The sequence below is a fragment of the Cinclus cinclus genome, chromosome 17, assembly GCF_963662255.1.
Source record: "Cinclus cinclus chromosome 17, bCinCin1.1, whole genome shotgun sequence".
NCBI classification, from domain to species: domain Eukaryota; kingdom Metazoa; phylum Chordata; class Aves; order Passeriformes; family Cinclidae; genus Cinclus; species Cinclus cinclus.
Genome location: NC_085062.1, coordinates 6197427 through 7253974, shown reverse-complemented (window position 1 = coordinate 7253974; position 1056548 = coordinate 6197427). Strand labels below are relative to the sequence as shown.

At 42.7% G+C, this 1056548-nt stretch overlaps 10 protein-coding genes and 1 non-coding gene across 26 annotated transcripts; 6 read left to right on the top strand and 5 right to left on the bottom strand.

Moving 5' to 3' along the window:
- The first annotated feature begins 98714 nt into the window (after positions 1 to 98714).
- On the top strand, positions 98715 to 125025 carry TANGO2 (transport and golgi organization 2 homolog). 7 transcript variants are annotated; one of them, XM_062504055.1, is made up of 10 exons: positions 98715 to 98768; positions 103993 to 104114; positions 108161 to 108249; positions 108450 to 108569; positions 109561 to 109675; positions 115436 to 115506; positions 116849 to 117002; positions 118706 to 118810; positions 119698 to 119801; positions 120580 to 120694. In XM_062504055.1, exons 2-9 carry the CDS (start codon positions 104059 to 104061, stop codon positions 119762 to 119764), a joined length of 777 nt encoding a protein of 258 aa, XP_062360039.1. In that variant the 5' UTR covers positions 98715 to 98768; positions 103993 to 104058; the 3' UTR covers positions 119765 to 119801; positions 120580 to 120694. The 7 variants fall into 7 exon arrangements, with proteins under 7 accessions (XP_062360039.1, XP_062360037.1, XP_062360040.1 ...); XM_062504053.1 differs by lacking the exon at positions 119698 to 119801 and having other exon boundaries at positions 120580 to 123537; XM_062504054.1 differs by lacking the exons at positions 98715 to 98768; positions 119698 to 119801 and adding an exon at positions 99104 to 99126 and having other exon boundaries at positions 120580 to 123537.
- Positions 125026 to 129234: 4209 nt separating this feature from the next.
- Positions 129235 to 149061, top strand: DGCR8 (DGCR8 microprocessor complex subunit). 3 transcript variants are annotated; one of them, XM_062504732.1, is made up of 14 exons: positions 129235 to 129469; positions 135183 to 136181; positions 136605 to 136767; positions 137933 to 138075; positions 138757 to 139039; positions 140542 to 140739; positions 141101 to 141202; positions 141745 to 141843; positions 142226 to 142308; positions 143450 to 143550; positions 144021 to 144127; positions 144342 to 144469; positions 144786 to 144899; positions 145238 to 149061. In XM_062504732.1, exons 2-14 carry the CDS (start codon positions 135459 to 135461, stop codon positions 145319 to 145321), a joined length of 2328 nt encoding a protein of 775 aa, XP_062360716.1. In that variant the 5' UTR covers positions 129235 to 129469; positions 135183 to 135458; the 3' UTR covers positions 145322 to 149061. The 3 variants fall into 3 exon arrangements, with proteins under 3 accessions (XP_062360716.1, XP_062360718.1, XP_062360717.1); XM_062504734.1 differs by lacking the exon at positions 129235 to 129469 and adding an exon at positions 133042 to 133062; XM_062504733.1 differs by lacking the exon at positions 129235 to 129469 and having other exon boundaries at positions 135008 to 136181.
- Positions 149062 to 149892: 831 nt separating this feature from the next.
- On the bottom strand, positions 149893 to 156536 carry TRMT2A (tRNA methyltransferase 2 homolog A). 2 transcript variants are annotated; one of them, XM_062504203.1, is made up of 11 exons: positions 155956 to 156536; positions 155133 to 155241; positions 154464 to 154645; positions 153483 to 153597; positions 153118 to 153233; positions 152441 to 152552; positions 151846 to 151968; positions 151486 to 151588; positions 150872 to 150988; positions 150554 to 150650; positions 149893 to 150227 (listed from the first exon to the last, which is right to left on the bottom strand). In XM_062504203.1, the coding sequence occupies exons 1-11, from the start codon at positions 156534 to 156536 to the stop codon at positions 149954 to 149956; spliced, it is 1929 nt and encodes a 642-aa protein (XP_062360187.1). In that variant the 3' UTR covers positions 149893 to 149953. The 2 variants fall into 2 exon arrangements, with proteins under 2 accessions (XP_062360187.1, XP_062360188.1); XM_062504204.1 differs by having other exon boundaries at positions 151486 to 151561.
- A 79-nt stretch (positions 156537 to 156615) lies between these two features.
- Positions 156616 to 166523, top strand: RANBP1 (RAN binding protein 1). 2 transcript variants are annotated; one of them, XM_062504205.1, is made up of 6 exons: positions 156616 to 156882; positions 158937 to 159073; positions 160093 to 160250; positions 161948 to 162076; positions 163977 to 164042; positions 164971 to 166523. In XM_062504205.1, the coding sequence occupies exons 1-6, from the start codon at positions 156616 to 156618 to the stop codon at positions 165093 to 165095; spliced, it is 882 nt and encodes a 293-aa protein (XP_062360189.1). In that variant the 3' UTR covers positions 165096 to 166523. The 2 variants fall into 2 exon arrangements, with proteins under 2 accessions (XP_062360189.1, XP_062360190.1); XM_062504206.1 differs by lacking the exon at positions 156616 to 156882 and adding an exon at positions 157096 to 157133.
- Positions 164120 to 164251, top strand: LOC134051156 (small nucleolar RNA SNORA77). The gene has a single exon (XR_009933764.1). It is a non-coding gene; the product is annotated as a small nucleolar RNA SNORA77 (small nucleolar RNA).
- A 7378-nt stretch (positions 166524 to 173901) lies between the features above and the next one.
- Positions 173902 to 279590, top strand: ZDHHC8 (zinc finger DHHC-type palmitoyltransferase 8). Of its 2 annotated transcripts, none has more exons than XM_062504407.1 (11): positions 173902 to 174338; positions 258992 to 259113; positions 262411 to 262568; positions 265651 to 265823; positions 266983 to 267085; positions 270384 to 270475; positions 272108 to 272240; positions 273188 to 273305; positions 274038 to 274147; positions 277055 to 278091; positions 279419 to 279590. In XM_062504407.1, the coding sequence occupies exons 1-11, from the start codon at positions 174235 to 174237 to the stop codon at positions 279588 to 279590; spliced, it is 2322 nt and encodes a 773-aa protein (XP_062360391.1). In that variant the 5' UTR covers positions 173902 to 174234. The 2 variants fall into 2 exon arrangements, with proteins under 2 accessions (XP_062360391.1, XP_062360392.1); XM_062504408.1 differs by having other exon boundaries at positions 274038 to 274163; positions 277083 to 278091.
- Positions 279591 to 297202: 17612 nt separating this feature from the next.
- Positions 297203 to 305463, top strand: PGAM5 (PGAM family member 5, mitochondrial serine/threonine protein phosphatase). Of its 2 annotated transcripts, none has more exons than XM_062504383.1 (7): positions 297203 to 297337; positions 297416 to 297459; positions 300456 to 300634; positions 301868 to 301993; positions 302440 to 302528; positions 302858 to 302988; positions 304774 to 305463. In XM_062504383.1, exons 1-7 carry the CDS (start codon positions 297203 to 297205, stop codon positions 304922 to 304924), a joined length of 855 nt encoding a protein of 284 aa, XP_062360367.1. In that variant the 3' UTR covers positions 304925 to 305463. The 2 variants fall into 2 exon arrangements, with proteins under 2 accessions (XP_062360367.1, XP_062360366.1); XM_062504382.1 differs by having other exon boundaries at positions 302855 to 302988.
- A 1722-nt stretch (positions 305464 to 307185) lies between these two features.
- ANKLE2 (ankyrin repeat and LEM domain containing 2) lies at positions 307186 to 324004 on the bottom strand. The gene is made up of 13 exons (XM_062504517.1): positions 323728 to 324004; positions 319856 to 320287; positions 318711 to 318899; positions 317718 to 317911; positions 316684 to 316872; positions 316262 to 316384; positions 315848 to 315914; positions 315028 to 315209; positions 313552 to 313658; positions 312507 to 312700; positions 311202 to 311883; positions 310933 to 311064; positions 307186 to 310174 (listed from the first exon to the last, which is right to left on the bottom strand). The coding sequence occupies exons 1-13, from the start codon at positions 323987 to 323989 to the stop codon at positions 309955 to 309957; spliced, it is 2973 nt and encodes a 990-aa protein (XP_062360501.1). The 5' UTR covers positions 323990 to 324004; the 3' UTR covers positions 307186 to 309954.
- Positions 324005 to 326118: 2114 nt separating this feature from the next.
- Positions 326119 to 350169, bottom strand: GOLGA3 (golgin A3). The gene is made up of 24 exons (XM_062504242.1): positions 350132 to 350169; positions 348044 to 348396; positions 344983 to 345264; positions 344031 to 344143; positions 342868 to 343559; positions 341559 to 341670; positions 340198 to 340504; positions 339409 to 339611; positions 339009 to 339146; positions 337904 to 338065; positions 336800 to 337168; positions 336394 to 336471; positions 335163 to 335426; positions 334566 to 334660; positions 334196 to 334412; positions 333473 to 333616; positions 332650 to 332847; positions 332068 to 332184; positions 331717 to 331856; positions 330792 to 330924; positions 330440 to 330562; positions 329927 to 330091; positions 329536 to 329696; positions 326119 to 329091 (listed from the first exon to the last, which is right to left on the bottom strand). The coding sequence occupies exons 2-24, from the start codon at positions 348171 to 348173 to the stop codon at positions 328884 to 328886; spliced, it is 4551 nt and encodes a 1516-aa protein (XP_062360226.1). The 5' UTR covers positions 348174 to 348396; positions 350132 to 350169; the 3' UTR covers positions 326119 to 328883.
- Positions 350170 to 391947: 41778 nt separating this feature from the next.
- CHFR (checkpoint with forkhead and ring finger domains) lies at positions 391948 to 413245 on the bottom strand. 3 transcript variants are annotated; one of them, XM_062504032.1, is made up of 18 exons: positions 413201 to 413245; positions 412630 to 412777; positions 410684 to 410783; positions 405762 to 405871; positions 404136 to 404195; positions 403770 to 403982; positions 402866 to 403081; positions 402429 to 402585; positions 402052 to 402206; positions 401547 to 401709; positions 400631 to 400773; positions 400021 to 400140; positions 399638 to 399721; positions 398832 to 398902; positions 398130 to 398217; positions 397855 to 397962; positions 396840 to 396912; positions 391948 to 394708 (listed from the first exon to the last, which is right to left on the bottom strand). In XM_062504032.1, exons 2-18 carry the CDS (start codon positions 412763 to 412765, stop codon positions 394666 to 394668), a joined length of 2040 nt encoding a protein of 679 aa, XP_062360016.1. In that variant the 5' UTR covers positions 412766 to 412777; positions 413201 to 413245; the 3' UTR covers positions 391948 to 394665. The 3 variants fall into 3 exon arrangements, with proteins under 3 accessions (XP_062360016.1, XP_062360017.1, XP_062360018.1); XM_062504033.1 differs by having other exon boundaries at positions 402866 to 403033; XM_062504034.1 differs by lacking the exon at positions 404136 to 404195.
- Positions 413246 to 446108: 32863 nt separating this feature from the next.
- Positions 446109 to 949356, bottom strand: FBRSL1 (fibrosin like 1). 2 transcript variants are annotated; one of them, XM_062504442.1, is made up of 20 exons: positions 949015 to 949356; positions 813984 to 814184; positions 728802 to 728903; positions 717992 to 718027; positions 616293 to 616322; positions 541194 to 541247; positions 501432 to 501477; positions 473094 to 473490; positions 471263 to 471516; positions 466635 to 466870; positions 464482 to 464532; positions 463457 to 463552; positions 460013 to 460084; positions 459426 to 459464; positions 458511 to 458582; positions 457160 to 457292; positions 453936 to 454013; positions 452409 to 452492; positions 451172 to 451406; positions 446109 to 449147 (listed from the first exon to the last, which is right to left on the bottom strand). In XM_062504442.1, the coding sequence occupies exons 1-20, from the start codon at positions 949306 to 949308 to the stop codon at positions 447914 to 447916; spliced, it is 3744 nt and encodes a 1247-aa protein (XP_062360426.1). In that variant the 5' UTR covers positions 949309 to 949356; the 3' UTR covers positions 446109 to 447913. The 2 variants fall into 2 exon arrangements, with proteins under 2 accessions (XP_062360426.1, XP_062360427.1); XM_062504443.1 differs by lacking the exon at positions 717992 to 718027 and having other exon boundaries at positions 459435 to 459464.
- Positions 949357 to 1056548: the final 107192 nt, after the last annotated feature.

The window sequence follows — 1056548 nt, the reverse complement described above, 5'->3', positions numbered from 1 at the left end:
TGAAATTCTGAAAGAAAACCAAAAACCACCAAAGGGTTTTCCTCATGGCACAGACTAGTCAAATACAAACAAAGCTGCCAACTTCTGAGACCTTCCAATAGATTATTAAAAGTCTATAAAACCTTCAGAGAGTACATTGGTTTCTGCAAAGGAGAATCACAACCCTCTAAAAGGATAATATGATTCATGGGAAGTCACAGGCAAGACTCACCTGCTCCATCCCAGCATGATTTAGCCCTGGCAGAGCTAGACATGAACACAGCCAGACTTTCTGGACCTCAGCTGGCTTGTGTGCAGCCAAGTTCCATGTTTCTGCTTTTGTGCTTCTCTGCTTTTGCACAGATGGAGACAGCTCTGTCTGATGTCTGCACTCCCAGGAGTGCAGGCATGCTCACAGACCCCTTGGAGTGTGGAAGAAGTGGGACTGCAAAGATCCAGGCACAAGTCAGATTTTGAAAGAAATATGTCTGGGGGTGGGGGTGCTATTTCTAACCATACATTCCTAAAGACAGCCCCAGGGTTACTGATCATCACTGCTCTCATGCTAGAATACTCCAGGCCCAGGAAGAGTCCAGATCAGACAGGGATTAGCAAATGGAGACCGGCTCCTTCAAGGTGCTGCCGAGCAGGAATTCAGGGTCACTTCCTCCCCACAGGGGCCCAGCTTTCAGGAACTGTCTGCAGCTAAAACTGCTCTTCCTCACATGCAATCATGATGTAACACAAAAGTCATCTTTTGGGGGTCCCACAGGCAGGGTATGTCTGTGGACTGATTTCAAAAAGCGCATCCGGTAGGGATGTAGAAAGAAGATGACACGATGTTATCTACAGTAGCTAAATTTAAAACAAACAGGTTTCTAGTAGAACACATATAATGCAAGTTTCTGTTCAAGGAAAAGCATCAGCAGCAGAGCAAGAAAAATCAAGAAGTCCCTCTTCAGAAGCAGTTAGAGCTTCAACAATAAAAATCAAGTTGATGACTAAGCTGGTATACAACTTCCAAGTCACATTTTGAGAATGTGACAAAGATCTTGTTCAGAAAATGCTTAATGAGATATAAGCCCTTGACGCCACACATGAGAAAACCTAGAAAACATGGGTTCTATAAATGGTACAAATCTTCAGAGAGATCTCCCTGCAGAAAGTATAGTGTTAACCTCATTATAACCATAAATATTGTGCTTCTTTTCTCTTTGCAAAGCAAAACACACGCAGAAAATAAAACTGTGTACATTTTCAGATGTACAATTAGTGACCATAAAAATCCTAACTGCTATGCATAAACAGCAGTAGGACCAATAACTGCCTTTTAAGAATTGTTGGACAAAGACAGACTTCTGCATTTCAAATGTTTTATTAGCAGATAAATACTTGCTTGTTGTTGATTGCACCCCTAATTCTTTACCCAGGGTTTCAACAATTTACATTATCAGCAGTCTAGACTGGAGGAGAAAAATAAAAGTACTGACTCATGAGTCAGTTACTCAGGTTGCCACTTGCAATTTGCTACCATTCATAAATAAATTAAAGTGCATTGAAAAGGGTATCAGTAAATGAAAATATGAGACCCAGAGCAGCCAGGTAAAAATTATTCCTTAAACTGCACTTCTAAACACAGCAAACAGTTACCTACAGAGTATCAAAGGCTATGCCAACAGCAGCAAATCTCTCTCTCCTGCCTACGTGACTCTAAATACATTAATGTTGCACTAGATTTAGAGCAAAGTAAGAGGAGGTGTTTATTCTGACTGTTCAATTAATGCATCAAAAGGTCCCTTCTCAGTCAATACAGCCTGAGTGCTCACCAAGGATGAAAATCAACCCAGTGCAAAGGGCCAAAACAGGGGTCCTGCTCATTGCTAATACCCCAGCTCACACGTGAGTCTGAGGCTCTTGGAAACACTGCCAAGACTCCAAGGGTCACTTGGTGCTCCACAAAAAATGTGAGTCAACTCTGCATGCTAATTTTGCTATTACAGGATATAGCTGATAGTCAAGAGCATTTAAAGAGCCCTTCAGATTAAGAGGGGTCAAGTTCTGTGAGATTTAAGCACCTAAACCCTAACAGCCATGGAGAACCTCAAATCCCCTGCACTTCAAAGTGCTGTGCACTTAAGGAGGTGGGGTCTGGAGGTGAGCTGTGTTTGGAGAGAGTGGTGGCCACTGCCAACAACAGAACATGGCAGAGGCTGCTCTTGGCTGCACAGAAGAGGCTCTCAGGGATTTCTCTCATCCAACAGTCTGGATGCTGAACTCCTGCCCCACTACTGCTCTATCCCAGACCAGTCCAAGTCTATCAGTCCTGCTGGCAAGAGACGTTTCTATGAGCATCAAGAAGCTCGTTCACAGAGCTACCCAGCAGCTGTAGGAGCAAACACGAAGTCCTGTGAGTGTGCATGGAAACAGCAGCTTTGTGCTTCTCCAGGGAAGAAAAAACAGCAGAATAAAAGCAAAAAAATGGGGCTTAAACAATCTGTGGAACTGAAGTGTAACACATGCTAATGACATTCTCAGCCTCAAGTGCCACGAGAGATGAGTAGCATAACATGACTGAAGCCCCCCATGCAACACCAGAAAGCATGCAGAAAAAACAGAGCCATACACACCTAGTGAGGTACCAAAGTCTGAGGGTTAGAGCTGCTGGGGCATCACCCACCCAGACTAGAACAGGACAGACAAAGCAGGAGAGCAGCCTCAAGAAGAATCAGCTACAAGAGAGAGGAAAGAGAGACAGAATTAGTTAATATGATATTACAGCCTCTTCTATACATAGGGTTCTTCTCACTGTGCTGTAGAAATTATTTATTACACTGTTTTCCTCCTAACTTGTAGTAAAAGAAGCAATATTCAGAGAAGCAAATCCTGAGACTCCTAAGGAAAAAAACCCACCCTGATTAATTTGCTATCAGTGATGAATACTTGCATGATCCTATGAGATTTACTGTTAATGTCCCATATCAGGGAAAACTCTAAACTGGAAGGAGGATGATGGAATATTGCAAAGCTGAGTATTGTAGTCAGGCAATTTGAAACACAGAAACCTAACATGATGCTCTCAGAAATGAAAGCTGTTATTTAGGCACACAACTTTAGGCTCCTGTCAGGTGTACAACCCCCAAACAGCTCAAGATCATTTCACAGACCCCTGTTAGAGATGGGACATTCATTTCTAAAGGATGCACACAGCACAACAGCTTGCTCTCCCTGTCAGTGTGTGTACCTATCTGATCCTGTATGAAACCATAGCAAAAGAAACTTCTGGGATATCAGGTCATCTGTGTAGCTCAGTAAATCCCCGATTTATTTAGTCTTAAAACATTTATCACTGGAACTTCTCTGGTCAGCAGCTGCCAATTTAGTCCCTGTTTTTGCTGAAGAATATACAGAACAGAACCCATTTGGTAAAGGTATGGTTCTGTGAGGCAGCACTGCCAGTCTTAAGCTACTACCAGATCAAAAATACTGCAACCACATGGTACAAAATGCAGAGCCAGTACAAACTCACACTGCTGGTTCAAATGTTTTAGAACATTTTCAGAGAGGAATGTTCCCCTGGCAGATTTTATGCTTGACCAGGTACTGTCTACCTTCCTGAAGCCAGCATAAACATGATTTCTTGTATTTCAGCCAAATTACCAGAAATATGATCCTTTCTTTGCATGGATCCAACCACAAGGGGCACAGAACCATCATGCCAGAAATCTCATTTTTTTCTTAAACTAACAGAAGTAAATTCTATGCTCAAAACTTATATAGCTGTAACAAAACTGTGCATAGATATGCCCAAAGATGAAAGTCAGGAGGCAGAATGAGAGAAAGACTAATTCTCAAGTAAATGACCAGAGAGAGTAAATTAAACATAACTGAGCTTCTAGAGATAAAAGAATAAGACCTTGGATATATACATATATATATATAAATACATGTAACACATTCAAATAAACTGCTTCTCAGACCTGATGCTGAAATCTATCTTGAGCCTGGGTCCTCTTGCTGCTGTGGTTGACTGAGTTCTAATTTGACCCTTACGTGACAACCTCCACCAATGAATAGCAATGAGGAATTCACAAAGAAAGCTATTTCAATATAGTTCTCTGGTAGGCACAGACAGACACACTGTGCTGGTGTCAAAAGAAACAACAAAAAAGCTGGTCAGAGTTTTTGTGTTCCTTTGGACAGAGGCAGTCTGTGAAACAAGGTTTAAACTAGGGAATGAACGAGGGCAGAGGAAATGGTAACAGGAGAACTCCTTGAGAAGGAAGTTTGCATCTTAAGGACATTGCAATGAATGCTGCAAGTTCACCGGTTCCATCATTGCAGAAAAAAATGCCACTGTGCAATATTTGAACTTTTACATTAGTAGGAAATTTCATTTGATCATCCAGCAGGAATAATTTGCTATAAATAAATAAATAGATAAACAGATAAATCCTGCAAATAAATTTGCAGACTATCATACTTCAAACTGGGTTAAGCAACATCAACAAAAGCATCCAAACATGTGCTTGTAAAGGCAATACAGTTCCTACACTTAACCTGCTACACAATTGGCTCTGGTCAACAGAACCACAGCCTCTCCAATCTTACCAAAATAGCTCCCAGTCCATTCAAAAAGAAATAATTTAATTGACCTTTCAGTTAAAACCACTGAAATAATAGTGTAGTATCTTAGAGAAGACACAGTTCTCAGCAAAAAAATTACAGAATTTTCTCATATCCAATTTGATCTCTATATATTAATTACTGCACGTTTAAATGACACCAGTCTTTTTTCTACAGCTTCCCTTCGATAAAGACTCCTCACTTCAGCACTTTGCTACTAGAGTTTTTCAAGTTGTCCTTACAAAATTTCATGCATTTTTTTCTGGGCTTGCTGATACAGTGTGTCAACATAGCTTTAATTATACTGTAGCTCTTTCCCCAGTAAGTTTTCAAGTAAATTTCAACTGCTATACTCTTCTTCCAAATGGAAAGGAAAATAAATTATGGAAATACAGAACATCTTTCTCACAACTGCATATATATAAAAGCATAAATAATTCAGTTTAAAGCTCTAAAATTCAAACTGAAATATTTTTACAAGGGCAATTTTTAAAGTAAATGCTTTAGCCTATGGTTACTTTTACCCAATGTAAAAAAAAAATCAATTTCTTCCTAAATATGCCACTTATAGACCAGAAAAGCAAAGAGCACTTCTCTGAAGCAGAGCTCTTGCTCTCTGGGACCTAAGGACTTGTCTACACTGAATAAGCTGAACTCTTCCATCATAGCACTCATTATGCCACATTTCCTTCAGAGATCAGTGTTTGTGTTAATTAAGCATAAAACAACACAGCAAAATGGCAGCATATTACTTCACACCTACTAAGTGTCCACACTAAGGTTTAATGGGGTATGTGATAGTCTATAAATTCACACTGTGCACTGTAAATTCTCTATGTAAACAAACACTCCCCAAATACTTCCAAGTGAGTGTCTAGGTGGAATAGTTTTGTCAAAGTCTTGCAAATACCAGAAGACTGACAAGGCAGAGATGGTTTCTCATGGAAAAAAATCGCAATATTTTGACTATATCAGCAATTCTATTTATTTAACACTATATATTAAAATAATTAGTCTCATGTTTACATATTGCCAAAAACTTCTTTTATTTCCCTTTGCAGTTTTTGTTTCTCTATAGAAAAAAAATGCAATTTGAAAGTCAAAGCTAGAATGAACAAGATCATACTTTGCAATCTCTCTCAGAATATGAACAGTAAAGAATATGAACAGTAAATTTGCTGCATCTCAAGCCTCTGACACCTTTTCTTCTGCCTTGGAACTTGCCAGACATGACTGCTACCAGCTTGATTAGCTCACAGGCCGATCACTTTAACACCCCAGAACACATGTCCTTGCATACTAAAGCTGCTGCGTGCCATCGATTTTTCAAAGGTCTCCCCCACTGAAATCAATAAGGAGCTCTGCTTAAAAATGGATTGCACTTTGTGGTCCTTTTCTGAGTTGTGGATACCCAGGCTTCCAAGTATTCTCACAGCTGCCTTTAGCAGCAGCTCCATATCCCCCACTTCTCTGACCCCAATCTGATCCTAACCCACACCAACAGACCCTTCAGCCACGGATCACTCCGAGCAGAAACAGACAAGAGACAAGCTCACCACAACCATTTCACTAGAATAATGTCTTCCAAGCAGCAAAGGAAAACCCCTCCAGCAGCCTATGTGACTGTTAAATAGCATCAGTTCTTCAATGAACCATGGAGGCTGGGGCATGTTCGACAGAGAGGACTTCCTCACTGTAGAGACTCCCTTGCAAGCAGAGCCACCCAAAATCAATACATCTATTCTCAGAACAGGGCTATTTCAATGAGAAAGAGGAAAAGATAAAGATCAGAAGCAGCACAATTCATAACTCCAGTCTGTCCTTCTTTTCCCATGTATTTGAAAGCACGGCTTCATTAATATACAATCCAATCTGGCTGCAAATAAGCCAAACACATAAGCACACTGTTATAACCTCATGAAGTCACTTCCACAGAACCCTTACAAGATTTCACTTAACAATATACAAGAATCCTCATTTTTCTTGTGTCTTAGGTGTTTAAGAGTTTTGGGAAAAGGGCTTCCATTTTAACAGAAAGGCTACGGCTGGGACTGTGACTGAAACTGGCTCTGTGTGGGGAACTACAGCTGAGAACAGCCCTGTACTTATGAGCATTAAATCTCTACAAAACACAGGAACAAGAGTCACCAGGCCAGTTTGTCACGGGTGAAACAGAGTCACTGAAATATTACAGCAAGGCTGGAAAATCCTGCAGAAGCTCATAATAAGTCTTTCATAAAAGATACTATTGTGCTATGGTGAAGCAGATAAATAACAAAATGGCAAGCAACAAGCTGAGGTCAGCTGTGCAGTCAGGCAGCCCAACAGCTCCAACAATTCCAAATGCCCCCAGAAGGCATCAGGCAGCATATTTAACTAGTTTAGGCAGCATATTCAAACTAAGAGCCATTAGGTAGGAAATGGTCCTTTCACTACACATTTTGAGAGGAAAAAATCCAACTGTGACCCCACAGAACAGTGAGTGTTTAAGCTCAGCTACAGATGTGTCAAATGACTTATCCCAACCATGAGGAGTTAATTGATGCTATAAATAGCACTCTGCAGACAAAAAAAAAAAAATCCACTTAATTATAGTATCCAAAGAACACAGTTGAGTTCTGCTTATCAGTAAAACTATTTTCCTTTAAAGAAGTAGGCTTGGATGTTTTACATGTAGATTAACACAGAGAGATAATTTGATTTCAGGCTATTGAGAGATTTCCTTTCTTTTATGTTTCAGAAGAACAGGGCTGCATGCAGCTAAATGAGATCCATAGATTACAGTAGAAGAAAGGCCAATAAAACTGCACAGCTACGTTCCTGGTTAATAACAAATGCTTTTTAATTCTAGGGCTCCAGTCTCAGGGTTTATGAGGACGTTTCCAATTACTATTTTTAAGATTAATGCACATAAGTGCATAGAATAGAAACAGATTCTTTAACCCAGCTGAATCAAATATTTAGTATCTCCCATAGCATTTTATACCAATAAAGAAACTGGCATTGCTAGGAAAAAAATTCACGTCTGAAGTGTTCAGAGCAAGCCTCTTCCCTGTTGTTTTCACCTGCTTTCAGGAGAAAAACAAAACCAAAACCCTTCAGCTGTTTTCCAGAACATGGATCTTGTTTACCTCTCACAGCCCCATGTAGTAGACTGTGTGGCTGCTCCATTGCTCCACCAAGGAACAGAAAACATCAGTATAAATAGGAAAGAACACAATGTCAGTGTTCGTGTTTAATTCTTGAAGCTACTAAATCAAAATAATTTCATTAGCTGCTTACCAACCAATCTTACTGCATTACTCACCCACATTTCAATCTCTCTCATTAAAAACAATCAGATTTCCACCTTCTGTTGCTTTAAACCAGGAACAGTATCAATGAAAAGATTAAAGCAATACAAAGACAGAGGAAACAAAATAAGGCCCACAAGCTTTAATTCTCTCCAGTAACATCTGTGTCATTCTAAATCCAGGATTTTTTTCACCAAGCTACGTTTGGAAGCCTGAGGCACTAAGTAAATCTACTCTGTTTAGACCAAAACTATTGATCTGCTTTCTGCAATGGCATGTGCACAGCACACCCTTCACTGTTTCAGCATCTGTGATTTTAAAATGCAATCCAAGTTCATTTTACCCTTGTAAGTTTAGGATGAAATGCAAGTTGGTGCTGATTAATGCCACAACTCTTTAGTATCACAAGGCAAACATGCATTTAAGAACTAATAAATAATTTCTGAGCAAAATAAAAGTATTTAACTCATCTGCTGTCTTGAATAATCATTCAGTTCATGCATAAAGACAGGAAAAACAGACACATCTAATGAAAGTCTTGGAGAAAGTCACCATTCCATATGATGGATTTTAGCATGTAACATCTCTCAACAGAACAGTCTTTGTTACACACTGCAAAAAGGTGCTGTTCCAGAGGTGGTGCCTGGTTGAGGGTAAGAAGCATTGCCACGAGAACTGCCAGCTCAACTCCCCTGTTTCCAGCTGCAAGGTGTTGCTGAATTTTTCAAGGCAGAAATCCTTATCCCTGAGAAGCATTTCCTATTCTATTAGCCAAGCATCTTGGCTTCTGTGGGGTTAAACTGACAGCCAAAGCAGCCCTCAGAGAACAATATTCAGGACATGCCTGGTTCATATCAAGATGCCATAGTAACCCCATTGATTAGTCCAGACTCGAGTTCTTTTCTCAGTGAGATCCTCCCTCGCTCGCAACAGAAACGTGGTGCTGTGCCTACACTGCCAAGTGTTACAGCCATGCACTAAGCACAACTGCAAGTATCAATTTTCAAGTCTAAGATTTGTATCTTTATTACAAGACCTTTTTATTCACTGGTTTGTGGCTCTATCAAAATTTAAGCATTTGGGCAGCCAGCAGAGCACCAGGCTGCGGTGTCCAGGCTGCTCGGCAGGTGCTGAGAGCCTGGCACAGGTCACCACAGCCTTGGGCTGGCAACACACCAACACTGTGCCAGACCTCCAGGGATCTCCCTTCTCCACATCCCTCCTTCCCTGCATGGAAAACCTGTTCTGAATCTGACCTGCTCACAAACCTCCATTTCCACTAGTCAACTGCCACATTTCAATTACATCTTCTGTGCTGAGCCTGACCCCGACCTGAAAATCAGCAGGAATCGGGAAAAATACTGGATTTAGGAGAAGTAATTTTCTTCCAGATACCTACAGTTAAGACTCTGCTCTCACCTTTTCCAAACCTATCCTACATTTTTATCTTTGACTAAATATTAATGCTTTTTGTAGTTTATATTCCCCATCAAGAACATTTCCTATTTCCAGGAAAAAATCTATCACTAGCACCTAATTACAATTATTTGGAAGCAGAAATATTTCTTTCTAATCACTGAAGATCTGCTCCAAGAAACAACTTTCTATTCAAACATTCCTTTTTAATAACCATCCTGCTGGTAACTGCTGAGTGGGGAAAAAATAACAATTTTGCTTTAACTTTCTAACCAGTTCAAATGTTTGAAGCAAATTCCCTCTATTATATTAGAATTAAAATCCTGCACTGTATAAATAGGAATACATTTCATCTATAATAAACACTTCTAATTCATTTCATTAAAACTATGAAAGTAACAGAGGTAAATCCCAAACAATTCAGACAGTAAATACAATGTAAACTCTGCTGAGAATCTTTCCTGCAGACAGCTTTGAAACTTTAAATGAGTTATTTATTTTCAATAAAACTCTTTGATTTGACATATATAAAAGGAAATATGTTTAATTTAAAAGCAATCAAATGAAAATGGAAAATATCTTTTAAAAATCAGTAACATGGTATGTGTTATTCAGAGGATTATTTTCAAGGAATGCTTGGCTGAAACTCTAATCCACCTACACTGAGAAAAATAAAGCAGTACACAGAAGGGAGCAATATTTCAGGAAAATAAACAAGAGTACTTTAATATTTAATCCCATTATTCACTTTCAAGTTCCCAGATTTAAAACATACACACCAAAGTACTGAGGTGAATTCAGAGCAGCAGAAAATGCTTATGGTCATCCTCTAAGTGACCAGAGGAGTGGCTTTTGATTCCAGAAACACTAAGATACAGCTGGAGGGGAGGGCATGGAGAGAGGAAAAGACATCCTGAGAGTCTGACCCTTACTGCCTGTAGGAAGAAGCCCCACAGCTGAGAGATATCCCCTGCTCTGTCAGGGGCAGAATGAAGCTAAGTTAGTATTTCCATGGTAATAGGAAAAGGGAGAGATGGATCAGAGAAGGCACACAAGAGAAAAATGTCATCCCTGTTTTCCTCAGCTGATTTGTGTTTTATCCCTGCCACTGCCTCTGCTCTGGGCACAGTGAACAATAGCAGAGGGTCCTGTCCTAGTCCCAGTTTTAAGAGATATCATAGGGGTATTCCCTTCTTTCTGCTCTTCAACCATTCTATCACTATGTTAAACGAATTTTAGTTGGCCTTCAATACCAGGCAAACAAAGGAACTTCTGAGATGTAAAGACAATTTAATAAAAGGACAGTGTTTATAAAGGATTTAAGAACACACATAATGAAATAGTAACAGGACACTCAAGAGACTCAGATGCAGAAACACAGTACCTTTTATAATCTTTCTTTCTTGTAGTGGCTTTTAAGATGAAAATTCTCCCTTGGTTGGATAATAACTCTGTAAGAGAAACAAAGAAAATATTTTCATGCCATCTGGGGGAAGTAGGAAGAGGGGATTATTTTTGAATAACTGGTAACATTTACATAATATTGTGGAAGTCTTTTATTTGTATCTCTCTTTGGCTCCCCTTTCCAAGTCATGCTGGTTTACAAAAAAGCATTAGCTCTGGCATCTATTCCACCATCACCTGAAATCCCAAGAAAATCCTACAGAATGAGAGTATTGAAAGTAAACTCCATTAAAAGATCCTCCTGATTTCTGTCCCAGTGCCACTCTTATATGCATAAATCACACATTCTTAAACTTAAAATTTAACCAAATATATATTTAATCCCCCATTAATTCCTAGATTTAAAAGCAAAAAATATTTCCCCCATATGCACACACCAGAGCATTTTTCAGTCATTCAGGTCTAAATGCCATCTAGTGGCTCTAAAAATGTCAACTGTGGTTCCACATACACCTCATCCTGACTGACATTTTTTCTTCTAACAGCAGGAAATATGAGAAATTAGGGCAGCAAATTCACCAGAAAGAACTCAGTGTTTTTCAAAAATCTCATTTTTTGTTAGAACTCCATGCAGCATTCCTGTTACAGCATTTCTTACCCGAGCAATTTCCCACAGTTAAGCAGCAGGATCCTTTGTCTTAGCTTCCCACTCTCCTACTCTCTGAGAGAAAGAACATTTCAAGCAGTTGATTCCTGCAGATCACCCTTGCTGGGTTTCACTCAGGTAAATTTTACCACACCCCTGCCCTTCCACTAACATATGGCTCCATCACTTGACCCTTCCTCACTGCTCCTCCTTTGCCTGGATGCCACAAAGCAGACAAATAAACATCTGAGTGGTAGGGAAAAAGCAGTTCAATCCTGCAGACTCACTGTGACCACAGAGGTGCTAAAAGATAATTCTATATCTCTGATATAAGAAGAGAGCTTCTTTGAAGCCCAATTGCTTTTAGCTTTTGTCTCATATTACTTATCTCCTCTAGGTAAGCTGATTTTACTTATTTTAGTAAGCCAGAAATAAATAGTATTTTACATTTAGTTTCATCTGGAACAGACAAAAACTACTGGAAAAAAATACTTCCCTTGATTTTTCTTTCCTCCTATTTCATCTGTATTTTTGTTGTTGATTCAGAGTCAAGAAGACAAACTGCCTAAGGCTTGGGATATCCTGGGTAAGACCCAGTCCCACTACAGCATTCATGTACAATGTGGGATGTTGTGGGAATAAAGTACATTTGCCTACTTGACAAGATCTCAGAAACATGTATATAAAATATCAGCACTCTTATATACACCCACACTATTACTGGTGATCTTCTAGTGATAATCACACCTGTATAGCCTGAAATTTACTGTTGAATACCAGGAAAAAACTCCTTGTTTTTTAACACAAATCGAGGTCTTTCATTTTACTCGTTGAGCAGGGTATCTGTCAAACCAGTGACAGTCCCTAACGTGCTGTGTGGGTCGTGGCAAGCACCTGGATCAGATAATGCTGTGCTCACACGGGTGCAGTCTGACTGCCAGCAGGAAGCTGAGTGCTGGTTCCTATGGGCTGATGCCAGCTCAGAGCTCCAGCCCCAAACCCTGCAAAGCCTGCAGCTTGCTGAGGCTCATGGCTACCCTGTAAAGTCCCCTTTTCAGCCCTTGGTTGCTGCCCATTTGATAGCACAACCTGTGGTGGAGGGGAGAGGGGGGGAAAACCCACCAGCTTGGATTGCATTACATTTAGTAAAACACCTGTGTTTCATTACAAAAATGCTGCTTCATTCCAGTGATATACTTTTACTGCTGATTTTAATCAAGTATCTTAGAGCTCTCAAATGGGAGAGGTGGAGAAAAACCTGTGATGCCTTTTCAGATTGCTTGTTATCTCTCACTTGTAACTAATTACCACAGTAGCACTGTTAAAGACTGAGTGGTTTTATGTTTGCTCGCCAACAAATGACTAAAAAAAAAGAAATCAGACAATTAAGAGTCTAGCTATAGTAACTAATTAAGATAAATATTTTCAGAACAAGGAACTTAACAGAACATCAAGCACTGACACTGCAAAAATGTCTGGGAAAGTAAAGCATCTATCAGCAAAGCATTTCTTGCCAGTCAGCAAGTTCCACAACTGCATCTCCACCACACTTCATTCTTGTCCTACTCCAGTGAACATAATTAGTTATTAAAGCTTTTCTAACATGGTGAGAATGTGAGCAGCTTATTGGACTACAGGAAGACTCAGGGACAAATTTTGATTCTGCATCATTTCAAATACGTACACTGCCAAAAAATGAGTACTTGTACACAAACAGCACGATGGCAAGTGCAGTAGCAACCTGTTCTACATTCCTTTTTTCTAAGGCCTTATTTTGTACCATCAGCTATGCCTGGCCTTTGCTAGTAATCCACTCCTCACACCTTCTTGGTCCCTTGTTCAAAAGGCTTCTGAGCATCTTCCCAAGCTCATGAAAACATCTGCTTTCAGTCAGTGTGAGGAGCAGCCCTCAGCCAGGTACAGCCTGGGCAGCTCCACTGGACTGCCTGGCCCTTGGCTGACACCGTGCCAGTGTGAGTGTCAGTGACACGGAGCCAGTGAGACACAAACCACGGCTGGAACACGTTTGGGGCACAGAGCAGATCCCTTGCCTCTGCACAGAAACTGGTGACATTAACACTGCCAAGTGTGAGGCAAGCAAGCAGTTGGAGTCCAAAATAAACGGGACAAAAACATGGTGTGGATGGACAAGCAGACTGCTTTTCAATTCAGCTGCAATACTACTATAAGCATGCACTGCAAAATCTTGCCCAGGGTATGAATGGAAAGCCTTTATTTTTGGCTCTTTCTGTCACTGAAACGACCTCCTCTCTGGCATTTCTGGCATTAAAATAATAAGGAATTTGGATGATGTAATTTATTCGGTAGCAGAAAAGTTACCTGCAGACTCATGGCTCCAAAGCAGCCTCACAGAATGAACGTTTCTGTCACTTACAGCAGTGGATTGCAGTCAGCACAACTTTACTTGCCAACAGCAACCCCAATGGAAAAGAGACCAGTGGAAAAGAGCTCACTTACTCCCAGATTAATTTGTCTGTCCATGTTTTGTTTTTATTGATTGCAAGAAGCTGATACCCTCCAATTGTATGTTTTCCTTGGCAAGAGCTCTGTCACAGATAAATCACCAGAAGTTTGGGCAGAGCTGAATAGAGCTCTCCAAAGTGTATTTTCTATCTGCTGTGATTTACTTAACCAACAAACAAGGAGGTGAAAAGAATCTTCTTCCTTCACCTTACATCTTCATTTGCTAAACTGCTATTTTATTTCACAAAGAAACGTAGGGTATTCTGACTGACAGCACAATTCTGCTTTTATGTAAGGTATCAGATGGCAAACATGAGGTAGTTACATTACACAACTCAGTGTGTGGGTATATGCTCTGTCAAAACTTGCATCAAAACATATGAAACAGTCATGGGAAGTGAGGTTTCTCCTCTTAAAGATGTGATACAAACATAATGAACAGCAGCCACCCTGCACACTCATTACAAAGCTTTCCATCAAAAGAGATGGACTTCAAGCTGTTTGATAATTTAATATTTACACTCAATTATCTCTAGAAATTTATTTAAAATAGCATTATTTTTGTGTTGCTTAGGAGCTCTGAGTTCCCTTAGAAACTCCTACTCATTCTTAATTATAGTGTAAATCAGCATGTTAACATCAAGCAAGCAACCACTAACTAAAGCAGCTGATACAAATGCAGACAAAGTTCGGACAGAAGTAGTGGCAAAATGCCCAGAAAGTTCCAAACCCCCTCTGAACAGCTCTGTCAGCACAGAGATACACAGACCTTTCAAAAAGAGATGCGCTGGGTAACAGCAGTTACTGCCAATAAATTTTGTATAAATATTACAAAAGTAGTAAAGAGCCCATGCATCAGTACACAGACGTGTCACAGATAAGAACTGTGGCTTTTTAAAATGTCAGGACTGAAAATGTACAACAGTCTATAAAATGTCACTCAAGTCATTACATGCTACCAGTGAAGTAAATCATTTATTAAAGAAACAAGGGCTGAACTAACTCCGCCAGACCAGATGCACCTATTTCCTCTACTGTGTTACTGTGTTGATAAAGACATGACATATTAAAAGCAAGTGTATTAAATACAGAACTACAAAAGCCAATACACAGTGATTCACTCTGCTGTGCTATGATACAAGCAAAATTAAAGCTAATCCTTTCTTCTGAAGGAAATGTCACAGACTTCTGCACATTTGGTAAATTAATATTTATAAGAAGCCCAGACAGTTTAGCGTTTTTAACACAGGACTAACAATTCCTCCTGAACATCAAACAGAGATGTTGAACTCAAACAGCAGTTTCTTGATTGCAACAAACCTAAATGACAGTATTTCCAAGACTTGTTTTCCATCATGTCATTCCGATTAGCAACTGTGTACAACTGGGACATCTGCAAAATCCACCAAGTAGCCATGAATTATACATTCCTAACTCTTTAAAGTTAACACATAATAATCTTCTTATCAAGAGCCTGCTGACAGCTGCTAGTACTACGTTCCTAATAATTCTCATTACAAACAGACATCTAGAAATGGAAAAACAAGGTACACAAAGTCTAGTACCACACCGGTGCAGATATATATGGAATAAGTGAGACTTTACCAAAAGCATTATTTCAAAAACTTACATAGCAATAAAACTACAACTGAACACCTTTTATTGAAAAATGTAATTTAAAATTTTACAGCCTCATATGCATAAGAATTCATCCCACCCAATTAAATTAAAATGCAGCAGTTGATCAATTTTTATGAAAATTTTGAAAGGAATTTTGTTGTATTACATGCTAATATGGTGTTTCATTTAATTTAGATGATGAATTATCTAATTTTGTTTTCTAGTATACTAAGGGTATCTAAATTGAACTTTATAGCATTCATGGAGTAACCAAAGTCACCTTTTTATGTATTACAGAAAGAGGATAAATGTATTCATTTAAATAGGAGGCAAAGGTGATCTTCCAAAATTCTATAATGAAATTTAATCTTGGAAAAAGAAGTATAACAAAATTAATCCTGGTTTTAGTAATAATACATTAGTACCAATAAAGTTCACAACTGTGGGAAACTGGTTGCAGATGTTTGTATTCTCCAAGGTAGAAATTCCTCTCTCAAGCAAGCCATTTGCAGCCCTGTAACCCTAAGGTTAAGAGAGCAGATTTTCCAAAGCAAACCGGAATTTCTAGAAGAACCTTGTTCACAATTTTAATTCAAAAAGGAAAGCTGCAATTTGCAATCAATATCCTGCTGTAGTCGTGCAGCACAGATCCGCCGCTGTAACAAGCAGAGCCATGTCCCAGTTTTGCTGGGGTGACAATAACCAGCAGCACTGTGCAGGCAGCACCCTCACATGTTCCCGTGCTGCTCTGACAGTGCTCTGGCATGTTCATCATGCTGCACTGACTGCCTGTAGCCAACAGCTTCTGCCCTGGCAAGGGTTCAACTTGGAACAAAAGCAGCCACCAGATATTTTGTCAAGCTAGGAAATTTCTTACCAAAAATATGTACTTGAAAAATGTCCAGTTCTTTCTGTGTCCAAACGGAAGAAGAAAATCAGCCTGCGTGAAAGCTTAACTAACAATATTTTGTGAATAAAATTAGAGGGTAGCCTAGTTTAAGAACTGTTTTCCTGATAATCTGCATTGCTGCAGTTAAATCTGAATCACTTAATAGTCTAAGCTGACCACTAGAATACTTCATGCAGTCACTACTAGACCAGCACCTAATCCTGTAACTGGCATAAAACCTTCTACCACCGACAGATTACTATCACATGCTAATAAAGGTAAAAGAAAGGAACAAAAAAATACAGGTAAGATTGGAGAAATCACAGAAAGAATGACAATTTGCTGAAGGTCAAGAACTGTGAGTGAGAAATCTCCGGTATCTCAGAAGTAATCCTTAACACCTAAGCAATGCCTTCCTCTTATCCTTAAAAAAGACACAGTTCAATGAGGTCTCAGTCACATCTCTTACAGTTCTTCACATGAAGCACTTCTGTTTTCTTTTTTTAAACAAAAACTTAGAAAAGTAGCTTGAAACAGGGTAAGTTCTGCAGCAAACCTGCAGAACCCATAGCACTCTCTTGGGTGGTAGGAGCTGCACACATCTTCCAGAAAACTGGCAAGGTGTATGCAGATAAACTTAATGAACATTCCCAAACTAACAAAATACATAAATGCAGTTAGGAAACTAAATGGTACAGGTAGTCAGATCTTTTCAGATGTGCTGGCAATCTTTAAACTTTCTGTTCCACAGAAGCACTAATTTGACTAATGAGGTTTTTGCAGCAGAAATTGCAAGGATGCAAAATCTGTACCTGGATGACAGTGAAAGAGCACAGCACGTCTGTCTTACACAACAATTATGTATAGTCTATTTAATTGCATGCCAATGTTTCCATTTTTATTTGTTTAAAGGTAACTTAATGAGTTCTGTTTATTAATTATGAACTGAAGGGAGAAGTTCACATGAAGACAAAAAGTAGGGCCTCTACTCAGTCATGCACATGCAACAGTATGACATTAGCTTTAGTGACTAATATAAATTGCTTCAATAAAGCAAAGGGAAAGTTAAAGGTGAGTTACTGTAGCAATCTAAACTGAAAAACAATTGCCAAGGAAAGATGTAAATACCATCCAAAATCACTGCTCTAAGAACGTAAAACAGATGGGTAGGAAGAATATCTAGGGATAGAAGAAATCAATCATTTGCAGTTGATATAGATGAGAGCTTAGTAACCTCTCCTGGCCAACTGGGAATTCACATAAAAAGCAGAGATAGCTTAATGAAGAAGGAAATACGAAGAATATTTCTATTCCAAGTCCCAAAACTCTTAGAAGCTTCATGCTTCATTCTAATACATTCAGGCTACTGGGCAGTGATAGCACCTAGGCTATTTAAAGATACACCAGCTTATTCAAACACTGAGCTACAGGTCTCTCAATTCCCAGGACAAACGAGCACCTAAAACATGCACTGTGAAGTTTCCAGAAGCATGTGCTCCCACACTCGCATGAAAGTTCTGAAAGTATCTAATTTTACATTAACTGAAGCATGGTAAATACATGCATTTATTAACAGACTTTGTTCCTCAGTGTTTCCAGTGCATATGTCTAACGATCATGGAATTGTAACAGTTTGTTGGGTTTAATCTGGTCTTTAAACACTGAAAGAGTTCAGCCTCTTCTTTTAAGAGGATTAAAACATGAAAGCAGCAGGAATTTGGTTACCCAGGCACTTCTGAAGCAAAATTATTTGCTTTGCCACACTGTTTCCTTTTTTATGGTGACTGCTCTCATCTTTTTCATGTTTTAGTGTAGCTCTTCTGATATAGAAAATTTATTACAAATCGTTGAATCTATTATTTAGACCTAGAAAAAAAAAAAAAAAAAAACAAAAAAACAAAAACAAAGAAAAAAAAACAAAAAAAAATTTCCTTGTTTTGTATTTATCTTTAAGGGGAATTAATGAAAACATATTCCTAAACCTCTAACATCTTGCTACTTTCAAGCAACTTCTTGTTATTTTTCTAAGAAATATTGAGAGGATGTGCTACAGAAAACCTAGCCAAGAAAGAGAGCTGGGACTCTGAGACAGACAAGCCAGAAAAAAACAGGGGAAAAAAAAAGAGAAAAAAGTAAAAAGGAGGGAGTTTAAATTCGGATCACTAGAAATTCGGGAATTACAATAAACTGCCTAATCTATTTCAGTGACAGCTTAATCACAGAGCCCCAAATACTGCATGTTGCTACCAGTGGAGACACAAACAAGAGACCAAAGGTTTTTGAAGGGTCAAATTAAGCAGTGTAGTATTGAGGAGAAGAGCACACGTTAGAAAGCCTGGCAGTGAAACATGCTGATACCAAATACATTCGTGGGTGGGAAGAACACAGAAACACTGGCAAGGAAAGGCACTCAGGAGACCACATTTGCACTGTGAACAGAACAGCAGTGCCACGTGTGAACTGGCACTGGCAGCGTGTGCCAAAGTGTGACCCTGGAGAACTGTCCCACCTCCTGCCTCAACCACTGCATTTACCCCTCTCGCTGGATGTGCTTCATGTGGCTGCTGTGGTAACTTGCCAGGACAAAAATCTCAATTGTGAAGTAACAACAGACTAATTTATATTAACTGATAATTTTGATACGTGATTTAGTGACCGCAGAGAACTGTCTCTTGTGGCTAGACAGAGGGAAAACAAGAAGAGAAAAAAAACAGATGCCAGCAAAGAAACAAGGAAAATAAGGTGAACAGTGAAGAAAGCACAAACTGAGTCCGTCTTACGGAGGCACTGCTGGTCAGGAAAGGGAACATGGAATTACTAAAAGAGAAATAAACATGGAAACAATTCATATGCATTTGCTCCATGCTACAGTTCCTGCTCTTCATGTTGATAGGAGGATTAATACACATTCCCAGTACCAACAGTAAGCGTGGAACCGCATTGCTTTTAAAATTTATGTATTTATCCGTATAGATTTGATACACCTGCTGAATCTGTTTTTCAGTACCTTTCCCCTTTTGCTCACAAAAGGCACAGACACGGGAACAACTGAGGTGAGAGAAGTACCAGTGGCATAGCATTTGGAGGTGTAGATGCACAGTGCCACTGGGATCTCTCTGAGCTCAGATGTAGTTGAGATCTCACACCCTGCAGAACCTTTCAGCTGAGCACTCTGCTCACTGCAGCTCAGGCTCACAGAGTGCAGCAGCAGAGCAGGGACTAACACAACATGAGAAACCACAAAGCAGTAAAAAGCTGACAGATCTAATCTCAGTTTTGCCAGCCTGGACAGTGGTCCTCGCAAGCAGCACCAAGTGCGATAGAACTGATGAACAGGACTGACCGCCAAAAAACACAGAAGCAGTAGCTCCATCACACAAGTCTTATTTGCATCTTAGATATCTACAATGTGGGGATTTAAGAGACAGAATCTGGCTGCACATCTGCTCTTTTAATCTGAAGAGCTGCCGTTGGATGGGAGCAGCCAAGCAGCTGCAGATCCCGTAGCCCTGACACTCACGTGGGGCTGTGCTGGCTCCTCAGGGCTGGGGCTCACTACAAATGTTCAGCTGCCAAACTTCTCCCCCCTTGTTTTATTATTCCTCTTTAATGATTTGGCAATGTCTCTCGTTTCTGTGGCACCAAAAATGCAGCTAAGGATTGATGATTCCAGAAATACTGGCCTCAGAAAACCCTCAGCTTGACTAGTTATTAGAGAAGGAAAATATAATTCATACAAATATCTTGGAAATGAGCAAGGTAGTTTGATTTTACATCACAACAGTGTCACAGGTATTAGGTGCTTCTCAGATCTCAAAACACACAGAAATGGAACAGATCCCATGAATACAGTATCAGATATAATGACACCATATCAGACATGCAAAACTCCACGAAAGATATACTTGTCTGAGACTTGCTAGAAAAAATTGCAATGGACCAACAAATAATGACATGCTTTATATCAAAAAATGTAATCACCCTAAGTAGTCTGAAGAAAAAAGCCTCCATATATTAAGTTGCTCATATAATGCTACTAAATCTCCATGATAATATAAAATAAGCTGCTATTCCCTCTAGGCCTCATGTAAGTCCTACTGTTGTTGTCTCTTAGAAAGGGAGATGGACTTTTCCATGTGTCCAGAGGCCATCCAGAGCATAAAGCAAATATACTTTCCACTGAAACCCTGCTATTAACCTACTTTGATTAACAATACCAGCATTTTAATAACATAAAGTGAATTTTATGATTTTAAGTAAGATTTTTTCATTCACCAAAGTGCCCATAAATTTCTGTAAATTTTGGTAAAGCCATTAGCATATATTTTCCTAGAGTTGGTATATGCATAACCTTATTATTAATAACTCTAGCAGACTCTCTCACTGTTAACCACACTTAGTCCTACATGAAGGCAACAGGAAATTAAATTGTGGAAGAACTACGTAATTTCACTCTAGATGTTAATTAAAATCACTAAACCCACAGAAGTTTATATCAATTAGAGAATGAAAGTCCACATTTAGGTGAGATCTAAACCCAAGGCTAAGGCCACAATAAATCCTAAGGTTACTCAGGCTATTTCACTTATGTTGAAACCTACAAATTGCAGCCCCTTTGCTGCTGAAAGTCACAATCCAGCATTCTTTAAATGAAAAGTTGTTTAGGGGTATGACTGAGCTTTCATTAGGTCTCTGATATCTACAGTTTTGAAGGGCAGATTTTAATTGTATGTGTGTCAATCATAAACCCATCCAATTGTCATGGAAACACACAACCATGAGGAGTCAAGTGACTAACTTGGCAGCTGAAACAAAAGTTTTATTGCTGCAATTGACTGAAACTCTCTGGTTTGCATATATTAAACTGAATGGAATTACAGTAATGGCCATGCTGCTGGACACAGTGCTCTGTCAAGATTTTAAATGGATTTGGTACTTAAATTCTTGGTAGAAAACAGGCATTATTCTGATTCTATTTAAGCTAGAGATATCAGGAGAATGCTTGGTCCTTAATATCTCTAATGACATAATCATGGAAAAGGAAATAATTTCAACTGACTGACTGTGAGCTCAGTTTCAGGAGCTGCCTGTTGAAACAAGGAGGTATAATTAATTATATAAATTTGCATGCATATGTAACCTGGATACAATAGAGACATCACAAACAGAGAACTCTAGTATTTCTTTTTACATCTTCATTTCTCAGGTGCACCCAACTCCACATTTGTGCAACACTAAGAAGTGGAATTTGAAGAATGTGCAGTAACATTTAGTCATGTGTAAAGGGAGGCATTTGCCTCTCTCCCAAAATGTTAAGGAAAGAAGAAAGAAATCTGTATAACAGAGAAAACTCTGGCAGGGCCAAACAGCATCTCCAGATTCCAGCTTTATCGGACTGCAAGCAAGAGTTACATCAGCTGCTTTTGATCCCTTTCTGAAATCAGTCAGTCACGCCAGAAACAAAACAACCAAGTAATCAGACGTCTTGTAACATTCCAAACTGACAATTACAACCTGCATAGGCTACTGTCAACGAAGTCAACTCTGAAGTTTCAAATCCCTGAGAAAATGCAAAATGCTGTCCAATGTCCAAAAAAAAAAAAAAAAAACAAAACCAGATGAAAATGCAGGAGGTAGAATAAATTTTATAATTCCATTCACCAGTAACAACTTAATGAAACACCATCATTAACATCATAATGCAAATATTTTACGTTTATAGAGAATATTTTACATTTATAAAGAATTTCAACTTGAAACTTCAATGTATTTTCCAACGGAAGTAATGTTAGCGCCAGTAATTGCTACTGGAGACACACCATGATGTATCCAAGGAAAATGTACAGCAGAACCTCAGATTAAAAGGAATTTTTTACTTTCATAACCCTATTCCAATTCTTTGATCACTATGCTGACTCCTAAGAATGGGGAAGCTCAAAAGGAAACAAAAAAATTCCATTAACCAAACCTGTAGATGACAGTACATATTTCCACATGCAGTTATGATTTCCTGCACACACAAACTGGTGTGCTCAAACATCTTTTGAAGTTATTTTCAGAGTATCTGTGAAAATTTATTAACTTTAGTGCTCATTAGCTGTAGACTGGGTGCATGTGTGTGCCCAGAGACTGCAGTGGTGCCTGAGCAGACAAACTGCAGCTGGAGGTTTTAACTTCTACATTTCCAGCATAACTATGGCAGATGAACACACAGGCTCACACACATTAATGGGTACACTCCAAATTACAAGGGTGCTGCTGAAATCCTATGGCATTTCATAAGAGGAACAGATTTTTTTCATGTAGTTTCTATGTAACTTTAAACTCGACTGCTTCTCACTGTATATAATATTATTTTTAATTTATAGAAATTCCAATGATTTTTCCTTACTACAGAAATTAAAAAGATTACATCAAAACATTTGCTGTAAAATTAGACACCTTTAATTAGCTATAAAACACACAGACTGCAGAAAGTCCTTAGGCTTAATCTGGGAAACCAGAAGTAAAAGAAAATTATGAAGAACATATTTACTGGAAAAATTTAACACAGCCACATGTAACCACATTAAGTACGTTATCCAGGACAGAAAACAGGAATGGATAGGGTTGTGGGCATTGGTGTGGGATGGGAGGTATTGTTACTTCAGCTTTTCTTGGTTTGAGGTTGGGCTGGGTGTTTTTTAAACAGTGTCCGAGCAGTTTCCTCCTATCTTGGAGACACAGTGAGGCAGTAGTAGAGCAAATGGATGAACAAGAGTCTGCTGTGTTGCTCCCCACAATCAAGGCAGGCACAGTATTTCCCATCTCTGATAGGCCACCAGTCCTTCATGCCACAATTTACACTAAGTCTCAAGAAAAATGACCCCTTTATGGGTGTGTGTCCACTGTGCCCACAAAGGTTTGATGGGAACAGCAGCAGCGATGGACAACTACCCACGGCCATCAATGCAGTTACTGAATTAATATCAGATACAGTCCAGTTTGGGAGAACACTGGAGCAAAATAAAAGCAACCACGACTGTCAAGCTGTATCTGCAACTGTGGGACTCTTGAAAACCTCAGCTAAACAGAAAAAATGAAATCAATTTCAAGGGTACAGAAATACTTTTTCAGGTTTCAGAGAAAAATATCCCCAAGTGAGTATTTGTCCGTATTTCCATTTCATTAAAGACTTAGAAATTGCATCAAATTAGGTAATCTAGGTGCAGTGTTCATCTTGAATTGTATCTAGTACCTAGTTATCCAGTCATAGCCCTGAAATTTTATTCTTTTGCCGTAGCTCTAAGTTCCTACATTTATTGTAAAATGGCATAACCTTCACATTATTCCTTCTCAATGTTAAACTGCTCTCCTGAGTCCAACTGGGAAAAAAAAATCAGATCATTAAAAAAATCCACTTTATCCAGAAACACATGAACAAAGCTAAAAATGTCACTCTACATGCTGTGTTTCCACTTCAGATTATTATATTAATTTATTCAGAGTCATTCACCATCAGTTGCTCTTGGACTTAAACTCCTCCACCCTTTACTAATACCCTAACTGGGGTACATAGGACAACAGGTATTAGTGAAGATTCTTGTTACACAGAAGACTATTCCCCTTTTCCATCAAATTCATAAATAAATGTATAGGCTGTGTCAAAATTTCCTTTGAAGACCAAAGCTACAACAGCTAACATGTTCTATTAAATAATGAGAAAGGAATGGATGCAGCATTGCACCCTGCACTCACACCATTAGTCCCTGCTGGAGCTGGGAAAACTGGCCACGAGTGCTTCTGCCCTGAAGCCATGGTTTGGGGGTGTGAAATGCCACACTACAATATCTAAAAATATGTGGAAGCTGGAACAAATTCAACATCAGCACAAGCCTACTGAAGTATAAGACTGGCCTTAAATATTTCAGCTATTCCAGCACTGTGGACTCCTACCCCTAACAGTGCCAAGGAAAAGTGTGGAGATGAATTTACAGTAGTGCACTGCAGGATGGAGTTACAGCAGAAGGAATGTGGGCTGCCATCCTGGATAAGGAATCCAGATGCACTACTACAGCAGGAGCACTGACAGTACAGCCCGAGTAGCACAGAACTGCCCCGGGAGAGTTCTCTGAACTCCTTGAAACATGGTGCAATACAGTGGTTTGCTCTTGGATCTCTGAGCCTGGAATCTTTTAGTCAAGAGATCTCTTCCTTCTACATTTTACTGTGATGTCATCTAAGACTACTTTTTATTTTTGTTTATTTTTTACAAGCTAAGACACTCATATTTTCAGTATACTGCACTTCTGCTCAGTCTCCTAAAGCTATCTGTTTTGTCTGCAACCCACTTCTGATCATTTGTTCGGGGTGGTCTTCAGGACACATGAGGGAAATTGGTGCATTGCACCTGTTTTGTCAATACATGTAATGACTTATGCCCATCTTTGGTATTGTTCAAGATATAGTGGTCCAAAAAGGTAAAAACTGTGTTTGCGAACTTCTGTTCCATTTTTGCTTGTCATTTAAAACTTTGCTTTATTCTGACTCTTTAAAATTCAGATACTTGGGAAATTTCATGCAACAGTCCTTGCAAAAATCTGGTTTGACAGACAGTACTTTGAAGATAAAACCCACCCAGATATTTTTTAACAGAATTGTCTAGCAGTGAATTTCTGCTGCTACAGAAAGAAGCAGCAAGTGCCTTAAGCTGAATTTCACTTGTTTGGATTGTTTACTAGAGAGATTTAATTGACACAGCAGCAGGTGATTTTGCTGATTTCCCTGCCTGTACTCTGGTTCTGCTCACAGATGAATCAATGATGTTGAAATCTTGTTACCTGCCTCTGTGGCTTCAAAACATCTGACTGTGCAAATTACTATTTTTATCATTTTCCATTTGGTAGGCTAGCTGTGTTATGCCCAGAAATGTCATAAGGCAGTATTATCTCCTCTTTTAGCAATTCAGTACACTTTATAATTAAGAAATATTATTAATATTCCTGTATCTGTCAAGCCATTAACCCCACACAACACAAATGAAATTACATTTCCCTGGAACTCTGCTAAGATAAAGCAGGATCAAGATTTAAAACCCTTGCAGCTGATCTTGAAGCTTCTTTTTATGGTGGTCACTCTTCACTTTGGGGGCAAACTGCCATGAGGAATATTACTTGTAAGAGCAAGGAACCCATCTGAACGACTGGGAAAACACCAGGGGTTTTTCTGGGCTGGTGCCTGAATTTGCTCCAGCTCTGGAGCTACCCAGAGGTGTCTGGCAGCAGCAGATCAGGGATGGACACATTGCCTGCCCTTGGTAACACGTGCCCTCTCCTGGCAAATCCAAGCAACATTCTGTCTCCTTCGGAACCTCCCGTGAGGTAAAATGCTTTTCAGTGCTCAAAGTGGTGCAAGGCTCTTCGAATCCAACGAATTCTGAGAAACACCCAGAACCAGTACCTTTGGCTTGAATCAGGATGCAATGCATTGGCAGAACAATCTATGTTGGGACTAACCAGGAAGGGGTGTCTTTGAGGTTTCTAAGATTTCTTTGAAGATTAAAGCAGAAACTTTAGCAGAGATACAAGCAAAGATTTCTAAAGAACTCTAAAATTGAAAGTGCAAAGGAAATGGTAAAATATGAAATACACCTTTCAAGTGTAGCAGAGAGAAGTTATTTATTTCTCTACTGGTTAACCTGCTTTGCAGTATTTTAAGACTACCCTTTCTTCCTCCAGGTTCAAGAACTCTAAAGACATGACTTCTACCTACCACAGCTCCTGAACAGATCTTACACAACCTCATGTATACTGCAGTCCCTCCTATTTCCTTCCTCCTGCATCCCTTCTGCACTGTCCCAAGGACACTGCCCATGTTTGCACATTTCCCCATATGGAATTACAGCAAGTAAACATAAATGGGAAACAAATCCCCTTCTGCAGAGGGACATGCTGCTCTGAGATGGCAAAGAACTGGTTCCTGGCAGACCGTGGCCAGTGCTCACTCAGCTCACACTGAGTGCCACTGGCAACAACAGGAATACTTCACTAGGAGCATCTCGAGTGTTGCTGCTTTTTCCAAACAGCACAATTCTTGTTCTCTGTCTGGTCTTTACGCCCTTTACTTTCCACAGAGAACCAGAACTAACTCAGAAATATTTGAGTTGAAGATTTCTTGTTTCAGACTGTTTTCTGGTTCTGTACCACCCATCCATTCACCCAAATCACTGGGGTGATTTGATTTGAAAGGATTAAGATCCTTTTCTCAGCTTATTTTCCCCAAGGAAAAACAAAAATGACAAAATGCTTCTTGCCTTATCTATTTATTCCCCATTGGTGCAGAGCTCTGTGGCTAAAATGCTCATCAGAGCCCAAAGTCTAGGCATGACTGAACTTTAAAAAAGCTGAACACCAACTGATTTGTAAATCAACTGGTTTGATTTACAGACCCAGGAGACCAAGTCAAACAAAAAAGAGTAAAGGAAAATTAATTTTCCATTCAGAGCTGTCTTTAAAATGTGCTGCCTAGCCTGAAAAATATAAAAAAATAGTATTAAGTAGATTGCATAATTGCTTCTGCTTGGCCAAACAGCTTCAAATTCCACTTTCATTGTTGTCATGTATCCAGAATATCCCTCAATCCATCCAGGCAAGGCAAAATTTGAGAATTTTTTCCCCCTATGCCACTCCACTGAGTTCTGTGGACTTGGACGAGCACTGAATATAGAACATCTCAAGCTGTACCAGCCTGGTGGTATCTCTGTATCTGAACTGAGTCTCTCTGGCATCTGTTTGGGAGGCATAGCGTAAGGCAAGTTCATCAGTTCAAATCTCATAAAGAGATGGTGCAAATGCACTTCAGAGCCAATACTGAAGACTTTATTTTCCATTTGAGAACTTTGCATCTTTTAGGTAATGCACATACATAAATACAGAACATTAGCATAACAGCTTAAGAGATGCAGTCTGGGATATTTTAAGCTTCATAAGAGTTTGCAGTTTTATGACAACATTAAAATGCTCTTTGATTCAGCTGCAGGTTAACACACGGTGCCCCATTTTCATTTCTGTGATAGCTGGATGTTAAGTTCATGTGGCACGTGCAGCAGAAGGGAAGCAGCCAAGGATGAGTAACCACTGGCAGGCACCACAGAGAGCTGCAGGCCTGGCAATTCTCCCACCAGCTCAGGAAGGGTCGGCTGGCAGTCCTGCCACAGCTCTCCAGCTCTCAGCACTCACACAAGCCCCTACATCACAAACAACAAATTCACTTCCAAAACTAAACTGTCTCATAAATTCCTGTCATTCAATATTGTAATTGTATTTCTGTGGTTTAGATTGTGGCAAGCAGGAACGAAGCAAGCAGGAAGCGAAGGCTAATTGTGAAACTTAAACTGCCTTTTATACCAAAATCATTTTGTTATGAATAAGGGGCCTAGAAAAGAAGGACAGCTATTGATGAGCCAGTGACAGAATAAAAACTTCATCAATTGCTGAGGTTATTTAGTCTGTCAGTACTGAAAGATTTGAAAGCTTCTAATTTAGCTCTTCACAAAAGAAGCTCCTTGCTGCTAACAACTTCACAATGAATTTTCAGCATTCAACTTCAAATCAGAATCAGTACTCTAGCTTAATATTTCTCTCTCAGGTACTAAGTCAAACACAAAGCTCAAATTCTAGGCAGAAAGCATTACCACCTATTTACAGTTTAGGCAATTTCTTTGCCTAGATAATAAATTGATCTACATATCTCAATCCAGCAACTGAATTCTGATTACAGAAATATCCTAAATATTAGTGTATGCACTGAGTAGAGTTCTGCTCCAAAGAGCATCTACATCAATCTAAAGAAAGTATCTGGTATCCAGATACTATTTTAGGTGCCTTTTGCTTCTGTTTTAGTAGCTGTCATGAGAGCAGTGATCACAATGATATTTAAACAGAAAAAAATACAGCTTGGTTTCTGCAGTGACACCAAATGCAATCAATCTGCTAACACCTGACACCCGGTTAGCTCACAGTATCCATAAAACGTATTACTGTGTGTATGTGTTAGAGACATCCATATTCTTGGCTCCTTTCTCTCCTGTAAAGCAGGAGAGTGGAATTGCTCTCCTGAGACTCATAAACAGATTTTGATTTCATCCAGGAAAACTTTAATCTTTCTCTTTGCAACAAAAAAAGTTTTCCCACCTCAACTTCTTTGCAGCTTCAATAAACCAGCATGATCCATGGCATTGTGGACAGCGCAGCAAGTTCACATCACTAGACACAAAATACTGCAACCCCACAGCAAATAAGATTTTCTGAGAGCTGTTTACAGCTTGTAAGACAAAAGAAATTAAGATGCATTTATATTAAACAAGTGTAGCCCTTCCCTTCTTTCTTATGGGTTCCATAAAAGACACTTTATTTTCCTCCATATATCCTACCCTTATGTACAATGGCAGTTTCATAAGCCCTGACTCAAAGAGAGTAACTTCTGCTGGCCAAAGAAATCAGGCCTGCCTATGGTCTGGGAGATTTGCCAAGGAAAATCAAGCTCCATGGTAAAGGTCACTAGGAATGAGAGAGATTCTTTACACTGTGCTGGGTACAGAGACTAATCCACTTCTTTTGGTAGGAAGTGTGCAGGTAGGGGATGAGCAAACAGTAGTTCCAGACTCTTCCACTCCTGCTTTTCTAAGTATAATCAGGGAGCCATCCATTTTGACCTGCTTTCCTTTTGGTTTTGATGTCATGCACTACAAACTCCAGCATTATGCTTACTAGGACAAATCTATTGTCCTGTGCTAGAAATCCTCTCTAATAGTGTGGGGGATGCAGGCAATAAGGGCAGTAAGTCAGTTGGCTGCTGTTATCATCAATCAAGCATGAAGGCTCTGCTATTCTGCAGCCCAAATTCTTTATCTAACTGATTAGTCATACAAGCCAACTGTATTATAGTATTGCTTCCCAACTCTCATCACAGAACTCCTCCATTTAGAGTATTAAAACCCAGCTGATGAGGTCAGTGTTGCATGACACAGACGAAAGGGAAGCATGGCAGCAGAGGACAGAGGAAGAGATACAATCCCCTTATCCCTACAGATCTTCATGCCAAAAGGAAGTGAGTGAAAGCTTGAAAATCAATTCAAAAGTAAATAAAGCATAAGAGGCCAGCAAAGCAAGCACCAGAAAGCTATTTTAAGGTTCACAGTGAATTAAACATGCAAAGAAATTAAGCATAGCAAGGAAACAATCATACTGCAGAATTAAAATTTCTTTTCCTGTTTTTTAAACAACTAGGAAAGGCATTTCAGAAGAAGAGTATCAGTAACAATTAAGTTGCATTTGCTTTTTGCTGTGCTCAGGGAGGTTTTATATTTCAATAGCCCTCACAAGAAAAAGAAATGGACCCCTTAAAAAACATTCCCTTGTTATTTTCTCTTTCACGTTCTGTACTGTTCCCCATAGAGAACTTATGGCAAAGGTGGCCTCTTTTGACTTTGTAGGAAAGTAACTACTCAGCTATTTCTTCCATCCAAGAAAAAGAAAAACACCTTGCTCAAGAATCCCATTTCTGGATTGTAATCTACTTCACTCTTCTCAAACACCCCGACACATGCCCACATGCCTGCTTGCCAGGAAAGCATTAATTCAGGAATTTGACAAGGAGCTATCATATTTTAGCCCCAAATCACTCTTCTTTCTGCTTTGTTGACCTACACAAACCTACTTTATATGCTCATGCAGTTTCTCTTGCATTTTTCTTTTTCTGCTGGAAGTCACACTTGGTTACAAAAACCTTTGCACGTAACTAATTTCAATTGTATCACAGCCAACAACTTAATCTAAAAGGATAAGCATTTGCCATAATGATCTCCACACTGTACAGCAGACAGGCACTAAAATAAGATGCTTTACCCATAAATGTCTACTTTTGGATGAATGCCTTTCATCTTACAGTTTTGCCAAGCAGAATCTTTTTGATTTAGAAAATTATCTTAAAAGCTGAGTTACCAATACAGAGATAACTTTCTGTTTCCCCTTTTTTTCCAGCACCCAGCACCACTCTCCTGTTTTAGAGCTTTCACACAGTCTGGAAGTCTGTGTCACTGGTCCATAAACAGCTGTATCCTAAGTGATTCTCACACAGCTTTTGTCTTCAGTGCAGCATAGAGACAGACAGATATTATACACTACAGCAAGTGTCTCTTCTGCTGTTTAAAATATTCCATTCTCACCATACCTGCTGGTTTCAATATTCAGAAGTTAAAGCACTGCTGAGCAGGCACCCAGTGGGATTTCAGAGCAGAATGTAAAGAGGAATTACTTGGAAAAAATAATCCTGCAATGATGGAGTCCCGCAGTTAGAAAATGCTCCAGTTGCAAAGCCCTCTACCACCAAATGCTGGGGATATGAAACAAGAAAAAACACAGATGTGCCTGTCCTGCCACGCTCATCAGATAAACCTACAAAATACACCTTCACAGAGTTGCCTGCAGTATGTGCCAGATAAATAAAAGCTAATATAAGTACAATCACAATGCAAGACAAATAAAACAAGCACATTGTGCATGTGGATATTCTCTACCACATTGCTCTGCTGTCCTCTCTCAGACATTGATACATATAAAAACAACTGCAAAAGAGGAATATTTTTGTATTTAATACTCTTTATAACAGAAGCTGACTTTTTAAAATTTAGTATGCATCCACAGAGACTTAAGTGCAGCTAGATTCTTCTCTAGTGAGTTTCTTGGGAAACTGAAATTCTTGACTTCATTTTCCTCATTTGTACTATGCCAAGCATAGTATGGTCTTAGTTCCAGTTGGGGCCTGCAGGCACTGTCACAACAGAGTCACCAAACAAGCAGGGTAATGTGCTTAATGCAAAATTCCTCGCATTTAGTGGGCAGCTTGAAAGATGTGAGGATAAAGCACTACACCAGTGGTAAACATGCCTTGATAGTACTTTTAAAATAAAGCTGCTTACTCCTTGTTTTTACTGCTTACTCCTCCATTCTCTCTCTTGCTTCTGTTACTACCTCTACCTAGGGAGACAGTTTACATTTATTAGTTGCTCCAAGAGATGCTTAGCTTTCCTTAAGAACAGCATTAAAGGAGAACTATGTACAGCAGTAGGACAAAGAGTTAAAATGACCCTTTTTGTTTTTTGGGTTTTTTGCCAGCATTGTTGAATAAGAAGGCTGGAACATTTATTTTTCCACCATTAATGACAGGATAAGCATCAGACGTAACTCAAAAAAGTTCTACTAGAGCTCTCTGAAGCTTAAATGTTAAATTTATTCTATTTGATTCCACCCTCAGAAAGTCAGTTCTCTTCTGTCTTTCATTGTTTATATTAGATATAGTGAGTCATGGAAATAAAGTGACACAAAATCACATTTACGCTAAAGAAATCATCCCACATCTTTTCAGATTCTCTTTTCTGCTATTTCCTTACCATGCCTCCTATTGAGTCTGTGAGAGCGACTACCCAAGAAAGGGCTAAGCATTTATTCTCGACTCCAGTTATTTAGCTGCTCACATTCTCATCTCAGCAGGCCAATTTAGAGGAAACAGATCTATTATCCATAGTTCCAGAATCTGAATGTGCATATACAGGACTGTTGATCTGACCCGAGCCTTACAAACAAGGAAGTGACAGTAATGCTAAGCAAAGATAATGATCTGCAAGTACCATCAGCTGCCTTTGCTGTGTGTGTGAGCTGTGGTACCTACAAGAGATGGCTCTCCCTGCACGGAACAGGGCAAGGACAATCAAATGCCTGACTTAAGCACCTCTGACACTATAAATGCAGGGCAGCACATCCTCCTAAAACAGAACTGGTGCATTTAAGGTATTGGGTTGGCCACAGAGTATCAGAAAGATACATATCCTATAAGAGTGGATGTATTTTACAGCCCTCAGCCTGGTCAATATGTAACAGGAAGAACCCCAGCTTACACCCACAGGAAGAATGCTATGAACTATTACTACTCAAGCAGCATTGTATGTCAGCCACAGAGAGTGTGAAGGCTCAAAATGTGAAGATGGGGTTTTTCTCACTGTTTAGCTCCTGCTAAAAGGGTTACAGTTTAAGGTTTATGACTGAGTGAAACCTGACAAAGCTTCAAGCCACTCACCTATGCCCAATCTTACAAAGATGTCATAAAAGGTTTAAAGACATTGCTTTGAAGAAGAGCTGGACCAGATGACCTCCAAAAGTCCCTTCCAACATATATTATTCAGAGATTTTAAGACAAAATGAACTCCAATCTCTAAAGCCCTCAAAAAGGACGCACACCTTGAGGCTTTATTCCTCTGAATTTCCAGGAGGTCAAATGCTGACAGAAATTGGGCATTAGCAATTCCTTTGAAGTCAATGGAAATTACAGCCCCTCACCCCTCCAGTAGGTTTTGGTTTAGAGATTTTAGTGTGACTACTATCATGAAGACAGGATTTGGTGTTAAAAAGTCTGGTGTGACTTCTTGGGCTCTCTCCCTCCTATTCCAGCATACATTCACACACACAGTCTCCATCCTTCATCAGACATGCTTCTTCACCCTACTGATCTGCTTGCAAACACTTCTTTCTACAACTACCCAGTGGAATCAGAGCACAGGAACAGGAGAGGTGCTCTTAAAGGCTGACTCCATGTTCTTAGACACCTACAAAGCCAAGTTACTAATCACAGGATAACCTCAAAGCTATGTATCTTCATGGAAGGGAGCAGGTAACGCTCTACTAATTACAGCTTTATCAGGAGGCTGGGAACATTTTCACTCAGAAATAGCACAAATACTCATCTCTTTAAATGCAGCAGACAGAAAGAGCTCCCCCTGCTTTCCAATATACAGCATGTGCTGTGTTGTGAAGCTTTATTTTAAAGCCAGATATGTAAAGGCAAAATGAGATTAACAAGCATTGTTAATTCCATGCCCAGGCTTCATAAAGGTCCAAGCTGATCATTCCAAATTAACTCACCTTTATGCAAGAGTGACAGTGAACATAACACATCACACTGCAGGAGTCCTGTCTGTACTTTTAACTGACAGGCCAACAAAAATTAAATTAAATCTGTTTTCAAGTCTCAAAGTATTTTCACAGTACTGTTGTAATTACAGTACTCAAAGAACATATTCTAATTTCATTCCACTGCCACCCTTTCATCACATTTCTGTATGGAAATTCCGTCCAAAATGAATCTTGCTGCATGCTGGCCACAGCACAATCCTCTCATGGCTACGGATGCCCGTAGCAACAAGGGATGGAGATCAAGACCAACAGAGAGATGGCAGATTACTACTCAAAGTAATTCCAGCATTAAGAGGCAACAAAGGATCCCCCCTCTCTCTCTCTGGACTCACTAGGACCTACATCACTGAGACAAAGGATACGTTGCCAATTTTTTATCAGACATACTGCATCAAAGATGCTGCTGCTGTGGAAACTCCACAGGCTCTCACTTAAGGTTTGTTGATTTGCTCAGAACAGCAATTTATGTGGAAGTGGGAGCAGTCCTGTGTTTTAGAAGAAGCTGAGAATTCTTAAAAGGTTCCCTCTTATTTATTTTAAAACCTTTGTTCCTTACTTGTTACAGAACACCTGAAAGAGGAACTTCATTCACTACTTATAATTGTTCTCTTGTGACACAAGAAATAAAATTTGAAAATAAACAAAAAAGTTCCATTTTGCTGCTGCTTCTGTCAATATGCCAGGCGAAATAAAAAAAAAAAAAATACCATGTAGCTTCTTGCAGCTGAATTCTTCTGAATCATAGAGGAACAACAGACTTCGTATCAGATGATGCAAACTTTTATCAGTGACACTGTTACCAATTGCCTTCATAGCTTCATTTTTATTTCTATACCTTAAGTTCTCTTATTTATAAAATGAGAGCACCACCCTTAGAGGTCAAGATCAACCATGTAAAAATTTACTCTGATTTCTAATGAGGCTAATTATTTTCAAAATATGGTACTTACTATAGTCCTGAAAGAATGAACAGTAAATAAGCCATGAACAGTAATAAAGCTCTGTGTATGCACCAGACCCCAAATGTAATTTGCTCCTGAGTGTGCTATAAAATCAAGGTCTTCTGACCATCCTGTGAAACGATAATGTGCATAGAATCCCAGAATCTGCTGACTTGGAAGGACCCAACAGGATCAGCAGGTTTGATTTACTGATTTAATAATAATGCAGCCAATGGTCAAACAAAATGTTTCTGTTTGTGTTGCTTCCAGGAAAGGCAACACAGGAAGTAATTGCCAATGATCTCATTAGTCATGTTTAGCTACAGTCCTCCAGATATAGCTCTAAACAATCTTCAGGGAGAGAAAATAACCATTTTCTTTGATGGTTGTGTATCAGTGAGGGAAAATCCTGTACATCTACAGCAAGTTCTAGAACAGGTTTTCAAAGCCCATTTTTTGAATAAATAAAAATTATGTCCAGAACCCCCAAACCTAAAACCAGTAAAACAGCACAATATGGATCTGGGGAAAATGTCAAGTACTTTCTTTGTATTTTCAGTGCATAATTAATGCTATGCAGAATTTCCTCTGCAGCTGGGATAAACTGTGGTATCTCTGAGGAGGTAATCATGGGAACTGAGGTTTTATTAAGTCTGTTTATGAAGTATTGTAATGAAACAGGAAAATGTAAAGGTTAAAGGTTGAAATTTACTCTTAACTCTGATGTAAAACGAAGATGTTTGCTCTTGCTGTTGATTTCACCTTCTAGTGCATGGAAGGTGAAGGCTGAATGTGTATTGCTCTTGTTTTGATTTGGCTGTCGGTCTTGATGCCATGGATGTAGCCACCCACAGGTGTAACACTGGTTTACTGAGTTCCTGTATCAATCCATTTTCCCTCCATGGGATGGACAGGAACTGTTCCAACAGCAACTTATTGCACAATGTCCTCTGAATGCTTCACTATTTCACAACCTTTGTCAGCCCTGGAGTGACTTCAGGCTTTCAGGCAATTCTTCAACCCTCCCAAACACAATCACTTCCATTTCCACTTGCCTATTTCAGCCCTACACAAAAAGAGGAATTTATAGTCTGTGACCTCCTGAGCAGTAGATAAAGCAACACAGTCCATGAAAAGGGTTTTTTTATACCACAATACAGATATAATTTCTAGCATTAACAGTGTTAGTTATTCCACAACACTTGTGCTTGAATGTGTATTAGCTACAGAATTTTCTTGTCTGATTTGTTCTTTTTGAGTTTTGTAATTTTCTATTAAAACCGGATTTTCTTATGGACATTCATAAAGTTGTGATGTTGTGTGACAAGTGGAACAGCAGTATATCAAATGGAGGTGAAATTCCTTTTTAAATTACCCCAGAGGAAACCGAGTACAAAACAAAGATCCCCCGAGATGTGAATGATCAGCAGACACAGCCAAGAAGATCAGTTCTGCAATCTATGGGAGAGATCAATTAATCAGGAAAATGTGTAGCATTCCTAAGCCAAGGCATTCCTGTGAGAGCCTTCTCAACCATTTGCCTCTAAGACTGTAGAATCATGAAACTCATGAGGAATCAAAGTAAGGACACCTACAGAGTCTGCACACGACAACAGGACGAAGCAGCCAATTAGCATAATGGTGCAGTGGTCTAAATTACAGTTAAGTCTGCAGAGGCTATAAAGGATGCTCCATTGTGTCACTAATGACTTATGGGGATAGGAAGAAGGCATCTTGGTGAAACTCCTGAGAGGCAAGAGCTGGGATGTACTGAGATGATACAAAACCACAAGAGAAACTGCACCCACACCTTGCTTAAAAAGTCTGCTTCTCAGCAGGAGATTCCCTTTGCCCTTCTTTTCTCTCTCCTCAGCACTTCTGAATGTCCTAAAGCTTTGTAATCCCTTGGGAGCCCTGTGTTAAGCAGCTCCCCCTGCCAACCCTAAGGCAGATGGTATTCCCTTCACACAATCATCAAAACCTTGTCAGCAGGGAAAGGCTTCTGAGGGACAAGAAGCACTTTCCAGCTTTTCTTGGAGCTAGCAACCAACTGTGCAACAAGAATATACTCTTTTCATTAAGAGAAAAACTCTGGCAGTCATCTGACCAGGCTTTGACTTGTTCCTCGGTGTATCATTATTGCTGGACATAGACAACTATTTCAAACAGGCATAAAAACAGTTGTGTGCTTGGTATGCAAGTCCCAGAAACATCTATTGCTATGATTTATTTATATTTTTTTTGTATGTCAGCTTTTAGTGTAACAAGGCCCTGAGTTAAAGGAAGGGGGAAAAAAAGAGGAAAAAAAAACAATAAGAGTTACTAAAAGTGTACTACAGCCACATGAAGAACCAGATTTCACTGGTAGCAGTGTCACACTAATCAAATAACAAACCACTGCCCATTAAATCCAATCTGTAGTCAACACAATGGTCACTGTTCTGCTTACACTTCGTTCTATGAAATCACTAATTTTCATGTGTGAGCTTCAGAGTAAGTATTTCACCCAGAACACAGCAAAGGTGTCTCTGCTCACAGGTAGGACTCTATGATCAGTAGCAGTTAATCACCAGGTACTTGAAAAGAGAGAACTATGGCCAAAAGTGGAAAATAAACGCCACAGATTTTAGAGATTATTTTATTCTTGCTAAACCAAATCCATTTTTCAGTAGATCTGCTTCAACTTCCCCCAAGTTCTAGGTCTTCAATCCAAAATATCAGTGTGGAACCCCTACAACTCTCCAGGAATGATCCCCTGGTAAGTATGAAAAAACTGCCCAGCCACTAATTGCAACCAAACTATTCATGCAAACACTAACACCTGCAATTGCCAGATGCAAAACCTCTCATCCATCATACTCTAACACTGAGGCACCAGGACAATACGAGGAATTACAATTACATTTCTAGGGTAATGAAAGCATTGGCATAATACTCCAATTTATTATGCCTGCAAGTACGATCCTGCAGTCGTGAGGGGCAAGGTAGACAACTGATGTATGTGTAGGAGTGAAGGAGTCAACTGTAGGTTGATGAGAGTGACAAAAAAACAGACTTATGTTTCCATTTTTAGTAAGACATTGGCAGGAAATTCTAATCAAAAGCTTTGAACTTCACCGCCTTCAATTTTTTTCCTCTTTTAAAACCCAGGCTTACATTTACCACTGAGATACTCATAAAGAGCAGATCTAAACAGAGATATGTAAGGATCCCTTGTATTCTCTCTGCACTCACATCAGTCTTTACTGGAGGGCAGCCTCTGCCTGTCCTCAAGCCACCTGGAAGCCACACAAGCATAACTATGTAAGGCTCTGTGCCACACTAAACTTGCCTGCAAACATTCCAGCCAGGAAGCAGTGCCACCCAGCTGGCTTTGCCATAAACCAATGCAAGGTGCTGGAGGAAGGCAGTGCAGCAAGCGCTGTGCTTCTAATGTTACAGATTAGCACCATGCACAAAACAAGCTACAAATAAAAGCCATGTTAATTCTGACTCCTATGCTTGTTTCAGTACAACATCAGTATCTGACTAATTTCAAGCTCTACTGGAAATGCAGGAAAATCACAAGCCATTCTGACAAGCAGAACAAAGGACTTGGCCCTCCAGAGAGGTTCTGAATATGCATGTTCCAAGGAACTCTGCATGGATGTAAGGTGTTAACAAACAGAGAACCTTTCTCAAAAAATTATGTCCAAAATGGCATGGAGGAAAAGTTTCAAAGTTAAAATATTATGGGAAGTAAGATGACTTCAGTGAATGATAACGTTCTTAAACTTAAAAGATTATTTTCATTGCAGATGGTCTAAATATGAACAACTTGTGATTTACAAAAAGCAAAAAATTCAAGATGCTGTCTTGTTAAGTGATTGCAGCAAAGTTAAAACCTCAGGCAGCATTTACCTGGTCCGGAGATGAAGCAAAGATACAGGTTTCCCATACTGAAACCAATCTATGCAAAATTGTCACTGAGAAGATCAGGAAGACAAGTGAATAAGAGATTTTTTCCACCCCTGCAGAAGACTCAGGGTTACTGGCAGAGAAGCTCTGTGAGGATTATTTGCAGAATTCATGTCTGTCTCTTGTTTCAACACTGTAAGTTTAAAATCAACCTGGGACTTTTTATGCACTTCTGCATAAAACAGAGAGAGGAAGAAAATGATACTGGAAAGATAAGTATCCATTTTTAAATTGAGGAATTGGCTGCTGCTGTTAGCACAGTAACAGAGGTGCACCATACACCCCTGACCATTTATCTACTTTCTAACTAAGGTATTCAGTCATTTTAAGAGCAGGTAAGCACAATTTTTAGGGTATTCAAATGAGTATATGACCGAGTGAAATAATTATGCCTCTATATGAATAAGAGCTGCAAATTTACCCTGTACTAGAAAAGTAACTCCTCATTCTGTGAAATAGCTTCTTCTAAATCCAAGTGAGAGATAAGGTAATAATCAGCAATTCATATGAAATGCAAACTATTTACAGCCAGTGAACTATGGCAGACTTTGAAAGAGAAGATATATCAAGCCCAATGTCACACATAAATCCCAGCACAGATAATTATATAGCAACAATGTCCTACACTCTAAGCTAGTCAATCCCCAATGACTGCCAGTGGGCATCTCCAGCATCAAAGCACCAGCACTGGTTCAGCTGAGTTAAATGAGGAATTCTTTTGGCTGGAACTAGTAGCAGTCCCTTCTTTGATAGTCAGATCAGCCAACTGAGAAATCACACAACAGGCTTCACCAGTGTGTTACACAACTGGAAGGAGCATCATGGTTTCCTGCCCTGAGCTACACAGCAGTCCTGCTGTTAAACAGCTTCTCTGTTTCTCCCAAAGCTGCTTGCACTTCAGCTGTCAATCAATGACTGCTGTGCATACTTTATGTATTACAGGGACTTTTTTTTAAAAAAAGGAAAAAAGTAAAAAAATTCAGGAATTGATTCAGTACATCAGTCAATTCCTGACAATACAATACTGATTTACCTAATAATTCTTTCAATGAAATGACTAGGTTCCTGAAATGCTAATAATGTAATATACCAGCAGCACTCTGGTAAATTCTACACTACCTATTGGTCAGAAAGTAAAAGTAAGGTTTTAAGCCTATCTGCATTTTATACGGTGATTAAACTTCCATTACAATTATTTTTACAGTAGTCATCAAAGGCTGGATTCTTATAAACCAAGAATTCTCACGTCATATGTCTCTGTAAATGATAGGATAAGCACCTTAAGTGATTATGCATGCATGCAAATGTCCATACTATTTTAAAATATATTGGTTCAATTCATTTAGACTAGTATAATTTGAATACCTTTAAAATTTAGTGGTTAAAATACTCTGGATTTTGAGATGGTAATTTGTCTGTGTAACTGACTATTTTAGTCTGTATGCACACATTTAGACACAATACAGACACTACATATTTCTCATGTTCACAAACAGTCCAGTGAGACAATCTTACACAACAGTGTATTTTTTTAAATGATCGGACAATTGGGTATTTATATAAAACCAAAATTAGGACATAAATATTTAAAACTTTTGCAGGATTACTGATCTTAAACCAAACTGCAATCAGAAATCAAGAGAGGTGACTATCAGAAAATATATTTTCACAATTAGCATTTATCAAAAATCCTCTGGTCACCAGGATCTGCATTCATTTGTTCACTTCCCAGACTGCATGTATAATTCTATTTTAGGAACTGCAGGAAAGCAACAACAAAAAATCGAGAATAAATACAGAGGTAATCTAAATCCTTACACGGATGATCACTGCTCATCTCAAGAGCTGTCTGTCAGGGGTAATGTCCTGAGAGGTTAAATCTGTGTACCTGGCTGCAGAATTCGTAGGAGTTCCCTAAAATTTTGGTTACTATCTGAGCAGCAATAGAGGGCATCAAATACAAAAGTCATAAATGCAGCTCAGCACTTTGCTGCAGAGGTCCTACACCACCAGATCTATACCTCATTCATCCATAGATGACTGGGAATATCCTGGCCTTAGCTAAAGAAAGACTGAGAGACAAGTTCAGAGTAAGGGATTTTCCTGAAATAGGGATCTTTCTTCACACCAATGAGTGGAGGGCTTGTGCTAAAAATGTAACACCAGTTGAATTATTAGGAACCTGTCTTTAAGTCCATCTTTAAAGAAGTCTGCAGTTCCAACTTCCAGTACTTTCATTCTGTTATAATCACTTCAATACAGTTTCTTCCTGTTCTCAGAATACCTACTGTTATCCAACAGGATCACAACAGCTGCTTATACAGCATTCTCTGAAAGTTATGAAGTCCAGAATAAATTATTCAGTAACAGAATTAGCTACTGCAACCTAAATGGGACACTAATCTTAACTGACCAAAATCTGTGTAAAGAATAAATTTATAGTGTCCCGAGTGGCTTAGAAGCACTGCATCCCAGGCACTCAGCTTCAGCAAGCAGCCACAAAATCCACCACTGCTACCTGATAATCTGTCAGTCATTCACAATGCAGGACACACAAAGCATCTAAAGATACAAATACACAGGTTCTGGAATTCACTAAAATGCCCAAGACAAGGGTGCTTCCAGTTCTGTACGTCAATGAGCAGTGGAGTACTGATCAACATGAGCAACTTGAAAAATTTCACTGTGCCTTTCAATCCCCAAAAGTCCAGCTCATATTTTACATCCTGGCTTTCCAGTGACAGTGCTGCTTTACAGAGTATCTTCCTTCCCTATCTGATTGCTGCCGGACAAGAAGCCATTAACAGATAACATCCACCACTATAGCCTCCTTGCAATAGGTTTGCATTAAAGCTTTTGCAGATGAACTTCACCAGTTGTCACTCCAGGATAGCTGAAAAACTACACATAAAGCCTCAACAACCCCACCACAAGGATCATTCAGGACTCAAGACCTCTGGTGGACTCTGGCTAGAAAAAAGAAAATACCCAAACCCACACCACCCATGACAAAACCAATACTACATTTTCAGTGATGCTGCCCGGTATCAGTGCAGCCAGTGTAACAACTGGACCACAGCTGCAAAGAATCACCAAGCACTGCAGGCAGGGTCAAGAACGCAGCCTTTACAAATTAGAGGACATGCTAATTTTGTTCTGGCCAGCTCCTTACACATGTTAAAAACCTGTACCTAATAGCTGCAATGTACTGTTAGCAGTAGTTCCTCTGCTTGTGCATTTGTTTCAGATGTAGCACATCAGAAAAAGACCATTTGGAAGAGCAGACTTTCAGCAAATGGTTCTCACAGCCATCCCGTTCAGCAGCATCTCACCCTGCAGGACTGTGTACAGAGACCAGAACCCACACCCAACCACAAGAGGAGCAAGAGGAATGCAGGAGCTTTCTGAGGCAAATGCTGGTTTGGAAAACCTGCATATTCATTCTGCACTACATCCTCACCACATATGGACATAAATAGTATACACATGATTCTGTGTAACTGCTGGAATTAAATAAAAAAATGAAACAAAAATCTCCAAATGCAATCAACAGCAGAGAATCACTGGCCTTGTAGCAAACTTATTTAACAATTACATTTAAAAATTGATGAAAAGACCTCAGCAGAGCCACAGCTCAGTAGCTATAGCAACCTGCTTAGCTTCTCAGAAGAATCAAATAAGATAACCTGCCCTAAAATAGATGCAAAATAGCTGTCACTGCACACATGTGGTTTCAGAGACAGAAAACAACCATAAAAATTATTTTTTTTCAAATCACAATGCTCCTTTTTACAGAAATCAGAAAGCTACCCTACAGGCAGTGGGTGAGAATCAAGTTTAATTCCTTTACTCTCAGTGTTTTAAAAGCTAAAGCATTTATCTCAAAGCTTAATTGTGCCTTTCAACAAATTAGACTTCACTGGAAATCATTATCTGTCTCCCCCCTTCTTGTTACAATTCAAAGGCAGCATCTGTTAAAGAGCAAAAATGAACCATCTTCCCCTCATTACACGAAGAGCAAGAAGTCATCCCAAGTTCACATTTCTTTGGAAGGTAATTTCTGTTCATCAGAACAATTTGGTATGTGTTCATTCCTTCACATCCACTTTTGCAGGCTAATTTCCACAAATATTTAGACTTAATTTGGTTTGTAACCATTAACTACGATTACAGAAGCCACATGTTTCTGTAAGCTAGCATTCCATGCCAGTACTGTTAAAAATATTCTCTGGGTTGTATCTGTTATATTGTGTTATCATATATTCCTCATAAAGCATTACAGCAAGCAAAACAAAGCCCAGCAGTTCCCAGAGAGTCCCTGTGGACTACAGGGTTGATGCACATTCTGGAGAGCAAGAGAACCTGCAGCTCAGGGACTCCACTGCTGCAGGAGCAGGGCAAGAGCTCCGGGCAGGGCTGTTCCACGGCCCGGGCTCCAGAGAGCTCCTCCTGTGCTCGGGACAGGGCTGTTCCACGGCCCGGGCTCCAGAGAGCTCCTCCTGCGCTCGGGACAGGGCTGTTCCACGGCCCGGGCTCCAGAGAGCTCCTCCTGCGCTCGGGACAGGGCTGTTCCACGGCCCGGGCTCCAGAGAGCTCCTCCTGCGCTCGGGACAGGGCTGTTCCACGGCCCGGGCTCCAGAGAGCTCCTCCTGTGCTCGGGCCAGGGCTGTTCCACGGCCCGGGCTCCAGAGAGCTCCTCCTGCGCTCGGGACAGGGCTGTTCCACGGCCCGGGCTCCAGAGAGCTCCTCCTGTGCTCGGGACAGGGCTGTTCCAGGGCTGTTCCAGGGCTGTTCCAGGGCTGTTCCAGGGCTGTTCCAGGGCCCAGGCTCCAGGGCTGTTCCAGGGCCCAGGCTCCAGGGCTGGCTCACAGCCATGGCCCATTCTGGCTGACGAGGCGGGTGCTGCCCTGCGCTGCCCCAGCCGCTCTCCCATCGCTCCTTCCAGCACTTCCCAGCTGTCCCAGTGAACGGCAGCGAACTGGCACAGTGCAGGAACGACCTCTGGAATGCAGCTGCTCTTAATGAACCACAGCAAAGCCACCCTGGCCCTTCCCAAGGAGCCCTTTCCCTCTACACCTCGGCCGGCTGTACCCTGCACAGAACCCCACTCTGGAGACCGCTGCTCCAGCAACTTTCTGGGAACAAAGCTGCTCCCGTTTGGGTTAAACCTCCCCGTGCTACAATTAAGACTGCAAAAAGAGAAGGCACAGACATTAATTTTGCACTGTAAGGGACCAAGTCGAGGCAATTAACAATGAAGTATTAATACTGCAAGCCAGGGTTTAATTTGTGGTCTCATTCACAGCAGAAGAAAGAGTTATAAACAAGTCATCTGGAAGCAAAAATGTCAGTGGAATTTGAGCTTAATAAAAAACCTCACAGAATGGCAAAAACAAGAGAGTTTAGGAGACTATAATAAACAGAAGCATTCTTTTTTTTAAACAAAAACTTTTAAAGTGTAAAAAGTGGCTTCTTGTGATGGGCTCTTCCCTTATTCTACTTGTGTTTGTAGACAAGCAGAACAGATTCTTCAGACAAAGCTTTGTCCCAGTTTAAAAGTTTGATAACCTGTCTTTACATTTATCTTTGTACAAGTTTATAGGCACTAGAGCATTTAGAAGAAAAAAGTTAGCAGAAGTAAGCACAGGTTACACAGAATACTCTACCTATTCTAGAAAGCACCTGGATTCATTTTTGTTTTCAGAGGGAGACATCTTTCTTATCTTGTAACAAGCATGTTCACCAGCAGGTTACCCAGAAGTCTAAATCTGAGACTTCTGTGCCTTTAAGAGAAATAATATAACTCACTCCACAAATTCAATTTAATGCTCTGAATTTCAAGACTACCAGTATTTAGGTTAAAAAATAATTTTTAAAACATCTCTTAATTTATCTTCCATACGAATTTAGACTTGCTTAATCTTTGACATTCAATGTACAAGCATGCAATAAGAAAATACAAAATAATGTAGCGCAGATTGCTTCATCCCTTTGGAAACAAAGTTCAAAGAACAGTCAAGCAAAAACTGGAAGTAAACAGCATTATAATAAGCCATTTCACTCCACTGGTAAGAGTTTGGGCTTAGTTCCCCAGCAGTTTGGATCCCAGAGCACAGCTTTCCTCCTACTAAAGCAGCATCGATGACTACACTTCAGTGTAAAGCCTCAGAGTATTGAAGGACAGTCCTCAACAGGCAGAAAAGGAGTAATACTTCAGTTACTGCTACAACATGCAGAAGCTCCCACCCCATCTTGGATTTTATGAAATGCTTTCATTTGGTTCATCCAATTTAAAGAATCACATGAAGGTTTGCTGTTTATATGGACTGCTCATTTTATCATGCTAGACAACACTATGAGAGGGATGTGAATCCATTTATCAGCACAGAAGCAACAACGTCCAATTACTTGCAACTGATGCTCTCTATTCCCGAATTTCCATATCCCAGCCATTCCAGTTGGGTCAGCTGGCTGTTAACAGCAAAAGTTTGATAGGGCAGATTGGCAGCACTGTCACAGTCAAACTGGTGGTTAATGCTAACCTCAAATTAGACAAAGACCCTTTCAAAGTCACTGTAAATTTTTAATTAAAATATTTATTTATTTGGACTCTATGTACCCAAAAAATCCCTACTGTTGGCATACAATTGTGAAACTAACAGAAACCTTCTGGGAGCCTGGTCTTAGCAGAGAAGCAGTTCCAAGCCTTGCAAAATTCCAGTGGAAGCGAACAGATCGGGGTTTAATGCTGAATAACTCTCTGACAGCAAGGGTTCAGCAACCCCATGGTTTATAATGAACCATTATCTTCTGAGGATGTATAACTGCTGTAATCTCCTGGCATCAGCCAGTGCCTTTTTTGATAGAAATCTGGTACTCTCAAAAGAGGCCTTTTCCTGCCTGGCAGTGTAGTGCCTGGAACAGAGGAATATCTTGAAACTCCGAGGGAATTGTGCAGCCCCTGATTTACCCCACAGGAGTGGGGGCCATGCACTCTGAGCACACATCCAGCAGCTGCAGAGTTTCCATCAGCACTGTTTGTGTGCTGTGCACACACTGCTCACAGGTGGGAAATCCAGTGGGCTCCAGCAGAGCCCTGTGCAGCAGCAAGGGCAAGCACGTTAGTAAAAGCAATGGACATACCTAGGATTTCCAGCTGTCAGGAATTCCCCAAACACGGAGGCAAAACCCTCTTTAAGAATGACTTACCAAAACATTAATTAGATATTTGCTGAAAGTGAACAATGCTGATAACTGCAGCATTTGAGCATTTTCATGCAAAGTCAGCAAAAACTGTCCTATTTTCATAATGCAAAAAGAAAAAGTAGAGTCCATTTTATTACCAAGGTTAAGACACACTTTCTGCTATATGTAACAGTAAGACTGAGATCAACAGATAAAGAGGTGGTATATGACTAAAAAGAGGGATTTTGTTTTTTCTTTTTTTTTCCAGGAGCTGGAGGTGGTACATGTTATCCAAGACTTACATAAGGAGTTCCATGTGACTCTGTGGCTGTTGCAGAAAAACCCTGCAACCAAATCTGGTTTGAGATAACTTCAAACATTAGCTCTGTATTTGGAACTTTTCAACTATACGCCAAATAAAAGACAATTTCATCAGCATTGAGTGAAAACAGGAAGCAACTTCATCTCCCACTCAGATTCTCAACTGTAGCTTTGTCAGTTTTTGAAGTTCCCTTCTCTTTAAGAGAAGCATTAGGATTCAGTGACCTGCACTCTGGGAAAACTGTGGGTGGGTTTCCACTTAAACACACGAATCATTTCAAAGCATTTATAATTTTACTTTCCACTTCAGCTTTCCCAGGGGCATGAGAAAAGGGGATTTTGAAACAAAACTATGCATCCATAATGCTAAATGATTTTGGCATCTTAAACTGTAGTGACGTTTCAGCTGAAATAAAGATGCACAGCTATACATTTTAAAAGTCTTTAAAGACCTTTGTGCAATCTGCAAAGATCCTTGTGCCCAGAATTCGTATGGACTTCTGTAAGTCATGATTTGGCTCTTCAGTCTTCCATAAGCAGCTTTACAGGGTAAAAAAAAAAAATTATTATACAGTTCTCAGGAACATTGGTGGAAAAAGGATTAATCTTAATCAAATATGGTTTTTTCCATCCCTCACTTAACACCTCTCAATCAATGTCAACAGTATTGCAATTGATCTAATTTCATGTCACTCACTCCAACTATTATTCAAAGATTTTTTCATATATACTTCCTCAAGTGGAAATGTGGGAAAGCCAGTCTTTGGGATTATTTTTTATGTCAAAAAACACATGATATCAAGCATTCACACGCATGATCAATTTTAGCGCCCCAATACACAAATGAGAAAAAAAAAAACACAAAACATTTATTCCTGTTCCCCTTTCTTTCACTTCTCTTAAGTGTTGCAACAGTTGTCTTTATGAAAGCGCTGCAAATTTTCAATACTGACAAATGGCCATGGACTTGCACCTCAAAAGCCCTTTTAGAAAGCTTTACAGTAAATGAGTTTATGACAAAATTTCAATTATCTAAGTAAAAAAGTAGCATCTTGCAGATCCAGATACTAATGAAAGATGTACAAGAAGAGGCAGTTATAGCTAGATACATGTGACATGATATGTTTTTACAAGTAGGGGAAACTTTAAGACCATTGTTCCTAATTATAGAGCACAACCAACCAAGTACAAGGACAGTTAAATTTTTAACATATTTTTCATATGGAGTACTTAATCTGATTGAAATCTTCACAGTTTAATGAGGAGGCTATTTTCTGCAAAACTTAATCTATTTATCAGCTGAATATGATAAGATTTATAGAAATCTCGTTAAAACTTGAGAGATAACCAGGACCTGTAATTTTACAATAATGTATTTTAACATGTTCTACAGCTAAAGACAGATTATCTTATGCTTCATGTTAAAAATAGATTTGTTTGATGTTAATCTTTCAGTTCTGCTACAGCACTCATTGTGCTGCTGACCTTGCCATTATTACAATAACATGTCAGTCCTTGGACTTTCTCCCTACTTAAGAGTCCAGCTGTGTGCACTGGTTTGTTCAAAACATATTGGTGAGAGGAAAAAACCACACTTTTCCCTCCACAGGATAATAGGTAACTGTAATCCAGAGCAGTCACTCAATTGTCTGAACAGCATTTCTTCTAGGGATACATTGTGTATCCCTAAAAATTTTCAGTCAATTAACATCAGGCATTGGTTGTACCTTCAACAATTCATACAGTTTTTATCCTTACAACAGGCAAGGACTTGGCACAGTCTTCTCTCTCTGCTCAGTACAGCCTCCCCCTTAGACAGGCAGATGCATCTTCATAATGTATCACTTTACATTGTTAAACATATTTGTTCCATTATAATCAGACTGTAATTTTTATCACCAAAACAGGTTAAAAATATTCAAGTTTAGATCAAAAGACTGCAAATTCTCCAGTCACTTGAGGAATATTATCTATCTGCACAGTACTTTTCATTTCAAATTAAAAACAGGGTTTTTTTCCAAAAAACTGAAAGCATTTTTAAATGGTTTGACATATCATTTACCCTGTTTTTATGAACAAGGAAAATTTTTTAAGACTCTGTCCAGAAACCACTGCTCTTAGGTAAGTTCTCATTAACAGCTGAATTTGAGGAACTAGTTAGTCAAGAAAATTATTCCGTAGTGTAGCAGAACTAAATAGGTCTGGGTTTAATGTGAAATCTACTGCAGATTTGTAAAGCCTACATGTGCTAATCTAGTCCTCTCCTTAACAGTATCAGAACACAGAAAGGATGTTTACATCATGCACACTGTGCTTTCTCATTTGAGCTCCTTAGCGGAAGGAATTCATACTTTTTTAAGACTCTGCAGTTTCATGAAAGAAGGATGGGCTTGTATTTCTGGTTAATTTACTGAGTATGTGCTATTACTATGTGAAAGTAAGTCTTCTCTGTAAGCACTGGCCAAATAAATCTTAACAGTTGAATTTTCAAATCAGTTTCTTGATGTCAACAGCTTTGTCATGTCAATAAATACAGCACTAAGCCAGGAGCAATGACTATTAGCCATCTCTGCTGTCACTTACTTGAGTATCGCTACATAACTTGCCTAAAACCATCAGGCAAGATTTACACTCAGCAGTCAAGAACAAAAAGGACCTAATGTATCACAGCTGTCATCAGGTAAATGAGGAGAATCCAGCATGCCTTCAACAAAAAAAACCCCAACCAAACCAAAACAGAGAAACATTCCCTTTTGAATCACAGGAACACAATCCATAATCTTAAAAATTTTCAGTAAAGTGGCCAGCAAATATTGGGAAAGTAACTTTGAACTCTGAATTGCTGAGGTGATTTGATGAAAGCTTACTATTTTACCCCAAATTAACACAGTTAAGCACAGCTGCTGGCTCAGATGAGTTCCAACAGTGCACTGTCATCCCACCACTGAAATCAGGTATCCAACCTCTGGCAATACAGACCACGGTGATGTTCATGAAAGGATGTGAACTATTTCCTCAACATCATGTCAACGGGTTTTAGCAGGGACACGTCAAAGTCTCACACTGAAACTTAGCATCCCTTAGAAAAAACTTCTGTATTTTAGTCTCCTGGGGAAAATTAAGAGTTAATACTTATTCTGCAAGAAACCCCCCAAACTGAAAAATACTCCATCTTAAATAGCCTTAATCTGTCAGCGGTAGACAAAGTCAAAATTCATTTTCATGTAAAAATGTCTCTCAAATTCTCTAAGTACCACACTATGCACATAAACTATGGTACCTGTCACATCAAGAGCTGGTATTAATATTCATGCAATTCCTTACTTTTATGTTCCAGTGGTGTTGCCTTGAAGGCAGATGGATTAAAACACACTGGTATCTTGAATAAAGCCTTCTCCACAGGCAGAGGATAGTACCACTACTTAGTACATGGTGCTAAAGCAACATGCTATGTCCTACAGAGAAGATAAAGATGCTGAGCCAATGTCGTGGATCTCCTAATTTATGTGTACAAAGAAAAGCTCAGCACAATGCTCACTACTGTGATGAGTTCTTTTGAATTTGATTAAATCCTCTGGAAGAGTTAGCAGCGTGCTCACTCCAAGTACAGAGCATTACTGTAGAGAACGGATATAATGAAATACTGAAATGGAAAGATGAAAAGAATAGGGGCAAACAGCATGCTAGGAAAAAGCTGTATTCCCAAGACATGCATAAATGCTATAAATATATGTATATTTCTGAAGTTGTATAATCAGATTTCTAATTCTTCAATAAATTCAGGCTTAGCAGGACTTGCAAGAGGGGCGCAAATCAAATTTAAGAAAAAAAAAGGACACAATAAGAATACAGAAAAGCTTTGGGCATTTTTATCTGAAAATGAAGAAAGGAATAGGCTGGGCTAATTCTCTTTTTAGTACTTAAAGCATAAAACCAATAGGTAATGAAGTAAATATTTTTAAGCATTATAAAGCTGTACTTCAGATGGAGGAAACCTGAAACAGAGTTGCACAGGAGACCAGTAAGCTGAAAAGCACATCTGTTAAGGAGAGAGAAATGCCCCTCTGAAGAAACCAGAGTTCCTGGGATCTGTCTCAGGTAATTCACCTTCTGATTAATGAGTGTGCCAGAAAAGATGGAGCTGCAGCAAGACACCTAAGGGACTGTTCCAGGGTACAATCAAATTTAGACTGGCTTATGAATACACACAGTGTAAACTTCTTGTATCTACAACCCACACACATTACTGAAGAATTCCAATGCTTTCATGCTTGTACAGCTTTCTCCAGGATCTGAGCTGAGAATGTTAAGGAGAAAAAAACCCTAACTCCGACTGCCAGATGGACGGGTCATGCCTTACTGATAACCTGGGTGCTCCTGACAATCTGCCTGTTATGTCTACCTGCTCCTTAACTGTTTTCTCCAAGTCAAATGCAGCTAGGTACTTAAGTCAGCTCTCTATTTCACAAAGATAACTGCCTATCTGCTCAGGCAGCTGAGCAACTGGACTATAATACCTGTTGCAGCTGCAGATTGATTGTTACAGCACCAAAGAGAGAGAAGTGACAAAAGATCTTTGCTAGTGCTGTTTTGCTATTTAAACCACACATCTGAACAATTATATTTATATTTGGAATAATAATTTGAGACTGGAGAACCAGTGTCCCACTGGTATCAGAGGAATGCAAGCATAATGTCATTTAAATTTTTTAAAAAATGAAAAAAAAAATTTTAAAAAGCTAAATTACCTGATTTCTAGTAACGGAAGTTTATTTTATTTACTATCTTTATTTTGGGTCCAAAATGACCAAAAATTCAGAAGATCTGAAATGCTGATTGGGTTTATTCAAAATGCTACAGCAGTGCTGGTGAGCAGAGCAGCACTGCTGCTGCAGCTGTCCACCCATAAACCCGTGCAACTTGCAGCAGTACCACACTGAATTTCGCTGCTGGATTGTTTTGTGTGTTTTCAGCTTAGAAGTGGCCACTTTACTTTCCCAGAATGAGAAGGCCCAGGTCAGTGAAGAGTGTCTAACCCAGAGTAGCAGAGCTCCTTATCACAACTGCTCCCTCCACACAAATCAAAGTGAAGCCCTGTCAGTACAAGGCCAAGACACATCAGCACAGTGTAAGGATTTCACTCCAGTGCTGGCTCTCAGCCACCACGCCAGAATGGAAAACATGCTAAACCTTTTCATTCTAGTAATACCATTGTGGACTCTTCCTGGTGCACAAATATCCTACTAATCATGGCTATAGCACACAATAACAATGAAAGACAATTTACAGAGTTGTTTTATTTATCTTCAAATTACTCAGTTTATTTGGGAAGGAAAATGGAATTTATATTGTTAGCTACATTCTCCAAAAATAGGACTTTGCATCAAGTGTGTTCTGTACATTAAATAAACATGTGTTCAATTTACTTTTAATTAATTCTTTCTTCAGGGGCCAAAGACATCTTTTAAGAAAGTAGAATTGTATAGATAAAATGCATAAAGAAAGATTATGCTATTTATTGAGTTAAAGGTTGAATGTCTGTTATTTAAAAAGTGTATGAGTTATAGCAATTTTCCACTGTGCACTAGAAATGCAAAATGCACTGGCAAAATCACAACACCTGTATTATAAATAGATAATATAAATTAATACTTCATATCCTGCCTTTTTGTGAGCTAAGGGGAATAGAAGTTGTGTCAATATTCTTACTTCAAATGACAAAAATGTTTGCTCCGTGTAACATGGAGGTATATGATACAATAATACACACTTAGGAAACAACCACATGCAGTTTTAGACTGAGAAATTTGGTGAACTGGTGCCATTTCATTGGGATAATTAATCGTGTACCTAAATCTCATCTATTGTTACTGGAACTAGAGTACATGTCTGGAGTCAGACACATACTTTAACAAAGGAGTGTTCTTACACAAGTACAAGAGTATCAAACCCAAAGTGTTTACCTATACCCTAGACACACCTTCCCGACACAGGGATGTTTCCAAAATCTGTATTGAGCAAACTGCCATACAATCATAAAGTAACACCTGAAATGTCTTCATGTAACTTCTCATGTTTACACAAGCACAAATCTGAAAGCAGAACTTGCTTCTTAGACCTTACCAAGACACGAAAATATTCCCAAAGACTTCTTGCAGAACATCATCTTGCTGCCACTGTAATTTCCAGAAGAGATTTCTCTCCCCTAAATGGGATATGCAACCAAGCCACATCCTTCCTGCTCATTCAGTACAGTAAATCCTTTGCTCAACTGAAGGTCCTCACCCTACCAGCCACATCCAGGAACCCTAATCCCAGCCCTGGGGTCACATCAGTAGAAGGAAGCACAGCTATGCCAACACCGAGTGCCAGCAGAGGTTATCTCTGCAATGGCCACTGGCTTCAGCCTCAGAGCAGCCAAAACACAGCAGCCAACCTCTGCCACCTGCTCCTGACAGACACAGGCACACCTCAGAAGATGCAAGAATTCCCCTTGGTTCCTTGAGAGGGGAGGGAAGGCCTAATTGCTGGTGAAAAACACCCTGAGGCTTTGTTCGAAGTACCTTGCCCTGAGCAAGAGCAAGCCCTGTGCAGCAAGTAATTAATACCCTAAGGAAAACTGCAGTGGACTTCATCACAGATCTGCTCTGCATTTCCCTCATTAACATCAACTTCCACTGACTTTCAGGAAGGAGATAAGTAGTTCCAACATTCCCATGTTTGTAAGAGACAAAGAACCAATAGAAAATTCTCAATTATACCTGGCTAGACACAAAGAAGAACTGCCCAGATAAACTAACACCTAGGTCATCTAGCTTAGATGCTTTTGGATTCCAGCATTATGGAACTGTCTGCCTGAAAGAGTAATACAAAAGCCAAACAGCAATCATTTTAACTAGGTTTGACAGAAAACAATTCAAACGCTCATATTTGCATTGTATTACAGCTCCTTCAAAAACTAAGGAATGACTTGATGTGCAGTTTTATCAAATCACTAATAAACAATATGGACACAGGGACTCCTGGGTTAGGTCTGGTCCAGTGACAGCAGATGAAAGATTAAATCATAACACATCTGTACTGAAGGGAAACCATGTCCAGTGGTCTGAGTAACTCCTCCTTATAACCTGCTGCTTCAGTTTAAGCATGAGGAGCTATGTGCATAGGAGACTATGGCACATAAATTTCATTTACATAAAATCATATATGGTTATTTCTAACCAAAGTAAGTTGTTATTACAGTAAAAATGAATGATGAAGATATTTTCTACAAAAGCTTTTATAGTACTTGGCTTCTTTGCTACTTAGCAATTTTGTTCAGGAAAGATCAACACACAAAAGAAGTGCCTGCAACATGTACAATTATGTGTCTATTGAAAAAATGTTAACTCCATTGCAGCTGTGAGCACATCCAAAGCATTTATTACATAACAAATCCCTGAGTTCTGTTACATAACAAATCCCTGAATCCCAATCACATTAGTTATGTACTACGCATATTTTTTCCACATAACTGCACACCTGACATTTGAAAACCCTGGCTGAACATTTTTTTCTTATAGTCCTTTTTATTAAAAAATACATGCTGCACTTCATATTAAAAAATGCACTTCAGTTTCCTCACTCCCTATTTTTTGCTGTAGCAAGTTAAACTTGCTTCCAATTCTGCTGTGTAGATTAGGTAATTTATGACATTCATGTATACACGCTTGCATATATATGTGATTAATGCATTCCAGAGACAAAAAATTTAGCATAAGATTATTTCTGAATCTCCTGAAACAGTGAGCCAATTGTAAACATTACATATGTAAAAATAAGCATACACACACAATCACCATGACAGATACCCTAACAAATGGTTAAGTACCAAGAGGCCCATCCTTTCCTGCTGTTAACATCTTACTATTTCTTTTTTCAGAATCTAATACTCTCTAATACTCAAAAATATAAATTTCAATGTCACTTTAAGAGCCTGACCTGATCTGCAGTGTCATCTGGGTTAGGAATATACACTGGTGATCTTTTAAAAGGAAGAAAAAGTGGGTTTGGAAATAATGCCATAAATTACGTCACAAAGTCATAATCAGAGCACCAGCTTTAATAACATCCCAGGCACCACAAAACTGGATCTCATGAATCACACTGTAGCTTACTGCATAATCAGATCATCATGCATCAAAATCATGTAATATAAACTAAGGCCATAACTTAAGAACTGCAGCAGGTCCCTTCGACCAGCAGACAGAGTGACCTTCAGAAGAGGGTTAGAAAATCATGAGACAGACACACAAACCAATTTCTGAAACAGGTGGCTATAAACAGAAGAAGAGAACACTGTAAATCAAAACACTTAAGTTATGCAAGAATACTTTATATTTGAAACATCATTAAGTTGATTTCTTTATTTAACAGGAGAAATTAATATCTGATTTGCTTTTCTTTCCTGTGAAACGTAATAAACACACACATACATTAGGGAAGAAAATTATAAAGCAGGTAAAGGAAAAAGCAAGGTGCTAATTACAGGTTGAGAGACTGAAGTATTGATACACAACCACAGAACTCCAGAAATTAAACCTAAGCACTGACGTATCAGTCAAGATCGAAGAAGAGCCAAACCTGTTTCCAAAGCTATGTTCCATGAACTGTTACACTCATAGCCATGGTCTGGATAGCAGAACCTTACATCTCCCTGTTGGGGACAGTCACTGAGATTGAGATACATATTTATAAAGCCACCCAGCTTCTAAAAGCAGCCACCACATCTGAGGGCTTCTATCAGGAAGCTACTGAGCACCTATTTTAAGTCAGTTAAAATCTTTCAGTATCAATGGTCTCCAGCTTATTGTATTGTGCCTGAGTATTCAGAGTGGTTCCTCCCTTCTCTTCCCCTATGCACACCCAAAGAATGTAGCATGCTCAACTAAGGCATAAAATAAAGCTGAAAATGCCTACAATTCCCTGAAGGGGTAGAAAGATACAGCACAATTTGGCTCCTGTCCAATTCAGGAACAAAAGATGTGCCTGAATTAAAATACCCAATTCAAACACTGTTGAACTTGAAGAAAGTTTCAGTCCTATCCCCACAACTTCAGCACAGTCAGTGGCCTTATGATTTAAACATGATTTAATTCTAAGATCTGCTTATCTGCAGACAGCTTCAAAGTAGTGGAAAATCAGTAATTTAATACTACTTTAAAAAAAGAGACAAATTTGCCTCTATAGTCATTGCGTAATCCAGTGCTCAAAAAAGGAAGAGAAACCACTTCTGTTACATAATTAAAACAATACCCTAAGATAATTTCTCTCCAATTTTAATATGATACTAGTAAAAGACCTAAGAAGCAGGCATTCAAGAAGATGACATTCTTAGCAGAGTCCTTTCCCCAAGCCTTCAGAGTTTATTTTAATGTAAATCTGCAAAGAAAACTAAGTCCTAAAGTACATATGGGAAAAAAGGCAAAGATTCAACTAAATCTGTAAAATGCAAAATGCATGTAGTAGAGAACTGATTACAAGTTTTAGTTGGTAGCAAACACAACAAGCCAAATAATGAAGTGACTCCATGTTAACCTTAAATTTGCACTGATTATACGAGGTGTATCTTTCTAAATACTTCAGTGGCTAAATATAAATTGTGCTTCTTCAAATACATTCTTCAACATTTTAGGATGTGAGGATTGTTAATTGTCTTCTTTGCTCTAAAGGTAATATTATAAAGCCAAGTTAAGTTAGAGTAGGATTGGTACACTGCCAAGATAATTTTAACACCACCCTGTAGCTAAATTTGTTTCTTATGAGTCTAAATCACCAACTCTCTGAAAGAAATGGACAGAACAGTGCATTGAAAAAGCAGAAAAAAGGTGGCCTTCCAAAAAAAAACAACAGAAAGCAATTTAAACTACCCAAGGCAAACTATACATTTATATATCATGTTATTATCACGAAAAAAAACAAACTTACAAATTTAAATTGGTAACACAAGGTACTAAATTTAAGAGTATTCATCCACTTTTGAGATTGTGGCCTTTCAGAGATTTTGAGAAGGAGAGACAGGCATACAACTGCTGCCTAACAATAGTGAAAAGGAACTACAGCTTTAGGGCAGAATACAGAGGCTGTATTTCGAATTCAAACTCAGAAAACGTAAGCTACCCTTTGAACCCTGCCAATCTCAACACCACTGCTGCTGTATCAAATTCCAACAGAAGATTATAGTAAAAATATTTTTATCATATACCATTTCCACAGACAAGGACTCCCAGTATCCATAAACTTAAATCCATAAAATCTTTAAAATATTATTAAAGCCATCACTGCTACCCCCCTTCATATTTCTCTCCTGTTTAAAAAAAGTGTCAGTAAAGGCTCATACAGTAGAAATGAGATGTGCAATGCTGCAGGAAATCAATGGAGGAGCGAGGGGTAGAATACAGACCTCCTGGCTCTGAACTCACTTGACCAGAGCTCTGATTTCAGCAAGTTGTGCTGTGTACTCCAGTGAGTCACTAAGCTTTAAATGAAAACCCCAAGTGCCTGCAGAACCCTTGGGCAGTCCAGCTCCAGCACAGCACATTCCAAGGCTCAGGGAGCAGTCTGACAAAATGCACTCTAGGAACTGAAGTGGAACGGGATGCACACACACTGCAGGAATCACAGGGTGGGCTGAACACAGGAAAATTCCAAAGCTCCCGAAGCCTGGACAGCAGATCAGTCATGGCAAGGGGCTGCACATCAGTGCAATGGCAGACACTGCCTGGCTCCACCCTGAGATCCACACTAATACTTGCACTGATATCAAGACTCGTCTGCCCAGCCCTCATTTCCTAAACATGACATCTCAAACCTTCCCACTCGCTTCTCCCTGCTTGGAAGGTCCCCACACCATCAGCCTCAGAAGTTTCAGGGGCACAGGGGGCTCAGACAGAACCTGTGACTGCTCTCTGTCACTGTTAAGCCATGGTAGCCAGATGCTGTGAGCCCTTCAAGAGCAAAGCTGCGTGAACAGGCAAGTTCAGAAAGCAGATGCTAAAGACCCCATCTTGCTCCTCAATAAAAAATTCTACCTTTGCAAAGTCTTTCGCTATCACAGTCCAAAAAAAGCATTTAAAGGCTCTTAAATCAGAACTTTCATCAGATGTGCTTAATGATGTAGTTGCAGTAATTCCTTTCTGAATTGCCTCTTCACTGAGACAAATTAGACTTCATCTAGTTTTAGAAGTTCTGCTAATAACTTTGGTGACTTACAAGTGTCAAGGTATGACATGTTAATTGGGTATCATCCAGAAGACTAAAGTTTAAAACACCTTGAATATATAGCACTAGGTGGACATTACAGTGAAAGGAACCTGGATGGGTTCCTTTTCTCCCAATCTACTACAGGATGAGTACTGTTACACACTAAATATATACAAATCTAAGTGCATCATAAAATCCAAGTGTCTGCTCCAATAAAGTCTTTCCTATAAGAGGATTTTAGCTGACCATATGAAAGTGGCAAAGACTGGAGAAGGCAGTGAAACTAGATAAAACTCTTAAAACAAGACAAAACCTACCATACTACAAATCAGTTTACACCAAAGTAAGTAAACTGGAATTTCAAGGTAGATAAAGCTTGATTATATTTTCAAACAATTTAAATTAAAAAATTCTGTACCTTATCCCATCTTGAGCATTTTTGATAACCCTGAAGGATTCCTGTTAGGTACCATTTACACAGGGTTGTTTACACAGAAAGAAACTGCAGTACAACATCTTTGTTCAATTACACCAGTCTGGCTTCCCCTTCTCCTTTTCCTTAGAGAATAACAAGAGAGAAAGTCCAGGACCAAACAACAAAGTTCTGGTGAGGTTTTTCTGCATTTGGTTTTTTTTTTTTCCTTTTGTAAAGTCAGTGAGTTTTCTTTAAGAGCATTCAAGAGAGATTAATGATGCATCAGTAATAATATTTTGCTTTTCCATGTGATTAACCCTGATTATCTTTCTTTGGACAATAGGCTGCATTACCCACAAAAAGAAGAACCTTGAAACTCAAGGCAGACATTGTATTACTGTCACTTCTTCAGAAAAAATCTACACCAGCATCAGAAAAGAGCCATTGTTTTCTGAGATGGGGGAAGAGGAGAAAAGCAATAGAAGGACTGATCAAACAGCAAAAAGCATCCAAGAAAAATGAACATTCTCTAAGGAAAATTAACTACACTCAGCTTTGGTATCGACTTAGGTTGGAGGGGAATATTGTTGTGGTTGAAAACTACAGAGTTTCCTCAAGTTTTAGAGCAAGAAAGAATGATTATTCCCTGAAATTTGAGGATTATTCTCCCTAAGAAACTGTCAATTAGCATAACTTTGAGCCCAGCAAAACTCTTCCTGACTACCAGATGTAACTATGGCAACAAGATCCAGGAACCTACAATAAATATGATACAGTGTCAATAACCCAGACTTTTTCATGTAAATAGATAAAGCACAAAGAAGACAAAAGACTATTTCCAATAGTTTAGATTCAATTTTTAGATCTCTTCAATGCTAGGAACGTTACCAAATTCCTGTGACTAATAAAATTAAAAGAAAACCAAAAGAAAAGAGGATAACACATCTCTCATGGAAGAACTATTTAGAATTCAACAAAGAATAAGATCCACATTTGTGGATTTTTGCCATTAAAGCTGTGAAATTCTATAAACAGATCTAATCTCTATTGAAGTTCCATAAATAGGTTTGAAATTGCTTTAGAGCACCTACTCACCTACTCATTTAATAAATGAGATCTTTCTGGTGGAATCAAGTCAATTTTAAAAGTAAAATAAAGTGAAAAGAAGACAAATATTTTCTTATTTGGCTACATCTCTCAGTGCATCTATAACGTATGGTATTTTCATATATGAGAACACTAAGAGCTTTATACAACCACGTTTATAACTGTGAATCACTACTTCAAAGTTCTCCCTCCCTTTCAGCATAGTATGGGAACTTCATGGAATAGCAGAAGACTCGTCCTTCCCCCAGCTTAGAAATGGCTGATAGATGGCACAACACATAAATCATCATCTGGAGGATATCTGTATCCTAGAAAATATAAAAAATAAGGCCTTGCTATTGACTAAAGCCTCCCATCTCTGACAACTAAAACACACTGTAAATGCACACGTCATGCAAAAGGTTGGCAAAAAGTTACACCCTATACCAGAAAACACAGAAAAATGTTGTGGGATTGAACATGGGGACGTGTGAGAAACAACATTTCCATGTGAAGGAAAACTTATGAGGAAACTGGAAGGAAATGGATGGGGAGAAGAGTCTTACAGAAAAGTGAAAATGGAAGACAAAAATCCAGGAAAATAGGGATTGAGGATGGAATGACAAATCTTAGACAAGATGCAGACATGACACCAGGGAGATGAAGGTTCATTACAAACAGGGAAACAGTGAGCTGAAAAGTGATAAAATCATTGCCCAGGAAAGGATCCTAATCCCAATGCCATTTCTGCCTCCCTGTATCTCCTTCCACTTGTGCCTAGCTATGAATAGCATACTCCCTCCTATCCTAATATAAATAGCTCGAAGCCGCTGTACTAAATCCCAGCAAGAGCTTGAGACACATGCTGGCCTGGGCTACTGAATGAAGAAAACAAAGACGATTCCATCTCTAGATATGTGGGTCTTCAGGAGGGCAGACAGCCACTTTTTACCCCCTCGGACCGCAAAGATTTGCTGAAGCCTTTCTGCATTCACTAAATATACTTAAAGGAACCATTAGAGTTGTGTATTATCTCCAGTTAATTGCTGCACTATTCCCTTAAGTCATATATTCCTTTAAGGTATGAACCACTTGATGCAAGACTAAGCATGCACACTGTCTTAGTATCAGCCATTGATAATGCACATTTTCAGACAGCATAAAAGGTACTAAAATTATTTTAAATTATTATTTAAAAACTATTTTTGCCAAGAGCCTTATATTAGATCTGGAAAACTCCGCATTTGTTGAAATATATATAGTCTATAATTTTTACATTTCTTGCTATTCAGTGACCTATTTTCTTAGAGTGAAACAGATTGGCCATTACTGAAAGCACATTTGTTCTTATGTTCTGCTCATTTGTGTCAGTTCTGCAGTCATGACATCCTGGACCACACCCCCATCAGATCTCAGCCTGAGGGGCTTCAGCTTCACATCACATTCAGACCCACATTCACTATGTACCCTTGGGAATTCAGGTGTCCTTCCCCCCTCTAGCACACAGCACTGAGCCATCCCACACAGTAAATGCTCTGTACATCCTAGTCCCCAAAGATCCCACTGCCAAACAACAAACACCACCCCCAAAACAATAACACACAACCAACAAAAAAACCCAACAGCAACACCTCCCCCCACCTCCATGTCTGAGCAAAAATATCCTACTTAAAACTACTCAGAGAAAATTTTGTTAAGCAAAAATGCTACACTATTTCATTTTATGTCCTAACTCAGGCAGTGTGAATAATTGATTTCTTGATTCGGCAGACTGAACTGAATTTGAAATATCTCCTCTTGCTCAAACCCTCTCAAAATTTCATTTTGACATGACATATTCCATTTCAGACTTGTAACAAAAGCTGTGAAATGAAGGCCAGATTCACAAAAAAGAGAAGAGAAAGAGGAGCTCCCCTTGATGGAAAAGCTCTGGGGGGCTCCTCCTTCTGTGCCTGTGACTCCAAGTAAAAGCCAAGCCAAGGCACCAGCTCCCTCCTGGTGACAGGAGCAGTCCTGACCTCCCTTCCTGTGCTCTTGCTGTCAAACACGAGCAGCACTGAAGGAAGAGAGACAGCTTTTTGGGTGCATTGCCCAATGGGTTAGACTAGATCTCCTACAAAAGCGAGCATTCTCCCAGTGACAGGACCAAAGCACACTTATCTTTTCAAAGCAAGCAGCAAGACAACTTTCTGAACTCAAGTCTCCTGACACACAAATCTATTCTGGAGCTAACTCTAACAGAAGATTGCAAGCAAGCTGGGACATTTTAAATACCTTGGAAGAAAGCAAGACAAAAAGAATCTGAGAGTGCCTGGACCAGCAAACCGTGCAGTAAGCACCTGCCCGAGATGGAAGAGGGATGATTCATGGTCTCTCTGCTGAATTGGGTTTCCCACTCCCTGGGCCCTGATCAGCTCATGTTGGGATGAAGAGCAAAGGATGCCTCATTTTCTCTGGTTTGTAAATCTCAGTACTTTTACAGCTGAATCCATTCAACCTTTTTTTTTTTTTTTTAACCCAAACAGTTAATGCCAAAACATTCCCTGTATTCTTGCATAGTAGTAACATCCTGTATATTAAGCATCATTCCTGCCCAGCATTTTGCTTGAGGATGAAGCACTCATGTCCACAGGAATAAGAGCTATAAAGCAAGATCCTGCATTTTCAGACATGCTGCACTTCGCAGCAAGAAATGAAAAAGCAGGAATAGTCAGTTCTCATATGAAGGAGGAAAGACAAGCCAGGATAAAACAGGAACATGAGAACAGTAATTCAAAACTTTCTGCTTTGCCCAGATGCTAAGGCAGGTGACAGCTGACAGGGCTAGATGAAAACATCAGAATTATGATGTATTTTAAACTTGTTCATAGGACTTATGAGTTCTCCCACAGCTTCTTGAATCTAATTTTGTTATTAAATGACTAATCATATTATATTAAAGGGAAGAAAGAAAAAGCACATGTCATTAAAGGATTGCTGAATGAGTAGAAATACCCACTGGAGTCCCTAGAAATACCTGAATGTTTATATACTCGTAATCCTGAACTGAAAGAGGTGTGCTCCAGACTTTTTGAGATAATAACTTTATTACTTAAGTAACATCTCTGTTCCTCATAAAACTGATGATTCATCCAAGGTCACAAACACTGAAGTCTCTTGACACCAGATTACACTCGGTGACAGGTCACGTGTCTAAAACTTAAAGGTGAACTCTGCCTCAGAACAAGGAGCTGCAGTGTTACCAAGACACAGATTGTCACTGACTGACTGATGGTCTCTGGCTCCAGGAATCAGAAGCATTTTGAACATCCTTCTCTTGAAGTGCCACAAGTCCCACGTCCCAACCCTGACATCTACCATTCAATGTACAGTGCTTGTCATGACAGCTAACCTCAATAGCACAGTACAAGTCTGTTAAAAACAATTAAGTTTTTGATAACTTGAAATTAATACAGATCCTTTTCCCCAGTATATATATGGAGACAAATAAACTGCTTCTAATGAGGAGTAACAACTGTAAAACCAAGAACTGTTCCATACTTGTTCCAGGCTTTTATTCACAATACTGATGTTGATTACCTACACCCTAAAAGAGCTCAGACAAAGACTGTAGTTTTCCTGTATAAACTGCTATTTCCTCTTAATTTCTAAATAAACTCCTTCAACAGCCTATTACATAGCTTATGAATACTGAAGGTAAGTATTATCAGGTTTCGCCAAATTAAATACTGAATTCATTAATAATTTACTGGAACTTTTAGCAGCATGGTTAAAAATAGCTCTCCTGTCAGATCTTAATCCACATCAGATGCTGTGGTAGTTATCCTTAGAATCTAAATGATTATAACAAAACCAAAAAAAAACCAGACAGAGTAGAAGCTAAAGCCAAATTTTAACCTTTGAAAGTTTTCTCACTTTCATGCAAATCCCTGCCTGCATATTAAAGGCCACTACAACGGAGTTAGTTAATTAGAGATGCTAGTAAAATTAAGAAGAGTATCCATGCAAAAAAGTGAGGAAAAAGAGGCAAAAAGAGGCATCCCTAAGTCCCTCTTTCCACATGAAGGATTTTAAATCACGTTCCTAGCCTTCTTTATAATCCTTCCAGTTGTTTTGGTTTTTTTTTTTCCTTCTCTCTACACTGCCCCCACCTAAATACAATCACTATGGAAAATAAGCTCATTATAGTGCACCATGGGTAAGCAACTGCAGTCAGAAATGAAGCAATTGATCCAAAGCTCCATATTAGTGGCCATTTGCAACATGAGGAAAGTATACTGACATTCCCCATAGACAGTGCCCTACACTAAGAATAGATACAGATTTTTCTTGAGCAGTTTATGGTACCAGATTATGATTTTCCTCATCTTCCAGCCCATCTTGCCCGGAATCTCAGCTACAACATATTGTCAATTACTGTGGTTATATTATACCAGATTTTTTTCTTTCTACATTAAAGGTAGTTACACAAGATATGTGGTTGAGAACTTTGTGATCATGAAAGAGGCAAACTCATCAAAATCTATACACCGCCTTCTCTTCAGGAAGTGTTAACACACTTACTCCCTATTTTAAGTTATTTTACTCTGCCTATATAGATAAAGCTGACAAGCAGCCTCTTCACATTTCTTCTTATTTAATTTTGTCAAAGAATCTGTACATGACTCAGTTGAAGTCAATAGAAGGATACAATTAATATGATTTTGTCTCAAGTTTGTCATAGGAGATTTATGTTGCCATAAGAGAGATTTATGCACTAATAAAGCTGTACTATTATTAAACTTTCTACAGTGTACAGTAACACAGATTACAGAAGTAATCTCCTATGCGGGAAAAGCAAAAGCTGCTATGCAAACATTTCTAGATGGTGAGCATTAATACAATTTAAATTTCTTTTAAATAATGTGTTTCCATGCAGCATCTTGTGTAAACTTAGTAAAATGTTGACCTTTGCTTCTTAAGGTACGATGAATACATTCACTTTGTCATGCAATGAATAATTTCTTTCCATGAAAACCATTCCTTTGTAGTCTTTAAAATGTTCTAACAGATTTTCTCTATTTATACTTATATCCCAAAAAATTCCAAAGAGGTTCACAAATCATGTTTTCAGCACATTTTAACCTATCTTCTCTCATTTGAAATATTTGTTACTTCAGACCTTAGCAAACTGAAGTAATAGAAATACAAAGAGAGGTAACAGACCATTAAAAATAAAAACATTTAAGCTATGTTTAATAGGCATCTCCAGTGCTCTTAAAATCACCCCTGTACATAAGTCATCTCACAATAAACCCATGCAATAGACTGTATACAACAAAATCCAGCCTCCAATTATTATAAAAGCTCACATTTGTCCAAAGTATATTCCACTCCAACAACACGATTGTATGTCAAATTTACTTGTCTTTCTCCCACATGCTGCTGTTACAGCAGCAAACCAGCAGCCCTGCCTGGTAAGGAACCTTACCAAGCAAAAGAGAAACACATGCTTTAGTAAGAGAACAGCTCATGGAATCTTTAATAAATATACTGCAGAGATACAGAAAACCAAATCAAATTACTGCCCTGAACATCCTCTGATCCCAAGTTCAGATAGTGATTTTTGTGACAGGGATCCATTAAGATCAAAGCATATTTTCTGATTTCATATAGTTGCTCTCTAGAATTAGCAAAAAGGAGACTGCAAACCAGAGAGGGACAAATGTCAGGGAAAAGGGAAATCATATTTAAAATTCCTTCCATTCCACTGGTATAGTAACCCAGTAACCCAGTGTTCATAAATTGCTGAGCCTCTTAAAAGAGTTATAACCAAGATTCCCAAAGGGTTTAAGAAAAATGGGAGGGGAGCCAGCAAACTGAAGCTTTAGGTACCAAACATTCTCTTCAATAACTCACAAGGCATGAAATTGGCTCATATTATTTGGCTTTTGTCCAAACCAAGCATAATTTGTCAAATCCAGAGAGAAGCAAAACAATGTATACAGAAGTGACACATGTAATGCATACACTTCATAGACTTCAGGATTAAAACACGTAATTGCTTTCTTGGGAAAACACATTAAACACCATGTTAGTGAGCCTTTTATTTTCAGGTAGGCATGCAATTTGCTTCCTTTCCAGAGCCCTGTGTACGACATCGTTTACTCTCCTTCCCAGTTCACGTTTCAAGCCAAATGCATAATGCTGCATGTCCACTAATTTCCATAAAAATCTCATAAACAGAAAGCGCAAGGTAAAAAAACATTAAAAAATGAATTCTCTTCACTACATCATTTTATCTGATTGTAGCACAGCATGTAAATCCAGCTCATGTATAAGCCAACACCTGTATTGATACTAAGCTTTTTTTCCTGTGTGTCCTTAGCTTCCCCCATGGCACTCTGCTTTGAGGGACTGATTCAACCATCAACTTTTCAGAGAGGAAATAACAGCAGGGAAAGCACTCAGGAGAAAATACAGCACTTAGCGAGCCAACTGCGATATGTGGAAACAGGCAATGCCATCTTTGCAGTGTTCCCAAGAAGTGCTGTTATTAACTACTGTAAACCCAGTCCCACGCCATGGCAAAATGCTTTCCTACTCTGAACAGTGTAAAAAGTGAAAAATGGCATAGGATTTCATATGTACTGCTTCACATTGTTTAATTTGCAAACTGAAAGGCTGGTTCTTACACCTAACTTTAAAATTTTATCGAGGGTGGTGGGAAAGCCATTTCTGATTATTGTACAATACTAACACTAATACTAATACTATGAGTATATATAGATATATTACCTTTATGTATAAAATAAATAGCTAACAAAAATATGCTCCCCTAAAAGAAATGTCTTTTTTTAAAATACTAACTTTTCAATAGAGATAGTATTTCCTTACCTTCAAAGTTAAGATTTAGAATCATTCACAAAACAATGGCTACTCTCCCCTTGCATTCTGTTTAGCATGCAGGCTGTACTTACCATTATTTGCAGAACAGACATTTGTGTTATTCCAACCACTGGAATAACTGCAGTGGATCCCACTCATCCATTCCCAGACTACAGGCTCGTCAGATCGATACTGCAAACCCAGGGAGCAACAGGCCATTCCCAAAAAATATCATTCTACTGTGAAAGATGCTATGAAAAGAATGAACCCACTCTCAACCTACTCCCTCCATGCTCTAAAGGGGTCTTCAGCAACACTAGTGGCAACAGTAGGATAAAATCTGGCCAGCAAATACTGTTAGTCTGCAACACACATATTAGAGCAAAACCAATACTGAAGGCACTGTCAGATGTATTTAATTTGTAAAGAATTACAAACAATTTTTTCTTTTTTTTTCTTTTTTTTTTAATACTGCTTGCCTATGTTATTTTTAAAATTCAAATTACAGCATTGCAATCTGACAAAATAAAGAATATGTCAGGATACTGGGGCTTGTAAAAGTGAATCTCTTGTCATTTCTGCATGAAAAAAGGACTGCAGTTTTCTCAAACATCCAAGTCCTTTACTTCATCTGTTTTTCATAAATACCACACAGGCTACCAGAAGAAAACTAAAGGCTGTTTCTACTGTAAAACTAATCAGGGTATACTTTTCATTTGCTCCCAGGTAAGGGAGTTCTCCTCTGTGTGATGATTATCTTGAGTGCCTCTTTAATTTCCTTTCCAATGTTTTTTGGCAGAAATCCTTACGGATGCAAGACACAGAGAACATGTAAGACAAAAACATGCATTTTAAAGTGCAACCACATATTCCTTAAACAATATATCTGCCAATTTTAAATTAAATACAGAAAGACCCTACAATAAATTCATGAAAGGAAATCAGATTTCATTAATTGGTCCAAAGCAGCTCTATCCCAGCCTCATCTTGATTTGTTTTTACTCCATGGTATTTGTGGATAAAAAATGCACCTGTGGGCTGAACGTATCCTGTGACAAAACTACAAATAATGATTGCAAACCAAGGAACTTAACTCCTGTGTTTGGAATTGACCTGCATTAACTGCATTCTGCTCAGGAATACCTGCATGAACAACTGAATTAAACAGCATCTTAATCAGTTATCAGCCTCTAACAATCTTTTGAGCCCTGACAAGTTCAGCCCAAACTGAACAGATGAATAAACTTCTAGCTGGGGCCCAGATCAAGACTATGATTTAGGATTGCACGATCACACACCTTCTACACTGTAAATGGGGGTGGGGGTGTGGGAAAAGCCCCTTTTCTTACCTGTTCCTTAAAATGTTAAGAGAATAAATTACTGAGATTTAGGAGAATTAGGGCTGTGATACTGGAAGCAGCTGATGACAGTGATGCAATTGGAACTGGGAGAAAGAACAAAAATAATTCATGAAAATGTAGCAAAGTAAAAAGCTACTACCTGGAGTTGTAACTGTCAAAAAGAAGTGTGACAGTGTGGCTCGATAATTCTCAGATTACTGGATTCTTTATCTCTTGGGTTCTGTATCTTTCTCCTTCAACTGCCAGCCCTTCCCAGCAGTTCTTCTTCTTGACCTCACAATCCATGAATAAAACACAGTTTCAGTCTTGCACCCTGTCATCCATTCATCACTCTGCTAAGTCCCTTAGCTGGCTCTGCTTCCCAATTTATGCATCGTAAAATTCTGTACACGTTTACCAGAGCAGCAATTTATAAATAGCTTTTATTATACAAGTCAGGCTTGATGCTTAAACAGGAGATACTGGCACTTAAACTTTTCCATTCTGCTGTTCCTCCCAATTTCTCACAATTAGCCATCCTCAAGGAACGTTAATGGCGATTTGTAATCATCTTTTCTCTTTGATAAGGCTACTTCTCTAATAGTGGCTAATACATCCTTTTCATACATGAAACAACAGAGAAATGAAGAGACAAGGCAGTCATCTCCCCACCGAGTAATAAATCAGGCACAGAGAACCATCTGTAAACAACAAAGCAGGAATGTTTCAGCGACAGACTGAACCCAAGCAGTGCCACTGGAACAGCAGGTGAAGCAAAGGATCAGGGTATGGATTTCACATCTAGAAACCACTTCTGTGTACCAGAAGATGACAGCCTTCTTGCATCAACTATTATGGCTGCTTGCCAGAATCAATTCAAGCCTGCCACTTTCTGCACACCTGAGAGGAACAAAGCAAAAAAAGGGGCTGTTATTGAGGAGAATGGCCAGTGCTGCAATATGCTGGAACTGATAGCTCCAGGAAACAGGTGAAGTCTACAAATTTGTATGGAAGAGAGGTTACACAGCCTCAAGGATCTACAGAGTAGAGGCCACAAGTTAGTAGTTCCCTTTCCCTTGATTAATGTTATGCATTGATGGAATACCCTAAAATAGCTGACTAATGAAGGAAGTTGTAGGCTAATGTCTCTCCTTTACAAGATCTTCCTAACAACCTCTTCCTCTCCTGGCTTGGGTCCCTCTCTGACTTATCAGTTTTTGTGCAGCTATTGATATACTAGATACAAATCTTCCCCACAGCACAACAAGCTGCAACTATTTTTTTTTAATTAATCCAAAACCGAGGTTCTGTAGTGAAACTTTAAGTAAATTATAGAGAAATATTACTAAGAAATGTAAGAACTCAAAACACTTGCTACTCAATTACCACCTTCAATGCTACCTGAAAATATTAAAAGAAAATTATTACTGCTGAGCACTCCGAGACCAGTTTAAGACACCCACTGATATGAAAAGTTGACCCTGCACTTAAGTATTTAAATCTTGTTAAGGTGCACAGCCCACCCATCCCTCCTTGAGGTATGATCTGACACACAGCCAAGAGGGAAGGCTGTTTAGAGCTCTAATAGCACAGAAACCCATTTGCAATTGCTCTTTTCATTTGTCCTCTACAAATCAGTCAAGGACCCCAGCTCTTGAAGAAATACTGTTAAATTGAGCTCTGGTATTGCGACAATTGCTCAGCTGCATGGCTGCACATGGAAATAATACCCAAGGAACAAGAAACTCCACAGCATACCAGTAAAAGACTGATAAAGAGGAAAATGTGCAGGGAGCCTCAGAATGATTTGTGCTCAGCATGTGCTGAGCCTATCTCCACCCTGGGCTGGTGGGGAGAGCTGGGGATGCTCCACAAACCTCCCAGGTCCCATTCTCTATTGCACTGCCTTTGACTTGCACACTCCTCTGTTCAGTGTGTGCAGCAGGAATGTCACTGCACAGCAAAGCAGAGCACCAGGCACGGCTCAGCAGCAGCAAAGGAGGGGGAGAAGCACTGGAGAAGCAGCAAGAGAGAAAGCTACTGTGAGCAACTTCTCCCAAAACTCAGTCACTCTTCTTCAACACAGATAAGGAGAACAGAAAGGTGGCAGGGACAGCAAGGTCAAGCATCGTTAACGTTCCATTAAAGTTCTCACTGATCGAGCTCAAACTCTATTGCTCTAAAATGAGCAGCTATTTGTGATGTTCATTTTGGTGGAAATCAGGACAATTTTACCCATCAGAGAAAGCCTTTCCAAATCAAATAAAGAGGGACAAAACTCAAACACTAATTACTTTTAGGAGGAAATTTGTTACATTGAAATACATAAATAATCACCACGGCTGTAACAGAAAATGACTGGGCTTAGCAGCTCTTTTCTAATCAGCTCCAAACTGGAGATACCTACTTTAGAGTGCAGATGTGCAATTATTTCCATGAAGAGGTCACACATTCCAAAAAGGCACAGAATAATATTATTATATAGTCCTACATTACTTCAAAGCTTCGTCCCAATTTCTGTGTGATTGGCAGCACACAGTGAACAAGCTGATGCATCTGTAGTTTATTGCATTTGTCAGGCTTTTGAAAGTGCTTGGTAAAGTCTTCATCTACCAGGAGCACAAGTCTAAATATTCTAATTTCTTTTTTGAGTGTTTTAATTCTTTCCGGACATGTGAGAGAGGCATGAGTTTATTACTGGTCTGTTCTATTCATTAATGTTGCACCCAGTAGAATAAATATTTTTAACTACCCAGCAATACCTTTTGTAAACCAGAGCACCTAAAACACTTGACAAGTATTAATTATATCCTGTGATACAGAGATAATATTCTTCTCAAAAGAGATGAAGTAATTCAGGAGACTTTGTCTACAACAGGATTAACACTGAGCTGTTTTAGTTGCTGTAGTTGCCAGAAATCTCTCTGCACCTGATAACCACCAACACTGTATTTACTTACTATTTTGTAAATGTCTAGTTCCATTTTAGAGTAGAGTAATACCCTATGCATTAGACAGCCTCATTACAAACATTACACTGGAACTGATAAAAACCAAAGGAGATGAAGCCCAAAATTCAGATTCCAGTAGGCAAGAAAGCAATAGCTGAAATTAATTCCTTACTGAAGTCCTATGACATGAACAGAATGCAAAGTGCAGCAATTATATTAAAATATGATGAATACCATAATTACGACTTCAGAGATAAGTGGAAATATTTTGAGAAGCAGTAGTTCAACTAAAGCCATATTTAAAAAAGGAAGTGCTAGACTTTACCTACCATAGAACAGTAAGGGGATTAACAATACTTGTATTTGTAATTGTTTATGTCTAACGTGCTCTTTTGGAATTTGAGAAATAACCCTCCCTGTTGAACACAAACACACTGCCATTAACAACTGCTCCTATAAAGACATCAAACTTTTTTCTCTGAACCAAGGAGGAAGTACCCAAGTGTTTGCAGGAACACCTCACTTTTCCTCAAAGATCTGTAAAGATGAGGTCTTCATTATTTGTAGTGAACACCAATGACAGTAACTTTAAAATCATCAGAGAAAAAGCAATTAAACCTTTCCAGGTAATAGATCGACCTTTGAGGTTATTAGAAGAGGGAATGTAGGCAGTTATTCTACAAGATTAAAAACTTCCAGGAAAATCGGGAAAAAATAAAGCAGTTATTGCAAATTTTGATGGGGAGACTGATCATCTATAAATGAAAGCCTTTCATCACACAATTTTCTTTTTTAAGATATAGAAAATGATTGCAGGAGAATGACACTATCTTCACAAGTTACAGGACCAAAATGTCACAAGAAGCTGAAGTGATTTTCACCTAATGTGGTACTTCTGAATACAAAATCAACAACAGGTATTTCTGAGTTCATTTGCTTTTTCAAGTCACTTCATTGCACACTGGTACAGAATTTCATGGCAGCCATAATTTGACAACTGTTCATAACCACCAACAGGAAATTCCATATCAATATCATCTCTCACTTTGAGCAGGGAGTACAGGATTTTCCAGTAATCTTTACTAGGCATATACCAAAACAAAAGAAGATAGGAAACTTATTTCAGTAAGTTTAGGATTTAGTAGCCAGCATGCAAGTCCATTTGTTTGAAACTGGCAGAGATGGTAATTCTTCTGTTGGAGCCAAAGCAAAAACTGATCATGTGTATCTTTCTGCCAGTATGCAGGCTTTGATTTGAAAGGCTGCCCTATAAGAAGTATTCTGATATTTTTGACAAGAACACAGCTTAGATAGAGAGAAAAGAAGAAGAATGAATGTGAAGAGAAATAGGGATACATCGATTTGTCGTACAGCTCTTTGAAGGAGAAGATAAACACAAGTTTGAGCAAAACGCTGAAGAAAGGACTGTCAGCAGCGGGACAAGAAAAACATGTAAGCATTATATTGGATAGACCAAGCAAAGAAATGTCAAGGACTTTCCAAGAGATCAGGGACAGAAAGGTATGAAGTATAGGCATAACAAATCATGCTTCTGCAATCAAGAGGACAGTTTGCATTTCAAAAATAAATATGAAGCACTAGCAGAAACCAGAGAGCATGTGGGTGTTAGAAGAAAAGACAACAGCACAATGTTATACAACTACAACAACAAAACCCACAAATGTATAAGCCCACACAAAACCTCATGGATCCTAATTAGACTGAACAGGGCTGACCCACAGTCCTACTTTCTTTCCTATGTTCAGCCAACAAACTGCAGAGAATTCCAGCAGCTAGAATTGACAGTGACATTTTAAGTCAATGAGAATCTATTTTACTCTTCCTCCCACAACACAAATGAATAGGAGTGCTAATGAAATTCCACTCCTATTAGAAATTGACAAAACGCAATCCTGCATTTTATCCCTTCCAGCAAAATCTGCCTTTTAACAAACTCAAACTATTCTGAAACACCCTGTGGTCACAACATGACAAAACAAAATGCCACCCGCTCCTGCACCGCCCTTCTTCCAATTAACTTGACTTTAGCAGACCAAGATGAATTTTTATCTACTGTATTTTGTACCTATGGTTTTGAATGAATCATATTAACATTTACCATTTTAGTCACAGACTTTAATACAGTCTGGTTATTTAATTCACATTTGATCAACTCTTTCTGACAGAGGATGGGTTTCTATTCATTACATCAAAATAACTTGCTTATAGAAAGTAAAAAGCCCAACCCATATGCACTGCTTTCCAGTGCTATCTTCTTCAAATGCCAAGGAATTACATTACATACAGAAATAAAAAGAAGTGATTGGATTTTGGACCAAGATGCAAAATGTAATCTCTGCATGCTGTTGTTCAGAAAAAAAAAAAAAACTGAGAAAATATTCCTATTCCCTTCATTTTAAATGAGTTCTCAGAAAGGCCAGATAACCTTTTCCTATTTAATTGTGGCACACTAGGAAAGAAGCCCTTTGGATCCTTCAATAAGAACTGTACAGAGAAATAATTCTGTGTTTCAGGCAAAAATAGCTGTAATATTAATCAACCAGGAAAGAAGAGTGGAAAATAAATTTTAAAGAAGAGAATATTGTTATGCTGTGAGCTGCCTGTTCTCAGAAGTTAATCAGGGTGGGATCAACTCTCAATGTAATGCCCCAAATGCACTGGATGATGCAGCAATGCTCTCACCTCATGTGGTGCTATGAAGAAAAAAGGCAGGCAAGAGTTTTCATATTTAAAAGGAGCTGCCAGACAGTCCATTAGCCATTAGCAAGTGTGAAAAATTCCATGGCATATCTGCATCTGCTTGACAAATTCCATTGTGAGTGAAGACCTATTTTTTCCACAGGCTCTAAGTTTGTCCGTAACTCTTTCCTTCCAACCCAGAAAAATCATGCACACCACTGAGTACAGGCAGTAGTTTGCTCAGCATCTAAGTTGCCTAACACAATATGGGCTTGCAAGCTCTTCCACATTTGAGAATTCACCTTCGGGTGGGATTAGAGACAGTAAAGAAATGCAGAATGGTATCTTCAAAATCTCATGGGTTTTCTTACTTAGCTTCCTTCGATCTACTTTTAATACCACCTGAATGCTGTATTGCAAATGTCACCACTTTCAATAAAAATAAACAGCTACTTTAGCTATTTTATACCTCCAGACGTACTCTATCCATTGCTTCCAAAGACTCAAAGCCTTCCAAATTTCCTTCTAGAATTTGCCTTCTGAACCTCAAGTATCAATGCCTCTAAGGTCTTCTCTCTCTATCTAAAAGGTCTTCCTCGGTCATTTAGCACTTAAAAACAGTATCTCACCTAGTGCCTTGTCAAGCTTATTATCCCACATCTCTGCTTGACCTGGAAGTCTGAATTCCCATTGAAATTGCATAAATAATAGCAACTCTTCACCACATAATATTTATATAGTAATGGAAATAGTACAAAACTTCAATCTCAGATACAAACCTAGATCTAATTCAGATCTTATGTAAACTCTAACACGGAAAAATTACCTGCGTGATGTTATTTTCAATTAAATGTTCTACTGTGCCAGAATAGCATAACTAGTTCTGAATTCCAAAAAGCAAAGATTGCCATGAACAGCCAGAGAAGCTTTGTGTCAACTACAAACTCATTAGCCAAAACCATGCTTATATGTGCCACAATATTTACTGCAATACAACAGTCCCAAGGTCAACAGAGCACCTCCACTCCACAGAAAATCATTCCAGAAACGTACCACAGACATCTTAACCAATGCTTACAGCCTTTAACTGCCTGCAGTGGGTAATACAGAACACTACTGCAGTATTCCTACCTTTCAAGTCTAGACTCACCAGTTTCTGTCAAAGAAAAGAACTTGTAAGTTTTGGCACATTGCAAGATCCATTGTGTTGAAATTTTAAATAGGATTTTTACTTAACTTCAGCTTCACTGATTGGTATAGAAACATCAGCCAGTGAAAGGCATAAGTCAAAGGATGAGTTGTATATATATTTCCACCTGCTGGCAGAAAGGGTTTACACAGCAGTAGTATGCTTCAACAGTGATTTAAGTCTAGAATAAATACAGCAAATCAGAATAATTTTGTTTCAAGTTATAAGAATAATACAAAGTAGCATTATCCTTCAATGTCACTGGCACATAGAGGGCATTACTAAAAGTCTGCTTTTGGTGAGGCTGCACACCTCCAGGTCAGGGGCATAACATTAGTCTAATTGATGTTCACTTATTTATATGTTTTTTAATTAACAACTGAATGCTACCAACATGCATGTCAGCTACCCAAAGCTGTAAGCAATAAGCTTAAGTTACTAAATGCGGAAACATGTAATGACAGTGTTGATTAGGTCCAGCACACAGCAAAGTGCTTTTCAGTTGGATGCCCATTTGAAATTAGAAGGTGTTCTAAAGCAGCACGCCAGGGAATGAACTGCATTCACCACCAATGAGCTGCTGCAACATGGAACTGTTCACATTTCTCCAGAACTGATGGTGGAGAACCACGACAAAAACGGCAAAAACCCTCCCACTGTCTATAAATAGCAAGAATGAACCTCCGTCCTCCACTACGTCAACAGTTAGAGAATTTCCAAGTGCAGCCACCACACTCCCAGCCTCACCTGGGGACTCTGCCACATCCTGCACTCCAGGCTTTCATACAATGCCACTTGGGGCTCATAATCAATCACTGGCTTTTATCAACTGTAATACCTGAAAGTTTAACCTTTAAGTCCCAAGCAGTGTAAGCTCAAAATTTCATGGAACAGGATAAACTGCATCATCTCTACTGCAGGACTGTTCAAGAGGCATGAAGAGACTGGTTCACTGGTTAGCAAGCACCAATATTCTATGGTCCTTCCACAAAACTTAGTTGGAACGTTAAAATGTCAGCTTTCTCTCCCTTCTGACCTTGATGACATGTGTGACAAGGCTCTTTTCAAACATACTTCTAAACTCAGCTCCATAAAAAAACCTTCTTAAAGATATCATACTGCATTAACACATGCTGGAAAGCATCTAATCTTTGTGCTGCCCCCTGTATCTAAAAATACCCTGAGAGTGATGTTCAACTATCAAGCATACAAACTTCCTCCAAGAATGCTGAAAATTTTCTTTGTCACTAAATGAAGTGTTACATTTTTGTGCCAAAATATAATCCTATACATGTATATAGAAAAACGTGAAAAAAACTCCCAGCAAATATTCTCACAAATGCCTAGTGCCAAGAGAAAAAATGCTCAAAACAAGAAGTACTGTAATCCATTACAGCATTATGAAGTCAATCTTCTGTCAGCTGTCAGTTCAGATTCTGCACAGATATCTATCTTAAGGAGAAGAAATACTTCAGGAAAGCAGAAGAATTACCATACAATAAGATGCAATTTAATTAAAAAAAAGAACATGCTGAAGATAATGTCAACAAAAGGATATGATAATGATCATTTTAATGAGATAAACATGCCCTCATATCCCCAGTCAAAAATGCCCGGGGTCTATCTTGGCAGTGGTAGGGAGCAGTGGCAAGAAACAAAGTCTTCCTTTCTACTGATGTGGGCGATGCTAAAGTTACAACAATTACTGGAATTCCAGTCAGGAAGGAGAGGAGGAACAAGCGATGCTTTAAGCTTCTGAGACAGATCAGGGCACGTTTCATTTCTGTTCCTGAATGCATCATTCCAGGGAAACATTTCTGCCAGAACTCTCGTGGGACAACGCATCTCTGCAGCTGTTCATGCTTAACCTTCCAGATGGAGGAAAAATACAGCTTTAAATCTAAAATGAAAAGGGGACTGCTTCAGTAGACTCCAAATGCTCTCGACTTCACTATGTAGGTATTTTAGAACCCATCTTAAAATTCAGTGAAGTCATGAGGTTTTCAACAGGGAGACCCTTTATTTAAGTTGTGCAAGATAAAAAAGTCTCACAAAATTCTTCCTGACAATTTCCAACACATTTCTACAGCAAAGATGCAAATCAGTTTCAGAAGACTTGTTCCATGTACATCCCTCTTGAAGCCCAGCACCATTTTATACACCATATAAAACTTTAAGGGGGGGAAAAAAAAATCAAGCCTTAACATAAGACTTGAAAGTTTACAATGGAAGAATAATCATGAAATTGCAAGAAATCAAGAAAGTAACCCAAAGCCAAATAAAATTGCCTGTCCTCTTTTATACAGTCTAGTTTTCAACACCTGAAGAAAAATTTAAAAACAGTCACTATGGGATGGTGCAGCAGCTATATTGGCTGCATTTCAATTCCATCTGTACCTCTTCTGTGAGGATATGTTTCTGAGGGGAGGGTTACTAAGGAGCAGGTATTGTAACATTTTTCTAAGATAATGCCTTATATTTTTTGTTTATTATTTCCATAATCCAAGTTTCCTTTATCCACTTGGAAAGGCCTTTAACGGATCTAAATAAATGGAGAAAATTTGTCTAATATTTATGTCTTGTCAATTTTATAGAGCTGTTGCTGTAAGAAATGTAAATCAAGAGCCTGGGTTTTAAAGTTTTATTCACTGTAGTTTTAATAGGCCATGCCCATCTTACTCCATCTTGCAATAGATGTCTCTAAGAACACTGAATGAATATTAAGAAGGCTTACTTGCTATGCAAGTACAGATTAAATTCTGAATTTATAATCTCCTCATTTAATCCATATGGGGAAATTTGGTATGGCATCTAGGAATGAGAGTTGCATCAGATGTTTGACCAGAACACAACCACTGGCAGTTAGATCTCAAGGATCAGAAGTTACATGTTTGTTTTCAATACAAATGTGTGCAAAGAAGTACAGCTCCATTGATAGGTGTACATTAGCATGTTCCAACATGCATATCCCAAATATAAATTATCAGTCCTTTGAGTTCAGAAAAGCATCCAGGTTTTGAACACCAATGCATTTCAGATGAAGCAGGTTTTCTCCATGCCATGAAGCACAAAGCAGGGCAGCACACAATGATGTATCATACAGACCTCTAAAGCCAACCTTAGCCAGGCAATTCAATGAAATTCTACTTCAGAGATGTTGAGAATTCTGCAAACATTTAGTAGACATCCTACAAAAAAAAAATCTTCCTGTTTCAGTAATCAGTATTTCAGTAGCTCTGATGCTCCCTAAATTATAATTTATTAAATATATGCATACTGTACATAAGAGTCCAATGTACTTTTTTATATCTGTTCAACACCACCAAAGGCACTACAGCGGTGTGGATAAAAATGAAGGAAAAATTAGGACTCAGCAGCAATTCTGGCAAGCTTGTATGATCATTAACTAAAGAAAATCGTGTAGAGGCAAATTCTCAGGCACAAAATACAGAGTCATCAGACTCTGTAAACCATGTCATGCAGAGACAATAGTAAAACTTCCCATTTGAGATAAATAGACTTGTCATCAGATAAACCAGATAAAATAATCTCAACGAGACAAAGATGAAAAATCCCTAATTAACATCTACATATAATGTACACTATATGGAGGGGAAATTCCTTTCTAAAATTATTCAGCTCTGATTTGTTTGTGCTGCAAATTCTTATTGAACAAAATGCTAACTTTGGGTAATTTGAGTATTTGGGTCATATCTTGTGCTTCCCATATGTGACAAAGACTCTTATTTGCTCAAGTCTTAATTTAATAAACTTAACTACAGACAATGTTTTTAAAAAATAGCTTACTCGCAAGAAATATCAAGCACATTAAGTAAGAGTTTGATTAATGTATAGTAATCCATCAGTTAAGATTAATTCATCACTGTTTATCATTCCAGTAAATACGGTAGAAATCCAAAATAAGTAGCCATAACTCTACAAGCAATTAATCAGGGAAAGAAAATTAATTACAAGGTAAAAAAAATATCCCTAACAGCTTAAAAACACCCATTCTAGATGGCTGAGGTCTGAAATCTGGCAGCCTGATTTCAGAACCCAGGAACACATTTCAAATCAAATGAACTCTATTTTGTACACTGCAAGCAAAACTGACCATTTAAATAACACAACTACAACTACTGGAAATTAGTATTTAGTATTAATTTCTGAAAAGGCACTTATTTTTAATGTTTGAGAAATCATGTCTGGGCAACTATGGGCTAGAAGCTTTCATGCCAAGTTCACTTGTAATATCATCTTCATAGAGTGGCTTTAAAAATAGTCATATGACAGTTACTGCATAGCAAATGCAGCATCTCACTACTCAAATGTTCAACTTCCTAGAAAATAACCTTTTTCTTAAATGACATCTGTGAAAATGTCACTAATAATAATTAACTTTTAATAAAAGTTGAGAACTAATAAACAGTTTTGAAAACTATGTATTCAGGAGATGGCACTTCCTCTCCAATCCAGATTCTGTGTTTATATGATGATTACTACCTGCAAGGGTTCATTCTGCAACACTCCCTGCCTTGTGAGAAGGCACTCAGTAGATTTCCTCAAATCTACTCCCCCAGACAATATAATAAAACACACTGGAGGATATAATCAAAACTGTTCTTTGTGGTGCAATGATTTCCAGAGCTGTAGTTATTAAAAACCCAATACGCTGGCACAACAGAAATTGTTATAACTTCTTTCTCTCACTAAGGAAATACCTTTTTTTCCATAAACAAGTAGTACAATAGTTACTTAGTTTTCATGCAACCCTAACTAAAGCAGACTATTTTAAGTGTTTTTTTGAAAGAAAAGTCTTCACATTCAGACAGTATAATGTTACTCCCACTGAAAGCCACAGAAATGCTACTGCTGACCTCAGTGGGAGTAAGAGCAGCTCCAAACGGCTCCAACTTTCCAGATTTTCCACCACAATGTCTATTGCACAGAAATGCAATTCCATCTCATCATTAAAAGCCACAAACCAATAACCAATCAAAATTAACCTAAAATTGCTTTATAAGTTAGCAGTCTCAGTCAATGAGTTGCACTTGTAAAGAAAATGACTAGCATTCTTCAGGGCTGACAAGCAATAAATTGAAAGCACCATCATTCTGAAAATGTATGGCTCTCCTGATTAAGGGTGACATGCTCTTTAAAAGGAATACAGAGAATACTCCACTTCTGAAACAAGAAATCAGTCTTAGACATGAACTCTGGAAAAAAAGTCCTTTGGTAATGATAGGACAATTAGGATTGTTTGAATCTTCAGAGTACAAAAAGCAGGAAGATTTTCAAAGCTGTACATTCCCTCACAAATACACTGCAGAATAAAAGCATATACATGTTTGTCGTGTCTCTACAAACAGCATTTCATCTGATTGCCTTATACCTTTTTACCTAATTTTGAACAAGCAGTGAGACTGTTTGATGAAAGATAACACTTTCTTCTCCTGTTACTGTATTCCCTTTCACCCCTACAATAATTTTCTTTTGCTCTAAATACCTTGCTGAAATACAAATTTCACTTCAGGGCGACTATCACAGTGAAAAGTCCCCTAAGAAATCTTCCACCTCTACTGCTTAGGATATTCAGAAGCGGTAGTTTTCACTTCTGCTTGTACTGTGCAAACTGTATTCCCATCTTTTACCCAAAAATCTACTTTCCCTAAAACAAATTTAAAAGGAGACTAATAAAAAGAAATGAAAGCTTTCAGAAGTATTAATTATTCAATCATTTTTATTCATTTAGCAAGTACAGCCATCTTCTGGTTTCAGTCATTTAAGAGACCAGGGGTTTTTTTTAAATTATGTTCCTTTATACCAATGCAAATGACTTTTCCTTGGGTAAGGAAGCTTCTACCTGGTTAGGTCTCAGGAATAACTTCTCAGATCAGTGCAAGTAATACAAATTAATAAGTTGCTTTCTCTTTGCCTACCCTGACTGTGCTGTTCTGCTGCTGTTCTCTTACAGCAGGGAAGCTCTGGGGCAGCAAGGCCCACACCCCACCATGCCTGGAGATAACCACTGAGTTCAGAACTGTGCAACATTCCCGTGCCACAGATTCCTGCACAGAGAGCTCCCAGAACAACCCCAAGTGAAATCTGTCTGTACAGCTGAACACAAAACTGAGGGGCTGAGGAAGGGCAGTCAGGAGGTGGGAAGTCAGTTCACCTCTGACAGCAGCAGAACAAAACATCTTGTCAAGGCCAATTTATAAAGCTTTGGAAGCTTTATTATTAGCTACATTATATGCAGTTGATTATTCTACAGTTTGATGATAACAAACATTTGTTTTTATTTGGTGATTTGGTATTCCAAGCAGGCTGATTCAAACTCTTGCATATTTTAGCCATACTCAGATCAAAAGTCCTTCTGTTTGAGAGAAAGGTCACTACAGGCTATTACTATATAAAGAATTTAGCCTTTTATCACTTTATTGTTGGCTAACAAATGTCAACTGTGAGACCACTACCTTTTAAATCTGTTTACTGTCTCAGACAATTTTGCCTTCTAGATTTCAAACGCATAAAAACATGTAATAATGAAAGAAATACAAATATATGTAAAAAAATGTGCCAACTCTTACTCTTACCACCCTTTCAGGCGAGTTGTTAGGACTCTCCCCTGGTTCATAAAGCACAACTCAGTTATGGGTATCCCTGGAAAACATAAGAAGCAGATCAAAATCTGAATAAACTCTGTAACTAGTGTGATTAATGGCTTGTTGACCTGAGGAATGAGACAACTTCCTAAACAGTTCACAGCCCAAACACCTGCCAAAACTGCACTGTTATCCCTAGTTCAAAACAGCTGAAGTCAAGGCTTTCATCAGTCTCTAGAGTTGCTACTTCCTAAAATCAAAGTCAAGGCTGAAAGGTCTATCTGGTTTGAATGCTCTACTACATAGAAAAGTTTCTACTTAAAGCTTTGGGTCATAAAATCCAAAAATAACTTGTGATTGGAATAAATATATGAATCAATCAATCAATCAATGCCCAAGTGCAGCTATGGCACTACAATGCCAAAGAAACAGTAGCCATTGACCCTTCTGCTGCTGGCTACACTGGATTTCTAGGACAGTCACACTGATGCAGAGGGATTTACAGCAGTGATTTAAGTAACGAATCTCAGAAATAATTAGGGACTGTTTTGTTGCTGACTGTGGGGTACTGTTCTGGATGAAGAGTGCTCACCCACAAGACCTCACCTGAACCCACTAATACCAGAAAAAACTAACTCAGGTCCACAAAGAAGGTATGTGAACACACTGGGGAAAACAGCTTCTTATATCTGAGAAATTGATTCTAATGTGATCTAAAAAATATGAACACAACTGCCTGCAGACTGTTTTTATGAAGGAAGACTTTGGGATTTGTTCCCCAATTCTAGTAAGCAAGTATTTGGCTGTCTCCCAAAACCTGTATCTTCTCCCCAGGTGTCATTACCTTCCACAGTAAATTCTGTGTTTCATTTCATAATTTACAAGTTGTAAGACAACATTATGTCACGACACAGTAATTGCAGGGCCTTCAGGATGACACAATGAAAATCTAGCTAATTACTAACAGGATGCTTTATTTATCTTCAACTCTGATAAGGAAATGCTTTTAAGTGCCACAGAACAAAGGAGAAACCACATCACAAACATGAAAGACACAAGCAAGTAGAGCACGTACACGGAAATTCAGTTTGTCACAAAATAAAATTCATTATAAGGGTCACATTGTTCCAGAAACAGCACTAAGGGAGATGGTCTAATCATGAAAAATGTGTTGAATCAGTACAAATCCAACCTCAGGCAAGAATTTTCCTCAAAAGTTTCATTTTTATTAGCAAGTCAGACTTTGCCTGATGAGCAATTCAATCTAGAGGTCAGAAGCAAGATCTTGCCAATGCTTGCCCTTTTAAAAACAATTTTCCAAAGAAAAAAATGAACACAAAATTTCCTCTAAACCAAACGAAACACAGTTATAATAATAACCAGAAATAATATTAAACAGACATCAGTAGGATAATACTACATATTAAAAAAATGCCACTAGTAGCTTGATTAGATTTTAAAACATAGCAAGAAATCCTAAACTGCACTTTTAATATTATTTTCAATTCAATATATCAATCCTGTATGAGCCATTTTAAAAGCTTCTACTCTCATAACAAGCAGAAAATTGTGGTCTCTTATAAAAGTAAATAATCAAGTGAATTAAGTTAATTTCTTAATGATGATGGAAGAAAAACAGAAGTTGACAGTAAGCTGATTTAATAAAAGTTTTTAATAAATCAAGGTACCACCTGAGCTACAAATCTGGATACCCTGCTACCTACACGTGCCTGTAAGACCTAAGAAAAGTTCAGGAAGAAATTATAATTATCCATAACTTACATTTATGTATGTTGTAACTTTTTTTCTTTTATGAGCAACTTTGCTCAAAAAGTGTGTTTGACATTCTGGCCATTTACATTTGATTAAAAATTCTTCTCTTTTCAGCATCTGAAGATTTAAATGGGAAGAGAAATTCAAGTGTACCATAAAATTTTTTTATGAGATCACCTACTATTAAAACAGATTGCTAACTTTTTGCAATGTCATATTCTTAAAATTTCCAGGGGTGTGGATTCAGTGTGATTTTGAATAACTCTGTACACAGCTGAGTAAAACATTAGTTAAGTCAAGCAGCAGAGCAAGAGAACAAGCTTTCCAGCCTTCACTCATAACCTTGTTAAAAAAGTTTAGTCCGCCGAACTCCAGGTCCCACAAGGTCTGAACTTCTCAGGAACCAAGCCAACCTTGAAACTACTGTAGTAGTACAAGTGGAGCTGTATTTTGAACTTCAATCAGTATCATGGCTTAGCACACAACAGTAAGCAGAGAAGAAATGATGCAAGTGGAGTCTGTCATGAGCTTGAACAAGCTTCATTCTGCCAGACGAGAACTAACGAGTCTACACTGCGACTGCAGGAAGGAGTCTCGTAATAGTTCCTTATAAATATTCAACAGATCCACCATGGCAGCAGCTCCAAACAGAGTGAAGGGTGAAGGTCTCTCAAAGAGCAGCTCTAAGCGTAACACAACCAATTCTGACTGGAACCTTATGCTGAACCAACGCCAGCTGACAAGGACATCACCTTCTATTGAAGCTGAAAATGATGACTTGGTTCAAAAATTGCTTCGTTTTGCTGCCACGAATTTCACAGCTCAGGCTTTGTCCCCATGAGATGAGTGAAACATGCTCATTAGGTAACCTGCTTCCAGAGAAACAGGACTTTAAACAAAGGCTAAGCACCTTTGTTTTAATACTACAAATGTGTCTTCAAGGTGCTTTAATGCAGACCAGTTGTTGAGGTGCAAACTGAGCACAGCTCTCCCAGTCCCACAACTGCCACAGGACATGTTCTCCACAGGAACACTGCTCTGACAGAATTTACAGGTAACACGAAATATGTCCACAAAAGCACTGAGCAGACATACAGCTCAATACACCATCACAGCAATTCTGAGGCTCTTCAAAAATGTGCACAAAGAAAAGGAAATAATTTTCACTTTGTTTATCCAGTCTAGCAGGCAGGACAATTACAAATTATTTTAGAAACTTCTTTCAGCTTGTCCAAAATATTTACTGCACATTGTTTCCATCTTCCTAGTTACAGACATGCCAATGTCAGACAATATCTGTTAGAATCAATTTGGATTTACTATTCCTACCAGCTGTCCTAAGTCTAACCAATAAAGAAATATTGAACAAAAAAGGGGATGAGAGTATCCAAATGCCACAAAGATAAGCAGGCAGTTATTTCTTACTCTGAATTCAGTACAAGAACTCCAGAGGCCAAAACGTTCCAGCTGAGCTAACTATGGCTTCCTGCTGCTGTTACCAATATGGCACTGTGGAGAAGTAATTGCAAATATTACTTACAAAGTACAAAATAGAAGCAAAAAAGTATGGAAGAATATATATATATATATAATGGAAGAAACATGTATGTCCTAGCAAAACCAAAATTCATTAGAAGATTATTGTTCAATGTAAGTCAATATGCTTTGAAGTCAGCTGTATAAATTGACAGTGGAAGTGTTAAATTTGAATAAATATCTTAAAATTCTTCATTGCACTAATGGCAGAAGCTTGATCTTAAATTTTAATTTAAATAGATCTAACCAAGTTGGTTAAAAAACACAAAGTGCAATCTCATAAATGCAGCTGCTAATGGTGCCCTCAGCCCTATCCCAGCCTGACTCATCTCTGCCCATCCAGCTCCCCCTTCACAGCCAGCACAGGCAAGGGGAGATTCACCTATGCCTTATCCCCACTGGTGAGAAACATAAAAGGAGACTGTCTTGCAACCCTGGAACTACTTTCTGGCTTTTCATAGTATGCACACCACAGCTGAGACTGGAAATACCCCTGGATATCACCTGGCAACTCTCCTGCTAGAGTCAATTTGAGCAAGTTACACAGGATCTTTTCCAGTCAGGTTTTGAACATCTCCAGGAACATGACTGCTACCACCTCTGGCCAACTTGCTCCAGCATTCAGTTCACACTTAACAGCAAATTCTTCCTCAGTTTTTGATTGAAATAAGACTCCTCCACTTTGTACCTGTCAGCCTATGAGGCTGTGCTGCCTGTTGTAATATTCTTAATCAGCGCAAGCTGCTTAAATCAATGAGCTCCAAAAATGACAATGAGATGTATAACCATGAAATTTATTGACCATGCCTGCATGCATTAGTAATCACACAGTATGGCCTCTGGGTCCAATAATGCAGAGAGTTAGATTCCTTCATCTTCCAATGACTGCTCTAAATTCTCCAGTCACACGAGGACACACAAAACAAGCACACTTTTTTTTTTTTTTTAGTCCTGCATATGATACCTACTTTAAAGCAGCTGGATTTTGTCTTGTACATACTCAGTAAGTTCCTCTCAATTTCACAGTATCGAAGGTATTTTAAATAGTTTCTCAGATAATCTACTACTAATACTCCTTGCCTCAAAAAATATGTTCAAAAACCATTTTTTCAGAGGAGATCTGTAAGAAACTTGTATGAACTCAATGCTCTTGAGATTTCAATCAGAAATCAATCATTTGATTTCATGTGAAATGACAAGCATGCAAAAGCATTTTTTTGTTCTCTGTCACAAAAGTCTCAAGTGACATTTGCTGTAAGAAGGACAATGTTAACAGCCAGTGAAATGTCAAAGGTTTCCAAGGGAAAAGTCAATTCTGTTCATGTTACCACTCTTAAAGCACTTAAGTAATTCAGGTGTACCCAGTCAAACCACACCTGGATGAAGAAGAAATAAATAAGTATCAGGTGTTAGTCACTAATACTAAAATTGTGGAACTGTTGCATTTGTGTGTAATGCCTTTCTCATTTTATATTCTCTAAAAGAAAATGCCTTGAGAAATTTTTCCCCCAGTAGAATTTACCAAATGGCTGTAAATGCTCTATATCGGCGCAGCTACTAAAGTCTCTTACTTTGGACTACAAGACTGATAATTAAGTCAGCCTATTTCAGGGTCTTCCCCCTCCCCCGGCTTCTTCATTACAGCTATTTTCATTCTGGACTCTCCACACACTCTGTGCACCTGTAATCTGTATCTACATTGTATTAGTAGGATCCTCCTAATTAGATTTAATTTCTTCAAGCGAGGAAAAAAGTGACATGCTAAGCCTGCCAGTTCTTTGAAGAATGTCCTAGAAGGTCAAATCGTGTGTATATAAGGACTTTGTGATCCGTTTGACACAAGGAAGATAAGGTTGGTCAACATTTCAGATGCCTTCAGTAATGAAAAGCAAAGTAACTGGTATTGATTCCATTCACATCAATCTCAAAATGGTAAACAAAATAATTATATCCTTTGTATAGCAGTCTCATGGGTACATGCAGATATACTTAACAGATTACAGACAGAAGACAGCTCATTTAAATCAGACACTATGTGAAATTCTACTTTTCTTAGTTGAACTACTATGTAGACATTAAAGCTTCTGAAATCTCTTCATGCCTTATCCCTATGTATTTAACCAAAATCAGAAACTGTCAAATCAGCATTTTTCCCACAGATTACAGCTCCACAATTTGTCCATTTCTGAAACAAATGAAATACCTGTATTACTGTTTTTGAAGCTTTTACAGTTTTAAAATATGTTGGTTTAGCACATGAAATAAAGAAAAAAATAACTTTCAAAATATCCCTCCCTCCTTTGTGAGACCAGCTGCTTTCCCCTAGACTTCAACCTCTTTCCACAACAAACAGTTGTGCCTATCCTGTAATTCTTATTAGCCTTTCCCTGTTTTTGTGGTACCATGAAAACTATACCCCACATTGCTTGAACAAATCATGGGCTAAAACGCTTTTCTCTCAGGCCTTGATTTCTGCATCACTGGTGGAATCACAGAGTACAATCCCACATACACCAAATCCCTGCCCAACAGCCTGCTCTTCCCTACTGCATTACTGCGACAGACACATCTGCACTTGGCACCTCCTAAGTTCTTTCACTACCAGGATCAGTAGCCAATTTCTTTGTCTAAACACTGCACCTTCACAACACAGCAGTATTTACTCATTACTGCACAGGTAGTAAGCCTGTAGTACAAAAAACAGGATCTATAACAAACCAATATATAGTCTTATTTATGCTTAAAATGTCTATTGCCAATCATAGGACATCTCTCAGCCCAATTCTGTGTTTTCTAAAGGTAAGACTACATAGAAAGGCTGCTGCATTTTGACATGAGTCATTGTAGTGCTTGAAACAGTGATACATAAAATGATGTAAAAAATTACAGAATCTATACCCTCAGTTTCCATAAAAGGGAAATTTCTCTGCATTGTTTCCCTGCCTAGGATATATCTTTAGTGCATTTCAGAACATTTAACTTGTGAAACTTTAAACATCTTCCTAATCCCTTGTGGCACAGAGAACAACCTTCTACTTCTTTCTACATTCAGATGCACAATGCAAAGCAAATTTTTCATTTAGGATATATAAATGGTTAATCCAAAAGAAAGGGAACGAATACAAGGTCAAAACAATATGGGAAAGTAAAAACACCTTGTAGGGCAGAGCTTAAGACACTGACAGTTCCCTTGGCCAATGTTAAGGTTACCAACTTCACCCTCCTACAGAGAGGGAAATGAAAAGAATTTGCTAAATATAGCTAGAACTGGTTGGAAGGATGCCTATCCTTATTTGTGCATTCATCTGTTTAATTGTGGGCAATATAGTCCACTAGATAGCCTGAAGCAAGGGTGGATGTTCAATATCCTCTGAATTATACAACCTCAACTGGAGATTGGACTTAATTACACAGTTTACATCAGTATAGATGGAAACTTTGTATTTTGAAACTATCCACAGCTGTATGTACCTCAATTATTTTCTCAGGTTTTGGTAATGTACTAAATGCCTTCAAAACTGTGCAGTTTTAGACAAGTTTGGTGAGAAAGGCCATGGAACTCTTGTGTTTATTGTATGACTGTGTCTTTCAAATCCAAATGTATACAAATACTCATATGCTGACATCAAAAATCAAGTTTTATGTTCAGAGCTTCTTTAAGTTTGGCGGTCTGGGGAGAATGACATTTTTCTTAAATTGATCTGTAAGTGCATTTTTAAAATAGTTGCATATACATGTCAATATGTCCTATCAAATTAATCCATCTTTATTTGAAAACACAGCCATAAAAATCACACAAACCTGAAAGAAACAAGTCAAGGAAGTTTATACACCTGTGATCTAAGGTTTCAAAAGAATTCCTAAACCCTTGGTTTCAGTGACAATACTGTAAAGAAAGACGATGGAATTCAACAGGCACTAGGTGCCTAAATCCCTTTAAGAGTTTGGGCCTAAATTCCTAACAGATCACTGAAAGTCTCAGCCAAGGTATCAATTTATTATGTAACTGAGATTCTCTCATGTTCCTTTAGATATATCTAACAAGCTTCAGTTCTGTTTAACATTAGTTCTTCAGAGCCTTAAATATTAAGGTTCCTAAAAATCAGAGTTATCATACTGCTTCTCTGCTTCTAACAGAGTGGAAAGTGGTTTGTGGCATCATAAATTAAATGAGGTGATTGTTTCCTTGACTAGATAGATAAGCATGGACTGGGATTCAGAAACTCCACCATTAGCATAGTAAGCAGTCTGTAAAAGCTGAAGACTGTTTATCACCTGCAGGAACATAACACAGCAAAACATAGGAAAATAAAAGTTGTAACCTACAGAGGTTTCAAACTTATGGATTGTACAATTCAATAATCTTCCATCGTCACACCACATTAAAAACAGCACCTTACCCTCCACCTCTAAAATACTGCTTCAGGAGAGGGAACACAGTTTTGATTTCCATTATCCTCCAGCCTGCAGCAAGGAAGTGCCTTGGTCCTGAATCAGAACCCACAGGAATTTTGCAAGTGCCATTTCTGCTTGTAGTAAAATCTTCAATATGTAATTTACATCTTGATATGTCATCATTTCTTGGTATTTAACTTAGTAACAGCTTCTCTAGAGTAGAGATTCTATTACATAAATTTTGGAAGAAGCAGACTGGGTGTAGTGGAGACAGCATAAATTTCTGAATCAATACAAAATATGTCCCCAGTAGTAGTTGTTATTCTATGCAGGTATGTTATTGATTACAGTCATAATGGTCTCACTTTAGCTGCCATCAGTAACTCACTACTTGTATTGTCACACTGAATTAGAAAAGAACCAGTCTAAAAATATGAGAAGTTGTATCAGCATGTCATGACCCAGCCTGTGGTGCAAAGAAGCAAAACACTGCCAGTTTAAGTTAGGATTTGTGTTTGAGACTTCACTTGACATTAGCGAGATAAAATAAAAGAAAATAAAATGTGATCCTTTCTCAGGACAAAAGAATATGTGTCTTAAACATTCCGGAAAACTTTTAAATTTATGGATCCTGCATACAGTAACAGATTTCTATACCTTGGGACCATTAGAATACATGTACTGTTATGAAAACTGAATTAAAAATTTATGAGTGGTTATTGACATTTTGCTTTGCTGATGAACACAACTAAAGCATCCTTGCATCAGATTATGAATTGTAGAAGGAATGTTAGATTACGTCATTTTTTTTAATTCCTAATTTTGGAAGACAGTCTCCATAAAATACCCACATTTACCACTCAGCATAGAGATGTTCACAAAGTGCCAGTTCGAAGACTTGATTCAACCTCATAGACTGGATCAGTCTCTAAAGAAGTCTGTCAGCATCCACTGTTTTAATTCACAGCCAAAGTGGCTGCACTTCCTAAATCAGGCATCCACTGACATGCCTAAAGTCATTGTAGCTACCCCAACTTAGGTGTCACATCTGAGATTCTCCTTCCCCAAGATTGTTGGCACTTTATGAGCCATATTTTAAGTCACTCTGCAATTTGCTTTCCCCTGGGCAATCTCTGCAAGCTTTGCTACTCTGCATACTGTTAAAAATATTATAATGTTCCCCTTTAAAACCTGCAAAAATTAGACTGCCCAGTATCACTATATGCATTCAGCTCTAATCAAGCTGTGAATCCAGTAGCCATGGACGCTGTTGATAGTGAAACATTGCAATACTGTTTCTCACCAACAGGATAATCCAGTAAAGTGTCTGTGCCATCACTTTTTTCACTGGTCTGAAGAGCAGTTACTTTAAAGTTTTATCACTACATAACCCAAATTAAACAAAGAACATTCACTGTAATGAGAAGGTTCCATGGAGGTATTCCAACTCATGGGTGGAACTTCCACCACCAGAGCAGATGAAGAAGAGGCAGTTAAACTACTGGAAACAGTAGGCCTAGTTTCACTATACATTGCAATGAATATAGATCAGTTAATAAAGGACATTTTCATACAGGAACAAGTTAAGGCAACATTTTTCTGTACAAAAAAAAAAAACCAAAACAAAACATGATCATTCCTTTTATGAGAGAAGAAATAAGAGGGGGAGGTAACTAAACTCAGAGCAGAAAAAAGTCATTTGTGATACCCAAAGCCCAGCTCCTGTAAAGCTACTGCTCAGCACCTCAATCAGTCTGTATTACTGCACCTGTAAGAATTCTTACACAGATTACTTCATCAGGTAATTCCAACTATATTCAACCAGAATGCAGCTCTTAGTATCAAAGTCCACTCTCAAGGATAACAGTGAAAATAAGCACTGATGCCCAATTCTAGACACCAAATTACTAGGTTCTGAAAGAAATAAGGGAAATAATAAATATTTGGAGCTCACCATATCAACAAATTGTCAGGACTTACCCCAAACTGATTTACTCACTTCTTCCCTCTCACTTGCTTGCAATGCTTAAGCTGTAATTCTTCAATAATGCATTTCAGAAGACAGTAAATGCTTCACAACTCTTAAATAAACCATAAGCAGCTAAACAGTACCTGTTCTGGAGGACAAAGGCCTGTTGCTAAAGCACAAGACTTCAAGTTTCTAATGGCTTATGACAGCAATAACAAGGCAAACAAAATAAATAATAAAAATTAAATAGTGAAAGATACCTTGACAGTGTCCTTTTAATTTTCAGCCAACTTGAGATGTCATGTAAGCACTGAAGCAGCAAAGAGGTGATACTGCTTAGACAGCAAAATCTCAATTCCTCCCTGACCTACAAATCAGAAGCTAATAGATTAGTGGTACACTGGTGTATATCTCCACAGTATCTCATGGAAACCCTGTCGCAGCTTCTGAAACAAAATGCATGTGCTCTGAGATGCAGAAAAAGCACAACTATAAATAACATCAACTGAAGCATGCACAGAAGATTTTGACAACCTAGTCAAGGACCTTATGGAAGAAAAATCCCAAATTGTCTAAGAAAGCCATCACATTTGAAGAGATGAAGCATACTGCATGTAGCTCAGGAACAAAAAGGTCCTCCCAGTGCAATATAAACCAGAGAGTGAGGCAGAGGCACAGTCCTGCCCATGTGCTGTCAGTGGATCTCAGTACCTGCAATACTGCCAGCAGCAGCATCACCACTACACGAGTGGTGGATGAGAATTACCTTCTTGGACAACTTAGTCTGGAATCTGTGATCTAAATATTACAATTTTACTCTTTCTAAATATACAGTCAAAATATGTATTTGACTGTAGTCAAAAATCACTCAACTTATCTCAAGGTAATTAACTTCAGTTGATTATAGAGCATTAAGTCTTGCACAGAGATGTTTATCTAGATGGAACAAAACCCATGTAATTACAAATCAATATATACACAAATGTATATATATATACACACATACATATATAAATGCAGTTTTCAATTTTTACAGATTTTGATAAAGTAGCCTGTTAAAAAAAATGAAGCCAGTCATTTCAAGGGTATAATACTACCTTAGTTAAGATTCATTATTTTCAGAAAGGCACATGTGTTCAACAATGGTAAGCTCCCAATAATGACAACACTGTAAGAAAATATATGTTCTTTGAAGGAATGAAGAGTAACTAGATACGAGCTTCATTAAGTAAATCAAAGCATTCTCAACAAAAGGTTACAATATTTAAAAATGCCACCCATATATACATCCCTACTGGGTATCTTACACATTTTTTATCCGTAAGATTAACTGGTATTCCAAGAAAACCATTTATTTTGGTGGGTCAAAATGTCAAACTACCCTGAAACAGTGGCAATCAATGAGTCTCATCAGGACTCCAAAATATTATTTTGTTTGATCGCTGTAAATAAACTAATGATGAGTAATAGATGCTGTCCACTTATTATTAAATGATTAGCTATTTACAGACACCACACCAAATGCTACTTGAAATTGTGAATGCCAGAGGGTTGACTGTCAGGCTTCCAAAAGACTGGATATTACTAAATTAAGCTGTCTGTTCTTAGAATGTTGCACAAAACCAGTCAGAAAAATAACTGGATTCGCTAGAATCAGCTATTTCTCTTACATACTATTTACAACAAATGTGACTTAAGTTAATGGAGAAAATGTAGACGCCCAGAACCTCAGCAGACTGCAGCAGAAGGAGCTTTTCAGTTTGTTTTGGACTGTGAAATGCAAGGGTAGGAGTGAAAAGGACAAACAGGGAACAAAACACTTGCACCACAGCTTTCTGGGGTTGGCTTTGTTTTATACAAGTTAGCTGAAGGAAATAAAAGCCACTTAATTATCTGAGGCGCTCAGGTGGCTACCTGCCTTGCTTCAGCTCACAGGTAGACCACATCCTACCTGAAATTCAAGAAAATCTCCCTGTTCTTATTGTAAAGCTTAAACCCACGACAGTGCTAATGCCCTTCTCTGAAGAAAACATATTTGTCAAGTTGTATGTATACTCTAAATGTCTTCATTATGGAAAGAACACTTCTTTCTAGAAATAGGTGGATTTTAGCCTTTAAAAATCTCATTGCTAATTTCCAGGAGACACACATGAAGTCTCAATAAGGTGCATGCAACACATGTGAAACTCCTTCCCTATCCACACTGGTATAACCCTAGAGTAGGCCTTTTCCTTCTTATTCTGTATAGGCAGACAAGAAACTAAAAAATTTTACCTAACTGCTTTGAAGGTAACTGTGCTGGTTATTAGGATGCTCCCACACCTGACAGAATATTGTCATACTCTGGATAAGCTGGAAAGACTCAAGCCAAATGTAAAAATCACACTCAGCTGCTACAGCATTTGTTTACAATTTCTGTGTCAATGATTTATACTCACACAATAAAATATTAAGAGCAACAAACCATAAACCTGGTAGCACAAGAATTCTAACAGGTTCTCCTTGCAGTGTATCAATTCTGACACTACCCAAAATCCACCAAAACCACTGCAGATATAATGTGTTGCATTACATAAAATCAAGTACAGAAGCTTAGTTTTATATAACTGTAATATGCATACAGATGGTCGTCAGGACAAGATATCTGAACTACAGTTTGTACAAAATTTGAAGTATAAACAAAAGGCAGGAATTCTGCCATTTCTGGTACAGTGTCCTAACTCAATACTTTGTAGCTCTTATTGGTTCTTCCAATATTAAAAACTTTATGACACTGAAATCAATTGCACAGATTTTTAATTAATAGATGAAATTCAAAGAAGGGAATTATTTTTCATCTATTTGAGCCAAATAGTAGATCAAAACTATGGTTATATTAATTCAGTTATTCAGAAATTCAGTTATTTATGTTGACAGCAACTATGGCATAAAAATAACGTAAGCAAAGTACACTTTATAAAGATCACCAATGTCAAATCAAATCCAATCTATGATCTCTGAACAATACACAAGGATAAACCATGCAGTGAAACTATGCAGTTAAACTATTGTTCTTAAAAACCTTGCCTTCCTAATGCATTCCTTTAGCCAAGCAGTGGGAAGATAAACCTATTTGCCTAATGGAGCATATAACTTAAATATTTCAGACAAGAACTGACAGAGATGCTGCTTAAAATAAATTTCAGAATCATCCATCCAAAAACCTTCCAGGATAAAGATCCCAACATAGTTCACAAGTTATTTTTTCTATACAAACTCCAAACTCTCCAGCCCCTGCAGTTACTTTAGTCACCGTGCATACCCTGTATTACTTTATTACAACAAACCTTTTCCTTTTTTCCATAGGAGATTTAATATGAGGCTGCATTTTTTCTCTTTTGCAGTGCCTTGCAACATTTCTAAAATCACTAACATTTCAGATTTTTCTACTGCACCATGCAGTTCTGCATAATTTTGTAAACAAAATATGTCTAAATTTATGCAGCCTTAAAGGACTAGGGTATTCAGCAGATTGCAGTACCCGATCCACAGGAAGTTACAATCACCCAATGTCAATATTCTGTCATTTAGAAGCAGGATTTTTTACCTTAAAGCATTCCCATTAATACAAATCAGCAGAGCTGCTTCCCGCCTCCCCCCCCGCAAAACTTGTGTTTAGGGTTTAAGCTATTGGTATGGTAACAGGTCTTCACTTGATAAAAAATTCTGCTTGGCTTTTAACATGCTATGAATCACGTTTTGCATTGTGACCTACCTAAAGGCACAACAGTACAGCGTAACAAGCAAAGTGCATGTTTTAAGAATTCCCCCTTTCACACACACAAACAAGTGACTACATGAAAAAAAAAAAAAGATAAAAAGCAAGAAAGACAGTCTTTATTATTTCATATTCACTAAGAGTGAACATTTCAAAGAGTTTTTCAACTTCTACAAACGTCAGATTTTAACCGTGGACCTCAATACCGCAGGGAAAGCGAAAAATCAAAAAATAACCCCTAACTCTGCCTTTTAAGTCTTTAATGGATGTCGCGTGTGAAAAAATAGGTTAGTTTTATCTGGTCTTTGCTACAAAGAGGCTCATCTCCTATTCATGCTACAAATAACCTGAGCAATGACTTTCCTCCATGACACGAGCTGCCCATCATATTGCAGGATTATTACAACGTTGGTTTGTTTAGGGGTTGCTTGTGTCTTTGGCTTGCGTATGTAATTCAGGCATCCGCACACACCAACTCCTCGTTGCGCATCTCACAATAAACTGATGAACGCTGTTAAACCTGAACCAGCAACCTTTAGCAAACAAAGAAGTCTAGCCTGGAATCGTGATGCAAAACCACCCCAAAACGTACTACACCCTGCAAGAACCTCACAGAAAATAGCCCGGCAACCTCATTCATTTCCCCCCAAGCCAGCGATCTGCTCACCATCTCCGTCTTATTTCTCTGTCCTCAGTTTATTTTCCTTGCTCCTACTGGCTTCAAGGAGGCGGCGTACCAAAAAAAAAAAAAAAGGGGGGGGGGGAAGATAAATTAAAAAAAATAAATAAATGAAAAGGGGAAAGCCCCCCAACTCTTCTACACCGCTCGGCAGCTGCTGGGCAGCATGTCACCCCTTGTCTTCCTCTGCCGCTCCCGCCGTGCCCGCCCCGCGGGTGCCCGTCCGTCCCCCGCGCGTTCCCCGGGAGAGCGCCCGGGCTGCACCGGCTCCTCCCGCCTGCTCACCCACCGAGGCAGCCGAGTAGTCGGAGCCGAGCTGATTTTCCCCTCCCACCTCCACATTCCTATTTACAAAGGGTATCCAAGACCATCTTTATCCAGCGGGGGGGGGGGGAAGGGAGGAGGGGGAGGTGGAAGTACTCATTAACCCTTTTCTCGCATTTACCTCGTCTACCGTGATTTTTGGAGTGCACAGGGGAATTCCCTTTTTCTACAGAACACATGGACTCGTTGCCATCGGGCCCGCGGCGTCCCCACTCCCGCACCCCGGCTTGGCTGCTGACGGTGCTCCCGACGGCCCCAAGGCCGCTCCAGAAAAAAAGGTCCAAGGGCAAAACGCGCGCCCTCCCCTTAACTATTGCTCGGAAAACAACCGGAGCGGCCCGCGGGGAGACGGGAGCTCACTGCCCGGCCAAACCGTGATGCCACCACCCGCCCACCTCTTTTTGTTTCGGTGGGGGTTTTTTTTTTTTTGGTGCTTATTTTTTTTTTTGCGTGCAGGGCACACTCCTCAACACTCGCACCTGGGGGCAGGAGCGCGGGCGGCGTGAGGGGCCGCGCGCCGCGCCCGCGGCCGCACGCGAACCGGCGCGCGCCTCCCGCGCCGCCAATTTTCCCATTGGGCGGCGCCGCTGCCATCGCGCCCGGCAACCGCAGCGCCATTGGCGCGGGCCCGCCCCGCCGCCGCGCGCTGCCGGCCGCGCCACGCGCCATTGGCCCGCGGGCCTGTCCGTCACAGCGCGGCGGCCCCGCCCCCGGCGCGCGGCGGGCGCGGCAGAGGAGCGGCCGCGGCGCGGGGCGGCAGTGGCGAGCGGGGCCGCGCTGTCCGTGTGGGACCAGCGGGACTCTGGTGTCCGCTCGGCAGGAGCCACGGGGACCTTTCTGTCGCCTCCCTGCAGGGGTACGTGCCCCCGCCCCGCTGCGCGGCCGGAGGGTTTCTGCGCTCGGGAATGAAGGCTGCTTTGCACAGCTGTTCGCCCGGAGGCTGCGCGCCCAGCTGGTGGCTGAAATGCTGTGGCAGCGGGCCCGTCAGGTGCAGCGCAGCCAGGTAATGCTGGCACGCGATCCGCATGGATTTGTCTAACTTGACCTTCTCGCCGCTTGCAGTGGTCTGTACGCTGCTATCGTCACCTATCAGCTTTGTCTTTGGTAACCCGAATAGCTTGAGCTTCCTATGCCCCTATTTTATATTGTGTTATCCCCGTCATTAATGTTCCTCTTTTGAATCATCTCCTGAGTTTTCCCTACCTCCCTAACCGTGGTTGCCAGAAATGGTGCAGTGTTCCAACGTCCCTGTACTGTGGACGGACAGTGTCGCTTTCCCATATATATATTTTATACGGTAAATGGTTAGAGTAGTCCAGTTTACCGCAGTGTTACCCTGAGAGGTCACCCTGAAATAATAACAACTAAATTCTTTTTCGAGGTATTTTTTGCCATGCTAGCCCCATCCCTGCATTCTTTATTTCCAGATGGATTTCCTCACGTTATGATATTAAAAATACAATTTATTGAACTGGGATGACTTATTTGGCACATCAGATGATTTTGTAACCAGTTTTGAATTACCCACTCATTTATTAGGCTACAAAATTTACTAATAAATATCTTGCATCATCTAGACAATTGATAGAGATATCAAACTAGATCTGAGCAAGAACCCATCTCTAGAAACTGTCATGGTCCCTGATGTGTTATCTTTAAAGCTGCTTTTTGAGACCTCTCAGGGAAAAGATACTTAATCCATCTAAAGTGTGCTTTATACATTCCAGCACGTGAAGAACAAACTCTTTAAACAACTGTCAGGACTATTTTAGTTTTTGAAACCATCTCAGGACAATTATGGAAGCCTTTCATTAAGCTTCTGCTTGTATTTTAGCTTTCTCCAAGAGAGGTTCTTCCCTTTTAGTACCACTCTCTTAGAGTGGATACAGAATCAGAGCCTGCTTGGGATAAATCTGTTCAAGTTTGATGAACAATGGGAGCTCTACACTGATCCCCTAGGACAGAGTCTAGAAGGGGCAACAATAACCAAGCTGGTTTAGGCAGAACAAAAGGTGGAGAGAAGAATAAAAAGAACAGTCAGAATGGCCACCAAATCCAGTGTTCACAAATTCTTGCAGTGGACTCATTTTGCGCAGCCTCCTGAAAGGTGGCTTAAATGACTCTGAACTTATTCTTACTTCCTATATGTATTAAAAATAGAAAAAAAATCAGTAAAAAACACCATTAAGTTTTAAGCCTATTGACACTTTATTCTTCCCATAGACGTGACTGCTGCTGAAGGTATGCAGATTACCATTTGAAGATTTTAAATGGGTACCTAGCAAAGAAGCTAAACAATCTTTGGTCACAGTGATGAGTCTATACTTTGAGACTCAGAGTGCCAAAAAGAACAGTACATTACATTTAATGTGCATGCATTTTACCAATTCCAATGTAACAGAGATTTGTATAATTTGTCTATTTAGTCATCAGATAACTGCTCTAAATAACAACTCTGTACCTGAAAGCATAAATATATTCTAGGTTTATATGTCTCAAGGTAATAACTGCAATCTATTATTGTGTTTCAGAAGCAGTAGTACAAAAAATGATGATCATACACTCACCCAGTAATTTTCATCAGTAGCTCTCGAGAGACCTTGTGAAGGTCAGTGTGATCATCCCATTGTTGATGATGGAGAAGGAAAGCATTGAGATGAACTTGCTCAATGTCATATGCCAGGACAGTGCTAAAGCTGACAATTGACTTCAGGTTTTCTGTATCCAGGATGAAAGGTTTTGCCACACAAGCCACCTAACACGTCCATATACCCTGGGAATTATTTTAATTACTGTTTCATATCTTGTGTGTATTGTGTTTATCAGTGTTAGAACCTGGAAGAGCACTCCAGGCTTTTATGGTGTTTCCTTACAGGCTTCACTATAAAACATTTTGTAATTTACAGGCTCCACTGAAACATGGGGGGAAAAAAAGTCAGAAATAAGACTCTTGTTTGAAAAATGAAATATTAATATTTCAGTAGGACAAAAAGGTCACAGTTCCAATCCCAACTGAAATCTGCAGATCTAGGTAAAATTACTGGACATTTGGTTATCCATTCTGATTGTGCTGTGCTAATAACTGAAAGCAAACTTGACATTGTCAGTTGTGTTTTCCTCAATCCTCAGGAAAGCTGTCCTGGCTGGAATTTATCCCAGTGCAAGCTCAGGGCTCAGTGACTTTGGGGCCTTCCTAGAAGCAGAGTCTCTGCTGAAGATGGTCAGGGGAGCAGCATCCCACACGGGAGCCTTGTTCTGAGGGGTCAGGAGCTACATCCAAGCCTAAGATTGTCAACAGCCTGGGTGTATCTGTCCTAAGAAGAGTACTGTGAAACTCAGATCAGGCATGTAATTTTATTATTTCACATCTTCATAGAATCGCAGAATCAGCAAGGCGAGGTCTTTCAGATCATGAAGTACAACCTCATTACCACTGCAACCTCTACAAACCACTAAACTGCATTACCAGATCTTAAACACCTCCAAGGATGGCGGCTCTGTCACCTCCCTGGGCAATCTGTTCCAATTCCTGACTACCCTAACAGTGAAAAAAAAATAAATAAAAAAAAATTCTACTACCCGAGTTTCTGGTCTCAGCTTGAAACCAGATACGCTAGCACAGGCTGAGGCAGCCCGGAATTAGCTCAGGCACTTTGAGATGACTCCCGATGCACTTGGGAATGCCGGGCGGTGTCGCACGGGCCCGGGGGGTGCAGGGCCGGCAGGGCCCGGGGCACGGGGACACGGGGAAGGTGTCGGTGCCGGCAGGGCCCGGGACACGGGGACACGGGGAAGGTGTCGGTGCCGCCGGGTCACGGGGACACGGGGAAGGTGTCGGTGCCGGTAGGGCCCGGGACACGGGGACACGGGGAAGGTGTCGGTGCCGCCGGGGCACGGGGACACGGGGAAGGTGTCGGTGCCGGTAGGGCCCGGGACACGGGGACACGGGGAAGGTGTCGGTGCCGCCGGGACACGGGGACACGGGGAAGGTGTCGGTGCCGGTAGGGCCCGGGACACGGGGACACGGGGAAGGTGTCGGTGCCGCCGGGACACGGGGAAGGTGTCGGTGCCGGCAGAGCGGGCGGGAGGAAAGCCGGGCCCGGCCCCCGGAGGGGCGGTGCTGGCCGGCCCGGCCGCCCTCCGGAAGCGGCGCGGGGGACGCGCGGTGCGGCGGCCGTGGGTGAGTGAGGGAGGCCCGGGAGGGAGTGAGGGGCTGGGGTCACTGTCCCTGCGGGGCGGGTTCGGACACAGCCCGGGGCCGCCTCAGCTGCCACCAGCAGCCGGGAGCTGACGGGCTCCTGGTTTGGGGGGCTGTGTGTGCCGTTCCTGGCCACCGCTACAGCCCTGGCCCGCCGCGCCAAGGAAGGTGCTGCTTCCGAGCGCCATTTGCTTAAGGTTTTTATCCTAAATTTATCCAGCAGCACCTCTGGGGATATTTTCGGGTGGCAATTCACACTTGTTTTCCTTCGTTATGCGGTGGCATTTCATTCCTCCGTGGGTGGTGGCTGGTTGGTACTTGCGTCACTGCAGGAGTAATTGTAAGTGTCCAAGAGTAATAAAGTAGATTTTAAATTAAGTTGTAATATGTGGTGACCCTTTGAGGTCAAGAAATAGTCACAGGTAGTCAGTGAAAACCACTAATGTCTTTTGGTGGTTCCTCCCTGAAGAAAACGTAAGAATTGTACGAGCTAAAACCACAGCTGTTACCTAAGGAACAAGCCCTGCAAAAGGCACTGGGTCTGCAGATCTGTGGCTGAAGAGAAACTCGTGCTCTTGAGAAACTGGGGCGAAGGCTGTTTTGCTCCATGATCGTAAATGGTTCAAAAACGTGGTGAAAGGTTATTTTTACTGGCGTTTGTTCTTCATGGGAGCTATACAGTGGACCTATCTAGTAAAACGCCAGAGAGGGAAATTAAGCAGCTGAAAGTAAAATTAGCTCATTAAACTCAGGAGTGCCATTCACCTTACATGTCATTTTCTGTGTTTCATAAGTGTTGTACTTTTGCATTGCTGTCTCTTGCAGGGAAGACTGACTCTTCACCTTGGTAGGGTTACAAAGCTGCAAATGCTCTTCATAGGCAGCAGCCTGGAAGTCGTCAAATTATAGACCCATCTATTCCACTTAAATATTAAGTTATTAATGTTGCTGTAGTGGCGCATGTGGTACACAAGGGAAGTGCAAAAACAAAACAATGAAATGCTTTAAAAATGCGGCTAGGAAACACTTCTCTTTGAGGGGAAAAAAGTAGATTACTTTCAAGAACTAATCAAGCATCTCTTATTTTTGATGATTTTAAAGTTTGCTATTAAAAACCTCATTTCAGTAGTGCAAGAAAATACTTCCAATTTTATGGCACTTCTATGGGCATTTGAGAACTGTAGGGCTCAGTTTCATTTGAACATACTCAAAAGAGACAGTAAAATAGTTCTGTACTCTGCTGACAATGAGTTATTGTTGTAGTACATAGAACTAGCAGATTCCAGTGAATAATGTTTTTTAGCTGTGTTTTAGACTGCACCTAAACAATAGTTTTGGATCAGTTGAGAAGCAATTGAGATCACTGTGGTAACTGACAGATGTTATTTATGATACTTCATTTGTGAATACGAAATACATAACAAATGGCTTCATTTTTCAAAGCCTGCTACTGGGAATTCTTAAGAGTAGAATGGTTTTATGCCAAATTGTGAACTGATTGCTTCTAATCAACCAAATGATGGTAGAACCCTATGAAAAGAACACACACAATCTATCATGTTTGGGTCTCTTGAAAGTCCTAAATGCTACCTTATGCTGGCATATATCCACTCAGTCTTTTAACAGATCCTTCAAATGAGCAAAACAACACACTGTGCTGTCTAACAGAGTACTGTAGCACAGAACAAGAATGTTAGTTACTTTAATGTCATTTACAGATTAGTGGTGCCATTTGGAGCAGAACGCTTAATTACAGGATGTTTGTGGTTCTTGTCAAGCTGGTTTGTATGTATTAGGCATAAGTTGGACAGCAAACTAGAAACATTACAGAAATAGGAGATTGTTGCTATAATGTCATCCTTGGTAACTGTTGTCTTATTGACTAGGAATAAGCAAACTAGAATTTATAAAAGCTCATTATTCAGAGTCTTCACTGTCTCAAATCTAGAGCAGAGGATTTCTGCCCCCTTCCTGCAGACCTTGCCACTTTGCATAGTGTATATATTTTGGCTTTTATTCTCCTCAAAAACAAAATCGGAAAGCAAGAGTTGTACCACAACACTTTGGTAGGCCTTTTCTATTTGAACTTTTTAAACTATGGCATCTCTTGCAACTCTAAGGATGGTTCTGAAGACACATTTTCTTGAGAAATGGAGCTCAAAAATCAGCTTTTGATCTAGCTTTGGACTTGCTGTAGGGTCAAGTTGCAAGTGGAAGTCAATGCTGGCCTGATTTTTTTCACCTTCTCTCCTTGGTTTGTGGGGACTCAGCTGAGTGAGGAGGAGGCTGAGTTGAGCACATCTGCTTTGCTCCAGCTTTGTGCAACGTGCTCATCCCATCCCTGTAGTTAGAGCGCCAGCTTTTATGTGAGTATGAGCTCAAGAGAATGGCACCTGCATAAAGACTTTTTGATTGAATGTTTATGTACTTACCATATCTATGACAGCCTCTCTTCAGGTTTTTTTCCTCTTAGTGTTGTGTTAATTATCATAAATTTCAGAATATCCAAATTTGGGTCTAACTTACAGTATGCTTCTATTTAAGAATTTAAGGGTAATATCCACAACAGATGTTGCAAGTGCAGTGTCAGCTTTGATTAAAGAAGGTACCAAAATACATTGCTCGCCTCCTTTGCCAGTTAAGTGTTGCTGCAATTTTAAGGGATAGCTCTGTTTTATCTGGCTTAAACACTTCTGTCTAAATTAAAAAAAAAAAAAAAAGTTACACTGTTTAAATAGGACCTATAAACATTTATGCTTGTCTCAAGGCTGGCAGGTGGAGCCTGAGATAAAAAAATGCTGGTTTGATATTTGTGGTTAATAAAAGCATAAATTTAACTTAAAGAACTGCAATAACATCAAGCAGAGTCAATGGGGTGACAAAATAGGTTCTGTCAAAGCAGTAGAACCTAATAATAATAATAATAATATTAATAATAATGACTAGGGCTTCTAGAAATGTATTGAAGTGTTCAAAATATTTGTCCTTCTAGATAATTGTGGTGAGTATTGCAAACTTATTTTGCAGCTGTTTTCTGACTGGCACTTTTTGTTTAATCTTTATGCTGGCCAGTAACTTTTCCTGAACAGCTGGACCTGTTTGATTATTTGAAGGGAACTGAATAAATCAGCTAATGGAGCCTGAAACCTGCTTATTGAAATAGTGGTCTTATGAGTGATTAATTACAAACAGTTTTTTATCAAGTAATCCATTTCATTATCTGGCAGGACACCTGATAAATAATAGCAGCCATATCTCCATAGTCAGCAAGAGTGCTCAGTGATAGTTGTCATTAAAATTGTATTTTGTATCCCTGCTTTCACCAAGTGAGCTTCTTTGCACTTTGCCAAAAAAAACAAAGTTTGAAGGATTCCCTGCCATACTCACAGTAGTGCTGTAGATGGGAACCTCTAAACTCATAGATTTGAAAGTGATCTCTTCTGAGCTGTGAGTGTGGTTTCTGAAATAGTCTGTGTGTAGAAGATCTGAGTCTTCCAGTATGATTGCAGTCTACTGAAAATTTAGCAGTAGGAGACTCAGAAGGGGCAAATCACCTTCTCAGAAGTGGTTAGATTTTCTCTATAAAGCTAGCTATGGGTCCTTTTAAAGACCTGGCTAGTAAATCAGTTATCCAAAATTCAAGACTGCGTCTTCATTTTATGGTGAATTTCTAAGGCAGTTATTTTGGGATTGACTTGATAGAGGCAAAGAAAGTCAACATTGTGATTTAATTCAGTTTTCTCAGTGCCTTACTGTGCAACCTGTTGCACACAAAATAGTTGGAATAACAGCTATTGCTGCTCCTAGCTCACAAATTATTAATCAACCCAGGAAGGAAATTCCTTTTGTCAGCAAACAGAGTTTAAAATACTTTGATGTATATTTATTTGTATACAGACAGACACATGCTCCTGTGCACTAATTTTCTTGTCAAGCATGTGAGGAGTGTTGCACCTCTTTTTGAGTTATTTCATGTCCTGCAGCAGAAGAGGCTCTTTGCAGGATATTGGATTGGAAGACTGAACTTGTGCTGTGACAACAGCAGCAGCTTGGTTGTAGTGCTGAACTGTGACTTAACAGGAGCCAGCAGCTACAGGCAAGCTATTATTTTTTTTTAAAGACCTGTATAAATGCTGCACTTGCAGCTCTGTTTGTAGTAATGTAAATGTATTCAAGATGATCCATTTTATTCCATCTCTTATGACAAATTATGTAGAAAGTGTCTTCCTTGCTCTTTAATTTCTACATATCTTGAAAGTACAGTCAAGAATCCTGCTTATTTTATGTATGAGTTTTTTCAGTCTTTGGGTTGCTCAGATGTCCTTAAGAGTTTGTGGTATTGAATTCTGCCTCCTCCTACCCTTGACTTGCCTTGAAAGTCTTTGCATGGTAAAAGCTCTCAATAGTAGTAAAAAATGGTTGTGTGTCATTGGGTGGTGGCATTCCAATAATTGTTTGAGCAGCCACAAAAAGTAAAGATCAAACTGCAGTTTTACTACCAGAAAAATTTTAATTGGACAACACAAAATATTTGAAAGCTGTTTTGTTGGTTTGAAATGGGAAGCTCATTTGTCATTGCATCTGCATGGCCAGAATTTTAAATACAGCACAAGTGGTGAAAACTCCTAAAAATGTAAACTCTGGACACGAAATATCCAGTGTATTTCTGTTTGTACCTGACTTCTTATCTAATGCTAAACAGTAATAATTTTTCCTGCTCCTTGATAGTAAGTTGGCCTAAATTATACTTTATTTGCTGGTCTGTGAATATCTTTAATGAGGCTTTTTCTGGCTTCAGCAACAGTTTGAGTCTTATTTTCTTTTTTCTCCTTTATTCTAACAGAAGCATTTTGCGTTACTTAAGAGAGGGGAAAAAAGTAAGCTGCTTTATTGGTAATGAGCAGAAAATTGCATAACAGTCTTTTTTAATGTATTGCTAGAACTTAAGACTTTGTCAGTATTTTCCTGATGCAGGTTTTTTCCTTAAAAATGTGAACTAGCCAGACATAACTTTGAAAGAACTACCAAAATAATTTGGTTAGTAAACCAGTCTTTAGAATTATTCTATTTTGAAAGTTGTATTTTATTTATGTATTTGTATTGTGAGCTGTTAGTCAGTACATGGCAATCTTTAAGCTTTAGCACAGCAGCAAGTTTCTCTTTTTATAATTTGCAGTGTAATGGATAATCTTTATTTACACTTCAGGCTATTCCAGAATGACCTTGCATTGAGCCTTGGTGGAAGAAACGAGATTTAAGCATCAATTTTTCAATGTGCATCCTTCTATTCAAATTCGACCCACGACCAGCTTCAAAAAATGCATACAGGTAAGATGGTCGTAGTTAAAACAGACTTGCTTCTGTAATATTTTACTCAATTGCTTTTTATAGCCACTGTGTGAATTACAAACTCAAATCAGTACTGTGTGTTCAGTTGTGCTTTCGTAGTGTTTTACTTGATGGTTTTCCCCATTGAAGGAGTTTCTGTAACCTTTTTAGAACCCTTTGGTTTTAGACTATATCAGAAGTCTTGGGCTTTGTAATCATGGACCTTTTGCTGGTGATCTGTCATGTGCTGTGTAAGTCCTTTAAATATTGTACTCCAGTGTCTGGAAGTCCTGCCTTCTACTTTATTATTTAAACTGAGGGGAATCCTTAGTTTGGGCATCACAGTTGTAGCTGTCCCCTGCTTCCAGTGTGGTAGGTACATTTAGGGCTTCCACTTTGCAACCAAGGAAATTGTAATAAGTGTCTTAGCCTTTCCCCTCCCCAAAATCTTTCAATTACAACTGTAGGCAAGAAACTAAGTCATGTATGAAATGTTTAGTCAAAAACTGAATAAAAAATAGGCTTTTACACTTCTAGGTTAGTTCATAAGAATTTCTCAATGTCATACAGTGAGTTTCCAAACTATTAAACATCCTGTAATCATTTTCTCTTTCATTGTAGCCTGTCATTTTTTAATTTCATATCTAACATCAGTATCTTTGTGTACACTGAGTATGTAATAAAGAGACAGCAATTCAGGCCCTAAGCAGACTATGAAGGTTTATTGCTTTCTGTATTTATACATACTGTATAGGTTCCATATTACTTTGCAGGGGACAAGTATTGGTGTTCATTCAAAAACCATCAGAGTCAGTCTGCTCAGTAAATCGTTGTGCCTTTCACTGACTTGTTTTCCTGTCCTCTTGTATTAAGAAGCAGATGCCATTCTATAGAAAGAAAGGAAACAAGAACTGAAACCTCAATTGTCCACAGAGTGCATTCCTTTCTGCATCTGGAGACTGCCTAAAAAGGGATTTTGTTTATGATGTGACTGCTGAATTAATATGTCCATTTATTTGATCTGACTTTCTTTGTGTTGGTAGTTACCAAAAGACAGATTCATCAATTTGATGCCTCTTGGGAAAATCCTTTGGATGTAAATTGCAGTTGCTTGCCAAGTGAACTTTCTGCCATAATCAATATTTAAAAGTAGAACTTAGAGTAGTTCGCTTGCTATAAAGAATTGCATCAGGATCTGAATTATTAATTTGTATCAGAAAGCAACTTGCTGTCAGTATCAGAATAGGACAACTCTTTTGAGATGTTTGGCCCAAATTCAAGAGCATTTAATTGTGTTTAACTTTTTCTGTATCTTTTGTTAAGCAGTGCCTTGTTCTATACCTGAGATAAATCACTCTGAGCTACCTGTTCAGGTGATAAATGCCAGGCCACAGTGTTCTTGGTGTCAGATTTTAACATCAGTTACATAACTTTACTACTTTTTTTTTTTTCCTTAACAGACCATAACTAAATCTTTTTGCTTTTCTTTATTCAGGAGAATGTTGAAATTCTTTCTTTTTTAATAGTTGCCATGTTTTTTTCACCTTTGTCTTGGGTTTCTGAAGGACTGAGTCTCAGATCTGAGTATCAGCTGGGAGTGGTGCCCAGCCCTCCTAATTCCAAGCAGTATTATGGCTGTTGGACCAAGTAAGACATCTCTCTACAAGTCCTTGCTAAGGGTAATTTTTCTTCACAATTCAAGCATCACTGTGCTGTAGCTGGGTTTATTTCTTTATGAGGTCTTGGAACAGTATCCCAACTGAAAGGGGATTCCTGTACCTGCAGACACTAATTTCTCTGCCCATCATGAAACAGGCAATTAAACTTTTCTTACTGTTCTCTGTTTTGCATCTCTGACTGAAAGAAGGTGTCAGTAATAGGCAGTGAAAGTTGAAAAGACAAACAGCTTGTCATTGACAGAGTTTACTGGCTAGAAGAAAATGGCCGAGCTAAAACATGTCCTCTGTAACACTTGGGAGAATTTTCCATCCAGGTATACTCTGGCTTCTAGACCAATATATTGGTCGATATTCTTGAGCACCTCATTAAGCAAAGAGCTCACTCTTGTGACACACTAACAAATCTATCTGCCTGTACCTTTGCAACTTGTTCTGTCTTCTCTCTCAAGACCTGTTTGTGGTAAAGTTTAGTGTGGTGTAACAAGCACTTTACTGTAGTCCATTATTATTGTCAGAGGCAATATGCTGCCTTTACATCTTTCTGAATAGTACTGTGTGCATCTTACAAATAAATAAATGTTTCAAGCTTCAAAGCTATAATCACAGGCTCTTTTCTGGAGCTGAATTGCATTGTAGGAAATTGGTTTAATGGAATGATTTCTCATGTTTTCATTTCTCTTGGTATTAAAGTAAATCTTAATACGTAAATCCTAATACAGTTGAATTATTTCAGCTATAAAAATAGCTGAATAGGCTTTTTGCAATTTATTAGAAGATGAGGGTCACTTAATACTGCTCCTTTTCACTATAATTATGTTTCATAAAAGACAAAATAAAGGTGTTTTTATTATTATGCTCTTGTATACTAGCCTTGTGCTAAATTTAGGGGTCTGCATTAAACTTGAGATGGGGAATATTGAATCACACAAGAAAGACTTCACTTTCTTTTAGTATTTAGATACTATAAACAAACCATAGTTTCATGTCAAGAATTATTGAAGGCACAGTATAATTGAAGCTCAGGAGATGAGAAGAGCACTTCAGGCAAATTATTTTTAACAGTGGAGATACTCATTTAAATAAGAATCTGTGAAAGGAGGCTGCATCCTGTTAATGGAGTATGTTGAAGTAAAATGACAGAAATTTGGTAAACCATCAGAAAGTCTACAGCTCAAAGACTAGAAACAGCTTGAAGAGGAGAAATTATCTAAGTTTGAAAGGAACAGTATTATATTTGCATTGGAAAGATAAAAATATACATACAGTTTGCTTTTCAACAGATGTTACCTTTGTTGGGCAAAATATTAAGCACTTACCTTACAGAAAGGATGCCGTTGAAGTGTCAGGTTTTTCTAGTTTCTCTGTCATTGATAATGATTCTTTTTCTGTAGTATTTCCAATGTGCAGCTTGTACCTCAGAGTCTTCTTTTAAAACACTGTATTAGGGAAGAGATGAATTTGCAGGAAAGTTCAGAAACCTGCAGAAAAGTACATCTGACTGCCAAACAAAGTAATGAGATGTCATTAGAATTGATTCTTGTGTGTTGTGGCTAAAAATTAGAATTAAAATTGTATGGTCTGTCTTCAGTTTCCAGTAGCAAACTTGTCTTCTGCTGTGCATCTGTAATTGAGATGCAGCTGGTAGGAGAAACTGACAGTGAAGAAGACACTGAGGTTATGGAAAACTGGTTAAGAAAATCTGCAGGTTTTTGAAACATGGCATTTCATTAAAATTAAATTAAGCAACATAGCTGGAGAGGAGGGGGAGTGTTCACTGTCTCTCAGCGGAAATAAAGGCAAGTCATGTTGTGGGTACTGATCAGCAGAACTTTGGGAGCTGCTCTGGAGCTGTGCAGGTCTGTCTGCAGTCACCTGCTGCTCTGAGCCTCCACACAGGGCTTCCCTGGGGTCACAGTTGTCTTTTACCTTTACTTGGATCAGCCTAATCCATTGCCTGCTCCTCAGGTGAAGATGTTCTACCAATGAAAAACACTTCTAAAAAAAAAATTTCAAATTAATAATTTTCTTTAATTAAGCTGTGACTTTGCACTGGGGAATCTTAAGGTTGCTTATGTGATCTCATGTGGTCACTGTCTTCTCTTGTAAGTATTATATTTTGAAAACACCAGTTGCCTCATTCACTCAACAAGATGGACTTGCTGAGTGTCTCATGAGAGTGAGAGAGAAAGCTGCTGTCAGATGTCGGTCAAACTTTACACTGAGTGATAAAGGTGAGATGGGAGATAAAGGGTGGTTTCATGCTTGAAATGAGTTAATGCTCTGGAAAAAATTGGATTCTGCTCCTGCCTGTACTGTGAAGTTCCAGTTTGTAAGTAATAGTGTCTTTTTTCCTCTTGTGTTCTACAGGCTTATTCTAGCAGCTAATAGGGATGAATTTTACCACAGACCATCCAAATCAGCTGAATTTTGGGACAGCAGCAATGAGATCCTTAGTGGTATGTATGTCTTGCTGTTTTGAGTGTTTTTACTATAATTTATAAGGGAATCATGGCCTGGATTTTTTTATTGTTAGGGTGGTGGTGTTGCCTTCTAATAAGAATTTTCTTCTTCTTTACACATCTAAGGAAAACATGTTTTAAGTTTGAAACTTTAATTTTAATGTATTTAATAACCTAATTTTTACTTACTCCATTAGGTCTGGATATGGAGGAGGGAAAAGAAGGTGGGACATGGCTGGGAATCAGTAAGAAAGGCAAGATGGCAGCCCTGACAAACTATATGCAGCCAAATATTAATAAAAACGCAAAAGGAAGAGGTATGAAAGAGTTGAAATAAAAAACAAAAAGGAAGTGGACAAGCAAGCCCTGATGTTCCAGTAAAGTAGTGATTACAATATTAATTTTCTTAACACAACTTTATGAACAAATAGAATGTTTATGTGGTGTAAACAAATTTTTTGAACTTGTGAGTTTGGATACATTTATGAGGAACATGACTTGGATAATGATTTTTTGATTGAACAGGCATAAGTAAAACAAGATGTAGTGCCTAGAGCCTGAAGTCTCATTCATACAAGAAACACAGCAGCACCATCTCCTCTGGAAAGTAATTTTAATTAACAGGCAGAACAACTAGCCAAGCATTGAGCTAGTTTTAGATTACAGTTGACTTTTTTTGAGTGTATATTCATATTCAGACACCTGTGTCGGGGAATGCAACTTGGACTATGCTGGGGGAAGCGTAAAAGCTTCTTCCCCACTGATAAATTAGAGGAGCAGAAATAATCGGGAAAACCCTCTTTCAAAGAGAATGCTCAAAACAGCATATCTGTGGGTTTTTTTAAGTAAAAATAGGTCTGTTTGTAACTGTCATATGGTACTGAATTTGGAATATATTACAATGACAAAACGTGTTATACAGAGAAACAGATGAACCGTGTCATTTGTATTTCATTTTAGCGTCGTATATCAGGGAAATGAAGCAAGACAAGAAAGAATTTGTAAAGTGGGAGGAGAGGAAAGGTACATCCAATCCAGAATAGTTAGTAAATGTGAATTCTGTAGTATTTTTGACCTAGAGCTTTTGGCTGAGTTCTTCAGAGTAAAAGTCAAGATCTTGATGTGAGCATGGTGCAATGATGTAAGTCTTTAAAAGGTTGGTTTAATATTTGGGTTGATTTTGTGGTTTGCGATTTTCTTCCACTGTTACAGCCTGTTGGCAACAGGAATCTTTATCTTTCTGTTTATTTTACTGTCAGAATAGTGAGCACACACATACAAGTTGCTCTATGTATTTCTCTTTCTTAGGTGCTCTTGTAACAAACTTCTTGACTGCAGATCTGGACAGCTATTCTTACTTGAAGAAAGTTTCAGAAGAGGGACATCTCTACAATGGATTTAATTTATTAGCAGCTGACTTGAAGTAAGTCCATGAAACATTACAGTTGAAATGTCAGAGAGAGAAAGATAATAACAGTGCTGTAGATACAAGTCATAGCTCTGAAGTGTAACAATACAAAAGCCTGTCACAAACTAAAGTTAGAGCTCATGTTTCTGCTAATTGGCATGCAAGGCCCTAATTTTATTGTAGTCTTCCTTTCCTTCGTTACTGTTTATCTTCCAAACACTGGAGGACTATCTTGCTTTCTAACCATTCCTTCCCACAAAACTTCTTGCAGCTCCCTGATAGGCTGTAGCCAGTCTTTACCCTGGAAGCTCTGGGGTTTGTATTTTGAGGAAACAAAACCTTGGCTCATAGTTTCTCAGACACCTTATTTCTCTGAGAGTTGACATGCTGCAACAGGATTAGAACAGCTGAAAGCTTTCTAGCAAGCTATTATTCCTGTCAGAATGTCTGTGTCATTAATCTTTCCTGAAAGATTAAAAATCACCACAAGACAAATAAACAACCTAAAGTTTCTGTAGCTGAGCAAAGATGTTGGATACTTGATTATAATCAGTGTGATTGGCACAATCCTTTCCACTGCTTGTGCCTGTGTCTGTGCACTGGTACTTCTGCTGATTTTCCTTTGCATTCTGCCTGATGGAGAAGAATGGAAATCCAGGGCTAAGGCATCTCCAGGCCCTGTGTCAGTTCCCAGTTGGATGCACACTGCATGACTGGGAGCACATCTAAACTGCCAGGAGCACACTGCTGCTTTGGCATGCTTGGTGCAGATGCATTAATCTTATTAGACAACCTGGTGGTGCAGGGCCTTTTCCCTCCCAGCCTTTCTACAACCTTCTGGGAATGCACTTAAAGCAGAAGGCCAGAGTGTTTTCTCTTTTCAGTGGAAATTATTTCTATCACCTTTTCACTAACTGGCTTTGTGTTTACATTTTTCACTTTCTGTATTAGACCACCTTCAGCTTGTGGCTCAGACTCACCAGTCAGTTCTGTGAAGATACCACGAGTGTGCCTGCTTAGAAATAAACATACAGGTTACATTTCCAGAAATTCAACCCAGAAGATGGCCAGGCAGTTGGAGGGTTTGATGCTTTTTGGTCTTTTTACTCTCTACTGTATGAAGTTCATCATCTCACCAGAGATTTTCATAGCTTAGTGTGACTCTTTTTTTTAACATGCATAGGTTTTGACACTTTTATTGTAATAATCTATTTACTCTGTATCATCTCTTTATGTCAATTTAAACACTATTGATTGCTTGTTTTAAGAAAATTACTTACTACTTTTATTTTTCTGATTTTTCAGTTTATCATCTTGAGTGTACCTGCTGAGTATGAGAGTCATGAATATTTATTCAGTTATGCTAAACATACTTTTATGTTGATTTATAACATGTGGCAAACAGTGTCTGTCTGTTTGGAATCTTGTGCAGCTGCAAAATTGGCTTCCAGGAAGGCAGTGTTGCCACTCCTCTCATTTTGACTGTCTGTAAGTCTGATTGGAAAGGAACAAGGTTGTCAGAGGCTGGACTGGTCTCTTAAGTAAATACCTGCTCCATATTCAAAAGGGTTTTCATTCTTTCTCCATTTGTGATAATACCCGAAGGTAGTGAGCTGCTTTTGATGGTGATCAGGACATTATTTCTGTTCTGGGGAAACCCTGTGTTTGTCTAAAAATCTACTGCTACACCTACTTAGGCTTTCATGGGTACCTCAGCTTGTGTCAGGGCTGTTGTGGCAGCATCTCACTTGTGTTCCTTACTGCCAAATGTGTAATACACACTGTCCCTGAAGGACAAATTGGCAGCTTCTTGTCTCCCACTCAGCAAGCGTAGAGTCTCTGACAGGCTGTCAGTTAGAGCCCATATAGTTTATGTGCAATGAGATCCCTGTGCAACAGGAGTGAATCACTCTCCATGATGAATAGACAAATTATCCCTTACAAACAAGTCAGCTGGAGGGGATTGCAGAAAAATGCCTTTTGGGTGAGCTTTTCTGCTCTCCCCTGTCACAGCCAGTTTTCAATCCCTGCAGGGAAGATGTAGTAACCTATACCATCATCTGCAGGCTCTCATTCAGCATGGTTACCGTGACCTGGCTGGGTGGGAAGGATTTGATTGCTCTCCAGAGACTGGATTTAGGTGCCTTTTCAAAGTAAGATAGGGTCAGAGTGCTGGTGTGAGAAGAACATGGATGGTCAAGTCCCTGGGATTGCTCCATAAACTCATTTCTTTTTCTTCTCATGCACTGTCCTAATTCAGTATAATCTTTTGCAGAATACACCTGTCTTGCTTCTTGTGGCTCCCTCATGAAAATGAGGTATTTCCCCATAGATCTTTAGTCATTTCCAGTGGATGGATGGACATTCCAATGTCAAAAGAATGAAAAATGCTTCTGAAAAGCTTTTTTATCTCTTTCCTCTGGTGTCAGCTTGGCCCAAACTATTAGGACAGCACCGAAGAACTGTTTAGACACTGACAACAAAATCAGAGTAGTGTTTTAAGGCAGGCTTTGTATGCTGTGAGTATTCAGCAGAATTCTTTCACCATTTTAGTTGACAGTAGGTGGTACATGTTTAGACTTTATAGTTGATGGTTTGGTATTTGCTTATTTTTAGTTTAGAAAGAATTACCTGATTACCTCATGAACATTGAAGAAAAGAAAATGAATCTGTGAACAATACTACTTATTGGAAACTACTGTACAGCATTTCACTGTTGTATAGAATTTCAGTGTTGCTGCCAGCTTCATCTTTTGTCCTTGCACAAAAAATACATGCACAGATTATTCATAAAAGAATCCAGTGTCCTTGTCTGTAGCAGAACAGAGCTGTGCCCAGGGGAGTGATCACTTGGTGATAACCACACTCTGTGCAGCTTTACTGCCTCACTGCTTCTTCCGTTTTTCTTTGTTTCTGAGTTTTTGTTGGACATGACTTGGAGCCATCTTGAAGCAGGGCAGGAGTGCAGAAGGACATTGATTATGTTTCATCAGCATTAAGAAGTGATTATGGAAAACTCTATATGGCTTTCATGCTGCTATGAAGCTTCTGTTATTACTGAGATTTGTGCTGCCTAGAATATTTCCTAGAACATTTATTATTGCTTACATTTTTTTGACAAAATGATGTAGCTCAGAGCATAATTTTAGCTTCTTTCTGCTGTCAGCTATGGCTGGGATTTAAAAATTTCTATTGGGTCCGATTGTCATCACTTAAATGACACCTTATTATTTCTACAGTGAAATTGGTATCTATACTTTTAGGGCTGGGAGAGAAGAGAATTTTGAGTATGGGCCAGGGTTATTGCTGTGATCAAGCTTACAGAGATTTTTTTCATCTTGGCTTCTGCTTTGATGTTCAGTACTGAGTACCTGTAAACAGTAGGAAGGGAATAGGCAGAGCCAAATGATAAAGAGTAGCTGACTGGCACAGTGAACTAAATTTTGAAAGTATCCCCATTTCAGAAGTTTCTTGGGAGGCTTTATTCTTCCTTTGACAGAAGGCAGTGGCAGTGCTGAAGTGGAGGTAAGTGAAAACACTTACCTGGGGGAGTGTACACACCATAAAATACAGATGTCCTGAATTAGTGACCCTGCAGTTTGTATGTGTTCCCTGTCTTCTTGATAAACTCTTGGGGATCTTGCTACTGAATTTGTCAGTGACAGAAATCTTGGAAGAGATGCTAGAGGATTATAATCTTTCACACAAAAAGCAATTTACAGGAATTCAGCAGTGCCATCTTACTTACCATGCAGTCTCATCTATGAGAGGCCTTGTATTACAGCTGTGTTCCAGGGCTTCCTTGTGCCATTTGTTCACCTTTCTATCTAACACTGTCTTGTGAGACTTAAGGTTATAACAATTGCTCTGATCTTTTCACGGACCTTCTACAGTAGGTATTGGAAAAGAGAGTAGTTAATGCACCACTACAATAGTTTGTAATTTCTGATGTCTTAACTAAAAAAAAACCCAAGGTGGGCTGTTGTCTGTGGAGAGTTCAGGTGGTCAGTAAGTCTTGACATCAGCATAAATAAATTTGAACAAGGATCTTAAAGATGAGAAGAAAAATATAAGGAAAATAAATGTCTTTTAAGCCACTAGAGGAAAGTTCATAAAAACTGCACATTTCTTTTAATAGTCAATAAATTGTGAATTGAGCAACTGAGGTCTTCTTATGCGATATCTAGCAATAAATACACAATATGCTTGATATGATTGCTGTTTTCTGCCTATGCTGAAAAACCTGATCATCTTTCTGTGTGGTATCAGAAAGCTCTTGTATGTTTGGGAGGAGGAAGAGCAGTGTACAGAGAAAGGCACTTCTATTTTTGCTTTATGTGGGCTTTTCTTGTAGTCCTCTTCTTGACTCCTCTGACTTCTGTAATTAATAAATTAATATTTCCTTCTTCATTCGGCTGTCTTGCAAAGGACACTGTAGAATGTCTTTCATAATGGCTTTTCAAGAAGAATATAAACAGCTAAATCAAGACTGCTTTGCTTGTTATTAAGGTTTGAGTAGCAGATGCTAAGTTATGCAGAGCAATTTAAGTTCCAGTACATCATTAATGAGATTGCATTCTATATACTCTGATTTGCATCAGCACAGAGATACTCCTTTTTATCTTAGGAAAAAAATGAGGAGTTGGAAATGGCTTCTTTCCTGTATTATGTTTAATGCTACTCAATCCAAATTCAATTTTAACTGCAGGTTTTGTGTTTGGGTTTTTTTTTTTTCCTTTGTTTGTTTGTGGAGTTTTTTTGGTTGGGTTTTCTTTTTCAGTTTGGAAACTGCTGTCTAAGGAGCTGGAGTTTGGGAGACAAATTTAAAGCTGAACTATGGTCAGAATGTGTCTGTTGGTAACTGTGACCAAATAAATCACTGTATTCTGGCAAATTAAAAAAAAAAAAGCCATCTTTCCTCAACAAAGCCATTCCATGTCAGCTGATTATGGGATGTTGAGAGTGAGCTATCTAATGGCAATCCATTTCCCATAGGACACACAAGGTTTATTGATTACTTTCTTTTTTTTTTCCCCCTTATCAGTTGATTTGGTATTTGTGTTGTCAGTATCAGTGTGACTGTTTTAAGTCCTTGCTGTTTGGATATGATGATACCATCTCTGTCAAATAAGAGTTGTTTGCAGTGTTGGAAGCTGTCTCTGAACCTTGTGCAATACCCTCCCTGCACTCTGTGCACAGGAAAGAATGAGTGCTGCAGTGAATGTCTACAGTTAGACAGATTCAGTGACTACAGTGATCTGAAAATACCCAAGAAATGCACAAAGGACCCAGCTATCCCTTGCAGCATTGCTGGAAGTGGGCCTAAAATTCACTGCTGCCATCTAAAGTGGCCCACAGCAGTGGCTTAGAATGCAGGAAGGATTCAAAAGAGGTGGTGAGGAAAAGGGTACTTGCTGTGATGGACATTTCCTTTGTTTTCAGATGCTCCCTTCTCCCAAGCAACTAAATCTCCAGTGAATCAAAACCATACAGGTTTTTGTCATTAAGCCTGGCTACTTCCATGCAGAAGTTATGGGGTTTTACTGAATTTTATTGCTGTTATGTTTAAAAATGATAATGGTACTTCTTGATATTGGTGCAGCTAATACAGTGTTTTGAGAGGAGGAAGGTAATAAAACTCATCAATGTCTGGTATCATAGGAGTAACAGTGGGAGAGGCATCTTACTGTGCTCAAAGATTGCATGAAATTAAAGCATAATCAAATATAGAAGTTGATGGCTTTTCAAGGAGAAATTTGTATTTATATTTCTCAGTGCCACCAAAGGAGATGTAATTTGCTACTATGGAAACAAAGGAGAACCAGAACCTGTTTTCCTAAATGCTGGTAGGTTTTCTTCAGAAAAGTCTGAATATTACTTTTTCTTATGTAGCTGTGTATTGTTCTAGTAATTTAGCTACTTAAGCATTGTCTTCATCAACTTTTTCTTTACATTCTTTTAAAGAAAATATTGCTAAATGTCCTTGATGTCATATAAGTTTTTGTTAATGACTTTCTGTAAAGAATCAATAGTTCATTAAAAGTTCTTATCCATGTCAGTGTATCCACCTGCAGTGCAGTTAGTGGAATACTGCTTAGGTAACTATGGCAGAAGGACAGCAGTCTGTCTTGAGAAATGGAATTTTCAAAGGATGTGACCCTAACTCCCTTTATCCAGCAGTTTGAAGGTCACAGTATGACTATGCTCCCCCAGGAACTGAGTTGGCTTTAAAAAAATAATATTCTGTCTCATTGGGTGGATTGATTTGAAAATATATTAAATCTAGTTCTTTGCTAGCTTACTGCAGAGAACAGTTCTCCAGAAGTCATAATCAGAAAGGCAGTTTAAATGGAACTAGGACACATGGAAGGCTCTGAGCAGTGTAGCTGGTTGGTAACAGTTGATGGCAGAGCCTTACTTGGCCATCTTAGGTTAATGGTCAGAATGTGACTGCCCAGTAGGCAAATTGTTACTGTAGCAATTACAGCATAAATTCTTGGAAACAACTGTTAGATTTTTGTACAGCTACAAACATAAACCAGGTTTTAATAGAGACATTTTTTAAGATCTGGCCATGTTGTAGTAAGAAACCGAGTCACAAGTTCTAGGTATCTGCCGACTGTACCAAAAAATTATTCTGGTCCCTGTGCTTAGACAGCAGACTCCTGTGTATGTGGTTGCCTTTAGGAGGAGAGGATGTTTGGTAATCTCTCATCTGTATTGTGGTGAGGGAGTGCCTCTAAAGAGAAGGGTCCTTCTTGTCATCCAGTGTTGCTTTGCAGTGGTTTTCAAGAGTAAAATCAGAGGCAATGATGACTTATGATTATTATCCCTACACTGGACAAGACTAGACTGCAGAAACTATAAAATTCTGTTGTTCTTCATGGTTTGGCAAACCAGAAATTTAAACTAACTGCTGTAGATATGAATTAGAGTACAACTAAAATCAAGTACTGAGTATTAGCACAGGGGAATGCTTAAGCACAGCGCAGCCTAAGATGGGAGCCTGCTGTATTCTCGTGTTCAGTAATGGGGTTTGTGTGTTTATGGCACACCTGCAAGTAAAGATTAGCTGGGGAGTCACTTAGATTTTATTAATTTTTTTAAAATCTGTCATGACAACTGAAATCACCAGAATGTGGTTTCCAATTAAATTGGGCTTTTTTTTGTGTGTGTGTATGCATGTAGGAATATATGGACTGAGTAATTCTTTGTTGGATACACCATGGAAGAAACTTCAATATGGGAAGCAGCTTTTCACAGAAGTGGTCAAGAGAAGTGAAGAGCTTACCAAAGAAGACTTGGTGAAGGAACTTCTTACAGTGATGAATAATCAAGAGCCGTAAGAACACGATAGCTGGAATTTACTCAAGTACAATATGACCCATTTAAAAATGCATATAGAAACTGTTTGGAAAGAAGAAAGCACTTTACCTTGATATTAATTGAAAGTAGTGTTCTCACAGAGTCTGACTTTCAACAGTATTGATTTTTAAGCAGGAGACACAATTAAGGCTACTGCAGTCTTAGACCCAATCAGCTGTGCACTGGTTTCACTGTGCCCTTTTTTTTTTAAGATTTCACTTCTCTTAGTAAGGGCAGTGAGTGCGTGGCTAGGGATGTGCAAGCTGCTTGCTGTCAGCTTTTTGGAGGTTCACAGAAGTTTGGTTACTGCACTTAAAGAAAGCACTTATTTAAATAGATCATAAAATGGTTTGGATGAGAAGGGACCTTATAGATCTTCTGGTGCCAGCCTCTGTCATGGACAGGGACACTGCCCACTGGCCCAAGTTGCTCAGAGACCCATCCAGCCTGGCTTTGAACACTTCCAGGGATGGGACACCCAGAGCTTCTCTGGGTAAACTGTGCCAGGGCCTCAGCACCCTCACAGGGGGTGAGCAGGTTTGTGTTAGTATGTTTTACTGGTCAGTATTGCTGCTCAGAGTGTAGACAGAGGGTGGAGAAGCAACATTTTGAAGTACCACCAGATGCCTTCCTCAAAAGTGAAGTTGTTTCAGGCTAAGTGGGGGAAGGAGATAAAGAAGTGTTTGTCCAATTCAGCTGTAGGAATTCCATCAAGGAAGTTCCAGTCAAGGAAGTCCCCAAGGGATGAGTTTGAGATGTAAGGAAGGTTCCTCAGTCACAACTGATTGCACAGTGAACCTGAGCCTGTCAGCTGGATGTTCAGAGGGAAAGGAAGTTGATGCCACTTCAGTGTGCAGACATGGAGTAGGGCACAGGAGGTGCTGTGGTCTAAATTCATATAATTGCTCACCATCTGGTAACTTTCATGTTCACCTTGATATTTATCTGTCTGGGAAGTGATTAGAGTTGAAGCAAAGCTGTTTCTGGTATATAGATTGAATTTCCCCAACTTAACAGCAAATTTTAATGCTAGCATTCATGAATATGGCATTTTTCAGAGGTGCAAAATAGTTTTGTATAAGAACTTAGACATCTGAGCAATGAGTAGTAATTGGAGAGTCAGCTAAGATGTCTTAATAGCTTTTTTCATCTGCTGTCCCATCAAGTGATTTTTAAAAAATTTGTTAGACTTCACAGTTTTTTACTAGTAAAAAGACAAAGGTGTAAGATACAATATAGCCAAATGATCTTCCCTTAATGTTCAGTAATTCCATTTGATCTCATCTGAAACCATCTGACTATAAAAGGGAAATATTTACTTACAGAAAGCAATATTTTAAACTAAGCCTGTAATCTTTCCAAATCACACTTCAAGATGAAATTATCTTTTCATAATAAATATGAACATTTGGATATACACTAGCTTTGAACTTTGTTAAAATATCCTGTTTCATATTACTTAGTGATCTCTTTGTGCATGCATATTACAAGAATTTAGTGGGTACAGCATTTGGATTAATCATAGAATTCCATTCTTTCCTGATGGGTTTTTGTCCTTTATGCCCTCTCCTCTGCTTCAGTCCTGCCTTTGACTGTCATCTGGAATTCCTTCCAGATCAAGAGGGATTGAATGTGTTAATATTGGAGAATTTTTTTTAACTACTTCCCTACTTTTTTCAGTCAGTTACCAGACCCTGCAATTGAAGACCAAGGGAAGGACTATATCCGTCCCATATTGAACAAGTATGCAGCTTTATGTGTTCGTTGCCCAGGTTACGGAACAAGGTAAAAAAACTAGAGCCAGAAATAGATGTGTACTGGATCAAAGCATATCTCAAATCAAAGCTGTGCTATTGTAACTTTAAGTTTTATACTGACTGCTTTAATTTTTTTTTCAGATATTAATCTGGTATAATTCAGTAATGTGTTTCCTTGGTCAGTATTTGAGTGAAGTTTGCTGCTGAAGAGCATTTGAAGCTCATACTTGGTTCATCTTTGATGGAGAGCATGGCACAGCTTTAACTTGTCCCAGACAAGATAATACAGTTCTCCTGGTTCCCCAGTATAGTAGCAGATCTGAGCACCTCTAACTTTGTTCTTAGAGATCCCATAGAACACATTACTCCTCCACAAGCAGGAATTATGTGACCTGCATTTCTAAATCAGAGTTTTCCTTAGATATGGCATCATAAAATGGATCTGCCATTTTCATACATTAAAAACCTATTGCACTTGTTCAGAAGAACCTGTATTTCCATGTCTCCCCTAACTGATGCTGCTGTTTTTACTGAGATATTCTCACTCTCTGCTCTGACTGTTCCACCAAAGCTGCAACAAGAATGGAATAATGCAATGCAAATCTTCATTTAATCTTCAATGGTACAAATTTGCTGGTGAAACCTGTTGCTGCTGGTAGGGAATTGCTACTCTAAAAGTCTGCCAGTAATTTTGTCAGATTGGTCTGTGGCATGGTCAGCCATAGTGTCCCCTCTGTAGAGGTGGGAGTTGATAAGCAGAGAGTGCTCACTGCTGCAGGCATTTTAAGTTGGTATTCTGAGAGAGACTCTTGGTATTTACAGTGGTTTCTTTAAATGTATTAAAATAACATTTTAAATATAGGTTAATGAAGACTTAACATGGTAACAAAGCACATTCCTCCCCTTGCTTAACAGATTGGAGTCCAGCCATTTCAAAGGAAACAGGGATAACTTGGTGGAAATACTGACCTTCTGCTGGTGAATTAGCACACATTTCAAGTCTCCCTACTGCTATAATTGTATGCTCACACTTACCTTTCCCTTAGCAACAAGGCTTACTGAATAGAGGTTCTTAACTGGGCCTCACTTTCTTAGGAGGAAATTAAGTGCTTTTTGTATATGAGTGAACAGCTATGAAGTGACTTGGGAAAGGCCACCAGGTCAGGATGGTGGAAAATTGCCAGTGTCAGTCATCCCTCTGTGGAAGGGTACTGCAGTGTCCACAGAGAAAAGACAGTTTAGCCAAGGCAAAGTGGAATGGATAACACAACTGGCATCTGCTTTTAATGAAAACAAATTTCCTCTTTGGAAGGTTCCCAGAGAGAGAAACCTTTCTCTGTGATAATGTATCAATGTCCTGCGATAATAATTAACAATGTTGAAATCTTAGTGGACAATTGATTTGAAAAAACGAAATGAAGAGAGTACGCTTGATAAGAATAATTCTTATGGGTACATAAAGGCTGTGAAGAAAAACTTAGTTTTATGTTACTTCTTTCTGAATAGAGCACTTTGTACTAAGTTTAAGCTGTTACCATACTCTCTGCAATGAGCAGATGTGTCAGCTGCTGCAAGTGCACCAGGGAATCAGTGCAGTGGAGTGACAGAACGGACTGAAAATGCCCATTTGAACTTGCCAGGATGATTTCTCCCTGCTTATGTGATGATGATGATGTGCTCAGGGAAAAAAAAAAAAAAAAAAAGAAAAAAAAGGTTAAAACATTTGGGAATGAGGGATGGCAGGCGGAAGGTTTTATAATGGAGCTCAGGTGTAACCTTGTGCCTGTGCTGTTGCAGGACAAACACGGTGGTGCTCATCGATTCCGAGGGACACGTTACTTTCACTGAGCGCAACATGATCAATGCTGATGTCAACCAGTGGGAAACAAGCACCTATGAGTTCAAACTGCACAGTTAACAGCTTTCCACGTGAATGGTTTGTAATAATAGCAATGAGAGAACAAGCCATTAAGCTCTAGTAAATGCCTTGTGCCAGCCTCCACAAGCTAAAAATAGCAAGGAAAGCAAAAGTTTAAATAAACTGGTAGCATACCCTATCAAGCTCACAAATGCTTTGGAGAGAAACAGATGAAGATGCTGTTTTTACATGAAGTAGCAACTTACAATCATAAATATTTCATTTAATACCACCCTGCTTTAAAGGCAAGGTCATCTTGGTCCAAGACAGTCATTGCTTTTTAGTGGGTGTGGTTTTTTTAAAGATGTTACAAGTAGACTTAAACTTGTTTTTACTTCTAAAGGTGGGAAAATATTTGCTGCTTTTATTGTTCTATGTGAAGGTTTTACCAAACTTTGCTTTACCTTCAGCATAGGCTGATAAGCTGATGCCAATGTGCATTAAATGAATGTATGTTATCCTGGTAGTATTCAGTGCTTTAGTCTCATTTAAGCTTTTCAGTGCTGTGGTGCAATGTTCTGCCTGGGGAGGGCAGAGAGGGGGGATTCTTTACATTTGTTTTTCTGTAGATAGTACAGCAATAGATCTTATTTCTAAAACTTGATCTGAGAATCAAGGTATAGAATTCAGTTCAGTCTCTGTTCACTTTTACTGAAAAGACCATGGGAGTAGACTTGCTTATCTTTGACCTGAATAAAACTAATTGTGCTGTGACATCCTGTTTCCTGATAGTCTAATTAGCAATTTTTTTTGTTACTTTCTTCCCCAGCAAGCAGGTAAGGACTAGGTACCTGTTTGCAAACAGAAGCTGAAGATAGGTTTTCATGTATCAGCTGTTTTGTACATACAAAATTTTGGATTGATTTCTTTATTGATGTAATGTGTTACAGCCTGGAGTGACTGCTCATGGATTTTTAGTAAAAATAGCTATGTGCTGTAAGGTGACACTGTTGCAGTCTTATATTGTTGAAAAAGTTGGGTGTTAAGAGGTACTTCCTACCTTCTAACACCTGTGAATTAAAAAGCTATTTAAATGCATGCATTTTTCAATTATTCAGTGCCAGTGTAGATAATGGAAGATTCTAGTTAATATCAGGATATTTGAAAACCCTAAGCTATTTTTGTTTCTATTGGTGTTTTGTTTTGACTTATTTTGAATACTGAATATTAGGTTAGTAGTGGATCACCACTATTTTTTTTTCCTTTAGGTATTCTGACTGTATTTTCACAAGCCTCTGATCTTAATTAATTGTTGCAAAGTAGACATATTTTATTATGCTCTTTGGAAGACGTGCAGCTGTGTTTCTGAACTCAAGCTGGTGTGTTTAGGCATTCTCATGTGTGTGTGTGTGTGTGTGTGTGTGTGTGTGTATGTAATGAATGCAGCAGTAAATTACTTTCCATAGAGGTGAAGTACAGTGAAAGGCCATTCCCAGATTTGTAATTGTCAGGAGATGCTAAAGCAGCATTTAGTCAAATCTCTTCTTTATATTTGCATATTTAAATAGCTTCCAGATACCAGGACTGCTTACATGACTAGTCACAGGTTGTGGATTCAGTTTGAAATAAATGACTTTTTGACCACCTTGAGTGCAAGACAGTCAACATCACGTTGGGTTGTACATGGTTTAGAACTCAAAAGCCTTCCAGACTGTCCTGAACTGCAGGAAATGGTCAGCCCTTTTAATTTTTTTTTTATGACTTCTTAAACCCTATATTTGTATAGATAAAAATGTTAACTCTTATTTTTAGATGCAAAGAAATAGCTAAAGCTGTCTTAAATTTGAGTTTGACACATGCATACCTAGAAACAAAGCCCTGCCTCAAAAGCTTGCTCTGAGTATTTGCATAGCAGACTTTTTTATATCCACTTACAAATAGTGGATATTTAAACATGACATTCTCTTTGAAGACATTATTGTAAAGGCAAGCAAAACACTTGCATGCAATATCATGCTAAAAGCATTTATAAACTTCAGTTTTTATAGCAGTCCTGTAATAATGAAAAATTGTTCTTAGTTTTTACATATAGACAAAGAGAGGTGAGTCAGAGTTTAGATGTAAATATGGATTATATCCATGTATTTTGATATGCTTTAATCAAAATTCTAAATCTGAAATTTGCTTTTTCTGATACTTAAAATAAACAGGAAAGAGCCCAAACAAACCTTGGATGTTGTTTTTTATCACATTGGAATAGCTAATAAAGTGAGGTTTTTTTAAAATCTTTGGAAGCTTGTAGGAGTTTTGTCATTGGCTTCAGTGGAAACAGGATCAGGACTGCTATGCAGATATCAGTAAGTGGTGCCTGTCCATAGAAGTGATAAATATTTGTGAAGTGCATGATCTACTCTGAAAATTAGAGTTGCAATGAATCCACTGGAAAAAGGAGACTGTACCTACCCTTAACAAGGAAAATGTTTTATTTTTATAAAAGTATTTTTAATAATAAAAGGGAATTTTAAAGGATATAAAGGCAAAAAGTATATATAGGGAACTGTTGCATGGTGTTTTACTAAGTTTGCTTATACATATCATCTCTTCAGAGTCATACATTTGCAAGAGATTTTTGTTTCCTGATTTTTTTCTATTGGAATGGTAGTGGAAGAAATTTAGACCGTGTAAAACATCAGTTATGGGGTTTTTTTTCTTAAAATTGTATCATGATTGTTGTTTACATGTGTGTTCAAAACTAGAACCAGAATAAAGACAAGCTGCTGACCAGTGTTTGATGACATTAGTAGATTGTGCATTTTTGCAAGTATGTTTTTGTTCATTTGCCTGTAACTTGGCGTGATACAATGAAGTAAAATCTTTAATGTGATATTGACAATGAAGGACTTGTTATTTGAGTTCTATTTCTGGTACTTAATTCCATTTTAAGAGTGCTGTATTTTCTTCTGTGTTTTTTTTTTTATTTTTATTTTGTGGGTGTTTCCTAATTCTCTACTATTGCATGGTTGTCTTATACAGGTAAGAAATTGGAAAATATTTGAAAGGTAGGAAAGAGCAAAGTCAGTGCTTCCTTAGGGAAAAGTGGAGCCTCACCAAATGCTACTGGAGGATGAGAATCCAGGTTCACTGTGGAAAAAGTCTGGATCCTTGGCAGACCTGAGACTCTCCTGTTACACTGACTGGAGCCTGCATTAATGTTCTGCTTTACTGGCCCCTGCAGTGGAGGTGCAATTGTCTCATCTCCCTTGTAGTAGCTTAGGAAAGCACACTTGAACAGAGCAGAGGAGGAGTTGGACCTTTGGAGGTCCTCACTATGTTCAAAGCTTAAATTGATATTTGTTGCTACAAAGGAAATACACCTAAATAATTAAGATAAAATATAGATAAGACTTGGAACACTGTTTTCATAATATCATAGGGAAATAAGTAATTTTGAAATTAATCTATGAAATACTAAGCAGTAATAAGGCAATAATTAAAGTATCTTACATTTCAGTTTTAGCCTGTAGAGCTTAATGCACTTAATTTATGGTTTAGCAAGCATCCCTATTTATATGGAATATTAGCTGCTAGGAGTTAGTTTTATTTCAGATTGATTGTAACAGGACATGGACATGGCTGATGTTCATCTGATTCATTTTCTGCAGAGAAGTCTTGTTGATAGCTTCTGAGGACCTAGGAAATAGTCTTGACTTGGTGAAGATAGAATCAGTACTGCAATCAGCTGGAGAGGCACAAACTGTGAGAATTACAAAACCCATCAGTATGACTCATGCTGGGAAATGCAGGTTGAGGTCAATAGAGTGAAGAAACGTTGAATATATTTCATATATATATATATATATATATATATATATATATAAAAAAATTATCTCTGTAGCATTGTATATCAAGAACTTAGAAGCTCAGTGAAAAAAAACCAGTATCATATTGACATGCTCAAATTTACCGTATCTCTTAAAACAGAAGACATAAGCACTGAATTTAGGATCACAGATGAGGGAGAAATAGTAAATATTACAATATTAAGCAGGATAACCAAAAAATTACTATGTCATTACTAAGTCATACACAATGTGAATGAGAAAAAAAGCACTATTTCTACTGATGCACATTAAAGTTTTTTGTCTTTGTACTAGAAATACAAATGGAGAAAAATAAATGCAGATCAGAAGATGGAGAAAGGAAGGGGAAAACAGAGAACACACAATGATGTTCTGGTTTGTGATCCTGTTCTTTTTGAGGCCTCCAAGAACTACAGTGCCTGCTAAGGCACTTGGGTGCCTTTGAACTTTTCCCTCTGGTGATGACAGGAGTGTTTTCCATCAGTAGCTCACCTGACACACAGCCAGCCTTGTTCAGTAACTTGCCAGACCAGGTAAACACATCACTTGCTTCTGTTCAGTGGAGAAAAACCACATCACTTTTCAGCTGTTAATTAAGATACATTAAATAATAAACTAGAAAGTATGTGGGCCAGTAGTATCTCTTCTTGTGGTACATTATAATTAGTATTCAATGATTAAGGATTTTGCCTCTGTTAAAGGAATGTCTCTCTTCCAAGACAAAGGTGAATGAGAAAGCGAGGGTTTGTTTTTTTCCTCTCTGCCTATACTATCTCTGCTGTCAATAGCTACTCAGAATAACTGTGTAAAGCCACATTTTAGTCTGATGCATTATCCATCTCCTGTTTCTCATGTCTCACTGGAATGACTGGCATTTAGAGAGGAATTAACTGTCCTCTCAATTACAGATGGGTCTGCATTATCACCCTGCTTTGATTAGTGTCCTTACATGGTTTTCCTGATAGTCCCTGTTTACTGTGCCTTGGCTCACACTTCAGGGCAGCCTCAGGTCACAGGCTGGCTTCAAATGGATCAGAACAGGTAGGTGTGCTTGAGGAATGCACCGAGTGTTCTCCAACAGGTAATGGGTTTAACCTGAGCAAAATTGTCTGAAATGCACCTCGCATGAAGATTAAGTTCTCTGCACCAATTGTTTTGCTGCATAAATCTTCATATGTTGGCCTGTTTTACTTCTAGATGCAGCATGTATAGATGTGTTGTATCACTGTCCTTGCAATATGGCAGTTGCAGATTTTTCTGTTCTCTAGAAATATATTGTGCCAGTCAAGTCTGAGTTCTCTCTTGTAATGTGTTAAAGTTTAGAATGGCAAAGCAATCCCAGGATGGCAGTTGCATAAAAAACAGCCCTAGCAGCACAACTGTGCTTTCAGAACTGTAATTTATTTGGCCTCTGTCAGGGAAAACAAAGGTAGTGACATGGTTTTGCTCATATAAGTGCAATTACACCTGGATTTTTGACAGCCAAAGATTATGCTCCTGATTCGTGTCTGTGCGCTGCCAGCAGTATAGAGAGGAGTCCAGGCTAAGGGATTGCAGCAGCAGCTTCTTAGCTGTAGTTCACACCAAGTGTGTACAACCAAGTGTGCTTTGTTACCACAGCTTTGAGTTACAAACATAATGGTGTATAATGGCTCACAAGAAAAATTACCATGTAACAGCAGCTGGGGAGAAGCCAGAATGTCTGAAGAAGTCAGTGCAATACTGCCACAACTCTGTGAAGTGACTAAGATTGACTTGCAGAGGTGGTTTCACTGGTGGAGATGCATGATGTGTAAACAGCTGTGAGGCTGCCTCAGATTTTTTTTCTTTTAAGTTTATAAAGAGCAGATAAATACTGCCTATTTCAGAAAAGTGTTCTGAACCATTTGGATGGCAGGGCCTATAGAAAGAAAAGTATGAAAATTACTATTCTGTCTCAGATATTGTTTCTTTTTCTCTAATATTCCCCCTAGATAAATTGAGTGTATTTAGGAACTCAGGATTTTCAGCCATAGGAATAGGTTTGTTCTATGTGAGAAGAACAAGTAAGGGACCTCAGTCACTGTAGGATAGCACCAGCCCAGGTGCAACTGGCAGTTGAACAGAATGCACCTTCTGACTGGTTTGTGCAGCCCAGTTTCTAATGTAAAAGTCACTTGGTTTTGGCCTTATTTTTTCTTGTTTTAATTTTCAGATTTTGGTGTAAAGCTGTTACCTTTGATTTGACCTCTTAGACATCATAGCCCACTTTAAGCAATATTGTCTTTACAGAAATGTCTGCAATATTGTGAAAATTCTGCCAGCAGTCTGAAATTTGGGAGAACCATTTGGTTGGAGAGTTCCCAAGAAAATCAGAAATCATGTGTGATTCTGTAGACAACACAATTTAGTTTATGTTGAATATGTGAATGGCAAGAGCAAGATTAGTAATTCTGTGGTATAGCTGAGCCAAAGAATGTGCCTACTTTGATTATTTTTTGTAGCAATCAACCTCCTCTTTTGACATGCGAGAACTGATCTGAGATTGCTCATGGGGTCCTTTTGACATCTTTCCATGGCTGTGAAGTGATGTCTGACAGAGATTAGATTGAGGAGAGTAGATTGCAGCAAAAAGTGAAAGGCAAAGACATGTAATGCAAGCAAATACCAGTTTACCAATGGCCAAAGAGATGTAAAAAGCTGCAGTGCAACTTATTTAACTGAAATAAAAGTAATGTGGTCTGAGCAAACCTTGTCTTGCAGCAGCTTTTGCTGTTGGAACAGCACAGTATGTGCTGCAGTTACTGATACAGGAAGAATATGAAAAAGCCACTGGCTCCACCTAATTTTCATTCTGATGAATGCAGCCTGTTAATTTTATTGGGAAGCTCATAGTTTTGTCTTTACAGGCTTGATTGCTGTATTTCGTGTTGACAGCAGTAGTTTCTGTCCAGCCTTCGGTATTGTATATGTGAAAATCTCCTTGTCATTAGGAACTGGATTTTTGTTGATAATGACACTTCAGGGTATTATGGTTAATCCTGATTGCACCATGCAGGTGGAAATGTACACTTCTAATTCAAAAGCTAAAGATTTTTGTGCATGTTTGACAACTCTTCCATCAGAAGTCTAAGTGATGAAAATTTTCAGGTGAATTTTGTGCCTTATTAGAGCAGATCAGATTTAATTCTTAGAGGTCACATCAACCTTCTGGTTTAAAAATTTAACCACAATTTGAGCATTTTTTAATGAAGACATTGTTTTTGTTAATGGATTATTACCCTTTTGTTTATAAAAAGTTAGAAGTCTATTCCCCTGTAGTGTCAGTGTCTCACTATTAATTTAAGACATAGTATTATGATTCCCTGAAAACAGATGCACAATGGAAAAACTAAAACTGGTTCTTTTTTTTTTTCATTTTTTTAAGCACTGCAAGCATTTTGATTCTCCAACTCTATGCAGAAATCTGTGTGTGTGCGCCCCATCCGATGCTAACTGAAGCACTGCTGTTCATGTACATACTAAAAATTTAACCTCTTTTCTGAAGGAAGTGATCTTACTGCACTAGTTCATTTATAGAGTCACATAAATGGGATGCCAGTGAGTCACAATACTTGTATTTTGACAGACCCTTTGAGAGGGACAGTCATGTCCCGGGGTGTTAGCAGTTTGAGGAGACCTGACACAGCAAATGCCAGCATCCACTCAAGCTAGTTTACTTAATTGTGAGATCTTTTTCCTCAGCTCTGAGAGTTGAAGTGTGACGTGAGTGGCTGTTTTGCAAACCATGGGTGTTTATTAAATGCACATTCTGAAATGGTTTTTTTTAGCATTAATAAAAGCAGTCATAATTTAAAAATCACTAAAATAATGGCTTGAATACAAAAGCTTGTTATGAGGAATTTCTTTTTTAATTAGAAACTGTTTTTAGTGGAAATTGCGTTCAGTTTTGGAGGGCAGCTTGCAATGATTTAAAGCAGTTTCAGTAACCTGGTCTTTGTGTCGACAGGTACTGTGATGTTATATCCAAATTATCACTCTATCATTAGATGTGTTCATCCAGCGAGACTAACACAAAGATGGAAAGACCTAACAGCAGTCTTCTGAATAAGTGTTAAAGTTTTATTAAAATATTAGTTCTCTTTCATAGCATTAGGGACCTCAAAGACATGAGATCAGTGAAATACTAGAAAAAGGATTCTCATGTCCTGAAGTTATACATGAAACAAACACAAACATACCAGGATACCTTATCACAATGTTCTGTCACGTTGATTTCAAACCAGTGGACAAAACAAGCAACCCTACAAAAAAGTGTATGAATAAAAGCTCTGTATTGCTCACAAATTATAAAAATAATAGAGCAAACTAGGACAGAAGATGCTCATCAACACTTTAGAAATAATTTTACAGAAATTGTAGAAGATATTTTCAATAATTACTTGGGAATCCTGTCTAAATACTGCAGTCAGATTTGGGACTTGTTCTGTGAACCGCTTGGTAAATAGAGCAGCAGCAATGGCTCTGCTTTATACTTTTTTAGGTAAATCAGTTTTGAAGCAGTAGTGCTGTAGGTTTGCTCCTTAAAGATACAAAACAGCGTTTGCAGGGAAAAGTGGCTTTTTTTGTAGCCGGTCCGTACGGGGCGAAAAGGCCCGAACAGTGCCCCGGCCACACAAAGGATCCGCCCGCCCTGCCATGGCCCGGGCCTGTGAGGGCGGGTGTCTCTCGCGTCTCTATTGGTGGAGCGAAGGAACAGGCACGGGAACGGGCCAATGGCAGCCGCGATTTCAAATCGGCGACCGGGGACGCTGCGGACGCCATTGGCTCGGCTCGCGCGGGGTTCCGCCCGCGGGGAGCGGAGGGGCTCAGCGCAGGCGTTTAAAGATGGCGGCGGCGCGGAGTGCCGGACGGTGATCGTGAGGCGGCAGGACTCGCCCTCAGCCGCAGCCCCGGCACAGGAGCGGCGGGGTCGCTGGGGATGGCCCAGGTGGGTGCGGGCCCCGCGGGGCGACGGGCAGAGCGGGTCTGCGCGGGCACCAACCCCTCCAGTCCACAGGCCGCGGCGCCAACGGGCCCGCCGCGCTCCGGCCGCCTGCCGGGAGCGGCCCCCGGGCGCGGAGCCCGGAGGAGCCTCTCCCCGGGCACCCATATCCCATCGCTGGAAGCCGCCGCCCTGCCCGGCGGGTATTTCCCTGCGGCGCTCCCCCTGCGCCCGGCCTGAGCGGCCTCCCACCAGCTCAGAGCTGGTGTCTTGTTTTGTTCAGGATTTGTTTTGTTGTTTTGTTTTGTTTAATCGTTGCCACCCCAGCCACCTCCCTATTCGCCTCGCCGTGGGCTTGTGTTCAGGATTGTGGAAGGGAGGGAAGCGCCGTGTGTGTGCCCTCGGCCCCTCGTGGTGCGGGGCGGTGGGGACTGTCGGCTCGGGCGGTCCCTCAGGTCCCTGTGTCTGGGCAGAGGAAGGCGCGGGGGGTTCCTGTCCCCTCCGTACAGGGGACACGAGCGTGTCTCGGCTGCGCGCCCAAGTTGGGAAGAAAAGGCACCAACCTGTGTGCGGGCACGCAGAGACTTTTTTAGTTCTGGCACGTTGAAGGTAATGTGATGTCTCTGTAACTCTGAGGATTCTTCTTCATGTATTCTTTCTATCAATAGCAAATTATCTCGTTCAGCCTCTGAAAGGTTAATTTTTCCTTCAGAAGAATTCAGCTTCACCTTTTTCTTGGTTGGAAACAGTTAGTCCTTTTGTACCTGCTTTCCTTGGGCTTCGGGTTTGTCTGCAAAGTTTGTTTGTCTGCTGAGGCTTGAATATCCAGGCGTTGCTCGACCATAAATTGCAATTGGGTGAACACATTCAGTTTATTTATTCCCTTAGGTTGCGAGTTAGAAGTCTTGGAATTAGATCTTTTATTTTTGTTTTGTGATTTGAGAGGTTGTTCTGTTTGGGCAGTTAAACTTAGGGGGTCCTATCTTTAATTCTGGATGAGGAGTTGGGCCGCTAGGTTTTTTTGGGCAGCTCCTTTTGATTATCAGGATTGTTTTGCTTTTTTTAGAGAACAAAAAGGGATTTTGGTTCCTTGTGTTTGTTGATTTTCTTTATACCTAAGAAACCTGCATATGAAAGGAAAGGAAGAAGATATTTCTTCTTAGTCTCTGATTTTTGCCTTTTGTCAGTCAATTTCTTGTCTTACATAATTAATCAAACCATTTAAACTGTGCCAGAAAACTGCTCAGGCTCTAAAAGCAACTGTTGTTTTGCTGTTTCTGAGAATGGCTTTCCAAAATTATGTGCTCTGTTCATTCTGAAATGGAATGAGGTGTTATGAACTGGAGAACTTCTTGAGCCTTGTTTCTATTTGCCACTGAAAATGTTATTGTTGGGCTCTGGCTTTATTTTCTTGGCTGTCCTTGATGCCTGACTTTCACAAAGTGGTTGTTTCCTTCAGAATCTTTCTACTTTAAAGATAATAAGAAGATGCAAATTCTTACATGTATTATCTTACGGAAGGTTTTCTTTTGGTACTTCCTGTTCTGGTTTAAAGAAAATAAATTCAGTCTCTTCAGGTTTTAGTTTTGTTCTTTTTTTTTTTTTTAGCAGTGCTAATAAATAGGATTAACTTATTTCTGGAGTTGTACTTGTTGAAAAGACACACTAGGTATAATAAAAAGTAGGTAGATTAACGTGAGTGGGGAATTACTTTGATATGGGTTAATGGATCAGCACCTGAGTTACCTTTTGGGGCTGGAGGATGAGGACTTTGTATTTGGGTAGCAAATAAAGAGAGTTTGCTCTGAGCCACTCCTCCTTTTGAGGTCCACTGAATGTAAAGTAAGCAGTCTCTGACAGTTTCTTTTCAAAAGTGCCTTTTTGAAAAGGGAACATGTGGTATGCTGCTCCTTGCTGAAGTTACAGGTATTTTTAAAGAAAATGTGTTCTTTATTAAACTCATTTCTAGACTGCTGACCTGCTGTAACTGAAGGAATTTTCCTTTGAGTTTGGACGATGCTGGTTACAAATGTTAAGATTTTGGTTTTTCCTGCCTTGAAAAAAGATATTTTCTGTCTGATTGTGGGAATGGGCAGTGGTACTTATTAAACAAAGTAGTTTTGTTTTTTATCTTTCTGCATTTAAAGGTCATGTGTAAGACAAACCAGGCAAAGATTATTCTTTCTTTGGGACTTACGCAGTTTGCTGTATTGTATTTACATTTCCCTCCCCATCTGTACTGGTTTACTTTTCTACATGAAACTTTTTAAAATGATGAGCTAAAATAAGAGTAAGCAGTTAAAAATGTGGAAATTCCATGTGCTGGTGATCTGCAGAGCATGAGCTGTGCACTCACATTTTCAGTGGTTGTGCTGCCTAGTGCAGCTGCCAGTGGTATTCTGCTTCTTTGGAAGGAATCCTTATGAAAAGTGTTAATGGAATTTGGTGGAGCCTGGGAGAATAAAATCTGTTATTTCAGGACAGTTTAATGAAGGATGACAGTAGGAACCTGACTTGTGTTTCAATGTAACTTGGTATGCTGAGCCTTTTTGTGTGTGGCTGTTATGTTCCCTTATCTAAGGCCCAGTTGGCTGTTTGTAACCTACGAGCTCATCTAACTCATCCTTTTGCCTTTCCTCTTTTCTGTCTTTTCAAATACCTGATAGCTCAGTGGTTTTGTTGCTTTGTTGTTTGTTTCTTTTTTCCCAGCCTCTATTATAAAGGGCATATTGTAATGTCAGCTGGCAGGGAAGTAGATGGGAATTGGCCCTGTGTTCCTCTGCTTCTGCCCTGCTTTTTGTGGCTTATAGGCAGGTATTGTAGCCCACTGTAACTGTAGAGCTGCTGTTACCTATAATCAAAAGAGAAAAAAACCACTGCAACTGTGTTAGAATAGTAACAAACAGATCTTTCTTTGGAAGCTTCCAGGTGCATGGTTGTGATGGACTCACCTGGCACCGGATTTCTAGTATAAGGTTAATTAATTAGGGTATCTAACAAAGACATCCAGCAGGAGATTCAGTTGCCCCAGTAACCCACCCCTGGATCAGCCCTTAGAGTTGGTCCAAGGGTTCTCTGCCTACTTCTTATTGTGTCTTACTGTGGGTCCCCTATTTAAAATAAGATTAAACAATACTCCAAGAATGTGTTTAGAAGGTCAGCTTATCGAAAGGTCTAAAATCTTAGAGAGTGTAGGAAAAGTACTAGAGTTAATTAAGGAGCTATATAACTATATAATAGTAGTCCACAGAGCTGCAGGTACATGAAAAATTTATGACAAGCAAAAATCTTTTTGGCATCACTACCAGACTGTTACGTTACCCTAGGGATGTGGCGGGTTCATGGCTAGAAATGGAGAAAGCTCATTTGAACCCATCTTGGTGTAGTACTTTTCCTGACCCAATGTGTGTGCACTGAGGAGCAGACAGTCCCTGGCAGTGGTTTGCTGTTCATCGTTCTTAGCTATTCATCATTTCACAGCCAGCAAGAAAGGCAAGACAACAAGAATATCGTTGTTACCAGTGCTTGAATAGAATAACAAGACATCTTTCCCACAAAGAGCAGAGGTGTTCTATCAGTGAACTACCAAAGCTGGGCAGGTAAAGGTTAAGTTCTTACGTTTTGGCATTGGTGGTGTTAAAATACTTCAGCATAGGAGCAGGATGTGTATCAGGGGTCTGGAAATGGCATTAATGATCACATCTTAGCCTTGTCCAAAGTCAGTCTTTCTCCTTGGACCAGGGAGCTCCTCAAACACAAGGAAAAAAGGCTTTGCTCCTTCAATTCTAGAGTGTGGATTTCAGTATTCCATTTCTGTGTGAATTACTTCTGCTTGTTCTTTCCATCTTAGAGTCTTCTAAAGACTCTTGAAAAAATTAGATGACTTAGGCATTTAGTTTCCAGGAGTTACTGAACTCATGCTGTGACTTTTGATTCTTTTGTTCAGAGTTAAGACACGAATGATTTAGTGAAGAATTTAATAATTGGTTATTCACTTTTTTTTTTTGCTTTTTTTAATCTGAAGATGAGGAAATTTATTAGACAAATATGTTCCTGGGGTGTTCTCTACATTATATGTTTAAGAGCTTATTGAAAGATGATGGAGTTGCTCATTGCTGAGGTCACTGTATGGTCATCTTGTAGGATGGAATGGATTTAAATACACAGAATTGCTTGTCTTACTGGTGAATGAGCCATTTTTCAATCTGAGAATTAATGTGTTGGTATCAGAGAAGATGAGATTATTTTAGAGTTCTTATCAGTTTTTTCTTTTTTCATTTTATAATGCATGTCAAACTCAGCATGTTGGATGTGTCACAATTTTGAGTAGCTTTTAAAAACCCCACACACAATCAAAAAACCACCACAAAATATTAATTCCTCTGCTGTCTCAGTGAAACTTGCTTTGTTGCCATATTAGAGTTTACTCTGTTATTGTTATATACTGTGCTTTCTTCCAGCTTCCAGGTAGGTAACTTCTGTATGTTGCTGAATTTTATTGGTCCCATTGTAACTTCTGATTTCCAACTTTGTTCCTTGCCCCAGTTGTTTGGATAATGCTGTTGGTTTGTTCTGCCTGGGCGGGCATAGAGCTACATGAGAGAATTACCTTGGTTTCTCTAAGTCCCTCATGACAACCCAGACCTGCCCTGTTGCCTTCAATGTTGCACAGCAGCATGAGAGATCTTGGAGCTTGTCTTTCCAAAACAAGACTTCTTGGGAAGACTTCCTCTGCCAGCTGGGAATAGTTTGAAAAGAGCAGATTCAGCCAGCTGGCTGCCTAGGGCAGAGTGACAGTGCTTCATTTCTAGCTTTTAGGAAGATTCAAGCCTGGTTTGGGCTGGCATGGAGGGACTTGGAGAAGCCAAAATACTCAGGTAAGAAATTATCCTTCTTTTTCCCCAGGTGCTTTTGGTCCTGCACAGATGACAAAAGCGTAATTGAAGAAGTCATAATAGCCATGGTAGAAACAATCACCTAATGTGAAAAATAAACTTTAAACACTCCCCATCCCCTGTAAAATTTCCTAGAGGAATTGAATACTTTTTCCAGGTTAAATTTCCTAAAACATTGGCTTTTGAATACGTTCCAAAATTAATTTGAGCTTTAATGCTGTGTGTCTGAACCTGAATTCCTCGGACATAATGAATAAATAGTTCCATAATAGTGCAAGATACGAGATCAAATGCCTAATATCTGCTTATCTAGACAGTGATTTTCTGTGATATTTTAGTAAATTGTGAGATTTCAGAAATAGCTGATAACTTAAATTTTGAGAAGCCATGACCATAGTCTTTAAAATCTTGTTGGTTTTGCAGATTGTCTTAAACTGTAAGCTAATTACCCTTTCTGCTGTGTGGGTAAGTATGGCTTGAATACCAGGTTGTTTCAGATTATGGGAAAACTTCCCCAAAATGCAGTGTTTAGCCTGTCATGCTTAATGCCCTGCCTGCTAACCAAGTGGAGGTGGTCAACTAATCATCAAGGCAACTGTGTTAGTAAATTCTTGTTCTGGTGTACAGCTCAAGCAATAACACCACTCTAGTTTTCAGCCTCATTTAAGATGGTATCTGGGTACCCTGCTTTTCTCACTGTGAAAGTGTCACTCTTCTACTTGAAATTTATGCTGGAAAGAGTGAAATGTTTTCTTTCTGCTTGGGATACTATTTCTATTTTTTCCTGTGACAAATTTTTTTTGTTTGTTTGTTTCCTCTTGTAGGTTGAAAGAAGAAAAGGAGACCAGCTTGCCCAGTGAAGATGCACTCTTAGTCTTCAGCTATTTAAGCTGAATGCATTGTGATTTCCAATAATTGAGACAGTGATTCTGAAAGCTGTCTACATTAATGAAAAGAACAATGTAGTCAGCTTAACTGAATCATCAGTGTTGCATATTGAATAGAACATGATAAACCAATCCTGATGGACTCATGCATGTTAGGAATATAGAGATAAGCATTTATTAAAGCATTGTTTTTTTAAAAGAGTAATTTTAAAAATGGAGAACTATGAAAATGTACCACCCCTCCCTAAAGAACCTGCAAGAGAAATGAATGTGGAGAATCACACTTGTCGGCCCCCTCTGCCGCCCAACGAACAGCCTCCACCACCTCCCCTGCAAACGTCCAGTGACGCAGAGGTAATGGACGTTGGCTCTGGTGGTGATGGACAGTCAGATACCCCTGCTGGGGACACGCACAGTCTCTGCAGAACACAGCTGCTCACAAAGGGATCTGCCTGCTACAAAAGTCATCTTATCATAGACCCCAACAGTAGTGACCAAAGCCCGAGAACTGCTCGTCACGCACCGTCAGTTCGAAAGTTCACCCCAGATCTTAAGTTACTGAAGGATGTGAAGATTAGTGTTAGCTTTACAGAGAGCTGCAAAAGCAAAGATAGGAAAGTTCTGTACACTGGAGTTGAGCAGGATTATAAGGCAGATACAGAGTTTGGTATTAATAATGTCAATGGGGATTTGCATGTTTGTCCTTTCGGTGGTAGTAATGGTAAAGCCGTAGGGATAGGGGGTGAAAGTGATGACAAGAAGGATGATGAAAATGATATTGATCAGGAAAAGAGAGTGGAATTTGCAGTTCTGGATGAGCTAGAAGACTTTACCGACAATTTGATGGAAATAGATGAAGAAGGAGGAGGGTTCACATCTAAAGCAATCGTTCAAAGAGATAAAGTGGACGAAGAAACCTTGAATTTCTCATATGAGGTAAGTAAATCCACATCTTTGCTGGGTAAGAGGTTTCCAAATGGCTAGGAAAAAATGCAAATAAATAATGTTCTAGAAGTGTGCGGTACATGAGTCAAAAACAGTGAATTTTCAGAGACAGAGCTTTGGCTGAGAACCTCTAAACTATTTTAGTTAAACTTAAAGGTTGTGTTGCAGCTTCTGTAGTTTTCTATAAAAACAGCATTTAAAAGTCTTCACTACACAATTGCAGTTCATTTTACAATGTAGGTTCTAGTTCTCACAAACTTATTTTCTTATTTTTCAGTCTTTTTACTGGAATCATTGGAAATTTCTAGTTTCTGTCTGTATGGAAGTACATATCAAAAAGTCTGCTTTCTTTTTACAAGGGAAAAGGGAGGTTGGTAGGCCCAGAAGGATAGTGTCTGATGAAGTCTCTTTCAGGACGACTTTGATAATGATGTGGATGCTCTGCTGGAAGAGGGTCTTCGAGCACCCAAAACAAGGAGACTAGATAATGAGAAATACGGTGGTGAAAGTGATCACCAGTCTGATGGAGAGACAAGTGTGCAGCCAATGATGACCAAAATCAAAACTGTACTGAAGAGTAAGTTAATGTGCATTTAATAATTGTAGGTGCTGTGTATAGCTTGTGTCTGTAGAACAAAAGTGTATCAACAAGTGAAGTGTGGGACAGCAAGTCATGTGAAATCATTAAAGTATTAGAGAATTTTGTTGTTGGGAGGCTGTGCAATATGATTTTTCGCGTTCTTGAACAGGGAAGTTGATTTTTTTTACTTTTGATCCCTTGTATGTAATAAAGAATACATTTTAGTGTGCGGATTTGGGTTAAATGATGAAGAACGTTACCTCAGTGCTGGGGAGGTGAACAGGGATGATCTGGGGTTTTTGTCTCTGCACATTCTGGCGTTTTTCCTGCTTCAGTTACATAGGCTGTTGAAATTGCCCCATGTGAGGTCTCTATGAATGCAGTCCAGGTTGAAAATAACTAGAAGAGTCAGTGACTTACATTTATCCGATTTTATTGTGTTAGAAACTACTAATAAAGAAGAGCTGAGAACACAAACCCATCCAGAATAATGTAATGGAAAATACTCCGAATTAGAATTAAAATTTAAACACACACTAGAGGAGTATTTTACAGCTTCACTGTATTCTGAAATAAAAAAAGCAAATAACTTTTTGCTCCAAAATTGTGTAGTAACAGAGGATTGCCAGGAAGCTTCCAGCAGAGATGAATAGTCTCTGATGTGTGATTTGGTGAGACATGAGACCTTGACTTAGAGATGAGCTCTTTGCTGGCTGTTTGGGGTCTCTGAATCTTGGTAGTGTTTCAATGCAAACTTATTCCTGAGTATCAAGTGAGAAGTTTTTAACGGAAAATGGAGTTGTTTCTGAAGCAAGTATGACTTTTCCAGTAAATACTTCCCAGTGGTGCTTGTGATAAGTATAAAAAGACACAAGAGAATTCAATGATGAAACAAACAAATCTGTCTATATAAAAATTACTGCTACTATTGCCTTTAGTTGAGAGTCATTAAATCTGTAATTTTGCAGACTTTAGTCTGGATTAGAGGCATTTACCTTGTTACTAAAACAACATCTCTGTTAGTCTAATGCAAAACACTGTCGATCTTGTTTCAGTGCCATTTTATTCTTTGGGACAGAAAAAGCAATAAATAAAAGCCTAGATTTTGTTTCTAATCTTCTAAGCAGTCTATCCAAGTTTAAAGCCATTATTTGCTTTAAAGGTCGTGGCCGCCCTCCTACAGAACCTTTGCCAGATGGATGGATCATGACGTTCCATAACTCGGGCATTCCTGTATATCTGCACAGAGAATCTAGAGTTGTTACCTGGTCTAGACCTTATTTTTTGGGAACAGGAAGCATAAGGGTGAGAGCTGTCAATTACTTAAATATTTACTAAGATTTAAAAATTAGATATGTTCCTGCAGTCAGTTGAGTTTTTTTTTTCTGCTTTGGCGGGCTTGTTTCCAGTGTTTGTATTGAGATCTTGAAAAATAAATGCTTTTTTGTCTGACAATCTGATACAATTTTTCTTAGGTGCTTTTTTTTTTTTTCCTTTTTTAAGTGAATGAGATTATCTTGTTTGGTGCCTTCATTTTTTTTGGTATGACTGCAAAATTGGGGGTTTATTGCAACATGAAATATACCTAGGGATCATTTATTTGTAGTTGTAAACTAGTCTGAACTGTGGCTTATGTCCACATTTGCAGAAGTAAGGATCATGAACCCAAGGAATCTGCAGAAGTTGGATTTAGTGCCATGGACTTATACCTCAGGAAAGCACAGTGGGTTTGATGGAAACATGCAGAATTTGCATGTAGCTGAAGAGATTGTAGTCTGGAGCTAAACCAGCAGGTTTGTGTCAGTGTCACAGTGTGAGGGTCCCCCAGCAGTGGCCCTGCTCAGCCCTTGACTTTGCTGACTGAAAAGGAGCTTGAGCCTGGACTGAGTACAAATAGTTTTTGTCTTGCTTGCATCTTTTGGATCTGAGTTTTGCTTTTGGTGACCTTAAGGTACTGAAACCTTCTGTATTATTTTATATTTGCAGAAACATGATCCTCCCCTTAGTAGCATTCCCTGCTTTCATTACAAAAAAATGAAGGAAAATGAGGAAAGGGAACAAAACAATGACATAACCCCAAATGGGGAAGTATCACCTGTAAAGCACCTAGATAAATCCTCAGAACTGGAGTGCCAGACAGAAGAACCAGATTCCACTGCTGCTGATTCTGGGCCTTTAGATGACAAAGATCCCTCTGGGGGAGATGCAGCACAAGGAGCTTTGGGTCAAGTTAAGGCCAAAGTTGAAGTATGTAAAGATGAATCTGTAGGTATGTATGGAATTTTTCTTGACTTGAGGTAATGACATTTGGGAGGTTTTATTCTGACTTGCTTACTGAATTATAATCTTTTATAATCCTGAAACCCTGAGAGTCTACACAGAAAGGTTTTACACAAAAAAGTGAACGTTTTGGTAGTTTAGTCCTGTAGACTTTATCTCAATATAAGAATCAGTTATGTCAGTGTGTACATTTCTGTTGTCAAATGTTTGTGTGACTTCTTCAGGTAGGCTTTTCTGTGCACTCTCAGTATTGGCTGAGTTACATCTATTTTAAGGATGGTCTCTTAAGATAAATGATATAGTTAAACTATATTTTTGTATTTGCACAAGTCTAGCAGACTAAGTCATGCAAATATAATTGCACTCATGCAAAGGGGTGTGATGCTTTGTTATTTTATTCATGCAAGTCTGATAGCCTCTACACAAATAGTCTAAAGGCATCATGCCAAAATCACCACCCAGCAGAGATGAACTTGGAGAGGAAGCTCATGTGTTACTTACCACATCTGCATACCTGAGAATCCCAGCCATGTAAATTGCTGCTGCTCAGAATATTGGTATGGATCATAGGCTGCCATTTGTCTTGGTAGTGCTCAGACATACAACTTGTCTGTGTCATTAGATGTGTCATGTCCAGTCCAAAAAACATGCCAAAAGATGTAAAAAAATAAAATAAAATCATCAATATTTAACAGCAAAATTAAAGCCAGTAAGCACTCATTTTTGTACATGAAGTTCACCTGTCTGTCTCTCTCTTTAAATAGGATCTGTTCTGTATTACTGAAAAAGATACTGAGTGATCAAGTATAAGCGTGACTTGAATTCGGAATTCCTTGTGGAAGGAAACAATACCAGCAGCTTGCTTTTGTTTGTGTACATCTTTGGATGCTACTCAGTATTTTTGCTGACTATATTTGCAGACTATCCTATAAAGGAGAAGCAGCTGTACTACAATCTTTTAGTATTCTGTGTGTGAATTAATTGAATTAAATGCTGCTCATAGGCTGCAGATACCCAAGGAGTTCATGGGACATTACTGTACAGTGTTTCATGGAATACTGCATAATAAGTAGGCAGGAACAGTTGGGTTTGGCTTCAGGGAACTGAGGCTGAAAGCACAAGTACTGTACTTTCACTGTGCACCTTGCTTCAGGTAAAGGGAAGGTGATTAGGTGCTGAAGCAGAACAATTACTGGTATTTTGTTGCAGATTGTGTTGGGTATTAATGCTGGTTAGGAATTAGTAAAATCATCAAGTACAGAATAAAATGATGTGGTTTTTTTAAATTTTGTTTTCTGGTTGGAACAAACACTTTGCATTTGATCCTATAATAGGAAAACTTACAGTTACTTCCGTTAGTCCAAAGCAGCATCTTAACCTTTTGCTCCTAGCCTAAGAAAATAATTATAGCTTGTTTAAAACAGTGGAAATAGAGAACTTAATGCTTGTTCAGTGGTGAAGCAAAGGGACTAACTTGATTGTGTTTCTCAGATCTGGAAGATTTTAGACGCTATCTTGAAAAACGTTTTGACTTTGAACAAGTGACTGTAAAAAAATTCCGGACCTGGGCCGAGCGACGCCAGTTCAACCGGGAGATGAAGCGCAAGCAGGCGGAGTCTGAGCGGCCCATCCTGCCAGCCAACCAGAAACTCATCACCCTGTCTGTGCAGGATGCACCTATTAAGAAAGGTTAGCTGATCTAGCTGCAGTTCAGATATGCTGTGTTGAAGACTAATTGCAGCCTGACTTAATATAAAAAAAAAACCAAATCCTGTAATAATCCCCTTAATTCCTGATCCCGTATTCTGTGTTCTTTGAGCCATCGTATATTGCATAGGAAGGGAAAAATACTGTCAAAATGTATTTCTTATTCAGAAGACTAATTTCTAAACAAAAATATTTTTGTTTAAGGTTTCAGTCCTGGTAAGTAATGACTGCCTTCAGCTCTTGTTACTGCTGAGTGTTGCTCAGTATTGATTTGTTTGTAACAGAAATTTTTTCAAAAACTGGAACTTATGACTGTTTTCCCTTCTTCGTGTCGTTTTTGCAGAGTTTGTCATTAATCCCAATGGGAAGTCTGAAGTTTGCATCTTGCATGAATATATGCAACGAGTCCTAAAGGTTCGCCCTGTTTACAATTTCTTTGAATGTGGTAAGTCTGTTTCCTTGAAGAACTCTATTCTGGTCTTGATGCTTAAGCAAGAGTCCAGAAATGCTGCATATATGAAAAATATAACTGGAATCAGGTTAATTTTTTTTTTTCCCTAAGTAGTAAAATATGTTCCATTAATTGTTGTTTTTCCTGTTTGGGTTGGGTTTTTTTTGAGGGTACCTTATAATTATTCAGAATTGTGCTATTTCTGTATATGTGCTGCATTATACAACTGAAATTTTAATATCAGAATGTGTAGCTCTTGTATTCACACCATGATACAAAAAATTTGGAATATTTGAGTTCTGGCAGATTACCAGTGGTCTCTTAAAATCTCTTAAGTTCTTTATTTGGAAGAAAGAAGTATTAAGTCTGTTAATGGAAAACTCTGTTAATTAAACAATTTTTCAGTCTTAATAAAGAATAAACCATTTTCATCCCTCTTGAAGCTGAAATGAAGAAAACAAATCTTAGTAGTGGTGATATTTCATGTATGTTGGGAGTTCCAAAAAGCTTTCTTTTCTTTCCTCCTCCATTTCCAGAGAACCCAAGTGAACCTTTTGGAGCCTCAGTGATTATTGATGGAGTAACTTATGGGGCAGGAACTGCCAGCAGCAAAAAACTTGCCAAGAATAAAGCTGGTAATGTTTTTTTCTTTTCTACCAACTGCTGAACTGTCTCTGTTTGCTTTTTGTACCATTCTAGGATTCTGAGGGCCATAGTGATTCAGTACAGGGGATTGGCTGTAAGAACTAGGGGATGATAATGACTTGTTAATTTCATGTCTTAATGGCTCTGGCACTTCTAAAATGAGACTGGAATAATTTTCCTTTTGTAGACACTTTGTAAAAGCTAATTTCTTCTTGTTTGAATTAGTTATGGGGCTTTAATTATCAAGCTGAATTAGAACTTTTTTCCTTTGAAAAGTAAGTGAAAAAATTTCTTACCAGAAGAAAATGCCTGGCAATTTCTAGAGATATTTTTGTTTATTTTAAACCTGAGATGTTTAATCATTTTCTGCAGCTCGAGCTACACTGGAAATCCTTATTCCTGACTTTGTTAAACAGACCTCTGAGGAGAAGCCCAAAGACAGTCAAGAACTTGAGGTACTGAGCTTGTTTGTAAAACACTGCACATTTAGTATCAGCTATCTTGCTGAAAATTAGTAAGATTGGAAGTCAGATGGAAATATAAAATCCTCCTTTTAGAGCAAGACTTAAGGCAAAGAAAATACTTTTTTTCCTACCAGAATAGATCAGAAAGTTTGCTCTGATGCAGAGAACTTTATTTCACTTTAAAATAAGGTAGTTTGAAAAAGAACTTTTTTTTTTTTTTAAGAACCTGTTGGTTCTTTATTGACCAACTTACCTGAGATCTTCCGAGGCACCAGGCTGCCTGTGCTGCCCTGCCTTCCAGAACTCTCTGGTTGATGCCAGGAAGTGTTCAGAGCTAGGTGCTGTTTGGTTTTGTCTGGTCATCTTAGGACACAAAGTAAGAAGTAAAACTGTTCAGGCTTCTGAGGTGTTTTTGTTACCACATGGTGAAATCCCATCGTTTAGGCAGTGACTTAAGGTTTTTGAGGAAATGAGGATTTGAGGAAAAACCAAAGGAAAAATTTTCTTTAAGAGGAGAGTTGTACTGTATTCTCAGGTTCTGGGAGAATTAAATAGCTCATTGATCAGTGATGCCATCAGTAAGGAGTAAAGGCAAAATCAGTGATCAGCCTGGAAGGAATGTGTTCCAAAATGAAGCATACACAGAGGGAGTTGTTTGTACCCTTGCTTTAATGTAGAACTGTATGGTATGCCCTGCACTACTGAAGTGATCATTAAGGAAATGCAGACAATTTTTTCTTTCTTTTAAAATAAAATACCAAATGTGCCAATAGCTGTTCTGTTCTCTTTCATTAAACTACAGCATTCTGGTGAAATTGTGTTTCATAATTAGTTGAAATAACCTTGTCTTGAGGAATTATGATAAAGAGTTTATAGGATTGTCATTTTTATGTACATATGTAATAATGTAAGATTGGAGTTAAAATTTCTGTCTGCAAATGTTTGATCAGGTGTGACAGTTCTAATGATGTTGCTTTTAACCCATTATGGATTTAAAAACACTTTTTTAAAAAAAGTACTGAGTACAGAGCAAGAAAAGTGATTTATTGTAGCAAAGGAGAAATTAGGGTTAAGGACAATATTAGGTTTTTATTTGCACAAGGCACAAGAACCTTTTTCAATTCCTTTGCAGTATTTTAACCATATCAGTATTGAGGACTCACGGGTATATGAACTCACCAGTAAAGCTGGACTCTTGTCTCCATATCAGATTCTCCATGAGTGCCTTAAAAGGTAAGGCTGCAGCATGAGGACCCGTGTGTGGTGTGAGGTGGTGTGGTTGGGTTAGGGTGGTGTGGTGTGGTGTGGTGTGGTGTGGCTCAGGACCTGCTGTTTGCTTGTTGCTGCTGTTTGTCAGTGACCTTGCCTGAGCTGCTGAGCTCCTTGGGCCTGCGAGAGGCGTGGTGGGGGCTGACCTGGTTAGTGCCCAGTCCTCTTAAATTCCTGTTTGCTGTTTGTGCCTCTTTGGAAATCAGGATGTAGTTGTTGGACAAAGTGTATTTTGTTTCCTCTTATACAGAGTTGCTTTTTCGCTTTACTCAAGTTACTGATCTAAAAAAAAACATTGTTAATTAATGTGTTGACATTTATTATTAATATATCTATTTTCATTGCAATGCCTGTCCAAGACAACTGCAACCACGTCACTTGTTTGTAGTTTTACTTAGTATGTGATCTTGATTACATTTGTGTTTGTGCTTAAGAAACCACGGAATGGGTGATACATCCATAAAGTTTGAAGTGATTCCTGGGAAAAATCAGAAGAGTGAATATGTCATGACTTGTGGCAAGCACACAGTGCGAGGCTGGTGTAAGTACAATAATTGCTGTGACCTTTGAATCTCCTCTTCCTCTCCTCCTGTTCTCTGCTGTCCATTCTGAGGGTGCTAGTTCAGCCACCGAGCCTCTCGTGTGCTTGACCTGCTCTTCTCTGGTATCTCAGTTTTGACTAACTCAAGTGAATATTTGTGGCTATCATTACATAATGTGCTGGTATTGACACACTTCCATGGTTATTTTTACAGGCAAAAATAAAAGGGTGGGGAAGCAATTGGCTTCTCAGAAAATCCTTCAGCTACTGCATCCACATGTGAAAAACTGGGGCTCTCTCTTGCGAATGTATGGCAGAGAGAATAGCAAGCTGGTTAAACAGGTGAGCAGACTTTTGTTTGAGTGTAACCTACCCTGTGACTGGAGTTACACTTTTGGATTTTTCTGGATTTGTAAATTAAATTTCAACAAAACTTTAAGGAGCCTGGTTTTCATTGACAGTAATAACTGTGTTAATCTTGCATCTCCTATGTCAGAATTAAAGAACATGTTTACCTAACTCATGGAAGTAGACATTCCTGTTCAAGGAGGTAAACCAACTACATACAGAAATACAACGGTCTAAACTTTGCTCTATGTACATGAAATTTTTTTTGGAAAAAAGTTGATCAGTTGTTGCTTATGATTCTGTTGAATAGGAAACCTCTGATAGAAGTGTGATAGAACTTCAGCAGTATGCCAAAAAGAACAAGCCAAATCTGCACATCCTGAACAAGCTACAGGAAGAAATGAAAAAACTGGCCCAGGAAAGAGTGAGTATATATTCTCATGTATTGACAAAAAACAACATGAATGTCATGGGTCACATGTACCAGTGATCAGTGTTTTCTTGCTGCTTTTACCCAGTATTTTAAGTAGAGAGAGCTCTTGAAAATTTGATTGGGAGTCTACTTCTGGGGAGATTGTCATCCTGTCTTTTAAACTGGCTTATAACTTCTGTACCTACTTCTGAACCTTTATTTTTAACATTATCTGGTTAGCCTCTTGCAATAACTGACACAAGTTTCGCAAAAATGGTTCAGAATTTTAACTGTTTTATCATTCTATTCTCTTCATGACTCTGTGGTGGGGGTTGTTTTTTATGTTTTAGGAGGAAACCCGAAAGAAACCCAAGATGACAATAGTGGAATCAGCTCAGCCTGGTAGTGAACCTCTCTGTACTGTTGATGTTTAATGAGAAAATGTGCAAGTGGGGAGCAATAACACAAATGGAGGAACTAAATTTTCAACAATTATTTAAAAATTGTTTGCTGCAGAATGCAAGATAACTTTTAAAATCCAAGCTGCTTCAGTTATGCATTGTTCTTTTTGCATCATCAGGGCAATATTACTTTTTCCTAGTTTCTTTTTCTTTGGGGTTTTTTTTCCTTGTTTATTACCTCTGAGATGTGGATGTTTAATGAATTGATCATAAAGATCTCTCCTGGGGCAAATGCACAGAGGACAGGCATGTTCACACAGGATAAAACCAATCAAGCACTTTCTCCTGGAAAGCCATCCATGTTGTTTGGAGTGGATGTAGTTTAAGTATGAATTCAGAATATCTATGTACAGGTTGAAGCTGATATTATATATATACACATTCATATATATGTATATATAAAGAAATATATGTACATCTTGTATGAACATGCCTAAAACTATTTTTGTGAAAAGTTTTGTTGCATTTCAGCACATAATAATATGCACTGATAAGACACTTTGGTGACAAATACAGGAAAGTGGTGAGCAATGTTTCTAATGCCATAGGATTAGGCCAGTAACTCCGTTTCTTTTTGTTTTGTTTCCTGTCTCCTGCCAGGCTTAGTTATTTGACAGTAGAGGATGCAGATTTTGTTATTACTTGAACAAGAATACCTGGTAGTGTTAAGAGTAACAGGTTGGAGATTCAAAATTACTGGTGTTTATTTTAAATGAAAAGAGCCTGTGTTTGTTTACAGATCAGTTGAACAGGGAAAATATGGCCCCACTTATGATTAAAATAAAAACTGCAATTTAAAAGGCTGTTTTCAAAGCTTGGAGCAAAAATGCAGCTGATGATGGTTGATAGTCTGAAAATATTTTGCCAATGACTTTCCACTCCCTTTTCCCAGCAATAAAACAATTTCTCATTTGTTTGGTGTCAGATTGCATCTGACTTGATCAATTAAGTCTTAATTCATTTGCACCATAGAAGCAAAGACTTCAGAAAAAAAATCAACTCAACCCTTAAGTCTGACTGCAGCAATTTAGGTTTTTTTTGAGGCTTTTGTTTTTACTTTTTTAATTGCATTTTTAGTTTTTAAAGAAAGTGTGTAACTTCTGCAATGAAAATTAGAATGTAGATTTGGAATATGACATAGAATAATAAGTAGAATGAGACCATAACCAGTTATACTCAAATAAGAAAATCACAAATATGCAACTACTTTAAAATACAATCCTGGCAAACGGGCAGTACTCACTGTGTTATCTGAGGCTTTATTAAGCCAAGCACAGAAGAAATAGTGTGGCTGTGTGAAAGCACTGCTTCGTGGGTTTCCTTCTCCACAAGGGTTCACTGGGTGACTGCAGGAACTCTTCTCTTGCAACCATTTTTTGGTTTGGTCTTGAATAAGAGCGAAAGCCAAGCTGGTGGTAGAGCAGCAGTGACTTATCCTGGACCTGCACTGCTCCATTTTTACACTCCTCCTGCTCCTGTTGGGAATGAAAGGTCAGTTCTCTGCACCTGCTGCAGCTCCTGGTACTTACATTGACAGGTATCTGGGAGCTTGAGGGTTTGGTATTTTTGTTTTGTTTGTTTGGTTTGGTTTTATTCTGATTTTTTTGTGGCTTTGTTTTATAATTTACCATGTTACATAGAGAGTGCTGCAGTATATTGAATTTAGTGCCTACTGGATTTTAAAAATGTTGGCATCAGTATTGTAAGACCTCCTTTTAACATCACATGTTACTCTGGAAATATGTGGATTTTAATTTATTTCAAACTTGTGTTTTCTAATGTGTTGCATATAATATTTGAGGTTAAATAGGAGGAGTCATGGAGTCTTAACCTGTTTCTGTGTTTAAATGATGCGCTTGGAGGTCTCTGCAAATATGAATCCACCCACTTTTTATTATATTTAGCTTTTTAGTTCTATAGTTGTAATCCTGTTACAACAGGATACGGGTAGTTGGGAGACAATATATAAACTATTATTTAAAGTGGCCTGTCTTGGGGAGAAAAAAAAAACAAACAAAAAAACACTGCCTCTGCTGTTTTTTTTGTATAGCTTTAATAAATCTCCATCTTTTGAAGGGTATATAATATTGGTGCAGTAGTGACAAGCAGTGATTGCTGTTTGTCTCTTTTCATTGTTTTTATTGGGACTTTTCTGTTTTCATGAAGACAGGGCTTTTATCTTCTATGCCTAAATGTATTACTCTTAGGTAGGTTTTATTTCAGCTTGTGTTTTCAGCAGAAAAATCTGTACTTGGATGGATAGCACTGTAAAAGACAAATCACCCTTGTAGATCTTTTTATTTTTCTGAAATCAGAATGTCAATGCATTTGCAGGTCACCTGCAGAATACCCATAGATGCCTCACTTACCAATTTGTTTTCATTAATTTTAAGAGGATTGCTGTATTACCTCAGTCTGCCACTATCAGAATCACAAGGTGACCATTGCCCTTAATTAAAACATCCAGAGATTTCATTGTGAACCAAAGCCTAGAACGTATATTATGCATTCTAAACAAACATAAAAAGATGGTATTAGACCTTGCTGCAGCCTTTAACTGGAGAGATGTCCAGAAAATAGCGCAATAACTGCTGGAACAAACAACGTAACTGCTGTTTATGTCATTGTGAAGTATTCTTGTGTTTTAATGTTTACTATTGTTTGGAGTGTAACAGTCTTGCATTTGCACATAAGCACGAGCTGCTGTGATAGAGGATAGATCATTGCATTAACTTCAGCTTCTGCATGAACACTTACAGTGTGATTCAAGATGTATCCTAAACTTGTCTTGTAACTCTTGTGTGTTTTCTAGGTAATCGGCTGTAAAGGTTTAGATCTGATTGTATGAATGCATAAAAACTGCTGCTTTTGTCAGATATTTGTTATTTATCCCTTCTATATCCAGGGGAAGATGGGTATTTTTGTAGGGATGGAGTGTATTTTTAAGAACTGTTCCATCCTTTGGGGATTAGACAGTTTTTGCTTTGCATATTATGTGCTTCTCGACAAAAGTGTGGTATATTGACTTTAAGGATTAAATTTGTGTGCATTCAAATCTTCATGGTACTGACGGAAAACTTACTGTGACTTTGGTGACTAGTCAGATGCTACCTACTGAAACACCAGTCATCAGCTTTTTTTTAACATATTTATTAGACAAAACTGAATTAGTTGGGTACTCAACTTTGGAAAGACTATTATGCATAAACTTAACTGTTGTATGTAAACTTCCATTCTTCTGTGATGCTGTTAGGCTTTATACAAATATATTTGTAACATCCAAGTATTTAAAAGCATCATGATTATCTTACTAATTCACTAAACTGTACTTTGGTTCTGGAGTCAAATTCAGGAAGTGATAGCCTCCTAACTTTCTGTGGGAAGAAATGTGAAGTGCAAGAAGCCATGCTGTTATTAACCAAATAAAATTATCAGTGACAGTATTTCAATGTGTATCTGAAAACACAGGAAGACAAAACAAAGTTCATCCTTATTGCCCCAGCAGGTACCAATGGTTGCTGTTTGAGTTGTGTTGGGTGCAGTTGCTTGGTGCCAGCGCTACATTGGTACAACTATAGAGCCTCATTTTCACTGAGCCTCTGCTTGCTTTTTTCCTGCACAATCATGTAATCCTCTGTGTTCAGTCTCCGAGTACTACATGTGTATTTTTCAGACAATTAGTTTCGAGCAATAAAGTTTGATATTATAAAATGTGCCAGTGTGATCAGTATTATGATAGCTTAAGCATATTTAGAGAAAGGAACTCTTATTCAAGTCCTCTAGGTATTTTTAAAGAGAAATTAGATCAGTGCAGCCTTGTTGGTTATGGACAGACCAAATCACTTTTTGGTGAGGAATGTTTACATGGTCAAACACCTGGAATGAAATTAAGTTGCCTATTTTTTTTAATTGGGATTTGTATTTTTATTTAAACTATGGCACGGCTGGAAATGTTACAACCCAAAGTGCTGGGTTTTGTTGAGTGCAGGTACCAGACACTGGAAAGGTGGGGGCTGTAGTAGAATTTTGGTGTTGTTGTTGTTAGGCTGTATTAAATGTATGTAAGAAGTAAGTTGAGTTTTAACTCCTTTTGACAGTGTTGCTGTCTGTTCTGTAGTGTGGATCACAGTCCAGTGAGGGTAGCTGCTCAGCCTTTAACTGCAGTAATTCCTGACTGGAGAGCACGTTGTGGAGCTCTCAAGCCACGTTTGTCTTGACCCCCAGTAGATGCACTGGCAGTGCAGTACAGTTCAGTTCTGGCTCTCAGTTTTCAGTGGTGAGAAAAGCAGGATTTGGCCTTAGCCTGTATAACATCCTGTCCCTGGAAGTGTTCAAGAGCAGGCTCAATGGGGCTCTGAGCAGCCCGGTTGAGTAGGTGTCCCTGCTCATGCCAGAGGGGTGGTTATGAGATGATCATTAAGGTGCCTTCTAACACAAACCCTTCTGGGAACTGATGATCATGAAATTGAATTCAAATGAGAATGATGAAATAAGTTGGAAGCCTTGCAATTACTCTGTTGTACAGAGATTTATTACCTGGGTGTTACAGAAGTGATGTTTTAGTGCAGTTAAAAAGCAAAAGCAGTTTCTGCAGTCTCTCAGGAATTAAGGTGAGCCCTCCCTTGGACTGCAGTGGCCATGGCCAGCAGCTGTCTGGCTCCCCTCCCCGGCTGCAGAGCTGATGCCATCCACGCCCCCAGCCCTGCACGCTGCTGCTGTGATCGCTGCTGCTGCTGCAGAGCTGCCGTTGGCGTATTCCACCCTCTCAAAGAAGATCAGTAACTCACAGTGCCTGGTCTGAGGGAACAGATCCACAGCCATGGCTCTCACAGGCCGGAAGGAGGCTCCTTTCACCCTGTTGGAAGGGGCCCGGCACAGACTTGATGGGGAAGAAGGGCAGGAAGAAGTGTATTAATGTTTTAGTACACTGCTCAGCACTGCTGTTCTTCGCAGAGAGGATTTTCTTCCCCAGGCCTCAATTCCATGACAGGCTTATTCACTACCCCAACTATTTCCATTATGACTTCTGTATTGGGCAATACCATTCCAAGCCAGCTGCTGCAGCTCCCAGCCGTTTCTGGTGAAAGATAAGCCTCAAGCAACATGGCTCGCAAATAAAAATGTAGCGGTGGTCCCCCCGCCTCAGAAAACATAGTTTTCTTCTTACCACATTTAGTAAGTCAACTTAATGCAAGAAACACTCACTCCACAAAGTTATTCATTGCAGCTCTGGGATTGCAGGAGACATAGATGAGCTTCTTCAGATGTTCAGCTCTTCTAAGGGCAAGAATTACCTTGGAATCTAGATGATCAAGACCACAACAGCTATTTACTGGTTCTATGTGCAGCAAGAGCCTCACAGAAGAATGACAGGTAATACTCAGCATGAGTAAAACTGCTGCAATGTTGCTCCAGACTATACCTGAAGCTTTCACTTAATTTATTCCAGTGGTGGTTTTTCCTTGGCTTCCCACCCAACACCCTTCAAGAGAACAGACTTAAAACCCTCACTGGTGAACTTACGCAGCCCTGCTCGTGGTGGATCTACAATTGTGATCAGGTTCTGAGGAGCTAAAACGTTCATTAGGGAAGGAACAATATCTTCTGCCTTCCCACAATAAAATTCAATATTACTCAGTTCTGTAAGAAAAAAAGAGATGCTATCTGAGTACTTGTCTAGTCAAAGCAACTTCTAGTTCTTCACCTTGGATATTAAGTTTTGATGCCTCAGAAACTCCAAATTGTTTAGTCTACTGGAAGCAGTGTAATTTAAACAATCACTGTTAACTTCAGATGATTTAACCAACAATAATTTAAGCATTTCTGTTATCTGGGCTAAAGCAAAAGCCTACGCACACCAGCTATGTTAATGTTTTCTTTAAGAGGGTAACTGTGGTTTCATCTCATTTTTTACACTGAAATATATGCTTTACTTTTCAATTTACAAAAACAAAAACTTCAATTGGAAAATTGATCTCATAGGCCAACAAGGTATTTGTTTTCAAGAGCAATTAAGCATTTAAATGAGACAAGATCACTATCAACAACATGTAATTCCAGGCTGCATAGATAAAGAACAACTGGCTCTGCTACAACTACTCCTTACCACACAACCTCAGCATTTCAGCTTAACTCACCATTAATCTGGGCATTTGCTTTGGCATCCTGCACAGCTTCTTGGCAGAGCTCAATTCCAATTACCTTCTTCACTCTCTGTAGAATTAAAGGAAGAAGATCCCTCTGTGATATGTGTGAATTTCAGCATTTTTCATAGCATCAGTAATTAACAGGGACTTTGACTCCTACCCAGGCTCAACACAAGGGTGACCTTTCATAATGATGTGGTAAAGCAGCTGCAGGCAGTTTAATTACAAATGAATTCAAAAAATTAGGATATAATCTGCTGCATTTCGCATACATTAGTTATTTTCTTCCCTTGTAGCCACTGTTAAAAATAGGTTAAAAGTAGCTTCTATCTAGGAATAGAAACTGCCAACCTTTGCTAAAGAAATCCCAATGGTTCCTGTCCCACAACAGATGTCCAGCACGGTGCTCTCTTGGCTCAGTTGTGCCCACTCCCCAATGGCAGTGTACAACACTTCTGCAGCTTGTGTGTTCACCTGGGAAATTAAGTTTCCAATAGATCTACTTCTTTACAAACAGTAAATATGTTTTAATGAGTCTTAGTAAAGCATATTTTCTTGTTTCTAAAAAACAAATCATAATACGTTAAAAACACATTTTAAAGTGCTGGAAGGGCAGAGATAAGTTCTGGAAAAGCAAACAAAAATTAGTAATACAAGACTACTGAACTGTATTATTACATGTTCAGTGTTGCAAAAGGTTGCCATGAAACAGGAGGAAAATGATAATGAACTAGAACATAGAAAAAGTTGTCTTCAATGTGCTCCCATCAAGTTTACAGTCATTCACTGCTTTTACAGCCAAACATAACACTTACTGCTATTTAATCACACCAATTATATAAAAGGTTAAATTTCTAGGTGTGTAACATCTTGTTCCACAGCATTAGTCAAGCTCAAGAGCATTCATGCAGATCCAGTTAAATGAGCAGCTTGACATTATCCTTACTTGAAAAAATGCATGAGGAGAAATTCTAAATTTTAGTCCAAGGAGTTCTTCATATATGTACTTATCACCAGCCACATGCTCCAAAGGCAAGTCTTCTATATTGGGAGATTTCCTGGAGGTAGGGGAGGAAGGGGGAGATGACAGAGAAGGAAAAACAAAACCAAAAAAAGACAAACATACTTGTTACAATCTTTACCAAAGCTGGAATCATCCTAAAAACTGTAGTGCTACATCCTAAGCAGTAACATCTATCATCTGCTGTTGGAGACTGTCCTTGGCCATTAATGTCTCAGAGTGTGCAAGGACCTCCACCATCTCTAGATGAAGATGATGTGAGCCTTGTGCTCTATGGAAGATGGGGAGATGGAAAAATTCACATAAAGAGGGCAGAAAGGCAGAAGTTACTTGATGATAACAAACATTCATCTACTGCAGCAAACACTTCTATAGCTTGACAGCCAGCAATGGCCAGTGGGTTTACCCACTGAAACTCTTGCTGCCTTTATCCAGAGAATGGGAAAATGGAGGAGTCTCTTGTGGAAAAGGTGAATAACTTCAACAAATTAGTAATAACCGTTGCTGCTTGTATGAAGTAGACAAAACAATGCTATGAAGTTTGCAAACACCAAAAATCCAGCCACCACCAAAATCCCCCAAAGCAAAGTCAACTCTCTCACCTCTGTCCTTCCTCCACAAAGTACAGGGAAGTAACACCACTGCTCTTTCCTATCCCTTCTGTGAAGTATTTTGCCAGAGAGATTTTCAGGTCAGCTAGCTCTTCTTTACTCAATTTCTTAAGTTTTCATGTGAAAGAAGGGAGAATAATCATTTTAGTGGCTTCAAGATACGATTTAGTGTACACTTTTACACAAGAATATTACTTGTTCATTTCCATGTATCAGATTAGTCTAAACAGAATTAGAGCAATGAAGCACGGTAAACCACACCAAGTAATTATTCCATTTCTCTTTTGCATGCACAATTCATAAAATCAACTTTAAGTAGTGATATTGGGCTGCCCATTAGCTATCAAGTGAAATACCTGAGGATTGAAGTAAGCAATTGCCATGATGTGGCCGCTGCGGCTGGTGCGCACCGTGAGCTGTTTCCAGTGCCCTTCGTAGGTTTCGGGGCTGTACACGCAGTAAGGAGTTGATCTGCAATTTGCACAAGCTCTGTTACTTACACACAGAATTCTTTTCTTGTGTAGCATTAAAAAGTTTATTGGATCCAAAGAAGGTCACTATGCGAAGTGATGGAAAAAATGCTGAGCGCAAAAAGGGGGCACACTGATTGGTCAAAAAAAGAATGACTTCCAGCTAAGAAAGAGTGATGGATAGTATCTCCTAAAATAAAAGAATCTGTCCTTCCTCACAATCCTCTTACCCGTTTTAACACATGCAAAATTAGAGGCAACAGGCGACTTCTCACTGCATTCAGAAAATGACTCTACTCTTTATAAATGCTTTCATTAGTTTCTCTGCTTCATACCAAGCTCAGATCTTCCATCTTCATGATTCTTCTGTGGTATCCATTTTTGTGGATTTAACTGCTTTTTAAAGAACACATCCCTTTTTTTAAAAAAAGTACTCTTGCTTAAATGTGCAACTTTTGGTTTATTCCATTCTGTAGGATGATTCTTCTCATCCAAGGAAGCACTGGACCTTGGTTAACTAATTCCTCTTTTCAGAAGTGTTTTTCTGAGTGCTTCTTTACAATTAGTGGAAGAAGCTCCTGAGTAACACACACACTTTTTACTATAGATTTACACAGCCCACTGCTTGCAATGCTGTGTTCAGCTGGGACCTGTCCCCCATCTCTGAGCAGCTGAGTAGCAGCAAGAGAAAAATTCCTCATGATCCAGGCATAAGGTAGAAACAACGAATCACTAAAATTTGAGACTGGTATATCTTAGATCCTAAAGCTCAGAACAAACACTAATTAAATTTATAGATATTTTTGATTAAGATATAAAAACCTTTATGGATAAACTTTATGGATAACTCATTTTACTTATGCTCACCTTATGTAGTCTTGGAAAGCTTTTACTACTTTTTTGGCAATAGCAGGAATGTGAATAGTATCAAATGGCTCCACTACAGCACATGTACCACCCTTATATTTGCCAAGGCGACAACCCACAGTTTTGTCTTCTTGATTTACACCAATCCCAATCAAGAACTCACATTTGTTGCGATATCCAGTCTAGATTTAAAATAAAGTTATGTAAGATATTTACACAGCATTTATTTGCACATGCCAAGTTTCTCCTGAAACAAATCCCATATGGTTAAATGCATTTGAAAATGGACACGGGACATTTAGCTCGTATGGAAGATACTCATGGATTTTGATGTGTGTGAACTAATAGTAATAATTAAAAGGTATTAGGAAATCTTGTTATTTAAAAAGAAAAACACTGCCTCTGTTGAGGAATGTATTAGCTTACAACACAGGCTTGCAAGGACAGCATATTCATTTTAAAGTTATAATAACCAGTTAATCATATTTTTCTGCTTCCTATTAATATTTCCAAACAGTATTTACGTGAAAGGCAACAACATCTAAAATACATCTTTTATTACAAGACGAAGTCGAATACTCAGTTTGTCCACTGTCTCTCAAGACCAAATAATGAACAGAACCCTCAACTCATTAACCCTGTTCCACACTTTACCTGAGATTACATTACCTGTAAGGGTGATGCTTTCACTCCCTCCACTGGGCAACACAATTTATTAAACTTCTGCTTCTGCAGGAACAACCAGGGTAATAAAGCTCTGTTGTTATTTCCTATTTCCCTGCCCAAATCAGAAACAAAAAGTGTAAAGCACACATTTAGAAAAACTGAGGCCAAGAGTTGCACAAGACTTCTTTTTTGTATAGGGCACAAAAAAGAACCAGGTTATCACATGGAAGAGTGTTTCTTCCAGAATTTTTAACAGGCAAACCCTCTCCAACTTCGTAAGAGCTGGAACCTGAAAAAGTAAGGGTCAAATGTAGTTACAATGCCTATGTACTGGATTTATCAACATACCCTGCATGATAACTAATGCCAGTTTTATCCAAGGCAAGAGACAGAAGTGATACTTTGATCTCCAAAGACCAGGCATAAAAAAACTCCTGAGTGTTTAAAAGAGAACATCTTTTAAAAGACAAATTCCTAGTAGTAATTTGTCATCTCTACAGACTGATTCTCTCTTGCACCCTGTGGCAATGCCATTATTTTATAGGCACAAACATCCTTCTGCTTATGGAACAACAGACTTTAAAACCAATTTCCCTTCATTAAGTAATCATTTGAAGGTGACCAAGAACATCAATAGTAAGTTTTGACAGATGAAACAGCTTTTTTTAGGCTGTAGCATCGCAGATTATCTTGTGGTTACTTTTGACAGGGGAGTTTTGACCTACCTCTAACTCACTTCAGTTTAGAGGTATCAATTGGTGTGAATTTAGCTATATCCCATCACAAGGCCAAGTCTTGTACACATTACGTTACAAACAGGAATTACTTTGTCAGCCTCTGCAGCACTTGTTCGCACTCCTGCTTCTTCTGGGCCAGCTGCTCTTCATAGGGCACGTTCCACAGCGGGGTCACCACATCCGCGATCCGCTTGCTCAGAGGCTCCTCTCCGCAGGGAGCCAGGCGCTTCGCCTCTCCCTGCTCCGAATCCTCCTCTTGCTTCCTCTTCTTGGCGATGGGGTCGGCTTTGGGCTTGGCCAGGCGCACGCTGAGGTGGCGGCTCTTCCAGAGCGCGCCGTGCAGCACCCGCATGGCCTTGTCCCGCTCCTCCTCGCTCTTGAACGTCACGAAGGCGAACGTCTGCTTCCCGAAGAGTTTTATCTTGTGAGGACTGAGCCCGTACTTGGCAAGGAACTTTTTCACATCATTAAACCCAATGTATTTGGGCAGGTTCTGTATCTCTACTTTATAGATCTCGGAGGTGAACAAGTCTCCTTTAATGTATCTATATACGTCGGGGCTCTCCGCGGGGTCTTCCCCGGCCTGGCTGTCCGGCTCAGCCCCATCTCCAGCCTCCGCCGCAGGAGCCGTGCCGCGGTCGGGATCGCAGCGCTCGCCTTCCTCCGCCATGGTCCCGCCAGCCCCTCAGCGACCCCGCGCACCTCCCGGGCCGGAGCCGTAGCCTCACGGACGGGCCGCTGCGAGGAGAATGACGGCAGAAGAACGATCTGGTTGCTTTTTATGCGCTGCCCCTCAGCGCTGCCGCTCCTCGCGCCCGAGAACACCTGCAGCCCTTGAACACATTAAAAACAGAAGCTCACACATCACCCCTTCCCTCATGCGGGCGCCATCTTGGGCCGGGACGCAGGCGGCCGCCGCCATGGCGCGGGGGCTGATGGGAAAAGCGCCTGGGAAACGGGACAACAAAAGCGCTTCTCGGGGGCGGGAGGGGCCGCGCCGGCGGTCGGTACCGGCAGCCGGTGACAGGCCCGGTACCGGAGCCGGCTCCGGGGGCCCCTGGGGGATCGGTGTGACGGGGCCGCGGCGGGCGGCGCTCTGCCCGCGCCGTGGACGGGGCGGGAGCGCGCGGCCGAGGGGGAGCGGGTGTTTCCCATGGAGCCTTGCGGCGGCGCGGCGCGGGCTGCGGGAATGAGGTAAAGGCGGGCGGGGCGCGCGGCAGGAAGCGGCGAGCGGAGCGCGGCGACCGGGCCCATGGCGGATACCGTGGTGAGGGGCGGCCGCGGGTCGGTGGCCGGGCCGGGAACAGCGGGGGGGAGAGGGCGGCACCGAGGGCCGGGGTGGGAGAGTGGCGGAAACAGGTGGGGCCCGGGGGGGGGGGGGGGGGCTGAGGCGGGTGGGGGGAGCCGAGGTCGAGCAGGGCCTTGGGGGGGGTGGGGGGGGGAATGGACGCTGGGCCTTGCTGGGAGCTGGAGCGGCCGCGCCCGCGGGGCCGGGGGTTTGCGGCCGCTCTGGGCACGTGTGGCCGCTTGGGCCGGCCCCTCTACCCGCCTTGGCCGTTTCCCGATATGAGGGAGCCCGAGCGACCCGGGATCTTTCGGTAGTCCTTCTCTCCGTTCGTTCCCCTCCTTTCTTCTTCTCCTCCCTCTTCCCGCTCCTCCCCCGGCCCGCTGGCCGGACCCCTCGTGCTGCAGCAGTTGCCCACGTGCTTTATAATCGCGGCAGGGCGAGATCGTATCGTGATAACGGGATCCAGGTTCTCGCATGTGGCTGCTGTGAATTGTGCATTTCTCATGGTCTGTGTAATTAATTGCTCAGCAGGCGCAGAACGCATGATGAATTACCATGTGGGATGTGCTGCTTACACAGATGGATACAATGTGTGAAAGTTCGGCTAACATTTATTTTCCTGGTTTTTGGTAACATGTGACGTAATGCCTTTCTCGCATTTTTTTCCATGCTGGAGCACTGAGGATGTAAAACTAACGATAGTTTGTGTGACGTTGTTGATCCAACTGATTTTCATTTTGTACCATTTTTTACCTAATTTTCCCTGCTGCCCTCTTTTTTCTTTTGTGTACTATTTAGTAAAAATAGACTGCTTTATTTCTGTTGCTTTATGCACACATAGTGTATACCTCTTTTGTGAAGGACATTGTGAATAGAGCCTGTAAGAGTGGACTCTTCCATTTGTAAATTAAAAATATTATTTAAACATCTACGTTTTTCCTTTCTGTTACTCAAGCAGCAACAAAAATAAAACCCAAACTCAAATCAGTTCCCTTGACCTGAGATAGCTGTTCTGTGGCTTTGTTAAACTTGCATATGAATCTTCCTCTTAGGCTTGTGTGCTGAGTGCTTCTTAGCAGTCTGTATGTATGAAGTACTAGAGATTGTTATCGTTTTCCTACTAGTCACACAGTAAAAGCCATTCTTAAACTTAATGAATGTGCTGATAGAGTCCTGAACAACCTAAGTAGGAAGTATTATTCTGGCCGTTTACTTAAAGCAAGAAACCTAAGTTATTTCATGAGTGTTACAGCTGTGCCTCAGGGTATCTTTGACTCTGTGATTGTGGGTGATTCTAATACATAAGGCAGAATGATGAATTCAGCATGCAGTGTGTCCCTTAAGCTGGATTAGGTGGATGTTGTGAGGGTATTTCTCTAATTTTCCCATCAACAATGGGCCATTAGGCTCTAAGAAATAGTAAGCTGTTAGTAGCATAAACCACATTGTTTAAGAAAAGTTGTTGAAGAAATTATTTTTCCATAACCAAGACCTATTACCCCGAGGCCAGGCCTCTGCACAATTCATGAGTGATAGGATTAAAACACCTAGCACTGCATGAGCACCTTTTTGTTTCTTAGTGTAACTGTATGTTGACATGGAAGTAGTTTGTTTTAAGGTATAATCATATTTCTTTACTGTCTATGGGGTATTTCAGTTATTAAGATCTAGTTGCTGAAAAGTCATAAATGTTTTCAACACAAATGTGAGTACTTCAGGTTTTGGGTGCATAGCGAGTTTGTGTTTGTTTGTTGTTGTTTTTTTTTTTTTTTTTTCCCTCAGGAAGTACATGAGGAGCATGATACTTCTGCTGAAAATGCTGATGATTCTAACCACGATCCTCAGTTTGAGCCTATAGTTTCCCTTCCAGAGCAAGAAATAAAAACTCTGGAAGAGGATGAGGAAGAACTCTTTAAGATGTGAGTAGAGTATTTCTCACTATTATCTGAGTGTTCATTAGGCTTCAACTTGACAGTGTTGGTAAAAAGCTGCATCATAACTTGCAGCAATCTGCGTGAGGGAGTAATCTAACTTGGTTGGTCTGCACTGTGATGGCAGAGATTTGAAAGGGGGGTGATTGATGTTGCCCCAAGAAAATGAAGTCTGGAACCTCAGAAGGGTGCTCATAGTATAAATCTGGCTTTAGCATTGTTTTCACAAAACATCTTAGGTAATAATTGCTAAAATAGTGATCACAGAATGTGAAACAAGTGTCATGGGAGGAAGGAAATGAAATGTATGTGGTGTTGCTGCTATGCATCCCTGGGTAAAGGGTGATGTACAAGGTACTGAAATAATAAAAGCAGTATCTGCAGTACAGTATTGAGGCATTTGTGGCAGTTCCTGTCTGTTGTCTTCAACCGGTTTATCCTTAGGTTATGATTATTGTCAGATCAGGATGGCTTGATCTGCCTGAAGAAAAATGTAGTTTAGAGGCTTAAGAAGCATTTTGAATTTGATCCTGGATGTGCTTGCTTTAAATAGGTTAGAAAATTCTGCTTTTACTTAATCACAGAATGGTATTGCTCATCTGGAGGAGAGATTTGAGTTCTCCTTGTACAGATTCTGTTAATAACTAAAGTGGTGGTCAGTTTCTGACAGGTAATGTAGTGAACTCTGGCTATAGCAAAACCTCTTCATTAGCTACCTGAATTTAAAAGGTTGCCTACACCAAATATGTTTATCATCCCCTAGAAGTGTCCAGAACCTGTTAAATTTTAGTGCAGTTATTACATAATTCCTAATATTTTATTATTAGATTTTAATTTATCATATGAGTTTCTGTATGTGTATATTGAAGTAGAACAGGGGATCTTATGAAAGGAATTGTTTTCTTCTTGTGTGTAGCTTTAAAAAAGAACTGTGCTGTTTGGTCAGGTGTGGTGTTTTAATAAATGTTTTAATACATGTAGGCTAATTAAATTTTCTGTTCCACAAGGCGAGCAAAGCTCTTCCGGTTCGCATCTGAGAATGATCTTCCAGAATGGAAAGAACGAGGAACTGGTGATGTGAAACTCCTGAAACACAAGGAGAAGGGAACAATTCGCCTCCTCATGCGGAGGGATAAAACTCTAAAAATCTGTGCAAACCATTACAGTATGTTCTACATTGCTATACTTATTCTTGATTTTAAAAATAAGCTTGTAGAATTTAAGTATGAGTGTCTTTTGCTTTTCATACAAGGCTTCAGGCATCAAAAACCATGAGGGGTTATTTTTATTAATGGAAGGAAGTTGGAGGATTTTTCCTTCAGAGTCTGATAGTGCTGTAAGACTAACTGAAGTCACTTTAAAATTTAGCTGTGATAGACAGGCATTGTGTGATTGCTTCCAGTGTGTGTGTGTGTGCTTTATTTTAATGATTATTAGAGAGTAGAACATGTAGGTCTTAATACTGTCTGCAATAAGAATTTAATGTATGCTGGCTTGCTTTTATAAAAAAAAAAATGAGAGAAAAGCCATGATGTAATAATTTACTACTTTGAGCTAAATGTTTAATTTTCCAAAAGCAATCCTTAATTATCAGAAAAGAGACTGAGTGCTAAGCAAATCTGAGTCTGCCTTTCTCTGCTTGTGAAATAAACTGAATTGAACATGTTATACTGGGCTGACTCATTCAAAAAAGAATCCTCTGAATTTAAAAGCCATGAAAGAGCAAGACAGACTTGAAAGTTAACACAACTTGAAACAAGTAGACCAATTTGGTGATACTTTGCTTGGTTTGGTGACAATCAGATTTTTATGTGAGGAGTCTGTAGTGTTCAATGGAGTTAAACTGCATTTAGATAACTTGGAATAAGTAGCTTAATGCAGACCTCAATGCCACCAACCAGCAGGAATAAACTTTTTGTTTAGGGAAATAAATGATGTACACTAGCAAAACAGAATTGATGAATTTATAGTATTTGTGTCAAAAGTTGTTTGTTTTTTTTTCCTGGAAAAGCTGCTCTCCATATAGATTGGTTTATTGAATTTGTGCTGACTCACAGTCAGACAAAAGAACACTCTTTATTTTTGCAAAGTATTAAATGGAGCAAAAATGCATTTTCATCTCTAGATGTTAAAAATGCAGGGAAGGGAGCAGACTCTTCAGATTTCTCGTGAGTTAGACAAGACCCACAGAGAAAAAAAGCCCTGCTTACACTTTGCATGTCTGTAATGTAAGTCTTAAGGCACTGTGGGAAGTAACATTTCAACTTCTCCAGTCAGTCAGGTGAGGTAATTGTAGTGTCTTGGAGGGACAGGGTCCCATTTATTGGGAGGGAACAAGCAGATTGCAAAGATGTTGTGTCCACTTTGCAGGACTTCAGAATTCTGTAATATGTTGTAGTACAGCTTTAAACTGATGGGAGAGGTAATTAACCTGATGACTTAATGAAAGAATAGTGCTTTTTAAAATTAATTTTGGTAGTAGTTTTGGTGTGCAGAAGAAGAATGAGTGTTGTTTGTCTGTCTGGATGCCTTTTCCTCTTAAATAATTTGCCTGTACATAAGAGCTGTGCTCAGTGACTGCATGTCTCAGTATCACAGTCATCTGTTTCAAGCACAAATTTAATCCAACTCTTTTTGCTAACAGTAAATCCAGCATCCTGTCACGCAGTAGTGGCCTTGTATAATTTTGACGACGTAAGGAAAACAGAATATGAACAGCAGTGTCTTGTATTTATCCCAAAGTAATTCTGTGTTAAGTGCTTTACGTAACCATCGCAGCCTGTTGTCACTGAGATTGGTGGAGGCTGTTGTGGAAAACATTTGCCATTGTGCTCTGTACATCTTTTAATGCTTTTCTTTCAGTCACGCCCTTAATGGAGCTGAAGCCTAACGCTGGGAGCGACAGGGCATGGGTGTGGAACACACATGCTGACTTTGCAGATGAAAGCCCCAAGCCCGAACTTCTGGCAATCCGATTTCTAAATGCAGAGAGTGAGTGGACTGGCACTGAATTTAACACTGATTGTAAACTGTTATGTTACCCTGCTTGTGTGAATGCTCCTCTAAACCATTGTTGGAGACTTGCTGTATCTCACCCCTGCATGGCAGTGTTAGCTACTTAATTCTTTATCTGAGAGAAGTCTGTTAATCACTTAACCATATCTGTTGACATACAGGGTAGTAATTAGATCTGCAGTAATATTGGTAATGTCTGCCCTAGGCACTTTTTTAACCTAAGCCAGTTAATGTGAGTGCAATGCCAGTTAGAATAAAACTAAAGGCAGTTAAGAGACTCACAGCTTACTTTCATGTAATTCAGGTGCTCAGTTGTAGTTAAGATTAGATTTTTGCATTAGAAACAAGGAAATCCTGACCTGATATTTCTGGTCCATCTGCATTAGCGAATATCTGGGTTGTTTTTTCTTTATTTAATGAAGTATGCAGTATTTTAATTTGTTTTGATTAAATGGAACTCTGAGTGAAAAGTGCTAGTCAGACCCATCATACTAGTTGGTGGGATTTTTCTAGAGTGAGTACACTGAGTACCAGAAAAGTAACAAGCTAGCATTTAATCAAAGAAGTGTTTAGGGGCAGAGCAGGTTTATGTTGTTTTGTTTTGTTGTTGGTTTGGGGATTATTTTTTTTTTAAGAAGTATAAAGAAAGTATTGCATTTCTTGCTTTACAATTTGCCACACAAGTTTAAAGTGGTAGCCTCCTTTTCTCTTTACATACTAGATGGATCATAAAGTGGTAGTATATTTTAAAACTTGATGGATTTGACTGCATCAGGAAAGAACTTAGTTTATCTTACCTTTTTCCTTAAGTCTCTAATGTCATTTTGTGTAGCCAAATAAACCTTTCTGGTCTACCTGTTTAGTGCTTTCATGATCAAGTAGGAAATGAAAGGTTTAACTTTTGTTTATCTCTGAGAAGTCTTTCCCTCTTTCTGGTAGGGGCTGTTCAGCTTATTGAATGTTCTGTGTTGAGGGAGTAGTTCTTTCTTCCCGTTTTCCCTTTGCAGTACTGACCAAGCAAGTGGCAGGTGAACAGACATAAATTTGTCCTTCAGGTGTTTCTCCTGTTCCAGATCCTTGAAAGGAATGGATACAAACACTTCCTGGGCTAGTTACAAAGTGCCTTGAAAATTCCTGTGGAGCAACAGTGACCTCCTGTGGTCAGCCAGACCAGCCTGAGATACCAGGCTAGTACCACCTTGGTGGTTCTGGTGTCAGGAACCTCCTTGCCCAGTCCCTTGTTGCTTGTATTACTTGTGTAGAGACATTATTGGAGTTTGATCAGCTGCTTGGAATGGTTGAATCGAAGGATGGCTTAGACCAGAATGTTGTGAAGATTGTACCCAAGGGCTATTCCTCACTGCAAGAGCCAACAATGCACAGAGTCCGGATGCTGTACTGGTGAAAAGGGCATTATCTTCCTTTGCTGATGCTAAGAATCCCCAGTTATGGCCAGCTTGTGGAACACTCCTAGGGTGTAACATATCCTGCAAGGATAGCAGTTCAAAGCTAATCTTCAGTCTTTTGCATACAGATAGTTGTATTAGCAGTCTCTGATACCATATTCCTATCCCTTTAGGCTACAGACAGCTGGGAGTTGCAATAACTACAAAACAGCTCCTGCTGGCATTACATTTTGAAAATTTTGCAAAATAGGCTGCTTAAGTAAACTTGCTGAAGAAGATGAATTGCTTTTGCACAAAGATGTGATTGAGGAATTTTGCATCTTGTATGATTTACTAGATTATTTCATAAGTCCGTACATATTTTTTTTACACAAAGCTTCTCCTGTGGTATCTTTCTTCAAGATTAGAAGTATTCAATGTTGTGAGGCGGTAAAAGTAATGAAAAAATATTTTTATCTTCACTGAAACAGATGCACAGAAATTCAAGGCAAAATTTGAAGAATGCAGGAACGAAGTAGGCAAGAAAGCAAAAAAAGGTAAGGTAGTCTCAATGTACTCAGCCACATTTCTGAGCTGTGTGAGTGGTTACAGTACCCTGGAGTGTTGTGTTCCAGCAGACTCACTCTGTGCTGAACTGCAGCCTTCAGTTCAGGTACTTTTCTGTCTGCAAGAGTAAGAGCTCACAGGAGTGACGATGGCCTTCTTTCCTGTGGAAGGCTGTTACAGTTGCTGTTGGGACATGGCTGCTTTGGAAAGGGTGCCAAGGAAATATTTATGGCTTATAGTAAACAAATGAACTGTGAACACTGCAACCACAGTGCTCTTTCTTCCTTCCAGGTTCCTTTCCCAAATTTTGCAAATGTGTAATCATGCAAGTATAGTATTTAATGGTTTTTATAGTTGTTAGTGTGTGTGAGGTTGTTCACAAGTCTGTAACAGATTGTTGCACCTCCCTTTAGAATTGCCGTTGTGGCTAGGTATCTCACCATGTAAATAAAATAAACATTTCTGTCTTTCTTAAGTACAGACTCCCAGTGGTCTGCAGTGAGCATTCTTCAAGATATTTAAATTGGAGTTTTCCACTCATAGGAATTCCCGTGCTCAATTTCAAACTGGGGAACTCGACTTTGCTATTTTGGTTAAGATGACAAGAAGCTAAGGGCTTGTCTGGTTATTGGTAGCAGCACAGCTGGCCAGATGTTGCACATTCCTCAATCCCTGTGATTAAGCCCTTGTGTAGTGATTAACAGATACAAGTGGTGTTTCTTGAATTCTGACATCTGAAGTAATTACCAGAGGAAAAGAAATGGGATGAGTCACTCCATTGGTCAGTGAAGAATATCTTTATTTTTGTCCAATACCAGCTGTCTCTCCCCACCCCCTTCACCCTCTACTTCTTTACTCTTTCTAACAGGAAAATCCATTACCTCCTGTATGTAACACTTTTCCTAACCAATCTTTTAGCAGGCACAGACAAAAATGATAGTGCTGATAAAGTTGCTGAAAAACTAGAAGAGCTTTCTGTAAAGGAAGAGAGCAGAGAATCTGAGAAGAAAGAGACCAAGGAGAAAACTGAAGAGAAGCAATAAAATCATCCTGGGCCTTGCAGTTTTTCCTTTACCTTTTCCTTATTTTTTCCTTTTTTTTTTTTTTTTTTTTGTTGGTAGTTTTTTGTTTGGGTGGTTTTTTTTCTTTTTTACAAGGGACTTTATATGGAACTGAATTCAACATTCACATTGTTTTTTCTAAGCTTTTGCCCTTTGGAAGGTGTCTTCAGAAAAATTCATTCCCCAGTCACGAAGATGTACTGTGCTAACTTTCTTTTCCATAGTGGAAACACTTATTTATAGTCATCCTAAAGAGTGAATAAAACAAACTTGAAAGCAGCATCAGGGGACAGAACTGAGTTTTCTGTATACTGTAAAGGCTTATGAATACACTTGTTTAATTGAGATACATATCATTGTTCCTGTGGATTAAGTAGGTTAAAAGACTTTGTCAGCAGGGAAGATTAGGATTGCATTTGTGTTTCTTATATGGCTTCTAAACTGTAATCTAACAGACCTTTCACACCTGCTGCTGTGTGTACCTGAGCAGGGAATGTGCCTGTGCTTGAAGTGCAGCAGTCTTCTGCAATCAGGCAATACAAGCATTCCTGGCACACTGCTGCTGCTGATCTGTCAGACAGTAAGAATAAAGGTGGGGCACAACATTTATTATGTCACATTTGAGAAGCATTTTCCTCTCACAAAACAAAATCTGTGCTTCCCCCCCTCACCCCAAGTTTGTTAATAGTACAAATGCTTGATTCTAGCAGAAAGCTCCTGCTCTTGTCCCAGATCTTCCACGGTGCTGCTTGCTGACTGAAGGCAGCAGCAGCAGCCTGTTATGCTGAGGTGTGTGCAAAGGAATCTGAGCTGTTTGAGTACCTTCCTGTGACAATGCCCTTGCCAGCATATTGTTATAGTCTCAAGAATGTATAGGTCTAAAATGTATAAGCTTTTTTCCCCAGGGATTTGGAGCTCATGTTTTTTACAAACTGGAGGAGTTTTGAACTTCTCAGATGTTTGGTAGGGAGGCTGACCCTCTTGGAGAGCAGCAGGCTGGAATTCACTTTGGAACAGTTAATTATGGTGCACATGCTTGAGGGTCACCCTCCTTGCCAGAATGGTGAAATCTCTTCCCTGCAAATGTTTTTAGTTTATCCAATTTCAAATTAGTGCTAGAGAGTAAGAAAATAAACTGTAGTAAGCAATAAAATCAACACAATTAAGTCTAATAGATGAATTGAATTTTATTGTTAAACACTAATTCAATATTGTGTTAGGATAGAGATGAATTTTTATGATAGTTTCCAAAATAATTATGAAAACTGGACAAAACTTGCTAAACTGTAAGACTGAATGATGTTAACATGACCTTTTTGTCTTCATAAAGAGGCTTTTAACTCAGTCAGGTTCTGCAGTCTACCTGAGGAAAATATATTTTTTAAAAATAAATCATGTCTCTTCTTGGCACTGCCTTTTGATGCTACAGTGAATGAGTATTAAATCTAGAACTGAATTAATTAAGGTACTCACTTCATTCAAACAAAATAATTCCTTTGATGTTTTGCACGTTCCCCTTCAACTACAGCAGATATTAAAAGTCTGTTGATTAACAAAGATGGTTGAAAGGCAAGATAAAATGCTCTTTAGTGTTTCTGGTTTGGAAATAACAAGACAAAGCTATTTTGAAGTATTTAACATTTGAATGTAAAAGCCAAATCTTTATCCATGAATCACTGTAAATGATCTGATAATGTCAAACTGTCTCAATTGATAGAAATGACGTAAAAATTTCAAAATAAACTTAAGTTTTCATTTAAAGGTTTGCTGTTTATTTTGAGAACTCTTACTGGAAATTCATTTTTAGTCTGAAGTGGCAAAGTGACAAAGACAGCAAAATGGGTGAGTTGCATTTCACTGTCAAACATTGTACAGAAGGGGGTGGGGGCAGCACCTGAATGACTAAATTTGCCTTAATATTAGTTATTGATGACTCCTGCTTAATGCTATTACCTTCTCTTCTTCCCCTCTTACTTCTTCAGCATACTTAAATGACTTCAAGGCGTTTCCATTTCTGTTTAGGTTAACTGACTTGTGTTTACAGTTCATGGACTTGCAAGTCTGCATTTTCAAAGAGTAAAGATGAGGACCACTCAATGAAATAATTGTTCTGGGTAATATTTGGCTGAAGAATGTTTTAGTCCTCTAAACTAAACAATGGTAATTCAATATTCTGATCACTTTAGCTGTTCTTCATATTAAAAAGCAGTAAGTATTTTTAACGTTATCTCAGTGAAATAAGGCTTGATTTTTTTTTTTTTTTTTTGTGCAAGTCAGACTTGCAATCATTAGACTTTCCTATAGGTAGACTGCCAAGTGAAGATTTTTTAAAAGTTCTAATCCATTTTTTATAAAGAAGGAAAATACAACAGGGTTAGTAAAGTGCTAAAGTCTGCAATTTATACAAATTTTCTGCTTAGTTCAGGTTTAGAAAGATGCTATGTAGCCAGGCTTAGTGCTCCAGCCTTTGGTGGTATGAATGGTTTTGTGTGTATGTGCTGAATGGATGAATGTCTGAGGACTCCTGAGTGATGACTTCAACTGAAGAACTATTAGATTTTGACAAGCATCAAAATAGTATCTTCTTAACAGTTAGTTCAGATCTTAAAAGAAGTCTACTTATTATAGAAATTAATTCAAACTAGATCTCTCTAGATCCCACGTTAATTATTTTGATGACTACACTAGTCTGTTGGGGTTTTTTTCTCCAAGAATAAGTTTGTATTAGTAACACTAAATGTCTTGTTCACAAACAGCAAACATTCCCAATTTGTTGTGTTTTAACATTAAATGTAATTTTTTCCCTGTATAATAAGGTAGTTTGTATAAAACACAAGTTCTCAGTGATACCAAAACCTCAGAAAATTAAAATTCTTTTCAACACTATGCAGATAGGATAATGTTGTAAATTCTTAATTTTGATGCAACATGCTCAAGGTATGGAAAGGGAAAAAATGTGAGTGAGTAGTTATTTGGATTTTGCTGCTAAGTGTTGTTACCAGTTTGAGTGTTCTGTCCTGTGCTGGATGCTGTGTGTTGCTCATGATGTGTTGTGCTGAGCTCTGGCATCCCTCAGCCTTGTGCTGCATTCCTTCACATAACTCAGTGAAAAACTTTAATGTTACTGGAAACCTTTCTATAAAAAAGAGGCTCAGAATCAGAGTTCAGAAAACTCAGCTTAACACCTTAGTAATATTAAATTGCACCTATTTGTGTAGAAATGGAGACAGTGGTGGAGATAACATTATAAACTGCCCTTCTGGGTTTTGATCTGTACAAATTGCCATTGGCTTTCAGTGCCAAGTCCTTAAACAGTGGGTGAGATCATTTAAACAACCCCAAACCTCTCCAGTTAATTGCTGTCTTTATTTATGCCCTCCTGTTCTCAGGACAGCCATCTGTCCTGGCTGTCCCAGGTTGTTTCTAGCAAGCTGTATTTTCTGAGGTGTCTATGGCAAGCCTGTGTTTTAATTTTGATTAGCCAAACTAATTTCAAAGTGCTTTTACATTGCTGAGATCATGTGTACACCTAAGCTAGTTCAGTGAAATGAGGTGTGTATAAAGGATTTTATTTTATGATCATTTATTTAGGATCTGCTTTAAAGGTCTTCCTAATTAGATTTAGCTAGAATTACTCTTTAAAATAGAAGACAAATTACCAGCTTTTTACCAACCTTAACTAAATCTTTGACAACATATCATTTTCAGAGTAAGGAGCTAAGGAAAACTTAACTGCAACAGAACAGAATTATTTTGCTTGAGGAAGAAGAGTTAGAAGTAATGAGCTGTAGAGTGGATTCTACGTGTAAGTGATTTATCAGACTCTGGTTCATGTGAAAAACAAGGTGCTTCTAAAGTAAACAATTTGTGCAAGTAAGAAGAAGGAAATAAATCTTGAGGTTGTGAAAACTAACAAGCAGACAAGCACAGGAGCAAAAATCTTCCTAACATTTTAAGAGGTGAGTAGTGTTAGTATCTACAGCTATGCATCAGACTTGACCACTATATTTTTATAATCTGCAAATACAGGTATGGAATATCTTCGTCCACTTAAGTCACATTAGACACCAGCCACTGACTTAAGACCTGCTCATATTTGTAAGACTTGACAAACTAGTTTGCTGTAGTCTCCTAGTGAAAATGCAACCTACAACAGATGCATAAATAAATTACATTTGTAGAAATGTGTCTTTTTTTAAAGTATTAAGGGCACAGGTAATGTTTGTGGGGTGTATTTTCTGTCACATCAATATGATGTTTTAAGTACAAAGAAAGTGCTAGCACAAATCCGGATTAGATGTTATGTAGCAAATTTATTTTATATTGTGGAAGGTGTTTAACTAATGCAAATATTTCATCAACTTTACAGTCTTAAATATGTTTCCAACTTTTGCACTGGAAAAGTCCAGCTCATTGTTTTGACTCTACAAATCTACATCGGTTGAGTCACTGTATTGTAGATATGAACTGTTGTATCAAGATGTGTAATTTACTTACAACCTAAGAGAGAAGCTAATGGTGTCATGAGCTCTTGCCTATGCATGTTGTCCTGGCTGGCCTCATTTCAAATAGTTTAAATGTCATGATTTTCTAATGCTTTTTTTCCATAAAAGCAATTATGGCTATTGTAAACATCAACAAAGATGGATTGGACATTAAAATGACTGCAAATTTTGTCTGCTTGGAGGATATTTCTCAAGACTATTCTAACAGGTATAATTAAAATTATATTGCTTCATATAAGTAGTGCTTATCAGTTTTAACATCTTGTTTGCTGGTTTATGAGCACTGTTGGCTTGCAGAGTTTCAGCAGCATCATTTAGAATGGTATTTCATTTAGAGGAGGAGAATTGCACTTAACTAATGGTTTTAAACAGGATAGTTAGTGAATCTTTAAAACTGCTTGGAGGCCTACCTCATTCTGATGCAAGTAGTTTTTTTTGAGGATCATTTTAGGAATCAGTCTCCAGAGTTACCAAAGTCTCATAATAAATGCAGCTTGACATGCTACACCACTTGTGTTGGGAAATACACTAGATCTGTTCTTGGCAAATGCCATCCCGTGAAAAATATCTACGGCAATCATCTAGAAAATTGTCATAACTTTCTAGATGCTTAGGCTGTTAAGGCTACTGAGAAGTCATTATTAGGCAATAATTTCTTGATTTATCTGGTAAGAAATGAACAACTAAATGAAAATTGTCATATTAAAGTTCCAGTGGGTAACTTACTAGGCCTGGCTTGTACCCAGAACTGTCTGGCCCTTGCTTGGACTTTTGGCAGCACCGTGCAGCACAAGATGATCCAGGTGTCTCTGTTCTGAGCACTGTAAATTTGAGAGAAAAAACAGCTTTTATTAAACAACAAATTGGTGATCCTTGAGGGTCTCCCAATGACCCTGAACAGTTTGCAGGTCACCAGTACTACATGGGTTGGCAACTACGTTTGTTGTAGTAAGAAAATACAGTAGGAAAAGTGTAATTATTTATTGTGGTCACTATTTAATGGCAACAGCAGATTTGAGCTAGTGACCAATAAAATATTCCAGGGATATTCAGTACTTTCAAGTGTGCAAAATAAAATAATTTTCTTAATCACGTAGCTAAGATTTCCAGCTAAAATTAGTGCCGTGACTTGATATGAAAATTGCATGGCTTTCAGGCTTTCTTGATTCTTGCTCTGTTGTGAGTTTCCTTTCATCTTACCAGCTCTGAGAGGGGTACCCTGCCATATGGCTCCAATACAGCTTCTGTGGTTGGCCCTTCCTCCTTTGGGGTAAAACCTCAGAGTAAAATCTTGCAAGAAGAGATGCAATTACTAGCCATGCTCTGCCAGATTGTTTTTAGATTGTTCTTTGTAGATGTGTTTGTTCTTTGTCATTAAATCTTTTCCTAACTCACGCTGCCGTTGCTGTTTACCTCAGTGCTGCCAAAATCTTCTGGCAAACTAATAATGTGTGAATCCAGAAACTGCAGTCCTTGAAATAAAGATGTTCCAGGAGAGCAGTTCTGAGACATGTCTGTTCTGCTTTAGTCAAGTCCTCCTCAGACATCCTTAGAGTTTGACAGGTAAAGTCATCTGACTGCTTTAAATATACTTGGCCTGTAATAACGAGAGTGAGTGTTGCTCAGCAGTGCTTTGTGCTAGCTTGAAAACAGAGCGTTCTTGAGAACTGGAATGTTAGTGGGAAGGAAATGAGCTGAACTGTGGGAACTGTTGGACACAAAATTACAGAAAATTACTGCTTTCTGATAGGTAATCTACAATGTGCACCAGAAAAAAGTAATCCCAAAGCCGAAGTCAGTATAACACCACAGCCTTGTAACATGGAATGTGTCAGCCCTCTTTTGGAAATGCTGGGTCTGCATGACTGCACAGCACAGGTGTCGTGATCCACAGGATGACTGTGCAGCCCAAACCAGGCTGGCACTGTGATCTTCAAGAGCAGTTCAGTTTGGAAATGCACATCGTGTTGCTATGAAAGGTAGAATTCTTTGTGTCCTGATAACTTACAGTTATCTTTAGTTTCCCTCTAGAGAAGTGTTGTGTGATTGGGATATTAAAAAAAAAATCCGAAGTTGCTTGCTGCTGAGAGCCTCCTTTCAGAACAGGAATGGCTTGAATGATTGGCCCAACAAATGGGGGCTGATACAGTGAGATTGGATCAGCATCAGTGTGTCAGAGTGATGAAGGGAAAAAAACATTCTGAAGAGTGGGATGAGCAGAAGTGCTGAATCCTCCCCACTTGCAAAGCTGTCTTTGAGAAGCAGATTTTCTAGAGAGGATAGAATCCTTAGGGGAGAATACAGTTGAAAATAATGAGATGCAGAGGAGGCATAGTCTCTTTAAGAATAACTCCACAATTCACATGAGGGAATGTTACTGTCCCAGAGAGGCTTAATCTTTAAAAATAATGATATTTAAATAAATCATCAAACTCCAGATATGTATCTTAGAATCAACTTCTGCCTATTGCTTCCCAGCTCATGCTAGAAACTTGATGGGATGCTGTTGTGACTCACCTAGAAAGGAAACTTGCAGGTCCATGCTAAAAATGCAGATATGACTGTCACTTGGGAGAGAACTTCTTTACTATTTTTACTGTTTTTCAAGACCTAAGAAATGCATTTGAGTAAATTTCATACTGTCTACTACAGGATGCTGCCTAAATTTCCTAAACACTCTAACATTTTCTAGATTAAAATAAAAACATCACTGGAAAATTATTCAGAGTTCTGTTTGCTACTTAAATTCTTCACCCAAACTGTTGCTTGAATAGGAAGGAGGAAGATGATTAAACAGATGTAAGTGGTGAAGTCTCTGCTTTTGTCAAAGAAGTGGTGCTAAACTAACTTGTGGCTCAGGGCATTAGGTGTGCTTCTGAAATGGATCTTCCAGCCCAGTTTTGTTGAAAAGGGACCCAGTTGGCTCCTTGGAGGCCAGTCAGCAATATACATCAGACCTGGTAAGCGAAGGTGATGGAGAGATTTGCTTCCCAGGTGTGCCTTTGATCTGATTTGGCATGCTCATGTAGCTGTGCCTGAAGCCTTTCATCTTAGTATGCAGAGCCTGGTTCTGCATAAAACTGTTGACCTTTTGATTAGTTATAAGGGGTTTGAGAATAATTAATTCCAATAAGCGGGCATGACAAGGAGTAGTGAAGCATTGGAAATGTTCAGTCCCCCAAGCATGTAAAAATAAGTAGGTAGATGTTTTCCTTCCTCTTTCTTAAAAATCTATGTCTGGAGATGATGGAGATGATTTTAAGTTGCCTTGTGGCTTTAGACCCTTTTGGATAAGACTTTTTTAGGAGGGCAGTTGTTAGCAAATGCTGAGATTTCATACAGCCGCATGTCCTCAGGCTGGAACTTGCTGGCTTTGATTCTCAAAATTTGGGGTTTTGTTTGGTTTGTGGTTGTGGGAGTATTTTCTTTGCAAACTGCAAAGTTGAGGACCCTTACAGGTTTTTGATTGGGTTTTGCTTGTTCTGTTCTTAAGACTTCTAGGACTGTGGAACTAATCAAGTCTCTTAAAACAAGAAATTATTAATGTCCTTTCTGAACAGCACTGCAGTGTATTCCTTCTAGGGCAAGCTTGCTTTTAACAACACCCAGCAGATGCTGCAAATGTGGCTTTTGTATTAGGCAAGGGTTACTTTATCTGCATGTTGGCAGCTGCAGAGGAGGGATTAGCTGAGAAAGAAAGCAGGAGGGAGAGAGCAAGATGCATGCAGTTCCTGGTCTCGATTTCCAAACCTCCAAGTGGCCTTGAATCCTTCTTCCCATCGGTGGTTTCCTTGAGACAGGCGAGTTGCTGGGTGGTGCCACCGGCTGTGAACAGAGCCATTCTCGCACTGCTCTTGTGAAAGCTGATTCGGTGAACTTTCTGTTGTTACCTTAAATTACCTCTTGTGTCTGCCTCCTGATGCTAATGGACAGATTTTAAAAGAACACAGTATAGTGTAATTTCAGTTATGTTTGCGCTCAGTTACGGATCTTGGAATCGGCTAAATTTGGCAGAGCGCAGCAGTTCCCTTAATACTGTGACTCTGGGTGTAGCAGAATGAAAAGCAGGCTTTATTCCATGAACGAGCACGGCAGGATTGGCGTTCAGCTGGCCTTGTCCTGCAGGGCCCCGCTCGGAGCCGCGTCCGCATCCCCCTCCAGAGCTCCGCCGTTCAGGGACCTGCTGCTACAGGAGCTCCAGCGTCCCACACAGCGCCCTGCGGAGCTCAGTGCCTTGCTATTATTTTTTTTTTTTGGGGGGGGGGGGGGGAAAGAGTGTCTTGTATCAGGGATAGAATTGTGGCCGCCCTGTCCGCTGGGGCTGCCCCGCTGCGGGATGCCCGAGCTGCCGCGGCCCGGCCGCCCTTCCGCGGGGCTGTGCTGCCTCCGCGCCCCGCTCCCGTCTCCCCGCAGCGCTACCTTAAGGGGCTGGTTGACATCAGCCGAGTGGGCTGGGCGGTGTGGGTGGGATTTCCTGTGCTGGAGGTCAGCTGCTCCCGTCCCTCTCCCGTCCCTCCCAGCCGCCCGTGTCCCGCTCTCCCCGCGCCGGAGGGACCCGCATCCTCCCGGCTCCCTCCTCTCGGGTTGGATTTACTTAGTGATGTGTAAACTACAGGATGCCCAGCAGCACTGGAAAGAGGTTTAAACCTACGAAATACATCCCGGTCTCCACAGCAGCTGCCTTATTAGTGGGTTCGACTACTTTATTTTTTGTTTTCACGTAAGTACCGCTCTGGCGGAGGGGGGGGGGGGGGGGCCGGGCTGGGGCCGCCCGGCCCGGCGGGGGGAGGCGGCGGGGCTTGACAGTCCTCCAGGCCCTGCCGCTGCCGGTCCCGCTCCCCGCCTGCCTCCTGCTATCCCTGCCCGGCTCTGGTTTGCAGAGGATCACGATCTCTCCCTATCGTAAAATGTGCCTGACAGTCAGATCCACCATTTCATGGCACGTTAAACCCCATCAGCCTCCCGCAGCTGCCGGCTGTGTGCATCGGAGATGCCCGAGCCCCGCAGCCCCTCTGCCCCTGTGTGCAGGGCTGCTGCACGGGAGGGAAATGCAGCCCCAGCCGCGCCGCTGCCGACAGGCGTGGATCCAGCCTGGCTCCGCTGGCCGGGGTGCCTGTGCTCCAGGAGGGAGAGCTGGCCTCTCCCGTCAGTCTCTGGCGTGTCTCAGGGTTTATCCACTACAGCCTTTTGAAGTGGAAGGAATCCTATTTTAAGCATTACCGATTTTACGTATTTTTATGTAACTGTTCCTGGAAGCTTGAGGAGCTAATGAACAAATTTACATTTCCTTCAAGGAAAGACGAGGAAACTTTTCTTCTCCTCTCTGTTTCTTCTCTCATTCCCTTCTCCTTAAATGCAGAATGGAGCTGTGGCTGTCGGCTTGCAGCTCTCCTGTAGTTATATTAATATGTGAGTGCTGTAGTGCTTCGGCTGTTTGCCTTTCCATACTCGAGTTCTGTAGCTCTCTAACCCTTCCTGTGCGGGGGTAGCGGCGCCCTCCCTGCTGAGGTGTCCGTGGTTCCCGAGATGCTGCAAAACTGCTCTGAAAGGGGCTTTGACTAAGCTGCCTTTGCGAAGGTGAAAACATGGCTATTGCATATTAAGATTTATTGTTTCACTTATTTTGGAACTCTGTTTTCCTTGTTTTGCCGTTGCTATTTTTTAACTGAGCTCAGTGAAGCTGTTGAAAGCAGAAGGCTCTATAAGAGTGGGAGTATGTGTCTGTGTCATTATCTTTTGTGGTTTGGCTGTGATATGATTCTCGATGTTTCAAAATGCTTGTCACTGGTATGGTAATCTCAGTATAGGATTTCAGAATAAAATCTAAGTGTTATTTTGTCTAACAGTTTCTTGAATCAGAACGGATTCTGACACTTGAGTTTTGCTCTTGATGTAATGTACATTGATTTTCCTTGTTTTCAGTGCATTTGATGTGAAGTATGGATAAATCCTTTCAGGATATTACACTGTTTCAAGAGGTGGTCAAGTCTCAAGAGCTAGTACAAGTATCAGCCTATCATTGATCATTAGGGCATCTAATTATAGTTTGGTGCTCACAAGCAAACACAGGACATAAGTTGGCTTTTGTGATGAACGTGGTTTACACTGGAGTGGTGAATACTAAATGGTAAAAAAAAAAAAATGGGCCTTAATGCCAGCGTTTATTTTTCTGGCTGCTTGAGGAATGGATGTATGCTAAGGTTGTTTTGGAAGCTGTATGTTTGTTTTCATATGATACTTCCAGTGTAGAGCTGCAAATTGCCTAGTGATGTAAGACTTCCCTGGTAACACAGTTGTTGTTGAAACATCCTTTTGGCAGCAGGACATCAGCTGAGATGTTCATTTTACAATTTGTACAGAAGAAGCAATTGCCTTTAATCTATTACCAAATCTGAAACTTCACTCTGCTCCCTCTGTTATCAGTGAATAATTACATGCAAAATGAAGTCTTTTAAGGATCTCTCCATATTGTAACTTGGCCTGTGTATCTTGAAGTGTTAGTAAATTTTTCGAGGATTGTCCCAGACATACGTTCTCTGCTGCTGCCAAGTTTTGTGTGTAATAAAAGTAACACATAATTGAGCAACTGTTGTCAGGCAGAATCTGAAGTTCTGTCCATTCAAAAATACTCAGATGAATTTGTATGGGATTGGTGTTGTTTCTCATGCTGAGCAGTTTTGGTAAAAATCTATCTTTGCTGTGGAATCAAAGCAAGCCATATGCATGAGATTAGTTCCTTTTGTGCGCCGGTGGGTTTTATCCCTTTTCGTGAGCATTTCTGGTTTTTTTCTTTTTCCACAGGCAGTGTTTTGTCTCCTGAAGATCTTTTTGTTGTGATATGTTATTAAAGGCTGAGGTACACCTGAATTTTCTGGTGTGTTGTACAAACCCGTTTGATGTTGGATAGAGCTCTGATACTCATTAGTTGAAACATGGGCCTAAAATTGTTTTAGCAGTTTTAGTAGTGCTTTTGGTACAATCCATGCTTGTTTTTCATGGGGCAAGAATTCAATCAGATGAAAATTTAAATGTGTGTTTATTAATTCCTTATTTGTGTCATTAAAGTCTGAGTCTGCTGTGTTAATGAAGTAACCTTTGTATAAATACATGAAACTGATGATGGATGGGATTCCTATCAAATTTAGGGTGCAGATCACCTCAGTGAGATGTCTGGGATTAGAGCAACTTGGGTGCAATGGTATTGAATAATAGAGGATAATATATGTGGAAAAATTGAATAACTATTTTTAAACCACTTACTGAATAGAAAAACTAAGCTTTTTAGGGCACTGGAAACATTTCTGAGTGACACGTATGAAAACAGAGCGTCTGACTTGGCTTTTTCCCTAGACACGTTTGCGGTCTCATGCCACACGTTATTAGTGTCTTCTGCTGGATGAAAAGCTCTTTGAACTTGAAGGCCAGGGTTAGCTTTTTAGCAATGTGGTCTTTACTTTTAGCTTTTTTTCCAAACACCTTTGCTAAAAAGCAGCACATAAAGTGTTTGAAATACGCAGTATCCACTATTAGTTCACTGTGGTGCTGATCAGTGGTACTGTTATACTTTAGGAAAATTCCTTTTTGGATTCTCCTTTACTCTTTTTCTTCAGCTACACATTTAGGATTTACTGTATCACTGCTATATTTCTTCTGGTTTTATGAGGGGGAACTAAACTATTTAGCTATCAAGATTATTGCCCGGAAAGGCAGCTAAATATTGCAGTTGTATTAGGGCAGGCTTTTAGCACTCCATGTGTGTTCCTTCAGAAATAAATACAGTGTCTGAGTAGGTGGTCTAATTTGTCACAGTGGGAGAGTAAACAAGCATTAACTCTAAGCACTATGAAGGAACATATCAATAACGTTGTATAGAATGATTAAGTTAATTTACTTATATGAGCAAATCAAACACTATAATGAAGGAAGAAATAATTCTTCACATAGGACAAATCCAGTGATTCAGTTCTAGCAAACCTAAACTTATTTCTACCAAAATTTTTTTTCTTCTTCATATTTTTCATTAGGCTTTTTGTTAGAGGTAACAATTTAGCCTATTTCAGTGAGGTCTGGACTCTCATGCCTTGGACTACCAAGTGTTGTGATGTAAACCTAATTGTGTTCATTCAAAGACCCTGAGTTTCAAGAGCTTGCCACCTTATTTTAGGTTGTGCAATTCAGTGCTAGCAGAGAATGCAGCCTAATTGTCAGCAAGCAGAATGTCACCTGTGAACAGTTGGAATCAGTGATCTAAAAGGACTTTTCTAATCTAAATGATTTTATAATTATTCTGGAGTTAATAGTTCTCTTCACCTGCTTCAATTGGCTACTTACTGTAGGTGTTGGTGCTGAGAACTGAGTTAGTTCAGCAGCTGCTCTGCCTGTGTCTGGAGATTACACAGCCAGCTGAAAGCATATGGTTTTAAGGGGAAACTGTGGCTCATTTTAGTAAGGAGAAAAAAAGCTCATCGTTCTCTCATTGAATAGTGTAGGCCTGAAGTTTCTAATAAAATACCCATTTTCAGACTATTTTCTGTAGCATGCAACCTCTTGAGGATCTTTGAAATACAATAGAAACATGTAATTTGTAACAAAGGTCTAGGTACCACTACTTCTTTGATATAATGGTAGTAACACTGCTGTATATTATTTCTTTAAATGGGATAATAAAATGGGTAATTTTCTGGGTGAAGTGAAAGCACAAATAAGGTGAAAACTCATTCAGTCAGTACTGAAAATGATAACAACTTTGTTCTTAGAGACATAATGGGAGATAATCATAGATACACACCGCAGACATCTGCAATTGGCACTCTAATGCAGTCTGTGGCACAGGGAGTCTAATACCAATAACCTTCAGGAAACAACTGAAGAGTGATAAATTGGTGTAGAAGAGCAACTGAAGTTGAAGTCGCAGTAGGGATGGAAAGAAAATAGAGAAATAGCCTGAACCTGTGCTGTGCAGATAGCAGAAGGAGGAAGAATGGCTGGTAGACTGTGTTCCATAGCAGGGCTGCTGGGTTTACTTTAACAGGGAGGAAAGCTTGGCTTCAGTTAATGAATATTTAAAGAAAATATGGTGTTCCCCCCACATTTATATATTATGTTACTGCATTCAATGAACTGGAAAGACTCAGCATTTCTGTAGTTAGACATACACGAATCCAGATGCATTTATGATGCATTCACCCCTCGAATCATAAGCGCTGCCCCCTTCCTGCAGTTATCTGATGCTGCACTGGAGCAGCTTTAAAATAAACAGGTAATAGCACCTTAAAGTTTAAAAGTATCATAACCATCCTGGTAGTTAATGAAAATATAGAAATATGTGTACCTGGAGTTCTTGAAGTGTCTGTTAGATCTTTTCCTCCCATCCCGTGTATATGTTCCAGGTGTGCTGTGGTGTGTATGAGAGCACAGGGAAACACTGTTGCTCCACAAATCCACTTCCTCCCCTCTAACCCGATGGTCATATCACATATCCTTGGCTTTCTGAAAACTTAGGAGCACAAAGCCCCTCTACCTTGTCTGTTTCTAGCCATGCTAGGGGTCCATTTGATAGTGGTAATGCTAATTATGAAACAGAACAAAATTTCCCCCTCCTTGAATGTTCTTTCCACATCATTTTTCACTACTTGGAATATTAATGTATTTCTGATGTTTCTTTTATTTTTTTTTGCTTTCTGTATGCCAAACCAAGAAACAGCTGGAACTGGTAGGGAGCAGCTTCACTGACAGCCATGCAGGTGACACTATACAGGGGAAAAAGTGTGCATCAGTTTAATCAGAAGAATTTTAAAACTGACTTCACAGTCACATACTGATTTCAAGCACTGCAGTTTGGCCTTCTGAGATACATTTACTTTTTCCATGTTAAATGCATCTTTAATGGCAGGTTTTTCCTGTCCACTCTCCCTGCAATCCAAAAGAGGTAACGCTTGCCTGGTTGACCTGAGTCATCTCACTTGTCATGTCCGTAAGCTTCTGAAAAATATTTACTTTTGTTATGACAAAGAAATGTCCTTTTAAGCTGTGGCAGTTTCATCTTGCTATAAAATTTTTTGAAATAGAATCTAGACAAAGTTGTCATTCTAGATAAGATGGGCAGTCTCAGCAGGAAAATATATTTAACTGCAGTATGAAAAGTTTTTTGTTGTTTTTTTTTTTTTTTTTTAAATGCTTTAAGAAGCCTCACTTTTACTGCTTTTAGCTAGTTGATTTTATGATTTTTGCTTCCAAGGGTAGTGATCCTTGCTTCCAACAGCAAAGTTGGCAATACAGGACATTTCTGAAAGCTATTAAAATTCATTCCTTTAGAAAAAAATCTGATATTTATTATCAGTGGGAGTATGTTTTTTCTTTCTGAGAAAAAAGGAGAATCATGTTTGTTGAGGGCAGTAAATGGCTACACATGTTCTGCTGTGGATGCAGAGCTTTCTGCAGCCACTGCAGTGGCATTTCAGTGCTTGTTGTAGATCCACTTTGAAAAAGGCAGAAGAGAACTGGAATGGAAGTTATTGCTGTACATGGGCTACAGCTGTAGTCAGTGTGTGATTTATGCCAGTAGCAACCTCCTTTCTATTTTTCCTAATAAGCAGAGATTAAGGTCATGGAAATAGGAATGAGTCTCTCAGTTAGATCAGGGCCTTTGTACAAGAATATACGAGCAATTTTTCTTTTTGTCTAAAGGCCTTTTCAAGATGCTAATTTAAATGCTGTCCTTGTTTGTCCAAGTATGCCACATGTGTATCCTTCTATAAATAGAAACAATCTCTACAAGATTGTTGAAGCTCAATTGGTTTGTTAGTAACATCAGATAAGGAATGTAATTGCTGAAAAACACAAAACTTAAATTGAGAGATAAATGCATGTGGTGACCTTGGAGATCTGATTTTTGAGATTGATTACCTGGGACAGTTGCTAATTATACACATAACATTTTTGTGTAAACAACTTATTCTGCTACTACCTGCTTCTCAGCTGAAATCAGCTGTTGGATCCTGTGGTGTGGGGATCCCTGGGGTGCCCGTGGGAGATGACCTGGAACAAGTTTTCTGTGCTCACATAGTGTATAACCTACAAGGAAACTTTTCAAGGTCAACAAAGGAAAGCCATGACCTTTGTTCAGTTTGCATTGGAAGACACCTGAAATACAGCAGTCAAGTGGTGTAAGCCAATTTAGAGGGTGAAGGAGATGTGTACTGGAGTGGAGGGGAAGTATTGTAAAAGGTACACGAGCTACACTTGTGTAATCGGTGCAGAAGTGGAACACTGATTTACTGTCCTTTGATTCAAGCCAGTAGGTGCAACACTTATTTCTCTATAATCCAAGAGTAATGTTCAATTTGGCTGTGCTGTTACAGAGCTGCTATTAGTTGATCATTTGTCACTGGGAGTAGCTAATGAAATTGAGAGAAAGAGGCATGGGGGTTGAGACAGAAATGCTGCAGTTTTTAATGGAAATTCTGTATTGTTCTTTTGCAAAGAATACCATAGATTGGAAAAACCTACTCAGCCTTGATCTTATTTTACCATGGAGAGGCAGTTTTAGGGATCCTTGCTTGGTGATTGGAAAAATTAATTCCAATGAGTACACCACAGTGTAGTGTCTACTACATAAATCTTCAGCCAGTAATCTGTATCCAGAAAGAGGATTTAATTAGTCACTGATTGGTTTTTCACAATTACTAATCCAATTTAGCTAGACTCGCTTCAAAGCTGTCCAAAGTGCCTAGAATTCTGCACTCTAAGTGTATTGTGCAAACAGTAGTGGGTACTTGATTCTTTGTTTTTCTCAGGATGGATATTATGGAATAAACTGTAAAGTAACCCATATTTAGATATTGCAGTGGTTACCGTGGTCTCTGTGAAGGTGTGAACACAGAATTTGTGCACTTCAAATGTGAAATCCTTATGAAATACCTGTACCCTGCTGGTGCATGTTGAGATCATCCAGCAACAAAAGACAGGGGTACCAGGTGCAGGAAAAATATCTCTTGAATTTGAAATCTAAACACCAGAGCAGCTGTTTCCAGTGTGCATGTACACCGTGAAATGACTAGTCTCCAGAAAACCTTGGTACACACTCAGGCTAAACTAATCACAGAATAGTCTTAAATGAGCAAATCACTTTTTAAGTTGCAGCCCAACAAAGCAAACTTGAGACTGCTTAAATATATAAGGACCTTCATAAATAAAGCTAGACAAAGCATTACTCTCCCAGGATTCTTAAAACTAAATTGGCATTTACATTAGCTCTTATTCATGTCCTCAGGGAAATAATGTAATGCAATATCTATATCAACACAATTTAAGTACAGCTCTGGGAATAAGGAAAGCTTGAACATTTCTATAAACAAGCATCATTTTAATTTAAACTTGGGTCAATCACAGAAATGCTTCAAAATGGAAAAGTTCAGCTTAAAACTTTTCCGCTTACTCTGATCCCAGTCGGCTCAGAGAGGCGGGTACTTTCTTATGGAAAAACACTTCCTCTCCCCCTTTTCAGCCAGTTCAGTTTCAAAAGTTATTTAGGATTATTTTCATGGTGTATAACCTCCTTTTCAGTTCTTTCTCATGAGTGAGATCTCGTTTTGCATGTTCAACTTTCTCTGAAGATTAATGTGTGCCCCAGCAGTAAGATTCTCCAGATGTGTTATGATCTAGTAATGCTGTGGTTAATCCTTGTCTGCTGTCAGCAGCTTGCTGAACCACCTCCTGTGTTTTACCAGGCCCCAGCATTTGGTGATGCAGTTTCCTGGCTCCAAGCAGCAGGAGCCATGAGTTGTGTAGGTGGGCAGCTCTCCCTCCATGGGGTTTGTGTTTGGCATTGGGCTCAGGAGCCACTGCCTTGAGACTTTCCCGTGGAAACAACACTGCTAACTTGGGTTATCCTCCAACATTCCTAGGCACAGTGATGGAGCAGGGTCTTGAGGGTGTCTGTATAGTCATCTTCATGTGCTCAGACCTGTGCCTTTGACCAGTAACTCTAGGTCTCTGGGCTCTTGTTTATTTTGGGTTTTTTTTTTTAAATCATTGTCTCATTTCTCTCTTGTGTGGTGCATAAGTCTCACATCTTTCTTTTCTCTTTGAAGCTGGCTTTGCACATACTGTATCGTGTGTAAATGGATAATGAGTCTTTGTGGCAAAACCAGTAAGAGCTTCAACGGGTACTAGGTTTCTTTTTAATTACTAAGTTTTGAGAACTCTGTAGAAAGAGGTATATCAAAGGACTGCTTTCTGATACAAGTCAAACAGAAGGAGATGAGAGGCCTCTAAATCTGATGACTTCTAAATCATGCATGGAAGTTGTAGCATCTGAAGCAACAAAGGAAATTAATATCTGCTATAGAAATATCAGTGCAAAGACAATGCACTGAATTGGATTAAAATAACAGGGCTTTCTGGGTGTGGCCATTGAATTGATGTGATTTTTTTTTTTTTAAGTTGTGAAGCAGAACTTCTAATCCATGTCCAGATAGTTATGTGTCAGAAATAAAATGCAAGGACCACCTCAGCTCCTCTTGGCAGAGCTCTGCTGAGAATGTTCCCTCATCTTACATAATCTATTAATTTTAAAATCAAAGCCAGTCTGTATGAGCAGTGCTCTCAAGAATCTGGAGGACAGGCAGATATAGGTTTTTTATAATATTGGGAAGGGTTGGTTCCTTGAAATGAAATGGTTCTAGTTGTGTCATCTTGCTGTATTTTTAGAATATGGCATTTGACAAATAGATTGCAATGATAATAAAATGCAAGGTCTTATGTGTGCCATTGAATTTGGCCTGCTGATGATAATAAACAGGTTGGAAAACATCTGCTTTCCTTCTCTAATGCTTCAGTTGAGAAGACTTTGCAGAGGCAAAGCTGTGCTGCTCCTTAGGAAGTCTCCATCCCTTCTGGTCTCCAGTACAGTAACTTGTGCATAAGGTTATCAGTGCTGTTAATCCCTGTTTACTTTTTAAACTTTGGCAGGGAGGTACTGTAGACTGGAGTGCTGGTGCTTAGCAAGTTTTTCACAGATGTGCCAACTCCAGGCTGAGGCCGTGTCAGCCCAGGACTCAATGGAGATAATTCTTTCAGAGAGGGCTTCTGAATTCTACAGTTTCTACTGTATTCATCTTGGGCCATCCATCATGCAACAAGACTGTTTTGTTTCTTGAACACTGCATGAGTGTTTGAATAGAGAGATACATATTCTAAAGCTTTGTTGTCTCTCTTTAAAAGTTTAATGGTAACATTGTAGTCTTTAAACTTTTATTTAGATGTGATTCCACAATGACTAGTTACTTTTGCAAGTAATTTTTCTTGCATTATATTACAAGGATTAGTGGGATAGAGCTAAACATGATATCTGTGGTTTGAGAACTGAAAAATTAATGATTCCTCCTCTAGCCTACTGTGTTTGATTTATAATTCATATCTGATAAGAGACATGCTCTTCTGAGCCAGCTATCATCTCTCCATTTATATCTAGGGGAGGTATTTTTTAATTCTTCCTGTGGTAGGTGCTAGGGGGGTTGTGAATTTTTGGGCCCTAGAGTGCTCCTGAAGAAGGTTTCCACACACACTTCCTCCACCTCTCATTTCCCACGAGACTCTTTATCCTCTGTAGGACCTGGCCCCAGGCTCGTGTTGACCCCAAACGTCACAGCTGCTGTCACAGCCCCCTGCTACAACCTGTGACTTTTAGCATAATCCAAGTACATTGTTTACCTTTCAGAGGCACTTGACAGCAGGAGGAAATATAGGGGTTTTAAGTGTCCTGAGTAGCAGCTTCCAGCCACTCTAACCTCTCAGGGAGAGGCATGGCTGTGGACTAAGCTGTGAGCCCTTTACAGAGCTACAGAGCTCATCTCTCACTTCCTATGTTTGGGCTTTTTTCATCAGTCTGGATCTTCCTGGCCTTATCTAGTTGCATCTTGTCTGCCTCTTGAACTTGTTTGTTTGTTTTTGTTCTTGTTGTTTGTGTGTTTGGTCTCTCTTGACAGGTGATCTCCAGGTCAGTCTGTTCAGGTGGGTAAGGCCTTTTGCCCAGTACACACACAAAGGGTAATCCACTGCTTGTTTACCCCTTGAAATGCCAGAGTAGAGGCTTTACAAGATGCAATTCAAAATCTAATCCCATCTGTCGAGATGGGGTGGCTTTTAGGGGTTGATGAAACAATTCTTCTGTATTGAAACTAAGTGTTCTCAGTGGGCCACTGTCTTTATTGTGACTCACGCATATTTGGCATCCTTTCCAAAGAAGCTGACCAACATTTCTGTCTTCTTCCCTGCTAAGAAGTTCTGTATTCTTTGTGAATTTATTTGCTCCAGAACAGTAAGCTGAGTTGCTGGCTGGTCAAAAGGGAAAGAGATGTGTAGCAATTTGCCAGTTACATTGTCCTCCTCTGAACACAAGAGAGCCCTGTTTAATGGAGTGAGGCACCAATGCCGCATTTTTGTGATTAATGTTTTGTGCTTTTTGTTTGTGTCTTTGAGAGTGATGTTATTTATTTTTGTTCCTTCAACTGTTTTGGAAATGAGAGAAAGCTATTTTGAGTGCAATATCGACTTGACATCATTAAAAAAAAAGTGTCTCTTCTTGCCAGTTTTTTTCTTGGTTCCCCTAGAAATGCATTTCTTTTGGGCTGCTTCTTCCATTGTGTATGTTGTGATAAGTCTCCAAAGCATCATACTATGTATGTGTGATGGGTGAATGCTTGCATGTCTGATGAGGGATTGATTCCCCTGGGCATGTGAGTCCTGCCAACTCCTCAGTTAGAAAACTTGAGGCTTTAATATACATTCTGTCTTTTAGTCCCAGTTTGGCCTCTTCTTTTGGAAGGCATTTCTTTTCCTTTTAAATAACAAAAGCTTACAGTTATATTGAGCTAGTTAATTAAACAGTCTGCATCTAATTCAGATCTCTCCTCTTAGTTTTCTTCTCACTTTTTCTTAACTGTGCCTGATTAAATAACCTGATGAAGCTGTGTAAGAGTTAGTGAGATGGGTCGAAGCCTATCTAAAGCTAGAACCTGAATCTGATCTGACCTGCCCATTAAAGTCTCACTGCAAAATGATTATTCCAAAGTATCCAGGGGACTGCATGCTTGGTTTAGATCCCTTGGAGGACTCTTGGTCCTCCTGGTTTGACTGATTGTGTTCCTTCAGCTGCCTTTATCATACACATGTCCTGGGCCTTAGCCTTCTGAAAGATGACTGTGGCCCAAGGACAAGGTCCTCTGAAGGGATGAGCTTTTCAACAGGAGAAAAGAATAACATTCTTCAGCTTCCTCTTGGAACTATCTGAATCATTTTGGTTAAAACCTTAATTAGGACAAATACTTTGCTTGAAGGGCAGAGGTAGCAGAAAGATTGCAGCCTAACAGTTAATTTGGCAAAGTGATTCAGAATGGAAAATATGCAATGCTGCTTTATACCTGTGACTTCTCAGTCCCATCAACAGATATCTGAACATATTCCATCAGCTTTTCCAGTGGCTGCTAGTCTTCATATGCTTCTCTTCACTCCTTAGCTTTCAAGTTGGTCTTTCTAAATTTCAGGAAATACTGAGCTTTCCCTCTTAAAGTCAGTCCTCTTAAATCTGCTTCTTCCATAGGGTGACAGTCTTTAAAATGTGGTGTTTGCTCTTTGTTCTTCCTAGTTCAGAAAACAGCAATTTAAGCTGAATTATCTCTTTTAGAAGACATTTCAGACAATTTGCAGTCTGCACACATTTAAGTGGTAGGGGGCAGGATGGAAAGACATGAGAATATAAAATATTGCTATTATGAATTATTGTGCAGTAGGCAAGGTTTTCTTTCACTCCCCTCCCCCCCCCCCCATCTTATGTATCTAAGGAAGAGGTTGCAGTGTGAGAAGGGATATTCTGATTTCCAAGGCAGTAACACAGAAGGAATTTTGTATTTTCTCCAAGAGTACACAAATACTTCACTTTCCTGACGTTACCTGTGATATTTTGAAGGCTATTGGAGAGAAGGTACATCAAGGGAGGCTTAGACTGCTAATTCTTACTGTGTATTTGCCTAGCCTTGACTGGGTCCATGTTCAGAAAGCAGAAACCTGTCAAAAGTTAATACATCTACTCTGAGTTTCCAAATTACTGTTAGTATTCTGCATGCAGATTAGCTTTCTTCTTGTGCTCATTTACCTGTATCTTGGAGATAGCCTTCTAAAAATATTAGCAATAGATGAATACAGGATGAGTGCTGTACTAGGCACACTTAAAATGCTCTCATGTATATCAAATCTAGAATTCTTTTTTCAAACTAAAGAAAATAGGAGGGAAAGAAGTCGGAACCCCTAAGGGGAAAGTACTGCATGTTCAGGTCTCTTGTCATGGCCTATTTGATTTATAAATATAAAAAAGTACTTGTGTTCTAGAGCTGTAGCTGGTCCAGTGTTCTTTGTTGTTCTCCCACAACGTGACAATCACCCAAAAAGCTTGTTTCCATGTGGATACAATGGGGTTTTAAGTGCATTATGGTATAAATGTATATCCAGATATAAACTGTCAATCTCCATTTTTGGGTGAGCCTTAAAGGAAGGTTCAGGCACAATAAAATAGACTTGTTTAGTGACAGTTCAGCATCACTTCACTTGCCATGTATGATCACCCTGTCAAGAACGGCATCCTGCTGCGATGACAGTTTGCTGGAAACTCTCCACAGATTCATTGGAAGTTGGCTGAGCCCCAGCTCCACAAATTACTGGTCAGAAGAGACTGTTTGTAGGGCACAAATCTATCCAATTTGCAGTGTTGATTTGGTTTTTTTTTTTTAATTAACACTTTAAAAAGTGTGTCAGCAGAGTGCCAAAAAGACAAGAAATGATCAGCTAAAACATTTTATTGCAGCATATGATGCTATTCCATTTTATCAGGGAAACATGGCACTTAGATACAACAATGTTTTATTTCCTGTTACTTTTGTTCATTTTATGGTCAGCAGCAGTTTTAAATAAACAGTCTTCAAAACAGATGCTGGGGTTTTGCCCTTTTTTCTTCTTCTCGATTCTTATTGCCTTTCCCTGAATTCTTATTAAGTCCAGTATCATATTGATTCAACGACAGTTGAATTTTCACTTCCCCCTTTTTCTGTCTCTCTCTCTCTACTTTTTTTTTTTTTCTTTTTTTTTTTTTTTTTTTGAGACTGCTTTCTGTCTGGTGTTTCTGGCTCGAAGAGGTGATTGGCAGGAATTACATAAGGAGTACACCAGTCTACAGTCCTTTGGAGATCCTGCAAGTACAGTCAGGATTAATAAAATCTGTCTGGCTGTTTTTTGATGAAATCATCCCTCTCTCTCTCTCTCTCTCTCTTATTTTTTTTTTTAAGCTGTTGTTTCCTCAGTGTGAGACCTGTCTCTCCTCCATCCATTCCTTCAGTCTTGGATTGTGAGGTAGTGAATGCCAGCGTGAAAGATCAGAGCTGGTGTTGACAGCAGCTTAAATGCACCCTTGCTTATGTTTCCTATCGAATCGCTGCTTTATACCTACAGATGCTGGGAAGATTCTGTGCAGGGAGGCTGTTGCAGGTGCTGGAGCCACGGCTACAAAGCAGAGATAGGGCTGTGTAAGGGCTTCGTGCTGCTCGCAGCCCAGCACGGAGCGATTCCCATTCAGAGCCCGGCCCTTCCCTCATGGCCTCGGCTGGCTCCGTGCCCGCCCGGCCGCTCTGCCCCTCACGGGACGGGACGGGACGGGAGAAAACGCGATGAAAAACCTCACGGGTTGAGATAAAGACAGGGACGTCACTTACCGGTTGCCATCAGAGACAAAACAAACTCAACTCGGGGAAAATTAATTTATTGCCAATTAAAATACATTGGGGCGATGAAAAGCAAAGATAAAACCTAAACACTCTCCCCTCCTATCCCGTTTTTTTGCAAGCTCAGCTTCATTCCTCTATTCCCAGCTCCTCCACCTCTTCCTGCCCCCTGCTCGGGGCCGAAGGGAGGGCAGTGTGGGCTGTGGTCAGCCCATCTCCAGGGTGGGCTCTCCATGGCCTGCGGTTCCCCTGCGCTGCCCTGGTCCCTCAGGAACTGCCCCCTGCTTCAGCGCTGCCGCGGGCCGCAGAGCGAGTTTGCGGTGTGCTGGCAGCCAGGGATTCCGGCACAGCCAGTCCCAGGGACATTGCTCACGCTTTTCCCCTCGCTCCAGGAACGTTGTTCACGCTTTTCCCCTCACTCCCTGCAGGTTTTGCCCTTTCTCGAGGTGCCGCGGCCCGGCTGAGGGCTCCCCTCACAAGAGCCCCAGCAGCCCTCAGCGTCTGGGCACAGGCACCCAAACCCCAAGGAGCAAACAGTTCCGCATAGATGTTCCAGCAGTTCTACATTTATACGAGTCTTTATATGCAGGAGAAGGAGACTGTTACAAAACAATGTGGTTTTGACCTTCATCGTCCCCACCTGTACCACAAGGTCAGTCAAACAAGGGAGGAAAATGGATTTGCCTATTTTTCCTGCCTGTGAACTGTACTTGTTTTTAGTAGCGCTTAACAATCGCTCTTCAGGAAAATTGCTGAATGTCGGAGTACAGCAATGGCTCACTCCAATTTATGAAATTCCTCAGAATTTCCATTGTGATTCTGTGAGTCACGTTAATGTGGCTTCTTCAGCTGTGACTCGAGGATCCTCCATGTGCATGTTCCACTGCAGCTTCTCTGTCGTGGTCTGGGGGTTGTTGGAGGGCAAGCACAGGACACAGAGTCCGTCAGTTCTTGTGCTCTGTAAGCTGCTGGTGAAGAGGGTTCGCTGGTGGGAAGCTGTGGCTAAAAACGTCCCTACACCAGGGGCTGGCAACAGGTAATTCTGTGTAGCCTCATTAGCCAACTGCATTGCTGCTGGAAAGCCTTGTCCCTCCTGCTAATCCCAGAGAGAACTTGATGGGGTTAGTTTTAACCCCTCTTAAATGCTGGGGTTTGGTTATAGGGCTGGTATGTTTAGAGGGAATTTTTCAGAAAATAGCTGCCTCTTCTCTGGGGACTAAAAAAACGTTTAAAGATGTGAAAACTGCCCACACTAACATCCATGTAGTAGAAGGATGAAATGTGAAACATTTGCCGCAGTTTTACAGGGATATGTTTGGGTAACTTTGGCAGCTGTACCCTATTATTGGAGACTACACTGGAAAAGCCAAGGAGAAATAATCATCCTCTGTCAATGTCAGGAAAAGTGACTAGGTCAGAAGCTCTGTGAGAAATGAGGTTTCCAAAGCAGAAACAATAAAGCTTCAGCCCAGTTTGCAGTTCTCTCCTTTCCTTTTCTGAAGCACTCCATCATACACCTGTCAAGAGATGACACTGTTATGCATTAAACTTGGTAGTGTGACAGCAATGCCTTTTGCCCTGCCAGAACAGAGGTGGCTTGTGCCCATCTTCTAGTACTTGCTCAGGTCTACCAGATTTTTGTCCCCCTAATTTAGAAATAATGCCAAACAGTAGCATATTGTATGTAAACCAAACTGACTGTCCTTGAGCCCCTTTAAAAATACTGGAGAACTGCTTGTAATGACTCTGTTTATTTTGGTACAGCATCCAGACTGCTGGATGTATGTTTATAGCACAGTCTAACAAACTGAGGCTCCTCTCTAAGATTTCAGTGCCTCATGGTTGGATAGAAAAAGCCGATGCACTCTAAATACGTATTTATGTCAGACTCTGGTTTGCAGTAATAGTTAATGCCACCTAAGCTAAGCTTGAGCAGCAGTTTTTCCTCAGCACATGATACAGTGATCCGTGTTACTGTGGTGCTTATGAGCCATACTTATCAACATGTGTGGTTGTGAACATCACCAGTTGCATTAGTATTGCATCTGCATTTAAGCTTGATGACTTGATGAGAAACCATTTTAATTTTCTGTCTACCTGTGCAGCATGAATTCCAGGTTACCTTTGAAATCCGGTTAATGTTTTAGATGCAAGAATTACAAGTACATGAAAACAGCGTTATTTTCACTGAACTGAAGTTATAACTCTGCTGTGAGTGCCTGGAGCAAATATAAGTGACATATAAGCTGCTCTTTACTGTGCTGATGGGCTTTCAATCCACTTTAATGCAGTGGGTTTAATATCCTACTCTTCACACTTTCTTTCCAAAAGGAAGTGCCTTTTGCTTGATGCACAAAGACTTCATTAACTGGAAGACAATTTTGGAAATGTTTTACTTTTGATAGAAATATTTTCCACACAGGGAGAAAGATTGAAACATAGAATAAATTATAAGTTTGTTTTGAAACACAAGAATTATTCTAAATATTGAACAGATAATCCTGATAGTGCAAGTTTGGAGTTGTTTAAATCAAACTTGCTGCTTGAAGTCACAATTTGTTTCTAAATGGTTTAAAAAGCCAGTTTTCCACATCTGCTCTCGCTGCCCATGTGAATATCCTCCTACTCCAGTTACTCATGGCTGGCAAGGAGTTGCTGCTCACTCTCACTTTTATGTCCAGGCTCAGACCACTGAACTTGTCAACTCTTTCTCACAGAAATGGGATGGTACGGAAAAGTGATCATCCTTTTCCCTTGCTCCCCCAAGTCTTAAAGCTACTGCAAAAGCTTCGCTGTGGCTGATAGTTCACTGACATAGATTATGGAGAATTTTGCTTCAGTGCTTGTTGGAAGGAACCAAACTGTTTTCCAGTGTGCCTCTGAAAAGTGCCTCTCTTGTGTTCACTTGTAAAATCTCATGCAGTCCCAAAGCTAATATTAGCTATGAGCTTTAAAGGCTGACTGGAGAAGAAAATTGATTTGGAGTATAGAATAGCTCTTCTGTCAGTGTTTTGGCCAACTCTGTATACTACGGGCAGTAGTTAAATCTTCCCAAATTTCAAAAGAATGTAGGCGTTTAAATGATTTACAGGTTATTAAAAACATTGTTATCATACTATGACAGCTTTTTAATGAATTACTTTTCAAAATTACAACTGGAACTAATATCTGCTGGAGTATGAGCTCCGTCAGAGTTGTTGCCAGGAATATATTGGATATTTGAAGCCCAAACTGGATGTAGCGAGCCTAGTTGGCTCATTCAGTAAGTTATTAGCAAAGCATAAAAATCTTCCTGTAGCAAACTCATCCTGGGCTTTCGAAGAACACTGGTGTTCCTTATTGACAGTGAAGATTGTTTAAGCAGTTTGGGAAGGAATGTCCCTGTGTGTGCTTTAACAGCCCACTGTCTGGGGTGTTTACGGTGCTCAGCTGTGTGCTGCAAAGTGCTGGTCTTCCTCAGCATGCTCCTTCCCTTTTCCTGTGCTAAAACTGCTCAGAGAGCAGCAGCTCCTCTGGGGTACAGCCCTGGCTGGCACCTGCAGCACCTGCTGAAAGGAAGGACAATATTGCTTAGGGATGACTCACAGGAACCTTAAGCCTCCTCTGCTACAAGCAGGAGTTGCAGCTTCCTGAGGCAGACGAGCATGATCCATGTGTACCAAGTTCCACCTCCTCAGGCTTCTGGCCTTCTCTGAGCACCTGGAAATGCCCCAAACCTGTTGTCTCATTCTGGGGTGCACTGGATTATCCCTGCTTCACCTGAGTGGGTCTTGCTTAAGCAGGTGAGGCCCAAATGAATACATTTTGGGGAAGAGTGACTGGGAACCAGTGGGTTTTTAATCTGTGTTTGATCACTGTTTTTAACAGTGCTGTTCCTCACAACGGTGGGGTTTTTTTTGCTGGTTTACAGGACAAATCTGCACACGAGAGAGGAGGAGTGAATCTGAGAGCTTTGGTCGCTGTTCTGGATTTTCATTTGCCATTGGCAATTTCAGAAGGGTGCTCAGGGCTGGCAGGGAGATTTTGCTCCCCAGGAATGAGGCATGAGAGACATTCCTTTGAAGTCTTTGGGCAGAGGAAGAAAACAAGTCTATCCTGCTGCCTCCTGTTTTGTTTCTGGGGCAAAATGTGATCCGGAGTGAGCAGAGACAGGTGGGCAGTGTCAGAGATCCAAAAGAAGAGACTAATAAAAAATCAGATCCTAAGTCTGACACGTTTTTTACACATGTGCCAAGCTTTATAAAAAGCCTATCCTTCATTAGCTATTTTAAAACACATTAGAAAAATGAAGTGACTCTCATCTGCCAGTAGGTGACTTTAATTCTTTGTGTATACAAGCAGTTTCGTTGATTTAAGGTAGTGCCAAAGAGTATTTGAGATTTTAGTGGAACTGATGTGTCTCTTTGTGTCATATTGAAAGAATTATGAATACTTGAATGAGCAAATAATGCAAAGGACTGAAGTTGTCATAGTATTTAACACAAGAAAGGAGACCTAGTTACAATATGGGTTTTCTGCATACCTGGTCTGTCACTGAACAGCAAATATGTACAGAACAAATCGATTAAAAAAAAAATATTTGGGTCATTTTCTTTCATCTGCAAAGAAAAGTAATAAACTGCACTACAATGATTACGAGTCTCATTCCTGCAGCTGTGTGAGCAACTAATCTTTGTAACTGGGTGCTAGCATGGATGGAAAGCAGGACTGGAAATTGTGTGTTGTAATTTGCAGCTTCTTCGATCACTGGTGTGTACTGCATGATTTTTGTATTCTAGTTACAAAACTTGAAAATGCATGTTCTCAAAAAGTTATGTTCTTAATGAAAAGTGCAATTCATCTGCTGAAGTTTGTCCATCCTTTTTATCTGTCTGTTGTGAAAGGGAGTAAGTACTTGGCCTTGATAAACTCTTGTGCCAAGTGTTCTTTTGAAAACAAAAAAGATATGATGGCCCATAGTTATTTTCAGTATAGCCTTGTTTGGAAAACAAACAGAACTTCAGATTAAGCAATTGCTCTTCACAGATTAAAGTCATGTGGGTTTTCTTCTCCCCTGTATATTACCTACTTGTTCAGTGCTTCAGCTTATACTAAACTCTTCAGAGTCAGGATGCTGTTGGGCTAATTAATGAAAATGGTTTTCATTGATTGCTGTGGAAAGAAAAGAACTAACTGGTTTAATTAACTCAAGACTATGCATATCTAAAAGAGTAACTACTGATCTGAATGTGTTTAATTAAAATAAAGGACTTGCAGTTTTTGCCGACCTTGTCTCTTCACTCTGGTTTGAGTGGGACTTCAAAGTTTGGGTGTGCCCTTTCACAGCAGCTCCATTTGCAGACCCTCAAACTGCAGCAGCTGGGACTGGCACCTGGGCATGAGGGAGCAGAGTACACAGCTCCAGAGAGCCACAGCAGCGTGGAGTGGCACTGTAATTTCTGCTCTTTGTCCTCCCATTTGAGCAGCAAGCTTGTCTGGAAATGAGATGACTAAAGCTGTAGGAAGCCACTGTTTGTGCTATGTGCTACTTCTAAAATAGACACAGAGGGGGAACCCTTCCATCTGACATTCCCAGGTTTCTCATAGGTTAATGAGACATGAGATCCAAGGTATTCAATAATGTCTCTTTTTTACTGTTTTTTTAGCTTCTGTATTTGTTTAGCTCTGTTTAAGTAGTACAGATCACTTGTCCAAATCAGAGCTTTTTGTGTTTGCCACCAAGGCTTGCCCTGGACTGAAAACTGCCCAGCTTTGTACTGCTGTATTTGTAATGTAGTCCTCTTAAAAGCAAGTACTTTCAGATGCTTCTCAAACCCTTGGTCAGTGTTCCCTGTCTCTTAAATTTGTTTTCCTGGCTTCCATCTGGAAAGCTTCCAAAAGTAAGGAAACTGAACAAATAAAATATGTAGGCTATGATTCTAACTTTTGCTGGCCACTTTGGGTACTGTGTGAATAGGAGGGAAAACATGGGAAAGCAAGACTTCAAGCAGTGAAATGGATTCTGACATGAGTGGAAGACAGAAGCAATCAGTGGAACTACTGAAAGCTGTGATGGTTTTTGGGACCCTGTTTATGATTGCAGAAGGTGACTTCCCTGTGCTGCTTTTGGAAAAGTTACCAGACCATATGCCCTTTACACCCATTGTGTGCCAGCACTGATGGTGGCTTTCATCAGGAGTGCTATTGTGGTTCAGTTCCTGTGTAGCCCGGAGCACAGAGGGTCGGTTCTGTGCTCTCTCTGCTGTTGCCACTGCTGTTGGCATAATTTTTTCTTGAAACCATGCCCTTAGCCTCCCTTGTGCATGAAATCACTGCTTTGAAATTTAAATTGCAGGTTGCAATGTACCTTAATTGTAATTATCCCAAACACTTCCACTATAAGAGCTTAGATTTAGTTCTGTGAAATTTGCCATTTGGGTAAAGAAATACGCGTCATACCAAGGGGTTTATGTGTGCTTAGGCTAATCCAGAATGATTTTTAAAAAATGTTTTGCCTATCAGAATCTTCAAGTTTGGTGAGACTAAACCTTCAGGACTTGAAATGGGGGTACAGGATTGCTTTGTGGTTGGACTTTTTCTGTCTCTGTAAGAGCAGTGGGATTTGTGTTCATGGGCAGAATGCTACAGTCTCTTGAAGTTCACCTTCACAGGGCATGATCTAGTGGTGCCCAGTGGTCTGCCCTGCCCTGAGGAGGCAGCTCTGCTTACTGAGGAGGAGACATGGGGCTCTTTGCCCAGGCTTTGGATCCTGCAAGCAGCAGAAATGAGGGTAGAAGCAGATGTTCCAGAAATAGTCATGTGTGTCTTCTCAGTGCTTCTAAGGTGGGCAGTCAGGGAGCTGGGCAGGGGCAGTGGAAGGCAAAGAGCCTGTGAGCACCTGGGTGAGCTGGTTTCAGTCATCTCACAGTGGCTGCTGCGTTGGTTTGTTTGCAGAGCAGTGTCATCTTGAACTTCTAGCTCTGAGCAATACCAGGTTCTTGTTATGTTGGCAGTGCCCCTTTTCACTGACTGCCAAATGCTAAGGTCCCTGAAAAGTCAGGTTCTGGGGGACACACGGCGTTTCGGGCTCCCATCTGCAAAATCAGACTGAGATGGAGAGATGATAACTCCTGGGGTGTTAAAATGATAAATGCTGATGTTAGCAAAACACTCATATGAAGTTAATTATAACAGAACATCCCAGAAAGGAGAACAATTCTATATTGAGTACAGAATGTGCACGGCATGCAGCGAGTATGGCCCGAGGCCACATGTTGGAGGGGTACAGTGATCCTGAACAGTACCTGCTCAGCCAGCATGCAGAGCCCTTTAGGGAATACAGGCAATAAAGAGATTAAATTTGGCCCTCTTGTTACATGCAAGTGACTTTAAAAATTCATGGACAGTTTTATTCCAGCAGCCTAATTTTCTGAGCACTTGCCTCTATGCAGTGTTGTCACTTTAATGTATTTAAAAAATATGATGCTGAAAATATGAACTTACAGTGTCAAGTTACAAAAAGAAGTGCTGAGCTTGGGGCTGCTTTTTTTTTTCCTCACTTAATTATTAGTCTGAGGAAGGTGAGAAATCCAATATTGTATCTATAAAGTGGGAAAGCTAAAGGTTATAAGCAACTTGGGTTCCCTTGGATTGATCTAGATTGTTTCAATGCATTTTTCTTCTTTATTGTCAAAATCATCACAGCTAATCTTGGAGCAAGTAAAAGATGTTACTGCATGCAGAAATATTCAGAAAAAAACCCCTGCTTGTTTCCCCAGGAATTGCAGTAAAGTCTATTAATCTTAGCCTACAGCCTATTTTTGCAAATGGAATTATGGGTTTCAGTTTGTTGTGGTCACATTTCTGCAAGACTATCTTGGATGCTTCCATCTCTCACTTCTAAAAAGGGTTTGTATGATGTATTAAGCAGTATCATAAATATGTCTTATATTTTAAGAACAAAACCTTAGGCCTCCTTGCATTCTCAATGATGTTTAATATTTCACAAGTTTGACTCTTTTGCAATCCTTTATGACTTTGTAAGTTGTGTTTTTATGGATTAGAGTTCAAAAACTGGTGGATTTTTTATAACTTCAAATAGATTGGGTGAAGGTAATTATTATTCATTGAAATAATTACAAGCGTGACAACTATTTAAGGCAGAAATAACCAGGATTTCAAATTCTTACAGGCAAAGCTATTCATCAGTCAAATAAATCAGTCCCTGATGGGAAGGGGAGAAGGAGTAATCACCATGTTTTTGTGGTGCAATAAAACAAGGAAGATACTGTGTCCTAAAAGTCCTACTGCACAGATAAAAGTTACCTTTTTCCCCTCTAGTTCTTTTAAGGATTAGGGGAAAAAGAAAAAGCCAAACTCTGTGTCTCTCAGGCTTTGAGATAAGCATAAATAATTTCTTGTCTAAATGTAATTCCCTCCTTTCTCTAAAAATCTTCAGAATGGTTTTTAGAAGAAAAAATGTAGTGTGTATGAGAAGAATAATCAGGTTAAAAATATGGTAAGATTTTGGTTTCCATGAAATTCTAATCTTTAAAAATCACTAAGAAGGGTACTGTATTCTTCCAAGAATCAAACTGGGGTTGGTAGCAGCAGTGGGCAGGGTGGACAGGAGTAGAATGGGAGGACTTGGCTACTGGGAAAGTGGTTACCATTCCAGTCTGGAATAGTGTAATCAAAATTTCTTTATTCTATAGCAAGAAAGAAGCTTGGGAAGAAAAGAAATCAAATTGGTTTATATTTAGACTTCTTTATAGCCTAATGTTTGTTGGTTTGCATTGGGAGAATTGTGGGTTTCTGTCTGTATTGACAGCTGTCGCCTCCGTGTCTCTTGGCTTCTTGAGCAACCAACCATCTTCTTAAAGCTTGTTCATTCCCCAGAGGGCAGGAGAAAATGTTTGGACCATTTATTTTGAAAGATAATTATTGCTCTAAGCAACCGCTTAAAATTGACACTATTACATTGATTCAAGTGTAAACATACGAAAAATGTTATGATACTGAAAAAGAACATTTAGACTGGGAACGTCTGTTGTGAAACAGTCACAAATTTTAAATCACTGTTGCTCTAGTAGGAGTCCTGTTTCTTTTCTCTGTAGGAATATGGGTAAAGAGTTCAAATTTTGATGGTTAGAACTCGAGCTTGAGGAACTGTTCAGGGAAGGATAATTCTACTGTGGGATGACTTTTCTTGGAAAGAAAACTTCCAGAATGAAGCACAGTATTCTGTAAGATGCCAGGCCATCCTTTCCATAGTCATGGGATTTTTCAGTTCAACTCCCGCATGTCTCAGGAGTTTGCTGTTAATCTAGATTTCATATACACTTTAAACCTGCTTTGGCTTTAGGAAAAAAAAACCAAAAAGCATAACAAGCTTTGGTCAATGTCAAGATGATCTCCACTGCCTTGACTTCAGGAGGGTTTTTAATAGTTTTGCGTGTTTATTGCTTGTCGTCCTGCCTCTCATGTAATTTGTTTGTTGAAATGTAAAAGCTCAGTAAGTGTTGAATCATCTCGCCAGTAAAAAAACTCTTCTAACCTTTTGTGGCAGGGGAGGAGAAGGAAAAGGGAAGAAAAAGGCTGCATATTCTATACTTCGGAAGGGATTTCTTTAGCTAACTTGACAAATGGAAATGATGCCCATGGATCCTTCTGTCTGCTTCCTTGTCTTTCCATGCTGGGTATTGTATGTTTAGAGTTGTTTTAAAGTTCAGCACTTCTTAACCCTCCCTGCCCCCAGTTATGCTTTTTTTCATTAAGTAATAATTTACAACAGGATACAGTGATGTTGTCCAGTCTGGCCACACCTAATCTGTGCTAGGACACACTGACTTCATTCACTGGTAGGTGTGGTGATTATCAGACAGTTTGTCACCACGCCCTGGAGTGTTTTATTGCAATCATAAAGTGGTTCAGCTAAAGGAAACATCCTTTTTTCTAGCGGAAAGAGATGGCAACTTTCTCCCTCTAGAAAAACTCACTCCAGGAATGTGTAGTGTAAAAATTTCACAGCCTGGAATAATCATTGAACTTGTACCAAATATACAAAGAATTGCATGGCTTTTTCCATTGAGTAACAGCATACTGCAATATTTTAAAATAATTATCTTGGTTTGTATGGTTCCAAATTTTCATCAGTTCTTGTGTAGAATGCCTGAAAGGAGGGTTCACATTTCTCTTCTTCCTCTGGCATGCAGAAAGGCTCATTTTATTGTGTGAACTTCTTTGTGGGAAATCCAGGAGGGAAACTGCAGAGCTTTAGAAGTGGAAATATTTTACTTTTTGGCTGGTAGGTTGCTCATGACACAGAGCAACATTGGAGAGTAAAAACAAATAGAGCTCGTCTGTATTTCTGGTGAATATCGATGTTAATTGGGTTTTGAGCATCAGTTCAGTTTACAACACTCTTTTGCTTGCTGTTAAAAGAAGCCTCTAACTTAATCAGAAATGATGAAAAGAAGCTGTTGTGCCTTGCAGAGCAACAGAAATGCCACTGATGAATGACCAGTCTGAGGCATTTTTAAATTCAGGCTTGCTGGAGGGAACTGAACTTGGAGTCACTTCCAAGTAATTAAATTAGAAGGAAAGACTTCTTTAAAAATAGTGTAAGGGATGAACCATATTAAGATGTGCTAGTTTCTTACTGTGAATGCAGTTACACTACTGAAATTATTTCCCTGGCTTATAACTAGGGGAATTGCTTAATACTTGCCGACTGGAGGTGTGATTTCCTCTAAAAGTAGGAAAGGACAGAAAATCCAGATTAAAGCTGATTTTTGACCTTGAGGAAAACAAGATGAGACAAATGATAGAATTTCAGGAAGTGATGAGCTGCCCATGCCAAGCATATGGCCACCCACAAGAGGTATTTTTCTCTGTCTTTTGCTCCATACTTCATCCTGTCCTGTTGTAAGCCAGTGCTGAGGTTCCAGAAGGGTGCAGGGTGGCTGGGAAGCAAGAGCCTCAGTCTCCCTAAAGCAAACTTGCTGATCTCTACCTGAGCTGAGTTTAAGGCATGATAGTCAGGCAGCTGGAGATAGAGACACAACTAATAAAATTCAGTGAACTTGATAATCCTGTGTTTGTAAAGAGGAGTGAGAAGGGAATGGTACTGTCTCACAAAGCTGAGCTGTGATGATAGTTTTCCTGGGAAATATGTAATAATTTTCAGAAAGGGCTGACAGCTTTTGATGGCAGGAAAATATTTCATTTCATTTATTGCTGTTGTCGAAAATCTGCTTTTGTTGATGCTATGCTGAATATCCTTTCCCAAGTCCTTACATCTATAGTCTCCTTTTACAAAAAAAATTACACGGGAGAGAGAACATGTTAAACTGGACTGTCTTGCTGTTTGTCACAGTTCATCCCATTTCCTTATTTTTTGCTTATAAAATGAGCTGTAGAAGCCAAATATGTTTGCCATGCACATTTGGCATACTGAAGAGGCTATTTTTGTTCTGAGTGGAGGAGTATTAAGAAATCGTGATGGAAAATGTACAGAGGCAGCAACTGCAACTGCTTTGAGGCTCAGTAGTAGCATCTGTGTGCTGTTGATTGCTCTGCATTTATCTATGTTGTGATCGTGGTCACCACCATTCTAAAGCCTCCCTGTTCCTTGCAGTTAGTTTTTCCCTGCTGCCAAGCTATTTCATGTGTCCCTATCAGTGGGAAATCCCTTTTCCTGTGCAGGCAATGGAAAAGAAGCCAAGATCTCCTCCCCTTTCTTGCAGCCATGAGGTGATGTCCAGCTCCTGTGCTGCACTTCTTCCATCAGAGGAAGGAAGTCTCCTCTGTGTGAGTCTGCCAGGCAGAGTGTTGGGAGGAGCACAGCAGAGGATCCTGAGGGGCATTCCTCTGGCCAGTTTTCAGGAATCTTGAGGCTGGAGGAACTAAGAAAAAGATGCTTGCGTGCACCTGGAAGATAAGATCTCTTGGGTGCTGTGTAGTATTTTGGATGACTGACACTTTTTTAATGGTGGAGGTCCTGTAATGCCTGACTTTTGGGCAGTTTGGTTTAAAAATGGACTCTTGGCAAAGGTTGCTGTCTCCACATCAAGTGTTTGGGCTGCCTGCTTGTAAATCACAGACATTTCCTGAACTACCAGCATTTAGGATAATTCATATCTTTCCCTTCTCTTTTCATTTTCTTTTTTTTAATCACTTTGTGCATCTTATTTCTCCGTAAGTGTGAAAATATTGTCTGGAGAGCAATAAACAAATTAGGAGCCTCACTGTACTTGTATACAGTAAGGGAGGAAATGGACCTCCTATATGTGTGTGCAAGTGTGACCATAAAAATGCTAGAATGCTATTGTTCATTGGAAATTAGTTATTCTGGTGAAAACTCTGGAGTACTGGAGTGGTTTGGAACCAAGAGAAAGCTAAACTTGGCAGGGCTGTGGTTTACAGACCCTGTAGTCCCCCCTGCCCCTCCTCTGGCTTGTTTCTCATCTGTGAGTTACTGATGAAGCTTTTTTTTCCCCTTGAATTACTGAGAGTGGTGTGGGCCAGAGCTCATCTTTCCTCTCCACTTGTGAATTTGCCTTATTAGGAGGTACTCAGACAATTTTGTACAAGTGTGTGACTAACTTTGGACCCCTTTTTGTAACACTTTTTTCTATAGAAACCAATAAACAATTCCTCGGTCACAAAAGAAGCGCAGACGTGTTGTTTTCCTTAAGTGCCTTCTAATGTGTCCCTAATAAAGGGCTTGATCAAAATACTTTTCATTGCTATTACACAGCCTAATTGTGGAAAGGGTATGATCCTGGTTTTAGTGAAATGATCCCTCTCAAATTTGGCAAAAGTAGGCTGGCAGCATAACCCATTCAGTCTTGAGGATCCTCTAGAAGACACTTCTGCTGGACATGCTTCATGTCACTTACAGATCCAGCTGCCAGGCTGTTTTACCTTGCATCTTTCAGTGGAAGAGCTTTAAACTGGTTTTAATACCTGCACAAATTGTGCAGGTAAGAAACTCTCCCTCTTTTAGAGGCTAAGTCTGAATATTTTGTCCAAGGGAACAAGAGCTTTATAGCAAGAGCAGTTTTTCTGGCAGAGCTGTAGAAATAAGACAGCTTAGCAGCCCTTTTTTCTTTTCTTTTTTTTTTTTAAGTATGCTTTATAAAACATTTTCTGGAGGGAAACTTTGCATCAGCAGTGATTTATCTTCCTCTAGGGGAAGGACTAGAGGCAGTGAAATACTTTGCTGTTTAATATCCAGTGGAAGAAATGGCTTCATTCTCATACTAATGATGTTGTGTTAGTATCACTGAGGTCATATACCTCTGTGCCAGCCAGTCCACTGGGCAAAGTTCATTGTGGGTTCTTACAAAAGCTAAACAGTGTTTTCTTTTTTGGGAGGATATTCTGTCTAGTCTTTGGCATTTCACTTTGTATTGGAAATACAACAGTTCCTTCCTAGTGTACACATGATTTACAGTAATATCCTATTCTTTAGGTATGGAGCACAGAATGTGTTTGCAGGAAAAGGCCCTGCTTTAGTAGGACTGTAAATTAAGTGAAAAGGTGCATTATGGAGTGGCTGCTTTTTCAAGATTTCTAACAGACCATACTTGTAAAGCTATCTAAACAAATAAAAGGAAATCCACTCTGTATAAGTGGAGCCTTTTGTCCAAGTTACAGCTTGGAGAAGTGTTTCATTGGGATACTAATTTTAAAGGATTTTTACAATCCTAAGTTTTCAAAAATTTTGCTAGTATTAATAAGTTCTTATTTATTGCTTCAATTTAATAGCAATGGTACAGTCAATATGCTTATTATAGTCTCTTTTTTGTATATCCCCAAGCTATAGAGGAAACTCCAATGAATCAGCCAGTAATTGCCTTGGTTGTTGCTTTTTCAGTAGGAGCTTTGAGTATTTGGAAGCTGTCTGCCCTTACCAGGGAAAGTACATATTTCAGAAGCTCTTGTTGAGCTTTGATCAGCAAATGGTGAGTTTGCTTTTGGCCCAATTAAAGATCTGATCCAAAGCCTACTGAATTTAAGTGGAGTGATTCCAGTCATTTTGAAAGAGTTCTGGATCTGGCCCATGTTTTTAGTGAAGAGATGATGAAGGGTGGTACCTCAGCATCTCTCAGTTCTTTCTACAAGGCCACACCCGAGTTCTTTTGTAGTTTGCTTGTGCTTTATCTTAGACTTCAGTTCCACTCCTGTGGACCAGGAGCCCAAGCTTCTGTTGTTTTTTTATACTCCTGCCCTTCCCATCTTCTTGAACACCCATCGTGAAGCAGGCAGGACAAAGTACTGGTGTAAAAACCATAAGATCTTCCAGACTTTGCATGCTTTGGCTTTCTTTATGTGTTTTTCTTAAGTTTGTTTTTGCCAACATCTCCCTCTTGTGTCTCTCACATATTTGCTGTTTTTCTGAGATACTGGAGGAGCATTTCTAACACAGAACAGCACACATGTAGCTACAAAACTGGCAGTATATTCCCTTGCTAGAAAAAAAGCTATGAAATGGTCTGCCCAGATAGGATGTTATGGGAATGATTTTTCCTTTTCTGTCATATCAGATTGTTTTTCGAGTATACTGTAAATGGGAGGATGTGTTTAGGACACGTGTTTTAGGAAACTGTTTTCTTATCTGTGTAGACCTGACTGACCAGGCCAATTTCATACTCTTGATAGTTTCTTTGTAGTCAGTAGGTTTGGGTGTGAATTAGTGCATGTCTTCAATGTACATCTGAAAATTACAATTTCATAAGGTTTGAGTTGTATCAGAGGCATTGCTGGAACACTGGTGTGTTTTCTCACACATGTCATAACTCTTTATTTAAATAGTCTTGGGTGTAAAATTTGCTTACAGATGTGTTGGACTGCGGAATCGAGAGCTGCTGAGGCCTCACTCTTATGGCAACCCTTGTGAACACTGTGCTTATATAATACTCTTTGAGGGGGACACTGTTGCACAAACACTTCTGCATTGCCTTACTGAAAGTTATTGCTTTTGAGCCACTCGTTCTTGAGCCACCCTGCACAAGGGTCTATTAGGCAGGATTAAGATGTGGCTTTGTACACTTGCGGTTCAGCTGCTGGGATGTTTGGAGGAGTCAGGTAGAAAGGAAGGGGGCAGAGTGCAGAAAATATCAGAAAGTATTTCAGGGAGAAATTACTGCAAATTCATAACTGTCAAAAACTGTCAAGACCTTTAAATAGCTTGCCGGGCCAATAAAGCATCAATAGAAATGCATTGCTGCAGGGCTTAGTTCCAGGCAGCCTCAGTATAACTAAGGAATGAGGAGTGATCCTGTCTCTCAAGTCTCTCTATGACTTAAAAAAGATTTTTAGATCCATTGGCTGAGGTCTAAATGGGCTCTGAATAGAACCTTGTTTCTTCTGGTGATGTTTCTGGAATTAAAACACTTAAGAAAATGTCATTTTGGATGCCTTTTGGCTTCCTGGGACTTGTTAAGATGCTTCAATGAAGGTTTGAGGTAATTGGGTAGGGAACCAGGAAAATTAACTTCTCTCTGTAGTATTTTCAATGGTTTATGCACAATTTACATGCATACATACATACACACGCACACATATATATACATATATAAGCACACAGATATGTAAATAAAACTACCTATAATAGAATTTTAGGACAATTACACTTTGTTCAGAAGAGTCAGCAGTTCAATTTTTCCCTCATCCCATGCAGTTTCAAACCCATCAAGCAGGACCTGCCATTTCTCTACTTTATTTCTTCGTTGCTGTGTTTGATCCAGCACAGTTTGGTTTTCCCTCCTTCTGCTGAACATAAATGGTTTTTTAAATAATTTGCGTATGAGGGATGTGTGAGTGAAAGCCATGTCCAAACAGGAGATAATGTTTTGAACTTTCAGGTGTTGGACTAGTGTATTGAAACTACTCCAGGATTTTGTTTGGTTTGGAAAAGGAAACTGTGAGGTTTTTGCTCTTAGTAATAAAATCTCCAGGGTGAATTTTGATGGCTGAGGTCTGTTTTTCTGAGTTCAGGCATCCAGCATGCATAACTGAGATTTTTGCCAAGGCAACTGGAACTACTGGGGTTGATCCTATAGAAAATTTTGAAGTGAGGCTGTGCAGAGTGTTGTAGGTGTGTTCAGGGGCTCATCCTTTTAATGTACAGTTTGACTTTGGTCCAGAGGGGCAGAAGAAGATGTGGGTGTCTGAACAATATGCTGGATAGGAAAATTGACTAAAAAAGCTCTAACAGGATCATGATGTTACTGGGCATAGCTAGTAATTGTTTATAGTATTTTTATTTTGGATTGTGCTGTAAATTACTTGTTCTTTGTCAGCTGAGCTAATTGGATCATAGAATGAGAAGGCTGCAGAGAGAAAGGGAGAGTAACTAACAATACCCAAGTTGGCATGTGCTGTGGACTTGCTGTCTGGTTGAGGAAAGGAATGGAATCCACTGAACGATGCGCACAAAGCTGTCTACCCGTGGCTGGGAGCTGGTTAACTGCTAATCCAGGAGCTGCACGCTGCTGGCTCTGAAGCTGCAGGCTTTGCTTGGCAAGCAGATTTTGAAGCATTTGGAAGAGAATGGAACTCAACTCTTCTTGTGTCCTTGAGGATTGACACATGCTGTTTATCATGGCTGTTCTGTACTGAGACTGAGAAATCAATTGTGAAGGAGGAGAAAGGAATTTGAGCAGACTTGAACATATAGTGGAAGTGTAGGAACTCTGTAAAAGAAAGATTAGAGGACAGTGTGCACCTAGAGCACTGCTTGGTGGTCTTATTTTCCAACCTATTAGCACATGCAATGGCCTTGGGGTTTAATTGTGCTGTACTTGGGGAAAAGGGCAGGGCTTTGGCCAGACACTCAGCAGAACTATAGTGAGAGGTCTGGGCTGTGCTGCTGGGGGAAATCCTCTCCTGCTCAGCTCTGCTCTAAATGGGCTGCTTGTAGATGTAGAGGGAATACTTCATAGTGAGAGGGTGTTTGGGAACAAGTTAGTTTAAACTCCTAAGCCATTCTTGTCCTATCCATGAGAAAGTGGTATTCAAGCTTCTGCAAGAATTGAAATTGCCTATAAATAATGGGATAGGGTGGCTTAAATCAGAACATGTATTTCTGTGCTGACAATGCACAGCATCTGCTTCTGCTTTAAGCAGGGACTGAAGAGACTTGGCAAAAAAAAAGCCTTTGGCATCACATGCAGGGGGAGCTAATAAAAGGCCATAAATCGAGCAAATATATGGGCCTCTTCACATTGACAGTTCCCTTTGAGAAAGTAATTAAGAATGGGGATGAAATTTTAAAGAAAACATATGCACTGGGAGACTTTGAGTGGATCTCAAGCAATAGAAGAACAAAGAATGTATCAGTACTTTCTTGTGGAGTATAAAATAACCAGCCTTTAGAGGTTGAGCTGGAAGTCAGAAATTTCGCCCCAGACTCTGCTGCCTAATTGAGGAATGGCTTAGCCTACAGTATGTCTTCCATTTCTGATGAATCTTTGAAGTGAACTGTGTTGCTGGATAAAACACATGGTATTTATGTTTTGACAGCAAAACAAATACCATGTATTCATATGCTTGGACACTAATCTTTTGAGGAGAAAAACAAAACTCAGACTCAGCTGTGATAAAATCTTGGCAGCAAAGTAGACCCAGATGAACTGCATTTTGTATGCAGTACAAAAAAGCTTCAGTTTTTTCCTCCCCTTCCCTGGCTGACTGGCCTTAACACTTTCCAGTAGGTAGTTTGTAGTTGCTTCCAGGTTATTTCATAGGCTGTAGTTATCTTTGTGATTATATTCAATATTCTATCAATGATAAAATTCCCCTGATGGTTTTAAGGAGAGTCCATGAATGTGAGGTGCTACAGGACAACTAAGCAATGGAATTCTTTAGAAGAATCACTCTTGACTATGATTCAAATAGTTTGCAATCTGTCCTAAAACACACCAAGACTGTATATGCTTCTACAGTGGCTTTCTCAAAAGGGTATTTTTTCATGGGTAGTAATTTCAGGCGGGACTGCAATGAAAGTGGTTGTAATAGACAAAATTATAGTTAGAAAAAGCTCTACAAGATTGATTTACCTTTTCTGCTTTGACAAGAGTGTTTTTATTCAAGCAATAACTGAAGTAGTGACTTCTCAGGATCAGTGGGAAGAAGCAGTAGATAGAGTGGGAAATGGCTCAAAACCATCACATATTCTTTCCTGTATATCCCTGATGCAGTCAGGGCTTTAAGCTGAAGTCTTGATTTCTAGAGGAAGGAGTTCTTCTTAGAGGTCTTTTTCTTTAGTGAGCTTTTCTCGGACTGCTGTGCAAGGCTGATGATATTCCAAGAAAAAACCTGCATTAAAGGAAGGCATCATCAATACTTGTGCTTTTTTTAAAGTCTGGGCTACATTTTCTTAACTCTTTGCCATGCTTTAGCCCCATTATTTCCAGTGGGATTTAAACAGGCTCTTCACTGTAACACGGGGCAGACTTGCTGGCCTTTGGTTAGCAAAAAGCAGGAGTGGAATTAATATCTTTTCTGACAGTACCTCGAGAGTTTGAATTGCCATTAGCAGTAAATGACTGGTAATTACTCTGGCTTCCTAACCTAGCAGAGACCCTGCTGCTGTATTAATCTCCTGGCTGTGGAATGCAGCAGAAAGGTGTTAGGCTGTGAAGGCTGCCCTGTGCAACGCTTGAAACAAATCTCACTCAATAGATGAGCATAACCAGCTGCTGCCTTTTGATCTGCAGAAATGCAGGACTTCATTGACTCAGTAGCAGGATGGTCCCATTAGGTACCAAGTAATGTTATTTCTTCATCGGATTTCTGTAGAAATTTGCTGTTTACACTGCATAGTACTGGTCTAGAGAGAGACTTTACAGGGCTCGTGTATTTTCACACAGCTCTAGCCTGGGAGCTGCCACTCCAGAGATGTTTCAAAAGCAGCTCTTTTGAAAATGTGTCTTTATTGTGGTGGCAAAGTTCTGCACAAGAGCTCAGGAAGGTATATTAGTGAGAAGGGTTTGGTTTAGAACTAACTGACCAACTTGCCACTGTTTCAGATCTTAGTGTTCAGGAAATCAGATGTATTCTGTATATAATTTTATAATGTATCCTGAAACAAAGGAGTGAAAGGTTTTATCTACAGGCAGTGCTATACTAAAAAGAAGGGCTTTTAGTCAATTTTAGTATATTGAAACAAACCTATGGATACTTTTCAAATCTGCAAGCTTCATGCAAACATCCAGTTATGCTCTGAAGATCATTTGCTGGCCGGGGGTGTTTTAGCTAACACATTCAAGATGGATTTTTGGCAGTGTTTACTCTGAACTGCCCGGATGGCTGAAAGGCTCAGTGCTTTATTACACATCTCATACTGGGACTGCTCTCAGTGCTACCAGGGGTGTGTCAGTTTTTCTCTTGGTAAAGTTGCTGGTAAAAGTCTTGGAGCGTGTTTTGGCCAACTAGAAAGTATTTGAAAATCTTGTCCAAGAAACAGAATAGTGCACTCTGTTATTTTTGTGGGATGGTGGGTGGATTTACAATGCAGTTGAACAAAATAAGATCATGCATAGGCTTCTGAGTCTCTGTAGTAATTCTGCTTCCTTCAGAGCTCAGCTTCTGTTCTGTCTTTTCGTAAACTTTTTCAAACAGTACAGTTTTAAACCTGTTTCTGAAATTGAAACTATCATTTTAGATCTGGGAAAAGCTGATCTCACAGTAAATTGGTATCAGTCACAGACAATATGTTCAGACCAAAGGCTCTGACGTCTTTGCCTGCAGAGACCTGGACCATAGGGAATCCCAAGTGTTGCACAGCTGAATCGGTGATACACAGGAGTAATAATGCCAAAATTACTGCTTACTTAGGTATCTGTATATATAAATAAAGAGATTTAACCTCTGGGAGCAGATTTTAGGCCACTTTTGGTGGTACTTATCAAGATGGCTAGGCAAGATTCTACAGAATATTGTACTTGTGTTTGGGTGATGACAAAATACTTATGGTTTCATACTCCCCCCACCCCTCCTCGCTACTCATTGGACTTGAAATCTTGAAAAGATCTTAATAAATCCTTACTAACATCTCAGATGTTCTAAAACATAGTTCCAAATTCTGTGCTTCAGTCTTTGGAGTACCCCCAGCATGCATCACTTTCTCCAGAGAGGATCCATTTATCTGTACTTCATTCCTAAAAGACTGTAAATATGTTTCTAAATTCCATTAAATACCCAATGGGCTTTCCTTGATGCTAAATATTGATCATACATGTAATTGAATATTCTATTTCTGGAGTTTATGTCTGAAACAATATAGAACAGACTGTCTTAGTTTAGCATTCAAGGATTGAAAACTTGGCCTATATTTTGAAACTGCAGGCCTTCTCTACCTTATATTTCCCACAAAATAATGCAATAACTTGTGCTTTTGAAGCATGTGATATAAGCTGTGATCAGATGCAGTCTGCCTAACTTTTGCTTACTTACCCTAGCTGTTTCCTTTCAGGGACAGGACACTGGTGGACCTAGTTTCTCATTTCCAAGAAGTGTGCCTGCAAAATAAAAAACTTCCTGCACTAGGTGATCTGCATCAGGTGTCTTGCCAGCAATTTCTAAATGTAAAGGTAGAAATTGAGAATTTAGTGAGTCTTACTAGCTGAAAGCTGAGGTTTGTTATTCTGTTATAAAATAGGTTATGCTCGACATAAAATTAGCTGTTACCATGTGTGCCATGGTGCTACTTTTAGAGGAAATGCTTGTGGTAATTGAGTGTTGATGTTTTGAAACCTGCCTCTGCTTGTACCCCTCTTAAAGCACAGGAGAGAAAGGTCTGGAAAGGGAGACAGCATTCAGTCAGGTAGACAGAATTTACAGGATAGATACTGAAAATGGAACCAAACATGAGAGGCAAACACCAAAGAGATTTTCAGATGGTTTATGTGGGTCCAGTAGGTGTTATCACATTGTCCTGCTAAGCACAGGTAAGTAGTGAACCCAGTTCTTCCTACTTGCCACCTGTTTGGAGTTTTTTTCTTCCTTTCTTCCTCCACTACAGGAAAAACCCAACCCCTTGTTGATGGAAGTAGAGCAAATAGGAAGCATTATTTCCCCATTTTCCCAGGAGGTGATGTACTAATGAGCAGTAGAACCCCAAACTGTCCATACTGCAGGTTTACCCAGATCCCAGGGTTCAGTTCAGTCCTCATTTTGATTTGTAACAAAAAGCAGTCTCTTGTGGAGAGGTTTAGGGGACGTCCTGCCTTGCATGATCTTTCATAAGAATTTAGATGCATTTGAAATATAAAACAGATGGATTTGAAATACAAAACATTCTCTCTTCAAAGTATCTTTTCAACTATGGACAAAAGTCAGACCTGATGGGGTGGATTAGCTTTATCTAGAGTGAGATTCACTCTTCAACTTAAATAGTAGTGTTCTTCTCCTCTGGATTTCCTGGGCTTCAAACTGAACTCAGAAGGAGGATTTTGTATAGGTGACTGCTGATTTTTTTTACCTCCTCTTCAGAGCTAAGTGCTACCCTGCTAATTCAAGTGGATAGGAAGTGCATGGTGAATTGATTTTTAATGGGGTGTTTTTCTGCTCTCTACTTTTTCCTCTGTGCCTGTGCAATCCAACCAGGCTTGCAAGTGGTTCAGAACATGTCAATTCCTAGATTCCATGGGGCATAGGGCAGCCAAGCAGATAGTACTTAAACCTACCCTGTGACATATGTCCCCATTTAAACAGAGATTCTCAGTGTCAAGCCTTTTAGTTGGAGGTTGATGAAAAACACCTTTGTTTTCTTGTTAAGTGACAGTGTCAGTCTTACAGAGCTAAGTTTTTTCACCCCTAAAATGAGGGTGCTATTCATATAGACTTGTATTTGAATTAATTACTTCCATTTGTAACATATTGGCTATATAAGTCAACAACAAAAAATAAGAGCTGTCCAAAGCCTTTAGGGAGCTCATTTAATGTCTCACATAAATATTGACTTACAGAAAGGCTTATCTTTTACATTAAAGTGTGAGTCTTAAATAACCAATAAACCATTTTCTAGAATTGTGATTCAGTGGCCAGCTAAAAGAACATAAGATTTTCATGGACCTTGATGTGCTGTATCACAGGAACTAGAGATCCCAGGGGTGGGTTAATCGCAGGGGTGGATTACATATTTAATTTGTGAGTCTGTGTTTGGTGCTGTTGGATATCGAGAGGGTAAAACAGTGAAAGAAGGCAAAAGAAATATCACTACTTCATGATCACTTAAAAATGGTCTAAAATTTTGAGGGCCTGTATTTGACAATGCCCCTTTTTAAAAATTATCATCATTTATCCTGTGCCTAATAAGAGGTAGAATATGCTATGCAGTACATAATCCTAGCCCTAAAGAATTGTCCTATGCTCAGTGGGTGAAAGGCTCCAAAGAGCCATGAGGGTGTCATTATGGATATAACAGGTGCAGTAGGTGGCATTTGAAGTTGCACAAAGCACTGCAGATATAATGAAAAAAACCGTCTGAGTAAGAAGCAATGCAATAAAAGTCATTTGCACCAACAGATACCAATGGTCAGAATGTGCTGGTTTAGAGGCTCCAGAGTCATGGTGACACTGACACAGAAGGTACCAACGTTTCAAGGTTCAGGATACAGGAGGAGTGGAAGAAAGAAACCCTTTCTTTGTAGGAGGAGTAAAAGTAGCTTAGTAGGCAAAACAGCTGCCGAGACAAGATCCGGGATCGTCTCCAGCATGCTTGACTGCAGGTAAGAGGCAGCTCTGAGATTCTTCCAGAGTAATATCTCTGTATATTTTTAGCTGCCATAAATGGTGTTCAGGTGTGGTAGAACTGAAGGGGAAGCAGCCAAAACAGAGATGTTACGGGCAGTTTAGAGCAATATGTAAATGGTTAAGCTGAGGGATAGACACTAAGAGAGGCTGTAAGGAACAAAGACTTTGTAGTGGCGTGAGTGCTTTAAAACCATGGGGGAAAGAAGCAGCTGTGTGTATGTGTTGTAATTGTTTATTAAGTAGAAACTGGCTGTTTGTAGTTACTACCTCTCAACTGAACTCTGCTTCCCAAATACCTAAAAGCCATTGGAGCTTGGAGCACATGTCCTTCTGGGAGCTGGGAGCATTAGAGAGCAGTTGGAAGAGAGTTTCGTCTGTGAGCCTGGGCAGAAGGAGGTCAGACTTCTGTTAGTCCCTCTCAGTGTGATACAGCTGCAATTGCTGTCCCTGCTGCACTTTTCAAATGGATCCCATCCCTGGGCTGTGTGGCCCAGGGTTGTGCACACAGTGCTTTTCCATTTGTGGTTCCACAAACAGCACTTTTTTTAAAGCTGAAGGCAGAGATGAGTGAATGCAGCTCCAGATGGGAACTGACAAGTTTGAAAACATGTCAGCATGTGTATATTTTTAATTTCAAAGGCATCACGCTAGTATTAGAGTTGCTTTAATTCTAGAAGTACCTCTGTAGAACTATACAATTCCTAAACATCTCTACCACAGAACAGGCACTTTGGCAAAACCACAAGACCCTGAGCCACTTAATCTGTAATGAAGGTGAAATACTCTTATTCTGATTTTTGGACTGATCAGCCACTTACTGAGGATGTTGTTGTCTGGACTTATTCTGACATTACGTACATCAATTGCAGAAAACTGAGGAGGAAAAATTTGTTATGGGTACCTAAATAATCTTGGCTTTTGGAATTCAGTCCACAGAGTTCGGTAAGGTTGAAATTGAAGATTAATCTAAACAGATTCTATTAATAGTGGTGCTGCTAGGAGACTGAGCCTGAATTCTCTGTACAACAGCTGATGTGTGCTCTAAAATATGTTTGGTGTTGGTGCTTGAGATGTAGATTTGGAGGTGGGAAAGATTCTTAATGCAAGGTTTCATCACATGGGGATTATTTTATTTCCTAGTTGACTCTACAGAATGACATTGCCCTCCAAGGCCACTTTTTTGCCAGTAGGGATGCTCAAAGGGAATGGAGGGTGTGCCTACACTTTTGATAATGGAAGTCAACATATTGGACTGTTTACAACTGCTCCTCACTTCCACTGTGCAAGACTGACACAATAAGCAGCAGCTCTGGAGGACTGCAGATCTGCTGTGCTTTGTGTGTGGACAGGAAGGCAGTGAAAGGCAAGACTGAATGCTCAGTGTCTGTGGGTATTTGAGGCTTTTAGGAATGCCAAAATGTAGGTTACAGTGAGGTATCTATACAAATAGGCATCTGGGTTCAAACTTCCCTCCACACCTACACCTGACTTGTTGAGCTGTAAGCTAAAGTGGAATCTGAGTGCCTGACTCCTACATGACTCCTCTCCTGACCTGGAAAGTATTTGGTTAAATAAATTGCTAAATAGTGTCCTATTTCACAACAGAAAGAAGAATTTAATTTTTTTTATTTGCATGCCTAGATAAATGGCTGATCCTTCTTCATCATGGGCTTCACTAACAATGATTTAGTTTGTCAATGTCTCTGTATTACTGCGCATGTGCCATAAATCTTAGAACAATGACCTGTGATAGTAACTGGTACAAAATGTCTGTAGGCTTAATCAGTGTCTCCATCAACTGCTTTCATCTCAGTGAAAAGAACAGAAGAACAGAAGTAGCATCTGCTGAAGTGATAACCTGGGGTCCTGAGGCAGCCATTGCTTTCTGACCTCCTCCACAGTTTCCTCAGTAAGGAGACCCATTTCCAGGCACAGCTTTGTTTCAGGTGTGTGGAGAGCCTGGAGGTGCTTGGTTAGTGGCTCCTGGCAATTGACCCCAGAGGCCTTTTCTGCTGGGATCATTTTATTGCCTTCCTGCCTGAGAACAATGAGCTTTTAGTTCTGACACTTAGTGAGATTAGACCTTACATAAATGGCCCTTATATAAAATGCAATAGAATGGTAAAATTGCCTAATTAGTAACACAAAAAGCAGACCACATAATTACATAAGAAGTGAAAACTACAGATGTGAATACCTGGGCATGCTGTGTGGTGTTATTGTAGGAAGCCTAGTTATGGTTTCTGTTTTTTTAATGAAAAATGTTTCTTGAGCAACTTCTAATAATCTGACTCTGCAGAATAGATTAAACCAAAATTGACCTTAAAAGAAGAATATAAGCTGTTAATATACTCTGAGGCCAGGTTTGAAATGGCTTACTGAGGGCAAGCTGTGTCCAGGTGGATGCTCACTGATAGTAAGAACTGACCTGCCAGAGATCTGTTGCTGAAAAGCACTGAATGTTACAGTTAGAGCTTGCATGCTGCTTGGGTGATTCACATATTTGTATTTCCCAGCTTCGCAGATATCTGCAAATGTTGCATTCCTAGTTTCTGTTTTTAAAAAGACATTTCTATTGAGCAACTTCTTATCTCTCCTTACTATTTTTGGTATTCCAACCAAAGATGCCCAGATTTAATCTGAATACTGTATAAGGCTATTTACTCTATTTAGACTGCTTCCTAAGGAAATGCCAGGTTTTTGCAATTGCTCTGTCAGCTGAATCATTCCTGAATTCATTGGTCAGTTTTCATGTTTGAGAAGAGAGCTGGAAGCCTGGAACAGAATTGCTCTTTCTGAAATGGAAGGGTGACACAAATGAACATTTCTGCTCAGGAGGAAGCAGCAGCATTTATCTGTTGCACATCATTTGGCAGGAGCTGACCAGTGAATTGACCAGTGTGGACAGGTCATCTTTACCTAGATTTTTCTCTTTATATATGAACTATATACACATATATCTCTAAAACAATGGGAAGAGCTGCAAGAAATACCTGAGCATGTTAAATGAGACCAAATGGCAGAGAGGGGAGACTACCTCAAACCTGAAACTAATTTCCTCTGACATATAGCTGTGATCCTTGGGTTGTTTTTCTTTGGGGCTCATCTCACTGCTTGAAGTAAAAGAAAACAAAGTGCTGTTTGATTTGATACTATTGCAGGGAGGAACTTCATGGGTCATCAAATCCAGCACTATGAAAAATGTGCATTCAACCAAAAGCCCAGTTGATAGATGTACCTGCCCTTCATCTTGTGTCTTGAACTCTTCAAATTTCTGATAGCTCAGATGTCTTGCTTTGAATGAGAATGGAACGTTTTACTTCTGGTGCTAAATTATGAGCTTACTGGCTCTGTCTGCCCTGAGCTTTACTGTCAGTGGCACAAGAATGCTGGAATAGATAAGAAGTGATGAATGAGTGGTTCTTAGGGGTTTTTTCTTAAGCATTTGCTGCTGGCCGCTGTCAGAGACAGGAGGCTGAGCCTGCTGAACTTGTGCTCTCGTATCAAACAAGTGTTTGGCAAATGGCTTTTTCCTCCATTGTGCTTATGTGTCAGAGAATATCTGTGGAAATGGGAGGCTTCTTCATCACACTCATATTTTGAAGGAGAACTGGAAGCTGTGCAGGGAGATGATCAGAGGTTCATTACACACCACCTTGGAATCAAAATGTTTGGTTTTATCTTTAACTTTGCAAAGCTGCCTATGTCTTAGCCAGAGATACTGTTTTTTTTGTTTGAAAGGCATGACTGAATGTGAAAAAGACTGAATTGGGACTTGTGTATACAAGGTTTAAAACTGTAAATGATAGAATCTACCATCTATCTAATATCTGAGTTTCTAGGGTGATCTCTAGATTTCACTTGTGCAGATGTGACCAGTTTGAACATCTGAAACTGCAAATAAACAACTTAAGCTTGGTGCTATGAATAATAATGTTTTTACCATAAATAGTTTATGAGTTTGCTGATTTGTTGGTTCACTGTTCTTCTTCCCTCCTCGATTAATTTGAATTTCTAAAATTTCCTGACTTTAACATCCATGATTTTAAAAAACCTGATGTTACAAACACTTGCACAGACACACATATGGGGTCACTTTATCTTTTGACATTAGAGCTTCATGAGCAGTAAAAACATTGACATAATCCTAGTGCATCCATTTCTAACTGGATGATGAGTCCACTCCTGATTTAATAAGGAAATAAAGGGAATCAGTGTTTTGTATCTGAATATCCAGGGTAGCTATGAGTGGAATAATCTCTCAGTTAAACTTTTAACTTTATTTCCTTTGTTAATATTCCAGTTTAATAGGTTTGGGTCTTAAACTTTTCCATTACTCCTTAAGGGATTATGTTGGATGAGCCTTGGACAAGAAACATGTGATGGTCTTTAATATTGACAGGTCTTGAAAGCTCCTGAATAGATTAAATCTCTTTTTTCCTTCTTAGAGATGGCCTTCTTGCCCTTTTTAGAGTTTGGATCTAATCCAAGAAGAGGCTAGGACTTAGCTCAGCTGCAAACAAAACCTGACTACTGGCTCCTGAATTATGAATTGAAACTTCACATAATGGAAATTTGAGGCTCAGTAGTCTGAACATAAAAGTTGCCTTGCAGTGTTGTTTTTGAATGAGTGCAGGTAGTTTCACTCAGTTTTTTCTTCATAGCTTTTGTTTCCCTTCCTGTTTCATTCTTACTTGTTTTAATACTTAACTGTACGCATACAATGCATAATTGAGGGGTGTGGTGCAGGAAGCTTTCGAAATGCATGTGAAATTTGGAAAACATAGCTCTTTAACTTCATGTTTAAAGGTACAGTGTGATAAGGGTCTAAGGGAATGACTGCAAGATTATATAAATGTGTATATAATATCAAACTAGCTTTAATACCTTCTTGTCCCCTGTAGTCTTCAGGGGAGATTGTAATATTGATTCAGTATTCCCAAGTGCTAATTTTGGCTAGAAAATGTCAATATTAATTTAATTACTTAATGTTTCTGTCCATCTCATCATCATAGCCTTGAATTACTTCCTTTTCTTTCTCCACTCTCAACTTTAATATTGAAGTAACTCAATGTTTACTTCATATCCAGCCCTTACTAGAATGATACAGGTGTGCCTGCCCACAAGTATATCTGAAAGTCTCTGCAGAATCTGGCACAGATGTAAAAAAGTTACAGCTAAAAGGAACAATTACCTTGTTTCACCATCTCTCACACATGGGCATTACCATACCCTTGTTGATTAAAGTACATTTTTCTGAAAAGCTGACAGTGTTGATCTAATGATGCCAAGTGAAGTATTTGCTGTTCTACTTCTTGTTTTCTTCCAGTAACTAATTGGCCTCACCCATAAATTGGTATAATATTTCTAATTTGTCTTGCTTGAACTGTGCAGCAGCTTCTGGGACTGAGCCTCACTGTGCCCTCCCTCCTGGGTAAAGAGTCCTTTAGCATCTCCTCAGGATCACTTCTTGCTGTTTATAATTGTCACTTCCCAACAGAGAGAGTGTTTAAAGTCTCCTATAGAAACCTTTTGTTTCAAAACTCAGGTTTTTTTTTTCATGGTGTCTTCTTTTCTGCCACCTTCAATTTTCCAATGCAAATTTAAACATTTGGATACTAAGATTTGAATGTAATACATGAGTGGTGCCACTGAATCACATCCTAACTTTCTGTTGCCTTGTTTCAGAAAGCTGAAGGCTCTGTGAGTCATTTATTCATTGTGCTGTGGCAGTGGCTGCTCCTGAGTCACTCACCTGCCAGGATGCTGAAGTTCTTCAAGACATCCTCTTTCCTGGAGCAGTTGCTTGTGCTCTGTGTTACCTCTGGTAACACACATGGTCTCTGGCTTTGCCTGTTTTTACTGATGTCAATTGAACATGTGCGCATTTTTCTTTCTTCTTTATACGTTTATTTTTTATTTTATTCTGTCAAATCTATGTGTTAGCAGAACAATTCTTTCAAGGAATTGCTTATATCTAGACTTCAGCATTTTTATGTATCTGCACAAGCATTTGGCTAACTCTGATTAATGCAAAACCAAACTAAAGTAATTTCATTCCCCAGTGACTTTATGCTGTCAACTGCTTTGAGATCTGTCAGTTAGCCAACGCTTAATCCATTTAGCATGTGCTTTATTGACACGAGCCAAATTTGGAGTTGGAATATCATGTGGTGTAAGTCATGTGCATTGAAATTCTGAAGTACTCAATCAGCTCTACCAGCCAAACCCATGATTTCAAATTCTGAAATCAGGTTTGTTTGAATCTTGCTATCATAAACCCCTTGAGATTCCCATTAGTTACATTCCTGTCCTTTAATAGAAACCTATGCAAATTTTTCAGTTTCAGTCCAGGACTGGTTTTGGACAAACAAGGTTCCAGTGGCCAAGGCATGAAGTTAGCAGTCATTTCTTCTGGGAACCGTGGAGAATTGCATCCAGTGAGATTTGCATTTTAAAATGAACTCATTACAGGCTGAGTAGTGGTTAATTCTGTTAAAAACTGCAAACAGACTGGAAAATTTGGAGCTGATACATTAAGTGTCGGGTGAGGAAAGTGTTTCAAATAGATCACAGACTGCTGGCTTCCATCAAGACATTGGTGACTCTTGTAATTGAGCTTCTGTGTTCCAAGTGCTTGTCAGAGGTCAGCATCTCTGGGAATGACAGTGTTTGATGTCATTGTTTATACTTCGATTCACAAGTCTAGTTTCTTCTTGTGTTTTCTGGAGTGGAAAGAGATGTTGTTAATTAATGTTCCCAGATAGGAATGCTCATCACAGTTTAGCTACGGTTAACGTGCATTTCATAAATCCTTGAACTACTTTAGTGGAGAAACTGGCCTGGCCTCGTAATCAAAAATTAAACTGGGGCTACTGCAGATTTCAGCTTGATCTCTTGCTTTAGATTCTCAAGTTCAGTGGCTGTTGCAGCAACTTCCCAGGACCCAGTATCTTGGGAAGTGGATCTCAATGTTATCACCACACACTGAGGATTTGGGAGGAGAAATAGAACTGATTTGATGAGATAACTTTTCTGCATGAAAGGTAATATTGAGGAATCTTCAGAATATTCAAGGGCTTCCCTCTTTGCAAATTTATATCACTTTACTGTAATTTCGAAAGAAGAATCTGTTACACTGTGGGAAGAACGTCATGGAGTTTAAAATCAAGTCTATTTTAGCTTTGCATAAATCCATCCTTACTAATCTTAATCTGCCTTTACTAATCTTGCTAGCCTTCTGCAAAATTGAAAGAGGCTGGTTTGAAATAAAAATTGTGCAAACTCAAGTCAAAATCCACTTCCTGAAGCCAGCTGGTTTGCAGTCAACGCCCTTTACGTGCTTCTGATGGAGCTTCTGATAACTTGCATTATCCATGACTGATGTCTTTATCACAGCCTCCATGCTGTAAGGTGAGGGAGAGCCATCTGCTCACAGCAGGATTAATCCAATTGATGACCCATGAACACAAGCTGCTGCTTCATGGATCTGCCTCTCTGAGTGATGGGAGAGGCCGTTGCTGTCATATCACTGTAGGGACAGGCATGTGGCTCACTGCACTTGAGAAAAGTCTCCCAGGATGCCCAAGCTTTGTTTTCTACATCAGCAACAAAAGAAACACTTGTTTAGGGTGTTCTCACTTACGGCTTGTACCTCAAGAAAAACAAGGCTGGAACTAAAACCCATAGTATGCTCAGTATTATCTCAAAACTGAACCATGGATTAATATTTTGCTTAAGGAGTGTAATAAATATTTATTTTGGGGAAATGGCAATGTCAGCAGAAGGCTTAAATACAAAAAAATAGTTTGAAATTTCTTCTTTTTCCTTTTAGTTCCTTTGAGCTTTTCCTTTAGGGTTTCATTATTAACAATGAAATAGCAAACCTGCTCAAGGGCAGAACTGTGCTCTGAGAATCATAAGTGTGGTTATAAAAACAATTTTTTCCTCCACAGTATACCAGATAGCTTAAATTTTAACCCTGTAAAGCAGGATCCATGAACTGAGCCATATGAATTTTTGCTGATAAGGTTTTGAATTAATCCCATTTTGTACAGACCTATGCTTGCAGAAGCTTAAGGAAATTCATCATAGTTGCATATTGTTTTCTAAGTAATATCCTCATGGACTGTGAAGCCTATCATTTTATGATAAATGCATAAAGGTTTTGCTTAACTTCATTTTTGAGCTACTCCATCTCTAATCTCTGTTGCTCAGTTTTTAAGTAGGCTTTGGCAATCTGGCTGAACTACAGTAGTGCTGACATTGAAATTGCACAGTACGAGGTGGGGGAGGGATGTTAGAAGAGGTTCAATGTAGACACAGCTTGGATTTTTCCTCCTCTTTGATACAGCTGAAACTCTTACTTCCTGCACAGACAAGCAGTCAGCGTGATTTTTGAATATTTGGGTAAAGGATAATATACAGCAAAGTAATTCAACTGCAATCCCTAAGGAGTGGATAACAAATAACATCCCTGCTGTACAGGCAGCTAGAATTACTCAGAAGGTGTAAAGGGGCTGTAATGTTGTGAGGAGCTGTCTGTAAAGGGTGCTTTTGAGTAGGCACATCTGTAACTTTGCAAATGAAATCAGAGGCAGGCACAGACGAGGCTGCTGGGTTGTTTGCTGTGCTGAGGAGGTGACTAAGCATCTGCAGCTGCTGGCAGGTATGCTCAGAGCTGCAGGTGTGGCTTCCAAGGCCGCTCGGCAAAACAGGCATTTGCTCACAGTGATCAAGGTGTTGTTACCACTGCTCCTTGCAGAGCAATCGTTGTTGAGGTTACAGCATTGAGTAAATATTTTCCTTTATATCAATGTTATTGTCTTTAATCTGCCTGGGTAAGGGGGAATGACAGTAGATCTAGGAAGAGTTGTAGAGGGGAACCAGCTCTCAGGAATTTGGCTCGGGGCTGTTCTGTTCCATGGGGCTATGCCAGGGCTGAATCAGGGGCAGCAGGGGAACATTTGGGCCAACATTTAAGCTACCAGTGCCAAAATCTGGGCCAAAGCATGAATGGCTTTGGTAATCAACATTTATGTTTTAGACGCAGTTCCCTCTTGCTTACTGTAGCAGCAGATACTAAAGTTTGAATTTCTGCAGGTTAAACTACCTTGAGATAACTGTAAAGGGGAAGGACTGTGTGAAGAGATACTGATTTACTGGTCTTGTTTGTGACTGTACCTGAAGAGAGAACTATCAAAACATTTTTTGTTATCTGTGACATGAACTTGCATTACATAGCTGTCTCTGAGGCAGATGACAAGCTTATATTAAAAAAAAAAAAAAAAAGAAAGAAAAACCTAAAACCAAACCCAAATCTTAAAACTCACTGATTGTAGCATCCATCCAAGGTAGTGTTTGCTAAGTGACTGTTAGTTGTACAGAGTGTTTTGGCCTGTTCCTTTTTCCTGGTTTGGGTTTTACAGCCTGTGGTGTGGTGTTAAGCTGTGGTAGAAGGAGAGCTGTGGCAGGGTGAGAAGCAAGCAGGGTGTTGGCAGGAGCTGCATTCCTCATCCATTCAGAATCAGATGGCCCAAACCCACCCCAGGTTTATTCATCTTTCTACAGGCTTGTTTATATTTCTACGGGTTTCTGTCCAATTCCTTATTTCTTACAGTCATCTAAGTTATCCTAATTACAGAATAGAGGCTTGTATGACAAATAGCAATGAAATTAAGTTATATACAAGTGGATAATGTTAATTTCACTTACCGTCACTGAAAAGCTTTGAAGAAATTAAAAGGCTTGGGGTTTGTTTGGGTTTTTTTTCCCTCAGAAGGTATAAATGAAAAGTGCTCCTTTTAAACAGATGGATGCATGAATGATGAAGAGGTAATCTGATCTATAAATATAAATGGAATTTTGTCTGCTGGCCTCAGGCTAAAAAGCAATAGATTTAAAAATAATTTTAAATTAAAAACCCCTGCTATAACTTGTAAATAGTATTTCCTCTGAACAGAATATTTCACAGTGAATGACCCAAGAGGCTCTTGATGAGAAATGCTGTTCAACTGAGGAGCTCTGTCAGGCATGCAGATCTGGAAGTCACAGCGTGCGACTCTACCCTTGTTGCCAAAGTTCTGCAGGCCAAATTATTCCCAGTATGACACCTAAAAAACTTAATCTGTGTTGATGTGTATTTCCTCTTACAGGACTCTTTTGCAACTATGAGTTCAGCTGTTCAGGGTCCACCTGGCCCTATATTCTGTCTGTGACTGCAGCCAGTAGCAGGTGCCTGAAAAGGAGTGTTGGAACAAGTCAGATGAGATGCTTGGCCAAAATACTGTCCCTGATTCCCATTACTGCAGTCCAGAGTGCTCTTAAATCAGCAGTGGTGCCTTCTTTGCACAGTGTCAGGCAAGGATCACAGAGTGTGTTGCAGAGAGTGCCCCGGCAGCGCAGCTTGTGCCAGGTCTGGGTCTGGCAGCTTTTGGCTCCTTGTGTGGAGGAGTCACGAGATGCAGCCCCAGCTGTCTCCATGGAGAAGCTGTGCTGGTCCCCAGGTTGGGAGGGACAGTCTGCTCAGGTGAGCATGTGGCTCCTTCATCACCAGCAGCTCCTGGGCAGCAGTCCCACTCCACAGCTGCTCAGAGCAGGCCTGGGAAGGGAATTTGCTTTCCTGAGTTCATACAATACTATGTTTTGGGCATATAGCTGTAGAATAATGGGTTCTTAGTCTTATTGTTGTAATAAAGCTAAATAAGTTAAGAGCAGCATCTGCAGTCAGAAACTATTCAGCTAAAGCAGAGAGTTGAAATATAGAGAGGAAAAGCCTCCTCAAATAAAGCAAAGGGCAGCAGATGTTATTAGGATCTGTTTTACTACCACAGAAGTGCTGATCCCCGTTCTTTGTTGCATTTCTACGTTGTTGCTTTTCTTCCTGGGAAGGCTGTGAGGGTCATATGAACTGTGCTTCCTGCTAACAGCCCCACTGTTGTAAACTTAAGAGAGCTTTTCAATTTGCCAGACTTCTGGTGAAAACCACTGATCTGCATTACACAATCGAGCCTCAGTTTGCTCCTGTCGGAGGCTGGTAGCTGGTAACATGTGGGCAGCTCCAGTCTGCCTCTGAAAGGTTTTGTTCAGTGTGTGCCTCTGCTCGGCCCCATCAGGCCCTTGTATTTTTCAAAATGTTAAGTACTGAGCTTTGCTCCAGTACATTATCTCACAAATCTTCTATTGTTTGGCCCTTTTCTGAAGAGCACATTATGTGTGGTGGCATGAACCATGGCCAAGCCGTGTCTGCAGTGCATGCAAAGGTGCTCTGGGCTGGAGCTGGTGCCACCATTGGGTGGTTTGGGACTGCCCTGGGTCGGGGGTGCTTTGAACTTCCTCTTTTTGGCCTAAACATATCAATGAAAACATAAAGTACTGTGGCTTTGTTCAGTGGGGACAAGCAGTGACAGGTACATAATGTTCCTATTCTTGGAGTTGTCATATAGAATGGAGCTAATATCATGACCCATAATCCTTTGTCTTCTGTGATCTTGAGAGATAGCTGACAGTACACATCTGATTTCCACCGGAGAGGGCTGGAGGAAAGTAAAACAATCCCTGTTAAGGCTCAAATCCAGTCTAGCCAAGCTGCAGAGTTTTCGTCAAAGGCCGGAAACAGATGGATGGGCACAGCTGCAGGAGGAGCTGCAACTTCTCTGGAAAAACTACCCAGGCATGTGCTGCAAGCAGGGACCCCAGGACAGCGCTGCTGTTCTGCACAGGGCCTCAGCTCTATGCCAGTGGATGGATGGTCCTACAGCCCCTGCAGCTCAGGGAGATGCCATTTTGGGAAGGAACCTGCCTGGCATTTCTCCCGGCACTGTACACTTGCCTGTTTCCAGGATTTGCTCACTGCAGTAGAAGAAGAAAAGTGCATCAAAGACTTATTTATGTTTTCAAGTCTTACATCTCTAGATTGTGCTGCAGGTCCTGTCCTAGGGAGCTCAGCCTTACCTGCTTTGCAGCAGCACCTCACTGCCCTGTGTCCCTGCTGAATTCTCCATTTCGGAGTGGACAGTGGCGTGATAAGGAATTCTTGTACCTTGCTGGGCTCAGGGAGGCAACCAGAGAAACCTCTGGGGTGTTGTTTCTTACAGTCTTTGTGAGACAGAGAAGAAAAGAAGCCAGCACGGTGTCCCTGGTGTGTGCCCAGCCACTCACCCAGAGCCAGTCTGACAGTCAGTCATTGCTCCTGTGAAAAATGACTCAGTGCATGTTCTTTATCTGGCACACCTTCAGGCCTTGACTCCTCCTATTTACCTGGAAGGTGCAAATATTTAGATCTCTTCCAGAACAGATCTGTGTTATTGTTATTTAGAAGGTTTCTTTTCTTAAGCAGTTTAGGTTTTTTCTTCCTTTGTGTAGTTTTTGACAAAATCAAAGATTTTTCCAAGGAAGAAACTTATGTAAGCACGACTGTGTAGTGGGGAGACCTTTTCTCAGCTTGCTTTCCCTTTTCTAAAGACAAAAGAGCCTTATTGAAATGTGCTTCCTTTCTGACTGCTAATGGCTTTTCCTTCCTTCCTCCTTGAAATGAGCTTAACATTCTCCCATCCTGTTGGGTATAAATTTCAGCCTGGACTGTTTTCCCTGTTGAGGTGTTGAGTCACTGGCCTTGAATGGGAACCTGTGATGAGGTAGGGAGAAGAGAGGGCTTGGGAAGGAAGTTTTTCAAGCAGTTTGGTAGTAGATGAGATGAATTTTTTAAAAAACCAAGGGTAAGGTGCTATTCACTTTAGCTTGGGATTGCTTATGGGCTCTTTTCCTCGTTTTATTTCTGGATACTTTCTTATGATGGATCTGGATAAATTCCAGGACGTAATACACAAAATACATAAAGGAAGAACTGGTTCCTGCTCAATAACAATGTTCCATTTTAAGCTGTCTCAGGTTAGAGGGGAAAAAAATATGATGCCATATCACTCAAATCCATTTGTCTCCTGGAAGAATGATGCTGAAATCTTGCTTCAAAGGCTCTGTGTGGGAATTATATCCTGAGGCCTGGATATTCTCCAAGGCTTAATTAAGCGTATTCATAGAAACCCTAAACTTTATGAATTGGACAGCAGATATCTAAATTTGGCTCTAGGTGCAGAGAAGGTATTGTTTCTGTACACTCTGATTAGCAACACTGAGCACAAACATACACTTTGGAATAATTAGTAAAACAGACAGGAATTAAAGAAATTTTCATTTTGCTCTGAAATGATGGGCTAAACAAGTCATCTTCCTATCTGCATTTTTCTCTCTTAAGTAAGGTTTCATTTTGTGTCGGGTTGTGTCATGTGGGATGTATCTTTTCTCTCTGTCTCCCCTCCAGAAATTCTTTCTAGTCTAAAGTCCACAGTGGCAGATTTGAGACAAAAATCTGCATCTCGTCCCATATCAACTTGCTGTGCAAGTTGAAGAAAACAAGGCTGAGAAATGGCATTAAACTAGCAAGAGTAAGGTTAGGTTAGTGCCTCACATACACTTTTGACAATCTCAGAGAAATCTGAACCCAAATATATTTGTTACTAATATTATCTATGCTTTGGAGGTTTCTTGTGCCCTTTTTTCCTCCCCCAAGCAATATGGCTGAGAAATTAACTTCTAAAATCAAGACTTGATTTATTATTTTAAGTATTGTAAAGTATCTGAGCTTGTGTGAAAGCAAACTCTCGTTCAGTTGGCATAAGAAAAAAATGGGTGTTGTTTTGTTTGGTAGAAAAGCAGGTGAGACTTCAAAACCTGTTGAAGACAACTTGTGCTGCTGCCTTCATGGATTTCCTTAGTTTGCAGTCCTCCCTCTGGAGAGCCAGCAATGCAAGAGGATCACAAAAGTGGTTTAGAGGGCTTTTTTGTTGGTGCTTGAGAGTTTTTTTAAATTGTTCTGCTTTAGCTTCAAATCAATTTATAAGAGATAAGATTGTTTAGTAATATTTCCTTTTTAGAAAGCTCACATATACGTGAAACTGAAGGGTTTGCTTGGGTTTTTTTAAGAACTTTACTTTGAAGGAATATTTCCTTATTTTTGATATTACTTAGGATTTATGTATTGGGAGGATTTTTTGTACAACTTTTCTCACAGCATCTTAAGTAAGTGTGCAAATAAGCTGAGAAGTATCATTTGGACAGAGAAAGTTGTACGCTTTGGTGTTGTCACAGTTTTGTTAGTGTTGGGGAAAATTGCAAAAAATTTCTTCTGTTCAGAATTTCATCCACCCAGAACTCCACTGCAGATTAGGTTTGAAACTTGCTGCTCAAAGAAATTTAAGAAAAAATATCCTATGTAAAATTTTTTTAAAATTTGGTAGTGTTAACAGATAGAAATGTTGATTGACTTTATTTTTTTTAATGTAAGTCATAACATTTAGACATGTAAAAATATAAGTGCTTTTTAAAATGTAAAATAGCTCCAGGAGACTGCCTAGCTCTCTCTGCATCAAATCTCCAGATTGCTTAAGTACTATTTGCTATGTTAGTGAGACGAAACAGGTGTTTGAGATTGAAAGACAGTTGTGGTCTGGAGAAGGAATTGTTATCAGTGAACTTTGTTTCTTGGAAAATGAGGCTCTTAGAGCTGGAAACTTTGGCTTTGACATACTGGAGCCCATGTTTCACACAGATGTGCAGGTCCTGTTCTGATGCCCAGGAATCATAATGGATTTCAGTGAGCTCTTTCAACTTCTGTCCCACTTGAAATTGTGCACCTTCCTCCTGTCTGTACTTGAATAATGAGGAAAGAGCCACAGGCTGGAAAGGAGCTTAACTAATCCAGGTTAAAGAGGCTGCAGTTTTGGATAGCTGAGGTCTCCTTATTGTGGCAATTGCCTACCCAAGCGTAGAGTGTGAGTGAAGTGTCATTACAGCATTCACAAGTCTTGCAGCTGTTGACCTGATACTGGAAGATTTTAATCTAACACAGAACAAATATCATCATCATCTTTCATATCTCTGAAAGCAGCACTGTGCTCTGTATCTTTTATATTTGATTCTTGTAGGCACTTTGAATGTGTATCTTATGCCCTGTGTCCTGCTTTTGAAATTGCAGTGCACTATCATAACACTCCATCTTTCAGTGAAAGAGCCAGCTGTAGGATGAAGCCTAGAAAAAACCTCAGGGTTACTCTCTTTGTCTGAACTGCTTTAGAGATGAACCCAGCTGAATTCTAATTTAGAGAAGAAAGCTTCCCATGATACATTTGCACTGTAAACATTTAGGGAGGTTTGTAAGAGTTGATCTTGAAGTGTCCTTTAGGCTGATTTTTCTGTTTTTATGAAAATTTTGCTTGTGAGAGCCCTTGAATATACACACTAGTGAGGAAAGAGGTGAATAGAAGTGGACCATGGAATTCTGAATCTATATAACGTCATATATCAGGAGACTAAACTTTGTAATTAAATATTGAACAACTCTGAGCCTCTTCACAGCTCAGATTTGAAGTTCAGTAGTGTGGTGCTAGTCCATCTTGAATTATATATGCATCAAAAAATTTGAGGTCAAGAAGGCTCAGATTTACCAGTCAGTTCCTTTTTGGTTGGGAATGCTTGTAAGAAGGCTCTTATTTTTAGTGTCTGACATTGGGGGGGGGGGGGGGGGGGGGTGGATGGATGAAAGTCCTTACAAAAAAGCACCAGACTAAGCAACAAGGCTGCTTCCCTGAGGAAGGTCATGATGGTGTTTGGCTGCTGGCTGAGCAGTATCTGAGTGGAGATCAATGCAGGGATATTCCCTTTCTGTATCTTTTTATTGAGAACAGTTCTATGGGCAAAAGTAATTTCAGCAAATCCAGGAGGATTTGAGTTCTTTCTCTGCCCTTTGGCTTAAGGCTGTAGTTATCTGTAAACTGAAAATATCCAAAATCACAACCCTCTGTAACAGATCACCATCCTGCCCGTAAGGAAGTGGCCGTGTGTGAGAGGGGCATGTCTGTCACCTGGGCAGGCAGCAGGGAAGTCTCATCGACTGCTTGGTTAATGGCAGCATCCTGAGCTGTCAGGCTCATTAGGGACACGCTGCTAATTTGGTCAGGCAAGGGCTGCCAGGCTGCATTGTGTGGGGTTAAGCAGTGTGAATAGAGCCCGTAAGCAAAGCTGCTGGAATCTGCTTTTGTGTTCCCTTTAGACGCCTGTCCTCCGCTTTTGGCTTCATTTCCAGTTCAAAGTGGCCACGTGGAGTTTTGGCACGGTGAGTGCTGCCCATAGATGAGTTATAGATCGCAGAAGTGATCTTGTGCTGAGAGGAGTTACCCAGCTTCTCTTCTCAGCTGTTTTTGCATACATACACTTAGAGTGTCAATTCAGTACTTGGTGGGACTTAATTAGAAATGGATTAAGCCCTTTCTCTTTAAAACCCAATTTGAACTGCTATAGGTATTTTCCTTATCATCCCTGCTCACATGTGCTAGGCACTGCCTATATAGCAATTTAAGTTTGCATTTCTTTCTACTGTCAAAAGATAACCTTCCTTCCTTTCCCACAAGTCCTGCAGGTGGGTTTGCAGGTGTGACAGTTGTGACTCCACGTGCACTCCAGTCCCTGGGAGAGCTGGGAGGTTGTGGACTGACCCTTTGGACACAGGAGATATCAAAAAAAAAACAAAACCTGCCCCGTGCAGCCTGGCTGGGTGGGTGTGCTGGCTCTGTGTGCGCCTGGCTGCAGCGAGTCCTCACCGGGTTATTGTGAAAGGTTGAGCAAGGAGAAGAGATTGTTTTCATTTCATAAAGGGAACAACCAGATTGTCTCACTGCTGTCTTTCCTCAGCGTGCGTCAGAATACTGTTAATTTAGGACTTGGAACCCAGTGGAGGATTTTCTGATTCTCTACCATGTGTTTGCCTTTGTGACTCCAATTTCTCTCTCATCCTTTGGGGATGTTTTTCCCTGACATCTTCAGCCTTACCAGAACTTTTTTTTGTTTCTGCCAGAGAAAAAAACTGAAATTAATAGTTTTTGGTAACCATTTTCTACATCTTCATCTGGTAGATCTGATTATGTTAAGGCTGAGTCGAATACTCCATTAGGAGTTTCAGATGCTACCAGAACTGAAGCAGGAAGAGGTCTCCCAGGAGACTGACTGTGTGTGCCCGTGTGGAGCAGACTTGGCCTGCACAATTCCCTGGCAGAGAGCAGCACTTCTGTCACCAGATACCTGCAGTGATCCTGAGCTGGGAATAGACACCTGCTGGGTCAGGCTTTTTTATCACACTGGGGGCTGTCCTGCCCTCCAGAAACAAGGGGAATTCATGCCTCTGCCTGTTCATGTACAGGAGTGTTGATGTAATGCCGTGCCCCATTTTGGAAGCAGTGTTTTTCTAAGGGTGGAAAAATGCTTGCTCTGTGGGAGGGAATACTTCTTGCAAACAAGCACTGAATTTCCTCATTTTACTTTACTAGGGATTTCTGTTAGAAAATAAGGCTGAAGGGGGGAAGATTGGAATTATTCTGGGAAGCTTTGACTCAGAAAAGGGAGAATGATTCATATTATTACTGTTATTTATTAAGGAGAACAGACCATGAACCTGATTTTTTACTTATCTTTGGAAACTTAAAGCACTTAATGCAATGACCCCAGAAGAGTTTGTGGGTTTGAACCAAGGTCTTTCAACATAAAAGCTAAATCCCAGCTGTGGGAGCTGGCCCACAACATTTTAAGAAGATTTATTCCTATTACCTTCCTACTTTATAAGTATTTAAAAATCCTTAGTGCATCCCTTCTCTGTTTGTGAAATGGGGTGGTAAATAAGTCTTGAAACTTGACCCTTTCTGTGTCGTGGCAATGGTCTGTTTGTCTCTGGTTATTGTTGGAGTCTCAATGTAAGAGGTCATTCATTTGAGAGTCTGTCTAGTTTTGATGGGGAGAATTTGATTACTAAGAAAAGCGGTTTTGTTTAGTAGCAATGTTTTTTTGTCTTTTTAATTTGGAAATAAACATTTACTTCTCAAAAATAACTTTGCTGTTAATAATCAAAGCCTAAGATAATCAAAGGTATACATCAGAAATAAGGTTTTAAGCTCCATCTTAAGATAATACTGAGAACTGTGAGGTAATTCACATTTGTGCTTGTATTCTGCTACTATGAAAATAAGTGCAAAATGTTTTGATTATATTTGGCAAGAAAATTTAAATAAGGAAGAATCCAAACTTGACACAGTCTGTGTCCCACCTGTAATGAATTTTTGTACTTCAGAAAGTAGTATAACTTAATCTTTTAGCTAATTCCTTAGGTCAGTTCTTTAAACAGTCAATCAGACAAGGTTCTGTCCATTTTATGAAAATGGAAAGGCACTTGACTGTGGCCACACAAGTTTTATCTTCTCCACTTGTAGTATCATACTGTACACCCCTAATATGTTTGGGTGCGTTGTTGTTGGCTGAGAGTCAGAGGAGTTAAGAGAAAGTTTTCATTTGTAGGTTTTAACTTTTAGAGTCAGAGACTGGAACAAATATCTCCATTATCCTCCTGAAAAATCCTGTTAGCAAAGCAGTCCCATCATACCTAAGTTAGTGGCTTGAATATTGCTTGTATTTTCTGTTAAAGTATAGCAGCTTAATCTCAGCAGAGATTGAGAAGGCATGCAAAGACTCTGCTAGCAAGAAAAAATGGACAGAAAGGACAAATTATCACAGCAAGTATAGAAACTTGAACTTAGACTGTATTTTACTGCACTGGGGAAGGCAGAAGTCCTCACCTTCCACACCTGTGAATCAAACACTTGTGACCAACTCAACACCCATCTCAGAAGGATTTCCTTACAGGCTCAAGCAAACTGATTTGTGTCAGTTGGAATAAACTCACTGTGCAAAGTTAAGAGGTCTCCAAGGCTTTGGATAATCAACAGAAATCTCAATTATGTTCAATCCCAGATAAGAATTTATCAGTAATTACAGACATTTAGTTGACATGTAAGCTGTCCTGTGAGGTCACCAAAAACCATTTCTTGGATCATACCTATTAGTGGAGTTGAGTTTTCTTTGCTTAAAGATCCAAAGTAATGTCAGTCATATGGCCGTGGAAGAGATGTGATAAGGCACTGAAAATCCACCAGTATTTTCTTCATAAAGCTGCAAAATAAACACATTGAACTCTCCTGTAGTAAATTTATGCCCAAAATCGTCTTGTCCTGTCTCCTGTCAGGAAATCTGAGAAACTGTTGTGGTAGAAATAAGATCCTCTGTCAGGATTGTAAATACCTTCAGAAACTGAACTCAAACAGAGAGCTGTGCACTCAAGTACTGGAATCTGTGGCTGACATTACAGGGAGGGGCTGTATAAGAACAAACATATGTCAGACATACTATAGAGGTTTCCTCCTACTGGGCTTGGACTTCGTAGCTTGCTTAGGTTGCCAGAATTAAACACCATACACCCTTTGTGGCTTTTGTGTCTTATTTCTTAATGCAGTGCCTGATGTACAAATTGAACACTGCAGCAATATACAGGGATCTATAGTTACCCTACCAAGTGGCCTGTCTCCTGTCCTTGATTTGACCTCTGGAGCTCTCCTTGGCTGTCCTCATCTCCCTCCCCAAATTAGCAATCTCTGCATAAAGAAAATGAGCATCAAGGTTATTCCCAGCAAAATGTATCCTCATAAAAAGACCAAAAGCTCCTTTTCATGGAAACATTTTGTGAGTCAACATGCTAAAATCCACAGTTCAGGTAGTGCATGCTAAAGATCATTATTAAGTAGTGTGGTTGAGAACTGTTTTCCTGGGAGTGATTTTGCTGCTTGGGGAAATCTCTCACAGGTGCAGCCTGTTAGGAAGTCCAGACTGCTTCCTATAAACAAGCAAGCAAAAACAATCCAAAGGACAGCAATGATCTGTTGCCTTGCCAGCAGGTAAAGTCCAAGAGAAGACTAAGACTTCAGTGGAAGTAGAATCTGGGGGGGAAATCCATAGTCTATAATGGGATTTTTGGAAGGAACCATTTATCCTGTACAAAACTGTCCAGTCAAAAGACCTGATAAGTTTAAGGAACAAGCAGAAAAAAAAACAAAGTAAAGCTCAGGGAACCTAGCCTGGTTATTAAATTAAATGCAACCCTCTTTTTGTGTAGTACAGGTAGGCCTGAGAAGAGATTTGTCTGCTATATAACATGATTTACTTTGCCATAGCCAGTTTCATCAGCAGCAGCCAACACTGATCATTCAAGTGGGGTAACTCCAGCATTTGCAATCTGAGAATGCAGCCCCCCCCTTTTTTTTTCCTTTTTTTTTTTAATTGAAGATGATCGAAAGAACTCAAATTACAAGGACCTTCCTCACCTGAGAGGCACAGAGTTTGGTAAGTAGATATTTTTTAAAATTTTCTTAAGAACACCCCTAGCTTCAGCCTGATGATGCAACACTGATATGTTCCTCTTTTCTCCTAGGAATGAGAATTCAAGTACCAGCAAGAAGGTAAGCTGTGTAGTGAGTTATTACAAATTTCACATCCATTTCAAAAAGATTCTTCCTAGAAATCCTTTGAATATGAAATTCAAATACTCTTTGAAGTCAGTTGTCTTGGAAATTTTTCTGGTCCTTTTTTTTTTTACCCAGTTCATGTAGAATGTGATAATTTATTCTTTTGTTTCCTTGGCTGGGGGGAATTCAGTGTGTGTTTTTGCTTCACCCCGCTAGTTTGAGTGATTCATCTTGCCTTCCAAAGTGATTACATGTACATCAATCCCACCACAAACCCCTTTTTGAAAACTCCTTGCTGCTGTTATATGTACTGAATAAATCCCAGCCAGACTCCTCAGATATATATTTCTGTGACACAGTAAAATGATTGCAGGGATTATAGCTCTCTGTAGCTGCAACTGAGAGCTACTTCAGCATTGAGCAAATAAACCAAACAACCTTCCCATTCCCCATCCCACTCAGTAAAAACACTGCAAAGTGTGTATAACCTGTATTTGATCTTTTTCTGCAGCATCCAGAAGAGTCTGTGGAAGCAGCTACCTGGAGCAGCCCTCTTGCTGTTTTCCACCTGCAGCCTCATGAGCCTTGTCTCCAAATAGCTGTGTTTGGGCTTTCTCCTGGCACTGAGTACTCTGCATGTTGTTAAACATTTTCCCATCTGGTTTTGGCTCCACAATGGATTTCTCCTGAACCCTGAAAGCAGTGGATTTTTTTGACAGAAAATGACCTGACTGAAGCAGAATACAATTTGAAGAGTCTTCCACATGTTAGTGCTATATCCTGGAAGCTTCCCTTCAGGATTAGTGGTTCCTCAGATGCTTCGATGGCCAGGGCTGGCAGTGCTCTCACAGGCAGAGCAATTCCCAGGTGGCCTTCTTGGCTCTGGTTTTGCCTCAGGTTGTTTTCACTTCTCTTTCCTCAGAGCTGTCTTTCCTTGTCAGCTCTTCTTCTTCGTCTTTTACTTGTGGGTGTTGCTCTTCAAGAGCAAATTCTCATAAACTTACATCATGGTTGTTCTGGCTCCACCTCCTGTTCTTTGTATTTCAGTATTACATTTCACTTGTTATGGTTTATTTTTAATCAAATCATATCCCATTACTTTTTGGGGCCACAGAAGTGTGTTTGACATGTTTAAGTTGCCACTATGAGGTTCTTCTCCAAACAGAATTCAAACCATTATGTTGCAATCTGTACCAGAGCCTTTCTAGCAGCTGTGTTTATACAGTTTCTAGTAAAATGGGTCCCTGATTAGGATTTTTGAATAGCACATTCACTGAAAAAATGGTGTTTTGAACCAGCTAAAGCTATTTTAAAAATTGGGATAATACATGATTAAAAGTTTTGGTTTGAAGAAATCAGTGGCAACACCCCACCAAATTTTAGGCCCCAAACATCATCACCATTAGTATCATAAAGATTAAGTTACTGGATTTTAACTGGGCAAGAAGTGGTTTTCTTTTGCTTGTTAAAAAATTAACTGAAAAAGTAATTTGTCACAGATTGAAAATTTTATGTTCGGTCCCCCAAAATTGTTGAAATTTGGTAAATTAGATGTAAGTGAAGACAGGTTTTTTTTTTTGTAATTGTCAAGCAACAGTGATTTGAGAGCAGCTTGATCTAGAATAGAAACTGAACATTAGGCAGTTCTGGGATTGCTCCACAGTTATCAAGGCAAGCTGTTTGAAAAACCAAACCCCATCCTCAGCTGAGTGACAGTGACACACACCACAGACTCTGTGTGTTGGGCAGGTGGGTTTTCAGGAGCCTGTCTGCTCCTTCCGTGCCAGGCAGCTTCCTCAGGAGGATGGAGAAGCAATAGCTGCTGTGGCAGCAGCAGGGCCTGCTGCAGGGAACCCTGCAGGCTCTTCCTCCCACCGGTGAGGCTGAGGGGAAAAAGTTCCTCATCTTTGCTATTCCCCCAGTGGAGGTAGCAGCTGCATTCCCAGAATTCTGCAGGTTTGATTACTTGTGTTGATGCTGCAGACACTGGCACTGTACAAAACCAGTAAGTGCACATTAAGGCAGGTAAACATAAGTGCTGCTTCTGCTCCATAAAACTGCAACTCAGGATTAAAGGACCAAAAACTACTTCAACTGACAAACTCCATATTTAAATGTTTTTAAATCGTAAACTAAGAGCAAAGATTTATAAGTTTGTGTCATGATCCATAAATCTAGATCTTATCCTTTGCCTCTAGACAAATGGCTTGTAGAGGAATTTGTAGTGGTTTGGGTAAGTCTAGGTTTCAGCAGTCAGCTCTCTTAAGTCAGACATATATGAAACATCTGTGATTGTTTGAGGAATTTGGCAGGCAGTCATGTACTTCAATCACATTTTCCCCTTTGAAAGCTGGAAATGTCCATCTATAAATTAGACACACAAGCCACATAACTCTGCACTTGTGAATTAGGCAAGGAATCAACCTGCTGTTACTTTGCAAATCCTACTGCAAGGTAAGAGCAAGTTGATACCTTGCTATAGTGAAAGAGACCAGCTTAAAGTTCTTTAAAACAGTGTACCTTTTTTGTGCCCCAGAATAAAATCTGAGAGTGTTAAGGGGAGTTGCTGCTAAACGGCAGGCTACTTTACCGTTCAGAATTTGCCAGTTAGCCAAAAGACTAAGACTGAAATCAAAAGGTTCTTTGAGTAAAATTATACAAACCCTCCTTTCCAGGCAGAATTGCTGAGTTACGTGTGTAGTTGTCACATGCTGGGCCCCTGAGTATATTCACCATGCAGTTGTGCACAGCCTGTCTAGAATCATCTCATTGTGTAATGAGATCATGTGAATTCAAAGCATATTAAACTTAATCCTAGTTTTCAGGATTATACCCTGTAAATTTAAAATTGCAGAGTATAAAAAATGCATAATGTTTCTGACTGATTATTATAAAAAATGGGGCCCAGCTCATTGTGAAACAGCTTTGGTTCTGCCACTGAACGCAGAATTTGGTAAAGTGACTTCAGTGGGAGATTCAAGCTGATGCCTGGTGAACTTTGTCAAGCAGAACAAATGATTGCTATGTTTGCTAGAATTGTATTAGTGCTGGATGCTTCTGGTACAGCCTGAGCAAACAAAGTTTAAAAGTCTGGCTCTCTATCAGCAAACTTTGCCTTTTGATTGAGTCTACAAATGCTGCAGCTTGGACCCTCCAGGCAGGAATTGTGGCTCTGGTTTATTTGATGCCAGGTCCTTCAATAGTTCCAGCAAGTAATTTTTCTTGAAATAGAAAAGCATGATGAAAACAGACATAATCCTAAATAATGTGTTAAAATCAATTCCTGTGTGTCAGATTCCTACATAGCACATGTCCTTTGGTACACACAGGAATTGCCTGAACAACCTGAGGAAGAGGCTGTCACAGACATACAGGCTGCACCTCTGTGAACTCCAGCTCTGGAATGACAAAGCAGGGCTATCGACTATGTAAGCTTAACCCAGCTCATAATGGACACAGAGCCAAAACTAGGAAAGAAAACACCTCCCAGAAAAGGGAAGCCAAAATTTACAACTGGTCATTATCTTTTGTATGAACAACCTCTGAGAGCTAAAGGCTTACATGGTTCTGACTTGACCACTGAAATGCTGTAAATTTAATGTGGAAGTGCCCTTGGTAGCTTTGAGCTTGAGGATGTACAAGATTTCTTAGCAGCATTGAGTGACCTGTCCTGTGTGGTGCTGAGCCTTTCCATGTTCAGCTCCCTGCTTTATTCTAAGGACAAGCTTAGTTGGTTGCCAGTAGTCCTTCTGAAGCAGAGATTTTTACTGTGTCCGATTGAGCAGTATCACACTGGAGGGAATGAAAGGTGGAAGGATTGTCTTCCCAAAGCCATTGCTGGAACAAAAATTACTCACACTGGCTCCAGTATGTCACTGCTGTAGAAAACAGGCTTATTGTTTTCCTGCAGCACTTTCTGCCACCTCCTTTACCCTTCTTTCCATTCTGTCTTCTGTACTTTGGCCTCACTGCTCTCTCTTCTACATCTCTCCCTCTGTTTTCACTTACTGTTCCTTTACATGCTTAATCCAAGGTAGTCAGTTCTAACTAGGATTTTTTGCCTTATCCCCTGGGAAACATCTCTATCCTTTCTGTTCCCTTCCCAGGGGCTTTTTTTTGTGCCAGCACTGATGCATCTCAGCCAGTTGCAAGGTTCCCTCTCCTCCAGCCAAGCGAGAAGTTGATAGCAGCAGACTGGGTTCCTGACTGGACTCAGCTGAGCATCTCCCCTGTGGATATTCTTGGTGGCTGCTGCCACGCTCCCAACAGCATGGCCCAGTTTCTCTCTGTGGTGGCACTGGCAGGGAGGGTTGGCATAGAAAGTGCAAAGCAACCTGGCATCTACCACAGCGGTATGTTTTACCCCTTGAAGAATACAGGTTTCTTTCAAAGGGAGACTAAACTGTTTGGAAGATATTCTTGACATCTATGGGGTAATGCAGTGTAGCATTTCTCTTGCCAGCCTATCTGAACCATTTCAGGAGGTTGTGGTGGGTTAGAGCTGATTGGCAGCTGTCAGTCACTGGCTGTACATTGTCAGTGTTTTTCTTAGGCAGGCTGAATTGCCTGATACAACTCTGGAATGTAGCAGGAGGCAGTGCAGCATTTTCATTTAATTGCTTGTGGAGATAGCTGCAGGATTGTGGTGTCAGAAAATATTGCTGAATCTCTGGGGATTTCTTGGCATTTTGTTGCCACAATAAAGTCATAGTTGTCACAGTGGCTTAGTACAGCCACTAATATATGTACACTTATTTATGCAGCTGAAAATGTAGAGCAATAATAAAATAATCTATTTACATTTCTGCTACTTGCATTCAAGTCTTCTAATGCTACTTTTGTCACTCACTGTATTGTCTAAATGCATATTTCTTATATATGAAATTTTTAAAGATGTTAAGAAGAGTAGTCAGTAAAGTCACATTTTGCAACCAGTCTTAAACATGATCTTACTTGTGGGTTTGTGTCTCTGTGCTGTTTTCATTACCTAAGCATTTCAGTTTTGAAATCCATATTTATAAGGAATTTGTTCCTCAGTAGAATTGCCATGGCATTGTTAATTCCAAGATGACAAGTGGCCTGAAAATGAAGTGTTGAGCAAACACAAGCAGTTTCCACTTGAGCTTTTTTTGACTGTCCTGAAGCCCAGCCAGTCCATGTTGTGGAGTATTTGCAAAGTAAGATTAATGCACTGCAGAGCTGCTGCTGAGTTACAGGAAGACAGTCAGTTGAGACCCAAAAATTAGGTTCTTGTGTCTCCAAGTCTCCCCTAGCCAGTCAAAAGTTTGCTTGCTTTGAGAAGGTAAAGGTATCTGCTTTTCTGTGTGTCATAGTTGAAACCTCGATGTTCAGGGTTATGTTCACTATAAGCAAAATATTAGCCTGAAGGAGGGATGGATTTTTCCTGTAGAAAATATCTTAGTTGCACAAATATGAAAAACACTCCATGCTTCTTACCCATGTCTGTGGGACTAACCATGAACATCCCTGCCAGGTTGCTCAGTCATTCTGGCCCAAGCAGAACTACTTACATAAGTAAAAAATTCAATGTGATCTTGCAGTGCTGCTTAACAAAGTCATGGGCACACTGGTCATGGTAGAGTGTTACTGGAGGAGCTTTCCTCATTCTTATCTGTGCTTTTACTCCTTCCATTTGTTCTTGCCCTGGTGCCTCTTGCTTCTGGGTTTTTCTTTAGGAGGAGCTTTATGTCTCTGTTAGGATATATTTGTGAATTCACTTCTTTTCCTCTCAGAACTTAAACTGGAGAAAGATTTGTAGTATGTCTTACAGAACAGATGTGAAATCCAGGCTAATCAAACTAATCTGATAAACTAGGTTTTAGAATTAATCTAACATCAATCTGCTGTTCTGTAAAAAACACACATCAGCAGTACTTATTGTCTGTAGCCATAAGAGAGGGGAGGAAAAAAGGCCACATGCATTCAGCTACTGCAGCAAAGAATTTCCTTGGAACAGTAGCCATGATAATCACAGTGCAGTGTGTTAGCCTGAACTTGCTAATCAAGGTTTGTGCTCAGACCCAGCCTCTCTGAGAAAGGAAAGACTGAGCTGAAAATCGTCCCTGGAAGCCTGGCAGATTTGTGAGTTGCGTGAAGATGAGATAAAATATGATTTTCAGACTGTAATGAAAGATGGCTTTGGAGGACGTGTGTATGTGCAAGGAGCCTGAGGGAGGAAGTGGATGATAGGAAATTCTGCATCTTTGAACACTGACAAATCACCTGGCTCTGCTTAATGATCTGACAGCATCTTCTCACCAGCTGCATCAACATTTGTGCTATTCATCACCTTTATGGATTCATAGCATTAGGTAGCACAGCTTTTCTATCAACACATGATTTTTCCTGCCTGGTGAGCTGAAGAAAAGCTTCTTACAGTTCCTTCAGTATGGGAAGAACACGAACAGGCAGATTGTACTCCATGTCAGATTATGGGATTTATGTCTCTGAAACATTTTTGTCTGGCACAGCCATTTCAAGTTTGAGACATTGATTGCAGAAACTGATATTTTGCTATTCATCATCAATGATTTGGTCAAAGGTTTCTTGTGATCAAATTATTTATGTCCTCATAAACTTGTCTCTCAGTAAGACTTCCCAGTGTCCCCTGTGATGAGCTTAGGCATAGCTGAAGATCATAAAGAAAACAAATGGAGAGGTTTTGATAGAGATAGCATTCATTTAGGGAAGCAGTGGTATCTTTACCATTTATTACTGGGAAGCAACTTTGTCATCACATGTGTTGGGAGACAGCTGTGTACAGTTGCTGGATGGAACTGGTTCTTAGAAAGCTGGTTTATAAGAAGTGACATTCATCACTGATCCACTGAACAGCCTTGGTGCTGCCAAGACTGATGGGTACACTGTAACATCAACAACTACATTGAAATAAAAAATGAGAGGTCTTACAGTGTTTGGGGGTCAGATTTAATAGCATTTTAAATGTTTTTGTGTAAAGGTGGTGTTGATGATTCTGGTGGTGGTGTTATATTGGTCACTTAGGGATTTGATGTAGAAAGAAACATAGGATTTGGGAAAGATCTTCCAGCTTCTTGAGCTCAACTGTTAACCCAGCACTGACAAGTCACCACTGTACCATGTCCCTGAGTGCCACATCTACACTTCTAAATGCCTCCAGAGATGCTGACTCAGCCACTGCCCTGGGCAGCCTGTTCCAAAGTTTGAAAACCCCTTTAGTGAACAAATGTTGTCTGATATGCAGCCTAAACCTCCCCTGGTGCAACTTGAGGGCATTTCCTCTTCCTGAGGGTCTCCCCTCAGCCTCCTTTCCTCCAGGCTAAACAACTCAAATTCCTTCAGTTGCTTCTCACAGGACTTGTGGTCTAGACCCTTCACCAGCTTCACTGCTCTGCTTTGGATTAGCTTTTAGACCAGGAAGGACTGTCCAGTTCTTTTGCTATTCAACTTTAAGAGAATATTAATGTATAAAATGATGAGATTTTATGGTTAACTGAAGAATGTGTGGAAAGAGGGAGAGCATGACTGGAAGTGGGAGTGTCCATATACAAACAACAGACCCAGTCCCTGCTGTTTATAGTGTGGAGTTTCTGTCCTATTTCTCTAGCACAGCAGTGGTGAGAAGAATGTTCTGATTTGACTGTGCTTATGAGCTCTTGTGTTTCATTAAGTTTATTTGCATATCTGAATTTGCCTAAGAGAGACCTGCTAAGCAGTGTTTAAATTAAACTTTAGCATTTCCCAGAATACAAATGAACATTGTACAACCGATGACAAAAACTACAGTTTATGCAAGTATCAAAGAGGACTTTGGCATAACTAACACAGTACCCTATGCAAATATTCTTAGTTGAAAATGAATTAATCCCTTTCCAAAGGGCCAGCACAAATCTTTCAATGACACATAAGCCTGCTTTTGAGGGAGCAGGTGCTTAGCAAGTCCTGAGGATTCTGATTTCCAAACTGTACACTGCATTGACGCATACAAATACCTTAAAAACAAATGTCCAAATCCTTATTCTCTTACTAATTTGCTACAAATTCTGTATTTTGTGAATTTAGATGTAACTTACATGGCATGCAGAAATTCTGCAAGAGCAGGATCATGTCATTCTGGCACTGAACAGTATAATCTTTAAGCTGGGGTCAAACAAAGCTGTAATTGAGGATTGGCCAGGTCCATTTGCCAAGCTGCTCATTTTGATCACTCATAGCAAGGCACCTTTATTTTGTAAAAGTCCTTTTGTTGGTGAAGACAGCAGGCAGGTTCTGTTCTGTCCTCGAAGAAGGTGGCTTGGTGCCAGTGTCAGCAGCCAGAAATCCGAAGTGTTTTGTTTAATCGCAAGATTAATTTTTCCTTTTATTGGTTTTTCCTTTCAATCTCACCAAGCATGACATGTTGTAAAACAGAAACAGTGGTTGAACAAGGGTTGGCGAGCATCTCTAAGCCCCCTGGCTATGTTGATAACAAAGTGAATATTTGGCTTGATGTGCAGCCAGTAGAGACTCCCAGGAAACCAAACTGGGAGAACACTCTTGTCAATGCATGGGCTGTGTGCCTGGTGAGGAAGGAGGCAAGGGGAAGCAAGATGCACCTGGATGTAAGAGCTATACTGGGGCTCACATGCTTTTCCTCTTTGAACATTTCAAGTGTCTGCAGTTTCAGTAGCATGTCAGACACCTGAGTTTTTGTGCTGTAGATCCAGTCCATGGATGGTCTGTGGTTCCATTAGAATGCATTTATTTTGGCCATATGCAAGTTAACTTCTTAAAGGAAACAGCAGAGAATCCAAATCAAGTTAAAGATTTGTACTCATCCCACTGAACACCAGGAGTTGTGCCTTGCATTGAATCATATAGCAAAAAAAATTACTTTTTTTTTCTTTATTTTATTTTTTTTTCTCAGAAGGATTATGTTAGATTGAAAATATTTTTATCTTCAGACTTTTCAGCAAAGACTGGATGAGCATCCTTGGTGTTCTGAGCCATCATGCAGAAATGTTTTCATGTGTGGGAATGCTTATGGTGGAGAGGCTCTGTCTGTCTGCTCCTGTATCTGGGAGCAAGCACGTCTGTTCATCTTTATTCAGGGGACTCTGATGGTCTTGGAATGGAAAGTTTAGCAGAGTTTGGTGCAAGAAAGGATAACTGGTTGGCAAAGAGTTGTGAGCTTCCAGAACCCTGCATTTTAAGAATTATTAAATATTTTGGAACTTATATGCTTCTGTCTTTTGGCAGTCTATATTATAACCTATGAATATTGGGTTCCCAGTGGTCAGAGACAGATGATAGAACTTTACTGAGTTTAGAGGGAGGTAAGTGTACCTGCAGGGTAGTGTCCCTTTCAATTAACATTCCTGGTTTTGGATTTGACTTGTTTTACTGACATCTTCAGCATAATAGCACAGATTTGCATGTGCCTTTTTCAGCCAAAGTTGATTTTTTAGCTTTTCACAGTCAATAATGTTAATGTCCTGTATGAATAATACAGCTGCTAGAAGATCAGCGACCACTTCATGGTACAGTCAGTTGCTGCTGGTAATTAGTCAAGGTCAGGCTCCCCTGAAAACAAAGGTTAAAAACTGCTGCCCCGAGCTATGGTTGTTCCAAGTTCCTGTGCTACAGGAGCTGCTCCTGTCAATTCCTTCTTCTGGTAGAGGTCCTTCTGCAGTTAAACTGTTCTTTGATTGATAATCTTGTGAAAAGATTTCAATAACTCTAAAGTAAAAATTAACAAATGTCAGTTTTTCAAACAGATGCCCTGTGGCAACTCTCAAGGAAGCGATCTAGTTTTTTGTTTCAAGGATTAAATTTCTAAGCCCCAATTTCCACTCTTGCCTGCTCCCTCAAGGAGCTGAGACTTGAGGGTGGGGGGATTATAGACAGTTACACATTTGTGTAAATATGAAACATTGACTGGAAATTAGAGGAGGAGACTGCAAACAGCTGTCTTTGCAAATTTATTATTTATTGCAGAGTTAAACAAAATGTCTTATTGTTTAGAGCATTATTTGCCTTGGGCTTTGGCTTAGACAGACGCGTTGGCTGAAAAGAATTTCCTAACTCCCTTTTCCACACAACAGAAGATTAAGTAGATAATAGCAACAATTGGCTGTTTTGATCTGGCCTTGACATATGTTCCAAGCATCTACTTCATGATTCAACTACATTATTTTTCTCTTTCATGGCTGCAGCATTTTCCTCCTACTTTTACCATTGCTACCAATTATAAGCCATCAGGGGCTTCTTTCTGAGCCTTCTTTATGGTCAGAAGTAAACAATTATAAAAGATTCTTGCTGCATAGTATGTGAATTCTTTATGCACAGGGAGTACTCCTGACACATTATTAGTATGGAAAGATTTTCAGAGTTAAGAAAAAGCTCCACTGAAGGAAACAAGTTCAAATCAAAAGTTAGAGGAGTTGGATGAGGAAGATTTAGTCTCCTTGGTAGTAAAAAGCCCAGAAGAATTGTGATGCTGCATGGTGATGGTAATGAAAATTGGAGACAATGAATGGCAGAATATTTCTGTGCAGAGCTATCCCCTGAAGTTTCTCTGGCTGTCCTCATGCACCATCTCACTGTCTGCTAGGAAAAGGCTTCTGATCAGCAATATAAGTGGGTCACAAGTTTCCTGCATCTTGCCAGGCCCCCAGGCAGGTGTATTCAAACCTTTTTCAAAACACTTACTACACAGAATTTATCAGCTGGCATGGAGTAGTGGTTTAACTAGTTCATACCTTGATGCAAGTGAAAGTTATAGGAAAAGCTGTAGAAGTCCTGCTTTCCTTTCTGTGTGCTGCTATGTAGACAAGGCCAGCTGGTACAGCAGGATGTTGGTGACAGTGTTGCTGCCTATCTTCTCTAGAAGGCAAAGATTGAGGCTTCTGTCTGTCCTTTTGACCAGACTAGAGGCTGGCTTCAGCTGGAGCTCAATTCCAGCTGTGCTGGATGGTAGTTTTTTGATTCCTGTACTTGTGCTACAGTCCTGTTCCTGTCAGATCATTGATCAGAAGGAAGAGATGCACTTATACGCAGGGAAAATTGTCTTCCTGCATGCTTAGGCAATGTGTTAGTCTCTTAGTCTGTTTTATATTACCAATGAATTGCAAAGCCCACGTTGTAATTGGCTTAAATATGAATATGGAGTAGAATCTGACACAGTGGAGTTTGCAGTCACATTAAGACAGGGCATAACTGGAAGTATCTGAAAGTTGAGGGTGTATCTTTCGTTGACCCATTTTCCTCTCACACAGCTGTAGTAGCAGGAGATGAGGGGGCACAAAATGATTATAATACCCACAACACTGTGTTTCTTTATGGTTATTTAGTTGCTGTGTCTGAGTCTCTGAGCAGTCTACACACACTGCAGGCACTGCCCCCGTTTCAAACATGGGTGTTTCAACACAGAGGACTCGGGGACCAAGAGTTAAGGTCAGTTTTGCAGAATCTGCCACAGTGTGGAAGATGTTGAACAGCAAACTGGGAGAGTTGCTTCAGTTACTGAAATTAAAATACTTAAGCAAACTGACTAAATAGGTTTCTGCATCTGCATTGCAGATTTGTACTGACCTGGTAGATCGATGTTAGGCTTGGCTGTGCTAATACAATTTTTCTATGAGACTGCAGTTAATTACCCAGTACCAGCTAGCAGCATCCACTTGTGAGGGTGTATCCACTCTGCAGAGGTGGGATGCTTAAGGAGCAAAACATTTCAAGGTGACTCTCACATCCTGGCCTCCACTTGTAAGTGTTACAGTACACGAAAGTCCAAGTAGCACTGGAGACAACAACATTGATTGACTAAAATGTGACTGTATGGAAACTGAAAATTGAGGGGAAGGTACAGTAACATAGTATTGTAGTGTTGGCTTTCACTGATTATATAGAAAATGCCATCATAAAATACAAAGATAAAACATGTTTTTCCTATTCACTAGAAAAAGGACTTTGTGCCTACTGGAAAGTCCAGGAATTTCCAAAACTCAGGAGTTTCCACAGAAATAATGAGCAAATGAATGTGTCCTTTCTGAAAACATTTTTTGATCCAGGAGATGCTGTTCTTATTATGCCTGTTTGTCTTTGTGAACTTCTGTGAAGTCACGCTGTAGTTAGACTAGGTGTCAAGCCAAACACAACTGTTTGTAATATTGTTTGCACACAAAGCAAGGTGTAGTGTTAGAAGTAGTTTTCAGCACAAAAGCAAATGACAAACAATAGATTTCACTAGTAGAAAAAAATGAATTGGATTGGTTCAGCCAACAACTTTGCTAGTTAAAAAAAAAAAGCCTGAACAAACGCTGTCCTTTCCAATGGAGGTTATCCAACAAATCTTTCTAATTGTTATCAGTCTGCAAATCAACTTGACACAGTCATTGGTTCCTATAATTTGAGATCAGGTGGTAACTGCTGGATTTTAAATCACTTAGGACCCACTAGCAGAGCCCCTTGGGACTGGCACTTTCACCATTTGACATGGCTCTGTGAGGCAGCTGCAGGTCATTTACTCTGGCTCCTGAGTCACAGTGTAGGAACCTTTAATCCAAAATGAAATCGTCCTGGAAATCGTCCCCTGTGGACCTGGCAAAGTCATCCAAGCCGAAGACAGATGGGAAATTACAACAATTTGCAAGAGAGATATTCCAGGGAGGTTCTGCTTTTCCTGCTTTGTGCTCCTAACTTGGGGAGGGGGAGCTGGAGGTTTAACTCTCTTGCAGACAGCTGTGAGCCTGTGGACAGACTGTCCTGGAGCTTCCAGAACTCCATGTGGTGTGTGTGTGTGTGTGTGTGTGCGCATCATGGGGTGGTAGAAAAACAAGTCACGCATTCTCTAGCCTGTCACCACGGGCTTTCTTCCTGTTTGAAGGGCGCTGAGCACTTTAAGTTCTTTTCTTTGTCACAGGCTGTGCTGTTGTAAATGAGCAACACAAGACTGTGTAATTCAAACAATTCAACGCCTGGGTGTTTGTGCAGGCGAGGGCTCGGAGTTGAATCAAACACGTAGGAAACAAAATCCTGGTAGAAAGGGAATCTGTTCTCCTTGGCTGCTCCTCCCCTCTGCCCAGGCAGCACTTGTGCCAGATGTGCACACCCAGGTTGACTTTTCTGAAGAGTGCAGCTTTGCCAGGATGGTTTCTGCACAGATGCCAAGAGGCCCCTCAGTGTCTGGAGCACTGGCACAGGGGCTCCAGTGGGAGCACACCCTCTGCACAAGCTCTGCTTTTACTACATCTTTTAGGATGTTCTGAATTCACTTTATCCCCTTTTTTTGTTTTGCTGGCACAAATTGTGAGTAATTGAAAACATTTCCAGTTCAAGGCAGTGTTCTGCTTTCTTGGCATCTGTTCTTATTCAGAATGAGGATACTTGCATTTTCCTGCTGGCTGTGTTTACTGTATCTTTAGCATAACCATATAATTCTCTCTAGCTTTTAATTTTTTCCAACATCCACAAAAAGTCCCTGGGAAACTAAGCCACGGTTATGTGAACTTGAGAGAAGCAAGGAATACCAAAGGAACTGCTGCATAACAGTCACTAAAGAAACAAGGCAGACGCATTTTCTCATGTTGCACAGTTAAGACAACTAACATGGAGCTTTTCTTTCTAATAACCTTCTGAAGGAGGGCTGTGTTCTCTGCAGCCCTTGCAAGCCTGGAGTTCTGCAATTCAGAAGTACTAACAATTCCTAAATAGTTACTAATTCAGCAAAGATGATTGCTTTTGTTCATGGCAGGAAGGGATGCAGTCAAACCACCACCTCCAGATGTCCCAGGGACTATGGTTTGCCTTGAGCTGTCATGGGGAGGGAGAAGAGAGAATATGATGCTTTAGAAACTAAATGCAGAGTTAAACTGCTATATGGCAGTACTCCATTTTGAGGAAAAAGGCAGGATCCAAACAATCTTTTGTTTAATTACAAAAAAAAAAAATCAAAGCAAAGCACCATAAAAAGCAAGCAGATTTGTTAACTTGTCAATGACTTGATGGATCTGATATTGTAAAAAAAATAAAACCTGCTGATATCTCTTGTTTATTGTTGAACAGCAGATGTTCAAGAACTGATAAAATGAGTGTGTCACTTAGGTCCAAGAACAGTGTTAAAGGCTTTTTTCCTCTCTGTAGTGTGTGGAAGCAGGCCTGTAAGCATGACAAGAATATCACAAGCCAGAAGCTTTGGGAGGGCTGTTGTGACAGAAGATGAGGAAGAGGATGAGCCCCACTCCTCGTCTGCATCTCCATGGCCAGCCTGCAGCAGTGTAAATCTCTTGTTTAAGGATGTACTAGTCTGTTACTGAGAGTCACTAATTTCAGCCAGTATTTTAGTAAATCTCTGTCCCTAGCTGGTGAACTTCTCCTGAGATGGGCTATAATACTTTCCAATTAATTTTTATTGACATATCTTTGTATTGTTTTAAATTGAAAATTTCCCAAAATTGCTGAAGTTAATGCTAAAAACGAGGTGTTTCCAGAGGAAAAAAATGTGCTAAATTGTGGAATATATAAACAAACTGAAAAAAGTAACCCCCAACCAGTTCACTCAAACTACCTGACTATGCTTCTTCAGATAAATAACCTAGAGCCTGTTTTTAGTCCAGTGGGTGAGTGGGAAAAATATTATCTGGGTGAATCAAATATGCATCCTGGAATTAAATCATAAAAAAGCCTCTCTTCTAGCTCTGAAAAAGAAATTGCTTTTCATACTCACCAAAGAGTACTTCAGGGATTTAACTTCCCAGAACACGTTCATTTCTACCTTGTCTTGCCCTATGGAATGAGGTGCACTGTACTTGAGTTTCAGAAATTACAAGTTTTCTTCAAAGTTTTCCTCAGAGTATGAATTGCGGCTCTGTGCTTGGATTCTCTGATTACTCTGATTTTTTTTTTCTCCTCCCAGTCAAGGGAGATGATGACAAAGTTTTATCTTAGTAAGCTTTGCTTATATCTCTGTGGCTGTTCTCCTGTAATGTGCAGCTCTGCGCTTCCCCTATCCATTGTGGCAGACTAATCTGCTTTTGAAGAGGCATGTAAAGGGCAGTGAGGTCTCCCAGAGTTAAAGAAGTTTTCTAGTATAAACCAAAATTAGTTTGCTGGTGGTTTATGACTTTCAGGAAATATTCAAGGAAGAAAGGATAGGAGGGATAAGGGATTCATTCAGAAAAACTGAACAGTAAATTATTTTCATTACACTGTGATAGTTGTTCAGCAAGAAGTAAATGTTCATTTTTTTCTGAAAAGCAGAATGATGGTACCTACTCTTTAAATTGAATCAAGGGAAAAAAGCACGAATTAAGAACTTATCAAAGTTCAGGAGCAGCTGGGTATTTGAAAAAGTACACATGCTAATGCAAGTTATTGCCACTGAAAGGAAGGACAGAGCTCCACAGACAAAACATCCCATAGTTCAGATCTGTAGCCAGACCTCTTGCTTGAAAATTTGGCCTGGAAATTTCTCAACAGTTAAATCATAAGATGCTTGACGCTCCTCATTCTGGTCCCAGCTGGGAATCTGGAAAGTGTAATGTTTAAGCTGAATATTCACTTTGATTCTTGGAAATGGGAACAAATTTCATCAAGAAACTGTTTCTTTTTTTATTTTTCTTTTCTTTTCCATCCCTGAATTGGTTTGCCTGTTGCATATTGTTAGCAGATGGTGGCACATATGTAATTTCCATAGTCTTCTATTTTGGTACAGGAGCTGCTAATTGTCCCATTTTGACTTGGGAGTATTAAGCTTTTTTAATGTATCTCAGATAATTGTAATTATCTTATATTCCTGAATTATGGCCACAGAGTTGTAAGGGTTTTAGTTCATTACATCCAGTGCATAGTTGTACCTTTTCTGGTTACTCTTTGATTCTTCCAAAGAAGCACAGAATGACAAAACCCATGGGCTTTTAGTGAACAGAGAGGTATTAATAGGCAAAACAGCTACCCTGTGTCCACTGCACAGAGTGAGCAAGCTACTCTTCTGCCTCTAAAAGTTCTGAGTTTGGAGGTATCGTCAATAATGTAAAAGTAAAGCAGTGACACTTTTCCCACCTTCATGGTTGCAGGGGGAGATCCTTGCTTGTGCACTTTGGAGTAGAATTGGCAAGAAACAAATCTATATACCAGCCTGAATCCCATTTCCCTGTCTCTGTAATTAAGATGCTATCTCCTCATTGGATGTTTTCTAAGAAAGTAATTTTGTTTTCTGTCAACCTGAATTGAATACCTGTGCACCAGCACAAATATTGGAAGACTTGCTTTATATTTTGTCCAAGCTGACAGAGACACTTAGACCTAAGGTGATGATGGTGCTAGGTTTCATCATTTAAATTTTTAAAAATTACTCTTAATGTGACAGTCACTGTGGTATGTTTTAGGTTTTTATTGCTCCCCAAAAGCATTTTGGTTTTTGATGGGTTCTGTAATAAGATTTTCTCTGCAGGAGAAGCTGCCTCCAGAAACCTGCCCTAATCCTGTTAGATGGTAAGCAGAGATGTTTCAGTCATTGACGTGCAGGCAGGGGAGTCTTGGGACAGTGATTTAATAGTTTGAGAAGGCTGTGACTCTTCTCCTTTAGTGATTCTTCTTGCTATCTGTTGAGAGAATGCATGGGAACAGCCACGAGTCCTCTGCATGTGTCACCTTTGCCCTGAGCCTGGGACATCCATGTGCAGCTCTGCCCATGGGCTTGCCCTGGAGACACCTGAGAACACCTTTGAGTGGCCACACACCCAGAGTAAAGCTGCAGCTGCATTGTATTGTTCTGCTGCAGGAGGACGTGTGGGTCTGCTCAGTCATTTGATTTAGAACAGGGCAATGGGAGGGAGAGAAGATGAAACAGTGCCTGAAAGTCAAAGAGATCCAAGGAAAGGAGAATAGTTCCACAGAGGGAAAGAGAAGGCAGATTTCTAGTAGAGATGTTTAGAAAAAGGCTCTTTTGCTGCCGCCTACGGGTGTCCTTCCCAAAATTAGGAAGGGGAATGAAAATGATGTTGTTACTGGGGAAGGGTGGAGATAATGAGAACAAGCTGAGTTTGATGTGTTTCTTCATTTGATGACTGCAAATGGAGGAATATGTTTAGTTTTGTAACATTTCCAGTGGGTTAGGCAGTAGAGTTGTGGTTTTGTACCCTTGGTTTTGTTTGAAGTATGTGTATCTCTCACTTGCAATATCATCTTACACATTTGCGGGCTTGTGTGCCCCACTACCCTCTGCTGGAAGAAATGAGGATTTTTTTCAGGTCTGTCCTTGAGCCCCAAAACAGTTCCAGTCCTCCAGCAGAAATGGGCTAGGAAGCAGTTTGGGAGGACCCCAGTTCTTCCGTGCTGTGTCTGGCATCCACCCTGCAGGGAAGAGATGTGGGGCATAAAAATGTGTTGCTGGGTTTCAGAGCAGTGCATGACCAGGAGAGGGGGTGTCTGTGGTAGCAGGGCGCTGAGCGGGATGGTGTCTGGTCTGTTTTGTTACCTTGGCCATAGTTGTTAGTTCTGTTTATGATTAAAGGTGTTGCCAAAATAGGCTGAATGATTCTCCTCTGATGTCCAGTTTCAAAAGGTACCAGCTGGTGGCTTGAAGAAGGGGTGAAACATTCCAAAGCAGGTGGCCACAGGAGCATGTTCTTTCCAAATGCAAAGTTTTATGTGTTGAAACATGAAGGTCTCTTACATTTTTCTTTTCCTAAAATCAGCTAAAATAATTTTGATTTTTTTATTCCCTGCTTAAAATCATAATATATTAAGGCACCTTTATACCTGCTATGCAAATGTTGTTTTTCAGTGTAGTGAGAATGAAGTAGATAAATGACATGCTCCCAGTTCAGAGAAACCCCTTCAAGAGGATATTCTAGAAGGAAATTAAAGATGGGATTTTAAGAGAGACTTTTGTTTTATTATTATATATTTGCTCTAGTACTTGACATATGAGAATGTTTATACTTTCTACCCTATCTTCTGTATCTATTTGCAATAGAGGTGCCTTTATCTTTGTTTTGTTCATCTCTTCTATAAAATATGAAGTCCCTAATCATTTGGGTTCACACAGGGGAAGCTTGCAATAACTGCAGTAATTTTGCTGCAGCATGTATCTAGAAATCTTGAAGCAAGAGAGTTCAGATTGGAACTGGTTTCTTTTCCCCACATAAGCAAGCAATTGCATAGATGAACGACATTGTGTAGCAGCTCTGACAGGTGGTATTCAGACCACGGACAGGTATTGTTTCCAGATTTCAAAGGCAATGCAAGATCCAGACAAGTCTGCAAGAACCTCTGGTCTCAAGTAGTTGTAGATTTCCTGAGCAGTGTTTTCCAGTTGTGGAAGAAATATAACTGTTATCACCTGCCTGAGAGGGTTTTCCTGCCCCTCTTTTGTCCAAGTCTCTGTAGTGCCCCAGCACTGCAAAGAGCAGCTGGCAGATCTGTCAGAGCCAGCTGGGGATTGGGTACGTGGGTACATTTGGTGTATTGGTATATTTGGTACATTGGTACATTTGCCCTGCCAAGCCTGTGGAGGCAGTGTCAGACCTCACCTGCAGTGGATGGTCCGTCCTGGCCTTCCAGGTCTGGTCATGCCACATCCTTGACAGGGCCAGCTGGCATCTCACTGCTGGTTCATGGAGGAGTGGCAGGTGTGGTGGAGGGACGAGATCCTCCAGTGAGATATTCTCTGGCAGTGCCCACTCCCCCAGGCAGCCCCTCCAGCTCTTTCCAGAGCAGTGTTTTACCAGGGCAGCTCGCTCCCTGATGCAGCCCCGTGACTGCACCGGGACACCAGGACACCAGCCTGCCCAGGATCAACCTCAGACATCTGGGCTTTCTCCAGAAAAGCTGGTGTTCCCTGCTTTTCTTCTTTTTCCCTGCATCTCTGAAAGCACATCATGTTACCCCCCTTCTCTGCTAATCCACGGAGGACATGATCACAGGGTTCAGAGCTCACACTGAACATTTCTTATGCATATTGGCTCATTGTTAATTTAAGTGGCACCTACTTTAATCTAACAGATGCTGTCTTTTAGTTAGGTAATTGCTGCAGTAGCTCTGAAGGGATGGTGTCTTGTGAAGTTTAATTTCTTCCTACTGAGCTCATGTGGAAAAAGAATATCTAAAAAATCAAATTAACTTTTCAACAAGGGTAATATAAACTATCTTTTCACTGATGTCACCACCTCCCTCCTTATATCATAATATTTCTTTATTTGTTTCCCTCTCTCTATCTCATCACCACATACCTAAAATGAGCTGCCTTGTTTCCAGTACACTGCTATCTCATGAATTCAAACACTGAGTGTGTACTAGAAGTTCTGCCAGTCTGTGCTTGGGGAATACAGTGGGCAAATGTACAAATCCTTGAATGCCAGTAGCTGGGATCACCTCAAGTGCGTCTGAATTAGGCTGCTGATAATTTAAACTTGTTTTTAAAAGCAACTCTGTAGCAGCATCCCACCTTAGCTTTCCACATTGCTGAATTCATGTGTGTATTGACAAGGGTGAAGACAATAGAGAAATAGGAGAACAGCCTTCAGCCAGGGAGGAGCTGTCCTGTGCCTTTTTTCCATTTTACGATTTGGCAAATGCAATTCCATCTATCCAACAAAACTTGCTGCGAGGTCTGGAAGATCATGAGAGTCACTAGTGGTGACGATGATCTTTGTTCCTCAAGGAAATGGGGCCCTGGTGGACTCAGGATGAGGGGCTGTCCTTCTGTCCTTTTTAGCACTGCTGTAGTCAGTGTGACATTTACGTCATAGTTCTGATGTTTACAAATTAGAAGCACAAGTTTACATTCCACATAGCGTTTTGAAACATTTGAAAAATGCTCAGAAAAATTCAGCTTGTGTAGCAATGTGTATCCCTTTCAGACCCTGTGAAATATCTTCTGCCCTCCCTGGGCACTGGCCTGGGCAGCTGGACTGTCATTATTGCTGGAAGTGGTGCACATGGGAGCAGACAGGGCACTGCAGCCTCATGCACTGAGAACTCTGCTGTGTTATGAATTTTTGGTTCATACAGCATCTTCTGGAGATAATTCTCTTGTTTCCCATTCAGCAAGGTTTCCATGGCTTGATGATTTGCTTTTGTGATGTTTGGAATGGGCTGGAAGTCACTCGGCTGTTGCAGTGCAGCGATGCTGGTGGCCAGCCATATGCAGACAGAACTGCAAAGGAATGTTACTGAGCAGCAGTTCTTTCTTTTTCTAACCAAATGGATTTAAAACTTCCAGTGTGACAGGGCAACTAGTGTCTCTCCTGCTGTTATTATTTTGCAGTTACTTCTTATTGCCCCTCTCTTCTGTCATGGCCCAAACACCACCCATACACTCAGCTTTCTTACTGGCTGCTGGAAAAAGCAGGGTTCATTTCCAGCTGGCCAGTATAGTACTGATAAAAATGTTGATGCATTTCTGAAGAGCCCTGGAATACACTTGTCCTTGCCTCTTCCAGCTTTTGTGGCATTTTAGGCTTTGCAAAGTCCAGGGCTGAGAAAGCCAACAAAAGGTGTTTGTCTCTGTATTTGTGTGCTCACCCCATGTGCCTGCTCCCAGAATCTGCTCTGATTTGCCCAAGCACTGGCAATTGGCTTCTTTCCTGAGGCACAAGAGCATTCACTGCTGCTTAGGGTGACGATGCTCACAGTCCATTAGACACTTGAAGTGCCATGAAGACCTACTGCCTCACTTTGCTGTGAGCATTATTCTTCTCCTCATACGAAAATATCTATCGCTGTGTGCTCTGAAATCCAGCCTGTCTGTATCCCAGATCAGTGTGCAATGAATGCCTTCCATTTGAGGTGCAAATTAAGAGCTGGGCATTTCAAGTGCTGCTGCACTGTTTATAGCACATTCCTTTACAAGTACATCAAAACCTCTTCATGTATGTCAGTAAGTGCAGGACAGTGCAGATTTCAAAGCAATGTGCAGAGCAGGATTTTGCTGGGTTGCTGTGTATTTGCAGGTGAGTCTGTCCAAGCCATGTTCTGAGCAGTGTGAGTGCAGCTCCTGGCAGCATTCAAAGGCTTGACTACAACTGGGGTTGCTCTTCCAGGTTCCTGGGTTCACAGCAGCTACTGAATGTGCAGAGAGCATCTCTGCAAGGTCTGAGCACTGAGTGCAGCCCAGCCCAGGCCTGTCTGCTGGCCATGCACACGATGTAAAGTCACCCAATGTCACAGGTCATGCAGCATGTCCTGCCCACTGGCTGCAGGGTCAGTCTGTGCCTGGATAATAGGTCTGGGATGGCTGAGCAGCTTCTGAATGATAGGAAGATGAGTGAGTTTACTCCTGTGGTGGTCTCACTCAGATTGGGTTATTGGTATTCGTGTTCCTTCTCTGTGTTTCTCCCACATTAGTTCGCGTGACAATACTGGCTTTTCTCAGATGTTTGGAGACTGTTAAAAAAAGAGAGGAAAGGAACATGATCCAGAGCTTTCAGGCAGCTTTATGAAAAGAGTAGATTGTGTTTTACTTTGGGAGTTATGTATAGCCTGGATAAGATTTTTCACCAAGGACCATTACATCTCAAGTTGACTTTTTAATTGATTTAGCTCCTCTGATCTGTACGTTGCCAGACATGAACCACTAGCCTTTGGATGGAGTCCAGAGTGGAATGGAAAGTTCACTGAAACCCCATCAGCTCTTGTTAAACCTGAGTGAATTCCAGCCCAGCACATTTCTTGTGAATAATTAAACGCAGTTAAGCAGGTGATGGATTTGAACCTCCATCTCTAGTGTTCATCTGTATTTCAATGAGGAAGGGACTCATTAAATTAACGAGGTTTTAGGTGGTGGGATTTGAGGTGATTTTTTGCCTCTTCTGATCGGTAACCACCTGGGTAGATATTTTGGTAGGTCCTGTTTGTCACCATCACTACCTGTTCTATGTAGCACTCAGCTCTCATCACTTACTGCTTTTCAGTAACAAATTTTCCAGTATTTACTTGTCCTTTTCCCATTTTTTGGTAACATTTGGATTTGTTATCCTGTACTTTGATATCAGTTTCAGTCAGTACAACTGCCATACTCACAGTGAGAGTGTAGTGCTATGGCAACGATGTATTATCTGCAGTCTTGCCAATGAGTAAGATGTGGTGCAGAAATTAGTTCACTTATCAAAATCTGATGTACGGAGCTGAGCTAAGAACCTGGTAGTCCAGAACCTCCTGCTATTTTCACAAGACCTGCTCATATTGGTTATGACACTCACATAAATTCTCTCCTGGCTGTTTCCAGTGATACCTTGTTAAACCTACAGATGTCTCAGCACCTTGGAAAATATTTTTAGATGTACAATAATCTTCATGCTGTCTTTGATAGTGACAAAAAAAGGAAAATGATCAATTTTTTTTCTTCCCTTACTATTGCAGAAAGGTACTTTTCTGTAATTTCAGGGTAGGAAAAAGCATATAAATAGAAAAATCTTGCCAGACTGAGAAATGTGTTAGATTAACACTGCTGAAGAGAGCACTGCCCTTCTCTGCTCTGTGGTGCAGACTGGGCCATGCAGAACCTTCAGGATATGTCTTGCACGTTCTCTGTCCCACATACAGACTGGTGGAATGGTCTTTAAAATACAGTGTTTACATCCAATTCCAAATCTGTCTACAGGGTGGGTGTTCAGAATCAGTTAGTTGATTTATATTTCTTTCATTTATGTTCCAGCTGGTGCAGTGCAGGTTGAGGAGGACTTTTACCCCTATGGACCTGTCCCCTTCTGGTGTGTCCTCTCAGCCATCCTGACTGTTGTGCCTTACACGGTAGGGCAGCTTTTGGGCAGCCCAGGATGTTGGTTCCAGCTCCTAGGGTTGATATTTGAAACATTAAATCAGATAATTAGAAATTGTTTATATGGATTTTACAGTGCAAACATGTTTTTAACAGTCGGAGTTTGCCTAGAAACCTCTTGGAAAGGAATCAGGGACAGGCTTCTACAGTTTTGGACATTGTTTGAAAGTTTCCGGTGAAATTAGTACTTGTTCTTAGTCAAATTATGTTTGCTTGTTGACCTTTCTTACCTAATTAGTCCCTACTTCACTGAGCTGCTTCTACTTGCATGCACTGAATCAGCTATTCCACATTACTCTTTTACCACTGTAATGGTAGCAGAAGTATATTTAAGCTAAAAGATGCTTTCTTTTCCATTTTATAACCCTGCACCTTATGATTTGTGGAGAAATAAATTGTTTTGTTGTGCATCAGCATCTGTTTGAGGCTGAAGGGAAGAATGTGTGGCAATCTCAGATCAAATATCAGGTGCAGTTGAGCAGCCAATCCTTGGGGGTCTTCTTATTAGGTGTGGATAAGTGTCCAAAGCTTGGATACCCATCTCTTGAGGTTCCCACATCTCTGTGCACTGCACAGGCAGCTTCGAGAAAGGGCAGGGTTGTAGCCTCCTGCTCCATGTCCTGCTCCTTGTCTCTGGCCACCAGACATGCTCACATGTGTTCATATGTGCTTGTGGTGCTCCAGGCAGGCTGTAAAATGAACCACCAGCTTGTTTGCTGGGTAAGTCACAGACCCATCCTCACACCGTGGCCCAGCAGCAGGAGCCTCACCCCTGCCCCGTTCAGGGGAGGCTGGTGGGTGCCCAGAGCTGCCTCCAGGGACACAAGCACCACAGCCACCAGCCTCACCATCTCACAGAGATGCTTTAAGACTTTCAAACTCTCAAACTCCCCTGCAGTGGGGAAGGTGGTCTGACAGGGGTTTGGTCTCATTTGCAGAATATGTAACTGGGGTGGATGGGGGAGTAGGTGGCTTTTGATGGCTCTGTGAGCCAGTGTCAGAGCCAAGACTAGAACCTGGTTCTTGAAATCCCAGGCTCCATTCTCTGGGGCCTACTGTCTCTCTAACCACGCTTTAATGAAAAATACCAAATCTTAATTTAGAGCACGATTCAAAAAAAAATGTCCTATTCAATTACTTAATTATAGGTGAACTATAATTGTAAGACACAAACATGTTTTGCTACAAAGCACCAGGCAGAAAAGCAGAAAGAACTGTTTGTTGTTTCATTTAGCAGAGGAAGGCAGCTGATCATGCTGAGTCTATCTGACACCTAGCAAGTTGTGTGATCCTATTTGTTAATCTTTTTAACTTTCTGTTTTATTAGGATAGGGTTTCGAGAGCAAACAGGATAAATGAGATTAAATCTGTCGCCCTGAATTACTCTCCACTGAGTTACGAACAGAATCACTCTGTGTCAGAGAAGTATAATTATGAGGGAAATGCTGCCTGTGTAATTGTGTGCTTTGTTTGGAAAAATGTGAGATCCGTAATTATCCCCAGTGTACCATGGTGGCATGTGCTGGATCTGAATCTCTGCAATAAACAAAGCCAAGGAAAGTTTCTCTTTGGAGCAGTCCTTGGTGCTGTATGGCTGGTACCAGCAACAGTAGCAGCATTACCCTTAGGTCTTCTGGTTGAAATGAGGAATCCAAATTAACTTGGAATAGGACACACATTGTACAATTACTTTGTCTCAGAGAAAAGTCTGGTGGTGCTGGGTTAGGGGATTACACACTGGTCCTGGCTCTATATAATTCATAGAGCCCTATAAAAGTTGTGGTACCCTTCTTGCTAGATATAATTCCACTGTAAGATGAGTTGAAGACACAAAATTGTAGCCTCTTGAAATGTTGGGTTCACCAGCCAAAGAAAGCTTTAAATCGTATGTGCTGTTTGTCTGGATTCACAACAACTTCTGTAAGGAAAAAGGAAAGGAAAAGTTCAGCTGTATTTGTAATAGGCATAATTGCTGCTGGAAGTAGATCTCCTGGAGAGAAAGAAAAAGGAACTCTCTACAGGTCCCAAACTGTCTAAACTTCTGCAGCTTTCTTCTTGATGCAGAGGGGCAGAAGCCAGGCTTTTACATGATGGATTAGTGATAAAACAACCTGCTAGGCTCAGATTAGAATTTGTTATTTTGCCAAAAATTATATGTGCATTAGTGGAGAGGGGCAGGGAGGCTACATAATTTTTGTGAATCCAATTGGAAATCTCATTTTTAGACCTTTTTACAATTATGAGCCAGGACTTGATCTCCACATCTGTTTTTATTGTGGCCAGTCTAGTTTACAAATGAGGCCCCTTTTGTCCCATCTAATTTTATGTAATCTGTGATGCTGCATAACAATTCTGGGAAGAAGAAATGGAAGGATTGTGAACTGACCTTGTGGCTAGTATGTACAGTGACTCACTCTATCCTTTATTTCAACTTCCGTGAAGTCTTTTCAAATACACTGTTTACCCATTAAATGAGCTGTGCAGTTTATCTAATGGCTAAAATTCTTCCTAATATTTTGATATATTTGTTGTGAACATGACAAAATAAATCACAAATGAGAATGTTTAAAAATGCTTACATTAATCATCAGAGACAGTCTCTCTCATTATAATCTTGTTCAGAGTAGCTAGTTATCTGTAAGAAAGGGTTTCCTGTCCCTTGATTTGCCAACCTATGTGACTTTAGTGCCAAGGACATCTCTTCTCCATGCTTGACAAGCAGTGGGTAACTTCATAATCTTTCTCTGTGTAGGCAGTTTCTTCATGGGAAGAAATTAAGTCAGTCATGCCCATTACTGAATCTAATTTTGCTATAATTTAGAGGGAAGAACCCTTCCCTGAGTAGAATTGATTTTATAAGAGCTTACTTCAGGATTTTTTTTGCTTTCCTCCAAAGGATGTGGCAGAAACTTGTTAGTGACAGGCCTGCAGCTTGCTTGGCAAGGTCACTTGCAGCAGCACCTTTCCTGATAAGTGAGAAACTTGTGCCATACTTTGGTTTTCAGTCATCAGCAGCTGCTCTGAGGCAAACTGAGCAAGGCAGCAAGTCAGTATGACCTCGCTACTTGTTGAAATTCCACCTTTTGGGAAACATAAGGTTCTTAGGGTAGGTAGCTCATGGAGTCAAGCTCTATTTGGCTCATGATTTTTCCTTCTCCCTTAGCCTGGAGGTTTGACCCTGGCCACAGACATATCTTGCTCATGGCTTTACAGTTAATTTACCCTGGGTAGGACTTGTCCATCTTTTCATCACTCCAGGCCAGGCTGAGTGAAGCACACACAAGGAAAGCAGTTTGCAGCAGTGCAGTGGTAAAAGCCCAGCTGTGAAGAGGTGAGGAGTGCAAAACAATCTCTTTTTGCACACAGAGGAATGGGAGAGGTTTTCTAACACGGGCCACAAGAGCAGGTTTGACAGTGTCCCTTCAAGGTCACTAACACCATTCTCAGCTGTTCAGAGCAACCTATTGGTAGTGCACATTCGTGGAAGAAGGCTGCTTGCTTGTTGTTTTCTCCTTCTTTGCACAGGCTTCAGCCTGGCAGACAATCAGATCCAACCGTAGATGTAATGCAGGCAAAGTACCAGAATACTTGGGCCAGTGTGTGATTTATGCTAATGGTAGCAGACATTGCTGAATGCCTGCCTGCTGGGCAGCCTGAGAAGAGTCCTAGGCTGTCAAGATGTGGAAATCTAAAAAGCAACTCAGTGAGGGGTCTTTTTTTTCAATTACATACTTTGACCCATATTCTTTGCTTATTTATATATTTGCAAGTATCATGAGTTTGATCGGATTTTTGTCCTCGGTGTCCCTGTAGCACCAAATCTCCTCCTGCAGACAGGAGAAATACATTTACTGTGTCTTCAGAGGTTGTGAATGGCTGAGTGAATGCCCACTGCTTTTTATTTGGTGAAGCTGCCTGTAAGGCAGGCTCTTTTCTGCCTCATCATACCCTTCTGCTGGTGGGAAGTGTTCTTTGCAGTTCGAACAATTTTCCTCCAATTAACAGGTATTTCCCCATCCTCTTTCCAAAGTCTCCTACTCATTCTCCTTTACCCTTTATATTCAGTTCCTTTCAGTTATGCTCACTGGGTGAGCAACAAATCTTTGTGGTGCTTCTGAATATTGTTCACATGGCATATGGCATCTACTTTTCTTTTTGATACTGCATTTTTTCTGCTGACACCTGCAAAACCCATGCTTGGTCTAACAAAACTTTCCCCCAAGGAGAGGTTTTCTAGTGTTGGTTCCAAGTGTTGAAAACCATGGAAGCTTAGTGAGAAGCGAATGTGATTCTCTTTGCCCCTGCTTTGGGGATCAGTCGTTTGAAATCTATTGTGCTTTACACCAGGGAAAATTGAAAGTAACCCCAGCTGCAGCAAGGCTGTAGAGAAGGTAACAGAAATACAACAATGGGATGAAGCTTTTACACAGAGTTGTAAGCCGGGTTGCAGATAAGGCAATAGGGTGGCAAAGCCCTGTGAGCCCTGTGAACAATCGGTGCTTTCTGTGCTCTGGAACAAAGCAGCTTTACAGAGGGTGCTGCAGTGATCACTGAAACTGGCTCGGTGGAAATTTCTGTTAAATTGCAAGTTCAGCCTTGCTGCATGGCTGGGGGGGCCCCAGAGTACTTCTCTGTGTGATGGTAGTGAGTGGGAAGAAGCTAAATGTTAACAGCTGAAAGAGTCCTTACCCGTAACTTTTCTTCTCCACAGGTGCCCCTGGTTGACAAAAGCCATCTCCCCAGCCATCCCAGTGTACAATGGACTCGTTTTCTTGTTTGTACTGGCAAACTTCAGCATGGCAACTTTCATGGACCCTGGAGTTTTCCCACGAGGTAAGAGAAATGGGACTGTTGCAGGGATTGGGGGTACGGGAGGACGGGACATTGAAAATCCAAGCCAAAGGAGGTGCCAGGTATCCAGACACACAAATTGCTGAGTAATCTTTTAGACTTTATTTACTATACTTGACTGTCATTATGGGTGGGGTGGCAATGAAATGCTGGATACCCTCCAGCTCCCTTCTGAGTTCCTGGGTGTCCTTCCACTTGCTCAGACTGGCACTTGAGGTACAGGGCTGTGTAGAGTGGTTCTCCTCGGATACCTCTCCTGAGAGATGAGATTTTGATTGCTATCCCCTGTGTCATACTAGCACACTGGATTTAAGTCACTGTCTTCACAATAGGTAGCAGAGTGTGGCAGAGGGGAGAGGCTAAACTTTCTGAAACAGTTTCATCAAAGCAGTCCTTCCAGAATACCTTAAAAGAAAGGCAGAAGCCTTGAATGCTAGAACAGATAATGATTAAGGCTTGCCTTAGAGTGTCTAAAAATGTATATATTGAGAAATATATTCCTGCTTAAATTAGTACTGATTCACAGCTGATTAAATAGGATAGAGATCATTCAGCTTTTGTAATGGGACCCACAGTGCAGCTATCTCTTTTAACACGTCCTAATGAGAGAATTATCACCTCATTTTATCTTTCTTCCAATAATTATTCTCATGCAGTTTGCAGCAGAGACTGCTCTAGGCAGTTTGTCTAAACCAGTGGATCTGTGCTGTCTGCAAGCTGTGCTTCTTCACCTCTATTCACCAAATTCAGTGTCTATTTCAAATTGCTACCTGACAAGAGCAAGGTATCAGTCATGCTGGATTCCCTGAATAGCAAGGCCAGGTTTCTTCAGGTAGCAGGGTCTAATGATGAGCATCTCTCTGCCATTCCTCTCAGCTGAAGCTTCTGAACCCCGATGAAGTAGCACTCCAGTTAAGGAAATTTTTTGGTGTGTAGAGGCAATCTAAGGCGGAGGAAAGCTTCAGACACTTGTGTAAGATCAGCTGATACAGTGTATAGGTGCTTAAAGCTACAAGTGCTAGTGACTTTCAAAAGAGTTTGTGCAGGTGGAGTTCCAAGGAGTTTCCTGGACTTGCTAGTTTCTATATCTCAACAGAGATACGAATGGTTAATTAAACATTAAACATTCTCAGTCTGAGAATCCAGTGTGTTTGTGCAGGGCAGCTCCCTCAGAGCAGAGCTGGACATCACCAGGCCCCAGAAGTGATCAGTGCTGAATGTATTGTCAGTTCATGCCTTCCTTTGGGCTTCTCTAACTTCCTTTTGAAAACAAGTTGTTCATTTTCGACTTTGCATTTAAGGAAGAAACACATGGGGAGATCAAATAGAAACTTTCTCATCACCTTCCACCCTGTCTCCCTTTACACAAGGGAGTCTGGAGCAAAGCAGGAAGAGGAGGAGTTCCTAAAATTCACCCCTCTACTGTCTCTCACTTCATTTGTGGCCTTGCATCTCTGGGCTGTGCCTGTGCTTTGTCAGGAAGATGTTGGGGGCAAGGGGAGAGAAAAGACATGGTATTCGTCCTGGGAGAAAGTAATGGAGTAGGAGCTTAGATGTGTGAAGGAAGCAAACTGATAAGAGAAAAGATGGAAAAGACTATAAATACCAGTGCTGGGAGGAAAGAGGAGCAGATGTTATTTCAGATCACAAGTGTGCATGTGAAAAAAAGCTTATCACCACCCCACGCCGCCCGCAGAGCTGCCAGCGCAAGGAGTTCAGGAATTGTAGGAGGGACTTAAAATGAATACACAATCACTCTTTGCTTTTTGCTGTTGAAATTAGGTTTAGTCTTCTTGCTTTTCAAGCTTCTTAGTACATTTCTGATGGTTAGAAATTTACTTCTAAACCAAAACAACAAATAAGCAATACAAAAGCTGAGACTAATAAAATCACACAATTCCTGTAAGGAAGCCACCAAGTATTTTTTAGCCAGTATGAGACTTGGCTGCTCCATGTCAGTGCATCAGTATATAAGAATCTGTGTAGTAAGATGTCAATGTATTCTTTTGCTCAGGTCACTGGAAACTGGAAATAAGCACATTTCCAGCTATATGATATGACCTTTCAGGTCTGGCAGATAGAACCTCACCTATGAGGGGAAATGACAGAACTTGGGCTGCAGAAACCCAGTTTGAAGAGGATCTTAATCAAACTCCCAGATCTGTTCCTCATTTTAAAAAAATATTTTAAAAAATCTCTTGGCTCTCTGACTCTTTCTGGTATGAATCAGGATTGGCTCTGTGTGAGTGAATTTCTGGTAATACACCAGAATGAATGAGTAGGAAAGGAAGTATTAAGTAACTGAAATTTGGGCTGCCTTGAAAAATCTGCTTTACAGTCTAGGCTGAGACTGGCAATGGTTTTTGCTGGCTAATTATACCAATTACAATTGGCTTTCAGGTTTTTTTAATGTGAATCTGTTTTTTACAAACTCTGTGTTTGAATTCTGCTGAACGAACATGTTTAAATACATGTAAGTATATATAATGTACAGACTTTTTGTCAGCATAGTTAGATTTTTATAAAAGCTTAAATGGTGTGACTGTTCTGATGTCTTATTTTCATCTGCCCATATGTATTACACAGCTTGGGCAGGTTTATAATGGTATTGGAGAACCTACAGACTGTGTTTATAGAAGTGCCTAAGGGATTTAGAGTCTGCCTCTCTCTGAGAGTCCCACTGACTAGTTATGAAGGAAAATTATAGGGAATGGTGCCAGTACAGCACTCTGCTTCCACACACAAACATTAATCCAGAGAATACTCTTGCAGATAAATACTGTAGCTGAGCCAGATCCCAAGCTCATCTAAGTGAAGGGGAAAATTCCCTCTGAAGTCAATGGAAATTGGATCATGATAACACATCTAGAGAAGATTTAATATAGAATTGCATGACAGTAATTGATGCTCCACTGGGACAGCGTTATCAAATTCCACCTAATTTGGAGCCAGTCGGCCAATGCCAACTGCACTATAATGTTTAACCAGGTGTTAAATAAATGTGAACTTCTTAGATTTTCTGTCAGGAGGAAGCAAATAAAGATTACAAGAATCTAGAATAATTTTTCTTCCCAATATATGTTTGTCTGTTATAGACTGGGTTTTACTTTGTGCATTTATTTTTAAATGGACTCTTTTCTTTAACAGGGCAGAGGCGATAAACCATCAGTCCCAGTAAGGGGACTGTGCAGTGTCCCTGTGTGCCAGGTACTGGCAGGATTAGCTCTTTTCTCTTTGCCCTCAGCTATCCCCACTAACTCTCAGTTTTGCGTTGAGCAGCAGACGAAGACGAGGATAAAGACGACGACTTCCGCGCGCCGCTGTACAAGAACGTGGAGATCAAAGGAATCCAAGTACGGATGAAGTGGTGTGCCACCTGCCACTTCTACCGCCCGCCCCGCTGCTCCCACTGCAGCGTCTGTGACAACTGCGTGGAGGTAACCCTGCTGTGGCTCAGGGCACTCCAGGCTCTGCCTGGAGCTGGGCTTGCACCTGCTCTTGGGTTGCCCCAGTTCTTGGAAGTTCACAGCTGCGGCCTCGGTGGACTCCCACTGAGCAGTACCGTTTGAAGCACAGCCCTCAGTTGTGTGTGCTGCAAATGCAGCGGTGCTTCTTGTCAGCCCTGTCGCCAGTGATAATTAAAATAAAAATTTTTAATGCTGGCTACATCTCCCTTGAAGTAGCTAAGGGATTGTGAATGTGAAAAACAGGTGAATGGGAGAGTTGATGGAGAGTTCAAGAGAGCAAGAAATTCAGGTGAACCATTTTAACTTCTCATGAGCTTAAGGCTCATCATTTAATTTGGAGCAAACTGGTGCCTACATTAGTGGACAAGCAGAGAAGCCGCAATGGTGTGTGAGTTCAGGAGACCCAAAGTCAGAGTTCCCAAATGGTTCTCTAGTCAATTGAAGGAGCCCATGTTTGTTACAACACCCCAGCTCAGAGCATGAACTCATTCATGTTTCTAATGTTGATTGCTCTGAATTAGGGGACTTTCTTGATTCCTGTTACCCTTAGGGTCTTGGTGAGTCTCACAGGATTTTTAAAAAATAACCCCTAAACAGTAAGATGCTTTTGGGCTATAAGTATCTCCCAGACATGTAGGTACAGAGCACTATATTCACAGCAGTATATTGCCAGGGGACTTTTTATTGCTGAGCTAAAAATTCTACTTCTAAAGGATCATTTCTGCTGGAAGGTCTATTTTTTTAAATAGAAAGATGAAATCTTTAATATGTCTAAAATATATTCAGCTGTGTCATTAAAATGAAAGGAATTACTAGTCAGAAGGAGAAAAAATACCAGAGTCAGTTGGAATGCTGTATACATTACCTTTATCCTAATCCTCTTTGCCATAAGCAAGGGAATAGTCCCAAAGAAAGTAGCATAGCTACAAGGGAGAGAAAGGCTGCCTGGATTTATCTTGTGTCAGTCATATATCTAAGTTATAATTATCTGGAAGCAGTGCTGTGCCTAGTAACCATCGATAAATAGGACAAGGCTGTCCTGTTTTGGAAGGCTTTAGAAGGATGTGGGACTTTAGAAGCCTGAGAGTGAGGAGCTGCCAAGGTCCCTGGGTAGAGGGGAATAGGCACAGCTTTGTAAGTTGTGACACACAGTTTGTTTAGACTGCTGTGAATTGTTGAATAGAGCTGCATTTTTGTAGAAAACCTGAATCATACATTGCTAGTTTTAAAACATAAATTTTTTCATTAATTCAAGATCCTGAGGATTGTTTAGATGATGGTAAATTCTCAGTTGTCTCATGGAGTTTCTTTCTTCCACCTTTCTCAGTGGCTCAGCATAAAAATTCATTTTCAGGAAGTGAAGTTTTCTCAGAAAAATATTGCTCAAAACTCACTGGTTTAAACACTTGAAGTTTCATGCTGATGTAAGGCCTCCATGGGAGTCAGCTCTACACCAGAAATGAAAATGGGAGTGAATCCAAAAGGAACCTGCATAAAATAGCAGAAGGCAAGGTGACTGTGGCTAGTTCTCCACGAGTTCTGTTGATAGTCAGGTCAGTTGAAAGTTCCCTACTATTCTGGTGCACAGGTAAGGAAGGAGCTCTGCTTGTAATTGAATTATTACTGCTGTGGAAGAATGTAGACAGAAAGTATTAATGACTTCTGAATCAATAAATCATGGCCTTAAACATGTTTTATTGATTCTTGTGATGCTTATTTCCCATTCACCTGTCATATTCTAGAAGAGCTTTGAGACATGAGTGACTCTGCTGGCTTTCCGTGTAGGATCCACTCAGGATTGTATTTCACTTTCAGTCTAGAATGTACAGTAAAAATGATTTTCCCAAATACAAAACTTTTGAACCAATTTGATAAAAATGAATGAACAGCAAAAGCAGACACTTGCAGAAATAAAACCAATTAGTGTGCTGTTACCAGAGGGACCCAAAAATGAATCTGTGACAGAATTAGTCAAATTTTTGTCTTAATTGAAATGTTTGCAGTGAATACTTACATAGTTCCATAATCCGTTGGTATTTTGGGACAGACTTGCATAACAGACAGATGTTATGTCAGCATTTCAGATATAGCCTGAAATTATCTTAATATTTAAGTTGCCCCTGTCATTTTCTAATGTGCTTTGAGAAAGCTCTAATCCATTTTTTTGTGCTTTGTAAATTTTTGGTAAATGCATTGTACAAAACTTAGAAATACAAAATTCCCTGTGTCATGATTGAGCAGTGCTTAAAAATAGCATTGCCACAAAGTGAAGAATGAATAGTTCATTTGTTGGTGCAATGAATGTGTAATATCTGCTCTGAAGAACTCGGAGATAAGAAGGGTTTATTTCTTGCGCCTGATCTTGTCTTCATGTCAAGAGTAATCTCATTGGAGACAGTGGATTTACTTGCTTACAAAACTCTGTAAAGGCACTTGGAAGGTGTCTGTGGCTTGCCCTCATTATTAAATCTCCTGTTAAAAGAGATCTGACTTTGTGAGGGACTTTGGACTTGTGAATGAGACAAATAGATAGGTTAGGATTCATAACTTAATGAACCTGTGCAGATCTTTGCCTGTGTCTGATCCAGCTGTTGCTTTTCTTTGTGACCTGCATGGTAAAAAGATACTTTTGTGATGTTCATTGTTCAAAGTGGACTCATTCAGCGATGTATAAATACTGAAATGTGGGATAGAGAATTCTGCAGCACTACTGCATCTTCAAACCATTCTAGGTTACAATAACTTCATTGTAATTGACTCACACTAAGGATGAGAAAAAAGTAGGGCTTCTGCTGCTAGCCAATAAATAGAATGTCCTTTATTTTTAACAGATCCTCTCTTCAAACCCTATAAACACTCAAGTGCCTCTCCATTCATGGATAGAGGAACAACTTGGTCCTAAAAAGTCTTATAAAGACAGTCAAGCATTTTGTAAAGCTGCAGAACTAGTCTGATGTAATTTTACATGACAGTGGTTCAGATTCATCTCTAAGGCAATGTATTTTCTTTCACTGTTTGGATATTCTTTCCCATCTCTCTCTTTCTTTACAAGGATTTTGACCATCACTGCCCATGGGTCAACAATTGCATAGGACGGAGGAACTACCGCTATTTTTTTCTCTTCTTGCTGTCCTTAAGTACGCACATGGTTGGAGTGTTCACCTTTGGGCTCATCTTCGTGCTAAACCACATGGAAAAGCTGGGAGCAGCTCATACTACCATTACGTATCCTTCCTTTTGGTCTTTCCAGACTCAAGGTGACTGAGGAAAACGTGCAAGAATGAATCTGAATGTTCATCCTCTGGGAGCTAGCGGAGCCTCTCCTGATCCCCCACTGCTCTCCTCCTGTAAATGCTCCGTGCAGGTTTTCCTCTGTTCCAGTTGTACCTGTGTGAATGTGGATGGCTCCAGAAGCTGTAGATGACCCTTCGTCTTTCTCAGTCCTTGTCATGACAACCCAGCCAAAGGATGAGCTGCCTCCCTGAGTTGGAGCTCTCAACTGCTTTTTGCTGTGTTTAAAAACTCTCTTGCTGTATATTGGAGCAGAGTGTGCTCTGGAAGTAGCCTCCTGCATGCTGATGTAACACATGAACCTCTGGCTCTGAGAGGTGATACTGCTCTTGATAGATCAGTGCAGAACATTCTTTACAAGGTAGAAGGGTAGACCCACAATCCCATTACTTTTTAACCATTTGAAGGGTGAGGACCCAGACTTGGAGCAGATGGACTTAACTTGCGGATGAAATTTAGTTAGACCTTGCTAAAGATGAGGGACACTCTACTCTGCACTCATGAGACTCCACCTGGAGTGCTGCACTGACATCAGAAGGATGTGGAGCTGCTGAAACAAGTCCAGAGGAGATCACAGAGATGCTCAGACCTCGAGTCCCTCTGCTCCTGAGACAGGCTGGGAGAGTTGGTGGTGTTCAACCTGGAGAAGAGAAGGCTCTAGGGAGACTTTAGAGCCCTTTCCAGTGCTTAAAGGGACTACAGGGGAGCTGGAGAGGGACTTTGGACAAGGGTCTGGAGTGAAAATAATGGGGGGAACAGCTTCAAACTGAAAGAGGGCAGGTTTAGATGAGATGCTAGCATGAAATTCCTCACTATGAGGCCCTGGCACAGGGTGCCCAGAGAAGCTGTGGCTGCCCCATCCCTGGAAGTGTCCAAGGCCAGGTTGGACAGGGCTTGGAGCAGCCTTGTCTAGTGAAAGGTGTCCTGTCCACAACAGGGGAGTTGGAACTAGGTGATCTTTAAGGTCCCTTCCAACCCAAACCATTCTATGGTACTTTGATGTTCCCTTTTTTTTTTCACCTTTTCCTCTCCCTGTCTTTCACAGGCTCTTTTTCCCTTCATTCATCCAAGTTTCTTTAACTCTTGAATACAGAATGGCTGTCATGTGTGTGGCTGGGTTATTCTTTATCCCAGTCATTGGTCTCACTGGCTTCCATATTGTTCTAGTGGCCCGAGGGCGCACAACAAATGAACAGGTAAGAAGCAATCTTTTCTCCATGTTTGTGGCTGAGGTGTTGAGGTGGGAAGGATAGTCAGCAAGTCAGCTTGGGTAAAGCAAAAGATGGTCCAAATCTTACCAGTAACGCTCTTATTGGAGCTTTTGTGAAGATCCAGGAAGATTGCCTATTTTTTTATTTTCAGATTTTAATTTTTTTAAATACGCTTGAGATTTTCAGTTTTTTAAATACTCTGCAGGCAAAGTTTTCCCTTTTTTAGCCACAGAGCATTACCCCAGGCTAATTTATTACTTAGAATCTACTCATGGCCTTGAAATAGGTTTTATATTGTGAGTACCATCAACCCCAGAAGTTCAAACTTTATGAGTCAGACTGAACAATCCATGAGATTGAGTGAATGAAAGAAGGGAAAAGATTAAATCATTTGCCCTCTCTCCTGGTATTTTGCAAACCCACACTGCCCATAATAGGTCAGAGTTAGATCTTTGTCTCCCTCTGTGTCTCTCTCTTGTTCTCATGCATTTGAACACACACATGCACACACAGAGTGCAGTTGGACCCAGCTTGCTTTGCTTCTCCAAACCAAGTGCCAACATGACACCTTGTGCCAAAAAGCCTGTAAAACTCCAGTTCCCCTGCAGTTACTCAAATGTCCGTGATCCACAGTCCCTGTGGTTGATGCAGACCTGCATTCATGTGCACATTAATGGTTTGGTGTGGGTGATAGAGGCAATGTGATGGGATCAATAGCTGGCCCCTGCCCCCCCAGGGACAATTTGCAGCTGTGGCACTGGTCTCAGCCCTCATCCCAAGGCTCATGAGCTCTGTGCATTCCTGTGCTTTACTCTTTCACAGCCCCAGCTCTGCAGTACCCCTCACATCTGAGCTTCTTTGCACATTTTCCCCCACGATACTTATTTTCCCTTGTGGTTTGGGTTTTTTTGAAATGGGTTTTTGCTGCCCTTGCACCCATGGGTGCTCTGCAGCTCCCACTGAGTTCTTTTGGCTGTCCTGGGGGCTGGTGGCTCCATGCTGTGGAACTGTCTGGCTCCTGGGCAGGCCATGATCATTGAGAACATCTGTCTGAGGCCAGGCCTTCGTAAACTGAGATGACATTGTCTCCATCCCACAAGAAACAATAAAAACTCTTATCCAGAAGAGTGTGGGAGGTTTACATAAGCAAGGAATCTGAAGTCATCCTGAACTGTTGCCTAACTGTTGCCTTTGAACAAGGCAAGCTTCCATAGCTGTCATCTTCAAATGCTTTTCTCTGTCCTGCTCAGAATCATCTGATCTTCATGTTAAAATTGATTTTGGCCAAGTATTAGGTTTGATAGTGCTAACAATAATAGCATGAAACACAGGGCATTTTGGTCTCATAGCCCAAAATATGGTTTGCCTTATGTTTGTCTTTGTGCAGTGGTATAAACTCTCCATGAAAATTTTAGGCTGAAGGAGAATTTTAACTTTAAAAAATGTAAAATTTAACTTCATGTCTTTGTGGCTGCACTAGAATTTAGAAAGGTTGAGAATTTTTCTGTGATCAAAATAACTGTTGGAAAATGTATCCTAGCTTGGTTTGGTTTCCTGAGCTACCAAACCACTTGAGATTCATTCATCTTCCCATGCCATTTTGAAAATTAAATATAATCTGGACTTAATTTCTTCTTAGTCATATTTAGTGGTTATCTGTAACTGGAGGATGGATGTTCCCAGCCCTGAGGTCCTTTTAGAGGAAGCGTATCTAAGTAATTAGAGCACCAGACCAGGAGAGATGGATATGAGATCTGCTCCTGGCTTTGCCACTGTTCTAAAACATTCTCTTTTCCCCTGCATTCTCAGTTGATTCTCTTTTCTCACACTGGTAGTTATCTATTGTCAGCTTTCCAGTTGCAATATGCTCATCTTATCTTGTCCTCTTTTCCCAGTACATTTTATAGGCCAGTGGTACAGGCATTTTTGGATTTTTGCTGTCAATTTTTGGTATTTATTCATTCTGGAGTTTGTAATTTCTGAGCACTCATAGTAGGCAGACTGTGATTGAAAAGTGCATAGTAGCTGGGTTTAGATGTTTCTGAGCTTTCTGAATGCCTCTGAAATTCTTTTGTGGAATCAAAATAACCCGTAACCCAACATCTGCTCATATCCTGGTATTTTTAGTTTCTGAATAGAATAAATAAATACCCTTCCTTCTTAGACTGCTTTCTACCAGTGGATTTCAAACTACTTTAGAAACCAAACTGATATAATTAGTACTGCAATCTGTGAGATGAAGACATTTTATTTTCATACTGTGTTTGAGAAAATGGGCACAGAGATATGAAATGCTTTGCCAGCATCTGGCACAAGTCAACATGAGCCTAGGATTGAATGTAGATGTGCCAAATGTCCCAGGCCTGTCTTTTCATCCAAAAGTTGCTCTTCCAAATCTCAGAACTTCCAGCCTCTCTCTCTCAGCCTCTCAAAGAGCTTTATGTTATATTAACAAGGCCAGCATGATATACTGCAGAATCATTTAATCGTTGTTATTTTATGTGCAAGTTATTAAAATATTTCTGGTACTCTGTAAACTTGTTGCTAGATCAGAACTATGAGCTGATTAAAATGCTTTACTTGCAAACAACAATCACAAGGCTTTTAATGGCAACCACTATTAATCTCCCAGGCTTTATTAGTGTTTATCCCCATATGGTGACTTTCAAGTGTCTGCCTGTAGAGTACAAACTCTTTATAATGCTTATGAAGCCTTGAATGGATCCCGCCAGTCTAATGAGGCTTGGCTTTTATTAAACCTGCTCATTTACAAGCAAACATTATAATCACCAGGGAGTTCCTGGCACCCTCCCACATAAGGCAGTGGTTTGTACTGATTGCTGCTCAGGATGGGATCTGAGAGAAATGTTGCTCTCATCCAGCATTTGGGAACATTGATTCGACATTGCTGTTGGTTTGGAGGGGACTTTCCAAGGTAGAGGAGGGGAAGTGACAGGATTGAAAGAGACTGAAACAGGATGTCTGGCTGGGAGTAGACACAAATGCAATGCAGGAGCAGCATAGAGAGGTGAACACATCGCTTTGAAACCCAGTCACCTTTTGCAGTGTCCTTTTGGGAAGGATCTTGAGTTGAGTGCCTCCTAGGCTGGAATTTGCTGACAGAGGTTGTGTGTTAGAACTGGAGAGAAAAAGTGCAGCATTCAAAGAAAAATGATCTGTTTGGGAAGGACAGAAGGGTCAGACTTGTTAATGGCTTTCTGAGGCTTGGATGATGACTTTTATATAACCAGAGGTTTGAGCACTGTCCTGAACGTTTTTCCAGGTGACAGGGAAATTCCGTGGTGGAGTGAATCCTTTTACCCGAGGATGCTGTGGAAATGTGGAACATGTGCTCTGCAGTCCCTTGGCTCCCAGGTAAGAGAAATGCTCTCAGCTGGGAATGAGGGAACAAGAGTAGTTGTTGGGACAGGGGAGGAAAATGTGCTTGGCTAAGCTCACAAGCTGAGGAACATTGATGGAATAAGAGGAAAGCAAAGCAAAACAGTCCTGAAGGCAGAGCTCTGTGTTTGCTGCTTCCCTGTTGCATGGCTGTAACCTGTAATTCACCACCCTTATCCCAGAAATGCTTTTTTGAAATGATCTTGTCAAATTACGTCAAGCTCATACCCTTGTCTTCATCAGCTTGTTTATCCAGTGGATTCCAGCAACAGGGTAAATATCCATATGTTATCATACTGCCCTCACAACTTCTTACACTGTACAACTCCAGCAAGCAATGTCCAGTCTGCTGGAGGAAAAGAAGGAAGCTAAAATCAGCCTTTCTCCTTAAGACTTAAATCTAATTTAAGGCTGCTGTGGTTTTCAATCTCACTGGCACTTTCATTATCATAAAACAGATTATCAATGAGGTCTACATCATGAAACTTGAGATTTTATTGATGGCTTTCTATTTTTGGGGAAATGGATTTATCGTTGCACATTTTGAAATCAGGATCATAATGCAGTAGATCAGATGGACTATAAATAATTCTAGGTGCTGATCTGTCCAGCCTGCAGACATGTTCATAATCTTACTACAGGACTTATTTGAGTCTTTTTGGGGTGTTGAACCATTCCAGACTCTGACACTCTTATCTGCCTTCTTTTCCCCTTTGTGATACAACAAATAAGTCCTAAAGGATTGTTATATGTGTTAAAGACAGTGGAATAGCTGCTTCTCAGACCTTTCAAAACGTGAAAATCAGGTCAAGGTGGATGAGAAGAGCCGGGTATTAAACACTGTGAGACATTTCTGTTAAGAGAGGGTTTGTGATTACCATCATCCTGGCTATTCCCAGAATTATAGCAAGCAGAACATTTGTGCTTTGTGAAGACCTGTTCAGATTGTCCTGTATATTGAAGATCCCTGAGCCATCACTACTAGAATGTCCTATTCACTACATAAAAGAGAAAGTTGGTGTGTATATTGATATTTAGGCATTTTACAGCCACTGGCCAATTGCACTTACAGAGTTCTATTTCACTGGAGAGGAATTAGATATCTGAAGTCAGCAATTTCCTCTTAGATTTTTTGCTTCCTATAGACTTGTCAGTCTCTTTTACCTCCTTTTATTTGAACACTAAACATGCTACAGAAACAAGGCACCATGTGGTAAGTTAGAACTGGCAGCACATCATCTTCTCCATGGTAACTCCCCATGTGCTGACTCTTGTTCTCCCAGTCACTGACACCCACCACAGGGCAGCTGTTTCATGTTTACTGGGATGATCTAGTCAGTCACTTCTGTTGGTGGCAGGCCCCTCTTGCTGTCTTCATGCTCTTGTCCATTAGTGCTTCAAAAATTGCTGATTTTTTAATGCATCCTATCCTTTCACTCACTTTTTTTTTTTTTATTGCTGCTTAATTATTACATACACTGAAATAAATTGAGGTTCTTACCTAGATTCTGACACATTCTTAAATCATAACCTGGAATTGGGAAGATTTTTAAGCCTTGTTCTTAGGTTACTGTTTATTTTAATGATGACTGTTGCACAATTAATCAGGTATGTGGTTGAGCCCAAGAAAAAACAAGCTGTGAGTGTGAAACCTCCTTTCCTGAGACCTGATCTGTCTGAGCGACAGATCACAGTGAAGATCAGTGACAATGGCATCCAAGCCAACCTCAACCGGAGCAAGGTGAGGAGATCTCCAAGCTCTGCCTTTGAAGGGCATGGATTGAGCATTATCCAGCCTGGAAATGAGACTGTCATTGACAAATCTCTTTGAGATGATGCAGAAACTAGAGTTTGAGTCCTTGTCATATCCTTCATCCTCTGAAAGTAACACAGGTTCAGTAACAGCAGCTCTTGATCCAGTAACAGGCAGCTCTAGAATGGAATCCCTCTGGGCTTCTGTTGGAGGAGTTGACTGTTCTTTGCAGTAGTTACTTTCTGTCACAAGAGCTGTCACCTCTTGATGTTCAAATCAATTTTAATGAACCCTTGTACCACCAGACCAGGTCAGCTGTTCTACTTCAAAGAATGTTCAGAGCTTCCCAGCTGCAGGAAGGCTTGTGGTCCAGGGCAAGGAATATTGACTGAGAAGCTCAGTCCTCTCCTCTCCTCTCCTCTCCTCTCCTCTCCTCTCCTCTCCTCTCCTCTCCTCTCCTCTCCTCTCCTCTCCTCTCCTCTCCTCTCCTCTCCTCTCCTCTCCTCTCCTCTCCTCTCCTCTCCTCAGGATTTGTTTAGTCCCATAAAAAGTGGTGGATTCAAAGGAAACAAACTTGCAAGGGTTTTGTGGATAGTTGCTTTCTATACTCTATTTGGATAGTTACTTGCTGAGAGCTACCTGGAAAGTTCCTGAAAATGCTAGAAAGCACTATTGTCTTCTACCACATATTAATTAACATGATGATTATAGTACCTAGCATGCCAAGTAGACCAGGATAGTGCATTTTAAATTCTACTGGCTGGTTATGATGATGCTAATTTTACATGTGACAGTCCTTGCCTGCAGTGGATGCTACATCCTGTTTGTCATTTTATGTAGTTCTGAATCTCTGGTACATCCAGAACTCTGCCACATGCTGTTATTTAACCAAGGTGCATGTAATGATTGATTTTTTTAAAAAAAATCATTTTCAGTCTAAAATCAGCCTGGAAGGTCTGGAGGATAAGAGTATGGATGTGCAGCCACCTCTCCCACCCAAAGGAGATCCAAGCAAGTACTCTGAGCTAAAAGGACAGCTAGGCACCAGTGAAGGTATAGTTGCATAATCAGTGATTTATTTTTATTAATAAGAAGCTATTTTATTTATATTTATTTTATTTTATAAGGTTTCTTATATTCTTTCAAAACATGGGATCTGTGTGAAGGATTTTTTTTCGATTTATAGGATTTCCAGACTAGGGGAATTAACAACAGGAAAGGGAGAGAAAAGCCAGCTTGAAGTGGTTCATTCAAGCCTAGGTTGAATATTTCATGTCAGTTTTGCAGAGTTTATAAACTCCTTTAGACCCCTTCTTAAATCAGTTTTTAAATGAAAAATATCTAAGGAGTCTAAGGAATCAGAAATATTAGCATGAAATTCTTAGGCATTGCAAACTGAATTATTTCATTTGTCAGAATGTGAATTTTATGCTTTGATAGTAGTGGGGGGGGTTGTTTACTTTTCAGACAGAACTAGTAGCTGAATTCAATCCAAATATTTAGTATTTCAAATTAGGCAAGATTTCTACTCACCAAAACCCCACTCAATATGTTGTGCCTTGTTTCTTCTTCTCTGTAGATGACTGATCTGGCAGCAGTATGCTGTTACTGCCATCGGGACCCCATTGATTTTGGTGGAATGCTACACAAAAGTACTGCATGTTTTATTCTCTCCAGAACAGATCCATTTGCAGAGGACGATGGATGGCAAGGAATTATGGCTGACAGCTTTCTGTCCACACACTTTTTAATAGAAAGTTTTTGGGTTTTTTTTTTTTTTTGCAGAAGGTGGCCTCTCACCCAAACTTGTCAGCCCTCCTACTCCTGCCATGTACAAATACCGACCAGCTTTCAGCAACAACCCCAAAGTCCACTACCACGCCACGGCCGAGCAGGTGAGCGAGCCCGGGCGTTTCTGCTCCTGGCTCCTGGAGCTGAGGATGAGCTCACTGCAGGGCTCTAGTGAATGTCAGAGTGTAAAAGTAAATAACAGCACTTGGCACTGTTGTGTGATGGTGTAGTATTTTCACTGTGCTCCTTATGGAAACACGTCTGATTTCACAGCTTCTCCCTGCTGTCATGTCTGTCCTGCTGCCAGGCGTGCGCTGCCACTGCTCTGGTGTCTCAGTCTGATCCTGTGATGCTGAGAAGTGTCACCTCCCATTGGCTTCTCCTGGCAGAGGTGCCACCTCACATTCCCTTCAGAGGAAACTGGGCATGCTGAGTGCTTCTCTGGATCAGACCCTTTAGCCAACACTCCGTGCACTCACTGATTCCTTAAGATGTCAGCTTGCAAAATAGAAAGAACTTTTAAAGCATCCCAAGAGATATTTTAGTGAAAATTAACAGAAGACTCCTCATGTTTGACCTTTCTTAGCACCTACTCAGTGCATTTGCGTTGTATGGAAAAAAACACCTTCCTAACTCTTGGCATTATTTTCACCTATCAAGAAAACTGAGGTCCAAACAATTAGACAGATTTGCTGTGGAATTTTGACAGTTTTGTCTTTTGCTTAGAAGTTACGAAACTTTTTTCTCATGCATTTATTGCAAATATTCCTTGGCCCCCAGGACCTGAGAGCAGCATTTGGAAAGTCACTGGTCTAACTTGTGTATTTGCAATATGTATCCAAGTCTTCACACACCAGTGGAGACACTCTTTAAAAACACATACCACACACAGTGCAGTTTTCTCAAAATTAATTTAATTAGGTCCTTTAGTGTTACCCCTGGAATAACAAGAAGGGGGTGATAGAAAGGAGTATTATGAAAGAAGTAAGGAAAGGAAAATATGGTAGATTAAAACAAATTGACTGCAGAAACACTGCAGTAATATAGAATGTTCCTTAAATGGTGAGGAAAGTTTTTTGTGTATCCTTCTCATTTTGAAAAGAAAGATGGTGATAGTGGAATTCCAGATATGACCAAGTTTAAGTTTTAGTCTTATTGCAGTAATGGTAAATTTTATTCTTTGGATTTGTCAACTTACTGAAGAAATAAGTGGCTTATGGAAGGGAACACAAGAAAAACAGTGTATTCACTTTATCAAAAAAAGTTTAATATCCTATATTTTTCATTTTATTTCATGTAAAATGGCTTGACATGTAGTCCAAAATATTCTATTTACATCATTTAGCAATTTTGAGCTGTGGAAGCCACAGCATTCTGAGTCATAATGCCAAAAGTCAGGGAGCCAAGGAAGACAGGCTTGTTGTGTTCATTCAGTGCACAGCCAAAGATGCAATATAGATACAGGGCAGGTTGTGATTAGGTCAGGGGACTGGGCAGTGCTGTGAAATGATAACAGGGAACAGCACCTTCACTCCGAGGGTTGCTGTTTCATTATCAACCCTAAACAGTGCTGTTGCAGTTGCTGAGTAGTGTGCAGGCTCTGGGGACTTGTTCAGTTTTATAGTAGTCACAACTCTCTAGTAGTCACCTGGGAGTATCATAAAATGGGGCTCACGTGGTGAGCTGATGGAAGGGCATGGATTTGTCTGCCAAGCCTGAGTAGGAGGTACAGAGGGAAAGAGAATGTGCTGTGTGAGGAATGCCATGGTGTCTGTTCTGTATCTGTTCTTCAGCCTGTCAATGTAATTCTGCTTTTGAACAGTGAAAGCTGCTGGGAAAGAGGCATTGGGACACAAGGATAAGTAGCACAAATATATTTAAAAGCTACGTCATTGCTTTCATCCTCCGTTGCAGACTGTCACTTGGTCTTCTTTTTCCAGAGAAGGCCAAATTTAGCACTATGCTCTAGAAGAGAGTGAGCTGTTTTGCATATTTCTCTATCTTCTAGCTGAAAGGAAAAGGCATTTTTTTAAAAAATCCACAATAAACCAAGGGTTTGTCATTCAGTTTTTTCTTTCAATAGTTTTCCTTTAAAGAAACTAAAGAACAATCTGTGTCAACTGCATTTCTGATTAAATATGTGACTGATAATAATTTGTTTGCAGAGCCAGTGTAGCCAATTTATTGTGCATTATGACAAACTCTTCCTTAAAAATAAGAGCAAAAACTATTTACTTAGCACAGAATGGCTAAGTATTTCATTTTATATGAAATACTAAGTGTTCATTTTATATGAACAGAACTCTGAGCAACTTTCACAGAGTAAAACAAAGTGAAGTCCTATCTGTTTTCAGAGCACAAAAATTATGGCCTTTGTTTCCTTTTCTGGTGTGGCCACTTTCTCCTATGCAGGCAATAAGAAAAAGAAAATTGCTTCATTTTGTTTCTAAATGGTGGAAAGGAGCCTCTCTGCTTTAATTAAGGTTAGATGCCTAATTTTGAAGACCTATGGCCAGAAATTCAGAATTACTGATTATTCATAGTGCGAAATAGAGCGGATAAGAGTGTGCTGGTCCCCAGCGTGTTGAAATGAAGCTCACAGTATTTCTGTCTCAGCACACAAAACCACATCCCTCATCTCAAGAGCTATTTGTAGAAAACATGAAGTGCAGTGTTTTTTCCAAGGGCTGTATCATCAGATAACAATCTGATTTACCTTGACTCAGACTTGAGTCTCAGCTTGGGTGTCTCATTCAGTGTTTTTCAGTGTCCATGTATTATCTTACTTTTTACTGTCGATATTATTTAGCACTTACTATGAATAACTCCTCCTTGCTTCCAAGGTGCTAATCCATATGTTGAACAGGAGTCAGGAGATTTTCTTGTAATGAACCTGGGCTGACAATCCGAGGGAACACCTTCAGCTCTGTCCTTCCCATGCACTCACCAAGACAGCAAACCTGTACTTCTTTGTCACTGGTTTCTGTTTCTCATATTCACCTCTGTTTTAGATCACCTTGCAGGAGGGACACAGTCAAGGGGCTCTGCTAGAAGAGGATGGCAGGAGCCTCGATTACCAGTCTGAACCCAGCTTGGACATCCCCAGCTACCGGAAGAGCTCCCTCCACAAGACTTATCAGTCCTCCCCGCTCCAGATAGATTCCTTTGCCATCAATTCACGATCCCTGAGCCTGAAATCTGCTGGCAGGAGAGGGACAGACAAAGTGCCCCTTCATCCAATAAAGTCTGAAGGGGCAGCTTCCACCCCTTACAAAAGCATCTTTTCTCCCAATTCCCTGTCAAACAGAAATGGGAGTCTTTCTTATGACAGTTTGCTGAACCCCATGTCTCCCTCGGGGAGGAAGTGCATTGCCCATTCTGCAGTCAGCTCTGTCGGGTACCACTCCCCATATTTGTCAGCCAAAATGTGCCACTTCCGGGGCAGCGAGCTGCAGCGCCAGCCACCGCAGAGCTTCAGCCCGGTGCTGGGGAGCCCAGCCCCGCATCAGCGAGACCCCTCCCCAGTGCGCTACGATAACCTTTCCAAGACAATTATGGCATCCATCCAGGAAAGGAAAGAGATGGAAGAGAGGGAGAAGCTCCTCCACTCGCACCCTGACTCGGTGTTTGCAGACTCGGGCGTCTATGACACGCCCAGCTCCTACAGCCTTCAGCAAGTGAGCACGCTCTCGGAAGACCCCCGCAGTATGGCCATGAGATATGGATCCAGGGACAATCTGATGGCTGCCACCAGCTTTAGCACAAGGAACCCTATACTGCAGTCCTCAGTGTCTTCACTCTCAAGTGCAATGACAAGAGCACCAAGGACTTCCACAACCTCTCTGCAAGCTGATTTAGCCAATAATAATGTGCAGTCCCATCAAGCACTACAGGGCAGGGTGAGCAATGGCTCCTACAAATCCCCAGGCCACCAGGTCCCATCGTCCCCCACAGGGATGCCTAGGTCACCCTCTTATGGAGGCCCGAAGGCTGTGTCATTTGTAAACACTGTGGAAATTACAGAGGTGCAGTCAGTGGGAGCACAGAGGTATGTACTGCTTGAGGGGCTGAGAGCAGTGGGGATGTGCTTGTGAGCAAGGGCAGAGCACTGTGCTGGAGGCACAGCCCTGATGAGGTGTTTGCTGTGGGCCACGAGGGCTGGAGCTTTGTGGGTGCTCTTCAGTTCTGTCGCACCCCCACAGCAACCTCACCATGACAAAATGTTTGCACTTCTGCTGTACCTTGGACTGCAGGTGGTCAGTTTTGCTGGAAATGCATAGTGATACCGTGTCATAGCTGAACTGGGGAATTATTTCCCAGGTGCGAGGCAGATTATTCCTCCCCTTATGCACAAAAGGGTGGAGCTGTTTTAGTTCGCAGCTTGAAGCGAGGCTGACCCAGACATCACATGGATTCAGAGGCAGAGCTGGGATCCTGCTTGTGCAACATACCCTGCTCTGAGGGAAACAGGCTGAGACTGCTACTGGTGCTTGGTATAGAGAGCTCTGGATTTAGCAGTGTTGAGTGTCCATAGTATCCATTTCAGAGCTGCTGAAAAAAGCACAGAGCTTCATGACATGACCTTAAGGCCTTTCTGCTTCCTCCCTTTCTGTGAGAAAGCCTGGAGAGAGAGGATTTGCTGTGCCAAAAGCCTCAGTAACTGCCACCTGAGCAAGATCCTCAGCTGCATGTGCTTCTGCATGTGCTTCTCTTTTCCTTCTGGAAGCTGTGGAGCTTGCAAAGCGTGAAGAGATCATGATCCCACTGAGGATGCAGTATTTCAGCTTAGTTGGTACCTGGAGGGCTGCTCTTCAGAAATATCTAAGTTTTCTTTGTATCTGACACTTACTGCACTGTGCTGGCCTCTGGTTAAGGTCCCAGGTTTTTCTCTCCTGTTACCCAACAGTTTTGGAAAACCTACTGAAATGTGGGAGAACCATTACTGTAGATGCTGTGAAGTTAAGTGGCAGCAAGTTGTTTCAGAGATGAGCAACAAAGTTTTGTTTACCCGGATACTTCAATGGGAAATGTTTTTTTCTGAGAATTTATTTCTGATTTTGACACACACAGTTAAACCCTCCTGCATCCTACAAATTCCTATGCAATTAGTTTGGATCAGCAAAGCATTTAAGCAAGTAGTTAAATGAACAGATATTACTGGGGTGTGGTCCACTAACCTAATGGCCAAATTAATTCTCTCATTTCAGTGGCTTTTCATTGAGTGCACTGGCTTCAACCAGCTTGCTTCCAGGCTTGAATATTTTGCAATGCTGGGAACTCAGGGTGACAGGGGTAATTGTTTACTCTGAATGAAACCATTCTGCTATTACACTTTGTCACTAATATTGCATCTTTTGATATTTCTTTTGATGCAGGGATGACATCCAGTTGAAGACACCTCACAGTAAAATAAATGGACAGCCAAAAGGAATAGCCAGGTTGGGTTCAACATCAAGTTCCCAGGGGACGCCTGTCAGTCCTGCTAGACACTCAAACGTTAAGAAGGTATCTGGAGTTGGTGGAACAACCTATGAAATTTCAGTGTAAAATAAAATGAATTAAAAACAAAGAGCCATCCACTCAGCCAGCCATGAAGCTAGGAGCACTGTGAAGACTCAAATAACAACAAAGAAGGAGCAGCAGCAGTCGGCCACTCTCCTTTTCTTATTTTGGGTTTGTTCTGTTTTCATCTTTCTCTTTTGGCCAAAAACCAGCTGCAGCCTTATTCTTGAGGGAATAATAGTTGTACAGTCATCGACTCTTCCTGAACCGACAGGCGGGAACTGGCTATGACCTAAGACCACCACAGAGCACATTTCCTTCCTGCAAGAGAGTGCTAAAGCCATCGTGCACGTGTCTGTCCAGCCACTCTGTTGTGTACCAGTCGTGCTGTGAAAAAGTACCGTCGGTCCAGGATCAGTCAGTTTTCCCATGCCCCTTCCCAGTTCTTCTGGCGAGCGATGTGTCCAGCAGGAGCCAGAGGACCAACTGTTGTTTTCCTGCTGACATGGCAAGTAGGGTCCCTGTGCTGGGGCAGGAGCTTCTCCTTGTCCCCTGGGCACTGCAGCTCAGGTTCCTCCTTCTGGGAAGGAACAAGGCACGGCCACTTGGGCTGCAGACACCACGTCATCTTTAAAAGCCTCTCTGGTCCCAGATGGGGGCAGGAAGAAGGATAGCAACAGCTTCTCCCTGTCTGCCATTGGCCTCCCCATGTGTGAAGTTGTGTGTGTGTGCGCGTGTGTTTGTCTCCATGGAAAAGGACCGCAACACCGGCGAGGATCTGCCACTCTGACCTCCTGCTCCCTCTGGGTTTGAAAGGCTTCTCTGACCCAGAAACAACACCAGGCAGATAAGAAAGGAAATGTTCAGATGGAAACATATTTTAATCAGCTGTCAGCTGCTTTCCCTGCACCCTCCTTACCTGTTGGATTTAGGCAATAACAGAGTTTACTGCCTTGTCTTGGTGCCGTCAGTGTAATCCCGCAGCAAGGTTATCATGAGCTGTTGAATTTACAGTGTGTGTAACTGAGCCAAGCGTGCATCTAAAGGATATAAATTTTCTGTCTGCCTAATTACTAGCACATTCCCTCTGGTCTTCAATACTGTTAAACAAAGGATTTTCAATTTGGGTTTTCCCCCCTGGGGAACAACTTTTTAAAATAATATCAATCAAATCTATTTAACATTCTGAGGTTTCTTTTTCCTGTCTCCAGAAAACTACATTTACTTTGTTGGATTTAAAGACAACTTTACCATAAAAAACAAGAAAGGGGTGCATTACTTTTGCCAAAAATATCAGGACTCTGGCAAAGCTAATTTTTGGACAAAGGGATTTTTTATTTCTCTATTCCTTATCTTCTTTTCCTTACCATTCAGTTACCACCTCAGAAGTCAAAAGTACTGAGATCTGGACCAATGCTAACTAGCCAGATCATGTGTGCAATTAAGAATATCCTGAGAGACTGTTGCCAAAGTCACTAAAAATTATTATTTATCACTGAGCCAGTCAGCATACAAGACCTCGACTTCCCACCTGGTTCTCTTGGTGAATTGTTTTGATTAGAGATCTAAACCCATCATTTTTCAGGATTTTTTTTCAAGGAATTACATCCTTTACAGTCCTTGACTATAATGGAAAGCTCTCCAGGTATTTGGTAGCAATTCAGAATGTGTTCGTAACATCTTATTTGTTTTCATGTATGTTGAGGTTAATTATTCCAGAAGACAAATATTGACCTTAATTTTGCCTGGTTAAAATTTACATTTTGATTTGATGAATCTTGACATCTGCTGCAATACATGGTTATTATGTCCCTTGTATATCACATTATTTTTTGGAGACAAAGGTTGAAGAGAACATAAGAAAGTTAATCATCTCTCTGTGTAATGCTCTATGTTGCCTGAAGGGAGAAGCGTGGAAAGCAATGCGTCTGCAATAGGTTAAAGTTCTGAGGGACTGAAGTAGAAATCAGTGTGCATTTAATTGCCTTGGTGGTATTTTAAATGCCTGGTGTAGGGATATTGCAGAGCCGAGAAGCAATAGTTTTTCTATGCAGATGTGCTCACTGGCATGGAGGACATAGTCTTTAGTTGAAGGCACCGTGGTACCAGAAGGATGCTGGCAAACTGCATCAGGTACAGATGGAGCAATATATATTAAAGAACTGGATGGGCTGGCTAATGAGAATATTTAAAGGGCTAAAACATGCCACTGGATAAGCAGTGAAGTGGAAATTGAGTATCATAATTTTACAAATATGTTACTTAAAAGTTGTAAAACCAAAGGTAAATCAAAGGGTTGTCACTAGTAACCAATGTTCTACATTTGGAATGGAGCAGAAAAGATGGAGAGGAAGGGGCAGTGGAAGTCTTCCAAGAGTTTTGGATGAACTCTTTAGGACAGTCAAATTGTATTTGGACAAGTCATTTTAAAATTTCTGAGAGGTGAGCCTGTAGGGACAAGGGGTAGACAAGATGGCCTTACAGATTTCTTCCATCTTCAACTGTTACTAATCTGCAGTCTACCCTGATGTTAACTCCTCAGGAAGATGCAGTACTTCTTTAAGGACTGGAATTCACTCTGGTGCATAGAGTATCACAAGAATTACTTGTTTTTAAAGTATCATGTATGCCACATGTAAGCCCTGAAAAAGAGGGGGTATGAAATACATGGAATTAGGGAGTGAGACAAGGGCACATTTTATCATGTATCTTTGAATACGTACATGAAATTCATGCAAGCAAGGCTGAAAATTTGCACCAATGTAATATTTGAGATTTGCATCCCAGCGATGCTCCACTTTGATTGTTCTTTCTCTTGCATTTATAAATGAAAAAGCTACTGAGGAACTTGAAGGGCCAAAGAGCCTTTGAAGTTAACTACATTAGTTCATGAGAGAATTTCTCAGTAAGACTAAACACAGTATTGTGTGTATTAAGCACTAATATCCAGGGTTATTTTGACATAGTTCACAAGGGGTAAGGGAGAAAAAAAGGATGCACTGTGTCAGTACAGGTTCAGCAGTAAGGATTATGTATTTTGTGAGTAGTTTTGCCCACAGTTGAGAGACATTCAACTTTTTCATAGGTTTACAATGGTACCAAAGTATTTTTTTTTTTCTTTTGAGGTTTGCATTTAATTCAGTGCACATAGCCTGGTGTAAATTATTCACATTTTCTGAAAGAATAATCTAAGCAGAACTGTTAACAGGAGATTGCATGCAGCAAATCCAGCCTCATTTCCATCCAAGGCACTGAACCTGCAGCTATTTACTCATAAATGTGTCTGTTCCATAGTTCCTGTTGTGGGACTGGGGACCTATTTATTAAATCTAATTTTTGATTAGAATCCAGCCCATATTATAGTTCTTTAAGCAGTTTACAGATCAGCAGTAAGGTTCTTCTGCCCAGATACCCTGTTTTTACAGACACTGCAGGCCAAATCTTCAGCTGATATAAATTGGTGTGGCTCCATGAAAGCTCATTTAATTGATGCTGATTTATAGTAGGTGGGGATCAGCCATGAAAATCCAGCACGAGTTAACACATCTTGTAAAGTAGTTTCTTTATTTTTGTCATGCTTATTTCATGTTTCAAAAGTCTTAAATATTTTCAACATGTTTTTATTTGTAGCTGTGGATTGTATTACTTATTTAAAAAAGAGCAATAGGTTTTTTTAGTTTACGCATCAGTTTTCATTGCATATTGCATTTTATTATCTGTTTGTTCCCTGTTCATACACTCCCATTTAGCCTCCAGGTTTTCATTGTAGTACTTTTCTGCCTTGAAAAGTTGGATCTCTATATCTTTAATTGTATAATATATTGTGTATTATGGAATTAAATGTACCTTACTACATGGGTGGGAGACAGAGAAAATATTTTTACTTGAAGCCTTAATATTTTCTTTTTTACTACTTTGTTTGTTGACCTCATAGGAAAGTCTGAATAGCAAAGACTTTGAAACTCCGGGCCAAATACTGCACTGACAGACAACCAGCATTTGGCCCCCATGTCAAAACTGGATGCAGACATAACCTGAAGTGAACAAGGGAAAAAGCCTCAGGGTGGCATATTTTCCTGAAGATCATTAATACAATCTCAAAACATGTCTGTAAACAAGTACATTAAAGAAGTCTTCAAGTCTTGAATTTTTAAGGAAGGTGATAGCAGGAATTACCCTAATATCTTACATCTGCTTTTTTTTTTCCTTTTTTTTTTTTTTAAATTAAGCAATTAAGCAAAACAAATGTATTTACTCAATTTGGTTCAGCCAGCTCGGGGGGTTGCACAGAGCTCTGTGTTGGTAGCCATGTGCAGCACATGAGCTGTGGGGTGTTGCTGTTCTAATTCTAACCAAGCGTGATGTTGTGTCAACTCGGCCTGCGAGCTTCCCTCCCGGGCCTTACAGTGGATGTTCCTCAGATGATGCCTACTCTCCTACAAGCCTAATATGGAAATTGCAATGTGGTTTTCTTTGGACTATATCTGTGGTCCAGACTAGAGATATATAGAGAGATATATATATAGTCAATATTTTTTTGTGTGTGTGGGAAAGACGGGGTCAAGCTTTTCTGTCTCTGACAGTCTGGAAAGTTAATGTCAAACCGTTTTTATGGTCTGTATTTCACCTGTTCTGCCACCTTGAATTGTTGGAATGTATCCGTGCAGGCTTTGTGGAGCTCTGTCTGTAACCTTTTTTGTGGCTCTCGTAATACATATATATTTTTTAAACCTTTGAGTCACTTTAGTATTTTCAAGTGTCCATTTCTGCCTCAGATGCATTCATTTGCTGAGATGATTCACGGTGCGCTGTCCTTTCTCACTTCCATTTGTGCGAAGCCTGAACTGGAAAAGCAGAACTGGAAAGGCCAGTTCCAGTACAAAGGGCAACAAAATATTAAAAGAAGTGACTGCAGGTTAAATATAATTTTCAAGATGCCTCTGGTAGAGTAGGAAATACGGTGAGTCTTCAAAAGAGTTGTGACCAATGAATCATGTTTGGGACGTCATAGCAAGTGGTTCATGAAACAATACTAAATGAAGTTTTCTGTACTGTTTATTTAAAATGGAGGATTAATAGGGATCCTGTGGTCCAGAACAGTTTTGAATCAGTGCCACAGAGTAACTGGAAAAATTTTTATATTGGTATTTGTTGCATACATTCTGTCCAGGTCATCTGGATTTATAAATCCCAAACACGTGCAATTCTTAATCTGCCTTCATCTGTCTATCTGTTTCTAGTCTTTGGAAATATGTCCATTTGATCTGTCAGACTGTCTTACAACACACACAGCTGCCAAGCCCTGCAGCTGCTGCAGCATTTCTGATGCCATAATTTGCATATATAGGCTAATTGCATTAAGCAAGGATCCACTCAAGCATGTCTGTTATAAATGCCAGTCATATTTGTGTGCTGTTGTGTCTTCACATGGCAGAGATTATCTTTTATATAAAATGGCCCAAACGTTAATCGCCAGGCTCCATTGATGTTGGCTACATCAAGCAGGATTATATAAGGCCATGATCTGTTTCAATACATTTTACTTAAAGGTATCTTGGCTTACAGCAATCTCGGCTTTCCTCTCTCTAAGTAATGGGTAAATTATCCCATTTTGTATTTCATTTTTTCATTGTTGTTATTTTTCATTCTGCAGGACAAGTTTAGGTTCACATTTTAGAAGATAATAAGGAGAGACAAAGGAAACTATTTATACAGGTGAATATGTCTTTTAAGAGAGAATGAGTTTTACAATAAATAGATTAGAATTACTGTCAAAATTGGTTTTGTTCATCTTGTCACAATAACTTGAAATTAAAGTAAGGCTTATTTCACAGCTGATATCTCTGATATCTATTTTCAAATTATATGAAAAATTACTTTTACAGATCAAAACAGTTCTGGAGAAGTGATGGTACATTTTACAGTGCCTTATATATATGTGTATATATTTATATGTATATATATATAATGCCTTTATGTATAAAATAATGTATATGTAACTGTACATAGAGTCAAGTAAAACTAGTTACAGGTGTCCCTCTCTGGTGTATTTTAAATGGAACTGATCTGTCTTGATAGAAAAAAAAATGGTTGTATCAGCAGCAAAATACAAAACCGAAGTTACTTTTAAAAAATGTAAACAAATAAAGTAGACTGGAAACAGTGTTTCTGCCAGTGGTTATGTTCCAGGCCATGGAAGACTGGTAGACAGATCCACCATTTTAAGGGATATTCAGAGAGAAGGCAAAGCAGTGCTGGAAGCTTGGAGAAAGTGGAGAATATGTAAGAGCAACTTGCCTTAGAAGTTGTGTTGACATCCTGTTCACCTTTTACATGTCCGTAGCCTGTCCATGTGATATTAGATGTAGAATACCCCTGTCCATACCCCTGGATGGACAATGAGCACTGTGGGCAATGCTGAGGTTGAATAACATTCCTAGACTCTATTAAGATATTCTGTCAATCTGCTGCTCATTAATCAAAGTAATTTCTGCCTTTGTGGGCATGGGCCAGTTTGCAGAAGTGTACAACGTGCTGCTTAGGCAGCAGATTCTGCCAGACTAGGAGCTTTTCCAGGGATTTAGTTGCATTGTAGAAGAAAGAAGTACCACAGGTAAGTCTTTTATTTAAAAAATATCCCCTTTCTGAAATAAAATTATTTTACAAACATTATTAATTCAAAAACCTTTTTCAGCAGACTTTGTGAAGTACCTGCCATGTAAAAGCCATAAAGCCATTGCTGCCTTCTGAGGGTTATTCCACACCTTTTGACTTCCAGCCTCCATGAGGCTTGGACTATCCATCTATTTTTTTCAATATGGGATAAGAACAGGATTCTGAAGGATTTCTTGAGCATTGTCTGTGTGTATGAAACACTCCCACTGAGTTCAGTGGTAACTGAAAGAAATAATGGGAAAGATATGTGTGGTTAGCCAGAGAAATGGCAATGCCTGGAACTCTCTAAGGGAAAAGTTGCCTTCCATACAAGAAGAAGAAGAACTGTCCTTTAGTGAGCACTGTTGTTTTGGAACTAAAGCATGCTCATGAGTTTGAGTTCAGTAAATCTTACCATTACACACAGCCATGAGGACTCAATGTAGGGCTTTCAGCACCAGAATCACAAGACTTCATACCCTGAATGAACACCTAAAATGAGAATTCCTGTTTTCAGAATAACAATAACATATTGAGCTCATGAGTGCCATGCCTAGCTCACACTGAAATCTTACTTCCCCTGAAATCAGTGGTAGTTTTTCCTTTAAGATTAATGATGCCTCATTATACTTGACATGCCATTGGGAGTGGCACCCACAGGAATTTGCTCACTGCTGTAGTTCACTGACATTAGGACTTCTTCAAGCCTCTAACTTGGAGCAAATCAAATATTTGCCATCTTTTTTTTTTTTCCTCACAACAGCACAAAGAGAAAAGTGGAATTTCATAAGCACATCCCATTCAGGGGTCAACTCCATTTTTAATAGAACTTCTGTCCCTACTCCACAGAACAGAGATAGTCTTCATGGAGGCATTTTTGAGTGGCAGGCAGCAAGGAGGAATTTGGGATTAGTGGAGCAGCAGTGTGGGCTCTTCTGCCTTTTGCTTGGCCTGTCCTGCAGTGTGGAGGGGATTGGTTCCTGGGCAGTGGTTTCCTCCTACATTCACTGCTCCCATGGATATGAGGTGGATGGCTCCTGGTGTGCCAGTTGCCCACTCATATAACTTGAAAACCTCTTTCAGTTATATAGGAGCAGAGCACATGGGGATCTTTGGGTCAGAGCTGACTGTGGAAGCTCATAAAATTGCATTATATTCTGGTTCTAGTCACAGGCACAGGTGGTTTAGCAGAATACAGCTTTGCTGTCAGCTTTTTCTCTTGTACAGTCATTGGAACAGATGGTGAAAGGATTGTTGAGGGTTTTTTTTAAACACAAGCAATGCTACTTTTTTCTTAGGAAAAACTTATCTTCTAGAAACTGCAGTGTTTGAGTAAATTCAGTGAGTAACAGCATAATTCATTTTTTGCAGCCTGTATATTATGGATCCATCTGGCCTTGGGATCAGCCCTTATTGTCTCATTGACAGATACCTAAAACATCAAGACTTAAAAACAGAGAAGTAAGTAGTTATAAATAGGTGGTACTTGGTTATGACTAATTTTTGGGGCATAGTGGAGACAGACTGCTCTGTTGCTGGCCACAATCTCCTCCATCAGAATTCACGTGCTTTGCACTGCTGTTGTTGGGAGCTTCTCAGCATCAAGCTGTGACTCACAGCGACAGAGGTGCCAGCCAGATGTTCTCCTCCAAACATGGGCTGCACGTGAGGCACAGGAATGGGCTTCAGGCATTCTGGCACCAGTTCCTGACTCTGCTGCAGATTCCTGCTGCCTTGGGGTTTTTTCCTGTGCCTCTGCTCCATGTTGGATAGGGATGTGACTTCCTGACTCACAAATGTGTTGTGTTTGTGGGAGGCTCAAGCTCTACTCTTCTGCAATCAGCTCTGCAGCTGAAGTCAAGCAGATGCCTCCCATAGGTATCCTGGAGCAGTAGGGCAGACTTGGGGCACATTTAGCCTCAAATGAAAGCATCACTTAGGTCATGTACTTGAGCAGAACGTTTCTGGGTGTTTGTGATGGGTGTTGTTGACAATAATCTTGGTATTTCACGCTGACTTTGGAAAGCTGTTTTAGTAAACAGATAAAAGACATTTCTGCCTTGATCCCTCCATTGACCCCCTGCATATTTCCCTATAATCCAAAGCCTCTGCACATTACCCACACAGCACAGTCCTCATTCCAAGAGACCATATGCTTAAGCAATGCCTTAAGCAATTCTGCTCTTCCCTGCCTGCTTCTTGCAGCAGTTGTACATATATATAATAATAACTAAAATGACTGAGCAGAAATACAGTAAAAGAAATAGCTGTAGCTTGGGAATGACCTTGAAAAGGGGGGACACTGTGATGTGCTGGTGAAGCACAGAACACATCAAGAGTTCCACAGTCATTGACATGTCGTGGGCAGCTGAGGAAACCCAGCCTTCCACATCTCTTGAGAGCAAGGACTGAGCTGCTGTATTGCCATGTGAAAAATGTTATTAATTCTTGTCTTTTTTTTTTGTATCTTAGTGCTGTACAGAAGTACTTATCCATATAAACAGCACATAAAGCTTGTCAAGGAAGGAATAATGTCTATTGGTGCACAAAATAATTACTTTTCTAGTATGGTCTTTAACTCAAGGAGCAGGAATAAGATGGAAATTATTAATTCATGGGATTTTAACACAGGAAAGCACATCCTGATTTAAGGAATAGGAAAAAATAGGTGTGTCCATGTGTAAACAGAAGTTGCATGATTTGATTTAACTGTAAAAGCAAAAAAAAAAAAATTGTTTCCACTTATACTGAGGAACAAAATAGCTACTTTTTTAAAAAGTGTAAAAACCTTCATATGGATGGATGTAATAGAAATTTAGATCATTTCTCCCTGATTCTTAATATCATTCTCTATAAGTATTTCATTTATTTTTAAGAATATTATTTTTATTATGTGTGCTCAAATTCTGTGGATATTTGTACAGCTTCTGTTTATGTATCTCTGGAGCCCTGGATGCTGCAGGACTGCATTTCAGCATGGGAACACAAATGATGGAAAGAGTCCTTTTTGGGCATAAGAGACTTGGGATGTGCTCTCTGCTTTTGTTCAGTTCTATATGTATAAATATATATATATACACACTCTGCTACTATTATTAGAAATCCCCTGCATGGGTTGGGAAAGCAGTGCCCTCCTTAGCCTGCGTTGACATTACTTATTTTTGAGTTTCCGAGTCCCTTGGATGCTCCATGACTGCCTAATCTTATGCTTAAGGATAAATTCATCACTTGACTCCTACAGCTAGTGACTTGAATAACTTACACTAATGTGGTGCTTAGACTGGCTCAGTGCAGCAGGCTGATTTTCACCTGAGGGTCTTTAACATTTCCCTAGGAAATGCATGAATACATTAGTGGAAATTCTGTGGAGTAAGTTCAGTAACATAATTTGGAAGAGGAAGAGCCAGAATGCCATTTTGTCTGATCTATACCTATAGCAATTTCCAAGTTGTCACACACACACACAAATACACACATGCATTTACATATATTTTTATGTTCCCAGATATTTATAAAACCAACCATAGCCTTTCAACTGTGTGTGCTGTGATTCAGCAGCAGCAATAGTTTTTGGCAGGGACATAATTTCAAATCTTCTGCTGAGGATGCCTGCCAAAATGTTGTTGGACAGAGATAGAATGAGGAAAGTTATTTATAAATGGGGATAATTAGGTCCTGTGCTTATTAGCATTGAGGATGAGACAGAAAGACGACGTGTAGTAATGAGTATTGTGATATGAGAAGATACTCTCCATGGTTTTCTAATTCTTGAGAGAAAAAAATCTTTAAAAAACCGTCTCAGGTTTTCACCTTTAACATCATTACGTGCTGCTCCTAGCTATGAGATTCAGACTGTGAGTTTGTGTACTGTACTGTAGGAGAGGTCTCAGAGTAATGGAAGCTTGGATTACTTCCACATGATCCAGGTGCTAACTGTCATAACTGAGCTTAAATTCTGTTTCCTCAGTCCTGGACTTTGCATTTTGTGTTCAGGCAAAACCAAATCCTGATCAGACATAGGAACTGCATTAATTCCTCTTATGTGGAAGCAGTGCTCACAACCACACCATCAGGAGAGAGCACTGTGCTGTCTGGTGCTCTGATCACCTCTGTCAGCAGAGGCAAGGCTATTTCTGTGTTCCAGCAGTCAGGTAGATGTATGTTACACTCTGTTTTTTCTTCAAGAGATACTGTCACTGGGACAAATTCACCTTTCCACTGAGGTATTCACCCTAGAGGTATAAATCCAGTGAGCACAGTGTGAAATTCCTCCCTGCAGGGTCTGGAACCCATGCTCACACAGACTGCACAGCACCCAGGACACTGCTCTCAGCCAGCTACTACAGAAAAGTGGTCACGGTGAGTCAGGAGAATAGCAATTAATATTAAAGATACCTTAGCTCCTGGCTTTGTACCAAGCTTACTAGATAGTATGACTAATGTGTAGGAGACACTTAAGCACACATCTGTGTTGAAACAGTTGAATATCCCATTAACTTTTCTTACTTCCAAGCTATTTGGATTTGTCTCACAATGCTTGGGATTTTTACAGCCTGAAGCTCCTGAAGTCTCAAGTAAATGGTTGCTTTGGGGGTTTCAGAGTTTTTCATTGGAGGTGAGGGGAAGAAATAGCCTTCAGCATTGCAGAGAAGCTTGAAATACAAAAATGGAGTCCCTCCAAAGATCATTATTTCCCTGCAGAGTGTGGGGGGTTTTTAAACACTGGCACAACACCAGCAAGGTCCAGTGCCTTCAGAAAGATTATTCATGTATTTTAAGGTGGGTGCAGTGTAAGCAAGTGCCTGGCTTGGCCTGGGCCTTGGTTTCTCTCTGAAGGGGGAATGGTGTTGGGAGAGCTGGTCTGGCTAAATTGCTGCCACTGCTGCTATTTCTGCCCTGTCACCAGCAGAGAACGTCACCTGTGTGGCTCACTATCTCCCAGGCTCTCCAGACCTGGAGTTAGCATCACTTACCCCAAAACTATTTCATCCCAGAGTTTTGCCTACACATCCTCAATGCAGGCTGTATGTGAAAACACTGAATTTAAATGCTGTTGCCAAAAAAAGAATCAGCAGGGTTTAGACAGCCTGTGCCAAGCTCATCCCTAGGGTGGTTTTTTTTTTTTTTTGAAGTAAAGCAGGGAATATCTAAAACAGCTCCTGGCAGAGAGATAGGAAAGAAAATTTGAGAGAGCTAGAATTTTGCCTTTGTATTTCTTGTAAAGCATTAAAAGGATCCTTAGAACTAGAAATCTCCTAAAGTGTGTAATTATGTGCGTCACGGTGCCTCAGATGGTTTTGCAGGCAGAGCACTCCCCTTCCTGCTAAGGGAATTTTGCAGAGCAGGTTTTTTGGTGGTTTGCAAGGGCACCTAAATGCAGTGCTGGGTTTACAGACTGCAGTGCCTAAATATTAAATGCTCAGTAGTGACAGTTACTATCAAACACAATAGAAGCTAACACTGTCAAGACCATAACAACTAATTATTTTTCTTTCTAAAACAGAAAAATAAAGGAAAATGGTGCAAAGGGAGTCAGTTGAACTTTGCAAAAGCAGCGTGTGCTATTGCAAAAGCAAATCCTCACTTGCTAATCAGGATTAGGAGAAATGCCTGAGTTGTTTCATTGTTGGGAGCTATCAGCAGCACCTGTGCTTCATTAGCAAAATCAAAGTTTACTGTTATCTAAGACAAAAACGTTGGGGGGGGGGGGGGGGCAGGTGGTCCTTGAGGCAATAATATCAAATCCCCTTTTGTTTCCTGGAGAATGATTACAGTGAAATACTTTGCTTATGTTTCCATTCTTTAGACCATCTGTTTCAAATTAAACCCTTCTGGCAGGATACATCATCATGTATTAGAGTGTTACATTAGATAATGCAGAGTTAGTACGGCTGTTATAAGCCCTTAGTTTCATGACTGTGACTTCAGGGACAGAACTGAAGTGTTTACATAATGAAAGAGCCAGAAACTGTTAATAAAACTGGTTTTCCAGTTCAGAAATTACTTTTTTTAATATGTCTTTCACAATTACATTTCTGGTGTGTCTTGATCTGCATCTAAATGTGTTTGGTACAGTGAAGACTTCTGGTTTTAGATGACTGAAAGCAAAGGTACTGAGAAGGACTTGTCAGTAACAAACTGTGAGACACCTAAGGCTGGAAACACAATCCCTGCATATGATGGAGTGACAGCCATTTCCAAAAATCTCCAGTGCCCTGTAGCATTCAAGGCACACCCCATTGATCCTAGAACACACAAAGATCTGGCAGGTAACACCCCCATATCTGAGGGAATTTTCTACATTTTCATTCTTGTCCTCTGTAGAAACTTTTTTTAATGCTTTCTGTCAGAGGCAATCTTCACATGCAAACAGAAAGAAGACAGGCCTTGGTCCTAGAACTGTCTTGGCCTGCTGCAGTCTCAGCCATTTGGGGAAACTTTAAGAAGTACAAGACCTTGTAAGGAAACTTTTTTTTTTTTTTTCTCAGTCCCAGTATACTAAAGAGGCTCGCTCACTCCTTACTAAAGCAGTAGGGTAATCAATTTAGTCCCAGGAAATGAGCAGTTCCATATAGATATATTTGAGATACTTCAGTTTAACAGTGATGCCCACTGTCACTAAAAGCATTCTTTCAATCTACTTCAGTTAGAAGGATGGTGACTGTGAGAGGAAAATAAAGAAATAGATTAATTATTCATGATATAAAGAATTTGTATGCTTTAGATAAGGCAAAGCCTGCTTTTAAATATGCTTATAGAGAGTGTGCCTGGGGAAGAGGAGAAGTCTTTCATCTTAAATAAGTTTCTCATTTTTTCTCTGGTCAAAGGAAATCTGAAGAATCCTCCAGTAGGTGATTCACACCATCTAGATTAAATTCAAGATCTGAATCACTGCTATAATAGATATATATATATGTAGAGTTTCTTGCATGCCACAATTTCCCAAAATTTTGTGCTGTATTTAACCAACACTGTATTTGTCCTGGTTACCCTTCAGCAATGCAGTCAGACACAGTCAGGGAGCCAGCATCTTCTTCAAATATTTTTTTTTTAACTAATCAAATCGTACTAACTAAAGTTGCTTGAAACCAGTATTCTCTCTTGCTCCATTAAAAAAAAAATAAGTGAGCTTAAGTGGCATCATTTTATAACCCAAAGGTTTAGTGTATCATTTAAATGTTGCAGGGTCTGAAGCGGGCCAGGATGACATCAGTATTTCCTCTAAGAAGTCCAGGAGTAAGTCCACAGTGTATGTCTGAATACATGTGGTTCAAATGACATAATGTTATTTTTTTTTCTCTCTGTTGCTCTTTCAAGAATAAATTTACTCCTTTTTTTAATACATTGGGTAGGTGACACATGGTGAGTAAAAAAAAATTGAGGTCCTGGAATAGGCTTTTAAAAACCACATTTTCCTTGTTTCAGATGTTCTTTTATTACTCTGTTTTGTCTAAAAAAAAAAAAAAAAGCCTGAAAGTTCATAAACTTTACTTGCCAGTTGTAGGCTAGAGACCTGCCCTTGCTCTCCCTGTAGCTAATGGTAAAACATCCAAACACTGACTCATTCCTGGGCTGATCCAAATCCCATCCAGAGATGAGTTGTTTGTATTCCTGGTGAAGTTAACCCCGAGGGCTTCTGCGGGGCTGCTTTTGCCACAGGGTTTTTTTGCCTGCCAGGGGATGCCATTTGTTGGGCTCTGCCTGTGCTGACCTTTCTGACAATCTTTTGCTGGCTTTCTGAGTTCTCTTTTCTTTGCTCTGGTCACAGCACGGTTCAGAGGCTGCCCTAACCTTCAGTGTCCTCCCTGAAGGTATCTCTGCATCAAACCACAGAAATGGGATAAGCCCTTGGGAATCATCCCTGAGGATTGGACCTATGGCATCAGTAGCACAAGCATTTACTGCTTTCGCTAACAGAATAATTCCATTAGTGGCCATCAGCAGGTTGTTATCCTCTTACATGGATTTTCTGCTTACAGATGAAATACAACACAATAAAACTGGATTACAATAGCAGCAATATAAATACGTATAGAAAGAAAAGAGCAAGAAGCTGGGTAGTTACTGATGGAACACAGGACTGTATATTCAAGCTAGTGGTAACCTTCAACAAATTATTTTTGGAGTTTTACTTAATTGAATTGCAAGTTTTAAAAAGTGGTAAACATAATCTAATTTAAAATAACATTTTTGGACATACTGAGGAAAATCTAAAGTAATCTCAAAAGACTTTTGAACATAAGTTGTCTAAGTGTATTAGTACCTAGCCCAAGCAAAAATAAACCACAGAATGGTGCACAGGCACAGGACATTCCTGATGGTGAAGTGTTAGTGCAGAAGAATGACAGCCAAAAGGCAGTACTGAGGCAAACAATATTAGCCGTTTTCATTTTCTAGCATAATGAGATTACCCAGATGTTCAACAATACTTTTTTTGTGCTGGGGAAACCATTTTGACTATTGCTTAACAAGAGTCTGAAACTTTTCTGGTGGTGAGCAGAGCTCAGTCCTGGTGCTTTTGGTGACACTGCCATGCACTCCAGAAACTTGCCTGTGTTTATTACTGGTGTTTTGAGCTCAAATGGCAGTTACTTGTGCAAGCAACACATCTCAACACTGAAATTTCAAACAGAACCGTATGATTTTAGAATTCAGTTCAAGCTACTAAGAATTGGAATTGTTTTATTTACCCGATCCAGCTTCAGCCTGTCCCTGTGCCCAAGTGAGTGATGGTGTCTGGTGCAGATTTTTCCTTCTTTTGTGAGATGCTGGAGGTCAAATGGGATTCAGGTTAGAGGGCAGGCTGGAGAGGAAGAGATAGGACACAAGTGGGAGCATTTATTGGAAAAAAAGTATTACTAGGGATAAAAGAGAAAAGGCATTATGGAAGAAAATATTTAGAAAGCATTTGCATGACTTTGGGAGAGTGAGACCTGGGGAAAAGGGACTGTGCTACTTCAGGAGGAAATGGCTATGAGGTTTTTTCTTCGGGCTCTTGGTAAGAAAGAACATATGCAGTATAAACATACACACACTTATTATATAATAAGATAAAATTAAGAAAAAGCATAAAATTAACATTTTAAAGCTACATAAGAAGAAACAGAAAGCTGAGTATCTTAAATACAGAGAATTAACAGCCAAGAAGGATAAGGGAGGGTGTGTAGCAGATTTTCATCAGGGTTTTACTTATGATTTATTTATGTGACCCCTGGGAGCCACAGTTGGTCTGTGAAATGCCCCAGAGCCAAAGGACCTGTGCTCCAGTCAGATGTGTCTCCTCTGTACCGTATGTGTGTGAGACAGAGACACGGAGTGGTGGACAGGGGAAAGACACTCTGCTGGGAAAGCTGGAAGGTGGCTTAACTTTAACAGACCATTTTCTTTTGGGCAGGCACAGCGTCCTTGTACCCCTGCTGCCAGTGCTGCAGCAGGCTGAGCCTCCTAACTCCAGGAACACATCTCTGTGTGCTCGGCAGGGGACAGGCTCTGGTCTCAGGGGCTCCGGAGTCACTCACACTGCTTGAAATCTGGTAGTTGGAAACTGTCTGCCCAGTTGGCATGTTAGTGGAATAACAGGAATAGTATTACAGACTTTATAGTGTGGGGAATGGGGGGTATGGAATTGGAGGCTGAACAGGTGGACAGGAGTGGTAAGAATGCATAATTAAATAAGCAAAGGTTGGAAAATGAAATTTGTAGAATCTGCTGGTATCCCAAGGTCCACATTCAGCAGCAGTTCTGTCACCATTTGCAAACTACTGAATCTGACAGGTAGTAACCAGTGCATCCCCAGTTTGGGATGTCAGCTCAGAAAAAGGGGGCTCTGTTCTGATTTTCTCTCCCTGAGGCCTCTGTTGTGAGGTTGAGACAACAGTGGTCATCTACAGGTAACTAACATTCCAGTGTGAAGGAATTAACATTCCAGTTTCACCGTGTCTTCTGCACAAGGCAATGTGTGGAGCTGTAACAAGCTCTGGCTTCTGAAGAGAGTCTCCATGTGAAGAGGGGAGCAGAGTTCAGGCCAGAGGCACAAGAGGTGGGACAGAATGCCCAGGTGGGTGCTGCCAGCTCGGCATCTGGCTGGTAACCACATTTATTTCCCAAAATGTAGGTTCCTGGTTTCCAGTACCAGGGACCCAGTGCTGCCTATAAGAGATGGATTCCTGTGTGACAGAATCACAGAATTGCTGGGGTTGGAAGGGACCTCTGGAGATCATCCAGTCCAACCCCCTAGCCAAAGCAGGGTCACCAAGAACAGGTGACACAGGAATGCATCCAGGTGGGTTTGGAATGCCTCCACAGAAGGAGACCCCACGACCTCCCTGGACAGCTGTTCCAGTGCTCTGCTGCCCTCAACGTAAAGAAGTTCCTCCTCGTGTTGAGGCGAAACTTGTATTTCAGCTTAAGGTCATTAGTCCTTATCCCATCACTGGGGACCAGTGAAAAAGAGTCTTCAGACTGAACAGAGCTACCCCAGTCTGCCCTCATAAGAGATGCTCCAGACACATCATCTTTGCGGCCTCTGCCGGGCCTTCTCTAGTAACTCCTGCTCTTTGTTGTACTGAGGAGCAGCTGGACACAATGATAAGGCTCGGGGCTTATAATTAAATATGACTGACGTGGCAGTGCCGGGTTAGTGGTTGGACTCAACATACAGGTTTTTCCCACCGTGAAGGACTGGTCACCGCATCAGGCGAATAAACAAGGCAGGGCTGCCGGGGATCCCCTGCCCAGCCCCACGCGGTGACCCGGCTGGGGCGGGAGCCGGTTTGGGAGCGGCCTGGCAGGACCAGCCCCTGAGCCCGGGCACCCCGGCTGGGAGAGAGGGGCCAAGCACGGGCCCGTGGGGGTCTGTGAGGGCCGGGGGTCGGCGGGGTCCGTGCAGCCCCGTGCTCCCCGTTCGCGGAGGAATCTTGCCCCGCACCGCGCTCCGTCCGGGGTGGGGCGGGGCGGGCGGCGCGGGGCGGGCTCGCCGGTGAGGGGCACGCTGCCGCCCCGCCATGTCGGTCCGCCGCGCCCTGGCGCTCGCCGCCTGCGGGCTGGCGGGCGGCTCCGTCCTGCTCTCTGCCGTCGTCGTGGGCAAGCAGCCGGCCCGCGGCGGTGGCGATAGCGAGCCGCGCCCGGGCGGCTCCGCCGTGCCCTCCGCCGCGCCGCCCGGCTTGCTGCTGCTGCCGCCCGCCGCCTCCTGCCCGCCGACCGCCGGCTGGATCGAGAGACCCGCCGGCACCGGCAGCTACTGGGACAGCAACTGGGACAGGTGAGCGCGGCCGGGCTGCGGTGGCGGGGCCGCCTCCTCGCCCGGGGAGGTCGCGGCTGTGGGGCCGAGGGGCCGGGGTGTTCGGGGGGCGGCGGGAGCTGCCCTGGGCTCCTCTCTGGAGCCCCGCCGGGGGAAGCGGGCTCGGGGCGGGACTGGGCCTCTCGGGGGTCGGGAGGCCCCGGGGCCCCGCGGGAGCAGCCCCCGGCTCGACGGGGACCAGGACTCGTTTCCCGGCGAAATTCCGTGTGGTACCCTGCTCGGAGCAGAATTCAGCTGAAGTTCCTGAACACCCGTGGAACGCTGGAGTGCCCGAGAGCTCTGAGGGATGTGCCAGCGCTGGGTTTTGTTCAGACAGCTCCGAGACTTACCCTTTATTATGATGCTTTTAGCCAGAGAGACTGCCAAGCCTCAGGCTTGTGATAAATGTAAGCAGTGGACAGAAGCGTGTCTTTTTTTTTTTTTTCCTTTTCTTTTTTTTTTTTTTCCTTTTCTTTCTTTTTTTTTTTTTTTTTTCTTTCTTAAGCTATTTCTCGATTGCTGTACGTTCTGCACCAGGGTTTTTGAGCTCGGCAGCAGCTCCCGTGTGGATGCCAAGCGCTCTCACGTGCTGGGCAGGCACCGGGCCTGCTGCTCGTGAGGCTGCCCGGGCATAAATCCTTTTAAAGGCAGTCGCGTTCTTCAGCGTTGAAATACATTCACCCAAGGGTTTACTACATTTTTTCTGAATCTTTAATTAGAACGTGCAGATATCTGAATGGAGCTTTGGCTCGTTTAGCTTCGGTCTGGTAGAATTATCTCCCAGGGGAGACTTATGTCAGGCTCTAGTTTAATCATAGTAAATCCAAACCTAAGCACTAACAGATTTTTTATTGTATAATGCATCGTTTTGATTTTTGAGAGGCTAGAGGATCAAGTGCTCATGTAAATAGGACTATGTACACCCCGGTGATAAAAATAATACCTTTATTAAATAAGGTTACAGCTGGTTACACAATTATACTGATGGAGGTACTAAAGCTGCTTGTTCAACTGCAGCTCCAGGCCTTTCTCATTCTGCTAAATGGTTGATTTTCGTCAAGGGTTCTAAAGTACTTTGAAGTAATTTTTTTTTAAACCAATCCAGGAAGTAGAGATTGTGCTGCAAGTTACTGAGCTGTTGCTATTGCCTGAACAAACATGGCCAGATAATACTTCCTACCAGCTCAGGACAGCAAATCACCATTCGTCATAGTGTGCAGATAGTGGCAGTGGAATGAAAGTATTACCCCAGATCAATTTGTTTTCAGCTCCTTGTGGTCTTCCAGTTGGTTGTGCCTGCTTGAAATCTTAATCTCAATTTTTGGATTTTGTTGGCAGATGCACTTAATATGCAGAGTTAAATGGCTTATAAATACACAGAATATCTGACAACTGCTCTTTGGGTGCAAAGAATGTTTACAAAGTCAAGTCTTGAGCAGATAACCAGGTACTGCAATATTCTTAACAACCAATGGCTTTTCAAGTTTGATACAAACAAATGCAAGTATCAAACTTGTTATTGGTCTGATAGGATGTCACACTTGGAATGTTGGTCTCTGCCACTTGCACAGGAATTGTGCAGCTTAGTTCTTGGAGAAGATAGATCTAGTTTCACTCATGTGGAATACTTCATGGCAGGCATCAGATGAGTTATTCCCCTTGCTGCTTTACAAATGTGCTTTAATTGATTTTAGAGATTTTTTTTTTTCCTATCCTATCTTGCCAGCAGTATAGTTTCCAGTGAATCAGAAGTATCCTGTGAAATAGCAATACAACTTCTTGTTACTGGACTATTGTTTCATTTTCAATGCCTTCTTGAACTTCTAACAGCTTGAGGCATGTGTGGAGTCTCATTGTCTAATGGAAATCATGTGTTCAGTAAATGGAGGCAGGAGGGCTTTGCACAGCCAGTCTTGCTGTGAAAAATAGATGTGGGAAGCAGCAGTTTTCTGTGAACAAATTACTTTGTGCCAAACTGAATAAAAATTATTTTTCATTAATGTCATCAAATAAGCAACTTTAATAATGGAAGAAGGGAGGGGTGTGGTATGAATAAAATATGCTCTGAGGTGAAATGACATAGAAAAGGATTTGTATTAATGGGGCAGAGGATCAGTGCAGAGAGGGGCCCAGACTAACATGGGGAAGGTTTGGGCAGGGTTAGTGCTGGCATGGGAGATCTGTAGCACTAAATCTGATAGCAGAGAGAGGGGAAAACCCCCGTGTCCTCAGGAGGAACTGGGTCAGCTCTCTGGGTGATGTGCAGAGCAGGGTGCTCATGTGCACTGTGACAAGTGGAAGAGAGATTAAAGTGGCATGAGGGGAGAGAGTGCTGGAAAAGATGAAAGGATAAATGAAACACTCCAGGCTGAAAAAGTTTCACTGGAGAGACTGATGTGACCTAGTTTAAGCAGAAAATAATTCTCAGTGTGCACTGCAGAAGGTTGGAGTCTTTCTAGGATGTTGTGGGGGGGGGTGATTTTTTTAGTCATTTGATGTAAATGTGATTGATAACGTGTAAATTTTATAGGTGTTATCACAGGGCCTTTTAGATATTTTCTTTTTAGAGCATTTTCTTTCTTTAACGGTCAGTCAACACTTCTTCCTATTTTCCTGGGTATCCTTCCTGGTTAGTTTTTCTTGTCAAAACCCCTACTGTTATATCCTACAAGTTTTTCTGTTCTTCACTGCTTTGTTTTTTTCCCAAGAATTAATTCACTTAGTGTCTGGCACTAAGTGGCAGATTTACCTATGTCAAGTTACACCTTTTAACCCATGGCATTAACTTTTTTTCATGCAGGCACTTATTTTTACTTTTCACACTAAGGTTTGAATCAATTTTGTGATACAAGTGACTAAATTGTCAGTTTTAGTTCTTCAACTATGTCTGGAATTAAGGCAAGACTACAGACCTGTAAAATTCCCCTGCCTCTTAGTCTCCCCTGACTAAAAATGACTCTTTAAATGTCTTTGCTTAGACGTGAACCACTGGCTCTTATCAACCTCAAAAAGAAGAATGAAGAAACGGGGGAGGAAGAGCTTGCCTCTCGCTTAGATCACTGCAAAGCAAAAGCCACCAGGCACATATTCCTTATCCGTCATTCCCAGTACAATTTGGATGGCCGGGCTGATAAAGACAGAACTCTGACTCCACTGGGTACGTATCACTAGCAGCAGCATGCTTTGCATTTTGAGGAAATTACTTTTCACCTGATGAGTACAGGTCTAACTCAGCACTGTTCTGGGTCTTGCTGCCAAACCTTAATCTACTTTCTGTATTAATTTCTGGCAGAAAGATGTCATGAGTTAGTTTGTTTACTTCAGTTTTGATCCAAAGATTAAGATGTGATTTTAGAGAGTTCTAAACACGCTCAGTTGTAAAGAAACTTGTCAAAGGAAATTCCAAATTATCTTGAAGTTGCTTGAGCAAATTTTCCTGCCAGCTGATGTAATTCCTAAGGGCTGAGGCTTTTGAACTTCATCCACTGAGATGGACTTTTCTTGTGTTTCTCTTAATTTAGTCTGCTGATTTATTAAAAAGAAAAGACCTCTGACTTTCAGCTGGAGTGTTTATAATTAAATACATAGCACTTTTGCTGCTGTCACTGTTTCTGGGAGTACTGCTAATCAGTTACATGAAATGAGGATAACCTTTGTCTGTGTTAATCTTAACTCACTGATCCTGTGACTAGGTCTCAAAAGCTAATTAGTATTACTTTTAATAATGTACTTTAAAACAGTGAACGCTTCCTTGATTATATATGTGCCAACACTGTTTTCAGAGGGGGAAGAATTATTACTGTGGATGTTTTTTTCCACCCACATCTCAATTACTGGTGTGCAAACAGGAGTGAAATGCTAATTGCAGGCCTCAAGTGCTGTCCTCAGATGGTAGCAAAGCATGTTAATCCTGTCTCATCCTGTGCCTTAAGTGACTTAACCTGTCTGTTGTCTTTTCACCTGACTGCCTGAAAGGTGGGATGAACCTTCCTGAGGCTGCCCATGTGCTGTGAACTGTGCCCAGCTGGTGTTGCCTTTATGAACAACAATACAATGTCAGGCCTGAGGGGAATTTTTGATTCCTGGGGATGGGGCTAGCAGGGCTATTGAGTGCTTTAGTGAAAGTTGCTGAATATCAAGTTTTGGGGTTTTTTTTTCTAATTGAAATAAACAATTTCTTTCCTACTGATGGGAGTATGACCTGAAATTGTCCAGCCAGTAAGCTTGTCCGAGTAGTGGCTCTGATGAAAATGTTTTCCAGTTGCTTTTTGAAAGGAAAAAGCCTGACATTGATGTAGATCTTTTATGCATGCTGGACAACTCTCTTGGTAGTTTGCGTGGGGTGCTAAAGGGAGTGTTAGCAATTTATATAATGAATGTGCTTTTAAAGGTCGAGAGCAGGCTGAACTGACTGGACACAGGCTGGCAAGCTTGGGATTAAAATTTGATCAGATTATCCACTCCTCCATGACTAGAGCAACTGAAACAACTGAAATTATAAGCAAACATCTCCCAGGTAAGAGACTTCCCTTGATTTTTCATTGTCTTCTGAGCCTTAAAACTGCTTCCAGTAGAATTCTAAGCTTGTCCTTAAAGTTGAGTTGTTATTTAGCCATTTCCCAGCCCTATGTGAATGTCTGTATTTATAAAGAAACCTACAGCTGTAATTCTGCTTGTCTGCAGTTTATCTTTAAAAATTCAAATACACTTTTTCAAAGTGTAACAGACAGGGAAAACAGCTTGCTGTTCTGTTCAGTTGGAATAAATTGTCGTGCTGATGGCAAAACAATTTTATTGGGGAGATTCACATCCCTTAATACAAGTGTGTAGACTAAAATGGATAAATGGAGAGGAAGCAGTCCTCAAAGAAAGACTGTGAAAAATGTATTGATTGTAGAGTTGTGGGGCTGTTTGTAATGGCATGTGAACAACTCCTTTCTGACTGTGTGTGCCATATTTCAGGAGTTAAAAAAATCAGTACTGATCTGCTGAGAGAGGGAGCACCTATAGAACCAGACCCTCCAGTCTCCCACTGGAAACCAGAAGCTGTGGTAATTTTTCTTTAAAGTTTTTGGGGTTTTTTGTTCATGGTTTGGGTTTTTTTTTTTTTCAGCGTACTCTGTATGGACAGTAGCAATAACTTGCAGTGTCTGAGCCGATGTTTATTACCTCAGCCCTTAGCTAACTGCAGTCTTTCCTCCTCCTCAGTAAGTGTGCAGAACAGTTAAAATAACCTGCATCCTTGAGCATTAGTTCAGCCCCAAGTGTGTACCCCAGTAACCAGGAGCTCTTGAGGAGACGAGGCCCCGGGGATGCAGGCAGCGGCGCGTGCTGCTCTGAGCTGAGCTGTGTGTAACTGTGACCTCGCTGCCTTCAGCAGTATTACGAAGATGGAGCTCGAATTGAGGCTGCTTTTCGGAACTTCATTCATAGAGCTGATGCCAAGCAGGAGGAGGACAGCTACGAGATCTTCGTGTGCCACGCCAACGTCATCCGCTACATCGTGTGCAGGTACGGCCTGGCTGCCCTGCTCACCTGGGGCTGCTCAGGGGGGGTTCACTGAAGCAGGGCTGCCTTGTGGCACCACTCAGGGAGATGTGTTGATCTCACTTTAGAACTGGTTGGAAATCAATGCCTGCATTGTGAGCAGCTGCTTCTGCAACTTCATCAAGGTGCGTCTGAAAATTAGAACACTTTAATTCTAAAGCAAAAATGGCTAACGCAGTGAAACTTAACCATTTTTGTACATCTGGACAGTTAATTTAATTACTATATGCTTTTGCCTCCATAAACCTGACGGTAGTGCCTGTTGGAAAATATTACAAATAGGTTACATTACTTCTACAAATAGATGCATTACTGGATCCATCTCTTTGAGGCATATTTAAAGATTGATTCAGTTTTGGGAATTCTTTCCTAATGGGTATTTTTGAGTTATGTTCAAGTTGCATTAGTGCGTTTTTGTGGTAACATCCAGTATTGGATTAAAGGGAGAGTGGATCTTTCCAATAACATCAAGGGTTGTTCATAAAGGAGAAAACAGTTCTGGATCTCTGCCTGTCTCTGTATCCAGTCATCTGAGTCTGTTTTATTCCTCTTCCCCATCAACAACTCACTGTCTGTAAGATAATTTGTTGTGAGCAGGACAGATGTGATTAAACTTTAATCTGATCAATACCTACAAATAGTTTCAGTTAGCTTTATTTAGCTGAGCTAGGTAAATGCTGGCCTGTCTGCTCTGTGGGCTGCTTTAGAGCTTTCAAAAATTGGTGTACTTGAAATTATCGATCAGGTAAACAGAATATTCTTTCCTGTGCTAAAACATACCGTGTTGTTCCTGCCAAGGCTTTTTCTGAAATACTTGCATACTTTTTGTCTCTTTGTTGTTGCTTTCCTTTTCATTTTAATGCCTCTTCTGTGCATTTGATTCCAGGCAATCTGATAGCACAACTGAACACAATTTATCTAACATTTCCTTCAAATCTAGCTTGGCTGTAGCTGGTATTTATTTTCATGGGCTTTCTACAAGACTGTCATAAGAGTTAAAACCAAGTTATTCCTCAGTTTCAGAGGCAAAAGCTATTTGAGGCAACATGCTGTTTTTTGCAGTTGTTTAAATGTGGTTGGTGGAGCTCCTGAGGCTGTTGAGTTAGGAAATCAGAATGGCTGCAGACCAGCTGTCATGCTGTGTTTCTGTGGAAGGCACAAGGCATTTTGCTTGTCCTTCCTGGGGAATGATGTAGCCTGTGGAAAGTAGTTCTGGAGAATTTCTTCCCTAGGCACCTGATGGCCACTGGAGGGAATCCTGTGTCACTGCCTCTGCTGTGGAGGCGTGGCTGAAACGAAGTGTGACAGTCAGTGTTTGCCACATCCACCTGCTCTCTGCTGAGCCAGCTCTGCCCTGTGCCACCTGCACAGGTGTTGTGCTGCCGGAGCCTGGGCCATCCCCTGCCTTGTGTGTGACGGGGCTGCTCACAAGCACTCCAGGGCAGCCTCACTGCATTCGAGCTGCTGCCTTCTGTCCACTTGAACTAATCCTGTCAGCAGTAATCACACCCATCTGCTGGACACTGCTTAGCCAAGTGCACTCTTGGCCATGCTCCAGTTACCAACGCTGTCGTTCTACGACAGAGGCTTTTCCGAGGCTGACTGAGGGCATTGGTATGCACTGCACAATGCCCACCAAGTTTGATTTTCCCCCTCCTTCCCCCCCTTCTCTGGGACACAAGGTGATGCTGTGAGGGCTTGTTAATCTAACTGTTCATGAATTACTGACCTATGTGTTTTTGTCACCAGAGCACTGCAGTTCCCCCCAGAAGGCTGGCTGCGCCTGTCTCTCAACAACGGCAGCATCACTCACTTGGTGATACGTCCCAACGGCAGAGTGGCCCTTCGAACACTGGGTGACACAGGTTTCATGCCACCAGACAAAATCACACGCACCTGAGTGAGCCAGATGGATGGATGGCTGTCTGGGAGCTGCCTCTAGTCTCTTTGCACTAGCACATTCTGCTACAGTACCACTAGATTTTTATTACATTGGGGTGTGATGCTGTCTTAAAATGTCCTTTAGCCCCATTCCTCTTTCGTATTCATATCTGCCTTTCACTCCAGAGAAGAAGAAACCATTGTAAGCCTGAACATGTCCAGTCCTTAAGTATTCCCCAAAACTCAAAGCTGAGCTGTGGAATACAGGTTGAATGTCTGCTCAGCACTTGCAAGAGCACTGACTTTTCCCCCACCCTGCTGTGAATTTCTCTAACCAAAGCTTGCTCCTGTGGGTATTTTCCTTGTGCAGGAAAAGCAATTGGTGTGGGAACAGCCTTGTGTCACACTGCAGGCTAAAACAAAAGGTGAGCCAGCTTGTTCCAGCTCCTGCAGAAGTGACAAACAGGGTATTCTGCTGTCTTAAGGACAAAGGGATAAAGCTTCAGTTTTTGTAAACTGTTGAGTGTGTATGTTGATATTGTGTCATTGTTCCCCTCTGCCCCCAAAATGCCCATGTGAACTGTGCCTGGAGGTTATGAGCATAAAGGAAAGAGGGTAAAAAACCATTTGCCTCAGAGCTGTGGTGCTAGAACTAACTGCTGCTTATGTTAAGTGTTCCACCATCCTCAGGATGTCTTTTAAGATGTTAAGAATATTTTTCAGTCTTATAAAGCCTTTAACCAAAGCGTGGTCTAGAGAAGGCTGTAGGGATGAGACTGTAGCACTAAGATGGGAGGAAAGGAAAGCAGCAGTCTTCTCAAAGTGCTCTCAGTTTATGTAACATTTTTGAGTGCTCTTTCCCATTGATTTGTATTTATTGATACCTTACTTGCAGAGTAAAGCAATACCACCACTGAGTTCAGGGTAGTGATGCTGCAGGTCAGAGGTCCTGCAGCACTGGAGCAACTGCTGTTGCCAGAATGGCGAGTAGGTGGCCATGAGCTGGCTTGTCCTAAGGCAAGTGTATAGGACAGACATTGAGCAGAATGCTCCAAGTGCCTCCTTCATACAGCTCTGACACTGCTGGGCCTGTGGGAGGGGAGGACTCAGAAGCATTCTGAAGCTTGCTGGGCACCTGAATCCATGCAGAAACTTGGCTCAGTTAATAGGTGGAGGCTTAGGAAATTTTACCACGTGCATTGTCTGCCTGGGGGAGAGAGCACAGACTGTAGAACAGCAAGCAGAAGTGGGACAGCAGACATGACTAACTTGTTTGACAGATTGTCTGATCAGTGAGGATGTTGCTGAGATGCTGAACTTCTGTCAGAGCTGCATGAAGCATAATCAGGGCACACAACCTATGGAGAAGAGGATTTAAAGGCTTGATAATGAACTGCTGCTTCATCAGGATGCATTCAAGGAACAAGGTGTGGTAGGGAACAAACTGACTGTTGTATAGTGTAAGGTTGGAGGGCAAGAGGAACCCGTCATGACTATCTCTCATTGATGCAATGAGAATAATTTATCAGTTTTTGTCTATTAACTTTTTAAAAGTTTTGAATAAAAGACTTGGTCTGTCTTTCATTCCTGTCTTTCTAGCTGAATGGCTGCATGGACAGCTGTAGCAAGTGTGGCTGGAGCACTGCAGGGACTGCTGGTGCAGGACCTGTTGTGTTCCAAACTGCTCAGGGCCAAACTGCTCTTTCACCAGCCACCTGAAATGTAAACTTGAGGTGGGAGCCAGAGCAGTGAATTGTCATCAGCCACAGAGCTGCCCAAGGGAGAACTGCTGTAGCCTAAGCACAGCCATTTACTGGGCTGGGTCACCACCACGAGGAACAGGAGCAGCAGCCCATCTAAGATGAAAATGCTGTGATTTTTATTTTTGTGTGTGTGTGTGCACATGTACCCTCTCACACATCCCCCTCTACCTCCCTTGTGTCAGTGAACAAGCTCGTGGTGGGCAAGCAGACACCTCAACACCTCTTTGCACAGGTACAGAAAGTAGCAGTTGTTTTGGTGACACTTAAGGTGGGGGTGGAAAGTGTGAAATTTAAGATTATGTCTTTTTTACCATAGTCTGAGTTCTTGTCTCTTCAACACTGTAAGACTTTTCTTTGAAGTCTTTGGTGGTGTAGTCCATTGTCAGTTCACACACACAGAAGCTTTGTCAGTATTGTATGAGCAAGGCCTGGACAAAACAGTGAGCTGCCCTGCCCAGCTCCTTCTCCCCATGTCCCATACTGAACACAGGGTGACACTTTCAGCTATTCATTTGATTTTAATAGAAACTGGGATACTTCTGTATTTTTAACATGACACTTTGCTAATTAAAAAACAACCAACAAAAACACAACTAATTTTTTGCACCTTTAAAAGTGAACTTTTGGCCAAGAAAACACAATTCAAGCACTATCACTCTGATTTAAAGTGTCTCCACAGGCTCAGTGTTGAAGGGCTTTCTTCACAAAATCACAAATTATCAAATTGCTGCATAAATTGCTATTTTTGTCATAGCTGAAGTAACACAGTGTTAGAAAAATGACCTCTTAAGTGCAGTACAATGGGACTAATGCACATTATATAACACAGTTAAAAAATGCTCTCCTGACTGAACCAAAACAGTTACAAAGTGAAAGGCAAGGTGTGGTGGGTGTGTGAGTAGAGGGGGAGGGTGTGGAGGGTGTCTGCTACATGTACACGCTAGTAACATACATTTAAATATTAAAACAATAAAGCAAAGCATAATAAAGGTAAAAAGGACAGAGAACTAGAGTGTTAGTATCAGTCTCCTGGCTCAGGAATAAACTCTTAGCAAAAGGGGACCAGGGTGAAGAACAGCAGCTGCACCCACAGCAACTTACCCCAGCAGTTTGGCTCTAACATGGTATTGGACAACTACATCAGATGATCAGTTTCTCCAGAATGATAAAGATGCAATTTACATTAAATTATTTTAAAAACCCAACCAACCAGCCAAAACAAACAAACAAAAAAAAAAAACCCCAATCTCAAACCTTTTGGATTAAACTGTGGGTAGGTAAGATACTAAAATATTTTGAGACCATGGAGTCTGCTACATAAAATTTTTTTAAACTGTGAAAAAGTCAGTCAATACACCTGGTAACAGAAGGTTATATTTTTTGATTCTGGGGATTTTTAAAACATGTTTCCTAAAGTATGACACCCCCCAGGCCCCTGGTACTTGTCTGGAATATGACTGGATGAGAAGGATTTACGTAAAGTAGCTCTTTCTAATGTCCAGCTCCATGGACATGGAACTGGGTTCAATTTTAACAAAAGAGCAAAGTAAGCTTTTTTTGTTGTTTTTTTTTTGTTTGTTTGTTTGGTTTTTTTGGTTTTTTTTTTAAGGTAATTTCTAAAAGAGGAGTATCTCCCCCTGTGGAGAGCTACCACACCAAATAATCCAACTTAGAGACATTAAAAGACATCCTGTTCAGAAAGCCCAGAGTAATTCTGTATTTTATCTGCCCATAGTAAGTGGATGCCACTTTTTTTAAAAAACTTCTAAAAGAACAAAAAATTTAATTAAAAAAATATATTACAAAAGGCACTACTGAGCTTGCAAAAGCGTTAAGTGCAGTGTTTAGGTTTGTACCAATCGCGGAGCTGTGTAGAACAGTCAGTGCCGTGTGTGCAGCCGGGACTGCAATGGGCCGGCCCGGCCCCTCCTGCCTCCCGCCCGCTGAACTCGGTGCCCTTCCCTTCCAGCCCTGCCAGGTCTCACTGACTGGGGCACCAGCCCGTCCTCATCCATCCCTTCTCACCAGCACAGCCCTGCAGAGCTTCTTCATTTTCTGATCGGATTTATCTTCTAACAATAGATAGGTCTTTCTTTTTTTTTCTTTTTTTTTTAACCTAGAGAGCTGTTTCTGGAAGCCTTTCATGCAACGTTACAAGCACTAGGCTTGATACAGAAAACTCTCTGGAGTTTTGAAAAGCTTCCTTATTCTCAGCATCATGCTGTCAAAACAAGTCATTCTTGCAGAAGGCTGCAGAATAAAATTATTGACTGCTGTAACAAAAACTCATTACCACATCAACACTTGAGACAGAGTAAAAGCTCAGATTTCATAAAAATATTTTGTCCTTAGTCCTCTCTCTTTACAGCTGGGAAATAGCCACCTCCTGAGCCCCTGGCTACCGTGCTAATATATTACAAACTAGACCATTAAGGTAAGGTATCTTGCTGGTAAATTTGCTGAGATTATTGCTGATGTGCTTTTGTGTAATAACTATTCAAATCTGCTAGTGTTAACAGCTTCTCTGGGGAAAAAATAACCACCTAATTTTTAATTTTTCTTAAATCTTCCCACTAGCACTTAAAGGAACCCCAGTAGTTTCTACAGTGCCCTGTTTCTAAAGCACTCAGTAGATCTCAGTGTCTGTGAGAGCCTCAGAAGAAGCAGAGACTCGAGGGTCTCTGTGCCAATCTGTGCACACACACACGGACAGACAGGTGAGGGTGGGTGTGGGAATCAACTGCCCAGAGCAGCTGGCTGGAAACTCTCTGCTTTCTGCACAGGCTTTCACATCCCTATTCCATTCTGCAAAGGTCTCCTTGCATTCCCAGGCATTCTTTAGGCTTTTCCCCCTGCATGCAGGAGAATGTTTCACTTCCTGCCATCAATCTCCTCTCCCGTTCTATTTGCTGATGATGCATTTCCTCCACTGTCCAAGGTCAAGAAAGGCAGTTGAGGGCTGTGTGTTCATTACAATGAGGATAAGTAGTGATAGCAAATACCACCATTGCTAAGGGACAATTCAGCCCACTGTGGTAGTGGCAGCAAGGGTTAATACAGCTACTGGACAACTGCACTGTCACAAACTTCTTGCTTATCACCAGGAATAATCTACCTTGTATATGGCATTAAGACATATATTCCATTTTTTTAAACATACAGTTGTCCTCAATTGAGGAAAAATAAATAGCCAAGTACAAACCTCATGTCACCTTAGTAACATTGTAGTTCTTCCTCCACTCTAACAATGAAAACAGAACTAAGTCCCGGGAAGATGAGGTGTATTTTAGTGGGCAGGAGGCTCTGTGAAGTAGCGCAGGACACAGGCGGGGCTGTAGCGCCCAGGGCTCCCCGGCTCTGCAGGGAACGAGGCAGCGCTGCCGTGTTTTCCTGGACTTCCTGGTATGGGACTGTTTCTTCCTGAACCAGGATACACTGAAGCATTTGGAAGGCCAGCAGGGATGGGTTGGGACTGGAATCTTGCCTTCAATGCTGGACTTGGCCAACTGAAAGAAACCAGAAGTCACCGCACTTTTCAAAGGGAATTGCAATAATGAGAGCAGCGCTTTAATTCAGAATCAGTTTAGATCTCAGAACCAATGCGCCAGCTGAGAAAAATCCTATCTGGTAAGAGACAGGTCTGGAAGAAAAGAAGGAACAGGAAGAGCATGAAATATTCTATACAGATGTGTTGCCCCCATCAGTAAGACATCACTTCTTTCAGAATGGCCACGAAGACACACACCATCCTTCACATGAACAATTTTGGACTGGGGTAATAGAGGGTAAAAATAAAAACAATTAATAAAAAGATGTCTAAAGATAGTAAATTCACCTTAACATGCCTTGGTAAAACTTAAAGTACCACAAGGCAACAAACACAGCATTTCTGCACTGCATCAACAATAGGGATGAATTACAAACCAACAGCGCAACTATCACCGAGTCCAGTGAAGGATCCAAATACCAAATAAGCAAAGTGAGACACTGGACAAGTGGAAAACAGTCATGTCTGATTTGTCTGTGGAAACATGCTCAAGTTAATTAGAACCACAGTGGAATGGAAAGACATGATTGCAGCATCAGGAAGCTCTTTATCAAGACACACCAGTCAAAAAGGCTTTAGTGATTAACTTGAGAAAACAGTTAATTTTGCTGAATATTTAAAATACGGGTTTGGGGGCAACAAGGCCTGACATTCTGCTATTCAAGCTGACCCACTAAAAATGCACTTTAACTCCTGTGACTGAGTTTGCAGCAATACCTTTGCCTGTCAGATGAGGAGTAGGACTGCACTGCGTGTTTCCATTTGTAAATCATTGGGAATTTCTGGGGATCAATCTCTGCCCCTTCTATAGCTGCTAAGACATCACCATCCAGCTTCGAGGGCTGCTCCCTAGAATGAAAACAGAACTAGATGAAAAGAGAACCATCTATTTGTTCAGGCAATAAAACACCCCAATTCCAAACCACTTAGCTTTATATAAGCAAAGAGATTGCCTGTGCAAGTAAGTTTAAAAAGGCAATTCTTACCCAAGAAGGAATAACTTTAAATTGTCGTTTGTGGGTGAAGTCTTCAAAAGAAACTTCTGGGAAGAAAGTTCTTGACGTTGTTGTGCCTCCTTAGTCTGAATTCCAGATTCTCTGGACACTCTATCCTTTTCAAATGATATTTTGTAGTCTGTCCTTAATGTGGTCTCTCCATGTTTTCCTGTAACACTTGGCTCAGAAGAACTTGCCAGTGACACTGCAGAGCAGGTCTTGTCCAGAATTCCCTCATTCTGAGTTTTTTCAGTGATTTTATGAGATACTCCTGCAACCTCTTGTTCTTGGAATGACAGACTTTCAAATTCTGACATCAGATTGGAAATGGGTGACATGAAGCATTCTGACCCATCATGCAGCTGCTTTCTGTCACTGATGATCCTTTCACTGGACACGGGACTGCAAAACCCATTTTTGCTGGCAGCAGCTCCCTTCTCATAGTGCCGAGGGTGAGCTGAGGTCTCGATGATGTTTCCTGCATGCTCCATGGACAGGATATCACACTCAGCATCTCCAATGGCATCAATGCTGGGCTCCTTGGACACCAGAATGGGGCTGATATTTCGTGCTGCATTTTGTCTGTTTTTAATTTCTTCTAAACTCATGTCATCATCATCCTCATCCAAAAATGCTCCAACAGAAATAGAATTGCAGAACTTTTTACTTTTGCCTGTAAACAATATTAACAAGAGCAACAAGTAAGACTTCAAATAGAATGTCGAGGACGTAAGCTAGGAACAAATACACAATCTTTATGCCTTATTCTATTTCCTAAAGACCTCTCTGGTTTTACGTAACAGCATGAACTAACCTGACTAAAGCTACAAATGCAAAACGCACACGAGGCAAGCAGTGGTATAAAAGTGACAAAGTGGTGTAAAAGCTTTCCTCGGTTTCGCTTCTTGTGTCTTTTTACACTCACAGTTCTAAGGAATTATTCTTTAATTTTTAAAATGTTATTTATTCCGTATCTGTGGATTACGAAATTCTATACTTTAAAATGAATGCCCAAATGCTCTGAGTGAAAACATAATGAAGATAGAGGTTTCCTTACAGGGATTTCATTTGGGGGCTACACTCAAATGAAGCACTTCACATGAAAGATAAAAGACTGTACTTCTACATTCAGTGTTATTGGCTCCCTTTTTGATGCTGTAATCAGACTGTTTGGATAACAGATTAATAACAGCAACCACAACAGGTGAACACTGCTTCCCCTGGGCACCGAGCTTTTTCTGTCCCTCTCGTTCCCCAGGTACAACCCGTTGTTTGCAACATTTGCCCTTTTCTTACCAGAGGGATGTGGAGTTTTATATCTATTGCAGGTTTCATTTTCCCCTGTTTCTGGCTGAGCCTTTTCGCTCATTTCACAATGACTCAGGTACTCTTCTAATTTTCGCAGCCCCTCCTGGGAAGACAGATCAACAAAACAGCCCAGAAATTCCCAGTATTCAACCCACGGGAACCCCAGTTCATGAGCTAACTCCCTGCAATAAACAAAATAAAACGAATCATTTGTGAAGACATAAATATTAGTTTGACAACAACTTTTCTGATCACTTTTTAACAACTACGAACAAGAGCGCAAACATGCAACCAGGCAACACAATCCCACAACAATCAACAGTCTGCAAAAGCACAGACACATCCTTAGCAATCCAAGTAGCACCTCATTTGTTCTAGAGCATTTTTCACATTTCGTCTACTATTTGTACCGTTACCATCATTAACACTGCTATCTTTAAGCTGACTGGATCTAGACATCAGATAGAGAGAAATCCCCACTGATCCTGCATTCACCAGCTTTTTCTATTTGGGAATGGGAGAGGGAGGAGGAAGTGAGGGATTATTTTAAAGAATGAAATGCAGTCAGCTTTCAACAAAGTGTTTTTTTCCACAGGTTGCTGATAGAAGGTATTTTAACTGCAAGGACACACCACACACACACAGCTTTTATAAAGCAGCACATTTGTATTAGGATCTTTTCACTCTGCTCCCTTTAACAATCCCTCTCCTTCACAGAACAAAGAGGCTATGCATAATTTTAGATCTGACAAATGAGGCAAAGAAATGCCCGTGAAAAGCATTCCATACATACCATCAATAACAACCACAATACCTTTATTGCCAAAGCTAAGAAAGCCAGGCCTCACATTTTAACTATCTTGTTTATACAAAAATACAGTAAAAATACAACTGCAAAATACTTCGTTATATATTTCTGCAGTAGCTTTTGCCCCAAGATATTTTGCAGTAAGTAATACTTGTACTCTCAGCACAGTCTTTTGCTTTCACATGCTCTATTAGTAAGTTTTTATATTGACAGTCTTTTAGATACCTTCCAACTCTTTCAACACCTCTCTCCAGATCAGATTTCCTGACATTGTGGAAGAAGCCAGCTCTCTCTCGAGGTGGAGTCTTCCACAGCCTGCGAAATTCTTCAGCCTTTAAAAAACAGAAATAAATTCAAAAACTACCTCCCACAGTGTGAACTAACTCAGTGCTGGCTACACGTTTACCTACAGGTCTAGGATATGTTCAGCTGCTTGCTGTCCACAAGTGCTGCTCAACTCCAGCTGTGAAGGATCTCACACTGGATCTAAAGTTACTCCTTTCACTACTGGTGGTTACTTTGATCTCTTGACTGCTCATGAAAGAGAAGGACCATAATGTACAAATATCTGAAAATCAACTGCACAGACATCACATCTGCCTGGTTTTAATGTGAGTGCAACAGGAAACAGAAGTTTCTTGTGATTTTGTCATTAATTTCATTTAACTACAAATGCTTCCTGGTCATTGTTTGCTAGGATGCAAAGGGGTATTTTTATATGCACAGACTTGCTACAATTATTAGAATAAATTCTTGCTGTCTATTTTTAAGTTGGAATGCCTCAAGGGAAATTTTTTGCAAAATCCTACACTTCCTGACTTTATATGACAAAGACTGCAATGATGACTTAGAATTACATTCAGACATTAAAAATACCTGTCAGCGATTCAAATTATGGACTGTTTACACCCTAGATATTTTTCAGAGTATAAATGATATTTAAAGTTCTGTCAGTTGAACAGAAAATTGATCAAGAACATTTAGGAGAAAAAGCATTAAGCATTTTGGTAGATCTCTTAAAGTCTTAAAGAATGCAACCATCAGATGACACAAACCATCCCACTGTATTTATTCGCTGTTTCTAAAGCTGTTGTACTTGCAGCAGGTTCACATTAAATGAAGGAGTCAAATAAACACCTGTAAGTTTGGAATATATTTAACAGGTATCTAAGTATTTCTTTTCCACTATACAGTCCATACATTTCCAAAACCATCCCAACTGCTACTACTTGGTTGTCAGTTCTTCCATCTAAAAAAATACATTAATGGTAATTGAACAAGCAGAGGTTAAACTGCTTCTAGCATCCAGTGGCAACTTCTAGAAATCAGGTAAAGATACAGTTAAGGTTTTAAAAACTGATTCATAGCTGCCTTGAAAGGCTTTGCTTCAGGTTAGAAAGTTACAGCAATTATCTGTAAGAAATGAAAGGTTTGCCAAAGCTGCTCTTTTAATAGATTCCGAGAGGAAGAAGAAAACAATTTTTGACTGAACTTCTACTCTTCTGATTTACATTTCTGTTTTCAGCAACAAAAAAATATTTACAAGTTTCTGCGCTTCTCCATGGAGGACGATCCATCTCCTGAGCAAAGAGAACCACAATCTGTACCAGGAGCAAGCTCCACACAGGGAACCATGTGGGGATCTCTATTCATAAAAAGGAGAAGCACAGGCATTGTAGCCACAGGAAGTTCTCTCCTTACCTTCGAGGGGCTCATGGGGCCTGCGAAAGCTCTGATGGACAGCACTGGGTCTTTGGGGCTGCCAGGGTATTTAGGCCAAGTTCTCTGGGAGCCATCGTCCGTCTGGTCGGGCGACCACGGTGCCCCAATGACCGGAGCTGAGGAATTGTCTTCTGCCCTCAGGAGTGGGACGTAATAGCGACCTGAAATCAATCACACAGAGCTCTCTCATTCAGTTTATGTTACAGCAGCCTGCTGCTTCTTCCTGGACTGTCAATGCACCCGTACTGAACCGTCTCACTTCACGAGTACAACTACTTGTAATTCAGACTCACTGCTTCAGTGGTTACAGATCATTTTAGTGTAGGTTCCCTTCTCTTTCAAACACAAAAACACCTGCAATGATCCACAGAGCCCCTCCCTCAGGGTCTTTAACAGATTTCACAACCTCCTTTTGCACATGCCTAAAGACACACATGACAAAACAGAGGAAGTTCTATGTCAAGGAAATTATAAAATTACAGCACTCCCCAGCAGGACAGATTGCCCTGCAAAAGATTTTTGTTTCTCTTAGATTGAACACACTGCTCCAGGCTTACTGAGTCAGGGCCTTGCCTCTGTTACAGAGCTATGAGAGCAAACCTGTGACCTGTGATCCATACATCAGACTGCCACTTAAAAGACAAAGAGTTCTCTGTCCCTGCTCAATCTTAGAGTTTCCCTTTGGTTTTCGGAGCACTGTAAAGCAGCATCGTTTATGAACTGAAATGCTACAGAAAGCAAACAGAAGACAGCAAAGAGCAATACACGCCTGATATAGCACAAAACTCTGCATACAGACCTTTCAAGTACTCTCTTATCTTTTCTTTCAATTCAGCAGATTTGTTCTTGCTTCTTTCACAAACTACCTGTTAATATAATTTCAGCTGTTAAGGCAGCATAATAACCTCATTTTCAAATCAGCTGCAATGTGTGTTCTTCCTGAACAACCACATTATTGGCCCCTACCCATCTCACCCCATACTTTTAATTCGTAGTAGACCAACTAAAATGCATCCAACTGCATAAATTCTAGAACTTTTCCACAGACACAATCAGCATAATGTATTTTTAATGTTACACAGAATTTACTCTTTAATCACGACACTAGCACCTTGCTATAAGCCTTCTGTCTGTGGTAGTCAGTAATGATTGATATGAAAAATGCTGATCAGGGTAACATTTCTGGGTTTGCTGTGGACATGGAGAGACTTACTTCTGCTGGAGTTTGATCATATTTGTTTCTTGGATTTTTTACAATGGCTGGGTGTGAGGTAAGCACATTAACCACATCCAAATTCCCAAACTTGCAGGCAAAATGCAATGGAGTATCAAACCACTGCAGTGGGAAAAAGGGAAAAATTCACATGCACTTAGAAAGATGATAAAGTCAATACCACATATTCAATTTTGAGACTGAGGAAAGTAGATACATGTCATGACTAATTATCTCAGCTCTTAACAAATCTTTTCCCACCATCGTACAGAACAATGACTACCAAAACACAGAGAACTCATGGACAGCTCCCCTTCTTTCTCTTTCAGTCTCCCTTGCATATCCTTAACCCCTTCCAGTTGCTTCCATATTATTATTATTATTATTATTATTAATAATAATGTACCCCCTCCAAATCTTACCATTTTATCTGGAGTGTTCAGGTAAAGGTCAACAATATATTGGATGCGTTTCTTCAACATGACATTGTTATCATCTGGGTACATCAGCCGCATAAATTCTGGATTTTCCAGAGTGTCCAGCAATAACTGGCAGATAGCAGGCTGATTTTCCTTGGCAGCAACATGCATGACATTGTACCTACATCCTTCCTGGAAAAAAAGACCAATATTGGAATGAACCTCAATCTTAACAGTTTTCTTACACCCAGAGATGTAACTGATTTAACTGTGAAAATACACAAGTTCCTACACCGAGTCTTACATGGATATTTTTGTAAAGGCTTATCTTCACATCCATATTATTCTTACAATTAATGAAATTATTCTTATATTCAGTGCCTTTATTTAAGGAAAGAATGTGGCAAAAAAGGTATATTAAAATATTAAACAATAACGTGAGGAAGTTCATTTTAGATAAAGAGCAGGAAAATATGCATAGATATAAAGAATTCAGCCCATTTGCTCTAGTATATAAAAATTTCAGCAACTTCGCAAAGCTGGTCTGATAAAAGTTGAAGTAAGATTGTCAGTGTCTGCTAAATGGCACCTTATACATGGCTTTGGAATTTAACAGGGATGTTTAAATAAGCAACGCTGTAGGAACACCTAATTACAGCCTAGGCCCTACTCTGGTGCTTAAATTGAGGCTATTTTAAAACAAGGCTGCAATTATTTGGAGGAGACCAAAGAGTAAGAAGACAAGACTGTTCTTGTACTACTGAATACAACTATTCCTCCCCTGAAGAACTGCACACTCAGTTCCTTTAGCTCTGCTGGAGCAAAGGGAGCTCTCAGGGTGACTTAGAGAGAAGTGCCCCAGCTGCTGTCAATGAACAGAGAAACCCTGCACTGGATGGAACAAGGTGTCTTGAAGGAGAAGCAGGGAACATCATTCCTTCCACTTCTACTTTCACCACTAAACCAGAATCTACTCACTAAAAGCTACATCACTAAAGCAGAACCTGGATTTCCCCACTCTGTTGCTGATTTTTTACCTGTACAATTGTTGGGTTGTCTCCTGACCCGATCAGGTAACGAGGGTTACTCCAAATAAGGTCTGAAAACGTTGCTGTGTCTCCTTTCTCAACAGCTTTCCGAAGCTTTGCTGTGAGATCTTGAGTCCGTGGACTTTTGTAGCTGTTGGCTCTCTCCTTATTCACAGTCTCGCTCTCAGGGGAGCATAAACCATCTACCAAAACACAGATCACTCCTTTCTAGGTACATTCTTTCCAGTGATCACCATTTGCACACCCAGGCCATGAAAATTATGCTTTAATGTAAACCATGTATTAATTTGGCATCTTTAATATACAGGAGTAAGGAAACTGAACTCAGTAACAAGACATTTAAATACAATAGTAGTAAGTAATAGGGAGGGAGAGGAAAATGATTAATCATCTTGTAAAGCTGTTTCAGACTTTAATAGAGGACTGGTAAACTTCGTAATTATCCCATCCAAACTTAAAAGCAAAATTCGGCAAGAAACAACAATTTTCTGAATATTAAAACTGCTTCTGCAGTTCTGTGACTCCTGAATCCTTCTAATCTAGCAAATGGGGACACTGTGAAATATGATCAGTGCTTACCACTTTATTTTTGAATTACAAATTTACTTAAGAATTGAGTACAGTTTTAATATACTGTGTAATTTTATCAGCGTTTTACTAAACCTGAAAACCCTGAAATCCATAAGTAAAATCCTATAAATATGACTGTGGATTACTAAGCCAGGTATCCATGCAGACTATCACCTACATTTCAGCTTCAGAAGAGTAGCAATGGTATTTTACATTTAAAGCTTTTTCCACACTTTAAACATTTTTACACTTAAAAGTTCTTTTAAACTTCAATCTATTCAGTGCTTCATCCTTTGATTTTTTCTGTTATTAGTATATTGGAAAGGCAGTTGCTTCTCTCACAAAAAGCCCCAAAAAACAACGCTGTCTATTGCATTTACTGTACAGACATGAAGTCAGTTCCCCACTTACCTCTGTTAAATGATCCCATTTTCACTGGAGACAAACATAAAGATTTGCCTGGAGATGGGAAATAATCACAAATTCCTTTAGCAAATTTCTCAGCATCCTCTCTGTTTGTAAAAGCTTTAAAACGGGAACCCTTAATCATCTTAACAGCCTGGAGAGCCTCCTTCCTATCTTCATAAACGTGTATTCTCTCTGCAACAAAGAACCACCAAAGTCACATTGTTTCAATGATCTCAGATTCCAATTCCTAGAAAAACATTACAGAATTCTTAGACTATAATTCCAGCTCTGGTCTCAGACTGTTTCTCTTCCAAACATGGTATAAAGATCAAAAGTCCTCTTAAATCCTGTCTCTTGGAAACTGAGTAGGAGCCTCCCACACACTCCAGGTAATGTCAGGTGATCCCTTTACAGAGCTCAGCCATTCCCATCAATCAACACCCCTGCTCATGGATGGGCCACCTTCAACAAAGCATTTCACTTCTAGATGGAAAAGCAAACTCAGAGCTTATTCACCCTGCATTACTCTGGACACTGTCTTGTTCAGAAAGACCAACTTTGTAACTGATCCACTGTCACAACTTTAAGATCTCTACAGAGAATCTTAGATAATAAACAAATCCTTCTTCTTCTATATCTATATATTTTAATGATGCTGTTCAAATAAGGATATCTTAATGTACTTTTTCTTCGTGAGAATTCTTACTACAGTCTCCTGTGCATTACTCTACTCCTGCCAGGAACAGAAAGGAAGATGTGAAAACTTTTAGAAGAGATCATTTAAGCTTTAACTGATGACAGTATAAATTATTTTGATTGTTTATTTACAGGTTATTTTTTTATTCTTGAGAGAAAGATTAAGGGCACAGGATAGGTCCAAAAATAGCAATTAAAATATCATTTTCTTACTCTGAGCTACACAGGATAGAGGATCCTCATGTGTAGGAACTGCAAAAGCAAGCACCTGGGATGTCTTATAACTGTGTTTCTTTGGCTCAGAAGATCAAATACTATTTACAGGAACAAAAAAGTAATTCAAGCAATGCTTATAATACTAATGCAATGGTGTTCAGAACACCTGCTACATAAAAGAGCTGTACTCAGACATGACTAAAATGCTTATCACTGGAAATAAGGGAAGTATTTACCATTCCTTGCCAGTATGTCATCATAAACTGGGCAAACACCATAGAATAGTGGAGGATCTCTGGACGGTGTCTGAGCAGTGATCTGTGAATCAGCACCACAGGCAGGAGCTGAACAGTTCACGTGTGTCACAGCATCTTCTTCTGGAGGGTTCAGACCCACACAGTACCCAAAGTCTGCCTCCTCAGCAGCACTTCCATGGCTGTTGTGATTCACCGGAACATTTCCAGCAGCCTCCTCTGACAGAGCAGCCCCTTCCTCCTCCAATGCTCCTTGCTGTTCCAACAGTGCCTGAGCCAATTTTTTTTCAAAAATAAACCTCGTAGTTGCAGTAATGGGCCCACATTTCAGTCCTGCTCTCACAATCTCTTCTCTAAGGTCATCGTGGCTGAGCTTCTTTAATCGGGACAATATTGTATCCATTGTTATCTCACCTACAGGAAAGGCAAAAAAAGAGAGAGAAACTGTAAAAACCACAACTTTTCTTCTACTACTTAAATGGTATATTAGAGCCAAGGAAAAAAGCATCTCTTAGCAATTTCTTGGGATTCTGAAGAGATCCTTGCAGTGCAGAGAAGACAACATATTTTTCAATTTAATGTTTTGAAGCTATCAGACCGATACCAAGTTTATTTCCTCTTCTCTCGACCTCTTAAAAGAATATTTACAGCTTACATACTATTCTTGGTAGTCCTTTTGCAATTTCTTCTGGAGTGAAAATTCAATCTAGAGCATTTATTCATTGAAATTTATGAGGGGTTGAGAAATATTTGATTCCTGACAAAAAAGGTACAATCTATTTGTGCAATGCAATACAAGGACATGAGCACCAGTCAGCCCCAAGGAAAGGGGCTGCACCTCCAGCTAAAGGCACAGAACTATTTCTAGTATTTCCTTAGGACCTTCTGGCTGACAGAAGTCTAAGGCATAAGCACAAGGCAGCAACCAGGGCAGACTTTCTCTGGCTGTGATGCAAGGCTGGAAATATGTACACAACATGCTGTTTCCCAGGCCCGTTTTGAAAGCAAACAGCCAGAACACAAAAACAACTGATCTTTTCAGATCTCCTTCTCCAACAAAAAAACAGAATCTGGGAGAATTTCTCCATTTCCAAAAGAACATCCTTCTCTCCGCTATGATACAATTCCTCCAGTCCCTGTAATCCACACCAACAGCTTCCACACTGCTCAGTGAGAAGATACTAAAACCAAGCTGATGTCAACACAAACTCCTTGCTCTGAAAAACACAGCTGAAAAATACAGCATTTGGGCAGCTCAAGAATGTAAGCTTTCACATTATTTCATCAGGTACTGCAACCATGTACCTGCTGCACACAGGCTGTGACTCTCCTGACACACACTGTTCAGGAAGGGAAGATCCAGACAGAAATGATACAGCTGTGCTATTCCCTCAGCTTGCCTTCACTCCTGCCTCACACTGCCCCTTCCTCCACTGCTGAGCCATTTCATGAGGCTTGTACTGCTTTGGACAGTATGGCTGTTTTAATAGTTTATTTTCAGTTTTAGGTTTCATCCTCAGTTAACAAAACTAAAGACTACTTTTCATATATTAAAAAACTCCAAATGCACACAGTAAGTTTTTGCAGCTTTCAGCAGCAGTCAATACAGCATCACGTTAAGTTTCACTGCAATCTGAAGCAGAACAAACACATTCCTAGTATGAGGAAATACTACGAAAAAGTACTTAAAGCCAAACTTAAATAGTCCTTCAACTATTACAAGTCAACAGTGATGTGAGTTTGAGGGTTATTCCCTCAGAGGGACATTCCCGTTAAGAATTGTGTCTTTTTTATGAACATCTTATTTTAAATGTCTGCGTTTAGAGAACAACATAACCTCAGACCCTGAAGATTTCACAACTATTAACTGGAACCTCGCTGAAACAATGGGAAACCAGAGTATTTCCAAGTTAAAAAAAAAAAAAACCAACAAAAAAAAACCACCAAAGAGCAGCACAGCCACAGCTGATGCTGATGAACCACTTCCCCAAAGAATTGTAGTTCCCTTGTGATTCCTGAGCCTCCAAGCAACCTCGCTGTTTCGATTATCTGACTTACCCACAAGTCTACAATGACAGATGTGAAAGATCCTCTCACTTGTTTTCAATTCTTAATCCTCTGTTTTTTTAAATAAAATTTGATACCCGTATGTTTTAATGAAGGGATGTGCCCCTAAGGTCAATTAAAATATCCAAACTTGCTATTCTAAGGATTTTCCTTTAGAGGCTACGTAACTGTAAAATCACAGGAAAAATGAAAACTCAGGGGTGAGAAAGTTCATTGCAAAAACAGCTCAATGAAAACACTCTGAGTATTCAACATAATGCCTTAAAGAATTAACTGAGAAATGCTCCTATTTTTAGGGTTCAGAGCTAGCACAATCATTCTGCAGAAGAGCAGACTTCTACACATATATAATTCATGTATAGAGGGTAGACAGGAACATGTAAAAATCCCTCCTGTCTTGTGGTTAAGCAAAAAAATGCTGTGACAAGAGTAATTTCTTATGTTTTGATAGAACCTGGTACTTAAAACTTAGTCCTCTGAATTTTGTCTGTTTAAAGAAACAAAAAAAAAAGGTTTTTTATTTTCTGTGTCTATTACAACTCTAGCACAACTGAATCAAAATGAGATGACAAAGCAGACCAGCAGTGTCAGGTTTAAGACCTGCTGTTAGTGGGTGTTTGGTGTGGAAATGGGGAAAACATTGTTGGAATGACAACACAGAACTCTCACAAAATCGCTCTGCGTTCTGACAGTAAGATTTCAGCTAACTTAGATATGCATTACTGGTTTTTAATTTCATTATCTATTTTAATCTGTCCAAAACGTGTGACTTACAAACCTGAGAAACAGCAACGGCTGGTTTTCAGACAATCCTTTGACCGTTTGTTACACGCAGGTACAAAATGAGATTATTTGAACTGTAAAATGTATTATATAACTACAAATGATCCAGAGCACAGCCAGCATTGAGGTTGCTGCCTTTTCTAGTTCAGCATATAAGGCCTTGCCATTTACCTCTGCAAATATGAGTAACTGCTTTAACAATAACGACATGTTCGAGGGTTCTTCCAATCAATCAGAACCTGGAAGAATGGGCAAGAATTGTATTTTCCCTTGTCTCACTGGATCAGTATGAAACAGCAGAATCCCCCAAAAAATATTAAGACCAGACCCATGACAGAATAAACGACCGACTTCTAAGGATGGCAGTATTATTTTACTCTACTACTCTCGTTAAATACTGCAGTACTTGAGTAATGTAAGAAAACTGCTCTCTTTGGTTGGGTTTTTTTTTTTTTTTTTTTGTCCCGAGGCAAGAATGGAGAGTCACGTCCTGTCTTTGGCTGTAGTCGGCTGACAGGATCTGCATATGTTACAGTAATCGCGGCTTCGCGATGGGGTGATTTGTCCGTACCGCCCGCAAGCAAACGAGCCACCAGTTATAAACTACGTGGCCGAAAGGGAACGGCTAAACGAACCTGAAATAAGCCACGAGAAAAGAAGAAAGGGAAGGAAAAAGGGACAACTTCTCAGGGAGGAGAAACGCACACCTATGTCTAGACCCGGACGGGGCGGGCAGGGGATGCGGGAGCAGCAGCAGGGCCGGGGAGCGGGCCCGGGGTGGGGCGGGCGGAGCCGACTCTGCCGCCGAGCCGGAGACGGCGGGGCCCGGCCTTGACAAAGCGGGAAGGGGAACGGGGCGGCGCGGCCGGGCCCGCCGGGGCCTGCGGGCGCCGGGAAAGGCCGCGCGGCCTCCCCGAGCGGTGCCCGGTGCCCGCTCCCGGCCCCGCCGCGGGGCGAGGGCCAGCGCCTCCCCCCCCCCCCCCGGCCTCCCCCGAGTCTCTCACCTGGGCGGCTCCCGCTGCAGCGCTGGCTCCCCGGGGCGAGCGGCGCCGGGCCGGAGCGGGGAGCCGGGGACGCCACGGGGGTCGGGGAAGAGATGGCGGCCGCCGCCCGACGGCCGCCCGGCCTCCTGTCCCGCAGCCGCAGCAGCCAGCCCACGGCGCCGATGACGGCGCAGGCGGCCAGGAGCTCCCAGCACGGCCATCGGCCCCAGCCGGCTCCCCACAGCGAATCCCAGCCCCCGGCGGCCCCGACCCACCGCTCCATGCCCGGCCCGCGGCCCGCCCGCCGCACGCCGGCTGTGCCCGCACGCCCCCGGGGACGGTACCTCCGCGGCCTCGCGGCTTCCACCTCCTCCGCCCCGCGCCCGCCCCGCGCCCGCCCCCCGCAGACGCGGCGGCGGCTCCGCCCGGCGCTGACGGGGCTCCGCCGCCTCCCGGGGCCTCACCGTGAGCGCGGCTCCGCTCGGCCGCCGCTCCCGGGCAGCGGGGAAGGGCCGGGGGAACACGCGGCGGAGCTCCGCGGCTGCCGGGCGGGAGGGCGCTGCCCAAGGCCGGCACAGGCGGGCGAGGTTTGAACTGCACCCGCCCGTCCTGTCCTCCCTTCGCCAACACGCCGTCTGCCGCCAGCCCTGGGCACCGGGAACACGCCGGCACTTCAGAGGCCTCTCGAGAAAGGGGCCGTCCTGGTATTAACCTCAAAATGCTGCAGCAGTCGCGGTAAGCCACGAGAGATGGAAAAACACGGAGAAGGAAACAATTCCCTGCAGCGATGTGCACCAGGCCTCCCAGCAATTGCAACGTTCCTACCTTGGGGTACAGGCATCCTGGGTGCAGTGCAGCACTTGCTGGTTTAAGTTGCTGTCCTGAACGAAGAAAACAGAATCGCGTTAATTCACACTCTTTACTCTTGCAAGCAAGTACAGGAATTCTTCTCGTCATTGCAGTTGGCTAAATTAGAATGAAGATTACATTACTGTACTGTTCCATTTTGTACTTCACAGGCTGACAAATTCACACCAAGGAATTGTGTTTCTTCCCTGATGAGATCCACTGAGAAAAATAAAATAAAATAGAAATACAAACACAATGAAGCTTAGATGTGGGGAAAAAAAAAATCAATACACAATAATGTAGTCTTTCAAAATAAGAATTTTTTCCCCCTTACAGGTGGCTATACAGCATGAAAATTACTGCCCGAAACGAAAAAGAAAATAGTAAGTCTTTCAAAGTAGGAACAACATGGGGCCCTTTAGCAAAAATAGTTTATTGCACAAAACCTTTAAAGGAATCCCTATGCACATAATTTTTATAAACAACATGCTTTGTATGATCATAAACATTAATTGTACATAGTGTAACTCCTCCAGCCCCTGGGTTATCCATTCTTCAAGAACATGGAATTATTAACTTCTGACATTACTGAATGTCATACATGAAACAGAACCATTTCATTTACAATATCCAGAACATCTTTCCCTCCTCTAGAAACCTGTGCATCTATTGGGAATGAGGCTGCCCAAGACTCAAGTGTTGCTCATTGGAGGAGGCAGAGTGATCAGATGACAACTGATGGGCATTAGTAATTCTCCTCTGGACAGCAACTGCTTTCACAGGAAAATACTTAAAGCTCTGATCACAGGAAGTCACATGCAACTATTCCCACTTTCCCTGCAAAGTTAATAAAATGTACATCACAAGCTTCTGCATCACCAGGAGTGAATTTGTCATCTTCAAGGTAAATTGATATTGGTAATACTACCTGTCCCCAGCACACCTTTGATGCTGTCACAGCTAGCACTAGAAGAGCCGTGCACTGCAGTTCTCTCCCCTAAGGAGGAATATATAATCCATGTCAGTATGATCAGTAGAACATTCATCTTGGGTATTACTTTACACGTGAAAATATCATAGATTGCTGCTAGGATATTGCCTGAATCAACAGTGTGGGATCAGATCCCGTTGCATGAGTGGATAGGGGGGCTCAGCTGATCCCAATACAGTGCACAAATATTTCCAAGATATCTGGAAGACAACATAATGGAGCAATATTCACCAATGCCACAGACTCAGTAATATTTTATTCTGTTGTAGGGTTTGCTGGTCTTTTTTGTAATTTTTTTTTAAATGCACAGTTTTTCAAGAGTCCTCAAAAACTCGACAGCATCTGACAAAATAATGCTGCACCATTTACCATCTTTCAGCACTGGGGAACAGTCTCACATTGCAGTGACATTTCTCCTTCATTAACTAGATTTGGTTTAGTACATAGCAATCACTGAAGAAACACAGAAAATACATTCTATTGCAGTGCTTGATAAAGGAAAATAATTTTTTAAGAGCTTATTATTCACATTCTCCTGATTATTTGGCAGTGCTGTGATAGGCAGAGGGGAGACAATTTTCGTTCCTACAACTAAGTTATTTTATTGCCTAGACAGCAGACCCGAAGCTTTGTAGACTGAGCATGCTCAGCCTCAGGGTGAGGCTTTTTAATAAAGAGCAACTGTTTCTCTGGGTCATTAAAAACATAGCTGATGAGCTTCAAAAGGCCTTGCTTTTATCACACACTGCGTGCTCCTAGAAGACTTCCCAGTGACTTGCGCAACTTCACTTCGCACCTCTCCAGATTTAAACCCTCAGAAGTCTCATTGTCCTTCATTTAAGTAAATGACATGGTGTTTCTGTTTGTTAAAACAGCACGTGGTGAATTTAACAGGACAATACCCAGTGTCCAGGTACTGCCAGAAGCAGCTGGGTCAACGCAAAAATCTAATCTACAACAGCTCCCTCACCTTGGAAAGGGAAACACACATCTAAGGCTACTTGATTGTGCAAGCTCAGATGTCTTCAGGAGCTAGTGAGAAACTGCAGCAGGATGCAGAATGAACACAAAAAGGAGAGCTGACATTCAGAACAACTAGAAGATTTTAACAATTCTGGCTGCTTTGATACCAGATAAAACCTTTATCCATACAACCACTGCCAAACTAACAGATTAGAACATGGTGGATTCTGAACTGTAGGCAATGTATTTAATAAAAGGAACAGCAACATTAATGCTGCACAAGTAGTATTTTAAAACCTGGACATCTGGTAGTTTTCTTGTACTGAATATATTATTAGTTACGGTTTTATTTTTTTTCTTTAACAATACTGTGGTTTGGTTTTTTTCTTCAAGCTTAATATACAGGCAACTTCAAGAACATGACAACAGTGAGATAATCAGTACCATTTACTCTACAAAGTAGGCTGCAGCAGTGTGCAGACATGTCTTAAGCTAGTTTGTAAAGCTTTTGACCGAATTGTTTGGTAAGTCCTTCTCATGGGCACCTAATGTCACATCAATGCATTTCTTTCTTTACCAATTGCAAAACCTTGACTGTCAGCATCACTTGACTTTGATCCCAATAAAATCTAATTTAAAATCCAGTAGCTGCAGGCCATGAAACCATTCAGTATAAACACTTATAGTGCAAAGTGTTCAGTTGCAGTAGGGCTTGAAGTGGTAGTTACAAGAAATCAGACTTTGGATAAATAGAGGTGGGTTTGGGAGTTTCGTTATTTTTCCCCTTACTGCTAAACAAAATGCAATATCCTTTCCCATCCTCTGCAACAACTAAACCCAAAACCAGTGACAGCCTCTTTGGAAAAATACATGAGCTAGAATTTTTTTTCCAGCCTTTGAATCCACTTGTACTTAATAGATCATCTTTTCTGTAAACACTAAACTACAGTGGATATAATTGACTTTTTTATGTTTTAAGGACAAAAACATTCTAGTACAGGAGATGCCACTAAATCTTCCAAATACTGAATTTTAGAGTGAGGAGAGGGCTGTCTTATTACTGCACTGTGAGCCATATGGAACAATGGGACCAAAGATGAAGGAAAATAAAATGAGCTGCTTTAAAAATAACTTAGTCAAGGTGCTCTGCAGAGGGGCTGCCACAGTACCAACACTTCCATTTATGGTGGACACCTTGGAATAGAGGGTGCAGAAAGTAGAGGAAGTGTGTGGGAGAAGATAAAGCTATTAAAAAATAATCTTATAGGCATTATGTCTTTTAAAGTAAAAATAATTACGTTTCTAAAAGCTCTGGCTTTAGGGGCTCATTTCCCTATGCCATTTGTACAGTATGTCAAAGAAGAGCAAACTTAAACATAACATTAAAACAATGACAGTAACAAAACCCCTCATTGTAGCCTTAACTTACAGTATATAAGCATATTAAACCAGATATTCAAAGTCAGAAAATTATGATTTTTTCTTATATATATATATATTCTTTTTTTTTTTTTTTTTTTTTACACACATACGTTTTAATGGGTGTCTACTTCAAAACTTGAAATAAAAAGGTGCAAAGTATTTGTGCAGTGAAGCAAAGCTCACTACTGGCCTGTGACTGTAAGAGAAAAACATCAGCAAACATCCCAGGCAAATCTGCCAAAGATACCAACTGGTCTGCACTGCTTGTCTTTACAGTCTTGTTTCTTTGCTATAGGTCAGAGGTCATCTTCAAAACTGGAAATGGTTTACAGTAGCTTATTTTCCTTCAAATGTAGGTATCTATAATCGAATAAATTTCAAGAATAAGAGGTTATAGGAGGGAAAAGAGAATACTCAGCATATCCAGTTCTCAACTACTGCTAATAGCTGAATGCGAGAAAAACTTATTTTTCTCTGTAGTTTGGCTACAACCCATGATGGGGGAAAAATACATCCTACTCCCACAAATAAAAAAAAAAAAAAAACAAAACAAAACAAACAAAAAACCCAAGAAAACCTAGGTGTTACATAATTAACAGTAATTCCTTAACAGACTCACCCAGACTGAACAATTACATACTTGAAACCAGAAGATCCTCTTGACCTCATTTTAAACCTTCATCTGAATCTCTTACTAATAAACCTTCAAATGAGCTAGATTCACCACTTGGCAGTACCCAACGTGACAGAACTGTTATGGCAAGGTTTCAAACAAACCCTTAGAACAGCACATTTTACATTTACTATTCCATCAGTTTCTCAAATCAGTGCCCTTTGCTTCTATAGGCAAAAGCACAACTCTGAACACCATTTTAAAAATGAAATAAATAATTTTTATAAAGATTTGTTTATATACTTAAAGCAATAGGAAGAAAGACAACTGATAAGGAGGTTATAGTGTCAAAGCTTCCTTGTCACTAACACTACAATTCTCTTTCTTTTCATCTGCAGTAGGAGTCTCCTGCTGGTCTGATGCAGTTGTAGGACTTGTAGAAGTAAGGTCCATTAACTTGCCCTCAATCTGAGTCCATGAAGACATTGATTCATGTACAGTAATGGTGTGTTCCTCCATCTGGCGCTGAAGGCTGTCCATCTCTTGCCTTTGAATGTATTGAGAACAAAGAAAGCAAAAATTAGTAAGCAGAAAACTGCTAAATGCAAGACCAAAACATTTCTTTTCTGTTACCTACTCCAAGACTATCTAAGATATAGCTGTATACAAAGGAAGGAAATCTACAAGAAGCTTAGGAACAGTCTTCTTTAAGAGCAAAACAAATACAATGTGCTTATTATTATGCAAAAACATTAATAGCTGTTTCTGATTTTTTCTGCTGTGTACAATTTAAGATGGACATTTTTAGTTTATTGTAAAGTCTTCTTTCACTATGGTAAGCAAGCACTTACAATGACAGAACATCCTACTGTCCTAAATATAGTCCCAATAAAGAATTAATTTTACAAATCCTTTTTTCCTCATGGTGGCAGCTGGTTTCCTGAAAACATTTTTAAGATTCTTGAATATGGTTTAAAATAACAGGTCATACTTTAATTGCCGGAGACAGCTGTTCAGATTCTTTAGAGGCTCCTTGCTCACAGCTGTTGGTTTCAGCAGTTCTTCCAGCAAGGCAGCAGGCACTGGACAGTCAGGAATCTTGACTGGAGTCACAGGATTGGAAGAGTTATTCTCGCCTTTCAGCTCTTTCCTCTGGTTAAAGGAAAAAAAAAAAAAAAAAAAAAAAGGAGAGTCAGAAATGCAATGAAGTTACTTACTTCATCAATGTCATTTTTCCCACCTAGAAAGAGTGTCAACATCACACCACTGGTGCACATCTGCACTACAGAGCAGGAATCACAGAAACATTCATGTTAGGTTATTTAGGAGCATTAGCAGAGAACTTTCTTGTACTTTGCAACATGTTCTTCCTATTTAAATACCTTCTTCATCTTGCCATGCTTCAGGTCCAACTTCAGCTGCTGGTTTTGCTGCAACAGTGATTTCATGCTGTTCTTCAGTTCAGTCACTTTAGCCTGCAGCATAAACTTATCCTTCTGAGTCACTGACAGGTCTTCCCTCACCATTTCCAACTCAGTCTTGAGGTTCTAAATGGAAAGAGAATCAGTGTGATGTAGAGAAACAGCATAAAAATTCCAGCCAACTAATGTTCTTATAATATTTTCAGTTTCCAGAGGAAAGTAGAAGAAAAAAAACACAAAAACACTGCTGTTTGACACAAATTAGCCATGGCAGAAAATCAAGAGTTTAGGTTAAAAGAAAGTCAGTAGCCTATGTTAGCAGCATAAGGATTCAAGAAATACAAAAGTAACAGCACAGGCAAAATAAAAATTAAAAAAAATGTAAGCATGCTTTTAAAAAATAAAAATATTGTTTTAATTATCCCCCTACAGCAATCAAAATTTCTATCCATCAGAATTGGCTTGATTAAATACCTGCAAGACAACTTGTATCCCTTCTAACTCCTTGTGGCTGCGCTGTTCAGTCATGTCCAGCTGCTGCTTAAGTGTTTCAATTTCTCTTTCTTTTTGTTCTACATCCCATTTCAGGTCTTCCACCTGCCAGAGGGGAAAAAAAAAAAAAAAAAAAATAAAAAAAAAAAAAAAATAAAAATCACTGGACTCATCTACGGGTGCAATCAACCACAAAATCCAATATATATTCTTGTATAGAATGAAAGCCTTCTTAAGAAAACTTAGCAAAGCCTTATTAAATACACTGAATTAAAGACAAAGTCATACAATGCAACAGAAATACAGATAAACACAGTAAGTGTTCACTTTTTACCTCTTGGCTTACTAGAGGCTGTTCACTAAGTTTGTCATCCAGGTTTTTCTGCAGAACTTGGAGCTGAGATCTGGCTTCTGCCAGCTCTTGCTGAAACTGAGATACCTCCTGGGAATGTTTTCCATCCTCTATCCTGCACAGCAAGATTAACAGACACAGCAGTTACTCAATCTGTTCTTTGAAACAAGAACTTCACTGGGTTAGCTAGTTAACTATAAATTACATGACCTGGAGGTGCATGGAACATGATTAAATACAGCTTTGATTGAGGGCTTTGCCAATACATTCACAGAGCAAGAGTTAAATCACAAAAAAGATCCTATGAAAGAGATGGATAAATATTAAATGTTGAAAAAAAAATTTACAAGATCCTTGAGCACTGGTAATAGTCCAAATACAAACAACAGATTATGCAGCAAAAAAACCTCCAAAAAAACCCTGTCAGCAATTTTGCTTTGTTTTGGGAGAAACAGGGTTAAACTTATACCCCTTTTCATGAAGTTCTGATAATTTCTTATAATTTAAGAAAAAATTTTGTATTTGAGCAAACTGAATTTTAATACAGTGTGGAACACAGTCAATAATCAAATTAATCCTCTATGCAGTTCCTCAGGGATGTAAAAAGAAGAACAATAAGAGATATATAAAGTGTTAATCCTTACTAGCAATGCAAAATAGTAGAAGTGTGTGGTGAAAGTGAAATAAAAGCAGATAGTGAAGCCTAAAAACTGTACCTCAGGTCTAACTGAATTATAAAGAGACAAAAATGCAGGTGTTTGCTCAGAGTCCAAACAAGCATCTCGTAGTCAGGTTCTGCTGGGGAACATTCAACATAATCCACCCCGACAGGGCAAACCCCAAAATTCACTGATGTATGGCTTTTCCAGAGGATTTAATTACTGCACTTTTTGAGACATTTACTTACTGCAGCTTGTCCACCTCAGCCTGCAGGGCCTGGACCAGCAGCTCTTTGGCATGGAGCTCCTTCTTGATCTCACTGAGCTCGAGCATCGCTGCCCGGTGGTGTCGCCGGTTGTGGGCTGCGTCTGCTTTGGCTGCTGCTTCCTAACAGGACAAAAAGATACAGTTTTGCTTTGTTTTGTCTCTGCAGGAATCACAAAGGGAGCTTAATGCAGGACACAACAGAGAAGGCATCAAGTGATCTTTCGCTGGCCATCCTGACAGAGCCCTGCAGGAAGCAGTATGTTACAAACCACGGATTTCATTTCAAGATACTTTTAAATCACTTCGTAAGTAGATAAAAGATGAGCATTACCTGCTTCTGAAGGTCTTTAACTTTTAACTTTTCCTTCTCTAGGGAAGCCTGTAGAGCTTGAATAAGTTGTTGCATTTGCTGATCCTCTTCCTCTTTCCTCTTTAGGACAGCCTGAACCTGTAACACATCACAAAAACAAATGCATGTTCTGTGTGGGCTCACTGGAAATAGAAGAAATATAAACACAAGCCAATGCAGGGACTGCAGAACAACTCTGCTGTTCACTGATCACTCTAGCCACACAGTACCTTCAACCTTACAAGCAGCTATGGTTAAATGGCAGCTCATTGCTTATGTCCACATGAATGTGTTACTATTGGAATAAAAATTATTTATCTCAATGAATCCATATGTAACACATATGGATTTTTTTTATGTTCAACTACCTACACTTTTACTATCGCAAATATTGTAGTGCAATTTTATTAATTTTTTTTCTAAATAAAACTGTTTAGTACCAAGTCCCATTTCTGATCTCTTGTTATGCAACACATGGAGAACCCACAGTTGGGATAAATGCACCAACTTTGTATCATATGAGCCAATTCCTTTCTGAAGTTATTACATCAAAAAGTCAAATACCTGTAGATTCAGTTGTACCAAGTCTGCCTCTCTTTTTGCCAGTGCTGTTTCTAGGATATTATTGTGCTCCCTCAAAGCAGCATTGGACTGGCTGAGACCTGTAAGTTTTCCACGTTCATGTTCCAGTTCAAGGGCCAACTTCTTATTTATCTCCTCTAAACGTTTTATCTTCTTCCTGAAGCCTCTAGATTCCTGAAGCTATAGTCAAAGAAAAAGATGAATCAAACATAACCAAACAGCTTCAGGCTCCTATCACAAAAAAATTGTGAGTTAAACTCATTAAGCCTCTTGTTTTTCCAGAGTGGCATTTCCTTTTTCTTTTCTTTTTTAAATGAACATTAAAAAATAAGTTCACTTTGGTATTTTGTCCTGTTGGAAGACTAAAATGTTTGCTAGAAAGAAGAATCCAGTATTGTTCAGGTGCAGGTCCAGAGTAGCTGATATACAGAATTTTTTTGTGCCACTCTACAACTGAACACCATCACCTGGCCCTCAATGTCACTGGGGATCCATGACTCCCAGTAGTTCCAAAAGTTAATGATTCACGTATCCTCACTGTCTCATGACCAGACACAGCTGGTATCTAACACAGGAACCACTCCCCTCTCTCATCCTCTTTCTCTATAGGACAATTGACTCATGAAACCACAAAAACCAGCACAAGGCAACAAAATTTGCAAGTAGCACAGACATGATGTTTTCCTATACATGATTCTGATCTTCACCACTGTTGGAATAAAATTTTTGTACTAAAATTTTTCCCTGTCTCTCAGGCACTTTTCACTGTCATATGCCCATCTACCAAGCAAATTCAAGCAATCACCTCATCCTCAAGTTCCAGCACTTTCTCTCTGTATTCTTCAAGCTCCTGGCTGGTCAGTGATATCACTTCTTGCAACTCTTTTTCCAGCATCAACTTACTGCTGTTCACAGCTCGCAGTTCTGTCTTCAGAGCTTGAATCTTCTCCTAAATACAAAGGGGTCACATGTGCTTAGTGCATCGCCCATCTTCAGGAGTCACTTCTGCTTTGGTTAAAATTTTGCCTGCTTCTCTAGCAAATATGAAATAAGGTGCTAGTGTTTAATTTAGAGGTCTTGCTCAGAGCTTTCGACCTTTGCATCCAGCTACTGGTGTATTTGGTATTTTGCTCCATTGGTTCAAGAAACTGGAGCTTTCCTCAGTAAATTAATTTTCTTATTACAGATCTAACATATGTAAATAAGCTATGGCTACCCTGAAAAGCTTTCAGCTGTCAAAGAGAAAAAAAAGCAGTAAGAGCTAGAATCTTGGAAAATCTTCAGATACTAACCATTAAAAAAATTTTAAATCCCACCAAAAAACCAACCAACAATAAAAATTTCATCAGTAAATCTAGCTTGCCAAATCACCTCTCTCAATTATAGTTAAAGAAGTTCTCAGTGCTCAGACCCCTGACACCATGTTCTAATCTAGCTTTATTTTCTAAATTTTCATCACTTCAGGGTGAAATAGTATTTCAAGACTTATAGCTCTGTCTTTGTACAATGCCAAAGGATATCTGCATACCTGAGCAATCTGGTCATTCCCACCATCAGTAATTTGTGCTTTTAGTTTGCTCAGCTCTGCCTCAGCAGACTCCTTTGCAGTAAGAGATTCCTGCAGCCTCCGACTGAGAATGCTGACTGCATTCTCATAGGCTTTGTGTTTTGCTTTCATCTCCTTCTGAGCACTCGTCAGATCTGACCCGAGACGCTTCATTTTCTGTTTCTGCTCTGTAATGGCCCTGAAATGAAAGGAAAACACCAGGTAAAAATAAAAGCTCCTTGATAAATAGTACTACAAGATTAATTTTTCACATGACTAAACAAAACATCTGAAATCCAAATACGAAAACCAAATGCTGTAGGTCTTTTGTCTGTGCTAGAAGAAAACTTACTTTTTTGCTTCTTCTTGCATTTGTTCTACTTGTTGTTTTAATGCCTGATTTGCCTCAGCAAGAGATTCCATTTGTTCCTTATCGAACTGCAAAGACTTAACAGGAAGGAAAAGGAGATCCATGAGCATAGGAACAAAAGCATGTTTGCTCTGTATGTTTGATTATAAAAGAAAAATAATGAAATTTCAAAATTACTTCTATCTCTAAATATAAACTGCTCTCCAGTTCTCCATGCTCTTCTTCCCTTTTATTTCCTCTTTAACTCTTCTCTCTGAGGCCACAACTGTTAACACAGATGAACAGTGTTTGGATTTTGTTCTCAGATGGGGTTCACTTTAGGACCAAGGAAACTGCTTACATATTAGTCTTCTACCACTCCTGTAGTGCTTCTCCCCACTTACTTACATGAGATGTTACTAAGCAGTCATGCATTTACAGAATTTTGGTAGGTATATGTTGAAATGTCTAGACTATTTTAAATACATAACCAAGAACATAAACATAATGACTACCTTCAAGTTAATTTCCAAAGTCAATAGAGACAGCAGTGTATTCTGGATGTAACACTCCAAGTTCAAAGCCTTACACCTTCCATACCTGCAGGCGTGTTTCCATATCATCTCGTTCTTTCTGCACTGACTGGAGGTGATTTTCTATTTCCACCATCTGCTGGTGGACCTGAGATACTTCCTTCTGTAGTTTTGAATGCTCAGATTCCAGTGACTGTTTTTCAACTTGGATTTTCAGCAGCTCTCGTTTTGTCTCCTTCAGTTCTGAGTCCAGACGCTTCTTCGTAGCTTTCAGCTCACTGATGAGCTGGTCCTTGGAACTCGCATCTCTTCGATAAGCTTCCACCATGACCTTGCACACAAGAGTTTCAAGAGGACAATGTCACTTCTGTTTCAGCTTTGCAAATTTTTTGCTGGTTTACTAGAAAGTATTTACCAATATTCTTTTTGTTTGAGGGGGTGGGGATGCCATACAAACCAGCATCAGCTTCTGTAAGGTATTTACTCTGGTTCAAAGGCTTTTATGCAAGCTCAGATATCAAATAACAGTTCATATTAGTAGTTCATTAAATGAAACACCTCAGTGTTCTCTGCAGTAGGGGATACTCTTCTTCACATTCTTCATGGAAACTGCATTAATTATGTGCCATTTTTAAAAACCAAAGTAATTGTAAAAAATTAACCACCGCATACACACAATTAGTAACTTTTGCCATGAGAGGAGGGCTTAAAACTGTGACTGACAGTTTAAACAGTCTTCCCAAACTTTGATGTTAGGTTTAATAAGCAATCAAGCAGCAAATTAATAGCGCCACCATTATATCAGACACATTACATGTCTCTGATAAACAAGACATGTATGTGCAATGCTAATGACATATCCATTTCAAATTACTGTTTCAAAACTGTGTAAATTCAGAATAGAATTTGCAGTAAAGCATTTATTTACCATCTAATTACTGAAGCAACTATGATTTTTCAAAGCTGGAAGGAAATGACAACACTTAAGGATTTCCAAGTGCTTTTTCAAAAGCAAACCTAATCAACAAACCAAAGAAAGCTCTTCTATGGTGGATCACTTGGCAAACTCCCCAAAGCCCTATCAAAGCATGAACTGGTTGGTGGATCAGCTTTTACGTTAGCTGCAGATAGAAATTCAACTGCAAGTTACACAGTTTCTGTATTTTAATGTCACGAAGTTCTGTGATACAAGAAAATAGATTTAAATATCCTCATCACCTCCCCAGAAGTACCCGCCTTCACTGTAAGAAGTGTATTCCTTGGGTTTGTTTCTCTGAAATTTCTTCGCTTTTGCTTACCTTCTGCTGCAGGAACTGTTCCTTTACTTTCTGAAGCTGTTTTTTGAGGCTGGCATTTTCTTGTTGCAGATTTTCCACCTGCCAGAGGGGGAAAAAGAAGACATTGCTTTATGTGCCAAATGTCATATTATACCTGATTTCTTCAGTGAGCATCTGTCTGATTTGTCACAATTGCCTAATCTAAAAAGGATGCTGTTTCTGACTAAGCATCCCAATGGTTAGATAACACAACATTTTATACAAAAACACATTCACCAGGTCACCACACTGGGAGCCAAATTACTGCACAGGAAAGTGCCCACAGTGCCACAGAAAAGAGCACATTACAAAATTACTTCCCAAACTGTGACCTGTAATCCAAATTGTGTTTTAAAACTGGTAATATTTCAGAAAGATCATTCATTACCTGGCTTGACTTGACTGCCATTTCTTGCTTCAGCTGCTCCAAGATTTGTGATGTTACTTCTGTATCTTCTCCAAGGTGTGCTGCTCCTTCATCAAGTTGCTCTTTACTTGCTTTTGCTGCCTGCAGAGCAACTTCCAACACAATCTTCTCGTTCTGCAAATACTGGATCGTGTCATCTTTAGAAGCAGCATCACTCTGGAACTCTTCTAGCCTGGCCTTCAGTTCATCATACTGTGTTTGCAGGTCATCCAGGGACTGCTCTTTGGTGTGCAGTGTCTCTTGGGTTAGAGTCAATTGCTTCATCAGGTCGAGGTGCTCTTGTTGCAATGATTCAAGCTGCAGATCTCGCTGATGCAAAGTCAGCTTGACCTGACAGGAAATATAAGATTAAATTTATACAAAACAAAGGTTATCTTCACAAAAGCACTCTGATCAAAATCAAGTATTATAATTAATATTTTAGCCAGTAGGAAAAGGTGAAAATATTTTTACCTTTCCTAGGCCATTTCTATTTGCTCTGTTATTGGTATTGACTGCCTTGAACAGCATCTGTTACCTTACAAGCAAAGCAATGACCAGAATTACAAACCTAAAATATTCATAATATTCATTGTATTTGAAAGTTTTACTTGAAAAATGTCTCCACAGTAAATTCAGCATTATTAATACCACATGGAATACAGTACTGAGCTATCACATACTCATGTCACTGCAGCCTTTGACATGCTGCCTGCATAAGGTTACAAGGTAAAGCAGGATCTGTAAGTATAAATGTGTGTAATGATATCCTGACTGCCTAGCAACTTTGAACATGCATCAGTGGTTCTTGTCTATACTTACAAGAATCACATACTGAATTCACTAAAAAAGCCCAGCATTTGGCAAGACAGTAGTTACGAAATTTTCAAAAAGTATTATTACTGACATGTTTTTTTAAAAAGGCCTTTTCACGTTTAACACAATGACTTTAATACACACATCATTTTAGCAGCAACCTTTCAGGTTTTAAAAAGAAGTTTAGAGCTCAGTATCTATTTATTAGTATTTATTAGTTTTTTTCTGCAAAACAAGTATTCCCTTAGAAGTTGATTAACAACAGTCTACCTGTTCCAATTCTTGCTCCAATGTTGCTGCAGAATCAGCCATTTTCTGAAGCTGTTCTTTCTCATCCTCAAACTCCTCTAGTTTTCTCTGCAAGTCTTCTTCCACCATGGTTTTAGCCTCCTGGATCTGCATGAAGGCAGCTTCTTGATCTAACATGTCAGCCTGCATAGAAAAAGCATGGAATCAACTTCTACAACTTCAATGGAGGGGAAGGAGAGGGGAAAAGAAAAAAAAGTAGTAAAAGAGAAAAGTAAATTATCAAGAAAATTTGTAGAAGAAAAACACAAAAATAATTCTGATGTCTGCCTTACACACCTGTATGCCTTTACTGAAAACACCTTAGAATAACAGTGAATGTCTTGCATACTTCTGACAATCTGAATTCCTATTAAATAACACCTTGCCCTTTCTCAGTTGATGATCAAGACATGAAGACAAAAAGTCTTTATTAAAATTAAGCTGTTTGGGAAAATTCTAAACCAAAAGGGATTCCTTGGATGCTGTAGCTACTCCGGAAGCAGTCCTGTCATTTACACAAGCCATCTGTAGTAACACTGCAGATGAGGTGCTTCCACTAACCTGCTGCTTCACTCTCCTTTGAGACTCAGAAGCAGAAATGCCACTCAAAATCAGGGGAATTTAAGGTTCTAAGAGCTTTGGAAGTGACCGTACTGCACTTCAGATTTTACCCAACTTCTCTTAGTGGAGGGAAAGAAGGACAAACCTGATTACTGAGCTATTTCACCCACTTTAGAAAAGCACATTACTGATTTAGATTAACTTCCAATTAAGTTTCCTCTTGAACAAGTTCATGGATGGGCAAACAACAACATTTACATTTGTCTTCACAGTTTAATTAAAAACAAATACCAGAACCGAAAATGCAAGTATCACCTTTGAATGGGAAATATATGGCCTTGTTCCCTCTTATTGTTCATAATACCATGCAAATTTATTTGCTCTGAAATATTTCCTGCTTTTATAATGCAGGATTTGAACCAATTCATAAGAATTCTATGTTACTTTGTCAGAATACCCTTGAATTTGCAAAACAAATATACAACCCCAACAGAACCTAACTCAGAAAAACCATCTACAACCATACCTCAATATTTTGTAGTTGTGCTGCAATACGTTCTTTTTCTTTAATGGACCTGTGCTGGGTTTCAGTCAGCTGCTGAGACAGGGCCACATTCTCTAGTTTGAGATGTTCCAACATCCCTGCTTGAGTCATTTGCCCAGCCTAAAGGAAGGAAAAAAAAAAAAATCGCAGATAAATACCAACAAAACTTCAGAGTTTCAGGAAAAAAAAAAAGTTGAAACTGTGTATGTCTTATTTCAGCTGCTACTTTCATGGTAGTGCAGCAAGGCCATTGTAGAAGGCCACTAGGTTGCCCTGTGGATAAAACTGACCAAAAAAAAAACAAAAAAAAAAAAGGAAAAAAAAAAAAGAAAAAAAAAAAAGAGAGATTCTCAGTTCTCCCACATGCAGTAAATCATAATACCTGTATATTGGCCATCTCACTCTGCAGCCTGACACGGGCCTCCTGTGCCAGGACCAGCTGCTGCTGGTACCACTGCCTCACATTTTGGAGAGATGTGATCTCTGTTTCAGATGCTTTCAGCTTGTTGGTCAGTGTGGTCCGTTCCAGCTGCACCTTCTGAAGCTGGGTCTGCAAGGAAGCCAACTGCTGTCGCAGGTCATGAACTAGAAAAACAAAAATAAAGAACTTGGACTAACACACCCCATTGTGCTATTTCTATGCACACTTTTTCAAGGGTTATTGCTATATTCATAGTTTTTTTCTCTTTTTCCTTTATTCTTGAACAAAAGCACATATGCCTAATTATATAAAGATTGGGTTTTCCTGCCTAAGTGCTAGAATCCAAAGTAATAAGCAGAATAAACTAAATTAATCACTTCTGTAAGCATTCACAGCTCCATGGAGGTAGAAAATATTAACTAACTAAACATCAGGAAGTAGGTGTCCTGGCACGTACAGTCATCATTACAAATCAGCATTTGTACAATTTTCCAAAAAAACAACTAGGCCACTGTCTGGACTAAATATTTATGCCTCCCTCTCCAAGCTGGCAGTGGCAGCTTGCAAACTGTGACACCTCTGTGACAAAAAATCAAAACCAAACATCTTAAAATTCAGGCCAGTTGATTAGCATGATATAAAATAAACACAAGTTTAAATTTCTTCTTATTCCTGGACTTCAGAATCAAGCTGAAATAAAATTATTTCTGGAACAACAAATTTTAAAGACTGACATTTACATCATCCCACCTGTACTGTCTCTGGTGAGAACATTTTTTTGCATATCTTCAACCTTCTGCAGGAGTCTCTGGTACTGCTCCTCTGCTAACTGCAAATCATTGTTTGAAGAAGCCAAACTGGCATTCTTTGCTTCCAAGGCATTTTGCAGGTCAGCCATTGCTCGTTCCAGATCCCAGCAAGACTGCTTTAATGTGGCCACTTCTGAGCTCAGGGATTCCTGCTTCTGCTGGCTGCTTTGGCTGTGCTCCATCTGTGCCTGAAGCTTCATGTTCAAAGCTGCAAGTTGGGCTTGTAGCTCAGTCTTCTCTTTGAGAGCCTGAATGTGTCCAGAAAAATCAAAATACAGGAGTCTCATGAAAAAATATATTAATGGTTGACTAAAAAAGATGCCCACCAAAATGGCTTTGATAAGGCAAAGACCTTTACTTGTTTGTAAAAAATTCTTTTTAAAGCAACACCTCACCTATAGGGTATTTCAAATAGTCAAAGAAACTAGAGGAAAGCACATCAAGATACAGAGCGTTGTATGTCAGTAACCACATCAGGATGTTTTATAAAACACATATTTCCACACTTTAAGGAAGAACACTTTCTGTTTGAAGTGCTATACCATCAATTAAAACAAAGAGAAAATACTTATAAAGACATTGCTAGCACTGCTCCGGATTTATTGTCTCTTTTAATTTGACTTTAAAAAAAACATACAAACCCCCCACTTTTTTTCTTTTTTTATTAAGTAATCTTTGAAGACTTTACCAGCTTTATACTTATCCTCTTCAGCATCTGTATTGGGTTTACATGGCAAAATTTTGGTACTGGGGGTCTACAAGGAGTTGTCCCTGTGAGAAGCTGGCAGAAGCTTCCCCCTTTTCCAGTGGAACCAAGGCCAGCTGGCTCAAAGATGGACCCACCACTGGCCAAAGCTGTGCCCACCAGTGACAGTGGGAGTGCCACTGGGATGAGGGATTTCAGAAGGGGGAACGAAAAAAGCAGAAGAGCAACAGCAAAGATAAGAAAGAAAACTGTGAGAGAAACAGCTCTGCAGACATCAAGGTCAGTGCAGAGGGAGGGGCAGGAGGTGCCCCATGCTCTGGAGTTGAGATTCCCCATCTCTCTGTCCTTATCTCAACCCATGAGCCTTTCATTGTTGTTTCTTCTCTTCCCTGGCCAGCTGAGGAGGAGAGGGACAGAGCAGATTTGGTGGACACCTGACATCCAGCCAGGGTCAGCCCACCATGGCATTCTTGTAAAGTACTTTATTCAACAACGTTTTTACAAAACAGAATTCCACAAGTAATGAGTAAGAGGTTCTTGAAAATTAAAATATTATTTTGATTCGCTGAATACAGAATTCCAAATTCATCTTCTACCTGATTAGCCTCTAGTGAGAGTGCTTCTAGTTGCCCTTCAAGTCTCATCTTCTCCTTCATAACCTGCAGCATCTCGTCATGAGTTCCTGCGATAGAGCTTTCCATAGAAACACTGGAGACAGAGACAGCACAAGCACAGTTACAGGGTTAGAATACAACATTCATCTAGTTGAAGAAAAGCGACTCTGAAATTAAGAGGTACTCAGACTCCATGTGGTTTAGACTGTAGGACATTTTTTCTGGTTTTATGATAGATCCAGAACACAGTGTAACAAGCTCTGTTAAAGAGAAATAAATTATATTCATGCTACGGTTTTATACTTTAGTTTCCTGTACTTGCAGCAACTAGAATCTAGTGTGGCACCATATATCTGTTATTTTACAGAAGTGCAATCACTGACTTCATCATATTCTGTCTTTTCAGATCCCATTGTAAGCAGACAACTGGACATGGTGGGATCACAAAACCTGCACAATTTTTCTTGTAGCTGTCTGCTTTAATGTGCCTGAGAAATACCAACAGCTGCTGCAAAAGAAGGAAGAACAGATATTTGGCATAAGAGATTCCTTATACTGATTCTTTGCTTTACAGCCAAGGCATCTGGAGAAAAAGATCTTCTCTCATTACCATAAGAAATACATCTAAGCCAGAAAACTCATCAGCAACTGATTGTACACCTCAACATCTCTGGGCACGACACTTTATTCCAACAAAGCAGGAGGGGAGGTAATTTCAAAAGTAGGATTTATAAAATATCCATCTGCAGACAACTGGTAAAAAGCACACACTGCTAAGGGCTTCGCCAGTCACACACTTGCTTTCTGAATCAGTTTAATAACTGTCATATATACATAGGCTTGGGAGACTAAATCTCATTCTCAAAGGGCTGAAGAGCATAGCTAGGACAAGATTTTTGGCATTTCTTAACTATGTGAGGTTCTGAAAGGTACCTACATAGATTATGAAAAGGACAATACTAAATATCACTGAGACATCAAGTCTACACTTTCAGACTTTCTAGACCAAGGTGCATGAGTGATTCGGTGAATGAAGTCTTTCTATATAGGCAGAAACAACTGCTTGCAGTACATTTAACACAGCCAGTGGCAAAAATATCCTTCTCTAAAGATATACTTAGTAAATAAGTACTCAAGTGAAGTGATCTCTCAGATTCTTTTAGAATTTGTAAGCTCCTAACAGACTCAGTCACAGTGTAAGTTAAAACTGGATCTAAAGCTAGTAGGAGGGAAAACTAATAGGCTGCCTATTCCAAGAAAATATCATTAACTAACAATAGATCATTCTTACCTGCTAGAAATACTGTCTCTCCTGCTCCGTACCTCTCCATTAACTTCTTGCTCTTGGGCCTGATGCTCCACTGCTGCAGCCTGCAGCACCTCACTGATAGAAGGAAATTGTCCCATTGCTTCAGGATGTATCTTCTGGCCATTTATTGTATATGGAGTATCCTGCTTGCCTTCTGCATTCTGTAAACTGCTATACAGACCTTTCCCTGACACACTGCTGTAGGTAGAGCTGTCACTCTCATTTCCATCCAGCCTCATTCCCACTTCACTCCCATCAATCTCTGAAATGCTGTCTCCTGCCAAGGAAGAATTCTCTACTCGATCATCCACATCAGAGGGCAGACTGATCTCAGAAACAACTGATGTTGGACCACTTCTGCTTTGCATCAGAGCCCCCCCAGATACATCAGTAGCCACAGAATTCCCAGCAGCACTTTGAGTATCTGAATCTTCACTTCTGTAGTCAGCCAAGGACCGGATCTTGCTGGCCTTAGATTTTGCACTTCTTCTTTCTTTTGAGGATGCTGGAAGTCCCAAACTACCCAGCTTTGGCCCCCTGGGAACACTGGTCCGCAAAAAAGAGTATTCTTTTGTCATTGCTACAGTGCTGGCTCTTGGCAGGATTTCTGGATTTAACATCAGCTCAGGATCCAGGGTGCTGGAGGGACGGGTTTTGGATGTAGACTGACTCGACTAAAAGAAGCAAAGAGGCAATAAATTCCAGAACATTAACTCTGAAATAGCATCAAAGGCTTATTTTGCTGTAACTTAAGATATAAAGCGCTACGCTTTTACGCTGATATTAAACATACATCCTTTCACAACAAGGTAAATTATATCAGCAATCAACCCTACCAAGCTTCAGTATATAGCTGCTGAAAATGTTCATGTGAGACTCTGAAAGGTAACTGAGAAACACAGGAAAATTTGAACATTCAGGTTACTTTAAGTTTAGTGTCTGTTTTTTCCTCCCCTATTTTAAGTAGCACAAAATGGTACATTACTGATGAGGTCACAGAACCAAGTTTTGCCTGTCTAGAAGAAAAAAATGCTTTCCCTCATTTGAGAAAACTACTGAAAGTTTTAATTCAGGGCACAGAAATGGCAATGTATTCAAGCCTCTCTACAAAACACAGTCTAGAAGATGTGTTGTGTGGTACTCACTCTTTCTTGGTGTCTCTTCACTCGGTATTGTTTGAGCTGTTCTTCCAGACGCCTCCTTGCCTGAAGTCTGATTTGTTCTTCATTTTCCAAAGGCAGTGAAGACTCTACTGAGCCTGTAAGGGAAAGGTATCTTCACAGTCAAACAGAAAACTTCAACACAGGCAAAAGGCATGCAAAAGGTAGAAGCCCCTTCTACCACCAGCAACATGCTTCATGCTTAAGCAAGGAACGAAAGGAAAGCCCACTGACATGCACCTCAAATGACCCTCTTCAAATATACCCTTGTGTAAGCACTCATAAAGCCTGTGGACTTCCACTGCTCAGTCTGCAAATGCTACAGCTCCTCCACAGATATAAGACAAGAGATTACAGCAAGAAAAAAAATACTGCTGTCACTTAATCTCAGCTTTTCTGCATTTCTGACAGTACTAAAATTATAAAACTAAGCAAGACTTACACAGTCCATTCATTCCCTACTAGTAGAAAATTCTTCCCTAGATAATACATTTTCTTACCTTTTATTAACTCACATTAAACCTTTTGTATAGTAAGACTTTTAGAAACCTTAATATAAAGGCTTTCCTTTCTCCCCCTTTCATTGCTCTTCTTTCCTTTATTTCTTAGCTTAAAATCATCTGGTTCTGCTGTTCTTTTTTTTTTCTTAATGTCACCTGTTACTCCTAATAATCAAGAAGATTAGAATAGCTTCAGCCCCAGAAAGCGTGAATTCCCCTTCAGCAAAGAGCCAGTTTTAAATGGTAAGGCACATGCCTTAGCTGCAACAGAGGGTGGTTTACTGAAAGAAAATGAATTGTAGTTCTAAGTAATTTTATTGCGAAAATGAAGTTTAGTTCAAGCTTAAATGATGTTACAGGAGTCCAGAGCCAGGCTCAAAGTAAAAAGCTTTATGCAGCAAGAGAAAGCAGGGGCACCACCATAAACAGATGCTTACACAATTCAGTTTCTTGCATGGGAAGACTTAGTTTGAGAGACTGCAAAGCTTCTTTTCTAAGAGCTATGCCCTCAGCACTAGTTCCCTGAGACTTCCTTAGGCTGTCATGGAAACCAGTCACACCTGGGGATGACTCTTCACCCTGCTCACTGCTGGTAGGATCAAAAGACACAGGAGAGTCCGGGCAGAGCGACTCTGGCCCATTCTGGCAGGCATCCACTGTGCTGTTTATCTTCAGACTTCCCTCTTCATTGGGCACTTCATTGATGTTATTACTGGCAGCTGGAAAATAAAGTTTTACTGAGCTACACTTCCAAGCCACCTCATTCATCTTCACAGCTCCACCCAAATACAATGCCAGCACTACTGCCTTTACATTGTAGGAATATGGAAACTGCTACTGACAGGAGAAACTTCATAGCAGATTTTTGATTCTCTCCTTTAAAAGACCAGAACAAGTACTTTTCATTTGCTTTACTATGTTGCCCTCAAAAGTTATCATATAAAATATCTTCAAAACTTCACAGAGGTTTTTAAAACCTTCCTACGTTTAGAAGCATGAAAGAGAGTGTAAGGAACTCTGAGGGGCAATCTACTACAAGGAAGCCTCAGCAGCTGCAGGCCTGTGCTGAATGATTCAGCTCTTTGATGTGCAGCTGGGCACTGGGAAGACAGCATCCACCATCTCAATTCCCAGCCTGGCCCAAGCAGTTTCTCAATTTTAAACAAGAGTTTACATTTTTTTCCAAATAGGATATCTTCCTCAAAAGTGCAGTAACAAAGCTCATATGTATCAAAATAATAAAACTACCAATTAAAATGCAATTAAAGAACCACTTCAACACCAATTTTATCCCCACTTACTAATAATTTTGTATTCCGGCAGGAAAAAAATGCATATCCAAAACCAGATAAAGATTTCACAGGTTTATACTCTGGATTTCTCATACATTTCTATTTCACTTGACTGGGGACTACTCACATTTATGAACCTGCTGTCACAAAATACCTGTGTATCCAACTTTAAATTAATTACTATAGATCTCAAATGAGCAGAGCACTGAAACAGACACTGCCTTTCTGTTCGTTCCCACACCACATTATCACTGAAGTAACTGGAACTCACTAGACTAATATGCAAGCTTTAGGGATTTTTTTCCTAAAGATGGTGGAAAATATTTAACATTTATGATCACAAAGTATTTGCAAGTGCAAAAATCAAGTTCCCACCTCTACAGTGCACCTTCCCTCAAGCCAGCTCAGTGTGAACCAGCACAGATGAAACTGAATGAGGAAACTGAGTTTGGGTGGAAATATAAAGCTTTCAGACTTAGGCTGCCAAAACCCATCAGCTCTAAGATTTGAATCAAAATACTTTTGAGTATCTTATTTGTCATGTAGACAATACTTCAGGCCATTTAGCCTTAATAATTTCTCTGATTTAGAACATTGTGTCATCACAAAAACAGTTCCAGGCATGATTGAAGAGGTGGGTTCAACAAGGATGTAAAGGAGGACAGAGGGAAAGACTGCTTTTTAATGACTAATATTTTAAAACTAGAACACTGGGAAAACCAAATTTAAAATAAGTGTTAATGCTAAGAATAGCCACAAGAAGCCAAAAATAAGATCTCCAATCAGAAATATTGTTTCTGCCCATCTCAGAAAGCATCAGCATTATACTTTATTCACATTTTTTTCTTCACAACAGTGAGTGGTATACATATAACAAAGGGATGCTGGAGCAAAATTCTGGAGGAATGATTTCCTGGCAACTTCCTAAGGCCAGGAGACACTCAGAATCTAAACACTCCTTGAACTAAAGTAATTTAAAGGCAGTAGTGTCAATACAGCTGCAGTCTTTTTAGAACAATGGGCAAGGAGATGCAACTAGAATAAAAACAGTAGAAAGACAAACTACCTATTTGTAAGCCATTATTTCATTGTCCAACACAGGAGATGACAGGAACGTGTGATCTCCAGCTCCATAAAAGATGAGTGAATCATCACCTAACTACATTCTGCCACTCCGACAACGGGCAGTGTAAGAAAAGCAAATAAAGTGTCAGGGCCTCCTCTGTGCTGCCTGTGACAAGGTGACAAACCTGTGGTACCAGAAGGCTCCAACCTCATCACGTCACCTGCTTTTACACAAGGAACCACTGTGTTTTTGTGTATCTATGCAGCCACAATGTACACACCTCTCCACCCAGCCACCCCCACACCCTTATACACCAACAGATCCTCAGACTCCTGCCAGGGAAACATGGAGATTTCAATTCAGTGCAGGGGAAATACTTTCAAAATGAAAACAGTTAAATACTGGAATGGGCAGGGAGGCTACCGAACCTCCCTCTACAGACACTTTCAGAATTCAACAGACAAGGCCCTGACCAACCTGATCTTGCTCCAGAACTAGGTGTGCTCAGTGCAGCAGGTTGGACTAGATAACCTGCACAGCTGCCTTCCAACTCAAGTTTGATTCTATAATCTACTGAGATAGTAGACTCTAAATTGTTTCTCATAAATAGCTGCATTATTATTTTATTATAGAGCTTATCTACATATAAAAGTTACTTTGAGATAAATTGCAGAGTACATGCCAACATATCTTTCATAAAGGGAAGCAGAGCCAGACATTTTGGGTTCTGCCCAAGTGATTTAATTTATTAGGAAGATTTCTTCTGCCAGAATAAAGTACTCCAGTCACAAGCTTACTCTGGAACAGTCATTTCAGAACTGATCCTTCCAGAGAGTTTCAGGTGTACACTCTTGGAAACATTATCTGAAGAGTAACACCCTGAAAAACAAATACTTGTCTGACAGCTGATAGTATTTAAGTTAATAGTTTGGTTTTGCTTTCAAAAGAACAAGTTCTACAGCTAAAACAAACCAATTTTGCATACACACAGAGCTATAGACTTCACCAAACTTGCTTAAAACTGCTGTACAAGAAATTCCTGACCTCAAGGAAAAATCTTGTCCTGAACAGTAACACAGATAATTATATAAAAGCCTGGGTAAGACTAGGAAATTAAGTGGTGTATATAAAATAACTTACTGTTAATGTCATCTGCAGTAACTAGCTGTGACTTGGCTTTACAATCCAAAAGCTCTTCAGAGCAGCTGGGAGCCCCAGTACTGCTTCTGCTCTCCAGGTGAACATCCTGCTGGACAGATGAGGAGTCCATGGTAAAAATGATCCAGATCTCTGGAAAGTTCTTCTTCTCAACAATTTGCCACCAAATGAACTACCAAGTCCTGTTTCTCTCCATCAGCAAGAAGAGCATCAAGATGTCACACAGGAGTACAGTTCTGAGCTGTAGAGCTGTTAGCTTGCAGCAGGCAGCTGCTAACTCCACATCATGGGAACGGCTCACAGCCAAAGTCGTAATCACCAAGGAGCTGCATCCTCTAGAAACAAAATACAGTGAATTTACAAACATTTACTAGAGCTCTGAAAATATGAGTTAAAAGTAAAGTAGTGCCCACAGACAACACCAGGACATGCAGTAACAACAGAGACAATGAAATACAACCAAGTATCCAGATTTGGGGATAAAAAGTGATCTGTTTATGCTCACTATTTTAGTAGCACATGTACACTGCAGAATGATGCAACAGATAATATTTAGCAAGACAGATGATTTAATATTTAGCAAGAGAGCTGATTTAAAACCATTGTCCCTGTTAATGGAAAGATCTCTCTGGCTCTGCTTTAAGAACAAAGCCAGTATCAGAGTAGTATTCTCCTCTGTAAATTACAGTATATACATGGAAACATGCCATTTATTTCATTTAAAGAAGTGAGTTTCAATATATTTTGTTAAAATGAACTATGGAATTCAGATTTACTTTTTTTAAAACTAAATTACATCATTACTGTTTACTTGTCCGCAAAATAACAAGTATGAATCACTGTACAGACTCAACTACTCACTGCAGCACAAGCTGGCAGTCAGAACAAGGCCTGGGCTGCAGCTCAACATTCTCCTTCTCCTATGCCAGCCAAGAAAAGGATTTCCAAACATCCAAACACAGTTTAGGGGATTTGTGTATGATTCTTCAGGTATTCAGATCTAACCTGGGGGATGGGGGGGGGTGGTGGTGGAGAAAGTCAAATCAGGAATATTTTGACTGCATTTTTTACATGAACACAAACATTTTGAACAACATTCCTTCCATATCTCCAGAGAGCACTTGTGTAACTGGTAGTGTGCCACACTGCCCCGGTCACCCTGCAACACCACCATCACTTCCAAACTGCTACTGAAGCACCAAACAGCTCAGGGCACACAGGAAAACACGGTTATGTAGGCGACCCTGGCAGAGGTGAGCTGTGAAGGAACCAGAAACCTGCAGCACCTTTCTAAACAAGAAACTTCCACCAAAAAAAAACTCCACCAAACAAAAAAAAAAAAAAAAAAAAAAAAAAAAAAAAAAAAAGAACACTTTCACTGTGATTTGTTAATTTTTAAAGATTTTCAGTATAACAAAGCTGTCAATAACATTTCTAGAACTGCCACTGCACAGCAAATAGATGCTACACGACAGGTTACCAAGAGAAATTACAGACAAAAGAGAAGCAAGATTTTGGCTCTATACACCTTGTCAAAATCCAGCCAACACGAGACGGTTTGTTGTCCTTGCCATAAAACAAACGTTTAAATGATCAAGGTGATGAAGAATGGCTTTTTCCGGTAAAACCCATTCCCAGTATTAAACAGCAGAGTATTTTGGCCTCAGAGTCCTTTCGTATCCCTGTGTTGCGCACAAGCAGACACACACACACACATAGACAGATGTAGGCAAGCCACGGGAACACAGCAATAACCCCACAGCGATAGAGCTGTACAGAATTCACCGACTTTGCTTAAAACACGACCAACCAGAACGACAACGAGTCCCGGTCACAGGCCGGAGAGGCACCGGCACACACGGGCGCGGGGTCCCCGGGCCGGGCACATCCCTGGGCACCGGCAGAAGCAGCGGGAGGCCCGGGGCCGCAGCCCGCGGAGCCGAGCCGAGCCGAGCCGAGCCGGGTCGGGCCGGGCGCTTCCCCGCTCCCCGGCAGCTCCGACCGCCCCGCGCCCTCCGGCCACCCCCGAGCCGCCCCCGCCGCCCCCATCCCGGCTAGTCTCCCGCAGACCTGGGGCCGCCAGCCCGGCGCCGGCTCCTGCCCGAGACGTGGCGCTGCCTGCGCCGGGAAGGGGCGGGCGGGGCGGTGCAGCGCGGTTCTCCCTCCGCCGCCGGCCGGGCGCTGGCGCTGCCGAGCGCGGGCCCGCGCGGGGCCCCACGGTTCTGCCGGCCCCGAGCCGCCGTCCAGCGGCCCCCGCGGACACAGCCGAGGCCGAGGCCCGGGCGCTCCGAGGCGGCGGCGGCGCCGCGGGGCCCGTGGAGAGGCGGCGGCTTTTGCAGACGGACCCTTCCGGCAGCGCACGGAGGGGGAGGAGGGAGGGACGGAGGGGGAGCGGCTCTCGGGCCGGGCTGCCTCAGCGCCCGCCCGGGGCTGGGCCGGGGCTCCCTGAGGGGCGGGGGCCGACCGGATCCTCAGTCGGAGCCCTGAGGCTGGCGCCGGCTTCCGTAAATTAAAGTTGTGCATAAATTAAAAATGTAAATCTCTTTGTGAAGGTGGTGAGCCCCTCGCAGCCCTGTGTATCTCCGTCATGCGTATTCCTGCATTGTCTTCTGCACGGTCTGAGTCAGGAGAGTTCAGTGACGTCCTGTAAATGCCAGGTTTTCAGCATTCCCGATGGCCCTTTCCTCATGAATCGGTCCTCAAAGGTTTTTAGCGTCTTTCTGGGGCCGGGCATCCCACAGGTCCTCTAGGGTTCTGGGAGCTGGTGTATCGGAGCACGTAATTTCATAGTGAAAGCTGCTGCTAGCGTCATACTGCCACCCTAAATATAATTGCCAGGCAAACAGTGTCCACCAAGTATTCCTCTGTTATCAACCTTTACAAATGATCCTGATTATGAACATAAATCCTCTGACCTGTTCCTGTAGGAAGACAGGAGGCTGTTCCGCAAGTCAGGAGGGTTCATAAACTAAAACACCAGCATATTGTTTGATCTGCAAGCCTGTTAACCGAGCTCCTGGATATTGCCAGCAACTGGGTGTTTTCCTGCACACATTACACAGCCCTCTAGGCATTATTTGGGAGAGACCATTACTTTACAAGCCAAGTCAGGAAGAGGACTGTTCTCAAGTGCAAATATGAGAGAGGCTCCCAGCACGATGATCAGACATATCCAGAGTAAGTGGATTCATGGGACAGCCTCCTGCCGTTCTGCAGTCTGAGCCATATGCTGGTATGAATGGGCAGTCCCGGGCTGGGGCTCAACACCAGTGTCAACTGAAGTTTGACCTTACTGGCTGCATGCATGTTTGGCACTGAACTTATAAACCACATGTGGGATTTGAGTGTGTGAAGCGGAGCTGAGTGAAAGAGAGCAAGGCTCTGCTGAGATATGAGAGGAAACACTGAGAACTGCATGTGTGAATGAGTGCTTCAAATCTTTAGTAGTGACCTTCACTGAATACTCTTGCACAGAAGATGTCAAAAACAATACGGTGAGGAAGACTTGAATGCTTGATCTTCATTTGATCTGGTTTTGATTTTTTTAAGAATGTAAAAGCTTGGAGTTTTGCCTCTTGCAGAGAAAAAAGCCAGAAAACAATAACTAGCAGAGAACTCAATTGTTGAGTCACTAAAGTAGCTGCTCTTTTCAGTTGGGATGTTTGTCTATGTTTGCTTCTTGACTTTGATCCCATCTCTCTAGAACAATATGATGCTTGGGTAAAGCTCCAAAGTATCTCTTTTTTACTTACTCTGCCACATAGCACCAAAGCCCCAGCTACAGGAATAGCCACTTATTTGGAGACTATTGTCTAAGCATGGTAGAAAGCTGCAGCAGGCTTAACCAGGCTGCCTGAAAGAGAAAGGGAATCCTTCATACTGAAAGATGTCTATCATCAGTAATGTAATTATTAGTACAAAAGAGGAATGTCGTGGTAGTTGTTTAAAAAGCCAGAAAAAATGTCAAACACTACAAACACTATCACAAATGAGGCCTTTAAGAGAAGGGATTCCTGTAAATTTGCAGGAGACAACTTGTGTAAACTGCAGTCTCAGTTTCCAGCAGTGAAAAAGCCCATGGCTTATCCCAAAGCCTGTTAGAGTTCTTGTTGCAGAGCACTCTTTAATTCTTTGGGAAGAAGAATTAAATTCTTCTGAATTCTTCTTTCAGGAAGAAAGATCAGAAGGTACCACAACAAATTCTTTAACCACAGCCAGCTGCAGCATTCTCTCACCCTGCAACTAGACTGCATACAGGAACTATCGTGCTGCCTTCTTGCCAAGTGAGCTCTGCCAGACCTTAATAGAAATTGAATTTTTCAGGAACCCACAGGGCCTTGTTCGTAAAAGGAGAATTTATTCATCTTTCCTCTGAGAAGAAAGGGAAAAAAAAGGGGGAAAAAAAAGGCATATAATTACCATGGAATACTGGTCATTTGTAGAGTTCCTCCTGTCCAGCTGGCTAATTCTGTAACTCACTGCATGTGTGAGAATTGCACTAGTGAAAGAAGAAGTGTCAGGTAGGAGAGAAAGGCTCCATACTCTGCAGGAGCAGAGGGTGGCACTCTCTGCACAGCACAAAGCCCATGCGTGGTGCTTTCTACTTACAGCTTTTATAGCTACAAACACATTTTTCTAAATATTTCCTTAGGGAAGTTCTTGCTCTCTAACCACTGACAACACAATGTTCCATTTCCCTGTGCTTACTGCATGTTTTTCTGCTTATTTATTTCTGTTATTTGGTGTCACTCAGTCTGCAAAATCTTCATCAAAAAAAGAAACTTGTGCTAACCACATAAAAATAGCTCTATTACTGGTAGATTGCAATCAGACTCAGGCATCCAGCTTACCTCTCACACCCACTGGGCAAAAGCATAGTTTTATATTAAATGCAGACAATGGAACTAGAATGCAGGTCTTCAGAAACATGCTTTATTAAACATTGTCTTAATATTTAATTTATTTATTCTATTTACCCATAAATTGTATTTATATATGTGAAACATTTTTACAGCATTATACCTAAGCAATTCTTAGCGTGTCTGTTCTAGCATGGACAAGTATTTAAAATGTTACTTTCCTGACTCATTTCTATAAACAGTAAGACAGATGCAACAGTGGTGTGTCTGATATAACAACATAGCTCCAAATGGATTTAATCAACCTTTACTATACCTAAGAGAAGGCTGGGAAAGCATAAAAAGCCATGCTGTGTAACCATAAGGTTTGCAGATGGGAGCTCTTGCGTACAGAGAATAAACTAAGATTTAAGGCCTTGTTACTCTTGCCAATACCCTCCTCCTGTTTAAATTTGGATTCAGTTTCGTCAGACCAGCTGTTTTGAAAAACAGAAACTGCTAAGAGCTGCATTAATTTCTGTGGCATGTTCTACAATAGTCTCTCTGGGCCAGGAGAGTTACTTTTGGTATCAGGATGCCTTACATATTCCAGGAAATTAATTCAGAAAGTTCTCTTTCCATGTATCTCTGTGTGTGTGGTAGAGAGAGAGTTGATGGAAATTACTGAGTTTTAGTGGTTTCAAGCTTAGCTTTCCCGCAATAAATGATTTTTGCTGCCAGTCTGGAAGCAGTAAGTTTCTAGTTATTTTTTTTCCTGGAAATTACTTTCCCAGCCTGGAGCTACTGGTTAAGAAAGTGCTGCCATTACACACACAAGTCCTATCCACTAACTTCATAAATGTCACTATTCTACTAAAATTGGTGCTTGCTTCAGCATTTCAAGAGCTCTCAAAATGGCACAGTACAATAGAAAATACTGTCCTTGGAAAGACTTGCTAAAAGAGCGTGAAAACCTTGAAGTTTACAACAGGGAGTTCAAAACAGAGAACAGGACATTTACTTTCTTAAAGATGTCTCAATGATTGTGGAAGAGGCTTGGCCTTTGTTCAGGGATATGCGCAGTTGTGTCCCCTGTATCTCCCCTTCCTGATGTGTGGTGAGAATGGGCTGCAACTCTGATCTGGGCTGTGTGGCAGCTCTATGAGATGTGGGGCTGTAAGGAGCGTGAGACGGGGAATAAAGATTAGGCAGGAAGCAAAGTGCCTTTTGCCCTTCTGTCCTTTCCTGATCCTTCCAGTAAATCTATCTGCAGTCTCCCCCCAGCTGCCTGACACATCTAACAGGTAGCTGTGACGCTGGGGGAAGGCAGCTCACCTGGAAGAAGTTTACAGCTGCCGTTTGCAAGCCTGGCTTCATGGTTGTTACCTTCAGTGGGCAGTCAGTCACCTTTTGGACCTGTGTTTGTGTGGTACATGCCTTTGCATCATACCAGGCAGAACAAGGTTAAGAGCTGCATGTGCAAATTTTGCAGCAATTGAAATTATTTATCATATTATTATCCGTTTTTGTAGTAATCGTTAATGAGTTGTGCTGTGCTGACTAGTGTGGGAAATTGTTCATGCCCATACAGAGTCCTCCTGCCTGCTCAGGGAAGGAGATCATAAATATAAAACATAATCCTCATTAAAAATATGGCTTGAAAGGGTCAACAACCTGAGCTGAAAATACTTTATGAGCAGACTACTGTACGTTTGATCTTTAATTCTAGATGCTAAGTCATTGCTAAGCCATAGTGATGAAGTGTGGTGTAGACAGGTTCTGCTAGCAGAGGGATGCTGAGATAAGGGAACAAAGATATACTGACAGAGTTTGCAAGGCCAACAACAGGGCAAACACAAACATGAGAAATCAGCATACAGTTATGTCTGTGCTACATGTTCAAGGTCGTACAGCTTGGAATGGCAGCATAGCCCCCAGAGCACCCTTTTTGCCTCCAAAGGATTATGGGTGCCCGCACTCAGATGACCCCTGGAAAGGAATCCAAAAACAGGGTTGTAAGATCTTTAAAAAGAGAGCTGCTAGACTTGGGCTTGTTCTTTCTCTTTTATTTAGATATTTTTATATTATTTTCCCAGCAATGTCCAAGAAAAGAAAAAAATCAGGTTTGAATACCCTTTTCTGCCAGCTAGTCCTTGACATACAATTCCTCAACAACTGTGCATCAGCATAAGGAAAAGGCAAATGGAATCTCTGCATTTACTTCTGTCACACTAAGCCTCATGTGGAAAAAAAGTAGATTTCTTGTTTTGGGGATTTTTCAAAGCTTAACTTACATTTATGGTGACATGGCTCTGAGATTTAACTGTGAGCGTTGAGAAAAGCAGTGCGCCATAATGCTGTGCTACAGAGACCAGACTGCCCTTCAGGCAGAAGTGTTCTGCTCAGAAAAACCCTCCTGCCAAGGATGCCAAGTGTCCTGGGTTTTGTGTTTATTCAGAACAGATAAAATGTAGTTATAAATTCTCTGATATATGCTTTTTCATCTGTCAGGTAACTCAAATAAATGTTACCCAGGAGGAGCAAATTGTAAATTCAAACACAAGCAGTCACAGTAAATAACTGACAAGGTCAGAGTCCAGGAACACCCTTTACAGAGTTTGCCACAAAAAATGAAGGGTGAAATAAAAATTGGTCACACAAAGAATTATTTGCATCTTCTGCTTTCAATAAGTGCAAGTATAAACAAGCCAATTAAGCTATCAAGACATTCCTTATGTGTCCTTCCATAGAAGGGCCACTTCTAGATCAGCAAATGTAAATTTCCCAGAGAGGCAGTGTGGTCCCTGTGGGCAGTGAGCAGAGTCCTGTCCCTGAGCCTCCCTCAGCCTTAGGCTAATCATGTTGTTACTTTTTGTAGGTGTCCAATAAAGGCTAACAGACGGCTTTATCTCACAATGAGATGGAAGGATTAGGTGGAGATCTGTTTCACTTCTTTGGGATTCAAGCATTATCTCCTACAATCAGGACATCAAACCCATGGAGCAGGTGAATGGGCCTGGACTGGACATGAGGTCAGTGCCAGGATGCATTCAACACAAGACTGCATTTATGAAGGAAAAAAAAAAAGTTTTCTTTGACACCAGCCCTACAACTTCATGCTTGTTATATGCACCCACTTGGACCCCAGCTGAAGGTATTATCCATTTTTTCCCACTGTCATCTGACACTCACTGCAGGATGTGGTGTGAGTGGGGTACAGGAGAGTATAAAGTAGACAGCTGCATAAGAAACAAGGAGTGTCCCTTGCCTTCTCATCACCTTCAGAAAGGTTAAGTGGCTGCTGTACCCTGACTGCTTGTTTTTGTGCGGGTCCTGTGCTTTAGGCTCCCCAAGATGCCCATGAATATTCTTTTCCTGTCCATTGCTTCATGTTTAGATGAAGCCGGGATGCTTTCAGCTGCTTGGAAAGACCTGAGCTCTTTTCCTATGTCCCATTCCTCACACCGTTCACTCCCCTGCCTGGGCTCCAGGGTCTGGCAGGGGACTGGAGCAGCGGCCGGGTGCGCTCCTCCGGGCAGCCCCCTCTCCAGTGCCAGCACCGCAGCCCCTCCATCTCCCACCGCGCCGCAGGTCGAACTTTTCCCGCAGGAGACCGCTCCCGCCGCTGATCGCGGGGCTTGAGCTGCCTCCAGCCCGGCGGTTGCCAATCCCGCCGAGGATACAGCACCGCGGGGAGGGGGGCTCGGACCGGGCTACCCCCGCTCCCCTCCGGCCCCCTCCGCCCCACGGCGCCTCGCCCGGTCCCCGCCGAGCTCCGCGCCGCAGGTGAACCCCCGGGGGAGGGCAGGGGCCGGGAGCGGCCGGGGGAGGGGGCGAGGGGCGGGGAGCCGGGCTCGGGGGGTCGCTGTCAGCGGCGCCGCTCGGGGCACGGCTCGGCGCGGCAGCTCCGCTGGCTGTGCGCGGCTCGGCACGGCTCGGCACGGCTCGGCACGGCTCGGCACGGCGCGGCTCGGCGCGGCTCGGCGCAGCTCGGCACGGTTCGGCTCGGCGCGCCATGCTCCGCAGCGGCCCCGGCGCGGGGCTCGTCCTGGCGGCGGCCGCGGCGCTCTGCCTCGGCGGGGCGGGAGCCAAGGTAACCCCGGCAGCGGCGGCACCGACGGCCGCCCGCACCGGGCAGGGCAGCGCGGCAGCGGCGAGCCCGACGGGGAGGGACCGGCAGTCCCGGGGCGAGGGGTGCAGCAGGGCTGCCGGCAGCCCGGGTGAGGGCTGCGCTGGTGCTCCCGGGACGAGGGATGCGCCGCGGACACCGGGAGGAGGGATGCAGCGGGGCGGCCGCGGCGGGGGCGGCTGCGGGTTCCTTCGGCCCTTGCCTCTCGGTGTTCGGGGTGTAGGGCTGGCCGGGGACTCGCCTCGGAGTGCGAAAGGCACCGAGAGACGTGATGCTCCGGGACTCCGGACCAACCCCTCCGCTTCGGTACAGCCGGACCCGAAATCCGGTGGAAGCCCAGTGCCTACGGATTCCCAGCAGAAGTGAGAACATTTGCCCAAAGGCATCCCTGCCACGGGACACAGCCTGGCTTGGAGAGTCCAAACCAAATGCTTCGTGCTGTTTTACAGTCCCCACGATCGCTCTCCCCGCTCTTGTGCACCTCGGCTGTAGCAGGGAGAGCAGGTAAACTCTGCAAGTGACAGGTACAGCTCCCAGGGCATAGGTAAAGATGCGGGCATAGCTGAGAGCCAGTGGGCACCGGGAGCTGAGAGAGGCTGAGCACGGGGGCACCTGCAATGGAAAGGAAGAGGAGGAAACACAGAGCACCCCAAAACCAGGAGCAGCTGCAGAGCAGTTGCTCTGAGCTTTGGGAAGGATGAGCAGTCCTGGTCCCGCTGAAGGGAATGGAACTTTTCCTAGGGAACCTGATCGAACCAAGGTTTGACACTTCTAGTAGAGATTGTCAGTTCTATAAAACATGAGTCACTAGAGTATAAGAAAATATTATTCCATACATTTATGTCTTGTTACATATATATGAATGTATAAAGAAAAAAACGTGTGGGCTTGCTTTCTCTGGTGGCAAACAGCATTATAATTCTTCCTGATAAAGTAATTCCCTGCCACAGCACACGAACACATGGCAATGACTGTGGTTGAAATGAAGATGTTTTATCTCACTTTGGTATGCTAGTTAAGATAGCTACAGTGAGAACAGTTAAGCCACATTTCTGGCCCTGAAATAATAACTTTACCAAGATCTGTTGAATTGTATGATTGTGGGGCTTTGCATTTTGTTTCTCTTTCAAGTCAGGATTGCATTACAGAATGCAAGCTTACCCTCATCCAGTTGCATACCTCTCTTATTAAACTATATAACTTGCTTGCTTCTCTGAATTGCATCCTTCCTGTGCTGTTTCTCTTCTGCCTTTGCCTGTACAGTCATGAGGAGTGAGTACTGGCTGTGCACTGTGCATTTGGGAGTAGAGGGCAATGATGGGACTCTGAATGCATCTGCAAACTCTAATTTTTGCTAATTTTTCTCTAATGTTTCCTAGTCAACTTCTACTGCTCTCTAAGTCTGAAGAGTGTTTGATTTCACACCAGGCAATAACTGAACTAAAGTATTGACCAACAGCACTACAGAAAAGAAACTGCCTCCTTAATGAAGAAGCAGCAGTCTGCTTTCCCCAACTTGTCTTCTTGTTGTGTCAATTAATCTTTTGATCATGTTGTTTATAGGCTCTTAACATACTGGACAATTTCTTTTGCAGAATGAAAAGCATTTTCTATTGCTTATCTTCCTAACTGTGACAGGGAACTCTGTGTCCAAACAAACATGTGTGTACATCTCTTGCTCCCTGTTTTTATTATTTTGTGGAGTAAGTTGCACTTGCTCTTCACTCATCCAGGACTGCACTGTGCTGCGTAGGCATCACTATTTTTATCTTTTTTGGCTACACTGATAGTGTTGCTATGCTAGTAAAGAAATATACATCCCACTCTAAGTTAGTGGTTCAAATGTAGTTCAATTTACTAGTTGAAAAAAGGTATTCAACGATTTATGAGAAATTATTTGTCTTCTGGCTTAGAGTTAACAATGTAAAAACATAACAGAAACTCCCTTGGCAAGGGCAAAGTCTGCATGAGGTACAGGGAACTGAATTGTTCTTTTCATCCAGGAAGGTGGTCTCTGCCAGTAAGAGCTGAGAAAATTTGTGAGGCTGTGAGGTAGCATGGATGTTTGCAACATGTTTTGTGGCAAAGCAGAGCTCTCTCTGGATTGTCATCCTTCACCGAGTACTACAGCAATTTAAAAGTATGAATTAGATCAAATGAAAGAAAATTTGAAGATAAGGTGCATGATGTTTCCTCCTGCGTGCCTGTATCAAATGGAACAAGATGTGCAGATAAGCAGCTTGTTTATCCTGAAGGAAGAATGTAAGCCTGATGAAAGAGTAACACAGTCAAAATTATGTCTTTGTATGTCCATCAAATATTATCAGTTTAATCAAATCCCTGTGGAGGAATTCTCTATGCCAGTGCCATCCTTCATCTGGTATTCTTCTGTTCACTTGCTGGCTTAAAGAAAATATCAAGCCTTTCTTGTTCTGTTTAGGAGAAGAAATCTTAACAATCCTAGACCCTCTAGTGAAAGTCCTTTACCCAGCAAGAACTATAGCAAAATTCCTGCTAGTTTCAGAGGGAGCAGGATCCTTCCCAAGATCAGTGAAAGATTCAAAAAAAAAAAATCAACTACTAAAATATGCACTTCAATTAGCAAAGAATGTGGCCTGATTAGTAAAGTGTATGAAATTTCAGCTATTAAATTCTACAGCCCTGATCAACAAAGCACGCTGCACAGTTGGCAATGTATCCAGAATCTCAACTGCTGTACTAGTCTCCTACCAGATCAACCAAGCATGCAGCTGAATTAGTACATTATGCAACTGGAGCAGCAAAATATGCACTTCTGATTGGGTTGGGAGGATAGGAAAGGTCTCAAATGTTTTAAATTGGCACACAATAGGTCTGTCAGTGGTCAGCATCTGCCTTGAGAAAAGTGGAGGCAAAATATGTAACTTCTATTAAGTCTTTGTGGACCACTGCTGGACTGGAAAAGTATGTCCCTCAAATAGATCAGTGTTTGTTAGCAGCAGTCCCATTCTTTACCAGATGTACTGCACATCTGGTTCCAAGCCCAGCAGCTGCCAGGTGTGGGAGTTATTTTAGTAACACTTTAATGGGACTTTTAGGTCCAGGTAGCTTTTGCTTTATTCATCACTGTGAAGCACTAGGTATGCACACCAGGCTGTATTTCTGTCTCAAGAAATGAAGCCAGTCAAGACAAATAAGGCACCTTCAAAGAACCTGAAAGTTTTGCTGGCAGTGAACTTGATATCTATTAATCTCTTCACGATTTGTGAATGTACTTTGTACTTGAGGAGCAGAGAAATGATAGGTCTTTCCTGTTTTCTTTGTATCTTGATTAATTGCCATAACTGCATCCTATTGTGTTTACAATGTATCTTGGCAGATCAGATGTTTGCCATGCAGAGTTTGGCCAATTTGGGGAGCAGCTATATTCATGCATTCTGAAGCAGTAGAGCTGTTTCTCCCTAGCTTCTGTCTATGTGCTTTTAAAATCCATTCACTGTAGCTGGTTCTGAGCTTCAGAAGCTGTTTTTTTCTTTAATTATTATTTTTGCTTTATACAGAAGACCTGCAGGTTGTCCTATTTTAATAAAGATGCAGTTTCAGGGTTTCTATATACCACTTCTTAATTTTTTAAAATTACTTTTATTTAAGCCTGGAACTAAACTTTGTTAAACTGCCTGGGCTCAGGGAAGTTGTGAGAATTGCTTTGTTTTATCACACTGTTCACTTTAGAACTCAGGAGCCTGAGTCTAAAAATTATCTGGACTTGTATTTCTGCTGTTTTGGTTCATTTTTTTTTTGGTCAGTTTGTTTTTTGTTTTGTTTTTGTTTTTTTTGTTTTGTTGTTGTTGTTGTTGTTGTTTTGTTGGGGTTTTTGAATCCACTGGATTTGGTTCATAAAACTGGTTTGCATTCTTATTTACCAAATTTCTGCCTCATTTCCAAGTCAGTTCAATGAATGATCCTATTTAGTTCTTTTTCCTGTTTAAAATATTTCCTACTGAGTCCAGAGCAGTGCCCTTAAAACGTAATTGATTTGGGTCATTGAACCCTTATTTTTCATGCATGTTAGCTTACATCCCGCCACTGGTCTGACTGGTATTTAAATTAGAAAATTGCAGGCAGATTTCTTCTAGAGGCTAAAGTTCACGTGGAGTTTCTGGCAAAATAAGATCCTGGAGTACATATCCCTGGAACTGGGCAATGATTTGTAACTGTTTTTTAATTCTGTCTGGCCAGAGTGTTATAAATCTGGCGCTCCCTTGTTAGCTTCACGCTAAGCAGCAATAATGTCCACAGTGTTTTAGTCCTGATATTCTAATTACGGAAGCACTGAAGAAGCTGAAAGCTGAGAAGATGGACAAGGCTGGCCTCAAGTCCTGCACAGCACAGGGGATTCTCTCTTAGTAGAGCTGAGCCATAATTCTCTCGTTCACCAAGGCCAGCAATGGAAGCAGCAGCCAAGGTAAGACAAACAAGCCAGTGGCAAAAGATTTCTGGAATTATGTGGGTAATCTTTGTGCAGAAGGAGCCAAAAGACCGTAGTGCTGGTAGAGATACCAACCATCCTTGGGGTGAAAAACGCTGAAATGTTTTCTTTTCTTCTTTTCTATCTAAGACCTTGGAGCAAACAATCCTGTTGCACTGGTTTGCAAAGACCCAGCACAAAAACTTTTCTGTGGTAACCAATAATTACTATTCTCTCCTCTGCTTCTTTGTGTGACAGACTATGGTGGTAAAATATTCAGGTCTCTTTCTTCCTGCCTCCCTTTCTTCTTAAAAAAAAGAACTCATGGCATATTTTGTACCAGAGAGTAGCTGCCCAGCACTAGTGTAGCTAGACCAGATCTGGTAAAGCAGTCCTTCGCATTACACACTATTCTTAGTACGTACTGGTATACCAGATCTATAAATGATAAATATTCTAACTGGTACTTAGATGCTTGCTTGAGTATGGGAAATACTAAATAGAAAATTTATCCTCTTATACAAATTTATGTCAAGAGAAGGGTGGAGTAGGGACAGGGCACTGTAGGGACTTGCATTAATATGTGTAACATTTTTACAGCAGTAGGGACAAGCCTGACTGTCAGCCTTGGTTTTCAAACTCAGTGTAAGAACATTATGATTCCTCTTACAAGCTCTCAGCAGCACATGGCCCCATGGTGCATTTTGAAGATCCTTACTCACATCATTGCCAATGGAAAGGAGGTTCCAATTTTCAGAGGAGCAAAGGCTAATTTGCCTGTGTTTCCTTTCTAGAGTTCTTGGAGCCCTACTGGAGCTCACGGAAGTCATCTGAGACTTCAGGAGGATTTAAATCAGGCCATAAGTACTGCTGGCTTGGATTAGTAATGATGTGCATTGAGGACAACATCTGTATTTGGGTTTGGGTGGAGCCCTTTCATGGTAGAAGAGCTGGTAATACTTTTACAGTACCTTTCATCAGAGGATTTCAGAGTTTCACAAATATCCAATTACAGAAACTACTAAACTATGTGAAATCCTTGGTCCTGGGGGAGTACAGGCAGTACCATTATGCTTCAATAGAAAGTAGGGGTGGGTGGTGTTCAAAGTGGCAAAACAAAAGCGAATTTTTTACATGCAAGCCATAACCTGCTACACTATCTCATTTTCATCCTGTGTTTTACTCCTCTCATTTCTTTATATTAGCAGCCAGGTTTCAACACCAAATGAGCTAAACAAAATGGGCTGCCACAAGCCTCCATTCAGGACTACTCTCAGCTCTTAGGAAGGGATTTCAGAAGTTCATCGATCTTCTACTGATCTGTTTTAGTAGTATTTGTATTTCTTTATTCTGCTAAGGTGTTGCAGGACCTAGGCAGGGTCAGGTGCCAAGGAGGCCAGTAATGATACCTTCCTAGGTACAAGAGCTCTGGGGTGACATGCCTCTGAAAGTCCAGTCTGATCCAAATCCCAGAAAGTTGGTGGCTCAGCCTTTCCAAGGACAGTGTGCCTACTCTGTACTGTACTTAATTTGGGATTAGTAGTGGGAGTTCTAATCAATTTATTCTACTTAAATCCAGCTCTCTCCTGGTCTTGGTCAGTAAATAATCCACTGTTCTGAGAGACTGAGTTTTTATTAAAGGGATTTTTTGACTGAAAATGTGGAGCCTTTACTGGTAGCACTGAGGCTCAAAGTCCAGGCTGCCCATGCCCTTGACTTCCTCCCGTGCTCCAGATCTGCATGGGTGGGCACTTCAGGTAAATTGAGACCTCACTATTTGAATACAAGGGCCCCAAGGAGCTGCTCATCAAGACTAACTTTAAATGCGAGCTTAGCAGGTTGAACACTTTGATTTGCCTCTAAAATCAACAGTAACTTATTCCAGGTTTCCTGGTTGAAACTTGAATGGGGAAGACAAAAGGATGTCTGCAAAGCAGATTTATTTAGGAAAACAAATTGCTCACTGGTTGGGACCCTGTAACAACAAACCCAGGCTTAGCTTTTCCTCTGTCTGGAGTATCTGTGATACTTTTTTCAGCTTTCCCCCAACCTTCCCTGCTGTGCCCTCATGGTCTCTCCTTATGTGTAAGCAATAAAGTAAAATTTACAAGCATCCTGCTCTCTGAAATCCTGGCAAAGACAGAGTCTTGGAAATTTCCCTTTCCATAGTGCACAAGAGGAGACAAGGTGGAGAGAAGTGCTGCTCTTTGTATACCATCCAAAACTAAGGATGAGCACTCAGGCCCCTGGAAGCACAGCAGACCCCTGGATGCTCCAGCTCCAGCTGCAGCAATGGCTCATGTGGGAACCCAGCTAAACAGATTGCGTAAAAGGGAGAGGGTTTTTCTTTGCTTGCATTTTAAAGATCACTACCCGTGTCTTCTGCATAAGCCCTCCCACCTGCTAGTGACACTTAGTGACACAACGACCTGGTTCCCAAAATATTGGGATAACAGCTCTGCAGCAGGGTAACGGTGACACAGAATATCTGCAGGTTTTGCATTCACATATGGAATGTTTCCTTCTCCGTATGTTTCTACAATAGGCTGTGTGCATGTGAAACATCTGAAGTGCCTGAATGAAACAATAGGGTCACGTAGCTGGAAGTCCAAGCACAAGCAGCTCTTCTTTTACCAGGCCAGTTTACATGTATATGTCTGTGTTTTGTTTGTATTTAAAAATCCAGGTTTATTTCCCAGGAAGTGGCCAGCAAATTTTGCATGAGACTGCCTTTCAATTCTCCTTCCTTCTGTTTCTTGTCCTTTCAAAACGAAAGAAAGCAGTTATGGGCACCTAAGATGCATATGGATTCCATTATTTAAATCCCTCCCATGTATTTGGGAGGTGATCGATATGAAGTTAATTTAGGAACATTAGTTTTACAGATTTCTGTGGATATACATAACTTGTTCAATGGTGTTCAATTTTTATACTGAACTCCACAAGTAAACTTTTACTGCAGGACCACAGCTTTTGTTTTGTTATATATTCCATCTAGTTACTAAGCAGTAGAAAACAATCTGACCATGTTTTATACTTTTTAATATGAGTTGCTTTTAACTCAATTTGTAGAAAATGAAGACCAGATTGATCTTCTGGAAATTGCCCATCACCCCTGTCAGTTCCCACCAACCCTATCGTTTACTGTTAATTTTTCTATGGTGTGTTGTGTACACTTTTTTAATGAGAACTTGCTCCAGTAGAGAATAGACCTATGTGACCTATTAAAGCCCTGAAGCAAATGGCCATGGCATCTTGAACTCTTCATTACACTGCCTTACTTTTATTTACCATGGTCCCATCATATTCAGGATTATTTGCCTGAGGAGACACTCTAAATGCTGCCTTTGTTTCTCTTTCTAAGGCTTTACATTTTTTTGTATGTTTGAATGAGGGTATTTTCTGAAAAAGGAACCCAACAAACTAGAACATGGATAGCAGCAGCTTTGTATAGATGAAGGATCTTGTTTGATAGGGCATCTTGCATCTTTGTTGGAGAATCTCTATTTGTCTGCTGAATGTCCAGTCATAAGAGTTAGCTTTGTTTTCCCCCCCTGCAAGGATTAGTCTGGAAGGTCTGCAAGAAGAGGCTGGGAACTCCAGCACTCCCTGGTGGATGTTATGTTATGTTATATATGTTGCATGCTTCCTTGGGCATAAAAACTGTGATGAAAGGGGAAAGCCAATGTTCAGACTGCTCTCATAGAGACATGGATCACATTTGTTGAAGGAGCATAGCACAGTAAATTTATGAGACCGTTATGAGAAGTTTCTGCTTAAAATAGTTCTGCTTTATGGGTGTAATGGGTATAGTCCCCAAGGGAACACTGCCTAGTCAAGTGGGTCTTTCCAAGCACTGGATTTACATATTTCAAATAGACTTTTCAAATCATTTGACAGAAAAACAATCTGGCTTTTGTCCCTTTCAGACTGAAATGAGAAGAAGGAAATTAATATTGTAATGTGGGGCTGCAGTCAAGATCGAGAAGAGTTCAGAATAAGACCTGGCACTGAGCTTCTAGCAAAAGCACCTGGATATAAATGAAATTAAAGAAAAAATGTCCAGTGCCTTGACCTATGTCTCTTCCAGAGCATTTCTATCTGTATTTCACACTCTACCAACATTTTATCCACTTCATAAGCGTGCCTGCACTTTGACATGCAACAACTATTGAGTAATCAGTGAATGCTAGGATTACTCCTGTAATGATAACTTCAATCTGGGAATCTGACAGGTAGCAAATGTACCCATGAGCTCCCAAGCCCAGAGAAAAACTATTCATGATAAGCATTTCTAGCTCTAAAAAATATAGATAATAACTGTAATTTTTAAGAGATCTTGTAGGTGAATCCAACTCCATCCTAAATAGTGAATTGAAAGGGGAGAACTAAAGCTTCTGCCTATTTGTGATGGGGTGGAAAAGAACAAGAATTCTTTTCAGTGTTCTGAGACTTCACCTCTGAGCCCTTTTGTAGCTGAGTTTGCAATGAGCCTCCTGCAGTCCCACCTTTGCTGAGAGGGGGACATATTCTTCCAGTGGGCTGTTAAGACCATCTCTAACTAGTGCTCCAGATTTCCCTCTGTAGGAAACAACTCTGGCTTCTGCTTGCAGAGGGAAATGAGCCAAATTAACCAGCAAAGCCTTGCACATGTTCCTCATCTTATATAGGAATCTTGCATCAGGTACTCAAAAAAGTCTGTGGCTGCTGCAGAAAAATCTGCCCACTGCTCATAACTGTGGTATAGGTTGGCATCTCTGGCCTAATGAGGATGAACTGGCTTTCCTTCTCACCAGAAGCTCCCAAAAGCAGCAGGGCATTCTGCTGCCTTTCCTCTGCATGCTCTGGAGGCACGAAATGTCAATGTATGCTCAGGCTGCATATAGTGCTGATCATGCTATGGAAAGCTGGGCTCTTCCATGGGTGATTGTTCAGAAAACAGCCCCTGCTTGTGTCCCTGGGAACAAGCATTTTTTTGTTGTTTGGGAACAAGCATTTCTGGAGTTAAATGAGGAGGGCTGTTGTTCTCCACAGAGGCTGGAGTGTGTCACTGTGCCTGGTGGTTATCAGAGTGCCCGTGTTTGTTTTCTTGTGATTTTCCTTTTCCCCACCTCCTGTTCTGAGCGAGGATCAAGGAACAGGGATGGTGACCTCATGGTGCAGTTATGCAATCTGCCAGAGCCAGGTATCAAAACACACTGCAGCTGTGGAGCTGGGACCTCGCTGTGGCTGGGGGCCCTGGCCTCCTGGCTCTAATGAGATCACTGACCTTCTCCTGCCACTTCTTCTGCAGCTGCTTTGATTCCCAGGGATTTGTTGTGGCCATGCCTGCCTAACGGTTTGGAAAGCTGCTGCAGGGAATGCTGCATCCACAGGCAGGCTCTGGGAGCTGGCCCTGGAGACCTAGAGCAGGTGAGGGTACCCTGAGCCCTGCCAGCCTCTTTCCATCCCAGCAGAGTTTATTTGCCTCCATCCAAGGCCATGCAAACATTCCCACCCTCCCTGATTATTCTTTTTTTTTCATAGGAACTGAGGAGAAGGTTGCCTGTTCTCCAGTGAAATAAAGCAGTCCCCAGCAATCTTCTTGTGATGCCTGAGCTGCAGCAGAGTCACATATGGGAAGAATAAGAGAGAATAGCATGTCTGCAGTCTGAGGCATATTTGGGCCTCCAAGTCCTCAAGTCTCATTCAGACTTTGCATTCTTTGCTGTAATTGCTGAACTGCATTCTTGCTTCCCTCCCCTACTCTTCCAGCAGTATTTTTGTTTGTCTTGACTCCTGCAGTAAGAGGCTTTCACAGCCTCCTTCCCTTCTTACCTGCATATTTGTTCTCTTCGAATGTCCTCCAAATTACTAAAAACAATAGAAAACTTGGAGATAAATTTGGAAACAGTGCCCTGTGAAGCTGTCTGACGTGTGCCAAGAAGGGATACAAGACAAGTCAGTTTCCTGAAAATGGGATTTGCAGAGTGGAAATGTCACATCCATAATCACTTTCATGTGGTGGAACTGCTGCTGCCCACCACTGACATAACAGAGCATTTGTTAAAAAATGTGGGTTTGCTTTTGCTTAAATACAGCAGGTTGCACTCAATTCAAGAAGTATTAGTTCCTCGTTTAAAAACATGAGTGCAACTGCTCTGATACCATAAATGTATTAAAAGCAAATGTATGCTCAGCCCAGGCTGAGTCTCACACTGAACCCTATTCAGAGCTTGTTTGTGTAAATTGGCTCAGGGAGCAAGAAGAACATACACGTGTGCAGAAGGTGGGTTTGTGTTGGGACAGGGATATGGGGAGGGCAAAGGAGAGCCCTCAGCAAGCAGGGTACTCTTATAATTGATGGGAACTCTTTTGGAGATCCAGCTGAAAAATAATTACAGAATGAAGGACTGAAAAAAGGAGACAGGGGAAGCTAATAACTAAGCAAAGTATCAGCAATTTTTGTTGTGCTCTGTCAATCCCATGTCTGATCTGGTTCTGCTAACTCTGCTACTTTCAATCATCCAGAGACACTTGAAGAGTTGCCCTAATGTGGGATGAGAGTGTTCCTTTTGCTGTTTCCTCATGCTTCAAACAGCAAAGGCAATTTGGCAGAGAGGGAAGTGGTGATTCCAAGGCATTTCTAGGAATTCTTGTACTGTCAGGTGGTAAAATAGATGTGCTGCAGCTGTATCTAGTTCATTCTAATGGAAGAAAATAAACCTTGCATGCAAAGATGAGCTGAAAATGCAGAACTAAATAGAGGACTAATTTTACAGTCTCTGATTAACTTTGTCCTCTGCTTGGAAAAAGTCCTACCAGCTTTGATCTCTAGATCACTCAGCTAGTGAGGGAAACGTGGTCACTGCTTAAACCGACAGGCTGCAGTTTTCTATCTTACTCTTGGGATAGTCTTTCCTCAGATCCTGTATTTGATGAGCATCCAAAAAGCTCAGACTTCCCTAGCTTGGAAATACTGTGAGAGGAGAACTTGGGGCTTCTGCTGGGAACCACAAGAATCATATTTCTGGTAGCTTTGCAGTGAGTTCTAGCCATGACAGCAAGTAAAGACTTGTCTTTATTTTGTTTTTCCCTTGTAAGCTGGGATTGTGGAATGACAACTTTCCCCTTTTCCTTCTCATTTTCTTTTCGAAACCCCAAGTTTAGCATTTTCTTGCTGCTCTGGCTGAACGTTTGGGCCACTTCATATTTCATCCCAGGTGGCTGGCTCTGTTCAAATGTCCTCAGGAGTCCGAGTGATCTTTACCTTGGAATGAACTTCCTATGTTTGGGGGGAAGAAGGGGGAAGTAGCTGGGATGCCATACTTCCCCCTCTGTGTTTTGAGCAAAGATGTTGGTGTTGCCAGAGTTTTAAAGAGCTCCCTTGGGCAGAATAAATGTAAAGGAACTGGTGAAGGAGCCTTGAAGAGTTTCCAGCTCTTTAAAGAAACACACGTGTGTGTGCATGTGTGCACATAAGATGTTTTTAATTTTGGAGGGGTGAGTGATCCCAAATAAAGCTTACTGAATTTTCATCCCACTGATGCTATGTTGAGCTCAGATGGCTAAATTTAATCTTGGATTCTAAGACTGGATCCATCTCTGTGCAGAAACTATTTGCTTACCACTGTGGCTTCTGTTGAATCAGCTGTAGGCTGACAAGATAAGGCTATTGTGGAATACCCAAACACTGTCCTGTTCTGGCACTAGGCAGCTGCAGTGGATTTTAATTTTTAAATTAAGCAAAAAAATCTACCTGTAGAGGAGTTACTTCTTTTCTACTCTTAGAAGTGTTTAAGTAATGAGGCTATTTTACAGGAAGGGACAAAACATAAAATAACCCTCTGATTCAAATAATGGGATCATAACCAAGTATTCTCACTTCAGAATGATTTTTGAAAGGGCCTAAGGTCTGCATGAAAAGCTTCTATCCTCACCTTCACTAATTACTCCAGTATTACTTTTTCTTCTTGTACAGTCTTCAAGCAAAGACCAAAAAGCCCTTTTACTTGAATAAGGAGTTAATACACATCGGTGCTTGAAAATACTAATAAATGCAGCACTTCTTAAATGTTCAGTCAGTTTGAAATCTAGTGGGTTATTCCTATGCTTGTTTCTAAAAAGAAGTGGAAGGGACATTTTTAAATCTGCCTGAAACTCAAAATACATGTGAGAAATGCACAGAAGTTGAGAGGTGCATAAAACATTAATGAGGGCAAAGTGGGTTATGAACTTTGCACATCATTTCCTTGCAAGCCTGCAGCTGGGTGTCTCTATTAGAGAGATTGGCCCCTGAGGATGTCATGGAAATTCAGCGGCTCAGCTTTGTGTCTTCAGTTTCCTCTGCTGAGCTTTCATTCTGACTCTAGATATGGACCACAAGAACTTGCTATTTCTTGGGTATTTTACAAAAGAAAACAAGCTACATTGGATAGGTCCCAAGCCAAAGAATCTGAGATCTTGCTCACAGAGGAATATCAAACATCAGGACAGGATGTCCTCCTTCCCCTTCTTTGAAGTAAATACACTTTAAAAATAAACAGTGTTTGGGATGCAAGTGAGACAGGGTTCTCTAGGATGTTGCAGCTCCTTGTAACCAGCATTAACATGAATGAAGAAAGAGAAGCAAAATCTAGGACCACAAACGGGCTGAGGATTTCCCTACCCAGGGCCTTGCATTGCTTTGTTTCCACTTTTCTTCAGCAGGGCTTGTATCTTTACAAGCTGAGCCACATGGCCATGTCACCTTCTCTTACCAGCTACATGTCACAGCATCCTTCCACGTTCCCTCTGGGCTCCCAGCATCACCTCAGGCCAGCAGCACTTCTCTCCTGGAGGCAGGACAGAGAGGCTTGAGAAACTGAGCCATGCCTGCTCCCTGTGGTTCAGGCAGAGGCTGGTAGCCATCACTGAGGAGGTTGAGGGCCAGCTAGAGGCTGCCACAACTTGCCATTCGTGGCTTTTTGCAAGACCCTTGCAGGTTTTGAGCATGGGGTTGCTGTGAACTGCTGCAAGAACTTGTCCTGTCCTGGCAAAGTGAGGAGATTGCTTCTGAGCATGCCTCTGGTCCAGCTCTAGCCTGGTTCCTTCTTTGGGAGTAATTGTGACTAAAGGGCGATAATTATATTATTCAATTAAAATAATCTTGTAGAGAGTGGGATTCTCTTGCAATGTGTTGATTCACTGACAATGTTCCTACAGGAAGAATGCAGAGGCTCCAGGCCTACATTTGTAGGTGTTGTGTGAGAGCAGAGTTAAGAGTTATATTACTCAGATGATGATAACTACTCTTCCCAATGCATATTCTTGGGTGGGCCTTATGGTAAAATCCCATCTGGCCAAAACAATAATTTTCTCCTTTTTATGCATGGGGATTCTGCTTTTCATCAGTGCCTCCTGCTTCTCAAGAGCTCTTTGATGTACAGAATGCAGTTTGAAGCAATGACACACTGGCTTTGTGCTGCACCCCTCTATAATACAGCAAAGGTTTTTCTTTCTTTGGGAGCTGGTGCTCCTCAGGAAGGGGCCACTGGTGTCTGCCTGAGATTCCTGAACAATGTCCTGCAGTCCCTTCTGGCCACATCTGTTCCAACCCAGCACAGCTTTATGTGTAAGAAAAGCTCCCTACAACTGCATCACACATGGGTTTGCTGCAGACGTGCTCCTCGGAGGGCAGCAGAGCATTCTCAGCACCATCAGAGCTCCACTTCCACAATCTCCTCTGAGGGACAAGCACAAGGTCCTCCTTGTACTCCTTAGCCCTGTGTTTCCTGGTGCAGAGGCCTTATAACTCCTTACACATGAGTATCTTAAATAGCTCAGAGCTGATGTCAATATTAACTTCTCAGTCCAAACACCAGCACAGGAGGAGGTAAGTACATGACAATGGGACATTTTTTTGGTAATGGCACAAGATATAAGCTTTTGAGTGGGCTGTGTAGTGTGAAAGGGGGAAGTGCAACATCTTGACATGTTCTGAAATAACCAACCATTGTGTCTGTGGCCAAGCAACAGTAGCTGAGAATTGAGGTACTTCTAAACTTTCTGAATGCAGTTCCCCAGTTACCCCAATACAGAAAGCAGGTAGGATTTGTCTGACCACAGTGGACTGGAGATTCAGTTCTACACAACTGTTGGAAACACTTGGAACCTCTGGCCAGAGAGGAAAGTACTGAAAAAGCAGATGAACAGGACTGGTAATCTGGTTCTCCCTGCTCATAATTCACATAATTGGTGTGGGCATATATCAAGTGTTGTTTTTAAAAAGACAACAACCTATCATTTGCAAAGATTAAAAATGTGCCAGTTTTTTTTGCGTTCATCTGTCAAAAGCCCACAGGTCTGTAGCTTGCTGCAGAAGGGAACATCTGTGTCTAATTGGCAAAACTCAGGGTTCATAATGGGTGATTCAAATGAACAAAACCATTTTGTCGTTCATTCAGTTGGAGATTATAGACTAATCAGAAATCCTTCCCCCTCCTCTTCCCTCAGATCTGTCTTGCATTTTCTGTCTCTTGTGGATTTTTTTCCTTGATCTCAGATCAAGTCTTGAATCTTTTTGGTCTCCGAGCAAGCCTTAATAAATGAACAGTTCCCCCACTGCCACGACCTTTCAGCCATATTTCTGGAATTCACACATTGCCTTTCCCCCTCTGCCCAGGTTTGGGGTTTTTTAATGTAGCCAGTTGGTGGCTCAAGAGGCACCTTGCATCTGAGACTCCTTGTATTTATACAGAATGTGCAAGATATTCCTCCTGAAACGATGACAGTTCGACAGATCCGAGTGAAAGTGAAGGCAGGAAAGGGAGCTTATCCTGAGGGCGGGGGCGAGGGATTTGGGGGGGATGCACTTCCCCATTCAGCACTCTGGTGATGAACCCCACAGCACCCGCTGATCTGGGGTGTTAACAAAGTCTCCTGGTAGTAGAGGAGGGGCTGGGAACGCCTCCAAGCGCCTTCTCAGTGTCTGAAAAAAGGCAGCTGGATCAGTTCACATATTCCTCAAAACAAAATCTCAGCCCTCAATCACTGCTAATTTAAGGAGGCTTGAGCCAATCTGTGATCCTCCCACATCCAGGAGTGCCACCCTGTGAGAGCAGCAGTTCTGGTGCACATTCTGCCTCCCAAACCGGGCACGTATTTTAGTGCAAAAGTTAGGTGGTGTTTGCTGTTTCTTGCTGTGCAAATATCTTGTTTAAAAGTGAGCTCAGAAGATCAGTGTGGAGCAAAGGCAGGACTGCACCAGTATTCTGGGATGAAGGGAAGGAGTCCATGAGAAGTAACAGAAAATCCCTCTGTTCTTCTTTCAAGTGTAAGAGGCATCCTCTCCCTGAGGAAAGAGGAGCATATTCACTGTAAACCAGCAAGTTTTCAGTAAAATCCAAGTGATAACAAATGTATCTATAATTGTGATGTAAATTGCTAAATCATAAGACCTGTATGTAGCCTCTTAAACTAACATAAAGTTTTGCTTGTTTCCCCTGTATTTTTACCATGAATTAACTAATCCAGACTGAAACCCAACATTTTACCTCCTGGAGGAAAGATCAGTAAAGTTCTATTAATATGTTTTGGTTTTATATGTGGGACTCCTAAGACATTAGACAGAGAATAATATGTGTATGGCAATGAATGTGGTTTCTTTTCCACTTGAGACTTCCAGCCATAGTCCAGCCCAGGTGCCTTAAATGAGCAGCCTGTAGTTCATTCCACTGTAATTAACATAAGCTTTGATTTAGATAACACTTTTACAAGTCAAATATTGGATTCCAAATTGAATACAGAATGCAGTTCCACCCACGTTACTCTTTTGGTCCTTTTTTGTGGCCATCCTGAAATCCCCCAGAATATGAGCAGCACCTGCTGGAAAACAAAGGTTGTGCCTCACAGAACAGGTCTGGCTTTTTGTTTCTATTTAGGAGCTTTTAACATTTGGCATTGCATTTTTTTTCTTTCCATTTCAATATAGGCCAAGGAGAGGGACCAAGAGAAAAAAAAATCTGGGGTATTTTGATCTTTGTGGCTTTATATGGACTTCATAAGCTTTGTTTGTTCTACTGCCAAGTTCCTTTGTGTTTAAATAGATAACAGACCAAGACGACTAATCATTTCCAATAAAAAACCACACCAAACCCAAAGCATTCCCTTTCTTTTCCAATTAATGCTTGTAAACCCATGCTCCTAGACAGAGCTTGTGACCTAAGCACTTCTGGATTTTTTTTTCTTTCCTTTTTCAAAAACAATTGCCTAAGGCACAGACTGGGCTCTGTGCTCTGCAAATTTATGAAAGAATCTTGAAAACAGGCTCTGAGAGTGGCTTTGGGAGAAGGTAGTTGTAAATATGATGTGCAAAAGCAGCCTCACGCACCTTTGGAAAAGCACAGAATGGTGGTTAGTGCCACCATTTATGGACTTCCTTCCTCCTTGGGGGCTGGAGGCTATTTGTGGAGAAGGAAGAAATAGCAGATTCACATGGAACTGTCACTGTGTTATGTAAAATGCATGTTGGTTGCTGGTTTACTGGTGAGACCTGGTATCTGCTACCACTATTTTGAGTGGCTTTGCACCTGATTTACCCAATCAAAAGTAGCTACATTTTACTGAAGTAAATAAGGCTGAATGTACTTGAAACAGAAGATGAGTTGGTTGGATGAATCATGGGTGATCATCAATGCAAAGGGTCTTTTTTGCATGAAAATGTTTTTGTAATGAAAATAACACAGAGTTTTAAATGCGGTGACACATTTTCCCTTTAGCTTCTTAAGATTTTTCTCACACAACCAACTGCTTAGGGCAACACATTTGTGTGGTCAGAAAGTTGTATGTTTGCCAACAGCACAAATTATCAGTAGTAGGAAGTGAGAATTATGTGAATTACTTGTGTGGGTTATATTTCTCTTGGAGGTTGACCATCCAATGTACGCTTCCATAGTCTCTGAGAGTGGCTTCTCATATTAGATTGATGCTCCACAAAAGTAGGAGCTAAGACTTGCACAGGCTTAATGAATTTCCCTGTCTTGGGGGTATCTTAAAGCAGTCTCTGAAGGGAAAGGAAAGAGTCAGAATTTCCATTGGCAGACTGCATCCTGGCTTTAATCTATGGCAAGATGTAAGATTCTTTGTTTTTTTGTTTTTTTTCCCAGGTGTATTACTCCTGTGGTGCAGTGGTGGAATCAATGGAAAGAGGCCTGATTTTGTCACCAGGTTTTCCAAACAACTACTACCCAGGAACACACTGTGTCTGGCAGTTCTTCATTCCCATGAGAACCCATCTCATCTTGGAAATATTTGACTTTGACATTTTTGAGAGCTTTAGTGAAACTCCAACCCCTTGGGATGGCTTTTCAGCCCCTGCTACAACAGAAAATAAGGACATGCCTTCTCTTGAGGAAAACCTGGACTTTGCTGTCCACACCACAAAACCCTCCCTCCAGACATCGACACTGAAGGTGGCTCAGAATCTGAGCAGCACCAGAGACCAGCCAAAGGACCTTGCTGGTCACCTGGATGAACTTCCAGGAACCATCTCAAAAAAAGATGAAGCCAAACAGGCGTCTGAAGAAAACCAGTGGAAGCAGATGAAGGAACCCAAAGGGATTACCAAGGCTCAGCCAGAGGAGCTGCCATTCCCTGTGGCTGGTAGTGCCTCAGTGCAGAGGTTAAATACCAGTGGCCTGGAAAGAGGAGAGGATTTGGAAGGGAAGATGTTGCTTGCCCACCTAGCTGCTAGTGAGAGAGATGAAGTCACAGTAGAGACTCTTCCCTCAACAGCACTGCCCGTGGAAATCTCCTCCAGCCCTCAGTCAGCAGTGGATGTCTGTCCCCATGATGTGTTATATGTTTCCGATCTCATCACATTTTCCTCTCGCTTCTGCGGCCCAAATTCCCCTGTAAACAAGACCATGGTCTTTGGTTCATCTCTGGAAATGGTTGAGGTTATCATGGAGCTGATCACCACCACGGACCGTGGCCGAGGCTTTGCCATGCTGTTCGAGTACAGGAACATCACTGACCCCAACACTGTGGATGCTGTGAGGCAGGAGAGGAAGGAAAACATGATGATGCTGGCAGTTTTAACAGGGATCGTTGTCTTTGCTCTTGTTTTGCTCTCTGCCCTCTGTGTAGCTTGCAGGTAAGGTGATGCACACCACAGCCTTAGAAGCATGTGATATTATCCAAAGGGAAAAACCAGAAAAGAGTTACATTTCCTTTGCTCTGCTAACTCCTGCTGTCCTCCAAATGTGGTAGATGTCCTCCAAGGGAGGAAGTCAGTGCCACTCACTGCTCCTGTCCCAGGCTCCTCAGTTTTCTTTCCTACTTCTCCAGCTCCTGTACCTCAGATTTATTTTCTTTTTTCTGCAGAAATACCTGAACAGTCAGGACTTTCCTGGGCATTTTTAGTTTCAATGGCAGTGGTGCCTTTGAACCTCAGCTTTTGGCTGATGGACAAAATCAGCTCAGAAAGATCATCCTTCCCTGAGTCTTCTGAGCAGGTTGAGCTGACAGTCACTGCATCTTTTCACAGAAATCCCACTGTTTGGCTCTAACTAACCATCACTAGCACTCTGCAGAAAAGTAAATAGTAACCAAAGCATTTCCACATAGAATTAAGATTTAAAAATATTTTCCCATCTGTAGCATATTTTATCCAAGACACTGTGCAGAAATTTTAAATCCAATGCATTCAGTGTATTAAGAAGTTATCTGCGCATCCCTTTGATGCTGGGGAAGAGCCCAGAGCCATGCTGCAGTACCTCTCATTGTTCCCAAATGCAATCCAAAACAATCCAGTCAAATGAGCATATGGTCAGGCTGGCTTGTGGATTTCCAGGTCCTGATGCTAACTAGTTAAATGGCTAAAACCAGACAGTTACACAAGCATGCCTCTCCAGTCAATTGCTTTTCTCTTATGTATTTCTTTTCTCTATATCTATCCAAGGAACACTTCTCCGCCCCCCAGCATATGTTTGCATTTTTCTAACTCCCTAGTGAAAACATTTTTGTAGAAACAGTGATTTATTTCTCTCCCTTCCAACAAATTCAAAACAGAGCCCATGCTCCTCAGGTTTTTGTCCAAATAAACCCCATTTTTTCAGATGTTTTGACTTCAATGAAAACATCAGGTAAACTGAAACAAACCGTGCCCCTTGCAGGGCTCCACTGTGGGCATTGGCAGGAGCATTCATTTCCCAGAGCCATCATGCAGCTGCTCTGGTTCCTCCCTTCCTGCATCCCCTGCCCCATCCAGTGTGCATCCTCCAACCCCACAGGTCTCAGGATTGCTCAGACACCCCTCACCACTGGGGCTTGGTTTTTCTTATCCTTATGGAGTCTGCATTTTAGTTCTGGCTGAATAAATACAGAAAATGCAAGCCAGTCACACTGGGCACCAGAGCACACAGGCACAATGGGAAGCTTAAATATCATCTCTGTTGCTGTATATATAGAAATTCCTGCTTTCAGGGTCTGGGCTTTTTGTAGCTGTAAGAGTTAAACTTGCATGTGCTACATCTAATTAACCTTTTTGTTTTTAAAGAGCTTGCAGAACACTAATTTAGACCACAATTTTTTTGCTAGCTCTAAAGGAAAATGTCTGGTGGAAAATGTCTTCCAGATACCAAATACTTTATTTTTATACTCTTGCCAATCTTCAAAAGAGACAGAAACAGGCTCTCTTTGCTATGGCAGCAGTCTGGGCTGATACACATGTTGAGTAGGCTGTTCTTGCTCCAATACCCCTATTTAATTTCACTGTAACAATCCATGAAGCAGAGTATTATTCAACCCAAAAAGTACACCAGCAATCTGAGGCTTCACTGGCTGAAATTTCCTCTGCAAAGCCTGTTTAGAAAGTCAGGCCATGCTGCTCACATTCACAGTTTGCTTTTTTGCTTGTCAGATGTTTACAAAATAATGTTCTGCTCTTCCTGACCAACAGAACAAAAAAGTCCACAAGATTTCAGCCCCACACACCAATGTTTGTGTGATCTGGTCACTGGAGATACAACCTACAGGGGTCCTATGGCACAGGATTAGGTTTGCTTCTTTTAATGCCTCTTCATTGCTCTACAACTTTTTTTTTTCTTTCTTTTTTTTTTTTTTTTTAAGAAGATATCCATAACTCAGCCAGCTATTGACTGAATGTAAATAGAGACTACCCCTGCTCCTTTAGCCTCTTGGCAGGGTGTTTACTATCCCAGCCTCCTGTATTCCCTGCATGCTGTCCCTGGGAAGCCTTGATTACACCAATTTCTTTTTTTGTCAGACTTGTAGCATTTAAGAGAGACCAGGTGGAAGTGATGCCATGACCTGTGCTGAGTTAACTCACCTATGTTGCACTGGAAGAGTCTTTTCTCCCTCTTTACTGTGGTAACTGCTTTGAGGGTACTGGTCTCTGGCCCCAGAGCTACTGGCACTGGTTGGAGCTTGCCTAACTCTCAGCTGTGGGCTTTTAATGCAGCTCAGAATAAGACTGCTGAGGCCATTAAGCACTAAGCATTAAACTTATTTTAGATTGAGCCCATCAAGCTCTATTTTATGCTTCTGGTCCTAAATAGGGGCTTGAAATCAGGTGTCAAATGTGTATTAGCCACAGTCTGTCCTCACTGCAGACAATGTCAGGGTGGCATGGGGGTGGGCTGAGGGGGGAAATGATGGTGCTTTACCAGAACAGCACACTCAGAACTGGGACCAGCCCCCCGAGGCACAGGGACACTGTCCTGGCTGGACTGGGCACTGCAGAGGATGCCAAGAGGAACCTGGAAGCTCTTGGCCTTGTAAACTTGCCTTCCACTTTCTTTTCTCTTCATACTTTATTTATTCCTCTGGTACCAGGTTTAGCTGATGAATTTTTTTTTTTTCCATTTCTATCTGCTGCTCTTGCTCAGCTAAAAGTAGCAGGCTCTGCCTTGCCAGGAGTAGAAATGGCCTGGGATGGGCTTGGCACCCACTGCCACTCCAGTGCACCAAGTCATCAGCAGTATCTGCTCAGGCTCATTGCATTGAGCAGGGCAAAGCTCTCTGGGGAAACTCCAAGTCTCTGCCACACTGCAGCTTTTGTTTGCTACTTGGGGAGGGAATGAAAGCTTCAGTTGTTAGTTGGCCAATAATTCTAATTACTTTTGGCCATGAAGCCTGGCTCGAGTAATGGGGGATTTTTTATTTTCTTTCCCAAGCCCCAAGAACAACAGATACGTCCACCTTATTTAATTTTAGTCCTGTCCCATGCAGTCAAACTTTTGCTGTATGGTTGCAACCCATGAATTGCAACTTTACATCTGCATAGCCTCCCAACCCTTGAGTGTACAGCGACTCCTTCGAGCCTTCAGTGTTACCATCTCTCCCCACCCAAGCTGCCCTGACAGTCACTACCTGCTGCCCATGCATCACCTGGGGTGAGAATTTGCCTTTGCAATAAGTTGGGTTGCACCCTATCAGTCAGTGCCTAATGCTCCCCTGTGTCTGCACCGTCCCCTGGAGAACCCCTGGGATTACCACATTCACCAGTGTCAGCCTTTCCTTGTGATATCTTAAAGTTTTATTCATCCAAGAGTTTGTAAGACTAGTTGTTCTGTAATCTCAGTTTTAATAAAAATGTGAAAAAATGTTTAAGAACATGCCGTGTCTCCCTGAGCCAAAGGGCACATTCATCCCATCATCTGCCACAGCACAGCCTTTTAGTGAAACAGTCATACAAATGAACTGCATCTGATGCTCTCTGCTTGCTAAATATAACCCAGTATGCAGAATTAGCTATGCAGATGAAATATTCTGTCTAGCAGGATAAGAAGGATGTCACTGCCCAGACTGAAGGATCCCAGTCCTGCTATTCAGTTACTGATGTGAAAGAGCAGCTGCCAGGGGAGAGCCCGGTGGGACTTGGCAGAGGTCTGAGCTCTGTTCCTGCTTTTGCAGTGAGCATGGGAAGAAAATGACAGGTTCTTCTCTTCTTCAGCTGACTTTCCACCACATGAGCATAACATTCTCTCCCCTTGTTTACAGGCCTTGCTGCCTTGAGTCTTGGCAAGTATTTTGGATGCTCATAACCTGCTGAGTTCCCCTCACAGGATGAGCTGAGCCGAGAACTTTCCTGCTGTGGATCTTTAACTCACTCGAGGGCTTGTTGTTGTTGTTGTTGTTGTTGCTGTCTCTCCTTTCCAGGCAGAGAACGTGCCCCAAAAGGAGCTCATCCAACGCATGCAGTGACCAGGAGGTTAGTGCTAATGGCTTCAGCAATTTCTGTTTCTCTCTTTCATATTGGCTGTTGCACTGTTTATCTGACGATGTTTACTGGGGCATGTTCTGAGTTGTAGAACAGGATCCAGAACTCCACTGTCGATATCAATGAGCTCCAGCTGGTGGTGCCAAGCCGGGAGAATGAAAACAACAACCACTCTGTGAGCCGGGAGCAGGCGGGTAAGTGCGGGGCAGTGGCTGGAGCGGGTCAGGGCACCCCGGAGCCCTGGGCCAGTTCATGAGATCATTTCTTCCCCCAGCCCTGTCACTGTCTCGCCCATGAACAGCTGGAGAGCTACTCCACAGCAGAAAGCCTTTGTTGTGGGGACTGTCCCTTGCTGCTCTCCACTCCCTGGTAGGGTAATTCCCCTGGCAAGGAGCTCACACAAGCACAGCTCCAGTGAGCTGCCAACACAAGCTGTCACAGCACATGGCATTGCAGAGACACTGGGTTAGCAGAGCAAATGTTGGGTTCAGGCTGCTACAAACAACTTGCACAGATCCATAAACTGGGGAAGAGTTTCACCTGCCCTGGGCCTAACTTTGTCCAGAAAGGATGGGTTTTAGAATGCTCAAATTGTCTTTGGCCAGCTGCAGCTCCCAGAGCTCACTGTTTCTGTGGGTCTCTATGGATGGAGGTCCTTTGGGTGTCATTTACCTCAAAGTGTGCCTCCAGGAAAAAGCATCCCAGCCAAGATGCAGAGAATGTCACTTGCTGCAATTTTGAGTCACAACGCATGAGCTGCCCCAGTGGCCCTTTTTGGTTAGTGGAGGCCAACAGGGAGTGACTTTATGCTGTGTTGTGATAGTCTATCACACCATCAGTGAACCATCAGCCACTACACATTCAGCTCTCACAAGGCTATCTCCATTAAAAGGTAATTCTCTACTTCAAGCCGTGACAGCTTCCCATCTCCTTCTTGAGGAGGTTGTGGCCAGAGTTCTCCTTGCCTGGACCTCCTGACAGGTCTTGGTGACACATGCAGACACACACACACCCCTCCATGGCAGTCCCTGGAGCATCAGGCTGCCTGTAGGAGCAGCTTTACTGGGATTTAACCAAAAACTACAGTTCCCAATAATAACAGATATGAGTAAATAAAAATAAATAATGAGTTGAGCAAGTCTGCAAATTTCTGATCTGCAGCAAAACCTCATGTGTTTAACATAAGGAATTTCAGTTCATGTGTGTTTTTATTAGAAAGCAGACCCAAGGCTGTTTCTCCTCTCCTCTTTTGTTTTTGTTTTGTTTTTAAAAGCTTGCAGTTTCAGGAGAGCAAACTATTGACTTGAATTTTGTTCTGGCTGGTGCAACAGCCAGCCAAAGCCTGTTCTAGATTGTCTGGGGAGGGAGGGAGGGAGGAGGGTTTGTCATGGAGGAGCTAGAAACAGATGTGTTGGACTCTTGCAAACAGTCTTTATTGGTTTTCTTCCTTTCTCAGTCACTTCCTGCAGAGGCAGCACAGAACCGTCTCCTCAGGACACTGACCCAGATGTGCCCTCCTCCATCTCTGCAGTGACCACTGAGACTGGGAGTGATGAAGTGTTTATCATTTCTGCTGGACCTGGGACCAGCGGGCTGAGCTTTACCACCTACAGGATACAGGTACATTCCCCAGCTTCTCTAGCAAGCCATAGGATGTCCCTCTGAGACAGCACTTGTCATACCTGTCCATTTATGCCTAATGCCCACTTTCTAGAAAGGCAGGGACTGAACCAGGCAGTTTTCCTATCCCTCAAGCTGTGCTGCCATCAAATGATGTGGACTGTGATCCTCTGAGCCAGTATCTTCCCAGCTTTGGGAAGAGCAAATACAGAATCCTACCTCACCTCTGCTAGCAAATAATGGAGATGTTTGCTAGCAGGCAGTAGGACCAACCTGCAGAAGCATGAATTGGCAAAGCTGATGTTCCATTAAAATTACCACCTGTAGCAACTGAAAGACCTGGGAGTCAGACCTACTGCCCACCACTCCAAGTGATCAGGGAAGTTACTCAGCTCCTCAGCTTGGCAGAAAGTGTCTCACCAAGCTGATGTGAAAATTAACAGTCTAGGCTCCAAAAAAATCAAGTACTTCAAGTGATAGCACTGAGCCCCTCACAAATTCACAGATTCAGGTGGTTCTCTCTTATTTTAGCTCTTTCCCCTGGATTCCTGATCCTTTATTTGTTTAGAAGCAGATGATGGCTCAGAAGCCTCAGGTCTGGCTGTCACCTCTTCAACCTTGAGTGAGTGCAGACAGAGCACATTCATTACAAGTGCCTGCTAAAGCCTTTCCCAGGTCAATACTCTCTTCTCCAGTGCCCTCTCTCTTTTTCCCACAAGAGGATAAACAACCAGCACAAGGAACTCACATGCCCAGGACAGGCTGTGTAATACTTCTGTCACAGTTTACAAAACAAAAGCATTCTGTATCCCTGCACTTGATTAGGAAATTAGCCAGGAGGCCAGGCTGGTCAGGATTTTCTTAGACTGGTGTAAGACACGTGCTGAGCTTTTCCTCCAGCTGGCCACCCTGATGAACAGAAAGAGGGAAAGAAGGGAAAAGAGCTCTGGAGCCTTCCCTTTCCTGAACATTACCTTCTGTGGCGCAGGGCACTGGGAGCTGCAGCCAGACTGGGCACCCTTGAACAGACACCTGCACTCCTTGGTCCTTTCCAGAGCAGAGAGCTTCACCTGGTGGCAGCCCCACACACATCCAGCTTCTAGGCAGAAGGGAAAAACATTTTCCTGTCCCTTTTCCCCACTTCAGTCAGAAGGAACAAATACACATAAATCCCCCATTTCTATTCTGACATTGCTTCTGCAATCAATTTTCAGAGAGCATTTATACATAAAAAAAATAGAAGAGCGTTAAAACAGTGAAAGTAACCCAAAGAATTAAACACATTATTAAGTCAGGAAGCATGTCCTCAGTGGTGTCCATGCAGCACACAAGTAAGGCAATACTCCCAACCAAATTTCTCAAGGAACAGAAAATCAAGCCTGCAAGCATGGCGGGGTGTTTTTAAAAGCCCTGGGCTTTTCCTTTCCCCACAGCTGAAGTTCATGCTCTCCAGGGGTGTGGAAACTGAGCACAGCAGACTAATTACAAACCTGCACTCAAACGGGTTCTCACCAGGCCACTTGATACTGAGGCTTCCTGGGTGTTAGACATGTTTACAGCTGAATTTTTAGGTGTGTATTTTTAGGGTGTGAAATGCTGCTGGCCAGCCAGCCTGCAGCCTCACAGAGGAGATGGAGCATGGCTTTGTGGCCCAGCACTAGGCAGTGGGATGAGACATCTGCTGGAGCACAGCCCGTTCCTTGGCAGGAGCTGAGCAGTTATCCCCATGTGAAAACACGTGTGAAATCCTGAGCCTTCACAGTACAGTAAATAATGCCAGCAGACTCACCTCACGCAAAATGCTTGACTAGAATTTGTCAAGTTATAAGGAGCTTTCATTAAAAAAATTATCTTGATCTTTTCCCTGAGAACTTGTGTCTGGCTGCTTGGTCCTGTGCTGCCCACCGAGTGCGAGCCCCAGCTCTGTTGGGCCTGAGCCAGTGATTAACTGGCTTCTGCTCTGCAGCTTTAAAAACCTCTTTGAAAACACCAGTCCTATGTTATGAGGGAAGAGCTGGGAGAGCAAAAAAATCCTTCTGTGACTGGCATCAGGAAACAGAGGGTGGGATGGCTTTAGGGGAGATTCCAGGTGTCCTCCAGTAGAGTCATGGCTTTCTAAATCCCCTTTGGTTTAAGGCATCATTCACCCTTTGGCTTATGACTTATGACTATGATCTCTGACTTCTGATCAGACACTGCAAGTTTCAGATGCAAAGGTTTGAGTGAAGGGTATGATCATGGAAGTTTAACAAACATTTCTTGCCAAAACAAACAAAAATTTCTTGCCATTTTCAAAAGTCTATTAAAATACATTGTTTCCCAATTACTTCCAGTATATCTATCTCAAAACCAGTGACTAATTTTTACATCAGTTTGGAGGTATTTATAATATTAGAATAATAAATCCTAAGAAAGTCAGAAGGGGCCACTGAGGAGAAGACAGACAGCTTAAAAAATTATAAATAACGATTGTCTCTTTAATAAAATCTTAGACTAGGAGCTTAATATTGAAACAAACTTATCCAGAGCCTGATGTCTCTCCTGGCTTCCTACTGAGTTTCTTTTTCTGATCTAGTGCTAATTTCTTGCCTCTCTGCCCATCCACTTCCAATATGACACATTCACTAAATAGTTTCTTTGATTTGCAGAAACTTGGGAGATTCAGTTTCCCAGAAATAACAAATTATATGTTTCTGGTTTCTCAGGATTTTAAAATCCAGGACACTGTGGGATTTATTTAAGACACTCTTTAAGGACTGTGTAAACTTTAGGAATGTGGATTTTGCATTCTTCTCATGACAACCATATTTGCACAGCTGAAAATTAAAAATATGTATAAAGTTGTGTAACAGGAGGCTTAAATAACAGGTGAAGTATTAGTAAGAATGAAAAGACATGCATAGGAATGTCAGGGATTCTCTTAACTTTTCTGGCTCTAAGCTTATATCAATATTAAGAACAAAAAATTGTGATTTCAAATGCAACATCAGAACTTAGAAAGTATAGAAGAGAGGTTTATAGTTCATTCCCATGTCTGATCAACTCTGCTCATACACAGGGCTGGTGACAGCAGTTTGATGTAGTCTCACCTTCTGATGATGTCAGAATTTTACACCTGTCTGGATGTCTTGTTCTACTCCTAAAGCATATTGTCCACCCGAAGAGCATTTTTTAATGTGAAATGCAAATCTCCTTGGCTCCAATCTAGTTCTTGTGCTTCTTGTTCTATTCAGCACAGACAACGAGAACAGATTATTTCCTTTCATTTTTCATTCTTTTTATTTTTTAATTCTTCCCTTACATAGGATAAAGAGCACCACTTACTTCAGTCTTTTCTCCCAAACTGTGCATTTTTGAGGCTTCTCATTCTCTTCTTGCTCGCTTCTCGATTTCTTTCAGCAGGCCCCATCCCCCTTAAGTTTTATTTCCCCAGACAGACACACCTGGAACCTTCCAAGAGCCAAGCAGAGTGGAAGAATTCTGTTTTACACAGTGAAGTTTATGACTCTGATTTGTCAAATACTTCCAGTAAACTAAGCTGTAGATATTTCATATATTTAGGGAGGGTTGTAGGACTATATCTTATGTAACTTGAATTTCCCACTTCAGCTTTAAACCCAAAACTGGGGAAGCAAGGTAAAACTTTCTTCCAGGGAAGCCAGCAAATTTCAGGCTGAAAGAACAACGAGGAGAGGCTGCATTGTATGACCTCTGAGAACGACTAAATCAATCAGTCTCATGCACTAACAACCTGTTTTCAAAGCGGTTTTAAAATGTTTTGATGAAATACGCCTGTAAATGATCTTCATTTGCTCTTTTCAGGACAAAAACCTGAAAAGGAGTGTCACAAGCCCAGCCTCTGTGTCCGACTGGCTGAGCTCCCACCCCACGGCTGCAGGGGCAGGCTCTGCTGAGAAGGGGAACGTGCAGCTGGAGAATCCCTGTCCCAGGCAGCGCACCTGGAGCGCCCGCACTTTCCACGACTTCCTGGCACCAATACCACAGCTACAGAAAAAATGGTGTAGCTGGAGCACCAACAGCCCCTTCACAAAGCTGGTTGACAGCAGTGTGAGTCTTGCAGGGAGGGGAGGATGTTGGGGTCTCAGCTCCAGTATTACCCACTGTTCACTGATGGGAAAGGTTTTCCCCTTGGCCAGTGCCTCACCTCTCTGTCCTGCAGTGCAAACACATCTCTTCCTTGGTGTATGGGAGACTCTCTGGCCTAATTATATTGTAATTTAGCCAGGCTTTCCTAAAATATTAAACAGCTGTATTTTCCAGCAGTTGGCACCTGGTTAAGAAATTATCCCCAGTCCAGAAGAACATTAAAAAATGCCTTCAGACAAGATTATCTCATTGAGTGTTCTGACATGAGCTTTTTTCCCTCTGGTTATGCCTTGAATTTATTATAATTGATGCATTATTATTGCCCTGCGAGGAATCCATAGGTGTGGCAGGGATATCTGGGTGTCACTGACACTAGTCATCAAACCAACAGCTTGTTACAAAGCTAATAAAGGATGCTTCTTCTTTTTTAAGGTAATAACATAGGTTTTTGCTAAAGAATGCATCTTACCTCTAAAATAACCAGGAATTTAAACTTTTAGTTCTCTCTGGATCTCAGTTTCGAGAGAGTGCTGCTTTTCATGGCACATCTACTAATTTCGTACTATTTTGTGCAGAGTTTTTCTACAGCTGCAAGATCCCAAGGTGTGCCAACCAGAAAGGTAATCTCAGCCACTGAGATAGAGGGAGCATCAGAGACTGTTTACTCTGATTCATCTGCCAGTAATGCCTCATATCCCCTCACTCTGTCTGCACAGAGGCAGCGGAAGTTAACTTCCTGCAATTTGAAGAAATCCAGATTCGGGAACCCTTATTTTGGAATTTTAGCCAGTTCCCCTGACAGCAAACATGTGAGGTCCTTGGATCCGTCAAGACATCTAGGGGCAGCATCTCCAGTTAATGGCCAAAGCCCCAAAAATCTTCTAGAGAGCTCCAACCCACTGAAAATCAACTTGGTCAACAGTTCAAAACCAAAGGAGCTTATGGTAGAAACAGATAAAAACAAACCAGTTTTTGTTATTTCTGAAGAAGGGGATGATCAGCAGCCTCTGGTCCTGGCAGAACACCTTAGTCAGTGTGGAGATCACCTGTCAGAGCAAAATGCTGTGTATGCTCCAGCCATGCCAGAGAAACAGCCAGTGGTTCTGACTGCAGAGGGGAACAGCTCTGCCACCTTCACATCAAGTCTTCCCCTTTGGGCAAAATCCCCCACTTCACACAGAGGCCACGGGAAGGCCAACAGCTACTCCAGGGACCAGCAGAGCTCAGCAGGTAGAGATGCCAACACCACTGAGACCTCACAGAACTGCGACACCCCCGCTGCTCCTACGCTGTGCCAAGCTTCAGTCCAGTGATGTCTTCAGAAAGATCGAAACAGCAGTTCCCAAACGCAGAGGGAACAGGGACATGAGCAGTGCAGAAGCTGTGTTGAGCAGTTGAGTGTGGCAGTCACATGTGGCAGCTTTGTTGAGAGCAGTCTTTGCTTCCCTCACTTTGGGACTGAGGTTACAAGGATACAAACCACAGCACAGCACAAATGCCATCTCCCCTTATGCTCACTAACCTCATCTCTCTTCTCCTGCATGAGATTTGGATGTAGTTCATACAAGAAAGCATCCTCTGAAAAGGTACTTCAGACTGCAGAAACCCTTTTCTGGAATGGGAATGAAAGGAACCTGGGCCAGTCACACCATGGTTTATATCTGAAATGTAAATCAGTCCCCTGTCCCTGTGGTATCACTTGAATCTTTCTGTTGGGAGCTCTGAGTTAACTTCTGTTTATAGCTCTGCCTGTACAATCCAAGCCTTGCCAAGCCAAGGGTAAGAATTCAATCATGCATGTTTGCATACAGTTTTGTAAACTTCATTTTAAGTATTTCATAACTTCTGCAGTCTAGCACAAAGCTTACCAAGCATTAGCAACTCTAATATTAAAGAGCAAGATTATCTCATCTCCTGACTCTTTAGAGAATTGTACAGACAAGCTAAGCAACCCAATACCAGATGCTTGTTCTATTAAAGTCTGATGTAGCTTTATCTTTGTTAGGTCTACATAGGCTTAGAACACCTCAGTCCACTACATTAAATGACTCCTCATGGCAACAGAAGCATGTGTACAAAAACACTGAAATACTAGGAATAGTCTTCAGCATCCAACACTTGGATATTTGCAGCTGCTCTGATCCTATATCCACCAGCTATTTATTGCTGGTAACGCACATTGACTAGAGAACTATTCCCCCTCCTTTAGCAGGCAAGACTTGAAAGAAAAAATTAAGGTGGGGCAAACTTTGAGTGCTCACTTTCTTTAGAAATTAACCCTACCCTGGCCATGCCTCTCTAAGTACAAGTCCAGGGCATTCAGTGGAACACTGAACCAAAGGGAAGCCTGCTAGTCCTATTGCCTTTAACAACCCCATCAGTATTTTAATTACCTCCTGGTGGTATTTTCCTATCTTAGCAAGAGATTCCTGCATGCTTTTCCCACACTTCAGAATTGTTTTTCTTTCTCAAATGAAAAAATTCCCTCTGAAGCTGCATTTTGCAGCTGAGACAGCACATTGTTTTAAAGCAATAGTATGTCATAAAACAGGTGTCAGAAAGAAATTTTCTGCACGAGTCTTCCTCTCTATTAGCTGCACTGTGCATCCAGTTATCTTGATCCTTCTCTGTGAAGGCATTTAAGACTGATTCCTGAAATATCTAACTGAATTATTTATGATTTCACCTGCTATTACAGCTTCCATTTGCCACCTATTAATGTCTGAGATATGCAACACAAGACTAGAGGTTTTGCCTTATATTTTCTCAGTGTGTTTACATGTCTACCTAGACACAGAAGCTGTGCAGCTGGTAGCAGTGGAAGCAAAAACACATTTGCCCTTTAGCAGTTGACTCAAACATGAACAGCAAACAAGTCTCTGCCTTTATTATTTCCAGACTGTGCTGAGTAGTTTTGAAGTGCCAAAGTCTGGCTCCATGGTGGTTGGTTCTTTTTTGGTGGGTAGTTTTTGTTGTTGTTGGTGTTGTTTTAAATTAATGCTACTTGATTCAAAGGGAAGAGTTAATATATTTATGATTTTAAAAGTATTTAGAAGTATTCACTACTCTAACAACATCCACTGCATTAAATTCACAAACATCATAATTCAATGTTCTGTTACTTATTACATTTCTAAAAGTTGAAATGCTAAAATCTACTTTTGAAAAGTACTTGTGTTCAATAATTGACAATAGTTATATTTGAAGGGCTGGAAAACGTGGCTTTTTCAATAAAAGCATGTTTAACTACTCATTTCTGTGGTGTAACAACACTTAATTTGTTCTGCTGAAAGCCTGAGTTGTGCCTCAGAGCACCAGGACAGCGTGTGAGGTACCCCAATGGTGGCAGAAGAGCAGAAAAGCAAACACTCCTTTTGAGATCCTTCCCCATCTCTCCAAGACTGAAGATGAGGGGGTTGTTTACACCGACCTCCTCCAGTACCTGTTGTGTAACCAAAGAACAGACTTTGCTAATCAGATTTGTCTAACTGCAGCCAGAGGAGGTTTCTGTGGGAGTCTGTGTTTCCTTTCAGATCCTGCTGCCTGAACACTCTTCCATCACTGCCTGCTGCAGCAGCATATGGGCAATTATTCACAAGACTGCACCCCACACCCTGGCTGCAGCATGGACTATATACATACATATATACACACACACACATATGGTGAGAGAGGCCCTGCTCCTGATGAACATCCAATATTGAACAGTGTTGCTTTTTCTCAGAACAGAGGTGCTGATTTACCAACTATTTAAAGGTGATGCTTTCTGGCAGTGGAAGAGACTGAGTTCCTGACCTGCCTTTTGAAGATTTTTTGTTTGATTAGGTTTTTTTTTTAATTTTATTTTTAGGCAGATCACTAAAATTAAATGCTAACAAGGTATTTGTGTTTTATTCTGTACCCTCAAAGAATGTATAAAATATTTTCTTCCTCTTACAGCTAAAGCAACTGTTTAGAAGTTCTCATATTTTCTTCCCCCCCACCACCAAGAACACAAACAGCTTCTACCCAAACTCAAAAAAAGTCACAGTGGAGAGTTAAGAAATTCTGAAAGCTCTAGGTGGAGTAAAGCGCTTTAATACTCTCAGCTGTAAATATTGACTAGGATTAGTTTTTAAATAGTATTACTTATGGCATTTATTTTGTTCCTAACAGCTATTATTACTTTGGAGAGCTATGCTGCCAGTTTAATGACAGAAAACCTCATCCCTCGTGCACGGGCTTGGATTCAGTTTTACCTTTGTGCACTGCAGGGGCTGCTGTGCAATTCTGCGTTCTGTAACCAAGCAGCAAATGGGATAAGCACTCACTGAAGAGGGGGAAAAAAAATCACAACAGCATGAGGGAAAAATGTAAAAAATAAATATTATGGAGCCAGCAAAGAGAAGCATTCTTTTCAACAAAACTGAGTAATATTCACCTTTTTTCTTTTTAAAATGAATTATTCTGGAATATACTAGTCAAACGCTCTAGCCATTGTGTTAGGTGGACTAAATAGGACAAAAATATGTGCATTCCCTATTTTTTTCACTGTACAAACAGAGCTTCAAAATAAAAGCTTGAAGCCATACAAGCTGACATACAAGAATCTGGTGTGCTGAGGTTCTTACTGTCAGGTACTTAAACTGGTTGGGAATGAAGGTCCAAAGGGAAAACAACAGATTTAATATCCTGGTAATTCATCCTAACTTGGAAGATTCTGAATAGCATTTAGCAAGAAAAATCCACTTATAACTTAGTAGCAAAACATGAACTGTGGTTTCCTTTCAGAACTCTTTAAGAGCAGTTGGTTACAAAGCTTTCTACTCACAACTGTTTGTTGGGTTTTTTACCCCCTCAGGAGGGTGGCACATGAGCCCTAATAAAACATATTTGACTCAAACAATCCAGTCAGTAGATTTTATTCTAAACAATTAAAGGTTAATTTGGATTGCAAGGGAAAAGAAAAAGTAAGTCCTAAGCCAACACTCACCTAATGAAAGCAAGTGAAACTCAGCAGCACTGAAAAGAATACCCAACAGAGACTAAATACAGCTTCAACATATATTCATGGTCTGTCTAGAAATGTCTTTGATGTTAAACCTCATATTGCACACTTAGCATTTTTTATAATTCATTTCCTATGGAAACTAATGAGCTTAAGGGTGAAATTACCTCATTGAAAGTCAAAATGGAAGTGTGAAGAAAAGAAGGATGACCTGGAAAGCGGATTTAGAAGCAATCTTTGCATATTAAGCATTGCTGTGGGAAATAGTATAATTAGTTTTCTTCAGAACTTATTCCTTGGAATTGTGTAAGTGGTATTTCAGCTCTCAAACATCATGCAGAAAGAATGTTAGATAAAATGGGTGGAAAAAAATGCAAAATCCTCACACGTTCTTCTTAAAGTCAAGATATTTTTTTCCTAACTTCCAGTGATTGTGGGCTTATCTTTAAGAGGGCAGATCATAAAAAATAAGGTTCCTCTCCAGCAGACATCTAAGGGGCCATAAGAAAACAGTACCTGAGCCACTCCCTGGGCCCTAGGAGGTGCCATACATTTGTCCCCTCTCAGTCACACCAACATTTTTCTTCATGGAGAAAGTGCTTGGAAGAGTCTTGGCTCTTTGGCCAGACCTGATTTCTCAATAGTGCATAAATCACAAATCAGCAGCTGCCTCAAACTAAATTAGTTACAAGTCATTTGTTGACATAATGAGGTATAAAACATTTAAACCCACCACTGCAAGTGCAGGGCCAGCCAAAATTACCAGTTTTAAAGGCTATCAGCTCATCTTTGTGGTGCGCAGAACAACAGAGTGTTCTCACTTTTACAATACTTAACCTGAGTTTGAGTTTCACTTAAATTTAGTCTGACAGCCAGGTTAAGAACAGCAACATAGATTAGCTACAGCATTAAAGGGCATACAGCTTCAAGTATGGGAATGGCAGTAGCACAAAAATGCTGGGATGCTAAACTGCAACTTGAAGCTTAACAATTCTGGCATCGCTGTCTTCCACCTCAGATTCCACATGGCAAGGCAAGTCCTCCTGTTTACTCAGCAAGGCTGAAGCTCTGTTCAAAACAAGTTGTATTAACTAGTCATTTGGAACCTTTTAATTTATACAAATTAAATTGTAGTCAATATGAGGACAGTATTACTGTAATTTCATCTAACCTGTTAAGTCAGGTGGTAAAATACTTGTCACTTCCGTGTTTATGGTGTCACAAGAATCTAAAATAGTAACTACTTTTAAAAAGTAGCAAACTTTTTAGTTTGTTAGCATCTTGAAGCCCTCTCACTTCTATTTAACAGTCTTTTGCTAATATCATCTACGATACAACCTCTAGAGATACTGATGATCCTCTGCAATATCATCTGACATTTTCAAGGAAGTTTGAGAATGACACAAACTCATGTCATTTTCAGTTACTAAAAGTCCAGGGATGGTATTTGCTTGTAAAACCTCAACATTCAAATAATGAACAGCCTGACTATTAGCAAGTGTTGCATACATCCATTTCTGTGGTGAGAGTATATGCCACAGAAGAAACACAGACAACTTCAGTAGCTTTTTTTTTTTTTTAATAACTCCTTAGTTCAGGAAAAAAATAAGCCACAAAAGAGAACTGGAAGAACTACTCTCCACCTTCTTTATAAAAGAACTTTTCTCAAAGACAGAGACAATATACCTTGTTCACCACTATGTCAAATCCTATCATAATCACCTCAGTTTCCACATCTATCCTACTACATTTCATGCTCAGCTTCCAAACATCTCTTATAAAGGAGGTGGGGATGTGCTTTAGACAGGTTAAAAATATGCTGCACCTTTACAGTATTTAAACAATTACACCAAGCATAGTTCATACATTTATCACATTAACTATCACCTGGTAACCATACATTTAAAAAGGTCTAATGTAGAGTATGTAATACCCATGACAGATACTCTTACTTACTTAAGAGCATATAAAGATCAGGACTTATTCACCCTCCCCATCTGCAAGTCAATTTCTGATCTCTTCCAGGTACAATATAAATGACAAAAAAATCCCTTCATTCCATTGCACTACCGCAACCCTATATGCATAGAAAGGCAGATTAATTACCTGTGACAGGGAAAAGGAAGAGGGGTTTATAAAAAGAATCTGAAGAACATCTAATGCACAGGTATTTTAGATGTTAAGCACATGAGTTCTGCTGTCTGGGTTCTTTCCCCCATTTTTTCTCCTTACGGTCACACAATACACCCCTATACAAACATAACTTGAGTAAGTGCAAGTTACTCCTGACCAATAAAACAACTTCAGCACGAGAGGCTTGAACACCAGCACAGTGACAAGGCTGTGCTGAAAGCACATCTGGGGTGTGGGAGTGGTGAATGAGAATGTAAAGCACATTTCTGCATTTAATGTGCAAAGGCTTGATCTCCACAACTGCACTCAATTTGCTACATGCACAGCCAGAGATGAAAATGAGATCAAAACCAGCTGGGAATGGTTGTCCTGAGAAGATACAATAACCATTAAAAAAATCCAAACATAAAATACAAATACAGAAGCAACAGAACATTGTTAATAACACTAAAAGACAGAAACATACTGTTGTTGTTAAAAGAAGTTTCAAGTAATATTCCAGATCCAATTTCAATCCTACTCACAGGAGAAAAATGCCCAGAGATTAGGAAGAGAAGTCCACACTAAAGTGTATTTTTAATAGCATAAGGGCATGGTCAACAGACCCATCCTTGCAACAGCTATTTTCAAAAAATAAAAAACCTAACAGAAAGACATCATTCTAATTAGCATTCATATCAAGATGTGCAATACTGGAAATAGTTGTTTAATTCACTGCAACCAGTAGACACGATGTGCTGCATCATTTGTGCTCCATTATATCACAAGATACTGTGTGTACACTTTTTAACATCCAAGTATAAATCCTGCTCATAAAATAAGGCATACTTAAAAACAACATGGTCTCTACAGAGGTAACTTTTTATGCTTTCTTCTCAGTCTGCTTCACTCTTCTAGGTATGATGAAAACAAAATTGGTCCCAGTCGTGGTTTGTCAACATTAGCAACCAGATTATGATGAAACACATTAGATCATATCAATTTGTAGGGAAGGGGGAAAGTTGGGATTTCTTTATTTTTAATGACACTTGGGACATCTCCTGAATGAGCTTTGCAGAAGGCATGGAAATAAAATCTACATTACCTATGTCAGTGACACCAGTGTGCCCCTTCATGATCCCTATCTCTATCCTTATCCAGAAATGCCTCCATATTGCTACAATTTGTCCAAACTCACTTATTTCTGGTAAGATTGCTCCTTCCAGTAAAACTGCTATATTCTCTTTTAAATTACAGCTTTTTCTACATTTTCACCAGTGTATGCATGCTAGAGAACAGCTGCATTGCAGAGGTACATATTTAGCACATGATATCAAACCAAAAAAGAAATACAAGAAAATGAACCAGTGTGTCCTACTGGCTGGTCTATGTCAAAAGCACTGTTTGGTCTTCTGATATAAAACACTACAGAAATAATATTAGCAGAAGTCTGTTCTGTTTCAAGTATTACCCCAATTTTAAATGTGATCTTCAAATTTTTGTGCAATTCTTTTTGTAATTTCACATGAATAAAAAACATCAACATGTCTAAACTAAGAAAGGAAACTGTACTACCTCCACTGTAACACTACACATATGGTAGAAGCTTTAAGTTGAAACAGCTGTTTATTGGATGGATTATTTAAAAAGGAGTATTAATGTGGTTTCTAGCCCAAATGCAATGGGTAGCAACAAAATATCGGACTATTAAAAAATGCAGTTACAAATATACACTGACCCTTTCCTTCTTAAATATTAATGGCTCTTGAAATACCCATCAGATACTTTTAGAAATCTTCTCTATTTTAAGTCTAACGATTTTTCTTAGTTTCTTCACAAGTAGTGCAAATACACTCCTTACTCTTAGGTCATCCCAAGATATGGCTGGTTTTTGTGAGTGTGATTTGTTTGTGTTCTTCACTGAAGTGACACAGGGACACTGTAGTCATGAGCATGGAATGCAATGCTTGTTGGACTACCTTGGGAAAAAATACATCTACCTTATTCATGTACAACTGTAAAATTCTACAAATTAAAAATTTCACATCGGGTTACCTGATGCAAAAGTTAATGATTCCCTGCTATGAGAGCAGATCCCCTGAAACCTTAAACTGTACAAGCAATGAAACAGGTTTTTGTCCCCTCTCTACAGACTACAGTTTTCAGTTCTTGAATCGTGTTTGCTCACAAATGTGATTGAATTTCCTAAAATAAAGAAAAATATAAGAGCATTAAAATGCAGCAAAGTTCTCAGAAGGCAACAAAAGCAAGTCAGCATCTTACACAGGGTATTTTAAATGTTAAAGAGTCTAAAGCAGACCATTTACAGACTAAAATCTCTTTTTCAGAGCCTGTTTAGACCATACTTTACTGCCATTCTATGTGTAACAGGATTTTCAACATCTCTCCTACCTAACTCTCATTAGTTTTATTATGCACACAGAAAACCTGTTATTAAAAAGCATTCCTCTATACTTGTGCATACTTCAAACCCAGAAGGCAACTAAAACAGGAATGGGTGAATTAATTTTTCCCTGGAAGATTTAGTAACTTTTAGCAGACAGCATTACACAAGTCATTAAGAACTAGAACTAACCAGGCTAATTACACATTTCCACACAAACACATTGTCTCAGTGGCTTAGAATCTTCTGGAAAGAAAAAAAATTCTCAGCCTGTATTATCTAAGTTTTATGGGAATGGCAAACCTGTCTTCATGGATTAAACAGATAATTTAGTACCAAGCACTTCTCACTTCTCAAAAACATTTCACTGTTCACTCCTTGTTTTTCTCTTGCTTGAGCCATGTGGCCTGTGACACACAGCTGAAACAGAAGCTAGGGTGTTGAGTGTGTCACTACATATGGAGAAAAAGGTGCAAAGCAAACCCTGAATTTCCCTCTCAGCTGGATTAAATCAAAGATCAGAAAAGCCTTGCTCACATAATCTAACTACTTAGCAGAACAATTTAGCTCAATTAAAAAAACTTAAAAATTATCTGGATATAAAGGAGTGGTACGACAGGATTGTTTGCTTTCACGGATTTTAGGAACTAACAGTAGCAGCCACTAAAGTTCTAGGAAGGACTAATGCTTGGGGGGAAAAAAATAAAAAAGAAAGAAGGAGAAGGAGAAAAAAAAAAAAAAAAAGGAAAAACCCCTGAGTCATTTTTATTCTAGATGAAATTATCCACAACATGAAGAAAGATGGCTGGTGAGTACTTTGATATTGAATTAACGCTAACATTTCAAAACAAAATCTCCTCTGGGAATACAGACAGTTTTATAATATGAAGTTACAGATAGCGTTGGTACTTCAAATTACATCTACGACTTAAACCCAAAATTATTTTTGCAAGCTATTTGGTAAAACCCTTGAATTTGTAAAAGACTGCAGATGAATATTTTACAAGTCTGTCTTATGATCTGCTTGCCTGAGCTGCACAGACTGGTTATTTTCAACCCACAGTACCTGAAATATTAAAGGAATTATGCTAAGTGTGTGTGTACATTGCAACATTAGAAAGATACTGTAGAATCTACTATTCATTAAGGCAATTTCTCAATAAGGGGTAACAGCTCCTCTATCTTAAATTACACTGAGAATTTAGAGAATTATTTATAAGGCAAGAAGGATTTTTCAACCCTCCCTGAAACCAGTTAGCTCTTAGGGAGAAAATTTTTGTTTTGTTTTAGGAGTCTTTAGTATTTATCTTACTATATGTGCACCTATTTATAAGAATAAAACTTCATTGGTCATCAGAGGCCTTGATATTTTTATTCAAGAAGCTTGATTTATTTTGGAAAGACATTTCTTGTAAGTGACCAGATACCAGGAATCGAAGGCAGGTATTAAAACTCCTGACAAGTAGAGGGTTAATCTCTTTTCAGGATCAATATTTCATTTTTGAGGCATGTCAGATTCCTTGGGTCAGATATGTAAGACCTAGAAACTCCTCGGGAACCTGCTGTGGCTTATGTTATGTGCTCCAAGCTACTCCTGCTGCTAATTATTCCCACCAATTGATCTCTTCAATGGAAGCTGCACTTCACTAAAAGAATCTTTCCACCCCAGTGGATGGAAAAACAGACACAAGAAGTGTCAGCCATGGGTTACATCAGCTTACAAGTGCAGGCAGTGCCCTTGACATGCACAGAGGGCTCATTTCAAAGTTGTGTTAAAAACAAAAATGACCAAAAAAATCCCCAATGCTCACCCAGTCCTGCTATATGCTGCAAGTTCTGTGACTTCAAAGGTCGCTTTTTATCCTGTTGTTGGTTTGGGGTTTTTTTTTTAGGGACGCAAAGCAAAACCACCTTCTAAAGTGTACAACTTACATGGCATGATGTGCTTTGACCTGAGTTCGACAGTTGCGTCCCCAGTAGCAATCAGGACGTGACGTGACAGTCACTACAAGAAGAGCAAATGAAATGCTGCATTTATTACCAAAGTCATTAAAGGTGACCTAAATTATTAAGACACTGCTAATGGTGGTTACTCATCAGAGACAAGACATGATTGGCAAGGAACAACTGTAGAACTATATTGCTTCACCTTTCTGGAAACAAAGCAAACGCTCTGTGAAGGACAAAAAAATTGACTTATGATAAAAGTATTTGGTTCTCAATGCTGTCAAAAATTATTAATTTGGGTAGAGTTTGCTGCTTTCCCCCATCTTCACATACATTACAACTCAGCTGTCCAGCAGTTGAACTGAAAAGCAATGCTAAGGGCAAACCGAGTACACAATTCTTGCTCATTATGCACAGTAGCACAAGCAGAGTTCTCAACATCTTAAGACTGCGAAGCTGTTGCTAACAGCAAGAACTAAATTGACAGAAGTAATAAACTGTTGGAACAGCTTCTGTTCCAAACAAATTTAGGTCTGAAGGAGGCACAGTTGCTTGCATGCTATTTTATACTAAAATTGTAAAGGCAAAGATATAGAATCAGTTTATGAAAACATTCTTGTTCCTAGTTGAGAGCTGGTAAAATGTTAAATTGTTTAGAAGCTGCATCATTTTATGTGTTTAAATAGGAAAATTAAATACAACAATTGGTTCCTGTTTACTATATTCTGATTTTACTGACTCCTCTTTTCACTCAGCACATACACTTATTCTACAGACAAGAAATGATACTGAAATAAAAGGTTCCATTAGGGAGTCTGAAAATAACTATACGCAAGCTTAGCAGCTGACAAGTAAAGCAAGGAGCATAAGGCATTAGCCCTGAGACAAGATTTGCACTGGGCTACATGAAAGTGCCAGAAGAACACTGACACAAAGATAAAATTGATGTTAACTCATTTAAATTACTTTTCCCCTCCTTACTATGCAAAACAATCCCCACCTGGCAATTCAGCAACAGGAATATTCTGCCTGTACTGGTAGGCAAGTTCTCGAAAGCTTCGAAGGCCACAACAGTAGCAAAGCACTGTGTTCCCAGTAATTCTGTAATCTGGGGAGAAAACCAGTTTTTAAAAATGCAAGGCTTAATAAATTATATTTACCTAAAGAGCCAGGACTGCACTGGTTCTGTACACACTACTCTAAACTTCTTGATAACATTGCTGAGTTACATCCAGACAAGGAGACATGCACATGCGAACTGAACACAACACATACCTGACAACATAAAAACTCCTCTTTGAAGAGCTAAGAGACTTTCACTTAACATATTTTTCCACGTCAGACCCCTGGATGCCAGGTAATCCTGAAAAGAACAATTTAAGTGTTTAATCTAGAAAAATTTCTGCCCTTAAAGAGTAAGCAAGCCATTTATTCTCAAATATTTTCAAATCTAGCAATAACTATGTTTTCAGAATGGATTTATGCTGATTACAAGTGAAAATTAAATACCTGTAGCTTAATTAGCATAATACATTCAGACCCCAAATAAAACCTTCCATTAAGTATCTTTTTTTCATATCTCCCCTGTTCCCAGAAGTTTGAGAACAGATTAATTCCAGTCATACTCTCATTTACCTCAAATCAAGATTTCCTCCAGTTTACCCAATTTAGGCAACCTTGCTATAGTATGAGCAAAATATTCTCCAAACAAGTTAGTGTTAAATTTAACTTGTCAGAGACAAAATATTTAACAAGCATTGCTTTCCTGGCACATTTTTATTGAATTATTTTTCTCTTAAATAGTATATTGCATGATCGTTTGGAGCTCATTTAATCAGCCTTTTACAATCAGGTTCTGCAAGTGATGCAGTGCTGCCACTGTAACTATCAGGCAGCACATCACTTCTACTTCACCAGTAAGTACATCTTAAACTCTGTGCATTTGTTATTATCACACACAATGATTTTTAAACATACCTTTAGGATATCTGATTCATAGTGGTTGTTATTCAGGACGCCATCTAAACACTTATCACCAAGATTTATTTCTAATCAGAACAAGAAGAAGAAGAAAAGTTACTATTTCTCACCCAAACCCCGTGGCCCTCACATTTTCTGAAGGTTCTTCTTTTTCTTGAAATAACATGCACAGGCTCATGTGAGCACCAAGTACATGACTGCATTCAACATTTGCTAATGCATGTGGTTTACGACTTCTAGTGGCAAAGACAAGATACTGAGATTTTAAAATTTCAACTTCAGTCCACAAACACTACCAAGCTGCACAAATTACCAGTGCTAGTAAAGCATATTCCATTAGCTCCAAACTGCACCCACCAAGCCATTCCAACTGTTCTAAGTTATTTCTTCTTCAATGTCAAAAATCTTTTCACTTCCAGAAGTCTGAATATTTAAGAGGGCAAGGTTCTTTTCTAATCCCTTACCACCAGATGTGCAGTGCTTTTGCACTGGTTTGTATGATTCTCTTACTAGACTGAAATACACCATGGTTTGTTTTTTTTTATATATATTGGAAAGAATTGTGCTCAGCAAGTATAGCTTCTAAGCCCAATATTGTATGAAGAGACAAAGTTAAATCCTCTCAAAGTTAAGACACATGCCACTTCAATTTTTTGTGTTTATGATGTGAGGACACAGGCCTTGCTTCTTTTTTGCATGACTGTGCTATAAACTTGTGCTATGTCTCTTAAATTACTTAAAGTTCAAGATAGACATGACCGCAAAGTAAACAGGCTGATAAGATAAAAATTAGTCCACAATACCACAGAATGGTGCCAAGCAGCCAAAACACGCCATGCGAGTGCAGCCCCAGTACAGGTGACAGAAGGGCTGCAGACAAACTGTACCTGTAAAATAACACAGAAAGCCCCTGTAAGGACCTGAACACAACAAAACTCAGTTATTCTCATAAATCAGTAGCAACAGAGCCCTAATCAACTTGGTTCAAAAATGATACAACTTTCTCATTTAAAATACATTCGTTAAAGGGCTAATAAATTCTATAAAGGAAGATTCTTTCATGCTGTCACTACAAGAGTACAAATAAAGAAGATTCATATAAAAAAAAAAGTCTTCCAAGTAAATTTAAATCCAATAATAAATAAGGAGAGAGTTCTGTAGAAAATAATATAAAAAATATACACACATTGCTGAGGAGCAACATGAGGATTCTGTTCACGCTCTGCTCTCCGGTCAGGCATTGGCTGAAAGCAGCAAGTGCATATTACATGACTTCCTTGAGCAGGACACACATATTCCTGAACAGCTGGATAAGTTAAAAAAAAAAAAAAAAAAAATCGAACAATTTACACAATTGCAATCTGGATGAGGAATCTTAGTGAATATTGACACATAAAAACCTCGAAATACCAAGCAACCTTTTTACACAGACTATGAAACAGCAAAAAAACCAGCATTCAGACTTCTAAATTGCATAGGTCTGTAAAAGATTTCAGTATGTTGAAAAATTTAAGAACTTTTCCACCATCTGATCAACCATCAGCAACCCATTTTGGACAATCACAGCAAATTGCAGTATTTGCAAAAACACTGGTGTAGAGTTGCTCTCACAGTCCTGTAAAAGGGAGCTTGCTTAGGTCTAACTTAGTTCATTGTAACACAGCTCATTCTCAGCTCAGGGAAGATGGAGATGATCTTCAAGACTCCCTTCCAACCCCAGCTCTTCTGTGTCTCTGTCCTGAGTGTCTGAGTTGCAGTATTTTAGTGCTGCACTGCTGGGACAATGTGACACTGACCTGCAGGGAAGTTGGCAGAGGTTGATGGAGCATCTCCCAGAGCCTGCATTCCTCCTGCCTCTGTCTCCTGGCCTGTGCCAGATGCAGCTGGAACAGAGTGTCTTCGGTACCCTGGGCACTGTCTGCATACTATATATGGTTGACTGAAAGAACAAAAAGTCATATGACATTATACCCAACAAATGCAAATACAACTTACATCACTATGCTAGACAAGGTTGGTTAGACTCAAAGTTTAAATTTAGGATTTGCTCATTTAGTAATAACAGATAAAAGTTTATGTAACTCAGTACCTTACAGCTCTCAAGTCTGCTGTAGTTGTGACAGATAAAAACCTCAGGAAGTTTTAACAAAAGGAAAAGGGAAAAAAAGAGCAATGTGACCAAAAGAGAGGGGAACAAAGATGGAGTAGTTATCTACAAGAATTCTTCCGTTCCTCTGTAGACTGAGCAAGAAGTGTGTGCTGTTGAAAATAAAGAGGAGGTATTTTGGTACTTGGGAATTCCTAAGTGAAGCATGAGCTGCTTTGGTACCATACACCCAGTGAAAGCAGCATTCCAGACACATAAGAAAGCACAGTCATTGCAAACACACTCATAGGATCATGGACTGCTTTATCTCCTGACAAGATCTTAGCCAGAAACCTTTTTTTGTTCCACAATTCAACATAGAACTGTTGGTGTCAAACTGAATCTCAGGAAGTTCTAATTTTTGCTGATTGCTCAAGGTTCAAAAGGATGGCCAGCAAAACTGCCGAGTTTTGTCAAGAATTATCTTAATCTGTAAACAGATCCTGGCAATGATCACAGAAACACTAACAGCAACAACAGCACTTGTGAAATTAGCTCAGTTTGCAGGTCTACTCATTCAAACACAGGCACGTCTAATCCAGCACACAACCTAAAAACAGACATACCTGATATCTGAGGATTCACTATCTACATCAGACAATTCCAGTAAATCTTCAGAACTTCCCTCCTCATCTGAAAAAGATCTCCGCACCTTAGGCTGCAACATGTCTTGAGTAATTTTGTTTCTGGCATCCATGCTCCGAACATCGTCTTCATTGCGACATTTATCTGGCACGAGAACCAAATTCAGACTTCCAGAGAAAGGAACACCTCACATCCCTTATCTGCACTCTACTTTCTTAACACAGTTTTACCACTATTGTGTTTTCATTTCTGTAAGACTTGTTTTTGGATGAGAGAGTTCTAGATCATGCTAGTTAAATTACCTTCTCTGTTAAGGAAGTCTAGGATCAGGAAACTTAAGTTTTGTTTTCAAGACAAGCCACATCAGAGAAAATAGCAGAGTAATAAAACACACAGGTATTTTATAGACAACAGTGTGTCCAGACATCAGTTAGGCAGCTCATTTGTGAAATCCATCAGATTCTGCTAGACACTGGTTCAACTTGCCTGGATGCTGAATCAGATAAGCTTCAACCAAGTTGTTCAATATATGATTTTTACAAATACGTTCTACTGGACAACGACAAGTTGGACATAGAGAAGATCTTTCCATCCATCCTGAGTAGCAGGCAGCACAAAAAGTATGCATACAAGGCTGCAAGCTGGAAAACAAACAAATGGAGTCCAAATACAAGTATTTCATTTCTTTCAGATACATCCATAACACTGAAAAAAACTATCTAGCATTGATTTGACTATCTAGATGGGGTAGGAAAAGGAAAATCAAGAGGGCTTGTGAAAATGCTGATTATCCTGACCTCCTCAAACAGCTGAATGTCTTGCATTATTACCAACTGATTAAAGCTTTTGTCACTCTTACATACCTTACACAGTCATGCAGCAGTTCTTGGCAGATAATGCAAGTTAATGTCTCTTCCATTTTATCTGGTTTCACATTTGATGTTTTTGCATCTTCAGAGCCAATTTTAATTATACATTCACTTGGAGCTGCTGGTGAAAGGCTTGGACAAGTATCTTCATCTACAAAGACAGAAGATAGTTTTTAAAGCTTTTTAAAATTTATTTTTATTCAAGTATTTTAAAAGTCCCTGGAAGATATGTACTGATTCACTGTCCACTGATAACAGTCCCAAAAGAGGTTCTTGCTTTACACACTACAGCTTCTGCTACTGAAGACATTATTTTCATGGGACCAGAAATCAAGTGAGACACAAGAAACAAGCTGAAGGACTGATGACAGCTGCTGTAATTCAGTTTGGAGGGGTGAGGGTTAAATTGCAGAATACTACAGTGTACTAGCCTTTTTTTAGTTTCTTCTCAGCAGGTTCCAAACCTTCCTCCTCCCCTGTTCTTTGAGACTCTGATTCCGCATTTTCTTTGTCAGTGATTTCTGGAGCGACTGCAGAAGCTTCAGCATTCACATCCAGCTTTTCATGCTTGTCGTGCAGTGCTCTCACACACATGGATTCTAAGATGGGGAAAGCAGGCACAGGAGTGATAACTGAGCACTGTGATCCTATAAAATAAAAACAGAAACATGAACATGACTGCACACAGCTATGGGACACGTGAAAACAAAAGGTACTCAAACCCTGACGAGGCACATGCATCAATCCAAACATCTGAGTAGGAAAAAGGGGAGCAGAAAAGCAAAGTCTGCACAGTTTACTAAACACACTCTGAACCAATCTGACTAATTGGAAGACCTGGGGGAAAACAACCTATTAGTTGTGTAACCCTACTTAAAATCTCCATTCCTCTTTCAGTTGTGGAGTATTTACTCTTAAGACTATTATCCACACCAGGTCTTCCTGACAAAGATGCCAGGCAGGAGTTATGCAATACTGATCATACATAACAGGTTGGGATCACAGCTCCTTTGTTTCCATAGGAGCCAATGAGGTCCCAATGAACTGCTGAGAAATGGATAAAGGAATTATCACAATTCCTTCACTCATTCATCAGGATTTACCCTGCCTGCTCACAGAGAGGAAGTTAAAATGCACATATCCACTTGGTATTTTCACTAGAACCTTACAAAGCAAATTCTAGAGACTGAGATAGGGGAAAGAGATCAATCTGTTTAAATTAAAAACCAGAATAACAGTTGATGAGCTGGCTTCAGTGATCCTAATGGGTTCCTTCCAACTCAGCATATTCTATGAATGTGGGATCAAACTTTGAATACTTGACCCAAGTCTCACCAGATGTAGACGGATTATCCTGCTGAACAGATGCAGACTCAACCAGAGAGGTAGAAGCAGCATTAAAGAGGTTTGATGTAGAAGTAGATGGCTGTGGTTCCTCATAGCAAGACTGAGTAGATGACAGTGATGAGGTAATTTGGGTCTCATCATTACTTCTTCCTGTACTTGAGGTATCTTTGGTCTCATGGCATTGGTTTTCTACATTAACTTCTACAGTTGGAAGGGGGGAAAGGAAAGAAAAATATCTGTGTGACAGTCACCACATCATGGCTTCAAAATTCCAAGGAATCAAACTCTCCCAAGAGGGTTACATTAGTCATTGGAGCTTAGCTCCTCTTCATGGATCTTGAATTACTTCCTTACCTACTGGATCTTGAGTTGCATCATGTTTTGTGTTTAAGGATTCATAAAGATAAGCAACATCTGAAAGAGATTTAAAAATATTAATCATGCTCTTTAAGCAAAAATTCACTAAACTGAATCCCACGTAAACAACTTCCATTCACAAGAGGCTGCATCCCCAAAGTGTCTGATAATGGAAGAGGCAAATGAGGGGTCACCTCAATAGTACCATGTTAATACCCCTACTTAGGAGGCAATTAGGAGCAGCACAGCAAGATCTTTTCTTCTCAGGAAACCAGGCAGAGCAGCTTTTGTGTGATGTTTAACTTGTGCCAGCCATGGAACCAGAGGCTTAATCATTTCTTAAACCTAAAATCTGCTCTGTCAGAACAGACTGTATTTTTACTGATACTTGAATCAAAGTTCTTCGAAGAAGCTTATTAGTTCTGAGCTCACTTCTCAACCTCTTCAATCAATATTATTTCATTTCTTTGTGAGATACATGAACTCTCAAAAATACAGATTAGGACATGCGGTAAGTTTCAGCCAGAAACTAATTTAGAATCTATTAATAAAACTAACTGGATAATATCCTTTTCTTTTCAATCTTACTTCAATTTAATATTGTTCCAAAAATTCCTCTACCTTGCTACCTTTCTGTCACCTCCAAGCACCTACAAGCAAGTAAGAATTAATTTGTAGCAATCCTTTTTCTGATCAGAAGTTAAAATATTGTCTCCTTCAGTAGGACTTAGAATGGCCAAACAGGCATGCCAAATCTAAATTCATCTCTGTGTTTGAAGATGGAAAAGCTGAAAAAGCAAAACTAGATGCTTGGCAATTTAACTACTTATTTACCCAAACAGAAATCAGTGATTCAGACATTGCCTGGAAAATTCACCCAAGTGATTCATCTAAGTAGTATCAAGTGCAGTAGTGCCAACTTAAGACAGGATTTGTGAGATAAACTGTACAGACAGAAAAATATAGGTTATCACTGCTTCATGTAACATCCACACCAGACAGCATAAATCTGTCTGTATATAAATGAACAGCAATTTAATAAAGGAAGTATTTCAACAGTGAGTATGTATCTAGAATTTTTTAAATTAACAGTTCATGTTTATTACTGTATGAAAACTGTAAATACAGCATTGTTCCAGGTTTACCAATTCTATTTTCACTGCAGGGCTTTCCCTATCTCCCCCCCATTCTGCCTCTTACGTCTTGAAAACAAAAAAAGCCAACATACACACACAAAACACACACACACAAAACAAAAAGCTTTTGCAGCCTTTCCTACTGGTGCCAAAAACTGCTTCACTGGGATATATGAAGCATCACTAATTACCCCAGTAATCTGACTTCTAAAAGCAGCACTGGACATGTGATTAGAATCTCATTACTTACCATTCCATGCATTAGTTCTACCAAAATTACTTCTAGGCACATTTAAATTTCAGACAGTTACTCAGATTTGTCTCTGTAAAAACTGGCACATCCACGACCTCTTCTCTAGGGACTTGTTTTTAAACATATTTCTCTTTAAAACAGAACTACTCAATTTTATTATCCTGATATTTCTTTTCCCTCATGACTCAAAAGAAAATGACTAAGCATGCCATTTAAAAAGTATTATTCACTTACTGTTCTCTGGCTCATTTTTTCTGTAAACAACATAGATCACATCCCCAGTCTGTAATGGGCATGTCTGCTTCTTAACCACTTTCAGTTTATTAATTACTGTTCCATTAGTACTGTAAAGAGAAAGAAAAGATAACTTAGCATAAATGTTTTCTTAATTACACAGGAGAAGGTTTTCACACAAGATACATTTAAAGAAGAAAAACTATTGGCTGCCCCCCAAAAGTAAAAGTGGACTAAAATTGTTTAAAAAAAAATAAAAAAAAAAAAAAAAAAAGGAAGTCTAGAAACAAATTCCCCCAAAGACAGAAATGCAGAACTACTGAAACTTCAAAGGTCATTTGCACCTACTGGTAAAGAGATGGCAGCTGACAGACAAAAGATCCCTGATATTTAGCCAATGTCTCCAAATAATTAGATGACTGTTTCTGTTCAATAGTCTCCACCCTACATGTATAAAACCCAAAGAACAACACGAGTTCTATTCAAAAAGTTCCAGGCCATGCTTTCCATTTAATACTGGGAATCTCGTAAGACATTCTGTGACAAAGGAACTACTCTTGTACAGTCAGGGATGCCACACAGTATTAATTTTTTTACTCCTCCCCCTTCAAAAAGGAAAAAACCCTAAAATTGTGAGGACTAAAAAAATCTAAAATTGTGTAAAATTACTTGGGCTGTTTGCAACTTGAAAGTGAGATGTTAACGAGGTGGAAAAAAGTGATAGACAATGAAAGATGAGTTGGAATTAATTATTTTGATATTGATAAAAAATTCAATAGTTGTAGAAGAAATTAACTAGGGAAAGTGAAAATGCAGAGCATTTCTGATTAAGTCTTTATCCCCTTAACTATGGATGATGTTGTATACACAAACCATTAATGTTTTATAACCAAGTCAAGTTATTTAAGTAATTAATAATTCCAGCTTACTTGCAGTAAGCATCCTTCAGGGCTGCAGCCCTCTCGAATTTCAGGCTTCTGCCACTCAAAATCTCTGCACTTGGTACCAAATGTGAATGAGCAGAAATTAATCTGCTTTTTCCTCTCTGCAGAGCAGCTGCAAGAAATAACAGCAAAGCTGTGCTGCCATCTCCTGGAGGCACAGCCTGAACCCCAGGGCACCACAGACTGGCCCTTGCTGCAGGGGAGTTTGTTTGGAAATCAGCACCTTCCCCCTCCTCTTTTCTGACACAAAAGTATGAATTAAAAGTTTAAAAATAAAAACAAGCCCTTTGGAAGCACTACAGCAAGTCATGATCAAGGTATTAGCTCTTGGTCTTGCTGCTGCAGCTTCTTCCACAGTCTACGTGGTTGAATCAACCAATCCAACATAAATGAGATATATATTAAAAAAAAAAAAAAAAGAAGTGCTACTTTGAACTTTCAAGAAATGAAAAAAAAAAATCTTTGGGTCACATTGATGAAACCTTAAGTTTTTCTCACATTGATGAAACCTTAAGCTTTTCTCACAAGGAAGAAAACTACTCATAGCTTGTCTTTTCCCCCTCAGGCATACAGATGTTGACTAGGCTGAAAGACACAAGCACAAAAGAACCAGCAGAACAGAAATCACTAAATGATTGCCAAAGTCCAGCAATCAAGAGGAAAACAGAATTATAGTGAGTCTGTTAAAAAAAATGTTGATTTTTTACTTCATACTGATGAAGTATTTTTTACCTTTTTTTTACTTCATACTGATGACAGTGATAACATAGTAAAAAAAGATCATGTTGAAGCAAAAACTGTATCTCCTTCAATGAAATTACACCAATCTGTCTGAGGTCCTTTAACAAAACTAGAAAACATCAAGTTTAACCTCCTCAGTTTTCCAGAAGGCATCTCCCATCTGCCCCAAGTGTTTTAGACCTTCTTTTGTATATAAATCAGCTAAATTCAAGTAAGAAGACTTGTCTTTTACTGAATTTTAGCTTCTATAGTCAACTCCTAGCCCAAATACTTCACTAAAGGTAGATGGTGAAATGTCACAATGTATTTCATGAAGTAACTCTGTCATGACTGCCAAATTCCAAGATTATTCTGGGGGACAATAACACAAGGTATTTCTGGGGAAAGGAAAAACCCCAAAACATCAAACATCTAGTAACCACTCAGGCTTGGTCTCACAAAGCAAGATGCAAAAATAGCTGTGCAAGACCCTGCTCAAACTGACTTCAGACAACCAAATCTTTTCAGTTCTGTAGTTACACAGACTTCAGTGAGAGCTGACTACTTAATTACTTTGGCACACATGGACCCAAATGAAGTAGGAATAAATGGATATCACTTAACACAGAAAATCATTGGCTTTCCTTCAATGCATTAGTAAACTAAAGCAGTTGTATTTATCTCTCAGCCAACAACCAAAGGGAAAAAATTATTCAACTATTCAATTCAACTATTCAATTATCCCAGATAATTGTATTGGTCTTTCACTTCCAATTCCAGCCTTCAGCATCAGGCTTTTAACAGATATGGTGACATTCCAAATTAATGTGGTGGGTATTTTTTAACCAGACACACATGATAAATTATGACATTTGTACATTCCTCTGATGTTTCAAATTAAACTCCCCATAAAATAAGTAGAAAGTACAATGAGAATCCCAAATATGAAGGCCATTCATAAGGACTTGGTATTGAATTGATGCCAACTGGCTGTACCATTTTTCAAGGGGAGAAGAAAAACAGTACTATCAGATATAAACTGTCTGTGTTGTGAAACTATGTCACAAAAGGTTCCAATGTCACTTTTTTAAACAGTGAAAGAAAAAAAAAATCAGGCCTTGACTCAATTCCAATGTGGTTGATGACTCGTTTCATTAACGAACCATAAATTCTGTTTACTTTGCAATCCCATCTGCTGTGCAGAACTGATATGAACAGTTTCACTCAGAACAGGGCTACTTTTGAAGTAGATGAATGATCTATGTATTGTAAGAAACTCTCATAACCTTCCAAGAAAAATGCCAGCCTAATAATTTCTAATAATTATTTGCATCCATCCAGGAAAAGAATGTAGCTTGTGTTAAAGCTTCTGGGTTAACAGTTACCTGTTATTATAGTGCATATCATGAATTCTATTAAGGTACAGAATCTCTTCTGTACTGTAATTCTCCACTCTTTCAATATTCATAGACATATTTTTGACTGGAGGGTGAGGAGAGTTTAGTACCAGAAAGGTCAGCAGCACTCAGCAGATCAACCTCCAATTCACCCACAGAAAGGAAGTGTCTGCTTGCCTGTCATATGAGTATCAGCCTTGTCTAAATAGTTTCCTGATCTGAAACATCACCTACTGCTTAGGCTCTTAAAAGGAAAAATACTAGAAAACAACAAGAAATTACACTACCGGCCTTTAAAATTTATTTTTCAAAATGGAGAGTCTTCCAACTGCTTTTACTGGGAGAAATCCCACTGCTGCCTCCACTGTCTTGGGTCAGCTTGTACAATTCATTTTCTTCCAAGCACTATAAAGCAACTAGTGCATGGTTTGGAAAATAAAGCAGAAACAGATCCCAAAACATGGTGAGTCTGAGTATTTTCTTGTACTATTTGCTAACTTTTGGCTTTTGTTTCCTCCAAACTTTTATTTACTCAATAATTTTGAGTGCTCTTCACATTTTCTCTCACCTGCAAATTTTTGGTAATTCCTTCCAAAGTATATTCAAGAACTCATTGTGCTATCCAAAGACAAAAACGTTGGCTGTCTAAATAGATTTGATTATATTCTTTGGATTAGATACAACAGAGAAACAAAAACCCCTCAGTTTGACTGTCCCACACTCACTGCTTCCTTCAATGCATTCCTCTTCACCAGAAAAATCTGAGCTTGACCACATCAATGTTTCCAAATTATTTTCAACTTCAGAGAAGAAAAAGCTGACCTTGCAGTATTTTTCTGTGACTCTGGGCATCTGTACTGCCAACTCAAGCATTCAAGAATCATCTTCTTTCAGTCTGATTTTTTGGGACTCATCTGCTATTTGGCACAAACATCGGAAGACCCAGAAGAATCAGAACAATCTTCAGCAAGCAGTCATATCAAACCTGCTTGGTTTCTTGATTCAGCAATTGGCAGGCATGCTTGAACTCAAAGGAGGGAGAGCACTCCAGGGATTTACTTTGTTAGATACAGAGAAGTGTAACAGGCACAAGCAGCTCCCTGGCAATGCTCCAGGGGTGCAGCCTTTCTGCTAAACTACCTTGCAACAAGCCTCACCTTTTCATGAATATACCACACACAAAATTAAGTTTAATTTGGCCTTGCTAGTTTTCTGCTGGCTGCACCTTCTGCCTCAGGGCGTGGGTAAAGGAAAAAAAAAAAAAAAAAAAAAAGAGCCAGGACTGTTTCTGCATCATGCACAATTTATTTAGCTTGTTCTGTCATAACATTGGTCTAAACCAATTCTGACAGAGACAGTTTCTCAAGCTGAGATTTACAGCTACACTCTGAGACTGCCACGATGGCAAACATGGCTTGGTTTGTTGTTTAGAACATCCTGAAATTTATTATTATATTGGAGAATGGTAACTATAAACCTTTCCCAGACATCAATGTTTTCCCAAAAATTTAGCATCCTGTCCCACAGCTTCTGGGAGTATAAACCCTGCAGGAATCTATCCAGGGACCTATCCTGGATATCCTGGACCCATCCCTAATTACAACCTTGAAGGGGAGAGGAACCTTATCAGATGACAAAGCAGGGGCAGAGTACTTTGGCAGGCCAGCAGAATGTGCCCACGATGTACATAGATAAAGGGGAAAGTTTCACCTTTGAGATTTTGAAGGATATCATGCTGAATCCCTGTTCCAACAGCCCAGAAGGCAATTTAATGTGTTACTGTGGTAGCTCTCAGGGTTAGTATAAAATACCTACTGAGCTTTTGACAAAAGTCTCTCCAAGAATATTCTGAGAAACCAACCTTGTATCTTCCAATGACACTTGACCAGACTCTTCATCCACTATGATTTTACAGTGATCTCCAGACACCAACTTGTTGCCAGGGAAAGATAAGTCACAGCCTTAAAAAGAAATCAGATTTTCCAGCATGCTTAAAAATACACATTACACAGTCAGATCAGCATTTTACATGGCTATAAATGCAACACAAACTGACTCATGTACATCTGCAATAGTTCAAAACTTCTTCTGTCACACAAGCAGCAACACAGTCCAATGGGAGATACATAAATACAAGCAGTGAGATTTAAATGTGTTATCAGCACATGGGGCTACCACTTGAAGAGGTTACAGTTCCCTTTTTCCCCCCAACCCTGGCCCTACAGATGGAAATTAAATCAAAGTTACTCTGTTCTAGAGTGGTACAGAAATAAATCCACACATATCTAAAGTGCTCAGTTTAACTCCTAAAGGCACACATCTCACAGCACTCAGCTCTTTTTCCACATCAAGATGCTGTTTCATTGGATTTAACTTCTGGTTTATTCTGGTGTATTGGGAGGAAGTAGTAGGAACCAATAACTGATAAATAAAAATATTGCCACAGTTCTACGTTATAGTCTTTTGATTGTTTTTAAACAGGGAAGTTGTCCTCATCTTTTGATAGCATTATTATGTTAATAAAGCTGAAGAGAATTACAAATCCAAGACTAAGATTTAGGGCTACACAGATGAAGTACCATGATAATGTGATAGAAACCTTCCTACCTAGAACTCAAGGGCTCTAAGAAAATCTTGTCTTCTTACTTCACTTTAACATTGAATATTGAAAATAACACTCAAGGTTCTCCACTAATCTCTCTCAAAGGACTCAAAATACTTGCTTACACCAAAGTTATAACAACCATGATTCCCCTCCACCTATTCACACTGTGGGTAAACTGATCTCAGCCTGCCCAACAACAGATCCAGAAGGAAAGCAGCAGCCACTACCTCAAATAATTCTAATGTTCCTGAAGAGTCATAAGTATTGCTTATAAAATCACAGTTTGGTATTCTGGTAAACATCCATTTAACTAATCCATTAGCAAAGAGCTACAAAAGCAACTGAAAAGGAAAGAATTCACCTTTTTTTTTCTGCCAGACAATTCTCAAAACAGACATCAGCTTGAATATTTTACCCACAGCTTAATGATAAGCAATCTCAATAGATATCACCAACTGTAAATTTGCAAAACATTTTTCCTACAAGACACTATTTGCCTTTCTCATAGAGCTATAGCATCTGGTGTTTGTTCACAACTATTTTTACAGGAAGTGACTAATCAGCCAACTAGCTTGAACTGATGAACAGGGAAAAGAAAATTAGCACTGTCAAGGCAGAGAAAAAGAAACTGAAAACACTTCAGTCCTTGTTTCAAGTACAATAAGCACAAAACCCTTTAAAATAAAGGCCAGCGAGACAAGTCCTAGACTCTAGGAATAAAGCCTTCAAATCGACTCTCAGAGAAACTTTCAGTACTTGTTGGCAGTCTTTATAAGGCCAGAAGAATTAAGGGCTTTTATGTGGGTGTTTTCTTGTCTGTGAAGCCAAAGCATTTTGCACTGCAGTTCCAACTTATTTTAACCACAGAAACGAAACGAGAACATAAACAGGACCGAAGCAGAGAAACTTCTTCATCAACAGTTTCCCTTATTTATACAAGCCGCCACAGACTACCTAAAAGGTACATTGACCTTGAAACGCGCCCGTGCCACAAGTTACTGAAAAAGAAAAGGTCACCATAAAACTAGCTATTCACACAGGTGAATTAGGAATATGGGGTAGCCCGGCAAGCAGATCCAACAGCTGAAAGCACCAAATCCAACTAGTTTCAGGCCACCTTCCAACCGTGTAAAGGCCAGGAGGGGGATGGCTGCTGTCCCCCGAACACCGCCCTAGGGCAGCTCAGCGCGTCCCTGTCCCACCTTTCTTCCGCCCAATGGTCCATTCTCTCTTCAGCAGCAGGACGTGCGGCTCTGCCTCATCAGCACCCAGCCGGATCAGCTTCCCCCAGGGCTGCGGCTGCTGCTGGCTCCGCTCGCCTCCTTCCGACTGCTCCATTTGGATTCACATCTGACAAAAACAAACAAAGCCAACCCAAACCCCATCATCACACGGCACCCGGGGAGGAACACGGCTCCCTGGCACCCCCGGGGCCCGGCCCTGCGCGCCGCTGCCCCGCAGCCTCCTCGCACCCTCGGGACTCCCCCGGCCCCGCCGTCCCCTTTTGTGCGGTGCCGCAAAACCCTCCCTCGCCTTTGGCCCCCCTCAGCCCACCCACCCCCTTCCCTGCGCCCCCACCCCGCAAGGCCGCTCCCCGCCCGACGGCGACCGAGCCGGGGGAGCGAGGGGCAGCGAACCGGAGGGGCCTCCGTCCGTCCGTCCGTCCATCCGCTGTTTTCCCTGGAGCGGGACGGGGGCCGCCGGTGAGCCCTGGGGACGCGGTACCCCCACTGCCCTGCCCTGCCCTGCCCGGCCCGACCCGGCCCCACTCACCCCAGCACCGCGGCCCGGGCGGCTCCTGTCAACAGACATTGCCCCATCAGCTGATGCGGCCGGGGCGGGCCCGCGCGCCCATTGGCCAGCACTCTGCGTGGGGCGGGCCTTCCGCCGCCCGCCACGGAGCTGCGCCGCGCCGGCCGGAGCGCCGCCACTTCCGGTGAGGCCGCGCCGCGCACCGCCCATAGGCAGAGGCGGGGCTGTGGAGGGGCTGAGGCAGTGGCGATGCCTCGGCGGCCATCTTGGGTGTGGGTAGACACCTTGGGTGTGGGTGGGTCCGCAGGCGGAACAGGGTGCGCGCCGCCATCTTTGTTACGGGCAGATGTGTCTCCTCACCGCGATTGGGGTATACCGGCGGCCGGCTGAAGTTTCAGCGGTCGCATCCAGTGAAAAAATTGTTGTAGTTTAACTCTGGCGTACTGAGCAGCCATTGGTTTGCCAGCAGCAGCTAAATTAAGAACATAACGTGCTGTTCTAGGGCCAGGCTTTAAAAAGTAAGCTCGGACCGAGGCAGGATCAGTGCCTGCGGGGGGGGGGGGGGGGGGTCACGCACGGAAGGGCCCCCCCAGTTTTGCTCAGGAGACTCTTGAAAACCAAACTCTGGCATTATCGGGGACAAGAGCAGGCAACAGCTTTCTGAACCTTGAGACTTGTCTCTTACCGCATCGACCACCTCATTTCCATGTCCTCCATTTGGTGGTCCCTTGTGTCCACTTGCTGATCTGCTTGTTTATATTGGCTTAGTTTCTTTTCTGGGACGTTTGTATCATGTGCAAACCATAATTTTTTTTGACCAGTTAGCACTCCGTATAAAGTGGCTTCCTAGCCAAACGCATTGTGGTCCTTTTGCACAGCATCAGTAGCATCCTTCTGGTGATGGATGTCTTTCTCATATTCATCTGAATGACTCAGAACAGTTTTATGTTCATCAAAACAGGAAGAAGAAGCTGAGATATTCTTGATGTCCCTGCTTCTTAAATTAGTCATCTAATATATACAGAGGAAGTGACCCCTTTCTTCCCTTTCACTTGAATGACTCTGGATTAAACGAGAAGACAGAAAAAATTGAAACAAAACACTAAAACCAAAACCACTTGCAGTTCTTGGCATTAATACTCCCACTTGGTTCACAGGCTTGAGCTCTCAGATTTTGCTTTTTTGCTTTTCCTGGAAGCCCTGCAGATCCTCTTGGCCACAGAAATCTCACAGTAACACCAGCTTGTGCAAGACAGCTGGATGGGGCCACTGATAGAAGCAAAATTATTGAAATACAGCAGTGTTTGGATCTGTAGTTTTAACTGATACCTAACACAGTATTGCTCCACAGTCCTAATCACATGAGCCCCAGGTGAGGAAAAAAATATATGCACACATGAGTCAGAATTGATGCATGTACTTAAGAGCTTTGTGTTATTGACCTTAGTTTATAACTCTTCCCTTAGTAATAATAGCATTAAAAAAATGGTTCTTTGAAACCTGAATGTCTACATTCCTCCAAAAGGATTTGTCTGTAAAATACCCTGCTTGCTCTCAACTTTGTCCTCACTGACGAATGGAGCCTTTTATACATTTGAAGAGAGGCACATCAATTGAAGTTACAATCACTCAAAAGCATTGTCATGGTGCTTCATTTCTATTACTGCTCACAGTGACTGGTAATTGTTATCTCTGAGTGGCAGAGGAAAATACCAGCACATGGGAGATGCAACTAACAGCCCAACAACCAAATCTTTTGTGTAAACTGTAGCATTAGCTGAGGGAGGAAGTTGTTTTGTTATATTGTGGCATTGAGAAAACGTATTTTCCAAATATTCCTGCCAAGAGATCCCTCTGCAATCATACCAAGGAATTACTGCACCTCGGTGATAGCACAGAGCAGGCAAATGATTGGTTCAGCTCCTGCAGCTCTCCCATAGTATCCATGTAAAAAGACAGCAAGTGAAACATACAGCTAGCTTAACGAGTCCTGTGTGGTTAGGAGACTCAATTAAAATTAAATTATACAACAAATTAGGTTTTAAATGCTGCACTGCTTAGCCAGCCAGACAAATAATAATTAGAGACGTACTGATCTGCTATGTGCAGTTGACTGCTGTAACTGCTCTCCGTGTGCACTCACCACACTTCCCTCCCAGCTCAGGGTAGTTTTATACCACATTCCAAGTAATCCATCTCTCAACAGCTCCATTTTGTACTTGTTACCCTCCTGAGCTGGGCAGAATGGACAGGATCTCTTTCTAGAAACCACATTTCCCATCTGCTCCCCCAGTTAATGTTTGTTCAGCAATGTACCTCCCCTCCTCCTTTGTTCCAGCTCATTCTAGATGGAATAGTTTTCAGTCTCTAAACCGTGTAGGCACACATACATTGGGGAAAAATAAGCTACGAATATCACTTCTTTTTTCTCTACATGTAGTGTAGTGATACACATAACAGCAGTTTGAAAATACCCCATGGTCAATAGTGGGGTAGCAGCTAGAAACTGTCACCTCTGATACTGGTTCTAGCAAAAGAAATTTAGGACATCCCTACAAAGTATAATATAAAAATGAGTTCAGTTGAAAAGGACCTGAAGGCAGCTACTCAAATCCTACTGTAAATGTTCAAGGGCATTTGTATTGCGTTAATGTTTGAAGCTCTCTACCACCCTGTTATAGATAACATTCAGAAAGACTGGTGCCATTTAATTTTCTTGTCAATTTTTTTTCACCTTTTGGAGAAAGCAATATCAAATCCTTAATATCAGATCTAGCAAAAACAACTTGAAAAATATCTTTCATGATTAAACTAATAACTATATTATGTGTTCTTCATGGAAAATAAAGTATTTTAAATCATCATAAGGCAGCTAGAGTAATGTTATCCCACAGCCATCTTCAGCTGGGGTTTCTGACCGCTGGTTGCTTGTCTGTGGGTAAGGAAAAGCCAGTTTTGTAGTGCAAAAGAAAACATACCAAGGACAGACCTTTACTCAAGCATTTTTCCAAATACTGACAGCCCAGTCCCACAGATAATCTATGTTCCTGCTGTACTGTAAATAAGACTACATTATTAAAATGAAGATTTTCCAAGTCAGGCAGCCAGCCCCAGATTTCTTCCTTATTGTGTGATAGAGAAAGGAAGGCAGCCAGAGACATCACATGAAAAGGAAAGAAGAAAAGTGTCACTTAATGTCCTTTTTTCTTATGCTGTTAATCCAGACATACATTACTGACCATTACTAGTGTTTGGGACCCTTTCAGAGTAGGGAAAACCAGCATGGAATTACCCATGAGTTACAAGGTTAAGCAGCAATGAGTTTAAGTACCTCCAAAGGAAGAACTCCCTGGGAAATTCAGAAGACCTTCCAGGAAAACAGACAAAAACCAATGCACCAAAATCATGCACAGGGGAACTAATGAAGCAGTGCAGTTCCCAGGGAGAAGATCCTCTCAGCAGGGACCACAGCTGAGCTTTGTTGCTGGGGGAGAAGGAGCAATGAGGAGAGGCTGCTCTGTGCCCAACTGGTAAACAGAGATGAAAAATAATGCAATTGTTGTTCACATTTCCCCAGTGAGCTTCACTGGATGCAGCAGTGATCAACAACACTCTCAGTTGCCTTTGAAATCACTATGTAAATGCAGCCAGGTATTCCCCGAAGAGAGTTAATAATAATAATTTGAAAGAAACCTTATTGACATTTCTTCTTAGAAATTGCTAACAACTAACTACTTTGTTGCATTCAAATGGAATTTTAGAGCAGTATAAATACCTTTTGGCATTATATACACTCCTCTTCCCCCCAGGCTGGTGAGGGAAAGCAGTTCAAATTCTTGCCTTTGGCACTTTTTAGTTTCCAAGTATGAAACTCTGCAGGTAGCTTGCAAGCCCCAGCAGATAATCTCTTCAGACTAATAAAGAAAACAATTCCACTTGATTAGAAAAATTGAACTATTTCTAATAGCTCTAAAGGTTTTCCAAAAGATGCGTTTGGGTTTTATTGTAGGTCCAGGCACAGCCCTACAGTGAAGTCTTTCCCCATCTTACCTGACAGTAGCCCACCCTAGCCACAAGCACATGGACATACACTGACTCTCACTTTTCTTGGACCAGATTCAAACAGACCTTTTTAATGGTTCTTCTTGTCATTTATAGGTGACAGTCCAAGTTTTCTTTTTCATCAAATAATTCATGATGTTTGAGAAATCCTCCAGCACTTCTCCAGTAAGTGTTAAATTGATATATTTAGTCTAAGGAAGAAAAAAACTGCATGTATTATCTCATGATGAAAAACTGCCTACAGAAAAATTACATTAGTATTTCCACAAAGAATCCAGAGAAAATTGGGAAAATTTACAGTCTGGTTAAAGAATTGATTGCACCAAAGGGGATTTTAAAAATATTTCTTTCCTTTGAATGTTTTGAAACATACTTCCTCCAGGGGGTGCCAGATTAACACCACTGGAAAATAAAAATGTGTGAGTTATCCACATTAAGGACAGAACTGTCCATCCTGCACATTTCAAAGTACATCGTGAATGATGCACCCCTCCAGCCTGAGCCAAAGGCTTCAGTGTCCAGAGTGAAATTTTTCAGCTGTTTGCTTGTAAAACTCTCTTGAAGTCAGAAACTGCTGACTGGTCCTACAATTAATGTCACACACATGCTCTTCTGAGTTCAAATAGGACACATCCCTCAGTAAAGAGCTTTAAGAGTGGCTAAGTGGAGAAATACATCCATCTCAGCCTTTGGAAAAAAGAGACCTTGGGGAAGGAAGAAGTAACAAATGCAGTGGCAGCTGTATGTAGTCTCAACCAGCTTATGAATAAGGACAGAAACCTGGACACAAGAACTAAAATGACACAGAAAACTGGAGAAAACATGGTCAGGATTGTCATCAGGTTTTCTATAGGTCTTGAGGGAATGTCAGCTATGAGTAGGACATCTATAAACGTCATTAGACCAGAGGAGAAATTTCACTGGCTCAGAAAACAGAGATCTATCACTTAGAACAGAAACTTTGCCTTGAACAGGTGACTACTTTACTCTTAGGTAAACTGGTCTAATCACTATTTCCAGACAAAGGTCCAAAAAGAAAAGAAAGTTGTTGAGAAGTCATATAATAATATCAAAACCTTTTCAACATTTCACTGCTCATGATTTTCTTTTATCTACACAGCAGCTGAAATAATCACACAGTCAAGCCATTCTAGTTCCCGCAGAAATATTACTGAAAGAGTGCCTGGTTATCTTCTACTTGACAGTAAAATCTCTGCTGGATAAGTATTTAAGGAGAAAATTTCTGTGAGACTCTAATACAAAAAGACAAAATCTCTGAAATATACTTACTTTGTTCTCTTGCAAATTTGCTTTTCTTACTCTGAGATTAGCTACAACAGTCAGTGCTAGCAGTGAAAACCAACATAATTAATCCAAAATATCATATAAACGTGGACATTGTCAGAATGAAGGAAGACCCTGAATATTATATTAATCCATTATTAGAGTGATCTTGGACCCAGGGCTGTCAGTTAACACCCTACTGAGATGCAGAAGAGATGCTCATTATTCCAAAAAGTCACCTCACTCAATTCTCAGCTGCATATAACAATGGAGCTCCAGTGCAGTCACTGATCAGCAACTTTTCATCAGCTAAAAATATGATCACTTGTGTAGACTTTGAATTGCTGTGGAAACGCAATGAATTCATGAACCAAAGCCTTGAGTGCTGGGAGTGGTTTCTGTGACCCTGTAGGGAGCTGTGCCTGGTGTAGGTCCTGTACCAGGGACAACAGATCATAATTAGAAATCACTTGCAGTACATACCTGGAAATCTAGTAATGTTTTTTGTAAATGATAACGTGCCCTAAATTGCGTGATCTTCAGACTAGACACTGGGAATAATGGAACATTTCACTTTATTCCTCACTTTCTCTCAATGCCATATTCTAGAGACACATTGACATTTTTGTTTGGCATTACTTTTGTAGATGCAGGCTTGCACACTAACCTGGTTTACACTGAACTGTCCCCTGAGAAAGGGAAGGTTCTATCTCTATGTCCTGTACAGAAACAAAAGGTCCCATAACATCTTGTCTGGCTTATTATTGGCAGGGGGTCAACCCTGGGGAATGTGGCAACATTTTTTATTTGTTATTTGATTTCTTAAAAATCCCTGCTGTGGATATTAAGAGGAAATCAACCATAATTCAGGAGCAGTAGTTCTGATGGACAGTGAGATGGAAGGTTTCATATTAAAGCCTTAGGAGGCCAAAAAGAAAATTGAAAATCTGGAAGTATCGGCTGATGGGCACTATACTTTCATTATAAAGAACACCAAGCTCTATAAACCTCTTGGTGGGAGGGATAAGAGCAGAATGAAAACAGTGACCTTGAGATCAGTGTCAGGCTAGAGAATAGTAGATTTACAACAAAGGCCAAGTGAAGGACAGGAAGAGGAAATGCAGGTCAAGACATCATCTTCAACTTCGACTTCATTCTTGGCACTCCTGGTCAAAAAATGTCCACATTTATAATTTCTTTCTGTAAACCAAATCAGATACATATTTTCTCTCCATCCATAAGCTGGAACCCCTAATTATGTTATCTTAGCTTTGCATCTTCACTGCTGCATTATTGTCTCTGTTTTCGTCATTTGCTGTTTTGCCCCATTCCTTTTCCTAGCCAGTGGCCTGCTTTGACCAAATAACTTTCTATTTACAAACCTACTTTAATTCACCATTCTTTAGTTCAGCAAGGAAAAAGCTGTTCTATTAATTATCCAAGACCTATTTTGACCCAAGTGAATCCAGCGTATAATTTTAATTAACTTTTAGGAGTCAAAACTCACCTCATACCTGCCGCATTGTCATTCTGTATCACTTCTTTGTTCCATTTTCCCACATTTCCTCCTAGGCCTGGGCTCAGTCTAAAAAAATCAAATTTGAGACCATTATTTTTGGTAGGCTTTGAGAAGACAAAAAGCCTGTATTATCTGCTAGTTAACTCTGGAGGCAACTGGCTGTGATTTATGGGGGTGTTGGAATACCCATAGCTCAACATCCACAGCCACTGAGAGCATGGGACATCGTGGGTGTTGGAACACCATCACCGTGTGGTTTTTCATATGTGAACCCTGGATACTTAAACACCCTGCATTCAGCTTTGACAGACTGTAAAGTACTGGAAGTCACAATCCCAAAACATTGGTCTTGTTACTCGTTTTATGGCATTCTCATCTTTTACAGCAGTGTATATGTGGAGAAGCAATGGTTCAAGAGCTCACCTAAATCACTGGTTTTCAGTTTATGGTCTGCAGAGCCTGGCAAACCCACGAAAAACTTCTAAAGAGTCTGAAAAAAAGTGATTGAGAAAAAGAAAATTCATGTGTGCCAGACAGCAATCTACATATGTGAAATTCCTAAAGGAGTCTGCACTACTGCTGGAAATTTTTAGGGGTCCACAAATCAAAAAAGGTTGAAAAACCACTGACCTAAATCTTCCCCTGCAACAGCAAATGGCCTAGAACTGCAGCAATATGAGAACTTGGCACTAAGAAATGTCATGACAGCTAAGCAGCACAAAATCTCTGCAGCTTCTCACAGATGAATGGGAATAGGAAGGGAATAGGACAGGCACATATCTGTTTTGCCTTTGTAAGTATTTGTTCAGGGATTAGTGTTAAAACAGAGAATAAAAAGGGCAGTCTGTCTCAATGCTAACTAAGTCATCTTAACTACAGATTACTGCATGCAACAAATTTGGAGACGGATATGTTCCTTATACAGATTGGTCATTTCAAAGGGTGAACTTTCACTTATTTAAAAAAAAAATTTGGATAAGCACAATCCCTATTAAGGCATCATGTCATTATTTCAGTAGATTCTCGGGAAATAAGCTTGTTTCTGTGCTAATTTTTCTTCTGGCAGAACCAATTCATTCTTGGCCTTTACAAGCTGGTCTTTTACATTTGATTCAAAATTGGATTTGGGCCTCTGGAGATATCTGATGTCAACCTTCCTAATGTAGTGTCAACATGAAGACACAAAGAGATAAAAAGTCAGTTTCACTTAGAGTTTCCTTTTTCCAGGGTCTAATCTGGATTTTTTCACTCACATTTGCAGTCTGGATCATTGTGTCTTCTTGTTGTGAGTCACATTAAGCAAGAGGGCAAGAGAGTGCTTAGCCAACCTCCTTGGTTTATAGGCAGGGTCACTAACACAGCTGGAACACATACTTATGCTTCATGATATCACCTCATAAAACGATCACATAGCAGACAAATTTTAAGAGCATATTGGAAAAGCAGAAACTCTGGGGTCAGGGTGGCGCAGAGTGGAGGAAGGGTAAATGTAGGCTACAATGAGAAATAATGAGACTCACTTTGCTGGAGGAAATGGTCAAACATTAGCATTTCAATAGAAGAGGTCAAACCATTTCATCCAATACAGGATGTCATTCCCTGCAGACCAAGCTAATATAAGCCATAACATCTGTACTCTGTACCGTAGTTTTTAAATATGACATCCAAACAGTGGGTTACTCCCCACAAAGACTTCTATTATCCCTCCTGCCTCCCTCCCTGGCCCAGCAGTCTGTCCTTATCTGGATCACATGAATTAAACAACTAAAAATGGGACACAAAGAAAAAAAGAGCAAGAATACAGAATATCTCAAAGGTGTTAAGGAAAACTGTGTAGGCACACAGCTCAGGTCCTTCATAGCACACACAGAAAAAGACTGGATTACAATTCTTTGGACAGGCTTAGGTGTATCCCATTCAGGCAGGTTCATTTACTCCTTTCTTGGAAGTGCAGAAATGCTGTCACCAAAAAAAAAAACCCAAACTAATAACGCCAGAACAAAAAACCCCAAACAAACCAGTAAACCCCCACAAAACATAAAATACAACAACAACACTTCAAGAAAAGCAACACAAAAGCCAACCAGACCCTCTTCCCTCTGCATTTTCCAATCTGCAGCACATTCATGGTGCCAAATACCTAGAGACTCAAACTTTTGCTACCATCACCACCACTGCAAAGCAGAAAGTAAAGATGCTTTTTGCAGTGTCTTGCTTAGCATGTAATATTTCAAAAAGGCAGTAGAGGAGGTATTTTGTTCCAGGTCTCACATATGACAATTGAGATAGGATTTTAAGCCACAGGTAGAACATCACCTTTCTGCCATATTGCCTATCTCTTATAAAGGTAAGGAAAAATCCTCATGTTCAGATGAGCTGTACAGCTGTTCAGTTTTGCAGAAGTCTTGTGAATTTTCCTTGATGCTGTTTTCTGCTTTGCTTACACCAATGTCTAATTTAACACCTTCTATTTCACTGTTCTCTCAGCAGTCACTGCCCAACAGCACATCCTCCCATCAGCTCAGCAGTGTAAACCAGCCAAGAGCACATTAAACATTTGATTGGATTCAGCTGGATCTTTCTGCATTGTGGGAAGAGCAGACAAGCATTTGAGTAGAGTTTTTGGGTGTTGGTCTGTACATCCAAATCATTCCCTTGCCAGAAAGAGAAAAAGCAACATCACATTTTTCATAGTGCTTTCCTTTAATGACATTTCCTTCCTTCCATTAAGCAAATGTCCAGGGGAGATAAATGAATTGCTTTGTATATCTAGAGGATCTTTAAAACCCTTGATATAGCCTAAGTGTGCAAGAATGAGAAAAATAACAGGGAGCTGGATGGAGGAAGGAGATTTAAACACACAAATTCTCAGATAGAAAAAAAAAACCTAAAAAGCTAGAAGATGGAGGCATGGCCCAAAAAAACCCCTCAGACATCGGGATACTCCAAAATAACACAGCTGCTAGAGGAGAAACAAAAACAACACAAAAGGACCTCATGCAGAAAAGGAGAGTTGATGTTCGGCCATGCTCAGAAATTTTAATACTGATGTGTAAAATTAAACCATGACAACAGAACAGGCTTATCTGCAAGCGTCACGTTACTTCCCCTGGGATCCCTACCTTCCCACTGGTGCTTCTGTCATCTTCTCCTCCCCCCTCCAAATCTCACTTGACCCGAATTCTCATGATTTGACTCCATAATCCTCTGGTTTCCACTGTATGCACACAAAAGATTATTGTACAAAAGCGAATTCCCAGGGCCTTGGGCTTTGCTTTCCATTTAGTTAAAGAATTATCCTACAGTAGTTTAGATGCTGGGAAACTTGTCCTGTAGATTATTGCCTACAGGGCAAATGCTGAGGAGGCTGCTAACGAGAGAACAGATGTTCAGTGGCTTATGAGCCTTGCTGAATGTAAATGTCTTCAGCACACTGCCTGTCAATAAGCCTCTGCCTGAGAATCACAAACCTTATGGACAAAATTCAGCCCCCTTGTAAATGCATGGGTTTAGGCAGAATTACACTGAGGAAGAAGCTGTTCCTTCATCTGCACCAGAGGGCCAGAGTTTAAAAGCTTGTATAGACATTGAGATGGAATGTCATGAAAAGTTAATATTTTTAAACAAAACATTGTTTCTTTCCAAGACAAAATGCAGCTCTTGGATCTGTTATGACACAGCAGGCCTAAAATAAACAGATTTCAATGAAAAATTGATATTAGAGGGTGGAAGATTTTACAGTGACTGGGTTTCTAAAAGTTTGCTTGTCTCCATAAAAGGATGTTCTGCTTACAGGGCTTTAGTAGGTGATGTCTTTCCAGAGAGCAGTAACTTAATGGGGGATGGGTACTTCTGGACTCTCCTGAGCATCACTGTGCAACCCTGCATACCCCTCTGTCTCCTCTCATGATGCCTGTAAGACCTTAGACAGTCTCCTAGGCAAAATATGGAAAGAGTTTAAGCCCCCCTTCAAATCTTCTGAACACCTGCAAACGTCCAACTACAAAAGCAGGACTGTTTTCTCCCTTTCATTGCCTGGTAAGTGACCCTCAGAACACATGCACCCCAGTGAGGGCTGAGTAGCTGATCACAGTCACTTGATGCTTCTGACTGGCTTTTTCTTTGTGAGTCTTCCTGACAGAAGACCAAGATATGCAAGGAGGACACTTGCCCTCAAGCTTCACCCCTTCCAGCAATCCTTCCTGAGACAAGAGCAGGCTGACCTTGCTCTGTGCATCATCTTTGCCACAGCAAAGCTCAGTTGTCCCTACATTGCTGGAAAGCCATGAGTTCTTGCTGGCCACAGATTGTCACTTCACTGTTGAAGTGTAGTAACTGCACTCCATCAGGAAGTTGCTTGGTACAATTTTCAGGATCCACTAAGGAGTCCTTAGAGCTGAGTGTGCCACATCTCTCTGCCTTTGCCGAGTGGTGCTTAGAGTTCCCAGTTATGGCATGAGAAGGGAAGGCAATAAGCAGGGTCTCTCCTCTGTCACTGAACCCATGAAACCATGAAGGGGCTGTTTTTTTCTGGGAATCCTCTGTTACAAGGGCATAACCACAGTCAGAAAAATAAACAAACTCCACCAGGTACAACATTTAACTGAAAAGACTGGCTGGCAAGCTGAAACATGGGAGACCTGGGTCAGCTACTGAACTGTTTTATGATGTGGAACAAGTCACTGTGCTGTGACTGTCCCAATCAGATTGCCAGCTCTGCACAGACAAGCCTTGAGTTTTATTAAACATGCATACTCTACTGAGCACACTGCAGCCCTTGTCTCACCTGAGGCTTCTAGGTGTTCTTGTAACACACATAATAACATTTTACAGTTCAATCTCTTATGGTAGGAAGTCCCATGAAAAATATTTAGTATGTGCCTTTGTGTATATAAAAGTGATTGGCGTGGACGGATGCCACAGAAAATACTGTAATTGCAATCTTGTCTTTTGGAGGTCGAGATTTACTGCTGCAATGTGCTCACCTCTGGGTGGAGAGCACAGGAGCAGCAGCAGCACTGCCAGGACAGACACACAGCGTCTGCACCAGGAACAGGGTGGGACCCAGCCTGCTCAGCCTCGTTCCTTCCCCTTGCCTTCTCCCTGCAGGCAAACCACAGCTGGCAGACCTGAGCTATCCCAGCCGGATCCTGGCTAAGGCACCAAGGTGAACACCCCAATTCTCACCAGAACATTCACCATTTATTGTTACCTGACCAGAGTCCTCTACACCAGCTCAATGGATGCTAAGCCTGCACCCACCCAGCCCTGCTTGGCACCGAGCAGAGCAGGGTCACACAGCTAGGCTGAGGGTGAGGAGGCAAGAAGCACATCAGCATGTGAAGCTCCATGAAAATATAGAAATATTAAGTACTTCAAACACTGCTGAGTTTACTTCAGTTGCTCCATTGTTAGGATGAGCTTGTTAGTGGCTGTAAAGTTTTGCTCTTAACCGAAGCTATTCGCACGTTTCTTAAGCCCTTCGGTGTCGGTGGGACAAAGCAGGACCTATGGCAGGGCTGCACATGACTTGCTGAGTTTTGGCAGAACAGCCTGAGATCCGCGTCCCCGCCTTGCGCTCCCGCAGCGAGAGGAGCTCCTGGTCCCAGGGCGAGCGGCCCGGGGCCACCTGTGCACAGCGGCGGGGCCGGCGATGCCTCCCGGCTGTCCTTGTGCTCCTGCTGCACTAGATGGCAATGTGGGTCTTCAGCAGCCCTGAGCCGGCAGCCTTGGGGAGCCCGGGGGGTGGGTACCCCTGGGTACCCCTGAGCATCCCCGCGCGCTCCTCTGCATCCCGCCCTGAAACCCCCGCAGGACCTCAGGCGGTCTCCTGGGCAAAACGTGGCAGGAAATGCTGTTTGGGTGCCTGTCGTTGGCCTGTGCTTCTCTTCCCAAATCAGATTTTATCCATCTCCGAAATAAAAGCTGTAGGCAGCAGCAGGGCCCTTTAGTGCTGCCCGCAACCCTTGTTGCTGTGGAGGGGAGCAGCATCTCCCTGCCCAGCCTAACCTGCTGTTGCAGGGACCCACGGTATCCATGGGAGTCAGTCTGGAGCATGAACCCCCATGGGCAGGCAGCCCCTGTGCCAGCACTGCATTTGTGCCCAAGCTGTCGTCAGGCCACACACCTGCAGCTCTGCTGACAGTGCTGGGGCACACCAGCCTGGCACCACCAGGCACTGCCACCACTAGCTGCCTTCTGCAGTCTTTCTGCCCAGAAAGGGTTAACATTTCCTTTCGTGAGTCCAGAATAACATTTCTGAGAGTTGGTTTCTGGACATTTTATTAATCGCCCTTAATCCAGTGAATTTTTCTTTAAAAGGAACGCATTTTTCTTAATAAAAAGTCACAGACAGAGCCTTTTCCATTGTTGCCTTTGGACTGAGTTTTATCTGTCAGTCATGGGCAGGTTTTTAAGAGGAAATTTTCAGATGAATGATAAAGGACACCCTGAACTCTGCAACACAGGGATGATCTGCCAATGGGTTTCTAGTTTCTGTATAGTTTTTAAATCTGCCATGCCAAGGAATATTTAATATTTCAGTTTCAGAATTAATGGGCTTATCTCCTGTTTTACACCTTACTTTTTAGGGTTGCCTCCCCTCTGAGTTCTCTCTGTGCCCATGGCACAGCTAGAATTAACATTTCACACAAGAGCTGGGCTCTGCAAAAGTGCGGGGTGGTGAACACTGGGCTGTCAGTCCATGCAGAAAAACTCCCCAGCCTAATTTGTGCTGCCTGTTGCACCAGGGACTTACCATTAACTCTGTTGTCATTCCTTGTCTGCTTTAACATGATTACTTTCAAGATTTCTCTCTCCAGGAAAACATCTGTGTTTTGAATTAATTTTCCCTAGACAGATTTACTTACAGTTTTCCACATTAAATCTCCCTATTTTGTTGCTTTCTAGTCTATCTAGGTCCTTTTTTTTTTTTTTTTTTTGTTATTATTCCTCCAGGTGCATTAAAAAATCTCCCCGTTTAGTGGAGTCAGCAGAATGCTCTGGTATCCCAATTTACTCTTTGTATTTAACTATGAATGAATCACATATTCCGGGATGTCCTTCTGTAACACAGTGCATTCACTTCCTGCAGTCCTTTGTTTACAGTTCATGCTTTTGTCATCTGCATGGCTGTGCCAATACCCAAAAGGATTTAAATTACTCTTTCCATCAGTCACATATGAAAAAGCCATAAAAACCAGAATAACTCCCCCAATTGTTCTACTTATCAGCCATAATTACATTATCTTTTGAATGTTAAAAGATTTTCCTCTTAATATCTGCATTATTTTACTAAATATAAGCTTACAGTAGCTTCCAGATTACTTTTGATTCCTGTTTGAAAATTGTTTGGATATTTAATTTTCACCCTATTTTCTGCCAGTATATCAGTTGTCCTTTGCTTAGTTGTAACTAGCAGAAAACATTATTTTGTCCTTTAATTCATATAACATTATAAATATGCCCATGAAAGAAATGAAAAATTTTGAATGGCAGCAACCATGTCTAACAATAGAATGAAATGAGATGGTGAGAGTGAGAGTACTTTCCCAGCCCTTTTTTTTCATCCATGTATTGAATTCAGGATGGAAGCACATGTGGATTGTGCCCCCAAAACATGCTTCCTCTTGTCAGCTTTCCTGTAGTTCATCCAGATATGCTGTTATTTTTGACCCTCATGCTCTGAGGTCAAATGCTACGCAACCTGTCTTGAAAAGGAGCAGAGCTGGAGGCTGTGGCTGTGCCAACAACTGGGGCTGCTACGGCCCCTAAAGCTCCCCTTTTTGAAAGCCTGGGAGAAAGCTCCCTGTGAAGGACACACAGAGGGCAGAGATGCCCAGAGTGCCGGTGCAGTCAGTGCATCCCAGCACTGCAGGACAGCCCCCGTTCCTGCTCTGTACAGCTTTGTTTGGCCCTAAGTGAGGAGAGGGAGGTGGCTCAGTGCTCACTCCCTGTGCTCCCTGCTGCTGGAGCAGTGAGTGCTACACAGCACCCTCATGTTATTGTCTACTTGTGTCCCAGCACTGTTTACCGAGAGAGCTACTTCCATTTCTCCCTGCTCTTTTCTTACTGGAGACAGATCCTACATCTTATGCTCACTCTTATTCCTGGTAGGTTTGCATTTTGAGCATTGCGCTATGATTTTCTCCAAGGTCTTGCTCTCTCAAGGCATTTCACTGCTCTTTCTTTTGGATGCACTTGAGAGACAGGGCACAGGTGCTGTGCCCTTCTGGTGAGTCACAGGAAGAGGATTTTTACCACTACAGCTGGCCTCTTTGCCTGTCAGGTTCTCACAGAAACCACAAGACTCCCCAGTTTGTATTACTTCTCCCCAAACTCAAGTATTCCATTGCTTTAATATCACTGAGACACGACTCACTCCACCCCACTCCCTTCTGCAGGACTTTTGAAATGTTCTTAAGATTTCTTTGTGCATTATTATTTTAAAGTTGAGCACAGGGTCAAGTAGCTCAGTTCCCAGTGTGCTCTCTGGATGATGTAGCCAAGACACTGGTCACACTGGTGCCTTCTGCTGCCTACCACAGAGTGTGAAATCGTCCTTCTTGTGGGGGAGGATGGCAGTGCTCACCTAAAGACCTTGCTTAGCCTGATGCTGATCATCAAGGCTGCTGTGCTTTGCCTTACACCCATTCTCTAGATCCTCCCACTTTTTTCCCCTTTGTCTTCACTGCAGATGATAGTGAAGTGTGGGTACAGTGGAAGTTGAAGGTTCACTCTGATCATTTGCAAGAGCAATTAGCAAAAGCCTGTGCTCACATGAAGCCTCCATGGCATGACAGTATAGGGCATGTCCTCCAAATCCCATCCCTGCTCCAGGCGGTGCAAAGTCTTGTAGGATCAGAACTCCCAGTTTAGCATTGCTGACAGGCAAAGGCAGAGACAGACAATCCTCATCCCTCATCCTTATTCAGCTGTCCCTCCTCCTCCTCCTCCCACCTGTGAGGCTTTTGCTGTTAGAGCTTAGAGCATTCAGCTGTTTTCTACCTCCATCATTGCTTTGATAACTGATAGCAGGGAAGGTATTACTTAAAGAATCTGGGTGACTGTTAGCAAAATAAACAGGAGATGAAAGATAAGGCAGTCTCCTAGGTGCGTAATTACCTTAAAGGAAAGCCTGTTTGCTAATACTGTTGTTTTGATGTGCTAAATAGCTTGGGCTTAACGCCCCAGCAGATACTAAAACTAACTAATTCCCGATGATGTCATTCCAAGATTACAGAGACTGGGGAAGTAAGGGAGGAGTATCCACAAGGCAGTGGTGTGTAAGCAGTGCTCCCAAATCAGCCGATGTGGCAGACGAGAGGCTTGTCTTCAGAGACAGCTCTGCTGCCAGCACAACAGAACCCCACCAAGCAATGCCTCCAGGCAGGTGGGTGGCACTCTCAAAGTCACCTACTCCCTTCCCACCAGCCTGATCTTGAGGAGATGCTGTCAGGTGAACTCTCTGCGTTCACTGCAGAGCTCTCCAGGAAGAGCTTGCCCCCCAGTTCTCCCAGTAAGGAGGATTCTCTCCCTTTGCTCTGGCTGGAAGGAGCTGCAGCTGGTTTGTAGGCAGCTGGCTTACCTGCGTGTGTGCATCATCTGAACTGTGTGTGATTGCAGGATTCCACTCTTTTATTTAATTGTCTGCCTGGAAGCATCTTCTGACCTAATTATGCCCGCAGTTGTGTCACTTGGCTTGTCCTGCGTGCCGAGTGGCATCGCATGAGCAGGGCCTGCTGTGCACATGCTGGCACACAACTGAGCTAATAGAGACTGACAGGGGGTATCGGGTTTTTTAAGAGTAAGAAGTCTCCTGGGGTGTTAGTAATCCCCTAGAGGTGCCATTAGCTTATGATAACCACACCTTTGAAATTGTTTTATTGCTTTAATAATGTGGTGGTGATGGAAAATGGGGAACATGCCACATTTATTATTTATGCTGGTAAAAGATGAAAGTTAGCAATTGGAAGCTTTAAACCACAGGTTCAGCAGAACTACACGACTTACATTTATTCCTTTATGAACTGTGCACCCCAGCACTGAGATGCCCTTTCTGTCCAGGTTTGTTATGTTGAGCTGCCTACAGAAACCATGGCAAAGTGGCAGGGCCAGCACAATTAACATTGTAAGATGGATACACATCTTGCTGCAGGGATGGGTGGAGATTTCCTGGTGGGGAGCTGTTGGAACAGTGCTTTATGATATCTGAACTAATCTTGTGCTATGATAATTCTGTCTTGCTTAAGTGCTTGCAGCCTCTCTGTGCTGCGCAGTCATGCTGTGGCAGCTGCTGTGAGCATCTGATCCAAACTCACTGCTTCCCCACACACTTAATTGGTAAAATTGCCACATATTGTTTATAAAAAAAGCTTGGAAGGAGTGAGCAGCATCTTGGTCCCAGGACTATGGAGCAGTGGCTCTGCTGCCACACGTCTGGGAATCACACTCTGTCAGCTCGAGGCAACACAGAGAGGATGTATGTTGTACCATATGTGTTACGACACCTACATCTGGGTGGAGCAGCTCTACTGAAGCAAAAGAAGCCGGTGCAGCTGTTGGTAGAGTATAACATCAGGGCCTTCAAGGCTGTCACTCTTCTCAAAGTATGGGGTTTTAGCCTCAGCACCCAGAGAAAGGGTCACCAATGCCACAGCAGAACTGAAGGGAAAGGCAGGAAAAGTTAGGCTTGTCATAAAAGAAACATGCCAAGACAGCAACTGTCCGTGCCTGGAGCTGTAATGGAAGCAATTTCACTAATCTGCCTTGCAGGCCACTTTCTCATTCTGTGTGATCCTTCAGTGAGGCTGCAAGCGTGTTTGATCACTTCACCTTAGGATCAAATAAGCAGAGGGCTGACTGGGTGTTTTATCTGCAGTTGGCAGAAACTGGAGGTGAGAGAGAGCAAGCAAGTGAGTTTCTATTAAGAATAGAGAGATTAATGCACCCAAATTTAATTGGAATTGCATGAGCAGGCAAGAGGTGTCAAGCTCTGAGTTCATGCATAGATTGTGTGGGTGTCCTATGTACTACATTTTGAACATCTGCAGCATGACTATCTCTGCCTTGTACTTTGGTCCTTGCTACAAGCTTTCATGTTGGTTACTGATGTTGTACGTCCTTATTTCTATTGTACACCCTTGTGCCCTTTGCCTCGTTGCACTTCAGCACTCCCACCGATGGGTGAGGTGTGTGCAGACAGAGGTGAGCCAGGACCTTGTCCATGACTTGGTTTCTCCTTGGCTCCAGCAGCCTCAATGTTATCAGTGTCACACCCATGCCCTTACCACAGCCTGTAGAGAAACCCCTTCCCTGAAGCAAAATCTGGAGCAAACTTTGGCTATCTATAGGCTATGTCCAGAGCCTGGCATTGTGAGTGAGCAACACTGGAGCACAGCACCTGGCTGTGCAGGGCAAAGCAGGACCCCTGAAGTCATTAACATTTTCTGTTAATCAGGATCCATGTCGCTCCGTTTGAAGGCTGATTCCATGGCTTAACACAGGAAGATTGCATTAACACCAGTCACTGACACCCACATTATTCAGGCAAGAAGAAACCATGTATGCAGTTTGGGGTCCCAGCCTGCATCCCACACCTGGCAAACTCTAGCTTTGAAGGACCTGATTCACTTTGTGTGTGTGTCTTTTTCTCCAAGCAAAGTCCTTGGGACTGAACCTCCCTTCCTAAAGAAGATGTTTCCAGCCAGGCTGGTGAAGGGTTGGAGCTGGTGCAATCAACACAGCGAGTGCAGGCTGCTGCCACTCACAGAAGGGAATTGGGTTTAGGCCCATTCATTACCTTCTCACATGAACATCACCCTTTGACAAACCCCATGCTTTTGGTTCAGGTTATTCCTGTAAGGCTGGAACTCAGCAATCCGCATTGGCAAAGCCCTGCCAGGAGACAGGTTTTGTTTCTTTTCCTCAAAGCTTTTGTCAGCCTTGGCTGCACTCAGGGACCTTCCCCAGCAGCACCAGTGGGACAAGGAGCCCACCCTCACTTGGAGGGTGTGCTGTGCAAGGAAGAAATGTTTCTGGCTCTTCTCATGTGTATTTGGGGCAGAAAGAAGGTGTAGTTTAGATTAGAGCACTGCAGCTTTATCAGTGTTTATCAGTGTAGGAGTTCTGCTCCGTGTAGCATAACAGCCTCAAGTCCTTTTAAACCCTGACATCAATATGTGGTGATAAGATAACACTGGTTATCCTGTACTGGTTGCTCTAGATAAGATAAACCCTTTTATGCTTTAAAACTGGACTCAAAGTTTCTGCTATGTTTTCTTTTCCTTTTCATGTAGCAAACTCCAGAAACATTTTATTTCTAAGGGAGTTGTATTTGTTAAGAGCAGATAAAAATAGTACATATCATAAACTAGACTTTCCAAACTTGCCTGAGGAGCATGAAACATTTTCTTTCAAAGACTAAATAGAAATGAGCTAGTAGGAGGTAGATTTCAATGTCTTAGAAAATTGTTGGATTAATTAGAAGCTAAAATTATTCCCAGTAAATGGTCATGCCTACATTTATTTTTTCAGAAGTATGTCCACACATAGATATTTCATCAACAGTGGATGTTAATTTTAAGGTGGTTACTTTTAATTAACATGAAATAACTTTGGTAGTATTGCTTGAGACAACAGTAGTTTGCATTTAAAGCTGGGACTGAATATCTCTGTACAAGATGGCATATCCATAAATCTACAGCACTGATTCTTCAAGTAGACACTATATCTTCAGAGAATTTAGAGATGCATCCACTCATTAGTGAGTTAAAATTAATAAGTAGGTCCTCTATGAAATTTATCACTTTAGTCTTGTTTGTCCCGAATGATTTTAACAATGGAATAACAGACTCTTCACATTTTCAGTGTAATTAAAATTAATTGAAATGACGTGCATTAGTTGTAATTAAGCTGTGCAGCTAAGAGTGGTTGTATGTAATTGCTATGATGATATAGGCTACAAATAACCTCAAGGAATGAAAGTGGAGTTATTATGACAGAAGAACTCAGTCTCTCACCACCTCCCCATGACCGATGGTCTGCACAAGGGAAGGATGTCTCTGGGACAAGGCAGTGCTCCATCAGAAGGGGATGCTTTGGGAGCTGAGCTGGCTCAGCTGCCCCTGTTTTTAAGTTCATGTGAGTGCCCCAAACCTGATCACTAAAGGCTGGCCCTTTCCTCAGCTTTAGGGTAACACTAACGAGGGGGACAAACTGAAGTGGGAATGCAGTCCCTGTAAAGTACTGAAGCTTTGGTAAAGGCTCTGGCATAGCCTATAAATTGCTGAATTAGCTCCAAATTCAGCTCCTCATTCACCAATCCATCCTGTCACATCAGGCACGCCCTTAGCCCAGCACCAGGTGCACTGCAGGAGCTGTTCAGCTCACAGAAGGTCACCCTGTGGTGGCAAACTCCTGGTTTTAGCTCCAGAGATTTCCATGTCCCCGCTGAAATGTTTTGCAGCTGCAAAGCACCTCCAGGCCACTTTGCCCAGCTGCTTCACACCAAAGCTACCCACAGCAGTGCAAAAAAGGGGCAAGGAAACAAAAAACAATATCCCCACCACTCCATTGCTTGGAAATCTCACTCTGAAGGGATCAAGCCTAAACCACACTTCTGTAGGTCACTGCAGGGTCACGTTGAGGTTGCTGGGGATGTCATACCCATAAAATCACTTTTTTTGTTTGCTTGTTTATGCTCTGCTTTTAGAGCAGTGTCTTTAAAATGCAGATCAAATTGTGGATTCCTACATTCTTAATCATGGTTTGGGGAATAACAACTCCCTTATATTTATTTTAGGGGGTTATTTTATTTTTTTTCTTTTTCTTTTTTTTTTTTGTTTTTTCATTTTACCGCCTTGGAAATACTGAGCTTCATTTCATGGAAAATCCCGGGGAAAAAAATGTTTGTAGGGTTTTTGGTATGGGAATAAGCTGAAATATTTGAAATATTGCTGTTGTAAGCTGCCCTCTTGCCACCTGCAGCTGGTTTGTGCATGACATGCCCCAGAATGCAGGACTGTGTCATGTCTTGCAGGGTGTTAGAAAAATGAACGTTTCAGCAGGGTTTTGGCCTCTACAGCACATAGGAGTGGGAGGGATATGACTCTGCTTTGCCAGCTGTTCACATGCCCCATCCCAAGGCAAAGCAGCACCCTCGAAGCATTTACCTGGTACACCAGCAGCAGGGCAGATGCAAAAGTCTGTGCTCACCACACAGCAGGAAACACAGAATTATAAACTCCCCAAATTTCCCTTCTCAGAGTGCATTGGGAATGATTGACAGGGCTGCCAAGCAAAGCCTCTTGGAATGTACAGCACATGGGAACTTTCCTGGTAATTAATGGGGGATTGTACTTTGGGTAAGGGGCTCCTGAAGCCTCTCCCACCCTGTGTCTGTCCCTAGCTGAGGGCTGGTCTCTGCCAAGGAAGCTCTGTTTATTCCCAAACTCCAAACACTCCTGAGGAGGATGTAACCTTCAGGCACCCACTTTGCTGAAACCTCCTGGCATGCTTCAGCCTGCTCCTCCATGAGATCCCAAGAATTCACTTCTTGCAGTGTTGTTTCATAGCCCAACATTGCAATATCAATTTTATCCTGGAAATACTTGGCTGTCTACCTTCAGGCTTAGCAACATGACTGCAAGAAAATATTTATTTACACATAGGTGTAAATTAGTGACAAGTATGACAATCTGATTTCCCTCTTATAATTTCTTTGATAACCTGCATCCTGTGGAGTTTAAGGCACAGATTTGGATAGCCTAGGGGTAACCACATGGCTCATCTATGCTTGCACTAGAATTCTTACCATGGGGAAGTAAAACCTTAAAAAAAAGCAACCCAAAAAACCTACTCAGGATGGACAGACCATGATATTGGTTGGAGGGTGCGTGAAAGAGTTCAGGAAAGTGAGAGAAACCATTAACATTTTGCACCATTAGACAGGAGCCTGGGGACCTGCTGCAGCAGAGAAAAAACCCATATAATTTAGTCAAGGGAATTCAGAAAAAAAATAAAATAGAAGGTTTTTGTTTGTTTGTTTATTTGTTTGTTTTGTGGTGTTTTTTTGCAATGTAATAACTTTTTACTCCATTTAATTTCTAGTTTAATAATCTGAATAGATAATAGAAAAGAGCTGTGAGCTAGGGAATAATCTGAACTGAGGGAGAGAAAAAAACTGCTGAGAAACTTGCAGGCTTGTTCACAAACAAGTGTCATCTAAGATACCAGAGAAACCAGGAGGCAAGTAAATCAGGAGAAAACCATTGCAAGAAACACAAGGAACTTGCTGTGCATTTCCATCTGGCAGGAATGCAGACCAGCACAGGATCTGTGTACACAAGATCCCATCAGCAACCCCTGGGCTTGCAAGTTCAGTAACTCCCAGTCTCCAGCTATTGCTGCTGGAGAGATCAAGTCACAAACTCAGCAATGGGTTTTGTTTATTTAATCTGTTTAAAAGCTAAAATACTAGCTTTTGTACAACTTGTGGCTATACTCCCATCATTTTTGTTAATAAGTATCTTGGAATGGATAATGATATCCTCATGATACTTTCTTATCCTCCTCAAAACATTGAATACTTAAGAGTAATCAAGAAGCCACAGCAACTGCTCCTGGCAGGAAGCTGCCAAGCTGTTATCCAGAAGCCTGACCAGCATTATTTGGAACAGATGCTCTTTCAGCTTTGTAATTTTCAGCCAAAAACAATGGCAGTAAGTGAAAGTAAAGCTGTGGGTCAAAGGAAGGCTAAACCGTATGAGAATCATGCGAAAATATTTTTGATTTCACACATCCTCTCATTTACAGCACATGCCTCTGAAATAGTCTGTGAATGTTAACATGCAGCTGCAGGTTTGACCTTCGTGTCCATGGCCTGGATTTGCCAGCAGCCTCTGGCTGGGTAAAATCTTCGGTCCTATCTGTGAGCCCAGAGCAGACACTGATATAGGCACACAGGAGCTGCTCACCTGCACAGCCTCTCAGCACCAGGAGCTCACCTGGCTCCAAGGAGGCACCTCCCATCCTCAGGAGCTCCCAGGGCTGCACAGCAGAAAAGGGCTGCAAAGCAGGACGAAGCTTTCAGTTATTATGGCCAGGCAGGCAAACCCTGGTCTCCCCAGCTGATGAAGGCTCTGCTGGGCTCATGCCGCTCCCTTCCTTTGCTAGGCAAGCTCAGTTTAACAGAGCTCAAGAAACAAGCAGGTCTCAGGAAATAAATGCTTTCAGTCTCTCTTTTTTATTGCCTGTAAAATAGCAGGAGGCTTTCAAAGCAACAGCAAATCCTGTTAAAAAAAGTAGAGAAAATTAAAGAAATGTTTCTTGTCTCAGATCCAGCCCTTTTCACCTTAACTTTCCATCATGGTACATAAAATTTTGTATATTTTGGCAGAGCAGAGAAATAACTTTTCCCCTTTCTCTTCCTTGCACAGTCCAGGAGCTCTGAGTGAGCTTTAAACCAGTTTTGCACAAACAGAGAACGGTCAAATAATAGAGCAAGAAAACAGCATTAAACTTTGTAGACAATCAACTTTATTCTGTGCACAGCAGCTAGTTTCTCCTGCTCTCAGCAGAAATAAAAAATTTACAAGTGTTCTGGGAAAGCATTAAAAACCAAACACATCCAGACAAAGTCTAGTGCAAACTACTTGGAAATAGATCTGTGCATCACCTTCTGAAAGGCTCATTCCAGCTGTGCTGGTGTAGCCAAGCTGACAGCAGCCAAAACAAATACACCCTGTGAGTTCAGGACAGGATTGCAGGGTTGAGATTTGTGTACCAGTCATCCTGGTCTCCCAGAGAGGCAGTAACAATCCTCTGCTTGTGAGAATCTCCTCATCAAAGAGGTTTTCGGCATCATTCCTTGCACACTGGTAGAGAGAAAGGATGCCCACGTATTTGGGAGAAAGTGGAACCTCCTAACACCAGGAGGAAAAAGCCAGCTACTGCAGAGAAGGGATCAAAGAAGGCAGGACTCATTCCCAGGCCCACACCCCAGCTCTTTCCACAGGGACCATATTAGGTTTGCTGTACGCTCTTATTGCACTGAATGTCATCTTCCAAGCATAGCAAATAACATTTTCATAAAGCACTGCTTTTAATCAAGCACAACCCTCACGTCCCCAAAGGAGCTATCTGGAGTCTATCCCTTTTCTCTACTGTTCTTTTTTGCCCCCTTTTAACTCCCTCCCTTAGAGGCTTGTGCCTCCAGCAAGGAGGGCTCCATGTGGTTCCCTTCGGAGCTCATTAACACGGGTCCATCCATCAGGCCACGAGCGGGAGCCGCACGGAGCGGGGGTCCCGCGGGGCTGCAGCACAGCCTGCACACGGGGCTGTCACACAGAGTGCTTTAACAACCCTGGTGAGACGGGGAAATGCAGCCTGCTACCTGATTGCACAGCCCCACGCAGGCTGGGACACTTAAGCAGGATGCCAGCCTTGATGGAGCAGAAGGATCCAGAAAGCCTTGTGCTCACGCAGTATATTAAAAGCACTAAATTCAGTGTCATCCAAACAGAGTGGGTTATTTGCATACCCAGACACTGTTGCAGCTGGGGTCGGGTTTGAAACCACCTAAAATGCATTTCAGAACATAAACTCAAAACAATACTCTCATTACAGCAGTAATGGAGACCAGCTCCTTCTCAAACCCCAATCCATGACCTTCTGTGTGATCACAACTAGACTGGCAAGCAGCTTGTGTGGGCGAGGGTGAGACCAGCACCCCAGAGTCACTTATTACCTGCATGGCAGATGCTTCTTATTCAACACAAAGAAAAAGCCTTCCAAATATGTTTGTTTCTTTATCAAGATCTAATACTTGGGGTGACGGGTTGAATCCCTTTTCATGGTCAGTTTGCAGCCTGTGAGCACTCCTGGGCAGAAAGGCAGAGCTGCCTGCACAGAGGGTAGGTAGCACTGAAGGCTGATGAGCACGGCCAGGCAGCACTGATAAAGCTCACTCTTAGCTAAACACATGGTCAGATTTACCTGCCCTCGTGGCTGGCTCTGGGCAGAGCACATCATCTCCAAATCCCGAATCTCGAATCTCCAAGCACAAGCACCTATCAGGAATGAAGTAGACTGAAGGCTTGTGCTCTTAGGTGCAAATGGTTCATTATGGCCTTTTTCAGACTGTGCTGATGAGAGGAATCATTCTTCATTGATGAGAAATCCTGCATTTTCTTCTCTGGGAAAACGCAGCTTTGTTCCCTTCCCCCATTTAATAATGCACAATTTATCAGGCTAAATTGGTGAGCCTGGTAGCAAGTGATTCAAATCAACTTCAGGGGCTATGAGCAATCACATGTACTTGAAGAAACCCACTTATACCACTTTCAGTAAAACCTGAGGAAAGCTGGCTATGAATGCACTACCATATCCTATTAATGCTCAAGAAAACCCATTTAAATGAACCTCTAATGGCTGATTGAGACTTCTGTAATGAAACTCCATAAAGAGCCAGCTCCTTCCTTCAGGCTGGGCAGGCCAAGTGCCTCCATGGCTCTCTTGTTAGCTGTGGGTAAGAAAAACAAATGGATGGAAACACAACTTTGCTGTGGGCACAGAAAGGGTGGAAGGGCTCTCAGCTTTTCCAGGGTTGATACTCTGAACCTCACCGAGGGCACAAGGTCTCACCTGTGTCTCCCCATACTATAAGAAACAATTTATCAGACTGTGCCCACTGTGCTCTGAACAGCAGCTCAGACCTTACCCCTACACAAAGCACAAACTGCCTCCAGTCTACAAAACCCGGTATTTCTCTGCTGGAAGAAACATAATTTTTTATGTCTCCCTGTATCTTATGTTAGCCCAGTGTTTTAAGCCTGCCCAAAACTGGAGAAGTTGCATAGGCTGAGGGTGTGGAAGGAGAGGGAAACATAGCCCCAGCCAACCCCTGTGTTCTGCTCCTTTCTGTCTTTGGGAGCATCCAGCAGGGATGGTCAGCACGGATCTGCTGTGTCCCACAGCCTATTTTAGCATGCAGCAGGCTCCCACATTCAGCAAAACAGGAAATTAATGGCCACAAACCCTTCAAAAGCATTTACATGCCAACCACTCACCTGCCCTTCAGGGCAAGGGGAAACACTTCTTTGTTGTGAGAAGAACTACTGTTCCCTGTCCATCCCTACAGACCCATCAGGCTCCTGATGCCTGCCAGGTGCCTCTGTTCTGGGCAGACTGGCCCCTGCCAGCCCCTGGGGCGGTTTAGTTTGCGGACACTGTGCCTGTGGGGCAGCTGGCAGTGGGATCTGGAAAGCCTCCTCCAGAGCCTGGCCTTCCCGAGCCCTCCCTGGGCAACAGCCACCAGCCCTGGTGTTCCCGAGGACTTGCATCAGCCCGCTGGAGATGTGGGTGGTCATCGGAAAGGGGATGGGGCATGCTGGGGCCCTCGAGCTGGGAAGGCCATGGGTGCCTCTGGAAAATGGGGACTGCCCTTCCATTGCTGCTTTTGTAGTAGCAACTGCTGTGCTGAGATAAAAGCTTTTGTTTGCCTTTTCTCTCCTACATTCCTAATCTCCCTCTGTGCTGGTCTCCCCTATAGTCCATCAAGCACTTTTAATCTCTAATTGCATATGACTGATGAGCCTGAACTCCATACACAGCGTTGCCAAGAACCACTTTTTCGGAGCCTGCTTTAGCTCTTTAGGCCAGTCATAACACACTGCAGGACCATTAAGAGTTTATAGTTTGTATACATAACACCCTGGGAGTACCAAAGGGTGGTTTATCCAAACAGAAAAGAATTGAGATGAATGAATGCAGAAATGACTTTTGGCCAGGAAATACTTTAATTTTAATTAGGGGGGAAGGGGGCGAGAGAGGAATGAAGAGGCTTTCTTCTCTCACAAAAGACAAGACTAATGAGTTTACAGCTGCAGGCGCTGACCTTGGAGCATCCCGTATAATGCTAGTGCTGAAATGTTTGGATGTGATGCTAGACCCGATAACCTTGCTTCTAAAAGGAAGAAATAAAGGGAAATGGCTGAATAGGGAGGGATTCATTTCATGGGGATGTACGGACATATTTATTTATTTTTCCCCCTCTTGCATTCCCGTTCAACTGCCTTTGGCAACACAGCCGTTCACCCAGCTGCTGAGCTTCATATGGGCTTCATCTCTTCTGCAGGCAAAATAAGCCTGTTATGGCAATTTTCCCATATTTAGGACTGTCCCTCATCCCAGAGCCCTCCTCGCAGGCTCCCAGCTCTCTGGAGCCCGAGGCTGGAGTGAACGGGGTGCCAGAGCCCGGGGGAACCCCACGCTCTGCAACCTGTGCACAAGGGAAGGCGCAGCCAGGGCTTCTGATGCAGTGGCTTGAAAAAGGCCGAAAGCCTGAGCCCATCCTTGTGTCCTTGTGCAAGGATGTTGTCAGCTGCTCCCTGGTCACTGCTCTGTGGCACTGGAGCCTGTGCCGGTGCCCGCAGCGCCGCGCTCCGCGCTGCGCCCAGCCCAGGAGGCTCCTGCTCCTGCCCTGGCAGGGTCACAGCTCAGAGCAGCGGGAGCAGAGCCACTGCCACCCGCCTGAGCTGGCACCAGCTGCCCGTGGGGTGCTCCTGGGGCTTGTGCCGGGGCAGCAGGGCTGTACGTGTGTGTCCCTGGGTCTGCCTCCCTCCTGGAAGGGCCATCAGGGCTTATCTTGCACCTCCATCCCTTGGCAAAGGGTGGCTTGCATGTCTCCCCAAAGCTGCAGAACTGCTGCTCCCACCTCCCTGTCCAGCCTGCTCCTTCTGGGCTGGGGAGGTACTCCCCAGTACAGTGCATCTGTACTCTCCCTGGAGCTTCCAGGCATCCTGGTATCTCCTTCCTCCCCCGGAGCTCTTTCCACGGCCCTGTGAAGCATCATCTTGGTCCTGTGGATCCTCCCATGGGGGCTGCCGTGCTACAGCCAGAGCGATTATTAAACTCTGAGTGTGAAGCTGCTGTGGCTGTGGAGCCAGCTTGGCCTCCAGGGAATCAACATCCCCTGCCCTGTGAGCTGGCAGGCGGACGGGATGGAACAATAGTGCAAGTTAACGGAGCAAAACAACCATCGGTGTTTCCTATTAAAAGTATTTTTATGATGTTGATTATTATTAATATGATATAGGGGCCGTAATTTTCTCCCAACTCACTCCAACATCTCACAAAATAAACAGTTGCTGTATTATCCCCTTGTAAATGAGACCACAGGATTGTAAACTTTAATTTGTTACTTTTGGCTGCTCTGAGGTTTGGCAGACAATTAAACCAATTCATTAGTTCACAGAGGCACATTTTTGGCCATGTCTGGCTGCGTGAAGTCATCCAGTGAACACATTGGAGGCAGGGTGTGGAAAAACCATACTGTGCCTTTGCCACAAGATCTGTCAGTAATGGTCCAAACAGGCCACTGTGGACTTTGCAGACCGAGGTGGGAGAGGGTCTCCTTGCTCCTGTGGCTCTGCTGTGTCCTGGGCATGGGCATTGGCAGCCCAGTGCCCCTGTGAGCTGGCCAGAGAAGCAGCATTGATTCTGTATCTGACAGCAAAGTATCTGTGTCATGCTTGGAGGCTTAACCTTTAAATTCTGCAGAGCTGGAGTAGTGAAACTCCATAGGACATGGCAGAAAATGCTGAGCTCTTGGAAAGGCTAATCTGGCCGTGTGTGACCTCCAGAGCCAGCCCTGGCAGCTGAATTAATGCCTTCAATAGCTGGGCTGCTTTGGATCCCTGCTTTTCCAGCTGCAGACACATGGTAAACCTGCAGAACCCCATGACAGCAGAGCACAGCTTTTAGCCTTTTCAGGGCCACCAGTAGTATGTGCTAGGAGTTTAGGTGGGTTTCTTTTAAATGGAAGCTGTAACACTGTGTTTTATAGTACTACCACCTCCCCTGTCCAGAGTGGCTTAGTGCAAATCACCCTGCAGATGAGGTTCTCTTGTCAGACATTTTTCACTCTCTGTAGTTTCTTAGATGTCCTTTAACAAACCAAAAATCCTGAACCATCTTAGTTTTGAAAAGCCCCATAAAATTAATCCCTTTTCCTTTGTTCCCTCCACAGGAGGAAGCTTTTTTAATAGCATTCAAAAAGGAAGGAAAGATTTTTGAACACTGAAACCTAAAAGCTTCCCCAAACTAGTTCCTCACCATTGTGCTTTTCACTGGCCAGCAACGTGAATTTGGATTTGCAGAGTTCTTCTGCTTTGCAATTTCCTCTGAGTGATCCCACCACCAGCAGCGTGTCTGGGGAACATCGCTGCACTCTGGCCCTCCATCTGCTGGAAATGCTGGAGAAAAGGGGAGGCTGTGGAAGGGAACGGAGCATATTGGAAGAGCCGGTCACTTCCTTCAGTGTCCTGACTGGTTTTTCCCTTTCCCTGAAATAATAATATTATATAAAACACTTTTAATATAAAGAAAAGTGGTTTTGATAAAACAGTGAGCAAATGCTGCAGAAGAGCTAATTATGACTTGGTGTATGATGGCAAGTCCTCTGGAAAGCAGCTGCAGAAACCTGCCCACCCCACTGAGCCACAGTGGTTTTCTTCCAGGGTTCCTCCTGCTGCTGGTGTGTGACCGAGGCTGGGCCCCATCTCCTTTGGGTGTCAAACACATCCTCTGCTCCTCGAACTGCTCCGGGGGGAGATGAAGGGCTTCACCCTGCTGCGGGCAGCTGCACTTCGCTGCGTGAATTCCAATCAGGAGCTGGAGGAGGAGGAGGAGGAGGAGGAGGACGACGACGACGAAGCTGGCTGGGTTTTGAGTCAAAAAATAAGCCCTGTATTTTTCTCCTTTCAGCTATTTATCAAGGCTCAGTGCAAAGGGCCTGACACCCGGCCAGCACAGCCCGGCTGCTGTGATGCGTGTGACACACGAGCCGGTAATGAGGGACCTTGTGCTGAACGGCCAATTGAGCAGCGCTGCCTCCAACAGCTTCATCTCCGAGGGACGGCGGGTGGGTCTCTGTTTTGACACATCCTCGCTGAATGAGGAAGAGAACAAGCAGAAAATGGCTGATGATAAATGCAGCAATTAGGGAAGCTTAATGGAGCAGAAGGTTTTTTTTTTTTGTGAGAAGACAAAGAAATTGCCGTGCCGACACCTGCGAGGAGGTCCCAGCCGCTGTGCAGGGAGCTTCCAGCTGTGCCGCAGCAGCAGGGGCTGCGATGAGGGGAGCCGACCTTTTTACTTCACACACACATCCCTCAAAGGCTTTGGAAAAATATTTTCCAAGTTAAACTTCAAAACATCATTTGATTCTTCTTCTTTTTTTTTTTTTTTCCATTATGTTCAGAAATGGGAGCCTGTAATTTAGGCCTGCTGTAGCCTTCCCCCACTCCTTGCTTTTTGTTCACTTTCACATAATACAGTGCACTACTGGGAAAGGCATTTTCCTGACAAACTACTGGTCTTGGTGCTATGAAAGAGCCGTGGCCTCAGCAGGGGGATGCCATCTTGCTGGACACAAGTGGACAAGCACTGGATCCCCTGGATAATGCTGCTCAGCCACGGCGATGCCCAGTTTGAGGCTGAGCCCACAACTTGCCCTGCTCTTCCCAAAGCACCGTGTTTCTGAGCTAAGCCCTGGGCTACCAGCTCCCCAAGATCTGAGCAAAAGTGCTAAATTTGTTTGCCCAAGCCCCACTTCTCTTTATTTCCTTAGCTGGACTCTACCCAAAGCCAACTGTCTGTGCAAGGGGGCACCAAGAAGCACTGGGGAGAGCTCTGCAAGGGGTGTTGGCATGGGGACACCCAGGTTTTGGTGATGGGCAATGCCATTCTGGCCTCTCACAAGACCATTACCAAAATGCCCCAACACTGCAACATGACTATTTTCTTAAGACTTTGGCAAAAAGGAACTTCCTGAGGGAGGTAAGGAAAAGGTTTGTTTTTTTTTTTTTTTGCTTTTGCTTGGCACAAGCCAAGGAAAACACAAATTCTTCTGTTTTCCCCTCTGTGGACGGTTTCTCGGCTCTGAGCTACACACCACTGATGTACCTCTGCTCTCATTCTGGCACTTGCTGGGCTGCCCGAAGCACAGCTGGTGTGTCTTGCTCTTCCCTAAGCTCTCAGGATATTGCATTCCAGACTAGTTGGCTTCTTATGCTTTCCCTGCTCTGGGCCGGGTGGTGCTGGCGTTGCAGAGCTGACAGTGGAAGCTCAGCCTGCTGCTGAGTCCTTGGGCTCCCCTGCATCCACCCCCTGTTTGTCTAACTCCAGGTCACCATCAGCTAACAACATATTTATGGTATCTATACAGGCTGGAAAGGACAATTCCCATATGCTTATTTATGGCAATAAAGCTGGCTTTTTAGGCAAGCACTAGATTTTTTGTCAAGGAACAGTTAATATGTTTGACAAGTGATCTGAGGATTCATTACAGCTTTACAGATTGGCTTTTTCCTTCGCTCCCTGATATCCTGGTTGTCTATTTTATTGACTGGGCCAAGAGTGACTGAAGCTGGTGCACAGCTCTTCTATGGAGCCCCAGTGGGAATGCGGTATTTTGGACAAAAGGTAATGCAAGTGCAACCACTGATCTCTCTCCTTATGGCTTCCTGAGGATCTTTTTAAACACAGGTTGCCTGAGGCAAGCAATGAACCTTCCAAATCCCATCTTCTTCCTCCCACCAACTGTCATTTGTTTGCTAAATTCCACCCTTTTTTGGTGATTGAGGGAAGTCTTTGGGGAGACAGCCAAAAGCAGAATAAAAATGGTGAAAACGGCACAAAATGAAAGCTGAACAGTGCATAAAACCCAGGAAGTCCTTCTGTACCAGATCTTTTAGCAGAAGGCAGCTCAGCTGGGGTGGCTTAAAGGAATAAGGCTGAATTAATTAGTTTCTCTGTTTAGGTAATAATACCATTAATCACGATGAACCATTTTGTGAGAAGGCTGGTACTCGACACTGCATAATTCCACAGGAATCCCACTGTAGTGCAGCATTATTGATGGGTCATCCTCCGAAGGCGTGAGAGCAAAGCCTCCTAATACAGTAAATGGCAAACCACTGATTTCCTTTTAATATTCAGACCACCACAACATCAGTCATGATGAATTCTTCTGGCACCAGAGTGGCTGCAATAAGCAATCCTTCAGGAATGCCAGGGGAGCATGGCATTGATTTAATGCTCACTTTTAAGCCATACACAGACCAAATGCTTCCAGAGGGTATGGCCCATTTTTGCATTTTTGTCCCTGAAGTTCGCAGCAACAACCTCCTTGCTCACACATACCTGCATTAGGAACGTGCAGCTATGGATTCTAACAAATGTTAGGGGGGATAATTTATGCAGGTCCATGTCCGAGATGGTGTCAAACAAGACCCCATGTTGGACACTGGCACCAGGAGAATTACAACCCCCCTGAGCCAGCATTATGAATCTTTATGCTGAGTTCAACACGCTTTTCACATCCACCATGTGTTCTACGTTCCTCCAATTTCAGCTGGGAGAGCAGGTGCTGATTTTTAATGCCTATTTTGTTTTAAGCCTCCTTTCATCAGATTAAGGACCCTGCTATTTTATTTCATTTTATTTTTCCACGCTCAGTAATTTAGTCACACGCAAACTTAAACCCAGAAGCTGTTTTAGGCTGCTAAAGCACCGCCGCCCAGCGCTGCCTCCGAGGGGCTCGGGGCACGGCTCCATCCCCCAAGGATGGAAAGGCTGGGGAAGCAAAGGGCAGCGCTGCAGGCGATGGCCTTCCCGTGCTGGTGCTGCAGAGGGTCCCTCCATACTGAGCTGCTGCACACAGGCCGTGCTTCCTTCGCTGTCCTTCCTTCCCCCGGCAGGAGATGCTGGATGAGCCCCCGGGGCGCAGAGCCCCGGGTGCCCCCAGGCTGTGGGGTGGAGATGTGGCAGGGCTGGGGGCACCGCTCTCCTCCCCAAACCCCCAAATCCCGACCTGCAGAGCGTGCCATGGGCCGTGTTCCTTCTGCTGGGAGGGATTCACAGGCAGAAGCAAATCCCTGTCCCAGCTCCAGCCCCTTCCACCAGCTGCCTCCTCCCAGCCGTCAATAAACCATTAGCCTCGAGTCAACAGCGCTGGCTACGACACACAAACACTCAACTGCCTTTTTCATCCAAAATCAATGTTGTATTTATCTTCATTGATCTACAAGGAAACTGAATGTTTAAAATTACAGGGGGTGCAGGGGGGAGGACGGGGAGGGGGGGGAAACAAGAGTTACAGAGCCAAGAAAATAGTAGCGGATGGCTGAATTAACTAGAGAGAAAAAGCCCAGGATATATAAAACATGGACACTGAAAAATAAAATAAGGGAAGGGGGGATGGTACAGCAAGTAAAACATGGCAAAATTTACATATGGATGAAAAGTAAAATTGGAAATAAAAAATAAATCATGCCAAAAAGCAGTTCAAGGCAGAACCACACTGAAACAAACATTTGCTTATGGTCTTCATGTACTATAGATAATATATCAGAATTTCTTTTTTTTTTAATCAACCATTAGACTTTTTTTTTTTTTTGCACTCCTAAAATTCTACTTTGTCTTGTATACAGATTCCAATAAGAACACTGCACAATTAGCACAAGGGGTCCACGGAAAATTGTCCTTGCTTGCCAGCGATCCTGCCCACAACACAAAAAAAGAGGAAAAAAAAAAGGAAAAAAAAATAAGGAAAGGGTCTGCCGCATGGTACTGTGCCAGTTCCATCTGCTTTTGCCAGCTTGAAAAGTCGGAAACCAAAATTCCCTTCCAGGAGCGTGTGTTTCTCTTTCCTTGACGAACTGTCCCTTGTGTTTGTACAAAAAAATTCAGTCTCTCCTTTTTTTTTTTTTTTTTTTTTTTTTGTTAAACACAAGCATCCTTCTTCCTGTTCACATGCCATTGCCATTCTGTCTCCAGAGTTGCGAGTTAGTTGTTTTTGGGTTGTTTTTTTAATTTTTTTTTTTTTAAAACCTTCCTCCCCCCAACATCCACTAAGACCTGCCTCCGAGTTCTTGCATAGTTGAAGTATATATGCCGTACTGAGCTTTCTGAGTGTGAATTTCTGACTGTGACAAGAGTATGAGTTGTAACCATGTTAACAAATAACCAGAGTGGTTCTAGAAACCATTTTTATAAAGTCTACCTATGTTAAGAATTTAATATTGGTGTACATTTATATTAACAGAATATTTACAGTTTGTTTTCTTTTTTTTTTTTTTGTTTAAAACAAGAAGTCAAAAAAAATTCCTCTTAAATTTCTGCATAATATAATAAGGCAAAAAACAAACAGTTTTGTACATTATTATTATTATTAATATTTTAATATATATCTGTAACTTCGGTTCCAAAGTACCAAGGTAAGTGATCAATTGGCCTCAGAAGGGAACCTCACAGTGGACTGTAAAACTACAGTATTTCCATAAATAATACTTTTAAGAAACCCTGGGTATTTTTTTCTTAAGGATCTGAGGCCTTTAAAATGCAAATTTAACTAAAAACAAAAGCAAAATTTCTTCTTTTTTAAGTGAATAAAGAGCACAAAATTAAAAAAAATACAAATCCATTAAAAATGTTTCTCACATTTGGGAAAAAATGTACAAACTTGATATTCTTAACTCCTTTTTTTTTTTTTTTTTTTTTTTTTTAGCACAGAAACAAAAAACAAAACCAAAAATCAATACCTATATATTAAATTCCCATTCTCAGCAATCTTCTTGTTGGAAAGTCCCCAACCCCGTTATTTATGGAAATGTGCTTAACTTCTACAAATTTTACATTAAAAAAAAAGTTTACAGCAGTGCATTTTGTAAAAGGTTTGTCGTTTTCTTTTTTTGTTGTTTTTTTTTTTCTTTCCTGTTTGTGTTTTTTTTGTTGTTGTTGTTGCTGTTTGTTTGTTTGCTTGCTTGCTTGTTTTATATACAGGTGAGTTTCAAATTCAATGTTGGGGACTATCGTGCCTCTACTTCTTTGGGGTTCCTAGAGGGGGAGTAGTCCCTGGACTCTGAGTTTGTGAGTGGAGTAGTCCTGCGAGGGGAGGCAGGTCTGGTGCTGCTGGCTGGTACGAGAGGCGGCGGCGCGCTCAGTGCTGCGGTCGGCGGGTTCCTGTTCAAAATCCCGTTGTGCATGGCAGTGGATGGACTCAGTCTGGGGTAATGCATCCCGCTCAAATGAGGCATGAAGGATGGCACGTGTGCCAGGTGGCTTTCGATGGGGGACGAGTGCAAGTGGTGCATTCTGGCACGCTCAAGTTCTTCCCGTAAGTGCAAGCGCTCGCGCTCCTCCACTTGCCGCAACCGCTCCTGCTCTCGGCGGGCTTCCAGAAGGTTCTCGTGGTTGTAGTCGTGTGGTTCCCGGTCTCTGTAGGAACGCTCGTGGTCATAAAAGCCAGAGGTGGTAGGAAACCTATGGATAGGATCTGTCCGGAGCTGGAAGTCCATTCGACGGTGCAGGTCTAAGCTCCGGTAGGCGTCGCGCAACGGGTCCCTCATCGGGTCCCAGGAAAATCCGGGATGCGGCAGCCTCTCTCTTCCTGACAAAGGGTTCATGCCTATGAGTGGGGTCATCATCCTGCTGCGGTCCAGGACATTCATGTTGTTCATCTGGTGCACGCTGCCCATGGAGATGGGCATGGAGGCAGCCATCGAGTGAGGCAACGATAATCCATGGAGAGTGGGCGGCGGGGGATGCTCCACTGACCGGGAGTGCTGGGAAGGCTCAGACCCAACCACTAGCACATCACTGTCTTCCTTCCTCTCCTCCTTGACTTTGATGTCATTCTTAATCTTCTGGAGGTCGCTGGGAAGCTCTGTCTTTCTCTCCATGTCCTTGCTCATTAGATTGGTAAGCTTCAGGCTCTCACTTAGTGCAGGTTTGCTGTATGGGGATACAGACTGGATTACTGGCTTTGTGTTGTCCTCAGAGGGTCTCTTATCATGGCTTGGAGTTTCCTTCACTGGGGAACGGCTCTCTTTGATCTTGTGTTCCGCTACGGGCGGCTCTCTCAGCCGGTCAGGGTGCTCTCGCTCGGGCTCCTTGGACCTCTCCCTGTCCCCGAGGCTGACCTGCCTGATGGGATCACTGGAGCTCTGGCTGTTGCTGCGGATGAGATTGCTGATCTGGTGTGTCACTGGGGCTGATGCCGGCGAGGATCTGTTCGAATGCCTGTTTTTATCCATGAGGTCTCTGTAAAAAGACAGCAGGTACATCCTTGGTTACGTGTGACAAACACACCCGTGATGCTGGGCATGCACAGTGCTGTGCCCAGTTGTACACTTTGAAACTGCTCTACAAAAAATAGAAAGCTCTTTGGAAAGCTCTGCAGATATCAGCTACAGCTGTGATGCTATGCTAAGAGATATGCACTAGCTGCCTTTACATACTTCAAAGACAAAAATGTTAAACGTTCACAAATGTAGGACTAAACTGGGGATGTGGCTGGAAGGATACTATTTCACCCTCAGACCATTTCACTGAGAAATGTAGGGAAAGAAGAATTCTAGACAGCTTATTTTTATTTTAAAAAAGCTTATTGTGTGTTCATGTTCATGTTCATGCCAGACAACGACCATCTCAGCTGTAAAACTCGGGTTCCTTTTCTAAAACACCAACCCAGGCACACAAAATAGAAGCGTACAGAAATGTATGCAGGTCCTTCCCCAAGTCAGCCTCACTGACTGGAAGGAGCCATAAGGTGAAGCTGGTTTTCCTATGGAACTGCAAGACTTTTTGTTGCAGGTAAGCCAGCTGCTTCAGGAGAAACATTCTTGAACTGGCCATGAAACTGAGCAACTGAGCTGTGTTTCAAGAGGACCTGGTGTGATAAACAAGGGGTCTGATGACAACATCCATGGTTTAGAAAGACAGGCACAAAGGTTTACATTTCCAGTTGCAACTCTGCCTCTGAGCAAGCCAATTAGTCACAGTTAATCCCACCTTTTTAACAGGGGAATAAATAATGCTCACCTTCTGAAAGCTCTTTGCTCTGAAGGAGAAACACTTTAAATGCAAAATATGATCATGTTACTGAGAGAACTGCATTATGCAGCTGAGAGGCTCGCTGAGCCTAAGTTTTAAGTTGTGTTTGTTTTTGAGAGCTCTAAGACCTGAGTGCTGAAAGTGGGAGGTGTTTTTGGGAGTTGTGTAAATGTTTATCCCTTATGATTACATTTGCTAACTCAGCTTTCTACCTCTGTGGTAGTTCTGATTGCTGGTCAAGGATGTGGTTTATTAAAACCATGGCCAAGCAGGGATACTGGGGACAGCTTAAGCAAAATTAATAGAAGTGTAGTAGAGCTGTTAACCCCTGTGTGAACACTCTTGAGAGTAAAGTAACCTTGGTTTTCAAAAGAATTCCACTAGAGCCAAGAAGGGACACCTTCCTTACCTGAACGAAATCTGTGCAAGGATGTTAGACAATTTAACATGCAAAGCAAGAAGATTTTCAGCCTATTGCTTCCATTATAATCTTGTTCACAGGTACTGCCTGAAGGTCTTATAAAAGGCACTCCAGCAAACTAAACCCCCATCACCAGTCAAGCACACACATCTAAGACTTGCAAGCTGTTACTGCCTACAAAGAAGTAGCCTGTTGGAGACAACTGGGCTCTGAAATATAAAGGGCTTCACAGCTTCAAAATCATACAACTGGGAGCTAATGAAGTAACTATAGCCCAGGTGATACAGGCCTGTCATCATTAATAAGGGTTTGCCCACAATGCAATTTTTTGAAATCAGTTTTGCTAATGGATTTATGCACACTGCTCCAGATAGGAGGCAGGACAGGCATTTGCATTTTTATCTCGTTAATGTCCAGCTAACATTTGAATTCATCAGCATATCTGTACATAAATGAGAACTATGACTGTCTCCAAAGGACCCATCACAGTTTCAGAATACACAGTAATGCTAAAGCAGCTGCACTGAAAACAACCTTAAATTTTCAGTACACTGAAAACACAGCAACACACTCAATTCCTCAGCCTGGTGCATTTTGTTAACTGACTAGCAGGGACTGGGTTACCCTATTTCCACAGAAAACAAGTCCTAAAAGGCAAAGGGGAATGTTTTTGGTGTTGCTAGTACTTGTGCTTATCTGAGGAAAAGGCCTATCAGCTGCTTTAAGGATCAGCAACATTTTAGGGAAAACAGAAAAAATATAGAGGAAAAATAGACCCAGGAGGAAATGGTCAGAAGGCCACAGTGCTCACCTCTCTTTGTCTCTGTCGTCCTTGCTCAGAGAAAGGTCCCTCTTCTCGGGCTCCCGCTCTCTGTCCCTGTCATGGTTTGTCACCGAGGAGCTTCGCTCCGAATCCGAGGGCTTGGGCCACTGTGGAGGTGTTGGGAAGGACGGCGGGGTCCGGTGGAGTCTATTCCATGGCTCATGGGGGTTATTGAAATTCTGCAGGTTTGGGCCATCTTTGTGAGTAAAAATGTTGTTGTGAGCTAGAATAATGGCAGGGGGGGGAAGAGTTAAAAGTAATCCAGAGCAAATCATGAGACAGACATTTTTCACAATATTCGTCACAACCAGCCTGTTCTTTTAAGGCTTTTTAATGGTGAGGGGGAGCTACTAGTGAGTGGACACAGATAATTCCAACACGGGTGTAAGATCCACCAGCTCTTTTAAGAATGTTGTTGGAAGAAGCTTTATACATTTCAATAACTCAGAGACTACTGAAAATCCCCAGCTTCTCTTCTCCCCCCACCCCAGGCAAGGGCTCCAGCACAAAAGCAGTATTTTTCCTCAGCTCCTCTCTCTGGCAGAATCTTTAATTTGTGGGTAGTTACAAGCAATCAGCTGCCTGCAGCTGAGGCTTCAGGGACTTTTTTGTTGAAGAACCCAGACTATTTGGTGGTATGTGTGTGTGTGTATAAACACAGAGCTTGGCTGTAGGCTTTTCAGAACAGTCACTCGATTTTCCTCCATCCATCTTCAGCTGATTCCTGTTACACCATGAGATGCACAAGCATGCTCTCTTATGTGTGGCTCTCAAGCATGTTTCACCTACAGGTAACATGTTTTTAAAGCAGAATTATTTTATACAGGTAATTTAAACTTCAGCCAACGGTTACAGAGGAAGACTACATGAATTAGAAGAAGTATCAATAGCTGCTCCACTGAGCATCTTCGCTGGTGAAGGGTGTTACTTTAGGTGCCCACAGGGTCCCAGAGCTCGGTGGGGTTTTGCAGCTCCAGTGTCTCTCTGAGCACACAAGGTACCAGCCCTCAGCAGTGAGGAGGCACAGAGCACAGCTACTGATCTCTGTGACATGCACAAAAGCTCCCACCGCAGAGACCTGGAAATCTTAGGTGCAGTGTTTTCAGATAGGAGAATGGAGGTTAGGAATTAAACTTCTTTAAAAACTACCACCAGCTGCTGTAAATATTAGCATGTGGCTTTTCTGGAAGGGATGTTTGTCTGCAGTAACCCAGCCAGTACTTACTCAGAGCATGACTGCCTAATCCTCCAAAGGCATTGCTGCCTAAGTTCCCAAGGCCGCTGAAGGTGCTTGACCTGCTAAATGGATCTGGAAAGGCAAACAGGGATTTAGCAGGCATTTAGCCAAGAATGTTGGAGAATGAAACAGACCCCTCCCCTTCTTAACGGTTTGAATCCAAGTAGGATTAGGCCAGACTTTAAGCTGATCCTTCTCATTGCAAGGTTCTTTGCACAGAAAATTCCCATCATGTTAAAATGGAGAAGGGATTCAGTGCTCACTCTGCAAACAGGTGCTGTAACAAACTTTTGTATGTGAGTCAGAAGTGAGTTAGAAATGAAGGTCTAATAGCTGAAATTAGGGTGGCTGCTGAGCTATAACTCTCTTTCCTTATCAGTACTAATAGCAGAAACATTGTAATTGTCTTGAAAGAAGAATCTCAGCAGGCCCCTCGGCCAGCACTGAGGAGATGTCTGTCTCGTTTCTGCCCTTTTTTCCAGCAAAGGCACCCATCACCAGAAGAGGTTCCTCTCTGAGAGCACTTAGCCTGTCCCAGGTTTCCACACTCCAGAGACAGCTATGGGTTAAATCCTACCAGTGAACTAGTTTTCTTTCCTACTGGTCACCTCTAAACAACTCCTCCTCCTGCCCACTGGCTTTTTGACTGTCCCCTTTAAGCCCTTAACTTGCCATGCTACAGGAGGTAATGCTGCTCTCCACTTCCTCACAGATATCACATTTAAAATATCAAGGCAAATGGTACAAATAGATAGTATCTTTAAGCAAACAGCTATTTGCTTATTTACTTATTTTAAAATAGATCTTCTTGCCCTTCCTCTTTGATCTTAAGTGGCTGAGTGACTCGGTAGTGATAGTTAATTTTGACAGAATGTTCAGGAATTGATGTAAATCTGGGTATTTGCAAGAGGAAAAAAGTACTAGGTCATGTGGCATGCCACATTTACTGATTGGATGAATGTTACTAAAACATTAATCAACAGAGCTTGAACTTTAGTTGGCAATGAGCTGCTTGTGAGCTTCTAAAATGAGGAAATTTGACAAAATCAGGCTCTAGTTACTGCCAATTAGGAAACTGAAAGGCTGGCAAAATGTGCAGAACTTCTACTTGCCAGAAGTGTTCCCTGAACTCTTTTAAAGAACCTAGTCAAGACCTTTCATAGGAGGAAAATGGTACAGGAGGAGCCCATTTTAAGCTGAGGCTTGTCTGAGGTATCTTTGCATAAATTTCCCCCATTTCTTCAGGCACATTCAGGAGCACAGGCCTCTATAGGTCACAGTGTGGCTCCAGTGCAGTGTCCCAGCAGTGACAGATGTGACAGCTCTGCATTACCCTCTCCTTTGGGAGATAGTGAGGGGATGTGCTAGGAGCTGGCAGGGATGAGAAGCTGGCCAGCTTCTGGATCCTGAGGCAGTTTGAGCCTTTCCCTCCCCCAGTGCTACAGTGCAGGACCACACTGAGAGCCAGGAAGGGGGCAGAGGTAGAGAGATGAAGGCAGGGTTACTTACACTTACCTGCCAAGTGGTTTGTAGGCAGGAAGCTGCTGTGGTGAGGTGAGGGACCAAAAGGGGTGGTGGCTGGATGTGTTGCACCTGTGAGAACAAGGTCCTTTTTTAGTTCAGGGCAAGTGACTCCTTATACACACAGAGCTCCTGGCCATCCCATTCAAGAGCTGGATATAAAGGCCATATTTAGACAGCAAAGGCAGGGGAAGACCCCAAACCTCAGCCGAGGGAGCAACATGCTGGATTTCCCTGGGAGCCCTACCAAGGAGACTAACAGGGGACAAGGAGGCATGAGGAGACCTTGCACTGAGAGCTGCTGCTCACCTGGAGTAATGAGGAAGCCAAGCCCTTTGTCTGCCATTTTCAGTCACTGCTCCATGTTTACATTAAAAAGGGTCAGCCCAGGTTATGGGCCCAGACAGAAGGTGCTCGGAAGTGACTGATTAGAGTCTATATGAAACACCAGTTAATGACAGGCACACAGGGAACATCAATCATGCTTCTCCCATGAGAGCTCCAGCTACGCTCCAACATCTGCCTCTGCATCCACAGGCTCCCCTCCTGGTATTTTTTCCCTTTCCTAGACACTGCTCATTGCCATGGTGCCATGCTTCCTCATGGGAAAGAACACCACTGCTGAGAATGCTGGATTACACGAGGCTGAGGAGATGGGAAGGGGGTGAAACAAGCAGGTCTGCCCTGTATTTCAAGGTGGACCAGGCTCGTGCAGAAAACTCTGCTATCCTTTTGGAGCAGAAAATGAGAGATTTTCTTCCTTTGCAGGCAGGCATATGCGAATCTGAACGGACTTGCAACCTCAGTGTGAAAAGCACTGGCATCAACCTGTCACTGGGGTACTTGGTCAGCCCCTGACCTGGCCTTCCTTGGACACAGAGCCCACCCCCTGATAGTTGCTGTGAAACACACTCATGTCTCCAGACCATGAGCAAACTGTGAAACCTGAGGGGGAGACAGAACTCTGTGTCCCTCACCAGCCTGGGCACCTCAAACCTAAGCAGTCAGAAAATGAGTTGAAGAAACTTAAGAGAGACCATAGCAACGAGACCTATCTAGTACCTCTCTATAAACATCCTGACTGCTCCAATGCCTCAAGATAGATGGAGACTGTCATCTTTCTAATCCTTTAAGATTTCAGAAGGTGCATAATGGATGGGAGATTTCTTCAAAGGAGACGGCTTACAAACTCCACTACATGGGCTGATAATAAAAAATCCTCTGGAGAAAGCCAGGAGCAGCATTGCAGGCTGTCAGGCAGTTATTAAATAGACCGTCTGCCAGGCAGCCCAGCATCCGTCCTGGAGACAGGTGGCCCTAAGATAACTTATGTCTCCCCCAGTAACCAGGCAATGCAGCAGAACCAATGATTCACATCAATTGCACACGTGCTCAGTAAGGTGAAAAGAATGCCTCAGATATTCCTGAGTAAAAGATTTATTCCTCCACGTATTCCAGCTGCAGTGTTTGCTCACGCTGACAGCACTCTTTACATGGATTTACCGTGTGATGGCTCTTGTGATTAATATACTCACAGACAGGTTGTTGTAAGGTTGTTTCTCTCTACTGAAAGTTTTCTATTAGTTTGCCTTCTCTAATGTTTCTATTTCATACTGTTTTCCCTCTTGCTTTTCCGAATGAAAAGCAAGCCATGCTTGCATCTTTTAAGCAAAAAAACTCCAGATACCAACTGGACTGGTGCTTTTCTGCCTGTTTAGGGTAACTCTGTCCAGAATAGCCTTCAGTAGCAAAACGAGACATAAAACAAGATTTTTGTAATGACAACACAGGACAGACTGAGGACAGTGATATGGAAATATCAGCCACAGAAAAACAGCCAGAGATTTGTAAATAAGAAGTGCTTATGCATCCAGGTAGATGCAAATAAGTATCTTGGCCTTGTATTATCACAACACCTTTATAGAGACCAAAATACAGGGTAGCACCCTACAATGTAGAGCTGGTACCAGCAGTGATTATGTGTGGTAGAAATGTATATCTGATGCTTAAGAATTTCCATCCACAGATAGAGCAGGAAGACAGACTGAAGCATTGGTGGAGTTCCTGAGGGCTATTTAGCATCTGCATTTGAAACTCAATTCTCACAGAGATTTCAGTTCGACCGTCATCTGTTGCTTTTCTGTCATTTTTGGGACAGAGTTCAAAACTGTTCTAACGTCATTAATTTCAACAGGGTTGAACCAAGGCTGAATATGATCATGTCTGCATTGAGTTAGGGTGATTGTGCAATATTGCATCATAAAACAAGAGTAACATTAGGGATGAAAATTACATTATTTGCCAATTAATTACATCAAGAGCTAAGTTATGTCTCATCAACTGATCCAGCTCATTCAGAATGCAGACTTTGGCATCTCAAACACAGAGAGAAAATGTGAAGAAGTTGTGGGAGAAGTTAAGCTTGAGAATAAAAACATCATTTGGCATTTGGTAGACAGATGTCCACATGAATTCACACTGGCCTCCTAGACCAGAATGTGAGAGCTGCAGTCTCCCATGGTCAGAGCCATCAAGAACAACACAGTGAAGGTTACTGTCCTTTGCTAATTGCATGATTGTAATTACTTCTCCAACAGATTGGAAAACAATTGATCAGTATAAACCGTGTTTAATTCTTTGGGGCTTTTTGTAAATTCAATATATCATTTTAAGCCCCTTACTTTGCTGAACTTTGTAACACACAGGGGAATTTTCTATTTAAAAAACGAACACTTAACAAATACACCTTCTGTGATATTTTCAATGCTGTTATTGAAGTTTTCATTTTACAAAAAAACCTCTTGTTTTCAGAAAACAAACAGAAACGTGGTGAATGGAGGAGCTGAGAAGAATAATATAGCAAATATAAAAGCAAGAAAGAGTCTGGGGTGACTTCCAGTCCTGTGCAATGGAAACATTTTCAAGTGTTTTGTCAAAATTGCTTTTAAAAGATCACTCTATAGCCTATTAATCAGGCACATAAGAACCAGCTGCACAGACAGGACTGTGAGCCAACTGCTGCAGCTCAGTGATGTGCAGAGGATCCTGCACTGGAGGTGGTGGCAGAGCCCTGGTCACAGCAGTGTCTCTGCACCCCTTGAACCAATCTTGCTTCTATTTTTGAGGCACATGTAGCTGAAAAGACATGCATGACACACACTGGCTGTTTCTTAGGTGTGGGGTTTTTTTTTAATCAACAAGGAATGTTCTTCCCTTACCTGTGGTAGAAAACAGAGGCCTGGCAAGATCCTGTGGATAATGGAAGCCTGGAAACACTCCAGGGGCGGGAGGTCTGCTGAACAGGTCAAGTTTACCACCTATCTCAAGTTTGTGGGGATCCAGCTGCATTTGCTGTCAAATGATATAAAACCAGTCTCATTATATACTTCCTTTTCTTTATGGGAGAACAAGAGAGGGAGTTAAGGCTCATTCCTCCTTAGCCCTGCCGGGGAGCGTTAGGGAGAGTGATGGCGACGTCCCCGGCCAGGCAGTGCAGTCGTGGTCATGTCCTGCCAGGCTCTGCAGGGCCACCCCAGCCTGCAGCCTCTCAGCTGCCTGCCCCATCCCAGGGAAGGTCTGCAGGGAGCACACAGCCCCTCAGCACATGCTGGAGCAGGAACAGGACACACGAGTGCATGGTGCTCCAGGAGCAGTCTGCTCTCTCAGCCTGACAAAAACCACTCTGCAGGCACAAAGCTGCTGACAGGAGAGCTGGGTGATGGGCTCGTCTGTTCTGCCTCTCCAGTTTGAGAGATATGTGCCCAGACTATGCCTTTCCTGCAGCCAGGACAGCTCAGTGTGCAGGCAAGGGGCAAAGGGTGAAGGAAGCTATGAGGCTCCTCCAGAGACCATTTGTATCCTTGCCCTATAGAAGTGAGAACTGCACCTTAGTCAGAAGCCTATCAATAGCCCAAAGATTCTGTATTTGCTTATTAAAATACATGGGCATACACCCCTTTCAGAGGCACCAACTTAAGCAGAGAACAAAATGGGACAAAAAAACTACTGCAGGAGCTATGAAAAAATAAAATCTACATGAGTCCCTTTATCAGCTATTCTACCTGCCATAGGGAGCCTCAAGCCTGCAACAGCACCCCACGGTACTTACATCCTGTGACTTCTCGAGTGTTAAATCCCTTCCTGCTGCCCACCATCACAGCAGCACAGGAAGCCCCACAACCTCTAACACTGATGTTATCAATCTACTCTCCTGCTCTTTGCTCTGTAATGTTCTTCACTGCATCGGCCATTTCATTACCTCCTCCACAGGAGGCACTAATGCAGAAGGGAAGCGACATTAAACGTGCTTGCTTTGTAAAAATACTATTGACTTGGGGAAATTATTCTGCCCCTCACTTTCCTCCCCTCTTTCTGGCTACACACCTACCTCCTCTGCCCTCAGATAAACTTTACAGTTGCTACAATAAATGTTAAAGGAGTGTGAGTATTAGTTAATCAATACAGGCAAGCTTGAGAATCACCACAGTAACTGCTTCCTGCCCATTACTCACTCAAATACGAACTGTAAGCTAAAAGACTTGGCTTTGTTCCAGAAACCATCTGAATTACCTTTATCTTTTGCTGGTGATGGTAGATCTGCCAGGCGATCTGTACATGAACCGCACACCACTTCCCGGGTTTCTGCAGTGGAAAGCACAAGAATTTAGATTAATTTATACGTTAGCAATCTACATCAGATAGAACATTTCATTTCCCTTACTGTCAACCAGGCAGCTAAGCAATGAGGAAGGCTGATTACTAGAATGGCACAATGGGTGATCAACATTTGCTTCTGTACTGCAGCAGATGATATTTAAATTAAGAAGGAAACAGGAAGAATGTGGGATATCTTCCCCATCTCATGGACATCTGAGATCCTGCCTTGTTCATTCCCTCTTGCACTCCCCCCTTCCCAAATTGAAATGAATGGCAGCAAAGAACAGTATGCCATGCTTAAGAGAAAGCAACTAATGGCTGAGAGCTCTATTTCTGAAAGAAGCCCTGTTCATTCACCCCTGCTGCACTGCAGGCTAAGTCATGCGTGGTTATTATGGCTACTGGCTTTTGGGGAGGGAAAGAGTAGGGACAAACAATCCCTAGGATGAGCAGTGCCACAGCTGAACAAGTCCCTATTTTCAGCTGAGCTGCGGTATTCACTGTTCCACTGTTTATGTGGAACATCAGCACATTGACCTAAGCCACCCCGAATCTGTTCACTGGTGAATGTCTGCCCATGCTCACAGTCATTTATTTCTGTGACCCTCATTTCATACCCTGAACTACTAATGCACATAAATGGATGCAAACTAAGTCTGGGATTCAACCTACATGTTATTAATCAGAAGTGGCAGACAGCTAACTGACATTTTGCTTTAAGTAAAGGATGAGCATGAAATTTTCTACTGGACATGTTAAATTTCAAAAGCACATGCACAATATTCTAAGTGCCTGTGTATAAATATGTATATAAAATCCCCCACAAACCTTACTTACTCTTACTGGAGGCCTATAAGGGTCTGACACCTATGGAAAAAGCAGAAATAAAACAATCAGTCTTTCTAAATCTAGCCAATATACAGAAAGGTGGGGAACTTCCTTCCTCTGAACAAGTAAAAGCATTTAGAAAGCAATGTTCCAGGGAAGTCCCCTGTGACACGGGAAACCTAAAAGGCTTAAAGAAGGCTTAAAACTTCTCTTTCATTCCTTGAACCAAACTCAGCAGAATTTTATGATAAACAAAGCAGCTTCATGCCAGCAACTGAACAGTGCCAGTGCTTTTCTGAACCTTGTAATTATTCTGAAACAGAGCACATAAAACTACTCTTAAGCAATACTTAAAGGTAAGACACTGAAGGGGTTTCCTGCCCCATTTTCCTCTGACTTTTGAAAGAAGCCAGTACATCCCGTTGAATTCACGACTGGTGGAGATTACTGTCTCACCATAAAAAGACAACTTCTCACTGTCTAGAAGGCTAATTTGCTCACCAGCCTGCTCTCCTTTTATTATTAGCAACCCTGTGTTTACTGTAAACCCAGACAAGCTGAAAAGAAGTTTATATATTGTTGCCTACCCCTGGAGTCTTCTGCAGCAGCGTATGGTGGACTGTGCCTGGTCTACCTGCTACATCAATAGGGTTTGAAGTCTGAAAGACAAGAGGAGAGCGTGAACAATACTGTATCACACCAGTGGTACATTTAACATCTCTATCTGATGTTAACAGCGTTAATTAGTCCATGTTTGCACTGCACTTGGAACACGAATATTGCTACATTAGTGCTAAATGTTATCTCTTACTGACAGCCAACAGCATTTAACCACCAAGTCATTTATTATTATCGAGCAGCAGTAACAGTATTCCAGTGGCACCCCTAAGCCCCGCTGAGATCACACCCCTTTGTGCTGTGCATGTGCATGGGAAGAGACATCCCTGCCCCCCAAGCTTATTCTTTAGGCAGGAGGTAGGAGAGAGAACAAGGAGAAGTGGCCTGACTCCCTCCATTTTCCAGGCAGCAACCAGCACAGCAGTCAGGAACAGAATAACTCGAGCATCCCAGTCCCATATTCCACACACTGGACCACGGCCTCCTCTCTGACGGGGGCCAGGTAACACAATGCCTGAACCAGCAACAGTCCATCTATTTGCTTTGACAAGGCAAAACCAAGAAACCTTAGAAGGTGCTTGTGGGTCTTTTATAGCTTTGCATTGTTTACCCCATCATTTTCCAGCAAGAATTAAACACCTCATTGAATGAATCCCTGTTCCTCCTCCTCCTCTGGATCCCACCTGTTGTCCTGTCCTAGATGATCCCCAAGAACTCGTTCATCTCCTCACTCTGGCATCCATCCATCTCCCACTCCCAAGAGCAACTGCACCTGGTGCCTCTGCACAGCTGAGTGCAGAGGGGTTAAACCTCATTCCCCAAGAGATTATTTCACTCATGTTTTAGGTCCAATTATAGCAGATTTCAAACAGTACAAGGCATGAATATAATCCTGGGTGTGGGAGGCAAGGCAGGTTTTAGTTTGTCTAAGGCTACGTAACTTCCAGACTCATTAAAAAGCGAGTTCTCATGTGTGTGTAGGTAAGGTAAGTCAATGCACTCCCCAGGCAGATCAGAGCTCTCAGGGAAACCTTGACAGCTGAGGTAGATATAAGGTGGCAAATAAGTTACAGCTTTCATACAGGCAAGAGCTTTAAGATCACAACATGTTAATAGCATGGTGTCATCCTGTCCCTTTGTCCCCTGGAGAAAGATGTGAATGCTTCCTCTAGCAAAGTAAACTGAATACTTCTGACCTTTTCAAGTTCTTAGCTTGTGAGAAATGGCCTTCGGGAAACTCACTGAGAAATTTACCGTCAGCCTGGATTTATGTGCAGTGGACTCACATGCACAGCTGTAGGCAAATGACATGGGAAGGGGAAAAACAAAACCAAGATCTCTGCTTTGGAAAGCAAGAAGTGCAGGAGTCAGAGTGCCAAAGCCAAATCATCAGGTCTGTAGTGATTATGCAGGCTTTAATCAAACAGCTTGGGAGGGGAGAGACCATGGAAGAACGATGCAGTAACAGTGACTGGAGTGGCTTTGCCTGGAGTTCAGCTCTGCCTCCTTTGGGAAACTGGAAAGTAATGTGCCAAAGCAGCAGATCCATTTTTCAACCTATCCCTCTCTTTTTCAGATGTTAGATTGTATATAAATACTGTACTGTGCAGAGATTAAATGTCAGTGATTAACCATGGCACCAGAGTGAGACCTTGCACTGCCTAAACTCAAGCTAGCATGTGTTGTTTTTTTCTAAAATTAATTATAAGGTAGTTATAACAGCACCAGGAACTGCTTAAAAATGTAAAGGGTCTGTGCTCACTTTTTCTTTCTCTCTATGCAACTGCTCCTTGGCCTAATGGTATTTAACAATGAGATGGGATCTGTGAAGCTCTGTGGTGAAGATGGAAAGCAGAAGAAGGTGCCATTGGTATAGCAGCAGCTCCTCATGAACAAGAAGAGCCTTATGGCAAAACAGCCCTGGCTGCACATGAGCAAAATTTGTCCAATTCCACCTTATTCCTGCAGCTCCTTTTCTTGGAAAGTCAACTCTGCTGCTCAGGGTCTGTAGGGACTCCCTGTCATCCCTTGCAAGAATAACAACAATTAACACTGGCAGACAAACTCCATCAAGAGATGGCCAAGTTCTGTCCCTCTTGTTCCCCCCTGCTTCCATGAACTGCTCCTTCTCCAGGCCTGCAGCCACCACATACAGAACTGCCTCTGAACAAAGCCATGTTAGAGACTTTGTTATTTGTAATGTATCCCTAAAACAAAATAATGTCAAGGATTCAATGGGCACGGAGGAAATCCTCTGGCTTCCATTAAAAGCATTAAATTAAGGGGGAAGGTTGTAAAAGGCCCTATTTGCAGCAGCTGCTAATCACTGACTTCCACTGAGATCAGTGAGACTGCTGAGGGAGCACATCCCCCAGACCTGCCTGGTGTGGGCATGGAGATCACCTTCCAAATGCAAACAGAAATGGCCTGGCTACAGTGCTGGTCCTTCAAGCCTTCTTACACAGCAGCAGAGCTCTATGGAAATGCAGTTCAAGATAAGAAATTTCTAAAATCACAGCATGTAAGGAAGCTGAAAATGTCACCTTACAAATGGAGTACATGCTCCATTTTCAGACAAATGCTACATATACAATCCATTATTTCTTGTTTGGAGAGATTTAACAATTTTGCAACATTTAAAAATAGTTAATAAATAGAAAATGTCTGGGAGGGGGAAAAAGAAAGCAGTGCACATAACGGAATTTACCAAAAAATGGGGGTTATGATGGCAACATTTCCAAATGCCAATCAGTGCTAGTTGTAATGACATGTTACAGCTGCAGTGCACCTTTCAAACACATTATCTCAAAGAAGCTTGCAGGCATTAATCAACCCTTATCAAACCCACTACAAGATAACTTTATAGATGAGGAAGCTGAGGAACAGAAGGTTTAAGCGACTTGCCCAAGGTCAGACAGTGTTGGAGCTGGGAGTAAAAATTCAGCTCCTTCAAATTGCTCTACCCATTTCCAGCAGTCTCTCCCTATTGTTCCCACACTTGTGCCATCAAATTCTCATTGTTTTTTCTGGGAATAAACACAGTTTATCTTTTGCAATCTCAGACCATTAGATTTATAAAATGGTTTGGGACTCATTGGTCTATTATGAGCTGTAAATATTTCAATCAAAATAATGCACTTCACTGTATGCTTCTCCTCCAGTTTCAGCAGACCTCCCAAGTGAACCACTACATCCTTTCCAAGGAAGGATCTGCAGTGCCAAGAGAAAATTTCTGCTAAAGTGTTGGCTGCTTTGTGCAGAGAATGCTCACAGTTCTGCAGGGTGATCCTTTCTAACCCTGTGCTGCACTTCTGCTAGTTAAATCATGTGCTGCAAAATCACCAGAGACAAGACTCTGAACACAGTTTTTCTCCCAGCAAAAGAACAAAGCCTTCAGAAGAAGAAGTTTGTACCTTCGGTTGAAATGCTCCCTGAAGTGACCCAAAGGGACCTGAATGTGGAAGCATGGGTGGCATTCCAGGCATTGCTGGAGGATAGGTTGGAAAGAACTACAAAAGAAAAAGAGATGCTTATGTCACAGGATGACTTGAACAATAATGGAGGTAGGTGCCAAGCCTGGCACATACAAAAATAGTACTGTGCTGAACAAGTGCCACAGTGAAAATACACAATAAATTTGCTTTCAAAATTTTTAAGAGCAAAGCCAAAACTTGAAAAATGCACTCATCTGATAAATTTTCTAGATAGTGCTGAACAAGTGTGCCTTTAAAAATTGTGTACTATTGCAGGAAGCACAGAACATAATTTGGGATTTATGTTCACTTTCCATTAATTTTGCATTTTTCTGCTGTTGCAGAAAAAAAATCAATCCTGTTTTGAAATGTGACCTGCTTTAATTTTTAAAGCAAAAGGAACCACAAGATGCTGCACTGCACTCTAACCACAGGCAACATGCACACCACCTTGTAGTTGTGTAGGCTAGGTGAAATTTTGCTTAGGCCTCTCCTGAGCACACAGAGCAGTTTTACAAGTCCCAAAACATGTAGTTTTTTTGTGCTTTGGAGCAGTGGGGAGCACCAGGAAGAAACCACCAGTCTGCCTTACTCCTGTGACCTGAGCAAAACCTTGTGAAAGAGCCATGCACTCCAGGCTGCTGCACTGGGAGAAGCACCAGCTGCAAAGGTACTGCAATAACCACTGACTGAGCAATTCCTGCGCATTCCCTGCCATCCCAGGCACAGCGATACAGAGGCGCAGCAGCAAAAATGCAGGAGACAGAGAATTAAAAAAAAAAAAAAAAAAAAGAAAAAAAAAGAGTCCAAAGAAAACTTGGTACCTTAAAAACACAAAAATCAAGACAGAAAAAAAGAGCTTTAGAAATGAATGGATCAAAACACTACTCATCAATTGAAAACAAGCAAAAGAAGAGCAAGCAGAACTATTAACAGAGAAACCAACGAGAAAGGTGAGCACTCACGTTGGAATGTCGAAAGTAAGGGTTGTCTAATTTGGGAGCGTACTTGTCAAACTGGAAAGAAAAGAGAAAAAAAAAGGGAACAGGTGAGTTTGGTTTTGGCAGTAGCAGACACATCAGGGTCTCAACATAGACAAATAATCATGGCCCGTGTGTAAGCGTTTAATAGAGCAGAACTGACTGGTTATTCCATACTCGCTCATCGGGGACATGACTGATTCCCCCAGCCTAACACAGCTGGGCACTGCCAAGGCTCACTGCAGAACCCTGTCTCAGGCACTGCATGAACAGGCTCCTGCTCTGGGAAGAGAGCACTCCTGGTACTGCAGCACAGTGAAACACAGGGAAGTTCAGGTCCAGGTCCAGATCTGGGATCTGCTCCTGGATTGCTGAACTAGATCACTGACTAGCAGGTAAGAAACATTTTCCATTAGAGCCCAACACCTACGGTGGAGCAGCCAATACCCATTCCCAGTTTCCTGGGTTTCTGTAAGCACCAAAATTCTTTGGGAAAGGGCTGAATTACTTTAGATACACAAATATATTCCCCTTCCCCTGCAAAAAGGGGGAGTTCCCCAGAGAAAAGATGACTGTAAACGTTTTCCATTCCAGCATGGGGTTTTAACACCTCCATGTGTGTAGTCTGTGCCCTGTTTGTCCTGTACCATCTTGGAAGCAAACCCAAAGCACACACATATTGCATTTCTGAACAGTATGTACATTCTGCTGGGGAGGAGGGAACAGGGAAAAAGGTAGGGAAGGGAGCTGTAGGACCCCAGGAAAAGCTGCTTATTTGGCAAGTCAGCTGCTATTTCACACTCCTCTATGTGCAGGAGAGTAGATTTGTAATTTCATTAATTACAGTTATTACTGGAGCCATGTCCCCTCCAGTGTAAATACCATAAATTACCAAACACATGCAGCTGTAATTTCAACACTCTTCTCTGGTGTTGGGATTAGCAGACCTGATCTAGTGGAATATAAGAAGATGTGAATGAAATACAACAAAAGAACCTTGCAAGTTGTTTTTGGTCTGAAGGTTGACATCAATGGGCACGGGTGGGAGGGGAGGGAGCTGTTCCCAAGCTTGGGTATCACAGTTCTTAAATAACACAGGAGACTTCTGAGAAAAGATTCAGGAATGTTTTACACAGACCAAGCAAAGAAGGAAAGGTGTTTACACACAAGTACACTGAGCAAACACCTGGGGCTGGATTTTCAGTGGATGATATTGCTTTTAATTGTCTTGCTGCTAAGCAGATTACAACCCAAGAATGTCATTGAGCAGTCAGCAGTGGGAAAGAAAAGTGGGAAACACTATGTTCCTTGAGTCCTTGGTAGTTCTTCCCAAAGGCTGTTTTTGCTAGCCTTAAATAGGGTTGTTTCTGCATTTTGGACACAGTGTGAAACTGAGAGGGGGGAAAAAAGCTCAATCTTGTGCTTTCAATTTCACAAAGTAATTGCCAGAAATGGGGAGAGAGTGCATTTTAAAGTACTGACAAAATCCATTTGCAGCAGATCCCTAACAATTTTGTAACAGCTGCAGCAAAGTCCCATTGTGTTACAAGCAAATTCAATGACCAAATGCTTATTACACGGCCAGGAGGATCTCTCCCAGCAGAACCAGCCACACACAAATTAGTGCTTGTTGATGTAATCAAGTAATAAAATGCCTAAATCAATACAGATCAGGTAATAGGAGGAAGAGGGACAGAACTGGTATTGGATGAGATGCTGCGCTGTGGTGAGAGCTCTGGGTAAGCCAGCACGGTCTGCCCTGCACCCAGCAGTTGTGGGGACAGTGGCTGGGGCTGGAAGCCACCTGTCCTGTGGCACCCTGGTTGGTGTCTTTTGATGCGTCAAGGCAGCTGGCTCTGGGAAAGGGGGAATAGAAATACACAGCAGGACACGCGAAGAGGAAACAAAAGGGATCCTGGACTTGTCTCGTGGGTGCTGTATCTGCTCGCGGGTAGCAGCACGGGGGTACCAGGAGGCTTGGTGTGGGGGCTCTGGGTGGAAAGGGGGTCCCTTTGGGAGTTCTGGCCTCCTGGTTGGAAGGGCAGGGACAGCACACCTGGCTGAAATGAAGACGGCTGGGTTTTGTTTGACAAGAGCGGGTTAGGCTTTTTGACCAGAGATGCTCTACTTATCCTCACATTTTGGGCTGGGGTACGCACCATGGGAGGTGCAGAGGGCGGCATGAGCGGCGTCTGGGGCAAGCTGGATGGAAAAGGAGTGAATGTGTGCTGGTGGGTGTGTTGGTGCTGATGCGTGTGTTGGTGCTGGTGAAACTCCGCTCTCAGCAGCGGCACCGGGCCAAGTGAGGCAGCGGCCCGGTCCGAACTCTGAACCAAAAACCGGTTGTTCAGCTCTTGCCTGAGCAGTTCGTGATCTAGAGGAGAGAGAGAGAGAAAAAAAAAAGACACAGAGGCCCGTGGGCCTGTGAGTACCACAAAGACGGAGGAGAAAGAGTCAATATTCACCTGGCATTCCCTGTTTCTGCAGGTCATGCTGTGGTGGTTTTCTACGTGAGGACTCATTGGTGGAGGTAAGAGAGATGCCTGTGACAAAGTACCAATCAGAATCCCCGAATGAGGCTGGCAATACATGATTGGTTGGTTGAATGATATCAACAGGCTGGTATCTAAAGACAAGAGAGAACACCATGAGTCATCACAGCAGAAAACATCATCGGGGCTCCAACTCCGCCCGGCCCCGCCCGCCCGCCCGCGCCCGCCCGCTCTGTCCTCCCGGCACCTGCTCAGAGATCCAGCCTCACCTCTGGGATCACACCTCAGAGATCCAGCCTCACCTCTGGGATCACACCTCAGAGATCCAGCCTTACCTCTGGGACCACACCTCAGAGATCCAGCCTCACCTCTGGGACCACACCTCAGAGATCCAGCCTTACCTCTGGGACCACACCTCAGAGATCCAGCCTCACCTCTGGGATCACACCTCAGAGATCCAGCCTCACCTCTGGGATCACACCTCAGAGATCCAGCCTCACCTCTGGGATCACACCTCAGAGATCCAGCCTCACCTCTGGGATCACACCTCAGAGATCCAGCCTCACCTCTGGGATCACACCTCCCAGGCTCAGTGAGGTGCTGGGGAGTACCCGGGAGGCCACTTCAAAACAGCAGTACTGACCTTCATCCTCTGGGCGTGTGACAGTCAGAGGCACACAAACACAAACACAAACACACACACACACACACACACACACACACACAGAGAAATGGATGTGTATTCAGCTCTGACATATACGTACGTCACAGGTAAAATGTTGGTAAGATCTGCAGTGCAGTGAGATAACTGTGGGTTTGGGTGGCTGGAAACTGCCTGCTCAGACATCTATCCCTGTGCCATGCCCCCTTCTCAGCCCCAGGATATGCATGCAATGACCAGGAACATCTATCCTATAAATCAAGGCCTTCCTTGCAGTAAGTTTTTTATTGAGATTTTAAATAGCAACCAGTCCTTTCCTCAATTTGTAATGGGCTGTAAGTCTTGCTTTTTGTCATTGCCTCCAGGCTTTTCTCCTCTGACTAAATACAGAGGAGGAATCAGTGGGAACAGGACAAACATTGAAGTAGCTCAAGATCTCATCAAGACTGCAACGACTGCTGAAACAAAATGTTTCACCATATGACATGGCCTCTTCTCAGCATCTTCCTCTGTAATAACAACGTGCATTGAATGTGAATGTGGTTCAGGGCAGGGCAAGACACCAGTGCTTTAGAAATGTTGTCACTGAAGACAGTAAGGACCAATGTCCACTTCTCCAAAATGTCTGGTAGTATAACAATCTATTTGTGGCTTTGCCTAAAAACTTCAAACAGGGATTAGCATCCAACATGTTATATATTTTTAAAGCGAAGACCAACCTGTGTCCCCAGGTGTGGATGACACACACCCAGTCCTGACTGATCTAGTTGCTTCTGAATTTACATGAATCCACTTCTTTCACTGCAACAACCCCTTCAAACTACAGCTCTGAATATAAAGGGGCAAAAGAACATCTGCACTTTAAAGTTTTGTTTCATGTTCTGCAGGGATTTCTTTCACTTCATTTTTTTTACAGTAACATTAGAAATGTCTAAATCAATCACTTTCTGAAGTGACATGGTTAAGATCTTTAAAAACACGCACTCTGGTGGGGAACTTCAAGGTCTCTACTATCACTTAGAAACCTACAATTGAAAGTCACATTTTAAAGCAAATTTTGGGCACGTAAGTAATTTGCTTTTCAGTAATAAATGTACTGCTAAGAGCAAGTACTGTGTGCTGCCACAATCCATATAATAACGAATACAAAAGCAAAAAGTATGTATATATTTGTGATACTGAAGCCTAAGGCACTGAAGCAAAAGTCTATAATGGGTTCTCCTTGGATTGAACAAATAAGAAAAAAACTGTAGGCTGAAAGCACTTAGGTCCAAAACTTAACCTCTTTAGAGAATATGAGCATGATTTCATGTGTGTGTGTGTGTTTACGCTTTTAAATCTGGCATGACTTAAGGAAACTGAATCCTTCTGTTAGCATCAAGATAATCCACTTTTCTGGAGGGGGAGATAAAAGCAAGTTGGCAGTTGTAAGTGCTCTGAATATCCAATTTCTTTAAGAGACTGGAAGTCAGACTGATATATTTGCAGCTGGCTCCAGCCCAGAGCCCTCTACCACAACTTTGGCCTCCGTCAGGAGAAGAAAAGGCCTGGAGATGTTTGGAGAAGCTGTGTGGCACTTGGAGGAGTGGCTGCCTTGCAGTAAGGATGGAATTGCAAAAGAACAACCCAGCTCTGTGAGCAGCTCTGAGCAAGGTCTGGACCAGAACTTAGCTCTTGCATCTGCCAGTGATGTCAGGTCCAGTTACACAGGAACACAAGCAGGAGCAGGGTGCCTGAGCAGCCCTTGGGACCTGCAAACACTGTCCTGCGTGCACACACGAGCTGAGCATGGCACGAAAACGGCACTCCTCCATGGTGCCCCCACGTTCAGGAGAGGAGAGACACAGACTTCTGTTTCTTCTGTGTATCCTACATCAGGGCAGCCCTTGGGCAGATGGCAGAAGCCCAGCAAGGGCTGCTCCTAAGTTACTTTTATTAGCTTTAGGTTTCAAAAGGAAGAAATGCCACCAGAAGTGCATTCTTGTCTCCCTATTCAGAGCTGCTCAGCAATATTGTTTGCTTTTAAGGAATTTTTATGTGAATGACAACAGAAGCTCCTGGCTCTGCGGCACTCTGTATTGATTTTATGATGTGCCACTTCGCAGGCATTTCATATAGTGCAGACAAGAGGCATTTCACTGTCTGCAGGGTTAGACACCCAGACCTTTACCTCCACTAACTTAGGCTTCTCCTACTTAAATTGCAGGAGAAATCCTTTTAGTTGGAGCAAGACTGTTAGTGTTTCTTGGCAAGCTGCTGAATGTGAATAGGTCACTTGATCTTGCATCTCCTGAAGTTAATGGTGAAAACACACTTGCTTTCAGTGACTGCAATATCATGCTTTTAGTGAGCCCTTTGCTATTTTCTTTCGCTATGCTTTCAAAGTCTCCATCACAGTAGTTCTTTGCCTTAAACAGGGGAAGCAATGAATAGGTCTCCCACAGTGCTGCCAACATCTTCCCAGCTTTGTGGTTGAAATTCTAGACAGTGCCAGGGCCTGTGACAGCCGCCAGCTTTGGCCTACGTGGTCCTGTCTCTGGAAGGGAACCCACAGCACTTTTGTCTATCATCGTTCTCAGAGCACACTTTGGACCAATTTGTACTTATTTTTTTTCCCACTTAAAGAAGTAGTAATAAATAATGAGACATTATTTAGCTCCTGGAAGCAAAAAAGGAGGAATGGAAGACCATCAGATTTTTCCACAGCAAATCTGTCATTTCCTTATTCCTTTAACTGACTTCATAGGAAACAGAGAGTGTGTTTTCTGCAAAATGCTTGTCCTGTTTTATCCCTGCTGAGTTAGTTGTAGAGTCAAATGCCAGATCAAAAGGAGGCCCCAGCAAGTGAAAGTTGCTGGGAAGTCTCCAGCTGCCAGGGTCTCTTCCAGGGACAGCTGTAGGCTAATGGATAAGCTATAAACAGGGCATTTAGGGCAGTAATGACAATAGAATGGGGGGCCAGGGTGAACAAAGGAAACTTTCTAAAAGAATGCAAAGACAGTGAGAGTAGAACAGCAGAGCTTGTCAGCTGAGCTGTCTCTGACTCAGACTGAAAGGCCATGGAGCCATGGGCACAGAACAGTTGCACTGCTGCAGGCAGAGCATCCTGCTTTGCCAGCAGGATGTGCTGCTGGTTGAAAGATCAGGCAGGGGATTCAGTGAGATTCAAGTGCTTGGTTAGAACAATTGTAGAAACAGTATTTTCTCATCACTTCTAACAGCAGCAGCTTTTTTTGGAGAGGGGAGAGAGAAGGGGAGAATGGCAAACTGTGCATCACTCCTCCGTGAATCTAAAAAATGTCTGATGACTGGAATGCCACACTGGACAACTCATGCCCTGAATGGGACTCTTTTTTTGTTTGTTTGTTTTAAGCATTTGTTTTGAAGACTTCCTATAGGAAGCTACAGTGATGTGTCTACAATCTCTCATCTAGTAAAGCACATCGAGGTCCCCTACCTGTTTCATGAGTTGGAACTCATGAACTGTTGCCACAGTTCCAGCACACACTGAGGGGTCTGTGCCAAGGTATTTCACCTGCCCACCAGCCAGCCCATCTCTCAACACCCTCCAGTCATGCATGGCCGATTAGCCCTGGCAGAAGAAGGGACCTACCCGCAGGGTGCCCTGGAATCACGAGGCTGTTGGTGGGTAACGCTGGTGGAGGTGGCAGCGTGGGTGGGGTGGCAAACATGGCCGGATGGTGCTGGTGTTGGGTCTGCGATCTGAGAGAGAAGTGCGAGGTAGCAAGATTAGAGATGGAGAGGGGCAGAGCTGGGCCGGAGGAATGGTGAGGTGGAATCTGGGGAGACAGGGGCAGGTGTTTTGGGAGGCTGATGCTCGTTGCACTGCTAGCACTGCTGCTCCGGCTGCAGAGAGAAAGAGATGGGAGGAAGGGGAGAGAGACAGAGAGAGAAAGAGTGTGTTACAATACAGGACTGAAACAGTGCAAGAAATACACTACCAGAAACAACACAACTATGGAACATTGATCTCCCCAGGCTTATGCTTTTGCTTGCCTTAATGGCAGTGGAGACAGTTAACGAATCTTAATGAACATCTCCAACAGGGCAGAACGGGTCTTGGGCTCTCTGGAGGGACATTTCCTCCGGTGCTACAACCCTCAGAGCTATCTGTGAGTACTGATGAAGGCCACAGAGGCAGCTGCATTTTGCAACTTTATGGAGCCTCTGATGACCTTGCAGTGTCCATGTGGATCCTTGTGACCAGAGGACACAGTGACACCAATTCCTTCTTCTGTTGCTCTGGGTGTGCAGAACTGCACTGCACGAGTGACTGGGACCCCACTGGATCTGCTGCATGTGCTGTGCAGTTGTAGTCACACAAGCATGCAAATGTACACCATGTTATTAATTTTTCTCATAGTAATCTGTATTTTACATCTTCTTCTATTACTATTACTCCATTACAAGTGATCTAAGATTTGCGGGCTGAAGCACACTATCACTGCAGTTATTAGTTGCGTAATTCCCACAATACTAAGTATCTGTTGCAAGCTAAACCTCAGAGAGATCTTGAATAGTTTGAAATATTGTTCACCATTTATACTACGGTGGCATTTACAAGGTAAAACCACAACAGACCTTAAGTATGCAGGATACTATGAAATACACATTAATGGCAGCTCTCTGTATGCATATTCTGACCTTTGTGCAGTCAAATATTATGCTTTAAATCGGTTTTCTCATCTTGTTTGAACTAGCCTAACTCTTGCTTGGGAAGCAAGGCATGTTTTCTGTACCAGCAAAAAGACTACACAGGTTCCAGTTGACTGACTAAACTCTTTTCTCTAGAAACATTTTATCCATACCATTTTCACTCACCCTCCTTACTGGATGGAGGCAATTTAAACATCAGACCTTAGCCTCCTGCAAGATCTGAACATGACGGATTGAAGCAGATTTATCAGCCCACACAGCAGCCCTGGTCTCAGGGACACAGAATTTTCCAATATAGATCACAGGATATTCTGACTTGGAAGGGACCCACTAGGATCAAAGTCCAAGATAGATATCGCTCTTTTGATGCTGGTGAGCCAGAACACCGGAGAACCATGAGCAATGGAAATATTTCTGAATATGGAGCAACGGTGCTGCTCAAACTTAAACCACCTTAAATTTCTAAGTCAAGAACTAGCCAGCTCAGACAAGACCATGCAAAATTTTACTTGAAAACGGACTGAAAGGAACCCGTGCCTTTCTCCCAGAAGGTGTGCATTTATCACCTCATTTATCAAGTTTCAAACCCACCGATCCACCAGCTGGAAAAACCAGCGTGGAGTCAGCCCATGAAGTCCAATATCCAAAGCACAGACCATCTTAACCCAGATGAGTGCTTGCCTTGCCTCCCAGCAATTTCTACCTGTTTCAAACAAGCTTTAGCCCTGCAGCAGCCTGAAGATGACACGAGCATCTCTTCCTCCTACCTGATATTATTGAGTCCGTTGTGGGCCACCTGGTGATGCACTTGGTAGTTGAGAGGTGGAGGGATGTGGCTCGGAGGCTGGCTCCGAAGGTCGGGGATTAACTGAGGCTGCGACTGCGGCCGAGGCTGAGGCTGCGACTGCGGCCGAGGCTGCGGCTGAGGCGTGAGCCTGGGTGGTGCTGGTGCTGAAATCACTGGCTCCTTCTTCAGCAGTGGGCTTGCTCTGGCACTTGATGTGGGCGCTGAGGAAGTCGAAGTCACAACAGCAGCGACTGGCTGGGGGCTGGGGATGGGCAGGGCGAAGGGCACGTCGGTGCTCAGCTCCCGGCTCCGCTCTAGCCCAGACACCTTTGGGACATTGGCTGCTTTCGCTTCTGGCTTGTCATTCAAGGTGGGACCTTATGGAGCAACAGGAAAAAGAACAAAGCACATGCTGAAAGGTTTGCGTTTCTTTCTCTGCTTGGTAGAACACATGCCTGGGAAAAAACAAGTCATGTTTCAGCTCGTGGGAGCGCCGTGGGAGCACTGCTGCTACAAGATGGATGTGTGTATGAGTCTGTCCTTCCACTGTCCTTGGCTGGCCAGTCCACTGTACTTTTAGCATGTGTACAAGAGACTTAGCTGTCATTAAATGAATGCGTACTACAGAGAACGGACAGCTTTGTGACTTCTTCAGGGGCCCAAGGTTATGTACAACAGGAGTGTGAACACGTCTCAAGTTACTCCCACAGTATTTCCTGCTCAAAGTTTCATGTGCGGGAAACACAGCCCTCATCATTAAGACATTTCATTTTCTCAATGCCCTTTCAAGGTAACCCACATCGGATTTAGGCTCAACTCCAGATACAATGCACCATGACCCAAGCAGCAATCCTTAATGATAACCCTACCTGTCTTCTAGGATGGAGACTACCTGGGATCTCTGTAGCAAAGGATGGAACAGCTGTGCAGAGGAGCTGTGACACTGCTGTCTCCTGGCCACACACTTGTGTGGAAGAACAGAACAGAGAACGCTGGAAAAATCCAGTCAGAAGTTCAGTGGGCACTCAAATGTAGTCCTGTTCACCCTAAACAGTGCAAACATCTGTATGCTTGGCATGCCAGAACTATCAGGAATGCTGCAACCTTGCAAAATGCACCTACAGAGAGGATTCCAGATGGAATTACTCCCTCTGTGGTGCCAAACCCTGCCATTTTTCATAATTAAGCTAAACAAAGCATCCCAAAGAGTTAAAAGGCTGGAAAGGAAAAAGGGAGGAAAGAAGAGATATTTCAGATCAAGCAGTATCCAAAAGGTTGAAGACAACTGAAAAGACCAACATGAAAGCAATTCAACTCCCACTGTAACTCCCTTTTCACCCTAATCTGTGTATCCTTGAGTGCACACATACCCACAGTCACAAGAAAAGCTCTTCATGGGCTACAAGACCTTAGGTTGTCAGTGTGTTTCACACGCACACATCCCACTGTGCACACACAGCACCTTTGACTTTTTGGAGACACACTTCTGTTGCCCACCAAAACGTGCTGGGGGCTGCCTGCATTTCGCTGCCTTGCAGACACGCAGGAGATGCGACCTACACTCATTAACATGCTCCCAACACCCTCACAAACGAATTCCACCTTTGAAATTCTCCCGTCTCATCAAAGGACTGAGCCAGTTCCTGATGTAGGAGGGTGTGGAAATAACACACAACACACCCGTGTGCTAATTCTGGCCGTGCAGACGCTGGTTTGTGAACCAGCCCATGCGAGGCCAGAGCCCCCAGTGCCACTTCCACAGCCTGAGTGCCACCGTGCTGGCTTTAGATGGGAGGAGGACAGCGATGACTCAGAGCCTGCAGCACACCAGCTCATGTTCTGTACCCAGAATGCCCACGTGGTGATGGCATCTCCTTCCTTGAGATAAAAGGCAGCTTCCCACACTGCTTCTGGCTCTGCCTGCACTCTCACCAATGCACCATTTCCCTCATCCATCCATCAATCAGCTCATCGCTGCGTATGTATGAATTCAGAACGCGAGAAGAGGAGGAATGGAAACATATGAACTGTATTTATCAGCTGAAAATGTCTTGAGGTCTTGGGGCCTCAAACCCACAAGTAACAGGAACAGAAGCCTTTCCAAACACCAGTGTTTTGGCTGGCAGCAAGTACTATCAACACTGTACTTTCCAGCACCTTATATATCTTTACTGCTTTGACACAATGTCTGGAGATCCTAAATTACTCTCTACAATAAATATAAGCCTCTCATTTCAGTAAATTTCTTTATCAAATATGAATTAATGCATCACAGGTCACCTGGTTGTGAGATGGAGCTAGACTTGGTTCCAATGCTATTTAAGATTTATTTTTAAAGTTAAATTCTCAGTGCTTTTGTGTATCACTATGTTTCATAATGCCACCTATGTTTGTAAATCTTTCCTCAGATTTTACTGCTAACAGTTTAAAAATTGTCATTGCCTAGTCAAGCCAGGGCTCCCCACAATGCGTTTTGGAGCAAGTGTGTTCACAGCTGTAGATGCCACTATTTTTCAGGAGCTACCCATTAAAAGCAATTGGGTTTCATTCCTGAGCATAGGTTTCCTCAGAGCCCATTAGTTCTTTGCATCCAACAGGCCTCCTCCTACAGAGTTAAACTTCATATTGTGTGATTATAGGCAATGTAGACTAATGGTGTATATTCAAAACACACTGGCACCACAAAAGTTAGTTGAGTAAAAAGTCAATTAGATCCAAAACAAATCAATAAAGTCCCACATTAAAAGCAGCTGTTTGACCAGTTTTATGTGCAACTATTGATTCCCTGTGGTTTCAGCATTAGTTCTCATTTGCAATTTTCTCAAAGCAAAAGCTCAGGCTCCCTTGCTGACTGATTTGGCCAGCCAAGCCTGGTTGTGCTAGTTAGTACAAGGGGTACATGACTAATTCCTGCTGCCAACTTCCATCTCTCCGGATGCAGTACTGCAATGTTTTTGTGTTTCGTTCTCCACAGCAATGAAAATATCCACATGCCAGTTTCCCCCTCACCAGAAAAGCTGCAGGCATGAGTGGGAGTTCTTCTCTCCTTTTGCAGCCATGTTGCACAAAAGCAGAAGCACTGAGAATGGAAAGATATTATGTGAATTCATGGAGAAGAGGGGAAAAAGCATCTGAGAGAGCAGTCCCCGAGCCTTCTGAGCCATCATACAGCAAAGGGAGAACCCTCATGTTTGGTGACTCTGCCATTTCTTCTCCTGATGGCTGCAATGCACACATGGAAGTCTCTGAGTTATCTTTCCCCAAATCCCTCAGGAAGGTAATGATTTTAATAAGGGATGTTGCCCATTCTGATCAGGATCTTAAACTTCATAGTTTCTCTGCAGGATACTTGAATATCCCTCCTAAGAGAACTACACTCCTGAGTGCCCAAGCTCTGACCAGGCTGACTCTTGCTCACATAGGGAAATATCCCAAGGAGAGCAACCAAATATTCCCTTTTGTGCAAGCTGGACCAGGTTGTATTGAGATTCTTTCAGAAATTTCTGTTCTTGGGCTGCTAATCCAGCCCTCCTGAGCAGATAGACCCATGGAGCTTAGTGTAACTTCCCCAACAAAAACACAGACCCACCCAACCACACCACAGTGTTCTAGAGGCAAAAGTGTGTTCATTTTTACCAAGTCCTAGAGTAATTTTCATGCTTAATGATAACAGGCTGAGCCAATTTGCCTAAGACTTGACAGTCAGCTCCAATAATTCAACCTTAATTAAACCTGAACGCGTGTCAGTTCAGCTTGTCCCTTCACAGGAAATCTGACATTTGTAATGATTCATGTTCCAGCCCTGCTATGGGAAGGCTGGATCACATCTGCCACTCTCTACCGTGCAGAGCACTACCCCTTTTTGAGCATGCCAACTTTTGTTTATTTTCTAACCAAACACCTTGGACTTCTTCCATTGAGAGGTTTTCTTAAATGAACAGACATGTCTTGATCTCACAGGGATGAATGATGACTGAGTGTGAGAGACAGGGAAGAAAAGGCTGAAACTGCTCTAACAAGAAAAAAATCCCAACAACCTGGGATTAGTAATTCTTGCCTCCCTGATCGACTAATTTGTTCATTTGGAATGTTGCAAAATGCGAACCTCCCTACGTCTTGGGCTACATCCAATTCCAACTTCAACCGGTAAAGAAGAAAACCATTTTTAAAAGCACAGAGAGCTTTAGCTCCCGCTGTGTAAATCTGTAGAAAGCGGAGGTGAAGTTTAAGGGAAAACTCGAAGTCAACAACAGCTTAAATTACTGTATAAAGCATGCTTCAGGAGGAGTCACCCAAAGCTGAGAGACCATCAGCCAAGACCCCATCTGAAAGTTTCCTGAATTCTGAATCTGTGGCTGGAATAACCGTGCACTGCCCATCCCCAAGGTTGCACAGGGTGACATGCCTGCCAGTGTGTAACTACATGGCACTGCAGGCTAAGCACAATACAGAAAGTCCCAGACACAAATTAAACCTTTCTGTTACAGGAATTTGCTTTCAAGCTGATTAAGAGTAGCTCAAGTGCAAGGGATTAAACATGTAAAGGCTGCTTTGAGAACTCCAATAAGCAGTTACTGTGTTATACAAACAGTACTTAGGGCAACAGCAGTTCCAGCCCTGCCTCTTGCTCTTTGCAAGCTGCTGGTTGCTGCTGAAAGGGCACTGTCAACACATGTACAATGTGATTGGAAATAATCTAATCTTGCTTGCACGCCTTTCCTTTGTCTCTTGTAAAAAGGAAAAGTGGAGTCATTCAGACGTCTTTCTGCAGCCTCCCTCTGCAGTCTCCCTTGTTGCTTTCAAACAGCAAGGGTGATGGGGTGATGTGAGAAAGAAATTCCTCTCCTACATCCATCAATGACATCTTTACCAATGGCAGTTTCCCAAGAAACACAACAACCACCATCTGTAGCCCATCTATCCGCCCTGTACATATCCTTGAAAACAGACACAGCCCAGACTGGCTATGGTGAACCCTGCTCCATATTCCAAAAAGAAATGCTACAAAAGCAGCACCACGGGAATTATACGTGGCAAGAAGCTGAGAATTTCAGCTGATGAGTCCCAGAGAAGAGTTTTGAAGCATCAGCAAAGCAGAGAAGAGCAGGACTTTACAGCAGTAAAGACTTTAGGTGAAAACAAAGAAATAAATAAATGAACCTGAGTAAACATTTTGTGTAATTTTTTTAAAAATTTTATTTAGAATTTAACTTTTAGGCTGCTGCATAATGTATTGTGGATATGGAACACATCATAAGCAGAAGAGAGAATAAAGCATTTTGCATTGACAGCAGTAACACTGATGCTGGTAGAGTGCTTACAAGTGAAAATCAATATTTAAGTGCTAATTCTTTATCCCTAGATGGCTTTTGCTTTTATATAAATGGCTTTTTCATTGCATTTTAGGAGAGTAGCACTACTTAAGACTTTAAGCAATTAATGCCTGTTTGCAAAGGTAAGACAAGCAGAGCTACCATAGCACAGAAGCTCCCCCACAAAGGGGGCACAGAGTTCCTCCACCTATTTTAATGCAAATCAGCTCAAGATAACACATAACGACTTGGGATTCGTACATAAAACTACTGTCTGGAAAGGTCCACGGTGTGTAACACAATGATTTTTAACATTTCTGAGAAGCAAAGGCCAAGTTTCCATCATGACAGCAGTACTACACATTAGGCTGTGTCAAAACAATGTTCTCCTGTGCCATGGGCTCCTCGGAACATCACGGGCTCCTGGCGGATTTTCCACAGAAAATTACAGTGTTTTCTCACAGAGTAAAGTAAACTGAGTGTGGGCACAAACCCGTGTTCCGAGGAGCCAGCCTTTGTTCCCGGCGTGGCTCCCACAGCCCATTCCCAGGACCGAGGGGGAAGCTGCTTCCCAGCCCGGGCTGGATTCGTCCCCTATCACTCGGTTCATTTGTACAGAGCTGTCTGTCAAGTCACATTGTCCCGCTGCAATCTGAAACACCCTCCCAACAGCTGCCACTATCAATTACTCTCCCAGGCAGCCCTGACTATCAGGAAGAGAACTGGAGCGAGCACTTGCCAGTTTTAATAAACTGTGTTGCCCAAGTCATTTAACCTGCTAGATTGCTGTATGCTGGGGCTGTAACAAGCCTTCAGCTTTTTAACCTAGAAGAAAGCAACAGTGGCAAAAAGCTGTCAGCTTGGTCCTCGGAATTAACTTCCAAGGGTGTCTTCCCCCACCCTCCCTCCCGAAGTTTAAAAAGTGAAATATCTTCAAGTCATTTTCACAAAGTCACGACATGGAAAGCAGCTCTCATTTTTATCACAGCGCCAAAAACTCCCAAGAACGAAGGGCTGACATGCTCTACGATTTCCACCTTAGGGGCACAGCTGGGCAGTGATCTCCTCTCTCCTGCACCTGCCCGCATGGACACACCCGTGGGCACTCCCCAGAGCCAGCTCTGGCCAGGTATGGGTCACAGCATCCCGGGAATGCTGATGCAACCCAAGGGCTTCAGGTTACCCCGACCACCTCGAGGGCTTCGCATCCCCCACTCGCAGTATGATTCAATTTCTCCCCCAACCAAAAACTCAAGCATGGCAGGTTTACTTTTACTTTGATTCTTCCAGAACTGGCAGGAAAGATTTCTTAAAGAAATACCTATTTAAAATTAAAACACTTCCATCCAGATCAGTGTTTTCAGTCTGTGGCTCCCATATATACCAAGATGTTTGTGAACGTTAATCAGTAAGAAAAGGTCTGCCATTACTAGGATTAATTTGAACATAGGAATCTGCTGTCCACTAGACTCTACAAATCAAAAAGGAAATTCAAACACTACACTGAATGTTTTCCTCAGCCAGCTCTGTAGATAAGAGCCTTTATTGAGAAAGCTTGAAGCACAGAAAGGTTTCACCCCCTCTCACAGAAACTGAGGAGCAACAGCAATAAGATATGGACTTGATGCCTATTTGCTGCTCTATGGTTCTTTAATGGGATGTTTTATTCCTAGAGATTCGGGAGCTTTCCATGCTCTATCGAGGCATGTTAGCTGTAAGCATGCATGATGACACACCAAAGCTGCAGGAGCTGAATGAAAATGGGTGCCAAACACAAGGATTGGGGCCACAGCATAAAGAAGAAGGATCACCATTCAAATTCCCCCAAAGTAAGTCACACTGCATTTTCCTAGCAATGCTGCTTCTGGCAATATCTCAATGCAAAGCTGGAACTGGATTTGCAGCTAAATCACCTACTGTGGATGCTGGCGTTGTAATGAGATTGAAAGTTTCATACAGGCTTTTTAATCCAGGGCTATAATGCTGAATCAAATGGGTTAAATCTCTTCAGCACTGCTCCTAAGCAGATGCTAAATGCCTACAAACCAGTGATGTAAGAGCCACTCTACTTTCCTGGCCAGAAAACATTACTAAAGCTCCTTGTAGTTGTATACTAAAGGTGTGTTTGTCTTGTTCTGTTTTTTAATGTGCGATGGCCTCTTGTACACCTAGTCTGAGTGACAGAAAAAGCAACAAGGCAAATAAGTTATTTAGAAAGACACTCCCCCAAAAGTGAAAGCAAGCAAACACACATCCTCAACTCCAGCTGTAAGCTTTTAAACAGACAGAACTGTTATAAACCAAGGAATCTTTTGATTTTAATTAGGAAAACAAGGATGAATAATAAACCATCAACTACTACATTACCAGAGAAAATGTACTACTTTTGCTGTTTAAAATCAATATCGATTCCCATCTAGCCTGCGAGTGAGTTATTAATCACTCCAATTAAATCATGAACACAGGTCTTTACACTGAAATTGAACCCCCACCAATAGATCGATAACTCAAACCTCCAAGAGCAATTACTGCTCAGCATAATAGAGCAGCTTGTAACACACAGCTTCATGCAGACCACAATTCTCTGTCATATCCTTCACAGGCAGTGCAAACAAACTGGGAAAAGAAAGATTTTATAACTATTATTTTCAAAATAAACAGACATCTGCTTAGAGTTACCTAATCTCTCACATCACAGAGGCAGATCTGCCAAGGTCACACTGGAGACATGATTACATTTTTTCACAATTTGTTATTCTAGCAAAGCCCTGATAAGATTGAACTATTGAAGTTCACACTCTGGTTTAATTTCAAGAGGTTAAATGCCAAATCCTTTTCTTATTGCTACAAGGAAGGGATCTGCCAAGCTGCATAATACCCTGTGTGGGCTAAGACAACAATTTTGTTTCATCTGCACAGTCTTATGAAGGTTTTGATTCTTTTTTTTTTAAATGACATCAGAGAGCTCCAAGCTCCCAAAGAATGATTTAAAGTAAAAGCAGAAAGTGAGACTGTTCCGGAGGAGCGTGAATGACCTTTTGGATCTTCCAGCCTGGAGAAGTTAAGTCAACGTCTGGCTGAGAAAGCACACTCGCTAACCAAAACCAGAAAAAGGCAAGAAAGAACATTCTGAAACACCAGATCATCTCTGCTGGGAACAGATGATTGCCCTAACCAGTCAAGCATATGCAGGGTCACAGAAATCCCCATCTCTGCCTTGGAAGACAACTGATGCCTGTCCTGATGAAAGGAAAGAACTGTCTGCACTCAAGCTCTTGGCTATCTGTCCTTTCCAGGTGAGAGATGTTTTTCTGAGCATCCTTGCTTCTGACAGGCTGGCCCCTTCCCACAGCCCTGGAGCCCAATCCATCATCCTTCATTAGGGGAGCTATTGGCAGCCAATTAAGTGGTGATGGACCCACACCACAGAGCTAATCAAGATGAGTTCATACCTTACCCTTCAGCCTATGGCACTGGCTCCTGCTTCCCTTTGCTGCTGACATGGAAAAATGGCACCAGATCAGGCAGCACAAGTAAAGCAGCAGGCAGAGGGGCAGTGTTACTGCTGGTGTCTCACTGGTGGCTTCCCACCACCAGGAAGCTTTTACCTAAGGAAGACAGGGAGATTACCTATTCTGCACTGCAGCAGAGGAAGAAAGAGCCAAAAAACCAGTTTTCTTCCTCCCCAAAGGGCAGCAAACAGATCTGTTTAGAAACAGTAACTTCAGTGAGGTCCATATCTGATGTTATGGCTGGAGCTGTGAGAATGCAAAGCCGTGCTGCAAGGTGACAGAGTCTCTGCTAAGCAGGAACTGAGAGGAGTGACTAACCATGCACAAATTAGCAAAATCCCATCTTGTTTATTTGTTATGTCCAGCTCTCACAGCTCAGTAGCTGCTGTCACATTAGTGCTAATATGCTCATAATTTGTGAAAACAACACTTGAGATCGAGCGCTTGTCAAGTGGGACCACTGCTTTCCAGCCAGCAGCTCCCCATAATCTGCATTTTCCCACTGCCCTCCGTCTTCATTCCCAGGCACAAGGAGGCCCCTCTCAGGCAGACCCCTCCCATGGATTCAATAGCAACACATTACTACCCCAAACCAACATGTTCAGCTGTTATCCAATTGCCTCCATTTTACCAGCAGCTATGAAGTAGCACCTCTTTCCATTAACTTGGTTGACAATGTAGGTGTCAACCTACATGATGAAGAGAACTGGAAGAACTTTCCTGCAAGTTTAAAAACAATATGGCATCACTCCTCTTTGCATGGTCAAAATCCAGCTGGTGAGCTGCTGGAATGGATCCTAAGAAAATATTGAGATATTGAAACTAACTGACTGAATACATTCAACAACATTTCCAGTTGCATCACAGATAATTAAAATATTTAAGGGACAAGCTGCAAGTTGTTAATCAGGGAACATTTACTTGAATGGTGTGTGCCCTTTGGATTTGGTCCCTATGGCAACCAAAAATCCACTCCAAAAGGATGTGCTGGAAGAAGCATGTCAGGAGCTGCCTCAACATTTCAATTCACAGAGTGAGCAATGAATAAATACAGCTACTGACAGCACAGCACAGGCAAAAAAAAGTTCGTAAACAGCATCAGGAAGTCACAGATGGCCTTTTGCTTTTTAAGACTGAAAAAGTTCACTCCTCCTTTAAACATGCCCACTAGCAAGAAAACTGGACGGTGTTGCACGGGAATCAACATTTATTAACTACTGATAACAAAAGCTCTAGAACAGAGATGCTTTCCTTCACTTCAGTTCTCAATCCTTGATTTTTTGTGACAGTGTTTCCACTCCTCACATTGGAAGGTGCTGCATCTTCCGAAAATTCTTTTCTGTCCCATCTGGTTCAACAGGAACCACACTTAAGAGAATGCATCTGAGGGATGGCTTTGCAGAATGCTTGAGGAGAAAAATGTGAGGGATGATTGGTTTTTCCTTCTAAACAGGAAAGAGTGGTTTGGTATGCAATAAGGGAAAGAAAAGAACACTTCACTGCAAAAGGCAAACTCCTTCAGCATGATCTCAGTGTGTGAAGTGCAGCTGCAAAGCTCCTTCCAGCTTTCTCCTTTGATGAAGTGTGAATTCTTCAATGGGCAGTAGAAATTCTGGAAATATTTTAGTGCTGGATATGCTGGAGGATAATGTATGACCTGGCATCTAGTAAGACCTAACAGAGGAACACTGTGTCGTGCACTGCAGTGGAATCACACCCTTTTAATGAAAAGGTACTTTTGAATCTCTTCTTGTGTGAGGTTTTATGGCTGTGGAAAAAAAGTCTTATGAGGCCGGAGGGCGCAAGGCAGCTCGGATTGCTGCGATGCCAGCCTGGATGTGCACAAAGCCTGGAATAGTCACTCAGCACTCGCAAACCCAAATGTGTGCTCTACACTCCCCTTCCTGCTGACTCCTTGGGGTCCCTTTACATCCAACTGCAGTGGCCCTGCAAAGATCATCAAGCACAACGATTTCCACAAGGCTGCTGGATGGAATCTGCTGCAGGTTGTCAAGGTCACGGAAAACCCTTGTGATTGTGACATGCGTGAGACTACTCACTGTAGTGAGGGAAGTCATTCAGGAGAATATTCACTGCCCTTGCATTTGGCTTTCTTGGTGCCTGGGGTTTTGCAGGACCCCAGCAGCACACGGCTCTGAACTCTCCCACTTCCCAGGCAGAGCCACAACTCTCACAATCCCCACGTTACCCTGTGAGCTGGAATTGGGCAGGCACTGCCACATCTAACCTCTGTCTCGGGCAACAAACAAGTACAGGCTCAGACTTCTGCAAAGATAATCACAGGAATAGTCTGGTCTGAAGCTGCTGCACATTTTCTTTTCAGTATTGGGTGAAAGAAAAGAGACAAGTAAGTATGTGGGCTTAGCCTGCAGATACTTTTCCAAGACAGCAATTGCTGCATAATTCATATTCTTGTTTTTACATGTTTGCCATGTGTACCAACAATCCCATTGAAATCACTCTAAGTTTTTTCTTCAAGTCCTCTCCATGCCACAGTTTTTCCAAACTCCACAAACACAAACATGCCTAGAGTCCAGTACTAAGCAGCTACTTGGGTTTGGCAAATCCCTGTATTCCCAGACTCTTGCACATTAGGAGAGGAAAATGGGGTCTCAGCTAATTCTTGAGAGTTTTCTCTCCACATCAGCACAGCAGACAACATCATTCACTCATTATATCTGTATTTCCTTTCAAACAGTTCTCGGTGCAGTCAGAATTGAGCTTTTGTATCTCTACCCAGAGCCACCTGGCTTCCCATCAACTCCAGATCCCACAGGCTGGAGGAGTGCTGCCCTCTGCACGAGGGAAGGCTCCGAAATAGTAAGTACTTGCAACTGATCTTAGCACAATAAGAAGCAATTCATAGCTTCTGTATCAAAGAGGCTCACAGGGAAGTGCAATGATGCAGTTCCTCATCTCAGCCCTTCAGCAATGGTTTGAGGTACTTTTGCTCATATTCAACTAACTGGAAATGACATCCTAGATCCTTGCAGGGAGGGGAAATACATTTATTCTAATGGACCTCAAAATGGTTAATCAATTCAATGATTACAAAAGAAATACCTCATCTCTCAAGGGGCAGAATCCAAGGGCTTGTGCCACTGGTTTTGGTTTTGAGGACACAATATGGTTTTGTTTTTGAGGACAACACTCCAAAGTGCCAGCAGTTGGTTTCAGGGGAAAACCACCTCCTCCCACATTAACATATTCATTTGCAAAATCTATCACATATGTTGCGTGCAAACTGGCTGAGAGTTGATTCAGCTCTGACAGCATGAGAGCCTCTAGCCCAAATATCTGAAAGTAATAAAATCCATGCCATTCTCCTGATTCCTCACCCTAACAGAGAAGTGACCTATATTTGCTCCGTACTGTCAGTGTTCCCAGAAGACAGAGAACAGTAGCACTGGTCCATGCTAGGGTTGTGGACCTCACAGTGGGGTAATTGTCACAAGAAAAACACAAGCAGCAGGGCTTTTGTTACAGGTTATGCTCATGGCTAATGGCAATGACTGGGCTATCACATTCCACCTTATGGTCACTCCACAAACAGGAATTAGGCCAGGAGGGACAGAGCACCCATTATTTTATATATAGAGATAGGAAGCAGGGGAAATTATGGAACAATCTCTCACAGACAGCAAATATTCCTGTGTTTTTAAGAGGGTTCTCCTCAGCTCTTTGTTTTGCAGGCAGGCTGGCTCTGAGTTGGGCTGTTCCCGACAAGCTCTCAGCCTGCCAGAGGCTTGGAGAACCTGATCTGAATGAGTATGTTTCTTCCCATGAATTTGTTAAAACCAAAGCCAGATTCCCCTTATGTTGGGTGCTGTGTGTTTCTGGAAAATCTTCTCCTCTTTTAAGACTGAATACAACCACGAGTGGCAGGAAGGAAGCAAAGATATTCCCCATTATGAAAGGAGGAAAAAGACACCGAGGGAGCAGCCAGCCTCTCCGATGCCACACCACATCTCTGGGGACTAAAGCTTTGCTGCATCCACAAGATAAATCCACTTTCTCCCCCTGCTCCCACAGCAGCAGAGAACAACTCCCCAGCTACCAGTGCTGGATGCCAGTAAAGGTCTCCCTTTTCTTCCTTGTGTAAGGCATTTTCCTCCCCTTCATTTTATAAATTACCAGAACAGACATTTAAATGTTCAAGAATAATCTGAACAGAGTATTCATGCCTTGGGCATTTTCATGCTCTACAAGGAGTGAAACAAAAGGGTCTCATTTAATACCTCCCTACAGCATTCCCTATTCCTTCCCTTGTGAATCTCCAAAGGCAAACTCTCAGTGGTTCAAGGCTCTTGAAATACCCCATCCATCCCTTCTCCCTTTTTAAGATGAGCTTCTAAAGCAAATCTTGCTGGCTGGCAGGAACAGGTGGTAGGAATTCTTCAAAGGAGAAAAAAACCATTTGTAACTAATAAAAGGAGAGGAAAAGTCCGATTCCCGTGGTTTTACCGAGCACCCGTGGGAGTCGCTCCGATGGCAGGAACATCCTGCTGCTTTGTGTGCTCTGTGCCCCCCTGGCACCCCAGCCCTGCAGCTGCAGGACAGGCAGGATCAATGTCCTGTCCTTCCTGTCCCTGCACCGCCTGCCTCCCGGGATGCCACGGAGCAGGGTGGCTCTGCCTGCTTTATGGGGGATTTCAGGAACACTGCTTCAGTTCCTGATGGGACAGAGGCTAAGGGCTGAGCCTGTCTTCTGCCCTGGATTTTGAAATCTAGCTTTACAAAATGAGCAAAAGCCTCTATCCTTTTCAAACACACAGAAACCATCCAATGTTTGAACAATGTTTTGTGCTAGATCAAAAAGCCAGAACTGCAAAATTGTCCTTGGGGCTTTGCTTTTATTCTTTAGCAAAACCCCTCTAGAGTAACTTTCTGATCTTCAGCCTCAGAGAGAACCACCACAACATACTGAGGTGAACCAACACACCTTAATCTCTTGCCTTACACTTGACAGGTAAAGAAATCTGACTTGGAAAGGACCCCCAGGACATGGTTGGCAAAGGCTGGGCTCGCTGTGTGGCACTTGGAGAGAGCAGCTCTCCTGGAAAGAACTGCAGCCCCGGGACAGCAGCTCGCTCCCCACCTCCCCTCTCCAGCCCTGCCATCCGCCTTTCTTCTTCCCTTATTGTCAAAACTGATGAAGGGAGAGGCAACGAGCTGGAAAGGCATGGCCAAGAGAGAGCGAGCATTCAAAGCATCCCTGCTGTGCTCCAAAGTGCTGTTATGGCTGCTCCCTGTGTGCAGGGAATTAGGATATGGTCTCCAATCCAGACACAACCAAAGGAGGCAGAGATGTGCTTTCTGCAGAGACCTCAGGTATTGCTTCTTTCCCGTATTTGCTGGCAAGCACAAGGTACAAAAACATCCATGACCAGGAGCAAATGCTGGAATCCAGGTTTATCTGGATGTGATCTAAGGGATACTTCATTATGATGTGGCCAATGCAGTTGTTTGTTCAAGAGTTAAAAGGAAGGGATATATCTTCCTACGGAGGAGGATCAGGAAATTAAACCTGGACTTGACTCAGCTCTTCCTCCTTTCTTGTATGGGTTTCTCTCCACAAAGAGGGGGTGGCAGTGGGTTTGAATGTTCTCCAAATGTGACTTCCTTTTCCTCCACAAGCAATTTATAGAGGAAAAGGTCTGAAGTCCTTGCAGTCTTATGCAGATATGCCACATTCAGAAGCTCTGGACTTCTCCCGGTATCTTTGGTTTTCCATACCAACTTAGCCTGAAGTTATGTCTGGCCCACTCCATGCATGGCACATATATTTGGTGAAACTCCATCACTGACCAGCTTTTCAGCAGCCAGCCCCATACCAGTGCCAGAAAGTCTATTTAGTTTGTAAGACTACAAAACCCAACACACTCCTTTACACAGCCTGGAACAGTGCTGCAGTATTTACATCCCTTCCAAAGAACCACAGAAACATTTATCACTGTATGGTCATGCTCTACTTGTCACACACCAGCACTGGCATCCTGGAGAGGACTGTATTCCAAACTAGCGCCCACCTCAAGTACCTTTAGGGTATTCAGCATGTTGTGGCTGCAATGAATTGGTTTCTGACCAGAAAAGAGAACACTTTCTTCAATCACCCTGTAGAAATGTTTTCCTTATGGGCAAACTTCAGAAATATCAACCGGACGATATTGAGGTTGGTTTTTCTAAGAGCTAAGGATCGTAAAGTAGCCACATGTTTAAACAAGAGGTCATTATCCACCAGCTCCAGGGTTCAGTACAAGCTTCTAAGCAAGAAGCAATTTGAAAATAGAGCTGTTAAAGCACTAACAGTAATTTAGTGTAATTTAAGTTTCTGTCTTACTGATTTTTCTGGCTAAGATTCATAGTGCTATCAAATTAGCATCTGGTTATCTTGTTGAGGGGCATGAAGTCAATAGTCTAACAGGCCCATTTTGCTTCTCTTTACTGCTGCAATTGTGTGACTTCATCGATACTAAGACCTGAAGGCAAAGGACACAGGGACAATGCCCCATGGCAGATGCCAAGCTCCTGTTTTGTCTGTCATACAGCACAGTCCGATATATGAGATCTCAGACACAGCAATCAGAAGAAATTCTTTCTACTCAAGATACCACAATACCTAAAGTTTAACACTTATCTTATTAGTTACCATCCAATTACAGGAAGTGAGATTTTTCAAAGGCATGAAGTCAGCAAGAGATTGAGAGTTTGACCCAAACCTTTAAAAGCTTTGTAGCAGTTCACCTGCACCAAAATCTGGAAGCATTTCAGGACCAACAACAGTAGCATATACCAACATTTGTTATTTAAGCAAATGTGCTCTCCTAACTGTTTGCAGAGAAGTCTGCTCTAACCTCCTCAGTCTCTCCAGCTTCATCTACCCAGTGTGGGAAGAAGAGAAGCTCCTGCACACCCTTCCTTCCTCTCCCTCTCCTCCACCTCTGGATAGCACATCATTTTCAGCATTGGTTTGTGCTGCCCTCGGCGGTTCATGTTGCCAGACTGGTCAAACCCACAGATGGAAGGAAAGATGCCTTTCCAAGCCCACCTCTGGAAAGATGCAGATGTGGTAGGAAAAGCCCTGCAAGCTCCCCTTGTTCCCTTTGAAACCCGAGGAGAACAGATGAGCAGCACATTTGAAATTAATTACAGCAAAACCTACTGCATTGTTCTCTCCTCCCCTTCCTTTCCCCCTGACCCCCTCATCCCACAGCTTTCACTGGAACCTCTGTGGCATGTATATTTTCCTAAAGTTGCCAGGGCCAAAATGGTACAGCTGAGACATTCATAGAAGTCAAAGAAAGTGCAGGCCCAGGTTAGTGCACAGGGGTACAATAGTTCCTTAAGAGCGAGCGTCTCCCCTGCCGCCGCCTCCCTCCTCCCAAACCTTCAGTTTCTAATGAACCTTTGGTGTCTGTCCACAAAAAACAAACATCAATCAGGCAACAGGCTGTTCCTTTTCCCCTGTTGCTAGTCTGAAATAACAGGCATCCCCTGCTGGGCTGGGAACACCACTTCCCTCTCCAGCACACATACGGGATAATAAGGGGGAGGCAAAGGAGGGAGGAAAACCCGCTCCGAGGTGCCAGAATACACAGCGAGACGTGCCTTTCAGAGCCAGAGAAAACTTGGGAACACAACAGCTTTTGATTCCTCCTGCCCCACTGGGTACGTTAATTATTTAATAGCTGGCTTGTGAATTAGTGGTGGTAGGAATAGGGTAGAAGGGAAATCAGGCTTTCCCCCCTGCCCGCCCCCCCTGCCAGTCCCCTCCTTGTGCTGGCAGAATTGTGTGCACACACGTGTGTGTGTGTGTGTGCGTGTGTGTGTGTGTGTGTGCGCGTGTGTGCGTGTGTGCGTGAGGCTTTGGGAATGCCTGGTAGCCTCCACTGCACCCTGTCCTCTCTCCCCACCCATACAAGACCCTCCTTGTTAGTCTGTGACCACAGTGGCCACAGACAGCATGGGACAGCATCTGGATCAAATGATCCCTGGGGCAAAGAAACCCTGTCTGCTCTCCCTCGGGAAGCAGATATTTTTCATGTATTATTCTTGGGGGAAGGGCACTTCGAAGTTTATATTGGATTTCGACAGAGTTGGAAATGGAGCTGCAAATCAAACAGAGATCAGCTTATGATTTGCAACCAGGGCTTTCTTAGGTGTCTGAGGCAACACTTTGGAAGGAGCGTAGGGAAAAGGAGAATGTAACTACATCTCATTTGGATGGAGAGGACTCACAGATGTTAGGAGTATTTTTGATCAACAGCTTTCCTGGCACCGATTGTGGTGGAATCCACAACCTTGACGGCTAGCTGAGTAAGAAAGTGCTGGCAAGCTCCTGGCTGCATGCAGGCAATTTGCAATGCTGCCAGTCAATATTTCAGCGAAAACAAAATTGCAGGGATCATATTAAAAGAGAGAAAAAAACAGAAAATAAAACAAAACAAAATCCAGCCTTTCCTTTTAAGAGAAACTCTGGTACAAACTGATGGGAAAGTCCCTTCCAAATCAAAATGCAGTCTTTGTTTGTTTAAAATTAACACGCTGTGATGGGAGCCCTGCCGTGAACACGCAAAGGCAAGTCTGCCAGCAGCAACAGAAGCAGACACAGCAAGAAGTGGCTTTACACAGGGACACCTGGGTGGCATGTTTAGTACAGGCCTGCAGGAAATGATGCAGAAAGAGGTTTATAGTTGTGTCCATTTGATGGAGGAAATGTATGCAGCAGGCAGGGGTCTGAGCCAAAAACCTAGACCCAGTTCTCTTCAATCTTAGGGAGGAGAGAATTGATGAGAGAAAAGGAGAGAGCTTCTCTGGCAGTGTTTTCAAACACTGGCTCTTCATGCAGGCCTATTAGTGTGCAGCAATGGTATTACTGGGAGAGACTGCAAGCAGTGTAGCCTGGGCACTATCTCTCACTGAGTGACTGGCATGGGCTCTCGGGGGCATCTGAACTCCTGGTACAGCTCACAGAGCCAATCTGGAGTATCTTCAGAGGTCTCTGAATTACTCCCACCTGCGTGGCTGGCAAAAGGGTGCTCTGCTGCTCACAACCACTGAGTCAGGCCCTTTTCTCTTCTGGCCTCAGGACTAAGCTTGGCTGACTGTGCTGCCAGCCAGTGGGGAGTCCCCAGATGCCTGCTGAAGGCAGCTTTACAGCACACACTGCTAGAATGACATAAAGAGCCCAGAGACTGGCCTGTAACACAAAAATATTTCAGGCCAAAATGTACATTATGCTCAGAGAACATTTTTGTTGATACAATGAAAGGCATAAAATGATCCGTTCAGAATGTAATGAATGTATTTTAATTGTTGGTTGCATGTTTCTAGCTCAGTTTCAAAGACTGGTTCAATAACAAAAATAATGGCATGCTCATTATTGTATAAACATTCAGTGCTCGCACTATAAATTTCTTCCTCCAGCCATTAAGCCTGTATTAAATCAGGTTGTCTCTGCAGAGCTTGAACTGTGTGCACCTCTTCTGTGCCCAGAGAAGGCTAGCCATGTACCAAAGCAAGGGATGGGGACAGCTCAGCATTTTGCAAGCCAAATCACATAACACTGAGAAATGTTAAAATGTTAGCTGCTTCATCCAACAAGGCTGGCCCTTTTCTGCCACCCTGCTTTGCACAGAGCTTCCCAGGGAACAGGCTCTGGTTCTGCAAGCCCATGCAATTTGAGGCAGGTTCACAAACTCTGATGTGAGCTTTGGTGATGTTGCCTGGTCCTGCACTTCCCAAGATGTCCCAAGGATGAGGACTCATGGGACTGAAGGGACAAACTCTTCTTCCACAGGTTTCACAGTATGGGATATGGAGCATTCAGACAGATCTCTCCCAAAACTGGATTGTCAGTAAATATGGAAATACAGAACAAACTTAGCAGACACCAGCAGCAGATGCAGGTTCATAGATGTCTGCTTATTACCAAGCCTCATTCCAGCTGAGACTTAAATAGCCTCCTTTATGCACAACGGGAGAGGGAGCGCAATTGAAGGAAACTGGCAATTACACAATTTTACTTCCCTCCTAGCCCATTTGCTGTGCATCAGGTGGCTCTGCACTCACGCACGAAAGGCGCTTGTGAGCACTAAGTGAAGCACAAAGCCAGCTTGATGCTCTGCTTTCACTGGGAGGAAGTTTCTGTGTGCTTTTCTGGATGCGGTGCAAAAGCACAGTGAACACATTATTATTTGCATTATTTTGAAAGCTCCACGAGTGCTGAGACACAGGGACTTCCAGGCTTCCCTGTGTCTTTTTCAAGGCTGCAACATCTCTTGAACATGGTGGTGCTCGGAAACAGATGCTAAGGTTTAAGTTTAACACCCCAGGATTTATCTGTATAGGTGCATCTGCAATCTTCTTCCTCACCTTTTAAATACAAACAAACTTCCTCTTTCTAAAATCTCCACCTGAACTCCAGTGGAGTTGACTGGCAAAGCACCTACCACCCCAAAGTGCTTGAAGGTGTATTTGGGTGCAATCAGGCTCTCCCAGCTTTGCCATTCACCTTGCTGACACTTTTTAAGACTGCATCTCCAACAGGGCAAAACGTTAACGTCCACTTCATTGGAGAGAGATCTGGAACTCTGACTATTCCCTTATGGACAAGCCTTTAAGAATTTATTAGTGATGAAACCAGTATGTTTCTTCAGAAACTTAATAGGGTTCCATAAAATTACTTCAGTAACTTTAAAATTTTAATGGTGAACAAGAACCTTTCCACAGGCTTTTTGAACTGTCCGACAGAATCCCAGAGTGGGGATATAATTCTGCAATAAATTTTGCAGGATGGTTAAAAAAATATAAAAAGATTTTAATTTCCTATTACCTCCTGCAAGTCTTAGCCATCAATTTAAAGCAACTACATGAACTAAAAGCACTGCAGTCACTTTTCTGTCCCAGCAATTTACAAGAAAATATTTACTGTTTGGGGAAAAAACCCAACAAACGAGAACAAGTATCCTTTTCAGAAACACAGACACGCAAACACAAACACTCTGCCAAGTCCTGCTCTTATACACTGGTGTAAACCCAAATAAATACAGGGAAGTGAATGGAGTCAGTATGGCTTTACCTGGCTGAACCGAGGCTGGGAGCTGGGGCCGAGTGCCCAGAGCAGCAGAGATGGAAGGAAAGCCTCATGCTGTGAGTCCCCAGGCAGCTCGGCAGCAACATTAACAGGCTCCACGGGGAATGTGTTCAGCCCTTGTTAGCAGGAAGGATGGCCAGCGAAGCACGGAGGTGAGGGAAGCAGCGAGCACATGCATGCACAGCTCACAAGGTTATTAAAGAAGAGAACGGCAGGAACCCCATGGCTGAAAGCAAACCCCGAACCCAGCCTCCCTCCTCCCCTCCCACACGACAGAAACAGAGAGCTCCATCGCTCGCAACACTGATTTCAAATGGAGCTAATACAGAAAAGACAAGCCCAAACCAGAAAACAGCATGAACTGCTACAGGCCTATCAGGACAGCAGGGTCCTGTCATCAGCCCCAGCCCTGTCCCGGGAGGAAGGTCTCAGTCTCCAGAGGGGCAGTGAGAGGAGCAGGAGAAGCAGCGACATGCTTGACAGCATCCTCTGCTTCTGAAATCTCTTGCTGGGACTTACAGACCTTGCCAGCATTGCACATAAAAGAGCAGCCAGATCCATTTGCAATTAAACAGCATGCCCTGGTCTCATTGATCACTCCCATTGATTGCCCAGAAGGAAACACCAGCTGACCCGGGGTCAGATCCAGCTCCCCCCGCACCAGCACTGCATTGTCTAATCCCTGGTGCATGGCCAGGCTGCCCTGCTCTGTGCTGCTGTGTCTGCAGGAGTCCCTAAGGGGCTGTTACAGAACCCAGAACAGCTGCCCAGGGTACCCTGTCAAACTGCTCCACTAACACGAACAGAGCTCAGGATAGAGAGCAGCTTGGGAACGGGCATCTGAGAGCTGGGAAAACCAGCACAAGCCTGGGCTGGCCAGAGTCTCAGGCCGGGGGGCTGGAGAGAACAAGGACTCTCCTCTGCAGGGAGCAAGGCTGATCTAAATCCTGGGGATGTGGTGGGCACAGCTCAGACCCATAGCAGACACCTCCCCTCATCCTGCACTGCTCGCCCATTGGAAGAGGGAATCAGGTTTATACCCAGCATTTCATTTTCTCAGAAACTCAAGCTTTACAAAATCTTCCATGAATAAAACATGTCTATGAGGCATTTTAAAAGCAGAATTGAGAAGACCCAATAGTTTTGTGGGGGTTGCAACTGCTGCTCTTAACATCACCACCCTACAGCATCCTTCTGTGCTGAGATGCAACCAGGGACTGCAGCTGGAGACAGCACTGAGACATTACCCCCTGGCTTTTGCTACTCGAAGAAAAAAAGAAAAACAAACTATAAACAAGGAGTAAAAAGATGGTATCTTTCAAACGTCCTTTAAAAGCCTAAACTACTACAGACACTTGGAAGGAATTTCTATTTTTTTCTTCTGATTTACAGCTTGATGTCCTTTTATCTACTTTTACATGAAGCAAGAAAAGCTAGAATGTGCCTACTCAATCAATATGAGTTTGTGCTGGCCCGTTCAGATATATAATATTTTGCTTTTATAGTTTATTTAAAATAAAAAGTATAATTAAAGAAAATAAACCACCCACTTCATAACATTTATACAAGGAAGACTTTATTTATTTTATTTACGTTTTGGTGGGCAAGGCACAGCATGCTGTTAGCTTTCTGTGATACTTAACAAAGCCGCATTTGAAATTTAAAATCTTTAAGGAAATGAACAAATTCTATGGAGGGAAGGGCAGTTGAGCAAAGAGACTTCTTACATTACCCTACATAATTGTGCATATATATGTTTCTGTGAGTCTCTCTCTACTCCAAAAACATAACCATGACTTGGAAGCTTTAAATCAAAAAGCAATTTCAGTCTGTAATTCTCAAATAAATAATTAAACACATTTTATCTCCTACAGTATTGCTTCTATTCATTCTAATCCCACTGACAGGAATGCAGCAACATACCCCACATCCTTAAAATAACAAAACAAAACACAAGATACCAACCAGAAGGCCTAGAAATGTTTATAATTCAACTTTTCAACTCTCCTGGCTGCAGCCTGAAGCTACAAAGAAAGCTCTATGCTGGCTCAGTGGAAGGGGAGAAGCCCAGAGATGGCTGTGCAAACCATGTGGCCACTGGTGCAAGCAAACCCTGCTGGCCTGCACGAGGCAGCTCTCACTCTGGGAGGCACACAACACTCAGTTTGTGTCAAAGTTAATAAATTATCCACTTTTGCAGTCTGAGTTTTACCAAACTAACCGGACAGTGTGGTTACAGTGAATGGTCTCTTGCTTGTCCATCATAATTTCACAGACAGCTGCTGCAGACAGGGATGGCTATAGCCTGGACTAATAAATACATATAGAATAGCTAACAGGGGAGACAGAGAGTGCATCCCCATTCCCAAAGAGAAGGCTGAACTTTCCAGAGCCTAGCCTGCAAAATCAGAAAGCTACAATACTAAAAGACTGCACTTACTGCACTATTTTCTGTGTTTAGTTTTGGTTTGAAATGGGGGTAACTGGCTGTGACTTGGGTGACTATCTTGGTTACCCATGCTTTCTGAAAAGTAAAGTCCCCTTTCTCAGACCACTGTATAATTCTGTCTATACATATGCAAGAAAGCTAATTCACTCATCCTGGTAGTGGTAAAATTAGATAGAACTTTTCAAAAGGAGGATGCTGGGATGGGCTCACACACTGGATTTATCATTAAACTCAGGGTATCCAGTATTACCAACCCCAGAAGCATTTAAAAATCACAAACTATCTTTAAAACAAGGTTGAAACCGAAATATTCGGGCTTCTTTATGACTGCCTGCTGGCTCTGAAAAACAGAACAATCAAAAGTTCTAGGCTCTTCTCTGTAGTCAGGAAGACTAAAGTCTGGCTAAACAATGAAATTAAATCTTAGATTTTGGTACAATCCTCTGAGGGCCTGGGTTTCATGAAAAACACAGTGTCTTGTAAGCTTGTGATAAAATCACCAGAGATGCAGCACAGGGAACAGAGCAGCCGCAGAGCACCCTGAGGACTGTATAAATCATAGCAATATGGTTGCTATCTAAGTAAATGCATGACTTATTTTATTTATTATTACAGATGCTGCTGTGGAAATTTTTGCATGCCTGTAATCATGGTGGACTCTTGTCCAAAGGTTCAGCTGTAAATTATCACCCCCCTCAAGTTCCCCGGCTGCGCAGGTAATCAAGCACAAGATGGTGACCTCATCAAAATGTAACCAGAACATGGGAATAAAACTGAGATCAAGAGACAGGATGCATCTCAGATCCCACTGTGGACCCCATGCAAGAAAACTGGGAAAACTGATGACATCTCTCCTGACTTCCACTCATGTAAAACACAACAAATTGCCCGACCAGGTGTGGTGAGACTTGTTTACTCTGTCTGTGCAGACCTTCCAGTGATGGAAAGCTCTCTCTCCTGGCAGAGGTGGCTTGATTACAGGAGATGCTGTCCCAGCCCAGACAGAGAGTCTGTGACCCTGACAACTGGAGACAGAGCGCCAGGGGACAGGACCAAGGCACAAAGGTAGCATGGCAAGCCTGGGAGACACTGGGCTCCGGATTCCCCTGTCAGTGCTGAGCATCCTTGGAGCTGTGCTGCTGCTGCAAACCTGTGCCAAGCACAGTATTCTGAGCTCAGCTGCATTCAGGTTGTTTTCTGCTTCACCAGGCACTCACAGGTTCCTCCTGGAGAGCTGACTTGCTGCTATCCCATCCTGCCCCTGCCCCTCCTTTCCCCTTTCACCCCATCTCACAGTAACAACCATCAGTTTTTAACAGCATGTCCTACACTGGAGGTTTTGTAGTTCCAGCTTTTAAAATGATTTACTGTGACAGTTTAGTGCTGAATTAAAGAAAAAAAAAAGAGTAAGAAAAAGGAAGAGAAGAAGCAGAGAGAAGAAGGAGAGACAGTCCCCTTAAGGCAACAACATTATGGAGCAGTGATCTCAGAGGAACAAGGGTTCTTCTCTGGTTCAGATGCGCTTGTCAGAGCTCAGTGTCGTCTCTGAACAAGAAATCTCTCTTGCTGGCCCAAGGCACTGTTTTGTGGTCAAGAGGACAGAAAATAAAGGGAGGGAACTTCAAAGAAGCATAAGCTGCATTAGCCCGCTGGGGCGGGTGGCTGCGGCACATCCCATGGCTGACAATTATGACCTGCATGCCGAGAAAGCTTGCCTCCCTCTTGTCAGAGGGATAAGACACAGGCTGTGAGCTTTAGAGCTTTGAGGATGTGTACAGTTCATGATGAAAGATAGCACTTCAAAGCCCTCTGCCTAGAAACCGAGGGAGAAGTAAGAGCAGAGGGTAAGCAATCTTTTTTCCTGGGGGGGGGGGGGGGGGGGGGGGGTGCATATGCAGGGGAAGGATAAGACTTACTTTCACCGTCATTTATTATTGCCATGAAAATGAAGCCTTGCACTGTTTATAGAATCTCTCATTAAAAGGATCTCTTGATAAATCGCTTGACAAACATTCATTAATTAAGTCTCTGAGCACACTTGGCTGACAAGCATTCGTCTTCATTTTCCAGGAGGGGGAAATTGAGGCATGGAGCTCAGTGAGCCCCCAACAGCCAGGGCAGGGCTGGGCCCTGGCCAGCCACTCTGTGCCACCAGACAGATGGATTACACTGCTCCCTCCGTGCCCAGCTTGATTCTGATCCAAAGATAGGAGCAACATACTGCATTCAACAGACTTCAAAGCTCTTTTTTCCCCCACTGCTGCCCAGTGTCTCTGGGGCTGTGCAGGTCTGGCTCCTCCATGGGCATCTCATGCCCTGGGGGCTCCTGGACACCTTTCATCTCACAGGCACCTCCACACCCACAGCCTGCCTGAAGTTATGAATGGAGAAATCCTGGCTGCTGCCCAGGCTCCACTTTTTGATGGAGGTTTTCCTCCCCGGGGCCTTTGACCTACCAAACCAAGCAAGAGAAACAGCTCCTTTAAGACATCCATTTCACCCTCACTGCCACACTGGCCTCAGTTCAAACACTTGGGACTCAGCAGGCCACCTGGGCTGCAGCCGCAAGGCTACTGTGGTACAAAAGGCACCACGTCCCTGCTTGCCCTGGCATACAGCAACTCTGGAGCAAGGACTGGTGTGAGAAGGCTCGACTGCCTCCAGCCAGACCCACGAAGTAAGCCCACGGCTGGAGGGAGCCAGCAGAGAGGACCCAATGCTCAGATCCTGAAAATACAAACTAACCTACCCCACACACTTCAAAATACCACAGCAGGCAGGAGGAGGTCCTTGCAGTGACTTAGGGGTGACTGTTCCTCTCATCTCCTTAGCCCCACAAATCATCTGCCTTCCTATCCCTGACTGTCACCCCTCTGCCTCATGCTCCTACCTGGAGACACAGGGACAGATTTGGCTTTCACCTATACTTTCCCTGCCTTTCCTGGTACTCACCCTGCAGAAAAAGGAAGGGCTGGCTGGCAGATTCCTGTGAGAAAGGAGCTGCATGAGAGAGCAAGCAGACCTTTATTATTTGTTTATTGATTTATTCTCCTGGAGGATGTAACACCCTGCCCTCGGCAGCAAATGCCCTTGTAACTCTGTACTGCAGTGACAAGTTGGCCAAACAAACACTTTTCTGCGTCAGAAAACAAAGACTGTGAGCAGAGCAGATCAGGGCTTCTCTGCTTTTACTTTTAATTCTTATTTCCTCACACAGAGGATTTAATCTCCTCTTCTGCTGGAAGCTCAAAGTGCCCCATTCAGCCTATTTCACAGCTGTGACTACCGAGGTCACCCCGGGTCAGGACACCTCTCTCTGCAACATAATAGTGACTGGTCCCCGAAGTGGACATCCACGCCGTGCATCTGCTGCTGCCGATGAGCCGGTGTCAGGAGGAGGAGCACGGCCACCACCGCGGCCCCACCAGGGAGGGGGCAAAGGCAAACCTTACCCAGAGAGCCCCAGACAAAAGACGCTGCTCCTCCAGCCTTTTGTGGAGCTCTCAAATGCGGTCAAAGGTTACATTTTACAGCTGTTCCAGCCTCAGAAAAGCGTAACCCGCCTATCTCAATACTTAATTGCATTGCTAAGCTGCTGATAAACTAGGACGGCATAAAACACATACACAGGGCCAAACACATCCCCAGGGAAAGTCTGTGGGAACAGAGGGAGTTGCACCAAACAATGAACTGGGAACGCGGGGAGTTGCACCAGACAATGAATCCGCTTTATGTGTTTTAGAAGCCTGGTTACCTTCCATGAAAGCTGCAGCACGGATGCTGCACATTTGCTAGCTAGTATCTCTCCAGAAAGGCCACGAGTGTTTACAAAAGAAGGGCACAGTGCAAATGCCCACGGGAGAGGAGGAGCACGTGCCGCTCCATGCGTGTGCCCATCAGGAAACCGTGCGGAGCTAATCCCATCCCCACAGAGCCACCAGGGCTCCTGCCCTGGAGAACACGGCCTTAAATCAACGCTCTTATCTCACAAAAGGAATTTAAGTGCAATGCTTTGAAAGTCACTTTCTCCCGGCCATATGGCATCCCCGAGCCTGGTCGCGTAGGAGCGGCGTTCATTTGCATGTGCAAGAGACAAATCTGGCTCTTGCATTGCGGGGAGTGATAACAGGGCGAGGGGGAAAATTTAGCACTGTTTGGGTTTCTACACAAAATCTTTGCCGAGGTGAATTTCTCTCACCTCTCAAGCCAAGTGCCAAATGCTGAGGTAGCCCCAGGAAAGCTTGCCCAGGACCCCATACCATCAGCGAGGTACATCAGTGCACGGCCAGGGTGGAAGAGAAGTCTGAGACAAAAACCCATGATCTGAACCCAAAGCTGGCAATGTCTACACCCACATTAAAGCAAACAGGAACAGGCTGAAATTACAGGCATATAAACAGCACTGAACACAAACTTCAAGACAGCAAATTCACAGGCATTCGCACATTTAACTTCATGATAGGGAGGTATTTTGAAAACTCATGTTGCTGAGCTGCTCCATGATATGAAGGGGTGGGGGATCTTGGGTTTCAGCACAAGGAGGAGCCAACAAAGCTGCTAACGCTTCAACATAAGCCTCTCCGGCAGATTTCTGTGCCAGGCATTATGCAGGATGGCAAGATTTTTGTTTTGCCGAGGCTGTGCCGTATGGGCAATCTGGTTTGCCTTATCAGTGAGCCAAGTGAGAGAAGAGAAATGTTCTTCCCCACCATTTGTTTAAATTTCCCTCTTTCCTGCAGATAAAGCTGCATACTTTTGTAAAAATATCTACAAATGTAATAACATAATGGGCTTGTCATCGGTTTCCCCATTTGGCATTGAAAATCTGCAAAGCTTGGAAAGAAAGAGAATTCCTGATAGTTACTGCTGCTAAACAGCCCAGCTAAAAACTGGGCCTGCATCCAGGTGATGGAGCACACAACCACCAAAATGCATTTCCATGTCCAGCACCTACTCCTACACAACTGCAAATTGTTCCTTCCCTGGCCCCACTGAAAAATGCAAGAAGGTTATTTCATCACTTCTTACTGATGGGCCTCATCTCCCCTCTTTGGGGTACCTGCATGTCCCTAACACCCACTACTGCTGTGAACTGATTTTATTTTGCAGCTCCGTGCAGAGGATGCTGCAGAGAGCCACAAGCCCTGGCAATTAATTTGGAGCCACACAAACCTCCTTGCATGGCAAGGTGGAACCATTCCCAGCACAACGTTTTCCACCGTGTACCACAGTCTGCCCTCTCCAAAGCTGTTTCTTTGGCATTTCTGCCCTGTATTCATCTCAGTGAGATTATCCCTGGGAACACAGGCAGGCAGAGCAGCCCTGTTTTACGGCTGTGCTGAGCCCTCAGAGGAGGGCTTGGCGTATTTAGAGCTCCGTGGCTGTGCCCCCCAAGGGGACGTGGAGCGAGGCAGTCTCTTAGCAACACCCAGTGCCTGTCACAGGTACCTGTCATTAACAGCAGGAGCGGAGCTGCGCCGTGCCCAGCGCCTCCACCGCGTCCTGGAGAACCCACATGCACAATGCTCTGTGGCCACTGGCAGGGGAGGGATGTGCAAGCCCTTGTCAGGATGACACAGGCAGCACTGAAATACTAATTTGTTTAAAAGAAATGAGGATTTGATTGTATTAGAGGGAGAAGCATATCCCCTACAGTAAGGACTGACTTCTCCTTTGTCAGTAATCCCTCCCTCCAAGACGCTTAATACAAATCTTACTGGAAGGGAAGAAGTCCTACCCCACACTGAGACAATGCAGCTCTAAATTTTAACTAAAATCATCACAAGCCTTTAAAGCCGATCTTTATGACAATGTGTGTGGCCAAGCTACAGGCTCTGGCAAAACTGATGTCCTGCTATTTGCACGATACGGATTCACAACCCAAATCTCTTGCTGTAAGAGAAGGAAAGCATTTCTCCAGATCACTTACCTTTATTTGCTGCAGGAGAGAACAGCTTCTCAGAGCCTACAGAAGCCTGAAAAAGGAAGAGAAAGAGAGGGTGAATAATCCTGAAGGAGAAATTCTGAAAGCTTGCTCACAAAAACACAGCTCATAAAACAAGTGGGTTATCTGGAGACCTGCAGTTGCGCATTGCACCTGGAGGGTGCAATGTTGTGCCATTAAAGAACGAGCATGCATCCTGAGGAGATGAAAGCCAAGCAAGAGGACTGTCCTAATCTCACCCAACTACATCCTCCTGTCTCGTTTATTTAGGCAGCCATGCAATGCACAGCTATTTTATCCATGATTCCTCATATAAAAACAAAACCAGTGAAACTGCTATCAAGCTGAAGGAAAATAAAAAACAACCAAAACACATTTCAAAGGCTCTCTCACTGAAAATAAGCTCGATTCTTGCTGAACATGCAAAATGTAATTTGTGTATTGGAAACACAAGTTGCAACTGAACACATCTTTATGAAGGAGGGTGTTGTTTAATATTATGCCAAATGATAGGTACATGCTGCTATGCACTTAGTTGAGTATGAAATAAAACGACTTCCTCCTGGAAGAAGCCCGTATCCTTGCAGACTGGCTTGCACTATGCTGTCTGAACTCCACAGCAGTGTATTTGTGCTCCTCACAGCTCTGGGAAACAGTTAAAGAAATCCAATTAACCTAAACCTTGTAAACAGCTTCATGATAATCAGGGTCACTGGGTTACAGACAAGATGATAACGACAGACAGGGAAAAAAAAGTCCATTCATCATAAATAAAGCTTTTATGAGTTAATTTGATGGCTTCCTTTCCTCCCCCCACTGATATCAAACAGTCAACCGATTTCAGCATAAGCTTTTCCTCCTCGCTATCTGATAAAATAGCAAGCAGCCTCTCCAGAATCAAAGCTGGTCTGGGAGCAGGAGCACCATCAACATTACTACCATCTACAAGAAAGTATCATCAACGTGTTGGCACTGACTGCTGCATGAATACAATGGGTGAAGTACAAAGCTGACGAGCAAAAGATACTGCAAGTGAAAAAAGCCTTTTTTCCCCTGGCTCTGCTTTAAAAACAATTAATTAATTCAACACATGGCTGAACTAAGTTGATTTTATTTTTGATTTTATTGATTTTATTCAAAGGTGCCTTGGGAGATTTGCATGATAAAGAGTGCTACAAATTGTATTACATTGCTATACATTTTAAATGACGACTCAGAAGGAAAAAAACAAATAGTAAAATGCAAGAAGTTCTGCATGAGATATAGTAAGAAGCAAGAGTGATCCATTAATGTTACTTCTAAGAAAAGTGGCACTGCAAGCACTGAATGTCTTACTTAATGCAAATGTATAAAAAAGAGAGGGAAAACAACATGAAAAATAGGTTGAGGCTGAGACACATAAGAAAAAAATTCTGAATTATGTCCACGACAAAGCTGCACGTGTAGCTGTGGCATGTATGATCATTACACAGCTCAGCAAAAAGATCCTAAAATCTTAGGGAAAATCAGTTACCTGCGCGATCCCTTCACTGTGTGGATTAAAAAGAGGAAGAACCAGGATTAAACAACGTTTTGCCTAGGCTGGTTTGCAAAGAAAGTGTAACAGCGTCACACAGCAGCAACAACAGCGGTGCATAAAACGTTTGACAGCCAACTCTGAATTTACAACCCACTGATAGGAGATTTTTCACTTATAATCAACACCAAGCCACCACGGACGCAGAACACATCTGCAGGCTCTGGGAACTCACCCATGCTAACAGCTCACACAAAGCCAGGGCCTACTCTCAAAGCACTCCACAAGCACTCAGACACGTGGCAGGTGGATAAATAAGATTCCCCCATCTTACAGGCAATGAAACTTTGGCATGGCTTGCACTAAAGCCCCAGCAGTAAATCGGCCACTGAGCCACAAATCCTAAGTGCTGGGTCCGGATGCTGGGATGTGCAGCCCTGCAGAGGAGCTTGCTTGGGAGAGCTTTCCTGGGGAGCCAGCCAGGGCTGCAGGACCTGCTCTGCCCATGGCAGCCTCCCCAGCTGGGAGAAGCTTTGTGCTTCCCCTGGTCTGGAGAGTCTGGTCTCATGGCCACCACTCTGGCAGCCACCAGCTCACTCCCTTCTGTGCAGCTCGGTACCGCGGGCTCAGTGCAGACCGGCAGTGCTCAGCCAGAGCTAAAGATCTCAGGGATACAGGTCCAGACTGTATAAAAACAATGTTTAAGGAACTCAATCCAGAAAATTCACTTTAGAGACAAAGTAAAACACCCGGATTATTGCTCAATCTTCTGCTATCAGCATGTGCCACCGCCTTCCACAATCAGAGTCAACATTTACAGAGCAGCGTTTCCAACATCGCAGCTTCAGTTCACAGACACAAACCTTCACACCTAGAGTTTACAGTAACTTTTGCTCTCACTTTTGGTGATTTCTAGCTCCAGATCTGAGCAGTTTTTGGCACGAGCACCATTTTGAAACAGTGAATGCCTGTGCTATAGGATATTCTGTGAGCTGCTGTAAAAAGCGGGAGGGAAGCTGGGGGAGGAAGAGCCTGAATACATCATTCAACCCTATCAGTCACCCTTTAAAGAAAGCGTACAATAAAACCTATGTGTGTGAGGGAGCCCATTAATGAGTGAAAAAATCCAGCAAACCAACACATCTGCTAAAACAAGTCCCCTCCCAAATACTGCTGTTCCAAGCAAATTATTTGCATATGTTTAAGAAGAGATTTAAAAATAATATTAAAAAAGTGGAATTCTTCCTTTATGAACAAAACCAAGCATTTGGAGTCTTTGATGCAGAGTTCAAGCCATCAGAGGAAATCACATATTCTTTGATTGCAAAATGAAACAAAAAAATTCCTTTTTCCCCCTTCTTGTTGCCTCCTGCCTGTCTCCATCTGAAGGACCATTTCACAAACCCCTCAAGTTCCTTTTTGTTTCTGCATAAGACAGCGAGATCTGCCCAGCCTGAAGCTCACAGACAGAAGGCACCTCCACCCTTCCTTGTTCACTGGCTGCTCATCTCCCTTGCCCTGGAGCACAGCCACGGCCACAGAACCTACCACAGGCTTGTGTTCATAAAAATGCTGCTTGCATGGTCCCATCCTCGCCCCAGTAACAACTGTGGCACTTGAAGCATATCTGTCATCTGTCCCCAGAGCAACAGTTTCTGAGGTAACCTCATGTTGTTGAAACCTCTAAGACCCAGCACCCTTGCAATGACACCAAACCCTCCAGGTCCCCTTTGTGGCATATTCAATGAAGTCACCAATCCTTTGTTACCTTTTGATTTTCTTTCTTTTCTACTCTAGACCTAAAGGGGAAAATGCCTCCACCCAGTTCTGTGACAGCTTGAAACCAGGCTGAATACACTGCAGAGGAAAATAACATTTCTGTCCTTTTCTGCTTTGCGGAGAGCAAGCAGAGGAGTGGTGCTGCAGTTCCTCCCCCTTCCTCCCCTTGAGCCCAGCACATATAAACACTGATTCAATTTTCAGCACTAAAAGCTCAGCAAAGGCAGCTTTTTTCCTCAAATGTGAGGTGGTGACCACAAAGGATGTAGCACACCCTCTCCTCTCAAGGTGAGCAGTGAGGCATAATGAAGTCCATGCCCCATCCATCCTGGTTCCCACTAACCCAAGGCAGTTGAAAGGTGCAAGAGCTCTTGCAGATTAATAATTTAATGATTATATACAACAGAACAACACCATCTGACAAAGACAGTAATATAAATTATGTCAGGCCTCACAGTAATTACTTCTTTTCCACCCCTTTATCTGTAGCCTATAAATGGCTAACAGGGAATAGAACTGTTCCTTATCACCAACAACAGAGGCTCTGTGGACCTTCATGCCATCTCCTGGAGCACCGAGTGCCACATCCAAGCCTGGTGCTCCAGGAGCCTGACAGCAAGACACTGGGAAACTGCTAATAAGGCTCCAGTTCTAGTTCACAAGAAACAAGCAAAGTAGTGTTAGGGACCTGGCATGTACGTCATGTACAGGGCAAAAGCCAAGCACTCCCTCCAAAGGAGTCCGGTACAGTAGGCAGAAGGAGACAGTAAAATACAGTTTAAATTTTAGATCTGGATGGCTGCCTATCTACTAGACAGCCAAGAGCCAGTCTCAAGAGGGACTGTTTGCACAATTCCTGAACTTAGCAAGCACTAAAAAGCTCACAAGAAAACCCTTCTCTGGGAGAATTCCAAGCTAGAAGTGCTGCATACACTTAGAGAAAGTTTTAGCATAAAGCACGGACACTACCTGAAAATTTTGGATCAATTTTCAGTCTTTCCTTTGATCTGTCTCCCCTGCTTTAACCAACCACTCCAGTGCCACTTGATCGCTTGTCCAGCAGAGAATTTCCGTGCATTGGTACTGCTTTACTACTTTGCAGTTCACTCTGCAAATCATTCAGACTAGACCCCTCATCCAGTAATATGAGAACAGTAACTACAACAGGAAGGTATTATTTGGGTTGTGATTCTTCTGTAGGAAATGGAAATTGGTACATATGGAAAGGTGCAAGAGAAGCCTAGAAATAGCACATATTCACACAAAAAGCCAAAGTAAAAATCCCCCTTAAGACCAACAAAGTATTCCACACATTTCAGGATATAGAAACAGTCCATGGGTAACACTGCCTGCATTGTGAGGGGATGTTTCAAGGTAGCCTACAGTCTTTCCAAAACTTGCATTATTTTTGGAGGGAAACCACAGCTCAGTTAGGAAGACAAAAGAAAAGTTAGATGTGCAATTCAGTCATTTTTGTGAACCTTCTAGGAATATCCAGCTTTGTGGTACACAGCTGGCTGGGACATAGCATATCCCAGCTGTGTGAGGGATTAAGCAAGAGGGAACAGGACTTCTACAAATCCACACTGTGATTATCTTCCCACAGAATTTATAGACTGGGCTTTCAAGAGGGCTCAGCACTCAGCAGCTGCCTTTGGGGCATCAGCGTGACTGGAGCGACAGGCTATGGAGCATTTCCAAATATCCATTTAGAAACCTGATTGGTGACCAGGTTGTTCTGAAACATCAGGTTACAGTTGATATTTGGGATAATTTATGAAATTCTGTCTGTTGACCTCCAGTGCAAATAAGGACTAATAATAAATAATATTCCATAAGGAAGAATGAATCTCCACCTTTCTAGTAACAATCCTAAAAATACAGTTGTGCCTTCAGTTACACCACAACACATCACAGTGAAACATGCAGCACAAACACCCTAAGCAAGCAACTACTTATTGAAATGGCAATGTCTTAAATGCCAGATACTTCTAGTTCAACTATGGTTCAAGGCTATCTTTGAGAGGTAATGATGAGTCTTCTGTATCTTTCATGAGTTTACAAAATGCTCACTAGAAAGAATTTCTTGGTCTGTGCTTCATACAGCAACACTCTTGTTTAGGTGTTCATTCAGCACACACATACTCAGTACTGTTCTGCTCCTGGAAGGGACTGTCACCATGCACTCTCCTCTTTGTCACTTTTTCTTCCAAGAATGCTCATTTCTCCCAGCAGTTTATATAACCATGACTGTTTCTTGCAACAGCCCCTTTGAGAAGCTAGCACAAGCCTGGGAACACAGATTAAATTAGTCCATGGAGAGTCTAGAAGCAGAGATCACTGGTCCTAACTAACCACTGAATTAAGCTGACTACACAATTGCAAATGGAATGGAAGGCAAAGTGGATGAGGACTGGAAGGCACCAAAGGAAATGCTGTATGGAGAATGACTCAGGGCAGGGCAGTGAGGAACCAAGCTCATTGCTCCTCTACAAGTCTGACATCTTGTTTTGGTCCTCGTTTGGCAAGACAGTGATAAACTTAAATTAACAATGTTTTGAACCCTGAGCATGTTCCTCATGTTTTACAACCACTGTGGGACTGAACAAACTAGTTTAAATCGAACAGCAGCAGCAATTCTTAAACATACGCTGCTGCGGTGTGCTGCTTATTGCACAAATGTGCCTCTTCCAGTGATAAAGGGTGACTGAATCCTCTGACACAGAGGGACATCTGACCTACAGCATGTCTGCCATCAGAGCCTCGGGGCACAGGCCTGCTAACTCCTCTTCCCTCTCTCCTCAAACCAACCCCCCAGCCCCTGAGGAATGGTTGCAGCCCAGAGTTCTCCCCTTCCCATCCCCTCCATTAGCGATGCTTTATGATTCATCTTCCTTTGAGCAGTTGCTGTCCCCCAAAGGAAAAGATCAAACTCCCTCTCCTTCTCAGCTCAGCTCCAATAAATAAATAAATACGCGTACTGAAAAAAAATTTAGTGAAGGAGGAGAAGGGAGGAAGCTGGGGAGTTCCTAGACCTCACCAAGGCTCATCAGACAGCTGCAGAAGGTTCCTCAGCTGTTTCCAGAGACATCAACTAGAAAAGAAAATTTCCAGCTGTCCCTCATTAAAACCAGACAAAATACTTGCTTAATGTTAGTGTGCCTGTGTGTCCTAATTTAAATGAGGATGCACTTCGTCCTTATCTCAGGATTTTCCTCCTTCAAACCTCAGCTCCCCAGCCACTACCAAATCTACCTTCACTTTACACTCCTGTTTTCCACTCTAATCAGCACTGATTTCCCCCTAACACATACTCATATGCTCCTGGGTGTTCTGGTCTATGAATGGCATCCAGAGAACAGTCCTCTCCCTGTGCCACTGGATGAGGCTGCAGTTCTCAATGAAGGTTGGAGGCAGTGATGTGTCCACGTTAAAGGCAACTGATACACACCACAGTTAGGAAAACACAGTTCTCCATGATACACTGAGAAAAGGGTTTTGTGTGGTCTGGTTTAAAACAAACACCAGAGCCTTCATGCCTTTCTGAGAGAGCTGACCCCCTCCCAAAACAAACTTTTCAGCCTACACTTCCACGTTCAAAATTTTTTTGTTGCCCAGACACTCACTTAGGCAAGCACAGATTTGATTACTGATTTATCTTTTGCTACAAATGTAAGGGAAAACCTACCTTCAGGTGGGAAAGGTTGGGAAATCTTTGTAACAGCACTGCTATAGCAGTTTGTATTACTGTCATTACAGCTTGATCCTATCTAGTCAGCCCATCTATTTGGCGGGGATATGGCTTTTTATTTGCACTAAATCAGAGGGAACGGCGAGTGCTCTTTGCAGAACTATCTAAAACTTCTTATAATTCAAAGGCTGCACTGTAGGAAGAGTGATGGGGGAGAGCAGGGACTGTGCTGCGAATGACAGGTGGCAGACTGTTGTTTGGTACCTACCAAATTACTCTGCTGCTCCCAGGGCTGCCTTGGCATTTCATTATCCCAACTCTCTCCTGGAAGGATGCGGACATAAATTCACACCTCATGTCCTGGTTTCCGTCAAACTGAGTAAGAGTGCAAATGCTGGCACCAACTGGGAATGCCAAGCAGGGCTTGGCATGCTAGAACAAACTCTCAGCTGTGGTCTTTGCCAGCTACCTGCATTTATCATTGTAATGGCCTGCCAGACAGGACTTGGCAAGCGACGGAGGAGGGCGGGAGGAGGAGGGCCAGGCTCTGCACTGCCAAGCAATTCATTCCTGTAGCTCCTGCCATCACTGTACCAGCAGGGCAACCTTCATTTTATTTTATCTTTTAACCAATTATGTGTCACCCAAATCCCAGCTGCAGCTTTCTCCAACACAAATGGCTATAAATCACAGTTCAGATACCAAGAGGGTTTTGCAAGACATTTGATTTCATAAAAAGGTCACTGTCTGTCTGAGGATTGCTGCAGTTCAAAAACGAACTGAATAACAACCTGCATTGGCAGACAGGGAAGGAACTGCTTCCATCAGCTGTTGCATGTTGTCAGATAATATTAGAACAATTAGGGAGGCCAACAATGGCTGGATCATTAGGATTCAGCTGAACCAAAGCGCTGATAAAAATTCAGTGAAATATCTCCTCCTTTCAATTTTTGAAGAAAACATAATCAAATCAATAAAAAAGGAAAAACTGCATGAGCACACCAGAAACATTCAACATAACCTCCTTGAGCAGACAAACAGAATACATGCCTGTCATCACTGCAGCCTGCTCCAATCTGCTGGGTATTCCAGAGCTTAACCCCCAGCTCTGCTATTTCTCAGACCACTACCCTGTGGTCTCAGACCACTCAGCATGGTCTGCTCTCTAGGGAAAACGCTGTATTCTTATTTTTAATCCATACACTGGATACATAGTGGACTCTGTATAGAATTTTATGCGAACCATCTAATAGAGCAAACATTTAAGGGTGCTCAAAAATCACTTGACACTGATGCTGTTCTGGACACCCTTAGTGTCCATCCCTTTCTTGCAGGTGACATGTCACACCACACAGCCCTGACAAACCAGCATCAAATTCTCTGAACAACACCAGCTTAACTGCAGTGAGCGAACAAGGCACTGAGAAGATTGCATTGTCCTCCTAGCCTGGCCACGGCATGTGACACACAGACATCCCTCTGACAGAATTTCCCAGTTGTGGACGCAATCCTGACGTGGCTCTTTCCTGGGCCTGGGGGGTCAGGGAGCTTATCAGGAAGGCAGCTCCCGTCTGCTGCCATTGAAACTTGCTGTCTTACCCACAGCAACCTCAAAGGAGTGCCTCTGCAGAAGGCTCTTTTGTTGTTGTTGTTTCTAATTCACTGCTCCAAAATATTTCTTGGCTGCATCCCAGGGCTGAAGCCTTATCTGCCCATCCCCCCGGCAGACACACAGCAGCTGCAGAGGCTTATCACAGTTGCCTGTCCACTGAGTTTACAAATTAACACCCTATCGAGGCTGCACGAGGGCTGATTAATCAGAGAGAGGCAGTCTGAGGGCCTTTATCACCGTAAGCGGCTGCTGGGAGAGAAGTCACAAATCTCTCAGGAGGCCAGAGATGCCTTACAAATGAAAGAGCAGGAGGCCAGAGAGGAGGAGGGCCCAGCGGTAGGGGAGGCAGATATTTTAGAGATAGTGGTGGTGGAGGTAATGGAGCGGTGGGAGGGGGGAGCTGCAGGCAAACGCCAGTACATTATGACAGCTAAAAATAAAAGATAATTAACAGCCTATACCTCATGATTCTAGCTTTCCCTCCCCGGGCTATAATTTAGCCTATTGCTCCTTTGCTCCAGAGGACAATAAACATTTATTATGTTAAACACATAACTGTGCTGCACAAAATTACCGTTCTTTCCCAGGTCCACTCCTCGCACAGCTGTGCAGCCCAGGAGGATGGGGCTGCTCGAGTGGGCTCCCCTTTCATGCAGAAGATTACTCGGTTTGGACACAAAGCACATCCCTGGCTTCACCCAGAGCTGCAGCGTGCAGGATGTGCTCATACTGAACATGAAGGCAAATCCCACGAGAATCACCCTAACCCACTGGCCCAGCAGCACCTGACAAGCAGTGTTAGGATGTGCCTGGGTACGGGAGCAGCTCCTGCAGAGATCGTGTGATTCAGGCAGGCTCCACCACCTAAGAAGTATCCCCTCTCTTTAATTCAGCAGCCTTGCTAAGAGGTTTACTGGGAAATTTTCATTCTCACCAGAATTACGTGTAGGAGAGATTCTTATTACAAGATGAATATTACAGTCATGTGAGTCGTAGTGGAGCAGTGCTGGTCCTGCCCCTCCTGAACACCTCAGGTGCTGTAAGAGCACAGAGATGCAGGAGTTTGCCTCTGCTAGTGCACTGTGGTTCAGGGATTGCTCTCCTCTGCTTCAGTGCTAGCACCTGCTGCAGCCTCCAGCTTTGTGCTTGTGGCACAAGAACGCAAAAGAATTATAAAAACCAAGGAGATACACAATAAAAAGATTTAAAATCTAATGCAACTTTAAAGGAAACCAATTTGGACATCTGTCTACATTTGTTAACATTAATTTCTAAATTTAAGTTTTCAAGTTTAATCCTTGAGACCAAGGCACATAGCTGCATTTTTCCTTTGAAGTGTAATATGTATGGAAGCTGAGATTCCCATGCAGCAACATGATTCCAGAACGTAAAATTTTAATAAAAATGTTACTAAGGTGAAGACATTCATAAAGAAACACTGCAACCACCTCCTGTCCAGTGCATTCCATTAACACATCAGCAAAGAATTTAACAAATAACCTCTGGGTAAAAATGTCATTCATACAGCTTTACCACCAACAGCTCTGGTTGTGTGCATGATCTCGAGGAATGGCCATTTCCATTTTGCCCACGGAAATTGCAGAAATAGAGGGCTGCCACCACCTAACTCAACATCTTCGGATTCACTCTTTTCAGACGGCATCAGAAAGCAAAATAAAACAAAAATGAATGATCATCTGCCTTGTCCTCCTCTCTTGATCCAATGAGGCAACTGTTTCCCGAACCACCTGGATTATTGGTCTACTAACTCCTGCAGATACCCAGTTTTAACACTATCCATTAGGTTAATTAGAACTGGGCAAGTAGATGCTGAGTATGAGTCCAGGAAAGGAACAACAGCTTTTTTATTTGAGAACTCCCTGCCAGGCTCTGTGAAGCAGACAGCTGCCCAAGGTCTTCTCATAGCTCTCCTCTGCCAACAGACACCAGATTAATTTGAGCTGGACTGGACCCCCAATCATTATGTTCAGCAGATCCTGGGTAATCAGATGGAGAAGCTACAGGACGACAACACCTCCTGTCACCCCCAGCACACAGCAGCAACTCTATACGTGAAGGAAACATCAAATATGCATTAGGTAAACAATACGAATGTGGTAATCCCAAAACATGGTGAAATTCTAGAAGCTGTCTCTCTGGTGTTTATATTAGATTGATTCTTTTAACTTCATTATCAAGTCTGCCCATCAACCCTTCTCCCTGTGTCTCAGGTCTTGTGTTTCTGTGTTTTAGGGGGAAAAAAATCTCTGTTGGACTGCCTGATCTCCACAGCTCTGGTCCCACTGGTGGACATCCTCACCCAACACAGAAGGCACACCACAGGGGACATGTATTTAAAGACCTAACAGAAGGGATTAGGAGGACCTTATAAAAAGGATACCATATACATTTCCCTACAGATGGAGGCTGCAGAGGAACAAAACATGGAAGGAAGCCTATGGTTCACATCTGCAAAGCATCTGGCCTCCTATCCCTCACTCATTCAAGGGCAGTGAAGTGCACTCACCTACTTTCTACAGCAAAGGGTCACCAAGATTTTCTCCTGTGCTATATAGTAAGTCAAGAAAGAAGCTCCCGTTGCTGTACTTTGATTAAATATGGCATTAACTGACCTCATCTTCTGTATAAGAAGGTGGTGAATGGGGCAGTCCCCCATTTCCAGCCAACATATAATCTGTCTTCTCCAATTAGATATGCTTTGCAACAAGTGTGGTGGATCCATTTATTTCCATACTGCAATAATGCAGATAAATCCAACTTTGGCTCCAGTCCCACTGCTTTCAAAGCTGGGGCTCTGCATTTCCAATTGCTACCCCTTTTTTTTCCCCTTCCCCACCCCCCCTTTCTGCTGCAAAATGTCACCAATTTACTTTAGCCTGGGGGCCCATTTCGAATTTTACCACCAATATATGAGAAATGCATTTTTCAAGCTGTTACCACTTAACTGTACTGATATCAGCCACTCAGGGGACACAATATTGTTTACACATCCTGCTCTATGGAATAAGCACGGATGCCAAAACTCTGCCTGGGTTGTGAAGGAGACGTTTACTCTCTGTTTTATGAGATTTCCTCGATTTGTGGCTGCCTCAATGGTCGTAAAAACAGCTGTAAATCAAAAGAGCACCAGAAAATTGCAATAACAACTGTCGAACTCGGCTCTAAAAAGCATAACTCCCAGCACCAGAAGGTGGAAGGCTTTTCTCTGATTTAATACCAGGTGTGGGAGAGCCCTATGAAGTCGATGTGCAGCACTGTGTCTGCCCACAGCCACCCCCCATGAGCTCAGCCAAACCCCTCTATTTTGGCTGCTCCCCTATAGCTCGCCCCTATTCTGCCCCACTAGCTCCTTCCGGCCCCTTTCCTCCTCTTCTCTGGAAAACAGAAGTCTTTTTCAAATGCCTGGAGAACGCTTATACAAATAACTGCTGAAGGCAAGGCCCTGTTTAAAGCATTAAAACAGACAGAAAGTGAGCGCGGTGTTGAACACGGCTGTGCTCGGCATCGTGGCCGCTCTGCGGGACAGCGATGGCTTTAGCAGATGACCTCAGCCTGTCACCTTGCTGCTGGCCTGCCCAGGAGAGCCCCAGCTCCTGCACAGTCTCTCAGACCAGTTTTTAGGGAGTGGAGAGAAGGAGGAGAGGGCTGGTGAGACATGAGTTATTAACAACTGTCTTCTGGGAGCTGAGTCGAGCTAAAATGGTTCCAGAACAGGCAGCTCCATTTGAGCCTCCAGCGAGGACTGGCCAAGCAGCAGATGCATGAATTCAAAAGTTTCTGTTACTCTGTGCCGCTGGCTACAGTCCAAACCAAAGAGGGAGTTTCACCCGTGGGTAAAACAGCCTTCCTGGATTTTTCCATGCCTTATTCCAGTTGCTTTCATAAACAATCTTCTCATCCTTCCCTCCAAAAATCCTAAAAGACTCTCCGTTCCTGCATCTTGCCACCCCCAGCAATCTAAGACTAACTCGGCCAACAACAAACTCCCTTCAGCACCTCCCAGCTCTGAGAAACCAGCTGTGGCACCAACAGCCACACCATAAACCCTGGCCCAACAGAGTTATCCAGGCTCTTTGTGCCCTCTGTCCAAAGCACAAAAAGCTTTCCTGGCCTCACCAGCCAGGCCTTCACTCCCTTTTTCAAACTTCCTCTCAAATCAAACTTCTTTCATGGCATTTAAATAATCCAACTTTCCCCATTACCGAAAGTGGTCTGTATGTGAATAAGCCAAAGTATGTGAAGAAATGATGAGAGAAGGTTCACGGGAAGTAAGTTTAGATTGTGCTCATCTCAGTTTTTCTATCATCTGCAGCAGACTAAAATACACTTGAGTTCCAGTGTGTTACTGTATCTCTGTCTGGCGGTGTGTTTTTCCAGATGCACATCCTAATTATGCTCTTCAAGCAAATGCCCTGTGGAGCGGGGTAGTAGAAGAGAAAACCTCTTTACAGTCACCACCATGCTGTGAACCATTCTGGACAGCAACTCCCCCCTGCATTGAGAGGACAATTTAATTTCCATGGACCACTTGATGCAAAGGGAAAAGGATCTATATTCTTTTGTCTGAACCCCACAAAATGTCAGCCCTTCTCTCCTCATTCTTCTAGTAGACGTGTACATTCACATTCTTGAGAAAATCCCCAATAGATGGGAACAGTCTTTCACTTCCAAGACATTATGCCTCCCTGCTATAATCTTTTCCTTCTTGTACAATGCCTCTTGACTTTCCTTTGACTCTTTTCTTTGCAATTTTTCCTTTATGAATACAATCAGAGAGACAAAACAAAAAAATCCCCCAAATCTAAATGGACAAAAAAATGTCATTCAGAGCCTTTGCCAATGATGTTACTGGCAATTCCGGTCGAGAAACCATCTGTACAGACATGAACTGATCTGACATAGGGAACAGCTAGTTTTATTTCAAAAAGCTCTGTGTTCTCAATGTTCTGGGTACAGAAACTCTACAAACCAGCTGAAGCTAATAGGGTGAATATGTGATCAGATACACCCAAGCAGCTCCTCCAAACTGATCTCTTTTGTACTACAGCGAGTATTTGGGTGGAGTTGCAAAAATTATTAAAGCAGTCAAATGCATACCATGCCAACTGCTGACCACAAAACCAGGCCATTTCCTCACATACAAACTATAAGAAACGTCTCCAGCAATTGGCTTGTATCAGTAACCAGCTATTTCCAACAAAAACATGGTTCTGCTCCATTTGGAGTCTGGCGGTTCTCAAGAAGGATGGAAGGCTGTAAGTGTAGATGCATGACTCGTACTGGGAAGGTGGTGTGGCAGGACATGCCACCTAACAGCAGTTGCTTTGATGAGGCATAATTGCAGGGCAATTACTAGGTTAATTTTCCATATATACCAGTACAATTTCACCCATAAAGCTTCATTTGCCAGCGGCGAGTGATAGATGTCTATTTTGTGTTCTAAAATTCTCTACTGTGTTTGCTCACAGACCTGTGAATATGCAGAGCACCACTGATCTGGCTTTGCTCTTCTCCCTTCCTAGGGATGTCTGAGGGGGGAAACGTTTTGTCAGTCACTGACTAATGCTTGCCACGCTCGGCCACCAGTAGGAGAGGTTCCAGCACACTCACAGAGATGGCTTGCCTTGTTGCCACAGGCATGGCTGTGGTTCTGGGCAGGAAAGCTGCCCAGCTGGAGGAGGAACACCATCGGTGTGTGTTCAACCACCAGCTTTGCACGGGAAATGCTTTTGGAAGGAACAGGAGGAGAGCAAGCTGTACTCAACCTTTCTTTGGCTCACCATCTGCTCGTTGGCCAAGGCATCAACAGCTCTATTCAGCTGTCAGGTCACTTACCCCTCCCAGACAACTGCACCTCCAGGAGCCCAGTGCTGGGCTCCTGTGCCTTGGTCCTGCCTCATCTCCCTTTGAACTCCCTTTGAAGGGCAGGAGAGGCTGAAGCCACTGCCCTTTCCATGCCTCTCTTCCAAAGTCCCACAGCAGCTAACAGCTTGTTTCACCACACTTTATTTTTGAACTGTTTTCTTCATTGTAAGAAACCTTTGTGATTTTAGCCCAGACATGACTGTGCCTGCTTAGTAAGGAGATGAAAAGCTTACAGTGGAGAAAGAGGCAGAATAATCCTGCATGTTAATACACAGTGACTAACACTCTCCTGGTGACAATCTCCTTGTAGTCTCTGCAGAGGGATGTGTGTAATGATCCTCCAGAGACACTATCTTGAAAATGCACAAAAGCCTCTGATCAGACCTCAGCATCTCCCCATTAGCTTAGCAAGAGCAGTGGAAGGGACATCAATTTTCTAGAAAGTGCATTCAGAAAAGCACTTGATCAAATGCTTAGCTCCATGTATGCACTTAATCTCACTATAGCTGAAGCACTTTCTTAACCCAACACCTTGTTTATTCCTTCTGTGAAAAAAAAATAAATAAATTGTAGACCTGAACAGTCAACAGTTTAGGAAAATTCTGAATTTCTGTGGCTTTCAGCTTATCTGTAAAACAATTTGCAAGTGCTGACTCTGGCAAATTGGAAGAGGAAATAAATAGAAAATGAAGAAAAACCAGCCAGAATAGATGAGGGTATGTTATCATAGACATAGACTAGATTAGTGCAAAGCAAATGTATGTATCTGTTGTTGAGTATAACCTTCTTGCAATTTTTTTTTTTCCCCCTTTGCTAAAACAATGCCAGATATACCTCGACAAATCTGGCATGCTGCAGCCAATCCATCAGCTTCCCTGCTTTGAGCAGACTGCAGAAAATGGAATTTTGCTTTCCCATTTGCCTCCCGGTCTCACTGCTGCTGCTCCCTATGAACACACTTGCAAGCCCTTCCCCTGTGCCCTGGCTGCTGTGGGCTCCTGGACTGGGAGCAGATGGCTGATGGAGCTGGGACTGCTGCATCCTACTCACTTCAGCACTTCCAGTCAGACCTTGGTGCCTCCTGTCTAGCTCTGCAAGAGCACAAAGCAAAAGGTGCAGCAGTTCTACATCCAATGAGCCAAAGCCACTTCTCAAGCTCATTTAAAATATCTATTTGACTAGGTATTTCTCAAAATAGGCACTTGTAAGCACAAGCTAAATGAGAACAGCAAAAAATAATCTAAGGCACGTAAATACTTCAGATTTTAATTTTCCTCCCAAACATGTCTGTTGCAACTTTATAATTTTGTACAACACAGTTTTGTGCAAGACCATAAGCAGAATTCTACCAGACTAAGCTCCCTTCTAGCAAAACCAAGGAAATGTTTGGTTTTCTACATCCAGCCCAAAGCTTTCAGGTCCCAAGACTTACTGCTGTACGCAAGTAATGCAAAGAAGTCAATCCCTATGCCTCTACCTTAATCTCCAGACACGTAATTCCAGAGCCCCAAGTCCTCCTCCAGCAACAGAGAGCAGCCTGTAGCATGTTCTGAGCTGGGTATTCACAAAGAACCACTGTGGGTTTTGTGGTCTTTATTATGAACACTTCAGGGCAATGACCACCTTTAATTTGTGTCTTCCATAACATCAAACATGATATTAAAATCTCAGAAATAGTTGTGCTTATGCATGATATCCCGAAGGCTTTTTTTCTCTAAACCACTTCCAGCATGTACAGACAAAAGAAATAATGTCATCCTGCCTCCAACACTCCCAGCCTTCAGAGACAACATTAACCATAACTTTGCTTCTGTTCGACGTGAGCATTTCAGGTCATTACAAATAAGCACCTTATTCAAAGCTCTCTCCCCAGTTTATTTCACTCCTAAAAAGGAGACAGATGGTAGAAGACAGAGGGTTTTACAGTAAGAGGGGTTGGATTTTTTTTTTCCTCTTCATTTGTTCCCTGTGCTGTTTCTTATCCTCGGGGACCTGGAGTTTCTTTTGATAGCACTGTGCTGGCTAATAAACACGCACATAAGCACAGTCACAAGTATACATCTATCATCAAAGAGCCCTTCTTGTCTCCACTCCCCACAAAGTTGATTAATGATTACGTGTTTAACACATACATTATACATGGGAGGGGGAGACGAAGAGGGTAAATCCAGGCCCCTGTATACATTTACATATATTTACATACTCACATATAAAAAGCAGAGGAAAGCAAAGGAGGGCTATTCCCATTGGGACAAAATCCATTTTGATAAACATACCTCCTAGCTCCCATTTTTAAAAATACAAAGGCAAAGGAAAGGCTCTACCTGGTCTAAGGAAGAAACTGAAGCTTGAGCAAGCAGCCTTGTTTGGTTCCTGCAGTTCAATCCCAACATGTAACTGGTAACTGTGTTATCAGCAGTTGCACTACTTATGGTTTGTAAATGGGATTTAACAGCTGCAACCCAGTTTGAGAGAAAGGGGTTTAAGCTTTAAGGATGATCCTGGTTTGTATTATTAATTCATACAGCTAAAATCCCAGTTCATCTAGCAATAGATTACATAATTAATTCAATTAAATGGCAGGTTTATGTACAAAGGAAAAAAAAAATCTGTCCTGTCAGATCAGTCAATACCTAGAGGTACTGGGAGCATTTAATGGACTCAACATGGAGTGACTACAGATCAACCACAAAGCCAGGCCTGACCCTTAAACACAGATGAAGAAGAGATGTGGAAGGGTACAACATGGCAAACTTCCTTCTCCATCCTTCCAGGCTGAGTCAACCCTTGGACCTGGATAGCTGCCCATGTAAAAGAAATCTGCCTGAAGGCTGCTTTAATCATGCTGACTACCAGTGGTCTCAAGCAATTGTTCCAGCAGCTGGGGGAGCAGTGCCATGGTAAAGGACTCCCCTGACAAAGTCCCTTCTGGCAGCTGGGACAAAGCTGGCACTGAAATTGCTATTGTGGCTCTCTGCTCTCCAAAGTGTCCCTGTTCAGAGTTAATCTTCCAGCCACCCGCTCTGCTGGTTTTCAGACATCTTTGCAAGGTTCAGATTTAATATGGGGCTCTTGTAGCATACCAGTGGCATTAACCTCTGCTGAACTGATCCATCCCAGCTTTCTGCTCACCCAGCTACACCAGCTGCAGCCACAGCAGCCACAAGTGCTGGTGAAGACAAGGTGAGAGCAGTGGCCACTGACAATGTTTTTAAAACATATTTGCCTAGTATCAATCCTAAGAGTGGGAGGGATAAACTGAGGGATAAACTGATTAAATATTAGGAAAGAAAACCTTCCATACACAGGGCTGGTTACAGTCCTAAGGCTGTGGCAGCAGGCCAGACAGAAAGCTCAACTACTTATAAAGCACAAATAAGGAACACTATTTTTTTTTCACTTCTTTTTTACCCTGTAACCTTTTGACTCTGAATCATGACCACTGGCTCCATGACTTTACACTTTCTATTACAGGAAGGCTCAGGGCTGGCACTAAAGAAGTCACTTTCTTCCACCTGCTCATCCCTTACTTCAAATATAAACATTTTCTTTAGCTGTGTAAGAGTGGAAGAGATTTGTCTTGAGTTTTTCAAACAGAAAAATTCACAGCTGTTCAGGAAATCCTAGCAAAGACACTCCATTGAAATACAGATAATTGCCAGCATTCATTGTCTCATCTGCATCCCTTCCTTTCTCCCTGACCTCTCCAAGTCCTTGCAGACCAGGTTCTTTCAATATGCTTCACCACACCACAAACTGAAGTGGATGCAGACAATTGCCACAAACACATCATCTTAACATAAATCTGCAGCAGCCGCTGTAAAGTAGTCAGTTCTTTTGTGCTGAAATGAAAAAGTCCAGGGTGGAACTGGAATCATAATCCATGGCAGCAAATCCTTCTGGTGTGCAAGGCCACCACGTATCAACACCAGCTGGAGGGCCAGGGCTTGGATCAGCTTGGCACATGTGTTTTCATGGGCCCATTTTATCACTGTCTCATACAAACCCAAGCATACTTCTTTTGCATTGTTACTGCAGCAGTTTGTGGTGGATATTTCACATGTACCTGGGCTACAGCCAGCAGATCTAGTCTTTATAACAGGGAAGTAATTAATAAGGAAATACAGCTCTATCAAAGCACTCGTTGTTCACCTTTGCTAGTACAAACATATATACCTGAACTCAGCCAGTGCTTATCTGTTTCCCAAAACTATTCTGATACAATAGAAAGAAAAGCATGGTAAAATATAAAAAATACTGAGCTATCCTTTCCCAGTCCAGAGGGAGTGAGCCATATCTGGCTCGTCTGAGTTCATTATATAGGTGGCCTCCAAACTGGAGCCAGACTTCTGAGATGGCAGGTAAGAATTTAGACACTTTTGATCCTGAGACAAGGAAAATGATCACATTAAAGGTATCGTGGCTCAAGCGAGATACCATGTTCCTTCTGCTTCTCCTTGGCAGATGGAAGTCAGAGTGCTGTGCTCCAAAAGCAGCAGTGGCTCATGCCATGACCATGGGTTACATGACTTAAGCAACCTATGACTGAACATGCTGCCTACTTCATTGTCTTGCCTATGTATGGGGTTTGAAAAGCACTATAATCAAACTCACTTTTATCTTCCCTGTTTCTAGATTTCAAGTTCTTTTACTTCAAACTGACACTCTGGAGACAATTCAACAATGCATGGCTGAAGCCTCAAGACTCTGCTGTCTCCAGAGGCGAACCTCTTGCACAACTCTGGCAGCAGAAAAATGACTTAACTTGCAGGCTCTGGGGACTTTGGGGCTGAAGAAACAACAAACCATGCATGAAAACACTGTGATTGCTCTTTGCACCTTTTAAAGCAGGGAAAGATCACAGAATAAAAACTGAAAAGCCAGCAAGAGACTCACTGAAGAGTGTGCAGGACAAGGAAAACACCACAGCTACTAAACAGGCACCAGTACTCCTGCACCTGGCCTGAAGACAAGGTTATACCTCCAACCCAAACAAGATGACATTTTTAAATCAAAGAGATTTTGAACTATCTTAAGGCACAGATGTCATGAAAAAATGAGGCATGACTCGTAAATCTCCAAAGACTACTTGAAACAAAGATTTTGCTCTCTATAGTAACTTCAGTGAGCTGGTATCTTTGTTGTACCATCTTGCTAAAACATATAAGCCATATAAAACTGCAGGTGGGAGAAGGGCCATCTTCATCCTGTGTTGGGTAGGCAGCCAGGAATGATGCCTCATAATAACCACACCTAAGACATGTTTCAAGAGGCAGTGGTGAAAAGCAGAGCACAGGAGAGCAAAAGGGATATGTCAAGTTGATGTAGAGACAAAAACTGGGGTTATCAGATTCAGGGGTTGGGATTATTTCACAATGAACGCAGAAAGGCTTTTGAGTTCACACTAAACACAAACCCAAGGAAATGATCCTTCAATAGTTTGGGGTCCTGCATTGGAGGGAGTGATGTGGGGGAGCACAGGGTGACCAAGAGAAGCGCATTCAACCCTTCTCTGGTGCCTGAGCCAGAACTTTGGAGGGAATGCCAGCAAATGCTTGGGAATAATGTGTTATGCTGCCAGCATGGCTGCACCTCTGTTCTCTTCAGCCATGAGAACCAGAGATTGCTGCAGGGACCTTCCTCACTACACAACCTGAATGCGTGAAAACATGGGCGGGAAAAAAAAAAAGTGTCTCATGAGACAGGAGGGGCAGAAGTTCCTATGCTGTTAGTGCCTTGGGTGGGCAGTGAATCCAGTGCTGTGCACCAGAATGAAATGAAGCCAAACTAGTAAGAAACAAGAAGCATACAATGGAACACTACTGCTGAGATATCCAAGTGACCGAGCAAGGTTTAAAGCTCACAGATTAGAGCACAGTACAACACGACAGAGTCGGCAAGGTACTCCAGTGCAGCAGTGACTCAAACCTTGACATTTTGACTTTGAAATTCCTGTTCAAATATGAGTTTCTCTACAGCTACAAAAGCAATGAAAAAATTTCATAGACACGTCTCAAAAAACCGATCTGCAGCACAGAATCCTTTTTTTACCCACCATGTTTGTACAGAACCTAATGTGGTGAAATCCTGGTCTGCCACTCAGGCTTTAAGGAACAACTAGAACGCAGAGAGTAATAAAAATACCCACCCTTGAAATAACAGTCTAGAAATAAACATTGCCCTTGGTACTGCAGATACCCCTGTAATAATAACCACCATAAATTGAAAATGTTACCACTGCACCAGGAAGTGCTAGAAATATTTAGTGCTACTGTTATCAACCTGGGTTTAGTTTCATTAGCAGTCCAGACATGTGGTAATGAAGAACCCATTCTTCATTACCACAATTCTTCAATTCTCTATCTCTGCTAGTGGTACACTTCATGGGCTCATGGAAAGCACATGTAAACCCGTTATCTCTGACAGGAATGGACACATGTGTGCATGTCCCAGATTTCCAAATTGCATTGCAGCGAATGCAGCCTTCATGTCACTCAACTGCATAGCTTAGAATTTTACATATTAATTTTTTTGATGTCTGGGGAGATTAAAATGAGAACTGGCAGCATGTGCAAGGGATACTGCACTTTGAATGCCTTATCTATAGTGATTCAGGCTTCCCGGAGCTCCAGATGAAGCAGGTTTTTCATGATGGAAGAAACCACATTACATTGCTCCCTAGGAAGTGAAACAAAACAATAAAGGACGGTTAATCTCTTCTCTAATTCTGCTCTGTGGGACAACTCCTTCAGCAAGCAGCGCCTGGCTGTATCTACCTGGGAGGGGGTCATTTTACTTCGGCTTCCTCTTCTGCTTCCCTCTGTCCCTGGGAGCGCTCCGTCTCCCTGCTGCATCTTTCAATGGCTTTATCAGAGCTTGCACCAACTCAAGCGTGAGAAGTAGCTCTGGGCCCAGCGGGGAGAGGTGGGGGAGTGTGTCTGTGTGTGCCGGGGGGGGTTAGGGGGAGAGAGAAGGGAAGACGAGGGAGGAAATGTTATTCTGTCCTTTGTCTTTTCAACAATTTCTTTTTAATGCAACTTGCAGAGCAGCACATAATTAGGGGTCTTGCAGAGCAGGCTTAAACTCAGGAGTAACCCTTCTAACGACCTCAGGAACGGATAATCAGGTGCGCGGCTGTGGGGCGCAGCACGGCTCCCCACCCGCCGCGCCGCTCGGCCTCGTAATTAGAAGCCTCCACACTCCGCTGCATAAAGGCAGATTGCAAGGACAGCATGAAGCCCTTGTTTGAAGCTGGGGGCACAAAGATTGCAGTGCCTCTGATGGATGGAGACAAAGACTCCGATACTGGAACGCTTCCAGCAGCCTCCGAATACTCGCTGCGTTTCTGATGGACATTTTCAGGATTTCTTAGAGCGGCAAGGTTTATTCTCCTGCTCTCCCCGCAACCCCCCTCGCCTCAGAATTCCTCCACAGCTCCCTAAGCCAGGGATGTGGACGTGCCACTGTATGTGCACACATCTCCAGAGAAGCTTCCATGGTTGTATTGTAAGAAAAATGCATTGCCCCCTTTCCTCCTTCTATTTTTGTTAGTTCTCATTCCTGACTGGAAGAAACATGGTGACACTTTAAAAATGCCCAGAACGTGGGGCTCCATCCGACCCCCCCCCAGAAACTCCAAATCTAGAATGGTGTTTTAGCTAAGTTCACACTGATTTGAAACTGTGGTAGCAAGTACTATGTTTAAGTTGTAGCTGATGGTAGCGTAATTATCCTCAACAACTTAGCATGAATAAAAAAAAAAAAATCCCTTCCTTAAAATCACATCTCTCTTTGCTGATCACAACTTGCTTTTCTCTATTTACATAACTTTAGGTACATGACTATATGAAAATTGACACTGCAGTGTATCCTAGCTCCAGGAAGCAAAGTGGAGGAGGAAGAAAGGATGGAGGATAGGACCTCTGGGTGAGAAGAAGGTAAGAGGGTGAGGGAAGTGTCAGTTTGTGTCACGTAGCCTGTTATAAAACAGTCACTGACTTCTATTTTACCCTGATTTCACCACTTTTTTGCATCTTCTGAGCTGCTGCCGGGGCTTATTTGTGGGTTCCTCTGCACTTGACCCTCCCCAGCAATGCTCTGGCTTCTTGTCCCACTGCAGCCACAGCAAATGGGAGAAAACCAAACAGCTCAGGCAACTTGGACACAGCACAGCAGCAGACTGACAAAAAGCAGAAAAGCCAAACGTGCTTGAATAATAAACTGAGGGGAAAAAACCCAACAGTAGAGCCACTCAGGAACTGTGAATTGCCAGACAAGCTCCCTTGGAAAGAGCATAAGATGCAGGTTCAGGGAAGAGCAATATCCATAAGGCAACACAGTGCCAGTGGTTTTTTCCCTCTGTTTATAATGACAAGTTAAGAGGGGCTGGAATAGAACAAAACCTGGAAGATTTTCATAGGAAAAATCAGGACACTGTGCCAAGGATGGCTGCCCTGAACTCAAGCTGTCTGTGAACTCACATTTGTAGGCACTTAAAACCTAGCAAGATCATTAACAAGCTAATAAGAACCACCAGCAAAAGGAACATAACCTGAATTCACTAATGTGTTTCATTCTGCATGATGAAAGGGCAAAGGCATCCAGACACTGAGTTGCTGCAGCTAAAAAAACCTAACAAAAGATGCTGTGATGCACACTACTACCCTACCTTTTCCATACCAGTACAAATCCTGCCACGTCAAAGTGGTCTCCATCCTACTCCCAGTCTGTCTGTCTTGTGCTCTCCCCACTGTACAAAAAGCACAGTAATTTCGTAAGTGCTACAACATCCTCCAGAAAAACGGACTGGAACAAACACTGTACAGCTCAGCTCAAGAATTTCCTTTGTCCCTCTGCACAGACCCATTGAACCACTGAGCTCCATGACCAGCACACTGTTCTTTGGAAATCAGCAGCTTCAAGGGAGGAAGACAACCTTAAATTGTGGGATCTGCAAGGACATCTCTTGACTCATGACTATTTCTCATTCACCAGGGTTTGAGGAGATACACTGTGGGTAGTCCCAATTTGGCAGTTCATGCCAACTTTGAACTCTGTCATGGTTTTGCTTTGGTTGGCAGCATACGGGGACTTTATGTTTATGCCTTCCCTCTCAAAATTCTCTTACAAGCTTCAGATCCACTTTTATGTTGGCTGCATCACATATTTCAGTAAAGAGGAGCATGGTTTCATCACACAGCAGGTCTGCTCTACTTTTTCTGCAGCAAGACATGTAGTCACCTGAACAAATCTTTTCACCAGATCTTTCTGGGGAACTGATGATGAATACAAATGTGGGGAATTAAAAGAAGTAAACTGTAGAGAGCTTTTGAACACTTACAAGTTGATCCAGAGATGTGGCATTCAGAAACTATATAAAACCATCTTCACTTCTTTCAACTTCCCATGCAACACACTTGCTACAAACAGTTTGCATAAACTACTTCTCAGATCTTACATTTATTTAAGAAAGCACCTCTGCCAGCACCTTTCTTCCAGCCCAGTTCACACTCCCTGCAGTTCTGTTCCCAAGAGGACATGCAGTAAATCCATCAGAGCAGTGGGAGAGCCCAGCCTGGCCGTGGAGTGTACAGCCAGTTTTGACGCGGTCAGAAGAAAGGCTCATGCCCATTGTGGAAGGACAGCAATCCTCTCCTAAGCCCTGACTTGTGGTCTCCCAGCCCTTCAGAAGAGCAGGCCTTCCCATCCATGTGCCTGTGCTGCCAGCAGTGAAGCCGTGCAGACAGAGCTGGCACCGCTCCCGATGACCTTGGAGATGCAGCTCCTCGGCGTCAGGCGGAAATGTACACAACCAGACAAGAAGAACAGAAAGGGAGCAAGAGATTCCAGAGGGCTCTTCTGCCTCTGAGTCTTGTTACTATCGACTCCTTTACTGTGATTAACTCCTTGACATCCTCCTTCTGTGACAAGTGGGGGAGGACAGACTGAATTTAGTGATTAATTTATCAGTAATTGCCTCCTTCCCTTTCAAACCTCCCCCCCCACGGATGATCTTTATGATTTAGCACTACCTCATGAGAGGGTTTACACTTAAGAGAGGTTTGGCACTTGTCACTTTACCACTAAGAAACTCCGTTTGGGACACTGTGTGTTCCTTCAACAGACCTGGTGGTAATAGGGTTTGCAAGCTTCAGGCCACCCCACCAGCTCTGTATGACGAACAGAAATCCTCTCCTCCTCAACCTCTTGCTCAAATGACGGTAATTAGGGAATCTTATCACTCCAGACCTGGAGAGGGAGGGGACGTTCATGGTAATTGGAGACATTATATGAAGCCACACTGTGCTCATAAAAAAAAGAAGAGTAAAACCACACACAGAAGAAACCAGCCCCCTTCCCCCAACCTGGCTGGCATTTCCTGGATAAACTGCCTTTTTCCAGGCACATCGTGTGCTTTTTAATACTGGAGATGACTGGAAGGACTCCTGCAGCCTGATTAAGTGTAATGCAGTGTAAAAAAATAGGAAGGAGGGGGAAAACCCTTGGAAAGGCAATCGAAGTGAAAAATCTATCAACAGCACGGGAGCTCCAGTGGAGCCAGGAGTCCTGTTCTGAACATGCTCCGACTTCCCAGTCGTTTGCTCTGCCGGACACTCCGGGGACCCCAGCACAGCAAACTACAATTTCTAGTAAATATATCCTAGGGACACAATTAGTTTTTCAGCTGGGGGCATGATAAATTGGTCATGCATAATTCAAGGCCAGCACAGGCTGAGTATAAACTGCTCGGTGGCAGCTTCCAGCTCCCTGACAGGAGAATGCAAATGTGCTGCTGGCGCAGGGGCTGCTGGACCCGCTGCTGGCTGCGCCTCCCTGCCTGCTCCCCTGCCCAAAGACCTCTCCAGCCCTTCCTCCTGTGCATCTCTGGGTGATTTTAATTTCTCAGCAATGTATCCATCACTGTCCGATGGGCTTTTGGGACCCTGTGCACATTGTTATCACAACAAATACCGCTCTCCGCTCGATCTACTCTGTTTTTTTCCATATGCAGACACAAGAGAATGGTTTTGGCACAGAAAGAGGCCGAGGGACTGTGTGGTCTATTGTCAGCATTAGATGGCCTGGGGCAAGTAATTTCCAATCTGCTTCAGTGTTCCCATCCACACAATGGAGATAATTCCAGCCATGCAACTGCAGAGTTAGCAAGACATGCTCAGTTTGGAGCCTGATAAAGGTCTGAGAGGTGGCTGAGGATGTGCAGCCTGCCCAAACAACAGTGTCAAGTTCTCTGAGCTTATTTTAGGTATCTAAATAAATACATCTGCCTGCTCAAAGCAGGAGAAGGAGCACTTGGTGCTTCACGGAAGCTGGCTTAGTGATACACAAAGTGAAAACTCCAAGGAAACTCTGGGATGACTTCAAAATTATGTCCTCTAGTTTCTCAGTGCATTCCAGTACACACTGGAAAATCCTGCTAGAAAAATCATTACACACACATTCTCAGATACAGCCATGTAACTGAAGGCTAACAGACACAGTGGCTGCAGTTTTCCTATCTACCAAAATCAGAAAACCACTCACTGCCATTTTCTGGCATTTTAAATCCAGTTTGTGGAAAATATTCTCAGAAAGCAGGGTTGAAATGGAACAGGGCATTAATAAAGAAAAATTTTGTTTTATTCTGGCTCTGTATCTGCAGATACAAAAGCCCTTTAATTTCATGGTCAGTTCCACATACCCCAATAGGTGAGTGTGATATGCCTAACAGTGAAAATAATCCAGGTATGTCTGTTTATTTTAAGAGAAATTCTCTTTGGGGTTTTTCTTCTGAGCATGACTCTCTCTTGCATAGAGCTGGGTTTTCCTTGAATGAGATGAAATAAAATCCAAGCAGAGATACAGAGGGTACCAATCCAGGGAGCACAGATTTTAACCATGGTTAAGACTGAACATCCCCATCAGCTTCAGTCACACAATTCTGCCAGAACTCAAAGTAGCCCTATTACTAAGTCCAGGTAAAAAAAAAAAAAAAAAAAGAACAAAAACCAAAACAAATAGTAAGGATAGTTTTTCCTTCCAATTTAATTTTAAACAAATACTTCTTACCCAAGGAGTCAGGACCATTTTGGCAAGACCACAAGAGAGGAAATCTCAGTGCTCAGCTCACTGCAACCCTGCTTTGGGAGGGCCAATGCCCTCTGTCATCCTCTTGTAACAGATGCTCTCTGAGCTCTTGTGACCAAGCAACATGCCACCTTCTGACATCCTTTGTGGAGAATGTAAAAAGTCTAATGTAGTTAAACATTTCACTCAGTTTTTCTCTTCCTAACTAAACTAGTGTTAGTTAATGTGCACTTGTGTGCATATACACACACATTATCTGAAAAACTGCTACAAAAGTAAGTAGGCCAGACTAAATTTCATTTTGGACTAGATTAATTAAATTCGTGCTTCAGAAATAAACTGCATATTTAACTGAACCTGCGGAGTTTTGTATGATTCAGCAAGTCTGTCTTGTGTGGACACCTTCAGCCCAGAAAGAGACCCTTCAATGACAAACCATTAATGAGGCTGGATTACAGGGATGAGGGTGATGGTGCTTCTGAGGTTGAGACATTTGCAGGACTGAACCTGAAGACTGGATTTTGGTCCCAGAAGGTTTTTTAGTAACAAACAACAGGAAGCTCTGACAGTTTTTGATGTTTGCCAGCAGACTTTTGAGGAGCTGGTGAGTGCAAGAGGAACAATTTCACCAACAATTTATGCCAAACTAAATTCTGGGCTGGAGCATAAGCCATTACAGAGCAGGAACTGAGGGTGAACTGAAGGATCACATCACTCACTCTTGGTAAGAATAACACTTCCTCCAAGACACCAAGCCCCTTCCTTTCCCAATTAAACAAAAAAATATACAAACCTTTTAAAATTTAAATAGTGTTTCAAAGGTCAGCTCTGTTCACATCAGCACACAGGGATTACATAAAAAAAAACTCCACTATGAACAAAATTTTTTTACTTAGTGAAAACAGCAGGGACAAAATAGTGTTAATGAGGATTATTCTTTTTATGCACATTGGTAGTTTTTATCTTCACACATGAAAATCTTCTCCATTAACACAAAATTTCCTGGCATGCATGACACACTAATTGTTGTCCCAGCTGTAAGGCCTGTCCACCTCACAGCAACTCATTGAAACATCAAATGGTTTGGGTTGGAAGGGACTTGAAAGCCCATGTAGTTTCAACCCCTTTGCCATGGGCAGGGACATGTTCCACTAGGCCACATTGTTCAAAGCCCCATCCAGCCTGGCCTTGAACACTTCATTCCAGCTGTGGAAAAAACTTGTGTTCTCAGCTGGGCAAGGTCAAAAGGGGAGCAAGGAGGAAGCTTTGAGATGCCACAGCAACACAACACTCCTGTGGGATAACCACTGCAGAAGACTGTCCATAGATACAGTGGTGCGTAGAGAAGCAGTACCTGTGTAGTCACCATCCTGCAGACAGAATTCTGCACTTCATTTACACAGCTCATATCTGCAACACACAGTAAGCAGAGCCTCCCAGGCATTGACAAGGCTAGAAAATTCAAACTGCAGTTTGGTCCGAAATACTAAAATACCCTTGGTAGTTTCATGGAGACAAGAGCCTCTGAGAGAGGCTGAACCAGCAATTCCTTCCTGAGCTTCCACTGGAAAAAGATTAGAAGAACATTACATATAATATACCCATATGCTTTGTTTTGCTTGCTTTTTGTTTTGCCTTTTAAGAAACTTCCCCTCCAGAATATTAAAAGTAACAAATTTTAATTTTTTTTTTTAATGAACACTAACCTCAGATCATTAGCCAACCTGGCAAGAGACCAGAGAAAATTTATAGCCGACGTGCAACATCAGCTTTCATCCAGAAATGCTAATTTCAGTAAAATGAATAGTGTGTGGGCTTTTCATACTGCTTTGCATTTGGCTCCTCACAGCCCTGTTTAAAGCCTGGGAACCGGCCATATAGTTAAACTGCACAGATGTTCAACAATCTGTACTTGTGTTAATTACCCTAATGTGAGCAGAAACTCAACAGATCCCTGCTAATGAAGGAGAAAGTTTTCCAGTGTGACTACCGTATGTTTCATTGTCACTGTATTACCAAGCTTCTCCCCCTCCTTCCCCTGCCCCCCCAGCTCCCATTCTCTGCAGCTCCTTTGCATTCACATCACCCTCCTACCTCAGCATGCATGAATTGGACCAACTAATGACTGTGTATTCGCAACATGGCAGACACCATTAGGCTGATCGGAGGTGCGGCTGCTGAATTTTAACAGGCAATTTTAAACAAGGTAAGAAAAACAGATTCATCACGCTCTCGATTCTCTCATCCCCACCCATCTGCCATTCTTCTGCCCTTGCCACAGCTCAGAAACACTGGCAAAGTGCAAACACACTTCCCCCTCCATAAAACACGGCGGTGTAGAAAGCAATGCAAATAGATGTTGCTGGGCAATTACTGGGGCTGGGAGCCCAGAGCTGGGTGCATCCAGGAGGCCAGGGCGAGGAGGTGGCCCGGGAGGAGGAATGCTGGAGTGTGGGCTGGACTGAGCCTGGCTCCGAGCGAGGGCTGCCGGGTCTCAGTGCAAGGAGAACGCTCAGCTGCCTTCAGGAGGAGAGACAGGCTTCCAAAGGGCACGATGGCAAGGGTAAGGCAGTGCTCAGTGATCAGTGCTGCCAGTAGCAATGAGCCAATACTGCTGTGCAACTTAACCCAGCATTAAAACATACTCGACCTCCGAAGAACTGCCTTTCCCACTGAGGATCTCGCTTTCTCTTCCAGCGTCTGTCTGCTCTCTGCTCCCTGCTGCCAATCATCACCTCCGGCCACTTCTCTCAAAGCAATCTGCTCAGCCAGCAGCAGGCAGAGGGGGCTGGGGAAGGGCAACCGACTTGCCCCAGTGAGCCCCGGGTGACCTCTGAATGATGCCAGCCCTGGTCTGAGCCAGAGTTCACATCTCCCAGGTGCCACCACTTCACAGTCAGGCCAGCCTGCACCAGCAAATTGTGTTACAATGACCCTCATGGGAACAAATGTACTCGCCGTGCTTGACTTGACTGGCAGACTCCCACCACAGGGGAAGGGGGGGAGGCAGACAACTTTGCTCATTTATTAGACCCACCCTGCTAGGTCAGGCTCGTTGTTGTTCACAGAGCCAACTGCAAACTCAGAGATGGGGCAGCAGTTGCCATCCAGAGTTCTCAGCATGCTTCACCCACGCCGTTCCACCCCTCTGCTCGGGTTCTGGGCACTTGCTGCCAGCTCCACACCCGACAAAGCTCGAGTTCCCTCTCAAAAACCTTGTTCTTCATGAACTGAGGAGAGATGGAGGAGAAACGTCACACAGAAAGGTGGGGAGGGGATCCAGCATAACCCAGAAAGAGTTGAAAATTATTCAGAGAGCACTTGGCTCTTTTCTCCTACCTCTTCATCATTAGCACTGGAAGCAACACAGCTGTCTAATGGCAACTTCAGACACCCATGGGCCAGCAAAGCGACATTTTCCACACTTAAAAAACACTGAGCTGATTTAATTACTGCACTTAATGGTAACAAAAGATGTCTCAATTTAATCTTCAAATGGCCCTCCAAGATCAAAACACAGCTGGCTGGATAACAAGATGGCCTAGGCCAGCAAACAAGTAGGTCCAATTTGTTCAAGAGCCGCATCCACTCCTCGGTATGAAAGGCCAAGGAACACTTGTGCGTTGAGTGAATCAAAGGAAGCAGAGCTCCCATGGCCCCCTCCCTCCCCGCCCGACTTTTGTTATAGAGAGGAAAAATAAAAAGGCAGCTGATTCACGGGTAAAGAAATGCAACATGATAAAAGAACAAATGATCATGTTTGGGAGGGGAAGAAAAGAAGAACGAACCAAGATTTAACAGGTCTTGCTTTTATAATCCTTCAAAATGATTAGGAATGAACGAAACAGATTAAAATCACATGGAGACAAAGGAAGGTCTCTAACTTTTGTTTTTCTTTCCATACTGGACAGAGGGAGACGGCTCATTAAGGAAAGCCCTCAAACCACAGCTACAGTGAGGAAAAACCAAGCTTCTTTTTTGGGCAAGAAAAGTAGGGAAAAATTAACCATTTACTTCTAATGTTCTCTAATTGTCCATACTGGGCTGTGATTGCTACTTTTTGCAAAATATCCTAGGAAATGTCCCTCTCTTGAGCAGCTTTCAACACATACTCCTGCTGACACAAGGGCCAGGCCTCTCCAGGCACCTTCAAGAAATTTTCAAGCTTTTACACGTTCCCTTACAGCGAAACATGGAAAAGTTACAGCCAATCTTTCTGCCACTGCAACATTTCTGTGTTGCCATTGGCAGGGAAGTCTAAATAAGCTCTCATGATATACCTGGATGTAGCTTTGCAACTCCTCCTTCCAGCTATAAGAGAGCAACATGAGTGATGCACAGTTCACATTTCTGTCCTTATTTTACTAGCATTAATTAAAAACAAGTTTGTTATAAACCAGGTTACTTTGTGGGGTTACTCTGGATGAACAACAGTCTGGGATATTGTTGCTGAAAGCTTAGAAAGTTTTCTCTAGTATTTTTTCCTTAACTTTTTCTCTTGATGGAGAACTAGGATGAGGCAACTGAAGCGTGCTAATTTTTTTGGCGCCCTGGATCATGTTTCTGGGGAATATGGTTTCTTTGGGTTTCGTTTTTCATTGAATACAGAGTTTATTCTATCAACAGCAGCTCTTAAGCAACAGATGACCTTACTGGCCACTGCACCATGAATGTAAAAGACTGGGAACACGGGGAATTTCCCTCTAACTCTGGTAACTCCCTCCTCCTCTCCCTGGACTGTAACATGACAGAGGAAGATAATGTCCATGTTCACAACAATCAGAGCCAGACAAACCACTGGCTTGCTCAAACACCCTGGCAAGGATGAGGCATCTGATCAGTCACTGAAGTGGGAGGGCTGGGAGAGAGCCTGTGGCTCAGCCTCCACCTCAACAGGGCTGAATGTATGTTCAAGTGGGTTTTAAAGGGCCCTGGTTATCTGAGTCTGCATGCAAATTTCAGACTAATTCCCTCATTATTTATTAATAATAATAAATAATCACTTTCTTTCCCAGTGACTTTGACCCTGGATAGACGTGTATTTTCAAAACCCCATTATTTTGCAATAAACTGCTGAAGAAATACTCATTGCTTCAATTTACAACCTCCCTACTGATTTGTGCTCAAGCTCAGGGACTGAACCTTCATACTTCAAACTAGCTGGGTTCAGACATCTGAATGGCAAGTACACATAAAATTTCTCATCTCTCTGCCCAATTGGTTTCATTTAAGCACGACTGAACCTCATCTTAAAGCCACTTTCCCAATCAGCTTAAGTTCTAGATCAGTAACAAGAGATTTCAAGGAGGCACTGGCTGCTGAAGCTCAAGCAAGTGCATGTTTCCAGTTTGCATGTTTGTTTAAGTAAGTGACAAAGATGGAGGGACCAAAAGCAATTCCCTTAACTAGAATTCACAAGTGCAACCAAGTAGAAAATCTCCCGCCTGCCTGTGAGGAGGGAGTCAGACTTTCTCAAAGGCTGAAAGACGGCTCTGCTCAATGCCCGGCACAAAGCGCCAAGCGTGGAATCCTGACCACGCTGAAGTCAGCAGCAAAACTCCCAGAGATTTCCTCAGGGCCACGATGTTCAAACCTGTTCAGACAATTCATAAACCACCATTTCAAGGGCACACCTTTGCATGAGATTCCCAAGGGCCTTTTGAGTTTTGACTTAAATGCCTGGATTAATTTTACAATTCCAGTTATGGGTTCTTTGTTCGCAGGGAGTTAAACAATACAAAGAACACAGTGAGAGAACAATGAAGGTATTACCATGCATGATTTGCCTTTAAAAAAATTCTTTTTCTTTTCATGAAGTTATAGATCCAATTTCAGTCTTTATTATCACTTTGCCATGTGAGAAAGCGGTTCTTTATTAATAAAGGAAGGGAGCTTCGTATTTCAACAAGAGCTCAAATGCTTCCTGCAATACAGGAGGTGGAAAGCTCTTTTGCTAACAGTTACCGCAGGCCAGATTTAGGGAGGGAAAGGGAAATAATCTGCCCACACTGAGTAAATAAACCCTGTCTAGGACATACGTAGCAGTGGGCAGTAGCCCAAAGACATCTTGTCTGATGAGATCATTTCTGCCCCCTCCATTTTAAGGGAAATTAAGAGCTTGCTCTGCCAAGCACATATTAACATTTTACTTATCACTAAACCCGAGGTCCAAGCAAGTACATATGCTACTGCAGTCTGTGGTGCACAACTGGACTGATAAAAATCTTTCCACCATGTTAACCCATCTGGAGAAAGAACCATATATGCAGCTATCACTCAGATTACCAAATAATTATCTTCCTCAAATCTACTTTGCCCTTAGAAAGGAGTCTGCAGTATATCTAAGGAGGTTCTCATCTAAAACATAACTGTATTCTATTTCACGTGAAGAATGGCAAGTTTAACCCAATTCACAGAGGCTTCTGTAATTTACCTTTGAAAAAATGCAACTAGTGGCCCACCATTCCATTGCATGCTACTATAGAAATTTTAAATCAGAAATGCTAGTTGTGTTTGGCCAGCTGAACCTCCGGAGCTATTCCAGTTTGAAATGTTCTATGGAAATCTCTTTTTACCCAAACATGACCAACAGCCCTATTATTTTACAGCCTTTCCCATCAGACCCTGTTTACACTAGCACTGGAGCCATAATACCAAAATCCGTCTTTAAATATGGTCCTCGCTGGTTAAAAGTAAATACAGCTTTACAAAAATCTTTTAAAATTTTGTTCCATCTCTGTTCTGGCAAAGGAAATGAAGTCAGCTGTAACCTCAGTACCAAAAATCTGGTTTAAACACAGCCCATGCTAGAAGTGAAATAAAAATTTGATGCAACATACACCACTCAGATGATCAGTAACCCAACTTGGGCTCTGACCAAAAGACCTGACTTGGGCTGCAGCTACACACTCATCCAAATGAACAGGACTGTGGACAGTGCCAATACTCTCATTTTCCACTCGAAAACCTCAAGATGCACAGCTAGGTGAGGTGTCTTGCCCTTCAAGGGCATGCTGGAGAGGAGCACACAGCATGGGTGGGTGACCTGGCCACCGGGACACACCACCTGGGTGCTTTACATACTGCATCAGCACTGTGTTATGGGCAATATGTTATTCATTGTTATTATTTCCACAGTCTGAATCTCTGTACAAGGTGGAAAAAAATAACCCTAAGGAATGGAGAGCCATGTGTGGAAGACAGTCCAACTGAGAGAGGACTATCAAGGAAGTCATAAGACACCTAACAAATTTCGAGACAGAGCCAAAGAGAAAAACTGAGAAAAAGCAACAGCAACTTGCATTTTTGTCTTCCAACTTGCTTGCATGGAACTACCAGCAAAGGGACTTAGCTGTGATAAAAAGGGCTGCAAGATTCCAAAGCGAGATATGGTGGTTTTATGATTCTTTTCAGGTAGCTGAGTACAAAATCCCTACCCCTTTTTCTCCTGGGGCCATTCATCTTCCCCAGGTGATGGAAAGCCAATCTCCCAGCGGGTGGGCCTGTTCTCACAGACCTTAATGTTTAATTGCCACAGATCAATTCCAACCTTGATGCTCAGGCTGCTGCTACCCCATCCTGGTCCCTGTTTCCACCCCTTTCTCCTCACACTGATTGCAGCCCAGGATCCTCTCATGTTACTAAATCCATCTTTGGACACAGCACCCAGGAAAAGCAAAACTCCAGACACTGCTGGCTGTGGCCAGTGCTGTGAGCTGACCTTACACAAGAACAGCCTCAGAAAAAATTCAGCTCTGCATCCCTGTGCACGTGCGCACACACACATCCCTTGTATTTTATTTTTTTGTTCAACTGGAATTAATCAGGAATGATAAACACAGTTTGTTTCCTGAAAGCAGCAGTGGGGGGATGAAATATGCCTCTTAAGCTTATCAGCTTCAGTGCCACTGAAGAGAAAGCTGGCTTCTAAGCCCAGGGATAATGGGCTGTCCTTTCAGGAAGGTATCAGAGGTCTCAGGAGAGGGAGACAGCACAATAGTGTGACCTTCAGCTAATAAAGCCCACCCTAGAGTCCAAAGAAGCTTGGGGAATATTGACAAAAGTTCGTATTTACAACAGCCTGGACCCTTTCCAGATACCATTACTAGTCTAGAGAGCTGCAGCCTCTGTACATACACTTGCACAGGCTTTTATTCTGCCTCCTCCTTTCTTTCTTTGTTCCCATGCTGGCAAAAAAAAAAAAAAAAAACAAAAAAAAAAAAACCAAAAAAAAAACCAAAGCAAACCACAAAAACACCCCCCCTCCCAAAAAAAAAAAAAACCCCAACCAACCAAAAAAAAAAAAAAAAACAAACCAAAACAAAACAAAAAACTCAGTCAGAAATGGCAATTCTGCTAACAAGGCTCCACGAGAAAGTTATTTAAAATTTCAGTTTCAACCTCAGCCCTATCCTCTACTTGAAGGAGACTCAAAGCCTCTTGCAAGGATTCTTGGTGCACCATCATGCTCATCAGGAAGAAAGCATATGTGTTTTTGTGGAAAATCTGCTGATTTATTTATAATTCTTTAAACAAAAAGGCAGCCAACATATTGTAAAATGAGAATGTTGTTGGGTTTTTCTTCAAATAGGCACTGGCAATCAATGCAGCCCATCAGAAATACAGACCCAAAGTATTTTCAGGCAGAAACTGATCCCCCCCCAGTCTGCGTTGTGGTTGGCAAAATGATGTTTAGCCCATAACTAGAGTGTACAGGCATGACTGGAATACAAATAACAATAATATTTTAAAAATTGTTCATACAGTGAAAAAAGCCAATTTCAAAACATAAAAACTGTTTGAAGCTGGAGTTTCATTTTTCTGCCTCCTAAACCAGTTCCAAAACAAATATATATATATAAAAAAAAAGGTTTGGAGGAAATCTGTTTTAAAGGACAATTTCACTGAAATCAATATTAAATCTCAAAACATTTAATGGAAATAACATCTTCAGTGACAGAACTATTTTGACCATGCTTTCCAGTTCAGCTATATGCCAGTCTGCCATTTTTATTTGTCTGCTTCATAATTCATCTTTGCCAACCCAAAACTTATCCTGTTGGGGATCAAAAGGGATCCAAAACTGGAACAGGTTAGAACTTATCCTAATAACATCTTCTAAAAGATGCCTCTGTATCGTGGTGGTCTCCTTTACCATGCCAGTATCTGACAGGCAGGAAGAAGGCTGAACAAACCTCTATGAAGACCACACATTTCTCACTTTTGCAGTTGTTGTTTTTTCCAGTGGAGAACACGCTTCCACCAAGTGCTACAGTTACATCAGCTACACAGGCTCACAAGCAGTTTTCCAATTTCCTAGAGTTTTGGCCCAAGCAGGCATTTTATCCTTTCTCCTTAATCCCATCCAACCATATTCACTGTCAGGAGAGTTCAGGTGATTGATTGCAGCCTGTCTGAACCCAGTGTAGTTAAATTAGCTGTTAATGCTGTGCTTTAATGTGCTCACACAAACAAGGTCATTGGTTGCATTGAGCCTAACAGAAGATGACACACACTGGGACTGCATGGCCCAGGGGACTGCAAATAGCATGAAGAAGTCTTTGGTTTATGGCCACTACTTCAAAACCAAGCCTGGTGCTACAGACGTCCTATCTGTGCCCAGCAGTTCAGCTGGGATCCACTCACAGCACAAACCCAGGGGAGGAGCACTGGGTCCTCCATCACCTCAGACAGAGGTGCTATTGGCTCAACTGCAGCCACATCCTGATCCCTGACAAGATTAACCACCCTTCCTCCTGGCCCCCAAACACTGCTCCAAATTACATTCACCATCCCTCTTGAGATGAGCTAACAAAATCAATCAGCAGCAAGCAGCACTGAACTCAGGAAGTGGTGTAACACATCCAAAGAAAACTAGAAAGAGTTAATAGTGCCATCAAAAAGATGAAGCCATGTACATCTTGGAAAAATACCACCTAATTCATCAGTGGGGAAATACTCCTCAGAACAAATTGGAGAAGTGAAAGGTACTGAGTTCCTCCAGCAGGAACCTGGAGCTCTGCTTTGAAAGCTGAAGCCCAGTAGGGCAAAATACCCATTGCTAGCCCATCTGAGGGCACAGAGAAAACTGCTGAAGCAAAGTAAAACACCATTTTCTATGAATAAGAGAAGGTGCTACACATGATAACATGAAACTCTTGGAGTCAATTTTCAGTTTCTCTAGTCACTATTTCAAGGATGAGAGGTGATGTCTGCTGGCTGCCACCAGGGCCCTCACTTGGAGCTTTTCACTGCCTAAACCTCTACACCAGCACTATTTTATTAACAACAGTGAGATCTTATTGAGAAGCTCCAGAAACAACTATGCCTGGTAGTAATTTTATACTTGTTTTCCATGGCAGCACCCCCTGGCTCTCAGGAAACCTTGGGATATTAAGTGTATTCCAGAGAAAAAGGCATATCCAGGTCACATCTTCTGCTGCAGTGAATGGGCAACTGCTCTGAACTGCTGCCTTCTCTACTTCCAAACCACAAATGGTCAGAAAATGCCTTGCTTTTAGAGTATAATTCTAATAATGAATATTAGAGTTATAAGGCTGAAAAAACAAGCTCCATTCTGAGAGGGTGCAATAATCCCACCTGTGGCTGTTCGCAGTGTGCTCTCCTGCACCCTACCTTGGAGCACAAAAATGGGAAGCATAAATGGCCTGCTTGTGATGTTACATGATATGGCACAAGGCTCTTGTCTTCCTTGAGTGACGAGGTGAAAGAAGGAAAAAATGAGGGCTTGGAACTGCAAAGAATTAAGTCTTAATATCAGCCAAGCTGGTGACTGGATCTCGAAGGTCTGTTTCCGTCTGAATTTCTCCTTGCTGCTGTGATGTGTTCACACTGAAAATTTTCCCCTGAGCAAGTGTCTGACTAAAATACAGCACACCCTTACCATAAAGCCCTTTGTTAAAACATCTTTGCCATAAAGCTGCAAAACCTTGGCTCCCAAGTACATTAAATCGTTATAAACCTGCCTTCGTTTTAACCGTGCAGTATTTCAAAACACAAAGCGCTTCTTCCGAGAGATAGCACTTTAATGAGGAGAGGGGTAAAATATATAAACCAAACCTCATTATAGCATAATTTCCAGGAGACAAGCACGCTGTTATAAAAGGAATCCATGGCAATAGCATTTCACATAGCTTCAAGATTTAATACTTTTAAAAAGCCACTGCTACTTTCAGCCTTTGGTGGTGTTTTGTTTTGAACGTAACAGAAACAACCAAAATTATGGGTCCACTGTCAGCTATGTATTTTATAAATTGTTGCAATTCAACTCTAAGGCATGCTGACAAAATGTAACGGAGTCAGTAAGAGACTGACTACAAGTTACTGTGTATACTTTTTTCCTTTAAAACCTCAGCATTCTTAAAGGTTGCCGCTTTAAACACCATGACTCATTGTGGACATGGTAAATTACTCAAACCAGATCCAATCCATACTGGATTGAAAGTACTTATAATGATACAGTTTGTTCATGTGTTAACAGTGAAGCCAAAGAAACCACTCACACTACAAGAAAAATCTGGAGTATTAAGAGACAAATGAAAGTAATGGATATAACGCTGTTTAATACCACCTGTCAGATAAATCAGGGTAACTGGCACATCAAAGGGTCTGCAATTAGTTCCCAAAAATGAGAATACTCATTTTTCTTTAAATATGAAACTTGATTGCTTTCTACAAAATGACAAGTGGATCAGCCTCCCCCAGCCAACAAGAAAAATGTTACTGGGGAAAACTGTTCTTCCTAAGGAGAAATTATCTATCAAAGGAGCTTTCCGAATTACACTGGTCTACAAGGCTTTTAAACTTAGTAAGAATTGCCATTATTGATTACAGTTCTTCCACATTAGTCTTCCAGTTGTAACTTCTGAAATGAAAGCTTAGCAATAATTAGGTATTTACTACAGACAGTAGAGAAAAATAGTGAAAAAAGATGACCATGAAGGCCACCAAAGAAACAACCTTTTTTCTGAGACAAGGGAAATTAAACAAGCAAAACCCTCCTTTCCCCCCCCTCCTTCCCCCAAATAATCCCATCCCAAACCCAACAACAAGCAAGGGGAGATGCACTTCATGGCAGCTTTGACTTAAAGCACATGTAACACTGATTGATGGATACTGAAAGCAGAGACACTTGTGGAAAATTAAACCAAACCAAGCACCAAAACTGGGACAGGTTTTTTATGCGTCTTGGTCCTACTTCAGAAAATTATGCAAGAAGGATCAGAATTTCAGGAAATTATCATTCTAGCTACTGTCACAGATCTAGGTCAACAGCAGGGTAAAAGTTGACCTGTAATTGATGCCTATAACCTGGTTAGGATAAGCATTTCCTCTTATCTCCTTGCTGCGGCTTACAACGAATGATATTCTGGACTGAAGGGTACTTATGCTCCCTGATTACCAGAAGGTTCAACACTTACTACATGGCTACAGCGATGGAGGGCCACTTCTGACTGCAGCTCTCAGAGAGGGCATCTGAAGAGAACACAACACACCAACCCTTTTCCTAAATACAGCATCCATGATTTTGCCATTGAAGTCTCTTTTCTGAGGTACTTTTTTGAATTTTCATTTTTACTGACGTGACTCTTGTTTCCAGGTTTAGAGCAAAAGGATAACAGATTCCTCTTTCACTGTCATCACTCTCTTGTAAGTCATAACAGAGGTTTCCAGCTCTTACCAAATGTAGCATGGCAGAAGAAAGCAGGATGGACAAGTCTGAGGCAGCATGTCAGCACATGAACTGTAACAGGATGTCTGGTGCTAAGGTAACCCAGCCTAGCACGTGCCTTCCCTTAGCTCAACTTCAATATTTTTCTGCTTGGCTGTGCAACTAAACCTCGAGGAAGAAGGCAGCTGCAAGCAATGCACATGCTACTTCTGTTTTACAATCTTCCCACTTCCTCCATTAACAGCTGAGGGTTTGGGGTGCTAGAAACAAGACGACTTATCACAAATGTGCAATGAGAGCCTGAGCTAACAGGTTAGCTGACATGGAACTGTTAACAGTGCATTGGCTTGGAGACAGTGGGGCAAAAAAAAAAGGGGGGGGGGGAAGGGAGACAGAGTGAGAAAGACAGAGACAGCAACCAATTCAGCTGCAAGAAATCAAGCTAAATCAGTCCCAAGTGCCCATGTTGGAGAGACTTGATCTCATACCTTGCTTGTTATCAAGGCACTCCTGATACGAGTCAGCTCCAGTTCCGTTGCGGTCTACAGACAAAACAAAAAGTTTCATTCATATCAAACATAAATATTAGAAATGTCTCAAATGGCAGCCCTGCTGGAGCAACACGTTAGGTGCAAACAGTGCTACTTCTTTCGGAGGCCACGCTGGTACGCTGACAGAACCTGTGAGTGGTTACAAACAAGGCACAACAGACTGACACCAACCCACTGTGAGAAACTTCTTTCAGTCCTGGCCAGGAGGTGCTCCCAGCCCTGCCCATCTGTCTCCACACTGCTGATGGCAAAGGGCAGGGATTACAGCTCCAGCTGCTCTGCGTTCCTTAAGCACATGGAGGATGGAATACTTGGAGTTAAATCTATCATTGCACTGTTCTCTGCAGGCCCTATGAAAGCACTGGTTTGAACTAGCAGAACTCAAACTACAGTCTGGAACAGACTTCTCTGTGGCTTGTGGCACTGTGATCCTTTTTGGGTTTTGACTGCTACATCATATTAAAGGCAACTAAAGATACAAGAACCTGCTTTTCCATGGAAGCAATGTTACTGTAGCTACCACCTGGGTTATCTGATCCAGCAGCAGAGGTGCTGGTCTGTGCCATGAAAATGGCGAGAAGCTGAGACTCTTGTACACGTGTGCTCCACACAGGGAAGAAAACAGACAGCTCCCAAACACAAGTACGGTCACACATGTGGCCTCTCACATCCAGCATGGACATCACCTAACAAAGCCCTTAATCTGCATTAGAGGTTCAGTTAGACCTCATAACCTGTGTGTAAAAATGGTTTCACCTGCAGGTTAGCAGAGTCAGGTTACAATGTGGTTTGGACCTCAAATGCAAACCAAAGAATTTTCCATCACAGCTTCTGCTACTGCTTTACAATTCAGTTCAACCACAAAAAATGCCTGGATGGTCCTTGAAAAAAAAATTTCTGTAAATCTGGGTAAACTAATGCTCTTTCAGCAGCTTACAGGGACCTTACACACTGTGCTACATGAAGACTAAAGCAACTGAGCCCATGAGATGTTTGCACAACCTCAGAAAGTGGTTGTACATCACGCTCTAAGAATACATATGGTGCTAAAATCAGTCCTATGTGTAACTACCAAACCACTGGATCAGGTCACCCATTGCTCATACTCCTACCATAGCAACCCCAATGGCACTGGAAACAGCTCCTCTACCAGAACAGATCGACGGGGTGATCACAACTGATGAAGGAGTCACTCCACTAGGCTGAGCTGGGTGGCCAGGCTATCCCACAGCAGTACTTCAGCATCACCATCCAGAGAACCAGCACAACAGCAACGTGTTTATTTCTCTCTAAAGATGCTGTTCAGGGCCAGAAGTTCATGAATACTGTTCACAACAGAAAAAAAAAAAAAGACTCTAAGGAGAACCCTGCCACCCAGGCACCTGCAAACAACTGTGTTTCTATGCCTCCAACAAACAAGTGGTCCCTGACTATGAGGGCTTGCTGGCATTGCTCCCGTGTGGCAAACACATTCCCACATCAGCTGCCCCTTTTATCTTCGCCCAACCATCAACTGGTGATGGCTCCTTGAAGGGGAAGAGATCCAGATCCAAGTTAAAAGGCTTCACATTCAGCAATAGTATTTAATGAACAAAGAAGCAAAAATTGAAGTTGCCCCACTGTTCGTGTTGTGTAAATCACAGATAATAGATCTCCCTAATCCTAATGAGGTCTTCCTATTAAAATCTTTATTAGCTTTCAGCTCTGCAGATTGCCCAAAGGCTCATCAGTTTCCCTATCTCTCAGTACCAAGATCTGCTTTAACTTTTACAAATAGCTCTAAGATATTTCTCAGCTTATCAGCATTGCCAAGCAGTCTGTCTTATCATTACTATTGCAGATAAAATAAATGAGCTCATGATGATATGAATAATGGCATTTTCTGTAGGCTGGTTTCCCATTACATTTTCAACAGATTGTAAACTTAAGCACAAAAGAGAGAAAAAAATAAAAAAGAAGTCAGTACGTGTGTGTATGGGGCGGGGGGGAAGAGTGGCTTTTTTTTTTTCCTTCCCATTTACTTTCAGTGCCTTAGAGCACAGGCTGCATTTTTAAGCTCACCTGATGAGAGCTAGTAATTAATTTTGAAAGGGAACAGAAACACCTCAGCTCTGCTTTCTCTGAAGACCAAAAGCCCAGTTACTTCTGGGATGTTTTTTCAGCTGCATTTGTTGGAGAGAAGCAAGGGCTAAACCACGCTCTGCCTAATGAAGCCATCTTCATTAGTTTGCTCCTTTCCCTCGCAGCCTAGGAATACCAGTCAGATTGGGAATTGAAATCATGAAAAGCAACCGAACTGCATTTGAATTAAAAGACTAAGCTACAAAGGTCTCCGACGGCTGCTCGGGGCTGATTAGCACGAGGCGCGTGTGGCTCCATTGCGGCACAGAGCGAATTTTGCGGCGCACGTTCGCGGATAAAGGCAAAGCGTCCGCGGGAGACGGGGGAAGCTGAAAGCCTCACACGTCTCTGCCTTTCCGTGACAGCGAGCAGGGAGGTCATGTTCTGGCAACCATTTTCTGCCTGGTCCCTGCAGCAATCACTAGAGGGTTAAACGCTTTTCCGCTCCCCCCAAATTCCTCGCCCTGTCACTGTATCAAGGTTATCTATTATTGGCAGTGACAGGTGAAAATTAATCTCCTAATTATTTCTTGCTGCGTAATCTGCACTGAAGGAGTAACGTAAAAGGATTACAGTACACCCTCTACGGAAGGCTTTGCTAGAAAGCCAATCATCCAGGGAGATAGAGGGGATGTGGGAAAGAGATATTTATGACGGATTTCCAACCATTTTGAAGGCAGAATACACTGTAACTTTATAACCAACAGCTCTGGAGTGAGGATATTCTTGCAGGTATCTTAATAGCCTAAACACTTTTTATTGTTGATTCCTCCAGGAAATAAAGAACCTAAGATTTATATCCATTATTGTCCCTGATTCTCATCTGGAATAGCAGTTACTGCAGGAACAGCATCCACGTACAGATGTTTTTTACCCCCCACAGAAACATTATGGCAAACAATGTACCCAGACTGCTTCAACTCAATATTAAAAATCTTGCAGCTACCTTCCACAGCAATTTAACTGTAACACTTTTTTCACAAGAACATAAGCTAGACTGAGTACTTGCAAAAATAAAAGCATTTTTAAAAAAAAACTCATTTAGTAAGCAAGCTAGAAATATCTTTGGTAACAACACAAACAGCCACCTTGAAATTCTGGCTTTGTGTAAACTCCAGCTCTCCTCTTACCACCCACCAGAAAATAAGGTTTATTTTTATAGTATTAAAGAACACACGTTTATCTTTAACCCATTCCATGCAGCCATATAAAGTACAGACGAGTGTTTTCAAGAATCTATTTTTCTACGTCCATGTCAACAGCACCATTCTAATTGAAGTTTCCAAGAACAATCAATCACAGGTTGTGCTCAAAATTATATTAGGTATCTTGGGAGATGCTGTCGCTACCTGTGCCTCTGAGACAGTTAATGCAGGGGTCCCTGTCTGTGAAGCCGTGCCTGGCAGGTAACAGGACAGGGCAGCAAGGAAAATCACACTTGCCATCAAGTCCTGACACCAGCATCACTCATGCTTATCTTCCATTTTCTTGATGGCAGTGGTGAAGAAACGTCACTAATTCCTTTATGCAAACTCTCAGTGCTTAAATCCAGCACTATACTCTTAATTTTTGGAAAGCCGAGCCCTAACACAAACCTGGACAGTAAGACACCCATCAGCAGCGAGCGACCAGCACTGTGGTTTGTGTTTCTATGGGTCAGGATCTCAGGGCTGGGGACAGGTAAGTGACACGAGTGACACTGCCCCGCGCTGGGCCAGGATCTCAGGGCTGGGGACAGGTAAGTGACACGAGTGACACTGCCCCGCGCTGGGCCAGGATCTCAGGGCTGGGGACAGGTAAGTGACACGAGTGACACTGCCCCGAGCTGGGGCAGGATCTCAGGGCTGGGGACAGGTAAGTGACACGAGTGACACTGCCCCGAGCTGGGGCAGGATCTCAGGGCTGGGGACAGGTAAGTGACACGAGTGACACTGCCCCGCGCTGGGCCAGGATCTCAGGGCTGGGGACAGGTAAGTGACACGAGTGACACTGCCCCGAGCTGGGGCAGGATCTCAGGGCTGGGGACAGGTAAGTGACACGAGTGACACTGCCCCGAGCTGGGCCAGGATCTCAGGGCTGGGGACAGGTAAGTGACACGAGTGACACTGCCCCGAGCTGGGCCAGGATCTCAGGGCTGGGGACAGGTAAGTGACACGAGTGACACTGCCCCGAGCTGGGGCAGGATCTCAGGGCTGGGGACAGGTAAGTGACACGAGTGACACTGCCCCGAGCTGGGGCAGGATCTCAGGGCTGGGGACAGGTAAGTGACACGAGTGACACTGCCCCGAGCTGGGCCAGGATCTCAGGGCTGGGGACAGGTAAGTGACACGAGTGACACTGCCCCGAGCTGGCGCAGCCCCCGCGGCCGGGGCGGTGCTGGGACGCACCTGGGCGCAGTGCGCGCCCACAACCACACGGTGGCGCACGCCGCGCTCCGAGCGCTCCGGCCCCGCACCTGAACCCCCAAATCCGCCCAGCCCCGCACCTGAACCCCCAAATCCGCACCTGGGCCCGACCCCCGACACCGTCAGTAGTCACTTCCCCCCCCCCCCACAACCCCACTTTCAGAGGAAGCTGCCAAGCTGGAACGCATTTGCAGCTCCAGGGACAGAAGCTGGCCGAGCTCTCTGAAACACTGCTAAAATCACCAGCACTCCGGGTTTTAAATGAGCGGCTCAAATTAGGCAAATTCCCCAGCAGTGACAGAGGTGTTAAGGTTGTTCAGCTTCTCCTCTGTTGGTTTTAACACCTCTGGGCCAGGCTGTGGCTCCTGGAGCCTCACTGCTCCCTGGACTCTGAGCATCAGCAGCGCTGAAGGGCAGGTGTGTGGAAATGGATTATTTACCTCCTTAAGGCAGCTACTCCTAAAAGAGTAAGATTCTATTCAAGTAACTTTTAACAAGTGCTCCCTTCTCCATCTGAAAGACAACTCCTAGGTGATCCTTAGGATATCACGAAGACTCTGTAAATACGGGTACAGCTACCAAGTTTTGCTGAATCCACACGTCACCTATATATGTTTCTATGTATTTCATTTTCACCAGCATCAGGGTAAGATAATTTGAGTTTACCCCATTAAGTCTAGCAATTTACTTCTCCTCAGGACCTATTTTCAATAGATAAACAGAAATAATTTAACAAAGCCTAGAACAGAACATAAGCCCTTAATGGTTTTCCCTTGGTGTTAAGTAAATGAGGAAATTATTCACCGGCATCTCTCATTCTGCGGATGTTTCAATCTTACAGTTACCTAATCTCTTACACAGTAGTTATGAGAACAAAAGAAATGTGTATGGAGGCAAAGCACCCACCAACTAACATATCAGTTCTACTTCTAACAAGCCTGTTTCCCAGTAATATGTTTTCCTGATGGAAATCAGAAGAACAAATTCCTATCCATAGGCATTTTCCCCAAATGCTCCATCACCAACCTCATTATGCGATACAGAAATTCTCCCAAGGGATATTATGTAATGGCAATCCCTCCTTCCTCCCCCTAAGGAGTATATTTCTCATTACATCTCCTAGTAATTGATCAGTCTAGGAAATAATTTCTGGTAAAACCATATGTTTCTTTACCTAGTTTAGAATTCCTATCTTTATTCAGAAGGATAAAAAAAGACTTCAGGAGACCCTAAAATTTCCATTTTGATGCATGATGCCAATCTTTGCTCAAACATGTTATTAAGCAAGGAGTAACACATTCTTATACCTGCCTGACCTCAGATCTTGCAAACTCATAAAGTCATTAAAACTAACCATCTTAACATTTCCTATTTTGATGACACAAATAATTTTATTTGAACAAATCTGTAATGGATTTAAAAAGACTGCTTTGTATTCCAATGTATCCAGACACCACAAGCCCTAGCTATTGTGGGTCATTCAACACAAGGATGCTGGGAGTCAAGGAATAAAAAGGAAAAAAAAAAAGAAAAAGAAATAAAGTAAATATTTAAGGCAGAAAATGACATAGACATCTGTGCTTTCCAAAAGTACCATACAGCACAGACCGGCCAGCTGAAGAATGCAGTCCTTTTCACTGCCACTTCTGTAGCATATCACCACTAAATATCCAACCAGGTTTTACTTTAGAAAGCAACAACAGCGAACACTAATATTTATACCCCTTGCTCAAAGTAAACACTTCAAGATTACAGATTCTTGAAAACTACAGGAAAATAAGTATCAACTACTGCTAAATAGCTGTAGTTTGTCCCTGGAACTCGAGACATACTCCAACCCCTTTTTTAACTACAAAATACCAGAGCTATGTGTGACACTGCTATTGGATTTAGCCAGCCTGGGCCACAAGGTCCAGCAGATGACTGCATGTCCCGATAGAATAACACTGGGATATATTTCACTCCTTCGTTTGCTTATGAGAACAGACTGCCCCTCTCAGATAAACAAGGCTTAAGGTTTCACTCAGAATAGCCCACCTTCCAAACAAAATAAAATTTAAAAAAACCCCACTGTATACTACTGAAAACTTGGTATCCAGCTAAATAAAATACTGTCTGCCTTGTCTCATAGCATTAATCTCTGCAGGAAAAGAAAATCAGGCATCTCAAGCTGGTGCCTTTTGGCTTTAGCACAGGACAGTTTTAGGGAACTGCTGTCAGCAAAGAAGAAAATTCTTGAAGAGAGCTTTAGGAGCCTGCCACTTGTGGGAAGTTAATGCCGTTTGTATAATTCAAGCAGCTCACCCTTGTAAGTCTGTATGTGGAGAAAAGCGGATTTATACATAAACTTAAACCTCTGAAGTAAACTCTGATCAGGGATGACCAGAGATTTAACTCTCTAGAAAGAAGAATGGGAAGACTCTGTTTTCCTGTAATACCTTGGCAGCCTTTTCCAGTTGAGCAAGGCTTTCTTTCAAAAATTGATAACGAAGTAAGTAATTCCAGTTTCTGTGGCACAGGGGAGACCAGTTAAGGACGCTCTCCAAGACCCAAAGCAATCATTCGGAACAGTAACTTACATAACAAGAAATTATCTTTGTTACAAAATTAGGTTAAAAGGACTTCAGATACTGTAATGTTACAAAAAATCAGGACATGCCTTGAGAAGATTAGCTGGCAAGCAGCCTCCTGAGATAAATGCGTAACTTCAAGAAGATTTTACAAGCCTAAAAACCAGTTTAAATTCCAGAGAGACACACAAGCCTTTGCCATTTAAAAAGGTCCTCCTTCCCTTCTCTCTGCCCTCACCTTATTCCTGAGCTCTTTTTCTAAACCATCTTTAGTTAACCAGTGACCTGGAAATCTAATTTCGCCTCCCCCTCCCCCTTTCAAATTTGTCACTTTAAACATACAAGGTTTAATTTCTTAATTGGATTAAATTTTTCATTCAGGCTAAGCAGAGGGGGTGGGGAGGGGAGCAGAGCCCGGCGGCCCCGCACCCGCGATCCAGCCTGGCCCACACAATCTGCCCGGCCCGGGAACGGCGCTGATTTCTCCGGCCAAAAGACACACAGAAAAACAAAACAAAACAAAACCAGAAAAAAAAAAAAAAAAAAAAGGAAAAAAAAATCCACACGACGACCATTTTCAGACTTGCTATTCCTTGTGAGTAGAGGGGCTGCACCGAAGGGGTTAAACCACCGGGCACGGATTTTTGAGTTTGTTACCGTTTTCGACAGCCAGAAATCCCAGACCAACACCGGCCTCATCCGGCAGCCGGCTACAGCGCCAGCCAGCCAGCAACACCCGACAGAGCCAAGTCGCGATATTCCGCTCAAGGGGACCACCGGGGCAACCACGGAGCCGCGCTGCGGGGCCGGCACGGCCACCCGCGGGTGGGTGGGAGCAGCCGTGTCCGCCGGGTCACTCGCGCTGCCCCGCTCGGAGCTGCCGCCCGTGGAAGGCAGAGAGGTTCAATATTTATTGTTCACCCTCCCCGCTCCCGAGAGGGTGGGAAGGGGGATGCGGTCGCACTGGAGGAATGTGCGAAATAGGGTGAAAGAAAAAAGAAAAAAAAAAAAAAAAAAAAAAAAAAAAAGGCATCTCGGGAGCGCATCGCATCCAAGCAGCTCCGCGCTGCTGCGCCTTTCTTGTCTTCTGTTTTATTTAAACACACCCAGTTTCTCCCGAAAAAAAACCCCTCCATAATTCTGCTCCGAGTGCTTCTCGGTTCGCCTCCGGGAATGGGCAACGAGCGGCTCCTGCCCCTCCGCATCCCGAACCCCGCTCGGGAGAACGCGGTGCTAACCGAGGAAGCCACCGGGGCTGGCGGGGGCCGGCGGCGCGGCCGGGAAAAGCGAACCAACCTCTCCGGCTGCGCCGAAAACGGCGCAAGAGGGGAAAGAAGAAAAAGAGAAACGCAGAGAGACCGCACGCACGGAGCCACCGCCACACCGGCGGGAAGCACGGCGATTTCCTCCCCTCGGCTGACCGCAAAGCCGCCAGCTCCCCGGGCTGGAAAACACTTCCCCCGCCGAGCATCGGGGCTCGGGGAGGGGACGAGAAGTTCCCGGGGTTGGGGGGTCCCCGGCCCGGAGGGCGCCCACCCGCTCGCCTCTACTCACCGCGCGGCGCGCAGACCATGGCGAGCCCCGCCGGCCCGCCGGGCCCCCGCGGGATGATCCTCCGGGCGCGGCCGGGCGGGCGCGGCGCGGAGCGGAGCCGCTCGGGGCCCCCCGGCAGCGGCACAACGCGGCTCCCGACCCGGAGGTGCCCCGGGGGTCCCGCCGGCCCCCGCCTCCTCCTCCCGCCGCGGTCCTCCGCCGCTCGCTCCTTCCCTCCGCTCTTCCTGGGGCTGCAGTACAGGCACAGCGGCTCCTCGCTTTTTCTTCTTTTTATTTTCTAACCCCTTGGGTTTTTTTGTTTTTTTTTTTTCCCCTCTCCCCCCGGCCGAACCCGGGGCTCAAAGTTTGCGCCCCCGCGCCCGCTCAGCCCCGGAGCTGCCTCGCAGACGGCGCTACGGGTCCATCACCCGCGGGGCCAAAATCACACGAAGGGGCGAAAAGCCCACATACACACCCCAAAAAAAAAAATGCAAAAAAGCAGCAAAAAAAAATTAAAGCGACCCAGGCGGCGGCTCCGGCCAGCATCCGAGGAAGGGAGCAAGGGAACGCTCAGCTCCGCAGGCAGCACCAGACCGGCCCCATCCAGGGGCTTTCCCCGGCGGCGGGTTTCCTTCTTTCTTTCTTCCCGTGGTTCACGCCTCGGTAGCCATTATTCCCAAGCATGGACGGGGAGGCACCGCGCCGAGCCCGCTCCGCTCCGCGGCGGCGGTGCCGCTCCCCGGGCGCTCCGCGGCGCGACTGCTCCGCGCGGCCGCGGCCGCCGCGCCCCGCCCCGCGCCCGCCCGCCCGCGCCGCGGGGCCAATCCGGCCGCGAGACGCGCGGCCCCGCGCCGCTCCCGCGCGCGCGCCCGCCGCGCCCCGGCCCCGCCCCGCCGCGGGGGCGCGCGGGACCCGCCGTCGGGGCAAGGGAGCGCGCGGGCGGGGGACGGGAGAGGTGCGGGAGTGAGCCCGAGTTTAGCGCGAGCGCCAGCGCCCGCTCCGTGCCCTGTGACTGTCTGGGCGCGCACACGTGCGCAGGTGTGCGGGGGCCGCGCGGACACGGCCCACATCCCAGGTGCGCGGGGTGCGTCTGCACGGCAGGTGTGTGTGAGCCGTGTATGCGGTCTGTGCGTGTGCATTGTCCCCGCGTGCGCAGCCTGTGTCTGTGCGTGTGCACAGCCTGTGTCTGTGTGCGCCGTGTCCGTGTGAGTACAGTCTGTGCCCTTGTGTGCTGTGTCCGTGTGTGCCGTGTCCGTGTGTACAGCCAGCGTGGGCACAGCCGTGTGTGTGTACGCAGCCCGCGTGTGCGCGCACACAGCCGGTGTCTGGGTGTGTGCACACGGTCGAAGGTGTCGGTGCTCTCTGAACGCCCGGCCGTGTGCATGCTGGTGGGTGTGTGTGTGTGTGGGTGTGTGTGTGTGTGTGTGCACACTCCCTCCCCCACACCGGTCTGTTGATGGGCTGAGGTTGGGTTCCTTTCCCTCTATTTTCCACATTAGTTGCAGCCTCCTGTGTCCCCGAGGTGCATTTGGACCCCCAGGGGATTTGAATACGGGCAGAGGGAGAAATGCAAAGGAAATGTTTAATCGTGATTAACCTTCCCCATTGTAAAACAGTTGTTAGTAGGTATATTTAAAATATAATTACTATTGCCGTGATTCATAGGTGATTTAATAAATGGTTAATCAATGGCCACAGGGCCGGCAATCCCCGCTGCCTGACATGCCTGCTTAGCGCCTGCCGCAGTAAACGTGATTCATGGGGACGGGGCCAGCCCCTGCCCTGCCCTCCCCTCCCCTCCCCGTGTGGGATGGGGGTGTCGCGGCCCCCTCCCAGGTCAGCAGCCCCCTTTCACTAAGCCTGCACCCCAACAGCCTGTTCTGCACCCCAGCACCCCGTTCTGCACTGCTGGCCCTCTTGCAGCAGGATTTTGGGGTGTCCCTAGATGGCCCCAGCATGGCAGCTGCCTCTGGGGTAGGGGAAAGGAACTGCCCGGGCTTGGTTTCCAGCTGGCCTGCAGAAATTACCTGAAAATCTTCAGGGAGAAAGGAGGTAAACATCTGTATACTATTAAATCCATTAGATGTGTTCATTATTTTATATTGATTGGTATATCACTACACAAAGTTAATATATTATGATTATTAGTATATTGTTAAATCATTAAATACGACAGCAGACACAATAAATAATTTCCAGGGGATCTCAGCTGACATTTAGAAATTGATGGGTATGTTTTTCCCTTTGCATCCTGGCTGGCTGCAGGACTGCAGCGACGCTCTGGCTGCTCTGACTGATCTCATTCCCCAGCTTTCCTCGGCAAGTGAAGGCAGCAGAGAGAGCCTGCTCCACCATGCCCACGTTTGCATTTTAAAAGACGAAGATGAATTAATACGAGCCCCAAAGAAACCTGTTGGACAAGGATATTCAAACCACTTTCATGAAACAGGGAGCCACAAAAAGGATCTACACCGGAGGCTGTACCTTGGTGTTGCTCAGGGAGAAGAACACCCTCTTGCAACACCAACAGGATTTTCATGTGAAAACACAAGGATGGAGCTGCCCTTGTGTCAGGAGCGCTGCCGCCTGCCTCCTGCAGGTACCCACCCGATTGGGGAGCACAGGAGCACAAGCATCCCCAAACCCTCAGCCCTCAGACTGCAGGTCACGGGGGCTTGCGGATTTATGGCACAGATCCTCACGAAGCAGCAGATGTTGGAGAGCATGCACATCTGTATCTTTACAGCAGGGGAGCTGGATGCCAATCAGGGTTAATTCGGGATAAATTTACAAGAGCGCACAGCATGACCCAAGGTACCTCTTTATTGGCCTTCTACAGGCCTGCTAAATGCATCGGCCGACTACCACACATTAAAGCCACATGAGCTTGTATGTTCAAAATGAATTTTACAGGAAGACACAGGGATAGAAAAAGGAGGAGAGCCTGTGTCACAAATGACATCCAGATGTGAAAACACTGTAAATACAAACATCAAAAGGCTCACCCCTCCACATTCTGCAAAGACAACATTGGAGAAAGGACTTGCTGCATTTAAACAAATATTCTCTGCAAGGAAGCCAAGGAGTCTGCTGTCCCTGGTGCACAGCAAACCCCCATGGAGCCGAGTGGGAATTAGCCATTAGTCAAGGCAAATATGCAGCAAATATTATGCCATCCTCTAGACAGTTCAACCTTGGATCGGGGTACTGAAACGGGATGGAAGGGAAGGTGTTTTGTTAAGAAGACCAGAAGTTTAAATCTAATAATTCAAATCTGAAAACTGCACTGCAGAAAGCTGTGATTATTTAGATAAAGTCTCCAGGGCCATGACATACTTCTTAATAGAATTGATACCGTTAAGGGACAGGACTTAAGCCTTGCCAGTTGTATGAAATAACTAAATAAATAGGTGCCTTTTAAAGCCTTGTTATTTGCTGCAGTGAAGACTGGAGTGATAGCCTAGAAAACCTGGGATATCTAGTTACCACTCAGTAACATTGTTTTAAGAAGTTTTGGGAAATGAAAGGCCATTTCCTTGAAATGACTCTTAAGAGCTCCAAGCCTCTATTTGCATGGACCTACAGAGGAACTGGCTGTGAATCACCAGCTGTGAAGGACAAGTGTTCCTGGCGCCAAGGACTCATCCCATCAGCTACATGCCACACAGTCCCTTTCCCTTCTTGCCTACTTCTGACTACAGTGGAACACACTGGGGGACAAAGGTGGTTTGAAGCAGCACAGAATAAACCTAACGTTAGCATCAGAGGCAGGGGAAACCACTTAACTCCCTTCCAGAAAGGCAGGGATTGGTGGATTGGTGGCTAAGTGCACACAGGGTACAGTATCAGATGCTCTTTCTGTGTTCTCTGTTCAGCCCTCAAATGCGCAAACCACAACAACAACCACTGGGTGTTCCTTGCTTGAACTCTGTTCTCAGAGCACCACGACCAGGCACTGGGCTGGGGCAATATGAAAGCCAAGCTGAGATGGGGTGTATTCTTGTTTTCTTGTCTTTTCAAGATCCTATCTGACCACCAACACCTTACACACAGCATGAGCAGACCACACGAGGGACTCCACACTGAGCTGGTGCTAATCTGTTGAAGGTGCTGGGACGCCAGGGTGTGGGGCCAGTGTGATTGTTCGATGAGATGAGATGAGATAGGCTGGGGCTATTGTTTTCACTCAGGCCTGACTCAAGGCTGCAGGATCACAGCCATCCACTCCACCAGCGTATCTGTTTCTAGTGGAGAGCTCTCCCTCGAGACCGGATCCATCAGACCAGACTGATGCTTGAAGAGAGCACGGAGGACTCTCACCCTGAGACAGAGCACACTTCTTACTTTGAAGCTAAAAGCTTCAAGCAGTTTGATACTGGCAGTGCTGACAACAGACGGAGAAAGCACTTAACCATTGTGTTGCATAAAGATATCATGAGGAAATCAGGATTATACAGTAGAGAGTAGAAAAACACTCAGGAAGAGCTTGGATAAACTCTGGGCGAGATTCAATAACAGATGCCGCCGCCTCCTGCATCGTGTGTCCCCACCTGGGCTTATGTTGGGAGGCAGCCAGAGAGGAGCTTTATTGAATCTGCTATTGAACCTGCCCCCAGGCTGGGGCTGTGCTAGGTACCCTCACAGGGCCTAAAATAGAAGTGAAGTTACACAGGAATTTACAGTGCAACTGTTAAAATATGCTCTGATTTGCCTCAGAAGCTGGTGTGTGTGGGGCCAAGGAGTGCCAGCTGCCTGCCAGGGCTATGCAGACAGTGCTGGAGCAGGACTGCAGCTCTCCATCCATCCATCCATCCATCCATCCATCCATCCATCCATCCATCCATCCATCCATCCCAGAGCCTGCTGCTGACGCACAGCTCCGCTCCCAGGCCTAACAACACTGCAAAACTATTTAGCCATTGGAGGATCACATTACATGCAAAATCTATAGCTGCTCAAGAGCTTAATTTTGACATACAATTTTCACTTGCTGAACAGAAAAGGGAGGGGAAGTCTGAAACTGTCTAAACAAAATAATGTTTTTTTCCATTGCACTTTCAAATGTTCATAAACCGAACAGAATACAGTTAGAGACGGCCCTTCGCCTCGGGGCATCCAAGGCTATGGCTCCAATTAAAGAGAACAAGGATACAGGAGGTGGTACCTCCAGTCTGATTGCTCTCGCCTGGGGCAGCTAAGCCTCATGAATAAACACTGTTGACTCTAACTCTCAACAAAACAATTACACGTTTGTTTTTAGAATACATTTTCTTAGCCTTTCCACTTGCAATTTTTGCTACTATAAACTAGCCAGGACAAGAATAAATACCTTTGTGATTCTCTAAACATCCTTGTAATTGCAGTGCTTCACTCATGAATGTGTATTTCGACATCAGAAAAGATCCTGAGCGATAAGACAAAATGTTTCTTTGAAGTAACCTTTCAGAATTAGATGCAAAATATTTACAGCTAATTACTATTACAAGAACTCCTGTACACACACTGCCAGCCACAGGAGTGAAAACCTTATGTGCAAATCCAGTTACCTTTGAAGAACAAAACCACAAGGAGACGGGTGAGACTTGTATTTTTTCAGACTCTTGCCAAGTTTGGTGCAGCCCCCAGGGTTCCCCATCTGCCCATGGATCTGTCAGCCCTTGCAGACCTCCCTCCTAGCAAACCATGCCCAAAGGGATGCTCCTGAGAGATTGGGGGTGCTTCTACGCCTCAAAAGTGTCGGCTCAGCTACCTCCTGGATGCAAATGAAAGGAGTGGCAGGATTTCTACTGCTGGGAGAGTCTAAACAGAAAAGGTAGTGGATGAGTTGTTGCTTAACTGCCTTGGAGACCCAACACAGCTGTTACAGGAGCTAGGACAAAACCTGGGGCTTCCACAAGGACAGAAGACAGCCAGCCCTTCCTGGGCTCAGGTTACTTGTAAAGATGGGTGTAGAAGTAAAGCAGAACTCTGGTTTCCTGCTGAGGATAGTGGTGGAAGGGTAATTACCATTTACTCAACTTCTAAAGTTTTTTTCCAGAAAGCCAACCTACTTCTGCAAAGGAACAGCCAACCACCAACCATCATTTCAAATGGCAAGCCTTAAACTGCTTAGCACAAAAGGTTTTGGCCAATAAATAACTTTTTTATTTTTCTTAGAAATGCTTCCAAACTGGTTTATTATCCTCCTTCTCACTCTTAGTGTGAGGATGAGAGAACATGGAACGGGAAAGTAAGGGAAAGCTTGCTACCCTGTGGATTTGGGAGCAACTCAAGCTATCCTTGACAATGCTTGTTCCACGTTCCAAGACTACAGACTACAAGAGATGTTGCCTGTTCCTATATGTTATTTATACATTGTGTTAAGCAACAACGTGCAAATGAGCTGGAGTACAAAACGTCAGACACGGCAAGATGTTCCAGAGCAGTACAACACAGCACAACACAGGGAAGCGACTCTCCGTATGGGGCCCTGTATCCTAGGAGTGTTTATACTCCCTTGGATAATTTGGACCACAGCCAGCTCATCCTAAAATATACAGCATGAGTATGGTTAGGCATCGCATCTGTAACATATACAACTTTAGATGTCAAAGCATCTTTGTTTGAAGTCAACAGCAATAAAAACTGCATTTGTATGAGAGCTTAGCATGTGGGAATACATATTGCTAAACCAGGATGTTAACACATGGCCCTCCTCAGTTGGCTGCTGCCAAAAGTATGCCTTTCAAAATTGGGATGAGCATGCCAATAATCTGTAGGATATTTTAAAACTTGGAGAAATCTACAGCTATCATCCAGTATTGGAGAAAACTCTTTTTTAGGCACATTTACCTTTGGTAGAAACTGGCATAACTCCCTCTACTTGGAAAGATTTGGGTCCTTTGCATTTATGGACATGTTATGTGCAAAAAAACACAGAAGGATTTCTCTATCCTGCTTCATTTTGCAGAAACTTTGCTTAGTCACTTAGTGACTAATTATTCATTTGTGTAGGTGAAAATTTCAAGTGTACACAAATTTTCAAATTAATACAAACCTATCTTTCAAGGTTGCTATCCTGCTATTCTTTCATTAAGGCACACAGAAATTACACAAGAACTGTGTTAAGCTTATGGGATTTCTATGAATTTCCTCTCTGTATATTAAACTTTAAACAAATATTATGACTGTATTCCAAAGGCTTGAATGGGCTGATGATTTTGAAAGTGCTACTCTGGCATCACTGTACAGCTCCATTCTTTCATGTATGTTTTGTTATAACACAAAGAAGCTCTATTTATGAAAAGCCAGTCTTAAATCTACAGTTTGTGAAGCCATAATTTGTGGTTACAATTGTGGTTAATTTAATAAAGCAAGCCTTTTGGTTCACAGTGCACCATACTTACTATTTTTCATAAACTATCAGAGCAAAAAAAAACCCCTTCAACATGTCAGATATATGATGATCCAGCAATGTTGCAATTTTCCAACTCCTATTTTGTGGTATACCATATTATATGCACAGGAATGCTACATAATTTATTCTGGAGCACAGCCCTGTAATTATTGCTGGCAAACTACTAATTACATACCGCCATCAAATCTAACCATTTTCCCAATAAAAAACCTCTACTTTCGTGCGGAATACAGCAAATCCAGCCCCGAGTGTACGCATGTTTTTATTTTAACACGCATGCCATATGGTATTGATCCTCCATTCACATACACTTCACCAAAAATATCTGTACTGACTACGGGATTCTGCAGGCTTTGCGCTGTGGCACCATGCCATGGGACACAAAAGGTCTCAGCTCTGGTTGTGCACCAGCATCTCCCCCCCACTTCTGAGGGCCAAACCTCTCAGCTCACACGATTTCTGGCTCGGTCTAAATAACATTCAGGCCCTGCTACAAAATGGGGGTCTAGATCTCGAGTTCCCTGAACTCCAGGATTGGGGTGTTTGGAATTTTAGCGCCAGTTCATCTTTATAAGCTACAATATGGCTCAGCGTGTGGCTCCCCCCATGAGTGCAGCTTGTCAGCTGGCCACAAACCCGCTCTCTGCATCCCAAAGAATTCTATGAGCCGTGGCACATTTCAACTGCAGAACTGCACGGCTTTGAGGTGCTTCTGGGGAAAAAATACGAGGGATTGTGGGGAAGAGGGAGCACGCAACAAAAATTCCCCAAAGATACTGCCCTACATACAATGACATTTCCAGAAATTGGGCACAGATCCCACAGCCTGGAGAAGCCCCAGTGTTCCCATGCAACACGGGAGGAGCATGGGCAGAAAAGCAGCAGGGACAGATTGAAATTTGGATTTCAATGTTTCCGCTCGAGGCTGTGCGTGCCCGGCACGCTCGGGGGGTTCCGGACACGGCTGTCCCGTGCCCAGGCTGCCCGTGGCAGGAGCGGTGCTGCAGCCTCCCAGGAAAACACAGGGTGAGCAGGGAGCTGCCTGCAGGGAGGCAATTACAGATCTGAGGCTCCAGGCTGCTCGCCCGCAGCATCTGCCCGAGCGGCTGCTGCGCTCACAGCCGGCAGCGGCATCACCTGCAGGGATGTGGCCGAGGCCAGCACAGCTCAGCAGCACAGGGCAGATGGGGCCGTGGCTGCAGGAGCTGCTTTCCCCCAGCAGCATTCTCTGGAGGGCATCCCAAAAGCTCTGGGCAGCCAAGGGCAGGGGGAGAAGCCCAACCAGTGTTGGCTTCTACTGTATAATTTTTCTTCATTCACAGAACCCCCTCCAAGCTTGGGGGACTATTCTGTCCCCCAAAATTACTTCCCTGGACTCTGTGCCCTTGAGCAGTGTGTTTCTGACTTGGCTATCAAAAAACATGACAAACAGCGTAGGCGTGCGAGACAATTTTGTTAATCTTTCTCCGTTTTCTCCTATTTCCAAACTGCAGTCAGAATTGACTGCAGAGCAAAGCCCCTCTCTCACTCGTCTGAAGGACTGGAGCAATGTAAGGAGCTTGTTGCACACTTTGATGATAACGTGTGAAATGAAGCAGCCAGGGGCACTTGTGAAGGATGTCAGAAAAATCCCACTGGAGTACAGTAACCCCAGTGCCTCCATGGCAGCACAGGGCACAGGCTGCCAGCACAGAGCTGCAAAGAGCTGCAAAATCTGGCCCAGTTCTGGTAAAACATGGACTATTTGCTTAAGTTTCTGGCATTTGCTCCACAGTATCCTTAGCAGCTTTAACAAGAATAAAGCATGCTTTGCATGCCAAGCAAGTTGGCTGATCTTAGTCACGGCCTTGGTCAAACACAAGGAGTTGCTTGACAAGAAAGAACTGCCACTAAAAACATTAAAAAAATGTTAACAGAACTCGCAGCTTGCAAGTTTAGTGTTGCATCTGAAGCCTGAAGGTCTTTGGGAGCTACTCTCAACATTCATCTCAGCAGTTTCCAGGCATCAACACTCCCTCTTTATATCTCTGTTCTTATTTATTCTGTTAAAAAAAAAAGTTACAGGTATAAGACTCAGCTCATATGGATAATGCTGGAAAAAGAGATTTTCTTCCCTGAGACTACTTTCAGGTTTGCTGCTATAAGCTGGGGATTAGTCAGCTAACATGGCATCTCTGTTGACATACATTTTCTCCTCACAGCTAAGACAGCTTAACTACTTTATGCTCCAGAATGTTGTAATGGTTAACCAGATATTTAAAAAAAAAAAAAAATAAAAGCATCTCCTACTTTTTAAATTGTAATTCTGTTTTTAGTATTTAACTGGAATCCACAGACAAAGAATTAAGTACCCAAACACCCTTTTGCCTCTAAAATATGCTCACTTGAAAAGCCTGAAATATGGTTAAATAAATAAATGAGCAGAAAAAGTTGATTGGCCACTCCATTCAAAATCTTGCATAACTTTTCTTCTTCGGCACATACACTTTACAAGGATTAAACAGAAAGGGAAACTTACAGCTTTAGACACAATTTGTGTCTCAATACCAACTGCAGCACCAGCTTCTCTGTAAGGATTATCAAGGCTACAGCCCCATGCAGCTGTCAGTCCCTGGGGCTGTAATTCAGCTATCCTGCTCTCACTCTATCCATCACATTTACACAAATCCCCAAGGTGGACTGCCTTCTAAATGTCTTTACCTTGTGCATTATCCTGGGGCTTAACAATCCAATATTGGTGCAGCCAAGGATAATTACTCTCCATTGATGATAAAACACCCTGAATCCTGTCAGGCATGGCAATTTGCATCTTACAGTGGGGAGGATCAATAGATACAACAAAGGAGTGAAACCTGATTAGATACTGCTGCCTCTCAATGGAAAGGGAAGAGCTGATTGTTTTGCAGAGTTGAAGTCCTGGTTAAAAGGGAAACAGAGGTCTCCCATTACAACACAGTCCCCAACCCTGCTGTTCACCTAGAAACTGCTGTGGGGAGTTTGAGACTCCAGGAGAAAGTAGTTGAATGAACAGGTCTTTACAGACTCCTGGTAGAAAATGGAGAGTTTATTTACTTGGGCCAGTGTGGCTCAAGCAGTTTCACTGCAACTCAAGAGAATACAGTGTGTGAATTGTCTCCAGCTCCAAGAGGTTCTACTTTCTCCCGGTTTTATAAATTTACAGCATAAAGAGGACAAGTAACTTGTTCACGATCATACACTGCTTCAACAATGAGACTGGAAATTGGCTACTGGCTCTGCAAATCTCTTTCTGAAGAATCCTCTAGGAGTGTGGGCTCAGCCAAGAGCTCCTGCCCTGTCGAGGCAACAGAAATGTCATATATATTTAAAATAAGGGATTGCAGGATTTTCCAACCACAATTAACCAGGTAAGCAGATGCATGAAGGTGGAGGTGGAATAAAAAATTATCCCAACAGTCTTCAGTCTTGTGACACTAATCTAACACTGAATCTGATCAAAGATAAGAAGCGTGGTGGGTGAACTTCGGTTCCCACATTTAATCTAGAGAGACATCACAAGCTTCCTCCTCTTCAAGTCTTTATTTGGAGGCCAGTAACACATTGACAGAAACCCATGGTTTAGCTGACAGCACTGCTGGGCTGCAGGCAGGGAACGCATTCCCGTTTGGACGTGATTCTCCGCCACTGACACTCCCTGGGCTCAGCTGTGCCCATCTCCCACAGCCTGCCCAGATAGCAAAGCTCAGCCCTGGGCTGCACATCAAGAGCTCCCTGAAAGGATGTAGCTAACTGTGTTAAATCTGGGCTTTTATTTGGTTTCTGATGGCAGAGCTACATTAAACAGGGACTGCATGTCTCCATGTTCTTGCTTGACTGAAGGAAATGCAGAGTTTTCTTCCATGGAAATTAGCAAAGGAAAAGCTGAATTTGGGGGACTCCCAACCATGTGAAGGATAATGCTTTAATAAAGGCCTCAAAATGCGCAGAAAATGAAACAACATCAAGAAAGGAGCTGGGCACATCTTTTCAGAATGCGTGCTCTGAGGCTGATGAAGGGCTCAAAGCAAGAGAAGAGGAAAACAGAGAAGAAGAGAAAAACTCTTCAGAAACCGGCTGGGAATAGTCTGTTCTTATCGAAGCACGTTGCTGACACAGACCTGTCACGGAGCCAACATCTGCTCCCAGCTCACAGAGTCAGTCCGAGGCAGGCTGAGTGTCTCTTGCACAGGAACACCAAGAGCTGACTTGGCACGATGGACATAAATGAGGAGAGCTTCTGAAAGCATCAGTGAACAAAACGGGAAGGAAACTTGTTCCTTTGATGAAAAATCTTTTTATTTTGACCTACAGGCAAACTTGCAGATTTTTTTTCTGCACAAAGGCGTCTCTTCCAACATGGGAAATGAGAAAAAAAAGCCTGATGCTGGACATCTGACACATATGGTAGCGTCTGCTAAAGCCAACGGGGGGTTGCATATGGCAAGCCTGGAAACCTGAGGCTCATTAACATTATGGCATTGAATTATCACTATTATATGGTCCTAAGGATCTGTCTCTTTCATCCTGATGCCTGCTGAGTGATGGTGGATTCAGATGCCCCAAATTAACCCCTAAGAGTAAATATAATATTGGTGAGAAGTATCAAACCCACATCTAAAATCCTTTGTCTCCACTCATGTAGTGGAGTAGAAACATGCTTTCCCACCCATATCTCCTCCTGAAATCTATCCCAACCCTTTAAGGTTTTCACTCCCCCTTGCATTCTTCAACCTCCAGCATTTTTGGGGTACTGGAGAAGATTTGCAAACAGTCTGAGACAGCATCACTGTAGAACAGATGGCAACTATCCCACCTAGGGTGAGACACCACGCAACATCCGTTGGATTCTCACATGAGCATCCAGCTCCTGGCACCGCCTGAGCCTCTGCAGCAGCACTTGGAATCTCTCCTGTGTGGTGGGAACCCATCACTCCTCATGGAGAAAGGGACATTATTATGGTTTTCCATCTGTCAGTGCAAACTGAAATGTAACTTCGTACTGGGCTCTCCACTCTGTACTCAGGCATGGAAGATTTAGAACTTGCTGTTCTGTACTTGAAATGGGAAATTGGAGTGGAGCTGCTGAGTCATGAGAACAGGGGGCCTCTATTGCCAGCCATTCCTCCCTGGTGAAAACCTCTAATCCTCTCTGATGCACCTGGGCACGATTGATTCCTCAGGATTCCCGCACACTCACACAGCCTCTGACTGTCAGAGGTGCATCGATTTCTTCAGCAGTAGAGAACAGAATGGATATAATGGAGGTGATTTTTAAGGTGATGATTGCTACGGGTGGGTGAAAATAAAACCGTATTAAATAAGCAGCCATTAGAGCTTAAAACTGAGCAGCCCAGCTGCCTGCTCCTGCCCTCTGAAAGGAGGATATAACACTGTCACATGCTCCAAAAACAGGTGAGCAGGAGCATAATGAATTCACAGGGTGTAATACTACTGGTGGAAACTGGCTCAAAATGCCCTTGTGGCAATAATGCATCCTCTTGCATCACAGTGCACTCAAGGACATTGTCCTCATCTGAATGATGTTATGTATGGTGGAAGAAAACAGGAGGAGAACATAAATGTAGGAACCTTACACATAGCCACCAGGTCCCAGATAAGAGCATCCTATTGAAGACAATGATGCTGAGCCCTTGAAAAGAAATGTAAACCAGAAAAACTGCAGGTCAGTTTGCCAGGAAAGTTTCTGGTGATTGTTAACTGCTCCATGCAATTGGAAGGGAGAGGAAAAGGGTCAGGGTAAAGACCTATTTCCCTATCATTTCATCACATCACTCTTCATATAAGCACCCTGCTGACCAGCCTTCTCCCAGAACTTCTCAGCGATTAGCACCATGCTGTTTCTTACTGTGAATTCGAACAAGAGTAGCACAAAGCTATCAGCAGGGACTTCAGTGATCAGAAACTGCTCAGCCAATTTTCACTATCATTTTTCCTATGTCAAACAAATGCCTATTGTTGCCGGGCCTGCTCCTGTGGCATGTTGAGAGCTTCTGCAAATTGCAGAGCCCCCTGTCTCTTATTCTAAATCCCTAAAATGTTAGCTCCCACCTTACAGACTAACAGATGAGCAAAGGACAGGGAGCCAGGAGCTACTGGTGGTAATTCTGCCTATTGATGCACAGCAAAAGTATCTTGGGCACCGTGTCCCTGCCTCAACCTTCCCTGCCTGTGCAACAGGGATGGTGAATACCAGTATCTGCCCTGCCACAAGGCAAAGGGAAGACAAGTTTTTTTAAGATGCAAAGCGCTAATTACTTGTTCAGACTACAGGTCTTGGCACTGGAATTAGAAGCAGCAGAATTATGTGAGCTGCTGTGGCAGTCACCCACACAATAGGCCTGCAACAGACACTTCCCCATGATCCTGTGCTTGTGAGATCCCCATCAGCCGTGATGGGAAAGTTGCACATTGATGGGGTGTCATCATCCAGCCACAGGACTCTGGTGGAAGTGGAAAGGGAAGGAGCAGGCAGGCTATGAAGTATATAACCCTGATTTAATGTCATTAATGCAACTTGATAATTAGCAGAGATCTTATAGGCCTTATAGGAAAACAAGGGAATGAGAAATGGATTTGGGCAAAAAAAGGATATGTTTTAGAGCTTCCTCCAGCCTGCAGATTTCTTTTCAACAGAACATATATTGCATTTTTTTTCTTACAGCAGCCACTGCAGGGGTGAGGGCATTGTGTAACAAGAATGGTCAAACACAATTTTAATGTGTCTAGTAAGGCAGAGTGCAATACTTATATATATCAGAACAAGCAATGTGCCAAAGTGCCTGATGATAAGGAAGAAATGTGTCCTCGATCAAGAAAAACCAGTTTAATGTGCACACTGGGAGCAGAGTATTACACAGATACAGCTTTCTCCTGGCCATGTGAATTTAAGGAACCCCTGCTGGTAACTGAGATTCCTTGCAGACAATCAGACCAGAAGCAAAATGTTATAAATTCTTAAGGCACTGTATGACGTGAGATACATCCTCACATTTTATACAAAACCAAGAAGGGGAAGATAGGATGTAAGCATCTGAACTCCCATACAACAAATGCCATTTCAAGCATCATTTATTATGCTGCCTTTCACAGACTTTTACAATCCTCAATATGGTTAGCAATTTCAGCTGACTCGTAAAGCGGTTTTAAAATTCATCACTGAAAAGAATGTTTATCTCTGTGTTTCCTCCAGTTCGGGAGTAAAACTAGACTCTTAAAACCTGGGGATGGTGTGTCTTTAATTTTGTTTAGAACAGAAAATAACTGCGATATGAAAGGTTTAATGAGGTTAGAAATCTAAAAGGAAATGGAGTGGGAATAGATTATCAAGAGAAATAAAGCCAACCGCTGGAGAGTACACTAATATTAAATATTAGGTTTCTAAACCAAATATATATAATCCATTTAGGGACTTAATGGTGGTTCTCAGAAGCACATTTATCTACAGCTTATGGTTCAACAACCAATATTATAACTCCATTTGTCATTGTTAGGCGAGGGGGATGGATGTCAGGGAGGCGAGGGTCAGCACACGAGGAGGAGCTCGGGAGACGCTGCTGCCCCGCCTTACAGACGGCCCTGGAGGGGAAAGCTCACCTGCACATTCCTGGCTCCACACTGAAGATCTGCCCTGGAAACATCTCCTTACAAAAATACTCCTTCTTTCATTTTCCTCAGGAAGAACAAAGGCAACACATTCAAGCAGGGATTTGTCTTAAATCAGGCTTTATACCCATTTTTCATTTAGAAAGATACTTACACGTGTGCCTAGCTAAATGTGGGATTACGCACTTGATTAAAATTAGCGACATGCTTAAACTACTTGATGAATTGGGTCATTAGATACCTAAGTCAATATGAGATAAGGAGCTCTGAAAATCAAGACAAATTGAAACTCAAAAATGGATTTTGGTTCTTAGCTTTTTGCACCTACAGTAATGAATTTACAGTAGAGGCAAAGATTTAACTAAACTTCCTGATATCAACACCCAAAATGAAATCCCTGTTTAGGAAACACCTGCTCCCTTTCTGGTTCTGTTGGGACACCAGGGCAGGGAGGTGACCAGCTGTGGGACAGCTCTGCCTTTTGCAACTCCACTCAAGTAGCTGCAGAAAATAACTTCCACCATTAAGAATAAGAGACTTAGGAGATGGAGTATTTAGCGGAAAAATAGAGAAAGATGCATGGGTTGTCACACTTCCATTTTAGAAAAAGCCAGAAGAGCCCTGTGTGGAGACATCAGCTACCTGGCAATATGGAGGGAGAGCTGCTGGATGACCTGTAATTCCTGATCACTTTAACCTCTCTTTGCCACCACAAGCACAGGGTGAGGTTCAAAGACAGAGGCAACCTCTTTTATTGTACTAAATACTTGGCCTGAACACAGAGCCTGTGCAGTGACTTTTTGTGACTGCCAGGTGCCAGAACTCTTGTCCTTCTGCTGCAGTTCCATCTGCTGGCCAAACACCAGGCACCCTCTGCCTCCCTACACATCCTGCCTTGCTCTATCCCATCAAAGAAGGATGCTGCTCCATTTTACACTTGGGATCACTGTGTTATTTTGGTGTTTTCCCTGTCTTTTCCTTTCTGAAAGGATGCCTGCTGTCAGGGACCCACCACTTCCAAGTGAGCACTCTGCCTGCCAGCTCCAGGCTTCTGGATGCAGCCTGAAGCTCTCTGAAGACTCCCAGACATGTCTTTTCACAGGACAGGAGGGAAGCTAAGCTGGGAGGATAACACAGTAGGAAACAGAAGTGTGCTCCTTTCTCTTGAAAGGCTCCAAATCTGCTCCCTCTCCAGCCCCAAAGTACTTCTTGTGCCAATTCTTGGTTGACTGAAATCTTGAAATGTCACCAAGAACTGGAGAAAGCCAAAGGAAAACACTTGTTTGAAGTGGTCAAAATGAAGTAAAACATACTCCACTACAAACAACACTTGGCTAATTCCAGCTCAAATGCTTTTTGCTATCAATGAAATTCTGAGGAAACAGGGACTTCAGGCAGCACCATATGTTGGCTATCACTCTGCTCAGGCTGGGTATTAGTGGGTTTTTACTACTAACACCATCAATAACAGCAACTGAATCAGCTCTAAGAGTCAGAAATCCATCTTTTGAGTGGTATGACCAAATTCTTTCACATAATTTGCCTGACTGACAGAAAAATATGTTGCTAGTGTCAAACAAGTCTGGAAACTTAAAATGTTTTTAATTCTGCAAAAAAATAATGCAGAGCTTCTTGACTCTAGAGAGCTTCGAATCAAGACCTCATTTCAGAAAAGTGCTAATTTTGATGTCTGAGCTGAAATCAGTTGTGCTGAATGAAACCTGTAAACCTTCCTTTACAGCAAACACAAGGAAGCAGTTTTTCCACATTGACATGCCATTAAATTGTGGAATTCACTGCCACAGGATGTTGCAGAGGCCGAAAATATAAACGAGTTAAAAAAAAAAAAAAAGATTAGACAAATTCACGGGGGATAAGTCCACCAGTGGCAATTAAAGACAATGCTCTGGATACGACCTCTGGCTCAGGAAGTTCCTGAAGTGCTGATTGCCAGACGTGGTGAGGGTAAGACTGGGGAAAGGTTCACCCTGCACAATCCCATTTCTTACACTCCTTCCCAAGCATCTCCTGCACACCACTGATGGAGCAGGGATTTCTGTGCTAAACAAACCATCCCTGTTTGTCTCTGCAACATTTGGATCTGAACAAAGCTCTAAAATTTGTTACAAAGCGGGGAATTTGGTCACATGCAGAATGCTGCCTTTTTTTTTTTCTAAAATCTTCAAAGATTTTTCACAGTTCTCAATAAAAAACAAGCTTTACTAATCATTTCAGTGACAAAGTATCTAACACTTCTTGCCATCCCAATTTAAAAAAGAAGATCCAAATAAGATATTAAACCAGGTAAATTTTTTATTCCTATGGGTATCCTGCAGCTGCTCTATTACTGTGATCACATTCTGGTGAAACAGCTGAACATATTCAGCAGATTTCTTTTTTACTCTTATTCCTCTAAGTAATTTAAACAATGCTGTGTCCAAATGTCTTGCAAAAGTAGAATTATTATGGCATGTTATACAGGAGGAGTTGGCTTCAACAGGGTGCAGATGAACAGGGACATAACTCTGAGGTCTAGAGCTCCTTCTCAGACTTACATTCACAGTGAATTCGTAAGTCTTATGATTGTTTCTGTTTTTCTTGAAGCCCATCTCTAAGTGTAATTCTGTGGGAATCTTGGTGTTCAATGAAACAGAAAATGATAAATTTCTAGCACTGTGAAGCTTAAAAATGTGATATAAATGCATTCCCTCATCACCCAAAGGCTGGGGTAAGGCAGAAAGAAAGACCTAATTCAAAAACTAAGACCTCCATGTTAAAAACAAAACATTTTCTGGGAAACGTTGATATTTGATGAAGCGACTCAAATCTATTTATAAGACTCAACCGAGTCCCACATTACAAGCACCCAGATGTAACTTAAACTTCATATTCTGTGAACCCCAAAATGTTCCTAATCACATTCTTTAGTCTCCTATCTCAGTTACAAAGCACACCACAGATTTGGAATTAACCTGTACAAGTTTGCTGCAAGACATAATGAAAACATCATGATCCAAAATCCTTGGCTAACAATTAGCCAAAGACATCTAATTAATCAAATAGCCTAATTCACAATAACATCCTGTCTATGTATAAATTTCCACTGTTTTAAAAAATGATTTTGCTAATGAGTGGCAAAATTTAGATCAGTTGTTTCAAATTCAATTGGTTTTAAGCCCAGGCAAATTTAAATTGAGATCAAGATAAATCTATTTAATCCTGGTTTAAAAGAGAAAAAAGTCCATGTTGAGATTTGCATAGTTTAAGCTCAATGATGTAAGTCATGTCCTTAGTTAGAGACTAGTACAACTGTGAATACAAACAGTGCCTAGGTCAAAAGGTACTTTACTTCTTAGCACTTGAAAAAGTAATTAGTAGAAAAGACTTTTTTTTAAAAAAAATATTAATTTGTGTTTTTATTGTTACCTTGTGCTGTACAAAGACAGTCCAAAACAATTTTTTAGCAATACATGTGTATACCTACTGAGATTTTATCCACTCTACTTCTAACACAAGAATCTTGAGCAGTAGAAAACTTCAACGGCTCGAGTAAAACTATTTCATTCTTTTAATCTTTCCATCTGATGATCCTTCCTGGTCATGTAATTTTGTGCATTCCGTAAGTCCTTAAGAGTCAGCTGGACAATGCACAACTAGCAGAAAATCACCAAGATTTACAGACCAAACAAAACCCCTAACTCCCCTAGTCAGCCTTTGGCTACCTTCATAAATCACAGGAAAACACTTAAGGCTCTTTTTTTTCCCTTTTTAAAGCTACCACCTATAAACAACACCACCATTTGTTCCTTTCAGTTTCTATTAGTCATAAATTTTGCAAAATTAAAGAAAAGGCATGAGCAGGGCCTGAGTATGGAAGCCAGTTTGAAGACAAACATACAGATGAATGCTAACACAGCACCGAGTTCCACACCATCAGCATGTTCTTTAAGTAAACCAAAATTATTTTTCAGTGCTGTTTTATTCAATTTGTTGCATCAGGTTTAGTTGTTTTCAGGTCAGATACCAGCAACCATTTGGTAATTGAACACCTCCTTAATTTCAATCAGACCCATGCTATGCTAATGCAATTCTAGCTGTTTTAATTTCTGTTGTTTTTCCCCTAATTTGCTTTTAGCCTTCTAGTCACACAAAAAGTCTGTAAGACATTTACATTTCTTCTCATCCCCGTCAGTTGGGAACATACTGGAGTCTGTAAGAAGTTATCCACCCTGTGCTCAAAAGCATCAGAAATCAGTGTGGTGACCCCAGCAAGAGCCAAGTAGAAACAGTGGTCCCCAACAAACCTCTCCCTCTGGTTTTCTCTTTTTTCTCGTCCCCTCATGGGGTACTTTTATTTATTTGGAGGCAATGGGAAGGCAGGAAGAGGGTTGTTCTGTGTTTTTTAAGAAAAGTTTTGTTTCCAACCCATGGCAGCTTCTATTAGGAGAGAAACAAAGAGAATGAGCAGATCCTGTTGTGGTGACGTAAAGCCTAAGAGATATTTCAGGGTCACCAGCTATCTTATATAGACAACATCTGGCAAAACCATCCAGCAGCAATATGGATACCAGCCCCAGGAAATACTAGTACACATAGCTAGGAAAAAAATACACTATTCTGGGTTTTATAGTTAAAAAAAAAAAAAAAAAAATCTTTCTTTTTGTCAAGAAGAAAAAAGTGACATATCCACAAAGGGCAGCGGAGACTTCCCGGCGCAGGCAGTGATAGATGAGGACTTTTGCTCACTCTCAGATGCATGGAAGAGAATAGTTTTTTGTGTTAAGAGATCATTACAGCTTCAGCCCTCCTACTGCACTGTTTCCTCTGAAATCAGGGGCAAGATTAAATCTGTTGTAGCAGAGCGCTCAGTAATGGCTCTGACAGACGTTGTTTTTCCTTGGCCTCACATCTGGGAGTTAACCAGCAGAGCTCTTGAAACCAACCAGGTCAGCTCTTTAGTTGAGTTTCGTGTCTAATCAGCCAGGAAGGCTGAGGCCTCAGGTCACACATGGAAATCACTAGAGCTATTTAAGTCGCCAGAGGTTATTAATAAATCTCCCACTATTTCCTTAAGTAAATAATTGGAGGCCCATCTTTCAAACAAGTTATGTCTGGCCATGTTATGGTACCAATTTTATCCTTCCTTTTTTCCCTTCACCAAGCAGGAAGAACAAATCTCTGGTGACAACAATGGCAAAACTGTGAATTATAAACATCCATGTGTCTCTCATTTGAATGCCTCCTCAAGTTTCCTTGACAGCTGGGGGAGAGAGAGGCTCTTAGTCTTGAGCCTGAGCCACTGAAACTGCTCTCGCACCAGCAGAGCCTTTGGGGGAAAGCGCGCAGCTCTGGCTGCCGGGTGAAACAGGAGCCCTGCTCTCTCCATTAGGTGCAGTTAGGTAGCCAAGTTCAGGTCCTCCTGGGCTGCCTACAACCAGGGAAACGAGGGGAAGAGCCTGACTGTGAAACATGGCCAGAGGCAGAGCTCTGGGGGTTCTGGAAAGTAGGGAAGGAGCTGAGGGAGATGGGGCTTGCGATGCCGCATCCTCCCTTCAAGTCATGCACAAAGAGCTGCCCCCAGGCCTGACACACACAGGTCCTGTGAGACCCACAGCCACTTGTCCCATGGCCAAATTCATCCACGCCACAAATGACAGGCTCTGGGTTACCAGAGCCCCACTCTTTCCTGGATACGTTCCTTTTTCAGCTTTGGAAATAACACACTGCTTGCACGGAGGTCGACATGCCCGTTCTCACACGCAGAGAAATGAACACCAGCCCTGCCCACTGACCACTGTTAAACTGCACCAGCGATCCTCCCCAGGACATTTCTGCAGCAGGACTCCTGCTCACCCCAACTCGGACAGAAAAATTCAACATGAGATGGCTCCTGCCCACCCCTCCTACCCTGCCTACCAAGCTATTGCATCAAGCTCCTTGCAGGTCTCGTGGATATTTATGGCAGCTGTGATAACCCCAACGCATCTTCCAGCTGCCAGGTCCCTTCCACTGCTGTTCTTAGTTATGAGTTGTCTTTGTTTGAACTTCTTTCAAGATGATCCAGAGTCTCAGGCATTAGGAGTACAGAATGGGTGCTTTAAATGAAGCCAAAGTCCACATGTAACATATATCTTGTGCATATATATGTGGACATAAATATATCTGTGCCTTTACAGCAAACAATCTAAAATTTACCTCTGAACAAAGAACACCAGCTCCATCCTTCAAATTACATCATCAAACAGTAGGTTAATAACCATTACAAGCCTCACACATATGAAACTATTTTAAATTTACAATAAAACCCTTTCCTCCCATTTTTTTAGAAAATGCTCTCGTAACAACATGTTCTTTTTTTAATTTTTGTGATCTAAATGATCTAAAGTCATTCATACTTGAATAATGTTTTCTTTCTTTGTTTTTTTTTCCCCTCTCTCTCTTTCTCTTCCTTTTTCTCTCTTTCCTTCCCTCACTCTTGCAAAGATTAATGCTTTCAATCTAAACCCCAGCCTTTCTGAGGGAGGATTCTCCTCACACCATCATTGCTTTGCGGCATTTCTAACAGGGGCTATCGACTTAATTAACTCTAACTTTAGGTCTGAATCTCCCAACAGAAAGCAAATGTGAGCTGGAGCTGCTTTAGCCAAGCAGTACCTTTCAAGCAAGCAGTACTGAAATATAATCCTCCTGTGCCTGCAGAAAAAGGTGGAGGGAAAAGCAGCCCTACCTTTGGGGCGTGCTCAGGCTGCAGGAGGGGCATGCCAGGGCTGGACCCCAGGAGTCCCCAGGCAGGCTGGCAGAGATCTGGGGGCCCTGGCAGCACAGCTTTGTTCCAGAAGTGACATATTGAGGTTGTGTGAGCACAAACGTGTAGGTGGGGGAACAGGGGGAGAGGTGCAGGTAGTGCAGCGCTCTGGCACCCGGGCTGTCGCCCAGGCGTCACTGATGTGGGCACTGGAGGGAGTTGCTTGCCAATCCTTCTGGCAGAAGAAAAATTGCTACAGATGGCAACTGCCAGCAGGGAACGAACAGCAAAAACAGAGGAATTCATGACAGAAATTATGGAGAGGAAGAGGGAAAAAAAAGCTTTTCCAACGTACCCATTTCGTCTTTTCAGTTAAAGGAAAACCTGTTATCAAGAGCCCAAATGAGCAGCTCCACTAAAACTGAGGGTGGAAATCACTGCAGAGCCATAAGAGCCATGGAATGCCCTCAATTAAAAATCTACCATGTGCTTACACAGGCAGCACACACATGTAATATGTGTATTTGTTTGTAAAGATGTGTGCATGCCCCTAATGAGTGACAGTATTTAGGCACACAAATATTTTTGTGTCTGTGGCTCAGGGACTAGGTTGAAGACAACCAAAATCTATGGAATTTGCACATCTTCCCTTTCTGTGTGTCAGAAGGTGCCAGAAGAAGGTATTTGCTGTCCTATTCACTTAAAACAGCAACAGTAAGGAGCAGGAAAGAAAAAAAAAAAGAAGAAGGAAAAAAATGCAGCAAGCAGAAGCACTTAAAATGAGTTACTATGTCTGGTCACTCAATCCTTTAAGCCCTGCCAACACTTTTCTGTGATTAGTTAGTAAATCTGACAAGGCCTGCATTTGTTCACAGCTTATTGACAGAAATGTATTGATAAAGCAATATCCAAGCTTGGGGAAAGAAAGCCCTCAATCTCGTTTTACTTTCTCAAGACTTTATCGCACAAAGGTGTTTTTCCTGGATGAATTCATTTTCCTGAAACTAAACTTTGAATTTTCTGAGAGTGCAGCATTATATCATTGCTTAATAATTATTTATTGACTGCGTAGCCATTAAACACAGGAGAGAAAAAACATGTCACACGAATTTATTTGTGCAGATTTCTGACCTGATGATGCAGGGACGTTTGTTCAGAGATCATGAGAGACAGAACAACAGTAGTTGCTGGGGTGATAATTTTTCCATCCCTCAGAGATATCCTGTGCTTTCCTGTCCCACATGCCCCCAGTCATCCTGAGGTTTTTCCTAAAACCAGCCCCAGTCTCCCCTGGAGGTTTGTGTCATGGGCATCACATCCTGCATGAGGCTCCTGATGGGGTCCCTCGAGGACCCATTAGTGCTGCTCATAAATTAGCCAGATGGGGCTTGCCCTGACCCAGCTGCAGCAGGTTTGCTCTGGAGGGGAACCCAGGGCTCCCACCCCATGCAGAGGGAACTACATTTCCAAAAATTAGGAGCACTGGGATATGAAAAAGCAGGTATAGACAGGATTAAAACAGCGATGATTTCATGTTAAAACCGCATATATTACTGAAGCCTAATTGCAGCATTTCACATCCAGTTTAATTTTATGAGCTTGATGAATCTAGAGTGTCAATAAACAAGCGGCAGCGTGGGATTGTTTGATGGTTGCAATCCAAAATGCAGGGAACTGGGTTCAGTAACAATCACTGGATACAAACACCATCAGAAAACAAGAAGTGGTGAAACAACTTTGCTCCAAGAGGCTGAAGAAGACACCAAACACTTATTACTATGTGCTACCACTGGAGACTGTTCAGTTTGAAGAGCTTTAATGGCCACCACTGAAGATGGTAGTTTAAAGAAATTGTTGGAAAAAAACCCCTATTTGTTGGTATTTACTTTGTTTTTTCTCTTTCTCTTTTCTGTGGGTAGTGGAAATTGGCAGATATAAGCCAGCAAAGAAGTGGAACATCATCACTGGAACACAGAGTGATAGGGAAAATCCCTTTATCATTTGAGTTAAACCATCACCCGATATCAATGAATCATATCACAAAAGCCTATTTAGGCTTTCCTGCCATTACAAATCCAGAGTGTCCTCTGGGCTCTTCTGCAATCGCTATTGATCATGATTTTAAAACCAAAAAAAGTCCTCCTTGCTTACAATATAAAAAATTCACTCATTCTAAACAGAAAATAAAGCAGTTTTCAAAAATGGGCTGAAAATGGTGCACACATATCTTCAAAGGCTATTTTCACTACTACAAGCATGCACATAGTAAGTCTTCTAAAATATATGAAGGAAAGAATAAGTAGGAGAAATTATAACCAGTTGAAAAATGGGCTGTGCTAAGAAGAGGCTAATAAAGTATATATACTTCAAGGGGTGGTATGTTTATTACTAATAATCTGTAACAACACTGTCCCTTTATTCACCAGTGTTTTATTAATAAGGAAAGTAGTTAAGAACCTACAGATGTTACATGTGTTTTGAAAGGATTAGTTCATGTACCAATGACTCTTTGAAAAAAATGGGAGTGTTACTACAGCTGTATTGCCCTGGGCTTCTGCAACTCCAATTCAGCAGTGAAACTGGAGAAAGGAACCACCTCTAACTGTGTGTTCACAGTGAGTGCTGAGATGTGGCAGAGCTCAGCTCCCCAGGTGTTGCTTCCTCAGGAGCAGATTCCCTTCCCGCTGAGTCCTGCTGATCCTCTCCAAGGAGAAACCTCACTCAGACAAATTCTGACAGGAGAGAGGTCGTGGCAGGCTGGAGACACAACTCGGTCATGTAGGGTCTTAATAGTTTTCTTATTAATACAGCACTGATGAGATGCCACAGTTCTTGCTTAAGCCAAGCAGGGTTGCAGTCTCACAATTCTCATTTTGACTGTAAACAAAGAGCCTGGCCCTCTGTGGTAGGGATCTGGGGATGGCTTATTGTTAGAGCTGGATGTTGGAAATTATTGCTGTGGCAATACTTTGTTCTGCATCGAATGCCATTTCATAACATAATCAGCTCAAGCCCACCGCAAACATGGATCATGCTCCATTCAGGAGAGATCTTGACAGTTTGTCAAATCATGTTTTAAAACTGAGTTACCTCCAGTCTAGTCTGCTGCTTCAGGCACGGTTGGACTGGCCAGAAGGAAAGAGAAACGAAATTGGCATCTGAAAAGTCTGTAGCAGCACTGTGGCACCAAAACCAGCGCAGGCCTTCTCCACTGCAGCCATTTCTGAGCAATATAAGGCAGAATCTCCTCGCTACCAGCTTTTCACATACCTTCAGATTTAGATTTCCTGAAGCAAGTCACCATTCTGGTAAAAACTCAACATTCTTGCATTTTAGAAAGTTCAGAGAGTGTAGACTCTAGGAAGTAGAAAGTCTCTCCATATGGCTCTGGACACAAATCTCAGAATCAGAATTTCTAAGAACAAAAAGGCACAGTAGTTCTGTGTCCCTGAATTTCTGGATCTCTTTCCTGAAACCCCTCTGGCCCAACTTGGAGAGGAGCCGGGCGCTTACAAACCCTCCAATGGTCACAGCAGAATTGAGTGCTCAACAATCTTAGCGCTGGGTATTTTAGAGGACAGGTCTTGAAAATCAATCTCTTTTTGTTTGTTGTCATTCTCTGCCTTTCACTACATTGTTGACACACCTATGCCAACCGAAAACAAAAGTAGCTCAATCTCCATCCAGGGTGTATCCACACTGCAGAGCAAACAGAAACAGGCAGTGCACACCTGCAACCCCAAAGCGCATCTAATGAAATGTGCCAGGCCACTGTCACTGCTCAACTACAAGCTCTGCTTATAACAATAAATATTCACTAATTGGTAACATAATTATTCACAACGCGAGGAGGAGGAGGAGGGCTGCAGAGGGGAAAAATGTGCCCCTTTTATTTTCACAGTCTCTATGAAGCCATGACATATCTACACATTTTCCTACCACATGTGCTGATCTAGACCTAAGGATGAGATGGATGCTGAAGAGAGCCATTTTCATCATCCCTGGAGGGATTTGTAAAACATGAGGGAGGGTTTCTTATTCCCCTCTCACTGAAAGAGGCATTGGCTCCTTTCCACTTCCAATTTCACCATGGCTGCACACGACTAAACATCCATTTTGACACTAATGTGGAGTGGTGCTCTCTGCTAGGTTGGGTCAGCCAGCTCTCCTGCCTGACTGGCCAAGTGATTGTAAAATCAGTAATGGTATATTTTACTCCCCATATTTCTTAAAAAACATAATTACTAGGGAAATTATTCTTCCTTTACTCTAGGATTTTTTCCTTTTACCTTTTTTTTTTTTCCCAAAGACACATGTGCTCACTCTCTCATAACATTCAAAATGAGGTCAGAAACTTGCACATATGTGGCTGTGTGTGCTTTCTCCTCCAACCAGAAATGACAAAGCAGAGTTTGGCAAGGCAATAAAGGAATGGCCACAAATCAGCCAGGATTATCTGACTTCCTTTAAGAAAGCCATAAATTGTTTACAGCAGCATTGGTCTTTAATGGCAGAATGGGGGGTGATGGAGAGGAAAGCTTTAATCTAACAATTTCAACACATTGCCAAAGTCCTTTCCTGTAGTTTACAATAAAAGAACCTCCAAAGCATCTAACTTATGTTGGCTGGACTTTTTATTTTCGGGGAAAAGATCCTTCCCATGCTCCCTTCTCCCTCATTACAGAAATAGACTGGAGTGTAATGAGGTTAAGTTCTAAAGCATTAAGCATTTGACAAAAATGCTTGCAAAGATTTTAGCACCAGAAACAGGACAAAGCCTGGGATAATACACAACAGACTCTTCCAAGGTTAATGCACTGGGAATTGGAAGTGCATTAGGATTTTGGATGCAGCTGGGCTTTTTACGGCCACTGGATTCTCGGCACCACTGGTGCTAATAATACATAGGTGAGGGGACATGGAGATGGACAGCTTACTGTGATTGCCACTCCCTGTACACCACAAAACACTTCCAAACAGGAGAAGGCAGCAGTCTAAAAAAAAAAAGCTTTGGAGATGGAGCCAATCTGTGCAGTTCCTATATATGAATTTCCAACACTTCCTCCTTCCCCCTCCAGTGCAATTCTACATTTAAAGTTCTTGGGTTTATCCTTTTGTTCTTGCTTTCCTAAAGGGAAATTGTGAAATTCAGAACCATCACTGGAATTAGGACAATGAGTATTTGTGAAGTATGAAGGCGCCCATAGTGGCATTTTTAGAGATAGGGCCTAGGCCTCCTGTATTCCTTTGTATGTTTTGCACTTCAGGGCTATTTCTCAGATGGCACCATTGTGCAATGTGCATCTAGCACAAAAAATACAAACTTCTCCATTGCCTGGTATGGAAATCCTCTACATCTTTTCCTTCTGGGATCATCCCTGCTGTGGTACTGTACCTCTTTGTTCACATGCCACTTTTGGAAAATGCATTTCTACTGCAAAACCAATGTAAATAAATACAGCACAGCTCACATGGTTTGAAGAGTTTGTCAACAGAAAATATCCATTCCAGACTACTGGCTTCTGAGAACTGGAATGTTTCCAAATCTATTTATCACATCACTTTATAGAAGCTCTTTCCTCCCTCCTCTTGATATTTCAGAAATTTATTTGCCTCCCATTATAAAAATAAATACAAGTGCTTTCCCTCCCCAATGCCCAAACAGTAATTAGTTATAATGATTGTTATTTATGTTGTGGCAGTGCTGTGGAGCCCCAGACAGAGGCAGGGACCTGATATGGTTACATGTTTATAATCCCTCTACATGCTACTTAACAGCATACTGCTCAAAAGCCAGTGAAAGCAATTTCTTCAAGTATCACAAAGGAGACTGCCAGCAAAGTTTCCCAAAGCTTTGGATAAAATTCCCATGAAACCCAGTGGTTTCCCATATTGCAAACTTCAGCTCTAGTGAGAGCCAGTCATCCGAGCTGAATTTTTTGTTTGGCTGAAAACAAACTCGCAAGGCTGAAGTACAAAAAGGCAAATGTATGGTCTTTCCAGGGCAGGAGGGAAACCATTCCCCTGTTGAAAAGCTTTTTTTTAATAATTAGGGCTGAAAATTACTTGTATTTTCCCATGCTCTGATGAGAAAGTTATAGGAAGGAAGGAAACGCAGGAAGATCTGAACAGCATAGAAGCATAGGATGAAGTACTTTTATGGATAATTGCCATGCAACTCTCTATTTTTTTCCTGGTGCTTAGATATTATTAAGTAAAACTAATTAGAAATGCAATAGATAAATGTACTCGGAATTCTTCATATCCTCTAAGTGGTTCCAATACCACCCATCAGAGACTCTGCGTTGGCTGGGTAGGCAAATGATTTTCTCATAAAAAGCTGGACGACTCTTACCATGGATCATTTTCTCCTTTAACCTGCTCTATTACTGCTCCTCCTCTCCTCCTCCTCCAAAGTGAAATATAATATCCATCAGTGGAGTAATGATTCCTGAACTAGAGACACAAGTAAAAAGCAAACCCCCCTCCCCAAGCCCTCAGCACAGAAGGCTTGATGAGCACAGCTAGTTAGCCCTGTCTCTAATTAATGCATTTTGCTTTTTCTGCCAGGTGTGGCCCCATTTCTCACTCACTGTTTTCCCTCCCCAACAATTTATACTTTAAAACAGAAACAAGCAATGGATCTGTAAAATAGAAATAATGGAGCAAATCAGTGTTGGGTTTTTTTTCTCTTGCTGCACAAGTATTTTAAAGAGGTTTGGGAAAAAAACAAAACAAAACAAAACAAAACAAAACAAAAAAACAAACCACAAAAAAATCCCAACCAAAACAAAAACCCTTCCACTAAGTAATTGAGTCTGCACTCTTGTATCAGACATTCAATGCTAATTTGGAGTCCTGTCTTATCGCATTACAGACAAACACAGGGCCCCTTACATCAAGTGCAACAAAATAGCTACACTCGGCATTATTAATGAAGTAGATGGATTAATTTCCTATTTATGAGAAGCTAACCAACTGGCTAGCTTGCTGACAGCACTATTAATGATCCTTAATGCCCCACAGGCGGTAATGGGTCCCGCTGGGAGATCTAGGAGCGCTGCAATTTGTATTGAGGATTTAGACATAACAAAAAAAAAAGGCAAAAAAAAAAAAAAGCAAAAAGCAAAAAAAAAAAAAAAAGGCAAAAAAAAAAGCTCTCCTGGGAGCAGGCAGTTGATCAGCGGGCGCCCCGGCGGAACACAGCAGACAAATAATAAATGACAGCCTTGCGATTAAATCAAACCTTCTACTTTAAGTGTTAAAGTGTCTGACTGTCACTAACAATCTAGTGGTTGTTAAAGCCTCCCGGGGCCTCCAGGAACAGACGCAGTGAGCTGGAAGGTAAAAGGGGGGCGAGCAGCCACGGCAGCAGCGGGAGCCTTGCTGGCTTGGGAAGGGAAGCTGCTGCAAGGCAGGAATTTACACAACCACCGAGCTCCAGCTCTGCTTTCTGAGGTACCACAGACCCAGGGCATGGGACCCCCAAAGGCGTACATGAGCCTTAAAGATTTTACCTGGGAATGAGACAGCCTGGAGATTCCCTGCCCCGGCTCTCCAGCCCTGCTTACAGCGGACTCACAGCTCAGTGGGAGTCCCACATATAAGGTCACATTTGTTGTAAATGAATGTCTTGGGTGCTGCTATCCAGGAATTTTAGTTTCCATTCACATGCCTGTGCATGCAGGATTGAAACCAGAGGGCCATGTTTCTAGATTCAAAGGGGACAGGCTGAGGTGTGAACAGAAGTCCTGGAGGCAACATGGATTTCATTCACTTAGTCTTCTTGATAAATACAGCCATACACACTTTATCTTCCTTATATTTAGTTTCCTTGCTTCCCTAGACTGATCACATCCTGAGGCTGGGTGACGGTTTGGAGAAATCCCAATTCCTTCTCTTCTGGAGATCCATGTTCAGAGACAGAGATGAAATGGGCAAGTAGGTGAGATGAAAATAAGCACTGAAAAGGTCCTTTGCCCGTCACCCTCTATCAAAACACCAAAGCAAGAGCCGAGGCTTAATGAGTTAAGGAGGCACAAAGCCAATGTATTGTACTGATTGGGAGAACAGTCTCCTTTTTCTTTGCCACCATCTCTCTGTGCCATGACCAAGTGGGGGCTTCTATCTTCTTAGATCTCCCACCCCACTTAGAATTCCAGAGCTACATATAAATAAGATGAATAATGTGAAGATTTCGAACAAGGTTAATCTATCTTTAAAGAAACATTTAGAAAATCAAAGGGAGTTGGATGTCATGTACCTGCCATCAGCAGCAATAGAAATAAATTCTTGTAATCCAACTCAGGTAATGTCAAATTCCTTCTAGGTGCTTAGTAAAAGCTCTGAGGAAGATTTATGGCTCCTATTAGGTTTTAAAGGCACTTAAAGGTGGACATGACACAGAGAGGCCATGAGTGGACCCCCCCACCCTACAGAGGAGCCCTCCATGCAGCACATTGCTGTGAGGAACAGCAGTCCAGGAGAGGGAACTGAAATTTTGTCTGGTTGTGATACAGACTCCCTGAGACCACTCCAAGAACCCCTCAAGTGTGTGGGATGATATCTGGTCTGCTGTCCTGCAAGAAACTCTCATGCAATTTATGTCACCATCATACCTTGACAGTGCAGCATGGGAACAGAAACATAAGTATTCAGCTCATACACATCAATTCAGTTTATTACCAATCCATGTGTGATTTCTGGTGGAATTAGTATATTTTAAATCATACATCTTCGTAACAGGTCACCGAAGAGAACCCACTAGAAAACACACAGCAGCCAATTGGAATTGCTTCCCCTTATGTGAACTTCAGTAAAGAACACATCATAGAAAAATACAGTGAATGATGGGGAGCTCTGGTGAGCATTGGGTGCCAAAAAGATAGCATGGACAGAACCACACTTATTTATCTATCAGCTCATACAAGCTGCTCTGCTATAGCCTGTGGGTGGGGAAGCATTGATTTTCAAACATCACAAGCTAAAGAACAACGCATCTGACAAAACGTCAGCGTGGAACAGAGGCCTCCTGATGCAGGGAAGGCAGTGCACTGCCTCTGCCCTCAGGCAGGAGCCTCAGTCCAAAGGGTGAGAGATGGGCCCAGACGCACCCGAGGGCAAGGGGAGGCTGCTGGGTGCTGAAGCTGCTCATCAGACCACAGTCAGGGTTTATCATGGGGACAGCAAGCAAGGATAGCAATTGCCATGCTTTCCTGGCTCCATGTCAGATGCCACAGGAATTAATACCATGTCCCAAAGGGCACAGGTTGGACTGGGCAGTGTCAGAGCACTGAGGGGGCAGTGGAAGCACCAGCACTGGAGGGTAAGGGCTTCTGAGTGGCTGTAGCAAGGACACAAGTTTTGGGAGACTGTCAACAACTGCACATCAGCTTTATGAACCTAATTAGGAGCTCCAGTTTCTCCTGTTAAGACCACCAAGTTTTGCTTAGGCTGGTCATCACCTTTGGACATGTGGATCGCTAAAGGCAGGGCCGCACATATGTCAGAAACAAAGTCATTATGTACAGAGAAAATGCTCTTCATAAGGCAATTCCTCCCATTCATCACACAAAGAATTAAGACATGCTGGTAATTTCTTTAGCTGTCCCCTCCTGTCTTCCTCATGCTAGCATAAAATTGGATCCTGAGCCTTGTTTGCTTGATCACGCTTCCCCTCCTCCAACCTGTCCTCACCCCTTGCACCTCCCACCAATTTGCCCCCACCATCCTCACTTGGATGGGGAAGGCAAAAAATAATAGTGACAGCCCCCCCCGGGAAAGCCAAGGGGCCCCTGCAAAGTGCACTGCGAAAAGGAGCGCGCCTGCTCACTCATCACATTTCGCATTCGTTCTGCCACTCGCTGTCAAATTAAAACGTGGCCAACAACTCATTTCTCCTGCTCTCACAGTTACAAATTAGTCCATTAAGCTGTCTGCAGCAAGCCTTTTTTCCTCTTCCCAGTAATGGCCTCCGAGAATTCCTTCATAATCGCCAAGTCCTCCTGGGATGCCCACCGAAAGCAGATGGAGAAGCTCCTGGGTAATACAAGGCACTTTTTAATGACACAACATGCTGTGGGTCTTTTTTTATTTTGTTTTTTTTTTTATGTCCCTGTTCTCCCTTCATCATCTTTCCCCCTTCCCTGCTTTCTTCCACCAAGAGGATTAGGAATTGAAAAAAATAAATAAAAGAGAAGCGTGGATGGAGGGGCACGGATGTTCCCGTGCAGAGGCTGACAGCTACAGGAAGGAGTGTGGGGGGGAATCAGCTTCAACTCCCTAATTAAAACCTCCTAATTGAATTATCTTTATTGAAAAATTAGATCTTCCATTGGAAGCGTAGAGACCTGGGAAGACAGACAATCAAGTCCTCCTGTAGATGACTAATCTGTTTCATTTATTGTGTCTCCTCCTCCCCAGGCAGAGGCTGCACAGATGACGACCGTCTCTTCTGCGGGCCAGACCTGTCGCAGAGTGAATCGCTCCTGACAGAACAAGTTGCTTAATGCAGAATCCCCTCTCTGAAGGGATGTTTTGGAGAGCCAAAAGGACTTGAGTGTTATTAGCAAGTAAAGGGCTACTACCTGCTGGGAGCTGCCTTTATTTATTTAAAAGAGCATCTTATAAAGTGAGGCTGCTACAGCAGCTTGTTCGTGCAGGTGGCACAGAGAAGGGACTGCTGACCCCAGCTTTGCTGAGGGTTCTATAACCCCCACAGAGATGCTGTGTATAGAAACATGGCATTTAAAATAAGGCAAACAACATTTTCTGTACATTGCTGATGCACAGGAAAAAAATACTAAATACAGCCAGCTGGTACGCATGCTGTATGTTAAATAATAGCAGCTCCAGAGAGATCTTTCCTCTTCACCTGTTAACCCAAAGTAAGTCCTGGAGTTGCTACTCTGCTTACCCACAGCCCATGCAGCAGATGATGGTGGTGAGCAACTGGACTGGAACATGGCTGTGCCCAGCTGGGACCTGTTCTGAGCTGGCAGTGGCTCCCATTCCCAGCACAGAGCTCGGGAGCATCCTGCCCTGATTGCAGCAGCTCTGAGGGAATCACCTTCCACACACCTGAGTTGAAGAGCCTGGGCAGGAGGATGTGAAGCGTTATACTGTGCAATAAAAGAAAACAACTTTTGGGGAACACGGTCCTTCCTTTCCAGGTTACTGACTTAAATTGAGTTCAACCTCTATTTGATGTTTATGTGAGAAGGAGAGAAGAGGCTGTGACAAGAGGCTGAATCCACCCCACATGTCGCATCCACTTCCCAAAACCACAGCTGGCCTTTGATTGAAGCCTCTGGAGACAGTCAAGATTAGTGATGTCCGAGAAGATCCTATCCTAGTTCATGCTTTTACCTTTTCAAAACAAGGAGGAAAACTCTTCCCAGTGGGAACTACAAGAAGCATGTTGGCAATTCTTGTTTCCAATGAACCACCAAAGGGTAGAGAACACAAATCAATCTTTGTCCACTTGCCATCCTCCCTTTCTCCCAACAAATCAAAGACTGGCTTCAAACTTGGAAGATGAAACCCTAATTAAATAAATACAGTGGGCATTCTCTCTTTTTGCTTGCTGACTTTGCAGCAGGGTCACACCTAGTGCCTGCAGGGGTTAATTTATCTTTTGTAGCAAAACTGAAATTCCTTATCTCATTGCAGATTTCCAGGAGCTGTGCCTTTAAGGATACATTCTGCAGCAAAATTATAAGATTTGGTGACACTCCAGTAGTCTCTTCTTCAGCCTCCTCCCACACCAAATAAAATTCAGCGACTTGGCTGTCACCCTGCCGCTCTGCTCCCCGCTCTGCTGTGAGTGACAGGCATGCTGTGCTCTCACCATCCTGGGGAACAGCCAAAGTATTCATGGATCTTATTGCTAGACAGGCTGTGATAAGGCTGTTTTCATGGCTACACACCCCGCAGACAGGCATAAAGAGAAACAAGAAGGCGGCATCGGAGAGTAAAGTCCTCTCAACACCTTTAGGAGATGCTGTGTACTGGAGGGTGAGAGAGGCTTTTCCATGGGCAGGAGCTGGGTTACAAATATATGTATGTCGAGGTGGGGAGGGGAAGGAATAAACCAGTTTCCTGGAAGTGAAGAAAAATTGGCTGTTTTCATGAGTCTGAGGCCAGCTGGGAAGACAGAGGCGTGATTCAACTTTCTGTTTAAAGAAAACCCACTCCAAGCGGCAGAAATATCCCAAAAAACCCACAACCAGCCCAAGGCCCAAACCCCTAAGTCCTGTAGCAGGAGAAGGAAAAACACAACTTTCTCTAAACACAGACAAGTCAATATGAATAAAAAGTGTCCTTCATGCATCATAAATTATTACTTTAGGAAGGAAACAGACAGTTTTTCTTTGAATGGTAATATACAAATATTCCCACTGTCAGAACACAAAAAAGGAGGAAGACGGCAAATAGAACACTGCACCCTTGGATTTTCTTACCACTATCTGCTCATTTATCCTCTTTTCACAACATAGCCTTTCTGATTGTATTATGTTTATAGCAAATATGAGACAACATCCCTAGGCTTTTCCATAGCGTTCTTGTTTTCACAATGAATTCTGTGAAAGAAAGAACTCACCTTTTATCTTCCCTATTTACATATGTACTCTAGACAAAGAAAACAGCTGGAAGAAATCACTAGCAAGAAATTCCATAGTGTTTAGAAGGAGAGGGAAATAGATACATGTAAACTTGGACCAAGCAGGAGAACATCCATCCCATGTGGGCTCTGATTTTGGTGCAGACAATTAGCCAGAAAAGGCTTGGCCAGCATTAAAAAAAAAATCAGTGGCATTTGCTAGAAAGTCTGCTAGCTCTTCTCCATTTCTGTTGCACTGTTGTCCCAAAATATAATGAGAAGAGATGTGCTACTGGAAATGCTAGTTCAAATAAAAAGAAATCTCAATCATTGACACTAGGGTCGTACAGATGCTAATTTTAATGCTCCTGCCATATTTTAAATTGCATGAAAATCCAAGTTAATCAGCTGAAGTCCTACTCACTTTCTGCAGGAGTCAAGTTAACACCTTTGCCTTGGCCAAGCAGGGACTCTGGTTTAGCTGCTTGTGACAGCAATTGTGCACACTGATCCATTTGTATACACATCTTTGTAAGTGGCTCACTGCTCTGTTTAAAACATTTCATTGAAATAACCTTGAACCTACAGCATACATGCAGCATGCATGCCCAGATACAAATACACATGTGAGTTCAGAGTTATCATTATAAAAATATTTTTGGTAGAGTAGTGCTTCAGTTAAGCATCAAAACTCCACAGCTTAGAATTTTATTTTACTTCTTGGGACAATTTCTGAGAAATATTTCAGTATTTTTAACAGTAGATATACTAGAGACCATATACACCACTGCTGGCCTCTTGCTTCCATAAATCTTTCAAAACCAATATTTATACTCCCATGAATGAGTGCTGGCTGCTTATTTTCCATCTCCGTAAAAGTGGCCAGATCAATAGCTCTGTGTATGTTACTTGGAAACATGTCACAGCAGCCTCTAAAACCTCTTTTTCCTTTGTCTGAAATCGATTTCTGTAATATGCAAATATTAAGAAAAAGGAAGCTTTAAGTTTCCTCTTAGGATCCTTTGTGAATCCTTCGGTATCCAGACACCACTACGACGGAAAATTAAAACCCTGCCAGCAGTTTACCGTCTCCCCTGAGCGCCAGCCGTGCTGTGATCCTAACACTTTGCTCCAAGCTATGAAATTCTGAAATTTGCATATTCTTCACTTTGGGATTGTTTCGGCAAAAAGGTAAAAACACCACGGAGCTGCCTGCCTGCAAAAACAGCCCTCTCCTCCGACAGCCTTCCTCCTTCTGCAGATGACAAAAGAGGAGCAGGAGGATTTCCTTTGCTCCTCTATGCCAGTGGAAAGATAACAACACTCACTCTCTTGCTTCAGATGTTGCTGCACACCCAATTTTTTAGTTAATATGCAGGATCAGGAAAATTAAACTTGTGTTACAGACTCTTTGAGAAGGAGCAAAGAGATGTGCTACTCACTGGAGCTTTTTGGTGAGAGACTTGATCCCCCCCTTCTTTTTTTTTTTTTTTCCCCAGCACAGCTTGAGCCCTGAAACTTTTATTAAAAAATAAAAAAGGGGGAAAAAAAAACCCCAAAACCAAGCAGTGTACAAAAGTGGGGGGAGTAGAGAAGGTTTAACAAGCTCCAAGTCATAGATTATAAGCCTCTGCTAAAAATTTATGGCTGTTTGGATCTTTGCCACACTGAACAGATTGGCAAGCTGATCAGAATCGCAGCAGGCTGCCTAATGAGTCCCACACAATTTTTCACCCCATATTTTTCCAATAAAAAAGCAGTTAAATACCAACCGCAGCCACAGCAGAGCCTGCCATCTGGCTGCTTTTTTCTCCAGCCATCATTAAAATGGTTCTTGGCAGTTTACACCTCGCTTTTTTTCTGTACAGATGTGGAACGAATTTTCTGACAACCCTTGGATGAAACAGGGGGCTTTATTGAGCTTTACAGATTAACTGCCTAACTTCTGGTCCTAATTTTAAGTGTCTTAGCACACTGGAGGCATCATTTTAAGTGAACTAATTGTATGTATCTGAGCCCACCAGCAACATTTGGTTAAGTTAAAGTGAGATTCAAAATCAATGTTTCAAGGAGCTGTGTAACCCACGCCACCATGGTCACCAACATCTAGCCTGTGCTGTGAGTTCATGGGGATTAAAAATAATAACTACAGGCACAGTGCTTGAAAGCGTCTGCAGAGGAAACCAAAAACTTATGGTTGAAACCCTTTATTGCAGCCAAATGAGTATGAGCAGCTTTTTTTCTTGTTCTTTGCTTTGCAGCAGTTTGGCCAGCCGGGGAGTGAGGAGCCCTTTATTTGTGGTGACTCCACTGACCTGGCACAGCACAATGAAGCTGCAGTCCTGGGCATCTGGTCAGATGTGTCTGAGCCACTTGCAAGCAGCTTTCCGTGTCTCTGAGATGAGACTGAGCAGAAGGAGAAGAAAGCTGATTTTGGGGCACAGTGTTTACACACTGATTATCTATTTTTTACAATCAAAAAACAGAAATGCAAAGCAAAGATCTTTCAGAAACCTAGAAAAATCCAAATATAAGCAAGAAGCACATTTAAAAACTGCTTGTTGGCCAGACAGAAGCAGGACTGGCTGGAGATGGACACAAGTGGCTGAATGTCTACGGACAGTTTTGATTAATGCAGTCTGCACGGCCGGGCAGTTTGGGGATGGGAGCAGCAGGGCAGCCAGCTGAAGTGCAGCTAAGATGCTTTGAAAACACTGCTTCAGTCTTTCCCTAATGACTTGTCAAGACCACAAAAGAAGCAGTGGAAGTGCAGGGCCTGGAGCCGAGGTCCTCTGAGGGCAAAGCTGGAGGGCTGTCAGACCCCTCTTTCTCCCGAAAGGATGACAAACAGCAGCAGAACATCAAGGAGGCTTTTTATCGTTTCGCTCTCTTTTGCATCCCTAACACAGATTATTACTTATGCCAATCATCTTATAATGACCAGTGGATTTAAAAAATGAATAATTTATAGGAATGTTGATAACATTTATTTGTTTTCAGCAAGGGCTTCACAGAATCATAGAAATGCAGTACAGAAAGGGACCTTAAAAGGTCATTCTAGACCCCCTGCTTTGAAAGAGATTATGTGCATAATAATGTAAATGACCCTATAACTGTACTCCAGAATCAACATTTTCATTAAGAAATATATTGCCCTTGTAATCCTACTGGTTGGGTAGATAACCTTCGAGCACAAGCTGACACAACCACAGCTATCCAGGCTGGAAAGAGGCAGGAACAGTGACCCTGAGACAGCACGAGTGGGCATTTATTCAGAAACCTACCAAGCACAGGCTGGAGATTAATACAAGTAGCTGACTGTGTAATGATAGCTTTAATTAATTTACACTTTTGTGGCTGTCCAAAAAGGATGGAAGTTTTGGGGGACAAGAGCAGCAGAGCAGTCAGGTGCAGCTGCAAGTTGCTGTGTTGAAGATAAAGGGCTCCACATTTGTGCTCTGCTGTTGAAGTCATCCTTGGCCCCCAAACTGTGATGTGCCCTATCCCCATTACTGGAAATGGCTGTGCAAATTGCTGATGAAAAAAAGGAAAAAAATTACCTCCATCTCTTCAGTGGGTGCTGAAAGCTCCAATTTATCTCCTACCGATCGACCTAAAACACCAGTTCACCCTAAAAGCACTGATGTACTTTCAATGCGCAACCCTGCAGCCCGCTGCAAACCTCATGGCAGCAATAAAAAGAATTGACTTGATCATCAGTAGTCAGGTCAGACAGTTCTGGGGTTCCAATCTATATAATTTGGGCCCGGTGTGCAGGCTAGGGTAAAGGACCTGGTTTTACAGCAAAGTAAATTAAAGACTAACCAAATCTGTCAGAGTAACTTTTTTTTTTTTTTTTTTTTTTGCTATTACACTTCTGGTAAATTTTGCTTCTAAGAACTATTACTGTATGAAGAGTTATTCACATGCACACTGCCTTGACATTTGCACTTTTTTATATAAACATTTTTACAATATTCCATTACCACAGAACGCACCAGCTAATAGCCAAATCCCTAAAGCTGCTAACAATCAAGTCTGGCTCAGAGTCACCTCTGAATAACTTCCATTTCTTCAATGCTTTTGCACAGCAGGATTGCTAATAAACAATTGGGCAGTAAAACTACAAGTCAGCCAGTACTGCCTCTGTCTTCTCCAGTTCAGGGAATTGCTCTAATACAATGTGGAAATATATCCTGTGACCAAGCAGCCTCTGGGAATTCTTACATTTCAGGTTGGATTGTCTTCATTTGGGTTATTTTGGGATATCCACAAAAATGAGTCCCAATTCCCTTTCCCTTGCTCTCTACCCCCCACAGTCACACACTCCACCAAGCAAAACATTCTAGCTACTTAAAATGTGGTCAGGGAATAAACTATTTCAAGGAAAAAAAAAAACCCAGTCTCATCTTAAATGGTTTCCATCCAATCAAACAATTTAACCCAGAGGCTAAAATGATTTAGTCCTTACACAAGCCTCGCACAACAGCGTTTGCATAACTTACTTGAGCTTTCTCTGCTCCATGGAGAGTTCCCAGCCCCCTGAGAAGACACAAAGGTAACTGTGCATTTGATCCAAGGCCAGTTTACATTCTGTTTAGGACTTACCTAAACTGGAGGTCTGCTAGGTCACCTATGTATAGCAAAATGTGTTCCACAGGTCCATCAACCACCACATCCTCTGTAATGTAGCCCAGTTGCATTTTCCAGCAATGGGGCCAATGAAAAGCAGGAGCAAGAGCTTCCAAACAAAGTAGGGGGCAAGGTGCTAAAAGCAGGTGTATCTTCATGCAGAAACCCTGACTACAGCAGCACTGGTGAACCACATCACTACAGAACGTTCCAAAATTCACATTTTAGGCTTTCATACTTGTTTCAGCCTTGCAGTATGCTTTATTTTTATTGCTTACTATTGCTAGGTCAGTGTAACCAACATGCAGCCTTTACAGATAATGTTCTTACAGTGAGTCTCAAACTAGTTTTAAGGTTATTAGTGACCCTTTCCTCCTCACTATGATTAAGGGTTTATGTGTTAGATTTGAGATTTCAGCTGTAGGCAGAAATACGGTGCAAACAGATCCTAGACTTTTCCCCCTCGATCCTATTAAAAGTAAATTTGCTTTATTGCAATGGCCGAAGAAAATTCACAGTAAAAAAAAGGTAAGAAACAGATTAGAGGTATTTTCAAGTCATTCATTTTCACTCGAAAAATAATAAATTGAAACCAAATTTTATTCCTGAGAAACAAGGCTTTGCTCTTGTCATTAAAAATCTCAGCGCTTCAAATCCATGGAACGTGTGCAAAAAGAGGAAAGTAAATTAGCAGAGAGGCTCTGGAGTTCCAAACAGTAGAGCTGGGCTCAGAATCACACAGCCAGACATTTGCATGTCTTGGGGTTATATAGTTTGAATTCTACATTTATAGGCATCAGCAGGAGTTTTGCCAATGACTTAGCTGACTTTTATGCTATAAAGCTAGAAAGATCCATTTTGATTAACTGCTCTGACCTCCTGCATAACACAGGCTTACAGCACAGGGCCAAGATTTCATCCCAATTCTGGACAGAAGAGAGATGCACAACATATGAGTCAGCAGGACAAGCACAACAATTTTAATTTTAAAATGCCAGATCGTGCTGGCAGGGGAAAACAGGGTGGATGATGGACAGTTCTGGATACTGAGAGGTTTCTTGAAATATTGGGAGATACTTGGCTATGTCAAGCAAGCTGACTGAGCTAGCTTTCATCTCTTGTTTTTAATTATCTTTACTCTTTCAGAATTTCCTTGTTGTGCTAGAAGTTGTCCTGGTGCAAGCCTCCTCCCCAGATCTAATCTCTTTGCTTGAGGCAACCCGGGCAGGGTTATTTTGACACGAAAAGGAAGAGGACATATGTTGCATGCAAATGAGAGGGCCACAGCTCAGAGCAGACAGATTTTTTTTTTCCCCCTGCCCCAGGCACTTCTGTTGTTGCTTAACAGGATTTCCTGGGGATCTAGATCAACACTTTCACAACAGGGTCTCTAAAGTCTGGCTCCCCTACCCAGCCATCCAAGGGCAGCCTGGGGAGCAGCTCAGGCTCCCGGGTGCTGTGCAGAGACAGCCCAGCCACAGATCCTGCCTCTGGACAGGGGGCTGCTGGTGGCTGCAAAGGCTCAGCCCCACCGAGCCCTGAGCTCACCTTGAGCCAGGCTGACTTGAGAGACTTGCTTGGGGAAAAGCTGGCCCGAGGCCACCAGCCTGGCCAGCCTCACTCGCGATCTGTTGTTCTCAGGTATTAACATTGGAAAATTGGCTACTGTGCACTGGCAGTAACTTCTCAATGTTATTTAATACATGTTATTGTATTCACATTGTAAAGGGCCCACACCCTGTTCTGATTCAAGACGTAGATACAGAGTCATTATGGTGCTATAAACACCACTTTTAAAAGCCTGACTACGTATTGACACAGTTTTTAGTATGTGCAGAACAGACTCCCAAAACCACTCTCAAACATTGTGATGACATTTTACACTGGTCTCATGTGTCCCCAGGATGGCATTAAATGAAACAGGAACGAGAAACCTGTGAAACAGCAAGATCTGTGCAAAATAATCCAGCTTCAGAGATAAGAAATCAAGACAACTTGGAGAGGAGGCCAGGTTCTGTGCTTGATCTATCCTCTTTGCTTGCCAAGACTGTAACAGACATCCAAGAGTGAACGCCACCAGGGGAAACATTTGAGAACTTGCCTTTTGCTACTAAGAAAGGTGCTTAAATTTCAAAATGCCAAAATGGTAGGCTGCCCATGCCCAGACAAAAGTACTGAATACATGAATATTAAAAAAAAAAAAAAGAAGAAGAAAAAAAAGACAGTCTCAAAACACTTGGCACAAATCACACCATTCATTGCAAGGAATCACTTCTGGCCAAGCTATCCCCATGGGCTTCGAGGGCTGTCAGCAAACTGCACAACCAGAATGAACTTGCAGGTCCCTCCCTTTGGTGGGTCTGCTCCAGCTGGGACGGGACTGCTGGCTGGCAGGGATGGGGGTTGGCTTTTTCAGGATTAACTAATGATATCAAAATACTCATCCACCACCTTCAATAAGGCAGATTTGGAACAGAAGCAGAGGAAGAAAGTCTTACAGATGGTACTGCCACTCGGCAGCTTACAACTAGGCTTGGGTACCCTCCTGACCTTTGCTGGCTCTCCCCAGGGAGCAGCCCCACAGCACAGGCAAGAGCAAGTCAGATGGGGTCAACAGATGGCTGAGAATATGGTGCACATTAACACACATTCTTCATGAGCCTGTCTCTGGCCCAGGAACAAGCAGGAGAGAGATTTGGCCCCAGAGCATTCAGCAAAGCCATGGTCAATACTGCACTGAAACCTCTACTGGCATCCATGAGGTAGACAAGCACTTGCTGCCAGAGTGAAATATTTCATTCTTAATGCACTATGGCACTGCTTTTGTGGTTTTGAGAAAGGCACGTTAAATTATCTTAAAATGTGCTAGGAAAACCCCTGATGCATGATTTGCTTACAAATGGATGCTGCAGAATTGTGCATGTCAAACTGTGCATATGGGTAACTTGATAATAATATAATTTGCATTGACGCCTCTCTAAAAAGACATCATTGTCCCTCTAATTTTGATTCCTTGTAAATAATCAATCAATTAGGTAATCTGCTCAAATGCTCCCCTCACCTCTTTATGTTTTCAATTAAAAGTGTGAAAGGCAAGTGCAGACAGATTTACATGACGTTCCAGAGGCGGTAATGGGTATTTTTTTACTGATCTTATCAGGCGCCCTGTAAGTACACTTGGGGTTTCTTGTGATCTTGGCTGCTAAGCAATTCTGAGCATGCATTTTTTCCTGATGGAAGACATGTCTCTATGAGGCTGTCTTTTGGGAAACTCCATGTATAGAATATCCAGCAAACTACTTAGGAAATGGTATTTTCCTTTCAAAAGCCTACCTGTGTTTTCCTGAAACTCTTAGAATGTGCAAACTGATCCTTATGACAGTATTCTGACCAGGCAGGACTTATGTAACTTTTGTAGAGATAGCAAAAGGCATCTGTCTTCCACAGGACTAAATCCCGGCCAAATTTCACATCCTTGCTTCAAAGTATATAAGTGTGCAAGTTCCTTAGCAAATTATTTGCAAGCGCTTAAAACATGACCAAAACAATTTATTTCTCCCTACCTTTTTTTTTAGGCAGCCAAATCTTTCTATTTGAACTTTCAAAGAAAAGGAAATCAGCTGCAGGCAGACACATGACATGGAAAATTTCAGCTTCAACAGTTAAAGGTTGGCAAAGCTACAGGCAATTGTCAACAGCCCTGCAAGGGAAGTGCCAGACAATCCCCACTTCGGGCTGGGCTTCCAGCTCCACCTGCAGCCTGGCCAGGAAGGCATGGATATTGTGTCAGCTCCATGCCCTCTCCCAGGCAGCTCTTTTAACTGAGTCAGGAGCAGTGATTTGTGGTGTATATTGTGAGCGGATTGCTAATAACATGGAGGCTGAAGTGTAAAAGGCACAGCCTTACAACTGGGGGGTTTATAGCAGGGGAAGGTGGATCAATCATGGCTACTCCATAACACTTGACTCACCCATTATTCATACAGATTTGGAGTCTACTTTAGACATTTCAGGTGCCACTTGCTGCAATACAATGTTTACATATAATGTTAAAGTATATCTTCAACCAAAAGGAAATGTTAATTCCTCAAACTACAAAATAACAAGTCAGGATCTTGCCAAGATAAAAAACTAAACAAAGAAAATGAATTAGAGCAACACAAAACTGAGCAGCAACTGGAAAGGCACAACACTTTTCCCCAAGCCAAAGGCTTACTCATGTACATTGTATGAAATATTCTTTCAGGAACTAGCCAATTTTTAAAAATGGAATACAGTCAAGCTTAATAATAAATACCACCCTTCTACAAGAGGCAAAGATATACTTTTTAGCACAAAGCATTAGTGATCACACTTACCTCTGTTTTTCAGATGAGAGGTGGCATTGCCCCGTGGACTAAAAATGGCAAAGCAGGTATGGCATTCACATCCCTGCGGGGTTGTTAATTCCTGGGAGCACTGAGGCAACGCCACACTCATTTATTTCTGCTGTATAACTACCCTAATATCCCTTCTGTGACACTGGAGCTAGAAAGTGCCACTGCTATCCTCAGAGCAACAGTCAGACATCTCAGTTATTTCAAGAGAAAATCCAGTTGCAAGGTGGGGGTTCTGCACGAATTTTAATGCACCAAGATCTCACCTTTGGTATCATTTTCCCCTAATAAAACAGGGATGATCACACTTGCATATCTGTTAGAGTGGGACAAGGACAAGTTAATGTGCGTTCCGCATTCTGAATGTGGAGCATAATAAGTGCATGAATTATTTATGTGTATAAATTTAAACTCTTTGATTGAAATGTAAGACTGGTTGATTAGAAATAAACTTCCTTCATCTTTGATACCTAGATGCTCTGCCAGAGGAGTTTTAAACACTGTGGGCTCCCTGGTTGCACATTCCCATCTCCTCTTCAGTGCCAGCACTGGCATTTATGAAATAACACAGAAATCCAGAGCTATCCCAGATGAAGAAAAGCCAAACAAAAGTACCCCAAACCTCCAACTTTTCAGCTAGCTGAGTTTCCTGGAGCAGCTCACTGCACAAACACAGAATGGTGGTAGTGCCAGAGGGAACATGTGGCTGTCACTCAGGGGCCATCAGCTGCCACCAAGCCTCACACCAGGTTAAACACCAGTCACTAGCACATCCACCTCCTCCTAGAAATGTTTGTTTTTTCCTGAAAACATGTCTCTGTATTTCTAGTTATTTCTCCCAATAGTACAGTAGCTTAACAGAGGCCCACAATCGATCTCCTGCACTTAATGCTTAAACCACCTCATTTAATAATCTGAAGAAAGGAGAAAGTCCCAGGCAATTAAGTGACAATGATTTGTTATCAGGAAGTCTCAAAGGTAGAGCTGCAAGAATAAGAAATATGTATTGAGAAAACAAAGTCACACAACCAACAATACTCTGTGTAGATAAGGCCTCTCAATTAAATGTGCACTCTTGCTGATGTGGATTTAAGTCAGAGCTTTCACTGCTCTTTCCTCCAGACACCAGGCAGGCATCAGCCAAAATGCAGCTCCCTGCAAGAAAGGCATAACCCCTAATCTGAAAAAGTGACCTCTCATTACCCCTTGGGCAGCAAGTTTTCCTGCAACTTCAGATCCTGTTGATACAATTTATTTCCTCAGTACAACACTAAAAGCAGCACCTGAGTACTCGTCCCATCCTGCCAGAGCAGCATGCTCAGCTAGGGATTATAAGCAATTTTGTAATTTTGCCTGTTTTAGTTGCAGATGCTGAACAGAGAGTTAGTATATAATATGTAAAGGAGTAAGAGAACATCAATTATTAATGCAGCCTCATGAAGCAATTAATTTGCTGGGTCATTAACTCACCATCTACACAGGAATTCTAAAATCCCACGGCAGAAAAATGCTGGCCTGAGTATGGCTGAAGGCATTTCTGTGTGGGGCACTGTCTCCAAAGCCCAAGGCCAAGAGCTGCAGGAGTTTGTGGTAAGCCTGGTGCTATGAACCACGTTAATTGTATGATGTTTATTCCAGGAGATCTGCATGACCACCTCAGTGGAGATCACCATCCATCATTCCTCTGCTTTGCTTACAACTTTCCTCATTAATTTCCTAAATTAATGCATATTTAATTCCAGTTCACTCAGTCCACACTTTACACTAACCAGAAATGCTGTACTGGGTTCATCTTTTGTTTCCAAAATACATTTGGCTCACTTTTTTTAAGCCACACAAGTGGCATTTGTGCACCAGTATGCCAGACTGGACTTCTAATACACGTTAAGCCTTTCAGAACAGCTCTACAGCAAAGGCAGTACCACCCAGAGCTGCTGGTGTCATTGTGACAGCCGAAATATTAATTTTTAAGAATTATTTTTCAAAAAAATTACGGTCTTCACACTTTCCTTGACACAAGGTAAGACGTGCTGTCTTCCTTCTACCTAAGGCAGCTTTCCCTCCCAGCCATTATCAGTAATCACCGTTCCAGCAGACTGATGCATATGCTGGCTGGCTTTGCCACATTAAGTCTCTCTCTGCTGGAAGAGGCATTAATTATAAGCAGGCAAGAAGAAACTTCTGCAGCATTGATGGCTGCTCTGCTGGGTGCTTTTCCTTGTACTAAGCTTGTTTTCATTAACTTTCCAAATAAATGATAAAAGGCACAGGCATGGGCAACAGAAAGACAAACCCACAATCAATGGAGTAGCTGGCTGGCTTCCCGTGAGTGTGTGTGAGGAAGCTTTGTTTAGATCTGTGCACACACACACACACACACACACACACACACACACACAGGCTTTCGTGCTGAGCAGTTTAACTAATCCAACCAGGAGTATAAAATATTAGCTCACTAGGAACTCCAGCACTTGGCTACATTCTTTGGTTCTAAGCTAAAACCAAACTTGCTCAGGGTAGGATGCTTCATGTTCTGTCTCCAGGCTTGGTAAAAATCAGTCGACAGAGAAGTGAATCAATGCATTCTGTTCTTACTCAAATGCAATTCTGACAAGTCTCAAGATTTTAATACAAAATCCTGATGACTGTTTTATTGATTATGTTGATTAAATTGTGATTATTGTGTTGATTAATTACCACATTTTATATACATGTTCAAGTTCAGAGCATGGGCCAGAAAAGAGACTTCCCTCCAAGTGCTGCCCAAAAAGAATATCTGACTAAAGTTCTGCTTTAAAAGTTCCAAGCTTACAAGTTTTAAAGGAGTCAAAGTTTTCACTGGCAACTGCAAACTGATCTTCCAAACCTCACAGACAGGTTAAAGAAAACCTGCTGCACCTGTCAGCAGAAACATTCAAAAGAAAATTAAAAAACATACTCCCAATCCAATGTGTTGTTCTAAATAATAATTTTAAAGAAAAATCGCATTATTTTCTGGAGCCTGACTCATGATTTTTAAACATTTGGGGTTTGCCAAACTGCTGGTATAAATCTGGAACCGCTCCACTGACGCCACTGAAACTGCACCAATGTAAAAATGGCATCAAGGAGAACAGAAACAGGCTGAGAGAATTGGACAGCTGTGACCACTAACACAGGCTGCACATTAGGAAAGATCAAAGACTAATTTTTACAAAACATTTTGGCTTGTTTTTTATTTTACTGAATTAGGGTAAAACACGGCTCACATTTGCTCTCAGTAGCTTGACAGGGTAAAAATTCTTCCCTGACTTTTGGACACAGCATAATACCAATGGGTATTTAGCCAGCTATTTTTCTGAGAGGTATTTTTATCTCCTGTTAGGAGGCTTCAATCACTCGAAATACAAGATTATCTTTCCTCCCAACTGCATGACTGTGGTGAGGATGCCATAGCAGATAAACACAACCTTCTGGTCCCAAGTCCCATCCTGCTCCTGCACTTCATTACTCAGAAACATCCCCATCCTCTTGGGAAGGGGAACAGAGACCAACAATAATGCCTCTAAAGGTTAAACACATGAGCCTTTTGTCATGTCGAAATGGGGAGGAAAAAAGAGTACAGGCATTGGAGAGCACTACAAATCAGGGTAACTGACTGCTCAGCAGAAACAGAGGGCAAAGGGTGGGTGCACCATTATCTGGCAGGGAATGTGCTCTCCAGAACCACTGCTCACACCCGTCTGCAGAGAAAACAACCATCATCCCCAAAAGCCCCTCAGAGCTGGCAATTTTTAGGCACAGACTCTGTATCAGGAAATGCCGAACTTGGCAGCAGGGGTGTTACTGATAGGAATGATAAACCAGCAGGGTTATGTGAACATGAATATCTCCAAGGCCAGAAAAAAAAGGAAAGGTAAAATCTCCAAGGCCCTTTTGAGGGAATAATCATAAAAGCTACAGACTGCATTTCCCATTTTCTTCGTATCATGATTAAATCTCTTTCTAGCATTACACCTTTAAGAAAGATCAAAGGGAGGCAGTGAGAGAAGGAGGTGCACAATGACTTCCACTAATTGAAGCAAGCTGAAGCCTCCAGCACCTTCTGGGTTTTCCAAAGTTTTCCCCTCTATCTCAGCATTTCCTCTGCCCTCCCCTGTGGCTGCCTGCCCCAGCCCCTGCAAAAGCATCCAGATGACTGACACAACAGAGATGCCTTTTATAGCTGCCTGGGCACAGGAGCAGGAATAAAACCATCCCAAATCTCTGTATAATCACTGGCAGAAACTCACTGAAGTTCTTCTGTTGTTTCACTTCTATGACTCCTCTTTCTGTCTTGAAGAAAGGACATCCAGGTTTAGAAACTCTTAACAACTTATGTGTATTAATGCCAGTAACACTGAAACACTTCATGCAACTCATCCCAGTAACAAAACCTAGCATAGCAAAGCTGTAGTGGGGAAAAAAAAAAACCAAACAACTAGTTTCTCAGCATAACTATACATGCAGCAGGAGTTTTTGCCAATCCCCTCCTACCCCAGACCAACCTAATTAAGCTGCTAGAACTTGTAGTGTAAAGATAACCATGGCATCCCAAGTGGGGCTTTGTAATAACCTGACTGACTCAAGTGTGATAATGCCGAGAGCACTGTGGATTCTGCACTCAGCCAAGCAAATGTTCTTGGATACCCCTATCCTTACCATTCACCTTCTCCAGTGTCTCTGCTTACTTCTCTCATCCATCTGTGCCTTGATCATAAGCTCTTGGGGAACTCCTGAGAGGTGCTGGTTTCACAGGAGAGGCTGTGAGCCAGGGTCTGCACCCATCTCTACGGAGGCTACAATTCCATCCAGTCATCCCGCGACCCTTGTGCACGAGCAAGGAAGAGAGCTGCTTGTAAGTGCCTCCAAGGGTCAAGTGCAACTTTCTCTTTGATGCTTAATAAAGTTTTGAAATCAAAACCACCACGTAAATGTTGTTCGTATTATCAGGTAGTGTACTCTAGTTTTCTTCCAAGGGAGCTCAGCTGCTGAAAGCGGCTGGTTCTACAAGAAGGTCCCGGATGTTCGACATCCAACTTTGTAGGGAGTAGACTGACATAAGAGCTTGGCACACAGCAATGAAAGAGGATGCAATCTGATTTGGCAAATTAGCCCCTGGGATGATGCAGTTGCCATATGTACCTAGGTGCCAAATTTCAAATGGAGCAGAGTGACCTGACCCTGACCTTTAGCTCTGAGCACTAAATTCCCTCTCCGGGGAGCCTCTCTAGCCTGAAGCGTGTTTCAAAGCTGTGAAGAGAAAAAATGTATTCACCTGGGGAATATTTACAGCAGAACATTTGTTTTCACTTATGCTGAAATCTAAGGAGAGTTTTGGTAGAGTCTCTGCATGTCATTCATTCCATCAACAGGTTTTGCAGCTCTTCTTATGCAGGTGTCTGAGGCCTGTGCAAATCTCTCTGGCTGACCACAAGTATCTGATGAAATCTCTGTTCTAGACACTAATTTGCTCAGTTTGGGGTTTTTCAAACAGAAGCAAACATTGTCTTCTTTCTCCCTGTTTACCAAGGACACTGCAGGACAAGATAAGGAGGCCACCAGCTACAAAAATTCGCCACTCTTAATAAATATGCTCAAGAAGTTTACAAGAAGTATTGTAAATAATGTAACCCACACTTTTGAGAAGCCGAGTGTTTTGTTTAGTTTGTTTTTTTTTAAAATCATGCACTGCAAACTAGTAATTATCTTGCTAATTAAAAACAATTGCCTAATGGGTCATCAGGCAGCAAGTAAGACAGGTTAGAAGGGAGAATGAATGTTAACTAGAGGGTACCATAAAGAAAGGCAAAGGAAGGCAAGCAAGGATTCAAAGACAAGGCAGATTAGTTAAAACAGTTATGTAACTCAAAAGAACTTGACAGACCACTTCAGTAATGAAATCTCACAAAAGGCATCCTCCATGTGGACATGCTTTCTTTTGGCTTTATCATTTTAGCTGACTTGCATTAACCTGGTATGGACACAAGGCCAGAGATCATCTCAGACATGCCTGCTCTTCTGGAAAGCAGTGTCAGTTCTAGAAACAACTGCCTTTTTGCCCATCCACTCAAACATTGATGGTTTGAAAACTTACCCAAACACTCTTTCAAACTCAGGCTGGCATGATAGAGATGGTGGAAGTATTCAGAGAAAAGCTGAGAAGAGCTGCATGCAGTGTTATGGGCCATGCAGTTGCTTGGGGAAAGGCAGCAGTATAGATGAACCAGCCTTCCATCTAGTCAGCTAGCAGAAATACATCTTTATTTCAAGGAACTGAGTCACTTCTGAAATGCACCATTTGTTTAAATTAAAGGAAATAAAGGTTTATAATTGGGGATGAGCTTGGCAAACCTTGTTAAGAAAAAACAATGGTTTGTACCATCTGCAGAACCTGATCTCTGGAAGGCTGATGCATCCCTAAAAGCAGCAGTAAAAGGCGAGCGAGAGAAAGCTTTGCTAAACTTGTGTTCCTATCCAAGTTTCACATACAGAACATCTGTTTGCACCCAACAACATAGACAGGCATTTGATAAACACTTTTTTGCTTCTCACTTTAGGATGTCTCTTTGGCTCACACAAAATGTAACACTGATTTTTATATAGTCTCACTTATTTCAAGTGCCATAAAACCGGGCATGACAAAAGCAAATCTTTAAGGATGCAAAGTAAAGCATTTTGAAAAAATCTGGGGGAAAAAAAATACTTCGAGTTGTCCACACAATCTTAATTTAGCTCCCCTTTGCACACATGCTTTAGTTGTGTTTTGTTTTCAAAATGTGGCTCCCACATTTCCTCAGCAATCCCTTCACAGGCTCTGGTTCCCCAACACCACATCAGGCCCACACCTCCACCCTGCAGCACCTGTCATCTTCTTCCACACTGCTGGATGCCAACAGGAAAAGCTGTAAGTGTAAACGGATGTGCTTTTGCCATCTACCGTATTCTCTGCTCCAGAACTTTGCTGGCAGCAAGGAGAACTAAGTGGAAGATCTCACTCTGCTGAAGTGTTTCAGCTGAAATTCACCCAAATAATTCAGTCTGAAGAAGATTCTCAATTAGGAAATTCACAATGACAAAGTCTGGGCAGATTGTAAGTATGTAAAAGCAGGGTTTCATGGTATAAATTGTAGGATAACCTTGACATCTGGCTTTTCTTCCCATCCTGTTTACAGGAGGGTGTAAAAGACCTCTATGTTCTGTGACTTTGAGAAGAATGAAGAGAAGATGTCTCCAAAGCTATTCCAAAATAAAAAAGGATAATTTGCGTATCCAGGATGACAGCAAAGCTTACCAGTGAGAAGCTTCTAGCAGAGAATGAAGTCAGCTGCACATGACAGAGACAAATGCTGTTTCCAGGAAAAAAATTGTGCAGAGATTGGACAAGATTTTCCACGCTCATTTTGTGTTCAGAAAATAACCCTCAACTTTAGACTCACAAGAACACACTGAGAGACAAGCATCTTTTACCTTACATTGGCAACTTCAGAAGAACACTAGGAATAAATCATAGGAACAAACAAAATAGTCATAAAACCCCCTTGCTGCATGACACAGACTAGAGCAACGGATGTACTCAGACAGTGATTCATAAGCAATGCTCCTCAAACTGCTATTGTGTCATTTCCCAACACCTCCCAATTCCCACCAGCAGGCTAAAGCAGCAATTGAAGTGGGAGAGCTCTGCAAGCCTTCCCTGTCTGTCACAGGCCCATATCCAGCTCTTTCTTAGGTAATCCAATTACTGTGATGTGACCTCCCTTCATGCATAGATGTCTAGTCAGACTACAGGACAGCCTATCAACCTGGGTGTGTTCCTTAGGATGCAAGCTTCTGTTCCTCTAATAACAGAGGTTGTTACAAAACACAGCCACTGCACAAAACATTGCACCTCCTCTCCTCTCATCATTTTCCAGTTGTCTGAGAGCACCTGCATGCCAAACCACAGTGAGAACAGGTTGAGACCAGTCTCCTGCACCCACCTCTTGGACAACACTTTGTTCCAGCCTCCCCACACACCTGGGAGGAGCTTCCCACTAACACCTACAGACCTGCCTCATTATCCTCCTCAAAATCTGCTTTAATGGCAATGCCATAGACAGTAGTTAGGCGTCCCAGGTCTGACAAAGCCACTCATCATCATGCTGGCTTAGGGGACCTCTTTAAAGTCCGTGCACACTCTCCTGCCTTCGCCCTGCTACATGAGCTACCTGTAGGGGGGAGAGCCTTTCTGTGAACTAAGTATCCTGGTGAGGATATGGCCCTTGGCTGGAGCTCATGGGGGTTTTGATATAACACATGGGTCACTTCCAACATCACCAACAGAGCTATTTTCGGAAATCAGTGACAAAGCTGCAGGACTGACTATCACAACCCAGGAAAGTAACATTGAAGAACTTGGATTCCTGGCCAGCGTGTGAGGCAAGTCCCTGTTTATACTCCATTTGAAACAGGCTTTTCCAAGGGATGCAGGGCTTTTGCTTGGAAATAAGCCAAGGGAGGACCTTGGGCTGTATCCATTGACCTCTGATGACAGAGATTAGATAACAAGTGAATGGAAGTACTTTCAGCAGTGGTGCTGTGTGCTGAGAGACATAATAAAGAACATGTATCATGGCAATACTCAGCATATATAATTCCCCAGAGAGACTACCCAGCGAGAAAAGAAGGCTTCGGTATATTCCTGTTTGTTACACTGATTTTCCTGACTTTCCTGAAGGAGAGGATACTTTCCAGCTCACTCCTGGCTTTGAAAAATGCTACTGCCTGTGCAAACGCCAGAAGAAAACTGCAGTTCTTGATGCTCAAGGGTCACTTCAAAACACCCTTTATTTCCTTTGATTCCATGTTTTTCACACTACGCTTTAACATGAAATACCTGATCAAGTAAGAACCAAAAGTTAAGGCACAGGAGAGGAAGATGTGCAGGCGTAAAGAGCAGGTACAGAACCTCTGGCCAAGTGAAAATGATAAATAAAACCAAAAACAGTAAGGGAGTTTCTAAATGGCACAGATCACAGCAGCCTGTCCAAAGGTCTGTCAGGGAGGGTTCACAAGCAACATCCAAGCACAGCCACAGGTACAGAGTCTAAAGCTCCTCTCCCTGCCCTGTGTCTCCTTCACCCTGTGCAGGCAGAGGCAGCTGCTATGAGGAACAAGGAATGTCTCTTCCCTGTGTGAAGCTTTACTGAGCCCTGGAAACATCACAGAGGCCTTCGTGGAGCAGCTGATCTGGACAAGAATCCCAGTAATCAAATCACGGCGGTGGCTTCAATGTGATTCCTGCTCCACTGTACGAAAGGCCACCGGCAAGGATTACCCAGGACAATTTAATTACGTGTGAAAACAGCTACAAAGCTTTATGGGGTTTTAGGGCTGCTGTTCTTTGGATAGGAGGGGGAAAAGGAGAGGGAATCAGGCATGGAGGGAGCTGGCTGGGAATGACCTATGATGACAGGGAAACACGCTGTCATACACAGGAGCAAAAAAATAAGGACTGATATATACAGAGGCAGTTTTTCTCAAAGGGTCTGCTTTTTCATGACTTGTCACCTGGAACGGGGTCAGTGTGACCTGCTGCACCTCATATCCCTAGTGCCATAAGAGATGACTGCTCATTTCCTGCACACATCTCCATCCAGAGAAAAGCCAACTTTGCCACTGTTTACCTGTGCACCCATGTTAAAAGACCATGATGGCCTAAGGGAGAGTGAGGTGCATTCTTGCTGATACTAGCTGAAATCTTGGTCATACTTAAACGAAACAGGATTTTATTGCTGCCTTTGAACAGGCCAGAGATTCACCCATGAGAATACAGTGTCTAGAGAGCAGAAGGTAACAAGGTCCATGGAAAAACTACACATTGTCTTTTAGACCACCTTTTCCCTCCTTGATTCCATTAAAAGGTCCCCATGCCTTGTAAAATATTTGTAGAGAAAACAAACCACCACAGAAAATACTTCACTGGATATTATTTTCCTCAGGCACGATGAGAGCTCATCAATGCAGTCTGTAAGCTGTTTGATTTAAGGACTCCACCAATCATGTCTCACACAAAAATTATAATACATGTGGTATTTGCTTGGTTTTGTTTTTATTTCAATTTTATTTCTGGATTTCTACTTTGCTCTGTAAGTTATTTTTCTTGCATGACAAACAATATCCAGTTATTCATGCACTGCCTCTTTTGTTTTATGTTTTGATATTTTGCCCAAATCTAAGACAAGATGCTTCCTAGAGGTTTTTCTAGCTTCAATGAGGTCTCCCATGCTTCTGGCTTTTAAAAACTAGTACATAGCAAACCTAATACACACAAAACCAAGGCACACAGTTAGTGACATCAGCCACAATTTCCATTCCACATGCGTGTATGCTCTCTGCCTGTGCACAATGGTGCTTCCAACCTGAAAACAATGCATGCAAGGAAAGAAATATGGGTTTGTGTGATGGGATTTCCAATGGAGCCTCAAGGACTTTGGTATCCCCAGACTATAAAGAAAGTCCAGAGAACAGAATGCTTAACATCTCAAGCCTCCTTTGAATTCCCAGCCTTACTGAACGAAGAATAAAGAAAGCAGGAATCCACTAATTAAAGAGAAATGGGGCTTATTTGTCTTGGTTTCTAAAGTCACAGTTCTCCACTTCTGAAAACACTAGTTTCTCACCAGTTCTTTTCTGCCCTAGGGCTGTGACCTAAGCAGCTTAAATGATACACAGATTTTGGTTGAAATCTGCTCCTTATTTACTGGACTTCAAATGTGCAAGTAGTTACTGAATGGGTCTCATTTATTGAATAAAAGTATTTAGGCATTATGTTTACAAAGGCCTAGAAACATTAAAATCTAGTGAAAAACAATTACTTTTACAGAATACATCTGCAAGCAATATGAAGTCATTTTGTTTTTGTAAATTTCTCCGTAACAGACTTATTGTTGATGTGGAAAATGTTCACATTGCAGCAGTGAATAATTTTGAAATGCCAAACTTAATAAAGGAGAAATTATTGCAAATAATATCACAGCTCTTAAAGAAGAAAAAAAAAAAAAAGCCAAAATACCAGCGGTTTCCTGACTAGTCAATCCTCTTCAGATTGGCAGAACCTCTTCAGACTAATCAGGAAGAGTTAGACAAATAGTTACTTTATTATCGAGGCTGTCAAATAAATCAGAATCTGGCAAGCAACTGTTTTTGAGCCCTGCAGCCGGCCTGGCTTCTTTTCCTGTAAACCCAAGGCAGTTAGAACAGACCCACGGATGTGTGTGTGTTTGTCTGCAGAGCAACGTGTAGGCTTCAGGCCTCTAAACAAAACTTCTTCCAAATCTGGGCCAGCATTTTTCTTGGCTTCCTCAGGTTTTGTTGTGGAACATGGCTGAGAGAAGAAATGTCTTCTAACCAATTAATTCAAGTCACTTCTGTTATTTTTAATGGAGAGCTCTGAAGCTCAGCTCACAAAGGGTAATGAGAAAATAATGTTTTAAACAACATCATCAGAGGAATTAGGCCATGGACTTGAACTACATTATCCAGTTCTTGCCGCAGAGTTATTTGGCCCCCCCAATGTTTGCTCTTTACAATGGCACGATGAATGGCAATTTTGCCTACGGTACAAGCCTGAGACACAGCCACAACTGAAGGTCAGAGAACAGCGAGTTTCAGCACTCATCCACAAGAACTGGCCTCCTGTGCTGCCACAGCCCTGACTCCAAACACGATCCCAGCGTCCGTGGGCTTCCTGTGCTTGGGAGTGACTGAAAACTGAGATCTGGTTTTAGCAGGGCACTAGGGCACACACTTAACCCACTGTCTCACAGCACTTCAAGTATTTAAACTGGCACAGAGGAGACCTAGCATTGCTCAGTCATTCTGCTGAACAGAGGGAAGAGTAACTACATTGAGAGGTAACATCACCTTTTCTACCTCCATTCAATACTTTTTGTGTTGTTTATCTGCCTTGGACAACATTAACTTGAAATACAACCACAAGGCAGAAGGAAGGCAAAAGGGAGGCAGGGTAGGGAGGGAAAAGAAAGTTTGAAATTATAAACCAGAATGGATTAAATGATCACTGGGGCTTACAGGCCTGTTTGAAATATTTTCAAGCACTGTTACTATACCAAATATATCCACCAGCTGAACAGCCAAGAACTGTAGCTGGAAAAGTGTAAGATTGCCCAGGCAAGAACTTCCTCCTACCTCCTTTACATCCATGGCAATACAAACTGGCAACACTCATTAATCAATTCAACACCAGTGATGATACAGACTAAGAAGGTGGGTTATAATAACTTTAGAAGCTAATAAGATGGCTTAAAAAGCAAGTAGCTCAGACAGACTTGCACCTGCTTCCAGATGAAAGTGGTAGCTAGTGCACTGCTATTCTTAATATGAATTAACTACTAATACACATCTGCTTTAGTTCTAATTGACTTTACAGTGCTACTAAAAATAACTGTCAGGCACACTTCTCCTCTTCCCCGGGTCTCAAAATGGATTCTCTGTCTTATGGAGCCTAAAATGTAACACTTGCTGTAAATACAAACAACCACTAACTGCATACCATCCTATATATAACATACAAACAACCACTAACTGCATACCATCCTATATATAACATTCATTAGTCTTTGTGGGGAAGAGCCACAGATTGGTCCTTGAAGGCAGCCTGTCTCATGGAGAAAACCACCTGCAAGAGATTGGCATCTCACAGCCCAGGGCCAACAGCAGGGGCAGAGCAGAGGAGGTGCCACTGACGCTGTCAGACAAAAACTGAGAGATGGGAGAAGGACAAGAAACTCATGTTTGACAAAAAAAGGGAGACTGAAAATACAAGGATAGGAAGGAGACCTTTTTTGGTAGAATATATGTTGTTTTATGGGAATAAGCTCAATAATCACAGTACCAAAAAATCTCACTTCCTTCAACTTTACCTTCTGCAGGCAGGGTGAGGTTATCTACAAATTTAAAGGGGTAAAAATGCCTGCAGTCACTCAGTAACTGGGATCTGTCCATAATATATAGTGACATGTGTAATACACATTGGTCCCTTCAGCCACCTTTGTGGCAATTAATAAAAAGAATAGACACCTTAAAATCTTTGTTGGTTACCAAAGGTTACTCTGTGCTTTTATCCTTGCATTATACCTTAATTGAGTTTATATATGAATGGGATCCCCTTCAATTTTAGGCTAATGTTCTTTTATATTTATAATATTCAGGACAGAGACACATGCTTGATTACCTTTAAAACACTTATCATGATTCCATTTAAAAATAAATGAATCCCATTTAAAAGTGACTTGTCCCCATCTTCTAGTATTTATGGACAAGGACATATGGGGCTGATTTCCCTCATTATTAAGAAGCACGTCTGAGGCTTAAATCATTTAAATTATTCATTGACAGCAATTGGGCTACTCATACAAACTCCTACTTACATAAAGAGTCCCACTGATAGAGCAGTCAAGTGGATGAAGATGGCTGAACAGATTTTGGGAGGCACGGAGCATCCATGGACACTGCTGACTTTGATTAGGGTGAGGAGCACTTTTGAAAATGGGGTCCCACCTTCACTAATTAATATAATTTAGCTGAGACTTTCAACATGGTTGCTCTGAATGACTTTTTCTTCACAGGTCACCATGACTGAGGTTCTAAGGGGTGGTCAGCAGCAGCTGGAGGAACAGGAGTGACTGTGCATCAATTACCTCAACAAAACCCCAGCCTGTTACCAGACATTTCTAGAGCACTGGGATTTTCCTTTTTTGGTGTGGGTTCACAGTGACCCTGAGAGCAGCCAGACACAAGGTGGACATCTCTGCCCAGTCTGGGCTATGAAAAATTCCATGAAGAACAAGGCCAATCCCAAGCAAATAAAGAAAATCATCTTCAAGCACCAGAAAATGGCCATCTCTAGTGTGAATTTTCCCATTTCTGCAACACTGAAATCAGAGACAGAAGATGGATAAATCAACTGCATTGCTTGGACTGTAACAGTCCAAATAACAAAGGCTGTAAGCATTTAAAATTCTGCTATAAAGAGACTTTCCAGCCTATCACAGACCACTGTGCTCTCTGACCATCTCTGCACTGGAAAACCTTGAGCTAACTGTTAGCGTGTTTCCAATCAGTGGAGTCAGTGAGAGAACAGGAATCATCCTTCATGGAAAAATAAAAGCTATTGTTATTCTTTGCAACATTTTATTTTTAATTAAAATGACATGTTTCTTGCTCTCCTCAGAATGAGCTAAAGGAACATTTGCAGTCATTTTCAGGTCATATTATATTACACATACTGCAGCTGATTTCACAGCTATGTGGGCAAATCACTGTTTTTTGGCATGACTAAATCATTATCAAGGTAAAAGCAGATAGTGTGCACCACCAACACCTAGAGGTTACAATATATTTTAGGAAAACATGGTGTAGCCCTTGGAAGAAGACACTTCCATATTTCACTCATTTCTCTCTGTCCTGCCCAGCCCCAACTCTGAGCCTCAGCATACCCTGGACTTTGATCCTACATGCAATCCCAATGCTAAAGATTTTGTTTTGTTTCTGTTTCCCTAAGAAAGGCAAAAAGGTGAGTAAGTCCTTAAACTCTGAATTCTTATGGCTGTTAATATTTCACATTGCCAGCAGGGAAAGGAATTAAAACTGCCAGTAGCTATCCAGATAGATTTTAAAATCCCCTTCCCTCCCCCTTCTCTCTGCCTCCCTCAGCTTCAGAGGATATTTTCCCCGCAAATTGGTTTTAAATTAAGGAAGGTGATGAAGGCAATGTGCCGTCTCAGCATTTTCCCAGGTGCACTTAATCTAATTTCATTAAGGAGATCAGGACAGATGATCGCTACAGTTGAAACATTAAGTCTGTCCATTTTTGTATAAAAAAAACCCATTAAGTCTGTCAAAGTGTCGGCGGGTGGGCTGTTTATTATTGGAGATGAAGGCACGCTTTGCTTCCCCAATAAACTGTCAGGAGTAGTAAACCACAAATTAAGTCAGCTGCTGCCAAAGAATTAGGCAAAGATCTCCAACTAATTTTGACACAGGTGTGGCAAAGGCCAAGGAAAGGCTTGGAAACCTTGGAAACTGAGCCTGTTACTTGTGTTTGAGATATTTCAATCTGACCATCAAAGCATGGAAGACTGGGCATCAGTGGCTATGATCAAGACCTGCTGATGCTTCTGACACTCCAGACACAGAGTTGATGGGAGCTGTGCTGTACCATGTGCCCCAGAGCACAACCTGCTGAGTTCTCTGCAGACAAGAACTCATAAAAGCTTCATTCAAGCCTCTGGTGTTTTGAACTTAGGCACAGCTCTGACTGAAATACAGAATCACATTCCTCAGACATACAGTATCAAACAAAATCAGAGGAAAATCATCAAAATGCAGAAACTTTGGAAGACCAAGAGTCATAGCAGGAATCAGGTGAAGCTTTCAGATACTACAAAACCAAATGTGAGCCATTTGTTAAGGAGAATATTTTCCTTCTCAAGAAAAATGCAGCTGAGTAGAACTCAGTATTAGAACTCAGTATTAAAGACCATTAGAAAACATTAAAAAGTATGAAGTATTAACTGCAATTACAATCTTTACAGTACACACAGAGAAACTAATAATGACTAATATGGAATCAGAAGTGACATTCTAACTTGAATTTTGTGATGCAGGAAAAGTATAATGTTTTCAGATAACGTGCTTTGAGCATCAAGGGTGGGCAGACCAGAGAAAGGTTCATTTTCCCACCCCAGGTGCAGCCAGGGCAGGAACAGAGCCCACTTGAGCTGTATCCTTTACTCCTGCCCAGGGGACACAGTGCTACACACCGTGCCCTTCTGTTTTACTTAACCTGGCAAATGATTTCGGAATACAGGAATGAGAAACTCTGCCAGCCAAATGAGGGCCTGCAATTGTGGCTATTGGAGCATGCATCCTCCAGAATCCTCATCTCCTTGGCATCTTTACGGTTAATTATATAATTTGATTTAATTAATTGAATTGCCTAACTCAACTGCCAATTCCTATCACCTGCCTACTCTGTTATGTTCTATCTGATCACCTTCCAAGGAGTTACTGCCATTGCACAGGTAGCCCTCTGGAGCTCAGACCACCTTACAGTGTTATAATGGTGTTTCTTGATGTGGGCAGACAGCTGCACACAACTGCTCTCTTCTCTGCTGTCTCACATCTTAAAAGTTTCTTCACAAGGTCCCTGGCAAGATAAGAAAATGCTCCTGGATGGGGAACTGGAACAGGGAGATGTTAAACAATGGAGAAAGCAGAGAGCCAGGGACATGCTGACTGCCAGAAGGAGAACTGGTATTATCCTGTTGTGCCCAAGAGCTCTCCATAAGATCTCTTCAAGCCTTTTATCTGAGTTAATGATAGATTTTTTTTTCAGCAAACTAGAAGGCTCTTCTTATTGTTTGCTCTGAAAACTCTTTTCTACATTTTCAAGAATGAATATGGACAACACAGACTGTGATGACTCAGCTTGTTATATACAGACTAATGTACTTAAAAATTCAGTTTTTGTCTAAATAAGAGACAAACACAAAATCTCAGTAGGAGGGGAGCACATTGGTGCTGAAGCTTTGACTCTTTCATTTTTTAAACCGCGTTATTACTTTATTTAAATATAAAGGTCAAGAAGGGCTACCACTACTAATAATATTTACCAGAGCTGTAGTTGAGAAGCACAAGTTGGAAGGCTCCTCTCCCTCTGGAAGGACTTTCAGGGCTTAACTCAACTGCCCCAAGTCTCAGTGGGAACCTTTGTGTCTGCTCCACACATGGTGGGTAGAATGAGGGAAGCCCAGGGCATGCCAAGTCTCTCCCCCATCTGGCATTTTCCAAAGAGCAACTGAGTGAACTGGGTATGCAGTGGGCTTAGAGGATATTATTTTTCTGCTGAATCTATTAATGGAGAACGATGAAATAAAACATTCACTGAGTGGTGAATTTTTGCCTCCCTGTACTGGCAACAACATTACATTTGCCTGTTTATAGCACCCAAATCTTTCAAGGGCTACAAGGTTATTTTAAATTCAATATTTTGATATTGTTTAAAAAGCAGATCTGTTTTTAATAACAACATGCAGATTGTCTGTAAAACAGAGGCTTTCTTCCATTAGGAGAACTAACAGTCTTTACCCAGTTATTACTATATGGGAGAGAGCTTTCTCACTAGTTTTCACTCTGTATTACTGGGTTTTTTGTCTGTAAGAAATAAACCTTAGCAGAAGCACCGATTCTGTGCCTGCACATGCATATATGCAATACTAGTGCATGATGCTAAGCCTGTAGCAGAGCCAAGCCTTCCACACTTCCACAAGGACACTCAGCACTGCTGTCCATAAACCAGAGCATCCTATGGTTAAAAACCACTTCAGTTCTGTCTGAGAACCCAGCTGGGAAGTAACTGGCAAATGGAGATTTCTCATTATTAGCCACAGCTGAAAACTGTCATAGACTGAAGTGACATGCTAACAGAAGTGCAAATACTGCCATGTGAAAGACCTCGGTTCAATTCCATGTTTGATCCTTCCCTTCTGCTGCAACCAGTACGAATCTCAATTTCTGGAAAAGTACCGAGTTTAATTTTCAGATAAAAGGACAATCAAATGATGGACAAAACTAGTTTGGGGACCTTGGTCTGGACAGGCTTCAAAAACAGCAAATAACAGATTACCTGAAGTGGGAACTAAGCTTCCAGTCTCACAAAAACAAATCAGATGGAACCCACTTTTTCCACTTCCAGATAAAATGTAATGAGCAGAGGAAGAGAAGCCTCCAGCAATAGTGCTGGAAGGGGCTTTTCTTACTGCTAGGTAATCTCATACACACAGACACACACACATACAGAGTGACCATTCCTGCTAGAGCAACTCCTGGACCTCTCTTTATAATTGCATCCCTTTCTCCTGCTGCCTGAACTATGATTTTCCTGTGGGCTTGTGGATACCCTTTCAAGGTCAACACAGCTGAAACAACAGCGATAATTTTATCCCCCAGATCCTCCATACAGTTTACTCTTCTCATTGCTTCTACTCTTATCACCTCCATCTCTCACTTAAGCCCACAGTTCTCAGCACTCTCTTTGACTCACAATACTGACATCAAAATACTCAACCCATGTTTTAAGTCCTGTATATTGTTTTCTGTAACATAATGAGCATCCTCTGTTTATCCACACAACTACATTCTTGGTCAAGTTACTTCACCCTTCAATTTACCATTGTGTCTTTCCTTTGGTGACATCAGATATAACTGTGTCCTTGTGCCAAGGAGAAGTTCCTGCAAGATCATTTTCCTAGTCTGCCCCTTTTCTTCCTACACAGCTTCTCACTTCCTGAATGGCAAACTATCACTCTTCGTGTTTTGACTCTTCCACAGCTTACCTCTTACTCCCAACACTGACATTCAGCATTCCTGTAAAAGTTCATCTCTCACTGGTCTGATTCCATCACCCCCTTGCTAAACTTTCAAATAAGAACCTCCTCACTACTTACCACTTACCACTGTACCTTTTACTACAGGAATAACTTCCCAATCACAGCCATAAAGCTACCTGACTTTCCCTCTCAAATGCCTCCTAAAACCTTAATAACTACAAATACCCCCTTCAGATTAATACCTACAAAATCAAAGCTGAACAACAAGGCTGTTGGCATACTCAAACAGTGCTGTTGACACGTCCCCACACTCCCCTGGGTCCCTTCTCTCTCATCTCATCCTTAAGCCATGAGCCATTCTGTGTTTTCACAGCAGGCAGCAGGATGGGAACCTGGCCTCAGGTGGAGAGATCACAGCACCACTGTGCTGCTCCCCTCCCATCTATCACAGGCTAAGCTGCACCTGCTCTTGTGCTGCTGCTGACTTCCAGGCACCTACTGGAATGCTGGGGTTAGCAAACTACAGCATGGCAAGGCTGATTCACACTGCCACAAGCACAGCCTGAGGAACTCACTGGGCTGCTGCAGAAAGTCATGAGAAAAGGACTTCTAAACTTTTTGTCTACACCTTGGACTTAACTTTATCTGCCTCAGAGGTTGCTTGCTATAACTAAAACATAAAACTACAGAATAAATATTCAGTAAATACGGACTGAACTCAGAAAGACAGTTCCATTTTTTGCTCATCTTACTTAGCACCACATTAAATGAAGATTGCTTGATATCTAACTCCTGATTTGGAGAGCTCACTTACATAGTGGGGCCATGTAATTAAACTGACAACCTCCAATCTCACACAGAGCAGACAGAAGTCCAAGACTGAAAGAACATGAACACTGAATTACCTTTAAAGAAAGAAACAGCCACTTTTTAAAATGCAATCTTGAACACTGTTATTAAAAAAATGAGAGCAACATTTTGGAGTAACAAGTAGAGATTACTCATTCCCTTGTTTTACACAAGTTGACTTTTGGCTTTCTGCAGAACACCATTTAACAGAGCACATTACCAAGCTGCTAGCCACTTTTCACAGTGATGCTAAAGCAGGTAAGAGACAATAAGTGGAACTGTTGATGGTTTATATTACTCTATTATGTTAATGTTCACTAAAGTATGCCATAAGCTCTCTCATTACATGTGTATAAACCAATTCTCTGTGGTGTTATTCCTGTGCTAAATGCTATAACTACATAAATCTTGAATTAATGGAGACTTTATAGTTCCTGAAAATGAAGGGTAATTGCTATCTGTTAATGCTGTTGTTGCTATTAAAGGAAGTATATATTTTCAGTAACAATGTTTATGGACCATGAGCTCCACATCTCAGCTACTGCACAGAGAAGAGACAGTGTAATACCAGTATCAGACTGACTCCTTTTCTCTCCCTCCACCCTCTCAAAAAGCACAGTATCATTTCCACAGCTTCAGCAACACTGCAACCCTCCTTACAGCTGCAGAGCCCAAACCCATGTCCTTCACTGAACATACAGTAAAGGAAACAGGATTTGCATTTCCATCTCTGGGAATGCATGATTTGCTAAGTTTCTTGCTTGGTTAAATGGCTGGACAGCTTACTTTATTAGTTTGGGTATCTCAAACAGTTCTGTGAGAAGCACATGGTGACAGAATGATAGGTGTGAGAAAGTATCATCCCACTTACTTCCTCTGAGATTTCAGCAGTGATGCAGAAGTGAAAGGCTATACTTGGCCAGAGACAGAAATCCCATCTCAGAAAGTAGATGGGATTGACAAGTCCCCAGCCTTGAGCTCCTCTTCTCCCATTATTAAAAACAGCAGTGCAGTGTTTGGAAACACTCACAATCTGCTGTGAAACTGTACCTTGCACTAAAGTAATGGCCTCTCTTTCTGATACACTGTACATGTGACTGACTATGCTCAATTGCTTTTCTCCCCTGGAGCCCTGCAAAAGGAAAAAAAACCAAACCATCAAAATGTGGTTATATTTTACAATGCAGTGAGGGTAAAACCTTAACTTTACTCTAACATCTATGTTTGAAAACATTAAGAGCTCAATAGCCCATACACCTATGAACTAAATAAATAGTACATAATTACTAGCATGGTACAGAGAGAGAAGTAGGAGGTGGAAAATTTCAGTTTTGCTTCTAGCTCAGTTGCTGACTCAGTTTGTACTTGTACATGAACTTTTTTTTGTCTGCTTTCCTCGTGAGTTTTATGCAGGCAATACTGACCTGCTGTTTATGACTAACAAAAAATGTTATGCAAATCAAAAGTACATTAGTAATTCCTGTCCTGCCCTTCCTTAGTGCCAGCGTGTGTAGGTGTACCTCGAAAAAGCTGCTTCTTGCTGACCAGGCAGCAGAGCAGCATTGCTCTGTAGCAGTGGGAAAAGAAGCCAACCCACCACATAATTTGGGAAGGCTGGTGCTGGGCTAGGCACTGTGCTGAATGCTCCATCTGGCTGCAATAGCCTGGGAGCATTAGCAGGAGATATATTTTGCCAACACAGGGAGGAGGAAAATGAGTGTAGTTCCCTCAGGACAGTCACACCAAAATTTTATAGCTCTTTGTTGCATCAGTCAGGTTAAGTTTTAGACAAACACTGAATGAGTTTCCAGGGGAGTGTAATATGTCAGGTATTAACAGAGCGAGTCAGGCTGCCTCTGTGCTCCCCAACTGGAAGGCAATATTGCACTTACATTATCCCCATGAAAGGTTTGAAGCATCTTCACTTCAACCCCGCATGTGCCCACATCTTAGCTGACAAAAAAGCAACCCCACTTAATTCCAGAGACCTATTTAATAGGACCGTGTCATGTTTCATGTCTCTGCAGATCAGGCAAGAGATAGAAAGATGATGATCTTCTGCTGCTCTCCTTATGAAGAAAAGAAATGTTATTATTAAGGTAGAGTCACCTTAAGAAAAGTAGCTGGGAAATAGGTGAAGCTAGAAGGTCAAATTACAATTACAGAAATGTAAAGAAATGTCATATTAATGGTAAGGAACACTATAATAGCCTTTCATTTGCTGTAAAGGACAGCACATTACCAGCCAAACACAATGCAGCTTCCTCTGAAGGTAACCTCAGATCCCACATTCTGAAAGCTAATCAATGTTGTTCAGATTTCAATTTCTTCTCTACAAGGTGAAGTCAAACCTAATCTAACAAACGTCAGTCTCAGATGTAATGCCGCTAGCTGGGTCTACCAGTGTAATTTAGATAATCATTAATAGCATAGCTGTATAATAAAACTGCATGTCACTTACAACTTCATCTGAGGTTTGACTGGCAGATCTTTAAACAGTTTTCTAAGTGATTGCTTTTACTTCCTTTGATTGGGCAGTCTGAGAAACATTTTAACCCCATGGTATCTAAGCTTTTAAGGAACAATATTTCACGCCCACCACCCCTGCTGTCAGCTCTGTTGCTGTGTAACCTTGTAAGAAACAGAACCTGGGGAGAGGGGTGGTCTCAGGGACGGGAACTTTATGCATATACAATCATATAAATTTAAAATAATATAAAATATGTACAGTTTCCTTCATTCAACAGACTATTTAAATGTGTCTCTTCAATCAAGCCGCCATCTCAAAACACAGCTTTTGCCATACTCCAAGAATATTTAGCGTCTGGTGGGATTTTTAAAAGAAGTTGAAGAAACCCTAATGTTTCTAAAGCTGTAACAATACTAGCAAAAAGCAAAAGACTTAACCAGGAGAAGCTTTTGGAGTAGTCTCTTGAACTCAGGGTGACCTATGATGCAGCCCGGTGTGCTGCTCTGGCCACACAGGGTTATCTGAAGTCAGCCTTTACTTGTGTAATGCTAATCCAGGAGAAAACTCTGTGCCACAGCTTCCCATCAATGAATGCAAGAGACTGGACAGCCAAAATAGAAAAAAGGTTTGATGAAGATCTGACCTGAGACTGCCAGGTTTGATCTGCCAGAAGCTGGCAAGGAATACTCAAGTCTTTTATATATTTGATGTCTAAAAGCACGGTGCCACTCGTGCTACACAGTGGGACTTGGACGTTTTCCTTGCAGAGGTGAACAAGAAACCCCCATACACAAACACACAACTACAACCTTTCAATGACCAACCTCTGTACTCAAAAGAAGGTCAGAAAAATCATTGCTCTGTGATAAATATGCATGCAACATGACAAAACACTCCTTGACAGTTGCCACACTGCCTTGGAGGGCAGGTCCCATCTTCTAAACAGATTATAAAATTGACATCTTCAAAGGTTACTGTATATAAAATATGGGCTCCTGACAAATTATCAGAGGAAACTTCCTCTGAAACAGCACTAACGCTGTAACTGGGGTGTCACCAAATGCTCACATAATAATCAATAAAGACTATTATGTTAATGGAACTTTCTTGCCTGTAAATAGAAGCTAGTGAAGATCACAAAGTAGCTGATCTGATGGTTTTATGCAACTGTAGGTATTTTTAAATTTGACATGAAGACTGGAGGAAAATTTTATTTTCAAATTCATTCTTATTTTGACTATCAGGGAATTTCCAAGCACATGAAATAAGGAAATTCAGTCTTACCTTATCGTCAATATCGCTCTCGCTGTCACACTGTGGATTAGAGAGAGAAAAAAAGATTTTGAGAAACACCTTTATATATAGGGATCTTTTGCATCATCCTCTTAAATCTTTACGATAGCTGTTTATGATGTTCACAGTTCAATGAAACACACTTTTGATGTTTGCAGTAATGCCTTTTACATTGCTAGCAGACAAAGCCAGATCCTCTCTTATACAAATCTATGGTGTGCTCTTACTTGGATGGGGGAAAGCAAACTGTAAACAAAAAAGAATCAGTGATGCATTGTAACAACCACTGTAATACGAGTACCACAACAAAAAGCATGCCTTTTTATCATCCCAAATCATGGAATATACAGTAACAGTTTTGCATTGCTTCACCTTGATAAGCACTTTGTCATCTAACAGGGAAACTGTGAAACTGGCAATCAATTTCTAATTTAATGAGTGGTACCAAGAATAGTAATTAAAATACATCATAAATTCTGGTACATTTTTTAGTTTGAATGAGATCACGATCCCAGGAGGAAGTGTTTACTTAAAGAGTTTTGGAGTGCAATCTCTTTCAGGCTCTGAAAATGAGATGCTCTACTTTCACAGCACAAATCATGTAAAGACAACTTGAGCACTGAACATTTCAGGACATGCACATCTTGCTGGCTGGAGCTCAGGAAGATTTGCAGTTGGGAACAGCAGTAAATCTCTTGGTGTCTGTTATGCTGACAGAAGTGGTCAGTGTGTTGTGTAGCCTTGGTGCCCAATGGGAATTTCCTCCTTCAGCTAACTGCTGATAGGGATGGCCCAGTGGGTTTCTGCAACTGGCAGCACCCTTTAGAGTTCACTGGGCCAACAAGAGGGGACTCTGCAAGCCAGCAGTGGCAAGCTCCAAATGTGAAAATGGTCCATGAGAATGCACATGCTTTAGTGTCATGAATGTAAAAGAAGAAATAGATCTGCTTGGTCATTTTGTCCAGATTTCCTCCTGGAGAAGGGAAGGGAGATCTTTCCCGTCACATTCTTTCATCCTCAAGTCACACAGCAGCAATTTCAGCTGTTATGTTCTTAGTTTTCTGCTGATTTATGAGAGAATATTTAATCTCCTCTTCTTCTATTTGGCACATGGAATGACTGACCCTAAATATTTGAGGGACCTTTTATTTTTAAATTCTCTGAAACACAGTGAGCACACAAACAACCCCAATATATTGGAGGAATCTCCCATAGTGATTCTGAAGTGAAGAATACTCAGCTTTCCGACTGACACCTTATTCCCATTTAACTCTAGTGAAAATGCTTGGTTTAAGGAATCTGTTTTTCTATAGTCTTGACTAAGCAGAACTCTCTTTCTTTCAAAAGGAAACCATTTTTAACTGCCTGACATGATCCACAGCATGATTTTCACAGAGAAATCCAACTGTTTAGTAATATGTGTGCAGATCTAATTGTATGTGTAACCATTCTGGAAAAGAAAGAACCTGAAGATAAATGGAAGAAGTAATAGAACACTGCCTTGGCAGGAGCCAGGAGCCTTGGGTAGGCAAGTTCTATGGGAAAAACTACTGTTAATACTACCAAACTTCACAAAGTCCCAGCCAATTGCTTTGTAGTAGGCAAGAACATCAGATAGCCATGTCTTTAGGAAATACCTTGCCATAAGCCATTCATGCCTTTTTTGTGACTTTTATTCTGTCACTGGCCTTTATGAAAACTATTATATGAAACACTGTTTTTTTTTTTTTTTTCACAAACCAAAAGTAAAATAGCAAAAAAGTAAAAAAGTCCTGACAAAGTCAGCAGCCATCTGCTGACTTCTCCAAATCTGTGTCATGCAACCACAAACAATTAGAAGTGTTTACTCTGGGCTTGGCATGGGAATAATTGTCCATCACACAGCCACACACTGAAACAGGTTAGCTGGGCAAAGGCTGCCCCAGTACCCCCTGCATTTGTGCTTGCTCAAGACAGTGATAATTCACGCTGACCGAGCAACACATTCATCACAACCGAGGCAGGGGGTGGGGAAGATGCAGTCACAGCAGTCCACTTCTCATTATTTACATGCTCCTGAGAAACACTGGCTGAGTGGAGGGAAGCCTTTCACCTCCACCCATGGGGAGCTCAAATCAAGCCCTAATGCTACAGGGACTGTGCATTCCCCCAAATTATCAGCATAATTGAGTGGGTCACAAAGACCTTGTTATTTTACCCTTTAAAGCCTGTCCATGTGAAAGTATCCTAAGTTACCATTTTAATCTTGGTGCTCATTCAGTGTGAAGACTTGTATTTTAGAGGCAGAATATTTTGACGATGAGACTAAAGCATGTTACAGTAGAATGACACCTATCACAAGAATGGCATAAAAAATCAGTTAGCACACTCAGCCACGGCTTCCTTCAAATTGTATGCTTAGGCAATATCAACACAAATTTTAATTCTAATAGGGGCTTAAAAATTATTCACTGTCATAATAAAATAACCAAATAAATTAAACTTTGAAATCCACTGACTAGAAAGCATTCAAAATTATCTCTAAATCTCAGATGCTTTTGCCTATGAGTCCTGGTTTAATAAAACCTCAGTACTGTAAACATAACCAAATTTAGCTTTAAAGTATTTGAGATGTAAACTATGTTTTTGAACTTTAGTAACCATTATTATTCAAATACAAGGTAGTATTTTAGTCTTCTCTGGTTTTTTTAACAAAACTTGTCTTCCTATTTCTTACTGCATCGTGATGTTAAAAAAAAGGGTTTTTCTTGTTGAAAACAGATTTGACCTCCAAAATTTCTATACCTATAATGAGTATAAAACGCTCTTACAGATGGTTTACATTACTAAAAGGTGCAGAATTGCTTTATTTAGATGCCTAATTTTGCTTTGTACCAATATGCAACTTTGTCTCATGTAGATAAGTGAAAGTTGCAAAAAGCCAGTGAACCATCAAATCCACATGCTAGATTTTATAAACAGACATATGAATGAAGCAAACATCTGCTCTCTGAGGATACATTTTTCCCCATTCAGGATCTGTAAAGACTTCATAATTAATTGCTTTTAAAATGGAAAAGACAGCAAAGAATTTTGTTTCATTTTAGCCTACATCTTCCTTACTTTAATCATGATTGCATCAGTCTTGAAACTGCAGAAAGCAGCAGGGCTGTGGATGCAGATCCACACGTGAATGTGGCTCCATGTGGACACTGAGCCTTCCACAAAGCTGAAGATGAGTGGTTTAACAACTGCATTTTTGGCAGTGAGTTGCCTAATTTCTTGTTTGCCTTGTGAAAGCAAGCCCTCTGTCCCCTCCGCACCCGTGTAGGATCACACACACAAGAACTATCCCTTGTATTGGGTCCTACCTGGCTTTAAACCACAAAAATACTTATGATTATCCATGTGAGAATGTTCCAAACTGGCCTACGGGATGAGAGATCGTGACAAAGAACTAACATGTTGATATTTATTAAATTTGGACTTCTGCTTAACAGACAAGAAAAGAAAAACTTGAGATTCATGGCTACCGACCTATGCTAACATCCCACTGATTCCTGAAGAAAATACAACCAGCTTTGGTGAAAAAAGCCCCAAGCTTCAGAATTCCCACAGGTTTCTTTGTTTTATGTAAAAGGAACAGGCTCCCACACTTGCATCAAGAAACAGGAACCCAGAGGCTGCTGAATGAGCAACAGCACCGAAAACACGACGACAGCAAAACCAAACGGGCCCAGACAGAGCTGCAAAAAGCAGAACCACTGCTGGCCCCTCTCCCTTCCCTTGGCCGGGGGTGTGTGTGATGAAATCCTCCAGTTTCGAAGGGCTGGTTCAATTTTTGTGGGAACAGCCTTCGGCCTCCTCCTCCTCAGCTCCACCCTGCACAGCCCCGGCTCAGCACAGACACTGAGGCAGGGACATTGCAGGGCCGGGATGTTGAAATGAATAACGGGGTCACAGAAGGAACTTTGCTTTGGCCACTGGGGATTTTCTGTGTCTTAAAAGCCAACTTATCCTGTGTGAGGAGGAGGAGGAGGCCATGCTGGTCCTGCGAAGGCTGAGGCACCACCCGGCCAGGCTCACCTCCCACGCTGCTGTTGTTGAGGGACAAAAGCCCTTGTCAAAACAACAAAAAAAAAAACTTAAAGAAAATGTGGAGAATGGCAACTGTTGAAAGCAATGGGGGCTCATTGAAAGACAAAAGCTTCAATTACCTGGATTTTTCTAAAGGCCTGTTAACACTCCTGGTCTATAAGCAGGACTGTAAACAGCCATTGTACTGGGTTCATAAAGGCCCCTAAAGGGATTACTCACTGGGTTGTGCCAATTGCCTCTCAATTCCACCAAAAATGTTTGCAAAGTCGACCCCTAATTGTGCAGCTTTTTGGAAACAATTTCTTGCAGTGACAGATTCCAGTTGGAAGGAAGCCTCCCATGAGGTGAGGTTCAGGGGGAACAACACAAAACCCAGGAATCACAGACAGAGCATCCATCCATGTGTGTTGACTGGGCCTTGTGGCTTCACATTTTTTGGATGCCTGGGCTGAAATCTTGCTTTTCAAGACCCCTTCTCCATCATGGCTTTCCCACCAGGCAAGGAACTGTGATGCATTCCATCACCTGCTTCTACAGACCAACTCAAGAGGGGACAAAGATGGACTTATGGCTACTGTAAAACAGGCAACAGCATATTTGGCAAAGGAACTTCTCTTGCCATTAGACTGCCACTGAGCTCCTTACAACCTAAATTAAACCTATATTAATATTTTCTGTTTTCTGATGAGTTTAGGAATCAGGAGACTCTCCTTTGACCCCTAATGTTTTAATGACTATATTATCCAGCTTTTCTTCACATAACGAAAACACAACACTGATTAACTGACATCTCATAATCATGTAAACTGTCTAATATCAGAAAAAAGAGCTTCAAGAAATGGTAACAAAACCAACCCAGTCTCCTAAGACTGCAACAAGATTGGCAATACCTGGATGTTATGTCACGATGGGTGCAGAGCAAAATGGTTATTTCAAAAGGAGCCACTTCCTCCAAGCTTTTGAGAAGTCATCTCAGCTTATCCACACAAACATAGTTATCTCCTACGTCACTCAAACCCAGTGGCTTATGATTTAGGTTGTGCCTACACCGTCCCAAGGCTGTGAGCCCTGTTGGGCCAGACACTGTACAGCATAGGACTTAGAGGTTCCTGCCCAGACAGCTGAGAGAAAGGCTTGGCTTTTTCCTCTCCACATAAACACACATACCTATAGATATTATTTATATTATGATTAAGTAGAGGGTGATAGACATCTAAGCTGAAGAAGACATCTGTGAAGAAACAGATCCTAGCCTGGAGGGACATGCAATCCAACCCGTCTACCTGAAACTAGAACTGTCTGGGGAAGTGCAAGGCTGAGAGAAGAGAAGGCAGAAATATTAAATATGCTGCATATAACATTACAATGAAAGCTGACAGAGTAGAATATGTTATGTAGGAAGTTGCACACAACATATGAACAGGGTAGACACCTATGCAGCCTGCACACCCACTCCACAGCCATGTCACCAATATCTTATTATTTCAAACCATATTCAGTTACTGAATTTTATTTTAAGAGCAAGGCTTGGGGAAGTACTAAGCTTAAATCCTGGGTTGTTAATGTCTCTTTTAAAGGAAGGAGTAAAATCAAGCCAGTTTTTAAAGAGCCTTCCCTTCTCCATGCCCTCTGAGATAACTTCCCAGGAGCAGTGGCAGCGCGTATGGATGTGTGCTTGTGTGTGCAGAGGAGGGTGTTGTTTCCTATTAAGTCTGGCATCAGATTCATGTCTGCAGGGGCTTGCTTAAGATGATAGGAAGAGAGAGTTTTATCATGAGCCAGACTGACAGAAAAGCTTGCTAATGGGACTTGAGGCATACACAGGAAAGAAAGTGCCAAAACATTAAGCTACCGCCAAGTGTCAGAGGGCCACTGATTTATTGCAGCAATTTTGCCACTGTGTCCTTTATAAGGTCCCACAAGTCCTTCCTCCTGGCAAGAAGCTGTGAGCTGCTGCAGCTTGGGGAGAAGTTTAGATCCAGAGCACAGAAAGTGTCCAAGCGAAAGGCGGGGGCCGGGGGGAGGACGGAAATCGAATGTTGACTTGAACTTGCCCCAGGCAGCAGAGTCCTCTTAGCTCCACTGCCTCCCTGACAGCTTGATGAAATGAGTCAGGGCCTCCCCATGGCTAGACCAGCTCAGGCTTCCAAGTGCCGGGGTAGAGCTGTAAGAAACAGATTGAGCCTCAGGGCAGCAATTTTTTTTTTTCCCTTTCTCTCCTCAGCATTTGGCTGGGGGAAGGGGAAGGTTATGAGCACTACAGATGTATAGGCTGAGCCTTTGTCTGCAGAGGGGGAGGGCGAAGGGGAGAGAGAAGAACAGCAAGAGAGTATTAGCTATGGCAGCCGAGAATAGCCCAGAGCACTATAACTAATTTTGAGGGGCAGTGATGCATTGTACGGGCTATGTGCTGTTTGGTCTGAGGGGGCCCCTGTTGTGAAGCAGCAATCAAGAGGACATTTTGTTAAGTGACCAACAGCTGTCATCTGCAAGCCCAGAGTGGGCAAGGAGGGAGCAAAGGGAAGGGAAAGCGGGGGGGGGGGGCGGGGGGGAAGAAAAAGGAAAAAATAAAAAGAAGAGCATTTGTCCCTTGGAGGCAGAGCACATTAATCCACCAATCTGCCACAGCTTTAACTCTAAACGTGCTCGGTGCCTCTGAAGACTCGAGCTCCACTCCATCAGCCACCCGGAGAGATGGGCACCTCTCACCCTGCTCCAGCCTGTCGGATGCAGGGAGCTTCTCTACCTCTGTGGGTTGAGAAACCGACGCTAAAAATACTGTTTAAGTCTCTTTTCATTCCATAAAATTGAGTTGATCTGCGGCAGCTTAGGGTCAATCCCTCAAGGACTGTTTTTCCCCCCTTCCCTTTTCCATAGCACTCATAAATTAATCAGGAAGACCCTGACTAAGTCATTTCATGCTGTACAACATAAAAGAAAGTCCCCTGATGATCCATGCAAGGATCTATTAAAAGTGGGAGGAGGGAGGGAAGAAGGGCTAGGGAAGAGGGAGAAAAGGGAGGGGGAGGAGGAAAAAATCTCAACCTTTTTGATTTTTAGGATAAAAGCTGGAGGACTTTGTTACGAATTCTAGCCAACATCAAAACACCTTAAATAATTCAAAGAACATGTTAAAGGGAAGAAACTGAATGTTGCTCTGATGTTCAGTTGATGCAACGCAGAATATTACCCAAAACAGCACAGCCTGTTAAGGGAGACAGCAGCCTTGAGCATTTCAGTTCTTTAGAAAAATGTCAGAACCTGTAAAAATCATAATTTCCAGCAACTTTTTTTTTTTTTTTGCATGATATAAACTCAGCGAGACTGAAATGTAGGTTTCTGACAAGCTGTTAACAAGACAACTTTAGAAATCTGTCTGGAGCTCTCAGGGAGATGGGCTGCCATTTCACTGCTTCGAAGAAGTTCATGACATGACAAGCAAAAATCAGGGAACAGAGACCTAAAAACCACGGTGTAATTTTCATTTGCTTCTGTCGTGAAAGAATTCAAGCAGAAATATTAGAAGGCTGCACAACTAAAAAAGCCAGGAACTGGAAAATCATTGCTGTAGTTTGACAAGCACATCTTTTATGCTGAAAATGGTTTCTTTATTATTATACCTATACACAGGAAAGCACTTTGGAGAAAAAGGGGTAATCACAAGTTATTCCTTAAGATCTACAAAGTAAGATCTACAGCTGCCTACTTTCCAGCCAAGTCTAAAAATGACCTAGCTCATGGGAGAGAGTGACCAACCCATCATGAAAACACTGTAAGAGCCACCAGATTTCTCTTCGTTTCCCACATCCCTGCCCTTCCCTCCCACAGGAAAGGTAGAAAGATCTTTCCATAGTGCAGTCTTTTACTGGAACCTGCACAGATGAATGTTGCTACCTAAATGTTTAATGAAGACACATTTATTAAAATTAGAAAAGTCAGCATCCAGAGTTTGGTATCACACTCATGAGAGGGCTTTTGACTTATACCTCCTACTTCAAGCCTTAGTATACCAGTAGAATGCTTTGCCATAATTTTTGGATGAATTAATGATGCTCTTTCCAGAATACATCTATTCTACTTAATGGTCAGAATAAAGTAGATCGATCGATCAATCTATCTATCTATCTATCTATCCATCCATCCATCCATCCATCCATCCATCCATCCATCCATCTATCTATCTATCCCCATACAATACACCTCTTTCAATATATAGTGTCTCTCTATTTCACTATTTGGACTGATTCTAAGTATTTAATGGTAGGCTGATGTAGCTGCCTGGAAGTCAATTTACTGACTGTGATTGACTTATTATATCTATGGTTGCAGAATCTCAGCACCCTTGGGAAAGCTTTGGAAACCCAACGTACAATTTTATGCTTAATTTCAGCCCGTATTTGCCAAGAAAGAGAGTGACTGGACAATACAGGACGTAATTTTCACTTGTACTGTCTATGATTACACCAAAGGGTAATGTGAATTATGGACCACACTTAGCCCAGCATTTGCAGGGATCACACAAATAATGAACCAAAGCTTTTTCACTTCTTTCCTATCTCTCCTTGTTTTCACACATCTCTGGTGGTGCACCCACAGCCACACTTGGGTAATTGAAAGAACAGTGCATGTACAGTTGAATGGTTGGCACTGCATTTCGACAATTTAAAAAATAGAGGGAACTCTGACAAGAAAGGGATGCAGTCTACTTTTCTTCTGAAGTGTTCACAAGCTCTTTTCATTCTTCCCTTGCTTAGGTATTGTGTCACTTGTCACTCATTTTCTTTTCATTAGACAGATACTCTTGGAGACATTAGAGAAGCTGTATATGGATTTTCACTGAAGAACCAGAGAGACACCCATTACTTTCTAATCCTCTTGTTTTCAGCTATGACTAACACTATGTGCTTGCAAGAGGCATCTTGCCTTGCTGCCTCCCCTTTACCAGGAGCCTCCTGGCTCACAGTTACCTGGACCTCCTGCCCCAGCTGCTTTGGTCCCTCATGCTCTCCTGGGAGGAGCAGAAACCAAGATGGGATTTGCAGTGACTCACTGCACAGAGCAACCCTAATTTTGTTTAATGCAAGGATGCCTACATGATATGCCCAACAGAAAAAAAAAATGGCTTAAAACCATTATTTATAAGAATGAGAGGCTGCTGCTGTTTGGAGAGGGGGTTATAAGCTTTTTCAAAAATTAAGGAGTTCAGGACTTAATATGGATATAATCAAAAGACACTTTAACCATGATGACCTGTCTAGTAATTTCCCATTTACTATAAACATCAGTTTTCTTCTATTTGGATTGCAAACCTAGCCCATTACTATGTCATGTCGACGTCACTGTGGAGTCACCTAAAACTACTGGACCAGTACAAATCAACAGAATTTGTTAAAGTACCCTCCTCTAATGGAAAGCATTTAGTTATTCTCAGCCCTGTGACTCTATGGTATGTGACTCTGTTTGGGAGCTCTATTAACATACTTATTTAGTAGAGAACATGCATGGCTGTCTTCCTTCTGTGCAGAGCCATTATGAACTTCAGGAAGCTGTTAGAGAAGATTTCAGCACAGAACTCAGGAGGAAAGGCATTTCCAAATACCTCCCTATCCTGGTTAATGGCAGCCACTGTCTAGAATCAGAGTGATGGATTTCTGGTTATGAAACTTGCTGTGTTTTCTTACAGCTCATTCACGTGAAAGTTTATTTCTTTCTGTATATATTTAATTTCTTTATGTATATATCTACACACATACACACTTTTTCTCATGCTGCCAACTTCCTTTCCTCCTTACTTCTCCCCTTTAAGCCCAAGTGGTGCAGCAACAAGAGAACACACCAGGTTATGCATGAAGACACCCATCCGAGAAGCCTAAAATTCCCCCACAGGTATATTATGGCTTTATGCATTCAAATTCAAGCTGAAGGCCCAAAAATGTCGAACATGAACATTCAGAAGTGGGGGCTAATTTTAGAATCAGAGCTGACATGACTCAGGTACGAAGGCAAATCTCTGTGCCTTGTAACCACTTAGGCTGGACTGGCAGGAGGAGAGGCTGAAGCCAGGCTGAATTCAGGTGGGTGAAGCTGAGCTGACCAGCTACCCACCTGGAAACACACTACTAACATGGTAAATAGAATATTTTAGAGCACCATTTAATTAGGGATTCTGGATGAGGAAAACAATCTAAAGCACCTACTGTGTTCTCAAAATACATTAATTCAGTGAAAAGAGCTTCAGCTCATTCTTCACTTAATGAATACAAGAAGGTTATGTGAATCAGCTGCTTTGTTTTGTCAAATGCCTTTAGTCACTAAAAGTCCCTGTTGCTGTCAGGGACAAGATTAACTATACTCATATATAATTAATGTAATAATTAATGTAATTTAATTCCACTGCTATTGAACTCATAGCAAGGTCTGTGTTGTTGTGGGTAAAAAATATTAAGCTTACTATAGCTACCATTAATGTTTGCATTATTGAACATTAAAATTCAAATCTGGTAAAATATTTAGCACAAGAATTGAGACATCTACAGAAGGCCTATTCCTCCAAGGAAACCCAGAGCATGTGCTTACAGATTTCAACCACTACTTTTAAAATAAGCCTTAAGGGATGGCTGCCCCACTCACCACAGGAAAACTACCCCAGAATAAAGAAATTCACCAAGAGGGAAATAAAAAAGATTTTAAATATGAAAACTAAAAACCACCTCTGCACATCCCCACACCCCCAATATCCAGCAGTTGTCATTAGCACTGAGACAATTGCAAATTAGGTCTGCTTTTTTCCTTTCACTCCATTTAGATCTTAAAAATAATAAAGTAGGTAAGTCTTGGAAGTGAAGGACAAGCATCACCTCGGACATACATTTGGGTTTCTTCAGTGTAATCTAATGCCCAAAAATGCCTGTGATTGATGTAAATGCAATGATTTACAAACGGAGCCTCCTAGCTCACTGTTCTGCTGTCAGACTGCCAAGGCAGCTTGACCAGCACTTGACCAGCACCTCAAAGACCAAGACAAGGGATGGCTGTACATGTTGAAAGATGGGAATGTCAGTATCCTTAGCTAATCCATCCTTGAAACCTTCTGAACAGGCATGACCAAATTTATGCTTTTTGTTGTCACTTCTCAAATTTGTATTTTCTTCTCAGAGCTGATGAGGACATGCTCAGCTGTGTGGATAGATGTCATTTATGAACAGAAGTTCCAACATATTAAAGTGTTTCCTTGGCATTGACGACCTCCTATACATCTAATCCAGACTTGAGCAATTAGAGAATAAAATAAAGAGAAAACATCTCAACAGGAGGGGAAAGAAGAGAAAAAGAACAGAAGACTGAAGAGTAAAAATGGGAAAAAGCAACTTAATGCTCTGTGGATCAGTAATGAGATGGGGCTACAAACACTGTTTGGAACGGGCTCTATCACCTTTCATTAGCACAACAAGGAAATAATAATTAGTTAGCACAAGCTATTACGTATTTTTCACAGAGTCAGAACACACTGAGTTATACAAACCTTTTATTTTCCAGTGAGTTACGATGAACAGAGGCGAACGTGAAATCTGTTCGAAGAACTGGAAAATACTTTGACCAGGATATTTAATCCCCTCTCAGTTTGTGTGCACTGTCACTATGAAGCAGGCAAGTTTTCCTGCTCCAAGGGGAGCTGTGGCACAGTCAGTTGTTCTTCTTTCCCTTGTGAGTGTTGCTGTATCAGCTGTGATACACCAACCAATTCACGTGTGGTTTACAGCCACACTTGGCAATAAAATGCATAAATAGCAACTCACGATAATGCTATTATTAGTACGTATCCCTACTGCATATCAAATAACAACAGGGGTTTTCATAGACTGCAGAGTAATCAGGTGTCTTTAAATATGCTTCAAAGCCTTTTCAAGGAGTGAGGGAGGGAAATTTCTTTTCTGAGTTTACGCAAAGTACTAGCACAGCTAACTGAGGGCTCAAGAGCTTCTGGGCAGCTTTTAGAAGCACAGGCTGAGAAAGACAGAACTAATAATCAATGTAATCAATGCACAGCAAAAAATGTTTTTTAAAATTCACACCTAATACTTGTTCGTGAAGCAGAAGCAATATTCAAAACCAACCACTCTGTTAGCTCAGCTGGCTAATGAATAATTGCCACAATTACAAAAGCAAATCTTTGTTTTCAATTTTCAGTAAGCAGAGGTTTAGAAGAACAAACTGCTCTTGAAAGCATGGTAGTTTTTTTTTTTCCCTAAAAAAGGAAAGAAAGAAATCCTTCCTAGCAACTGCAATTATGATACTTTCATGTCAAATGAATTATATTACTGAAAATAAATCTTTCTAAGATGCACAAGAGGGTTATCTGGCTCCAGTCAGACTTATGCATTACTGGTTTTATATGTTGTACTCTACTTGATTAATATAGGTAATCAAATTATACTGCCTTCCACTGTGCTCTCAAATTCAAGGCTATAATGTTTTCAATGACAAAGTTCATAGAGTTGTATAAAAATGTACCTCATGCTGTACCAGCCCTTTATTGCTGTAGTAAAACACCATTTTCAATTTAGTAATAAGTGATATAAAACAGAGTGTCTTGATTGGCAGGGTCGTATTCATTATGCAGTGCCCTATGACACAGCACAGTCCCAATGAAAATTTAAGGACAGAATCTACCACAATCTCAGATGTTGATACTTAAGGGAATTAAATGGTTCCTTTCTCATGAGTTCTCCAAAGGAAGGACAAGAAATTGAACACAAACACACACATACATATTAAACACACACACATATGGAAGGAAAGGAGAAAGGGGCAGGAACAGACTCATCATAAAGTGCTGCTACTCCATGCAGACTCTCTTGCACTGGAGCCAATCCTATACTGTTGCTTCCCACCTGGAATAGGAAAGGAGACGAGAAAATGACAGAGAAAGAGGAAGCATGACACTCAGGATAGCAGCAAATACTGGAGAAATCTTCCTGGCTCTTCCACTGGCCTGACCAGTGAGCAGAAGAAGCGACTGTGAGTGTTTAACTCGAGGGGCCTTAATGAAGTTGTGTTATCAAGTGCTCTTCACTTTATGAACATCAGGATTCTCTACAGAGCCGTAAATTAGCCTGTCAAAACTGGTAACATCTTAACTTTGCAGCTATCTTTGAATATGTAAACTGTAACCCTTCCCTTCCTTCTCTTCCCTTCCATAAATCAGGAATAATTTACCTCATCTGTGAACAAACCAACCAATCTGTGGGTTCCACGGAGGCCAAGTATTCTGGTGAGCCCTGTCATCACTGTGAACACTATCTAGAGGAGCAAGAATTATAAAGCCATTTTCTGCTGAACTAAATGGCAGAGATATTGTCAGCTGGTATCTTTTCTAAGCGTGTACATTGAGCAAATGATATGATCAGAAAAGACAACTCTTGGAGTCAGGAATTAGTAATGTTATCTTAGTTTTGTTTCCTTGGCAACTTGACCTTTCATAATTTGCCCAAAGGCAAAATATGGGCAGCATATCCCTTTCAAATCATACCTCAATAATCTTCTGATTAAAAGCATCACCAGAATGTGGCCTTGCCATAAGATGGAGAATTAACAACTCTCTACTAAATGATCCACTGATGTTGAATCTAATTTAAGTAGCCTTGCAAGAATATTTAACACTTAATGATAGGCTCTGTATTAGAGTAGGTTTAATCTAGGATGCAGCCACAGATGTCATAAGAAGGAATTAATCAGCATTGCTTCCACTAAAACAGAAATGCAAAATTGCAGAACAGAATGTATTAGAAACAGATTAAAGAACTGGGACTTAAAACATAAAAGAAACAGAGCTGATGCCACCCTCAGAGAGCTAATTTTAAATACAGGAAAACTTAATTTGCCTTTAACTGAAGAATTGGGGTGTTTGAAGTTACTAAAGAGAAGCTTGCATTATCAAGAAGGAAAGAAAGACACATAGTCTTTTCCTTCATCAATTAAAAATGAAAGTCCAACCCAAATATTAATGCCTGCCTTAAAATCCCAGCAAAATGAAGTTATTGATGCTCTAGGGACTATTGCTGCATTCCACATGAATCTCTGTACACAATGGAGTGCTGTCGAAGTTTCACTGATTTGAAAAACTCGCGCCCAATTTAGGTAAGTTACCTTTCAGAAAAGCAAATCTTGGAAAAAGAGAAATAGACCCTATGGTTATTGAAACGTGTGCAGTTGGGGGAAAATGGGAAAAATGGTGTTTGAAAATTCACTCTGAATGCCCAGTACTGAGAAAACTTTCCCATCCAAAAGATTGTGCAAAGATCTACATTACAATTAGTTGTTGTTGCATCATTGAATTTATGTTCTCTCCTGTTGTTTGAGGACCTCATGCTGCCCACAGGGCTTTTGCTGTGCAGTGTCCTTCATTAAAGAAGACATGTTAAAGTATAAAGGCAGAAGGGAACACAGAGCATCACTTCAGGGCATTCATATAGCACAAGTTATTACATTTCAGACAGTAACTCTCCTTTGTTCTTGATCTGAAGATATTAAGAGTGAATCTCCTAATCATATGAATCTTAGAAGCACATCATGGATTAAAAATTGCATTCTTAAAATTGTTTAGCTACAGTTAACGGTCCTGGTTAATGATGAGGAAAACCTCAGTTTAGCACAATTTTCTCCTGAAGATACCTATGAGTGTGCTGAATACTCCAGTGGCCTGATGCAACAAGTCCAATTCCTGATGGAACGGCTCTTAAATGGTTTTGGGCTCAGTTGAGTGGCCCTTCCTTGAAAAATTATGAAACAATCTAGCTTTGGTCCCAGTTTTCATGGATAGCCTAATAGAACAGACAAATAATCTCAGTGCTTGTTCCCAAATGAATGAAGAACTTACATAAAGCTTTGATCTTGATGGAAGAATCCATCAAGACTTCCCATTTGTCTCCCTAATTACTTGCTTTGATGCTCAACGCTTGCAATCAGTGCATAAGTTAATGTGCAGGGGTTGCCACGGCTACCATTAGTGAAGCAGAGCGAGCCAGGGCTCTGCACATCAGCCACCTTTGCCTCTCTCCCCTGGCTGCTCCTCCACCAGGGATGGTGGGAAGGTTCTCCTGCTCTGAGCCACAAGTTAATAAAATAGTTCCAGTTTGTGTTACTGCAAATGTTACTGGGAACATTCAGTTCCCCTTTCTCTCTGCTGCCCATATACTGGAGGTCTGGAAAGCAGTGAAGTGCTTCTTGTCAGAAGACAAGAGTGCAAGCAAGGACTGGATTCCCTTCCTAACTTGAGCCACAATTTGCCAAGTGGTTCTGAACCTTGATTTTCCTGACTCTTGGAGGGCAACAGTGATACATCTTTCACCCCGCAGTCCTGTTTTGAGAACACAGTGCTAAGAGAAAGGAGTGATAATATTCAATTTTTTTTCATTTAAAATTTGCTTTAAGTGAGTTCCCTTCATTTCTACAACTTTCTGGTTATCTAAAGACCTTTCATTAAACCTCTACACTTAATAAAGGACACCGAACAAGTAATGATGCATAATATACTTGACCATTACTAGTAATTGCTCATTGAAAACAGGAAGTGAGAAACCACTTTCTTATTTGCTTATCTGATGACCTCTAAAGACAATGACACACATGATAAATGCACAATGTGATGTATTTCCTCATTTATTTTACTGATCTGATTTAATGTAATATCCTCAAATACAGTACTAACCCATTTGTGTCAACAAACATTATATTTTTGCTCTCAAGAGTATTCGTAACTTAAGTCCACACACAAATTTTTGTACTTTGTGCAATTAGTTCATAGGAGTTTTCAGCACAATCTGCTCTCAGAAATTTCCGTTCTGAAAAGGATGACAAACGAATGAAATAAATGAGTGGGAACCATCATCCTATCATATTTCAAATAACTAACCAAAATTGACTGAAAAATTCCTACAGCAACAACACAAATGCTGCTTATTTTAGTTATTAGGAAGATAGATCACTTCAATAGTCTGCTCCTGCCAAAGTCTTAGGCATTTTTTTAAGTGTACGAACTCTAAATCATTTTTGTTCTGAATACAGTATTTTCCTCTGGGAGATACAGGACATGGTAAGTATGAAAAGTTAACATGTAATTAACATGGTAATGTCTAAGCAAATTGCATCGTGCTAGAGTTAACAGAGGTACACATCAGAAATAATCCTCTGAGCACAGGCAGCATGAATTACAAGTTCCTGCAATGTTCAGTCACCTGAAAACCTTCAGGATCCTAAAGCACCCACCAAACACCCCGGCACCTCAGACACTCTGCTGCTCTTTACCAGCCTGTGGCGTTCAGCACAGCTCCACAAGGATCTGCCCTGAAGTTTGGAAATGATTTGGACACAGCTGTTGCAGTGAGCAAATGGTTGGTGGGATGGTGGGAAATGACAGGACTCACATGCTACAGGGTTCTAAATATTTACCCGCAGTATGACACCAGGACACTTTGATTAGATCCTCCCTTGCTAATTTTCCTCACTATTAAGTTCACTCATTTTACTAAAGGAGTGACTATCAAAAATCAATCCACTGTGTTCTTATTTTTGGTAGATCCTGTAGTTCTGTCACACCTGACAAGATGTGAATCAGAACCACTGCACAAGCAACAGGGTTATTTGCAACAGACAACCCAGCACAGTGCCAGAGCTCTCACTGAACCAACCAGTACTGGTATCCTAACAACTTCTTACTATTTTATTTAGAAACAAATAGCAAGGACCAAGAGAGAGATTCCAAATTAATTAAATGGGCTTAGGGAAGAATAATCAATTTGGGTACAGCCACTACATGTTGTAATTTTTAAATTAAACCAATGCTACATGCTATGTAGCAACTCCAGGATCCACACAGTGACAAAAACCAGCTCAATGAAGCAACAATAAGAAGAAGCAGAAATCAGAGTGAACAGATTAGAGCAATCATAATTGGACAATCCATAGAAATAAGGATAGTAATTTTTCAAATGACTATTGATAGTGCCAAATGTTAAAGACAAGGAAGAAAAGCAGTAGGAGCTATTTTGAGATAACTGCCTTTCTTCTAAAGAACTCAATACTTTCGAGCTTGGATTCACCTCTCCAATACTACAGCTCATAATATGATGGCTGTAACACACAGCACATGAGAGAGAACACACAAGCCAACATAAAATTCAGCATGATTAATATATGATTAGCTCACATTTGTACAATGCTTTGAAGATGTAAAGTGCTAATTAGAATTTCTGGCTTAGGCTGGTTGATGCCCCAATGCAATCCAGATCAGTAAATAAGAAACTGCAGAAGTTTAAACTATCTGCCCAAAGACTGAAGAACTCTTGAGACACAAGGAAATGCTTTAAATTTCAAGTGGATAAACCAATGTATAAAAGAGAGAGGGAGAATTCAATGCCCCAGTGAAGATATTTAAGACAGAAAGACAGAGCTCATAATTATTTAAAAAACACTGTTTTACCTCCCTCTACCATCTCCAGAAATACTCCCACTGGCTCATGAGATACAGAGAGAGCTCAGGAATCAGCAAACATTTGCTGAATCAAAACTTCAAAATCTAATGGCCTTAGTGGAACATAAACAAGTATCTTCCCAGGAGTTGTTCTGTAGTAATGAGAATGAAAAAAATATTTAGTCTGACATACACAAGGATAAAAAAAAAAAATAAAAAAAAAAGGTTTATCCTCAGAATGGAGAGTGGAAAAAGAGAAAAAGAAAAGAAGAAATTCCTGCCTGGCTTTCATTGGAAATGTTGAAACTGGACTTCAGTGAGGTGGTAGAGAATGAAATCTGTATCAGAGGAACAGTATGTGGCAGAATATGTAAAATCATTTCCAGCCAAAAGGCCATCCCAATAGATCACTCTTGTGGGACCAATGCAGAGCCCACGATCAAACCAGAATGCCATCCAACAGAGAGATGTTGACTCTGCTACTGATCTGGCCTTTTCCTGCTTAATTAAAGCCACCGAACACTCAAGCTGGAAAACTGTAATCCCCATTAAAGTGTCATTTTAGCAGTAGGTGATCAGACCTTTCAAGCTACACTAAGTAATTATGCTAGCAGGAACCACGAGTAGTATAAATGTGGCCACGGGAAGGCTCTTAATGCCCAATCTGGTAACCTCTGAGGATTACCAGGAAAACTAGTACTTCCAGCTCCAGCCATGTCTGAATTGAGGCTGAGGTCCCAGGAGGCAGCTGTAGCCAGTGCAATGAAGGGAAGACGTGTGGCTCTAATCCCATGAAAGCATTAAGCAACACTGGGTAACCACATCTGTGGGAGCAGGCACTGCAAGTCGTGGTTTGAAATAAAATAAAGATGAAATGTACCAAAACAGCAGGCACAAAAAAAGGAAATACTCATTTTCAGGGAGTGTAATAAAAGTGAATATTTACTTTTGATCTCCATTATGATGCAGAAATAGATGTGGAGGCTCAGAGAACAAAAACTGGTTTGCTTTATGGAATAAGAAATGTGACCAAGGAAAGTCCCAGTGATACAAAAAACAGGCAGAATTTAAACCACTACAGATGCATCACAGTTGCTCTTCAAATTTAGCAAAATCTCTGTGAGTTGCTGTCAAAATTAATACCTGGGGACCAGAGAAAGTGGGATCCCCTAATGATGCCCCATGGTTGGAAGACATTGTCATAATGCAGAAACCACATTAAACCACTCATCCTCCAGTGCCTGAGTTACTGAAAAGAACTGAGGCAGAAGAAAGACAAAACAAAGCAAACCTCCTAATTAGTGTTAAAATGAAACAAAGGCACTTCCTCATTATGCAGGATGCACATTTGTCTGTAGTGGGCTCTTGTAGAGGTCTAAGACTATCGCTCACATAATGCATGAAAAGATGTAATCCCTAGGTATATACAAATCTTTGCCAAGTGTTTTTAAATCTAGAGCCTGTAGCAACACATATTTTGCAGCAAATATTTAGAATGAAATATTTCATAAAGTACTTCAGCACTTCTTTGAGTGTTTAATTTATCTGACATAAAAGAACAAGAGTGTATAGCATTTTCCTGTAAGTGGATGTAAAATACGCATTGCATGGATCCCTATAATTAAAAAAACAGCAAATCATTGTCATTAATGCACAAGCAAGATCATAAATGAATACATTATTAAGTCCTACTGAATTAATGTTTAACTGCAATAGAGTTGAAATTGAATGAGGCAATTAATCAGAGTAAGAACTGAAAAAAAAGCCACATCTGTCTCACTTTGAATACATTGAGCAAAACGACCTTCAAAATGGCACTGCCAATCACACCACGCCGCCCACTGATTTGACAGTCTTGGTGCCACCACAGAGAGAAAGTTTAGTCAGTGTAACAGAGACAAGCTTTCCATCTGAGTCACTTCATGGGTACATCTCACCCTGAGGGAATAAAACATTATGTCTCAAGGGTCTTATTTCATAAAATCATGAATGTTCAGATGGTGAAGATCATGCTGGTTATAAATGTGAACTACATCTGCTCAAAGTCACCAGAAAATGAAACTGGGGGAGTTGACATACATTAATGATAATTTTTACAGGCTTAATGCTCTTCAACATCCAGGGGAGGCTAAAAAAGATTATGCTCAGAAGCTTTTGTTCCACGGGTTGTGCTTTGATCAACTAAAATACATTAATTTAAATTTCCCCTCATCAGTTTTCAACTCTGTAGTGGAATTTTCTTTAACGGGTTAATTAAACTCCATCAGGTTCTTAACTGTTGAAAAGTCTTAGTTCAATTTATTTCAGAGTTTAAGGAGGAGTAAAATGATAATACTAATGATGATAATGACCCTTATACTAGCTAAAGCTTTTTGCACTTCCCATGTAGAACAGTATCTATTGTTCACCAGTCCTACCTTTGACAGATCGGTAGGGATATGTACTTTTCTTCTGTGTAACATATTATGAATATTAAACAATATTTAAAAAGAAAAATCCATTGGTATTTTTGTAGCAAGTTCTTAAGCAATAATTATCTCTGAATAAAGATTTTTTTTTTCACCCTCAATGCAAATGAACTGAAAATCTTCCAAACTACAATTGTTTTACTACATTGCATTGAGGGAGCGACTGGAATGTAGGTAAATCAGCATGCTTGCTTCCTTTTCAGCAGCAATAAGGAATAGGTTCAGGATTTTCCTAAAAAATCTCAGATATTCATTGATAAAGCAGCTAATAACTAGGCATTAGGAAAGTTCTCCAGAGAGCTGAAGAGTGGTTAACCTGTTCCTACACTCCTAGAACTATCAGTGAGTGTGTTAAAGTCATCGTATTACTTTACAATGCACAATAGTTCATCATTTATCACAATATATTGTTTTTTTGCACCAAAAAAACCCCAAGTCAGGCTATAGTGTTATCTTTCCACTAACATTTTGCAACCACATGTTTGCCCACAGTGCATAAAATGGTTACTGGAGGTCAACATGACTGGATCTGTACAGCTCCTCAGTTCATCAGGGGGAAGTTGGGGTCTCAAAATCACTGTCACAGGCTATAAGGAAGGTCAACAAAACTAAAAGTTCATTTTAGCTACTGTAGAAAGCCTGAGGAATACAGACCTCATGTGCCTTCTCTCTGTTCCTGTTTATTAATGAGTATGGACCAGAGAAGGTTCTGGGAAGCATCAAGTTTCCTTTCCTGAGAAAAGTGACACCTGGAAGGTGCCAAAGCTCTCACTGGATAAAGATTATTCCCTTAAAGGACTGAGAATAATACTCTTCCACATTTAAGGGCATTTAGACAATTTCCCAGGATATCTTTCCAGGCTGGCACTATTTTCTTTGGGTACTACTATGAGATCTAGGCATGAGCTATGATACAGGGTATGACTTTGGAGGAGCACAGCAGGATGGAGCCATCCCTGCTGAAACAGAACTGTTCCAGTCTCAGCTGCCAGGCCTAAGACACCACAGCTTGTATTAAACCCATCACAACAAAACAGTTTATCAGCACCTAAATGTAAAGGAGGGCATTGACAACACCAACCACCTGCAGGGACAGTTAACCCATGCTGTTTCATGGGAAGATGCAGGATTCAAGGCTGAATCCTGATCTAATCACGGCCAGTGCATGTTTTTTTGGCTTCCATGAGACTTGGGATCTGTAATAGAAAGGGTAAGCAAGGAAGAAGGAGGAGAAAGAGGAGAGCACGAGTGGGGGCTTCACTGACACACACAAACCCAAAAGATAAAATCAACACAGCAATTAAGCTTCAACAGAAAAAAGACAGTTCTTTTTGTTTTGGTTTGGATTTTTTTTTTCAGTGTGAATGTTAATTACCGTGCCTTACAGCAGAGATAACAAGAGGGTTTTACTGCCTAGCATTTTTCAAACAAAGACATGAAAAATTCATGAGCAGGGAAGACCTTGGTGTTGAGCTTCAGTTTTCTTGTCAAATATTTCAGCTCCAGAGGTCCTTGGGAAGGTTACACAGCAATATTCAAGTCTAAAGGACGCCTGTCATCTGGATCTAAAAGGAACAGGAGTTTTATAGGCTACATGTGACCTTGTCAACGTATTTTCACTGGCCAATGGCATCTTCCAGCATCATTCACCCAGTTCACAATAAAACCAAACACTGAAATGGCTGCTCTGCTAAGGGCACAGCACTCACAACACCAACCTGTCCAAAACACAGCAACTAAGATGGCTCATCATGAAATGCTGATGTCTGCACATCACTCTGAAAATGGTCCAAATGTAGCTTTGTGCTGACAATCAGATACTGGGCTCCAGGGAAACTTTGTCAGTCACAAAAGATTTATCAGGACTCTATGTAGTCCAAAATGTCACCTTTTAAATGAGAAACAAGATCCCACTATGTCTGGTATGGCTTCTAAGAAGATCTAAACTCTCTTTTCAAGTAACAGGCTTTAGACACACAGATGCTTTGCAAGTTGGCAGCACCTTTATTAAAACTCAGCTGAGGGTTTTTTTTCTAAAGATTACAAAAGGAATTGCTGTTTGCTGACATGTAGGTCAGGTATAGATCAAGTGTGAGGAGAACAAGGCTGTTTAGTGGACTAACAAGAAACAAGTGTAACACAAAAGCTTTTGGGATCATGTGAAACTCCTTCCCTTCCTTTCCCTTCCCTAATCAAATTCAACATAGCAGAAGCAGGAATTTGACAAGGCCTTCAAAGTCTGAACCGCTCAATGTTTTCTTTCCTTGTTAGTTTAATAAACAGAAACCCCTCAGGTGAGTCACTAAGAATCACTCTTCAAATAAAAAACTTTCCTAATCCACGTTCCCATGCTTCTAAAAATTATTCTGCGTCAAAATTCTCAACATACCAGCTCTTCCAGAACAGACTATTGGACAAGGACAAGCCAACAGCCTCACCACAGACTGCGTGCTCTACCTGTGCAGATCTCACAAAAATGCCGCACATCAGTAGCATGGAACATGCTGCAAGAAGAGATACCTGAATTGTGAATTTGAGGTAATTTCTTAATTATTCTCACTTCCCAGAAAGCTTTTTTGGCAAGTGGACAGATTTAACATATGCTTAAGTCTCTGAACTTAGGCAAGAACCTTCAGCTAAAAATATTACTAAACAAGGAAAAACCTCTCATAATCATGGCAGTGTTTAAGATCTCGGTGGAGCCAAAAGATCACAAATGTATATTTATTCTTTCCCACAGCACTGTTTTGAAACTAGACTCCTCTTCAGAACCCAAAATTTCCTGGTCTGAATGGTTTGCAGGGGTTTGCCATACCTGTGTTAAGCTTAGTTTCATATGTAACACCGCATTGCTGCTTGTGACTCAAGAGCCTGGGAGGTATTTCTCCTGCTACTGTTGGTGCCACTGAACCAAGAAGATTTTTAGCACAGAGGTACTTATAAGAATTTTCTAATAATGACACTGGAATTGGAAGGCAATACTTGATTAGGTTTCCCAGTACTGAGCCTCTAGGAATAAAGCTGCAGCCCATCAGTTAAAGCAGGAGACTCATGAATGCTCATGAGCGATGCAGTCAAATCCCCAAAAGCGTCTGCCACCAAAATCAGGAAGTTTTAAGTATCCAAGAGCTACAAACCCTTACAAGCTGCAAACTCTTCAGTCAATATACTTTCTCCTTCACATCTGCTAAAATTTTACTCAACTATTGCCATCATGTCCCTGACCGGAAAAGAAATGAGATTCAGCTTCTACTCTAAAAGCTAAAAGTAATTAAGAATACCAAGTCCTTGTTTTACAATTAAGTGACAGGAAAGAAGGCTAGCAGCTTCTTTCTCGTCTTTTATAAACTGTTGCTGATGAGTGCCATCCTGGCCTTTGAAAGATAATCTGTTGATGTTTAGAGGAAACACAGTAAACAAGAGATGAAAAGTCAAAGGCAAAGTAAATAAACACACTGGCTTCACCAATTCTGTATCTTAGCAGGGCGATAAAGCAAGATGCAGTGCATTTAACCTCAGCATGCCTCTCTCAAGTACTGACACTGCCCTGTGTGCTCGTGACTGCCGCAGGCTCTCAGCTGACCATGCTCAGCTCCCACACCAAGGCACTCGCCCTCCAGCCAGCCCCTCTCAGCTCTTCTGGGTGCAGCAAGGCACAACGCTGCTCTTCCAGCTGTTCTCCACACTTCACTCCCTGGCTGTGCTTCTCTGAGCAAACAATCCTTTCCTTCTTGGGACGTGTATTTTTGTTGCAGCAAGTCTCTTTCAGAGATTTGCCTTTCTGGCAAAATTGTGAGGATGGATTCTCAGCTGCACTCTAAATCTGCTGGGAACAGCGAGTGGGGATAGACAGCTGATGTAAAATTACTAATTTTGCTTCTCTAAAGCTGACACTGTACTCACTGTGTCTTTTGGACAGCCTACACTCACAAATCCCATCCACATATGGCTGTTTCAGTGCTTGCTAGACACATGGAGAATTCTGCACTGGGTGTGGAACATTTTGGAACTTTCTAGTCCCAGTCCGAGCCTGACTCCAGCATGACTCTAGCAGAACAGTACTTTGCGGCTGCTAAGAAAACACCTAGCCTGTTAAAAACCAGAAGAATTCAAAATCCATTTGCTGCTCCTGTGACCTGAGCTTGCTCCTCTTCATCATGCAACACTGTGGTGACCCGCAAATAAAAAAGAAAAAAAATAAATATAGCTCCATAATAATTTCTGAGTCTGCACTGGGGAACAAGAGAGCAGGGTCCAGGTGTCAATCCTGCACTGATGCCAAGTTTCCTCCCTCTCTGAGGTTACTGAGATCCTGACCAGCTTCCTTCTGAAATGAATGTTTGTGCTCCACCATTCACTTTCAGTATCAGTGAGCACAAATCCTTCGCAAACCATTTTGCTTCAGTCTTCACTCCTGCCAAGTGCCTTCTTTTTCTGTTTGTTTTATATCCAACAAAGCTGTCGCTTCCCCTGCCTGCTCTTCCCTCGCACTCCTGTCTGTTCCTGCCATGGTGGGAAGTGCTTTCATTTCAGATCATCACAATGTTGCAGGTGAAATCTGTTAGATCACAGAGCAGCTCATGCACAAAGAAGTTCTGACTAGAGAAAAGTGTCCTGTAGATTTTCCTATCAGTTCTCTCAGCTGGACCAATTTGTAGCTGGTTTGTGCTCTGGAGCTCCTCACTGAGAACATAATGGAGCAAATGAGGGCAGGTTTTGTCCACTGTTGCTGGCCCAAAACACTCATGAAGCTTGAGCTGCAGACCCAGCAACTGCACCACTTTGCTCCAGTTTTAAATAAGAAAATTTCTCTATGTGAGTCACCAGTACTACCAGCATGACCAATTGGTTTCTATTTTACCAGACATCCTGTAACTAAGCCTCCAAGGGAGAAGACAAGCCTAATGACTATATATAAAACAGTGGATCCCTCATGTTTTTCCCAGATAGTCCTAGCAACAGAGAGTTTTAGCTGAAACAGTGCTGGTAATGGCTGTGCAAAAAATTAAATGTACTCATATTCAAAAAGTAAACAGGGAACTTAAAGCTGGCCTATCATTTGCCATGGAAAAGGCATTTACTTTAGGTGTAAGGGGAACTTCCATGGTACCAAACCACAGATACTCTGTCTTTGCTTATACCTTCAGACATGTCTGCTTGTGTATTTTTAAATTACTACCCAGTGCATTTATTTTTCAGGTTTGGGTCCACTCTACAAGATAAAGTCTAACTGAAGAGATAGAATGCAAAACGACACCAAAGAAGAGAAGATCTAAAGCATGTCTTTTCCCAGATTTCCTTCCTCTAAGAGGTTTATTTCTGTTTATTACTTGCTAATATGTTTAAACTGTGTCGACATCTTACCTTGACATTTTAAAGATCTATGCTTAAAAAACGACCTGTCTCTACCAGTAATGCAAATAAGATTGAGAGTCACAGATTGATCTCTGCGGAAGCGTGTCCGTGTCCCCGAGACACGAGACACCTCGGTCCCGCTGGGGCCACGGCGGCTGCATCAAACCCTAAATAGCTGGGGCAGTTTCAGGTCCGAGCTGAGGCTCTGAGTTATGACTGAGCGCCTCAGCAGCACCTGCATGTCCCATGCTTGGCTACCGCTCGCTCTCTCGCTTTCATGAGAACCAAAATTCAGCCTCCTACACACCCACCGCAAAGAGGAAACTCGACACAGACGCAGCCAAATCGATCGTGGGCAATGGTTAAGAGGAGGGGAATGTACCAGGCAAAGCCACCAGAACAGTGACTAATCTGCTGGGTGAAACGTGGCCAACCTCCACCATTCTGATCTGTGAAATCACAGCGTCCTCCATCCCAGGCTGATTTGCCCGAGAAAATAACGCAGCTGCAGGGTCAGTTTTATCATGACTTAAGCTCTTTTCCTGCTGAGCTAAATAAAAGATGGTGAGTACTCAAGTGATTGAGGCATCTCTTACAGTGGGCTGGTGACTCATCTGGGTTTAGAAAGAATTCAGGGTTTTTCCTTGCTCACAGGCCTATATTTCAAACCGTGTTTTCTTTTGACTATTCTTGTTTTCATTTCATCTGGTTTCCATTGAGTAAAATTAGAAGCATAAAGCTTAAACTATATTGTGGACTGGTGAAACATTCAAACACACAGAGGAGTTTGTATTGAATGCAGGCCATTTGCTGAGGCTCATTACCAGCTAAGCATCGCCTAACGAAGGCTGCCAGATTAACTGTCCTCAGCCATGCAACAACAGAACATTTCCCTTGTCTCCAGCTGCCTATCCAGGATTTTTTTCATTTGTATATGTGGCTTATAGCACAGAGACTACAAGACACAAGAGCTCAGAGACACAAGTGGGATGCTTCGGTTGTACTGAATGTAATCCTGAAGGAACCTTTGAACATTTGATACCTGCTATTCACCAGCATCAGAAACATGGCAAAGCACAGGTAACACAAAAGGGAAGTGCATTTGGAAATAACAGTAGAGGGAATAAAGTCGATTTGCTTTCAATATACTGAAAATAAAGCAACTTTCTGGAGTTTAGAGACATGGTTCCTCTAAAATCCAGATGCTAGATCATCTTTGCACTGAGCTAAATGGTCTCAGTTTATCCCCATATTCTGACGCCAGAACCTAAACCCTAGGTCCATGTAACCCACTGGAAAGGAGAGTGAAAAAGACTTAAATAAGAGGCCCTATCCAGTATTACTGCCTTAATTCATGTTAGACATTGCTCTGTAAGCTATGAATGCAAACTTTCAGGCAAACTCATTTGAGACTTTACTAAGCTGTAAAAGGTCTGCACTTGTGTGCATTCTACTGAAGTACTTCAGGCTTCCATTAATGGAAAAATGGCTGAAAATTGGATTCATTATTCCCTGTAGGGTGCAGAAAACTCTTCCTGTTGAGAGAACTTTGTGCTGCTGCAGGTAACCATGTACCCATTATTTCTTTTGGAAAAAAAAAGTCGAAGAAGAAATCCAACTGCTCAGATACTTGTCTCAGCCATGGCAGCACTCTGCAGGATTTGTCCAGCAGTCCAAGGCCTCACAAATCCCAAGGAAAACCTTGCAAAAGAGCACCTGAGATGGTTCAGTCATGGTGGTTTGGTTCATTTTTGTCTTATGCTATAATTGCCATCACAAACCTGGAACCTTCCTACTTCTAGTAGTGGAAGTTGCTCTTTTACCAAAATATTGTATCATTTCTGACATTAGCAGTATGGGAATTCACTGTAATAGAGATTTATATTCCCAGGCTGCTTTTAGATTGGGTTAGCAAACAATGCATGAATGCTGAACTATTCCAACAGATCTACTATTCCCACTCTTTTGAGAATAACAGAAAAAAAAAAAAATGCAGTTAGGCAGGCAAAATCCTCTGTTTTCTATATGGAAAAGAAACCCTGTAATGAATAAACACTTTTTTTTAAGGCTCTGGATTAAGTCTCAAAAATGAGCCTATCAACACAATATAAACATTCTTGCTAATTAGAAAGTTCTTATCTATTTGAAGAGAATTTAGACTGTGGTCCACATTACCACACTATTAAGAAAGATGTAATGCCCTGACTTCCACATGGGAATGTGGTTTTTTTTTTTTTGTAATAACACCACAACACTTCTTTAAAATGGTGTGACAAATGTCATGGCTCTTAATGACACTTCGTTATCTGAGCAGCTGGCTTTGAAAAGGAGATGTGGCACCAGAAACTTGGGTGGCAGAAGCAGCCTGTCAATCATGGGCACATCCCATAGCCATCGCTCCATCTTTGTCATAACTCGCCCTTGCCCTACTTCGGAAGAAGGCAAAAGACTGGAATCTGTTATTTAGACAATATCTGACAAGTCTGTTGAACATTCAAGCCGTTCTCCAGGGAATCAGGGCTCTGGGATCCACCACAGCCATTGACTCCCTGGGGAGCTGCTGGGCTGGGGTCACAGATTGAGAGAAGCCAAGTGCGGGCATACAGCTGAACTCATTATTGTATTTTAAATGTTTCAGGAACCTCAAAAACACATTAAGTAATGCAATAATAAAACTCTCAGTGAACCTGTGCAATAAAATCCATCAACAGAGGAGATGGGTAATATAATCTCTCTAGAAAAAAAAAAATCCTCTGCTCTATGCCTGAATTACCTTGTGCACCACAAGATAGAGGATTTAGACTATGGCAACGGACTGAAATCTCTCTTCAGGGACATCCTTCTCATAATTGTACATTCATGCCTCTCTCCCCAGTAGTAGCCTAAATACAATTTACCGTTGCACACATTTTTATAGGGTTTCTGCAAATCCGCCACTTTATTACCACCCCGGTTATAAGGGGCCACACGGCAATTCCTAAGGGTTCACTAACTGAGCAAGATATTAAGCTTGAATAAAAAGAATCAAAAACGTCTATCTACAATTTATAGTTCTCTATAAAGGACCTTGGGGAACTGCAATTTGAAGGTGAAAAGTAAATGGAAAGCAGATTTCAGCTGAAAAATTCCATATGATCGATGGAAGACTTACTGAGAATTATCCAGAGAGGTTTTTAAGGTGTGCTAGAGGTAAAAACATCCAACTCCAAATTACACACAAGACACACAACACCCCGCTGTGGATACATCTGATTAATCAGGTCTATTCAGAGCCTGGTAACAGCTGCCTTCTTTATGTACATCTCCTGAAAACAACCCTATTTTACACCTTTCTTCAGAAGAAAGAAAGATAGGTAAAAAGAAGATTTGAAAACCCTTGAGAGGGCCCATAGTAACTTTCACTCTCCCAGTTTGTCTGAGAGATCCTGAGGTGCAGAGGTGAAATCTCTGCTCTGAACCAAGCCACGACCACTTGGGACTGGAGCAACTCACCTAACTCAACTGTGCCTCGCTTTCCCTCTCGGCGAGTGAGGGAGTTTCAGATCATTCACCATTTCTGTGTTTTCTGAAGCTGGCATGAAAATGTTATAGGGATGAAAGCTATTATATCAGAGGTTTTTGCCTCCCTAAAGTTATAAGAACAGTAACATACAGTCACTGTGACACCTAATTATAACTAGCAAAAACGGAGAGAAAAACTGTGCGGTTAATTATAATTACCTGCAAGTAAAATTCAAGTATTTAATATGAGCAAAAAGAAGTGAAGTGTAGATAATGTGGCAGATGCATGCTCTTGCCAGACTCAGAAGGTCTGAATGTGGCAGTCCATCAGTAACACCGTAATACCTTGTAACACTTGAAAATCAAGATCGGATGTTTTAGTGAAAGATAAACTATCTCTAGTGCTCCAACACCCCTTCACGTTTGGCTGAGTGCAGCCCCCCGCCCAGGGCACATGAGGAACCAGGAATGGAGTCCTGATAAATGGTTCTTACTTCTGAAGAGAGGGGCCAAAACCTCTGCTGTCTTATTCCTCAGCTGCAAAGCATCCAGTGATGTGCTTGGCCCACTGAATTTATGAAATGGAATGGAATGGAAATGAATGGAATGTGCCTACAGGAATGATTCTGCACTCAAATGTTTTTTTTTTTTTCCCCGATCCCAGCCACTGCTCCAGTACAGGATCTTGTGTGATGGAGGGATGGGATATTTCCAGGCAGTGAACTTTCTTGTTGATGAGAAGCAAAATATTTATCTCTGAATCTCTGGCAATTTTTGAATAGTGTCATAATCCCCAGGATCTGTGGAATCTGAAACACTGACATATGGTAATTAACCCTCTTTTCATCTCTTTTTGATTCAATTGCACAGGATAAGTATAGTAATGCATAACAGGAGGGAAAATCTGTATTTTATTTATTTATTTTTGCTTTGAGGTGATAGAGATAAAAATCATAGACTGTATTTGATGCAGAATCAAATGAAGACATGGTGCATTTAGGCTGCTGCATATCCATTCTGCCATGATGTTTTTATTAGTTCTCCTCCTAAGGCTAGGTCCAGGAATAACAGCTCAGAAGCTGGGCTGTGAAGGTGACACTCTTCTGCATGTGCTCTGACCTTTATGCTGGTGCTCTGGACAGCAGCACAGCTCCACCAAGTCACTTCCCATTATTTATGACATTTCAATTTGAGCCTTAATAAATCATGCTCAGAGACAGTGTGATTTCCCAGCTAAGGGAATGCATACAAGGAGGAGGTAGGTGCAATCAAATGTCTTGGGAGTCCATGGATGATGGGCTATTAGAGGAAGATGTGTGGGGAGGCAACCTTGGTTTTACATTGGCAGACTTTCAGTGAAGGTTTTTTCTGGAAATCACATTCCCTGTTGGCGCTTGGTTCGTCATCCAACCCTCCTTCCTCCTCCTCCTCCTCTCCCATCCTGCTTCCCCCCCTCAGCTATCGAGAAGGCTCTTGGCAAAGACTGCCTCTAATATGTGCTTGCATATGGCAGAACATCTATCTGGATGGAAGCAACCACACATTAATGTATAACACAAATAATGAACAATGATTCATCTGAACAGCCTTGATAGGAAGGGCTGCTTTTTCCAAATCTGGGCCACAGTAAAGCTTTGAAGGATAATTTCCACTAAAAATTGGATCAAGTCCATCAAGAAGAACACAAATCCCTGTTTCCTCCAGATTGTTTCACTCGATTCACTAAAATGTTTATTCTACACTCAGAAAAAAAGTTGCTGGAATTTCTAAACTGCATTAAAATTAATCCTTTGCTTCTTTACAGTTGCCTTTTTCAGTGCTTCCTTTGTTCCAAGCTGGCGCTTACAGGAGCTTTTATAACCAGCAGGCAATCACATACATCCTTCCTGTTTGCAGTTTTTACTGTACTTCACACAAACAAAAAATGTGGAACAGTCCAAAGTACATCTCAGACATCTGAGAAAGAAGAAGGTAAATGCTGCTAACAGCTCCCAGCAGAAGACAAGAAGGGGATAAGGACACCTAAGCTTTGAAATGGAGCTGCCCTATTAACTCACATCTGCCTTGTGAAAATAAGCTCATGGGATAACCCAGAAAGACTCACACAACCCCACAGTGCTCCTGAAGCACAGACCCGCTCCAAAGGGACCATTTGAACACCAGGACAGTGGCCTTAAAAAAGGAAGTGGAAATTACTACACAGAAAGCCCAAGTCAGATCATAAAAGCATCAGTCCTGGCATCTAGGAAAGGACAAGGCTTGCCCTACAGCGTATCTAACAAATTAATATGTAAAACACCACAAGCCTCCACTCCCTGCAGTGTTCTTCAGCTATCTGGCCCATATTAGGCTCTAATTCCAAGCAAATTTTAATCAAGGACTCTTTCAGTGCATACCTCCAGCAGGTTGGAATAGCCTGATTTCAAGGTAGTGGTCAACCGTGAGGAATGCTCAGAGGCCAGTGACACTTTTCTGTCCCTCTCTTTAACACATGAAGACCAGATTCAGGGAATGAGCAGCAAGTCACACTGGCCAGCAAACATCATTCCCCATCAGCTGACACTGAAATCAGACACCCACCTCCGCAGCAAGCACTCCAGCATGGTTAACAAACCCTTATTACCTTTTGTGAACCTGTGTCTCATCAAAATTTAAACAGACACGTTGTCACACTTCAAAAACATCCTATTTCCTGCCAATGAAACAGCGAATTGCTGCTTAATGTTCTCCAGCACTATTTGTTATAGGCCAAGGAGCTGGCTCTCTGCAGTCTCTGGTACACTACAAAACACACTCATTTTCCAACAGCCGTGTGTATCTGAAAAGAGACAGGGCTCAGGTGTTTTCACTACAATGCCATGAAAAAAACCTGCAAGTGCACTGAAAAAATAGGCCTTGTCTACATGAACATTTGATTTTTGTTAGCCCTGGTGCAGCTGCACCGCTGCTGAGAACAGGACAGTATATTCAAGTGTGCACGAGCCTTTAAGGAGAAAAGAAGCTGTATGGTTTTATGTATTCCCCTATCTGATATGCAGCAGGGGGAAAAGACTGGCTGATTGCTACAGCTTAAAACAGAGCAAATACTTTTAGTTGCATCCTTATCCTTCTATCTACTGACTCACCTATGTTCCTGTCTGGTGATACAGTGGGAAAAAATAGTTCTCCATCATTTGCCCTTGCCCAAGCTTTGGCCATGTGCCACACCAAAATATCGTAAAAGACATTTGCTGCTCCAAAGCTAAAGAGACAGCAAGGAATGGCCATGTGCAGGCTTGTAGAAGCTTTGGAAGTGGAGCTGAAGGCTCTCAGTCCTACCCTTCTAACAGACCCACCACCACCATTTCATGCCCAGGCTCATGCTCAGTGCTTCAGAGATGGCTGTTTATTCTTTATGGGACAAGAGGACCAAGTACAGAGGGATGGAATTAATCTTGATCCCAGGGCAAGTGCCTGGATGGAAAACAGCATCAGAGGGCAAAACTGTCTTTGTTCTTGCAGGAAAGGTCTCTCTGAAATTACTGTCCCACCAATGTATAGGGTTTGCTGTCACACAGCTACTGCTTGACCATCAGCCACTTACTGTCCAGGGAAGTGGCGGAATTGCAATGCCTGGAGATGTTAAAAACTGTGTGGATATGAAATTGAGGCCATGTTTAGTGGTGAACATTTGGTGGTGGTGCTACATGGATGCCTGGACCTGATGATCTTGGACGTTTTTTCCAACTTTAACAATCTCGTGATTTCTATACTTTACTCTGGTTGGAGGACAAGAACAGTCCTTTAATTATGGAAAACAACAGTTAAAATGTCTTTGCAAAAATAGAGGAAGAATAATAATGCATATATGTATAAAATTTTACATAGTTGCAGTGGACTAGAGACAATTCTTTGCTAAGAGGCTGCAGTGGGAACAATATACAGTCTGGATGCCTTTTTTCTTTTTACTGTTTATTGCTGAAATGGATGATGTTCATAAGGTTTCCCACAGCCCCACAGAGTACTGACTGATATCAGTGCCAGCCACACAGGTCAATAAAGAGAATTTCTCTATTACCACAATGATTCATGAAAGTCATTACTCCCACTTTGACTCACTTCCCCAAAAAATCTGCATGTAGCAGCACACTTGCCAAATGCTCCGTGTGTGCTCTTGGTGAAACTGGTGCAGCAATGGTTTTGTGAAACAGGACTGGAAATACTGAGAAATGTGGAGGACACAGAGCACATGCAATCTCTAAGGATAATTTTCATGCTGCTGGACTGAGCAGGAGCAGCTGCACAGTGGGGTCCAATGGCTCCCCACTCTGTCACACCTCCTGCCACGAGGAATAGAGATGGGACGAAGTCAAGTGCCACTGAGGAGCCCTTGGCTCCATCTCCAGCCCTGCTTCAGGATTTCACTCAGAAAAACCATTTCCACACAGCTGGAACCCAGACCCTGCCCACCACACCCAACATCCCTGTCTGTCTCACACACACTCATACTTACTTTCTTTTTTCCTGCTGGCAGGAGACACCTTATCTAGAAGGCTATGCATTACTGTGATACATTTGCTTTTGAAGTACTGAGTGGCTTTTAGAGTCTGGCATTTTGAACTTTCAGGAGGAAGAATGTTACTCTCACAGCAAACTTTGAAGTCTGTTTCCTGAACACATTAACTGTTTACTCTCTTTTTCTCTCTCTCGGCCACTTTAAGCTCCTCTAGAGTAAACACAGTCCTCAGACCCAAAAAATCTTATCATCCAGGTATCAAATAACATCCTAAACACAAGAAATTAACCCACCTATTCAAAACACATGGAGTCTGAAAGAGGAATGACACCACATCTGTAATAGAGGCCACAGTCCCCTCTTCACATACTTGTCATTTACACTCTAAGAATGCGGCATCTTTTGCCATTTTTATATGCACATCATAAGAAGCAAAAGTTATCAACAAATATTCTTCCTTTTCCAAACCTCCTCAACACAAGCAAATCTGGATCTCAACTCTTTCAAGGTGAAGCGTTTTGGTTCCTAATCATCACCTGTGTCCCATGGATTTTTAACAAAAGTTTAGTTGTGTGTTTAAAGACTACAACTGCAAAAAGAAAATGAAAAAAAAAAAAAAACAACCAAAAAGCAACCACATCAAAGAAATCTTTGGCTGTATATGTGTATTTGACCACTTCCAAAAAAACTAGGTCATAATTTCATATTCAGTTACACAATCACTAAATCCAGCAATGACTACAGAAGAACCTGATCCTGTGATTTATTCTATTCCAAACATAAATTTAGGATAACAAAGATTCAGCCTGATAACTCCCCTTATTTAATGTAATTCTTTGTCATGAAAACAGAAACAAAAGCAAGTTCTTTGCATTAGGATGTGTTGTCAATTTAAATACCTTTGAAAAGACTTCTGTGGTTGAGTGACCTGGGCTGGCTACGTGCTCAAAACAACCAGCCCTCCATTAAAGAACAAAGAAAAGTATGCTTTATGTTTAATCTGATAAACTTACATCCTGATCTTAATTGGTAAGACCATTTTGCAAAATTTGACTTCTTTTGCATTGAAGAAATAAAATTTCTGACTAGAGTTGGGTTGTTTAATTAAAACCATCAATTCAGAAGATACTAATGTCAACAAGCATAAACCTGCAAAACTCCACCCAACACAGACAGTGGAGTTTTGTCAGTGAGTCACCCACTCCTTCTTAACAGAATTAAAATATATATTGATTCTTTAGTTTCTTTGCAGTAAAACACATTCAAAGCAAGCGTTAATAACCATTTCTCAGTTTCTGCTTCAACCTGACCATCTGCTTCTTGCTATCCTTCTAAGAAACAGGAGGAGGAAACTTGCTCAGCTCACTGAAAACAAATGGCTTTTGCCATAACCATAATTTTAAGAGAAAACCAGTGACAAAAGCACCCCACAGAAGCCTGGGTGATGGTGTAAGCCAGGCAACTCCTCGTGCTGCAGTAAATGTCTGTGCTGAGGAATGCAACAAAGAAGTGCAACAGAAGGGCACAGTAGAGAAGACATAAATCCACCTTGCTCATACTCATTCCCCTTTTTCCCTCTGCCACAACCTCAGGTAATGAGAATTCACCAAGGAAACATCTTGTACCCAAGATCTGCCTCGAGAGTGCCTTGATCTTTAGAGTACATTCCTTCCACATGTGTATCTTCTCAATCTCATCATACTGTTTTCCTTGTGAGAGCTTATGAGAACATTCTGTGCCTTCTTTTTGCTCCCACCCTTCCCAGGAAAAAAGAGATCCAAGAATCTCAAAGCTTTTGAGCTCATGCTTGCCCTCCACATTTGGGCAGAATTCCTTCTGGAGCTGCAGAAGATGGACACTAGAATTATGCATGTTTTCATATGCTGGACACAAGGGCTTCTTTGCTTTAAGCCAAAGCTAGGGCCACAATGATTATAAGCTAATCAATGTTTTTTTTTCAAAATTTCCTTCACTGGGTTTGAAGAGATTGATTGGTAATATAATTGCTCTTATTCCTGGGTGAACAGAAAACTAAACAAGAAATGGTGGGATGGTAAAAACTGGACAAATTCAGAAATATGGTGCAAGATGGTGGGTCACTGCTGTTGCTGAAATATGGAAAGGAGAAAGGAAACCAGTGGATTTGAACCACCCCAAAGACAAGGCTGGAAGCAGCCTGTGATGTGCAGTATGTGCAGAAAAAGAGGCCAAGAGTTATCTGTCCAGCTATCCCCTCCAGAGCACTCCCTGCCCATTCCCTGGCCTAACTGCTGTGGTTCATCACTGCTCAGAGTCTTCTGACCCAGACTAGGAGAGCTGAACATGATGTGAACTGGCCACAGTTCTGGCCACAGGCTCACAAGACTGAAAGAATTAAATTACCTCGTTTGGGTTATACATAAAGTGTGAAAGGAACTGGTTCCATCTGGCCCTGAAAACTACTTTTTTTATGAAAGAATATTCTGTACTTTACTATGTTGGCTTAAAATTCCCTAAAGCTCTTAGCCACCTGTATTTGATCACCTGCAGTCTGACTGCGAGGTGGCGGCTCGGCATCGCTCATCCAAACACCCTCCCTTGTGCTCAGCCTGCTCTCACACCCACACCTCCCTGTTTCACACCTCCACGGCTGCACTCTGAGTCACAGGGATCACTTCTGTCCCAAAGCTTAAACATTTTCTTGAAAAATCAGGATGTGAAAAAAACGGCAAAAAGAAATAATTAAAAACTGGCTTGAGAAATCCAGAATTTTACGCTTGCAAACACTGTGCTGGCTCGCCTGTTTTTTCTTAAAAAGTCATCCCTTCTGCCCCCTAGAATGTGCTTTTCCTAGAAGGAGACTTGGAGGGGCGTTTCCTTTTGCAAAACCCCATTGGCACCACTGCTGCTGGCTGCTGCTCCTTTGCAAGGTGACGTCCCTGTCCCTGTCCCTGTCCCTGTCCCTGTCCCCACTGTCACTGCACGCCAGACGCGCTCAGCCTCGCTTGGCCTCTGGCCTAGAACCTGCTCTCGGCTTCCTGGCTGCCATTTGGCATGTTTTGTCTATTTTTGTTTTAACTCCTTTTCCTTTCTTAGAACATTTTCCAGGCTGGGAAATTCAATCGGAGGCTGCCCCCAGTGGCTTGGCTGCCAGCAGGGAGGTTTGCCAGCGCGGAGCTGGCAGGGTGAGAATTGGACGCTTCCACTCCCGTCTCCTCATGGACCTCGTGCCCCTGGCTCGGCCTGGGCACTGCTGCAACGGTGCCGAGAGTGTGGGGTGTCTCTGCCTCCCCATTTCCCCTGGGGAACACAGCCAGGACTCCTGTTTGCTCAGGAACTTGGCTATTCCAGTCAAAGACAGCAGCTCACTAACTGAGAGGCACGAGGGAAAAACGTGTTAAAGGAAGATGAGACACATTGTTTTGCCTTGAAGAGGCTGTTGAAGACTCAGCATTGAATAAATACCAAGAATGTGGAAATAAACCCATAACATCCCCAAAGTGTCACATGCCTCCATTATTCCACCTCCAAGTTGCCAGCACTTTGGTGGTTTTGCTAACACAGAAAGCTTGGACACTTTGTACATGAATGTCTCACTCTTCCTATGGAAGATCTACACACAGAAGGTAAAAATCTGGGGTGGAATCAAGGCAGTGCCAAAGCACACGGTCCAGAGATAAGGGAAGCTGGACTGCAGTTTCAATGCTGCCATGTAGGTCACAGAACTGACAGCACGTTAGGCATGAAGAGTACAGCAGTCAAAAATCCCAAATAATAGAAAACATTGGAATTTGTCCCTTTGGCAAGAGAACTTACTGTAAGAACATCAAAATCTTCATGACTTAAACTAGGTTTCCATACAATTTTGAATCAAGTTCAAAGCCTTGGACCTTATTGCTACGGCACTCCCCGGCTTACATCCAAGTTGTCTAAGAGATTATTGAGTGCTCTGGGATGACAAAGAAAATGTTGACATATTTACAGTTAGCTTTCTATAACTTTTAAGTTATGGAATTGATGTCTGGTATCTGCAGACAATGTGCCTGATACAGACACTGAAAAAAAGGTATTTGCTCATTTGCTCCTTAGACCTTTCACTGCAAGCATTCACGATATAAATAAAAGCTACGAATATTATTTCACTCCCCGTACAATTATTTACGTTCCTCTACACAGACTAATAACAAACATATTTCTTTTCAGCCAAGAGAGATCTCAAGTGGTTTAAGGACTATGCTGCTTTTATCAGGATGGTAAAATGAGCTGCAGCCGTGTTGTAGGGCAGACCCAGCCAGGACAACCCTGTGGGTTATTAGAAGAGTTATAAACACATTTAGACCACACAAAATCCATGTGTGAGTGGAGACTTTTTTTTTTTTTTTAAGAAAAAGAGAAACCAGACAAGTTTTGGAGGCCAAAGTGATCAGAACTGAGTTTCTTTCCTGAGACTGAGACAACACAGGAGAGGAGGGTCTTGTCCTGGGGATGCTCCTCTGGGGACAGGGCAGGTCACCATGTCTGCTTCCAGCATCAAACAACTGCATCTTTCCTAACATGCTCACGTTTGTTGGGTTTCCTTTGGCAAAACCCTGGTGTGGCATTGCTGGCCCTTCTGCTCCTGTTCCCTGGGAGGGGAGTCTCCTCCACAGGAAAAGGTGACATTCCCACCTCCTCCAGGCACAGCAGGAGATTTGGAACAAACCTAAGTAGTGCAAGTGCTGTGACACAAGAAGCAAATACCACTTCTTCTGCTTTAGTCACGAGCTGTTGCCTATCTTGTTTCAACTGCATCTGTGTGAGATGCAAGAGAATTTAAAATAAATTACTGAAAAGCTTTTTTTTTTACCTTTCTCACAGGAAAAGAAAAAAAGGCCAAAATAAGAGCCCCAAACACCAACAGTTTGACAGCAAGAGTAACCTCCAGTTCAGCATCAGCTTTAATGGAAGAGAAAACATAAGGAAACATTTTCATTTTGAAGGTCCCAAGAGACTCTTCCAAACAATACCAAGAAAAAACATTGCAGAAGTGCCAAGAATCAGGGGAGTGCTCCATTTACTTATTTTTATGGTCAGTCACTGATCATGCTGATATTTAACTTTGGCTCTGAAATCTTAGCTGTGTTAAAATAAAGATAATACACAACTCTGGATAAATCCAAAAACAAACTGAGACTTCCACAGAACTACTGTTTCTATCTCTGAACGCTGATTCATAGGTGATATTTTGTATTTTTACCTTACAGATTTCTAGGACAGCGATATCTTTATGTATTAGATCCCATGCAGTGGATAATTTTCTGTTGGATTTCCTATGCAAATAGCTGAAACACTTACTCTTTTGCCCAAAGAACAAATCTGAATTTATACGTTTAAACCATCAACATGCTTACCACAAGTTTTAAGACTCTCAGTGGCATCCAAAGGCTTTCAATAAAGTATAAGGTGCCACAAAAGAGAAAAAATAAAGGCAAGTGGCCAAATAAACTCCCATCTTTCCACAGGGTCCTTCAGACTATGGCATTTACATACCTTCAGACAACAGCCAGCACTGGAATTATCTTTAAGGCATCAACTGTCTCACTTGCTCAAGCCTCTACACAAACCTTCTACTTCAGCATTGCCTGGGAAAGCCACTGACCCTGGGATGGTGGCCAATGGTCACAGGAACTCAGCAGAGCCCACGGGGTGAGTGAGTTACAGAGGCAAAAACTGTCACGGCAAATGGGCTCTCCCATTGTACCTGGCCATGCATTATACAAAAACCACCGTTTCCACTGTACTGCTGTCCCTTGGAGCAATGAGAGAGACCCACCAGAGCTCAGATTAGTTACCACCCACTGAACAAAGCACTCAAGGTGGCACACTGCTCACTGCTGAATTGAAGAGCTCCATTCTAATTTTACAGTGTTCCTTAGACGAAGCATCTCACGGTATCTCAGTGACTCTATCTGGGTTTATTTGATGCTGCCAAATTTCCTCCTCCAATCCTGTCTATCTCCTCTCTCACTGGCCTCTGTATTAATGAAACTGAGCTAACAGATTGTGGCATGTCAACATGCTGAGCTGACATCCTGCTGCCCCCTCCGTGTCTGTCTGACTTTTAAGCTTTTTCTTTCCATTTCCCTTCAGGATTATGTGTAACATGCTCTGTAGTCCAGGAATGCCTCTTGCTTTGGCTGCCTTGCCCCTCTTTTTGGCATGCTCATGGAGCCACAGGGAATCTTGCTGAGGCTGGCTAAGTCACATGTTTGCCCTTTAATGAACATTAGAAAGAAAGCAGAATCTCTGCCATTTTGATGTTTCTATTAATACAGGCCACAAGAAAGCTCAGGTTCCTGCTACGAAGATCACAAAAAAAAAAACAAAAACCCAAAGGCTTCTGTAGCAGCTGATGCAGAAGGGCTTGATCATATTGCAAAGAAAAGATCAATTATCAGGCAGTACTAAGAACGTGTACTCAGTTTAAATTTGTTCAGCACAGCAATTTGGTAAATTTTGCTGTCACTTTCTGGCATTTCTGAGCTTTGTCTTAAATGACCTTTACTTAGAGATTTATTTTCACTCACTGAACTAAAAAGATGCTCAGCACAATGGAAACATGTCTTTGGGAAGTCACCTTATGGGGAACATCTTGAGGCTGGGGGCTGAAACAGTGACGTTCCCTTTCCTCCCTTCTCTTGGATCCAACAAAGGTGGAGAACACTTGGGGGATCAGAACTTGTTTTTCCACAGATGCCCCACACAGAGACATGCAAATGCAGGGGTGCAAAGGCTGGGGGGAGGCAGGGAGAGGGAAGGACAACATCCCCAGCACTTCAATTTCAAGTTCAGCTACAAACACACCCAGGAACTCAAACTCTGGCACTCGAACAGTGATTTGCTGTGCAAAAAAGCAACCACCAAACCAAAAATATTACTGTGTTCAGCTGGAGTGACCTTTGCAAGAAATGTAGGGGAAAAGAAAAGAGCAGAATCTTTCCTTCCAAGGGAGGATTGTGAATTGTCTCCCAACTGCACTCCTGAGCGTGAATCAATTTTCTTCCAGTCGATAACTAGCGCAAAGGTTCTAACCTTCATTTGTGCTCCAAATACTCAATCGGGGATGTAGAACACATACCAATTAAGCAATTCAGCTAAAATAAGAAGGCCGTGAACCAACATCGTTGCTGCAGCTGCCCCTGAGGGATCGAGGGTTAGCAGCTTGGGGAAAAGGTAATTTATTGAGCTTAATACTCTGCGAAATGTTCTCATGATAATAAGATTGTAAGATCGTTTTAATATCTGAAGTCATGTTGAAAAGGTCATTTCTCACTTTTTACGCCTACCTAAGTCATGTAAATTAGAGCTACTCAAACAGAGTTGAGGATGTTTGCAGCCTAAATTTTTCTACTTTTTTGGATGACAGAGAAAAATGCCAGTAATCCCATGTGGTGGGCACAACTAGCCAGTGACCATGAGTTTTAGAATAGCAACAATAATGGAAGCAGCTACTTTTGCTGTGCATTAGGCCAGCATTTCATCTTTGACCTAGCAGAAACTATTTAGACTTTTCTCCTCCTTTTTAATACTGTGATTTGTTAAAAAAATTATTTCAAACACACTGCATGTAATCTGAAAGGGGAAGGGAATACAGCTGATGTGTTTGCCAGAAGTTTTATAACCCAGGGAAATGGGGCATTGGCAATTTCACAAAGTACTTGCCTCTTTCCCAACATGCTTTTTCCCACAAGAGAATTAACTTGGAGATTCTTTTTCTTTCCGTTTTAAAAAATGCTTTCTAGGCAGAAACTTTGTAGACTTTGCCTCCACATCTCCCAGCCAACATTCCTAAATCACAACTTGCAGCTGCCCTTGCTATTGCAGCCTCAGAGCCTCCATTTGGCAGAGCACCAGCATCATGCCAGGATGTGATGTTTCTGTGATGCGCACAATTACCCAACAGGGATGGAGCAGAGATCCCCAAACGCATTTCACTAAGGTCCCTGAATCATATTTGAAACCAAGTCTTCAAAATTTATAACAGCATTAGGCTATCTAGGCCCTTAGTTTCATTTATGTTTTGAAGCTTCAAATCCATCACACAATGTAGCTAAACGAGGGCATTATTCAGAGCAGTAATGCACTTGATCCCATGGAGGCTTGAAATGAGAGAAATCCCATCCTGCTCTCTTCTTTTATTTTCCAGCATCTTCTTCCCTCCTCATCTTTCAGCCCCAACTCTCATCCTTTACACAGCCACTATAAAAAACAGCTCTCCCAGGAAAACCTCCCTTGCCACCCCTCCCACCCCTTCTTCCTAATAATTTTTCCATCTCCTTTCTTCTGAACCACTGCCCCATTTGTGACTCCTCACTGGTCAGGCCACAAGCTTTTCAGAGGAAAAGTCGCCTGTTTTTCTCTGCTTGGCAGTGTGCTCCAGAGGTGCTATGCAAACGATTTATTATAACAGATTATGGCCCAGAGTAATTTAATAGACTGGAAAGCCCAGCTGAGGAGAGCCAGCAATCCAGCATTCACAAAGCGTGCCACGCTTGTATTTTTCAATACATAATACATAAATCTTTCTGCTGCTGTGGCTCTGTTTTCAGATTTGCTGGGGTTTGTATGTGAAAATTTTCCTACTATTTATCAGCTTGATCTTCTCTGTCAACCTTTATCATCCCTTACAGTCCTCCTGGAAACTCCCTCAAACAGAGAGATCAAGGCAGCTGCCAAACAGTGTCACAGCCTTCAGGGGTGGGGCTCTACAGAGGGCTGTATCCCTCCAGGACAAAACTGTCACCCTTATAATGATACCAGCAATAATAACAATAACATCAAGCTGAACCACTCTATCTCAGCAGAAAAGCTGGGAGGGAGAAGAAATGCCTGCGTGCTTGTCTTTTGGCTTCCTTAGTTAGGTCCTAAGGGTTGAGGGCAAGACACTTGGAAAAGAAATCTTGCTCTGACATTTGGGAGATTCACTGAGGACGACTCTTCCAGGATAACGCTTCACCACATTATGATCTGTTTTGCTACTAATTGGCTACACCTAACAAAAAGCCTGCCAGGAACTTCACCCATGAGAGCACTTAGCTGACAAGAAGTTCCTGCCAGGCTTCTAGGTAACACCCTCCTCCCCCAGCCCCATCAATGCTCACCTTTGCTTTTCAGGGTCAGTTTTACTAAGGAACACCTGGCATCCAGCTAGAAAGTTCTTCCACCATGAACTGTGCTTTCAAGGAAGGAGATTGCAAAAAAAGACAGAAAATATAATACCGAAAAAATGAGAAAATGGAGATCCTGAGCAAAAAGGAGAGAAGTTTTCATTTGGCCAATGGATTAAAGGTTAAACCTGAAACCTGTCTTTCACTTGATTAGATAACTGTGAGAGTATTTGCATACAAGGCAAAAAACACAAGGGGCTTCAGTTTTGAAGACTGTCTTCAGTGAGAGGTTCCAGTTTGGATGTTGACTGCTCCTAAAAGACCATCACAGAAGCCTCTTGAACACTGGTGCTTACAGGGCTGTCCCCTCCTTTCCCCCTCTCAGCAGCTATGGAGCAAGTGAAGTTTCCAAAACACAAAGCAGAACTTACGCAACTGTGAAACAATAAATCACGTTTGCCTCGCCTTGGCAGTCTGTCTGCCTTGCAAATTTGCACCCTGCTTGGGACCAATGTGGCTGTAGGTATTTCATGGGCAGAGCCAAGCAGTGCTTAACGGGAAACCTGCCGTCTGCTGCTTCCAGCACGTGCCAGGCACTGCAGCCTGACCATTCATAGATGATGAATCGCTGTTTGGGAGAAATAAATGTTTTACATATAGCTTAATATGTGTTCATAAAGAAAGGCTGAAACCTGTTAATTCCTGGCATTTATACCTTCGGCCAACTTTAAAAATTCCAGCACAGATTTGGAGGAGCCAGTATTTCCTTGCAGACTGGAAAAATCTCTGCAAAAGGGAAAAATAAACCCTTGGAGTACATGAATAGTACAGATTACAGAATACATTTTCTGCAATTCTCCAAAACTTATCTGGAATGCTACTTTAAAAAAATGGTGAGGGGATAAGATTACATGGAAAAAAATGCACACCTTTCACACATGTTTTTTAAAGTCAACGTTTTTGCAGGGAATTTTGCAGCATACATAAAAAAAGTGCAGAGAAAGGCAAGGTATTCCAAATAGTTTCAATCTTTTCATTAAGATCACTCTTTCCTCTAATTCTTTTCATAACAACAGCAAAGTCTCTTCCTGAGTTTTAATAAGTTTTGTACGGCATAACCTCTCAAGAAGTAAAAACAGTAAGTGATGGTCTAGTGGAGTTACTGCAGTCAACAAAGAAAAGGAGTGTTTATTGCTCAGTTAGTGACTTCAAGAAATGCCAGGTCTGTAAGAGACAATCAAGACAGGATTCATCTGGCTATTGTAACTCCAGGCGCCTGGTTCCCCACTCTGGCCAGTCCTTCCTTAGGCTCCAGCCCTCCCTACGATCAATAAAAGGACTGGGCCATATTCAGCCAGATTCTGAGTGCTAGAAAACCACAGCCACATCACCAGCCAGCCCCCTTCATGCTCCAGTGTTTCACAAGGCAGCACAGCTACGTGGCAAACTTCTGCACGTTACAGACAGATGGGTTTTAAATAAAAGCACACACCAAACCAGATCTCTAAGAAACTCTGCTCCCAGGAGGCCATCCAGAGCCAGCCTACGATGCTGGAGGGAAGAGCCTGGTGCTCTCCTTCACACACCATTCAGCCCTTTGCTAACTGATGCCTGCACAGAGCACGGCCAAGAAAGCAGCCATAGACAGTGCTGAATCTGGAAAACGTGAAGCATGAAAGAAGTGTTTAACTTCATATATTCAAGTAGATCAAAGATTTCTAACTCAAACTTTCTACGCATCAAACTTTGCAGCTGTTCCCTTTATCAGCTCACTAGGAAAAAGCCTCTGTGGATTCGTGCCATTCTTCGTAAAACCTCAATTGCTCTGCAATAAAAGAGGTCTAATTTTTACAGTACAGTTCTGCTTATATTTAGTATCAACATCTGACCACAAGTGCCAAATATAAAAGTTACTGGGACTCACTTTAATTGCGTTTCATGCTCTCTTTGTGCACCAAATCTTTTAGCCTTACTCAGTGAACAGCTGACATTTGCTTCTACCAGTAAATACTTAACTTCCCTTCAACATGGAAATCCAACATTAACTTGCACTGATTTAGACTGGAACTAAAAGTGTCTTCACATGTAAAACTCCATGCATGATATTACATGACGAGAACACTATTCTACCTCAGGTGTCCTCCCTTTAAAATTTTCTCTAAAGCAAGAATAAACACAATAAAAAAATGCACCAATTCCTTTCTTTTGTGCTTTCCTCCTCTTGAGGAGTTCTCAAAGCCAATTAAGACATCATTAAACAGTGAGGCCCAGCAATGGAAGGCAGAGCACCATGGAGCACCTACAGCAGGACTGCAGCCCCTTGTTAGAGCAAAGGCCATCATCCCAATTAACTACATTCACTGCTTAAGCAGCACAGCAATTGCAATCCTTTTGGCACTCAGGACCGTGTGACCCTGGCAGGGATGAGGGTGCTGCAATCCTGTTTGGGAGTGCAAATTAAGCTTCCTATAGTTGGGTGCAAAGAGGCTTTCCATTAACTTCTTCCTTTCCCAATAGTTTAACTACCTGTGTCAAAGCCAGGGGGACATTTACTGCTAAGAACATTCATTTGCAGACCCATCTCTTTCCCAAATACCTAAAGTAGTCCAGCAATAGTTTCATGTTAATGCACATCTTGGTTAAATAAACCAGTTTTCCAGGCTGCTGGGTTTTCATTTACATTTCTGGTAGATTAGTCTGAGCTGTGGAACTGAACACCACTATACCAGGAAATAGGAAGAGGTAAATTAATCCTTTCTTGCACAGCTTCCCACCTGAGAACCAACTGGCTCCACCAAGTCCCATCCACTTGAGCTGCCCATGAACCTCTCTGCTTCTCAGGGCAGTACACAAACCCCCTTAACCACTGAATATAGGTACCACCCTCAGCTAATGGAATATACTGGGGGCACCTTCCTTGGGCTTTGAACTGGGATGTTTATCCAACCTACCTGAGGCAGTCACTAAGAGGGGAAAAAAAAGAAAAAGGAATGATAATAAAAGGTTGATTAATTATGTGCAATAACTGGGACAGCATATCATGAAAATTCCATTCTTGTTTACTCAGCTAATTCACTTTTTATGAGTGTTTAGGCTTTAAAGCAAAACAAAGCACTAATTACCCAATTAACGAGCAATTAAGTTACTGCAGCCTAATAGCCTGTACAGTGGCTGCCTTTATGAGTCTGATGGTGAGTTAGAGACCCATTAAACAAATTTATACACAGCTGTAGCAAACATTACATTTCCAGAGATGTTACATTACATGCTAATATTTTCACAGCCTTGAAACATCATTCACTGGTTTAGTGAACAGTTTGCCAGTTTACTCAGCCAAGCTCTGACAAAGGGAAGGTCTCACATTGTACCAGCAGCTACAACTCAAGGATGGATGAGAAGTGGATCTCTGTATTTCAAAGCCTTCTTGAAAAATCAGGTGACTTTTAACCAAGGTGAGTAATATTTACCTTAAAATTTTTAATTTTGCCTTAATTTAGGAAGAAATCATGGTCAAGTAACTTTCAACAATTAACTGCATATATTTCAGGAGTCTAAGCTGCTCTCTGCAGCTGGTGACGTTGTACTAGAAGTTTTAGGTTGGCAATTGGGTTGTGAAGATGAGGACATTTTACTGTGTGGAGAGACAAGATGTTTCTGTGAACTCCTGGGAGACAGATGGGATTACCTGTGATGAAGCACAACAGCCCTAAATGATGGTGCAGCATTAGAAGCAAGCTCTCCCCTCTGCACACTGGGCAGCAACAAAGCACAGTGGCATGAAAGCTAAGGAAGAGTTTGGTCTTGGCTCCAGTGCTCTTTTCCTTTCAATGACATCAAACCCACCTTATTGTATCTGTGTTTCAGTGTGGTTCAATTTTCACATCAATAATGGGTGTATCTTTTAGTGCAATTTTGACTGCATGGAGAAAAGCTCTATTTGTAAAGCAACCATTTCATCACATTTTAAGAAAATATGTATTTTTCTGAGTGAGACTAAATGAAACTCAAAATAGATAGATCATTTCTTTCTGCCCATGAGACAGGTTTCCATTTATCTACTAGCACATGAAAAAACCTTAGTTCACCTCTTTCACAGGCATAGTATCACTTCAAAGCACAGGCTGCAATGAGTAAATAAGGAATGTTTCATAGACCAAAAGTATGTAAGCAGTGCAGTATTTCCCTACCAAGCTGCTGCATTTCCCCAGGAACTCCATGGAAACGTGCTGTGAGCAGTAAAGATTATTGGGTATAGTGGTGGCCTGACTTTAACCTGATGTTAAAGACAAGCCATTACTTGCAAGTCCAGGAGCTGGGAGTATATCTTTTCAAGCTGCACACACACGTATCAAACCTTCAAGCTGGTTTCATTGCAGACCCACTGAATTCCATGAACTGCCCAGGTCTGGTTCCTGTATGTTCGTTAATAAATACAAGACACACCTGTGCTAATGAATTTGAAAGCATGAGGAGACCTCATCTGTCTTAAGGACAAACAGAGTTCTGCTCACATCCTGTCCCCAGACACTTTCCCAAGCAGAATTGCTAACGAGGCCCCATTGCCTTTGGCCTGTGCTTAGAGTTCCTTCTTGTGTAAATTCTCTGATATCTAATAAGGCGTAAGCTTAAGCGTCAACATTTCCCCTACTGGGAATACTGAAGATGTGTTCTTTTCCTTTCCTTTCCTTTCCTTTTTTTTTTTTCCCCCTCCTCCCCACAAATACTGCAAGAATTTCCTGGGTTTGAGATATTTATTGTTTCGTCAAATTGGATGGACCAACACACTGATGGGATTAAAAAAATTATTAGAATGGGGAAGTACAGAGACACACACACAAGGATGTGATTGCTCAGATTGTGCTTTCTTAGGAAACCAGGCTAAATGAGAAAAGCAGCCACCTCCTTTGGTGGTAGATGGCTGCACGGATAAGTGTATCAAGGTAGGTTTTGTAAGGTATTTAAAACCAGCATGGTATGGAAAAAATACGGAAAAAAGATCAGTGGTGGAGCAACACCATAAAGCCAGAACAATCTCATTTTTGTGATCATAAACAGTGTAGGAATGGGAAATAGTCAGCCAAAATGAAAAATGTGAAAAACAAACCTGAGGGCAACAAATAAGAGTCAAAGCAACTACATCTCACCTAAACAGGGACATCTTTTAATCATGTTTTTATTAACGCTTTCTTAAAAACTTCATCGCCCATCAGCCACTCAAACTGGCAACCCAGCAGCATCTGGTTTTGATTGAATAATGTCTCACAATTTATCTTTCATCTTTCACTTTTTAATTTTAATTTTTATTAAAGAAAAGGTCTTACCTGGCCTGTTTTGTATTGTTCTCTCTGCTCTCTTTTTTTAAAAATCTAAAGTAATTTCAAAGAGTGAGCGTCAGATATCAAACCCAATATCCTTTTTCTCATTAGCACTTTTCCCGTGCAGACCTTCAAATGTGGTAATAATTAATGAGTCTGTGTCAGAAAATGAATAAAAGATGGCTCAGATGCTTCACTGTTCAGGGCTGACCTTTAGTTGAGTCTACTGTATTAATATATTCTTGTGTTGTCAGACTCAAAGAGCTAACTGCCTTATGAATTATTTATCAACACAAAAAGTCTTAACCAGAAACAGTGTTAACATTAATTTCTAACCCTCTGTGTCACAGCAAAGCCTGCCTGCACTGCATAATTGAATTTTAGTTTTAGACAAGCAATCAAAGCACAAGTCGCTGTTGTTGTAAGTGTGGCTGCCTATGATAGCAAGAGGAACGGCTGCTCTTTTTGCACATCTGGTGCATTACAGGCAGTTCAGGTTTCTGTGAGCAATAAGCCCTACTGCAGACAAACGTGGAATGGGTTTGCAGGGATGAGGAGAGCTGTGGCTCCCTCCTCCCCGGCACACTTCTGGCTGCTGAGCAGCTTATTACCCTGTTATTGCCATGTCTGAGCGGGGCTGGTACGGAGATGTGCTAAGCCTTCTCTGCTTTGAGCACCCTGAGGGGCTGCCTGCTACACCTGCACCATGGGGGATGAGGCTGGGAGGACTGTCCAAAGACTCTGCTGGCCCTTGGTTTTGCTCGTCCACCTGGTCTCTCCCAGATGAGAGTCCATCTCTCTCCCTGCTTTCCCCTGTGTGCTCCCCAAATGCATGAGCTTCTGCAACCCCATCACTTGCAGCTGTTGTAGAAGTGGGATTCAACTGCTATCCCCAGCCAATTCTGAGTACTGCCAAACTGATTTACAGGTTAGGCTTAATTTGCATCACACCAACCCTCCTAAGGCCTAAGGTTCAAGGGCTCAGCTAGGACTTAAGGGCTGCATTCACAACTCTTCCCTGCAGGAGAGTTTTGGGAAATTATGCCTGTGCTGGACCAAGAGCAAAGATGTAACAACACATGTGTAGGAGGGAAATTACTCTATTCCCTGGTGGAATACATCAGCCTGCGCTCACAGCTCCTGGAAAAGCAGCACCACTCTAGTACCTTTTTTTTTTGAGTTCACACTCAGTGACTGAGGTTTGTTCATCCCTGAAGAAACAGTTCAGAGATTACCAACAGAGCATAAGGGCCTTATAGAAATGAGACATGGCTTTAGGCTCTAAATCCTGCAACAGCTCAGCCAAAGAGCAGCTTTGGTAGCTTTCTCCCTCTGTTCTCAGAGTCAGCAAAGGCAAAAAGAGAATTAAATCCCCTTGGCTCTTTCCCATCTAAGTAAAGAATGAAGTGGGAACTCTTCAGTTCTGCAAGATCTCTTCTCTTACTTTTCTTGCGAGCTTAAACCCAGAGACTGAATGGGAACCAAGAGAGACCAGCACAGAGAGAAGCTGATGGAACCCCCTGTTCCACAGGAACTCAGGTCTGAACAGGGATGATGGGGAAGCACCAAGAGCTCAGACAAGTGACTGTGCAGCTGAGGAGAGGAAGACAAACACCCTGTGAAGCACAAATGCTGCAGCTCCTTCAAGGGAGAGTAACCCCACACAAAGAAAAAAAGGAAAAAAATCCCTGTCATTCAGCTGTGCATCACCTCGGTGCCTGATACAGGGAAGGAGGATTTGACTATGTTTGCAAAACCTGTTGTGGCCTCATGCTGAACCCAGCTCCTGCTGGGGATGTTCAGATCCAGAACAAAACCCCTGAACCACAGGTACACTGACTCTGAGGAAGAAAAGCTGTTTTTGCAAAGCTACCAGCAGGATCTGGATGCTTAATTCATATTAATGGAAACTGGGTGCCTTAATCCCCGACAGCTTTGTGAAATTTTCATAAAGTAGATCTCCACTGTCTCCAAAGTGAGGAATGAGCACTACCCCTTACCTAATGACTGACTTGGTAATCAAAGCTCTTCCCAGGAGCTGTGTGCATCATGCCTTTGCAACAGGAAAGCAGATGACTACGAGTGTTTTAATCTGAACTGAAAAGTGCTGAGCTTTGTGGGTGTTAGGCTGTGTGATTCTGGGTTTTCCATCCAAGACTGCCAGCCAAGTTTCAATGGAAAACAAGACACGACATTTTTCAACACTCTGCTAACTCTTCTTAAGACTAATCTTTTATAGGCGCTGGGATCTTCAGAGCAGATTATTTTCTGTAGTTGTTTTTATTTTTACTCTGGAGCCTATGATGGAATAAATCAGTCTTTGCCAAACCAGATACTTTTCTTTGGCAGACATTTGCATATTAAATCTAAAATTGTTTGCCATGACACAGTGAAAAGCAATTCTTGAAAGCCACTTCACGTCCTTCCTGCAAGATCTCACTAGCACCTCTGTAAGTAACACCAACCTGTTTTTTTGGAGGCCTGATAACCTGGCACATTCAGCTGTTCCTTGTACCGTTAGTGCTCCAAGCAAAATCGATGATCAAAGGTCTGGAAGACACACACTCCTGCAGTAAATCCCCGAGACAGCTCAGGTCTCCCTTCAATTTGGTATTTATTAGCTTTTTCCCCAAACACAGCACAAGATGGTGACGACTAATTCCCATCTGCACACGCCTGCTCCCAAGCTATGGAAAATGACTCTACAGGCCAACTGGAAGCTGAATAGTTTATCCATGAGCCAAACAAGCGAGATTTAAGCATGAGTGATACGCTGGGATTGACTCTTTGCCCCGCCAAAAGCTCCTGGAGGGTACATCCTATGCAGTACATCACAACGTTGGCAAACAGATGGAAACAGCTCCTTGCTTTATGGCTATTGCACCAGCATGGTGACCTGCTCTGGATCCTGCTGCTTCCCGTGTCCCAAACTCTCTCTGCTGGTTGTGTAAAATATGTTACAATTGGGGATATATATATATATATATATATATATATATATATATATACACATATTTTCAGTCTTCCACTTCAATATACCAGACTAAGCTAGTAAAAAAATGAGACGGTCATGCTCTTTTAAAATAACAAAACACCCACCCTGGCAGTTATGACATAACCCGGCAGATTTTTCTTGTTACTTTGCTGTTTTAAGTGCCTCACTCAATGTGAATCCAATTACCAAGGCCTTTGTTTTCCCTAACAAAGGGACTGTGTTTCGGGGCTCCGACTCATCTGGCTTTAATCATCTCTCATGAGGGGAGCTCACTAACAACTACCTTGGGATACCTTTTATGACAGATTTGGGAAGGCGCATGAAAGAGGGGGTGGCTGGAAGAAAAAGGAGATGAGGTAGATCCCCTGCTCCCTTTTTTTGTTGTTTTTTTTTTTTGACAAGTGCAGAGGCTTTCCACAGTGCTCCAGTACACTTGAGTATGACATACCCCCGGCCACGGATGGAAGTGATTTTAGAGTGGCCATTTTTTTGGACTGAACCGTGGTTTATTTCAGAAATCTCCAAAGTATTCTGAAAGAAGGAAGGAAGGAAGGGGGAAAAGCCCAGCCCTGGATCTTCCCTGGCCCATGTGGCTGAAAATTACCCATTTTACTACTATGCAGGCCCGTGCCAGTTGGCCAGCTTGGACAGACACGTTTTCTTTTCCCTTTTAGGCTTATTCTGTAACAGATTTTTCCTCATAAAAGTTACAACTGGTACAGCTCCTCTCAAGTTTGAAAAGCAAAACTTTTGAAATCCATAGGATTCAATTCATGTGGCTGAGCAACACAGATCTTTCAAGCAACACAAGGAATAAGACTTTGCTGTGGTAGAAAATGGGAATTTCATTCTCTCCCCCTTCATTGCAGGAGGCAATCAGGGTTGCTCAAGTCACGCTTTAAAAGTAATCATTTCAATACCAGACTAGTAAACAAAGTCTTATTCCATCCTGAAATATTGCATTTAAAAGGGAGAACCCTTCCCCAAAGCAATCTTTCCCTGCTAATTGCAGTGTAAAAGACCATCAAACATACTCTAAGTATTATTTTCTCAATGTTACATGGAAAATTTACGGTGCAATTTCCATTGTATTCAATAACCAGCACAAGGAATAGTGTTAAGCCTAGAAAAGCTTGTTTTAATCACATATTAATATCAGTTGTTTTGCTTTCATTGAGTTTAATTTTTTTTTTTTACACAGCCATGAGGCAGCTACAGCAATTCCCAAATACCTGACAGGGAAAAGTACTTAAGGTTTCTGGGTCAATCCTTTTTCACTGCACGTAACAAGGACAGGAATCTGCCAATTATCCTTTCTCTCAACATTTTGGTAACCCCAGTAAATGGTTCACAGTCACACAAAGTCTTCTGAAGGCTGGTCTATTGTCTCAAGGGCTCCTGGCTGTTAAAGAACTTGCTCTCAGAGCCCATTATCCCCTCGAGTACTGGGGGAAAAAAGAAAACCCCAACTGCAATGATAAAAACCTCATTTTTTAAAAAAAGGAATACAGTAGAGAACTGTCCAACTTTAGTGAGAATCCCAAATGTTTCCTGAAGACCCACAAAATTAGAAGAATGAGGCAAACAGTGAGAAGTAGCTGACTCCAGGCCCTGCCACCCAGCTTTGGCTTTTGACCAGTTAAACTGAGATTTTTGGAAAGAACTTCACCCTGCAGTGTTCACAGCATCCCAGCTCTGGACAGGACCATCTAGTCCCTCCTTTCTCTCAGCAGGATCAACTCCCTCATGCTCTTTGCTGGGAGGACGTTGATCTACCCCAGCACCTCTGCTTCTTCCAAAAGCTTTGGAAAGCCTTTCATGCACTTGGTTTGCCTCTGCCTTCAAGAAATCATTTTAGATCAATACAACCATTCCAAAAGCACAGGGGAGAATTTCTGCTCTGGGACAGCCTATTCACAATTTCTTTTTGGGTTGGAAAACAACACACAGACCTCTACCAGGCACAGCACTGCACTGACAACTCCACACAAATCACAAGAGCTACTGTGTTAGGCTAATGTGGGCAATGACCCAGGCAACATGATTTACCAGTACAGTAACTATCATACATTTCATGTTGATTTACTAAGTCCTTACATGAGTGCTGGAACTAAAACTTACACTGGATGTTGCAGAACTCAAATGAGAATTGTTTTGGTCTACTCAGAGCACAGGGCAGGTCTCCAGCTGAAGCCCCTCCACTCCAGACCCTTTCTCCTACTGATCCCAAATGTCCACAGTGTGTTAAACATAGGACCATACAACGGCAACTGAGTGAATCACAGACAAAAAATTAGCATGTTCCTCCCAGAGGAAAAGGTTTACCTAGTTATGAGCTTTCCATCCAGCTTAAAAAGTCTGCTGAAATGAGATTGCTTGGCCTGGTTCGCAGCAATGCAAAGGGATCTTCAAAATCAGCTCTGAAGGTTCTGTAGCTGAGAAACATTCAGCTACCATGAGCTGATGGATGCAGTTGCAGGTTTCCTGATGCTTCAGCCAAGACTTCAGGAGACCATACTGCTTGCTACCAGCTACTATTATTATTATTATTATTATTATTATTATTATTGTCATTTATTACCATTATTATTTACTATAACACAAATAAATCTGCTAAGCTTCAATGGATTAGCTTTAATTTAAAAAAATTTAGCTTTTCTTCTTGAGAAACATATCTGCAGGGCTAAAAGAACCCCAACATTGCTCCACAGTAAAATACCTATCACGCAAAACCCTGGGATACCAAGAGTTTACCTAAGATTTTGACCAAAGTTCCTACACCTCTCTCACTCTTGGCTCTGCCCTAACCCCCGTGCTTGTAAATAGTTGACATCAACTCGACAGTGGAACCATCTGGGCACAAGGCAGTTATGCTGTGGTTTTGTGAGTTTTTCATATACAGAAAGATCAATGCAGTTTCCTCATACAACACTAATCATTCTAACTCTCACTATGAATAATTAAGAGCATTAATCATATTCCAGGCAAATATTTCCATACAGTTTATTAATATATCCCTATCAGATCAGAAAGAATCAAGCCCAGTAATAACTGAAATTCTAAGCCCTACTAAAAACAGCTTTTTAAGACATACTGTGGTTCCAGATGTTTTGCACAGCTATTTATTTAGCTTGTAAACAAGCCACCAAAAACATTCCACATAATGATGGGAGAACCGCAATTACATTGTTGTGGGGATTTACAAAGAGCTCAGCATACTTTTGTGATTTAGAGAAGAGAAATCTCTCATTCTTTCTGAGAGCTGATTTCCAGATTTATGTCTGTGCTGTGAAGTGCCCTGGGAATCATTAAAACGGTGACAAAGAAAAGTGATTTTCTTTATTAAAAGAGGAATGAAGGAGGGGAGGGTGAAAGAAGAGAAGCTTCCCAGCTCTCCCCCACAACAGATTACTTTCCTCCTTGTCACGGAATTTATGTGGAGTCAAATGATCATGGGGTAGCACTGATACTCTTTTGCTTCAATTTTTATGCATATTTATTAACATCAAATTTCCAGCACTCCAGTCTATCCTATGACAAACTCCATCCTCTGCCTTCCCAAGCCCTGCTCAAGGAATGGTGCCAGCAGTGTGCCTATCCCACAGCCTGCTGCCCACATGGCACCTTTAGGGTGCTGGTACTAAAAATTGGAGAAGTGGCACAAAATTCACTGCACATCATGGGAGGCTCTTGCTGCCATGTGGCAACATGCATGCTGGGGATGGCCACAGCTACTCCTTGCTCAATAGCCCATCCAACCTGGCCTTAGACACTCCCAGGGGGGAGGCAGCTGCTCTGGGCAGCCTGTTCCAGTGCCTCACACCCTCACAGGGAAGAGTTTCTTCTGTGTATCAGTGAATGCCTCAGAGAGAGCAGAGCCCAGTTGCCCTGGGGCCAGTGCCACTGCCAGAGTTTGTGGATAACACAAACTATCTGCTGGGATGCACTGTGCTGTCACCCAGAGCATTTCAAGTGTTCAACAGATATTAGGCAGCTACAGTTTTTAACTGATTCTGATTTGAGCTGTCCAGTGAAAACTGAAATCCCTGTATCTCACTAGCGTTTCCCTGAGCTGGGAAGACATCATGATCACCTTATCTCATTTTGTCATGTGTAATACAAGCTAATTGCTCCCAGCCAAATTTGGTTCAGCCTTCATCTCCAGGTGCTCTCTTTGGTCCTGCAAAAGGTCACTTCAGTTCAATGTTCAAACCTTATTCTACTTCGACAGCACAAAAATCAAACCAGATATTCCTCTACAGAAAAAAGACCAAAGAACCAAATCAGCATTTTCAGCACTTCATATATCTGCTGCTTTCATTCAAATCCAGCCCAGTGGCTGCGACTCCAGCCTCCAGCACTGGGAAATGCTCCTGTTTATGCTCCAACTCACACGTGGTGTGGCCACACAGCTCACCTTTGTGCCCTGACCCTGCCTGCCACTGCCAGCAAGGGGGGACAGCACATCCTCAAACCCTGCCCTAGGGTCAGGATCTAAAGGCAGCCACCTCCAAAACCAAGTGCTCCTAAATCCTGCTTACAAGGACACAAAGGTGCCTTTTTGAGTCTAATTTTTTGAGCTATTTCAGTGAAATAGTTTAATAACTCCTGGCTATGTGGTGATAGCTGAAGGTGAAGATTTTAATCTTGACAAGGGTGCAGAGCCTCAGGGCACTACAACTGCTGAGCTGTAGGTGACCTCCTCCCAGGGATGGGGCTGACCTGTGCCTGGTGCCCTGCAGAGCATGGCCCCGTGTCCCACTGTTCCCAGCCAGCACTTGCTGGTAATTCACAGGTAAATCCTGAGCCTGCTCTGGTAGATTAATGAAGAAGTGACATCCTCAACATAATTCCTAGGGAAACAGTGATGAGAGGCCTTAAATGTGATTGCTTTCCATCTGTATATGTGCTTAAAGACTGTAAAATAAATTAATGGGGAAATCTAAAACATAATGATAAGGATTCCCCACTGAACAGGTGTTTTTTCCATCCATGAAATTACAAGTTGCCAGGAAAAGACATGGGCCCAGCTCAGCTTTATTTCAGTCTCAGCTCCTTCTGTTAAAATAATAACAGGCTTTATGTTCCTGAAGCTGTAATTAAACAAGTGCTTTGCAAGGAAGACCTACAGCTTGTTGTATGGGAAATGAAAGGAAAGCGACAGCAAACTGCTCGGATTGGTCATTCCCACTTCTTCTCCCTGATTCCTGATGGGACTTCCCAGACCAAGCTTTCATTTCATGCTGCTGGGTTTATTGGTTTGCCATCATATTGCCTCTCCCCTCTCCTTTTTTTTTAATGGAAAATATGTAATAATTGAAGTACATATAAAATCTAGCCAGAACGCACAAACTAGAAGTAAAGTAGGTCCTCCAAGAGCTGCACAGACAGTCTTTGCCTCCAGTATCTGACAGGGACACCCAAACAAACTTGTGCACAGCACTGAGCATCCTTCCAGTCAGAGTGTAAATGACGAATTCTGCTCTCAAACATGTAACATAATGTATGGTGTGAAAAAAGAGAAAACCCACGAGTGCTGTCGCTGCATATTTATGATATAAAATAAGAATTAGCATATGGGAGAGCTCTAAAGGGAAAACAGCACAATTTTCGTCCAATTTAGGACAACTGGATCAGTTTTAGAATCCAGAACTTCCAAGAGAGAAATGCATTTCTACTGAAGTCAGAAGTCAATTAACCTGTCTATAAACCCTTTAAATAAAAGATTCCCCCTTCACTGTGCATGACAGGAAAATAATAACATAAGGTAAGACACAGTTTACCTTATGATTTTTAGTTTTAAAATACAATTTGGGAAAGAAGATAAGAAGGATTTTCTGACTCCTCTGCCCATCCACTTTCCTAAGGAAATATATTTATGAAGCAATGATGAAACAGAGGCTACAAAGTGATGATAATTACTAATAAGCAGCTACAGTGAATTCTTTACTTGCATGCTGAGTGGAGCTGCACATCAACAAATTAAACAAGTTTATGACTGGAACTCTCAACTAATACGTGCAGCTGACCTACAAACACCTTGCTCAATAGAGACTAATTATTAAGGTTTACATGATATAGCAATACAATTGAAATGCAGAACAATTTAACACTGTGGGAAGAAAGTGGCTCTGGCAGAGAGCTCCTGAAATACTGGGAGCCCATGGCTGTGGAGAAGTTGTTCTACCAGGACTGACCCCCACCTCCAGTTGGGTTCACAGCCTCGTGTGGGAATGCTCTGCAGCCCTTTCTGCCAATATCCCAGGAGTGAAAGCAGAAACCTCTGCAGCCTACAGCACGGGCTCCTGCAGCATGAGCACAACCAAGGCTCTGCAGGCAGGGATGGAAAGCAGCACACCCATTGCAGACTCCAGCTAGGGAAAAACCACCGCAGGCAGAAAAAAACATCACCAACCCGGGACTGGTCAAGGTCAATTCCACATGTGCAGGCTTTTCTCCACCCTGGGCAAAAGGCAGAGGGCAATGAGCTGGACAATGCACAGTCCTGTAGGGCACATAAATGTCTGTACAGACTTCAGTAAAACACTGATGAAATGAGCCCTGCCTGCTGGTTGCAACTCTGCCATTTCAGAATGCCCAGAAAATCACTGGAAGTTTAAAAAAAATTCTCTTCTGCTGTTTCCTTAAAGACCCACAGCATGAGGAATTTACCTCCCCTCCACTGTATCTTAATTGTTGCCCAAATTGTTTCCTAACAGATATCTATGATAATGTAATGTTTTGGTTTTATCTTTCAGCTCCAAGATAAGGCTTCAAATTAAACTGGAAGGGTTGTGTTCCAGACTTCAAGAAGTGAGGTATAAATAACGTTGAGGTCATTAGCAGCGTGCTGATAGGTGTCGGCACCACAAAGAGAACCCTCCTGCATTCTGAGAGCCCATGGACTGCACAGAGCACCCTGCTCCTGACCAGCCCTTCCCAGAGGGGCACTGATATGGGGTATACACCACTGATATGGGGGATTTGTGAGGGCCACGACAGGGGAGATGGAAAAAAAGGTCCCACACGTTGATAGATGCTCAGCACTGCGGAAGAAAACACAACCTCAGGAGGCTAACAGTGAATTTATCAAAGGTCCTTGCAAGCTTTGCCTACTTGGAAAGGCAGGGCAGGGTCTTGCCAGATGGGAGGAGAGGAGAAGAGCTACTCCATCTCTATAATTTAATGTTGTCTTTTTCAATAAAAGTTAAAGATACTCGGAAGCTCAGGGTACATAAATGCTGGAATTTATAGCTGTCTCAGAGACAGCTGCATGATATACAGTTCAACGGGAAGGTCACCACAATTAGGCTTCCAGGATTATTTTATTGGAGGAAGGGGGTGACAAGCACTGTTTAGAAAGTGGGAAGTAACAGAGAACAAAGTCTGTGTTTAGCATCATTTTACAAGCCTATGCAAGGATAAGGTGCACCTACAGGCAGCTCCTCTGTGCAGGGAGGGTCCCTTGGAGCGTGACAAGGGAGGGAAAGCAATGCAGCATTTGTCTTTCTGAAAACAGTTTCCTGCTGCAGGATTATCACTCTTTTCTTGAGCTGTCCATTATAAAGACCTGCTCTGCCAAACTCCCTTGGGAGGCTCAGACACAACACAGCACAGACAACGTTCCTTCTCTGGTGCCTGCAGAGGGAACACAATGTGCTGCAAAGTATTTAGGAATCTTCAGACCATAAGAGCACAATGTACAAAGAAAAGCATGTGGGTCACATAAAATAATTAATTGCTAGAAAGTTGCCCTTGTAAACCCCACCCCCTCCAAAAAAAAACCCAAAAAACAAAAAACAAAACAAAACAAAAAAAAACCCAAACAAACAAACAAAAAAAACACAAAAAAAAAAACACCAAAAAAACCAACCAACTTTGCAAATACTGTCAGCATGTGTATAGGAGGTAAGGAGGCACAGATGGTGAGTACCCTGTCTGAGGTCACACTGGGAAGATTTTATAGTGTTTGCAGCTGGGGAAACACAGAAGTGAACACCAAGATAAAGACTGGGTGTTTGATGAGTTTGCATGTTCAACTTTATTGATTTTCATAATCCCATTAAATTAAATTTATATTCCTGTATGTATCTAGCCATACAACTTTAAGAACATTATAATGGAGTGCTACCTGCATCAGGTTCAGTGCTCCAGTACAGATCCCACACCAGCAATAAGGGGAGGAAGAAGCTATTGTGGCCAGGGAGGAGCATGGTTGAAAGGCTTTTTTTTTGGTGGAAAATAGTTATTTCAGCATGCAGAACAGGTGCTTTCTGTGTCACTTAACACTAAGCCACTTCCCTGTCCAAGCTAGGATAATTATTCTGTTTTTATGAAGAGCGGAGCCCTCACAGATTGAGGCCAAGCTGAGAGCTTTGCAGCAAGTGGCACACTTTCTGCCTGGTGTTTGTGTGAAATACCTAATGCCTTCTGAGAACACAGAACCACCTAGCAAGGGAAAAACATGCTGTGTCGTGAGCTCCCACATCATGAATTAAGCTGGATTTGCTTTTGCTTCTCCATATTTTTCTTTCAATAAGACTGGAGGTGCTTGAACACAATAAGCTCATCCTATTTACCCATTCTAAAGCTGCACTCAGCAGGAAGTTTGACACTTCTGCTCCAGACCTAAAGAAGGGCTTGTCTGTTTTCTCCAGCTACAGCAGTTTGTCCAATAAAAGATTGTCTAGGTACCTCACCTCTTCCATAACCTTTCTTGAGAAAGCTTTTTACTGACATCTCAATGGTAGGCAAAGTGAGAAAAGGATAAAGCTACAGCTACTGACTTCTAGAGGAAATAATTGCACAATCAATTTGGGGGGGGGGGGAGGAAGGTCAGGATTAAGATAGCACGGCTTCAAATCCAAGAGCCGACGTGGCTAAACATTATCATGAAGAGATGGTGACAGGTCTGTCCTCTCAGTGAAGCATCATACCCCCGACCTGGTCCTCAGCTGCACCAAGGCCATCCCTGCTACACTGAACATCTTCCTTACTTTAACTCTATTTTCCATAATAATGAGCCACATGTGATAACAACTCAATTTGTCCATTAAACAGGATTAATCTTATCATCCCTCCTTTGAATCTAATTGATGTGATAATACTTGCAGCACGTTTTGTCTCATTACCTATAAAGGTAAGAAAGAAACCAGGACGATTGAGCAGCTCCCAGCACCAATGCTTTTTGGTTTTCCCACAAAAAAAGCACTGGCAGAAATTTCACTCAGCTCATGTGAAACTTAAGGGAGGAGTAAATGAATTGCTCTTTTATCATGTCTTATTAAGAATGCTCAGTATATAATCCATTCTTCAAATTATGCTCTGTTGAAACAGTCAGATAATCATATTAAAAAGGTGAATGGAAGAGGAGAGCAGCACAGTTAGTACCTGTCACTTTAGTAAAAGCACATGTAGGCATGCATAATACATTTGTTTCTTAACCAGGACTCTAAAATAGTGTCTTTTAGAGCCTTACATTTCACTAAGTAATACCATGTATGGTGATAATACACTGTAACATTCCTCAAACTGCTGTCACAAATGAAAACTAGAGCTCTTAAATACTGAAGAGAAAATTGGCTACTATACTGCAGTAGCACTTCTTCAGTCCTCCAGCCCAGATCACAGCAATATGAGGGAGGCAGCAAGGCACTGGGGGAAAGAAAGGAGCTCATAGAAGGTCACATGAATGCAATGGCACCATGGAGAAAGCACTTCCAGTCATTTGAAAAAAGAAATTTTGAACCTGGCATAAAATTATATTCACCTTTCATTGATATAAAAGTATCAAACAGTAAAGTACATCTACATAACATGCATGATGCAGCTTTATTTTCATCACAGGGTTCTTCTTGCTGAATGCACAAACTGCTTTGCCTCTGCTGTCATGATTTATTTCACCACCCCAAAACGTCATAAAAGGGAACCTTTTATCTGCCCTTTGACAAGCTATGGGCTGTATTTATTTCACACTGCAGCACAGCCCAAGGATGTTGTGTTGTTCCTCTGTCCAGGAGAACCAGGCTAAGCTTTGTGACTCTCTAGTCTCTTCTCATTTCTGCTTTTCCCCATGTGAACACCTGCCATGGTCCTGCTAACTGCTCTGATGCTTGGCACACCAAGTGACTTCACCCTTCTTGCCTTTCCCCAACAGATGACTTCAGTCATGGTCTGTACCCAGCTGGCTAATGAAGAGCTGCACTGCACTGAGGAGCTGGATCTTTTTAACAAGAAAACACATTCAAGCCTTACACATTGGCTAAAACTCGACTTACTGTGCAACACCACAGCTCTCACTGTGTAAGTGAAGATTTTATAATGTGATTTCTCACCTACGTCCTCAAAACATCTGGTTTAAGAAGCAAGTGTACTTTCCAGTGCTTACAGGAATGTTCTGACACCAAAGGGAAAAACAAGCATTCCCTTGTAAAAGTTAAGGACTCCTCAGATTTTTAAATTTCTCACTTTGCATGTTCCATCCAGGCTTTCCTTATGTCTTTGCACCTTTCAACGACAGAGCTCCCTCACACAGACTTTGATTGTGACTGAGACAGCACTTGTTTCTTTTCTTACTTCAAGAACTTTCTTTAAATGGTTACGGAATCATGAAATACCATTTCTGCCAGTCCTGAGTACTTCACTGTATTGTTCCCACCAGATTTACTTATCAAAGGTCATAAACCTTACACTGCTGCTAATAACAGCAGCAGTTCTGTGCTATTGTTCTGTCAAATTTCTGTATGCAGCTGCTGGCTGCAGTTAAACTTTTGATCCCATTTACAGTAGATAACAATGGGATACCATTTCACCTGGAAACAGCTGTTCAAGTGCTGATGTTTTGGGATAACCCTCTTTCTTTCTTTCTTTCTCTTTCCCAAAGAAAAGGCTTCTTTAGTTACAGCTCTGAAGTAGGAGTCTGGAATTTTGCTTCCTGTTCCAGTGCTGCTCAAATCAATTTTCCATGCTACGAACCTGTGGTTGTAGCACTAAGGTTATCTACATACGTAATATATGCATTACCATGTGGATTTGACATGTGCAAGTATACCTGTGTGAACACACACAGACATACAAAGCTGGCAGGTTAGAAACAAAGCTATTTGGAATTTGTCTTTTTTGTCTAAATAACTGACAAACCTCCTTAAGAAGTCGCCAGTAAGGCAAGTAAGCTAATCAGTCCACTGCTAGTATTAAGTCTAAAACAATCTCCAGCTGAAATGTGATTAATCCATGCATGACAGCTTAAAGGTCAAAGCTAGAATGCAGAGCTTCTTGACTGCAAAGAAAGAACTGACTTATTTTTATCTCTTCTTTAAAAATTACAGCAGCCATGAAGTGGCTCAAGGAGCAGAGTAATGAACGTCATAAACCTGCCTCATAAAAATGGCATTCATGCAGTAATACAGCAGGTCAGATGAGCAGGGAACATTTCATTAAAAATTCCCCTTCTTGCCTACCCAAGAGAGACTTAAAACTAATCATATAAAATGGCTGAGTGACACCATTAACGAGCATTAATATTTTAAAGCTTTAATAGTACAACAGAGCTAGGCTGTTACATCAAAATTATACAACCTTATTAGACAGTGCACTTGGCTGCATTGTACTTGAACTGTCACTACCCCGATTGGAAATATTAAGGTAGCCATGAACCACAGCACAAATACCTTGTTGACTGTCTATACTTTGAAGGCTTGGCAGTCTCCTGACATGAACCAAATATCTGGGTGATTCTGTGACGAATAAGCTGATTTACCTTACCCACACCAAAGGAGGGAGACCTTTACTGTGAGAAACGGGAAAGGCTGCTTTCAGAAAGCTGCTAATTTTCAAAGGTGATGATCAGAATTCAGAAATCCAGATTCTCATGACCTGGATTACAATTTTGCACAAAATTAGCACAACCATGCAGGTAGAAAATCATCCGAGCTTTCCTTCGGCAGCAAAATGTGAAAAGGAAGATTGGAGAAAGGGAGATTAGAACATGAGACACAGGTAAATGACTCCCACATCACTCTTCTGGGGACAACTAAGGATGTAGTTGACAAGGTCAACTAAAAACTTCATTGGGGATTACCTGTGGTCACACACAGTAATTTTGTGAATTACAACTATTCACAAACAGCTTCCAACTTTGCCTCTTTTCCTTGTGGCAAGATCAAATCTCAGTCATAGTTTCTGGACATGAAACACATGAAAGGGAACTGGGAGAGGAGATACAGACAAACAGAAGGGTTAAAAGGAGTAATTTATCAATATTTTATGAGTAGTGTAGATCCTATCAAACCTCCCAAATGTATGAAGTGCTCAGTGCCTCCATTGGTGCTCTCTTCCATGATGTTGCACTTCTAAACACACACAGAGCTAGTGGCAACTAGCTCATTTAAACTTTAATGACTTGTAGGACAGTAATTAACCAACTGTGACCAATAACACAGCCTTACACTGCAGCCTTAGCAAGCATCCTATTTTAGGATCATCTGAAAGATCAGCAAAGTTATCATTTAAGAGAACCTCTTAATTACTCTGGCATTATAATGAATGTTTCTGATAGGCACCCAGCTGTTTTGTTTCCTCTTGCAGAGAGGCAGAGAAATGAATTGCTCAACAACTGCCTGAGTGATAAGACACTGGTATTCTGAAGATTGAAGAGATAATGCTGATGACTGTGAGCTATTTCCCTCTCCTAAATGCTATAATTTTAGTGAGCAATTCAAGAAGGGATTTCTCAAACAATAGAGAAATGGAAGAGTTGGCTCAGTGTTGGTTACTTAGGCAATGTTTATAGTAAATTGATGCTGTGATTTTCAAGGAGAAAAGAGATTTAAGAAAACTGCAGTAATCTAGCACTTGACAGCCTTGTCTTTGCTAAATACTGCACATAATTTTCATCAGCACAGCTTTCTGCATTTCATAAATGTGGAATTTGAAAGAAACACTAGTATCTCACATCTGTGAATGCTGTTTGGCTCAGGTGACAAATTTTCTTGGCCATAGGTAATTACAGATTACCAGTTCTTGAATGTGTTGAAGGATTCACATCTAATAGCACCCCTCTCAAAATGCATGAGCATCTGACAACGTGACAATTCATGGGGTCAAGCAGTAAAATGACAGAAAACCAAAGATGCTTCAAGAAACCTTTCCTGAAAACAGAGGAGACAGTAAAACCAGGCAATGGGTAGCAGTAAAAGTGGGTTAAAGCCTTAAAGGGTTTATATTCAGTCCCATATTTTCAGCACACACCTGTGGCAGCCCTGCAAAATTCTATTCCTCTGCTCATCCAGAACAGGTAAGTAGGACACATACATGTAACTCTGCAATATTTTTGTCTTCTGCTGCCAAATGACGAGCATTAACATCAGTCTTAGTTAAGACCAGCTGGCTGGGTCATACATTTTCAGCTCAATACACTGATTGAAAAAACTTACAGTAATGATGTATCACTGTGACGTATGAGCAGGCACTACACGACAGAGAAGGAGAGAATCCATCATTTTGTGTCTAACAGCTTTGACACTGCTCAAAGACCATGGTCAGCAGCAGACCTTCCTGAATTACAATGATGCTGCTCAACTGGAGAGAATCAAACAACAAAAATAACTAGGGAGCTGAAGCAATCTCTTTGTGACTTATGACAGAATGAAGAAGAAGGCAACAGCCATGCAAAAATGCCACGCTGGAAGGGAAGTATGTCATCATTAAATCATGTTAATTAAAAAACTACAACTAACAATACACTGAAACATAGACACCTAAAGAGGGGAAACATTAAATCTGTTATTCTGGCTTGTGTGCAATGGAAAAAATACTAACATTCATTAATTAAATAACAATTTAGAGCAACTGCAGGAGTTCAGCAACCTTCCCAGGGGCATGCAGAAAGGCTGCTGCTGCTTTGGCCACCAGCAGCCAGGCTGCATGTACACAGATGGGCACAGTGTGATCACCTGCAATGGGACAAACTTAGACAAACTGTCTTTTCCATCTTTGTTTTCCACCATCGTCTGAAATTCAAATCTGATCTGCCTGTAAATAAACTCTCTCCCAGCCAGAAAATAAAAAATCATAGAAAACAGAACTTTTCATTTATGATTGCTTTAGGATTCAGACTCCCCTGGGTTTTGTGTACTTGGTTACACAAGAAAGCTGCAAAAGCAAAGAGAAACTGCTGCTAAGTGAGCTGACAGTAGCTGTTCTCAGATGTCAAAAGGAACATAATTGATAGGACTGTTTGGAAGCATACAGGCTGAGAAGTATCTTTGACAACTGAAACTGTACTGGAAATGTGTAGTAATTTGCCAGATAGAGTTTACAACCCATAATCATTTCAGAAGTTCCTCTTTTTCAGCAGAGCTTGGCTGAAAATTAGTGCAAGACCCGCGGGGAGCAAACATGTCTTATTAGTAGCATGTAAGTGTAGGGTAATTGCCACAAAGCAGGTGCATGGCTGCTTTGAACTCCAAGAGGGGATGAGGGAGGTAGGTAGGACACCTGAATTCAGGAACCTGTGCAAAATGCCTGGTTTTAAATACGACATTTCAGCCCCTGCAAGGCTTGCCCTGCATTACTGACGGATTTGCTAAACAGCTGCTCCTCACAATTCTCCCCCACACCTCCAGGTTCTCTGTGCCCTGATTGGTGAAGAAGAAATGGGAAATCATAAAGAGAGCAAAGGGGCAGAAGAGAAAACAGGCAGCCACAAAAAATGCCAGTGCTTTTTTGGGGTGTGCAGACTTTGGGAATCATGGCATCTCACAGACCACTCTGGCAGGCAGGGGATGTGGTTTCAATTAGCCTCAGCACGCTGCTTGTCACAGAAATGCAGAACAATTTCAAATGTTGTCATGGGGGCAGAGTCTCCCTTGCTCTTCAAAACACAGAAAAATACAGGAAAAGAAATCTTTCTTATCCTCCTTTTTGCTTTTTAAAGTACCCATCAGGTTAACTGAAGAAAGCTGTACGCCAATCTGATGTATACCCTCAAAATGAGTAAAAAAAAAAAAGAAGGAAGAGAAAGTCATCACACCCTTGCTGCTGTTAACCAGGCCCAGTTTATGCCATTTCCAGCTTAAGCCTGTGTTTTATACCACATATTCTGAAAACCTCCCAAGCCCTCTACTTCCCAATTTCACCTTTGTTTCTCTTGCTTTGTTGCCAAACCAAGTGACAAGAAAACATAAGGATGGTTTTTCAGTGATAGAATCATTATGGATGGTATTGCTAGGAGGAAAAAAAAAAAAAAAAGCATAGTGCCAAACTGTTCACTTGCCTGAATAATTACTGAGGATGAAGAATCCCCTTTGTGGGATCTGTTCTCTGTGGTGGTGAGGATGGGAGGCAGAGACAGTCTATCAATCAAGTCAGACAGAACGTGTCTGTCCTTTTTTATTCAAAAAGGACTTTGCATTTCCAAGTGTGTTGCTCCAGTGTAATGAAACCAGCGGCTACAAGCTCCCATGTAGCACTTCAGCTCTGTGCAAGGACATGCAAAGCCTTCCAGCCTTTTACACAATTTATTTCTTTATCTAATAAATCAAGTCAGGCCTTTTTGAGTAAAGCATCACTCCTTGTGAAGGAGTGAAGAACCGCCTCATTTGACAGTGCAAGGAAGGGGAAAAAACCTAATGGGGGAGCCAGCTCCATTTCAAGGTGACACTAAGCAGAGGAGGAGAGGCAGCAGATTGGTATTCCGTGAGGCTCCACGCAGGCGTTGGACAAGAGATTCCTCTGAATTGAGGGAGTCTCACTCCATTAATTCAAAAACCGATTGAGGTGGAGGGAAAGTAGAGCAATATGCATTATGTATTTGTTACAAAACTATTGTGTCAAAGCAATATTTAGTGGTAAATTATGGCACTATCAGGAGTAGGATGCCACATACATAAATCAATTTGTCTCCTCTGCTGGCAGGAGTGTGACAAAAAGATAAGAGCTCATCAGTGCTATTATTTCCCTGGGCTGGAGGAGGAGAAGGGACGAGGGGGTGGGGAAGAGCTGCTGGGGGAGCCCAACATACCAGTGATTGTAAGTGACAAAAGGAGGAAGGCCTTTAACTTTGAGAAGCAGAGCTAAGATGCTATCACCAAGTTAAAACAAAGAAACCAAAGCCGCTAAGGGAAAGTTGTTCAGTACAAATAAACTTGACTCTTCCCCACAGGAGAGGGAAGGGGAGGACAGAGACAGACTACTCACTCATCCTCATTCATTTTCCTAAAGTCAGCTTGAAAAACTGATAAAAATTGGAACAATACTATTTTCTGTGGCAGAAGGATGAAATAAAAAGAGGCTTTATTAGAATAAAGGGAAGTATAACTATCGGCCTCCTAAATGGTAATTATGCCTTTATGGAAATATCCTGTTAATTACTAGGTCATTTTTTGTTTTACAATTGAGTTGTCAATTTGCAGTTAATTTAGGCCATGCCAGTCTAATAGCTATTTACAGATCACACAATTGCCTATACGGGAGGAGCATGTGGCCTCCGGGCAGCAGATGCCATTTTGGGAGAGCTGGAGGTAAAGTATCATTGAACAAATGCAAGCCATCAAGCCAAGGCAGCTCCAGAGGGGGGACACGGCACAATAACAATAAACACAGCGAGTGCAATGACAGAGAGGCTTCTGCACTTCACTTAGTGCTCAGTTTATGGTAATAAGATAGAGCAGCACGTTAGAAAAGCTATTAAATAAAATCATAATTATCCCTCTCTTTAACAGCACCAAGCAGTTGTTAGCTCTTCTCTAAACATAATGCATCTGAAGTTGCAAACCCAAAATAAGGGCTACAATCTGTGGGGATCTCTGCATCAGCTTGGCCCTGAGACAGGTGAAAGAATCTCTACTCCTGGCATCTTCTTGGTGCAGTTGCCTTCAAACACCGGGGTGATGGGCACAGCACAACAGAATGGAATATGGACATGAGAGCCAGAGATGTGCCTGAGAGGTGACAGCTGAAATGGCTCAGAACTGCCAGGCAGGTCACAATGAAATCCTGGGCCAAATGACCAATTTGCCGCAATACCAGGGAGCATCACTACCACTGAGGAGGAGCACAGCGCTCTTGGCTGCAGAATGAAGTGCGCATGAAGTATCTCCTGAAATTGTTCTCCTCTCTGAAAATACGAAGATCCTTGAGGCATCCATAGGGACTACATCTACAAGCCATTTAGAAATGCAAAATACAACCCCAATACTCAATGATTTTCAACAGGTTTGTTCCTCTGTTCACAAATACTGCTTTATATATTTCAAAGGATAAATCGCTAGCCTGTGTCCATGTAGTGACTGTACACAAAAAAGCCCATTATTGCCTTGTCATAAGCTTCAAGGAAGCCCAAGAGTTCCTCCAGATGTTCCCTTCCTCAATGTCTTTGAAGGACAATGGAAACATGGAAAGACATCTTATTGCTCAGTCCAAGCCTCCAAATTTTTAGGAATTTAAGACAAGTGGAGCGACACGGCTTCTCACCAACATCTGTTTGAATAAAAGGGATCTTATGCACCACATTTCACATGGAGAACTCTTCCTAAGACTTCCTGAGGTGCTGTCATGTGTATTAAAAGTTAAAGCCCTGGTTTTGTTTGATAAAGTGAAGTAAGGGGCTCTATTCTTAGTAACATGTTGAGGCAACAACATGAATAGTCTTGACAAGCTGTTCTACTTCCAGCTTAGTCCAAAGCATGATATCAACTTCCCATAATAACTACAAATGGAAGTAATGAAGGGCAAAAAAGAAAAATACAAAATAAAATACAACAAACAACTCAAGCAGATTAGCAGGCACTTTATGAAATTATCAGTTTGCAACAGTATAAACAATTTTAAGTCAATTTATAAAAAATATTCCCAGAAGGCAATCAAGTAAATCAGGTAATTATATCCTGTAAAGGGAGATAACATCAGGAAAATTAGAAACACTTCTGCACATAAATCAGAGGAAGGAAAGCCTTCACACTTCATTTACTCATTATCACATTTTATGTATTTCTTTGCAGAAGACAGGGAGCTGGCATGGTTAATGTTGGCTGCTGGGTGCCCCAATTATCATCTGTACTTATGGAAATGGCTTGAGGTCAGCTTACATAATGTTGTCAATCAACAAAACATGGAAAACTCGACAGACAGATGATGGAGGAAAGTGACAAGACTTTATTCCACAGGAACAGGAATTTACACTGTGAATACTGACACTGGGAGAGAGGCTGGGAGTGCAAAATAGAGCCTTGATGAGGCAGGATTGAAGACATCCAAGATTTTGGAAGAGCTTGGGATCCCAGGCTTCTAATTTCACTTCAAGTCCTGTCAGGAACACCTGCACTATGTCATTTTCCTCCCTCTACCTCCAGTCAATCATGGCATGTCTCCACGTCTTTCAGTAACCATATCCATAGGGAATTACTGTTTCTCTTCTCACCAGAAAAAGAACATCAGCATCATGGATCTAAAATGTAGCTCTCCGCTCAGCTGAGACTTGAAGCATCTATTTAAAGTTAGGCGCACGCTTAAGTTGCATTAAAATTAACAGGACTTAAAGAAAGTGCCTGGAGCCAAGAATGTTTTAAGTGCTTTGTTGAGTAAGAATGTACTTAAGCCAATGCTTAAATGCTACCATGAATTGGTGTCAAACTTATATTAAATCAGGGTCCTTGATGTTTTTATATCAGTATGTGACAAATCATGAAGAAGATAGAGTGTTTAACCAAATCTTCAATTTTTTTTCCTTAGGATACATAACAGTTGTCCTATTTCCTGCTGCAAGCAAAATATATAAGAAATGTCAATGGGGAATTACTAGTTGCTGAAGCATCTCTAAGATATTATGGCAGATAAGCCTTTTAGTAGTTAATATTCGTCCCCAGCCACATCCCTGCTCTATAGATTATAATTTCTCTTTAATAAAGGAAAACCCTAAATCCCGTAGCTTCAGCTGGAGATGGATTTTCATTTATTTGGTTGCAAGAAACCAAATTAAGAAAATTACTTTCTAACTAATTTTATAGTGCTAAAGAACATCTGATCATATGCTGGGGAAAAGCTTCAAGCTTTCCGGACGAAGACGTTAAGACATGAGTAATAATTGGAAATTTACTGTGCATAAATCTTGATGAAATTAAACTGCATTTAAGTATGTTCTATAAAAACCAGGTCAAACGGCAAATGACGAATGCCCTGTGTCACTCTGCATGGGGAAAGGTATTCCAAAAAACCAGAATAATTAATTCTTCCAAGTACTAAGCACAGGCAAAACTTTATTCTTCCTTGTGCATAAGAAACCTAAGCATTAAATTGCCAGATATTTCTCTGTCACTCCCGACTCAGACTCAGCTCTGGAGGGAAATGGCTGGAGTTGCACATGGCACAGGAGGACAGGAGAGACAGCCTCCCTAACAACACACTCACTGCAATTACTCAGCACTCAGAGACTTCAGCTGATCAGCCCAAGTGCTTTTCACACAGAGCTAGGGCTTTGTTACATTGAAATTATTCCACAATCACTTCCAAAGGTTGAGACAATATAGCTCAGTCATCCCAGCTGCTGACCTGCCCTACTGCACAAAGCCCAAAATCTCCCAAGGATTCCCATATAACTTACAGATAATGCACAGGTGCAGTGCAAACCAAAACCCAATCATTTATGGCAGAGGTTTAAAGCAGGAACTAAAAAGGAGAAGCTCCTGCTCAACTGCCATGGACTAGGATTTTACCAGCATCTGCAAAGCATTATCACTACAAAACAATATTCTGAACACAGACATGTCTCTCCTTAAGAGAACAAAAAAATAGTTAAATTTTTAGAAAGGACAAAAAGATAATTCAATCATGAGCTACCATCCTTCTAAAGACTGTCACAGTACATTAAAACAATAGAAAACTACAAATGTGATAATCAAATGTTTTTGTAAGTTAATAATTTCAGCTTACAGAACCGATTTTTCACTGGTGAAAGCTGCCACACTCAGTTGAAATCAATGGAGCTATGACAATTTACTCCAGCTAAAGGTCTGGCCCATTGGTTTTTGAAATTTAAGCTGAATTGGAGGAAGAAAGCATAAATTTACAAGCAAAAAAGATTGAGAGAGGCAATGAACCATCCTGACCTTTACTTTCCAAGTCACACACCAGCAGCACAGCCCAGAATAAGGCAATGGGGAAGAACCTGTGCTCTTCATTTATTTCACTTGCAGAGGTTGCATCATCAAACTCAGTTCAGCTTTAAGTTACAAAGGCATCCTTCTAGAAATCCTCAGTCAGAATGATGGAAGTCAGGACATGGGAATACCAGAAAATGAAAGAGAGGGCATGGGGAAAGAAAATCAACTACCAGCACTAGACACACCTGCATTTTGATGGAAAAGACAGAAGATGTCAAGATGTGACCTGCACCTTCTTCATTGATGGACTGAGGGCAGAGAAGGGACAGGCCAAGGACAGGGCTCAGGGACTGACCTGGAATTGTTTGCTGCAGCCCTGCTGCTGACCTGGGCTTGGAGCCGAGCTGCAGGGGAGGGAAGAAGGCTTGGCAAATTCCATGGACGTAGCTCAGACTTCAGCATGAAACAAAACCATTCTAAGTTAGCATGAAAGGCAAAGGTAATTCCCAAGGAAAACATTCATACTGTCCTTTTATGAGATTATGCAGCAAGTATCTACTCGTGGCATGTGTTAAATACCACTAGTTTTTCCTTCACAATATGTTGCATTTACTACTGTGCAGTTAAAAACAAAAACCCTGCCGATCCAAACCCTTTCAAGTAATGTTTGTTGTGTTTCTTGTTGTTACTATTTGTCCAGTAATACTTTGCTATAGCAATTAGGCAAACTTGTAATGGAAAGTGTCTAAGAAACCCCACAGAGACTGGCCCAGAGCCCTGTCCCTGCTCTCACAGCAGCTCGGGCGCCCACCAAACTGCATGGCATTATTATTATTATTATTTTAATCTAGAGAAAAGGATGATAGGAGTGATGCTATTGATCAGCCCAACAGACCATCAAGACCTAACAGAAACGTCTGCTGCTAATCTATACTTTCTGGTTCACAGGAAGGTAACTGCAGCACATGACGTATGTGCCATTCATCTCTGATAATGTGCTGAGAATAATTAGCTTGTGACATTTCTTTGTTCTAACTTATCTTTGTATCTGTGCCTATCTCTATTTCCTTTGCTGAGACATCCTTTTAGACTATCCTATTTCTGATATTTATTTTCCATGAGCACACCATTGGCAGGCATTGTTAACTTTAAGGCACCAAGAAGAAAGAGCTCTGTGCTATCTGAATTATTTGTCGTATTTCTCGGCTGAATGTGAGTGTTTAAAAAAATATATTTCAGAGCATCAAACAGGAGAGAGAAGGATGAGTTACCTGAAAAGACTTTATAAGGGGTTTGGGATTTAGTAACATCTGCTCACGAGGAGACTGCAGATCTTTTAGGGAAAGTTGGAAAGCAGCAGCCAAGCCTGTGAATTGCACATTATACCCTCGTGAATACAGACAGCTTTGTGGAAACAGAACATCCTGTCAGCATGGCTATTTGACAGCCTCAGGTAGCACTTGCTAACAAGGATAAGCTTTATTTATTTATTTTCACAGAAACTCATTTTTATGATTACTCCAAACCAAAGTGAGATTTTGGGATTGAGTTTGAGAACTATTACCAAGTACTGCACAAATACAGTGACTCTTTCTGGAAGGTCATGGCTCAGTGGAACAGGGAACCAATTATACACCTGCTCCCACAGCATGTGCTCAGGCTACACAGATGTACAATGACAGTTTCTTCTTGTAAAGGTTGAGGAGAAATCAGATCTGGGAACAGAAATCACCATCCTTTTTGACAAACAGGGCTGCAGTTCCCTGGACTGAACTGTTCAACTCTTGCTTTCTTTAGGGGAATGGATTGGCCCTGTAGCTTCCCCCGGGGTCAGCGTAGCTGCAGACCCAGGGCAGAAGGAATACAGAGCTCTTGCTGTACCAATGAGAAAATGGCTCCGACTTCAGACTGAAACATGTCTTGGTGACATGAAACAGCAGCACTCGCTGCCTTCTGCCCAATTATTCATCAGCACCTACCACCAACAGAGCTGGTCAAAGACTGCCTCTGACTGTTGTCCTCCAAGAAGTCAGCAGCAGGACGCCACTTTTGCACTCCAGGTTAGGCTCCCTCTCCCATCTGGCCTCTGCTACGTCTTCAGAGAGAAGATTTCATTTACAGGCTCTTTGGCATGAAGGAAGGAAACTGCCTGCTACTTCTGTTCTCTGCAGGGATGATGATACAGCATGCCTGCATGCCTGCTCTCTAACTGTCTGCTATGCCTTTGTGGCACACACAGTAAAAGCCTATTGACTGCCACTGCCTAGTAAAAATACTCATCAGAAAAACAAGTCTCTTTTTCTCCCATGAGTATGCTGTTCTTCAGTTCTCACTTGGATTCAAATTGGTATTTTCAGAGGCGGTACACTGGGATGGGCAGTGGGAATGGAGAAATACAGGAGTCCCTGTTACTTGCAATTCGGCTTTGTATGGAAGAGATGAACGCAAGCTTTTCCTTGTGTTCTCTTCAGTAATCAAGTCCAAGGGACTCCATCATGGTCAAGAAGACAACAAATACTGCTGCTCTTTCTTTTTCATGCCTGGTTCTTATTTCCTCTGAAAATCACTTTTAATTACCATGCTGCAATTCAGTACCCCAGATACGAGGAAAGGAAGGAAAGAAGATCTCTTGCCAACAAAGGTTTCATGCATGTGGCACAGCCCCATTACAGATCTCCTAAGGAACTGGCACAGTCTCCCTGTGGACATCAGACAGCTGTGATCCTCTCCCATCCTTTTCAGTTCAAAGTGTGTGAAACTCTCCCCTCAGCTAGAGCCGCCCATGGTTCTGATCCATGGAGCCAAATTCACACATGCATCCTGCTCATATTTAATACAAAGGGATTTTAATGATTAAAGTTGTGAGAATGTAGCAAAGGATGTTAATAATTTTCCCAAGAACCTGAGCCAGAAAATCTAACATTTATGGTTTGAGTTCAGGTTTGGACTTGTGGATTTTTTTAGCCCTCCCTCAGGCCTGAAACCCTTGAACAGTCCTGTTATCCTCAGCTGAGCTGAGGCGCCTGCCGTAAGCCATCCGTTCCCTCCTCCTTCCACTTCCACTGTCTCCTTTTAATCGCACCAAATCCCTTTGGCACTTGCCTCAGGGTAGTACATAACTCTGCAGGAATTCCACTGTCATGTAGCATTAATTTAATGTCCACTTATTATAAAGTGTTATGGAGAAATAATATACTGTTCCTGGATGAATTAGAAACCTGCCTGCATAACGAAGATGCTGTTTTGCAAGGTGCTGCCTATTGTTCAGCATCTTAGGCTCTGCAGAAGGAAACTGCTGCTTGTTTTGACAAGCAACTGAAATTTCTGTTTGCTGTTTTAACAGCAATGTTTTAACTGTCATTCTGCAAGGATAGAAATGTTCTGAAGTTCAAAACATGCTTTTCAAGGATTGATTTGGACACACTTAATTGTCTGTTTATATAGATAGATAGACAGACAGACAGACAGACAGATCGATAGATATTTAAATGCCAATTAGCTTGAACGTTTAATTTTCTTGCCCTGGTTGAGAAAGGATTTCAAGGCACAGGACCCAGTGGCACTTTAGACCAGACCTGTTACATGACTAAAGGGCAGCTTGCAGCTCTCAGTTTGATTTTCCATTAAAAGACAGCTCTCACCATCACATTTTAATAAATGTACTTAGTCAGAACAGGTAACTGGGAAACTATAGCTGTGCTACAGGATAATTATGTACAGATAGGGTGGTGCACTTAAACTAAGATGCTTTTTTCTGAAGGGCAGCACACGGCTTGGAGAGGGCCCCTGCACGACAAAGGGAGCAGGCTTTTCCTGGCAGACACGGGGCTGTGACCCTGTGCCTTCCCAGCTGTGAGCTCACAGCTTTATGAGAAGGAGAGCCCCGCCACCAGCACACACCTCACCCACAGCCAGCCAGGAGCACCATCCTCAGCTGTAGCTCTTCCTCTGCTGGCAGAAATGGAGCTGCCCACTAAGAGGGTGCACATCCACCTGTGAGGGCCGTAAGAACTGCCCTGGATCGTCATTTCTGAACCAGATTTGGTGTGTGCTGGAGGGTATTTGGTCCCTGGATGACACTAAATTTAACTTCTCGTCTGTGCCCCATCTGCACTGGCACAAGAAAAGCAGATCCTGGTACTTATATAACCATAAGCAAACAATTATTAAAAGGTCCTAATGACTTTGACAGCCAGTTTGAGGAATGACAGGATGACCAGTGGAAGTTCTGAAGAACTGAAGAGGTCAATGCAGTCCTAAACAACACAGGACAGAGCAGTTCATGCAAGTGTGATCGTTCCACACTGCCACCATCAACACAATTGCTAAAACAATGGGAGCACAAAAATAACCAAACCCACAGGCAAAGTCTAAATAAATACAACTGAGGGAGCACTGAAGTTGCTGGAACAATGTTCCTTCATCATGTATTTTCCTGTTTTCATTTGCAATATTGCCAACAATGTGGATTTCACAAGAGACAGGAGAATGTGATCCTGCCAGTTAGAAGACTTTAATTTTTCATGCTGTGAGATATAACCAAGATACAAGCTTTTTGCATTAAGATACCCAATTCTGAAAGCTGGAAGTGCTTTTCTAAAGCAAGAGTATTTCAATGATTCTCTTCAACATTTCAGGATGTCACGGAATGAAGAACAATAATCACACAGCAAACTCACCACACTGGCTTGCAATGTCCCCTCTTGTGCCTATCAACTCCTTGGTTTAGTCTCAAAGCCATGGAACAGGAATGAAAAACTACGAACAGAAGCAGGAACTAATTGAATGTCAATTTGTATTTAACCCCATGGGTCAGTGCAGAGGAGGGGAGACTGCAGGCAGCACCCACTGGGACACAGAGAGCATGAGTAATGTAGCATCTGTCTGTTCACAGCAGGGATATGTGGCTTTGGTGGCACTTTAGCCATTTTGCTTCCAAAAACTTAGGAATAATTTTTGTCTTGTTCCAAAGATCATCATTTCACACATAATTTTAAGGTGTTTTAACTTAATGAAGTCAATGGTGTGAATAATTAAAGTTACCTGATAAAAGAGAAATTCAAAACCACTTTCCTCCCAAGTCTGAAGCAGTTACAGGATATTAATTAAAAAGTAACCAGAGGAGAAAAAAAAAAAAATTACATTACTCTCAGATAAAACTCCCTGAATATCAAGGGCTGAAGTGTAACTAAGAAGATCCAGGCAAAACAATGCAGGTAGCTCCTTCCAGTTTCTTCAGAACAGTTTTTGGACAATAAAAAGAAATGCTGGAAATGCAGTGCCTGCAACTTTGCTGACACCATGACAATGACAGAGAGCATATGTCTGTTTAGCTTGAACGAAAGCTCTGTACAGACTGATGGCAAATAGATGGTTGTCTGAACAATTAAATCAGAGTAATCATGACCAAACCCTCTGCCAAAGTTAAAGCAGAATGAGACAGACACTCAGCCTCTCTCAGCACTCCCCTCCTGAGCATTTTGCTGGGTGGATGCAATTCCCCTGCACCAGAGCCATGGCAGAGAGCAGAGCATGGAGAGATGATGGACTGACCCATGGCATGGAGCCTGTCTGCAACCTGCCACAGCCTCTCTTCTTGCTGCTGCACCAGCTTTCCTCTAACTTAGGCACTTGACTGGGAAACAAATTCCTGCCCAGACCCCTGCCAGGTCTGAGAGCAGCACAGCTATCCCAGAACACCGGCTGCATCCCAGCAGCACGCTGAGCCTGGGCAAAGTCTTGTCCTGGGGGAAGGCAGGACCATCTGGGGAGGCTTTCAGGCTCACACAGCAGCAGGACTTGGAAAGAGTGGCTCGACTGACAGCTTCAGACACTCACTGACAACTTACAGGGGCGTATGGCAACAATCCACCAGCACAAACCCGATGTTGCAAGTTATCACAACTATTTAGAGATGAGTGGCAGCCAGGAGAGCTCCCAGCAGAAGGGAGAAGGTAAGGGAAGGTTCTACAATGAGAGAGAAAATACAAGATGGGGAAACAGAACAGGAAAACAAAAACCTATTCCAGTCTGGCTTTTTCCCTCTGTTATGACTGTTACCTTTCCCTTCTAAAAATGCAGCAGGCTGTCGGAGACTCGTAACTTACTGGGTCTGACGGAACTGAGGGAGATCTGTGTAAGTCATCAGGCACCAGGGTATGCTCACACAAACTACTGAGGACCAGCAGCTCTGCTTCCCTGCTTGATCCCAGCTACATGGATTCTAACGCAGAGGAGGAGGTACTGTTTGGGAGCTTATTCCTGTTTTAAATGGACAAGACAGTTTCACTCTAACCTAAAGACCGACCCAAAACATCTTAGGAGTCCTTCTCCATTCAGCTTTTGCTATCACTGAGTAAAACAACCCACACAGGAGCAGGAGTGAACTGGAGAAGCAGCGAAGCTGATGGCAGTGGCTCTGGCCAGCAGCCAGGGAGACGAGTTCTCTGTCTCACCTCACCAATTTTCTGCTGCTATTGCAGGACTCTCTGCATCACACATGCCTTGTGCTCCAGAAGTTGTACCTCGGCAACACAGAATTCACACCCTTTTTAAAGGTCAGTCTCTAATCATGCAGCTGCGCAGCTGTAACTGTAATGGTACACAGAAGGTCCACAGTGTTCTCCAAAGAGAGTAAATAGCAGCCAAAACAAAATATTTCAGAGTTCAAAATAAATTATCTTCTTCCATACTGACTGGGCTACAGTCCAATAAAGTCTTTTTCAACTTGAATTTAATACAAGAGTCTGCAGTGGCTTTTTCAGCACATCTTGAAAGCACGCGGGTACTTGCCAGAGTCTGCTTCCATGCATTCCCTGTGTAATAATTTCTTTCTAGTACAGATCACCCATAAATGCATTTTTCAGTGCTACAAGGCAAGATTCTGATCTCAGTCACGCTGCTGTAAATCTGTTATAATTCCACAATCTAGCCTTTAGCATTTTTAATTTCTAAGAATGCCACTGGGGGATATTTACTTCCTATTTTCTACAGCCTGTTAGGTGAGAATTATAGTCATGTTGTCCAAAGCACATTCTAATCTTATATGCATCCATTAGTGGCTTAAGAAAAAATGATCAGACTGTCCAATCAGGCTAACAGATAACACGCAAGCCATCATTTACCTGTTATCCCTTTCTGCAATATTGTGATTTCCACTTGGCCCCAGGGTAATACACTATTGGTATTAGCAATTTTCCTTGTAAATGAATCAGAACCACCTAGCAAATAATTACAAACTTCTCTTCCAAATCTATTATCTTCAAGTTTAAATGTGGGCAGATGGTAGGCCTTAGGGCATGTTTTATTCCAGGTATGGAATTAATTGATAATTTCTCACATTATAAACAGAGAACTTCAAATTATTGTTGAACCTCTAATTTTTTCCTTCTCATCCCATTAATGCTCATCCTAGGTAAATGTCTGGCAGCAATGAAATGTGCATTTTAAATACTTGGCCAATTTTGATTCAGGTGTGAAAATCACAAGGTTCCTTCTCACCAGCACACTGATATTCAGAGCTTCTCTGTAACACTCATCCACTGATGGGTAAAAATTAATTTATTCCTCAGGCTGCCTGCCTTTGGGTGGACTTGGACACTTTTCTAAATAGGACTTTGACATGCACCGTAGTTTCAGAATATAAATAGTCTAAGACATTTGGGTTTGAAAATCAATTTTTCCTTCAAATTGATACCCTAGAGCTGAAAACTGATTATTAATTAATTAAGCTTTCAATGAGCACAGGATCTTCCGAAGCCCAGACGAGGGGGAGGGGAGCTCATGGAATACTTGGTCCAACACACACATGGAATATCTGACCTTTATGATTTAGGAGGCCTCTTCTCATTAATGAGAATCACCACCCTTAAAACCAGCATGTAAAGAGAGGTTCATGCAAAAAGCTTCCTTTTCCTGCTTGACAGGCTCTGAGTCTCAAGCATAGACACCCAGGGACCTGGGAGTCTCCACTCAATTTGAACACCCACCTATTACAGAGTTCTACAATTACCAAGGTTTGCCTCAAAGGCAATAGTGTTGTTCTGCATCATTTAAAGCCACCAGATCAACTAAAACAATTTTGTAATTAAGAATGGGTCATGCTCAATACTTTTCCCTCAGAACAGTGGGGTATGTGCTATTCTTTACTACTCATAGAATGGGGATATTAAAAAACCTGAACCTATTGTCTATCGCCTACTGTCAGCTTAGAGATACCTAATGTATCCTAAATAAAATGAATGTGAGCAGATCACAGGCAGCCAGGAGCCAGTATGGACACAGAAATATTTTATTTTTAAACATTATTATTATTTGTCTTACTCTATGCAGAGATGTAAGAAATAAATAAATACCTCTTTATAAATCACAGCCTCACAACAAAGCACTGAGAGTTGAATTCATTGCTTCCTTCCTTTATTATTTTTCTTTATGACTTCCTCATTTGGAACTTCTCCTATTTCATCACTCACATGAATAAAAACGATCTCATGCAATCATACATCACATTTCCCTCTCTTTCCTGGAAGGAGGGGGAAGAAACTGGCTCAAAACAACTGAAACAATCAGAGACAATTTCCCAGTTGAGACAAATGGCAAATGTTTAGCCAGCACAGTGTCCCCCTCACTATCACCTTCCTACCACACCTTATCAGCTCTGCACATGGGAATCCTAAACTCCTACTACAGCCAAGGAAAAACCCAACAAAACAGTTATTAGAGACCATTTGTTCTTAGACATTTTCAAGAACTACGTCAGTATTAATAAAAAGCCTGGGTAATAGAGATGGTATGAATGCAAAGCTTTGTCCTGGCTTTTCACTCAAGGAATGCCTGTTCTTTGTCAGCAATTCATGATCAGCAAAACAAAATCAGAACAACTAACAGGATAAAAGACAAAAAGACAAACAGCTTTTAATAATGTAGAAAGTTGATCACAGCACATTCCCAAGACCAAGATCCAGTGTGTTGTATCCAGCAAACAAACCACCATGGTTGCATTAATAGAAGATGTCTGTTGCACAAGGATCATGATTAATTTTAAACAAGTAACTTCAGTGACAAAGGTTCTCAGGAGCAACAAGTCACGTCAGAACACCCAACCTTTTCCTCACTCCTGTCTACAATTTGAGATGCTTTAAGAGAAGCCCTAATTTCAGAGTAGGAGGCTTATCCTTGAGGTATCTAGGACTGTAGGTGGAAGGGAGGGAGGGAGTGTTTGGCATTCCAAATGGTTCCTTGCAAACAGGAGATACTGGGACCAATGGGAAGGACTACAACTACAGAAACACTCATGTTATGCTGCTCAAAGCAACAGCCTGAAGCTGCACGACCAGACAGATCTCCCAGTGAGAGTGGTGAAGGATTCTGTGATGGCAAATAACTGCTTACCAAGCTGACTGTGTGTCCTAAGGGGATGAGGAGGGACGCCTAAAGAACTAGAATTTAAGAAGCAGGCAAGCAAGAAGATCAGGGATTCCACAGACCAAATTCAACTTCCTTGAATAGGAAAAAACTGAGTTTCCTTATTTAAGTAATGAAGCTTCTACTATCCCTCCTGTCCTCTTAATTGTTTAGGTAATGCTTGGACAGGGAAGGACAGATATAACCAGAAACCACGAATTGCAGTCTCTCAGCAGCACATTAGGCTCTTTGAAGAAAGACAGGAACATTTAATAATACCTTCTTAAATTAAAAAGAAGGATGGATGCAACTTAATTCCATAATTAAAGGGTTAATTATATGCATGATAAAAATAAGTTTTATGTTTTACTGTGCACACCCAATCCCTATAAGCTGGTCATAAATAAAAGGGCTGGTGATAAGGAAAGCTGCAGGCAGGAGAGCAACTCACCATCTTTAATGGGCAGTTATATGACATGCTGCTAGTACATTGGCAGTAAATCAGCAGAAACATCTTTTATAGAGTTCTAGTTTTTATGATGTCATTAACTTTCCTCCTTATACTTAAGGGATAATGAAATAAAGTCATGAGGAGGGATCAAAGGATGAGCCCGAGCTGTGTAGTTTGAAACAGCCACAGGGGAATGAATTTTGCCCACGCTTTCCTGCAGACATTTTGAGGGCAGAGAGGAGTGAAGAGTGGAGGAGGCAAGACAGACCACAAAACTTTTGGCAAACCCTGAATCTCACACATATTAATGAGCTGTTTTATGAGAAAAGTTCTTTATGCATTATTCCTGTGGCTTCAAAACACTGCAATTTAGCAATAATTTAAACACACGAGGTGGTGGGATCCACACCATGTTGAAAGAAATGGCAAGGCAGGCTGAAACATTAGCACACCCATATTGCAAAGTTCACAGGCACAACAACATTGTCTCATCCTTTTGTGTGACCAGCAACGCTGAGCAGGTGCCATCAGCAGGGTGATGTACAGCACCCAAAACCCAGTACACACCAGTACACTAAGGCAGCAATACTGAGAAACTGTGACAGTTGTGAACCATACAGGTCAAGTCAGGCACAAACCTGATATAAATAGAAAAAAATGTTGCCAGTGGATCTGTGCCTAATTAAAAAAAAAAAAATAAACTAAAGTAAACCTCCCCCTGCCTAGGAGCGGTCACTGTGATTAAAATCCTTCCATAGGATACCTATCAGTCAAGCCTTAAAAAGCAGGATGAAGGTTCTAGGTTTAGCTGATAAAATGACATCCAAATCTAAAAATTGGTAGAAAGACCGATTTCTTGACTTCCTGACCATTCCAGAGTTTCATTTATATGCATAAAAGAGGAAATTTTGTGTCTTCCCCTAAAGATACCCAGTGCTAGCCACTTCTGAACACACAAATTATCTGTAGCCCAAGCCTCCTCCTCCTCCTCCTTACAGCCCAATGTTTTCTTTCACTTGCTTTGCATAACCCTGTTTAGTGGATTTTGCCAAGGAAATGAAGACGGAGAAGTTAATTAGCCCATCTTAGGGATCTGCACGAGCACGTGGGAAGCTCTAGGTCAGTGCATCTGTCTGCAAACACAGTGGTCAATTAGCACGAAGAACATTCATCAACAAGTGCTTTTACATTTTTCACAAGCAACCTTTCAGCAAACTCCCAGCCATGTACAGCAAGGCTCAGACGTGTTAGTTAAGATTCTAGAGGCTGCTCTCCCCAAGCACCGACTCCACTCATCTTCCCATTCAAATTGAAGCTGTCTTTTGTCTGATGTATGCACGCAGCGGGGCGATGGAAGAGGAACCCATCCTGGCTGCCATGGAATAATAATGGCTGTGTCAGTGTGCCTGTCCATCTCCTGCCTGAGCATCTCTCACGTGCTCCCCATCTTCCTCACAACTGCAGCTGCGATGGAAGCTCAGCCCTGACAAGGCAGTGCTAGAGATGAAGGGAAGCTCCTCTCTGGTGTTATTAAGAGGAAGGGGAGGGAATGGAGGAGCTAATTGTGCACACTGCAACTCCTTCTGAAAATAGGAAACTGAGTTATCTCAGTGTTTCTTATAGGGCTTTATGCATTCAAACTTCTCTAAATGAGGAACTACACCATGCATTACACATTGCCATAGAGATGATTGTATACCATTACCCAAAATTGAACTGAGTCTGTTCAAGCTACCCTGCACTCCAATTTGTCACAGAAACAGTTTCCCTGGCCCATTCATGTAATGAATGTGGATATGAAGTTAATGCCAAGGAAGATAAGCACCCTCGGGGTTATTTAAGCCTACCCTTCTCTGCCATTCCCTACAATATTTCTTAGGCAGCATTATATAGGAGTTTTTGAAAAAAAAGGAGAAGTGGAAACAGGGTAGTGTCACATCATTCAGATGTGATACCAGCATTTACAGTGACCTTGCTGGGTGGAAACTATTTTACTGTTACCTATTTCAAAATCCAACAGGATTGATCTCAAAATCTGTTTTGGTTTTAGAGAAGATACTGAAGGACATAGCACAAAAGCATACTTTGTCAGGCCAATATCTCTCCTGTTTCTACAGAAAACTTCTCAAATTCCTCATATAAATCACATCCATCCAGTGAAGTGTGAAATGCAGACCAGATTGCAGAAAGCAACAAGTCATATTTCAAGAAGCTCTCCGCTTTGTTAGGGCACTCTAGATTAAGTCCTGTCTGGGTGAAAGGAAGGGCTCAGCTCCCATGAATACCATTCAGGTGAGAATTTAACTCTTTTAATTGTCCGTTTTAGCTCCAACACAGCCATACAAGCAGTAAGACAAAGTAAAGCCCAGTAAAGTGACTGCAGCAGACTCAGAGAGGAATCACTGTTCACCCAGCCTTTCCAGCCACTGTTGAAGTCCATCATCACATCCAACTCAAGAGATGATACCTACACTGCAAAATTTTGCAGGGTTCTCCTTCACTGAAGCAGCAGCAGCGCCTGTGTGCTGGATCACACAGTCTGTACTTGGAAGACAGCAGCGGGATCGAGGTGCCTTGAGATGCAAAGCTTGTAAGCTGGGAGGTTAAAAGCAGCATTAGAGAATTAGGTGTCCAATTCCCACTGAGAACTACTGGTAATTAGTATCTACAATAATACAAAGACACATGCAATTAGTATGCAAAGATGCTTGTGCAGAAGGCAGGCTGGCTGAGATTTAATTTTTAGGGTTTCCACAGCAATTTTATTTGTGACCTAACACTTGATTTTTACCTTCAATATTCCTCTATATTCCACCTACCCTATCCTTACAGCACAAGCCACCAAAGATTACAAAACAGGGCTTATCTACAAAGAGCATTTCCCTGCTATGGAGCCTGTGATGTCCCTCAATTTAAATTGCAATGGTTTCTTCTTTGAAGGATTGCTAAGTGGCAAGAACAAAACCTGTGACTGTCAGGCTCTAAGCATCACAATTTCTTATGACTTTACAGCAGACATTAGGACAGGATGAAGAATTAGCTGTGTCAAGGAGAAAATTTGCTACTGTCAAATTTGTTTAGTTATTCAGAGTTACAAATATGATTTGCTGCTACCAAAAAATCAACTAGGCTGTATTAAAAGTGTAATTTGATACCCGGCTATAAATCTCTTTAATAAAGGTGTGGTGGAAATGATATTATCCATATATAAAGATTAATCTCTATTTAAATATATATAAATTCAGGAAGCTGAACGGTGCCAAAGCTGAAAGGCGTCTTCTAAAGTGCGAAGGTGCTTTGTTACTCCTGGTAAATGCTAATTCTTTTTGCTGCCGCTTGGTTGTACTTTACATTTAACCACACAGTCCTATTTATTATTCTCACTCTGAACTTTCACGGCGTCCCTTTCATCAGTTAAATTCCCCCTTTCGAAACAAACATCTATTTGAACAAAAACAGTCTTTAAAAAAAAAAAAAAAAGAAAGAAAGAAAAAAAAAAGAGAATCAAAGCATTTTTAGTGAAATGAAGTTTTCTGGACTGAATTACCCAGCCTACACCATAGCATGCTCAGCCAGTGGAAATTATTTAGGAACAAGCGAGGGATGGGGCCAAAGGCCCGGGGCCTTTATCTGGGCGGATGATTGATGTGCTGCGGGCCCCGCTGTGGCGAACAGCGATTTTTATCTGTTGCCAGCAGCAACAGGCCCGGGGCGCAGCGTGAGGGCCGCGGGCGGCGGGGCGCGGCAGGGCCCGCACACACGGACACACAAACGGCCCTTTCAGCCGGACAGCTCTCGCGGGGGGCTCTGACATAAAGGGCCCTTTGGAAGGCTGGAATTGTCAGCCCTTTGATGGCCGCATGCTGGGCCATTAGCTTCTGTTACTAATTTGCGGTGCATGTGAGAGGGCAGAGCGGCGGGAACACCTGCGAGCGGCTCGGGCGCATTGTGGGCCGGGTTTTGTCAGGAGAGACGAGGAATAAAGGACGAGGCATAACCCTTCCCTCTAAAGGGCAGATGACACAGGCTATTATCGTTTCCAGCCATCAAAAGGACGGCTCTGAAGTAACATCAAGCCGTCTAACTCGAACCCGGAAAGGCAAAGGAACTAGGGAAATCCAGAGTTAATAAGGGGCTGCTGTAACACAGTGTGCCAGGCTCCTGCAGAAACTTTTTGGGGAGAGGCACCCTTACACACCAGGATGCTGAAGAACAACACAAATTCAAAGATAAACTATCACGTGTGGTTGTACTGATTCTCGAAGCCCGCATCTCCTCGAGCTCTGGTGTGCAAAACACGAGGGGGGAAATAGCAGCGAAGACGGGACTGCTCAAGGCAGATGGCAGCCCTGGCCAGAAGTGGAAGAAATGCCATTTGGAACTGCTGGGGTAACTTCTAAACCCACGGGTTCCTGCGCTCTCAACACAATGCGACATTTTTCCACCAGCAATCCCATAGAGCATCAAAGCTTCCACACAACTGGGCCAGTGAACACACCCAGAAGGTCTCCCTGCCCCAAGCATGAGCTAAACTGAGGCACAGCAAACAGCACGCCCCAGATCCCAGAGCAAGATTACGGGACTGCTGGGAATACAGCACAGACCTCCTGTCTCCTCCTCCTGGCTTTGAACACAAAACCTCGCTTCCTTTGTTGGTTAATATTCAGGATGCAGAAATTATAAGCATTCAAGGCCGAAACTTTAAAGATTAATATAAAAGCAACTTTTGTATTACATTTGTGCAAGCAACCAGAAAAGTACATATTGCAAAATAATCCACAAGTCGTGCTACTGTGGGCCACTGCAATGACTAATGAACATGTTAACTTTCAGGCTGAGTTTTGCTGGAAAGCAATTTTTCCCACCAAATTATAAAGTCTACTTGAGTAAAAGAATAATTTACAACCTGCACAGCACCACGGTGTCACAAAAATACCACTCCCGCAAAATTAAATAGGCATCAGAAAGCACCATAATATCCAAATAAATCCAACCCCAACTTCAGTCAGAAGGAAGAAAGTCCACTGTGGTAGACAGAGTCTGCACTGATGCTGAAGACATACTTTTATTCAACAAAATTGCTGTAAAACATGGTTTGCACAGTCTGTATTTGTGCTACAGCAGAGCCAGGAATCAGAAATGGGGCCCCACTGCATTAAGCTACTGGTTTTCAGCCCTGGGACAAGAGACCTCCAGCTTTGCTGAGTACTTCTTAAATGAGCTGTAAAAAGGTAGCTAAGAAAAGCAAGCCTGTGGTCAAGATGGCTTTGCATTCAAAATATAGGGCTCTGCAACTTTAGTGGTGTTTTTCTTAGGTTGTTTGCAAATTGGAAGAGGTTGAAAACCACCAGCAAGACTTCAAGTGAGCTATGAGAGAAACCTAGCATTATAAAAGAAGTTTGGGTAAAATGGCAACAGACTTTCACCAAACTGAAACCCAAATAAATATTAAAAACACATTACTACGAGTGTGGAATCACAAAATGCCATCAGTGAGGCTCCAGGAAGTTCTCAATCTGGCTCCTCACAATGCAACTTTAATTACAAGTTTTTCCTACCTGTGCTTCCAGCTTCACAGCAATTGAACACATTTAAATGTCTGAAAACCTCAAATCATGAGATCTTGATCAAACCATTGTAAGCTTATTTTCAATGACATGTTTGCCTTAAGTTTCACAACCACCGATTGGAATCCATTCCTTTTAAAGCAAATTCTGACAAAATCAATCAACTTGAAAAGGTACTGGTGAGTGAAAAACACCACACTCAGTAAAGCCACAAGTCACAGCCACGCTGTGGTCGTGCTGAGCTGACAAAGACCCACTCCCTTCTCCAGACTGTGTTTTCCTGGGAATCCTGCAACTTTCTATGCTGTCATTGACAGAGATGAAAATCATACTGTTCTCCCAGTCATTGTCCAAAGCCATTATCCAAAGAGCTACCTGAACAGAATACCCACAAGGATGTTTGCTCAAGGCATACAGATCAGAGATAAGGTTTTGGTCAGATCAGGTGTAAACCATCCATGATGTGAAGCAGAAACTAGTGCTGTTGAGGATCTTTCTTCCACACTCCATTTCTCAAGTGAAACAAAGAACAAAACCTCTACAATCCCTTTCCTTGTCCCCTCAAACATCTAGATAAACCAGTTGGTAGTGCCAAACGTGCTGTTCAGAGGCTGAACCATTCACACACCTCACAGATAATGTCCATTCTGTTTGACCCCACACCTCAGAGCCGCAGGCAGCCCCCAAAGCAGCTTTGATTCTGCACATTTTCACATTACTCAATCCCTCCACACAACCATCTTCTGCTCACTTTCCCCAGCTGTCCAGTATGGCATTGAAGAAAATTAATGTGAAACTGCCCTTCTAATTCTTCTCTCTCTTTGGAGAACCTGCCCTCCCCTTTGATCTCCCTGTGAGCCTGTTTTGATGGGTGACCCAACCACCTGAACAGAAACTTTGAAGTGCAAGTCACTAAGGCAGCGTGTTGGCACTTTGGGTGAACAAGATGGGCACCATGCTGACACTCTAGTTACAAACACACCAAACTCCTCCTCCCTAAACACCACATTAATCTCAAATTCATTTGCATTACTCTTGAACACATCTTCTTCACTTAAACTGCACTGCCTAAAACAGCTTCCATTATTTTTCTTATCAGTGCTGAAAACTTTTAAGGAACTGATTTCCTTTACATTTTCATTTTTCCTTTTACATTTGCAAATTTCATTATTCAGTTCCAACAGCCAACTATCACATTGATTCTGCCAACCCAACAGCTCGTTGGTCATCATTCAACTGAGGAACTCAACAGAAACACTCTCCAGAATCCCTGAGCTGGGTTGTTGCTTCCCCCCTTCCACAAGATGACCTAAAACCCCCTGAGGTGAGGGATGAAGTGGGACCTGACAGGCCACTCTGCCCACACTTGTGCTCTCTGCACCAACCAGGTGCAGCCCATCAGTGCTGCAGAGGGTGTGTGTCAGCTTGTGCTAACATCCTTCAGATAAAACCATTATCTTTGCATCATTCATTGGCCTTTATACAAATAAAGTCACTGAACTAAAACACTGCTGCAGAATCAGTTTCTTTTGGAGTTGACAATGAAGGCTTTGGCTTTTATTCCCCACAAAAATGCGTACTTTATTTCCAGGAAGGAAGGGAAAAAAAAGGAAGGAAAGGGGGGGAAAAAAAAGGAGGGGCCTTTCTTCTCAGTTACTATTGTAATTTCCTTGAAATATCAACCAATTCTTACCCTCCCTTCTCATATGGGACCAGATATATGTATCTGTGAGAACAGCCAATTTAATACCCTTCCTGCAAACGCTCTAAATAAGACCCATAAATAGGATTCATATAATGTAACTGATTCTGGCATGACTGAAAAAGTTCTACTTGTTAAGAAAAGTATTTGAAGAATGATGTACTATGAGAAGTATCATTGTTTGTGAGTTCTGAAATGCAAATATGGACAATTTTTTTTTTAAATAAACAAAGTCTTAAATAGCTGCCCAAAAAAATAATGCAGCCAAGCTTGAGAAATAGATGTAGATAGGAAAGTCATAATTATCCAGCAGGAGGACTAATCCAAAGAGATTAGTTGGAAACAGAAAAAGAACAAAAACAAGGGAAGTGATAAACACATGAGACGCAGCATTTGGTTTTAAAGTGGGCCAGGTGGCTTCTTTGGCACTCTGGCAGCAGGGAATTCTTCAGACTCTCAGCACATTCCCAAGGCAGAGAAGCTGCCTGCCCCAGCTCCAGCCCATTGGGTGGGCACTGACTCATGGATCATTCTCCCTATCCTTTAAAAGCAGCTGGATTGGAATGCAACCACATTCCTACAACCCTGCTGCCTTACAAATCTGGGCAATAACTCATGCCACTCCAGGCTGCAAATTAATCTGAATTAGGGGTCTGATACTCTAGTTCTAGTTATCACACAATCTCCAGGACAGCGAGACTCCTGGAGCAGGGATATGCCTCAGCTCAGGGTGAGCAGTGGGCAGTACTTGGAGAGAGCCACCAGGGCACAAGGGAAATGCCAAGGAACATTTGGTTCTGCAGCTTCACAGAGGCATGGTCTGTTGTCACCAGAGCTGGTGACTCCTGGTCCTGTCTAATGCCAGTACTTTGCCCTCTGAAATTCAGCTTAAGCTCCACACCATCACATCCCTTGGAGCACACTCTGGGGGCAGTTTTGGATACGGTCAGTCCCTGTTGCTTCCAGCCTATATAAACACAAAAGGACATTGACCTCATATTATGCAAGATGGAGGACTGGGAAGAAGAGAGAAAAGGGGAAAAAAGGGAAAAAAAAAAATAGTTCAGTTTGTGGGTAATGTTTCAAGAATGAAATCTTCTCAGTTAGTCCCTTCAGGTGCTCTCCATCCCCCAGCCTTCAAACAGGCATGTTCTGTTGCAGCAATGAGCTTCACAAGGTCTGGTGTTCTAGGAAGGACAGAGGTTTAGCCACCTCCTCGGTGTTCTGCACAACAATTAGTAGGAGGTTCATTGCTACACATCAAAGATGTGGTCTGGCTGTGGATAATTTTTTGTAGAACTCTTAGAAGTGATGAGTTAAAGCATTTATCAGAAAAACCAGTGTAACAACAACAAAACCTGCAAAAAAAAAAAAAAAAAAAAAAAAAACACAACACAAGAAACCAACCACTCAGGCACACACACAAGCTTCCAGACATTTAATTACAAAATAAATGCATATGACAGACTTCAACAAGCCTACAGGAAGATTCCTGCTTCAGTATTCAATGCAGCCTCAATAAATATTTCAAGGTTTCAAATGGATGCTTTGCAATAGCACAGTTTCCATTTGCACAAGTGCCAGAAGGAAGAATTCAAAACAGGCTTAAAGCAAAACCAGAGTATTTTCCTGTAAAACTTTAATTGGGAAACTGACACTATATAATCTGTACATCATTGCCTTCGAGCTGTTGTTAAAAAATTAAAGCTGTATCAAAAGAACTGCTTTGTTAAATTAACACGTTATGCATACCAGACATAATCTGCAGCAGGAAAGGAAATAGCTTTGAGTCCAAAATGCACTGATTGCTGCGGCTGTCATTGACAGAGGCTGAGCCAAACAGCATCAGCAGTCTAAAGCATTTCTCATGCCTCCTGTATGGACACATGCCCTTACAAACAACCAGCCTTCATTTCAAAACCTGGACAAAAGCAGCAGATGAGCAGGACTTCATCGTGGTGATTGTTACAGCTACAAATCACACATCACATTGTGTGAATTCAGTGTGAAGATTTGAGATGTGCAGGTACAGGGTGAGGCTGTGCTGATGGAGCCCGGCTGCCAATCCCACCTTTGCTTTTATTCCGAGGCAAGGAGTGAGGAAGGGGCTGGAATGTCCAGGGCTGGTGTGATGGGAATGAGGGCTCTGGACCAGCCATGGGAGCCTGTCTCCCACGGAAAAAGATATTCCATCCTATTCCTCCAGCAGAAGGCAATGCCTTTCCCATGTGTGCTCAGCAGCATCTGCAGGAGCACAGCCACTACCAGGACAGGCACCTGCAGTGTGGGGAGCTGGGCTGCAAGCTGTGGCCTGGGGCAGAAGCTGAAGGGCTTGGTTTGAGGAGAGGGGTGATCAGCCAGGGACATGGGACAAGCAGCACAGAGCTCCCTATATTCTAGGCACAAGACAAAAAACTTAGGTGGATCTTTTGAACTACCTCACCTATTTTACCTCTGAATTTGAAGAGCTGAAGTAATTTTGGAACATCTGAATGATAATGTTTCCTCAGTAAGAATTCACAGCTTTGCACACGATGGTCTGTACTTCACTCTGTGCACCACCAGTGCTGTGGTCTGCAGTGGTGAAGGCGGGTTAACAGTTTTGAGGCTTTCAAGATAAGCAAAATTTCCCTTGACGTTGTAAACTCTTCAGGTGGTTAGAGACAACAATTTCTGCTTTTTTGATGTTTTCTCAGAAAAAAAGCTGACATAATTTTATCAGTCTCTGGGGTGACCATCAGATAACCAAGCTATTCCTGCCGGAACCACTCAATGCATCTCCCCCTTCCTGTCACTGGCAATCCACAAGACAACCAGGGGATTCGAGCTAACCACAGGGCTCACAACTTAACTGATTAAGTAGGTGGGAACTGATGCCAGCTCAGCTCAAAGTGTCTGTCTCTGCTAACCAGAAGCCAGCCGCAAGCTGCGGAGGGGAATGACCACAGATAACACACTGATACTGAAACCGTTTGGTGAAGCTGCAGCTTCCTGTTCGAGTGCTCTCGCAATCTCTTCGAAATGAATCTTCAGCAGGAAACTGGCTGCAGTTAAACAGGCTCTTTGGGTCTTCGTGAGGTGTCTACTGCTGCCTTTTGTTTTCAAGGCACCATTTATTATTCTCTCCTGCCCTCTTCCCCGGCTCTCTAGAAACGAACTGAATTAGGGCTCCTCAGAGAAGGAGTCTTTAGGGGAAAGGCAAGATGCTTAGGCAAAGTCTGTGAGCATCCTGCACCCATTACAGCTCGATGCCTGCCAGTTACACAGTGCTCTGTGGCCTCGGGCATCTCCACTGTGACATCCTAATCTTTGTGACTAGAGCTCATTTTCTCTTAGACCAGGATGCTACTAGATGCTATTAAGCAGCTTTGGAAGAGACAGGAATACATGGGGAAAATGGGTTCTGTGAACTGGTTTGATCTAACTTTGTTCACAAGCCTTATAACCATGCTTGTGTCAACACCGGCTTGTATTTTGCTATGAGGAATGCTTGCAGAGAAAGCCTTTCATGCAAGTGATTTTTGAGATCAAATTTTGAATCTTTGGTTCATTACAAGTATCCCACTAAGTTTAGCTTCTCAGCTGTTCAGTGCTGCTGCTGCCCTGCAGGTGATGGCAGAATTTCATCAATCCAGTAAAACATGTATATGCTTTACCCATCTCAAATGCAGCAATTTTTTCCTTTGGTGATTACCAACAGGTCTGAGAATGCTGCTGCACGAGTTCAAAGCACACACTACACAGTCTGTACCATCCCTCATCCACAGCACTCTAATTGCTACAGGATGTCCAAAAATTGTCCTGCTTTGATTAGCTGATTTCAAGGGCAGCATGAACCATTTCAACCCTGTGTCCAGAAAACCCAAGAACCACATGATCGCTTCTTAATCAACTCCAAAATTTCTTATTGTTTACAGATAAAGTACCAGTCTAAAAAAACTGAACTGAGGTTTGCAAATGCCCAGCAGCTACATCTAACATCTTCCCAAAAACTGCCAGTGTCCTGACGCTTTCTGGTGAACACATGTGGTGAATTAATCAAGACAAGAAAATTCCTCATGATACCACAGATCTAGGCTGTAAGTGTTCAGGCACACGAAGTTTTATCCATCATATAGGACAGAGATGAAATACAGACAGTAAAGGTATGAATCAGGCTACATTCCTGTAGAAACCACTGCAGCCATGTCCACAGTGATGTAACTGTATGCCAATTTTCCATCATTCTGGTTGCAAACCTCTAAATAGCCACAACCAGAAGCACAGCATCTGGAAAGTATCTATAAATAAAGCCGTTAATTCCATTAAAATCTAGATGTGATACTGCTTGAGCGTGTAACTGAGGAGCACTGTGTAAGGACCACTAGTGCTTGCTGGATTTTTTTATTATAGTTTTCAAACACATACCAACTCCATAATCAAAAGCAATCTCGAGCACAAAACTGACCTCAAGGTCACAAGACTCTATGGCAGACTGTTCCCTTTCATTGGAAGTACATTGTAGAGCCAGAACGTCAGCACATCCACACCGGATGGACCACAGGACTAATTAAAAAGCAGCTTTTGGTGGTTGTATCTGCTCCTAGAGCAGGTTAGTAAACCAAACTTTATAACAAGTAATGAAACTGAAGGTGCTACAGAATCAGACAATTCCCACAAAAACAAAGCAGAGCTCAGAGTGATGAACAATTATTTTACTCAACCTCAATGCCTTTGAGTTTCTGACCTGTGACAAGCTGAGGAAAGAGAGAACAGCTACAATCACCTAAAAATGATGCTGAAACACAAGGTATTCCTAACTGGAACTTAAAAATTTCTCCATGAAACTAAGTATCATTGATAGAAGGGTTTTTAAACAACTTTTGGATAAAGTAGTGCTTAAATTTCAGAATTACACCATTGCCTCCCTAAAGGTATTTAACAAAACAAAGAGACAGGGAACAAGCAGAGGGTATTTGGCCTTACCACTTGCCAAATAGTATTGCAAAGACCTCTCATCCCAGTGTGATTCCTATCTCATACACAAGTTACAATGGATTCATTGACATTTCTGCCCTTGCCCTGCATTCCCTGGCTTTCTAGAACTGCATGTTGGTCCTTTTGCATCATATAGATAGTCTCTTAGAGTTTAATTTATATATTTGCTATAAAAGGAGAAAAAACACCTTTCTAAAATGTGACCAGCAGGTCATGGTGACTGGGGCTGGTGTTGACCACAAGGAGCTGTGATGCTGAAATGCTGAGACAGCAGGAAGTGAAAACATCTCACATGGCTGACCAGGGTTTCCATCTCAATGCTCCTCTTCCAGCAATGCAAGCACTGCAGATAAGAAAGTTGCTCTTCAGCAAGTCTTCTACTGTTACAGCAGGAGCTGAGCAGTTCCTGGAGAGGCAGCCCAGAAGCCCAGGCTCCTGCCTGAGCCACCTGCACAGGGACACCAGCACAGAGCCCCTCTGCTCTCTCACCCCCTAGGGAATGGAGAACTGCCTTCCCACTGCAGAGGAACCACATGGCCCAGTATATTCACATTTTAGCAGCCAGCTCAATCACCTCCGGGCTGAAACACGAAGCATGGAGAGAAACCTCAGCTTACAGCAGATTTCCACCCATTTGCAGCTTTCACAGCAGAGCCTCCACACCTTCAGCATGTTATCAAAAGCTTTCTTTGGTGTGAGAGCTGACTTAGGGCTGCATCTGTTGTTTTGCTAAATTGAAGTTGCATTTTTGTTAGGACAGGAAAGAAACTGAAGATCTTTCTTGCCTATAATAACAAATTCCAATTAAAAAAAAAATAAAAAAAAAAGGTGACAAGGAAGAAATACAAGTGATGAAAACCTACAGGAATCCTTCCCTACACTCTGGATGTGCAGTGATTAGTTTTACCATCACCCAAAGAACTTACCCTCTCTAGACTATTTTACTTCAATACAGTTTAACATAGGGAAAACAATTTTGGGACTGATAAACAATCAGGGTATTCCACCGAGCTGCACAATTAAATATTTATGATGCTTCAAGATGACAGCAGTGTTCTCTAATGCCAATAACACCCACAAAGTTGATGCAATCGATCCCTTCTCCTTGATCTCTCTTGTTCACCAACTATCAAGGCCAACAAAACATGTTCATCTTCTATTTCTACAACTGCATTCTGCGCTGTTATTTCCTCTGCTCTTCCCTTTACATGCCGCAGTTTTGGGTGCAGTTTCTGCAAGGCACAGTGAAACATGAGATAAGAGAGTGTGAACCCCTTTTCCACACACTCCTGCGAGTTTCCTCTGAGGAACCTACCACAGCACCCAGCACAGTGAGCACCAGTGCATAGGCAGCCCTCAGAAATGAACTACTTTAACCCTCTCCAGAATTATAAACCACCCATTGCCCATTCTCACTTCACAAGACTATCAGAGAATTAAACAAAATTCTAAAGCAAATCCCCCAAGAGACCCCATACTTAACCCTTGCTCAATGTGGTAGTTAGGTAAGGGGCCCTGATTCTAATCAGCTGTCTGCTTTAATCATCTTTTTGCTGGCTTTGGTAAAGGGAAAGGAAAGAGAGTTAAAACAAGGCAATGGATTCTAAGGAAAGAGTCATGAGAGCAAATAACAATGTGGAAACAGCTGAGACAGACAAGCAAATACCCTGCCCTGCTACACAAAGAAAGCTACAGCACGTATATGACACAACTGCTTCAGGACAGTCTTAATCAAAAAAGTCCAGAAATAAAGACCAGATATTCTCAAAATCCTTTGCCTTTCCTCTTCAGCAGGATGTAATCCTTTCCAGGCTGGTGAATTCAAGATGGATTTAGGACAACTTTTCATTCTAGCATGCAAGGCCAGTGACAGCGAGGTTATCCCAGCCCAAAAGCCAAGGAGCACTGGGAATTTCGGGGGATGTGTCTATTTAACAATAGCGTCTTTCTAGTCAGATTAGAGGTCTGCTCCCCCTCCAGTGCCCCGAGCCGAGGGCAGGCAGGGAGATTAAAAACACGGGCAAAAATCACACACAAGTCATACGTCCCATCCCTCGAGGGGCTCACGGTGTCAGCTGGCTGTGCCTCCCTGCAGCTGGGGGGTTTATGGAAATCGGGATCATCCCGTCCCGCTCTGGCCACAGGGACAAAGGGGCACCACTGCTGAGCCTCCGAGGCAGCCCTCTGCCAAGGCCACTGCTCAGGCAGGGGGAAGCTCAGCCAGAGAGGGCCCTTTGTGCTTGCTTATGGCTGTGGAGATGAGTGAAAATCCATGAGACTTTTCATCCTAATTAAAAGCAGAGGTCATCTAAGAAGAAACAGACCTTCAGAAACGGGAACTTCTAAAGGAAAATGTGTTGTAAGGAAGTTCATGGACTTCAATATTTGTAAAGCTGAAGTATGTAGTTTATTTATGTTTGTACTTCTGCTTAAGCTTTTCATGGGACATTTCAAAAACCCTCAAAAGAGCTCCCACGGATCTGGAATAATATGTGTACTAATTACTCAGCTCAATTTGAGCTCATGGCTTATGGGACAATCCCTGGAGCCAAGGGGCCAGCTCCTCAGATGGCTTACAGCAACCTGGCTCCATCCCACACAGCACTAAGAGCAAACAAACTCTTTATTTATTCAGTGAACTCAGCCTGTCCAGGTGAATTCAAGCATGGAGACAGTTTTTGTGAAGTGAGGCTATTTAGGAACATGGGAAAAGAAAACCAGCAGAAGTTAAATGCTTTGGACTGACAGCCACCATTTTATTTGTGGCTCTCCAAAACTCCTGGTATCTTACAGGCAAAACTCCATTCAAAATACTTTACACTGCTATTCCATATTATTATTTGTCTATCTTTTTAAATCCTTTGTGCTGTCATTGCACTTGCAGGCCACATCACTTTTTTACAGTCCCTTTTTCTTTTCTCTGTCTTCAAAGAAGACAGAGTATTATTCCACCTGAAGGGGACCTATCTGCCATTCTTATTCTTGTCCAGAAGAAAAAGACAGTTAGAGTCCCTCTTTTATGCTTGGCATCATGGCAAAAGGAGATTGATACTTATTTTGGAATTATTACTCCTTTATTCGTAAATCTTGTCCAGATAGTCTTGCTCACATTGCCAGCCCACAGGCACACTATTGTAGGAAATACATATTAAATTCCATTTTATCATTTACCTTTGGCTCCAGCTCAAGGAGTTTTAGATTCATAACAAGAGCCCTGTTTCCAATATTGATTTTTGGCACAGAAAAATGCTAATTTATTAGAGGTCCTGAAATACAATGAATTTTCCAGCCCAGCCAAGAAATGTTATCCACCTACAGAAGAGATTTTTCATTAGTGTGTGACAGAGCAGCAGGTGGAAAAACCCTGTTTGTCACAATTCCAATGTGCCTCTGGTCACCAAGCATGCCTGCACACCATGAAGGAAGCACACTCAGGAATTCCCAAACGGAAGTATGGTATACTTCATTGCAATAATTCTTCTATCTTTATGTAGAAATTTATTCTTCTCAGGACATCAGGTTCTCCACAGCCATCTCAAAGACAGCAAGGTATACAGTCATCCCTGGGATCCATGTGGGAAATGCTACTGACTCAAGGTCTGCACAGAAAAGATGCTGTTGAAGGTACTTTTCCAAGTGATAATTTGGTTCCAACCTAACAGCACAAGAGCTTGAAGCACAGAGTGGACTGGAGAATGCTGCTGGTGTGATCTTCAGTGAGACCCTATAACCAGTACACCAAAGCCATGAACCTGCCCATGCTCACACCAAGGATTTCTGTCCTGAGAACAGTCTCTTGGTAGACACCATCTGCTTCAGACTTTCACAGAACTGCACTATGCTGGCACAAAATTGAGAGGCCAAGAAAAGAGCTTTACAGGGGATATAAACCTGCAGAGTCAACAGTTCCTCCGCCAATGATTTCCCAGCACTTTGCAGCCATTTGTACCTGTCCTCTCTCCCACTGAGGTCACTGAACTGGGCACTCTGTGCTGCCAGCCAGGGGAATGCAGCTCAGGACTGGCTGTCCCCCAGCAACTGCACTCATGGGCACTAGCCCAAGAGATCTGACAGGAGCAGGGTGGTTGGGCAACAGCCCCACTGTACAGCAACACTGAGCACACAGCACAGGAGAGCAGTCCTGGATGGCTGTAAAGATTTTTGCCAGCAAAGATCCAAACTGGCTGGAAAGCCAGTTCCAAAAAGAACAAGAACCTTTGGGAGGAACAGCCAGGAAGGGGCAGAGTGGGGTCAGGGTGCTCAAAGCCTACCCAGCACTCACCTGAGTCACCTCAGGTTCAACTTCACCCAAGGGAGGAGATTACTGATCTCAGGCTCTGCCACCAAGCAGGAGGAATGAAGGTTGCAGATAGCACTGAGTGACTCTGGATGACCCAAGAGTCTCTGCAAGCCTTATGGTGTTCTGCACATTTCTCTCTATCCCTGAGCTCCAGTCTGAGTTATCTGAGACACTGGTTTCCGGCGCTCAACAAGGAAGATGTAAAATCAACAGAATTTGATCAGCTGCCAGGGATTTGACTGGGCTACAAAGACTTTGATATTTTACAGAAGCTCAGAATAAAAATCAGCTGCTGCTGTAGCCAAGTGTATGTTACTGTTTTTATTTAAAAAAAAAAAGCACAAAAAAATTTTCAAGAACAAATAAAACCAAACAAAGACATCTCATCCTCCTGTACTTTCATTCCAAGGCACGCTCAGACAGGTTGGCTCACTGGTTACCCATTTGCCATATGCTTTCAAGTTTATTCTTTTATTCACTCCCATATTTTAGCCCCTTCCATTTCAGAAGACGAACAGCTGCACAGATGCTCTATAAATAAACTACATAATTTATTGGAAGAGGTTTTTTGTTTATTTTTTTAAGCTACCACATATTCCCCAGCTCTATTCTTTTCCATTCTCTCTACAAAACTGAGTTCAGTTCAGCTGCAGCTTGGGTTTGTCTCTACAGTGTGCTCAAAACTTATAAAGAACTGCAACTTTTTAGCCATTAATAACAAACTGTATGTACTGATCTTATATTCTTTGTAACTACTTTATAACTATGCTTCATTCTAAGTTAACTACCAGAAAAAAAAACTTGACAAACATCCACTCCATATATATGAGTGATATATAGAAACCTCAACAAATTCTAACTCTAATTTCTGATTCTCTGTACACTTTTTAACAAAATCACTGCATTTTCAGGTACACAGGCCTCTCATCTCGTTAGCAAAAAGAGAATCTGTTTTGTCTGCTCAGAGGACGGACGAACCTCTGACTAAGATCACTAATCTCATTTGTGCATGCAGGAAATGTGACAAATGGCTGGAGTAGTTTATCACACAAATGTAACCATCAAGTCATAGAGGGAATGAGATATTAACCTCCATAAACAAACTCGTGTTCTATTTCTCAGCACAGCGGAAGTATACATTAAATGAGATAAGGATATGAAACACATGCTACTGATGAGAGAAGGAGCTTGCAGCAGCAGTACCAACATAGAAAGGTCTTGTCCTATCCAAGTAAAAGTAAACACCATTTGAAACTTCATTTTGGGAAAAAGTGTTATTATAAGAGATTTTGTCCATGGTATGTACAGGAAACTCCGCAACTATGTGCCAGGTCACTGTTACTGCTGGTTTTGAGACTCAAATTAAATCTAGGTGCAGCTAGAGTTTACCAGAGGTTATGTGGCAACTTCAATGAGACCAAAATTTCACAGCTATTTCAACCACGCTCCTTATTTAGGCACCTAATGTTCCATGGGAAGCCTGAAGTCAAGGAAATTGCTGGAATATCCAACCCTCAGGAGTTAGTTATTTAGACACTTGCATCTCATTTTCTTCCTGCCTCTAGCTCCAGAGTCTGCACTGGAGTCTGGACGAGGCATTTGCTGAGGTTTTTCACCAATGAGCCTGCTCTGACTGCCTGGACAGACCTTGATGGCTCAGCTGGATGAGCCAAACCTTGGACTGAAATTTTTTTCATGCAAGATTCCTACTGTAAGTTTTAAGTTCTCTCTTTGCAAATGCTCATTTCCTTAAAGCGTGCATTTTCTACAAATGTTTCTGAAAGCAAACATCTCTGCAAGGACAGCTGACGCAAGTGAATGGTGAAGAGTGTGGATTCAGAACGAGGTAATTAAAACTGAGCATGCACAAAATAGTTTGTGGTATTTAAACAGCTGCTGATGGAACCCAGTACAAGAACTTCACTGAGTAACGATACAGATCATCATTCCACAAGTCTTCCACAACACAAGCCATCAGCACAGCCATCAGGAGGAACACCCAGCACAGCGGTGTCTCCACCATGCCTCCTGCTACCACTGCTTTCACCATGTCTGGGAAACAACCCGTCCGATGGGAACAGGGGCAGAGCCAAAACAGTGACTTCATGTTTCACAGACAGCTGCTTTCGTGAGAAAAGGAAAACTCTTATAGATGTTATGGACAACTCCTGGTGTGGGGCCAGTTGTCTGGATCTGGTGGTTTGAACATCTCTGTGCCACCTGCAAGAATCACCTTCCCATGGGAGTTTGGGCCAATGAGGTCTGGCAGTGGCAGTCCCCGGCTTTTGCTAAATCAATTTAGAACAGCAGTGGAGTCTTGGGGGAAACGGTCAGCCTCAGGAGCTGGCACATGGTGGGGCAGAAGGCAGTTTAACAGGGAAAATGACAATCCATGAAGAAATGCAATGCCAGTTCACGCTACTCATGATCTCTAAATACTGCCCTGGCATGCAGAAAGCTCTTACCTCCCTTGAGAAGTTACGCGTCGGCAAAACAAGAGAACCTTGTCCCCATACATGCACAGAGAAGGAGCTAGTAATTTTCTCAAAATCACTTCTCTGAGAAACAAAAGTAAATTTCTGAATAGCCAGCAATGGAAGAAAACAGTCCTATGATTTATTTGCCTTGAGACTCTGAGAAGAATTCTTTGGCCTTTTTCCATTACAATTTTGCAACCTATGTTATAGCCACTGGGAAACTGTTTAGTTCCCAAACCAGGCCCTCAGTCATAAAATCTGTGAAGATGATTCATTATTATTTATGTGGTGCCATGGGCATGCATGGCATTTTACAGACAAATAGAAGATAAAGCATCTGCCTTTAGAAGCTTAGGTGAATCTGAATCCCCAAGTGAATGGAAAGCAGCACTTAATGGGTCCTAGAGCAAACATTCCTCATCCTTCAGTGAATTAAGCAATGATACTCACCTGGGATACTGGCAATATTTAGACAGGAGGACACTTAGTAGACATATAACTACTGTCTAAAAATGTGTTACATTTCTTTCATTAAAACAGTGAGATTTTTTAAGTCATACATTATTCTGTAATGGATTTATGATGAAAATGTACCTAATCTCGTATTATGAATTTCTCATAATACACATGATAGCATGGGACAGTGTTGCTATGAAATCAGACCATAAATTCTGCACTGCCTGGCAATTTTTTCTCTTTGTGCACCGGGTAGAAGCTCAGCAAGCTCCATCACCCTAAACTTACAACATAAATTACTGAAAGTAAATAATTCTGGTGATTATTGTAAAAAGAAATGTGTTCTGGGCCTCCACATCAACTTCCTGAAGTACACAAAATCCACCCTTGTTCTGGTCCTATAGAGAATGAGCAGCTTTAGCTCTTGGTAGGAAACAGTATGGGACCATTCACCTAGAAGGCAAAACTTCATCATGGCAGAGTTTGTGAAAACAGCAATTACTGTCAAGCAGTGTAGGCAGGAATTGTTTGCTGGACTGAGACATTCACGTTCAGATTTGCATAAACCTTCATCTATAACCTTTGCACTCCACATGACTTACTGGCTGAACAACCAGGGTATCACATCTCCCCACCATACATTTGTTTTGAGAGTCAGATATAATGTGATTCCAGGAATTTTCATGTTGACTTTGCTAAGCCTCTCACACCCTCTCCTATTTCTGCATTACTCGACTCAGTGATGTCTGTGCCTGCATTTTTGGACAGCTGAGCAGAAAATGTACCCAAAACAAATCAATCCATCTCTACATGTAGAATTATCATTATTGCACATATAGATAAGGTTCATATGAACAGAAATGGACAATTAAACACGTGTGGTACGTTGCATACACAGGCAGATGTGTCCTGACCCTGTAACACCACCCTCAAACATTGTGGAACTCCTGTGAAGGGAAACATCAGCAAAACCCTCCCCTGAAAACAAACAAGCTTGTTTTGTAACTCAGAGCTTGTAAATAAGAGAATATTGACTTCCTTGTTGTTCATAATGGTGAGGGTCGCAATTCCTTGTAAAATGGGAGTAATTGTGTATTTAACACACAAATAAAAACCTGTATGGGGGGCGGGGGGGGGAGGAGAGGAGGGAAGCATCTCCTTCCTGCTTGAAAACTCTCCCCACTCAGGTCTTGTAATTCTCCAGAGGCCACTATCTAGCTGAAACACACTATGAACAGACAAAAACCCCCTCCCTATAAGTATAATATTAAATTAAGAAGCCCCCAGGCTCTTAATGCACTCTCACATGTCAGGGCTGTCCCCTGCCAGGTACACAACAGCCCTGTGCTCTCACCCTGTTTCTGTTCTGCCTTTCTTCCATGTCAGTGGCTGTGCAATAGGTAGTGTAAACCTCTGCAATCAACATCAACAGAAGTGAAAGAATTAGCTGTAAAATGACTTACGGAGTAGCCTCTTCCTGAAAGCGATTGAGCAGAACTCTGTGGGAGGAAACAATATGCCACAGTAAGTAATGCAAGAGATTCTGTGTAATGTAAGATAAGAATCATTTTGCGATTCCCTCCCCCAGCCCAATATTCCTTAGGGGAAAACTCCACAACCTCAAAGGATCTCCTGGTACTGTTTGTGCTGCCACAGGAGTAACAGCCAGAGAGCACTAGCAGGTGAAGGCTCTGGGGCTATTTCAGACAGGGTTTCATTAGCCAGAGCAGGGCTTTGACAGCTCCTCCTGACCAAGGTAAAAGCTCTCAGCGTGGGACACGTCTTCACAGCAGCAGGACACACACTTTGAGCCATCCCTCTTCAGGACATGACGGCACCTTCCTGGGAACAGCACGCACATGTAAGGATGCTCTCCAGAATCAGGGCTGCACATTCTCCCTCATCGACTCCAACTCTCAATCATGTAACCAAATATCCCACTTTCCATTCCCCTCTATGAATCTGTGAGCCTCCAGCCTTCATTGCTCCAGCATTACCATATGACAACTCTATCTGAAATAACAATAGCAGCAAAGCACCAATTTATCATCTCTCAGAGCTTTAATAAGCATTCTGTGCCTTTTGAATAAGTTAAATTACATTGTTTACTCCTGCTCTTCATTTCAGCTCCTCCTGCTCCTTTCTCTACCACATCCTTACCTCTTTCACATGCTGCCAAATCATTTGGTTCTTTTCCTTCTCATTACACCAGCTCCAGTCACTTGGATCCCTTTCCCCTCTCTACGACCAAAGACTGTTGAGCTTCTGGGTTTTTGCTGGCAGTGGCTTTCTCGAAGCAGTTAAATGAATTCCATCTCTAGCTCCAGCTGCTGCTATATGCCTTCTTTTCGGAAATTAAAAAGGAGCCAGGAACACACGACACCACATAACCCAGCAAGTACTCTGCAGGCCAATTTCCAAGTGTGATTTATAATCATGATGCCCTCACTACAGGATTTTATTAAACAAGATCCAGGGAGTCTTAGCAGTCCTGTTTCTAAGACTGATGTTCTAGTGGGTACCAAAAATACCGAATTGTTGCAGGCTGATGGTGAGGATTATTTTGTCTTTTTGCAGCAGTGCCAGAAGTTATCACGTTACTAAATCAGTACAGCACAATACTCCAAAGAGATTGATGCAAACTGATTGCAAATACTTGTAATTTTTCACCAGCAAGATAACAGTCCCTTTGTACTAGCAGCTTGAAAACCTTTTGATCAGAGGATACCTAGATAAACACAGAAACCTTTTCCAGACTCCTGCTCTCAGTGGAAGATGTAATTGTCTTGTTGCTCTGTCACACAGGCTCTGTGCCACTGCTTTGCACCTGCCTCTGACACCAGACGGGCAATTCTCCAGCCAAGTGCCCATGGAGGAAAGCTCCCAAAGCTAAGAGACAGGAGCAATGTCCTACAAGTATGTGGGTGTGGGATGAGGGCTCCCTGTTAACCAGCTGGCCCAAGAATGAGGGTGCCAGACAGAAGGAAATATGTGACCCAGCTCTTACACACATCTGCAGCCAAGGTGTGACCAGGTGTCAGTCCCCTGGCATGCTACACCTGCACTCTGTCCTGCTACAGCTCCAGAAACCTCTGTGCTTCTGGGAAAGGACAGCTTCCATGGGGGAGCCAGAGGCAGTAGCAACACCATTAACAGCATTTGAATTCTCACCTTCTGCATACTGCACATAGATTTGGCCACTGCCTTCAAACATTACTAAAAAAAAATATATATATATATATATATATATATATATATATATAAACCTCCTCAATATAAAGTTCCCAGAAATAAAGCTACAGACCAGTGACAAACTTATCTCTCTACTCTACACCCCAAAGCACTCATGGAATTCAGCCTTGTATAGAAAATGGTTATTAAGAATATCCTGCTATCTACATAAGTATGTCAAACAGCTGAACACAATTATATGTTCTGACACTTTGGAGAGCTTGATCAGGCAGTTCACCTAAAGTAAACACAGAAATGACGAGGAGGCAAATTACCTGCTTGGAAAGGAGGGAGGAGGAAAGGAAAAAGGGTAGAAGTTCTCACTCCAACCCTCCATCAACTGAGATTTAACCAAGAATGACAAGGTCTAACAAATTGGAAATAATAACCAAAAAACAGAAACAGGAGGTTTCATTAGAAGCTTCTCTCTAGGGAAACAGTCTCAGAGCATTTTCACTCTCACAGTTATTTTCAATCTTTGAGCTTTGTGCACATGCAAAAATGTTTTCCTGGGATGGAGGAGACTCTTGGACAACAAACTCAGGCACACCAACAACAGACCTGCTTTTCTTAAGACAACTTTCAGGCATCCCAAGCTGTCCAAGAACCCCAGGAATCTGCACACCACTGATTTAAAACCACCGAGTAGAAAACAACAAAACCAGTTGTTGGATAAAGTGTTACATCAGACATAATTAAAACTGAATGGCAATTGACTCTGGTATTTTTCACATCCAAGAGCCTCTTCTCTCTTAAAAGTTCTAACATCAAATTTCCTGAAAATCAGCAGTGAAAAAGGGTGGGGTTTTCCCCCTCCCTCAGAACTTTTATTACATATATAAAATTAGTAACTTGTTAATACTTTGGAGTCAACTTGCAAAATCTTTTCCAACAATTAGGTTTATGCACAACCATGCCCCACACTCTCCAGGGCTGTTTGCATGCATTTACCTGCACATCTAAGAAACCACTATTGCTTTCTTGGTTAACCAGGAACACTGTGGCTCTTTAGGCAGATCCATACCAATTGTCACATGCAGCAATTCTGAAAAAACACTCAGCTAACACCAGCTACAAGTGCCAGAGCAGAACAGTTTGCATGCAACTTTGATGGATGTTGGGGGTTAATACAAACATGGCTCAGTCTGTATGTCTCTATATCAAGATCAAATAATGAGAAAAGTAATCAATTGTGGTTGCAAATATAAGAAATCTTAGTGGAAGTTTAACTTGGCATCTACCCAAAGCTGAGGAAACCTTCTTTCACAGTGAATGAGTACTTGTCTGGCAGGAGTAATTACTGGGGCAAGCCTTCAGCTGGAACAACTTACCAAGGCTCTTTTACCTACAAGGACAGGAGCACTTACATGGAGGGCTGTCAGAAAACTCTCACTCTCCAAAGAGTCTATTTGCTGTTTTGGTCAATTTTCTCCTTGTCAGAAGGGCCTCAAGCAGCAGGGTACGATGGTGCCCGTGGTACCCAGCCAGCCCATTGCTGTGGGAGCTGCTCCCACCAGCACAGCACCTGCCTGGGACCTGTGGCTCACCTGAGACCGAAACCCAAACCAGCGCTTACTGCTTCAACACAGGCACCCAAGAAGGCTCAGCTCTGGCCCTCAAACCCTGCCTGGAGGAACCGAGGCAGCAGGAAAAGGGCTGACAAACACACAATTCACAGCCAGGACTGTGACCCCCACCCAGCCAACTCCCTGCAGCCAGCCAGAATCCCAGAGCTCTGGATCCAGCTGGACAGAAACCCCGAGCACAGCCTCAGGGAGGGCAGCAGCCCTCTCTGCCTGGGCATCAGCTTTTGCCTCTTCCAGGGCTCTTTGGAATACCCAGCGTTCCTAGGGGAGACTGTTATTAGTTAGGGGCAAAATGACTATGGTCTGTGCATTTAATGATGCAGAAGTGGAGCTGCACTGCTGGGTGGCATTTGTGCATAAAGATAAACGGCTTATAATATTTTGCAGATGATGTGCTCTTTTACAACTGAAGATTTTTGGTTCCTTTTAAGCCCAAGGTTAAAAACAAAACCAGACAGCACAGACAAGACATTTCAGTTATGTCACAGAGTGACTTATTTTTACCCTGGGACAGCTCTTGTGTTAATTACAGTGGATATAAAAAAATACACCTTTCTGTCAGCAAAGGCAAAGTCTTCCTGCTGAAAGACTCTACTACCCCCCCACAGATGTCCTTGAGAGCTTGAGTTACATTGCTATCTGCAACTGTATTTAAAATATTTCTTTCTTTTTTTGTGATAAAAATGGCAACTGCAATTTAAAAAAGAAAATCATGAGAAAATCTCACCAATAGCCCATAGCAGGTTTTCCAAGATTATCTATTAAATTGACAGGAAAAGTTATTTTCCTTATATAAATAAAAGCATGGCCTTCCACTGCTCTTATGATGCAAAAGAAATTAAGATACCCTCAGTTCAGTTTCTTAAAGCTATTGGGTTACTTATTGAACTTGAAAGACAGCAGGAAGGGCTCTAAAATCCAGTAATAATCAAGGTAATAGGGCATCTCTAGCCAATTCCCCACTCTCAATGGGTCAGGCAGGTTTCAACTTGGATCTTTTGTGTCCTTGATATAAAACCTAGCTATAATAGGATTAGTTAAAAGCAGGTGATGGCAGCACAATCACAAAACTAGCTCGCTTGTAGTGCTCCCTTCCATCCTCTTTGGCTAGAGCAAACAAATTAATATATTCCAGAAATGTCAAGAGTTTGTTCCTGCTTTTCTGACATGTGCCACTTTCACTGGCTGAAACCAAGAGTGCCTCAAGTACCTCCATGCCTGCTGCTGAAATGGCTGTTTTCAGCCAATAGCTGCTCCTATGTGGCACAGGACAGTCCCAAAAACCAGCCTCCAACCACTACTGTTAATGCCATCCTTGTGTTAGTGTGGAAACCGAGGCAGGGAAAGACTCAAATGTGCCCGGTGGCACCTGAGGAGCCCCCAGCAGAGCAGGGAATTCCCAGCTCCTACTTAGTGCCAAACCTTGCCTTGCCAAATCAAAGGACCAAACTTATCATGTGGCCCAGTGCTGCAAGCCTGATATGCTTGGACAGCACTCAGCAGAGGTAATCAATAGTATGTACAGAGAGATATGATTTTGAATTCTGTTTTATGGCACTTGTTCAGGATGACACTCGCCTCAGCTGTACCCATCTTCCACTCTTTCCCAATTCCACAGTCAGAGAGGGCAGAGGCACCAGGAATTGCATGTTTACCCTACCATTGGTCATTCATAGAGCATTCAACAACAGAGTATGAGTTCAGCTTTGAATACTGAAGAAGTCTCAAATTTCCTTCCTCAGCAAGTCCCGTATAAAACTCAAATATCTTGGAATGAGAAGGGTAAGTGGAGAGGAGGGCAAAAAGAGCCAAGGGCAGGCAGGAGATATCCCAGACCTTAACACAGAGACTCTTAATGCAATTAATTTCCATAGCCACACTCCTGTCTGCTGATACAATAAGTTCAATTGACATGGCAAAGGTCACCCAGTGCATCTGATGTTCCCTGAGATTAGAAACCCGGGCCTGACAAGATAACCACAACACATGATGAATGATTTGGATGTCGTGCAATGCTTGAATGTGTTCCTTCTTGACTTCACTTACTTTATTCTGTTGGACAAACAGAGTGCTATGCTTAGAAACACTGCAAAACCAGTCTGGTAAGATATCAAAGTACACAAGGCCTGAACATCTGAAACTGGCTTGATAAACTACAGAACAGCTTCCACCCAAGACATTTTTATTCCTATAGCTGATGGCTGCAGACAGCAGAAGGAAAGGCAGCCACTGACCAGGAATGAACAGACTGAGTGCAGTTAGCCCATAACAACAGGAAAAGACTTCACAGAAAAGCACAGAACCTACATGAGTGCTGCTCCCCTTCAAACCATCACCTCTGCCAGCTTCACAAAACTTCTCCAGACTTCTTTCTTCCTAACTATCCCTCACTGAAACTTCCTGCCAGTCATTAGAACTTAATTTCTGCTGAAGCTGTTTCCACGCGAGCATTTGGTGTTTTGTGGAATGCTGATAAAAGCAGACAGCATGCTGAAGGGATGGGAATTTTTGCCTCCAGAAGAATGGGATTTGCAAGGTTTCATGATCCTTCGATGTATATTCAAACCAGTTTCCCAAGGGTCACGGTTTGTGGAAGGGGTCTTCAAACTATCCTGTTGCTAACTCTTTTTGACTAGGATGGTCTTACTTTGCTCTTCAAACTGCAGGTCAGATCCCAGTGTGTCCCACGTGGGGAACAATTGACAGCACATGCCACAGAGTTTGCAGCCCCCATTTTACCACTCCAGGCCTTCCAAAAACTCCTTCAATGCACTCTGTAATACCTCTGACCATGGCACTGAGGTCCCACTGTCACCCTGCCAAGGCCAAGAGCAGGCATCCCACATGCACCAAAGTTTAGAGAGTGGGTAAATATGGAGATGTGGCCTGACTGTGGTCCAATTCTCATTTCAGAGGCTCATCTGATTGTGCTCCTGGCAAGGCACTTCAGCCTGAGGCACATATGAGGGACCTCCAGCTTTGTATCCTGCTGCTGCTCTAATCCCTGTGCCCCAGGAGGGGAAACGTGGTACAGGAGGTAGGAGGGAAGGGGGAGACAGTGCCTGTGATGGCACACAAAGAAAAGCAGATCACAGTGAACTGCCTGAATTAGAAATCACAGAAGTTATTTTGTATTCATCTACCAGAGAGAGAATTTTATATCTAGCCTATACAATATGCTAAACACTTATCAAAGAACATTTAAAGAGAGGAAAATCTTTGCATTTCCTAAAAGACTGCTTTTCGTTTATTATGTTTAAAGAAAAACAAACAAATGTATGAGGATAGGATGATGAAAAATTAGAAAGGATAGCCTGGGGGATGAGAGGAAAAGGCTCTCAACAACTTAGTAGCAGCACTTGCTGGCTTTATGCACATCTGAAGCCAATTCCTTGAAAAGGAGAGTTTTGACTCTTAAGTGGCCAGCACCTCTTGCAACATATTTCCTAATCAGTGAGTATTTATGGTCGATATTTTATATTTCCAATTTCCCCCTAAGGGCTCCTGAGAAAGCAGCACACCTGCCAACCTTTTCAGCTGGGCCAATAATTGCCAATTTGCTCTTTGCCTTAGTATATCACTCAATTTAGCCCTGGCTGTGCCCTGCATACATCCTCATTCATCTCTGTGCCCCCATGACAATTAGAGTGTTAGCTTCAGCTAACTAGGGCAACTATTCTACTAGGGTTGGAAGACAATTATTAGTCTATTTTCCCATCCTGTGGCAACAAAATTGAGAATCCATGACAATTACATTCAGCAATTCTGCACTCGGCCGCCTGTTCCCCCTCCTTGCCCCCACCTTCCGAATATTTCAAATTATCACAGCTCTACTACCACATTCAAATTTTCCACGTTCACAGGGAGTGAGGCTTCTATTTAAATGATAATGAGGGACGATCCATTCAATTTAGTGAGGGAGAAAATCCATTAAAAAGCAGGCAGTTCTTAAGCTGATGGGTCAAGAAAAAGATAAAAACCCTTTTTTCAAGCCATTATACAAGGCTCTGTGTGGATTTTTGGACTGTTCAGGACATCAGAAAAGATTAGGACAATTATGGAACATGGGGAAAACCAAAACAAAATGCCCAAGCTTTCCACTTTTACTTGGGTCAACACAACAAAATAGCAATATGGCTTATCTGGCTCTTAATTCTCTGGCAACTTCCAATTACTTCGCACTGAAAGGCAGCAGAGGAAAATCCCATTTTTGAAAAAGGCTGTTGACTCTGTTTTGGTTGCAGAAGACCTGAGAGTACATGTGTAATAAGGATATCAACTCTGTAGTAGTTTTTAAGGGAATTTTACATCAACACTGGGAACACAAACAAGTGGCAGATTCCCATCTCGTCTCTGCACCACAAAGCCTGGGCTAAAACTTCTGTTTTCCTGCTCTGAAGTTTGATCATCCCAAAGAAGAGCCCAACCTCAACAAATCAAACCTCTGCAGCCAGAGATGATTTCACTAGATCATAATAAGCATTTTTCCCCCCAATGACCCATAATAAATGGCACTTGGTGTAATGTCTGGAACGACTTACTACACAGGCCAGACAATTACTGTCTCACTACGAAATTGTATCATTCTCTCCCCACAGAATTTTCACTTGTGGCAAGGAAGGAGTAAAATGCTCTGGGTTTTGTAGTGGATGAACCAATGGCTGTTTGTGTGTGTGTGTGTGCGCACAACATAATCAATCACATTTGCCTCAGTTTTCTTTAGAGTGCAATTATTTCAGGACAGAGCAGGCCACCTCTTGACTTCACGGTCCATTAGAGACTAATGACATGCATTAATGTAAATAAAGAACAACTTGCTGGCATCCCATTGAACAAGTCACCTCGACAAACAAATGGCACAGAGGGGCTAAGCTGTTCAGAAAAGCACCTCTGAAATGGGGACCAATAAAGCTGGAGGGAGGATCTAGTGCTCCCGAGATGGAACTGCTGTAGCTGACACTTGGATAGGCACATTTCCCACCACGCCTGCTGTGTGCTACCCTACAGCAGTCAGACCTGTCACCTCCTGCCTCATTTACTGCATTGCACACCCCCCCCACCACCACCACCACTTAATGGGGAAAGGCATGGGAGGGTAAGGCAGCACAGAAAGGAGTCCTGAAGGCCAAATGCACCGAGAAACAGCAGGAGAGTGAGAAACAGCTCAGGTGCCTCCAGCTGCAGAGCAGCCATCTGCAGGGGCACCACTGGGTGCTGCAGCCTTGGTTTGCAGCCTCGAGGAAACTCAATCCTGCCTTCCCTGGACATCCTGACTGCCCTATGGTCCTGATCCTGAGGACCTGTAAGGAGCTATTTAAACAGCGTGCTGGGACTCACAGCTCCAGAGCCAACGGGGACCAGGCACAGCTGGACAGAAAATCCTGCAGCAATCAACACTCAGCAGCACGTTGTTGTCTCCTCTCCCTTTCCCTGCTCCCTCTCTACAGTAAGGGAGCCAGTCTGCCTCCTCATCCCTTCGCACAGAAATGGGGAAAACCATCTGATTGCACCCGTGGGACTTCCCAAGACTTTCAGACAGTTGCTAAATAGGCTACAGAATATGTACCAGTACGCGAGGCAGCGTTATATGTAATTAAAGCTAAATTGCACTCATCAAATAATGAACGAAGAGCATTCTGTGATTCATGAACCTTACTTTTCAAACCATTTAATTACTAATTTGAAAAATTCTCATTTGTGATGGGTCGCCAGGTCATGAGAGCAGCTTCAGCAAAGCTCTGAAGTGTGCCCCGGCCTCCAGGCACTGCCCAAACGTCTCCGCTGACTAAAAAAGAACAGAGTGCCTATTTCCCACTGAATTCCACTGGCTGCTGAACAGGCTTTGAAGATTTTGCAGGAATTAGGCACTCAGAGTCAATTCCTACAGCTCAGCCTGCAACTTTGGGGGCAAAGGGAAAGGAGAAGAAATACTGGAAGTGCATCAGCTTAACAAGTAAAGTCTCCAAGACCACTTAACGCTTTGACCTAAGCTAATGGCTAAGCTGGAATATGTTATTCCTTCCCTGCAGCCCCACGCTGCAGCGCAGCTCCCAGGCACTCCTGCTCATGCACCCATCAGGAATGGCCGAGGGGAGGGGAAGCAGGGAATCGCATCGATGTACGTGTGTATGAAATTACCATCATTATTGACTAACAACACAGCCAAAGATGTCCCACAGCAAGGGGATTTGTCCTGGGCCCCACCCCCGGGTTGCCTGGCCCCACGGTGGTGCGTGGGCTCGCAATCCTGGAAGCAGATCACAGGACATGTTATTTTTCTCTTCCTCCCACTGCGTCGGCTGTTTACAGCACCCCATTCACACTCCAAACATGTAGAGAGAATTTTCCCCCGTCACATTTCCCTGTCAGAGCTGTCAAGCTGAATCCCGCTTTAATCTGCCAAAAGCACTTTTCTGCTGACATTTTTAATAAATACTTTCAGCTTTTAAGCACATTTGTGGGAGCCATTTTTTCCCCTTTTTCTCCCTCTTCCTCCTGTACAACAGGCTCTGAAAACCTTAATAGCAAATACATTACACTTATCAAAGGCTTTCCCCCCCCTCTTCCTTTTGCATCCTGAAGCAGAGGTAGTGTTTTCAATTTTAAAGCTAAATTAACTGTCCAATTGAATTTAGCTGGTGTGAGCCATTTTCTGTGACAGGTTTTAGTTATGAAGCATATTTTACATTAATAGAACTCAACATGAAAACCACTCGCTCTGGGATTTCTGTGGCTTGCCATTGAAATGGCAAATTTAATATTTCAGACATGCTCGTGCCAGTGTTTGATTATTGTTCTTCATTTAAATCTCTCCTAACGGGAAAGGTCCTAATTAGTAAAAAATCATGTTTTAATGAAGGCGAAATGCTAATTGCTAACACAAAAAGCCTTCGTATAAAATTATCCCAGCACTGCCATTGATTTCTTGGTGACTCAAAAGCCCATTTGTGTGTTTACACACTAAGGCACCGTTTGCTTTTGTTTTATCATAACATTTCACTCAATGCACCATCAGATTTCCTGAGAGAAAGACAGCTTTCCCCCAAAACCCTCTCATATCTTGGCGGCAGGAAGCATAAAATTAGATGAACTAACTTTGCACCCAAACTATGCGGTTACGTGCAGCAGCTAAACCCAAAGATGCTGTAAAAGGCTTTTTAAAACAACTTCTTTGAAAAAACAAAACAAAACATCAAGCCATTTGTCCCCAAGGAATAACAATTCCATTTTGTTTTCCCATCTCTGATCTTTCGCTTATCATATTATTTGCACCATGATTATAGTGTTTGCAAGGCAGCTCAACCACTTATGCCGTAACACTCAATCATGACATAAAAAAAAGTTATTACACAGTGACCTCTGGATGCCAACATTTGTTCAGCAAGATTTATGAAAAGCCATGTCAGCAGCGGGAATTGCTGCAATGAAGCGATGCTTTCTCCTGAACGGTACTTACATCACTGAGACGGTCCCTTGAGCTGCTCCGCTGAGAGCTTGTGGCCTCCCTGATGCTGTCTTCCTCGCTATTTCTGCCACTTCTGCTTGTAGGGACCTTCATCTAGAGGGAGAAGAAGGAGGGGGAAAAAGGAGATTTTCAAGCACTGCTCTGCCACCTGTTCCCGAGGTTGCCGACAGCAGTTCAGTCAATGTTTCACTACCCCACCGTGGAAGGGATGGGGTGCAGGGGGCTTCTCTGCAGTTGTGCTTGAGCACCTGTGTCCACACTCCTTTTCACTAACATGGCAGGGAAGGTGCTTTTGGCACTCCTGGAAGCAGCTGAGGTTGTGCCAAAGTGCTTGGGTCTGACACCAGAAGGACGTGGACAGACAAATCGCCTTCACTGAGCTCCCAGCACACCTCAGCTGGGACACTGCTGCTGCTGCTGCCTGACCACCAGCCAGCCACAGGCTCCCAGCCCAGAGATGTGCCCTGGGGCCTCCCCAGGGACTGCACTGAGGGACACTGGCCTGAAACAGCTTGCTTGAGATAGCACACAGAACTTGAAGTAGAGCAGGATTGACTCTTGCAGCCAAGGCTGGTGCTTAAACTGCTAAATCATCCCACTCCCTTCACCTGCAGCCGTGCTTGTATTTGGATAGAAGTGAGAGAGCCAACGTTTGAAATCACAGCAACCTTCCTCTTACATCTGCAGTGTTACAGGGGGAGGAGAGGGGTAGGATAGATGTCATTCACAGCTTCATTCCTGGGCTCATTTACTAACAAATTATTCTGCTAATTCCCTCGTGAAATATTGGGTGGAAAGAAGTGTTTAATTTATTAATAGGTTCTATTCATATCAGTTTGGTTCCATTTAAATTACACTATTTAAAATGTCGGCTTGTACAAATTGGTATTTTTAATGGCAATAAAACCCCTTTGTTTCTTGCTGTCCTGTTCCATGGTGGCACTGATGTAACCCCTGCAGCCCTGCCCCTGTGGCACTGGGAACACTGGACATGCTGTCACCACGTGGGCACAGCAATCTGAGTGCTGGGAGCACTGATCACTGCCCTCCATGGATGTTTGACAGTGCTGCCAGCTAAGTGCCCCACAGCCTGGTAATATTTCAATTAAATGTTCAGGATGCCGCATGGAGAACGAGCTCCAGTGCTCATCCAGAGTGCACAACCCTGTATGGGCTTGGGTAGCAGAAGTAAAATGAAAAGTATCATGCACAGTAGACTTGTGATTAACGTCCTTGCTCTGCATGCCTTTCTCCCACCTTACCAATACACTTTCTGCTGCAGAATAAGACTTTTAGACACAAATCAAATTTCGATTCATGGCCACCTCATCACACAACCACCACTCAGTGCAGTGCCCTGTCTCACTCCTTGTCCACCACCTTTCAAACGTTGCCCACCTGAAAACTTTTATCAAGACCAATATTTTATCTCTGCCCCCACGACAAAATGTTCAAGAGCACAGCACAGCAATGAGACACAATCCCTGCTGGGATCTGCTAGAAACATTTCCAACAACAGTGATTTTGCAACTATCCACACCATGTATTAAGGCAAGAAATAATCCACTTGGGAGTTCATGATGTTCAATCCATATGGTCTCTTTCCTTAATAAATAGGTCAACAACATCAAGAAGAGAAGGCTAAGTATACTACACATCAATACTGGCCATATGCCATCAAATTTTTAATTCCACATATAATTAAGTAAATTCGCTAAGATTTTTTTTTCCTAAATACATTAAATGATTGTCATTCTCTTATTTTATTCTTTTTGAGGTCTTTATTAAGCAATTACTACTTCAGCTATGCCATTATCTTGCCTAGGATTGATGCCAAGCCAATAAGACAAATGGTAATACCCCATTAATTACAGCCTTTCATACCACTGGCACACCAGCTTTTTTCTGTCATCTGGGTCTTTCTACACTTCCTCAAAACCCAACTCCACCGGTCTTGAGTCATCAGCCAGCTCTTCTGAAACTCTTGGATGTAAAGTATCTGACCTGCCAATCTCAATCCTTCCAGACACAGCAGGTGCTTTGTTTCGCCCTGAAATAGGAGGCACTTAACCATTACAGGGCAGAATTACAACTTCCCTAATACAGTACAGAAATGCCCATTGAATTCTGCAGCTTTCTGATTTCTGATCCATTACCTTCTCCCTCCCACCCAGGAACACATCAAAGCCTGTCAAAATTATTACACTTCTGGCCTAAACAACTCCTAGACAGCTGCAAATTAAAGGAAAAATAAATTATGCCGTTCCAAATCCTTTCACCTTCCCAACTGCAAATGGCTGCTAGAATTAATTCAAAAGGACTAAACTGCCAGCTGTTTAAACTTAGCACAGACTCACCCAACCTGTTACCAGACTGGATCCTTTTGCTGCTTTTCTTGAGTTACAGTCAGCTCCAAACACCACCTGTCTCTTTTCTCCAAATTTCATTAAAGGAAAACTACACCTACACACACAGTAACAAATTGAGACAATTTGACCTGACAAGGTCTTGCACAAGCAAGCAAATTAGAAGCATCACTGCTGCCATTAACCTTTCCAAGTAAATATCAATTATTAAACTTGCTGCACTACCTCTGTCCCCAGTTTGCTGCTGTGAATTAAGAGGGTCATCAGCCTTTTTGACAGATCTTGTTCATTTACACCTGCTGCCTGCCAGCAGGGGAGCCCGCACACCCGCAGCCCCAGCGCTCAGCCAAGCTGCCTTAATTCATCAGTAATTACCCTAATGAGCCACATGCAGGACCCAAGGAGGAGGACAAGTTGTTCTGATAAATGGATGCATTGGTGTCAGGGGCACTCTCGGCAGACCTGGGTATTAGCAAAGTGGTCAAAAGCTTCTTTCCCAAAGTTGTCACTGGCTCAGCTGCTTGATTTCTAGTGATTTTTCTCTGGGTGTTTTTACTTGAGTTCCAGAAATTCCTCCCGACCACGTTCCCTGATTGAGTTTTACTATAAAAACTAGTATTCCTCTCCCTAGGAAAAAGTCACTACTGCTCCAGAGTCTGCAAAGGTGAGGGGGGCCAGAGGCAAGGTGAGCTCCTGGCCCTGCTCCCAGCCTGAGGATGTCATCTCCAGCACAGCACAGACCCAACCAACCAACTCCCCAAATCCACAGGTAAAACACACTATGTCCTCTCACACAGCACACTGCCAGGGACTTCCAGAGGCATTTGTGCAACACCAGCCATGGGGATTAAACACCTCAGGTGGATGAGCCAAATACCCTATCCAAAATTTGAGCGGCCCATATTGGTTGTCCAGGGTATTTACAGACAGTGGGAATGTCCTTCCACAACCAGAATCACACATGCAATTCAACATCACAGGCTGTTTCTCAGCCAGAATCAAATCCTTTTGAGACACACATTGTGTGTCTCGGTCCCTCTGCTTTACCCACTGAGTGCACCCAGGTCCTCAAGCAAAAACAATCCCGTGGATGGATTTTTTGCTCTGTCTGAGGCAAGACTATTCCAGACTGGAACTGGAGGGTTCCAGCCAGCCTAACAGAGCCAAAACAGAGACTGGGCAACAGCAGGAGCAAAACCTGAATGTGTTTGAGTTGCTCTTAGGTCTGCTCAAAGTGTTTTGGGAGCCATGTGAGAAGCAAAATGTCTCAAAATAACGTTGATGCCCAAAGCTCTGCAGAGAGAGGTGCTCCTCAGCCTTGTCTCCAGAGGGCTGGAGGTGGGAGGGCATCTTGTCTTAGACAAAGGCTGACTACTGGGTCACTTCAGGAAAGCAAAGCTGGAAGGAAACAAAAAGGCACATGGGGACAGCTGAAGCTATTTGTTAATTTATCTCTTCCAAACCCTAAGGCAGCAAGACATTAACGTCCATGCATATGAACTGAAACACAGAATAGGTGCTCAAGTTTTACTCTAACAGAGCACATTTCATTGTTTAAATTAAGGGAATTTTCCAAAAGCATTAATAAAACCCAAAGCTGCTTAAAAACCAGACCAACACAGTCTCCAGCAAGATAAATAACCCCCCAGACCCACCACAGAACAAAGCTGGTGGCAGGCACTCCTGGCTCTCTGCATAGCTGCAGCCCAGCTTTTGCTGGGAACGACAGATTTGTGTTTGGGAACGTGGAAGAGAGCGTTCCCAGCTTGGTGGGAGCAGGCCAGGGCTGGCTCAGCAGGGATGGACCAGGGGTAGGTACAGAGGGTTTGTAAGGCCATGATCAATTTGCATTCTGCAGGTGCTCACGGACAATCCCAAGCCACGTTCGGAGCCAAGAATTATGAACCTTGCGCTGTTGGACATCATGTAGCATGATTAAATATCATAACTCATCCTGGTAATAACTCCAGCTCTGCTATCCTGGAATGCTGTTGCCTCTCCATCTCTCCCATCCAACTTCCCCCTCCTTACTTCTTCCTGTGAGGTGGGGGTGGAGGAATATATGAATGGGCAGAATGGGCCTTGTTTCCCTAAAAGGGCTTTTTCATTACCACTATGTTGGCTCTCAGCCCCTGCTTTTTAATCATAATAGATCAGCCTGCTCTCCATTTACTTAAGCTTTTCCGATGTCGGAGGAAAGCACGTTTTTATTTGGCACACCTATTTTCACATCACGGGCACGCTGCCCCTGCTCATTATTAATAAATACACTTCGATTTATCACAAGCTCCATTTGAGTGCCACGGGGAGCCTGGGGCAAAAGGAGACAAATTCTTTTCTTAAGTTGTTCTGAAAGGTGCTGGGCTTGCCGACCCTCACCCCCATTAACCCAGCACAGCTAGTGTGCTCCTACTGGGAGCTGCACGGCCTGTGCAGCGGCAAACTCGGACTGATCCTGTGCCATCTCAATATATTTGTTCATTATCTTGCGCACACACAGAAGCATTTGGAAATGTACTCGGGGCACAGGCCAAATTGAATCATCTGCCTTCATTTTCCACACGATCTGAAGCTACAGCTGCTACAACAGGCTGTGGGATTTTTATTTTCCTTCCTTAACAGTTTTTTTTTTTTCCCCTCGCTCTTAAAGTCACAGCAGTCTCATTTTAAAACCCCTTGCTTTCGCTTGGGTTTGTATCTGTGTTGTACAAAATGGGTCTTGCATACACACAGGGTGGGAAAAGAAATTCCCAGCAACCTCTCTGCAAAGTTCTGAAGGAAAGACAGAAAGCAGAAGCCTCAGGGCTAGACATAATTAAGCTATTAATCTCAGAGATGCCTGTTCTGGTGGCTCAGATGGGTCTATTAATCCACTAATCCTGTCACCTCTGCCAGTGGACAGGCACCAGCAGGAATGGCACCCACCTACTCTGTGCTGCATTCTGGAGCCAAGAATGGTCCATGAAAACAAAGCTGCCCTTCCAGATCAGAAGGGCAAAGAGATCCACACAGCACTAAGCCAAGCTACCTCCTTTCAGGAACACATTAACTTCAAGAAGAAAGTTTAATTCCTTTTTCAAGCTCTGAAAGATCCACTTTAATTTGTCATGAGAGAGAGAGAGGACAGACCAAACTCAGCCTTTGGATTTCCATGTTACTGACTTCATGGTAAATCTATTTTGGCAGGAGCCACTTGGAGATAAGTGGGTAGTGCTGAGAGGCGTCCAAGTCCCAGAGTTTAGGTCCAAGCTTTCAGATCACCAGAGACAGGGATGAATCAACTTTATCATGCTCATCTATCTAAACTAATGCTGCTGAACACCACTTTACATCTCATCAGCAGGTAATGACTTTATCATCAGCTCTGCCAAAGGACCCTTTTTCAACTCTTTCTACAGGGTTGAAGAAAAATTTCCTGCGGCAACATTTCCTTCCAATAAAGAGCATGATTTCCTATAGCTACAAAATTTGATAACACCAACTGTTAAAAAAAGCTTATCAAAAGCAATTATATGGGCTGCCCCCTTACCAAAAATAGGATGAAAAGGACTCTTAAAACAATATTTTGGGAGACTTTTTTGCTAACAAATGCTTACATTTTATTATCAGTTCCCAGATAAGCTCATGTTTCTCTGGTAGACTATCAGCAGTAGCAGCTTTCTGCAGAAGGAGACAGTAAACTGCCTTAATAAATACAAATGGACAATTTAATTAAAATATATTGGAAACTTGGAAAAAGTACTATTTGTGGATGAAACAGTCTGTTAAGGGATTGCACTCAAGGCTAGCTCAGTGTATTTTAGGCAGGCAACAATAAGTGGCAGTGAAACATAGTGCACAGAGCTTTATTCCAATGATTAAAGACCACGTCAAAATTATAAACATCTGTTTTCCAGAAGGAGGCGGGGGAGAAAGTCACCCAGTTGCCTCTGGTTTTAATGTCTGAAACAAAACAAACCATTTGGCTTTAAAAATGCACTTCTTTAAACCTGAAAAGACCCACGTATCAAAACAAGGTGGAATCAGCTAAACACATTACTTCTGATTTGTTTCCTTGAAAATCCAGCCTTAATGCATTCTAACAAAATTTATCTATCCCAAGCATACCTCATAATGAGATCAACTGGGAAAAATATCAGGCTTGTTTGTATATTTTATACTTGCTCTAACTTGGCAGTTTGGAGATTATGTATTCCCCAGGTCCCTCCTTAAATCGTTTCACACGCTACAATTTGATTTTCTTTGCTTGCCCTTTTCCACAATTTTTTTTGATACATTTTATTGAGTTCTGGCTCAGAGGGAAACGTTTCCTTTGAATTAAGGGTGCAATCATTTTTTCTCCCCTCTAAATAAGGACATATGGCGTAGAAAGCAATGTTATGGTCTGAGTATTTTATGATTGAAGTAGGGGCTCATTTTAAAAAACGACAGTAGCATCAGGTTGGATTAGAGTAGTTTTTCTAATTGGGTGGTGCTGCTGTGGATACTGTGATGGGCCATCTTGGCCATAACTCATTTTTAAGTATGACATGTCCGTTTTTACTTACTGTGATGAAGAAGCAAACAGCAGCGGTGTTATGATACTGAAGGAAAATTGTCCTTTTTTTGGCAGTCACTCAGTTCCACGACGGTTTGAAGGTTAGTGTTTGCATATTTACCCGCCATGCAGACTGCTGGTCCCCTAATCCTGGTTTACTGGTTTCTTTTGGGTAATTTACATCAATAAACTGTGTTGCAGTCAAGCAGTCTGTAACACAGTGGTTCCTTTCTACCTCTCCCTGGGATGCAGAGAACTTGAATTGATGCTAGCAAAGGATTTCTGTGCTTAGACTGAGTCAGCTGCTAAAGCAAGCCAAGTACAACAACTTCCTGTAATAAAAAGTATTATCAGTGAAAAACTAAAATATTCAAAAGCCACTGATAGTTTCTCAGCTGCTTGAGCAACATTAACCACTCACTAACAACCTAACTTTACACCTTAATGCTTGCATCCAGGTATGAGGGTCACCTTCTCTTTCTAAGAGCAAATGAAACCCAAGCTCCTTTGGTGCGGGCAGCTGCCTTTGCAGTTTTTGGAAGACCTCCTGTGTGGAGCTGTGCTTAGCCAGGGCAATGTCCTGCAATGAGCTCAGCTCCAGCTCTCTGGAGACACTTGTGCAGATCCGGAGCCACTTGTAGCTAGGGAGGAGCTGTCTGACCCCACGGTTCGTGCCAGGTGCCATCTGAAGAGAGGCCAGTGCCCTGGAGAAGCCTTTCTCCGCGGTGCCCAGCACACAGAGGCCCTGTGGAGCAGTGGGTTGGCTTTTCTGCAGCTCTGGAACTGCTGCAATGGTTTCTCACAGTTTCTGGGCTGGCAGGTGGCCTCAGCAGAGCCAGCACCGCTTCCCCGCCACGGCCCGCGCTCTCAGGATCAGGAGCCTCGCTGCCATGCAAGAGCTAATGCTTATTTTGGAAAAAAAGCCGGTGCTTAAGCAGGCAAAACTGCTCGAATTTACAACTGCCATCAGGACTGCATAGCAAACCGCACTCTGCATGCCCCCAGCCGCACTTGGCAGATGGCAGCAGACAGCTGGGAAAATGTGGGTTTGACATCCGTCAGTGACAAACTGTGTCAGCACAGACCTGCTGGGGTTCCAGCCTGTGCCGAGGGGAAACAGCATCCCCAGCTCTTGAAGCAAACCTGCCTTCCACAACGGGGCACGCACACAGCTGCAGAGCCAACCCAGGGGCACGCACGGGGCTTGCGTGGCACAGCCTTGGTGGCGGGGTGTCTCCTGTGAGCAGCTGCCCTTTGGAGATGGTGCCAGCTGGATCCAACAGGGACCCGCTGCTGGCCAAAGCCAGCCCCAGCAGCAATGGTGGCAGCACCTCTGGAATAACACAGTCAGGAAATGGAAAAAGCTGCTGCACAGCAGCAGCTGCATCCAAAAAGAGGAGCAAGAACATGTGAGAGAAACAGCCCTGCAGTCACCCCATCAGTGAAGGAGGAGGAGGAGATGTAGGTAGCAGAGCAGGAGTTCCCCTGGAGCCTGTGCTGAAGATCACAACGAGGTGACAGGTCTCAAGGAGTAGCATCCAATACAGCCCATGAGAGAACTGAAAGCCTCTGAGCCTCTTAGAGCTGAAAGCCTCTGTGCCTCTTGAAAATAAGATTTGTAGCTTCAAGTTTCACATAAAGATGATTTGGACCTGTGACTCTCGGTTATAAAATGCCACCCAATATGCATCAAATAGAAAATTGATTTGGCATGGGTTTTTTTTAGTAATGGGAAAGAAATGGATACACTGAAGATGAGCTCAGAACTCTTACAGCAGATGCATCAAGTGTTACCAATCTGGTGCAGTGGACCATAGCAAAAGGATCACTGTAAGTAAAGTAGCTCCAAGCAGGACAGAGGAATGATTGACTAAGCATCCACTTAGCAAGGAGAGAGCTGTGTTCAGCTGGAGCCAACGGGCTAAATTAGGCTGAGCTTACACGATGCTTTTAAACACCATGTAGGAGGCAATCAGAACTGACAGCTTTAACATTGCTGCCATCTATGCATACAGATACCATCTATTAAAGGCTAATATCAACAGCTGTGATGTTCAAAGCAAAAGTAGATTTAATATACATATTAAATTGTCCAAAGCTGCAGGAGATGTTTCAAAATATATTAGGAAATTGCACCAAGAAAAATATCTCTATATATTACAGTAATTCTCTTCTGGCGATGCTACTCCACAAAACCAAGGGTTTTGATTTCAATATGAAAGGTGATGATAGCCTTCAAAAGTGATTTTAGTAAAAGAAGATCCCAAAAAGCAAGGTAAACTTATTACTAATTATGTCAGACAGGCAAAGCATTTAGTGCAGTTCAGCCTCAACCTTGGGAAGAAAACAGACATCCCCCAGCCTTCTGAGAGCTAAAGGAAGATATTAGACAACATTTGCAAAGAACAAAGTCAAGACCTGGTGCACAAGCTATAGAATGGGAGATAAGTCACACAGATGTTTCAGCTGATCTTGGAATATCCACTGAGAAAACAGATGAAAGACAAGTATTGGAGACGTATTTCAAAAGAGCAAGCAGGCCTGGCTGGGCTGCTATAGGCACAGTGCTGTGATACCAGGCTTGAGCAGCAGAAGAAAAAAGCAGAACAAGAGCAAATTGACTCAATTACATTATTTCAACAAGGTTTGCTGGAAAATTAATCTTCTTGAATAACTTTGGTTTCATTTCTTCAATAAGTTTGGCTGAAAAGGAAACTGGATAAATGTGATACATTCAGGATTCTAGATGCACTCATACTACAAGAGATTCTGATAAAAGTTAGTGCTATATAAATATCAATAAAGCATAATTTAAATGGAGACTGTATCAGCTGAGTTCTCAGAAAGTAGTGTCAATAAATAAATAAATGTTAATGTTTGCTACAAAAGGTAAAAGGATTTAAACAAGGTTTGCAGCTATTCAATAGTCCCATCAATATCTGAGAAAAAATGTTATCAAAAGCACTGCAGATAAAATTCATAGATGCTAATGATCCCTTTCTAGAATAAATAAGGAAGAGGAGGAGAAGGCAGCTTTAGGCAGCAGCTTGAATTCTGTGAAAAACACAGCTCAGGATAAAAAAAAACCTATCTCAAAGTAGGGCTGCACTATGGTTATGAGGAATGAGAGCAGCTGCCTGCAGCTCCGGCAGAAGAGAGGCTGTGCTGCCAAAGAGAGCCTGATGGGAAAAGCTGGGAGGTGACACTGGACTCGTGTGTCCTTATGGTCTTCCTGCAAAATGCTGCACCCGAAGGGAACTAATCCAACCCCTCAGCAAGGGAAGAGAGGCCACTTTCTCTTGGATACAGCATTGACAGGAATGACTTTGGAAGCTCTTCAGCCTCCCCAGAGCACCAGCAAGGCACAGCTCTACTGAGCAGACAGCCCCTGGTGGGTACAGCCTAACCTGTGGGGAAACTTGGGACAGTTGTCCTGAATTGCTCCAAGTTCCTCTTATGGGGACCACAGAGACCAACTAAACCATCATTTTAAAAAAGCAAAAACTGCCAGCAACTCTGCAGGTGTGGGGCACTGCAGGTCTCTCACCTACAGCTGGCACAAAAGCTGTCCCTGATGCTGCCTGACAGTGAAGGCAGCCTGCAAAACCCCTTTGAGTTCTTGCCCATGATTCAAGACAAACACACCCACATTCTTGCTCAACAATTCACTCAACCCCTCCAAGTGTCCTATGTGAAAAAGCTGTGCTTAGTTCAGTTGAGTTTCAAATTCATTGCTAGGACTCTGAGGCACCACAATGACACAATTAAAACACCACCAGATGTGTGTCATATAATACATGTTAAAAAAAGAAAAGACATACTGTGTGCAGATACAACAACAATTTGCTGTTCAAATTAATTCAGGAATCAGTACCATCCCTATAAACCCAATATATAAAACATATGCTACTGTAGGCATGCATAAATTGCACGCATTTTTATCCAGATAAAGCCACACGTGCAACTAATAAACAGAAGGGAAAAAAGAAAAGAAACAAAGTAAATAAATAAATGCAAAGGCTGCCTAGGGAATAATGAATTTTGCAGAAACTGCTGTCAAAGACCACAGGGTTGAGCAGAGCTCCAGCCCTGCTGGTCCCTGCCCCCAGCAGGACAGTCACAGCCTGGCCTTGGGCCATCAGAGCAGGCAATTCCCACGGAGTAGGAACGGGACCCCAGAACTGTGTTCTTGCCCAGCACTGGGGTGAGGTTAAGCTACAGTGGCACAGTTGAAATCACAGGAGAGAGTCTCTCACATGGGCAGGGTCTGGCTGATATTGTGTGTTCTCCAGCTGCCCTGCAGGGCAGCCCACAGTGGCACGTCCCTTTTATGGCTGACATCCCCTAGAACCTGGGAGAAAGGCTCCAGCCCCACAGAGATGGAGGAACTGCTGGCATTAAAGGCAACAAGAGAGCCACCACTTCAACATGGAAGGAACTGCTGGCTGGCAGGCACAGTGGGAATTTAGCAGAGCAGAGACAATTCACATGCACACCACCATAAATAGTTTTATTCCAGCACTTTCCTTTTTGAAGCCAGACCTACAATTTGCTTTTATTACTAATGCAAACTCTACAAAGCCCCTCCTTGAACTCTGCCTAGACTTTGGGATCTGTCCTTTCCCTGGCAGGGGTCTTTGTCCCCCTGCCAGCTGTCCCTTGTCTCCCACAGGCAGTGCAGAGCTAACCACAGCTGCTTCAGCTCAACAGGAGCCAGAGCCATTTTCTCCAGGCTCCCTGCACTAGCACATGAACCAAGCCAACTCTGGCAAACATCAGAGCAAACCTCACACCTCTGCAGGTCTGGATTTGAAGCAGAGGCAGCCCAAAACATCACTGTGTGTCTGGTTGTGATCATCCGTTGTGATCAGTCATGACATTGGAGTTGTCAAGGAAACTCTCAGTAAGGCCATGAGCTCCTACACCACCAGGGCAAGTTTTCTCATTTGAGGAAAGTGTTGAAACTATCAGAGCAAGCACAGCCAGCTCCTCAAGGAAACACAGAAGCAATTTCCTCTAAATGCCCAGGGGACATCCTGTTTGCTGATCGACATCCTGAAGAAAACAAAAATCTAAGAACAATTAGAGGCTAAGCAACTAAGGTGAAAGCCTTTGGTAATTTTCAGTCCCAAGTAACTAAAAAGGGGTGACAATTATTTTAGCTAATGATCACTTTGAGATTAATGTTCACAGCTGAGGAAGGGGAAGCAGCTCTTTAGAAGGCAGCACTGCTGTCAGGCTGAGCCCAGAGCTGCTTGAAATACCTGGTTGATAGTTGCTACCATCAAGGGACACAGGACACTACCCAAACATGCAAGGAACTAAAGCCAGCACCAAAAGATCAATGCAGATGGACTGGGATCCTGTCCTACCTTCTTCCCACTGATTCCAGTAGTTTATGGTAGAGAAAAATTCCTGTTGTTGGCCCTGTGTGTACTCTCATGATGTGCAGCACAGGAGTGGCTTGGCACTAGCTACACATTCCCTAAAACAGTGGTTTTGAACATTTCTCAGTCACAAAAGGACTGGCTGACACTCTGATACAGCTGAAAGAGTGAACTGCAGAGGTAGACACCAGGCAGACACCGAGGGTTATCCAGCTGGCCTGAATTGCTCCCTGAGAGTTTTGACATTCTCTCCTTACTGATTCTGGACAGAAAAATGTAATTGGTGCCTTCCAGAAAGGGGTCAGCCTGTGCCTGGGGATGAGCTGGGTCCAGAGGAGGGGAAGCCTGCCTAAGGCAGAGAAATGTGAGCCACTGCACCTGCACTGCTTCACAGAGGGCACAAAGGCTTGTCAAAGCCCAAAATAAACAAGTCCACCAGTTCAACTCCAAGCCCGATCTGAAGTTGATTTAAAGCATTGTAAATGCTTGTCAAAGTTTAAGCCAAACCTTCATTTTATTCAGGTTAAATAAGTTATCAATCAGTTTAGCTTGAACAGGAACAAGAAGCTTCTAAAATGAAATTAAAGTAGCAGCCCAGTTAATTGAGCCTGCTGCAGTCCTTCCCATAAGGATGGTCTTAGCTTCAGGAAATGCTCATCATCCTTGTCACATTTCTTGCAGAAAGGTATTTTAAACAGTAATAAGCATCTGCTTTCTCTACTTGTTCAGTGGGAAAGTCTAGAATTATATACACAGCACCTTAGAGGATGCTGTAATAGCAAGATGCATTTATTAATGATCCTACTAATGCTTCCTGAGAGCATCTCCAAATACTCTGTGAACACCCATCAAATTTCAATAGCAAGGATGTGCAGTGGGTAGTACTATCATCCCTTCTCAGAAGGGATGAAAAGACCAGATGACTTTGGGAACATCAAGCAATGAACCTGGAATAAGGCTGGGACTACAACTACAAAGGAAACAGGACGGCTAAAAGCTCTGAAGCTTTTAACAGCAACCATCTTGCATCTTAACCACAAGATCATTCTCCCTGGGTGACATGTAAGCAAATATTTCTTAGAATGAAAGCATAATGTTAATAGAGTAGAGCTTGCTGAGAAAGCAAAAAAAGGAATTGCTGCTTTCTTGGATATTACATGGAAACCCTACACTTCCACAGGAAATATTTTAGTAAAAAGAGACATAGAGTTACAGCATGAAAAAATGAAGCCACCAGATCAGGCAGTTTTTGTGAAAAAGGGTTAAGAGAGCATGGCCTTTGCTATTTGGAAGATCTGGTGGGATTCAGGACTGCTCTTGATACATGGGTCAGTGAGGTTTTGCTGCGGCACAAAGATCTGTGTCTGAGTGCTGCCCAAAGCAGGTACCTGGGATACAGATCTGGGAAATGACCAAGGTCTGTCACACCATGGGATCTTTACAAGCAGCAGTGGGGCCCAGAACCATGGGAAACAGAACTGAAGCCTCAATCCAGAGACCAGAAGTCAGGAAAAGGACTTCTCTGAACTGCAGCTCTTCCTGAAAGAGCAAGTCTGGGAGAGAGAACAAAGCCCAAAATAACAAAATTCATGAAGCCTCTATGGGTAGAGCTAAATAACCAGGTAATTATCCAGATTTTATTGTTCCTTTGTTGCTGCCTGCAGATGAGAACAATAGAAGTAGCAAGCAGGGATGGCCAAAGCCTCTAAAATATTGATGCAGAGATTGAACATCTCTTCTGGAGATGTGAAACTGGTCTCACATGGAGCTTTTGTGCTAACAGTTGTCTCAGTAGACATTCAAATTCCTTACAACAATACATGTCTAGATACAACTGCAGTGTAAATATCCTTGCTCAAAACACTTTGCATCTTACTGCTGCTCACACCGTACCTGGCAGTTTCCTATCTAAAACAGTATTACTTTGTAAAGGAAACCATTAACAGAGGGCTAAAGGAAACAATCTTATTCACTGAACCAACACTGTTGTCTCAGCAAAACGAAGCAATTAACATCTGAGTTCACAGGAAAATATATTAGCACAACAGATGCATGTGCATGTATTTCGGCCCTTTGGTAAAATGTGCTGTTTTGGGGCCAGATGTTTCTGCTCATGCCAAAGAAGAATACAGCTGCATCAAGCTGTGAATATTTCTTCTGATCTGTCAAAATCTGCTATGAACTATAAGAGAAAAAAACAGTACTGAAGTTTGAAATAGAAGTCTGTTTTCCACTGGGGATTTTACCACCATCTGTATTTTAAAAGCTTTAGTACAACTTGACAGAGCCTGAAAAAGTTTGCAGCACAATAGGTAAAGCACATTGAAATAACATTCAAGTAAGGTTTCTGGTAGAGTAGAAACATATGGTAAAAGACTAGTTTTATGCATTTTTCCTCTTAAAAATGAATTTATACTTATTAGTTGGATTTACAACACGATTAAATTGTATGGCCTTTTTTGTACTGTGCTGCCATTATGAGCTGAACTCTCATTACTGAGATGATAGAGCAATATTGAATTACTGGGCAAACAAGGTCCTTTTTCAAAAACACCACAGCAATTGCTTTTCTCACGGTTTCTAAAACCAGGTGTTGCTTTTTCCTGCATTAATAGAATTACTATGGATTTGCACTGATGCAAGAGCAAAATCATATCATTTTACCAAAGCCATAAAAAAGGAGCCAAAATGGAAACAGAACAGCTAAGCAGAAAACATGAAAGCATCTTGTAACACCATTAATAAGTTCACAAACTGCAACACATTTGTCAAGGCTTGGTGTTGTCCCTCCTAAAAATCATCCACCCAGCAGGGCCAGCATGCTGCCACCTCCCAAGGCCACCTGTGCAAAAGCCTGTAACTCACCTCACAGAAACCTCTGTTTTATCCCCTCAGACCACCTCCTTCTGCCCCAGGGAGAGTGCAGTGGCAGGAGCAGCCTCCAACAGTGACTTGCTTGAGTAAGTGGCTGCACCATTATTTTCTGACAAATCCTAAAACTGAGATTTTCTAACCACAACTTGACTCCTAAAGGCACTGAGATTCCAATCTCTGCTGTCTTATCCCCAAAATTTCAGCCTTAACAAACAAATTAAAACTTCTGAAACAGACAAACATATATGGTACAGTACAAACGAAGCAGAACGTAGCTGGGTGTTTCTGAACTGAACTCAGTTTTCCATTCTGCTCTTCTCAGCTCTCCACATTCATCTGCCAGCAGCCAGGCAGCTGTGCTGCCTTCCAGGTGTGCAGCACAGCTTTGCCACTGACAGGGTTATCTATTTTACAAAGAATTATGCTGGCAGTGAAAATCACAGTAGAATTGTTTTGAAAGAAGCAAGCCTCAGATGGACAATTTAGATTTCACAGAAGTTGAAAAAGGATTTGCAGGTTCAAATTATTAATCAACACCCTGCCAGGCGGGGGCCAAGAGCAATCTGCCAGCACTGAGCTTTCTTGGACTTAGACTGTAAAATCTGGATTTTAGATTGACTCGGTCAGCAGAAGGATTTTTGTGCCTACAGCCCTTTCCTTCTGAAGTATCCTGGCAAAATGGATCTCTGGTTTTTAGGAACCAGTACAAACTTAGGGATGGTGGGGTAAATTCTTTAAGGAAATTAGGGATTTGGAGGCATTCTGAGCCAGAGGACACACTGCACATGACAAGGTTACTTCCCTGTAGTTAAAATCGTGTTCCAGCTGCAACAAGACAGTACAAACTGCCCCTGGGGTCATGTGGGGCCTTTCTTTTGTTAGCAAGAAATACAGAAAAAACTGGCCAGAAAAAGCAGGTGCTTATGGAGAAACCAGTCTTTTGCTGCAACATTGTCAGCTCTCCTCCATGTCAGTCAGGACAACAAAGGCTGCTCTGGGAAGAAAGAATTTAATTGTAATAAGCACCTAGCAGAGTGTAACAATGGTTAATCACAGAGAAGCACACAGTGGGTGCCTCCAGTCACATCAGGCTACCTTCAGCATCCTTTTGGCTTGACCTGTCAAGTTACATGCCTTCAGAATTCTGCAGGGACAAACTTAAAATTAAAAAAAAAAAAAGGGGGGTGGGGGGTGGATCAGGGAAAAAAGGGGAAATTATCCATTAACTGTTTTAAAGAAAATGCTAACTAATGCTCTTCCTCAAACAAAAAAGTAAAGCACATAGAGAGACAGTCCACCATTAGCTGCCTATTTCTCTAAACACCATCACTATATCTCCTGGGGAACAGTCTCTGACAGCAGCGAGAGGCTCCTCCTGCTCTCACATCTGAAGCCCCGGAGTGTGCAGGGCTGGATGTTTCAGGTGTGAGCAGCAGAAGGGCAGGGGAAGGTGAATGAACAAGACAGGAAGCCCCAACACGTGAGCCAGAGAGCACCTGGTCCAGGTCTCCTCTCTCCTGCATATCTCTGTTACAAAGAAGTGTAGCAAGATGAAAATTGGGAGCTTGAGGCCAAAACCAAAATAGAAAAAAGAGGATATGCTCCCACAGAAACTGTTGAAAGCAGTGATTTAATTTTTTTTTATGTTTACATTAAATGTGTCTCAGAGAGGCTGTCCACAGAAGCATCACACCACAGCTCCCGTTGCACTATATTATAATACTGCTCCTTTCCTCTTGCCAGCTACTCATCAAGGGTTGCCACCAGCACAGCCCTCTGTTCTTTCAGATCTAGTCAGAAGGCAAATTAGTTGCAGCCTGATGGGGGAGTGCTAAATTTTTCATTACAATCTTTCTCCGGAGGTTTGGTGTTTAATAATTTGTACTGTATAAAATTTCACATATGGGAAAACATGGCACCACACAGCCTCTCCAGATGCTGGGCTTTTTTCCTTGCTGCTAATCATGTGAGCCCCCCAGCTAAAGAAGTGGATTTAGGGCATAATTAAAGCTTTATACTTTAGTAGTAATATGGGTAAATCTCAATTTTATTTTTGAGAGGAACACACCACATTTGTAAATTCCCATTTCACTGAGGATCAGTTTTCACACAGGCTTTGTACCCGGGCTGCTTTGTTGCTAATATACCATGGAACATAAAGCATGTAAGCAGCTCGTGGTGCTGTGAAAGACACACACCCCTGCTCAGCCACTGCAGAGGCTCTTTAATTCCTTCTGATCAATCCAAGAGCAGTGGTGGCTGTCCAAGGGACATCTGTATGGAGCCTTCACATCATCTGCCCTGGTTTTCATCACATAATTTGGCAGGGGAGTCTCTCAGATTGGTCACATGAACTTCTAACTTCTGGAAGTTTAGTTATAGCCCTAAGCAGAGCTGAAATGATTTAAATTTGCTGCTGCTCTCCTAAAGCTCCCCCAAAGCCAGGACCCTCCTTCCCTCCCCACAGAGCACAAAAACCACAAGGCTGCTGTCGTGCGTGGGAATGCTGAGCCCTCTCCCATCTTCCCACCATGGCTTTCTCCCCTTGTGCCTGATGAGAACAGCAACCTGGAACTTGCTTTTGGGACTAACTGCAGCTGCACACAGAGCACGAGGCTCACATGCTGGCCAAGAGCCCCAAAAGCCTCCCTGGGAAGTGGGACTGAAGTGGGACCCAAGCAGGGGACAGACAGGAGGGTCAGTGGAAGGGAAGAAGAGGTGCTGGCAGAAAGACAGGAGACAGGAATAGCTGTGTGATGGTCAGCATTCTGAGGAGTAATTTTAATTATTTGTTGAATTCTAGAGTATAATCCCCCTAAAAAAAGGAAGTATCCCAGGGATTACAGTCCCAGGATGGCAACTTGGTATTTTAAATCCTTTCCCTCTTGTCCTAAACATACTCATAAGTAAATTCAGAAAATGCAGAGAGGAGTACAATGATCACCTTTCACAATATGGTTTTAATTCAATCTAAGTTTCTTCCATCTGCTCAAGAGACCTACACACTGCCTTAAAATGAAATCCTTTGGTGCTATCATGGAGTTCTGATTTCCCGAAGGAAAACCAAGTGATAAAGAGCCAGTTCCCACTGGCACAGTAAAAAGCTACACTGTTCTTTGGCAAACCTTGTGCTTCAACAGAAAGCAGAGATTCCAGCTTTGCCATTAAGCATCCCTGTGCCCCTCCATCATGGTTCAAAGCCAGGTTTTACTCTACCAATCAGTAGCAACACTGGGTAAAGTAAAACTGTTACCATGGATAAGCATCTACTCAGCTCTCAGAACCTGAAGTATGCCAGCAAATACATCAGATGACCTAGAGCTGAGAAATAATGACCTTGGAAGTGAGAATTTATTTCTGTTTATATCCATCTTCACTATCACAGCTTAAACTAAATCAAGCATCCATATTGTATCCTTCCAAAAAGTCTTGAAATGCTCTTTGCTGAAATAAAGAGCTTATTACAGGTTGAAATTTTACTTGTTTAGTAACTGGTTATATATGTCAAATCACTACAACCAACACAGGACAGACAGCTCCCAAACTCAGTAAACCTTCCTGGTGGCCACGAGACTTCTGACATAAAACTCTGGTAACAGAATTTAGATACAGGAAAATAATCTGAGTACTTTAAAGTGCTTTTTAAACGCCTGTGAGTTCCAGTTTCACTGACATGTCTAGGTTCTGCTGGGTGAAGGCTGTCAGCTCTGAGATCCTGTGTTTTTCACCACAGCTTCATGAAGGCTTGGAGCCCAGTTGTGAGTAGCAGTGCCATGTACCTGCCCACAGAGCAAAGTGACCTCGAGGAGGCTCACTCATCCCAAAGCCTAGCACTCATTTCCATGAAATCCCCGGGCAGGAAAATACACATACGGAGAGATAATAGAGGCAAAGCCTCCATGTCAAAGAGCAGATTGGACTCTTGCCATCAGGCCTGTGACAGCAATCCCCAATTCTCCAGGACATCTGCTGATCCAGCAGAACCCAAGCCGTGTGTCCAGCAGCCAGGACAGCACAGGGGCTGGCAGACACGGCAGAGCCAAGTCCTACCCCAGCTCTGACACCAGGCACATTCTTCTCCACCATCGCCCTCCCTCTCTTTTTTGTTTTTTTCCCCTTAAACAGAAACCAGTTCTACATAATGTCATTATGCTCAGCTTGTGAGGCCGAGTTTATCTGTGACTGCCAAAAGCACTGTAATCTCCAGCACCAAGTATGATTGCTCTGTCATCGTGCATCTCTACAGATAGCAGTGCTCAGGGTGTCCTCAGAATGGGAAGAGGTCAAACCACTGATGTTAAACCCGTGAGGCCTGAGAGCTAAAGGACGAGCTGCAATATCAGTTTTTGCCAGAGGAAACTCATCCATGTTCTGATTTGTCAAGAGAAGGATTTATATCAACTTATACCAGATAAGGAACATGGGAAATAAATACCTAAGTCAGAACTTACTAATGGGTATTATTTCTCAGATAGTAGCAAGTTAATGCTATATAGCTAGGCAACAAAGCCATGCCATCCTTGATAAAGGCATAAACACATTAAAGGAATAATCCCTGTGTGACATGAGGTTACTTGTGCATTCATAAAATTTTCACTGCTGCTGCCAGCATTGCCTTTTAAAAATCACTGCTCTGTCCCAGCTGGATCAAACCCTGCAGCCCATCATCTGCTTCTCCTTCAATATGCACAAACATGCAGAGAATCCCATTATAAAGCCTTTTTTAAAGGATAAATAGAAGTCTCTCGTATCACAGACAAACCAGCAGCTTGACCTAATTCCAGTGGTTCCACATTATTTCCAGTATCAATTTCTCTATCAGTTACACTCTGTCAGGAAACACCAGGGTCACACTTCGCTCCCCAGGCCCAGATGCAGGGAAGGAAGAAAGATTTTTTTTCACTGCCTTAAGGACACTGAGAAAACTTGCAGAAGATCCAAACCAGAAATGCAAATTCTCATTATAAAATAGTTTAAACTACTCTTTTTCATAAAAGAATTAAGACTATAACAATCTCTCATTACAGAAAGACATATTTAGTAAAGTAAGACCGCTTGAAGATATTTTGTGTTTTCTAAATTCCTGTGCAACGAGACAATTCAAAAACTGACCATTTACAAGGTTTAGGTGCTCTCCTCATCAGTTACTGCAAAATATCAAATTGATTCATTACTGGCATGCACATTTAAAATAAACACTCTGCTTCCATTAACGTTCAAGAAAGCCACACTGGAGTAATAAGCCAAGATTCACACATCAGGATCTGAGTTGTCAGAGCTCTGCTAACATCACTGACTAGTTCAATTATAGAGGGACAGTAACGAAAAGAGAAGCCAAAACAAGTATTCACCATCACAGCAGAGTGGATTACATAGAAGAGCATTATTTTGAAGCACCTTTTTCTTCTCCAAGGATGGTTAATTGAAAAAAAAAAAAAAAAAAAAAAAGGAAAAACCAACATTACATTGTCTGTATGAAAAATGGAGAGAGGAGAAAACAGGCTATGGCTGAAAAAAACATACTGCCATCTCTATCTGCAATCCTTTCACCTCCCTGATGAGATCTTGGGGCAGAAGAGAAACTTGTGTTAAAATTTCACAGCACATGGCTTTACAAGCTCCATGTTGCTTTATCAACCATTAAAAAATCACTTCAATAGGAAAATCTACCTCAAATTGTATGAATTGCCTCATTTTAGGCAAACTCTGAAGGATTGTGGTTTACTGAGCAGCAAATGCAAGTCATCTAACATTGAACATGACTCCCTCTTTCAGTAAATAAGCTGCTGAAAACAAAACACTGATGCCAGTTTGTAAGATTTAATGAATATGCAGAGTGGTAAATTAATAGACTGTGCCCCAGAGCTGTTCCTTTAGAATGTTACTGTTATAATAAAATTAGGTAAGTATCCAATGAAACTTCAGCACCCTGGGCTGGTGCCATCTAATTGAAGCTTACAACTTGATTGGAGATTCCTTGTATCTTATACATTTGCTTTGTAGAGTTCAATAGCTGGTGGCCTTGGCTCTAACTTAATTACAAAGCAGAAAGGTAACATTTGGATAAGCTGAAATGGCAAATTTCACCGGTCCTCACGCTGCTTTAAGTGGACTAATAGCTCCTAATCACACAGAACAAATGTGTCTTTAAAGTGAAGACACAGAATTAAAGGGCTGGGTCCTGCATGTCTCTGATCACCAATGAAAGCAGTGGAGTGGGGGGCAGCCAGTGCCCACCAAGCAGCCGAAGATCAGGACAGACAATGCTGAGAGTCACAATTAACAGACCCAGGAGGGCAACAAGCCCCAGTTTGAGTCTTGTGAACGACCATGGTAGAGCCTGAAGACATCCTGAAGGCGAGAAAACATCAGGTGTAAAGGGAGTGAAAGTAAAATGGCAGCTGAAAGTGGTGACTGCAGTCACCTGCCCAAAGTTAATTCTCTCCAGGGCTGAAGGAGAACACATTTCACCTGGTACCTGTTGCAAGGGGCAGGAGGGAGAGGTGGGAGGGCCTGGGCAGGGTCTGAGGTGGTGCATACCCACACCTTTCACATGTATTTTTCCACAATATAACAATGATCTGATGGAAAGAGTTGATTGGCAGATGCCAAGTAAAACACTTCAAAAAGATAAAAAAAGCCACAGGAAAGCAAGGCTTTGTAACTTTCTAAAAGATAAGATGGAGCATGTTCACTGCAAACAAACCCACCTCCACATCCCACGTACACTTGCACCGTGTGGCAGTCCATTAACACTCAGTGTTTCACTGATTAAAAAGAAAATTTAATGCATCTGTCGGAACACAGAGACAGAATAAATATCCTTATCGTTCCATTTACTGTAAATAATACTTAAGTGCAAGTCAAATATTAGCTATATTCAGCACAGCATCATAACAAAACAGGCACTGCTAACATTATGGTCCCAAACTGTGTTACTTGTAATTAACATCTGACATATATCTGCTTTTGCAATCACCCATTACTGATTAAATGACAAGGCACAATGTCAGATGCATAATCTGATTGGTTGGTGCTCAGTTACCAAGGTGTTACATTTGGAAATTGCCTGTGAATTGATTTCTTTTATTGAATTAATAAGTGTTATCATACTGTACAGAAGGCAAAATTGCTACTGAATGTGAGTGATAACATATAATTACAGAAAATCAAATCCTAATCTGCAGAGCCAAGCCAGGTGTCAACATTTTAATTGTAGTTGGGGAAGCACACTAACACCACAGAGCAGAGGGAGGATGGGAAGAGATCTCTCAAGTGTAGGAAGAAATATATTGCATAAAGAACCAACTTTAGTTAGGCATGATATCAACCTCGAGGGATGCCAGCCACTCATGTACAGAAAAATTAGATTTAATTTTTCATTTTTGACTATAATCCCACATGCTGGGACACCTGACTGTCATGCAGACCCTAATCTATCTCTCAGTGTCTTAGATTTGCAGTTTCAGGAGAAAGTTTCTGAAAGATTTTAGGAGATACAAGCATAAAATATGGAAATTGTGCACTTCCACTATTCGTTCCATAAAAACTAAGAAAATAATATCCCTTCTGTCCCCAGAAGGATCAAATCCCTTTGAGATCATATCACAGCTTTCTGCTATGAATAAAACCACAAAGGTTTTATTAATTTCAGTAACTTTGCATACTTTTTGAGTGAAAAAATATGTTTTCAGGCCATTTCCTAGTTGCTGTGCCCATTAGCCTGCAAACACTGCACTAATGCAGCTACTGGCACTGGAAGTGATGATGTTAAATTGGTGTAACCCTGCTGCATGGACACTCAAATTAGCTGGTTCCAATACATTTGATCTGTCTCGGGCACTCCTAAACCAATTTGAGTGTTCATGCTAAGGGACTGCACCACTCTAACTATGTGTACTCAGAAAATGATGTTGCTAAATTAGTGCCATTTCTTTGGATTAAGGAGAGCCCTGGCTTCCCCTGGGGAATGAGCCATTCCAGCCACCACAACCAGCTTGGCAGGCTGTGACTCTCACTCAGCACTGCTTATCCAAAGCCCTTCCTCATCCTCCCCTGTCCAGGCAATTCTAATCCCTAGCATCTCCAGCCCTTCCTCCTCTCTGCTGCTGCCTTCCCACCATCAGCACTGAGACACCTTCTCCCACTGCCACCCCCTGGGCTCTGCTGCTGTTTCTCCTGACAGCCAAACAGAGCTGCTCACCATCAGGTACAAGCTGCCAGCCTTTCCTGCCCTGAATGCCTCTCCATTTGGCAATCTGTGATCTCTGTCCTCAGGAAAAAGACCTGGCTAGGCACGAGATGGGGGGCACAGTCAGGAAGCACCAGGGGTACGTGACAAAGCTTGGTTCAAAGACCACACCACTCCCCTACTGCACCACCAGCCAGCTCCTAATTTGCAAAACATCTGTTCAAATCATCGGCTTTTCCTTTTGTTCAGGGATAAAGGGGATAGGTTAAGTCATCCTGTTGGCATACAGAGAGAGAAGTTAAGCCCCATGCTACTACCACCCAGCTGGCAAGGTATCTTGGCAGCAGGATGGCATATAAACATTTTTAATGAAGCTCTTTCCAAATTAATTCCTTTTATGTTTCGGTTTTCGGGGTAATAGTGAAAGTTCCTTGAGCTCCAAACCCCTGAGCTTAGCTGTGAGACAACCAGGGCAGCAAGTGTCTTCCCAGCACAGTTTCACCCCTGGTCATGGCTTTGTGTCTCAAGAACTGCAAGAGCATCTGGCACGTACAGTTGTCCAGGGTGGTAAGGAAAAATAGCAATCTAGGCAAGAGTATGCAGCATGATCAAGTGAGGTTCCTGGGTAAGCAAAATCTTGGCTAGGTACAAACAAGCCACCATTGCACAGAAAAGGGAGAGAACTGCACCTCTCCAGCCCAAACACATCTTAATTCTGTACACTGACCAGTCTTCTAGACACTAATAAAGTTGTTGGAAGAAAAAAACCCCAAACTAACAAACACTTATTACTGGAGCTGAAGTAACGTATTTTTAAAAGAAAATTTCTACAACATGAGATGTATAACTTGGCTCTACAGCGATCGCTGTGGGGAAAATAACTGCTAGGAGTTGCTGTATGCCTGAAGACTGTGAATTCTGGAGAACAGGAGGAATCAGATTCACAGGAGAAGTCTGAACTGCTATAACAGGGAAAATCCAGCCATGTAGAAGAGAAGCCTTCTTTCAAATACTTTTCTCCTGCAGTTAAAGGTAGTGCTGGGGAGCAGAACTGCAGGAGAATGAAAGCCTGCACGGATTGAGATGAACTGCACCAACCTGGAGGCCTTTTGCTGTGATGAACACCAGCATGACCTCCACACAGGAGCTCCGGAACAGAGACAAGCAGCTAATTGGGTTTCCTTTGCAGACACTCAATTTACAGCCACTTCCTGACCTCGGCTTTACAGCGCTTGGAGCCTCGCTGGTTTAATGAGCTAAAATCCATGCTTTTCCACAAACTGAACCTGCCCAGGTACATTTCTGTATCTTTCCTAGGCTGTGGTCACCACAGAGCAGCAGCAGCTTGCTGCTCCCCAGCCAACCCTTTTTTTTTTTTTTTTTTTTTTTTTGGAAGACCATGGGGAGGATGCAGCCTCCACAGCTCCTTTCTGCAGCAGAAGAGAACATGTGGAGTGGTCAGACAGAGCAGCACCAGGCTGCCACTCGCCAAAGGAACACCTCACCCCAGCCTGATGCACTTCTTCCATTCCAAGGAGACAGAGCCCAAACAGCCCAGACGTGACAGTCCCATGGCAGCTTTAGGTGATGTGAGTTATAAGCTATCCAATTCCCACTCCTCTCTTTGCCCCCAGCCATATGTTCCCACCTTCTCTCTTGCACCCGTACCTTTATGACTAAGTGGTGAGACAATTCAGGAAATTAACCCAAAGAAAAGTAATTTTTTTTCTCATCGCTTTAGCTTTTGGCTGGTTGAGCTCTCTCCAGCAGTCACGAATGCTCACACTGTTGGCTGAGGGAGAGGGAACATGTGGCCAGAAGCATCAGGGAGGCAGCTGGAGACCCCTGGCCCTGTTAAGATGGGACCATGCTGGAAGCACAGCAAAGGGCAAGCTCTGCCTGCCCTGTTTTACAGGGATCTTCCTAAGTTCAAAGGAGGATGAGGCTGGAACCCAACCTGGTTGTTTAGAAGGTAAGATTTCAAATAGACAATTTGCTCTTTTCTGCAATAATTACTCCACGTTTTTCTGTGCAAAACCACGGTTACAGCTACTCCAGATCTTGCTGTTCTGTGGGAGAGATTCCCAGGATGCATCTTCCTTCAATAATCTCCTGTATATTGCTGCAACTGACTTGGGCACCTACTTAATCCGTAACCTTACAGCTCCTGTCAAGCAGACTGTGAGCCTCTCTAGACCTGCATTATCCATTACCAAATTTTCATTTTTATTAAACTCAGTAGAGACTTTTTCTCTTCTCCTCTAGGAAGCATGAGTTCTCTTTTGTCATTTATTCCACGAATGATTTATACCAAGAGCCTGTCAACTATAGGAGATACTTGCTTGTGCTTACCATACCTGCAAGTAGCTCTGTCCTTTCTGGGTCATTACTAATAAAGCACTTATCCCTCATACAAGCACAAATGCCTCCCTGTGCTCTCATAGGTCTTTATCTGAGCACTTCAGAGTCCTCAGAGGATTTATCCTCACAGTGCTCTGGCGAGCTGGGCATCGGTGTGATTTCTGTTACACAGATAAAGAACGGGGCTTAGAGACTGAATCTGGCTCTTTGCTGCTTCAAGGAGACTTAATCTCCTGAATCAGGATGCTGTAACCACTGATGATTCTTCCTTACTCCCCCCCACCTGCTTCCTCTTGGGACAGCAGGAAACTACTCCAGGTTGATGCCACGTTCTCTCCTTTAGCAGACAGCCCTGCTCCAGCAGAGTACTGCTGCTCCAGCCTGCAGGGGAGAAGGCTTCAGCCTGGGGCCACTGCTTACTGCTCAAATGCTTATGAAAGAGAGAACCAGACCCCCACCTCCCAAGCCTGCATGACCCAAATCATCACCCTCCATCCTGGCTCCCCACTCACAGATGAGTCATGAGATGAAGTCTCCCTGCTGCTCAGCACCATCACTCCGCAGCCAGCCAGATTTCATGAACAACAGTAAAACAAATATATTTGTCTTGCAACTACAGCGCCAAGACAAGCAAGGAGCAAAGCTGGGGGCCAACTGTAACACCACAGATTTTGGCAGCCAGCCTTCTTTCCAGCTCCTTATATATTTTTGTCCCAACTTTCCACCCAGGTCTCCCTCTTTTTGGTATTTCTGGGCAGATCATAACACCACTGAAGAGCAACAAACGTCTGCGTGGCTCAGTGCTTGCCCTTGATGAATTAAGGCATCTCCACACTCTCTCCTCTCCCACTCTTTCCAGCACCACTTTATCACAGGCAAGGCTGAGAAACCTGTTGCTGCTGTGTTTCTCTTTTAAACCCTAAAGCCAACTGGAGAACTAGAATTTAACCACACAGCTGCTGAATGCAGTTAAGATTAATACATGGTGGCCAAACAAAACATTGCTTTTAAAATGCAATTTGTGCTTGGCACTGGACACACTGGGAAAATTCAGAGCAAACTGCACTACAGACCAGCTCATAACCCCATGCAGAAAGTACTTTGATGTCCACAATTGACATCTGACAGCCTTAATGCATTTTGGAAAGGGCAGTAGAGTAGAAAGCCCCTGCACTAATCACAACTGATACAAGAAAACTCATTTTTTCGTCTACTTGGTTGTAAAATTCTATGTGTGCACACACCCTATTTTCCAAAATCTATTTAAAAAAAAAAAAAAATCAGAGCAAGATGGTGGGAAAAAAATGATAAATTCTGGCAAGTTAAATTTTTTAGCCTGGAAAGTCCTCCTTTTTTGATCCAAAATACACCTTGCAGTTTTCTGGTACCATAGGGGAAAGGAAGTTACAATAAAAACCTTTCACCTGTGGTTATCTTGTCTGACCCTCATGCACCTCCATCCTGCTGTACTGACCTGCAGCTGTATTCATCTGCACAGGTATTTATGGTCAATCTCTTGCAGACAGAATTCATATTTCCCCATCCCAATAAAAGTTAGTTCAAAGCAGGCTGCTCCCATTGAAGTCCATGGGAGATTTTTTTCTTCCATCAACTTGAGCAGGAGCTGGGTTGGGCTCACTGAGATTGTTTGCTCCAGGAAAATCCTCACTTGTTGATTAGGGCTCAGCAGGAATAAACACAAAGAATATTTTATTTTCATTGATAACTCCCATTCCCCAAATAATTTGAAATAAATCCTCCAATTTAATTTCAAGCTGCTTTTCTGCTGTGCTTGGTTGCTGAAGGAGAAAAGATTCTGCAGAAAGCAGCACAGGTGAATTACATTTGCTCAACATTTTCACCATTAAATAATCTGCACATAACTCAGGCTCACTTGAATGGTACACTGCACTGACCTGACATAAAATATAGCTCTGCTAAGCCAAAAAAGATAAAACAGGGATACCTTCATATTTAAAGGAGAAACAGTGAGGGATTTCAGACTTTAATGAGATACAGATGCTGACCACTGAATGAATCACTCTGCCCATAATTAAAGAGTCTTCTGATGTCTGAAGACTCTTCCTGTCATGAAAACTCTTGGATGCCATTTCATCTCCATCCTAAGCCTGATTTCAGACTGAAAGAGGGGAATCCAAATGTTGATGTCACCCCAGACACCACTTATATTCTCCATTTCCCTTTTGAAGAACTTGGTATTAATTTCTGTCTATTCAGGTTTTATGTTTTTATAGGTCTTCAGGCACCCTTAGAGCTAGACAGGAGATATGAAAAATCAACAAGGAACCAAGGAATTTCCAGGCACCATGTTTTAGTATTTTATGCAAACCAGCAATATTTAAATCAGGGATCTCTCTCACTAACCCACCGTATAAAATCAGAAAATTCCACCTTTGTGTACAAGAACACAACAAAAACATTTTACAGTTTTGTTGATGTTTCAACTGTAACAATTCAAGGACCCCAGGCAAGGGAAAGTCACAAGAAGTTGGACCTTTATTACTATTATTATCCAGCTGGGCTACCTGGGGTAAAAACAAAAAGAAAGGGAAAAGCAGTGTCCAGGTACACAGCCTTTTCATGAGATGCCCAAAAGCTTGTGTCTTACTGATAACTTGCCTGCCCAAAAAAGTCCCTCTTTTTTGCCAATTAGACTGGAATTCTCTGTTTTCATTTACTTACTACTCCCTGGGCATGAATAAATCTTTCAGCTTTTCTGCTATGAGGTAGAAGAATTATTTAAAAAATAATAAATAAATCACTCTTATCTTGAGCTGAAATATCAGCTGAGGGTGCTCTTGCTTCACTGCAGCCTCCCCAGGGAAGCTGGTCCCCATGATGAACTAGCCCTCATGCTGCAAATTTCTCCTAATGTCTTTTCTGACAGCCTGCATCCTCCCTGAACAGTGAGGTTCAGAGTGAAACATACTGCACCCACCACCAGAGCTAAATAAAGGGAACAAAACACTTTGAATATTTTATAGGAAACCATATTTCTATTTCCTGATGACTTTTTACCTCCCCCCTGCAAATAGATGCCATTGCAGATCCCAGGGCATTTAGTGATCAAGCTCTTGTAAACCCCAAACCCTCCACTCACACTTTATTTTATTATTTCTGGTAGAAGAGTTACTTGACCACTTCTGGTCTTTTACAGTTCATTCCTTCTTTGCTTAGCACTGCTAAGCTGGAATCCACTTTTTTCAGAACTTTTCTAATTATTTCAGATCCCCTGAATTCTAGTTCTGAACTTGGCTGTGCTTGTAGTGTCTCAGCTTGGCATGGCCTGCAGGGTAACTGTGATCACTTGTGTGTCTTCCAAATGTGAACAGAGATGGAGACTCTCCACCTCTTCCAGGGACTGCTGCCTTCTACATGCTTAGAAACAACTTCATCATCCTTATCATACTTTCCTGAAAAATATTCCTTAGGCATTACAAGCTTCCCAGCCCACAGTTCCTCCCGTTCTCCCTTTTTGCAAGATATCCCATTAAATTTTCTTTTCTGCAGTCTCCTCAAGCCTCATTTGTCCTCCACAGATTTTCCAAGATTATCACTAATGGCACTGAAATCACTTAAGCCAGTTTTCTCTAACTATCTGGAGCTGAATTCCTCCAGGCTCTGCTAAGCATTCAAACCTATTCTTTCCCTTTTTTCTGAGAGCACGCTGGCTGCAGCTGACCCTCTCAGGAAGAACAGAAGAAATAAAAAAGTCATTTGGTACTTCTGCTTTCTCACTTCCATCTTCTGAGAGCTTTTCCTTTCCACTGAGCAGCAGACTAACTCATTCCCTGGCCCAGCTCTTGCTGCAAACACATTCATAGAAACCCCTCTGGCTGCCCTTTTTGTCTTTTGCCAATTGTGGCTCATTTGGACCTTGGCTTCTCAATTTTCTTTGCATGCTCATGATAAAATTATTCTCAATAGTTCTGCCTACTCTCCAATATTTTTATGTTGCATTTGAGTTTCAGATCATTAAAGACCCTGTGATTTAGCTAAAGTAATCTCTTACTATGTTTCCCATCTGTCCTCTCCATTAAGGGAGTTCTACTTGTGCATTGAATTTGCTTCTCTAAGAAACCTTTAACTCTCCCAAACTTCCTCTTCACTCAGAGCAGCTTGCCAAGACTGCAGCTCTGAGCTGACTGAAATCCACTTCCCTGAAACCCATTGTCTTCCCCATGCTGCTCTCCCCACTTTCCTTCTCAATAATCAGCAATCTGGCAATCCAGAAATGTTTTTCTTTTAGACAGGCTATTCTGCTCAGGCAGACTCATTTCCTACATTTCCCAAGGACTGAATTCCAGTTACAGATCAATTTGCATCTGTTCTGCTTTGGGTTCTGGAGATGAACAAAGGTATACTTCAAGCATTTAGAAGAAATTTTCTTGCCAAAGTATCACAGACAAACCTGTCCTGCTACAAAGCATCACCCCAAAATAGACAAACTGGCAAAGAATTAAGGGAGGGGGATCTAAAAAAAAAAGAAAAAAAAAATCAGATTTTTCTGGAAGGACAGACAACACATCCTCCAAAGCATCTGAGTCTTCAGCTCAGTGTCCTTAGAAAAGGCTGCAGAATCCGCCTTGCTGCTGGCAGAAGATATAATGAAGGATTTAAGTACAGGTTGTAAAATTCTATGTGCTGTCCTGGATAATTTATACCTTTCCAAATGATGGCTCTCCATTCCTCAGATAGGAGAGATCACCCTGGAGGAGTCAGCCCTGACCCCAGTCCTTTCAACATCCTCTCTCTGCACAGGGGATACTTATATCCTCCAGCCGTGCTTCGCTCACAGTAGCAGTCGATAGGCAAGAGTGACTTAGACAGAGGAGCTCAGAAAGAACAAATATTTTTATAGCAGCCCCCTAATAGTTTAAGCAGGATGGGAAGACGACAGCATGTACAAGGGAGCCATTGAAAACAGCACTGCTCCTAACATGTGCTTGGGAAGATATCTGTTATCTGGGGTTTGCCAGCTGGCTCCTGTGTGCACAGCATCACCCTGCCTTTAACTCTGTTTGCTTTGCCGTTCCCACAAACGCAGTCTTTGCCCTGCACAATCCCCCTCCTGCTGCCAGCTGTGATTACCCGGCCCCAAGGAGCCCCTGGCAGCCAGGCTGCAGCAGGGCTGGTCCCACAGGAAACACAGCTACCCAAAACCACCCCCCAACAGATGAACACTGCCCTGCACTGAGGAGGAAGCAAGCTCTCTACCCAGGCCTGTGTTAATCCCACTGTCCTTCCCAGCACCAAATCTGTCCATGGCTGACTTTTGCAACTTTGTGTTGAGCATCCCTGGGAGGACCTGCACCCCATCTCCAGCTCCACCTCATCCTTCAGCAATGCTGATTCTCCTGCCCCACTCCTGAAGCCCAGTTGTCACCTAGAAGAAATCTTCCTTGAACCTTGCAGAGAAGCAGGAGATGTCAGCCATAGGATTGACAGAGCAAGGAGTTATCCACAACCTGACCCAGGCTACCAGCCTTATTTCTGGCTGCTCATCATTGGGCCACACAGTTTCTCTGAACGTTCTAAGCTTCATCTTACAAAAACTGAGGTCCTTTCTCCCATTACCATCTTTGGCCAAACTCCACTCCTAAGAACATCAGGACACAGTCAATGTGCCCTTTCATGCAAATCAGGACTATTACATTCCCTTACAGAAGATGCATTTCTTCCATTTATTTGTTTTTACCCAACTATCTGTACCTCAATCAAACATCCTAGGCTGTCTGCATCAATATTTGGGTTGCTAGTTTATTTTTCTTTCTAGCTTGTTTCCATTTATGCCGTGCTTTTCCATTTAATATTAAATCGACAGTGACAGATCATCACCCTTTTTCTAAATTCACTAAATGGTTTAATAATATAATTTTGAGAAACAGATTTGCAGCTCGCACGCACACACCAAGGCAAAATAAAGATGACAGCGCATTTGAACAAGGCAGCAATAAAACAGTGATAGTAATAAAGAATAAAAATGCTATATCACGTTGCCATGGGAACCAGCATTCAAGGACTCCAGGTAACGTTGTAAAACATGCCACTGAGCATAAAGCAGCAAAGCAGGTTAAGAGGTTATTTATTAGGCTGCGACATGTTGTGCAGTGCCCTCTGGTGAGAGCGCAAGAGAGGCACAAACGGGCTCAAAACCAGGCACAAGATCCAAGTGTTTGTGCCCCAGGAGCTGCCAGCCTGGCAGCTGCACAGCTGGGAAGGAAAGGCACAGGCACTGAGCACAGGTCAGGCACAGCAGAGCCGTGCTGGGGTGGCACCAGGACACGCACCCCCAGCTGCTGGAGTTTGCCTCCTGTCCCAGGCACGAGCAGCACAGGGAGCCACCGAGGGCTCCGGGAACAGCTCCGTAGGTGGGATGTGCCAGCCTCTCCCAGGGCTGCTTTTCCTGCCCAGGGTCATGGGACAGCCAAAGACGAAAGCCACAGCAGGTATGATTAAAGGAGGTAAGCACCAGCCTTGGGCACAGCGCGTTTTCTTAAGGACTGAAAGTAGAACTTGTTCCATGCCCACAAATTTCACTAAAATTAGCAGCAGTTCCCCACGTGGAGGGGTTCCAAACCCAGGCCCAGAGTCCCTGGAACTCAGGGACATGCACCAACCACTGCGTGAGGAGCACAGAGAAATGACTCAACGGGGTAAGGAGCCCATGTGCAAACAACAACAAAAAAACCAAATCAGTAATTCAACTCCAAGTAAAACCAGCACAAGGTATCCTGTCCTACACAAGACAGAAATACATAGATACAACCAAACACAAGAAGTTCTTGGGCATCTTGACAAGGTAGAACACCCCCACGCACACACAACAGAGGATTCTGCAAAGCCTTTTGAGGGCACTATGTTCCCCTGCACCCTCACCGTGACTCCCCAGGCTCAGGGGACATGTGGCTGATGGCCATGCCCATGACTGCCAGCAGCAGACATCAAGCCTCTTTCCAGGTACCTCTAGTTAACATTCAACATTTATTTGGGGGAGCAGATAGGCTGCTTACACATAGCACAAGGTTTGCTTTTTTCCCCACAGGCTTTTCTGTGGGGGAATCAATACAAAATCTAGTTAAATGATTTTGAATAAACACTGTTAACTTTTTGTACAGATTGGCTCCTCTAAAACTGAATCGGAGCTAACACCATCCTGATCCATCATCCTTCCTGCTACACCTAAAATAATGGAAATTGTAATGGAGATAGGATGATTTTTAAGCCTGCCAAAACCCACTAAACACAAGGCATGGCTGGATTAGCTTTTTCTATTAACAAAGCCTATTTAGCTAATATTCTGCAGTGCCTTCCATGCAGCTTTGCTGTTGGGATGAGGGTGAGTGCAAGCCCAGCCTGCCAGCACTTACTCTGCCAACAGCCAGCTCCTGAACCCAGCACAGCTCTGTGGCTAGCAGATTTGGGTTTGTCTTTAAACTGCAGAAATACTGCTGGGAGATGGAGGGGGGCTGGAATATGAAACCCATCTCTCCTTGTTTTCCCCTGCACCGTTAAAGCTGTCAATTCAATTCTCCTCCCACTAAGTGGCACCAATGCACCGCAAACCACAACGAAAACATCTGTACAGACAGCTTATAAATAAATATTCCCTGTCTTCCTGAGCCTGGCCCGCAGCAGGGGAAATCAAACAAGCAGGGGCTGCAGGGCTGCCTTGGCCAGCTCTGCCCCAGCACAGCCCTCCAGGTATGGCTCTCCTCCCTCATAAATCCTTTAATTGCCTTTCCATGAAGGAAATGCAGCTTACAGGGACACAAGGAAAGAGAAAGGGTCAAAGAGGTAATGTTGTGTTTAGTTGCACATCCAATACCTGCTCTCTCTTTGAGAAGAAAAGCAGTGCAGGGACAGCAGCAGACATTGAAACCCATGGAGCATTGAGCCAAGCTCAACTCAGAGTTCCTGCAGCTGAACTGCATATAATTCACACCACAAATCACACCCTGAATGCCAGGAACTGCAGTTTTTCTTCCAGACAGCCCTTGTGAGGCCCTTTTGTTCAGGAGAGCTGTAAGGACTGCCCTGAGTTCCTGGCTGAATCACCCGAGGCTTTGCCCAGCACAGCCCAACACTTGTGTTATTGGAGAGCAGGTACGTGGGGCAGAAACAGCGTTGCTGTAAATCAAAGTTACTGTAAAAAAAAACAAAACCAAATCTATGGCTCAAACTTACTGTATCTGGGAAATGGTTATGAAATAACAAACCTCATTTCTGTTAACCATCAAGCAAGAACAGAAACTAACAGGGAAAAATGTCTAGCAAATATCATTTCACCACTGCTCTTGAGAGAAGTGGCAATTAGCCAAAAATACCAGTACACATGCCAACAATGAGCAGTCTGGAGCATCACAGTTTCCCTTGTAATGGCCTGTCCTTTGCAACAGTGGTGCCCATGGTCCCTCCAAAGTGTGGAAACAAAGTTGTGTGTTCAGCAAAGAGCTGAGCAGCGCCTGGACAGGAGGAGCAGGACCCAGCAGCAATGGTGGTCTTGGTTTCACCACCATCTGCCTCACATTTGCTGCAGCAGAAAGCTGCTAGAAGACAGCAGCTCTGTAACACATTCCCATGCAGACCAGCCTGGCCAGACACACAGAGCCCAGTGCTGGAAGCTGACAGACATTGACTCCTCCAGCCTAGGAGAACTGCCTGTGGCTGACAGCCACCACACTCCAAACCAGACATACCAATCTGCCCTCCTAAATTAGCAATATGCAATGGCCACAGAGGAATAACTTGCCTTCATCTACAACTGAGCTGAACAGCCACAATCACCACCTTTTTATACAGCAAGGCTGAGCAGTTATCCCTGAGGGAAGGAAGATGTCCCTAAGGGGAGGGAGAAAAAGAGTTCATAGGCACCTCCTGAGTTTGTTTTTAAAACAACACTCACAGATGTAGTACTGACATTAAACCTCCTGTGCACTGAAACCAAAACAGGGAATAAAAGAATCCCCTAGGCACTGAAGCATTCCAAATACCTTACGCTGAGCATTGGGGCTCATGTCACTGGCCAGGGATGTTGACTTTATGCTCCTTCCACCTTTCCCCATGCAATACTCAACAGCTGATTATTCTGTTGTTTGCAGTAGACTGAAGCAATTAAGCTTAACCCTAGTCCTGTGGGAGTCCCAGGGAAGGTTAGTGATCCACAGGCATGACATGCTGTTATTTATAGCTGATTAAGTTCTATTTATCTACATTTAAATGTTGCAGGAGATGGGAAGAGATCCCAAAACACATCTGTGTCTTATTAGAAACACCAGCTGTGTGTGGTAGCTTAAAGTTTGCCTTTCTTGAGAGGTTATAAGGAAAAGAAAAACCAACCCTGAATAACTCAAATTCTTCACTGCAGCTAAATAAATTGGTGTGGTTTAGTCATAATCTTCAAGATGTAAGCCTGCCATCCCATGCAACTGACCTGCCTCTGGGGTCAAACTCAAACCCAAAATTAGACAGGCCACTTTGAAGCTGTTCTGAGCACTGTAATTGCATTTAGTTTTTACTGTAAGACTGTTCATGTCTTAAGAGACATGAGAAAGGTGACCAGCAGGTCACAAACCAGATCTCTGGAGGCATAACTTCCGAGCCTCTATACATTTTGTAACAGCACTGTGGTTTCACTAGTTAGACCCTCTTCATGTATGTGCTCTATTTTCACACACACACACACACACACACACACACACACACAGAGGAAGACAAGCAAACCAACGGGATGCAGTTCTGTCACCACCCTTTCCTCCAGACACGTGGTGCTAGGGCCCACAGCAACCCCTGAGACTGGTATTAAAACCTTTGTGCAATTTGAGCTTCTGCCTTTTTGGTGGTAGAAGAACACTAGCAGAATTACTTGCATGTAGGATATACAAAGAGTTTCAAGAAAAGTGCCATCATAACTCAGAGTCAGGCTCTAGAGGAAGGGACACCACTGTCTTGTCGCAATTTTCACCAAATCACAGAGGTGATGCTGTTTACCTCCTAATGGCCAAAGCAGAATGTGCTGAAGGAAGCAGTAAGCTGATGTCTCCTTCTGTAAGAAGTCCTAACTGAAATATCCAGATAGCAATATGGGGATAGAGAAGGAACGTCTAGCTCCTGTGGCTTCAGAACTGTAACTCTCCCCTAAGATGCTTCTGAAGAGCCAGAAGAATGACATATCATCTTTGCCTTTTCCCACTGCAAGCCACTCATGACCTGCAAGACCTTTGTTGGTATGTTCCAGCCCAGAAGAGCTGGCTGCGTTTCACTTTTAGCATCACCTGAAATGCAGATGAGACTCAAAATGAAACTTTAGCGAAGTTTGCAAAAGCAAAACCTCTGAGTTTTGCAAGCAATGCTTTGAAAGGCATCACCTTGGCTTTGACACCTTCTTCTCGCACAGGTAACCGTGAGATTTTGTCCACAGGAGCTCTGTGAAATCACGCCTCTTGAAGGGAAGACCCACAAGAACTACTTTCACCCAAACACTGACTGCAATCTTCTGATGGACGATTAACTGGCTGTCAACCACCCCAGCACAGATCAAACTGCAGCTCACCTGGGCTCCCTTCGCAATCCTCACCCACAGTTTGACCTGGGGGGTAAAAGCCACCCTGCCTTCCCTGTGCAAGTTCTGAGCTCCTGGCTCTGACCATCCCCATCCAGTGCAGTGCTCCTGGCTCTCACCAGTCCCAGCCCACATCTACTGGAGTGGTGCAGCCGTGGGCTGATGTTAACAGAGCGTTAAACCTCAAATTAGAGCATGGCAGGAGCAAGCCTGGGATATTTCCAGTTTCCCCTAGGAAGGCAATGCTGCCAGCTCTTTGTTTTGTAGTGAGGCATGTGATAATTTGGCATCATCTTCTAAGTTCTGAAATTTGCTGGAACAAAAGAAATGTTGAGCTTTCATTAAGAGGAAAAAACAAAGTGTACAGTCTCAAGTCATAAACACAGACTTGCAAATACAGCCCATGAGTCCCTGAATGCAATTAAGAAAACTCTAAACTAGTGCTCATTAAGTATCTCGGTTGCTGGATACCTTATTTGTTCATCCTTTTTATTTGATTAGATTTGATAACTCAGATAGTTTAGAGCTGTACTTCTGCTGTGGTTCATCTGTTGCTAAAGTCCTCTCTCACAGGCCTCCTTGAAAACCCTCAGGAATTCAGGTGGTCACTCACACTTTAAAACGGATGTTTTGAGATATGCTAATACAGAGAACTATCAATCCCTTAAATTTCACTTACTGGTGCTTTTAGATGACATGTTTCAGCAGTTGCAGGCAGGCATGAGCATACATTCCATAAGTCAACTGCTTAAAAAGAAAAGTTCCCCCCAGAGTACAGGAAAAAAAAGAAGCATTTCAGTTTAAAAACAAAGAAAAAAACCAACAAAAACAAAGCCAACAATGAAGCAAAGTCTGAGTACAGTTTCCCCTGGTACTTTGTGTTGCAATTATTGACATATCCCCAGATAGTCAAACTTATGTGGTCCAAAGTTTTGTTGTGGACTTTGTAGAACATGTTGTGCCTGAGCCAACTGGAGCAGACTTTAGTGTGTTATCAGGCTGACCAGTGGAGAAGGGGACACACCACATTTGCTACTAAAGAGGAAAAAAAAATTCACTGAGCTACAGAAACCACAACAAAATGCAAAACTAAATTCAAGCACACTACAAGAAGCAGATTTGAGTTGCAACTACCTCAAGACTCTGGTTAGATGAGCAACATGAGTTACCAAGATAAGGGAGCACCAACACCTTCCACTTCTCTATAACTCCAGCTACAGTTGAATACAGCTCCTGGCAGAGTCACACCTCATAACCACAGGACAAGAGTATCTTCAGGTACCCACAGCAGCAGCAGGATGAATACTCGTCTAACAGCAGCAGCATTTCTTCCTCATGCTTTTTTCATAATGTCTTAACTTTATCCTTTGGCTGGACAGGCTAAAAACACATGAGTAGAGATGGAATGTCTGGATGCACTGCATTACTATTAATCCTAATAAGCACGAGCAGAAATCTGAAAGCAAACACTACAAAGGGTTTTCACCACAAAAATCCAACCTCAATTTCCATTTTCTAACCATAGTCCTACAACTTCAGAATTTTCCTTGTTGTACTTATGAGTTCCTCTGCTTCCTCCTTTCAAATTATATTTACACAAAAAACAAACCAATCTGCATTATTCTGGAAAGCTAAGCAGCATACCCTTTCAGATGTGCAAGAGCTGCTGAGTGCCTAATCTATTAGAAGAAAGGCAGAACCAAAATACAGCCATACTGCCATACCATATAAATCACCTTCAGTAAGAACTACACAAAAACACCACACTGGTTTCTGTCCCATTCATTGCATGCAGATGGGATAAGTTCAACTGAGGCTTGTTACTAGCCTCTATTTAAAAATAACCCCACAAAATCACAAACCCCAATAGCTAATACAGTCAAAAATAGCACGAAGAACACAAACGTGCTGCCACAAACACAGCATAGATTTTTAAGGGCTGGTGTTTTACATCCCCATTCAATGAATGGCTGTAAACTAACAGATTGCTACAAGAACTCTGGGGAAGTACCCAGGAGAAAGCTCCCAAGCCTGCTGTGTGAGCCAGCCTTTTGTATCCTCACAGCTTGTGAAGCTGGGCACAGCTGAGAGCCCGAAATAGGATGCGATGGCAAGAGGCACAGCATTACCTTGTTCTTCTTCTCTCCCCCAGCATTCACCTCCACTCCCCAGCACGGGTCCCCTCCATGCACATGCACCATCCCCAAAAGTGCTCAGAAGGGGCTGCGTGGCTCAAAATAACCAGGACCTAAAACAACAGCTTAAGCACTTAAACAAAAACATGAAACAAAAGAATAGAAGGGGGGCGGAGGAAAAAAAAAAATGTAGTGGAATAAATCCAAGTGTAGCTCTTGCAGCTCAGAGCCCCTGGCAAGTGCCAGCAGTTTCAAAAGAGCTGTAATCTCTAAAGTGTTATCAAGGTTTTATCACACTCCAGTTCTTATCTAAACCAAACAATCACTAGAACAGCAGCTGATAAGGCATCCTGACAAGGTAATTTCAGCAATTTAAATCCACTGCTATAGCCATCATACACTGAGAATATTTTAACACCCTTTCCAGTTTAACCTCTAATCTCTCTTCCTCTGTTCTTTCCAAACACAAGGCCAATTTTTCTCTCCTGCAGCCAGGCACACTTCCTGCCATCGTTTGTGTTACAGGCAGGTGCCCTTTGAGCTCTCCCCTCCGGTGTGTGCAGCCCAGCCACCAATGCCAGCTTGCCTAATCAAAAGGATTATTATTTTCTTCTGAATTCAAGTGGCCATTTTCCATGGCTGGACAAAGGTCCATCGTTAAAACTGGTGGCTACATCTGTCACAAGCTGCTGTGTGGGAGAGGAGAGGGAAATCAAAGGCAGCAAACACGAGGTAGGATCAGCCCTGGCCTTGGCGTGACTGGGTGTAACACAGCAGAGATATGTTCTTTAGAGTCCTGTGGGATTTGTACCTATAACATCTTACCCACATGCCACAAAGCAGGATTAGCTCAATGGCTCATCTTCTAAAATCACTCACTGGCCAGAACATCCAGTGTCTCTTTCTACATATTTTTTCTCACAACAGACATTTTACATCAGGCCAGACATCTGAAAACATTTATTCATACTAAATGTGGCTGGCAAATGACATACAAAACCAAAACAAAACCAGTTACCTCTACTGGACAGAAGCATCAGTCCATCTGATGCAATTTCCTCTGGTCACTATACACTGCCTTGACACAGTTTGTAATTCTTTCTCTCTTTGTGCTGGAGCAGAGAAGTGATATCAAGCTACTAAGACATTGCTATGACCCCAATGCTAAGCAGCAACTTGCCTATATCACATAATATTTATGTACACAGGACAGGGCAGAGGAGCTTTAGAACCAAAGGAGTTTATCCTGGGCTTTCCACAGCTCCCACGGGGCCAGGGAGCTGAGCTGGGCTCTTGTGCAATGGCCCTGGGCACACCCAGCACCCGCAGCAGGGCCACCAAAATCACCCAGGTGACCAGAGGAGAGCTCCTGGAGCCTGTGGCCACGTCAGTTCTCTGGTGCCATCACTAAGTGTGCCAGAGGTGTTCTCTTCATACGAGCAGAAAGTGAGCTGTGGTGAAAACTAAAGAAAATGCTCAATTCCCTCAGGTTGAGCTTCCTAAATCAGGAAAGGAATTCAAGATTTCTTGGTATATGCACACCAGGAGGAAAAAAAAAAAAAAACAAAAAAACAAACAACTGACCAGATGCTGCAAAACTCAAGAAATCCCTTTGCTAAAGATGGAAAATTCTTTTATACCCTATTTCAGAGCCTTTCTTCAATCAAAAGTTAATGATTCAAGAGACATACCAGATGAAAACTCCCATTTTCCTCTATAAATCAGTGTCTGACGTGAAATGCAAACTGATTTGTTTACATTACAAGACTTAAATGTGGTTAAATAAATAATAGAATGTCTTCAGTTTTAATCAGAAAAAATATATCCTGAGTTCCAGAAAAACTACCCAGCAGAGGTAGGAATAGAACTAGAAATATACCATAGTAGCCTTCACTAACCCAAAGAGAGATGAGTTATTTATTTTGTCTTACATTGTGAAAACCAATAATTTTTTCATCCCTGAATTCCAGTCCTCTGATTGGGAAAGCACTGGGTCTCTGACATCAAGGAAACCTATCAGTGGTGGTCTGATTCACCAGGTATGAAAATCTGGGTGTGTATGACTATTGCTCTAAATGAGGTGACATCAAGATCTGGACAGCACGAGTGCCTACCATATAGGAAGAAAGTGATCACCTAGTCATAAAAGACATGCAGTTTATATCAAAATACACATCATCTTTGTGTTCCTCCAGCAAGGCTTTTTTGGGAGGTTATTTGGCTGGATATTGTGTTCTAATGGGTTCCTGTTGTATCGTAGTTGCAAGAGCTGTGCATTACCCTGGAGAAAACTGCTGTGTTCCAAGGAGAAAAGAACATCACAGTTCAACGTGTTTCTTCAACCAACCTGAGTGCACAGCAGGCTCGCCTGTGAAAGCACAGTTATGATGCAGCCACTCAGCATTTAAAACATCCAATCCAACCCACCATAAACTGTCACTTCAGGCATTTATGGCAGACAGTAAACACATGCTTATCAGGGAACTGCACCCTGCAAGCTCAGCCAATGGAGCAGTATTTCTTATCAAATCAATGGCTTATCAGGGAACTTAACAAAAATAAAGGTTACACCATACGGTCTCCTCCTTTTCACCTCTGCTCCATCAAGATGTACAACTCCAATTAAAGCTACATTGCTTAGACTTTGTAGATTTGCTTCCTCCTTGCCTGCCCTTGAAAGCAAAAGCCTTCCTTTAAAGCAGAGCACATGGAAACAATTCCCTGCCCAGCTGTGCTGAGCTGGACAAACTCATCGACCCCTCAGCTATGCCCACCTGCTCGGGTCCATGTCCCCACGGGGCAGCACATGGAAATGGGGACTGCCCGTCCCTGTGTGCTGCTTCCTGCACCCCAGTGACAGCCCCAAGGTCAAGAGCCAGCAGGAATGAGTGTGACGTGTCTGCACAGCCACTGGGAGACCACTGCTGCTGATGGGGATTTGGTTAACCAAAGCAAAAAATCAAAGTAAACACCCTGCAACAAAACAGGAAAGAACTCAGGTTCCTTTTTACTGTGAGTTGTCTAAAAATGTTCATGTTGCATGAACAAGGGCATTTCTGAAGCAAGCAAAAGTGAGTGTATTGGTTTGACCAATTATTAAAGCTCCTTCAAAACCACACTTCTCCAGACAAAATGAGTTATTCCTCCTCCTGTGGTAGTTCTGTCCCACACCACAGCCTTACTCTCCTACTGGCAAAGTAACAGCCCCCTCAAACAGAACAGGTTGGATGCAACTTCCTGCCCACAACTTAAATGAACTTAACTAATTATCTTCTAATTAACTGCTCTTTAACAGTTGATATCATTATTAGATCATCTTCCACCCATAAGTTTACAGCAGAGGCACTGGAAAGAACCCAAAATAACAGCAGCCAGATGGGAGACAAAGGAGCAGGTGTCTTGAGTGGTTACTCATGCTGTTACCTGAAAGAATTGCTATTAAGTGCCTTCACACACTCACACATGAAAATTCCTAAAATGCAAAGGATCAGAAGAATTTCAGGTGCTGAGCTGCTGAGTTACCAAGCTGATCTTCACATTAACCAAACGCTTCTCTGCTTCAGGGAACAAGGCTGGTCAAGTTATTCAACACAAGAAAACAAGCCTCTTGATTTTTTAAATTGAAATCAGGTTTTTTTTAGATTACAAAGCCGCTGACAGTACTATCACAGAACTAGGTGAATAATGATTTTTAAAAAAATTCAATAGAAGCAGCCCAACTACTCACTCACCACCTTACACTATACAGTTCTGGTTAATCCAAGCTTCCAATCCTGACATGTGACTGTTTCTGCTAAAAGCTCTAGCTCATCAGATATAAATTAACATGAAAAGTGGAATTACCCTGTAAAGTGGTTTGCCTCTACTTTTTACAAGATCTAAGAATAAAACACTTGGGGCCTATAATTTGTTTCTGACAACACTTGATTTTGCTGAGCTGTACAGTCTGGAACAAGAAACATTCATTTCTACCTTAGAGACAGAGATGGATTTTAATCAGTATTACCCAAATTACTGCAGCCTGTGCTGCAGCCTGAGATCCTCCTTGGATGTCTAGGAATGCTTTCCATCTGTAAAACCTTTCCTATTGATTAGCTGCAGTACAGGTTTCTTTTGTGAGAAACTTTGAAAATAGCTACTCATCTATTTTATCAATACTACTAACAACTTCATTGTCAAGTAAAAAAATCATTAAAACCCTTAAATTATTTTTTAAAAGTTCTTTAAACTATTACCATATAAATCCAAACTGTCTTTGTGGATTACCTATGTATGCTGCTGTTACCAAGCCAGGTTAAATTTAGTTCTAATGTAATGCACTTACTTCTCAGTGAACTCAAACACAAACCCGCCTTGATAAGCAAGCAATAAAACCCTGTCCTTTATTGCCACCAAGGTAATTCCAACTTTAATATATCTATTATTTCAGTACTAAGATTATTTTGCTGCAGCAAATTGAATTCTTCATGAAGGAAATAAAAGAAAATGCATGAGAAGTGCTAAAACAAAACTCAGGGTTGTGTGAGAGACTAGAGAACAGAAAATTTCAGAGAAACTGAAATTAGTACTGATATTACAAGAAAGAGTAGCTTAGAATAACATTATTTCTCCCAGTGTTGCTGGGATAATTTGAAGAATGTCAAGACTAGGCATTTCTACACTGCACTTCATCTGAGACTACCAGAGAAGAGGCATCAAACAGTTCACTTCCCCGCTGCCACAAGGACAGAATTCCCAGCTTCCAGCAAACCAACCTGCAGCAGGCAAAATGCTGCAAGTGAAGCCTGAGGTCTTATTTCTGACTCATGCTTTGTGAAATCCTTCCTTTTCCTAGGCCTGGATCTGATTTGCAAATTACTCTTTTCCTAGCATGCAAAAAAAAAAAATTGGGAATGGGTTGAAAGATCATAGATAGTCCTGAGAATTTACTCAATTTGTGCAAAGATTTAGAAGGCAAGTTAACCATCTGCTCTATGTTAGAACAGCTGAGACTCAGAACTCTTGTTCCCCTTTGTGATCTTAACTCCACAGGCTCCAGAAATGTTTTCATTAACACCAATTTTGTATTCAGAGAATCAGACACTACCATCATCATCCTAAACCCCTGCGCAATGCTTTGCACCACGCAAGAGTTTTTAATCAACACTAATATGACTCACAAACTGACAGAGGATTTGGAAATGTGTGCAGAACCTCCCATCAGAGGGTGAATCTATTGTCATTGAGCAGTTCAAGCTTCTCCTTCAGGTGGAGACCTGCCACAAGCAATTACAAGAGTTTGCACTGTATTTTCATGTTCCAGTAAGATAACCAGAACGTTTCTCAGTAAAACAAAGACTGGAAACAGAACTGGGATCTCTAGAGTACAGCATAATGGTGCATACACCAACTACCACCCTCAACAAAAACCAAGTAAGTCAGAAAATAAGGAGAATAACAAGAAAAAAAAATAAACTTCTATCTTCCACCATCTCACCAAACCGAAATTAAACAGTCAAAACATGCTGGCTGCACCCACACAACAGAGAAACTGGAGGGAAAGGCAGGACCAGAACTATTTCCCTCCCACCTCCCCAGGTGTGTTTTCCCATCTTGCCCAGCCACAGCCTGGCTGAGGCTCCCCCAGCACCAGGGGGAGCATATTTAACCCTGCATGATCCCCAAGAGCCAGGGAAAGTTTGTTCTTCACTGCAGTGAGAACAAGAAATTGTGGAAATCACAAAGATGAACAACAAAAGAAAAATGTAGAACTGAAGAAGAGAAAGATACTGTACAGGACAGTTAGAAAGGCAGGTTAATTATTAACACTGCAGACTTACCATCCCCTAAATCTTTAAAAATGTTTAACTAGCAGAGCCACAGTAAGGAAAGTGTGGAGTTGAGTCTTCTTTCCATTTTGCAGAGGAGGAAACTGAGGTAAGGAATGAGCTCTTAAAGCCACAGAGAAGAGCACAGCAACCTGAATAAAATGTGTCTGGCTTCTAACCCTGCCTGCTCGACTGAGTGTCCTCTGCTCTGCTGATCCTCTTCTGAACCTTGATCAGAAGAGTGAGCGTCAGTATCTTTTAAGTAACAACATTCTTACTTGTGAATTGAAAAGCACTTCCTACAAGGGACAAAATCAAAAAAAGCTGACCTTTGACATTTTTGAAAGCTCAATAAAAGGCAATAGGAAGCAAAATTGTATCACGCACCAATAAACCGTAAATTATTTTATGATATGAGAGGTTACTTAATCTAAAACTATAACTATTAAAGAGAGTGATAAGAGATAAGGAAGGCAAAGACTCGGGGACTTTTCAGTCTCATATCTTATCTCTTCTGGTGTATTATTAACCAGCTTGATTCACCATATCCCAGTTACTTTGTGATCTTTCCACAGTTGGAAACTATTACCAAATGTGAAGTATTCAGAACTTTGTTCAGTTGTGCTACTAAAACAATACAATCTTGTTTTTGATCATGCATTGAAGCCACAGTAGCACCAACATAGGGAGTTGTAAATCTTGTAGATTTTTTTTTTCTTAAGCCTGTGTAAACTTTATTCTGTTTTTACTCTGAAAAAGACACTATGAACACTTGCTACTCCTCTCCAGTCAACACACTTTTTAATCCACTTTGCAAAGATTAGTAAACTGCTCTCTAAAATACTGCTTTGACATCTCTCTAACCAATTACACAAAGTTTTCCAACAGGCATTGATTTATGTTAGATGTCCACAAGAATACTCACATTAATAAAGCTGATTGTATCTCTCACCACAGAAATTATTTAATGACAGAAGCACCATGATGCACATTCACCTGCACCCAAAGGAAATCAATTTACCAGTTGAACCACCCCCCTGCTGTTAAATCTTTTATTTAGCTTGCATTGTTATTGATTTTAATTGAAGAAATCACGATTTGTCATAGCTTGTACTGCCTGAAAACTAAAAACTCTTTAATGTGCTGCTAAAACTGCACGTTGTCTTGTCCACAGAGGAAGAGTGTTGCTCAACAAAACCCCCATATCACAAACCTGCAATCACACTGCACCTCTGATTGTTTTAGCTGTTGTAAACCGTTGCGGTTGGATAAGACAGCTCCAAGCAGAATACTGGGGCTTGGAGAGAGAGATATGGATTATTTTATTAAATACAATTCATCCTCCTCCCCTCTAAATCCTCTATCTGGTCGGGAATTATTCATATCAATAATCTCTCAACTTCAAGAGGTTAATGAGTGTAAAATATTGGCACGTACTGCAACCTTAGGGGTGTAACTGTGCAGGAACATCAATGCAATGCAAACCTACAGAGAGGCCAGAAATGTGGAAACTTCTCCAGGTCACTGCTGCTCCTGCACCTCAGCAAAGGTAATGGTGCACAGCAGGAGACTGGTATGGCTAAAAAACTCCCAAAACATGGGAGAAAGAGACAAAACCAAAACAAAGCCACTAAGAGAAAACCCATTTGACTCTGATCCTAGCCCACAGCTGTCCTGCCACAAGGCAGCAGCTGGCATTTTGGAGAAAGCCAGGTGGAAGGAGACAGCAGTGCTGCTTTGCAGCAGGACCAGCCTGGCACCTGTATGATACCTTGCCTCAAAACTGTATGCAATAAATGCCACCCATACAGCATCAAGGAGAAAACTTTTTCTGTAGGTGGCTATTAGGTGGCTATTTTTGGCCAACAAAACAAGAATGTAATTTTTTGTGATGCCAAGAGTGCCGTGTTAAAGAAAAAGGCCAGACAAATAAAATACAACCCAGTCTCTGCTCTTCTAGCACAATGCTGTCTCCAGCCATTTCACATCTAGCAGATACTTGGCTGATCCTCACCCATTGCTGTCCAAAATGAGGTATTTCAACACACTCTTATGTTGCAAACAACATTCAAAAGCTTTTCCTTTTGTTGCAACACTGAACCAAAACAAACTTTGAAATCTCAGAAGCTGCAACAAAACAGCTTTGTCATTCCCCCAGCCAGCTTTAATCCTCACCCTGGAGCAGCCTGATGGCAGAACCACAGATACACTCAGGGCTGCACAAGCCCTATTTCAAGCTGTTCCTTCACACGCTGTGCCACCAGGAGCCTCTAACACAAGGAGATGGGGGAAGCCTCAAACACTTTATATTTCTCAAGGGAAAACAATACCCTGTTTTTCCCCACTGAAGGATGGATGGGGAAAAACAACCTGAGAAGGTGGTTTGCAGTCAATATTGCATTTGCAAAGGCACAAACATTTCCCACCCACAGACCTCACCCTTAACTCCCCCGCCATGAGAAATTCTTCCATTTATCTTATTGCACCTCCTTCTTGAAGTTACACTGCCTATAATAATCCAGCTAATACAGAGAGATGGATACATTGCCTCATTAGATTGACAGTAGGTATTGTATAAAAAACATTTTTTTATGCAGCTGGAGAGGAGATAGAGGAATGAGAATTGACCTGCTTAAATACTGCTGCTCCCCCAGCTATCTCCCTGCTACCTTTAGCTCTGCACAGTAATAACCATTACAGCTATTTCTCTCTCTCCCTCTTGGTATAAATACTAATTTAGACCCAAAAGCCCAGTCAGATTTGAGTTGCTATTATATAACTTTTCATTTGACACGCACACACCTCACTGAAGATGGGTTTTTCCTCTTGACAACAGAGCTGTGTGCTCTGTGTTTGGGGAATTACAGAACACCCACCTTTGCTCAGCTACATAACATCTGCAGCGTTTCAGAAAAACAATTCTGTGTCAGACATTTCACCGAGCTACCACCAGGATCCTCCCCTCCGAGTCACCAGGAGAGCAGGGAGGCAGGAACCCTGGAAAGCTCTGTCAGCTCCAACACTTAATGCTCTCTGACAACGCCTGCCTGGAGCAAGGGGCTGCACATAAGAGGCTACGAGACATTCCTCAGCTCAGAAAGAAACAAGGGGAAAACAGAGCTGGAAGTGTCCCTAGGCTTTCTGAAATGTAAAAAAAGACTCCAGCTCAAAAGAACTGAAAGATGGAAATCTCCCAGCATCCTGCAGCAGCAGCCAGATGGTGTTTCTTCACTTATCCAGGCCCACAAGAGCCATCTGAGCTAGAGGGCAAAGACAAACAAGCTGCTGTAATCACACAACTTACCAGCACCTGGCAGATAATAAATGCTACCACTTAACAAAACTAGAGAAAATAAGCTACACTGTGCTCAAAATCCTCAGCTAAAGGTAGCTAAAGAGTGCCAGCCTGCAAGAGCAACTCAGGATGGTGCTCTTCTATATTCTTTGCTGTTATCTTGGATAAGGGAACAACTGGGAGGCAGAAGTCTTCTGAAAACCACCCAAGTTAAGGATTTGGTCAGGAATCTTCTGCTTAGAAAATGTGACCAATTCAGGACAGGAAATAAATATTTACCATTTCTGTAAAGCCCCTAGTTCTGTTTTTTGAGCCCATGTGTCATGAATGCTATCCAATATCAAAGCACATATGATGTCCTGCTTTTTTCAGCACAGCCCACAGTAACAAGGAAAAGAAATAAAAAAATGAGTGGAGAAGGGAAAGATTGGAAATTAAGGGACACATAGAAGCAAGCTGGACTAGCAGGAGACAGCAATGAGGTCTTAATCCAAAACAAGCAATATGAGGGTATAGGAGATTGGCTTCTCTTCTGTCCCTTCCATATCATGTACTTCCTGTTACCACCTCCCCACTTACTGTAGCCTGGTTTCTTGTTCTCTGACTTTGGTTATGGGAACTCTTCCCTCTTTTTCTGTTTCCGCAGCAAAGACAAAACCTGCATTAGAGATGACCAACCCCAGGGGCCATCCCACTGTGATACAGGGCACCACTGCAGCCACAGGTTTCAGAGACAGCAGCTCTGCTCTTGCAACAGGTATTCCAGAATGCTGAAGTCGTATTTACACCCAGGAAAAGACAGCAGGAGGGCTGAAGGTGTGAACTTTGCTAATACACCAGTGTGGATCTCCAGTGGCCCAGCAGCAGCTCCTCTAAGGGTCAGACTCAGCTTCATCCCCTCTGCTGAATGAATCCGTGGTTTCTCAGTCAGGACTGCCAAAAGCAAACTGGAGCCAAGGAGTGCAGATGCTGGCACTCTGGGAGCTGGACTGGATCCACTGTCTCGTTTTGTACAGTCACTGCACAGCTGTCAGACAGAACAGTTATGGCCATTACTGAGCCAGGAGAAGAATGGAGCCAGATAACCACACAGAAGTGTCTCTAGTTTATAATCAACTTTGAGCCATATGTTGGGATTTACTCCACCAAATCATTCAGAGACACTCCAGTGTGGAAATATAAAACAGCAAACTTTAGATGCTTTTTTGTGAGACTCGTTTTTCATTGAAGTTATTTACCTACCTAAGCACACAGGCAGCAAAATGATGCTGAAACTTCACCTAACTCCATTCTCAACAGGGAAGTAAATAACTGAAAGTAAATTGCCTAGTTGATTTACAAAGTTATTAATTTACTGATCTCTAGTTCAGCCTCTCCAAAACTAAGATTAAAACCTGTTCTGCCCTACAGTCCAAAGAGAGGTTTTGGGCCGCGCACTGGGATGCTGGGAACAGGAGTGGGAACATAGCCCATATTTGATTAAAATGTGGGTTTCTTTCATTAAAACATCAGCTTATAAGCACTAAATGTTGCATGTTACACATCTATCCATCAGTCATGCCAAATCCAGAGAACACACAACACCAGCTGGAAGGCTTTATCCTTTTTGATTCATGCTGATGTAAAGAAATCCACAGCATCCCCTCATTGTTCCTCACTTGTGCAGCACATTTGTGTTTTTTAGTAGAAATCATTTCCCTTGTTAGATACTGCTAAAAATAGTCCTGTGTTTTATGCTCCTGATTTAGAGGTACATTTCCCTCTGGGTTACTGTATGCTCACAAAAGGCACCAACTATTGATTACTGCAAGCATTCTCCTCTTCTTTACCACTGCTTAAACAAATGTAGAATAAACCTAGATGACTTCACTCAAAAAACAGGCTTTGCTTTTGTTTCTCCCCTAGAACTCTCTACCTGTTTTAAAGGTCCACAACTGAACCTGGGTACAGCCTCACCCTGGCCATGGCAGCATTGGAGCTTTCCTTAAAAAAAAGGAAAAAAAAAAAACCAACCAAACAAAAAAAACCCCAACAAAACAATAAACAATGTAAAACCCACTGTGGAAGGATGGAAGATTACAGGTAACTGCCAGCTAAAGAGAAATGTGCTTATTTATTCAAGTTCAACACAAATACAGCAGAATCTTAGGGACAAGACAGTTGAGACAAAATGTCTCTGCACACATTTGAAAAACCTTATGAACTCTCTTTCTTTCTATGCAATCAGACTAATAACACTTGTGTAGAAGTCTAATTACACCTCTGCATTAGCTACCAGTGAAGTGTTTCTTGGGTTATTTCTGAGCAGCCTCCAGTTAAACCAGCCCCATCCATTAACTGACACTTTGTGTGTGCAGTCTCACTGCTCCCATTATGTACCTTGAATCAGCCCCTGAAAATCCTCCTTGCTGCCAAAGGTATCCTGGTGAAAAATGAAGGACATTGGAGGTAGCTTGAAAAATACCACCAGCATTAAAAACAAATGCTGTTATGCAAAGCCCTGCGTTTTATTTAAATTTGTGCTGCTTGAGATGCAAACAAGATTCATTTCACTACATGGTTGTGTTATCCATTTATTAACTATTCTGCATGAAATCCATTTCTAAATGATTTCACTAAAGTTCATAAGCCATTTTAAAACTCAGGAACTGATGAAAAAGGAAATGATCCAGCAGTCACAAGCCTCGAACTAAAAAGCCTGATGGAAATAATTTTATTTCTTAATTTAAACAGCATATGAAATTGGATTCAATCCTAAAATCATTGCATGCTCTTTTTAATTAAAACTTATGAAGGTTATAGCAAGTGGTTATACTTTCAGAAGGAAGGAACTGAATTTACTGCTACAGCAGCCTATGACTAATATTTGGTAAGAGACAACAAGTGAGGCACAGAGAACTAAGTTTCCACATTTTTACTCTGGTGACACACACTTTGGTATCCAAACCCTGGCATTAATAAGCAATGTGACTTCAGCTGGTGACAGCAAAGCTACCTCCTCTATTTTCCAGGCATCAGTAGTTCAATGTAAACAAGAAAATACCCCTGCAATAGACTGCAATTTGCTCAGTGTCATCAGCTCCCACCTCTTATGGGGGATTCTGACACAACACCTATAAATAACACTGACAGCAATGGGCTTTGCAGGGAGGATGAAGTATTTTTTTACACATTTATTTACTTATTATCAACATTCCACTCTATTCAAGCAGGTTCCTGAGCAAAGCAGAGTACAAATGTTGTCACATGCTCCGACGCCCAGATCTAAGGACATCCTGAGAGGAACAAGTGATTCTCCAAGCTCTTCCCAGAGCGGCTGTGAGGGGAAAGCCACATTCCTCACTGAGCTCAATGGGGCACTCAACCACCACTTGTGGTAGAAGAGACACATTTGTGCCTTGCCTAGGCAAGCAAGAGAGCTGAACTGTGCCTCAGCAGCCCTGTGTGCCCCTCAGATCCAAAAGGATGACTCCAGAGTCTGCTCGGAGTACCACACACTGCACACACAGTGCTGTCATCCCAGAGGCTTTCTGCTGCACCCCTCCTAGCCACTGGACCCCAGCACCAGCCTGTCCACAACCAACACACCTTGTATTTCCTTAAACACAGTGTCTAAAAACACTAAACACACTCTGCTTCTCTCTGCGTTTTTTCCACACAGGCGAGCACTCGTCCAGCGCTGCCCTGTGCATCCTTGGCTACAGGACACCAGTGCCATTTACCCCCCTGTCACTGCAGGGCCCCTGACCACTGCCTCAGCCAACTCTGCTAACCACACCAAACCTCAACAGCTTCTGTCGACTTCCAACGCCTTCCCAGTCTCCCCATAACCCAGCATGGACTTGTTCATGTTGCAAAATTCCAAATTATACCATCACCCAGTATATGTCTTGGAAAAGACCCGCAGTCACAACGTGATGCTTTTATTCCATGGGTATTTGTGCTTACAGAACAGGAGGTTGCCACAATGCTAATTCCCTCTCTCAAAGAAATTAATGACAAGTGAAACAGTGCAATGCTGAATTTCTGTGCTGTTCACTGAGCTGCAGCTCAGGAGGAAAGACATCAGCCTAACAGCAACAGAAGACTCAGCCATGAGCCCCTTTTTAAGCAAGTATTCTGTATGCAAATCAAATCCAACCGAAGATATCACTACAATGTTAATGAAACCCTGAGCACTTAAAAAATAAGTGTCAAGGGAGCATAAATGCACATTTTGAAACCACAGTGCGCTATTACAGAAAACGTCTTATGACTACCACGGTCACCTTCGCCCAACAGACTTTGCATAGCACAAAACATTTGCCATCTGCAGTATTACTGAAGAGGCGTGTTCTCATTGCTCTGTTAAAAAGACTGAAGCTTTCCTCACCTGGGTCAATAAGACAGCTGTTAAAAATCATACCATGCTTTCAGAAATAGAGAGAGGTCCTTTCAAGACCTGGTTTCTTCAAGTAACTTTGATTCACCTGTGAACGAGCAGCTGGCTGCAGGCCAGAACCAGTGCTCCCAGTTCCCTTTGGCAGAACACTCAGTTTGTATGTGGACCTGCAAGGAGTAGATTTAAAGAACATCTTGATCCTACATTAGCACCTCACTATATGCTCCATCAATAATCCCACTGAAATTACCACCTGAAAGGTAAACAGTAACTTCTGCAAGGATTCAGTGTTACACAAAAAGCTTCAATGGACAGAATTGCTGGTGCAGTGCCAGAAGCAGTGGGACTTTCCTTAAACTCTTGGTTTGACTTAACATCCACCAAAGGCTCCCCTTGTGTCAACTCTGAAGAGTGTAGGGTCATGCACCCACCTCAAAATGCAAAAAGAGGGCCTCTCATAAGGTACTTACAGCTACCTCCCAGCCTGGACATGCTCCATGACTGTATTTGAAACTTTCAGAGTGAATGTAATGGATAATCAAATCCCAGAAACTATACAAAATCCTTGTGTAACCTATGTGATGTAAAATGAAGATTATTGAAAGATCAAAGCCAAGGAGCTGATTAGTGTAAAATATGAAAGACAATTGTTTGCAAACTGCTTCAGCTAATGTATTGGAGGCTTTCCCGTGACCAAATACATGACAATAATTCTTCTATAGGTAATTTTGCACCTTCCTATGCTTCATAACCTGCTTTCTTTATAACATGTCTTAAGCAGTGCTTTTCCACCTTACTAACAGTGCAGCTTTACCTTGCAAAATCCCTCAGAGAGCAAGGACCAATATTTGAGTATTTTTTTCATTCTAATGCAGCACAAAATGATGCAAAACAAACAGCAGTAAATTTGCATTTCAGCGTGACAGCAGTGATTTAAAGAGTAGGGCCACAGAGCATGAACAACTTAGTTTGTTTTCAGGTTTGGACAAGTATTGTAAATCACCTCTGCAAAACGATGACTTTACAGGAACTTTGCTATTAGGACAAAATCTCTATAAAATGTGCAACCTGGGTACAAATGCCAAGTGGGAACCTGCAGGATTCTTCCCTCTCTTCCCTGCTTGACCTCATTATCTGCTCAGAGCCCACTCAGCAGCTCAGTCTAACCACTGAAACCTCACAAATTAATAGCACTTACAAGAGTGCATGAACCATAAGTCACCTGGGGCAACCTTCCAATGAAAAGGAGCTGCCACCAAGTCTCACAGCGGAGCCTGAAATGAGGTTATTCTAACAGCAAGGAAAAAAACTCTCTCAGAAAGCTTTTCCTGATTCTTACCAGCACCAATTTAAAATCAAGTTAGTCACATTAAAATTAAGTGAGGAAACAGGGCTGGTTCAGCATACTAATAGCTTTCCTGAGCTCAGTGTTTCTGTTCAATAATCAGCAGCTTTACAAGGGTTTAAGCATCTTGTTTTAACACTGCCCTGACAGTGAGGATCCTGCCTGAGATGGTGCTTAAGCACTTCACCAGTGTGTGGCAGGTCCGTAGCAGCAGCTTTCCTCTCTGCAGAGCAAAGCTCTGCAAACCACAACACTGCTAATCCTTCAGTGTTTGCAAATACCAGTTCAACCAGCAGGAAACCAGATCTCCAGCTGGACTGGTTCTCACCAGCACTTCACATCCAACAACAAACAAGGCCCCAGAACCAGGCCAGGGCAATCAGCAGAAGATGCTCACCAATACAGATATCAGTAGGTAAAATATTACTCCAGAAACACCTCGCTCAGTTTATGCAGAGAAAGTAACTCAAGCTAAGTTTCTTAACTGGTTTCACACTCAAGGATGCTTAAACTTAGCATTACATTTGCTGCTTGCTTCATTTCACTTGGCAGGATTCTTTGGGTAAGTGATGATCATTGCCCCAAGACATGAGCTTCTGATGGATGTGACAGCTCCAGGACACTCCCTCAAACTCCTGTCCCACTGACACTGCACTACAAGGCCTCACCCAGAGAAGCTGGTGGAACACCTCTGGTGTTCATCAGACACTTCATTTCTCAAAGTGCCTGAGAAAGGAGAACCCAAGGAGCAGAAGTAGGAGCAGCAGGGATGAGGTGCAGGCAGTCACGAGGGGCAGAGAGGATCAGGAGAGTAGAGACAGAGCAGTGGCTGCAAAGAGAGGTGCAGCTTAGCAGAAGGAAATCTACAGTGCATTTTGCAAAACCTTTGGATCTGCTAATTTTTGAAAGTCCAAACCAAAACCACAGCCTTCAGGATGCCATCTCACTGTCTTCGTGTCAAACAAAGCAACCAAACATTTCCATCTCCTTTCTCTCTGCCTCCCCATCTTCATGCTTTGCTGCAGACCAATGGACATGAGCAGGGGTGATAACTCCTGAGGAGTGGGAAAGTGCTGGTATTCAGAATGCTCTATCACAAGTAAAACCTGTTGTTTCACTGTAAGAGGAAATTCCTAAAATTTAACTTCCTCATAAAGTTTATTTTTAATGACCAAACACTATCAAACATCATGTACACACGTACACAGCAGGATTTCTTATTAGGGAAAAAATTCTTTGTAAAGAATAATTATCAAAATAATGAAGACTGCTGCATGAATTTTTATTTTCCTTCCTAAAGTACTACAGAAATACAAAAAGAAGTTCAAGCTTCTTTAAAAACAAAGAAGCCAGACACACAGAGAGTACATGGCATTCCTTTCTATCAGGATGGCCTCATTTCATCAGAAAATGGAAAGGAAAAGCACTGGAAGGAAGAGCCAAGAAAGTCTGACCTCAGCAAGTGCACAGCCTGGAGCTCAGGCTGCCCTCGCTTCCCTGACAAGGGGCAGAGACACAGCAGCACATCCTGCCTGAGCTTTCAGGGATTTTAGAACTTGCAACTTCTTTGAGGAGAAATCCCATGCTGAAATACTGACAAAAAGCAGCCAAGTGTTGCTTTTTAATCTGTTTCTTTCTACACTGAGACAAGGAGTTGTTTCTCCATGCAGAAATACAGGAGAGAGGTGCAAAGATGAGGAACATCAGGGGATCAGCTGTCTTCAGGGACTGCTCATGCAGAGGGAATTTTGTTTGTTATGCTCAGAACTCACCTATATGGGGAAGAATAGAAAAGGAACACTGCAGCACATACAGCTCCCCATCTTGCTAATGAGACAAATTAACAAGGAGTCACTTCACAGATCTTGTTTCACGACCCATGCTGAGATTGCAAGGCAGTTCCCTCAGCTGAGCCTCCTTGCATTTGCTGACTCAACACATACTCCAAATCACTGGATCAATCCTTTGAAATGTATCCCCTTTCACTGAGGTGTGAAGAATGCAGTGTGCCGTGTCCCCTGCGCATGTCCCCTCCCTGGGAGCAGACCTTCACTGTGACTGATGCCTGGGATCAGAAGCACTCCCTGTACCCTTGCCAGGAAACTCCAGCGTGGACTACGAGACCAAATCCTGAGCTGCTACAGACACACCAGCAGCCTGGGGCACGCTTTGTGCCGTGTCATTCCAGTGCTGTTCCCCAAGCGCTCCCAGTGAAGCTGGGAGGGACGGGAGCTGGGGCAAGGCTGGCACTGCCCCCCAGGCACTGCCAGCTGCTGCTTCTCCCCTCTGGAGCTGGAGAACACGCACAGCATCCCGAGTTTCCACAGTGGAAGAGGAAGGGCAGTGTGGTCCTTGGACACCATTCCCAAGGAGCTTTCAGCAGCTGGTGCCTCTTTACAGAAGCCCAGCTAAGTCTCTCCATTACAAGACAATGATATCCTGGGGCTGAACTGAGCAGCCAATCCCTCTGAAAACATCACTTCCAATCTTATAAATGCACCAAATATTGCTTAGAAATAAGCATTATATTATTACAGTATGGGACCTTTCCTTTTTTTAATCCCACTTTTCTCATTCATATTCTCTACCTGGAAAGAGGAACATCGATCTGTAAGTTCTGTGTTAGAAGTGTGCATGGAGAAGCAGCAAGAAACTGGAGTGGATTAAAAAGTAACTGTTACAAAGTCAAATTCCCAGCTTCTGAAGAAACCAGTTAGAAAAATCCTGTATTCATGGCATTTGAATTTGTGTTACGCCTACAGCACATTTCATTCCTACAACTACCTAACTGGACACTCCTGAATGTCTGGATCCAAAAGTTGATGACAGAATGAAGTGCCAAAAGAGCCCAGCAAACAGCCAGTAACCAAGAAACCAAATCCCATTAGGAGCATATGCATTATGTAAATACTTCCTGTACAATCCATGTTTTGCTCAAGTACATCTTGCCAAGCACACAGCACACTCTAACAGGTAATATGGCATTTAACTAGCAGTAGGTTCCAGAGATAACAGCTCTCTACACCAAAAAGAGGCATTTCCCATAGTTTAAAACCACAAGTTCTTGCTGTAAATAGAAACAAACAGAAATCACACTGTCAATTTAATGCATTGTTTGAATTGGGCACCAAACCCTGGCTTCTGAATTCAACAGGTATTTTGGATGACAGGATTTAGCTCTCATTTCTTCTGAAATCAAATCTGAAAACAGGCCAAATGATTGCTGTGCACCTGAAACATCCAAATTTACTAAGAAATCCACCCAGAGCGCTGGCAGGATCATTAGGTGGCAATTCAATGGTATTGGGAGAAAGGAATGAATAATTCACTGCATTTAGACAGTCAAAACTTACCACTTCTGGTGAACTTTACCTCTGAGATTTTAGATTCATTCAAACCCAAACCACAGCTCAGCAGGTGCAAATTCATAAAAGCACAGAGTTTGCATGACTCTCTTCTAACTGAAACTACCATCTTTTTACAAAGCAGCAGCTGTGGCAAGCGCTCCAGTAGAATAAATATTTATTCCTCCTTAAATAAAGCTGCCTTCCCACCCACGAGTGCAGGCAGAACAATCAAAGGCTTCTCAAGGACAATTATAGGAAAAACTCCTGCCTGCCAAAATCAACCACTGCCAAGCACAGTGAAACCTGGGACACTTGCTCCACAGCTCCTCTGACAAAAAAGGCTTCCGTTACAAATCCCAGAGGATTTCAAGCTTGTTTCATAGCCACAAGGATTATTTCCCTACTTTCTTGGCCAGCTCTTCTTTCAGAATTCATCAATATCACTCCTTGCTGCTATATAACATCAACATGATGCATCATATAGCTGCTTCTCTTCCCAAGGGGCACAAGCAGCACACCAGTACTAACCGTATTTTTAAGATCAGTTTAGCTATTTGCTCTGATTTCTGCTATTTTTATATGTCTGACTATTCATCTTCTAAAACAGTCTTTTGTGATGACAAATAACAAGATAGATCAATTTCTTTTTGCTCCAGATGTTAAGATAAATTACATTAGATAAGAAACAGCCCTTGTCACTGAAATTGCTAAAGTGCTCAGAACAGAGTACTAACAGCTGAAACCTTGTACACTTAGGTTGATGGTTTTAATTGGATTTTTATTGTTCTTTGTTGATTCTTTTTGCTTGTGCTTCTGGGCATTTGCAGACTGGAACAGCAACACCCATCTGGAGAAGGCAAGCAGCTGAACTGGCAGCAAGGATCTAATGGGTGAGAGCTGTATTTTTGCAAACAAATAGTTCATTCCCTGACAGGTTTGAAGCACAGGATATGCACGTAGATGTGGAGCCTTCACTCTTCCTAAATGTGTGCGATGTCCAGACTGCATGCAGCTTTGCAAGAGCAGGAGGGCTGGACACCCACAGAACCCCCTGAAACCACAGGAAATGTCCCAGCTTTTACCTCCTGACTCACTTCATGGACCCTCACACCAGTGTCATCCCCACCGCCCTTCATCCCCCACCCGTGGAGCCCCCTCTGTACAGTGCCACGAAGGAGCTGATGGCAGATGCACAAGAACCACTGGACTGAGCAGCAAGGACCATGTGAATGTTCAGACTGGGGCAGTGCCTGTGCCACAGGCACAGAAGAACCCCAGAAGAAGCAGGGCTCCCTGCAGGGCTGTGTAGTTCAGCACAGACACCACGTGTTTCATCAATGCTGCTCACGTAAAACAAATAAGAATTAAATCAGGGCTACTGAAGGCTCCTTCCCAGCTCCATCCCATTTTATCACTTATTTATTTGCCAAGGGTGACGCTATCTGCACAAGATTCGCATCCAGATTTTTATCCTTCACGTGGCAATATTGCAAATGCAAATTCCTGTTTTCTGTTCACAAGGAGCAGAGCGGTGACTGAGCAACCACACGCACGTGATGTCAAGCCCTAATGAAATCACAGACTGCACCAATACCCTGTGACATGCTCAGACTGCAATCCCGACAGGGCATGTAATGGCAAAGGCAACTGCTGAGAGCATCCTGGATCACATCCAGCCTCTTCCCCAGCAAAAGAGGGTAATTAGGCTTTGGGCTATGGTCTGGAAACGCTCCCTCATGCAGGGTTTTCCCAGCAGAGGGCACTTTTGATTCACAGACCACTTCGGAAGCTGCTTTTTGTTCTTCTCCATCGCCATCTCAGAGAGCTGAAGCAGAGGTGGTGCTGTCTGCTTAAAAATAAAGACATCGTTGCTTTAGCTCCACTTTCCTGCCTCCCTCTCCCCTCCAACAAGTTTTATTAAGTTCTCATCTTTAATTCATGCCTGCAGCAGAGCTGATGTCACTTTTTTTTTTTGCTATTAAAAAAGGATCCACAAAGCACAAGCCCAGCTTGCAGTGGTATCTCACCTACTTTCCTTCCCTATTTTTATTTTCACTTCCAGTGATTTGTTAACATTCATTATCCTCAAAAACGGAAAAGGCATTCCAACAGAAACACAACTGTAGCACCTCGAAAAGGAAAGCAAACAAACCACCGATTAGATTACATGCTCCGTCCCCTGCAGAGGCAGGACACGACCCACCAGAGACACCTCACAAATTAAACCCTCCAGTTGCCTGCAGGAAATTGCAGGGTGTTAGGGAGCAGTGAAATAAACAGCTTAGCAACCACTAAGGTGAATCCCCCTTTGGGAAAGTGTCGTTTCACAGTGGATGCAAAGTGAGAATGAGGGAGGATGTGCGATAAGAGTGCGTGGGGAAGAAATTTCCAGCAAAAGCCTTGGGAGCTGAGATGTTTTCAACTGCTACAATAAAAAGCAATAACAACAACAACAACAAAAAGACTGTCTGAATCAACTAACACACACATCTGTTCTAAGGTAAAACACTGGGACAACCAATCACGGCAGTCTTGGCACAATTCTGCATCATTTGCATACAGCTGGGATGTGGGGTGTAGGTTGGCAGCACCATGTAGCTGACTGAAGGCCAGACAGTCTTAGGACAGTAAAGATGCCAGGAGTACTGTCCTGGGGTTTCCTGCCATGAAATCCCGTGTCTGTGCCTACAAGGGCACTGTTCTGGAGACTAACAACTCAGCAGAGTGCACCAGCATAGGCTGGAACCCAGAATCCAGCAGCCTCCACACCTGCCATTGCAGCCTCTACCAACAGCCCTGAGGAACCTGTGGGCAACAGAAATTTTGTGGTTGATCAACGTCATGCTGCAGACGAAGAGAAGCTCATTCAGTAGCAAGCAGCCCAACTGAACAAGTCATTTCCTCTACAATTTATGTAATTTACAATCACTCTGGTTCCTCTTGGCTCATGGATGAACAGTTTTTGTTTTTTCAGAAGTCGGAGCAGCGGGTGGTGTGGTCATGTTGTGTGTGATAATACAAAGAGCAGAACAATTACTGCCAAAGGAAAATACACTGTATCACAAGCTTTGTGTTTTTTACCATGTTTCGTTGAGCAGGACTTCTTGCAGAATCACTTGTTTGTTTGTATCATGTTTTACTGGAACATACGCTATTACCAACCATCCCCAACCCAGGAGAAGCTGTCATAAACATACGTAAATAAAGAGCAAGAAAGCAATTAAAGATCAAAGGGATTGTGTAACATTTGTTCAATGACTGGGGAAGAGGGGTATGAAAAAAAAAATCAAACCCCAAAACCCAGAGACTGTTGCTTCTGAAGCAACCAAAAATGAACCCCAAATACGTCAACAGCTGTACTGAAGTCAACAGGGCTAAGCCACAGCAATTCCCCAAATATGTCATTCACCTGCTGCAGGGAAGAGACACATTATTCAGCCTCTGCAGGGCAGTGAGCAGAAGTGCACAAGGCAGCTAAGTACAATACTGAACTGTTGAAGTGTGGGCTCTAGAATAATGTAAAAAATTTTTCAAAATTAAAAATTAGGCCCTTTCCTTGGTTCGATACTTTGCCCTCAGGGCTTGTAGCAGGATATTTGATTACATTATTCTGTATTATCTTTTCTATTATTTTACAGAATCTGTTATCAGTTAACAGATACTTGAAGTTACATCACACACCAAACCCATTCTGTGTAAAGCCCAGCACCAAAACATCTCCCAACATGAGCACCAGCTTGCAAATCATTTACAATTTTGGGAAAAGAGGCTATTTCCCTGTTGGCTGTTAATCAGTAGCAGGCCTGAACATACATCCAGTAGCAATCATCTCAGGAAAAATACATGAAATCTGCAATAAAGTAGTGTTTGGCTGGCTTTCCAAATCCACAGGCACCTCTTCTGCTGCTTTCAGCATACTCTGAACCACACAGCCCCAGTGGGCTGTCCTGTTGTCCTTACAAAAACAAAAACCACCCAGAAAATCCTCACCACCACCAAATTCAGTTCACACAGAGCACACACCACAAATATCTCAGCCACGGCCTCCAATAAGCTCCAAGAAAGCCTGGTGTCCATACCTGAATTACGGAATTCAATGAGGTGACAAGGAACAAATTGGTCCCAAGACCCATGGCAGTAAGAAAGGTATTTCAGCACAGACATATCTGTCAGCTGCACGGTCCCACACACTGCTCTGTCATCACCACTGAGGGCACAGTATTGGCACTATGGCCAGAAAGAACTTTGATCACACTACAGGCTTCTGGAGTAATAACAACAACAAACTTTGTGCAAGAACAGTACAAGAGCTTTTAGGAAACCTTCCAACACAACATACTGCCCCAAGCCCAATCCTCCTGTTGCATTCTCCTTTTCCCTGAAAAAGTGGCCTATCCCACCAGCTGGCCAGTGGTGCAGATTGATCACAAGGAAAAATACATCTGACTCTGAGCTCCTCCAGGACTCCAGCAGCCCAAAGACTTCAGCTGCTTCCACCTACCAGCAGCTTCCCCAGCAAAGGGAGAATTGTTCACATCTCTCCACAGCTCTGAAAAGCTCCGTGCCACCACTGAGCTTCTGCTGAACAGACATAGTGCCAGGAAGTCAGTGCCTGTGAGCTCCTGCTTGTTTTCAGGCCTGGCAGTGATGGATTACGTACAACCACAAGTTGGGCACAAACCAGCTGTCTATCTGTCTTTTCCAAACATCTTGCTCCAGTTTCTGTATTATAGAGGTGCCAATGCCTTGTTTCAGGATGCCTACTGCATAAAGAGCACATATTTCTCTGAATATTTTACTGTCACACAGAGGCATTGGACTGCATTTTTTTTCTAAATGCTGTTGCTCCCTCCCCAGCACATTCCCCATAATAAAAGTCTTTCTGTTCCCAGAGGCCTGAAGCTGAAATGACAAACTGCACTACAGCTTTTCTCTGCACAGAAGCCCACAGGCAGAGAAACCTGTGCCCCACACACCCCAACCCTCCTGGCAGGGCACTGTGTCTGGAACAACAGCACCTCATGGTCCTACTGCATTTCCATCATGGACTAGAGGGGGGGAAAAAAGGAGAAATAGAGCCAGCATTCTCCTCCTGGCCCCTCACACAAACACTAAAGGGCAAAGCACTGCAACAGCTTTACAAAGAGTCTAAACCTGCCCTGTCCAAGACTGTATATAATCCTTTGTGGCAATGTATACAGACACTGCAGGTACCAGCACGCACACAAGTCTGTGTGGGATCCAGTTACTCCAAAGGACGTCTGGGAGAAAGGGCTATAAACAGCATCTGACTTGGGAGGGGCAAAAAAAAAATCACTACTTATTGAATTTAGGTTATCAATGACCAGGATTAAGCACTGAAGACACTTTGAAAACCCTTCCAGTTTTGTGGGAAAAGCTGTGGTAACAGCACTGTGCTGTCCTGCAAACCAGAATAATTCCCAGGGAACAGCCTGGAACTGGCTGCAACACTGCCTACATAACAAAAACAAAACCAAAACACAGATGAAAGATGTTTCCCCTCTTCTCTCCCTGAAGGGGAAAAGAAAAAAAAAACAACTCAAAAACATCCTTCTTAGGTTGAAAAGGAGATCACAGGGAGGAAAACATGTAGGAGTCCAGACGAATGATAGAGCTGTAGACCAGGCACTGCTGCATCTGCTCCAGCTACACACAGTTGTTTAAGAAAAGCATGATGAATTTTTTCTCTCTCCTTAGATGTCTTGCCTGGATGCTTTAAAGCAGCCTCAGAGGAATGTGCTCGTGGGTCTGAATCCCGTAGGAAATTATCCTTTGTGGTGGATGGTCTCCCCTTGGGGCCTGTCTGTGTGTTTTGCTTTCATGTAATCCTCCCACCTTGGTTTTCTAATGTAATGCTATCCACATTATTATAGCTCTTTGATACTCTCAAATGGTACTTACTCAGGCTGTCATATTTTCAGCTTTCCCAGACTAGGTCTGACTGGCTTGGATGGCCTGTGGCTCATGCCATAAATATTAAGTCACCAAAAGATAGCAGGGAGTGTTTGTGTGCCAGAGGCAGACATCACCTACAGGAGAGCCCGGGCCATTTGCTCCCTCCAAGAGGGATGTGCTCTACAAGAATAACAGAAACCTCACATGTAAGCACCACTCTCTCAGGGTTAATGACTAGCTTTTTGTCCTAGTTCCCTTTTCTTTCTACAGCTTCTGCTCCAAGAAAGTTCACTACATTACATGCAAATTTTTAAGATACTTCCTGTGTTTCAGCTCGATTTTACCAACAGTCCAGCAGGTCCAGCATGCTGACCTGCAGACAGGACTCCTCTAGACAGCCTAACACTGAAGCTTTCTCAGAAGGCACGAATCTTCACTCCACTACTGCTCTCATTTGCACAGAGCAGGGGTTTGTGGTTTCCTTTCCAGTTCCTCTGCATCACCCAACCTCGGTGCTGGGTTTTGCATGACCTTTGTTGTCTCCCCAGTGCACCACGGGAATTTAACCATACAGCAAGCCTCCACTTGGAGCGTTCTCTTTTCTTCATCCTGGCATGAATTTACACCCTGACAAGTTGGATCTTTAATATCCCTCCTACACACACACACACACAGAGACAACTTCAGTACCTCCCCCGCTCGCGCGGCAGATACCCTTAAACACATGAATCAACATTTACCCGCAGCTTTCCCTCAGTGCTATCTAAGTACCAGCAGTTATCGCCCATGTGTAGGAACACACTCAAATACCACTGCACGGCTGACTGCTCTCCTGTGGTTTCGCTCTCCAAAGTTATCTCCACTCCAAATGCAGGCTCAGGAGCAGGGAGGAAACGCAGCCCACCAGAGCTGGAGCCTGCTCCTAGCCCTCCCCTGTTTGCTTGCTGGATACCCACGGTGAATCCAGCCCCCAGCACAAGCTTTGCCTTCAGCTTTCCCACCTGCAACACTGCAATAATATAACTTTTCTGCAGAGGATTAAGAAATAGACAGCAAAAGGTAAATTTTGTAGCTTCCCGATTATTACCAAGAGTTATGTTCTGCACTCAAGATTCAAGGTTTTTGTCTAATGCAGGGCAGTATTTTACAAGCACAAGGCTGATAAACTTAATAGCATATATGAAGAGGTGGCAGTAACCATGCTCATTAATGGCATTTTATGCTTAAATTTTGAAGGCTTCTCAGAGGAAGAAACTCAATCTAGGCAAAAAAACCCTCTCATCAAGTTGGCCCAATGCAATATAAGCTTCACTGTTAAAGATGCATGAATGTCTAGCCTAAATTGTTCTAGCATTAAAAGATGCAGAGAGGAAATAGCAGGTTCCTGCATCACTGCCCACCCCACCACCTCCTTCATATATTATATTTTAGAATACATACTATATTCTTGTTATATTATTTAGATTGTTATTTTAATTAAATAATAAAACAATCCACAGCAGTAGGGCTTAAGCAAAATCTTTTTTGTTTCTCCCTCTCTCCCTTCCCTAAGGAGGCTGACACAAAGGAGAAATGGCTCAGTTCCCTTTACAAGATCCATCCTGAGCTGGTGCTCAAACCTCGTGGTGTGGCAGCTGTCCTCAGGCCATTTCAGCAGAGCAGGGCTCCAGGAACAGCAGCACAGCATTTCTGCTTTGTCTTACTATCAACTCTGTTGAAAAGCAGCAAAGTAGGAAGGTTTTGCTTCATTCTCCACTGCGCAGCAATAAATTGACAGAGCACAGCTGCAGTCTGCTCACGCTGAAGGAAGGAAGAAAACAATTTGGGGCTCACATCTGTGCAGCAACTATTAAGAGAAACCACTCAACTCTGTTCCACCAAAGAACTGACCCAGCTATGCAGTTCAGTTCTGCTGATGACATTAGGTTTAGGAAATGCTCAGCATGTTTATTTTGCAAACAGCATTTTGCTTGGAAATTACAAAAGAATCAGAAGTGCCACTTGCTGTTAGACAACATTATAATGCAAAATGAAGCACAACCATTGTGACAGGAGAACACAGTCATTAACTCAAGAGAGTTGGCAGTCTTCTGATATTTAGTAGATTTTTCTCAAATTCAACACCCTGGAGTCTTGGGGATCTGAAAAATCTCAATTTTCTTCCTTTCATGAAGCCTTTTAAGCAGCCCTCCTAACTGCAGGATTTGAAAGTTATGTACCCAAATGGCAAGTATACAGACTGAAATATTTTATGCCGAAGTATCATCTATTTTGAGGACAGTATTATGATTCTGAACACTAGGTTTGGTAACTCTGAACAACCAGCACACAGGACTTCCTTATCTCTAGATCAAAACCCAAATCTTTCATTGTTTTTTCTTTTTAGGACAGTTTATGACTGCTTACAAAACAAAGACACAGGAATTCTCAAAGCCATTGGCCTTTCATTTTTGTTAGAGCTGCAAAATTGTGACGACTTGCAAACAGTTGTGATAGATGTTAGAATAATGCAGGAATCATGATGAGCTAGTTCTTACATGATAAAATGGCCTTTTAAACTTTTTAAATCTGCCCCTAATCTGAAAATACCTTTGCACTTTGAGGATATTCACAAGGGTTCGTCTGTGTTATTGTAAAAGTACCCAGCAGTGTTCTTGAAAAACTTCCTGTCTAGAATATGTGTTTTCCAAATAGGGCTCCTGAGAAGAACACAGATGGATCTCTGCAAAATCTGGTACTTCTGCAAGAAGCCAAATAGGACACGTCAAGTGGCAGAGGAACAAAAGGAGATGGTCACATCCCTGAAGGTGCACCAGCAAAAAAACCACTGAATACAACACAAGACTGGCAATCATTTACTGTCTTCATGCATCACTTATCCTAAGAACTAGTAGCTCAAGAAAAGTCAAAGAAAAAAGCAACCAAAACAAAGACAGATAATCCAAGTTATTACCTTGCAGTATATTTGCAGTTCCACCTTCTCCAGTGATATCCTGGGTTAATGCAGCATATGGAATATCCTTCCTGGCCAGGCCACTGATGGGAAACATCAGCAAGTGCCAGGACTGAGATGAATGAAACGATGACAAATGGGGATAAAGTCCAGAATATTGACTCTGGTTTCCTTCTGCCTTGCCCAGTTTGCCAGCACAGTGATAGTGCCACAGTCCTGTCAGTGCTGCTCTAATTAGATCTGCACAGCTAGAGCGGAACGTATTAAGGTTAAGAAAAAAAAAAATTACCCTCTGAACCCACTAGTACATATCCAGAAGAACTATTCATTTAAACTTCAACTTAAATACGTATTTATCTTTGTGCTCTGAAGTCCAATATACCTCATTTTCAATTTAACCTCTCCTCTTTCATGCTTTGTAGAAGTTGTACAAGATCATTTATGCAGAGACTTAATATTTATAAAAAATTCAAGCAATTGGAAGAGCCAACATTTCAAAGGGTCAGCAATCAATGTGCACAATCCCCACTGCCCTTCCAGCTGGAGAGATACAGACACAAAGTGCCAAGCGCACGTCAGGAGATGCTCTGGATTTCACATCCCTGGCGCAGCCAGGGGAGGGACAGCTGCAAAGAGGGGAACGCAGGTTAGACCCTCGGACAATGGAAACTAAAAATAACTCCTCTGACTGCAACCACCTCCAGTCAGTCTGCAGCACTCACTGGAGTCACTGGGGCAGCCCACAGGGCAAAGCAGCTATCAGGAGAAAGGGGCAGACAGGAAGGCATGGTGGGGAAATACAGCATTCCAAGCTCAGAACTGGGATGGAGACCTGCCCTGCCTCCCTGGAGCTCCATCTCAGCTGGGATGGAGACCTGCCCTTCCCTGCCTCCCTGGAGCTCCGTCTCAACTTGCTGATCTCTTGAGATCACAACTGCACTTCCCAAGAAGTACTGCTCACCAGAGAGAGCACATATCAGCATGTGTCAGGCTGATGGACCTACCCCTTCCCACATTTTATTATTTTGGGAGTAAATCAGGGGTCTGTCATCCAGAGATATCTGCCAAGTACAGACAAAAAAAGCCTACCTATCTTGCAGGCTGCATTCAGCCCATGGGTGCAGTTGTAAAGTCACCACCTCTCCTCTACAGCACTGAGTTATTCAAAACAAAAGCCCAGCATGAGATCCCTACACAAACCTAACAAGGTACTCTCAAAACCTTTGTTTTGCCAAGCTTGATTTTATAGCACTTTGACAGGGTCCAGAGACTGCTATCTGTACCCTTCATCCACCAACATCCACCACTTACATTATTTTGTATTCTGACATGCAGATTTACTGGCTCTGTTATAGGTTTGTTCTGAAGGGCGTCTGAAAGTCAAATTCCTACTCTTAGCACATGGAAGGTTAGAGTGGTTCCTTTTACAGGCTATCCCAGTCTCAACAACACTAGAATATGTACTGGTCACAAAATGCCAAATTACAACTTCTCTGTGTAATAGGCAGGTGTTATGCCTGGCTTTAGACATAGAACAGCTGGGAACAAAGTACCTTAAACAAGCTGCTGAAGGTAATATGTGAATCTAGAGATGGCCCATACACCTTTTGCACCTCACTCAAGAAACCACCTTTCTTCCTACTATGATTGAGGGGATTTTCACGTACTATAAATTAGGGTGAAATATTCCTTTCCAGTGGAAACACCCCAAAACTACAGGTACACAAACATCATCTTTTAATCATTTCAAGAAGCCTTGTTTAGAGGTAATATTGCAGCCACTTACTTACAGTAGTAAGACATAGCACAAATATGCAGTAGAACAAGATTACTTAATTAAGGAGGAAAGCAGTACACGAAATTCAGAGTACCTGTCTCAGAATTAAAGATAAAACCATTTCACCTTGACAAACAATACTAGAATTGTACTTTAGTAGCCACTTCCCTAATTTCTTTGCATCTTCTCCTTCGTTCCTTCTCTTTCCTATCCCACCCCAAGTATCTTTTCTGTGCTGATATCCCGAGAACTGCAAACTCTCAGTGAGAGGCCAACAAAAAATTCGGAACAAATACAATGTGAGATTTCAAATGCAGCTTGCAAATCTTAATACACAACAGCATTTCTTTTTCTTGTTTGGATTTACACTGAGTGGAAATCGATTCCCTTTCCTGAAGGGAGCCGAGCAGGCTCTCAGTGTCATATGTGACAGCCATCACAAGTTAATAAAAGACAGCAAGTTTACAAAGCTCACATGCAATACTTGATCCTAAAGCTCTTTTCCAACCTGAGTGGTTCTGTAAATAAAGAAAAATTAAAGCAATATGCCCACTTTGTCTTTGCCTGCCCCAAAAGCTGCCTGTGCTGCAGAGCAGTGTCACAGCTCTCGGGCAGCACACTTGCAGCCCAGAGCTTACTGAAGAGCTTTGCAGATGGGAGATAAGCAATTCTTTCTATTTCACTCAGATGTAGATTACGAGCCAGGGAAAAGAAAGCTTAAAAGGTGAATGGCTTCTTTTGGCATTAGCTGAAATCTCTGTATAGTCTCCAAAGAAAGCCTACAGCGAGGTCAAGCTACAGTATGGGAATTCTATAGTCAATAAAAAGCCCTGTTTTTTAAGCTCCGAGTCAGAAAAATTCAATGTGGATGACCACTTATTGAAAGGGTCATCATCCAACAGAGAGAAAATTGCTAGAGCAACAAAGAGCCCAGAAGTATTGCTCAGTTTATAGAAACCACAGAGAAGAACTAATTCTAAATCTGTCTCCTCCTAGTATTAATCTAGTTTGCCTCCAAAGGATCAATTTATCCAGTAGAAACTGCATTGTGATGGTGCAATCAAGCTCCTTCTCCAAAATCTGAACTTGAACTATAAAAAACCCCCCTGTTTTATGACTACATGCTGACATTTACATATTTATTTAGCACTGAAAGCACAGCTCCAGCACTGCATTGACAATCAAGAAGGACAAATGGGGGTTCTTGTCCCAAGATGTTAGTTTTTTTGTTTTTTTTTTTTTTTTTCCTCTATGGAGCAACTTTACTTTTGCTATTCTCCAGGTGACTGCACTGTGTGTTGGCATTCTCAGACTGCTTACAGAATCAGAGTTGAGGAATACCATGTACAGATCTCCTGAGGATTGCCCTCTCAGGGAGAAGTTTCAATGTACCTGTGTGCTGGCCATGCCTGCACCAGCACTGCCAGAGCAACGCTGATCCTAACACAGCACTAACCTTGCCCAGCCACTCTCCTACCAAGAACATCAAAGCAATGCCTGAACAGGCTCCTCGTGGATCCTGCAGCAGGACTTCCCATGCATTAAGTGACTCCCTGTGAAACAAAGCCAGCTCAATGAGTCTTGTAGCACAATGTCCCACTGCAGTGAAATTAAAACCTCTTGTACCCAAAGGCAGAGATCCCTCCCCCACAAGAACAGCTTTCTGCAATTGCCTCCCTTTCTGATTCTCATTCTCAAACCAGTTATATTCTTCTGCTCCTCACTTTCTCACACTCATGCTCCCAAAGCAAGGAATTTGCTTTGCTAATTAGTGCCATCAGGGAAGTTGGGGAACATGAAGCACAGATTAAAAAATTGTTCAGGCTGGGTTCTTAGCACTTCACCCTTGTGATATATCTATGTTGTAAGCTCTGCACTGAGCAGCACTTGACTCAGCCTCAGTTTGCAGCAGAGAGAAATTAATTGCAATCTAATAGGATTCAAATTGGTACAAGGGATGCCATCATTATGGGACAAGACAGAGTAAAACCACAGTACATTAGCAGCCAGTGAACAGCCCCGGTCAATGCAGTGGAACAGGCAACACCATGCCTCAGACATGATTAATTGATACCTCAATAATTGCAATTTATTAGTTGCTGCTTCTGAACTAGCACACGAACTAGGTGGGAACGGGCTGAACCTTCGCCGTGTTTGCGGAAGGAACAACATTGCTTTTGCAAGGTCTAACTTGAAATAAATTTACACTGAAGTGAAGATGTGCCACAGCTTAATTCAAGCAGCAGTTATGTGTACTGAAGGGTGAAAGTGCAAATCAGCAGCAGACTGAGATGCAGAAGGCTCTTGATATCAAATGTCAGTGGAGCTGCTCCCTTGCTCTGCAACCTTTGACAAGTCACTTGAACCTCTGGTGCTTCAGTGAAGGCAGGTACAGCATTGGGTCAGGAGCAAGATCCCCAGCACAGGCCACATTCATCCTCTGTGCTTAGATCTGAGGTAAACTGCAGTCCCTTTCCTCGCTGTATTTAAAACTGACATGGGAGTTAGTACATGAGACTAGCCCGTGGATATTTAAAGTCATGTGTGACAAACAGGCTTTATGTAATGAATTATGGTTAAGCTGCAGGAGTAAACCTGACAGACATGCACATGCATTCACATTCACACAAAGCCCAACTGTCCCACTTCCACATGAGCAGCTGCAAGGGGACATCCAGAAAGCAAAGCAGAGGTTGGGTTTTGACACGGATGGATGCACGCAGAGCAATTCCCTTCCAGGTAGCACACATGAGGTGACAGAGCCCAGGGCAGCCAAGGTTAACAGGCTGGGATCCCCACAGGCCAGCATTCCTGCTCCTCCTCTCTGCTGAAGCCTGTGCCACTGAATAGTCATAACTTGTTGCTAAATGAGGCAATCATTCCCATGCCTAGGAATGCCACACTCCCCATGGATTTTGCTGGGCAGGCAGAATTTTAAGAATTTGGACTATTTTCCAGTTAGTTTCAGCAAACAGAATGTGAGCCACCAACACCGGAGGTGCCAACACAACCCACCAGCAGCTGCTATTTCCCTCCCATCTTCTGTTAGGGAAAATCTTTTGGATGCCAAAGCCCCTGAAGCACAGACCTGCCACCCTCACACTCGGTTAGACCTTGACAGCTCCTTGTGCCACTTCCCACCCGAGGGCAGTGAGGAAAGCAAAGGGTTCCTGCACTCCATGCAGGAGGACCAGAGAACCACATGAGAGGTGGAGGTCTGGGTCTCTGAGCTAAGGACAAATGCGACTTCTAGGAAGAATAAAATAAATTAATTAACACTGGATTGCAGAATTTTTTCTTTCATGGCAAGCCTGTTTAGCTCACTGCAATCAGCTCTATGTACATTTTATACTGTAAGCTCATAATCAAGTGGGGCTATTTCAGAGCAGTAGAGACCTGAACCCTATTTCAAGCTTCCTTAACTGGATCTATTCCTTCCTAAAGCTGCCCAAGAAGCCAGTTAGCAAAGACAGAAAACCACAAAATCACACATTCAGTACTTCTAACCAGCTCTTCACCCTAGAAGACTTCTAGAGGGTATACAATTAAGAAAAAGAAAATGGTTAGGCTTAAAAACTGGCTCAGTGAGTTTGCTATCAAGATCTTTGCCCAGGTTTGTACTGTGGAAACACTCTAAATACTCACACCTAGTTCTCAATCATGAGATGATGATTAATACCAGCATTAGATCATCCTCAGCAATTGCCAGAGCTTTCTGCAAGGTTCTTGCTGGATTAAATCACTGAATGGTGTTCAGCACCTCTAAGCAAGCCCTTGAAACCTGATGCTGGCATCCATCCTGGCACCTGACCTGGCACATTCATCTGGCATGATGCAGAAATACTGACTTGGATGGAGTCACTTCTCTCATGTCCTCTGTCTGAACCAGCTCCTTGTGCTCTGAGTCAGCTCTGAGCTGATGTCCCATTACTGTTTCCAAATCCAGACAAGTCTATGGATGATGAGGTTCCACAACTTAAGGCTGGTCCCTTAAATCTTGCAAGACTCAGACTCCTACAGCAATGACCTCCTCTCTTTCTTCTTTACATTGAAAAAAATAGTGTTGTATTTTCCTGCATGGAAATAAAATCATCATCTCCCCTGTTACTTTTCTTCTGTGTACTGCAAACATTTTAAAAATGATGTAAAAATTATTTTCTCCTTGTTACCGATAAACAGCCACACAAAGGATGGCCAAGCAATTAATCCTCTTGCCCAATAATCTAGCAGCACAAGTCGGTAGCAGAAATCCTTTAATCTCAACATCTTTACCAACTAGCACTACTGGCAAGAATATGGCCTCTCCTCCTCTCCCAGTTATTTTTTTGAGGAGAACAAAGAGAAGGGGTTTTAAAATTATGTGTCTGCAGTGGCTGGAAACATAAAAAAGCCCAACTCAGATACCAAGTACTATCACGCTACAGATCAAGATCTGTATTCAATACAGAAGTAAAAATATCACGTACAAGTTAATTTCTTACAGATTAACTACTTGGTAAAAGACACTGATGGTGAAAAAGAATGTTATCACTTGCTTAATTTTTATTTTATTAATTTTTTTTTTTTATAGTTCAGCATTGGGACATATATAGTTGAGCACAGTCCATTTTTTGGATAGGAAGAAAGAAAAGATTGACTTCTACTGATAAAATCCTAATTCTGTCAGAACAAGCTCCAAGTCAACAAGTGTGTCAACACTTAACTAGGAATTAACTAAGGGCTCCCATTTGTATAGTTGTATTAACAGCCTTTGCTGCACAAAGCAAGTGAAAAAGCCATTCAGCTTTTTAGCAGATGTACCTCAGGCCATGACAGCACATCTCCACAGGTCTCTGAACTGCAGGATACACCCCATCAATGTGGGCCACGTGCTGCTGAGGGCTGCAAAAACCCTCTCCTCTGCTTCATCCTGCAAATAAATACAGCTGCAGCAGTGGAAATTCCTGTTACTGCCTATGTGAGTTACAGACATGCTGCCAAAATAAATAAATAATAACCATTAGGAAAATGAGCACATGATGCCACAGAAGGAAGCCTCTGGAATGATCAGAAATGCTATTTTGAGTCTCATCAATGGGGCACAACAAACATCTTAAAACAGCTTGTACATTTTATGTGCCTGGATCTATCAAAGTAGAAGAAAGACATTTATTCTAGTGAAAGGTATCAGAATATGAAACCAGAAATCAGAGTAAACTTGGGATGTGGGATTTGTGTAAATGCTGAAGTGAACAAGGAGCACGTTGCATCAGCAAGGCACTGGGATTTAGGCTCTCAAGTAAACTGACTCCTTATGGGGGCAATTTGAGCCCCATCCAACCTGGACTTGCACTCTTCCAAGGATGGGGCAGCCACAGCTTCTCTGGGCAGTGTGAGCAGGGCCTCAGCACCCTCACAGGGAAGGAACTCCCAACACAGTTTATCCTCTTCTGTAATTTTTTATTCATAAGAAGCATACATACATGTGTTCAGACTTCACAAAGCCCCAAGTTTTAAGCCACGGAAGCACACTCATAGAAAAATAATCACTTGTGATGACCAGTTATCATGGGACTATAAATAAATTCCTACTCTTCAAGTACAGTGGCAGGTCAGTAAATGCCAAGATCCTGAGTGGTGATAATTGTATAACTGAAGAAAAGTTAAGAAATAAATGCAATTCAAGCAGCTAGGACTCAAAAGCTGCAGGAATAAAAATGGGTTTTTGAAATCATCTTTACAAAACTATGTGATAGCTGGATGAACAAAAAGTACTATAAAGATAGCCAATTCCTGAAAAATATTATTTCTCTGCTTCTTGGCTAGTAGAACCCTTATTAATACCAAAATATCAGCTTTTGGCTCTGCCTTAGGCTTATGTCTATTTAAGGTGACCCAAGGTTGTGAGACAACAATGCAGTTCCTATTAAAAACACACACAAAAAAAAACCAAAAAAACCCCACCAATGCCAACAAAAAAAAAAAAAAAACAACCACAAAACATACTACTGTTTTGTTTTTTTTTCTCTGGGACAATGCAGACTTTATTACATCTGCTATTACAACGTGCCTATAACAATGTTCTCTAACAAGCAACCCCGAGGTCAAATATGTTCCTTGATCAATTTACTAGAGGTCCCTGGTGCTGCTGCTGTGGGTAGAGTGTCTGGGGGAAAAAATAATCCCTTTATTCCTTTGCTTCGTTATAAGGAAAAAAAAAAAAGCTATCACAAAGCCATTTTTCTTCTCCCTCTCTCTTGACAAGTCAGGTAAACAGGGAGGGAATACCCAGCTGCAAAGGACTGTAAGAGACCAGCATTTGTACAGGCATATAAAACCACACTATTTGTTTACTGAGCTACTCAATGCAGCAGGAGGATTCAGAACAGGCTAAGGGGATTGGGATGATGTCTTAGCAAAACACCTGCAGTGCTTTGCATGAGGACAAATACAAGGCACTCTGAATGTGTGGTCATCTTAGTACATGAATTTAACAGTTCAGTACATTGCTACAGTCAAATAACTGTGACAAGCAATAGCACAAATTCACAGATGCTCTGAGCAGCACAGTCATCACATTAACCCTCTCCTAGTTTTGTCAGTAAATCTGTGACTGTTTGTCTGGCTTTGCCCAACACACCAGTATCAACCAGTAACAGCTCTACCCAGAAAAGCAGATTTGACACTGGCAAACTTGCCACAGAAATCACTGCAGGCTTGCACCAAGCAGCAGGAAAGGAGTCAATCTCACTGGCCACAATGCTGAGTGCCACTCTTACTCATGTCTGACTGTATGACTTTTGTTTCATATGCTGTGATTTATTTATTTTCACTCTGTGTGAGGGTTTTAGTCACAGGTTGGCACCGATGTTAATGGGAACCATCCCACATTCAGTCCCCCATCCTGGAGTGAGCCTGGAGCTCCATGTGCCTCTGGTTATCTGTGGGTGATTCCTGGGGTTGCCTTTGCTTGCTCCCTATGGCTGATTCCCATCATTTCTGAACAAATACGTTAATTCCTGCGAACAGCCCCTTTAAAAGACACCCCCCGCAAAAGAAAAAAAAAAATCCTTTGCTAATGGCCAATAATGGGTCTAAATAAAGCCTGAGCTGTTCCTTACTCCTGCATAACTTCATGGCTTCTATTCCCTTCACACCCTGCCCGGTTGGCATAATTTGCAGAAGGGTTTCAGCACGGACAACTGAAACACCCACATTCTGCCTGAACTAAAAACCTTAATCCTAGAGCCCCTTTCTTCCTCTGTGACTGCTAAACATGGCTTTTATTTTGATTACACCAGTCCTATCTGCACTGTCACTTTCAACCCATGAAGACTGAACTCCAACCATATCCCCACACAGATCAGGACAGCATCTCACCCAAAACAATGGCTCGAGAGCATTTAAAATCTGGCAGAACTCCAACCTCCACATTTCATATGGCCAGAAGAGAATTTTCCCTAAAACAGCAGACTGCACATGTAAAAACCCCTAAGTCACCACACGTGGTCATTAATTAGCACACACCTTGGTGAGCTCCAAAATCAGGACATTGACAAAGGACAAGCAGGGGCCACAAAGAAAAGTCAGCAGCTTCTTCCAAGACCATGCATTCCCACTTGGGTGCCATGCCCTGAAATAATTTTAATCCATCTTTCTCTTTAAGCAGAGACAGCACTGCCACTGACGATGATACGACAGTGACAAAGGAGGGCTGAAATTCAGACCCAAATTGTTATTCCCCTCAGCTAGGCAGTTATGCACAAGAAACACTGCTTGTAAACACTTCTTTGTCAAACACTCAATTACAAGCTGCTTTATGAACAAAACGAGGCAGTCGCAAGGAAAGCGAGAGACGAAAATGGGGAAGCAATCTCCAGTGGCTCACAGCCATCACACCATCACAACCCAGGAACATTGCAGGTCACACTGCCAGCCCCTCTGACAGAGGGCATGGACACGTGGTGGGAAAACACCAAATCCAGCTCTGCACAACGGGGTTTGGGTTTTGAGGACCTCAGCTATGTTCTGCTGTTAAGGTTATTTCCTATGCAGTAAGGAAGGAATAACTGATTTATTTTTATATTGCCACTTTTTGCATTCTGGATCAGGAAGAAAAGGAGCACACGCACAAATATGGAACAAGTTCAAAGCCCTCAGTTCAGGCAGCACTCGCAATATGACTCTTTGTGTCATCCCTATTTACACCTTCATACACTGAAATTGCTCCATATGAGCTAAAAAGTAACTGGAAATTGGAACATTCATTTTTTTCATGTTAAAGCTGCAGATGTACCCCCCAATGTCCATCTGAGCTACTCCACTTCAATCCTGAAAGGACTGAGGCTCTAACTCCAAAGAGATATTTCTGACACTACAGCCAATAAATGCCATGTTAAATTATAAAATACTGCTGTGTGACCACTTGAAAGTTTTGAGAACCAACAGAAAAACAACTTCATGAGATCTATGACATTCAAGAGACCACTTTCCAGGAGCTGCAATGTTACAGCATCACAGGGCTGCTCATCGTGGCACTGCCATTCCAGCTGCCCTGGACAGCACCCCCTACTTGATCCAACACCACGTCCCTGGATTCTTCTAGGAATATTATTTCAGTGGATAACATTTCCCTGGGAAAGAGTTTTTTTCTTGTTTTTACTATTCAGACAATGAGTCAAGCAGTGCTGTAAAAGGAAATGTCAGAGAGAAAAGTGAAACCCACTGCTAATCTTCAACTTTAAGCAGCAATGGATCCGCAGATGAAGGAAGAATCGAGCCTGTGCTCCTTTCCCTGGAGCTGAACTGAAACCCTTTAGCCAGAAGAAAAGTGGAATGTAGAAGAAAAGGTGAAGATAAAAGATTTGTTTTTAAATTTAAAAACCTGAACATATTTACACAATTGATTTTAGACACCAACATTCAGAATTCAGCAGCTACCCAAAGAATACATTGCTTTGCAATCTCAACAATTCCAACTGCAGAAAAAGCAAAGTTGAAAGAAAGCTATCAGAAAGAAAAAAAAGCACCAAGTTTTCCATATAACAATAACAAGAGTTTGCAAGTATAATTCCTAAAATTAACACATGAAACCATGCTAGGATGCTTTTTCAATAAACTAATTTCAAGGCTCAACTTCAGAAAAATTTTTAAATCAACTCAGAGTGCTAACAGCTGGAAAAATCTACATAAAGACATAACATATTTCACCTTGAGTTAAAAGGTACATTCCCTACTACACCTTAGGACTCTCCCAACCAGTAAGTTTGGAAAGGCTTTAAATCTATCACAAACCCCTGCTGGCTTTATTTAATTTTTATGTTTCTGTAAGACAAAACATTAGGGGAAATAGACTGATTCTGCCAAAACAATTGTGCAATGGCATTCACTTGAATAGCTACTAATAACCTTGCTTGAAGGAAAAACACGAGTGCTTATTTTACCTAAGAGATGCCTTCAAACCAAAGATGTGCTCACTCGAGCTGTGTACATTCTCAACAGCTCGTGTAAACCATCCATCAGGCTGAAGTATGAAAATGATCTCCCTTAAGAATGCACACAGAAAGAGGCTGAGGGATGTGGGTAACACTGCCCCAGGCTGCAGTTTGGGAGGCGAGAGCAACTGAGAGGTGCAAACAGCATCATCTCTGATATGCTTCCTTCCACAAGGAAAGCCAAGTCAGCTGGAGCAGTGCCACCGAGTGACTTGAGGCAAAGACTGGCAGCTGCCAAAGCAATCCTGCTGCAGCTCCTGGCACACTGGGTATGCCAGCAGCCTCCTGCAGAAGCTGAGATCCACAGCCAGCAGTCAGCAAGGACATGTTCTGAATGAGGAAAGTAACAGTAGCTCATGGAAAAGGTATTTATCCTGCCTCAACCCCATGTGACATTGGGATGTTGCTTTGTTTGTTTTAAATCACATCAGATTTAGACTGGAGTGGTGCAGATGGTTTAGTCATCATACTGATAAGTGTGCTAGGAGAAAAATATTGGCTTGTCTGCATCAACTGTGCTTATTTCACGCCAATAAAAATACCTGTGATCATCTCAAATATCACCACGGACATGCGGGGCAAGCAAAGGAACAGAGGCTACAATTAGCAGATCCCAGCCTCTTCTGCAAAACTAGCTAAAACACTGGGCAGCTAGTGCTTAAAACAAGATGAACTAACCTTTCAGATGCTTCTTGTCCAAACGTGAAAAACCAACAACCAAAAATACTGTGGCTCTTCCAGGGTCCTAGTCCCTCCTGCAGCATCCCCACTGAACCCAGGAACAAGGTCTCTACACATCTCACAGCTATGAAGAGATGTCCAATAAAAACCTCCAGCCAGGGCTCTGGTTCTATTCAAACAGCCCACATTGCTCCATTTTTCAACTTGCTAAAATCACAGTATCCAACAGAAGTGCTCAATCTTGGTACCTTCTCCAAAAGAAACATACAAATAAACCAAAGTAAGAGGAAGGAAGGGGGAAAAGAAAGAGGACTTAGTGCATTGTATCAACCAATTATATTCAACAGAGAAAAAGATACAAGTGGTTACAGCCTCCTGTAAATTACTTCATGTAATTAAATCCCCTTCTCTAAATTACAGACCATTTAGCTCTTTTATAACAACGTAACCAATGACCACCAACAACCTTTTTTACAGCATCTAATACCACATAAGTTGTTAGCAATGAAATTTCCTTTTTATTTCTCCCTTTTGAAAAAAGCTGCTGTAATGAGATTCATTCACAGCTACTTACTGTCATCGAAAAGAGAGGATCGCCTTGTTTCCCCTTATTCTGCTCCCTCTGAGGCTATATTTAAGCAAATGTGACCTGAAGTCCTTACCAGTCACCTAAATGCAGGCAGAGAAGTTAAAGGTGAGCAGCAAGAGTTTTAAAACACGGAGCTTACAACTGGTTTGATTCCCCACACACATACAGCATCACTTCCTAACACTGCACCAGCATGGCTTAGCTATCCTGCTACCACTTGAATTTTCTGACCTGTCTTAACTTTGAAACCACCAGAACAAAAACAAAAGACTTGTTTGCAAGCCCCTGTTTGCTGGGGACGAGTCCTGCCTGGTGGGAGCTGCTCTGAGCAGCTTTCCCTGGATTGCCCCTGTAGGAGATGCCTGTGTGAGCCTCCAGTTGCAGAGCTCTGCTCAGCCAGGCTTAACTGGGGCTGCAGCTCCTGCACCTGCTGCACTGGGGAGCAGAGATGGAGCATGAGGTCCCTGCAGGCACTGCACACAGCCCCAGCAGGGAAGCAGCCAGTGCTTTCACCACCCTGTTCTCCAAACACATCCTAAAAGTGCCAGCAGCCATCTGGAGGCCTGACCACCTCACTGCTGCCCAGATGCTGTGAAGCGGGAGAGGTGAGCGGGGCACAGCCGGGAATTTTGGAGTAGAGGAAAAAAGCAAGGACAAAGAAAGAAGCAGCCGGTGCTGCAGGCAAAGCGTTGGGATCTGGTTGTGAACACAGCACTGTTGATGTGCCAGCAGCAGTCTGATCCTTAAATACACAGCAGGGAGCAGAGTGCACGTGGCAAGGCACTGCAGCTCTGCATCCCCATCCCCACAGCTCCCCCAGCCCTGCCTGCTCCGACACCCAGCAGCAAATCCCCACCCAAGAAAAGCCCATGGCACTAAAGCCCAGCTCAACACAGGCACACCAAGGAGCTGCACTCAGAGGCTGCTGAGCCTCTCTAAAAGAATCAGGAGAGCTCTGTGAAAGCAGGGACAAGTGGGGCACATGGAGCAGCAATACTGGCAAGGGAAGGTCAGCTACAAAAGAGGAACCCGCTAGTCCAGACAAGCAAGCATTTCACTATTCAGTGAAAAAGACAAAGCCATGTTCTCCTACATATCACGCTTCCAGCAGCCAAAACATGCTTTACATCACTGTTCAGAAAATAATATTTGCAGTGTAATAAAATCCAGCATATGCTTCTGTTTCATTCTTCAGCAACAGTAAAAAAATAGTTGGACACCCCACAATTCAAAAAAACATGATCTCTTCAATTTATGTTTCCTTACCAGAACTGCAGAGGGTTTTGAAATACATTTTTTTCTAGCTTAATTAAAGGCTGCCTCCTGTCACAGTTCCCAGAGGGTTTATGGCACTGTTTTGCACTGCTCCTGAAGCAGTGTGTTACAGAAATCTGTTATGGAAGCCGTGCTGTAGCTCTCCAAAGGTGGCTGCAATCCCATGATAAAGTTACCTGTGCCACAGCTATAATGCACACTTTAATGGCCTGGTGTTGGTACAGCATTTTAAACAAACTACACACACTGCAAAGTTCTCCCACTGCTGCAGAGCGGGCTCTGCAGCCACTTCAAGAATCTCGATGAATTCTTGGATAAATTTAGCAAAAACAACAGCACTTCCTTGTAATAGCAGGGTTTCATCTGGGAAATAAGCATCCACTTTTTATTTACAAAGGATTTTTCCTCCTCCTGCCACTGCTGAGCTATGCCCACTGCTTCCCTCTACTTAGATCCAGAAAACAGAACACCAAGTGCCTAACCAGGACTTAAAGCAGATTTTTAAATTAGTTCCTGACAGTGCAAACAGATTGCTATTGATTGAAATGAGGCTGATTTTAGGCCCTGGATTAGCAAACCTAATGCCTCGATGGTGTGTTGCCCATTTCAGTACTCTGCCCTGCTGCTCCCCAGTGGTTTCCAGGCAGCTGTGGAGCCTCTGCAGTCTCAGATTATCGTGAGAGAGCAGGGCAGGGCCATCTGTGGCTGTGCCTGCAGCCCTGCTCAGCTGGAACAAGGGCCCCCTCCCAAATCCCCAGGGCCAGGACCCTGCTCTACACCCTCAGCAGGAGCTTGGGAGCCAGCCAGGCTGTTTGGAAGCTCAGGAGGGTGTTTGGGAAGGCTTTGCTGGAGCCCAGCACACAACTCACCAAGCCCGGTGACCTCCGCCGCCAGCCACGTCCACTCTGGATGGAACCAAAGCTCTGGGGGAAGCCAGACCCTGGTTTTCCTTTCCAGACAGCCTGGCCAAAGTCTGGGACAGAGGCTTCATGCAGGTAATGGCACTACCTCATCAGCCCTGCTCTCCCAGCCAACACAAATGCCTACTTCAAATAAATCAGTGCGAGAGCTTTCATGTCCAAATTGTACATTCTTGTACTTACAAAGGTAGAAATGGATCCTGCTTTTAAGCAACATTTTACTGATTAGAAGAAAATGGACGTTTTTCCTCTTGCTTTGTTGTTTAGTTTCAAAGACCGTTTAAATAACAATATCTACTAACAAAAAGGGTAGCATCAATTAGAAACAAAAAGAAACTAGTTGGTATAATTTCAGCATTCAAAAGCAGGGAAATGCAAACACCAAAGCAGCACACACCAAACCAATCCCCAAAACCCACATTAAAGGGAACCTTTCTTCTTTTTCTTTTTTTCTTTTTTTCCTGTAAGCTAACTGCCTAGAATTCACCGGGTTTTAGAAGCCTGAGATACTGCAGGTAAACAGAGTAAGTCACTGTTACAGCTAGACCCTCTTAGACACCATTCAGCTTCCAAATGCTACATCATTAAGACATGGAAGAACAGGCATATCCATGTCCTCTGGCTAAAGACAGACTCCAAAGGTTGTTTTTCAGACTCACTCTCCTATGCGGCTGCTGAACCTCAGCTAAAAAAGGGACATTTCAGTCTGAACTGTGCACCACTAAGCACACACTGCCTCCAGCCCACCAGTGGCTTCAATTCCAGGCATGATAAATACCACTTATCATTATCTGAAAAATACAAGTAAAACTCAAGCAGCTGCATGGTCCTATTGCCCAACCATCAGCATAGCAATATGATGCCAAAGGAAATTTTCTGCAGTATTTCATTATGCAGACAAGTTTCTAGACAGTTTCTCTCTGTCTTGGGGAAGGCCCCACAGCCTTTCAGTACCACCACAAACAAAGGGGGCCAAGGGTATGTAAATGGGTTGAAAAGGAGGTATCAATTTTCACCTAGACATCAGAAGAAACAGCATGCATCCTGGATGGAAAAAACGACTTAAGTGTATCACCTTTAGCTCAGATCAGCAGTAACCCAGAGCACGGCCCTCCTGGGGGGCAGGGAGGGTGTTATATCCATTAATAAACGTTGGATAACGAGATGATGAGCACCACAGAGAAACCACATGAACAGGTCATCAAACTTGTTAATGCAATTTAGCAGTTCCAGTCCAGCAAGAGCCACACAAGGCGCTCCATAAATCACCGACAGCGTTCAGCAGTTTGGGGAAGGCTGGGCAGTGAATGAGGCTCAGGAATTAGCTGGGCTTCCCCTTCCCTTCCTCCTGGAAGCTCTGCCGAGGTCTCAGAGATGTCACACCTCCAGAGCAGCTCCGTGTTAATTCCCCTGCCCTCTCTCTCCTCCCAGGCTCCAAACCCAGCACGCTATTTATGAGCATAAATACGTGCTACACCACCCTGCTCTCCCCAGCTTCTCTGAGACTCTCCCTCCTCTCGGGTGATTTAAACAGTGGGTGAGAAAAGGAAGGAGGAGGTGTAAGACACTAATCTTCGTGACAAATGACTATTTGCAGAACACTGTGTTATTACAGTGCATTTAACATCTAAATATATTCAACACACCGTGATGCTCCCAAGCTGACTGAACAGAGCACTTGAGGTTAAACTAACTGGAAATACCAGCAACCCAACTTTCCTATTTTCCCCAACTCTTTTCAGAAGGTGGTCATTGTACCGAAATGGAAATTGGTCCTAAAGCCCAGTAAAAAAAAAGGCGAAAAGAAAAAAAAAAAAAAAAACAAGCAAAAAAAAAAAACCCCAACTGCTTTACATCCAGGGTGATCAGACATTCAGAGGAATAAGCAACTCCAAAAACAAAACCAGAAAAGAGAACAGCTCAGCTAAGGTTAATCAAAGACTGTCTCAAAGTTCTAAGAGTGACTCTCCAAAAACTAGAAGAGGACACATAGGGAGCATGAAAGTAAGAGGTTTCATTTTATATGTACCACTCGATCTAATCAAATTATACATCTGACCCTTTAAATCCCTAAAAGAGGTGATGTGCTGCTCTCTCCCACCAGCACTGTGTGCAGTTGTGGTGGGGATCCTTTTCCCCCAACCACTGGATTAGCTTTGGACATGGTCTTTGGGAAAGGCAATGACTCAACCTACAAGGAATGCTCCTGTGTTGGAGGCAGTTACAGCTTTCAGAGGGGCTGGATTTACTGCAGGCCACTCTGGCTACACTAAAACACACCCCAGCTTTGAACAGGTTCTCACTCCTTCACATACCTGATCCTGATGACTGCAAGAGCTTTTGTTGATCCTCATTATAGAAGAGCGGTCTCAATTGAGCACCTTTACCTGTGTACATGTGTTGAGAGCAGCCCCAAACTCTGACAAATCTTGGACAAAAGGACCTAGACAACTTGAAATGTCTTTTTTCTCCCTCTGCTTAGTTACAGCAAGAGAGAAATGTGTTTGAGTGATTTTTATACACAGTTGGGAGTAATAGGCTGGAAAGGACAGATTGGTTCTTGCAGCCCTCTCCCCATAGCCTGAGGTACAGAACAACCAAATATTCAGGAGCAATAGCAATCTGGATGCTTTGTCAAATGGACTGAAGTATAAATCTAATTTTCTAAACAAAGCAGACAACCTGGCAGTGAAATCAGCTTACCACTTTGCACCTCTCTACAAGGATTAGCAGAATGCCATAATTATAATGCCCAATTTGATTTATTAGAGGAGGCTGCATAGAAAAGATGACAATTCAGTAGCATTGTGAAGAGAAGGGATGAGAGTAGAAGGAAAGCTTCAAATTGAACAGTAATTTCTAAGCAACATCTCAATATAATTAGCATTAATTACAGTAAGCTATCCAAATGAGGTATAAACCTATGTTTAATAACGCTGAGATGCAAAAATCACATCCCCCCCCCTCAAATTCCAGAAAACTTAACATTACAGCCAATTTGTCTAGACAGCTTGGCAGGAAATGCCAGAATTCTAGGTGCGAAATTTTTGGTTACTAAAAAGAAGGAAAAATTATTTAACTTGTCTATATATCACTTGTATAAACAGTCTGAACTAAGAATAGCCTAGTTTATGTAGCTTAGATTTTGCTGCTACTCTCATCAACCTTACAGACCTCCAAACTTGTCTGTTTTTCACAACTGTATCAGCTAGGATAATAGCAGGCAATTTAAAAACCTCCCTTTCCAACAAGAGAGGAATTCTAAGCGTGACTTATTTAAACAGGCACCATGTATTAATGAGTCACTCATCAGGTTTCCTTTTATACTCTGTGCAAGCTCCTCAATGTTTTTAGAGTTTGTTACTTATCCTTACAGGTTAAAAAAAATTAAACAATAGAAGTTGAATTCAGGTTTTTATGAATGTGGCAGCAATCCCCTATTTAATCACTGACGGCAGCCAAATACTACTCAGAAGAGGTAAGGAAAAACATCCTCATTTTTCAAAGCTGAAATACCAATAAATTAAACATCTAGTAAACTAAGGCAGCAGACTATGAGGGAAATTGGAGTCTGCCAGTACAACAGAATCTCTTACCCCAGAGGCTTCTATGGAAGTGCCATGAAATCACTAGCGGACATAACTATATGAAACTGACTTCTAAATTTCATGTAGAACACGACACTTATCAACTTTTTCCTCCTGCAGAAAGAGGTAACGTCCTCATTGTCTCACACATTCACAACTACACAAATTCCTGCCATGCACTGGATTTCCTTGCAGTGATTTTTTGCGGTGCAATTTCAGAACTGAAGGAACAATTTTCACCAGATGACGAGAATTTCTAACTTAAAATGAGATGAACCCTTCTAAATCAATATGCTGAAACACAAAAGAGTACTGGTGGAGAAGTTACAGGGGAGGGTTACATGACATAACCTTCACCATCATTTTAAATGTTAAAATATTGCAAGTCTCAAAAAACATTTCCAGTAATGAGACAATTCAATCTTTGGCTGTCTGGCACACACACAGGATTAGTTTCATGGAAGAGACGGTGGCTTGAGTTAAATAGCTCTTTTTCTGCTGGAGAAATGGAGAATAAAACCCACTTTTTTATGTTAGTGTGTTTCTTAGCTCAGAACTAATGCTGGAAGGTCAAGTACACGGGTGTCCCACCGGCTGCCACTTGGCACCCTGTTAAGGACAACTGGGAAAGTGTCCACGGAGAGATGCTGCTGTGCCATGGGGATTGCCAACCATGAATGCACACTAAATCACTAACAAATCTCCCTGCTGAGCAGCAGTTAAGTGATAAACAGCCTGCCAGCCACAGCTTTTTCTTTGTCACCTGCCCCTCTGTACACTCTGTGGCTCAGACGGAGTCTCTGGAATAATTCCCTCCAGCATGTCAACTCTTCATTCATTAATGAATACTCTACCACATTTTACAAGGATACACAGGAAAGATTGCCCAGAGCACTACACCCTGCAAAATGACTTTCCACTTCTAGAACACTTGAATGGTCTCTCCTCCTCAACACAATGTTTTGGGGGTAAGTGAAACTCGAGTCATGAGATGGACATAGAAGTTTGCAACTTCCCAGGTGCACATTGCCCAGCACAAATCCTCCAAGGGAGTTTATGATCTGATGGATGATTTTTAACTTATGTTCAAGACCACAGGGGCCACAAATCTATTGCATGAATTACTGCACTGTATCAAAGCTGCAGGACACGAGGGAGGTCTGCTCCTTCCTTGCTACACTACTCAGTACACCTGGCTTCCACTTCAGCTTATGGAACCTGCCCTCAACACAGCATTTGTGCACTTGGCCACAAGTCTTCTAAGAGGCACTGCTTTCACCAACCCAGGTTACCAGAGAAGCCATTCACATGAGCAACCTCACCTACCAGCAGGGACAACATTTCACAGTGGCCAACACCACGACGGTCGCTTCAGATGAGAAGTATTTCCCTACCTGTTTGGATAGCTTCAAGGGGAGTTTCTTCTTCATCCTCTCCTTGCCTCTTTCTGCCTCTCTCTCAGAGCTCCCCGCATCGTTGTTATGGCCATTTTCACTTGGCTCAGCAGATACACAGTTCTCAGATTCTCTAGGTTTCTTGCCTGGATGCCTCTCCCATTTCTCCTTCCGCTCCTGAGGCTTTAGTGACATGTCCTTCTGTAAAGGAGATTTTAAAAAAAGAGAATGGTAAGTTCTTTAAGTTCTTTGCAGTTACCTTTAAGCATTAAGCTGTATTAATACTGAATAAAGACACAAGACAGTATGTGTTGTCCAGAGATGACTTAAGATAAATAATTAGGCATGCATAATGCAAACAGAAATCTTAGATTAGACTAGACTAGGATGAATATTCTCCAGGCTATGTGTTTGATTAATTTCAGTGATGCTGGAACTGGGTATGAAAATAAACTCACTTCAGATTAATTCAGAAACCATACGTCAACAGCACACGAGCAAGTCAGCATCCTGAAAGGAAGCCTTAAACTGTTCTACTGAAACAGAGGTGGGTTTTGTTTTTTGTTTCTGATCTGAGGAGAAAACGAATCAGACCCCCCTTGGGGCTGACAGTCTCTGATTCACAGCAGCATTCATATGGAGAAAGGCACTTCTAAAGCCCTACCACAAATTCCCTGAGCCAGAGAGATCAATGGGATCCAAACACACAACAGAGGTTGAACACTTCTAAGTGCTAAGTGTCTGCCCTGAACCAGGCTGTAACACACAATCTAAGCACAGTTTAAAAGCTGGTATGTCATGTCATAATGATTAACACTGGAAGTGAGATCAGAGAAGGGAATTACTCCTGCTATCCCTGGCATCTCCGAGGACTGGAAGCTGAACTCCCAGTGACAATGTACCAAACTCCCTCTCTGTGCACACTGTGTGGAAAAGGAGTTGAAGAAATAATATGCCAAATCACTGTGACACTGGGTCACTACAGCTAGATGCATTTTTCCCTTATGTCTTTTATTTACTGCTCAAGGAATAAAAACTGAACTCTTATGGGAGCGTTTTGCAGGATATCTATTCCAACTTTTTTTTCATGTGAAGTAAATAGATTAGGAAATACCCTAAAAGTACTGCTTACTATGCCAAAATTCAGCCACAGATACTTTTCTAAATGCCTTGCTTTTGACTCAAGTAGTTACATGACAGCTATTTGTATCTTACATGAATGGAGATCACAATACAACTGCTCACATCAATGCACACACCTTCAGTACTGCAAAAGAGCTCATGAAAATCATTAGCTCTCTAGTCTCTCAAAAACTGAAGCCCAACAAAAAAAGAAAATTAGGAACTGGAATGAAATGCCCTGCTGATTGCTCCAGATTACTTCCTCCCCCTCTCCTTTAATTAGTGAATTGACTGCCTCAGTGTGCAACATGCTGATTCCACTCCAAATCACTCACTTGTTTAAAGTTACCCTTCCCTGGGAAGTGAGTGATGCACTGGCACTTGAGGGTCACATACACATTGAAATTAGAACCAAGGCAATAAAACACAGCTGTTTCCAGTTCCAGCCCAGGCTCCAGACAATCAGCCAGCACCCAACCTCTGTACACCTTGCACAGGAGTCCTGTGGGGCTGGAGGCTCCTCTCAGAGCACACACAGATATATCAAATTGCAAACCCCCCCAAAGATACAACTCTTTCACCAAAACTAAAATAACTAGGGCTGTCTTGGGGGCACAGAACACAGCTCAGCTTGCCAAGTCCACTACTAAGGAAAGAGCAAGGAAAATACCTATGTGGCATTATTCTCCACGAATGATAAAGGAATATAAATTAGTGTTTAGCTGCTCAGTTTGGTTTCCAGTTTAAAGATAACACTTTAAAGCAGCAGTTCAAGATGCCAGTTGAAGAAGGACATATTGTACTGTTTACTTGGGAAGCTACTGAGATAAAAATCAAAATGCTAATCTTCAGTAACTAATCAAAAACTTGTCATGTGGCAAGGATATCTGCTAACTGATATTCAGCAAAACATTAGAAACAGCAATCGCCACAAATGTGCACTTCTTCACAAAGCCAGATGCAGCCTGTGATGTGACAGCAGGTGCAAGGAAGATGCTGCATGAGGTGACATGGACCCCTGATGGGGGATAAAGGAGGTTGGGGCAGGGGAATGTCACCACCTGAGAGCACCAGCAAATCATGCACTCCTGGCTTGAGGGGCACTATTCACTTCTTAAGGATGCCTTCAAAGCAAATAAATTACCATTTTATCTAGTGTCACAAGGTGGTTTGGACTCCATTAATGCTTTAGGGAAAGTCTTCCCTTGGTACCTACAGCACATTCACTGCAGGTTTTCAGACGATTCCTTTCACCACAGGACTGGTCTGGAAATCTCTGTTTTTCTCCTTACTGAATCCCACAAAATTCCCTACTTCGAAATGCAGCTTTTCATCCCATTTTGTCTGGAGATTTAAGGCTTGTCTCATCGCTGAGCTACTAGCAAAATTAATTCATGAAATACAGCTATAGCTGGATCAAAGCCAAGGAAATAATTCATTCACTTGTAGTGCCATCCAAGAATCTGGAGCACTTTCCAAACAGCCATGAATTAAGCCCCAAGGCTGAGGCTGCTCCTGCCTCCAGTGGGGGGACAGGGGAAGGAGACCTGTGGCAGCCACAGGGACAAAGCCACTCTGTGTGGCAAGAAAACCTAGTCCAGAGTGCCCTTTCTCCCTGCTTCAGCAGAGGACACAGCTCACAGGACTCTTTTCTGGAAGGCAGGACACTGAGCTCAGCAGTCCCTGCTGACAGAGGGTGACAGCAGGGTGTTCTCCAGGCTGCTAAATGCAGACCTCTGCAGCCTCAGGCAGACAGCAGGAGGGGGCTAATGGGGTTTCTGTTCTTGCCTCCTTTGTTTCCTTTCTATTTGCTCTACTAAAAAGAGCCTTCCAGTGATTGCTCTTTTACTAAAGTTTATGACCTCCAAGTTGGGGACCTCACTCAGCACAAGAGCTTACTATTTTTGGATGTGCATCTGTGCTTGTGCCCAGGCAATTGCTGGGCCTGGGAAATTTAAGCACATCCAGAATATGCAGTGCATCACAAGAGTGGAGGTTTAGAGATGCACCTTGACTGACTTCAATCCAGAAATCCCAGCCTGCAGGTGAGACTGGCCTCCTGACAAACTGCCCCACTGGAGCCTTCCTCACCCCCAGGCAAGCCCAGAGCAGCAGGCATTTTCACCCTCTGCCCATCAGGTAAAACCTGGAGATTCACACAGGGACAGTATCTGAAGTCAGACCCCCAAAGTCAACAGGCCTTCACATCAGCTTTGTGGCTCCTGCTCAGCCAAGGGTCTGCAGACCTGCCTGCCTTCGCTGTCACAGTAAATCCCCTTCTCCAGGGAAAGCTGATGCATCCAGGCCCATTTTCTCAGTTCCAGAAACAAGACTGCTAAATCTTGCTCCAGAATAAAGATTACTGTTTTGTTTCTTACCAATCGTTGCTTCCAAGACTGTCTCCTACCTGTCCTCACTTCAGAATTTCTCTGACACCTTCCAGGGCAGGCTACAGCCTCTCCATCTGCAGCCCCTTGTCTGTCTGGGCTGCAGACAGAGTGCAGACAGTTCTAATTGCCTGCATGGTTACAGACAGGGAAGAATCAGGCCTTTCTTCAGAGCCTCTTTCCTGGCAGTTACTCCATGAAACACACAGATTCTGTCTCCCTATTAATTTGGATGCACAGACACAAAAGAACACTTCATCTGAAAATGGGATTGTGGTACCTCCTCCAGCTCCCTCTGGAATACCTCACACACCTTCACAGCAGCTGCTGAAGATTCACTGACAAAGACCCAGGCAACCCAAGTGTGTAACCTAGGCTCTGCAACAGATTCTGGGAGTCCACAATAAAAACCCTTGTGATTTTTTTTTTTTCCATCACTCTTCAGCCCAAGCTAGTTATGCAATTGCACCTCGGCTTGCAGCAGATCTGGCAGAAACCCTTAATCACTTGCAACACTCCTTCCTGAAAAGCCATTTTGCTTCTGTCACCAAGGCAGAGCTGCAATCCCCAAAGACAATTAAGATACACACTGGCCAGTTTATAACTAAAGCTGGGAATAACGAGGGTGCATAACCCTCAGCTCTGGAATGAGACTGTTCTTACCCCTAAAACACCACAGCAAGAGACTTCTACACAATGGACTCCACGCTGTCTGTTTGATCAAGAAATAATGATCAGCCCTGAAGGAGCCTGGCACAAGCTCACATCCCACATCCATCTGCTGGCTGGAGTTATCCCTGCCTGTTTGCTCAGCCCAGCTCCAACTCACCCTTAATCCTCTGAATTTACACAGCTCTGGGATCTCAGAAAGCGTGCAAGAGAAGAAGTCTGTGGTTCTAAATACCTTTCATACACAGGGAACGCTTAAAGAACCTGAAGAAAATGCCCAAAACCCACACAGCTAGATGAAAACCCTCGAGTATGCTGCTGGGATGCACAAGGTAAAAATAACACCTACAGATAATAAAATAACTATCCTTAGCCCTCAAGCATCAGTTCAAAATGCAGCCCTGGTGCAAAATCGAGCCCATTACAATGCCCTGTCCCCAGGGCCCATCGGACAGTGCGAGGCTCAGCCAAGGACTGGTTACACTCCATTCCTGCCTCTGCCAGCTTCAGAAGATTATATGGGCTGATTTCCCAGAAGGGAAACAGCCTCCAGCTTCTCTCTCCACAGCTCTTCACTGCAGTACTTATTCCTTAAGTTGGGCAATGTGAAATTTCCTACCGAACACCAAATAGGAGAAGGATCCACACAAAGGAAACAAAAAACACTGCTGCCTCTCAAACTGACCCGGCTCGTCCCTGTTTCTGCCTCCAGCTTCTCCCAAAAAACTGCAATGGGAAAGCCCCTGAGGATCTGAGCACCATCTATCCTTGTATCAACTTTATCATGCAATTAGCAGAAGGGTTGTCAACAAATGCGTTTAATAGTTCAGGGAGAGATCCTGGCTCAGAAAGGACCTGAAACAGATTCATTTTAAAATAGATTAATTTTTAAATATTCCTGTTGACCTGATACTCGGTTTATAGAGCCACAGGAACAATTGCTGACAATGTTCTTGTGCTCTCTAAGCAGACAAAGCACATTACAAACACAGACCAGGACCACTACTAACACAAACCTACTGTTCATTTATTTGCATAAAGGAGACACAGGAGACAGTAATTCAAATAGAAAGATAATACCGGAGATATACAAGAGAAATGTACATGGAAGACAAACTTTAAAGCATGGATTTGAAGACAAGTCTGCAGCGAGAGAGAAACCACTGCAAGAACAGGAGCCAGCACAAGAAGAGATGAATAGACAATAGGCAAATGAAACTAGGTGAACAATAAGGGGGAAAAAAGGAATAAAAAAGGACCACTGAAAGGTATCAGGGAGGACCACACCAAGGTGACTGAATTTGAATGCAGCAGGGTGAACAGGCAGCAAACACAACTGGAAACCACCTCGAAAATGAGCAGAAGCACATTTAACAGTGGGAGAGGGGAGAAGTTTGAGCTCTGCTCTGCTCTGGAGAGCTGAGGGGCAGAGTTTGCTGGCAGTGGGGGCAGCCAGGGGCAGGCATGGGGAAGGAGGACCTGGCATAGCTCAGCACTGTGGCTCCTTCCTGGAAGACCCCCAGGGCAGGAGCCAGCCCAGATTGCCTCTCCCAGAGCCCAGGGCACTTTGGGAAGCAGTCTGGTGGCCTGTCCAGCCAGACAGCTCCATTTCCCCCGATGGGAAGTTCTCACTTCTCCTGTAATATAACACACATTTAATTGCTTTACTGTCCAGCCCTCTCTTCTCCCCAACTCTGAACTTCACTGCAAACATAACTCAAGCCCCCCCAGCCTCTCAGCCAAAGACACTAAAGCTGCTTTAAAAGGCAGAAACAAGAGTCTAGATTTGAAGTGACTTTCTTGCTTTGACCCGACATTCAAGCAGTGCAATCAATATCAATTAAAATGATTGCAAATGAAATCCTTGCTTGTTTAACCTTGGACTGCAATTCTCCTTTCACAACTGACATATTCCAGATGAGTTCGGGTCCTGCTTTTTAAAATGCATCACATTTGCTCTGACCCTGTCACATGTTTAGCTTGAGAATAAGATGACTTTTTGACAAGACAGATTTGGAAATGTTAAGACATTTGAAGCTGACACTGGTTTGCACGTTCATGATACATGATTTAACTTTAAAATACAAGTGGATGAACCAAGAAACTTACTGTAATTGAAACACTCAAATTTATTACCAGAAGCTCCATTCCTGTCACCTATGAATAGCTGAAGAACAAGCTGCCATACTCTGCTCAACACCCACTTGTTATGCCTCCCAAGAATTAAGACCTTTGCTTCTAGGACCTCAAAGACACAGTACCAAGTAGACAAAGCTTCGACAAATGCTACTTCAACAAAACAGTTAAAAATTACAAAAAGGAAGGTCAGTTCACTATTCTTTTAAATGCATTTCAATCCATGTTGAATTCACAAGGCTTTGATTGCTCTTTTTTCTTGCACAAGACCTGAATAAATAATGATTTAGTGCTGAGCAGTAATTGTTCTTAAAATCTGAGGAGAAAATAGGTGAATGGAAAAGATGGTCCTTTCCAATTACTCAAGAAAAAATCCAGTTCTCTCCCTCCACAGCAGGAGGAAACAAAGTGGAACATTCATTTAGGGGACAGTAAGAGCACACACAGCAAACACCTTCACCCTAACAAGAGGGCAAGGAAATCCACAGGAATGTGAGCATATGGTTGTCCATGTTTTTGTATAAACCCTCCTCCACCATCACCCATTGGGGAGGTGGATACACAAAATCTCCAGCTGGAAGCTGCACTCCACAAGCTCCACGGGCAGCCAGCTGTGACTTTTCTCCCTCTCCAGTTTCCTCCTCAGAGCCTGCGGGTGCCTCGCTGCAGAGCTGAACCCTCTTCCTCTTAGCTGCCTCCTTACAGACACTGCACAGCTATTAGGACTCCCACAGGTGCTTGCTGTCCATCAGAAAGGAAATGATCCCATTTTAAGCCATCAGTATTTCCTCCAGTGATGGCAGTAAATGCCCGACGAGTGCTCACAGAATTACTGTCAGTGGAAAGTGTGTCAGAGAGCGAGGGAGCTTAAATGATTGAAGGGGAGCTGGGGCACCATTTTCAGGTAGATGAAATGAGGCATATTGCAAGCACAGCCTGCCTGGCTTTTACAGCCTGCAGGAGTGCTGAAAGGTGCTGCTGCCCATGCTCCTCCAGACCACCCTGCCCAGCTTCCACTGCAGATAAAAAGCGTATTTTGGCTGAAGCTGCTTTCAGCCAAGAGTGGGAGCTCAGCCTGCCTGGTTTATGTCGCGTACAAAGGAACTGCAAAGAGCTCGTGTCTGTCAGACAGCAGCTTCTCCAGCTGATCTGATCGCTGCACTGCCAGGTGTGAATGCTGAGCAGGGAGCACATCCTTCCTGCAAACTCCATCCTCCCAGGAGCTCCTTCCCAAGGGACCCAGCAGGAATGGCAGCAGCACCGCACACTGCCCAGCATCCCACAAGTGACAGACTATGCAAAACCATCCCCCATCTTGAAGAATGCAACCCAGGGCTATCAGTCTCAACTGACTTGCAAAGGTATCCAGCAAGTAAGCAGCACAGTCAGGCACACACTCCAGGTCCAGTGTTTTGGGAAAACATCCTCAAGTGTGCCAACATCCAAGGACACTGCTGAGACCACACTGCTGATACCCAACAAACAGATACTTCTTGACAGAGCAGCCTTTAAACACCTACTTGGAACTAATTTCCCTCTCCCCAGATTATTCAAACAGGCACTCCTTGAATTCAAACAGCTCCCACCAAGTGGCAGAATTAGGAGCTGAAGAAGCAGCTCCTTCCCTAAAGCCAGATGTGGCCATTTCATCCCTCATTTTCACTCTTGCCAGGAAGGTAATACAATCCCCAGATCCCAGTTGGCCCTAAGCTGCCAAAGGAAAAGGCATAAGGATCCTACCAACACAAACTGGTACAGCAGCTGGATGCATTCATCATTACCCATTTTCAGCTAAGCTAGTCAGATAAAACCAGAAACACACTGTTGAGCAAAAATGCCTGCAGCCTATTTATTGCTATAGATGGGAATGTTTAGAAATACTACATCTCTCTTTCAAATGAAAAACAAAAGGGGAAGACCCAACTGCTTCTACCTCAGCTGAAGGGGATGTCATGCTTCCATGAGCTGGACTCTGGAAACGGAGTTGAGCCAAGCTGAGGCTGGGCAGATGGACTGGACACATGGCTCATTTACCAAAGGCTGGAGCCTAAATTGCTCTCCTCCATCTATACTCCTGCATTTAAAGATTTGGTCTTCACAGTGCAAAATACACAACAACCACAGTATGACTGGACTGACTCCCATGGGAGCAGCTTCACATTGAGACTGAAGAGATAGAGCTATAACCTTAGGTAGCTTTGTCATGGCTTCAGGAATCTCAGCCTGATTTCTAAAGCAATTCAAGGTTTCCACCTGCTAAATACAAAGTTTTTCTCTATTTTTTTATGATTCCAATACACGTTCACTTCATGGCACATACTTTTAAACCACAGCCATGAAAAATGCACTTCTCTTAAGGCAGCAGCACCCACAGCATGCAAGCTCCAGACAAATCTCCCACACGGTGACAGCCCCAAACACATTCACTCCACCAGGAACTGCAGACTTCCAGAGACTCTGCTGGCAGCCTGCGCTCTTGATTCCCCCCTCCAGGAAGGGTGCTGCTCCCCAAGCTGCTGCAGAGCAGAGGGGTGAGCTCAGCTCCAGCAGAACAGGCTGTGAGCTCTGCAGTTTGACACAGCCTGCACAAAGCCAGCCAAGAGAGACGAGCGCTCGAACTCGCTCCTGCCAGCTCTGCTCTAGGGGTGAGAGTCTCCAGAAATAAAAACAGCCATATCCTGATCCCTGGGGCTGCGTTATAAATTAATTTCTGTTTAAACACCATGACACTAGAGGCATTTTTTTACCAACTCTGCAGTTGCCCTCAGTGGTAGGCAACAATTTTCAGTTCAGCTGTCATGAGCTCTAGAATGTGTATTCAATAATTAGTCCTCTGGTAGTTTTCTCCTGGCTGGGAAACAAACGACAAGAAATATAAATGGTTTAACAAAAAGAAATATGTAGAAGCCAGCCTCCTCCAGAAACAGCTGCCCATAGCACATTACTGCAACCTAAGGGAAAAGCTCTGAGCCGGATGATTCTAGCAGGAGAGAGATGCCTTTCTAACTATCCAAAAGCCACATGTGCTAATGAAAGGCCCAGGGCGGTGCATCTGTGCCACCCTGGGCACCCCTGCTCCTGCTCCTGTGCAGCTGGAGAGATGCAGCATACAGTGCAGCCTGCAGCTGGCATTGTGGCCAGCAGAGATGCTCTCACATCCAAGGGCTGAGCACATCATGTGCTCCTGGGCAGCTCTTCTAGAACCGGGCTGCATGAACAAACCAGCAGCCAAATGTTTAAAATATCCTTAGGGCTTCCTAGAATAGTTTCAAATAGTCTCGTATATGTGGCAGAAGCAAAACATTAATTTATATTGTAGGCAATTGCTGAGAAATGGGAAACATCCACTGTAGTAGCAGGCAATTTTAATGTATTCTATGTTACAAAACATTTTCAGTCAGAGAGCTCAAAGGTCATTAATAGATTTTCATATGTTTACAGACAGCAGCAATTTCAAGCTCTGTAATTTTAAAACTGCATGTCAGTCTCTCAACTTCCAGCTGTTATTTTAACATTAGATAATGAACACAATACAAAGGTTACACAATCACTTGAACCAGCTTATGCAGAATATCCAGTCACACAAATAATTATTAAATTCTAATTACACATATATTATCACTCTTATTAGAACAGCAGGGCAAATCCTCTTTTACAGAGAGATCAAGAGTTTAGAAAAAGAGGCCAGCAAGGTTATGCTTTCAGAGTTGCTTCTCTCTCTGCCTTCATCACTTAAAGCACTGCTGATTTTTGAGTCTCAGAAACAACACCTTGTTAACACCTCAACAGTCAGTGCACATCCAGCCACCAGCTTCTGTTTTGCTCAAGTCCTTTATAGATCCCTAACACAGACACTGATGCCTACTTAAAACATTCATCCTTGATCAGAGGGACAAAACAGCATTTAGTGTTTACCCAGTATCCTGTTAAAATATGCTGTTTTTTTCTTTATACAACTACTTTGATACTGAGAAGACATCCTCCAAAACTTAAGAGATTTCTTGTAAGGAGAGTTTTGTTATCTAAACTATAGCTTTGCAAGACATCAGGGTCGCATAACATAGATTTTTATTTTATTGCAATTTTAGTGCAGATGAAATTATTATAATCATCTCATCTGACTCTTATCATGCAGCCAAATGAGCTAAATCACCCAGCTGTTGTCTCAGGGAAATTCTGGATGTGCACTAGCAAACTATCCTCTTACCACATAAGAAAATCAGCAGATTATGTTTTGCTCATCTCTCTCATTTTCCTCCCTCTCTATTCCCAGGCAGTGCAAAGTACTCGCTCTGGTTTATTCTGCCTCAATCCAGCTGTCAGTCACACAGCATGAAACCTCAATGGGAATTGAGGAATCTCATCCCCAAGATTCAGCTTTGAAGCAGGACAGACCAGCAATGTCCCTTTGTGCGACTGCGGTCTCCTGCAGTGACAGCAACGCTACCCTGGCAAAGTGATGTCTCTCTAATCCCCAGAGCATCCTTAGCCAGCCATGAATTTCACACTGGGAAATTCCAGGCTTTGACATTAAATAATTCCAGCTGGGATTTTCAAAGGATAAGAGATAGGAGTCCAATCCCATCACATTCCAATAGGAAGCCCTTAAGGTTTGGTTTATTTTCTTTTTAAGAAGGAAACCCACATTTCATTCTCATTTCCAGCGCGGTTTCCTCTGGGACATGAAATTGAAATCAAGAAATGGAGGGCAAGTGCAGTGCTAATGGGAAGAGAGACTTCTGAGAGACTGCCAAAGGACACCACCAGACCCTGGGTACATCAGCTGGCAATGGGCCATATGAGAAGGGACAGATAAATCAGCACATCCATTCCTGTTCCTGAGGAAAAGGAGCCTCTGCACTTCACCTGGTTAGTCTCACTTGCCAGAAGGAAAAAGTAACCAAGCAAACACCCAGCGAGGACAGCAGACAATTAAAGCATAAAAGCCAACAATCCCAGCAAGCTGCAGCGAGGAGAACACGTGCAGAATGGGAATGAGGTGATCCACTCATCCATGCATGTCAAATTCGGCTGGGGCAGGCAGAGCTGCCAGGACAACCACCCAGTGCAGAGACAGAGCTCACAGAGCAGGTGCTGTCACTCACCCCACGCTCTCACCAAATCCAGAGCCAGTGCTCCAAGCTTTCATCAGCTTTGACACTCTCTTCCCATCACGTTTAGAGGACCTCAGTCTTCCCCCAACCAAGAGGTGCTAAGCTGCGTCTCTTTGCAACCATTTCAATTCCCATGCTAAATTATAAATTTCTCTTAATGCTTAGCTTTCAGATACAGAAACATCTATCTGCACTTTCCAGACCCGAAACTGAAGGCTGTCTGGCTTGTAGGACATTTTTCTTCCTTACTGGAACAAGACTTTGCCAGTCAGAGACTAGAGAAAGGGGCATTCATGAAAGTTTTCCATTTGCTGGTAGCCTTCAACTTTGAAACACAATAGGGAATTAAAACATTACACAGAGCAGTAATTTTCATCCCTGCTGACCCACTCAAATCAGTTAAGAGTGCTTGAACATCTGATTCTTGTACATCTCAGAGTTCAGCTTTGCCTCTCATTTACTGTTCACAGCACCTTGCCAACAGTAAACATCACAGAGTGAGAATATACAGATGCAGCACATAGCATTCATTTGTTCAAACAGGCATAATCCTTTGGCAAGAACCAAAAAACCCAGTCAATGTGAGAAGGGTTACGATGGAGCAGATGCAACCAGAGATCTGAGGAACAACCCGTGTGGAAGCAGGGTTTCTTGTGACTACTTGTGTCTTGTAGTTCTTAATAACCCACATCACAGCTGACATCTCCACCAGCTCTCTGCTTCCTTGTGTAGATAACCAGAAGCAGAAATGCTGATGTGCCAATTACATTGTACGCATACACACACGCTGCCTAACAACCCCGCAACAGCACAAGCAAAGGAGGAGAAGCACACCTCACGTGCGAGATACTTGGTCCAAAAGTGGTTTTAAAAACGGCTCATAAAATCAGGTAAAAGCTGCAGCACAGCTCGAGTGTGTGACAGCACAAAGAACTTTCAATGACAAAGATCTATAAAAGCATTTTGCAGCTCCAGTTTGTTAATAAAGCTCTGATCTCCACCACAGCTGTAACCCAGGGGACTCCCACAGCACATCACACCGAGCAGCAGCACTTGAGGCAAGAGCTGAGGAGAGCCCAGCCAGCAGAGCAGGGAGATGCTGGGGTGCAGTGTCCCCTCTGCCACCTCCATCTCCAGGCTGCTGCTAAGAGAGTGCCAGGGGATGTCTGCAGAGTGCTCCAGCTGTGCACCCCCAGTGCCCCAGTCCCGCTCCCAAACCCGGCACCCATCGGGTCACAGCTTCTCTCCTGGAGCCTTTGATAATCTCCAAAGCGGCTCTTGGCAAGGAATTCAGGGAGCCCGATGATAGTAAAAACTGCTGATAAAAAGATAGTATCAAGAGCACTCCATTTTAAAAAGCTGATAGAAGGGCACAAGGGGAAATCTCACACATCAGAACAGAAGTGCTCACTAAAGCAGAAAGGGGTTTAAAAACACTGGGGTTTTGAGGTGTTTGTTTCCAGTGAAGGATCTGGATTTCCCAAGTTCCCCACTGTGACCGAACAAAATTATAAGCATTAGCTCTCAGGTTTCAGCAGAATCTGAACAAGCAGGTGACGGAGACACCAGCACTCTTTTTGCAAAGATATCAGAGGCAAGTGTATTCCTAAACATTACAGATCCAGGCTGACAACATAAAGGTTTTAAAAACCAGAAAGACTGGCTTCAGTGTGCACCCATCCCACAGAAGGCAGCAACCCGGGAAGTGAAGGGCCATGTTAATTAACACGTGCTTAATGGCACTTAATTCCCCATCTCTCTCCACAGGACTCTCTTATGGATACAGATGGGGTTTGTGGCTTTCACATCCCATTAGCAAAAGTCTGCCTCTAGGAAAAAAAAAAAAAAAAAGCATGCTGAGAAGGTGAGGGAAAGTTCTTTCATAATTTATAAATAACATCACAATTTGACTTTTATCAAGCTTTTCTCATTAGCAATTCTTATGGCACAACACAAAGGGAATCAGCATTTTGACCTCTATTTTTACAGAATGAGAAATTAACGGATGCAAAGCAGCTCGCCCCAAATCAAACATCAGTTTTCTGGCAAATCTACATCTCCCAGCTCCTAATCACACTGTGCTGCAGGAGAACCAACAGTCAAACACCGACAAAATCTCCTTCTGGCGCTGGGAAGGGTTTCGTGGTGGTGGTAGAGAGCAGATTTTTCTAGGATACACAGTAAGTGCAAATGCAGATATTAGCTACAGAGTGGGCAACAGGTGGTATCTGTACAGCTTCAACCTTATATCCCTTTGAGTGTCTTAGATGAAATCAGCTTGAGAATAGCAAGGACAACATGATCAATACATTAAGTCAAGCTGTTTGTTACCAGAGGAGCAGAACTGGCAGCACTTCTTGGCTTCCAAAATACGACACATAACCTGGCCTCTCTAATGCACTGCCTTGGATGGCACCCAAAGCCAGCACCATCTGGCCAGCATGGGCATGTGTGTACAAAGAGGACAGAAGAGACTCCTGGCTGACAGATAAAGTGACATATCAGTGCAGCAGCACAGACTCCAAATCTCTTCAGCCTTTGCAAAGCCAGCTCAGCACACTGCAAACACAGGGCCAGTTAAGTGACTTCAGGTCAGTAGAAGGGCTGAGAATTTCTCATGCAAATAAGACCCAGGTAAGCATTTGCTTTGTTTGTAGAAAACATTGCCAATAGTGAAACCAAACAAAACCCCACAAACAAAACCAAACAAAAATGCTAAATGTTTTTCCTGGGGTAGGTTTGAAGCAGAGGGCATCACATTTCTTCTCCTGCCCTAAAACTAATCTGTAAGTTTAAAAGCCCAATTTTTACACCTCTCTTCTTTGCATTCACTCTTGTACAATGGTCCCCTGGCATCACACAGCAGACAAAACTAACATGTTATTCCATGGCTTAGAACTTCTTAAAGCTTGGCCTCCCAGCCATGGAGGCCACTCCTTCCTTCTCTCTTGCTACCAGGACACAATGCACTAGATTCTTCTAGTTTCAGTTTCTAGCATTTCAGGGATGATTTGGCAGTAAGGAAGTGAGAATACTTAGGTAACAGCATGAATTGCAATCTGTTCAAGAGAACAAGTGGGATGTCTCATATCACATCTACCATCCAATTCTGCATTCACCTACGTGGTTTTATGCAGCTGTGAACTCTACTGAGACAAGGAAAGTCACAGTGGTGGAGAAGAGAGAACAATCATCATCCTAGTTTACACCAAATCAAAAAAACTGCAGGAATCGCTGAGTAATCGGACCAAATGCCTATTACAGATTAAGAAAATAGAGACAACCTATCCGCCTTCTAAAAACCCAGTATTTTACACGGAGTAGTCAAACCTCGTTCTGAGCCTGACCCGTTTTCATTCATTCCCAGAAATCAGCTGGCTTTACAGAACAACCCAATTACCCCTTCCTCTGTTTAGCAGAGGTAGCACTGCCAGCACAGTGCCTTCTCCCAGCTCCAGCCCTAATGCCTGCCTCTGCTTTCAGCATCCAGCACTTGCCTTAAGCCTGAAGCGTGACAAGTGGCTTCAGAGCCAAGGAAAATGGGGACAGGAGCATGGAAAACCTGGTCCCACAGCGAGCCCAGCCTGCACCCACCTCTGTCCCCGTGCAAAGGCTTCATCCAGGCAGCTTCACCGGCTCTCAGCACACACTTGCTACTTCCCCTTATCTAATCTTACTTTCTGGTACTTGACAGTATCGCAGGTCTGGCATTTAAAGCATTTGGAAGAAAAGCAGCCTGCAGAAGCACCCAGGGAGATTAGAAGGAAGGCGCTAATTGTCTCTGCTGGGCAGTGAGGAGGTGCAAGGACCAGGCTGGGCTCCCATCCCTGCTCGCCATCCCAGCTGTGCCCAGCTGCTGACAGTGACCTTGAGAAAGCCCTTTTCCTTTATCGGGGTGATGGAGGCACCCGTGGGACAGCTCCGGGTTCCCTTACCAGTCCCTGCTGCTGCACCAGCACAAACATCTGGGCAGCAGCACAGTGGTGAACTGCACCCCTCTGTGCCCCAGTTCACCAGGCAGGCACAGCTCAGCTTGGCAAGCAGGGGACAAGGTGTCCGTGACTGCCCCAGCCAGCAAAGTCACTCACAAGTTCCTATACAAATATCCTGAGCTTAAGTTGAAACATATTGTGTGATGAGGGAATGAAGAGACAGAAGACACGAAAGAGCAACGGGTAAAGAAAGAATAAGTCTCTTGTTCCCCCAGCACAACAAAGTAAAACCATTGAGGGGGGGGGGGGGGGAGGCATTTTAAGAGGATGCAAGAGATGCACAAGAAAAAAAAAAAATCCCCAAAGAAAGCAACAACTACAAAAACAACCCACAAAACTGACCACTAAGCTCTGTTCAGGTTTTACGCTTCTAAAACTTGGTAAGCCAGACTACTGGTACAGAAAAGCACTTAGAAAACTCCCAGCACAGTACAATCTGACATCAGTCACAGAGCCCTTACTTGCACAAAAACAATTTATTGCCTTCTGTACTTTTACACATCTAAACCAAAGCATTTTAGTAATAAATGATTTTAAATCCCACCATTACCAATGAAACACTAATTCCCAGGACCCACTTTCACTTTTTGTTTCTGCAGAACCTCTAATTCTTTGGGGCTTTCCTATTCTTTGCCATACCTTCCTCAGCTTCCTCCCCATCCTTTGCTATTTTGCTGCATTACAAACAGTTTGGAGGATTGGAAAGCGCAGTATTTAACATTTTATAGAAACATCTGCCAACGGAGCTGCTAAACACTCTTGTAAAAGAGACAGAGATGTTTATTTAGACATGCTGCTGACGTTTCCTGTTGCATTTTGATCCTGAGGCATATGTAGTCCTTCCAAACAATTTAACATGCACTGTGGAAGCACAGTTCTCAGAGAAGTGCAGCTGAAAGTAATTGAGATTGAAATTTCAGGCCCATTGCAGGAAAACCATTACCAAGGCTCCTCCCAAAGCTCCAGGCAGAAGAAGCACCTGGCAGAAAGAAAGGCAGGAGACATCAGGAGGAAAGTTTGGGGCTTGGGGAGGACAATCTACTGGCTGGCTCAAGTGATGCTGGTCACACTGGCCAGTGCCACAGGGCTGCCAAGTGCAGGGACCTCCTTTCACAGCCCAGGACACCAGCTGTGCAACAGAAGCTGCAAAATTCGCACACAATTCACCCACACACCTGGGGCACCGCAGGTGTGCTGAACTGGGTGTCACTGCCACCACCAAGCCACTGGTCACCCAGCTGGGCCATCCCTGGGCACTTATAACTGCAAAGGTGTGTCCTTAGTGCACCCTTCCCTGTGATCCCGGCTGGATTTAATTACAGTGCCTGGGAGAGCTCTGAGCTGACTCCTCCCTGCCCTTCTGCTGGAATTTACCACCCCACAAGTGCAGCTGACAGCATAGAGCTTATCCAGCCCACTGCCCCTGTGGTTCATAACCTGACGGATTACTGCAAACCATAAACTGATCACAGTTAAATCACCTTCAGCTGCTGCAGCAGAAGCCCACAGGGACAATGAATCTGCATCCCTCATCTCTGCCCTTGCTTCTTATGTATTAAAAAGGAGTAACCCTCTCATTAAGAAGTTAAAACCATTATGTTGGGCTAGAGTTTTCAGACAGGCTGTGTTAAGTACTTAAGGAAGAGAGTGGTTTATCCTGCATTCACTGAAGAAAAAACCCTCCATTTGCAGCAATCTGAAGAGAAAGAGAGAATCCCAAACACTGCTTTTGACATCTGATCCCTAGAAGCAAAGGATAATACTTTCAGCAACAGATTATGAATCTGTGTATACAGAAAGGATTAATGCAGATTGCTGGTTACAGAGATGAAGGAAACTTTTTAAAAAAAATGAGAACTGTAAATTCAAGCAAACCACACAAAAATTAAGGGTTTATTTTGGTTTACAGATTTAAACAAGCAAGCAAAGTACTGCTGCACCAAAGGAAGAGGAAATAATCCACTACAGCTGAACTTACTCAGAAGCGTGAATCTCATTCTCCCCCCAAGGAACACTTTTGCAGAAGTAGCTGATTTTACCTGGTGTTTGGGCTGACAAAACAGTGAGGAAATGGCATTTCATTGTTTTAAGACCCTCATAACTTCCTCATGGAGGAAAGTGGATCTCTGCCTGCAAAGACTGATCCAGCACAGTAATGGATGTCCCATACACTGCCTTTTCTTCTGATGCATGTCTGAAGTTATTTGTGTAAATAACCATGCTGGTTGCCCCCATCTGGTTTCCATAGGGAAGGCATTTTAACAAGGAAGAAAATAACCCCTAACAACTGGAATACTGTGAAAACTCGCATATTCTGCAACTACTTTCAACTAGAACCAGCCCAGGAATTTTCTTTCACTTGAACCTCCTTTAGTAGTGCTCATATTCCGCATGTATTTGTGTAGAGCACATTACTCCAATTAAAAAAGAAATGACACTGCTAGACCTAGCCACATGCTTATAATTACTCTGAAAGAAGTAGGTTTTTTGGATTCTTCTTCTGGGTCCAGAGGTTTTAAATTCTTGATAAAGGTCAAATCATCTCATTCAGAAGTGATGATGAAGTTCCACCAGTGTCTGACTAAAAAAAAACAGGTCACCAAATCCAAATGCTCTCAATATTCTTTAAATAAACTCATAAGCCTTTGCTCAAGTGTTAAGGGTATTTAAGGACACTGCAGTAAAAATGTATATACTTTATTTCTACTCTTATCAGCCAGAGGCTGCATTAAGTGGCTGGAAATCTGAATAAGAAACTCCTATCCCTGCACCTTTTTCTAAGTTCCTTGTACCACAAGGAACCAAAAAATCCTGATGCTCTGAATGTGCCATAGTGACTTATGATTTTAATGAATGGAAAGAAGATAAGGGGGCGGGTGGGGGGTGGGTAAAAGAACAATAAACAGAACCCCATGTCTCAATCTCTTCATAAGAGATTAAAAGGATTAACTAATAGCAGCAGCTCAGAGATTCATAGCAATAGCTGAAGAGCAAACACTGTTTTAGAAATAGCATATGCACTCATTTCTTAACACCTTTATATTATATACACTTGCCTTTATATTAATCAGTTCACACGTACGTCCACATTTGCTTTTTTTTTTTGACAACAGACAAGCCTGGAGTATTAATTATCTGTTAAATAAATGAACCAGTACATATCCAAGCTTAAGAAACACAGGACTGAAATTTGTTCTGTCCAACAACTACAAGGAAAAATCTGGGTAGGTTGGTTCCTAAAGATCTCCAGCACACACCTGAAGTGAACCTTTGAGCCACAAAGACCTGCAAAGACTAAAGGCAGCCAGCACAAGTGACCAGGTCACAAACTAGTGATGTCAACAGGTTACAGATTAAATGTGATAAACTTCTGATCAGCTTCAGACCACCCTGATCCCAGTGCAGAGCACAAGTGAAGCAGACACTTTAAAACTGCGACTTCAGGCTGCCAACAAGCAACTTCCAAAATCAGCTTTTCTTCTTCACTGCCCAGCACCAAGTGTCTGGATTCATACCACAGGGTTAATTTACAAAGGGATGGGAGTTGGAGAGTCTTGGAATAGCTCTGTGTTCACCTCCCTGCAGCAGGGGTGGTTGTATCACCGAATTTTTAACAAAGCTAGTCAGTACAACATACATTCCCCTTCCGTGCTGCTTGATCCTCAGAATATTTCATTTGGGATCTTTCCATGATACTGAGGTATATAATTTGAGGCTGCATGTGCAGTCACACACACAGAGTTAATCCTAGCCTTTAGTCAAGGTAAAAATAGGTAAGTCAGTGGAAGGGAAGTATTGAGAAGAAGAGAACGTAGATATTGGGAAGAGAATAGTAAAGGAAATAAAGTTCATTTTTTCAAACAGCTGGCCTAAGAATGTCATTCTTTTGAGGAGATAGCGAAGGAGTTTGATGCACACGTCCCCCTCCAGTCTTCATGCACTCTAAGGAAAAGAGATCTGGGCTCTCCAGCGAGTTTGTCCACACAGAAATCTGCTGCTGAGCAGCCAGAAACACAGACTGTGCAGGGACTGGGGCAGAGCACCCTACACATCACCTCTCCAACTGGAGGCATCAGTGCTCCCACAGCTTAAACTCTCCTTGTCCCTAGAGAGCTCTTTCTGGCATCAGTTATTTTGGGCACAATTCAAATGCCTTCCTCTGAAATCACTTCCAAGCACTCAGGAGCAGAAAGCCCCAAAGCAGGCTCTCAGGTAAGGCACTCATTTGAAAGAGTGAGCAGAAGCACAATGTACCTGCCAGCTGAATTATTCAGGAGCCCTGTGCATGGGGCTTTCAACCAGCACTTATTGCTGCTGGTGCAGCCCCTTCACCCTCAGGACAGATAACTCAGTGCTGGGCTCAGACTGACAAAGAAAGAGAAAGATGCCCTTGTGGTAGAACAGAGTCTCTCTCGCATGGCAAAACTCAGGAGCTGAAGGACAGTAAACAACACTGCATATATCAAACAAGAGGGCACAAACACCCTTACAGGCTTGTAATGAGAGACTGATTTCTTTCACAGCAAATTATCAACATACCACTACTAACAGTTTCTGCTCCCTGCCCCCCTATTTTAATAATTTCTGCCCAACTTGGTGCTTATAAAAACAAGTGGTGCAAAATTGTTCAGAGCTTTATCCAGACACATTTCCTCATTAAGCCTTATTAAAACACATTCTGTAATTCAGTCTTTACTTGGGGAAGGCTTCTGACTGCCAGAGGAGCCACACATCATTTGTAACACTGACAAAAATCCACTAAGAATTAGTCTAAAACCAAACTCATTTCCTCTACAGGCCTGGGCCAAGATTTGCATCAAAGCCTTTGGAGGCAAAAATCCTACAGCATTGTGAAGCATCACCAGCTGCCTGTTTCCGTTCCTAGCACAGCTTCAGATTTTTTTGAAATCTATATCTGTGAAACACTAAAAAATTAGTAGGATATTTCAGATTCAAGAGACAAGAGCAAAGGGTTGCTTTGAAGGTCTGTGAATTGAAAGCTTTGTACTGTTTGCATTCATCAGTGGATTTGTTATAAAACAAAGTCCTGAAATGAATTCATAATCATTTAATCACAGCAGCTTTGATTCGCCTCTCAGTCACAAAACACAAAGGTATGTCACAATTCTGTATTTCCAGGACTTACAATACACTGAAATCCCTGGATAAGAGTTAACACCCTCTATTTCACTAAGTGAACTAGAAATTTCACTTAGAAAATAGTCACAGGTGCAGTTTTACATCTCTGTGTATTGTGTTTACAGGAACAAGGGCATTTGCCAATAATACCAAGTCTTTTTAATTTTATTTGGGAGGTTAAAAACTACCCCGGATATGCACTAGGTAATAAATTTTAATAACTTAATCACTTAATTTATAAACCTCATTATCTTTCTTTCACCCTGTAAGTTCTGATGGGAGAACTGAACCATACACAGTCAAGACTACACATGACATCAGCAGACAAGTCAAACCCAGGATCACAGTTTGCAGAGATCCCATGTCCGGTCTTGTTCCTTGGGGCATTGTCTCTAAAAATTTGGCTTGCATTTTATCTATCCTATCAGCATAGGAGAAAAGGCCAACTCCAGCAACAAAATGAAGCTCAGAGGTAGAGGAACCCACCAAAATGTTTAAAATACTGCAGAGCAGCTCCAAGGGAAGGTCTCGGTTGGGGGGGAGGACGGCAGCAGCGACGTGGGCTGCACGAGACGGGGCGGAAAGGAAAAAGCCAAACCCTGGCAAAGACCAAGGTCCCCCAGCACCCCAGCGCTTCCCAAGCTGTCAGTAACGGGGCTGCTGCTGTCACTTGGCCCTCCGTGCCATCAGACACCGATAGCACGCCTGTCACAGCCATCGGGAGCGGCAGGCAGAGCTGACAGGAATAGGGAATGCGTGTCAACACGATCAACCGGCCTGGAGACAGACAGCTGGTGAGCAAATTCCACCACAGACAGCGCCGCTTGTGAAATCATTCCAAGGCGTTTTTAGCAAGCTCAAGCTCTCAACAACAGCCCTGGCTGCTAAAAATAGCCTGCTGGAGACTTGCTCCACATTAATAACAGTGCTGGCTAAATTTGAGTCATGACCCACTTGGTGACATATAAGCAAAACAAGCACAAACCTCATAAAGAAGTGAGAGATTAGAGTGCTTGGAGCCCCAGCAATTTTAATGCACCTATATTATAATGTTTTCTCGACATCAACAGATTCCCCCAAAATCCTGGATAGGGAGGGAGGATCCTCTAGAGTGAGGTAAAATGCAAATATTCAGGTACCTCTTCAGTAGAAACATCAGTGTAGTTCAGTGCAAACCCTCCTGACTGCAAATAAAAGGGACCAACGCATCAAAGGTGCCAGGTGTCCCCATCTCTCCCATTTCAAAAGCTCCAACTGAGCATTCATCAGTTTACAAAACATAGCTGCAATAGCAGGAAAAAAACAGCAAACACTGCTTCCCCAATGTTTTTGGAATCTTGAGAAGCAGCAGCACTACAGGGAAAGAAATCCACTTCTCTCTGGTGTGCAACTAACCTCAAAAATGCAGTTTTCCTAGCAAGAGCTGTAGCAGCATTTGCAAGTTGGAGCTGCTCAAGATCTTTGAGAATAGCACACAAAAATGGGAAGCACACAGAGAACTCTTAAAACTCACCTACCTGGGCAGCAGCTTTGTCTCCTCGGGCATAAATTAATTCCCAGACTTTTAAGAGAAAAATCTACTACCTCAAAAACTGCAGGTACACTGCTGCAACACAGGCCACCAGACTTGTCTGAATTAATCCCAGACTCAAACACAGCCTCTTGTTTAGAAAGGTTCAGTTCAGAGATATCCAGGGATGGAGTCATCACAACCCTTGGTAAACTGCTACAGTCATTAATTATTCACCCCAGTAAAATTTTGCAGCTTATCTCTGGTCTAAAAGTATCAGTGTTAGAGCCTTCCAGCAACTGGATCTCCTTACAGTTTTGACTGCCAGACAGAAGAGCTCTCTATCATCAAATTTCTCTGCCCTGCAGAGGCTGTTATAAATTGAGTCATGTCACCCCTTGCCCTCCTACAAAAAAAAAAAAAATAGACAGAGCTCCTGGAGTCCTCCCCTGACAAATGGATTTTCTAAATCTTTAACAGTCCTCACGACACTTCCCTTGAAGTTACTCCAATTTTAACCAATGTTCTTGAACTGCAAGCATTAGAAGGGAACACAGAATTCAGGTTACACTTGTGTCAATGCAAAATACAGGGTTATAACCACCTTGGACCTACTCAGCTCAGTACTTCCCTGTCTACACATTCAATCTTGGGCACAGTTAGGCTGGGAAAACTCCAGTACAGATGGTTATCTGCCTTGACACGGCAGCCTCTTTCAGGCTAGCCATTTCCCAGGAGACAGCTATCCCTCCTCCATCTCCTCATTATACCAGAAGGGCCCTCATTTTGTCTCTAGAGTATGGTATTTTATTGCCTCAGAACACACTGTTCACAGAGTGATCCCAGTCACTCAGGCCCTGCCTTATCTTGCACTCCACCTAATCTGTGTGTTATCTGAGAGCTTTATGAGTAATGGTTTCATTTTTTTTCTCCTCCAGGTCACTGATTAAAAGAAGTTAAATAGTGCTATGCCAAGAACCTAGTACAAACATACCTTCTGGAAACTGCTTTTGTCTGCCCAGTTTTGAAACCTTCCAGCTGGACAGTTTGAAATGCAGCTCTCATGCTACTTCTGTTCAATATCTGTATTAACAAATAATAAAGCTGGGACAAAATCCCTCAACTTCAAAATGTATTGAGTCAAGTACCTGGGGCTTTCAGATCTCAGAGAAAAGCTCCCAACTCCCATGTTCAGTGTCCAGGATTCCACAGTCACCTACCTCCACTGTCCCTCTGGAGAGCAGAGCTGCACATTTGAGTGCCAAAAACCTGCCATGGCCTGGGAGCAGAGGAAGGCAAAGCTCCTGCTCCCAAAGGAAACCCCTCAGGGTTATATAGGGTGGCCTTCTGAGATTAGAGAAACCAGGGCTGTGCCTCTGAAGCACAGAGCAGCTGGTTCCTTAGCTCCTCTCAGTGGGGTCCCCTATTGCCACCACCATAGCACTAGACTATCTGTAACGGGAGGAGAATCAAGAGCAGTAAGAACAAGGCTCTCCAGAGGAGCAGGAGGCTGTACAAGACGTGCCCCATTCCTTGCACAGTGAGTTCCCAGCTTCATCCACCCACAGCAGCTGCACAGGACAACCACGCTCTGCAGCCCCATGCGAGAAAAGGAGGGACTTGAGCTTGCTGATCCATAACATTGCAAGCTATCCTATGCTGTTATTGCACAGGTTCTTCCAAATCCTAGAGAACTGGAACAGGGGGTCATCCAGACTGGATGGTCCAGTGATGAAATGCACTCCCCTCCTCCCTCATCTCCACAAAATGATGTATCAGGAAGCCAGCACCAACTACACTTCACACTCCCCATTTTGTGCTTAAAATACATTTCTCTTTATCTAAACATCGCAATTGCAGAGTCCTTCTCCTGCTCTGCAGTCTCCTCAAAAACTCACAACCACAGCCAACATCACCGTTCTACAAGCCCTGCTGGAGAGAACTCTGACAGACAAGCAAGCATGAGAAAAGGGAAGCAAGGAATGCCTCTAAATAACATTTAAATACACACAGCTGAATCCTCTGGATCTAAAACCCCAAATTCATCCTCACAACAGCAGTGGCAGGCACTGCTGTCCTCCAGCAGCACCACCATGCTTGCAATGTCAATGCACAGTTCTACCATTTGTCTCTTACATCTCTGCTTGCTCTCAATCAAAGCCAATTCTATTCTTTAAGAAGTGCTCCTGATGGCATAAAATCACACGTACCTTAATGTCTCAAATAGCTCTGATCTTGAGCCATCCCAAATCTAAAATCTGGAAACCACATACTTCAAATGCTGCTAAAAAGCCAGTGCAAGGAAAAATGGGAAACATATTTTTGCTGCCTCTGTGTGCCACAAAGAAAGATGCCTACTTTCCACACTCGTGACACACTTTTAAAAGGATTTCTGGTGCGCTGTGAAGTCTCACCTGCACACAAAGACAGGGATGACTCATGTGTGAGGCACATCCTTTTACTGGGGTTTGCCCCTTAATGAATCAGTAACACCAATAAAAACAAAAGCAACTTCACCTGCAAAATGGTGAGGTTATGACTTTCTAGTCCTTGTCAATGCTGAGATTCTGGACTAAGGATGAAAATAAAAGGCAGAGAATTAAATTGAAGCGCAAAGAAAACCTAAGCTTAGCTGCAGAACAGGTGTCTCTAAATCCCCACATCTAAAGAAATTAAATCCATGCTTAGATTCCTCTTCCCACTTCCCAAAGAGCTGTAAAGATAGCCCTGGATAAACTTCCCAGGGGCGACAAGCTGGAATTTCTCATAAAGAAGAGCATGATAAAGCTGTTAATGATAAATTCATGCAGAGGTGTAGGAAATCAATGTAAAATGGCAGTTTCATGGGCAACACTGGATATTACACAGCAGCAAGAGCCTGAATGGCACCTTATCCCCTGCACTGAGCACATCCTGAGGCTGAAGGAGGGTGTTGCTTTCCCTTGTATCTGGAATAGGCTGGAGTAAGGCAGGGAGCCTGGGCAGGCAGGCAGGGACCAGGAGCTTCCCTACAACATGCAGCCTGGCAGAAGCTGACAGCTCTCTCCTGTCAGTCCCACACAGCCTTGCAAGAAGCTTGGTGCTCACCAGGGATTTGTCCTCCTTACGTTCTGCCACCAAGGAAAGCACTCAGCAAATTTGGCCGTGTCATTCTTCAATGGCTCTCGTGTCACTAGAACTGACAAGCCCTTATCCTGCTGGCAGGAACAGCCACGAGGACTTCTTGAAGTGAGTCTGCAACGCACACCAGGGAAAGCTCCTCCTGGTCTGCTCCTTTAGCTGCAGTAACAGCTCTGAAATTACCACAACTCCATGTCCTCCCCGTGCAAAGTTCTTGTTTAAACACTCCTGCAATTATGATTTGACTCATCTCTGCAAACTGAGGTTCTGAATATATTCATAAGAAGAATTATCACAAAAATTATATAAATGAACTTTCTGATGCCTGCCAATGTTTTTAGCCATGTCAGTACAAAGCCTTTAACTTGTCTAGCAGAAGTTGGCAGGTTAAACCCAACCTAGGCCCTTGAGACTGCACAAATGACTGCTGCCAGTCCAGTAGCCAAAGCATCAAATCATTAAGGGCAAGCATTCTCTCTTAATCATTTAATACTTCAAGGCAAACAGTTAATGAGCCTCATTTCCCTGCAAGTGTCTCCCTGAAACTTTGCTGGAATCTGGCCTAGTGTCATCATTTCATTTTCAACGACTCTTCCTTTCGTTTCCTTTGCCAACAGATTTCTCACTCCTCTTAATGTCTTTGTATTGGTCATTTGTTTCAAAGCCAGAAAAAAACCCACAAAAAAACCCACATAAAGAGTCCCTCTCACTTCATACTACTGTATTGTGTAGATCTGCAGTAAATTGAAATCTGCAGAATAAATTGGAAATTATACCGTATGGTGAGAATAATGTATTACCTATGTAGCATAGGGAAAACCCATTAATAGAAAACTTACTCTGAAGAGAAGCAAGTAAAAAGAGTATCAAAAGCAGATCAAGTACAGCTCAAAGAAAAAAATACAATCTTTTCAAACTTCCAAAGAGAATTGGAGAACTGGCCACAAATATCTAGCTAATGAGGGCTTTAAATGCGATCTGTGCTCCTAACTCCTTCAAACTGAAAAAAAAAAAAAAAAAATCTCTGAATGTCAACAGTGCCAAAATCTTCAGGAATTTTATATTTTCCCTGCTTATGCAAACGCCAGAAATTCTTACAGCCATCCATTCCCCTTGCTCATAAATATTTATCTAGTTGGAGCCAAGTGCATAAATGAACCTTCTATCCTGCTTATGGCTGTTCTCCTTTTAATCCTTAATCCCTTTGCACTATCTTTCTTGTCTCTAACCTGCAGAGGACTCTGACTGTTTGCATTTAATTCTTCTTACACATGCCCTGGAGCACAAATGGCTTGTCAGGTTAAAGATAAAGCAAACATGTACTGCCACCAGTAGAGTAACCAGCCTTTTTGATATCAGAACACCTGCAGCCAAGGCAGGCTGGGAACAGAAGAAGGAATAAATTAGTGATTTGGCTGAGATCTCCCCACTCAGCAAATACACAGACTTTTCTAGGACAAACCTCTTGTCCACTACACCAGTTTTGAAGTTGGTCCCTTTCCTCATTTTATTCTAATGCAGCAACACAAGGCACAGCACAGCCAGAGAGAAGCCTGAGAGATTGTCTAAACTGCATCTTGAACAACTGTGCAGGCAGAGCAGAGGAAGGCAAGGTATAAAATGTGTAAGAGGTCAGCAGTGAGAGCCTTGAAGCCATCAAGTGGTGGGAAGAACCTGGACAGTGTTTCATCAGCATAGGCAGAAAGGTCAAGGCAGGAGGAGCACTTGGAAGAAACATTAGTATTTAGTCTTGGAGAGGTTCAATGGAACAAAAAGACAAGGGTTTGTCAGAGTCAAGAGCTTTGGTTCCTGAACAAGTCCTTTCCATTTTCCTACTGATCTACATTTCCAACCAAAAGACTCCTAACTTTTTGGAAACCACACTTAAGTCAGTCCTCAGTTTTAAACCAAAGGCAGAAATGAAGCCCCAACAGTTTTCCTCAGTAACAACCACACCTCATTAGTGCTGAGAACTTGAAAGCTGCTCCCCCCTTCTTCCCTTCCTGCACTGTGAGCAATGACCCTGCCAGGGCTGCTGCAGCCTCTGGAACCCTGACAGGACACTTGTGGGAAGGTGCTGCCAGAGAAAAAAGTTGCCAAGGCCCTGCCCACACTTGTTCCTGGGACTGAGAGACCATGGAATTTTTTAATGGGTTTTTCTTTCTGTTATTCTTTCCAATCAATTTGTTCCTTCAAAACAGGAAAATTTATCTAAGCATACAAGTGCATCATCTGGCACATGAGGCATTTCAGGGCAAGGATAACATTACATAGATCATTGTGATGATCCTGCTGAAGCACAATGTTTCCATCCTGTTTCTATCCTGAAATGTCAGACTGACGAAAAATGTATCAGATTTTGACACAATTTGGAAAATATTTATCATTCTTTCTTTCAAATACCCTCCTTTAAATCAAAGCACGCACACACCCCTGCAGCCACAGAGAACCATAGTCAAAAAAAAGACAAAAAGGGGGGAAAGTGATGGCCAAAAGAAAGCAAAACCTCTTTAACTGCAGAGGTCCCTGGACAGCAGGGCTGTGTTTGCAAGCAACACCTCCACAGTCACAGTCTGAGAGCTCTCCAACAGAGATCTGGAGTGAAAGTACACTCTTGATTCTGTGAGATAATTAACACTGCTTGTCTCAGCAGCAGTAAAAACAGGCTTTTGCCTGTTAGCAAGATTTTTGGCTATGCCCACTATTGTTTACTTGAATGGAAGGCTGAAGGGTTCACTGAAGCTTTTCTCCCTCTGTTGTGAGAATTTCAAATACTGTGGAAAAAGTATCACTTCATGAACAAACCTTGTGAATCAACAAATACAAACCATACCCCTCGAAAGAGCAAACAAACCCCCAGAAAACCAAACCTGATCTAAATATTTTCTTCCAGCGTTTCTCAAAAACTTCCAAACAAAACACACAGCTGTCATTCAACATCTGTTTATAAAAATCTTTCTGAAGCCTTTATGAAAATGCATCCATGTGCCTACATCCATTTTTATATTTTTGCATGCCTTTGTGTATACCTTAACCTTGAATAAATAAATACATGAAAATGTCTCCTTTTGGCAGAAATGCTCCCTGCTGTTTGAGATGTAACAGGAAGATTAAGCTGTGATGCACCTGCTAGCAGCTTGTAGGTAGGAACAGAGAAGTGATGCTCAGAACAGGTAAGGCAAAGGCTCCAGGGAGCTCTGCACAATGGCAAGTACGTGCTAGAGCAGAAGGGGATTTGTTCTTCTGACTGCTGCAACAAACCCACTAAAAGCTGCCAGAGGTGACCCAACACCTCTCTGCAGTCCCCAAACTTGAGAGAACATCTAGATAAAAACCTGCTGAGCTTTAACTCACTCTTTTGTGAATTTATGCTTTTGTTTGACTGTGGCTTCCTCCTTAAAGGTGCAGATTCAGGACTAGAGAAATTCTGGGTGAGAAATGGCTCACTAAAGTCACCATGAGCTTAGTGGATCAAGTCCTCTGCAATTACTGTGCTGCAGAGCCCACAAGAGCTGGAGGAGTTGATCACCACTGGGGAGCAAGAGCATCAAACCCTTCCTGCAGTGGCCCCCAGGACCAGGTTTGCAGGGCTGGCAGCCAAATGCCAGCTTGGCCAAGCCCTGTCTCACACCTGAGAACCATGGGCAGCATCAGGACTTCAGCAGCACCCACTGGAGTGCAGGAATTTATTGGGAAGGCAGAAGCAGCAGGTTTACTTACAGAGGCAGGAACTGCATGGAGAGAGATTCTGGAAGTTGGTAATTTGGGAAGGAAAAACACCCACAGACAACTGGGACTTTGCAGAGGCATTTTTTCTTGTTTAATGCAGTATCTGAAGTTACCTGTAACAAACCCAAAACAAAGGACTACCCAAACCTAAGAACAAACCTTGACTTCACACAATTAAGCAGCTCCTAAGTCCTCCAGCACTTCCTAACTGGGTAAATACAAAGCACTAGCTACTCTTTGCCTTATGCCTCAGACAGCTGGCACAGGACCTCAGAGAGTTTAAGCCTCCTCCTCCATGGCCCATATCTGGGGCTTTTCTTTACATTTCTTACTTTTTTTTTTTCTCCGTATAGAAGTCCACTGAGCATCCTTTCACCAACACTTCATTATAAGCTGAAACAATCTGAGGATGGGCTGGGTACAAATTCACAGGACAAAGCATCTGCTGCTTTAGCTACTCCTCCAGACTGGTTATTAAAACTTCCAAAAGCTGACAAGGCAAAGGTCCCAGAACACTGTCTGCCCATGGGAACAGGCAGCCCTCGTGTGTTTAAACATCATATTTTGCACTTCATGCCTCCACCAGCTGCTTTCATTTAGATGCAGGTCACATTCACACAGACTAGAAAGCACCACAGACCTGTACAAATTGCTAACATGGGAATTCAGGTCCTTGAAACTCCTGCACTGCAGCCAATGAACAGTCTATAATTTCTCCATTAAATATTTAAACAATACTAACAATACTGCTATTAATAAATAGAGTACCTTTCTCTTTTAGTACAGGTTCCTGATGTCTGGGATAATGGTGCTATAGATTTTTTAAATACTTATTTTAAACAGACTGAAAAATCTGTAAAGTGGCCATAGAATAATAAAGTTCAGTCTTCTGAGGAGACATGAATTTTCTTGTCAATCCACCCGTTGTACTTCATAGATGCTTACAGCGTTTCAGGAGTGGGGGAAGGAAATTTGGGGAAGAGCATCAGTTGAAACTGGTTTCCAATGGCAGATCAGAGAGCACACAAGGCAGCAGCAGAGAAACATATGTTTGAACCCAAGCCAGAAATCTGGCTTCCTTAAGAAGTGTAGGATGACAAGCCTCTTGTAGCAGTAATAGTAGGCTGAAAAGTGGGGGTGGAAAAATTCTCTCTTTTCATGCAGAAGGCAAATTCTGCAACATCTACCTAACAGCACTCAATTTAGAACAGCTGAGGTTTGGAGAAAGCCTTCAAAATGACCCATTAAAGACAGTCAAAAGCTTACACTTCATGCTTTGGTATTGCAGTCTCTCTACTCAGCACTGCTTTATGAGATATTTGGGGAAACGGTAAAGAATACACTGGTATCAGAAACCTAAAGTACTTGGCAGAACAGATACCCACACCTTGTTTGAAAGCTGATAAATGCCTGTGCCTTTGCTATCCGACATTAACATTTCCATGGAATTAGCACATGAAAATTGATGGTGATCAGAAAGTTAATTACAGTGTTTATGTCACAAAACAAAAGAGCAGAACAGTGACTTTTGGTTTGAGTATTCCTTTCACCAAGCTCAGCTACTTCCAGCAAAAGAGACTCCTAGGGAATGGCACTTGCTCTTACCAGCAGGGCTGAGGTCTGGTCTGTTCTGTCCATGGCTCACAGGAGACTAATGGTACCAGCCTAGAGCTGAAAAATATTTTTATGATAGCAGTCCTGCTGCTGTCACCAACAGAATCTCCGTGTGCACCCAATACCAGAAAACTGCATAAGTCAGGAAGATAATAGAAGTAACATTCCAAGGGGGAAAAAGAGAAGAAAAAGAAGGAGGGAAAAAAATACACAGACCCAAGCTCCACTGTTTCAGATGGCACCAACTGCAATTCCCCGGAGGGCCAATACAAACACTGGCTGAGGTCATGTCCAACATCTGTAGACTTAGTAAAAGTTACTGCTTGGCTTTTTTTTTTTTTTTTTTCTGTTGCATGCCCTCCTCCACCTCAAAACAGAGTGTGCTGATTATCAGTATTGTGCCATTTGATGAAAAGATACTCCAGCAACTGGCTTGCATAGCTGCTTATACAGCAGCAAACACCATCTTTGTGGAGTACAAGAGAGCAGAAACACATCTGCTTGCCTGACTCCAGTAGGTACAAGTGGCTCATTCTTCAGGACACGCTTGTGCTTTCTGTGCCTGAGCTGCCTTGTCTCGCATGGCTGAACCCAATCCCTTTGCTTTTTGCATATCAAAGAGTTGATTTGAGCAGGATTGCAGGCGATGCTCAAGAGGCTGCTGTCCAAGGCTTGTGAGATGCTCCTCTGCACCTGCACACAGCTTACAAACTGTTTGCTACCACCACTGAACAAGGGAGTTTCTACACTGCACTTCCTTGAGCTGCTTACCAGCTTTAGTGCACCCACACAATTTTTGAAGGGACGTCCAAGCAAAAATAGTCACAGTTCTTTTATGAAAAAAACTCAGTGAATTACAGCCACCTCTCCAGTCCTGAATCCTGTTGCAGCTGTCATAGCTTTTCATGGATTAACATCCTTAAAAAAAACAAAAACCAAAAAAAATGCCAAACCACTGAAAGCCTGGAGCAAGCAGCTCCTCAGGTGGGAGGCAGTGTCCTGAGGACACACTGCTGCTCTGTGCCAGGGATCACTGAGCAAGGGAAGGAGCCTCACAAGCCGCTGGACTCTGTTTTCCTGCCTGTGCATTCCTGTTTCATCAGCCTGATCCACCCCACATCCAAAGACCTGCTTTTTAAAATGTGCACAAGTTCTGAGCTGGCTGTTACCTGGAAGCTGCTGCTTTGTGTTCCTTGAAGGACAAGCAGCACTGATCTCCATCAAGGTTCAACACTGCCCCAAAAGCAGACAAGTTATCCAGAGAGAAAGATTCTGTTTTCAGGTTAGTACTCATGGAAATAAACAAGCAAAATGGAGAGAAAAGTAGATTTATTTTTTTTTGTTTGTTTGTTTGTTGGTTTTTTTTTTTATGGACAGTAAAGCTTTCCACAAAGCCTCAGCAGTTCTGGATTTGCAGGCTGCTGGAAAAATAAGGAAAAAAAAAATCAAGCCGGCCTTAACCTGTTTTTTCATCGCCTCAGTGAAAACACACATACAAAATGAGACCAGAACTAAGTCTGTGAGTGGTATTTCTCCATCCAAGAGATGACCAGGTTGAAGCCAGTAACTTACGTCTTCATAAAGGAGAGTTTTCCAAAACTGCCAATTGCCTCTACTTCAAATGACAGCAGGTTTGACAAAGAAAACACTACTCTGCTTTGGTAGGCTGAGCTACTGCCAAAAATTAAGACACATCTTTTTTCTTCAATTAAAACTCTTTCAGTTCCTCACTGTTTGTCTGGAAGTCAAAGGGAATGCAAATATAAGACAGGAGAGGAGCAAGAGCACTACTTTTTATTGGGAGGGTTTTTTCTTTATTTTTTTTCCTGACATAAAGGCAATACCTTTTGGTACAAAATAAACATGGACTGATTCTTAGAGGGTCCCCTCCCCATGGGCAGTGCAAGGACAGCCAGTTTACTCCTCTTTTTTTTTTTGGGTGTGTTTTTCTCTTTAAACACAGTAACATTTCATCTGAATTTCAGCTTGCAAAGCTAATGTGCATGTTCAACTGCTGAATAATCCATGGATTTAAGTGTCCCTAAATACACAGTGAAAAGATGGATTACCCATTAGGATAAAATAATATACACACGCCTCTAAATACACATGTACACTATAATACACATTTTAAATAGTCTCTGTGTGTGAATTTAAATGATAATATGCATGCTAAAAAAGTTTCAAAAGACATCTTTACAAAGAAGCCATTACCACTGTGTAAATAATACATCATTTAAAATAAATTCACTGTACTCCCATGAAAGATTCTTGTTTGGTCAACATAAAAAGAAAAAAAGAAATGCACATATAAAATACAAATAGCACTTTGGGACCAGTTTCAATCTGTAGCAGAGTGCACATGTGAGGGCAAGGGGTTATTAAGTTCCTAACTCAGCATATTTCACATTCCTTCACTTCTGCCCAGAAATCTTGAAAAAAACAAAATAAAAATAGGGCCTTATCAATTAATAAAGTACTAATTTACAGTCTTTGCAAAGTGTGGCCTCTTGCCAGTGGATATCTAAAAAATTTTCACATGCATCCATGGCTCCACAGCACACACGAACTTGTTTTTTTCAATCATCTCTCACGGACCCTTGATAATTATCCACAGATCAAAAAGGCTAAAATGTTCTTCCAGACATGCATGGAAGAAACACCATCCCCACTGCTGCCTGGAAGGAACAAAAGCCAGCACTTTGGAGGAGGGAAGCTCTGATCTGCAAGGCTTGGGAAGGTGTGATGGTTGAGAGACCAGTTTTAGGAGGATGAAAGAGCTATGCAAAATGGGAAGCCTTAAACACAAATGATCAGGTTTTACAGCTTGTTTAATTCTGATTTGCAATCAAGTCTGTTTTGTGTACACAGTTTTGGCAAGTCTAAGTCCTGTATAATACACTGGAATTTGCTGCTAAAACTCGCATTGCTGAGCAGGGAGGGAAACAAATTGAGTTTCTCCCTTTCAGTGATAGGACAGAGATGAAAACGGTGCCCTGGGGGAAAGAAATAGAACTGCTCCAACATGATCCTGCCCAGCTCAGCTCTGGCATCAGAGGAACTTCTGCAGGGTTCAAAACTTCACAATTTGTCCTAGGATCCTAACACAACCCCAACCAGAAGTGGCACGTGCTTTTCCAAGTCAAGATGCCACTTGCCAGGAGATGTGCCTGTGTCAGCTGCTGCTGCTGAAAGCTTAAGCCTGCAACTGTTTTGCTTCATTTTCCTGACTGCTCTTAAGTCTGTTTTTATTCTGCATTTCCAAAAGTGAGTTAAAGGAGACTAAAACCAATAGAAGCAGAGAAGAGCTGGTATACCTTCTTCCAAGGGAAGCTAAAAAGTGACAAACCCCTCTGTTCAAGCACTCCCTATGACAACCTGCACTCTCAGTTCTCTAGGATACCTGCCAAGTGTCTCACCCATGCCTGTGCCCTGCACTTGCTGTCAGTTCCACGTCCCACTCCCCTGCTCCTCTACCAGAAATCCATCACAGTTCCCATCAGCTCAGGGTGGAATCAGGGAATTCCCAATTGACCCAGGATCAGCATTACTTGCCCAGTGTTCCCCAAAGGGCTGCAGCACCTTAGTGTGGTGAGGAAAGAGCAGGAAAGGTCCTATTTCCATTAGGAACCAAGGATGCCTTCCCTGCTGAACAGGTGGGACATTCATCTAAACACATATTAATACAACTTGGCCTAATAGCAGTTGATTTTCTTTTTAGCTGACCCAGCCTGAATGCTCAGCCAGAGGAAGCCCTGTGACCTCAAAAGGCAATGTTAGAAGGCAGAAAAAAAGAAAAAAAGACCAACTAAAAACACACCCAAAGACCCAGAAAATTTGGAACGTGGCGACAGGAAAAACTGACGCAGAGCGTCTGCTCTACAAATTATTTTCCAGTTGACATTTCCCCCTGCCCCTCCCTGAAGACTCCCATGCAGTCTGTGCTATTTGGGCTGCTGGAGAAAGCAGGAGCCTTTTTGGGGACCCCTCCTTGCCCTGTGCCACAACAGCTGGGATGGCAGAGCCACCTGAGCTTCTGTACCCAGCCCACATGAGACAGAGCCACATCATTCAGGAGAGCACTTCATTCATAAAAAGCACAGACTTACAACCCTAAGCAAACTCTCTGAAAGAATGTATTTGCCCACACAGCGCTGCCTCTCTGAGAGGCACGGGAAAAAAAAGCCATTTTAAGGCTCTTTAAACTGGAATGCAGCCGTATCAAAGGTGAGCTCAGGCTTTAGATTCAATAAGCTACTGTTCCACTCTTCCCTCTTGACAGTTTGGCCTGAAACAATCCCAGGCAATTCCTCTAAGCCAAGCACGATTACTTTATGACACCATGCTTCAAACTGATTACAGCTAAGGAAACTCAGAGCTTCACCCCGGGCTCCTTCCAGAGGGGAACAAGGCAGCTTTCCAAGCTCTTCATCAGCACAGGGCTGGGGAGCATCCTCATCATCATCCCTGGTGTTTCTACAGCTGGGCTGGGAACAAACTCACAGGGAAAACTCTGCAGCTTCTGCTGCTCCTGGCAGGGGAAAGTGAAACCTCTCTTAGGAGTGAAAGGGCAAATGCAGAACAAGCAATTACAAGAGAGATTACAAAGTAAAAGCTAAAACAGATGCCCTAAACCTTTGCCTACATTAGGTCACGAGAGTCAGCAATATTTTTTTTTTCCACTTAAAACCAACCTAACTTTGTTTATAAACAATGTTCCAATATACATCATTCATAACCCATGTGATTCTAATACTGTGACACCTCAAAAACAAAAGGTAATTCTTTTGCTAAAGCAACATTCCCCAGGAAATTCACACTTCAGTCATGTTCTGCTTGCCTTCCTTTGCTGTTATTCATGTGCAAGAACAAACTTGTGTAATTTAACATAGAAAAATCAACAAAAAACCAAGATGCAACAACAATTTAGTAAACTAGATTAAATAAATCATTAAGGGAATTTCTAAATCTCTGTTCAATGAAACATAATAAATTGGGTTGTTTCTGTTTGATATTTTTATAAAGTAAGAGTGAGTTTTATTTTTTGGCAGGTTTTTTATTGTTCCTGTAATTTTTAATGTAGCAAAGCTTTGCACAGAAAATTCAAACTCCTAAAGCATTCAAATTCCTGCTTAACCAGGTAAAAACCTGAAGTGCATGGTTCTCAATTCCTCACACTGAGCACTGCCAGGACCAGCCTGCAGCCTCCTCAGAGGTGAGTGAGAGTGAGGGTGATCCCTCTGAGCCTTCTCTTGGGGGACAGCTACTGTTCCTTCTTAGGAAAAAGCTCTGGAAAAATCTTTATTCCCTCCTTCTACCTTAGGAGATTGCCATCTCTGCAGGCAGAGCAGAAGAATAGAGTTATCTCAGTGCCATCTCAGAGATGCCATATGGCCAACTCCTGAATTCACTTTGGTCACCAGTTTGCATTAAGAGATGACACCAACCTGCAGCATTTCACCTACACTATGATTACTGCTGCAATTCTAGAAGCACACATTGCAATTGTGAAATTACTAATAAAATTAATAAATGAGAGGGGGAGGTGCCCAGTGTCACACATCTTTCTACACACAGTAATATTTTTTAAATACTTTTTCTGTGGTGCACAACTCAAACAGTTTCTGCAGCCAGAACTGGTGAGTTGATAAATCACGAGCAGGATGAAACTGCGGCCTACAAGATAAAAATCATTCCCATTTTCCATGAGGACAGGAACTTGCCATCTTTCCAATTCTGACTTTTGTTCAGCACTGGAAGAAAAAATCTCACTCCGTATTCTACTGTTGGTTTTAGGCACCAAAGATTAATTACTGGGTTTGCTTTTCTACAGCAACCATTTGTATGGTTGCTTCCCTCTTTTGAGATGGAAAGCACATAAGAAACTCACTTGATTCAGAGCTTGTCTGCACTGCTTGCCTTTATCCCTGGAGTAACGTATTGTTTTTTTAAGCAAAGCAAACAGAGAGGATTTAGGAGAATACAATTTCTTTTGTTTTATTGCTCCATTAATTTTATTTATGTTCAAATATGCTGCTTTTATCAATTTGGTATGAGCAAGAGAGATGCATCAGGAGGAAGGAACATGACTGTACTTCAGAATGAGGCATTGAGCAGAACAGGAGCAGGAGATGCCTGAGCCACCTCGGATGATCAGTCATATTAATGCAGCACAGCTTTGATAGGTAGCAATTACAGGGTAATAGACAGCCCAAGCATTATTCAGAAACCTACTGCAACCATATGTTTAGACCCCTGCCTTTACATCCTTCCTGCAGATATACAGGCAAGCTATCATGATTTAAGAACAAAAAACAACCCAAACCTTCCTTAGCAGCGTATGTTGGATTTTCTAATCTGTCTCCTCAAAGTCTGCAGAAAGTCACCTGTTTCCCCAGAGTTATTTCTTGATACTGTTAATTTTTAATCACTCAACTGTGCCTCAGTCAGCTAAGCAATACTGTTAGGAAATTGTAACAATAACACCTCGACAAAACCTAATTGAAGACTAACTAAACAAAATTCCAGAATGAAACAGATACTCTTGCTAACTGAGCCCACTACACAGAACACTACTGGGTCAACATCCCACCACAGAGTTTTTTCTTGTGTGATACAAAGGACAAGCTGCTTTTTTAGAGCAGGATCCTTTACAGAGTGAATTGGATAGAAAAGGCAAAGCACTTGGCTACAAGAAATGAATGATGATAGAGACCCTGCAAAAGGCCTTTCCTAATGACAAGATATTACTCCACAGGTTAATGAAAACCAAATACCAATTTAACATGCTAACCTTTGAGCAAATTGAGTTCAACTAATCAAGAGCCCTCCAAAAGGGTATTTTGAGCTAAGAGAAAAGACTGGAAAAATCATTTACATAAGATGGCTGGTAATGGTGCATTTAATGGCATTGGTGATAGGGAATTATACTAAGGAAATGAACACATCATGTATGACCTATTCCCTAAAGCATTTAATAGGATGTCTCCAAAGAGCCAAATTCTGCCCACTGGTAGTGAAGCACAATTCCTGTTAACAGGGAAGGCAATGACAGACTTCCTCAGGACACCCCATTCTCAGAATTTTAGACAGAAATAATATCTACCATCAAACCCAGACTGGATAAAGGGCTCTCTACATCAATTTTGGTAGACATTCCAAAGGACATTCCACCTCTGAACTGGAACTCCTCCAGCACAGAAGGATATTTATTACCCATGATCTCCTATTCTTTATGGACCCTCTACATAAGGAGGATGTGACACCAATCTCTGAGTGCCTCTGGCTGAAGACTACTGGATAAATAAATCCTCCCACCATTCTTTTTAAAAGATTACCCTGACAAACATTCTTGGGAAAATATCCTGAGTTTGTGCAGGCACACGCACAAGGCTCTGTATGTACCTGCCTTCACCTTGTCCTAAGCACCTTCTCAAGCTAATTTTGATTCCCATTTAGCATGGCTCAAGTACAAGAAAACGGATCTCACTGATCCTCTCTAAAACTGAAGCAGAAGCAATTCCTAGGCTCAAGCACAAGAAAACAAACCTCCTTCATCCCTCTCTAAAATTAAAAGCAGTGCATTCATTAGAAAGTTACAGAAACAGCTAAACAAGAAGTGGTGCTTCTATCTTTTGCAATGAAAAAGTAACTCACATAAAGGTGAAAAGATGTAGCTGGCTTTCCAACCTCTATGCACATACAAGAATGACATCAAGGGTTTTCCTCCGCTCTTTCCCTCCTGCCCCTACCAAGTCTCATAGCCCCAAAAACCAGACTTGAAAGTCTGCCTTGCACCACCACCTCCACATATTCTGAGATTACTGGAAACAATCCAGCAGTCCCCAGATGAGCACCACACCTGTGATTTATCACTTACCACTCACACCGTGGCAACTGCAAGCTATGTTTTCTTGTTTGTCAAACAAAACAGCATCAAATTACATGGCTGGGAACGTGTCCAGCATCTCCTAACAATTCCAGGTCTTGATAGATCCAAGATGTTACATTACAATAAAATCAGGGCACATCTTTAGGAAATATACTTTAGAAGAGTATTAAGATCTGCAATATATTATTTTTTATAATATCATATAATGCAGCTCTCTTTGAGGAAGGCAGGGGGGCAGGCATTTCTTCCCTGAAGATTTCTAATACAGCAGGGAATAGCTGGCAACAAACAAATGCTTGCTTTGGCGAAGCACATCACGCTGCTGGTTTGTACATTTGGTAATATTTTCAAACTGCTTAGAAATGACCTAACCCAGCAGGCACCTCTGGCCTTCCTGCACAAGGCTGCTGTCTTGAAGCACTCTCAGTCTGGCCAGACAACTGCCCAGGGAAAGGACAAAGAGATTGTCACCTCTAGGTGGACATTAAATCAACAGATTACAGGAAATAATCTGTACAAATATAAGGGAGGCAGCTCTAATTGAGAACATTTAGTAAGACAATGGGAGGCCTTTGCCCAGGAAAGCATCAGAGAACAATGGGCTCCAAACCTACAACAAAAGCACTACAGATACTCCACCCAGGAGTGGTGACCAGTCAGGGTCACTACATTTAAACCTTCAACAAATAGGATTTTGGGGGTTTTTTTAATTTAAAAAGTGTCATCTGCTGACTTTCAGTTTGGAGAAGTCCTGAACTATTGTAACAGCCACCTAATGGATGCATTTTAGTGCTTTGCTAAATTAGAGATACCCAGAAAAATAATCAAAAAAGACACTAATCTCAGGTACATTAAACTACTTAAATAATCTGCTTACATTTCAATGTATCATGCTGTAAGTTTGTGAATCAGACACCCTCCTCCCTTCCAGTTCAGCTGAAGTTTAAACACTGTGATTCTTGCTGGCTGCACTGAAGGACTAGCCTCAGACTTTTGGCTAACAGCTGCCCTTCAATCTTTTCATTCTTCTCCTCATTACTCACTCCTCTCTCACTGCCTGAAAATAAGAATCACAGTATGAATCTAAAGTTTTCCAGTATTGTGAAACCTCATATTCCTTCGAAAAAAGATCCCATGGAAACGTGCCTACAGTTAATAAAAGACCCAAACCTTTTGTGGAACTGTACCTTGCAGTTAAGGGATTCCATAATTAGAACATAATTACTGAGCCACATAATGTGTCAAATTATGGAGAATGACTATTTGTAAAGCTACAGATAAAGAGAAGAATGAATAAATCTGGAGTCACAGATAAAACCAATTAAACTGAAGTCCTTCCCTTCAGCATTCCTCTAACACTTTGGAGACCATCTCTGAACCCAGCACTAGTTTACATGCACAATTGCTGTGATAAAACTTTTACTCTATATACACAGCATAAATCCCAGTAGTAAATAATTCAGTACAAGAAAGGGCTGCAAAGAGGGACAGCTGGTGCTGACAACACTATCAGCATCTTTGCTACTACATGACACACAGTCAGTTATGAGTGGAGTAAGATTATGGAGAAGACAACACAAATTTCAGGTTAAGATTGGAGCTGTTAAAGGATTTCACTTGTTAGCTGAATAAGAGCCAGCATCCTTTAAAGCACTGTTCAAAATGAAACTACCTGTCTTCAAAATACACTGAGAAGGTCTTTGCATAGAAATTCAAAGCATGCAAACAGCACACCAAAAACACGAAGGGGAAGAAAACACTCATCTTTGTTTGGTGTAAATCCTAAAACTCAGGTATTGCAGAGAATAAAATTTCACTTAGGAACTCAGTCAAACCCATCCAAAAAGATATGGAAGGGTCCAAGGGAGGGTAAGAACCAACAAAGGCACAACTCTGATGCCCTGCAGAGTGGGCAGGGCTGAAGGGTCAGTACCCCAGACACCTCCTGCACCAGCTCAACAGCAGCTTCTCCCAAAAGCAGCTGCCTGTCCTGAAGGGCACAACGGGCCCCAGCACAGGCAGCACATCCAGGGAAGCCCAGCAGAAACAGTAAGGTATGAGAAGAACAGAAGATTTACAAACAGACCCAGAGGAATAACTTATTTGAGATTCAAAGCCATACAAACACAGTTTAAATCACCACCCCTTAGTTATTCTGTTTTCTAATTTCATGCCAAAAGAGAGCCTTCACTCTCGTACATGAATTAGAATTTTTTTAATTGGATTTCCTTGCAAATGCACCTCTATTTTTTCCTACTCCCCTAAAGCTCATTCAGTCACAAGAAGAAAATATCACTTCTGCTATTTGATCATACGTAGGGCAATGCTTTTCATCACCAGTAGAACAAAGTTACCAAGAGTTCTTGCAACTTCAAACAAAATCAGACCTCAGGCACCTGCTCTTATGTGCCCCTTCAACACAACAGAACCATTCCTGCCTTGGCAACTACAGCAAGGCACCATCCTTCCAGAAACTGAAGGGGGATAACCCTGAGAACAGCATTGTAATTCTGCATGGCACAGATAAAAATCAAGAAAGGAATTAAGTAAAGTACACTGAGAACATAGCTAGTGATAAATTAGGGATCCACCATCTAAATTAGCATCAATAATTACATTCTTCTTCAAAGAAACTGAGGTGCAAGAGAACCTAATGTCATTTTTCCTTTACAATAATATAATATTGACTTTTTTTTAACTGAAAGAAAGCAAACTGTCTGACCAAGTGAGAATGTGAATTATGGCTACTTTAGAGGCCCTGGATGCAACACCAGGCCACACTGCTCACATTGTGGCAAATTTAAATAAAGACAAATCCAGTCAATGTAATCTTTTAACTGAGCTGTGGGATTGGGAATCGATGGAAAAGGCTCCTCATCTCAGCACCTTACCAGAGACCTAACAGCAATATTTATCTAGCTTACAGGAGGACCAAACAAAACAAATATGCAAGCAAAATACAAAGTTTTATTTATATCGCTGCTTTGAAAAATAAATCCATTGGTATTTACTATTTAGAGATAATACTGACATTTCAGTTTGACAAAACCTACAGCAAACTGCCCCAAAATGCAAACCTGCATTACCAAGTTTCACAGGCAGATTCAAAGTGAGCGAACAAGAACTCACTTGTGCAATCAATGTCCAAAGCAGCCAGAAGGAAAGAAAACCAAAAGGAAAGCACTGAGAGCAAAGAGCTCCAGCCTTCCATCAGTACCAGAGGAACAAAAATGTGCCAGGGCAGGATCCGGGGGCAGGACCCACTGCTGGGCTTCCTCACACCCCACTGGGGTCACTGCCAGAGCCCCACAGCTGGACAAGGAGCCTTAAACCTTTGCTGCTGTGCAAAAATAAAAGCCTTTTGCAGAACCGCTGCGTTTAAAAGCATTCTGTTAAATCTCTTGGTAAAGAGGTATTTCAGTGCTTGCTCTGCTGACCGCTGTCATCTTCCCACATTTGAGACCACCAGTGCTGATTCTTGTTTTCAGAGAATTGCTTCTCCAGTACTCACTAACAGCATGGGATGTCTTAGAAAATGCAGAATAGCTTCCAGTTATTTCTAAAGGATCTTAAACTCATGAATCCAGGGCCGTAAAAACGCACTTCTCATCATTCTGGTTAGAGTATCATCAAAACACCATTTGCCTTTTTACAAGCCCAATTAGCCCCCAGATCCCTCTCATGTCTCTAGCTTTTTCTGGCTGCTATCAGAAATCATTATATTTAAACCTGACACAGTTCTGAAGGAAACCAGAATGGCTGAATCTTTATATTTATTAATACTCAATAGAGACATCAATATCTCAGCAGCACATAGTTATTTAAGATTACCTGTTCTCCTTATGCAGAAAGCAAATCTGCACTATGCCAAAAGTATACGTATGATCCACTACATTGCTACTGAAATTCACATGACATTTAGATATTTTACTTAATGTGAGAAAAGCTGTGTTACAAGCTCAAACAGTTAAATGTCTATTACACAACTTGTGCTATAAAATAGTATCAAATTCAACAGCACTGAGCACACCCATCAAAGCTTGATTTATTGCATCTAATTGCTAATTAGGGTCATTTTTGAAGCACTGCTGTTTGCATTGCACCAGATTTGCACTTGGGGAGGAAACAGGATTTACAAGGTCAGAATGAAGTTTAAACATTTGTATACAGACTGTTTCCCTCCCCTCAGTATTGCTGAAAGGTCTCAGCAATCTGAAGACAACAGTATTTACACATGTGATGTTATTAAAACCGGGCACTCCCAACTTCGTACAGAGCAGTTATTAACATGCAAAAATTGGAAGTAGGATTGCAATGGTTGCCCAGACAACTTTCTAATTAAATAATGGCAGCAATATCACTATGCTTCCATGCACTACATTAAAAATTGAACACTGCTTCACTAATAATGCATTGGCCATTTGCATAATCTAAAGACCCTGGCTGCCAGTATCAGCTACAGACCTTCACACCATGAACCACCAACACACACATCCCACATCCCCTCTATGGGCAGCAATTCCAAAGGTAAACACAGCAGTGATTCATGGGGGCTCCTGCTTCCAACTCCTGACAATTCAGATCCATCGCTAGTAGCAGGGTGATCTTCAAGATCAAAACTTCTCTGTTTCTTTTGGAAACCAAACCCCTCTGTAGATTCTCCTATCCCAAATTTGCGCATCAACTTTTTCATTCATTCATTCCCCTAGCAGATTTGACTGGTGTTTTAGGCACCACAGGAGCGTGTCTGCAACCCAAACACCATCACAGTAACCAGAGCCCCAGCCATGAGCCTGCTGTGCTGGATGGATTCCCCAGTGCTCCTGCAACGTCTCTGCCAATACCCAACACAGCCACGTCCATCTGTACTGCAGGTGAGCTCTGCTGGGGCACAGAGCCAAGTGAAGAGGAATAATCCACCTTTCAAACCTCAACTACAGCTGTCACTAACTATAAAAGTAGACTGGCAGAGTGCTACAAAATTTAATCCCTTGAAAAATAAAGCTTCGGTTCAGTTGTACTGGATACAGGACACTAACACAGGCTGTACAGAATTAACTGACTATAGAAAGTATGCAGGCTGAGTGACCTCTAACCAGGAAAACATGATGTGCCTAGACTTACCAAAGGTTCCTCTTGAATTATGACCTCAGTTCAGATTTATGATTTGCTATAACTCTTTCCAAATCTTCTCTAATCATTAGCTGTATCAGCAGTATGAGAGCCCTATGACAAATAGTGCACTGTTATTTTTGGTTTCAAGAGACCAATTGCATTTCCAAATATACTGCTAGCAGAATCCAGCCAGGCTGTGGTTTCATAAATCCAGAGAGTTTTCCTGGCATATTATCCCAGAGCCAAAGACAGCTAGTAGAAAACCCCAGGGAACAGGGATTCACAGCTTTGACTTCATGAACTGTAGCACAGGGTCACGCTTAAATATTAAAAGAAGAAACAAAATGTGGTTCTTTCTATGCCAGCCCAAGGAGATGGCTCAGAGAATATGTTTTCAGGAGGAATTTAAAATGAGTCCGTCCCATGTCTCTGGAGATATATCCATATTTTGGCAGCATGCAGGAGCCTGGATGAAGGAACTTCCGAAGCACAGTGCTATGGAGACAGGATAAGGACACTTTTCCAGCCCCAAAACATGTACATAAACTACAGCATCAGATCTTCCCTTAGTGTGGGTACATCATTCCCAATTGTGTCTTAATGGAAAATACACTTGCATCAGTAGACAGCTGCTCACAGAGCAGCTGTTCCTTCCTGTCCTCCACTTTGTTTTTAAAGGAAAGCTGCACTTCTCCCTCCTATCATCCCCTGCCAGACTTGTGCAGGCACAAAGGGACTGTAGCACATGCCAAGGGTCAGAGCTCTTCAGCACCAGCAGACAGGAAGGGGCTGGAGCTGGTTTCTTCCTCTGCATTACACCACATACTATACACATACGTTGCTGTTTTGAATAATCCTTTCCAGTCAGACACTCTCAGAACTCTACAATACAGCACATTTGGCATCCCCACCATTCACAAGATGTTCTGCATCAGTTACTTCAGCCATTTCCAGTGCTGATCAGGATCTCAAGGCACAGAGATCCCAACAGAGCTCTGCAACAGACCAAACCCAACACTGGGTCCCCACCATAACCAGCTGCCCTCAGACAGCTTTGGACACGCTGTGGTCAGGGGGAGCTCAGTCCCCTCCCTGAAAGGCAGAGCATGGTTTCAGTCCACTCACAACACAGAGAACACTGACTCAGTGGATTACCCAGAGGACTTACAAGGAGTTGGGATGGGTAGAGAAATACATTGTAAGGAAAAGGCATTCCCTCAACTGAAGGAAAAAAATCCAGTCTTGTTTGGAACTTTGACAGAGGTCTTAATACTCATTCACTTTTGCTTACTCCATTCTGCTGCACAAGTTCATACAGCATCCAGCAGCATGGACCTTTTTTAAATCTTGTGGGCTTTACTACAACATAAATGTTCAGACTCAGAGCAATTACTTCTGACTGCACTAATGAGACAAGCATGCTGTTTCTGTACTATATATATACATTATACACAAATTCCATTTAACAACTATCTTGGCTGTGATGTAAACCCATCCCTACTTAATTTATGTTTGCAAACATTTGGACTGAAAATTAAAATTAATAGAAAGCTAAAATAAATAAAGGAGCTCCTGCTGCTCTGTGTGAACGTTCAAGAAAGCAAAGTGCAGAAACACTTCCCCCAAGCAGAGAATTTGCAGATTCCTGATTACTGAACAGCCCTGTCAGACACCACTGACTGACTTGGTGTGGGGGGTGACAGAAGGGGGGCACAGAATAGAGGAATTTTCTCCTTTCATCGGGCAGTCGTCCCCTCTCCGTACAGAGCGGGGCCTAATGCACGTAAATCCCTGGTTCATCAAGAAGTGAATAGACCTTTTGTCGCAGTCTATTACAGTTATAAAGATTCTGGCCACGCTTCTCTCTTACCACCACCATCCCCTCCACCAAAATGAAAGGTAGAGCTTAAAAACACAGAGACGGATCAGGATTCAAAACACGCCAGAAGAGCCCGGCTGCCCGGAGAAGGGGAGGAAAAGCCTGCCAGCCCCCCTTTCAGGGCCTTACGACAGCACTTTTGAGAAGTTTTGCTCAGGCAGCTGACATCCAGTTCTCGTCTTCTCCTGCAGATGTGCGGCTTTCCTGCACAATAGGCGCCTGCAGCCCTGGCGCTCCTCCAGGTCCCACTGTGTGACAGTAACAAAAGGCGAAGCTGGAAGCCCTCAGCTACAGCACAGCTCTAAATGATTTAGTGACCACGGCGTCCAGACCTTGGCAGCAGCTGCTGCTTTAAAGGGACATTACCCAAGGAGTCAGTAAACCACAGAGGAAGGCGGTTTTTCACACTAGATTTCAAAAGTTGTGTTCAAAACTGAAATGGTCCTGCCACGTTTCTTTAAAAATCCAAGGCAAAGAGCAGGGAGATGGGAGAGGACAGGCAGGGATTGTCATTGGAAGTTGTTTGTGCAATACCACAAAGCCTAAAGACCATCCCTCACAGTACCCTCCACTTAAGGACTTCAAGGCACTCTGCAAGCATTAATGATGGCAACCTTCTATCTCCATAGCCATCTATTATTTTCCTTTCGCGTTCGAAAAATAAACCTGTGAAATTAAACCTCGTGACCAGGACAACTTACACCCAGGACACCTTTCCTCCTAAGAGCATGGAGGAAATCACCTCTTTGCGTTCAACACCACATCACATTAGGAATTTCCATTTTCTTTGTTGCACAGCTGTACACCACTCTGATGCCACCAAAAGGGCCTTTACAGAGAATCTTGCACTAAATGCAATCTCTAGCTTGTGGAGATATTTATGAGCAACAGCATGCTCAGCACTGGATATCAAAGCATCCCACACCTGAACACATACTGCTCTTGCAGAACTGTAATGTCAGTGCCTTGCAGAACCCCACAGCAGTTTCTGAGTGCCTGTTCCAGAAGGATATGGGCTAGAAGACCTGAGCTGGTTTTTTACTGGGTACTAGAGCCAAGCAAATCCACAAATCCCTTCAAGCCCTGCTAGATATTTCGCTTCCTCTCCAAGCTAGGGAGTGAGTAGCTGAGCTTTTCCTACAAATTTCTCACACGTATTAGAGGATTAATGAAAGTGGCAGTGCAAGCTTCCAAAAACAGCCAGGAAACACAAGGAGTGCTGTGCTCAGCATTCAAGTCCTTCTGCCTATCATTTATTTTCTACCTTCTGATAACATACAGACACAAAGTGGGTCCTTGTTTACCTCTGCAGACACATCCTGACACCTCCTTTCTCCAAGCCCTCCCTGGGTAAGGTCACCTTGTGGTCATGACCAAGGGCTGAAGCTCCAAAAACAGGTGACCCCAGCTCTCCTGCTTTGAATCAGCACAGTCGGTACTCTAAGTACAGCCTGTGTCAACCCTCCAGGGCAATGGAGGGCAAATGGCTAACCAAAAAAGTCACCAAGGGTCTGGTGGCAAAGGGGATCAGCAGCCAGCTGAACCAAGTCACAGCAATAACTTAGTCCAAGAAATGAACATGTAAATTCAAGTTTTAAAAAAATAAATATTTATATGAACAGAAACCACTGTGCAGCAAAAACGCAAAATAATTTCTGTCAACAGAGCGCTAATTAAGATGGATAAACACTCCTTTCGTTAATCTTCCTCCTCCCTCCAAAGCAATTTAGTTGCCCACAGGGAAAAAAAAACGTACAAGAAGAGACTGATAAAAGAGACAAATCAAAAAAGTGCACGTAGTTCTACATGCCAGAAGCAAGTAACAGCTCTGCTAGAGCTCTGCTGGAAGGGGAAAAGGTACAATTTCATATTTCTTTGTGGAGTCTGAAAGTAATTTTAAAAGGACCTTTTAAAGCCATCCTTCACCACCTGCAGTCAAGTGGTCATTAAAAAAGACACACTGTAATCAAAGCACCCACTAACTGCTGAGAAACACTATTAATCCACCAAGCAGCACTTCTCCATCCATTCCCTCTGCAGCCGTTCCGAGCGAATAAAACCAGGCTGCCCTCTCTGTGTGGAGTTCCAGCTGCTGTGAGAGCAGAGGTGCTGGGAGGGAGCTCAGAACATTGCTGTGCAAACCCAGAGCCCACCAGGGCCAGCACAGCTCCTGCAGTTACACCTTGGGCCAGCTGCCTCGGCCAGATGTTGGGCTGCTGTGACAGCAGCGCGTGAACAGTTTGGTTCTGCACATGAGCTCTGCTGGGTGCCAGTCCACTATACTAAAGTGGTGTTTTCACCAGTGACTCCAATGCACAGGGAAGGGAAACAAGCAGGAGCTGTTAGATGTTCTGTTGGACCTTTCCTGCTCAGAAGGGTGGGAGGGAGGAAGAAAATGCCTTTACAAAACATATGGTTTGAGCAAGAAGGGGCAGCGAGTGCTCTGCTCTCCCAGCACACTGCTACACACCACAAGACACCAGTGAGAGGCGGGCAGCACAGTAGCAAATCTGGTACCAGGAAATACTGCACAATATCAAACACATAGAACAAAAGAATGATTTCCTGTTCCCCCATGGAATATATCCTATGTAGCCTTATATTGTGCTCCAAAACACAACAGCTGCGTGTTCAACCCAGACAACATCAACTTCATGGGATTAGAGGTATTTTTTTCCACCTCACTGTAACAAAGGTCAGATAATGGGAGCAGCAAGACCAGGAGCACCAAGCTGGGAAACAAGAATCAGTGCATCTCCCAGACTCCTGCTCGCCAGACACATCAGGAATGTAAGCAACTAAGCGCTGGAATGGGGGAAAGGGGAGGGAAAGGAGAGGGATTCACAAGAGTTTTTAAGCAGTAATTCGTCTTTTAACAGCTGTGGATGGGGTGCTGACTGACCATTTGAAGAGGTTTTCCCCTAAGCTTGGAGGAGGAAGAGGAACAGTTCAAGAAATCAAGAGCAAGGAAAAAAATAAAAAACCTACAGGAGGCTCAACAATTCTACCTTGCCAAAGAAAATAATTTTGATGTTGCATAGCTGCCTGTGACTTCAGGTTACTGAGGGTCCAGCCTGATGCTCTTAAGTGGCAGAGCTTTCAAGAGTGCTAGCAGCAGAAGCTGCTCCCCACAACACATGGACCAGATCTCCCAGTTGCCCAAATGGGCTGGGGCAGTGGGAGGAAAGCACTGCTGACATTTGGGTCACGGACACTGCCTGCCTGCTGCCAGCCCCCAGTGCTGCTTGACAGGCAGTGTGGAACAGCAGAGCCATCCCTGGCATGTCTGCACAACATGGGGCAAGAGACAGGTTTATCCAGGGTAATTTCACAGCATTCTCTTGCTCCATTTCCTGGTTGTTTTCCAGGTCCACTTTGTTATGCTGTAAAAGCATTACATGGCTGTGATCATGGTGACAAGACAAACCATGACGGTAGTGCAGTTAAAGGCAGCAGGCTCTGCAAAACAAGCAGACAGGTCTGCCTTGTTCTCAGCAGTCAGCTCCCAGTCCACGGTACTGAGAGACAAAACGGGTTTCCAGGGATGGGGTGCCAGGTATCTCATGCCTTGCCAGTGACTCAGTTCTCCAGTAGGAGGGAAAAAAACAAAACAAACCAAAAAAAACCCCAATATCTCCTTTGCACTACATTTATCCTCATTTTGCAAATACAAAACTGGTTCTAAGCCCCTTCATGTTTTACACAAAGGTAGAAAATACTTATTTTTAAGAGACTTTGAAGTCTTTCAGTAGAATGACCATGACTGTTTCCTGGTCCACAGTATTACGAAACTCTTCAGATTTCCATCATTTGCTAGGATCCCAGCCTGACTGCAACAGCTTAAACCCAGCCTGGAACACATGCAGAGACTCTCAGCTCACCACCCACTGCCGGAGCTGAAAGGAGTGAGGACTCCAAAAGGTTGAACTCTAACAGGCAAATGTATTTTTAACAAATTCTGTTTCTATAAATATTACAAAGCTTTCTGCTCTTCGGAGGCTGCTCTGCTCCCAGTGCTGCTGACATTACGGTGACATTTAGGAGGCCTTCACATTGCCTTACTGCCTTCCGTATGCCGGTTTTGTTCGAGGGATCAGAGAGACATATGAAGACACAAGGGCTGCTTATTCAAACCCTGCTCACTCACTGACCTGCTGCTCAGGAGCACAAAGGGGCTCTCCATGTCAAGTGTGCTGCCTTTGCCGTCTCCACCACTCTGGAATGCATATAAATGCAAAGGACACTAACCCCGAGGTGCCACCAACAAGGCACAGGGGTGACGGGATGGGGAACTCACTTCTGGAGCCACTTCAGGGCCTCACGTAGTGGCAGCTGGTACTGCACCCTGTCCACACACCACAGATACTCTCCTTCATTTATTAACCCCTGCATTTGCCCTCTCCTCTCCTCAGAGCTGTTTTCTCTGCGTTCTCTGTCCTCCCCTTCCATCTCCTCACTTCCTTGCACTCTCTGGAGCGGGAATGGCACCGAGCTGGCACGCGCCGCAGATGCCGACATCACCTGCCCTCCTGCCTCAGCCTCCAGACCTGCACCCAAACCAGCACCCACCGCCCTCACTGCCGCCTCCCGCCAGCTGCCAGCTTCACACAGAGCTCGCCCGGCCTCAAAGAACAGGGTGTTCATACACCCTGTTTTATAAATACACATATATGTAACACGTATTCCAGTATGCCATATGTAACATATATGCACACATACATTCATGTGTACACATACATATATACACATACATAGATGCATATATATGTTACACATACATACACATACCTAGATGCACCCATGTTACACATGCATACATACACATACATAGATGCATCCATGTTACACATACATACACATACGTAGATGCATCCATGTTACACATGCATACATACACATACATAGATGCATCCATGTTATACATACATACACATACGTAGATGCATCCATGTTACACATGCATACATACACATACATAGATGCATCCATGTTATACATACATACACATACGTAGATGCATCCATGTTACACATGCATACATACACATACATAGATGCATCCATGTTATACATACATACACATACGTAGATGCATCCATGTTACACATGCATACATACACATACATAGATGCATCCATGTTATACATACATACACATACGTAGATGCATCCATGTTACACATGCATACATACACATACATAGATGCATCTTGTTACACATACATAGATGCATCTATGTTACACATACATATATAAATGCATATATGTTATATATACATATATACACATATAAAAACAGATATGTATATAGTATATACGCTATATACACATACATAATATATATGTATGTTATATAAACACACACATATATGCACACACGTATATGTAAAAGAAGAGGGATCTTCCCAAACCAAACTTTGACAGTAACACTTGGGTTAGGACCCTTTACACACTATTTCACAGACACTTCAGCCTAAAAAACACCCTACTCAAAAACACCCTACTCAATGACTCCTACATACCTCAACAGGTGTTAAGTGACCAGTTACCAGGATCACATCTGCACTGATTTTTTTTTACTGCTGCAACTGTTAAAAATCCAGCTAATAAAAGAAATAGGCAAATAAATAAATAAATAAATATCAGAAACTGTGTTAGTTATCTCTAGGATTCAGCTGTTCAGTCTCATTCAGGATGAGCTGCCACTGGAATATCCAGTAACACCTTCAATTAAATTTAAGGCTACATGTTCTGCAAATCACAAAAATCTAGTATTGTGCATACACGGTACTCTTACATTCTGGTTATTCTGAACAGAAATTGCAGGGTGACACTTAGGGTGTAGAATCCATGTTCTCACTTAAGCAAGTGCTTAATTTTAGGGATGAAGAAAGCCCTTAAATAAACACAACCAATCCAGGACTCACTGTACCATGTGTTCCTTGGACTTTGTTTTATTTTACATAGGTATCTACTGTTTTCTTAATAGGAAACTTCAACAGACTTTCTTTTCTTATTAGAAGGCAGGAAAGCCTCTGACAATGGTGGTGTTGCAGCTCTAAGAGAATTCTCCCATTGTAGATAATGAAAAAATAACACATCTCACTTCCCTTTGCACCAGCAAAAATGGTTTGAAGACTTGTTGAAACACTTAACAAGATGTTTTTGGCCTCCTATGACATTTAACATAGGTATTGTCATGCTAAGAGGACTGTGAGTCACAAGAACTGCATACTTGAATAGGATTATTCCACAAAAATTTCCAACTACCTTAGAAAATTGCCCACTGCTTTTTGCAATTCAAACCCTGAGCACAACTACAGTTATTTAACCTTTCATCAAAAACTGCAAATATCTGATAATGATAAGTACAATCTATAAAGGCTTCAAGTCAACATTTTTTATAAGCAGATTTGTAAAGTAATAAATTTTCCATGACTTAACGATCAGCTTTGCCTATGAAAGCCAATGTTGTAATTCCCAATTGATTGTAGATGTTAATCTCACAAGACTCTTGTTCTTATGCTGTGATTTATTAGCTGAATTAATGACAGATTGCACTGTTTAAAACAAGCTGCTGTTTTACACAATAACCCAGGAAGCAAGGATGGGAGGAGGGTGGTGTGCAAGGTGAAACTGCTCACCATACCTGAGCCAATTTGTCTGATTGCCTTTGAAATGCAGCACTAATTGTTTAACAATTAACCCTATGACTGAACACCAGGAGAGCTGAATGGCAGCAGCTATTCAGGCTCTCTGCAGCTTGGGATTCACATCCAGTCTCTGCAATTCATTCACGTGGAGGCATTTTGCTTTCTCATGGAGAACAAGAGAAGATTCCCCAACCCCCTTTGCCACACACTCCTTTGGGTTTGAAGACATTGGAAAAGAAAAATCTCTTGTGCTTCCTGTATATATGTATGTGACCCGAAAAGGAAAACTACAGAGTAAGGACAGAACCAATTCCTCAGGCCTTATCTCACTGCTACCACAAAGCATGTAACATTACGTGCAATAAAAGTTAGACCCTTCTCTCCAGATTATCCATTCTCTACCTCTTCAGCAACAATTCTGGTGCATAGAGAATGTGCCACAAACACGCTGGAAACAATGCAGTCAAATAGAGAGGCAGCACTGGAGTGGAAACAACGACAGCTCCTCGGATAGCCTGAGTCTGCAGGTTTTACCAGTTGTGATGCTGTAACAAACCTTTTACCGTCAATTTTGCCATCCAGACCCAACAAGGGAGATGAGAGTAGGAGCTATGAACTGGAGGGGATCCAACATGGGGACCAAGCCCTATTATCCCAGGGCAAGTCCTCAGAGACATTTAATTCTGTTGCAGAAGCCCCATGCTCTGCAGTAAATGACTTTCCCCTTTATCTGCTTGTTAAAAGCTCACCTCAGAAGGGATCCCTGCGTTTTGCAATGAATTTGAACTTGCTTCTGTGCTTTCTCGCAAGCGTTGCGGTGACGGGAGGCACTTCCTGAGCCGTGGAGTGCCAAGTGTTGCCAATTCCCACGGAACCAGGCTTGCAGCTCCAGTGCCTCGCTCGCTCTTCCCCGCGCCTCCCTGCCTGGCGAGAGCTGCAGCATATGCTGCTCTGTGGCACAGCTCTGGAGGTGAGCAGGGACTCCAAAACAAATAAGGAAAACCAAATAAAGGAACTCAAAGGATGGAGCCTCTCGTGGCTTTTGAACAGGTGAAATCCCAGGGAGTCACCTCAGAAGAATCACCCCGAATCCCTGGGACTGCTGCTGTTATGGGTATTCCAAAACTGGCCCCAGCCATCTGCTGGTGGTCAAGCTCCAGGATGTGGCAATCAATTACAGCTGTTATCTTGTCCTAGCTTTGACAGATGTTCCTCTCTTTCATTGTACAGTAATTACTAGTGAGCTGCCAGCAGGCTTCACACTTTAATTGTGGTGCTAATTTGAGACAAAGAGAGGAAAAAATAGGGAGAGACAGACAGGGAAAGGCAAAAGCTAAGACAGCTGTGGAAATTGGAGCACCCATGCATTAAAGACTTCTTTACAAACAAGAGATGAAGGCAACCAGTTACCCCAATGAGACTTGAAAAAGCACCATCCAACCACACCATGGGCTGCTGTCCTGCTTCCTTTCGCAGGGGGAAAGAGGGACACATCCATTTCCTTGCCAAACAGGCTACGCTAAAAATACCTGCCAGCCTTCTGGCAAGGGATAGCTTCACACTGCCACCCAGCACGGTGCCAACCACCTCACAGGAGTGAAAATTGGACGGATAAAGACACAGGGTGGGGTTTCGATGTGGGAAGGGGAGGTGCATGTTAAAACTTCTTGGAGAAGAACGAATCTACTTAAATTACAACAGAGACTAACTCCTACTGCAAAACACAAGCAAAAGCACTCCTGTGCCTTGCCAGAGAGCAAGTCACAGAGCACCTGCTCTGCATTCTGCTGTTCATGGAGAGCCTTTGGAGATGGGCAGGAGAGAACAAGTGCTGATGAGACCAGGAGCCAGCCAAGTAGGAAAGCTGGCAACTCATTTCTTACGTAACCCCTGGCTCTAAAGAGTCTTCAGAACAGGGACATGATAAGGTTCATCGCTTTTTTTCTTGGCTGGTTTAGATGCAGCATTTCAGTGCCATTTCTACAGACATTTTGTCTTGGTTTCTGTATACTCCCTAATGATGCACACCCCATTTCTGTACACTCCCTAATGATGCACACCCCATACCCCCATGAAAGGGTTCTACAATGATCATAGCCACATGCAAAGCCCCACAGCAAAAACCTCAACAGCTGCTTTTTAATGACAGTAGTTTAAGAAGTGTTTATTTCCTCTGTATAGACTGCAAGATAATTTTTATTTTCAAGTGTTAAATAGTAAAAAGACTCTTTAAACAGGTTCCAGAAACCAAATATCAAGCTTCCACTGGAATTCTGAACAATAAGCAGAAAAATACTCAATTCCTAAGAGCAATTCTGCAGCAAGCTACAGACACCCTCCAAATGGATGTCCAAATCTGCATTAACTATTTTCTTTACCATTTAATTCACAATGGACACATTTCTGCTGCTGAATATTTATTGAATCTTTCAGTAGCACTTAGGCTGTGTTTCTGTGATGTGTTTGGCAGTAACAGTGGCTTACAGCAGTTTCTGTCATGCTCTCTCCCCTTCCCTCTGCTGCCTACCCCATGCCCGGCCTCATGCCACTGGGTGCTCCCTGCTGCAAGTTGTGGCAGTACAACTATTTCAACATCCACTGAGAGCAGGAAACAGAGAATGGCAGAAGGAATTAACACCCTCATTTAACACAAAAAAGAAAAAGGGGTGGGCTGGGAAGAGACTAAGAGACTATCTCATGCTGGCACAACTGACACTCGGGTTGGCAAAACAGCTCGCTGCCACCCCAGGATCAGCCAACTCCCTGAACTGCTGAAAGGGAGGGGAACCAAAGAGCTTCCACCACTGTGGAAGAGCTCAGCCATCTTACAAAACCTTCAGCTGGCACGGCAGATCACACGTGTAGGAATGAGAAACACAAAACCGCTCGGACCGGTATGACTGAGAACTCCTTCCCGTGCCCACAGTTCAATTGGACACCATCAACTGCAGGCATCTGTACTGGAGCTCAGGTTTCTGTGAGCTCAGAGCCACTGATGTTTTCTGTCCAGAAACTTGTTTGCTTTTATGTGCTCTCAGATTTTACATTTTAATGCCGTTTACTGACCTTTCCATCATTTTATTTTTCCATTCTGGTCTGAAGGAGTGTTTGTTGATTTTGTGTTTTATTATTACCTTGTTGTTGGGAGAACTTCTGAAATCAAATGGCTGGAAAAATGTGTGAGGCTTTGGTGGCTGCTGAATGCAACCAGCCTGCTCCTGCCAAAAATGGCAGCGTTAAGTGAACAGTCTGGGATCACCACACAGCTGTCAAGGGAAGAGAGGGGAAGGGATAGAGCTGTACATTTTTAACATGTTTCTAACATTGTAAATAGCAGAAGTAGTGGTTTTACAGCAGCTAAACTATGTGGTTCACTGACCAATGATTTGAATTGGCTTCTCTGCAGGAACTGCCATTTATCTGGATTACTGCTTTTTTGAAAAGGGACTTTGGGACAGTGCTGTGAACATCTGCCAGGCACTGAGATGTTATGCAGATAGACAAGAAAAGTAGGTTGACCAAAACCCACTAGGGTCTTGCTACCTGATAAAGTCCAGTCAGTGACTTGGCAAATAGTATCGCAGGAAGCATAACTACATGGAATAAGCTTCATAGCCTACCTACCAACTTCTGCATGTCCTACAGGCAAACTGTCCTCTCCCTCTGATTCAAAGGACAGGTCCTCCTCTTAAGAGACATATTTGGGGGGAAGTTTACACAACATGTTCCCTATCAAATGAAATTCTGGATCACATCCCCCATGCTACCTTGCCAAATATGAGCAAATACCACCTTTAAACTTCCAAGTTACCCAAGAAACTAATGGACCATGATCCCACTAGGATTTCTCCTGGATATGTCTCCCATGATAATGTTCTAGCCAAGCAGCCAGTGAGGATCTCCCAGAATCCCACTGCTACCATTCCTTCTAGGACACCACACCAGTACAGCAAGCACTTGAAGTTCACCTGCACTGCTCTCCCCACAATGCATCCCCCAAAAGAGAGGCACACATTCCCCAGGGAGCAGATCCCTGCAGTCACAGGGTGCTGACCTCTGAGCTCTGTCTCCATCAGAGAGGACTTGTTAAATGCAAAGCAATCTCTCAACTGTCCTCAATGCTAAATAGGCAATTACTATGCTGATTGATTGATTACAGTTCCCTGTCTAAATTATATCAGGAGAGAAGGCAAATCACTCAGAGAACTAGAAAAATCACAGCCTAACTTCAGGCAAGTGCAGAGAAGGGTTTTTAGCAGTCTGAGTAACTGGAGTCAAATCACTGCCCTGAGCAAACAGTCCTGAATGCCAAAGGATCCTTGAGCACAGAAAGCCTGGGTAGGGATTGCAAATCAGCCATGACCATGTCAGGCCATGACCTCTTGTGGGAAATTAACTGGAAGGAGAAAAAAAGGGTCTCCTGAGCCTGATGATCCCCAAGTACCACAGATGTGCATCCATTCCCTGTACTTACTGCTGTGGAAGCAGCCTCACTCCAACATGAACCAGACCCCCTCCCTTCTGCTGCCTGCATTTCTTTTTTCTGTCTTAGTTTTTCAGTGGCTCGAGTATCTCTGGGGTTTCCTTCCATCAGCTGTGACCAGGAGCTGGCAGGCAGCTGTCACAGGTACGGCAGAGATGGCTCAAAACCATCTCCCTTTTTCAGGAGGCACCGCAGCCTCCCAAACCCAGATGGGACCCCAGCAATTCCCAAACAGCCCTGCTGTGTCCCTGCCAAGACACAGAATCCCCCTGGTTCAATGTTCTCAGCAGTGTGTGCCAGGGGCTCACCTCACACCCCCACCCACCACTTCTTTAGGTCTTCATTTCCCAGCACTGCTGCCCTTCCTTCCCTCCCTGCTGGCACATCTGTGCTCCAGGTGCCATCCCCAAACACAACCCTGGCAGTTTTCTCTCACATGCTCACAATTCAATGTCATACACTGCTCCAACTCACCTTCTGCCCTTTGCTGCCCAGTGTTCCCCTGGGCAGGTGAGGCAGGGCTGGGCACTGCCAGGACAGCAGCACTGGGGAGCCAAAGCCCCATTCAGCAGGGTCAGGGACCTGGGGCACTGCTGCTGAGGGGCACAGCTGGGTCAGGCTGAGCCCTCAGCCTCTTCCCAGCCCGAATGTGACACAGAGATGTGCAGAACCTGTCCAGGACATGTGTCCTCCTGGCCACTCACCCCTGGGCTCAGCCCAGGCTTTCCTGCCACTTTAAACACACCAGTCCTGCTGGGTGTCCAGCTGAGCTAACCAGACCAGCACAGCCCCCCATCCACCACCAGACACGAATGCTGAAGAACACCTGGCTGGGAGAGCCAGCCTTGCCTTCCTAACTGATCCTCTGTCATTCAAACACCAGTTCAAGGGGCACAGACTCCCCTTCCCCAGCGTGTCCCCTGCACAAGACCCCACAACAACCCGTGCTGGCTTTTGATCCGTATCCACAGCAAGAACGAGCTTGCAATTCTGATTAAGGGCTCCCTCACAGGCAGCAGGGGAGCCTGTTCCAGCTGCTTCACCACTGGGCACTGCCATTGCCACTCACCCTGGCACCATTCAGCTGCAGCCACCCCGTGCTGGGCACACTGCAGACAGCGACTGTGGCCACAGAACCCTAAGGAGGGGTTTTGGGGGGAGGGAAGAGAGCAGTGGATGAACTCCAGCTGCCAAAACTTTTAATTCCTTCTCACAGGATCAAGGCTGAAATGCTTGAAACAGCTTCTTAACAAAAACAAAAGAGGCTGTTGAAAAGAATAACATTATGACAGCTGCTGGGAAAGTCACCAGTGGGTGAACACCACTCACCTGTGATCCTGTCCCTTACAGGAAGGAAGGGGTTTTTATATCCTGAGCTGCAGTCTGCACTTTTTTTTACTTTCCCCTTTCTCCCAAAGCTACCCTGGCTCGAGCTCACTGCAGTCCTGTTTCCACCCTTCAGGATGCCTTTCACAAGCTGGAAAGGAGGCAGATTTGCCAGACACCATGCTACATTTGTACATCAGCACTGACCATCCAGCAGCCACAGGAGACAGGCACAGGGAGGCTGACCTGCCACCCTCACCTTGCACAGGCTCTGGCAACAAGCATGAGACAGATGATCTACTGAATTTCCTTTCAAGTACTGCTATGTGAATGGAAAGTTTGGTTGGATCAGATAAACTTTGTGACACCAAGAACTGTGTGGAAGGTGTTTTCTTCAGAGATCTTGACCTTCTTTTCAAGGCCAAAAGTTTTGCTGCTCTTATATTTTAGGATAGGCTTGCTTGCTCTAAGTGTACTCCCAAACAAAGTTTCCCCACAGAAGAGAAAACCAGCCTGTGCCTCATTACAAAAAATTAAGCAGTTTCAAATGAAATTAGATTAATTATGTACACCTAATGACAGGTACGTGCTTTTAAAACAACAGATGTTGCACAGATGTGGTTCAAGGTAAAGATGACAACAAAATCTCTCCCGGTGCTTCAGAAAATGTTTCCACAGAGCACCCTGCACTGCACCACCTGCACCTTTAACCAGCTGCCAAAACTTGTTTCTTACCCAGGTACAGCAAAACCTCCCTTGCCCACTCCACACACACCACCTTGTTTATGTCTTTACCTGGAGGGTGAGGGTTGTTTGCTTTTAAAGAGTCAGCGTGGACAGACTTGCAGAAGATAATTTCCTGATCATCTCCACTGCCTCCAAGGTTATTCTACAAGCTTGTCCTGCCTCATCACCATCTAGCTTGTGCACAGAAAGCAGAACATGTCAGAAATCTCCGTCCTGCCTTGCATTTCCCCTTGGTCAAATATTTTTCAGGAAGTAGTTGATCTGGCCTGCAGGATATGAAAACCAAGGTCAACCACATCACTAGATGGCTGGTAAGAAAAGAAAATAATAGCATGTCTGAAAGGGGGCCAAGAGAATTAATTAGAAGGGGAAGTTATTTAGGATGAAGCTTTACAAAAAGGGAAAAACAGTGCTATTATGTTTCACAAGACCATTGTCACAATGAAAGACACTGTGGCACTAAGATACACACTAACAAGGGACATACACATTCCTAATAAACACATTTACATACTGTTGCATGTGGTAATCGCTTTTATTCTACAGTCACTGGCTACATTTCCAGATCCTTTGATTTCTGTCCAACATAAAAACCTAGCCTGCCCTTGCTCATGAATTTTGGAAGCCAGCATCAAAATATTCCAATATGCAGAATGGGAGCTTGTTTTGTGCCAGCAAAACGTAGCTCTGTGTGATTTGACGCATTATGAACATAATGCTTGCTTTTCTTTTTTATGCACAGGAGCACACAGTCACTTCATGAATCATAGCAGAAGAAAGAATAAAGAGGAGAAAATACGGAGGGAGAGTGCCTTAGAAGTCTGTAGTTTTAAAAATGGATTTGAGGAACACTGTGACATTTTAACTTGCATTTGGCAAGATCAAGTTTGATTGCAGTTTATAGCAGCTCCCAGCAGTGCACTGGAAAAAAACCAGGGCCAATTGCTAGCAGGTGAAGAGGAGCAAAAGAAGAACATACCCGGGCTATAACTCTTCTCACTCTATCACAACACTATCCACCTCCTCACTCTATCACAACTCTTCTCTGCCCACTCACCGTTTGACTTCCCTGTCCTGCTGGACTCAAAAAATTAACCAGGGCTCCAAGGCTCCAATGTCCACACACCATGCCCACCCCACATCACCCAGGCACCCGAGCAGAGCAGGAGCACCACGTCTGGGAGCCGCACGCTGGAGAGGTGCAGGGAGCAGCTCCATCCCTGCTTAGTCTCCCAGCCCGAGCACAGGAGTCTCTGGCCAGGCCCTGGCTGGAATTTGGCACTTTTGCCTCCCTGCACACAGTGCAGATGGCAGGATAGACGTGCCTGCTGGCACAGGAGAGCTGTGCCAGTTCTCGGGGGTGGCACAGAGGGAAGGGTCACCAAGACCAGTGCTCCCTTCCCTGATCTCTGTCTCCTTCCAGACACTGCTGGAAAGACCTGGGAGGAAGGGGGGGGCTCCACTTCTGGATGCCACTATCCAAGTATTTAAAAGATCTCCCCACATATCATGTGTCCTGCTTGATGAATGGTTTTTTGTTTATCTCATCTCTGAACAGCTATTTATCTATTATTCCTTTCCCTGTCCATTCCTGTTGATTTAATTAATGCTCCTCTCAACATTCTCCAAGGAAACTAATGGCTTTGGTGGTGACTGAAAGGTGCTGAGCAATTTGCACGACCATTTCCAGTTCACATTCTTTGGGACACTGCTATCAGTCAGCCTTGTTTTACAACCAATTAGCAAGGCACACGAAAATGTGCAGCTTTTCAGATGCACAGTCCAAATGTGCAATCACAGAGAGATGATACCCTTCCTCCAGCACCACTTGTACTGCACTTCCTGCAGTCCTACACCACACTCCTGTTCCACCAGAACACAAATTAGACTGCACTACAAATAAACAGAAAAGCTCCACAGATTTTTCTTTGTTTATCCTCCACAACATCTGCCAGAGCCAAATGGGAAGATCAGGCTTTTGGTTTCAAGTGAGATACTAGAAGTCCTCCAGAGCCTGAAAATCACACAAGGGAAAAATCAGATTTTAAGGCACAATAAACATGTCTTCATGAGATATTAAAAACCTTAGCAAAATAAAAATAAATGCTCATGCAAACCAAACACCAGACATCATGTATTTCATCAGCTGTAAGCCCGCATGCCCAGGAGAAAAAACATATGCAATCCTATGGAGCACCAGACTGGGTGTTCAGGCAAGGCAGCTGCTATTTGTGTCTCCATTCCCCAGCCTTTTCAGAAATGAAAATTATCCCTTCTTTCTCTCTCTCCCCACTCCCAAACAACTATTTCCCAGCTCCCATTCCCCCCCACACTCTCTGTAAAATGAGGAAAATGGAACAAAATCCATAAAATGTCTCAACACCCAGAGACAAAACACACTGGTAAGACTCAGGTACCATCATATAAAGTAATCTTGTTTGGATGGGCAAGGATTTTTTTTTTTTTTTTTTTTTTGGCAGATATAGTCAGATATCAAAAGCAGTCTTGAGAGAGCCCTACACTGCACACACGCTGTGAATCTATGAACTTTTTTGTAGCCATTTGCACGTGGAAAAAAAAGCATGTTTTAAAAATCCTTAAAGATCAAAGCATATCAGAACAGAGTCTTAGATAAAAGATAGCATGGTATAGAGATCCCTAGAGTCAACCCAGTGGCTTTCATGACATTTTAGTCACATCTTTATTCCTTTCTACCTCAAAAACCCCAAAGGTCAATTTATTTAAATTGGTCAGAGATAAGCTGGAAAGTAAGAAAGACTAGAGGTAAATAGGGACTGACACACAGTGCACCTAAAAGATACAGGAAAAGGTATTTTCTCTGGGAAATATTTGTCAAACACATGGCACACTTGAGGCATTAAGTGCTATTTCAAATAATTCCCCAGGCAGGTTTGTAGAAGTCAGCTCAGATGCATCAGTGACCAAGTGCTGCTTCCTTGCTCTATGATAATATATAAAATCACTCACATGAAGCAGAACTCTCATCTCCCTCAACCTTTCTGAGATACCAGTCTTCTAGACAGGTGGTAGAACAGAGCCTGAGCTGGTTGTGCCAAGGGGCAGTGGTGGTAGACCAGCCCTGGGCTGGAGCATGATGTACCATCTCTAAAGAAATCAGGCAAAGCAGGTTCCCTTGCTGAAAAACACTCACGGGAACAGTGTGTTCTCTCCCTCACAAAGTACATCCAAATCAAATCATTTGCCTTTGGTTCTTTCCAAAATCTGGCTCTGGACCGCCATCAGGAGTGAAAAATGCTCCAAACTCCCTAATTTACAACCCCACATTCAAATTCAAAAATCTTACGGACAGCTACAAACAATCAGTCAAACAACATTACTTAGCATTAATCAAACCACTGTTGACACTTGACAGCAGTGAACACATGATTTGTCTAATCTGTTTTAATAAACAATACTGTCAATTTACTAAAATTAGTTTATTGAGCTCTATAGAAAAGTACGACATTCCTTAGAAACATTCTGGATACCTTACAAGTAGTTTTGCTGCACTGTAAGCAGAACTCTTACCTTAGGCCCAGTTAAATAGAGAGACTTACCCTGACTTCAAACATATTCAGCCAAGACTCAAAGGATACGACAGGAAAGTTCAGAAATACAAACTGAACGCTAGACACTCAATGGACCCATCAGCAGAGGATGTAGTGTTTAAGAAAGATATTTTAATGCCTGATGGCCATTTTCACCAGTTTTAAAACTTCTCTTTGGCCCTTTTTACAACCTGGGACCCAATTTTCTGAAAATTCCTCCTAAGCAGACCAGCTTCCTAAAATACACCACAACCTGACCACCTAAATAAAATGCAGGTGTTTATGACCCATCAGTCACAGGTCACTTCACAGTACTGGTTAGGACTTTGGAAAGCAGATTGCCCTAGAGAAGAACTGTTTAAATGGGGCAGGGGAACGCCCAAGACAGGACAGTAGGTACTATCTGTGCTCTATTTAGGATTGTGAGGCTTGGGGTACAGGCAGCAGGAGAAATCTCTGTGCAATCTGCAGAATGTATCATCATACCCACTGTACCATCAGCCATCTCCTGGCTGTTAGCCACCTTGCATTTTGTTGGGGTTATTTTTATTGCAGTAAGTAATACTTAATTTTTACCAGATGTTCATTCATCAGTATCCCCAGAGGCTGCTTCAAACACATTCTCTTCTCCCTTAGCCTTTTCAAACCAATCAGGTCTATCAGCAACCCTTTGATTTCTCTCAGCCTTGCCAAAATCCCAAGCTGGAATGGATGAGAAGATGGTGGGGACAGCCTATCCCTTCCTCAGGGTACCAAACCTGTGTCACTGCAGCAATCATCTGAGTCTCCCACTGACATTCCTTTCCAGTTTGCAGCATTTGGATTACTTCTAGAAGAGTGTATAAAAGGTAACTACGAACACCACAAGCCCATCACCCAGTAAGGGTCAGTTCCCTCCACCAGGACCAGCACCTCAGCAATCTCTTTTTACTGTATTTTTTTTAAAGGAAACTCAAGAAAAAATATTGAAAGCTATTTCTTTTGTAAAAGAAACGCCATGAGGGCAGTTAAGCAGCCCCATGGGAGAGATGACAAAACAGAGGCCATACAAACCCTTTTCCTCTCTCTTGCTTTAAAGGTAAACTGGGTGAACACAGTTGTTTCTCTTGGAAGTAATACCAGCTGGCTCAAACAATCCAAACACAAAATTACTGAGCTTGCTTGGGAAATGTATGCAAGTTGTACTATTACTTCAAATGCTTACAAGATGGCTGGAGTGCTGCTATCCAAGTGTGTGGGTCATGTGGTGCTTTTATTTGCTAATGAACATTGAGGGTGGGTTGGCTCTGGGAACAAAAATCTGAGAAGAATCATAACTTGGCTCAGGGCATGCTCTGATAAATGCTGGGAACATGTATTTTAAAAGTCTGCTTGGAATAAAGCTTCCTCTCATACTAGCAATTCAGGCAGAGCTTTTCCCCCACTTACCACCCCTTTGAAACTGGGGTACAGTTTCTATCTGCAAGCTGATTTAAGACATCACCCCTCCCCAGCAGACATGGAAAGAGAGATCTTTGCAGTCCTCAGGAGGCAGGGGATGCACAAGAACACACAGGTTTTCTCCCAGGCAGGCATCAGGGATTGCCACAGCAGCTGAAGAGCTCTGGTTAAGTCTGAACCCTCCTCTCTGCTGCCCAAACTGGACACACAGCAATTCCACCCCACACCAGACTGTCAGTTCTGCTCGGCTGTGCTGCTGAATTCACATTCTCACCCTCCAACTCCCTTCACTACACCCTCCCCTCTTTCAACCTATTTTTCTTTCTAACTACAAAAGTTTGTTAAAAAAAAAATAAAACACACTTTTGGCCTCAAACATATTTTATATTTTTTCCCATTCCCTCCTCTTGCCCTTTTCCCAGCAGAAGTCACCCTCATGTGCAGTGTTTCCTCTGTGTGAAGGAATTTCCCACTCCTCAAGTTCATCTCTCCCCACCAGGGCTTCCAGTCATGGGTTTTATGCTGCCCCTTGCACTGCAGCCAAGACTGAAGAGAGGAGGATCAAAGCAGCTGTGAATAAATAACACGAATAGTAATGGTGCTGCTATGAACATTCATTATTAATACACTTTATTTCTACACCACAACAGTCTAGACCACCCTGCAAAAGATGAGGTACATCTGTTATACACTCTCTTCCCTGACAGCAGCATTACAGGAGGTTGTGGATTTGAGAGATTTGGATGGTGCCAGCTGACATAAAACACCTCACTTTAGATAAACTCAGTGGCTGGCCACTGCTTCAGCAGGTAGAGCAGTCCAGGAGGAGTCCAGGTAACTAAAAAGCTCCCTCCAAAGCACTGGGGATCTAAGTGCTCTCTGAACTGAGGAATACAGTGTTTAACAACAAAAATTTAGGCTGGAGACGCCACTAGCCTAGTTTTGCTCAACTGCCACACACAAACACATGATTCTGCTGTTGTATTTTCAAGAGATACTTAAACCATAAGTGTTAACATTTCAAAGCTTTAAAATACTTCTTTAGGCAGAATGGGCACAAAAAGTGACGAGAGGCAGGAAACCACTGTGGTGACAAGACAGATGATGTTCAAGTCCCACTGGCTCTTTCAGCAAGGTGTTAACCACAGCCGAGTCTCAGCACCGTGGTGCGCCCCGTGTCAGGTTTCTGCTCTCCATGCATCTCACAGCAGTGACCAGCTTTGTGGCTCAACAGCAAAACCAGAGCAACCTGAGGACACACACAGCGAGTAACGCAAGCCTGTGTCGAAGAAAAGAAAATGGGTTCAAAACCAACCAGGTGGCTTCCTGCTGCCTGCCCGGGCTCAGGGCATGCAGATCCCACTGCTGGCCCCAGAGCCTGGGGCAGGATCTGCATGCCAGAGGTTCAGCTCCACTGCTGGCTCCCAACACCTCTGTCTGTCCCATGGCTAATGGCCATGCGTGTGCAGCTACAGACCCAAGGAAAAGGGCTACTCTGCATTGTCCTCAGTGCCAGGAACTGCCTGCTCCGCCAGCGGTTCCAGGATCACAACTTCATGGCCCTGCGTTCTTCACCAGCTCCATCTACTCTGGAAGGAAGGGGCTCCATTTTTGCCTTGAGAGCCCAGGCACATCTGAGCTTCCAAGCCACTTTCAAACACTCCTAAAAGGCACAAAACCCACACAAAAGCTATAAACTCACACCGATTTGACAGGAAAAATTACAATTCAGAAGACAATACATTTGCTGGTACTATGAGTCTTTCACTTAAACATTTCCTCTGATAATTTTTTCCTACCTAGTCTGTATTTTTTCTGTTTGAATGAAGGCCCTAGGAATATGCAAATGTGTAAACTGTTGGAAAAAGCTGTGATGTTAGTCATCACCTTACACTTCATTTTCTCGAAAGGCAAACTGACATTTAAAAATCAAATACATACAGGCAGAATAAATTAGAGAGAAAATACCCTAAACACTATTTAGACCAAGCACTAATAGAAATGTTTTTCAACACAATTTTTAGAATACCCCCACTGTTACAGAAAAGCAGTTAAGTTGTATCTTCCTTCTCTACAACACAACATTAAAGATGGCTAAATTGATTTTTTTCTGAATGTTTTTGACCATGACTTGTCAGCCAGTTATCAGTGGGGATGCTGAAAGCATTTCACACGGCTTTGTGACATGAAGCCTTTTGTCAAGTACCAGAGACAAAACCAAGGCCCACACAGTTCCAGTCTGGAGAGCTTCAGGCTGAAACTTCGTTTGCACAGATTTTCTTGGCAGGTGAAGGATAATTAGGAGACTTGACCCAGCCCTGTGGTTTCAACCCACTCAAAAAGAAAGGTGGGATTTTTCAGTGACACAGTAAGTAACTACATGCAGTCTTCTGTGGACAAGCTCTGGAAACACTTTAAAATTATTTGAGCTTAAGTGGCCTCATAGGTAGGAATTGAGCTGGTTTAAAATGCCCGTGCCAGAAAAAGGATTGTTGTGTGCTCCTAAACCAGCTGCATACTTGCAACTCAGGCAACTGGAATGCAAAAAAAAGGGAGGAATTTTCCCTAAACAGTTATCGGCTTCTAAGGAAAAGAAGGTGAGGGAAGTAGGGAGAAAGCAATGTGAAATTTCAGTAATTTGGTATATATTCCAGTGACATCATTTTCTGCATCTTTTTTTGATCAACATGCTGTCACCAGAAGGAAAGTGAAAAATCTGTCAACAGCAAAATTAGAAACACCCATCAGACTTTTTCTTAATTGCAAATTCTGTTCACTGAAGTCTTACCTGAGCTCACAAAGTTCTTGCTAAGAGACAAAGTTCTTGCTAAGAGACAAAGTCCTGTACTCCGTGGAACTATCACTGTTGTATTAATGAGTGTTTGAAAATTATGTTACCTGAAATAAACTTTACATCGTTGAATATTAGAGACAGTGAAGATTTAATCTACTTGTTCAGCACACACATGCTTCCAACTGTGCAAAAATATTTCCCTGTCCTTTCAGAGCATCCATGGCCTGTGCTTATGGCCAGTTTAGTAGCTGCTTTTAATCATCCCTACCAGTCTAACCAGTCCTCACACTAATTCAAAACACACTATCTTTTTCACTTCTTTTTCAAAGGGCTGAAAGTGGGATCCAGACAAGAACAGCTGAAATATAAAACAGATGCTTTAATGCTAGTGATCTTTAATGTTTTTAAGTTCTCACTACCATGTAATTTTAAGGGCTAATTATGAAATTACTGTCTATGCTCAAAAGAATTTTCCTCTAAACCAACATGCAATCTCCTTTACCAACATCTAAGTCACCCACAGAGGCATTTTAGCAGGGGTAACAGCCCCATGCTGAGTGGGGTTCTTGGCTAACCCTCACCCCCACATTATCTCAGTCCCAAAAACATGATGACTTTGGGTAATTTTCAATCACTAAAGCTGAGACAAAACAGATGCCAGCTTGTGTCAGTATTACAGTAAATGTTATAACCCTAAGCATAACACAGCAATAACGTGGTAGGTGACATTGGCTTGTCTTCCCGATGCTTGCATTTGAAGAAACCAAATTAAATAAAAATCCTCTTTCTTTAAATTGAACTTGACAGCCTTAGTTCCCAGACTGGTCTGATCTTGCACTTGGTGGAGACACAGTTGGTGGGTTCATGCCAAGAGAGCCAGCTGTTCTACCTCACAGTCAGGAGGAGTGGAGGTGAACAAACTCAGCTTTATTTGCAAGAAAGCTGGGATATAGAAATGCTTAGAGTGTGGTGGAGGGGACAAAAAACTTGGCCTGCACCTTCACTTTGGGCTAAAAGATGGTTCATTTCACCTGTAGGCTCTCTCTGCTCTCAAATGCTCCATTCCCTGCCTCTGAGTTGTGATTCACCAAAGGCTTTACACCAAAATTTCTCAGCCTTCAGCTGCAAATGAATGGTACCTGTGAGAAATGCTCAAAATCAAACTGCCGTGATTAGGGACATGTTTACTGCCCTTTTAGCCAACTTTTAGAACCAGTTTGTGATCTATAATCATAGTCTCAGCTAAGAGTTCTCACTGAAAACATTTTTAACACCTCTGTTTTAACCAGTACAGCTATACCTAGTCAGCCAGGCATTTGCTACCACAAACTTCACACTTCTAGCATTGAACCCAAGAGGCCTTTAACACAGGTATATAGCCCAAAGATAATAATTTGAAAGTGCAAAAACAAGGATTTTGTAGGGGTGCATTAGCAGCCTGGTGCTTACATTCAGCTCCTTGACTACTTGTGCTCCTTGGAGCCAATGCCACTAACCACATTCTATAAACCAATTGTTAGCAACAGGAATCATAAGCTGCATGCACACACAAAAGACTCCAGAGCTTTCACACACAGAAAAGAAACTCCAGTTTCTCTTAGGCTATGTGAAATCCATAAAATGTTTCTGCTGTACCTGGAGTTTGCAAGAAAGGAGTAGGAAAGCACAGAGCTGTGCTCAGATCCATCTCCATCTCCAACCACCTGGAGTGAAGGTTCCTGAACATCTGTGACAGTGATAATTTTGATTAGGAACAGAATTGGGTTCTTCCCTGTGAGCATGGTGAGATACTGAAACAGGCTGCCCAGAGAAGCTGTGGCTGCCCCACCCCTGGAGTGCTCAAGGGCAGGTTGGACAGGGTGGAGCAACCTGGGACCTTGGAAGGTGTCCCCTGCCTGGGGGAAGAGAGGGTTTGGAACAAGATGAGCTGTAAGATCCCTAGCAACCCAAACCACCCTATGATTCTGGAAATGCAACAATGCCAACCAGCCTGAATGTTCATGTAAGTAAAGTAAAATAAGCTTTGGGGTTGTCACAAGCACCCTTATGGAGCAGAGCTCTGCAAAAATAAGGATGCCTTGGTCAACCTCACTATTATATCTTCTTTTGGGATCTGTAATTACACTCCACCAGACCTGCACACAGCTGCTGTCACATTCACGCTGCAAACCAGCTAATTGTGTCAACAAGATAAAGCTCACTTCCAGCCCTGGAGAGCTCTCACAAAAACAGACTGATACAAGGGGATGAGGGGAGAAAGATCTGAAAGCTCAAAAAGTAACTGAATTTAGTAAATGCTCACTTTCCAGTCTCCAGATGGACTGCAACCTACAAAAACATGTGTAGAAATACAACCAAACACACAGAGGGGAGCAAAACTCACCCAGGTACAGCAACATGTCATAAAATGAGTAATGGTACCACTAAGACTCAATTGACAGCAAGACAACAACAAACAAAATATATTACTTCATTTCATCTCTCCCTCATGCTCCCTCAATAAATCCAATGCAGGGAAAGCAAGCATTGGTAACAGAACAATCAAAAAACCCAGCAGAATCAGAGGAAAACACACAACTAAGCAACGGAAATAAATTTTACTTTTATCTCTGCAAACCTATGATGGTGTGCACACTCTGCTTGCCCAAGGAAAACACCACCAGTGTATCCATCACCACACTGCTGTGGGTGTCCTCCCCAAATCCAGACTGACCCATCCCTGCAGCTGGGGAAGATGGACAGGCTTCCCCACGCTCACTGCACACAGCTAGTTACGGGATTAGCTTGGAAAAGACCTTTAAGATATCACTGGTATTTCCCATGTCCATGTCCTAACTTGTTCCACACTGATTTACTCACCCTCCTGCGTCTCAAGTTTCTTCTTGCCCTTTTCCCTGACAGGATTTTCACAATTATTGGTCAGTTTTTGCTCCACTAGAGCCCAAAATTATTTACCTTTTAATCAGATCACAAAGCATCCCTTTCCCACCCCTCATCCCAGGAATGAGGCTGTCCAAGAGAATTATCAGTGTGCTGCTCTATTATAATTCTATCATAACTGTTGGAACAGACAGCTCAGCTGGGAACACGGTCACCTGTCTTTAGTCACGTAACAGTTTCAAACTTCTCTTTGCCACCTCTGGTACTTTAACATATTAAAAACGCTGCTCCTGCACATTTTGTCATGTAGAATAGGGAGGGGAAAAAAAACCACACTGAGCTTTCAATGGAAATTGTTTCAGTGGATTTGGCATGCGATGCTTTTGAAAGGGACACAAAACAAAGGTAATCCACTGATTTCAACTTCAGTCTAAGTGTTTCTGCAGTAAACAAGTGCTGGTTGCAATTCACCATGAACTGAAAAGTTGACAAGTCCAACAGGAAGGGACTACAGTGTCATTTACTTCCAGGCCATCCCAAAGGATGTATGTCCTCAACTGCTTTGGAAAGAAGTAAAAAATACCATATATGTTTTCTAGGAATAGTTAACTGAAAAGGTTTGTGTTGCTCTATTTCCTTTCAAACTCTAGCAGCAAAGGGGAAAAAATCCAACCTTTTACCCACTCATCAATTTAATAAAAATGTCAAAAACACACAGGATCACTTGAGCATGTAGATTTGACTCCATTATTAGACCATATAATTTCAACAGCCTGTGGTTTTATTGTCCACAAAAAGCAATAACTTACTGAAGCAAAAACAACAGTGGTATTGCATTTGTGGTACAACACCGCAACACCCTCACAACCTTAAAGCTAAAACTCATTGTATTTCCTCATGTGCAAAAGTCATCAAGGCTTTTTGAGACAATTTCTTTTTATTTAAAAAAAGTGAACAGGTGACAACACAGCCTTATATTTAACAAAATAAAAATAAGAAGTCATCATACACATTACAGGAATTGCTTTATCTCAAATGACTCAGCTGTGACCTGTCAGAGTTCAGCCAGCACCAATACTGCTGCATCAAAACCAGATTTCATTCCTTCCCTTCCCTGTCCCACATATCTCTAATATTTATGGGCAGTCTGGTAATGGAGATTAGGCTATGACTTATCAGGCTGCAATAAGACATGTTAACATGGAATTATGGCCCTTTAGCATAAGCAGTAATGATGGGTAATGTTATTTACCTGTAGAAAGAAACATCACTGTCACAGCTGCAGCTCATTCTACTGAGTGTAATTTAGTTCAATCATTTATAAGTGCCTGCCTTGCTTATACTTTCCATTTTAATTTCCTTGTACTCCTTTAGTACTCCTTGTACTAAATCTCACCATATTTAGAAAGACAGTTTGGATGTCCTACATAATAACTTATGAACGTAGCAAGGAGAACAGCCTGACACACGCTATTATTTTGCCCAAGTGAGTTCCATTAACCAGTCCCATCAAGTCAAGGCTCACAGTGCAAACAGAGCCCACACCTGAGGCACAGCTGGTGCCATGCCAGGGCTCACCCCTGCCCAGCAGTGTTTGCAGAGCAGATGGAGACACCACATGTGTCAACAGCTCTCAGGTCACACTTCAGGTCCCCAACATTTTATTTTTTTTTCCCCCCCCTTCCTGAATGCAGGAAAATGATGTAAGTGAGAGCTGCACGATATCCTGCACCCGCAACTGCACGCAGCATTTCGGACAAATTCTGTCATTTCTTCACTCCTTAAGCTAAATTCAAGACCCCGTGTCTTGCTCATCCCTCATAAAAGCAGCTAAACACCATTAAGATAAAAATCCCTGCCTGGCAGATGTGAGAGCTGTTGGGCGAGCCCCTCCAGCCCCCAGCATCTCCTCCCACCCCTCTGCCATGGGATGGTTTTCCTCAACTGGGCCTGACCTGCAGGTCAACAAAATCATGGCAAATCACAATGTAACAACTACGCTTCTAATAAGAATCACAATTGCTCTCCCTCCTGAGGACTTTTTCCTCTCAGGCAGTGCCAGTGCTTTAGAAAATCCTGCTTATGCTTACATGGCAAGTACTGGGGGGCCGCCCCACAGCACTGCAATGTGCAAACCAGGTGAACAGGCCAAAATTAATTCATAATCATCTGGCACGATTAATACAGCAATTCTGCAAACACCTTGGGAGAGTCTATTACATTTTGAGGTCCAGCACAACAGGTTCCACAGGAGGAATAGGGGGACAGCAAGGAGTTCTTACATTAAAAATGCACATTGACAACAAGAAAAAGGCGAGAAAAATTGTAAAAACGGCCAATTGGATTTTTCTTTATGTTCTCTGGCCAATTTTGCTAGTGATTAACAACAGAAGCCCTTTAGAAGCCTGCTCATTCACAAGCCCACTCATTTATTCTCTGTATGCATGATGTGATCTTGGCACATACGTAGACACTTGAAAAGAGATTATATTCATCCGCCAATACAATTATGACTTTGCTAATATGTCTTTCTAGTCCAGGATATTTTTAAGCAATCTGAAGACTAATGAATCATAGTAAAGAAGAATGTTACTGGGCAGAATACATGAGGCGTGAAAAAAGACGACAGACAGCTGAACAATTAATTTTCGATTACAATTAAGTGAGGACACTTCCTGAGAACATTTGCTCAGAGCAGACATCACCGGGACTGTTGTCACAGCAACATCACTCAAACTAGGCAGGTTCCCACAAACAGAAAATATCTGGTGAATTTTACAGACTAAGCAAGTTAATCTTGCATATAAAATATGAACATGCAGAGAAGACAATTTGATTCTTAAAACTAAAACTGCACACCTTTAAGCACAGACTGGATGTAAGTGTCTGAGCCTGAGCTGTTCATCCCATAGGCCTATTCTGCTAAAGCATAATTATCATCATACACCATCATCCTATGGGATTGCCCTGAAATGTTCTCAAAGTGGTTAGTAGATCTCTGGCTGTGCTAAATCATTTTCAAATTGGTGCTACTCTTACTAACTTATCATCTATTCAGAGAAGGGGAAAGTTAGATAGCTCTGTGACAATTTCCCATTTTACTTCAATTTGGTTAATACACAGAGAAAAGAAGAGGGGGATTCAAAAGCCAAAGAATTTTAAAGAAAACAAAAACTGGATTACACCCATGAGATATTTAAAAGACAATACTGGATTTTAAGCTCAGAATTGCAACATTCAAAGAAAAGTAGGCTGGAATAGACCAAGGGGAAAAAAAAAATACAGCTATGAGCCATTAAGTCAGAAGTAGCAAAGAAAGAAAAAGTGCGTTGGAGACCTTTTAAATAACTTTACAAGTATTAATCCCCATTAACCATTAATTCTGGGGATGGGTTTTTTTTTTCCTGAAATTCAACACAGGATATAAAATGCAGTCCAACAAGGCAGTGAGGGAGAGGAAGTTTTGCATGTGATTTCTTTGCTTTTTCAACCCCCCTGGTTCTCCCAGGCTGTTATGGTGTTTCAGTCACCAGCCCTGGTGAACACACCTGGTAAAACAGGAGGAAAAGGAGACACAAGTGCCTCTGATTACAAGTGCATGCAGAAGAAATAAGCTTTACAGAAAGGTACTGTTTTAGCTGAAAATAAATTCTTAATAAACAAGAGAGCTGCTAACTCGTGGTGAGAGCTCAGCATTACCTAGCAATGCTGCACCCAGGCTTTACAAAGCAATACATGAAAGAACAAACTCTCTTTAAGGACATGCCCACTGAAATCTTAATTTTACAAAACATAGGGTAAAGACGCTCCTGAAAGACAGGAGTAAATGCCCATAGAAGAAGGAGCATTATAGGATTTCTTTATTGTTACTGGAAGAGACTTGCAGTAACTGAGGGATTAATTAATCTGCTTTATGCACTCAATTTATTTACATACACATGTCTGCTCGCTACACCACTCTTTCGAACCACGCACACACACACAGAATTCATTCAAAGCCTGAAACAATCCACCTCTGAGCAGATGCAAGATTTATAAAAGGTTAATAGGCACAACAAGCAATCCCGGCTGCAGGGGGAAAAATATCCTAGATAACTATTTCAGTGCTTTCAGCAAACATCTGTCCTCTGGGCTGTGCTTGACAGAATGGCAAGGTAGCTGCTCGCTGTGCTGGGTTTGTGTGCTGAGGTTTGGTAGTGGAGGGGCTGGAAGTGCTGATGGGGTGGTCCCTGTGAGAAGCTGGCAGAAGCTTCCCCCTTTTCCAGTGGAACCGAGGCCAGCTGGCTCAAAGATGGACCCACCACTGGCCAAAGCTGAGCCCATCAGTGACAGTGGGAGTGCCACTGGGACGAGGGATTTCAGAAGGGGGAACGAAAAAAAAAAAACACCTGGGCAGGTTTTAAGATTTGTGTTTATTTCTCACTATCCTAGTCTGATTAGACTGGTAATAAATTAAACTAATGTCCCAAGTCGAGTCTGGTTTTTCTGTGATGGTAAGTAGCATTCTCTGTCCTTATCTCAAGCCACAACTCTTTTGCTGTACCTTGTCTTCCCTGGCCAGCTGAGGAGGTGAGTGACAGAGCAGTTTTGGTGGACACCTGGCATCCAGCCAGGATCAGCCCACCACACTCACAAAGATTAACAGACATCTACTCAACCAAAATCAGCTTGTTGGTGGAGTGCCAGCCAAGCACAGCATCTTGGAGTAACTCAGCATCCTGTTGTGAGCCTGTGAAGACATTCCAGTATCAGCTCCCTTCAAAATGCCTCCCTCAGGAGATAACGGCACGGGTGGGGTTTTATGTTAATACAAAATCAGCTGGTATAGTACATGTACTGCACACTGGGAGCCTGCTTCCTAAGGGTGGGAGGCAAAGGGAGGCACAAATGCAGAGCTGCCTCATTTCTTGCTCTAACAGCCATTTGTGAAGGCAGCAAACTGCAAGCAGCAGCAAGTCTCAGTGCCAGACAAACAAGGTTGCTTGGAAATGGCAGGGGCCCGTTTTTACTAACCTCTCTCCCAATGCTATAATCCAGAAAGAATAGCTGAGTTTTGAAACACTTTGCACGTATTCCAATAAAAGGGAGATGTGGAAGGACATTGCTACTAGAGGGAGATGCTGCAAGTTGCATTTTACACATGAAACAAGTAAAAAGGGATCATCACTCAAGCAGTAAGAGGTTTTAGGGCACCACTGGCTGCCACTGCAATTCATCCTTCCTCTCTCCTGTGAGGACCTTCGCTCACACCATGCCCACCTGCCCTTAGCACAGCAATGCTCTCAAACATCTCCTATCTCCATCACAGTGGGACTGCTCAGAGCTACCCCATGCTCTAAAAATACTGACCAGCTCCTCAGGCAGGGTCCCTGGGCAATACCAACCCCACTGCACACACAGGAAAGCTGTAGGGCAGCCAAGCATTTCTGGGGCATAGCCCATAGCAGCTCCATTCACAACTTGACCTAGAATAAACTAGGAACAAAATAAATAAAAGCTAGGAAAAGCTCTGACCTCCTTCAACTGAAAAGCAATGTAGCACAAGGTCAAACAACCTTGGGACCTGACAGGCTGCCAGGACACCCTCAAAGAAATCACTAAACTTGGGGTTTCTAACTCACCTCACACGCCACAGAGCACCAGGGAAAGGTGAAACGTTCTGCACTTCACTCCCAAACCCAGAGAGAGGTCACATCTGCTCTGCTGGCCCAAGGACAGCCAGCTGCACCATCCTCCCCTCCAGCAACAAGTCACTGCCACCCCCACACATAAAAATCTTCAGCTGCTGCACCCCACGCAGAATCAGGTCTTCAAAACAACCGCATTTTCCAGGTTTTTTTTTTTTAAACACATGTCACAAGTTTAACTGAGATCCCAGGCACCTGCCTGGGAGAAGCAAGGGAGTAAAAGGAGACACGAGGCATACAAGCACGTGAGAGCTGTTGGAAACGCCAGGGCAGAGCCTTTCAAAGCAGCTTCAGCCACCCAAGAATTGGTCCTACCAGCCAGAGGAATAAAAGGCTGTTAAAACTTGGCAGGACCACTTATCCAGCATCAAGTGACTTCTCGTGGCACCATGTGACACTTCCAGCATCTGTCACTCAAAAGCTGTGTTGTGGCACAGCTCTGGCTTTAGAGGAACTTTCCAAGCCAAAGATTATCAACATACACCTTCATCACTTGGTGCCTCTTCCCGGGCAGAGCCTGAAGGGATTTCCATGAAGCTGTGATCAGCACAGGAGCACGATTACCCATAACAGCATACCTGCTTTCCAACAGGCACTAAAAATAAAAATAATTTTCAGTGAGGCACCCAATGAACAAGCTGCCTTTTTTCTTAAATGAGAGCAATGAAGTACTCAGAATGTGTAACACTTAATAATATTTAAAATATAGAGGCAATAGCCAGGCTTTAACAGCTCAGAGCTGCCATTAAAATTAATAGGGCTACCTACTAATTACCTCTGAGGATCAGACCATTGGGTGCCTTGAGGATTTGCACTCCTCCTGTTTTAAGAACCCTGGCTTAATCTCTCTTCAGTCTTCCTCACCTTTTTTTAAATAAGCATACAACATAAAGCTCCTTCTTTGCCTTTTTTTTTGGTTTTTTTTTGAGCAGCTATATATTTCACACTGCCACCCACAAAACAAAGAAACCATCAGGCAGGATCACAAATGGTCACTCTAGCTGGACAAACAGCAAGTCAGTGAGTCAACAACCCCTGGCACACCTGAGTCTTGTGCAGAGACCAACATGAAGTGACACCAAAGGCTCACGATCACTGCCTCACAGGGACTCTTCCTGGAAGCTCAGCCTGTATCAATACTCAAGCATTGCTCCTCTCCTCCTGTGGGAAGCTTGAGAGCCCACTTCATTAACTTGGCACCAAACCCAGAGCACTTCCTCAGCTGACACTGCTGAACACAGCAGGTCTGACCAGCAGGAGCACCTCCATAATGGGAAAAGCTGCAGTGTGCTCATATAAAACAACTTAAAAACCAAAGAAGGTTCCTCCCCAGACCAGACAAACCACACCACCAGCTCCAGAGCACGGCTGTTGAAGGGGGAGCATCCCAGCACAGCATGAAGGGTGGTGGTCCAGCCCTTGAACTCAACGAGCAGCAGCTCTGCACCTCCAAGGGGCAGACAGGTCTCCCCTTCTCTGGGAACTTCCAAATGAGGTTTCATACTTCACTCCCAGCAATTTCACTGAAAATTTAATTATGTCTTTATCCAGTTAAGGTCTGGCACTTTATCTACATAGAAGCCATATGTCAAAATACACTGCTGAAAGTTCCCCACAGAAATAGTATGTAAAATGGATTGCTTTCACATCTGAGTGGCTCTCCTCCTGTTCAGGACAGGGCTATCACGTTTTCCATAACTTGCTCAGTTTATTGTCTGCAGTCAAACAGCACTGCTAGCATTGTTACTGCCAAGTAAACCATGATATTATTATTCTCCTGAGAGTTAATCCACAACTCACTGAAGACAATGGAAAGCCACCCCCTTGCTTCTACAGGCTGCACATCAGCTCACTCAGCCACGCTGCTGGTTAAGTACACATTTATGACATGAAAGCCATCGCTAAAACCAGTCAGAGGGGCAGACACCCAGCACCAAACACAGCTTTGTGCTGGCTCCCCAGCCCACCCAGGAATTTCCGTCAGGCGCGAAGATTACGAGATCCCTCTTTTCACAGCGCTCGTATTTGAATATTTTCAGCTCTCACACATCAAGCCAAGCCTCTCAACAAACTGAGGGTTATTTGGCAGGGCTGTCTCCAGCCTAGGGCAGCACTACCCAGCACAGAGAGCGAGGATTCTGCACCCTCCTGGGGACCAAACCGCTCGGGTTGTCCCCAGGGGAGCACCACAGGCATTTAGCAGCATCACTGCATTCATTAATTAAAGCCTTTGTGCAGAGTCACAGGAGAGCAAAAAAAAAAACAACCTTCCAAGCCTTGCCACTGCTTCTCACTTTTGCTCTGCTAAGAGGCCACACCAGCATGTTTTAAGGCAGCAGGGGATATGCACATTTCTACCCTGAACCCTTTCCTGGCCATACCATCCTCTTCAGAGCCACTATTTTTCTACAAACCATCTTAAAGTAGAGAAACACAAGCTTTCTGCTTCAAATACAAAGACCAGCTGTCCCTCTAGCCCAAATACACTTCCTTCTGTATTTTCCTATTATGTAAAAAAGGTGCAAGGAAATATTTAAAAGGCAGCAAATTAAAGACTTATAAAGGGAAAACTTATTCATCCCATGCAAAACAAAGCCCACGAGACTTGATTCAGGGTGTGGAAAGTTTAGAAAAATTCTTTAAAAGACAGAATATTTATATCAACAAGAGCATCCAGATTTACAGCAGCAGGAAGAAAAGAAGAGGGGAACAGTATGCAGCAATGCTTGGAAGCAATATAAATCTGCCTGCTTTGAGAGCAATTTAGGCTCTGAACTTATATATAAATATAACAGTTGGAAAGTTTCTGTGTCAACACAGTCACTCCCGTCCCTCAGTTGGTTTTATTTCGTTCAAACACTGCGCTGCAGAGCTGTCCCTTCTCCCCTCTCTCCCCAAAGCCCTGCACAAGCTCCCACCTGCCCTGGGGATCTGGGAGACCCCAGCCCCAAGCCCAAGTGCTGGCCCAGGACACCCCAGGCTCAGACCCTGCAGCAGTTTCAAGGTGTGCCTGCCACCAGCACTTTGTACATTGTACAAGGCTGTGTACCTGCAGATGTAACTTTCCAGAAAATTCAGCAGCACAGCAATGGAAGGATCATTTTCAAAGCTTCAAATCCAGGTGCTTAGAGTTAATTAAGTCCATTATTTGACTTCAAAGGGAAAAAAATACATTTAAAAAAATCAAAACGAAAATAATTTTCTTTCCACAGCTAAAGTGCTACAAAATCCATTTTATCTTTACATATCCACATCCTCTTTACAATGCTTTTTGAATACTGGGCATGAAATCCTATTAATTTATAGGTACTATTAAAGGCATCTGAATTTAATATTCAAATGGCCAAGTCTTTTTTTTCCCCCCCTTCTTGCATCTTAGCAGAAAGCAAAAGCCCCTCTCATTAAATGTATCTAGTGAAAACACAGCTAAGCAATGCCAGCATCCGTCTAGCACTTGCCAGGATATTTAAACATCTATGACAACGTTCCTTGAACCCTAAAAACTGCCATCATCTCTGCCTTAACCACCTCCTTTCTTGTGCCATGCAGTTGAATATCCTCTGTTCCACGGAAGCCAAGCCACATCCCAGAGCCTCCTCCAAGCTCCCTAACCAAGAGGTCCAGGTTTCCACATCACTCTGTGCCTCAGCTGCTCCATACCACAGCTCAGCCCTTCCACCCTCCCAGAAAATCCTCAATCTCCCCCTCCCAGCTGAGCACCATGGCTAAATTCCCCTTATGGATCCTAAATTCCTCTATTATCCAGTGACTGCATAATTGAGAGAAGATAGATGGGAGAAGCAGTCCATAAATCTTTCAATTTTCTCAGGAAAATGAAAGAATGCTGCCGGCAAACTTTCCACTGATGTTTTAGTTGCTTCATTGAAAGCAACCGTGTGTTTTCTTCAGACAGTTGTTTTGCATGATTCATTATGAGGCCATTAAAACAACTGTACTTTTGAATTTAAAGACTATTTGTGCTACCACACATAGCCATTCCTCCTCACTCCTCAGCACCTACAGCCCTTTATTTTGCTTGACTTTCAGTAAGATGAAAGAAAACAAAGCAAAGGAGAAAAAGCACCCACACACCCACATTGTCCCATCCATGAATCAGCCCAGCAGGATACATTTCTCACAAGGCAGGGAAGGGGGGAAAATTCAGCTGTTGGCAAATTTTCAGCAGCCAATATTCCTTAGAAACATATAGATTTGATTAAAAACGTTTGTTTTCTGTCCAAAACTGGTAGGAGAAAATGAATGGTGCTCTTTGTTAGCCATCAATCTTCCCCACTTGTCCATGTGCCAGATGGCACTGCACTTCATAGGAGGAGGAACAATAAGCAAAGAGTCAGTTGTGCAGTAAGTTTGCTTATAATAATTTCATCTCAAACAAGCAAAAGGAGCATAAGGATGGAAAGATGTAAAGAAGAATATTAACTCAGCATTCATCCATTTTATTTCTTTTGTTATAACTAAACCCTCACTCTTGACAATGCTAATTACTGACGTCTCTGAAATTTTTATTCCCCCAATGGATTTTACATTTTTAAGAGAATTTCAAATGGAGCGTGACCAACTTGTTATTAAACAGCAAAAATGGAAATATCTGTAACCTGCAAGGGCAGCCTGACTCCTTTGGCACTGACAAATGCCCCCTCCCCAGCCCCAGGAGCTTCCCTGCTGCACAACTGAGACAGAAAGAGGGTGGGAGAAGAGCTGTGAGCAAGGGTAGGAGCCAGGAACCCACCCCAGCCCTGCCATTTCCCTTAAAACCAAATCCACACACAGGTTTGGTTTGTCAAACAAAAACAAACAACCAGCATCTCCCACTTTCTAAGAGAGAACTTCTCGTGTCAGTCACCGAGATGCTGAGCAGGAACCCCACGGTGCCACTTCACAGAGTCACACTTCAGAGCAGAGCTGCGCCTCGAGATTTGATACCGCTCAACAGCATCTGCTGGTATTGTGCCAATAGCATATGCTGGGAGCAGATATGGATTCCAATGCCAGCAACAATATATATTTCAGACCCAGCTACAGAACAACACAGCAAGGGGAGCAGCAAGGCCTCTCAAGTGCAAAGCTGAGCCTGCGTGAACTCCCCCAGACGAACTCCGACCCAAAATTTAGCTGCGGGTCTGTGATGAACGGGGAAGCAGCGCCGTGGAACAGCTACATCAGATCAGAGCCCCAGGAGGGAATGGAAAACGAACGTGTCTGCCCAAGCACAGGCGGCAGGAGAGAGGGAAGTTCCCTGGCTCTCAGCACTGGGATGCACACCTGGCTGCCTCTGCTGCTGACAAAGCTACAGAGCCCCATCCCCACTGCTCTTTCCAGACCTGCTGCCAAATAACACCCAGGGGATGGCAAAGGCGGTCGGGACACTGAGCTGGGGCTCAGAAACAGCTCAAGGCTCACTGAACCAGCTCTCAAGTGTGCAGAGAAGCATTGTGGTTTTGCCCTTTAGGTATCACAAAGATGGAACATGTTGAACCTGGGGTTCTCACGTGTTTGCAAAGTGTTGGATATACGCTCTCTCACTATCAGGATTTTTTTCAGTCACCCACATATTAAATAGAAAATAATAATAATAATAATAATTAAAAAAATAAAGCCCTGGAAATTTTGGCCCTGCCATCCTTGGCAGATGAAATAATCCAAGGGGAAACATTATTGCCTCAGCTCTAACAGATCGGATTTAGACAGCCGGGATTCATTCTTTTGGCTCTGCTGTTGACCTACTGCTTGAGCCTATTCATCTCCCCTCTGTACTTCTGTTTGCTCATCTGCAAAATGAGCAAGATACTAATCTCCTGTTCAAAGCATTTTAAAACTGTGGATGGAATAGCTAAGTGCTGCCGGTGTGAAGAATCACATCACTTGCAATCTTTTTTCCAGCTGTTACGTAGTTAATTGCTCGATCTGAAGTGATCAGATGGTTTCCTCCTCTAACCAGTCCTTTCCATCAAACTGAGATCTTGACATATCACTGAAAACATCTTGTGGAATTAATGGTCTAATTTCTCTACCAAATGTATTCATTCCTCATCTGACAGTTTGGTGAGGTACAGAGCCAGGCAGGGAAAAAAGCTCTGGAAAAAAAGAAGGGGCAGTAATGACACACATATCCCCCCAAAAATACCAACTCACCCAGACACCAAAATGACAAGAGAAATTACAGCTGCCTAACACATTAAAGATAACAGCAATAGCCCCATGGTTACTGCATTATCCAGCACCAAACAATTTTATGCTCTGCAACTACATCATGGGGGGGAAAAAAGTCACATCAAGCCTTGGCAACATCTCAAGTGGAACAAAGTGAAAACCTGCCCAAGCTACAACACGGGAGCCGTTCCTGTTCAAAGTAACTTAATCTTCTAATACGGCTGTGTACTTTAAATGCACAGGAGGAAGGAGCTTTGAGGCATTATCTGCTGCAGGCAGAGGATCCAGGGTAAGCAACACTGGCAGCTCCTGCTCAGCTCAGTGCCCAGCACGGGGCCCAGCCAGGGCTGGCAGCAGCTGGAGAAAGTAAACTATATACCAAGGGTCAGCATTTTGTGCTGTCTTAGACAGGTTCAAATAAATTGTTCTGATTGGTACGGACCCCGATTTTAGGGGTGCAAACTGTGAGGCAGCTCCAAGGCTCGCTGCACAGCCACGGCTTGTAGGTGCACTGAGTAAAAACACACACGAACAGCACTGCTGGGTTTAAATGTCTTTTAAGTGAAAAAGGCAGAACAGATGCAAGTGACAGAGGGAGTTTTTTTGGTCTTTTTAAAAGCCCTGGTAAGGGAGGCACAGGGAGATTAACCTGTGAAACATCAGTGCTGAGAAGTGTATTTAAATCCCAATCTCACACACAAAACCAGCCTCTCCCTAGTCTATTGAGTCTGAAACCGAGCACTGTTCAACACAGATCATGAGAGAGATTCACTTTCCTAAGATATCACCTCATTTGCTATCCTCACACCAATAAAGCAGCAGCATCTCAGGCTTTCACACTAGCTGCTAGCATTCCCACAAAGGAGAAACTTTTTTTCTTTTTTTTAATACTAATTTAGTTTTAATAAGCTCAGTTCCCATTTCAGTCTCTCTGAATATACTAAGTTATCACAGGAGGCCTGGTAAATTATGCACCTTTAAGGATAAGGTGAACTTCAGACTTTAAAAAAAAAATCTTGAACCAAGATAAAGCGTTTTGCAGAGCAGAACTGCTGAAGACATTTAGTGTTACAGTGGGACCCCTCCTTCCTCCTGGAGCGTGAAAAGGAAAGTATCAAAGAGTGACAAACAGAGAAGAAAGGGAGTGTGCCTATCAGGCTGTCAATCTGCCAATAAATCTCAGCTCTGCTAATGCCTTCAGTTCCCCGACACGTCTCACACTGTTTAAAGACACTGTGATGTGCACTCTGAAGAATTCAAGGAGGTGGAAGCAAAGCCCAAGGCCTTTATGCTTAACTGTTGAGGAAGAAAAGGGAAGAGAAGAAAACCCTCAGCTATGAGGATTTAAGAGACTTCAGTGCTGAAGTGCACCTGCAGCCTCTCCCATTATCACCTGCCTCTATAATTTATAGATTTGCACTTTACGCTGATACCCAGCCCGGTGTGGGAATATCTGTGCATAGCACGGGCTGAGGGAGTCAGAGCATCACACCTGCCTGCCCAGTATCCACCAGCTTGTGAAAAAAAAGACATGGTGAAAAAAAGCCACCACTGCACCACGAATTAAAAATTCAGGTTCTTTTTTTTTTTTTTTTCTAGAGTAGAACAAAATGCATCAGATCCCAAAACACTGAGCCCTGGGGGTGAAACTCTGCCTCATCCAGCTGACAGAGCTTGAAGCTGGCTTCAAAAGCAGCACAGCTCATCAGAGCAGATTTCCACCAAACCCACAAGGCAGCATTCCTGCTGTTCATCTTTATCACCACAACTGGCTCACAGTGCCCAGCAAGGTCGAGACCTCGCTGCCTTTTTTTTTTGTTCCACGAGACTTCTCATACTTCTTCCTAAGACTGAGCAGCCTGCTCCATGGTGAGCCAGGCACCTGGCTCTGCAGGGGTGGATTAATCATCACAATAAGATATTTGTAAGGCTGGCTGAATGAACCTCGTATCCCCAAATTCCAGTCCCTTGCGTTTTCCATTTTAAATTTCAAAAATATTTCACTTCATTCTTTCACACAGTATGTTCAGTACAGCACATGCTGTAGTTCTTTAGTCCCTTATCCTTACTTCTAAGAAACTTCAGAAATACTTCTGCTTTTTAATTATTTTTTCTTTTCTACTGATTTTTAAAAGTTGTACTTATTTTAAGATAGTATTAATTTTATTTTTATTTTACATTTTACTTGTTTTTCTTTTTAGTCTATTTATATTTTTTGAAGCTGGTCATTGACAGCCACCATGTAAAACTCAGGCTGTATAAAACATGTACCATGCTGTGGTTTCTGCCCACTGCAGCCAGCACTGCTGGAACGTTCTCCAAGTACAATCCAAGTTTTCCCATGGAAAGTCTCCAGAGCAAGAAAAGCCAGGCAGCAATCAAACACCATTACAGCCAGACCCTTTGATATTTGCAGGCTGTATCAAAGCCAAAGAACAATTCATTTAAAAATACTCATCATGGGCTATTTTTGCATTAAATGTTAAATTTATAAAGCCACAGTGAGAAATTTAGATTTCTATTTTATGAAGTGATTTTTAAATCGTAGAAGCTGGGAGAAGAAATTTCTTCATTTTAATAAGGATACAATTGTAACTGCCAGCAATGCGTTGCATTTGTCTGATGAGTCTCAGAGCAACCCTTAACCACCCTGCCCTTCCCGACATTGATGGATTGTGTAATTCCAGGAAGTAAAATATAATTATGGAGACAGATGAACAGACACCCAAGAAACAGCATAAAAAGGTATTGCATGGCCATAAAAAGCAGTATTTCATATATAACATTATTAAAACTAAGGAAATGTTATCTAAGAAAATGTTATCTGCATAAAGACTCTCTGCCTATTTGAACTCAAAAGGAATAGATGGAATTTTGTTCCATGTATGGTCTACCCAGAATTTATTTATACAGTCATTTTAGAGCAGTATTTCAAGATAACTGTACCATTATGACGATAGACTGTATGAACTTAAAAAAAAAAACAGCACATAGCAAAGCTGTCAGAATTTCTCTCTTCTCCCCTGACCAACCTCAGAACACCTTCTGCATTACCTCTCTGAATAGATTATCAGGCTCTAATTTCCATGAGGGCAGACAATGTCTTGGGAAAGCAGGAAATCCCAAGGGAGGACATCTGAGGCTACAGACACTTCCCCAAGGTAATTCCTGATTTCTAAGTGATGGCACACATTCCTTGGCAAGGCAGAGCACAAATATTTCCTGCATGCATGAGCTGCTGGGAGCCTCTCCACCAGCCTGCTGCTGCTCACCGTGACCTATTCAGTTTGCCAACCTTTCATCCCAGACTGTGAGCACTTTAAAACAGACACTATTTGTTGCTCTTTTCCATTCCTTAACAGAATAGGACTAATCCTTGTTCAACATTTAAGGGTGTTTCCAACAGGAATAATCTCCTCCTCAAAGCACGGCTGATTTTTACCCTAGCACTGGAGTTGTTTACTGTGAGTCAAAAAAAAAAAAAAAATCCATTTTCTTACTTAAGAATTGGTCTGTAAAGCTGAATTACAAAGTGCATATTGCTGTCTACATTTTTAATAGCCTTTAATAACTTACAGGGTAAAACACCACTGAAGAAAGGGAAAAAAAAAACCCTTGAAATAAAAAGACCCAAGCAACATGCACATATATCTTAAGTGCACAGCCTCCCCCTTTAAATCCCTTAAGAAAAATGGTTTCTAGACAGATGGTGTTTTCCCTGCCTTGACTCCAGTTCAAGCCTCCTTTTTGGAGAGACCAAGTTTTCCACTGAACTGCACATTACACACCAACAAAGAATAAATAGGCTAAATATAGCTTGCAGCCAAATTGCTGCAGTCTTGCAACGCAGCATATTCTGGAGTCCTTTGAGGACAGCCAGCATGCTGGCAATGCAGCCTGCACTATGTTTAGGTCCTCCACTTTCTAAATCATTACCTCCACATCAGGCAGCACCATCCCCTGCAGAGCCCTCTGGAAGCACACTGCTCTGGAAAGCAGAAGCATCAGGATATGGAGCCATCCCTCCATGAGCTGCTGTCTCTTGTCATGATCTCCCAGCCAGCAGTGACTGGAATTTGTTATCCCACCACTGCTCTTCAGAGAGCTGCCTGGAGTGCCTGGTGGGGCTCTGCACCGTCCAGGGATGCCCATCCTCTCTGGAGCACACAGCCCATGGATGGTGGGAAGAGCTGAAGGTGGGGAAGGCAGCTGCCGATGATCTCACCTCCCAAAGCATCTCAGAAGTGACAGCTGAGGCTGTCAGACACCAAGGAGCAGCACTGCTGCTAAGAACTGAAGAAAAATCCCCAAACAACCACTACACACACTCAGAAACATTGTTCAGGGAAATGCTGAGTGTCCATGCACTTTTTGTGATGCTCCCCAAGAGCTGTGCATTTCCTTCCTCTCCCCTTAGGAAGCTCTGCTGAATTTGTGCTTTACCAACCTTGTCTGTCTTTTAAGTTTGTGGCAGCTTGTCTAAAGCACAGGTCACATTACACCATGCAGAGCACAGCACTTCTGCTCCACAAACAGCAAACTGTCACATTCAGAAGCTTGGTCCCCTCAGGACCAAGGGTCATAGTTGTTTGCTGCTCATTTTTTTTTTGGGGGGGGGGGGGAAAGCAGTTTGTTACCTGACCCACCTGACCCTAGGTGAGCTGCTGCCTGCCTACACATTTATTTATTTAGGTTTTATTTTGTCAGGCGAGCTCCCTGTCGCAGTGGCAACACAGGAAACACTTATTGTTTTACATGTTTACAAACAGCCCCTTCAGATCTCCCTTCCCTCTCTGTCCCCTGAGGTAATACGCATGGTAATAAATTCATAATTCGCATTAGGATGATTTAAACAGCTTTGGAGTGGCATGTTTTAGTGTCTTGATTCAATTGTCTGCCTCTCACACTGACAGCCCCGTGTGCTGGGAACTGCTCCTGCCTGCAAACAAGGATGAACAAGCAGAGAGGGACCTTGCAGGAAAGGAATTAGGGACAGCCTCATGCAAGCCCTTCACCAAGGAGATGGAATAAACATTGCTGTCTCACCCCAAGCACGTTTGGACTATAAAGCTTTCTGTTTGGGTCTGCTTTTAGGCAGCGATATCAAGGAGCAGCTTTTCATCGCATTTACTATAAATTCCTACCATCCAGACAAAAAAAATCCTAGCAGGTTTATTACCACCAAGCTTCCTCCAATCCATACACCATCTTGCAAGATGTTTGCAAAGGAAGGCTGGGTTGCCACAAGGGAGAAGGAGATAAAACTCTTTGTCAGAGGGAAATGCCCAGGAGTCCCTCTCTTTGTTTAAGGATCTTTAGTAATGAAAATCCACCAACAAAACACCAGCACTTCTGCTGTTGTCACAACACAAGAAAATTGTCCTACCATGTGACAGCAAAAGTTGGCTTTTAGATATTATAACCACTGCCTTGAAAGGTAAACAGCTGTACGTAAATACATAATGGATCTTGGATAACTGCTTAGTGTTTTCACCTTGTACCGACCCCAAAGCATTCTCTAAGTACTCACCAGCTGCTAGCCACTGCCTGCTTTCCCTACAGATGCAAGAATATGCAGATAAACAACAAAAGAATAAAAATCAATGTCACAGCTTTGCTTTGATGTTTTTAAAACTGCCAAACTCAGTACACATCCTTTCTATAATCATGTTGCAACTTTTGTAAGCCATCCTGGTGGAAGTATCAAAGCATCAGCAATTACAGTTGTGACAAGAAAACCATTATAAAAGGGTCACACTGTGATTAAAGCATATTTTGCTATTACAATCTGGATGTCTTTTTTTGTTGTTTTTAATTAGGTGCATTCTGGTAAAGCTAAAAAAAAAGTTTCACTTTCTTTTCCTAGCACCCAACAGAGAAGATGCTGTAAAGAACTGTTCCATATGGCTGGACTCAATCTTGAAAGTCTTTTTCTACCTACACCATGCTATGATACCCTACTTCAAGACACTACAACTAGGAGGATCACCGATACTCAGGGTTAAAAGTGGCTTTTTTCTAATTTTCAGCCAAAGGAAGCCACTGCACCTTCAGTTATCACCAGCACCTTTTTCTGTCTTTGCCTGTACCCTAATTCCTCAGTTTGATTCTGCTTCCAGGCTCTAATCCCAGTGTCTGGTGCTATGATGTTTTACCCTACTTCCATTACACTTTTGCTCTACTCCAGATCAAACTGCAATTTTAAACAGCGATAGCAACAAATTTATTGTACTTCAATCAGCCAACTACACAAAGATAAAACCAATCATTTAATAAGTCATCCTAGGGTTTTTTTTTTCCCATCTGTAGCAAAGGGCAGTAATACATGAGATCACCAATTAATCAGGCTCTAAGACATTTTCATCTTTGCCCCTCTCCTTTCAACCACAGAAGTGCTGTTTTCCACTGTCTCACATATTACTTAGCACACTTATTCTAAATCCAGCTGTTCTCAGAATAATTTCAGTGACAGAATTCCTCTTTCCTCTGTTACAACCCTCACAGGGTTGAAGCACATGATACTTGAAAACACCAAGATGCGACACCCTTGGATTTCATTAATGCTGAATAAAACACAACCTCAACTTTTTTCCTTCCCCTGGTTCCAGAACTGAGCCTGGTAAACACAAGGGACTGCTCTGCCAGGGAAGCCATGGACAAAAGTCTTTATGACAGTGCCAAACTTATCATCCCAACATCTCAGAAAATGCAAGACCTTATACAGGGTAGATACTGTATTTTAGCACAATTCTCCAAACCTCACAGCAGACTGCCAAACCATATTGGTACAGATCTGTCTCAACTCATTTGGGATGCACTCCTCCAAAATTCAAACCTCAGAACATATGCACCCATTGAGATAGGACATAAAATAATAATAAATAAAAAAACGCTACAAAAGTCAACAACAGTTTATAAAGAGGGATTATGGATGCAAAGAGATTTGCATCTGATATATAACCAAATCCCAGTGATCTGGATTAAAGCAGGAAAGCCTCCTTTAGATACCCAGAAAGTCAAGAGGGGGGAAAAAAAGAACAATTAAAAATTCTACAGGGGCATAATTTAGCCCCTAATGCAAAGCACGGTTTCATTACTCCAAAAAGAAATTCAGCAGAAATAATGCCTCCAACAGTTTGAAAAAAAGGTGCCTGGAAATGCCAGGAAATGAGAATCGGTTTATGCAAAGAAAATTAAGGAGATTATGTGAGGTTGGGGAAAAAGGATAGGCCACACAGCCCTTTCTCCTTCCACCTTCTGGCATCTTTCATTCCCAGAAAATGAAATTCCCACCAAGCCAAAGCAGAGCAGAGGGTGGAGAAGAAATAGCCATAAATCACGCACACTAGAGCAGACTCCCACAAATTTCAGCTTTTCTCAAAAGCTGCATTTTAGCCAATTTCTCCAGTAATAATTCAGTTCTGGTCAAAAGCATGAGGTGCCCAGCAGAAGGAGGGCCAGGGTCCACAGCCCCCAGAGCCCCTGGCTGGCAGGTGCCCAACCTGAGCTGAGCTCTGCTGAAGAAACACCACGGCACTCCCCACCAGCAGCTCCTACAGCAAAGGGATGTTTTAATTAACACAGTGTCGTGCAATAGAGAAAAAGCATATTTGGACCTGGATTAGCATATGCTTCACTTAACAATAATCGCCACACTCACAAAGAGCCTGACAGCTGAAGTACACACTGAGCAGGGCCTAAACAAGTTTCTGACATCAGCAGAAAAAAAGTATGAATTAAGAAAAATATTGTCTTTAGCTGACTTTAGGGCCTTTAAAAATCATGTTGCTGTTCCCACATCCTATGGAGAAGAGCTCTTTTACCCAACTCTTGTGGTGCAGACCAAAGCAAACCCTGAATTCCCTTTAACAAACTGTGTATGCTCTGTGTCAACTGGGGTTTTTTGTTTCCTAAGCAGAATAAAACTAGTTCCATCTGCACTGTAATGAAGAAAAGACTGCAGAGCTGGAATCCAAGGATGTCAATTGAGAGTTTTTAAAGATACAAGGTCCTTCAAGCTCCTGCAACCTCTGCAGTGCCTGAGGAGGGGTGAGCTGTACAGGGCAGCTGAAGCAAACCTGAGCAGCCTGAGCTCCAGATGCTCCCCTCTGTTTGACCTAGTACTTGGCTACCAAATAATTCACAAGCATATACTGAACTTACAGAAAGGAAATATATCTATTTTCTGCTTGGCCAAATAGTGAATTAGAGAAGAGTTAGAAGTTATTTGAAAATGGCAGCAACTGGTGCAGTTGTTAGTCACTGATGGTAAAAGGTAGCGAAGGAAGCATCTTAAAATGGGAAATTCCAAATTCCTTACGAAAGAGGAGAAAAAAAAAAAAAAAATCAATCACAAGCTGTAATGATACCCCATTGTTCAGCACTGTTAGCATTAGGAAAGAGTCACAGGGGATTAAGGCAGCAGAGAACATGTAGTAGTTCCTGCCTGCTAAGCAAATGCAGGCTGCCTGGTAACACATGGCACAGGGCTGTGATTAATCATTACGCTGCGACAGAAGGTGAACCACTGCGAGATAATGTCAGCAGCTGAACTGTGCCCTGCCTCTAATGACAAGTTGCTTATCCTAACATGCTCCACATTTGTATGACTAAGAAAGCATCCCCAGCTTGCTCAGGGCTTCAGACCCACGGCCAAAGGCTGGAGGATGCAGCCAGGGTGAGGGGCAGGTAAAACACTCGGGGCTCGGTCCCTGCAGGTCTGAAAGCATCTTTGATGGCACCTGGAGTGGAGTGTTTCTCCAGGAAACCACTGCAAAGCACTGCCTTTCAAACCCATGTCAGCCACTAAAGGGGCTTCTCTAGATTTACAGCAACAGTATTTTTCTAGATAGACTGCAGTCGGTAGCAGTCCGTGGTGAAAGCAAAGGTGATAATTTTTATTTTGACTTTATATCAAGAAGGAGCCTAAGCTCCAGAACTTCCAGGAACCAACCTCCACAAAATACCTTGCAAAACAACTTTCCCTGATACTCACTGAAACTAAAATTCAAGTGACCTCTGAAAACTGTGCAGGTGGTTTGAACTATTCCCAGAACTGATTGTTTTTTGTTGTTTTCTTTGGGTCTTAAGCACATGGAATAAGAAAAATTCGAAAGCTCTGCACCATCAGCAAGAGAAGGAAGGAAAACTACTGCATCCTTCATTCTGCCCACTGCCATGGGCCATTAGTGAAGTTCTACTCTGCATTAAACAGCATTTCATGAGAACAATTATTTATTAAGGGTATGGACAATAGCATTGATTGTTGCAAGTTTGATTGATTAAACAGACAAATTGGCACAGTTTCTCCCCCCCTGCTTGCCATATGTTTCTTCTTAAACATCTGGCAGTGTCTTTGTTTTTCCTTGAGTAACCTAACAGGTGTTGAACCAAATCCTAAATGCTTCAGTTTTCCCACTGGAAGCAGAGGGGTGGAGGAGACACAAGAATATTGCATTTCCAAAATCTCTCCTTCCTTCTCCTCCGTGGTGGCCTCACTAATAGCCTGAGTTTAAAAATAGCAGAGAGAAATTTCAGATTCATCATTAGTGATCTTTTGATGTGGAAAAGACTTCACATCGAGACAAGGAAGTCAGACCTCACTCCACTGGCGCGTTTTCCCCTATTCCTTTTCACAGCACAAAGGACACAAAAAAGAAAAAGACTTTTGTTTCAGCCTTTCATATTGCTGTCATTACAAATGTTTAACATCCTGCCTCCCATCTGAAGGCGGTTGTTTGTACCTTGTTCTTGGGTCTCTACAAGCCACAGTCCCCTCTCCTCTGCTGCTGCCACAGTCAAGCTCTCGCTTGAAGTCCTATGCTGGGCACAGCACCAAATTTGTAATTCAAGCTGAAAGCACAGAAACACAGGTGCCTAACACTCAGAGGGCACTCTTTATTTTGAAAAAATGCAGCACCACTTTAGCTAATTAGGTCTTATCTGTTTAAAGCTACAGGATAGTTTGATAACAATTAGGAAGGACTCCCAACAGGCTGCTGGGATCAAAGGCCCTTTCTGCTACGACGTTTAACAAGGAAATTAACACTTTAGCCAAGTAATTTGCACATGCTGCCAAAGTTGTTTTAACTTGCTGTAATATTTTAGTTTTAAATATGTACCTGCAGAGATGGTGCTTTAATTCAAGAGTTCTGTGTGCCAGCTACAGTCTCCCTACCACACCATCAGCTCCCATTTACTGCTGGAGGGGAGCTTCCACCAACAGGAAAACTGAAGTGCTTGCTTCTAGGCACTTCAAGAGATAAAAAAAGGAAACAAACAAAAAAGAGTTTGGAGGCAAAAATTCCCTCACCTTTTTCTTATTCATGGAAGCTAAATATTTCCAAAAGACTACCTGGGGGATCTCAACCTTTAACATCACAAAAATTAATGAGAACTGCGATGCCAAGATGCCGTGCATGCTTGGAAAACTCCAACTGGACTCTTCTGATGGGTTTTTAATGTCTGAGACTGGGGAGCAATCACGGCTCCAGAGGGCTGTAATGATGAATGTCTGAGGGACAGTGAACATAATGAGGGAAAACACAGATTGAACAGCTGTATTTCATAAAGAAACAATAAAACCACGCATAGCAGTTTTTCTTTTTTAATTCAGTGCACTGTTTAAAGAGACGTTCTGATACCCAGTAAATTATGCTCACATCCTCTCTGCTGATTACTCTTTAATAAGATCAAGCTTCCAGCAGAGTGGGGTACTTGTCTCCTGGCTCCCTGGGATGCAGGGCTGAGAACCAGCACTCCCAGCTGGGCCCTGGTGTTTCTTGATTTGAGTCTGTCCTGCTGTACCCTGAACCACAGGCATGCCACAGCACTGCCCTTTGTGCTGCAAAACAAACTGCAGATCAATCCTTGAAGGAAGCCTTTCCCCAGCTGCTGCTGTGCAGGGATGATTCATTCATTCAGCATTACTCAGCTCAGGTTAGCAGCCAAGAAGCCAGTTTATTGAGTGCACCAACTCAAAGCCAAAATTACATTTATTTCTTATAGTAAATCAAGAGCAGACCAAACTAAGAGAGACAACAGGACTGTGGCTAAAGCCAATCAGTGAAATTTGGAGGATGTGGGACAGCCTGACACTGCTTTACTTCAATTTCCTTCCATGAGGAGGGCAGTGATGGCTTTCCTTGGGTGGTGATGGCCAAGGCTGAACACACCAGTGGTCTCCAGCCCTCACCATCTCCTCACCCATGGCTACAGCACCACCCAAGCAGCTTCTGCACAGACCAGGCAGTCTAGACAAAAAGGTTTCAGCTACCCATTGATCCTAATTAGACACTGGTCCTATTTCACTGAAACATTCCATCAGCAACCCCGTGGCACCAACAGCCCTGAGCCGGCAGCTCAGGAGAGCAACTTCAGCAGCACATCAATTTAAAGAGGGAAGATGAAGTGCCATCCTTGGATCTGGAGGCAAAGGGAAAACTGTTTGTAAATCTGGAACCACTAAATACAGACTCTCACCATGTAAACGTACCACTTTCATGGACCAGACATTGGCAAAAAGCACTTTATTTTTACTAGCACTTCTTTTGTTCTCTTTAGTAACTCAGCCACATCAGTCAGTGACCCATTGCAGCACTGAGCAAAAATACCCAGGTCACAGCAAGACAGCAGTGAGTCAGTGAGACACTCCCTGTGCCAGAGCCCAGGGCGTGCTGGTTGGAGCTGCAGAGGTAGAACCAGCACAGAACCACATCCTGCCCTGCAGCAAACCCCACCACACTGCCACAGCCCTGCTGCCAGCAGCCACCTCTCAAAGCCACCTCCAACCCCTTCAAAGAAAGCTTCAAGTTCTCTACTGCTTTTAATTAGAGCTCAAAGTGCACCAGGTTCTCAAGTTTTTAATCACATAAGCTTTGTGAATTTATTAGCACGACAGCAGACAGCATTAGACAGCATGAGAAAAGGAATTAAGAGTATTTGCAATCCTTTTGCTACTTCTGTTCCAATGTGGATCGTTACATGCCAAGAGACTCACAGGGCTCAGCATTACCCAGTTACAGGAGCCACTGTGCTCTCAAATCAAAGGCTAAAGGCTTAAATCAAAATCTGAGTGCTAGGTGCTATAAAAAGGCTGGGGAACAAAAAATAGCTTCTGACAAGTTCTAAGCAGACAGGGCCAGCAAAGAATAAGGAGACATCAGTAGCTGTCACATATTTCTCATTTAACCTCAGGCAAATTGTTTACTTTTTGCCTCAATTTCCTATCTCTAAAATCTAACTGATAATACTGACTGCAGTCAGAGCGCCCAGGCTCCAAGCCTTAGCCAATACACTCCATATCTAAAAATGCAAAATAACTTTTCAGTCAAGTAGCTATTCATATTTTCGGATACAAAAGTATCTGCTGATTAGTCAGGGTAACTCTTGAACTGTAAACCAGTGTTTTATTAGAAGAATTTTTTTCTCTGAAGTTAACTATAAAACTGGACACACTAACCAAAAGTAGCATCTTACTTCAGAAGCAATATTTAATATCGCATATGAAGTGCATGTACTTCCCCAATCCTTAACTACAGCATCTCTGACAAAGCCAGTGCACATCAATCTGCCATTAAACTGAAAAAGCTGCATTCTAGATTTGGCACACATCAGGAGACAGAAACCTCACTCTTCAGATGGCTTGCTGGATTTCTGGGACTGAAGCGCTTTTTCTGGCTCATATATGTAGTAAGTAAAGTATAGCCAGGAAATTACTCAGTTTTGAGGACAGGTCTTTTTTAACCCAAGCCAGAGAAGGTCTGGAGCCTTATTTCAGATGACAAGCAATTAAAAACCAAACCAACCCTTCCCACAGTTGCAAGAAGCCAACCCCAGAGCACAGTAACTGGAGCCAGTTTTGCAAGATGCTTTATGAAAGGTGGAAATTTGGCTATGTTCCAAATCTAAATTTTCCCCACATGAAAACTGTGAGCACAGTGAGACAGGTGCCCCCCACCTTCACAGAAAAACGTTGTCTCCAACCCCTTGGACACTTAATTCAGTAAATTCACTCTACTTCAGTTTTCTCCCACTTCCCTCCGACAGTTCCCAACAGTTTCTGTGTTACAGAAAACATCTCCTGTAGCCCTTCAAAATTCATCACGTTGTGCAGGTGTTAATTACTGGCATGGATGGCCAACAGGCATCCAGGTAACACCACCACAGGGCAGACACACACAGGTTGCCTGCTGCAGTGGTCACAGGCTCTCCAGAGCAAACATTAGAGATTGTCAGAGTAGGAAGAAGGTTATCCAAAGTCAGTTTGATTGGCATTCTCCTTAAAAACCCTGGCTGAATACCAATGTTGAAAATAGCCTGGATTAACACAGCAGAACTGTTCAATCAGGTACTGATGGTACCGCAAAAAAGTAACCAGAAACATTAGCTGAGAGCAAGAAGATAAACTTCTGGGAAATAAATCAAATTTATTTCCTCAGAAGGCTCATTTCCATTTCTAACAAAAATAATTTTCAGGGTAAGGAACACTCAGGTGCAGCCAAGTCTCACTGACTTCCCAAACCTACTGGTGGAGATTGAGGAATCAGGTTCAGCAGCAGGGTCTAGCAGCACAAGATTCTGAACCCCACCTTCAACTAACTGGGCAAGAGGGAAGCCACACAGAAAACAAACTTCAAGCACAAAAAGACAACAGGAGGATCCTTCTCCCCCTGCTGAGTGCCTCTTGTTTCCTGGCTAACCAGAGCCACAAGCATCCCAAACAGCTGAAACCCTTCCCTGCTGCACTGCCACACCATTGGAGACAAGCACCCTGATACTGCTCCAAGAAATAAAAGGAGGTTTGTGAGTATGTGGTGGCAGGCAATACAGTAAAGTGAAAAGCTGCTGTTGTGAGCCCTGGTGGACCCCTCAGCCTTCCCAGTTGCACCAGAAAAAGAGTTTAGACAAGCAGGCTTGGCCTGGTCATTAATCACCACCACCAGCAGAGCAGGTTCCACACCAGAGGGACGACTGGCAGGGCAGAAGGGGAATTTCACTTGGAAAGAAAGGGACTGCCCAGACCACAGAAGGCGAGCAGAGAGGTGCAAGGCAACAGGAGTAATTGAAATGCAAGCATCAAGTGAAAAAAAAAGCTTCAAACACTTTTCTTCTTGAAGCCCAACAAAGTATAAAAGCACATTTTGAACAGGTAAGACCACAGAATTGTGTTTAAAGACTGCACACCTTGTTTTCTGCTCGATACAGAAACACACAATACATCCCCATATTTGACCTGTGCCGTATTACTTTAAAACTGCTCCCACCAGTTAATTCTACAGACAAAATCTCACCAGCCAGTTCTAATCTTTTTAAATGGTGGGGGATTTCTGCTGATCTTCTATATCTAGGGATCAAACCAGCAATACACAAACAGGAGGGGAAAAAATGAGTTTTAGTTTAATTTAGCACTGGGATATTCTGTATTGAGCAATGAAGTAAACGCGACACAGCTTTAAAATAAAATCCATAATGCTCTTCACTGCAAGCAACTTGGGAAGCCTCCTCTAAGCATTAATAGGAGCAAAAGGATCTTATTTTACAGACCTTTCCCTTTATGTTTTCCCAGCTCAGGCTTACTTGGGCTTAGGAAACCCCTGCTAGAGACTTGGGTAAAAGGTCTCATTTTCATAACGTTTTCCATTTAAAAATGGTGCTAGAACATAAACCCACTCTGCTCCTACTTACAGTTCTGAACACCTCATAAAGGGAAGCTCTGATATAAAGAACACAATGATGCCTGCCCAGTACTAAGGCAGGCTGCAAAGGGGCAGGTTCAAGCACTGGCAATGGGAGTTGGATTGTGGCTCTTTAAACTCCAGATACAGTAGGAACAGCCCCAAGGCTCCCCCTTAAAACACTTGCAGATCTGTCAGTAACTTCTAGAGTGACTGGGTTTTTTTTTGCATGGATCTCCTGTGCTCTGAAATGTCAAAATTGAAAATAATTGAGACCACATGAAATAAGTAGGATTTAATAACAACTGTCAAGAGAACAAAATTAATAGTCTTCCATTTCCACATTTCTATAACGAAAACCTTAATTTCTGGAAGAGCAGAGCTTCCCTGGTGTATTTGATCTGCTTCATTAGTTGCCAGTTTGGAATCGATGCGATCAGCCCATGGCAGGTTCTGTTATTTAAAGATGTGAATCAACACAGCAGCTGATGGTCCTCGGATGCCTAAAGAACTCCAAGATCCCAGGCACAGGAAAACACACATTAAGCTGCAACTCCACACACTTGTCTCCTGGGACATTTGGGTATTGCTTGTGACGCAAGCCCAGCTGCAGCTGGACTTTGCCCACTGACAGTTCAAAAGCTGACTGCCAAGTCACTCCTGGGGTTTATTGACACTGCAAACTGGACTGTAGTCTGATTTAGAAACACTGCTCAGCAAGTTTGGGCATAGACTTTCAAGTAATTACACAAACACCATAGACTCAATCTAAAATTCAGCTCCACAGTCCAAACAAGTTTGTTGTTTTTTTTTTTAATGCTATAGTTCCAAGACTACCAGGACTTTGATGCAATTCAGCTGTGGGGGGACAGCATGCCAACAAAGCACATCTGTCACTAATAAAAATAACGAAATGGAGCCTGGGTAAGGCCTACCTGTACTACTGCACCAACTTCCACTCATTCCTATCAAGTTAGACTATTAATAGCACCATCAATGCAACAATAAACTAAAGACTTTTAATAGCTGTACTAGAAAGTTTACCAAACAAGCAACAAACTGTGCAAGGGCAGCTATTATACCAGAGCAGTAGCAAAAAACACACATATTGCTGTGCTACTAACTCTCCTGTGTTTCTTAAAACTAACACAGCTTCATACATCACCAAAGTCATCCTCACAATAATTTGGGAAGCTCCCTCTCCCCATTTGAGGGAACAGCACAGATATGAAGACTGCACAAACACAGTGCCCAAGGCATGGGAGGGGACAGGGATGGGCTGAGTGAAGTCAAAGCTCTGAGCCATGGGACCATCAAGGAGCTGCAGCAGCCAAAATCACACCTCTGGCAGAAACAGAAACACTGAGGATGTTACTCAGAAACAGCCAATTTTCATGCACTTTACTGTGGTTGGAGACAAGAGAGCTTGACATGTCCGACCTTGGGGAAAAAAGGCAACATTCACCTGGCCCCCACAAGAGAAACAGGGATGTGCTTTCAGAGGAGGTTGGGAATAGCACACCACAACATGAAGCCTTTCCCTTCATTCAGCTCACACTGCAGACTGTCACACATAACATAACACCACCTGAATTTGAAATCCATTTCTCATCTGCAGCTCTCCTCTGACATTTCAAATTCTTATTTTTTCATCATGTGAAAAAGGCCAGTAATTGCATGAGGGAAACTCCTTGGCTGTGGGCATGGCAGGGAAATCAATTAAAATGTTCTAGTTTCATTTAGGGAAAAAGGGTCATTGTGTTTTAACCACTTGAGCACAGGAGTGAATGCAGAAACCAAAGTAAACCCAGCAGGACAAACCACTGCCATTAGGAAGTGCTGACAGCACAATGCAGCTGCCATCCAAAACACTCATAACTGCAATTTCTTTTCTTGTAGAGGTTTAGCAGAACACAGAACAACAAAACATCACTTTCTGCATCCATAAGAAAAATTTTTTTGCATCTCCCAGCCAAATTCCCAAGCTCCCCCATCAGACTGATTCATACACAGTAAACCTAAACAGACTGAGAATCATGCCTGGCAATTTCACTTCCTTCCCAGTTTCTATCCCTTATGACATTCTTACTTCACTAGAAATACCATGTCTCTCAGGCATGCTTCCACCAATTTAGCTTCTTCCCCATAAAGTGCAGGCAAAGAAGCAGATTCACCCCCACCTGAAAGCAGAAATATGCTGCAAGAGTTGCTGGTAGTGGGGTTATGTTTGGTTTACATGCACACATGTGTAACCAAGCCCTAAACAAAAGACAGGGCTCAAACTTGCAGAAAACTACACACTAAGGAGCTAAAGCACAACTCCTGCAGTTTGGGGTTCATCATCTTTCAGTCCTTTTTGTCCATCACCTTTGCTGTGCAGACCCCTGGGGCAGCTGAGTAAAACTGGACCCAGTCGAGCAGGATTTAGCACACAACCAACCTCACTGGGATGTCCCACAGCAACTAAATAGTCCAGTATTTATTTATCCACTTAAATGTACATTTTGAGCCAGCATCTGCTTTAAGAGATATACACATATGTAAGTCAGCAGCAGGAAATTGTGTCTTCTGGGAGATCATTATCTCTCGGTGTTGGCAGAGAGGCTCCCTTTGAGAAGAGCACCAGACCCTACAGCATTACGCCAAGCACTGATGATCCACCTACAAGAGGTGCCTCATTCCACCTGCACAGCTGTGATGAGGAGTAAGTAATGCCTGCTGCCCCCAGTCACATGTAAACACCTCCTCCTCCTCCCCAGGCTGCAAACCCAGGACTCATCCTTGAGGAAACAGCTCCCATCTCTCCCACTGCTTTGGATACAGGAACTGACTCATACATAGGGTTTTTCTGTCCCCCCCTTTTTCCTCATTCCAATGCAGATATGAAAAATAATAGTCTTCGTTTCAATATTTAATCATATGCTTCATTTAATAATGAGTCCAAGAATAATTTAATCCTGGCTATCAATTGTTCTCTTTTTTTATCTGATATTACTCTTTTCGCTTGATTATGTACTAAAATAAAACCCCCTCTGCTCTCCAACTTCTCACAGGCCAGAGTTTTGCTCATTCAACTCGTATTATAACCACAAATTACTTTATAGATTTGATTACACACACAACACCTTGACCTGAATTTGGAAAGGGACACAGGATGCTTCTCCTAGCAATTTCACCTGCCTAATTACAAATGCTGCCGTCTCCCTTGAAAGAACAAACTCGCTTATGAAACAGAGAGGGAGCTGACATTTCATGGCACATCGCCTCGTGCCTCAGTGAAGAAAAACACATCACGTGCCACGGATTTCTGGAAGCATCACCACTCCCTTATGGTACATGATCTCTTGCCAGGAATAAATAGGACAGAGTCCAGCACTGGAATCACATAACATTTGGCTCGCACATCGTTTTTCTGTTATTGTGCATTATGATACCAAATGCACTGTTCAGGTACTGACCACTCTGGAAAAACCTTCTCAGCTATGAAAAACTTGGACTTAAGTATGAAGTGATTAATAACCTGGAATGTCTTGCTTAGATACCCAGTGAAAACTTGAAGAGTCCAAACCTCTGAAGAAGGCAAGTCCTTTTGTGTATTACCTTTATGTGATTTAAATGACCCCCCAAAACATGCTCTTCTCACTACAAATGGTGCCTGTTCTCTACATATCTGTTAATGCTTTAGGAATGATCTCCAACCATTTTGAGCATCTATAAAGCACAGTCATAAAAAAGTTGTTCTTCTGCATTAAATATTTTAACACAAAAATCACTTCTATCTTGGCAATATTCATGCATTTAAATGCTCTGCTTTGTTTTTCTCTGAAGACCTTTAACTTCAGCTCCTCCATCTTTTTCCATCTAAAACATTTCTGCTCAGTATTACATGTGTGCACAACCCCTCTTAAATCCTCCTTCCTCCTGTTTCTCATGGTGCATACTTCCTTCGGAAACATTAAGTAAGATTTATCACTTATTTCTGGAAAACGAAAGCGTTTAAAATTTGAATACAAGTCCTTCAGAGATAAAGCATCCCAGGTTAAATTTAATGATGTCCAGGGGAATACTAGGCAAGTGATGAGCTGCCTGCTAATATGTCGGTGCTTTAGGGAAGAAAATATCAATTAAATTTCATAGCATGCAACTACTTACTGACCTTGAAAGCTATCTGTAACTTAGTTTAAACTTGAAAATTTAAAGTCTAAGTCAGAACTTCTGCCCTAATTGGTTTTAGCATAAGGCACAGTTCTGTAGAGACTACAGAAACACTAAGAGAATCAATCTAGAGAAAAGAAGAATTCCCCCAAATCCTATTAAGTATTTAACCATGACATTTGTGTGTGCATCTGGTCTGCCCCTGCCAGTCTTGGGTTTTGGCCATTGCTTCATGAGATATCCACGGTTCTTTTCTCTTTCAGCCTTCTGATAATGCTAAAATAACCCAACAGTCATGATAGCCCACGTCTGCCAACTCCATGGCAGTATCACCCCAGTGCCTGAGTGAGAATTTCTGTGACTGAGCAGTTTATTACCAAGAGAACAACAACCCAGCAGCATGGACACACAGGAAAAAGAAATCTGCTATTACCAACTGCTCCACCACTCAAAGGAAATCTAAAAGGGAAATCTCTCACCTGCAACCAGACTTCATTTTAAAGCCTCGCCCACAGCAATACCCTTTTCTAAGCAAGCTGTAATTCACATATTCCACTACAATTCTAACAGTGGGGGGGTTGTTGGGGGGGAGGGGGGCATAAAAATTATTATTTTTATCTGCACTGATCTAGCTTTTCAGTAGAACATACACCTGTCTGTCCTACTACACAGCTCAAGCAAAGAAAAACTCCCATATATACTTATTCAGGATAAATATACTTAATTTCATCAAATACATATGAGCTGCATTTCAAAGCCACCAAAGAGAAAAAGGGAAAGGAAGTAATTTACCTAACATCTAGAAAAGCCCAGCTCCTTCCAGCTACAATCCATCCTGCCTTCTATAGAAGGCTCTTCTATTTCCAGACCACAGGCAGCAACAGCAAGATATAATACACGTGTTGTTGTCAGAAGACAGCCAAACTTGTCTTCTCACTGAAATTCTTCTGGACTTTGTATCATTAACAAAAGACTTGGAAATTCCTGCAATGTTCCTTGGAAGTTGAATTAAAATTTGTGATCCCTAAGCTGATGAAAGGGCACAAAGTTGAAACATGGCACAACTCCTTCCTCCTCAGCTAACAGCACTTAGTCTGGCCAGAGGGAGGTGGGATCCTTTTATTTACCATGAGACCTAATGTGGTGACTCTTTTCAGGTGAGAAGCTCATTTACATCATGACTAGCAGCTGGTCAGAACACCTGGTGTCAGAACACCAGCTCAAGTGAGCAGATAGTCAGAGCCATTAACCCTATCAGTTAACCCTTGTCAGGAGGGTTTTCCTCCTGTAGCAGCAAGTGGAATACAAAATCCTGCACAATTAACAAGTCGTCCAAGTGAGCTCTGAAATCCAGAGCTCTCTGACATCCAGTTCAACTGATTTTGAAGTTAAAAAACATGAGAAAATAAAAAGGGTACTTCTGATCAGGGCTCACAGACCCATTTATCTGAGATACTGCATGCCAGCTCAGCCCGTAGCTCAACAAACCTCTCCCTGCAACTTCTCTAGCACCAGACCGTGGTGAATTCTGCAGCAGCCTGAGGCACCTGGGGCATCCACATCCCATCAGACCCACAGCTATATACACAGAAATACACACACAGCTCTTTCCTCTGCTTTGAAACATCCTGCAGAAGCCAAAGCAGGAACTCTTCTGCAGAACAGCCCGGGCTCTGTGTAACGTATGAGGTTCCTTCACCATGAAATTTGCTCTCAGACTTCTTAAAGTCTGAGTAATTATTTGAAGAGCAAAAGACAAATCAGACAGCTCCTAGCATCGTGTTAAGGATCCCAGGAGCAACAGAGCAGCTCTTTATTCATGGAGCATGAGCACCAGGGCTCAGCTCAGAGGGAAGCCTGTGAGCAGACAGAGCAGGAATCCATTAGACTGAAAAGAAATGCCAGAAATCTGCATCAGAGGCTCAGGCAGATCCTCCTGGAGCACAACTCGAGTCCAGCCCCAGCTCCTGCAGCCCTCAGACGGCTGTATCTTCCTTAAGTCTCTGTGTAACAGGATAAAATGAGATGCTGAGGTTCAGTGACACAGTCCGAAGGGAATTAAGGTCTGACACGTCCCTGCTTAGAGGGGATAGAGATAAGCCTGCAGAGAACTCTTACCTAGAGCAATGCCAACAGGCAAAGCTAGCACACAGCTTTTGGCTTGCTGCAGCACTTTGGGAACAGGAATATTTAATGTGAGCAGACCTGCCTGGTGTGGACTCACAGCAGGGCTCTCTGCTGAGTCACACTTTGCTCCCAGGGTATTTTCCCTGCATTGTTCAGGCTGGGGCCATGGAACAGCAGGAACAGACTTATTGGCACACAGGTGTTCCTTCCGTAAGTGCCTGGTGGCAGCACTTGGAGTCCAGCTTTGCTGACCCACCAGCTGTAAAACAAGAGGGGAAAGCAGGAAATGGGGAGAGGAAGGGATGCTGAGCACTAACAAGCCCAAAACAAGCTACTTTTGCGGTAAAAAGTTTTACAATATAGTATCTGATCATCTAGAGCTTTCACTTCAGGACTGTTTCCACTGCCTCTGGCTGACGGAGGCAACTTGGATTTGCTTCGTGGGTCATTACCCTCCATGGAAAGCTCATTCCCTCATGCCCCAAAACTGGTATAAGGAGGGAATTTCACACCCTGCCCAAGGCACCCATCAAATTGTGCATCAAAAACAAAAGCCTTCCCGAAGCAGGAATCCAGTAAATTACACCCAGTTTTTTTGTTTGGTTGGTTGGTTTTTTGTGTTGTTTTTTTTTTTTCCACACATCTGATTGTGTCTGGGATCAAACACAGGCATCTCAAAGAGGACAGACATTTCTTTGGAGATTACTTAACCCTTTAGAAGGGTTTTACTCCAGGATATCCTGTTCTCAGCCCTCCAAGGTTCCTGGTACCAGCCTCGGGTATTTTTCCAGACCCTACAGCCCCAGATGGGACAGACCTGGACTCTGCTCCTCAGCAGCGTTTAAGAAACTGTTTCACCTCAGTAATAAAACATTTAAAGTCTGGGTGCTTCTAAAACACATATTCAAGTTCCAAACCCCTTCCCTAATTTCCCCATTCACATTATCAGCTTTACCACAACAGGAAAAAAAACCCCACAAAAACAAAAACCCCTTTGAGCATTTCATAACTGGGTGGGGGTTTAGTATCACTAAAGCCTCTCACTGGTTTTCAATACAGCTTTATTTTAAGAAAGCATCTATTATATGAAGCTTGGGCTTTGGCAGGCAGAGCAGAAGCCTGGCCAGTGCAGAGAAGCAGGACAATACTCAAAGTGTGCTATTATTGTGTCACTTTTTCATATTTCTTAATACCAACTCAGTGAAAAAGTTTACTACTTATTGGAAGTTACTTAGCATATGACTTCTGCATTATTCTGCAATCATGATACAGCCTCTCCCATTCTATCCTCCTACACAGACTTAGTAGAAACATTTTCTAGCAGTTCATCTGAGCCAGCTATTTAGTTTTTGCTTGGCAATATTTTCAACTAGAGGCAGGTCCAGCCTCCAGGAAAACAAGTTATGCAGCAGGAGGGTGGGACATGATCAGAGAACACATAATAAAGTAAGTATTATGTATGACCCATGAAAGGAAAACCAAGATATATTGTTTCCATAATATTGTAAATTAAAAGTCATTGACACTGATGAAAAATGTGAAGTTCCTTGTGCACTGTTTTTCATTTATTGGCCATAGAGGTGGAAGGCCAGAGCCACGTCAGAAAAAAGCACACTGTGAAGGGCCAACACCAAACCCTGCCATGACCCAACATCAAAACAGCAGCACAGGAGTATTAAGGAAAAGATCCTCAACCCAGCTCATATACCTTCCATTAAGCCTTTGAGTAGGAAAGCCTTTTTTCCTCTGCTGCACTCAGGGTTCAATGGTCCTAAAGCAGCTCCTCCATCAACCAGGGTCCTGCTGGTATGGATGAAGAGATATTGCTGTGCATTTATTGATTACCTTCCACCCAGCATTTTTCAGTTGCCTGAGAATCAATTTAATATCACTGCTGAATGCAATAAGGATAAAAAAATATGGGTACCTTTGATCTACAGTTTTACCAGGCACCAGCAGCTAAACCATTGCTGAGACTCTCCTTAAGACATTTTCCCTTCCTCGGAATTATTTTGCAGTTCATTCAATAAAGCAGCAAAACAATTTGCTGACAAATTAGGAAATGATTGTTGGACTGAATTTAAGAACTTCAGAAAATATTAGAAACAGAGATTTAACTGAAAGTGTTTGGATCCCACTGACCTTACAGACAAGTCAGACTGTCATTTCCTCAGCCATCAAACCCAACCTGCTCAAAGACTGGTGGGAGGGAAACAATCCTCACTGTGAGTCACGTTCCACTGCCTTCCACCTCAGACACTTCCAAATGCAAGTCTGAAGGAGTCAAAACACAAAAACCCTCACCCACTAAGACCCTGCCGTAACACTTTGCTGCTACAATAATGCAATTGGCAGAAAGTGCATTTAAAAGTCTGAGCTGTGCAGAGAAGTCTCCACAGAGCAGGTGTGCAGGGGAATCACACCACCAAAGTCCAACCTGCAGTGGCAGACAAGTTCCTTCAAGTCCATGGCTGTACTCTCCCTTCTGGAAGCAAGGGCAGGAACAGCAGCTCACCCACACAGACTGCGGGCTCCTAAATTCCAGCAGGGAGAAGCTGCCCTGTCTCCAGCAGCAAAGCAAGCAGGGCTGCAGACAATGGCTCAGTCCAACACCCTGTGCTTCCCCAGGCTCACTGTACCTCCCGTGTGCAGTAACAGCCCAGTCCAAAGCAAGGCTGGGTGAGTTCCTCCATTATTAATGGTCCCTATTGCTTCTCCAGAGCACACACCACTGACACCAAGAGAAAATCCCAGCAAAAAACAAAACCTCCACAAACCTAAGCGGTCAAAGCTTTATTTTACTTGCTGCAAATTAAAAACAACTGCTCCTACTTATTTCAGCTCTAGCAGATCACTCTCTACTTTTGACTCAGAGCAGTGCCCAGACAAAGCAGCATACCAGTGATGCTCTGAGTTTAAGACTGCCTGACTGTTCTGCTCCACAGTTACCATTTGTAGGACTCAAACCAACTTACCCAAGTAAGTTCGAGTTCACTGGGGCTCACTACTCTGGGACTGGGATTCCTGCTGAAGGAATGAGGGAAGGTGCTCACAGAAAACACACAACATCACTGTGTTTTCCTGCCAACAAGCTGCACTATTTTTTAAAGCCTTCATTCCACCCTGAAAAGGCCCAAGAGTGCTTTGAGCAGTGGCCAGCAGAAAGCCTCCCCTCTGCTCCAAGGAGTGGGTGAAGCTCGCTAAAGGGAATTAAAAGCTTACACAGGCTCATTTATAGGACATAATACTGCAGTATGGTTTATTCCTCTTCAGAGAGAAACTGCAATATATGGCAAATTCACTATTTTTTTTTCTTCAGAAGGCAAACCACATTAAAAGCTGTCACTTCCTGAAGGCTGCACTATGGACTTGGTGCAGGAGGACAGGGAAACTCCTGACTCAGCTGGGCCAAGAGATGGGATCTGGTACAACACAGACAAACACACACGGGGAGAACAGGCAGCTGGGCCACCCTGCCACAGGGACAGGCTGGCCCATTCAAACACTGGCTGAAGCAAATTCCTGTCTTCTTGTCTCACTAGCAAGGTTTATATCAGCAGCAGTGAAATGGGAGTAATTTCAACAATCTACCCAAAAACCTAGAAATTGCTAGAGGGCCTTGTGAATAAGAAATTAAGTAAAAGCACTTCTGTAGCGTTTTCATGCAGATTATAGGGGATTTTGGCTAGTAAAGTGTTAGTAGAATTAAAATTTAAAAATGAGTATGGCATAAGCCTTGATCTAGCAGAGAGCCACAGCATGTTTCCAAGTATTTCCCCCAGCCCCCCATGGGACTTCCAGTTTCCTTAACTGTAAACATGTGAGAAGTCTCTGCACAACTGAACTAAAAGTAGTACATCTGCTTTTTCAACAGATACACTTGCCTATTAAATTTTAAACTCAGTTCCTAAGTATGTGAATATTTGTGTGCCCAGTCAGGAGCATTAAATTCCCTTGCAAGATCTTCTTCCTGGTCAAATGCTCCAAGAGGAACAAATGTAGCTGCTGGGAACTGCTCACCAAATTGTTTTTTCCAGAAATACACACCAACCATTTCCATCCAGAGATTCAATGTTTCCTTTAGGGAGTAAATAATTCAAGATTTTTTTTTTTCCAGTAGTAAAAATCAATTGTTTCGATATTTAAATTCTCAAGCTGGTGTTTAGTCCCACAGCTTGGGGAGTGGGACACGTTTGAATTAAATCAATCAGCTCAGTGAGGTGCTGCTACCTGGAAACTCATGTCTGGGACAGGTATGTGCATTGAAGGAAACATATCAATAGATCATTTATTCTCTGCCCTTCCTTCCCTTAGTTTATAACCAAAGCAGTTTAAATGTAATGTATGCATCAAACAAGTGTAGCTCTACCAACACCTATGTAACCATAGTCAAGCAGGAGCCTCCAGCATTTAAAGGGTCTCATTCACAAGGTGAAACTTCCTAACCTTAGGAAAAATGCACATTAGAATCCCAGCACTGACATGAGGAGGACACTGTATAAAGCACACAGGATTCTGAAATCTCAGAAGCTCTGCTGAAGCTGAAATCTCAGCTGAGATCTCACCCGCATCAGCCACCAAGCCCACCTCAGCAGTGCAGTGACCACCTAGTGACAAAAAGGAGATAATTGAAACACCAGTTTTGTAGGAAGATGGTCATTACTGATTCTCACAGCCAGGGAGACAAAGAAAATAATTTGATCCAAATACATCCTTAATTTTCCCCCCACTGAGATAAGACTACAATAGCCTTCCCATCTTTAGCTGATCTCTTTTGTGAGTTGCACATATGTGCTTTTTATTAGCCTTGGGCTTAGCAATTAGATGGATTTTCAGTTACTTGCAGAAATGCTGCAGGATGACTGAGCTGCAGCTAATCTTTGCATCTCACCAAATGGGAACATGAAAAATGCAGCAGGGCTCCCCAGCACTACAGCCAATGCATCTCAATTCTGCACCTTCACACAGAAATACAGTAATGCTGTATTTCACACCTGAACTCTTACACAGGCACCAAAAAGGGAACCACAGCATAAGGAGAAAACTAATTATAATCATTGATTTGTAGGGAGGAGAAGGAAAAATAAAACAGATATTGCCTGCCAGGAGATGACCAATGTTCCAATAGTTCTGCCACACAGAAACTCTGTAGAGATGTGAGCTTTCTTTTTTTTTTCTTTTACTTTAAAACCATTAGGGCAAAACAGAAGATTACAGCTGCAACAAGCTATCCCTTAATTCTAATTAGAAAGTATTTGTTGTCTGGATTTAAAACTTCCCAACTTGATGTTAATGAACTGTAACACTGAAGCAAAAGGTATTAATAAACATGCCAGACTGTGGGTTAGATAACAGATCTCTGCTCCTACAACAGAGGATGCTGGTGGGGGAATTTTCTTTGCTGCTTCTATCCAGAAACTGTAAAACAGGGAATTCAAGTATTTAAAGTGGAAGACTGAGGCAAACTATTTACCTTGCAAAATTATATTTAAACATCTACTCTATAATCTGTTTTGAGAGAAGTAAGTTTCTTCTAATCTACAAACAAACACGAATTATGCTTTGGGTTTTTTCCTCCTTGAAAGAAAACAAGCAATAGGGAAAGTGACAGCAAAGAGAACACAAAACTTAGTTTTAAAACTGTTTGGGGTTTTTTGTTGTTGTTGTTGTTTGTGTGTACTTGGGTTTGTTTGCTTGTGTTTCCAAGGGGGGTTGATTATTTTTTGTTGTGGAGCTGCTGTTTTAGCGTGATTTATATCTCCTTTCAAGATTCCAGAGAGAAGCAAACAAAAAGTGACTCTGAAAGTCACAGAGGCTGAGGGGCAGCATCAGTAGAGCATGCACAGGGGGAAAGGAAGGGGCTCTTTCCCCCCACCAGCAAAATACATTTTCCATCCTTGAGCAGATCTCCCTATCGTTTTCTAAGGAATTCCTCTATTTATCTTTCATCAGGGCTTTTCACTCGTACCAAAAGCCTTCATTCTTGTCCAGGGCTGCCATCAAACCCCAGCACCACACAACAAGGTCAGTTTAACAGGCTGTACACACGCTGATGGCAGCAGTGCCAGCCTGGCTCTCTGCACACACTCTGCAGCACCTCCTGCCCCTCTGCACAAGCTGCACTGGCCCAGTTCAGTTCACTGCACTGGCCCAGCTCATTGCACTGGCCCCAGACTGGCTCTCCTGTAAGGTTTTCTGCCGCCCACCTTTCAAACACAAGCATCACTCTGTGTGCCAGGAGCAGCACAGCAGGCATACTCAGACCCTCTCCAATGTGGGACAGCTGCTGAGCTGCTGGGTTTGCTGCAGATTATTTCACCAGCCCAGCATCATCCTCCAAGGGCACCCAGCTCCAGAGAAATCCTCCAAACATCTATGCAAAAGGAAGAAATGAGGAGAGAGAAAAAGGAAAACCATTTACTGGTCACTGAATCCGAGCTGTAACCTGACCCTGGCTGCGTCCTGCCACCAACAGCATTAACTACAAGCAGCTTCCATTCAGCAGCTCCTGCCAAAAATAAACAGTGCTGGCTTTCCTGGCTGCTTGCTTGGGTTTGCTCTCAATGTTTTTCTTCTTGCTTCTTCTGGCTAATTAGGATACGCTACGTTTCCTCCAAGTAGCTTCTTAGTTTTTTTTCTACCCACTACATTACTAAAATTGGAGCAGTTTCTCACAGCACAAAATGAAAATAAAAGCTGTTTGATCAAAGATGGCCACAGCAAGCAGCCTGGCATTTTAGGGGAGAGATGGGAAGAAGGATATGAGGGGTTAGAACAGGTACACAGCAACTGCTGAAGGTGGTGTGGATGCTCTAAAGGTGTCACCCCAGTACATTTACCTTCAGGAATAACCTCCAGCAACCAACACTGGAGCACTCCAGCAGACACACTGCTCCTGGTCTGAGCTGCAGCAGGCAAAAGGACTTAATAACCACCATGGCAAAGTAAGAATTAATAAATACATGACCGGTGCTAACAGTGCTAAAATGTATTTAGGAAACACCAACAATAAACCCAACTGATTTAAGCATTTGGACAAGCATGCTTATACAAAACCTCCTTTCTTGCCTCCCCTAGGCCCAGCAATGCAGGCAAACAAAAGAGGAAAGAGCAGTTTTGTCAAGCTAAACAGCATGTTTCTGACCCAGCCACTGAAAAATAAGTTCAAAGGCCCTTTAAAACTCCTATTTTAATATGCCATAAGTAGCACTCTCTGCCTTCTAATTTGTTCAGCTCTTTGAAACACCTAATTTCCTCTGCACTGTCACTGCACAGCACTCTGAAGCCTCATGGAGTCCTGCCACTTGATTCAACACCAACAGTCACGTTTCAATAGGCAATTCCACTTGAAAGGTTATAAATGAAGAGAAAAAAAAAGATGTCTTCAAACCAGGGAATGCAGTGCAACACCATTTATTTATATCCAATCCTCCTTTCTGTTGCTGGCTACTATAGGCAGGCACAAGAGAAGGGGTACTTTAAAGCTCAATAATTAATTCTAAGTGGTTTAAAAATGCCTAAAGATTTAAGGTAGACAAGATGCAACACTGGAATTAGAGTCAAGCTGCTGTGCTCTTTGCTCCGCTCTGGAATGCACTGTTTACTCTGGCAGCACACAAAATACATAACTGATTTCTCAAGGAAAAGAAAAGAGAAAAAAATCAGCCTCATAAGCCTCATTATTCTATAAAACAAAAGTAAAAGGGTGTGTTCCAGGCCAAATCACAGTTGCATTGCAGTAGGGTAGGAGAATTGGAACAGAATAATAATTTCATATTTATTAAAATTCATTTACTACAATTGCCATCAACAGGACCCCCAGGCTGCTTACAATAACCTCCCTAGAGTCAGAAGCATCAACTTCTACAAGCATATTCAGATTTAAAGAAAAATTAAATTAAAAATAAATTTAATAATATTACTTTGGAGAACATTTATCATTCCTGACTGTGGGGATTTTTCGGTTGTGGGGATTCTTTTTTTCCTTCCCAAACTTTCTTATTAAGATTTCGTGAAATTATAATGAAACTTGACAATAAACCACATGGCGCCTAAGTACACTCCCAAATTAGTCAGTTGGTAATTGCACCAGATACACAGCAACTATTTGAGTGTCCTCAGACAGCAAGTGCTGCTGTTCTTCCCAAGGCCAAGCAGGATTCCTGGGGGTTTCAGAACATCCCTGAGTCACAGCAAAACACCGGGGGCAAGAAATGCACTGTGCTGGTCATGGCTGGACAAAAAGAGCACTCTGGGGACTCACTGAAGCCCTCAAACCTGTGGGGCCCCTCCAGACCCAGCAGAGGAAGGGCAGGGGACTCACCTGTGCCGCACCCCTCAAACTGCCCCACAAGGAAGCTGGGACACAACGTGCTCTGCTTGCACACACAAAACAAGAAAAATCAGTGTTTGTCACTCAGCTGAGCCTCAGCACTACAAAGCGAGCCAAGGCCTTCAAACATTCAAATAAGGAAAGAAAGATCTGTGAAAATGCAACCAAAGAAACGCACCCGAAACCCTACGACAGCAAATTAAAAACCAAACAAAACCCACAAATAAACGCAATTAAAGCGGAGAGCAGCTACAATGCCAGCCAAGGGGAGGGGTCATGAGGAGAGGGACTTGTCACAATCTTCATCTTTTTCCTGTGTTCAGGAATAATAATTAAAGGTGGAACACAATGAGATTCAATTTGTCACACAACACCTGCAATCAACTGAGCGAAAAAAACTATATAAATAAAACTCCAATCCAAAAAACGCACTATTTTACTCATACATTGCAAAGTATACTTCATGATTGTTTAATTAAAGTCATTTTTAGCTTTGCATGGCTGCAATCACCAAACATTGTCTCCCTGTCAGCATTTGAGGGGCTAACATACTGTTGCCAACAATTAGCACAAATCTGGTTGACATTGTTTTCTCTAAAAATAAACCATGCATGTTAAGCAGCTTGAGAACAAACATGAAAACAAGATTTTAGGATAACATTTTTCTTCTCAGTGGAAACACAGTAGTGCAGGAAGCTCAAGTAATCACCCCAGGATCTGGTCAAGCCACCACCACACCTTTGCTGCTGGCGAAGCACCACCAGGATATTTATTGGGGATTCTGGACACCTGTGATTAACAAACCTTTCTAAACAGAGGGAAAACATTAAGACCAGTGTCTTGGCCAAATTCTCAATTTCCTTTCTTTACCGGCAATGGTCTGAGCATGGGCATCATGGCAACAGAAGAACATGCAAGGAGACAGCCTTTAAAAGTCCTTTCTTTTTGAAAACTGACTTGTCTCTTAACTGGAGCCATCAAGAACAGCACTGAAACAACACCAAAGCGTGCAAGTCACTGGACTAGGGAAGGCAGCAGTCATCTGAATTAGGAGTGTCTGAGAAGCAAGCATGCAAACACTTCCAAGGGCAGCTTTGTTTGCTGCCCATCTTCAATTTCTGGACCCAGCAGTTCACCCACAGCACACTCCACCCCAGATGTGGTTGCCCAACAAAGATGGTTAAACATGACTCAGAGAACAGAGATGACTCTTAATTCTCCTGAAGAAATACTGTATTTAAAAACAGACTGAAACTGCCCAAAAGGAAAGAAAACAGTTTCTTATTGTTGTTTACAGACAGGACTGTTTAAACTCCTGCACTGACAATAAAAATCATTAACCTACTCCAGGACTAGAAGCAGATACATATTCCAGTTTTGAAGCCAACAAATCCCCTTTCCCATGCTTGCACAATACATGGATTAGAAGTAAAGGTGGGTGAGCAAGGTGGGTGAGAAGTTTGGGTGGCAGAGCAATAGGCAGGGGTCTCATCCATACTCTGACTATTCCCTCTCACACTAAATTACATTATGCCATTACGAAACTAATGCTGGAAACCCTTAACCAGACTGAAGAAGTTAACATATTCTACTCAGTGGATAGCAAGTCTCTAACTGCTTATTTTATACCCTCTTCTCATCTCTGAAGGCTTTTATTCTACAGAGCAAATTAATCAGGCAGCTTGCATTATACGTTCTTTCTCCAGGCCTGGCTCCTCTCGGCATCTCTATTGATCTTCACTCAGCAAGCCATTAGCAGGAGGTTTTGAAAATTTGCTGGTTTTACAGCTCCCAGAGAAAGCCAAGTCCAATTTAGGGGGATTGCCAGGTTCAGATTTGAGAGCTCAGTCCTTCAGGGGAAGATAACCATTTCTCAAAACATGCAACAATGCTCAAATCCTGTTCTGCTGTTCACTCACATGTGCCTGTGCTTCTACTGGCTCAATGCTGCTGTCTGCTAAAGGAAGGCTTTTTCAGATGGCCAAGGAGAACAGAATTCACAGAGAACAGACAAGTACCACATACCTACAGTCAGCAAATAAGCCAGGGGGAAAACACTGTTTTGTCTGTGAGATTGATGCAGAAAAAATAACAGGAGAAAGATATGGAGAGAGGGGTAGTAGAGTGGCAACTTTAAATACGTAACTGTAAGCTCTAGGACAAACTATTTTTCCCTAGGACTCCAAAAGGTCACCTCTTCAATATACCTCCCTTGGGTTCCCATTTCCTCTCTAGTCCAATAAAATCATAGTGGTAAAGAAAATTGGTGCAACTGCAATGTATTTTTGCCACATTTTTTGTCGCATGTGTGAGACGACCTTTGTTCCTTCTCCTTTTGTACGTTTTTTCTCTAGACATGCATGAAAGCAACCCAAACTAAACCTAATTACCTATCCCTCTCATTAAATATTATCAGAGACCCTGGGTAAGTGCTGAGCACACCAGAAGCCAGGCAGGCAGAGGAAAGTGCTGGCCATCCCGAGGGCTCCCCGCACCACGTGCGTGTGCACACTGCAATTCTGTTGTGCCAAGTCTCCAGCTGACTTTCACACTGTGCAGACATTATCCCCTGGCACACAATGGTGCTCATTCTCCCCCCGTTCCCTCTGTACACCGTGTGTCCCCGTGAGCCCAGAGAGCACAAATGCCAGCCTGGGGTAACGCTCCCTGCTCGAGCCTTCGCCCAAAGCCAGGCTCACTGCTCGACCCACGTTACATGAGCTCAGCCTGGATGGGCACCCCCACACTCCTAGAGGGAGGAAGGTGGTGGAATGAGAAAAAAAGATGTTTCTGCAACAAAAGAAACCCTCAGTTTTAAACCTGAACTGGCCCGAAGTCCAGGGATGTAGAGATTAAATCAACAAGTAAATTTATTTTTAATTATTTACCCTTGGAGACCTCCAGAATATCACACTAAAAACAACCTAGTTGTGTAATACCACTACCAACTGCTCCTCTCTTTCCCCCATACAGTACTGTGTTGTATCCCAGCCTTGACTGCCGTTATGAAGAGTGCATGATTTTAAAACGCCAACTCAAACTTGACATTTAATTCCCTTACAGCTTCTTCAAGAGCAACAGGAGAGGCAGAGCTGTATAACCAGGCTGACCAAGCCCAGCAGCACAGCTGCGCCCCCAGCTCACCTGACCTCTCATGGCAAAACTTCTTTGTGGTCACAAGAAACCAGAAGCAGAGCCTGACTTGCCCCCTGCACTAAGCAACACTCTGAAGACAGATTTGCTGATCTACAGCCCAGCCTGAGGGACAGCAGCTGCAGGGCCACCAGGGGACCACCCCTCTGTCCTTGGCTTGCTGGACCTCGCAAAGCTCCAGATGAACAAGTGGCTGGCACTGTGCTGCTGCTGGGAAGGCTGGCCAGGGGCTTCCCTGGAGCTCCAGCACCCCAGGAGCAGCTCTGCTTCCACTTTTAGACTGCAGTCAGAACTGTAGTTTCATTCAAGAGGAACTGGGGCTGAGTCAGTCCTCCTGCCAGCCACTGACCTCAGGGTGAAGAAGGCCATGGGTGTAGGGGGTCAAACATGGCTAGTTCTCCATTATTTCAGTATCTACTCTCATTTGATTCCCTGCCCTTATTTTCAGTCACAGTGGGTCCATGGGTGCCCAGCACACCCAGGTGTCTCTGAAACCTCACCAACCCCAGCAGCACAGCCCTGGGGAAGGTGGCCCCGGGGAAGGTGGCTCTGGGGAGGCAGCAGCAGATGGAGGAAGCACAGCCCTGCCATTCCCTGCAGTTTGCTGGGGCACAGTTACCAACCCACCAGCCCCAGTTGGGGAGACAATGCTGTAAGCTCCTGCCTCTGAGCCAGGAAACCCCAGCCAGTCACAGCTAAATAGTGACTTTCCCAGCCCTCCTGAGAGCCAAGGGCTCGGGTTGTGATGCAAGCCCAGATCAGTCTGGCCATGCCACAGGGCTGATGATTGGCCCTGGCTGGTCAGCTCTGGCCAGAGGCCGAGTGGCGTCACAACCAATTAATGTGGTTTAGAAACATCTCCACCCTGCACCTACTGTTCCACCGAAAGGAGGGGGAAAGAGAAATAAATAAATAAATAAGGAATAAAGAAATAAAAAGGCAAAGTACACCCTGTATTCCCACTGCATGCATCTCTCCCAGCAGTCACGGGTTGGGAAGCAAAGGCAGAATAAATCCCCTCCACAGGGGTACCCAAACTCACTTGACATGGAAGATAAATCTGTACCCAGGAGGAAATCAAGCTCTCTCTCCACTACAGACCCAATATAGATTGTGTAATGGGGTGTTTCCTTGCCCACACCACCACAAACACAAGCCACCTGCATGCAGAAAAGTAAGTATATATAGTTTTTCTTTAGAAATCCAACACCCATTTCACCTCCCCCTCACTTCAAGCAGTGAAAACAGCTTCTGTCCAACTGTCACGTGAGATTTAAGCAGAAATGACAAGAAAGGCAGCTTTGTGCAACTCTCCCTGCAATTTTCCCATCTATGATGTACATGGAGAGATGGAGAATTCAAGAAAATGCAAAGGAAAAAACAAAAAGCCCAAGTAACAATATACTGAAGGTAATATAACCCTGCCACAGACCAGCCACCTGCTTCTCCATTTCTGGGTATTCTGCTGCTTTTTGCTGGAATTTATTGAAAAGATATCAACAACATAATGGGAATACAGTCCCAAAGGAAAGTTTTCCCCCAATGGTCCTCTGCCATTGCAAAATTCCCTTTTTAGGCAATAATCTAGAGCTCTGGCAGGGTCTAGAGCCAATGCCCTAGCCCAGACTCACCCTGATTTCATACACACACATTAATACCATGCCAGGGATGTAATTCTCTTGTAAAGGGATGCAGACCAGCCCTGGCAGCAATCATTACAGCACCTCCGTGCATAACTCTCCTGGTTATCCCAGCTACAACCCTGGCAATGTGGCCCTCTGCTCTTTTTAAAGGAGCCTTTCACACATCTGCCTGAACTGCTCGTTTTGCAAGATCTAAGGCTTGTACTAGACAACCTCCCTTAGGGGTGTTTAACCCACATCATAGGTTAAACAGTGCACCAGTGTGAATTCTGAGGAATCAAATGGCTCAGTCTTCATTACATGCATTATACAATCTGGGTGGGTTTGGGGTTGGGTGCTATAGTTTTTTAAAATTTTAGCTTACCACCACTGAAAAGCTTTCCAGGACACATGCCCCAGTGGCCCATTATTATTAACAAGTCCCCTAAGCAGGTATGAAAAGCCTTTGAGATTTTCTGGCTCAAAACCACAATGGAATGATCAATGGAAGAAGATGATGAGCTGTGTTTGTGGAAGGAGCTGGGAATTAAGAACAATCCACAGACACACATCCAGAAATATCTACATGTACACTCTTGAGGAGAAAAGATCTTTCGGTTTCTCATCCTTTCCCTTGTCAAAGATTAAAGATCAGTTTTGAATCTTGTTGCCAAAAAGCTTCAAGACAGTGGATCCATCAGAGAGAAGCAAAGAGACATCTCCAGTTATCAGTTACAAAATCATATCCTGAGGCTACCAAGCCAATTTCCCTCTCCAAAATGCATCATCATCCATACAAACCTCATCCCCCTCCCCAACATTGCCAATATTTACACAATATCCACAAGAGCTAGGAGGAAAAACAAAGCAGGGCTGCTGTAGTACTTGGCAGAGCTCTGGAAGATGGGACAGAAATCCCAAGGGTAGATGCAGGGGAAGGGCACTCTGGACACTCTGCAGGGCACTCTCACGTGCTGCAGAAATCCCAGCACCATTCCAGAGCCATCAATCCACCAGCCTTGGCAGAACCAAGCAGGGGCAGGCAACAGTGCCTGGGAGATGGACGATCATCCAGAGCAACCTACTGCCTTGCCAGGCTGCTGTCTGCACTTTCCAGATGATTAAGCCAAAGGATTGGGGGGAATTTCACAAACTAAATCCTTAGAATATAGAAAAGGGAGGGGGAGGAGAGAACAGCAGTGGCTGAAGGATGTTCAGCAGTGAAAGATGCTCTTTCCTGTTAGAGTAACAAAAATTCACAGTCACTAAACAAGTGGAGAGAGGACCTTTTAGCAGGAACAGCTGAAAGACTGATTTGAGAATGAGAAAAAGACCGTTTTTACAGAGTGAAAATTCTCTACCCCATGCAGCTATTTGTAGCTGGTAGAACACACTGGATTTCTTGCCTTTATCACCACAAACAAGAGGCTGTTTGTACTGTAAAGCTGCAAGTTACACGGCCAGTACCAGTGTCTGTTCCTTTATACTTCATCTCCCAATTTTATCATAAGCAAACATGCAGCTTACAGTTGCCTATAAATTTCATCCTCAAACTCTTCAGAACAAAACACTGTGTACTTTAATCTTAATGTTCTCCCTATCAAAAAGATCCTGCTTGCAGGGTTTACAACTACTAAGCAGTAAAGTACCAGGAGATAAGTTATCCTTGTTTTACAGAAGAAACAGAGGGACAGAGATTAAATAACTCATCTAGACAGGGGGGAAAGTGTTGTGCCCCAATTTTCAACTCTGATTTTTCCAGCTTTGCCCCAAGCTGTGCTGAAAGTACTTTGGAAGGGCTCTTGAGCAGCTGCTGCAGAGAAAATAATTTGCAAAAATTAAATTTCACACCCAGTTTTAATAAAACTTACACCCTGATAATTCAATAAGCAGGATGTGAAAGAACTCACAAGTTTAAACAGCTCAGAAAATTTAAAGCTAGGTGCTTGTGCACCTGCAATTATTTTAATAGAAGGCTTTATGAAAGACCGGGACACTTCAGAGGTGCTTCTCTAGTAAAAAAGAATATACAGTGCCATGAGTGCTCAACCCAAAAGAACAGGCAAAGGAACAAGCAGGAGTTTACAAGCAGCCTAAGACACGTCCAACCATTTTAAGCACATAGAAGAGAAAAAACACATTTGCTCACACATGATGTGCACCCACATATACTTTTTACTGATCATATACTAGCTGGGACATGATGGAAACCAGGGAAGTCCTTAAGCTCCCAATGCAATTGGGTAACACCAGGCAGGTGGATACAGCTGCCTCCCTGGAACCTGCCTTCAGTTTAACATGAAGCTGTCACAAGAAAATAAACATATCATTTCCTCAAAATGCTTCTTCACATGCAGTCTTCAGTCCCTAAATCCTGAATGATTGACAAGGCATTGTTCCACAGACCCTTGAAAAGGTTATGTTTATAAAAACCTCTACCTCTCACTAAAGGAGGAAATGCTCAAGCAGTTTAAATTTGGTGTAGCAAGAAACTTGCATACAGATTAGCCCATTTATCTGTTATGATGTTGCGAGATACTGTTTTATTAGCTTAATTTGTCTTTAGCAGCACTGGAGACCAAGGTAACTACAGCTGCATTGCTGGAACCTATATTAAAAAAACCAGCTTTTGAAAAAGCATCTTATTCTTGTACTTGCAACTCAGTTCTGTTTGTTTTTTAAAAAGGCTGACTTATTTGAAGGAAATGAAGCTTTAAAAAGCTGGGTGGCTGTTGGCAAATATTTTATACCATTTCTCCACTTCAAAGACTGCTCATGTCAGAGATTGTACAAAGTTCCACAGCACGCTAAATTGACACAAATCCCTAACAGAAACAGAGCTTATGTGTAACCTACTAGCAAAATTCAGCTACCTGAATAATTAATACTCTTCAAATTAAGTCTTCACTTAGCTAAGTGTATAATATTAAATATACTACCATTTGTTAATTTTCAGCTTCAGATCAAAATCAGAGAGCAGCCATGGCAATTAGGCACCCGCAAGGACAGACTTTTGACACCTGCTTCAGTGAGGCACCAGTGAGGCATCCCTGGTCACTCCAAGCTGCTTCAGTTCATTTTTCCTAATTTCCTTCAGCTTTTTAAAAGTTTCTCTTCTTTCACACCTCTTCTGAAATACACTGCAGCTCCACTGAGTTCCTAGCCCTCAGACAATGTGTTCTCAAAAGCCAAGAACACCAATACAAACGAAACCTGTGCTGCAGCTTCTAGGGAGCTGGGACCATTTTACATCGTCTTGTCTGATATTAAAAAAAAAAAAACAACCCACCGACCTACAAGAGTGAGCCATCTTGTTTCTTTCAATTCTGAAGAAGCTCAGAGCGAAAAAACAAAGGAACTAACAGTAATGAGTTACACAGAACCCCTCATCCATGCATTTTTCTTCCAAGGGAGCAAGACGAAAATGCAACATCAGATCCACATGAAATTCTGCACCTAATCTGCAAACCAGTTACCATGACTGCACATGCAAATTGGTCAGATAAAAGCCAGTCAGAGGAATAATTGGCTATTTGGAGGTACAAAATGACTAATTTATCACAGCCACCACATAAGTGGGTTGTTTTTTTTCCTCCGCTTCATAATTGCGCCACTTAATTCTCCAAGTCCAACCTGGTATTTCAGATGCAGTGTGGTACAGTAAGTGCCGAAACAGGAGAGCCCAGGCTCCATCCAGATCTCCAGCATTACTGTGACACAGGTCCAGACTTTCATCTGTGCCCCACAATTCCTGGCTGCAAGTCAAGGCAGAACTTGCAGAGGTAACTGTAAAAATCCACCCATGCACAGCAGTCTTGAACACTTCTTAGTAGGAACTGTGTAACCTCTGGAGAAGCCTGAGAAGCCACCAGTGCTGAAAACCCAGTATGGGCTACACCTCTGTGGCATCACCAACACCACTTGTGAGCCTGAACAGAGAACCTCCAATGACCAACCTTCAGCATCATTTTCCTGATGCTGCTCAGACAGTGCTCTCTATAACTCGTAAATTTGCACAACTCTCATTTTCCTGCCTAGCAAAAATTTAGCACAAATATCAAACCCTACCAGCACCTAGTCTTCTAGTAAATACAACCAACTGCAGCTTCATTCTAGGTGCTTACAGCTAAAGCAGGAGCAGAGCATTATCATTTCTCTCCTCATCCAGGAGGTGACTGGGCATCAGTGACAAATAATGTCCTTTACTGGCAAACACAAAGACCAGAGATCTTCAACTTTAATGCTTCTTCTAAGATGCCAACTATTCCTGCTGGAAGTATCGGTAATTTTCTTTTAATACCTTCTTCCTGGGGTTTGAAATTAATTCAACTAAAGTAGAATTGTAAAAGAATACAGGAAGCAAAGCAGAACAGGTCTGTATAAAATCTGACAGTGCAATGCTTAGACTTCAAGGATGTCATGGCATTAAGCTTTCTAATAAACACTTCATCCAAGCAGGAAAGCCAGCCTTAAATATTCTGTCTCTTAGGCAGAGAGCAAATGGATCAGTTGCTAGTAATTATCTGTTTTCCCTGTACTTCAGACACTACCATCTGTGAATTGGGCCTAATATCTTCACACAGTAATTGCGAAGTCTTACATGGAGCCGATACACCACTCATTCCTTCTGAAGTTTATAACAAGACATCATCCTCTACATATTTTTAACCCAGTAAATAAGCATATCCTGCATAGAACTGTACCTCTCATACCAAATCTACAGCTGTAGGTAAGATGCAAAAGTACATTTGTACATGCAAAACTGTAAGGGAAATCTGGACAAAGAGACAGTTCTGTGCTCAAAATTACCTAATTATGAGATTACCAAGGCAAGTTTCTGGGGTTTTATGGTTAAATTCCAAGTCCATCTTCGACTTCTTGGAGCTGGGAGTCCATGGTGTAACCAAGTGTTCTCCCTCCAGCAGCTGGGGCCAAGAAAGCCCCTGGCTCCAGACAGGTTTCTCTCCAGCTCTTCTGGCAGGTGCCTCCCCATCCCCTTGCTCCTCGTGCCCTCTGATGGCTCCATGTGCACTGCTGGAGATGGGATTTGGCGTGCACAAGCTCAGAAGGAAAAACCCTCTGCCCAGATGTGCTAATCCCCTGTGGCAACCCACTTCACCACACATGACCTCCGATGGCAGGGCTTGACAAGGTCAATGACTGCTGTGCCACAGAGGTTACTTATGCTCACTGAAGTCTCCAATGTGCACACAAGAGGGGCCCTCCCCCTCTTTTACCGCAATTAAATGCTTTTTATTTAGAAATTTGCACAATTTACGTGCAATTTTCTCCCCACACAACCAAGCTCCATTAAAGCCATTTTCGCACAGCAGAGCCAGTGTTTAGCTGGGCTCAAGCTGATCTTATCCTCCTGACACTTTCTTCAATCCCTCTGTGGGATTACAGCTGGGAAAATGACACTGATTAGAACTCCTTCTTCCCCCGCTCCCTGGATTTAACATCCAATACAGTCTTTTCCTTAATACAACACATGAACAGGATACAGAAACAAAGTACAGAAAGACAGGAGAAGAAAAAAGAACAGAAAGCTAAAAAGGAGGCATTATTGTGTGAACAGAGATGAACTGCTTTTAACTTTCTGCCATCAAAAAGGTTAGATACCTCATCCACTCCAAGCAGCCAGCCAAGCACAAGAAAGCTTGTCTCCTCTTTCTCCCTGTCACATTGAAACTAATCACTGAAAACAAGGTAGAAACTCTGTTCTCAGAGTAATTAACTTGCAAGTGAGGTTTCATCTTTCCCAATAATCCTTTCTACCCCCAGCCACTCCCCATTACCCCATATATGACCAACTTCAGAAGCTTAACCAAGACCAGAGTCACTCCAGCACAACCATCATTTTACACCACCCATTCCAGCAGACTTGCAAGATGACCTAAAACACAGGAAGAACATGTAGCTGTAATCCTGCTCCAAAGGCTCAGGCCATATTTGCAGGGTTTCTTTAATCAATACACATCTGCTCTGTATCCCCTCCACCCTGTGCCAGAAGGGCATTTGCATGGCTGTGCAGCGAGCCAGATCAAGGAACCAGGGAATTAGTTTTCCTGGCAGCGTAAATGCTAGTGCTGGCACAAGGGAGGTAATCGGGACAAGCAGCCAGGGCAGGAAAGGACCATCCCCTTCAGCAAAAACACATACTTATGTCAGATTAAAGTGGCCACAGCCCCAGCTCCCTGCTCACTCTCCCCATTCCTGCAAGCATGGGAATTACCCAGCAGCGTGGAAGACCAAGTTGTTTAGCCTTGCAAAAGAGTGTCCACCTAAACACAGAGCTATATTCACAGCTTGTTTCTTCTCTCACCAGCTTCTCCTCCCGTTAAAAGCAAGAAGCCAAGTGAATAAAGGGACTTGGATGCCATCAGTCACCATGTTCCTGTGCCCGAGCAGGGAGTGAAGCCCGCGGAGCCGGGCTGCAAGGACTGAGCAGCCCTGGGCTCCTAAATGGAAGGGTGCTAACATTTTCCTCTGGCAAGGTAAACAATCCCGGCAGTACAAAGATTGACTGACTCCATGGAACAAAAGGGAAAATAAGGTCAAACCAGGAAAAAAAAAAAAAAAGGAACAAGAAGCAAGCGAGATGAGAGAGATATGACAGATACAAACACACAGAGCAAACCCCCAAGAGGCTGCTCGTTAGCTCTGAAGCCGAGCACATGGAAAAAGAGAAGAATTTACTTCTTCCTCAACTGGAATGTTTGCATAATTGTCACTTTCAATTCTACATAATTCCCCTTTCTACACATTTGTTCCGTGTCTAGGCCACCATGCATGAAATAAATCCGTGTCTCAGAGCACGGCCTGTCTGTGCGACTCAGGGTGCTAAGGAGATTGGGTTTCCCGTTTATTCCTGTATTACATTCCAAGAAGGTGTGAACAATGCTGTATCAGCCTTAAAATATCAACCAAATAGATACCCACCTCGGCCAGGATGACTTTGCCTAGGCAAATTTTTCTAAAACCATAAAGCTAAGTGAGCGTGGTATTACTGAAGCATTAACTAAATACCATTTTCACCCTCCCTCCCTGTGACATGCTCAAAGTGTGCCCAAACAAATAATTCAGTATGAAGTTTTAGCGTTGTTTCTTCCCCCAACCCAAATTAAAATTAAATGCAGTCACTTTTGGGATAGGCTCCATTTTCTTTGTATTTAGTGCTGATACCCAGGCGCCCTATTAAAAAAGCTAAATTATAAGCTCAGATATTGAAATATCAACACTAATTAGGTCTTTTAGACACACATTTTTAGATGCTATTTAGAAAATCTACATTAAAAAGAGCAGGGGCAAAGGATGAACTTTCAAAATTAAAAGGAGCAGCACTGGGTAATTAGGCACCCAGATTCTCATTCTTTTTTTAACAATAGAGACAAACACCATTTCAGTGGCCACAGTCTAAAGAGGACACAATATTATTTCTTTTTTGAGGCTGAAGGAAGTAGAAAACAAAGTTCAAATGCTGCTAAACAGAGGTGGTATTTAAAGTTCATTCAACTTTAAAGCTTGACAATGTATCATTAGAAGAACGAGAAAGTCTAAAACCATTTCTGGTTTTAGAACATCACAGCACAGGTTTTACTTTGCAATTCAGCTGCAACCCAAATTCTGACCTTCTTGAAAAGTACCTGCAAAAAGACATTCCAAAGTTTCTAGTTTGGCAGCTGCCTGGGAAGGCAGAGCCAACAGGATGTCAGTGCAGGAGGTGGGAAAACCTTCACAGCCTATTTTTGTTTCTTTCACCAGCATCAAGAATACATTGCAAGACACCAAAATTTACTCTTTTTGAAAAGGCTTGATCCCCACGAAGATACAAAGCCACGTGATTTTTCTCCCCCCAATGTTTTTTCACTTCCAGACTCACACCAGTTTAAGTGCACTGCTGGGAGCTGTCGCTCTCCCCAGAGAACACAGATTCCCATGGTGGGAAGGGACCCCCACACACTCCTCACTTTCACATCAAAATACCAGTCTTACATCATGATTAATCTTCTCCTGACTCAAAATAAGTACTGGAATGCTCCAGTAAAATTGGTAAAAGAAGCTACACTTTGCATTTTCACCCATGTCTGTATTCTCACTGGCATGCTTTATGTGTCTGGCTTTATGCTTTAAGCACAGACTCATTATTCCTACAGTATTCAGCAGAGACTCAGTGAATAATCACATTCTGCCTATGTTCAGAACATGGTAAAGGTAATACCAGGAAAAAACACCAGTGACTTCATCTGCTAAACATGTATAAACAGGGAATGGGAATTTTAACACACACATTCTCAGAAGGAGGAAGATGTAAAAGAACAAGGAGAATTAATTTATTGCTTGAGACAAAAATTTATTCCCCCTCTTCAGTAGCTGCTCCTTTTTGCCTAGTTAAGTGCACCGAACAGTGAAAATTCACCTGCAGGTAACTAGCAGATAATCAGAAGTACACAAAAAACAAACCAAGGAGCACCCCAAGGGAAGATAAGCTTTATTTGCCTGCAGGAAATAAAATCAAAAGCTGCCCATTTACCATCCCTGATGCTGACAAATGCTCTGCATTACAGCACATCACCACACTGCTCAAGACCACCCCAGCTGCTGACCCCATCCCAAGCCACAGGAGGACAGCAAGCCAAATCAATTTGATTTTGGACGGCCATCACATTGTACTTAACACAGATGAACACTCACAGTTCATACTCTGTCCTTCTTTTTAGGTCAAATTAGTATCATCGCGGGTTGCATCAGCCTCATAAGTACCATCAAACATGCCCCTGTTTGGGCCACGCAGCTCCGTGCCCAAACTCCTCTGAAAAGGTGCCACAGGCGTGGTGTATGACTGCAGACACCATATCAGCAAACAGCCATTTAGTAGCAGCCACAGTTAGCTGACCTTCAGGCAGAAACTCCGTAACCTGATGATGATGACATTCCTGGCCCTGGAGTGTCTGCAGCATTTATTTTGGCAGCGGTGAAGAAAATCCACCGATCCATTTGGAGCAGGAAGCGCTGATCAGGAAACCAGAGCCCTCGCTGCTGCCCAAGAGCCAGGCTTGAGCAGCCTCCCTGGAAACCCTGCCCCAGCCGAGCAACACAGCACAAGTCATATTAATATAACCTTACAATCCAGCAGCACGGCTGGCCTCAGAGCTGTGCCACAACAGCTACAGTGTTTTGAGACCAGAAACTTTATAATTCTATAACCCTGAGCACCTTCTGGGCAGAGGAGAACCGAGCAACACACTCAGAGACTCCACAACCCATCCATGACACGACACAGCTGAAGGTAACAAACCAAAGATGCTCTCCCTGGAAACAGCTTGCGTAAACTGTTTGCTTATTTATTTATTTTACAAAGACCAACTTCAGAAATAATTCTTGGGAACCTAGAAAACAACCTGCATATAGCTGTTTTTGTCAGGTATCACCTGGGTGTTTATGTTAGTTTACACAGGCCCCGTAACAACAGTTCCATAACCTCTGGTTTGGAAACAGCCTGTCCTACACTTGCCAAAACACAGGGTCATTTTCTAACCAGGGCAAATGAGCTTGATGTTAACACACGGTTCGCTATCCAATAGCTGCTAACAAGAGCATCTTTCCTTGAAAAAAAAAAAAACAACCTGAAAGTTGTACAGGTGACTAAGTAATTAGCACGGGAACCATTTCTAATTGAGTCCTTCAAGGACTTTTGCCTGGATGCGGCTAAAGTCACACCACATGTGTGTGACTTCCAGCAATGTGGAAGAAAAGTCATGTGTGAGGATGAAAGAGCTGTGTGAAATCAAGTTACAGACCCTGTGCAGCCCAGAGGCTCTCAGCTGTGTTTCACCATCCCTCTTCCCAATTGGAAGAGCATTGGAAACACCAGTGCCTGTATGCACTCCCTGCACAAGTTACACGGTCCCTGCAGCTGCAGCCACCTGCACAGCCATGGACAGGAGCTGGGACACAGCTCAGCTCCACACTGCCAGCAAGAACCCACAGGGACAGGCTGACAACAAACCCCCACCCCTCTCCTCCCTGCCAAACCCACCCCAGAGGCTGCCCAGGGAGTGGGAACAGGGCTCCAAGAGTTATCAGTTTGTTTGATGTAACCAACAACACTGCCATGTGCACACTGACACGAACGCACAGATCTCTGCGGAGTTTGATGGATGAGCTGATGGCAGGCAAGTTATAAAATCCATCTGGTTGGAAAACCATTGTCATTTTCAGCTAAAAATCACACCAGCAAACTCGTATCACAACTTTGTACTATTCAGTGCCAAACTAAGAGTACCAGAGTAAGTGGTGGCGTTCTTTCCTGGGGAGATCTTGCTAAATATTCAGTAACTCAACACTACTAGCAGTATGACAGGGTTTTTTTTTTCCTTTTTTTTTTTTTTTTTTTAATGCTTTACTTAAGCCTGAGGAAAAAAATGGAAGGCGGTTTTTGCCTATCTTGCAACAAAACCTCTCTTGAGATGTCTGTTCTGCATCAGGAGTTTCCCAGTAAATGCATGAAAGAGTGCTGCTATGAGAAGCACGATTATAAATCCAGAGCATCAGGAAAGACTGATGAAGCTTAGGGGAACTTAAGAAGCCTGAAGTCAAGGCCTGTATTTTATCTCTGAGAGGAGAACTAGAGCTCAGGAAAATCTCAGGCTGCATTTGCACCATCAGCAGTGCCCAGGGCAGGGCATGGCACGGCTCAGGTGCTCACACACCTGGTGTGGGGCAGAGGAGAAACGTTTCCCCAGGAGTTTGTACAAGGAGATTTTGGCATCAGAGGCTCTCCCATCACCTCTTGCACAAACACAGCACACACGTCGTGTCTGAGACAGTTCTGTCACATCACGGGGGTGACAGGAGCTCCCCTGAGGGGCACATGCAGATCCCACCGGGTACCCCACAATGGCACAGCCAGGGTGACACAGGCAGTGACAAAAGGACTTGCCCAGAGCTCAGAGAGAGGAAATTTGTGGTGGAGTCAAAAAGAAAACCCCGTTATCTCAACTTCCGGACCCCTCTGCTTAACCGCCAGACCACAATACACTTTTATTGTAGGATAACATTTCAACAAATAGCTATTTTCTCTTAGCAGAAAACCCACTTTGCAGTTTTACTTTTAAAAATCCATTTTTACTCCAACTCCATAAGACTCCAAGCCAACCCTGTGACTCAGCATAAACAATTTCTCCCTCCTTTGCATGCCCCAGTTTTATTAAGTAATCCCCATAAAAGCAATTACTGAGCTTTGGACTGAAAAATAACTAGGGAAAAAGAAAAAAAAAGACAGCAAATTCTGCATATCTTTATTTGCATACGGATTCCCTCCCTCCCCCTTTCTAAGGTTTTTGCCATGAGGTCTTTTATGTCTCTTTCAATAATCATATAATTATATGATTCCTAAAGTACACGCTGGCAACACTTCAGGGGATTTTAGTCATTACAGGTGACAAGACTTTTCTCTCATGTCTAATGCTCGCTAGGATTTCCTTCCACTTCATTCACAGATAAGATGAAGAACCAAGTGACACCCAAAATGCTCTCACAGACAGATTTTGGGGGCATCAGCCCTTTTCCTTCTTCATTACACATGCAGGGAAGAAATGGGCAGAACTGAACTGGAATGAACTTCAATTGGAATGAAGCACTTTTTCAATTAAGCAGCCCATCATTTTTCCCAGGCACCACATCCAACTATTTTAATGGCTTTCACATTTTTTCTTTAATTTTACAATCTGAAAGAAATGCCAAGGTTCCATCAAGGACTGAGAATGCCATAATTCCATTTCTTCCAATGGCTGCAAGTTATTAACAAGATGTCAAAACATCATAATTATTTTATATCAAGTTTGACTGATTCCATAAACATCTCTTAGCTGCACGCCATCCTGAGTCTCACTCCCCCTGAGTGCAGGTATGTGCTCAGGCTAAGTGGAGTTAAAAGGCTGATCCTCTCCCACATCAGTGCAAAAGACATTTAAGAGCCACCAAAACATCAACAGCAATAATGCATTTTATTACCTGATGCACTTCTTGTCATTGTAAGCTTTGAGACATTGCTTTCCTTGAAACTCTTTGGGGGTTTTTTGCTCCTCTCTACAAACAAGAGCTCCCAGGAAAGAAGCTGCAGCTTCACTAAGCAAGAGGAGGGGTCAAAGGAATGAGCTTGGTGTCCTTCAGCAGCCACCCAAAAGCCAGCAGCTCTGAATTACCATTTGTTTGCCAACTTGGGCTGCACACTTCCTCCTAACTTCAGCATCTCAGCACTAAGTACAGGTTAGGTCAGGGACACCCTAGCATCAGAGTGAATCAATCTGTATTTAAAACTGGGGGGGAGAAAAAGCAAAACACCAAACAATTACTGTCTTATTTTTAGGAAGCTAGAAAGAGCATCTGTTGAAGGGCAAGGTAACACTAAGATATCAAACCACAAATGCTATAAGCTTCACATTTAAACTACAGGCACAATTGCACCATTCACATGTATCTCCTAAATTCCTCTCTATGACAACCTGTGCAGAAGAGAGAGCAAGGCAGGCTGTGGGCAGAGGAGAGGAGCCCAAGTGCAGGTCCTTGCCCTGCCAACCATGCACGGCAGCCCCCAAAATAGAACATTTAACTGCAAACTGCCACGTTTGTGTGGCACTATAGAGAGACAGCACAAGACTTAAAAAGCTTTGCTCTGAGCACAAAGGGAAAGACAGGAATGGTGCCATAAGCCCATGTTTTGCAGCCAGTGGCGCAGGGAAATAATTTTGATCCCTTCAATCCCCTTATCCATGCCAACCACTGACCTTGCAGATGCAACTCTTGTTCAAGTTCAGCACCTTTTTGGCTCGAAGCAAGACAGAGCAACAGAGGAAGCACTCTCCATTCATCCTGGATCATCCAGGCACTGTGCACACAGCTGCCTCTGCGCTCCTCTTAGCCAGGTAATTCTGCACTTCACATCAGCACAAAGTAATTAAGCTGCAAAGGGTGACACTCACCTCTCTGCCTGTCACTGGGGCTTGACACTGCTGGCCTGGCTAGTGCAGGTGGGAGCCCCACAGCCCGTGCAGCTTGTACCTGCCCAGCTTTCACAACTCTTGCACCAGAGGAACTGGACCGACAACTCCACGCAGGTTGGGTTTGCCTGGGCGGCTCAGGAGCTGGTTAACCCTCGCCTCCATGTTAAATGTTTCTGGATTGAGAACATAAAGACTGATTCTCCTTTGAGCATCAGAGCAGTATTCTTAATAGCTCATTAGTTTTGGAAAAGAGACTATTTCTCAAGGAGATGGACCAGGGCTGATAACACTGTACTCCAACTCTTCTCTCCCTGAAAAGCATGGCTGGAACAGCCACAGCCCCCACTGTGCTGAACACAGTAGAGCCAGGAGATATTTAAACAGCAAGAGCCACTTCACCTACATAAAACTCTTTTATACATTTACCATGATAAACTAGAGGCATTAAAGTGCAGTGAATTGGAAATTGTTCTCACTTAGAGCTGGATGTTCACCTACAACCGATACCAAGATGCACACCCTATGCACTGTATTTCAAATGCTTACTAAAAAAAAAAACAAGAAACAAACAACCAAAATAAAACCAAACTGCATCAAGCAGGAAACAGTGTTTTGGTTCTGCTGAGACTGCTCTCTTTTGAGTACTTGCTGCAGCACCGCAAACTACACAATATTCCCACAACCAGCACCACCAGGACAAAGCCCAGATGCTAGAGAAGCTGAAGCAGTAAGCATGTTTTGACAACACTCCACCCAGACAAGGTGCACACAAGTTTGGGATCTGTGTGCATGCAAAGCCTGACACTGGGGAGCAGCCTGCTGTGGCTGTGCCTGGAGAATGTCACACCTCACCCAAAAAAGCAGGGAAGCCAAAGGGGGAAAAAACCAAACCATCCCAAAACATTTCTGTCAATATGTCTCCACACTGAATCTCCACTGAACTTCTGTAGTGAAACAAATTTTTTCACAAGTGCAGTTGCATGACCACCAGCCCTTCTGCAGAGCAAGATGGGATCTACCAAAGAAACAAGAAGAAACACCAGGCTGATCTCATCCTACCTAGCTCCCTTCTTCACTGCTATTTTCCCAGAAAGTAACATCGTGACAGTCAGTCTCATTCTGTGAAATAACTGAGATGAATGATAAAAAGTGCATTTCTTAGCATAGTGAGAGGACAGTAAAGTTTTCAGTTCTTACTAGGCATGAAGTGAAATGTACCACTGCAAGTGAACATTTATTATCTGGTGAAGTGGAGCACTAATTCTATTTTATCCCTTTTATTACTAAAAAACATCTTAGCTGTGCAACACAGAGTACTTTATTATTTAAAAATATTATAGATTCTAATTAATCTTAAAACTGAATATATCTTCTGAATTTCTCTGTGATAGTTGGTCTACTTGACATTTCAGCAAATTTCGCCTTTGTTTTGCCCCAGGTTTCAGAGTGCTCAAGAAAGCCTGAGCAGTTATACTATGGGAAACTATTTTGGAAAAATTGGTAGGATATTAAGAGGTCTTTCAAACACCCAGATAGACAGAATGAAGTACCATTTGAGTTAAAAATGAAAGCTCAGGTAGGGATGAGGGTGACCCCTGAGCTTGGTTGGGATTTCCAAGAAACTTCCTCTCTCCAACAGCCCTGCAGCCACTTTATGTGCACTAAAGGTGCCCTGACCTTGGCTGCAGGGATGGCCCCAGGCAGGGGCTGTACTTGCTATGCACCCCATCACTCCTTCAGTCCTGGCAGGTTTCACTGGGAATTCCCCATCCAGCAGAAGAGCTGGATCTTTCCTTACCACAGCCCAGCACTTGACCATGGTTTGCAGTGAACATTGCTCCCCTCAGTTCCTGGCCCAGCTGAGCAGACACTTCAGTTCTCCCCCTCTGCTTTAATCACCTCTGATTCCTCAACAACAACAAAGATACCTTAAGTACCTGCTTCAAACAAGATAGAAAAAAAAAAACAACAGCTAGGAGAACAAATCAATGGAGACTAGCAAGCCTTCAGGAAAACCAAAAGGCATTTAGAGCCTTTAAAGCATCATCCAGAAAATCATTAGCTTTCCTAGGGTTAAAAGCACTTTTTAAGAGGAATAACCGGCCATCAGAAACACTAACTTGATACACCATCACTTGAAAATTGAGTAGAAGGAAAAAATACGTAAATATCTAGAAACTTGCTCTAAAACATCATCTAGCTATGGAAAAATCTAAGCTGCAAAGCAGACACAGAGAAAGATGGTGACAAATCAGAAGTTACATCGCTAGGTCACTGGAGCTAGCACAAAACCTTTGGAACAGGAAACTGCAGTTAAATACATTGGTTTTCTTATCAATGAGAGATCAGAGCAACAGTAACAGGACAGTGTACAGCACACATGTGAAAACAGCCTTATCAAGATGACAGCCAGAGAACTTATGGATTTTGTCCAGAAGTCTACTAGGAGCAATAGGCTTTCTAAACTCTGCCATACTGAGGCATGAAGAGCAGAGAAGGGGCTGCAGCAATGCCAGGTTTTTGGATACAAACAGCAGGAGTGGGTAAAGCATTAATCTCCTTGGGGCACAGCTGGGCCCCAGCTCAGCTTGTAAGGGCAGCATCTCCACTTCAACACCACGTGCACCGAGTCAAGGTCTGTCCCTTTTCAGCTCGGGGATCTGCTTCTACACAACACATCACACACATCTGAGCATGGATTCTCCACAAGATTCTATACACAGGTTACATACTGCTCAAAAAACCCATACACACACACATACACACACACCCTCAAGAAAGTTAAAATTTCCTTTCAGAGCTCCAAAGCTTTGCTGGAATCTGTAAAAATTATAAACAACAGCCAAAAAGAAAACACAACCCCTTGTCTTTTCAACTACTTTGGGAGAACAATTGCTCTCAAAGATCGCATTCATTAACATTCTGATGAAGTTCCCTTTTAGCGCTGTTTTTCATACTTGAAAGGAACAGCTATGATCAGAGAGAGCCCTCAACTACCGACTCACTCATTTAGATTCTCTCGCTCTGATTCACCAATCACCTTCAAGAATAATTAGCAGCCTCATCTGAACGTAATGAATATACACACATGCTCACATCCATACCATTCATTTCAGAAGGTGGGGAGAAATCCCCCTTTCCTCAGCCCGCCAGCTTTTTCCTGACCCCTGGCACAGCAACCATCTCCTGGGCTGCTGCACCAGCACCTGGTGGATTTTCCAGGAGCTGAACATCTCACTGACCACCTCAAGCCAAGAAGTCACAGCAAACTACATTTCCAGGTTAAGTTCAAAGTCGTGGTGAGTGGCTGGGTACTAAAAAACCCCAAACAAAACAGCACTACACACACGCATCAGCCGTAACCTACATGAAACATGAGCTGGGTTTATACAGGAAGATCCAGGGGAAGGAAGAGAACAAAGAAGTTTTAACTTCTCGTACACAGAAAGAGGCTGCTGCTTGTGTGTCTGTGGGGTTGTTTCTTTTTTTTTTGTTGTTTTTCACTTAATTTAAAATACATATATATCATCAACTCAGGCTTTATTTGGAAGATGGTAGGGTAGAAGACACATAAGTCACAAGTGTTGCCGAAACAAGACACATGATTTTCAGATGACAACTGCCAAAGGAAACATTGCCACATGAGTTAAAATCCAAAATGCTTAAAATTCACACCAGAGAGCTAAAGGAGACCTCAAAGCCATCCCTCAGTATTAACCTTAACTGCTCATACTCCCAGGTCAACACAAAGGAAGAATACTTATATTTATTCTATAAAGCACCCTTGACTTACAGGAACACCAGCGGTGAGAATTTGCTTCAGTGGTGAAGGGGAATTCACAATACGGTGAGATACAAAGAAAAACAAACCAAAACCACCTTACCTCTACCAAATGATTCAATCATTAAGTTCTACCTAAACACTGAGAAATTTCATTTCCAAGGGGAAACCCAAGGCTTAGTTAGTCTATTAAACATAACCAGAGATCTTTGTAACATCAAGAAACAAACCAGCCTAGAACAATGAACCACAATGAACTACCACATATGCAACAAAAGCTCCTTTTAGGATTAAAAATTTAAACAAAATACTTTTTTAGTTCAGTACTGTCCCTAGACCATGTACTCACTTCCACACTTTCTTCCCTCTCATGAGCAAATAAGGTTTAAATTCTTATTTATTTTTAAAAAAGCTTTACAGCAGATTTTAAATCCTCTTAAAAAACCAATGTACACCAAAATACAGATTTCCTCCAAAGCAGAAGAAAGCCACTTGTTGCAGTCAAGTTCACCAGAGAACACAGCTCCACACCACACAAAATGATCTTGCCATTTCAGTCACTTACATGGTCATATACTGCTTTAAAGTACTTTTGCCTTAACCACCCCCTTCCCTTGCTGCTGCATCACATCTGCCAGACATCACCCACTGTCCAAGGCAGTGCTCCAGGGAAAAATCCACACCATGTCGAGTATTTTCTTCTTTCCAGTTTTACAGGGATTTAGGAAATACACACCATCATTATGTCCAAGAACACAACCTTGAACATAACACACCTGGTTGGTGTGACACAGGTGAATTCTGCTCACAGTTTTCCTTCTCAGGTGTCAAGGTTGCAGAGGCACACACATGTTGGTTTCTACCATGTTGGTAAATACACTATAAATCAATTAATTTCAGGTGATATCCTCTGACATGCTGGTAAACATAGTAGAATATAAGTTACTTTCAGGAAGGTATTCCTCTACATGTTTGTAAATATAGTACGAACTGGTGAATTTCAGGTGGTACTGAAGTTTTGTGCAAGAATTTTAAAGTGGATCATTTTGTAAAGACTCTTTTTTTTCTCTTTTTAAAGAAAAACCAGAAGCGCTTCCACAAACAGAAGTACTTTGGGGTGGCAGATATTTAAGGTCACTTTCTACCCTTATGTACCTTATCATCAAGGTTTGAGTGATTCAATAACAAGGCTCACCCCACCTGAAAAGCCCAGAGTTTTCCCCATCAGCCTGGAGGGATTGCACTATCACTTGAATTCTATTTCCTGATAATGTGCTCATCATGGTAGAAAATTTCTGCAGGAAGATGAATTTTACTTTCTTCCCTGACAGCTCAGTAGAGACTCAGGAGTTTAATTGGACATATATCTGCTGATGCATATTTGACTAAGAGCATGCCTAAGAAAAAAAAAATAAGGTTATACAGACAGGTCTAGGGCTTGGTTTAGAGGCACAGGAAAGCAGATTGCTCGCTCATTATCGGTTCTTGGTACACAAAGTAGTTGGCTTTCCTGTTAGGACAACACCCCGTAAATGACACCACAAGAAGCCAAAGAACAGCCATCACCAAGCTAACACAAACCTTCTTCCCTGTCTCTGCACACCCAGAGCTGCTCAGGGACCACTGGGCTGAATGTCCCTCCTGAGCAGAACCCCTGGCTCCCCCAGCCAGGGTCCCGACCCCAGGGCAGATGGCCAAGGCTGACACCTCCATGGGCATACAGAGACCATCTCTGGGACTCTGAGAACTTGGTCCTACGGGCAAAAAACTCCCAACAACCACGATGCCACCACAGGCCTGCGTGGCAGGAGGGGTGGGCTGAAGAGCAGCAAAGCCCAGGAACAAAATGGGACCTCACAGTCTGAGCCAGACATTAAAGATGCCAGGGCAAATCAAGAGTATTCATGAGTCCGTGCAGAATTCTTCACTACTGTAACACAGGTTAATAGACATATAAGTGGCAAGAAATCCAAAGTAAGGAGAGCACCCAAAACTTCGGCCCACATTTCCAGCATGGTGTGTCAAAGAAAGTGGGCAAAAGCACCAGGATTGCTCATATTCACTGGGAATTCAAGTTATTACACCCAACAAGCAACTTGCCAGGGGCTTTCTCTTGACAACTCACTTCTTCCCCTTGCAGACAAACAAAACAAAAATCAAAAGCCAAAGTCATAGCTTGTCAATGCCCCTCTGAAAATATTAAATTTCCTGCTCTGCTTAACTTAGCTCAGACAAGGCAGGCAGTATTTGCTTAGCAAATATTGTTTGTAATAAGTTAGACAAGCAATATTTTTTGCCAGCCTATTAACACCAGCAAAATATGTACAGTCAACAAGAGATGAAGAATTTGTTCAATTACTTCAAAAATGGGAATTACAACCGAGGGATTATTATCCATTTAAACATCTCTTTTCCACAAAATGTCAAACACTAGCCATTTGCTAACAATCTCCGGAGACAGATAAAGTAACATTTTGGCAATGCAAACACAAACTCCCGAGCCGGAGGAGGGGGGGAGTGGGAGGAAGGAGGGTGGGAGGGGGGAAGCTCCACCATTCACAACAATGCCGGACCATCCCAACACGCCAGTTTTATTTTGCAGCCAATTAAAACCCCAAACAAACATCTGACTTGGCCGAAGTGATGGCGAACACTGGCCGGAGCCGGGCAGAGGAGGGGACCGGGGGAAGAAGGAGCTTGGGAGAGGGGCAGCAAGTTACCAGCGGAGCCGCGATCACCGGGGCTGGCCCGGCACCCTCCTGACCGCATCCCCGGGATCCCTCCGGGCTGACACCACGATTAATGCACCTTAATTGCTATTTGCAAAATTCAGCAGCCTGAAAGCGCCGCGCTTCCTTCCTCAAAACCCTTTTTTTTATTATTATTATTATTTTTTTCCCCTTTCCTTTTCCCTTCCACCCCCACCCCCCCCACCCCCGCTCCCCTCACTCCCCTCCCCGCTTGCCCAGCCCCCGCCCCGCGGGTGGGCAGAACCCCCCGGCCCCCGGCGCTCTTACCTCCAGCGCTTCCAGGGTGTTGAAGCTGGCGATGGCGAAGCCATCGATCAGGTCCTCTTCCTGGGAGCTGGACTCGCGGCGGCGGCGGCGCGGGGGCCGGGCGGCGCGGGCGGCGGGCGGCGGGCCCCGCGGGGCGGTGCAGTTCTGGCCGCCGTTCTCCTTGCCGGGGCTCGGCTCCTTGTCGGAGCCCGAGGACGGGCTCTGGTTCCGCGGGTCGCGGGCCGCCGCCTCCCGCCGCCGCACGCGGTCCCGCTGCGACCTCGACCTCCGGCTCTGCCGGATTTTCCCATCCATCGCCGAAGAAGAAGCAAATTTAAAAAAAAAAAAAATTTAAAAAAAATAATAATTAAAAATTAAAAAAGAAAAAAAATTAAAATGAGAAGGCCGGGCGCGAGGGGGGGGGGGGGGGGGGGGGGCGGGTGGGAGTGGGGGGGGCGCGGGGGGAGAGAAAAGTCGCCCCCCTCCAACTCACCGCTTCCCCTCTCCAAACCCCGGAGCCCTTAAAAAAATAATAATTATTATTGAAAAAAAATCAACAACAACAAAAAAAATCCTGCTGTTCAGAGCCTCGGATCCAGGGCGATGATAATCCACAGAGCAAGGCTGGGTGGCGGTGGGGCGAGCGGCACACACACACAAAAAATATTAAATCCACGGAATGACCTTGACAAATTTCCACCCCCCGCCTCCCCCCACCCCCCAAAAAAAGCAACGACGGGAAGAGGAGGGGAGGAAAAAAAAAAAAAAAAAAAAAAAGAAGAAGGGGGGGAAGATTTATCTGGATCAGGACGAGGACACCTCGGATTCACTCGGCGCGGAGGAGAGAGGCAGATCCAGGAGGCTCGACCCAGCTCGGGATAATCCAGGCGCGGCGCCCCCTCCCCGGGGGCAGCGCCGCTCCGGGGCCCCGCTCCGGCCGCCGCGCACCGCCGGGGGGGCCGCCGCCGCCGCCGCGCTCGCCGCCCAACTTTCTTGCCGCGGAACGAGCGAGACAATCCCTGGGCAGCCCCCGCCGCCGCCCGCCGCCGCCCGCCGCCGCCGACCCCTCCTCGCCGGGCGCCGCCGGCGGCTCGCAGCCCCCCGCCGGCGCGGCGCGGCGCCCCCGCCGCCGCCGCCGCCCGCTGCCGGATGGCGCTCGCCCGCCCGCCCCAGCCCGGCCGCCCGCGGCGCGGCGCAGCCCCGGCCCCCAGAAGCCGCTCAGTCGGCGCTGCCCGGATGCCGCCCCATTCTCCCCGAGCTGGGACGCGGCGCTAGCACCGCCCGGCCGGCCGCGCATGAGCAGGGCTGCCAGCTGCGCGTCATTCCCCGGCGCAGGCCCGGCCGTGCCCCCGGCTCCCCCCCTTCCTCCTCCTCCTTCCCGCCCCGCCGCCGCCTCGCCTCCCCTCAGCGCGGGCCGGGGGCGCCGGCGCCCCCGCGAGACCCCGGGAAAAGTTTCCCCCGGGCCGGCTCCCAGCGTGGACTCCGCGGCCGCCCTGCCCCGGGACACGGAGGGGACAGGAGGGGACACGGAGGGGACACCGACGGCAGCGCCGCGGGCCGGGCCAAGGGGTGGAGGGGAGCCGGGACAGGGGACGAGCTGCGGCGAGCGGTGGGACTGGGGGTGAGCTGCGGGACGGGCTGGAGGTCAAACGATGAGCTGGGGGTCGGGGAGCAGGGACAGGGAAGGAGCTGCGGGAGGAGCTGAGGATTAAACTCTAAACTGAGGGATCACTTGGGATTCGGGACAACTTGGGGAACACAGGAAGAGCTGAGAGACGTGTGAAGAGCGGAGGGGTGACTAGGGAGCAATCTGTGTGTCAGGGGACAAGTTAGGAAATGAGCTGGGTGATGAGGGTGCAGGACACTCGAGCGGGGCAGCCAGAGCTGTAGGTGGGACAAGGAGCAGTGTAAGGGAATCGAGGACTGGGGCTCACGGAAGCAGGAGATCCTCTCCATTAGCTCCTGCTCCCCATCCATTCATCTTGTTGAGGTTTTATTCGGGCTCTGCAGTGGGGGAGGGGGCTGGTTCCTTTCTTGATTCCCTGCAGTCTCAGGCCCTCTCCTCCCTCCAGGATCACCTGGCCAAAGGCTTGGTCCTCAGGCATTCCCTTGGGACAGGGACTGGCTTGGTGGACGACTGAGCAGCTGTGCAATGCCCGGTCCCAAGGACAGCACTGAAGAAGGTGTGCCTGGATCAGGGCTCCTGCACAGGGCTGTCCTACATATCGCAATGGTAGCAGGACTTAATCCTCCTGTTATCGTCTTTTATTGCACAAAGTCAGATATCGCAGCACGTTACCATCACTTCTGGGTACTCCTTTCCTTGTGTGGGGCTGGCTTTGCTCCACTGGACTGACTCGGTTTAGTTCCTTACTTCTTCAGCTGCTTTCACCTTCCCTGGGGGGTAGCCTTTAGTTCTGGATGTGAGAGACATTAGAAAGATGTTGTGAAATAAAGCCTAAAGAAACCCATTGAGATTCATGTATAAGGGAAAAAGTCCATGAAGGAGATTCAGAGTTAGTGGGAGCCATGGAATAAGGGAAGCAAAAAAAAAAAATCTGCTACTTGCTCGCACTGTGTTCCAGTTCAGTCACCACCGAGGATGCTGGTTTCCTCACGCTGGTGTCCCCAGAAGTGGCAAGCTGGCAGCTGAATGCCTAACACACTCATCTAAACTTTGATGTGGGCACTTCAATGCCCATTCTCCCACCATTTTCTTATGTTCCTGATCCAATTGTAACAACAGTAGTCAAAAAATTAACCCCCTTCCAACCTGGCCCAAACAGGCTCTTTGAGAAGGGTTTCTGGTGTCTGGCAACAGTGTTGCCCTACCATACTTAGGCAAGCACTAAAATAAATATCATCCTCTTAAAATGTAGGATAGAAACGTCATTTAAATTTAAGCCATTTAAAACCAAAGGTAGAAATCCCATGTGTAGTGCAAAGCCTCTTAATGCAAATAGTCAGTCATGCATTGCATGCCTCAATCACACTCCTATCGGTGTCATTTGTGTCCTAATAAAATCCTATAATCTTTTGTGTGCCAATTAAAGAAGGAAGATAGCTAAATCTAGCTGCTTCCTTGGGTAATTACAGGCTAATGGGGAGCCAGACAGTTATCCGTCCTGGGTTTCTGCTGGACTTTGGATTTCCAAAGGGTATTTCCTCTCCTGTTTCATTAAGTGACTGTACAGTATTTTTTAAATGTGTGATATTTGAAAGGCACAACCAAGATCCTGGTTGTTGATTAAAGGTCTACATTTAGATACACCTAGTTTAACAATGGATTTGGTTTAACAACTGTGTTTGCTTTTACCAGTATTTTAAGGGACACTTTCTAGAGGCATGCATTCACACTGAGTTCACGAAGTTTGGTTTGTTTTGTTTTTAACACCAGTGAGCTTTTATTTACAAGGTAATTTCTATGTTGCTTATAAATACATCATCAGGGTAAGTAATTAAAAAAGATAAACTGGAGCATTTTTAACAGTTTCTCTTGCTAGGACTCATCACACTCCTGTTGTGCTATAGGCCCTCCATCATTAATATGCATTTCTAGTTCTCTTTTTTTTCATCCACTTCCAAATTTGCTGACCAACAAGGACAGTGGAAATTGCCTGTAAAGTTGCTTTCTTTATTTCCTGTCAGCAGGGTCATCAAGATTCTCATCCCGTGTTTACATACAGGAGTTTAATGTCACTGGGAACGTAAACCAAAGGTGCCTTCTGGGGAAAGTTGTGAATACCATTACTTTTTTCAATTAATTCCACAAATTCAGCAGCACTGTGATTGTATATAGTTATTCTCATTTGTGTGTATATATATATATATATTTTTTTTTTTTTTTTTTCTTGTTGAAAGATGCAGCAGAAGGGTCATCCAAAGGAATTAACAAAATCAAACAGTCCACATGGGAAGGGATGCCTCTGCTTGAAACAGCATCTCTGAATCAATCATGCCTTTCCTTCCACCAAGGCAATTTCATGTTTTCAATAGAAGGCAGACCTACAGTGGTTTTGTTTCCCCCCAGCATCAAATGGCATTCCGCACAATGATATTCATCATGTTATAACTCTAGGTGAATGATAATGGATCAGAGGGAATGAAAACAGATGGATGTTAAAACAGACAATTCCCTGCCACAAACCTGGGAGCCCTCCACTGCTGCCTAGTCCATTCATTCAGTGGATAATTGTATTAGACATTCCAACAATAGAGAGGCCTTCTTCATTAATCCTGAATTTACTGAAAAGAAGCTTTGCAGACTATAGCTCTTTCGGTGCTTAGACAACATCAGGCAAAATTTACCTCAGGCTTAAATGTCTAAAACTCAGCTGGATAGAAACGAGCCCAGAAAATTCCAAAAGCAAGGGAAGGTGGGCGAGTGAGGCCAGGGGACAGGACAACCCAGGAGCAGCAGTGCAGGTAGGCAAGGGGATAGGAGTGCCTTTGCAGCAGAGCTGCAGGTAATGCCAAGGAAATGTACTGAAAAGCTTTCCTCTGGCTGGAGTGCAGGCACAGCTGAACTTAGCAATATTGGACCTGGGTTTGAGCTGATTGTCCCTTTCCAGCCCCCAGCTCGCCACATGAGCCAGTGAATGCCAATCCCTGCCATGTGATGGGGCACAACAGCTCTGTAACCCTGGTCTGCATCAGGTGGCAGGGGCTAAGCAATACAGATCAAGTCTCTTACCAGCTGTCCTGTGAGTCAGACCTCGATTACAATATTGACATTAACATTTTAATCACATGCACGCTGCTGCAGATTTTAATGACAAACTTGCTATGCCTTTGCCTTTTGAGGATCAGAAATTAGACCCTTGTTCATAGGTGGAGTGAGTGTGGCAGCAGCAGCCACAGCAGTAAATATGGCATTGCTCTCGCCACGAGCCTGCCCCTGGACATTAACCTTGCTGGCACCGAGCACCTCACTGGAACAGGGACTTTGTTCTCAATTACTCTTTTCCTGTGTCTGGGGTAATACTGGGACTTATGAGAAAGGAGAAAGGCGGTGCTTTTGTATTCTCGGTAGCCTGAGGCAATGTGAAAATCTACCCAATCCCTGAGTAACTATCATTTTCGATTCACAGGTACGTTAATCAGGGCAGAGTAATCCAGAGACATTTCCTTCATCCAGTGGAGGTGCAAGCAGGGTTACTACTCCACTTCTTCCGCCCAGTGCCATCAGAATGAGGTGAAGAAAATTCAATGCAAATGAGAATCATGCCCCAAATCAGTGTTGTTCCTCTCAGCCCAAACATGCTCCACAATCTGTTGCAAATGCTGCAAGCTGAGTCGGCGAGGCTTTGCTTTGTTAAAGACTGTCATGTCCAAGGGGGAAGGACAGCCAAAAGGTCACAATAAATAAACTGAATACAAAATTGCTCAAGGCAATATAGGAGACCACAGACTTCCAGTACAGCTCTGACATGCACCAGGAGACCCTTCAGGATGTTAAATAAGCTGGGGTTTGTGTCGATGGGCTTAGTTGTTTTCTGTTGTTTCTTTCCCAGCTACCCCAATACCTTGCCAAAACAATCAGGCCTTAACTGCTTGGTATCCCTTTCACAAACATGGGCTGCCTTTATCACTTGCTTCATCATAGCCATTTGCACTGAAAATACATAATTGCTGTCAGAGTACAAAAAATCATTACGAATAATTAGTTACTTCCAATATGGCAAGTCAGTCTCATAAATCTTGAATATTTGGCTTTGGTTTTGGAAAGAGATTCCTTAATGGCTACACTTGTGAGACTCTGTTAATTGATATAAAATTGTATTCAAAATTAAATTTGTTTTAACAGATCTAAATCACCCCAATAAATCAGCTTCAGCCTATCTGCTCTAAGGGTTCAAGTACACTTTTTTTTTTTTCCTTTGGAGGAAACTGTGAGCTTGCAATCAATGCTTAGAAAGCTGGATCTGACCCTTCCCTCATTGACTAATTGCTTCCACATGCTGACGTGGGGTGTTTTTGTTTTTGTTGGGTTTTTTTGTAGGTTTTTTTTTTGTTTGTTTTCCTGGTCTGAGGAGTGATAAAGGAGGGGGTAGAAGGTACAGCCCCTCTGCCTAGCCCAGCCATAGCAGCTCAGAGTCACTCTGCCTTCCTGCCAGGCAGGTGTGTGAGGAGCAGGGGGATCTGTCTGAATCCACCTCACAGCCAGGGTGTGAAGAAGGAATTGCCTGCCTCTGTTCTGAGTGGGTAAAGGAGAGGGAATTTTAATAAGAAAGAGGAGTTCAAGTCAATCTGTAATAGCCAGATATTGAGGGTTTATGCTATTATAGCTAACAGTAGTGTGAATGGTAGTTCTTATGATGCTTTTTTTTCCTTCTTCAGAGAAACTGTCTTTTTCATCTGATGTCATGGGTGAGAGAAGGTGAGAGTTAATAACAACAGCTTAATTTTACTTGACTGTTTATGCTCTATTTAGCTCCTGAAATTGTTTCAGGACAGGATGTTATTATCTTTATCCTTGCTTTAAACCACAGAAAGAGAGCTTGAGAGACAAAAGCCCAGTATTCCTCTCCCATAATGTCTTTAGTAGTCTGTATTCCTCACCTGGGCAGCCGTGAGCCCAAATGCTTCCTGTGATCCTGTGTGGTAAAAATCTGTTGGAAGAATTCCTCATTTGCATCCTGTCTGCATCTGCTGTCTGTTATCTTAAAAATGATCTATTTTTTTTTTCTTCTCCAGAGATTCTTTTGTACCTACTTCATCTCAGTAAAACTTTCCCCACCCTTCTCCCAGCTGGGTTGCTGGCTCCATTTCTGCCTGCCTGATCTCCCTGGGGTGGCAGCTGTGGAACCCCTGGAGCTGTGAGTGCTGCCTGCAGCCGTGGGCAGGGGATGTTCAGTGCCTGGGATTCGTGAGGCTGGGGTGGCTTTGGGGAGGCTCAGAGCTCCCCTTGCCTCAGCTGGGAAAAGCCTGCAGAGCACCCTGTCTGCTGTGGTGATCACCAGCTAATGCTGAGTCTTGCTTGGCTAGGGATGCCTAAATCCTCTTGGGCTCAGTCATCTATTTAATGATTCTTGTGCTTGCCTTTAGAGCCTTGTGAGTGCACAGCTGCTGTCCTCACTGCTCGGTGTGGGGTGTTTAAGGGTGAGTAAAAGTGACAATCTTCTCAGTTTTATTGGGCGCAGCTCTTGAAAGTGTTAGAATTTTTCCTCAGGTTGAAGTTGCTTTTGTTTCCAAGTGTATTGAAGGTTGTGCTCAATTTGCTCTTAAGTTTTGTAAAGCAGTGCATTTCACTTTCATCCTTCTGTGCATATTACTAATCAGCTAATGCCTCGAAGAAAAAAAATATTAAAAATTCCCAAATGAGCAACAAAGAACCCTCAGCTGTCCACCTTGGGACACCTGAAGATTAAGACTGTAAGTATGGTTTTGTGCCCTAAGCCTGGGAAGTGAGGTGAAAGCTAGTAACAACTGATTCAGAGAAGGTCTATTTGGCAGTCTGCAACTTGCTGACCGCTCCTAATAAAGGCTGGCAGGGTGTGCAAATGAAGCTTAACACATAGTCGTGATAAACAGGTGCTGAAACATTTCTACAGCGTTTCTTCCACTAATATTTTGTCTCTTCAGAGCAATTGTCAGGAAGTTGTATCATCTTAATTAGAGAATCTGGGAGTAAGGTATTACCAGTAGCTGTGTAACTTGTTAATAAAGGCTTGGGACTTTGGTTCTCTATGTACCAGCAGCAGTGTAAGCACAGAGGGAGGCTGGCAAAATCACAGTGCCACATAATTTACACTGGGTCAAGTTACCATTCATGGCAAGTAGATGAGCCGGACAAGTGTTAAACAGGGCTTCACCTTGACTCTGTCCATGCCTGTGATGGGAAATTTATTCCCAGAATGGATGAGGCCTAGCTACTTACTGCACAGCTGTATCTCCTGATGTCTTTGGGTCACCAGACCAACTTTGCATGAGTCAAATCAGAAGTGGATTCAAAGATGGAAGAATATACTAGTCAAAAGGATTGGCTTGAGTGTCCGGAATGATTTTGCAAAGAGAAAGGCAGAATTGGAAGTTAGATGAAAGGAAAACAGGAAAGATGGGAATGGCTCTGTTAGAGTGAGTGTGTAATAAGGATTGAATTATTCTTAACACAGAGAATTTTTACATGCACCTCATACTATTGCAAATCTTTTGTTGTCCTTCATCTGATTCACTGATTTAATTTCACTTCTGCAAATGAAGCAAGGAGCCTCAATTTGAGGGGGGTTTTGAGGGCCTTTGGAAGGGAATGTATTGAATTTCAGAAAGCATTTTACCAGAAGGTAGCCTGCCACTGTCGTGTGCTGTAGGACTTCCTTTGGAAGCATATATTTCTCCCCCATAAGTCTTTTGAACAGTTTTATACCACACATGTTTCAAGAGAATTAAATCAATAACAATCTGTACCTTTCTAACCTGAAATGCAAGCTCTGCACGGCAGGAGATCAAGCTATGCAATTAACTGTTGTCCTTTCAAAGGAATTCTGACAGATATTTATAGTTTACTGTATTCCATTTCCCTGCCATTGGAATATAGCAGTACAACTGAATGCAGCTGACTGGAACTATGAAGTAATTATAGCAATAACTATTTCCTTCTCTACTGGGGAAATCTTGTAAAGTGCTGCAAGTGGGAACTGCTGCTGTTCTTGCCCCTCGAAATCCAGTCCTTCAGTTTATCATGCATCCCTGGGTAAGTCACCCAGGAGAGAATTTTTGTTCCATTACCTTCAGCTTTTTCTAAAGTCATGTTCTGAATCTCACGTTCATCTTGATGTGGAGTGAATCAACACTGTACAAATAAATGCAGTTTAAAAAGCTTTCTGTATCTGTGCATGGACAGTGTATGAAGTAGAAAGACCTCTCTGTAGTAAAATAAGTCATATCTTTGTGTGGGAGTTTGGAGCAGTCTATTAAGAGGAAACTATGCGTTATTGCCAGAAGTGAATAGATTGGCATTTGACTGCTAAGCACTTTGCAAATTTCAATATAAAGGCACTTATTTTATACCCTGAGCTGTCACTGTAACTTATGTGCTCGTGCTGGTGACTTAGTAGCATAATGACAGGCCATTGTTACTGAGCTAATTAGTTTTAAGCAATCTTTCCTAACAGTATGCTTGAGGATGACATTCATTTATTGCAACCTTATGAGACGTTGATGCATCAGGAAAATAGTGATGCTGAATCTTTGAGCTACCTCTCTTGCTGGCTCAGTATGAGCATCTTATCAGGGGATAGATGCTGTGTTGGACACTTAAGATGCCTCTTGCCACTAGTAATACCCTCAGCTACTTAGCTTACAGCTAAGGGCTATAAACTTCAGCTTTAGGGCTGTAAACATGCAGAGGAACACTGTGGTTTCCAGCACACGATGGGATCTAATCACTGCCACACAGCCACCTTCTATCACTCTGGTTGGATGTCTGCAGATGCTTGCCAGGACCTTGCAAACTAGGATCAGATACATCTGGTGCTTTTGGGAGCAGTGTGGTAGGGGATTGTGGTGTCATTTAAAAAACCCAGAAGTTCAGAGTAGGATAAGTAGAAGTGGACAAGTATCTTCAAAGAAAGTACTGGAATTATTTTCCTAACAGTGTTCACCAAGATATAGTAAAGAAGTGTCTAGACACCCTCCGCCTCAACTCATACAGACTGAGCATGAAGTTAACCCCTCCTTCCAACATGAAAAGAATGAGAATAGGGAAGAGAAACTGTTCTCACTTTATTCTCACAGGTGGCACCAACAACTTGTGGCTGTTGAGTAATACTATATTGTGCAGCTGCCTTAAAAACTGATGGTACTGAGTCATTCCCAGGTAATTTTGTTTTGGAGTCCCCCCAGCTTATATTAAAACTGGGTGGATAAGTGGTAGTACTGTAACAGGAGGAAAAAATCAACAATCAGCCTCTCTCAAGTTTGCATTTCCTGCAACCGTTGTCATAAATGTGAAGTCCACTGGAAGGGCAGAAGCGTGAAGGAAATGGAGAACATCTTCTAAATTACCCAGATCTGGGAGCTCCCCAATGCTTTCCAATAAAGGGCTCTGGAATGCAGCTGTCTGACCCTCTGGTGTAGTAAAGCCTGAGTCTGCACCCCAACCCCTGTGACTCAGCTTCTGGAAGTTTATTTCTGGGCATGGAGGGCAAGTTTGGGGTTTTTGCACAGGGAGCTGGTGTGTGCGTGCAGATCAGTACCAGAGCTGAGAACTGTCCTCCTGAGAGGCTGTAACAAACAGTTCATTATTTTTGTGCTCCTCTCCTGTGTGCCTGTGTGTTATGTAAGTACTAATAAAGTTGAAATTTGGCTCAGCCATGTCTAATTTTGACTTAGGTTTATTTTGGCAATATCCAAGCAGTAATCTGTCTAATGGTCTTCTAGAGGGGTCCTGAGAGTTTCTATGACTTTGCATGGGTTTAAGGCAGAGCCCCTGTGTAGGCTCAGAGCTGACACTTGGAATTTCAGGAGCTGGTGCTCTGTTGTTCCCAAGCCTTGCCTTCTCCTTTGCCTATAACAGGAATGTGAAAAATACCATGTTCTGTCCAGCCATTGCCCTCTGACCACAGCTGAAGTTAGTCATCCTGATAAGCAGCAGCAGGTTTTATTCCATTTATCCAACATTTTGTTAGCTTTGCATCCTCTCCTCCACATCTTTGAGGTTTTCACTTCGTGTTTGTGACTCTCTCAGTGTGGCTTTTATTTCAGTTCAGCTGGGAGCATGGGATTTCTCTGGGAATGTTTCACAGTTTTCAATTTGTTTTGTGTTTTCAGCAGTCTAGTGTTGGATGTTCGTATTTACTTACAGCACTGCTGTATTTTTTCACCTGTCTGGAGATCTGGGAAAAAAAAAGGTGCTTTGCTGGCGGTGTTGCCAACCAAAGTCTCTTGTTCTTACGTGGTGATAGCTGGGGCATTGCAAGGCTGCTGGGATGTGCATGGGTGTGCCTGCTGAGCAGAGCAGCTATTAGTTCTGTGCATGATGATGGTTTCTGTGATGTGCATGACTTTCTCTGTTGGGAAATGAACTGTGAACACCTACTCATTTTTCATAGGCCAAATTACAGTGCTGTTTCAGCTCTCTGAATTGCCTACACCTCAAAAAAAAAAAAAACGTCCCTAGGATCCTTTAGTGCAATAGTAATGAAATAGCTGGGGCTGAGCAGCTTCTGTTAGCAGGAACCACCTCTATAAATTTAGCCATTTGCTTTCTGCCTGGCAGACTTCTGATGCACTTGATGTACTTCTTCACCCTTTTATTTTTTTACACTTGAGGTAGCCTTTGTGTGCTTGTTGCTCAAGCTTTAACTGTGATTAAACCAAAGGGAGAGATTTTGGAGTCAGTGAAATTTTACTTAGACTTCTGTGTCCCTCTGAAAAGCTCAAAGACAGCAGCTTAGAGAAAACAAATTAAAGTAGACATTACTGTTTTTTCTTGAAGGAAGGGGAAAAGCTTTACTAGTAGCATTGCTGATGAAATAGAGAATACAAATTCAGACCTTGGAAACAAAGGAGCACAGCTCTCAAAGAATTCATTCCCAAGATGGAATTCATGTGCTTTCACACTTGTCTTTGGATGATCATTAAATTCTGTTTGTGCTTTCTAATCTAAGACTTCTCCAGTGGTATTTAACAGCTCAAATATTTGTGCATGAGAGCTTGTTTTTGTCATTTTTTTTATTTTTTTTTTTAATTTCCTCCTTCTCTAGTTTTGGGGTTATTTATGATTTGGTCTAGCAGGGGAAGAAAAAAAAAAAAAAAAGATGGTTAGTGGAGTTGTTGACTCTTGAGGTAGCAGGATATGGCCAGTAATAAACTTGTAGTGGAAGAGAGCCCAGCAGATGGAGGGGACAGTGCCCTTGATGAAATGGGAGCTGTCTCATCAAGCAGCTGTCAGAGCTGTGTTCCCCTCCAGGATGACCATGGAGAATTCATGTCACTGCATTACCTTCTCCCAGGGAATCAGGTGTGTGTCTGTATCCAAAGATGGCTTCAGTCTCTCTCTGTTTTTCCTAATGTTACGTCACAGCCTGTGTGTATACAGAGCTTTTGTTGTCTTCAGAAAAAAAAAAAAAAATCCATTTTCCTCAATGTTCTGAGGTTTGGACACTGTGGTCAAAACTATGAAAGGTTTTCTTTAAAATCAAGCTTTCCAATGCAGCAGGACAGAAAGAATGCTGCCAGACAGTCAATTTGAGGTTCAGAGCTGTGCAGGTACTTAGAAGTGCAATCCATCAGGTCCTCTGATCTACAAGTCTGGCTGAAATCTTGCAGCCGTCAGCATGACATTGCTCCCAGTCACATCAAGTGTGACGAATTGCTAATAGATGTTTTGAAAGGAGAACTTGAATTAGCTTCCCAAAATTCACCTCAAGAATACAGAATCTGTGTACAGCTTCCATGTTTAGCTGTGATTCTAGCTCATTTTGATAAATCACTAACACCCATGGTTTTTGTTTCTTTATTTCCCCCACCCCCAAAGCTGCAGTTTTAACTTGTGTTTAGCTGGCTGTTAAACAATTCTGTGTTCTGCTAGAGCAGACAAACTCTGTTGGCAGGTGACTAAGATCAGAGGAAAAACTAGATGAGTTTCTTTCTTCTAGGTGGCTGTGGCTTTCAGTTCAGAGCAAAGGCAGATGTTTAAGGGCATGTAATGTGGATGCTATAGGATGTGTGTAGGTCTCACATCAGGTCCAATTAACTTCTCTTGTACACAGAGTTCAAAGTCAACTGCCATGTGATCAGTGGAATGAACTCACCCATTTGGTCATCCTGAGCAGGGAAAAGGAGCATGTTCTGGTTCTGGGCTCCTCCTGAGAGGGCAGAAGATGTCCACAATGTGCTTCCTCCAAGCAGAAGGAATTCCAGTCGGTATCTGCTGAGGGCAGGGCTCTTCACTGAGACAAAGTTGCTCAGCTTTATGCTGAGAAGCTGCCCCTGAAATACAAATGATGATGAAAGGGGTGATCCTCCAAAAAGTAGAATGAATATGGAAAAGCAGATTTCCAGAGAGGGTGGGTTTAGAGATTTAGCTGTGCTGCTGCATTACATTTTTGGCTCATGGCCCAGACTTGGGTTCCAAGCGAGTGTGCCCAGAAGTCCGAGTGTCCATTGTATGTCAGTAATTTCCCTGCCTCAGTTGTCTTTTCCCCCTCATTTGGATTGCCAGTTCAGCAGGGAGCAGCTGCAGGGGACAGTGGACAGAGTGCTGGAACTAATTTTTAAGTACCTGTTTTACGCTTTGCGAGAGCAGCTGGAGAGAAGGGATAAATTACTATAAATTACCAGTCTATGCAAAAAGGTGTTTGCATAAATTATTGGAGAGCCCACTTGAACTTGTTGAGCAGTGCTCCCGCCAGCATTAAGAGGTCACTTAACCCTCTGTGCGGCCCTGCTGTGGAGCCCAGTCATGCATTGCAGAATTCAATGAGTTTTCTTCTGAGCGTTGCCCAGAACTGATGCAAAGTGACATCTGACAGCACAGGCAAAGCGGTGACAATGCTCTGAGACACTAATAATAGCTGTAGAGCTAGAGCAGTTTCCCTCTATCCTTATTTTTTATTAGATTCTCCCCCCTTTGGTGAGGAAATGTTGTCATCCCTGGCACAGTTTATCCTTGGAAACCACCTTTGCTGAGCCATTTAATCACAGGGCTGGCTGCACAGTGGAGTCAATGTGCTAGGAATGCTCCCACCATAATCTCTTTAAAGAACAGCTGATACCTCATTGAGAACTTTGAAAAAAAAACCCCACATTCCTCTTGGGTGATCCTTGCCAGAAGTTAGGAGCAGTGAGGGGTGCTGATGGGGAGAGGCTGAATCATCTCTGGAACAGCTTGGCAGCAAACACCCCTAGAAAAGCAGGCTGCAAATCCTGTGCACACTCCTTCTCTTTCCCCCCCTTCATTTCCTTTGTTACTAAGGAGATTTACATTGAAACAAGCTCTGCAGGAATCCTCAGGTTCCTTGCAAGGGGATCTTAATATTTCTTCTCCTTTGTAATTAATGAAAGAGAGAGGTTGTCAGTAAGGCTGCCTGTGAGGGGTTCTTGGGGCCAAGTTGCAGTAAAAAGGAAAAAAATGATGAGTAGCCCTCAAATCCCCAGTTGTGTGGCTGTGGTCAGTTTGATGGGAACCCAAAGAAAATCCCGGGGGCAGAGCAGTAATGTGCATTGCTTCACTAGGACAGAAGTAGATCAATCTTTGTTATTGTTTTTGTATTTCTGTTTCATGATCTCCTGCTGTAGTTGTTTGTTCCTTGCACTCTTCCCTATTTCTGAAGGTTATTTATCTTTTTATCTATTTATCTGTTATTTATCTTCTGCTTAACTGTTGGCACTCAATGGTCTTAAAGGCCTTTTCCAGCCTAAACTATTCTGTGATTTTATGTTATCATCCTGCTGTACTGAAGTCAGCTGCAAGGTTGCAAAGAGCAAGTGAGGTTCCAGGATGCCTGGATTTATTCAAAGGGTCAGGTGTTTTCAAACAGTGCTCCATGGATAGGGAGGAAGGAGTAGTGGGGGTTTTTTGAGTGCTGTAATTACAGGAAGGAATGGATGCCTAAGGAGGACTTTAAGGAAGAGTTTAGGCACCTAAATCCTAAAGGATAATCCTGACTGCTCCCACCTTCTTCTGTAAGCAGCTGAGTATCACCAAGAGGGTTCCTTAGAGCTCTCCTCTGCATGTCTAGAATTATCCAAGTCTTGTTGATGCTGACCTGCTCCAATCTGATCTCTCTCCTAAGCCCTGTCAAGACTAACAAGCTGGGCTTTCTGGTGCCTCCTGCGAGGCCGTGCTGGTGGCACAGGCAGAGCATGCCTGCAGCAAGGCTCTGCTCCACCAGCACAGACAGCTGCTATTTACATTCCAGAGCAGGGGAAGAGTCAGGGACATCCTGCTGCTATAAAATAGCACTGAATATTAAATGGCAAACAAGGAGTTGTTGTATGAGCAATGAGAGTTTGTCCAGTCCTGTGTACTCCTCCGCTGCAGCAATTTTGGCAGACTTTTCATTTTTGCTCTGCAATATCCTCATCTCTCCCATTTCCTTCTACGTCTGACATCCTTATGCACCTCTGCCATGTTCCTTTTGTCTTCTCATAGCCCCTACACTGAGCTGTGTCATAGCTTCTGCTTTCTCCTGTATCCTCTGGCTGCTCCTGGGAGGGACAAAAGCCAATGGCTTGAAGGTGGACTGTTGGAAGCAATATCTGTGCTGGGCAATGTGATATCTTATGTGCCTTAGAGAAGTTCTGCAAGAAAGGGAGTGCTGAGCAGTTTTCCAGTGCCATCTGTCTGAGTCCATGTGGCCATGGGAGGTCTGGAGTTTCTTTAAAACTAAAGCAGTCTAAAGTAATTTTGATGCAAGGCATAAATTGACAGAATTTAGTGCGTGTGGCAGGCAACATGGAAAAGTCTTTGAGAATGGAATTGTTGGAGATTATTCAGCGTGAAGGTGAATGGAAAGAAAGTACAGAGAAGGGAGGAATTGGTAGGTTGCTGTAAAAGAGCAGTTGAAATCTTAGAATGATAGTTTCCTCCCACCTCAGCCCCCATCTCATCTGCTGGTGTCTTAGTGTGTATTCAGCAAGCTAACAGCATCAGGTCCTCTTTCACCTTGGCAGCACCACTGGTGATACTATTATACACCTCTATGGTTACTGATTCTTTCTGCCAAGTGTTCCACACCAGTATTTTTTTCCCATGTTGATTATGCAGAATCTTCTGACCTTTAGAAATACGGCACTTCTGAGTGCTGCAGTGGAAACCAGCCTTTCTGTTTACATCTCTCCTCAATTCCCAGAGCATCGCAATAAAACACTTTTTTTTCCCCCTTTCCAATATATTATATTCTTGTAGATTTAACCCTCAGGAAATCAACATCTGGTACTAATTATTGTTCTTTAGCTGAGGTGGCTCAATCTCCTGCCTTACAGCAGTGAAGGTCTAGAATTCCTTAGCATGGAGAGTCCATCAAGAAAGGCAGAAGCTTTCTGTGAGCTGAGGACATTGGCACGCTGCCCAGCACCTGTTGGTAGCACAAAGGGGTATGTTACAGGCTGGGCTGTACAATCCCAGGGTAAAGGAACACCATGAGGCCATTAAACACCCACTTTAAATTGCACCTTTGATCAAATTCCTCACCAAAGGCAGCATGGCTGTGCAGTCCTGTGTTCGTGCTTTGCAGATTACATCCCCAGATGTACGAGCTCTCTGGAGACCAGAGGGGAAGGAATGTCATGCACACAATAGAGCTGGAAAAACCTTCTGTCTTAATGGTGTCCCATCAAATCTTATCTGATAACCTCTCCTTTTGAAAGTATGTGGAAAGCCAAAAATAAGAACAAAGCAAACCATAGACACAGACTTGCCCTGACCTGTCTTCTAGGCTGTATCTCAGTGGAGCTCTCCTTGCTTGTTCTACTTGTCTTGCTGTGACCTCTCTCTCTCATCTTGCTATCAAACTTGTGAGAAGCTGGTGTGAGAAGCTCCCCCTCCCTTCCTCCTTTCCCTCTCTCCAGCCTCTCCTGTTTGTAACAGCCTCCTCATACTTGTCTGCCTTATCCACTTTGTCTTGTATTTTCAGCAAAGATTAGAAATATCTTTTCTTCTGACTCTCAAAGTTCTGAATTCCTCTATCTTCCTGCCACTGCTTATCTTGCTGCTGTATTTTTAAACTCTAATACACTCCAGGATATGGTTGTCATCAGGGACACTTGAATAAAGTAAAAGTAGTGTAGCAACCTTCCAAAATTCTCAGCAAAAGTGCTTTGTCAAAAGAAGAAAGTTCAAGGCATAAAAATCTATATCTGTATTTTTTAGTTGCTGAATAGTGACAAGATATGATAGCAGAATGATTTTGGAGCATGTTAACTGCATTCAACCTCTGCCTGAGATATCCACAGCTGCTTTTGTGGTAAAATCCATTCTCTTCTGAGCCATCATGCATTGTATCGCTTCTAGTTTGAGGCCTCTGTGGTACTGGGAAGCTTGCAGTAGCTAATTACCAGCAGTGTGTAAGGTTATTGCTGTTAGCCCATTCTTTCTGCCTGCACAGATGAGGTGTCCAAGCAGGAGGAGGAAGCATGGCTCCTAGCTGGTATCAGGGAAATGAGCTCTGACTTCCCCATCCCAGCCAACAGCAAAGGCTGTGGCCATCCTTCCTCTCCTCTGGGGCTCCCTCCAAAGATGAGGTGTGAGATTCTTATCTAGGTGCTCACTGTCACTGAATCCCTTGAATGCTTTGAGCTTAATGGAAAGGCCCTGAAACACCTCAGTTTTCAGACTCTAAAGAAGAGAAGTACCAAATCTTGTCCTTCAGCTGGAAAGGTTGCAAGCAGTTTTTCTTACAGTCTATTGCAAATTTTACCCTAAAACCTTGGGCTGACACCTGTGTGGCTTTGGAAGCTCTTAATGAATCCAGACTCAGGTGCTTTCCATTTAAAACCTTCTGGTTGGTCCATAAGATACCTTTGTGTGTTTTACCTCAAATGAGAGCCTGTTGGGCGTTGTGGGGGTAGTAAATAACAATTTCCTTTCTTACTGCTACCCACTTGGGATCATGAGTTGCTATATTCTGAACAAGGTTATTTTCTTTCTCTTGCTGAATTATACTTGCCCTGAATACAGCTCTAAGGTACATATCTACCTTTTGAAATGATGCTCTTGTAGTTTCTCATGTTCATTTTCACATTGCAATGCCCACAGCTGTTTTCAGGAGCCCTGTCTTTTTTCTAGGACTGGGGCATTAGTAGTGTGCAGCACAGTTCTCCACTCAAAGTTGTTTACAAGACCATTTTGCTGTCTCTCCCCTTTGTCTTGTGGTCGTTGCGGGTTCATCTTTTTCCTCATTTCAGGATTAATTACCTTATTTATGGATCTTTAAATATGTGAAACTTGGCTGTCAGAGAATGGCACTGAGGTTGTGGCCTCTGTGGTCTCTGGGCACCTAAAGATCACTTCCCTTCCTCGGGGGATGGGAGGATGATGCTCAGTGCCTGTTCCAAAAGTGGCAGTTCCTACTCAAGCAAGGGCCAAGCTTCCACCTGATGTTAACCCTGCAGCTCCAGTGAGACAATTCAACAAATCCCTTCTAATGCTGTGTGTATTTACTAGGAAATTAATGACTTTTTTTCCCCTGATTTCATTTTAGAAATGGGAAGTTGTTGCTTTGCCATAGGGAGGAAAAAAATCAAAAGAAGAGGCACATGATTTCTGCTTCTTCTGAAATCACGGTTTTGTTATGCTGAATAGCTGAAAACTATTTGCATTACAATGTACTGTAAATAAGAGATGCCACCAACTGAAGTGTAAACTGCAAATGTGGGGAGCTCTCAGCACAACTGAATTTAAGTGGTTTGAGGTGAGGTTGGACAGAACTCCAAGGTGAGAACGCAAGATGCTGGGTTTTAGGTCTCAGATAAATCCTGTGGTCAGCAAAAGTCCTTATCCTAAGACACCCAGATGATCTTAATTTTCAATATAAATGATGTAATGTGTGTGGTATAGATGCCAAAACTGTCAGGCAGAGAGGATGGGAGGGAATATGAAACCCTGTAGAACAGGATTAGGCAGGATTAAAGTCTAAAATGATCATGCTGCACTGGCTAGCAGATATTGCCACAGCCAACTCAGTAAAACTCAGTGGGACACTTGACATTGCATATTTTCAAGCAGCAAGTCTTAAATCTATATTCATGTGGAATCTTCTGCACTCAGCCTGGTGGGAACAGGAACATGACAGCTTCAGGTGCTGGCTTAGGGGAATAAAGCACAGGCTGCTGCCTTGCAGGGACAGATCTCTGCTAGGAAAATGGAAAGCAACTGAATGATGTATGTAATTATGTTTGTTTGTAGAGCTATGTAATTTCTACATACCCACTGAGAATCCCTTAAACCTGAGATTAAAACCAGCTATAGATATATTTTTAACAACAGTTGTCTATACATAATTATATGTACGTACATAGCAGTTGGTGTAATGGTGTAATAGCTGCCAATTCAACAGTCCAAAGCACATAAACATTTACCTTTATGAATTAAACCACGTACTTAAGTGCTTTGCTGGACAGGGAAGTACTTAAGCGTTTTGCTTACATGTTGGGCTGAAGTCAGGTTGGAATGAATTTGAGCTCTTCCCATCTCACTGTTGGTATGAAACTGCCCACCTTAGAGCTGACCAGTGTCAGAAAGGTGTTCCAGAGATGTCCTTGCATCAGCATTGTGTCATCAGCTCTGTGTCCGAGGCGCCCATGCTGCTGGAGCTTTGGCAGAGTGGGAGGATCAGGATGCAGGATCTGTGCAGTAGAGCTGGTTGCAGTCTGGAGCTCTTAACCCACTGCTCTTCAGGCTTTGCATCAAACAGATCTTTGAACTGTTGCAGACTCCAACCCTGCCAGCCCCTAACCATGAGGTAACTGTTTGCTAGGCCCAATATGAGTCATAGATGGGGAGGATATTTCTGGTTTCCAATTAAAAAGAAAGAAATGGCGAAGCTCATAATCGTGAGCAAAAGGTCTCTGTGCAGTAATGGGAAGCAGCTGGTGTGGCAGGCCATTGCAGACTCAAATCTGTCTTTGTTCAAAACGTGGCCCCACCATTATCACGGTTGGAAACAATCCTTGGTGCTGACACAGTAATGACAGCTTCATGTTTTAGACACATCTAATGGCACTAAGTCCTGATCTTAGCCGGCATTTATCAAGATAAGTAAGCCAGTCAGGCAAGAGCATGGTGGGCTGACTGTACTCCTTTTGATAACGACGTGCGTGTTTCCTCTCTCGGAAGAATAATGAACAGAATATGACTGTCAAAATATTTCTCTCTGGAGTGATTCCAAAATAACTGACACTCACATGAGCTCAGTACCATCAGTGCTGTGAGGTTCCTCACAAACCTGGGAGAAGCAGAGCTTGTGACCAAGAGATGTGGGGATTTATCCTCAAAGCCTGGGACACTTGTTTTCTCCCTGTAGTTCTCACTGGCTATTGGACCTCTCTTGGGAACATTTTCAGCTTCATTTTCATGGATGCTGGATGAGATGGTCCTTTAAAAGGGCAATCCTGGTGATTTCAATGAGGTTGGTTCTCATGTAGCATTTCCTTACACTTGCTTTATCTGGAATTTTCACTGGAATCATCCAACCCAGCAGAGAATCAGGCCCTACAAGTTTGACTTTATAATTCTGGGATTTTCCTTCCTAATCTGACTGGAAAATAGCTCACCTAAAGACTTGTCTGCAGAATAGAGTGCACGCACAGACTCACACAGAGCTTAATGTGCATGTCTGGTGCAGACAAGTCCCCTCTTCAGCTCCTTTGAGAATTTTGGGAAGTACATCTTGCCAGCAAAGAAGCTGCTTCTAGGAGGAGGGGTTGTCTTAGGGAGAATCCATTAGAAAGGCACGGCTAGCAATTTGAAAGGCATTACTGAGAGTGCTGGTTTGGCCCTGTCTAACCAAGAGAGGAGCGTGCTGGGGGTGTTTGGAGCCAGCTGAGCTGAGCTCCCAGAGGGGCAATGGCTCGTGCACTTGGGATGGCTAACGGTAGAGTAAGAGCCAGCAATGCTGCAGCACAGGTCAGGGCTGCAATGTGGGCACAAGGGCTCTCCCTGCACTGCAGGTCAGGTCATGCTGCTGGTTAAACGTGTCCTGCCAAGCTGTCATAACCCTCTCCAGCCTGGGCAGCAGGGAAGTGGGAGAGCAGGGTTTGCAAGACTGGATTAAGGTGAGTTTATTAGATTTTAATTCTTTCAGATGTAGATGTGTCCCTGTTAAGATGTGATGGACTTAATTCTTGCTGACGCTCATGCTGATGGAGTGACTCTTGTATTTTTGCTGACCTCTGTTCCATGATATTCCCTGTAGTTTTCATGAGTTTTCCGTATGGGCAGCCAAGAAAGTGTCCTGTAGCTGGGGTTATGGGGTGTGTGTTTGTGTGTGCCTGTCAACTTCTCAGTTGCCAAAATCCCCCTTTTCCTGAGTGTTTCAGGGTTGTCTGGGGGATGCTAAAGATGACTAGGACAGCAGTAAAATAATATTTATAGAGCTGTGTGTTTGTCAAGGTGGCTGTGGTTTTCTAGGTAAGTAGTTGCTGGATTATGCAAACTACCGTGTATGCCTATCAAAATCCTTGTGTCGTGGGGAATGTCTCTCGCACAGTTTTCTAGAGAGCTTCTTTTTAAGTGCTAGTGGTAAACCTGTGATGCTACGTTAGGTTTTTTTATAGCTTGCAAAGGTCCCTGATTGATTTTTCGCACCTTTATTTCCACAGCAATAAGGTTTTACATACTGAGATGTGGGAAAGAAATAATAAAAAAAAATATTCACAGGATGTTGAATGTGTTTCAAAACCTGAGCCTAAGTGTCTGTCCTTCAAAGGCTCTCAGCCTTGGGGTGGGTAAACGAACCAGATGAGAGGTGGAAAGTTTGCACATTCTCAAGTAAGAGATCACTTAATTTCCTGAAAGATGAGGTAATTTGAGTGAATTCCCTGATAAAACCCAGCTCAGTGCTGGTGTCACACTGACAGCAGAGCTTGGCCATGTCTTGCTGTTCCATCAGCCCAAACGCCGCTTGCTGCGGCACTCCCTGAGTTGTCATTTCACGTTATTTCTGTGCACGGGCAGGGCAGGGTAGAGAGAAGGGGCTAATTGGGTGTGTGAAGAAAGGATCTGGGGATGTGGGTTCAGACCTGGTGCTCCTGCTGCACAACCTCAGCCAGCTCCAGCTGTGCTGTTCTGCACTGTCCACTCAGGCTGGAAACCCTCCCAGCAGAATGGAAGAGAACACCTGATGGGATACAAGTGACAGCTGTGACCCAGAACCCACCCCAGGAATTGTCCTCACAAGTTAAATTTCAGAGATCTGCAAAGCCTTGATGAAGTTTAATGGGCTGTAAGTTGTTTTGTCGTTTGCATAGCAGACATCATTATTGGGGATATTTCCTTCCATATCTCACAGCAGCCTGTTGGAAGACTGGAGTCCAGCCTGGCTCTCTCAGAGCTTCTGAGTAAACAAACAAGCATGCATCCTACTTAAAAAACAGACTGGCAATTAAAAAAGACATCTTGCGTTGTGCAAACAGGAAGGGCTGTAAAACACACTTTGCAGGGAGCCGGTGGAAACACGTTCAGTCTGGTTTATAATCACAGCACAATGAAATACCCGGAACATAAATAGCAAGAAATCAATTTTCCTTAGAAAAAGTAAAATAAAGAACATTAAATGATCATTTGACTAGATAACTGCAGTTTACTCGGTGGTATAACTGTCATCTTGCCTGTGCACAATAATGGAATTAATGCAGAGGGGGTATGGTTTAGATGTCTCCTTCTTTACAGTGACAATAACTCCCTTGTTTTCTCTAGTGAGTAGATGTTTATATTCTAGTTTTGTCTCTGCAGGCTACACAGAGCCTTAAACTTGCAAAAGGGATTTGCGAGCAGCCTGCTTGTCAAGAACAAATACTAGTCCAAAGAAATGTGTGACTTATTGACCTTGGGTTCACTGAACCTTCATCTTGATGCTTCCGTACCATGAAGGAATCGGCTTCTCTGAAAATTAAAGTTCCCAGATGAGAATGGAGGCTTCAACAAAGGACCTGTGTGGCTTTACAAATACACATCAATTAGAGGACTTTGGAAGAGCTTTGTTAGAAAAGTGGAATTATGAAAAGCAAATGTTTGAGAGGTAAGAAACCAATTGAGGTTAAAGTTGATGAAAACCAGACTTTTTAAAATATAGAATTTCTTATTTGCATTTTGGCTAAAAATCTTTACTCTTTTTCCTTACCTGTTATGTTATTCACTTGGAGAGACAGTGTCTGTCTGCCCTGTTCATCTTGTCAGGATGAATAGTGATGTACTGTGGGGAGAGGTGATGACTTTTAGGAATACTCTCCTTTGCTGTGTGCCCAAGTTGTTGGGATTTTTGTGTTATCCAATTCAAATTAGTCTGTTGCATCTTCTGAGTCTTTATAAGCTTACAGAAATATTTCCTATTCAAACTTCTAATGTCTATGTTTAATGACTACAAAGCCATGATATCTTTTTTTTCCTCTGTTCCTGAAGAAACATCTCTCAATATATCAGCTCAAAGATTTCTATGCCATGTTAGGGTTCTAGTCTTAACTTGGTGCTCAAACTTTTTGAAGGTTCAGAACTGCACCTCTTTCCAAGGCACCAAGATGAGTCTTTATGCTAAGATGGAATTTATAACAGATTAGTAGTTTCTATGGAGAACTATGCAGAGGAAACACATTATTCCACTGCAGAACAGTGTATTTGTGCACATGTGTGACCACGATGTGGATGTGTTAAATACTTCTGTTATGTGCATACATATTCACAAAACCTGATAGAATGCTATTTAAAAGCACAAATATAATAAAGTTGGAGATGTTTTTAATATGCTCAGGAAACATCTTCTGTGTGGATGGTAGTTAATTTTCAAACATCAATTTACTACATTGGTTCCAAGGTTTTAATACCTATATATTTCACTTGTTTAATTACAGAGGTATTTGTATGATGAGAACTCAGAAAACTGAGAAAACTTGTTTTGCTTACCCCATAATCTGCAGTTTGCTTTGATGATAGTATGTCATAATTCCTCCTGGGTGCCAGTCAAAACAAAGACTTTGCCCTGTACACAAGCAATTCTTGTTTGGATGGTTTTGGTATTTTGAAATGTGGAGTAAAATCCAAAACAGATTATTTCCCTTCCCATAGCTCAGTAAGGTTAAGGCTGAAAGTGTGAAGAATCTTCAGGCTTAAAGTAACAGGGGATTCAATCTCCTTAATACAGTGCCACTGTGATGCTGGGCTGCATCATGGATAGTTTGAAAGCAAAAGTAGGAGGGGAAAAAGAACCTTCAAAACCTTTCAAACTGCCAACTTCTTGCTAAAAGAGGATTCTTCAAATGCTGTTATCAATGAAACTGGATGGAAAAATATTTCTTTAATACCTCAAAGCTTCTAGAGTTGGATTACATTTTAAAAGTACTCATATCTTCAGCAATATTTTCATATTTGTTTTTTAACTACCTTACCCCTGTGACTTGAATTAATGGGGTACTGGGTTTGTCCCATTACCAGGAGTTTGTTGTAATGGAACTGTTGAATTATATGACTTGAACTGCAGTTGCTGTACTTAGGTGCACTCACTGGTATCTTTCTGGCTAGAAGAAAGCTTCAATTTTACTGTTGAAACTTTTGGAAGTCAGATGGCTGGACACAACAAAGTACTCCATGAACTCATATATCACAAAACCTGACAGTCAATACTGTGAAATGCCATTTCCATGACTTGTTCATGACTCTGGTTCATTGTTGGAGCTGGTTACTGCCTGTCTTTATGTTCCTGCTGGAGGATCAGTAGTCTGAGCCTGAGATTATGCTCATGTTTAAAGACAAGCTCAAGGTTTCTGATTTGGGATATCAATTAGAAGGCAAGGAGGAGGGAAGCGTGCTTAGCTGCAAAGTTGGAGGGCAGCCATTTGCTGTGTGTGTTCCCAAAGCAGTCCAGGGTCAGCACGCTGGCTCCAGCCAGGAGCAGAGGGGGCTGGGGAAGGGCTGCCAGGTCAGGCTCTTTATCCCGTGGTCTTTCTCTCCTGCCTTACTGCAGCTTTCCTAGGCCAGCAGCTGAAGGTTCTCTGTCATACCTTGACAGTCAGTGGTTTCATTTGTCCTTTCGTGTCTGGAAAACAGGAGTGATTTTTAGTTTCTGATTTGGTTGAAAAGGCTCTGTAGTTATTTGGATCAGCTATCCCTTTAGTGAGTTTGTTTTTGACATTACTGAACCCGAACCATCCAATCTCTTGCTTTGCTCTTGAGTTCAGAAATTGCTGAGAATTAATTTTTAGGCTGAGATAGAGTTTTTCAGCCTTCTAGTAATCTGAACTGAGATAATGCATTGACTCAAGTAGAAAATAAGAAGAATAGTGAATGGCCTCGGACAAGACACACAATGAAGTTTCCAGCAATGTTCCTGAAGTTCCTTGGGAGAGCTCATGGTGGGCACACAGAGAAACCAGCTGCAGTTTGGGCTGTTGTGGTACCCAGGAACTGCACTGGCTGTGAAGCTTGTAACCAACCAGGCAGAGGTGAAAAAAGGTCAGGAAGAATCTTGCTGTTCCCAGTGTCTGTCAGTAAGTAATCATGCAGATAAAAATCATACCACACCTTCAGCTCAACAAATATTTCTTTATCTATATATCCATATAACATAACAATACAAGCCTCAGGGCATCTCTTGTCCTTATCTAAACAAAAGTCTCTTCTGGAAACCTTAGTCATGCAAGTTATGGCATGAAATCACCCTTTCAGCAGAAAAATGGTAATTTTGCATCTGGAGTCAAAGGAGGACTGGCTTGGTGTACAAAGCTATTGTGTTTCTCAGATCCAATCACCCTTAGTAATTCAGGAGCAACTTGCAGATCAGTCTGTGAGGGTTTTTATGCAGTGCAGGTATGTATCCCACTGAACTGTACCTGGGTTTTTCTTGGGGTCCTGCTGACACAGGAGTTCTGTGTAGTGTTATCTGCCTTCTCTGTGGAAGGCATAAAAAAAATTGCAGACACAAGAAATTAAATGTGAATGACCTGGCAAACAGATGGAAACCCACAACACTGGATCATTGTGTTGTGAGCTAAAGTGAGGAGGGAAAAAAAGAGCTTTTTTAGGAAAAAGCAAGAGTTTGCTTGTTGAATATGATTATCAGTTGCCACATTTGTTTTCCAGATTTGGTGCAGAGTAACAGATGTACCTTCCCTCTGGTGTGCTGGGTGACTCTTCTGCTTCATGATCCCAATTGTCTGTGGGCAAACACACAAATTAAAAAGAGGAGGAGGGAACAGTGTGCCCTGCTTGGGCAGTGTCTGCAATGCTCTGGGCAGGCTGTGGAGGATGCAGGTAGGCAAGGAGATACAGCTATCTCCTGGGAGGCAAATCTGTGTGAGAATCCTTTCCCAGACAGAGAAACCTCTGTGGGCTCCTCGGTGTGTGTAGCATTAACTCACACAGTTCACACTGAAAAGAATGTTAAAACAGTTCTTTAAAATAATTACACATAATCATCCTTTTCTATGTCTTCATGCTTTAAAAATAAATTATTTGCCCTGATTAGTGCAGGTAAGACTCAGAGCTGAGCCTTCCTTTAGATAATCCTGCTCCTGGCTGGCTGCATTGTTCACCCCAGTCTGTGTGAGAGGCAGCTCAAAGGCTTGGTTCCCCTTCCTGACACCCTTGAAATGGAGCCTGGAGCCTGTCCCCTTGTGGGTGGTGGGATGCTGGGCAGGGGGAAGGGGGCTGTGCCTGGGAGAGGAGGAGGGACTCTTCCTGGCTGACTGGGAAAGAGAAGGAAAACTGAGCATCCCCTGGTTGCTGTCCTTGTTTGTAATGGCTCTGTGACTTTTTTCCCTTCCTGGTACTTCTGTAGTGTGCATTACCCTGTGGAAAAGAGCCTGTAGCATCAGCTCCCTCCCTGTTCCAGACAGATGATAACTGGTGAGCTTTGATTTCTTTCCTTAATTATAGTGTCTCAGTGCAAAACTTCAAGAAGATCTTTAAAATACTGCTGATTATTAAGAACTGCACTCCCTACTTGCAACATTTCTTGACATTGCTTCTGACTTGCCTTTTTTCCTTCTTGGAGAGGTGAAAAGCAGGCTTTTGTAGTTTTCCTCTTTAGACTTTAAATAATACTGCGTTGCTTCTGCTTTAGTTTTAAATGTTTGCTTTCTCTCTCACTGGAGACCTGGTCTCCCACCCCCTCCTACAGCCCCCAAATGCAAAAGGGGTTTTGAAAGTGCTGTTTGTTGTTCTCACTTCACTGTTTATGATGCTGAGCAGTGTTGCATTCAGATTATCACAGCACGGGTAAAATACTACCCAGTTCCTCACTTACATCCTATTACTGCACCTCAGAGAACTCTCTCACTTAGATTACTCTGGGGAAAGTCAATGACATACGGTCTTTTGATTTCAAATACAAATTGTTGTGTAGAGATTTAAAAGATACCCTAATTTATTTTGAAATGGCCTATAATGCGCTGGTACTTCTTCGATTGTTTTATTAGACTGTGGCTTTTCCATCTAGCTTCTATTCCCAAAGCCTACAAATGATCATGATTTACTTAGGACATCTGTTAAATGCTGGGCTGTCTGGGGAACAAAGCAAGGGAGCTGCAGTCCTGATGGGAATATTGAGGGAGAGCAGTGAAACAGAGTGTGATCCCCCAACAATAGGGCAATTTGAGCCAAGCCTTACTGCAATTCCTCTAGCCTGCATGGCTTTTGCACAGAAATGTGCACATCTCTAGAAATGCTATAATTAACTGCTGGTAATAAACATATCTATCTCAAGACTGTCTCAAGACTTTTAGATCTATTGCTTTGATTTTTTTTTTCCCCCAGCAAGAACAAATCTGGACCATAAACAGGAGCACTGACAGGATGCTGTGGGACCTGTTTGATTCCCCCACCCACAAATGCTGAGACAATTCTGTTTTCAGCTGTCACTATTAGTGTTTTCTCAGTTCTCCTCCCTTCCACCCCCAGTTGAGACCAGTGCTAAAAAGATTTTTTTATTCTTTCCTAGCAGTTGAAGCAAACCCTGCTGCATTTAAGCTTCCTCCTGCAGGACAGATTTGCTCTCTGTGGTTTCCCTGTGGTTGCCACATGTTAGTTACATTAAAGGCACTGCTCCCATATCTAATGAAACAGAAATCCAGGAGATATATAAAAACATTCTACTATTTTCAAGAACATTTCCTGTTCTTCCCTTTCTCCCCTCAATAATTTCATTAATATGGGCTCAGTCTGTTGGAAGGAAGCTTTTTGTTAAAATATATCCACCTTGTTTGGCTCTCAGCAGTTGCAGTCAGCAGGAACATGGAGGTGATAGTCCTGTTTAAACAGGAGTGATGGATATTTATCTATGAAATATGAGCCAGTATCTAGGGTTCTTAATGGTTTGATGGCAGTGCAAAAAGCACTCTGTGAGTCAATACAAATTTTACCTGTACAAAGATGATTGAAATCTGTACAAAAAGGGACTTTTTGGGTGTGATACCATAGCCAGACATAGTGAGATCTTCTTTGTTTGTTTGTACCTGAAGAACAAATTATAACCTGAATAGGAGGCTAGAAAAAATACTCAAGACTATTTCTAAGTGTGTGGAAACATCAATCCTCACAAGTGTTGAAGGAAATGTTTAGCTTCAGCCACAAAACAAGCAGCACTATCGTGGAGACTTGGAATGGTCTGTGCTTCTGCATTTATAAGTTTTATTGTTGCCATTACAGGAAGTTTAAGAGCACACAGGACAGGAAAAAAAAAATGGTGTTTTGTTTTTTTTTTTTTTGTTGGGTTTTTCTCATTGTTTTCTTTTTCTCTTTGTTTTTTGCTTTTTTTCCTGGTTATAATTTTTCAAGTGGCTGGATCAACCCTGTGTAGGAGGGTTCGAATGACTGTACGAGCTGGGAACTGGAGCTGGGAGTTCTGTTTCCCTCCAAGTGCTTGAACTCTCAGAGAGTCAGATCATTTTGTATCTGGGCTTCAATATTAGGTTTAGTCAGAGATGATGGCAACAGAACTTCTTTATGAGTCATATTCTTAACCCTGCTCCAGACAGAGGGCTCTTCCTTTTCCTGCATGAGTCTCTCTGTAGCTCCCTTGTCTTGCTCTTAGATGTGTTGGTTATTGCTGGTTTGGGTTCTTTCTAAATTAGGTGATTTTTTTCTGTGCTTTCAATTATTGTGGCGGTGGCATTTTCAGCCATTGCAAGGATTTTTGTTACCTCTGCAGACTAGCCCTGTCTTGTGCCATGCTCAAGCAGATTGCTTCCAATCCTGAAGAGAAAACTGTCTGGGAGGTTTCCCATGAAGAAGCTGATCTAATTCCTTTGAGCTGGTAAAAGATTTCTAAGCTTTGAAATGTGCCAGACTCTCCCTTACAAGTAATTCATGTCAATTCTGTAGCAAGGCAACAATAATTTAAAGAGAGGGTGATATCCGCAGGTCTGTGACCCAAGGGAAGCTCTTCTAGTAGCGGCTAGAGGTTTCTATAATGAAATCCCAAACCCTGTGAGAGATCCCAGGCTTTGCTGCCAACCTGAAACCTGAGTTAGGGTTTGGTAGAGCCATGAAACTTTCAAGAGAACTGTGGCCAGTTTTTGATTTCAGCTGAGTTTCACAGTGGTGCCATAGGTTCATTTAAATGCTGAATATGTGGAAATGAGCTCCTCTCCTTCCATGTGAATGTTAATTTAGTACACTTTGTTTAGCTGCGATGGCAACACAGTTTTTGGAAACGTTCTGTGTGCATTAGTCATCAATATCTGAGCGATGTTTCTATTGTGCTCATCTGCCAATGGTCCTAAAAAGCATCAGCAATTCATCTATTCCAGCTGGGACAAGAAAGCCTGACAAACTGCAGTGCTGCATTGAAAAGCAACTAAAAATGGAATCATAGGGCATGTTTATTGTATTTTCATGACTGCAGCAGTCAGGGACTGATTTTCTAGCATACTGCAGCATTTGGGATTACCACTGTGGGCTGTCCTGTTTCATCCCACAGGATGACTCAGTTGGAAGTCTCTGCAGCCCGTGTGGAGGATTGGCCTCTGATTTCTACTGAGGGGGGCACAGAGCTATATCTGAGTCCAGCTGCCTGGCACGGTGCTGCTTTTACCTTGACAGCCTGGTGCTACGATGGCAACTCCCCATAAAGTTGAACAGTTAGGGCTGACCCAGGTTCAGACTAAGAGGATTACTCTGGGAGGTTCAGCTGAGGTCCTGAGCTAGAACCTCTTATATCTAGGTTTGACTTCTGCTCTGAGAGCCTTGCCTGACCTTGTGTTCAAAGTGTTACCAGAGGTTAATTTTCATCCACAGCATGAAGATGTTGTTTTTCCATCTGCCTGTTCTTTGTTTCTCAAATTGATGATTGAGAATGGGCCTTAATCAAAGAAACAAGCAAGGGGGTCTCACAAAGCTGATTTCAGCTGGCTAGTATTTTTTAGTGTCTGTATCCAATAGGCTCTTCCAGAGGTGGAATCAGAGCTGCTAAATGGCAATTCCTGCTCTGAATGCCTTGATTAAACCTGCTCTTTATGAATCCCCCTTTTTCCTTCACACTTACACCAAATGCCATGTCCACCTGGGTTTGGAGTGCTGTTACATTTTTGCCATCTGTTTTCAAGGCAGTCACCTTAGAGAGGTGTCCCTGTGCCCTGCCTGGTGCTCTTGCACTGATGCCTGTGCTGCTGATACTTGGGAGCACCTGCTCTCAGATGAATTGATTTATCTGCAATTTATCAGGAGGAAAACAAGGCATAAGGAAATTCTGCAGAGCAATGGTGCCCTGTGTCTCCTCCTGGCTGGAAGTGCCCTGGCTGGCTGCTCCATCGCAGGCTTGTGAGGAGGGGAACTGGGACTGGAAGGTTTTTAAGGTCAGCACCATCTATTCAGAGCAAGAAGAGAAGGTGTGACCTTTTTCAAATGGTAAGCTTTGTCAGTGCTCCCGTTGGGATTTTCCCCCAGGTGACTGCTTAAATGTCACTTGTGGTAAGCCTGGGCATTGGAAGCACTGTGAACTTCCCTTTCTCCTCTGTGAGGCAGCACAGGGAGATTCTAATTAGCCACAAAACAGAGAACCTCCTATGCTTTCCTAAAGCCAAAAGCATCAGAGAAGTGAATAGCGATGTATTTTTCATATCATCTCTGGTTTGTAAAAGCCACACTTCTTGAAGATGTCTGTTTCTTTAGCAATGAAAAAGCCCTCCTGTATAGCTACAATTAACACTGCAGCAATAACTCAGTGGCATACATTCCTCGTGTTTATTGATTAGTGAACAAGCCCCCTGGGGTTTACACTGCTTCCAACATATTTGGTTCCAGCTGAATACCTGCAGTGTGCATTGATCTAAGAGTGTGATTTCTCCTAAATATCAGCCATCCTATTGCACCAGCTCTACATGTGCTGGCGTAGCTGCGCAAAACAAGTGGCTGAGAATGAAAAATTGTGTGAAAAATGACAGGTCACCTGTTCCAGGCTCTTTTGACATCCATGAGCTCTCTCTGTCACATTGAGGTTACACCTGCATAACTCACTTGGCTTCAATACTGCGACTTTTGATCTGTATTTGCATGTATGAAAAGAAACTGAAGTCCCTCAGGGGCTGTGGCAGCTCAGGGCTTCAAAGAATCAGGTCCCTGCTGCAGAGAAGGACAAGATATCAAATGGATGCTTATTTCTTTACAGCTCTCGTTTTCTTTGTATGAGCTACAGATCATTACACAGGCATTTCCAGTATAGGTGTGGCTGCAGTAATTACTGCTTATTCTTTTGAAGGAACCTGTGCTTACAAAACACAGCAGGCTGTGAAAGCAGATGAATATGCTGTCCAGAAGGGCCCAGTGTGGCCAGCTGAAGTTCAAAGATTAGGAACAGAGGAATGAGTTGCTTGGCAAGACAAGGGCTTGAGTAAATCTGTGCCTGGTGGGTCCCTGGAAGATGCAGGTGAACAAGGGCATTGCTCTGCTGAAAGGATAGGGCAGTGCCAGAGGGAGGCAAAGGTGACAGATGGATATGGAGGAGAGGAAGACTGCAGGGAGAGAGTGGTGCTTGTGCTGTAGGAGTAACAGGCTGGATGTGTTTCAGCTCATCAGCTTCTCATCTATTTTAAAGTTGATATTAAAGTATGAAACAGCGTGTGAATAGGCAAGCAGGATGGAGGTACAGACAAGCTTTCAGATCAGCATTTAGGGACAGGGTAATTCTGCATTTCTATTCATATCTGTGTAGCAGAAAAAGCAGAGGCTGCATGTGCAAGAGTGAGAAGAGCCTGATAAGTAAACGAGGGAGCATTAATATACCAGGAATCAGGAATTTCTTCTCTCAGCTGTGCGAAGGGCTGGCTCCTACCAAGTTATGAAGATTCCACACACACATCTGGCACGGCCTCTCCCGAAGTTTGCTAGGAAGAGTGGTGCTGTGAGGCTGTGCTGCTCAGGATGTGAAGAGGGCTGGTCCTATTCACTGCAGAGCTCTCCATCAGGGTGCCTGTGCTTGAGCTGCCCTTGCTGTAGCCCAGCAGGGGTGAAACCTTCACCTCTCAAGCTCACTCCCAAACCTGCTTCTCTATAATTTAAGAAAGTGTCCCTCTCCCTTTGCTCTTGAGGACGTGACCTCACAATGGCTTTCTGGAAAGACCTGAAAAAATGTCCTTTTTCCAAAATGAAGGTGCTTGGGTTTTGTGGTTTTTTTTGTTTGTTTGTTTGTTTTTTTTTTTTTTTTTTTAATGCGGCCTTTCTTTATCTTGCACTATGTTTTAATGAATGCTGCAGCAGCCATAGTGGAGAATGCTGTGGCAGGACTGCAGATGAGTGTCTGAGGATATTATTCTTGTTAAAAGTCGGGGCTGAGGCTTTGGTGTGGCAGGAGGCTTGGCTGCAGAAAGTGAGGAGGGCTTCACCCTGAGCTCAGTTAGCCCTGCTCACCCAGAGCAATCACAGCTGCTGCTTTGGACTGTGCAATAAGGAGCAGTCTCCAAGGTTCATTAGGCCCTCGCCTATTAAGGGCTTTAAAAACTCGGGTCAGGACCTTGAAACAGATCTGCAGGCTGGGAGTGAACAGAATATGTGCGGTATCCGTGCAGCAAGGGGAGCATTTTGGTCCAGCTCCAAGTGGATTGGTGCCTGTGGAACAAACCCACCTGGAATTAATTGAAAATGCTGGTGGCCACTCTTGGCAGAGAGGCAGGACCTGGCCTGGAGGCTGGGAACATGCTGCCCTCATCCCCTGGGCTGGTGGAGGCTCCCGTGGGAGGTTTGTGCTGGCACTTCCCATGCTGTATGTGCTTTGTGAACTTTGATTTCCAGAGCTGTTGAGAAAAAGTCTTTCCCTGTAATAACAGACACGTTTGATTTTCTTGTGGTATGGTTGTGTGCATTTGTTTTAGATGTAAGGAAGAATTTTTTTGTTGCGATGAATATGGTAAAACACTGGAATACATGGCCCAGGTTGGTGGTGGATGCCCCATCCATGGAAACATTCAGGGTCAGGTTGGATGGGGCTCTGAACAACCTGATCTCATTGAGGTCAATGCAGAGGGATTGGAACACAAACTATTCTATGATTGACTTTCACTCTAGCCATGCAGTCCCAACAAGAAGGCACTGTTTAGAATGGCAATAGCTTCTTAAATATAAATGTGGCTTTTCTGCTCTTAGATACCTCTCTCTCTCCACAGGCCACATGCATGGCAGAGTAATTGTGTGGGGTACAGGACTCTACTTGTTAAACCCATGGAGATGAAGTTCACCAGAAAACTGTCTCAGGTTTGGCCAGGATTTTTAGGTGAATTCCAAATGTCATTAGGAGGATTTATGGGCTTGTGTCTGATGAACAGTGTCCTTTGTTTCCTTTCTATTCTTTGGCTTATGAATATGGAAGAATATTTAGCCGATGAGACCACTGATATTTTAGTATATGGAACAAAGTTAGGATGTTCTGAGTATTTATAAATGTAATCAAGGAGAATTATCCAGATGTCCTGTGCCTGTGTCATTTGGGAAGTACAGCTAAGTACAGATAATAAAACCAATACATTCTAGCATTGATTTTTTTGCTGGCCTCAGAATCCTGGAGGAGATGAGGGACTTCCTGCTCCAGGAGAGTCACAGCTGGAAAGTTGAGTGGGACTGTAGCTGCAAGTCTGAGGAGTGTAAGGTGGAGAAAGACTCTGACCAGAGCATCCTGAGAGGAAGTGATCACAACCTGCATTGGAAAAGTAGACGAAGAATGAAGACTGACCTGTGCTGAGATGCAGGTCCTGTTGCATTGTGTGTCTTGGTGAGAGGGAGTGATGTGGCAAAGCAAGGTTTATCATGCCAGTGGCAGAAGGAGGAAGTCTCTTGGTTCCAGCTCTTCCAACAGACTGTTCATGGCCATGGACGGGCTATTCTGCCCCAGATTTTCAGTTCTTCCACCTACTCTCTCCTCCCAGCGCTGGCTTCTTGCCAGGCTGTGTTGTCCTGCAGGAGAACTTTGATTCAGTGCTTCTCTGTGGAGCTGGGCCTTTCCTCTCTGCCCTCCACTTTTGGCAGCTCTTACAGGACACCCCTGGTACCACTGAATTTTCTGAGTGGGACAGAGATCTCTTGCCCCTGGTGCAGCCATTTTTCCCAGTGCTGATGCCCCTGTTTCAATTAGTGCAGGTTTTATGGTGGTTGGATGAAATCTGAGGTTACAGCTCATACATACACAGCTGCTGGACAGCATTTCTTGTCTCCTTTTCATCTTATAAGACAGAGCTCCAAAGGGAATCTCAGGAAACTCAAGTTCCAGGTCCAAGAAGTAAGACAATGATTTTTGTTGTTTTTTTTTTTTCTGTTTTGTGTTGTTCCACACAGGTATGGTGGATTCCTCCTTGCAGCAAAGGAGGTAGGGGCTAAGTTCTTCAAGTGGAAATTCCAGTTTGGGATAATGCAAGTGAAAACACCATGTGTGTCCTTTTTCATTCAAATTGCATACAAAAAAATTGGTGATACGAGACATGAGCAAAGGCAGAAAGGAGCCTGGAGTCTTTAATCTTTAAAATCTATTTTACATGATTAAAAGGATCCTGCCTAGAGAAAAGCAAGACTGGCTATTTATATCTCCATTCTTCTCCCCACTGCTCCCCCTTTTTTTTTTTTCCCAGAAAATACTGCACAGTCTTTCACATCTGAAAGACCACGGCTGGCTGCCATTAATTTTAATGCTAAATCCTCATCAGCATTTCAAAACATTATGAAAATGTCTAAGAAACTGTCTTCTAGTAGCTTGAAAATATCGCAGGCAGCAACCTAAATAACACTCTAAGTGCCCTGGTAAGTACAAGAGCACATGCTGGAAAGGAAAAGAGAAAAATAAAAGGCTTTAGACCACCAAGCAAACGTCAGCTCTACAAAGCAGGCATAAATGGATTGCAGGATTTCATGGATGCTGAGAGTTTGAATTACCAGCTGAGCTACACCTCACTCACAGAAAATGTGGTTTTCTTTTTTAGAGAACGCGTCAAATATTGAATGCTAGCTTGCTTGTCCATGCAAAAGTACATAAATAACCTGACATGGAGGGTTCTGTTTAGGCTGACAAATGCAATTAAACAAATGGAATATGGCCAGGCCCCCCATATTAGTTCTCTGTTACACTGCATTGGCGAGGATGATGGATGCCAATTAAATTGAAATGAATGGTCATAGGTTAAACAAATGATGACTCTGATCAAAGCACTCCTCCTTCAGCAAGGCATTCAACCTGTCCTAAACTTAAATACATGGTTTCAAGTCCTGCTTAAAATTGAGCTTAAGTCATTTCCTGCTTAGGGAAGGGCTGGACCATGGATTTTTGGGTTAGTTTTTGTAGTTTGGAATACCCGTGCTTTCCTAGTCTGTTATGCCAAATTTCACTGGGCTTTCAGGACCTGCTACTGGTCTCATGCTTTGCATTTATAGCACTCCAGTGGGATGGGGAGCTGAGTAAGGACTGGGAAGGCTCGTGCTGTTCCTGCTTTCACTGGAGTGGGCTGGCAGCAGATGCCTGATGTATGGCCCTTCTCCTGTGCTGGGGAGTGGGATGTTGCCAGTTGAAGATGATTATCCGTAGCATTAGTTTTCCTTTAGAGAGTATTTTAAAGTATTGCCACATCTTTCTGCTTTTGTAAGATTTAAGGTGGATTTTTTTTTATCCTTCTCTTTATGAGGGAGCAAACCTAAAGCCCTGTGTTAATAATTATAAAACTTAAAAAAAAAACAAGGCATGTAGATTTTCAAGAGCAGAGGGAATAAACCCTATTGTTTTCTCCCAGTTTGCACAAGAACTGGGACAAGAACTCTCCAAGCAAGTAGAGTGAAAATGTCAGGGATTTCTGGGAAATCTCAGAGTTTGGGGAGAAGTGTAGAGTTTAAAACAAAGGCATAGATAGGAAAGTTCCTGCAGCTCCTGTGGTGCTTTTTCTCCCTCTGATTAGACATCAAGTTGAAGTATCATCAACAGTGTGAATTCTGAAGAATACAAGAGAATGCACTTCAGGTTAGAAAGCATGTCTTTTATTCAGGTATTAAAAAAAGAAGCCACTAGACTCTTCTTGAAATAAATCACTGAGAGGGTTAGGCAGGGGCTGGAGGTGCACACTACATTTTTCATTGCCTGCTCCTCGTAGCCAAGGTGTGTTGTCAAGACCAGCCTTGGAAAAGCACTTCCCTCTCTCCTCCCCGTGTGGCTCTCCACGGTGACATCATTAATGCTGATGGCTGTAATTCACCACAAAGCACAGACCTTTAGTCCCCACCTGATCTTCCCCAGTGTTTATACACTGCTGGCCTGACCACACAGCACACTAATGAGCATTGCACTTGACAAATATTGTCATGCCTAAACAGGAGATAGTGATTCTGCTAAGACAAGCAGCAAGCCCGGGGGCATGTCATGCTCAAATAGGAAAGTTAGGAATTAATATTCATTCTCTTCCACTCACTAGGGGCCTGATCCAGATCCCTGATGTCAGTTAAGTCTTTCTACTGTGAGCTTCGCTTCCCTCCTATGAAGCAACACTTGAAAACAAAATACAACCAAGGAGTATAATAATAAATTTGACAGTAATAGCAGATGGTGCAAACTGTTTTTATCTGGGATCAGGACTGTTTCAGTAGATGGATGAGGTACTGATTTGAGATGAAAAAACACAGGTCCTAATTCCTTCTAGATTTTGCTGTTTGGAGTCTTGATATATGTTGAGTAGCATTCCAAGTTTTGTGTCACAGCAGGGCTTGGTGAGCAATTTAGAAGAAATGAGAACCTGTGATTCTCTTTGTTGCCTGTTTGACTATCATGTAAAGCTCCCTCCATGTGTTTGCTGTATCCAGGCTGCATGAAGGGCTTTGGGAAAACTCCCCTTTCCCCACACCAATGGTGCTCATAAATCCCTGAGAATTGTAGTACCTGTGCTGCTGAGTTGCCTTCCCCCTGCTACCTTATATTGATTTCTCTTGTCTATAATCAGCATCAAAAGTTTTAATGACTTCTTGAGGTTTTCTTTCTGGGCGCTATAGTTTATTTTTATTTCATATAAATTAAGATTGAGAGCAATTATTGCAAAATTAATGAGTTTAAAAATTATGCTTGTCCAAATATCTCCTTGGTCTGTTTTTCTGGTGTCTAGGCCTCACTGTACTTTTTTTTTTTTATCATAACTTGCCATGATTTACTCAACTGCTGCCTCCTTTTTAATCTATTTCTGACAGCATCCTTAATATCAAGTAGAGTCAGATATTCCTAAAGCTTTGGGCTGAATTAACTAACTTTGCACTATAGCAGCAGAAGGTGATGCCACATTGAGGGGATGGTTCTGCCATGGGGGTGGTTGCTTGTAGCTTTGCTCAGGAAGGTTTGACAGTGAGCAGCTGCTGGGCTGCAGTGCCCAGGGTGCTGCCTGGCCCTTCTCCTCTCCTGGCCCCGTGTGAGTGCAGATCTGAGCCCAGCGTTGTGACACTGCAGGGCTTGTGTGGCTGTCTCAGTGCTGGGTTTTATCACCTTCCCTCTGGTGCTGGAGGGCACAGCCACAACCTCAGGCTCTTGACCAGCCCCTGCATGTGCCCAGGGTGGGCACCTGGGGTTTTGGGCACCCCCAGCCCGGGAGCTCTGCCTGTGCTCCCAGACGGGCAGGGCAGCTCTGTGCAGACCCACATTGCTGGGACAGTGGGATCTGGGAAGACAAAGCCTTGCTGGGCACTGCTGTCACCAGATCCCTGTCTGGGGCAGCACAAGGCAGCCAGCCCCTCTGGAGCAGAGGGAGCCACTGTGCACCAGAGTGAGCGCAGTCCTTGGGAAGGCTGCGCTGCTGACAGGAGGTGATGTACTGGGACACACAGCCAGGGCAGAGTCAAACTGAGCCAGCTGAAGCAAATGGATCTCAGTATAGGTCAGCCCAAAATGCAGGCTGGAGCGTTTTGCCTGCCATAGCTGCAGCTGCTGGGGCAGGAGCAGCATTTGAAGGCACTGTCCTGTTGCCCAGGGAGCACTCAGGCTGCCCGGGCTGTGCAGTGCTTCCCTGGCATCCCTCACTACATCCTCAGCCATCCTCCTCTGGGACAGATGCAATTCTTCACATTAGGATCTAATTTTGTGTTCGGAATATTTTGGGCGTAATGGAGAAAAAAACCTATTTATCACCGAAAAGAGCAAGGACTCCTCCTTGGTGGTGCTGCAAAGCAGGTGTGCAGGGAAGGCTTTTCAGCAACCTTGCTTCTTTCCCGGTGGGGACGTGCTCAGTGCAGCCATCACCACCCCCAGCTCCCTGGGACACGTGGCCAGGCTCTCCGAGCACACTCGGGGCGAGCAGTGAGCAGTAATTGAGCTGTGCATCGTCGCAGGACTGTCTTGATCCATGATGTTTGCTGTCAGCCAGATCCCAGTGGGAACTGCTGCAGACATGTCAATGTTCTGCTTCCTCTGCACAGAGGCTCCAAGCTGCCAGGGCAGTTTTTTATCTCAATATCACCTCTTTGCTTTCACCTGTGTGCTATTAAGCTGTTAATATATCGGGGGAAAAACTCATCTAGGCAAGTGTATTAGAGATACTTAAATGAGGTAGCAAAATATTATTGTTATTAAATGTTCCCACCAGATACTTGGACAGCTTGCATTGCAACTGCAAAGCTAACATTTAATTACAGCAAGATATATATTCATAATGGATTGCAATTTACCAAAATACACAGAGGGCCCCGAATTTGTCAGTGTGCATTTGCTCTGCAAGAAATGCATCTCGCTAAAAACCAGATGTCAAAATTAACAGTAGAGCTTTTGCAGTGTAGGGAGGAAAGCTGACATTTCTGAGCTGGCATTCCAGCTGTGTTAACAGCATCAGGGGCACTGTGTCCTTAAATACAATGTTTAATAGCAGCACTGCATTAATTTGTTTAAATTATAAGTGGTGGTAAATCACCTACACTGTGTTGGTGGCAAGAACTGCAATCAAGTGAGATTCTGGATCCCCTCCTACGCCCCAAATATTTTCTCCCTTTCCATTCACTTGCCATGTTCCTGTTTAGCAAAATCCCAGGAGGTTGTAAAAATTAGTTCCATTCTGAGAAAATTGCTGGGGATCATTGTCAGGGTCAGGATTTGGAGAGGGATGAGGGAGACAGGTGTTTGAAAGCTCTTGTAAACGTCTGAGTAACTGTTCTGAAATGTAAATTATTGATTCATATCCTCCTGTTTTTTAATGTGCTTTATCTTCCTGGTAATATAACCTAGTTTCCAGAGTATTTTTATCTGTAGTTTTCTAGAACCTGCATTACCCATGTATTTTATCTCATCTCTTTCTCCTGTTCTTGGATGTTAGGTAGTGAGTCAGGGCACTGATTAGCTTGACTAATTTGTTGGCATAGTTTTCTGTCAGGGGAAAAAGGATGCATGTTTTTAAAAGTGAAGATAATTAACTGTTGGAACAACACAAGCACCAGTGCCTTCTTCAATACTAGCAATAGTAATATCAGGATGTATATTTTCCTAAGAAATGTCTCTGGTTTTCCACTGTCATTAATTTTTGGAAGCCCTAAGGCCTGTACTGAATGGAAGATGGATGATCCTGGTAGGCCATCGTGTTTTGAGACTTCCCAAACCTGGTGATTTGGCACTGTTTAATTCTGTTCCTTGAAGGAGAGGATGGGAGAAAGGGTTTGGTCATGGGGTCCACCCCTGGAGGAATGTGCACTGTGGAGCTGGACATCTGCATCTCAGGCCACATCAGGCGAAGGGCAATGAATTACTTGTGAACCACTGGGAGGTCTTGGCTCCTGGAAGGCTCCTGGGCTCTGAAATGTGAATTCCAGTCTCCCGGAGCCTCTGATTGTATGGGCTAGAGCAGGCACTGCATCAAAGGGTGCTGATATGGGATTCACCTGCTCCCTGGGGCTGGGAGTGGGAATTTGCTGTGGGCACCTGTGTGGGGGCACTGCTGTGTGCAGGGGTGCAGTGTCCTGGGAGATCATCCCCTCCCTGCTGGGCTGAGAGGCTGGACAGGGCAAAGAAAGCAGCAAGAAGAGGGATGGCAGTGTGGGAGGGGTGCTCCTGGGGACCCCTGTGGGAGCTGATCTCCTGCTGGTGTATTTGTAGGAGCTGGTGTCTTTATCTGTGGGTGCTGTCCTGCTCCTGGCATTTGGGCACCCCCAGGGACAGAGCCTGGCTGCTGTGGCTGTGCTGGGGAGGAGCAGGGTTCCATGTCACAGGCAGGAGGAAATGCTCCCTCACCTGCCGACAAGGGAGATACTCCATTTCAAGGCAAGATCATATTTCCTCTTTAAAATCCAGACAGATAGAGATGGCTGTTGACCCCAGCAGCATTATGTGACCTTATCTACCACACAGATATTTTCCTGAGGTTTTTCTATTAGAGAGGCAGACCTGGGGCTCCAGGGGTGAGCATGGGGGTGATGCTGATGTTTGAACCCACCCACCCACACTGAGCAGAGGTGCCTGGTGGGGCACACGAGCTGCTCTGCGTAGCTGGCTGGGTGAAGCAAAGGGAACATCATCCAGAGGAAAACAGCTCCCTAAAGCTGGTGTAGACACGCTCAGTAAATCACTTGAGTGTGATCTCGAGCATCTCTTGAAATGTTTTGCTGAAGGGGGCCCCAGCAGAGGAAAAAGACCTTGGGCAAATCACAGTGTATAAATACCTCTGGTGTGAGTGTAATTACGGCCACAGCCCTGCCACATGATGCAGTCAGCAATAAATGGGTTCCTGAATTAGAGAGAATCTCTGCTGTATTTCAGATGTGACTGTTTGAGTTACATGTATAAAATGGCCTTTGAAATAGCAGCTGTGTCTGCGTTATCTTCTTCTGAGAGATAAGCAATTATGAGAATGTTATAATGATTTCTTTTAAAAAAATGGGTTTAAACGGCAGTTGCTTTTCACTGCTGGAGATATTTAAACATCAGTACCTTGAATTGATTAAAAAGAGCTGTACTGATAATGCAATTTTGTAGCTTGTGATTTGCACTGAGCAGTGCAATGAATCATGATGAAAGGCTGGAGAGGAGGTGTCTGATGGGACCTTCGGCCACTTTGGTGGCTCTGAGGTGCTGTGTTCATCTCGCAAAGGAAGCTGCACTTGTATCAAACTCCTCATTAGTGCTGGTGTGTGTTTAGTGGCAGGTTGTTGTTCATTAACAGTGAACATGGGAATACCTTGCCTTGCTGAAGGGCCCCTAAGGAGAGTCGTGTTTCTAAGGGATACTCTGCATTCCTCTGCACACTGATCCTTCTATACTCGAAGGATTTTAAATATCACACTTTTACAGTTTGTATTTCTCCTGACTGTTTATTAGTCAGAGCAATTACATGTATTTTTCAGACTTTCCTGAATGCAAAATAGATTCCTTCCACTTGGATAGCTAACTGCAGGAAAACAAAATCTCCCAGCTAAGAGATAGCATTACTGAATTCTTGGACCACAGAAGAATTTGTATATGCTCCTTGAATCACAAGGCAATTTATTTATTCAAACCCTCTTGGAATCTGTTCTCTGGCAGCATGTAACTCTGGTGCTGGTTGATGAGTAAGGCCAGCAGAGAGATGCTGACTGTTTGGGTGTGTTCATGTATCTCCTGGGCAGTGGCAGGACACTGTGAGCAGATAAAGCATTTACCAAGGTGAGCTGGGCTCTGTCTCTCAGTTCTTTTAATTCCTTTTTGCACTGTGTGAAAAACCCAAGCAGCAACAACAAATAACAAAAGGGGAGGGGGGGGGGGCAGGGTGTTTCATTTCACTGAGCTATACTCTGAGCATCATTACTGTCACTTCTGCTTGAGGTGACACTTAGGTCTAGAATCCTTCTGTACCCTGGCTTCTGCAATTAGTTTGCTACCTCCTCGATGGGGTCTCAACTATCTAAATCCTTGTCTTCGAGCAAGTACTGACAGCCCCCTCGTGTTAAGTTTTGTAAACACTAATTTGTGACATCTCCCGTGGCTTAAATCAAAGCACTCAACTAAAAGCAATAATACCACTGTTAAAGTGAATGTTACAGAAGAAAATGCCTGTCACCTGACGCTGAATGGAAATGACACCAGGCATGTTTCAGGAGAGGCTTCTAATGAGGAAGCAACACCGTGCTGTCAGCTCCAGGGCTGCTTGGCACAAAAAGGGAGAGCGGGGCTTGTTTCCAGCCTGTTCTGCATTTTACTCAGGTGCACGTGAAGGGAGGAGGATGACCTGGCTCCTGCAAGTCTTTGTGTGAATGGCAGCTGTGAGATCCACTGGTGCATGGGATCACAGAGAGCCCTGTTTGTGCTCAGTGCTGGCCTGTAAAATTTAGTTTAGTAACCAGGAGACGCTATTACTTGAAGTTATGCTTAGACTGTAGAGCTCTTTTCTATTTATTATTTGTCTCTTTATTTTTTTTTTAATCCAGCCTTTCAGTCTTCTTTCCATAATCACATTGTATAAATTGAATGCATCTCTCCCCCTTTTCCTTTGTAATTCCCTGAACATTGTTGCTATATTATATGAACTTTTAATGTCTGGCAATACTGGAAACAATAGGAGCCCTCGAACCCAAAACTGTGTGTCACAGTTGGTAATTTTCAAAGAAACTTCTGTGAGCATTCATAGTACAACCATAATACAGATTTTCCAGCAGGTAGCTGAGCTGGTTGTACCCATCTGCTGTGTTTGAGCCTGTTGAAGGATAAAATAAACCTCTGCCAGCATATAAGAAGCCCAAGCAAACCAGGAAAGCAGACAAGATTATCAGTAAGAGAAACATCATGCTGTATAAATTCCTATCCCCTGAGAGAGGAGTAAGGAACAGGGAAAAATGCCTGAGGGTGTTGCCTGTGCAGGAACTCCAGGCTGGGAGGGGATGGGTGTCAGCACTGGGTGGTGGGTGCCCCCTGGGTCTCACCAGCATGGAAACTTGGCAGGTGCTCTTGTGCTGAGGGATCCTGTCTTTTTCCACAGGCATTCGTCTGAAAGTGCACAATGCAATGTGTGGTGCACAGAGCTGGAGTGGGAGGGAGAGGATGGAGACAGGAGGAGCGATGATGCCCAGGAAGCAGCCTGGATAGCTCAGCTGGAGCTGAAGGCAGCAATACCAGAAACACCTCTGCACCTTCAGTGTGGGAGGAGGTGGTGGTTTTGCTTCATGTGACCCGTGAGAGCTCCCGTGGCTCCCAGAGACATTGCTGGGCACTGAGCCATTGTGCAGAGATACTGGCTGAGGGAACTGGGCCTCGGGAGTTAATTTATCGTTCTCCTTCCCTAATTTATTCTTCTCCTTCCCCAGGCTGCCTGGAGGGTGCTGTGTGCCCCAGCTGCCCCCTTTGCTGTGACACCCTGCATGGGGAGGAAGTGACTGCCTGTTAGTGGAGCTGGTGCCAGCACTCAGCAGCTGCAGCCCTGGCCCTGCTCTGCTGTGTCCAGGGGCACAGGTGGCACAGGTGGCACTGCCAGCTCTTCTGGTGGATCCACAGCAGCTCCCCTGGGTCAGCCCAGCTGCACCAATTCCCACCAGGGAGGGGTTTTGGGGTGCAGAAGGCAGCAGTGCCCTACACTGCCCAGCTCCTCCCCTTCCTAGTGCTCATTAATCCTTTATTCATAAAAGCATAGAATTAGTAAGGTTGGAATTAAACCTTTCCAGGCGCTCCTCTGTCAAGAATTATTCTAATGTCTTTTATTTCCTAATTTAATTTAACTGGAAAAAGCACTTTTTTTTTCTTTTTTTTTTTTTTTTTAGTTCTCTATTCCTTTATGATTAGGGGAAACCCCTTCTAGCAAGTCTGAATGCTTCTACCGTGGAAATATTTAGTACCAGCTCTGGCATATTTATGCTGGCTCTCTGATTAGACAATGTGCCAAGCTGTCCTTCGTGGCCTTAATTATCACAACTTCAGGCCAGCATTGCCTGCTTGCAGCATAATCCCACGGCCTAGAGTGAACCCTGAAAATGCTTAATTAAATGACATTCCACAACAGATTAAGGAGTCAGAAGCCCAAGATAAAGAAAAAGGGAGGCTGTGACCATAGGAGGGGCAGGTGCTCTTCCTTCTCAGGATAATGCTGCTGACATGGACTGTTTCATTTTGAGCACATGAAAAAAACAATGTTATTTGGTAACAGTTTGGGGTCTACACTTGGCTTCTTGCATTTTCAGTGGACAGGGGTTCAGAGAGATCCTGCCTTGGGATGCAGTGTGAATAGCCCTGAGGACTCTCACTGATTTTACATCAGCTGAAGATCTCTGTGCTCAGGTCATTTGTTTTGGTTACCTGGATGAGACCCTTTGCCAAAGTCAGTGGATGCCTTTGCAGTTCTGAAATCCAGGGTGAGCACTGGGGCCAGACACCAAAAATACGTCGCTTTTATAAATTAAAAAAAAAAAAACTGTTTAAAAAACCCCCAAATCAAAATAAACCCTTTTCCCCATGTAAAATCCAGTGTGCAGTTACTTGGAACAGACAGGATCACAGTTCTTAGGGAGCCCTGTGGGAGCCAAAGCTCACATCTAACCACAGAAGATCAGCACACAAATACAAATGCTGAGATAATGTTACAGTGCACAGATTAGGGCTCAAATCTTCAGCAAATCTGTTCAGAGCAAGGAAATGACAGCACGTGGGGCACGTGCAGCACACTGAGCACGTCTCATTCAGAGGCCCATCAGTAAAGGCAGTTATTGCTATTATTGTGTTTTATCATATTATTCCTCAATTATTTGCTCCAGCAACTCCCTTGTCTTAGCTAAATAAAGTGGCTGTGCAGAAGCTGACCTGATGTGATTTCTTCTTTGTGAAGAGCGTGGGTTGTGGTTGGGTGTCACGATGTTTCCAGGGCTTTGGTTTGTATGGTTTGTGTCCTTCTCCAGTTCTATAACATAATTTCAGCAATTAAACTACAGGAGAAGGGAGTGAATTAAATGTCCCTGCTAACACAGGGACAGTCCTTAGGGGGAGCAGAATGCAGAGGAGCTGAGTGAGGGTGGTCCCTGGCTGGTTCCTGTGGTCAGGGGGGTGAAGTAGCCCCAGCCTGAACATCACTTGTTACCCACAGTACAAAGTCTCCCCTGTGCTTTGACATGAACGGGTGCACAGAAGCAAGGAACTTTTTAATATTTGATAACAGAAGCAAGGCACATCATTCCTAAACCCCATCAACCACGCTGTGCAAGGGACCGTAGCACATCATTTCCCTATCTGAAATGGAGGCTTTTTTTGCTGAGCTGGGCTATTCAAGTGATGAGTTTTTAGCGTGAGGGAGGCCTCTTGCTGCAGCTCAGAGGCTGCATGTGCTTAACCCCTTACCCTGTGGCTGGTCCTGCTGGGGTGCAGAGCAGCCACCTGGAGCATGTCCCAGCATCCAGCCTGCCCTGAGCCTGATCTCCTCTCCTCTGAAATGCTTTTGCAGAGCCATCATCTGCCTGAACGCTCCATGATTTCACCCAGCACAGTGCAATTACCACCATTAACATTTACTATCTTCTCTGGCAGCTTTCCTTCTTGCAAAAGAAAAGTAGGAGAGTTTTAAAGAAGTAATTGAAATCTGACAGCAAAAACCTCTTTTTAGGTCTTCCACAGAGAAATAACCCAGGGTGATATGTGAAGCAGAAGTATTTTTATTTACCTAGAGGTGTTGCATGCTTGGACTCAACAAGACTGCACTGATTGCTGCTCAGAGCTTTATATGTGACAAAAAGCACTGCCCCAGATTTGTTTTCTTTATTCTTTGCTTACTATCACTCTTAAAACTGAAAATCTGTCTTGTTCCAATCTGAAGACACAGTTCTGCAGGTGTTAGAGCATCCTCAGGTTCTCCCATCACATCTCCAAGTTGTCCAGCAGCATGAAACTTTTAGATGCTTTGCTTTCCAACTGGGTGGAAGGTCAGACAGAGTCCAAGGCTGGGGATTTTGCCCAGTTTGGTGTTCACAAAGCTTCTGTGTGTGTGTGTGTGTGTACAAACTGGGACTCCCTCAACTGCAGCAAAGCTTTGTGCAGGTGAAGCCCCAGCTTGAGCAGAGTCCTGCTGAAGGCCCTCTGTGTGGTTGGAGCAACGTAAAATCTTTGGATCCACTCTTCAGCCTTGAAAGTGCTTCTTTGAAGTTTCTGGGTATTCACATGTCCTCCAGACTTTCATTTCACGCACTGTTGTTTATTTTTGGTTTGTTTTGGGTTTTTTTTTGTTTTTTTTGTAGGTTTGATTGGGTTTTTTAAGATTTCAAGTAAGATTTCAACAAACTGGGGATGTATCAAAGTATAAAATACTTTGCTTGAATCTTAATCAATCCCAACTGTTCTCTTAAGAAGGAAAAATAAAGGCTGTTAAAGCTGGCCAGACACAAAGCAGCAGATGTTTCTCTTTAGTGTCAGAACAGCAATCTTTATTAAATACCAAAGAAAGCCCTGTAAATCCAGGAAGGCAGTTGAGTCTATGCTGAGGACACCTCTTCCTGAGGCCAAACAGCCTTTTCTGAGTAATTTGTTTTTCCTGCTGATCTTTCAGTGGTGTTCCTGTGACATAAAAGCAAAAGGGAAAATGAATATTTAACAGTGGAAACAACCTGATAGTTTGGGCTTAAAAAGAGAAGGGAAAGACCTGGGATGATGCTGTTCCTACCTGTGCTGACTCTTCCTTGGCACCAGGACTAAGGTGGGACCATTCCAGGGGACTCCTGGAGATGCCCCAGGTGGAGCAGGGAGCTGGTTTGTCTGCTCACCACACAGCTGATGGGCAGGCATATCTTCTCCCAAGAATATGTCTGAGGGAAAGCAAACAGCTCATTCCCATTGCCTGGGAATGGCAGATTGAGGTCTCTGTAGGATGGAGAGAGCTCTTTTGGGGCTGTCTGCAGAGCACTGGCCATAATGAGCCTGGTAGTTTTCATTAGCATTGCTAATGGCATCTTCCACTTTTAAGAAATAACAACAAGGTTCCATGAATTAATAAGAGGAAGATGGTGATTGACTGAACAAAGGGTGTGCCAGGCTGTGCAGCTGGTCTGCTTTAACTAGGTAATGTCCATAGATACGGCGTTAATTTAATTCTCTGTTGAAATACTCCAGAGGAAATGTCAGATCAATAATGTAGGAAAGGGCAAAGATTTGCTAAGCCTGGCTGGCTTGCGTATGTTAACTACCAGGAGATAGATATGGATAAATGCTGAACATTAAGGTGAGTAATCACAACTGTCTTGGGTGTCTGAAAAAATTTTCTGCATAAACGCTGTACAAAACAAACATGTTTCAGGCAAGGGGCTGCGTAACAGGTTGCTATTTCATGCACAGCTCTGCAGTTAACATCCATGGGCTTGCTTTGTTTTTACTGGAAGAGGACAAAAAGCCTCATTTCAAGCACTGTCCATTCCTCCCTAGTGTGGTGCAGTCCCTGTGCCCATCCCTGCTCAGGGTCCTGCACCAACACATCTTCATGCCTGCACACACGAGGCTACCAGCACTAGCTCTTGGTGGTTTTAAATTCTGGTTTGCATCTGAATTTTACCTTTTACCACATTACTTGTGAGATTTCCACTGGACTGGGTGGCAAAGGTGCTCTAAAAGCAAATGCCCTCTCTCCTTGTTAAGAAGCACTTCTGTTAGCAGGAGCTGTGCTCAGTTGTGGTCATGGCTGGCACGTTTTCATTGTAATGAAACAAGAACAGACACCTTTCATGGCCTTTGGGCCTTAATCTCAACTATTTGACAGTTGCACAGTAATTTTTCCATGCAGTCTTGGCTAAACCACTCAGAAACCTTGAGGATTTATTTATTTAAATAACACTATCTCCTTCAGCACTGAGAGCAAGGGCTCTCCCAGAACCCACATGTGTGTGTGTGGAGTTTATGGGAACACTGTGATTTCAGAATTGCCAAAACAAACAACAGGTGCCTGTGTTATTTTGCAAGTAGGAGCTGCTCAAATATCAGACTTTGGCAGAGAAGAGGCTTCCTTACCACACTGATCTTCTTACCCCAAAGGCCCCTGGGAACCTGGGTGGTGTATTTATGCTAAAGGATGCCGACTTGGAAAATATTCTTAAATCACCTTTGATGAAGAAATCTTTAAAGTGCCTTCCCAGCTACTTGTTCGTCTGCCTGATTTCTGCTTTCAACAATGTATGGATCAGTATCAGGTTTAAGTACAACTGGAGAAAGCACGGGGTGACTCAGAGAATCCTATAATAGCCTTTTTCCTAGGGGCTTGGCTTGCCTACTCCAGAGAACAGAGCATGGGTGTAGCTACACTGAGGTCTGTACCAGTACAAACCTGTGGTTCAGAAACAGGGTGGGATTGGGAGAAATGCTCACACCAGTGCAGGGAGCCTCCTCCAGGAACTGTGCAGGTTGCAGCGATGTCCAGGCAGAGTTTGTCATGCTGGTGGCTGAAGATGGGTGTGCTGTGAGAGAGAGGCTGTGCAGAGCAGTCCTTCAAGTTGGGCTTCTTCCCTTCTCCAAGGGATACAGTACCAGCTGCTGGCTTTTTGGGATCTAGTACAACCAAGGCCCTCCAGAGAACCAGCTCCTGCTCAGGAGCCACCCACTCAATATTTGCCATATCATGGCACTGGTTTCCCAGCAAGGTGACAATGGACAGGATCTCTCCCCGCGGTGACAGGGAGTCCCTGCCTGGGCAGGACAGTGTGGCAGATGTGTACTGCTGCTTTGAAAAGGGCTCTGAGCAGCCCAGTACCTCCATCCCCAGCATCAACCAGCCTCTTACTGGGGCTTTTCCCAGCTGGGTTTTAAAAGGAGGAAAGAAAAGAGCTGACAGAGCTGGAACTGCTTTAAGGTGGAACTGAAACAATAGCTTGTGGCTGTCTGAATCAGTTCCCTTGTTCCATGAATTTGACTCAGAGCTGAGTATTTCAGAGCCTCAGAAAGAAAAAGCTTATTTCAATTTTGGCTCTAATAATGGGCAAAGGTCACAGCAGTTGGGAGGAGAGGGGAAATGAAAGGCATGGGCTTGGCTGTTTTCTCTGAACCAGCTTCACCCGTTCCTGGTTACGATCTCAGCAGAATAATAGCTGATCCTGAGCAAGCCAAGAAATGAAATTAACACATGCAAAATTACATTACAGCCGTGTCAGGATCCTGCTGCCCAGCAGCATGAGCAATGCGTCCTGGAGCACATGGCAGGGGCAGCACAGGAAAAACTGATGGCTGGGAGCAGAGCACCTCGCTGTGCCAGGCACAGCCCAGCCCTGCATCTCTGTGCTCTGGGGCACCTGCAGCTCTGCTCTCGGGGCTGCAGAGATGCTCTGCTGCCACTGCACCCACGGCTCAGCCTCCTCTCAGACCCCATGGTGCTTTAACATGCTGTAAATCCAAACCTGAAACCTGCCAGGAAGCTCGAGGCTGCTGCTGAGCTTCCCTGGCTCTCATCACCTGGTCCAAGCCTGTCTTGAGGTGGATGCTCACCCCTCAAGGCTGGTGTGCCCCACTGCCTTTGCTGTGCTGGGCTGGGAGCACAGTGTGTGGCAGAGCCCGGCAGAGCTGAGGAGATGCTGGCAGGTGGCGAGGCAAACACTGGCTGTGGGGAGCCCTGGCCAGAATCTCCCACCTGCTCCTCCATTTCCAACTCCACAGGAGCCAGCAGCAGGGTCAGGCCTCACACAGCTCATCCTGCTGCTGGTACCAGCAGCTGGGAGCTGCAGAAAATGTGCCAACACACCCACTATGACCCCCGTGGCTCTGGTGTAAAGGCAGGTTTGCTCAGAGACGGGAGATTAATATGACTATTCCCACGATGTGCTTAACAACATCATTTACTTCAGAGGCTCTTGGGACGGCGCTGACACTCGCTTTTGCAGCTGAAGTGTTTAATGTGTTCTCCAAGGCACTCTCTAAACACAGATAGAGCTGAGCGACACAAATGTATTTGCAGAATGTTTTAGGGTTAGCACGCTCCAGAGCCATGCAATCAAATGATGGAGAGTGCAAGGGAATGGCTCTTTGAGAGGATCATGATTCAGCAAGGGGTCGTGATTATTAAATACATCACAAGGCTCCCTCTTGGTATTTTTCATACCTTGTTCTCAAAGTATTACTCATATAATTTTCCCTCTGAAAGTTATTACAGGTGACTCACCTTTAGCTTGAGTGAGCAAACATGACCAAGTGTTTATTCTCTTCACAGCTGAGCAATTTTAAGCCCAGATCCTGACCTTAAAAAAAGTCCCTGAGTGAGGCTGGTGGGTAAGACAGTACACCACTGGTCCCTGGAGCATCGTGACTCAGAGGCATATTTCTTATTAAAATGCTTCTGCTTTTAACTCGAGGCAGTTCCATCTTGCTGACCGACATGCACAGTGAATTTCCCGTCCCACCCCGAGCAAGTGCTGGGCTGAGCTCCCACCAACTCCCCAGGTCCCTGCTGCTGCCAAAACATCATCTGCCAAAACATCATCAGCCTGCTGCTGTCCCGCCCAAGGGCTGGAGGAAAATATGATAGGAAATGCCCATTTTCTTCCATAGGCAATTCATGTAAGTCAGGATGGGTCCACTTGTTGTTCCAGGGGGGAAATAAAAATAAGCATCCCTGGGGCAGAGGGAGAATGGGAGCAGGGGCTCGGCTTCTCTCCATGGCTGCTGCCAGCTCCCCTCTGCTGCCCCATCTGAAGGCTAGTTTGGATGAGATTTTCTCTTTGGATTAAGTTGTTTGTCTTTTTATTTTCCCTTGGTACTTGAGATCAGCAATTTCATTTTGCTGTGACAGCTAAGGGAGGGCAGAGCGTGTGCTACTGTCCTGCCTGTGAAAGCCTCTTTGTCGCCTGCTGTTAATCTGAGCAGTTTTGCAGGCTCTCAATGCTTTTGTCTCGAGTTTTGTTTTCAGTTTGGGTCTCACCACCAGTCCCACATGGTTTCCCGGCTGGCAGAATAATCTCTAGGCTTAGCAGACAGAAGGCTTGTAGCGTGTCCAATGAGCAGGTGAGGGAAACCTCACACCCTGCAAAGGGAAGGAAAAAAGGCATTGCAAAGGCTGGTGTCACAAACCCTCTTCCAGGCTATTTGCAGAGAGGAAGAGACCTTGGCATGGGACCAAGAGGTCTGGGTCCTTGCCTTGGTGTTTATTGCAGCAAGGAGAGATAAAGGGAGAGCAGTGGCCGAGGCTGGGCTGGGCACATCACAGCCCCTGTGCCAAGAATCACCCTGGAGCCTGGGACACAGAAATGGATCCTGAGCTCAAACCTGGGTGAAACTGGCTGGGAGGAGGCTTAGCCTTGGGAACTGCTGCCCTAAAACCTTCTGAGCCCTGGAAGTCAGGTTTAGTTATTAGCTAATTGTCTGGGATGTATCTCATTTGTAAGAAATGAAGAGAGGAAGGTTGTGAGCTGTGGTTGGTGGAAGCAGAGCTGTTTAACTCCTGGTTAAGCTGGCATAAGAAGCTGTTTCCTGGTCTCTGTGAGGGGGCTCTGTGGTGTGGTGATGCCTTATTCAGGTGTGTGTCCACAGGAATTGGTGGCTGTCACCTGCAGGCTGTCACCCACCAACAGGCTTTCCTGCTCAGGACAAGGTTTGGAGAATCCCTGCCGTGGTGCTGCCCTCAGGAAGACAGGAGTCAGGTAATGTGTGTTACATTTTAGTAGCTTTATAACCCGGGAAATTGCCTATAGAGAGGTTAGGGGGATAAAACAGAGTAACTGTAATTCTCAGAGCCCTAAACTCTGTGACAAAGCTGCTGTGGAGACACTGAAAATTTTTGTCAGGAAAATATCAGTAGCCTTAATCTCTCATTGCCTTCTTTTATAAAGCATGATTTAAAAACATACTAGTGTGTTATCTTTGTGTGATATAGGAAGCAGCCATGTAATTTTGTCTCTTTGAAGGTTGTGTTAGAGCCATATCTTAGCTCAAGTAGCTACAAGGTCAAATCCCAGCTGATATCTTAGAGGAATTATAGAACAGATGTTAAGTTGAGCCTCTGACTTGGGGTGTCCCTCCCCTGGCTGTGCCATAGATGCTTGTGATAGCAGCGAACCAAATTAATTTGTCTGTGCTCCCCTCCTGCCTTGTGAAATTGGGATAACAGCAGTTTGTTATCTTGTAGATTCTGCGTAGATCAGCCCCGTAAAAGTTAGGAGGGAGTGATGATGGGATCCATACCAGAGCACGGGGAAAGATGAGGGGAAAAGGAATCAACAGGACTGAATTTAGGGTTGAAATGCAGCGGTGTGGGTTTCAAAATCTGTAATCCTTTGGGAAAAAACTGATTTAGTGGTTTCAGTGCTGCATCTCGTTGAGCAGAAATGTTCCAGTGAGGGTGCTGAAATGTAATCAGCAGAATAATTCCAGTTGAACTGGCTCTGCCACCATCTGCCAGAGCCAGTTCCCTGTGCTGAGTGCTCTGGACATGCTGCTGGGAAGGTGCAGAGCCCTGAAGCTCCTCCCTGCTCCTCCCTGGCACTCGGTGTGAAGTGTTGGCCTCATTTGCTAACAGCTTTGGTCTCTCCATATCTGAGACAGGATTATTAATATGCCTTTACCTCCCAGGCTGACTGAGGTTAATTGAGATTTGTGAGGTGCTGAGAAGGTGCAGCAATGAGCAGGGCAGAAAGTGGAGGCGGCAGAAATGTTGGTATTTGAGGGAAAATTTTAAAAACAAGTATGGAAAACATCAGAAAACAAAAAAAAATAATTCCTCTCTTTTTAACTAGAAAATTTTAGCAGTAATTATTGGGGGGAAAAAAAATTGTACACTTTTTAACAAAACCCGCTGCTTTCACTCTTATCTGATGGCAAAGCAGATCAAACAGAACACTTTCTGATAAGAGTGATGCATTTGCCAGTTGTTTAAATGAACACCTGCAAGCCTTACCTTCAATATTTGCCTTTTGAGGTGGTGGGGGACAGTGGCTGCCAGTGCCCAGGAGCTCTGCAGACCTTGGGGAAGAGGCACAGAGCCTGAATGAAAATGGGAAATCCCATGAGTGTATGTCCACATTGAGTTAACTTTGTGGTAGTGGTATTAAAAACACATGGAATGGAGTGTGTTGGGTCGGAGGACACACAGCCAGCTCCCAGGAGGCCAGAGGAACACAGGACACACTTAAATTGCCAGTGGGTGTTCCATGAGGCTTTGGAGGAAGGTTCCTCCCCAGCAGGTTGGTGACCCCCTGACAGGAGTTATTCAGGATGGTCCCCCAGTGCTGCCCTGCTGCTCCTCCAATCCTCAGGTGCCTTCAATGAACCTGATGGTGAATTTCTGCTGCCTGAGCCCTAATCCTGAAAGAAGCCTGAGGTGGGCCCGGAGCACCCTTGGATCTGCCTGTTCTTCCCCATCTCAGGAGCAGGGACTTTGTGGTTTGCTTACTTGGCTTGTTTTAGAGTTTTTTAAAAAGAAAGAGGATGCTTTTGATTTGGAACTCAGACCAGGTGTGGGAGTGAAAGGTTTGTGCTTGGTAAATGGCATTGAGAACAGCGTGGGGAGAGAACAGTGTGTGCCTGAGCTGCTGGTGTCAGATCTGTTTGATGTGTTCTTCAGGAGGGCGAGGGTAAGGCTGAGTTTGCACACACTGGTATTTGTCTGCCTCTGGTTTGCTTTCTGTAAGAGAGAAGTGATACGAAATGAAAAAGGGAAATGGAAACTGGGATGCTTGGAGCTTGTGCAATTCAAGTGCCAGTCCTTACACCATGATCTGATAGAAAACAGCAGTTCAGGAGGTGCCAGCAGAAAATATTTCTTATCCTGGCTCTGCTGCAGAACCACTGAGTAACTTAGATGGATGTTTCTCTGCTTCATCCTGCTGCCTCTGCTCCCTCAGTGGTCTTGTGCCAGTTCCTGACCTCATGCAGCTGTTGATGTGGGGAAAGGGGAAAGCCCCTCCTGATGTGTGGAGGTTCCCATCACTCTCCCCGTCCCACCCTGGCTTCATCCCATCCCATCCCATCCCATCCCATCCCATCCCATCCCATCCCATCCCATCCCATCCCATCCCATCCCATCCCACCCTTCCCAGGGACACAGGTGCTCCTGTACCCTCACTGCACTGGTGATGTGCAGGGAACAGCAGAGGGCTGGGGTGTCCCTGGGCACCAGGGAGCTGCTGGAAGTTTCTCTCCAGCCACCCTTGCCCTGACAGTTTGGTTCTGTATTGCCAAACCTGTGCAGCTCTGCAGGGGTGGCAGCTGGGGTGGGGTCCCTGGTCACAAACAGGGCAAAGCTGGGATGAGTCCCTGGACATTTTGGGTCCCCTGTGAGTGCTTGGCTGGCCAAGCAACACCACCTGCCCCTGGGCTCGGTGCACTTGGCACTGTGAGACATCACTCCTGGGATGTCTGGTGACCTTGAGAGCAGCTCAGCAGAGGGCTGGCACCACATCCCTGTGGATTTCCATGGGGTGACACAGTCAGGAGAGCATCAGGCTCTGTGGCAAGGACTGGTGTCAGCAGCAGCAGGGTCTGCAGGGCCGCCCAGCCAGCCTCATCTCATCCCCATTTCCTCCTCTTCAGTAGCACAAAACGAATCCCTCAGAAGTGAAGTTAACTAAATAAACAAATATGGAGCTATTTATTTTCTATTGTCAAAGAAATGCTGTGGGCTCAGGCGGGATTTTGTAGTCACTGTTCACATCTGCAGTCCTGCTGTGCTCGGGGTGGGGAAAGACTATCCCTTTTATTTGCTCTGGCCTTGCCAGTAAATCAGATGGGAAGGATCCCACCCTGAAGCCAGCCCTCTCCAGACACTCTTCCCTTTCTCTCCAGTCTGAAGGGAGCAGAGCCACACCATCCTCATGGTAAACACTGTAAGAAAAACAAATGCTTTTTCCTCTCTGGGTGGGGGAAAGAGAGAAGAAAAAGGCATTAGCAATGTCATTTTTCCCTCCGAGCTAAAATAACACAGCAGTGAGAGCTAAGGATGCAGCTGTGGTTCAGAGGGGGTTTATTTTTATTTTTTTAATACACCACTGGGAGTTCAAACAACGTGTCAGTGATACGTTGCCTTTTGTAGAGAGTGGCTCTGTTGTCTCCACCCTCTTTGGGTTTCTTCTTTTTTTTTTTTCTTTTTTTAATTTTCTTGAAGCATTTTATTCACCCTGTTGAACACATAGCTCATTTGGATAAAAGCCTCTGCTGTGACATCCACAGCCTGGATCTGCGGAGTTGTTTGTTTGAAAGCAATAGTCTGGGAGAATTTATTGAACTGGCTTTGCCTCCCCCCTCCTCCTGTGTAGATTAATGAAATGCATGTTCTGTGGCACTAGTTAAAAAGCAATAAATCCTTTCTTCATTTATTTGCTTTGAAGGTAAGGAAAAGAAGATTATTTAGTCTTGAGGTAGGGTGGCTGAAGACACTCTGGTTTCCCTGGTACTCTGTCTCAAAGACAAAGTGCTTTGTTTCAGCAGCCAAAGCATCTTGAGGACCCAAAGATGCCCCTGGACCATGGTGGCCTGATCCTGTTGGCTGTCACCCAGCTGAAGCCCCATCTCAGGTGCATTCAAATCCCGTGCATTCATCTGGAGGCTTCACATCTGGTAAATCCAGCCCCAGCTAACAGAGATACTCCAGAAGCAGTGGAACAGGGGAGCTTTTGTGGGCTAAGTGCCTCTTCATGTCTATAGGCAGCTCTGTACATCTTGACACTTGGTGATTAGAGATGTTAGTCTGCACTTAGCAGACTAGTGCTTGAGCATCTCCCAGTACTTTGCAAATCCTGATTAAACAAACCTTAGGTAATGGCTTTTTGGTTTTTTAAATTTATTTTTTTTTAAAAATCCTTATATTGCCAGGATGTGGCAAAGCTGCTCTCTTAATCTGTGAGTGTGTTGAATCAATGGCAGTGTTCAAACAGAGCCAGGTGCCCTCGAGCTGACCACTCCTCATGGCCACAGCACGAGGGCTGGGTGGCTCCCGTCCCTCTCTCCCAGGAGCTGCCTGGGCAGAGGTGCTGATGTGGATGTGCAGTGCCTGGACTTCTCCCTGTTCCCTGCACTTGTCCCTGTTCCCTGGGCTTGTCCCCGTTCCCTGGGCTGGCGATGTCCCCAGAGCAGGGGAGAGGTGAGAGCTCCCTGCAGCCCTGCTGGGCTCAGATCTGAGTGGGGCAGCTCACACTGACAGCGTGTCCCTGTGCAGGACACACGTGTGGGGAGAGGGGCAAGGCTGCTGGCCCCTCCTGCAGTGTGAATTTATGGAAGATGGGAGCTCCCGTGTCTCTGAGAATGCTCAGCAGGTGGAGGGAGTAAGGGCAGGTTGGAGACAGGACAGGATGGTAGGAAGGGGGATTTGTGACTACAAACACAACCTCTGCCTGTCCTGTGGCCTCTGCTGCACCATCAGCCCAAATCACACAAAAATCAGGACAGAAAGTCCCTCTGTCTGCCTGAACCTGACCACCTTTCTTCTCTTAGCCTTTGGCTTCAACTTCCTCCTGGCTGGCTGACCACAGAGAAGTGCAGTTCCATGGGCTGTGCCTGAGGGATGCCTGGGGGAGCACTGGTAATATTGGACTTTCACAGTGGGAGAGGACACAAAAGTGATGGGAGCACCAGCTCCCACAGCATCCTGAGCATGTCTGAGCCCTTGGGTGAGACCCTGCTCTAAGGGTACTTGCAGGGAGGGTTACGTGAATTTAACTCCTCTCAGAAATGGAGAGCAGGAATGATGGGAGGATGTGGTCAATAGGCACTTAATGCTTCCTTTTAAACCACAAACCCAAATATACTTTTATTTTTCTCTGGAATAATGTAAAACCAACTTGGCCTGTGGCATTTTCTGTGAATGAAACCAAATTAAGGACTTGCTGTGTGTACCAAAAATTCTGGTGAGGGGTTTAGGTGCTGGGCTTGGAGGTGGTTTTTTTTTGAACACTGCAGATTTTTCCCATTCCAGCTCCTCTTGTGGCTCTGAGGAAACAGAAACGGAGTGATCTGGGCAGGGCTTATTTGGCTCTGTCAGATTAGCTCAGAGTGGGTCCTGCAGAGTGGCAGGAGCCTTGCCACACACATTAGATTAGACAGTGAAAATAGATTAATTTATTATCACTGCTTGCAGCATATTTTGCAACCGGGTTTTAAGTCCTCCCGTTGCAAAGTGCCCTTGGCACTGTAAAATGCGTGCACATGCTCAAAAGAAAGAGACCAGACCAAATGTCACCCTCTCACCACCACCAATGCAGTTGGCATTAGCATTTGGCAGTGAGGATCCTCTTCAGCATCCTCAGCAGAAGCTTCTGCAAACGTGGGCTTTGTGCCCATAAGGGTCTCAGTTTTCTCTTTAGGTCTGGTGATTTGGAAAACACTTGCTCACCACAGGAAGCATCTTCATTCATGTTTCCCTGCAATGGAGCACCTACAGAAGGGATTTTTCTCTCCTTCTCTGCACCAGAGAGGGCCTTAAATGGCCATGTGAGCTGGATGCTGCCTTTGCCTGCCAAAACGCCCTGATAGCAATCACAGCCACGGGTCAGTGTCCTTGATGGGCGTTTGTCATGCTCCTCACAAAGCCCTGGCTCTGCCTTTCAGCCGCAGCACTAAGCCCGGTGACAGAAGCCAGCGGGGTCTCTGCAGTCAGTGGGGTTGTGTTTTGTCAGCTAAATAAGGATTTCAGTGCAGGGCTGGGGAGAGGCACTGGCTGCTCCCAGATGTGTTTGATTCCAGTGTGAGGATGGGATTCGGTGCTCAGTGTGGTTGGAGCAGTTAATGTGGAGGTATCATCATATCACAGCCACAATCCCTTGCCCAGGAGCTTGGGGTGCCAGCACCAGACCCTGCTTGGCTCTGGGATCTGAGTGCCTGTTGCTCTTGGAGACCCCAGGCAGGACTCCTCAGCAGGATTTGTCCCTCTTTAGGAATTCTCTACACACAGCAGCAATATGTGGGAAGTGATTTTTTTTTTCTTTACCTAATTTATTTACTCTGGGAAAAGACCCATTCCTTGCATTTTTATGGAGCAGTGGAGGCTAATTTTTAGCACCCGAGGCTTTAAAGCAAAATAAATAATAAAACCCGAAAAGGTTTATTTCTGTTTCCAAAACATTCCTGTGTTTCATTCAGCAACATAAGTACAACTCTTGACTCTTTCTGTGAAACAAATTATTACCTGGTAACAGCAGGGAAAACCATTTCAAAATCTCTTCCAGGTATCCAGAATATCACAAAGCAGAGTTACAGCCTGAAACTGAAGCCCCAAACCACTTCTGAGTGGCAGGTTTAAAAGCAGCTGAGGTGAGAAGATGCCTGAACATGCATATTTTGTAGGTGGATAAGCAGCAATGAAGTGTGGTGTTTCCTGCCTTTTGGAAGACTTTTAGTGGGTTGGCTGATCCTGATCTCCAGGGATGGGAAACGGTGCCTGCAGCTGCAGGGAAGGAGTGGGGAGAAAGGAGGAGAAATGAATGACCAGGGTTTAGAGGCTCCTGAAGGGCTCTGTGAGTGAGCTCTGCTGATCTGACAGCGTTGTGTGGGTGCTCTGTGATCATCCCATGGCTGTAACCACCACAAACCCAAGGACAACTGCAACCTGAAAATCTGGTTTTAATCCAAACAAACATCACTGGCCTGATACTTTTCCACATTTTTCTCCAAGGTGTGAAAGAGCCCTGAAGGTAAAAATTTTTTTACATTGTGGGCAAAAAACAGGGGATGAGGAGACTGATTTCCTCTTCTCTCCCTTGCCATAGATGAACCAGAACTGTTCCAGCCCAATGTCATTTACTCCAAGAATCCCCACGTCCTGAGCAAACTTTTGAGTTTCCCTCTGAAGCTCAAGCCTAAGATAGTCCTTACTAATTCTTCTATGATGTGTCAACTTTTTGGGTGCTGAGGCACAGGGGTGGCAGGACCTCACAGGGTGTGGGTTCGCTCCCCTTGGGCAGGATGGGTAACACCAAAAGTTTTCTTGGAGCCTTTCCCTGGCATCACAGCTGATGGAGACCCTTGAGCTTGCACTTGACTGAACACTAAAGCCTCATCTCCTCTGAAGTGAGATCCCTCTGTTGTGCTGAGATTTACAGCCTGGCTGTGATGCCATGATGTCATGGTGTGTGATGAAATCTGTGTGTGCTCCCCAGGGCTCCCCTCAGCCTGTCCTGCACACTACAGACCCGCGGGTGTTCAGCCATCAGGAGGCTGCTGGGACAAACAGCACAGTCAAACCCTTCCTCCTGCTGCATTCCCTGACCTTGGGCACTTGGCTGCTGCTGCAACCTGAACTGCAAAGCCCAGTGCTGCTGGATTTACAGTGGGCACAGTGATCTGCAGCGCACGTGTCTCGTGGAGCAAATATTCCAGGGGGAGAAATAAAACATGGCTTTCTTTTCTGAGCTGCTTGACTCTAGCAACTCCAGTCTGCCCTTTTTTTTTTTTTTTTTTTTTTTTTGGCAAAGTTTGAGCTGTAGAAATAAAATTAACTCTGAGATTAATTTGGGGTTTTTTGGGCTTCACCCATCGTTTTGGCTTTTGGACTGAGAGAGACCTGTATGTTTTTGTCAAGAAAGATGGATGTTTGTCAGTGACACTTCCCGTATCCTGTCCCTTGAGAGCCATTGATGACACCTGGGAATTGATGCCTTTGAACCCCAGGAATTAATGCCTCCCAGCTGTTCACAGCATAGATCAGTCCCTAGATTGTGTGTTTTAACTAAACTGGTTACAAAGCAAATATGTCTAAACTGGTGTGAGCCCCTTTGTGTGGACACTCCTAAATCAGTTTAAGAGTGGCTGGTATTGATTTTAACTTAATGTGGTTTGTTACTGAAGTAAGCTGGATCAATAGTGCTAAATAGGTGCCATTTCTTGTGTTGACTATGCTATGGAAAACATGCATAGAAAAGATGAGCAGAAAGGGAAAAAGATTGACTTTCTTCTTTTGTTGCTTCCCAGTGATCATTTATCAGTTTTTATGTCCGCTTTGGGGATTTTGTCCCAAAAGACACCACTTTAAACAGCACTTCTGAGGTGGTAATAAAGATTCCAAATCCACCTTAGCAGGGGATTTCTGGCAATGCAAAGCTTTGTTTCACTTATTTATCACATTTACCTTTGAGCCAGGAAGCCATGCAGGAAACCAGCACCTGAAGTTTCCCAAAAGCTGCAGGGAGGATGCTCCATTACTCATTTAGTGCCTGGTGCTGTTCTTTGCCATAGAATTTCTGCATGGCCCTGGGAAAACCATGAGGAGCCTCCATCTCAATCACCCACAGGTACTGGTGGCTGTGTGCAGCAAAAATAGAGATTCTCTTGCACTGATGAAATTAGCAGGAGAGCACAGAAGTGCCTGTGAGGCTTTGTGTTCAGGCTTACAGCCCTCCTGCCAGAAGATCTCTGCCCTTGCCCTCAGGTGAGCCAGAGGAGCAGGATCTGGGGAGTGTTCAGGAAAGATGGAGTGGGGGATGGTGTAATGAGAACGAGCTGCCCCGTCTCCCCATTAGGACTCAGATTTTATTGAATCCAGTGAGATCTTTGCCTTCCACTTCTCTGCAAGCAGCATTTAGCCCTTGCTGTCAGTGCTGTGGGTTTTCCCCCTCATGCATTTTGCACGATTCCTGCTTCCTCCGTGCCTTTGCAGCACTGCTGGGCTCGCTGCTGCTATCACAGCCCTCTGAGCTTAGCTGCTAAAATTCATTTCTTGTAGCTGTCAATTCTGGATCCATGCTGGCCATCAGAGCCTTGTGCTGAGTCCCTGCTGGCCCCTGTGGAGCGAGTGCTTCCCTGCCCTGGTGGCTGAAGGATGCCTGCAGTGCCCCAAGGCTGCTCCATGGACACAGGGGCCAGGCTGGCTGTGACTTCACACCCCTCTTGCTCTCACAGCCTGTGCAGCAGCAGGAATCCAAATATCTACTCCTACACACAGAACCTGTCTGTAGATACCTGTCAAATATCACATTTACAGACAGAACATCTCTGAACCTTTGGTTTCCACTAGATCTTGAACAGGTTTTCCTTTTCTCCCCGGCCCTTCCAAATCTCATCCCTGAAAGACACATGATAGAGATGCCCTCACACACTTGGCTCATTGCCATGCACATTGCAGTCAAAATCTCATTTTCATTCCAGAAACAAAAGGTCTGTCAACTCGTTTAACTGCTCAGAAAACACCAAACAAGAAATAAAGCCCAATTAAGAATGAAAACAAGGAAGAGGCTCAGTATAACAGATTGTTTTGGTAAGTGGTTTCATCAGCTCCATTTGGAGCTGATGGCCAGGGCAGGTTTAGGGGCAGGCAGGGCAGGCACTGTGCTGGGGGCTGTTCCTAGAGCTCTGAGGGCAGTGGAGATGAGGATGGTCTGTCCCCAGATCTCGAGTGGCCCATTTCTCCTGCTGAGGGGTGAGAGCAGGAGCTGGGGTGCTGCTCTCTCACATCCCTTTGTCTCCCTGTGGGAGCTGCTGCCTGACCTGCTTGGGAGGATGTCACTGTCACCATGGCTGGTGACCTTCCTGCAGGCACCACCAGGCTGCTCCTGGGCATGGCTCCCTGCTTGCAGGTTTCTCACAAGCTTTCCCCTGACTTTTCTCTTCCTCTCAAGAGATGACCACTTCAAACAACGGTTCTGCTTTCTGATCATTAGGACTTGGAAATTTGCCATCCATCACAGCTGTGTGTTTGAGCCTGTGTGATTATTTTGGGAAGTGAACCATGATGATTTGTGTGTATGCGCTTTATTGGCGAGCAGGATGTTCCCTATCTACCTCTCCCTGGCTGTCTGCGTTTGCATTGGTTAATAAAATGTCTGATGTTCAATGACTTTCTGATGGGTGAACAAGATTTGGCATACAGGATGTAGTAGTTTTTCACGAAGGCTAAAATTTCATCCTGGGAGACTGAACCCACTGTGGCAGCCATACACAATCCATAATAACAGAAGCTTTTAACCCATCCGTAATTGCTTTCATATAGAAAATGATTGCTGTAAGTTAACTTCATAATTCTAAATCAGTAGCTCTCAGTAGGAGTTCAGATGCTTTAATTTGCCCTGAATTATCTTTAACTCACAGGCAGTTCATCTATGCTCTTTTCTGATTATGTTCCTTGTCGCTCTGACCCAAACTTTGTCTGTTTAATTTTTGTCTCTTCTTCTGAAATTAGACCAATTTCCAGTGATATTTCACCAGTGGGGATGATACTGAGTAGATGAGGTGCTCCCACCTGCAAACCAGCCCTTGCTGTAAGCCTGCCCTGTGTTACTGGTGTGGTTGTGAGGGGCCCAGGTGGGGTTCTTCCCCTGGGTTGGAGGTGTGGATACCCCCAGTAGAGTGGAAGATCACCATAAGCAGGACCATCACAGTGGTGGTTTCTGGGCTGGTTCATGCCATGGTTCCCTTTCTTTGGCTGTGAGGAAAAGGGGAGAACATCGTGGCTGTCTCTGTGTGTACCCAGCACGTGGAGGTTTCCTGGGCACAGCGTTTGATGTGCTGTGATGGCGCCTACAGCACAGATGTGGTGACAATCTGGGGGTGCCTCCCTAATGAGGACAAAGCTCCTGGCTGGGTTGTTTGGCAGTCCCAAAATGAGCAGGGTGGCCACTCCTCCCCTTATGGCAGCAGCCAGCTTGTGTGATTTTGAGTGACAGCAGATGAAGGGATTGCATTACAGCTTGTCTCTAGAACTGCACATCTGTGTCAGCTTCTTGCTAAATCAATAAACAGGATGCTGAAGGAAAAATACTTTCAGGCTTCTCATGTCTTTATGCATCAAACGGATTGGGCAATGAGAAACTCGGGTGTTAGCAGGAATTGTGGTGGGTCTGGGCTGATGAACTGCTTGTCAAATCAAAGGTGAGGGCTGGGTCCTGGAAAGCACTGGCGGGTTGCTCCCCTGATCATGTGGATTCCTTTCCTGTGGTAGTTACTTTGCAATTTGGATAGAAATCTTCAACCTAGGAGCCTGTGGTACAGCATCAAGAAGTGGAGAAAAATCACTTTGCATGTTTCAACAGACTAACAAATTACCTATGGAAATGCACTTGGGAATATTCCTCAGTAATTGGATTTCAGCTGTTGTTTCAGTGTATGTGCCCCCAGGCTGTGGAGGTAAAAGGACTCCACTGAAACGCTTTGAAATGTTCTCTGGCACCTACAGAATGTGTTTACTATTAAAAAGTGAAACCTGCAAGTCAGAACGCTACCAAGTGCAGTTTAAAAACAATATTGCACCCCTGCAGCATAGCTCAGGGTGCTGAAGCATCTGGTCTATCCGGACAGTCTCTACCCAGAAACATTCCTGTGACCTGAGTGGAGAAGTCGTGTCTGTATCTTCTGCCAGGCTGGCACGGGCACAGCTGTGTGATGCAGCAGGGTGCAGAGCAGGAACCCCTGAACAGGGGCTGGTTTGAGCTGAGGAGTCCACAGGACCTGGAATAGGCTAAGGAGCACCTAGGAGGCTTTGAAGGATGAGCTCTTCTAGTTTTGGTATCTCTTGGATGCACTGGTCCTGCCATGGAAATGGAAGTGGTCTTACAGGCTTGAAATACAGAGAATGTGCTGCTTTTGAAGAGCATGAGGAAAAATAGTTCCTTAAAGTACCTGCAAGGTGTGTGGTGAAGAGGAGATGAGCTCTTGGGACACCGACCCTGGATGTCTGGCACCTTTTCTTTAAATGCTGGTGGCGTCTCCATTTTGTACTGCTTTTGATCTGGGTTTTTTTTTGGCTTGGTTTTTGAAGAGATGATCCCAGTTGTCCAATTCTGATTCTCAGTGGCCACACACTGCAGTTGTCTGCTCCCACTGGGCACACTCAGTCTGTTCCACTGGAGATGTATACGGAGATAAAAAGGGCTAGACTTGCACTTCAAGAGCTGTATGTGCAGTTCCAAATCTAACCATGAGTTTAAAACACAGTATCCTGAAAAGATGCTGATTTTGAAATGGGAGGGCCCCCTTGGGAATCTCTCTTCAGGGGTCACCTTCAACTTGTTTTGCACAGAAACATTTCTAGGATTCTACAGAGCAATAAAACCCAAACATCCCTAGTGTGAAAAGCAGGACTTTTATTTTCACAAGGTTTTTGAATGTAAACCAGAAGTTATTACATGTGTGCTACAAGCATTGAAGAGCAGGGAAATGGGATTCTTTTCTTCTATTAAAATGGTGTTTAGACAGGTGACTTACAGAGCTGACCTATACACCTGGCTGTGGGTAATCCACAAGCAGAGGCAACTGAAAAATCCCCACCTTTCCCCCTAGATTTACTTTTTTTTGCCTGAAGATACTGAAAGCTTCCCACCTCCACCTGAACTTTTCAGCTCTCCCTGCCCTTTGGCAGGAGCCGAAAGCAAACTTAGCCCCTCCAGCTGCCCCCGTTGGTTTCGCGGGAGCTACAACGGAGGGAAATAAATCTGCTCTGCCGACCGAGGCAAGGAGTTCTGTGGGTTTATAAATGCTGCAATTGAGTGTTTTGACACGGCAGTCAGATATAGTTAATCTTTGCCTTGACCCCGGGTACCGGAGCGCGGGCTCAAACCGCTGGTTAAGCACGTCCGTCTCCTGTTGTAGCATTCGCGCTCCAGCGCCCCGGCTAATCAAGTGTAATATATCTCTGGGTAAAACACACACTCTGCTTTTCACAGCTATTTAAACAAAAAGCAGACCTCGGCGCATTAGTTACGTACACAAATCACAGAGGGTTGCGGTTCCTGTGGCTGGGAAAGGAGTTGGATGGGCTGGGCTTATTCCGGGGAGGAGGTGTGGGAAAGGTGTGGGAAATGCTTGCTTCCATCTGCCCAAGTATGTAAAAAAATAACTGAACCACACTTGGTGTCGTATCAAAGGCTTTGAATCCTGATGGGTGGATGGTTTTGTGTACGGGTATGGAAAATAGCTGTTTGGTGCCATCCCAAAAGGTTGTGTGTCCTGATGGGGGGATGGTTATGGGCCCAGAGTCCTGCACCAGGAGCTAGGAGAGGTGGGATTGGCTCTGGGTGAGATCAGGAGGATCTCGTACACAGGCTGCACAGATTATCTGGTCTCGGTGCCTGGTATTGGTAAGCCTGTCTTACAGCAAAGGGTAGCACAGGAGACAGTCAAATTTGGGCAGGACAGTGAGCAACAAGGATTAGGGGCATAGTATTTATTTTAATTGCTGGGCTTTTCTCTTTGGCAGCACAGCTGGATCTGTAAAATGTGGTGTCCACAGAAGTCCAAGGATGACTTTGGTATCTCAGAGCAATTTTCCTTTGCAAATTCAGTCTTTACTTTTTCATCCCAGCTTCGACTGGGAGAAACTGGGGATGTTTTGCCAAGAGTTGTACAAAGGGATGCTCTGTTTTTAAAAGTCTGTAACAGAGCATGTGCCTGTGCAGGGAAACCACAGGAGCTGAGATGATGAGGTGAGGTGTGGGATGGATCCTGGAGGTCACTGAAGGGAACAGCATTTTGTCTTGAGCTGCTGTGGATGGTTTTGATGGCACCTGTGGAAGGGGAGGCCAGGTGTTCACAGAACTTCCCATAGGGGCTCAGAAGACAAGCAGGAAGGAATAAATCATTCAGGAGATTAAAAAATAAAATGGGAGGAAAAAAGACATGTTTCAGCATTGGTTCAAATCCTGGTTAGGTTTGCAAGTAAGGCAGTTGTGCCAGCAGTGACTTCTGTCTATCTATCCTGTGGCTTCTAGATTAAAGAGTTTAGTGATTGTTAAAGGTTTGTAAACACTGGACTGGATGACCTCTTGATACCCCATCAGGCTTTATATTTTCCTGTGATACTTTGACAGTTTTCCCCCAGAGGACCCCGGATACCTTCTCCTGTAATTTTTCTGGCTTCCTGTTTGATCTCCCTGGGATCTCAGTGTGGACTCATTGATGTGTCTCTGTTAAAATTCAACAAAGCTTCTGCTCGAGAGCTCTGTTTTACAGAGCAGCTCATCCTGTTGGATATTGAAAAATTACACAGCTCAGGATGAAATATACCCTAACCCACCAAAAGTCTCGTACGCCGGAGCACGAGGCTCCTCCAGGCAGTACAATGTGTAAACCCTATATAAATGTCTGCGTGAAAATAAGACACTTAAATCTCTTTTGGATCCTGGCTCTCCCAAGCCCATCGCAAAGCCAGTCCGTGACCTTTGTGCCTCCGTGCGTGCCTGGGAGCGCTCCTCGGGGAGCCGGAGGTGATGCTGCCTGTTTGTAGAGCCCTTTGAAGGTGAGTGCCGGCGGTACCTGCGGCAGCAGCCGCGCTTGCGAGCGCTCATTTCCATTCAGGGCATGCTCGGAGAGCAGCTCCGTGGCGCTGTGTTAACTGTGCTGATAAATCTTGTGTAAAAACAACACTCCACCGCGCCTCTAAAGCTCCTTCCACCTGGGAACATCAAAGCCCGACAGCAGCGCGGTTTGATGCTCGCAGCAGCTGCAGGGCAGGCGGGGCTGTGGGGACACCTCTGGCTCTGCAAAGAGGGAGAGGCATGACTTGGGGTGTCCTAGCAAGGGAATGCCTGCACCACGATAACCATCCGACCCCCAGTTCCTGTAAATATACCAAAAATGTGCTGCTGGGAGCAGACCGGTGCTCCCGGCAAGAGGAGGGAAGCCTGCGAATCGCTGCAAGCAAGTTCAGGCTTTAGAAATAAGAAAAAAATAAATAGGGCATATTTTAAGTCTGTCCTCTATGCTACGGAAGGTAATTGGATGCCGTTATAAAATCAAATATGAAAGCAGTCATGCCAGCGCTGCAACTGGGTGCCTGCCTTGTGCAGAGTGCTGCACGATTGCAACCTGTGCCCTCTTTTAAAGGCTCCAATGTCTTTTAAATGTGTTTGCTTCTCCTAAAGCTTTGAATCCAACACAGCTTCAAAATAGGACGTGCTGTTATTAAACTTGCTTTTTCCTCTGGCATGCAATAATTTACTTCTCTTAAAAGAGATGGAAATTTCTATTAGGGAAAAAGCACCAGATCAAAGAATAATTTAGGTTGCAAGGGCCCTTGAGAGGTCACCAAGTCCAACCTTCTGCTGAAAGCAGGTCTGACCTCAAAGTTAGATTGGGTTGTGATTTAAATGTGATGACATTTATTTATATAGTGATAATTGTATAACACTTGGATGTATATTTATGTTCAGTCTGGCTCTTCTGTGCGGAGAAAATGGACAGGGATTTTTGAGATTAATGTCTGGGTAGTAATCTAACCATCACTGCCTTAGGATAAGTTTTTCCCAGCCTGGTACAAGCCAGGACCTGAAGGATGCTGGGCAGGGCAGGAGCCTGGGCAGATCCCAGATATGGACATGGCCTTTGAGACCCAAGGAGGGTCCTGAGATTGTCCCCAAGCCCATTCCATGGGCATCCCTGTGCCAGCTTCAGCTGCCTACACTGCCCCTGGCAAAGCTAGGGACAAATCTTAATCTGTGCATAGCCCCAGCTCCTGCAGCTCTGCTGCATCCCCTCCTCTCCCAGACATTGAAGAGGAGCTGAGGAAAAACAGAGAAAGTTTTAGTTCAGCAAATCCATAAATCATTTCATTTGATGATTATTTATGAACTAGATCAGAAGCTTATAACAGTAGTTCTTAAGAAAGAGTTCCTGGCTGCTGAGCAGTTGGCATAGTTGTCCTCTGAGAACATTAAATACGCATTTGCACAGGTGACCCTGGCTTCTTCCATTAACCCTTGGTTTCCAGCTTTCAGCCATTTCTGCACTTCTTACACACAGGCATGTTAATACTTTGTAATTCTACCCTAGAGACATCATTAAGAGTGCAGTGCCTTCTCCCTGAGGGTTGTGTTGTCTCCCACTCAGCAGTCCTACCTTTCTATTCCAAAAGCTTTTTCCCTTCAACTATTTTAACTGTTTGGGGATGGAGACTTCTGCAGTGGGGCAGGAGCAATGCAAGTTGCTGCTCTTTGCTGCCAAGTAAGGCAGCAAAACACGACCCTCCTGTAAGCAGCTGTCCTTGCTGCTCCTGCCATCTCTGGAATGTTTTTCAAAATTTTTGCACAAGAGGCATTGTCCTGGTCCCTCTGCTGGGAAGGACCCTGCAGGCCTGCACACTCTCCCAGCTGCTCGGTGAGGGTTCAGCAGCCACAATGCACAAGCTGAGTGTGAAGACGAGGGGTAAATGTTGAATGGGAAAAGGCTGCAGTGTTCCTCTGCAGCTCTTGGGCAGGTCTGGCACTGTCACTTCAGGGTGTCACTTGACAGTCAAAGCAAATGCAAGCGATGTTGCAAAGAACAAATTAACTAGATTGGACAATAAGGCTGGAAAACAACTTGACTTTGGTGCAATCTGTTACAGGAAAGGAAAGTATTTAATTGCTGGCTTCTTGGCTTTTTGTTTAAAACCAGACACAGTTTTCCAGCTCTTGTGTGGGAGCAGGCACCTTTCTGGTGTCCAATAATGGTTTGGATAAGTGAGTATTTCCACTGCTGTGAAACTTGTTACTCAGCATCCACTGGGAAAAAATTACTGGGTTCTTTTCATATTTAAGAATTCCGTACCAAATTTCCCCACTAACTTGGAAAGTTGGGCGGATCTGAGTAGCAAACTTGCCTGGGTGCCTGCCTTCCTACCTGTCTGCTGCTACAGAGATCATACCAGCTCCTGGTTTGCACCTTTGACTTCAACTGAGCTTGACACAAAAGCTTCTGATTACCACAGAAAGTGTGGGAGATTTTATTTCACTTAAATTCAGTGGTTGTTCTTTTCTGGGACCATTTTGCATTTGGTGGCTACAGAAATGCATTGCAAATTTCCAGTACCTGTAGTAAGGTGGGAACACCCACCACTTCTGTGTCTTCTCCAGGTACAGCTCCCCACCTATGCTGTGTTGCCTCTCCCACAACTGCAAACCCATAAACAGACACAGAATAAAATACATTTGAAACATAGAAATCCTCTTCATTTCCTCCTTTTACCAAGAGCCATATTCTAATGTGCAAGCTTTTATGCAATGAGCTTTACTGTGTAGATCTACTAGTATGGGTTACAGCTCCAGTTCCCTTTAACATAGAGTATTAGCATTTATTATTTATATAGTGCAAACAATGCACTAAGCTTAGTGAACTGTCTTAGTTACGGATGATATAAGCCCCTGATTGTTATTTTTGTGGCTTTGTAAATCCAGAATTTCTGATGTCCACCTCTGACATATGGAATCTGCAATGTTCTGGCAGTATTTGCTAAAGGTGGGAAATTCAGTTGATGGATTTCAGGAAGACTGTACCTGAGTCACCCTTCCTGTAGGAATCGACTTGAATGACACTGTTATAGCATTTACATGCATTTCTTGGGGATGAAGGATTAACAGATGATGGATTAGGCAAATTAATCTGTGGTTTGTCACGACTACATTACACAAAGTTCAATTTAGTTTGATGGATTAATTATTTATTATTTATTATTTGCTGTTGTGTGTCAGTAAGTGGCTATTCCTAATGTGATGATGTATGAGAGCAGCCCATGCCTGAGCTGCTGTATATAAAGGTCATAGTTTCCATAATTAACCCCATTTTTCATGGACTTTTAATGCTGATACATTAATTTGTGCTGGTCTGGAATGTGACAACAAGATGCCTTTCCTTGACTTAAGTTTTCTTCAGCTCGAAACCTTAGGGCTATGAGTAGAGTCTTTTGGGGTACAGGCACAGCCATTCTTCAGAAGAATGGCTGTAGCTGATTTCTCTGACCCAGCAGTATTTTCAGAGACAGAGAAGACTTAGGTGCTTGCAATGACAGTTTTTAAAAGGAATATGAAGCAAGGTGATAAAGCAGCATAAACCTGGCAGTGTGAGGTGGGGTTGGGACCAGAGCCACCCTTGAATTTTTCCAAGGGCATTTTTCAGTGGTTTTTCTAAGGTGTGATCCCTTTTCCCACCCTCTGAGCTACCCGACTCCTCTCCTGCAGCCTGCTCATTCCTGCTGAGCTGGGTTTTCAGGATGTGCTTGGGGACAGAGGTTTCTCTGCAGGGACATGTCCTTGGATCATGCCCAAGGCTTTGGAAACTGCTGCTCCCATCTCATAACCAGCCTCAAAGCCAGAGTGGAATCTTGGAGGTGAGGTCACTGGGCTGCTCCAGGTGGAAGATTTGCCCTTGCCTGGATACCAGTGTCCATGTTCCCAAACAACACCGGTAAGCAGGAAAATGCTCTTTTTCCCTGGTGCAGGAATTGGGGTCAGCCTCTCCTGTAGGGCTGAGGCTGCACGTGCAGCCCCATCTCCCCATCTGCCTGCAAGGGCAAGCAAGTGGCAGTGTCCTGCCTGCCTGGCTGCTCCTCACAGGCAGCAGCAGGTTCCTCTCTGAATCTCCCCGGTTTTGTGGCTTAAATCAGAACCTTGGGGCTGGCAGAGCGCCTGCTTAACGATACCATGGGCTAATCATTTACAGCAGAATGCAAAGGCAAAGAAGTGTGGTTTTAATCTTTACAAATGTATCTAGATAAGCCAGGAGACAGACTTATCTTTTGTATTACAAGAATGGAGGGTAAAAAAAACCCACACTGAGGAACATTGCTGTAGCGTCCTTGGCCTTTTCCTCAGCCTTTGTCTTTTCCTCTGTATCTTGTGCTGTTGAATTAATGGGATATGATCTCTGAATACTTAAGTGATTTATTCATTTTAATTAGCTTCCTAATAGCTTCTGGACAGTGATGGAATGTAACGTCGGGGACTGGGCTGTTTACCTCCCAAAGCTCAAGGCACTGTGAGTTCCCTGTGCATAGCTCCTGCCCTGCCTGAGCTGCCGAGCAGCCTCTGGGACCCGAGGAGATTTGGGCAGCTTGCACGGATGGAGGATGTGAATGTGAGGGGGTGGAGAAACACAGCTGCGTGTGCTGGTGGCTGGGAGTGCCTTCTCCTCCTCTTGGGAGGCTCCCCATGGCCAGCGCTGGGCATGGGTGGGACACCTCGGCTGCCTGGGGCTGACCAGGTGGGATGCTCGGGATGCAGGAATCACGGGTGGGGTGCTCGGGATGCAGGAATCACGGGTGGGATGCTCGGGATCCAGGAATCACGGGTGGGGTGCTCGGGATGCAGGAATCAGGGGTGGGATGCTGGGGATGCAGGAATCACGGGTGGGATGCTCGGGATGCAGGAATCACGGGTGGGATGCTCGGGATGCAGGAATCACGGGTGGGATGCTCGGTGGGGGTGGGGTGCTCGGGATGCAGGAATCACGGGTGGGATGCTCGGTGGGGGTGGGGTGCTCGGGATGCAGGAATCACGGGTGGGATGCTGGGGATGCAGGAATCAGGGGTGGGATGCTCGGTGGGGGTGTGCAGAGAGCAGCGAGGGCTCCTCGCCGCCGGGGCAGCTCCACTGCAGCCCCCGAGGCTCCGGCCAAGGAAGAGCTCCCGGCAGATGGGCCTGTCTGGATTCTGACTGCATCCTCAGCAGGAAGCATACGGTGGGAGGCTGGGGACAGCGAGGTGAGGGAGCCAGCCGCGCTCCTCGCCTTCCGCTGTGCGCATGAAGCTGTGAATGGGAGGGGAGTCGGGAGCTCTGGAGCAGCCAAGACTGGGGGCAGAGAGATTCACACCGTTCCAGTTTACTGAAGCTGTGAAGGATGTGATAGATGAATCACTTTTGCAGCAACCTTCTCTGCCTGAGATGTTAAGCTTCTCTGTATGCAGCGTGTACTTGAGGAAAAGATAGAAGGGATGTTCTCTGAATCAGGGGAGAGGCTGACGCACAGAGACATTTTCAGGGGAATAATTTACATATGCATTCCCTTTCTAAAAATATCAGTCACAGTATTGCCTCTATTTTTGTATGCAAGGCTCTCCAGGCTGGTGGATGGATAGAACTGGGAATTTGCACACAAATACCAAAGGACCCTTGGGATGACAGCATGGGATGCCTTGTGCTTTGCTCAGGAGGCAAAGTGGAGCTGGCTAAACTCCAGAGGGGGTGAAAATGGGTATGATTCAGACTGAATGCCCCAGGTGCCAGCCACTCATGGCCTCATTGGTGTGGCCTGATGGACAAGAGTGGAAGTCAGTCTTGGCCTGTTCCCTTCTGGAGAAGGAAGCTGGCATGACTGAGCAGAAGGCAATGACCTCTTTGGAAGGATCAGAGAAAAATGTAGGAATGCTTAATTTCCTTGACCAATGGCTAAGAGACATGGTGGTAGAAGTGGGCAGCACACCACAGTGATGTTCCTGGAGGATGGTGGGTGGACATGGAAGGGCCTTTCCCACTACAGCTGCTCTTGGCCTGAGCCCCGTGCTGAGGGAGAGGAGGGATGTCAAGGGTTTGCTCTGGCCCTGCCTCCTGGCATAGAGAGAAGAACTGAGTTTTCAGATGCTTTTGACATTGTCCTGGTCAGCTCTAGCAAAGTCAAGGGTGAGTTCCCTCTGCCAGCAGTGGGAGCACATCTGGGTCTGCCCTGAGCTCAGCCCATAGTTCAAACCTGCTGCACTTTCATCTTGGCAGGGGAAGGTGGACGTGGGGCCAAAGCTTATCCTGTCATTCCTTCATTTGAAGTGGTGCTTTCCCTGTGTGTCTGGGGACCCCAGTCAAAGAGTCTCAGTCTAAAGGGACAGGATTGTCCCTAATGTCCTTCCTGGGGACTGCAGGATAAGAACATCCACCTCCTGAAATCCTTGAGGCAGAACCTGTGTGTTGGCTTTGTAATAAATTAAGCAGCTCAATAGAAACACACATTTATCTTGAAATTCTATCGTGTAACATCGTACAGAAACAAAGTGGAGGAGTGCTTTGATGTCACTCCAACAGCCTTCTCCATCCCTGTGTCTCCCATCTGGAATTTACCTTAACCTTTGCCTTGGGCCTGTTAGGGACTGGTGAGTAAAGAGAGGAAAAGAAAAGGAGGAGGGGAAATAAAGGTACAAACTGGCCATTAGTATATGTAAGCTGGAAAGAAAACAGGCATTGCTGCCACCAGAGGGTTGAGGCTATGAAAGAGCTGTGCAACAACACTGTGTCCGAGTGGTTTTATGATGGAAGCTGATAAATTTATGGAGGAGATTATACAGTCCAGACTTTGTGTTAGCAGGGACCAGACACTCTGAGGAAACTACTGGGAATTTTGTGAAGTCAGAGCTACGCTGATATGAAACTATCTTTGTAACCCTGAGCAAAACCCATCCTTGGCCACAGCTTCACTGCAATGACTGATGCGAGCCAGGGCTGATGCTCCCCTGCAGTGTCACAGCATCCTCCTCAAACTGGGCACGCAGGGCTCTGAACTAATGGGGACAGAACATGCAAGGCTGCACCTGAAATACCAAGGAAAAATTTTTTAAGTGTTTCTTTTTTTTTTTTTTTCTCTTTTTCTCTGTGGGTTTTGCTAGTATTCTGAGGAAGTCCCATTAACGCCCACTCACTCCAGTAAGACACATCATTTTGCACCTTATTGTGTCTTCTATGAAAAGCTGGTACCGGGGAAGTAGTCTTGTGCTTCTTTGAAATCGTCTGTCAGAAAAAAACATCACCCGGAACAAACAAACAACCACTCGATCCCCGAGCACGCTGAGATTGATTTGTAGCACTTTTCTCCCCCACCTTCCCTGCGCAGAAATGTTTTGGCAAGTCGTGAAAAATCAGAGCCCTTTACTGTCAAATGCAATCTATTTCTGAGGGAGCTGCACTGAGGGCTCCGGGTGGATAGGAGGGCTCTGCCAAGGAGCTGAACAATTCCCATCGTAGGGATGCTTGTCCAGAAGAGCAAACGCAGCCAGGGAAGTGTTTTGCAGCCTGTGAACGAGGACAGGAGGGGAGTGAGGAGAGCTCACTGTGCGGGCTGCAGAGACGGCTCTGGCAAAGAGATGCCACCCCAAATGTAATACAAATGGGAGACAACCTGCCTACTTATTCATATCTAGTATTTTTCTAAGTGTTGCTGTTTTTCTGCATCCCGTTAAGCTTTTTGATTTGTTTCCATCTGTTCGGTATAGATCACTTCTGCAGTTTACTTAAAACACAAATACCCTTTATGAATCTCTACAGATGGTTTTCAAAGACTTATAGAAAGACAAAGATAAGATCAAGAAAATCTTGAGTGTTTGCCTCAGGGGGAAAAAAATGGGACAGTCGCTTTGCCTTGCAGCTGCAAGCCACGTCAAATCAGACACTTTGATATGTTTCATTTTCTGTCTGAAGTCTACATCTGAAAGGCAGCCTGGCTTATTTCAGTCAATGCGCAATTTTGGTTAGTCGGGGCTCTTTCTCAGCTTCTAAAAAAGATGCTCATTTGCATCCTCGAACAAAGACAGCACTTTCCCCCTCTACATTCCGCGTGTCTTCGCCAAAAACTAATCATGTTGCAATGCCTGTGTGGGTGTGTGTTTTTTTGAGTGGTTCTCTCCGGCCTCGCTGCTCAAACCACCGCGGGGATGGGTGCTCATCCTTTCCCTGAGAGCCTCGTCCAGCTGTCCTGCTTGTCCTGGCTCTTGGTAGCTCAGGCTGGGTTCTGCAGAGCCCATTGGCAGGTGATGGTGCAGCACCAGCATCCCCCTGCATCCCCTGGGGATGCACTGGGACTGTGGCAGTGCCCTGCGGCCCCAGCCTGCAGGATGGGACTGGGAACACTGGGAGCAGGGAGCAGTGAAAGGTGTAGAGGATGGGACTGGGAACACTGGGAGCAGGGAGCAGTGGAAGGTGTAGAGGATGGGATTGGGAACACTGGGAGCAGGGAGCAGTGAAAGGTGAAGAGGATGGGACTGGGAACACTGGGAGCAGGGAGCAGTGGAAGGTGTAGAGGATGGGATTGGGAACACCTGGAGCAGGGAGCAGTGGAAGGTGAAGAGGATGGGACTGGGAACACTGGGAGCAGGGAGCAGTGGAAGGTGTAGAGGATGGGACTGGGAACACTGGGAGCAGGGAGCAGTGGAAGGTGTAGAGGATGGGACTGGGAACACTGGGAGCAGGGAGCAGTGAAAGGTGTAGAGGATGGGACTGGGAACACTGGGAGCAGGGAGCAGTGAAAGGTGAAGAGGATGGGACTGGGAACACTGGGAGCAGGGAGCAGTGAAAGGTGAAGAGGATGGGACTGGGAACACTGGGAGCAGGGAGCAGTGAAAGGTGAAGAGGATGGGACTGGGAACACTGGGAGCAGGGAGCAGTGGAAGGTGTAGAGGATGGGATTGGGAACACTGGGAGCAGGGAGCAGTGGAAGGTGAAGAGGATGGGACTGGGAACACTGGGAGCAGGGCGCAGTGGAAGGTGGAGCAGGAGGAAGAACACACTGCTGGAGGACCATGCCCTGCCTGGGCAGTTTCAGCTGCTCTTTGCATTAACTTTTCCTCGGGCCAAGGCTGTAACTGCATTAACTCTGCTGGCCTGGGTGGAGATGCTAAAGCCTGTGTCTGCTTGTGAGTTTAAAAACCGAGTCATTTCCCACAGAAACCCCCTGAAGTAGATAACTGATAAATTTCTACTCCTACACTGTTCTTCTTTAGACTCTTTCCCTGGGAGGGAGGGGAACACACATTTCTTGTCTTTTCTTTTGAGGCCTCCTGAGTCCATCCCAAAGCCATTTCACATCAAAGGAACTCTAGCCCTGGGCTGCAGTAGACGCTGATGTGGTCTCTGGAAGATTGGCTAGAATCAAAATCCTCGCAGAAATTTGAATATTTGCATTGCAGGCAGGGAACAATCACAAAAGGAACACTCCACCTTAAATGCTCAGCGCTACTTAGAGCTGACTAAAAAAGAGCCAAACCACCAACTTGTAGGACACACATGTTAGCACTGGACTTTATGTGCAGAGACAAGGTGTGTATTGTTTGCCCAATTAAAGAGATAAAACCTGTGGGCCAGAGTCAGCGAAATGAGCTGTGAAATGAGTGATGACTCGCTCAACAGGCAGGTGCACGCACAAAGGCGTATGCAAAATGTTCTGCTTATCTAAAGACAGTTTTATTGCCTGATCCTCAATTTGCAGTACACTTCAGTTACTCCAGCACTGCCTTTGTGCTGGGCTCTCAGATAAACAGCAGGAGTAGCATCCCCCATGCTTTTCTTGCCTTTTGGAGCAGGAATGGCCATCAAGAGCAGAAAGGAGGTAAGAGAAAAATGGGAAGGCCAGGGTTGTGCTGGGGCACGGTGGTGGCACCTGTGGCAGTGCCCAGCCTGGGGCTCATTCAGTGATGTTTGTGCTGCTGAGCAAGCTCCTCCACTGGGAGAGATGCATCCAGCCCTGAAATGTGAAGGGGATGCCTCCTGTGCCCCTCAGTCCCAGACATAAGGAACTAAATCAGGGAGGATGAATAAGCAGTTCAGCTGTTTTGTCTTGACCCCAGCAGAGAAATTTGAGGGGAAAATGTTTAAAACTTACAATTCCTGTCCTATATGGATCCAGCCAGTTTTGTGTAAACGTGTACTTGTGACAAGTATTTGGACAGAAGATTGCAAACCTGGTACTGAACTTGGATCTGAGGTTTTGCCAGTGGATTTTTTTTTTTTTTTTTTGTGGGAACTGCTCACTCCAGAGTTTTTTGTTTGGGGCTGTGAGCCCCCAGGAAAAGGATATCTCCCATGTGTTCTGTGTGAGCAAGAGGTGGCACGAGCTAAAATGCTGAATTTAAACCTTGGTATGATAGAAATACCAGCAAGTTCTATAAAAATATGGGTACATACTCAGTGCAGCTCAGTGTGATGTTAAAATGGTTTTGCAGGTAAGTCAGAAGACAAGAATGTTGCCCTTGATTTTGATCACTGCATTTGAAAATGAAGAAGCTTCCTCTTTCCAGCTTTCTTTGTAAGTCAAAGACTGTATGCTTCCTTCAAGAGTTTTACAACTGTATAAATCAAGCCTTTTCCAATGCATGTGTGGCATAGGGATCTAGGATTTGCCTCAAATGGACAATTTTATAGTTTGCATCAGAAATGTGTGCTTCTAGAGATTAATAAATCCCATATGCTCAGCTGTGAGGCTTTAGCCAAAGACAAGTTTGGGTTCATTACTGAACATTTACACCTGGAAATGATAACCATATTAGAATATTTTGCATCCAGGCAGTGAGCCTGAGAACCAAATAATTGCTGGAAAGTTTCAAACTGCTTGAATGGAGCTTGTATTCCATGATGAAAAACCTCATCTGATGAAACTTCTCAAGAAATAAGAAACTTCTCCATAAACAGCTTTGACTTGATTGTTAGTTGCTGAATTCACCACTCCTGGTCTCGAGTAATAGAGACAGATGCTTTTTAACCAAGAGGTTCAGGAAATCCAGGGTTCCTAAAGCCAACACATCTGGTGGCTGTGCTTGTGATGGATTTCACACTCCAGCCTGGCTTGCTGACATTTGTCTCCAAACAACATTCATTTCAAAAGCAAGGGTGAGAGCATGGCTGTGACAAATTGGTTATCAAATTAGACTGATTACAGACTTTTTCTTTTTTTTTAACACCCATTCTGTGAAATTTCCTTTTCTCAGTCTTTAGAGAGACTCATATTAAGGCTTCAGATCTAAGCCTGGCCAAACCTCCAATTTATTTTTTTTTTTCAGTTCTGCCCCCTCTCAATTTAAGGGAACTGTAGTTTCCTGCTAAAGAGACCCTTGCCTAAGGCAAGGCAGCAGAGCTGCTGGAAGCAACTGCACTTCTGAGACAGAGGAGAAAGAGGGATGATCAGCCGAGATGAAATTCCAGGGGTTTTGTCCTTTGGCTTGCTGAACAAAGGTTTTATCATAGGACAAAGAAAGAAAGGACTCCTGGCCACTGCCTGTGAGGCTTTTTAAATGGTGTGGATCAAGCAGGAGTTATTTTAGGTAGATGAGTGTATGCAAGTGTGCCCATGTGCATAGTTGCAGAGGAGTTCTCTAGAGACTGATACACTAGGAAAGAGGGGAAATACCAAATACTCATTGTCAAGTTAATACCAGTGTTTAGTTGCTGTAAGATGCAAAAGAGAAAGGGTTGCCATTGCCTTCTAAAGGGTCTTGTAGCATCCACCCACCTGCTCCTTATATGCTTATCCCTGAGTGGGGGAACAGCCCCCCAAATCCCCTGGAATGCCCTTGTCTGGGCACATGGATGCAGGAGAACTCTGTGAGGCCTTAGCTGACTGAAATCTGTGGAAATGAGTCACATGTTGTGCCAAGTCTGTAGGAGGTCTGCTGTGACGTCCTTATGTGTCACTCCAGACAGAAGAGTGGTTTTATGAAGTTCACTGTGGAAAGGATTGACCTCATTATCCCAAGGTAACAGCTGCTAAAGCACATGGGCTGTCAGGACTCACTCCTGGTTTCCAACATGTCTCTCATGCTGCATATTGTTGTTTTTTTGAGAGCAGAGGAAAGGATGGAGAAGAGGGAGGACAAGTGGGACTGAATGTGGTATGTCCCTGTGACAACAAGAAATCCTGGAACTGCTCAGTCTGGGAGCTGTCACTGATGTAGCACAGCCCATAGCTACATCCACAGCGCTGACCATGCACTTTCATTGCTCTTTGCTAATTTTTTAAAAAACGTGTCCATATTCAAAAGAGTCTCTGCTTCTGATATGTCAAAACTGCCATTAAAATTAAGAAAATCAAAGTCCCCAACTTGCATCTTGACTTCGCATGCACTTGCCTGTTATCCATACCCTGCCCAGGAGCCTTTGAGAAAGTGACACAGGGTTACTATTGCTCATTCCTCACCACTGCAGGTTTTTGATGAAGCTGAGTTACAACCACAGCTGCAAAATACCGTATGGTGTTGATGATGTGGGGATGTGGTTCTCATAATGCATTCAATTAGAGCCTGTGTCAAAATGCACAGAGTGCAGCGCCGCATCCCCCTCTGGTCTCAGTTCCCAGCAGCTGTGTGCTGTTGACTCTGTGCCCTTCGCCTTGGAGGGTCCCCTCACCTTGTCTGTGGCTGTTTCCATCTGGCTCCCACTTCAGTGCAAGGGTTGTAGGCAAAGGATGCAGCCCGGTGCCAGTGCAGACCCAGGGGAGGGTGAGCAGGAGGAGGATGGAGATGACCTTGTGTGGTGGAAAGGGTTTGTGTTCTCAGCAGTGACAGATAAAAGGAGGCACAGGAAGGATTTGGGGGCAGGCATCAGTAAGTGTTAACTGGTGGCAAAATATTCACGCAGAGAGACAATTTGCGAGCTGAGATTTTAATTTCTGCCTTTCTGTTCCTGACCTTTGCTATAAGGAATTGAGCAGAGCAGTCATCAGTTCCTCCCTCCAGGTGCAAGAACTCAGTTTTTACAATCTATCCTTAGCTTTTAGGACCTCGGGAGGGGGAGTTCTTGCAGCAGTGTTTGAAGCAAGTCCCTCATGCACAAGGCAATAAGGTTTTTCTAGTCACCTTTTAGAAACCCCCTCTTGGTTCCCCGCTGAGTGGGGATGCTCTGCTGAGGGGCTGTGCCCCAGGAGAGAGAGAACAATATTAACACAACTGTTCTTGATCTCCTCATTTACCATATGCACTTGCTTACCTGGTGTTATAGGGGAACTATCAGGCTTCAGGGGGAAAAAAAATAAAATCAAGTAGCACAGGGATTTTGTAGCCCAGCTAATAGATGGTGCTTGGGACACATGTTCATCTGCAAGAGGGGGAATGTGAGGCATGTGTATTTATTTTTAAGGAAGGAATAACGTACCTTGAAAGAAATGTTTTAAAATGTTCCAAAAACCCGCCAGCTGTTTGCAATTTTGCTCAACTGCTAGAAATAAAATTCCAGTTGCATGGCACACTGCTCTAAGGAGTCTGCTCCTTCAAATGTCCTTCTGAGCCTTGGTGTTGGCTTATTCAACAGCCAGCCTCAGCTGAGAAACCTCTGACTTGAAAGATCATTTCCCCCCCGTTATTGAACCCCAGAATAACCTTTCACAGGATAAGTCTTCTCTCCCATGTATGAGCTCAGCCACTATTTCCTGTGCTTAGATTTTCTTGGAATTTCAGCTCTAACCTAAGTTCCTGGGTGATTTGTTGCAGGTTACTTGATACCTGTCTTGGAAATGTTTTGGTGAGATGGAGTCGGATGAAAGACTGCTATTTTCAAAGCATTAGCTTAAGCTGATCCCGTGGAAGAGCTCATACTCCCAGTTTTGTTATTTTGCCTCCAGCAGTTTACTTTTTTGCAAGCTCTCGAAAAAATTCTCATCCCTAGGAAACATCTCCATTGGGTCAGACAGCAAGTGAACCTCATCCCAGCCAGACAAAGCAAAGGTGGGATTGCTCACACAGGAGGAACGTGGCCCTGGGAGCCCCCTGCCCCACTGCCACCAGTGCCCATCTGACGTGGGGGCCTGGCCCTGTGCCCATGATGAAAGCAGCAGGGTTTACCTGGTTTACCTGGCAGTGAGCTCTCACTTGCACTCACAGGAGCTGGGCAGGGCTTTGGGCTGGGCCCTGGGACCGAGGTGACCTGGCTCCAACAGCTTTTCCAGTGGATGATGTAATGACACCCCTGTTGTGCAAGAAGCAGTGTTAGGAAGGCAAGGTCTCCATCGCCCTGCTATGAAACAGGAACAGAGTTGGTTTGTTTTTTATTTTTCAAAAGCTTTGGAGGTGACTGGACTTGTCAAATTCCACAGGTCACACACAAGTCCTGCTGCCAGCCCCAGGTGACCCTGGGCAAACTGATCTTGGTGTTTGACACATCAGGTGTCTGCCTCAATGCTGGTTCTGCACACACACTACAGGGATTCTATCCTAAATCTTCTCATGTGAAAAAGCAAGGTTAAAGTGGTTTAATGTGAGAATTTCTCACTTCAACAAATGCATTTCTTTCCCCTGATCTGAATCATAGAGGAAAAAAAATTGTCAGCGTTTCAGCTACAAAGGATATAAAGCTGGTATTATACCTCGTAAAACAAGTGGTGCAAACCAGAGCCATGTATAATGCTGAGTGGGCAACTCTGCAGCTGAAGTGCAATAGATTATCTCAAGCTCAAGCAGTCAGGACCATCAGTCATGTGGTTTCCAAGAAACTGAAGATTTAGACAGAGAAATGACTTGCAGAGAGAAACTGTGACTATGTCAGGGGAAAAAAAAGCACATCTAGTCAGATCTGCTAACTAACATAGCCTGGGCACCACACTTCTAAAAGAAAGAGGTTTTTTTCCTTATCCTAGAGAACTAGATCTGTGTGGTTTATCTAAATTCCTGTCTTGCCTCTAAAGATTCTGAGAAGAATAATAAATGAGAAGTTAAGCCCAAGCTGTAAGTGGCTGCCTTACAGGATTCCCAGGGCTCTGGGGCCCTTGGCTGGCCACCACCTCTCCTCTCCCCTTGCAGAGCCAGGCTGCTCAGCACAGCAGAGCAGAAAAAAGGCTTTCCCCTAACAATTAATTTGTGTGACAAGATGTGCTAGAAAGAAAAAAGCAGCAGAAGAAAGGAGCTTTCCTTTGTTGCTTGTTTATTCTTGAGTCACGCTCTGTGCACCTGACACGTTTGCTGGCTTCATTCTGGATCTAATGCAAGAAATTGGCACAGTCTTACTGCTGTGGTTAATTTTAAATGCAACAAGATCACACTATGGTACTTGACACATCTCTAAGAACAACATCATGACACTGTTGACACTGAATGTTCACTAATGGCATCCGCTGCCAAACTCCGATGTAAAATGAGTGGGATAACAACAGCAGCACTTAAAAAACTTCATTCAAGGGAGCATTTAAAATTTTATCAGGTCTAACTGGCATGGTGGATTTGCAAATGTGGGGAATATCCAGTTTCCTTTGCTTACTCACAAGCTTCCATGTGCACGCCAAGTACAGCTCCATCCCCCAGGGCAGGGAAAGCCAGAGGTGCAGCAGCCATCCAAACATCTGTCCTCGCAGCATGTGGTGTCTGGCTGGACTCCTGCAAGGACCAAGCTCCTGGAATTTCCAGTTCTGAAGAAAAGCTTTGTTACTGGGTTATTAATGGCCCTAAAACAGTTGCGTGGATAACTCACAATGTAGCCACTCCAGCTTTTCAGTCAATAAAATATAATATAATAAGATAAGATGAAAATCAAAGTTCTATAAATAAATACAGCTGAGAGTTAATCATTAGCTAATGATCTGTTGGTGAGGATGTAAGTAGAAAAGAATTACTGGTTTTCTGTGTGATTGCTGTGAGCATTTCTGTGTGTGCATGGAGTTATATTGGCTTAAATTTTATGCAAATACAAATTCATTCACACTTTTGCTAACACAAGCTACTTTCCTAGAAAGTACTCTTATTTAAATATTTACACAAAAAAACCAAACCAAAACAAAAAAAACCCAAAACCCCAGTGGGTTTAAAACCAAGTCCTTAGTTTGGACACTGTAAGACATTCATTCAGGTTGTCAGGACTGGCTATAAACAGGGCTCCTATTTTTGGAGATGGTGAGAAAAGAATTGTAGGGAAAATACTTCTTTGTACTGGTATTTCAAATCCTGCTCTCTCACAGCAGGGAGCTGTGGTAGAACTAATCAAAATGTTTGAGTCCCAATGGGTTTCCAGTATCTGTATGTCAATGGGATTTGAAATTTGAATGTCATGAATGTTGAAATTTTTATTTGGGGGAAGGTTATGGGTTTTAATCTTTTTAAAGTGGTTCTACTTGCAGAAATAGGGTTTGCAGGTCTTTCAGTAGTCTGGGGCCAAAGCAGAAAGGGAATCTATTATTCTTCCTGTACAGGCTGCAGTGGAAATCCTGAGTGGGGCTTTACTGCACAACCTCAATTCAGTGATGATGATAATAAGTTCCTCCAGTTGTTAAGTACGGCTAATAAAGTTGAAAAACACCTTTTGAAAAATGATTAGGTAGATAATAAAGTATGTCAACTTGAAAATATGCATTCTTCATGAGATGACTGGAGATAGTTTATCACTTTATGAGTGACACATCCATTTATAAATATTTATTCTCTCTGGTGGTACTGATAAATCTTTTGAGCCTATAAGCCCATTGATACATACACAGTAATATCATTTGTCTTTCCAATGCATTTTATTTATTATTGACTAATTGCCTGCCAGATTGTAAATATGATAGGGGTGGCATTGTGCTTTGATTAACTGTATGTTAAAGTACCCAGAGGAATTTAGTTCTAGCTCTGAGCAAAGACATCCAAGGCAATAAATTGTATATTTTGAAATCAGCTATGCAGTATGGAGCTGCAGCACTAGTTAAACAAGCTGAGCAGAGGCATTTTCCAGAGTAGTTTATTTTGATTAATGGGTTCCCAAAAGCCTCTTGCTGCTGTTTACAATGGATTTGCTGTAATATTTACAATAAACTGGGGTAAGTCAAGAGAGTTTTAATGTACTTCGACAGGTTACTTGCACTTCACAAACCCAGGGCCAGGAGCATTGTACAAAGTCAAACAGGTAAATGTTTCATCCCCTTCTAGGCAAATGTGGGGATTTTTTCTTGTTCCTCCTCCATCGGCTCCACACTCAGACATTTTCTTACTCAAATGTTTAAAACCAGCTTAACACATCTTGAACCATCTCTGTGATGGCTGGAGATAATTTATCACATTAGACCTGACACACCATTTATAAATATTTATTCTCTGTGGTGTCACTGATGAATGGGCTGAGCAGGGTCGGCAGAGGCTCCTGGAGCTGCTTCCCTCTGCCTGGTTCTGCTGGAGCAAAGGGCTCTGGCACCAGCACCTTCCTGGGCTGGCAGGGAGCACAGCCAGGGCAGTGCTGCCTCTTGATCAACTCCATCAGAACACTTCGAAATAGGACACTCAGGGCCTTGTTAACCAGCTGCTCTCAAGCATCCCTGCAATGAAATTCAAGGTTTTCAAGCTGTCACAGCAGCAGTTTTGTGCTCTGGGCAGCTCTCGATGCCCACCACAAATACACATGCTTGCTCTCCTCTTGGTTTTTGTCTCTTGAAGCCATAAGGACAAATGTCATTGTCCTGCCCAAATAAAAATCCCTCTGTGGCAGCTGGCTGCCTGGAGCACGGTACGAGATGAGGGGTGTGTTAATGTTGGAGACGCCTGCCCGCACTGCCAGCCCCTCCACTCACCCCCTCTTCCCTAAATATTGAACTACTTTGTCAGGCTGTACTTCTGCACCATGTAATTTGACAGGAATTCTATTGTAATTAGCACCCGCTAATCACTGCCAGCCATGTTAGTTAGCTAATTGTACCGTGGGCATTCAACACCCAAGCAAGCCCAAAGCTCACACGTGATTCTGTTGAAATAGATGAAATAGCCAAATGTGTGTGCTCTTGTGAGGGGTGTGGTGGGGGACATGGTGACATCTCCTCTGGGCACCTTGTGGACCTTCTCCACAGGTGCCATAACCTGGACCTGTGGGCAGGTGTAGATGATGGGGCATGGGGAACTTTGCAGGACTGGTGCAAGAAATCCCCAGGGTTAGAGAGCTCCAGAGGCAAAACTGAAAGAAGGAACCCTTGACAGATGGGCCAAGTCAAGGAGCTATTTGGCATTTCCAACTAGGGGAAACGATCTTGCCCAGATTTTTTTTTTTTTAATTCTGTTTTTAACACTTGTTTCTTTACAGTTAAAGGAACAGGGAGTGCCATCACCCAGGGCTGTGCAGCAGCTTTCCTCCATGAAGGCAGAATAACCTAACTCTCTTTGATTTCCATTATGCTTTCCAGTGGATCTGAGATGTAATTAATTAATTGATTTTTTTGCTACCAGTCCCCTAATTAACACTAAATAAAAATTCATGCCAGGGTTAATAGCTTTAAAGGTTGAAGGCAGGAGCTTCTGGTGCTCAGGTCTGTTGCCCGTCGAGCAGTGCATTTGGGTTATACTCCCTGCCATGCTTTTAATTCCTAATCAATTGAAAGTTAATTTTATTTTTAACTGAAAGGGAGCCACAAATGGGTTACTGTTACACAACTGGTTTTGTTTTATGGCCTTATAGGGCAATGTTCACAACAGTTATAGAACCACTGGGCCAAATGGAATAGCATGGCAAGGACATGATCCTGGTGTCATATGGTCCCCAAACCAGTGACGTTTATACCTTGTGCTCCCAATGCTCCGCATAAATGCTGCACTCTTTGCTCTCTAGTGTACTGGAAAATTACCAACACTTAGTATTGGTATGATGCTTCAAGGCTCTGAAGTGCTGGTAATTTCATGTGTGGCCAGTGGAATTTTGCTTAAAAAGAAAGTCAGGTTGTTTTTATCCATTATTTCTTACTAGACAATAAAATGGAAAACTAGACATAATTATTAGAAATATTGCTTTATGTGTTCATAAAATGAATTATCTGAACCATCTCATTTCCTCTCCAGAGCAGGAATGTTAAATTGCCCCAAAGACCTTGACTGAACCTAGCAAAGGTGGGCCCCTGGATTTTGGTGCTCCATTAAACCCTTAAAACCATCTCAGTGTAAATTACGAGAAAAAAATATAAACATTCTCCAGCAGTCTTAAAAAATGCAAGAGAAGTAAGAACGAGATTTTCTATCTGACTGCTGCTTTCACTTTTATGCCCCTGTGGCTATTTGGCTCAACATCTTCCCTTCCCTGGACATACGTGGTGCAATCCTAAAGTGTATCAGGAAGACATTCAGAGCCAATATCATGAGCAGTGAAACAAGACCCTGTTTGACAAAAATGGTTTGATACAAACCTCTACAGGGTGGCTATGAGATGGTGTATTTACATTCTTTTCTGTCAATGAAGAACTTGGTTTATGAAGTGGGAATGTGTATGTCCAAGGCAAACATCCTGTAATTCCAATAGTTGTTCCTTGTGTTTGGGCAACCCCCTGGGAACATCCATGTTCAATGGGGCTTTTCCTTCTCCTAGTCTTTGTTAGGAGTACTGTCCTCCTGAAATATGGGAGCATTCATCTCCATAATTTCTCTTCCATTTTCCACTGCCTTCTCTTCTCACTTGCCCTGATGCAACCACAGTGTGAGCAGCTGTGCAGCTGCTGTGCTGCACTTCAGTGCCCTCAAAGTGCCAGGGCTCAAATTGGTGCCACGGTACAAGCAAGGGGGAAATTGGGCTAAAATCCCTGCTTCTGTCTCTTCTTTTTGTCTGTGTTTGGGCATTTGCAGCACTGAGCAGCCTGGAAAAAGAAAGGAGCAAAAAAAGGCAATTTCAAATAAGTGAATAAAATACATATTTTTTCCAGTCCATCCCTCCTAGGCTTTAAAATGTTATAGGTGTTTTTTAAGCTACAAGGTGGTGCAAGTTGCAAGGTGTTTGCCTGAGCATAGCATGCTCTGAGTTGGAATCACTATAGCTAATCCCCGAGCATTCAACTCTGATTTTATCTTTTTGTTATCAACTTTGTTCTTTGATCCTACTGGAGTATCAGTTCCATTCTCTTCCTTTAACGATCTGCTGCTCATTTACTTCTCTGCTCAAATCCCATGCTCTGGATACTGCCAGCCTTTAGCCCTGGCCACACTAATACATAATGCAGATGATAAAAGCCGGTGTTACAGAAAAGAGGTCCCAGGGAGAATACAAACCATGACAAAATAAGAAGGAAGCAGATGGTTAGGTATTAAACTGCAGTAATAAAATAACATCTGGCAGAATATCACACACACACACACACACTGATGCCCATCTGAGGAGTGCACTGATTTAAGTAATATGTTTCTCATTTTGGTGCAATTAACATCAAAATTTGCATAGCAAACAGTGGCAGAGCACACAGAAACTTCTTTTGAAAAATGAAGTCCAAATATGTCTTTCCTACAAAGAGATTGGGCATAGCAGATGCTGATGGACTTCTACAGTGTGGTGTAAAGCAATTAATGAGTCATACCTTCCTGCTGGCCAGAGAGCCCATTACTCTGTTTCCATGCCTGGCAGATGTACTTGTTTGCAGGGCTGGAAATTAAAGGATAAAGGGGGAATAGGACTTGACCACATGGAGTATCACTCCTCCCTGTGCTGTAGGGAGGAGGCTGTATGGACTAGGTAGATCCTTAAAACCCTATGGAGGTAAATCTAACTGCCTCAGCTCCTCTCCCAATTTTCCCTCAATGCGAGCTAGGGAAAGAGAAACCTTGGGGCTGCATTTTTCAAAGGAAGTTGGAGGGAAGCTGAATTCCCTGCGTGGTTTGACAAGCCACAGGCAGCACCAGGTACCCTGCAGGCAGGGAGGTGCTGCCTTCACAAGCCCCAGCCTGCCCACAAAGCAGCCCAGGGCCAGCCCAGGCTGATGAAAAATTGTTTAATTTGTGTTGCTGAGCACATTGGGGTGCTGAGGAAGGGGGGTGCTGGGAAAGCTGCTGGTGGTCAGGACAGGGCTGACATCAACGCAGGGCTGGTGAGAGCTGTGCTCTCCTTGGCCATTAGCACAGAACGGGGCTGTTCCATGGAGCAACCCTTCACCAGCAGCGTTCGTGACACCTCAGTGACCAAATGTACATGAACGTTGTCGTAGGGGGGTGGAGGGAGCTGTCTGAGGGCTCCCAGGGGACCCTCTGGCTGCAGACACCTCCCAGCCCTGGGGTCACCTGGGGCACCTGCTCACCCCACACTCCACAGGACAGGACAGGAGGGTTTGCATTTCAGAGCTGGAGGACATCTCCATCTCCTGCGTGCTGGGAGCTGTGTCTGAGCTCTGGGGGATTCTGCCTTGCCCCACAGCAGGATGTGGAGTGTGAACCTTCCTGAGGGGCTCCAGCAGAAGCACTCACAGCCGTGCTGTGGAAGCCCTGATAAAGTCAGCGGTTCATCCATCAAAAGCCCATGCAATTAACAGCAGGTTGCAGATAACAGATTGCCGGTGTGTGACAGAACAGATGCCCTGTGCTCTGCTCCAGCCAAGGAAGCGCTGGATTTCCACTGCTGAGGGCTGGGCCACACTGCAGCCTGGCATGCATAAATGACATTTCCTCCGGGAAACTTCCCGTCTAGCTTGGAATAAAAGTAGCTTTGTTTCAGAATTCCTTAGGATGTAGAGTTCTGAGAGAAAAAAGTAAAGCATGGTGCCATGCTTACACGGCTACAAGCTTAGCCTCCATCTACCTGCTTGTCCCTAGCAGGAGGGAGGTGAGTGGAAAATATTTATCCTCAGCTCTGCCATCCAGACAGATTTGACCATCTGAGCTGGGCCTGGCTGCTGGAAAATCCCATACACTGAATTTTCTCAGTGTAATTGGCTTTTGTGATGTCCCAGCGTGCTGCAGCTGGCACAGCATTGCCTGTCTTTGCAGGGCAGGCAGGCTGGCCAAACAGCAGCGCTGCTCCAGGGAAGGCAAAGTGTATTCCCTTCTGTTTTGGTGTGTTCAGTGAAAGGCCTGATCTTGCTTCTTTTGAAAACGGTGACAATAGTCCCATTGATTTCCTTAGAAGAAAGGAGTGGGAACAAGTCTAAAGTTCTTCTTCTTTCCACAAAGTGGAATAAAAGGGGCGCTTTCAACACACCTTTATTCCAATTCCTTCTGCCTTTTGTCTAGGGGTTATCTGCTGGAAGTCCACATCTCCCCATGAACAGAGAGATCCAGATTTTGACGTGAGCCCTGAATGCCAGCACATTTTAAGTGAGAATGTGGTGATTTACTTCCCATCAGGGCAGCATTTAGATAATGTGATATCTACTTTCCTATGACAATCTTTACAAGGAATAATAAGGGTGCTTTCCTGGTAGCAGATCTAGGACACTAACAGAAAAAGCTGAGGGGTAAAAGCTAGAGGGGTATTTAAGGGCAGAAATAGTTATTTTTATTAACAGAAATACAAACTAGTGCAGCACCTCTGAGGAATAAAAGGCAGAATTTTGCAGTTTTAGGGACTGTGATGTGAACAGTGAGCTTTTTTGCAGCAGTTAATTGTCTTGAAATCTGATTTCCAAAGGCAGCAGCCTTAATGTCATTTGTTCTTTGCTGGGGATCCCATGGGAGTGAGTGTAAGCTCCAGACTCCAATAAATCAGGAGAGCAACATGCACTGTGGGCTGACTCTCAGGCTCACTGGGAATTTCTCTTTCCTCCTCACTGGGCTTTGGGTAGAGTCTTTAATTCTAAAATGTTAGAATAGCCTTAATTCTTATTTCTAAGGAAGTAATGCTGCCAAAACCAGGAATTGAATGAGAGCCCTGCACTTTTCCTGCCCCCAGACCTCCTCCTCCCTCCTCCAAACTGCAGAGTCCTCGGGGACATGGCAATTTGATCTCTGAGAACCAGTGCTCACAGGGTATTCCCAAAACACCTGGCTGCACAAGCAGAGCAGGAGAACAAGCCAACATCCTTCCCAGAACAGCTCCAACCAAATCTGTACAAGCGAATCCCTGACCCAGGGACCCCTGGAGTCAATGAGCTCCTTCGGCAGCAGAATCTCACACTGAGCACATAACCTTTACTTTTGCTACTGCTGGGTTTAACCATTCCACTGTAGTGCAAAATGGGGCTTTGATGGTGTCTGAGGAGCAGGTGGAGGGGTCAACGTGGAAACATTTGCAGAAAAACTGCCTGTTCCAGCTCATTTTACCAGCATTTTGCATTTCCCTGAGTTACTTTCTGAAGACGGTTTAATTTCCTATATGGTGCCTGTATTTTGCTTGCATTTCTCCTCTTCAGCCCCCCTCAATGACATTCTGGTGCCTGCCTTCTCAACAGTAGTAATAGCTGCAATATATTTAATAGCTACCCACTGCCAGCCTCTCTCAGCCTTCTCCATGGATTCCCCAAGGTACCAGATGCATAATGCATTTTCCAGCTAGAAATCAGACCTCTCCAGGATCTGGCCTCTCGAAAAAAACTCCTTCCTGGCAGGTTCCCCAGCTCTGTGGGAATTAGCAGTGTGTGCAGAGGCACACAGAGGTGGTTTCCTTTCTCTGTTTGGGTGTGAAGTGCGAGGCTTGGAGCTACAAACACTGCTGCTCCACACCCAAAGCAGTGCCAGCACTGCCTGGCCTCCCTGCAGAGTCCCTGGTGGGACACAGCATCCTGTCCCCAGCCATTCTGTCCCCAGCCATCCTGTCCCCAGCCATCCCACCGCTGAGGAGCAGAGCTGCAGGGATGGAGCTGGGTGATGGGAGGGAGGTTTAGGTATGAGAAACAGCAAAATGCAGAAAACAGTGCAGCAAAAGTATAATTGCAGAAAATCTGTGAAATATCCCCAGAACTAACCCAACTAACCCAGGCTGGCCTGTCAAAGACCCTGATCTGACCAGGTTTGCACTCTATCCAAAAAAAAAAAAATGCTGGATGAAACAGGCGTGGGGGGGGGGGGGGTTACATTTACCTTAAAATTTAATTTCTTCAGGAAGAAGCAACTAATTTCATTATTTATTTGACTTTCTGTACAAGCAGAGAATGATTTAAAGCAATTTACTTGTATGAATTCCTGCACCTCCTGGTGTCCTTCAGGACAGGCTTGTTTTTAGAGGAGAAACTCATCAAATGGCTCAATGAAGGTTTAATAGAGATAAAGGGCCATGGTAGAGCTGGGAAATGAACCCAGGAATGTTGACTTTGAACTACATGAATCCAGTTGCACTACAGTAGCATGCTTGGTGGTTTTGCTTGGTTTTCAGCCACAGCTTTAAAGTTTGGCCAACAAAGTTAAGAAGTCAGGAAGGGGGTAATTTTTATTCTTCAGATGAGAAGACTGAGAAATCTAAAAGCCTGGTGCTCACAATAACTTATTATTGCTCTTTATTTGATGGAGTGACTCATATAGCACATAGCTTCAGGAGCAGGTTTGGGGAAAGCTATAGCTGAAAACACAGCCAGCTGTAAAAAAACCAGCCATTTCCTACACAGCACCTACTTCAAAAGAATAAAATAGATGTCTTCTCTTTTCTGTCCAAAAAGTCACTGCAGAAGCAGCTTTCTTTTGTTATCTCCCAATAAATGTGTCTCTGTAATAGTGGAATTTACTGCTGGGGGTGTGTGTTTCTCACTGCTGCTTCCCCTTACAAAGGAGCTAATCTATCTTGTGCTGGGAGAAGGCAAATGATGTCACGTTTCCTGTATTTCAGCCTACTTTCCAGCTGCTGCAGAAAGGCAGGGCTCGAGGTAAACACTTCACCCTGCAAGGGCAGAGCAGGAGCTGCTGCCTGTGGCTGGGCCGGGTGGGTGCTCCAGGAGCAGAATGACAGTCCTGGCATTTCTGGCACATCCATACCAGCCTGGCTTGTCTTTTCCCACTGCTTCCCCCCTCGATGGGCATCCCAAGCACACAGGATCCCATCCCCAAGCCCTGCTCTGCCGGGACTGGAGCTCAGCAAGTCTGGGCACTCTGCCTTGGCACAGCCCAAAGTTTGCAGAGCACTGCCTGAACTAGCTCTCCTGAACTAGCAAGAGAGTCCTTGACATTCATTAAGGAAAATTCACTCTCACATTTTAATCAATGAGATAGAAAAACAACAAAACAGGGATGCATAGGCAAGTATGACTTCTTTTTTCTCTTTAATTCCCACCCCCCCCTTCTATCAGCAGTCTAACAAACCCAGGACAGCACCCGCCTTAGTGCTGGATTCTCCCAGGCAATTATCACCAATGCAGATTGAATAATTATGCATGCAAAGGCCCGTCTGGTACCTGCCACTTGCCATGACTCAATCCGTGTGCAGGTGCATGTGCTGCCTCTGCCTCCTCCTGCTCCTCCCTGTGCTGTAGGGACCAGCTCTGCTCATCACATCCCTGCATCCCTGCACCCCCAAGCAGTGCCCACATCCACACACCATGCCCATCCCATCCCATCCCATCCCTGTACCCCATCCCACCCCATCCCTGCACCCCATCCCATCCCATCCCATCCCACCCCACCCCATCCCATCCCACCCCATCCCACCCCACCCCATCCCATCCCTGCACCCCATCCCATCCCTGCACCCCACCCCATCCCATCCCATCCCATCCCATCCCATCCCATCCCATCCCATCCCATCCCATCCCATCCCATCCCATCCCATCCCATCCCATCCCACCCCATCCCTGCACCCCCAAGCAGTGCCCATGGCCACACACCGTGTCCCTAGCCCTCCCAGGGGACAAGGAGGCTCCTTGGCATTCTGGGACCCTCTGTGCTGGGTTGTGCAGATTCTGCAGGTTTTGCACTGACCCTGCTGCAGGGGCAGTGCTGCAGGAGGGCTGCAATCCAAAGCCTGGCTTTTCCCCACTGACAGCAGACCTTCCTGTGGGGATTTACCCCAACTGTGCTGTCCCTTCCCCAGGATTGGTGCCTGCAGCCCCATGGCTCTGCTGCCTGCAGTTTGCCACTCTAATTCTGTCCTTTGCCTGTGCACCAGCAGAATATTACTTTCTTCATATATTATACCTTGAGTGCAATACAAGAAAATAAAAATGAGTAACAGCTTGTTTCCCAGCCCTGGATAGAGCAAAAATTTTGATGAATGGGCAGACTACTTGTATGAAAAAGAGCATGAATAATTTGTAATGAATAATATTCAAGTGTTACCTTTTTTTTCCACTCATAAATTGCTTTCAAATTTTTCCCCCCGAGCTGTTAGTCACCAGAGCAAATACAGAGCAGCTTGTTGGAAGCATTTGTTTTCTGCTGCTCTGAGCTGTGGTTAGGCATGCTGGTCACTCTGATGGATGGGAAAACTCATCCTGGCATGTTTCCTCAGGTGACACTTGGTGATTTCCAGAGCTTTGCATATATTTTTTGTCACAAGCAATGGCAGATGCTGAAAAAGCTGTTTGTTTGCTACTGTTGGTAATTTATAAATTATTGCCTCCACAGGTCTTAACCAATATTGGAGCTTGACAGAGACCTGGATTAAGAATGAATTATGTTATGAAAAATATATGTAGATATTTATGCTGCTGGAGAGGCACAGTTCACCCTTTCCCCTGTTTTTCTGGAGTTTTGCTGTTAAAAAATAACAGCCCTATATTTGTAGAGAAGTTTTGTGGAGGTGGAGGGTGAGGAAGGGAGCAGTGGGGCACGGGTGAGGTATTCCTCACCTCTGGCACTATTTGTCCTGGTTTTATTAATGCAGCAGACTGCCTATTCTGATTGCTCCCTCGTGGAACATCTGGGAGTTCAATTCCATCCTTCCACCCCCCTGCCTGTCCTCAGGTTTGGGGAGTGACACATGATGTCCCCCAGGGGTAAGCTCTGTCTTTTCCATATTTTCACCTTTCCTCCCAGCGTGGCACAGGCTGTGGGGAGGTGGGAGAGGTGTCCCCACTCTGTCCCCCTGTCCCTGTGCATCCCTGCCCTGTGCTGGCAGCTCCACCCAGGGGAAGGACAGAGGTCAGCCCACACCAGTGGGTGGTTATTTCCATGTGAGCTGCATCATCTCACCTGACACTTTTCACTTTGAAATTGAAATGGTTATGAAGAAAGCCTGTGCATGCCTGTGTAACCCTGCCCTGCCCTGCCCTGGCTTCTCTGGGTGAGCTGGGGCCAGGAGAGGGTAAGGAATGTGCCAGGGCTGGCAGTGTCCTGACCAAGCTGCCCTGCTCTTTGCTCTGGGCATCATGTGGACACTGCAGTTTAAGTTATTTTCGGATCTCTCCTCCACCTCTCCCATTTTCTAGTCCTTTTCCACTGACCTCTTCTAATCAGCTGAGATACTTTCCTGTTTTCTTTTTTCCTTGAACTCAAAGCAGTATGAAGGAATGACCTCTCTTGCATGCACATGATTGCATTTTAAACTTTAATAGCTTCCATACCCTTTTCTAGGAGGTGCTCTGCTCAGCTGAAGCTCTGTATATTGCACTCACATTCAGGCAGCAGCCAGAAGATGATGGCAAAGTACAGTTTCTGTATCAGATGTCTGTCTGCGTGATGGACGCTTCAAATTTAAGCTACACTTTTTTCTAAGCTGAACATATGCGAGGTTGAGGTTCATCTGATAGAGTATTTATTGACGTTATGCAGCTGTAAAGAGATCTGGTTTGCCTGTGAAAAAATTGGATTGTAACGTAGTTAATGCTAATTAAGAGATACCTTAATAATGTGCAGTGATTTCTTAATAGATGCCAAGAGAAGAGGCTAAAGGGAAGATAGGGAAACACACCCACAGACCTGCTTTTGCTCTGCCACAATCCCTCCTCTGAAGTGCAGAGGAATGTTTGATTTCTGGGTGTGTGTCTGGCAATGGAAACTCAGGCAGCTGAGATTACAACAGGTTTGCTTGCCCTAAACTGGATATAGGGTTTATTTGGATATTCTGACTTTAATGACTGATTTCCTCTTAGCACCTCATTACTGATCGTGGCCTCTCTTGAAATACAGGGAGATGGTTTGGATACACGAGGAATGACCTGGAAAAATGGTTTGCTGACATAGATCCCAGAACAGAGAGGTTTGATGCCAAATTGCTTCCTGGTTGTGAGAAACGTGATTAGCTCCTGGGTGGATAGCTCTGTTATGAACCTTGTTGGTATGAACTTTGATGTGACAATAGCTGTTCAGAGTGGGGAAATGGATGTGTGAAAAATCAGAATAAGGTCTTTTAGCTTGCAGATGTTGTCTTTTTCTCCCTTGGTGGAGTTGTTTCTACTCAGAGGTGATTAACTACATGTAGGACAGGGATGAGTTGGAATCCACCTTGCAGTGGACAACACACTGGAGAGGTGAGCTGGTCCCCACAGATCCCTCCAGACCACCTCTAAGAAGCAGCAGCGTTTGCTTCCTGCCCCAGCTGAGCTCAGTAGCATCCCAGCCCTTGCCAGCAGCCCAGGACTGCTTCTCATTTTCCAGCTGGTCCCTGATTACATCAATCGGTTCAGCCCCTGGGGTTTGCTCTGGATGTAAATCCAGCCGGGAGGGTGCGCTGGGGTGGAAAGCGAGGACATGAGCAGGGACTCCACCTTCCAGTGTGAAAGCCTAGCGCGGGGTTAGCTGCAGAAACCATTGTCTGTGCCCCCTGCTTCCTGTGCCACGAGAGTCTGCACTGTGCAGCCATGAGCACACAATTCATTGCCACCCGCGGGGAAATGCCCTGCTAGCATGGCACAGACACCCTCAGCCCGCACTGCAGGAAGAGAGGAGCTGCTGATCCGAGATTTAAAGCACAGCCCTGCAGGAGGGATGTGGGAGATGGATTCTGAGTGGGAATGGAGCAATACGCCTGTTCGGCTGGATTCTTTGCAACCTTTTTTTTTTTTTTTTTTTTTTAATGCAAGCTTTCAATACTACTGATGGTCTTCCATAATTTCAAAACACCTTTACTTCTTTTTTTTCCTCTGCAAACTGGAAAGCAGAAGAGCTGAGTCACCCCTCGAGAGGACATTTCCCACCACAGATGTTCTGCCATGTGATCCCGGTATCTCCTGTTGCTGGAGGAGCCCCTGTGTCACTCCCAGGCCTGGGTGAGGATGACATTCCTCCAGCGGCACTGCTACAGCAAAGGCACGCTCCCTGCTCAGTGTTTGCCGCAGAACAAGTAAATCCTCTGTTTGGAAACATCCCTGCCTGCACTGAGACCTTGCCTTTGAAAGGTGATAATGTGAAAAACATCCTGCCACGTTTTGCAATGAAGATCTAGTTGCATTTCTTATCTGGGAGCCGTCCATCATTTCTAACACCGTGACTTCTGAGTGACTCTTCTGTGCTTCTCTCTGGCACCGTGTGCCAGCTTTGTGCCAATAATCTTGGATGACAGTTATGGAGGTCTAAATTCATCCCTCATTTCTGTTATATATTGCCTGTGATTTAAAGCCACTTAAATATATATTGCCTGTGATATAAAGTCACTTAATTGTCTTGTTCCTCATCTGTAACATAATACTGCATTTTTGCTCCCTGTCATCTGCCTGCTCTCTGTGCATCACATGGTGGTCCTGGCAGGGCTCTCTTGGGTGCAGGTGTCTCAGCAGACTCTTTGGAACCAATAAAATACTTTAGCTGATTAACTTCTGGTTTTGGAACCAAAGGTATTCCAATTTCCCCCAGTTCACTGCTAACCAGACTGAGAGCTTCATGAGAATTTCTGCAGTATTTAAATCGTAACTTCTTTACTTCACTGATTTTGTGAGAATCTTGTCTCCTGTGTTCTCTGCTTTTAGTGGGTTTTTTTGTCTTGTCTTTTAAAAGAACATCACTAGCACCAGTGCAAAAAATATCCTGAGAGAGATGTCCCCAGATGGCTGAAAGCTGCTACTTATTAAAATACAAAGAATTTGGGCTGATATTGTGACTTTCCTCAGGCTCAGCTCATGTCTTGTGCATGAGGACGGACTTGTGCAGAACGACCACTGGAGCCAGGAAAGGAACTGCTTTTTCTGTTCTGGCTTGGAGCAGAGAGTCCCTTGGAGCTGACACTCTCCACACACAAACTGAGTCTCAGCAGCTTCCTTTGGACAGCCTGCTGCTTTAGAATTTGTATCTTAATAAATATTTCTCTGCTGTTACCTGCTGCTACAGTGCATTTATTGGGTACAAAGAAATTCCATCTGGGAAAAGTGATATATGCATATTTAATGGAAGTATTTTAGAGCCCAGAAAAGTCAAACCTCTCTGTTCAGGCATCCCTCTGTGTGCTCTAAAACTGCCACAAGAGTTAAAGCAAGTTACGTATGCATGATCTTCTGTATTTAAGGAGCTACATTCATATCTTCCATTCTCAGCCTCCATGTCCTCCTATTCAATTTACAGTCTAGACTCTTTAAAAGTGCCTTGTTATTGGTTGGCTTTTTTTTTTTTCCTGTAGGAAAAGGGCACTTGTGATACAATGCTCTCAACTGGAGATCACACAGAGTTGTTGCATGTTGGTGCATGATAACAGGAGAGGCTCCAGCAAGCCCCAATACGTAATAAATTGCAAAGGCATAAATTGCATACGATTAAACCTTTGATGGTGGGCTGTTAGGAATTCCCAGTGCAGTGTGCCATGCTGCCTTTTACATCAACCCTTACAAGAGCACTGCCAGACTCATTGGCTCCAAGGGGTTAATTATACATTATACATTAAAACAATGAAAGATGCTTATTAATGCTCAAGTCATTGCATGGCAACCCTGTGTGACTCCCTCACTGCTGCTGCCAATTTGCAACACTCACCTGGGGCAAGACAGGAAAAGCTTCTAATTTCTCACCCCTTCCCCTCTCTTTCCTTTCTCCTTGCTGTTTTTTTTCCCCATCTGCAACATCCATTTGCTTGTCAAGGTAGGTGACAGGTGAAAAGCCTACCTGATTATTGAAATTGTAAGGTCAAAAGCAATTGGATCCATCTGCCATGGATTGCAATTTACAGCCAATGCTGGCCCAGGCATGCACAGATGAGGGGCAGGTGAGGCAGGCAGGGGAGTCCTGATGGGAGTGATAAAGCAAGGGCTGATAGAAAGGGTCAGGGAGGGAGCCTTAGCTCCTTTTTTGGGGGCGAGGTGCATTATCCCTTGGTTTTCAGTCAAAGCACTGGCTGGGGAAGTTGGGTGGTGTCCTCTGAGGGACCAAGGAGCTGCTGATTGGTGTCCCCTCCATTTTTTCTTCTGCCTTCAGAAGCTTGAGTGGTTTTCATCTGTCAAAAACCAGCATTGTCATCAGAGAGGTGAGAGAATGTGTTTGTCTAAATGTTAGATACTAAGTGGAGATGTTATGCTGTGAGGAACACTTCTGGAACTTCTGAGTTCTCTCTTGTTGCAGAAGACTTTAACAAGCTAAGTTAACATCTATAAACCTAGGATGAAGTTGCTCTTTCAGCAGTTGCAGGCTTTGCATTTTTGTTCTTCTAAATAACAGCTGAAATAAAATTAAGCTCTCCAGAATCTCTACTCACAGCTTCCCCTCCTGCTCTGGGTAAGACTCACCCCACTGTATAATCATGAATCTGAGCTTGTGCTCTCTGTTTACCCTGATAAGCTTTCCTACCTCCCAGCTTGTCTGAGTTAGCGAGGCTCTAAAGAGTCAGATAAACAAGCAGATTTTGTGCTGGGCAGATCTGGGATGCTCCGCATGAAGCTGGAGTTGAGCAATGTAGGAAACCTTGGTAACCAGTGCTGCACCCCAAGCTTTTCCCTTTCTCTCCCTTAGAATGGTGCGAGGTCTGTCAGGAAACCTGCCCGGGTCCTGGGGAGCCCCTCTGCTGTGGGTATGTGGGAGGCTGCTGCTTGTGCTGGTGCTGCCTCTGAGCAGGAGTGATTTTCCTTTTGCACTTTTCAGAGTGGCTCTGTGTTGGTGTCTGTGTGGCTCCAGCCAGAGTGAATCGAGTGCCACTGTGTGAGGATCCCAGGGAATAGCTGGGGAGCAAGAATTAATCTTCTGGAAGTCAAGCTAATTGAGCAGTGATGGTGTCTCTGTGTCCACATTCCTACACAGCAACTAATCCCTGCCAAAACCCTGGCAGAGCCTGTCTCACAGTCTTTTTACAGACTGCAGGAATGCTTGATGGCTTAAGGAAAGGGAAAAAATAAACAAAAAACCCAGCTGGGGGGGAGAGCACATAGTAAATAAGACTTTGACCTTACCTGAAGTATTTCTGTGCACTGAATCTAGCCAAGGACTCTTGAATAAAACAAACCTGAAGTTTCTAGGCCAAGTAGGGTTTGAGATATGGCTCCACGATAAATTGTTGGAGGAATATTTCAAAGGCTGAATTGCACCTCATTTTTCAAAGTCCCGTATCTCACAAACACCTTGTCTGATCTGCCACAGACTTTGTCAATAAACAAAACCCTGGCTACTGATTGTGTATGCAAAGCTGTGAGCAAAAAAACTTGTATGAATCTTCACTCTTATCTTAAACACTGCTGTTTTAAGATACATCCTCTCCTCCCCTAAATTTTGGGGTTAATTAAAACAAAACAAAAAAAAATTAAAAAAAAAAAAAAAACAAAAATCAAAAAAAACCCCAAAAAAACTGGTAAGTCCCAAACTGGTTACTGCTGAATGGAAAGGCATTAGAGCTTCCTGTTTTCAAGTTCTTAATTATGGAAACTTGGATAAATAGGAAGTTTGAAACTAAGTACTTTAAGGTTTCTTTATTTTGTGCAGGAACCCCAGGAAAGTAAAAGTAGAGCAAAGGAAAAAGCAAGGGGTTTTGAGGCAGGAGCAATGAGTAAGTTTAAGACTTAGTGCTCAGTGTCATCCTCCATAATTGTTATGGATAATTATTAATTTCTGGTCATTATGGCTCTCTGGCAAGTGCATCTTGATAAATCTGTGCTTCTGTTTCAGAGATGTGGATAAACACTTCTTTGTTTGGTTTTCCCCATCTCTACACTTGCAAGGACAAGCCTTTTCTTCATTTGGATCCATAGAGGAGTTATTAATTACACTGGCACCACTATCCAGTAGCAATGGAACAATGACCCTGTGTTCCTAATAATTTTTTGCATGGTATTATAATGATTCAAATTATTTAATAATAGACTAAAGAAACTTTGCATGTCTGTGCTTCTGATTCTTATTTCTTTTAGCAATGCTTGCTTCTAGTCTTCCTTTGGCACCCAAGCAAATAGAGGAATCATAGATTTTTTGTTTTTTGTTATAGCTAGATCCTGCCTGGAGCCCCTTAGTTTTTCAGGGATAAAAATTTCAATGAAGTATCACAAAATTAACAGGTTCTCAGACTTAGGCATTTAATCCACATTCTTCTGTGTGTGACACTTGTAATAAATTTACAGGGAAATCATTGAGAAAATATCCACTTCGCTGGAACACTGGAGGAGAAATTTGGGATGTTCTCTTTTAAGGCCTCAGTAGTCTGTTAATATGTTTCAAGCCAACATTTCTAAAGAAACAAAAAGTAACCGAGTTGTGGAAGTGTTTTCATGTCCAATTATTCCAGAGCTTGCATTAAATGTCAAATTGAGATACTATCCATCTCATTATACAATGAGATGCAATCAATATTAGTAATTTAGAAGTTAGGGAATATCTTCATTAATATCCCCTGTTAAGTGGGCTTTAAAAGCCATTGTATTATTATCCACCTATTATTTTGTCACAGTATGAGATTTAAAAGTAATTTTTCAGTGTGTTGCTGTGCCTTGCTAACCCACACCAAGCTGATAAACACCTAAGAAATCAGTAAGTAAACAAGCACCACTTAAAATGTTGGGATTTTTTTTTTTTATCAGACTTTTTTTTTTCAAGATGCTGCCTAATAGCAGCACTTCTAAGAAGAGCCATCACTCTGCATTTATTTGAAATACTATTGGAGGTTTTGTTTTTTTTTTTTTTTATGTGCATTTCCTTTTCTCCCAGCTGAAGCTGCTGTGCTAACCCTGTCACTGCTGATATTGTCGATGGTGCTCCAGGTGTGGAGGTGGGACACAAATAACAACTGCTGGAGGTGCTGTGGAGCAGATCCAGGCTCTAAAACCACATTGTGGGCAATGGCTGTTCAGGAGCTGGGCTGAATAAATGTGTGGGCACTCAGAGCTCTCCTCTGAGCTGTTCAGGTCCAACTGTTGCAGGACTAGAGGTGAAAATCATGGGGGAGGATTGCTGGTGAGGGCTTTGAGCTCACACTGAGGTTTGCTGCTGCCACCCAAAAGCTCCTCCTGGTTCCCCTTGGGCTGCAGCGGTCACAGAGTGACCATGCGTGGTAGCAGAGAGGACCGTGCTGGCAGGGTGCTTCTGGAAACTTGTGTGGGAAAGTGTCCTGCACTGCTGGTGAGGTCCAAGGAAACCCCTGATGGAGTGGGTGTGTGGTTTTCAGGGAAAGCTCTGCATGAGTGGGACTCCAGTGATGGCCCCATCCATCACAAGTCACAGCTCTTATCTCTGCAGTGCATAAGAGATATGGTTTGTGAAAAAGCTCTAGGTGATTATTTGTTTTTCTTCTCCTCTGCATATGTGTCAGGAGTTGCTTGGAGCAAGCTCTGTGTTTGCTGGTGGCGTGTGAAACAGTATCTTCCAGGAAACTTCAGAAATATTTTATGAAGTGTAGTAATAAAAATAACCATGTGGTACAGCCCATGCGAAATAACACTTTTGGCTTGGAGCAGCATATGCAGTTTCTGTAGTGCGCAATGCTTCCACGAGAAACACTTGCAGATGGATTTCATCTCCCTGGTATTTTAATATCCATTACTCAACCCCAGAAAGCTTTCCTGCAGTTATCTGTGACAGACCCTTCCAGCTCAGATCAGGACTTGGGCTGGCCCTGCCAGGTTGCATCCAGCTCTGTGCTCCTGCAGATCCCATTAACTGGGGCTGTGGGGCCCCTCTCCTCCGCAGGGCTGGAGCTCCAGGGGCAGGGTGCTCCTGATGGGATGTGCAGGGCTGTGGGAAAATCCTGCAAGGGAGGCTTTGCTTCCTGGGAGGACTCTACCAGAGGGATGGCCTGGACAACCTTTGAAGAGCAAAATATTAGAATAAACTCAAGATGTATCAGCTAATTACTAGAGCTCAGAAATGGGGTTTGCTTTGTAGCTTCTGCTGCCTGCCCTGTGAGGAGTTTGCTACATGCTTGATAAGGATCCTCCTGTGGCAGCAAGTACCAGCTCTTTCTGCTGGTCTTTTGAGGTCTATGAGGTTTGACAGGATATGAGCAAGGCTAGTATGCCCAAAGGACAAACTGGGCAGTTGTTCAGGGTTGGCATTTCTAGATCTGATGAGGGATTGCATGCAAATTACCACTAATAAATTTTAATTACTTGGAGAGTACATATTTTCCTTGATTCCTTTTTGGCAGCTTGTGCAACTGTGTTTTTATATACCTGCTACTTGAAATGTTTGATTTAAGAAATAATAATCCTCTGTAATTACAATGGCTTTATTAAAGGTTGCAGGGCTTATATGATATCTGTAGTAAAACTTTATGAATTCCTCTACTTAGATAGTGATCTCCCGGCTCTTGCTCCAAAAGAGCAGCGTTGGGTTTGCTAACGACTCATGGATTTATTTGGCAGCTTTCCCAGTTTGGATCCTATGATTTCAAGTAGCTGGAGATCATGAGGGCTTAAATATTTTTGCCCAGGATGTCTGTGGGTAGAAGCCCAATTGTCATCTTGACTTAGACTCGGTGACAGTGGAGGTGACTTCCCCCTGCACAGCTCAGATTCCCATGACTTGTCTCATGAGCAGCTGGGCCATCAGCTGAGTTTGAGCCGAACTGCAGAGGAGATTGGCCCGGTCCCGAGCCCGGCAAGGCAGCCGAGCGCATCCCCAGATGCAGGGACCTGCTGCTCGTGCTGCTGCAGGGAGCAGAGGGGCACGGCGGTGCCTTCAGCTCTAGTGGGTGCCAGGGTGCTGCTTCCAGCTCTGCTTTCATGGTTTTTGTGACAAGCCCAAGCCGCGGTTCTGCTGTAAGAGCTGGGATGACTCGGCTGTCTCAGCTGGTCAGACAAGATGCCCCAAGGTCCAAGTCGTTTTGTGCCCAGACCCAAAAGGACGGCGAGGTTTAGGTTACCCTTTGGGGTACAGTTTCTGTACATCATCGCCTCAGCATTGTGGGCGGGCAGGGGGAAAGTTCTGCCCTCGGAAAAGTTCTGCTCCCAGCCTTCCAGCACAGCCTCTTCTAAAAAAACCTGTGCCCCAAACTTGCTGTTTTTCTGTTTAACTGTGTGACCTGAGAGCGCCCCAGCTGTGTTGGCTTAACCGGGCTGATTTCTGTGGTCTGTTTGAGCAGTCCTGTTTCCTTTTCATAGCTCATCTGGAGGAACATCTGACTCTGTGAAACTCTCTGTGGCGAGCTCGTCCTGGGCAGCTCTGCAGACAGGTCCCACGTTGTGTTTGGCAGTGCTGGCACTGATGAACATGGCCATGACAGCAATTCAGAGCCCTTGTGCCTATTTCCCCTGGAGCTACAAACACTGGCTCTTCGACATGTTTCCTGTCCTGACTCATAGTTGCTGAGTAATTTTTATCTCCTTTTGAAGGGAAATGGCACTTGGTCTCAGGTTTCTTTTGTTATTATTTTTAACTTATGGCAAGGTTTAATAGCTTTTGGTTCACGCTTTACTTTTGCTATTAACACTTTTTCTGTTTCAGCCTGGCTGCTGCAACAGGACAATTGCATGTTGGCCTCTGAGCTAGGGTAACTTGTTGGAATAACTTTGGAGTGTTTTGATACAGCAGTTTCTGTCTCTTTCCTCATCTCTGGCCTATGACAGATAAATTGGGAAGATTTTTAATACCTACAAAATGTATCCATCCCAAGCATACATTCAAAGGACTTTTTCCCTGCAGCAGGAACTTGTGTATCTCTTATGGGCTTCTGTGCTTGTTAATCACACCAGGGATTTATTTTATTTTATTTCCTTTCTTTCTTTTTTTTTTTTATTTTTTATTTTAGCAACAGTGGGGACTTGTATATATTTGCTCTTAAATAATTACCCATCTCATGCACCTGATCTTCTACATGCTTTGGTCTATGACAGTATTGATGGTCAATAGACTTGTACTGCCAGTTGGGTGAGAAAAAGCAGTAAAGCCCTGCTCAGATGAGTCTTGCCTGGTGATTTGGGGCACTGTACTTCCACGATGCCAGAGGATACAGTGCTGGAGCTCAGCAAGTGAGTGGAAACATTTTCTTGGTTCAATGAACCCTGCATCAGGCACATAAAGCTCAGTCACTCCAGGAAGCCACTGTGGAATTTACCTCTGCAGTTCAACATGGTGTATTTTTCAAATGGCAGCCGTTTTCTTCTTTTTGCTAGTGTTGGAGGCACGAGGCACTGAATTCTCACTCCCTTTGGGCTTGTAGCTGAGATAAGGTGTGTGGGTTTTACTGTTGCTCTCAGATAGCAGGTAAACTGCTCAAAATGCTTAAAATGGGAATATGCTAAGTATTCAGGAGTGAAGAGCCCTGAGCTCAAGGGAAAGTGCTTGGGAAGTGGAATAATTCAGCGAGTGGCAAAGCCAGGAGCTGAGCTCTGCCCCAGCTTTACCCAGAGGGTGAGAAGGGGTGGTTCAAACAGCAGATGCAGGGCAGCGCAGGTGGAACTGCCAAGGTGAGGGCTTGTGGGGCTCAGAGGGCAGCCTGGCTCCTTCCCAAGGGACTTGGGTGCCTCCCAGACTGCCCTGAGTTGGTAAAGCCTTGCTTGGCTGCCAGCTTCCCTCGGCTGTGCCCCGGGACAGCGGAGCCGCAGTGGGAGCAGGAGAGAGGGACCCGGGGTGGGGAAGGGAGAGAGAGAGAGAGGGACCCGGGGTGGGGAAGGGAGAGAGAGAGAGGAGGGACCCGGGGTGGGGAAGGGAGAGAGAGAGAGAGAGGGACCCGGGGTGGGGAAGGGAGAGAGAGAGAGAGGGACCCGGGGTGGGGAAGGGGGGAGAGAGAGAGAGGGACCCGGGGTGGGGAAGGGAGAGAGAGAGAGGAGGGACCCGGGGTGGGGAAGGGAGAGAGAGAGAGGAGGGACCCGGGGTGGGGAAGGGAGAGAGAGAGAGAGAGGGACCCGGGGTGGGGAAGGGGAGAGAGAGAGAGGGACCCGGGGTGGGGAAGGGAGAGAGAGAGAGAGGGACCCGGGGTGGGGAAGGGAGAGAGAGAGAGGGACCCGGGGTGGGGAAGGGGGGAGAGAGAGAGAGGGACCCGGGGTGGGGAAGGGGGGAGAGAGAGAGAGGGACCCGGGGTGGGGAAGGGAGAGAGAGAGAGGGACCCGGGGTGGGGAAGGGGGGAGAGAGAGAGGGACCCGGGGTGGGGAAGGGGGGAGAGAGAGAGAGGGACCCGGGGTGGGGAAGGGGGGAGAGAGAGAGAGAGGGACCCGGGGTGGGGAAGGGGGGAGAGAGAGAGAGGGACCCGGGGTGGGGAAGGGGAGAGAGAGAGAGAGGGACCCGGGGTGGGGAAGGGGGGAGAGAGAGAGAGGGACCCGGGGTGGGGAAGGGAGAGAGAGAGAGGGACCCGGGGTGGGGAAGGGAGAGAGAGAGAGGGACCCGGGGTGGGGAAGGGAGAGAGAGAGAGGGACCCGGGGTGGGGAAGGGGGGAGAGAGAGAGAGGGACCCGGGGTGGGGAAGGGGAGAGAGAGAGAGGGACCCGGGGTGGGGAAGGGAGAGAGAGAGAGGGACCCGGGGTGGGGAAGGGGGGAGAGAGAGAGGGACCCGGGGTGGGGAAGGGAGAGAGAGAGAGGGACCCGGGGTGGGGAAGGGGGGAGAGAGAGGGACCCTGGCCGGGGCTCCCCGGACCCTCCCCGCAGCTCTCCCGCTGCTGCTCAGCCGGGATTGCCATGGCTGGGAAGGATTCCTGGGATCTGCACAGCGCCTGGCTCCCGGCCAGCAGCAGCAGCTTTTCTTTCCTGGCTAATCGCTGATAAAACAGGAAGACCTTGATCATCCCTTTTGACATGAATAACGATGTTATCTGCTGTGATGTATGACCCAGAGCCAGATAACGTCCTCTGGCAGGCCTTTTTTCTCATGAGATGTAAAATACAATGATTATGTTACAAGGGGGAGATAAAGTGGCACAATCTTCACTAGTTCAAATAACTAATTGAAGCAGGAACTAGTGGAAATGGCTTCCTTTGTTCCCCAGCCATTGTTGATATAACAGTGCTTATAATGAAAGCTGAAACTGTTGCCCTCTTTTTCTTTTTTTCTTTTTTTTTTTTTCTTCTCCTTGCCTATTTTTTTCCTTTTCAACTCAAGTGCCTTCAGTTGTGTTTCACTCTCCCTGTTTCCCTGGGGGAGCTGAGGACAGCGGTGATTTCTAGCAAGGGGTCCTGTTTTCCAGCAAGTCTTCTGTGTGAGTGTTAGGAGGATGAAATCAATAAGCAGCGCTCATTCTTTGTCTCCCTAGAGGCCTTTTGAGAACAGAAAAATTGAGACCAGCGCTCTCTAAACCGTAATTACACTTTTTTATTTTATTTGCTTTCTATTTTTCTTTTTTTTTTGAAAGCAACAAACCTAATTACCTGGCAGGAATGGTGGCCAGGGGTTTATTGGTATTTCAGTGAGTGCACAATGCTTACCACAATTGAGTTCAAATATTAAAAAAAAAAAAATAAAAAAATTAAACAACCAGCCCTGAAGCAGGCTGGTGTAAAAAGCAGGAGGGGTGAGAGCAGAGTTTCACATAGGGAGTGGTGCTGCACAGTTATGGCACACAATGATTAAAGGTGTTGGGAGGTTGCAGAGCTTGGTTTGATCACTAAAAAAGCTGTGATGCTTTTCCTGCCAGGTGGGGCAAATGAGCCTTTTTGAACCAAACTGGCTTCAAACGTGAAACAAGAATTCCTTGCTTTAAGAAGCCTGAACATATTCCTTAAGATGATTTAGAAATGTCCACACCACACAGAGGCCAGCATTAAATATGAGCTTGCTATGGAAAGTTAACAGCTGTGGTGGGGGCTGCACTGCTGAGCAACAGGCTGTGCTCTGATGACTTGATAACCTGCACAGATGAAGTCAATAGAGATGTATCCTATCATGTGGCAAAGAGACACAGAATTTAAGCGACTTTCTCAGGTTCCTAGATCACTGTGCCAATTTCGTAGTGAAATTAGACTTCAGTTCTCATGATCCCATTACAGCATCAAAGGTCTACCTGATCTCACAATCACTAAACTTTAATCTTATCAGCACTCATTTTATGGCACTTCTGGCAAAACATCTGACTTGTGTGATGAACACTCATTCCAGCTCTTTGTCCTTGGACTGTAAAGAGTGCAAAGCCAGAAGGTCTGTAGCTGGTTCTCCCTTCTTTCTTGGGTCCAGTCCTGTAAGGTTCAACTCCCACAAGCTCCCACATCTGGAGAGCCCAATAACCTTGGCTTGAGACCAAATGGGTGAGGTAAAGGTCTCCCTCACCTATCTGAGTGTCTGGGTTTTGCAAGGCATTTGAAGGACCCAGCTTTGTGTTTTATTGATCATAAGATGGTTTGGGTTGGAAAAGACCTTTGAGACCACAGAATTGTAATCTCCCTGCCACGGGCAGGGACAGCTTCCACTGGACCGGGTGCTGGAAGCTGGTCCCATGCAGGCTGTCCTTGGCCAATTGCTGATTACAGGTGCAGAATTTACAGATGTTACTCGGGTGCTGGGAAGGTTTTGCCCACAGGTTACGTGTAGTAGTGGAGCCTTTCATCTGATAGCTGGAGTTGTGGCCTTCCTGGTGGGAGATACTTGTTAGGGCTGCAGAAAGATGTTTTTACTTGCAGACTTCACCTTTCACTTGCTTCCAGATGACCCTCTGGATGTACTTTTCTGGGTCAGTGTAGGGAGTGCAGCAGCAGCACCCCTGAACATGAGCTGCTTTGGTGTCCATCAGCATCATTGTGATGTTTGCTGTCCAGAAGGAGATGCAGGACAAGCTGAACACTGAGTGCATTCAAAGCCTGTTTGCAGCTGAAGTTATGCTCCCAAAGTGCTGCAGAAGCAGTGTGAGGAAGCTCAGAGCTGGGCACCTGGGTGCTATTTATGAGTGAGCTGCTGTGTGACCTTGAGCAGCTCCCTGCACCTCTGAGTCACAGCCTTGCCTCCCCAGCTGCCAGGGAGTGGGATGGTAGCACCTACTTCATTTGCAAGGGTATCGTGTGGTGCGATTTTGCAACTAATTAAATGTAGGAAAATAATTTTTTTTCCCCTCACATAAAGGCTGCACTGCAATGATCTTCCCTCCCAGTGCTTCCGTGCAGGCTGGGAATGTGGCTGAACTCCTTGGCTTCTAGAGCGTGCTTTGTTCCCTGTAAGTGCAGGAGGAAATATTTGCAGAATTGGGACTCCTGTGAAAAGTTTTATGAGTTACCACGTGGCCACTGTGCAAATCAATTACTGTAGTAGGTCTGCAATGAGACTAACCCACAAAACACTGATTCTACAGCAACTTGAGCAGATGCCAAAAAGCGTGGCCGATAATTAGCGACGGCCTGACGGATCCAGGGTTTTCAGCATTTGCTCAGTGCATGGCCCCCACCACAGCTGATCCTGGAGATGGTCCTGCTTCCGAGGTCAGATTAGCTGCTGTTTTTTAAAATATTTGGTTTGTGTCAGTCTTTTTTGGG

What these genes read in the sequence shown, in the direction of transcription:
- TANGO2 (XM_062504052.1), top strand. Translation starts at nt 108,069, where the DNA reads ATGCTCTGGAAAAAATTGGATTCTGCTCCTGCCTGTACTGTGAAGTTC. An exon ending in ACCTGTTTTCCTAAATGCTG is followed by an intron (nt 115,507 to 116,848) that starts GTAGGTTTTCTT and finishes GTATGCATGTAG; the next exon opens with GAATATATGGACTGAGTAAT. An exon ending in TGCCCAGGTTACGGAACAAG is followed by an intron (nt 118,811 to 120,579) that starts GTAAAAAAACTA and finishes GTGCTGTTGCAG; the next exon opens with GACAAACACGGTGGTGCTCA.
- DGCR8 (XM_062504732.1), top strand. Translation starts at nt 135,459, where the DNA reads ATGGAGAACTATGAAAATGTACCACCCCTCCCTAAAGAACCTGCAAGA. An exon ending in ATGTAAAGATGAATCTGTAG is followed by an intron (nt 139,040 to 140,541) that starts GTATGTATGGAA and finishes TGTGTTTCTCAG; the next exon opens with ATCTGGAAGATTTTAGACGC. An exon ending in CTCCATGAGTGCCTTAAAAG is followed by an intron (nt 143,551 to 144,020) that starts GTAAGGCTGCAG and finishes TTTGTGCTTAAG; the next exon opens with AAACCACGGAATGGGTGATA.
- TRMT2A (XM_062504203.1), bottom strand. Translation starts at nt 156,536, where the DNA reads ATGGCGGAGGAAGGCGAGCGCTGCGATCCCGACCGCGGCACGGCTCCT. An exon ending in GTGCTGCAGAGGCTGACAAA is followed by an intron (nt 155,242 to 155,955) that starts GTAATTCCTGTT and finishes TGATTTGGGCAG; the next exon opens with GGAAATAGGAAATAACAACA. An exon ending in GCTTTCCAAGACTACATAAG is followed by an intron (nt 153,598 to 154,463) that starts GTGAGCATAAGT and finishes TGCAAATTGCAG; the next exon opens with ATCAACTCCTTACTGCGTGT.
- RANBP1 (XM_062504205.1), top strand. Translation starts at nt 156,616, where the DNA reads ATGACGGCAGAAGAACGATCTGGTTGCTTTTTATGCGCTGCCCCTCAG. An exon ending in AATCTGTGCAAACCATTACA is followed by an intron (nt 160,251 to 161,947) that starts GTATGTTCTACA and finishes CTTTTCTTTCAG; the next exon opens with TCACGCCCTTAATGGAGCTG. An exon ending in AGGCAAGAAAGCAAAAAAAG is followed by an intron (nt 164,043 to 164,970) that starts GTAAGGTAGTCT and finishes CCAATCTTTTAG; the next exon opens with CAGGCACAGACAAAAATGAT.
- ZDHHC8 (XM_062504407.1), top strand. Translation starts at nt 174,235, where the DNA reads ATGCCCAGCAGCACTGGAAAGAGGTTTAAACCTACGAAATACATCCCG. An exon ending in CCAACCTCAACCGGAGCAAG is followed by an intron (nt 272,241 to 273,187) that starts GTGAGGAGATCT and finishes AATCATTTTCAG; the next exon opens with TCTAAAATCAGCCTGGAAGG. An exon ending in CAGTCAGTGGGAGCACAGAG is followed by an intron (nt 278,092 to 279,418) that starts GTATGTACTGCT and finishes CTTTTGATGCAG; the next exon opens with GGATGACATCCAGTTGAAGA.
- PGAM5 (XM_062504382.1), top strand. Translation starts at nt 297,203, where the DNA reads ATGTCGGTCCGCCGCGCCCTGGCGCTCGCCGCCTGCGGGCTGGCGGGC. An exon ending in CGCGCCCGGGCGGCTCCGCC is followed by an intron (nt 297,338 to 297,415) that starts GTGCCCTCCGCC and finishes GGCTGGATCGAG; the next exon opens with AGACCCGCCGGCACCGGCAG. An exon ending in TATAAGCAAACATCTCCCAG is followed by an intron (nt 301,994 to 302,439) that starts GTAAGAGACTTC and finishes GCCATATTTCAG; the next exon opens with GAGTTAAAAAAATCAGTACT.
- ANKLE2 (XM_062504517.1), bottom strand. Translation starts at nt 323,989, where the DNA reads ATGGAGCGGTGGGTCGGGGCCGCCGGGGGCTGGGATTCGCTGTGGGGA. An exon ending in ATGATCAAACTCCAGCAGAA is followed by an intron (nt 315,915 to 316,261) that starts GTAAGTCTCTCC and finishes TTATATTAACAG; the next exon opens with GTAGTTTGTGAAAGAAGCAA. An exon ending in TAAAACTCCACATCCCTCTG is followed by an intron (nt 311,884 to 312,506) that starts GTAAGAAAAGGG and finishes TATTGTTTACAG; the next exon opens with GCAAAAGTAAAAAGTTCTGC.
- GOLGA3 (XM_062504242.1), bottom strand. Translation starts at nt 348,173, where the DNA reads ATGGACTCCTCATCTGTCCAGCAGGATGTTCACCTGGAGAGCAGAAGC. An exon ending in GCTGAGGTGGACAAGCTGCA is followed by an intron (nt 330,925 to 331,716) that starts GTAAGTAAATGT and finishes CTTGCTGTGCAG; the next exon opens with GATAGAGGATGGAAAACATT. An exon ending in GGATACAAGTTGTCTTGCAG is followed by an intron (nt 330,092 to 330,439) that starts GTATTTAATCAA and finishes CTTTCCATTTAG; the next exon opens with AACCTCAAGACTGAGTTGGA.
- CHFR (XM_062504032.1), bottom strand. Translation starts at nt 412,765, where the DNA reads ATGGAGCAGTCGGAAGGAGGCGAGCGGAGCCAGCAGCAGCCGCAGCCC. An exon ending in GACCATTGGGCGGAAGAAAG is followed by an intron (nt 410,784 to 412,629) that starts GTGGGACAGGGA and finishes TTTCTTTTTAAG; the next exon opens with GCTGTGACTTATCTTTCCCT. An exon ending in AAAAAATGAGCCAGAGAACA is followed by an intron (nt 404,196 to 405,761) that starts GTAAGTGAATAA and finishes AATCTCTTTCAG; the next exon opens with ATGTTGCTTATCTTTATGAA.
- FBRSL1 (XM_062504442.1), bottom strand. Translation starts at nt 949,308, where the DNA reads ATGGATGGGAAAATCCGGCAGAGCCGGAGGTCGAGGTCGCAGCGGGAC. An exon ending in TTTCAGGAAGAGGCTACTCC is followed by an intron (nt 616,323 to 717,991) that starts GTAAGTCATTTT and finishes TCTAATCCACAG; the next exon opens with TGTGACAGCGAGAGCGATAT. An exon ending in CTCTCCTGCAGCAAATAAAG is followed by an intron (nt 473,491 to 501,431) that starts GTAAGTGATCTG and finishes TTGCTCCATAAG; the next exon opens with GTCCCACCTTGAATGACAAG.